Here is a 1,095,786-nt window from a genome sequence, read left to right as displayed (position 1 = left end):
CCAGCCTTTAATAGTTTTAACTATGCCCACCTCTCTGCTAGCCGAGAATAAATGATCAATTACTAGCTCCCAACCTGACCTAAATATGTTCTGCTGAGCATAAGATAAACTCACTTTTCCCTGTGCCAATGCTAATTTCAGCTCTGTAAAGTCTTCACAGGCTACTGTTTAAACACAGAATGACCTTGACAGATCTTTAAAGAAAGCAATGGGTCATTTTTGATCATTGATTTATTAAAAGAATTTTGATCTTTTTAAGAAAACTTAATAGTCAATAACAAGAGAAAACGAGCTGCATTTATAGGGACGAGATGGTGTGAGAAATCCTGTGTGTGTGGAGGCGGGGGGAGAGACAGAAGACAGACAGAGAAATGTTTGATGGAGTACTGAATCTTGGATTGTTGATAGCAAAGATCATAGTACTATTGGAATATTAGCATTATGTAGTTCTTTTTTTTTAATGTTTATTTATTTTTGAGATAATGTGAGAGACAGAGTGCAGGCAGCGGAGGGGCAGACAGAGGGAGACACAGAATCTGAAGCAGGCTCCAGGCTCCGAGCTGTCAGCCCAGAGTCCAACGCGGGGCTCAAACTCACGAACCGTGAGATCATGACCTGAGCCAAAGTCAGATGCTTAACCGACTGAGCCACTCAGGTGCCCTAGCATTATGTAGTTCTTAAACACATTTTATCGATATGCTTTTGTCATTTGGTCCAAAAATTTTGCTACTGCCCAGAATTTACTATTTATTACCTATATTAAAATGAATAGTTTTTTTCTTATTAAAAAAAAACCCTACAATTTAATATAACCTTGATATTATGAGACTTAGAATGAGTAAGTGATTCACTTGCTCTTCCAAAGAAGTCTATTGGAACTTTCAGGCTTACCATTTTAAAAGAGAAGTTGGTGGGTTACTTCAATTATTGGTCATGCCTGTACATATCATCTCTTTGCACAAGCTTATTTCTACATGGGAACTCTATCATATACACTGCTATGTTTCCTATATATTTTTCTAAAACCTGATCTATATTCCAAAACTTTACCAACTCTTTAGTTATTCAATAGGTAAGTGTTTTTATATCACATATAGTTCATTAAAAAAATTCAGTGGAATCTCTCCAGCCCATCAGATATCTAATAATTTAACTGATAAGGGGGGAAATGTACATTAATTTTGATCATTGTGGTTTAAATTGTGAGTTAGTGTTAATATTATATAAATAGTACATTGTTCATAAACGTTGGGGTAAGTATTCCTATTAAACTCTTTAAGGGGACTGTGGTGTAGAGTTATATATTTTTGCTTATTTTAAAACTTTAATTATTCCACTCTTCTGCCTTATAATGAATCTTCCAAGGCAGAGAACTGAACTAATTATAGAATTTCTCCTTTGGAGAGTTATAATGTCAAACAGTGAACATTCTTTTAAAAGAAAGAATGATTAAGTCGATGAATATTTAGCTGCAAAGATTTTTTTATTTGAAAAATCCATAAATAATTTCCTTGATTTTATTGTAAAGCTTTTGTAAATTACTTATTTACATCTGGACTGTATGATTCATAAGCATTTGTATTTCCTGATAGATTTCTATTTTGATTTGTAACATGAAAAAGTGCCCAGCAAACCATACTTTTAAAGCATTTACCATCATCTTTAGTGCATTACATATTCTGAAGCGCATTCAAATACACTATGTTAGATAGTACTCACAACAGTACCTGTGAAATAGGTCAGGTGGATACTTTTATCTGTGTTTTGCAGCAGAAGAAACTGAAGTGCAGAGAAGTTACACTTCTAAAGTTGCCTGGGTGCAGGGTGCCCGAATCAGGACTAAAATCTGGGTCTCTGGCCCCCTGAGCCAGTACTCTTTCTATGACCCCTGGGTGTACCAAGAGTACCTAACTAATTAACTGACTGGAAATAGACTGAAGCATCAGGATTTTCTAAAATAGGATAGAGTGTTGCTACATCTTTCAGGTTTCAGACAGGGAAACCCCCATTTACTAGATCGTAATGCTAAGGATAGCCAAATCTAAATTATTCATGCTCCTAAGACCAAGGAAAACACCAATAAATGAAGACTTCAGAATAAAGAACAATGCCTTATTTCATTGAATATTTAGTTGCCACCCCCTTCCCAGATTTAACCATTTTCCATAGATGCTAATAAATAACCAACATGACTGATTGGAGTTCTGTCTCCTTTCTCTTTAGCTATCCAATCTTGGTTACAGCAACAAAATGTCTAAAAAGGCATGTCAAAGGGGAAAAATAATAATAAAGACATGGAAAAATCAGTTACCAATTAGATCACTTAATTTATAAGATGGATGTAGATTCCTTTAAAAAAACTTTTTACTGGTTTTCTATAAGCCTTTACATGAGTATGCAACCAATAAGCTGACTTATTTACCCACAAAATAATTTATTTTCAGTCTTATATTATGTAAATTGACAGTATTTATTTTTATACAACATAAAAGCTTCTACTCTCCAAACTTCTTCCTTTCACTAATTTATCACACGCTTTATTTATACAGAAATCATCTTTTTTAAGACATATTTTTATTCTTGCTCACTATTTTTTTTTCTTTAAAAAATTAAGTTTAGAACCTGATAAAATGGAAACTTGTGATAATGTATCCTCTGGGAGACATCAAGAGTTTCGCATCATAGACTATCAGTGACGTAGCCAAAAGAAGTACATTTTCAAACTCTTTCAGTAACTGGGCTTCCTTGCCTTATAAAGTATGTATGGTCTAGTATACCCATTTATAATGGGCATCTGCCATCTTTGAATTGTTGTAAACTCAAATAAGAATAAAATTTAAGAAATATTACCCAGTCTTGTTGTACTTCTTGATAACCTAGATGGACATCAAGCCTGTGTGGAACTCACCCAGAAGAGACTAGGGTGATGTACGTATATTTGTTGTATTTGTGAGTATAATACATTAGGCTCTGACCGTACCTAGACCTCCAAACCGTTGCTTTACCACCTTTTCACTATAGAGTACTCTTCTCATTTTTCAGCTTAGATCCCTGGGTCCGTCAATCCATACATCCTCAACTGCCTCCTTCAGACACCCGGGGCAGCCCTGGTTAAATACAGCTCTCTGCCTCTGCTTTGCCTGCACTTGAGCAGTTCGATATGGTTCGTGAAAAACACACGACGGCTCGGACAGATCTGTACATTTATAACCTCAGACGTCGAGTTAACTCCCACTGCCCAGCAGCCTACTGTATTTCTCTAATTACTTCACTCTCTGGAGATCAGGCTTTTGTCTCCAACACTGAAAGTAGACCTGTCAAGGTCACCAACAGTCTCCATGCTGCCAAATCCAGCTATCAGTTGTCAGCAAGAATTCTTACCTTATTCAGTCCCTACAAGTATTTGACAGTCTCCTTCCTCCTTGAAATGCTTTCCTCACTTAGCTTCCCAGAAAAAACTCTGCCTCTTTCTTTCCTACGTCACTGAAAGCCTCTTCTGTGTTTTGCTGGTTGGTCCTCCTCAATCTCTACATTCTGGAATGCCCTACAGCTCAGTTTTGATGACCTCTTCTATCTACCCTTTCTAGGGGACCACACTCATCTCATTGTTTCAAATGCCATCTGTACCGATTATTCTCAAATATATTCCTCCAGCCCAGGCCTCTCACCTGAGTTCCGGACCTGTATTTTTACATGCCTGCTGGACAACGCCACTCAAACAACTACAAGGTATCTCAGACATTGGAACAACACCATCAACCACTTAGCCTGACTGACCCAAAGAGACCACTATATCAACAACTACAGAATAGGGCTCATCTCCTTAATATATAAAGAAATCTAGAAACCAGAAAGGAGGAGACCAACTACCCAATAGTTTTGGGTATTTACTCTCTGACCCTTTCTACACAAAAAAGGTGACCTACCCTGTTTCAGAGTGAATTCCTCAAATTTTCTTTTTTTTTTTTTCCTTAATTTTTTTATTTTTGAGAGACAGACGGTATGAGCGGGGGAGGGGCAAAGAGAGAGGGAGACACAGAAGCAGGCTCTAGGCTCTGAGCTGTCAGCACAAAGTCCAACGTGGGGTCAAACCCACAAACTGTGAGATCATGACCTGAGCCGAAGGCAGATGCTTAACCGAATGAGCCCACCCAGGCGCTCCTCAAATTTTATTGCTAAGTCTCCCTCACATACCTGGGACTAGCTGGGATCAGCAGTGTGACCCAGGCGGGGCACCCCAAGCTGAAACCAGTCCTATTTGGGCTCCAGTTGCCAGAAGCACCTCACAGATCCGTAAGTCACTGCCCAATGCCCGAGACCAGCCTGGGCTGACAGTGGGCCCGGTTCCTGCTGCTTCTGTTCAGGGAAAGCCCCTTGTAAGGGGTTGACTAGATGCCTCTAGGAAGTCAGAGACTCCGCCTATGGGGTAGCCCCAGGGCTTGAGGGGTGGCCCTGGTTGACCAGTCACTCTCACTGGCCAGAATGACAATGAGTCGCTGGAATGATGCTGACATTGATTTGGAGCGACTCTCACATCACACACAGGACAAGTGCAGAGCTCTGGGCCACTGACAGTCACCTCACAGCTAACCCTTGGACTTGAACCTTAGATCTCTTTTGTTAGCTTTCGGACTATGGGATCACCTCTGGTCTGCAGCATTGAAGCGTGACGGTGGTGGCAGGCACCCTTTACCCGTGTGCCCTCGCTGCTTGCATCCAGAAAGGTCTCCCCAACCTCTTGCAGGCTCTGTGCCACATGTCAGGCAGTCCACTGGAGGTGACCGCTCCTTTCTCCTCAGATGGCTTTCAAGCCCCACAATTGGCCCTCCCAGTTGACATCCTGTCTTGCCTTCCGTTGGTGAGATGATGCCGAGCTCTTCCCGGTCAGTCTTAAGTTGTACTGGACAAGGAACAGCCATTCATTGTGTGGATGGTACCATTCTTCTCAATCTGCTGGCCCTTGCCTCGCCTCCCTGCTGGTGACAGTGTGTGGAAGGCAGGAGCTGTTAAAGAAATATTCAATGACACTTATTAACAATGGTAAGGGAGACCTTATTCAGGGCCATCGTGATAGGTATAGGGACCACTGCAATGGGATGTCACAGTGGGGGACAGAGATGGGGCTCAACTCCGAATACAGCATGGGCAAGTGGGAATTTGTAACCAAGGAGCAGGGTGGGGGTCAGTGGATGAAAAATTACTGAGAGGAAACATCAGGGGTGAGGGGGATTCGGCCTCAATGGATCTAACAGGATTCTTGCTGCAGGCAGGCTGAGGTGATCAGACATCACCTGCCGGGGGGCGGGGGTGCGGGGGAGGATGAGGGGCCCCATCAGATATTGAGGTCTGATCAGATATCAAAGGTGGGGGGTTCTGGTTAAACTGACTTAGCAGGGTTCTTGCTAGAACCGGATTTTGCAAGGAAGTACATACACGGACCTAGAAGTTTCAGGGGCCTGACTAGAGTTTGACTCTTTGTCAGGGTGCAGCCGACACTGAAAGAAATCACATCTAAAATTGATCTACATCTACAGTCTGAAAGTTCAAGAGAAGACATGGTTGAAAGGTGTGCTGTTCTACATCTATGCTATAAGATTCCAAATGGTAAATTTGACATGAGAAAACATCACCATTCACATTTTCCTGCACACTTGAAATAAGACTAGTTTCCAGCAGCAAAGGACAGTAAACAACCTTTGAGAAAGTCACTGGAAGCCAGTATTCACGGGGGAGTGAGGTGGGGAAGACGGATGCTGTAGCCACATGGCAAGCGTTGGAAACAGGGTTAAACAGATGATATCAGGGGACTGAAAACTGTACAGGCACACCTCGGAGACACTGCAGGTTCCAGACCACCACAATAAAGCAAATACTGCTGTTGGGAAAATAAAGTTATGCACCATCAGATGGCCGAAGGGACTAACATAAGCTCTAGTTCTAGCTTAGACACTCCTCTTCCGGGTTCTTCCTGCCCTGCTTGCCGTGTGCACCAAATTACTACCAATGCGGAAGCAACGGGCTATAAATTGTCCCCTGCGCTTGTGCTCGGGACTCCGATCTCTGGAGAAGGATCTCCTCTGAGCCTGCTGGTGTAAAATAAACCTCCCGCCTTCCAAGATCTCCAAGCGCCGCTTACGTTTTCCACCAGTGATCCAGCATGGTTCCATAACACTGCAATAAAGCGAGTCAAATGAGTTTTAGTTTCCCAGTGCATATAGAAATGATGTTTACACTGTTTAGTCTGTAGTCTGTTACGTCTGCAATAGTATTATGTCTTTGAAAAACTGTGTATACCTTAATTAAAAAATACTTTACTGGGGCGCCTGGGTGGCTCAGTTGGTTAAGCATCTGACTCTTGGTTTCAGCTCGAGTCATGACCTCGTGGCTCAGGAGTTTGAGCCCCTCATCGGGCTCCATGCTGATGGTATGGAGCCTGCTTTGGATTTTCTCTCTCCCTCTCTCCCTGCCCGCTAGCGCTTTCTGTCTCTCAAAAGAAATAAACTTTAAAAGAAAGTACTTTCTTGCCAAAACTGCTAACCCACATCTGAGCTTTCAGCAAATCTTCATCTTTTTGCTGGTAGAGGGTCTTGCCTTGATGTTGATGGCTGCTGACTGACTGGGGCGCTGGCTGCGGAAGGTTGGGGTGGCTGTGGCAGTTTCTTAAGACAACAGTGAAGTTTGTCACATCGGTTGATTCATCCATTCGCAAATGATTTCTCTGTCACATGCGATGCTGTCTGATAGCATTTTACTCACAGTAGAACTTCTTTCAAAATTGGAGTCAATCCTCTCAAACACTGCCATTGCTTCATCAAGTAAGCTTATGTAATATTCTAAATCCTTCGTTGTAATGTCGACAGTCTTCACAGCGTCTTCACCAGGAATAGATTCCAGTTCAAGCCACCACTTTCTTTGCTCACCCATAAGGAGCAACTCCTCATCTCTTCAAACGTTATCATGAGATGGCAGCAATTGAATAGTAGTCATTTAAAAGTTTGAAACACTGCAGGAATTGCCACAATGTGACACAGAGACAGGAAGTAAGTGACTGCTGTTGGGCAAATGGCGCCGGTAGACTTGCCCGAAGCAAGTCTGCAAACCTTCAATTTGTAACAAACAAAACAAAACCAAACCACCACCAACAAAAAAGCACAGTATCTGTGAAGCACAACAAAGCCAAGTGCAATAAAGGTATGCCTGTAAAATGACTCAATCTGCATTTTGGTCAAGTTAACTTGTATTCCATGAACGACCCTGAGCCTAAAGTCCCACGTGGATTGAACCTGCTTCATTGTGATGGTAAAACTAAAAGCTTTAATGGTGATTTCCAGAAGGTTTTGTCCTCCCAAAGGCACAAGTCAGATAGCTTTGGTATGTAAGTCCCCTCTGTCTTGGTTCTTCTCTTGGTGAATCAACAGTTGATTCTCATAGTAGCTGTTAGGACATTACCATCATTACATACACAGTGTGAGTGTGTGCACACGCGCATGTGTGTGCCTGCGTGCGTGCGCATGTGCGTGCAGTTTGTACCCGATCATCATGTCGGGACTTGACGCTGTGATTGCATACAGTGGTGTACCTCATCACCAGGAGCACCAGGAAGGGAGCTGACACCTACTACCGCCTAGGATCTGTTAGGTGGTTCCTCTAGAAAGGACATCATTTGAATAGGGGACTTTGTTGCTGTTGCTATGAATAAGTGCTCAGGATACATTCATTGTGACGTGTTTTTAAAAAAACGATTACTTGGGTTTTGATTCGCTAGTGCCTGAATGGTTTCTGCTAATAGCACGTCAGAAGTTGAGTATAACAAAATGCGAGATGCCTGTTTATAGAGCAAAGAGCTTACGATAGATGCTAATCAGGGTTGGCACAATCTTGTGATTTCATATAGCTTAATATTAAAGAGACAGGTTTTCTGGGCCCCAGTGAAAGCTGATCTAAACCATGAGTGAAGTTAACAAGCTTGTATTAAGGGCCACATGTGAAGCCACTCCTGCCCTTAGCATTGAGGAGTGTCCAAAGGATGAAATGAGGCACTTGTGGTTCATGGCAAATGATCTGTGAAAGGGCCAAGGATTTCCATGTGAGAAAACTCATAGCAGTTCTTGATAAGAGTAAAAGCTGCAAATAAATTAGATGTCCAACAGTAGAGGGATGGTTTAAAAAAATTATGGCACACAATTTGCAAAATATATGTAAAATATTTATCATCGTGCACAATCGTATTTTCCAAAAACATCTAATGACATGGGGGAAATCCTCACCGTGTAAGTGGAAAAACATCAGGATATACGCAGGTTTATTTACGGTGGATTGCCTTCCATCATTGCCCTCGCCCAGGACCAAGGAGAAACAAAAAAGTCACTTGGGTTTATCAATTTTCCTGCTAATTTAATGCAAGGAAATGAATACAATTCCGGGCAGGGAGAAGTCAGTATCTCAGGAAGGAAACGAACCCTCACAAAGGTCAGGTCTATAATTTCAGATCTTCTAAACCAATCAGAACTCCACTGAATTCATACCGCCAGGGTCTCCATCTCAACCCCCGCAAGCTTGTGTCCGCCATCACTGAGCCCTGTGCTCACTGCTGCCCCTGATGGAGCCAACAGGAACTGCAAAAAGAACAGCGACCTGAAGGTAGGGCGCAAGCTGTGAAATTTGCAAAAGGGGCGGGACTTAGTGAGCTTGTTATTTCTAGGGGATGAATGGCCGTGTACTCAAGGGAAAAAGAGGAGTTTCGGGAAACCAAGAGAAGGGAGAGGAGGGAAGAATTCAGGTATGAGTGAAGTTCACATGGCACAGCCCGGAAGACCTAGCCAGTATTTCTCACTGCTGCACATTACAGTCACCCGAGCGCCTAAAACGAACCCTGATCCCTCGACCTCACTAATGGAGTCCGCTGTGGGGCCTGGGCACCCAATGGTCCTAGTGCAGATGGCAGGAGCGGTACAGTACAAGTATAGGAAGCCAGGCATGCTGCTTATCAGCTTCTCCCTCTCTCCCCATATGACTAAAGCAACTGTTGAATCATTCATTGAAGGACTTCCAACCTTCTTTGGGGGAGGGTATATCTGCTCCAGGGAAAGGGTCACTGGGGAGGCTAGCCTCTTGTCCCTCCTTGAGTGAACCATGGCAGCCCCCTTGGACCGCTTGAACATCAGGAGGCGTCAAGTGAAGGCCTGACTCACAGTGCCTTTGAGCTGGAGGACTAGTGGCTGGGGGGTGGGGAAGAAAGGTAAGAAATATATGTGTGATATGTAGCTGTGCATTTTTAAGAGATTGGAAGGAAACACCAAAATAATAACATTGGTTATCTTATGGTGGTATTTTAGATGATTTTCTTTTCTGTTCATTCTTCTCTATATTTATAAGTTTTTCTTCAGCAAACATGTATTATTATTGTTGGATTTTTTGAAAGCTATATGTCCTGCCGAAAAAGCAACCTTGGCCTTCCAAAAGTATGTTCTAAATGGGGTTTTCAAGGGAAATTTTCTGGTGCAGTATTCACTTGGCTTTAGTGGTTATGACAGAGGGTATCTCTATGCTTATCATGTTCTCATCACCTAGGCTACCAGCTGTCACTGTCATTAGAGCTAACATTAAGTTGATTGACATCATCACAGGATAGTGACTTAAGGATTTCCTGCATCCTTGTAAGGTGAGCAAGTAATACCTTCTGTGTGAAATAGTCAGGAACACACAGGACAAGAGCTCTTTGCTATATTTTCTAGGCTTCAAAATCCTCTATCAGACATATATTGAACAATATATATTCTTTTTTTTCCAGTTTTTTTAAAAGTTTATTTATTTTTGAGAGACAGAGAGAAAGAGAGAGAGAGAGAGAGAGCACGAGTGGGGGAGACACAGAATTCGAAGCAGGCTCCAGGCTCTGAGTTGTCAGCACAGAGCCCGAAGTGGGGCTCGAACCCACGAACAGCAAGATCATGACCAGACCTGGAGTGGGACAGTCAACCGACTGAGCCACCCAGGCGACCCGGGCAATATCTAGTCTAACTTGTTTTATGAGTGTTACATACCATGGTATCTCCTTAAGCCCTGGTGTGCAACGAAATAGAGGCAAATACAACTTCAGTTTCTATGTTGCCTCCTACTTCTGATCAGATTATTGGTGTAGGCGGTCTTTGATCCAACCGTATCAATCACCTCCATCGGAATATGCCATTAGAAGTAAGGTGGTGCCTCAAGCCTATTAACAATAGATGCCCACAAAAGCAAAGGATTAAAAATATGGACATTTGGGGCCCATTTAGTCTGGTAAGTGGAGATGACTTGATTAGCTGGAGGAGATGTTGGCTTCTGAAGCTCCTATAGCTCAAATGACAAATGTCCTTCTCTTTCACCTTGGTGACGGAGAAACACAGGTAGGGTTGATTTTGAGCTTTAATTCACAGATATTATGGAGCATTTACATGAGGAAGAAATTTAGACTTCTTGGTCGTTTATCCAGAAGGTTGAATCGTTTCAGGGCAAAGGAAAATGTGGTTTAGTGGCCTCAGAGTAATTGGCACATTAACCATCCTGCAGAAATTTAAAACTATTCTGTGTGGGTTAATGGGTACGATTAACACCAAAATTAGATACCATATGTAAGTAATTGAGGCTATTTAACACAGCTATTGACCATATACATCTCTGGACTGTAGAGCACGTAGTCTTAGAATTCATTAGAGAGTGTGATTAGCAAGCCTTTATTGGATTTCATTATTGGCTCCAGAGCAGATCTGTATGGGAAACACCTCGGTAAGTAGTTTTCTGAGAATTCCTGAGTGGCCAGTTTGAATCTCAGCATCCGGTTTAAAGTGGGTAAAGATGTATTGTCTTTTTAAAAAAAATTTTTTTTTAAATTTTAACGTTTATTTATTTTTGAGACACAAAGAGAGCACAAACAGGGGAGGGGCAGAGAGAGAGGGAGACGCAGAATCCGAAGCAGGCTCCAGGCTCTGAGCTGTCAGCACAGAGCCCGACGCGGGGCTGGAATTCACGAACCGCGAGATCATGACCCGAGCTGAAGTCGGACACTTAACCGACTGAGCCACCCAGGTGCCCCTAAAAAAATTTTTTTAATTTACATCCAAATTAGTTAGCACATAGTGCAACAATGATTTCAGGAGTAGATTCCTTAAGCCCCTTAGCCATTTAACCCATCCCCCCTCCCACAACCCCTCCAGTAACCCTCTGTTTGTTCTCCATATTTATGAGTCTCTTCTGTTTTGTCCCTCTTCCTGTTTTTATATTATTTTTGTTTCCCTTCCCTATGTTCATCTGTTTTGTCTCTTAAAGTCCTCATATGAGTGAAGTCATATGATTTTTGTCTTTCTCTGACTGACTAATTTCACTTAGCATACAATGGCAAGATTTCCTTCTTTTTGATTGCCAAGTAATACTCCATCGTGTATATATACCACATCTTCTTTATCCATTCATCCATCGATGGACATTTGGGCTCTTTCCATACTTTGGCTATTGTGGATAGTGCTGCTATAAACATTGGGGTGCTTGTGTCCCTTCGAAACAGCACCCCTCTATCCATGGATAAATGCCTAGTAGTGCAATTGCTGGGTCGTAGGGTAGTTCTATGTTTAGGAACCTCCATACTCTTTTCCAGAGTGGCTGCACCAGCTTGCATTCCCATAAAGACGTATTTTCAATGCAGATTCACTCCATCAAACTAAACTTAATCTCATCATATTCTCTGTCTCTCCGTTCTCTCCACCCCTCTCCAATCTTTCATGGCTCCCCTTTGTCCCACCCTCAAATGAACTCTTCTGCCCAGACATCAAGGTCCTTCATAATTCTCCCCATCACTCGTTGCACTCGGACACAAGTGTTTGCTGGTGTTAGGGCCAGCCTTTCCATTCTCCACTTTATCAGCTGAGCTCAGTTCCTACCTTCCTCCATGGCTGACTCCCATCTATCACTGGACAAAAAACCATTTATTGAGAAAAAGGGAGCCAGAAGGAGGTAAGCCCATGGTAGAGAGGAGGAGAAGTGATGAATATTTGAATCTGGGAGGAGGGCAGTTGTGATAAAAAGCTTACCTGACATCTAATCAGGCTGAACCTTTGAGCAAAGGTTTTCAATGCTAGCTGACCATTAGAATCACCGGGAAGCTTTTATAAACCGCTGCCACCTGGTTCCACACCTAGAGATTCTGATTTAATTGCACTGAGGTGGGGCCCAGGCAGCTACATGTTTTCACGGCATCCGGGGGATTCTAAAAACAGCTTGGTTAAGAACTCCTCGAGAGCGTGGCTTCTCATACTTTGATGTACAGATACATCCGAGGAGTGGGGGTCAGGAGGATTTTGTTACAATGAAGATTCTGGTTCAGTAGGTTTGGGGTGAGGCCTGACATGGTGCAGTCCCAAGAGGTTCCCAGGTGCTGCTAATGCTGCTGGTTTCTGGACCACACTGGGCAGCAAGGCCAGCATTGTGGAGCCGGAATAGGACCCAAAGAAAACGTTTCGCAGCCCCAAACAAACCGAGATAAAGCCCAAGTGCTGTGACACTGAGTCTGTGCACAATAGGGTGGTAACGATCATTTGAATGCAGGGGAAATATAATACAGGTTCCCCCAGACCTCCCCAGCCGGTGCGTTACAAGCAAGGTCTTTTGTGTTTACAGCACATACACAAATGATTCCTGCTTATTACTCAACTTATATATCAGAATTTGCAGCTCCTTTCCCTTCTAAGGCCCACCAGGTGATTTCTAGGTGTCCCTGGGGGTCTCACTCCACTTCAACCGCAGCCCAGCCTCTCAAGCCTCTTCAGCTGGGGATCGCCTTGTTCATGCTCAAAGCTCAGGACACCTCTCGAGGAAGGGTGTTCCTGCGGCTGGTGCCAGGCCCTGCTCGGATCCCACCGCTCTGGAGGCGCTGTCCCCCCGGGGATCCCAGTGCCACAGAACTCCGCGAGGCCAGAGCAGGGCTCCGTCCAGGGCAGCGCTGGGCAGCGTCTACACAGCAGTCGATTGCCTCGTGCTGAATCTCGCTTCCTGCAGCGTCAGCCTGCATCTCCTTGGAAATGGCATCAGACTCTCCCTGCCGCCCCTCTCCTAGCCTGATCCACGGGCTGGCACACAGACATCATCTCTGTCTTGGCACAAGCGGAAGAATGTAAATTGGCTCCAAACAGAAAAATCTGCCTCTTGGAATCGAGTTCCCTGCCCGAAGAAGTTTTAAAGTAGGAGCAAGATGGCCAGTGCTGATGAGCGGAGTGGGCCAGTGTTTCCTAATTTCCCTGTTTTTTTTTGGTGGGAGCATCACCGTTTTTGGATTGTTTCAAGATGCATGTGGAAATTCAAACAATTAAGCAATGAGACGTTTAAACAATGTTGGATTAAACCATTAAAATTCCAACAATGTGGAGATTCGGCCTTGCTCCGCATCCCTAGTCCCCCTGCTCACAGGTAAGCCACCTGGACGCTTAGTGCCAGTCGTGCTGTCTTGCGGCTCTAAACTATGTGCTTCTCCCTCTGCTTCACGATTTCTTGGTTGTCAGCAATTATCTACTAATCACCGACGTGAAAATCTACAGTTCGATTCACTGACACGATGTCCTTTTCCAACCCCTTCCTCCTGATTTTGTTGGTTGTGTTTTTTATTATTTTTTGTAATGTTTATTTATTTTTGAAAGGGAGAGCGTGAGCAGGGGCGGGGCAGAGAGAGAGGGAGACAGAGGATCCGAAGCTGGCTCCACGCTGACAGCAGAGAGGCTCACGTGGGACTCCAGCTCATGGACCATGAGATCATGACCTGAGCTGGAGTCGGACACGGAACCGACTGAGCCGCCCAGGTGCCCCTGGTTGTGTTTTTAATGACCGGTTCTTATTTTGGGCATTTTGAAAATTTAAGTAACGTGCTTAAACTTCTGTTTCTCAATCCCTCATCTCTAGATGTTGGTTTCTTATTTACCAATACGTAATATAAGGGCATCGGCACCCCTGCCTACTCCTCCACACCTCCCTCTTTCTCCAAGTCCTGTTAACCGTGTTATCGAGATTATCTAAACAACATCAAAGGTTCAGAAATAGCCAAAGTAGAACCGATGAATCACTGAAGTGGCGATCAGTAAAAAATTTATTGTGCACACAGCACAAAGGACAGTTTGCAAACCGGGAGCTCGCAAACCAAAACACAGAAGGAGGCTCAGAGATACTATGGTTATGAAGCAGCCTCTATAATGAGAAAGCAGTGACTGCTCATTCTTCACATCGATTGTTTACAATATTAGAATTCTCCCAAATGATAGGGAATTGGCCAGTGGTTAGCTCATATCAAACCAGGAAAGCAGTTTAAGTTGTGCTCATGATTCCCAGAGGCATACACAAGAAATAACCCAGGTCAAGTTAGCCTTGCAAAATAAGCTAAATTAAGCTCTGCTTGTATGCCTAAACTGGTTTTGTCTGGTCTGGTCTCTGTTTGTTTTTGATTTTAACAAGGAAAAACAGAGTTTAGAAAGTTATGTTTAAATAAACCGTGTTTAATGAAGGACTGGGACAGGTTGACTGGACGCACAGAATAGGAAATCTGTCCTATGGCAGGCATGGCTCTCCAAGGGGAGATTCCAAGAGTCAAGGGCAAATCGATTCTCTTCCCTTAAACGCCATCAAATACTGAACTGTTTATGTCACTGAAACATTTAGTGTCACTGAAAAGGAACACTGGGTATGTTTAGTTTGTTTTACTTTTGGAATGAATACTCTTGTACAGTTTTTCCTCCCTGGTGTTTAAAAATTATCTTCTTTCTTGATGAGAGAAAAAAAAGTACCCTATCGTTAATATCTTCCAGCTGTTTAATACATTTTGCGTACGCGCGTATACACAGACTTCTTTCTAGGACTATTTTCATAGAAGTTATCCTGGGTTTACATTTCCTTACCCGCTTTAGTTAGTTTCACTGTTCTTGGGGCTGATGCTTTCTTTCTTCAATGTACTTTTCCTTTTTTTAAAAAAACATTTTTTAAAGTTTATATATTTATTTTGAGAGAGACAGAGAGGGCCAGCAGGGAAGGAGCAGAGAGAGGCAAGGGGTGGGGGCGAACAGAAGTTCCGAATCGGGCTCCACACCGACAGCAGAGAGCCTGATGTGGGGCTTGAACTCACGAATTGCAAGACCATGACCTGAGCCAAAGTCGGATGCTTAACCGACTAAGCCACCCAGATGCCCCATTCCTTTTTTTTCTTTTTAAGTTTGTTTATTTATTTATTTTGAGAGACAGAGAATGAGCAGGGAGAGGGCAGGGAGAGAGAGAGAGAGAGAGAGAGAGAGAGAGAGAGAGAGAGAGAGAGAGAATGAATCCCAAGTAGGCTCCACACTCTCACTGTGGGGCCCAGAGCGGGGCTCCAACCCATGAACCGTGAAATCATGACCTGAGCCGAAATCAAGAGTCGGAGGCTGAACCGACTGAGCCACCCCGGCACCCCAATGTGTTTTTCCTTTTGCTGCCGTAGATCCCTAAATTACTTTTTCAAAATAAAGCACCACGGTGTTGGCATGTCTGAAAATGCGCTTTTGCGCATCTGAGTTCTTATGTGTCTGAAAACGTATTATGCTCCCCTAACATCCGATGAATGTTTTGATTAAGTCTACATTTAAAATCCTTTTCCCCCAGAACTTTGAAGACCATTCTCTACCGCCATCGAGAATTTAAGCATCACTGAAAAGGAAGTAGGGTCCCCAGGACTAAGCCCGACTGCTGGCTTGAGCTCCTGGTCCTGCCACCTGCTAGCCGTGCAGCCATGGGTAAGTTTCTCAGTATTTTTACCCAATAAATGATAATGATGATGAATCGAAGGACTGTTGTGAGGATGAAATCACTTGGCTAATATATAGAAAGTGAAGGGGGTGCAGGTAGTAAGCCCTACGGAAATGTAAGCTCCCTTAAAAAAAAATTAGCTTTATCATCATCATCTTAACACTTATCCTGGTTGTTCCGATGTGTCATGACGTTATGGCCGTGGGAATCTTTTTGTGCTCCATGAACTTGATAATTAGAAGACCCTTTCAAGTATCTTCCTTTAGTTCTGGGAATTGTAAAATGTTTTATAAATAATTTTATGCCATCCACTTTCTCTCTTTTCTCTTTCTCAGTGGTCTTGGTTAAATGTAGGTCCTTTTGGATGACGATAATGTGTTTCTTATCTTTTTTTTCCTCTCAGATTTTCCATTTCTTTGTCATTTTGTTCTATATTCAGGGAGACTTTCTCATCTATTTCTTCCACTTGATTTATTACATTCTAAATTTCTACATTCATGTCATTAATTATCACAAATGGCTTCTGGTTCTGTGCTGCTTCTGGTTAGCAATTTGGAGTTTTTAATGGATGTAATAACTATCCATATCTCTTTGTAGTGCTTAGGTTTGTTTTATGATCTACAATTTCCGCTAAATTATCTCAGTTCCTTCTAGAATGTAGAAGGACCCTAGTGCTTTATAGATGTCTCACTTCTTTTGAACAATCTCCTTGTATTTTAATCCTTTTCCATGATATTAATTACACCCTCCCATCATTGACATTAAAAAAAATCACATTTTGCAACTCCCTGTAACTAGGGCATAGACTTTGATTTGGCCACTCAGAATATGCTCCTTTGAGAAGTTTGATTCTAAAGTTAGTCGCAGGAGGAAATGGCCAGGACACCTGACATCTGTTTTGCACTGGGGGGAGACAGTGCCAACATTTCTTTGGAATCTGCAGCAGGGGCAACAGCAGATCCCTTACCGGACTAGGTCTGCAGTATGGTTCTGGGAGACGTTCCTGGAGACTCAGCCCAGAGTTGATTCCTCTAGTCCTTGAAAAGATTGTCGAAGATGCTTAACACGCGATGACAAGTACTTTCCTGATAACGACTTTCCAGCTGAATTTATTCCCCATGTTCCAGATTTGTTTCAAACTGCTCAGATGGCCTTGCCACGTAGACATTCAATGAACCCCACCTCTTGGTATTCATGTCCTTGTGTAATCCTCTTTCACTGAGTGTGGGCAGGCTGGGCATATTGGCTCACTTCTAGATTAGAATATGGCAGACATAAGGGATGTCACCTCTGAGATTCCATAATAAAAAGAGCATGGCTTCCGTTTTGGGTGCTCACTCTCTCTGGCTCACTCTTGGACCATTCACCTTGGGGAAAAACCAACTGCTATGTCATAAAGCAGCCATGTGGAGAGGCCTATGTGGTGAGATTCCAAGGCCTACAAAAATCCATGTGAGTGAGCTAGGAAGTAGACCCCCTCAGTCTCATTTGAGCTTTCAGATGAGACCACAGCCCAGCCAGGAACTTGATGGCAGTCTCATGAGAAACCTTGAGCCAGAGGCACCCAGCTAAATAGCACCTGATACCCGACTCACTGAAACTGTGACATAATAAATGTTTGGTGTTCAATAGCATTTTTCACAGAACCAGAACAAAGAACCCTAAAATTTGTATGGAACCACAAAATACCCTGAGTAGCCAAAGCAATCTTGAAAAAGAACAAACCTGGAGGCATCACAATCCCACGTTTCAAGATATACTACAAAACTATAGTAATCAAAGTAGTATGGCACTGGCACAAATGTAGACACAGAGATCAACAGAACAGAATAGAGAGCTGGGAAATAAACCCACGATTATATGCTCAACTAATCTATAACAAAGGAGGCAATATATGCAACGGGAAAAAGTCTCTTCAACAAAGCTGGGAAACTGGGCCACTTTGTCACACCATACACAAAAATAAGCTCAAAATGGATTAAAGCCCCAAATGTGAGACTGAAACCATAAAAATCCTAGAACACAGGCAGTAATTTCTCTGACATCAGTCACAGCACCATTTTTCTAGATATGTCTCCGAAGGCAAGGGAAACAAAAGCAAAAATAAACTTTTGGGACTGCCACAAAATAAAAAGCTTCTGCACAGCCAAACAGTCAACAAAACAAAAAGACAACCTACCGGATGGGAGAAGATATTTGCAAATGATATATCTGATAAGGGGTTCATATCCAAAATAAATGAAGAACTTATACAACACAACACCAAAAAACCCCAAATAATCCAATTAAAAAATGGGCAGAAGACATGAACAGACATTTCTCCAAAGAAGACAAACAGGCGGCCAACCGACACATGAAAACGTACTCCACATCGCTCATCATCAGGGAAATGCAAATCAAAACCACGATGAGATACCACCTCACACCTGTCAATAGCTAAAATCAGTAACACAAGAAGTAACAGGTGTTGGCAAGGATGTAGCCAAAAAGCTGGTGGGAATGCAAACTGGTGCAGTCACTGTGGAAAACAGTACGGAAGTTACTGAAATAGTTAAAAACAGAATTACCATGTGATGCAGTAATTGCCCTGGTGGGTATTTACCCAACGAATGTGAAAACACTAATGCAAAAAGATACATGCACCCCTCCGTTTACTGCAGGATTATTTACGACAGCCAAGATATGGAAGCAGCCCAAGTGTCTGTAGACAGATGAAGGGATAAAAAAGATGTGGTGTATATATACGTATATACAATGGAATATTTCAAGCATGAAATCTTGCCATCTGCAACAACATGGATGGAGCTAGAATGTATTATGCTAAGTGAAATAGAGAAAGACAAATACCATATGATTTTACTCATATGTGGAATTTAAGAAACAAAACAAGCGAACAAAGAAGAAAATGAGACAAACCAAGAAACGGGCTTTTTTTTTAAAATGTATATTTATTTTTGAGAGAGAGAGACAGCATGAGCGGGGAAGGGGCAGAGAGAAAGGGAGACCGAGAATCCGAAGTGGGCTCCAGGCTCCGAGCTGTCAGCACAGAGCCCAACGCGGGGCTCAAACTCGGGAATGGCGAGATTATGACCTGAGCTGAAGTCGGATGCTCAACCGCCTGAGCCACCCAGAAGCCCCAAGAAACAGACTCTTAACGACAGAAAAGAGACCGACGGTTACCAGAGGGGTGGTAGTTGGGGGGACGGGGGAAATGGGAGATGGGGGTTAGGTGTACTCAGGTGAGCTGAGCAATGAATGGAATTGTTGAATCACTATGTGGTACACCTGAAATGTATATTCTACCTTCTGTTAAATTAAAAAAAATTTTTTTTAAATGTGGCGTGTTTTTCGGCCACTAAGTTTGGAGTAATTTGTTGTGCAGCAATAGCTGAACAGTACAGGTATCGCAAAGTTAACTTGTCCAAAACTAGACTCCTGACCTTCAGTCGTGCCCCCAATGTGTTCTTCCTCTCAGCAAATGACTACCTCATCCTTCCAGGTCCTGAGGCCAAAATCTTGGGGAATCCTTCTTGGCTTCGCCTCCTCTCTCATGACTGATAACCAAACCATCAACAATCCCTGTCAGCTCTGCCTTCACGATATTTCTAAAATTGGCCCATGTCTCATCCTCTCCGCTACAGTCACCCTGGACAAAACCACTGTCCTCTCTGATATGGATGATCGCAGTAGCACCCCCACGGGTCTCCCTTCCTCCATTTTTATCCCTCTACGGTCTACATCCAACGCAAGGCCAGAGTGACCCATTTAAAGAGATCATTTTTCTCTTTTGCTTAAAGCTAATGGTTCCTCATCTCCCTAGTAAAGACAGTCTTTTTTTTTTTTAATTTTAGAAAGGGGGGAGGGGCAGAAGAAGAGAGAATCTTTTTTTAAATGTTTATTTATTTTTGAGAGTGAGAGAGAGACAGAGTGCAAGCAGGGGAGGGACAGAGAGAGAAGGAGACACAGAATCCGAAGCAGGCTCCGGGCTCCGAGCTGTTAGTGCAGAGCCCGATGTGGGGCTCAAACTCATGAACCGCGAGATTATGACCTGAGCCAAAGTCGGACGCTCAACCGACTGAGCCACCCAGGCACCCAGAGAGAGAGAATCTTAAACGGGCTCCGCACTGATGTGGGGTCTGATCCCACGACCCTGGGATTGTGACCCGAGACAAAATCAAGAGTCGGATGCTCAACCGACTGAGGCTTTCAGGTGTCCCAAGACAGTCTTTATAATGACTTGAAAGGCACGTGTGGTGACCTTCTCTCCTAACACTCTTCCCTTTGCTCTCTTCCCAAGCCATCCTGGGCAAAGGCAAAGTCTGACTGCATCTCGGGGCCTTTGCATGTGCTGTTCTCCAGCTAGAAGGGCTGGACATACCTGACTTTAAGGAAGGGGTTCTCTCTACTTTGTCCATTGCCATACTCCCAAACCTAGATAGTGCCCAGTTCATGGTAAGTCAAATATCCATTGAATACCTGTATACACGCAGGTAGAGTGGATGTTGTGCTCTGCAGCTAAAAGCCCTGATGAATATACAGCATCCATTATTTTATCTGTTTCTCTGTGCGGGAGCCTTTCCCTGCATGTCCTGTGACTGTTAGTTACCTGCTTGTATTTAATAGCGAAACACTGGTTCATCCATTTAGGTAGTTAGCATGTTTTCCTCTGTCTTCAGTGGCCCCTTTCCTGAATGAGAGGGCTGACTTATACCATGCGTGTGTGTGTGTGTGTGCACGTGTGTGTGCCTGTGCATGTGTCTTGGGTGGGGGCTGCTGGGCATATCCAATGGTAGGCTTCACTAGAAGCTTTCACTAAAGCATATTCAGGTTAAAAGCAGGCAGATACACTGAGTTTCTTCCCCCAAAATGTCCAAATGAGGATGGCTTTCTCTACTTTGAGGACTCAACCACCACTGGAGGAGTTCTAGGTTGTCCTGGTCCAATTTTTGGAGCATTTTCCTCAGATTTCAGTCTGGGGCGGGGGGGGGGGGGGGTGCACAGTTGAAGAATGCAGATGCCCGCGCCCTTTTCAATTCGCAGCAATTTTGTGATTTTATTCTCTTCAATTCTTTGTTGCTTTCACGTGAGTGAGTTTCCTGCAAAACGAGGTGGCAAACTCAGTTGTGTGCTGTGTCTTCTTCAATCAGAAAACACCCATTATATTGTAACTTTTCCTTCTGCCGTCCTCATTATGCGGTACCTTGAGTTTTCTGCTTGCCTTCATTTTCTTTTACCTGAAGCTTTTGTTCCTGGTGTTATGAAACCTTATAGCGGTATGCCTCTTGGTGGAGGTGTTTTTTATTCATTGTGCTGAACAGAATCCTTTCCTTGCTTCTGGAAAAATTTGTACTATTTTTGATAGTTTTCTACTCACTGTTTTATCTTCCTGGAATTCCTATTAGTTGGAAATTTTACCTCCTGCATAGATTAGCTACCTGTCTCATCTTTCTTCTTATCTTCTTCCTGTGAGATTACCTTATCTCCTTATCCTTTAATTGAATTTATTTTGGCTATCCTGCTTTTAATTTCCAACAGTCCTCTTTATTTGCTCCTTGTTTTTTGGCATTTCTTGTTTTATGAATACAATATCCTCTTTTACCTCCTGGAGGATAACAGCTCTACTTGGTGTTTTGTTTATTTTAATCCCTATTTCCTCTGGATTTATTTTTGTCTCTTTCCTTTGGATGGCTTTCCCAAATATTTGGAGATTCCTAACTGTATACTTTGTTTAAAAGATAAACTGAGAGGGGGGTGGGAGGGAGGGGAGGGTGGGTGATGGGTATTGAGGAGGGCACCTTTTGGGATGAGCACTGGGTGTTGTATGGAAACCAATTTGACAATAAATTTCATATATTAAAAAAAAATAAATTCAACAACGCAAAAAAAAAAAAAAGATAGACTGAGACATATAAAAAACGTTAAGAGTTTGAGCAAAAATTGCTTTGAATTGGGTAGGGCCAAACTGAAAATGATTAAGATTCGCTTGGCTGATGGGAGACGGGAAAGGGCTTCCAGAGAGCCAAGTGTGGAAACAAAGAAAGGAAATTATTCTACCGGCTGTAGTTTAGTTGGCTGTTAATGATTGGTTGTGCTTAGCATTTTGATTTTATAACCTGAGGCATTTATAGGCTTAGATTTTGGTTTGCTTCTGTAGGCCACCATGGCATCAGAAATACCCTAGTCTAATGGCCTCCTTGTTTGATTAAACAGCCACATTGGAGAGTAAGACGGGGCGTGCCTTTCATTCGTTGACTGGTGGATTTCACGTTAGGATAATTTGGATCATTGGGCATTTCTATGGAGGTCGTTTTTCTGGGATCCTGCGTGGTGTGTATATTGTATATTGCAGGACGCTCATTCCCACATTGAGTGGCAGGAATAATAGTCAGAGACTGGCAAACATCAGTAATAAAATGTCATGTCCAAACGTGATATCCCCCCAAGATACTCAGCTATGTCATTACCGTATTTTACTGTTATTATCCTAAAATCTGTGACCAGCTTGAGGATAAGTACTGTTATCTATTTATCTTGATATTTCTTGATGTCTCAATAAATTCATGTAGAATGAATAAATGGATAAACTCAGCCTGGTAGGAATTTACTCATGACCCTGCCCGGCACCTTGAATAACACCAGCCTAATGATACAGGCCAACTAGCTGCTGATTGTGTCACAGGTTCCTTCCCAGGCCCTGAGTGATCGATTTGAGGTGAGGCAGCTCAGACCTCATGGGACCAAGACAAGGGTGAGCGTGTGTCCAGGGCCCGGAAAGAGGACAGTCATCTCTGTTGTGCTGTGTTGCTGCACATTCTTTTTTTTTTTTTTTTTTAATTTTTTTAATGTTTGTTTATTTTTGAGAGAGAAACAGAGCACAAGCAGGGGAGAGGAAGAGAGAGAGGGAGAGACAGAATCCGAAGCAGACTCTAGGCTCTGAGCCCAATGCAGGGCTCGAACCTATGAGCCTGAGATCATGACCTGAGCCCAAGTTGGACGCTCAACCAACTGAGCCACCCAGGCACCCCCGTGTTGTTGCACATTCTTAACAGTGAGCTTGAGTTTACTGTTGGATCCTTTTTGCCAAAACTGAACGTAGAGCTAATGGCTTCCAACTATATAATGATTGCAAGCTACCCTCGTGGCTATACGGTCTGGATATTTTTCCCTTTTGTATTTTCCACATTAAGGGTTATCAGTGTTGTATCAACCCTGCCATTTTGCCATTTGCCTAACTTGGAAAGCCACTTTTCATCTGAAAATATACCCTCTTCGAAACCAGGGGTGAACATGATGTTCTTTTCCATCTAGAAAAAGGAGCACAATCCTTATTCCCTTGTCCCTCTTTTTTTTGTTTCCTTTTTATTTATTTTATTTTTTTGAGAGAGAGAGAGAGTAAGAGAGAGACAGAGTGCAAGCAGGAAAGGGGTAGACAGGGAGGGAGACACAGAATCCAGAACAGGCTCCAGGCTCCCAGCTGTCAGCACAGAACCATGAGACCATGACCTGAGCCAAAGTCAGAGGCTCAACCGACTGAGCCACCCAGGCGCCCCTCCCTTTCCCCTCTTTAAGTCAGTCCGTGTCAGATTTGCCCCTATGCCAAGATAATTGATTTTAAATAGGCTTTCTTAAGACTTTTAAAATGTATCAATAGATGATGCCTTTCCTATTTAAGCACATCTTATTCACTTCCTACTAAGTATGATAATGGATAACGAGAAAAATGCTCCCTTCAGAGTTTCACAATCTAGTGGAGGAAAAAACATACAAACATAACTAATCTGAGTTTGGCGAATGTTGTATTATTCTTAACGGCTCACAAACAGTATTTAGGGAATGGAGAATAAGCTCGTGGTCTCTCTGTGACCCCGGTTGGGTATTCGCAGAGCCTCTGAATGACTCGCAAATATAGAAGTAAAATTTTAAGTCAGTAGAATTACCTTGTGCTTTGCTTTTATCACTTCTACTGCAGATTTGTAAATTAACAAATGGAAATTCGAAGTGACAGGCAGGTGTGAAAGAGAACTCCCAGAAACAGCTGCTTTAGGGAATAATATTGAAAATGTATAAAAGCTGTTAATAAATAAAAAGAAGCCCATATGTGTATTTTTAAAATCCCAAACACTTCTTTCCTGGCTTCTTCACAATCCCTAAGTATAAATAGCTTTTTTTTTTTTTTTTAATTAACCAAATCTGCCCAGATTTCCAAAGACCCTCAAGGAAGCATAAAGGATAAGCTATGAGTCAATGTAAAAGATTAAGTTAGAAATGGTGGTTGTTGAAAAGGAAAGTGGAGCAGGTGTGAAACCCAGAGCTGAGGCTCACGAACGAGCCTGCTGGACAGTGAAAGAGGTGGGGAGGGGGGACTGACACGAGAGCAGCCTGATTAAAATCCTTAGTGGAGCCTTTGGATTCTCTGAGCTCCTCTGCAGGGTGAAGTGGTTGGGAAGGCTCCAGACCTCCTCAGCCCCCTCCTACCACCGCCAGCCACCAAAGAGGCTCCTCTGTGTCTCCTTTAAAAAAATTTTTAATGTTTATTTTTGAGAGTGAGAGAGACGGTGTGAGCAGGAGAGGGGCAGAGAGAGAGGGAGACACAGAATCTGAAGTGGGCTCTAGGCTCCGAGCTGTCAGCACAGAGCCCGACGCGGGGCTGGAACTCACGAACCGTGAGATCGTGACCTGAGCTGAAGTTGGACGTTTAAATGGCTGAGCCACCCAGGCGCCCCAACGTGTCCCCTTTTTAGACTGGACATCTGCATGGGATTTCGTGTGAACACAGAGTTTGGCAGTTCTATAAAAGTGTAAAAGAGGGCTATTGCATCAGCATGTAGGACCACGGCATAGGGCGGAAGGTGCACCTGGACGGCGGCCCTAAATCAGGTCCAAATCACAAAAGCAAGCAAGACAGACAGACCTCGGGAGTCCTGGCAGGTACTTGATAAAATAAATAGAACAAGAAGTTCCCAACAGTGCTGGGGGCTCCAGACAAAAAGGCAGGGTCAATCAGAAGTCATTCCAGATCGGTATCATGACCTGAACGGCAATCTCAAGTCATTGGGAAGGAACGACCTTGACATCCACGTAGGAACGGTGCTCAAAGAGAGCTGCTGGGGGAAGAGTTGAAACCTCAGAATTAAAGAGAGGCTTTTCCAGGGACGTAAGAAGAAAGAAAACATTGAGGGGTAGAAGAAGAAAACAAACTTGGAATTCACCCCTGTAAGTATAGAGAACAGCAAAGGAAGGCTCTGGAGAACACGTATCTGAAGCTAAGAGCTGGGGGGTTGTCCGTGTTTCTGCAGGTTGGCTGGGTTGACCCTTCACCTGACCTTTACCATAGGCCACGTTGACCTTTCTTTTGGAAGTCAAAAGGGGGTTGGTAAGAGGTAAGGCAACACGTTATCAACCCCAGATCCCACAGCTGCAAGGACCCTCGTGGGGAGCACTGCCCGTTTGACACGGGGGCTTTTCTGAGAGGTTGTCTGGACACTCCCATCATGCAGTTAGTGTCAGCATACCAACTTCTGCACATCGGTCCCCAGAAGCAAGAGAAGCACAGATACAAACCCGACTCTTAAAGAGATTTCAGATTTCTGGGTTAATCCACACACCTGGTCTCCACTGCATTCCTGGTAGGATCCCAATGACTATATTTTAAACGGGGCGCTGGGTGACTCCGTTAAGCCTCTGACCACGGCTCAGGGCATGATCTCACAGTTCAGGAGTTCGAGCCCCGCGTCGGGCTCTCTGCTATCAGCACAGAGCCGGCTGCGGATCCTCTGTCCCCCACCCCCTCTGCCCCTCCTCTGCTCGTACTCTCTTGCTCTCAAAAATAAATAAACTTAAAAAAAAAACCCCAGAATTATATTTTAAATGACTAAATCAGTGTGCCAGACGCTGTGGCAGGCACTAGGAATGTGGGGGTCACAACACACGAATTTACAAGTCCCGTAGTTTGAGAGCAGAATGAAGTGAAATCGAGACGTTACAATTCACCCTGCAAATAAAAAGAGAGAGCAAGCCACTGTAGCGATGAAAAATGTATTTAGAAAGTGGTGACAAAAATCTAGGGGCGCCTGGGTGGCGCAGTCGGTTAAGCGTCCAACTTCAGCCAGGTCATGATCTCGCGGTCCGTGAGTTCGAGCCCCGCGTCGGGCTCTGGGCTGATGGCTCGGAGCCTGGAGTCTGTTTCCGATTCTGTGTCTCCCTCTCTCCTCTCTGCCCCGCTCCCGTTCATGCTCTGTCTCTCTCTGTCCCAAAAATAAAAAAAAAAAAAAAAAAAAAAAAAAAAAAAATCTAGATGTATCACTTACATTTAAGTTGAGAAGCTGAAATCTGGTAAAGAGCCACTGACAAAATTATGAACAAAATCTAATTATCTGCTGCTGAAAGCGTCACACTTACAAGAGAAAGTCCCATGTAAACTAAATGCTCTGTCAAGAGCACAGCTGAGGAGAGCCTGCTATCGTATACTATGTAATGAGGTCCCACGACGGGAAAACATACGTGATTCCTCTCGATGCGTCATCGAGGCTGACGAACATGAAGCATCTCCAGGAGAAAATTCAGATATTGGATTATCTAATGGGAAAACGCATAATTTTCCTAGCAGTATAAGAAAAAAAAATACTAAATTGAGGTAACTTCTAGGCACCATTAATCATGGTTTTAACTAACAAAAATAAAGTGATAAAGCCCAGTGCTGGCAATCAAGAAGAAATATGTATTCAATTGCCTAGTGACACCGTAAATGGTATTCTTCTGTCTGGGGCCAGTTACAAAACTGGGGCCAGTAACACAAACTATGAAACTGTTCAAATCCTTTGTTCTGGTATTGCTTCCGAATCTCCAGGAAATATCCTTAAAAAAAAAAAAAGCTTGCCAATATGAACATTGTAAAAAAAGAAAAACATTCTTTATAATTTTGTTTTAACAATTAGAGAACTACTCCAGATTCTCAGTGGGAAGGGGTTAATTAAATAAGCTACAGCTATTGAAGCAACAAGCAGACATCTGCGTTGGACCATGAGGGATGAATGCAGTCCAGAATTACCTTCCCACACACACAAACCAGAAAAATGGACAAAGGCTAGGAATCAACTGTTTTCAGACACCAGACAGCAGGCCGAAAGTGACTGGGATCCCTGAGGAAAGAGAACAGTTGAGATGAGGTCCGCCATTTTCAAGTCCCTCTGTCGGGAGGTAATTTGCAGGGTGTGGCTCACCAAGGAGAATCCCAGACCCAGCCTACCAGTCCCTGTGAATTGAGGAGACGGACTGATGTCCTGGGAGGCCAAGGGGGCTAGGATTGGCAGAGTAGGGTACCCAAGTGAGGAGAGCCATGCTGAGAAAGAGCTTCTGGAATTTAGACAGGGGTCTTCTTAAGTCTTTGACTAAATGCCCGTGAGTGCCTGTGTCGAGTAAAATCCCACAAGGCTGGACAAGAACAACTCCCAAGGAAATAATTCCAAAAGTTACACGGTGCTGGGGTTTATTTGCTTCTCCTCTACCGGAGTGAAAGATCCCACTGAATATTCAGGGCACTAAGTAGGGTCCTTGGAAAGGTGACATCTTCCAAATGGGGTTTAATTAGTTCTAGGATAAAAAGCAGTCTAAAACCACCTTAAATGGCTTTTTACTACCAAAACTCAGTCACAAAAAGTTAGATAGCTTAATTAATCATGTATCTATTAAGTAAAATGAATGCGTAATGAAAGGTCTTCCAGCAATGACGCAACGAAAATTCCCGGTTCGGATGGCTTCACAGGTGAATTTTACTTAACATCTGAGGAAGAAATATTATAATGTCTACACAGGTTCTTCCAGAAAATACAAGAAGGAGCCCTTCCTAAGTCATGTTATGAGGTCAGCATTCTCCTGACATCAAAACCAGGTGAAGACATTATAAGAAAAGGAAACTACAGGACAATATTTCCCATGAACACAGATGCAAAATCCTTAACAAAATAGAAAATTGGCCACCTCAGTTTGCTGATACAGGGCACCTGCCAAAGACCTCTAGCTGGCATCATACGTTATAGTCAACAATGGAGTGCTTTCCTCCTAACCGCCTCTATTAAACCTTGTGTTGGAGTTTAGAGCCAGTGCAATAAACAAACAAAAAAACAAACCTGCTGGGGGAAACGATACTACATGATATCAAGGCTAACTATGAAACTATACTAATTACGACGCTGTGATGTCAGTGGAACAGAATAGAATCCAGAGAGATACCCACATATATGTGGTCACTTGGTTTTTGACAAAGCACCAACAGGAGAGAAATACAGTTTTTTTCTGATAAATGGCACTCAAAAAGCTGAATATCCAGATAGTCTTAATTAGGACCCTTCATACCGTACACAAAATTAACTAAACGAATCTAGACTTAAATGTGAGAGCGGAAGCTTTAACGCCTCTGTAAGAAAGCCCTGGAGAAAACCTTGAAGGCTTCAGGGAGGGGCAAAGGTCACATAGGACACAATCTGCCACAAAATAAACATCCACGCGTTGGACTTCATCAAAATTAAAATTTTTTCATCTTCGAAAGATGCTATTAGGAAGGACAAAGAGGCAAGCGACAGACTGGAAGAAAAGATTTGCAAAACACGTTTCTGAAAAGGACTCTCGTGCAACATTTATAAAGAAATCCCACAAACTGATACCAAGAAGAACAAGCCAATTCTCAAAATAGCCAGAAGATTTGAATGAGCACTTCTCCGGAGAAGATATGTAAAAGTGTAGATAAAATAATATAATGTCAATAAACACACAAAAGTGTCTAATCCATGTGTCCACAATGGTAAGACTCAGAAATGAACCTGAAAATTATTTTGATTCAGTATTCACTGAAGTATTTTTAAATAAGGTTTTCTTGAACAAACTTTTTATTATTATTATTATTATTATTAAAGAGCCTAAGTTCATTGAACTAGAGAATCGGTAATCATGGATTTGAGTGACAAGATGCCAAATTTCCAACATTTACCTCGTGGCAACACATCCCAACGTGTGAGCTCGAGAGAGAAGAATACAGCTACGACGATATCACATACGTGTAATTTTAGAGTTTGCAAAATTTCAGAGAGGAGGACAGGCTGATTCTTATCAGGCTAATCATTTCTAGCTCCAGGTTCCTTTCTGGGAGGAGAATGAAGCCTGTTCTTTGTTGAGGGAGCCGAGGAATCAGGAGCGGCCCCTGGCTCGGAAGAGATGACAGGCACTCTGTTCTCCAAAGCACGCGGATGTCTTTTCAAGAAGGAATTGGCATTTGGATCTTGCTGCTGCTGCTGGAGACCTCCATCTGCAGCATAAGAATAGCGCAGCAGAATGCGGTCCCTGCTGTTTTGCTCTCGTTTGTATTGTATCAATCACAGATCCAACGAGAATTCGCTTGCTTTCGTTTTTTTGCAAAATCGCTGGGATTCTCTGTTGTCTGCCAGGGAGGTGGAAGCTGATGGATGCTTCCAGATGGGGGTCCTGGCTTTGGGCTCAGTGCTGTCAGAACACCTGGAGGCTTGTTTGGCAATGTACGGTTCAAGTGCAGGGACTGGCTTTGTGTCACGAGAGACCGGAACAAACACAGATCCTGGCGTCTCTCGCCTATGTTTCTGTCTGAAAATTCACATTGACCTATGAGGGTTGGGCCAGGACTGTGTACCGACCAGCGTCGTACTCAATAAGCGTCTTGGAATTAGCGTGGTGCAGAAAGAGCAGGAGGTTTGGACCTTGGCTCCCTCACGTACTTAACCTCTCTGGGCCTTAGTGTCCCCATCTGTAAAATGAGGGTAGTACAAGTTGACCGTTCCTTTCCGCAACGCTTGGACCCGGTGTGTTTTAGGATTCAGAAATTGTCAAATTTCAGAAAAATAATGCTGCACAAACCGCGCGTGTTACCTAATACTCCAGGAGGCCGCAGGGCTGTCTCCCATCACGAAACACATTAATATTTCTGCAGGGAAATGTATCGCTATTTACAGTAAGTGGGATAAATAAAGGCTATAATTAGCCTCACGTTAGTTTAGGTCAGGTTTTGCTGCCGAGTGAGCCTGCTGTAAATCTATAAAAAGACTTTTGGTTTTCAAGGGTTATAGATTTCAAAACTGCAGATAAGGGGGTGTGGAACCGAATTATATCCAGGGCCACTGCTAGGCCACAGGGCTTTTCTGTGAAGAGAATAGGATGACCATCATATCACGGAAACCACCAGCTTTTGCGCAAATTAGGACGGAAACCTTCTGGGTGATCACAGCCCCTGTGCCCATGACTTGGCAAGTAGAGTAAGAGAAATGCATCCTTTCCTTCAGGGTAAATATCAGTTGTCAGCCCCATCCTCAGCTAGGCATGTCTGTGCAGTGCACAACCTGTACAACCAGACGCTATACAACCCGTGGCCCTGATCGTACCCACATCTCAGGGTCGCTGGAGGAATAAGCAATACTATGAGAAATCCCCCTTCCCTGAAGCTACGGTTCTACTTCAGACTGTCTCTTGTGCTCTGGAAGAATGCTTCTCCAATGTGAATGTGCACATGAATCACCTGGCTTCTCAAAATGCAGGAGGGCTGAGTGAAACACGGTGTTTCTAGCAAGCTCCCAAGTAGTATCATGCCGCTGGTCCACGCATCACAGTTTGAGTAGTAAGGTTCTAGACCCACTTATCCATCTCCCTCTGGATGTCCCGCATGAACTTAATTAAGCACGCCCCGTACTGGAGTCATGACCCCTCCAGAAACCTGTTTCTGTGCCCGATTCCCTGACCTCCATTAATGGACCGTCTCCAGCTACCATCTCCCAAGCTGGGAACGTGCCAAGCCTGCTTGCCTCCTCATTTCCTCTCCCTCACCCCCACATCGATCAGTCGCTAAAAGCCACAGATTCTACCTCCTTGGCATTTCTCCCATTCAGGCATTTTTGAGCTGGACAATTCTCTTTTGTAGAGATCTGTCCACTGGGGACAGAGTCACCCCTGATTCAGAGCCGCTGCTCCAATCTCTCGCCTTCTCTCCATTTCTCCCGCTACTGACTTGTTATCACGTCTTTCCCGAGGATGGTCTGCTGTTTCATCTTTGTGTATATTTTAATTATCCTATAACAATCTGTTAACATTTCTGTGTTCTCCACTTGAGCGCGAGTCCTAAGAATTCCCACATTCTTGGCATCCTGCAGAGGGTCTGACATAGACAATGCCTAACACAAGTTTGAGTGAATGAGTGAGAGGACGAATAAATGAATGATTCAATCCCCTCACAGCTGCAGGTTTCTAGAAGGCGTGGGGAAGCTTAGGAGGTCAGCTCACGGGAGATCTGCCCCAGGGCTGGAGTAATCCTGTACATGTCTGGAGAGAGCCTGACCGTGCAGAGCGGGCTGTGAAGACAGAGGGACGTCCAAAGCGGTTTCTGTCCCCCAGATACTCCCACCTGCCCGTCAGCCTCTCTCTTAAGTAAGCTGTTTTTGTCTGGCCTCTCCACCCTGCTTAGAAAGTTCGCTTGTCCCACGGCTGCTCGACCCAGGGTGCACGGTGCAGTGTAGGTAAGAGCTGCTTGAACACAATCTCTTCATCCTGAACAGCTGCGCTTGAAACCTGGTTTAGGGCTTATGGGTTTTTTTTTCTTTTTTTAAATTTTTTTAATGTTTATTTATTTTTGACAGAGAGAGAGAGAGAGAGAGGAGAGAGAGAGAGAGAGAGAACGAGCCGGGGAGGGGCAGAGAGAGAGGGAGACGTAGAATCCGAAGCAGGCTCCAGGCTCTGAGCTGTCAGCACAGAGCCCAACGCGGGGCTCGAACTCACAGACCACGAGATCGTGACCTGAGCTGAAGTCGGACACTCAAGCGACTGAGCCACCCAGGCACCCCTGGGGCTTATGCTTGAAACACAGATTGGCTTGTTTGGTTCGGACTGTGAGAATACATAGAGTATATGCGTTCCGTTCGGTAGACTCACGGCCTCCTCCAAGACCCCCAGCTGGAATTTCATTCTTGCCACTGGCTTTTAGTTAAAGTCCGACCTTTAGGAATAGTTTGTCTGAATTTGCTGATAATCGGTCCAGCTATTTTGGCCAGATACTTGTAATAGACAACTGTGAGACAATAGAAAAAATATACATTGGTCTCTACCCTGGTTCCTAAAGCTCCTAAAACCCTTGTAATTTCCTGAGTGACCAGAGCACACAGAGAGAGCTTCTGTGGTTGCAATATTTGGTCTTTGACCCGGTTCTTGACACAGAGCTCCTAAATCCCTTGGAATTTTCTAGGTGATAGCAGTACTTTTTGCTCTACTGAGGTGGCACTTGGTGGGCTCCTGGATGGGGGCTGCTCACCAGAAAGACCACGCCATGATTAGGAGCTTGGAATTTTCAGCCCCACTCCCCATCCTCCAGAGAGGGGAGAAGGGCTAGAAATGGAGTTGATGATCGATCGTGCCTACACGATGAGGCCTCCGTAAAAATCCCCAAAGTGTGAAGTTTGGTGAGCTTCCAGGTTGGTGAACACTAGGAGATCCTGGGAGAGTGGCACGCCTAGAGAGGGCGTGGAGGGCTCTGTGCCCCTCCCCAAACCTTGCCCTGTGTATCTCTTCCATCTGCATATTCTTTTTTTTTTAAATTTTTTAAAGGCTTCTTTATTTTTGAGAGAGACAGAGTGAGAGCAGGGAAAGGCCAGAGAGAGAGGGAGACACAGAACTTGAAGCAGGTTCCAGGCTCTGGGCCGTCAGCACAGAGCCTGACACAGATCTTGAACTCATGAACCGTGAGATCAGGACCTGAGCCAAAGTCAGATGCTTAACCGACTGAGCCACCCAGGCGCCCCGCCATATTCTTTTATAATAAACCGATAAGCAGTTAGGAGACTGTTTTTCTGAGTTTCGCGAGACACCGTAGCAAATTCATCTAACTTGAAGAAGGGGTCATGGGAACCTCCGCTTTATAGCCAATGGGTCAAAAGTCCAGGTGACAATTAGGACTTGTGACTGGCATCTGAAGTGGGGGGTTAGTGTCTTGCAAGACTGAGCCCTTAACCTGTGGTGTCTGACACTATTTCCAGGTAGATAATGTCAGAATTGAGTTGAACTGAAGGACACCCAGCTGGTGTCGCAGAGAAAACGCCTCGCATCTGGTGTGCAGAGGGTGGGGTGTGACTGCGGTGTGAGGGGTAAAGGGGACACACGGGAGGGGAGCTAGTTTGTCCTAGCTCAACAACACAGGCAGAAACTTAATAGACCGTCTAGTTGCCTGTGACTGTTAGTCTGAACTTTCCCCTTTTTGTCTTCACAGCTCTTTTGTTTTCCCTTTAGTGTCTTTCAACTTTTCAACTTTCAGCTTTTGCCCACTTTGGCTAAAGTTTTCATCTCTTCCCATGTCTGTCTGCAGCACCGTCATCCCCCAAGTCTGGACTTCTGTCCGCTTCCCCTCTTGGCCCACCAGTGATGCCAATTTCAGTGGGCCAGGAGTCGACCCGACCTGGGTTTAATTCTGGCTCTGCCACTTATTAGACGAGTGATTTAGCGGAAGTTACTTATTCTAATCTTCTGCTTCTTTACCTGCAAAAAGGGTCCAGGCATCCACCTTGCTGGTCGGTGTGAGGAGGAGATGGAAAGCATTTAACACCGTGCAGTAAATGTTATGAGTTAATAAGTTAGCCACTTTTATGGTCAGCTTGCTTTATGAAACTATGTACCTTTGGAAGAAACGATATTAAAAGGAAACATTCCCAAGCCACCTACAGTTGAATCTGTGCTTTTTGAGCAAACAAGCTCAGTGTATAGGTATCATTCCTTTATTTATTTATCTTGAGAGAGCGAGAGAGCATAAGCAGGTGAGGGGCAGAGAGGAGAGACGAAGTCCCAAGCACAGATGGCACAGAGCCTGATGCGGGGCTTGATCTCACGAACCCTGAGATGGTGACCTGAGTCAAGATCAAGAGTCGGAGGCTTAACTGACTGAGCCACCCGGGCGCCCCAGGTATGATTCCTTTAGACAGAGGTCCTTTCTTCCTTCACTTCTGCTTCAGGCATTTCCCCTTCATCTTGTTGCTAGTTTGGTTCCAGGCACAAAGTTGTTTCTGGCTTGATCTGTCAGGTAAAGATCCAGGGCTGGCCTCAGCCATAAATACCTTCTCCAGCTGATGGTTTGTCTAAACCAATGTGAAATCCAAGGCTTTGCCATTCTTCCATAATGGCACATTCTATTATTTTTATTTTTTTTGGATGCACTCTATTATTTTATAAAATTTTTTTTAACGTTTTATTTATTTTTGAGACAGAGAGAGACAGAGCATGAACAGGGGAGGGGCAGAGAGAGAGGGAGACACAGAATCGGAAGCAGGCTCCAGGCTCTGAGCCGTCAGCCCAGAGCCCGACGCGGGGCTCGAACTCACAGACCGTGAGATCGTGACCTGAGCTGAAGTCGGACGGTTAACTGACTGAGCCACCCAGGCGCCCCATGGATGCACTCTATTATTTTAAAAAACAAACACCGAAAATTAAAAAAGATTAATACAGAGAATGGTTTTTATTCCAGTCTCTTGCATTTCAAATAGGAATTGGGAGCCTGCATTTCCTTGGTAGACCATTTGGAAAGAGGAGTCTAAACCTTGGTTCCCACCTTGAATCTGGGTGTGAGCTCTTTATTTCCTGCATCTGCCTTTACCTTTTTATTTTCCTTTTTCCTTATTTCTTTTTTTCCATCTTAATCTTGTTCTCATGCTGTTCCCTTTACATCCCTTCTTGAAGCAGTTGACGCCTCTATGGTGTCATCTAATTCCTAATCAACCTCTTTGGCATAAAGAGCCACAGAGGAGGATTTGGGCCAATCATTTAGAGAATGTCACAGTTGGAAGGGCTCAGAGGTCACCTAACTTATGGTTCCCAAACTGTGTTCCCTACAACCCAAGGGGGCCATGGAGGTCCACAGGAACTTTATGGGGAAAAGAAGCTCAGGTGGTCCTCGAACTAGTCAACCACAGCACCTCTGCTTCATCTAGTTTACAGATGAGCGTTTAACATACAAAAAAAAATTAAGAGGCTCGTTTTTCCTTTTAATTTAAAATCACAGATCTAGCTCAATTCTTACATTTCACAGGTGAGGGAAGTGAGGCCCAAACAGGAAGTGATTACCTCTAGGGGACACACGGCCCCTTGGTGGATGAACTAGGGCTAGTAACGTCAAGGGTTCTTATTTATCGCAACTGAGATAAATAATTCAGCTATCACTGTTTTCCTCTTTCAAAGAGGCAGTATATTTGTACATAGTCCTTCGCCAGCTATGTGTTTGAAATCAGCAGGCTGCTTCTAGTCCGACTGTTCTATCCAGGGGTTGTTGTGAAGTGGGGAAGACGTTGGTGCCGGGGGAGGATTGTAAAATGGGGGAAAGATTGTTTGTTTCCCATGTCAGTCTTGCTAGACTCCCCCTTACCGTTTCATATTGGAAACACTAGACCCAAGATGTCTGATAAACTCCCTTTGGTGAACGTAGACTGGACTAGTCTTCCCACTTCCTGTAAGTCCTCTAGGACCCCGAGGGGCCATAGCCATTGACCACAATGTGCCGGCAGGAATGTGGGGACCAGCTGTGCAAAGCTCAGAACTGCACTGCGAGAGGGATTTCCCTCCCCAGAGATCTGTTCTCCACCAAGCCCTCGGGGGTCTGCTGCCTCAAATGTCTTCCGGGCCAATGGTTCCTAGTCGTTTTGGATCTTGTGACTCTTTGAGAAAATGTTTGAAAACACTTTGGGGGCTCATCTGGAGCTGCCGATGCCTTGTTTTCTTACATCAGCCAACGTCTATTATCATAAAAGTTATTCGAACACCAGAAATGTAGGAAAGCTCCAACTTGAGAAAGGGGAACTCTTCCCAAGAAAGGACACTTGGGCACTGGGTGCTAATGATTCTGCCTGGTGCTACTGTTCACTTGGAGGTGGGTCAATAATGACCTCACCCTGGCCCAGCCCCGACAACGTTCTAGGCCACAGGCTCCTTAGTTTTTGTGGCTTCTACAATGTCAGAGGGCACCACCGCCACCATCAGAAATACTGGCCGATTAGCCACTGACAAGAGGGCATTTCGGTCTTATTTCCGAGAATTATCGAAGACTGGAGATGTTCTCGTTCAGCCTTGTTTCCCACTGACATTTCCCACTGTCCCAGATGAGTCAGGGACAGGACATGACCAAGTTATGTCCACTTATTACATTAAAAAGGAATGCATTCTCCATTAATTCGAGACAACTAAGCTCCGTGGTCTGGACATCTCCCAAGCAGATGGGACCAGAGCAAGGACGACCGGGACACCAGGAATGGGGGGAGCTGGCCTCTGGGGGCGGATGGACACTCCACTGGTGGTGGACATATTACAAACCGTATCTGGCACGGATGAGAATGGGATACATTTTTAAATCCAATATTCTCATTTTAAATGTTTAGGTAATACCTTTAAAGAAATTAGAATAGAGAAACAGCTTTGGCAAAATATAAATAAGTAGGTAAGTCATTTCTATCAATAAAGCCAAAATATGCCCATCAAGGGAGCAGAAAAAAGCTATCTGGGGCATCTGGAAAGGAATGGATTTGGACCTGGAAAATTGGAGTCCACAGGGCAGGTCTGCAACTTCTGGACAGTAGACAGCCGCTTAGTGGCAGTCGTCTGGTGGCCAGAGCATGGGCCTCTGAAGGCACATTAACCCACACTGGAACACTGGCTTTGTCACCAAAGTCGTTTAACCTCTCAGAGACTCTGTTTCCTTGTTTTTCCCATGGATGGTGGGACTGCGTGATCATGGGGCACGCATCCCTCTGCAGAATTTGTAGGCAAAACAGGAAGGAAGAAAGCTTCTCTTCATCCACTAAACAGGAAGGGTTCAGATGGGTGGCGGCCTTTACCATGGCCAAGACTGCCAACGGGGTCCACGTCTCTGTTTCTCTCTCCCCATCCTTTGGTGCACACGAACAGGGCTCCCCACACGCTAAGGAACACAGCCCACCCAATCCCTACAGTCTTTTGTCAATGAGCCATGAAGAAACCATACACAGAGAGAAGCTTTTTGTTTTTTACTTCTTCAATTTAATTGAAGTTACTTAGAAAAATAATCAGGCTTGAATGGCTTTTCCTGGAGGAAGGTTCATGAACATTTCACGCTTTTGTTGGCAATGTGGAATTCAGCTTTCTTGAACAGTACAGTAAGATACAGGGAGTTTTCTAAAACAAGCCCTCTACTGCATACAAATATGTAAAAAAAAAAAATCACACTCCACAAAGATGTTAAATTATATGTGCATATACCATACTGAGCATGCTCATAAGAAAATAGTACGGGAGGCTCCTTCTGTACCTGATAAAGAGTAGCAAACTGAAATTCGCCTGTGAACAGCCAAGGGGCAAGCTGGTTATGGTGGTCCTGTTGCCTGTTCATAGGGTGCAGTCAGTCGTGATGAGAAAAGGCTGGAAGAAGTGCTGGTCGTAGGAACTTGGGGGGACTTGTAGGAACTTGGGGGAGCCATACGGTCAGTCCGGCTGACATAGGAGTGGGCGAGGAAGGGATTCTGGTCACAAGGACTGCACAGAACAGGGCAGCTGAGATTGTGTGTGTGTAGGGCAGGGCTAGTCTGCGAGAGAGTTGCTCTCTCACCCACCAGGGACAGAGTCCCTTGGCTTTTTGCCAGGTTAGAACAGGAACTTCTGTAATCACTAACTCAGCAGTGGTCCAGACCCCACCATCTAAGTGTGCGAGCAACTTGCTTTTTTTCTGAGAACTTTCTACCAGCAGGAAGTAGCTCCTTGTGCTTCCACACCCTTGCTCTCAGGAGGGTGAAGCTCACCTGGGTAGGAAGGAGACGGGAAGGTCCCCTCTGAGACAACCACAGGTCAGCAGAAGCCTTTCTTCCCAGACCAGCTGGGGAGGCAGATGGGGGGAGGGTGGCATTGTCTGGAGAAGCTGCCGGAATTCAAATCCTGTGGCTAATATTCTAGCACTTTCCAACCAAAGGGATAGGTTAAGCAGGAATGTCCTTGTAAATACTACCCTCACTGTACCTGGTTTTGAAAACACAGCAGCACCTTTGAAAAGTGGCCTGGAGATAGGACACCTGCCTGTACTTTTCTCCAGCTAAGCATGCAATGAAAAGCGTTTTCAAACAGTTTTCCTTAAAAAAACAAAACAAAACAAAACAAAAAAAACCCAAAAAAACCCCAAAACACAAGCTTTTGCTTCCCAGGCACATTTTTACCCATGGATTCTTTCACACCAAGGACACAGAATACTTTCTACATTCTGCAGAACAGTTGATTCAATTTCTTAAAAAGTTTTTATGCCATTAGAAAATAAAGTGTGAACATAAAACACAAGGGGAAAAGTCCCTCGTTGCAGAACGACACTGAAGTCGTGTCCCTTGGAGGACAGTCCTTCTCACTTGAGAGAAGATGGTGAAAGGCGGTACTCTGCACACGGCACGAGCAAGCTCACGCAACCCAACAAACATGGCGGCAGGCACACAAAACTTGGGAGATCTACGTGAATTTCCATCGGAAAAACCGAAAAAGCACATGGTGAGCAACTCTAAACTCTGGAATCGAAGAAGTACTTGTCAAGGGTTGAGCCCACTCTGCTTGCATTGAGCAACCTAAGGCTTGAGGAGTAAGGGGACCACTCTGTGGCCTGATGCCACCCCTCCCTCCCTTTCTGTGTCCACACCACGCAAGACAATCCCCTGCTCCCTTTTGGCAGGGATGGAATCATCGCCCAGGGTAGAATCCAGGATTAAAACCATTGCACTGACGTAAAAGTTTCATTCATTTGATAAAGTACCTCTGTTGTTATAAACCAGATAGAGACTGGTGTTCTATTGTTTTGTTTTTGAGAAGGGTCAGGGAAGTAGTTTTATCCTTGAAGACCTCAGATCTGCTAAATCAACCTAACCAGAGTGTCTTCTGTGCAGCATCTCTGTGAGATGTGTGAAACAGAGTAACCTGGTCACAAAAGTTCAGAAAATGCCACCAACTCAATGATGCTTTGGGGGATTCACAACGCACAGCACACATCCAGGCTCTGAAAAGTCCTGTAGAAAGGAAATTGACTTAACTTTGTTTCCCAAGGGTATGTGACCCCAAAACGCATTTTTTTTCCCTTTGTGGCATCACACTAACTTTACACCCCCTAGAAGCTTTGTTCTGTGGGACACATATCAGGAAACGCTGGACGACGTGTCATTAGCAGAAGCGCTGTTTCTGAGGACAGGGTCCCCTGATCGGAAACAGGACCCAGACTCCCAACTCCAGGGACAGTTGAGGTCTGTCACTCTGTTCAGTAAAACATACTGCCTAACATCTCTATCCGTGGAGGACACAGTTGCTGTGCCCTTCCCCAAGGGGAGAGAGCCTGGAAAAGAAGGTACAGAACATTCTATAAAAAGCCTTGGCCACCCTCTCCAGTGCACACCTCACTCACATTCAACAAAATAATATTCTCGGTGAGACGTGGCAGCTGTGGCTGAGTCGGCTGTGAGCTTTACAATTTGAATCGTTTCTGTGAATAAATTATTCATTTTTTGCTTGTTTAGAATAGTCTCACCCCTTCGCTATATACTGCATCAAAAACAAAAAGCAAACCCCACACCCATCCCACCCGACCCCCTATTATTAGAACTATAATTATTATTATATACAGGAGCTGCTACCAACTCACACCCTAGCTCTACGAGGGATGTGGCTCAAACTTCAACCAAGGCATCGAAATGGCTGGAAATGAGAAGCGTGCGCAGATGCGCATTAGCAAGGAACAGGAAGCGGACCGTATCCGGGCTTCCGGAGGAATGGGGACGTGGGTTGCCGTCACGGAAGGCTGTCCTTGCTGCTCATGCACGGTGGCCGCAAAGGTGTTGATGGTCTCAGCCTCTGGAGGACTTGGGCCTATGTGTACGAATGGCCCGCCTCGGATCTGTACGAGGGAGACACGCCGGGCCTCTGCGGATCCCACACGGCCAAGGCCTGCCACGTCACCGCACTCTCGCCCGTGGCCAAGAAGAGAGAACGCTTCCACCCGGAGACGTGGACGCGGGACTGACGCGACAGGCACTTGGCGAACGTTCCCCTTCCCTCGCCCAAGGCAGGACATCACTAACCAGCCACAGCACCCTCCCGTGCTACGCCTGGCAAATCTGTTCCGGGGCTTAAAACCAGATGCTACGGATACGTCGGAGTGGACACAGGATCTTTGTCATCTCTTGTGTTGGGCAGTGAACTTGGATTACTCATCAGCTGAAGTGGCCTGTTCTAAGTGTGTTTCAAATCTGGGCCAGAGAGAAAGGCCAATCTGTAGGGGTCACGGACATTCTGGGGTTGTCCAAAACAGCCCAAACCTCATGGTAAGTCCATGAATATCAGGGGATTGCTAATTGCTGAGCTGGGTACTGCGTTCACATAAAGCTTTTTGAGGGCCAAGACTATCGGTTTTGTTCAATGCTCCATCCGCGGGGCCTAAACTTAGGCAGAGCACATAGTAGTTGCTCAATAAATACTTGTTGACTATAAAGCAACAGCCACTTCACCGTCACAACTGGCACCGCCAGTTAAAAGTTTCTGTAGAAAAGCCTATCCTAACAAACTGCTATTTCTGGTGAAAAGGAAAGGAAAAAACAAAACTACAATCAGTTCTTCTCCTTGGGTTAAAAACAAAAACAAAATCACATTTTTTTTTTTTTTTCTCTTAGTGCCAGGGGTCTCCTGGGTTGTTCGGAATCTATCCAGAATTAGTCCCTTGCAAAGGTGCCTATTTCTATTTATCGCTCACAGAATTCCAAGATGGCGGCACGATGGGCCTCGCGGTGGGTGTTATCACACAGCTGGCTCCGCGAGCGCTTAGCAAGGGGGGGGGGGGCACTCCTGCCCCCACGTGAGCTGCAGCAAGCACAGAACAACACACGCATTTCTTCCGCAAAGACATCGGAATCTTGCTGCCACAAAAAGAAATCTCTACAGAGACCACGTTTAAATAACGATAAATAATATTAATTAGAATTTACGGGATGCACAATTCATGGAATTCACCAGAGCACAAGGAAACCTTTGAGACAGCGTTGCAGTATTCCCGTCTAAAACCAAGGACACCCATCCCATCCCCCTGCAAAGACAGCCGTCCTTCCCTACTAAGGATTTTAAATAATTCTCACCATGCTGCTCGCAGCATCATTCCCAAAGAAATATTAATTTACAAAATAACCCAATATCCATATAATTCTTTTGACAAATAAAAATCTTAAATTAAAAAGCACGACTCTCTCCCTCTCCCACCCCCTTTATTCCAATTTCAGGTAGCTTGGCACTGAGTAATTGAACATTAAAAAATCGAGTTTGTAGACTTCGTACAGCTGTGTTTGGTGCTCGGAGCTGATGTTCTGGAAGAACTCCGTGGTCATTTCGTCAGTAGTTCTCGTAGACTTGGCGTAGGTGGGGAACTTGAGGTAGCTGCCCACCCCCGCCAGCCGCAGCACGTAGTTGGAATCCTCCTCCAGCGTCTCGTACTTGCCCACGAGGTCGTAGCGGATGTGGCACGGGTGGCACAGCGAGTGCACGGTCTGCCAGTGCTCGTTGAAGGGCTCCTCGCGCTGCGTGTGCGGGTCGATGAGATAGGCCACGAACTCCTCGAACCTGACGTCGTCGCCCCTGCGCAGCGCCTCCTGGGTGGCGTTCTTCCGCTGGCGCCGGATGATCTTGGTGCCGTAGCGCTTGTGGAAGGACGTGTTGTACTTCTGCGTGAACTTGTTCCGGTAGGCCGACACCAGCCGCTCGAAGGGCTCCCGCACGAACAGGAACTTCATGTAGCTTTTCAAGCGGTGGTTGATCTCGGGGATGCTGTACTGGTTCAGGGTCTTGAGGTTGGCCGCCACGTGAGCCTCGTTGGCCGGGATCTCCATGGGGTCGCTGTACTTGCCCCGGCCGCTCAGCACCATCATGAGCCGCTTCCAGTTGGTGCACGCCACCTTGGGCACGTAGCAGTAGATGAGCTCGTGGTCCTCGTCCACCACCAGGTGCTTCAGGTCGTTGGGGGTCAGCACCCGCCGCTTGCGGCTCACGGCGCTGTTGGCCCGGCAGGTGTCTGTGACCTGGTCCCGCCTCATCTGGTGCAGGACGGCGGTGTTCGAGAGCTCCAGCTGCAGAGGGGACACAAGGCGGGGGGAGGGAGAGGAGAAATCAGTGCTGGCGCAGGATGTTGCCACTTGGCCACAGCCACCGCCCCAATGGCCGGCGCCGGCCACCAAGATGGCCGGCTGACCACCTGACCGGCCCGTCTTCCTTCCTAATCCCCCACCAGCTGCCTCCACTCTTTTTGTTCTTTGTTCCGCGATATTTCCTTCCTAGACCGATAGTAATGGTCACCTCTGTGACTTACCCATCACCCTCTACGTGCCTGGCATTTTACCAGAGCCTCACGTTGGCCATTTTCCCCCCTCTGTGCAACCATCTTGAAATGACATCGATTTAATAGTGGCAAGTACCCACCACTGTGCCAGGTAGAATGCTGCCAGCAATGGGGACGCAGTCAAAAGCTACAGTGGGGAAACTGCCCTTTGGAGCTGATAATCTAGCTGGAAAGAACGAGGGAACCGAGGCTCAGAGAGGTGAAGTTACTAGAGTGAGATCACACGGTGGGGAAGCGACAGACCCCAGATTCAGACCCAGGTCTTCCTGGCAACCAAGGCCGCCCACTTTCCACTCTACTTGGAGGTCCAGTACTCCCATCTTCTTGATTGAAGCATGAAGGGTCTGGCATCTGACGGATCTACTTTATTTTTGTTAAGGTTATTTACCTTGCGAGACCGCACGCACACGTGTGGGGCGGGGGGGGGGGGGGCAGGGGCAGAGAGAGAGGGAGAGAGAATCCCAAGCAGACCCTGCAGGTGTCAGCACAGAGCCTGCCGCGGGGCTGGAGCTCATGAACTGTGAGATCATGACCTGAGCTGAAATCAAGAGTTGGATGCTTAACTGACTGAGCCACCCAAGCGCCTCTTGTCTGATCTACTTTAAAGGGGATCCAATTTCTCTCCGAGCCTATCGTTGTGAACATCTGTTGCTTTGTGCTTCTTCTGGTACCAGGGTCTTGATTTTGCCCCGGGAACCCGCTTTCCTCCATTCCCTGTTCTTTTTCCTCTCAAGCAGCTGAGCTGTGAGAATGGCAGCCTGGGGCTTGGGGACAGGGAGGAGGGCCACTGTGCAGCAACAGCTACACTGGGAACGAAGGGCTCAAAGGAAAGATGAGCAGGAAGACAGAGGGATGTATTCCCAGGGACGTCACCTGAATACCTAGGTCCACACACTCCTGAATCCAGATGCCCTAACTCCTGGGCTTTTGTTACATTAGTATGTTTGCTTTTGTGCATAAAGTTGTGTGACTCTGGATTATATCATCTGGAGCCCAAATATGTGGGTATTTGCATTTACTACCTTAGAGCTTTTCTCTCTGCCGTATTCATCCATTGATGTATCCATTCAAACATCTGTCCAGAAGTCACGGTGGACAGGGCACTCTACTCAGCACTGGGAGACAGAACCTTCTCCTCAAGTGCTCACAGCCAAGGAGGGGTCAGGCCAAGGGCTAGTGGCCTCAGTAGGGCCTAAAGGGAAGGTGTGTGCACTCCTCTAAATTCTAGGAACAGAAGTTTCTCCTTCAAGGCCACTCACTCCCAGTGTGAACCAAGAATAGGAAACAGAAGACCTCACTGCCCTGGTATGCTGCCATCTTGGTCTCCAACACCCAGAGACAGGGGGACTTTGATGGAGTGCCGACACCTTATTGTTGTTGGCTGAACGCCGTGCCTCCATCTACCATCCTGAATGTGCAATGTGGCTCTGGTAATTAATTAATTACAGTTACAGCTATAGAGAAATTGGGGCACCAGAATCACGGAATAGCCAGTCTGGGGCTGCAGATAACAGGATGTTCTGGTTGCCTTCCTGGCCTGAGAACGCAGTCCCCATCCATGTACTTGTCTTTGAGGACCTCCACAGTCCCGCACCAACCTACTTTTCCAGCCTTGTTCTTATTCCTCTCCCCTTCAGAACTAAAGGGAACTCCAAAGAAATCAATGATTCGCTCTTTTCTCTTTATTTTTTAATAAAATTTTTTTTTTAAATCCCAGTATAATTAACATACAGTGTTATAGTGATTCAGCAGTTCTGTGCATTACTCAGTGCTCAGCGTGCTAAGTGTACTCTTTTTTAAATTTTATTTTATTATTTTAAGAGAGAGAGTGCACATGTGCTTGAGTGAGTGGGGGAGGGGCAGGGAACGAGGGAGAGCGACAATCCCCATCAGGCTCCGGTCAGCATGGAGCCTGACGCAGGGCTCGATCTCACGAATTGTGATACCATGACCTGAGCTAAAATCCAGAGTCGGACGCTTAACCGACTGAGCCACCCAGGAGCCCCAATAAGGGTACTCTTAATTGCCTTCACCTATTTTACCCATCCCCCCACCTGTCACCCCTCTGGCAACCACTCGTTTTCTATATTTAAGAGTGTGTTTGCCTCTTTTTTTGTTTTGTTTCATTTCTTAAATTCTACATACGAGTGAAATCCTATGGTATTTGTCTTACTCTGTTTTCGCTTAGCATAATACCCTCTAGATCCATCCATGTTGTTGCAGATGGTAAGATTTCATCCTTGAAATATTCCATCCATCGATCTATGGACACTTGAGCTGCCTCCGTATCTTGGCTGTTGTAAATAATGCGGCGGTAAACAGAGGGGTGGCACCTATCTTTTTGAGTTAGTGTTTTCACATTCTTTGGATAACTACCCAGTGGTGCAATTACTTGGTCCCGTGGTAATTCTGTTTTAACTTTTTGAGTAACTTCCATACTGTTTTCCTCAGCGGCTGCACCGGTTTGTGTTCCTGCCCGCAGCGCTCGAGGGTCCCTTGCTCCACTTCCTCGCCCACACGTGTTGTTTCTTGTAATTTTAGCCGTTGACAGGCGTGAGGTGGTATCGCCTTGTGGTTTTGATTTGCGTTTCCCTGATGATGAGTGACGTGGAGCATCTTTTCAAGTGTCTGTTAGATCCTCTTTCTCCGCATCCTCACCAACATCTGTTGTTGCCTGAGTTGTTAACGTTCGCCATTCTGACAGGTGTGAGGTGGTATCTCATTGTGGTTTTGATCTGTATTTCCCTGATGATGAGTGATGTTGAGCATTTTTTTCATGTGTCGGCTGGCCATCTGGATGTCTTCTTTGCAGAAGTGTCTATTCATGTCTTTTGCCCATTTCTTCCCTGGATTATTTGTTTTTTGGGTGTAGAGTTTGATAAGTTCTCTATAGATTTTGGATACTAACCCTTTATCTGATATGTAGTTCGCAAATATCTTCTCCCATTCTGTAGGCTGCCTTTTAGTTTTGCTGATTGTTTCCTTCACTGTGTGGAAGCTTTTTATTTTGATGAGGTCCCGATAGTTCATTTTTGCTTTTGTTTCCCTTGCCTCTGGCGACGTGTTGTGTCTCCTGTCCATTTTTAAGTGGATTATTTTTTTGGTGTCACATTGTAGAAATTCTTTATATGTATGTGTGTAAAGTATATTTAAATTAGTACATTTAAAGTAGGCTTCATGCCCAGTGTGAATCCCAACACGGGGCTTGAACTCACAACCCTGAGATCAAGACATGAGATGAGATCAAGAGTCGTATGCTTAACCTACTGAGCCATCCAGGTGCCCCCGAAATCCTTCATATGTTTTGGATATTAACCCCTTCTTGAATATGTCGTTTGCAGTTATCCTCTCCCTTTTAGTGGGTTGTCTTTTAGTTTTGTTGATTGTTTCCTTTGCTGTGCAGAACCTTCCTATTTTGCTATAGTCCCAAAAATTTATTTTTGCTTTTGTTTCTCTTGCCTCAGGAGACACAGCTAGAAAAAAGTTGCTCTGGCTGATGTCAGAGAAATTACTGCCCGTGTTCCCTTCGGGGATATTTTTATGGTTTCAGGTCTCATACTTAGATCTTTTATCACTTTTGAGTTTATGTGTGCGTACGTGTGGGAAAGTGGTCCAGTTTCATTCTTTCACATGTAGCTGTCCAGTTTTCCCAACACCATTTGTGAAGAGTCTTTTTCCCATTGCATATTCTGGCCTCCTTTGTCATAGATTAATTGAGCATATAATCATGGGTTTATTTCTGGGCTCTCCCACGGCTCTATTTTTGTGCTAGCTTTGACTACTACAGTTTTGTAGTATATCTTGAAGTCTGGGATTCTGATACCTCCAGTTTTGTTCTTTTTCAAGACTGCTTTGGCTCCTTAGGGTCGTCTGTGGTTCCATATGAACTTCAGGATTATTTGTTCTAGTTTTGTGAGGAATGCTGGTGGTATTCTGATAGGGATCGTATCGAATCTGTAGATTGCTTTGGGTAGTATGGACATTCTAACAATATTTGTTCTCCTGATATCTTTGTATCTCCTAATATTTATTAATATTCCAAAGCATGGACTATCTTTCCAATTGTGTCATTTTCAATTTCCTTCATCAATGTTTTATAGTTTTCAGAATACAGGTCTTTCACTTCTTTGGTTAGGTTTACTCTTTTTGGTGCAGTTGTAAATGAAATTATTTTCTCCAATTTTTCTTTCCCTTCATTATTAGTGCATAGAAATGCAACAGATTTCTGTATATATTCATTTTGCATCCTACAATTTTACTGAATTTATTTATCAGTCAGTAGTTTTTGGTGGAGTCTTAAGGGTTTTCTATGTATAGTATCATGTCATCTGCAAATAGGGAAAGGTTTACTTTTACATATGGATGCCTTTTATTTCTTTCTCTTGTCTGATTGCTGTGCCTAGTACTTCTAGTACTATGTTGAATAAAAGTGGTGAGAGTGGACATCCTGTCTTGTTCCTGCTCTTAGGGGGAAAGCTCTTAGTTTTTCACCATTGACTATGATGTTAGCTGTGGGCTTGTCATATTTGGCCTTTATTACGTTGAGATATGTTCCCTCTAAGCCTACTTTGTTGAGGGTTTTTTATCATGAATGGATGTTGTAGTACGTTGTCAAATGCTTTTTCTGTATCTATTGAAATGATCATATGGTTCCTATCCTTTCTCTTATTGATGTGATGTATCATGTTGATTGATTTGTGAATACCGAACCATGCTACCATCCTGGGAACCAATCACACTTGATTGTGGTGACGAATTTTTAAAAATGTACTGTTGGATTTGTTTTGCTAGTATTTTGTCAAGGATTTTTGCATCTATGTTCATCAGAGAGATTGGTCTGTAGTTCTCCTTTTTTGTGGTGTCTTTATCTGGCTTTGGTTCAAAGAATCCCCTTCAACATTTCTTGCCAGGCTGGTTTAGTGGTGATGAATTCCTTTAACTTTTGGGAAACTCTTTATCTCTCCCTCTATTCTGAATGATAGCCTTGATGGATAGAGTATTCTTGGCTGTAGTTTTTTTCTTCCAGCATGTTGAATATATCATGCCACTCCCTTCTGGCCTGCAAAGTTTCTGCTGAAGAAAGTCAGCCCTATGGAGTTTTTCTTCTATGTACCTGTTTTCTTTTCTCTTGCTGCTTTTGACATTCTCTCTGTAGTGCTACTTTTTGGTATCTTAATTACTATGTGTCTTGGTGTGGACCTCCTTGGGTTAATTTTGTTGGGGATTCTCTGTGCCTCCTGGATCTGGATGTCTGTTTCCTTCCGCAGGTTAGGGTAGTTTTCAGCTATTATTTCTTCAGAGAACTTTTCTGACCCTTTTTCTATCTTCTCCTTCTGGGATCCCTATAATGCGAATATTATTATGTTGGATTGTGTCGCTGAGTTCCTTCAACCTATTCTCATTTTTTATTATTCTTTTTTCTTTCTCCTGTTTTGCTTTCCATAACTCTGGCCTCCAGCTCGCCGACCCGTTCTCCTGCTTCCTCTAGTCTATTTATTCCCTCTAGTGCATTTTAATTTCATTTATTGTGTTCTTCATCTCTGATTGGTTCTTTTTTATGTTTTCTCTTCATTGAGGGTCTCACTGAGATCTCTTCTCAAGTCCAGTGAGTATCTTTATGACCATTCCTTTAAATTCTCTATCAGCCATATGGCTTATCTCCATTTTGCTTAGCTCTTTTTGCTGTGATTTTTGTCCTGTTCTTTCATTTGGGACATATTCCTCTGTCTCCTCATTTAGTCTCTCTGTGGCTGTTTCTATGTGTTAGAAGAGTCAGCTGGGTCTCCTGTCTTGAAAGTAGTGGCTGCATGAAGAAGAGGTCCCATGATGCCCTGCAGTGCCATGCTCCCTGTTCCCCAGAACCTGGCACTTCCGGGGTGTCTCCTGTGTGTGTTGCATGTGCCCTACTGTTGTGTCTGAGCCGCTTTTGCCTCCAGTCTATTCACCTGCAATGGCTCTCTTTGTCTATCGTGGTCACGTTTTGGTCCCTATGTTGTTAGTATTAGTCTGGTCAATAGGAATTTGTGAACTAAAACTTAGAAGGAAAATGTAACGTTTTCTTTTTAAAAATTCTCAAATTGGGGCATCTGGGTGGCTCAGTCGATTAAGCGTCTGACTGTTGATCTTGGCTCAGGTCCCGATCTCACAGCTCGTAAGATTGAGCCTTGCACTGGGCTCTGTGCTGACAGCACAGAGCCTGCTTGGGATTCTCTCTTCCCTCTCTCTCTGCCCCTCCTCCACTTGCTCGTGTGCACTCTCTCAAACAAACTTAAAAAAAAAAAAAAACATTGCCAGTCACATAGAAGATGCTCAATAAATATTTTTTGTGAGTAAATGAATCAGTTAATACTCTCTTTAGGGAAACCTGATATGAAAGCAGGAAGGCCCCTCTGTAGCAAATGAAACTTCCCAAATGTTCATAGATGCCAGAACATTCTTTAATAAAGGCTGTACTAGGATGAATGGTGTCTCCCCCAAATTCATGTCCACCTGGAACTTTGGAAATAGGATTTTTGCAGATGTAATTAGTTGAGGTCATAATGAATTAGTGTGGGCTCTAATCCAATGATTGGTGTCTAATTAGGAGAGAAAACAGAGACTCAGAGACACACAGAGAGGCGGCCATGTGGTAACAGAAGCAGAGGCTGGAGTGATGCATGTACAAGCTTAAGCGGTGCCAAAGATTGCCAGCAACATCCAAGGAAGGGTCTACCCAGGAGCCCGAGGAGTCAAATACAGGGGCCAAGCCAAGTCAATAACTTTGAGCACACTGACATAAAGCATAAATGTATAAGAGAAGATAACATTATATAAGAGGATATTTTTACATGGAAAAATAAGAAAAGGGTTTGAGAGCAGTAGTAAGTAGAGAGAGGAGGAGATCTGAAATCAGAAGCTCCGGGCTTGATCTTGGTTGGCCAAGACCATTAACCTTCTGAGCCCCAGTTCTCTTAGCTGCAAAATGGGGATAGTACCATTTTGCAGGCGTGGGTTCAGCATTTAGAAAATATGAGCAAGTCTAGTACTGAATTTGGACAAGGTACGGTACACAGCAGGCAGTTCATATGCAGGCGTTCCTTCATGAAAGAAGAAAAAAGGATCCCCAAAGAGAGGGCCAGGACTCCCAAAGACAAATTTCACCAGCTCTATATTTTGTTGTAGGTAGCTCTAAGCTGTGGAAGTCAATTAATATTTTATTAACATGAAAGGTTCTGACTTGCATTTCCTGACTTCTTAGCAGAGGTATCCATCATAGAGGAGCATCTATGCCATTCACATATCAACAGCGACAACAAACTGTCCAAAAGGAAACAGAAAGATTAGGAAGGTGAAACGACCCATCAATTTAGCCCATTCAAATCGCTATAGGCTGTTTTGAAGGCAATATGTTACTAAGTGAGCAGAGAAACAGGGGGATCTCCCCCAATTTTGTTTTCTAGCTCTTTTCCATTGGAGACAATTTTCTGGCCATCTGAATCTCCGGGGAGGTAACACATCAGTTAGTATTGCATTCGGGACCACAAAGCCATGAAATGGAAGCGATACCACGGTTTCCTTTTATGTCCAGTTGCAGAGACAAAATTAACTCAATGGGACTCTGAAATGTGGTATTTGAGGTTTCTTTCTCTTTCCATTTCCTTCTTCTCCACGGCAGTTGAGGTGGCAAATGATGCACCTGCTGGAATGAGGTATGCCCAGTCCCCTTCAGGAGGGTGAAGGTCAAGAGAAAGGGCAGGTACAGGTTCTCAAACGTGACACATATCTAGTCCCCATCAGAGGAAGAAATTCAACTGGGTCTCTACTGTTCCATTTTTTTTTTTTACAAAATATTTTAATTGGTCTTTTTATTTTAAAATAACTTTAGACTGGTGTCGATTTAACTTATTAAAAATACAATGTTACTAAAATGTGCACAGATAAAAAGCTAGGTATACAACTGAGACCAAAACAAATGTAAACATTCAAGTGAGCATGAATGTGACAGATGATGTTGTTTTGCTGGAACTAAAGCCCTACTTGAACCTGGAAACTGCTCGCTCACTGCTCCAAGGCAGGTTCTTTGCAACACAGCATTCGTCCTGTGTGTCCTGCAGGTTTGCCCACCGTTTCCTCCTTTCCAGTTACTGTGAAACCCGCCACCCTGTGACATCACTTGACCATCACTTGGTACAAACTCATCATTTACGTATTTTTTGTCTTTGCTCATTTCTAATTAGCCCAAGACAACAAAAATAGAGCTACACGATGCCATCAAGGCCATCAGTGAACACATGCACCTGAGTCTACAGGGCAGGACTGGGTTATCAGGGGTGGCCCTAATAATCCAGAAATGCTTCAACTCTTTCAAAAGGGTATCACCAAAATGACAAAATGCAACTAAGGCAATTGTCAGGCCGAACTCCAGATCCCTGGGGGTTGTACTGTGGACCCCTTGAGCCTTGGTTTAAGAAGCCTGGATTAAGGAGGGGAGCCCTGGCCAGGTCACAAGGAAGAGAGGAATTCTTCACCATTATGGCCAAGATGAGGCAGGAGAGATTTCGGATGGCAGCCTGGCCAGTTCCAGATATCTCTATGTTTGTTAAAAGGACCAAGAGTACGTAGAGATCGCAATCAGGTAAATGGCGACTTCTAACCTCAAAATATGTAAATCTTCTACACCTGTTCCCAAGCAGGGCTCACAGGAGCTGTTTAAGGGTGATAACTCTTTAGCAACTAACAGGTTCCCTGGGTATCAGTTAGAGAAGTCTCCAAGGGGCCTACAGCTATGGGACATCAGGAAGACAAGGGACAGAAGAGGAACTCACTGATGAAAAACATTTTGGTCCTTTGTCACTGTAAGAGAACATCTGTCTTTTCCAACCATGTTTCTCAGTTGATCTGGTAACCAACTGTGAGATCAATCTCTTTCCTCTCTCATACTCTTTCTCTCCCTACTTCTTTTTTTTTTTCTTTCTCAAAGGTATTTGAAAAGAACGTAACAAAGGACAACACTAAGAAGGAAAAAAAAAAATATGCTAACCATGAAAGCTGTGATTAAGAATCTGACTTAGTTGCGGGCTTCCTAGTAGCAGGGACAAAAGGGAAATGGGATTAAATCTCCTTGCCTTAGTTCTCAGAGGTATTCCAATTGGTTGGGGTGGAAAACGTACAAGATTTTGAAGGACTCAGATTTTGGTCGAGGAGGGAGATTCTTGGATTCAGTTTGCTCCTGCTGGTGTATTCAGATGGCTGTCTTCTTCCATTGACAAAACATTAACGTTGCCACTCACGACCGCCTCATGTCACTTCAGAATTTACAGGGCACTTTCACACACATCATCCCATTTAAAGAACAGGGACTTCTCTAGAACCCGGTAGAAGACATTTGTATTTTAGCAGCTGTACTTCCACACCACGTGTCCTCTTTCTCTGGGTCGGTTACCACTGGGTATTAACAATACCTCACGTTAGTGGTTCTCAACCTTGAGCACCGTGGCAATCACATGGGGGGCTTGTTAAAACACAGTTTGCCGGACCGCACCCCAAGTTACTGTTCAGTAGATCGGGGATAGGGCCTGAGAGTTTGCATTTCTAGCAAGGTCCCAGGCGTGTTAGTTCGTTAGGGGTTGCTGTAACAAAATACCTGAGACTGGGTGGCTTACTCAGCAGAAATTAATGTTCTCGGGCAAACAGGGTTCGTTCCCTCTGAGGCTCCTCTCTTTGGCTTGCAGATGTCGGCCTTCTTGCTTCTCGTCCCCTCTTCATATGGGTGCCCCCTGTGCACGCCTGTCTCTTCCTTTTCTTGTAGGGACACCAGTTGTATTGAGTTAGGACCCTAACGGCCTCATTTTAATTTGATCACCTCTTTAAAGACCCGAACTCCAAACACAGTGACATGCTGGAATATTGGGGATTAGGACTTCAACATACGAATTTGGGGGCAGAGGCGGGGGGACGGGCACAATTCAGCCCACAACACTGGCGATGCTGATGCTGTTGGTCCAGGGACCATACTTTGAGAACCACAGGGTTGTATGCTGAGGAAATCACCGATTTGCAGCTATTCTCAATTACAGAACACAGAACCCAGGTTCACCGTCTGTTGCCAAGAGGCTCCTAGACCCACCTCTGCTCTCAGCCTGGACTCCCTTCAGCTCCCTTTGATCTCCCAAAAGTATAAATTAGGTCAGAGGAGGGCTGGTTCTAGGAAACCATGAACATGGCTACAGGCTCTGGGCTGTGTCCTGCGTCCTCATTTAGACGTCTATTTTTAATTTGGACATTTAAACAAGGCATCTATAATTAGTTTAAGTACCAAATTTAGGGACTGTTTGAAAAAGTCTTTAAAACTTCACTACGTTTCATCTTAAAAGGAAGAAAAGCTGGTTTCCTGTAAGTTAAAACATCTTCCGTGGTGTTTACAATTTCTTTCAGACGTAAGAACCCAACCGGAAGGAGCAGCTGTCCAGTGGGGAAGATGCAGAGAAATGGAAACCCGGAGAAAAAGGTAAACTTGGAGGCATGAGTGAGTGGAGCTTGGCGCAGTCTGCCATTAACGACTGTTGGCGTGCACCCGGGGTCAGTCTCTCCACTTGAAAATTCTAATACGACACCCCTTCCGGCGCCTCAGCTGCACCTGCTATCGTCCCGCTGATTTGAGAATTGGGGAGGAGAGAGAAACCCGGAGTCTATCACATCTCTTTCTGGCATAGAAATTCCCAAATGCTCACGAGAAGGGCTAGTCTTGAGGCATCACTGAAGGAACCACATCCACAGCAAAGCAAGAGGCACGCGTTCATTATCCTTGCTACCAACTGCTGGACCCATGTACCAGCCGCTTAGTCCTCACGCTCTGGGAGACAGGTATGCTCATACTCCCAACTTACGGATGAGGCAACTGAGGCACAGGGAGAATAAGTAGCTTGCTCGTGATCATGGAGCTAAGGAACTGGGGCTGGGGTTCAAATGCAGCAGCCCGTGCTCTGAGACCCTGCACCGAGTGGCCTCTCAAGGGCTGCACACCCGCCTGGGAGTTACCATCTCCAGCCAGGGCAGTCACTGGAGCCGAGGGTCTCAACCCTGGCAGATCACTGGGATCAGAGAGAGGGTCTAAATACCACTCGATCCTGGGGCCCACCCCAGTGATCTGATGTGACTGCTCTGAGTGTGGCCCAGCTCCCGGGGGATTCCATTCTAAGGCTTTCCACGTGGGGAGTCATTGCCCTGGAGGCTCCAACGCCACCAGCTATAAATTAAAGCACATACAGAACCCAAGCAATGCCTGAGTATGGTCCTAGGCAAAATTCCTTTTCCCAGTGCTCAGATTTAAGATGAAGGGGCTTTCCGATCATTCAGCAGGGCCAGGGGTCAAAGGTCTAGAAGGCCACAGTTCTCAGATGTGTTTGGATGCATCGTTAGGGGACTATCAGGAATTATATAATGCTTAAACACTTTTATGTTTAGGAAAGAAAGGAGAAAAACACTGAACCTCTGAAGAAACAATCTGGTCTGAATCTGTTGCAAAACTTAAAGGGTTTAAGCATTGCCAGGAAATGGGTTGCTTAGGATTGGAACTTGTCGCTAAGGAAGCAAGGACTGATTAAAGGACTGAATGTCTGCAGGAGCTTCTCCTACCTTTCCAAAGCAAAAGGTGCACAGATGGGGAGCATTTTGAGCTCTGGCAGATGAGGCAGGGGTGCAGGAGATGCTGGGTGCCTGAGGGCCGGGTGCTGGGCTCTGGATGCAGCCCCAAGCCAGGCGCAGCTGACGGGGCCACAGGGGCTAAGAGTTCCGATGGGCATTTTAATCTCAGGAGCTTTGTGGGCCGAAACAAGCCAGCAGAGGTTTCGGGCTAACAGATCACTTCTCTCGTATGCGGGGTTGAAATTTGTGACCTGAATTCAGGTTGCAAATTCAAAAAGGCCCTTCCGGGGCCAGGCAGAAGTCCTGGGCTGCTGACAGTAAGAGATGCCACTTGAATCCTGCTCCTGTCGCCATGAGGGAACGGGAACCTGGTCTTTCAAGATGTTTCAGTTTCTCAAGAGAAGCCAGAAAGCCAGATTTTATGTGAAATCTTGGCATTCTTAAATGTTAGCTACAATTAAAAAAAAAATTTTTTTTTAATACGTGGGCCAAACCACACTTGTTTGGGCTGGGTTTGCCCAAGGGCCACCAGCTGGCGCCCTCACCAAGGCGTTTGAGGATACTAAGGCAAGTAAGGAGGTGCCCTCCTTAGAGCAGGCTGTTCTAAGCAGCACCCCCTTGCCCCCGCTCAGTTAACAGAAGCAACTAGGGGTGGGGAACCCCCAGGTGGGACTGGCCAGACCGCAGGAGTCCCAGGGGGCAATTAGGAAAGTTCTCAATCAGCAGCAGTTATTAAGAGAAGCCGCTGGAACGCCAGCTCTCACACCCCCTTTCCTGGTTAGTGCTCACCTCCTTCTGATGCTCTTGTCACAGCTTCTGCCGTGTGGCTCTCCCTCCCGGAATGTAAGCTCGCGGGAGGGCCGGGCGCTCTCACTGCTTTGCTGACTCCTGTCTCCCCAACCACCCGGCACTACATAGCGGCCCCTCAAAGCTTTGTCGAATGAATGAGTGAACAGTGAGTGCAGGCAAGAATGAAAGACTTGAGGATGGCAGGGACTTTAAAGGCCACAGAATGGCTGATGCGGCTGCATGGGCTTCCTGGTGCCTGAGCCTGAAGCACCACCCCGTCCTCCCACAGAGGTTTCTGGCACAGACTCTGCAGCTGCAGAGCCGGGTGGAAACAGGCTCGGGGTGGCTGCAACAGCCTTTGATGGGGAGAGAGGGAGACTGGCACTTTCTACCCATCTGGTGAAGCCAGGAAACAGGAGGAGGGGAATCACACAAGAGGGTGCTGAGCCAAGGGCTGCCCTGGGGAGGCCTGGTGTGGGGTGCGTGCTGCCAGGGCTCCCTTTCAGCCCGGCCAGGTGCGGCTGGAGGGGCTGCATTTCCATTTCAGATCAGCTGTTTGGGCTTCCGGAGGCCTGGGCAGGGTGCGGGAGGGGCGCAGGAATACGGATGGGGCTGGTGCCAAGCTGGACCGACTTCCCATGGATGGTAGCCAGGAACAGGGACAATGGTGAAGGGATGTGGCCCCCACGCTGCTTGGGGGGGGGGGCAGGCTGGATTTCCTGGGAAATCAGAAGTCAGAGGGCAGGTGTAACGTGCACCTGCTGACTGAGGTTTTGGGGCCCTCGGAAGTCACAGCTGGCAGGAGGGCACAGGGAGGAAGTTTCCACCGCACAGATTCAAATGGCTCCAAGGTGCCTCTCAGCCAAGGTGCTGACGGCACCTCTCCAGAGGGCAATGATCTTCCGAGGCAGGGGGCTGTGACCCCTCAATGTCTCTTTCTGGTCTCTCCCTCCTTGGACCACGTGGCTTCAGTGGTTTGCTTCCTGATGCTCCTAGACTCAGCAGAATGTTCAACTACTCACATTTTGCCCAAGTCACTTGACCCCCTCAAGGGTCTTGGTTTCCCCACCTGTAAAATGGGGACCATCACGTCTACTTCTCAGAGATGTCCTAAGGATTCAGTGAGAGCCCACGAGGAAAGCACTTGGCATGGTGCCATGCACGTTAGGAGGCATTTGGTAAACAGTAATTCGCTTTCCCGTTATAAATATAACACAGGGCTGCTTCGTACGCAGCCGGCAGGACAGCAAGCCTAGCACTCTGTCTAAAAGCAGCTCTCAATCTTTGGTGTGTGGAAGGGTCACGGTGGGTGTTGGGCAAAGCGTGGATGCCTGGGAAATGCTGACTCAGAAGGTATGGCTGTCCTGGGTACCTGCTCTTGGCTGCTGTCCTGTGGTAACTGGACGAGCCAATTCCAGGGACGGAGGTCCTGTGTTCCATTCTGAGAACTGTCGGCTGAGCACTGCTTTTATACGAGCGGGTTCTAGAGCTGACATCACACACATTTGTCACCCGTGCCAAGCACCCGGCTCACCACCGTTCAGTCTCACTGATGTAGGGGACCGACAGGGGCCAACGGAGGCAGCTCGGACTGTCAGCCATGAAGCAAACTGGAGGTCTAAAGAGTCATTTCCTAGCTATGGAGAGAGGGCCTACTAATACAGATTAACGGACTCTAGCGTATCCGTGGAATTTCAGAGTAAGTGACCTGTGGACGGAGAGACGCCCAAAAAGGTCAGTTTAGTTCATCATCAGGTAGCATATGTTTCAACAACATCCCATTTCCTCCTTGTTCAAAAGGTTTGCAGAAGCCACTCTGTCGGGCCTTCTTTTCTGCATGTGGTATCTTTCCTGGGGAGGGGGCGCCGGGTTTTCACAAGGTGGCGAGGTCGAGCCGGCTCTGCAGAGGGGCCCCCAAAGCCCTCCTCTCGGCTCTGCCGGGACACCTCCTCCCTTCCACGGTGACCAACAAACCTGGGGCCCCGGAGGAGCGGTTTCCACCGCCTTTCACCCAGCCCCCCCGTGTCTCAAGTGCGCCATTCTGATCACAGGTATAGGGCCCTGCACGATGCGAGTTTAACTAATTTCCCTCCTCTGAGGCGGCTCCGACAGGCCTCGGCTAACTCTGCATCCCAAGTGCCAGGCACTCGTTGCCCAACGCTTGCAGGACTTAGAGACGGTTAGTTTCGTGCCAGCACCTTAAGGCTGTTCCGGCACTGAGATTCTTTTTTTTTTTTGTCTCTGTCGCTCCACTGCCTCTCCCTCATTTAGGATGGCCCATCTGGGATGATGGGCGTGTAGCAGGAAGGCCACTCCGGAGGGCTACAGGGTATCTGAACTCGCCAGCTGAAGCACCTGGGCTGTGGGGCTTAGCCATACACGCCAGCAGGGACCTCGACCCGGGCCCACAGGCGAATAAGGCGCCAAGCGAACGACGTCGGCGGTGTAAATGCACTTCTGTCTGTCTGGAGGGCTGGGGACTGATTTCACGCCCCTGGGGTCCTGGCAACCCAGAGGTGCAGAGCTGGAAAACACCTTTGTGAACAACTGACACCACGTTGCGACCTCCCGATGGCAACCCTGAGGCCCAGAGATGGGAACCCCTCACCCTCTCCCAGGAAGTGGCACAGCTCAGACTGGAACGCGAGTCCCCTGCTTTTGGGACGGCGCGAGGGGCGGGCCAGCCCCAGGGCCCATCCGTGAGGTGTCGAAAACATCCCTGCTACCTTCCACCAACCTGAGGGGTAAATCACTCCATGTGGAGTCATGATGGGTGGAAGTTCTGAAGCCAAACAGGAGCCAGTGACCGCATATTATCCCAAACAGGAAACATGCCAGAGGCTCCCCACCGGGCTGGCTCGATTTGGGAAACCGTTAAGGAAAAGTGAACGCAAGAAATGGGTGAAGTCTTGACCGTTACAACGCACACACACAAAAAACCCTCAGTGACCCTGTTTGGGTCAGTGGAAGGAAATGAATGCATCAATTTCAGGACAGGGCTCCTACAGAAAAATCAGTGCCTCCCCGATCCCATTGCATGAATACGGAACAAAGATCGAGAGCATCTGGTTTCGTACCCTGCGTAGAAAGTCTGGGATTCTGCTGAGCCAACCCCACACAAAGTTTGGAGGTCAGACTCTGGAGATAGGCAGACACATCTGGATAAGAATCCTGGCAATGCCCCCGTCTACCCACATGACCTAGGGGCAGTCATTTCCATCCTCCCGGCCTCAGTTTCCTCATCTGTAAAGTGGGGCTTATGACAGCACTGACCTTCTAAGGTTATAGGTGATGGTGATACCAGCTTCCTGAATACAGAATGCCCTGGAGATGCACAGGTGACTGTCCCAGAGACCTTACTTGTCTTCTGACATAAGAAAAGACGAGGAAATCCCCCCCCCTCATTCACCTTCCCTGATCTATAAAGCTCAGGCCCGCGTGGGCCCACACTGCCGGCCCGGGCTTCTGAGCAGTGTGGGAAAGGGCCGTGACGCCCAGACCTCTGGCAGGCAGGCACATGGTGGGACCCCCCCAGGAGGAACGCCTCAATCCACCGGCTGGCACTGGTTAAACCGCCAGGCTCCGGGCTAAGGCACTGGAGGGCGCCGGCTGCGAAGCAAGATAAGCTTTGTCTCCAGGCGAGAACCTCACATTCTAACAGGGGATACAGATGAGGAAAGGAATAAAATAAAATGCCACGTGGCAGGTGACAAATGTTACCCCAGGGGTCAGGAGGATGCTGGTGTCAGACTCTCAGATGTAGCACCTCCTAGCCTGGAGGCCTGGGGCTCACTCAGCCCTCCCAGGCCTCTCTTTCCCCAGCTGTAAAATGGGTAGAGCAACAGCCCCTGCCTCAGCGGTGGGAGAAAAGATCAGAGGAGGAGCTATGTCTGGCCTCGGCACATAAACGCTCAGGAACATGGCACGAGGCGGGGTGGTGATAATGAAGTGGGATGAGTAGCACAGGCAGTGCCCCTTCCCTGTTAGAGAATGACCTCCCCGAGAAAAGAACATCCCTGGGAAGCTGGAGAGATAAGAAGTTGTGAGCTGGGCGAGAAGAAGGTCTAGCAGGCAGCGGATGGGGCGGGCGAAGAGGAAGCACAGAGACTCAGGGAGAGCGAGGCCAGGCCACCTCTGGGCCCTGCAAGCCGGACGCTCAGTCCGGCCTGACCGCTGTCCCTGTAGGACTGCGGGCCCCAGGTGACAGGGACAGGTCGACCCACTGAAGCCGGAGGAGCCTAGGGCACCCGCGGGGGGCTGTAGCACACACTCACCCCTGGCCTTCCAGAAAGGAAGCTCCGCAGACATAATCGCACCGCCGCCGGAGCAAGGGGAGCCACTGGGAATCTTTTTTTATATGCTAAGTGGCATTCTCTGAGCCAAAGCAATGACCCGATTGGGAAGAGCAAGTGGGGTCGGGGTCTGAGGGGGCGTGACTTTCAGGAATGCATCTACTTCCCGTGGCGCTGACGCCCCCACAGCTCCAGGGCACAGAGGTGCCTGGTGACAGCTGGGGACCCAGCTCTCTCGCAGGAGGGAGGCGCGGCCTTCCCCTCCCACGGCTCCCCTTCCATTTCCCCTGCTCAGCCCGTTTTCCAGGCCGGGGCCCTGAGCACCCAAGCACCTGGCGGGGGAGCTCCCTCCTCTATTTCTCTTTTCTTGTGAAAAACATAGAAACTAGAGTCACTCAGGAGAGGCACGGATACCCCCACTCTTGTCTTTTCTGGACTGCCCCGAGGAAAGCGCTGGGCCTAGAGTCAGTGTGAAGTCTGGAGTGAAACAGAAGGATCCGGAAAGCTACAAATTCACCTGCAGGCTCAGGGGGGGAGAAGAAAGAAAACCAGATGTTGCATTCATGGAGGGCAGCACTCAGTGAGTACCCATCATGCCGCAGGGGAGATGCCGGGTCCAGAGGGCAGATCAGACATGGCGGCAGGACGGGGACAGGACCCAAGAGGCCCGGGCTGGGAGAAGAGGGCTCCGTGTGGCGGTGGCCTCCTGCCTCTTTCCTGCCACTAGGAACTCCCCATCCTTAAATGAAGTCACGGAAAATCAGAGCCAGACTGACAGCAGGAGGCGTGCTGGTCAAATATGGAGTCACAGTGATGATGATGGCCGCTCACCGTGGACCCAGACCTACTTCACCTAATCGTCACTCGTTCCCATAACGGCGAGGTGCACCCTCATGCCTTTGTTTTACAGATAAGGAAACTGAGGCTTAGAAAGTTAAGCAACTTTCCAATGGTCATCAGTCCACTTTTGCCCTTTGACCCAGCAGAGCTGTCCCATCATTCACTCCGTCGAGAGCCACTGAGACGTGGAAGTGGAAGCCCAGCTTTCCGGTCTGGGAATTCCTCAGAATTCCCAGAATATCCCGCATGGGCTTCCTCAAAGCACTCTCCACGGTGAGCCGGACATTTTGTGACTGGAGCATGGCGGGCTGGCTGGGAATATGGACGTCGCCCGGGCGCCACACGGGGAGTGCTGGCCGGGCCTCAGCAATGGGACGGGGTTGCCTGCCATGTGCCAGGCATCCTGCTAAGCACCTGGCAGCCGCCCTCTCGGTAACCTGAGAAGTGCTACCCACTTTCCAGATGAGTAAACTGAGGTTCACACGACTTAAACACATCTCTCCAGGCCTACACCTTGCGGGGCACGGATTTGACCCTGGAGGTGCAGTTCTGGAGCATGGATCTTCAGCCCAAGCCAGTGACCCCCACGCTGACTGCCTTCGTGACCTCAGCCATTCCCACTGGGAACAGCCTGGAGCACACAGGCTGATCCCACGGCCCAGATCTCCCTCGAAGGGGCAGGCATGGCTTCCAGGTGCACGGAAGACGCCCCGGCGACGAGTACTGAGCTGAACTCTTAGGAAGGAAGCTCCAATTAAATTCTCTTCCCCAGTCGCTAAAAAAGTAGATCTTCAAAGTTCTCTCCACAAGGGAGAAAACAAAACGTGTAACTATGTGTGCTGACAGATGTCACACTAGACCAATTGTGGGGATCAATTCTCAGCATATACCAGTGTCGGGTCAAGTCATATACCTGAAACTAACGTTACGTCAATTATATCTCAACTAAAAGAATAATAAATTCCCTTCCTGAAGTTGTTAAGGAGTTTTTAAAAATCCCGTAACTACCTGGGCAGGCAGTGTATCCCATAAAGATCATCTGTAGACGGTGTTAAGGGAAATGAAGATTTCCTCTCAACGATGCCACGAGTTTCAATACTCTAAGCCACAGGGTATGGTTTTGTCTTCTGGTCCCTGAAGCCTGGTTTCGTTTCTATCAAGATCTGTGATGAGGGCACCTCACAGCAGAGGGACGCATTTCTCCTTGGCTTTCATAAATTGGATTTTCGCGGTGGTTTCCACTGCCTTCTAGCACATCTACAGCTCTGTTTAGGGGCCTTAAGGGGGGCGCCCAAAGGATCCGAGTCTCCCCTGGGCACCTGGGGGGAGCTCAGAATTAAACCAGCATTTGCAAGGGCTGCTCTGTGAAGCCCCCACTGGGCCAGCTCGGCAAAGTGAGGCCTTCACCAGCAGGAACACCTCACGCAGGCTCACAGCCGTCCACACGGGCTTCCCAAGATGCCCTGGATGGGAGGCCCAGCCCCTGCCCACCCTGCCTCTCTCTAGGCTCTGCTACAGCTCAGTCAGCCCGAGTGCTCTTCGACAGGCCAGAATCCAAAAGGGCGGGGCATTTGCTCAGAGTTTTATAGGAACTCTAACCAGAAACATCTGGAAATACAGGGGACCAAGTTGGATGCCTCAGGGCAAAGCTCCAGCTCTGCCAGGCTGGGCATTCATTCGCTGTATGAGCTGGAGTCACTGGCTTCTTTCCCAGCGGCCTCCTCTGTGAAATGGCCCTCCCTCCTTCCCTCCCTCCCTCCTTCTCTTCCTTCCACTGAACATGGCACACTCCTTTCATTCTCGAGGTCGTTGAACCTCCTGTCCCTTCCTTGGTCATCACCCTGTCATGTCCCATAGGAATCTCAAGCTCAAAATATCTGAAAATAAGTTGTCACCCATCCTGTCCCATGCCCCCACCTCTGGGAACAGCACTCCCCAGCCTGGCCTCTGGCCTCGACTGCTGCTGGGGGCTCCAGGCCCGGTCTTCTGCAGGGCACAGTCCCTGTAAACGTGGACTCCACTGTTCCTATGCTGTAAGCCCCCAACGAGTCTCCACTGCCTTCCGAGGGGATTTCGGGACTCCTGAACCTGAACTCAGGACCTGTGTGCCCAGCCCCACAGGGTGGCCCAGTAGCTATGCTGGGCCACCAGGGTTTCCTCAGAAGTGCTGTGTTTTCCTGCACCTGAGGGACCCGTGCAGGCCTGAGTCTTCTGCCCCAAAGCCTCACTCCTCACAGCTTCTCTACCCGCGGACTCCTGTGGGCTTTCAGTAATCTCTGTACCCAACGTGGGGCTCGAACTCACGCCCCCGAGATCAAGAGTGGTGTGATGCTCTTCTGACCGAGCCAGCCAGGCGTCCCTTCTATGGGCCTTCAGACCTGCCTTTACACCTCCCTTCTTCCAAAGTGATGTCTCTGATGACCCGTCTTCAGGCTCGAATCAGTTAAGTACCTTCTTCCGCTGCTGCTCCCCAGTCCTGGGCTTCCCTCTCTCATGGCACAAAGTATTACGCCTGGTATGATTGTTAACAGCACAGCCAGGAGAACTACCACCACCAGGAGAACTGGTATTTTTTGAGTGCTGTGTGCCAAGCACTGTTCTAAGTTCTGGAGTCCCGTGGGGCAAAGGATGCAAGGAACGAGGCCCTCACCCCTGACCCTGGCCGAGTGAGAAATAAGGAATTAGAGCCTTGCCATCGATCCTGTTTTCCACCCACATCGGTGCTTGGATTCCATTACTGCCCCTAGCTTGCTGCAGGACCTCAGACAGGTTGCCCTCTCAGCCTCAGTTTCTGCATCTGTGAAAAGGTCTGCGATGAGAAGGAAACGCACACCATCCATCCCATAGGGCCTGGGATTGCTGGCCCTGCAAGAGGGACCTTGCTCCTGGTTGAGCGGAACCAACCCCAGATCCTGAGACCAACATCCTCCTTCTTATGGATGATGGGGCTGGCTTTTCCTCAGTTATACGTCTCCAACCGCCTTGAAATACAATTTTGAAAACAACAAAAGTACCAGAAAGGCAGGCCCACTTCTGTAAAGGAGCACAAAGTCAACCGGCCCCTTGTGCTCTTGGCGATAGCACGCACCAGGTGCTTCTCGGCAAACAGCGCTGCTGGCAGGAGCCGGTCCCTCCCAGCCCTCCCGGTGTTTGTCCAGGTTGCTGCTGGCACAGGGAGAGCCCTGTCGCATTCTTCAGAGGGGCTGGCCCAGCCGCAGAGAGCTGGTGGTGCAGAGAGGGGCACGCGCCCACATTCCCGGACAGCCCCACTGATACGTACTCAGCACCCGTGCCCTCACCAGGAGCATCTCATCAGAAAGCTCACATCACCCAAGCTGGCTTTTCAAAGAAGCCCTTCCCCGCTCCAGCCCCAAACCCACCCCCTCCTGTCTCCAAGTCTCAAATGCGGAGCTCCCCCTCCTCAGAACCTCAGTGTAGATGATCTCGCTCGGTTTGAATCCCAGCTCTGCCACTTAGCTGTGTGGCGTTGGGCAAGTTACCCTCCCTCTCTGGGCCTCGGTTTCCTCATCTATAAGGTGGCGACAGGGGCAGCGCGAGACTCACAGAATATGTCAAGCACTCAGAAGAATGCCTGAAACAGCACATGTTAGAGCATTAGCCATTGTTACCATTAAGCGACAGAAAGATTCTAATTCCTTTTGTCACTGCAAAATAAATCACCATGTGTTTTGCCGTCTGGTCTCATAAGAGATCGGCAAGCTGGGAAGGAGGGTCCCAAAGAGACCCTGGAGGCTGAGGGTTTTGATGGATGATGTCAACTGCCCAGATTCAGCACAGGCCCCAGTGACGCCAGTGTGAGTGGCATTTACCTGGCTGAGATCAGGTTTTGATCCGGCCACTGGAACTTGAAGGACACCAGGCATGGGTAATTTCCGCTGCTAAGTACCAAAAGGTGTTTTTATCTTCAGTCACGTGGGTGAGGGCCCTCTTGCCCTCACCCACCCTGGAGTCTCTCCCACCGCTGACCCCTTGGAGGCGGGGCTGGAGAATGGACAGAGACCAGGGGAGACTCAGAGATTGGGCAAGAAGTTTGATTTCCAACGTGAAAGCTGGATTTTTGAAAAGTTAAGTGACAGTCCAATGATTTGGTTTTCGGGCCACATACATGCACCCCCTGGTGGTTAAAATAGCCATTAAAATATGCCACAGCCTGGATTTCCTGCCACGATCGAATCACGCGTCGGGGCGGTTCTTCGAGTTACCACTGCTTTCTGTCTTCCCATCGTGGTCATGTGGGTGGAAATCCACGGCTTCTAGCACGTGGATCAACACAGGCCACGCTACCGGCACAGCCTGGTCCACACCACTGGAACTCGCCGATCCCTGGGAGGCCATACGGGGTGCGGATGTCACCCACAACTTCCGGCCACCAGCAGTTCCCGTCTCTCCCCTGGAGAAGCAGAGCACAGACACAGGACCAGCTTCTGCTCTAGGCTGGGGCTTGGGGGCAATGGTGAGGCAGATCCTCCAGCCCCAAAACTCCAACAGAAGCCGGAGTAACCGTCGGGCTGTGAGACCACGGGAGAGGCTCCACATCTGTCTCCACAGCTGCGCCCTTCGTGTCTCAGCACAGCGCCAGGCGCTCAAAGCTACTTGGTGAATGAACACTCCTCGGGGAAGGCTACGGTTTCATTCAAAACCACATTTTGGAGTCATTCCACATGGGTTCATCATCCCGGGAAGGGGTGGGTAAGAGAACGAACATTTTGGAAACCCTTATGTGGTGCATGGAAGCCTGACATGTTATTTCCCGAATCCCTTTAACTCTGAGAGGTGGATAAGCTCATCTCTGATTACAGATGGGACACAGAGACTCAGAGAGGCCCGATCCTTGGTCCTGAGTCTGAGTGCTGCCAGGGAGGCGGGCAGGGGCTCACGTGCCGCTTGCCTGTGTTTCTGTTACAAAACGGTCTCGGGGCGCCTGGGCGGCTCAGTCGGTCAAGCGGTGAAGTGTCTGACTCTCGATTTCGGCTCAGGTCGGGATCTCACAGTGTGTGGGATTGAGCCCCACGTTGGGCTCTGTGCTGACAGTGCAGAGCCTGCTTGGGATTCTCTCTCTCTCTCTGCCCCTCCCCAACTCATGCTCTCTCTCTTAAAAAAAAGAAACATTAAAAAATAAATAAAATGGTCTCAGGGCCACAGCCTGAAAGCTCATTTACAGGACAGAAGGTACCAGATCCTCCCCTTCCATATGCCCCCCAAATAAAACCAGGAGAGGCCTCCTTTCAGGTGTGTTTTCTTTATATTCCTAACCCAAGCGGGTCTTACTCCCAGGGTCTGAGTATAGTTGAGAGCTACCTACCGGCACAGGCCGGAAAATAATCACATCTCTGCTGTGCTCATTCGGGCTCCGGTTTGCTGATGGATTGACTTTCCTGTTTTGTTTCCTGGACTGCACTTATTTTCCTGAGGGGGGGGTCAGCCGGGTCTGGGTGATGGATATGCCCACGCTCTGCTCCTCTAAAGCCCGTGTTAACAGCAAACCAGCCCTCCAAGGAAGGTTCCATCCGCTCTGTGTTCTTCGGCTTGGAATGCCAGAGACCGCTCACGTCAAGGCACGCGTATCGATGGGATGGAAAGGGTCGGGCAGCAAAGGCTGGCCTCAGGAGGGCAGCCGGCCAGCAGAGATCAGGGGGCCACACTGGGAAGGACACAGCAGAGGTGCTGGAAGGCAGTGGAGATAAGACGCTCATCCCTGCACCGGCACGGACACCGGGGAGTCGCAAAGGTGCCCCGGGGGAGGGGAGGGGGGGGTTCCAGAGCTGAGACTCTCTGGGCAGCTGCAATCCCCAGGAGCCAGGAGAGCCCTTTGGGGGAATCAGCGTACCTTCGGTTCCCTCCAGGGCAGTCCTGGATTCAACTGCTGGCCTCGCACAGAGACAGGGTGAGAAGCCTGTCCCCACTTATTCACCAAGCAGAGCATATGATGGACTTTTCACCACTCTACCCTCCATCTGGAAGCGCGCGCCCCCCCCCCCCAACTCCACCTCTGATGCTCCCTCTTATTTCAAGCCCTAACCAAATGTCTTCTCCAAGCCAGTCAATGAGGCAGCCATTCCGTGCACCTGTGTTCTGGACGCACCGCTATAATCACACTGTGTCACAGGAAGCTGTTTCACACCCGTCTGGGCCCCAGACCCTGAGCAACTTGTGCTTCTAGCGCCTTCTGTGCACTTAGCATGGTAGGTGTTTAATAAATGGTTGCTGGGTGAAAAACTGTAACCTACTAATAACAATTATTTGCCCCTGCTGTGGGCAAGCCCTGCAGCAAGGCTTCTGTGCGGATGACCTCGGTGAAAAGCCCTAGGACAACCCTCCATGGCAGGTACCATTCTTCCTCCCATTTGACACAAGAGGCCATATGGCCAGAGAGGTTAAGTAACTTGGTCTCAGGTCACACAGTGAGCGAGTGGCAGAGACAGGACTCCAGCCCAAGCAGGTGCGGGTGGCTCCTGAGTGTGCCGGCCACGGTGCGATGCTGCCTCTCCAATAATGAGCAAAGCAGGGGCGGGGGCGGGGGGTGGGGTGGGGTGGTGGGAGGAGGTCACTGTACCCCGAACTGGTTGGAAGCAAAGTGAAAGGCCCAAGAGGCAGGCCCTGCTGTCGCCCATGTTTTTGGGGTGGCTTTGCTCTCATCTGACACCACCCGGCCCAACAGGTTAGGGGACCAGGCTCCCGGTGTGTTCAACCGTCTAGTGCTACTTAGAGCCCCCGGTCTGGTCATGGGGACACGTGGCGATCAGGGAACAGAGAGTGCAAAATCACCGACCCAGGCTGCCTGACAGCTCCGGAGGGAGGCCAGAAGAAGGGCTGCTTTCTGTCCCAGGCTAAGCCCCTGTCCCCCAGGCACGCCCCCGCCAGACACCCCTGGGCTCCCCCTCCCCTTCCTCATTCTAAGTCCAGCCTGCCCTTCACAGATCCCCTTCACTGGCTGCAACCAGCTCCCTGAGTTCACGAGCACACGTGTTACTCGACCATCGAACCACTCACTCTGCATCCATTTCTCACGTTCCTGCCACAATGCTGTTTGCTCTAAATCCCCAGATCTCAAACTTTCAAAAACACAGGAATCCACGGGGCAGGTAGAGGGCTTGGACCTGTGTGTTAAAATGCAGATTCTGGGGCCCAGCGCCCAGAAATCCAATCTGTGCCACAGGCCAGGAAGTCTGCATTCTTAACAACTCACCCAGGCGACTCACCTGGGAAGAAACACTGTTTAAAACCTCAGTGGTTAATTACTGGATGACAATAACCCTTCACGAGCATATAGTTTCTCATATAGGTAGGCCCCTTACTTCTTCTCTCCAGACTATCTCAACAACTGATAAAAGGGTCTGGACAGGAGGCGCGGGTGCCACTGCCCAGATGACAAAGGAGAAGTTCAAAGATCTGCTGGTTCAAGGTGATAAAGCAAGTCAGACAGGAGGCAAGATCACACTGCCCGGCCCTGTCACTCCAGCCATGATTCTGTCTGTCAGCATATCTAAGCCCCCCCTCGCTGCCTTTTTTCTTTCTTGCTATTAATTCTCTACATTCATTCTAGAAACTGAAGGTAACAATCAGGGATAAATAATAAGAGGAAAATAAAAATTGTCCAAACTGCTGTTACCCAGAGATAATTATTAATGTTTTGGTATATTTTCCCAGCTTTGTTCTAATGTCTTAATTGCTATTATACTGTTTTGTAAACCACATTTTCCAACAACCAGAAACAAGGATAGTATTGCTTTAGTTGGTACTTGAAAGGACAGAAAGACACTGGCTGTCTACTTTGTCCCTTCCTGTCCCCTGCCTTCCTCGGTGGATGCTGCCCCTTCATGCTCTCCCCCTCCCCTCCAGCAATTATTTTTTTAAAGATTTTTTTTTTTTAAAAAAGGTTTAATGTCTATTTATTTTTGAGAGAGAGAGAGACAGAGCATGAAGTGGGGAGGGGCAGAGAGAGAGGGAGACACAGAATCCAAAGCAGGCTCCAGGCTCCGAGCTGTCAGCACAGAGCCCGATGCGGGGCTCAAACCCACGAGCCGTGGGAATATGACCTGAGCTGAAGTCGGATGCTTAACGGACTGAGCCACCTAGGTGTCCTTCTAGAAACTGTAAGAGCAAGTAGCACCCGGAGGCCACCTTCCTGGGCAGGGGTGGGGCCTCTGGATGTTCAAGCTGTTGAGGAAAGGACTTCAGGAAACTACAGGGGTCTCCACTGGTTTCTTGAACAACCCAGGGGGACAACAGCACACTGAAACGAGCACTTTCCCAAAAACATAGCGAAACGCAGAGCGCTCTGAAGAACTGGGAACTGGGACTCAAAATCCATCATAACCTCAGACGGAGGCGTGGCTGGTGTCCAGGGTTCCTGTTCCAGGTCTATCTCCTGACTCCTTGCTTCTGAAAGGAACGAGAACTCATTGGTGATGCAAACTGACCTCACTACTTTTCTTTCTTCCTTTTTTAAAAAGGAACTTAGAGTTGAAGACAGTTTAATTGTTCCACAGATGCTTCTGAATTGACCAGAAACTGTGTGTGTTGGGGCGTCTGCTAACCATAGGTACGTCTGACTTCCTCTTTACTTTTACTCTGAAATCCAGCGTGGATCCCCCAAGGCCTTGATTAACTTGTAGTTACAGCTTTGGGGAAATTTTAAGGCCAACTCTGAAGAGACTTGCAAATTAGTTCCTGCCAGACTTCTGAATAGCGACTGATTACAATCTCTAATTATTTTTAAAGGAACTACTTACTCAATTAGAGTGACAGCCCATGAATGGGATGTGAAAATCCTTTTGATGGAGAGCAGTGAGAAATCATAGCTATTATTATTTTTATTATTATTATTGTTTTCTAGAATCATGTGATGTCTAGAGGCCATCAACTCGTTCAATACTGGCTTTTACCCCAACACATTCCAGAAGGCATGTGCTCTCTGCCTTTTACTTGCTGACTCCTGTAATGTCAGGCTTTTATAATATGATGCTTCCTGGGGGGACTTTCCTGAGCCTCTATACTCCTCCTTCACAGCACTTCTGTGTTTCTGTGACCATTTGCTTGTCCTCTGTGTATGTCATGTTCGCCGCTGTGTCCTCAGCACCTAGAATACTGCCTGGCACATAGGAGGCACTCAACAAACATCTATTGAATAAGACTGAATAAAAGGGTCTGGAGGGGCACGTGGGTGGCTCAGTCGGTTGAGCGTCCGACTCCTGATTTCGGCTCAGGTTATGATCCCAAGGTTGTGAGATCAAGCCCTACGTTGGGCTCTTTACTGAGTATGGGCCTGCTTAGGATTCTCTCTCTCTCTCTGCCTCTCTCCCTGCTTGTGCTGTCTCAAAAAAGAGGAAAAAAGTTCAAAAGAAGGGATTAGAGAATGTAATCTTTCCTCCTTGGGTTCCGAGTATAGATTTCTATCGAAACTTGATAATAAAAGCACATTGACTCATTCATTCGTTCAACATTTAGGCATCTGTAGTGTGTCAGGTGGCAGTCTGGATGGTCCAATCTCATCATCTCCAGTCCATCACCATCCAAGGTACCGCTCCGGGGTTTGTGGCGAACCTGCTCCCCGGAGCCCACCCACTCCCATTGGCCGTTTTGTCGGCTCCATAGCCCCGCAAGGTCAGGCTTGGAGAAGGGAATTTCTGTTTGCATTGGTAGAACTCCAGTCACCTGAGCGGTTACACCACTTCCCTGGCTCTGATGTCAGCTCGTGGCTAGGTCAACACATTTGTGGCTCTTCAGAGTATTGAATGGGGTGAGCAGGAAGCAAGGTGTGACCTTCAAGGGTCTTCAACAAAAGACCCTGGGGGTATAACACAAAGTGTGAACAATCAAGATCTTAGGAACCCCAACAACTGGCAGGGGGTGGGGAGTAGGCACCATTCATTCCAGAAAATTCTAAAAATGTCATTTGTCACTGCCATGTCTACATCACCACTTGGTGGGTGAGGAGGGGAGGTGGGGCCAAATAAGTGCTGATCTGGTTCCTTCTAAATCCCTAGAGACCTGTCCATAGCTACACTGGTCACCTGAAGTAACTCGGTGGCTCAGCAAAACTGCGAGTGGGCACAAGTGTCCTTCTTCATCATACTAGCCGTCTGACGTGTCCTAGGTTTGTTCCTAATCTCTTCCCTATTCCAGCCACCCAAATTTATCCGCCCCACGTCGTCCTCTTTCGGAGCCTTGAGTTCTGCTAGACAGATCAGGAGATTGTCGGGACACAGCACACCGTGCGAATGACACGCGCTCCATTCGGCACTGTATTCTGCTCACCCACAGTTGAGCCCACTTAAAACATACACGACTAGAACATTCTTGAGAAAATGTACTCTAATGTCTCAGTAGGTTTACAGCAGCCTTTGATGCCCCCACCCCCAATCCTAGCCCATTACACCAATACACCGGGCTTGCCCTCCCTAGACAATTCCATTCTGGGGTAGGGCTGCTGAGCTCCTCTGTTGGGGGGGCGGCCCGGGGTGTGTAGAGATGGGAAGGCAGATACATGCCACCCCGCTCGTTTTCCACTCCCACTGGCCCCACATCACTGGGATTCTCCAGTTTGCTTTGTGGAAACGGCCCATTTTTAGTTCACCGTAGCAGGTACTAATCCCAGCCCTCTGGTTTATGCCACAGCCTTTTAATTACAAGGCCCTTAGGTTTCCATTTTAACCCAGCTGCCTTGCTTTTCTCTTAGAACCACGGAGGGGCAGGTCCAGCGTCTACTCGAGCTTGGACTCAACACCCCGGGGGACACCCCGCTGGTCACAGAGACCACCCAGAACCCAACTGCTAAACGGTCTGTCAGATAATGAAAAGGACAAAAACTCCTTTGAACTTTGAAGCTGGACTTAAAACAAAGGATGAAACAGTCTCTGGGTACGTAGTTTGCTAAGGATTTTAGATGAGACACTAAGAACCCTGCCTGAAATATGTAATTATTTCTCTCTGCCGTGAGGGGAGGGGACATATTTGTTTTCTACCCCGTCCTCTGGGTGACGGAGGCCTCGCTGAGAAGGCCTTCATCGCAGGCACTGTTCTTGCCAAACCTACTTCACTGGCTTCAGGGATGGGCAACAAGGGAGTGATGGCTTGAAGAACGAAGAGGCTTCTTCTGCTGCCCGGTCACATCTGGATTGTTCAAGATGGCAGTCGTAATGTGGTGAGGAAATATTCTGTGTACCGTTTCCATCGGCCTCTGGGAACCATACAGATGGCCCCACCTAGCTTCACCTGCCCAGGGATAATCCGTCCGGGGAGACTTGACCTGGGGCTGGCCTGTGGAACCCTGCTTGCCCCCAACCACCTCCAAAGAAATCCCTGGTTTGTAGAGGAAGGTAAGAACAGGGGTACGGGGAGACCAAGATAGGAAGTCAGGCTCTGCCACAGAATGGCTGTGTGACCCTGCACAGGTTACTTAGCTTTTCTGAGTCCTGAGAGTCATTAGCACGTAGGGCAAAGAACACCTGCTTCTCATAGCTGTGAGCATTAGGTGAGAAGACTTACATGGGTGTCTTGTGCTGGGAGAGACACAAGGGAGGTACACTTCAGAATTAAAAAAAAAAATTAATAGCTTTATTGAGGTATAATTTACACTTCTGATTTCGAAAGCCACTTTAGAACTGTTTAGATCCACTTAGATCCAATTTAGAGTTGAGGAAATGGAGACCCAGAGGGGTACGGTGATTTGCCCGAGGTCACACAGCATTTCAGCGAGGCTGGGGTGAGCAGCCGGACTGTTGTCTTCCTGTCCTGGCATCACAGCCTAACGCTCGTTAAGTACGTGGTTATCTTTAATTCATAAAGGAAAGAAACTCACGAGAATAACTAAAGAAGAGTTACCCCTAATTCAACCCGTACTGTGCTTGGGCTCTACAGGTACCGCTGTTTAACCTTTCACTATCTCATGAGGAAGGTGCTGTCATCATCCATATTTTAAGATGCAGAATTGAGGGGCGCCTGGGTGGCTCAAATTGAGCACCGGACTTCCGCTCGGGTCGTGATCTCGTGGTTCGTGAGTTTGAACCCCGCGTTGGGCTCCCTGCTGTCAGCGCGGAGCCCGGAGCCTGCTTTGGATTCTCTGCCTCGCTCGCTCTCTGCCCCTCCCCCACTCGCACTCTTTCAAAAATAAATAAACGTTAAAAAAAAAAAAAAGAGGCAGAATTGGGGATCAGAGAGCTGAGTAGCTCACCCAAGGTCACACAGGTATCTGATGAGTCCGACACCAGAACCCGCATCCCTAATGGTGACACCGTGCCACCACCTGTAGTTCTCAAGTGCAAAGATACCAGGGAACGAGACCCCAGTCGCCTCTCACGGAAGCTCGCCAGATTTAGCAAAGAAAATTCAAAACACCACTGAAATCGGAACTTCAGATAACTTTGGTATGGGTATGTCCCAAATATTGCACGGGACATACTTATACTAAAACATTGTTCATTGTTTATCTGAAATTCCACTTTGGGTGTCCCGTATTTATCTGTCAACCCTACGGTAACATGGTGTGTTCCTCGAGGCAAGCCTCATTGCCTCTTCTGGTCTCCATTTCTCTCCTGTAAAAGGACAGGACTGACCACAGCTGACCTCCAAGGCTCCGTAACGGAGTGCACAGGTGGAGGGAAGGACGGAGGGAGCTCGCCGGTGACTGTTCTAAGCAGAGACCAGCCCAGGAAATCTACACCGAGGCCTCAAAGGTGCAGGACGAGGCCCAAGGGCAAGGTCCCTGCTCCTGGCAGCTTCTCTCTGACCCTTGGGGACAAATGCTTTCGTAAGGGCGTAAGCTCCCTGGGCAGTGCCGGGAGCAGAAAACCACCCGGAGTTCTCGAGCGCACGTGCGTTTAAATTGTGGCACGGTATACGTGACACGAAATTTGCCACCTTAACCATTTTTAAGTGTACGGTTGAGCACCATGAAATATAGTCCCTCTGTTGTGCAGGCACCAACACTGTCTCTGGAAATGTGTCCCCTCCCCAAACCAGAACTCTTCTCCAGTGAATACTAACTTCCTCAGTCCCTGGCACGCCCCTCCCCCTTCTGCTCTCTTTCTGAACTTGACTGTTGTAGGTCCTTAGTGTGCTGGAAACACACACAGTGCTTGTCCGTCTGCATCTGCCCTACTGCACTTAGCAGAATGTCACCAACGTGCAGCCACGTGGTAACGTGTCACAGACCCTCCTTCCTTTTTAAGGCTGAACAGAGGTTACTTTATGTAACATTATCTCTCCGGGGAAGAAATGCAGAAAACACCCCAATGCACCCCCTCAGTCTTCTGGGCTCTGAGGACGGAGCTCCTTTCCAGGGAGGGCTGCTGAGGTCACAGCCATCAGGGGCTCTTGGGGGCAGGGCGACGGAGATAGCCCCCTGCCCAGAATCCACCCTGGATCCCCATGGGTTTATAGGACTCCCCGCCTCCCAGGGGGCACTCCTCTCCACGCCAAAGACCTGGCAATAAGCCAGAGGCAGATATACGAGGTACTCCAAGGAGGCTTTATTGCTCCTCTAACAATACGGCTGGAACAGGGAGTGATTTATTGAGGGCGAGCACTGGGGAGGGAACAGACCCAGTTCGCACTTGGAAGCAGGCCACAGGCCGAGGGAGCCTGCAGAGTCAAGGGCAGTGCAGGCACGCGGTACAGCCTGTCCGTGCCTCAGTTGTACCACCAGTAACGGTGCCAACAGGGAGCACCCAGAGGGTGGCTGAGGCTTTGTCAGCCGCATACCGCGGTCTCCGGCAGACAGCAGGCCCTCACGGAAGGCAGCTGTTTTCCGGAAGGTGGGGGTGAGCCGGTGGTGCTCAGAAGACAAAACCCCAAATCGGAGGGGAGTGTCGGGAAGTCTGTTAACGGGCTTCAGGGGACAGGATTCACGTAGATTAAAAAGGGGACTTCTTTCTTAAAAAATCAATTAAATAAAACGGGAGAGTCAGACAAGCCCCCTGCCTCAGGAGGGTTAGTCTGGTGAGAGGCCCACGGGCTGCCCTCTGAGCCACTGGGGTGCCCACATTCCTCGGTGCACCAAGGGGAAACAGCTCCCTGGGTTCAAAGGGCCTGAACCCCCAATGTTTGGCTGGGCGTTTCATTTACCAAAACTTTGGGGTTTTTTGACAAAAGCACATGCATCTCCAACACCTGTGCACTGGCTGCCTCAGAAAGGAGAGGGACTCTCCTGGGCAGATGCAAAGACTGACCCTGGGACTCAGCAGAAGTGGAGCGATGATCCGCTCACCTCCCGACTCAAAGCTTGTGCAGGCCGTGATGTGCTAAATCTGGGTTTTTACAGGAGAATAAGTGAGGAGTAGAGGGGAGTCAGAGGGAGAGGAACCGGGGAGGCACTGACCTCCCTGCCTATGACCATCACCCCACCTTGAAGACAGGCTGCTGGCCTCCCAGCCCCGGGGGACGGGAAGAGAAAGGACACTGCTTGAGCACCCACTGCGTGCCTGGTCTCGTGCCTTCCATTCACCTTTGAGTCCTGCCTCTGCTGCAACCTCTTGCTGTGTGACCCTGGGCCAGTTGTGAACCTCTCTGTTTTTCTCACTGGCTGGTGAGAGGGAGACCTTCATGAGTAAACACACAAAGTGCTTACCATAGCATCTGGGATACCGTAAGCATTCAAGAAGCATCAGCTCTTATCCCACTGCAAATAAAGTCCTGATACACATCCGCTGCCTTGTTATCGTTGTGACTGATACTGCTGACTGTCAGCACAACTCCTGTGGGAGATGATACAACCCTCATGTCACAGATAAGGAAACTGAGGCTCAGCGAGGTTGCACAGGGCTGGAGTGGGGATTCAGGCCAGGTATGTCTGGTTCTCTTGGAAGAATCTCGTGGTGAGATGTCTGCCCCAGCAAGAGTCTGACCAGGCCCCCCAGCACCGCACCCCTGAGAACTGAGGGACAAAGGCCAAGAAAGTCATTAGCCCCAGGCACGTACGAACCCTTCCCGTAATACACTTCGGTTTGTCAGTGGCAGGTGTACAACTCTTAAGAGTTCTGGAAAGATGCTCTCTCCATCTCAGCCTCCGAAAGGTCTCGGCTAACTTTTCACAACGTTTCACTGCCAGGGTTTTTGAGAAAAGCCCCGGGTATCAGGAGGAAGCAGAGGGAGAGGGACTGCAGAGGAGGGAGGGACCCGTCTTTCCTTTTGAAAGATGTGGGCAAAGAGCCCTGAAGCGAGGCTGGAGAAGAGACTCGGACGGCAGGAAGCCAGAGGCACCAGCATGCGGCCACCAAAGCCCATCATCTCCCACGAGCAGAGACGGCGGCGCTCCGGAGGTAAAATTCACCGCCACCACTTTTAAAGGCATTGGGAAGTCATGATTCATCTACTTGAAACAGATGCACATATGCTGGGTTTCATAAAGCAAATCTAGCCCACCCGAGTACTGCAGCACACTACAGTATGAGAAATACACAAACAGCCACGGTTGGGAGAGCGCTTATCTTGAGCTTCCCAGCAGCCAAGGTATAAAGGGAAATGTGATGGGGCATGAAACCTTCCACCTCCGACGAAGCTGAAAACGCACAGGAATGAGAGTTGATACCGGACTGGTTGTAGGCTCTGCAATTTGCAGACCTTGTGACCTCAGGCAATACTCAAACCTCCAATTCCTGTTTCCTCATTGTAAGCTTCCTCTTAATAATACCTTTGCCATTTAGGTCAAATAAGACATGGGAGTGCTTTGAAAATTATTAAATATCTCACACAAATCTTACCACTACTGATTGTGAAGTATTTATATTAGTTCTTCAGAAGAAATTAGCTGTTTTTCAGTGCCAGCTGTTTTTGAGGTATAGTTTGGAAAACATTCCATCACATGACTCCTTCTACAAGGGCCACTGGATAACAGAAAGGACAGCTGCAATAACCACCATTTCTGAGCATTAATTAGGTACCAGGCACTTAACAGCCATCTGAGTTTGAATGAGTTCATAAGCAGAACCACTTAACCTCATTTTGCCTTCACAGACATTCCAGATATGGGCACTATTAGTATTCCTATTTTTCTAGAAATGGGGACACTGAGACATGGACCAATCATATTCTCTCCCCCATGAACACGGCACTGAGGATCAGAGAGATGGGGCGAGCCAGCAGCGGGCACTGGACCCATATGGAAATGAAGGCTCTGGACTGAAGGCGCCATTTTGAGGTGGCTATGAGTGAGAGAGAGAGAGAGAGAGAGATGGAGGGAGACAGATGCAAAGACACAAAACAAGCAGTAGAGGCTCAAGGGTCCAGAGGGAGCACTGTGGAGTCACAGCCTAGTCCTGAAGGGGTGGGGGCAGAGCAGGGGCAGGCACAAACCCAAACACCCTTTCTGCCCCAGTTTGCCCTTCCAACACATTCCCTTTCTGTTTTAGCAGGACAGGATGGGTTCCGGTCCTTTACAAGCAAGCATGTCCCAGGAATGGGTGGATGGCAAAACCCAGGCAACGAGAGTGGCCGAGGAGCCCCTGGGGAAGGCAGAGTGATCGCGCACCAGATGGCACTTCTCCCCATCCCTTATGCTCCTCGACCCCCAGAATGCTGCGCCCAAGAACCCAGGCTCATTAAGGGAGGCAAGAGGAGACAGACGCCCGGTCTAGAATACGGACGGTCGTTTTCAAAAGCCCCAAAGCGACGCGGCATCTGACCAGCTAACTGCACCCCACGCTTCCTGTTTGTGTGAACTTGTTCTGTTTTTTTCCAATTAGAGTGCTACTCACTGGTGCGCTCCAATTTTTTTTTTTCTTTTTTAATTGAATAGCAAATCAAAAGGAGAGCACAGGAAAAGCTCGCGGTGTTCTCCTCCCTCAAAGGCCAAGCATCTGCTGGCTTTGTTCAGTCTTGGCTGCCGACCACGGCATTTCAGGCTGTTGGAGAATAATACCTGCGACGATGTCTCTTCGCGGGGAACGGGTGTGAGGTGGCTGTGGTCCTGGGGAGACCCTAGGCTGAGTGTGGCTGCAGGCCTGCCTGGCAAGGGGCCTTGCAGGATGAGGGTCTGGAAGGGGAGGCTGCACGGCCACCCAGAAGGGACAAGGGACACAGAACCAGAGGCAAACATACCTCCCAAACGAAGGGCAGTGACGACTGCCCTAGTCCCCAGAAACTTGGGTGAAGTGTCTGTCCTACTTTGGCATCACGCATCCTGGCTCTGCCCCTCACTGTCGCGAGGGCACGGACAAGCTTACCGAACCTTCTTCGCTGCCGTCTTCCTCATCTGTGAAAAGGGGAGTGTCATGGTACCCACCACACAGGACTGTGGGAAGAAAATCAGACCGTGTGGGTAAAACGCTCGGCACACAGTAGGCCCTCAAGAAATGGGAGCTGGGACTCAGTCTCTGAGCGCCGTCCCGCCTGCCCTGTGGGCACGTTTCAGGAGGAAGCGGGTTTCCTGGGGCCCCGGATGCCTCCAGCAGCAGAAAAGTCTACTCATCCAATTTACAAAAAGCAATGTGTTTACAAGGCCACTGGAGCCGCAGACCCAGAAGTGTGGAAAAGCCTGGAAGGCAGCAAAGATCCGGAGAGAAAGGTTTATTCCAGAAGTTATGGAGCAGAGACCAACTCCTAAGCCATTTTCATTTGACTCCAGGAAATGGGCGCAAGGCAAGGGAAGCTGTGAGCCGGACGGCCGGACAGCTGGACGGCCGGACAGCCATTCCGGAAGTGGCCGGGCCCCAGGGCTCGTGAGGCTCCTAGAGGAAGCGGAGCCTGTAAGTCCCCTCCAGCCACGCCCTCCCTGCGCACCTCCAGGTACCGGCCGCCTCCCGTGGGCCCGCTGGCCACTCAGCAGCTCTTCTGTCTGAAGAAGACTTGAAATGAGAAGTCCTAGCTAAAAAGGGGGTGTTTATAACGCGAAAAGTGCTGACATGCCAACTAGTCATTGGCCGTGAAGTAGGCATTAGCTAGAGCAGCAGTTCTTGGAATTACAAAAGGACTATGAATAGACTGTTATGCTAGGTCTGCAACTAGGGGCCTCCAATTAATGGCAGGAAGCCCGTGTTCTTGTCGGACTGGAGCCGGCATCACGCGCGTGTGCGCACAGGGCTGGCTGTGTGTGTGTGTGTGTGTAAGAGAGAGAGAGAGAGAGAGAGAGAGAGAGAGAGAGAGAGAGAGAGAGACAAAGAGACAGAGAGATACAGAGAGACAGAGAGGGAACGAATGAATGAATAATGGTGAACAAGGGGACAGTGGATGGACGTACTTGAACGTACACTAAGAATAACGGCCAGCCTGCTGTCTTCCGGAACAAGTGCGGTGGGCCACTTTGACTTTCAAGTCGCCACTGAGAGATGCAATGGATGGCCTAGAAGGCGGGGGCACCAGTGGGGTGGTCTGGCACCAGGGTTCCCTCGTTTGGGAGCCGCCCCGAGTGAAAGAGGACGGCCGAGGAGGCCAGGGTCAGAGCCGCACCCCTTCTGGAACCTCGAGCTCAGTGGATAAGGACTCTGTGACTGTGTTTAGCATTTGCTTTCACACACTGCCTCTGGAAATCAGCCCCCAGAGCCAGCGTTGGACACCCGCTTAAAACGGGGACTTGCCGTCCTCGAGGCCAGAGGGACACCTCGGGGCCCACGGTCACACCGACATCTTCTCTGGGACTTTCCCCATTCCCTGTCATTTTGCACGCAGCACAGACCGGTCTCTAAAGGACTGCCTGCATTCTGAATCTGGCCCGCCGCCGCACAGGTCTGTGACTTCGCGCACGTCCCCCAAACACCGTGCCTCGGTGCCCTCATCTGTAAAATGGGGATGATAACCGGTGCCCCACCACCTCTCTCATGAGTATCAACAAACTGACGTATGTGAAGGGCCGGCACAGTGCCCCACACTCGGTTAGCTCCAGAAAACCTTGGTATTATCATCCTCCGTAAGGATCGGGTAAAGATCAGCATCCGTGCTGGTCTCTGAGCCCCATGGGGGCAGGGGGCCCGCCTGTCCCGCGCACGGCTGTGTCCCCAGTACCGAGTGCCAGCTCTGACATCCGACGAGGTCTCAGAAAGTGTTTGCTGGAAGGGGGGACAGAGGTAAACATTACTGCCCCAGCCACGATGGGGGGTGGCGGACGGGGGTCTCCGGATATCACGGAGCCCTTTGGGGGTTCAAGGCCCAGAAGTCACCCCAGCAGGAAACTGGGGTGCTGGGACTGCTCTACTTTCCTATGGCTGCGTTCCAAGTCACCACACGTTTAGTGGCTTAAAGCCACACGAAGTTACATCTTACAGTTCTGGGGGTCAGAAGTCTGACACGGGCCCACTCGGCTGCAGTCGAGGGGATTTTAGCTTCCGGGGGCTACCTGCTTTCCTTGTCTCCTTGTCTCTTAACCAGACACTCTTCCCTCTTCCCCACTTCACCTACCTCTGTGATTACACTGGGCCCACCCAGATAACCCAGGAAAATCTATCTTAATTAGACGATTAGCAACTTTAATTCTATGTGCTGCCTTGAATCTCTATACCCCAGGTGGGGCTCAAACTCACAATCCCAAGATCAAGAGTCTCACATGCTCTGCTGACTGAGCCAGCCAGATTCTCTAGAGCAGGCAACAGGTGCCAGCACAGCCAGACTTAATAATGCATAAGAGCCCGGAATCAGAATCGGGAAATGTTCATGGAGCCCCTCCCGTCCGCCGGGGACAGCTGCATTCGGCAGCATTCCTATCACTCAGGGCCATTTTCCTTAAGTACTCCGTGAAAGGCACTCTACCAGGCGCGAAATGCCCACTCCCTCCCTGAATCCTCACAACAAGCCCCTGAAATAGGTTCAGTTGTTACCCCCATTTGACAGAGGAGGAAACCTTGGCACAGACAGGCTTTGTGACCTACCCAGGGTCACACGGCCCATCAGTGGCAGAACTGGGATTTGAACCCAGGGGGTTGGACTCTAGAATCGTGCTCGCTTCTGGTTTGCTCTCCTGCCTCTCTACCGTTCATGCACATTCTCTCATTTCAGTTGCACAACTAACTGCCTTGTGAGGGCAGGACTTCTCTTTAGTCCCCACTGCTTAGATTAGGAAAGTGAGACCAAGAAGGATCGCTCGGCCAGCCCTGCGTGACCCAGCCACCCACCGTCCTGCTCAGGCACTTTCTCTGCATCAGGCTGCCTCCCTAGGTGTTAACGATGAAGAATTAATTTTAGAAAATGAATCGTTTCACAACACACCCCGCCCCCTAGTCCCTTTCAGGAGCATTGGCTGTTTTTTTTTTTTTTTTTTTTTTTAATTTTTTTTAACGTTTATTTATTTTTGAGACAGAGAGAGACAGAGCATGAACGGGGGAGGGGCAGAGAGAGAGGCAGACACAGCATCGGAAGCAGGCTCCAGGCTCTGAGCCATCAGCCCAGAGCCGGACGCGGGGCTCGAACTCACAGACCGTGAGATCGTGACCTGAGCCAAAGTCGGACGCTTAACCGACTGAGCCACCCAGGCGCCCCGAATTGGCTGTTTTTAATGCTCCCCCACCCGCCAAACGTAAGCAATAGCTGCTGTTTAGGAGGAGGTGTGGACAGTGTCTCCCGTCTGCAGCCCAAGCCTTCCGTTGAGCCGGCTGCCTGAAGATTGCAAGAAACAGGCAGACGAGATGCCGGAAGAGTAAATGAAGCTGGTCCCCCAGGGCCTCCTTAATGAAAAATCTCAGTCCTGTGGACCAGACACAAGCCCTCGTTACTACCCACGTCTAAATTAAACAAGACAAGGGAGGCTCTTGAGGAAAAAGGCACAAGTGACTGAAGGCTTGAAGAACGAGCCACAGGAGGTAAGCGAAAGAAAGTTCTCTGACTTTCTGGGGGTGCAGAGAACCCCAAGCACCATCAGATCCGCGGGAGCCGGGGGCTTGGGGCTGCCCCTTTCTCCGGGCTTGGCAGGGACCCCAGGCCTGAGCCCGAGCGGGGCTGAGCCAGCCGACAGTCAACAGGCCTTTATTGACTGTTCATTCTCAGTGAGCACAAGGCTGTCCATTTAAACGCTGATCCAATATTGCTGTACGTTGGGTAAGCTCATCGAGAATTCATAGGGTGATGCTCACTCAGCAAGAGACAGGCACGCCACACATGAGCTCATTTATTCCAGCAGCAGCCGCGATCCGGACCCATTGAGCCCTGAGCAATATTCCCCAAGGCCGGGGGCAGTGAGCTGGCAAGGCTTCCCGTGGGGGGGAGGGGGGCACAGGAGGCCGAGAGAGAAGGGGAGGGGCCGGCGTGTGTGCAGGCAGCCGAGGGGCCTGGGTTGCCACAGCTGTAAAGTAAGGAACAATAATAACATCTGCCTGATGGGGACAGGGAGGACTGAGACTATATGAAGTGTTTCGCTTGATGTCTGGCACCTAATGGCGGCAAACTTAGCGTGAGCTGGGATTATGTCACGCAGTCTTATATAATCCCTGCCGGTGACTGAGTGCAACCGTTCCTGTCTCCATTTTACAGGTGAGGATTCCAACATCCCCAGAGGGGCCGGAACTTGCCCGCGGATTCCTGGCAAGTCAAGAGCCTGGGCAGGATTCACACCCGGGGCTCGAGACTGGGCTCTTCCCACAGCTCCGCCTCTATGTCCCATACTCTGGGGTTTGCACCGGCTCTCTGCACCCTCCCGGGCGGGGCCTTTCCCCCTGAACCTCGATCTGCTCTTCCTCTGGCATTTGCGGGGGAGGCGGCAGGACGCCCCCAGAACAGCGGGCTGCATCAGCGACGGGGACTTGGGTCAGTTTGCTCACTGAGTGGGACTCCCCTCGGTCGGTCTCTCCCCGGAGCTCCTTCTTCATGTGCTTCGGCCCTTTGGAATACACACATGCATCCGAGTGTACGCGACCCCACGGTATCAGACTTGAAATGAGCAAGGCTCAGTGTCCCGAGCCATTCATGGGGTGGGAGGGCAGGGGTCATGCTGCTGCCCCTGAGAGCACATGTTGGGGTACGGGCCTCCCAGGGAGCACCAGAGAGACTGAGAAGCAAGAGAGGCTCTGGCTAACCAGGATTCCTCTTGGCCGGTAGTCCTGAGGGTTAACAGTGGATCCGGGTAGGCTGCCCAGCTACCGTCACAACAAATGCTTCCGCAAGGGCCTCCGGAATTCAGTGGCCAAGAGGGAGGTGGCCACTTGGGCTCTGGAGCCAGATGGACCTGGATTTTTATCTCAGCTCTGCTACCTTCTAGCTGTGTGACCTTGAACATATTACCTAACCTCTCTGGGTCGTAATTTCCACACCTGCAAAGAGGGAGGAAGGCTTAGAGGCGAAGTTGTGGTGAGCAGCTTTGTATGGGGCACCCAGTAAATGCACAACTAAAACGAATCACCTGCTCCTTTTGCCTCTTAGCACGAAGATGAGGAGGAAAAGAGAGGTTCCGAAGGCGGAATCCAGCACGTGGTTTACCCCTCAGCCAGTTGTGGACTTTGGGGGAAAGCTGTGCTGCTCTGTGCCTCGGTTTCCTCCGGCATACAACGAGAATAAAATACAGTTCCCACCTCATAGAAACCAACTGATTCAATCTGTATAAAATGCTCACATAATGTCTTAACCATAGTCAATGCTTGACACACGGTAGCTCCCAGCGTGGCTTTTCCACCCTAACAATTCCATCCCGACCTCGCCGGGCCCAACCTTGGTCCACCCGGACCCAATCAACACCCAGTATCAGCTTCTCTGGAGGATGTTCCTTCCCTACCTATATCTGGTGGCACCCCCCCCCCCCCCCATAAAGTGAACTCTTTGGGGTCGGAGGAAGTCCGAGGCGCTCCAAGGGAGACTTCTGTCTGTAGTGCCTTCTCATTTTTCCTTGTGGGAGCCACACAGGGCAAGTGGCAAAGACTCAGAACCAAGCCATGTTAAGACTCATCAAAATCCTGTGTTGTAATCATTTCCTTTCAAAGTCTTTTTTTTTTTTTTTTTTTTAAGTTTCCCAAAGCATCCTTCATCTTCAAAGAGTCTGGCTGCCAACTTGACTTTGCCCTCTGAAGTTCTTTTTCATTCACCCTCGCAGGCACTGCTCCAGAAATGCCACATGGCAGAGACGAGCCCCTCGCTCCCCCCTCCTCCACCCCCACACCTCCCAGTTTGGACGCCATTATAAATTGGCCGACGTTGTCCTTGGGTCCTTCCCAAGATCAATTAGAAAACCAACATGAAGGGCATTTGTAAAAAGTAAGCCACGCTATTTATTCACAGAGGAAGGAAAGGGGGGATAATTTCTAGTGCTGTTTTCTTCTGTCTTCTCATGACAGCCCCACCAGAGGCCCTGGGATACACGTACGAGCAAACAGATCAAAACTCCAGTCAAGTCTGCAGCCTCAACTTTTTTTCCCCCCTTTTTAAATTTTTTATTATTTATTTATTTTTAAATTAAAAAAAAAGTTTTTATTTATTTTTGAGAGACAGAGCGTGAGCAGGGGGAGCGGCAGAGAATCGGAAGCAGGCTCCAGGCTCTGAGCTGTCAGCACAGAGCCTGACGCGGGTCTTAAACTCATGAACTATGACATCATGACCTGAGCCGAAGTCAGATGCTTCACCGACTGAGCCACCCAGGTGACCCTTTCCCTCTTTTTTTTTTTTTTTTTTAAAGAAAGCACTTATTTATTTGGATTTATAGCCTATTCAAATGATGTCTTGGTGCCACAAGAAAACACAGACCCCCTGCAAAAGGAAGCTCGTCTATAAACTAGTGGAAAAATCAAATCCATCTGGGTACTTCAGGCACTGCTTTCAGAGGGATGTCTTTAAAAAGCATTCTCAGGATGTCAGGAGATACATTCAGTGGAGAAGCCCATCTTGGCACGAATACAGTTTTACTGAACGTGACACAGCCATTCCGGGGAAGATGTGAGAAGATGAACCCCCCACAATACTGGATAATTTCATCAGGATGTTAAAATGGCAGTTTTCACTGAGGCACCCGGCTACACCATACATTCGCTGGCTCCATTCAAAGCGAGTGCTAGACTCCAAGCAGACTTAGCAAAGGAGGTACTAAGAATTGAGTCACCCAACTCTGAACCCTGCAGCAGAGTCCCAGTTAACCTTCCCCACAGCAACACCAAAGGGTGGGGTTGGAGGAGACGGAAAAGAGGTTTGAGAGGGATTTCCTGGAGGGAGCTGTTGAAGGACCCCCCAAATCCCACCTGTACCTGCCCATATGCCCAAGGGGGAGGACTGGGAGGTTTCCCCTTTCCTTCTAAATTGAGAGAGGGGCTTTGAAATCACCGACAAGTTTAATATACGTGACCCCTACGGTCTGAGGCGACACATTTACCCAAAGAGGTTCGAACCTGCGACTTACCAGCCATTTCGATAACAAATCAGGACTCTCGCTGGGCTGGAGAGCAGCCCACCCTCTCAGACCTTATCACAGAAGGGCTGGATGTGGTTCTTGATGACCAGGCAGGGTCTCACTTGGGGAAAGGCAGCCACAGGTCATCCCTGGGCCTGCCCACGAGGGGCCACCTGCAGGGGTAACTGGGATTCCCAGTCTCCGGGCTGCAGAGGAACAGAGGGGCAGGTGCGAGCCAGAACCCCCTGAAGGGAAGCGAGGGCGAGGATCCCCAGGGATGGAGAAGTCTCCAAAGAACTCACAGAAGTGCCACAAAAGAAAGAGCCTGCCAGAAGCATCTCCCTGGTTGAGGGGGAGCCAATACCAACTTAAGACTGTGTTAGCCATGCCTGAATTGTCTTTCTTTCCACTACCTCCTGCCCTCCCCACAGCAGAGCTCAAGGCAGAGAGAAAGAGAAAGAGAGAGAGAGAGAGAGAGAGAGAGAGAGAGCACACAGATACTGACCCAGCTGCTCCCTACCTGCAGGGACAGGCCAGCTGACAGAGGGGGAGGAGGGAGTGACTTTAAATGAAGCTTTCTTGAGATATAAGTCACATGCCATGCAATTCACCCATTAAAAAAAATTTTTTTTTAAATTAAAAATAGAACTACCCTATGATCCAGCAATCGCACTGCCAGGTATTTATCCAAGGGATACAGGTGTGCTGTTTCGAAGGGACACAAGCACCCCAATGTTTATGGCAGCACTATCCACAATAGCCAAAGTATGGAAAGAGCCCAAATGTCCATCGATGGATGAATGGATAAAGAAGAAGTGGTATATATATACAATGGAGTATTACTCGGCAATCAAAAAGAACGAAATCTTGCCATCTGCAACTACGTGGATGGAACCGGAGGGTATTATGCTAAGTGAAATTAGTCAGAGAAAGACAAATATCATAGGACTTCACTCATATGAGGACTTTAAGAGACAAAACAGATGAACATAAGGGAAGGGAAACAAAAATAAAAACAGGGAGGGGGACAAAACAGAAGAGACTCATAAATATGGAGAACAAACTGAGGGTTGCTGGAGGGGTTGTGGGAGGGGGGATGGGCTAAATGGGGAAGGGGCATTAAGGAATCTACTCCTGAAATCACTGATGTACTAAATGCTAACTAACTTGGATGTTAACTAAAATAATAAATAAAATAAACATTTCAAAGGCAAAAATAAATAAATAAATAAATAAATAAATAAATAAATAAATACATACATACATACATCTTTTCAGTGTTTATTTTTGAGAGACAGAGAGAGACAGAGCGTGAGCAGGATAAAGGCAGAGAGAGGGGGAGACACAGAATCCGAAGCAGGCTCCAGGCTCTGAGCTGTCAGCACAGATCCTGACGTGGGGCTCGAACTCATGAACCGAGAGAGATCGTGACCTGAGCAGAAGCTGGAGGCTTGCCCCACTAAGTCACCCAGGTGCCCCTGCAATCCACCCGTTTAAAGGGTACTCGGTCATGGTTTCTAGTATACTCACAGAATTGGACATCCCTCACCACAATTAATTTTATTTATTTCTCTACTTATTTGTTTATTTTTTGGGGGGGGGGAGAGAGAAATGGGCCTTGTGTTTGGCTCAAGTGGGCTTGTGTTCACCCAGAGTGGGGCTCGAGCTCACAGGACTGGAACCCCACGAACCGTGAGATCGTGCCCTGAGACAAAGTCAGATGCTTGACGACTGAGCCACCCGGGCGCCCCTCGTCACAATGAATTATAAAACGCTTTCAGTACCTCACAAAGAAACCCTCTCCTTACACCCCCCTCCTTGGCTATCACCCCCCCTCCCCAGGAAATCATTAACCTACTCCCTGTCTCTATGCATTTGCCTATCCCGGACCTTCGACAGAAGGGCGGTCACACGCCACGTGGTTCTCTGCGACTGGCTCCGAAGTGAAAGAACCCTAAGTGTTGACCAGACACCCCGGCCCTGCAGCCTTCTGGGGGCGGGCTCCCCGGCAGGCCGCAGCAACGCCTTCCTTCCTCAGACTGAGATGCCTGCCCCCCGGCCCCCCGTTCACGGCTCCCTTCGAGCCAATTCACCCAACCTCCCCGGCTCGGCCTGAGCCGGCAGGGAAACGAGTCCGCCCGCACACCCACCTCGCGGCACGCCCGGCGGCGGTGGGTGCCATTACGCGGGTGAGGTCTGTCCTTCCAGAGGCGAACGTCTGCCTGTTCCCAAAGGTGCCTGGTACGTTTACTGGCTGGCTGAGGATGCAGGCGGCTGTGCAGACAGGGCGGAGGCCCCAGGGTGGCCGGGGGGGGGGGGGGGTGAGTCCCTGGGGGTCTCAAGGGGCTTCCACATGGCGCTCGGTGAGGGCCAGGAGGTAGCACCAGGCCGCAGACCGACTCTATCGCTCTCTGGTTAAGTTTTAGGTGTTTCCTTGTGTCTCAGCTTCTCTGGCACTGACATCTGCTGCTCTGAATGGCTCCAGAGGCCGACTGGAAAGTCAGAAATGTGTCTGGGACGCTTTGCTCCCCCCCATCCCGGGTGCCCTGTTTGGACGTGCTTTGTTTGCCCTTGGCCCCAGGACGGCCCCCACCCCCCACCTTGGTGACCCTTCTCTTTCCTGCCTTCACCCCTCCTCATCTCCTCCCTCAAAGCCAGATGCCATGCAACTAAGAAGGTGAAGATCACGCTTGACGTACATTAGCGCTCCCCAGGGGCCTCTGGCCCAACACAGGTAACACGGGGTCGTTCCACCAGAGCCTTCTGGAGACGGGGAAGCCCAGCCTTGGATGGCAGGAGCAAGAGCGTGTCCATCCAAGAAATCCCAGATGTTGCTTCCAAATGGCCAAGAGTGGTTTTCCAGGGAGAGCCCGGCCTGGCTTCCTGTGGCCTCAGAGATGGTGAGGACCGCGTGGGGTGGTGGGGGCTGGGAGGGGGCCCACGGGGGAAGATGAGGCCACAGGCCTAGAGCACGTGACGGGCACCGAGTGCCTCCCAGGCTTCACCAGCCACCAGCCGGCCCTCCTACAGACCTACTGTTTCCTCCCAGTGATCCTGGCCGCTGCAGATTCGACGTCCCCCTCTCACAAAAGGGGCCCGGGGAGCTGGTCCACCGTCACACAGCTAGGGGGAGAGGCACAGTGGGTCCCAGTGTTCCCGACGGGGCATCTGGCAAGTCTGACCCACGCACGCGCCCAGCTCGTCCCCGCCACCCCGGCTCCTCTGCCGCCCCCTGTGAAGCAGGCGTGACCTTCACCAACTCCAATTCCAGTGAGGAATCGGGCTCCACGAGACGGAGTAGCCTAACTAACTGAGGTCACTCAGCCAGTCAGTGGAAATTTGAACCCAAGTCTGGATAACTGCAAAGGCTGCGGACTTCTGGAGCCCAACCTCCCCATTGGTGCAGGTGGTGAGAATGGCCTGGGGTCGCTGTGTGAGAGAGGGCCACAGAGCACGAGAGGGAAGAAATAAGGATGTTCTTGTGTGGACCTACGTGTGTGTGCACGCGTGTGTGAGTCTATACCTATGTCTGCGTATACATAAATGTGGTGTGCCTATGTGAATTGGTGCCTGTATCTATGAGTGTATGTGTCCACGTGAGTTTGTATGTACAGATGTGTATTTGTGCGTATTACTGTGTGCGTGTGTGTACAGAGAATGTGGCTGTGTCCGTGTGCATGTAAGTATGTGTCTACGTATGCTTGTGTGTTAGTAGGTGTCTGAGTACATCTGTGTCTGTGTGTATTTGTATGTGAGCGTGTAAATGACCCCATACATGCTGGTGGAGACTCAGGAGACAGGGCCCCCTCTACGGTGGAAAGTTATTCCTTTTTTTTTCAGTTAATAGGAAACAAAGGAATCTTTTCTTAAAGTTCTGCTTTGGTGCCCTAGAATGTAAACTTTATGCAACTAAGTTTACAGTCTCTAAGGGAAGAATGTTCTTTGAAGATTAAGCCTGAGAGGACTTAGAATTCACTGCTGCATTTCAAACCTTTCTGACTACTCTACAGTGAGAAATACAGTATTTCATTCCAAATACAGTGAATACATGTATGTACATGTATTTCTTAAAACAATACTTGCCCTTACCATGTGTAATGTGCTCTGATATTTTAAATTCTTTTCTATTTCTTTTTTTAAAAACGCTAGCTGTGAGCCACTACACTGATATCACAGCTCACTGATGGGACGGAGGCTACAGTTGGAGAACACTGGTCTAGGGTTACCCTTCCCTGGCTCTCTGGAAAGAGATTTCATCCATCCATTTAACAAATAAACACTAGGCAGTTGCTGCGTGACAACTACTTTTCTAGGTTCTTTGGAAACAAGTTTCCTGCCCTCCTGGCACTTTCGTTCTAAAGTAGAAAATGAACCATGAATCTGGAAACACATAAGATCATTTCAGGTAGCGACAAGGTCTATGAAGGTAATTCAGTGGGCTGGTCAGGGAGGACTTCTCTGAGGAGGTGACATTTCTCCTGAGACCCAATGATCACGAGTTGGCTAAGGCAAGAAGTGTGGGAGAAAGGCTCATCTGTATTTCGTGTCCTGCCTCTACCATCAAAGGCTAGAGACAGACCTTGACTGGGACAGCGGCGGGGATTCTGTCCCTCCGTCAGCTACATTTTGTCCCAACACTCCACGTTAGAATTTGGCAGTTCTGCAGGGGCACATACTCCGTCTTTCCCTGGAACATATAAAATGACATCTGGTCCAATTAATTCCGGTGTTAAGGAAAACTCCCTGAAGACGCGGCCGATCTTGTGGAGAGTGGTTCCGCTGGGCAACAAAGCTCAGGACCGAGGAGGCAGAGGACAGGCCATGGGGCTCAGAGCCACGCGTGGGACCACCCACACGAAAGAGGCAAAGATGGCGACGGGCCTCGCCCTCCGGGCTGTTCCAGGGTCAGGCACGGCTTCTCCAGGCTGTTCCACGGCCGGGCACGGCTTCTCTAGAGGTGCCTGCGTGGCCAGCAATGTTGCCACCTTCAGGTTCTCGCTCAGATGCATCTCCGAAAGCCTCCCCCGCCCACACTATTTAGACCGCAGCCTCCCTGCCGCCTTGTTATCTCGTTATTGTCTGGCTCCTCACCTAGAATCCCCAGGGTGGGGATCTCTGCCTGTGCGAGTCCCCATCTTGTACACGGCTGATGCCCAGTAAATAGCTATTGCATGGCTCAGTGAGTAACAGCGTCCATTTATGGAGCACCTACTATGTGCCGGGCTCTTTGCATCCACGGTCTCCAGGCCCCACAGAAATCCTGCGAGATGGCGGCTGTCATTCCCATCTTACAGATGGTAACATGAAGGCTCAGAGAGGTGAAGCGAAGGCACTGAGTAACCGACAGACGTGGGTATGAACTCGGGCCTCCCTGACTCCAAACCCACCAGGCCACGACACATCCACTCCCATAACAGTAATGCTGTATAAACCAGATGACCCACACCAGGATCCTTCCAGAAGCAAGCTCTGTAGGCACAGAGCATTCCTCTTCGATTTGCCTCAAGACAGGCAGAGGGTATGTTCTTAATCAGGAGAGGTGCCTCTCTGCCAAACGGCCGGGTCATCCCCTCCGAGTGGAAGGAAAGTTTCATGTTGTGTTATTCTTCACAAGAAATTTCCATGCCTTTTGTTTTTCAAACACACTGAGGCACGTGGAACATAAATCGGCAGAAACTCAGGCCACTAAATACCCTCCTCCAAGTTCCCTGAGGTTGAAGCTCGGTGTGTTCCTCGGGGCACCGCGGGAGGTCTTCCTAGGGGGCCAAGGTGGCCGGGCAAGGCGGGACGACAACCTTCCATTCCCTCTGTACCTCGGGGACAGGCGGCTGAGGCTGAATTAACCAGGGGAGACCTCTGAAGGCTGGGGTTCTGGGAACACCAACAGAGTGGTTTTGCTTGGGGACATCAGCTGCTTCAAATTATGAACTGCTCTAAACAGAGTGCACATTAACACGTTTTTCAGCCCTGGAAGGAGACCAAGGGACTCGGGCCACAGCCTTCATCTTCAGACTCTTCTGGGGGGAAGGCTTCCAGCTGAGAGGCCCGGGCAGGAGAGAGAGGGCAGGGGTAGAAGGTCCCGACCCCCTTCCCTGACCAGCAGAAACTCACGGGATGCCTGTGTGGAGCCTGAACGCCAAAGGGGAGGGGAAGCCGCCCCGTCCCATGCCACCCTCTCCCTCTCCCCCACATCGGCAGTTCGACAAACGTTTGAGCTCCTGCTCGGTGGCAGGCATCGGGCCAGGCCCTGGACACATAACCCGTTCAAGTAACCTTAGTGTCTGCTCTGAATCAGGCTCCAAGGATCCATTGTAAGAATACAGTAATAACTAACAGCTACGGGGCCAGGCACTGTTCTAAATGCTTTTCACATGTTAACTCATTCATCCTCAAAACATCAAAAGTGATTTCTAAGCGGAGGCCTGAAGGAAGCGAGGAAGTTAACCAGGAACGTGTCTGGGGAAGTGAGACAAAGGCCGAGTCGGGCGCGTTCCGGGCGTGTGCCTGGCAGGTGCAGGGGCCCCCTCGAGCCTGGGATGCGGCGGGGAGGACCCGGGCCTTCACCGGGCGGTGGAGGGTGGTGCGGGACTGCCAAGCTCCCACCTGTGTTCTCCAACAGGTCTGCTGCAGCACTAGAATGTTCCTTGGTGGGAAGAGGGGTGGAGGCTGGGATAATCCAGGAGAGGCGGGAAGAAAGAGCAGCAGTGGGGGCGGGGAGAAGCCGCCGCACCCCGGATCTATTTTGAAGGTAGAACTGAGAGGATGTGCTTCCGGGCTGAGCACGTGCACGGAAGACAGGGCGTCCAGGAACGCTGCGAGGATGTCGCCCTGAGCAGCCGGAAAGAGCGGATGCCATTGGCTGAGGCAGGAGATGTGAGATGAGCAGCTTTCGTCAATTCCAGGCATGTTAAATCGCAACGTCCAATGAAGATGTCCAGGAAGCGGGTGGGGAGACGGGTCTGGGGCGCAGGGGGCCGGGGCGCTAGCCGAGCAACACCATGAACGGGAACGGCGACCGCTTCGTTCGGTAGACGCTCTCGCGTGCCTCCGGTGGGCTGGCGTTGCCGCGGCCGGTGCAGCAGGGAACCACTCGCCCTGGTGAGTTCACATGAACCAGCAGGCACGGGAGGACAAGGGAAGGGGCTGGGAGAGTCTGAGAGGCCAGCGTTTCTGGTTGTGAGTCCCAGAGGGGTGTGGGTGTGGGGCCGCAGGGCCGGGAGGTCAGCCGTGACCACCCGCCTGCTGGGCCTCCAAGGCCCTTCCCGGGAGGCAGCGCCCAGCAGCTGCCAATGCACACGGGGGACTCAGACGCCAGGCTTGCATTAGATCTGAACGGTGTCCAATTTGCTGGAATCCATTATCGACTCTCGCTGACCCGCTGTCTGCCCTTGGAGAGATGTCTAAACTGTACGGTTGGAGCCAACACCAGCCAAGACAAATGGCCGGGGATGTGTTAATGTTTCCAATGTGCTTTAAGACGCCGCTGGGGGCAGGGTGGGATCTGGGAAGGAGGGGCGACCTGCCACAGTGGGCTGGGACGAAGGGCTGAGATGAACGGCTGTCTGTGCCCTTCCTGGAGCTTCCTAAGGGACCCTGAGGGATCCCCTGGGCCCAGTTGTCCCATGCCCCGCAGGCCCGCATCTTCACACCTCGTCCAGGGCGTGGGTTCGGGGCTGCCCCGGGTTGCCAGCCCCGCCGGCAGTGCGACCGGGCAAAGGACTCACCCTCCCTCTGCCTCAGTTTCCACATCTATCCGTCTCGCAGGATTCTTGAAGTAGCAGCGCATGAACCGGTACGGTGTCATTCACGGTTAACGGTCGTGATGGTTTCCTGAGCACCTAGAATGTGCTGGCCCGACGGACGCCTTGCCATCTTACAACTTGTCCATTGCCCATTTCAAAGAAATCCTTCATGCCAGCACATTCTAGATGAGCTACGCCAGGTGGGGAGACTCTCTCCAAGGAGCTGGGAAGATGGAAGGGAGCAGAATTTCTCAGCCTGCTTGTTGAGTGAATGAAAGATGGCCTTTCAGGATCCAAGGTGATTCTGTGGCTACGTGACCACATGCTTGGGGCAGCGTGTGAACTTGTGAGTTCTGACCACCCCAGCCCAGCCTGGCTGCCAGAAGTGCAGGCCTCCCGGAAGTCCCCCCTGCCCTCAACCCAGATGAGCTTGGATTGGAAAAATATCGGGAACCCATGATGGGGATGGGGGACAGTCTACGGCCGGGGTCACACTGTGCCTCTGCTGTGTTCCAGCACCCAAGGACGGGCATCAGGCTCCGTCCTCCTTGTCCAGTCCCAGCTAGCTGTCCACTGACCAGCCTTGGGGTGGCCCAGGTCCCTGCTTCCCATTTAATTCCCTGACTCCATTCCTGACTTCCCATCCTTAAGTCTTACCTGGAGGACCACGTGGGTCTGCCCTGAATGCTGTCTTTAGCGTCTGCTTGACTTCCAGGCAGCCCAGCCTAGGACCCCACCTATAATCATCTCCAGGCCCCTCTTAGACTTTGAGAATAGCCCACCCACAGTGTGCCTGAGGGGTACACTTCACAGAAAGCAGGGAACTTCTGGTTTTAACCTCAGTGATTTGTTTTGCCTGGTCTTCCATAATGTTGGGGATGAAAATGTCTTATTATAAGATTTTCAGAGACATCAAAAGGATTGACCCCATCACTTTAATAGAGAGAATTACAAGCTGGTGGAGAGAGTGGAGGTCTTATGGGTACAAAGACTCGAGTTTGGATTCAGCGAGGTGTCTCAGGAGCTGGTTCCCCTTGGACTCAGCCCCTCTGAGACTCAGCTTCCCCACCTGTGTCAGATGGGATGGTTATAAAGATGAAGTGAGACCATGTATGTAATGAATGTGTAAAGGGACTGGACGGTGGCAGGGACTTAGCATTATTATTGTCGTTACTGCTGCTGTTATTTTTTTTTTGCCTATCCAGCTCCTGTGAGCTTTCCTTTCCGAATCTTATGGCTGCTTATACCCTTAAGCTTCTCACTGTGCCATTTTCCCTAAAGCTGCCGCAATGGCGGAAAACTTCCCTTCGCTGGGATATTGGAAGATATCCCAATAATGTCTGTCATTGTACAGGTACACAATGAGGTTAGATAGCTGTTAGTTATCTAACATAACTAATAATACTAATATATTACCAGGTGTCAGATACTGTGCTAATTGCTTTCTGCACATTATTCTCATGTAAAAACCCTCTTGATCTTACATAGGAGTTTATTACTAGTACTGCTCCCTATTTTGCAGATGAGGAAACTCAGGAAACTGAGGTACTGAGTGAATGTGCCCAACGTTACATAACTAGTAAGACGTGGGGATGAGATTAGAAGCCAGATGATTTAACTTTGGGATCTGCCCTTGTGACCACCATACTGCCTCACGAATACGTAATTTTCAGAGCAAACATAGAAGGGAAAAAAACCCCACTGATGTTTATTTAATCTGGGATTTCTAGAGTTGAGTCATGAATCATGGGTGATGGGATAAAATGAATTCCAGAAGTTGTGTGTGGACAGCTGGAAGAAAGACGGGCATCAGATAGGCAAAAAATAGTCGGATAGGCAAAAAATTAGGGTGGTCAGGACTATTCCCGGTTCTAAGTGAAACCAAGAGGCGATCAGGGGAAGGATTACACAGAAGATGAAATTACCCAGGATTCCCAGTGAGGCTTCTGACCTCACCACCCGGCAAGCTGAGGACGGCATCGTTTCCTGCCCCTGCTGATCGGCGTTCTGCCGACACTACAAGGGGCAGATAAGAGCCTTTCTCTGAATCACTGAAGAGATCCAACCCCAAGTGGATAACGGGGCTCCTGTTACTCTGCTTATTTTACGGATGAGAAAACTGAGGCCCGGGAAAGCAAAACAGCTTGTTTAAGGTCCCACGACAGGTAAGTGGAAGTCGTGTCACCGATCAACCTCCCTCATTCATCCGACAGACACACAATGAACACCGACTGTCTGAAATTCACCAGGAGACAAATGCCACGTTCTCAGTGACTCAACAATCCAGACCAGCACTGTCCCACAGAGACAGTGTAAGCCACGGCTGTAATTTAAAATGTTCTCATGGCCACATTTAAAAAGTGAAAAGAAACAGGTGAAATTAATCTTCAATGTATATATCCAAAATATTAATGTTTTAACATGTCATCAATATTTAACAATATTACTAAGATATTTCACTTTTTTTTTGGGGGGGGGGTACAAGGCTTTGAAATCCAGTGTGTATTTTACACCGAAAGCACATCTCAATTTGGACTGAATACATTTCAAGTGTTCAATGGCTGCATATGACTAGTGGCTACCGTAGTGGACAGCACAGATACAGGTCCATGGATCTCAATCTCCGTATTAGAAGCACATGGAGAGCTTGTCAAAAAGCACAGATTTCCAGGTCCCACCCAGAGATTCCTGAGAGTGAAGGCAAGGCCTGGGAATCTGTATTTAAGACACAATTTTTTTTTTTTAATGTGTATTTATTTTTGAGAGAGAGACAGAGCACAAGTGGGGGAGGGGCAGAGAGAGAGGGAGACACAGAATCCAAAGCAGGCTCCGAGCTGTTGGCACAGAGCCTGATGCAGAGCTCAAACTCATGAACCGTGAGATCATGACCTGAGCTGAAGTTGGACACTTCACCAACGGAGCCACCCAGGCTCCCCTGGGAATCTGTATTTTAACTAGCATTCTAGGCGATTCTGAACCAGTTATTTTGGAACCAGTGGGCTGGTAAAATGAACCGCAGCCCAGTAATTTGTTGTACCTACTAGAGAATGGCCATTTAGCTAGTGAACACTCTTCCTTCATTCCCATTGATTAGGGAGAGCTTGATCTTCATTAGCAAAATCTGAATTAAAGGCATCAGGTTACAGTCAGTTGAATTACTTTTAAGAATAAAGAGTAAACTCCAAAGAGTTTTCAAGTAGAGGGTGTTTGTTTAGGTAAGGCTTCCTGATTAAAAATAAAGAATATTCACCCACACACTTTGTTAAACTCCTTAAAAGCTAATTAATTCTCTTAAGATGAAACACACCTTGCAACAAGTCTCCAGCACTAATTTGCAGAACAGAAAACTTCTTGGCGGACAATGGGCAGCTGGATGGTCATGGTGCCTACACCCAACTGGGAGCGGGGGAGTGAGGAGATATTCATCACGAACTTTAATTATGCACTTGCTGTATGCCAGAATCGGTCCTCAGCCCTGAAGGTACAAGGGTGGATGAGGATGGGTCGTGCTTGGGAAGAGTTCACACAGTAGCTAGTGGGACAGGTGAGGATGTGCACAGCTCTATGGGAGCACAGAAGGGAAAAGGTCAGTTCTACCCGGAGCACAGAGGGCTCCTCAGAGAAGAATGGAGCTGAGCCTTGGGCGACCACAAAGTGTTTAACAGGTAGACACCGTGGTGGTGGCAGAGGGAGCGAGTAACTTGTCACTGAGTGTCTGGAGAACTGTGGACAAGGAGATTAGATGCCAGGGCAGAGGAGACCGAGGTGATGCAGGGAAATGAGCTGGAGCAGGGATGGTGAAATGCCTTGACAGCCAGGCTAAGTCCGGGAGGTAATGAGGGGCCATAACCGTGGTTATAGGGATGCACACAGGAAGGCTTCCGTCAATGATGTATGAATAGATTGATAAACGACTGACTGAATGAATGGGGGACCCGCAAGCCAGGAGGCCAGCGAGGCTGAAGGGCAGCTGTTCAGGCGGGAGGTGGTAACGAGATCTGGCCCAAGTGCTAACAGCAGATGCGAGATGTTTTCTTTTTTCTTTTTTTAATTTTCTTTTTTTAATGTTTATTCATTTTTGAGAGACAGAGCGAGACGGAGCATGAGCGGGGAAGGGCGCGGAGAGAGGGAGACACAGAATCTGAAACAGGCTCCAGGCTCCGAGCTGTCAGCACAGAGCCCGACGCGGGGCTCGAACTCACGGACTGTGAGATCATGACCTGAGCTGAAGTCAGACGCTCAACCGACTGAGCCACCCAGGTGCCCCGCGAGATGTTTTCAAATGACCCAGAGTAAGAAAGGTACGACTTGAGGAGATTGCGGTAGGGAGTCGCCTTCCACACGCCGAAGTGCCGAAATGCAATGCTATTGTGCGGGAGGCTGAAAGTCCCAGGAAAGCAAGGAAGAGGCTCGTGAAGCCAGAATCTCCAAGAGCCCCGAGGAAGGGAGATGCTGAACCCTGAGATTTCCAAAGCATTCTTTTTCATGGGCATGCTTAGGCACTTCAGTGCAAGATCCTCATTTAAAAAAATCTTTTCTTCTTCTATAGGGAGATCATCGATTTGGTCAGAAATGCAAAATAGCTGCCAAAATCAAGTGTCTGGGAGGATATAGGAAAGCAGGAGCCTTCAGCCACTGCTGGTGGGTGTCCTGACGCACAGTATATCCTGTAGAGAAACTCTCGTGCTTGGGCATGCAGAGACAGGCATGCACCAGAACGTTCAAGTCAACGTCGTCTGCACTAGCAAAAACTCGGAAGCAACCTATGTGGCTACCTATAGGGGGTGGATACATGAGGAATAGTTATACGATGGGAAACAGTAGTACAATTAAAACCAACGGAGGGCTGGACCTCAAAACGCAAGGTTGAGTGGGACAGGGCAGCTGAAGGATAACATACTCAGGACGACAGCGCCTGCCTGGGCTAGGACAACACACACCGTAGGCATACTGTATACGCAGCGTGGATGTAAACGTGTAAAAACACAGGCTGGAATATATAGTAAATCCGCAATAGGGGACAGACAGAACGGGGATAAAGAGGAGACAGGAAAGAGATTATGAATTATTTCTACCATATATGCAGACCTACACAAGATCTGAAACAAACACGCCCAAATGGAGAAAAAAGTGTTTATTGTATTATTTGCTACACTTCTCTTTCAAAAATTTCCCAGACTGAGGTAGGGGAGGGGTGGGGGGAGAAAAAATGGCGGAGGGGGAAGGAGCCAAACAGAAGGCTTGGAAATGACCCAGCCCGACCAACTGGCCTCACCACACAGCAAAGGAGCAGGCAGATGGTTACAAAACGTACCTGGAAGGTATTCCTTGGGGTCTAACGGTCCATTTAATACACTCAGATGACTGCGCGGGCAAAGGAAAAATAAACACACTTTCTGTGCTTCCCTTCCTCAGCCCTGCATCCAGGCCAAAGTAAGGGTGCGGCTGTCACATCATCTATTTACACAAGGACTTCTTTATCTGCATGTCTCCAGGAACCTTATTCATCTGGTTGGCTTCCCTGGGGACCATCCCACCGTTCCCGGCAGACCAGGAACGTGACCTCACCGTGCAGCACCACATCCAAGTTACAAGTGTGTGTGGAAAACCAAACATGCACGAGAAAGAACAGTGATGGGGCAAGCTAGGGCTGCTCCTGCATCGTGGGGTTCCTCCCCTATTTCCGTCAAAGAGCTCTGTGGTCACAGAATTAAAAAAAACAATTAACAGTTCGTTAAAGCACACACCGCGTGGAATTGGGAGCAAGGAAGCATTCTTATCACTATTTTTGAAGCCAGATAAAAAAATCTGTCTGGAGTTCCTTCTTTGCAGCCAGGAACTGTGCCTTAGTCAGCTCTTTCTCCAGGGCTTTGCACAGAGTAGGTGTTCAGGAAATGCTCGCTCAATAAACAAAACCACGGACACACACACACACACACACACACGCGCACACACACACGTTTTGAGAACTATGTTTTTGTTTCTGTGAGTTTCACTTCTCTTCCTGGGGCAGTACCACCTAATGGTTAAGGATGTAGATTCTAGGGGCGCCTGGGTGGCTCAGTTTAGCGTCCGACTTTGGCTCAGGTTATGATCTCATGGTTTGCGAGTTTGAGCCCCATGTCGGGCTCTGGGCTGACAGCTCAGAGCCTGGAGCCCGCTTCTGATTCTGTGTCTCTCTCCCTCTCTCTGCCCCTCCCCCGCTCACACTCTGTTTCTCTCTCTCAAAAATAAATAAACATTAAAAAAAAAGAATGTAGGGGCGCCTGGGTGGCTCAGTCGGTTGAGCGTCCGACTTCAGCTCAGGTCACGATCTCACGGTTCATGAGTTCGAGCCCCGCGTCAGGCTCTGGGCTGATGGCTCAGAGCCTGGAGCCTGCTTCGGATTCTGTGTCTCCCTCTCTCTCTGCCCCTCCCCCATTCATGCACTGTCTCTCTCTGTCTCAAAAATAAATAAACATTAAAAAAAAAATTAAAAAAAAAAATAAAATCTCTTAAAAAAAAAAAAAAAAAAGAATGTAGATTCTACAATCAAATTGCTTAGGTTCTTGGAACAGACACGGAACGTCTCTTTGCCCAGTACCTCGCAGCATCTTGAAGAGAGCAAGAAGAGGCCCTTAGCACAATAGTTGGTACAAAAAAATGCACTCACTACACTTTGGTAATTTTCACCGGTTAGTCCTCATGGCAAGCCAGGTAGACAGGCCATACCAGGTCCATTTTGCAGGCGGGAAAGCTGGGGTTCAAAGAAGTCCTGCAACTTTTTGGAGGTTAGGTAATTTACCAATAAGTGACAATAGGCCGGGATTGGAAAGCAGCTCATCTAACTCCAAAGAGCTTTCCCAAGGAGTTCTGTTGCAATTTCCCACTAGCTGACTCAAGGACCAACTTCCAGAATCTTCTCCGGCTGTTTTGTGTTCCAGCCAGCAAAGGGCCTCGTGGGAACTCCCTCGGCCAACTGGAAGCTCCTGATTTCTTCAGTGCCTGGCCAGGAATCTGACTCAGGCCCAGGAGACTCTTAATTCCCACATCAAAGCTGAGGCCTCAAAGTCACTCTGGCTAAGTGCAGAGAAGGCAGAAAGTTCTAGTGCAAGAAGGCAGTGGAGACTCCTGATAGGTTTTCATCACTCCGCACTCACCCCAGGGCTGATGCCCAGAGATGAACAGTTCCAGCCACAGCCTGGCCTTTCTGTTCCGAGAGTTCAACGAACCTCGAGCCTACGTGGTCAGAAAAGCTCACGCCCCCCCTTCTGCCACGTTTGTGCTTCATTTCCCTGAAGTAAACATGATCCTGGGGAGAATACCTCGCAGGTGGCTCAGGTGAAGGCACGCTCTACATCAAACACATTCCCTCCACAAAAAGTAGTGTCGGAACAGGGGCTCGTGCTCCTGACCGAGAGGGCTCACAGTTTTCATGGAAATGACCACCAAAAACACGTTCAAAAACTATCTGTGAATGGCGTCCCGGCCACCAGCGATACCTTTGAACTCCTAGGGCCTGGTGCCGTGCTGACGAGTGGACTCTCACTGGGTGTTCCCAGCAGCCCTGAGAAGGAAGTGGCATCACGTGTATTTTACAGATCAAGGAAACTGAGATTCAAGGAGGTTAAGCAGCATGTCCAGGGCCTCACTGCCGCTGAGGGGCAGAGGGGGGCTCGAACACAAATCTGCCGGGGTTTTGGACTTCTGAACTGTGGACGTCCCGATACTCAGCTGCCTCCCCACTTCCGCACCGTGTGTCTAATACCTGGCAAAGCTTTCTGTTGAACAGATAATGCCAGTGAGGCCGAGGCAGGACGTAACCTCCAGTAGAAACCCAACAGCCAGACCTAATCAGACGCCTGGTTGTTTTTTTGTTTTGTGTTTTTTTTTTCTTTTATGGTCCTTGAGCTACGAATGACTTTCATAGTTCTACAAGGTTACGTTTTAAATAGTCATAGATATTCCCACCTCACATCCTCAATTTTGCCTCTTGGCCCACAGAGCCTAACATATTTACTACCTGGCCTGTTAAGAAAAAGTCTGCGCACCCCTTATATAAATAAGCGGCATCCTGTTTTATTTGAGGTCCCAGAGAGTAGGGGTGTGCCTGAAGCCAGAAGCTTGGGACCTCCTCTCTAGACTCAGCCCTTGGTCCCCCTCCAATGCCGGCTCTCACCACCATACATACCCCTTCTCTGTCAGGCTAATGGCTACCAATGCATCGGTCTCAGCTTAGTTGTCCCTTCCTCCAGTCCCTTTTCTAGTGGTGTGACAGTGGGTAAGTCACTTACCTTCTCGGTGACTCAATCTCCTCCTCTACCAAACGGAACTGATAATAGTGTTTACGTCGCAGGTTGGTCGTGAGGGTTCAATGAGTTAATAACACACCTCAAACAGCCAGAACGCTACCTAGCAAATTGCAAGTGCTACGGAAGGGTTCGCCGTTACTGCTAACACGGAATCCGCGACGCCAGTGCAACGTCTAACACACAGCAGACGGTCACACACGCTGCCTGACGTCAGAGGCGAGACAACGCCGGCCTCAGGGCCCTGCCGGTCACAGCTGGTCAGAGAGCGTTCGGTCAGAGCAGCCGAGTTCATGGGCTTCTGCTCCAGGACCCGAGGACCGAGGCTCACTCCACGGGTGTAAGTGCTCGTAGCTCTATTCCTGGTCTTCTCTCTACCTTCCTAGATGGAGCACTGATCCGCCCAGTTTGACACAAGTCCTCCCAGACTATTCTCTATACGTTCATAAGCCTCCAGCCTAAGCGCACCTCTAGAAAATATGCTGTAATTTCTGAAGATGTATGGTATTGCGCCGCAGGTATCTCTTAGCTACTTGCTTTTTTCTTCAACAGTAGAATATGAATTTATTAGACTGAGACCTAGCTGATTCTTCCTACTTGTTGCAGAGCATTTCACAGTTCGGATATAATATAGCTCATCTGCCTATCCAAAGAATTCCCTCTTATAAATATCAGTGCCACAATGAGTATCTTTGCCGGGCCTCTTTCAGCTCCGGAGAAGTCTTCCAAGATGTTCCTACCTCTTTTCAAGGCAAGCTGTTTCTCACTGTTTTCTCAGGACTGACCAGAGGAAGGCCTCAGATGCTGGTCTTAATGCTTCCATTTCTTTTTTAAATTTTTTCATTTGAGAGAGAGAGAGAGAGAGAGCGAGTGAGCGAGCAGGAGAGGGGCAGAGGGAGAGAGAGAGGGAATCCTAAACAGTCTCTTTGCTGAGCATGGAGCCCGACTCTCAGGGCTCAATCCATGACCACGAGATCATGACCCGAGCTGAAATCAAGAGACGGATGTTCAACAGACTCAGCCACCCAAACGCCCCAATACTTCTATTTCTCATATGAGCTAGAGTCACAAATCAACGTTTATTCCTGCCCATGAAGGAAACAACTAAGTAAATTAAAAAAAAAAAAAATTAACAAGCGTTTTAGCTAATAGAAAAAGAGAAATACAGATGAAGTGACTCAACCCTCTGAATGCTGATGATGCTGGGATAGGAAGGAATGTCTACATTCTCAAGGAACCCCAAGCACTCTCTGGAATGCAATTCTCCCCGTCAATTCCCCTTGAATAGAAAGCTATTAACCGGATTCTCACCTTATTTATAGGTACCGTGTCATTTTAATGAAAACTAAATCTTGCTTGCTCTGTCTTTTCAATCCTTTCTCCGCTCAATTGCTTTCCTGTGGCTACATGGGAATAATTTATATTTAAATCTTCACCTAAGTCACGAGAGTTTTAGCTCACCTGAATGGAGAGGCAATTGCCATCAGACAAATTAAAAAATACTCTCGAGAACTTCATGCAAACTCATCCAGCTCTCCACATCGAACCAACCCGGCTTTGACCTAAATCGTGATTTCTGCACAAAATGTTAGCGATAAAAAAACGTGTACTTGCATCATGTGAAAGAGGTGTGTGCGGGTTGGGGGTGGGGGGACAGTAAAGAGAAGAAGGGGAGAAACGTCCTCAGGACAGAGGGTTGGGGGAATGGCGCGCAGGGGCAGAGCTGAGAGAGCGCAGAGTGGAGAGAGACGGATTTTTCTCTCCCACGTTAAGCTGATCGCGCCTTTGCAGGCCTCGATTTTCCTGAAGATGGTCTTCCTGGGGCTTTGCCTCTCCCAGCGCAGCCCCAACCTCCCCGCTGTGTTCAAGGCCAGATGCCTCCCCCACCCCGGCTGCAGCCCTGGGCAGGTACCCGGGATGTCTTGGGCACTACTGAAAGACTAACACAGTGCCTGCCACAGAAAGCATCAAATAAACGTAGCTACTTTATTAATCATGTCATTACAGTAAGTGCTCAATAAACAGTTGCTGAATGACTACATGGAAGAAGACTAGACCCGCCCTTCCTCAGCTTCACGTGCTGGAGGGAAGTCTTGTTACTGCCTCAACCAGGACGCAGCACACATACGAGGGTCTCCCGTGTCAGCGTGAGGTTGGACGGGACAGTCGTCGGATCCCACCCTCAGCAATGGAAAGTGTTTTCAATGCAGCTTCGTGACAAGGAAGCATATTCCTTGTAGGAAGTGGCCGGCGATTTAGGGCCCTGAGGCTGCAGGTTGGGTAGGAAGGGGTTTGGGCCGGGGCCACATCGGGGACCAGGACAAGAGCTCCAGGGATTTTTCCGAATCTGCTTTCCTAACAGCAACCCTCTCACCCACATTAAGACCCAGCAGAATCACAGTCACCTGAATGCTTGCAACTCATCTGCAAAATGGAAGGAGGGGACGCGTGAGTCTCTAAGGTTCTCCTCTGCCATAACGGCCTTAAAGTGTACCCTCAGCCCCCAGTTTACAGACACAGAAATAACCGCATCTTGTGTTTTCTGAGACTTACAGGACCATCTGATGTCATGCTGGGAAGTGACACACAGAAAACATGATCACAGTATTGCTAAATTCAAGTGTGAACTCTTCCCCCCTCCACACATCGAGAGCAGGAAATACCGAATCACCCCAACCCACTCCCAACCCAACGGCGTGAAACAGATGAAACACAGGAATGGTATGAGAAGGGTGCCTTGTGTGCCACAGGATCGGTACAATTTCTCACTAGAAATAGTTACTAAAATCTGAAGTTGTAAAAATTTTTTTTTCCTCTGGAGCACTCTGGAATTTGGGTAATCTGTATGAAAAGGTCCTTTCCTTAAAAAGAATAGTGAGCTAACCTGGCCTTGGCATCTATCTTCCCATCTTGACTGGTAGCACCTGCTCACCTCCCAGAAGTGGTCTAAGGACCACTCTGGGACAGAGTCCCTGCCCTGCTTCTTAGCTGTGATGGCAAGCAAGGTCTTGAGTTCTTCGGCCTCAGTTTCTTCATCTGTAAAATGGGGCTTGTCATGGCATCTACTTAATGGGGTGATTGGAAGGTGAAGTGAGATAAACTGAGTAAAGCACTTGGCATGGCGTATGGTCCACAGTAAGTGCTCAGTAAATGCAGGCCATTATCATTAATCATTATTACTGCCGTGCTACCTAAGATTTGTATACATTTACTTAGTATCTCTCATGTGCAAGGTGCTTTTGAGAAGTCACTTGACAACCATGGGCTTGAACACCCAAATGAGAGGAAGACAAGGCAGAGAGCACCCAGATGCTAATCCGATGGCCCCAGAAGTGCTGGTCCCTGGCAGGGGGCCTTGCCGACTTCCCAGAAAGCAACCGCAGAACCCTACACCCCCCTCTTAGTACCCGGCAACATGCAGAGGGCTTGCTGTGTTCACTACAGCTTTGTGGCATCTATACAGGAGAAGGACCACGTGCCCTGCAAGTTGGGCCTATGCAAGTCTCTGACCACATCCTACAGAGGCCCAAAGGGAAACTGATTCACAAGGTAAAGCCTTAAAACAAAACCAAGGTCAACAGTCACAAAAAACGCAAAACGTTCTACCCTAGCAGCAGCTCCTTCTTTTGATGGAATAGTGTCCACATTTGCAAGTCTTGTCCAGGAGACCAGACGTTCTAGAGAGGGACACACAGGAGCTGAATCTGTGTGGGCCTCGAACCAGAATCAAGTTTCCTCTACTTGGACAGCAATTGTCAACCAACTGCCTGGTCTTTAGCATCTCCTGCACCTGGGTGAGTGGGGAACCACAGAGGACTGTCTCTTAAGAGCATGGACTGTCCCACGGTCTGGCAACCAGGGACAGTCAGCCAAGCCCCAGAGCACGGTAAGAGAGCCTGGGCTGCTTTTGACTTTTAGGAAAAGTCAGGTCAACCGTGTGAATCATTGTGTAGAAATGTTTTGCACAGTGGAGCGTCAGCCCGAGAAATCCCCAAATAGCACAAGAGTAATGGTGCAAATCAGTTCACGTCTCAGGGGTGCACTGGCGGAGAGGAGGCGCTCAGCACCAGGAGTGCTGGCCAGGAGCTGATATTTTGATCTAACTTGCCCGAAATGAAAGCGGAGGCCCAATCCCTCCCACAAACCACCTTCGTGAGCTCAATCGCAACAACAGCGCTACTTAATGGCACCAAGCACTAAGCACCCCAAGCACATTATCACATTTAATCCCTACAGCGGTCCTGCAAACAGGTGGCTTGCCAGTGTGGAGAAATGGAACCCACCTCGGCCGATGCACTTGCCTGAGGTCACACAGCTTATTAGTATTTCAATCCCTGCTCACTGACTCACGTATCTTGCTTGAATGATGAATGTTTACAAATGGAAAAAAGACATTCAAAATTTATCACTGGGCGATAAATCACAGCTTAATTTTTCTCAGTACAAAGCAACTTTAACCTGTGACAAGCATATGTATTAAGAGTCATAAAATTAAGTTTGGGTTTTTTATACCAAGCAACCTCACTTGCTTATCTAGAAACATCAAGGAATAGAAAAGCAGAATTTCAAGCCAAACTGAATAAGAAGTGTGCTGTAACATCGTCCCCCAGCCCTTTCAGGAGGCTCTATATTAAGGGTTTTTTAAGGCCTTCTACCTAATGCTTCTAGAGAAATGAGACAGATGAGGTTTTACAGATTTATTTCAGCATAAATTAATGCTAACCATCTGGATGGATAAGATAACCAAATAGCCATAAAATCTTGGCAACCTCCGGTGTAAGAAAAATTGCTTGGGAAGAGAGAGGAGGAAAAAAAAAATTCCATGCAGAGTTTGCTGGAGTAATTCCAAAGTGATCACAGAGTTTACTACGATTTTGACTTACTCTTGTACTTCAATCATAATACATTTGCAGCGTGGGGGACTACGGGCAGTCTTTGGAGTTATGGACGGGGTTATGCAGGTAAGAACTCCTTACAGTTGCCGAGCACCTTGACTGAACAAAGGTGTCCGGGTTTTATTTTGAGGTTCCCGAAGGCCCCTGCAGCCAGGGAGGAGCGGGGTTTGCAGATGCTAGGACTGGGCTCAGAGAGGGAACAGGTGGTTGGCTCTGCCTTTCAAGACCAGTGCCCTTTTCACTACCAGGTGTTGATGCCCATTCACCCAACCCTCCATCCATCCATCCATCCATCCACCCACTCATCCACCCGACCATCTGTTCATCTGTATTTCCTACCAAGTCCTATTTATTCTCTAATCCTTTAAGAAAGAAAGAAAAGAAAAGGGCTCCTTTGGGGAGAAGCCACCCCCGTGCGTCTGGGCACAGTCTTGCAGGAAGAGTAATCCTTCTCTGTCAGTAATACCATCAGCTTGGGGATTTGGAGCATCCAGCCCTCCTTCCTGGATCTGCTGTATCTCCCTGTCCCTCCTGCATTTCCATTGCGATTCTTCTGCGAGCAGTGTGTGCCTACGGTTAAGCGCTAACCATTATAGGAACATTCCTTCACCTCTCTGCCCTTCTGCTAATCTGCAGGACTCATGTGCCTCCCGCCTCACCATGCCGGCCTCGCCCTGGCGGACAAATCCGAGCATGATGGAACTGGATCCAGGGACGAGTACCCAATAGTAGTGAATTTTCCCACCGATGTAAACGTATGCCCGTCGTCGCCCACGCGTTCATTCATTCATTCACTTGCTTGCTATGCCTTCCTTCCCTCAGCAAACAGCCTTTAAAGCATCTACTAACTAATCAGCAACGTGCCAGAGGGAGTTGGCTGCAAATAAGATTCAAATACCAAATAAAGCTATTCAAGTAGTTTTAAGCCATTTTCCCTTGGGGGGTGATAGCTTGGTGCTGGAAAATCAAGGACGGACCGTTCAAGCCTGGGGGTGGGTGGCAGGGCAATCTCACTATCTCTTACCCTTTTCCTGAGGAAAATCAGGCCGCACCACCTGCTCCGAATGGCTTATTCTGATGGCACTGAGTAGCTACCAGCAGTTACAGGCGAAGTCTCAGTGTACCGCAGCCGGATGTAGGTCCTTCGAGGCCCTCGGCCCTGCCGTAATCCCAGGGCGCCCCCAGACCGGGAGCCCAAGTGAAAGCGAGGTCAAAGGCACGAAGGAGCTGTAAGCACAACCCGTGCCTGGTTTTTCCCATGATGACTCTACTGGTGATTTTCATATCAGAAATTTCTCTTTGTCCTTCCTTGGGCGATGGGGGAGCCACGTTCCCAGCTTTGCTGAAACCTCAGTACTGGTCGCGCCTGTCTGCTGAGTCATCCCTCGCGGGGCAGGCTCTGGTCTTGAGCCAGAAGGCATCAAGCCCTGCTCCTGCTGCCATTCTCCTATTCCCCAGGGAACCTCCATGCCTGCTTCGGCGGGTGACCCCCTCGCCCTCTCCCGCTCTCCTCTTTCCTGCCAAGGGCCGGCTGCCCTTTTGAGATACGCGGCCCCTCTTCTGAAGTGGGTCCACACCTGTCTCGTGAAGGCAGGGACAGCTTCTCTCCATTCGACAATTTGGAGAGGGAGGAGGGCACAGGGGGGGGGGGGGCACCAGGTACTTGCCCGGGGGCGCTGGCACAGGGTCAGTGCTCCGTGAGCGCCTGCTGTGGCCACAGCTTCTCTCCATTCAACCATTTGGAGAGGGAGGAGGGCACGGGGTGGGGGGGCACCAGGTACTTGCCCGGGGGCGCTGGCACAGGGTCAGTGCTCCGTGAGAGCCTGCTGTGGCCACAGCATCCGGCCCTCAGATCCAGTTCTGCTTCCCTGAGCTTCCTGCTACGTCGTGCTGCAGGGATGGAGCCTCTCCTGCCACAGGGGCAGCCCTCAACCCCTCATGAGGTGGCTTCCCGTAAGAATCAGCACGAAGACGAAACCTTCAGAGCCTGGAGAGGGCACCACTGCCAACTTCGGGGCTCGCTCTCTGTCAGCTCGTGAAACGCAAGACCCCGGACTCCAGAGACATGGAAACCTTCAGTACCAAGGTCCGGGCCGCGCTATTACAGGTATTAGCGGAGCGGGGGGAAGGAGTCAACCGAAATCGGGGACCCACTTGTGTCTGGTGGTCAGTAAGAGCTTCTTGTCACCAAGGGCAGAACTAAAATACGACCATAAGAAATAATACTGCTCTTCCCGCAGGCAGGGAAAAGCACCGATCTTTTGCACGCTGCAACTTCTACCCATCTCAATCAGCCAGAGGAACTCCTGTTTATGCCTCAACACCTCGCTCAGGTGAAATGTCCCTCAGGAAGCCTGCCTGAAGCTCTCGCTAACTCACCTGGTCCCACCCAGATGGAACCTGCCATTCCCAATACTGTACTGTGTGTATATATATGTGTATACGCGCACACACACACACACACACACACTTCCAGTATGGCCCAATCCCACACTATATATAAGTTCAACGTATCTCAAGATGGTCGGTGATTCATACATTTCTCTTTAAAAACAAAACAAAAGAATTTAAAAAGAAAAAAGGGTGGATGAGTGTTTCTAGACTGTTCAGACTGAGAAATAGCAGGCTTGTGAAAGTAAACAGGTTTCCCTTCATCGCAGGACTTATCAGGGCCTTTGGGGTGCAAGCATGCTCTTTGAATTCCCAACAAGCACAGAAAGCGGTTACTTCCCAAATCTTCTAGGAACCGTGTTTGGAGGGTAGCAGGATGAGTCACTGGGCTAGTACGATGACTGATTTTTCCTGTCAACTTGATTGGGCCACAGGGTGCCCAGGAGGCTCAGTCAAAGGTCCTGGGTGTGTCTCTGAAGGGTGTTTCTGGATGAGATTCACATTGGAATCAGTAGACTGAATAAAGCAGACTGCCCTCCCCAACGTGGGTGGGTCTCATCTAGCTAGTTGAAAGACTGAATAGAACAAAAAGGCCGACTCTCCCCATGAGTAGGAGGGAACTAACTCCTCCTGCCTGACTGCCTTCAAGCTGAGACATCAATATTTTCCTGCCCTTTGGGCTCAAACTGAAACGTCGGCCCTCCTGGGTCTCCAGCCTGCCGGATGCAGATCTTGGGACTTGTCAACTCCCATAATCATGTGAGCCAATTCTCCACACTAGATCTCTTTCTAAATAAATATACACACACCTCCTAGTGGTTCAGTTTCTCTGGAGAACCCTGATACAGCTGGTATCCTGAGCAACACCCTTCGGTGAGGGTGCCTGTATTTACGGGGCCACCTTGGAAATCCTTCAAGACAGCCACTGTGCCTACTTCTGCTTCAGCACTTAGGACAGTGGCTGACACACGGTGGGTTCCCACCCGTATATTGGAACTGATGCCAATGAAAGTCTGCGTGGAATTAGGAATCGTTTCTATTTTCTGTGGACGTTTAGGGCTTTACTCTGAAAAGGACCAGAAATCCAACCTTCACAAAATCAAGGATTCCGTCACTGACTTCAATTTTCCATCTTTTATTCTAATGCCCTAAGAGCAGGGAACAGAGTCAAACCTTACATGGTAATCCTCTCAGATAACGGGTACAATTTTGTATTAACACCTAGGTCCTATTTTTGTATGTCTTACTTTGAAACTGCATTATTCCTGAGAGTAATGAAATCACATCTTTTAAAAAAAATTTTTTAATGTTTATTCATTTCCTGAGAGAGAGAGAGACAGAATGTGAGCAGGGGAGGGGCAGAGAAAGAGGGAGACACAGAATCCGAAGCAGGCTCCGGGCTCTGCACTGTCAGCACAGAGCCCGATGCGGGGCTTGAACCCACGGGCTCCGAGATCATGACCTGAGCCCAAGTCAGACGCTTAACAGACTGACCCACCCAGGTGCCCCAAACCACATCTTTTTAAAGACAGCTTTATTGAGATACAGTTTTTATACCATAAAATTCACCTACTTAATGTGTACGGTTCAACAGTCTTTAGTTTATTTACAGAGTCTTGCATCACCATAATTGAATTCTAGAGGGTATTTGTTGCTCCAAAAAGAAACTCTGTACTAACAGCTTCATCCTCCACACTGACCCCCAAGCCCCATACAACCATGGATCTCCTGTCTCTGTTACCCATTCTGGAGACTTCACAGACATGAAATGGAATCACACGCTATGCCGTCTTTTGTGACTGGCTTCTTCCACTTAGCATCATGTTTTCAAGGTTCGTCCATGTTGTAGCATGCATCAGTACCTTATCCTGTTTTACTAGAAATCTCTTTTCCTGTGTATGATCATTCAGATGATAGTGCACACAGTCACATGGCCCCAGCCTGCTCATTCCCGCTCAGGGATGTGTAGCTGGAGAAGTTCTGTCCCTCTTCCAAGTGCTACACAACAGACTAGAGAGGACTCGGGGAGAGGAAAGCTTTACACTGATTGAGCATTTACCTCTGCGTGACATGAGTTCACATATTATCTCAATTAATCCTCACAACCTAGCCAAGTAGGTAGTATTATCTATTGCCATTGTTACTGAGGTTCAGAAACTGTGAGGGACTTGTCCAAGGTCACACCGCCATTACGTGACAAGATTGAGCTTCAAGCATGGACCTGTGTGACCCTAATATCTATTCTCCTTCCCCCGAATCCTCGTTTTCAGCAGGAACGTGGAGCTTGGCACTCAGCACTGACCTTTAGGGCGAGCATAAGCCAGAGGAGAAGGGAGAGCCTTCAATTCCATGCTGCCTGGGGCAGGCGTGGGAGCTGAACCACTGTCTCAATGAGCAGAGGTAAGCCGCCCACTGAGAGGACGCCAGGAGAGGCCTTGAACTTCTGCCCCACAGTCAGAAGTCATGTGTTTCCAGGGCACCCGGGTGGCTCAGTTCGCTAAGCATCCGACTTCGGCTCAGGTCATGATCTCGTGGTTTGTGAGTTCAAGCCCCACGTCGGGCTCTGCCCTGACGGTGCAGATCCTGTTTGGGGTTCTCTCTCTTTCTCTCTCTCTGCCCCTCCCCTGTTCATGCTTTCTTTTTCTCTCTCAAAATAAATATGTAAACTTAAAAAAAAAAGAAAAAAGAAAAAAAGTCATGTTTCCTAGTGAAGCATCCCTAGTTCTGTGGTCTAACCGGGTTCCATGGATTGGCTCCTGCTCCCTGCCTGACCACACTTCCCTCCCTTTTCTCATTAGAGTCCAGCCACACCCTTTGTTTTGGGTTCTTCAAACCACTGCACTAGCTTCTGCTGTGGGGCCTTTGCACCCGCTTTTCCCTTCTGCCTGATGATTTCCTCCACATATTCCCATGGCTGGCCCTTTCCTCTCCTTCACATCTCATTCAACCTAAATGTCTCTGCCTTAAGACATGAATAGACACTTTTCCAAAGAAGACATCCAGATGGCCAACAGATACATGAAAAGATGCTCAACGTCACTCCTTATCAGGGAAATACAAATCAAAACCACATTGAGATAGCACCTCATGCCGGTCAGAGTGGCCAAAATGAACAAATCAGGAGACTATAGATGCTGGCGAGGATGTGGAGAAACGGGGACCCTCTTGCACTGCTGGCGGGAATGCAAACTGGTGCAGCCGCTCTGGAAAACAGTGTGGAGGTTCCTCAAAAAATTAAAAATAGATCTACCCTACGACCCAGCAATAGCACTGGTAGGAATTTACCCAAGGGATACAAGAGTACTGATGCACAGGGGCACATGTACCCCAATGTTTTTAGCAGTGCTTTCAACAACAGCCAGATTATGGAAAGAGCCTAAGTGTCCGTCATCTGATGAATGGATAAAGAAGATGTGGTTTATATATACAATGGAGTATTACTCGGCAATGAGAAAGAATGGAACCCTGCCATTTGCAGCAATGTGGATGGAACTGGAGGGTATTATGCTGAGTGAAATAAGTCAGGCAGAGAAAGACAGATACCATATGTTTTCACTCATATGTGAATTTTGAGAAACTCAACAGAAGACCCTGGGGGAAGGGAAGGGGAAAAGACAGTTACAAACAGAGAGGGAGGGAGGCAAACCATAAGAGACTCTTATGGATTGAGGGGGGGCAGGGGAGAGGGGAGAAGGGGTGATGGGCATTGAGGAGGGCACTTGGGATGAGCACTGGGTGTTGTATGGAAGCAATGAATCATGGGAATCTACCCCCAAAACCAAGAACACACTGTATACTGTGTATGTTAGCCAATTTGACAATAAATTATATTTAAATAAAAAAAAAAAAATGTCCCTGCCTTAGTGAGGCCTTCCTCCACCGGCCGCCCCACTGTCCTGCCTCCTTACTTGCTGGCGTCCTTGTATTTGATCACTGGCTGGTGAGTGAGTGAAAGCTGAACGAGATTCAGGTCCCTCAAACAGAAGCAGCTACGTCATGGGCTTTCCCAACTGAAGGGCAGCCCAGCAGGTAACAGTGACTCCCGGGCTGGGGCTGGGGCTGGGGGTGGGGGTGGGGGGGGGGCGCGGGCAAGGCCTCACCCCTGCACACTCAGAGTGCCTTGTGGCAGGAATGGTGCGACGAGCCGACGGCGATTCCAATGACGCTGCTAATGAAGAGTTTCCCAGGTCAGGGGCCTGTTTCATCTGTTTTCACGCTCTGTTGCGAAGGGTGAAGAGAAAGAAAGGCGCGTGTGCTCTCCCCCCAGGGGCAGATGTCAGCGTGCCCTGTTCTTGCGGCCCTGACTTCGCTGCCCCACGGGTCAGGCCCCAAACCCCACGCAGCGTCCACACAGGCCTGGCCTCACCAGCCCCACACGGCTCAGCGACAAGTGGCTTGGGCTGGGGGCCTCTCTCCACCTCCGAGCCACGTGTGGGGTCAAGGCTAATGCAGAATACCCACTCCAGAGCTCTGCCCAGGAGAGACCGCAGCCCTGTGGGAGATGGTGTTTGGGGCCCACCTCCCGGGGGGTTTACAAACCAGAGTATATATCCTCGCTCTCCCCTCCCCTGTCTCCTGCTGGCGGGGGGGTGAAGTGGGGGGTTCCTGACTGCGGGACCCAGAATCCCACCCCTCGCAGACAGCATTGGCTTCAGGAGTTGCAACCATCTGGGTTGGAATCCTGACTGCTCTCCCAGCTGGATGACCTTGAACGGAATCTCTCCCAATTCCTATTTTCCTCACCGGTAAGGGGGAGACGGTGGTGTCCAGCCTCAGAGGCCGAGCGGCGTCCCTTCCTCCCTCATTCTTTCAGCCGACGTTTATATAGTGGCTACTGTGTCCAAGCACCCCTCCATCTGGAGGATCGCAGAAAAGTAAAAACAGGACTCAGGCCGTGGAGGCGGGACTCAGTCCTTTCGCTCCTGTCTCTGCCCCCTGAACAGAGTGAAGTGGGGCCAATGCCACACACCTGTCAGGACCACTTGGCGTATTTACAGATAAAACATGCCCAACAGCGGAGGTTAGATCCCAGCAAAAAAAAAAAAAAAAAAAAAAATAATAATAATAAAATAAAATGTCACAGAGAGCCTGACAACACAGGGCCAGTGCTCAATTAATGTTGACCACCACTCCCTGCAAACGTAAAGTACCGTCTCTATCCCTCCCCCAGAGGAAAAATTAAAAAAACCTTATTCTTTTTGTTCCTCGGCACCATAGACGGCTACCATGAGGAAATAGGATGTTTTGAGGGGCGCCTGGGTGGCTCAGTCGGTTAACCATCTGACTTTGGCTCAGGTTGCGATCTTACAGTTTGCGAGTTCGAGCCCCACATCGGGCTCTCTGCTGTCATCACGGCCCCGTTTCAGATCCTTGGTTCCCCCTCTCTCTCTCTGCCCCTCCCCTCCCTACTCGCACGCACGTGCTTGCGCTCTCTCTCAAAAAATAAACATAAAAAAAGAAATGGGATGTTTTGTCACACAGTTATTGTGGCGATAATTGATATATTGCTAAATTCAGTGATACTTCAAATATGGCAGAATAATCCATTCATTTGATTTTTTTCCATTTATCACACTATGTCTCTGCGTAGAATAGATGAGCTGAGAGAAATTAAGTGAATTACTGCACGTAAGACATTTAAAACGAGATGTGGCACAAAACAAGGGCTAGGTATTAGCCATTCTTATCATAAATGCCTTCTATGTGCTCAGGCGGCATCCTCGCTCTGGGGTGATGGCCCCAAATAGGAGGCAAGGTCCCTGTTCCCTTAGAGATTACAGTCCGGAGCGGGTGACAGGGATACCAGAGAAATAGAAGAGCAAAGTCATTGCTGATGGAGATAGGTGCCGTGAGGACAATAAAGCAAGGCGATGGTCACCCGAGATTGGGAGGCTGGGGAAGACTTCTTGGAGGAGGTGAGATTGCATCTGAGATTCGGAGCCAGACACATAGAGATCTATGGGGACGTATGTTCCCAATGCCAAAGTGGGGACAAGTTGGTCATGTTTGAGGAACGCAGGTGGGGGGGGCGGGGGGGGCAGGGCAACAGATGAGATTAGAAGGGGAAGCAGCCCCCCCCCCCCCCCCGTTAACAATCACTGTTCCACTTGCCAGTGAATCTCCAACTTCCCGTCTCAGCAACATGGCACCTAAGGAGGCCAACCGCCGTATCTGAAGTTCACAGGGACTGGACTCCGCTCCCTTCTCTCTGCTCCACGCCCTTTCAATTTCTCCTGGTTTCCCCTCCTTCCAGATAGATACCTGGAGAGATTTATACCCGATTCCTCCTACAAACATCACATAACCTGTGAAAGGCTGATCAAACAGGGTTGCTATTTAGGCTCTGGGGCCTCAATCGGGGCCATAAAATATCTTGTGCCTCCTTTAATATAAACGCCGTTACAAAAGGCTGCCTTGATGTGCAGCTTTCACAGTAATACACTGTTTGACAAGCCAATCTCGGCCCCATTTCTCTTCTTGTTCACACCTATCATCTGGTCAGCTGAATAACGCTTTTGTTTCCAACTGAGTCCAGTTCTGGTACGTTGGAACCGAGCTTGGCTCTTTGCTGCTTTTCATAGGCCCTCTTTAGAGACCCCCTTGACCTGTATGCTAAGACCTTTGTTCGTTTTTACCAAGACACTGGGCTCTGTTTGTTGTTACAGGAGCATTAAAAATAATTTAAAGGTCCTCATTGCGAGAATAATGGTTCCCAGTTTTGAGGGCCAGTTAGGACCAGGCGCTTTCCCCACATTCCCTCATTTTGGGCACTCAATAGTGCTGCAAAACTGTGGCAGTGAAGCCTCTCATCTTTGGATGAGGAAAGCGGAAAACGAGAAATGAAACAGCAGTGGCTCACAGGTCAGCGGGGGAGGCGGTGGGGCTGGGACTACATCTGCCTGAAGTCAACACCACCCAGCACCGGAAGAAATGAGAATATGGTCAGCATCGTGGCAAGATGAGAAGGCCCACCTGGGGGATAGAGGATGATGGCCCCCAAAGAGGGCCAGGTCCTAAGCCCCAGAATCTCTGACTATGTGACCTTGCATGAAACAGGAGACTTTGTGATGTGATCAAGTTAAGGGTCTTGAGATGGGAAGATGATCTTTACCTACATTTGAGTGATAATTGCAAGGGTGCTTATAAGAGGGAGGCAGGAAGATCAGAGTCAGAGGAGATGGGACCGTGGAAACAGAGACTGAGGCAGTGTAGCCACAAGCCAAGGAATGCAGGTGGCCTCTAGAAGCTGGAAAGGGTAAGAAATGGATCCTCCCCCAGAACCTCCAGGAGGAGCTCAGACCTGCTGACACCTCGACTTTAGCCCCATGAGACCCATATCAGACTTCTGATCTTCAGAGTGTAAAATGATACATTTACCTTGTTTCAATCCCCTGATGTGTGGTAATTTGTTCCGGCAGCAATAGGAAACTAATATCCCATTACCAACTGACAGGCTGGTCTCTTGCCCCAGCTCACGCCTCCCAACCAAGGCATGTGTGGCCTCGAGCAAGCCCCTAGCCTCTCTGAGCCCGAGTTCCTCATACACAAAACTGGGGGGTCCCTAAAAAGTTCTTAAGGGGATTAACAATAATTAACACACGGGGCACCTGTGTGGCTCAGTCAGTTAAGCATCTGACTCCTGATTTCAGCTCAGGTCATGATCGCCTGGTTCACGAGACTGAGCCCCGAGCCAGGCTCTGTGCTGACAGTGTGGAGCCTGCTTGGGATTCTCTCTCCTTCTCTCTCTGCCCCTCCACCACTCATGCTCCCTCCCTCTCTCTCTCTCTCTCTCTCAACATAAATACATTAAAAAAATCTGTCTTTAAGAAAAAAAACAATAACTAACATGACCGAGTGTCTTCAGCCTGCCAGATATCTGCTATGTACTTAACATATATTCTGTTGTTTGAGCCTCAAAACAACAGTATAAGAGGGTAATGTGATTAATTCCAAACTGTAGGAAAGGAAACCAAGGCACAGAGAAGTACATGGCTCAGGACCAAGAGTCTGACTTCAGAGCTGGTGTTTCTTCAATAACCACTGTGAGTAAAGTCCTGACACAGTATCTCGCACTGAGTTAAACACTCAGCTACTAACAGCAATTGTTATTGTTAGTTTTCACATTATTATTTCTACTATTATTCTTGGTCGCAGTTACTTTCTTGGATCCTGAGGAGAGTAATACATCCTCCTGACGTTACATAGCTAAGTAAAGAACAGAGAAGAAAAACAAAGATTGGAAGGACGGGACTCTATCCCTTAGGTGGAAAAGGGCAAAGCTGTGTATGAGGCAATTTGCTACCATTGTTCATTGTTGTGCAGGGGGCACACGAGTGTTCACAGCTCCAACCAACTACGTACAAGAGAAGCCAAAGTCGTTGATGTCTATGACAGCTTCTTACTCAGATCCCTTTCAATGGTAAACTATTCTGTTTCATAAGTAATGATGTTCGTCATCACTCATTACTGGTTCAACTTTAAAAAGTGTATTTTTATAATCGTTCATTGGCCCAGAATATTTTAATATAAAAACTGATTCAGACGATGTCTACTAAAAACATGCGGCATAACAGAGACACCTAACACTAAATTTCTCTGAACCAACAAAATGTACTAAGAAAAAGGTACCTTCAGAGTTATGCAACAACATGCTTCAGGGAAACACCACGTATTTTATATTTTACCTTTCACGTCTCCATGTCTTGAGACCTGCTTTGTGCCTGGCACTTTGTATATACAGCAGTATTTAATGTGTTCGATGTTACTAACACGAGAAAAGTAGGGCTCAGAGAGGTGATGTGGCCTGCCCAAGTCACACAGCATCTGGGGTCTGAAGGTCATCCTTCGTTTTTTTTTAATGTTTATTTATTTTTGACACACACACACACACACACACACACACACACACACACACACACAGAGTGTGAGCAGGGGAGGGACAGAGAGAGAGGGAGACACAGAATCTGAGGCAGGTTCCAGGCTCTGAGCTGTCAGCACAGAGCCCGATGCAGAGCTCTGACTCGTGAATGGTGAGATCATGACCCGAGCTGAAGTCGGACGCTTAACCGACTGAGCCATTTGGGCACCTGAAAGATCACCTTTTGACACCACACCCAGGTTAAGAAAACCAGACCGTTACATCCTCGACTGAAAAAACCAATAAGGGAAAAATTTACACTAGTTTCAAGCCACAGGGGCAAAGAAAATGTTCTAATCTGTCGACAGAGACGAAGATTTCTAAGCTAACAGGAAAAGCCATTCGACATTCAGTTAAATCGACAATACATTTTCGGAACTGCGTGTCCTTGGAAGTCACCGCAGACATCCAACGAGGCGCAGTCCCGTGGGGTGGCTCAGAGCACGGATGCGGAACTCTGCGTGCCTGGGTTCAAATCCCAGCTCCCCCACTTATCGGCCGGGTGACACCCGGGAAGAAGTTACTGACACCCTGTGGGCCTCACTCATGCCTCGTTTGTAAAATGGGGATCGTAACAGGACCTTCCTCATGGGGAGGAGGGGATGAACGTGAAGCGTTCAGAATGCGCCTGGCACAGAGCACGGGCGGCCGGCATGCCGGGCGTGTCAGTAGCTACTACGGGAGTTATGATCTGGTTACCGCTCACCAGGACAGGCCACTGAGGGAACCGACGCAGCGTTTTCCCAAAAGGTTGGGAGTTTTAAGCACACCAACTTAGGATGTCCCTGGAAACCTTTTCACTCGTAGAACAGCTAAGTCTTGATTGGATACTACCAAACTTCCTCCCCAAACATGCCAGCGAAAACCCGGTCTGGAGACAGCAATCTGGAAAGCACAGCCTTATGTGTGCTGGGAACCGAAGAGAAAGTGGGCTCAGGGGAGAAAATTGACTAAAATTAACTGCCAGCCAATCTCTGCGTTCTGGGGAGAGCAGACAGCAGGTGCAGACCAAGCAGCCGTGAAGACACAGGCAGGGAAGAAGGAAGAAAGAAGCCACCAGTGCTCGTGGAGAAGCAGCCGCTCCCTCACTGCTCAGCCAGCAAGGATTGATTCAAACGGGGGGGGGGGGGGGGGGGGGGGGGGGTCACACAGTTGACCGCTTTTGATCTTCCAGCAGCCCTTCCGGGGCATGCTCTACCAGACTCAGAGAGGGTAAGGAACTTGCCCGGAGTCGCACAGCAACAAATTCCACGTTATTTTCACTAAGCCAAGAAACAGAGGCATAAAAAGCCGGCACACTAGGAGACGATACTGAATGTTAAACGAGTGGTCTGGAGAGAAGTCCCGGTGGTGATGATGAGGCCGTGATGGTATCACTATGGCAATGGCTAATACTCAGAGAGTGCTTGCTATGTGACAGCACTCTACACATGACACGTACGTCGGTGGGCAACCCCTACTATTATTATTCCCACTTTATAGGTGAAGAAACTGAGGCCCCAAAGGGGTTAAGCAGCTTGCCCAAGTCAAACATCTGGAACTAGATATCCCAAGATGTTTATTTTTGAGAAAATGCTTTGGGCTCACTATAGAAAACCTCCTCCAGTCAGTGTTGACCCATATAACCAACCTTCCTGTTAGAAAGTACAACAGGTTGGGGCACCTGGGTGGCTCAGTCGGTTAGGCATCCGACTTCGGCTCAGGTCATGATCTCACGGTTCGTGAGTTCGAGCCCCGCATCGGGCTCTGTGCTGACAGCTCAGAGCCTGGAGCCTGCTTCGGATTCTGGGTCTCCCTCTCGGCTCTTCCCTCGCTCGTGCTCTGTCTCTCTCTCTCTCTTTCAAAAATAAATAAAAACATTAAAAAAGAAGAAGAAGAAGAAAAGAAAGTGCAACAGGTTATAGGCAGCCCTCCAAAGATCTATCCAATCGAAATTCCTGGAACCCGTGAATGATACCTTATTTGGAAAAAAAAGGGTCTTTGCAGATGTGATTAAGGATCTCGAGATGAGGACACCATCCTGGATCCCCAGGGTGGACCCTAAATCCCATGACAAGTGTCTTTATAAGAAACAGAGGCCACATGAAGACAGAGCAGAGAGACACAGCCACCAGAATCTGGAAGAGGCAGAGAACAAGTTCTCCCCTAAAGCTCCCAGGGGGAGAGCAGTCCCGTCGACACCTTGATTTCATCCTTCTGGCTTCTAGAACTGTGAAGGAACGAACTTCTGTTGTTTTAAGCCACCCGGTTTATGGTCACTTGTCAGGGCAGCCCCAGGACAGTCATGGGGAAGGTATGGCTCAGCGTCAGGAGTTCAGGCCAATCTGGAGGCCCGGATGTGTGGGTGGCAGCAGCAGGGAGAAGAGGCGCCTTGCTGGTGGCATGTGAAACCCGGGGGAGGTTCACTGCCTGGAAGTTGTAGGAGGAAGAGTTGAAGTCAATATAATGAGCCAGTTTTCCAGCCAGGATTACTGTCCAGCAGTGTGCGCACATCTTGTTATATACTGAGTTGCCCATCACAATGAGTAATCTAGCCCCGCTGCAAGGTTATTCCTCCCCAGCTCTCTTTGGAGGTGGGACTGGCATCTGAAGCCAGCCTCAGCCACATGTTCCACTAAAGGCGCCCGGGGCCAGCCAAGCAGACGGCTCTCAGAGACACTTGCTCACGGAATCAATGGACACGAGTCATGAGATAGCTCACAGAGTGGCTCACAGAGTGACACACTCCTTTAAGGTGTTTCTGTAGTATTTTGGCCGAATTTGCCGGGAAGCAGAAAGCAACGACGTCTTCCTTCTCTGTTTCTGGAGCGATCAGCTCCTTCCTGCCTGTCTCCGCATGCACACCTTCAATAAGACAGTCGGACGGCTGGAGCCCCGAGTGCTGGAGTACCTGTCACTCAAAGCCAGCTGTTACTCTGCGTGCCAGAGTTCCACGACCCCTTCCCCCTGCAATCTGCACCCCACTGTGTGGACCAGACAGGCCTCGGGGGGCCTGTAGGCACCACGCACGTCCCTCGTCCACTGTGCTTCTAGAAAAACAACCACCCTTGCGCCAGGCCGGCATTCTCAGGCATTTTCACGGTCAAGGATCAAAAAAGCCTGGGCTAGTACCTAAATTGTATTAAACACGTAAAATCAGAGCAGAAATTGTAGCATTTTTTTCTTCCAGGGCTGATGGTTACAGTATTTTCTAACCGCTATGACTGGTCAGGAGAAATGCTGGCAGTGACCCCAGTTACACACAGGAAATCCCAGAGTCCCTGTCCCGTTTGCGAACTTCAGCGTTCCCAGGGCCACGCACCTATAAGGAACACAGGGGCTTCCGTGGGGCTGTGGAAAGCCTCTCCTACTTTAGGTAATATGAGGGAATAAAAAAGAGAGAGAGAAAAGAAAAAAAATTAAGCTTGGGCAAGATGTCCGAAAATGTAAGCAAAAGAGAGCCCCTCTGTAACTAATCTTTTCTAAACACAGTGTCACCTCATTTGTAACAGTGGCTTTTTCTACCCGCCAATTGTTCTCTGGAGTTGAATAAAATACTCTCCTGGTTCTTAATCTGCTGCCAGACCCTTGAGGGACGTAGACAAGTAAATCACGGATTACAGTCCAGTCCAACAACGATAACACTAGTCAGAGTGATGGTATGTGGCCAGACGTTCTAAGCACTTTATATGGACCATCTCCCTGAATATTCCTAACAACCCTATGAAAAGCGGGTTATTATTGCCCCGAGTCTACAAACGAGGAGACTAAGGTACTGTCCAGGCAAATCACTGAGGGGTCAAGACTTCGATCAAGCAGACTGGCTCTCATCTACTCCCTTGTATCCCTTGGTTAGACTCACGGGAGCACAAAACTGCTGTATGCAATCAGCCTGGAGACTCATAAGAGGCTTCCCGGAGTAGGGGTTGCAGGCCAGCAGACAAGATGTAAACTAGGGGGGGAAAGATCATCTGTCCCCATCCCGTGTAAAGGAGTAAAGATAAAACTGCCATTGGCCACTGTTTTAACTCAAGACTTTCAAGCTGGAGGTTATCTTTTCACATCCACACATGCTCTTATGGCCTTCTCCTGTGCCCATCACTTTCAGGAGGCAGGTCAGGAAAACCAGCTTTTTTTTTTTATTTCATGTGGGATATCAAAGCGACGGAGAAGGCCAAGGCGGAAGCATTAGCTGGGGGTGTGTGAGACAGACAGACAGACAGACAGAAAGGGAAGGTCCATGAGGAGGCTGAGCGGGGACATAGCGGGGTGGGAAGCAGTTCATGGAGGGACCTCAACAGAAAAGGAAGGAAGGACCCCTCTGCCCCAGAGGGGGTACCAGGCAGACATCACCTGGAGATTCAGAGCATGGGCAAGACCCCGGGTCTTGAGGACGGTCTCTGCTGCTGACCTCCTTAGGGAGGGTCTCCCTGTCCACGGCAAGGACAGTGGGGAGTCGGCACACCAGGGACCTTCTGAGGGCTGTTCCTGCCAGGGTACGGCTGGCTAGGGGACACCCTTCTCCTTCCTCTCTCGATTAGGTCAGTAAGACCTTCAGCAGGCTGAGGGGTGAGTACAGATTCTTCCGACTTCCTGGCAAGCGTCCGGGGAGAGTAACTTAGATTTATCAAGTGCCTCTTGCCATGGGACTGCGTATGTGTATTTGCCCTCTCTCCCCCCACCACTAATGTCGGCTGCGTTGAGCCCTTTCCATGGGCCAGGCACTAGCTAGCACTTTATATATACATTAACACAGTTTTCTCAGTACCTTTTGAGGACTTACTGTTACCCTCAACTTAAAGAGGAGTTAACTGAGAAAACAGAGAAGCTGAGAATGAGAAAGGGGCAGAGCTGGGATTCGAACCCAGGTTGCCTCACTTCTAAAGCAAGAAGGCAGAGCTGTCAGCTCACCCATTTTACAGATGAAAACCAAAATTCTGGAGAAGCTGAGAACTGTGCCTAGGGTCCCACAGCCAACTGGCAGAGCATGACTCGGCCTCGGGGTCAGCCTGGACCCAAAGCTCATGCTCTCTGACCTCCAGGTGGCTGCTCTCTGTGTCGGAAACATTCACAGTCCGGCGCAGGAAGGACACGAGTCTGACCCGGGATGGGGAGACGCCCAATTCATGTTTATGGACAGCCTGAATGAAGAATGAACAAAACCTCGGCTCACACACCCAGGTCTGGAGACTGACTGCAGAATCCAGCCTCGGGGGCAGCGGAAGGACCCAGAAGCATCCTTCTCAGAGGGGGAAAAAAATAATAATCACTTGCACCATTTCTGAAAGCTGGAGGGGGAATGGACTGAAAAATAAGCAAAGCTCTCCAAATAGCGATAAATACCTTAAATTACCCAGCAAGTTTAAAAGCCTTCATGCTGCTCTTTTTCCCAGCACAGAAACAGGCTCCTGATTGTGGCTGGTTTAGAATGGAACATTCAGGAGGGTGTGGAGCCAGCGGGGCAGGAGAAGGGGGGAGGGGGGGGGCGGAGAACGGGGGGAGGAAAAGTCTCCGGGGGCCCAGGAGCATTCAGCCCAGCTGGCTGGCAGGAGACAGAGCGGGCAATTGTACAGGCTTGTGCCTGCACAGGAGTGCATATGTCTGAGGATCGCTGGAGCTAGAAACTTCCTTCGTTCCTGGGGGCAGTTTTCCTGCCCATAGAAATGGAGAGACAGAAACGTCAGGGCTGGGATGGCTGTCTGCGGATGCCTTCCTGTCTAGAACCCAGTGTTGCCTGGGGCTTCTCTGTGTTCCTACAGGGAAACAATATATTGATTCCAAAGAAGAGAACAGTTCGCGGAGGGCTGTAAATTCCCAGAATCCAATTCCCTCCTAAAAGCATGGTTTGGGGATGAGCTTTCTCCCTCTTGCTCCATGACCCATGCATCTCTGAAGGCTGCTGCTATCAGACTCCTATAAATTAGTGCTGTCCACACTGGTGGCGGGGGGGGGGGGGGGGGGCAGTCAATGGTCACTGGCAACAGGGAGAAGCCTGAAATGCCTCCTCCCTTCTGCACCACACAGCTGATCTCGAGCCCCAGATAAATCAACATCATTTCCGGAGAATGTATTCCGTGTCCACTTGTGTGGTCAGCGGCAGCTTGTGGACCAGGCAATCACAGCCCGCTCAGCTGGGCAGATTCCACTGCCTGCGGACGGCTCATTTTGGCATGTTCCGTGCTGTGTCCCGGTGAGGAGTATGGTGTCTCCGGGGAGCAGGTTCAAACACTTGTGACCTTAGAGAAGTTACATAAGTGCTGTCTTTGTCTCCCTATATATATAATGTGGATAACGATAGTACCTACTATCTAGGGTTATTACAAAGATGAAATGAGTTCATATGTATTAAGTGCCTACCACTTGCTTGGAGGCTTACTCTGTGCCAGGCACTTCATAAAACTTGACATGTTACTATCTCATTTACTCCCTATATGGCCCTCTGGGGGTGCTAATCTTGTCCTTATTTTCTTGCTGAGTAAACGGACCTCCAGGGAAGTGAGGTCACCGGCGAAAGGTTGTGAGCAGGTGAGGAGCACTGGGGTTGGAATTCAGCTATTCTGACTCCAGCATCTATGGGTTTGGCTGTTGGGGCTCCACTGCCTCCTGAAGAAGAGACCCCATGCCTCCAGTTGCTTTAGAATCAGCAGTTTCAACCCTGGCTGAGCATACACAGCATCTCTGGGGTTTTTCGAAGATATGAACCCCTGGTCACCCACCTCCAAAGATTCTGATTCAGTAGGTCTGGGCATCTCAGGAATTTGAAAAGCTCTCCCGATGATCTGGATGTGTGACCACAGTCACCAATATCGCCTGGGCCCTCGGGCAGTGCTAAGAATTGGACGCGCTTCATTCATCCCTCACCACTTTCCAGCATAGAACCATTACTGTCCCTGTGTGACAGATGAGGAAACTGAGTCCCAAGGAAGCTCATGGATGCCCCAGGTCAGAAGTGAGTAGGAAGCCGAGCCTGGGTGAATGCTGGCGTCTCTTGTAGGGCAACGCCCTGCTATGGATTCAGGCATGAAGAAGTCAGGGCCACCCATCCGACACTGTCCTCTGTCTCCACAGGGCCCCTTCCCAACAGACCCTGCCTCTGACTGAGACGCAGGGTAAGGGCTGATACAAAACTCTAAGCGCTGGCGGCTTTAAGAGCACGTGGGTCGTTACTGCAGGACATCGATCTAGAGCCGAAGCCAAATTCTGGCAAACTCCACGGAAGATGTGGCCTTGGCGGGCGGTCTGTGAGCCGGAGGGGCCCATGTGACACAGAGCACCGAGCCATGGGGGCTGAGGCTGCCTGACTGTCACATCTTCTTCCAAAAATAGTGGTCAGGGAGGAACACCTGTAGGCCTCCATGGCACCGAGACGCTACCAACCTCTTATGACAGAGGCTGCCTGTCGTCGAGAGTTCAGGAACAAGGGCTGTGAAGGACCAGAGACTCTGCTGGACCAAATTCACTGAACTGAGTGAGGGCCCACTTACTTCTCAAAATATAGTCACATCAATTAACACAGGAGTTCTGTAAGTGAAACCGGCTATATTTACTAAGAAGCTGTCGGGTCAATGGAGCATTTTATTCAACAGCATTTTTAAGGCGCCTTTTATTTGCCAGGTCCCATTCCAGACACCGGCAGAAGGAACATGACCGAGAGACAGAGAGAGGCAGAGAGAGACAGACAGAGAGAGAGAGAGTCCTCTCCCGCTAACGTTGGCACAGTTTGGGAGAAGACGATGGGGTAACAACTGCCCATTCTGGCTCTCCAGGTCCCAGCACACACAGTATTGTAGAACCCTGGCCAGGGTGGGTGGTTCTCAGACCTCTCCCTGCCTCTCTGTCTCCCCACCTACCGCCATACACTGGACTCCCCCCTGTCTACCCTCCCTCCCCTGCCCCCTCCCTTCCCAGTCTTCCCTTCTTTGCTTAATCAAGAAACATTTGTTGGCCATCCATTGTATTTCAGAGCAAAATCTGTATTTCAGGCATGTTGAGCCTTGAATACCGAATTTGAATACCAATGGAGCTGGATGCTCATATTATTTCGTCCTATTTTATTTGTCCATAATCACACCCTCTAGAATTCAACATGCAGACAGATGCAAATGACTTACAGAAATGCAGAGTCCCAAGAACAATAGAAGGAAATTGGACAGTCTTATCTTAATAAAATCTTGCTTTGGCAGGGCAGAATTCTAGGCCAAGGGAGCTGCAAAGGTCCTCATGTTTCACAATAACCCCTGATCTTCTGTATTGCATTTGGGGCAGGGCAGGGGCGGGGGGGGGGGGGGGGGGGGTGGGAAGAAAAAAAAAAAACCCAAAATTTCCTTTATTACATTTCTCTGTTCTTGCCTCCATCCAAAGGTAAACTGTTTTTGGAAAGATTGAGAAAAACAGTTCAGGTGTTTTTTAGGGAGAGAGAACCTATACTTGGCACAATTTTAAAGCATTAAATACATTTTTAACCCCTACCCAAACAGAACTTGCAACTGACAGCTATTCAAATAAAGTATCCCAATGCCAATTCTATATGTGTTGGTCTAAATATGCTAAGAAAGAAGGAAGCAAGGAGGGAAAGAAGGAAGACATAAAATGGGTGTTTGCTCTGTATCCAGAAAAAATTACGAAGTTTTGCTTCAAATGCACACGCGGAGTTTTCAGCAGGCATAAAAAAGCTCAAAATTAGGAACACAACTACTTCAACCTATTGAATATATGTGTCAGAGACTTTGCAAGGCACTTAGGATTGATTCTGTAGGGTCATCCTCCGAACGATCCCACTGAGGAGTTATTCTTATCCCGAGTTTACAGAGAGGAGATGGAGTCACGACAAGTCACAAGACTTGCCCGGGGCTACACATTAATACCGCGGAGACCGGAGGCAGTGCGACCCCAGGGCCTGCACTTGTGACTTCCATACTCAAAATGGCACAGTTGGAAGATAGACTTTCCAGGATACGTTTTCAAGCGCTGCTCGAGCGGTAGGATGTCCTTTTCTTCCTGCACTGCCCCCTGCTCCCCTCCCCCCCCAAAAGCTCTATCTTCCCCCACATCCTGAGACGAGTGTTACGCTCACACCTGTCTTTTGCCGATGAAGCGATCAGCCCAAAGGAACACAGGCACGTAACCAAGGCCACGCAGCTAACAATAAACGGGGTAGAGACAGCTGGACCTCAGATCCAGGTCCTTCGACTCCACATCTGCCATCCGTACACCTGCCATCAACCTCAAAGCGGTCAGATCACCGGGGAAAAGACAGCAGGGAGGAGAGGGAAAGAGGAGCGGGTGCGTGGATGCGGCGGCTGCAAGGAGGTACGCCCGTGGCGCTGGGGCCCCGCAAGGACCCGCCGTCGTCGCTCTCCGAATAGCCTGGGCGTTGGCCACCTTCCTTTTCAAATGAGACCTCTGAGGTTTGCCTCGGGGCTGGGGTTGTTAACAGTATTTTGGTTATCTTTAAAAAGCCGCACACGGCACGGTTCCACGAACGGAATGAACGGGGCTGCGCTGGTGACACGGCGACGTGTGCGCGGAACAGTTCGGGCGATTTCGTGAAGTGGCACATGCGACAATTTAGGGGATCACCAAGGCCCGTTGGAAGAATTATTTCCTTATAAACCTATGGCGGTCTCAGGAAGTCGAAATGGCACCATAAAAAGAAACAGCCCCACTTCCCTGGAAGGAACGCAGCCTACTTACTCCGTCTGGGGAGGGGGGAGGGGGAGAGGGCAGGGGGGAGGGGGGAGGGGGGAGGGGGGCTGTTCACACTTGTAACATTTTACAGTAACCGCTGCCGGCATCCAGTGAGGTACTTCCGCCCCGCTGTAGGCTGGTGCCGGGCTGGGCGCTGCGTTCTATTTTACTGGCAAAAATAAATCTTCCCTTTTCTTAACACAAAGCCCCGCTTCTCCAGAACAAACCGGGAGGGAACGGAATGCTGCTTAAGGCTTAACAGACTAGCCTTGCTGTCTCTCACGGACCTGAGAAGACCAGACGTAAAAAAAAAAAACACAAAAACAAAACCAAACCTAAACTCATCGGAAAGTTTTGGGTCACCCCCCCCCCCCCAGTCCTTCTTTGGTAGGTGAGTTATGTAACCGCTGTGCTGAGGAACAGCTTTTTAAAAATGTTGCTGCCCCTTTACCCTCTGGTCTCATATTCAGTTTATCTGGTGGTCTCGCTGAGCCCTGGGCTGCACAGGGTTAGTTGGCTTTTCGGGATTTAGAGAAGGGAAGCGACACAGAGATGCTTCTACTGTGCAGGAGGAATTCCCTGCTATACCCCTCCCCCCCCTTATCTGCCAGGCAGCTGGCCGGAAGTGCTCAATTTCATGGCAGAGAAACAAGACGGAGGCTACCAACTCAGGTCCAGGGTAGATGGAAGTTCCGGACGGAGACTGGAAAGGCTTAGGCGGCCCGCGTCATGTAGCTCTGCCTCTTTGCCACCAAACACCATGCCTGGCACAGCCTAGTTGCTGTGACATATGATAGGATATTGATACTGATGATGGATGGCTGATGGGTGGACATTTGGATGTAAGGAAGGACGAGACGGACAATACGTTGGATGGATGAATAAATGTTCAGAAGGAAGAAGGTAAGGGAGCGAGAATAACACAGTCCCCCTTAGGAAGTTAAGAATGGTACCTCAAATGGGCCAAAGAAACGGAGAGGGCCATCTGGGTTACCTCACTGCCCTTGAAATGACATTGAAGCAACCCAAACAGAAATGCATGGCAGCAGCTAATCTCGCCTCTCTACAAGGGCATGATGCACTTAGGCAAACCCTTCCCAGGGAGATACTTTGTTTTTAGAGTCAGTCTGCCCAAGCCCCTTTGGATACCAGCCTAAGCAAGGCCATTGGCGATTATGGAGAAAAACTGCTCAAAAATGGTAAGTGAATCGAAGACTACCAAAAAAATATGGGCTCTGTGTGTCCTTTTTCTATTATTAGTATTATTTTTTAATACAAAGATGTATACCAGAGAAACAAGTCTGGAAGGATACTTATCAAACCTGTTAACAATGATTATTTCTGGATGATGGATTTGGTGATTCCTAGTTCATTCCTTTGATTCATATGTGTTTTCTGTGTCTTCTGTAATAAACAAATTTCTCTTTCGTATCAGAAGAAAATTTAGAAATTGCAAGAAAGCTGATGACACCAGAGAAGAAAAAGTCCTAGCAAACAAACCCACTGGAATAAGCCTTAGCTAGATCTCAGTCAGATTCACTAGACAATGAGGAGGTCAAAAGAACTGTTGAGGGTTTCAAGCCCGGCTGATGGGTGAGGGTAAATCTGCAGAAGTCCCACAGCCGCCCTGAAATGCTGTGGGGGTGATGGGTCCGTCTTCCCCTCCATTCATGCAGATGGATCTCAAAAGAGTCACACAGAGGTGAGGGCAGAGTGGATTAAGGGCTTCCCCAAACGTCCAGAAGGAAATCTGCCTCGCAGACCTAACCCAGCCCAGCCTGCCAGACCCTACCTGACGCTCTCTAGAGGCCCGGCCCCCATCCCCTGGGCACCTCCTGCTTTGCTAGGGGAACAGTTGATATTTGTTTTTCCTCCGACTACGGCGAGGAACAGCTGCACAACGCAAATCACATTAAACAAATTAGTGGCTCCAGAGTGGGCTCCGTCACATAATTTCTAATTCATACAATACCTCCAGTTTCGCTATTTCAACTAAATCATTTATCAATCCCTTCACGGATGTCAGTAAATCTCAGCATCTGGGGACCTGTAAACATTAAAATAAGAAGCTATAAAAAATATTAGTAAACCAATTAAAAGCTCAAGTAGCAATAAACTCTCCTTGCATTACACCTAAAAAACAAAAACAGACCCACCCTCCTCCTCTGAAATTAAATAAACGCTCTCTATCAGCAGTTTTTCAAAGAGCTTTTTCTTTCTTCTGGAAAGAGCCCCCTGGTCTCCCATCTGGCGCCGTGGTGAGCTGGGGATCATTTATGGATCAGGCAAAAAGGAATAAAGGACGGAAGAAACCTAAGTGTTTGCCTCCAGAAAGCAAGTGTGATCAATATTCAGTTGCAGGAGTTGAGAAATGGCCTAGAAACTGCATCATTTGAAAAACATCCAGTTTGAATCACGACTGGCAATTGACTAATATTTATCCAAATCAAATAAAAAAGAGGCACAATTATTATCATTAACCACAATAATTAAGGATGGGGAACTAGTATGCTAGTATGGAGTTCTGCCATTTACAAAGCACTCTCGTTCAGTTATTCTCATCACTGCACGAAGTAGGTAGAGTTGCGATTCCTAATTTTTTGGACAAAGACCTGGGACTCAGAGATGGAAAGTGGCTCGCTTGAGGGCACACGGCTAAGGAGAGACAGTGCTGATGCTTGAACCCAGGTTTAGGACTCCAAGTTCTTTTCCTTTCGTCGATGGCCTGCTTTAGGCACACCAAGGACAAGGGATCCACACACATGGAGATCCTACTATGTGCCAGGTGCCATGTTCACGATGTGATCCCCGACTTCAGTTAGTAATCCCTGTGACTACTGGAGCGCCTATTAAAAATGACTTCCTGCTTGCCTTCTCCTCTACCCACCTGGAGCTCACTGAGTCATCCCCAAATAGGAAATGAGGCTCAGGATGTTTAATTAAAAGTAGTATCTCCTCTTTGCCAAGATTCCTTGTTCTAATCCTGACATAAACAGAAAGGACAGGTGGCTTCTGAAAACCAAGGAGGGAGAAAGACGGGTAATCTCCGACTTCCAGAATACTTTATCCACATTCTGTACCTGCCATGGAAGAGAGCTCTTTGCTGGACAGCATTAAATTGGGAGGAAAATCCTGCGTGCGTCAGAGACCAGTGCAGAAGGATCACTCGTGCTTCCCACATGTCTGCCACATTCTGGGCACTGTCTGTGGCTGTTTATATATTATCTCATTTAATCCCAGTGGCAAACTAGGCAGGTGCCCACTATTTCCATTTTTATTGATGAAGAACCGAATGCCTGAGAAGCTCAAAGACACATGACTTGAGTCAAGCTACATCAGGTTTTGGGAATAGGTGAATCAAAGTTCATATAAATTCAGGGACATCACCTTGACCCTCAGCAGAGTGAGTGAGCAAGGCCAGGTCTGTGGTGATGGACAGCAGATCAGCGGTGAGAAGAAAGAGAGGCGGGTTAGTTAAGCTGTGGATGCAGTCAGCTGGGTTCACAGCTCCTGCATGCTGAGCCCTCACCAGAAGCAGAGATGTCACAGTAGGGGTAAGAACAACAGAAATCCAAGACAGTAGAGACTGGACCAGAGACCTCTCTAAGACCCATCTAGCCTCAGCATTCCTTGACCAAAATTCCTCCCCGGATGCTCTACCCGGTGGCCGCAAATCTTGGGATTTGTCAGGACCGTGGGTGGAGCTAGTCTGTGCCCACAGACCTAAGGTCAGAGAAAGATGTCAGCTCCTCACCCCCTTACAAGGGCTGGGTTTGGGGCTGCTTTGGGGACAAAGGGGATATGGAGGAGGGATGGAGGTAGAAGGATTAAATTTTCTATCTTCACAACGCTCAATTTGAGAAGCCAAGTCCAGAAAAGGACCTCAAACTTGGTGGAAATTTCCTCCAGGCCTTTCTCTACTGCACACCGTGCACAGTGATCTCTTTCATGGGTCTCCTTTGGCCTATAAAGTGAGCTTTCATGTCCTCTGTGCAGAATTAGTTTCCCTAACATGCTGAAAATAGAAGAGATGTCCACAGCCGTGTTTTCCCTCTGGCTGAAGAGCGAGGCTGCCTCGAGAGAGGCGGAGGCCTGGCCATCAAACCCAGCCATCGGTGGGAGGCTGGCCTGGGCCAAGCCCAAGGGTAACAACACCAGAGACCCAGTGAGCTGGAAATTCCAGTCTGTGGGGCTTCCCTGAGCTTTGGGAACCGAGGGCTTTCCCCTGATCCTGGCTGGGTACCCAACAGACCTTTCTGGGCTAAAAACAATCAAAACCTCAACAATGATTGATTGATTGATTGATTGATTTTAGTGTCTCCTATGGGGCTAGGATCTGAGGGAGGTGCTGAGGTACAAAACAAAACAGATGTGGTCTGTATATCTACAGTCTACAGCCCAGACCAGTACTATCCAATAGGAAGTATAATGTGAGCCACTCATGCTGAGCTTTTCTAGTGCTGCCTTAAAAAAAGGGAAAAAGAAACAAGTGAAATTAATTTTAATATACTTTGTTGAACACAATACATCTAAAACATCACTTCAACCTGTAATCAACGTAAAAATTGTTGATGAGACAATTCACATTGTCTGGTACAAAGCCTTCAAAATACGGTATGTATTTAAACCTGCCAGCACATCTCAGCTCACACGAGCCGTATTTCAAGTGCTCAGTAACCACGTGGGCTCGGGGCACCACACTGAGCAACACTGCTCGGGCCTCTGAATGAAGAGGGAGGACAGAGTGGGAACGGTGATGGCTGATGGTTCTTTGAGGCAAGCGGCGAAATAAGATTACCACCGATAATACCTATTAAGCATAGTTACCATGTGCCGGTCACTCGTGCGATCTTCCCTAAACCACCCTGAAAGACTGTCATCCCCACTTTACAGATGAAGAAAGGGAGGCACAGAGAGGTTACACCACTTGCCCAGAGTCACCAAGGTGATCACCAACGGTGCTCAGATGCGGAACCCAGAGCATCATCCCAATTCTTGAGTCTAAGTTAGAACCTCCTCAGCCTCTCCAGTGTTGCTCTTGGTGATGAAGCTCAAGCAAGAGAACATACCTGGGGCCCTTGGTAAGCCGTGAAGGGCTTCCCGGCAAATACTGACTCTATCAAGTGATGTGGAAGTCGTTTATAATGTTGCCAGAGGGGCTGGGTTCAAATCTTTGCTCTAGCACTTAAGAGCTGCGTGACCTCGGACAAGTTACTTAACCTCCCTGTGCCTCGGTTTCCTTGTCTGCACCATGGGAATAAGGGTCATCGTGAGGGTTACATGAGTTAATATAAGCTAAATGCCTACTGAGCACCTTGCTTGGTACCTAAGGGGCAAACAATAAGGGGCAGCTCTAAATATTTCAACATAAACGGGGTTTAGATGCTGTGGGGTCTGAAAAGTATGTATGGAAGGCAAAGGACGAGAGAAGAAGGCAGAGAGGAGGGCCGGTCGTCCACCGACTATAAAGTGCGGGTGTTAGGGACCCCCCGGACTGCTTCCTGCGTTTCTAGATACACCAGGTGGTACACAACAAGGTACACACTATTGTGGGTTGAACTGTGTCCCTCCAAAATTCACATGTTGGGAGTCCTAAGCTCCAGTATCTCCGAATGGGATTCTATCTGGAGATGGGGCCTTTACGGAGGTGATCCCATTAAAATAAGGTCACCAGGGTGGGCTCTAATCCAGTGTGCCTGGTGCCGTTCAGGCAGAGGAAATTTGGATGCAGCTGTACACGAGAACGCCGCGTGAACGTGAAGAAGCCCGTGTCCAAGCCAGGGAGAGAGCCCGGAACAGCTCCTTCCACAGCCCTCAGGAACCAACCTTGCACACATGTTGATTGTGGACTTCTGGCCTCCAGCCCCGTGAGACCACAGACTTCTGTTGCTTAAGCCCCCAGCCTGTGGCCCTCCCAAGCCCATGCACAGCGGGACACACGCCTTCCCCGAACCTTGACCGGGAGACGCCGCGGAAGGGCCTCTGGGTCAGCACCCAGCCCCGTCCCCACGGCGTGCTCGTAAAAATCTCCATCTCCTCGGCTAGCTGGCTTCGGTGGATCTGCCGCAGTGGAAAACTACCCGGGAAGGTGGGCTGCGTCCTTGAACACTGCTCACTCTGTCTCCCCTGTTACCTTCAACATCCCCCTCTGTCAACTGCAAGGGAAATAAAGCGGGTCTTTATTCGGGCCCGGGCTGCCTTGGACACGATGCTCCGGCCTGAGCCAGGACAGACACAGTGGCTCATTGAGCACGGTTCTCCCTCCGTGTGTTCCAGACACACTACACCGGGGCCCCCGGACCCTCAAAAACGCGCACACGTCCGTCCGAGTCCTGGGCGGCAAACGAGGGTGAAGGCGGCAGAAGCGTCTCAGGTAGCCGCTGTCACGCTTACCTGTTGATTCAAACGCGTGGGGGCGCCGAGAATTTTATTTCTTCTTTTCCTTCCAAAAGCCCAGCAACTTGAGACAGTTCTTGCTAATTCTCCAAGCTGTGAGATTCGACGTGCGTGATTTCTCACATGCTGCTCACAGGCAGAACATGGGAGGGGGGGGGGCGGGGAGCCTGCAAATGATTTCTGAGGGGTTTTTCTCATCTGCCTCAGAAGAAAGAAGGTTCTGTGATGCCCTGATCAATTCTGCACTCCTGAAAACATGCCTCATGAGAGGCGGGTTCCTGGAAGACCTCGCTCCCCTGTCCACAAACAGCTTCCTTGGTTCTCATCAATCATGCCTCTCACCCAGGAGAATCGGCAAAACACAGCAAGTCTTGTAGTACAGAAGGCGGACCCCTGGCCAAGAACTGAAAATGGGGACAAACGGCCCTTCAGGGTCGAGGACGTGGAACCTTTAAAGTACATTCTTTTTGTTTCCTCGCCCAGAGACCGGACCTGCAAACGGTGAAACTCAAGATGCTTCCTGGAACATGCCAGGACTCCGCTCGATTGTTATGATGTGCGGGCCGACTGGCAGCCACGAAACCGGAGCTGAGAAAGAGCACCACCATTTGTGAGCTTTGTGGCCTTAAGTTACTCCACTGCCCTGGGCCACACTTTCTTTCTTGATCAATTTTGAAAAACAGCAAAGATGAAGCTCCAACTAGGCAATGTCTAAAGATTTTTGCCAGCCTACTGTCCTTTCATAAAAGAGTTCCGCATATCAGAACCCTGAAACTTCCCGAGTATGGCCGGAGGCAGGGGCACAGGCCGGGTCACCTCTGTAGCCTTCAGTGCCTAGAAGGGGTTAATAAATGCCTCCTGAGCAGAAACAAAGACGAGGCCTGCTTCTTTCCTCCAACGTCTCCCCCTCCTGCCCAATGAAGCCCCTGTGGTCGTAAAGATGGTTTGTGTGTGTGTTTCACTCTGCATCTCATGGGCTGGTGGCCACATTCCAAAGTCCCATCAGCAAAGCTGGCAGGGGCCACTCGGGCATCAGTTAGACCAATCACAGTTAGCCTGGGGCTGAGGATGTCGTGGGGCTCAGATGCCACAGAGGCCACTGAAGGGTCACCACATACACCCTGACTTCCACCAGCAGACCAGTTGGCCCGTAGGGACACAAGACAGCGGAAATGGTTTAACATGTCTACAGCACGCTCCCATTCCACTCTGGAACTTTCTAACCCAAACATGCTTCTTGGGTTCAAAACGATGACATTTCCACTCTCCTTTTCACCAAGATCTCTCACCTACTTCCTGGAGCACTGCTTCTCTGTTAGGTTGGGTCTTCAGAGAATTCTGTCTGAGCAACAAGGAGTGAGGCAAGGCAGCCTAGAGTTTGCCAGGGGTCTCCGGCTGCGAAAGCCAGGAAGGGGAACCCCGCCTCCCCCACACCTTCCCCAGCCTCCCGTTTCGCGGATTCACACGGTCTGAGGAGCCCCCAACCAGAAGGCAGTTCTCCCTCTTCTCCCACTGCCTGCCTGGCATTTCTGGGCAAAAGCCTGACAGATCTTCAGGGAATGAGAACGGAGAAGGAATCCATCTCCTGGCGTCCTACTGAGGCCGGAGGGGCAGAGCTGCCTCCACGCTGGCCATCTCTTAAATCAATCAGGAACGAATGAAAAGAAATGCCGTGAAGTGGAACATACCTGCCCTCAGCACCAGCTCCAAGGTCAGGGGGATTTGTACTGAGCAGCCGGAAGCCTCTCTGAGCTCTGCAAAGCCACTCACCCCCGCCTACCACCCAAAGCAGGGCACGCAGAAGGCTTCTGCCTCAACTCCACAAAGCACCCTGCCATTTCCATCAACTGTTCCTGGCCACGGATGCAGTGTTCCCGCACCGCTCCCCAAATTCTCGGCATTTCCCAGAATTTCACGAAGGGATAAGACAGACAGAGACCCAAACCACACTTGCCAGCAGGCAAAGGAGGAGAGAAATTAGTTAACGGCATGCTCCCGATTCACTAGACGCTGTGTCAGGCGCTTCACCTGCATTTCATTCAGTGCTTACAGTGCGGATGCTGTGACGGTCTCAGCTCTGAAGGTGGAGGGGCTGGTGATCCGGCGATGAGCCCCACACGCTGGGGAAGGTGGCAGTGGATAGGGAGGAGGGGCTCCAGGGCAATCCTGGCTCACTGTGCAGGAAGGCCAGAGGCCAGCAGCGGTCTGGAGGTGACCTTCCATCAACCCAGCAAAGGGATGGGGTGTCTGGTACCAATTCCTTGCTCCTGGTGAGTGGACAGGCCAAAGCATCCAGAGCACTGGGCTGGGGGCGGGGTGCAGAGGACGTACCGTCCCCTATGGGAAGGGAGAAGCTTCCCCACAAAGTGGACCCGTCCTCTGTGCCCTGGAATCCAGGGATGGGGGAAACTGTGCCCACCGCCAGGCACAGCCTATGTTATCTTGCCCTCTGCACACACGTCCGTGCCCTTGGCCACTTCCCCCGGAGTCTGTGGGTGTCTCTCTGTCCATCTCTTCACCAGCAGCTTCTCCCACATCCCTAAGCCTTTTTAGAAAACTATGCTGATGGAAAAGCGTTTGGGTCCCACCAAGTGCTACGATAAGCCCGGAGATTCTGAATTCTGAATACCCCCTGACTGCGGGCAGTCAGGAAGCTCCCCCCTTTCTTCCATGCCTGCGGTCTTCAAAAAGCTCCGTCTGTGAAGTCAGGGCCTTGCTACGTCACCTTTGCATCCCCAGCACCCGGCACATGTTAGATGCACAATAAACTCTTGGGAAATCAATGTCTTAAGCCTGGCAACCCCTTACCTTCTCATAGGAGGACGAAGGCCATTAGGTGCCCAGCACGCTAGGCTGCCCGTGGCCTCACACAGCACCCCACTACGTTCTGCCAACCGGCAAATGACCTACACATCCATGGTTGGCTCCAGACCACGGGGCAGGTACAGCATCTTGGCCCCCAGCAAGCGCAAACGACACTGAAACGTAAATACAGCACCCTCCTGAGGTTTTCTAGCTGGTCCCTACAGCTCTTTTGGGGAACAGGAGTAGGGATAAGGGTCTGGAGTATCATTCATCAAGGCTGTCCAGGGGAGGTGCCAGGGAAGCATTTTCAGGCCTGAGCCTGACTCTGTCTGCAGTCTGACTCTGCAGCTACTGCTTAGAAATTGGAGGCCCAGAGCCAGACAGCCCGGTTCTAATCCTGGTTCTGCCACATGCACGGGCGTTGTCACTTCATCTCTCTCTCTCTGTGTCCTCACTGGACAGAAGGGGAGCACCTACTCTACGGGGTTACCGATACGGTTAAAGGAGATCACGTAAAATGGCGACACAAATACAGACCTGAGACCAGCGCCTGGCTCGTGGTAGGGAATTTGATATTGTGGGGTTGCTATGACAGTGGTCTCTGCTTTCCTCTCACCCAAGGGGAGATGCAGCTTTCTTTCTGCTCAGGTACCTGGACTCACACACGCTGCCCTTCCCACTTGTACACATACAGCCGACCGTAGGGTACCTACCACATTAGGAGCTGCTCAGAAGTACCTTTTTAAAAAGGGTAAATGCAGGGGCGCCTGGGTGGCTCAGTCAGTTTAAGCGTCCAACCGCAGCTCAGGTCATGATCTCACGGTTCGTGAGTTCGAGCCCCGCGTCAGGCTGGCTGCTGTCAGCACAGAGCCCACTTTGATCCTCTGCCCTTCTCTCTCTCTCTGCCCTTCCCCTGTGGCCATGCGCTCACTTACTCTCTCTCTCTCTCTCTCTCTCTCTCTCTCAAAAATAAATAAACATTAAAAAAAAAAGAAGAGCAAATGCAGGTGGAAGCCACCCAAATATTAACTGATGGGTGAACGGATAAAGAAAATGTAGCATATGCATACAATGGAATATTATTTGGCCTTAAAAAAAGAGGGAAGTCCCGACTTCCTTAAAACTGACTTAAAACAGGCTATAACACGAAAAGAGAAATACGGTAGGATTCCACTTCTCTGAGGCATTGAAAGTAATGGAACTCAGAGAAAGAGAAGTAGAACAGTGGTTGCTGGGGGGGGGGGCAGGGGAGAGGGAGAAATGGGGAGTTGTTCAGTGGGTACAGAGTTTCTGTTGTGCAAGATGAAAGAAGTTCTAGAAAACTATTGCACAACAATGTGAGCATACTTAAGACTACTGAGCCACAGACGTAGAAACAGTTTTAAGACAGCCAACTTTATGGTATGTGTTTTCTGCCACAATTTTAAAAAAGGATGAATGCCTCCCTAGACGAAGCGGGCGGTCATTGGGCCCAGGCAAGAGCAGGTTGGTGCACAGCGTGCGTGGGGAGCACCGCCAGAGCAGGGCTGCGGCCCCCGGCCCTTTGGACCTGCTTCCAGGGCGGGGAACACAGCTGAGGATCAAAACCAAGAAGACTCATCAATGCACAGCCTCATGTCCACCTGGAAGCCGCGTCAGGGCTTCCAAGATGGAGTGGATGGCTCTTCCAGACCGGGTTTGTCACTGAGGTCTTCCTCCATCTGGGGGCTTAGGAACTTAGGACCTGGCAAGTTAACATTACACATGGCAGTCGTAGACTCTTACTACCCCAAATGCATGCTCTGTTCTCCAGAGGCAACCCGGCAAAGGTATACACCAGGGATCGCTTGTAGGCTGGGCCGAGTTATTTGGCACTGTGGCCACCGCTCCCCTCGCTGGCCCCCACCTAGTCTAATACCTTCCTCTCCCCTTGCAGCCACCCAGGACGCAGGTCCCCATCAGCGGCTGACAGGCGTGGCTCCCCAGGGGGCGGCTTTCCTTTGTGTAATTAGATCAATTATCCTGCTGCCTACAATTACCCTCATTGCCTGGGGGCTACTTTTAGATTATTTGGCGGTCAGACTCCTCTCAATCACACTGCAAGTAGGACGGCACCAAAAACGTAAATGACTGCGTAAAACCCCTCAACACTGCATTTTGCAAGAATCTCTAAGAACTGGGGTGGGTGGGAAGGACGGGGCCGAATGTGGGCTGGGGACCACGTTGGGTAGAGTCCCATTTCCTTCGTGCCTCACAGCGCTTCCAAGAGGGTCTACTTATAATCCCTACTCTACCCTACCCTACCCTACCCTACCCTATCAACTCCCTTGTCCTGTGTCACCTAACCCAGGGGTGTCGCTTGCTCCTGCAGAGACAGAGAAAAGAGGTGAAATGTTAACTCTGTATTAGGTGAGGACTAGGGTCAGTAGAGACCCCCACAGAAAACACCTATTGAGAGCTTCTGGAATAAGATCTGTGATAAGAAAACAGGTCAGGTTAGCAAGAGCTGGGATTGGAAGAAGCCAAGGGCAGTAGAAAGAACGAGTTTTTAAAGTTTTAAATTAGGAATAAAGAGTAATAAAGACTTAGGCGGAAAAGGTGGGGGAGAGGGCTGGGGAGGCTCATGGGGTCTAGTTTTGTTTCATCAAAACCTCCCAGAATGGCCTTGGGTCGCTCACCTCTGCTCAGTGCCCTCCCACCCCCACCCTGTGCGGGAAGCAGTGATCAGAGAGGGGCCCGAGCAGGGAACCCCAGACAGGACTGGCTTGCAGGTGGAGGCTGAGCAGAGGGGTCAGGGGCTTCTTTTAGCCCCCAAATGGAACCATTCTCTTTCATCTGGGGTTCCAAGTTAATATTCTGTGTACAGTGTTTTTCTTCTCAAAAGCATCAGCAGGAGTGCGTGGGGGGGGGGGGTCACTGTTGAGATGTATAGTGATGAACAAACAGCACAGTGCCCTGAACAGAGCAGGTATTCAATAAATGCTAATTAAATTACATGCCCTCAAACACCCCTCCTTTCAAAATGAACAACCCACGGTGTCATATTCTTGGCTCGCGTGGAACTTTTTCGGTGTGAACCCACAGATCATTTTCACGTGAACGGATGCCAAATTGTAAATCAGGGCTCTTACATCCAGCATTAATTTTTTTAATGCAAGTAAGAAATAAGCATAAAGCTTTGGATTAATTTAGAAATTAATACAATGGTGTTATGCTGAATGGCTTTGAACCACGAGAGGAACTGGAGACCGGGTCCTGATAAAATCTGGGTATAAGAGGCCATTTTGGCGAGCTCGAAATGGAGCTAAAAATTAGGAATAATGACTAATAAATGCTATGTGTTAAGCTCTTCCTGTAATATCAAATCATTTAACCCTTATAACAACCCCATGAGGTAGGGCCATTATTATCAGTGACTTGTCCATGATCACAGAGAGTGGATGTAAGTAAGCCCAGGCCTTCTGGCTCCTTGAGGCTCTGTTCTTAACCACCCCCATACTTGCCAGGCCCTTAGCAACGCTGCCCGAGGGAGCACCTACTGTGTGCAAAACCCTGGGTCTGAGTTCACGGAGCACTACTGTGCCTCCCACGTTTTCGGCTCAAATCCAATTGGATTTCAAATTCAATGCCGTACGGCATTGTCCCATTGGCTGGCAAAGGCCTGGATGGGGACCCGGTCCCCGCTTTCCTGCCCGGGGGGACTTTCCAAACACACAGGCTGCCACCCCCCCTATCATCTCCTCTGGCAGGACCCTCCTACCCTTGGCCTGCATCTCCAGAGTGAATAAGCAGGTGTTTGGGTGACCCACTCACAGACTTGGCTTCCAACTAGTGAGATTAGCTAGGTAAATGTGCACGTACCCCAGGATTGATGGGGTTTTCGATCATGGCGCCGAGAGTTTAAAGCATAAATAGAAGATTCTCTACCTTGAGGACGAATGCATAACATCCCCTCAAACTCACTAGGTTCTGGCTGCAGCCGTAGGAGACCCCGACGAAGAGCCAGACCAAAGTCTTCTAAAGAGCTTGGCCCCTCCTCCCCCTAGGTGACCTTCCCAGCAGTGCGAGGCCACCCCTTTCCTTTGCCGGAAGAATCCGGAGGATGTTGATGAAAACAAACCAGGGAAGTTCCTACGTTTTTTTAACTACGTGACCAGCACTGAAGACAGAGTGGGTAATTTTCATTATTCCAAACGCTGAGTGCAAAGTAAAGCATCTCCCCTCCGTCCCCAACCACCGCACACCCATCCCTCTGCCCTGGGGTAGGGGTGGGGTGGGGAGACTTTCTTCTAGAACCAAGTAACCAAGTGATTGACAAAGTGCCTCCCGAGTGCCCAGGGCTGCCAGCACGCCTTGTCCATTAGCCGCGGACTCTGCACGGTAATTTACTAAGATCTCAAAGGTGACCTCCACTATGGCGGGTGCCAAGCTCCGCGTGCCCCTTTCCGTCATTCCAAGGGTTAGCTTCCCCCCCCTTCATGCCTACTTAGCACGCACTGGCACAAAACTCACAATGTGTCAAACACACAATACTCTTACTCCTGGGCAAATGTCCAGAGGGTTGGTGTGTTCAAGATTTTATTCTTTCTTTTAAAAAATTCCTCCCTTATAGAAGCAGCCATGGAAGGCTTCTTAGAGAAACTCCATCAGTCCACTCCCTGAGGCTGGCCAAGGCTGCTTTGACAGGAAAGCACTCGGAGACGAGGGTAAAACAGACTGGAGTCCAATCCTAATTGTGTAACCTCGGGTGGGATCTTGAGATTCTCCGAACCCATTTCTCCTTGCCTGAGAGGGGCTCCCAACGTGTGCCCAACAGATTGGCTATAAACACTAGACACAGTATGTGTAGAAGGCCCTGTAATGTAACACCTTGCCCTGTACGTGGAAAATACTTAACACAAGATAGGTAATACTGTTATGATTATGGATAATAAAATTACCCCACATCTATAATATGGCACGGGTTAGTTACTTCTGTTCTTCTTCTTCTTTTTTTTTAATGTTTATTTATTTATTTATTTTTAGGGAGAGAGAGCCAGAGCGCAAGCCAGGGAGGGGCAGAGAGAGAGAGGGAGAGAGAGAATCCCAAGCAGGCTCTGCACTGTCAGCACAGAGAGCCTGATGTTGGGCTCAAACCCACAAACGATGAGGTCACGACCTGAGCGGAAACCAAGAGTCGGACACTTAACCGACTGAGCTACCCAGGCGGCCCCGTTACCTCTCTTCTGACAACGCTGTTCTGTGCCCTCTTGGTGTCCCCAGACTACTGACTGACAGTGTGTTGGCCATTCCCCTTTCCTTCTTCTTTCCATCCTCCCGTCCATTCTCTACCTTCCTCTCTTCCCCAGGAGGCTGACCTCATGGACCACATCAACAGGAGAGTGGGCAGAGGAGAGAGACTAGGGTATGTCTTCCCTCCTTCCGTGCCGTTCTGTTGCCCCGTCCCCTTCAGGCCTCAAGGTGGCAACGGCTCATCTCTGCTGCCGGTCTCGGGGGCGCCTGGAACCTTGGTTTCCTCGTTCCTGCTCACGTCTCTGCGAGTGGTTCCTTCATTAGAGGCTCAGAGTTGAAATGTCTCCTGCCGGACCCTCTAACCCACTGATGTACTGTGGCCGTCCCTTCAGGGGATACCTGAGGAGGAGTAGAGGGGGTGGTCCAGAGGGAGCCCAGTGTTGGGTATGGCCCCTCGTGACTTTGCTCCTGGGTTGTAACTTTGAGACCCTGGCTGGACTAAGTGAAACCGAACGCAGACCAGGCACTTGTACCATATCAGAGACTTAAGGCTTTCGGGAATATACACTCTGTATAACAGCAAAAGAATGGAAACGATATAGGTGGGCAACAATATGGATTAGTTATGTGGGGGGAGGGGGCGCTACGGAATTAGGAGGATGTGGTAGTCAGCCCCCATGGTGGCTCCAAATGACCCTCCCTCCTGGTATTCATGTCTTCCAGTGCTGAACAGGGATGAACTGGGTGACAAACAGAATATCGCCCGAGTGACAGTGTGTGGCCCCCGAGGCCGGGTCATAGAAAAGACGTAATTTCTGCCTGGCTGTCTCTCTCTGGGATCATTCGCTCTGGGGGAAGCCAGCGGCCATGTTGCAAAGCCACTCAACCAGTCCCTTGGAAAGGCCACGTGGAAAAGTGCCACTTGCCAGCCACAGGAGTAAAGCCACCTCCCCCAGTCCAGCCTTCGGATGAATACAGCTGCAGCCAACATGTGACTGCATCCCAGACCAGAACTGCCTCACCAAGCCACTGTCAAGATCCTGACCCACAGAAACTGTGAGAGAGAATGATCATTGCTGTTGTAGCCACTAAATACTGGCGTGAGGTTCTACCAACAGATAACACCTAAGTGGGAACGCTGTACCGTAAGGTAAAAATCTTAACGTGGAGTCATTATTTCCCAAAGTAAAACATGCTCAATCTATTAAGTGAAAAGAACAAGACAGAAGATGGGATCCCATTTTTAAAAAAATATACGTATTTTTTATATATTCATCAAAAAAGACTGGGAGAGGGGCGCCTGGGTGGCTCAGTCGGTTGAGCGGCCAACTTCAGCTCAGGTCACGATCTCGTGGTCTGTGAGTTCGAGCCCCGCGTTGGGCTCTGGGCTGATGGCTCAGAGCCTGGAGCCTGCTTCCGATTCTGTGTCTCCCTCTCTCTCTGCCCCCCCACCCCATTCATGCTCTGTCTCTCTCTGTCTCAAAAATAAATAAATGTTAAAAAAAAATTAATTAAAAAAAAAAGACTGGGAGAAAATAAATCTAACGTTTACAGCGATCACCTTCGTGTAGAAGAATTAAAGTTCCTCCTCATTTTCTTTATGTCTTCCCGTGGTTTCCAAAATGATCAGTTTTTTTTTTTTTAAATCATCTGAAAAACATGTACTTTGAAGAGGAGCTTTCCTGGTATATTTTTAAAAATGGAAATTACTTGACATGAAGTGAAAACGTTTGGCTCCAGCTTTAAGAGGAGCCTGCTGACTTCCACTAGGAAAACACGAGACAATGTCCACCTCGCAGGCCGCCCCGGGCCCCCTTCCTGATCTCATCTTGCTTCCTTCCCGTAGGTCTGGCGGCTACACGGCAGCATTCGGCCCAGTGTCCTTCAGAGAGTCAGAGAAGGACACGAATGGGACCTTCAGAAGCCCCTACTTGCAGCATCACGACAATAGGTGGCCCAGGCTCTTCTTGAATACTTCCTGTGATGGGGAGCTCACTTCCACGAGGCAGCCCGTCCGGCGGCAAGCACCGCTCACTGAGAGGCATGACTGTTCCACTGAAGGTTGGTCACTTATTTAGCCAACAGGAAAGAGTGGCTGGTCTGCAAGCACCATGACGGTGGGCACTTTGCTTTGTTCATTGTTGTATCCTTTGTACCTAGCACAGTGCCCAATACTCAGTAGGTACTCAAGAAATAGTTCCTGAATGAATGACGGAGTTAGTGGCTGAACGTATTTTCCAGACACGTTCTGGGGACTCTGTATTGAGCAGAACACACACCATCCTGGCCTTCGCTGAGTCTACAGTCTGGCAGGGGAGATGGGCATCCCAGAAATCACTAATTACCGTTATGATGAGTGCAGTGCAAGGGAACTTTAAGGGGCTCTGAGTAACCTGGTTTAGGGAGGTCCCAGGAAAGCTTCCCTGAGAAAGCGACATTAAGGACAAGGCCTGAAGAAAAGGCAGGAGCTGGCCAAGCAAAGAGGGGGTGAGGTGGAGAGAGTTGCCAGCAGAAAAGAATACAAGTGGGGGGGGGGGCGCCTGGGTGGCTCAGTCGGTTAAGCTTCCAACTTTGGCTCAGGTCACGATCTTGTGGTTCATGGGTTCGAGCCCTGCGTTGGGCTCTGTGCTGACGCCTCGGGTCCTGGAGCCTGCTTCGGATTCTGTGTCTCCCTCTCTCTCTCTCTGCCCCTCTCCCCCGCTCACGCTGTCTCTTGTCTCTCTCTCAAAAATAAACATTTAAAAAACTTAAAACCACACACACACACACACAAGTGGGGGCCGTTAGAGAAACAGAAGAATGAGAGAGGGCAGGGGCCACAAGGAAAAACAGATAGGGCCCTGGGAAGCAGGACACACAGGAGTGTGAAATGCAAGCTTCACCCCATCGAGGGGCAAGACGTGTGCAAACCATTACAGGTGTCCATCCCCCCGGGGAGCAGCTGGCCATCCAGCCGCATTCTGCACACGAGACTCAGGAAGGGGCCGAGGAGGGACTGATACAGTTAAGGTGATGGGAAGTGCGGCTCTCGGGACCCCTAGGAAACCACGCCTGCCTCGACCACCACTGCCACGAGCTTGGCCATGGCGGGCCGGGGGGGCCGGTGAAGGGTGAGGACGACAGGTTGACGGCCGCCTACCGGAGGCCATGCCAGGCTGTGGGTAGGATCGAGAACCGTGCTCTGCAAACTCATCTGCTTTGCTGCTGTTGTTTTTCTCATTTCGGATTTGTTTACCCTTTCATTTCCTAGTTTAATTTCCTTTTAATAAAGCCCTAATCTTGTCTTGGCTCACCTAATGGGAAAAGGGATTAGTCTACGGCTAACCCAGGAGGGTGGAGGGGACGGGTGGGGGCCCTCAGAGGCCAGGCCCAGTGAGGGGAAAGCCGGAGTCGAGGATGTGCCTCCACAGCCCAGGCAGACAGACGGCAAACTCAGGAGGGGCCAGAATCCAAACAACCCCAGTGCCCACCCCACTGGATGGGCCACTCCTCCTCGAGCTCATGCCAAGCTTTCAACACAGACGTCTCTTCCAAAGCCGGAGCAGGGAGGCCTGAGCGCCTGGCCTGGCCTGGCCCCTGGCTCTGTGCTGGGCAAGGTCTTAAACCCCTCGGAGCCTCAGTTTCCACACTTGTGTGACAGATGGATAGAGTTTCGGCTGCAGAGGATTACCGCAAGTACCTGGCACAGAGTGAGTGCCCTTAAACCACAGTAACTATTACTGTTCATTTGAAAGTGTGATGAGCTCTGTTTCCCTGATCGGATAGTCACACAGATAAGCCCCAGGCCCACTCCAGCCCCTGGGGCCAGTCTCTGCGACAGCCCCTCCCAGTTCTGACCAGACTCTCCCAGATTCTCCCAGACTCGGGCACCCGGGAGGTCTAAATTCAGCCCCGCTTTTGAAGGACAGACCTCTGCTGGGGTGCCAATATGCTCGTACCTGTATCGGCCAGCCCGCCGCCTTGCTCTGAGACACAGGCACCCAGTCAGGAGTTTGCCCGCCAAGGCCACAAAGTCTACTGCACACGGGAGGGCCACGAGTCGAACCCAGACTCCAAATCCCGGGCCCTTTTCTCTGCCCCCGATGCTGTTCCCGAGGCCCTCAAAACACAGAGCAGGAAGACTCCTCGGGAAGGAAGGCCGACTGGCTTGTCGAGATGCCCAGACAAGAGCAGCCAGTGCCAGCGAGCACAGGTGTGGCTTTTCGGCGGGTGCACCAAGCTGCCCCGCCTTTGAGGGGAGAAGATTGGCCACATGTTGGACGCTGGAGGCCGGAAGTAGAATCTGGCCTTGATGAAGGGTGGGACCAAGCAGAAGCCATTTCAAAAGGTGACTGAGGGGGGGTGCCTGGGTGGCTCAGTCGGTTGAGCATCTGACTCTTGGTTTCAGATGTGACTCTTAGGACACAATCTCACAGTCGCTGGGGTTCGAGCCCCGTGTCTGGCTCTGTGCTGACAGCATGGAGCCCCCTTGGGATTGTCTCTCTCTGCCCCTTCCCCACTGTGCACGTGCTCTCTCTCTCTCTCTCTCTCTCAACATAAATAAGTAAACTTAAACAAGAGTATTAAAAGAAAAGAAAGGTGACTGAGGAAAGACACAGGCAGGAGAGTGGTATCGGAAGAGTGATACCTGAGGAGGCTGTCACATGTAATTTCAAGGGGTGGAAAGCCAAAAGGCGACTCGAGATGAGATGCCTCGGGAGGATGTGGGAGCCCGCCCACACGCGTGAAAGGTGGGGAGCGAACCTTTCTAGGGATGTCCAGAAACGTCTCCAGATAGATATTCAGGAGTGTGACCAGACTCTTTGGCATAAGTGACATTTCTATCCATGATCTAGAATGAGTTCTTCCAGACAAAGGAATTTTCCAGATAAGAAAAAGCTCTCTAAATGCAAACAAACAAAACTAATAATGAAACTTTTTTTGTGTATATAAGGGCGCCTGGGTGGCTCAGTTGGTTAAGTGTCTGACTCTTGGTTTTGGCTCAGGTCATGACCTCATGGTTCATGAGTTTGAGCCCCACATCAGGCTGTGTGCTGACAGCACGGAGCCTGCTTGGGATCCTCTCTTTCCCTCTCTCTCTCTCTCTGCCCCTCCCCTGCTCGCTTGTTCTCTCTCAAAATTAATAAATGAACTTTTAAAAATAGTAACGAGGGGCGCCTGGGTAGCTCAGTTGGTTAAGCGTCCAACTTTGGCTCAGGTCATGACCTCATGGTTTGTGGGTTCGAGCTCCACATCAGGCTCTGTGCTGACAGCTCAGCGCCTGGAGCCTGCTTCGGATTCTGTGTCTCCCCCTCTCTTTGCCCCTCCCCTGCTCACGCTCTGTCTCTATCTCTCAAGAATAAACATTCAAAATAATAACAATAATGAAACTTTTTTTGTGTATATGAATGGAAGTTGTCAGAATGCTCTCTAAATTCTCAAAAGGGAAATCCCCTAAACACGTTAGGGATGTCTAAGCTACATACTGAAGAAAATCTGACTTCTCACTGATAATCCCATATCAGCACGTTACCACGCCCCTCAGCACACCGCCCCTTCTGTGGTATAGCAGGGAAGGTGCGGGGCTCGGATTTGGAAACCGTGGCACATAATCCCATGGCTGCTGTTGACTCAAGCACCCTCTGAGCTTTGGGTTCCACATCTGTACGATGGGTGCAGACGCACAACAGTTCAATACGAATTAAAAAAAAATTTTTTTTAATGTTCATTTATTTTTGAGAGAGACAGAGAGAGAGCATGAGCAGGGGAGGGGCAGAGAGAGAGGGAAACAGAGGATCTGAAGCAGGCTCCAGGCTCTGAGCGGTCAGTGCAGAGCCCGACACGGGGATCGAACCCACGAACTACAAGATCGCGACCTGAGCCAAAGTCGGACGCTTAACCAACTGAGCCACCCAGGTGCTCCTCAATACAATTTTTTTGAGAAGTGAATGAGACGTCCTAAAACCTGGCATGCAGTGGGCACTCAATTAGTATGGTAGTTTACTCCTTAAAATGCTTTTGAATGTAACTAATGGTTGCAAGTATTTTTTTTTTTTTTACATTTATTTATTTTTGAGAGACAGAGTGAGACATAGTGAGAGCGAAGCAGGGGCAGGGAGAGGAGGAGACGCAGAATCCGAAGCAGGCTCGGAGCAAGCGTTCACCACAGAGCCTGATGTGGGGCTGGAACCCACGAACCGTGAGATCATGACCTGAGCTGAAGTCAGACACTTAACCGACCGAGCCACCCAGGCGCCCCAATGGTTGCAAATAAACCCCAAAACTTCAGCATCCTTTACCGGACTACACATCCAGCAGCATGAATTTTTAATCTCAAACAATGTATTTTTGTTTTTATTGGTTTTTTTTTTAATGATATACGCGATACAAGCTGAATGTAAAAAAAAATTCTAAATATCAAAAAAATTTTAAAGGGTAAATTTTACGAGGTAAAAAAGAATTTTAAAAGTCTCTTGAACACGCTCGACTGGCTCTTGTGAAGCAACCCCCGCCTCCTGCCAGAGGTTGAAGACTTTGTCAGGCATCTTCCCCGACGTTTTAAGAAATGCAGAGACACTCTATCTTCACAGTGATAGAATTATACTATGCATGTTGCAGTGTCCTCTTTCCTCATTTACGATGTCTCGTGAACACTCTTTCACGTTAAAAACCCTAGCTCCGTGCCCTCATGCTCAGGATGCCGCAGTATGGATGTACCCACCTTTATTGAACTAACCTGAATGATTTTTGGCGATTTCTAATTTTTCCCTGCTCTGAACAACACTGAGATGAGCATCTATGTCCCTGCACACTGTCCCTGCTGAGTTTCTCAGCCGCGGTGCTGCTGACAATGCAGGACTAGGTAACCCCCGCGGTGGGGGCCGCCCTGTGTGTCGGTGGGTGCCTACCAGCACCCGGCCTCCCCCCACGAGATACCAGGAAGCAGCTCACCAGCTGTGACAACCAAAATTTCCAGACATTGCCAAATATCCCCCTTCCTGGGGCGGGTGGCAGGGCGCAAGATCCTCCCTAGTTGAGAACCACTGCTTTAGGATAAACTCCTACACGAGGAATGGCCACATCAGGATTCCATGCCTTTCAGGAGGTGACCCATTGCTAAAATGCCCCCCCGCCCCGCCCCAAGGTTAAGTGCCCCAGCCAGCACCAGGGAGATCGATCCTCCTTTCCATTTTTGCCAGTGTAAAGGTGAGTAGGGCCAACGCACTGCTTTGTTCCTAATTAATACTTTTTTTTTTTTTTTTTTTGGGAGCAATTTTAAGTTTACAGAAAACTTGGGTGGAAAATACAGAGAGTTTTCATTTAGCCCCTCACCTCTGGTTTCTATGATTCACATCTTCTGTTGGTGTGGTGCCTTTGCTACAGCTGAGGAGCCCTTGTTGATACATTACTTTTAACTAATGTCTGTAGCTTATCTTAGGGTTCACTCTTTGGGCAGTGACAGGTAGGCACCATTACAATATCGTACAGAATAGTTCTGGCACCCTAAAAAGTCCCTGTGCTCCTCCTATTCTTCCCTCCCTCATCCCTAACCCCCGGAAAACACTGCTCATTTTACTGCTCCCAGAGTTCTGTCTTTTCCAGAACGTCATATAGCGGGGATCAAACAGTATGTAGCCTTGGCATTACGCATTGGAGGTTCCTCCATACCTTCTTATGGCTTAAGAGCTCATTTCTTTGTCGTGCTAAACAACACTCTGTTGGACGTACCACGGTTTATTTATCCATGCACCTCCTGAACGACATCTTGGTTTCTTCTAAGTTTTGGCAATTGTTAGTAAAGCTGTTATAAACATTGCCGCGCAAGTTTTTGTATGGATGGAAGTTTTCAGCTCGTCTGGGTAAACAGCGCAGAGCAATCGCTGGGTGGTATGGTAAGACTAAGTGTAGCTTCGTAAGAAACTGCCAAACGTCTTCAAAAGTGGCTGGATCATTTTGCATTCCCCCCAGCAAAGAAGGAGAGTTCCGGTTGCTCTACAACGTCACCGACACTTGGTGGCATCAGTGGATCTTAGCCATTCTAATAAGCATCGTTTTCTCTCCTTAATGTTTTAATTTGCAGTTCCCTAGTGACGTGATGCTTAGCACCTTTTCATGTGCTTCGTTGCCATCTGTGTATATTTGTTTGGTTAAGGTCTTTGGCCTATTTTTAATTTGGTTCTATTCCTATTGTTGAAGCCTAAAAGCTCTTTGCGTATGTTGGATACCTGTTTTTTGTTTTTGTTTTTTTTTTTTTATCACATATGATTTGCAAATATTTTCACCCAGTCTGTGGTCGGTCCTTCGCATTCTCTTCATGGTATCTTTTAAAGAGCAGGAATTTTTAAGGAGATCCAAGTTACAATTTTTTTTTCCTTTCATGGATTGTGCATTTGCTGTTGTATCTCAAAAGTCACCACTCAACCCCAGGCCACCTGGACTTCCCCCAATGTTATCTCCTAGGAGTTATCTTCTACAGTTTTGCATTTAACATTTAGTCTGCGATCCAGTTTGAGTTTAATTTTTGTGAAAGAGGTAAGGTCTGTGTCTAAATTCATTCTTTAGCTTCTCCCTTTTTAAAAATATTATTTGAAGCTGGGTATCTTCATCTTTTAATTGCCATGTGTCCTCTCTCCTGAACCACCTTGGTGTGTTCTTTGTCCAACTTTTTGGTCATGCTGTTCACATCCAGCTCTATTTTTTTTTTTTTTTTTTTTTTTTGGTCATTTAACTATTGGCTTTACCAGTTTACGGAGGTATGATTTACCTACAATAAATTTTACCCATTTTAAGCATATCACTTGGTGAGTTTCAATAGATGTAAAGGACATCAACAACCACAGTTACTACCACATCCTTCCGTCACCCGCCAAAAATTCCCTCCTGCCCCGTGTAACCATCCCCCCACCACAGCCCCAGCCAACAACTGATCTGCTTAGCTTTGCCTTTTCTAGAATTTCATATAAATGGAATTCGGCGATTTTGTAGTTTGGGGAGTCTGGCTTCCTTCACTTGGCTGAGTTCATCCTCACTGCTGCACGTATGGGCACTTGTTCCTTTCATCATTGCTGGGTATACTCTATTATGTGGACATAGCACATTGTATGTGTCCATTCGCAAGTCTGTGGGCACTGGGATCGTGTCCAGCGTAGGTCCTTCGGGAAGAATACTACGAACGCTCACGTACAATCTTTGTGCCGTGGCCAGTTGTTTTGAAAGATTTCGTCGTATTAATCTTCAGCCCATAATATACAAGCATGTCTTCTTACGGTCCCAACAGTGTCAACCAATCCCCACAGAGGGCAATATGGAGTATATGACTCCGGACCGGAAGTTACGGCCATGTACCCCCTCGATTGAGGGATGGCATAAAATTCTAACCAAAGCTCATGGGAAGCCAGGTGTTAATTCTGAGAGTCACCAAACAAACCGAGGTGCGTGTAGAGTACCAAGACCAGGAAATGCACTTTACGCTGACATTTTCAAGCTTAGCACTCCCCAAGTGACATTTCCAGAAAAGGCATTCTCGGCTCGAGTGCCAGGAGGAAAGGGATGTGCACGGCTCTTTGGATCTGTGCCTGCCACTGGTATTTGGGATTTGTTAAACTCAAAGCCACTGCTCTTTAAAGACTGCTGGTACCTTTCTGGTTTTAGGAAGAAGGAGGGGAAACAGCTAGAAAACTAAAGTTACGGCCAATGAAAGGAATCGGAGGGCCCGGACCTGTTCAGATAAAGAAACTTCCGTCACGTATTCAAGGGAGATTTCCACCAGACCGAGGAAGGGAACCGGTAGCCCGCCGCGCCTTCCCTTCAAAGTGACCAGGACAAAAGAAGGCGATTCTTGGCAGACACATAAGCGGGTTTTCTGTGCCACCCCACCCTTAACTTCACCCCATGCGGCACTCCATCCCACCCCCCAAGCCCCAAGTGTTCCCTTTATCATGGGAGTGGTAGGCCCTGCCCACCCTCTCCCATCATGTCTCGGTTAGGGAGGGCAGGAGCTCAGGGTAGGACATACAGTTGGCCCTTACTGCATACCCATTGTTGATAGCATCCTCAGTTTACACTCAAAGAAACTGAGGCACAGAGAGGTTAAGTGACTTGCCAAGGTCACACATCTGGTAAGTGGAAGGGCCCAGATTCAAGCCCACACTCTTACACTCCATGCAATGCCACTAAATAAACGAATGGTGCAAAACCACTAGAAGTGGCTAGAAGAGCGAAGAGGGTGTTCCTGCTTCTTCGCCTGAGTGGCCACGACATGGTGTCACGGAGATGGAGGGCACTGGAGCCTAAAAAGCCAGGGACTTTTCGAGGAGCGTCTCGGACGGGCAGAGAGAACACAGAGAACAGAGGCACAGAACCGAACAAAGGGCGGAGACCCGGGATGTTTCTCTGGTTCGGCCTCCCCTCTCCAGGCCTCCGCTGTCCTTCTCTGTAAAGCAAGAGTGGTCCATGCTATTTCCTCAAGTCAGGGAGTAACTCAGTCTGACCACAGTGGACGGGGGTGGGATTGGGTGGAGGAGCGGGACGGGAATCCCTCAAAACCATGAATAGCATAGAAGTGAGGATACGGGACGGCCGGGCGCCTGGATTTGGACCTGGATCAGTCCCTAGGACTCAGTGACTCCACCTGTAAAACGGGGGGGATGCGATCCATAGAACAACATCTAAAGATGTACAGCTCTTGGCACGTAATACACACACGGTAAGTGCTAGCTCTATTTTTATCATCACTCTCATCATCAGTCTAAAATTGTATTTCACTCGTTATGTGGTTATAAAACCGCACTTGATCCAGCCCACCCTGCCTAGAATGAAAGGCACACGGGGCCAAGCAAGGACGATGTTCACTGAGGCCACGATGCGTGCTGGCCCGGTGGCTGCTGAGCACGACATTGGCCTGGTTAGCGCAGCTGCTTCTCCGCTGGGTCATCTCCAAGCCACGCGGCCACATTCGCAGCCCCTGGGCCCCCCAGCTCACTTTCTTCCCATGAAACCAGCACTGGTGAGCTCCTCCCCCCTCGGCAACCAGGAGTGGGCATGCACAGAACTCAGCACGGCTCTGCCCCAGCAGGTGTGGTGGTCACGGCCGTGTCCTGCGGCCACGTCCGTCCACCGAATGTCTGCCACCTGCCGGGCCGTCAGCACAGCCGCGTTTCACTTTGTTCTGACACATTCTCCCACTGAATTGGACCTGCCAGGTGTTTGTGCGGCCGTCTGCCTCCTCCCGATCCCCGGGGATGGGACGGTGCTTGTAAGCCATCAGGCAGTTTGGGCCCCTCTAAGGCATATTTAAACACTCGGAAGAGCCCTTAGACACGTGCCACCAAGTGACCAGGTAGCATTCGTGATGGAAAGGGCCTTGGAATGATCATTTAAATGTAAAAATGTACTTTCCTTCCTGAAAAGGTGGAGACTCTGGCCCCTCTCCTCTCCCCGCATTGCGTCTTTCAGGCATTTGCTACGTACAAAGCACAGACTTGGGGGTGGCGGGGGGGGGGGGGGGATGGTGAGCCAGCATGTTACCCTGGATCCACAGCTGGAGGTCAGATATCAGCTAATGAAAGCCTTTTGTGATCAATAGAGTTTTTTTTTTTAATTTTTTTATTTTTTTAGTTGTTTTTTTTTTTAACGTTTATTTATTTTTGAGACAGAGAGAGACAGAGCATGAACAGGGGAGGGGCAGAGAGAGGGGGAGACACAGAATCTGAAACAGGCTCCAGGCTCTGAGCTGTCAGCACAGAGCCCGACGCGGGGCTCGAACTCACAGACCATGAGATCATGACCTGAGCCGAAGTTGGACGCTTAACCGACCAAGCCACCCAGGCGCCCCATGTGATCAATGGAATTTAAAAGGGGGGTGCAGATGGCTCTAGAGGCAGGGTAAGTCTTCAACTGCATGTTTTGCTCCAAAGAGAGAGGCCTTCATGCCATCGTTCACACCACATACTCTTCCTTCTCTCTCCCTCCCTCCTTCCTGCACGTGGTTATGAATGAATGAATGAATAGTTCAATGAACAACCTCATGAGACAAAGGAGCGGAACACGTCTTGTTGAGAGGATGATGATCTGTGTTCCAGCAGAGGGTTTTTAGGGGATTCTGAAGACAGATCAGCAGGAAGCAGCCAGGTCTGGGTTAAAAACAAACAAGGTGAATTTGAGTCACCCATCCAATCCCCAAACACAGGGGAGACCTGTCTTGACACGTGGATGAGGTGGCCTCTGGGCTGGTAAAGGGCCCTGTCACAATCACCCAGCAAATATGTATTTGACATAAAAAATAAAATGACCCCAGGGGCACCTGGGTGACCAAACAGCAGCCATCAGATCATAAGCTGCCTTCTTCTTCTTTTTTTTTAATAAGCTGCCTTTCATTCCCTGAGTACCTACTGTGCGCCTAATGTGCACCTACTGTGCGCCTGCTACGCACCACGGATTCACGGTACGTGGCAGTAGAGAGACTGTTATCAATAAGATGGATATGGCCCTGTCCTCCTAGAGCTTCAAAGTTAGTGGGGAAGACGTGTCCATCAACTAATCGTCAAATAATTACTCATCGTCACAGCCTCAATGAATTTGGAATATGCCTTCCCTGAAGACAGGGATTTGTGTCTTTTTTGTCCACGGATATGTCCCAAGTACCTAGAATCTGCCACGGAGCAGATGCTCAGCAAATATCTGTCAAATGAACGGAGGGCTAGAAAAGCGAAGGGGTGGGGTGAGAGTATATGATGAGGGGACCTAAGCTAGCTGGGGTGCCAGGGAAGGCCTTCCCAAGGAAGCCACGTTAAGCGGATACGGGGCTGTGTAGATGCTACAGGCAGAGGGAAAGTGAGCTGGGGGAGGGGATGGGATGTCAGAAGGACGGAGAAGCCTCCCAGCGTGGCCAGGGGCGGGCAGGGGTTGACTGTGCACAGCCACAGTCAGGGACGCGTTTGAAGCCGGACCACCCTACCCTCACCCCCACCTCACCCCCTGCCCCAGAAGACAAATCCAAATTAGGACAGCAGAGAGAGAGAAAGAGAGAGGAAACGTGACACTCCTCCTCCACTGCCTTCTTCCCCTTCCAATGCCACTAGGTCATTAAAAATCATTTGATTATAATATAGATCCATAGAATATATGTAGGCCTTCTTTTAATTGCTCAATAGAAGGCAGTGAAGAAAGCACGAATTACCACCCCAAATGGGATATTTGTCAAGAAGAAGTACGAGCCATGACCAGTTGGTACTCACATCAAGCTCAGGAGCAGCCAAATATTTCAAGCTTTAGAAAAAGAGCACAACACAGAACTCCTGCTTCCTGGCAAAGCCCAGAGGCTTTTATGGCATTTACACGCTTATTCCGGGATGGAAGAGTTATCATCCTCCCTGTCAATTGGTCACGCTGTGAAAAATGAGGGATGGCCTCAGTCTGACAAAGCCAATGATAAAGAAAAGTTTCCCAGGGCCCCACAGAACCACTGGTCCCCTGCCATCGGCCTCACCAGGAGGCGCACGGCCGGCACCTACACTTCCCGGCCTGGGGTGGGGAGGCCCCTTTCTCCCACCCATTGCTGTCGCGTTCTGGGAGGCCCGCGGGGTGTCCGTGGGCTCCCCAGAGTGGGTGCTGTCTGCAGAGCACTGTCACCAGCCCAAGTCAGGATGCAGCTGGAGGCGGACTGTGGGACCTGGGGTCGTTTCAGAGGAGAGCCCCACCAACTTGGAAGAGGACTGAACAATTTCGTCTGAGCAAACTGATGGGCTAGGGGGCTAGGGGGCTAGTCCAGGGGTCCAGACTGAGCGGACTGTGGTTGGGGGGCTTCCAGAGGGGAGCTCCAACCCCTTGTCAATTTCTGACATTCCACAGTCAGGAAATCTTTTCTTTGCTGAGCGGTTCTGGGACCCCTCACACCCAACAGTAAATCCTCGGAAGACTGACACTCTCTTAGATTTAGCGCGTGTTCTCACCTCCTTCAGCTCAGGCCTCTCTTACAGAGTTCCGCCTGAGGTGGGCAGAAGCCGCTCTGGAGAGCACCTTGGGGGCAAGGACCGGGTTTTTTCAAATGCCAACCTTCCGCACTGAGCACACAGTAGGCAGCTGCTAAATGAGAAGTCTTACCTCCGTACCCCTGCTCACACCGTGCCACCTTTCATCTGCTGCCCCTTCTCCTACATCATCAGCCCCGAGTCTCTCTGTCCTGCACTGGGGGCACACACACCACACTCATACCCAGGGCAGGAGAAAGAGCTCTGGCCTGGAACTGGGAGCCCTTGCGCGGACACACCTTTGTCCCTGTTGCATCCACACGACTCCTGAAACAGAATGCTACGGGCACCAGTGAGAGTCACAGCAAAGTCTATCGCAATGAGAGGCAAGGCCGACCGATGGGGACCAACACTCTTGATAAGAGTGCGGCCCGAACAGCCGGGGTACAGAGTTTTTATGGCCGATCACATCGTTTTATCATCACCTGGGAACAGAACAGAGAAACAGTTCCCAGACGAGTTAGAAACAGTTCCCAGATGAGTTAGAAACAGTTGCCGGATGAGGTTGATTATTTTAGACTTTCTGCCGCTAAGTTGCAACCAGTGGATCTCCTTGACCTTGCCTCTGATGCTCTTTTCTTTGAACTTTTGTTTCCTTAGTTGGTGAAGCTTGATTTCCAAGAGTATGAAGCATAATTTATAAGGGTAAAGCAAGGCTGTTATCTCTTTACCTTCAGTGCCAGAACAAAGCTGTTATTTTGCAAGCTACGCTTAGCCCTACACTACAATTTAACCCTTACAGTCCCCACACCTCTCGACGGGGCCCCTCACCGGGAGGGCTTGAATGACGTGGGCTTGAATTCAGTCTGACTGATGGGGGATGTAAGGACCTGTGCCCTCATCTGTCTTTCTGCAGCACCATCTTAGAACCATCCGGATGAGACAAGAATTCCCGTGCAAGCGACCGAGTAAGCGATGCTCCCAGGAAGGCAGGGGATAGAAGGCAGGGCCAGCTTCTTAAGCATGTGACGCGTGAAGTCACACAGGGCCACCAATCAGAAGGCTCTCACCCTTGGTGAAATACTCTGCTGTCACCACCTCGAGAGTCTTAATTTCGAATCGTATTTTAACAAGGGGCCCTGCATATAATGTAGCTGGTCCTGGGAAGTGGAGAGGGGAAATGAAGAAGCCCAACAAAGGATATAATGTCAGGTTTAATGCCACGTCTTAAACCTGACTCTACAGGGGGAGCTCGGGAGCATGACTTTACTCCTCTGAGTTCGTGTGACTTGAGGTTAAGGGCTGTACAGGAAGGGATAATTTCCCCGATTCTTTTCCATCTCCGTGCAGGCAAGGAGGCAACTCTAAAGCCCAAATGCAGCCTCAGAAACAAGATGCAGGTGTGGCCATTAGAAACCAAGCACATAGAAGCTGGAGGACGGGCGCCCAGATACCCTAAGGGGACCCAAGGGTGTCTGGACAGAGTACCAACAATGTCCACCAGCACTGTCACTAAAGTTACTGGAACTGAGATGTCACATGCAAAACACGAGGTCTGAGCAGAGTGGATGACCCAACCAACGGGGATTTCAATGAAGCAGCTCCCGTCCAGACAGAAGCTTTCTCTTCCGCCAGCCAGTATTCCCAAATACGCCACCGTGAACTTGCCTCCCTGCCCCACCTCGCTGCACCTTCCCACATTTGGTTAACAGCATCCCAGATTGAGCAACAAACTGATTCTTAACATTCTCCAGCAAGCTGCACACATCGTGCAGCAAATTTCCATGAACGCCTCCTGCTAGCCATGCTGTGCAAGTACTGGATCACACGATTGTGGGTCTCCCCGGGGTAACAAGGGACCCTTAATTTTTATTTTTGAGAGAGAGAGTAAGAGAGCAAGAGAGTGAGCGCATGCATGTGCGTGAGTGGGGGGAGGGGGACAGAGACAGAGAATCTTAGCTGGGCTCCACGCTTAGCACGGAGCTTGACGCGGGGCTCGATCTCACAACCCTGAGATCATGACCTGAGCCGAAATTAAGAGTCGGACACTCAACTTGACTGAGCCACCCAGATGCCCCAGGACCCTTATTTTTAAACGGAACCAACTAAGACCTCGTTTCAGGAGACGCCTTTCTTTAGGTCAGACTTTGGAATACAACCTGCTCACATAAGTCGCCTGAATATCCAGTTATGTTCACGCCCTCCTATTTGGGGAGGTCAATCTTGATTAAAATTCCTGATATAAGGGATGTCTAGGCTTTCCAGAGAGACGAGAACATTCTTCTGCCTCGAGAAGAGACGTTTTAATGAAATGAACTCAAGTGGGGGGCATATGCGCCCACTTATATCCAATTTGCTTTGGTAACTTGATCCAGCTTCCCTTCCGCCTCGCCCTGTTTTGCCCTGAGGAGTAGGAGCTGTCAGCTTCCCTTGTAGAGAGGCAATTTACCAAGCTCGTTGATATTCTCTGGTCTCTTCTTTCCCCTTTAGCCTGGCTTCTCAGATTTCATTTGCAGCCGGTTGGTGGATTGTATTTCTAAGCTTGGATGCCACTGGCCCGGTTGGGGATTATCATCATTTTTATGGTTGTAACAGCTAACATTTACTGAGTACTCACCACCTGCCAGGAATTGTTTCAAGCATTTAACATAAATTAACTCATTTGATCTTCACAACAAACCCTATCAAGTGGACACTACCATCACTCCTGCTTTACAGAGGAGGCAACATTGGCACAGAGAGGTAAAGCAACCCACCCAAGGCCATACAGCTAGAGTAGCAGTCAGAAATGGTCCCTGGTGATCCCTGCCCACCCTGGGATGCATATGCTGTATAATCCTCTCCCTCTGAGTGTGCACAGGACCTGGGAATATGATGGAATAGCACTCCTGTGATTACATTATAAGGCAAAGGCAAAATCATTTTGCAGATGTAATTAAGATCCTTAATCAATCGAGACTGTGTGCTCATCAAAAGGGAAGCTATCCTGGAGGGGCCTGGCCTAATCAGGTATGCATTTTTAAAGAGGGCTTATCGTTTCTCTAAACTCAGACTCTCGTGCTGGCCTGGAAAAAGCCAGCTGCTGTGATTTCTACAGCTACAAGGAAAGGAATTCTACCAGTAACCGCGAGAACTCCAGAGGGGACTTGAGCCCCACAGGGGACCGCGGTTCTGGAGGACACCTGGGTCGCTGCCTGCTGAGTCCCAGAGCAGAGGACCCAGCGTGGCCTGCCCAGCTCCTGAAGCACGAAAACCGTACGCTATTAAACGTGCGTTGTTATAAACTGCTAAGGTTGTGGTGATTTGCTATGCAGAACAAACAGAACTAGTAAGGGGCAAGGCCGGGAACAAACCCGCATGGCCTGGCTCTAGAGTTCTCACATGTAAGTTCTTCTCTATTTGCAGCTCTAGATATGGGGCCTGGGGTGGGTGGAAAAAGAGTTACTGAGCAGACGGGTCAGAAGACTCTGGTCTTATGCAGCCGGGGGTGGGGGGAGGGTTCTCATGCTCACCCCATCTACCCAGCACCCGTCATGTTTCAGGAACTACGTGAGGCATAAAGCAGGCACAGAGGCAGCCAGCACGGACTGTAGCATCCAGTGAGGAAGAGGGCACTAACCAAGTAACAAAAAATGATAATAATTATGACAGGTACAGGGCTGTAAAGAAGTCAAGGTGCTAAGGGAATGTGGAACAGGTCCTAGGGAACACCTTGGCCTGTGTCTGAGCAGGGGCCAATCAAACAAAGGTAAGGAAGGGAGGGAAGAGCGCCTAGGCAGAGGGAACAGCATGTGCAAAGGCCCAGCGGTAGGAAAATGCAAGTACGGTGGAGGCACCAAACCAGGTCCTGTGTGGCTGGAAGGGAAAGAGGATCCTGAGATGTGACTGAACAGACAGGGCGGGGGCGGCTCAGGTGAAATGATACTGCTCATTACAGCAGAAACTGACCCTTCTTCCACAAGAGGGATTCAATGTCACATTACCCCAGACAACGTTAGCACATTTCACTGAGCACTGGTGGCCCAGAGTCAAAATTACTGCTTTCTGAGAAGGAAACTAGAAATGCTTTCAGACTCAACAAGCTTTGATAGGCTCATGTCGTGATCCTGGCAGCTGAAAATAGAAGTCTTTCGCCCTCTGCCTTTTCTTCCATCTGAAAACACAGAGATGGCCTGAACATATGTGGTCAGTGGGCTCTGTGAGGTGGGGAGTCACCTGTCAGCATGTGTCAAGCTGGCGATGAGGCCCCTAAAGGAAACACAGGAAGAATGGGACCTTTGGGATTAAGCCAAAGAACCACAGTCTCCTGTCTCCTGACCTCAGGCTTCCTGGCAAATGTCGGGGGCCTGACATACATTGCTCCCCCCTGACTCACCGTAATGGGAGCAGCACACATCCCGGGACTCTTAAGAGTCTCGGCAGATGGAGACTTAGAGCCCTGTGCCAGGCAGCCGTGAAGGGCGTCAGGGCATGAGATGGTGGGCGAGGAGGGGTCGTCTCTTGCTGCCGTCACTTGCCAGCTGTGTGACCTAAGGCAGGCTATCGACCTCTCGGAGCCTTGACAGCATCATCTGTCAAATGGAGTTTCTACCTTTCGGGGTTGTGATGATTTAAGTAATGTCTATATAGAAAGCGCCAGAATGGTGCCCGGCACAGAGTGAGCATGCAAGGAAATGTTAACAGCTACAAACAGTGCTCCTACAATCACCACCACTGCTGTATCACATTATCATCATTATCACCTCCAGCACCACCAGCATCCTATCAAGTACAGAAATGGTTTTATGACTAAGGTTGTAAGCTTTAATCTCCCACGGTCTGAAAATGGAGTTAAGGATGCACTAAATACTCAGGAAGGAGAGAGAAGCCCCCCTCACCCCCCAGATCCCGGGAGTGTTCCATTCTCGGTGGCCATGGCTGTGGCAGAGAATTCAATCCCAAGGTCAAGGAAACACACTGTAATTTTGTCCACCTCACGGGTGCTGTGAACCTGGCATCACTGAGTAATCTGTTGATTGCAGTCTGGTGCCCTAATTGGTCTACCCCAGAGAGAGGACGTGCTGATGTGCTAATGAGAATATTCCTGTAACTGTGTGGCAGTTACAGTTGGAGTTAAATTAATAAATTGGCTTCTCGTTTATTTTTTTTTTTAAATCACATGGGAGAGAAGCCCATTCCCTGGGGCGTCTCCAAGGAAATGTTGTATTTGCATCCACAAATACATTTGGACCACTCTCTGGGGGCTACCCAGGCCAGAGATGGTAATTGAGAAAAACACAAAGCGTTTGTGTATGCTTTCACACCCATTTTTTTCATTTGCTCTGCCTCGATCTTATAAATTATAAAGCATTACACTTCTCGTTTCTCGGGGGTTCAGTGAATGCTGCTTTTAAGGTTCACATGAATAGACAAAAGTTCTGGTCTTTTCAAAAGAAGTTGTTAGTGACATAATTGTAAGAGGGGGCATTGGTTAGAATGAATTGTACAGAAGGTTTTATGAGGTTTTTAAAAAAGCTTTTCTTATTAAATAACTATAAAACCTCACCCAAATAGCTCAAACTAGCTTGGGAGAACGCCAGTCATAATTAGGGAAAACCTAAAATGCAGACTTTTTTTTTTAAATTTTTTTTTAACGTTTTTATTTATTTTTGAGACAGAGACAGAGAGACATAGCATGAACGGGGGAGAGGCAGAGAGAGAGAAGGAGACACAGAATCGGAAGCAGGCTCCAGGCTCTGAGCCATCAGCCCAGAGCCCGACACGGGGCTCGAACTCCCGGACAGTGAGATGGTGACCTGAGCTGAAGTCGGACGCTTAACCGACTGAGCCGCCCAGGCGCCCCAGAATTTTTTTTTTTAAATGCACTTTTAATACTTGAAGTCTGCATAGTAAAAAGAACCCACAGCTAATAAAGCGCCTGTGTCTTTCACAAACAGGACTCCGTGAATTAGGTCGGTGTCCTTAAGGAGGGTAGACAGCCCCACTTGCGCAAGCTCGGAGGGGCACGTACCCTCACTGGGCCTCGACGTCTTGACTTGAAAAGAAATCAGCCACCAGGGGAAAGGACTGGATCATCTCCAGGTACCTCCCAGCTCTACCAGACTCGTCTTTTCTAATTATGTTCACACTATTAATTTGCTCCACAAATTCCTTCTTCGTGGCGAAGTTGGAGGAAATGTTACATATTCTAAATTAGCAGGGTTCAAGTTAATGAGCTTTTCCTGTCTTCCAGGTAGATGTGGAGATGAAAATACATAGAGAGAGAGAAAAGGAAAGGAGTCCCACCCGCGCTTACTCTGACACAGAATTACAGCCTCACCCGGTCGATTTCTGCTCCCAGGGGCACCTGTTTCATGGAAGCCTGGGAGAGGCAGTTCAGGTATTTCGCTTTTTTCACCCAGGAAAAGGTTATTTCGGTCGTTTCAAAGGTTTTGTGTGGCTGCTTAGAAGAGCGTGAGGCACAAGAACTACAAAAGCAAAGTCTGATTCTTTACGGGTATTAAAGACAGAATTGTGTCCTCCCCAAATCCATATGCTGAAGCCCTAACCCCACACACAGGGCCTTTAAGGAGGTCATCAAGTTCAAACGAGGTCATAAGGATGGGGCCCTAATCCATTAGGATTGGTGTCCGTAAAAGGGACACCAGATCCTTCTCCCTCCATTCTCTCTACTCGCACAGAGAAAAGGCCACATGAGGGCACAGAAAGCTGATGGCTGTCCGCTGGCCGGGAACAGGCCTCACCAGACATTAGCCCGCTAGCATCTCAATCTTGGACTTCCAGCTTCCAGAACCTAGAAAATAAACACCTGCTGTGTAAGCCCGCCACTCTGTGTGGTACCTTATTACGACGAACCTAGCTGACAAACGCACCTAAGGAAAAAGTAGGACAGCACTGGCTGAGATTGAGCACCTGCTCGTGCCAGGCACCGTGCTCAGGATTTTAGGTGTTAATCCCGTTTAATTCTCATACCAGCCAAACGAAGGAGGTGCTATTATTATCCTCATTTTACATGATTATTGGCTTGTTAATCTGTTCATTCATTCCCTCCTTCTTTCATTCCCGTATTTGACAAACATGTGACAAGCACCATTCGTTCGTTCGTTCGTTCATTCATTCATTCATTCATTCGACAAGCATGTCCGAAGTACCACACTTGCGACCTTCTAGAGTAAACCTCTTTGATTCCAAGAAGGCCTATGAAGGACACCGAATATGTTGTCCATGTGGCCCGTATGTGACTTTGAGACCACACGCTTAGCTTAGTCACAAGTGACTGGAGTGTCTGCCTCTTTGCGTCCCATCTTCCTTGCTGCTACGGCCATTTAATACCTATTGTTCCAAACCACCTCCCTCCTCTTTCTTCTCCTGCCAATTAAGCACTGACCCCTTTTCAGACCTCAAAATTGACGTTTGCACATAATGGCTCTGACAATTCCCCTACAATGGAGGCTGAGACTGAGTGCATCTTAATGAGATGCATAATTGCTTAGCACAATGCTTTTTATTCACTAACCACTCTGTGATTCAGCTCCGCAATTCATTTACCACCCATCTTCCCCCATCAAGGCTTCAGGTTCTCCTTCTCCAGCCGGAGACATTGAGAAGAGCATTGTGCTTCTCTGGAGCCCCCATTCATCACAGTCATTTTGCTCATTTGCAATTTCCAGAATGGAGATCAATTCGCACTACACGGAAGGCATTGTTGCTTGAGAAACATCTCATCGCAGTAAAGGGGAGCTTTGAGAGGCTGGTGCTTTTCTCGTATCCCCAGACAAGATGAATGTAACTGAAATTAAATAAGAATGTAACTGAAAATAAATACGCCTTTCTTGACCTCATCATGCAACTGCAGACAGGAGAGCTGGGGGCCAACACGCAACATTTTACACCAAGTGCACGTGCATGCTTTATCTACCAGCAGTGGCCTGGACCACGATCGTGCATCAGTGACAAAATGTTAATAACCGCACTAGGCTTGGTCCTGTGGTTTTATACATCGCTCTCGTTGTCCTCGCCGTTGCCTAAGAGAGAGAGGCATGGTTGTTCCCAATTTTAGAGGTGACAGACCTGAGCCCTGAGAGCCCGTGTGACGTGCCCAAGAACACTCTTGCGGGTGTGATGAGGCCGGGACTTGAACTGGGCGCTTCTGGCTCTCAGCCGTGTCTAAAGGCCACCTGTGGACCAAACCCAGCCCCATCTGTTCATTTACACATTGTCTACAGCTGCTTTGACACTGCCACGGCATCGCTGAACTGTTACCAGAGACCTACGATAGTCACTATCTAGAAAACATGTGCGGACCTGGTCTAGAACTTAAGGAACCGACTTTGTTTAGCACTTTAGAATGCTCCAGCAGAATGAGACGGCTTTGGGGTGCTCCGGCTCTTAGTATGTGGGGAACCCTGGAATGAGCCCTGATCTAGGACTCAGCTGACCCTGGTTATGGTTGTGGCCACTACTGCTCTTGGTATACAATTACACACCCCGCAACGTGCCTGGCACTGTTCTAAGCATTTCATTGCTGCATCTTTCCTTAGTCCTTGGAACAAACTTCTGAGGTATGTCCTATGATTACCCTTACGTGGACAGATGAGGAAACTGAGGCACAGGAAGGTTAAGTAACTTGACTAAGGTCATCCAGCTAGGGCTGGCAGGGCATCGGCTCTAAACCAGCACCACACTCTATGCCCTCCCCTAGCTTAGACTTGAAGTTCAGCCTCGTCTTATTCATGGAGAACTTGCTCTGGGAGACTCACTCAGTACCCTGGGCCTCCTTCTCTTGCATCTAGAGAGCAGGAGTTTCGATGGAGCCAGCCTTTAGCACAATACTTTGAGAACACTTGTAGCACTATAGAACCATGAAGGAAAATCCCCACAAATGTAACACCACGACCTCCAAATATGCATCCAGTCCTTTGATGTACTGACAAAATATAGTGGGAGCACCTCCCATCCACAGGAACCCATCACCAAAAAAAAAAAAAAGCGTGATGGAAATTTCAGGTGGTGTATCTGGTTGTCAAGGAGACGCTTACAAATACAAGGATTTCGCCTCCATCCCGGCCCATGCCCTGGAGGGGTGGGCGCCACAATGAGCCAGTGGCTTGGCCACCAAGGTTGCCGGCTCACAACTTAGATTCACTGCACATTTTCACGGAACTTCACTTTAGGCTCAAAGCCATCTCTTCGTGGAGGCAATCTCACCACCTCCGTCAGCAGTATCCTCACGTTCCACACCCAACAGACCGCTGCGAGATTCCGGCTTTCCTGAGGTGACCAACCCAGCACCTTCCAGCACCTTCCAGGTCTCTCGCAAACCCTGGACCGGGGAGCTCATGGACCAGTCTCCTAACGGCCACTGTAACAAAACCCTACAAAGTCGGGCAGCTAAAGACGACACAAATGTATTCTCCTACCCTCTGGAGGGTCCAGGTGCTGGCAGTTCCTTCTAGAGGCCACCTGTTCTCCTTGGCTCATGGCTTGGTCCTCACATCACCCTGACCCTTGCTTCTACCCATCATCACATCTCTATCTATCACCTCCGTTGTGACTACCCTAAACCGATCTACGATAATCTTCCCTACTTAAAATCCTGGACTTAACCACACCTGTCAAGTCCCTTTTTGCCATGTGAAGTAACATACTCACAGACTCTGGGGATTAGGGTATGGACCTCTTTTGTGAGGCTGGTTCTGCCTATCACAGTTTGGGAGGCAAGTAACTCCAGGCTCTAAAAGGCTGTGAATGATTCTGGGTCAAGGGCAAAGTCAAGGACAGCACCAGAGAGGAAGAACAGGTATCTGCTCTGGTTCCCTTAACTCCTGCGGCACACATTCACCTTGGAGACTGCTTGGCTTTTATTCCCCTAACAGGTCCTTTCCCTAGGTCACGATTAAGGTGTACCCCCACACTGGTGGCTGTAATCTGTGGCCTTCCCAAGAGCCCACTGTGAAAAAGCCCAGAAGCACTGCAGCCTTCCAAGGTTTGCACCAGGTTTGGACCTTGCTATTGAGCAAGTTAAATTTGAACATCCAAACTGATAAAGATGAGCAGGCTTTTCTTAGGCTCAAGAAAGAAAAGCCTGCGCTGTGCTGTGCTGCACTAATCCGGTAACGAATGGCAACAATTTGCCAGGGGCTGTTTTTGGCAAGGCCTTATCTTAACAAGATGTTTATCACTTCTTCCCTGGGACTGAGTTACACCGTGATGGGGTTGGGGGGGAACTTCCTTATCAATAGCAAGGGCTTCCTTTTCCCAGCTCCTGGTTCTTATTTCAAGATTACCTACCCCTGAATCCCAATCATGTTTTCTTTTCAGCAAAAAGAAAATTGCAATGTTATATGCTCTTCTCTAATCAGACAATGAACATACCAACCAACACAATAAGCTCATTTTGCCACTTACTCGAGAAAAATGGCACTTTACTCAGAAGGGGGAAAAATCAGTTCCTTTGGATCCTTCTCATTAAGAAAGGGGTTGGCAAATTATTTCTCCTGTATGATCTCTTAAGATCTCAGTTTCGAAGAGAGCGATGAATCAGCCAATTTTTTGGCACTGGTTAAAGGCATGTTGGAAAAGAAGGCTATTGATTAACATGAGCTTTGGAGATTATCTGTGGATTTCTATTTCGTATTCAATCCCTTTCCCCCAGGACCGTGAATAATTGGATGTCAGCTGCTTCTGAACTCCCCACGTATCTGCCAATTTCTTTAAAAAAGTCACATTTCTTTTCAGACACCAGCTCATTTATCCTGTAAACTGGAGAAAAACCTACTGAGGCTGAGATTCTAAACTAAGATTAACCAGTCTAGGAATAAGACCCAATGCAGAGAGCAGAAGGTTGGAGGTACCCTTTGCGAGCCCGTCTAAGTGGTGACAAAACACTTTTGAGGGACATATCCCGAGACAGCCTCCTTATTTCCAAATGTCACTCTAGCAATTTCCCTACAAAATGAGATGGGGCTTTCAGCTGCTGCATCAGAAGTACAAGGCTGTTGCAATGAGGGTGGACGGCTGGGCTCCCTTAGGAGCTAAGGGACCAGCTTTTTCGGATTCACATTTGTCCCTCTGTAAAGATTATAAGCGGTCCCTTCTTCATGGACTTCCAGCTTGCTCTTGAAAAGTGGAACCCAGAATGTTCCACCTGCAAACTCCAAAAGCTTAGGGTGAGTTTATGTAATTCCTTACCCTCAGTGATAAATGGGCTGGAGGGGTGAATTAACCCTTTCCTACAATTCCCTCCATCAGCTACTGCTGGTAAACAGGCCCCTCTAGAAGAGAAGAATGAATTGGGGAGAAAATTACAGATGGTCCCTGTGCCTAGGCCGGGAAGTACTCAAAAAGGAACATCCAAAAGCAGCCTCCCAACTCTTAAATCCATGGGAGTACCTCCCTGCAATTTCCCTGTTTCAGGCATCATCTCTGGCCTGAGCACCCTTGTTCCTGGTTCAAGGATGCTCTGTTGACTCAGGAAGGGGCTGAGTGAGTTTCTGGGAGAGGTCTGGAAGCCAGGAAACAGAGAGAAGCTGCGGGCTCGGGATGCAGGCGCACAGAGCCCCCGTCATCCTTCCTCCGGTCACTGCATCCTGTCCTGGAGCTGGGACAGGCGGGACCTCAGGACCCAGCTTCCCCCAGGGGTGCCTGGAGCAGCCGATGTCTTCCCCATACTGAGTTCCAGCTGACCAGCTACCGAGAACAAGCACGGGGCTGGCTCATTTATGAACTCCCCCTGGAAGAGGGGCTTTTCACCTGTATCTCAGGACCAGTGAATTAAGAATCAAAGGAGTTCAGGTCACCCACCCAGGCCAAGAGCTTTTATGCCAGCCGCGCCAACGGAGGGGGCCTGCCCCCCGAGCAGTGGGCTTTGGCATTGGATTGAATCCTGGCTCCGCAACACCTCACCTAGACCAGATGGCTCCGCCCAGTTTACTTTAACCACGGCACCGCCTCTCTGTGCCTCAGTTTCTGCAGCTGCAAACTGAGGAATGATGCATTTGAAGGGCAGTAACAGGTTTGGATAGGAGGAACTGTAAAAGCCACAGGGCAACACAAGCTTTTCTTCAGTCAGTTACTGGGACCCAGATTGTGACGATCATTTGTTTCAAAAGGGAGAACAGTGGGGAGTTTCAAAGAAAATATAAAGGCAAAAAAATGCTCACTGGCACATTTGAGAGCGTCCTGCTGGCGTCCGTCCCAGCACCTGACACAAGGCAACTCCTTAAATTCTCGTAACAGTTCAAAGAGGCAGGTACTGCTGTTATCCCCATTACACGGGTAAAGATACTGAAGCACCCAGCGATTAGGAATCAACCCAAGGCTCCTCTGCCAGGAAGTATGGATTTAAACCGAGCCGGCCTGATGGGGAGAACACGGTTTTCACTGCGGTACTATGTGGCCTCTTTAGCTAAAGGTAAATAAATTCTTCCTACTTTCCTGGTGAGGGGATTGAAAGCCCTAGGAGACTGAGATAGTTCCCCAAGATCCTATTGCTAGTAAGTGAAAAAAGGCAGAATTTCAACTTAGAACCTAGGGCTCTAAATTCCATTCTCTTACTACTAAACCATTTGAGATCTGCTGCATTCAGGGCTCAGGGGGTGGGGGAGGATGACATCTGAAAATGTCATTTGGAAATAAGGGCAGCAGGGAGGGTAGGGGGAGTATGCAGAGCTCACGTTGGGTTCCTCCTTCTTGTTTCTTAACAAAGTGAGGTCAGGAACAGCCCAATCCATGAAGAGAACAAACTTGAACTCTGGCCACCCAAGGGAGCCCAGCGTACCTCCGAAGCCTGCAAATCCCCTTTGCCCCAGGGTCACGGCATCCAGGAAGGCCGGAGCTGCCTTCTAAAGCACTGCAGTGGCCTTCGCTCCCAGGGCACTTGGCTCGAAGCCACATTTCTTTCCCCCCTGAGTTGAGCCCATCAGGGATATTTAATGCATCCAGAGGAACTGCAAGGCTGGCCATCAAGCTAGCCTACGGCGGGACTCTGGGTCCCGGCCACTGACAAGCACTCCATGCCACATAAACACAGCTTTATTTCCTAAGTTTTCCGAAAGCAAAAGCGTGCCAGGCTCTGGGAGAGGTAAGGACCTCTTCTGGCTTCCCCGCCTCCAAAACGCATGCACCTGTCCCTTGCTATCTAATCCACCTTGTTATCAATGCTTCTTCTGGGAGCCTCAGGATGGGGCCGTTTGCTCAAGAGCCTTCCTCAGTTGCATTCAGCAGACCAAGGCTCTGCATTTCTAGCAAGTTCCTGGGTGATGCCAACACTGCTGGTCCAAGGACCGGTCTTCGATAGTAAAAGCCCAGAGCAGTGGTTTTCAGACGTGGCTGCACGCTGGAATCAACAGGGAGGCTTTTACAAAGCACTGACGCCCCAGAAACACGGATTCAGTGAGTTGAAGGTGTGGCCTGAGCATCGGGATTTTTAAAATTTCCTCTTTTGATTCTAAAGTGCAGCCCAGGCTGAGAACCCCAGCTCTAACAGATGGAATTCCCTCGTAACAGGGAGAAGATGATCTAGCTCTACGGAGCTCTGTCTTCCAAGTGACCTGAACTTGGACTTGCTCATTTGTCCCCGGGGATCATTTGCTCCTTTCTGGCTTTCGTGCCTGAATAACAATCACAGCAACAAACAGCAAACAGTTACACTGGCCTCGCTCAGGGCCGGGCACCCTTCCAAGCACTTCACATGTCTGGATTCATTTAATCTTCACAAGAACCCTATGACGTGGGCGCCAGTATTATCCTCACTTTGCAGGTGAGGAAACAGGCACAGAGAAGGTGAAGGAGCTTTTCCAAGTCACGTAGCTGGCAGGTGGTGGCCCCGGGACTCTAGCCCACGTGGGCTACTTCCCAGGCCCGTGCTCTTGACCACTTCTAGGCTGTGTGGCCTCAGACACTCCCCTTTGTCTCAGAACTTTTCCCCAAACACTGGGACAGGACGTGATGCCTGGATCCAAGCAAGCACTGAACTTGCCCACCTCTTGAGAACAAAGCTCTGCATTGGCAGGATGTTATTACACCCATGGATATATCTGTGGATGTTCCTGCAGGGAACATGCTGGAGACGGAACAGACGGTCAGAGCCATTTCTCCAATACTCAGAATGACTGCCAGACTGCATATTGGCTCTTTTGTGGCTTTAAAACCCCTGATTTAAGATGAGGAAAAAAGAAATGCTGCAAAAAGCCGGTTTAGGCAGCACCAGAGTCTGCCCGGGCGTCACACCCCTGTGGTAAGTTCCAGAACGGCCAGCTTCTTTCCAGGGCTGCCCAACACCTGCCAAGGCTGGGACACCGCCGACCTGGCAGTGCCTCCCAGTGTGGTAATGCGGATATCAAACAGTGGAAGATCAGCTGGAGGCCCCGGAGCTGCAGACCTTTCTAGAAGTCCTTTCTACAAGGAGCGACAGAGGAACCTGTGTTTTGGCAAATCCTTGGCCTGCCTGTCCCAACTAGAGGGGCGTGGGTGGGGCTGCCCGAACAAACAACCAGAAGTTGGGCAAGAGGCACGGACCAGATTCTTCCTCACGGCTCTCAGAAGGAGCCGGCCCCACCAACACCTTAACCTGGGACCTCTGGCCTCCAGCACCGTGAGACATGAAGTTTCTGTTCTGGAAGCCGCCCGGTCTATGGCAGCCGAGCAAGCTACCTGAGTGGGAACACAAGGGGACGGGAATTTTAGTTCCCCTTCATTCAGCGCACATTTGCTGAGTTCCTGTTTGTACCACATGCCGTGGAAGAAGGAGGGAAGAAAGAAACAGGGCTGGATGTGGACTAAGTATTGAGGGAGGGTGAGGTCTGGCTGAAGCAATCCCCCCACCCCACCCCTGTATCCTTTCAGTCTCCTTCAAGCACCCGAGCCCTGCATCCATTGTCTCCCACCTCCCACGCTGACACATGCTGGCTTCCAGGCTGCTTTTCTAAGCATCAGCCCTGCCACAGTCCTCGCACTTTATACCGTCAGGAAAAATGTGTTCAGGGGAGACCTAGGCATCGGCTTAGCTTGGAGATGTATTTCTGGACCAGATATCACTGGGCCTCATGAGACCTCCTGCTCTGATGGTTGAAGCCCTGATCACCTTCTCAGCATGAATGTCCACACCAGACTTGCTCAAGGCACGGGCGGGCAGCTCCCTTCACTGCCGAAACACCTGCTGAGCCCCTCTCTTTGGCAGCTGGCAGGAGACAGCCACTGGGTGAACAAGACACAGCCCCTACCATCAAGGAGCTCAAGGCCCGTAACATCATTTCAGATGCATGGGATATGTGAATCACGATTATTCCTGATGGGCAGCACCATTCTAGAAGGACATTTAACCTGAGCTTGGAGAGAAAAAAAAAAACCAGGGAGAGCTAGCTTCCTGAAAGAGGTTTCATCTAAGCTTGAAAAGAAAGAAAAGAAAAGAAAAGAAAAGAAAAGAAAAGAAAAGAAAAGAAAAGAAAAGAAAAAAGAAAAGAAAAGAAAAAGAAATCAGCATTGATTGAACAGCTTGCCACGAGTCCAGAACTTTCTCTGTACTTTCTGATTTAATCTTTGATAACTGAACTGTTGGTATTTTGTTCCTTCTTTACAAAGTCTCCAGGGCTGGAAAGGCTTCAACTGTTTGCCTGCGATTTCACGGTAATTAGTGGTGAAGACGGGGCGGAGACCTTGCTCCCCACCAGATCTGCAGGCCAACTTCACTTTCGGGAAGAGAGGAGGATGGGGATGGGGGGCAGGTGGTATCGCCCACCCCCACCCAGGTCTCTCCTACGGAGAATCTGAGAACAAGCCAGGGCTTAGTTTCAGCCCTACGCATCCGACACGGTTCAAATCCAGTTGGCTGAGAAGCTACCTGAGTTGTGTCATTTACAGAAAAATCACATTATGTAGAGGCCTCCTATAATTGGGGGTAATTTAGGAAATAACTTTCCGAAAATGGCAAATTTTACAGCTGTGTTACCATCTGGAAATTGCCGGGGGTCATTTTGCCATTCGGATGCCCTTCTCTGGTGGAAATGGGCCAGACTGTACTCACACAGACTGACACAGAAGAACCCCATTAGGGCACAGAGCTCACGCTCTAGATTTGAATATATTGGGTCAAATTAGGCTCTCTGAAACAGAGCAACTGCCTCTAAATGCAGGCCGAGTGAAATGCGGATGAAGCCATTCGCTCAGCAGCATCACATTTACAGCGCACAGAGAGGGGGATCCTATTTCATAGCTATTATTACTGAAGCACCTCGCCAGGGACTGGGGGATGATCAACATTAGCGGAGGAGGTCTCTAAACTTAACGGCTGTATCCGCCGCGTTCCGTGGGCTGACTGTCCAGGCACACACACTCACGCACATGTCACATCCACGCGCGGAAGCACCCACGGCCTCATCAGTCACTACACCCGGCTTCTTAATAACAGAGTCAACCAGCCACAGTCGTCAAACTTTTTAGGAAGTGCTCACCATGAACAGCTAGTAGCTTCCGGGCAAGAGGAAATCGTCTGTCTTACTGTTTTTCAACAAAATTCCAAGTGTACATCTGCAAAGTCTCTGAGCCTGCAGCACAGGGGCCCAGCGTGGCCCAGACCCCCTAAGAAAAGTCCCAGGTCGCCTAATTCAACTTGGCCCGCTGTTGGCTACTGATGAACACCAACTCTTTCTCGGTACTGTCTTAGGTGCTTGGTATACATGATTTTGAATCTCATAAACTTGAAAGACTGTATTGTGCTATTTTACGGATAAAGAAACCAATGCTGGGAGGCCAATGCTGGGAGGCCAACCTGGGCTGGGATCCCCCAGTTCCTTCACGCAACCCATTCTCTCCTCTGACCCAAATCGTGTCTGACTCTAGAGTCCCCATCTGTCCTGGCTTGACTGGAAATCTGACCAGGGCGCCTTCCCCGGTTCAAAACTAATGGAGCCACCGGCCATGGTGAAGGAGGCGGCTCGCTGTCCCTGGTGTTTGCAACGGGCTCGCTCGTCTATTGTAATTTGCAATTAATAATGAAGCATTCTCCCAAGCCCTGTGTGCAAGATCAAGTTCATGTAATAGTTCATCTTTGCCAGCCAGCTGCCGTTCTGCTAGACTGACAGTAAGTAATATCTTTGCATAAGGAGCCAGTCCACAACTAAATCAATTAATCCCTCTTTGGCTGGTAGACAGCTGTTGGGTCAAAACAAGATAATTAGATGGACTCGTCATTTACCAGGTGGTTGGTAATGAAGGGATTAATTGCCCAGAGTTGGCGGCTGTACGATGTCTGTTCTTTCTTGCCTTCTCCAGTGTGTCTGACCATTATTAGCACCAGTCTTAACCAACAGTGTGGAGGGCAGAGAGCCTCTCCCGTTGGCTCCTTCACTGGGAAGCCAACACTGGGGCTGCTCCTTCTGAAGGGCCCATCCGATGCCCGGCACGGAACAAGTCTGCGTTCTCCTCCTTACGGGGTCCAGAGCCGAGTGGCTCCAGTGTCCCTTACACAGGGTCCTCCCAAGTCCCTGCCTGGGGGCCCCGCCTCCTGGGTTTGTCCACCCGGAGCGGGGTCTCCAACACTCGGGGCCTCGACTCACCAACCTGCCAATGGAGCATGAGGGCATGTGATCTCCGTGAGGCTGAGTGCTGAGCACGGACACAGGGCCTTTGCAACAAACGACAGGGAGCCACCTCGGTGCGGAGGCTCTGAAGCGCTTTTCCCGGAACAGGCTATAGGAGAATCAGAGAATCGAAGAGTTTTGAACTGGAGGGACCGCTATGGGCCTGCCACTCCAGTGCTTCTGAACTCTGCAGCCCGTCAGAATCACCAGGAACTCTGAAGACCACCGATGCCCCAGCCCTATCCCGGACCCACAGGTAAAATCAGAATGTCTGGGTGAGGCCTGGGCACCGGCCATTTCGTCAAAACTCCCTGAGCGGTCCTGACGTGCAGCCAGGGCTGAGAACCCCAGAACCAGCCCATTTTGTAGACGAGGCCGTGCTCTGCCTCAGAGGAGCCCGCGGTTCACAAGCGGCTTGACTCGGAAGCAGCAGCCAGCTGGTCGGTCGTACACGATCTCCTGTGGGCTCCTTGGGACCAGCCATCCTACTGGCGGGTAAAGACTACACCCACCACCCGGGTGGGCAAGCCTCATCCAGCCGGCACCACGCTGCCCTTCCCGCCTTCTCTCAACCGGCTCCCAGCAGCTCCTCACTCCAGCTGCAAACCCCTCACCGTTCTCTGAATGTGCCACAGACGGGCCCTCCTGGGGCCCCCACTCCTGCTGTTCCTCCTCTCTGTGATGCTGCCCTCTTCTCTGTCGGGTGAAGTCTGACACGTCTTCAAAGACCTAGTTCAACCGCCACCCCCTCTACAAAGCCTCCCACTTGCCCCGTACTTTGAAGGGTTGATGACTCACTTCTGATTCTCCCATAACTGAAAAGCTTCTATCGTACAGCACGTATCATGTCTGTTACCTCCGTGCCTCTCCTCCCCATGTCCTTTCGCTCTGTTCACCCCACACATGTGTGCAGAAGAAAGAGTTGGGCAAGCGTTGCTGAGAAAGCTATTCAGGTGGGTGCTAGAACAGCTCCCCCTCCCAACCCCCTGGGATAATTCAAGCTTTTATCAATCTAAACTTAAAGACCCCAACTTCCCAATCTCTCCCATGGCAGAGCTCCTGAGGGCGATTCCTGCTTAGCCTGGCTCCGGCCCAGAGACAAAGGCCTCTCCAAATATCAGGTTCAGGAAGCAAAAAACAAAATTTCAATTGTTTATTGGAAATCTACTACGCCTTCCATAGCACCCCACAAGCCTTGGCCCCCAACTTTGGGACTTTTACCGCTGTCCTGAGCACACCCATCTCAGCTTGGGTCACTAAGAAAGGGAACCTCAAGGAAGCATTTTTTCCACCTGGAAAAGAGAACGTGAGAGGCTCTCATCCTCCCACAATCTCGCTAGATCAGATGGGCCTGGCCCTACCCTATTTAGGGGCTTTGTGACCTTGGCAAATTGCTCAGTCAACTGAACCTCAGTTAACTTATCTGAAAAATGGGGTTCAACCTAGAAACAACGAGATATGTATGGAAATGCCTCGAATAGTGTAGTGCAGTATAGTGAACGTGGATGATACTTTCAATGAATAGTGACTTTTCTTCCTTTCTGCCTCCCCTCCCGCCTTCTCTCCCTCTTTCCATCCTTTGTCCTGGAGCCTACCTTATAGAGAGGTAAATTCACTTTAGCACACTGAAGACTGGACGCACAAGGGGCCATCAAACAACATAGAACTCAGGAGTGGCCTCAGGGATCTTGCCAACGCCTGGCATCCCCGGAAGCTTTTTTCCCCTCTTCCTGTTAGATCCTTTTTTCCTCAAGCAGTTCACCCAGAACCCAGCTGGATCCCTCACACACGGACTGGCCCTCACACAGCCTTAGGAATGCCCGCAGACAGTTGCATCTGGTGCATTCCTGCAAGCCTTCTAGACTCTGTGTTTACGAATTCCTGGTCAGCCCCTGGGCTGCGCATCTGTCTTCTCGGAACGTGGTAATCACAGAGCGAGGATAAAGGCTAAAGAAAGCACCGGGCAGGGCAGGGCCGAACCACATGAGTGCTGCTGTGAACATCTCAGGGAGCCCGCGAGAGGACCAGGAGGTGGGCGAGGCAGAAGGGACAGGCTGTCTCACTCCCGCTGGCATTTGGGGGCAATTATGCCCTATTAATGGCTGACCACTTAGCTCTGCCCTGCGATGTGAGCTGAGCCGGGCCGGCCCACAGATGTGCTCGGCCCACAAATATGCAGTTGGCAACTCCTGAACTTTCAGTGACTTCACGCCAGCTGATCTGATCAGCAATTACATTTTATTTTGGGGCCAGGGAGACAGCACAGACTAGGAAAATTATAAGACATCAGAGTGCAGTTTTGCTAAGAATATCAACTTTTTTTTTTAACCAATTGTTGTTTTAACAGTTAGGGATTTGGGAGGCACTAAAATAAGAAAACCCTGGACACGACAAATCAGATGATGGCCAATTTTCCCAAGGGCGCCTTTAAGTCTTTGTCCCATAAAAATCTGGGTGTGATCCTGCTGTTGTTTTAGAGGGGAGATGGGGCAATTCCTGCCAAGGGAACTTTGCTGGCGACAGTGACTGGAGCGTGGAGATAAATGGATTTGTGCTTCATCCTGGGTTTAAATCTTTACTCGGCTTCTTGCTAGCTGTGACCCTCTGCAAGTTGTAGAACCTTCTTGGCCTCAGCTCTCCCATACGTGAAATGGAGGTGTTATGCCTAGTTTGGGGTTTATTATGAACATTCGATGAGATGTTGATAAGCATCTACATACCATCTGGTCCACGGCACCGATACATGTAACTAAGATGCTGCCTTCTTACAACCCTGGTTTCCCATCTACAATGAACGGTTCCTGTTTTACCATCATCTAGCAAACCCAAATAACCAGGCGGCATAAAACGGGGGAAAAGGCATCTCCAGGAGCAGTTTGGTTTCTAGCAACTTCAGGGTTTGTCATCTGCCTCCGTGATAATATCAGTCCAGGCTTAGCGGCTTCAACAGCTTGACTGGTGGGGAAACGCGAGAAGCCACGACCATGCCCAATCGGGTGCAAAGTTTGTAAATGTCTTGTGGACACGGAACTAACCTCATCGGGGGCGCCTGCTCCCTCCTCTCAACGCCCCGCCCACAGCAGCCCAAAGGATCAACAAGACAGTGTCTCCGAGAAGTGCCCCTGACTGTATTTGCGTGGGAATGGAACATAATTGCAGCTTGTAAAGGAAACCAGCCTAAGAAAAAACATCCCGGGTAACATCCCGAGGAAACGGGGAGATCTTCCTGCAGGGACATTTTCCTGGTTGTCAGAGAAGGGGGCCAGACAGCTTGCCCACGACATTCCTGCTGGAGGTGACTCACCCACCTTCAGCCTCCAGCATGGTTCCCAGGGCGGCCTCTCCAGCCCCATCTTCCCTCCCAGGCCCTAGGCTACCGCTAAATGAGCTTCTCACCCAGACAATACTCAAAACACCACCAGAAGGAAGAGATGACCTCCACCCAGGAAGGTTATCTCTCCTTTGGTGGGTTGACAAAGGGACTAAGCAGGGTCTCCTGTTCCAGTCAACTCGAGCCAACCCTGGGGTAACTAGAGGAACCAGCTATGGAAGGCTAACCACATATGCCCAGCTCACCCTTTTGTGCCCAGCACCTGGCACTTACAATGGTGGGTGAAGAAATGAATGAGGGAACGAGTGAATGAATCCAGGAAGGAACAAACTCCAAAGGAGGCACAGAGCAAAATATATCCTCTCATGCAAACCTGCAAGGTAGGTACTCTTAGCACCATGTTATAAACGAGAGAAAGCAACTTCAGAGGGGCCAAGTGTCTTGCCCACACTCACGTAGCTAGGAAATGAATAAACCAGGCTTTGGACCCACGTCTGACTCTGAAGTCAAGCCTTCCAGTATGGAAACCACCCTCACGACCAGGATAATGATGAATGATGTTTACATAGCCCCTGACACAGCAGGGTTATTTCGGCCTCCCAACATTCCAGAGAAATGGACTCATCACGTACTTGAGCTGCACAACCAGTTGGAGGTGAGGTAGGGATTTGAACCTAGACTTTGATTTTCTCAATCGCAGATATTTGGGGGCACATTCTATAGGTCAGGCCCTGTGTTAGGGGCTGGGGATACAACAGGACACAGCATAGACCCGGTCCACGCGCTTCCTGTCCAGAGGGGTGTCTGCTTCAGAAATAAGCTCTTCCCATGACACCATACGCTGCCCATAGAAATTTCCTCAGGAAAATAGCGGTGCTTCAGCAGTTGTATTTTGAAAGGGAAAAGGATCTGAGAACAGAGCCTGTCGACAAAAAGATAGGAATGGTCTGCATCTCAGCAGCGTGTGCTGTTTTCAACATGGATTTCCAGAATTCCTATCCTTTGTCGAGGCCGATTCCGCCTCTTCCTAAGGACACGTGTGTGAACATGCCAGGAGACTTGCCTATAATAATCAGATTATCTGGGCACCAAACAACACCCAAATATCAAATTCCCTGCTAGGTCACCAGGGAGCCCATTAAGGAAGCCTCAGGCAATCTGAGTTTGCAATGACCTAGCTAATCCAGCCTCTTCATAGTAGAACTCCAAAGCCTCGGGGCTGACGGGGGAGTGAATTCACCTGGTTAGGCCACCCGTGATGTCCAAACTCGGGAGTCCATTTTTCCAGAAGGGAGTGCAAGTGAGAGACAAGGAAGATGTGTGGGATCACAAAGTGCCCTTTGCAAGACTTCAGGGATTTCAGTACCTTTGAGGCCCAGGTATTATCTTCCTCTACCAAGCACCTCAGTCCACAGAAATACTGAATTAAGAATTTGATGCAAAATAAAGCACAGAGGCTATGGCTAAAGCAGTGCATTTTTTTTCTTTTTTAACAGCAATCAAAGGTCAGATCATAGGCCACTAGTTGTTTACTATTTCCTGGCATCAATTGCTAATTAGCGTTCCCAAAAGAGAACCAGCCTTATGGTCTCCACATCAAGACCCACACACCACGGAGGCCATCGCCATGGCGACCAGACCTCCTCCCTTTGCTCCTAGCTTTCCACGAGACACATTTCCTGGCGTGGAGCTTATTTTGCTCACAGAAAAACTCTTCACGATCAAACTCAATTTATCATGAGGTGACTTAACAAAAAGCACCCCCACAAAATTGAATCTTGGTAAACTGGTGCAGTGAGGTGGAATTCTTGGGGGCATCCTGGACTTTAATAAACCGGCGTGGGAGCAGGGTGGCAGGTTCATCCACACGTGAACTTTCTTTGGGGGTGCTAAGGGAGAGACTGCCCAGCCCCTGCGGCTCTACAGTTTCAGAGTCCCGTCGCTGGCACCTGTGACTGTCGAGAATCTCTAACCTGAGCAGGTCTGTCTGAAAGCTCAGTCCAGCACTACACCAGGGCATTTCTGGAATTCTTAATCCTTCTTGCTAGAACTTCAGAGCCATTATACAGAGAAAGGGTGACCAAGAAAGCAACCACCGAAGCTAAAATGCCAGGCAGTAGAAGGAAGTTTCAACTCCCTCAAGAACCAAATTTTGAAGTTTATCGTTCTCCCTCCCCCTCTCGCCACCTCCCCTCCAGAGATCGACGCACGGAGACCAAATCGAACAAGCGAGAAAGTTTCCAGGGCTTACCTGGGTTGGGTTGTAGAGCTCCTGCAGGGGGCTTCGAGACCCCTTACGGCAGCAGATGTCCACACCAAAGGGGTTCCTCCGCATGACTGAGGAAAGAAAGTGAAGGCTCATCAGAAATGAGCAACAAAGGCTTGTCTGACAAAGAAAAAGGCACAGAGGTGGGGGAAGAAGAAGCAGGTAGGAAAGGAGGACAGAGAACCAGTTTCTGGCAAAGCTGTTGTTCCTTTATCCAAAGGCATGTCTGCCCCAGTATCCAGGCACCTCTCCACACCCAGAGGACATAAATAATGCTCAACATTTCTTCCCAGCAAGTTTTTAAGAAAAGAGGACAGGCCTCTAAAACTCCCTATAATGAAGCTACTTACAAAAGGCAGCATAAAGTTGTTACAAGACAGTTCCAGCCAGCAGCACCAGGCTTGGTAGATTTCAAATTCCACAGCCTTCTCCCTCAATGACCCATTACAGCCTCTTATTCCTGGTCCCCGAGCACCTGGCCCTGGTCTCCTGCGCAGGCTGCAGCGCCTTCCCCCGGAGGGCTCTTCCCACGGGCTAAGTCAGACGCCCGGTCACCCCAAAGCCTCTTGTAAATTCGGTTATTTTTAATGAAAGTAGCAGGTCGAGGAAGAAAGGACACGGGTTTATGGTTCTAAACAGAGGTGGACTTAAAATTAATCAAAGAGGCAGAATTAAAAGAACTCCTCAAAAACCAATGGCACTGAGGACACCACGACCCATTTCTTTTTAAGATTTCATTTTTAAGTAACCTCTACACGAACGTGGGGCTCCAACTCCCAACCCCGAGGTCAAGAGTCACGCGCTCCGCCGACTGAGCCAGCCAGGCGCCCGCCCCAAGAACTAATTTTCAGGGGAAAAGAACTTTCTTTTTTCATTCTTCCTGTTCCGGGCAGTCTCTCACAGAGTCTAACACCTAGTCACCTGTTGATAATTATTTGTTGAAGGGAGGGCGGCGTGGGGGAGGGAGGAACGAATGAATGAGCGAACGACCGTTTTCTTCTCCTGCAGGAGGCAATTTTCTTTGTGGAACGACATGGCTGGGGCATGGGAAGGACCAGGAAAGCGGACCCATCCACAAGCCTAAAGAAGTCACCGCTGTGTGCAGCAGCGAAGTGGGCTGCATGATGTTCCCGGGAGCAGGCAGCCTGGATGGGTAGCCGATTACTTCTGGGAGTTCTCCAGGTGAATCCACTCTTTCTCAGGCACCTCTTGGACTTTGAGCCACGTGGACACCCTCAGCGCAAACCATCGACTCCAGGAAAGCGGAAGCTGCATTTTCTGTCCCCTTCTCCTTTACCCCCTTCCTAGAGCGGGGTCAGCAAACTCTTCCCGTAAAGGGCAGGCAGTGCCTCAGCATTGCGCCAGCCGCAGGCAACACACAAGGGGCGGGCGCGGCTGCGTGTCAACGCCCCTCCATTTATGGAGGCCGAAGCCTGAATTCCGGGTAATTTTCACGTGTCAGGAAGTATTATTCTTCTTTTGATGTTTTTTTCAACCGTGTCACAGAAACAGGCGCTGGGCTGGCTCCGGCCCGCGGGCTGCAGTTTGCTGACCTCTGCCCTGGAGAAAGGTCCCAGGTATCGCTGGGGTCCGTGGAACCAGCCCCCCAATGCTCCCCGAGCCCCACGGCCCTCTCCGGGGAGGCGATCTGCGGGCTAGTGTCCATACATAAAAGCTGTTAGGATTTGACTGGGCTGTGCGGGGCAAACACTGCCTCTTTGTTCCTCCACGGCTGCCTCGACAAGAAGGGGGAAAAAAAATCCACGTTGTGTTTTTCTTTAATTTATTGCTTCATTTTTCATTTCCACCCCAAACGAGGTAAACTGTTAAATGCACGCAAGTTGCCCTCGGTGCACAATGACATAGCAACACTTTGGAAGAGAAAAAACAGCCATAAAACTTGTAAAATTATGCTCACGCCGTGCGAGATTAAACTCTCCCCATGGCGGCAGACAGGCTCACCGAGACTGGGGCTGCAGACCGCCGCGGTGAGAACCCCACCGTGGAGTCCATTAAAAGTCAGCTTTTATGGGGGGCAGTATTATTTAATTGGTTTATTTTTCTAATACAAGGCCTTTAAAACGCTTTGACCGTGTGGGGCCCGCAACACGGGCCCTTTCCCAAGGCCGTCTGTCCTCGGGGCCTCCTCCAGCCCTGGCCGTGCGGGCTTCGTTGGACGCCCCGTGAATCAGCTTTGGCTTTGGCACGCCAGGCCACAAAAGCCAAAGGGGCTTTGTGTGCCTTTTGCGCGAATGACAACAGTCTCACTATTTATGGAGTGAGTGCTCATTGTGTGCTAGGCACTCGGTTAAGTGTAATCCTTCCCACAGAGAAGGAAGTACTAACCTCTCTGAGCCTCTCTTGACTTCAGCAACTTGACCAAGGTCAAGACCATGGAGGTGGAAAGTTGCCCTGCCAAGACTCAAACCTGACTGCTAGGCTCTTCACATCCAAATGATAGCAGTGGGGACCTACTGCGTGCCTGGGACACAAAGGAAGGGTTGGCAATTAGGCAAACAAGTGGTAAGTATGTTTATCCCACGTGTGTCTTAGGAAAAGTGGCATCAGAGAAGGCTGAGCGACTGACACTCACAGATAGTGGCAGCCACAGTTTAGAGAACCCTCACGGTGTGCCGAGCGGTTCGCACATAAATCTGCACAGAAGTCTCACAGGGTGGGTACCACCGCTGTCCCCATTTTATGGGTAGGAGTAACTGAGGCAGGGGTAGGTAACTTGCCCAGGTCTTGTGACTAGGAAGAGGTGAAGACTGGCTTCTGACACAGGCAGCCCATGCTCTCAGCTGCTGCCATGCTGGGCTGATGGTCAAGTGCCAAGTTTCCTCCTGACCTGGCCCAAGACTGGGTTGGCTGGCCACTTCTAGGACAGGCGATCTAAAATGTAATCTGGTGTTACAGGAGTCATTGCGGTGATGTGATATGAGGGCCAGACTATTAACTAACAGTTATTAGTACACTCCATTCATCCAACACACTTTTCTCAAGCACCTACGTATGATATGCCAGGCGTGGGCACGGGGGTAGAGACCCTCTCCACCTCATTCACATTTTTCCCCGGTGCTTGGCACACAGTAGGTACTCAAAAAAGCTTATAAATGAGCTAGGATTAAAGGCTTCCTTTTAAAAAAATATTTATTTATTTTGAGAGAGAGAGAGAGAGAGAGAAAGAGCAGGGGAGGGGCAGAGAGAGAGGGAGAGAGAGAGAATCCCAAGCAGGCTCTGTGCTGTCAGTGCTGTCAGTGAGGCGGGGCTCAGTCCCAGATCCCACGACTGTGAGACCGTGACCGGAGCTGAAATCGAGACGCGTAACCGCCTGAGCCACCCAGGTGCCCCGTAAGGCTTCCTTTATAAGCACCAGATAGGCTTTTTCTGCTCCACAAGGAAGAAACCACCAGTAGCATCAGCAAATTTTTTTTTTTTTAAATAAAAGGTCTAGTGATCAAAAGCCCTAAGAAAGGAATCCCCGAGGACATTTAACAGTGGCCTTCCGCCACCCACCCACCACCGCAAGTTTTATTTAGCTACAACACTTGCTTTTTTTCCTTTCTAAACTCTAATGAACGAAACGCAAACCTGTTTTGTAAGAATCTAATTGGCTTAATTTACGGCACAATTTCTTGGACCCAGGACGTAGTCCAAGACACATAAATGAAGCCAAAATCAGAATCAAGCTCCTGTGTTTATTCTACTCTGATGAAGAGCACGTTGTTCTCAAGTGGACACTCCACTCACAGTAAAGTGACAGCAGGTGGCAGAAAGTTGGCTCACCACAAAGGAACAGAGCCCGCCTCGTCCATTCCCTGACCTTGCCTGTGTCTGGGGGGGGGGGGGGGGGGGGGGAAGGAGCTGCTGGATTGTTAATTCCAGTCGGATGACATCAAACCGAAAGGCTGTGGGGCCCTGGGTGGGAACTCATTTTTGATCCATTTCAGAAAACTGGAGATAGGTGGGATGCCCGGGGATTAGAGTCAAAGTCTACCAGTTTACAGAAAAACAGTCAGAGTTGATACACTTGCCTAACCTCCCCAGGGTAGCTAAGCAGCAGACCCAGGGCCAGAAGTCAGGTCTCATAAAGTACAGCAAGAGTTAATAATAATAATCATGACAACTACTATTTATTGAGAATTTATCACGTGCCTGATGCCTGACACCACGCTAAGGCTTTTTCTCACATTGCTTCATGTACTTCTCATAAAAACCCCAGAAGTTAGAAATAACGAATGATAATAATATCATTCATTCCCATTTTACAGTTGAGGCAACTGAAGCCCAGAGAGGTTAAGTAACTTGCCCAAGATCACACAGCCAGCAAATGGCACAACAAATGGCAAATTCAAACCCAGGCCTGCTTCCAGAAATGGTGGTCTTCACCACTGTGCCATGCTGTCCCTCAAGACGGCAGACCACGCCCACACCCTTGGAGCCGCCACCGCCACCGCAGAATCTGTGCTCTCGCTCCCGCCAACGTCCAAAGTGAGGCGCTTCGTACTAAATCACCCAGATCCACACGGGCCTCCACTCCCCTCCCGCGGACAAATCAGCTCCAACACCCAACTGACTTCGCTCTCCAAATCTGGTTTTGCTAACAGCCTGAGCACGATCCCTCACCTACACCACGTTCTGAGGGTGCAGCAGTGCGGTTACAGACGTGTCTTCCCCAAATGCACAAAATCATGCTGTGCCTGAGTGAGTACCGTCCGGGCCATCCGTCAAAGCGACGCTGGAATGGGGGCGTGTCTAGGTCAAGGGCATCAAGCTGGGAGAAGCGAGAGTGACCCCCAGTAATCTCAGAGGAAGGCATTCTTATATAAAGACAGGCCATCTGCTTTGTAACGGCAGGACCCCACAGCCTGCCCCGAAAGGCCACTACGTCACAGCTCTCCCCCTCTCTGTGGAGGTCACCAGGCTGGAGCTACAGTGAGCGACCATCCTGACCTGCCTGGGACTGAGGAGATTCCTGGAGCTCCAGACTTTCTCCAGGCTGAAACCAAGAGAGTCACAGGCATCGAGTAGCACCCTTTAGATTCAAATCCTGGTTTCACTATTAACCAGCCTTCGGTCAACTTCTTTTTATTATTGTTATTTTAGAGAGAGAGGTACAGCATGAGTGGGGGGTGGGGGGGGAGAGGGAGAGGGAAAGAAAGAGGAGGAGAGAGAGGGGGGGAGAGAGAGAGGGAGAGAGAGAGAGAGAGGGAGAGAGAGGGAGAGAGAGAGGGAGAGGGAGAGAGGGACAGAGGGACAGAGGGACAGAGAGGGAGAGAGAGAAAGAGAGAGAGGGAGAGAGAGGGAGAGAGAGGGGGAGAGAGGGAGAGGGAGGGAGGGAGAGGGAGGGACAGAGGGGGAGAGAGAGAGAGAGAGAGAGAGAGAGAGAGAGAGAGAGAGAGAGAAAGAATCTTAAGCAGGCTCCATGCTCGGTGCCGACCTGGATACGGGGCTCGATCCCACGACTCTGGGATCATGGCCTGAGCCAAAATCAAGAGTAGATGCTCATCACACCCCCTTCAGTCAACTTCTTAATCTCTGAAACGCAACTAGACAGCAGTAATAGTGCCTACATCCTAGGATGGTTTTGGAAATTAAAGGAAAATGTAAAGCAGCCTGGTCCGTAGTATCCAAGCCCGGTCCGTAGTATCCATGTGAAAAGTCACAGGCCTGGATCCTACAGCTGGCTCTCTTTGCCACCAAACAAGAGCCTCACTTTGAACCAAGTCCCCCCTGGACACTCAGATTTCTCCTTGGTGAGATGCAGAGGTAAAACCAGGTGGTCTCTAAATTCCTGACATCTAAGCACAGGGCAATGGGAAGACTCCCTGGAGAACCTCGGGTTAAATGAGCCCTAGAGAGGTGCTGGGGGTGGGGCGGTCAGGTGGAAGGGGCAGGAGGTATAGACAGAGGGCCCAGAGGGCAGCCACGCAGTAACAGAAAAGGAGGAGAGGAAAGGCCCAGAGTGTAGGCCCAGAAGGGTTTGGGAAGGAAAAAGCAACACCTGGCTTTGAGATCTATTTCTTATCAATTTCTGCCCAGTTTACAACCCACCACCAAAGGCTGGCCTTCTAGTTGAAATGAAGAGGTTTCTCAAATGAAGAAATACCATCTACAAAGAATAATTAATAATACAAAAATCGGAACCCCCCACCAAAAAAGAAAAAAAATCAAACTCTGATATGGAAGCAGAATTGGTAGTTTCCAGCCCGGGGGGGGGGCACGGGCCACACCGGCGGTTGCCGGAACAAAGCCCTCTTGTCACAGTGACCCAGGGCCTGAAATGCCACAGGGAGGGAATCAGAGTGGAAGGAACCCAACCCTCTCCCAGAGGCACCCGTGAACCTGGCCTCCCGGGAGCACTCATATTCTTTTAGAGTTCAGCATCTCCTTTGGACCACCACTCTCCTTCTAAAGCATGAAGGAAAAAAAAAAAAAAAAACAACAACCCTGCTTTGAGTCACACACTAACATCAGAACCCGAATTAGTTGTTCTGCCCAGATTTCTGGAAGGAATTTGAGGACCAGAGGAAAGAGGAAGAGAAAAGAAAACAAAGGGGAAGGGTGGGGAGGAGCAGGATAAGCCACTAAAGCTCCCAGGATTCTTGGACATCACAGACTGGCTTAGAACTGGCTCAATCCCAAGTAGTTCCCATAAAGCTGAGAAGGAAACAGAGGTACGTAAGTCCTCACAAACACGGCGTCTGTAGCTAACACATCAAACTTGTCTCAAACACTCGGGAATTTCTATCTCTGGGAGATTTCGTTTTATCTCAAGGAATCTGAGGCTCTTTGCATCCAGTGTGTGTTCAACACATTTCGCAAGTCCAGATGGGCTCAGGTTTTTGCGTTCCCCGTTTGCTCCTGCCAAAGAATTAAGAATCAAAACTCGTGTCTGGAGTCGGAGGCGTTCTGACCACTCCCCCTCATTTTCAGAGGAGAAAGCGTGGCCCAGTCAGGGGACAGGAGAGCCGACGTTCCCACTGCAGGGCTGGAAAAGAAGAGCCAGGCCTGCCCTACCCTCGGCCAGCTCATCCCTCACCTCTGAGTCCCTGGCAGCCCAGCCCCACGGTCCTCTCGTTGGCCCCCCTCCCCATGCCCTCTGCCCAACTAGGTGCTTAGCGAGTAACAGGTACTCAGCACATTTGCGTCAAATGAATGAGCTAAAACAACAGGTCAAGTGATCTGAGGGTTTAACCAAAGACACTGTTTCTGTTAAAGGGCACCAGGCCAGGCCGCTTACTACCAGCAGAAGAACAAAGAGAAGTTCAAAGTGTGTTAGCTGACATGCATCCTCAAAAGTATTTAGTTATTTGGCTTTCTTCGTTAAAGGAACTAAAACAAACGAAAACACAAGGCAAAATTAGTACGATCCGTTCCAGTGGAACTGGGGTGTGCCGTCAGCGAGTTCTACAAGCACTCAGGAGAGCTAGCCTTTATTACCGTCTCACCCCTCCTCCTCACCACTACCCTGGAGGGCAGTGGTATCACACCCATGTCAAAGACAAACTGAGGCTCGGAGGGGTGGAAGAATTCACCCGATGGCACAGCTTTGTGAGCAGCAGAACTGGGATTCAAACCATCCATTCTATGTACGCACGTCTGTAGCTTCTCCCCGACTCCTGTGAAATGAGCCTTATTAGAGCTTGTAGAGGCTGGAGCTGGAGGAGGCCAAGAAAAAGACAACCCTGAATATTGACCCAGGGCCCTCCAACCAACCAGGCTTCGGGGGCTTTACAAAACATTCAGCACACTTGTATTTACAGGCAGCTTTTCAGGAGTCCCCAAACACAGGCGGAAGCCCCAGGACACGGGGGTTCGACCTGAGCTAACATTAATGCTCTATTACCAAACTTCAGTTTTCCAACTTCCTTTACCCACCTTCTCACAGTCCCTGCAATAACCCAGAGCCATGGAATTCCATTTCAGATCTGTTTTTCCTCATTGGAGACCCCACTAGCAACCACTAAAGAACACTGACGGATTTGGGTTTTATTTGATTTGGAAATCATCAGAACCCTTATGATCGCTAATTCCCGTGTCGGTCTCCTTTCCCTACCGTAAGCTCCACAGACCTCCTGATGCCCAGCCTGTGGAGGTGTTGGCAGAACTAAAGTGAATGAAACTTTTGGCAGATGGAGGTCAAGGGTATAAATCCAAGAATTAGGTGAAAGCATTCCATATAACTCTGGAAGAGAAAAGTCACAGCTTCATCTGGGAGCCAGGAGATTTACTGTCACACAAACCTTCCACGGAGATACTCAGCTTTGAAGAACATACCATATCCCCTACAACATTGACCTGCCAGGGAAAGAACTGAGCCATCAAACATATTGACCAAAACCGAGGGCCGCTGCACTCAACGCACGCCCTCTTTTGGGTGATTCTGGCCCATCTGCAAAATTTTCCCCAGAGCAGAGCGTTGTGCCCACTTCCAAAAAGCACAGAGTCCCTGCCCAAGTGCAAACCAGCTGTACCAGACAGGTTAATGCAGAATCAGGCGCATCTTGGACAAGAAGAGCCTTTGGAGGCCATCTGGCTCAATGGCTTCCACACGAGCAAAGGGAAGGGGTAAATACGGTTGGAGAAAAGTACCCTCAAATTTGATTCCGAGTAAGCAAGACAAATGGCAGGATGCAACTCTCAAAAATGATCTTTCTGGGGCGCCTGGAGGGCTCAGTCGGTTAAGCGCCCGACTTCAGCTCAGGCCACGATCTCACGGTTCGTGGGTTCGAGCCCTGCATCGGGCTCTGTGCTGACAGCTCAGAGCCTGGAGCCTGCTTCAGATCCTGTGTCTCCCTCTCTCTCTGCCCCTTCCCCGCTCATGCTCTGTCTCTCAAAAATGAATAAGCGTTTAAAAAAAATTTTTTTTAAAAAGATCTTTCTGGACAGTAGTGTTTACATAGCCCACCCCAAGACAGCATGGAAGAGGTGAGGAGAGAAGGTGCCAGGCACTGAAACGTTAAGAAACCCCAATCCAGCGGAACCCACCCCTCCCACAGCCCCATTCCACAGGTGGAGAAATGGGCATCCAGGAGCATAAGTGATTCGTTCAAGGTCACAAAGCTAGAGACCTTCTGTCTCCTGTCCTTTTGCCCCAGCTTACATGTGATGAACTGGTATTTTCTATTCTCTTCTATTTTTTTTAGTACTTGTGCCAACTCATTAGACCCTGTGCGCTCACTGTTCCCTCACCTGTAATATTCTTCCCTCTGGTCTTGCTCATGTTATTGGCTCCCCGGAGAGCCCCCCACCTGCCACCACACTACCTAACACGGTCTGTCTCTTCTTTCTCACGGTCTCCCCTCTGGTTTGTTTTTTATCCTTCTTCAAGGCACCTATTGTCTTTTGACTTTTTTTTTTTTTAATAAAATAGTATTTATTTTTATTTATTTTCAGAGAGACAGAGACAGCGCGAGTGGGGGAGGGGCAGAGAGCGAGGAGACAATCCCAGGCAGGCTCAGTGCTGCAAGGGCAGAGCTTGATGCAGGGCTTGAACTCACAACACCATGAGATCATGTGACCTGAGCCAAAACCAAGAGTTGGACGCCTAACCGACTGAGCCACCCAGGTGCCCCTATTTTATTTTTAAGTTTATTTATTTTGTGAGGGGCAGAGAGAGCACGAACCGGGGAGGGGCAGAGAGAGAGAGAGAGAGAGAGAGAGAGAGAGAAAATCCCAAGCAGGCTCTACACTGTCAGCACAGATCCCGACACAGGGCTTGATCTCATTACCATGAGATCGTGACCTGAGCCTAAATCAAGAGCCGGACGCTTAATGGACTGAGCCACCCAGGCACCCCAAGACTTTTTATTTTAAATGCTTTGTTGGCCACTGCCCATTGCTGCCACAAGACTCAGAGCTTGAGAGGAGAGACCCGGATTGTCTTATCTACCACAATATCCTCAGTTACCTAAAAGTGTGCCTAACTTCAGCGCCTGGATGAATGAATGAATGAATGAACACATGAATGACTGAATTTGAGCTCTTTTCCCAAAAGATGAGAAACGAGACCATTTTTGAAACACAGTTAGTTACCCCAGTCCCATGTCTTCAAAACCTGCCTGCTAAGAGTCATCTGAGGTACTCGTAAAAAAAGGCCTATCTCCACAGCCCCTCTGAATCAGGCTCCCCCAGAAAGAGAAGAGGAGAATGAGCACCCCCAAGGGATTCAGATCTCAGAAGGCTTTGGAGACACAGCACATACAGACGGTGCACCTGCGGGGCGATCTGGAGAAGAGGAGGGGGAAACCGGGGCCAGTGAGTTCAGGGGCCTGGGTGCAGGGTGTCACAGGGAAGGTCCTTACAAGGACCGGGTGGAGCCTCGCCGCAAAGGGCGTGCTGGCGAGGCTGAGGCATTTTCATTTCCTTGTTGACACCTAACTCCTTCCAGAAAGGATTTGAGGCTAGACCGGGAAAACATTCATGTGACTCTGTAGTCAAGAGGGAGCCCCTGGAAACCATCTTTGAGGCACAGAACACCACAAACGGGGTTCTGCCAATGTTTTTAAGTTGTGCTAAAATATACACAATGGAAAATTTGCCAGTTTAGCCGTTTTTAGGTGTGCAGTTAAGTAGCATGACGTACATTCACACGGCTGTGTAACCGTCGCCACCAACCGTCTCCAGAACTTTATTTTCTCATCCCAAAGTGAAACTCTGGACCCTTCAAACACCAACTCCCCATCCCCCTCTCCTTCCAGCCCCTGGCAACCACTGTTCTATTTTCTGTCCCCGAATTTAACGATTCTAAGTACTTCACACAAGTGGAATCGTACAGTATTTCACTTAGTAGAATGTCTTCAAGGTTCACCCATATTGTAGCAGAAGTCACAATCTCCTTTTTAAGGCTGGGTAATATTTCACCGTGTGCATAAACCATCTTTGACATATCCAGTCATCCGTCAATGGACACTCGAGTTGTTTCCACCTTTCGGCTGCTGGGAATAATGCCTGTTCCAAACACGGGCGCGCCTGAGACATCCTGCTCAGACGTGAAGTGTGAACCTAAAGGGGCCCCTGAGGCTTCTGGGGGAGCGTGCTGGCTGGGGGCCTCCGAGCGGGCGCTGTGGGGACCGCAGGTGGCCACAGGAGCATGGCTGATGAGCGCCAACCCAGCAGGGAGGTCTGCCGTCAGCTCACGCCTTAACCAGGTCTTGGAGCCCGGCAAGGAAGAGGAGTGGCGTGAAACTACCTGCTGGGATTTGGCTCCTGCACAGAGGCCTCTGAATCAGGCCTCAGTGATGAGTGTGGGTGATGGGTTCCGAGAGCCCCCCACTCACAGGCTGGGCTGCTCAGCTCCCGCTCATGAAGAAATTCCAGGCCACTGAGGCAGTGCCCCAAAAAGCTGCTGGAGAAGATGCCCCCCAAATGGAGAGAGCAAGACCGTTTCCTTAAAAACCCAGCATGATTTCAAATTAAATACAGAAAATGTCCACAACAGGACAATATACAGACACAGAAAGTAGACTAGTGGCCACCTAAGGCCTGGGCGGGATGGCGAACGACGGTAAATGAACCTAAAGGTTCCACTTTAGGGTAACGGAAATATTCTCAAATTAGATTGTGGTGATGGTTGTATAACTCTGGAAACATACTAAACTTCACTGAATTCTACACTCAGACTAGGTGAATTTTATATGTCAATGCTATCTCAATAAGGCTATTTTTTTTTTAAAAAGTATAGAAATGTTTAGGAGGAAAATCCAGAAGATTAATATTTTCAAGATTTTAACCTATTTGAGTAGGAGATCTACCTTGGAATCCCAGCATGAAAGGTTTAGTTGAACAATTCATTTGACTTGAGATTTTTTTTTTTTTTTTTTTTAGAAATCTGTAGGTTTTTTTTTTTTTTAAGTTTATTTATTTATTTATTTTGAGAGGGAGAGAGAGAGACAGAGTGAACGAGGGAGACAGAGTATCTCAAGCAGGCTCCGCACCGCCAGCACAGAGCCCGATGTGGGGCTTGAACTTACGAAACTGTGAGATCATGACCTGACCCGAAACCAAGAGTCAGATGCTTAACCGACTGAGCCACTCAGGCGCCCCAGACTTGAGATTTTAAGTTGAAATCTGGTTTACACATACTCTTGGGGCATTTTTAAAAACATTAATTTAGTCAACATACTCCTAAATTTGAGGTATTAGATCTGTACTCTATCTAAGTCCTTGTTTGTTAATCAGGCAACTGAAGTACTCCAAGAAGACATTAAATATATTAAATTTTAAATGCAATTTAAAATGGGAAAAGCAGGTTAAGCTTGTTAAAGAATCAAATATTAATCAAAGGCTACCCTGAATGTAGCCGTGAAAATTTACCAGACTTATAAGGAGAGTCAGATTCTTTTTTTTTGTCTTTAAATTTACATCCAAGTTAGTGAGCTTATAGTGCAACAATGATTTCAGTAGATTCCTTAATGCCCCTTCCCCATTTAGCCCATCCCCGCCCCCACAACCCCTCCAGCAGCCCTCTGTTCTCCATATTTAAGAGTCTCTTATGTTTTGTCCCCCTCCCTGTTTTTATATTATTTTTGCTTCCCTTCCCTTATGGTCATCTGTTCTGTGTCTTAAACTCCTCATATGAGTGAAGTCCTATGATATTTGTCTTTCTCTGACTAATTTCGGTTAGCATAATACCCTCTAGTTCCAACCACGTAGTTGCAAATGGCAAGATTTCATTCTTTTTGATTGCCGAGGAATACTCCATTGTCTATATATACCACATCTTTATCCATTCATCCATTGATGGACATTTGGGCTCTTTCCATACTTTGGCTATTGTCATTAGTGCTGCTATAAACATGGGGTACACGTGTCCCTTCAAAACAGCACAACTGTATCCCTTGGATAAATACCTAGTAGTGCAATTGTTGGGTCGTAGGGTAGTTCTTTTTTTGATTTTTTGAGGAAGCTCCATACTGTTTTCCAGAGCGACTGCACCAGTCTGCATTTCCAGCAGCCGTGCAAAAGAGATCCTTTTTCTCCACGTCCGAGGAGAGTCAGATTCTTAACTTAAAGGCTAGCATCCTAGACTTGCAGCCTTGTTTTTCTAGAAGCTTTTTCTGTACACAACTGTCACTTTCAATGACATGAAAACCCTCCCAGTAACAGAAGGTGGGGAATCTGAGTGTCTGGGGTGAAGGAGAACCAACCCCCAGCCCCATTCCGTTCCCGAAAACCCGACAGGAGTGGACAAATTTTACTGTTGAGAAACATAAGACCCTGTGGAAAAACAGAGTTCGAGGAATTGAAATTGGCAGTTCACCTAGGAAAGCCCTTATAAATGATGTTTTATGTTCCCTTAAATAAAACAAGAGAGACAGCACGGGCAGGACAGCTCATCTTAATGATGTTCTATACCTTGAAGAAGTAATTACGGACATTGTTCAGTTACTAATTTTCATTTACCCTTCCTTGCATGCTGGAGACTTTCTATACTCTCCCCTGCAGTTTGCCTGGAATGCTTATAAATGTATTTTGCAGCGATGCAGATAATATGCCAAAATCCTTTCTTCCCTGTGGCTGGTGCTCCAAGTCTGATTTTACGACTTGGAGACATTTATGTCTGCCTCTGGGGTTCCCCTGCAGCTTCAGAGACAGGCAATAATGCGGCTGCTTGAGAAGGGAAATATTTCAGGTAACCTTTATGCAAGCCACTCAAGCATGGCGGGGCATTAACCCCAAATCCACTCTCTCCCCTCAAGTACAGAAAGCTGTTCAGCTCTGTGCAGGGTAATTTCGCTCAAATGCAGTCGGCCTGTGCCGGGCACCCTACCTCTTGCACGAATCTCTGTTCCCTCTTGGCCACACAGGGACGGTCGCCCATCCTTTGTCTGTCTCAAGGCCACCTAGGCAAAACTTGAGCATTCCCAGGCTTCTGTTTTCTTTCCCTTTTCTCCACCCTGTCCTAGAAGGTGGAAAGGGGTCCTGGCTAGACTATGGTGTTGTGGATTGAATAGTGGCCCCCCCGAAATTCATGCCCACTTAGAACACCTCAGAATGGGACCTTATTTGGAAATACGGTCTTAGCACGTATAATCAGTTAAATTAAGGTGAGGTCATCCTTGGGGTGCCTGTGTGGCTAAGTCAGTTAAGCGTCGGACTTCGGCCCAGGTCATGATCTCACAGTTTGTGAGTTCGAGCCCCGTGTCGGGCTCTGTGCTGACAGCTCAGAGCCTGGAGCCTGCTTCGGATTATGTGTCTCCTCCTCTCTCTCTGTCCCTCCCATGCTCATGCTCTGTCTCTGTCTTTCAATAATAAATAAACGTTTAAAAAAAAAAAAAAAAGATGAGGTCATCCTGGACTGGGGTGGGCCCTAAATCCAATGGCTGCTGTTCTCCTAAGAGAGGAGAGGACACAGAGACAGACACACGTGGAGAAGATCCTGCACAGATGGAGACAGAGGGTGGAGGGGCACGACTACAGGCAAGCCAAGGAGCGCCAAGGACTGATGGGAGCCACCAGAAGCCGGGAAGAGGCAAGGAAGGATTCTACCCCAGAGCCTCCGGCCCTGCCAACACCTCGCTTTCAGACTTGCAGCTCCTAGAACTGCGAGGGACCAGATTGCTGCTGTTGAAGCCACCGGAGCTTGTGGTACGTCGTTAAGGCTGCCCTAGGAAACGAATACACAAGGGCTCAGGTCCTGTATGACCCTGACAATGTATTCCAACCTCTCGGCCTCGGTCACCTCTCTGTAAAATGGGGCTAACAATGTACCTACTTAGTAGGAATGTTGTGAGGACAAAATAAAGTAATCCACGTCAGGCCTTCGTAAGGGCTTAGTAAGCCAGAATTAGGTACCACTCCTGATGTCTGGTAATACCTTCTCTTTCTAACCGTTCCCCAAGACAGCGTTGCAAAAGTCTCTTCTATTCCACCCGGAAATCTCACTGTTACAGACATGATACGTACACATTCATCTGTGGACACGAGATGATTTCACAGATCGGCGAGGGGAGTTGGTGACTTACGGTGGAGGTCTAACCAATCTGCATTTGCTCAAGATGAGCGTGAGGCAGCTGCAGGCTGCCGAAAGGGGGTTGTTGAACAGACGGCGTGTGTACCTCTCCTCCAGAAGCAAGAGACGGCTAGAAAGAGATTATCCCCCACAACAAAACACATGCTACCCAAACCCGTAGTTTCATTTTCATATGTCTACATGGGTTAAGGATGGGAATTATCTTTTTAACTTGTTCATGTGTATTGTGTTCTCCTGACATTTTTCTGGCACAAGATGCTAATACTAATTTTTAAAATATCCCCACACGTACTATGTCACTGGAGCCATGAAGATGTTTATAGCCTTCGACTCCAGCGATTTCCCTCTCGGGAAATGACACCGACAGAAGCTAAAGAAGTTACGCACCAAGATGCTTACCATAATGTTTCCCCTCTGATGGCCAGAAACTGTAACAACTGAAAAATGCCCATGACTAGAGCAATCATTTCATAAATCATAGTTCACTTAAGGTACATCATTAATAAATCACAGTGTATTAACTACTCAGAAATGATACTGTTATTAAAAGTAATAACATGAAGATACGGAGAAGGGGTTTAAGTAAAAGCAGCCTATTTCAAAATATTATGAGGATCGGAATCTCAGCCACATAAATATATATACGTATAAACGACAACGTATAAACATGAAAACGCGTTCTTCCACGCTGTTTATCATCTTTCTTACTTAACAATGATGACATCAACGTAATGCCGGATCCAGATCAACTCTAAATGTTACAGATGCTCCTGAAAGCCAGGAAAGTTCTAAACAAAGAGTTGGATTTCTCCCAACGATGAAGACTGATCTTTGACGAAGAACACAGTGAGCGTGCTTCATGCTTGCAGGTCTCAGGACTCTGAGCTGCTTGAAGTATAACTTAAGTTGCTGTTACCAAGAAGTGGTGTAGGGGTGGGGCGGAGAAAAGCAGGCGCTGGAGAAGATCCGAAAGTGGGTGGAGGGAGGCGGGAGGCGGGGGGTGGGGGGTGGGGGGCGGGGGGCGGGGGGCAGGGGTAGAAAAGGCTCTGGGGGCAGCCATGCTCTGCTTCAAATGTTATTCTTCTTGAAATGTGGTCAGAAGGAAAGACCACTGCAGCTGTGGCCTATTAAACGTGCCCACGCTCCCCATCTCCCTCCCTCCCTCCATCCCTTCTAGTGAGTCCAAGATGCAAGACTGAACCTCACTCCACAGTCTCTCTAAAGACCTGCAGCGAGAAGGCAATGAACCCGGCGGGGGGTGGGGGAGGGTGCAAGAGGCCCAAAGCTACTGGGGTGATTTTCCCTAGGGAAATATTTAGCATTTGGCGACTTCTCTTTTCCTTTAATAGACAGATAGGTGGATAAAGCTTTGTGACAACATGGAGAGACAGAATCCCACCTTTCTCCAAAAAGTAAGAAAGCTGTGCACAATATCCTTGTTGCTACGATGAACAGGAAGGTTGGCCTCTTGGGGGGCAGCATACGCGCCCAGCGTGAGTGTGGATATTAAAATTCTTCTCAAAGTCAGCCAGGCAGGACCTATTTACGCAAGCAAATTAAAATGCGTAAAACAGTAAGAGGGTGTTTGCAAATGTCTAGAGCTACAGGAGGATCTGACGAGAAGAGGCCAGGCGTATCAGGAAGGGCTCTGGTTCTGAGCTTGCTGCCACCAACTGCGTGGGTGACCCAGAGAAGAGGGGGACAAAACTAAGCAGAACATATGTGGCGTTCCTACGATATGCCATGCTGAATGCAGGGCACTCGGGGAAATGTTATTTAACCTCCCCTTCCTTGGGACCATCCTGAAACGTTAAGTGTTATCATTTCCATTTTACAGAAACAAATTCAAACAGGTTATTTGCCAGAGTCACACAGATAGCACCTGAGAGATTCTGCAGACTGATGGAGCAGGTAAATGTTTATGATCTCTGAGTGTTATCAGTAGAGATCTACCTGATATAGGAGAGGAGGGGAGCAGAGCAGACGTGAAACACACAGAAAGCAGCAGCATTTCACAACGCTGGGCCCATCCCCTAGTAAGAGTTAATAATGTGAAAAGATGGAAATGGGGGTTGAAATTACTTAGGAAAAAGTAATGGAGCTGAGTCAAACACACCTGTCCGACTCAGCTAGGTCAAAACATTGACATGGAAGTGTTCAAACGGGCGACCAGGTGGCTCAGTCGGTTCAGCATCAGACTCTTGATTTCGGCTTGGGGCACGATCTCATGGTTCGGCACTGGGCTCTGTGCTGACAGTGCAGAGCCTGCTTGGGGTTTTCTCTCTCCCTCGTTCTCTGCCCCTCCCCCACTTATGTGTGCACGCACGCATGCACGCTCTCTGTCTCAAAATAAGTAAACTTAAAACTGTTCAAACACACACACACACACACACACACACACACACAGCAGCAGCAGCTGCAGCAGCAACAACAGGGACTTCGTAGAGCAAAGTGGCTAAGGGTAAACTCCAAGGGCGGTAGAGCTCCTGCTTCTAATCCCAGCTTCTCCAGTAACCAGCCAGTGACCTTCTGCAACAGTGTCTTCGCTCCCCTGTGTCTCAGGCTTCTCACCGGTAAGAGGAGAAGAGCAAGAGAAGGTACCACGTGGTTTGTAAGTTTGTAACTTCCCTGATGAGAATCACAAGGGAAGGAACGCGCATGGTTTGTAAGTTCCCTGAAATCCCAATGCATCTCACAGCGGCAGCCTCCTCCACTTGATAGAACAGGAGGTGACCAGGATGGGTGACGTGAGGAGCATCCCCAACTCCCTTCACGGGTCCGCCAGCCCACGTCCCCAGACCTCCACTTCAAGCTCAGCCCCCTGCACGTTTTCTTTCCTTCTTTCTCCCTCTTTATTTCCTCCCTCTCTCTGCTCTCTCAGTCTCCTGCAAGTTTGATACTTTGTTTTCCAAGCCAAAACAAATATCTCCAAGTCCAAATGGCAAAGCGGGGCAGCATCAAACGCCCTGTTCCCTCTGAGGGTGAACCCGGAGCGAGGGCTCACTGGGGTGCAGGCAGACAGCTCTGGGATAACAAGACCCCGGAGCCAGCTCCATGCGCAAGCCATGCATCACAGCTCCAGGGACACTGGCCCCGGTGCCCTGAACGGCAGTGGAAGCCACCACACCCTGTGGGTGTCAGGGCAGACCGGGGGTGATGGGTCTTCAGCAGTTTCAAGAAAGACCCTCTGTCAAACATTTAAAAACGATTTTTTTAAGGTGGGGGGAGGCATGCCTGGGTCGCTTAGTCAGTTAAGCGACCAACTTTGGTTCAGGTCACCATCTCATAGTTCATAGGTTCGAACCCCATATCAGGCTCTGTGTTGACAGCTCAGAGCCTAGAGCCTGCTTTGGATCCTGTCGTCTCCCTCTCTCTCTGCTCCTCCCCTGCTCGTGCTCTGTCTCTCAAAAATGAATAAATGTTAAAAAAAATTTTTTTTTAAAGAAAAAAAGAAAGACCCTCTGTCCTAAGACCCAACCCTCCTCCAAATAACTGCCCTAGATCTTGCTGAGTCTGGAAACCCAGTGTTCCTTTAGATCAATGGTTCCTAGTAACTTTCCAATGTTTTGCCACTTAAATAATAACCAGCTTCCTCAAATTTTGAAAAGCCACAACATCTAAAACAGGGTAGAATTTTCTAATTTTCTTCTCCCATAAAACCTTGTTAAACAGTTAACTCTGTTATGTTTGAATCATATATAGATTGATATGCATGTATAGATATCAACAGTATTAATGCGAAAAATATTAATATATCACCATGACTTCCAGATGATCTGCCAACTGAGCAAGTTTGAGGTTATTCCTCCAGCAGAAGGTAAAGAAGGTCAACATCCCTGGGATCAGGGCCCAAGGTCCAGAAGGGTGAGGATGTCAGTTTGTAAAAGGTTGGACCCAGAAAAGGCTGATAGAGAAATCCTTCCTGGGTGTCCAAAGTCAAGGGTGAGGGCTTGCCGGAGAGAAGAGTCAGAACAGAACTGGGATGGCCAGAAACAGCAGGGGAGGCAACCTTTGCCTTTCACTCGCTTCTGATCTCAGTCAATGTCAACACTCAAGGCTTCACTCGCTTATTCACCGGTATGTTGGAACCTAAAATTCTGAGTTGTTCACGCAAGCATGTCACCATAAGAGATGCGAAAATCTCACTTCCTTCCAAGTGACATAGGGGAGCATCAGAGGGCTGAGCACCCATTTCTTCTTTCTTTCTTTTTTTGTTGTTTCTTTATTTTTCAGAGAGAGAGCATGCGCACGGGAGGGGCAGAAAGGGGGGCGGGGGGGTGGGACAAAAGTATCCGAAGCAGGCTCTGTGCCGACAGCAGCAAGCCCGATGCGGGGCTTGAACTCACTAGCGGTGAGATCATGACCTGAACCAGAGTCGGATGCTCAACCGACTGAGCCACTTGGGCGTCCCTGTGCACCCATTTCTTGATAAATCTTCCTCGTTCCAGGGGCCAGCTACATCATAGAAGCAGAAGAGACAAGTACAGGGGAAAAGGAATTAGGTTCTCTAGGCTGCCAGGACGATCCCTGTGGGGCACACCTGCAGCCCCACTGTAGACGTGGAAGGCTCGGTTACATATTGGGTCTGCCATTCTCTGATTGCATGACATACTGAATATCCACGCGGGCTTCTCTTAATTTATCCCAAACCTACATGTCTATGGGGCAAGAAGGTTTAACACTCCAACTGAAGGGTGGGTGGGTGTGGGGATGGATGAAACAGGCAAAGGGGATTAAAAGTACACTTATCTTGATGAGCACTGGGGAATATACGGAACTAATGAATCGCTATGTCATACACCTGAAAGGAATCCAACACTGCGTGTTAACGACACTGGAATTAAAATAATTCTTGAAAGATACATAAATAAAACTGAAAGTAAGAAATTGAGAGTCAGGCAGTGTTAAGTAAGGTCCCACCTCATTGACCTAACTAACCCCCTTTTCTAACATCCTGAACTTTACTATACCAGCCTGTGCATACAGTCAAACGTTTTGGCTCTCCTGTGGCTGAAGGATGCTAGAAACGTTAGTCAAACCGAAAAACCAGTCTTTAGTTTCAATTTTCTTTTATACTCTGGCTTAAGCCTGGAATCTTCCTGCTTGTTAACAGAAACCACAAAAGATACTTTATCCGCCAAACTTCTAATGCATGGGGGAGAAGTCACAAATGATTTCTGGCTCCGATCCCCTAATGAAGTAACTGCAGGGCCTCGAAAGCAAAAGGCAAATGGTTTTATTCAAAGTTCAGGCCTTATTCTTTAAATGTCCATCAAAAATAAAGGACTGGGGACTCAGGGCTGATCTTACGTGACCACCGTCTGTGAGCTTGAATTGCAAATAATGGCTCCTAGGTCCCTCTCGATTATCAATGCTGGTGAGAATGCGGTAAGCGAGACCATTCAGAATCAGCAGGTGATCCAAAGCCTCACTTCTGGTCAGCTGGGTACAGCAATGGGGTCCTTAAACACTTAGCTTTTATCTCCAGGGATGTTTAGCCTACAGAGCTATTCAAGCACCGGATCAGGGCTGGGGATCTGAAGGGCACAGCCCAGGGGACACATCCACCCACAGGCCGTTGGAAGTTACCCACACGAGAACATATTTAGGCTCGTAAAAATTCATTTGAAGGGCGCCTGGGTGGCTCAGTTGGTTAAGCATCCGATTTGGGCTCAGGTCATGATTTCGCGGTTCCTGAGTTCAAGCCCCGCATCAGGCTCTGCGCTGACAGCTGGAACCTGGAGCCTGCTTCGGATTCTGTGTCTCCTTCTCTCTCTGCCCCTCCCCCACCTGTGCTCTTCTCTCTCTCAAAAATAAATAAACACCAAAAAAAATTCTTTTAATTCACTCGAGATAAAGCAGTAAAATAGCCTATTCCTGACACGGGCATGATAATAACGTTTAGCTGTCTGGCGGTTCCGACAGCCCTCCACGCACATCCCCACTTGCCCCTCATTGTAAAGGTGAGAAATCCGAAGTCAGAGAGGGTATGTGGCGCAGGCATGGTCACAAGATGAATCACTGCATCTCCATTCCATTGATGAGCAAATGGCGGCCCAGGGACATAAGTGACTTGTCCAGGGGCACGGAGCCAAGTGGCAGAGCAGAGACTCCAGACCCAGGTCACCGAGACTCAATTCAGTCTTGCGTCCACACCGCACTGCAGTGACCACAACAGATGTCGCCCTCGCCGAGCTTCACGGGCCAGCAGTGACCCCGATTCTTCTTTCGCATCTTTCTCGGCTTCTTTAAGGACAACGAGGAAACAGAGGCACGTAATTAAGCCCCTTACGGGGCATACAGGCACCAACTCAGAGGCCGAGTTAAACTCCTTCTTGTACCTCCTATTCTGAGGAGTAAGTCCTCAATAAACATATGGTACTCAATTAATTGATCTGCCCTTGTAGCTGGGACAATTGCAAGTCCTATGAACCCAGAACCTTCCTAGGTTTTGCTCGGGAATGTGAGAGGTCTGGTCTATCTCTCAATAATAGCCAGCTCCCCATTGCCTCTTCTAGAATGGCTATCACCAAGAGCTCTGCTTACATCCAAATTCCTTCCCAGACGGAAAGGACAGGGAGTATCAGACGGGACTTCAGGATTCTGGGAGAGGAGAGGAGAGGCCACGCCAGAAAGCTGATGACTCAATCATCCACGTTCAACCAGCCGTGCTGGCATCCCGGCGAGAGGGCCAATGGACCCAGCGCTCTCATCAGAACAGAGGCAGGGGGTTCCGAAATGCAATCAGGAAGATAAAGATCTGAGGAAAGAAACTCAAATAGGAAGGTCTGCTCAGAAGCAAAGTTTCATTCCACCCAAATACAGGAGCAGAAACACAGAGCAGGCACAAAATACACACATGCATTTGGAAAGACCCCTTGACTCAGGAAAACTTATCTTTAGGCTTCTAATACTGCACTCCATCCAGTCGACAGAAGCCAGAGTTCAAGGACAAGGAAGGTCTGATGCAGTGGAAAGTCTGTGGGCTGGAGACCAGGAAGCCAGTGTTGGGCTGAGTTCCTCACGGGGGGCGGGGGAGAGGGGGTGACCTTGCAGACACTCCCCCTTTCTGGGCCTCAATATGCCCCTCTTGAATTAGGGGGTTTAACTCTATAGAAGATCCCTTCCAGCTGCAAAATTCAATACTTCTGTAACTCTCAGCCCGCCGGCCGATCCAGTGCTCTCCTCTCCACGGCCCTGAGGCTCACCAAAATTCCACTGGCAGTGTGTTCCAACACTGAACAGGCCAGATTTGGTGGCCTCCTCAGAGCATGGTAACCACAGAAGTAAACACAAACGCACGAAAAAATGTAAATGGGTCGTAAGCACTCTTACGCTTATGAAGTCAGCAGTGCGAAATGTATAACAGGATTGTCTGCAGATCTTTTGTTGACACACAGTAAAAAAAAAAAAAACAACAAAAAAAAAACAAACAAAACAAACCCTCCTCTTAAATAGAAAAAGGCCCATTTGTTTGGTGCTTAACCAGATCGGCCTTGAGACGGCAGCATTTGAAAAGTTTAGTCCCAGTCACGGCCGCGAGTAGCCTCTTACCAGCACCCACATAGGAGGGAAACTTGGATGTTTCACAGAGGTATCCTCTATTCTGCTGGGGTAACTAGGGGAGGCAGGGGAAGTTGCCCTTGGCACTGACGAGACAATGAACTCATCATCCTGCCTGGCTCAGAAATAGAAACTGAGCGTTAAACATAGCTCACCAGCCTCTCCTTGACCAGCATCTCAGACTGAAGTTAGTTTGTTCATAAGGAAGTCAGGAGCGGGGACGCCTACCCAATGTGTAATAATTTACCTATCACCCCAATAATCCCCACAAGTCCTCTGTCACCTGAAAGCAGGTATTAAGCGCCTAACATGGGCCCAGGGCCATCTCCCTCTGAGTCCTCTAGATGTAACAACAATGTACTTACCGCCACCTAACTCGACACCTAAAATGGTTAAAATGGTAAATTTTAGGTTATGGGCATTTTACCACAGTGTTTTTTAAAAGATACCCACCCACTCCCCCGAAAAGAAAAAAAAAAAAAGTTTAGGCTGCAGCCCCAGACACACCTAATCACACTGATGCAAAACAGAAACACTCAGCCAGTGAGCTATTTCTAGCATGTTCCCAAAATGTCTGGGCCTGATGGTAATAACCTCTGCCCTGGCCAACGTAACCATGGCCCTTTGTTTAAGCATCATGCCTGGAACCTCAGAGTCAATCCGCGGCCGTGTCCACCCTTCTCGGGGTCTCCGTACTGAGGCCTAGATGGGTGGCTCTCCAACATCACCACCCCTCACGACCACCTGGGGTGAGATGGAGGCAGATTCCAGGACCTCCCAGTCAAGATCCTGCCTGAATAAGCCCATCTCAAGTCCCAAAAGGCTGTCCTTTGAAAAGCATCCCGGGTGACTTGGGGGGATCTGGGTGCATTAAAGGGCCTGGGAGCAATGAGGAGCGGGGGACAAACCAGACACAGCCCTTGCAAGGGCTTTGGAAACGCCCGGAGGGGTGTGGCCACAGGGACCGCCGCCACCTCCTGCTCCCCAGGTAAGGCTGCCTGGTGCCCCTTTTTGGCTTCCAGGAGGCCCTTGACTTTGAGTCCTCGAACAAGTCAGGGCAAGGGACACAGTGCACCGATCTACCGCCTTCCCCGCTGCTCGTGGACAGACCATCAGCCAGAACCAGAACGCCCAGATTCCAGAGCCAACTGTCTCCACAGTCTCCCCTCGGAGCCTCGGGCTTCCCCCTCTGTAAAACGGGCCTCACCATACCTGCCCCTGGCCGCCCGCAAAGGGCTGCTGTGGCAGAGACCCCGGCCCCTCTTCTCCCCACCGCGTGACCTTGCGCTCTTTACATTTCCCCTCTCCGGACCTTGGCTTCCACAGCTGTCAAGTGGGAACAAAACCCGTATCAGGCTCACACTGTTCTCAGGTGCGCTAACTGGGCCATGCAAACACAGCGCTCAACCACTAAGGCGCACACACAGAGCACTTAGGCAATGTCAGCTGCTCATGGCTTTGCGAATCTGGTGCTTGTGGATGTGCTTGGGAGGGAACAAGTCTAAGAGATGACTGTTTTCACACTTGTGTTATTGAAACACACACACACACACACACACACACACACACACACACACACAACCTAGCCGTGCGTGCCATCCACCCTGTGATTACAAATCACGGCTCTTTGGCTTAGAGGTGACCAGAATGAATGATGAAGAAGCCAACCTTTTTATTTCAGATGTTGAGTCTCTCCACTCTCTAGGCAAGAGGCCAAGGGATACTTCAATAAATAATGATTGAGCACCGCTAAAGGAGGGAAGGACGAGGGGGCCTTCTGATGAAGGAGGGGCCCCAGCCCTGCTGCTCACACGGCAGACTCCACCACGTGGCTCAGTGTCTCAGACAGGAAGGTATATGGACGGCACCCCACCCCGCCCCAGCCCACGGAATGCCCCCTTCTGGCCACACAGAACGACTCACAGATCTTACGACACATCCAGGGCCTTCTGTTCCTTCCAACTGTCAAGCTGTTCCTGCTTCTGGAACTTTCTTTGCCTTCTCAGTCGCCTCAGCCATGACCTACTTCGCCCCCATTTCAGTCAGGTTGCAGTTCAAGTGTCCCCGCCTGAGGGAGGCTTTCTCCAGCATCCCTTTACCCCACGATCCTGCGTGGTTTTCCCGAGAGTATAGGCCCCTTCCCTCAGAGCATCAAGCCCTTGGGTCCCCCTCTCCTGCTCACTGTGATGACAGTGCCTGGCACATAGCACGTGCTCAGAAGATGCTTGTTGACGGAGTCCATTTAGGGGGAACACGGAAGCCGGGCACCCTGGGCGCGTTCCACTTTATGCCCGTGGTCCTGGAGTCATTTTCACAGCTGCCCCGCTTAGTCTAACAAGTGGCGGGGTCTCACGGGAAATCTTGCACTGCTGTGACGAGAGATGATACAGCCTGGGGATGGGGGGGGGGGGTCAGAAGCCCCAAGTTCTAGAATCAGACAAACGTTGCTATCAGTCTCAAGCTGTCACTTCCTACCACGTTACCCTCAGCGAGCCATGACCTCTGGAAAAAACCATCCTGAGAGCATTTCCCGGAGACTGAAAGGCAGTACGTGTGCAAGCACTTGCTACGTGGAACAGAGTAGGCGCTCCATAAATAATGTCGTTTGTCCTCTGGAGACAGACTACCAAGTCTGCCACCCATGAGCTGCCTGACCTTGGTCTACCTACCTTTCCTCCCTGCCGTTTTCTCATCTCTCAAACGAGGAGAAGAAAACGTCTCAAGCTCACAGGGTGTTCACAGGACGAGATTAGATCATTCTGGTAAATGGGCACCTGGGTGGCTCAGTCGGTTAAGCATCTGATTCTTGATTTCAGCTCAGGTCACGATCTCACGGTCTGTGAGCCACGTCGGGCTCGGCACTGACAGCGCGGAGCCTGCTTAAGATTCTCTCTCTCTCTCTCTCTCTCTCTCTATCTCTCTCTCTGTCCCTCCCCCGCACACTCTGTCTCTCTCAAATAAATAAATAAACTTTAAAAAAAGCTAAAAAGATCGTTCTGGCAAGGCGCAACGCCTGGGCACTCATCACACAGCAGCAATCAGTAACCTCCATATTGTTGCCTTTCCGCCCAAATTCGTGACCTCCTTAAGGGATAGGACTTGCGTCCTCACGTCTCTATCCCTAACACGAACTGCCTGGCCCGTTTTTCTGGAAGGAAGGAAAGGAGTGGGCTTCTCCATGAGGTCATCCCACGCCCATCGCCAGCCAGCTCAATTCCTCCTGTGAGAGAAGGTGGACGGGACACAGAGAAGGCACGTGGTTTTGGGGTGGCTGCACAGCGCTGCAAAAGCAGGAGGAGCCTTTGCTGGGAGTGTGGAGGGTTCACAGATGGTAAAAAATCCCCAGCTGCTCACACACCTACTGGTGGGAGGGAGAAGGCTTGTTAAATGTTAAAAATGAGTCAACTTTCTCGTAGACTACAAGAACAACAAAGCCGGTGATGGGGAGAGGAATACACCAGGCGTGGGTGAAGGAGAGAAAGGGGTGCCTCAGCCGGACTCTTGTGAAACTTAACCCTTCATTGGGGGGGGACGAGGGGGGGGGCGGGAGGCGTGGAAAGCAGCCAGGTGGGGGGAGGGGAGGGAGCCACTGATTGAATTCACAGCCTCGCAAAAGGGCTGGATCACAGCCTCGCTCACAGATGCTCATTTCAAACTCCCCTGACGCCACCGGGGAGAGCAAACACAGGGTGTGTCGGTTTTGTGGGCTGTCAGATAGTCCGTTAACCGTTTGAGTTTAGCAATCTGGCAGAACGTGGAGCCGGGCTGCTCAGATGGCCAAGGGCTCCGACTGCAAAGAGGGCTTCTTTCGCAATCTTGTCCTTTCCGCCAACTGTACAACGAGATCATGAAGCCGAGTCAAGAGTCCAGCACCGAGCACTGGACCTCGGAAGAAGCAAGCCAGGCCGTGGGGGCTCCTGGCACAGCGTGTTTTGATGATGCCACCCCAGTGATGCCTGCGCCCCATCACCTTCCACGCCCCGGGGCCCCCGGGCTGGGGCAGGCACACGGATAAAGTCCCCATTCCATTATCTTCTTCTCCCAGGCGTATGATTTCAATTTCCAATCAATCCAGCAAGTTTGCTGTGCCCCCAACGCCCTGCGCTGGGCTCCGCTACGGAGCTACGTGTCAGGAAGATTACAAAATCGAATCAGGCGCCCTCTGGGCTCTCCTCTAAGTTTTCAAGGTAACTGAGAATGTAAAGGAGATCAGCCTGTGAGTATCCTGTCCACCAACCCTGATGACTGTTCCTTTCAGTGAATTCAACAGGTGGTATTCGCATTTTCCTCCATTCAGAATATAAAACATTCTGACAATCTGAGGAGTCTCGTGAACTGAGCTCTGCTATCTAATAAGGTGACTCCAGGAGGGTCTCTATCCCCTGGCTATTTCTTCCCCCAGAATAACCAAGCAGACAAGCTTGTCTTGTTCAGTTTCACGAACTAGCAGTTTTACTGCTGTGTGTAGAATACGGAATCGGGCTGGCGGGTTCCAGTGCCAGCTCTGTCACATCCTGGCTCTGTGACCACGGACTGGTTACTAAACCTCTCCTTGCCACAGTTCCTTCATCTGTATGGGGATAACAGTAAACGCTTACTTCTCAGGGCTGTTGTGGGGATTAAGTGCTTTCTAAGAGCACTTAAAAGAGCGAGTGGTACACTTGTAAGTACTCAGTAAGGAAATAATAAATGTAGCTACATATTTAACACAGCACTGCCCTAAAAGAGATTATGACCTACTTCCATTTTAAAGATCTCCAAGGGTAGGTTTCCACTTTTATTTTATAAGTAGAAAGGCGGTATAGAGTACCGGTTAAGAGCAAAAACGATAAAACCACATCGCCCAGGATGGACTCCCAGCTCCGCTCCTTACTTCCTGTGTGACCTTGGGCAAGTTACTTAACCTCTCTGAGATTTCGTTTCTTTATAAAACGGAGCTCATGCTGCCTTCAGCCTTAAGCGAGTTAATAAATGCGAAACGCACGGTAAGTAACAGCAAAGTATGACCGTTCGCTGCTGTCCTTGCATCTCTAGGGAAGGTCCCATCAGCAATTCCCACCACGGCAACATTTGTAAAATGTCAAGATGACATTTGAAGTCCTGGGAAGCGACTAGGTAGTCAGCCACGAGCCACTGTCGCCCCGTCCTAGCTCCGTGCATGGTTGCTGGCTTTCAGCTCATCAGTGAAGGTGTAGCCAGCAAAATTCAATTCAAATTGGCCCGGCTTGCCATTCCAGTCTCCTCTGCCCCCATCCTGCAGCAGGGCTGAGAGCCAAGGGGATGGACAGATGGGCTGACGCACGTATAGAGGGAGAGAGAACCCCAGCAGCGCGGTCCCTCTCGCTGTCCCGTGGCAACAGTTAGTGGAGCAGTAGCACACGGCAGCGACAGAGAGCCTGGCTCCCCCTGGTCAAAGCACCAAAGCATCCACAAGGCAGAAGGCAAGGAGACCCCCGTCCTGAACAGCAGCCTGGGCACCCAGCCCAACCCTCTGTATCCTGGGCCTTTCCCATGGCCACCTGCCCTGGGAAGCCTCTAAACCTTCCACGTGGCTCACAGTGAGGCCCCACCACGGACCAGGAACCCCACTCGACACCTCCAGGAGCGAGCCAAGAGATTTGCAAGGGAGCTGGTGCCCGAGGAGAGCTTGGGAATGTCTCACTAGGAACAGAAAGCCACAACATTACACAGTATATTTCAACAGGAGTCGAACTAGAATAGAAGGGTCGTGGGCACTCAGCAGAGGGGGGGGGGGGTTTCCTGCAGGAGGGACCTGGGTGTTGAAGAACATGAGGAAAGGGGAGAGGAAGCAGGGAAGGAGTGGCAGTGACACGGGTGTCCCCTGCACACCCAGGGAACATCATTCTATCCAAAGAGAAGCTAATTGCTGAAAACAAACCTTTCTCTGCCTTCTAAGAAAGGACTGGATTTTCTGCCAGATCTGATTGAATCAAAGGTATTCTGGAATTGCATTTCCCTGCCTACCTAAAAATGTCCCGACTTGTCAACCACCCTCAATCATGGATACGTTTTCCCTGTTCCATGTGACATAGCCAGTCTGACCCATGTGGCTCAATTTCCCAAAGGTTCCTGCAGCTTGAATGTGGCTAGCTTGAATGGCTGCAGCATTTTCTCAGTGTGATAGCACACTTTATTCTTTAGACGCGTCAGCAAATTTGCCTCTGGTGAATAGGTACCGATGGAAAACCTCAGATTTAAAGGTATAGGGAGATGGGGCACCTGGGTGGCTCCGTTAGTTAAGCGTCTGACTTCGGCTCAGGTCACGATCTCACGGTTCACGGGTTCGAGCCCCGTGTCGGGCTCTGGGCTGACAGCTCGGAGCCTGGAGCCTGCTTTGGATTCTGTGTCTCCCTCTCTCTCTGCCCCTCCCCCTGCTCGCACCCTGTCTTTCGCGCTCCCTCAAAAACAAATAAACTTTAAAAAATAAAAAATAAAGGTATGGAGAGGGAAGTTCATATACACACAGGAACACATGTGTCTGTGTGTGAGAGCATGGGTGTGTGTGTGTGTATGTGTGTATGTGCATGCACGGGTTAGCCCACCTAAGAAGAGCCTCCTTGAGCTGGACTCGTAAGACTCGGGGTCTCAGTTTCTGTAATTGCAAAGAAAGGCACAGGGTTTCTCAGGCTTGGGCACTGCGGGGCAAGAATTCCAAGGCTCCATTCTGGTTCAGCACAGAGAAAGGTGCTGGGGTCCACTGGCGATGTCTGATGTGGCCACACTAAGGACAGATGGCAGGTATGTTTTGCTGGTACCCTGATCAGCCCACGGGACCCCTCTTGACAGTTCTAAGATCCTGAATAATCATCTGAGTCTGAAACAGGGGGGAGGTTATTTTAGAATCTCTAAAGGCCTATTAGTTCAAACATTCTGAGCACTGAATTATATAAAGGCCACACTCATGGGTTCAAAGCTGTCCCTTTGCAGCATCGGTAGCCCAGTGGTGAGGTTAGCTGCCTTCCAAAGCAGTCCTTTTGCTACAAATAGAGGGGAAAAAATGCTATTTGTGTTGAGAAGAACCCCTCTGTGTCCAGTCCCACAAGCCCCCCACAAGCCCATACCACAGGCTCCGGGTCACGAGGGTCTCTCCTCTGCGGGATGTGGGGATGGGGGAAGGAGAAATTGCTGCTTCCCCAGCAATGTGGCGAAGCGGTAAAGGGCACAATAACTTCTCTGGGAATCTAAAATAATTTCCTTTAATTGCAGCTTTCACTCTGTAGACTGACTCCCCTCAATGCAACTTAAAAGGAAAAAAGAAAGGAGAATTTCACACAAGCGACAATAATGACTTCTATGGAGCATAAGACAGTGCTTAGGAGAAGTAATCGATGGGGACCATGAAGCCTCAAGACCTGTCTGTGAGAACATTCTAGATTCCCATTACGGCAGCGACATTCAGGCTCAGAGTCATGACATTAATGCCCACAGGAAGGTCCCAGAACCAGGGAACGGCTTCCAAGTCCTGTTCCTTCCGTGCTGCAGTCATGCCAACTGGACGTGCCACCAGGCTGGGGTGGGGCAGGGCAGGGCAGAGGATCTGGAATGTTGACAGGCCCTAGACGGAGAAGCCAAAAGAAGACAGATGCACGGAACGGGGATGTGGTTCCCACGCTGCCCATCCCGCTCTTCTGAGAAACTCGGTCCACACGGGTCTGGACGTTTCTGTCCCAACTCCTGGGCGACCATTCCCAATCTCTCCCCAGCAGCCATAGCTGCTCAAGGAGAGAATGGCATGCTGAGCTCCTTCATATCCCAGAGATGATCTGGGGACCCGCCCAATCTCAAGGGACTGCCGGGAAGAACACCAAATGACCAACTGCGGAGCGCCCTAGTTAGCCATCCCCCTGGGCCCTGGTGTGCTCACACTTTCCCTCTGCCCTCCCCCCGACCCAGTCCCTGCTGCCCGCAGACCCCCTCCAGGGCTGGCGCCAGGGAGTCCTGCTACTGGGGCAGAGGCATTCTGAGCCCCACACAGCACACAGTAGGCAATTTACTAAAGTCCTAAAAAAAAAAGACAGGGGCCGTACAGGGCAGTCTCTGGAGTCCCTTGCAGGGTGGGGGTTAGACGCATATACGCAGCTGGTTCTAAGTACTGACGCTATTTGCCACCGGGAAGCCTCAAGTCCCCACCATCAGAGCCCCCCACCCCCAGGGGTGAAAGACATTTTGTTGCTGGGAGGGGTCGAAATACCTTGGCAAAAGGATCACGGGTTCCCATATCGTGCACAATCCCATCCTTAGGCAGACTTGGGGAGAAAGTGGGTAGGATTCGACGGCGCTTAACGTGGAGAGGGAACCAGGCTCCAAAAGCCTTGAGCAGTCAGGGGTGACAGGAACACCATCATAAAAAAAGCAGCTAAATCCTTTGCACACCCGCCATCTACGGGGGCACCATGATTCAGGCTTCAGAAACACCACCTCGCTGAATCCTCTCCACAACACTATGAAGTGAGTACTATCATCTCTATGGTGCAGGTAAGAAACTGAGGCACTGAGAGATTCAGTGACTTGCCCAAGGCAACACACGGTTCGTTCATTCCTTCAAGGTATGTTTATTTCACACGTGGCTCCAGGCACCAGATGGGGAGCCACACAGCTGCTGGGCTAGGATCCAAGCCTGAGCATTTGGATGCTAGAACGTAATGCCCCAGATGGGCCCATCTGCAAAGGGAAACACTGTGTCCCCTGAACCAGAAGGACACACAGAGGAGGTCCCCAGGGGAGTCAGGCCCAGGCCCACCCTGCGTTGGGGTCTGCTGCTCAGCGGAACTGCAGAAAGGAGGGGAGGCTGCAGGGAGATCCGGTCCGGCCAGACAGCATCCCTGGAAGGCGGGATCTCCTTCCTGTCTGAGCCAGCCTCGTCCTCAATGCTGCCTCAGTGTCTCCACGTATAGGGTCTCGGATGACTGTTCTGAGAACCTCCTCTACCCTCTCACCTCAGTAGCGGCCCTCTGAACCCCTCATGCAGCAGGTAACCAGGACCTGATGAGAGACCACTCTACGAGGTACGTCCGCCAGCCCCCGGTACGTCCCCAAACCCTAAAGAGCCCACACTGTGTCCTTCCTGACCCACAACCCAACAGCCATCGGAGAGCCCCTTATATGTGCTAAAACCCACCAAGAACCAACATCCACAGAGGTCCCACCGATCCAGAACACCACTCTCACCAGGCCACACCGAGCCTAACACAGCTGGGTTTCTACGGTGCCGATTAATCATGGCGAAAGTCAAGTTCTGGGTAGCTAGAACAAGCTGGAATCCAACTTGCGGAAGAAGAGAATGTTATCATTGAATAATACACGTCAAAAAGCAGTGGAGATAATCAAGGCAAACAGGTCTTAAGCTTGTGATGTGATTCAGGAAGTGCAAACGCAGGAGAAAGACAAGGACCTCTACGGTTTTTTAAGGAGCACAGAGTCCCACGAGGGAGTGTGAAAAGGGTTAGAATGGAAGAAACAGCAGCTAACACTTTGAGTGTTTACTTCATGCTGGACGTGGTCTAAACAAATTAGATGCTATCAACTCACTTAAACCTCACAGGCACCCTCTCCAAGGTGTGTTGTATGACTACCGTGGCCATTTTACAGACGGGGAAACGAAGGCACCAAAATGTCAAGCAAATCTAGAGTAGAGAGCTGGAAATGCCTCTCCAGCCCATTCTGTGTTTCAAGAAGGAGCCAGAAAGCCGACAAATGCTCAATTGCCGCACACTAACACTTCTCTTGCCTGTCGGAGGTGTGAGAATTCACAAAGCAGTGTCCCTCCTCATGCTCAAGTAGGATGTCCAAAGATGGGGCCTTGATACAACTTAGCTGTGTGACCCTGGGTAGGCCAGGCAACCTCTCTGGTCTTCCGGCATCTTCCTCTGTGAGACAAAGGCTGGACTCAGTAATGCCCAAAGTGCCCTTGAGCTCTGAAATTCTGCAACTAAACCAGGATATACAATAACCTTTCACTGGGTAATTAATTTGATATCATTCAGAAATATGCAAATGTATCTGAATTCTGAACCCACTAAACCTGACCAATTTCCAAAATAATAGGAAAGCACAGTCACCGAAGCCAGAGGAGACTTTTCAAGTTCTGCTCTGATCCAGAAAGGGCCAGAGATGGGCAGACCCAGATAGACCAGAGAAGACTCTGCGTGGCCCTGGTTGGGCCCTGTGTTGCCTCTTATCAGAGTGACCACGGAGCAAAGGGAAGACGGCCTCATTTTCCCCCAGCACTCATGTGACCCTAAGGCACTCAGAGCCTGAATCCCATGCTGATTTGTTATTTCCAAATGACATCCATCCACCTGAAGCCAGGGCCCCTGGTCCTGCCACTCTACACCTACACTCTACACCTTCCCGGGCAGGTGACCCTCTCGAGTCACCCCTGGGCCAACTTTCAAAGCCCATTGCTGCCCATAGATTCTATTCTGTACAGATGACACCACAGCAGACTGTCAGGAAGAGCCCAGGGCCATCCCCCCCCCCCATCAACAGACTTCCTGGAAATGAGGCCTCGAGAGCCGAGAGCCGGGAGGGGACAGAAGAACCAAAGACTGAGCAGAATGCAATAGTGAGAGTACGTGCTCTGCGGTCCCACAGATCTGAGTTCAGATCTTTCCTCTGACCTAAGCCTCAGTCTCCCCAGCTCAAAAATGGGCCTTAAGATGGGGCATACCTCATAAGGCTGCTGAGGAGATTCACCGGAACTTGTGCACGTGAAGAAACACAATGGCTGTCGCTGAGCAAGCATTCAATGACAATCACAAGAAAACAGAAAATTCGGGAAACTGTTTCTATAAGATTCCAGCAGAGTAAAATCATGTCCAATTCAAGCTGCCCATGACCCATGAATCATTTCCATTTCAAGGTCCAGAAACATCTTTTATTGGGCTGTGGCGGGGACGTGACTTGTCCCCCCCAAAATGTGATCTCACTTTCTTACACGGGATTAGAAACGGAGTCGGGCACTCGGGCATCTACAATAATCTACAATGAAGACTACAGTTCTTACGTTCCCTGGCGGAGAGTAGGTCACATGACCCAGTTCCAGCCAATAGCACACGAGCAGGAGCACCGTGTCAACTTCCAGGACAAGCCAGCCCTGGAGGACCAGCGATATGGCGGAGAGCCATCTTGGACCACACAGGTAAGGTCGACTACAGAGCACCAACATGGAAGGAATCTCGGCCTCTGACACCATGGAACTACCACAGCAGCCCATGGCAGGACTGTTGTGAGAGACGAACTTCCGTCTTTTATAAGCCACTGCTATTTGGGGAACCAGTGACAGCAATCAGAATTATACCTCACAAGTACCAGGTGAGGTTGGTAAAGTTATCTTACCCATCTCATAGTTGGGGGAAAGGCCCACAGAGAAGTTAAGTGATCTGTTCAAAGCCACACAGCCCCACAGAGTGTCTGAGCTCCCATTCTAGGGGTCTTTTTCCAAGTTACGGGACACTTCCATTCCAGGCTCTGTCCCCAAGGAACACCGCTGATCACAGCAGATTTCAGTTCACAACAAATTCAAAGAGCACCTCCTAATACCCCGGCATTCTTCAAGTCCAAAAGACACAGGATGTATAAATTGTAGCCCCTGAATAGAAGGTCTAACAGACGGGTTATAATGCAGGATCGATGCCTTCCTTTCAGATAGTGGTGACTGTTTATAAAAGGTTTTCTTCTGCATTACGGAGTAGCACCACAAGGACACCAGCTGCAGATACTAAGCTTGGAGAGGACAAATGACTCATCCAAGATCAGTTGGTACGGGGCCAAACTGGAACGAAAACCTTACCTTCTTCTAAATTCGAGTCCTGGTGATTTTCCTGCTACCCAACTGTAAAGCACCAAAAGTAACAGGTATTTAGCCTGCTGAGCCACCCCAACCTACCCCGATTTCAAGATGCATTCTTGGTGCTGATCCTTGTTTACGGGCACAATAAGTCCCACCAGTGGCGCAACTGTTTCTCCGCCATGTTGAATTCCTAAGACTAATTCTAACAGCTACACCTTTCTGTGTATGAACCGTGGATAAATGTAGAATGCTGAGTAGAATGACGTGAATACAACTGCCCTCTTTTTTCAAGAGTAGTTCAGTTTTCTAAAGGCCTTTGATGAGCATCCAGATCACCGCTAACCTAGATTGTAACCAATTAAACCTTGACCTTGAAGACTCTGCTTGATCTACCCCCTGCCTGCCTCTCCCATCCCACTCTAGCCATACCATTCCTCTAACATGGCAAGCTCATTCCCACCTCTGGGCCTTTATCCTTGGTGTCCCCCCAGGACTTCACATGGCTCACTCCCTCACATCCCTTAAGTGTCTACGAAAAAGCCACCTCTCTAAGCCAAGACAATGTTCCTATCTGTGAGTTCACAGCTGAGAGGAAGATGCCTACAGAGGTGTCCAAGGCCGAGGGTGCTAGAAGAGAGAGTAGCCACCATGTTCCAGAAGCAGGGAGTGCTTCCCCACCCCCACCCTCCTGCTTGACCCTGAGGAACCACAGAACCACATACCCACCCACCCCCACCCCACCCCTCCCAGCAGGGAACCCAAACTTGTGTGATATAAGCCCTGCCCTCAGCCACATACTGTCCACTCGCAGGAGATGAGGGTTCCGCACTGACACCGGACGAAGAATCTAATGGCACGGTTTCTTTATGCTGAGTATGTGACTCTCCTGCTTAGGAAGCAGTCACCCCACACAGAAGCTTAAAACCATTAAAAAAAAATAGTTTCTCCTGGGGTGCCTGGGCGGCTCAGTCGGTTAAGCATCTGACTTCCGACGTTGGCTCAGGTCGTGATCTCACCATCTGTGGGTTCGAGCCCCGTATGGGACTCTGTGCTGACAGCCCAGAGCCTGGGGCCTGCTTTGGATTCTGGGTCACCCTCTGTCTCTCTGCCCCTCCCCTGCTTGCACTCCGCCTCTCCCTCTCTCAAAAATAAATAAACATTTAAAAAAATTAAAATAAAAAACTACTTTCTCTATTTTTTTAATTGAGATATAACGGACATATAATATTACATTAGTTTCCGCTGCACGACATAACGACTCAGTATCTGTAGATAGAGTGAAATGATCGCCGCGATTAGTTAACGTCCCTCAAAAGCTACAAGTTCTTTTTTTTGTGATGAGAACTTGTGCGATCTGCCCTCTTAGCACCTTTCTAAGGTCCCTTAGCACCCGTATTATTAACTACAGTCAGCATGCTGGGCACGACATCCTCAGGACTGAGTTGGTTTTTAACTGCAAGTCTGTACCTTTGCACCGCCTTCCCTCATTGCACCCACTGCCCCACCCCCACCTCGGGCAACGACATGGAAAATTTTTTGAAAAGTCTCTATTAGAGATGCTCCTGGCGCCTGAGGCCTTGGCATGAAGAGTTTCTGGGTAAAGAAAGGTTGACAGCACAACGGAATTAATTTCACATACTTCGGGAGGGGGGTGGGAGGCAGAGAGGGGACAGGCATGACAGCTCCCAATCTGCAGGTGGAGGGACTGGGTGCTTTGTTTCCAGAAGCCATGCCATCAGACGCCAAGGCTCCGGGAGCCCCTGCGGCCCGGCTCTGGCAGGCCCACCAGCTGGGACGTGTCAGGTCTTCCCTTTATTCCCTGAAGCTGCTGAGAAAGACAGAAGGGCGGAGGGAGCTGCTCTGTGAAAGCAGAGACTAAAATATTGATGAGGGACAGTAATTGCACATCCCCGTGACAGGAGGGCAGGAGCCACCGCTATCCGGGGGGGGCTCGTGGGCTCGTCAAAGCAGGTCCTTTCCCAGCTGCAGAAGGAACCGCATGCGGAGCAACCCTGGGCCGGTGCACAGGCCCTCCCACCGCTCCCTGCTGTCCTGCCCCGAGCCAACGCCACCTCCCCCGGGAAGCCCTCTGGGACTGCCACAGCCTGCGCTCCTGGAATCCCAGGAAACCTGCAATGTTAGAGGCAGGAGGAAGCTGCGAGATTAAGCAGTCCAGTTCCTACATTCTCTGGGAGACAAACCCCAAGGGCCTGGGGCGGAGAGACCTCATGGACTTTCCTCCCCGTGCTCACTGGTGCTTCTAGGAGAAGTGCTCCCTTTCTCTCTACGGACTCCCCCGATTCACTCAGCGAATGTTCTCTCCCCTCTGCCCTCCCTTCAAGGGCGAGCTCTGCCTACTCAGCTACCTACATCCCTCTCCATTCTCCCCTGCCTCTCACCCGTCTGCCAGCGCCTGGGCTCGGCCCGGCTCGCCGCAGGGCTGTTAGGTAAGGCCCATTGTGGCGCCCAGAGCCCCTCTTGTCCCTGCCCTACGCATCCTCCTCCCAGAGCTCGCAGTGCCAGCCTGACACCCACATCCCCGCTTCAGATGCTTCGAGAGCCAACCCCTCCCTCCATTCCTAGTCCAGGACTGAGTTCAAAGTCCGTGGCAGGGCCACGGGCCCTCCACAAGCCGGCCACTCCAACCTCAGGGGTCCGAGTTGTGCATGTACCCTACCCCCTCTCTGCCTATTCCTGCCTCACAGCTGTCTCCCCTACTGGGGGCTAGCTTGTGCTCCCCTAAAAAGATATGTCCAAGTCCTCACTGCTGGGTACCTATGAATGTGACCTTATTTGGACAGAGGTCTTTGCGAACGTAATGAAGTTAAGATCGGGTCATACAGGAGTAGGGTAGGTCCTAATCCCATGACTGGCATCCTTATAAGAGGAAAATTTGGACACAGGAATGCAGAGAGGGACACAATGTGAAGACAGAACACACAGGGAGAATGTCATGTGAAGACAGAGGCAGAGATTGGAGAGATGTGTCTATAAGGATTGCCAGCAGTTGGCAGAAGCCAGGAAAGAGGCATGGAAAAGATTTTCCCCCGGAGCCTCCAGAAGGAATCTACCCTTGATTTCAGACTTCTAGACTCCAGAAGTGTGACAGAATACATTTCTGTTGTGACAGGCCACCCAGTTTGTGGTAATTTGTTCTGGTAGCCCTAGGAAAGTAACCCCCCCAACACCTAAGCTCCAGAACCATGGAGAGCCCTCCCCTCTGGCCCTCTTTCGACCTCTCAGCTGGGGGCCACGGAAGAGAGGGGCTTTGGAAAGGAACATGTGCTTCTTTTTTTTTTTTTATTAAATTTTTTTTTTAATGTTTATTTATTTTTGAGACAGAGAGAGACAGAGCATGAATGGGGGAGGGGCAGAGAGAGAGGGAGACACAGAATCCGAAGCAGGCTCCAGGCTCTAAGCCATCAGCCCAGAGCTTGACGCGGGGCTCGAACTCACGAACCGTGAGATCGTGACCTGAGCTGAAGTCGGACGCTCAACGGACTGAGCCACCCAGGCGCCCCAGGAACATGTGCTTCTAATCTTAGCTCCAGCACCCTCGTGGAACAGGTTCCTTGAGGTCTGTGAGTCTCAGTTTCCCCTCTGTAAAATGGGGCGCCATGCTCTCCGGGGTATTATCGGTGATATATGCTTAGCTAATTTGCACAGAAGAGAAATAAGCATTGATGCTATTGCCAGGACTCCTCTTTTCTGGGACATCTTCCTTGTCCCTCCAAAGCTCATCCCAGGAAGGTCCTCCACACCCTGCACCTCTGGGACCCCGGTGAGTGGAGCCAGCCCTGCCTAGGATCCCAAGTCAGCCTTTGGAAGTGCTCCCCCCCCATCCCTGTCTCAGGAACCCCTCCTCCCTGGGGCAGGGCTCCTTTCCCGCCCAGCAGGCTGAGAGGGCCCTGGACCCCCCGCCCAGAGAGCAGCAGGGAGGCTGGGGTTCCCCAGAGACTTCCTCTGTGAGCCTGCCGGGCCCCCAACCTGTTGTTCTTGAGGACAGGCCCCTTGCCAACACCATCTGCCTCAGGGACAAGCTGTTTAATGGAGCGAGAGTTGGCTCCAGGGAAGACAATGAATTTTAATGCTTCCGGACACAGCAGTCACATAGAATCCAGCCTTCCAGGCCTGGTCGTGAGGGGCTTTGAGTTCATGGGTCCCAACCCCCTCCTCCACACCTGAGCTCCAGGTGGCTGGGCAACCTGTCCAAGGTCCCACAGCTGGTTAGTGGCAGTTAGTTCCCAAACTAGGACTAGGCAGTTAGTTCCCAAACCAGCTGTCACTCTGAGTCCTATAAAGAATAGCATCATGGATAAAAGTTAAAAATATACAGAGAGGAATGGGGCACCTGGGGGGCTCAGTCGGTTAAGCGACCGACTCTCGATCTCGGCTCGAGTCATGATCTCACGGGTCGTGGGATCCAGCCCCTGCTGGGGATTCTCTCTCTCCCTCTCTCTCTGCCCCTCCCCTGCCCACCTGTGCACTCTCTCTCTCTCTCTCTCTCTCTCTCTCTCTCTCAAAATAAATAAACATTACGAAGTATATATGCGAAGAGGAAGGCAGGAAGTGAGAGGGAAAGAGGACAAGTGAGAGGTGGGTACCACCTGTCCAGAAAGTGAGCAAACGATTTTTTTCTGGGTCATTCCAGATTAGTGGAATTTAACCCATAAGTCTAACAAGTGGAAACCCTATTACAAAAATATATTTCCCTCTCCTAGGGGTCAAGGCCTCCTTACCCTACTAATCTTTAGTCCCCATTCTCCCACAGATACTCCTTTTCACTGGGTCCCTTAAAAGGAAGGGACAATGACCCTGATGTAGTGATAGCAAAGGAACAGTTTCCCTGCCCTCCTCTAGACAGTGAGGCACAAGGCAAGTAGAACCTGAATTATTACCTGCCTCTCTAACGTGGCCGGGATTGGAGTTTCCTATCCCAGATGCTCAGCATTAACGAAACACATTGAGGGTGAACCTGAGATGGCCCCACGATGACACTGAACACTATGTGCCTGACGGCACGTTGAACGAACAAACACATCGGCGACTGAGTGGACAAATGAATGAAACAGACAGTTCTGATCACAAGCTTAGACCCTGGATTTCCTAACAATTCAGTGGCCCACCTCCCAGCAACCCCAGTACAGCCTCAACTCGAGCCCCTCCTACTGCTAATTCTGTACGGAAAAAAAACCATGCCACTCAATGTAATTGACTGACTCAGGATCGAAGGTTCTCTGGTTTTGAAGCAAGCCCACACGAACCCTTAACAGAGCCACCTGGGACCAGCACAGGAGGACCCTCCAAGAGCAGCTAGGCATTAAGGCAACCTGGTTAAGTCATGGAAGCTTCCATTAAAAGAGAGCCCTGGGCAGAAAAGCCCGTCTCCGAGATTGAAACAGAGCTGCTCTGGTGGGGAAGGGCGCAATGCTTCCTTCCCCAATCCCCCATCCTGACCAGGAGCCCCTGAGATTCCTCTGTGGCACCCCAGCTCCCTGGCACCCAGGTGAAAACTCCTGCTCTTGTCTCAGGCAGCAGAGGAAATGGAAGGTGAGAGCAAGGGACTTACTGTCAGTCATCATCAGGTAGAGTGGTGCCAGTGCCAGGGCCCGTGCATCCTTGCTCCTGGTCCATTCTCACCTCCAACCACTGCACTGTGACTTCTGGTCAGTCACACCCATCAAAAAGGGCACCTCCTCAACAGCACCTGGTCCCTTGCACCTCTGTGCACCTGTACATGCTGTTCACACTGCTCAGCTTTTCCCTCCTCTCCCACCCGGGGCCCCTCTTGCCTCTGTGGTAGACAGACTGCAAGGTGACCCCCCCTTGATGACCCCCAAATCCTGGTATTTACAACCCTGTGTGATCTCCCTTCCCTCCTGAATATGGGCTGGCTTAGCATCTCGCTTTGGTGACAGTGAGGAGACATCACTTCTGTAGCTATGTTACATAAGATATTACTTCCATTTTGCCATCACTCTCTCACCTTTGATGAAGCAAATTGTCATGTTGTGGTCTGTCCAATATAGACGCACAGATGGCAAAGTACTGAGGGCAGCTCCAGCCCACAGACAGAAGGAACTGAGGCCTTGTGTCCAAGAGCCTGCAAGGAACCAAACCCCGCCTGCAACCACATGAGCTTGGAAGCAGATCCTTCCCCAGTCGGGCCTTCTGATGAGACCCCACCCTAACCGCCATCTTCATGGCGGCCTGTGGGAGATCCTGAAGCACGAGACCCATCTAAGCCATGCCCACACTCCTGACCGACAGAAGCTATGTAATAATAAATGTGTGCCGTCTTAAGCTGCTAAATTTGTGCTAATTTGTTACAAAGCATTGATAACTGATACACTGCCCAGAGGAGTTACTACTTGCCTATGAAACTCAGCTCAAAGGGCACTTCCTATGTGAAGCCCTCCCTGAAAAGCTAGGCATTCCCTCCTAAACTACCACGGCCACCACCATCACTGTTTTCGTCACCTTGGTCATCACAGCTAACATTGCTCGAGGACCGACGGCCATGCCAGGTACTGTGCTTGGTGCCTTATATCTATAGTCATAGTGGGGAGAGGAATCCTGATGATTTGTACACACATGAAAAGTCTGAGAAACTGGTCTACATCACCCAAAAAAATGCTTGTTGAATGAATGAATGAATGAATGAATGAACGAACACCCTGCAGATCAAATTTCCAACTTCAACTGCACCCCTCATCAACCCAGACGGCCTCCCCAACCCAGGCGGCAGGGAGGGTGTTAGCTTCACACCCTGGAAAGCAGGCTGACTGAAAGGAGACCAGCAGCCCACCTCAGGGTCAAGTCACCCAAATGCCAGCCCCCTTCCACCTCCCTGCTTCCCCACAGCCTCACCAGGGAGCTCCGGATTCCATTACTGGTCCCCAAAAGGCTATCAAACCCACACAGCTTAGCTAAAAATACCCTTCACACTCGTTGGGCCTCCCCACCATTAAATCACCTCGAGGAATCTGACAGCTAGAATTAGCAAAATATGTAAATCTAGCCTTTCCTTACACGGGGTACCCGGCTAAGTCACGCTGGCACAGCACAGGCCAGGAAACAAGGGGGGTCATGTCACTTCCTCCTGCGAGACCTCAAAGTGACTGAAACCGGGTGATTCCAGGAACACGAGCAGGGTTTTCGTGACGTGGAGCTAAACCACTTCGAACAATCAACAACCAACACCTGCTTGCAAAGCAAGGCGACACCAGACAGGTCATCTCCCTGCTCCCGGCCCCTCCTCCGGGAATCACGGGAACCGCACCGTCAGCCCTTGGAGCTGTTAACACCTCCGTGTGGGCCTATGAGATGCCAGTCTGACCCCGCCCTTCTCCCGGGTCCTAATGTGACAATATTTGTGCAGCGTGGAGTTGAGTGTTCATCTTTCCCGTTGAAAGTCTGTCCAAAAATCGTATTTGTAAAACTGAGAACTGTTTTCCTCTCTTCACGGAGCTTTCCCCCGTCTGGGAGGAAACGCCAGTGAATCCCAACCCACACTTCAAGGTAGGAGAATAGGCTGCTTTTGCAATAAGGCCAAAGCCTGAAAATTGCTGAGAAATAAGCTGTAATAGGTCTCAAATGGGCATTGTCGGCACTCACCATATTATCCTCTTTACCGAGACTATTAGAAGGATGAAGGAAATAAGAGAAGGAAAGCTTTAGCAAAGTCCTGGAGGGGAAGTTAACCTGTGGCTGGCCATCCAGCCAACACGGGTCATGCCAACGCCGTGTCGCTGGGAGTTCCGGGGGCTGCGTCATCCAGGCAAGACTAGTGATGTCATTAAAGTGACCTGAAGACATTCTCTGCCTCCTTCACGCCTTTGATTCACCCCCACATCACCACCAATAGGATAAGAGGGGGTCTGATGACCCCTTTTGGCTTCACTCTAATTTCCGGCGGGGAAGGGCCTCGTAGCACGATAACGCATCGACTTTTACAACGCACCATCACCCACATTGGCAAGCGACAGGTTTCCGTTCCATCTCTGACCCCTTACAACAGCGACTGGCAAACAGTGGCCTGCAGGCCCAATCCCTCCCTGGCCCCCTGTCCGCTGTTGTAAATAGTTGTACTGGAAGACAGCCATGCCCATTCACCCTCTTTTCACCTGTGGATGGACTTGTTCTACGACGGCCTGCACGACTGAGCAGTTGTGACAGCGTGCGCCGCCCCCACCCCCTTCCAGAGCCGTAAAATGGTTACTCCCCGGCCCTCAAGAAAAGGTCTGCCCACCCCGGCCTTAGAAGAACCAGCCATATTCAGGGCGGAGTAAAAGTACACGGTATTTTCCATGCTGCGTAAAGAAAGACCAAAGCATTTGGCTGGTGACTGACTCTCCAGACCTCGCTCGCTAACTTAGAGCACTGCAGACTTTACAACCCAACAGGACCGACCAGGTGGGACGATGCCAGCTGATCCAGGGGAAAACACGACAAATAACAAAGGACCAGCGCTGCTCGTCTGCCGCGGGTTGTAGGTTCTATACAGGAAAAGCCCAAAGGAACTGTGACTTCAACCCATGCTCCCCTGGGTGTCGGCTCAAAAATGGCTGAGCAGGTGCCTCTTTGTTTTTTTTTTTAATTTTTTTTTTTTGATGTTTATTTATTTTTGAGAGACAGAGCACGAGTGGGGAAGGAGCAGCGAGAGAGGGAGACACGGAATCCGAAGCAGGCTCCAGGCTCCAAGCGGTCAGCACAGAGCCCGACGCGGGGCTCGAACTCAGGGACTGCAAGATCATGACCTGAGCCGAAGTTGACGCTTAACCCACAGAGCCCACCCAGGCGCCCCCTGAGTGGGTGCTTCTAAATCGGTTTTACAGACAGTCCAAAGGGGTCAGGTAGGGATCAGCTCTGACTCCCAGTGTGCCCTATGCAGCCCGCTGAGAGATAACCGCCTCTTCCAATCTCGGCTCTTCCGGAGATTTCTTCCAACGGAAGTGAGCCGTCACTGCATGGCACAGTCCGGGTCTTCCAGCGTTTCATCGTTGTCCCCGTCAACTGGATGGGGAGCAGAGCTTAGGCTCCTTCCTCCATCACAGGGAGTCCTCTGAACGGCTTCATTAATCTCCTCACATCTTCTCCTCCTCTGCCTTTGCTGTTCCTCTCCGGGCTTCTGATGAAGTAGAACCGATAAATCGCTTATAATCTGTTTTTTTTTTTTTTTTTTAAAGAAACTGACACCTGGATATAAAATCTGCAAAAATTCCTAAGATGATACAGAAAACTCCACCCTCAAAATAGTTCTTGCCTTCTGTCCCCAACAATGGCCCCAATAATTTTGGCATTTTCCTTTATTATATATTTTCCACCTGCCGGAGGCACATGATAAGTCTGGATTGTGGTGTGAGCCATTTGCCCGGAGGGGACGGATGTAAAGAAGGAAGCTGACCTCACAAGGAAGGAATTTTGCAGTAGACATCCCCATCACCTCATCCTCCCCACCTCGCTCTCCACAGACAAGTCTCCACCCCGGCCCCATGCCAGACTTCACAGACCAACTCGAGTGCCTTGAACGTGCACCTTGGGGGCGCTGGTGTTCTCTTCTGGAGGCTTTAGCGCAGTCGTGTGTTCATTTCCTTTCTCCCCAACTCATTTATCACTGTGGTTGGTATCTGGTTGAGAATACCAACTATTCATTCCACTGTGAAGGACAAGGTCAGTGTATGATGTCCGGAGTGGAGGACAGGCACGAAGGAAGGCAGGGAAGAATTTTGTAATTTTGATGATAACGGGGCTAGTTAACTTTGCTGAAAAGGCAGTCTGGGTATCTGAAAAATAACTCATTCTACTTGGAAAGTCTTACCCTTTTGGACACTCTTGGTTGCCCATCGAGCAGCCGTCCTTCATTGCCAACAAATGCCCGCCTGTGTTCAGAGAGGCAAAGGGCCCAGCTCTAGAGAATGACACACGAATGGTCTATTTCGGTGACAGCACACTCACCCCCACCACACCCCTCTGTTCACTTTTCCTCGGCTCTCCTGCAGCTAGCAAGAGCCACTGTGACCCAGTTCTGCACTGGGAGGTGCGAGAAGACCACTGAGAAGGTCTTGGGGCAGCACCTGGCACAGAGTAAGCCCTCGATAAACTTTAAATATTATTATTGCTATTATCATCATTACTACTATTAATTTTAACAGAACCTTCCCTTCCCTTTTCTCTCTCCTTTTTTCCCTGCATCCCTTCGGTGGTGAGCCAGGGCTGGTCTGGACGAGCTCATCAAGAGCTGATTGAATGTATCTCTTCCCAAACATGAGTTCAGTGATACTACATTGGTAACTGGCAATCAGCCACAGTGGGGATATTTACACCGTGGAAACCGGCAAATGCTACAAATCAGTACTTTTTATTTTTATTCTTATTTTTACTTTACTTTACTTTATTTTACTTTATTTTATTTTATTTTATTTTATTTTATTTTATTTTATTTTATTTTAGAGAGAGAGCGCGCGCATAAGGGAGAGGGGTAGAAGGAGAGAGAGAGAATATCCAGCAGGCTCCACCCCCGGCACAGAGCCCGACACAGGGCTCCATCTCACGACCCTGAGATCATGACCCAAGCTGAAATCAAGACCTAGGTGTTTGCCCAGCTGAGCCACTCGGGTGCCCCTACAAATCAGGGCTTTTCCCGCAGAAAGCTAATAGTTAAATATTTACCAGCATGCCACTCTACCTGTCTCCTTCTCTCCTTCCCTCTTTCCAACCATCCATCTCCAACCAGTGAGTACCTACTATATGCAGGGTGTTCTGTTGGGTTCTCCTTAAGAGTTCCAAGATGAGTAAGTCACTGCCTACCTTCAATGAGTTTATAGTCTAGCAATAAATTTGTAGCAGTGAAGATACATTTGGCTGCAAGTAACCGAAAACCCAACCAGCAATGGTTCACCTAAGAAAGTCTGGAAGGAGGCACCAGCCTGGCCACCCGGCAGAGTCAAGGATCCCAACCACCCTTGTCAGCCACCCTCTGCGTACTGACCATTCCTCTCATGCTCATTGCCTCATGTGTACAAGAGAGCTGCTACAGTTCCAGGTATCGAGACCACATCCAAAAGCAAGAAGCAAGGGCAGGGCCTTTTTCTTTCTATCCAGAAGGAAAACCAGTTAATCCTCCTAACAAATTCATGAGGTCACTCCTATAATTATTCTCATTTTATAGATAGGGAAATGGAAGCCCAAAAGGATGAAATAATTTGCTCAAGGCCACACAGCCAGAATATAAAGCCAAGCATTCTGACTGCAGAGCCCGAGCACTATGTCAGAGATACCATCACTAGAGAAGCAAACCCACACAATTTACTGCTTCGTTACCCTGGCTTGTACTACCCTCCATCGTGGCACCCTTTCACCTTCTAGCCCGAGACTTTCTGTTGCTCAGGAATGGAAATTCTGTGTGCTCATTCTTCTCTGACCCCCAGCCCCGATCATAGGCAGAATATCAGGTGCTTGGATTTGTTAACTGACATGCACCCATCCCAGCCCTGAGACTATCCGACCTGAATGGAAAACCTCGCCGCTCCTGGTGCCAGCGGGCCTGTGTTTGGCACCTTCCTGTTCCAATTACCCACTTGAAAACCTGGAGACTCGGGCTCCGATCCATTTGGCAATCAATCTTCCTGGCCTATCTGCCTGGAACTGTGCACACACACACGCACACACACACACACACACACCCTTTCTGGGACTGCCTTGCTATGTTCTGTACCTGTTGCTTGAGAAGATCTTCCCATCTGTAGCCTCCCAATTACTCCCCCATCACAGGAAATTCCAACCCCAACTGGCATCCCCACCACAAACTGCTGGTATTCCTCCCAAGATGCAACAGGAAGAAAAACATTACTAGTCGCTGGAGTGGCCAGAAGACTTGACTACTCTATTATTCATAATTTCGTAAAACAGAAAAAGTGAAGTTCTCTACCTGGTTCTCGGGTGTCTCGATGACACAAGCCAGAAGCAAAATCCTGCTCTGCGAAGCACGTCATCTGGTTTGGAAATCTAAGTACCTCTCAACTAGTGCTTTGGAGGCCCTGTTCCAAAAGGCACAGCCCGGGGCTGCGTGTGTCATGGCAAGTTCGGGCTCACACCCTGAGCAACAGCCAGCTACCCAAAGGGAACACGGCTGGTCCTACCACCACTTGTCTCCTGACTTTTGTCTTGGACTTTTTGGTCCCCTTTGTTTTGTTCTGTCCTAAAGAGAAAAGAGATGGTCCGCCCGAGGCAGCCACAGGAGCCCGCAGGAGCCTGACACGATGGAACTTTCCCCGCCCTGGAACAAAAGATCATCGGGGGCTGCACACACCCCGTTCTGGGGCTCCAGTTCAATTCTGTTTTCAACACGTGTTGAATCAAATCCCAGAGCTTTCTAAATGGGCACTCTGGGCGGCTCAGGGAACCCCGGCTCGGCTCACTAAGAAGAACTTGGGGAGGAAAGGGCAGCTGGGTGGCTCGGTCTATTAAGCGTCTGATTCTTGATTTTGGCTCAGGTCACGATCTCACGGTTCATGATTGCGAGCCCCGCATCGGGGGCTCTGCACTGTCAGCACAGAGCATGCTTGGGATTCTCTCTCTCTCCCTCTCTCTCTCTGCCCCTGCCCTGTGCATCCTCTATCTCTGTCTCTCTCTCAAAATAAATGTAAAAAAAACCCAACCAACCAAACAAACAAAAAAAAACTTGGGAAGGAAAGCTAAACATCTTACTCTCCCTGGAAAATGGGAAATACTGAGAAATAAACTTGACCACTTAGGGTTCCACGACCTGGGGCAACTCACACCATGCTTCCTCATCTCTGACGCGACGGGTAAGGACACGCTTGGGCTCTGGAGCCAGGAGCCAGCTGGGAGTCCTGCCTCTGTCACTGACTAAGTATAATCTTGGATGCCTTGCTTCACTTTTTCGTGTCTCAGCCACCCGAGCTCTTCTCTCTCTGTTCAGAGCACTGCTCAGGGGAGTCAATCCGTAAATCCTAACACGCAGAAAACTTAGAAGAGAGCCTGACACAGTTCCGTTTGCAATGAGTGTTCCTTATTATTGCTGTTATCCGTCTCACCAGATCTTGCAAGAACTATGGGAAATAACACAGTTAGAACACAGAGTTTCCCTTCGGTAAATATTAGTTTCCTTCTCAAAAAAAGAAAAAAGTTAAAAGATTAGGGATCTTCATATCCATTTTGTTCTATATGTGAACACAGATTTTTAGATATTCAACTAATCAGCCAAGCGCGTGCCCAACCAAGAGACAAGGGCAGTTATTCTCAAAAACCTGCTTCCTTTCCGCCATCCTTCACCGGCACACAGTCCGCATTCATTCTCCGAAGGACTCCGGGACAGGCCCCGCAAAGGAATGCTGGAACACGGGATCAGCTCCAAGGGTCAGGGCGCCTGAGATCGGCAAAGGCAGGGGGCCTCCCCTGCTCTCCAGAGGCCATTCATTCACTCAGAGTCCTTAAACTTCACGACAACATGACAGAACTCAAGAAGGCAATGAATTAATTTTTTTTTTTAATTTTATAAGAAAACTTGCCTTGAGTCCCTTTCTTTCCTTCACTCTACAGGATAACAGCAAGGATGCTCAGGCCGGATTTGCACCCAGTTCTGGGGGATTCCTGCCTTCCACAGAGATGATCCACGCCAAAAGGAGTGCACACCCCTCCCGGATGACTCTCAGTCCTCAGAACAAGGACACCACACCTGCCGGATCTCATAACACCACCTCCCCGATTTTCATCCACAATCAACACGACAGCACACCTCGACGCCACACCACGGCCGGGGAAAGACCAATAACCACCCGATAGAAATTCACTGGGAGTGATTCGAATGGGGATGGAAAGGACTTCCTTATTATTTTGAGAAACCAAAACGAAAAGTACCTAATTCGTTATCTCCAGAGAAGGATTTTGACCACCACAGCTCATGACTGTAGCTCAAACTTTTGGTTTCTACAACAGCAAAAGAGACCTTCTCCTTTACCCTCCCTTCTCCCTACCAATCTGCTAATTTCTCTACGCTGACATGGGGCACCGTCCCTCTGGTTGAACTAGGCCATTATTTTCTTTTTTGTCTTTTAATGTTTTCATTTTTATTTCTTTTGGCAGGGGGCGGGGGACAGAGAGAGAGGGAGACACAGAATCCGAAGCAGGCTCCAGGCTCTGAGCTGTCAACACAGAGCCCGACACGGGGCTTGAACCCACGAACCGTGAGATCATGACCCGAACTGAAGTCGGACGCTCAACCCACTAAGCCATCCAGGTGCCCCCCTTTTTGGCCATTTTTAAGCATACAGTTCAGAGCATTAAATATTCACCTTGCCATGCCACCATCAATACCATCCATCACCAGAACATTCTCACCTTCCCAAACTAAAACTCTGTATCCATTAAACACTATTTCCCCCTTCCCTCTTCCCTGCCCCCTGGCAACCACCCTTCTCTAGCTTCTGTCTCTAGGAAGTTGACCCCCATAGGTACCACACATAAAGGGAAGCATATGGTATTGTTCTTCTGTGAGGAGGCCTCATTTATCGTAATGTCTTCAAGGTTTCATCCATGTCACAGACTGTGCCAGAATTTCCTTCCTCTGGGGACTCCCGGCGGGCTCAGTCAGTAGAACATATGACTCTTGATCTCGGGGTTGTAGGTTCCAGCCCCATGTCAAGTGTAGAGATTGTTTAACAATAAAATCTTTAAAAAAATGTTTTTCTTCCTTTTCAAGGCTGCGTAATATTCCACTGTGTGTATATACCGCCTTTTGTTTATCCAGTTGTTTCTTGACGGACGGTTTGATCTGCTTCTACTTTTTGGCTATTGTGAATAATGCTGCTATGAAAATGAATATATAAATACCTGTTCAAGTCCCTACTTTCCATATTCGGGGGGGAGGTCTACACCCAGAAGTGGAATTCCTGGATCATATGGTAATTCTACGTGTGAGTTTTGAGGATCCCCCATACTGTTTTCCATGGCAGCTGCACGTGGATTATTTTTAAAACAAATGTTAGCATATTCTCCACAACGTTCTACACTACCATTTCAAAAGCACTTCGCACTTTTCTCAGTTAAGGAAAGATGAAGTTACTTGTTAATCCCAGCTTGATCCTTCACATCCAAGATGGTGCAAACAGAATAACACATGCAAGTCGCTAGAAAGGAAAACGCATGATATTATTATCCAGCTATTACTTACGGTATATCAGCAGGGCGTCCGATCATCTTTACTCCCCAAACAGTTATTTCCCCTGCAGATCAGCTGTCCTGAAATAACTTTCGCTGCCCTTTCCTCAACTGTTTTCCCAAGTCACCCAAGAAGCGGAGCCAAGGACAAATGTGTCCCTAAAACATCAGACAAATGCACTCTGAGTAAATATCCCATCTTCAACGGGGGGATTTGAAAGGAAGAGGCGATGGCCAAAATTCTATTTCAGAACATCCACTGGGCCACCATGGAAATTTTTAGAACGTTAAAGGGAACCACTTCATAAATGTCAGACAAGGAGGCTTAAAGAAATCAAAAAGGGAACACTCGTTATTTTTGTTTGAGTGAAAAGAAAGAACCGTACATGCAAGCTGAACACAGAGCGCTTTTAGAGAAAAGGGTCTTGTAAGCACCGAGAAGGAACCCTCCAGAAGAGATGTTAAGGTAGATTGTCATTTAAGACGTGAACTTCTCAGACATGTGATGAATCACTCCGTGGGCTGACACCACTCCACACGGGTGACCTTCAAGGATATTTCCATCCCTGGGGCAAAGCCAAAGACTGCCAATTAATCACCAAACAAGGACAGCATGACTAGGGCAGATGAAAACTCTGTGTGTGTGTGTGTGTGTGTGTGTGTGTGTGCGCGCACACCTGTGTTTAAAACAAAAAAACAAAATGGGCTGCTGGAGATAATATTCCCCAGAGATGAAGTATTTTTCTGACTTGACCTCAGCCTTAACATAGGGAGCAAAATCTTAGAGGAAAAGTTTAGTGTTCCCTCCATTCCTTCAATTCAACACACACATCATTCGAGAAGACCATGTTTCGGAATGAAAACGCGTGCCATTTTAGGGCATCAAAATTCTTGCTGGCTCACCACAGGCCACCTGGAGCCCTTGTCTCCAATGCTCATTAGCCTTGTAATTAGAGAGGATGGAGCCTCCGCATTCCCAGACGGAGCTGCGGTTTTACCCATTTGCAACTTTCCCCACGGGCCCCTGACACGTGTCAATTGCTTCTGATTTTGCTGAGGCACGAATCGGAGTCAAGAGCATCCAGGTGAGGAAAGGGGAGGACAGGAGAGTGGCCTCAGGGCACCAGAGATCTGCCCGTATAGCCCGCTGGCTCCGGATTTCTAGCTTCTACACGCTCACACGTTCTCTCTCATTCTTTGCGAAAATATGGCTCTCCCCAAAAAGCTGCCTGCCAGAGCTATTGATAGAAGCAAAGCTACAATAAAAAAGTCTAGGAATTGATGGTTCTTAACTAAAAATGGTGACTTCCCCTAAATCCGAGATGCTACCTATGTTCTTCTCATGGATCCTAAATTATAAGAAATTTTAAAACACAGGTCAACTCAGTGGCACCTGGGTGGCTCAGTCAGTTGAGCGTCCCAACTTCAGCTCAGGTCATGATCTCACGGTTCGTGGGTTTGAGCCCCGTGTCGGGCTTTCTGCTGACTTCTCAGAGCCTGAAGCCTGCTTCAGATTCTGTGTCTCCCTTTCTCCCTGCCCCTCCCCTGCTCTTACTCGGTCTCTCTCTTTCAAAAATTAAAACATTTAAAAAAAATAGGTCGATTCAAATATATTATTCCCATATTTAGATATTTAAAAGTCTGAAAAGATGACCCAAGTCCTTCAATCTATGCTTTGCTATATATTCTGCTATTACAGCTGACAGTTTGGGGGGCCTGAATGACAACGTCCTGACTTGTTCTGGCTTTCTCCCTCCCTCACACCTCCACCTTCTTCCTGAGCATCTTATTCCACTGTGCAGCTATCCCACTTTTAGGAGACAAGCCCTATTTTCAATAGTTCATCCTCCGGTCCCCACACTGACACGTAGTTTGCATCCACGTCTCCCTACTTTAATTCAGAAAGTATGGCAGCGGCATCTGCAATATATGATAAATACTAAGTTTGATGCATTATTTTATCAGAACGTCTCGGGGAGGCACAAATGTTACTACCCACACCTTCACGGGTGCAGAGACAGAGAAGGGAAACAAGTTGCCCAAGGTCACACAGCAGCTAGGCGCTGAAGCCAGGAATAAACACAGGAGCCAAAGCCTGGGCTCTTTGCTAGCATAGGAAGAAGGTGATGAATGGAAATGTCAGCTAGCGTGGGCAGGAGGAAAGAACGGTTAGCAAACACGCAGATAACTTCTTGCTTTCTAAATGCTCCCGCCCGGCCCTCGATTTGCTACCTGTGTAACCTTGGGCAACAGTTCCCAGTGCACTGCAGCTCTCTGTGCCTCAGTTTCTTCATCTGTAAAACGAGCATAATAATAGCAGCTGCCTTAGAGAACTCCTGTGTGGATGAAACGAGTCAGCATACGTTAAGTGCTAATACCGTGTCCGGCACATGAGAAGGGTGTGTGTGGAGGGGTGAGCTTTTGTTATCTGTACTTGAACTTCGTAGGCCTTAATTACTCACAACTCAGCACTTCTCAAAATATGCACAGTGAATGCTTCCCAATGACGAATGACAGAATACAGAATTAGAGTACGGATTGGAAACGGGGGAGCTGATCCCCAATGTCAAACAATTTGGCCACCTGACCTACAGTGTTCACACAAATAAGCCAAGAAGAAAACTACAATCTAGTGGTGGAAAAGACATAGAGTGGATTTGGGGGCGCCTGGCTAGCTCAGTCGGTGGAGCGTGCGACTCTTGTTCTCAGGGTCATGTGTTCGAGCCCCACGTTGGGCGTAGAGTTTACTTAAAAAAAAAAAAAGGAAGGAAATGGAGTAGATTTTAATAAGATGCAGGGTGTGGGAAGTGCTGAATAAAAGTATGGGCAAAAAGAAATTTTTTTCATTTTCTTGAACACCTAAATGTAGGCTATAGCCAATGACTTCCTCCCACAGCACAAGTGCGGAAGGGGGGCGGGGGGGGGACCATTTTACAATGGAGAAATGACAAACACCACCTCAGCCTGGTGATCAAGGCCACATCAACAGTGATAAGTCATGTTGAAAGTATGTCCCCTTGACATGATGTGACAGCAATGGCACTTTACCGTGCCGTTGAAGGACGTTCTATTAAAAAAAAAACCTGACCAGTACTCTTCAACATGGTCACGATTACCAAAAACAAGAAGTATCTTAGGAACTCTCACAGCCACATGCCTCAGGAAGCATGACAAATAAGTGACATGGTGTCCTGGGTGGGGTCCTGGACCAGGAAAAGAACATGAGGTAAAAACTAAGGAAATCTAAATAAAATGTGGACTTTAATGAGTAATAATCTACCAGTATCGGCTCACTGGTTATGACAAAGGTACCACACTACTGTAAGATGTTGACAATAGGGACATCCTGGGTACACGGGGACCCTGTCTTAGCTCCACTATCTATACTAACGTTGCCCTAAATCTACAGCTATTCTAAAACTTAAAAAGCACGAACAAGATTTTGTAAAATTTCTACTGAATTGCCAACTCAAAAACCTCAGGGACCAGGCAGAGCACCAAGGCATCTCCAGTTTCCTCGTGAGCGCGTGACTCAGTGAGGCTCAGTGACTCACCTGTGATCTGGCTACTAGAAGGTACAGCTGAGATCTCAACCCGGGTCGTCAGACCTCAGAGCCCACCCAGTTAATTACTTGGCCTCGTTGCCGCCTAACACGAAAGAAAGCCCACGTGGGTATCTGGAGACCAGTGGCACCCAGGAGGCACGTGGTTAGAGTCCCACGGGACCAGCTGCGTCCACGGATGAGCCCAGCCCACCGCCCTAGGATTTGCAGTTTTAGATCTCCTGGATCTCGCGACCACACCCCAATCCAAGATGAGATCGTCCCAAGCTGGCGGACAATTTAAGCCAATTGGAAATGTGCTTGAGCTCTTCATTCTGCGTCGCATTCCAAAGTGACACGATGAGGGAAGCTATATGAGCCAGCGTTTTCTCAGCAACTGCGCCTTCCTGCCTCAGCACACCTGTGTGCCATGTGATATGCAGCCAAAGAGCAATCCGGACTTGCCCGGACCTGACCGCCAAGGAGCTCTCTTGTAATAGGCTTCTAGAACACTCCCCCGTGGAGCCAAGGTTCTTAAGACTTCTGCCTCTGACTTAAACTGAATTTTCCAAAGATCAAGGGTGATTTTAAGCTCCAGACCCGAGTGCTGGGAAGCAGCTACATCAGTCATCAAACACGGTCTAGGCACAGAGAAGGGGCGGGGGAGGGGGGCGGGGAGAGGAGAGGGAGCAAAGATGAACCAGACTGGAGGCCTCTGTCAAAGGCACACACAGTCAGCGGGGGAAGCGTGACATTTATTACACACCGCATCCCTTTGGCCTGGCTCTTGGATACGTATTTTGGAAATATTCTCTTGCTGAATGCTTGAAAAATCCCTGTGAGGTGGTTGCTGTTATCTCTACTTTACAGATGAGGAAAGCAAGGCAGAGAGGTAGGAACTAACCTTCAAGCAGGTGAGCCAAAAGAAACGCACTTGATGGGATCCCGAACCCGGACTCCCCACTACCCAAAGAAGAAGGTACATGGGAGAAGATACATGGGGTCATGAGCTCTCATGGGTAACCAGAACAGCAAAGCAAGGGTGCGGGCAGGTTATATGAGGGCATTTCATGAGCAGATGAGGTCTGAGAGTCTGCATTTCTAAATCTAACGACAGCGGGGAGCCTGAGTGGCTCAGTCGGTTAAGCATCTGACTTCGGCTCAGGTCATGATCTCACGGTTCGTGAGTTCGAGCCCCGCGTCGGGCTCCGTGCTGACAGCTCGGAGCCTGGAGCCTGCTTCGGATTCTGTGCCTCCCTCTCTCTCTGCCCCTCCCCTCCCCTCTCTCTCTTTCTCTGTCTCTCTCAAACACAAATAAACATTAAAACATAATTAAAATCAAATCAAATCTAACAACGGTGATGCTGATGCCATCGGCCCTTGGACCACACACTGAATAGGAGGAACGGAGACCAGAAACTCGGGGTCAGTTCTATCTGAAGGAGGGGCTGGCCTCATTAGACTCACATCCTGGGTTTATGGACACCAACACCAGACTTACAGTAAATTAAGTGGTCTTAACTCTGCCCTGAAAGGGTGTGAGAAAGTACTCACTATCATTTTTCATGAACCCCAAGGCATCATTTCTCAGCCCTTCTGAACCCATGTCCCTAAGATGCTTTCCTGGTCCATCACGTCCCTGGCTAGGCAAGGAGACTCGTCCAGCTTTACCCTCTGCATTTTATACACAGAAAAATAACCAACTGAATACATATGCTTTATCAAGTTACAGTCTCTCCCTCACTTCGAATGCACATCCCCTCTGTATGTTGCTGACCCGCCATCGAAAGTAGCTGAAGTAACAGACACCATAAAGGAAAGTTAACGTAATATAATAAAAAGGATGGTCTTTCACAATCTAACTATATACAGGGCTCTAGAATGAATCTGGTCATCATCCACGTTGCATCTGGAGCTATGATCTCTTTCATATGTCTAGGTATAAATACACGTTTCAGTTAAATTTTCTCTAGCACCACAAATGAATACCTGATCCTGTTTTAGGAAATAATGTCCTGGTTTATAACTCTGAGGTCACCTCTGGTTACATGAATGTCATCACAGACACATAAGGCAACCCCCCTCCCCCGGCCCTCCCCATCTGCTCAGCGTACCCATATGCATTTAATTTTAGTAGACATTGAACCACCTTGGCAATAGCAGAGGAGAAGATGTTTTCAAATGCCTCCGTTCCACAATGTACGGTTTATGTTCCTCGAGGTAAGCAACATTCCACAGTGCTTCTGGAATGCAGCACCGTCAAAGAGTCAGTGTGAGATGTGGCCCTGAGGTTTAAGGACATGGAGACCTCATCGCGAGGAGCAGATTAGAACACCCAGGCATTAAGGCCCTATTACGCAGTTTAGACCCAGGGCACGGTGACCCACGGGGCACCAAGGACAGACACTTCCCAAAGACCAGCTGCCCCAGGAGACAGGGTTAAGACTCTAATGTCTTTCGACTTCTCTGTCATTCGGCACGGAAACGCAGGATGAGGGAGTCTCCACGGGGATGTCAAGGACAGAGCCCCCGAACTAGAGCTCAGCCTATAGACTCTAAAGGGCGGGGGGGGGGGGGGGGCCTCAGAAAAGAGGATCAGACGGGATAATGTGCGATCTTCTCACATGAGCAAGTTTTCTTACAGGCAGAAATCGCTCCCACTGGGAGTGATTTTACAACCCAGTATGATGTAGTCTTCCAGCCCCAAATCTTTGCCGCAGCAGTTTTACAGAAATGCAAATGTGTCAGGTTGTACCATAATTAGCTACTTTTTAAAAAATGTATAATTCCCATCTTAAATTGCCTAATGAAGACGGGGTGGTACGGCTCATCAGAAACGTGGCTTCTGTGAACTAAAAATAATGGGGCTCCTTAATAAAATAAAAAATGTTAGCCCTTATGTTCCGCCGCTTAATAAACCAGTATGCAAATGAAACTAATCAAAACAACAAGCTCCCAGGAAATCAATCAACACATACATAACGTTCTTCAAGCTGGCAGGCTGGAGATTAGCAGAGCTTCAAGGCCCCCCCACCCCTCTCCCGGCAGGAACCACACGTGGCCAATACGGGATTAGACTCCGAGTCCTTCCTTCCTGGAAGGAAACACTAAGCAGATAGCAGTTTCTGTCACTTCCTCAATGGGATCAGCTGAAATCCATCCACCCGGTCACCTTCAAATATGTGTTTCTGAGGTTATAAAAATGAATGTGAAAGTCCCTTGACGTTAAGCTTCGAGTCCCGACAAAATAGAAATGGCTACCTAGGAACCATGAGGGGCAAGTGGCTAACTACAACCGGGAAGAATGATTACTGGAATTTTGTTCTTGCTCTATTCCCCTAGCTCTGAGAAAAGAGTCGACAAGCGAAATTTTGAGAGCTGCTAGGGACCACAGATGGCCTCAGGGCCCATGTCTTCATGCAGGGTGTCTATTATACCATCAAAGAAAACTGAAGACAGCAACAGTCCTTGCCAAGCATGTTGTCGCCCATCTTCCTTAATAAAATATTCTGAACTGAGAAACCCAGCGCATCACAGAGATATTTAATAAGCTGGTTTGCTAAATAAGTTTGCCCCTAAAACTTCTTTCACTATGACATGAGTAATCTTGGAAGGGAAAAAAGAGCTCAGTCACTGCAATATGAACTGTGCCAAGAAAACCACATTTTAATTTTCGTCTTCTATTAAAAAAGAAAAAAAAAATGCTAGCATCTCTGCTAACCCAAGACCTTCCTTTCATTGTGGGATAACTTTGATCTTATTTAAAAAGAGGGGGAGGAGGGGGGACCTGGGTGGCTCAGTCAGTAAAGCTTCTGACTTCGGCTCAGGTCATGATCTCGCAGTTCGTGGGTTTGAGCCCCGTGTCCAGCTCTGTGCTGACAGCTCGGAGCCAGGAGCCTGCTTCGGATTCTGTGTCTCCCTCTCGCTCTCTGCCCCTCCCCTGCTCGCACTCTCTGTCTCTCTCACAAAAATTTTTCAGTAACAAAAAAGTAAAAAATAAAAAGAAGGGGAGGGGTTTAACTTTAGTTTCTCTTTAAAGAAGTGCTTTCGGGGCGCCTGGGTGGCTCAGTCGGTTAAGCGGCTGACTTCGGCTCAGGTCACGATCTCGCGGTCCGTGAGTTCGAGCCCTGCGTCGGGCTCTGTGCTGGCTGCTCAGAGCCTGGAGCCTGTTTCAGATTCTGTGTCTCCCTCTCTCTCTGACCCTCCCCGTTCATGCTCTGTCTCTCTCTGTCTCAAAAATAAATAAACGTTAAAAAAAATAAATAAATAAAAATTTTTTTAAAAATTTTAAAAAATAAATAAAGAAGTGCTTTCATGGGGCACCTGAGTGGCTCAGTTGGTTAAGCATCCAGCTTCGGTTTGGGTCATGATCCCACAGTTCGTGAGTTCAAGTCCTGCGATGGGCTCTGTGCTGACAGCTCGGAGCCTGGAGCCTGCTTCGGATTCTGTGTCTCCCTCTTGCTCTCTGCCCCCCTCCCACTCGCACTCTGTCTCTCAAAAATAAATAAACATTAAAAATGTTTAAGAAAGAGAGAGAGAGAGAAAGAAAGAAATGCTTTCACATTGCCAGCTCCAGGCCAATGAAGACACATCAACAAACAGGACACGAACGTTACCCAAAAAGACGTATTCTGGGAAAGCTGCACGTGACCCACCCTGAACATGCGTTGGCTACAAGGCCATTTCAGAAGGACGCCTTCCTTTCATTGCTTATCGATCTGCATTTGCTGCTGGCTCCTGAGCTTCCATTCTGCCAGCGCCTTAACGATCCACAAACCACCACTTACGCATCTCGGGGGAGCACACGTTGGAAGGGAGTGCGAAGAGAAGCACCCTTCTGCAACGCCAATAACCCTCCCCTCATCCATGTATTTATTCTGTTGGTGTGGGAAAGTTCAGATTAAAAGGGTTGTGGGACATGCACCACCATCAAGATGAGACTTAACGAAAAGCGCTCTCAACTTTACTAATCCTCCCTAATATCTTTCCAAGGGTCTTTTTTTTTCCCCCAGAACCAGAGAAAATCAAAGTAACTGACAGTGCAACCAACAGGACAGCTTCTCCCTGGTACTTCACAAAATACCACCATTTTGGTACGTGGTGCCGAGGTGAGGTGTGACCGAGCACCAAACCCCGAATGAATCTACGATGCTGGGAAAGCTCGACCACGTCCGTGAGTCGATTAAACTTTTTGCAATTCTTCCCATCTCGGGGCTGCTCAGCTTCCTCAACTGTTGGTCTGTAATCCAAGGGGGATGAATGTGAAATCCATGGCCAAATGAGTCACAGCAATGGAGGCAGGTTCCAAAGATGACGGGAACTCGTGAAAGTGTGACCGGATCTATCGGGGGTGTAAGGGTTCCGGTGATTTGTGGACTGGTCAAGGAAAAAGATGTGAGCAGGAGAGGCAGGGACACACAAGAAGCATTACTGGTGGCTGGGGGACCCTTGGACAAGGCTTCAGGAGACAGGGAAGTTCCTCACTGCAGGACACAATCCAGGGGCATGGCTCAGCGTCCACCATTCAGAAGGGGACAGGACTAGGGAACTACCATGGGGGAGGGGACAGGAGAGGAGGCTTACAGGCCTAAGTGATGTCACCGTGCAGCAGGTGGAGAGTTTTTGAGACCCAGAGCTCCAAAGGACAGGAACAGCTTGGGGTCTTATAACCACAGGCCTCTACCTTATCAATGACCAACAGATGCTGGGTGTAGTTTCCCGGGATACGCAAAGCAGGCAGGCCATAAATGGCTAAAAATCTGCACGTTTGGGCTATTTTTGAATCGTGGATGTGTAAAAAATGGAGTTTGGCGCCAGGGTTTGAAGGTACGGGGTCTTAGCCTGCATCGAAGAAATAAAAAGCCAGGAGCCAATACGGTGGCCATCTTTTACACATCTATGTAGCAGGAGGCGGGAGCGGGAATCATCATAGAGGCGGCTGTGAGCTAGACCTTGAAATAAACTTTGCCAGTCAGAAAGGCAAGAGATAACTAGACTTCTCATGGTGATCATTTTGTAATGTATACAAATGTCGTATCACCATGCGGTACACTTGAAACTAATATCGCACGTCAACTACACTTCAATTAAAAAAAAAAAATCGCAAGGGAAGGCAGTCTTGGCAGAGGATCTGCAAAAAGGCACAGGCGCAGTGACGCGGGCAACTTCTCGGCCTTGCTGTTCAAGGCAACAAGACCGGCCGCGGGGGATTCGTGGGGCTGGAAGCCAAGGCCTGAGGGAAGGAGGTAGCCGGAGAAAAGGCCAGAAAGAAACAAGCCCAACACTAGATGTGGTGCTTGGGAGTGCCGGTTCTAGAATCCAGTTTTTTGGTTTTGTTTTTTTTTAAATGTTTTATTTTTATTTTTGAGACAGAGAGGTGGGGGGTGGGCAGAAAGAAAAGGGACAGAGAGAGACTCCCAAGCGGGCTCTGCACTGACAGCAGAGAGCCCGATGTGGGGCTGGAACCCACGAACTGCGAGATCATGGCCTGAGCCGAAGTCAGACACTTAACTCATTGAGCCACCCAGGCACCCCTGGAGTCCAGTTCTGATCTCATTACTTTTTCTCAGATCCTCTAGGTAGGTTATTTAATCTGTCTCGATTCCATGTCTTCAGCTATCAAAGAGGGTTATAAATACCTACTCCCATGCTGGCTATTCCCCGTTATTAATATGTCAGCAGACAGCCATCGTAATGGCCTGGCCTTGGACCCCCATGCCTAAAAAAGGCTGATGCCATGCCACAGATAGCAATGCAAAGAAGTGACTATCTATAACCAAGACAGTGACCACTCCACATCTGTGCTGGGAGAACCTGCAGGAGACAGAGGAGAGGCAGGAGGCGGGGAAACCAGGAGACTACTGCAACAGTCCTGGCGATGGATACAGAGGGCCTGAACTAGAACAGTAACAGAAGGAACAACACAAAGGAGAAGAATTCCCAAGACATTTCTCAGCGTATCAACAGGGGCTGGGAAGCGGAAAGGATGAGGGAGAGTCAAAAAAAAAAAAAAAAAAGATTTCAACGTTTCTTTCTGGGGATTTCCCAATCTCTTCTCTCCATGGCCCCCAGTCTTTAAAGAAAAGTGCTTCAGTGGAAAGAAGCAAGGCCATAACCTTGGAACAATTCACTTTCTGACACAGTATTTTAAAAAGGAGAAGGAGGGAGACAGATGACGGAAGTAAGTGTGGCTAATGGAAAACGTGAAGGCTAGCTAGAGTGCCATTAAATTAGCCTCACTGGGATTTATAGCAGGAAAGTGGCACCTGTCTTCCTCCATACTTTAATGAGTCCTGAGCCCACGTGATTTCTCAACGAACCACCTCCACCAGGAAACACTCTTGCAGAGCATTTAAATCGTGACTCAGGGTCCGGAGAACAAATCTCTTCCCTTATCCAAAATTCTTCTGAAGGAGAAGGCACTCGGCTTCAGCATCCTCCCAGGGGTCCGCCCGTGTCGTGGGAGCCCCGGAGGTGAGCCAGGAGGCTGGTTCCGGGCAAACACTTCGACAAGACCCTCGTGGAGACTCCAGACGTCTTCGTTTGAGGCTCACAGACAGGACAATAGAAGCAGCAAAATAAAACCTAACGAAGGTTTAGCCTACGTTCAAAGGTAGGTGGGCTTTTTCCTTCCCTTCATCAACTTTTTCCTGCAACATTTTAATTAAGCTGCCAAAGGGATCACTACGACTTTATGCTCTGCTCTCCCTTCCTCCTAACTGGTCAATGTCTTCAGCAGCCTTCATCTCCATTTCTGTCACACAGGACACGGGAGGGCTCTGGCCACTCTGCCAACCTCTAGGTTAAAAAAGGTACCAAAAGTACACGGACATGGAACTGTGTGATGGAATAATGCAGAAGCTAAAATGGTCAAAATGGAAAACGAGGGGACAAATCAGGAAGTGGGGACATGGAGGAAGTTATAGGCTAAGATCAGAAATGATGATGATCAGCGTGATGATGGTGAACTGTTTACTGAGCACTTACCTCTTGAACAAATACTATCAGTTGTCCCCCCCAAATCCAATCTCTCCTTCGTACATAGTAATAGAGTTCTCAGTGAGGTACCAGCTAAGGCCTAAAATTTCCCTAACTCGCTTTTGAATAACGCGGTCATATGACTAAGCGCTAGTCAAGGGGATGGAACAGAGACTTGGGCAACTTTCAGGCCATACCCTCCGCTTCCCTTTCCCCCTTCCTGGCCGGGATGTAGAGATGACGGCAAGAACTAAAGCAGCCACCTTGGACCGCGAGACGGAAAGCACATAGTAAGGATGGCCGTGCAACAAGGGAAAGAAAATTGGCTCCCTCTGCTCTGACCAGACATCAGGGAGAAATGAACTTTCACTTTCCGAAGGTGCTATTATTTTTTGCCATCTCCAAACAGGTAACCGGATCAAACTCTGTGCTGTACGCATCACACGCGTTATCTCATTTAATCCATATGCAACTCTATGATAAAGTAGATACGACAGTTATCCTCATTTTGCCCTGGAGGACACGGGGACCCCGAAGGGCAAGTCACTTGTCTAAGCTTTCACAGTCAAGCAAATGGCAGGGCCTTGTTGCAACCAAGCGGCCAGGTTCCGGGGTTTGGAATACGGTGTCTCCTTGCCACACGACCAGTCGACCTGAACCAAGGAAGGAATCTGACCAACTTCCAAAAATGTAAACGCGGCTTAACAATCCCCGCCGCCAAGGGTGAAGAGGCACGACTCCTTGGCGGTTCTTAACGGTCTCGGTCTGCAGGCATCACTTTGCCCTTCATCTCCTGCCCCAGAGGCAGGGAGGCTCGGGGAGAGACTTGTCCGCTGTTCCTTCACTCCAGTCTCCTCTCCTCCCCGGGGGCTGTGCGAGCATCGCAGTGCGAAGGGCATCCACAGTCACAGCTGCCCTGACGTCCGTGGCTCCCTCAACCCTAGACCGAAGTCCGGTCAGCCCGGTGACATGCTGCTCGCATTTCGACACTTCTTTATCTTCACGCTTCCCTTCCAGAAGATGCCGTCCCCCTCGGTGGATCCCGTGGAGTTGCGCAATTTAGAGAGAACTGCAAAGCCGGACACAGCTGTGCAAGGAAAGGCTGTCAAGTGCACTGCATCGAAAACAGCCAGGACACCACTGTTTCTCACAAGCCGTCAAAGTCAAGAATAACTCAAAAGCCCCCTGTAGTGCCCGGAGTGAGGAGTGAGCTGAAAATTCTATCTGGACACCAAAGGAAAGCAGTATAAGAGTCCTGTTCACTCCTTGCCTTTCTCGTGCCCTGACAGAGTCTCGGAAATGTCCCCAGGACTCCATCTCCCTTTCCAAAGAGTGGCACGGAGAAGAACAGCCCCTGGCGACCCAGCTCCCAGGCGGCGGGGTGCTGGAAGCAATTTCTTCCTACATTTGCAAATGAAGTATGAGTCATTTCCTCACCAATTTCACTGAAATTTCACCATGCATTAGGGCATCTTAAGAAAAATCTGCTTTCTGGGGCACCTGGATGACTCAGTCGGTTTAGCGTCCAACCTTGGCTCAGGTCACCAAGTCGCGGTTCCTGAGTCCGAGCCCTGCACTGGGCTCTGTGCTGCCAGCTCAGAGCCTGGAGCCTGCTTCAGATTCTGTGTCTCCCTCTCTCTCTGCTGCTCACTGGCTCGCACTCTTTCTCTCTCTCTCTCTCTCTCTCTCTCTCTCAAAAATAAATAAACATTAAAGACAAGTAGCTTGTATCCACAAAAGAAAGAAAGAAAGAAGAGAGAAAGAAAGAAAGAAAGAAAGAAAGAAGAAAGAAAGAGAAAGAAAGAGAAAGAAAGAAAGAAAGAAAAGAGAAAGAAAGAAAGAGAGAGAAAGAAAGAAAGAAAGAAAGAAAGAAAGAAAGAAAGAAAGAAAGAAAGAAAGAAAGAAAGAAAAAGATTGATTGATTTGCTTTGGGGGTCCAGGCCTGCCAGAAAGGACACAGAGAGAAAGAAGACTTGAACGTGCAGGTCCTACGGCGAGGCCACACTACCTGCCCGGGAGAGGTGGCTCAGGTTTGAAGACAGGCCTACCTGAAAGCGTGCTGTGATGACCAGACGAGGTACATACTCATTTGGCATACAGAACGCACTTAATAAACACTCCCTAGAATCACTGATTTCATTGTTCTCACCCGGGGACATACCCATACCGTGTGGCGCTATTAACACCCTCCTTTAACAAAACAGAGCACGAAGGCAAGAGCGGGGAGGCTTCCTAAGGAACAGTAAAAGGTAAGCCTTAACTGAGCCAATAATCATTGATGAACTCCCAGGCTCAGAGCGAGGCACTGAGGAATAAAGACAAACAAAAATCCCTTCGCTCAAGGTTCTCAGAGTCCGATGTGGGAAAGACAAAGAACAGATGATAACAGACTGGCTCAGAAAGTTGTGACTGAGGTTAAGACCCAGCGCTGCGCGAGTATCCAGAGGGAGCTCCAAGTCTGCCGGGAGGAGAAGGAGGGGGACAGAGCCGGGTGGTCCAGGAGGGCCTCACAGAGCAGGTGGTCCTTGACCTTGGCCTTGAAGGAGTTGCAGCCCATCAGGCAGAGATTTCTGCTCACGACCAGAAGGACAGACAGATGCCAGGAAAGATGCTACTCAACCCATGGGCTGAGTAGCCGTAGGCATGCGTCTGCTGGGGCTGCCCTAACAAGCCACACGCCAGGTGGCTTAAACAACACACATATTGTCTCACAGCGCTGGAAGTCCAAGTTCTGGGTGTGAGCGGGGATGGTTTCCTCCGAGGCCTCTCTTTGCCTTGCAGACGGCTATCTTCACAGCGTCCTCCCATGGCCTGACCTCTGTGCACGTGCACGTTTGCGCCCTCCTCTCCTTGTCTCCTAAGGACACCAGGCAGCTCGGATCAGGGCCCACCCACAGGACCTCCTTTTATCTTCCTGACCTCTTTAAAGACTCCCTCTGCAGAGGCGCCTGGCTGGCTCAGTCGGTCGAGCACCCAGCTCTCGATCCCAGGGTTGTGAGTTCAAGCCCCACGTTGGACCTGGAGCCTACTTACAAAGTAAAAAAATAAATAAATAAAGACTCCTTCTCCAAATGCAGTCCTGTTCTGAGGCTAGGAGAGTTAGGACGTCAGCATACGAATTTTGGGAGGTCACAATTCAGCCCATAACACCACGAAAGGGTTTGCAGGAGAGTGACAGGAGCCAGGTTTCATTTGGGAAAGAGTACTCGGCAAGGAAATGGGAATATGGAAACGAAGAGCCTTGAGGCAAGCAGGCCACCAAGGAGGTGATGTGGTCCCCGCCTGGGGCGCCTGTTCACCTAGAGCCTGGTTGTTTTTGCTTAAGACACAATCTCTTGTCACCCAGTGCAAATCCCTGCCGTTCCCTGCTGCAAGGAGCCTACTTGTCCGTGTGGATTCTCCCAACTACTGTTCCAGCATGTTCCCAGGCCGGGCCTGATCACCCACCGCCAGTACCTCCCAGGGTCTGGGAACCCCCAGAAGCTAAACAAGCAGTGGCCTGGGGAGCAGGAATAAAAACACTGCCTTGCATTCCAAACTCAAGTCGGGGGCCCAGGACCCAAGGCCCGAGCATCGACCCTTCAGCAGTGGAAGAACAAGGGCTCTGGTGGCCTGAGGCGCCTCTAACCCCCGCCCCCCCCTCACAAATAAAGCCCCGGCAGGACGCCCATTAACACCTCACAGGGGCAAACCTCAGGCTTCGCAGGAGAAACTTCAAAAGACATCCCAGTCGCACAAAATGCCAGAAAATCATCAATCAAGCACACCATCCCAGGAAGTAGCCAGCTGAATTTGGGGAAGGAGTCTTGCACATAAATTAAATGTCCCTGAGCCCCCATATGGCTCTCGATTTATTACCGTGGAGGCCAACTGTGCTCCTTAAGTTTAAAAAGGATCAAGGCCTCTATAAACAGCATATAGCACTACCTTCATAGTCAAAGGGGGAAAAAAATCGAGAGAAACTCTTTTTTAGTTCAGAAAATGATCCTTTTGTGAAAATAATTCCCACTACCACTGAACTCTTTGCCTCAAGTGTTATAAAAATCCAACTGGCCAGGCGGCCCTTTAAAAATGTATAATGTCAGCCATAATTACCAATTGCCTTTTGGATTTGTTGAAATTCATTTCGGAATTGGATTTTCTCCCGAGTAGGAGACCTGCCTGAATGATATGCTAACATTCAGGCGTGTTAGCTGAAAATCTACGGCATTGCTTATAGACTTAAACTCTTTCTCCTCCCACCTCTGTACATACACACTCACCAACCTTTCGCTGCAAAAACAGCTAAAACTCACCATTCATCCTCCTCACGGCAGAGATGCAAAAAAGGGCCATCTGAGAAGCATTAATATTCCCTGGGGAGCAACAGTTGTGTAACACTGAAAGGCCTCATGCACCTCATTTCCATACTAAGAGTTCATGTTGCCAGAATTTCTTTTTCTTTTTTTGAAGCATCCTGGCCCTTTGCTCCTCATAAGAATCAAAATAGCTAGGGCACTTACTCCACGCCAGGCTCACTTCACCTTCATGTGAATACCATGACTATTCTGGGTTCAGAAAGAGGGAACCGGGCTCAGAGAGGTTAAGTAACTTCACCAAGGTCACACAGGAAAAGAGTGGCAAGATAGAGACAGATCCCAGTCGAGGCTTGCAAGATCCAAATCCAAGCTCCAAACTGCTCATTTTAATGGCTGTCCCTGGGCTAATTCGAAAGATGGAAAGCTTGCCTCCCAACCAGCCTTCTAATATAATAGATTTAGAAGGTGTTTGCACTTAAATTTACCCAAGGCTCAAGAAGCCATTTTGAATACTATATACCAGGAGGCTTTAAAAAAAGCTTTTAGAATTCCAATGGATACCTTAATACATAAGATTTGGTCTTTTCTCCTGGATGATGATTTCTTCCACCTTCTCCCGTTTAATAATACAAGCACTTACACCATGCTTAGAGTTACACAAAACATGAAATCCAACTCTAGAATGTGGGTTCATCACAATGAGTGGACAAGTCACAATGGTTCCACGCCGTGCTTTGTTCAAAAGAGATGAAATCCAAAACAAAACAGGAATAGGTATGTGTCGGGTAAGAATGTGACTTAAAATTTAGGAAAACATCTTGTACCCTAGACTGCCAATTCCTTGAGGACACGGATCCTGTTTTATTGGGCTTTTTATCCCCAGAGCTCAGCACAAAAGTGGCACACAGTAGGAGCTTAATAAGGATTTGCCGAAATGGAGGATGGAGGGATGGATGGATGGATGGATGGATGGATGGGTGAATGGCTGAATGGAGGAGGAAATAAATAGATGAGTGGATGCTTCCACCAATGATTACACCTGAAATTATCTGTAAGGAACTCTGTCTCTCTCTCTCTCTCTCTCTCTCTCTCTCTCTCTCTCTCTGTCTACAATGTTTTTCTGGCCAGATGTATATTTCCCACTGTCCACCCTGGATTTGGACAAATGAATGAGCTGGCTGCGGAGCCCACAGTAGAGCAGAGACAAGGGAACCAAATGTGGGCTGTTACTGAACTATGACCTTTCCCAAGGACAGACAGATACCAGCAACTGTCCATTTAACACACACATGCTGAATGCAAATACTTTTTCTGGGAGGCAGCTCCGTTTGTTGGCACCAAAACCCATTTGTGATCTCTGCGTGTCCTTCCCATTCTTGAGTCCCCAAAGGGGAAAGCACCATTTATTCAAAGAAAGCCGCTTTGGGTTAGTAACCACTCCAGAAAAACAAGTCCTGTAGTGCCGTTCAATTCCAACTGAGGAGCGAGGAAAAAGAACACGTTCGCTGGCTTTCGTGCACGCTGCGGCAATGAGGCTGCTGGTCGGAGCAGGTTCACGCAGGCATCTGTTTTCACAGTCCTGCAAACACAGCGCTTGAGATGGGCTTTTAAAGACAGCCGTGTTCCCAGGGCACAAAAAGGAAACTGACATACAAATAATCTGCCATGTTAAACATGGGGAGAAATAAGAGGTAAACCGCAGGCAAAACTCGGGAGGAAATGCCAGAGTTCTAATAAGCAGCAAAATATTCCTTATACAATAAGGTGACACGGCTCTGTGGCTTTACAAAGCATTCACACAGAAAATGTTTCATTTGGGAAAACTCAGGAGAGGAGTGTGAACACCCCGTATAACCAATAAGGGAACCACGGCTCGCTCTACGAGGATTCGGTTACTTGCTCCGGGGTCACAGATGCAGGAACTAGAGACGGGGCACGTTTTGCATCCTGCTCTGATGTATTTCTCGTTGCTCCACAGAAACATTGTTGGCCCCACCCTGAGTAGCAGGTTGTACCCAGGTAAGCTGCAAGCTGGACACGCCTCCTGTCTTTATGAAATTACCAGGCCATTGAGGGTTGGAGCCAGAAACGTAAGCTGCCCTCCCTGGCTCGACAAGCACCAGGGAGTTCTCCATGAAGCAAGCTAACCAGAGGAGGAGGGAGGGAGGGAGGGAGGGAGGGCGTTAGGGAGAGGCAGAGAGAGAAGAAACCCCACCCACATATCTGAAACAGACAGGGAACTAACTGCAAGCTGACTCTCACCCATCCATCTTTTTTTTTTTTTAATTTAAAAAAAGAACTTTTTTTAATGTTTACTATTTTTGAAGGAGAGAGAGAGAGAGAGAGAGCGAGCAGGGGAGGGGCAGAGAGAGAGGGAGACATGGAATCCGAAGCAGCCTCCAGCCTCCGAGCTCTCAGCACAGACGTGGGGCTCGAACTCACGAGAACGGTGAGATCATCACCTGAGCCGAAGTCGGATGCTTAACCGACTGAGCCACCCAGGCGCCCCTCTCATCCATCCGTCTTAAAGTGATCTCAGAGACCAATTTCTATGTCTTAAAAATGAACCCGGTGGCACCTGAACAGAGAGAATCCAGTTGTCTTTCATACCACAAAGAATGCCTCTTTAAGGTGCAAATTACCTATATCTAATTAGTCCAGCATCTACAAAAAGTAGACATTTTTTTTAATAATTGCCCTATTTTCCACCCCACCCATCCCGACACACAGAAATAACTTACTGTGAAAACAGAGCCCAAATCAAGCATGAAAAAAAATGGCCAAAACATTTAAATCCTCGAATCAATTATACCACCTCACCATTTTACCTTGATCAAAGACAATTACAGAGACAATAAATAAAGCCCATCCTGCAGAGGTTCCCAAACACAGCTAGGGATGAGAAGAAAGCACTAGAGAAACTTTTTACTTTTTCTGAGAGAGAGAGAGAGCACATGTGTGGGGGGAGAGGGAGAGGGGGAGAGGGAGAGAAGGAGAGGGAGAGAAGGAGAGGGAGAGAGGGAAAGAGAGAGAGAGAGAGAGAGAGAGAGAGAGAGAATCTCAAGCAGGCTCCACGCTCAGTGTGGCGCCCAACACGGGGCTCAATCCCACAACTGTGAGATCAGGACCTGAGTCGCAATCGAGAGTCAGACGCTTAACCGACTGAGCCACCCTGGAGCCTTGGGAATCTCTTTAAATGATACAATGCTGAGCCCACCTCTGGAGATTTGAATGAGTGGGTATTCTGGAGGGGCCGGGTTGGCCCAGTGTTTTAAAGCACCCCTCCCGTAATTCTGATGGTCAGCCTGCTTGAGAACCTTTGCAACATACCTAGAGAGATCATCCGAGAGCAAAGGCTGTCTGGACAGGACCCACCCCACCGCGTACCAAGCACGAGGGCAGGCTTATTCCACACACGTCATCCTTACAACATCTTTAAGGTTGGCACAATGACACCCATCTACAGATAACATACCTGGGGCTCCATGATTTGCTCAGGAGGTGTGTATTCCCTGGCTTCCCAAGAAAGCCTGCTCTATGCTCCTACCCTGCATAGAAAATCCACCGCTGAGGAAAGGAGCCAGGGCGAGCACCAGAACAGAGACACCGTACAAGTATTTGAGAGGCTGGCGCCGGTTCAAGGACTGCCTTGATTTAACTTCCTAGTATTGATTAGTATAACTGGGAAAGAAATGCCAGTGGAGACAGATACCCTAATTTTACAAGCGCCAACCGAGTGGCCTTTGCCAGGCACGGGGAGGGTGCTGGGCGCCTGTTGGGGCTTTCACCACCGCACAGGAACTACGCAGACCAAGTTCACGAGCCTGCAGCTCGGCCAGCCACAGCCTGGGTGCCCCGGCCCGCAGCCGGGAGAGAGGATACAGGCAGGAAGTGCCCACTGGCAGAGAAACAGGAAACAATTCTCCAGGCCAGGGGAAGAAGAGGCCCATTTTAATCAGACGGTGGAGCAGACCCAAATCCGTTTTTCCCTCAGTGTCTGAAGCCTCAAAGCATCACCCCGGGATCCCCCAGGGGCCAGAGTGAGGTACTCTGACACCCAAATGTAGGACATGTCCATCCAGAAATAGCGTCTCTGTCCAGGACACTAGGAACAAAGGTCACAGCCTGCTTTCCTGGAAACAGGCCAGAGCTACGAAAAGTCAGCAGATGAAGGCTTCTATCTGGTTCGCCCGCTAACTCGCCATGATCTTGGGCAAGTCACTTTGTGACTGAGCGTCCAAAACACAGAGGTGGGAGGAGACGATCTTTGAATTTCCTGCCAGCTCTGACCCCAGACCCACACCAGACACCAGGCTGGCAGGACAAACGTGCAGGGAGATTTCCCAAGGTGCTGACCACAGGGGACCAGGTGGGAGGGCGGCCACCCTGCCTGGACCTGCACTTGCCCGAGCATGCCTGTGGCGGATACACGCTGCAGGAGAGCACGCGGATCAGAAGGAAGTGGTTATGGGAGAAAGCAAAGGATAGAGACCCAGTGAAAAAAAATATCTGTCCCAAAGGTCCCCTCCAGACTTGAATTTGATGGTAACTTCCAAATCTTCCCCTGTGGGCCTCCCAGTCATTCATCCACTCACTGAATAAACACATACGAGAAACTGCACTGGGAGCCAGGGGCACTGAGGCCACTATTATCATTATTATTATTATTACTATTACTATTACTACTATATAATTAAAGTGGCTAGGAAATAAAGACGTATATATCTAAGTGATGCTGGGATTCCCCTAATAGACAAAAAAAAGTCCACCAGCAAGACTCAGAATGTGTCCAATTCTTTCCCCTGCAACTTACATATTCCAAAGGGATCTCAGGCAGTCGGCTTCGAAACAAAAGGCCACGGCCTCCAAGGCTCGAACAGAAGGGCAGATTCACACCCCAGGGGCCGCGGATTGTCTGGCTCTCTGAGCAGAGACATGCAAAGGTCAAGGGCTCTCAAGGGAATTCAGAAGCACCCCCTCTGATGCTCAGAGCCCAGAACAGATTTAGCTCCACCCACAGAACACTGCCCCCCACAGCCTTGATGCACAGAGCTTGGCCTGTGCTCTGGCCAGGGTCGTGGCCCAGGAGAAAGATCCTATCGCTGAACAAAATTAACACATCCGAAGACTCTCCTTCAACAAGTGCTCTGCAATTTCAGACGACAGACCCATCCATCCTAGAGTAAACTGAGGGTTAAAAAAAGAAGAAGGTAGGGGTGCCTGGGTGGCTCAGTCGGTTGGGCGTCCGACTTCGGCTCAGGTCATGATCTTGCGGTTTGTGGGTTCGAGCCCCGCGTCGGGCTCTGTGCTGACGGCTCGGAGCCTGGAGCCTGTTTCGGATTCTGTGTCTCCCTCTGTCTCTGCCCCTTCCCTGCTCATGCTCTGTCTCTCTTGGTCTCTCAAAAATAAATAAGTGTTAAAAAAAAAAAATTTTTTTTAATAAAAAAAAAAAGAAGTAAAAAAAAAAAACAACTCACAACTGGCTATGTAGCGGCAGGAGTGACATTCATTTTCCTAACTACTACCCACGGACTGACCAGACCTTCTTACAACTACCACCACAAGTACACTGCTAACTTATCACTCACCATGAGGCTATACTGCCTCTCACTGAATGGACCCGTATCTATCCCTCTATAAAGCAGGAAGTATATACTTCTGGATGATCTGACAGAAGATGTAAGACCTTGTGAGATAAGCGGAGCAGGTATTATCAGACCCATTTGACAGATAAAGATACTGATGCTCAGCAGTTCAGAGACTCCCCCGAGGGCTCACAGCTGATAAGCAGTAAGATGCTTGTGGCTCCCTCAGGCCTCACTGCCTGCGGCACAGCTGTGCAGAGAGACGAGCGACTCCTGAGCCCTGCACCCTTGTTCAGTTCTGATGCCAGCGGCGAGGAATGACAGCTGAGGCAGAAGAAACTCCTAGACCGCGACAGAGTCCCCTTCTCTTCTGCAGCTGGGCCTCCTCGACTACACACGCACACTGGCTCACTCTCTCTCTCTCTCTCTCTCTCTTTCTCTCTAAGTAGTTTCCCAGGAAAACATAATCATCACCCGTTAGGAACCCAGGCTGCACCTGCGTCGGACCTTCACTGCACCCGATCGTGAAGGCTTTGCCGAAACGGTTCTCGGGACAGCTGTCGTGGGTCCTGCAGCCGAGACGGACATCCTTGTATCTCGGCAAACCCCACTGCAGCCATGTTTCTGCGCCGCAGCTCAGAGGAATGGAAAGAATCAATTTAAGCCAAGCAAACCCAACAGGCTATCACACAAAGCGCCGATGTCAAATCAAACCTCATAACCAGCAATTACCCATCAAGCCGGGGCCATAATGACGGGCTCCTCGGGGTCACCTCCCCGGGAAGCAGGGAGGGGGTTACTGAAGAGAGAGCTGGGATCGGACGAGTGCAATGACAGCCTCAAGAGAAAGGTGTTCCCCTCGCTTTTCGATACATCTCCCCACTCCCGTGTCCGAAGACACAACCCTGTCCTCGGAGGTCAGAGCCCATCGTGCTAGAGGAGATTCCAGGCTCTCATGCTGTGCCCTCTAATTTTAAAGGAAGCCGGCTTTAGATAATGGCCTGCAAGGTGCTTCCTTTCAAAACTGCTGTAATTAAACTAGAAAAACATTAATTTGTACCCTCGTGGTAAGAGGGTTTCCTGGAAATTCCTGAAAGGAAGTCGATAATCGATGAGTGGGTAAATGTCACACGCGCAGCACAAGCACCTGAATCCAGCACAGTCTGTGAAGCCTCAAAAACCCCCGGCTAAAGAAACAGCACTGCGTCCCCAAAAAGCATTGTGCCAGACCTCTATTGAGGGCTGGTAGTGTGACAAAGAGAGAGACACACACACACACACACACACACACTCACAGAGGAAACAACATTTGCAGTCCTGGGCCTCAAAGCTCCTTATAAGACGAGCTCCAACTCTTTAATTTGAGGAGAGAAGAAAGCATTAAAAAAAAAAAAAAAAAAAAGATTTTTAAGGAAAACAACAGCTTCTATTAAAATGCCTAACACTATCTTTCAATAGATGAAAGGACTCAGTAGAAACACCATAAACCTCAGAATTACACGGTAAATCGCTTCTTTTGTTTAACGCAAATTAATATCATCACAGATAAAAAAAACAATAAGCCCAACATCCCCCGTGGGACCGCTACGTCCATAAGGCAGCTTGGGAGACTGTAGGTTGACTGAGGTGGGGAGAAGGAAGGAAGGGTGGGTCACGGCCACCTTCCCACTCGGATCCTCAAATCCTGTCTCATCACCTGAAGTGTTTCTCCTGCAAGTGACACACAGATGACTTTCCAGTCTCCATTTTCCTTGCATAAGCCGCCAGACGCAGAGCCGGAGTATATTGGCTGTGACAGCACATCTGTCCGGGGCCCTCCCAAGTGCCTCCCGGAACACGACGCACAGACGGCGTGGAGTCTGCTGAGTGGCGGCCTTGCCAGGGGCTTCAAGAGAGTCAAAGTGAATCTGGCACCGAGGCAACTAAGAAACCTCTTGACTATCCCTTCCCGGGCCTCCCAGCAGCTGACTCCCTCGGAACCACACAACTAATGAAGGAAATCCAGCATGAAAATGTGTGTAAATCCAAATCTTCCCTCTTGCCCACAGGCTCCTGGCATGCAAGCCGATGGCAGGCATGCCGATTCAAAGACCGTCCTTGAACTCAAACGAGTTGTACTTCCCACCTCCAAGGTGACCTTCCATCCAAAGTGACCCAGCATGCTACTCAGTGGGGAGAAGAAAGCGCGGGCACATAGTAGGTGCTCAGAAAATGCCAGCCGCTCCATTAAGAAGAGGGGCCAATTATAAAACACCTGGCTTGGGGCGCCTGGGTGGCTCGGTCGGTTGAGCGTCCGACTTCAGCTCAGGTCATGATCTCACGGTCCGTGAGTTCGAGCCCCGCGTCGGGCTCTGTGCTGACAGCTCAGAGCCTGGAGCCTGCTTCAGATTCCGTGTCTCCCCCTCTCTCTGACCCTCCCCCGTTCATGCTCTGTCTCTCTCTCTCTCAAAAATAAATAAACGTTAAAAAAAAAAAATTTAAAACACCTGGCTCAATTTCACCAAGCTTAGCAGCAGTCAACTTAACTCACACCACATCACATGGACTCTGTGATCCCCCAAAGGATGCATTTCTTCCTGGGGTCTGGTTCCTGAGTCTCTTCTGGGGCCACATTCTCCTTTTAAGAATTCAGTTAAGCCTCAGAAGGAGGGCAAGTCCTCTCTCACCAACTCCAGTGTGACCAGTGGACCTCGGCATCACCTTGGAACTTGTCAGAAATGCATCCTCGGGGGCAGAAATGCATCCTGGCCCGGGCCGGGCCGACCAGGGGATCAGTCTGCTTTTTGACCAGACCCCAGACGGATTTCCCCACATCCGAGATCGCTGTGTAAAGGGTGACGGCAGCCTTAAAACTGACAAGCTTCAGAAAGAAAAGACACTGATGGACAGAAGAACGAGACATGATAAGACTACTGAAAACGACTCCTGAGAAGGATGTCAATCCATCATTGGTGCAGACAGGCGGGGATTAACCTGGCTTCAAGAAACTCACCCAACACGAAGAGTGAAAAGTGGACTCAGAGACAGGGGAAGCCTGTGGGTGGAGCCCAGGGACCCCGCCAGACATCGAGCTCTGGAGTGCAACTTTAATTTCTTCGAAAAATCCTCAGCATCCTCTTACGTTACATCTAAGGTTTTATAAAAGAAACGGATTATAGGGGTCAAATTCCAGCTTCCCCAAATTACTGAACTGCCAGGCCTAGGAAAGTTACTTAACTGTTTGGGAGCAAACTCACTTCCGCTAACAGCCTCGCTGGGGAGGATTGAGAAGCAAAACAAAACAGCGCATAGAACGTGCCTCCAGCCCATCACAAGTGCTCAGCACATATCAGTTATTGCCCGTTTCTCTCCATAACTCTAGAAAAAAGAGCCCACAGCAACATTTTGTCCCGTGACCAGCTTAGGCACAGACGAGGGGGGCGGGGGGGTGGGATAAGGCCAAATGAATCCAACATGTAGCACAGAGGCGCTCCCGACAGGCCCCTTTTGGGTGCCCTGAGTGCACTGGGAGATACAGATGCCAGGCTGTCCAGTGTCTGTCAACTCCTCCCGGTTGCCCTTCTTCTTTACAGCAGGTGCCCCTTTCATCCAGTGTGGCCCATGGTGACATTAGGTGTCAGGGTGCTCTGGGGGCTCCCCTGGGACAAAGAAGCCGTTTTAAGCAGATGCATTAGCAGGTCGGCTGCAGAGAACAGTGGAAAAGCTCCTCTGCCTTATCTAACCACCCTGCAAGCCTCCCCTCTCACCCCTCATCATGTGGGCTAACGATCACTGGCGTCCCGGGAGCCCTCCATTTCCAAGCACCCCAAAAAGTGGGAGGAATGGTGTCTACCTCATCGCTTCATGGGGCAATTCGGAAATCGTCAAATAGCAGCCACACGTAAGGGACTGATGACTGATAAATGGGAAAAAAGCAAAAGATGGCCATTTCGGTAGCTTGTGCTTTAACACAAGGATGGGAGCCCCTCGTAAAAATTGTATCAATACACCTCTCACCGAGACAGAAACAGACACTGCTCTTGACTGAACACCAAGGTGAATGAAAGAAAACCAAGAGCCGGGGTCTCTGCTCCCCCAGCTAACATCTGTCAAGGGCCTGGGCCAGGCCAAGACCCATGCTGAATGCTGGCTATTCCCCGCTTAATCCACTCAACAGCCCCAGGATGGCAGGTCGAGGTATTACTTCACTCTGTAGATGACAAAACTAGGGTCGAGAGAGGTTGAGTAACTTGCCTAAAGTCACGCGGCTAAGAAGCAGCCTAACCCCAGAGCAGCAGTTCTCAGTGGGGGGAATTTTGCCCCCAGGAGGCATGTGGCATGGAGACATGTTTGGTTGTCCTAACTGGGGGATTATTACTGGGAGCTCGTGGGCAGGAGCCAGAGACAGCGCTAAAGATTCTCCAGGGCACAGGACTGCCCCGAACAACCAAGTACCAGTCAGCAGATGTGGGGAAACCTCACCCCGAGCTTCTATTCTCATCCATTGCGCTGTACCGTCTCCCTTCTTGTTTTCTAACGTGCCCACAAAAGAGCAATAAATATCTTTTTAACGTGACCATAAATCAGAGTACCATAGCCCTGGAGTCAATGCTGAAAATTGAAAACACTTATCATGCCTTACTTTCCTTGACTTCCTCCAATGCTTCCACCCCAAGGCTTTGAACTTGCTCTTCCCTCCGCCTGAGCAGTTCTTTCCCCCTTCCCACCAAATCCCTCATGTGTGTTCAGGGCTCACACATCACCTCCTATGCACCAACCATTACCTTCTTTTTTTTTTTTTTTTTAAGTTTATTTATTTTAAGACAGAGAGAGAGAGAGCGGGAGGGGGAGGAGCAGAGAGAAGAGAGAGAATCCCAAGCAGGTTCCACACAGCCAGTGCAGAGCCCAATGTGGGGCTCAGTCTCACAAACCATGAGATCATGACCTGCACCAACATCAAGAGCTCGACACTTAACCGACTGAGCCACCCAGGCGCCCCCAACCATCACCTTCTTAATAAGTCCTTTTCTGACCATCCCACCCTTCCCCATAGCAATCCTCACCCCAGACATGACAGCTATGTTTATCTGTATGTGATCTAGTTTGTCTCATTAGATTGTAAGCTCCATGAAGGCAGGAATCTGTTTCTGTGTTACTTATTGCTGTTTCCTCAACACACAGAAAAATGTCTGGCACACAGCAGGAACTCAATAGATATTTGGTGAAACAATGACTGACTGACTGACCGACTGAGTCATAAGTGAAGGAACTAGCTGAGGTTCCTTCCTCAGGACTTCAAGAGCGTTGGCTTTCCCAAAGCCTCAGCATCATCAGGGGGAGAAGATCTCTACAGAACCTGGCTCATCTTGCTACAGTAACCGTCTAGATCCGGGTCGGCACACCTTTTCCTGCAAAGAGCCAGATAAAATTTTTGGCTTGGTAGGCTGTCCAGCGTCTGGAGAAACTACTCAACCCTGCCCCTGGTAGTACAAAAGCAATCCTGGAAGATACAGGAACGAATCATTACGCCTGGCTGAGTTTCAGCGATACTTTAAATTTGGAGGCACCTGGGTAGCTCAGTCAGTTAAGCATCCGACTCCTGGTTTCAGCTCAGGTCATAATCTCACAGTCGCCACACTGAGCGTGGAGCCTGCTTGAGATTCTCTCTCTCTCTCTCTCTCTCTCTCTCTCTCTCTGCTCCTCTCCCCACCTCAAGCACTCTCTCTAAGGTAAAAAATAATAATAATAATAATAAACCTTATTTTTTTTAAGTTTATTTATTTATTTTTTGAGAAAGAGACAGAGTGCAAGTGGGAGAGGGGCAGAAAGAGAAGGAGACAGAATGGGAAGCAGGCTCCAGGCTCTGAGCTGTCAGCACAGAGCCCGGCCCATAGGGCTCGAACTCACGAACCATGAGATCACGACCTGAGCCGAAGTTGGATGCTTAACTGACGGAGCCACCCAGGCACCCAAATAAAAAACTTAAAAAAAAAAACAAAAAACAAAAAAAACCTGATAATTTGAATTTCATGGAATTTTCATGTGTCAGTAAATTATTCTTTTTGATTTTTTTTTCCAACCACTTCAAAATGTAAAAACGATTCTCAGCTCACAGGCCACACAAAAATGGGAGATGAACTAGATGTGGCCCAAAGGCCACAGTAGACTCACTAGTTCCAGATCTTCGCGAATTTTGGTGATCTATTCAAAAGGGATGGCCCAGAGTCCTTGCAGGATCCTCATTCACCATCATGGCACGCCCCAGAGGTTGGCTCTTCACATCCTTGTCTACCTCAGTTTACCTCTGTGGAGACAGAGGCCTGACATGACTTATCCGAGGTCACAGCACCCCGGCCGCTGACTCCAGGGCTAGAATTCTGTCTGCACTTAACAGATTGTCACCAAACCTTGTCCATAATGGATACAAAGCCCTCAATTAATCCATTATTGATTTCTGAGAGTTAGCAGGGAAGATCCCAGGGATGTGAGCATCGGAATCAGCAACGATTCCTGAGCTGAGATACAAATGCCAAATCAACGACAGGGCAGCCGCGCATCTATCCCCCAGCCCAGAAGGCTGTGCCACCTGCCCTGGAGAAAGAAGACGTGGGTGCCAGCAGCCGTTTGCCCTTCGGTGTTACAGGAAAAAGTTAACGACACAGAAAATCGGCTGTGCTGCCCAGGATGGCAAATAGGAACTTGAAAGGTGAAGGCTTCATAATAAACACACAGGGCTTATACTTTAATACCTAAGCCAGGCATGACCCTTTCCCACCTTAATTTTAGAAACGTTCCTGAATGGTAATTAAGGCACTCAAACGAAAGGCAGAGACTCGGGGGAAAAACTCACATCCAAAATCCAAGAAGTTGGAACCACATTCCTCAGGAGTACTGTCCCAGAAAAAACCCCTGACTACATATACGTATCATCTTAAAACGGCCCCCAAGTCTACTGCACCAATGTTCTCTCGGTGTATGGAAGACAAAAACAAACAAACAAAGCCTTCCAAGTTCCAGCACGACCTCAAGGAAGGGCTACCTCCCCTGCCCCACCACCCCCCTAGTAATCAGGTCATTTTGAAGCACCGATGGAAATGCCAAAGCCCTGAGCCTCACCCCTCAGGAGCTGTACACCTAGAATCAGAACGAAAATGGCCATAAAAACCAGGATGATGACTCAGTTCAGCATCTGAAGCAGTGGACCCCTCTCTTGTTCCTTCCTCCCCAAATCCTTTTGCTACGGAATTCTTAAGGCAAAGGTTTAAGCCTAATAGGATCTCAATGAAAACATCTGGGATGGGCTGATGGGTGAATCCTAAACAAAAATGCCCGGATGCCTGGAGCCAGCTCTTCACACTCTGGAATTCAAGATGGCGTCTCCAGTTGGGTTTCCACTGATGACATTGGTGGCGCTTGGCTTGTTCTGTCTCTAAACTGCCTTCCCCTCTTCCTCCTCCGCTCTGGTCCTACAAGCTAACCATCTAGCCTGGATTCGACTTGCTGAGGAATCACTTTCATTGTGCTCCTTCCTGTTCAGAGAACTGAAATAGACCTTTTCTCAAGCAACTTCTTCTGTCTCAATAATTGACTATATTGGTGACCATAAAATTGATTTCGCAAACCAGGATACTTCTGAAATTAAAGGGGTACTATTAATAATTATGCCAGGACTACAGCAATAAACTGGAACTGTCCAGGACATACTAGGGCACAGGGTCCCACAACTATAAGACGTTGGAGGAAGCACCCTATATTATCTCATTAAACCTGTGTCACCTTTTTAACCAAGTAGTTCCTAGGGGCGCCTGGGTGGCGCAGTCATTTAAGTGTCCGACTTCGGCTCAGGTCATGATCTTTCAGTCCGTGGGTTCGAGCCCCACGTTGGGCTCTGTGCTGACTGCTCAGAGCCTGGAGCCTGCTTCAGATTCTGTGTCTCCCTCGCTCTCTGCCCCTCCCCTGGTCGTGCTTTGTGTGTGTGTGTGTGTGTGTCTCTCTCTCTCTCTCTCTCTCTCAAAAATAAATAAACTTTAAAAAATTATAATAAAAAATAAAATAAAATAAATAAATAAAATAAAATAAAATAAAATAAAATAAAATAAATAACAAACAGTTCCCAGCATAACACCTGAAACATCATAGGTGCTTGATAATAAATATTTGTGAAACTGATTCTATAAATTGTAAGAGCCCTACATGGTAACATAGGTACGAGCTGCTTGGGATTTGTTTCCGTAAATGCTGCAGATGATTACAAAATAAAATCCTACTAGAAAATCATGGCTTCTGATAGTCTATGTCATTTTATTTCCACCATGGATATTTTAAAACCTCTCACTGTATTGTGTATAATAATAATTAACAGTAGTTATCACATACTGAGTCCTGTGTATATTCATTACAGTCAAGAAACCTTGGATACACCCTCCCAAACACCCTAATAAGGAAGCATTAGTATATCTAGTCTCTAAGTGAAGAAAATGAGGCCCAGCAAGGCTAAAGAATTCAAGGTTACAGATTCTGGCCAAGCTCATCCCTTTCCACTGACTAGAAAACTGGCCAACCAGAACTTCCTGGTTCCCAAGGTGGTAGGTTTCAAAACCACTTCATGATCAAGACAAAGTGGCATGTCATTCAGCCAACTATCCCAGAGCCATGAAATTGGCCACGTGTGGCCCAGCCGTACCACTGACCGTCCGTCCACTGCACTAACTACAACATTACACGGATCCAAACTAAATGAAAAGGAGAAGACCTGGAAGAACATTAGGAAGACACTATGATAACATAAAGCACAACCCTTCTTTGAAGGAAGTCAGAGATGGGCACCTTGATTTCCAAGTTCCCAGTAGGCTTTGCAGGACAGCCCCACAAACGGGACCTGCCAACAGAATTTCCTAAGTGATGGAAGGAAGTGAGCCCGTGGAGGTGAAGGGAGAAGAGCTTGTATTAGTAACAAGACCAAAGAAAATTGCTTTTGAGGAGGGGAGGGAATTTAGGCTGTGAACTCCGTAGGCTGGAGGCTGATTCAACCCAGGGTTGCCCCAAACTGCTCGGGCCTTTCGTCCAACTTTTTTTTCTCAGTGAAATTCCACAAGTCTAAAAAATTCATCTCCCATGATGCTTGGATTTATGGGAGTTTCACCTCTAACACAAGAGGTTTAAAGCCCTCCCCCTTCCACCCCACCCACTTAAAAGTATGTATAAATTCCCCAAAGCTATGAAACAAGGCACTCTCATGGGTACATTCCTCAAATTACAAGCTACCAAAATACTTGACAGTAACACACTGGGTTGTTGACTCCTCTGTTAAAAAAAAAAAAAAAAAAAAAAAAAAAAATTCAAGAAGCTCACATATCCACTTGCAAGAATCACAAACCAACTTCTCCTAAATACACTCCCAGGAAACGAGCTGACCAGCTCAGCCCCAACAAGGGGAAAGCTTTGTCTGCCGAACAAGAGATTCTCTTCATTAATGCCTCCCTTGTATTGATTATGGACGACATGCTGTATAAACAGTTTCCACACCGAGGAGGAAGGAGCAAAGTTTTGCTGCAGTCACTAAATTCAATAGGAGTTACCAACTCCCTTCAGAGTCCATTCTGCTCCTGAAAACATATTCGGCCATCCCTCATCTCAAAGGCTCTAAACCCACCAAGATGGGTGCCATGTTCCCTGCAGCTGCCAGCCAGAAGACCATATAAACTTTTAGCCTAAAAATTAACTAGGTTCTGGGGCACCTGCCTGGCTCGGTCAGTAGAGCATGAGACTCTTGATCTGGCAGTCGTGAGTTCAAGCCCCATATTGGGCATAGAGATTACTTTAAAAAAAAAAACACAATTAACCATGCTCTAAGAACAGCCTAGAGCAACACTCTTATCTTCACCATGCATAAACTGTAAACTGCAACTCACATTCTCCAACCCCACCTTTTGGGTTCCAAGATCCTCATTTCTCACAGGGCTGCAGACTAGAACCCAACAGTGCATGAGAAATGGACATGAGACTCAGTTACTAAGACTGGGTTTAGGGTGGAAAATCCGATAGAGGTGTTTAAAAAAATAATAATAAAAGAATTGTTACATATCTCTTGCATAAACACTGTTGTGTGGGGTCTTGCTAAACAGAAAATGAATATGTAGCTAAATACATTTCTCTGCCCCCTTGAGACCAAGCTCCAGCAGGTGGCGTGAGGGTAGAGGTGGTGACTCCCAATTCCAGGCCTAACTCAGTATCGGCGTCCCTCTGTGGAAGAAATGGTGAGGTTAGTCATTGTGGCAAATTACCAACGTGGCCCCATTTCTTCACTCCTCCCCGATGCTTTCCTCTGGCCTCGGAACTCTGCACGCCATTCTGGGCAGCGCACTCTGCCCCGTGTTCTGACCCGGGGCTCGGCCGTGTGACTTATTCTGGTCAACAGGATGCCAGCAAACACGGACGAGAGACAGGCACAGCACAGTCGAACCACCTCAGTCATCCCAGCCAAGGCCATTCCGGTAAGTGACCCGCTGCCACTAGAGCAAAGCTGTCTTAGACCACCCAGATGTGTGAACGATAAACGACTATTGTGTGCTACCGAGGCTTAGCGGTTGTCTGCTAGGCGGAATGTTAGAGCACCACGGTCATCATCCCTTTTAACAGATGGAAACACCACGGCACAGAGAGGAAAAGTGCATTCATCAGGGTTACACGACTGGTACCTGGCAAAGCTGGAATGTGAAAGCAGGCAGGGGGCTCTTACGGTCTTTGCTCCTCTCCATTTCATCCACCTTAACTTTTCTCAACAAAGCAGCAACAGTGGACTCAATCGGCAGGAGGCAAAGTGCTCTGCCCAGGTTCGCTGTGGGGGGCCTCCAGGCTGGGAGCAGGGATCCTGGGGACCCTGCCAATTGGCGGCACCCATCCTCTTCCAGCCGCTGCGTTAGCACGGACAGTGATGGAGGCTGTCTGTTCACAGGGAGCTGTGCCCTAAGCAGAAGGAGCCTGCACCCCGGAGCTCTCCCTGCCCTTCCCTGCACTGCAGTGTCATAACCCAGACCCTTGGCCTCCAGAGAGGCCTCCTCGGGGCCAGCGCCTGGAGCCAGCAGGGGCTTCCTCTCCACCAGCCTCCTCCCCATGCCTACCCCTCCAAGGCTTTCTTTCCTGCTTGGCTGCGCAGTGTCTTTTCCCATTCACCAGGAAATCTGCAGAAATGCCTCTGGCACCTGCCTCTGCTCTCACCTCCCTCACCTCCACTTCCTGTTTCCGGACTGCTTAAGCCTGACTTCCAAATTATCCCATCTGGAGGTCAACTGTTGTGACAGCCAGCTGTATATGTCCCCTCTCCCGTCCCTACTGCCCCCCCCCCTAAGTAACGAATAACGGCTTGGCAAAGAAAGCATAAACCTCTGCCAAAATAATGTCAGGATGACTCACAGAGTTACTGTGTCCTCTTACCCCTCTACCCAGCCAGGTCCCCCTTGCATTTTCCATCTTCGCCAATCACCAAGGGACCAAAGGTGACCACTCTAACCTGAGCACTAGCACTGGCGTCCTCAAAGCGGCACACCTGTACCAGAATGCCCCGGGACGCTCGTCTGCGAAGCAGCTTCCTGAGCCTCACCCTGGCCCTGCTCAATTAGACCACCTGAGGGAGGCATAGAAGCTGTGGTCATAGTAAGTCTCCCCAGCACTTAAAAATAGCCTTCCTAGTGACAATCTTAAGTTGCAGGACCACAGCAACACCCGCCAACGGTCAGCAAGTAGCTGACATGCTTTATCCCACATGGCCTCCCTTCAGCTCTAGAAGTAGGTACGACTTTCCTACCATTTTAGAGGCAAGGAAACGGAGGCCCCGCGATATGAAATAATAGCCAGGTCACAGAGCTAATACGTAGCAGTGTTGGGCTTTGAACAGAGATCCACCCCACGTTCCAAACCTGCTCTGAACAACTCCTACACAAGGTGATGTAAGTATTTCCAAATGCCGGCGACCCTGGATGTCTGTGTTCACTTGCCGTGCATCTCTGTGGTCCAGGAAGCCATTATTAGAATGCAAACTCAAAACACGGGCACCTTACTTTCAGAAAAGTCTCTGCACGCTCACTTGTGGTGGGTGAGTATAGTGTAACCACTGGATTTCAGGGATGGGAAGGACAGAGCCAATGTCACAGCTTATCCAACCTCAATTCCCACCCAGTGCCAGAGGGTGGGGGGACTCACGAGTAAAGATGACACTGGTTATCTTCATATGTCACCAGCACAGAGAAAATCCTTTGCATCTTCTCCCAGCTAATCCTATTTTAGCAAAGCATTAGGCACCAAGTCGGTAAATAATGACACACTGGACAAAGAGCTGAAGTGCTAAGCAGATAATAATAATAATAATGGTAATGACAGCAACAGCTACATGTACCTCCTTTGACTCCAAGGAACATTATCCCCATTGCACAGATGAAGAAACTTACAGAGGTTAAGTAATCTGCCCCGGGCCACGCAGCCAGTTCAGAACGAAGGCTGTGACACCAACCCACGCCCGAGTCACTCGGAAATCACCGCCCTGAAAACACTTGCTGTGCAAAGTGTGGCCCCCCCAGAAGGGCAGCATCGACATCGCCCAGGAGCTTGTTAGAAATGCAGAATCCCAGGCCGCACCCCAGACGCACGAAGTCAGGCGGGAGGGCCCAGTTAAGTCTGCAACGCGTTCATTCGCCTAGACGACGGTTTCTCAGACTCAGCGCTACTGACGTCTGCGGCTGGATGATTCTTTGCTCTGAGGACTGTCCTGTGCTGATATTTAACAGCATCCCTGGTTTCTCCCCACTAGATGCCAGCAGTAACTCCCCTTCCTCCCCAGGTCACGAGGACCAGAAATAGCTCTAGCAGTACCCGACGTCCCCTGACAGAGTCACAGAGCCCCCCCAGCAGAGAACCCTGATTAGACTAGAGCACGCTTCTGCAGGGCTGTCTGGCACAGAGAGGAGGTCTGTATGCAAAACTCACAGAGGCCTGTCCCTAGATGCGACACCGATCGCCCTGTGAAACACAGGGCTACGGAATCACAGATCTGCACCTCGATGTCCAGCCCCAGCACCGAGAAGGCTGGACTAGAGCCAGGCTTTGCCAAACCTCACTGTATCCAAGGATCACCTGGAAATTGTTTTAAAAATACAGATTAAGGTAGACCCTACCCAACCATGCAGATCTACTAAATAAGAAACTCTGAATGGGGCCCTGGAATCTGCTTCTTATTTTTTCTTTCAAATTTGTTTAATCTATTTATTTTTGAGAGAGAGAGAGAGAGAGAGAGACAGGGTGAGCAGAGAAGGGGCAAAGAGAGAAGGAGACATAGCATCCGAAGCAGGCTCCAGGGTCTGAGCTGTCAGCACAGAGCCCAAGGTGGGGCTCAAACTCATGAGCCATGAGATCATGACCTGAGCCGAAGTCGGATGTTTAACCGACTGAGTCACCCAGGTGCCCTTCTTTTTCCCTTTTAAATCTTTATTCATTCACTGAGGGCCTATTCTTGACTTTTCAGGTCAGTTCCCAAAGCAATCTCCGGCCACAGAGAAAGGGAACGAGTCCTAACGGGTCCCATATGCCAAGAGCGGTCACCAATGGCGGCCAGGATTCCCAGGAAGGTCAAGGCAGCCCCGTAGTGAACCAGGTCCCCAGTCCTGGTGTGCCTGCCAGGGACACAGGGCCCACAGTCTCACTGGTCATGTCCAATCAGGCAGAGGTGCTCCCAGGTGAGAGAATGGAAAGACCTTGCAGTTGGCTGCTCTGTGTGGGCCTGAGGCTGTTCTAACCATTTACAGCACTCACTCCTTTATTCCTAAACGTACCCACTTTGGAAGGTGGGTGGTAATCACCTACCCCAATTTGCAGGTGGGCAACGAGGCTCTGACAGGGTTAATGACTTGCCCGAGTTTTACGGTCTGGATTTGAGTGTCCCCCCACCCTCCAAAATTCCTATGTTGAAATCTTAAATTCCCAAGAGGATGGGATTAGGAGGTGAGGACTTTGGGAGGTGCTTCAGCTGTGCGGGGGGGGAGCCCTGAGGAACGGGGTTGGTGCCCTTATAAAAGAGGGTCCAGAGAGATGTCCAGCCCCTTCCATGGGGTAAGGACACAGCGAGAAGGAGTCGGCTATGAACCAGAAGGAGGGCCCTCACCCGACCATACTGCCACCGTGATCTAAAAAATAAAAAAAGGCAGAATCCTAGGCGCTGCCCCAGACCTGCTGAATGCGGTGTGAGAAGTGCTGATAAGATAGTTTCTGCACTTGATAATCTGAACTGCCAGCCGTCTGTGGGCTACCCAATTTAACACCCAGAGCGGTCTCCCAGCTAGCTCACATATCTGTTGTTTCACACACGCAGAGAAGTGGGGGTGGAAAGGTAAGACTGGTTGCAGAAGGGATGGAAATAAATTACCACTCACAAATTATCTCCATCCAGTTAAATTACTAGCAGTCTAAAGAGAAGACCCGGGCTGTTGTTTGGGGGGTGGGGGTGGGGGGCCGGTATTTTTTGGCCCCCGGCAACTGACAGGTACTTACTCCAACAAGTGGACATCTTCATCAACTGAAGTATCAGGCCAACCTGATCTGTTCTAAAAGCTAAGCATGCCTGGGGGCACCTGGGTGGCTCAGTCGGTTGAGTGTCCGACTTCAGCTCAGGACAGGATCTTGCAGTTCGTGAGTTCAAGCCCCACATCGGACTCTCTACTGTTGGTTGGAACAGAGCCCGCTTCAGATCCTCTGTCCTCCTCTCTCTGCCCCTCCCCCCACTTGCGCTTTCTCAAAAAACAAAGAAAACATTTAAAAATAAATACAAACTAAGCACACGGATGGGCTAAGGGAAGAGGAACAGGAGGCAGGGGCGGGCGGAGCTAGGAGCCTCTGCCCGCCCGTGCGCTGGCAGGGGAAGGGAAAGTGATGACAGTGTTTGCTCAGAGCTGTGCTCTGCCCTAAAATTGGCAGCGGCTGGCCATGGCTGTGTGTATGATTAACAGTTTCCACACCAGGGTTTGCTGGAAGGCACTTAAGGTTTGCAACTCCCTTCTGCAAAGGCGCTAGGTCCTGCCGTGTTCCCAGAAGGCTGCCTGCTTCCTTCCTCCTGCATGGGGACCCCGAAGGGGCGGAGGCATGTAGATGGCAACTACAAGTTCCCTCTCTCCAGGCTGACTTCACGCAGCCAAGCCCTGGGCTGAGCGCTTCACCCGCCTCGGCCGATTCAGTCTTCACAAAGGCCACGAGGGTGCCCAGAGGGTGCCAACTGGAGCCCGTCTCTGCAGGTCAGCTGGGCATCTGCAAGCTTTAGTGACTTGCCCAAGGTCAAAAATCTAGTAAAGTGGTTGGGTGAGGATCTGGACATAGGATACGTGTGACCACCAAACGCTAGACCACAAACCCCAAGAGGCAGAAAAGTCCTTCAGGTCCGGCACCTCCCCTTAGCCTCCGCAAGATTATCCAGGAAAGTTAGGGTGTTTGCCTTCAGAAGTGTCCTCTTGACTAACACCTGTCCGTCCCCAGTAACTCCCCAGGCAGCAGGCTTTATGCTTAAGGGCGCAAAATCTGCTAACAGCAGAACCAGGCTCCTGGCCCCGCTGTGAACACCAGGAGGGCGGTCCAATCTGAGCACCTTTCTACTCCACCCCCAGACCCTGGTTTTACCTCTCACCCCAGAACGCTCTGGAAAGCTGCTTCACTCTTGTACCTGTCTCTCTCAGGCTGAGAAACTCAGCGCCCCGATCCTCGAGGACTCTGAGGGAAATGCAGTGCCCTCAACAGCAGGTCCTGGGCACTAGGGATGCGATCAAAGGGCTCTATCCCACCTCCTGACCAAACCTACCTTCCCGCCCCAGCCCCTACACAGATCAGACCTGAGGAACCTCCTCCCAGTTCATTCCCTAAAGTTACCACACTAATCCCCTGGCTTGCTGCAACCATTCAATTGCATATCTCTCTAGGTCTTTCAGAGAATCAGGTGCATTGAAAGCCAAAACCCTGTAAAGGAACCCCACACCAACCCCAGGGCAAAAGCTGACAGTCTTGTCATTCAACTGAACCCCCCCTCTCTCTACAAAATCGGCTCTGGGGGAAAAGCGTATCTCCCACTCTCCTGCTGATGATGGCTCCTTTCTTAGCTCCTATAATCCTTTCTACCCACTCCACACGGAAACACCATGCCAAAGACAAATCAGTCTCGTACCAGTAGCACACCAAAGGGCAGAAGATGTCACAAGTTCACTTGCCTTCTTCCTTTCTCTTTCTAGTATCCTTGGTTCATTTTGCCCCTGATTAGCCACGAGGCTTAACATAAACCATTGAAAATTCTCTGTGCCGCTTATCACCAGGCTGGGACGGATGATACCTCCCAATCGAAAACACGAGAGGCCAACAAACCCTTAGCAAGCACCAGGTCTTCCAAAGGGGAGGCGATATTGTACGTTAAGGAAATAAAAGGCGAGCGCTCAGATAAGCTGCCAGGTATTAATGCAAAGTAATAAACCAGGAAAAGCCCCAACAGCAGCGCTTTATGGAGACAAAGCAAGAACTTCTCCCAAGGAGGGGGGAGGCCAGGAACGGAGCTTCTAATCTAATAAATCAAAGCAGAAAAAAACCAAACCATTAACAAGGCCCAGCAAATGTAAATCAGAAGACAGCTGCAGGGAAAAATAGAAAGAGCTTACAGGTCACCTGGGGTGCCAGATTAAAAATCCACAATCAAATACTGCAAAGCTGTATGAATCTTATTTATAGTGCCACCAAAACATATTTTATAGAGCACTTCCCCGCTGGGGCCTGGGCTGGCTGCACCAGGGACAGGGGCTCAGAGGACGCCCTAGACCCTACGGTGGCCTCATGGCTGCGAGGGGGCCAAGGGAGGGCAGCAAGAGAGAAAGGGGAACAGAATGAGAGGACCTTGGCAGTGACAGAGGCCCCAGAGGACCCGCCTCTCTTTTTGATGATTTCCCTGTGTTTTTTTGGAGGGGAGGGGGGAAGGCTGAACTCTCCAGCATTGAGCCACCTGCTGTCCAGAGCTACTCTATCTATTTGATTTACATAATAATGCCTTCTTCATACTCATGGATCTGTAGCCATTTGTCAGGGCACATTTTCTCCATATCTTCCTCCTTGATGTTTTCTTGCAGAAGCCAAGGTTAAAAAATGCACAGTCTGGCCCCAGAACTGCATCAAGTTAATGGCCCAACAATCAATTACTGCTCTAGGCTTGCAGGGGAAGGGTTGGGCAAAATAAGGACAGCCTAAGCATCCGGCCATGTGGTCCCGCAGTTCATCCCTTCCCACCTTCATCCAGGCAAGGGGCCAGAAGGAAGACACAAAAATGTCCGCCTCAACTGTTGGGGATCCGATGGCTGGTCACAGGCCTCGACCCCAAAACCCCAACCCCTCACCCCTGTCCCACTTTGGCCTCCACAGACGAGGAAATCAAAACTAACGTCTTGCTTCTCTAACAGCCTGTAGGAAAAGGATGAAAAAACCTAACACCCCTTCCTTCCCTCCCAGAAAAGACCAACCAATACATATTTGCTGTGTGCTTGCTCTATTCTTTCGGATCTGTGTGAATTAAAAATCAAGAACCATGGACCACACAGGGAGACCTAAATTAAACTAGCCCCGGGAGAAAAAGAGGTAAGGTTATTAATAGTGAGCCACTGAAGTTTGTAGAGAAGGAGAGTGGTGGCCATGTTGAAAAGGAGTTATAAAGATCGAAAAATGCCGAGAAGAAATTCAGAACTGAATCACTTCTCTCTCTTCCTACTGCTGAAAGAGAAACAAAACGAACTCCTCCCTCCAGCCACCTGAAAGCCATTATATTAAAGGTTTCCTAAAAGAAACCCGTAACAATGTTATCAGCTGCAAAAGACTATTAAAATCAATGGCTAACTCATGGATCCCAGCTCTTTGAACTGAATCCTTCCCACATCTGCTTGAATGGACTTTCTTGGAAATCATTAAGAGCTGCACAAATAACCCAGACCCCTTGCCGACAAGTCAGATAACGCAGAAGTGAAATTTGCTAAAATCTCCCATGAAAAGGGTCTCTTAGGGAAGTTTCCAATAAAAGCATCTTTGAAGGTTTGGCCCTCCTGTGAACTGAACTCCACAGTAGATTATTCGGTCATAAGACATTAACACTATCTCTAACCTTCATGTGCACATCCCTTTGTTCCTCTGGCTTTTTATTGGGTTGAAGTTAAGCCCGCCCTGGCAGCTTAAAATTCCCCTAAAACCTAGTCACTTCCCATTCTATCTGCCTGCCTCCCAGTAAAGGTTGGCAGCAAAGCCTTTAAAATAAAATGGACCCATATGCTTAGGGAAGTGGGGAAGCATACGTGTGACCCATGCACAGACACGCAGACCAGGAGGGAGAGGAGAGCCCCTCTCAAAGACAGACACTGTTCTTAAGATGAAACACGATGCGGGGCGCCTGACTGGCTCAGTTGGTGAAGCATGTGACTCTTGATCCCAGGGTTGTGAGTTCGAGCCCCACGCTGGGTGTAGACATTGCTTAGGGGAAAAAAAAAAAAAATTAAACATGGTGCCCAACATCCCTGGAGCCATAGGATCCAACAAAGTAGGGACAAAAGACTGGACCTGGACAATTCCCAACGGCAGCACATGCAGGGCAGGGTGGGGCCCGGGACAAAGTGCCACGTGTCTGTGTGCAAACAGCGTGGGAAGGGGCAGCTGGCTTCATCATGCTTGCTATCACATGACCCTCCCCTTCTCCACCCATCTCAGCCACCATCACTGACCCAGCTCCTTAGAAAGGGTTGGGGGGTGCTTAGTGAAGACCAAAGAGACATCAGCCCCTCGTAAGAACCCGGGAAACACGTGAAGCAGAAACGTCCAAGGAAACGATTTACAGAGTGAATGGGATGACAGCCAAGGTATTCAGGAAGCTGCGAAAGCATCCCAGGAATCAAACAGCGTTGAGTTTGCTGGGACTGCCATGACCCAGTACCACGGAGCGGGGGGCTTAAACAACAGACATTCGGGGGCGCCTGCGGGGTTCAGCCAGTTAAGCGTCCGCTTCTGCTCAAGTCATGACCTCACGGTTCATGTGTTCGAGCCCCACACTGGGCTCTCTGCTGTCAGCACGGAGCCCACTTTGGATCCTCTGTCCTCCTCTCTCTCTGCCCCTCCCCAACTTGTGCACGCGCGCGTGCTCTCTCTCTCTCTCTCTCTCAAAAATAAATATTTTTCAAAAAAATCTATTGCCTCCTAGTTCTGGAGGCCAGAGGTCTGATATCAAGGTGCTAGTAAGGCTGACTTCTTCTGACGCCTCTCTCTGCGGCCTGCGCCTTCTCCCTGTGCCCTCACTGGTCTTCCGTCTGTGAGCGCGCACCCCCTTGTACGACGTCCAAATGTCCTCTCATAAAAAGACACCAGTCGGCAGATTAGGACCCACCCATATGACTTTATTTTAACTTGAGCACTTCTTTAAAGACTCTACTTACAAGTGCGGTCACATTCCCTAGTGGGGGCGAGGGCAGGGCTTCAACATATGAAATGGCAGTGGGGAGACACAATTCAGCCCCTAACAGATGATAATGGCAGTCGCTGTGCTTCAAGGCATGCCACCTGTTAAGTGACAACCATATTACGCCAGCCACTAGATGTTCCTCAGCTCCTTACACCTCTGCACGCGCCCCGAGAGGCAGGTGTTCTCACTCACGAGTCACCGATAAGAGCTCCAGGGGTCACACGGTTGGAAGAGGCCCGACTACCCCCAGGCATGGCCGCAGAGGGAGGCGTGAGCCCAGGAGAGGGCTCTCCTCCTCCAGTGGACAGGCTGTTTCTGGATGGCAAGTTCTTTCAGACTCCCCAGTTCAACGATCCCCTGAACACGCCTTATAACTCATCCTTCGAACTGTCTAGGATTTTGTGACAGGAAATGACACACCATGTTTTCTTTGTCTAGCAGAGAAAAAGGAAAAAAAAAAAAAAAGTCTCAGAGGATTAGTCCGTGAGTCAACTCCTTCACGGAGACTTCACTTAATGGTGCCAAAATAAGAAATATGTAAACAAAACACATCAAAGAGCGAGGCGTGGCCCTGCAGATTTAATTGCCGAGGCTGGAGGGACCCTGTGCCATTATTTACCGATAGGATTAGCCGATGCGAGTGGGATTAGCTCCTTGAAATAACACAATGTATTTTTCCTAATGTAATTGGAAATGTCAGCGAAAACAATGACCCAACGCAAACATTAGAAGTGATACGGGGAATCGGGGGATCGAGGCCGCCAGTCTCCGCCACGGTGCGTAAAGGAAACTGGGCTAATGTGAGGCCTAATCAAAAAACAAAATTAAATAGGATAAAGGCTAACAAAAATTAAACCAAATATTTGACATGTATTCCACTGCTTTCATGGCTTTCCAGAAAATCTGGGGGCTCCAAGAATGAACCCTCCAATAGTAACTCATTAATTCAACATCTACCCCCACCCCTCCCCACACACAGGTTAGAACCCAAAATCAGGAGCTGAATGGCATCAATGAAAAATGTTCAAAATTAATGTGGCTCTTTCCTCATTTCCTCTATTGTTGACTCAAGAGTTACGGGAATGGAAACCAAAAAAAGGACAAAGTCCTTCACCAGCCAAGGCCTTAAGAGACTTGGCCACGGTTTGTGGCGTCCCAGCTTTGGGACTCCGGTGACCACTGAGACCCGGGTCTTATTCCGGAATCTTCACCACCAGAGCTCACCAAGGAACTCTAGTCTCCAGGAAAGATCTTGTTATCTACTACAGCTTTCCCGATATGGGTCGGCTCTGGATGTGAATTTTACATAGCTTAGGGAGAAAGAGAGGAGCAGAGAACTCCACGAAAACCAGGGTCAACTCTAGATGCAGGCCTTCACTAGCTGTGTAACTTTGAGCAAGTTACTAAAATTCTCCAAGCTTCAATTTCCTCATCGGTAAAACGGGACAAAAATGGAACCATGCCTACAGGGTGGTGGTGAGAACTTAGTCACGTGAGGTGCTTAGAAGACTTAACAGTCAATGCTAAATGATGTGCTGATTACAACACGAAGTCACAAAACCGGATTGTTCAACCACGATGAGATACCACCCATTACGATGACTGGGACCAGAAACACAGAAATCAAGTGGTGGCAAGGACGTGGAGGCACTGGGACCCTTGGGCACTCGCTGGTAGGAACGTGAAATATGCTACAGCTGCCACAGAAAACAGGACGGAGGTTCCTCAAAGAATTAAAAATAAAATTACTATATGACCCGACAATCCCACTTTTGGCTATTTATCCAAAAGAATCGAGAGCGGGATCTCAAAGAGATGTTTGCACGCCCACGTTCAGAACACCACCATTCACCATAACCAAGAGCAGAAGCAACCCGTGGGGGCATTGGCGACTACATAAACAAAATGTGGTACATCCATACACTGGGATATACTAGTCTTAGGAAGGAGAGGCGGGGCGCCTGGGGGGCTCAGTCGGCTAAGCATCTGACTCTTGGTTTTGGCTCAGGTCACGATCTCACAGTTCGTGAGTTCAAGCCCCACATCAGGCTCTTCACTGACTGCATAGCCTGCTTGGGATTCTCTCTCTCTCTCTCTCTCTCTCTCCTTCTCTCTCTCTCTGTCCCCCCTCGCCCCCTCCCCCACTCGCACACACAGGTGCTCTGTCCCTCTCAAAATAAATAAACTTAAAAAAATTTTTTTGAAAAGATTAAAAAAAAAAAAGGAAGGAAATTCTGACAACCCACTACAACATGGATTAACCTAAGCGAATTAAGCCAGTCACAGAAAGACAAATAGGGCATGATCCCACTTTATGAGGTGGTGTTTAAGCAGTCAGACTCACAAAATGGAAAAGTAGACGGGGGAGGGAGAGGCACAGAGGGAATTATTTCACAGGCTTGCAGGCTGAAAAGAGCTCTGGAGCTCTGTTCCACGACGATGCGAATATACCTAACGCTGCCGACTGCATACCTAAAAAGGGAAGATAGAAATGTAAGTGAAAATGGGGATGTTACGCGATGTGCTTTTTGACCACGATTAAAGTTTTTGATTATTGTCTTAAACCTCTCCGCACAGAAAAGCAGCTGCATTGTTTAAATGCTTTAGAAAACGAACTCTAGACGCGTCGGAGTCCATCGGCTAGCCCCCCGCCCCTACCGCAGAGTTCGGATTCTGAATCCGTGCTGAAACAGAAGTGACGCCCACAAGATTGCTTGGAGAAGGGGTGCAGCTCATCGTCAGGAGTCAGCTGCTAACGAGAAGATCAGGATCGGAGGAGTTTTGAGGAGTTGACTTGAAAAGAAGTGTTCTGACTTAGAACAGATTCTATTTTAATGCTTTGAGACAAAATCCTTCCCCTGCGAAATTACATCCAAGTCACTGATTGCATCCTCAGAAGTGGAGACCCCACCTTTTCACGTCTGAGATGTTATCGCGGAGCCGTTCCAATAAGAGCGATGATAATGTGGGGCGGCGGGCGCCTGGGTGGCTCGGTCGGTTAAGCGACCGGCTCTGGGTTTCGGCTCAGGTCATGATCCCATAGTTCGTGAGCTGGAGCCCCACATCAGGCTCTGCGTCGACAGTGCAGAGCCTGCTTAGGATTCTCTCTCCCCCTCTCTCTCTGCCTCTCCCCTGCTTTCTGTCTCTCTCACTCTCAAAAATAAATAAATAAGCATTAAAATATATGTATGTTTAAGGGGTACCTGGGTGGCTCAGTCAGTTAAGCATCAAACTTCGGCTCAGGTCACGATATTGTGGTCTGTGAGTTCGAGCCTCAAGTCAGGCTCTGTGTTGACAGTTCAGACAGGCCTGGAGCCTGCTTCAGATTCTGTTCTCCCCTCTGTCTCTCTCTCTGCCCCTCCCCCACTCGCACTCCGTCTCTGTCTCTCTCTCTCAAAAATAAATGGATATTGGAAAAAGTTTTTTTTTTTAAAGAGCAATGATAAGAGACATTAAGGTCCCTAAGGTGTGATGAGGCGCGATGGGATGGCTCCGGGACTCATGCCAACGAAGCCTAGGGCAGAGGGGCCAGCCGGCAAGCTGTCAAGTTCCGGGTGCCCGCCCACGGGGCAGACTCTATCTTTCATCTCCATGCCATCCCTTCAGAGGGGACCCTGTTGGAGACTCGGGGGAAACCTGCCCGATTCTATCACACACCACCCCCCCCAGGCTGTGGCCCCAGCTTCTAGTAAGGTGGAAGGGTCACGAATAACAAAGAGCTCATTTCTGCACACATACAGCCCCAGGGAGCCTCATGCCAACTGATTAAATGCCTCAGAAGGGACTGCCCTTAAATCTTCCTACCTCCCTCTTGCGGACCACCTGCGTGAGCCCGGCCTGAGCCAGGGGCTGGGGGAGGGAAAAGGACAGAAGGGAGGAAGCTTCGCTGACTCCTCAAGCCCTCAGGACTCGGCTCGCCCCTCCACTGCGTTCCCGAAGCCTGCTTGCCTTGCCTGTCTCCCAGGGAACTAAGGCCTTTCCCATCAACGAAGCATCTGACACACATATACAGCCCCGCCTCTCTCCTACAGACTGTCCAAAGCCACTACATTTCAAGCCAGCATTATTCACCGGCATACCGCTGCACCTAATAGGTGCTCAGTAAGTAAATACCTGTTGAAGGTGTAACCACTTTCCAAGAACACCCATGTTTACTAAAGAGCCAATTAAACAGCCTAAGGCCTACCCGGTTCCAGGCAAAAAGTTCTCTTCCACACGCATCATCTGATGAAAAACCAACAACGATCTGGTCACATGGCTAGAAAGCGATTCCAAGGCACAGGCACGGCAGAGGCTCCCCGCCCCCCCCCCCCCCCCCCACCGTGAAGGGGACAGTCGAGGCTACACAGGCTGCTGGCAAAGCACTAGGCTGTGACACACCATGGCGATTACAGTCTTGTTTCGCTTGCTGATCTTTTTTTGGTCAAGAAAATCTAACTTGGCTGACAGAAGGAAACAAAGTGATGGGTAAGTGTACGTATATGATTTCAACTTGAAACTTTCCTCTGTTACAGCTCAGATTCTTACTAATAAAACCTGGATCAGCTCAACTGAAGTCATGCCCCATGGTGGTATCTCCAAGATGAATCTTGTTCCAGAAGCCCAGTTCAAAAGCCAAAAGTGTAATTTCAAAATGAATTCCATTCTTTACTCGTAGCTTCCAAAGGGTATTAACAAGGATTTACTCATGCAATGAGTCAACAATAATATTTATTGGGTTCTTACTGTGGAAACACTGGAGTACGTGCAAAGGGAGAAGATAACAGGCAGAGATAACAAGGGCTCTGCCCTCAGGCAGCCTCTACTCTAATTGGGAAATGGGTAATAACAAGGAAACAGGAGAAAGCATCTGGGGGCGCCTGGGTAGAGTCGGTTAAGCTCCCAACTTCAGCTCAGGTCATGATCTCACAGTTCATGGCTTCAAGCCCCATCGGACTCTGTGCTGACAGCTCGGAGCCTGGAGCCGGCTCCGGATTCTGTGTCTCCCTCTCTCTAACCCTCCCCTGCTCACACTCTGTCTCTCTCTCTCTCTCTCTCTCTCTCTCAAAAATAAATAATAAAATTAAAATTAAAAAAAAAAGAAAGAAAGAAGCTAATTTCAGAAAGTGATACGTGCTTTGGAGAAAATAAAATAGGGTGATGTAATAAGGGGGAATTCTTTAGACTAACTAGTCAGGACAAGGGTCTCTAAGGGAGTAACATAAGAAGCTGAGATTGATTGATGGAAATCAGCAAGTTTTTAGGAAGAATGGCATTCCAGGTAACAGCCAGTGCAAAGGCCCTGAGGCAGTTTATGAGACCAAGTGATCTGTACGACTAGAGCACCACAAGTGAGGCCACAGATAGTAAAAGATCATAAAGATGGGCAAAGGCTGTAAGTGGTAAGAATTTCATCCCAAGCGCAGCGAGGAGCTCTGGAGGATTTTAAGGAGAGGACAAAGGTAAACTAAGGTGCAAAGAATAGATCATGGGGGTGGGGGCGAGTCTTCATTGTGTGGATTTACTTACATAGCTTTGGCTAAATTCTCCTGTCCATCCTATCTCAGGCGACCCAGAAAAGTCTAGATCCAGTGACGTGGGTATGGTGGATTGTCTCTAATGGTCAGAAAGGAACCCCATCTGGGGGAAATCTAACAGGTTATTCGTTTAATATGCACCCAGTGAGAGAAAACTTGCAGAGAGCTTAACACCATACCTAAATGCAACAGGCTCTCAGAAACGTTTGTCAGAAAAACGAGCAAATGATTAAACACGCGGTCTCCCCTTGGCTCGATGCTGAGAGAGATCAAAACAATCAGAGACACCCTGACATGCAGCACAGCACCTGGTCCACGGTAGGAGCCCCCAGCAAGTTAGGGAAACGCAGGCAAACTGAGAGGTTATACCGAAGGTGGCCCTGTATTTTTCTCTTTGAACAACGGTCAATATTTTAAACCCAATACCTCTCTTGATTTTCATGAACTTTGTGCTTACACCTTCCTCTGGGAATAGCACAGGCTCAAGACAAAAATGCTTACATGGTCAAGTTTTCTGACGGCATCTCATATTGTCTGCAATTTACCTGAAAACACTTTGGCATCAACTGTGTGACATAGCGTATACCCATTTAAAAAAAAATTTTTTTTTTTACATTTATTTATTTTTGAGAAACAGAGTGAGACAAAGCGTGAGCGGCGGAGGGGCAGAGAGAGCAGGAGACACAGCATCGGAAGCAGGCTCCAGGCTCTGAGCAAGCGGTCAGCACACGGCCTGACGCGGGGCTCGAACCCACGAACTGTGAGATCATGACCTGAGCTGAAGTCGGACGCTCGACCGACCGAGCCACCCAGGCGCCCCACGTATTCCCATCTTAATGTAGGTGCAGTCGGGTCATATCCAAGGCCCCTAAATAGGAAGCACACACTGCCAGGGGGGGTTAGTATTTGAAAGCTAACAGTCTGAAGCTTACCGTCCGTTGGCAGGTTCAATAGCAGACCCAGCATCCATATCTCCCACACGTACCAGAAGGTGGGAAACTCAGCATAATGAATATTGGAAATAACTTCACACTGGCAAGGAGAGGCGTGTTCAAGATGTGTGGTTTGGCTAGACTCGTCTGCTTTTCCTCAACAAACTCTAGGCCAAAACCTACATCTTTCAGACGACACCCTGGCCCAGCGTACCCCCATGGTCTGCGAGGAGACGTTTCCAGAGGATTCTGTTGCCTGACCCGGCTAGAAAGTCAGCAGAATGCTTCCCCAGAACTTTCTCATCTGCCCTGAGGGAAACCTGCGTGCAAGGTACAGTCAGAGAACCCAAGGGGACGGACGCCTGCCTGGGACTTCACTGGGCTCCACGCACAGAATGTAATGACTGCTTATGTGAGTCCTTGCTGGAAAATGGGCATGAGGCAGGTTTGGTCTAAGGTCTGCTTTCTTCCTAACATTCCCACAACAGATTATATGGGAAGTCAATGGCCCTCGGCTCCCTTGAAATGCTAGACACAGACCTCTGCCAAAATAAGGCAGGTAGTGGGGGCGCCTGGGTGGCTCAGTCGGTTAAAATTCCGACTCTTAATCTCAGCTCAGGGCACGATCTCACAGTGCGTGAGTTCGAGCCCCACATCAGGCTCTGTGCTGAGAGCGCACAGCCTACTTGGGATTCTCACTCCCTCTCTCTCTCTCTCTCTCTCTCTCTGCCCCTCTCCCCCTTTCAAAAATAAATAAATAAACTTGAAAATAGGGGCGCCTGGGTGGCTCAGTCGGTTGAGCCGACTTCAGCTCAGGTCATGATCTCACAGCTTGCGGGTTCAAGCCCCGTGTCGGGCTCTGTGCTGACAGCTCGGAGCCTGGAGCCTGCTTCGAATTCTGTGTCTCCCTCTCTCTCTCTCTCTGCTCCTAACCCACTCGCATTCTGTCTCTGTCTCTCTCAAAAATAAATAAACGTTAAAAAAAATCTTTTTTTACCTTTAAAATAAATAAATAAATCATGTAAAAATCATCCATGTAAAAAATTAAGTTGCCAGATAATGTGTCTTTTTGCAACTTTCAGCAGTGCCTGGAACGTGCAAAGAATGGATACAAATAATAAGGTGATTCCGCGACCCTACTTCGCACCCAAGAAGATTCACGTTTTGCTTCTTTTCTCCTTTTAACAGAAATGGGGCGCACTGTTGCAAGCACATTTCAACAGGATTCTTAACCCGGAGGAGCCAGCGGTCTGTGTTGGACTCTGCTGACCTTGGAAGACACCTGTCTGCCTCTCCAAGTCCAGCTTCCTCTGCTGTAAAATAGGGACAAGGAGAACCGCTCCAAAGCTGTTTATCAAACAAGATATTGTTCCTAAAGCACCCCGCATGGGCGGGAGCAGACACCCAAGAAGAAGTGCCACTATTATTAGTCAAGTAATTATTGCTGACAACAGGGTCATTAGAGGCAAGAATTTCTGACAGAGTCGTGGGGTGGGGAGAAGGCTATTTTTAAGCAGACAGAACCCAAGTTCAGCCAAGGCTGTGTTCTTCATTTATTCGGGCTCTGCTGCATCCACCGACGGATTCCACAAAAGCAAGGTGAGACCCTAAACTATCTCACACCAGAAACGTGGCTTCCTGTTGGTTCTTTTCAACACTATCCAGCTAGGCCTCATTGTAAAAGCCAAGCTCTATGGAACTGCTAAATTGGACTATTGTTTATTTGTATAACAAAAATAGAACGCTAGCAAGACCCCCAGGGCCTTTAAACACCAACCCCCATCAGAAATCCCCCCCATCAGAAATCCCGTTTGGCCTGCAACGGGAGCGGGGCCGGGCCCCAGACAGAGGTCTCTCTAGTCCCAGGGAGGAGGACTCTCCCGTCCCGGTTTGCTTCGGGGCCCTTTGGAGTTCTGAGACTCCGTGGTCCCATGATTTGATCTGTGCCAGGAAGCAGCCCCAGCAATCTGCTCATCACACAGGCACCACAGTGGAGCCTGATGGAGAAGCTCCGGGAATACGCCCTCCAGACAGTCTCGCCACCCAGAGGAATGAACCAGAACATACAGCTCATGAACCTGAGGCTCCGTCAAATTCTCACGCTCCCAGGGGCCACGAGGCCCAAGATGAAGCTCTGGCTAATTAACCCCACAGTCCAGCCGTGCAACAGGCAACGGCCGACAGGCTCCAGACCCCACAGGGCTGAAGTCATCATTTTCAAAAGCTAGGCGCACCACGGGCCATTCTCAGGCTTCTGTCTCAACAGCCGTTAGCCGCAGAGTGGTCCCCTCGGCTAATATTCATTTCCATATTATTGAGAAAAGTTCACGCTGGCTTTAAAACACTTTTCTCCCATGGATGCAAAGGGATGCAGGAAGACAGTCTGTGACTCCATTACATCTGCTCGAGAATACAGACTAACGATCCTATTTTCCCTAAAGACAAAACTCTAAAGGTCAAGCAGGGATGATGCACCGGAAGTCACACAATGAAAGGAAACTCACAGTCCAGCAGAGAAGGATGGAAGAAGGGAGAAACACACACACGCACGTATGTGCACATGCACGCATATGCACACATATGCACGTGCGCACACACACACGCACACAGAGGTGGGTGATGATTTATGCTCCAGCTTTAGACCAAGACAGGCCGTGCAAAGGCTCACGTCACCTTAGATCACCCTGCTGCCTAAAAATGGGGTGTCAAGTACTCCCCCCGAGGTGCACGCTGAGCGGAGGGGGAAGGCAGGCTGGCAGGAAGCCTGCGGTCGGAGGCCATTTCATTTTTCCACTGTGACCATTTTCAGCTCAAGTGCTCACAATGAGCCCCACTGACCAGGAAAGCACTGTGGTTCCCGAACACTGAAGATGCTTTGGGTCTGAACTTAAGGCTCCCCACCACCCACCTCCCAGCTCTAACAATGGATGGGAACATGAAGAGGCACCCGAATCTGTCCTCTTTTTGCAAGGAAAGTCTGAACGGACGCGTTGTATGGCTGTCCCATCTGCACGGAACCCTGAAGTCGGGGCTGGGTGTTAGACGCACAGCCTTCGCTCTCCGGGCTGAGGTGAGGGCCGGGAACGGCGGAGGTCCCAGAGACCGTGGACGCTTCCCGCGACCTGCCAGCCCAGGCATCCTGATGCCGTCGCCACGGCGACGTGCCAGGCCTGGGCCACACGCTACCCGTGTGGCCCGTCCCATACACGACTTTCTAAGTTCAGATACAGACGTCCCTTTAGGGGACCACTTGTGCTCTCCACCAGAACCATTTGCCATTGTGGAGGTCAAGTTCAGATTTTGCACAGCCATCCAACCTTCCCAAGATGTGTTTCCAAAATGAGGTCAGGGAACCCCTTGAATCAGAATTCGCCTGTCAAATAGAGTCCGACCTCAAACCTCCCGAATCCAGCCCCAAATCTTCATTTTGAGCAAGTGTTCCTTCCAGGTGATTCCATAAGCACATGAATGTTTGAGACTCACTGCCCCTAGTGCAGCAAATCCCCCCCAAATTTCCTAAGGCAGGTTTAAGAGGAACACACATTTCTGGACCCTACAGCCTACTAGAGTTCCCGCCCTGACTCCTGATAGAGAGCAGCTGGGGTGGGGCCCGGGAATTAAATTCTCCAGAGAGCACCCATGTCTGTGAGCTCCTGACATCGGGCCACGTTTCCCCCAAAAAGTGGCCCCCATCAACACGAAATTAGGTTTCCTTACTACCGCCTCTCGACAGCTTGCCTTTCTCTTTCGTATAACTTACCACGAATGTTATTAAAAAATTTTTTTAATGTTTATTTTTGAGAGAGAGACAGAGACAGAGACAGAGCATGAGCGGGGGAGGGGCAGAGGAGGCACAGAATCCAAAGCAGCTTCCAGACTCTGAGCTGTCAGCACAGAGCCCAACGTGGCACTCGAACCCACAGACCGTGAGATCATGACCTGAGTCAAAGTCAGACACTTAACTGACTGGCCCCAGCCACAAATGTTCTTTAAATACGTTATCTGTTTGGGGCACCGGGGTGGCTCAGTCGGTTTAGCATCTGACTTGGGCTCAGGTCATGATCTCACGGCTTGTGGGTTTGAGTCCCACGTCGGGCTCTGTGCTGACAGCTCAGAGCCTGGAGCCTGCTTCAGATTCTGTGTCTCCCTCTCTCTCCGCCCCTCCCTCACTCCCACTCTGTCTCTATCAAAAATGAACAAATGTTAAAAAAAAAAAATTTTAAGACGTTATATGTTTAATATTTGTTTAATGTCTGATCACCCACTAGGCCAGTGATAATCACAAACACTTCTCACTGACACCCCTCAATGTCCCCAGATAGGGACCTCTGTGGAGTTTCACCTGCACGCGGGGCAAAGCCCAGAAGCCAGACCCACTGATTCCAGCTGGGAATAGTTCCCACTGGATCAAGGCAAGAAATGCGTTCTTCCTGACTCTATTAGCTTCCTGGGGATGTTGTAACAAAGTACCAGAAACTCAGTGCCTTAAGACAACAGAAATGTATTCCCTCACAGTTCTGGAGGTCAGAAGTGTAAAATCAAGGTCGGCAGGGCTGTGCTCCCTCCAAGGCCTCTGGGGGAGGATCCGCCCTTGATTCTTCCACATTCTGTTGGCTCCTGGCATTCTTGGCTTGTGGCTGCCTCCCTCCAGTCTCTGCCTCCGCCGTCATGTGGACGTCCTCCTGGGCACGTCTCCATGCCTATTCTCTTACACAGGCACCACTGAGTCCGCATTGGACTAAGGGCCCACCCTACTCCTCATGACCTCATCTTAACTAATTACACCTGCACCAACCCCATTTCCAACTAAGGTCATATTCTGAGGTTCCGGGAAGGACATGAATTTTGAAGCAACACTATCCAACCCAGTCTACTGGGCACGTAACCATCTCAGGCGTAGAACCTTAATGTAGCGGAATTAGTGGTCAGCGCCCAATACCCGTTCTCTCCCTCTCTTTAGAGCTGAAAGGCCGAAACATTAGAGGAGCACAGGACCGCACAGAATAAAGACTACCTTGCCCAGCCTCCCTTGCAGATAGGAATGGCTGTCACTCAGTGAGACGTAAGCAGAAATAATGGATGCCAGGATACACCCTCCACTGTACCCCTCTGCCTATTCCCGCTGGCAGGATGCAGACATGGAGGTGAGTGAGTCATCCTCAACAAGAGCATGAGGACACGACCCAGGTAGAGCGGTGCAACCAGATGGAAGGCGTGTGAGCCTCCAGCACCGTGGAATCACTGAATCCGCCCAGAAGCAGTTATCAGAGAAAAACAGAGCTTCTCTGGGCCACAGTGACGCGTGCGTCTTCTTAAAGCAGGAGGCAAATGGAATCAAAAGTTCCTGTCACCACTTTAACCCAAACCCAAAACACTGCCAAAGAATACTGCCTACTGTAAGAAGGCAAGGTGTCTTTTCAATCCAATTATAGAAATTTCACCTCTTGCCTTTGCCTCGGTTATTCCACAGGGAAAAAAAAAGAGTAGCCTTCCACAGCCCATGATGACCCTGGGCCTAAAGCAACCACGATGCCACTGGGAGACCACATCTCCAACACCACAGGTATCTCAATACACGTGGCCCTAAGTTACATATTGGGAGGGAGGGGATGCCCAGATGCTCTCTTGTTTTTCAAAATACTGTAGTTTCGGGGCGCCTGGGTGGCTTAGTCGGTTGGGCGTCCGACTTCGGCTCAGGTCACGATCTCGCGGTCCGTGAGTTCGAGCCCCGCGTCGGGCTCTGTGCTGACAGCTCAGAGCCTGGAGCCTGTTTCGGATTCTGTGTGTCTCCCTCTCTCTCTGCCCCTCCCCCGTTCATGCTCTGTCTCTCTCTGTCCCAAAAATAAATAAACGTTAAAAAAAATTTAAAAAATTCAAAATACTGTAGTTTCAGCAGCCAGTTCTAAGCCTTTATTTCGGTCACAAGGTAAGTCTTGGACCCTCCTATCAACTCTTCCGTCAAGGCACTGCACACCTCAAGGATCCCACAAGCTGGCTACAATTCCTACTGGTGGAGTGACTAGGCCAGGAGCAGTTGTCACCTCGGTTTCAGTAGGTGGCTCCTCCAGAATTCTCCACACGGGTTTGGTATCACTGGTCCGGCTCAACGCAAACCCTGTGTGGTTTCGGTCCAACATTCAGTGCCCCGTCTTAGACAACACCCAACTCTCTTTGGAAACCACTCTCCTCCATTCTCCCCGACTATCAGCCCCACTCTTGGACTGGGCAGGGGACCCCAGCCACACCAATGACATTCATTCGTTCAGTCACGCCAACACACACTTACTGAACACTTCCTATTAGCCAGGCACTGTTCTGGGAGCTGGGGAAAGCACAGTGAACAAAACAGGAAAATCCCTGTCCTCGCAGAGTTCTACCTTCCAGGACTTTCATGAAAACTGCTGGGAACGAGAAGGACTCTTCCTTTCCGGTGGGATCGCTGAGAGGACAGGAACGATGGCTGGAACTGTGGACCGCCATCTTGCCACCGGGAGGAGAGAGACAGGGCGTGAGACCTGACCCAGGTGCCTGCACCCTGCCACACTGACTCCTTCAGTTCTCTGTGCCCAGAAAAATAAACGTCGTTTCGGGTTTGGTTTGGTTTTGTTTTGTTTAAACCAGTGTGAACAGTGTCAGGGAGAGGACCTGCATCTAAAAGTCTCCCGACCAATCAATACCTTAAGTTCCCTCAGAAAGGTATTTGAGGCGTATTTGGAAATGCCAATTAAAAACAGGTTAACTTTTCTGGAAAGGCCGATCCTCGGATATTCTGCACACCCAGACACTGTTTTTTGTTTTTTGGGTTTGTTTGGTTTTTTTAATGTTTTTTATTTTGAGAGAGAGAACTCCAAGCAGGCTCCACACTCAGCACAGAGCCCGACACAGGGCTCGATCTCATGACCCTGAGATCATGACCTGAGCCAAAATCAAGAGTCAGGCAGACTGAGCCACCCAGGCGCCCCGAGCACCCAGGCAGTGTTTTAAAGATTCCTTCCAAGTTGTCATTTCCAGTTTTAAAGATGATCCCTCTAATAACCCCCTAGAATGAAAGAACCGGTCTGTGGCCTCTCCCACTGTGCGCTAAGAACAAAACCATACCAACAGCTCCCAAACGACCAGAAACTAGATGGTTCCAGCCGCCTTCTGGCACTCTCGAAATTACCACTGCTGATGGCCACAGGTAGCATCAGCTACCTTTATTTCCCAAAGGGCCAAAGACACAGTGGCTTTTCTCAAGGTCGTTACTGGGTCCCAGTGCCTTCTAACGGCTTTCAGTCCTAGGCAGGCATCACCGTGTTCCTGTGTGCTTACAGTTAGCAGGACTGTCTGAACTAGACACAGATAACCAAGCTTAATTAACCACATCCGATTTAACAGGAAACCTAACAGCCAGCTATTTTAGACCATTCTCACTTCCCCTCACCCGCTCCTCCCACGGCCCTAAGTTGATGGGCAGTAGGGGTGAGGGAAAAAAAGAAAACGGGGAGAGGGACAGTGAGGACTCCAGGATTCGGATAGGAAAGGCCTAAGGGGAGCTTCGCTGGTGGAAGGAAGGATCTGTTTGCTATCTGCAAACAGTGCACATGTACCTAGTGTGCATTTCGGGGTGATGTAGTGCGGGCAGACGGCAATTGAGGGGGGATTAACATTTCCCTTAAGCCATCCCTTGACCCTGCCATTGGAGTGTTTTGCATCCGGTCTCACTCCAATACCATGAATAAGTGATTCGCCATTCTTGTTTCAAAGACATAACACAAATCTAAAAGACGTGTGTACAAAAATGTTAACGACAGCATTTTTTTTTTTTTTAAAAAAGGGACAATCTTGTTTTAAAATGTTCAAGAAAAGAGAATGATGAAATTAGGTCTATCAAGGCCTCCCTTCTGGAGGCACAGGCCACAGAGTTATCACATGGGAAGCCCCACCTGCCGTGTGTGTGTGTGTGTGTGTGTGTGTGTGTGTGTGTGTGTGTAACCATCAGTAGTGTCTTTCACTTTTGCAAAAGGAAAGACACAGTCATCGGCTGGATTGGGTTTGGTTTTTCTCTTCCCCCACCCCTGCTTCCTGTTCAGGGGAGGCCGTCCATTTCCCACCGCCCCCGCCATCTGACAGCATCATCAAGACGCAGCTTTAAGAGTCAGGCTTGAAGACTGAGAAGACTAAATGGTTTTTTAACACAGGCAAAGGGCACAAAGCAAGTAAGCCCAGAGAGGCTTCGCTCTTCAGAGCATAGCTAACCGAGACCCTTCTAAGGGGGGTTCGAGGCACATAAACAACTGCCCGGTGGGGCCGGGCACCTTGCAGTGGGGCCGCAGCACCTTGGTCCTGGTCACTGCCGAGCTCTCTCGCATCTGAATTCCCTCCTCCATCGGCAGAGGACCACTGGGTGCACCACGCCTCTCAGAGCTATCGTTATGTCAACTGTAGAGCAACTGTCCGTTTTCCTCCCAGCTCAGGGCTCATCCCGCTGCACATTTTTCCTCCTCAATCACAGAAAGGAAGTGTTCACACGGACACTAGCCCCGTGGTTTGCAAGCAGAAGTAAGTTCTCAGTAGGGGCGCCTGCATGGCTCAGTCAGAAGGGCATGTGACTCTTGATCTGGGGGTGGTGAGTTCAAGCCCCACATCCGGTGTAGAGATGACTTAATAAATAATTTTCGCAGCTCTGGTGCCTCGAAGTCCAAGATCAGGGTGCCGGCACGATCCGGTGAGGGTCTGCTTCCCTGGTTCACAGCTGGCACCTTCTCTCTGGGTCCTCACATGCTGGAAGGGGCAAGAGTTCTCTCCGGAGCCTCTTCTAGGAAGGCACCAATCCCATTCCCTGAGGGCTCCATCCTCATGACCCAAGCAGACGCTCCCCGGTGGTCTAGTGGTTAGGATTCGATGTTCTCATGACCCAAGCACCCCCCAAGTTCCCAGCCCTTAAAACCATCACCTCTGGGGGTTAGGATTTCAGTACATGAATTTGGTGGGGAAAGGGGCACACAAACATTTAGAGCACGGGGCTACGTCACCTTAATTACGAAATGTGTCTGCATCCACCCAAAAATGAGGACGCCTCCCTCGCCGGACTGCTGAGAAGACTGAAGTGGTTTTTTAACCCGAGAAAAGGGCACGCAGCAAGTAAGCAGCCGAGACGTATCTTTGCCTTTCAACCCTGTGGATGATCCGCTGGCCTCGCGGACACGCGCTGAGACCGTGGAGGTGGCTTTCACACAAGCGCTTGCCTACCGATGAGCTTCCCTTTCCCTGCAAGTCCACGGTGACGTGCTTTAGGACAACGAAGGAAGTTCAATTCCCTTCCTTCCCAGGTGCCCAGTGAAACTTCGCCGCGTCCCTCTTGGCTCAATGCCAACGAATGAATGTTCATTTCCTCGCACGGCCGTGACAGGGCAGGCACCGGGGACACAGTCTGTGCTCTTGTGACGCCCGTCATCTAGAGTGGACCAAACACGAAGGAAGAACATACACGCTTAGTGTGAGGGAGGCTCTGGCAGGCCTCTGGCCGACCACCAAATCAAACTGGCTGCAATTGGTGAGACCCACAAACTCACACGCTGCCAGGTGGGGCATAAGTGGACGCAACCGTCTGGGCAACAATTTGGCTACACTTAATCAAGAGCCTTCGCAAACTTACAACCTGTGCATTCCCATTCTGAATGTTGATTCCAGAGAAACGTTAAGAAACTCAGGTAAAGATTTACATACAAAGAGGTACACCATGGCAGTTTTTACAAAGGGGGAAATCTTTGAAAATGTCCAAAAAAGAGAGAATGACTAAATTCTGTCCGTATGATGACATATCCATATGATGGAATATTATGACATCCATGATGAAATATTATGGTGTTTTCAAAGAAAATTGGATGACATTAGAAAATACCCATGATTCAGTACTAAATGGCAAAAGCAGATAGGCTATAATATATGCACGATGCTTTCATCTTTATAAATATATACATGTGCATAGAAAAACCAACTAGAAGTTTTAACAGAGATCCTTCCTGGGTGGCAGGGATAGGGAATGACTCAGAAATGGAGCCATTTTTTTTTTCAAAATTCTCTATAATACACTTGAATTAAATGGATAATCGGAATTACATATATACATTTTATACATACAGACACTCATATAATAACATACATATACATATTGTTATATGTAATATAACAATACGTAATAACGTATATATACACATATAACAATATGTATATGTATGTTATATGCATATATATGTATATATACATATATGTATATATGTATACATATACAATATATATTATATTATTATACATATACATGTTATACATATACATATTATACACACACACACACACACACACACACACACATAAACAAAACACTGCTTTACTCTGACACTACATGGCAGGGGAGGGGGACAATGGCAGAAAAGAACCAGTAATGTTGCAAACCTTGCCACTTGATACATTGTATGCCAACAATGTCAGCTCCATTAAGACACGGATCACAGTCTGTGTTTGTCCCCTGTCTCCCTAGCACTTGAAATGGTCCTGGCACACACAGTAGGCACCCAGTGCTTGTTGTATAACTGAATGGCTGGAGTCCAATTCAAAGGTTCCTTCTCTGTGAAGTTCTCTGACCTCCCTTAAACTAATTACTCCTTTTTTTCTAGCCGCCTATAGCCATTATTACAAAGCTCTGCAACTAACAATTATGGGTCTGTCACCACTTGCCAAATTACAAGCTATTTCAGTGCAGGAACTAAGTCATACTGAGATTTGCCTCTTTAGTCAGATAAATGTTTGGTCACTAAACGTTTGAGTGATGGATGGAGGGGCGAATAGGTACAAGTCTGTTCATACTGTACGAACAGTTACTTTAATTACGATTCAACCCTAACTGTAAATGGGTATCGATTTTGAGACCTGCTAACAACACAAGATCTGAGTTGGGAGAAATCGTCATAAAAACAGACTAAGTATGGGGCACCTGGGTAGCTCAGTCAGTTAAGCATCTGACTTCGGCTCAGGTCATGATCTCACTGCTTGTGGATTCAAGCCCCACATCGGGCTCTGTGCTGCCAGCTCAGAGCCTGGAGCCTGCTTCAGATTCTGTGTCTCCCTCTCTCTCAGCCTTCCCCTACTCACGCTGTCTCTCTCTCTCAAAAAATAAATAAACATTTAAAAAAGAAAGAAAGAGGGACATCTGGATGCCTCAGTCAGTTAAGCGTCCGATGTTGGCTCAGGTCATCTCACGGTTTGTGAGTTCGAGCCCCACATCTGGCTCTATGCTGACAGCTCAGAGCCTAGAGCCTGTCTCAGATTCTGTGTCTCATTCTCTCTCTGCCCCTCCACCGCTTGTGCTCTGTCTCTCTCTCTCAAAAAATAAATAAATGTAAAAAAAAAAAAAATTAAATAAAGAAAAGACTAAGCAGTAAACTGCAAAGTTGTTTTGTTTTGTTTCTTGGTTTTAGCCTTGATACTTTCTTCTAACAAAATTTACTCAGAACCCCAAAAAATAAAAGAGACATGCAAGGAGCCACTCTGGTGGGGGTGGGGCTAAGTTTTAGTTTGAAAACTGCCAATGTCCACATTTATCCATTGATTAGTGATACATGCAAGGGTCCCCAGAAGTGGGGGAGAAGACCCAGGACCAGAACTCAAGTGTCCTGACCAATAGCCAACCCGTACCCAACACCCTTTCTATTTCACTGCACTGCCTCTTCCCGCCAAGGTCATCCATGTTTTACAACAGATCAAACTTTGCAATGACGGCAAAGGCTTACGTGCCAAGACTGGGTGCCCTGGGGCCACTCCACGTTTATTTCCTATGCAAAATAAAAAAGGAACATCGCTGTGACTTTCCAATGACAACATCCTCTACACGGCTTGGATCCCACATGCAGGAAGGCACTTACGATCAGACCTGTATTTATTTTTAAAAACCTCAATTTGTATTTTACAGACACAGGAAATGAAGCCTGCATAAACCCCAGGAAGAACTCTCTCCTGAGTCCTGTGGGAGCCCTGAGCCACTCCCCTCCTGCATGAAATGCATTATCCTAAAATGAGCAGGGCCCCTATTCCTAGTTAATATTTTTAAGCACATAATCGTCTTTCATGCATGGCTCACACCTTCCCAACAAAAGCTGCTTTATTGCAAGTAGCCAAAGGATGGCCTGTTCGGCTTCTGATTTCACAGCTGGGCCTCCATTTTTGAATAATAAAATTATACAGAAAGCCGTCCGTACATAAAACCTGGGCTCATAAAAGGCTTCACTATCTAATTCTTCCGTTTTCAAAATAATCTCCATTCCAGGACCTTCGCACAGACTTCCAATAATAAGTACTGCCTTCGTGAGACCTTCCAATCCTTAATCCCTAAATCCTCACAAGTTTGCCAAGTGTAAACCCAGAAGCCCCTGCCATTTGCATGGCCGCACGCCCCCCTTAAACAATGATGCACATCTACACCATTATATCACTGTTTAAAAAAATTAAGCCTTTTGGAAAGTTCTGTGTGTTGTTGTTTTAATGGGAAAAGGGGGATCAGAGGGGGATAAAAAGGGGATCAAATCCCTATGTGGAGACCAGCTCTAGGATATTTATCAATGGGTGCCAAGTGATACAGTCTAGTAGAGAAAATGAAGGGAGCCCTCAGCTTTGTACGAAGCACAATGCCCCCCAGAAGTGATTCTGAAAGCCAGAGATGCCTTTTTATGCTGTGTGTGAGCTCTGTAATTAACCCGTCCTCTCTCCCACAGCCCAGGAGTGGAATGGTAAAAAGAGGGGGCCTTTTGAAATGAAGATTACTAAGGGTAGCATCTCTCAGGGGGACAATGAAACCGGACCCCACACACAGCCCACAGGGCAAGTCTCCTGGTTGGGGTGGGGGGGAGGGCGGGAAGCCTGACCCCTGAGCCTTGGCTCCCAGGGGGAAGCGGCCGACTTGTTTCTCCAGTCTACACTGCCTCTCTAGGACCGCTCACAGCTGCATCCTGACCCCAGACAGACCCAGGGGCTCACACTGGAGGGAGAAATTCTCCCTGTGACTATTTACACACTTTCCCTTTCTCCTACCGCTTCTTCCAGGGCCTCTCAGAGTGAACCCAGGGCACCATTAGCAACTGAGAGACTGAAACTTAACCTTCACGGCCTATAATTTTGGCTCGAGCAAAGCAAACAGCGGAGTTTTAAATCCCATCACAGAGTGCTTTTAAGCTATTCTTTACTTCGCACTTTAGACATTCATGAATAATCTTCCTACCTCCCATTAATGATAATAATAGAAACGACTTCAAAATGGCCCGAGTTCATTTGAGAAAGTGCATTGAAAACTTCTGCCCTTCAAATGAAACCAAACAGTTTAATTAAATGGAGCTTGAATTTCATCATCTGAAAAACAAGAGACCTTCAACCTTCTATGGCTCCCAGGTCCCAAGAATAAAGTTCAAACTTGAGAGCCTTCAGAGCCCTCCCAAGTCCAGTGTCGACCCCCTCTCCACCCTGGAGCCTCCTGTGTTCCCCGACATCACTCTCCTTCCCACCTCACCCCTGTTCTGATTTGGTGAGTGCCCTCACCTGGAATGTCTTTCCTCCCCTTCTCTCATATTCCCTAGCAATTCTCTACTCATCCTTCTGGGCACAACAAACACCACCTCTCCTATGAAGCCCTCCTCAACACCCCCACTCTAAATCAACAATCCCCCCACCCTGTCCTGAGCTGTTTGTCTCTCTTTGTAACCCTAACCACATGTGGCCCCATAGACAGTTAATCATGTGTATTCTGTCCACCCCAACAGAATGAATGTTCCTTGGGCCCGCCTTGCACTCAGACGTTTGCGTTAGAATCATTTCAAACCAAACGTAAGCAATTCCCTGAACCCCTCTGAGTTTCCACTGCCTCATCTGTGGAATGGAGTTGATAACTTTCTCTCTCTATGTTACAGAGTTTGTTAGGATCTCACTGGGAAGGTCAAGGTTCAGGCGGCATTTGACCAACCAGAAGACTGCAGGTATTTTAGAGGCCTGAAATGACTTGAGTGACGCATATCTGATTCCACAGCTAACATCTCACATTTAACACCTAGAGTCCCAGAGGGTACAGCTTAAACCCAGGAAACAAAACATGCCTTAAATAAAGGGGAAAGGGGCGTTCTAACCCTTCAGAGTAGCACTAGCCAATGTGGTAGGCCACAAACACGTGGAATGAGGCTAGTCTGAATCGAGGTGTGTTGCACACGTAAAATACACACTTAGCGCAGAGACTTAGGGCAAAAATGTAAAATCTCAATAATCTGTAATATTCATTGCTTGTTAAAAAGGATTCTTTAGATATTAATTTCACCTGTTTATTTTTTTCTGTTTCTTTACTTTGTTTCAATGTGGTTACGGGAAAATTTAAAGTTACACACATAGCTGACAGTATATTCTGGCTGGACAATGCTGTCCTAGAAAGGTCCTGTTCCAGGCGCTCTCCCATTCCGGGTGAACCAGCAGATCCCTTCCCGGGACATACCGGTTTACCATCGTGGCTACGGTACCTAACAACCACGTCTTCAAAAGTTGCTCATTTTTTGGCTGGGTCTACACCTAGCCAAATGAATCGTTAAATGAGTTGCTAAATGAATTGTTCTTTGCTCTCTTCCATGACTGCTCCCTCACTGCACATCACTGCACAAACTGAAAACCCAATCGGCCACGACAATGGCTGAAAATTCCATACTCACCACCTTCATTAGCGGGATTTTCTTCTTGTTTACCAATCGGCATCAAAGTATTCATTCTTTCAATAAATATTGACTGAGTGACTATTGCTATGGTCCCAATGTTTGTGTCCTCCCCCCAAAAGTCATACATTGGAAACATATGCCCGAGGTGATGACATTAGGAGGTGGAGCCCTTGAAGGTGATTAGGTCATGAGGATGGGGCTCTCGTGAATGGGATCGGTGCCTTTCTAGAAGGCCCCAGGGAGCTGCCTCACCCCTCCCGCCACGTGGAACGACAATGAGAAGTCTATGCCCCAGAAGAGGTCCATCACCCAATCATCCTGCCACCCTGCTCTTAAGCTTCCAGCCTCCTGTGCTGTGAGGAGTTAATTCTAGCTGTTTACAAGCCACCCAGTCTGTGGCACTTTGTGGCAGCGGCCTGAACGGCCTGGGACAACTTCTCCGGACCAGGCTCTGGTCAGATGTTGAGGTACTGGGCTGAACAAGACACAGCCTGCCCTCGATGACCCAATACGCCAGAGTGTGTGATAACAGAAGTGCGCACGCACAAAGTACCACGGGGCGCAGAGGAAGGCCGTCCACCTCCTTCATCTGACCGAGAGGGCAGATGAAGATTTTACACGGGAGGTAACATATGAACTGCACTTTGACCTCAGGATACATCCAAGTTGAAGTGAGAAGTGTCACCTGAACACAGCTGACAGCACGGGTCCCAAGAGGGGATGAGCTCACCCCGGGATAGAGTGTAGGGTAAGAAGAGAAGAGGCTATCACTGAATGTTCCGCTTAGAGTCTGCCGCTGAGCGGAAGGTCCTTATAAACAAATTACCTCCTGACCTAATTAGCTGAAAGCAAGAACAGATAAACGGAGCATAACGGCGAGCATTGCTCATCTGTACAACGGAACTGGGAAACGCTCACAAGATCGCAAAGATTAACGGTGATAATCCAAGTAAAGCAGTTAGCACGCTGACACATAGTAGGTACTCAGCAAGTGAGCACTTACTTATGCTGTGTGAGTGTGTGTGTTGTTCTTAATAAGGCATCAAAAAACTACAGAATCTAAATAAGAGTGTCCCAGCTATTGCCACTGTGGGTTGAATTAGTCTTTGTTGGTGGGGAGCAGCGAGCGGGGGCGGCCATCTGGCACATGTAGGATGTTTAACAGCATTTCTGGCTTCTCCCCACTAGATGCCAGTAGGACACCACCGCCCCCCTGCCCCCAGGTGTGACAACCGAATTCTCTCCAGACATTGCGAAAGGTCCCTTGCAGTGGGAGAGAGAAGGGAGCAAAGTTGTTCCCAGCTGAGAACCACTAATCTAAATCAATAGTCGGGTGAGGTGGAAAGTTCATTTGGAGGGTCCAGTGCCTAAAAAGATAGACTTTTCAACTTGTAAAGAACGCCGAGCAATGATGGACCCCCACCCCTACCCCGTGGCTATCAAGCCCCGCTGGACTGTCTCCAGGAAAGTAAGGGGTGGGGCAGGGAAGGGCACCAAATACACCTTGGCCTCGCCCAAATCAGGATTACAGCCTTTGAACTAAGTTTCAGCACCTTCTCTGGTGACCACGGCAGAGAGGGCCTCTGTCCCCACTATGAATGCCGTCCCCCAGGGGCAGCTCCCCCAGGCTGGCAGAGGGTGACTGGTCCCTGTGCGAGAAGAAGCCATACGGTCCTCCTCTGCACACAACAGGTTCAAGTGTGGTGACAAAGGCCAATCGATTCTGTCCTGTGCAATAAGCCACCCGACCTCGGCTCACCCAAGGGCTGCCACTGAACAACGGGCTATTTTTCCGAAACTTTTTGTCCTCCTGAGTTCAGCTTTCAGAAATGGCACTGACAGTGCCCTGTGTTTTATTTTTCAAACGCCACCTTTTAAAGTTAATGAGAACCTGAGGGGTTGGTCGGTGGGGGAAAGCTATGGCCTCTGCATGCAGCATGAAACCGCAAAGCTGAGTTTTCACCAAATAAACTCTGCTTTTGTAAAATGCGCCACCGAGGCAGAGCTCAGTTTTGGCCTTGGCGGGGAGGTGAGCCGGCACAGCAGACAGGGGGTTAGTGCAGACAGAAAGGAGATACTCGGGGGCACCTGGGTGGTGGCTCAGTCGGTTAAGTGTCCAGCTCTTGATTTTGGCTCAGGTCATGATCGCAAGGTTCATAAGCCCCACGCTCTCAGCTCAGAGCCTGCTGGAGATTCTCCCTCTCTCTCTGCCCCTCACCCACTCACTCTGTCTCTCTCAAAATAAATAAATAAACTTTAAAAAAAAAAAAAAGAAAGAAAGAAGATACAGCAGTCTGGAAGCAGGACCCTCTTAGTAAACCTCACAGTGCAGGGCAGACATAAGGAACGGATAAACACCTGCTCAGGTATCAAACAGAATGAAATACGACAGCATTTTTGTGAACGTGAAGATTAATATCTCAGAATGAGAAACCGCAGCGCGTTTACTCTAACAATCTGTGTGCACAGTGTCTGCATCCATTTTCAAGGCATTTTCCCATCTAGTTTCTCATTGAATCCTCACCCCCACCATGAGGTTGGAGACGTAATATTACTACCTTCACTTGGCAAAGGAGGGGACCAAATCTCTGAGGCTATGACTTTCACTCGGTCTTTCAATCCATTATTAAGTGGCTATAATTTGCCGGGCGCTTGCCCAAGTTGTGGGGTGTGGCCAGGTACTACGCCAGACGCTGTTCAAGCCTGGAGAGTCTTGAGGAATTTCTCAAGGAGAAGCATTACTGGCATTTGGGCAAGATGACTCTGATGGGCGGAAAGATTCCATCCTTTGCAAGATGTCTAGCATCCTTAGCCCTGCCAACGAGACTGATGTCATCGGTCCTAGAGACAATCAAAAGCATCCCGACACATTTCCAAACGTGGGGGAGGGGACAACCCCCAACAGAGAGCCCCTACTACATATCCAGAGCAACAGATCTTAGACAGCCATGGCACCTCAGTCCTCTCAATGTGACCTTGGATGAGTGATATTCTCTATGCCTCAGTTTGCCCCCTTATAACATGTGATGATAACCTTGTGTACCTTGTAAGTTTCTTCTGCGAAATAACATATTAAAGACCTGGCCCAGGTCGACCTTCAGAAATAGTACTCAATAAATACCTGTATTATTTCCCTGGCTCGTCTCCTATCTCTAAAGAAAGCCACTTTCTCAGGGAGGCCTCATCTGGGTATCCCCACTGCAAACTGCAGTCCCCAGGCTGCTTCGGTTTCATATCCTCCTTCCTTGCCTTACTGTCCTTCTGTAGCACTTGTCATCATCAAACACACTCTATGTTTTAAACATGCATTTGGTTATTGTGTCTTCCCCGAGGAGAATGTACCGCGAGGACATGCATTTTTGTCTGTGTCCCTGTCATATCTCCAGCCCCCCGAACAAAGCCTAACGCTTAACAAGCATTCAACAAAAACATCTTGAGTGATGTCCAATGGATACAGTAGGTGGCCAAGGTCCAAAAGCTGGTCTCTACACCGCAAATTCTGTGCTCTTTTCTCTATAGCGAATGACCACGGACGATGACAATAAAGGGAAACTGCGTCAACCGTTAAGAGATATAAAGTGTGATATGACAATACTCCCTTGGAGGGGCCTTTGTGTCTTCCCCCTTCTAGGATTCTTTGAAGTTAACAGCTTCAGGCAGAAGCCCAGTCACCAGCCTGTTTCAACTTGAGTTGCCTTTGTGGGTTTTCTTCCCGAGGCTTTTAGGATAACCACTCACAAGACTGAAATGGACTTCAACCCCCACATTACCAGGTTTCTTTATCCCTACCCGTACCTGCCCGAGTCAGAAACGAACTTCAGGTGATACTGGAGATCTCAGTGCTACCTGTCCTCCTTACCTACAGTCAGACTCGGACTCCCCACCACCAGACCAAGCACGAGGTTACTAGCACCCTGACCCAGAGTTGGCTGTGGCGGGCCTAGCGGTCACCGGTTACATTCGTGACAAGTCCAGACCTGGAGTTCCAAAGTCTAGTGGACACGAGGGCCCTGGGAAGGCAACGTTACATCTTTCATTTATATTTAGTCTAACAAAAGAGCTTGAGTGTTGAAAATAGAAATCAACACAAACACTTCCATGTAACCCATCCTAACAACTCAACATGCCTTTTGTGAAACACGGGTGAGGGTGCCCGGGTGGCTCAGGTGATTCAGTGTCTGACCTTTGATTTCGGCTCAGGGGTCGTGGGACAGAGCCCCACGGCGGGCTCTGTGCTGAGTGTGGAGCCTGCTTTAGACTCTCTCTCTCGCTCTCCCTCTGCCCCTCTCCCCCACTCAATCTCTCTCTCTCTCCCTCTCTAAAGAAAAGAAAGAAACACGGGTGTCATGAGGAGGACGACGGAGAGCCACACAGTGAAGGGACTCTGTGGCCGTTTCCGTGATCTCATTGCTTCGGCCTATTTCACGGCTCGCCATTTACAACGAGTCATAAGCAGAGGTACAGATTACATTATCTACTTTCACCTAAACCAATCCTCACAAAATGGAATGGAGGCTTAGAGAGATCCCAGCCAAGAAGCCACAGCGCACGAATACTCACAATGCACACACACTCCTCCGAGTCTCCATCTGCCACGTTACAAGGTAAAAAGGATCGCAGAATCGGAGTGCACAAGGTGTCAGCCAACAGCATTAACCAGAGGATAATGAACATGTGGTTTTACAATCACTACTCGTAGAAAGTTTAGAAAGACCCTTATGCTGGATATTTAGATGATGGTGGTAATGCATATAAATTATCTATAAACAAAACATATTGGGAATGACTCCTCAAGTATGGTTCACCAGTAGTGTGCCAATGTGTGGTTGACTACTGTGGATGTTTGCTCATCAGCCATTCCACCACCCCTTCTTCTAGAAGGCCTTCTTATGCTGCAAAAGCCATACTTGGCCAGGCTTTCTTGAAGCCAGGGTTCTGGCTGTGAATTTGGTTTCCCCAAACAGAAGCACTCACTCAAGACTTAGAAAGCAGACGTGAGGGGCACCTGAATGGCTCAGCTGGATGAGCATCTGACTCAGGTCATGATCTCACAGTTCGTGAGTTCGAGCCCTACCCTGGGCTCGACGATGACGGTGTAGAGACTGCTTGGGATTCTCTCTCTCTCTCTCTCTCTCTGCTCCTCCCCCACTTGCATTCTTTCTAAATACATACATACATACATATACTTAAAAAAAAAAAAAAGACATGAGTCAGAGACCAACTTCTTGCCTTCTGGGCGGTTTTGCCGCAGGCTAATGTGGTGATGGGGACAGGAAAGGTTTTACAACAGCATTACACGGTCCTCCCTCTGTCCTTCTGGGTGTCAAGAGGCAGCTGCAGTGGGGAATCATTCCAACTCTGGAACCAGGATTTCTGACCCCTGGTTCTCAGTAGCCTCAGTTTGTTCTCAGACTCAGGAGTTCCGGGACAGTCTTGGAGACAGACAGCCGCACTCCTAAGGGGTCGGTTTGGAGCAGCCAATATAGATTTGCTTACAAATAATTACATGTACTATCAGCTGGGGCTCCTTCCTGCAGGCCCAGCGGAGAGCCCTATGCCTCCAGCTGCCCCCAGCAATTTCATAAGCACCAGATCCCCTCCATTAAATACCCTCTGCTTAAAATACTTAGACCATTTTTTAGTTCCAGCTCTGAACTCCGAATCCTAGTAGAGCAGGAGAGCAGAGAGATTTAGAGGACAAATGGAAGAGACCACCCGGAAGCTGTGTGGGCCTGGCAAAGCAGCCCAGCTCTTCCCTCTGGGCTCTAGACATTCAGGTAAGGAGGGGACAGGAGGGAACAGGTGTCTTTGAGATGAAATGTTTACTCTTGTTTACTCTTGAAGTGTTTACTCTTGAAATGTTTCCGAAGGACTTCTGGGCCAACCTCAGAGACAGAATCCGTGCCCTGATAAATCTAAAGAAGAAGGCACGCACGCGAACAAACAACTACATTTCTAAAGGGCCAGAGAAATTATAAAGGCCACGTGAGCTCGATGGCCATGAAAGAAACTAAAATCCACACTGTGATAGTCTCCCCAAGAAACGTCTACACCTATTTCTGTTGGAACTTCCAGGGTCGAGCCCCGGGTTAAATAAGTCACTTCGCCACCCTTCCCATTCGGGCTCTTCCCGACCCCTATCAGTTAACGTAAGAGAGATATGAACTGCAAGCCCCAAGCCTCTGAAAATGGGTACGAGCTCCCCCAGGCAGAGCAGAAAAGGCTTATGGGCCTACATGCTGGCCAAGCCTTCACGAAGCCCACAGTCAGGGCTGATCAGGCACTTCTGGGCCCTCACCGGGAGCCCGCGTCTTAGGGGGATGCCCTTTCCCATCACCTTACTAAGGTCACAGGGTGTGCCGTGGTTTGCAAAAAGTACCTTCCCAATTTCCAGAGGTGGCCGCCTCCGAGGGCATCAACTCTAAGACAATGGCCACTCTGAGTCCCAATGAGAAAGAACAAGCCTGGCCACAGAAGCATGGCACGGTGCCAAGAAGCCATCGATGACGACACCGTCAAAGTTCATCGCTACGAAATTGCGAAAAAAATGAGTCTCTCAGAATGGAGGGAATACGGTAATTGATGGGGTTAGGGAGCAGAGGAGCCCCGCCCCAGGACCCAGGCCTTCCACGTCCAAATCACCAAGCCCCCAACCCAGTCCCTCTCTACGCCCTTACTGAGTGCCCGCAGAAGTCAGGGTGCGACCGCGCTTTGTAGTCGTGAATGCCATGGATCGCACCCCGAACGTTTTGTTGAAGACTTTCCCAACACCAGTTCCGTTAAAATGTTTCTCAAATCTCTTTTACCACTTTGTGGTCTAGTGGGGGGGTGCGGGGGCGGGGTGAGGAGACACAGGATTAGTGCGGTGACCGCTTTACCAAAGCGCAGGACCAGCTGCCCAAAGATAAAGGTGCAAGTAAGAAGCTTCCTCACCTCCCGCCCAGCCTGCCCCAGGCCCCGCAGCACACTCTGCTCCGGGCCCCTTCCCTCTGCTTTGAACACTCAGTGCTGCCTGTCTGGCAAGTTCCCACCTCAGGGGCAGGCCTCTGCTGCTCTAGGCCTGGGACATTCTCCCTGGGATGGACACGTGGATGGCTCCTTCCCTTCCCTGAGGTCTCTGCTCTCCAAGGTCATCCCACCAGTGGCATTCCCTAATTACCTTTATATTCAATTGCAAGCCCCGCCCCCCATCTATCTCTCCCTGCTTTGTTTTTCTCCACACCACCTGACAGGCCTACTTTTTTTTTTTTTTTTTTACTTCTGCATTTGCTTCAAGTCTGGCTTTAAGTTCCCTGGGGGCCAAAATCCATACTGAATCCCTCAAGTGCCTAGACCCACCTCCAGGGCCTGGCACCGAGTAGAAGAGAGAAAGACAAGAGGCCGAGAAAAAAAAAAGCACAACTCAGCTTGTAAATTCTGATCAATCATATTTGATCTCAGATGCGTCAAATAAGTTTCCGGGAATTTTTAATTGATAGATCAGACTATTCAATGACCTCAGAGGAAGATGTGCCTTCCTCCTCACTTGTGATAAAGACAGGGTCTCGAAATTCAAGAGAAAAAGAAACGAAAAAGAAAAAAATGAGTAAGCAAACAATGCTGGTTTTTCCAAGAATTTGGACTTACATGCCTGCTGACGATGACTTTCACAAGGCCTTTTTCACCTACCCTCCCCAGGTTAAGGAGGTGGGTCTTGTGGGTGGATTTTAAGAGGGGGAAACGGTGGGGCCTGAACTTGTAAGTGTTTGACTTCCTGTTTTTAAACGGCTGTGCTGATAGAGCTGGTCATGAGCAAAATGGCTTTCCAACCAGATAAATCTAAACCGCAGCCCCCACTGCTGCAGGATGGATCCCCACGTCCCCTGCCCCACGGACATCTCCAGCCACCCCTCCGCTGACCACCACTTTTATTTCAGAAAGCAATGAAATGAGAGCTCCTGAGCAGTGGCTGTAACTGTTGGAGGGAACTGCCTAAGTGTATCTGTCTCATCTTAATGCGGCCATGACAATGCCTCACTGAGGTGCAAACGTTTCACCCACCAAAGGGAGTCCCCATACTGGACAGGTCTTAGCCTTCAGTTATTTAACGCTGCTTTCAGGATTCATAACAGTCTCCTATTTGAGACCCTCCTGCTGCCTTTGCAAAAGGAAACGCCAGAGAGATAACCTAAGAACCGGCCCTACAAACCGGTGAGTCCAAATTCATTTCATGTATAAGCAAAAAGATTCGTGTGCAGTTTTAAAAAAAGTAATAAAAATGATACAGGACTGACATCCTGCAAAGTGGGGCGGGGGGCGGGGGGGGGGGGGATGGCAGAGACATATGCAAATCTATAGATTAAAAAGGTTGAGGTTAAATGTTGTCTTTAAACATAATAACTAGTCACCATAATGATGCACTTGTCTAAAATACATCAAAACAGGTACAAAAGGCATGATATAATCTCAACTTTTTTTTAACATATATATTCTATAATACATAGAATAAAGCACCTGTTGCCTCTGGGTGGTGGAATGCTAAATGATGGTTTCTCTTCTACACTTCCTAAATTTCCTAAAATGAGCACATATTATGTTTACAATTAGATTAAAATCATCACACAAAAGCACTGCACATTCAATCTAACCAAGTACAAGTACAAAGGGGTAACCCAAGAAGTCTTTAAATAAAGGGTATAATCTTTCAATACCTTCGACCAAGGCAAAGAAATCCCAGGCAACAGTGAAAGTAAACATACGGCAGGAGGAAAAAAAAGAGAGGAAGAGAAAGAGAAAAGGCTTTCTCCTCCGCAGGCTTCTCTTCTTCGAACAGGAGATTTCGAACAAAATCACAATCCTAGGGAGCGACACAAAAGGAAGGTTCGGAGGAACTCTCTTCACACACTGGGCACAAATGCAGCCCCGGGGGCCTCCTCCGCTTTGCCTTGCGGAGCACAGCTCCATCAAAGCCCAGCTGTCCGGGGCAGGTAGGCAACACAGTTTACTGTACAGGACGCACGTTTACAGGACGCATTTGCTGATGGACTCGAATGTGTGCAGAAACCGCTAGCATGTGTCTCCATCCTCACCCACTTCAGGGGCTGCTCACACCCACAAAAGGGGTTTGTGCTGTGGACGGGTTTCTTTGAGTCAGTGGCTAATGGAGGCCAAGCTCCCCCAGCACCCAGGACACCGAGCAGTGCCCCAACTGCCTCATACCTCGGGGCAGCAAATCTAGGCCGCGGGGAATGCTCCACCTGGGGTACAAAGACTTAAACCAAATCCATGTGTGCGGGGGCCCTCAGAGACCAGGAAGGCAGGGAAGGGTGCCCACCACACGGACCCAGACTCACAGACACAGCATTGTCGGCAAGGCTTGATAACGTTCCTGAAGACCAGAGAAGCGGGTCTTCTGGAGCTGAGCTATTCGTGCTTTTCCCCAGCAAATATTTTATTGGGAACCTACTATGTGTCAGGCACTGCGTAAAACACTGGGATTAGGATGGGGCTAAAACCTGATCCCAGGGTGCCTGGCTGGCTCAGTCGGTAGAGCGTGCGGGACTCTTGATCTTGGGGTTGTAAGTTCAAGCCCCACACTGGGTGTAGAGATGACTAAAAAATAAAATCATGGGGCACCGGGGTGGTTCAGTCAGTTGAACACCAGACCCTTGATGCTGGCTCAGGTCACAATCCCGTCATGGGACCAAGCACACACCCCGCACCCCCGCCCCGACCCCCCCCATCAGCCTCTGAGCTAAGCATGGAACCTGCTTAAGATTCTCTCTCTCTCTCTCTCTCTCTCCCCCTCCCTCTGCCCTCTCCCCACTCATGCACAGACTGTGCACACACTCTCTCTCTTAAAAAAAAAAAAAAAAAAATTAAAAAAAAAAAAAAAACTGACATAAACAAGGACTATAACTCAGATGTCAGAGATCTAAAGAAAGCTGCCTTACTGACAAAGCCCACTTCTCCTGAACCCTCCAACCAAATTAAAGATCAACTACTCAAGTTTATGAATTGCTTGGGAACTAGAAAAGTACAGAAGACAATGGGCCCCAGATTAGAATCCGAGGGAGAGACAGCCAGCCCTCCCATCGCCAGCTGTCTCCTTTCTTTTTTCTCCCCCACCTCTCACACTCCAGGTGTTCTCAAGGTACCGATGAAGCCCGGAATCCATTTCTTTCGGAATACTATTTTTCTATTTCAGATACAGGAATGTGGAACTCCTACCGGAGGGCTCCAAATTTTTAGCAACAATCTGTGCCATGGCGTGGTCCCTTATGCCTCTCCCCGGGTGATCTTTCAAGACTGAAACTGCACAGCCAGGCCAAAGGATCATCCCACCAATGACCCCAAATCCTCAAAGAAGCAAAGATCCAGCTAAGTTTTAAAGAAATTCAAAGTAGTAGAAAAGATTTAGCATCAGCTGTCGTCAACCATGAAGTTTAATAAGATGGGGGCGGGGGGAGAAAGGAACATGTTTAATATTGATTTCGAAGCATATTTTTATGGCCCATATCATAATAAACTGATGGCACGGAGTTTTCGTGGAACCATACGTAATTCAACATAAGGAAGACCTCTCCATTGGAATCTTCAGTTGCACATTCAATAGAAGGTATTGACAGTGGAACTTGCTATGGGCTGGGAAAACATGTCAGGAGAGGACATTCATACAGATATGAATAATAAGCAAATGCCATTTCTTAAAAGGAAATGGGGCCAGGAAGGGAAGCGAAGGCTGAGAGCAGAGGACAAGCTTCTTCCTGGTGTCTCTGGTTAAAAAGTTATTTCCGAATTCTCAGACAAGAAAAGGCATCGGCTGCATGAAAACCATGGCGAGTGGGGGTATTATCAGTACCTGGACGACTAACAGGTACGGAGAAGTTCAAGTGCATTCCGCATGGAGACTAATATCCGTCCTTGTCCTTGGCATTTCTGCAGAGAATTACCCGGCATGTTCTGTCCAGGCAAAATTTTAAGCGGCCTAAACACGTATCTGAAGTCTAGACCAAACCCCTGGGCCCTTTGTTTAAACTGGTTGAGCCCCAGTGCACTTGCACGGCACCCAGTCTCCCAGTCTCTGGGGCGGAGTCTGGCCTGGCCTCCAGGATGCTGCTGTCTGTCTGGCCTTGCCCACTGGAACCACCGCACCGGCTGCCCAGAACATAAGCGAGGTCCATTTTTAAATTCCCTTAGAAGTTTCCCAACCACCGGTCTGGGTGAGGAGACAAACACGGCTGCAGTTTGCTGACATGAAACTAAAAATACCCAACTGCAAACAAAAGCCATCTTTTACAAGGCTGGCTCGGATGTCCTGAGGTTACCAGTGGTAGCGTCAGACCATATCCTTGGCCGCCTGAACAACTGCTCCAGGGCGAGCCGGGCAGAGGGGCCGCTCAGTCCCCGACGCTGTCAAGGAATCTCACACCCGCAGCCCTGCCTGATTGATGGAAAGAACAGCTTTATTCCTCTGCCACCCACCCAAACGCAAGCTAGAAGAATTCGGGGCTGCGTCTGCTGAAAGTGTTAGATACATACACACTGAAAGGAGAACGCGGGAGGCAAAAGAGAAAAAAAACCAACCCCATTTCCCTGGAAGGAAATGTGTTTCCAACTCCCTCCTTGCAATTATAAAAGCAAATTATTGCTGTGGCTGTACTGAGAAAGGCAACTCGGAGGCGTAAAAAAAAAGAAAAAAAGAAAAAAGAAAAGAAAAGAAAAAAAGGAAGAAAGCAAAAAGGATTTCGGAGCCAATGTGGCCCAGTGGGAGCCGGCCGGGGGTGAGGTGGGGGGTGTGGATACCACGGCTCCCCGGGCCGAGCCGCGTCACCCCGAAGCCTCCTCGGAAGGCTTTTGTACCTGTTGGGCTTCGGGGCCGAGCAGTGAACCCCCGGCCGCCGCGCTCGAGGGCGCCCCTCCCTCCCCAGGTCCCAAACTTTCCTTAGCGCCTTTTGGAAGGGGCGAGCCTCGATCCTCCCCCAGTCCAGATTTCAGATGTGTAACTTGCCTAAGCTACAGAGGGCTGGGGGAGGGGCTCACTGCCACACGCCCCGGGGCCCTCCGGGGGACTTCAGAGGTTCGGAACCCAGGAGAGGGGCAAGCAACCTGACGGTCAGTCCAGGACCGGGCCAAAGTTTCCTCCAAAACTGCTGCGGCCAAGGCGTGACCCAGGAGCAGTGACCAGCGCAGGGTCGGGAGAGCCGTTGGGGTGGGGGCGCGGGGTGAAGCAAGCCCCAGGACACCAGCCGCAAGGTCAATGAGGAGCCAGACCCCGGGGGCAAACGAGGGGCGCCTGGCCCCTTCCCCAACCTAGTGGAGAGGCAGTGCGGGGCACCAAGCCTCTCCCCACACCTCTGCGCGGCGCTGAGCCCCGGACACGTGGGAGCCTGAGCCTCAGGCTCCCCAGCAGGGACTGGAGACTTCGCCGGGGCGCACACCCTTAGCCCCCAAGCCCCCAACCCAAGGAAAAGGCAGCGCGCCCAGGCGCAGGGCGGCCGCCTCCCGGCGCCTCTTTCATCCACGGATCGCTGCATCCGCGGGGAGTTGCATTCTCTTCAAACCGGCCCCCCACGTCAGCAGCTGCCCACAACCTCTCTACCTTGCTCTGCTACCTCGCAGACAGACAGACAAGAGACACAAAGAAAAAAGGGAGGAAAAAAAAACCGCTCCCCCTTGCTTCCATCCTCCAGCCTGGAGCCGGGAGGAAGAAGAGGAGAGAGAGCACGTCTTCTCTCCTCCTCTCCATCCCGACTCGTCCTGTCCGGGCAGCAAGGAGTCCCGAGGTGGCTGAGGGAGAAGAGGTAAGGTTGGAATAGGCAGAAACCAGGCGCCAGCGAGCGAGCGAGAGCGCGAGAGAGAAGAAAATATCCAACAAAACCACGCTAACGCGCCCCCTACCTGGGTGCAACATACTTTGGAAATAGAAGATGACCAGGATAAAGGATCCCAAGCAAGTGGCCAGCACCATCCGGCAAATTCTGTTCATCCTCATCACTTCCAGCAGCGCCGGCTTCATGGCTTTGTCCTGGCTGCGGGGACCGGGGTGTCCGGGAGGCGCGCCCGGGGCGCAGGAGCCGGGACCCTGCCGCGCGGAGCGGAGCCCGGGAGGCGCAGGGCAAGGGCTGGGCAGGGCTCGGGAGGGGGACGATCGGGAGGGCTTCGCGGCCGCTCTCGGAGCCCCCAGCCCCGGGCAGGGGTACGGAAGGCGCCGGAGTTGCTCTGGAAGTGCCGAGATGCGTGGACCCGCCGGCTGCGCGCTCCTGCTCCTCCCGCTGCTCCTCTTCGCCTCCCCGCCGCCGCCTCCGCTCCCGCCGGCGGCCGCCGCTGCCTCCTCGCGGGCCGGGCGGCTGGGGTGCGAGCGCTGGTGGTGCCGCCGCCGCCGCCGCTGCTGCGCTGGCCGCTGTGGCTGTCGGACGGGCCCCCTCCCTCCGCTCCAAAGGCTACTTCATTGCGCTCCAATGATCTATATATTCCGGGCTGGGTTTTACCAAATGCAACTCGCAGCCCCCGGCGAGGGGAGGGCGCCCGCGGAGAGCCGGGAGGAGGGAGGGGCCGGAGCGCCGGGGCGGAGCGTCGCGCTCCCCCCGCCCCTACCCGGGAATTGGTCGCGTCCAGCTGTTTCCCGGGGAGTGCGGAGAGCGCGCCGCGCTCCCGCAGGGTCCCAAAAGCCCTCAGTCCCCGGCCGGGCTCGGCCGCCGTCTGGAGGTTGTGTCAGCGTTTCCATGACAAAACCCGGAGGAAAAAAAAAAAATGCGAATCAAATCGCCTCGGTGCTGCCACCCACTCCTGCCGGCGTTCGTGGAGGGAAGTGGCAGGGAGCGAGTCGGGCACCGAGAGCGTAAAGGGGGCTGGTGGTCCGCGATTGTTTAAAATCCCTGGACGAGGTGATGGAGAAGTTGCCCCTGAGCCCCCAGGGAGCGAGTGCCCTTTAGCCGAAGCTCCAAACGGGCGGTTTCGTTTTTTCTTTCAAACCACTCCCGGGCTCGAGCGACGCTTTGGAAAGGGGTTAGAAACGGCTGACTTGGGGGTCAAGGTTAGGGAAACTGCACTACCCGCAGGGGTCTGGCGACCGCCGAGCTTTCCCGGAGATTTGTGCAGAGTCTCTCCCTCAACAAGGCAAAAGGGACTGGCTTGCGGATTTTAAAACTCTGGCTTCCCGGAGGGTAGAGCTCCCTCCAGATTCTCCCAAGTGCACACGAGTCCCAGAGGGTGGAAGAGAGAGGTGGCCCCACGAAGTCACCGTCAGCCGAATTCAAACAACTGATGGAAAAATCCAGCCGGCCTTAGCACTGGCAGGTAAATGGAAAGATGGCGTTGTTTTCCTGCATTGTGGGAAGTAATTTACAGTTTCCAACCCCTTGCATTTAAGTTGGTTAACAATCGATCAAGTGGATACAGGCTAATAGTGCAGACGTCAGTGGCTCACCTACCCCGTTCTAACTTTTGAAAATCGGCGACTACGACGGTCCACTTAGCTACCACCCAACATTGAAGACCTTGTTCTTCTGCCCTTCATGGTTTCTGTAAGCAAACAGATAGGGGCTGTCATATTTTTTTATTTTCCTTGTAAGTTTACATTGGGTTTTTTAAAGTTAAAGGATTATTTAAATTCCAACAATTATATTTACGGGGCGGGGGAGGGATGTCATTGTAAAGACTACTTTTGTGTCATATTATCAAATTATTACTGCTATTAACTCAATAATGAAATAAGAATATGTCTTCCGATGCCACTCAGATAATAGGCATTTGATAAATACTTATTGGGTCTGAATGCAAGGGGCATTACCCTCTTCTCAATACATCAGAGACACAACTTGTAAATAGACACATGCAGTGAAACCTGCGTGGACAACCTCCAGAGTTTTCCTCCAGAGCCGCGTGATAGGGAAAGTAACAAAGTCAGCAGCCTTGCCTTTGATTACAGAAGATAATCAATGACAGCACAATATTTATGTAACTGGTCTGTACTGTATTAATTTGTAGTCACTTGTGAATGAGCTGCTTGCTAAAGGCTGCGGAGCTGAACAAGCTCCGGAGCAAAGCCACTCTTCAGTGATTCTCCCCACAGGAGCCTGGGAATGGGAGTTGAACACATGGCCACCCACCCCAACCAAGGCAGGGATTCTTTGCAGGGAGCATGGTTAGATGAGCACTTGCCACACTTCGCCTAGAATGTCAGGCTCTCATTTAACTCCCGGGTTTTACAGAGCAGGGAGGGGTCACCCACCTGGCCTCTGGCCTTCCAGGGCAGAGCCCACACTGTACTTGGACAAAAGTCTGGACATGCATAAGGCAGTCTGGGAAGTCACAGAGCCAAGGGAGAGATCAGAGGTGCATCTCTGGTGGGTCATGGAGGGCTGAGTTGGCCCACATGGTGGAGAAGGTGGAGAGCCGTGCCCAACGTCCATTTTTGCATTCCCACAATCAGTCAAGAAGTGGCCCAAGCGTACAGTGAGGGGTAAGGCTATGTAGGTAAACTACCACCTCTTCCAAGAAGCCTTCCCTGATTTCTTGCCTGAAATAGCTTCTTTCCTCTTTGGTGCTCTGAGCACTAGGTCCAAACCACTCTTGGGCCACTGTACCCACTAGGCTGGGTTTTCCTCACCTCTGTCTCTCTCTAGTCCTCAGCTTAATGACTGGCACTGGGTAGGTACAGATAAGTCAGAGATGGACAAGTAATGCCTTCTTGGGCTACAAAGTTAGGTTAGATCACCTCTGAAGTCCACAGGGAAGGTCAGTGCTAATGGCCTGTGATTACGCACATTAGGGGGGAGGGAAAAGGTTCTATTTGTCTCCCTCATCACACTGTAAACTTCCCTACGTGGTGCGGGTCATTGTTTTCTGTAGGTTGCTAGTCTCACAAAACTTTGTCACCTCTTTCACTCATGCTACATGCTGCATACTGAGCAGATAAAGCACGGTGTTGACTGATGAGACTGAGGAGAAGGGAGAAGATGTGATATTTTGAACTTTGAAGCAAGGATACGGAAGGACTGCCTGTCAAATCGGGGTTTTTGTTTTCCCAATGTAGCAGTCAGGACAAGCCAGGTTAGGCTGCAGTGAAAACCGAGTCCCAATTTCGGAAGCTTAAGGCTCCCACCTCACTCCAGCTCACTCTACCACGCCTGCTGTGGGCCAGCAGCCGTCCGTGTGGCATTTTTCGAGGAGGATGAAGCAGCCCCCACCTGGAACCATGCTGGTTGCAATGCCTGAGGAGAGAACGTCTCTGGGAGGTCTCGCCCGGGCAACTCAGCGAAGCACGCAGAAGCAGCTCGCGTCACTTCTGCTCATCGTCTCTCGGCCAGAACTGCTCACAGACTGGTCCACATCAGAGGAGGTCAGAGCCTAAAGCATTTCGGAAACAGTCTTTCTGGCTGCAACCCCCAGTTGCTCTTCAGATCTCCTTTTCCCTTATGTTTCTGATTCCCTTTTACCCCGAGCACTCTTGCACACCAGCACTGTTCTCATCCGGGGACCTGGCTAAACCCTGGTGGAACGTTAGGCTTGAGACTTACTCTCCGGATGAAAACAACAGGCAAACAAAACCGGGGCCTGTCCGTTTCAAAGGCTGGTGTGGTCCTGAAAAACGTGTTGAGGAGACAAGTTCTATTTGGACGGATGCTCTTGGAAAACTCACAGGCGAGGGAAAAATAGACGGGAAATCACGATTCCAGCTTGTGTGTGCCGTCAGCAGTGAACCGCCAGGTATTTACCAAGCCCTCCAATACCTGCAGGCAGGGCTCTGCCTCGCTCCTGTGGACTACGCCTTCAATGGACTGTTTTAAGACCTTGCACAACTGGCGGCATGACCCTTTCTGCACTTGGTCGGAGAGGGGAGTGGGCCCAGGGCAAGGGCAGACAGAGAACTCTTTAGTATCCTGGGGAAAGGGGGGCTTGTCTTCTGCCAACATCATCCAGGGGCCCCAGACTGGCTCCTCCGAGGACTGGCCTTGCCCGTTTGCATCTCTCTGGCACCACGGGCACAAAGTACGCTCAGTTAACCAGAGCACAGTAAATATTTGTGGAGCGGAATCAAAACCACTTGCCCACAGCATGTGGCGATCTTAGGTGCAGATTTTCTACAGGTAGGTAAACCACAAGTACACAAGTGGGTTACTCATGACATGCCTCTGAGAGCAGACTCTTCTTCGCAGGCTTTTTAGACCAAGGTGGGGACGAGAGACAGGAAGAGAGGGGATGGGAGAAGGGGAAGAGACAGAGAAGGAGAAAAGGAGAAGGAAGGAAGAAGAGGAGGGAGACAGGGGTGGGGGAAAGAAATACGCGTCATTATTCTGCTCACTCTCTGATGCTACCTTTGCCCTCTGCCCAGTTTAGGGCCCCAGAGGCTCGTCTCCTTCCCTTCCGGGGGGAAAGAGGGCCGATGGACCCTAGGACACTCCCCATTCCCGGTGCCCCCTGCATGGCCTCACCCATCCTCCCCACCCACTCGTGGCACAGAAACCAGTTCCTGATCTGCTCCTCTCTCCAGGGGGCCCTGCCCGACTCCCAAACTCCCATCCAGATGACCTGGAAGGAAGCTCTCCAGCTCCAGTGTGATGGCTTCGCTCCCTCTGCCCGCCCCCATGCCCAACTCAGGGGTGGTGGCAGTGGAAGCCCCCCTTCGCAGGGCTCCCTCGGGCTGGGCCATGTTCCAGGCACTAGATATGTCTCCCCTCACCCCCTGCCTCCAGATGGGGGACATTACTACCCGCCCCCAGCCTGAGGGATTTGATAAAGGCTTTTCTTGCAGAAAAATGTAACAGTAGGAGAGAGAGAATGCCAGGGAGAAAAGGGAGAGCTTTGGGGGAGATTCCTGAAGGGAGGTGAGAGTACCCTCCCATCCTATGCCCTGGGAGGCAGAGGGAATCTGTACCAGGGGAAGCAGGAACCTGGCATGGTGGCCCCTGTGTCACCAGGGATTCCAGGGCCCCACGCATGGCATGAAAGTCACAGAGCCACTGACCTGAGGGAGCTTGGAGGACAAGAGCAGCAGATGACAGGTGACCAGTGTGACCAACGCAGGACCAGAAGGGACTCCGATGCTTTTGTGCCGGGGCCAGATGAAGACACTGAAAACGTTACGATTTCTCACTCCCACATGTAATTCAAAATAGAAATCATATCAAGGCAGAAAATACATTTGAAGAGGGCCAAGAAAGATCAATTTTTTTTTTCTGATGTTTTTTCTCGCGGCTTTAACACACAAATAAAACCTACTCATTCTTAGGTGTATGGTTTGCCGAGTTTAGGTAACTACAAACGGTATATAACCTCCATCACTGCGATCAGGATGCAGAACATTTCCGGGGTCCGGGCAGTTCCCCCTCGTCCCGCGGCCGTCCGTCTCCTGCCCAGATGCTCGCTCTAGGCAACCACTGATCATCTTTCTTCCACCACGGTTTTGCCTTTTCTAGAATTCTATAGCTCTATGTGGCCTGCCATGGCTGGCTTCTTCCACTTAACAAAATTATTTTGAATATTCACCTTAACATGCAGTTCCTTTTTCATTGCTGAGTAGTATTCCATAGTGTAGATTCATATCGCAATCATCCGTCCAGAGGTTGACAGACATTTGCATTATTTCCAGTTTTGAGCCAATATGAGTAGCACTGCAAAGAACATTTGCATGCAAGTGTTTATGCAAACAAATGTTTTCATTAATCCTGGGCACATACTAGGATGCTTTTTTTAAGTAGGCTTCATGCCCAGCGTGGAGCCCAGCATGGGGCTTGAACTCACAACACTGACTGAAGACCTGAATTGAGATCAAGAGTCAGACACTCAATGGCCTGAGCCACCCAGGTGCCCCGTACTAGGACCCTTTATAGGACATGGCCTGCCTCTCCTCCAAAGTGACTGCTGTGCCCACAGATCCCTCAAATCCTCTTCAATACATAGTGCTGTCAGTCTTTTTAACCTTAGCCACTCGGACTATGTAACGATCTCTCATGTTAGTCTTAACTGCCTGTCTGTGATGACTAGTGATGCCGAACATCTTTCCATGTGTTTTTTTTTTTTTTTTTTTTTTTTTAGAGAGAGTGGGGGAGGAGGGCAGAGAGAGAGAGAGAGAGAGAGAGAGAATACCAAGCAGGCTCCACGCTCAGCACGGAGCCCAATGTGGGGCTTGATCCCACAACCCTGGGATCATGACCTGAGCGGAAATCAAGAGTCAGACACTCAACCGACTGAAACACCCAGGCACCCTTTCCATGCGTTTCTTAATCATTCATAAATCTTCTGTTGTGCAATATCTGTTCAAATCTCTTGCCCATTTTTAACGGTTATTTCTTTTCTTATTATCAGTTGTGATATTAAATTCTTCCTATATTCTGGATATGAGCCCATTTTCAGACACATGTTTTGCATAAATCTGTTTTCAGTCTGCTTTCCTTTTTGTTTTCTTTCCGTTTTTGTTTTTTTTTTTTTTAAGTGGGCTCCACACTGGGGCTGGAGCTTGACCACCCAACCCTGAGATCAAGACCTGAGCTGAGACCAAGGGTCAGACCCTGAACCAGCTGAGCCGCACCCCTCCTTTTTGGTTTCTTAACTGTGCTTTTGAAAAGCAAGCATTTTCAAAACTGAAGTCCATTTCATCAAGTGTTTCTTTGATGGCTTCTGTTATTGTGTTCTGTGAGAGAAATCTTGGCCAAAGTGAACGCCACCAAGATTTTCTCCTGTGTTTAGCTGGAGAAGCAACATAGTCTCAGCACTTACGTCGGGGTCTGTGACCTATGCTGGGAGAATTTTGGCATCTGGTGTGAGGAAAGCGTGGAGGGTCATTTTTTGTTCATACACATATCTGGTTGTTCCCACCATCACTTTATATTATTATTATTTTATCCCATGTTGTGCAACTAAAGTATGCCACATCAGGGCATCATCCCCATGTGATTGGTTTAGTCCTCAAGACATTAATAATAGATAAGTTTCCAAGGATGTTCGAGAAATGAGGCCAGAAAAGCATAACTGATTTCATCTTTTTCTCCTAGAAAATCCTCTGGGATGCTGTGTTTTGTTGCCCCATCGTCTGTATCGTTGCATGAGGTAACAGAGGCAAAAGAAAACAGCCATCTCCTTGGTCCACCGACAGACACGAGGTTGTACCAGCACAAAACCTCAACGGACGGGCCCTTTTCACGTCATTTACTAAGGACCTGAGTGGATAATCAAAGAAATGCGAACCATAACTGCCCTCATCACAGTTCACAGGAACCCTTTTTTTTTTTTTTTTTTTTAAGTTTACTTATTTGAGAGCGAGAGAGCACAAGTAGGGTAGGGGCAGAGAGAGAAGGGGGAGAGAGAATCCCAAGCAGGCTCCGTGCTGCCAGCGAGGAGCCCAAGAACTACTTATTCAATGTCTCTCAACCCTGTGGTCTTTGAGCTCTGTGAGGGGAGGGCTGGGGCCATGGCTGTATCATGTCTCACGTGACGGCATTAACATAGGGCAGTCTAGAAAAACATATTAAGTGAAAGATATGACTTTTAACAGGGTGCCTGTGTGGCTCAGTCAGTTAAGTGTCTGACTTCAGCTCAGGTCGTGATTTCACTGTTCATGAGTTCAAGCCCCAAATACAACTCTCTGCTGTCAGCACAAAGCCCGCTTCGGATCCTCTGTCCCCCTCTCTCTCTGCCCCTCCCCTGCTGGTTCTGTCTTTCAAAGTAAATAAATAAACTTTTAAAAAATTTATTTTGCCTGCATCCTGGTGGAAATCATAAAATATCGGCAAGACTCGTTGCCGGGAATGGTGTGGGGGAAAGAGAATCTTTATATACTGATGGTGGAAGTGAATATATATCAATACGACTTCCGCAACATTTCTAGAAAGTGACCCAACAATAACTTGTCTAAAATCACTAAGTTACTGACTGAGAGAATTTGGACGTTCACGTACAGAATTGTGCCCACATCACCTGTCTAGCAATTATGGTTTGGTTAAAAAAAAATTATAAAACTTCCATACAATGGAATACTGTTACAACACAGAATGTATATATATGCTCTTGTTTTTTTGTATAAATACATAAACAAACATAATTATATTTATATATAAATATATGCATTTTATACAAGTATTAATAGTATTTCTGGGTCTGAGTTTTTTTAATTGATTTACTGCATTGTCTAAGTATTTTTTAAAGAGTACATATTATTTTTATTTTTTTACTTTATTGTTGTAATTTTTTTTTAATTTTTTTTTTTAACGTTTATTTATTTTTGAGACAGAGAGAGACAGAGCATGAACGGGGGAGGGTCAGAGAGAGAGAGACACAGAATCTGAAACAGGCTCCAGGCTCTGAGCTGTCAGCACAGAGCCCGACACGGGGCTCGAACTCACGGACCGCGAGATCATGACCTGAGCCAAAGTCGGACGCCCAACCGACTGAGCCACCCAGGCGCCCCTGTTGTAAATTTTTTTAATGTTTATTTATTTTTGAGAGAGAGAGTGGGGGGGGGGGGAAGGGGAGAGAGAGAGGGAGACACAGAATCCTAAGCAGGCTCCAGGCTCCGAGCTGTCAGCACAGAGATGGATGCAGGGCTTAAACCCACGAACCGTGAGATCATGACCTGAGCTGAAGTCAGATGCTTAACTGACTAAGCTACCCAGGTGCCCCAAGACTACATATTATTTTTAAAAAGGATAAACAGAGATGCCTGGGTGGCTCAGTCGGTTGAGCATCTGACTCTATTTAGGTTCAGGCCATGATCCCAGGGTTGTGGGAATAGAGCCCCGGGTCAGACTCCTCACTGACCATGGAGTCTGCTTAAGATTCTCTTGCTCTCTCTCTCTCTCTCTCTTTCTCCCTCTGCCCCTCTCCCCTGTGCTCTCTCTCTAAAATAAAAATAAAGTTTTTTTTTTTAAAGGAAAAACATAGCTATTTTCATTCAGAGGGGAAAAACGTCCTAATAAAAAGAGAATAAATATATTTCTTAAATTGTCAAAACCCAATTCGAGCCCCTACTTGCTGTATGAAGCTTTCCCGAAATCTTCAGCCCACAGCGGTAGCTTCCTGCTTGGAAGATGCAAACCCCTTTCTCTGTAATTCGGTACTTCGACCCCGTCGTATAGCTGCAGAGTCGTGGTGAGCGGTGCCCTAGCTCTTCGGCCACACCTTGTGAGCTCCTGAAGGTTGATTTGGGGGACGAGTTGCCACTGACCTGATGCAATGCTGGGCACACAGCAGACGACCCGCAAGTGCTTGCCAATTAATTGCCTGGTGCATTAGAACGGGCTTCCACGGTGTATTTACTGCAGGCCAGACTCCGCTAAGCATACTACATGCAGCACCCCTAATCCTTGTACCGGTCACACAAGGCCAGCATGAGTAGCCCATCAGACAGATGACAAAACCGAGCCTTAGGAAGGATGGGGCACCTGGGTGGCTCCCTCGATTAAGCTGAAGCGTCACCTTTGGCTTTTTTTTTTTTTTTTTTTTTTTTTTTTTTTTTTTGCCCTAGGGTGGAGTGAAAAGCTATGCCTCTCAAGAGTTGTTGATGATCGTCTCTCTGGAGATGAAAGGGCTCGTTATAAGCCTGTTGACCCAAAAGTATTGGGAGGTGGCAGGGCATGGAAAAGAGGAATTATCTAAGTATTCGGTGTTAGACGTGTTTCCCCCAGGAGCACTCCCTCGTGTCATGTGGCCAGCCTGAAAAACGACTGTTAAATATTTAGCCCTGAAGTGCAAAACTCCTGTCTGTCTGTCAAAGGAAAGTGAACAAAGTTCAACAGGAAATTAAAAGATGGTGAAAGTATTCTTTGGAAACAACAAAAGAAACAAGAAAGAGTTAAACCTCGTTGCTACAGGGAAAGAGCTCCTGCGAACGACAACTAAGATGATGCCACCGAGACCCCAGTAGACAACGTGAACCAAAACCACGGGTGGGATTTTTCACACATACAGAGAGGAAATATAAATGGATAATAGAATATAGGGAAATGTTCCGCCTCAACAGTCATGAAGAGAAGCAAACCAAAACAAGAGGTCACCATTTTAGTCCATCAAATGAGCAAGGGCGTGTGATAAAATGATACATCTCCCTTGATCCTGGGAAGGGTGGCGTGAGAAGGGGGTACACTCACATCTCTGGTAGAAGCAACGGGAATGACCCCTTTGGAAGTACACGTGTCCAGCAACGGGGCTGAGGCACGAAGCGTGGTCACTGGGAGACTGCGCTCCAGCGTCAGGCAGACCTAGACCTGCCGTCGACAAGTCACGTAACTTCTTCGAGCCTTAGTTTCCTCATCCGTACAATGGGGACGGTGATACGTATTTTTTTGAATTGTGGTGAGGCCTACGCACATCTAAGTCTGACCAATCACGGGCACCCACTGCCGCATGTCGAACCAAGAGCTTCTGATGCAGAAAAGCAGGGGCAGCAGCAGATCTGTTCCAGGGAGAGCACGGCAAAATCCTGTGGCGGTGGCAGTGGGGGCCCCTCTGGACCGACCATGTACTGGGATTTGGGCCATGTTCCGCCTCCTTTCTTCCTGTGATTTTTTTTAGCTATTTCCCAGCCCTCTTAGCATCTCTCTGAGTTACCCATCAATCTTTCAATAAAGTCCTTCTCCACCCAAGTCATGGTTGGTTCTGCCACGAAGAACTCTGAATACACCGATTACAAAGTATGGATGGAGACGGCTGTGCCACCAACATCATGGGGGAGCCGGCCTGTGCCCCCTTCCTGCCAGGCAATCAGGTAAAATGGTGCCCAAAGCCAGTCACCCTGGGTTTTCTAGATACACCGTGACCGGCACGGCCAAATCTGATGGGAGCTGAGGTAGGAGGTGGATTCGGAGTCACTTGCGTGCACAAATCCCAGCTCGCCTCTAACCACCGTGTAACTGCTGTGGACGGATCGTGTCCTCCCAATTTCTCATGCAGAAGCGTAACGCCCAATGTGCCTATGTTTGGAGACAAGGCCTTTCAAAGGTGATTAAAGGGGGCGCCTGGATGGCTCAGTCCGTTTGATGATGGCTTGGTCAATCAGTGAGCCTTGAAGGCTCACTCTTGATTTTGGCTCAGGGCATGATGCCAGGGTCATGGGATCGAGTCCCAGGTTGGGCTCTGCACTGGGCACGGAGCCTGCATAAGATTCTCTCTCCCACCGTCTCTGCCCCTCCCCTGCTCCTGCCCACACACACTCTCTCTCTCTCTGTGTCTCAAAAACAAAAGGGGGGGGCAGTTATCAAGGTTAAATGAAAGTATAAGGGGGCACTCGGCTGGCTCAGTCAGAGGAGCATGCAACTCTTGATCTTGGGGTTGTGAGTTCGAGCCCCACACTGGGTGGAGAGATTACTAAAAATAAATAAATAAGTAAAAACTTAAAAAAAAAAAAAAAAAAAAGAAATCGTAAAGGTGTAGCCTGACCCCAGGGCTCAGTCTCTCTACATACAAGCCAAGGAGAGAGACCTCCTAGAAATCAACCCTGCCAGAACCTCAGTCTTGGACTTCTGGTCTCCAGAAGTGTGGGAAAATCAACGTCTATTATATTATTTAAGTCACTGAGTCTGTTTGTTACAGCAGCCCAGGGGGACTAATAATACAGTGGCTGTGGGTGAGTCCCTTCGGAGAGGGTGCTTGTCACATTTCTAGACACCCAGCATCTTTGAGCACTCCACGTTGCAGATCCTTCCCACTCCGGGTAGGAGCCGGAACGGAACGTGCACTCCACTCCCAGCATGCCTTGCAGCTAAAACACAGCAAGTGACCTTGCTCAACCCATCAGACACAGGCGCTGTGTGGCAAGGGCAGAGCCACAGGGGTCTGGCTCCTTTAGAGGAGCTGCGAGTTCACAGGATTCGGTCCCACATTCATCCACGTGAACCTTGGAGCCTGAGCCAAGTGACAGGGTATTCATCTTCCACGGCACCCAAAACCCGCGACCACACACTCGGTGGCCTAAAACAACAGCGATTTATTCTCTGACAGTTTTGGAGTCCAATAGCTCAACATCAGGGTGTCAGCAGGGCCACCTGCTTCTGAACATACCAGACTAGTTGCCTGCAACTGAGAACTCTGATTGACACATACTTGACTTTCCAGCCTCCGTTTTCCAACTGGAAAACGCAAAGAATAATGCATATTTCTATGTGAAAGAAGCCAATCCGAAAAGGCTACAGGCTGTATGATTCCAACTACATGACATTCTGGAAAAGGCAAACCGATGGAGGCAGTAAAATGATCAATGGTTGCCAAGGCTTAGCACGGAAGAAGGGATGAACAGGCGGAGCCCAGAGGATTTTTAGGGCAGTGACAATGCTCTGTGTGGTACTACAATGATGGGTATAAATGTCATTATACATTTGTCCAAACCCATAGGATGTATACCACCATGAGTGACCTGAATGTAAACTATGGATTTGGGTGATCGTGATGTGGTACTTGTAGCTTCATTAACCGTAGTAAATGTCCCACTTGGCTGGGGAATGTGGGTCCTGGGGAGGCTGTACGCGTGTGAGGGCAGGGGCATATGGGAAATCTCTGTATCCCCCCTCAATTTTGCTGCGAACTTTAAACTGCTCTAAAAAAATTAGGTCTAGGAGCGCCTGGGTGGCTCGGTCGGTTAAGCGTCCGACTTCGGCTCAGGTCATGATCTCACGGGCTCCGCGTGAGTTCGAGCCCCGCGTCGGGCTCTGTGCTGACAGCTCGGAGCCTGGAGCCTGTTTCGGATTCTGTGTCTCCCTCTCTCTCTGCCCCTCCCCTGTTCATGCTCTGCCTCTCTCTGTCTCAAAAATAAACGTTAAAAAAAATTTATAAAAAAAATTGTCTTCATTTTATTTATTTGTTAACGTTTATTTATTTTTGAGGGGGAGGGGGAGGGGCAGAGACAGACAAGGAGGCACAGAATCCAAAGCAGGCTCCAGGCTCTGCGCTGACAGCATGGGCTTGAACCCACGAACTGTGAGATCATGACCTGAGCCCAAGTCAGATGCTTAACCGACTGAGCCACCCAGGTGGCCCAGTAAAGTCTTCATTTTAAAAGGACATCTTTATGGGGCGCCTGGGTGGCGCAGTCGGTTAAGCGTCCGACTTCAGCCAGGTCACGATCTCGCAGTCTGTGAGTTCGAGCCCCGCGTCAGGCTCTGGGCTGATGGCTCGGAGCCTGGAGCCTGTTTCCGATTCTGTGTCTCCCTCTCTCTCTGACCCTCCCCCGTTCATGCTCTGTCTCTCTCTGTCCCAAAAATAAATAAAAAACGTTGAAAAAAAAAATTAAAAAAAAAAATAAAAGGACATCTTTAAATTATAGAAAAAGATTATGATTTAAAAAACATACAAAGATTGGACAAGTACACTTTAAGATTCCCTTCTTGTCCTGACTCTGGAATGACTCTAGGATCATCAGATGACCTGGGTTCGCGTAGATGTGTTAGACTAGTGCCACCAATATTAGGAACTCAAAAGAGATCCTTTTTTTCTTTAATGCTTATTTATTAATTTTAAGAGTGAAAGAGTGGGGTGGGGGAGAAGAAGGGAGAGAGAGACAGAGAGAGAGACAGAGAGAGAATCCCAAGCAGGCTCCATGCTGTCAGTGCAGAGCCCGATGCGGGGCTTGATCTCACAACCGCAAGATGAAGACCTGAGCAGATATCAGGAGTTGGACATTTGGGGTGCCTGAGCGGCTCGGTCAGTTAAGCATCTGACTACGGCTTAGGTCATGATCTCGCAGTCTGTGAGTTCAAGCCCCACATCAGGCTCTGTGCTGACAGCTCAGAGCCTGGAGCCTGCTTTGGATTCTGTGTCTCCCTGTCTCTCTCTGTCCCTCCCCCCACTCTCAAAAATAAATAAACATTAATTTTTTTTTAAAAAGCAGGTGGAATGATGAGTGCTGGTAAACAACAACAACCTTGGAACACAAACCTTACTCTGTGGAGTCAAATTGTTAATACTCAAGATGTTAAATAATCTCGTTATGATCACGATAAACCCAGGGCTCCGAAAACAAAATTGAGAATGCGAATCATCGAGGGAGAGCAGCAAGGACTAATTACACACAGCAGGGTGTGAATTTTCAGAGCCACAAAAGTGGGAGGGGAGGGCACTCACCGGAGAGCCTTTGAGAAAGCATGCTTCAGAGAGCACATGGTACCGGGAGTCAGAGGCGGGAGTTCTGATCCCCACTCTGCCACCAGCTGCCCATGTGGCTCGAAGCTCGTCATTCCCCTTTCCTGGGTCTCCATAGCCACGTGCAATCAAACCTCAGAAAAGCAATGTACCAACAGACAAGCGTTAGGATCCGTTATGTGAAAGGACTCCTCTATTTTCTCCTGGGTTTTAATTACACAGTCAGTGCCATTTGGACAAGAACATGCCTCCTCTTGAGTAGTACTAGATAATACTCACTAGCATCAGACTTCAACCAAATCAGTCATCAAATAATACCACTTAGGTGACTCCTGACCAAGCAACTGTATTAGTCAGGAACGTCTGGGCTCAGAAATCTGACTCCCTTTGGCCTGAACAAAAAAGGACTTTTAGTAGAGCCTGTAACTGGAATCTTTGAGGGGCAAAGCTGGCTTCAGGCATGACTGGACTCGAGGTTTCAAGCCATGCCTTAAGGACAATGACTCTTGTCTGCATCACCTCCAGAGGCTCTCGGAAGAATCTATTTTCTTGTCTGTTTAGCTTCCTCTGGGGGCCACCTGCATTCCTTAGCTGGTGGTCCCATCCTCCATTTTCAAGGTCATAGCATAGCATCTCCCAGTCTCTGTCTCTCCATGTCTCTGAAACCCTCCTGTCTCCCTCTTATCAAGACCTCTGTGATTATAGGGGCACCTGGGTGGCTCAGTCGGTTAAGCGTCTGACTTCAGCTCAGGTTATGATCTCACAGTTCATGGGTTCGAGCCCCACTTCGGGCTCTGGGGCTCTGTGCTGACAGCTCAGAGCCTGGAGCCTGCTTCAGATCCTGTGTCTCCCTCTCTCTCTGCCCCTCCCCTGCTCACACTCTGTCTCTCTCTCTCAAAAATAAATAAACATTAAAAAAAAAATTTTAAGACCTCTGTGATTACATAGGGTGCACCCAGATAATCAGAATCATCTCCCTATCTCATGACTTAGTCATGTCTGCAAAGTTCTTTTTGCCATATAAGGCAACATATTTACAGGTTCCATAGATAAAGATGTGGATATCTTTGGGTTATTAATCAGCCATGACTCAGCCCATCCCACTGAATGAGAAAGAAAATATTTTTTTAAGCGCATCTTCATCTGTCCAGAGGATACAAAAGTTAATAAAGATTTATTGCTAACAGTGAATATCATACAGTAAGAATCTATTGGACATCAAGGTCTAAAGACATAAGTTTAAGTCCAAACTCTACCATTAACTAGCCCTCTTTCAGTCTCTGTCTTTTTTATCTGTACAATGAATACACTTTTACCTCAATCACTGAGTTACTGTGACGTGCTCGTAAGAGCACATTTACACTGTAAAGCATCATATAAATGTAAATGATCATCTCTAGAACGTGGGGGTATTAAATTTCACCCCGCTTTGAGCCATCCATGCCAAGCATAGGCCATGACACTTCTCTCCCCGTGGAAGGAAAGGTCCCATCTAGATCAAAAAGGTAATTTGTCAGCTCTGAATCTTGAAGCAGCATTGGAAGCCAAGATTTGCCAAGAGAAAAAAGGACTTTCTATATTTCTTTCGCTCTGATGAACACATTAACAGCAGCCAGGCTTGGCTGCCCAGATGCCCAAGTTTATTCTGAGCATGATGTTGTGGCTTTGAAGACATGGGAAGCCACCTGTTCCCGGCTCAGTGGCCTGTGGGAAGGAGAATAGAAAAGAAGGCAGAGAAAGCAGCTCAAATGCCAGGGTCCTACCCACCTCCCACCTCCGGAGCAAGCCATGGGCGGATGGTCAGACCCAAGGGGCGTGTGGGATACTAAGCGGGAGAAGGGTCATGTCATACTTTTCCCAGTGAGGCCACCCTCTAGCACAGGATGATAGCATTGGCGGGAGGCTGTGTCTGGCTGGGTAGGTGGCCTGCCAGGCCACTTTTAGCTTCCTGTGACCAGCTCACAACAGGCACGACTTCAGAAAGCAAATGGCCCCCGGCAGAACCTAGCACCGATTGTGATCACCCATCCAGCTGTGGAGAAGACCAAGTGAATCCAAGGCCCCTTGCAGGAAAGAGTTAACGTAGCCAGCTTGGGACTGTTGCCAAGGTTGGCTGGCCTCGGGGAACTTGGATTTGGGCAGGGTTCATCACCATTCCCAGAACGGACAAGAGCGGCTCACTGTGCCCGAAATCTCGGTACAAGCAATATGGCTCATGCTGAACACCTGCCTTCCTCTGGAAGTCTGGGATTTTGGTACATGCGAGGCACAGGGTGCCTGCGGGACTGAGCCCCAGCGGAGTCCCTGGCCTCCCAGGCTCGGCCAATCTTTCCTGGTAGACAATATTTCACACGTGTTGTCAAAACTGGTTGGTAAATGAATTAAGTGCCTCCCTGTGTGAGCACTGGGAGAAGAGTCTTGAAACGTGCACCTGGTTTCCTCCAGACTCTGCCCCGTGTGCCCTCACCCTTTGCTGTGTCATAAATCACGGCCGTGAATAGAATTACATGATGAGTCCTGTGAGTCCCCCTAGGGAGTCTTCGAAGTTGGTGGGGACTCCTGAACCAGGCCCTTTTCCCTGCCTCCACGTGTCACATGACCTCTCCCCCGTGCGCCCCGCTGACATCTTACAGAGAAGCAGGTGTGCAGTGGAATCTGAAAGACCGAGCATTTAATGTTGAGCAACCCATCACTTCAAGAGGTTGTATCAATGGGGGGGGCCTGGGTGGCTCGGTCAGTTTAGGGTCCAACTTCAGCTCAGGTCACGATCTCACGGTTCGTGGGTTCAAGCCCCGCGTTGGGCTCTGTGCTGAACGCTTGCTCAGAGCCTGGAGCCTGCTTTGGATTCTGTGTCTCCTTCTCTCTCTGTCCCCTCCCCGACTCATGCTCAGTCTCTCAAAAATAGATATATGTAAAAAAAATTTTTTTTTTTACAAAGAGGTTGTATCAATTATTTAGGGAACCAAATTTTGATTTTTTTTCCCCTTCTCACCATTCATTCCATTTCCTCTGTACGCTTAGGTGGACAAGGCCATGTTATTATTATTGGAAACCGCCCCCCCCCCATCCTCACCAGACCCATGCGTCATCCCTCCTATCCACTCAGCGGGGGACTCGGCCATCACCTGACAACCTGGTGCCCCCCCCCACATCCGCCCACTCCCCCCCCACATCTGCCTGGCTCCTGCAGCTCCCCGGCACCGACCCCGTGCTCACATCCAGCTCCTCTCAACACTAGCTCTATTGCTTCCAAAAATATCTATGTGTACACACACACACACACACGTTTGTTAACGTATATACTTGTTTAACATATGTATATGCTTGGTGGCCTCAGTTTCCTTACCCGTCAAATGAGAGTTGGAATGCTAGAATATCTGGTTTCTCGATCCCCGCTCAGTAAACTTGCACAATCACCTGTGAGTGTGTCTGTGCAGTTCAGGTTGCTGTTACAAAAATACCATCGCCTGGGCGGCTTACACACCAGACATTGGTTTCTCGCAGTTCCGGAGGCTGGCTGTGACGGAATGAGAGCCTACCTCCTGGCTGCAGACGGCCACCCTCTTGCTGTATCCCCACATGGCAGAGACATGGGAAGCAAGCTGTCTCTGGTGTCTTCCTCCAGGGGCACGATCTCATCATGGGGGCCCACCCTCATGACCCGATTACCGCCCAGAGGTCCCGTCTCCAAATGCCATCATATTGGGGGTTAGGGTTTCAACGTAAGAATCTGGGGGACCTAATCATTCAGTTCACAGCACATATATTATATTCCTCAATAGATTTAGGAATTTTTGAATTAAGCTTCCTTTTACATTCATTATCCTTAACAAAACCTCATAAATCCTCATGATGAAATTATACTTATATACGGATTCATTAAAAACTCCCAGGTTTGGGGGCGCCTGGGGTGACTCAGTTGCTTAAGCATCTGGCTTTGGCTCAGGTCATGACCTCCCGGTTTGTGGGTTCGAGCCCCGCATCGGGCTCTGTGCTGATAGCTCGGAGCCTGGAGCCTGCTTCGGATTCTGTGTCTCCCTCTCTCTCTGCCCCTCCCCTGCTTTCACTCTATCTCTCTCTCTCTCTTAAAAATAAATAAACATTAAAAAAATGTTTTAATTATTAAAAAAATTCCCAGTTTCGGCTCGACCATGGAAAGTAAAGTTTGTGTTTGTCCATTTGTGTCTAGGTGAGTCAAAAGTGAATACCTTCAGCACTGAAAGTTTTGTAAGTGGGAAAAAATTCCCTGAAACCCAATGCCATTCCATAAGTCAGTGCCTGGGAAACATTGGCCCACAAGACCCCAGGAGTCCCTGCCAGCCCCAGTGTGCTATGATTTCTCACATGGAACTCACTCCAGGCAGATGTCTGGATCAGAAAGTTCTTTTCCACCGCTATAATTACATGTTCCTCAGATTGTATGAATCCTTCTGTAACCCTCTCACTTTTACCTTCCTTTTTAATTTAATTTTTATTTTTTTTAATCTTAGAGAAAGAGAGCATGCAAGCAGGGGAGTGGGGAAGCAGGGCTGAGCAAGAGAGAGAGAGAAAGAGAGAGAGAAAGACAGAAAGAGAGAGAGAGAGAATATCTTAAGCAGCCTCCACACTTAGTGGAGCCCAACACAGGGCTTGATCCCATGACCCTGGGATCATGATCTGAGCTGAAATCAAGAGTTGGAGGCCCAAACAACGGAGCTACCCAGGTGCCCCGTTACTTTCCTTTTTTAAAATAAAGTTTTAAGTTCTTCTTTCTTACTTTAGGGAAGAAGATGTAAGAAGGAAGGAAATGCCTGAGGAAAAAACCCAAACTACCAGAATTTGGATAAACAAAACAGGTAAAAGAAGAAAAAGTGACAGAAACTTGGCCTTCCAGAAATAGTTTACAAACCTTTTTGCAACGGCAGGTTTGTCCAGTACGTGTATAATGGAATTTGATTTACCAAAATTCAATTCTTTTTTAAAATTTTTTTATGTTTATTTTTATTTTTGAGACACACACACACACACACACACACACACACACACACAGAGTGTGAGCGGGGGAGGGGCAGAGAGAGAAGGAGACACAGAATCCATAGCTGTTAGCACACAGCCCAACACAGGGCTCGAACTCATGAACCTCGAGATCATGACCTGAGCCGAAGGCAAAGCTTAACCGACTGAGCCACCCAGGCACCCCGCCCAAATTCGATTCTTATCCAAGAATCTCCAGTATAAAGTGAAGCTTACCAATAACAGCAAAGGCAAAGTCATCCCCCGCCAACCCCCCAGCCCCAGAAGATTCAATGCTGCTGGTGACTTTCTGTGTGCCTCTGGAGAAGTGGCACCCCCGTTCTGATGCCTTCCGAATTTATGCCTTCAGCCCTACCTCCCACTCAAGCCCTGAGCTTTAAACCGAGGTATCCAGCTGCTTGTTCGTCTATAGCTCCTCATGGATGTATAATATGCATCTCAGTTTGGGCACAGACAAAAGAGAACTCTTGAATTGCACCCAATCTTGTTGGTTTGTTTTCCCTAGACTTGACCATCTCCTTAAATGGCAACATCTACCCAATTACTCAAGCCAAAAACATAGGAGGAGAAAGGTGGTCTAGACTTGCTACCAAGGCTCCACTCATGAAGTCCTCGATGATACAAGCTCCTTATGTCATTGCCACGCCATCCCTGGGTGTGGGCTACCTCTTCATGGTACAATATGGCAGCTAGGCTGCCAGCCATTGCATCAGGGATCCGCACAGCAAAATAGAAGGAGGAATGGAAAAGAAGCAAAGGGCACACACTTGGTATCTTTTAAGGAAGGTAATTTCGCTAACATCTCATTGGCAGAACTTCTAGCCACATGACCGTACCTGACTTCAAGAGAGGCTGGGAAAGGCAGTCTTCTCTCAGATAGCCATGTGCCCTGCTAAATGTGGGAGGTTTCATTGCTGTAGAAGAAGGATAGGCTGCATACTGGGGGTACTGGGTAGTCAGCAGTTCCTGCCATATATGGCTTCTGAAACCTACATGACTGAGCCCCTGCCTGCTACTTGACCTCATCTCCTCGACCTTGCTTTAACACAACGTGACCACCCTGGCCTTTCTGGATGCCATTGGACATACCAAACTCGTTCCTGCCTTGGAGCCTTTGGCTTGCTGCTCCATCCCCCTGGGATGCGGTCCCCCAGATACGCACGTGGCCAGTCTCAGCTCGAATGTCAGTTCCTAACCGGGGCCTTCCCTGACCGCCCTTTGTAAAGTAGCATTTCCCCACCAGCCAGCCTCAATCACATAACTGTGTTATTTTCTACAAAGCACTCGTCACTCTCTGAAAATATCTGTCACTTGTTCCGTTTTGTTTTAGTTCGGGTTTGTTCCTCCCAACACAGGAGCATACGCTCCATCAGGACAAGGGTTTCGACTGCCTTGTTTCGACTTAGTCATCCACACTGACGCAGAGTAGACGCTCAATAAATATCTGTTAAATAAATGAATGAATTTAACGATCCAATTGCCATCAATACTGCCCGAGCTTCCCACACAGACAGGCTGCTGCTTGGGGAGTTGTTTGCTGCCACGTCGGGGAAGCATGCATTCATGTTTCTTGAGGAAGTCTTCATCAAGAGAAAGAGAACAGAGGTGCCTGGGGGGCTCAGTCGGTTAAGCGTCCGACTTCAGCTCCGGTCATGATCTCGCGGTTCGTGAGTTCAAGCCCCACGTCGGGGTCAGTGCTGACAGCTGGGAGCCTGGAGCCTGCCTCAGGTTCTGTGTCTCCCTCTCTCTCTGCCCATCCTCCACTTGTGTGTGCGCGTGCTCTCTGTCTCAAAAATAAACATTAGAAATCTTTTTAAAAATAAAAATAAATTAAAAGAGAGAGAGAACAGAGTTTGGACTCCAAAGGAAGCTGTATTTGGCTCCAATTTTACCACCTGAAGCCACGACCCGGCCCTAAGCGAACAGGTGAAGAGAAAGAACCTGCCAGTCTTGGTAGGTTGTGCTAACATGCCCGGTGGACATTTTTGAGCTGAGTCTCCAGGGCGGCAGCACCCTGGGCAGAGGGGTCTGTGGCGGTCAAGGTCAAGGGCAGAGTCTCCTTCCCAGTTCTGCCACCTGTGGGTTGTGTCAGCGTAGACTCAGGCAAATTCCCCACGCCCCCGGTGCCTTGGTTTCCTCATCTGTAAATTGCGGATCAAGACTGCTGAAATGATGAGATGAGTTAAAATATGCAAAATACTTTTCAAGCTGGATATATGGTAAACAGCCAACCCTGCAAACTACCTAGAATAAGTTCTGGTTTCTGAGGCAGTACTGACGTCCTTGGAGTGCTGATAATTCAGCAGATGTGCCTCGAGTGGCCATCGTTCTGGCTTATTCGGCCACCTGTACAACGAAAGTTCTATTGAAGTTGTACTGAGACTTGACTGTGGGCCAAGCCCTATGATTGGCACCAAGGACCTCAAAGTGTAGTAGGAAATCCGGAGGCTCCTGGGTGATGGGGAGACACGAGCTCTCCAGCATTTCCGCGAACAGGGGCCAGCGCTCTGCCAGGGGCCACGAAGGCTTCCCAGAGGAAAGAACATCAGACGTGAGTGTAGAAAGAATGAGGAGGCAGTCACCACGCAAAGGTGGGGGGTGGCGCTGGGGGAGAGGAAGAAGGGCGTGGTCCGGGGAAGAGCACCTCCCACAAAAGGGACAAAGGCACCAAACGACACAGGGATCTTCGTGCCGTTCACTGCTAAATCTAGAATGATGCCCGGCACACGGTAGGTGCTCGGTAAACACGTGTTGGCTGACCAGGAAACTAAGGTAAGTTAGGTATTATGACTTTCAGAGAAAAATGAGGCTCACAGAGGCTGAGCAATTTTCCCAAGGTTCACAGAGCCAGGAAGTTCTGTATCCGAAGCTTGAATCCAGGGCCTTTCAACTGTCAGTTGAGTGTGAACCTCAAACACATGTTTGAGATCGGGCGGATGTAACAGTGTACAAGAGCTTTGGCTTGGTGCGAGCCAAATGGGGAGAACCTTCACCACCAACCTGTCGGTCTTGACGAGCAGCCTACAGCAGTCTAGAACGAATGGAAGCTGAGCGTCTAGAACGGCACTAGGTGACAGTGCTGGAGGTGGAGGCCAGGGGCAAAGGCCTGGAGGGGGGTCCCCCTGGCCTCTGAGCCATCAGGAGCCCTCATGGGCCACAGCTACGCTCTCTGTGGCTCAGCTTGGCTCTAGGTAATAACAGCTCCCATCTGCTTAGCGTTAAGCACAAAGTCAAGTGGAGAACTTAGCCACAATCTGAGTTCACACCCTCTACTTACTGTTAGCCTTGAGCAACCTAGTTGATCTCTCCTTGAACCTCAGCTTCCTCACCCGTAAAATGGAGATAAATAATACGTACTCCCTGGGGCTGTTCAGAAGATCAAATGAGGTGACACCGAAGGAGAAGGAGGGGGGGATGGAAGATAGGGGGACGTCAAGTACCGACCCCCCAAAAGATCAGAAACACCTATAGGTCAAGCAACACCGTTTGTCGGACTGACTGCAGTAAGGGAGACAGCACCACCAGGGTGATGTCCGAGCGATATATCTCAGAGGGCGCGTGTCCGGGAGGACAGTTACGAGGCTTAGGGCTGGAGATGAGTCTTGCAAAGCTGGGAACTGCCTGGGGTTGGGTAAATTTGATACAATAGCTTCTGGCTCGGCGCTAGCCAAGGTGTGGGAGTCTTCACAAGCAAGCTGTTGGTCTTGACGAGCAAACTCTTTCAGTTGGTTTACGGTCTTAAAGTCTAGGAATCATGTTTTTTTTCTTTTCTTTTTGCCAGTATTAACACAGGGACGGGGAAATGTTGGTTCAGTTCTGAGCTTGTCAGAAACTACCTCCTCTGATCTCACAACAGTCCCAGGAGGAGTCAAGGAGGGGCCTTCGCTGACCCTTCGCTACAGTTCCCAGGAGACAGATGTTCATGACTACTGGAGAGCTGAGGAAACTGACGTCGGGCAGGCATTATTAACCCTCCCGGAGGAAAATGAGACTCAGAGAGGTTAAGGAACTTTCCCAAAGTTCCCAGAGCTAGTAAGTAATCCATCTGGGATTTGAATCTGGCACTTGAGACTGTGAGTTGAATAGGCACATATAATAATATTACCTTAAACCAAACAATAAAAACTAGAGCTACCCAAGCATTATTTGTAATAGCCCAACTAGGAAAAAAATAAATAAATAAAAATCTATCAGCAGCAGAATGGATAAATAAAATGTGCTGGGGTCACACACAGAATACCCTACAGCAAAGAAAATGAAGGGGACGTCGCCACAAGTGACCACGTGGCTGAATCTCACAAGCACACGCCAAGGGAAAGACACAGACACCAAAAAAACAACAAAAACCTACCTACTGTGTACTTTAATTCACGGAGAGTTTATAAACAGGCCACCCTAACCCACATGTTAGAGGACAGGATGGCAATTCCCCTTAGGAAATAGGCAGGGGTCAGGGGGTGAGCAGGATCGCAGGGGATCCTGGGGTTTCAGGGGAACTGGCAAAGCCCTGTTTCTTCATCTGGCAGCTGCTTACACAGGTGTGCTCACCTGTGCTAACTCACCGAGGTGCACACTTAACACTTTGTGCATTTTCCTCTACATTTTTGTTAATGTTTATTTATTTTTGAGAGAGAGAGAGAGAGAGAGAGAGAGAGAGAGACATCGTGTGAGTGGGGGAGGGGAGGGGCAGAGAGAGAGGGAGACACAGCATCGGAAGCAGGCTCCAGGCTCCGAGCTGTCAGCACAGAGACCCACGCGGGGCTTGAACTCACGAGCCATGAGACCATGACCTGAGCCGAAGTCAGATGCTCCACCCACTGAGCCACCCAGGCGCCCCTCTACATTTTTATTTAAAAGTTTGTTTTAAGCAGGGATACCTATGCTTTGCTTTCAATGTTAATTTCAGGATCAGTATTCCAGAAGATGTCTGTGATCACGCAGGCTGAAATAGAACGAGCTAATGCCCCGGGGACACTTAGCATGGTGTCTGGAACAGAGACGTACGTTCCATAAATGCTAGCAAGTGCGATTACCACTGTGATCATGTCTGTGACTTTCCGAAACGGCAGTGGAGAATTTCCGAAAGGCACAGCACGACTAATTCCCGGCTCGAGCGCCAGGAGTTGGCTTAAAGAGGGGCAGAGACGGTAGCAAACAAGGTGAAACCCCCCCACCGCCCAGGCAGGCTGTGGACATGGCCACAGGCCCCGGGCGGGCTGGCAGCAAGGGTGGCGGGCACCTCGGGAGGGCCCAGCCGCCTGCCAAGTTCCAGCCCAGATCCCTTCCCAGGTCCAGATGGTTTTCTCTGCCCTTTTTCCATTACCCACACAGGACACCTTTTTTATAACGTGAGGCTTCTGGACTCGGCCAAAGAGCAGGCACATGCGTCCGCGGGGAAAGCAGAGCAGCTGCGGGGCTCTGCGGGCCACCATAGCCGCTGCCATCGAATTCGCCGCGCCCCACACCGAAGCCCTTCTCCTCCCAGACACCTACGCCCCCGTTTCCCCCGCTGGCTCCCCCGCTCCACTGCCGTCCGACTCTGCGGCCCACCCTAGGTCCGGAACTTCCCCCACACTTGGGCACAGTGCTGTGTTCACACTCACACGTTCACACTTCCGCTCATCGAGAACAACCTGTGACCAAGAAATGCCCTTTGTTCACCAGGAGAGGCTCGTGAACCCAGGGCGGGGTTTCTCGAAGCACCGTCTCCCGGTGGCTTACGTAGCCCGGTCCCCTGATGGCTTGCGTCGCCATCATCTGCCGTGTAAAAAGTCCCACCCTCCTCAAGCCCCAGGTCTGCTGAAGCAGAACCCACAGAACCATGCCCCAGGAATCTGCACTGTACCAAGTCAGCACGGGTGGTTTTCACGCACAAAAAACCTGGGAGCCACGGCTCTTTCTAGAGAAAAGGCAGAGGAGTGTGATGGGGGCAGCAAAAATAATCCCAAGGCGGGAGTACAGGGGGGAGTGGGAGTCCACACCCCTGACCCACCGACCCCCTGCTCTGAGCACCATGAAGGTGGCTCTGGCTGGCCGTGGAGGGGGCTGGGCCGGGCCGCAGGAACAGGGAGGGACACAGGGGTTGAGTGACTTCTCTTCGTCTTCAGTGGTAAGAGCAACAGTACCAAGGACTGGAAGAGAGCAGATGTCATGCTCCACAATAAGGCTATTTTCTCAACCCCGGCAGCTTCGGAGGGAATTTTTATTCTGGAGTCCTGGATTATCTAATTACTGGGTAATAAGCCATCCCCAGATTTAATGGTCCACCATTTTATAATCTCATAACTCTGAGGGCTGACGGGCTGGGTCATCTCTGCTGGTCTCACTTGATGGCTCTCACGTGGCTTCAGGAAGATGGAGGTTGGGGCTGGAACATTCAAAATGGCTTTGCTCACACGTCTGGCACCGCAGCAGGGACGGCTGGAAAGCTGCCCCGTCCTCTCTCTCTCTCTCTCTCTCTCTCTCTCTCCAAATGGCTAGCTAAGGGCTTCCATACATGGCAGCTGGATCTCAAGGGTGGGAGTTCCAAGAGGAAAGAAGTCCTTCTCCCTCACCTCAGGTTTTGACACAATTATTAAGTAATCTTGAATAAATTTGTCTTTGTTTAATAAAGTTAACAAATTTTGTATCATCAACTAGCATTTTCTCGATTCATCACCAACAGTTTTGACACCATCAGATCTCAACAAAGAAAACAGTACGTTGTGACAAGATCCATATTTCCTGTTTCATAAGAGAAGCAAAACCTTGGGGCACCCTCCGTACAGATGTCAAAGAATTCCTCCAACACAGACCATTTGTTTTCAGATATGAAAATGCAGCATGAAGTATATTAAATGTCTAGACAAAAACACGAGAAAAAAAATCCTAGTGACCTTGGGTTTAGCAAAGATTTCTTAAATAGGACACAAAATATATGAACTGTAAAAGAAAAAAAAAATCGATAAAGTGGACTTCATCAGAATTTAAAATTGTTGCTCTTCGGGGCGCCCGGGTGGCTCCGTCGGTTAAGTGTCGGACTTCGGCTCAGTTCATGGTCTCGCCATTCGTGAGGTCGAGCCCCACATCAGGCTCTGTGCTGACAGCTCGGGGCCTGGAGCCTGCTTCGGATCCTTGTCTCCCTCTCTCTCTGCCCTTCCCCACTTGTGCTCTGAGAGCCAAAGCATAAGAGACTCTTAAAAACTGAGAACAAACTGAGGGTTGATGGGGGGTGGGAGGGAGGGGAGGGTGGGTGATGGGTATTGAGGGGAGGGTATTGAGGAGGGCACCTTTTGGGATGAGCACTGGGTGTTGTATGGAAACCAATTGGACAATAAGTTTCATATATTGAAAAAAAATGAATAAACTCTAAAAAAAATTTTTTTTTAAATTGTTGCTCTTCAAAAGACAGCCGTGAAATCAAAATGCAAGCCCCGCTGGGGAGAAAATATTTCCAAAACACGAAGCTGACAAAGGGCTTGTATCAAAAATAGAAAGAGTACTTACAACTCAAAAAGAAGAAGATAAACAATCTAATAAAAAAAATGGGCAAAATATTTAAACAGGTACTTCATCCAAGAAGTGATACAGGTGGCAAAATATGCACCTGAGAAGATGCTCACCATTACCGGTCCCTCAGGAAATACAAATTAAAACCGCCATGGGATATCCCCACACACTACTGGAATGGCTAAAATTAAAAAGACTGATCGTATCGAGTATCGGCAAAGATCGAGCCTTGCAGCAGGAACCCTCACCGCCTGCACGCGGTCGATGCTAATGAGGTACAACCACTTGGTAAAGCGGTTTGGCAGTTTCTTGTAATGCTAAACACCTACCTGCCTATGACCCGGCCATTCCACTTCTAGATGTTTCCCCAAGAGAAATGAAAGCACCTGTCCACCCAAAGACGCGTACATGAGCGTTCATAACGGCTTCGTCGGCCAGTTGAGAACTAGAAACAAACTGCACGTCTGTCCACAGGTGAACAGATAGCCTGCGGCAGATTCACACAACGGACTATGACTCGGCAACGAAAAGGAGCAGGTGAGGCTTACACGTCAGCCTGGTTCCATCGCGTCTCAAAAAAAAAAAAAAAAAAAGGAGCAGACACAAAAGACTACATCATGATTACATTCTATTAAGTTCTGGAAGATGCCAACTAATCTGTAGGGACAGAAAGCAGATCCGTGTTTTCACCTGGGCACGAGAATGGGGAGCAGAGAGAAACGCATCGCACAAAGATTTTAGGGGTGATGGGCGTATTCGTGATCTTGATTGTGGTGGTGGCACAAAGAGTGCAAAGAAAAGATGTCGAAACTCGTCAGATTATGCGGTTTATTGCATGTCAACTGTACCTCAATAAAGCTGTAGTAAAAAATAAAATAATAAAAAAATAAAAAGTAGGGGTGCCTGGGTGGCTCAGTCGGTGAAGCGTCCGACTTCGGCTCAGGTCAGGATCTCGCGGTCTGTGAGTTCGAGCCCCGCGTCGGGCTCTGTGCTGACAGCTCGGAGCCTGGAGCCTGTTTCGGATTCTGTGTCTCCCCCTCTCTCTGCCCCTCCCCCACTCATGCTCTATCTCTGTCTCTCTCAAAAATAAATAAACGTTAAAAAAATGTTTAAAAAAAAATAAAAAGTGTATATCAGCCTTTACTTGTTTTAGGCAACTCTTTGCAGCAGGAAAACTACCCTTGGATTTCATCATTTACAAATCTTACAAATGCTACCTTTAGCGAAATACACTGACATATCAACCTAGATGAAGAAGCTATTTTTTGTCTCGCGTAAACCTCTTCAGGGCCGTGTGCCGGGTCATCAGTATCTTGACTTAATTGTATTCTTTCAGAGTGGGACCTTTCCAATTCCTCGGACTGCATCTCATCTTGGCATTTCACTCACTAAAATTTTACTGGCGTTATTAGGTTTGCACTAACTGTGTGGCCTTTCCTTTTTGGGGCATTAGTTCTGCTGCTAGATAATTTCGCTTCTTCCGCCTGAGTGACTTTTCCTCAAAAGCTTTACGCTGCTAGCGATTCCAACACGATGCTCGCCTCCTTCCATATCAAGGGGCCATGCCACTGCTGCACCTGCAAATTGTGTGACACACGGGAGGACAACAGGACAGGACCTCGTGGATCGCCGGCTGGTGAAAAAGCCCGCGGATGAGTGGCTTCCATCGTAAAGAACAGCGTCTCTCGAGTCCCTCGTGTGCCCCGGCGCTGTGAAATGTCTCCGAGGACCGAAATTCCTCATCGCTGACCTCCGGTTTCAGGTCCCACCTGCAGCCCTCCTTCCCCGATCCCTAACCTCATCAGGACTGTCCACCCTGGACCTAGAGCTCTTCTTTGTTTTGTTTGTTTTTTAATATAATTTATCGTCAAATCGGCTAACGTACAGTGTATACAGTGTGCTCTTGGTTTTGGGGGTAGATTCCAGTGGCTCATCGCTTACATACAACACCCAGTGCTCATCCCAACAAGTGCCCTCCTCGATGCCCATCCCCCATCCCCCCCCCCCATGGAGCTCTCCTTTGTCACTTCCTACCTCGTCTCCAAAGCTCACCACCCTACTCTCAAAAGAGTTTGTAAAACACAAACATTAATAACACATAAAGTAGAAGGGCATGATAGATAAACAAGAAAACTGCACACAGGCGGAAATTCACAATGCCGTTCTCTTCTAAGCTACACAGTGGGTGTTTTGCAATGTTTACCACGGCAGCACAGATGCAGGGTAGGGCAGCTGAGGCACAGTGGGTGAAAATTCCTTTTTCCCTCTTGACTGTTCTCTCTTTCTTTCTTTCTTTTCTTTTTGTTTTTTAAGTTTATTTATTTTGAGAGAGAGAGAGAGAGAGAGCCTGGACGTGAGCAGGGGAGGGGCAGAGAGGGAGAATCCCAAGCAGGCTCCACACTGTCAGCACAGGGCTCAAGGTGGGGCTCGATCCCACAAACCGTGAGACCGTGACCTGAGCTGAAATCAAGAGACGGCTGAGCCACCCAGGGGCCCCTCTCTCCTTTTCTATTACACCTGTACAGCTTGTTTGCTCCTGGAAGCCAGTCAGTAGTGGGTCAGGATGGCGGGGAGAGGTCATTTGGGAGGGAGGAACTGATGTCATCAACCTGCTGTCCCCCCCGCCCCACCTCCCCCGGGGTAACTGAGAACTCACTAGCTTTCAACAGCCCTTGAATCAACAGACTCGCTGAGAACGGGCTCAGTAGATGAACACAGCGCTGCTCTATACTCCCGCGGAGGCTGGGGTGGTGAGTTTTCTGTGTCAACTTTGTTATCAGGCTATAGTCCCGGGTTATTGAATCAAGCACTAATCTAAGTCTTGCTTGCAAGTATTTTGTAGGTGTGATTAAAGTGTATAATCAGTTTACTTTAAGGAAGGAAGATTATCCTAGATAATCTGGATGGGCCCAATTCAATCAGTTTAAAGGCTTTCAGAGCAGAATTGAGGCTTTCCCCAGGAAGGAGGAATTCTGCCTGGAACAGCAGCTGCCGCTCACGCCTGCCCCTCCTCGAGGTCCGCCCTACAGAGCTCAGACCTGCCTCGGCAATCCCCACAACGGCTGAAGCCCCTTCCTTGCAGTAAATCTCTGCACACGTGACTCCTGCTGGTTCTGTTTCTCCGGCGGAACTCTGTCCCACCCAGGGGCCCAAGGACCTTTAACAAAACTGTGAGTCTTTTATTGCAAACGCAAGCGCAGACATAAACATTTAAATATAACGCGTGCTTTTTTATCGGTCGCAAATTCTCACAGACACTGAGGTCTACAGATTCTTAGTTTAGAAACTCTGGTTCAAAGTCTTAGTTCCCGACCATTCACCTGGACCTCCTTCAGCGTTCGGAGACAGCACTCTTTCTGACACTGTGACACTTTCTCATTTTGAGTTATCTGAACCGAGCTTTGCACACTGTCTTGAATAAACAACTCCCAGCTCTAGCTGATCCAGAGACCCCCCCACACACACCCCCACCCCATTGCCTGCTCCCCTCGCCCTTGGAAGCCAGTTCCCAAGAAGCTATCCACAGACCAAGCAGAAAATAAAGATCTCCTTTCCTCGTAGGCAAAATGAAGATAATGATATTTGTCCTACCCAACTTCATAGAACTGTTGGGAGAATCAAATGCGATAAAGGATTACTTTGAAAACTTCAAGTTATAAAGAAGGAAGGATCATCATTATCTTTGTAATTATCTTAATTATTATTATCGCTTAACTAGACCCACCAATTATTCTCTTCCTGCCCACACCCCTTTCTAAGAGCATTTGCCTCCATCCACAGAGTGAGGCCCTGTTAAGCCACTGCATATCCTCCTGGGTGGTTTAGACGGAAACATTTGGATTCCTTTAAGAATTGGCTATACTTCTGGGGCGCCTGGGTGGCGCAGTCGGTTAAGCGTCCGACTTCAGCCAGGTCACGATCTCGCGGTCCGTGAGTTCGAGCCCCGCGTCAGGCTCTGGGCTGATGGCTCGGAGCCTGGAGCCTGTTTCCGATTCTGTGTCTCCCTCTCTCTCTGACCCTCCCCCGTTCATCCTCTGTCTCTCTCTGTCCCAAAAAAATTAAAAAAAAAAAAAAAAAAGTTGAAAAAAAAGAATTGGCTATACTTCTGTGCTCAGTATCCTTGAAAAAGTTACTTTATATCAGTTAGGGTTCTCGGAGTGTAAATTTCAGAAAAACCCAAGCATACTGACTTAAGAAAAACAACTTACTGGGCCATAAACTGAAAGTTTGCAGAGGACTATCACCGCTAATGATTACACAGTACTCCAGGTCATAGCCGATGTTATAAAGAAAGAAGCAAATGGTGTAAAAATTGGAAGGGAAGAGATAAAACTGTCATCATTTACTTAGAAAAACCAACAGGATCGACAGACAAATTATTAGAATTTATAAGCAATGTTGCCTGATACAAGATTAGCCCATAAAAATCAATAGCATTTTTCTACACCAGCAATAAATCAATAGAAGAAAATAACTTTAAGACACATATTTTTCCACATTTTAATGTGTGTGAAATTGGGATGCATCACACATTTGAATACATACAGAAGCAAAAATAAGACGTCATTCACAATAGTCAGATATTTTAAGTGTCTTGGAAATAACAAAGAACGCACAAGACCTCTACGGAGAAAGCCCTAGAACTCGAACAAAGGATACAGAAGATGATCTGAAGAAGTGAAGTGACTTTTTGTGTTCTTGATGGGATGACTTAATATTATAAAATTGTCAATTCTCTGCAAATTAACTGATAAATTCAGTGCAGTCCCAATGAAAATTCCATATGGACGTTTCAGAGGAACTTAGCAAAATTCTACATAGATTGAAGACCTCACTATGAAAAATACTACAGAATTAATTTTTTAAAAAACAGAATATCACTGTGACATTGGCCAAGGTTTCTCAACCTTTTTCTATTAGCACCTCCTAAGGAGGTTTTTTAGACATTTTTTTTTCCTAATTGTAACCCCACCCTCACCCCAGGAAAATTTTAATATCACAGTTATACTGATTTTCTGTTTATATATTGTATGTATATCTGTGCTTTATATATAAAAAGAGTTAAGGTTTTTCATCCCCCAAGAACCAATTTTCACCCTCTTGGGGGTGATCACCCCACTCACCCACTTAGAACGCATGCATGCTTAAGGTGAGGAAGACCTTTTTTTTTTTTTTTTTTTTTTTTTTTTTTTGGAAGACCTTTTTTTTTAAAAAAAATTCAGATCTATCAATTCCACTCCTGGATATATACCTAAAGGAAATGAAATCAATATGTCAGAGATCTCTGCACCCTCAGGTTCACTGCAGCATTATTTACAACAGTACAACAGCCAAGACATGGAGACAATCTAAGTGTCCATCAATAGATAGATGGATCAAGAAAATGCAATATATATATATATATATATATATATATACACACACACACACACATATACACGTATATATGTATATATGTGTATATATGTATATATATACACATACATATATACACATACGTACATATACATATATACACATGTGTATACATACACATACGTACATATACATATATACATATGTATACATATGTATATACATATGTATATATGTATACACACATATACATGTATACATATATATACATGTATACATATATATGTGTATGTGTGTGTGTATATATATATATAAAAATACACACACACAAATGCACACGTACATATACGTACATATACATATATACATATGTATATATGTATACACACATATACATGTATACATATATATACACGTACACATATATATGTGTACGTGTATATATATATATATATAAAAATACACACACACACACGCACACACACGCACACTGGAATAATACCCAGTCATAACAGAGAAGGGAATCCTGCCATTTGTGACAACATGGATAAAATTCAAGGGCATTATACTAAGTGAAATAAGTCAGAGAAAGACAAGTACTGTATGATACCACTTATATGTGAAATCTTGATTAAAAAAAAACAGGGGTGTCTGGGTGGCTCAATTGGCTAAGCGTCTAACTCTTCATTTCAGCTCAGGTCACAATCCTGGGGTTGTGGGATTGAGCCCTGGGTCGGGCTCCACGCTGGGAGTGAAGCCTGCTTAAGATTCTCTCTCTCTCCCTCTGCCCCTCTCCCCTGTCCACGTGCATGCGCTCTCTCTCTCTCTCTCAAAAACAAAACAGAAACAAACAAAACCAAACCCAGACTCATGGGAAAAAAGATCAGATCTGTGGTGATCACAAATGGGGGCTGAGGGGGAGGGGAGATTGGATGCAGGTGTCGAAAGGTTCAAACTTTCACTTATAAGATAAAGTGCTGGGGATGGAGGGCACAACAGGACAACTAGAGCTAACGCCGCCGTGTGCTAAGAAAGTAAATCCTAAACGTTCTCATCACAAACATATCACAAATATGTTTTGTTTTCCTTTTTTTTTTTTTTTTTTGTAACTCTATGAGATGATGGATATTAACTAACTGCGGCAATCATTTTTGCAACATACGTCAGTCAGGTCGTTATGCTGTACATCTGAAACTTATACGGTGCTCCTGTCAACTCTATCTCAATAAAAACGCAAGAAAAAATTCAAAAGCAAGCATAAACTGTAAGGCAAAAGACTGATAAATTTCACTACTGTGTTTAGTTTCCTGCTGCTGCCATAACAAATTGCCACAAATCTACCGACTTCAATCAGCGCTCATCTATCGTCTCACAGTTCTGTAGGTTGGAAGTCTGGTGAGCTCAGCAGGGTACTTGGTTTAAGTTCCCACCAGGCTGGCCTGGGCTCTCTGGTCTGGAGGCTGGAGGAGAATCTGTTTCTAGGCTCATTCCAGTTGTTGGCAGAGCTCAGTTCCCTGCAATTGTGGGACTGGGCTCCCCGTTTTCTTGCTGGCTGTCAGCCGCGGGGGTCCTCCTCGGCTTTTAGAGGCCACGTTCATCCTCTTTCCTCCTTCCTCTGTCTTTCAAACCAGCAACATACAGTCAAGTCTGTCTCATGACTGAAATCTCTCCGGCCTCCTATTTCATTTCTCCTCATGCCTCCTTCTGACATCAGCCAGAGAAATGTCTCTGCTCTTAAAGACTCAAGTGTTTAGGGGGTACTGGGTGGTTGAGCCTCCGACTCTTGATTTGGGCTCAGGTCATGGTCCCAGGGTCATGGGATCAAGCCCGTGTAGGGCTTTGCGTTGAGCTTAGAGCCTGCTTAAGATTTTCTCTATCCCTTTGCCCCTCTCCCCCACTTGTACTCTCTCTCTCTCTAAAGTAAAAAAAAAAAAAAAAGACTCAAGTGTTCAGATTGCGCTCACCCAGACAATCCAGGATAATCCTATTTAGAGGTCTGGGCTATGGTCTGAATGTTTCTATGCCTGCAAATTTCATTGAAACCTAACCCCCAAGGTGATGATGATATTAGGAGGTCAGGTAATTGGGAGGTTATTACGTCCTGAGTGGGGAGCCCTTACGAAAGAGGCCCTAGGGAGCTCCCTTGGCCCTCCCTCCATGTGAGTTTACAGCTGGAAGGTGCCATGTTTGAACCAGAAAGTGCGCCTCACCAGACACTGAATCTGCGGGGAGCTTGATCTTGGATTTCCCAGCTGCCTGTACTGTGAGAAATAAATTTCTGTTTATAAGAAAATAAACGTGTAAGCCACCCCATCTATGGTATTTTGTTATTGCAGCCAGAATGAACTAACACAGGCCATAACCTTAATTACATCTGCAAAGTCCCTCCACTACAGTATCTCCATTAGTGTTTCATGGAATAATCAGGGGACGGGAATCTTGGAGGGACATCTTCAGATTTCTACCTACTACAGTGACATTAAAACTAAGGATTTCTCACAAAGGACACTGTGGGCAAAGTTAACGAACCGATGAAAGAAGGGGAGAAATAGCTTCAATTTCGGAAAACAACAAGAGTTAATACATATAATATATTTAGAATACAGAAGGAATCTTTGCAAACCAGAAAGAAGAAATGGGCAAAGAGTACGAACAGGTAGTTTATAGAAGTGGTAACCCAAAATACTTACAGGTGTATAAAGAGATGCTCACAATCGTTAGTAATCAGAGAAATGCCAATTTTAAAAACATGAGGTATCATTTTATTTTTATTTGCCTGGAAAATATTAGAAAGCTGGATAATGCTCAGTGCTGATCGGGAAATAGAGATACCGGAACCTTCAGGTACTGTCGTAGGGAAGGTAGACTGAGACACCCATTACCCAGAGAAGTCAGCCATTAGTTAGTCAAACTGTGTAGCTCCTAGGACCTAGCAATCCCACTGCTAATGCTCTGACTCTAGGAATCTTACAGAGCTCCATCAGGAGATCTATGCAGCCTGTTCACTCTGTGGAACATGTTTGCTCTGGTTCACTCTTTCGTGGCAGGAGAATGGGTGTGTAGAATATAGTAAACATACACCATGGGGAAGTACTCCATAATGAGAGCCAATGGATGATATGGTACCCGTGGCTAAGAATGGTTTCAGGCACAGCCTCATCCAGGCCTCAGGCAACGTGACCGGGATCACCTCTCTTGGGTTCGCGCTACCCTCAGACTGGCTCGGAAAATCAAATTCGATGATACGCGATTTTCAAGGCAAATGTGTGTTCTGCTTGATTGAATGTTTTTACTTACTAGGCCGTACTCAGACTCGTGGAAAATATACCATCTATTAGTGGCCGCTCCTGCTTTGGTAATTTTAGCCCCGTGAACTCATTTGAATGGGGTTCACTAACGTCTCCGGCGGGCCATGTTGAACAGCTGCAGTCATAGTTCTCAAGACGAACAGAATACAGGCTAATCTGCAGATAAAAACATCTGCACATGGTTATAATCACCCCTGGACGTGCTTATGATTTGATTAAGTACTTGAGATAAGCTTGTTTATTTTTCTGACAAATAGAGAGGAAAGGAGAAAAGTTCATTACGTGAGGACACTAGCTTAGTCAGAATGAAAGCGTTAATGAAGGCTTTGTTCCCCTTGGTGGTGGTGAGACACTTCTCAGCTTTCTTCCAGTCGCCTTGTGGATGAGCTCCCCCTCAGACCCCAAAAGTTGGGGGAGAACCAGGGCATCAGCGGCTCTGCCCCTCCCTTCATCTTGAACTCTGCGACCCGCCGAGAACATCACTGTCCGTGATAGCTGCGTTAGTTCTTAGGGCACCCCTAACAAATTACACAAACTGGGGGGTAACCTCTCACTCTTCAAGAGGCTCCAAGTCTAAAATGGAGGTCCCTGCAGGGCTGGTTCCTTCTGGAGGCTCTGAGGGAGAATCTGTCCCAGGCCTCCTGCTCTCTCAGCTTCTGGTGGTCCCCAGCAACCCTTGGAGTTCCTTGGCTTTAGATACATCCCTCTGGTCTTTGTCTCCACCTTTACAGGAACATCTTCTCTGTCTGTCTCTCTGTGTCCTCTCCTGTTTTTATGAGGACAACAGTGATCAGATTTGGGGACCACACCAATCCAGTAAGATCTCACATTAACCAATTATATCCACAAAGACCTTATTTCCAAATAAGGTCACATTCTGAGGCCCTGGGTGGACATGAATCTGGAGGGGACACTCTTCAACCCACCATAGTGGCCTAGCCCTGCATCCGCCCAGGCCTGGACAGGTGATCCGTGAATGCAGGTGCATTAGGCTGATTCACCTCATGCAGAGGGAGGGAGGGCACGTATGGATTATGTGCCATTTGGCCAGACCTAAGCCACGCGGTGATGGCCACCTCATCAATAATAAAGGTCAGAAGCGAGTTCTGACAAACCCCTGCGTTCTGCAGGCAGCAAAGCACCGTATGCTCTGGTAGGGAGAAGTGGCAAAGAACAGAAGTTTACCTTGAGGCCTCTTTAAGACCCCGAGGTCCTCTGGGCTCCTCCGTGGCCATCCAGTGGAGAACAATCACCTTTCTCCAGCTTCCTTGGGTGGCTCTTTTACGTTTAATTATGCAGCAACCAACCCCAGCATGTGACTGGAATCCCTAACCGCCATCCGTACCCTGCAACTGAGAGGCGTATCCAAGGAGACTGACAGGTAAATGTGAATGGTATAAATCAAGATCTTGATGTTGCATTCTTAATGCCTTTTTTCCTCTGAAAGGGCTTCTGTGCTTCTCTCTCGGCAGACTTGGTCGGGATGTAATTGAACTGAGGGCTGCACCTGAATGAGAATGTCATCCTGTCTGATTCCAGACCGAGGTGGGAAATAATCCTCCTACCCTGGAAACCCAATTCCTGGGGGGCGTGGGGGTGGGCGTGGGAATAGATACTGCAGCCAAGTATTGTCTGGAATCTTCCTTTCCAAGTAGCTTCATCTCACAAAGGCGCTGTCCACACCTTTGGCCGGGTCAGCCATTCAAAGCATAGTGGTCATTCTTGAATTTGTTACTTTGCAATTGGTTGTTTTAAGGTGCGAGTGCAGCTAGGGCAGGAGTCGTTTGTAAAGCTGTCATCCCTCATGGCCTTTTGGAAGATGCTCCATAAGCTTTAAAAGGATCTGTGGGTGAAAGGCACACGGGTCCTTTACAGCAAAATGTTTTCTGTCTTTAAAGCCTGACGGTGGGGCGCCTGGGTGGCTCGGTTGGTTAAGCGTCTGACTTGGGCTCAGGTCATGATCTCACAGTTCGTGAGTTCAAGCCCCATCTTGGGCTCTGCACTGACAGCTCAGAGCCTGGAGCCTGCTTCAGATTCTGTGTCTCCCTCTCTCTCTGTCCCTTCCTCACTTACGCTCTGTCTCTCTCTCTTTCAAAAAAAAATAGACATTTATCAAAAAAAAATCCTGATGGTTTGTTTCTTTAGTCATTCCCTGAATAATTTTTTGAGCCTTGTTTTGTTATCTACTGCTGCATGACCCATCAACCCAAACTCAGTGGCTTACACAACAACAATCATTTCATTAGTTCACAAGTCTGTCATTTGGGCAGGGCTCGGCCGGACAGCTTAGGGCTCTTGCTGTATACACAAAAGGACGATAATGGCTTGTGTATATAAAGTCTAGGTGATGAGCATCCGATGTTGACAGCCACCTGTCTTTCTTCATTTCTGGATTAGCTTTCCTCTCAGGCAGGCCAACCCTCCCCTTGAGATGGCAAAGGCCCCATCCTACCAGCCCCCTCTGAAGAAACCTACTCTTTGCAAACAGCTACCCCAAATCTTCAGGGATTGAAGGTCATTGAACCAGATTGGGTCATGTGCCCATCCCCAAAATAATCGCTAGGGACAAAAGGCAGGAGTAGCTTGAGCAGCCAGGGTCACCTGAATCCTGGGGTCTAGCCCCACTTCATGTGTTCCCGGAGTGGAGGAGAGGCGATTCTCCAAAGGAAAATCAAGGTCCCGTCGTTAGAAGGAAGAGGAGTGAATGTCAAGCGTGCAGAATCAGGTGTCCATCACGCTACCTTACCTGCCTCACAGTCAAGTTTAACGTATGAGGGTCATGCATGTGGCATTTATTCATTGCATGTGGCAGATACAGCTCCACTCCCTCCGCACCCCCATTTCTTGCTACCAGAACCCAGAACCTGGATTTTACTTCAGTAGAAGGCCTGGAGCCCTTGAGTTCAGAGACCAAAGACTCCTCCACAAGCTCCAAGGGATAAATCATGATTGGTCTACACCAACATGGCGATCCCACTGCACCTTGCCCGATACTGTCTTTCCCATCCTTCCTTGCTGTTGGAGGCGGCCACATCCCCAAGTTCTAGCTGGTGAGATACAAGGAGAAGTCTGCCTGGGGGCTCCTGGGAGAGTTTTTGCTTCCTGGTAAAAGTCAGCAGAGCTCCCTCCGGCCATCCCTTCCCCACTTCTTTTCTTGACCATGGTCGCGTCAGGACAAGATGCTTGGAGCTGTAGCAGCCATCCTGCAACCATGAGGCAACAAGCCTCAGACCAAAAGCAGCATGCTGAGCATGACAGAAGAGACAGAAAGCTGTGACTGAGCCACTGCACCAGCCTGGGACTGCCTATCGGCACTCATCTCGTTATAAGAGATAATTAAACGTCTTCATTGCTCTAGCCATTGTTAAGTATTCTGTAATGTGCAGCCACACGCACCCTGACACTTTATTATAAAAATGAAAGATTGTTACACCCCTAGTCTGTTTTCCTTGAAGGATCACAAGAGACTACGGAGAAGCTTTCACCAAAACCATGAACTCAGATGCTCCCTCTGCCAGAATTTCAGCAGCTGCCCATTAATATAACTTCTGGAGGCAGGCAGGGTATCTGCAGCTAGCCTTGCTAATTTATAAAGCTGTTTTCACAGCATAGTGGACTATATTATTAGCTGCATAAAGTAGGCAAGTTAATTCCATTCCCTCTGAAATACATGAAGGAACAGGGTATAATTCAGTTTTTTTCTGGGTATTAAAGAGAAAATCATCAGGGACATTTGTCAAGCTTTCAGCAGGGTTTTTTTTTGTTTTTTTTTTTTTTGAATTACGAAAAGCAAAAAGATTTTTTTTTTTAAAGATGACAAAGTCACGGAAGTCCAACATATAATAGCAGGACACTCTTGAAACAACTGTAGAATTATCTTGTGCTAAATAGAAGTGAACAAAATCCTAACTGTTCAAAAGAGACTCATGTAGCAAAATGATTATACACGACCCACCTATCTGGAGAGCCACAAAAATGTCTTAGGAAACCGGGGTGGGGAGAGGGTTGTCTGGGGCTTAATTCATTAAATAACAATTAGGTGTTTGTAAACCGTAACAGCAAATGCAACAAATATTTACCGACTGCATACTCTCGTGTATGCAGGCACTCCGGCTTGTGCTGTCAATGGATCAACTTACTTAATATTCACACGCATTCGGGAAGTAGCTACTGTTCTTATCCGCATTTTCCAGACGAGGAAACAAGCCTGAAGCTGTTCAGTAAATTGACAAAGGTCATACAGCTCCACTGGGGTGCTGATGGTTAGATATTCAGGAATTTTGTGAGCCGGTTGTTAAACATCGGTGGCTTGAAATTAGTGTGGCGGGAATATTAAGACCACAGTAATTGGCAAATACTACCAATCGGGGCTCCCCCTCCCCATTAATGAGCACACTACTGCACAGCTGATAACTGGTCTAATTGAAGTATCAACATTTAACCGGAACAAATACGTGATTCTATTGATGGAAAGTGACAGACCAGGTATGTTGCTGACAGATTGGAAAATGAGTGGGAATAGTGAATATTCCAAGTAATGACAAGCCCCCGACAGATCCAGGCAAGGTGGCATATATATGCAAAAACAGGATTTTTAAGGATATGAGAATCATCTCTGTGACTCAGTTAGTCTCCAGATAGAAAAATGTAAATTCCTCAAAGCTTAATCAGTGTCAGGGCCCCCTGCTCAGACATCTGAGTTATGTAAATATCACAGACTTGAGAGCTGGGTAGCGTAGAATACATTTGCAAGAATATAACTACTTTAAAGATATTTGCAGAAGCCTTCATTTTGGGGCTGTTGAAAATATTCTACCTAACCGAGAAACAGAATTGAATCCTCTTACGAGCCCGGAAAACAAGGACGATGGCGATAATTTTACAGTGTTCAAAATCAGAAAATTGTAACCGAATATGTGTATTATACGGGGAAAACGCACATTTGAGCTGATATCAAAAGACAAAATAAACGTCTTTGGCCCTCAGCTCGTATCGGTCTTGGGTCATTTCCTGACATTTCCCGTAACATATGCCATGCTGCAGTCACTCTGACCACTTACCTGGCCTTTGCATATACTTTTCCAACGGCCTTTCTTTTGGCTTAACAAACTCCTAGGCCATCGTTGAGACCCAGATCAAACATCACCTCCTCTTGCTGACCTTCCCTGACTCCTCCAGGCACTCCCAGCCACTCCGTTCTCTGAAGTCTTCTAGCCCTCTTGTAGAGATCTCTATTTTGCTGTCATTTACCCAGTCACATGGTGATCTCTCCCACTTGATGGTAAGCCCCACAGACAATCATGTCTGATTCATATCAGTATTCTCAGCATAATCCCTATCTCTTCTCCTAGCACCCCACCTTTATGCCCACCCTAGTGACAGTGCCCTCTATTTCTTGAACTTAGCTAGGCTCCTTTCCATCGTAAAGTTATTGTGTGAGCCCTACAAAGAATGATCTACACAGACACACACACATACACACACACACACACACTTTACCTGCTAGGCACCATTCCTAATGTTTGATTGAATCTTTAGGCCTTAGTTCAAATGTCACCTCCTCCTGGAGTTCCTCCTAGATCTCCCAAGCTAGATTAGATGCCACCCTTCCTCCCATTTTATATTCTCATGCTATCCTCCATTTTCCTCCTCAACAAATATTACAGTTAGAACTACATACTAGGGGCACCTGGGTGGCTCAGTTAGTTGAGTGTCAGACTCTTGGTTTCAGCTCAGGTCATGAGCTCACAGTTCATGGGTTCAAGCCCTGTGTCGGGGTCCTCGCTGCCATCATGAAGCCTGCTGGGGATTCCCTCTCTCTCTCTCTCTCTCCCTCTCTCTCTGTCAGTCCCCTACTTGTGCTGTCTCTGTCTCTCTCAAAATAAATAACTAAACTTAGAAAAAAATTTTTTTTGCTTCTGTTCCTACTATGTCCCAATGCCTAGCACAGTGACTGGAGTCTAGTAGGTGGTCAAATTTGTGTGCTGAATGAATGAGTGAGTGAATGAGTGAACAGATGAACAGCTGGCCTTCAATTTATGTTTTTGAGTGGGTGAAGTGCTTACAGGGGTGACGTGGGCTGGGTTCCTGCTCCTCTCTCTCCTCCTCCTCCTCTCCCATAACCTGAAGGATGGACATGTCAGCATATTATTAAAAGAGTATTCTCTTTCACCCCAGTCTTGTGATGGGTACTTGATTTCATATAAAGGGATTACTGGTCAAAAGAAAGGATTACTTTGGACTATGATCCATTCCTGGTAATAGGCTACATTGTTTCCGAGTAAGAGACTCAAAGAGCTTTTTCTTGGTTTCTGATAAAGCCCAGTACATCATGGACAGCAGACACAGCGCCCCTCACATTTAGCTTCCCCTGCCCCTCCCTCCTCCAGATTCATTTCTCTCTGGAGGAGCATTTAGGGGAGCCCTGCTGGCTGTTTGTTAAGGCTGGAATCATCCCAACAAAGCAAGGATTGTCCACATTAGCTTCTAGGGAAGCAGCCAAGCCAAACAGACCCTCTCTCTGGGGCCATTTGGGTAAAGCTCTGACCTCTCATTCCCTCCAGGCTAATTATCTAAACACTCATTAACTAATTAACCCAAAGCTCCACCCTCCTCTCTCTGAGGCCCTTGACAATAAGTCTTCCTCTTCCGGCCCTCAAACCCCGTCTCTTGCAGAGTAATGGTGGTGGGGGAGGTGATTTTACACCGACAGAACTCTTGAAGGTTGAACTGTCATTCTCGCCAACTGACCTAAGCCAGTATGGTCACGCACAATCTCTTGGGTTACTTTTGACAGATAGGAGAATTTTCCAGAACGTCTGAAGTGAGCAAGGGTTAGCTAACTTCTCTGCAACCTCGCTGCCGGTTATACTGAAAGCAAACCTCCGACTAAATTCACCACACCTCACAGATTTTTAATTTAGTGCATGAGCGTGCAGTTCACAAACAGTTTATACAGCATGAACTTGGTAAAGTTCCAGCTCTCCAACTTTTTAGCTGATCTGCTCACACATTACAGGGAACGTGTTCTTGAGGATTAGACAAACAAATTTTAGAGGCAGGATCCTGTTATCCCTATGGTTCATATTGGGCAACCGGATAGCCTCCAATGCCATGGCCGGACACAGGCACCATCCCTAAGGGCGCAGGGGAAGCCTTGTTGATATTCTTAAGCCCAGTCATCCAAGCATGGAGAATGTCTCAAAAACATTTCACCCACTCCCCTAAACTTGAATACCACTAATTTTACTAACGAGAGCCCATTTCTGACATCCGTGAGGTCGTTAGCCACGATTTCACCAATAAAAACCCGCTTTTGCTACTCTCTATGCTAATTAGTGAGACACCTGGTGTTGACCAGCGATAAGGCGAACAGACGAGCTTGCAGCAGGTGCCTTGAAGTGTGACCCTTGTGATCTAATCATAACCATCCCTGGCGTGTGGATTCCCTACTGGCTTAGAGGGTCCCTAACACACACACATTATATCACACCATCTAGAACTAAGTATGTTAAGGTAACAGCAGATACGATAACACCAAGACTTTCTTTTTTAACCTATGGGTCACAAACCCTCAGTGAGTACGTGCATGGGATTTGGGGGGAGGTCCACGGCTTTGGGTGGGGAAAGCTTACATCTTTATTTTCATTGACCTTGGTATTTATAAACCCTGTCTCTTTGCCATTAAATGAAGTCAGTTATTTTCATATCACATTATAGATGCTTTACGTATCTCGAAATAGCAACACGGATCGCTTCTTCTGGATTATTAGATTCTTCCTCTAGATTCTTCTTCTAGATTATTAGACCTACTGACAGGTCTTTCATTAACTGTATTACCGTATCAGAATAATTCCTATGTCATGTATTAATACGTCATAAGTCTGTTTTCATAATAGTTTGATAACTATGTTTCAGTAGAATTCGTTTCCTTTGCAATCCTATGTATTTTATTATGCATCTACAAACACTACTCTAAGAAGAGGTCCACAGCACAAAAAGAGAATTTCTGACGTGGCTGAGAAGCCTCTTGACCCAGCGGCCGGGCCTCCGGAACACTGCTTTGCTTCTCAGCTTCTAGACTGAAAATTTGCAGTATAGTGTCTAAGTTTGTGGCCAACAAGCCACACCTGATATTCTGGTGGCTTAAAACCGTTCTGTCAAGGTGATGCGTCACAGGTTGGGTTCCCCGGGAAGCAGACTCCGAGGGAGACACCTGCATGTGGGAAGTCTATCGGGGAGCGCACTTTGGAGCAAAGCCTGCTCTGTCCACACAGCGAAAGAAGCAGGGCTGGACGGAGCGAGGGGTGGCCCGCAGTGCAGTCACAACAAGGGCCTCAGCCCATCCCACGGGGGGCTCTGGAGCTGGAGCCTGGTGCTTCACCCCTGTCCCAACTCGGTAGGGAGCTGAGCCTTTGGATCCCCACATCTACTGGTCTCTGGGTGTAGCTGACCCTGGGGAAGGAGGTGTGTCCTTGGGTGAGACAGGACTCAGCTGTCACCTGTCAGCTACCAACACATCCAGCAACTGGGGACGAAAATGCTTCCGTCCCGCAGGGATTCCGGCTGGTGCAGCACGACCTCCTCTGTGTCTACACCACACTGCAACCCGCCATGAACCCCTCACCTGTCTCGGAACCTCACAACCGTTCTAACAAGGTGCGCTTACCACCCTCATTCCAGAGCGGAGGAACTGATGCTCAGAGCCGGGGGGGGGGGGGGGGGGGGGGCGGGAAACGCGTCCCCTGCTATAGCCCTCAGTGTCACAGGCTGACAGTCTCGTTAAATTTGGGACTTCGGGTTACATAACTATCAGTTCTCAAGCTAGAATCAGCGAACAGAGGAACCTTTCTATTTTCACTCAGGTTTCCCCTCAGAACCTGCTCCTCCCTGTAATCTCCTTTTTCTGGTCAGAGCAGCACCCTCGTCAGGTCCACACCCCTGGTCCCTGATCCCCGCTCAATCCCCATGTCTTGTGACTCCCGTCATCCTCCCCACCTCCCAGCCCTCACCTGCCTGCCCCCCTCCCCGCCTCCACACCCACATTCACCTGAACTGTCCTCACAGAGTCGGGACTCTGGCAGCTACTGGTGTCCCCGTCCCAGCCCACCCTCTCCCCTTCCCCCTCCCCACAGCCAGGTCCACGCTCTTCAAGCTGAGCTCCGACCGTATCTGATCACAGCACCCCATCACCCAGCAGATTAAGCACCGGCACTCACAGGTGCCCTCTACAGAATGTTCCCACCCTTCCTTGCCATCTGTCACCTCCTACACATACTCCACTCTGGTTCCAGCTCAACTGGGTGACTCATTCTATTCCTCACTATTACTCACGATCTTCCCTTTGCCAGAAATGTCCTTCCTGCTACCCGTCTCCCTCCATTCCCCAACCATGCCTTCATTCATTTCATCAGGGGAATATGTGCTGAACGCCCATCAGGTGCCAGAAACCACGGAGGAGGGAGCAATGAGCCAGACGAATGGGGCTCTGACTTTCCGGCTTAAGCTTCTGCTGGAAAAAGAAGGTGGTGAGCGAATCAATCCACACGATAATTGCAGATGTTGGTAATTGGTACAAAGGAGGTAGAACAGGTTCGCGCAGGTGGGCCGAACTCCCTGGCCCTGTGCCGGGAACATATTACACATAGATGAGATGTGGAGCCCCTCAACTTTTTGCTTATCCATATAGTCCAGGGAGCCCTGCCCTGTAAGTACCATTTTATGCCTCCACTGGGACATGAAAAAAGCTCGGAAATAGCAAGGGCTGGAACGTGGCACGTGAAACAGTAAGGGCCCCAGTGGCCGATGGCCCGTTTGAGGTGTGGGCCGCTAGGCGGACAGTCGAGAGAAGCCCTGTGTGTGGGAGTTCGGAAAGGAGCAGTCAGGCAGAGGGTCCAGTGGGCCGCAGGCCTGGAGCCAGGCCAGAGCTGTGTGTGTTCCCAGGACACAAGGAAGCTTTCCAAGGTGGGTCCTGGGTCAGGTGGAGGCCTGGTGTGGGGTGAGGCTGGAGGGGCGGGCCAAGGACCAGACCTTCCCTACTCCTGGTGCGGCCTGTGGACCAGCAGGGCCACTACATGTGGGAACTCATCAGAAATGCAGAAATGCTCCACCCTAGGCTTACTGAGTCAAAAATAGCATTTTAACAAGCTCCCCAGACCATTCATTAAAGCTGTGCTTCGGGACCAAGCCACCTAGGTTCTTTTAGACCCTTTTAGATTTAGGAATTTGAAATCCTATCATCCTCTCCTTCAAGGTCAGCGTCAAGTGCTTATTCCTCTGGAAGCCTGTCCTGATCCCCATAAGCTGTTGGAATTTACGTCCTTGTAGATGTCTAAAATGCACTTGGCCGCAATTATTGGATCAGAGGATCACAGGTTTCCCGAGATCAGGAAGTACACCTTAGTCATCTTGCAATCTCCAAATCCCCTCACAACATCTTGCCCACCATGGGTAAATTATCAAAACAAAAACAAAAACAAAAAACAAAAAATATACTCATGTACTGAGTGCATGTCAGTTAGAATGATGCCATATCGGATGGAACTCTTTTAGGGGAAAGTGACAGAATCAAACTCCACTGGCTTAAGCAAAAGAAGAGGGATTTATTATCTTCCATAGCTGAAAAGTATAGGAGAGTAGCTTCAGGCATGGTTGGATCTGGGTGTTCAAAGAATGTAATCAGAAGTCTGTTTTTCTTCATTTCTCTACTTTGCTTTCCTCTATACTGGCTTCATTCTTAGGATCAAGTCTAAGAATTGATAAAAATGGCCTCCAATAGCCCTAGACCTATAAAGTACCTATAAAGGAACCTGGAGAAAAGTAAACCCTCTTTCTTGATATTTGCAACTTTGGTTTATGCCTTTACATTGGGACAAGAGATAAGACTTAGCACCACCTGAACCAAATACTATTATCAGAAACAAAGGAGAAAGGCCGTTGAGCAGAAGGGGAAGCCATTCATTGTAGCCATCATGAGGCAGACCTGCTGTGGCATCATTAAAAATCAGGATATGGGGGCACCTGGGTGGCTCAGTCGGTTGAGCGTCTCACTCTTGATTTCAGCTCAGGTCATGATCTCATGGTTTGTGGGATCGAGCCCCATGTCGGGCTCCATGCTGTCAGTGCGGAGCCTGCTTAGGATTCTCTCTTCCTCTCTCTCTGTCCCTTCCCTCCTTACACACACACACACACACACACACACTCTCTCTCTCTCTCTCTCTGTCTCTCTCTCTCAAAATAAATAACTAAACTTAAAAAAAAAAAGAAATGTATTTAAAAATGAATATATGTGTAATGGTTCCTGTACTGTGCCCAGATGTTATGGTCAAACACTCTGGATGTTTCTGTGAAGGTGTTTTTTAGAAGAGTGGACTTTGAGTAAAGCAGATTACCCTTTATAATGAGGATGGGCCTCGCCTAATCAGTTGAAGGCCTTACTAGAAGACTAACCTCCCCCAAGCAAGACGGGATGCTGCCAGCAGACTGCCTTTGGAGCTGACCTGCAGCTCTTCCCCATGCTTCCTGCTCGCCAGCCCACACTGCAGAGTTCGGACTTGCCAGGCCGCCATAATCCTATGAGCCAATTCCTTAGCATAAAATCTCTCTCTCTAGGTATATATGTATACACATCCTGTTGGTTCTGTTTCTCCGGAGAACCCTGACTTCTACGGTGTGGTTCCTGCCTTCTATTGTTAACTCCTCATCAAATTTTTAGCAGTCTCGGAGCGAGAAAGCCCGTGTTTGAGCCCAGGGACACTCTTACCAGAAGGCTGAGCTAGGTGAATTCATGCACCTCCCAGAGCCTGGTTTCCTTGTCTCTAACACAGAGATGACCATTCCAACCTCAACTGTAGGGTATGGGGGACAGAGCCAACAATCCCCACTGTCACAGCCCTTAATGTCACTTTCCAACACCGAGCTGCCAGTTACCTATTTTTAGAGATTAGGTGTTGCCAAGAATTTCTTTACCTTAGAAGTCTGCATGGAACAAAAAATACATACATACATATATAAATACATAAATAAAACCAAATCTCTTGAGCCGGGAGCCTTGTCGAGTCACTGATGAACAGATAAAAAGAAACGCCTGTTTTATCTTTGCACTTAAAACACCTGCAATGTCAATATATTTCCCAATCTCATTATTAGCGTAGAGGCAGACTGATCCGTGTTTAAACCCAGCAAGACTTTGCTCCCACAAGGAAAAGACTCTCACTTCTTGGGTCACCTTTCTGACTTTGTACTTTCTCCGTGCGTTAAACATCAAACGCGTCATGAAGTGAGACGCTCACTTCAAGCCCCCACTCTCTGCATTCCTGAAGAGGTTCTGAGAGCAGTGGAAATGAAACAGCCCTCTCTCCTAATTCCAGCTCGTGTTCACGGCAGGTGCCCGGGAAGGAAGGCCTGCCTTTTCCCCAGATGTGTGTGTCATTGAAGACACCAGCAGTATCCCAAGGTCCCCAGGGCCGCCCTTGGTCTGCCCAGGGTTGTCTCGTAGCATCAGAGATGCTCAAGGTGACCCCCCCCAGGGCCCGATGTCATTCTGTCTACCCCAATACTTCTCACACCCGTCAGCCCAGCAGCCCCTTTATAGAACAAAAGATGTTAATGCTTCCTTCACTGTGCTGCAGTGAAATTCATAGACAATTTTACCTCCCTGCACACACAGTTTTTTTTTTTTAATCAATAGGATGTCCTATCCATTATATGAAAGAGGAATAGAAGAAATTTAGAATAAAAATTAGTCATTTAGAGTAAAATAATATCCATGCTTGCAATCATTCAATGCATGTTGATGAGTGCCTCTTCTCTGGTAATTGTGTAGGCGCTGAGGGGTGGATGAAATTGGCAGGCAGAGGGATAGGAAACGTTGAAGGTGTGGGTTAACAGCTCAGGCAAGACCTCACTGGAAAGCCTAATGAACTAATCAGATGCTGGCACCTTCTTGTGTTAATTTATTCAATATTTACTGAATGTTGATGGGGAGAACAGGGGAAGGGGCGGGAGTTGGGGGGGGCAGCACTGTTCTGGGAGATAGGAAACCAGCAGTGAACCAACCCTTCCCCTGTGGAATGCCATTCTAGGCTGGGGCATAAGCTTGGATGAGAGAGGAATGAGGAGATCGGGACTCGATCTGTATGAGGACACTGGGGGAGCCGGAGGCGTGGCAGACACGAGAGTAAAAGCTAGGATAGCATACGTCCCACCACAAAGCCTTTGCACTCAGATGGGAGGGAGAGAGAATCGTGGGTCACTCCCAGTCTCCATCCTTGCTTTACTTTAGGGCGATTTTGCTTCCATCGACCACGGCCAGAAATACATCTGCGTCCTAGAAAGAAGGCAACCCCAGGCCTCCCAGCTCTCAAGACCTTCAGAAAGAGACTAAATGCAACCCCCAGACACCCAAGCCACCTCCCGCCTGCCACCTCGTTGACTTTTCGCTCGTTTTCCCCTTTCCCTAGAATGTTCTTTTCCCAGGCATCCTCATGGACTCACTCCTTCACTTGACTAAGTCTGTGTTCTCGACACCTCTTAGGCCATGCCGTCTGCTGCGTGCAAAAGCCCCACCTGTCTCAACCCCCCCTCTCACTCTGCTTCATTTTCACTCCTCCCTCCTGACAGCACGTTACCTGCTCGGCTGGTTAGCTCGTTTGTCTACTGTCTGTCTCTCCTACTCAATCTGCACTCTATCAGGGCAGGGGCTTTGTCTGTTTGGTTCGCTGCTGTCACTTCAGCTTAGGACAGTGCCTGGCACATAGTACGCTCTCAATAAACAAATGTCAGATATAATCTATACGCAGTGGTGTGCCGAAGCCAGCTCAAAGCAGCTCGCCAGGGGCGACTGCACACATCTCTTCCCAAATGCATGTGCAGAGAAATCTTAAAACCTGCCAGGATCGGGGGCGCCTGGATGGCTCACTCGGTTAAGCGTCCGACTTCGGCTCAGGTCACGATCTCACAGTTCGTGGATCTGAGCCCCGCGTCGGGCTCCGTGCTGACCGCTCGGAGCCCGGAGCCTGCTTCGGATTCTGTGTCTCCCTCTCTCTCTGCCCCTCCCCCGCTCATGCTCTGTCTCCTTCCGTCTCTCGGAAATAAAAATGTTTAAAAAAAAATTTTTTTTTTTAATCTGCCAGGATGGGAGTATTTACTCTGCAGAAATCGGCCAGTACGATACCCCGGGGATTTTTACACCTTGAAAGCTGGTTTTTAAACATTTACCAGTATCTCACTGAACATAAATGAACATGTGCTGTTGGTAGACATCTCCTTTGTTAAGAGAGGTGGTTCCCATCCAACTCCACATCATTTGAGGCATCTGGGGACAAACTGTTTCGACCCCAAGTTGTGTTGTGTCATAGGCTAACAGCTGAGTGGTCCCACACGAAGGCCAAAAACCTACCTCCTGTTTGTTCTCTGCACACTAAGTTACTGATATTAATGTGCGAATGCAGTCGTAACGACACTAGAGCCAGCTAGTAAGGGGAAACATCCTCTCTTTGCTCTAGTAATTAAAAAACGGGAAATGCTAGTCACTAAACTAGGAGAGCTGATAAAGAGTGGTGATAATTTCCGCATTTTTCTCCTCAGGGAAAACAGCAATACTGTACATAGTCATTTTCGATAAATATAGAAAATAAGTAATTATTGCCGGAGCCATTCATTATGAATCTCTATTGCCAGTCGCACTTTTGTAAACACCATACATTGTTTAAAATAATCACTTGGAGAGGCGCTTGTGTGGCTCAGTCGGTTAAGCGTCCGACTTCGGCTCAGGTCACGATCTGACGGTCCGAGAGTTCGAGCCCCGCGTCGGGCTCTGTGCTGATGGCTCAGAGCCTGGAGCCTGCTTCCGATTCTGTGTCTCCCTCTCTCTGCCCCTCCCCCATTCATGCTCTGTCTCTCTCTGTCTCAAAAATAAGTAAACGTTAAAAAAATTTTTTTTTTAAATAAAATAATCACTTGGAAAGGCCAAGCCAAACTTCTCACTGCTGGATGATGGGCACTCCTTCAATGAGGAGGCTGCAAACACACAAGGGCAGCCTGGGTGCCTAGTGTCTCACTGGTCGTCCGGGTGCTGATGGTGAAAACGAATTTGAAAAGATCGTCTTTCCAACATGGAAAAAGCCAGAAAGCTCAAGAAAAAGCTAACGTGTCTGTGTGTGCCAGCCAGGGGCAGCTGTAGGTTCGGAGATCTAATTAAGAAATGCGCGGGAGGTGAAAGGCTCGCGGATTGACTTTGTGTCCACTCAGCCCACAAGAGCTCCCTTTCATGTCTAACCTTGATTGAACCACGCTTCTCAGAAAGTCCAGCCCCAACGGCAAATAAATTCCACGGAATTCGAATGGAGCCATTAACATCTCCCTTCTCGGGTTCTGAAACATTTATTTGCTTTAAAATACACACACTCATCTCCATTTTATTAGGAGGGAGAGCCAGCTTTTCCTCGGGGGTGGGGGGCAGATTTCTCTCTGCCACTCTCCCCACTGCACATGCTGTTCTCCTCCCCAGACGAGACTGAGCTGCTGGGGGAAGGTAGAAGGGACAGGGGTCAGGATACGGGGAGTCCCAGGGGACCCACTCCTCATTGGCTAGTGAGAGAAACCTCAGCACCACTTTGACCAACCCCAAAGCCCTGCTCCCTCCTGGAGCTCACTTTTTGATCTGAATCAGTCATAGCGCCAGTGACTGGAAGAAGATTATTAGTGCAGTGTCAGAGATTTGTGCCCAAATCCTGGCTCTGGTATTTTGGCAAGCCTCTCTCTCCCTCCCTGTGTCTTAGTTTCCAATCCATTTGGGAGTGGGGGTTGGACCAGTAGGGGCACTGTTCCCCATGGGGGGTCTTGGAGATCCGTCAGAACATATTTGATGATCACAATGACCAGGGCCACCGTGGACATGAATGGGCATTAAGCAGAGATACTAGATGGCCTGCAACGCTTAGGACAGTGTCGCACAATGAAGAATTGTTCCACATCCCATGTGACTTTCAAAGGCCCCACTGCACATTCCTGTACCTCTGTGGTCTTTTTGGGTCACTCTGCTTCTCCAGACTTTCCTTTCCTTATCTTTAGCTGAGACGTATTGTTCTCTGGGCTCATTGTAGGAGTCTATGAGAGTGACTAAAATCAACATGTTCCTGGGGCACCGGGGTGGCTCAGTCGGTTAAGCGTCCGACTTTGGCTCAGGTCATGATCTCTCGGTTTGTGGAGTTCGGGCCCCCACATCCAGCTCTCCACTGTCAGCACAGAGCCTGCTTTGGATCCTCTGTCTCCCTCTGTCTCTCTGCCTCTCCCCCCCTTCTCAAAAATAAATAAACACTTAAAAAATCACTATGTTCCTCCCCAACAAATATTTCCTTTTGTAATCATTTTTTAACATTTATTTATTTTTGAGAGACGGAGACAGACAGAGTGCGAGGGTGGGGGGAGACAGAGAGAGAAGCAGACCCAGAATCCCAAGCAGGCTCCAGGCTCTGAGCTGTTGTCACAGAGCCCGACATGGGGCTTGAACCCCACGAACCGTGAGATCATGACCTGAGCCGAAGTTGGATGCTTAACCGGCTCAGCTGCCCAGGCACCCGGACAAATAGTTCTTGAGCTCTAACTATGTGCCAGGTACTGTGCTGGGTGGTGGGACCCAACCCTGGGTCAGACACAGGTCTCGTCTGCAAGGGGTGGGTACATTCAAACTTGTAATCCTAGCGACGATGGAAAAGGGGTCATGCCCCCAGGTTATCAACACTCAGCCTCCATTTATTGGTTTTCCATGAGGTGCCAGGCGCTGAACTACTGCGAGAGGCTCTGAGTGGAATAAAACAGATCTCCATCCTCGAAGAGCTCAGAGTTAGTGATGGTGACGACCACACAGCGAACATACAATGCAGTGACATAAATCCCGTAACGCAGGTTTGACCGCTAACAAGATAAGAGCTCCCACGTATCACATCCTTCCTCCGTGCCGGGGAGAGATACTTTCCACACATCACGTCATTTCGGCCCAACAACCTCGCGAAATCAGGCAGCATGAGCGGGCGTGTCACCGGGACAGTTTTGGCCATTGCCACCTAACACCTGTTCTGTTATCAACTCGACATTTTTCTTTAACAAATTAAACCGGCCCTCGTCTCAGGCAATAACCTCTCTGCGATCATAAGGCTGATGAGCTCGTTTTACGTATATGTGTATTTCTTCCTAATACCTCTAAACAAATGAGCAACAAATCAAAATTTAAAGCTGGACACCACCTAAGACGTCTTGTGTATCAGACGTGGGGAAATGCTGTGGATGCGAGTCAGGGTAAAGAATGGCAGCCGCTGCAGAAACAACATGGTCACAGGTGATTTTTTTGTGTGCTTTGTTTTGTTGTTTGCTCGTGTTATAGTCCAATGTAAGCGACTGGGGATTGGGGATTCTCCACAAAGTCACTCAGAGGCCCAGGCCCCTTCCACTCTCCTCTGGAGCCTCAAGGCCTTTCCGGGGTTCTCTGCATCCAGAGGGCAGGTGAAGGAAGAAACAGCATCACATGTGGCCCATATGGCCCATGTGACCGCACCTAAAAGCAGGGGATGCTGGGACATGCAGTTTGCTCATGGGCCCAAAAGGAAGGGAAAACAGGTCCAGTGAAGATCTGGCATTGTCTCTGCCACGTCGAGGTAAGAATTCCTACTTTGGCAACACTGAGACAAAGCATTTTCCATTTTACAAATGAGGAAATGGAAGTTTTCAAAAGTCAAGTGCCCCGCCCCAGGTTACACAGGCATTAAGAGATAAAGCTTGGCTGGAAGAACAAGCCAAAGACTGTGTTGTAACCATCGCCTCTGTTCTCCATGAGGACTCCCACGCCCTACCTCCACTCAGAACTCACTCCTCACCTCCAGATCTGCACATCAGTCCTTCCGCAGATGTCCTCACCTGAGCGTCCCACAGGCACCTCTCACTACGCGTGACCTGAGCCCAGGTAACCATTTCTCCCCATATCCCAGCCCAGCCACCTTCTCCTTCTGAATTCCCTTTCGGTAAATGAATCCACTGACCAAACCAGAAAACTAGACCTTATCCTAGAATTTTCTCATCTCAGAATGTTTTTAGCAGCGAGGAACCGAAAACCCAACTCAAAATGGCTCACACCATTATGACGTGTCCCATCTCATACAAAAACAGGCCACCAAACGTGGCAGTTCCAGGATTGGTTGCTGGGGTGGTTCACCGTCAGCATCAAGAATCCAAGTTCCTCTGTCTTTCCATTTGGCCACCCTCGGCCTGTTGGCTGGATCTCTTAGCCTGGTTCCAAGTAACACAAGCAGACACCAATGCCCAGAGGCAGAAAAGAAAGTTTCCCTCAACATTCTCTTTTAGAGAGCAAAAAAACTCTCTACAGAGGTACCCCAGTGGAGAGTTCCTTCACATCTCACTGACCATGACTGTGTCACATGCCCATCCTAAACCAGCCATGGGCAAAGGGAATGGAATCATTAGAATGGTCGAGATTAATGGCGATTTACCTTCTGGGATCGTGTGAAAACCAGACCTCTCTGACCACATGATGTCAGAACCAAAACGGTGCTCTTTGGGCGAGAAAGATGAGGGTGAGAATGAGCATCATACAGTGTCTGCGTGGTCCCTTCTTCCTGACTTTACATCCAACCAATCACCACTGTCTGCCAATTTCGGTTTCTCTTGGCTTCATACTTTAATTTTGGTCTCCATGGAGGCTATCTTAACTCAAAGCCTCAGTAGGTCGAGCAAACTTCTTACAGTGAGTGACTTTGTGAGCGTGTAAATAAATCCTTCTTAAATGCTAAAAACTAAACATTCTTGGGGCGCCTGGGTGGCTCAGTCGGTTAAGCGGCCGACTTCGGCTCAGGTCATGATCTCGCAGTCCGTGAGTTCAAGCCCTGCGTCGGGCTCTGTGCTGACAGCTCAGAGCCCGGAGCCTGTTTCAGATTCTGTGTCTCCCTCTCTCTCTGACCCTTCCCTGTTCATGCTCTGTCTCTCTCTGTCTCAAAAATAAATAAAAACGTTAAAAAAAAATTTAAAAACTAAACATTCTTGCTTTTAAATCACTGGTATGTCAATTTGCTCCGGTAACTCTTCTCCTCATAGATACATAAAGATAAATTTTATCCCGGTTTTTGTGCAAACTGTAAAAAAAAAATTCAATAAATTCTAAAAGTGAGACATCAGAATTAATGGGTTGGTACTGTATTTGATGTTCTCAGTTTCTAGAAATAATTGCGACTAAAATTGTTACAGAATCTGATTTTTGAAGATGCATTAATTAACATTTTTTAACGTGGCTCGTCAGAGAACATTGAGAGCATATATATTGGTAGCTAACTACCATTTGAAAAATTCACCACCACGTTATCAACAGAAACAGAAATGTGTGTGTATTGTACATATGCATGACCAAATTTTCTCTCTTCCCACCAGAAAGCCCTTCTATCTATGCTCATCTTATGATATGCTAAATGGTAATTTTATTCTTCCAGTTGCCCAAATCAAAAACCTTGTGTTTATTAGTTATGTATGTAACTGCATAACCAATTATCCCCAGAGTTAACAGCTTGAAACCCTGTATTATCACCCAGTCCCTGTGGCTGAGGGGTCTCGACAGGGCTTGGAGGAGACCTTGCTGTCGGCTGGGTTCATAGGCTGATATCGGTGTCAGTAGGTGCTGTGAGCTCATCTCCAAGCTCAGCCAGGGAAGGACCCCCTCCAAGCTCATATGGCTGTTGCCAGAATTCGGTTCTTCATGGGTTGTTGGGCTGAGGACCCCAGTTCCTTCCTGGCTGTTGGTCAGGGGCCACCCCCAGGTCCTTGCCATGTGGACCTCTCCAGCGAGGCACTCTGTTTCGTTGACGCGTGCACGCGCAGAAGACAACAGACAGAAACTGCTAATAGAGGAAGTCAACCTTCTGTAACCTAATCACAGAAGTGACATCTCATCAACTCTGCCGTATTCTATTCATTAGAAACAAGTGACAGGGTCCAGCTCGAATCAAGAGAAGGGGAACTACACGGACACGAGGATCAGGAGGTGGGGGTCACCGGATGCCGTGTCGTAAGCCGCCAATCGCACTTTGGAACCATCCTCGATTTCCCTCCTTCTCTCAGACCCTGTATCCGACCCATCAGGCAACACGACAGGCTGTCCCTTCAAAGCAACAGATCCAAATGCTTCAGTTGTTTTGCCCCTCAAATGTCACCCGCTCAGTGGTATTTGATCATCCTCTTTACTACTGCCACGTACCCATTAACACACACAAGCTCCCATCCCTCTTCCCTCATTTTTCTTTATAGATCACCATGACTCTAGATACTTTTATCATTTTTAAAATGATCTCTCTCCCCACTTTGGCACATAAGCTGCATAAAGGCAGGGATTTTTATCTGTTTTTTTTTTTTTTTTTGTGGCTGTATTCCTCATGCCTAAGGCAGCTCAAAAGTTTTACTGAATGAACGAATGAATATTAAAATACACGGAGATGTGTTCCCTTCATTAAGCCCAATACAACGGGGAAAATGTTATTCAAAGATTTGCAAAGATTCCATCCTGTCTATACAAATAGGTGTGGGCTCTGTTGGTTTTTCCAGGTGCTCTTGCTGGCCTCCCAGACTGCGCCCATCACAGCTCTAACCCCTTACGACACCAAAGCCAGATGGGACGGAGCAGAAGAAAGAACTTGAAGGGTGATCTCTAATTTAGCTTTGAAAACCACACAACACGGGCTCCTGGGATGAAACTGCAGGGAACATTCTGCCAAGGGAGCCCTCAACTCCCAGTGCCCACCAATGGGCAGACCATGGTCATGGGTGGACAGCAATGGAAGGCAGCCCAGGACAGAAGGAACCGGGTATATTTTTCTGCTTAAAGCCCAATGGCCATGAGGCTCAAGGGACTCTTTGTAAAGCAGAGTTTCTCAAACTTTTCCACATCAGTGTCCCTCAGGGCAGAAGAAAATGAATGCTCAACCCCAGGGGCTTGGGGGTCTAGTCTGAAGCTGACCAGAAAGCCAGAACTGTATCTGCTCTTTTTAATTTCCTCTTTCAAATTCACCCAGATTTCGCATTTTTCTTCATCATGCAGCTGCATTTGATTTAATACAAAAATAATGCTTAAAATTACTTATAAAAGGTTCCTAAAATTTTCTACCCTTTTTTTCAGGCAATGAATGCAATGTTGAAGTACCGAAGCTGTAAAATCCAGAAAATTTGGGCTGAATTGACAAGAGTTCATGCTGCAGAGCACATTCAGGACCTGGGCAATTTCTTCTCATGATATTTTGAGAATTCAGATGCTCCCAAACGTGTGGGTGCAGAAGGCAGATGGCGGGGAAGTCAGAGAAGAAAGTGCTGGCAGGGATGAAGTCCCGTGCTCCTCCTGGAAGTTCCTGTCCAGGGAGACTCTATAACCATTTTCTTGCCGAGCAAGTAAGAAGCTTGGGTCAGATGGTGGGCTTTCTGGGTCTTTGATCCTGCTCTCTTTTGGGGGTTGTTTTTACCTTGGGATAAAAAAACAGTTTTCCAAAGACATTTTCCATGAACAAAGAGGACTGATTCTTTTGTTCCTGTTTTATTACCAAGATCGTAACTTTTGGCATCTTTAAATGAACCGAGCCTCCAAAGATTCAGTCTCCACAATCAACTCCATTCATATCTCATGTTTCATTGTCATCATATCAATTCTGTCATGTGTGGTAAAAAGAAAAGAAAATGTGCCCTAATTCAGGCTTTTAAGAAAATCTGCTAAATGAAGTAAACTTGGGAGCAAGCCTTTACCATTAGGTCAACACTGAATCCACATTTTTACCTTTTGTCTTAATTGGTCCATTTACTCCTTCTTGAAGGATAATAGTTTAAGCCTGAATTCAGTCCTTCAGGACTGGGAGTGCCTCTTCCCCTGACAAAGACAGCCAATGTCTGTACAAAATTCATCATTAAATTCACACCCATTTCGGGGCGCCTGGGTGGCTCAGTGGGTTAAGTGTCCAGCTCTTGGTTTCGGCTCAGGTCATGATCTCATAGTTGGTGAGTTCGAGCCCCACATCGGGCTCTGTGCTGACGGCTCGGTGCCTGCTTGGGATTCTCTTTCTCTCGCTCTTTCTGCCCCTCCCTCACTTGCTCTATATCTCTCTCAGATAAATAAACATTAAAAAAAATTCACACCCATTTTAATCCAAAGCTACGGAAAACGATGAGTAGCCAAACAACTTTTGTTTCTGCTTTTTTCAATGCTCCATAGAACACAATGAGAAACCCCGAGAACCTTTCCGATGTGAGGTGTCCCTGTACAACGAGGCAATGCCTGCTGGGGAGTTCAGGTGAGAAGTAACCTTGATCCCGGCTACTTTTGCTGCCCTTTTGCCTGTCACAGGACTGACCTTGTCTTTGCAACATGCTGGCACCTTGTGTTGGCACACTCTCCCCCCTAATCGATACTATGCTCGCTAGAATACAAATCTGGTTGAAAATCCTTCAGGAGGTATTTGACACATTACAAACTTACACACTTCTACGTGAGATCCTGCAGTACAGCATCTGAGCTGACCTCTTGGACCCTGGAGCTGACCTCTTGCCCCGGATCCTACCCAGCTCTACCAGTCTCTGGCTGCCATATCTCCTAAGCACCTCAGTTTCCTTATCTGTAAACCGGGCCTAACAGGAATGAGGATTCGAATGAGTTCATGTGCCGGGAGTCTTAACGCCTGACACGTAAGAGGAGCTACATGGGTGAGCTCTTTCTACAAGCCACCATGTCCCAGATGCCATCACTTATAAAAAGTACACTATTATTGTACGTACTGTGAAGAAAGGGGGAAAAAATGCTGCCAATTAACTATGATGCAATGCTTTTGGATCTCTTAAAATGTTTATTTGAGACTTCTCAAAAGTATTTATTTAAAAAAAAATTTTTCTTAACGTTTATTTTTGAGACAGAGAGAGACAGAGCATGACCAGGGGAGGGTCAGAGAGAGAGAGGGAGACACAGAATCTGAAACAGGCTCCAGGCTCTGAGCTGTCAGCCCAGAGCCTGACACGGGGCTCGAACTCACGGACTGTGAGATCATGACCCGAGCCGAAGCCGGACGCTTAACCGACTGAGCCACCCAGGCGCCCCTCAAAAGTATTTATTTAGTGACTTGCGTGGATTTATCACATGTCACCCTTGGGCGCGCCTAAAGAGGCAAAAAGCGGAAACAAGTGGTTAAGTTATTCTCAAAATGCTGCCAGAGTCCAAATCTTCTCAGTGATTTTTCAACTCAAAGTTGTCAATGTTCATAGTTTTCAACACAAAGTCAGCGCTCCGGGCAATCGATGGCGTGAGGAGGAAGCGTTTCTCTCAAGGCTGCTGCACTGGGTTTCTGAAAGAAGGTGTCAGGCAATGACAACCATGTCACGACCTTGTGTCAAAGACAATAAGACATATTCCGATTATGCAGCTGCTAAAAACGTGTGTGGTGGGGGTGGGCACTGCATCTTAGAATCAATGAAATGTGTTAATAATAATACATTCTAAGCAGAGCAGACGAAGCTTACTAAAATGGCGGCATCACGCAAACCCATGCCTTTATCAAATTGCAAAGGACTGTTAACCTCGGTCACGATCTCAATCAGTTGTTCAAATGCAGCTTCTGAGAACATTCCATTTGTCATTCCCCAAGGGCACGGTGTTCAGCTTGGCTGTTTCATTTTGACCCAAATCAGGTGCACACAGTCTTTGCCAAAGTTTCTCCTGGGATGTGCAGGTTCCCTTCCAAGGAGTTCTGAAAGGAAAGGTCAAGTCATTTTTTATTCGTGTGTTTGATCATGCGGTTGAATGAGAGAGCGGCAAGCCCAGGGTTGATTCCCTTCTGATGGCCTCTTCTCTTTATCCCCTCTGGGTTTTGCTCATCTTTCAAGAGCCCCCCCACCCCCACCCCACCGCCCCAGGGTAATAGAACTCATGATTCTTTGCTCAAATCAGGATGCAGTACAATCAATCACCTGGAGAGCGTGGTAAAAATGCAGAGAAAGGACCCCACTCGGGAACTGGACTAGAGACTCTGGAAGTGAGACCCAAGAGTCTGCATCTTAAAGAACTTGATCCGGGGCGCCTGGGTGGCTCAGTCCGTTAAGTGGCTGACTCCCGATTTCGGCTCAGGTCATGATCTCAAGGTTCGTGAGATCGAGCCCCGTGTCTTCACTGTCAGTGCAGAGGCTCTTGGGATTCTCTCTCTCCTTCTCTCTCTGCTCCTCCCCTGCTTGGCTCTCTCTGTCTCTGTCTCTCTCTCTAAATAAACAGACATTAAAAAAAAAAAAAAAAAGAACTAGATCCTCCCCATGATTCTGATATAACCGAAGTTTGTAGGTCACAGCTCTAAAAAAAAACAGATGGTAGGGAAAAAAAATGGGCAGAAGATGGGTCAAAGGACACGGTAGGAGAACATTAAAAAATGCCCTTACGACGTATTTTCAAAAAGTGGTTCTTTTTCAGCTGCTTTTTAAAGGTAATATATTGACTTTATAGTGCTGTTAAAATGGAGTGAAAGATGTGGGGGAGGCTGTGGAAAAGGCTGGTTCATGCTTTGTACCCTCCATCAGAAGCATTATCCCAGCCGTGTGAAAAATAGAAATGCCCTGTCGCACCCCGTGGGCTGAAGTCTGGGACCCTCAAGATCACAGGGCGACCACCAGGGAAGGTGGGGTAATGTGCTCGCCACGCAGTCCCTGGAAAATGGCAACCAGCTGGTTCACCTGTTCAGAAATTACTGCAAGAGTTCTTTTGAAGAGATAAAATATAGCGTCCACTGTAGAAGAGTTTAAGGGTATTTTTAACTGCTCAAAACCCCAGCAGTCTCACAAAATAATTATCTCCATTCATTAATGACGGCTTTCTAATTTTAATTCTTACACACCCACATAATCCTTACATGATTTTAATCACAGCAAATATACACATATATATGATTTTACGCATAAATTTTTCTCCTAATATTATTCTGTAAACTTTCCTCATGTTTTACAGTCGCCATATGATTTTAAATAACAGCACGGCATTTCTCATCGCTGATACACCACAGCTTACTTAACCAAACCCCACCGTTTCTTCTGGCTGTTCCATGTTACAGGCAACACTGTGATGAAAATCTTTTGCACAGGGCATTTTTACACACCTACGGCTTCAAATGATGTCCATTTTCATTCCTGTCCCGTGCTCTTCCTCGGGTTTCCGACACCTCATTGTTGCCGTCACTGGCTAACGATACGTACTGAGGACTGACAGAGTGGCAGAGAAGCCCGACCCTTGGGGAAGTTACTGAACTCTATTAGACGAAAATTTATTCCTAAAGTCTCACTGTGGGCTAGCTTTCCCACTTCCAATCTTCTCCTGCTTACCCCAGGAAGAATTATTATTAATCACAAACATATTAAAGAAGAGGGGTGGGGAGGAGGAGGAGGAGGAGGAAGGGCAGGAAGAAAGGGGAGTCAGGAAATGTGGGTGGCTGGGGCAGGGCGTCTGGGTGGCTCAGTGGTTAAGCGTCTGACTTCGGTGTGACTTGGGCTCGGGTCACGATCTCATGGTTTGTAAGTTCGAGCCCCACATCACTGCTGTCAGCGCGGAGCCGGCTTTGGGATCCTCTGTCCCCCTCTCTCTCTGCCCCTCCCCCACTCGAAATCCCCCTCCCTTCCTCCCTCTCTCCCTCTGCAAAATAAGTAAATATGAAAAAGAAAAGAAAAAGAAATGTGGGCTGGAAGCTGGGTCAAACAAGGAAGTAGATATTCCCCCCTGAAGTCTCCAGAAACAATGCAGCTCTACCAACCCCTTGATTATAGACTTCTGGCCTCTGGAACTGTTACCGAACAACTCTGCGCTGTTGAAGGCACTAAGTTTACGGGCCTTTGTTACAGCCGTACTAGGAAACGAATGTAGCTGCTCTTCAGGCAGGGCTGGGGAGGACACAGAACCTAACGACAGGAGAGACCCTACAAATAGCCGCTAACACCCAACCATCGAGTGCTTACTCTGTGCCGCATGCATATCTACCCAGATTCAAGCCGCACAGCACTGTGAGGGGAGTGCCACGATTATCCGCGTGCGACAGACGCGAACCTGAGGCTCGCGACGGTTGAGCAGCTTCGCCAAGGTGGCACAGCCTGGGAGGGGTTGATTCAGGACTTGGTCTTAATCCAGCCAGGTGCAGTGGTGGGTGCCTGGCATCCCGGCTACTGAGGGGGCTGAGGCAGGAGGACGGCTTGAACCCCGGAGTTCTGGGCCATCGTGGGCTGTGCCTATGGGACGTCGGCGCTCAGTGCGGCATCCGTGGGGTGACCTCCTGGCAGCGGGGGAACCAGGCTGCCTCAGGAGGGGTGAACTGGCCCGGGGCAACAGCAGACAGGTGGGATTTTAGACCCACTCCAGAATCTAGCAAAGATGCTGTGCAAGACTCTCCCAAGGCACGTGGTTTGTGGCGAGGAGGCGGGGGGGGGGGTGTGGTGGGGACCTACCTTGGACCTTCCAGCTGACTCCAGAGGACTCTTGCCTTGGAGTATGCTTGATGAGGGGGAGGGGTCGCTGGGACTCTGCAGGGGGCTGGAGCTGGTGGAGGGTGTCGAGGCAGGCCCGGAAGGGAACGAGGTGGATTCTTCAGCACCCTGCGCCGGGCCCAGCTCTGGGTTATCACCGCTTCCTAAGCAGACAGAGGCTCTGGGTGGCCGGCCTTGTCTCAGTGTGGACGTAGTCTCTCCAGCTGCTCTTTGGTGCTTCTGTACCTCACAGCCGCCCCCCAGCACCACCCTCTCAAGCCTTCGCGCCTCTGTCCGCAGGGAAGTCTGAGAAAGGGTTGGCAAACCCCACCAGCCCAGGGCTCCTGGGGCCCTTGCAGGCTCCAGGCTCTAGAGTTCATCTCCCAGAAAGAACAAAATGCCCCCCCAGGCCGGGCTTGCCCAACTGAGCCTCTGAGAGCCACCACTGGCCGCTGCAGGTAACTGTGTGTTCGGAGCGCCACCTCGTGGTGCCCAGGCTCCCCAGAGTTTCTTCCCAAATCTGATCTCGAGGAAGGGGCTCCCACCTCCCTTCCTCCAGGGAGGTTTAGGTGACTGAGAGGGTCTCCAGCCCTGGGCTGCAGGACACTTTAGAGATGCCCAAGGCCAGCTGGTTCCCTGAAACACTGGATTTACATGGAGCCTGCCCCATCCTGGGCTCTGCCTGAGGGTCCAGAATGCGGGCTCTGGGTTGAGATACAGAATACCGTTTTTTGTCATTTATCAGCTCTGTGACCTGAATGAGTGTGGGGAAGGCGTGGGGGGAATCAGCATCTTATTTCAATGTGAGAGGAACTAATGGAGGAGAGTGAATTTTAAAAAGCTGTTGAGAACACATTTTTTGACAACTTAGATAAAATGGACCAATTCCTCGAAAAACGCAAAGACTCACTTAATATGCGCTAGAAAATTTGAATATGCCTACAACTGTTAAGGAAATTGAATTTGTGATTTGAAAACGCCCAAAAAAAGAAGTCTCCAGACCCAGATGGTTTCACTGGAATTCTACCAAGTGTTTAAAGAAGAATTAACACTATCTCTGTACATTCTCCATCAGAAAATACAAGAAGCAGGAAAACACTTCTCAATTCACTGTATGACACGAGTATGACCATGATATCAAAACCAGACAAAGACAGTACAAAAAAGAAAACTATAGATCAATGTCCCTGTGAATATAGACATAAAAATCAATAATGAAATATTAGCAAGTAGAATTCAGCTAAATACAGGAGGAATTGTACGCCATAACCTGGGGATATGAGGCTGATTCAATATTTGAAAAATCAATGAATGGAATCCACCATATTAATAGGCTAAAGAAGAAAATTCACATGATCATATAAATTGATGCGGAAATAGCATTGACAAAATTCAATGCCCATTCATGTTAAAAACTCACAGAAAAATAGGAATAAAGAATCACTTTCTCAACTTGATAAAGAACATCTACAAAAAACACCCTACAGCTAACACACCTAATGGTGAAAGACTGAATGTTTCTCCTTAAGCCTGGGAAGAAGGCAAAGTGTCTACTCTCACTGCTCTTATTCAACACAGTGCTGTAAGGTCTAGACAATGAAGTAAGGCAAAAAACAACAACAGCAACAACAACAACAACAAAAGGAAATGAAAGGCATACAGACTAGAAAAGAGGATATATTTGCAGAGGACATGATTGTCCATGTATATAAATTATTGTATTTCTATATACTATGAACAGATGGACATCAAAGTTATAAAAACAGTATCATTTACAGTTGTTCACAAAAAGGTGAAACATTTACGTGTAAATCAGCAAAACATGTACGGGACTTGTATGCTGAAAACTACAAAATATTTAGGGAGAAATAAAAAATCTAAAGAGACATACCATGTTCATAGATTGGCAGGTTCAATATAGTGAGGATGTTAATTCTCTCCAAATTGCTATACAGGTTTAACCCAATTTCTATCAAACTCCCAGCAAGATTTTTGTAGACATAGACAAGATTATTCTAAACTTTATATGGGAAGGGAAAGGAACTAGAATAGGTAAAACAATTTTGAAAGAGAAGAATAAAGTGGGAGGAATCAGCCCACTCAATTTCAAGACTTATTATAAAGCCACAGTAATCAAGGGTGTGTGGTATTGGTAGAGGAATAGACACATAGATCAATGAAAGAGAACAGAGAACCCAGAAATAGATCTATACAAACATACCCAACTGATTCTGGGTAGGTGCAAAAGTAATTCAGTGGAGGAAAGGTAGCCTCTGCATTCAACACATGGTGGTCGTGTGATGGGACATCTGTAGGCAAATAAACAAACAAAACCCTTAACCTAAACCACACACTCTTGTACAAAAATTAAGTCTAAATTTGTCACGGACTTAAATGTTGAACATAAAACTTTAAAACGCTGAGGAAAAGACAGAGGAGACAATCTCCGGGATCTAGGTTTAGGTTATTTTAATTTAGTTTTGAAAATACAAAACGCAAACATACTACAATCTATTTCAAAAAAAAGTAGGAAGCATTTTCTTTCCTTCACCTTCCCAGCTGCGGCCCTTTCCTACAGAAATGATGAAATTACATGGGAAACTTTTAAAGATACTAATGTCCAAGTTTCAATCTGATTCACTTGGTCTAGGGTAGCGCCTGAACATCTGCATTTTGGCAAGCTCCCGGGTGATTCTAATGTGCAACCAGGTTGAGAGCCACTTTGTGAAATGCAGAGCTCCCACAAAACACCTCAGTACAGTGGTTTCCCAAGGGTGGCCCCTGACCATGCTGCAGCATCACCTGGGAGCTTGTTAGAAGCGCACATTCTCAGGCCCCACCCCCCCCCCAGACCTGCTGAATCAGAAACAGCCACCCATGTTTCAACAAGCCCTCCCTCCAGGGGATTCTGATGCCCACTCAAGTTTGAGAACCTCTGCCTCAGTAGACAAATTCTGACACAGACAGGAGCAGCTGGTTCACAAACAAGAAAATACACAACATTAAAAAGCACTGAGAGCACCGTTCAACCTCCCTGGTGATCAAAAGACAAGCAACATAAAAACAGCAGGGAAATTCCACCTGACACCCGTCCAATGAGCAAATTCAGAAATACATCCAACGAAAGACAATACTTTACGCTTGCCTTTTCACACAACTGAGGTAACCAACCATCCGGTGTGACTAGGACTGAGGGGGTTCCCAGAAGTGGGGCCTTTGTGTGCTAAAGCCAGGACAGTTTGGTCCCCTTATACAAGACTTATCAGATTAATATAATCATTGCTTACTCTGTTTTCCCCGTTAGACAGTGATCCACGGGGGCAGAACCCTGTGTTTCTCATACTCTATCATGGTCTCTACCCTTGGACATAATATATATTTGGAGATGGAAGAAAGAAAGGAAGAAACAGAGAGAAAGAGGAAAGGAAGGGGGAAGGAAGGACGATAAAGCATTCCGGGGCAGTCGGTTTCTCCTTCAGTATTTCTACAGTCCCAGACACACACCACGATTTTAATTCGGACTGTGCTACATTACAGCTACTTATTTCTAGGTCTTCCTCCCTCAAGAACCCACGAGCTCCTCCTGTGCTTGGACTATATCCTACCCACCGTGGTATAATCAAAGACGTCAGCGCCTACAGGTTAGGAGAATGAGTGCTGAACTCAAGGCTTCCTGGGTTCAAATCCTGACTCTGTGGATTATCAGCTGTGTGCCCTTGGACAAGCTAACTCACCTTGCTCTACTTCAGCATCATCTGACAAATGGGTATGAAGAGAATAGCACAGGACCTACCTCGCGGGGTTGTTGTGAGAATTTCACGCTGACTAACGCACGTAAAAATGGTGCCCGGGAAATACAGAATGCTCAATGCAGTTAGCTATTATCATTAGTAACGGAAAGGGATCCACAAGCCCCATGTGAAGGACTGAAGTTACCTTGTAGTGATCAGGAAGCTGCAGGTGGCTGTATTTTCTAGATGGGGGACAGACAGCAGTGTGACTACCTCCAAACGGTCAGGAGGGAACTTTGTAGGGGTGGGAAGACGATGCAGGAGGCTGCAGGCTACCACGGGGCTCCTCTTGCCCATGTCCTCCTTCTGTGTCCCCTACTCGTTACCCCACGAACACCAGACACCCCAGTGTCTCTGGGGTCCTCAGAGTGCCTGGCCTACAACTACACTTTCACAGGCATGGTCCCTGGAGAGGGACAAGGGGCTCTGACCGGAAAGTCATATTTGGGAGAGCAGACCCTTTGGTTCATTACTGAATCCCTAGGACCTGGTTTCTAGCACAGCATATGCATTCGGGGACTATGTATAAACTGACTGATTTTAATGAGTGTAAATCCTTCTTTTAATCCCGTTCGTTAACCACCTTACCTCTGGTTCTGCCCTCGACGGTGCACTTCCTAGCTGGATCTTTCCTGTTGGGTCATGGATCAGGAAGCAGAATGGCCAAAGTTACTCCACGGGCATTTAGCTGAAGGAGGCGGAACCCAGGTCCACACAAGAACCCGCGTGTGAATGTTCATAGCAGCTTTATTCATGATTATCGAAACCTGGAAGCTACGACCCAGACACCCTTCAGCAGGTGAACGGATAAACAAACTGTGGCACATCCAGACAATGGAATATTATTCAGTGCTAAGAAAGAAATGAGCTAGGGGTGCCTGGGTGGCTCAGTCAGTTAAGCGTCTGACTCTTGGTTTCCGCTCAGGTCATGGCCTCACGGTTCGGGAGCTCAAGCCCCACAGTGGGCTCTGTGCCAACACGTGGTACCTGCTCGGGATTCTCTCGCTGTCTCTGTCTCTCAAAATAAATAAGTAAACTTAAAAAAAAAAAAAATGAAATGAGCTAGCAAGCCATGAAAAGACACGAAGGGACCTCGAATGCATATTGCTATGTGAAAGCAGCTCATGCGCAAAGGCTACGTACTGCACGACTCCGATTTTCTGACACTCTGGAAAAGGCAAAACTATGGAGACAGTGGAAAGACCGGTGGCTGTCAGGGGTTAGGGGGACGGGTGCATAGGAGGGGTACAGAGGATTTTTAGGGCTGTGAAACTCGTTTTGAAAACTAAATAGCCCCATCTATAAACTCTCCAGGGCTCCCCCGCTCCCCACAGCCCGCCCCCCCCCCTTGACTTGAGAGCTAGCAAAGGGAAAGAAAACATGCTGGATTAACTAGGCGAGACTTCACACTGTCTTCATCACCACCCTTTTTAGGCGCCCCCTTTGTCCCAGCCTCCTCACTGGCATTCACAACGCAGTCCCGGCCCTGACGCATGGAGCTTGTCTTTCCCATGGAGTTAACCATGCAGTTGGGCACGAGGAGAAGACAGGGGCTTGGGAAACGAATAAAGGCTGAATTGGCACCAGTCTCCCCCTCCCTCTGCCCCCCGAGAATGGATCCTCCCTACTGTGTGTCCCCCCCCCCCCCCCCGCCCCCGGGACGTGCTACCAACGACACCTCAGCAAGCTCATTTCTTTATCCCTTTCCTGGACCCAGAGTTGTTCAGGACAGGGATCCCGTTCATTCATGGTTAGGTTAGCCAGCCCCCCGCCCCACCACGAGGTAGCAGGGACTACGCTAAACATGGAAGACAGAGACGAATAAGACACGGCCACAGCCTCTGGCAAGTGTTCGATGCAGGAGCCTTCGTGTCTTGCTCATTTCTGCACCCTTGGCGTTTAGCACGGCGCCTCGCAAATAAAAGACATGTTTGTTGAAGCAATGGATGAAAGTCCCTACATGACCCCACATCAGGTTGCAGAAAGCGCCACCACCGAAATCCATTCCGAGTTCTCTGGCCATCTAGGCTTGGCCCTGGGGGAGGGGCAGCGATGAAGGCAGGAAGGGTCCGAGTCACCTAAGGACGGAAGGCGGCTTTTATTGTCACAGATCGACAGCCAGGCCGGCCAGCTCAGCGTCCCGACAGCCCAGCCACTCTGGGGGATTTCCTCCATAGAACATACGAACATTCGCAGTAAGGGAAATAAATCAAAACCGCCAAGAGCCTCCTGGCGGCCCGGGGCAGGATTTGCCACACTGTCTACATTTTGGAGCTAGGAGTATGTTTAAGAAAGAAACAAGCACCCAAACTTTCAGCGTCCAGAACGTCTGCAGTTTGCGTTCATGGAGAGGGGAACGTGGGGTACAGTCACTCTGCTGCTTTGTGGGAGAAACTGGCCTCATAAGGCAGAAGGGGGTCGTGCGGGGTAAGGATGAAATCCTCCCCCCTGGGGAGGAAGGCCCGTCTGTGTTTGGATGCCGGCTTTTCCTACTGCGAGCTGGGTGACCCTGGGCCAACCACTCGCCCTGTCTGGGCCTCGTCCCGAAGAGCTGTGGAGGAGCTTGCCGGAACTTGCTCGCTCTTTTAAGACGTAGAGTCCTACTTTCCATCCTCGAATACTTCAAATATTGAAAAGTACATTGAAAATTGCATGTTTTATAGTGAGGCTCTCATGTCACTTGAAGCAAATGATGTATGAGAAGAATTACACAGAGTTGACCCGGATCATCTCACAGTAAATACTTTCCGCTTTGAAGGCTGAGGTAAAATATCCTCTACTTTGAAAGTGAAGATGTTATTTCTTGGTTTCGAGGATGTCGGATGTAAAACTCTTTTTACCTTTGAGGCTCCTGTGTCTTGATTTCTAAGACGAAACTAGCTTAGCAGGGACCTCGCTAGTGCTGAAGGGATGAGGGCGGTCAGTAAGCTTGCCTTGGTGGATGGCAGAGCCGAGAAGTGAAAGCCTTTGCTTTTCCTGCAAATGCCACGTGGACCCAGGTACACACTCTGTCCCCGCTAGTCCGTCGGCTCTGACTCACGTAACTGGGAGGCCCAGAAATTGGGCTAGAAGGAAAGGACCCAACAGGAGCCTCGGGAGACCCTCTCTCAATGGCCCCAGATGGCTTCTGCCCGCCCTGGTGGCGCTGGGGTGCTCTGGGTGGGGCAGAGCCCAGGCCAGCCCCACCCGGACCTCCACAGAGACCTATTTCGGTGTCCCGGAATGTGGTTGTTGCAAATGAGGGCCTGGATGGTTCGAAGCTGAGGTTCCAGGAGCAAGTCAACCAAATACCTGGGCAGGACACCAGCAGGTCTCACAAAGACTCAAACTGTCTCGTTAAGGCCACGGGCTGTCCGGCGGGAAGAGGTGTGAGAACGGGCAACCGTCCACTTTCCGCAAGTGCCGGGGTGCTCTGCAGGCCACAGGTGGGTGCCCCAGCGAGAGGGGGTCGAGGGGGCACTGGACAGGCTGGGGGCTCGGAGGTCTGCGCTCGCCTGCAGGGACAGAGCAGAGGGAAGGGAAGGGGCCGGTGCAAGGCTTCTTTCCACGTGGTACAACCACACAGACCTGGTGGTTGGAAAACTGCACCCCTGGCTTGTGTACTAAAGTTGGGGTGGGGGCAGAAGGAACAGATTTGGAAATAAAGCCTGAAAAGCCCTCTGTCCAATCCCCTCTGTTGGCGAAGCTTGCCCGCTCCAGATTATAGCACCTTGGTTGCTGGAGGCTCTTTGCACTGAGAATTCTGAGACCAGCGTGCATTTGCCAAGAATAATTTTGCCAGGTCTGAATCGCTCTGCACCAGGAGGTGGGAGGTGGAAATTTTCAAAAGCCCCCGATCCAAGGAGGCCTTTCACAGCTCACCAAATAGACCCTGGAAAATAGCAAACTGGATCTCATCCCTTTAGAAAGTACTGAAGGGGCTTGTTTCTTTAAAAATATTCTAGACTCCACTGTAGAAGTTATCACAAGTATTACTTACTTGCTCATAAGCCCACTAATTTTATACAATAATAACTTTAGGTCTCAATGTACCTTCTAATCTGTATCTTGATTTACATGTTTATGTTGTTTTAATCAAGTGTTTTTAAATTTCCATCTGTAGCTTTTTCTTTTATGGTCTATAAACACTTTTCCATGTTTTTATGCTCTCCGTGTTAATTCTAAAAATTTTTTAAATGTTTATTTATTTTTGAGAGAGACAGAGAGAGAGAGAGCACGAACAGGGAAGGCACAGACAGAGAGAGGGACACACAGATTTTGCAGCAGGCTCCAAGCTCTGAGCTATCAGCACAGTGGCCGACAGGGATCAAACTCATGAACCGTGAAGTCATGACCTGAACCGAAGTCAGATGCTTAACCGACTGAGCCACCCAGGTGCCCTTCTCTGTGTTAATTCTAACAATAGTATCCATTTCATTGTATTTAATACCATAGATTTCTTTTTTTTTTCTGTTTATTTATTTATTTTTTTGAGAGAGACAGAGAGAGCAAGCCAGGGAGGGGCAGAGAGAGAGGGAGAGAGAACCCCAAGCAGACTCTGTAATGTCAGTGCAGAGCCCCGTGCAGAAGCCACAAACCACGAAACCGTGACCCGAGCCAAAAGTGAGAGTCGGACACTGACTGGGCCGCCCAGGTGCCCAAATACCATAGATTTCTTAACCAGACGGTAAAAAATAGTTTTTAACTATTATAAATAATGCTGCAATGAACATCTCATGCCAACTACTTAAATTAATTTTCAGTTATGTGTTCAGCATATATTTATTGGACGCCTATTATGTTAGGCCCTGGGGATAAGTGAAAAAACAGACACGGTCTGTGCCCCGAAGGCTAACAAACATTTTCTATCTTAATAATCCGCAGATTTTTCTCCAATGCAACAATAATCCTCTGATGTAAACAGGGTAGCACCCACTGCCAAGAGAGCAGACCGGGGCCTGGGACATGCAGAGCGGGGGTCTAATCAACAACATTCCTGTCTCACCCGCTCCCTCCTCAGCTCCCAACACACACACACACACACACACACACACGCACGCGCACACACACGCACACACACACACACACACACACAGCACAGAGGAGTCCAGGACGGACAGCAAATGGAGCCCACAGCCCCAGGACCGAGGCTGAGGACAGAGGCCCCACTGTAGCAGGACCTTGCTGCCCCACCACAGGGCACGGGTCTGGGCCTCTGCGGGCCTCTCCCACTCCCCTCCCCACAACTCATGCACCCGGGGGCCTCCCCTGTAAAGTGCTGGGATTTGGGGTGCAAGGCGGGTAGAAAGGATGCTTCCTGTAGACGGGCTGTTCCCAAGGGGAGAGGATTCCCTTCCCTCCTGAGCTCCTGATGCAGGTGACTCACCCCCTCCCACCGCCCCCCCACCACGCCCCGACAGAAGACAGGATGCTGAAGCATCTGGAGCCGCTCCCTGCCCCCACCCCCACCCCACAAGGAAACAGGAATGGGGGCAGCAAAGGCAGTGGTGATGGATTATGGTGCCGACAGTCGACGGTCAGTCGGGAGCTCTCAGCGCCGGGCTGCTTTTGACTTCCTGTTGCTAAATTAACATACTGAACCCCTATTATGTGCCAGGCAGGGTGCCAACCTTTTGACATCACTGTCCTGTTGAGTCACCTGAACGGCCCCCGACCAGGAGCACTGACCGTCTCTCCTTCGCCAGGGGGCTAGTTACCTTCTCTGGGATCACGCTAGTAAGTAGCAGTGACCAGTTCTAACCAAGATGGGTCTGATGGCGAAGTTGGGATTCCCAGCCTCTGTGCTCTGCTGTTTAGACCTGGTCACCCCCCCATCCCCCTCGTCCCTTGTGCCTTCCTTCTCGAAAATGCAGGGATCGAAAGTCAAAATCACTGCTCAGGTTACCAAGGAGGAAGGAAAGAAAATGTGTCTTCAGGCACACACAAGAATTCGTGGGTCTAGCTGGAAGAACCCCCCCCTCCCCCCGCCACCTCCCCAGTGGCCAGATCTGCTGTCTGCCGAAGGTTCGCATATAGTCATCGCTCACACGGGCAGAGGGCTTTCCTTATTTAGCCCTTGTGACAACCACACGAGGGAGGGGCTGATGTTAGCACCCCCCTTTCTCTGGCTGAGCAACCCAGGCCCCAAGAGGTTCGACAGCAAAGTCAGGTCACACAAGCACGTGGCTCAGCTAGGATTTGAACCCAGCCTGTGTGACTTCAGACTTTCACCACCTCCCTCCAATTCCTCTTGGACCGAAGAGGGAGGAAGCAGTCAGTCCGTAGGACGCTGTGGGGATTGCTCACGGAGGTTTTCCTCAGGCCTTTTGACACATGCATTTCTAGATTCTCCCACCAAACAGTCTCAGGGAAAAGTCCGTTATTTCCTAAAACTGGGGACGTGGGGCCGCAGGGCAGGGCAGGTGATAGAAGTCTTGCCTTCCTTCTTAGGCGGTAGACTCCTCGGTGCCTTATTCTTACGCCCAAGTTCTTAACCCTTCTTAGCCTCTTTATTGACCCTCCCTGATTCTAAAACGTCTCCTGCATAAAACATTCCATTTCCATAATGTGGCCTTTCTTTCTCGTGAAGACCTCTCTCCCTTGCAAATATTGACAGAGGTGTTGTTCCCCCCCTGAGGATGAATCAACACACGCCACCGCCCGGCCAGCATCCACTGTGCCCATGCACACCTCGAAATGTCCCCAGAAGGTTTTTCGCTGATTTTGTTTGCAGAGAGAACTGACTGGTCCCTGTTGCACTGAGAACAGAGAGTGAATAGAACAAGGAGGGATCACGAGAGGTGAGGTTTTGAAGCAAATGCTCCACCTGCTTAATGATGATGTAAGTCACATCAAGACCTTCTGTAGCAAGTAAACGGGAAACACAGGCTGTTCTAGGATGGTTAGTCTTGCTTTTCCTTTTGGCAGCTCTGATATTCGGAATCATGGCTCTAACCTGTGCAGTGCCTTACAGAGCTCTTTCATGTATGCAATCTTCTTGGAGCCCTATAGCAACCCCGGGGTGGGGGTGGGGGGGAGTGACAGAGCCCAGAGGGAAGAAGACAGACATAAAACAAAGATTAGCTCCTCCACTGCCTGGGGTTATCTCTGCTTTGCATGGGCTAATCCACTCAATAGACTGGAAAAGCGGAAAAACAAAACAAAACAAAAGTCACTTTCCCAGTCTCCCTTGCAGCTGGAGGTGGCCATGGGACACAGCTTGGGCCAGGAAGTTAAAAGTAAAAGTCAGCTGGGGTTTGCTGGCATGGCTGCACAAAAGGTAAAGAGGCAGTAGTACCCTTTTTGCCCTGACTATGGACTTGATGCCTGGAGCTACAGCAGCCATCTTGTGACCATGAGGAAAAAGACAAGAGAATTGCCAAGCAGCAGACCCAGAACCCTGACATCAGAGAGCTGCTGCTCCAATAGCTGAAACCACTTGCTTGGGACTTCTCCTTATGGGAGAAGAAGAAATGTTTATTAGTTTAGGCCCCTGGTTGTTACTTGCAGCCAAAAACAATTCTAAACAATATACTTGGATGCTATTATCTCCATTATTCAGGGCAGGAAAATGAGATCAGAGACACTGAGTGTCTTGTTCAAGGTCCAGTTGCCAATCAACAGAATGTGAACTGAAGCATGAACCTTGTCTTGCCTCTCCCCTCCTCTTATTCTTTTTTTTAAAATTTTTTAATATTTATTTTTGAGAGAGACAGACAGAGCGCAAGCAGGGTAGGGGCAGAAGGAGAGGGAGGGAGGCACATAACCTGAAGCAGGCTCCAGGCTCTGAACTATCAGCACAGAGCCTGACACGGGGTCCAAACCCCACTGAGAGGTCATATCCTGAGCCGAAGTTGGATGCCTAACCAACCGAGTCACCCAGGTGCCCCAATGCCCCCTCCTCTTCTGATCTGGCTTTTGTTCGAGGCTTTGAAAATACAGAGGTCAATAATATTATTGCTAATAATAATAATAGTTAACATTTATATTATTGATAATAATAGTAACAGTTAACATTTATTAAACACTTAGTAAGGATCAAACACAGTGCTAAATGCCTTCTAACCATTATCTCCTCTAATCCACATCCAGCCTCTAAGGTAGGTAGATGCTACAACACGTCCACTTGACGGGGAAGGAAAGTGAGGCACAGGGAGGCTCAGTCGTGTTTCTCAAAAGGCCACACAGCTAGTAAGTGGCAGATGGAGATTCAGTCTGGACTCAGGGCTGCAGGCTCCCACAATTCCCTATGCTGCCCCCAGCTCTCTGGACCCTCCGGCCTGGTTGGGGAGAAAGACATTCCTGAAAATGATCCCACTCTGATCGGCACTATGAAGGAAACTTCCCAGGGACGCTTGCTTGATAATCAAGTCTTTTGAGATCCGGGAAGGGCCTGTTGGGCACCAAGTTGCTCCTTTCAAAGCTGCCATGGGTTGAAACCACGGGGGATGCAGGGAGAAGCTCCCGGCCTAGGTTCCGACTTTGGTTCAGATCACGATCTCGCGGTTTGTGAGTTCGAGCCCCGCGTCAGGCTCTGTGCTGACCACTCAGAGCCTGGAGCCTGTTTCCGATTCTGTGTCTCCCTCTCTCTCTGCCCCTCCCCCACTGATGCTCCGTCTCTGAATAATAAACAAACATTAATTTTTTTTTTTTAAATGGGCTCTCCTTGGTAAAATCTGTGGTTTTCAGATATGTGCATTGGCTAACACACTCTAGAGACATCTCATCCATGTATGAGCAGGGAACGGAACCCCGTGTGCCCTCCCCCATGCTAGCGCCACATTCCCAGTTCCTAAAGGGTCCTATGTCCAGCCACCAGCTCAGAGGATTTGGTGACACTTTGCGTCAATGAGCCTTTTATCCAAGGTGCAGGTGGAGTGTCTAAAAGGACCAAGAATTGGGGCCTCCCTGGGTTTAGTGAGCAGGTCTGCACCTTCCTGCTGATGAGTGTCAGCCAAGTGGTAGCATTTTCACCAGGGAGCAAAGTCAGGGAGCAGCTTCCTTCACCACCCCCGGCAACTACCAGCCTCCGATAGCAACCAAAGGCTACCTGGCCATTTGCCCAACGAGGCTGGCTGCCATTAGTCCACAATATGTCTTCTACTACTCAACCCAACACCACATGCATGGGTCCTTGTAGAGTTCTGTGGGGGTTTTGTGTGGAGTCTTGGAAACAGCTCTGGAAGATTCTAGAGCAATCCTAGAACAGGGTCTCTCGACCTCCGCACTGTCGGCAATTTGGCCGGATAATTCTTTGTTGCAGCGGCCGTGCACGGCAGTACGTTTTGCAACACCCTGGCTTCTTCCGCTGGACGCCGATATCACTCCCACCCTCTCGGACCCCTGTGCCCCGTTGTAACAACCAACATGAACGTCCCCTGGGGGTAAAATCACCCCTAGTTGAGAAACCCTTCTTCTGAGTTATTCGGTGAGATTCCAACACAGTTAACATGCCCATTAATCAAAGGAAGGACGCCCTTCAACCTCCTACAGGAACTGAGTCTCTAAAGAAACACACCGGCCAAAACACAGCCCCACATCTCCACTTCCTAGTGGAGACACAGCCTGAAAAGTTACTGAAAGACCAGGTCTGCTGTGCACCCTAATCTTCGGATCATCTCAACATCTGGAAAAGAACACGGTCTGAACGGCAGAGGCGCCTCAGAGATCAAGTCACTGGTGCCACGTCTGTCCCCGGCGGCCGGTGGTGTCACAAGTTCCCACTGCCCTGGGTCAGAGCGGGTCTTCCCACGCTCAGGTTGCTTGGCTCCGCGTGGCTGTGGCATTTGCTCACTGCGTGAATGCTGGAGCCATCAGCACCCTCAAAGCCACTTAGCTTCTCTGATCCTTCAAGCTTCCTTTGGAAATCAAGGCCGGGAGCCCTCACCCTGCTCCAAGGCAGAGCACTGGACAAAACGGGCCCCTGCAGGTTCTTCCCTCCAGCCTGGAGAGCTGGCATCTTCGACACGCTCACCTTGCCTCTGCGTCCAGGGAAGGTTGTGGCTGAGAGACGCCAAGAGCCTCGGGCGCGCGAGCTGCGTGTCCTTGGAGAAGTCACTCCTTCTTAAACCTCGGTTTCTGCTTCTGCAAAGTGGGTGGCTTTAAGAAGTCCCAGAAGTCTTTGCAAATGTGACCGAGACCAGCTACCATCTCCCTGGATCCGAGAACCTGGTCAGGAATATTCCCTTGGGGGGCTCTAAGCCTGCTCTCAGTTCTGACTTCCTGGAGCCTGTCCTGTCCCCGGAACAATGCTGACCACAGGTCGGGGCCAGGATGCTGAAGGCTGGGAGGGAGCTCAGCACGGGGTGGAGGGCGGCATGACTGACAGTGGGAAGGTGGTTCTGAGCGGGTTTTGTTCTTTGATTACATCAGAGAAAGCCTCCGCTGGTTTCCTTACCGCCTCCCTCTGCCACCTAATAATGCTCTATCGCAGAGAGGCCGGAGGCCCAGTGGCTTCGGGAGGCCACGCTATGTAGCCAGAAGTTAATGCCAACGTTTTGTTTTCATCGCATTTCTTTCAAACTGGTTTTGTTTAATTCCAAAGGCAGAAAGAATAAATGGGATTAAGGAATAGGCACTCACAGTTGTCCCCCACCCCATCCCCGGCCACCAGCTCTTCTCTCCTAGGTCATCACCATGTGCTTCTTACGTGGCCTTCCAGAAACAACTCATGCATTTCAGGCACAGGCAATATGCATTTTTAAAAAATTAATATCTGTTTACGGCAAGTGAGGCTGGCTTCCATTTATGATTTTGTTACATGGCTTTGTTTTCAAATAAATGTGTTCAGGGGTCCCTGGCTGGCTCAGTCAACGGAGCATGCAACTCTTGATCTCAGGATTGTGAATTCAAGCCCTATGATGGGTGTAGACAGACAGACAGACAGACGTATGTACATAAATGTGTTCACATTTAAAAGAAGGTGGGGGGCACCCGGATGGCTCAGTTGGTTAAGTGTCTGACTTCGGCTCAGGTCATGATCTCGCCGTTCACGAGTTCGAGCCCCGCGTCGGGCTCTGTGCTGACAGCTCGGAGCCTGGAGCCTATTTCAGATTCTGTGTCTCCCTCTCTCTCTTTGCCCCTCCCCTGCTCACACTTTGTCTCTCTCTCAAAAATAAACACTTAAAACAATAATAAAAGAAGGGGGATCACTTTATTAAACCAGAGTGTTAAGTAAATACACAGAGATGACAAAAATGCTGTAAGCTATGTGATGACACCCACAGGAAAGGCTGTGAAATCCGCGGGGACCTGTCCCCAGCTCTGCCCTGCAGGGATCAGGGGGAGTCTTCACTCCCTCTTACGCCCACCCACAGTGACCAGTGACAGAGGCTGGCAGGCACCTGGTTCATATTCAGATCTGTTGGAGCAGCCCCTCCCCGGGACCCTCTCCCCTGGGAAGCAAGGGGAGCCCGGGTGGAGGGCACAGACCCTTAACACGAAGCCTCCCGGCCATCAAAGGAATCGGGAGACGGGACCCCGGCCTCCTGTGTTCCGCAGAAGCCTTTGGGTCTCTCTGTCTCTATTGTTGCATCCACGTGATGGAGGTTTGGTTACATCATGCCTGACACGTATTTGCTTCCCGAAAGAATGCATCATCTGGAGGGGCTCCTGGGGTGGCTCAGTCGGCTAAGCCTCCCACTTCAGGTCAGGTCACGATCTCACAGTTCGTGAGTTCAAGCCCCGCACCGGGCTCTGTGCCAACGGCTCGGAGCCCGGAGCCTACTTCGGATTCTGTGTCTCCCTCTCTCTCTGCCCCTCCCCTGCTCACACTCTGTCTCTCTCTCAAAAATAAATAAACATTAAAAAAAAAAAAAAGAACGCATCATCTGGAGATGGTCCTTCTGCCCGCTGTGTGAGTGCCCACGGGTCCCCACGCGTGTCTCAGCTCCTCCAGAGAAGCCGCAGGTCTGGTGCAATGGCTCCAGACTCATATTCGGCACAGCACTGGCCTGCCAGCACTTAACAGTCACGAATAAAATATTAATGCATTTTAGTTAGGCACTAATGAATGTCATTATAAATACAACTAACGCTCTCCTTCTTCTCAGACACGACACCTTAGGAATCCAATAAACAAAAGGGAGGGAGAACCACCTCCTGCCGTTTTCCGCAGAGATTAGTTTCCCGGGGTCGGATGAAAACACGCTCAGCAGTGCCTGTGTGGTCATAGTCACCCTCTGGTGCCACGAGCCATGTGACAGCCACACGGCAGCAGGCCCGAGTTTCACGTGACGTTGGATTCTTGCTCATTCGGTGGGTGGCCGGCATCATGAGATCTTGAGGCCCAGCTGAACCTTGGGGACTTACCTGAGCATCTCACGCAGACAGTTTGTTCCCTAGGCGCAAAAAGGTCCGGGTCCCAGGGGCCACCTTCAAACAACCATGCAGACCTCTCGGCAGGCCGTGAGAAGGTTGAGGCCACGCCACAGAAAAATGCGTGGGTCTTCCGCACTGGCGCACATCTCTGGAGCTGGATTGGGTTGTCGTGTGGTTCTTTTTTTTAATAGCCTTTATTTCTTAGAGCAGTTTTATTTTCACGGCTAAACTGAGTGGAAGGGACAGAGATATATAACCCCTGCCCTCACACACACACAGGGCGTCCCCCAATTTCAACATCCCCCTCCAGAGCGGTACATTTGCCAAGATCCACGAACCTGACGCATCATAATCACCCAAAGTCCCAAGTTTACATCAGGGTTCATTCTCGTTGTCGTACGTTCTGTGGGTCCGGACAAATCGTCATCCGGAGTGGTTCCAGTGCCCTAAAACTCCTGTGTTTATATACTGACAAAAGCTATTCACTGTAAGCTATCTCTCACATTATTAAATATTCTCTGGGACAAAGAATGATTTAAGTGGCTGTCTTAGCGGGAGTAGAGGCTAAGCTGGGGTATCAGAGAGCCCCAGAGTGCTGCATCTCCAAAGAGGGGTCCAGACACACTTCTTTCTCTCTCGTCTACAAGATAGAGGGGGGCAGGGCGCTCCAGGGCTGGTCACCCAAGAACTCTGGTTCCTTCCGCCTTGTTGTTTCCCCTTTGTGTTCTATTCACTGAAGACAGCAGACTGTCCCCATTCCGCACGTGTGCTACCACCCTGAGGTTCTTCTAAAAAATGGGACAATAATGCCCAGCTCTCGGATCCACCTGTGGGCTGAGACCCTGCACGGCGGAGCCTCAGACGGCGGGCAGCACAGTGAATGCTTTTACTGGAGCCTCCTTGTTTCAGAGGCTCAGTGCAGAGCAGAGTGCATGACGGTGACCGCAAGCAAAGCCCTGAGGAAGCAGCTCCTAAATGCTGCACGTGGCCGTGGGAGAGCCCCCCACGTGGCCCAGAGCCGCCTGACTCCACATCGAGCAGGGACAAGTCCAGGCAGGCCCAGCCCTGAGCAGCTGCCGGTGGCCTTTTCTCCCTTCCTTTGTTAAGGGTCCTGGGTATGGACCCAGGCAAGATGCCACCAGATTTGAGAAAAAAGAAATTTATAAGAAGGTAGTCATTAACCTGTGAGAGCTACACGGGAGGCAGGGCAGTTACCCTCCTCATCATTGTCCTGTCTCTTCACTTCACCGTGAGAAATCCATTTCACCAACTATTAGGCTCAAATTCACGACCACAGAAAGGACACCAGGGAAGGGTGGTGCCCGTGATGCAGCCAATCCCCGCCCTACGCCCTGCAGGGGTGGGGGACTCATCCACAAAGTCCCCCTCCCATGGGTTGGTGCCACACTAGAGCTGGGGGTAGGGTGTGATATTAGCTCCTGCACATGACATGGTTGTCTTCAAAGGCCTGTGCGGGTTCCAGGCTGGCTGCTGGGGGCCACGGGCTTTTCCTCCCTGCCTCTGCACTTGACCCCTTGGCACAGACAGGCCTCTCCTTCTGGGTCTCCCTCCTGCTGGCCCAGCGCTCTCCTTACCCTAAGAGTCACCCCTACACCCTTGAGCAGCACCAAGGGCTCGAAGCCCCACTCCACGGCGGCGGGGCTCACAGCCCCTCAGAGGTTATTTTCAGGTGACAGCCCTCTCCCACCCTCCCTACCCAACTGACAGACTCCCCTGGACATTTGGAGGCTGCTGTGTGTGCAGGAAGCAGCAGGGCTGGGGTAGAAAGAGACGGAGAGTCGCCGTCCTGGCCTTGAATCCCAGCACTGCCCCTTTGCTTCTGTGGACCTCACATGCTGAAAACAGACTCACTCCTGCTCTGACCCATGTCGCGGCACATCTGGAACACTGCTGCCCTGTCCTGCGCCCACCGCAGCCCACCCAGCCGTCCCCCAGTGAGAGACATCGGGACCGGGCCCAGCTTCCCGATGCCCTGAATGACGCTCCAGTAGACAGCGGCAGGCTCGCTCCCTTACGCACATGTACGAGCTCTCTGGGGCTGGTGCCCCAGGGGGGCAGGACGGCCGGGTCGTGGGGTACACACATCGGCACAGCCCAAGAGTCCCCTCGCTTGGCCTTCATCAGCCTCTGGTGTCGGCAGATCTTACGAGGATAACGTGACCTCCTGTCATTTCCATTCACCTCTTAGTCACTCGTGAGCCTGCACATCTGTCCTCTTCAAGGAACAGCCAGCTCAGCGTCCTCTGCCCGTTTTCTTTCGGGGGCCCTGTCTTCTTGAGGACGGGGCAGGATTCCTTGGAGTCATCTGGCTCTAAGTCCCTTGTCAGTGTTAGACGCTGAGATTGTCTTTTCCCAGTCGGTCCATTCGATGTTTTTGCCTCACGGTCCATGCTTTCAGACCACGGTTTAGCAGTCCGTCCCCACCTCCGGGTCACCGACGTATTTTCCTATATTACCGTACACACTTGATGTTTGTGCCACACGCATGCACTTAGGTCTGTTTCGAGGCTACCTTTGTTACAGGGTGTTAGACACGGATCCTGTTTGACAGTCACACAACTACTGATGGAGTTTTCCCAGCATCGTCTGCCCAGCTGTATGTCCTGCCCTCTTGATGTGCAAGTCCTGTAACTTTTTTAGCTCAGCGGGCTTCTTCACTCAGCTGAATAGTTTGTGTTCCAAAAAAAGTAATGGATTAGAAGTGGGAGGCGGCAGCGGCAGCCTGCTGTTCACACAGATGAACACCAGGGGGCACACCTTCTCTTTGTGCTACTTCACATCCCCGTGAGTTTGGACTGATGAGTGGATGCTTGACTCTGAGCCGCATCTCCCCCCCGCCCCCCAAAAAATGGGTACAAAAGTTCCGAGGCTTCTTACAAGGGTTCGTCGAACCGCTGCACGTAAAGTGCCTTGCATGTGCAGTCCTTTTGTTCTCCTTACCTGAAGTTTCCATCAATAATGCCTCTTTTGAGCATCTCCTCTGGGGCCATTTTGAGGTCTTTGTTCTCCTACACACTTGTATTAGCACGTTGCCCCCACATCATCCCAGACATATGAACTATAATGTTTACAAGTATATGGGAGCCAGATTCAATTGCGTTTGATTAGTTGAGATCATGTTAGGTAGACATTTAAAGATTTCTCCAACTGGGTGGCTCAGTTGGTTAAGCATCCTACTTCGGCTCAGGTCATGATCTCATGGCTCGTGAGTTCAAGCCCCACATCGGGCTCTGTGCTGACAGCTCAGAGCCTGGAGCCTGCTTCAGATTCTGTGTCTCCCTCCCTCTCTCTGCCCCTCCCCTGCTCGCACTCTCTCTCTCTCGCTCTCTCTCAAAAATAAACACTAAAATTTTTTTTTAATGTTTTTATCATTTTTGAGAGAGAGAGAGAGACAGCAAGCAGGGAAGAGGCAGAGAGAGAGGGAGACACAGATTCGGAAGCAGGCTCCAGGCTCTGAACTGTCGGCACAGAGCCCGATGCAGGGCTCGAACTTACAGACTGAGAGATCATGACCTGAGCTGTAGTCGGCCGCCCAACCGACTGAGACACCCAGGCACCCCAACACTAAAATTTATTTTTAAAAAATATAAATAAATGATTTCTCCATTGCAGTTTTCCTGGGTTAACTTTTTTCCTTCATGTTTTGAAGCACTTTTTAAAAGGTCTAAAGCCCTGAGCGCTGCTGGGGACACAGCCCGAATCCCATTGCTAGACCTACAGCCCCTCAGTCACCTGTGAGTCCTTCCAGGACAACGGATGAGCTGCTTTAGGCTTGTTTTGTCGAAGTGCCCGCTGGAAGCTGGGGACTGAGCTGAGGCCGCCGTGTGCCCGTCTCCTGTGTTCCCCGGGGTCTGTCTGGGGAGACTGAACTTACCCTGGCTTTCCCATCAAGCCAGTTCTGAGCACAATTCCAAACACACAGTAGGGAATTTATACATAACTGTGGAATGACACACGGCCGTGTCACAATCGGGTTTACTGCTCTTCTCTCCATACCTACTACCCCATCTTCTCCACGGCAACTGCCCTTTCCAGGCTCCCTCCGTCTCTTGCTCGAACTTGGAGCTGCCTACGCATCTGTTTCTCCGACCTCTTTTCCACTCTTCACTCCGACCGAATCATGTAATAACAACAGTCAATGCTGCCATATGCCTGCTCTCCACACAGTAAGGTTATGTTCTAAGTGCTTTATGTTTTGCAACTTCTTAAACGCTCGTAGACATCCTCGGAAGGTACAAGTTAACAGCCCCATTTTACCGAGGAGGGAACTGAGCGAGGCTGAGCGCAGATAACTTGGCCCAGCGGTTGGCACAGCTGTGATTCTAACCGTGCTGCCTTGGTCAGGGCTGGGGCAGGATGTCAACCGGCCCAAAGCCGACTGCCCATCAGGTGCTCGGGACCAGGGTGAGAAGCAGGTGGAGCCCAGAGGGCAGAACTCAATTCCCAGAGCTGTGCAAGGGCTGATCCCGCTCTTAGGAGGCCTTCAGTGAGCGGGCCTCACTCACCTCACCCCCATCCCGGCTCCGGCCCCAGAATGCGTCCCAAAGCACCGGCCAGCGCTTGGAATCTTCCACAGGCTACTTACAACTCCCCTCTCTGCCTTCCCATCTTCCGTTTTCTGTTTCCCCGGGATCCACACCCCTATCTCTTTCCCTGCTTAGATCTTTCTCCATGGCATTTAACACCAGCTCACATTCCATACATGTGACTTGTTATTTTTGCCTGTTTCCCTCCACTATGGTGTAAAGACTTATTGATGTTTTTGTTCATTGCTGAATTCTCCTGCCTGCATAGCATTTTTTTAAAAGAGAGAGCGTGTGCGAGGGGCAGAGAGAAGGAGAGAAAGGGAGAGAGAGAAGCAGGGCTCAAGCTCACCCAATGTGGTACTCAAACTCACGAACCATGAGCTCCTGACTTTAGCCAAAATCAGATGCTTAACAACTGAGCCACTCAGGCGCACTGCGTAGCATTTTGTTTTAAAGAATTTTTTAAAGTTTATTTATTTTGAGAGAGAGCGAGATAGCATGAGCTGGGGAGAGACAGAGAAAGAGGGGAGAGAGAGTCCCAAGCTGGCTCCACGCTGCCAGGACAGTGCCTGATGCGGGGCTCGAACCCACAGAACTGAGATCATGACCTGAGCTGAAACCAAGAGTCGGATGCTTAACTGACTAAGCCACCCAGGCGCCCCATTCATAGCATTTTTTTAAAAAGAAATGAAGGAGTAACTATGTGCATTCACCCGCCTTACCTGAGCACACACACCTTCAGAGTTTTAGAGTTCTCTAGAGAAACTAGGCCAATAGGATATATGTATAGGAAAAGATTTATTATAAGAAATTGATTCATGCAATTACAGACGCTGAGAAGTCCCGCGATCTGCCGTCTGCAAGCTGGAGAGATCCGGGAAAGCTAGTGGCGCCCAGCTCAGACTCAGTCTGAGTCCAAGGGTCTGAGATCCAGGAGCACCAAGAGTAGATAAATATCCCAGCTCAAGCAATCAGGTAGGACAAGCCAAATTCTTTCTTCTATTAAGGCCCTCAATGGATTGGATGGTGCCCACCCACACTGGGGAGAGCAAACGTCTTTACTTGGCCCACTGATTCGATGCTAATTTCCTTCAGAAACACCCTCACGCGCACACGCCCAGAGGTAGTGTGTAGCCAGATATCTGGGTATCCCCTGATCCAGTCAAGATGACACATAAACTAACCATCATAGTGTTTATTCACCTCGTAACCACTGTGCCTCGGATGGAAGGAGCGATCCATAATCTGGTCTCCTGTCTCTTCATTCATTTAGCAAACACTCACCCAGGGTGTTTGCTTTTGCAGTTATTGGGCAGGCCCCACCGCATTTCCCTGACATACAAGAAGGAATCCCCATCATCCCTGCGGGGCAGCCAACCCCACGGGCTCCCCACGCCTCACCGCCGGCCAGTCGCCATGCACTCCCGCACACCTACTGTGTGCCGACCGCAGGGCCAAGGACCTGCTTATCTATCGGCTTTTTCAGAGTCAGCACGTGCTTTCCTGCCCTTCATTTTCATGGCAGTCGAGAGTGTGCTTGCGTGGCTGGTGCTTTTAAGCATGTGGGACAATCTACAAAGGAGATGGTGGCAGGAACCAAGCGGTGTTGTGCTGTGCAAAGGCACATAGCTGCAAGCCAGGATGGCTTCTGGTCCCGGCTCTGTTTACACCTGTTCACCCCTGACCTTGATGTCGAGGAGGCAGCTTCACGTCTGGCTCTGTTTCTGCACCTGTAACTGGACTCAGAGGAGCTGACCTCCCTTTCCAATCTCGATACTATGAAATAGTACCTGACGGACAAACGACTGTCATAAGGCTGGTCATGGGGTGGGGGGCGGGCACTCACAGACGGCCAGAAGATCCAGAAGCGCCCCATCCCTGCTCTGCTCGGCTCCTTGTGAGACCCCCCCCAAGGAGTGCCCAGAGGGCAGTGGATGGTGTCAGAGCTATAGGGCATTAGCAGGAAACATCCTGCAGTAAAATCCTGCTTTCTTGCAGTGGAATTTCAAATTCACAAACTCGAAGAAAAAAACAAAACAAAAGCTCTTTTCTTTTTCTACATAAAATCTTATGAAATGTTCAAAGTTGAGTGCTCTGATTTAAAGTGGGTTTAGGGAAGAGACCTGGCCTGCCTGTTCTCTGACCTCGCTCTTCGGCTCCCATCGTCTACTGCTGTGCCACAAATGACCCCAAAACTCAAGTTTATGTTCAGCCGACTCCTGGATCTCAGATCAAGGATGCAATCGTGGTGAGTGAAGGTCAGGAAAGGCCTTCTGCCGTTTGGGCACACCTCAGAGACACTGCCGGTCCAGTTCCAGTGATACAGTGTGAGAATAAAGTGAGATGATACATATTTTGGTTTCTTGGTACATTAAGTTATGCTCATGCTAAACTATAGCTTCTTGTGTGCAGTAGCATTATGTCAGGGGAAAAAAGTACATAACTAAGTTTAAAAACACTTTATTAATAAAATAAAATAGCCATTGGGGCTCCTGGGTGGCTCAGTCAGTTGGGTGTCCAACCTCGGCTCAGGTCATGATCTCATGGTTCGTGAGTTCGAGCCCCGCGTCGGGCTCTGTGCTGGCAGCTCAAGGCCTGGAGCCTGCTTTGCATTCTGTGTCTCCCTCTCTCTCTGCCCCTCCCCTGTTTGTGCGCTCTCTCTCTCTCAAAAATAAATAAAAACATTTTTAAAAATTAAAAGAATATAAAACAGCCATCATCTGAGCTTTCTGTGAGTCGTCATCTTTTTGCTGGTGGGGGGTCTTGCCTCGATGTTGACGGCTGCTGACTGCTCCGGGCGCTGGCTGTGGGGGGCTGGGGTGACTGTGGCAGTTCCTTAAAATAAGACAACAGTGAAGTCTGTTGCGTTGACCGACTCTTGCCTTCACAAACGACTTCTCTGTAGCATGCGATGCTGGTCTGACAGCATTTTACCCACAGCAGAACTTCTTCCAAAATTGGGGGAGCCCATTCTCTCAGACTCAGCCACTGTATTACTAAGTGTATGTGAAATTCTAAGTCCTTTGACACTTGAACACTTTCACAGCATCTTCACCAGGAGTAGATTCCAGCTCAAGAAGCCACTTTCCTTGTTTCTATGTGATAGGGACGGCTTCTTCCTACAGACCTCATGAGCCAACCTTTCTTCTGCAGCTTTCTCACCTCTCTGAGCCTTCACGGGATGGGAGAGACTCAGGGCCCTGCGCTGGGTTAGGTTTCGGCCTAAGGGGGATGTTGTGACCGCTCTGTTCTTCCATCCAGAAAACTCACACTTTCCCCGTATCAACAAGAAGGCTGTTTGGCTTTCTCATCACTCACGTGTTCCCTGGAGTGGCACTTTTCTTGCCTTCACGAACTCGTGTTCACAGCTTGGCTAACTGGATCAAGAGGCTCTGTTTTGGGCCCGTCGTGGTTTTTGCCATGCCTTCCTCACCAGGCTGACTCATTTCTAGTTTTTGATTTAAAGTGACAGACTCTCCCTTCCACTTGAACATGCAGAGGTCGCTGTGGGGTTATTAATTGGCCTCATTTCAATATTTCTGTGTCTCACAGAAGAGGAGGGAGAGAGACAGGGGAATGGCCAGTTGGTGGAGCCGTCAGAACACGCACCACATTTCTAGATTAAGTTCACGGCCTTGTACGGGAGCACTTCGTGGTGGCCCCTAATTACAGTTGTAACATCAGATGACAGATCACGGTCACAAACAGAAGAATGAGAAAGTTGGAAATATTGCCGGAATTACCAAAATGGGACACAAAGTGAGCAGGTGCTGTTGGGAAAACGGCACCAATATTATGAAGGGTCGCCACAGACCCTCAATTTGTAAAAAAAAAACAAAAACAAAAACAAAACACGGCATCTGAGAAACACAAGAGAAGGACGTACGTCTGGGTTCTCTCTCCTCAGACCCTGGTCTCCTAGCTCTGCGTGCGAAACCTCCTCGGAGACGGTCCGGGCTCCCTCCCAGTCGGCTAACCTGCAAGCTGCCCCCTCCCCTTTTAAAGCCGCTTGAAAGAAGTGCTGCGTAGACACAAAGGAACATCCCTAAAAACCATAAATAATGACGCAACAGACGCAGAAGTGCTCCAGCGGGGTTAGGAAAGGGACCTTTGGTTCCTAGCGGCCGCTTAGTGACCCCATCCTCCACTCTAAGTTGGTAACGAGCAGCTTACACTCTGGATCCTTCATTTTCAACTGTCATTCTCTTGCTTTCCCTTACAGTTCTATGCCAATTCTCTCTCTCTCTCTCTCTCTCTCTCTCTCTCTCTCTCTCTCTCTCACACACACACACACACACTGCCTAGTTCTGCCTGTTTGTTTACGCAATGGAATCACACTGTACGTATTCCTCTGTGACTTTCTCACTCAGCACTGCTTTAGACCGATCCCTCGTGTTCTAGATCTTGCTACGGCTGCTCCAGTCTTCTTGCGTGGATTCGTGTGTCCGTCCTCATCTGATGGCTACTGGGGCTGCTTCCAGGTTTTGCTTTTTGCTGTTCCTCACAGCGCCACGGATCCCCGTACGCGCCTACTGTGCTGGCTGTGTATCTGAGCGTGGAAGAGCCGGGCACCAGGCTGTGCAGCTTTCACCTCGTACTAACGTCAAACTGTCTTCCAAAGTGACTGTACCGGTTCATTTACACTCCTGCCAATGGTAAGTAAGCGCTCGATTCGCTCCACACCTTTGCCAACATTCGATGCCGTCAGACTCAAAATGTGCGGTGTGGGTGGAACGCAATGGTTTCTCAAAGCAGTTTAATTTGCCTTTCTCCTCCTTGCTGAGGTGGACGGGTTTCACGTTCCGCCTCTTCAGCTCTCATTAACATGAGAATCAAAGGTTCCTGAGGTAAGAGGAGAGATTAACAGGCTCCCTAAAGTGGCCTTGTCCGATAGGTCCTGAGCCAGGCGTAAGAGGCTCCATCAGCCAAGCCTCTTGCAGGCCTTGTGCTAGAAGCTGGGGGGGCGGGGTGGGGGGCCGACGGAGGGGAAGAACCCTGATTATCTAGAGCCAGAGACAGACAAGACACATACGGCAGTCTCCACGCAGAGTAATTCAAAGTGCTCTTGAGAGAACACAGAGTACCACAGAGTGCATGGAGGGAATCCTCGATGGAGGCGGTCCGGAGCAGGGAGGTCAGGAGTCGAGAGTATGTGGAGCACAGAGCAGGCGTGACCAGAAGGGGCAAGTGACAGCAGAGGTCACAGGTGCAGGTGACGGGCCCTGTGTCCGCCAGGGGACTATGTGCCTATTTAGAGGCCCCCGATAGACACTGAGGGCTTGGGGCGAGGGAAGTCTGAGCAATGAAATCCTGGCTCTACAAAGAGTGGAAATAAACTGGCAGTGTAGAGACCAGTCAGGAAAAGCGCTAACACACCTCGGAGTATGTATTAACTGTGCCGACAACACCGTGCAACGGCGTGCGAGAAGAGAGGGGCCCCGGGAACGGACTCCGCAGCCCCGAGAGCTCGCAGGTGTCACAGACGGAGGGGAGGCAGTATGGAAAGGCGGCGAAGAGGCTGGGCCTGTGACGTCACAGACCTAGCTCTGGGTCCGAACGCTTGCTGCGTCACTAAGCAGCAGTGTAATCCTGAGCGAGGATTCCTACCTGGGGCTGTTTCTCCATCTGTAAATGGGTGGGTCCGGGAGTACTTCCTGGCAGAGCTGCTGGAGGACGAAGGATGAGGACAGCCAGAGTGGGTCAGGACACAGGGCCTGGCACGTGCTGCGGCAAACACACACCGGGCTAATGCTGTCAGCCCTCGGCAATCGCCCGGGATGGAACAGACGTTTTGGAAAGGTTTTGGTCCGGGTTAACACAAAATAGACATTTCTGCTTAACAACTGATGCATAAGAAAATCAGGTGCACGTGAGTGAATCAACTGAGCCCTGAACACCTACCGTGTGCCAGACACGGCCAGAAGCCGGAATGGTCATAACCAGTGGATCCGTACCCAAGGACTGCTCGGTCCGGAGAGGAAGGATTACAGACCCGCACGCGGCCGTGTGGGGAGGTAACAGGGGTACGTAGCTGCGGACGTACGGAGTGCTGGGACGGAGAGAGAGTGCACCTGGGTGTGGTTGGGGGCGGCGGGGTGGGGGGCTGGTGCCGCTCTAAAGGTCACGACCTCAAGTAAGCTGGAGGATGGAATTGGAAGAGCCAACAGCACCACCACGTAAATCTCAGCAGCTAGTTCTCGTCATCGTCGACGCAGAACCTGAACTCTATCCGGCGAAGAATCCCGACACCATTCAATAAGGAGGCACACAGGGTGGATATTAATACCTTTTAATGTTTCACATTGTCTGTTTTTCCCAGAAGATACATAACAAAAATACATGGAATTTAATAGGAATCTCAGTACAGTGGGCAATTACAGAATCTAAATAAGACAAATCTATATATAAAGTGTAATCCTTCTTGGGGGGACAGAACATTCCATCCCACTAAGAAGAGAGAATCACAACATGATTAGGCACGAAAATCATACTGCCTATTGTTCTAACTTCAGAGACTGGCAGGCTTGGAGAAAAAAAAAAAAAAAAAAAAAAACGGTTAAAAAAATAAATAAAACCGAACACAGTCAACTGCCTCAACTCCCCTCTTTGTCCCTTCCCACCTTCTTCACAGCACTGCAGGGGTGAGGGTGGGAGGCAGCGCCCCGGGGGGCAGGTGCAGGCGCTCTGCTGACTAAGAGCCAGGCAGGCGCAGAAGGTCCCTGAGGTGACCAAGAAATGTACTTTGAACCAAGCATTCGGGGTTGCGGCTGGAATACACGCGGAGGGGAGGGCCTGCGGACGGGAGGCCCGGTGGTCACAGCACACGTTTAAAAGCCAACTCAGAGAAAGAGAAGGTGGCCTCCACGTAATCCTGGAACAGTCAGCACATTCACGCAGAAATCTACAGCTGCAGACTCAATCCCTCTTTGTAATAAGACGAGTTGGAAAGCTAACGGAGCGCAAAACCTGCCACCATTCTGCCAGCAACGGTCATCCATTCAGCAGAAAAAGTCAAAACCATTCGGTTTTTCAATGAAAATCCTTCACATCCACCTGTGTTCAAAAATAATAACTTACGATATTAATAGCTTCCTTAAAAAAACGATCACCACAGAAGAGTTAAATCCTAAGTGTGGGAAGACCTATTTTCCTATGAATGTGGTTCTTAGGAAGGGGCAGATACATATAGCACGTGTGAAAAGTAAGGCCGTGATATCTGTGTGTTTAACTTAAAGCTAAAGTTACAACAACAACAACAAAAAAACAGTATTACACAAATTAAATGTTTCTTATTGCAAAAGAGCTCACTTTGACCGACACACAATAAACCAAGTAAAGGAAAACATTTATTGTTTTTCCCCATCTAAGGTGTACCTCTGCCTCCATGATGAGTACTGGCAGGAACCATGCTACAAGTTCCACGCCGGGGAACGTCGCTTGAGACGGGCTGGCCAAGGGGCCGTCACCTCACAACTGGTGATGTGGCACATGGGGCAAATTTGGCCAGACTCAATCATAAACGTACTCGTTGGTGGACACGGAACTCATTAGGGGAGACCCTGCTCAACAGGTGAGTCACTTGACTCCCGGGACCGTTCTCTCTCACGGGACAAGCCTATGCAGCCTCCGAGTGCCTCTCATGCGCGAGGCACCTTACTTGCACACTCTAGACAACACTTGCTTTTGGACAAAAATCGACTGCTAACGTTTCTCATCTCTAGTAATCACGTACACCTTGGAGGGAAAAAAAAAGGAAAAAAGTGATCAAATTGAGAAAGCTAAACAGTGAGAATAAGCAAATCCAGAAAGGAGAGGTCGCGCTAAAACTGCTCGGCACTTGTTCCATCACCGCCCACCGCGGGGGCTTGGGGCCGGTGACTTCATGGACGCGCCCTCCGACGCGCTGCCGAGTGTCAGCTCCAGTCCGTCACGGTGACCCCAGTGCGACGCTGTCTGCCTTCCATCCACCACCTGCTACCCGAGAGATCCAAGGGGGGCCTTGGGTGCCACCAGCGCGGGACACGCGGGTGCCAAAGCACAAAACCCTTCCTAAAATCTGCACCTTGGACTTGGGCAAGTTAACGCAGCAGTGGCTTGGAGTGTCGGCAACAGCATCCGCACTGGGGCTTAACCTCAGCAGCCAGCCTGGAGGATGCTTCCCCCAGAGCGCTTGGTCACCGACAAGGTTGTGAATACCTGCGGGGAGGACAAAGCATGAGATTTTCAGACACCTGAACAGATGAGTTAACAGGGAGTTAGAACAGACAGCACCATTCCTATCAAGAGTGACTTGGGGGACCACTTCAAATGAATAAAAACAGGAAAGTGACATGACCAGGAATGTCACAACTTCTCCCGAGGATAAAAGGGGAAAGACATTTTAAAACCAAGGTGAAAGAAAAAAATTTAGATTATAACTAATGAAGAACTTTATTACCATGAGGGTGATTAAAACAATTAAATGAGACGCCCCGGCTGGTCATCAATTCTCTAAAAGAAATGCAGGGTGAAATATTTTGGATGTGCAGAAAGGTATAAAGTGTACTATTACAAACACCCCTGTGTTCATATACTCAGCTCAGGGATTACAAATGTGGTTAGAGCCCCACGTGTGTCCCCCCCCCACCCATCACCTCCTTCCTCCCCTCCCCCAGTCAGTGCTCACCATTCCTATACATTCCCTGCATTCCTTTTGTAGGTTTCTCACAACCTTGCTTCTAAATAGCAAGATGACAGATGCACTGTTCTGTCGTCTGCGTCCTGGGCCCCAGTATTCTTCGGAAATACTATATTTCCGTGATTCACCCATATGGATACAAATGGCTCTAATTCTTCCATTTGTCACTGAGTAGTATTCAGTTCCTCTAGTATACGATACATACTGCAGACTACAGAACTCGACTATCAAACGGTGAATATATTACACATACACACCCAGGCTCCTAGAGCTGGCTATCCCTGCTACTGCTGATACGCTGTTTGCGATAGGCTCCGCGATGTCCCAGTCGTCTCCCTGCACCCAGAGCTAGACACACAATTGATGGGTTGGAGGCTATGCGTCACTTCTAGGCGACTGGATCCCCAGGGTGCCTGACCAACTGATACTTTCATCTGTAGTGACTGATGAGACCACCTCGTGTCATGTCCTTACAAACACTCAGTGCTTACGGACTTAGAGCCTTAACATCGTCAGGCAGCTGTTTTACTGGCTACTGCGCAAGAGGGTCTACACAAAAACAATGATTCTCATACTTTGGTGAACAAAGTCTATTCACATTGATTAAAACACACAGAAATTATACTGATCTTAATATGGCAGATTTAGGGTAGGGCCCAGGAATCTTAGTTTTAGCAGGAGTCCCAAATGGCCTGATTCGTTCTAATGCGGGTATGCCCAAGCACCACACAGTAGAATTTCTTGTGGAGTGCCAATGCAGGCAATGCACTGCGAATTCTTGGCCAAATCCAAAGTCTGGAAGTCTACCGATGGTAAGCTACCATCAGTTGCTTACCTTTGTAGTTTTACCAAATAGGAAGCCTACAGTCAAGATTTTTAGAAACCTAATACTTCTATACATTTAGAAACAGATTTTCATTCCTGATCTAATTGAGTAATTGGTACCAAACCAGCTATCTGGACAAAACACCAGACAACAGGCAGTGACTATAATTCCCTAACAAAGAGAAACAAACAAGGTGAGCCTTCAATAGGCCTGGCTTTCCATCTGGAAGCATCTGCAAGACCCTGGTGCAGTAGGAGGAAGGAGCCCAGAGAGAACACAGACATCTCCGGGACTCGAAGAGACAGAGTGGAGGCTGGGGAGGGAGAGGCGGCTGGGATTTGGGGGGTCAAATTCCCAAGAGGCAGCCACCCCGAGGAAGAGCTGTCCCCTCATCTCTGGCTGAATACCAAGCTGTGCACACCTAGAGGGCAGGGCTCCATGAAGCCAGAGAAGACACAACACCAGACAGAGAGCTGGAAGCTGACCACCACCAGAACCCACTCAGGGCTGGGAGATGCTCCAGTTCTCACTAACCAGAGTCAAGAGGCTTCTCTGAGCAATCAGTAGAGACCCTAGAAAGCCACATCTAAAAACAGGGTTGGGGCGCCTGGGTGGCCCAGTCGGTTGGGCGTCCGACTTCGGCTCAGGTCATGATCTCACGGTCCGTGAGTTCGAGCCCCGCGTCGGGCTCTGTGATTCTGTGTCTCCCTTGCTCTCTGCCGCTCCCCCACTCATGCTCTCTCTTGCTCTCTCTCTCTCAGTCTCAAGAAAATAAACATTAAAAAAAATTAAAATAAATAAAATAAAATAAAATAAAATAAAATAAAAATAGGGCTAAGCACTACTAGCGCCAGAATAAAAGCTACTCTAAACCACCCTAACAAAGCGTAAAAACAAGTTTCCAAAGGATCAAATGATGCACAAGGACATTAACGGTCTACCACAAAAACAAAAACAAAAACAAAACTCAGTACTCTTTAGAGGAAGACAACAAAGCACAGATTCAAAGTGCTAAATAAACAAAAAAACCTGTCAACCTAGAACTTCCTTCCATGAAGAAAGCAAAATAAAGACATTTCAGACAAAGAAAAGCTAAGAGACTTTGTCACCAGCAGACCTCTACTACCAAAAAATGTTAAAGGAAGTTCCTCCAGCTCAGGGAAACGTAACAAAGGGAGAACACATTTTCCTACCATCACCTGCCTGCTGCTCGCCACCCAGGGCGAGCCCCTCCTTCCTCCTCCATAACTCCTCCTTCTGCCAGGCTGGGCTTTGGATCCCATCCCCTCGCCTTCTCATTTCACACATCACCTGAACCCACACCTTTTGATTCTTCACCTTGCCTTTTCCATTGGTTCTTGCTCCTTAGCATTTAAAAGGGCTCACACTGCATTTATCCTAAAACAATCCTCCCTCAATCTTAGGATCACCTCTACCACCACCGTCTCATCCTCTTTACAGGCACAATCTTAAGCTGTCAGTACTCATCATCTATTTTTATCCCTCATTTCACTGCAATCTGGCTTCCATCCCCGCCAGGCCAACGAAGCACCTCTCCTGGGGTTCATCAGGGACTCACCGGCCACCAAACCCAGAGGGCACCTTGCGGTTTTCCCCGCGCACAGCCTTCTGTAGCCCTCGTCGTCGACCTCACCTCCCTTTTGACAACTCCTTCTTTCCTCTTCCTGTCCCATGAGAATGACCGTGCCCACATCCCTGTCTTGTGGCCGCCCCCCACCACGGCACCAGGCATGCTGGGATGCTCATCTGCCCGGGCTGACGGGCTGGCTGGCGGAGCCCCCGGAAGGCGGGCCGTGCAGCCCAGCCACCTGCTCTACTTACTCAGTGTGCCGCACGAATGCCGCCGCTGAGGCCAGAAGGTGCTGCCCAGGGCACCCACCCCCAGCGCTCCCCCCGGACACCCTCGCATCACACATCTCATTTAGCCCGCCTCTCCCTTTCGGGCAGATGAATCCACTGTCTCCCCAGCCACCGTGTCCCTCCTCAACTACACGCCAGTAAGACCTAACGAACACCTCTTCCCGGATGGCACGTCCACCTCACCGTGTCCAAGACTGAACCCTTAATCCGGCTCCTTGGTGAATGCCATTACCAGGCCATACATCCGGAATTAATGCTTAATTCTGTCTCCATTGCTGCTGCTAAGTAATCAGTTATGAGGTCTGATTCCACTCCTCTGTCAAATCTCATCTTTGTGTTAACACTGACACTTAGTTCCTGTCTTTATAATTCTGACTGAACTCCTCTGAGACTTTTGCTAGTTTCCAAAACATAGAGTGCCTTCACCTCCCTGTGAAGACCTTTTGTGTAGACCACACATTATATACTCTTGCCCTATTAGATGTTAGGGGCCCAGGGCTTGCTTTGACTGGGGACACATGTACAGAAGTGGGATGTGTCATTTCTGAAAATCCTGAGCACCAAGGCACGCATTTTTACATGTCCTTCCCCTCTGCCACTTAGCCAAAAATGCCCCGGGAAGGGGCTGCTTTCATCAGTGGGGCCTGGAGCAAAGCGGCATAGGAGTGGGGTCGCAGCTGGTCCACGATGCCCACAGAGCACCGGTGAGGAACAGACCCAAATCATCACCCAAACTGTCCATCCGTATTGCCCAGTCACGAAAACATAAAAAGGCTTTGTGTTCAGTTAATCAAATTTAGAAACATATTTGGCTGAGTATAATTAAGATTGCGATCCAAACCTTTTTGGCCACACCAAGCAAGCTAGAGGGAAACACGGGTATGTTTCTAGCCTCCCCTACATACAGGCCAAGCTTTTGCAGCCACACTAAGCGTCTAGTAAGACTGGAGGCCATGGCTTAGGTGAGTCCCCAGGGGATGCAAGACTCACAGAGTGCCCGTATCCTTGTTGGCACACCTGGACAAAACTTTTGGTCAGCTACCCCTTTGATTCCTGAGAAATAACCGCTTTCCTGGTTTTTAATACAAAGAGGAAAAAGTACAAGAAATCAAGGCCACTTTCATTTATGCAAGTCAAAGCAATAACAATCAGCACCAAAACTACCTCTGAATAAAAGGAGAAAATACTTCTATGTACAGAAGGAACATTACTGAGAAAATCCTTGGTTCATTTCACTCTTAAAGCAGTGACAAAGCCTTTTTACTTCCTGCATCAGCACCTTATCATCATCAGCACCTTAAAAAATATAGACCCGATGGACAGTATTTTAAAACATTACAAAAATGAAGCCAGGAGAAAATATGAATGATTCACATTTAAAAAAAATAATAAGACACTCATCTGTTAGCAAAGATACGTAAAAGTCTTTGAAAGTTTACGAGCTTAAGTTTTATTTCTCAGGAATTATTTTAGAAATAGAACTGGTAGATTTGGATAGAAAACTAAGCCCATCGGGAGCACCTGCGTGGCTCAAGTCCGTTAAGAATCCAAGTCTTGGTTTCGGTTCAGGTCATGATCTCATGGGGTTCATGGGTTCGAGCTGCACATTGACAGCACAGGGCCTGCTTGGGATTCTCCCTCTCCCTCTCTCTCCTGCCCCTCCCCTGCTCACACGCTCTCTCTAAATAAATAAGTAAAATAAACTTAAAAAAAAAAAACTAAACCCATCAAAAATGCAAGATTTTTTAAAAAAGAGCTCCTAGTTATTTTTCTTGTACCAATAACATGCTTATGGTAAAGCATGTGCCACTGCTGATTGGTCTAGATGAGAAAACTAATGAGGTCAATTTCTTAAAAGATTTTATTTGTACATAGCTGTTTTAAGAATTTTCGTGTGGAAGTTCCTCAAAAAATTAAAAACAGTCCTACCCTATGACCCAGCAATAGCACTGCTAGGAATTTACCCAAGGGATACAGGAGTGCTGATGCATAGGGGCACTTGTACCCCAATGTTTATAGCAGCACTCTCAACAATAGCCAAATTATGGAAAGAGCCTAAATGGCCATCAACTGATGAATGGATAAAGAAATTGTGGTTTATATACACAATGGAGTACTACGTGGCAATGAGAAAGAATGAAATATGGCCTTTTGTAGCCATGTGAATGGAACTGGAGAGTGTGATGCTAAGTGAAATAAGTCATACAGAGAAAGACAGATACCATATGTTTTCACTCTTATGTGGATCCTGAGAAACTTAACAGAAACCCATGGGGGAGGGGAAGGAAAAAAAAAAGGAGGTTAGAGTGGGAGAGAGCCAAAGCATAAGAGACTCTTAAAAACTGAGAACAAACTGAGGGTTGATGAGGGGTGGGAGGGAGGGGAGGGTGGGTGATGGGTATTGAGGAGGGCACCTTTTGGAATGAGCACTGGGTGTTGTATGGAAACCAATTTGACAATAAATTTCATATGTTGAAGAAAAAATAAAATAAAATAAAAGGAAAAAAAAAGAATTTTCATAAAACACATACTTTAAAAATGAGCATGGAGGCTGCCTCTTCATGCTTTTCTAACCCAACACAAAGAGCACTTACAAAGGTCAAGGGCTGCTGTACCTCAATTCTGGTCTGCCACTACCTCCCAGCCTCACAAGACCCTCCACTCTAGGCCACAACTATGTTGCTAATTAAAACTTCCGATGTTCGGCACTAAGATTCACTTAAAAACATTTCACAGGGGTCTTTTCTAACGTTCTCTCCTCTCGAGCTATTACTTTTCCCCTACGGATAAACTTGGTTAGCTGAAATTACTCCTCTAAGTGATGTGCCATCAGTTTCCTATTCAATTACTGCTGCTCAGAAGTCCGGAATAAATTATCACCGCCCTACCTTCACACTGAATAGCACTAATGCGTTACTGATTCTCCAAGCGTTACAACCCCACCCCCACCCCCGCCACCTGTACTGACACCACAGTCCTCAAAACAAGAGTACTCTCTCCTCCTTTTATAGCAATTCCTCAACTGACAAATCTGTCTGCTTTTCTAAGTAATTACTCCTCAGAACCAAAGATCGCTCAGTTGCCCAGGTTATTTTATCAAAACCGTATGAAGACCACTCTAGCGATTCGCTCCGCAAACAACGCACAGCCGGCCAGGGGAGCTGTGGCTGGTTCTGAACACTTGAGAACAGTGCTCAGACCAGTTTTTAAATTATTACTTCGAATCCATCTCGTGGACTAACATTTGTGAAATTCAATAAAAATGTATTAGAAAATGAAATTTAAAAGGCATGTAAAATTAAAAGCCAAGATCGGATACTGTCAAATAGGTCTTAAAGTTTCTAACCCTTCCTTTTTCATTTCCATCCATACCTCATGTGGACTAGTAACAAACATTCCGGGGGCGTTTTGTGTGCCACCTCCCTACAGCATGAGGCTGGACGTGAAAAAAACCAATGGGTCTAGTAGCATATCCAATTGCTGCCCAAGCTAGACCCACCATTTAACACGGAGAAAAAGAGTCCTTAAAAATTCCCTACAAATCAAATTTCACTTTCCCTCGATTAAGAAGCTTTAAAAAGTATTTCCAGGGGCGTCTGGGCAGCTCAGTCGGTTAAGCGGCCCACTTCGGCTCGGGTCATGATCTCGTGGTCTGTGAGTTAGAGCCCCACGTGGGGCTCTGTGCTGACAGCTCAGAGCCTGGAGCCTGTTTCAGATTCTGTGTCTCCCTCTCTCTGACCTTCCCTCGTTCATGCTCTGTCTCTCTCTGTCTCAAAAATAAATAAACGTTAAAAAAAAAAAAGTTTAAAAAAAAGTTAAAAAAAAAAAGTATTTCCATAGTCAAGGGTCAGAACATTTTGGTTTTTCAAAATCTGGTTTCATACGGAGGGGTATAAAAAAAAAATGTACAACTCAGCAGCAAAAAATCCAATAACGCAATTAAGTAATAGGTAGATCTGAACAGACATTTTCCCAAAGACATCCAAATGGCCACGAAAAGATATTCCACATCACTCATCATCAGGGAAATGCAAAGCAAAACCACAATGAGATACCACCTGACACCAGTCGGAATGGCTAGTCTCGAAAAGTAAAGAGTAAGTGTTGGTGAGGCTGCTGAGAAAAGGGAGCCCTTGTGCACTGTCGGGGGGAATACAAGTTAGCTGCAGCCACTATGGAAAACAACACGGAGGTTCCTCAAAAATTCAAAACAAAACTACGAACGTGATTCAGGAATGCCACTACTGGGTATACATTCCCCCCCAAAAACACTAATTTGAAAAGATATCTGCACCCCCATATTCCCTGCAGCATAATAGCTAAGATACGGAAACAACCTAAATGTCCATCAATGGATAAAGAAAATGTGGTGTGTGTTACACACACACACACACACACTAGCCAGCCATAAAAAAGAATGAAACCTTGCCACTTACGCACAACGATATGCATGGCCTCAAGAACATTATGCTAAGTGAGATGAATCAGACAGAGAAAAACACAAACTATAGCAGCTCTCTTACATGCGGAATCTAGAAAACAAACAAACAAACAAAACAACAGGGGCGCCTAGGTGGCTCAATCAGTCGAGCATCTGACTCTTGACTTCGACTCATGATCCCAGGGTTGTGGGATCAAGTCCCGTGTTGGGCTCCAGACTCAGCGTGGAGCCTGCTTAAGATCCTGTTTCTCTTTGTCTGTCTGTCTGTCTGTCTCCCTCACTCATGGGCACTCTCTCTCAAAAAACAAAAACAAACAACATAAAACACAAGCTCACAGAGAAAACAGAATGTGGTTGCAAGAGGCGGGTGTGGGGGGTGGGAGAAATGGATGAATTATTTTGTTCTTGTTGCTGTTTTTAGTTTACATACGTTTCTTTTTAAGATTTTATTTTTAAGTGATCTCTGCATCTAATGTAGGGCTCAAACTCACGATCCCCAAGATCAAGAGTCATGTGCTCTACCGACTGAGGCAGCAGGCGCTCCTAAATAAATTTTTTAACAAATCACCAGAGAACCTTTTTCTTTCTTTCTTTTTACGTTTTTATTTATTCATTTACAAAATCTCTATCCCCCATGTGGGACTTGAACTCACGACCCCGAGAGCCAGAGGCACATGCTCTTCTGACTGAGCTAGTCAAGCGCCCCAGAGAGGAGCGCTTTCAAACTATGCATCCCTGCCCAGCACACCCTGCAACCCCCTTAGAAAATACTGTGGGGGCACTTGGGTGGCTCAGTCGGTGAAGCGTCCACCTCCTGACGCCGGCTCAAGTCATGAACTCACAGTGCGTGAGATCTCTCACGCTCGCTCTCTCAAAATAAATAAACAAACATTTAAGAGGAAAACACTGTAACGATCACCTTGACTGAAGCCACGTTTTCTATAATGAAATACCACCAATACCAGTACCGGGTGCAGGAACTCTCCCAAACACTTTCCGCACAGCACTGCTCATCAGCCCTAGGACTTAGACGTCACACCTCTGTTTTAGTTAACACGGAGACTAAGGTGCCTGAAAAGCTGGGTGCTGTGACCAGGTTCACGGAGATCTTGCTGAGACTACAATCCAGCTGTGTGTGTCTCCACCACACTCTTGTGGCCACTTTTTAAATTCCGTGTCAAATGCCGTAGAAGGGGCCTACGGGTGGAGTATCATTCACACAGCGGCGGGCACCTGGGGAGCCAGACTGCCTGGGTGAGAATCCTGGTTGTGCCGCTTCCAAGCTGGAGAGCCATGGGCAAGTTATTCAGCCCCTCTGTCCCCAGGGTCCGCCCTCATCTGTCAAATGGAGATACTACTGCTCCCCGCCCCCCCCCCCTCCCCGGGGAATTCGCGTAAGCACTTCCGCAGAGAGCACAGTGCCTGACACACAGGACATCAGTGCCACAGTCAGCGTGACTCCCCCGGACCCTGCTTTCTCTGCTACTGCTCCCACTTCACTCCCACACCCTCCCCCTCCCACTTCAGGGAAGCCCACCTCCTAGTTCTCTCTCAAATTCTCAAATCCACCAGGGCCTCTCGATGTCCACTGCCGCCCCCCCCCCCCCCGCCCCGCCCGCCCGCCCCAGTTCAGGCCGTCACCACATCCTTACTTCCGCATGTGCCTGCTCTGGCCCACGAGGTCCCGTGCCACAGCGTGGCCAGGGATTTCTCCTCACGGCACGTCTGATCACGGCACTCCTGCCCCATCCAACCTTCTCTCGGCTGAACACAAAGGCCCCAGGATAAAGCCCAAACACCCCGCCTCGGTTTACAAGGACACGGACCTTCCTACCTCCTTTCCTAGCATAGTTTCTTCACCTCTCTCTGGGCTCTCCAAGCTCCAGCAGTGCTGAGGGCCTTCCAGCTGCGTGAAGAAACACGATCCCTCCCAGAGGCCCTGTATTTACTATTCCCTCTGACTGGCTCTCTCCCAGCACGTTTTACTTGTCTCAGACGAGAACTCCCTCCTCCAGACACCACTTTGGATTTCCCTGATCGGGACCTGTCACGCTCCACTGCATCTGGCCCTGGACTCAGCTGCCTCCTGCTCTTTCTCGATCTCATCCTAAATCCCTGCTGTATCCCCAAGCGCCCAGCACAGCGCTACACACAGAACCGCACAACAAACATGTTCACGGAGTGAGACAGCTCCCAATTTTTCTCTCATTCATCAACCACCAGCTTGGAAAAACAAATTTTTTTAAGCCCCGTCAAAGCAGTGAAACTTTCAGTCTGCAAGCTTCACAGTCATACGGGAACTGACTGATGGAGATGCACAGCAGCAGAGACTTACAAAGGTCCCCGGATGTGCCAGGTGTATCCAGGAGGAGAGGCCTTTGGTTGGCTCCGGGAAGCCCTGCCTCTTTGGCGCATCTCCCCGCCTGGCCGGCGGTCAACTCGCCCGACACCACCCCGCTGGCCGCTGCCTGTGCGGACAGTGGGAGTCTGTCTTTTAACCAGCCCACCGACAGCTAAGTTCAGGTTTAAAAAGTTAGACGCTCACATATGCAAGTTGAGAAGTCTCTTCATCCATGTCAGAGATGGCTGCTGTCGTTTTGTGGCCTGACTTCTGAAGTTGTAAGTATACTCACTGCTGTGGGTTAAGTCCTCCAGAAAGATACACTCGAGCCCTCCCCCGGGTGCCTGTTAACAGGACCTTATTTGAATAAGGTCAGGCTGGATTCGGGTGGGCCCTACTCCAATGACTGATGTCCTTCTAATAAGGGGAATCCAGACACAGACATGCAGGAGGTGAGGCCACGCACAGGAAGACGGAAGCCGGGATGCAGGAGCGAGCCAAGGAAGGCCCAGGACTGCCAGCGACCACCACGAGCTGGAAGAGGCCAGGCAAGAGTCTTCTCGAGGGCCGTGGGAGGGAGTATGGCCCTGTCGACGTTTGATTTCGGACCTCCAGCCTCCAGGACTAAGCGAGAATCGAGTTCTGTTGTGGTAGGCCACCCGGTGTGTGGCACTTCGTCACATAAGCCCTAGACGAGTGGAGTTCGTACACTAATGTTCTCAGTAAAAGAGTTTTTGAAAAAAATGAAGCTAGTTGGTTCCCTCCCTAGGCAGAGACAGCCTTGGTCATTACACAGAACAAAAGACATACTCACCGTACATTCTTTAAGAGCTTCAATCTAGACTCTTTTCAATTTGGGGTCACATTTTTAAAAGTTTAGTTTTATTTCACAAAAAGAGTAGTTTTCTGTGAATAACGCCCTGGTCACTAGACCTGTTCATACTGTGTGCTTTCACCCTAGCCAGGTGCATATGAACACAGAGGAAGACACTGCCCCTGACCACAGGAAAGGCAAAGCCAAAGGAAACCAAAACCCTCCCTCTTCCAGGTCGTAAAGCCGACATTTCACACGCTCAGCAAAGACTTCAGTTGTTCAAGGGCGAAAAGAACAGAGACCAACCAGTTAACGAGCTCCTGGATGAAATCAGGCAGGAGCGTGCACACCTGTGTGCGTGTGAGCACACGTACGCCCTGGAAACCACGGACCGGGGGGGGGGGGGGGGGGGGGGGGGGCGCCAGGTAATGGCTACAATTTTCAAGTCCGTATCCTAAGCTGGACTCATATGAGCTACCTCCCCCCAACCTTCACCAGTCTCCAAAGGAGACACATTTGTGGTTCGCGAGCCCTATGTGGCAGTAAGCAGCACACCATTCAACCCTGGCATGACCCCAGACGAGCATGAAGAAACACGGACACCCACAGGCCCAGAGCGGTCGACTTCCAGTTCTACTGTCTGCTTCATCTTTCAAAAGCATCACTTTCGGGGCGCCTGGGTGGCTCAGTCGATTAAGCGTCCGACTTCGGCTCAGGTCATGATCTCACAGTTCATGAGTTCGAGCCCTGCGTCAGGATCTGTGCCGACAGCTCGGAGCCTGGAGCCTGCTTCAGACTCTGTCTCCCTTTCTCTCTGCCCCTCCCGGCTTGTGCTCGCTCTCTCAAAAATAATAAACATTAAAAATTTAAAAAAAAATAAATAAAAGCATCACTTTCAAATCTCATCCTTTGACACCAAAAGCTAAAGAGGCAGACAACATCCTTTAGCCTCGGGATGGCTCTGGGACACCTAGAACTGAAGCTCTTTCCGGGTATGAATGGCACCAGTCGCTGCCAGCCATGAAAATAACTGAGGAGACGCGATAAAAGGTTGAATCTCTGTAAATAAATCCCCACCATCATTCCTACCATTTAATAGCACGCTACCACTATCTAGTTCCCATCAGGAACGAAAAATATTTGGAAAAGGAAAAATGGTTTCTAGACCCAAGGCTTTTTTGAGGTACCCAATCACGAGCTGAACTGTAAGGATGCACGGAAGTAGCTGCACTGTAGCAGAAAGACCCCAGCTTCAGTTCAGAGTGCTACACCCGCCACTTGCCAGCCAGGCGACGGGCACTTTTAAACAGAGCTGTCGACGCACAGGTGACCCACCTCTGCACAGACGGGGTGGATCCCGATGGTACTATCCAGCTGCATTTTGGTCAGTCCACACTTGAGTGCAGCTGCAAAGCCTTGCGTAACCTCTCCAGCATTTGGACCCAGTACGTGGAAGCCGACAACACGTTCCTAAGATATAAAATAAAGGAAGACGGTCACACTGATTCTTTCCCCCTTAACAGACTAGCGTATTAACCCTGTGTGTTCTAAAACCCTGTTCAGAAATGATCAAAGACTTATATTTACAGATGCCAAAAGCGATTTGGGCTGAAGGTACTCCAACATGGGCCAACAGAGTGTGGTGCTTACATCAAGCAAGAAGGAAGAGACAAGAGCCGGCCTCGAGCGATGAGGGGGAAAATCATTAAAAGCCAACACGTATGCAACTCCATAAGCACCAAAATGTTCGGGAAAATGTTTTCAAAGGGGCAGATGTGTCCTCGTCTCCTTTATTTGGTTGTCTCCAGGCTCCAGATAGACTATCTATGATAGCTGGAATGTTTAAAAGCAGCCACCATTTAGGGGCTCCTGGCTGGCTCAGTCAGTGGAGCATGCGACTCTTGATCTTAGGGTTGGGAGTTCAAGCCCCATGCTGGGTGTAGGGATTACTTAAAATTAAAAAATAAATAAATAAATAAAATCTAAAAACAATTAAATAAAGAAAAGCAGTCATTTAAATTTAAAAATCATTTTAACTAAGGCTTTGGGGGTAGACAGCACAGTTAGACTTAAGATGCTTCCAATCTGAAAACATTTCTGAAACCAATAGAGAAATGTTTGGCAATTCTGAAATACCTATATGGAAATTACTTTGAATAAACTCTATATCCCAGACTCTGGCTACCTCTGCCAAGGGCAGAGAAATCTGATGCATCCTAATGTTCAGATTTTCCTGACTGAGCTATATTATCTAGTCCAATCTCCTCATCACAGATGAAGCAACTCAGGCTGTGGGGTGCAGAGCCTTATCTAAGGTTCAATCACTGCCTGGAAAATAGTTGCCAAAGTATGGTAACATAGTCCACGATGGACTCTCACATTATCCATCCTGCCAATCAGGGGTTTAGTGTATGGATAAAGCACAAAACACACTGCACTGAAAATAAACTAGATTTGCATCTGATAATATGAGTAGATCTCAAAAAAAGAGATATATCAAAGTTGCAGGCTTGTCTTTTTAGCTGAGGATACCATTCTTAATTAAACCACAATGCATAATATTTAACGGGGAGCAAACATAAAACCGTGAACAGGGGAGACACTCCAGGACAGTGTTGCCTCTGGGGCAAGGAGTGAGGAGTACAGGATCGAGAAGGAATACAAAAGATTACACAGGCATAGGATAATGCTTAATAGCATGGGATCAACACTGCCTGGGACTGAGTTCCATTGCCATTAACTAGGCAAGTAGCCTGAGCACACTTACTTAACTTCCATGCGCTTCAGTTTCTTCATCAATAAAACAGGAATAACAACAACACATACTGCACAGGACTGTGTAAGAATTAATTAAGTGAAACCATGTAGATTTCTAAGAAGTACAGGGTACATAGTAAGTGCTCAATAAACATTTCCTCTGTCATGGTTTCCCTCTTTCAAGAGGGAAACATTACTGAATCTGGGTGGTAGGTACTTGCCCTATCTTTCTGTAAATGTTAAAGATTTCATATTAAAAAAAAGAGAATAGCATACAAAAAGAAGCAAAGCCTAGCAGATAATAAATACTGGAAAAACCAAGCACATGTAGACACTGTGAAATGACTGACTCAAAGCGAATAAAGCATATGTCCCAAGCATGGTCAAGTTCTAGAAGCATGCTTTTGTTTAAGACTGCTCATGACAGGGCGCCTGGGTGGCTCAGTCGGTTGAGCAACTCTTGGTTTCGGCTCAGGTCATGACGTCACGGTTTATGATTTTGAGCCTACACCATCAGCACGAAGCATTGCTTGGGATTCTCTCCCATTCTTGCTGCCCTTCCCCCACTCACACGCATTCGCATGTTCTATCAAAATAAATACACTTAAAAATAACCAAAAGATTGCTCATGACCAAAGAACAATGACAAGTATTCATCTTTTCTAATACTATCTTTGCCAATGAAAATAGCTGAGACTAAGACCACCCTACTTATGGCCTCGACTATTTTAATTAATTGGGCTCATTAATAGTGAAAACTACTCTTTATATCATATTTAAAAAGTGTTACTTGAACAAATGACACAACAGTGAAAAAAAAGGCCAAAGAACTACAGGGGCGCCTGGGTGGCTCAGTCAGTTAAGCGTCCGACTTCAGCTCAGGTCACGGTCTCACGGCTCATGGGTTCGAGCCCCGCATCAGACTCTGTGCTGACAGCTCAGAGCCTGGAGCCTGCTTCGGATTCTGTGTCTCCCTGTCTCTCTCTCTACCTCCCTGGCTCATGCTCGCACTCTGTCTCTGTCAAAAATAAATAAACTTTAAAAAAAAAGAAAAAACACCAAAGAACTACATACAGTTAAAACAAATTTGCTTGGTTTGAAGGAAAATGTGGAGGTTCAATTGACTGCTACACGCAACTGAACCAGCTCTTGCTAGAGGCAGAGATTGGACTGCCAGCAAGAACATCAGTTTCCCCTTCTGTCCACAGTAGCATGATAGCTAACGTATATGCTCATACAAATACTTTTAATAAAACTTCTGTCTGCAAAGAAAAAAACTGCATAAAAGTGTTCTTTACGTCAACTGTGTCTCAGTACATTCATTTATCAAATGCATCTAGGATGAGCTTTTTTGTAAAGGATCCAGGCTTTCCTGTACTACTGTCTGGAGTAGTTTCGAAACAGGACACATGGTTTAATTATATTCAAATCTCAAAATAAGAAAAGTATGAGTTTATTGGGCTTTTAACTATGGATTCTTTAGCACCATTTACATTTTTACTCAGGACTTTTTTTTAAAAGGTAAGATCCCAACGAAGTTAGAAATACCGCTTCTCGAAAGATGTGTACATACATGTGTTATGAGTTACAATATAAAATGGGGACAGGGCGCCTGCATGGCTCAGTCTGTGAAGTGGCCGACTTCAGCTCAGGTCATGATCTCGCAGTTTCTGAGTCCGAGCCTTGCATCGGCTCTGTGATGACAGCTTGGAGCCTGGAGCCTGCTTCGGATTCTTTGTCTCCGTCTCCCTCTCTGCCCCTCCCCCACTCGCACTCTGTGTCTCTCTCCCCTTCAAAAATAAATAAACATTAAAAAAAAATTTTTTTTAAAAGGGGGGGTTGCCTGGGTGGCTCCGTGGGAAGGGCATGCAGCTCTTGACCTCAGGGTCATGAGTTCAAGCCCCATGTTAGGTGTAGAGATTACTTAAGTAAATAAATATTTAATAAATAAATAAAATAAAATGGGGACAGCAGTCAAAAAAAGACTGACGGGGCGCCTGGGTGGCTCAGTCGGTTGAGTGTCTGGCTCTTGGTTTCAGCTCAGTTCATGATCTCGTGGTCTGTGGAGCTCGAGTCCCCCATCAGGCCCTGTGCTGACAGCATGTGGCCCACTTGGGTTCTCTCTCTCTCTCTCTCTCTCTCTCTCTCCCTCTCCCTCTCCCTCTCCCTCTCCCTCTGCCCCTCCCCCTGCTCGCACTCTCTCTCTCTCAAAAAGAATTAAACTTAAAAAAAAAAAAAAGAAAAGAGAAGGAAAAAAAAAGACCGAAAGCCAACAATTTACTCAATCATCGTGTAGGTGTGGAAACAAACCCTATGAGGTCAAGGAGTCCGCCACAGGCCTTCAGCTACTGGTTGACATGCAGCAGCAGGCAACAAAATCTGAAACCAGAACCCAATTAAGAGCTCTTCCTATTACACTTTTCTCATTAGTGCCAGCTGCTTAGGATACAAACCTGTGTAACTCCGTTTATATCTTCTCATTTTTAGACAGTGACTTCACTGCTTTCCTTTTATAAACACAAACATCAGTTCTCAAATCGTCTCTGCGGTCTTCGCTCCGCAAGTTCTGCCTGCCTGCCTGCCTGCCTGCCTGCCTACCAAGGGCAGAGCCCTGTGCCAGTGACACTGAGTGGAGATCAAGCGCATCACCATGACCCCTGCCCTCAGATAATGTCCACTCAGCTGGGGAGACCAACAGGTGAAGTACGAAAGGAATGCAATGTATATCATGGGATCCAAATAGAACCACATAGTAAAAACAAAATGAAATTACTGGAGAAAGGATTAAATGAGGATTTCACTTACATTGTCTTTGATATTACAGATTATTTTTGCATAACACTTATTGTTATCTCTTGATGGAATCGTCCATTCCAATGGCCAAAAGTAACTATGGTAAACCTAAAAAGATACAAACACAATTGAGACCCATTACCATAAGAAACATGTTTGTCAAACACCAGGTGTGGTTTGAAAACACTGGAGGCTCTTTGATACTTACTTTCATTAAAGAATAAAATTCATGGAATAAACAGGAATTTGGTAGAAGGTAAATGACCTTAAACTTGTGGTTAAGCCTCTTTGCTATAAGCTCATCCCTTAATTACATCTCAACCTGAGAAGAATAAACCTTAAGCAACAATAACAACAAAAGTAACAATAACAACAAAGAGCAGACAAATGAGAGAAAGAAGCCAGGTAATTACTTGCTGTCTTCCATCAAAAAAAAAAAAAAAAAAAGAAAAGAAAAGAAAAAAAAAGAAAAGGAAAAAAAAACCCAACACTATCTTGTATAGAAATGACAACTTTGGGCAAGAAACAAGCAAGGTGCCAGGAACAATTAGAGCAATTATCTAGCTCCTTGCTTAATGCTTCCAAAGACATTTCCTCCTTTGGCATTATTCACCAAAGGAAGGAGAGAAGAAGAGAGGGAGGAAGATGAGAAGGTGGAGGGACGCAGATATTTTTATTGATGTTCCATAAACTTAAGTCTGGGTGACTAGAGGGATTTGTTTTCCTCCTCCAGCTGCTACCCTCAATTCAAAATATATATGGTTGGCTACCTCTTAAAAACTTACTGATTATGTAGCTATTCTAGTGTTCTTCAAGGTTGTAATGCAATGTGAATTTTTTTTTAATGTGGGTTACAAAACTGAATATAGTGTCATAGTATCACACCAATTATGCAGGGAAAAGATAATTAAAGAAATTACCCCAAATTGCTAGCAACTGCTGTGTTACAGACATTAGTCTATGGGTAACTGTTTGCTATTTCCATTTTCAAAATTTCAACTGAAATGTATTACTTTTATAACGAAAAATGCAAACTCTAATAAAATGAAAGCCAAAGCCTGTCAAGAAATATGAAATATACATTAAGAACCTCAAGTTTTAAGTATCTTTCAATAGAAATCTATCCTCAGAAAATAATCTAGAGAAATGGACAATGAATTATGAAGATGTTCATCATTCTATTTGTAATAGTGAAAAACTAGAAACAATGTAATAAAAGTATGGCTTAAATTATTGTATAGCATCCAAAAATGCAGAAGTCATTTTTTAAAATGCTGTTTTTAGGGACAAATGCTCATGACCTAACATTAAATGCACATAACTTTATCACATTTAAAAAAAAAAAATTAAGGGGTGCCTGGGTGGCTCAGTCGGTTAAGCATCCGACTTCGGCTCAGGTCATGATCTCGCGGTCCGTGAGTTCGAGCCCCGTATCGGGCTCTGTGCTCAGAGCCTGCAGCCTGTTTCAGATTCTGTGTCTCCCTCTCTCTCTGACCCTCCCCCGTTCATGCTCTGTCTCTCTCTGTCTCAAAAATAAATAAACGTAAAAAAAAAAAATTAAAAAAAAAAAAATTAAGACATATGTACCTACAATTATACATGCACACGTATATATACACTATATAAACACATAAATATTTTGAGAAACTAGAAGAAAATATGCCAAAATATTAATAGCAATGATCTCTTCTTGAATTAAAATTTCTTTATATTTTCAAACTTCCTATGAGGATATACTATTTTTACAATCAGATGTTACTAACGTGATACTAATTAGATCAAGATATTACCACTGATGCATATAATAAGAAAAAGACTTAAGAGATTTAAAACAGACTTTTAAGGGGCGCCTGGGTGGCTTGGTCGGTTAAGCGTCCAACTTTGGCTCAGGTCATGATCTCACGGTCCCTGAGTTAGAGCCGCGCGTTGGGCTCTGTGCTGACAGCTCAGCCTGGAGCCTGTTTCAGATTCTGTGTCTCCCTCTCTCTCTGCCCCACCCCTGTTCATGCTCTGTCTCTCTCTGTCTCAAAAATAAATAAACGTTAAAAAAAAAAATTTTTTTTAAAAAACAGATTTTTATGTCATAAAATTTACTCTGATTTACAAATCTGGTCTTTTAGAAGGTTTTACTGGTGGGGCGCCTGGGTGGCGCAGTCGGCTAAGCGTCCGACTTCAGCCAGGTCACGATCTCACGGTCCGTGAGTTCGAGCCCCGCGTCAGGCTCTGGGCTGATGGCTCAGAGCCTGGAGCCTGTTTCCGATTCTGTGTCTCCCTCTCTCTCTGCCCCTCCCCTGTTCATGCTCTGTCTCTCTCTGTGCCAAAAATAAAAAAAAAAAAAAAAAAAAAAAAAAACGTTGAAGGTTTTACTGGTAACTTTTTTCCTAAATGATTTAAAGCAGCAATCCCTTTGGGTAGCACTGTATACATACAAATAGCGTATTTCTTGCGCATGTCCCTTGACTGGGGCAAAGTTACTAGAAGGTAATGATACAAAAATACCCAACTATTGTTATTAGAGTGGTAAAAATGTAGTTAATTTTTAGTTTTCTTCTTTGTATTTTCCTGTATTTTCCTATTTCCAGGAATATTGTTTTAATAATAAAAAGAACTAGTTAAAAGTGGTTTTAAAAAGTAGAAGGAAGGGCACCTGGGCAGCTCAATCGGTTAAGCGTCCAACTCTTGGTCTCGGCTCAGGTCATGACCTCACAATTCATGGGTTCAAGCCCCACATCGGCCCCTGCACTGAATGTGGAGCCTGTTTGGGATTCTCTCTCTCCCTCTCTCTGCCCCTTCCTCTGCTCTCTCTCTCTCAAAAATAAATTAAAAAAAAAAAAGTAGTCAGTCTGGGTCAACTGACAGAACTGGAAAATGAAAGGTAGATCTTAACCTTCCTCAAAAGGGTAACTATACAGTGGTTACTTAAGAAAATACCCTGTTCACGGGAAACACACACTGAAGAATTCAGGAGTAAAAAGGCATTTCACTTACTTACCAAACGTGGAGGAAAAAATAATACACACAGACACACAGAAATAAAGAAAGAATACAAAAAGTTTATATAAAATAAGTGGGCAAAATGTTGACAGCACAAGTCTGTATTCTAGGTCTTTGTGCTACTTTTCACCCTTTCTGGATGCTTGAAATTACTTTTAATTTTGAATAAAAAGTAGTAGTAGCTTAACAGAGGAGGGTGTAACTTACCTCAATGTTTTCTTCCCCAAATTTCTCCACAGCCTTCTCCTCAGAAAGACCACAAGCACCATACTCCAAAGGAGTAAACACAGTTGTCGGAACATTTTCATAGTCACACTGGTTCAAAATGAAGAAAAGAGTTACAACAGGAGAAACTGTAACCCAAAAAAGGGTGTATGGCAAAAAAGGTTCAAACTTAGGAGGGGACAGCAGACTAATAAATTTCTACCAAAAGTATGGGAAGTCAGAAACCCAAATATCAGACCTACTATGCTGAGAACCATCAACTCATGTGATCATTTCAGGAAAGGTGTGAAACCTGGCAAGACCAGTCGTGCCTGCTCCGTCCGTCAACCAACCGATGTCAACAAGGACGCACTGCTTCTCCCTTTTATCAAGCAGCCAAAAACAATACGAGTGCACCCGACGCTAAGAGTCTCATCTTGGTGACAGGAATTAATAGACTTCTTTTGGGAAATCAACTAGGTAACGCCTATTAAGAGCCATAAAAACATTCTTTACCTTTGTGCCAAGAACCCCACTCTTAGCATTCTATAATAATAATTTACCGTCCAGAAAAAGCTACGTGCGTTAATGGAGCACTCTGCAGCACTCAACAGCGGCTGTCTCTTGGGATTAGCAAATCCCAAGGGCAAACAGGAAAGGGGTTCATACTCTCAGTGTATCATTATGCAGCCACTGAAGCGGTAACGAAGACTACAGAAACAGAAAAAGTTAGCGACAGTGTTTCCAAAGCATATTTTATGATGTTAACAGTGCAGATGACTAAAGGGTTCTGAAGTCAAACAAGTCTGTGAAGCGCTGGACTAAGCAAGCAAACAGGTTTCGCTACTACTGATTTCTCAGAGCCTCCAGTACACAGACGTGAATTGTGGAAAAGGTATTACGTAAGTGCCAAACACGTTTGTAAATGCTATTGGGTAAAAATCTACCAGTCACATTTGTACACAGAGGTGAGCCTCATAAGTAACATTCTGCATTTAAAATATTGGAAATTCAATTCTCAATTCTCATTCTTTAAAACACTAGTGTAAAAATCCTTAAAATGTGTCTCCCTCTATGGGGCGCCTGGGCGGCTCAGTCGGTTAAGCGTCCGACTTCAGCTCAGGTCACGATCTCGCGGTCCGTGGGTTCGAGCCCCGCGTCGGGCTCTGGGCTGATGGCTCAGAGCCTGGAGCCTGCTTCCGATTCTGTGTCTCCCTCTCTCTCTGCCCCTCCCCCGTTCATGCTCTCTCTCTGTCTCAAAAATAAATAAGTGTTAAAAAAAAAAAAAAAACAATTAAAAAAAATGTGTCTCCCTCTAGAAACAATAAATATAATTCTTTTTCTCTAAAAAGAGCATAAACCCTTGGAATTCTGAATCAAAATAAAGGTAGGGGCGCCTGGGTGGCTCAGTCAGTTGAGTGTCCAATTTCGGCTCAGGTCATAATCTCATGGTTCGGGTTCGTGAGTTCGAGCCTCGCATCAGGCTCTCTGCCATCAGCAAGGAGCCCGCTTCAGATCTTCTGTCCCCCCACCCTTCTCAAATAGAAATAAACTTAAAAAAAATAAAACAAAAGTGAAGGCAGACATCCACATACAGCCATAATGGTATGCCAGGGACCAATTTACTTTCCTGCTGTCAACAACTAGACCACCAAACAGCAGGCGACAAACACTTCAGACACGGGACGACAGGCAGTGCAGGACTGTGATCCTGACAGAAGGGAAACGAATGAGGCGAGCCTGGAGATTTCTCTAGTTTACTGCCCAGAGCGCTTCCTGAGGACTGGGTGCAACAAGAAGGAAACCAAACAGAGCACAGCGAGCGGTATCTCTGAGTTACGGAGGCTGGAAGCTGCAGGGCGGAGCCCCCGAGGGCAGAGCTGCACAAAAAGAACTCTTGACATCTGCAGAGATTTAGGCTGAGAACTGATCTGTAAATGTGTCGCAGGAGGGATTCAAGGGTGAGTAAAGAACCACCGGAGAGCAGTAAGCAGCAGGCCCCCAGAGCCTTATGGGACTGGAAATAGTTTCGGTTCCCTGAAGCCAAAGCAGAAAGGATTCATCAAGTAAGAGGAATGGGGTGGAGTTCTCCAAAAGGCATCAGTTTAGTGGCGGAACCAAATCAGCCCTAGATAAAAGGTGGTTATTGGCAGGCCCTAAAAAAGCTTTTAAAAGCAAGTTACAAAAGGATAAAACTAATTCCATGTAACTTCACAGGCTGCCAAAGCAAAATTGAACACCATATAAAGGAATTCAATAAAACCTGGCACCCGAAAATTTAAAATGTTCAACGTACAATGTCCACATCCTTCCAAATTAACAAGACATGCAAAGGAGCAAGAACATGTGAGCCAATACCAAGAAACATCAATGAACAGAAAGAGACACTGAAAAATAGATGACAGAATTAATAGAGGACATTAAATGAGCTACTATAAATATGTAGAAAACTGAGAAAAACACGAACTTCCTGAGGAGAGAAAAGGAAAACATTTTAAATAAAACTAGTAGAGATGAAAAAACCCAGTTGAAGTGCAAATTACACAATACAGAATTAGAAGTGGAGAAATCAGCAGACTTGAACTTGATCAGGCTCTCTAAGAAAATAATGCACAGAAAGGCGGGGGGGGTGGGGAAAGAACATGAAAAGAGCATCAGAGACCCATAGGATAATACTGAGTGAACCAACATTCATTAACTGGAGGCTGAGAGGAAAAAATAAAATAACTTGATGACAAAGGCAAACAGATAAATCCAAGAATCCTGACAAATCTTAAGCAGAATAAATATAAGAAAAAGCATGCCAAGACATACAATAATTTAGCAGTTAATTGCTAAAAATCACTGATAACAAAAAAAATCTAAAGAATAAAGATAAAAATGATAGCATACTTCTGTTCAGAATCTACGCAACCAGAAATAGTAGGCAAATTGTTAAAATATTTAAAGAAACACAGTAAGTCTAGAACTCAATATTCAGCAAAAATATCTCCCCCCCCCCCCAAATGGAAGTAAAATCAACAACAACAACAAAAACCACCAACAACAACAACAAAGAGGAGAAAAGGAATTCACTAGGAGCAGACACACACTAAATAACTGTGAAAGGAAATTCTTCAGGCAGAAAAAGGTGTATCAGATGGAAATCTGCATTCACATAAAAAGACCAGTTTCTTCCAGGTTCCAAAATGCAGTTTCCAATCGACTTAAATGACCGTTGTGGCCTAGCCTGGAAAATGCAATCCTCGTTTCTAACACTTTTATCTGGAAAGCGTACTGGGCAGTTTTCACAACAATCAACTTAATGAACTTTTGAAGATATGTGTACTGTAGCTGCTCCAGAGTTTCCACAGAAAATATTTTATATAAATATATAAATTTTATATATATATATATATATATATATATATATATATATATATATATATATATATCTTTTAAGAAGTCTCCACACCCAACACAGGGCTTGAACTCATGACTCTGAGATCAAGAGTTGCATGCTCTACCAAATGAGTCAGCCAGGTGACCATAAAATATTTTATATTTACTATAAAACTGAGTTAACTAATAAAGTAGCACCTTAATAATAAAGATGCTAATGTTTACTCTATAAATTTCAAGTGTTTGAGAGCAATTCTAAAAAGATCCAAGAGAAAACAACGGTTCACTCTGCTGAAGTGCCCATCACACTGTGCTTTAAAGTTTGTACGTGTATCTTACCATTGGGCTTTTTAAAAAAAAAAAAAAAAAAAAAAAAAAAAAAAAAAAAAAAGGGCTTAGTGGAATATCTGTCATCCACAGGCTGACTCAGCTTTATAGTCTGTTCTCTATCAGTTTTTGAAATGATAAAAACTTTTTTTTCATTCCTTCATTTATGTTCCCTAAAGAATGGAATATTTAGTATTTAGTGGCAAATATTTTTAAGTTTTGAAAATGACGTTAATCATTATTAAGTGTTAAAAAGGTTCAGTTAAATTTTCCCGATGTATTTTCCACTTCATTTAGGAAAATTACACATTACAGAGGTGTTTGCAAATTGGTAGATTCTTTAAAAGTCTGGAGGCTGGGGTGCCTGGGTGGCTCAGTTGGTCGAGCATCCAACTTTTGGTTTCACCTCAGGTCACGGTCTCCCAGCTTCGTGGGGTTGCCCTGCATCGGGCTCAGGGCTGACAGCGCAAAGCCTACTTGGGATTCTCCTTCTCTCCCTCTCTCTCTGCCCCTTCTCCACTTGTGCTCTGTATCTCTCAAAACAAATAAATTAAAAAAAAAAAAAAGTAAGGAAACATCATTCCTATTCCATCCCCTATTCTTCTATAATCTATACTTTCCAAATCTTCTTTCTTAGGCAATAAATCATCATGAGTAAGACAGCAGTACTACAGGGGCGCCTGGGTGGCTCAGTTGGTTAAGTGTCCGACTTCGGCTCAGGTCATGATCTCACAGCTGATGAGTTTGAGCCCCGTGTCGGGCTCTGTGCTGACAGCTCAGAGCCTGGAACCTGGAGCCTGCTTTGGATTCTGTGTCTCCCTCTCTCTCTGCTCCCCCCTCACTCATGCTCTGTCTCTATCAAAAAATAAATAAATGTAGGGGCGCCTGGGTGGCTCAGTCGGTTAAGCGTCCGACTTTGGCTCAGGTCGTGATCTTGCAGTCCGTGAGCTCGAGCCCCGCATCAGGCTCTGTGCTGACAGCTCAGAGCCTGGAGCCTGTTTCAGATTCTGTGTCTCCCTCTCTCCGACCCTCCCCCGTTCATGCTTTGTCTCTCTCTGTCTCAAAAATAAAGGTTAAAAATAAAAAAAATTTTTTTAAATAAATAAATAAATAAATGTAAAAAAAAAAAAAAGAGAGACAGCAGTACTGGAGACTTCCATTTATGCTTTGGCTGCCTACCAGCCTTGTGACTTTGCACAGTTACCTAATCTCCCTGGACTGTGTCAGCAATCTCCATAGCTGCCCTGAGGCTGAATGAGACAATGCATACAAAGCACTTAGCACATTACCAGGCATGTCCCAAGTACTCAAACGTCACACTCTGTCTCCTTTCCTCTGAACACTCTTGGGAAGCGATGAGGAATAGATGACAGCAATTTTGGAGGAAGGCACGAACACCCACAATTCAATCTGGGCTCTCTTCAAATCCCACAAGGGATTAAACTCAGCCAGGTGTTTATGTTAAGCTAAACTTTTCCATAGACAGCTGCTTCTTCGGGAGACGGGCAGGCATGGATTCCCTCACCTCTCTGATATGTGCTAACGTTCTCACACACATTGGGTGAAACTAAAGGAATTATGCAGTTGCTTAAAAAAAAATATGTGATTTCCCCCAATACATTTAACCTTGATACCTGCTGGCATTTCGACTTTATTTACTACACTGATGAAGAGACCAGTAAGATTTCAAACTCAGAGACCTGAGCAGCACCTGTTGATCTTCCTATTTGGTCAAGCATCTGTCTTATTATTAGACTACAGATAAGGAAAAAAACAAAAAAGAGTCTTTTAATTTTAACTTACATTAAATTCTGACGTTGATAAAAGCTTCTGGCCCTCTCAGAAAACACCTGCTCTACCGAGCAGAGGACAGAATACAGCACCACACCCACACATGGAAGGCTGTCTATGTCCAAAGCGGGTGCAAACATTCAGGAAAGGTTTTGAAGAGTTTTGTGCTACTTTTAACTTAAAATTTATTTAGGAGTAAATTTTTGTAAGTGCTCCCTTTGGTTCTTGTTGGTATATAAAAATATCTCCACTTTAGGGAAACACAAAGACACAGGGTCAAGAGCAAATCAAATGCATCTCAAGCTATATCTGTAGATACGCTTTTCTCAGTTTACTGGTCAGTAACTGCGACAATGAACACAAAACAGGACTCACTCGAAGAAGCAGTTAAATGTACCCCAAACAGTAACATGAACCAGATGCTATACGTCCTGGATGATCAGACAATCTGGGATTCAAACTCTTTTTAGCCTCAATCCTGTCCATTTCAAAACATGAGGTCTTATTATATGATTATGCAAACTAACCCCAGGTGCACTGGGAATGCTTGTCACAAATTTGACAAGCTGTATTCTTTGAGGTTTCTGTTTCCGAAACCAACATAAATCAACCCATGATGATTATGTGCAAGAAAAATGGGTAGCGACTAAATTATTTACAATCTATGCTCCTGGAATCCTTTCAAAAAATTAATTAGGGAGGGAATGTTGGTAATGAGGAAGGCCATGCATGTATGAAGGCAGGGACTAACACAGGAAATCTCGGATCTTCATCTCAATTTCGCTGTGAACGTGCAACTGCTCTAAAAAATAAGCTTAAAAAATCATCAGAATATATTTATTCCTTCCTTGACATCTAGTCCCATGAAACATACTTAAGAGTTTCAATTTCCTACAATGACTAAAAAAATCACTTTAAAACATTAATATAACACATTAAGCATTCCAAGAGCAGAAGACATATTTTTAGAAAGGACAGGGTAATAAAGCCTGAATTCTGGTTTAGGCAGCTCTGCACATGATTACCACCTAGATCCCCAAATCCTTGTATAGCCTAGATAGGTGCCATAAAAAGATTTAGAAAATTATACTGAAATTGGTAATAATGAAATCAAGGTAAAATCCAACTATTATGAGAATATGGAACACAATAATAGTGCTGAAACTTGATTAGTCAAGCTCATTTTTTCCCAGTGTGATTCCAGGAATGACAATTTTCATAACAAAGTCACAAAGACACAGCAGTCTTCACGATGTCTTGTTTGGAATACAGTTAACAGAGCACATGTAGGATGCCACCAGCAAGAGAACTAAATTATTCAAGACCTGGAAAACTTCACAGCTACCCTTAAACAGAGGATAGTGGTGTTACTAAAACCAGTATCAACAGGTGTCAGCCACAAGCTCACCTTGATATTGGAGCCAGCATAGAGCCTCTGAGCCAGCAGTCTCCCTGCCTGGATTGCTACTGGGGTGAGCTCAAGCTTCCCCTCCAATATATCGCCGATGGCATAGATATAAGGCACGTTGGTCTGCTCTTCATCTGTGACAGGTATTTTTCCAGTCCTGAAAATTCATTCAGTTAAAATCATCAATTACTCCTATTAATTAAGTGGAACAAAAAAATTCCCCTTTCTCCCAAAGAAGCCAAAATTGTGACTCTAGCAAAGGGCAGCATTCTAACGTATTATTTAAAAATACATACATACCTACATACATAAAATAAAATAAAATGAGTATTTTAAAAGCTTAGAGACAATTCTGGAATAAGAAAACCTGGGAGAAAACTACAACAGAGTGGTTAAGAATATGTGTATTCTAAACTATAACAACTAGGTCTGTGAGTTGTCACCTCTATGATGTTGGGAGGGCTATTTAATATCTCTGAGCTTTATTTTCCCACCTATTAATGCGAACAATAATAATGAGAACACTGTAAGAAGAAAAGGGATGCCATCAATTACCTTAAGGGGCTGTGAGGATTAAATGAAAATAGGTACAAAATATTCAGCACAACGGTCCATGGCTCACAGTAAGTGCAGAATAAGTGTTAGCTGTTTCCATTATATAAAATCTAAGCTTTGGACCCCCTGGAAACAGGCTAGCGTGTTTATTATGCTGGTGCAATATTTGGTCTGCTAAATCTTATTGGTGACCTCCTCAACAATTCTGTCTGTTTACCCTAGTTAAAAAATAAATAAAACAAAAATCCTCACACTAAGATTAGGAAGTCTCTTCTCCAGAATAGATGTTATTCCTAGAAGGGACAAAAACGAAACAAAACAAAAACACCTTTATTTTTTAGCTTCCAAGGCAGTTCCCATTCACAGCACTTGTTTCTACTTGGCTGTAAGGAAGGTGATATTGGGAAATACCCCAGACAGCAGATAAGCAGATACCACTGAGTCTCAGTTATCTCCTCTACTGCTATAGGCCAAAGGATTTTAACTTCAACCCTTGCAAGTAAGTTTTTCATACTTGTAGCTGTCACTAGAAATGCAGTGACCACTCATCATCCTAAAACTTAGTAGCTCTCAACATGGTTCAGATCTACATATTATTTAGTAAAGCTCAGAGCACATGCCTGCAATTAACTGGGGGGTTAGACTCTTTTATTCTATACGCTGTACATTAAAGAAAAGAAACAAACTGCAAGCCGCCCTATCTTCCACTTAGATTTTGAAAAGGAAAAAACAAAATAAAACAAACAGAAAATACCAACGTGAGCGGCACTGAAGGAAGAGATCTCTAGGCTTAAAAAGGGAAATCTCCAACTATGATAAAAACTAACTCTAACAATCTAAAACTCCACTATTAATCAGTATTATCAACAACTGAAATAATATTCAGTAAGACACAATAAAATTGTTTTCTTACTTGTCATTTATCTTTACCCCCACAGTTTCTAAGCCAAGTTTTCTTGTGCAAGCGTCTCTTCCTATTGCCAGCAATACCTGAAAAAGTATTAATATACCAGGTGAGTATGATTAAAAAGACTTCACGTAAGTTACTTAACCATTAAGCTACTCCGATTTCACTTTCCAGACCTGTAAAGAAATATTTCATTAAGAAAATAACGTAAGAGTTTATGGGGCACCCAGGTGGCACAGCCAGTTAAGTGTCTGACTCTTGGTTCCAGCTCAGGTCACGATCTCAGTTTGTGGGTCTGAGCCCTGAACTGGGCTCTGCACTATCAATGGACAGTGCGGAACCTGCTTGGGATTCTCTCTCTTTGCCCCGCCCCCCCCCCCCACACTCTTTCTCTCTCAAAATAAATAAACTTAAAAAAAAAAAGCAAGAGTTTAAGCAAATTAAAACAAACAAAAAAAACCCTTGAACAGGATATAGCAGAAATCCTCATCCATTGATTAAGAAAAAAAGTTAGCAATTCCTTTATAAATCTAGTGAAGTTCAGAGACAAAGACAACATAGCCTATGACTGAATTAAGTTTTTTTTTTAATATTTTTTTTTTTTTTCTAAAGGTTTATTTTTGAGAGAGAGGGACAGAGTGCAAGCAGGGGAGGGGCAGAGAGAGAGGAAGACACAGAATCCGAAGCAGGCTCCAGGCTCTAAGTTGTCAACACAGAGCCCAATGCGGGGCTAGAACTCACCAACGGTGAGATCATGACCTGAGCCGAAGCTGGAAGCTTAACTGACTGAGCCACCCAGGCACCCCTTAAGTTTTGTTTTTCTTTTTTAAAGTAGTGAGCTATGAAGATAAAATTTTGAAGGACAGAGAAGTTCTACTTCATTTAAAAAGGATGTCTTTTTATAGCTATTTGACAAATGATATTTTTAAGTTACATGGAAGAAAATTTGAAGCCATCCCTATCCCAAAACAAATTACAATATCACAAGCAATATAGATGTCTTAGAATAGGAACATAATCAGGTTTTGAAAATAGAAAGCAGCCATTACATGTACCCAGCAAATATCCAAATAGCCAATAAGCACATTATTTGCTTTCTAATAAAGGGCTAACCTGGGTCCATTCCTTACCGTATTATACTCTCCTTCAATGGTTTCACCACCACTGGTGGACTGGGCTACCACCCTGAGTCGGCCTGGTGTCCCTGCTTCAATTTGTTCAACCTATAAAAGTGACAAAGTTTTACTCCACAATAAAGACATGTATCAACTCCCTCCTATCAGGTTGACCCAAAGTGAAAACACAAAATCTGGCGTGAGAGGTCTTTCATGTCCCACCCCCTCACCATAACATCATTAGGACATTAAGAGATTTTTCTATTTTATCCCCCTTTTTCTTGCTGCTTAATGTTTGCTAGAGGGGCTTTCTTTCCAATAGTTCCCAAACAGAATAAAATTGAAAGAGAAAAAAGTGGGAAAGGAAAAAGCCAGAGAAAGCACACTACGATCCCTAAAACACAGCTAATGACGTCGCTCTTCCCAGGCTCCTATCTCGTAACTCACCCAGAGCCCTTAATCCCCTGGAGAGCCACTATGGCTCAAATTCAGAGATTGTCTTCTGGCTACAGACGTTCAGCTTTGTCAACAAAGAACAGACACTGGAGTAGATCAAACATGATACAGGTAAACAGCCAGAAAGCCCTAAAAAGCATAGTGAGCAAGGAGGTACGTTTACAAGGACGAGGGGTGGTCTTCGTTGTTCAAGATGTAGGGAAGAACAAGCAAGTCCCGGAACGTGCACTATGCCAGATGCGATTAAACATACCAGCTCACCACTCCTGGATGTCAACAATAACCTTCAGACTGCGTTGCAACAAATGAAAACCCTTATCACCTAGAGGCTTCTGCAAGCCTGCAGTTAACCTTGGTCTCTGCACTGGCAGCAAATCATGGGTTCCTGTAAAATATTTACTGGGAGAAACTCATAAAAGTCACCTGCAATTTCTACTCTACCTTTTAAATGCAACCACTCTGCATGGGAAAATGTCAAGGGTCATTTTACTTTCACCATTAATAAGTAGCAAAAGTTTCCTTCTCAAATTCCTTCCTTCTTACATAGTTAAGCCCATCTGAACATACTGAAAATGTCTTTCGTAGTTAAGCTATAATCTAATCTTTGGAGAAGAGCTGCATTAGTCAGATTACCTGCATTAGCTCAGATTTACCTAAAAATGATAAGGGCCTCATCTCACCTCTAATTCCTTCCTGCCTCACTCACTTTTGTGTTCCAGTTAGGCTTTTCCTATGTCTACAACAATTTCTGCATTTAGGACGACTTTATTCCCCACAATCTCTGTGCACATCACACAATGCACTCTCGCCTTCCTCCCTGCCAAAGCCCTCTTCTATCAGGTCACTGAAGAACACAGCATGTGTTCACCGTGACCCAAGGAGACCAGAGACACCTTGGTAACCCAGGTAAAATGTTAATGTGCACAGACACAGGTTTATTTCACTAGGGGATAGTCTATGAGATTCTCAAAAGGGCCCACAACTCTCCCAATGTTAAGACATTATAGAGGAATGGTCAATTCATCTTGAACAAAGGAGGCAAGAATATGCAATGGGAAAAAGTCTCTTCAACAAATGATGTTGGGAAAACTGGACAGCTACGTGCAAAAAAAAAAAAAAGAAAAGAAAAGAAACTGAACCACTTTCTTATACTATACACAAAAATAAACTCAAGATGGATTAAGGATCTAAATGAGAGAACTGAAACCATAAAAATCCTAGAAGACAATACAGACTTTCTATGACATAGCCACAGCAATATCTTTCTAAGATATGTCTCCTAAAGCGAGGGAAACAAAAATAAAAATAAACTATTGGGACTTTATCAAAATAAAAACCTTTTGCACAGACAGCAAAGGAAAACAATCAACAGGACTAAAAGACAACCTACTGAATGGGGGAAGATATTTGCAAATGACATATCTAATACAGGGTTAGTATCCAAAATATATACTGAACTTATTAAAAAAATAAAGAATTTATACAACTCAATACCAAAAAAAAAAAATCCAATTAAAAAATGGACAGAAAACATGAACAGACATTTCTCCAAAGACATCCACATGGCCAACAGACACAGGGAAAGATGGTCAACATCACTCATCATCAGGGAAATGCAAATCAAAACCACAATCAGATATCATCTTACACCTGTCAGAATGGCTAAAATCAAAAAACATAAACATGCGGTGGCAAGGATGTAGGGAAACAGGAACCCTCATGCATTATTGGCAGGAATAGAAACTGGTGCAGCCATTCTGGAGGATCCTTAAAAATTAAAAACAGAACCACTGGGGCACCTGGGTGGCTCAGTCAGTTAAGCGTCCGGCTCTTGATTTCAGTTCAGGTCATGGTCACAGGGTCGTGGGACCAAGCCTCGCCTTGGGCTCTGTGCTGCCAGTGAAGCCTGCTTAAGATTCTCTCCCTTTCTCTCTCTCTGCCCCTCCTCTGTTTGCACTTTCTCTCGCTCTTTAAAACAACAACAACAACAAAAAAAGCTAAAGAAAAAAATAGAACTACCATATGTGATGCAGTAATTGCACTACCAGGTATTTACCCAAAGAATACAAAAACACTAATGCGAAAGGATATACGCACCCCTATGCTTATCGCAGCATTATTTACAACAGCCAAATTACAGAAGCAACCCAAGTGTCTATCGGTAGATGAATAAAGATGTGGTTTATATAAAAAATGATTACTCAGCCACAAAAAAGAATGAAATCTTGCTATTTGCAACAACACGGATGCTAAGCGAAATAAGCCAGTCAGAGAAAGACGAATACCACATGATTTCACTCCTATATGGAATTTAAGAAACAAAACAAATGAACAAAAGAAAAAAAACAGATGAACCATGGGGCACCTGGGTGGCTCAGTTGGTTAAGCATCCAACTTCGGCGCAGGTCATGATCTCACGGTCCGTGAGTTTGAGCCCCGCATCGGGCTCTGTGCTGACAGCTCGGAGCCTGGAGCCTGCTTCAGATTCTGTGTTTCCCTCTCTCTCTGCCCCTGCCCTGCTCACACTCTGTCTCTCTCTCTCTCTCTCAAAAATAAACATTAAAAAAAAAAAATTAAAAAAAAAACAAACCAGATGAACCAAGAAACAGACTCTTAACTACAGAAAACCAACAGATGGTTACCAGAGGGGAGGTGGGTGGGGGGTGGGTGAGATAGGTGATGGGGATTAAGATCACACTTCTCAGAATACTTAAGTGGCTCTGTCGATGAATAGTCCAACTCTTGACTTCAGCTCAGGTCATGATGCCAGGGTCAAGGGATCAAGCCCCAAGCCGGGTTCCATGCGGAGTGCGGGGCCTGCTTAAGATTCTCTCTTTCCCCCTCTGACCCTCTCCCCTGCTTGCATGCTCTCTCTCTCTCTCTCAAAACAAAACAAAACAAAAACACAGAACACACTTCTCATGAGCAGTGAGTAAAGGGTGGAAGTGTTGACTCACTGTATCATACACCTGAAACTAATGTAACACTGCATATTGCCGCTGCATGTTGGAATTAAAAATAGACATCACGGAAGCAGATGTTACTTTTCCATGGCACAACTTGTATGTACAGCTGCTGTTTTCTAACCACAGCCCTAAGGCAAATGGATCACATGTACTTCTACTCCCTAAAAGACACCTCCAGGAATCAAGGAGCGATAACTTCCAGGACCTGTGCTGCTTCCCCCTCACAACAGTATTAGACTTACTCTCTGCCAGGTACTGTTCTAATTACTTCCTAAGTGTCAGCTAATGCAATCTTCACAAGAACTCTGAGATAGCTGCTGTTATTATCCTAATTTTATGGAAGAAACTGAAGCTCAGAGAGGTTAAATAATTTCCCCAAAGACATACAGCAAGAAAATGGTAGGACAGTATCGAAAGTAGGTCATTCTCATCCCAACGCTCGAACTCTTATCAACATGAAGCGATTCTAAACACGGTCACCCAAAGGGCCTAAGTTAACCCGCTGAGCAAATGACAGCCAGAATTCCTTAACTTTAACACAACAGTCTCATCCTTACCTGCACTAAAGGAAACTCATCTATTAGAGACATGAGAAGTGATTGATTTTGTCACTTTTATGTATCAAAATATTTGTGATGGTGTTAACAATTCCCAGTGTAACTTGGCATATTTTTCCACCTTTTCAAAAGGAGACTAAATAAGCAGAAAAAAAAAAAAAAAAAAAAGGGAGCCCATGTAACAAATTTAGATAATCATTTTCAGAGAAGCCAGAATAATACAGTGTATCTGTTGACTACATGGTACACAAGGACAAGTTTCTCATGAAGAACATTTCAAAATCAGCCGGGTCTTGAACTCTTATTTCAATCACTGGTGTGTACAAAGAAACAAAGGATAACAGACCAAAGATTATAAAGTGAAGGAATGTATGAAGGGAAACATTAAACAGAAGAGAACTAAAAGTAAGAAGGGTGAGAGGAGAATAAAGAAATTACTGAGCTGCAGAGAAGAACAAAGCTCTTCAGGTGGCAGTGGGTACAAGTTCATATACCGACATCACAGCTGAGAAACCGCAGCACTCCCGATGGTTTAGACCGCAGAAGGAACGCTTCCATCACCTACCCCAACCCTCTCTCTCCTGCCTAAACAGGAGTATGAAACCAACAAACCTACCAGCAACTCCACTTACTTTTATTGGTATGAACTGTTTTATAAACTTGACACCATGTTCTTCCATATGTTCGCCAATTTTGTTGGCCATGTCCTGGTCAAATCCTCTCAGGAGGATGGATCGTACCATAACAGTGACATCTAAACCGATGCCAGCAAGAAATCCAGCACATTCCAAGGCGACATACGATGCTCCAACCACCAGGGTCTTACCCGGGCAGTAAGGTAAGGAGAAAAGATCATCACTGAAAAGAAATTAAAAAAAAAAAAAAAGGTGGGGGGGTGGGGAAGAAAAGAAAGAAATTGAAAATGTTCCTATGTGAGTAATGACTGAATCAAAGTAAATATTTTTGCTTTCTTAAGAATACACTTTTAAAAACTACAAACATTCAATTGGCTACATACATAATCTATGAAAACTGTTTACGAGGGCTTAGACCCAGTTCCTTTCTTGCCACTCAGTTGCTCTGGGAGCAGCTCAAGCTGCCCATAGCCAAACACAGTCTCCGAGGTGGAAGATCTATCTAGAACACGAATCAGCAAGAGAGGAGTAGGGGAAAACTTCCAACATAACCGTTTTGTCATATAAAAACCAACTATAAAGAGTAAAAGCTGACAAAATCTTTTAGCCAAGTAAAGAATACACGAGACGTGAGAGGGATCACAAAAGCATTTTTAGGAAATGAGTTTTTTTTAAATATGAGAAGGAAACCCATCCAAGACGGAGAAGACAACAGTCGCCATCTGAGCTGCCCCTGTATGAGGTGCCAAGGAAAAAAAATCACATACCCTTCCCGAAAAAGGGCCTGAGAAGAAATAATGTGTAACATGAGCAGAAACTCCTCAGCAGAAAGCATCCAAGAGGACACATTTGTCAACCATAGTATGTTAACACGTTTACAAAACATGCCCACACATGTATAAATTTCAAACAGAACTTTCAATATAAGTATGTATTTATATGTTAACAGTGATGTTAAGTGGGTGGTAAGAAAGACCCATGTTTATAGCTTTGAATTTTTTAAATGTTCTCTTGCATAAAAGAATTTTTTCCCTTCTCTTTTTCCCAGGCCCCTGTCCCTTTGGGCAGAAACACAGAAATAAAAAAAAAAAAAACCCTCGGAAGTTCTAGGAAATGGACTAAATGGGTTTGAAGAAAAAAACTGAAAAGTAGAACTCAACAACGGGTGCCTCCTTTTCTCCCTCCGGTGCCCCCTCACCTGCTGATGCAGAACTCTTTGTCACCAGGGATGCCCAGATACCGTGGCCTCTCGCCAGTAGCAATGAGAAATTTCTCTGCTGTATAAATTTTTTCTTTGCCTTTGTTATTTGTTGCCTACAAAGAAACCAAGTGCCAACTTTTAATAAGCTAGTGTTCATTAAAATTGTAGTTATAGTGAACAGAGGCCATTCGCCACATTAGCCAATTTGATCCTCGTAAAAATTTGGTAATACAGGGGCGCCTGGGGGGCGCAGTCGGTTAAGCGTCCGACTTCAGCCAGGTCACGATCTCGCGGTCCGTGAGTTCGAGCCCCGCGTCAGGCTCTGGGCTGATGGCTCGGAGCCTGGAGCCTGTTTCCGATTCTGTGTCTCCCTCTCTCTCTGCCCCTCCCCCGTTCATGCTCTGTCTCTCTCTGTCCCAAAAATAAATAAAAAACGTTGAAAAAAAAAATTAAAAAGAAAAAATTTGGTAATACGTACTAAGGCTCTAAGAAATTAACGGACTTACTCAAAATCATAAGTCTAATAAGTGGCAGGGCCAAGACTCAGATCCAGGTAATCTGGCCCCAAATCCAGTATTCTTACACTGCTACAACCACACGGAAAAGGCCCATAAGAAGATGTGTCTGCAAAATCATCAAACTGGACAGTTTGGGTCACAGTGGCTTTTACTTTTATCGAGACAATCACTTTCTCTTTTCCTCCCCTACCCCTCACAAAAGTTTAAGACAGACAAACATTAGCTCCTCAGGGTGTCACACAATTACCTTAATCCTATGAGGACCTACAAACTGGCCATATGCATTCTCATAGGTCACTTTTCTCTCCCGCAGAGCGACCCGGTAGCCCCAGTTCAGGGAGCCGATGTAATTCTGTACAGCTTCTGTCATCTTATCCCAGTCATGTTTAACTGCACAAGAAAATAACACAAAATGTTTTTAGCTTTTCGATCGCCTGGCAAAGAAAGATCACTTCTCAGGAACTGTTCGCGTGGATTACAAAGGGCAGACCTTTTTGTCTGAAACAGCAGGGTCCTTCATTTCAAACACATAAACATCCTTTTCAAGCTCAAATATTCTTTCCTTTTTTAGAAAACTACCATACAATTACATAATGTCGGGCATCCTGGAAATTCTTAAAATAACCACGCATAATAACTAAAATAACCATGCATAATCCTTTTTACTTCTGTAGAAATGAACGGGAATTTTACTTTGATTGTAAATACTGATTGCTGGGGTAATGGTGAAGCCTGGAGGATTCCATACCCTGTAACAATCCCCAAGGGATCTTGATGTAGTCTGCAGTCACTAAACTGGTAACAATGTCTAAACCAGAGGCTGGTAAACAAAGGCAAATTAAGGCCCCACAGTCAAATGCAGCCCATCACCCTTTTTATAAGCAGTTTTACTAAAATACACCAATGATCGTTTATTTACACGTTGTCTAAGGCTTCTTTTGTGCTATGATGACAGAGCTGAGTAGTTGTGACACATCAGTAGGTCCCATGAAACCTAAAATATTTACTGTCTGGCCCTTTATAAAACAAGTTTGCTGACCCTTGATATCGACAGAGAATTTTGAGAGTCTGTCTCACTGCCCCCCCAAATCCCTCCCTCACCAAAGAGAGGACGATTTTTAAATTCTATTATAAAATGAATCGTTTGAGTCAGGCACAAATATACTGAACTTCAATGCATAAAAATCAATCATTTACTAATTAATACCTCATGAATAACAAGGAAAAAAATAGGATACATAGAAAATATACTCTGGTGGTAGGATGAAGACAGATTCTAGGAAAGCTGTGGTTTAGAAGGAAGGAAAAGAAAACCAACATATACTGAAAGACTGTCATGGAAATGAGGAGTCTCAATCTTAGATTCAGGGTTAAGTAGCTTGACCACATAGGAGGTGGTGAACCAAGTCTACGAGACACAATGGCCAGCGTCTGGAATCGGGAATGACAGCACGAAAATTGGTTTGTGGCCTCCTAGAGAACAGATCATCGATGTTTGTTTCACAGAACCGTAAAATGTTAGACTTTGGGAGATCAATTCAACTTAAAAGGACAGTGACTGCAGAAGCCACTGTGACTGCAGTACTAAGAGGACTAGGTGCGGGGCGACGGGAGTGGGGGACGCTGCCCACCTGCCCATCTGGCCTCCACCTAGCAACACCAGAAAAAAGATGATAGGGTTCACTTCCGGTTTCTCCACTAGGAATGGAACAGAATAGTAACTCTGCAATGATCTTGCTTTCTTTGTAATGATAATAGGATCCTCAAATACTTAGTGTTTGAAAAGCAGATTTAATTCTTGAGCACAGGGAACTCAAATTGATAAATCTAAAATATATAAAGCAAAGAAATCTTCCAGAAAGGACCAATTCATCCAGTTTACATGACTGGGCTCCAGGTTTTTTGTTTGTTTCTTTGTTTGTTTAAAGGCCTGAGGCTTTCTCTGTACGTTCTCAGTTCAGAGCTTTAGGAAAAGGGCAGATCACACTGAGTCCTGGATGTGTTACTCCCCCTACCCCTGTCCCAGGCAGATTCAGCTATGCTGCCTGGTCCAGGTCCCTTTCCTCCTCCACCATGCCTGGAGCTATCTGCAGCGTCAGAGAAGACAACCCTCCCAGACAACTAGAGCGCTGTTCTTTGGTCAAGGACGTGAGATTAGATAGGTTTCTATTCAAAAAATGTAAAATAAGCCTTCATACTTCATCTGTGGGAACAGGGATCAGCAGCCTCTAGGGGGTTCCCATTTGAAAAATACACCTCCAAGTTTCTTTCTCACTCTAAGATCTAATGACATAAAGTAATGTTTGTTTAAATCCACTATATTCCGAGTCGCCAAAATGAACAAATCAGGAGACTATAGATGCTGGCGAGGATGTGGAGAAACGGGAACCCTCTTGCACTGTTGGTGGGAATGCAAATTGGTGCAGCCGCTCTGGAAAGCAGTGTGGAGGTTCCTCAGAAAATTAAAAATAGACCTACCCTGTGACCCAGCAATAGCACTGCTAGGAATTTACCCAAGGGATACAGGAGTAATGATGCATAGGGTCACTTGTACCCCAATGTTTATAGCAGCACTCTCAACAATAGCCAAATTATGGAAAGAGCCTAAATGGCCATCAACTGATGAATGGATAAAGAAATTGTGGTTTATATACACAATGGAATACTACGTGGCAATGAGAAAGAATGAAATATGGCCTTTTGTAGCAACGTGGATGGAACTGGAGAGTGTGACGCTAAGTGAAATAAGCCATACAGAGAAAGACAGATACCATATGGTTTCACTCTTATGTGGATCCTGAGAAACTTAACAGAAACCCATGGGGAAGGGGAAGGAAAAAAAAAAAGAGGTTAGAGTGGGAGAGAGCCAAAGCATAAGAGACTCTTAAAAACTGAGAACAAACTGAGGGTTGATGGGGGGGGGGGGGAGGGTGGGTGATGGGTATTGAGGAGGGCACCTTTTGGGATGAGCACTGGGTGTTGTATGGAAATCATTTTGACAACAGATTTCACATACTGAAAAAAAAAAATCCACTATATTCCTCATCACAACCATTTTCAAAGGAGGGAGGTAATTTACTGCTGCCTCAGTGGTAGACTCTGGCAGGCACAGAAGGCCTCTCCCACCAAGCCCAGCTCTGGTTCTTTCTGCTAGGCCACAGCAAGCTTCAGAGGTCCCAAGGCTTAATGAGAAAATTGAAGATAACAGAATAAACAAACCGCTAGGTTTCCATTTACCAAGAGTAAAGGGATTTAAACACAGGGCACAGCTCTCATCAAACACCTTGGGATTGCTGCTGCTAACAAATACAAGAGGAGTAAGGCATTAAAAACAGAAAAGTATGTATTTCTAATGGTAAAACCTGGAAAGGGGGAAGAAACACAAAAGTAACACTGTTAACGTAGCTGAATAAATAATTTCTTTAAAGAGAGACAAATAAAACAACTTTGATCTGGTCCAACTTTTCAAACCCCATGAAATTCAGGGAGCTTATACTGGTTTTAGTGTATAGATCTGGACCATGCTACTAGTGACTCTTTATTACTTCAGTGGCTAAACATTTATTAGTTCTTTATTATGTAACTTAGAAATAAATTCAACATAAATAAGCATAGCCAGTCCTTATTGTTACATGACAGCTACAGAGATATTCTTTTGCTGGAAAGATCCACCAATTCACCAAGTTCTATTTCACCATCCACCTGGTTACTGAATTTATTAGAATGAACTCACTTGGCCCTGTTAACAAAAATCCACATTCAGCGGAGGCTTGTACTTAACTCTTATCTTTTTAAGATTCTAAAGACCCACCCGCTATATATACTTCCTACATTTTTAAATTAAGAATTCTGTTTTAATGACTTCATTTTTCTTAAGAGTTGACAGTTTAAAGCTAACATCAATTAGTACAATATACCAATTTGAGTACTAGACCCCTGTGTGAATGAATAAAAATTGTGTGGCTGAGTCGTATAGCTCCCCGGCACTGTTTTTACCTAGATTTAAGGGACAGATTGCATTCACTACGTAGATGACAGTACATGGAAATTATAAAGCTGCGTCAATCAAAATTTGCTCGGAACAAACTTACTTTTTCCAACAAATTCTAGACTTTTTCAGATTAATATTCCTGTTACATGTCCTCTTTAAGAGGAAACTAACTTCGTTCAAATATACAACTTCCTTTGGTATCTGTAAAGGTTTTCCTACAAACCAGTAACCAAAGAACCAAGTGCTTGCCAAGTGCTTGCCAGGGTCTACTCTAATTTATTGAAACTCTGAACGGAAGAATTAAAAGCAGCAAGTCCAGAGGAAAGGACAGAAACTAATGTCTGCTGAGTGGCAGCTATTTTACCACCCTACTGTATCCAATCCTCATCACAGGCAGTAAATGGCAAAGTCACCAGTTGTGCCCAGGTCTACCTACGACAATAACCCACCTTTAACGCTGTCAGGAAGGCTAGGGTGAAGGAAAGAGTACGTGACACCACTTCAATCACATTACCCATCCTACCTCTGGGCTCCCAGGGTACTCGGTCTGTACAGCGATGACGTTAGTGCATGAGTAGTTAACAGAATCTGCATGCTAACAGAATTTGTATTATTCATCTGAATTTCCCCAGCACAGACTCACCTGCAAATAGTGGATGCTCGACAATAAGATTATATGACTTTATCAGCAGAATTTCTAAAATTTCTAAAATGTCTACTAAGACGTCTAATAAATTAACTGAAGGGAGACCCTCTTATGAACCAGGTACATTAAAAGCAGGCTCGTCCCCCTTGCCCGTCACGTAACACGCGTTTGTGGGGAACCTGGTGCCAAACCATTCGTAAACGACCTGCTTCTGGGTCCGGGCTTCATACGTAGCAGAGCAGCTCCCTCACTGTGATCTAGCGAACGTCAGCCCTCGACACAAGGGTTTGTAAAAAAAATTTTTTTGATTTAAAAAGAAAAACAAAAGTAGGCTTCCCGAAAGGAAAGAGTGTACTAATGGCAGACTCAGTGGGGAGACATTCAGACATGGGAGTAAATAGTAACTTGGGGGGGGGGGGGGGCAGGGTAGAGGTGGGAATAGCGGTGGACTACGGCTACATTATGTGTTAGATTCATATTCCATAGGTCAAAGGAATCAGCTCAACTACCCTTTTTGTTGGAAAGAGAAATGGACATGAGGCTGCCTGAGGCCCCAAAGGTCACGGACAGAGAACAGCCTTGTAAGGATCTGGGAAAGAGATATGACCCCAACGTAAGAAAACTTTTAAAGTAACTGATTTTCTAAGATTCCAGACTTGAAAAAAGAAGTGCTGTTGATTTTAAACAGGAAGTAAACACATCAAACAAAGGAAGCGTGACTAATTTGAGTAGGAGCAAAATTTTTCAAAGCATGTATTTATGCCTTGTTTTTTTAATATTTAATAAACTATTAATTAAAACTCAGAAAAAGTTACAGAATAATTTACCCTAGCAAATGTCCCATACCCTGTAGATCTCGACACTAATATTAGATAAGGTTAGAGTTTCCCTCTTCAAGGACACGGTGACCTATGTCATTAATTAACTATGAAGCTGTGCCAACCTCATTTTATTCTTCTACCAAATAATACAACCTACTTTCTAAAGGCAACAAATTCCTCTTCAAGTTCTCTAGGGTTGCTAGGGTACTCTAAATATTTTATCCAAAGACTAACCAACGCTTTCTCAACAAACAGAGTCCCTCCACCCCAAAAATATCGCTCATAAACTGATTTCTTTGGACAGAGAAAAACAAAACAACTTCAAAGGAAAGCAAATAAATTTGCACTCCCTTATGAAACTCTATGTAATTATAAGAATTGACTTGAGGGGCATCTGGCTGGCTCAGGTGATAGAGCAAATGACTACTGATCTCAAGGTTGTGAGTTCAAGTCCCATGCTGGGTGTAGGAGATTAGTTTAAAACAAAATAGGAATAATACAAAACGAATTTACCTGAAAAAATTCTGGTTTCCTTTTTTTTTTTTTTTTTTAAGTTTATTCATTTTTGAGAGACAGAGACAGAGCATGAGCAGGGCAGAGAGAGAGAGACATGGAATCCAAAGCAGGCTCCAGGCTCTGAGCTGTCAGCACAGAGCCCGACACAGGGCTCGAACTCACAAACTGTGACATCATGACCGGAGCCGAAGTCGGACACTTAACCGACTGAGCCACCCAGGCACCCCTGAAAAAATTCTGGTTTTCCATTACAGAAAGACACTCTAAGTACAGTATCCGTTCTGTGCAGCTACGTGATGCAAGGTAATTGCAGTAATTTTATACATAAAAAACATAAACAATAAAAACTGCCAGATTATCCTCTAGTCTTGTAAAAATGGATGCTGCGTCCCCAGACCACAGCTCGCACCCCTCAAAAACACAAGCAGCCTCTCCCACCATACCTGTCTCCTCTATCTTCCAACCATAGTTTCGAGAGTCTTGCACGGCTTGTCCTAACAAAGCTGCTTGGTGCATCAGTTTTTTAGGTATGCAACCCACATTCACACATGTTCCTCCGAGACCTGCAACAACATCAAGAAATAAGTTTATACCCTGCTTCACGATCCTTGATGGAAAAAGGTCAGTAATCATTATAATGTGCTACGAAAGATCATAATTTATTCGCCCAACGTAGCCCAATACTGTATGCAAATTCATTCCTAAGTTTCAAGGCATTTCTAAGCTCAGAGAGCCTTATGGTATCAAACACAGTGAGTGACCTCACCCTCAAACAAAAGAAAAATGAGATTTCCACAATTTCCATACCCTCAAAAATTCAAAATTGACCGTTGATAAAGATGCCAGAAATTGAAATTTTACTTTGCATGCAATCCTATACTTGCCACCAAATCTTTGAACAGAACTGTATGGTAAAGGGGTTATTAAGCTAGCCACAGTTGGACAGTGGTGGGTCTGGAACTACATATAAAATGTGGTGTATGTGAGCATTTTTTTTAAGATGGTGGTCTACAGCTTTCAAGGATTCTCACAAAAGGATTCATGACCAAAACAAACACAAGCTTTAGCATCTCTGAGACTAAAGAACGTGGCGCTAGACTGTCTCCATTAGAACAAAATACAGGCAGGCAGGGAGGCAGACAAAATGGCGTGAGATTGCAAGATGGCAGCAGACGTCACAGCTCAGAAAACAGAAGCCTTCTGAGGAGAATGCTTCCAGACTGCCACTATGGAGTGCAACCTCCCCAGGCCAGAGGGGCTATCCCCAGCACAAGAATAGTGCCTGGGGCACCTGGGTGGCACAGGAGGTTAAGCATCCGACTTTGGCTCAGGTCATGATCTCACGGTTCAAGCCCCGTATCGGGCTCTGTGCTGACAATGAGAAGCCTGCTTGCTTGGGATTCTCTCTCCCCCTCTCTCTCTCTCTCTGTCCCTCCCTCACTCTCTCTCTCTCTCTCTCTCTCAAAATAAATGAACTTAAAAAAAAAAAAAATGGGGCACCTGAGTGGCTCAGCTGGTTAAGCATGTGACCTCAGCTCAGGTCATGATCTCACAGTTCGTGGGTTTGAGCCCTGCATCAGGCTCTGAGCTGACAGCCCACAGCCTGGAGCCTGCTTCAAATTCTGTGTCTCCCTCTCTCTCTGCCCCTCCCTCACTCACGTTCTGTCTCTTTCTGTCTCTCAAAAATGAGTAAACGTTAAAAAAAAAATTAAAAAAAAAAAAAAAAAGAATAGTGTCCAACACAACACCGACACCTAATAAATATCTGTTGAATGGATGAATTAGAAAGTGAGACACTCTCTTATCCAAGAGTTCCTGCTTCTTGCCTCCTAATCAGAGCAGCTAAGTCATCTTGGTAAAATTTATGTATCACATCAATCCCCTTCTCAAAGGCTTCCTACTAGGCTTCGATTAGGTCCAATTCCTCATCTCGGCCTACTGAGACCTGTACAGCCTGACACGTGCCTTCGTCTCTAATCTTACCTCCAGCTCGTATCACCCAGGCTACCACCATGAAGGTCTCCCACCTGCCTCAGGGCCTTTATATGTTCTATTCTGTGACAGAGACCGAGAAAAGTCCCCTGGAAGGTTCTTCCTCAGTTTTTGGCACAGCTGGTTCATTCTTATTCTTTTGGCCTCATTTAAAGGCCACCTCTTCAGAGGCCTTCCTTGATAATCTTCTCAAAGTTAAACTCTTTCCTCTACCCAGTTCCTCTCTATCCCACCATATAATTTTTTTTAGTACCACTCATCATAATTTGTAAAGTTCTTGCTTATCTCTTGTCTCCCCGCTAGCATATAAACTCCACAAGGACAAGAACTTCGCGTCTACCGCACCCACTGCTACATCTCCAATGCCCTGGTTCGTAGTAAGTGTTCAATTAACATCTGTGGAATAAATGAATACAGAACATTGATTCCACAAGATTCGGAAGCAGCACAGGCTCTCCACTGAGCTATCTGATTCCAGTTCTTACTGAATGTAGGAACTGGTTTTAAGACAGAAACTCACAGGTAAGTGTTTCAACTTTCAGTCACTAAATCCCTAAGTTTGCCAAATTACTCAAATCTTTAGTTTTAAATCATCATGGCAGCTGTGGAGAAGGTTTTGTATCATCCTGACACTGCCAGAAACTCCAAATTTTCAATATTTAACATTTCCATTTTAACTTAGCACAAGTGAAAGAGGCACATATCTTTTTTGTTGTTTTAATTTAACTTTTAAATTTTCAATTGGGTTTTAGGAGCCATTTAAACATATGCCAGGGAAAAACCTGCTCCTACAAATCCACTTCTAAAATACTTCAAAGCTTACCCCATCTAGTTCCATGGGGGGTTGGAGTGACAAAATCCAGGACCAATATCTTCTTGTCATATTTGGCTGCCTCCTAGAAAATAAACGTATTAAAATGAACTCGAAAGGTGACCATGACAGACTAGAAATGGACTGTTAAAAATCCAAGCTATTCTTATTAAGCTACAGTGCCCACAGCATAACCAGTTACTACTGCCTGGAACTTCAGATACTGCACCAAGATGGTTAGTGAGACTCCAAAATAAAAATTAGGCAACTGAGACAGTCACAGGGTAGTTGTAAAGAACATACACAGCACAGTTGTAAAACTGTCTTCCGGACACACTAGTATCCTCTTACATAATTCCATGCAAACAGTAACATATTAAGCAATAATCTGAAGAACCTGGGGTCTTTTCTAAGCAGGCAGAAGGTGAATAGCCAGTAAAAAAGATTTAGGACAGTCTACAACCCTTGATTCAATCTGTATTCTGTAAGTATTTCTGAAAGTATTTTAAGTTTTATCTAATTCAGTATCTAGGCAGAATATTGGGAAAGTTTTTCTTCTCAAATTGTCAGATTTCCTAAAATTTCACATGAAAAGCCAGTAAGAAAGTTGATGGTATCTATGAGCTTTCCAAATAGATTTTAGGGGAGTGATGACAATAGTCAGAAGTTCATTTTGCAGAGTATCCTTTATCTTTTTCAGAGAATAAGTTTTGTGTATTGGCAACTACAACCTCCAAAGGTTATTTGAAAGGATTGAGTCTATGTTTCCTTTAAAACCAACAGAACGAGGGGCGCCTGGGTGGCTCAGTCGGTTAAGTGTCCAATCGCAGTTCCTGAGTTCGAGCCCCACGTCAGGCTCTGTGCTGACAGCTCAGAGCCTGGAGCCTGCTTCGGATTCTGTGTCTCCCTCTCTCTCTCTGTCACTCCTCCACTCATGTTCTATCATGCTCTCTCTCAAAAATAAACATTAAAAAAAATTTTTTTTAATAGAAGAAAAATAAAACTCACCAGAACTAGAGTAAAATACATCCAGTATTATTACTGAATTATTTATAGCTAAGTATGGCTTCATGCCAGATGCTGGCCTGCTCCTCATTTGGGCAGCTTCATTTGAATCTACCCTTACTGACCCACAAGCTACACCTTTTAAACCATGTCATCTTTTATTTAAAAAAAATTTTTTTAATGCTGGTTTATTTTTGAGAGAGAGAAAGACAGCTGTCAGCACAGAGCCTACTTGGGATTCTCTCTCTCCCTCTCTCTCTGCAACCCCCCACCCACATGCACACGCATGCATGCACATGCTCGCTCTCTCTCTCTCTCTCTCTCAAAATGAATAAACTTAAAAAAAAATAAAAGTACCTGTTGGAGAAGGATGACAGGCCCAAGGGCCCTTGACCCCTCACACATGGAAGATGTATCTCAATTTAGGACCAGGAGTCTCATTCCTTAACCTCCCTTATTTATACTTCCTCTCCCCCATGACCCCCAGACCAGAGTTAGTGGGTATTCTCTTAGTTCACTTCTTATACAAAGGAGGCAAACATTTTCAATTTTTTTTAATGTGTATTTTTGAGATCGAGCGTGCGCGAGCGAGCGGGGGAGGGGCAGAAAGAGAGAGGGAGACACAGAATCTGAAGCAGGTTCCAGGCTCTGAGCTGACAACACAGAGCTTGATGCAGGGCTTGAACTCACAGACCTCAAGATCAGACGCTTAACGGACTGAGCCACCCAGGTGCCCCAGGAGGCAAATGTTTTTAATGATTAAGTTTAAGGAATCCAATTGCTCTCCATTTTTCTACTGGGGAGGAGGGCCTGTGAACAGGAAAATCATCAAAGTGAAAAAAACCTAATATTGATATTTATAAAGAGTAAGAAATATATTTATTTAATTTCAAACTGTTTCTATACCACACCTTTATTATCTTTGAAAAGTCAGCCAAATTTAAAATGAATGAAAATATGTCCCAAAATATGGGGCACGGTACTGTCATGTAGAAGTACTTTCATAAAGAAGGTACAGTTCAACCTGGAAAACTGATTTACAAAATAGTCCCTTTGTAAACATGTCCTGCCCGAGTTAAGGTGCAGAATGTCACAAGAGTGGCTCAACCTAATTCCAGTGAGAACCGGCGGACGTCTATCAGGAGCGTGACTCCTACCCATCACCCAGATGACACACAGGAGCCTTGCCTTAGCAGCTGCCAGCCCTCCTGAGCCGCCTCCAACGATGATGAGGTCATAGTCATAGGACTCGGGAAGACCCTCCGAGCCGTTCATTTCCAGTAGCTTTTGAAGTCTGCCCTCCTGATAAGCCTAAAGAAAAGGAAGAGGAAATAAGTTAACTTAAAAGCAGCAATGCCTGAAAAGTTTTGTGAGAAAACCTTTCTCTGAAAAAAGCAAAAGGAATATTCAAAGGAAAAATATCGTTTAACTTCTATCACAGCACGCAAGAAGAAAATGTTCAACCCTCTTTTCAAGTGGTGACCAAGAATTTGCTTTTTGTTAGGACTGTCCTAATTCCTTTTCGCATCACAGATAGCTAACTGAAATGTTCATATAGTACTTCTAATGTTAGACCCTGACATTCCAACAAAATCAACTTAGTCCTAAATGAAGTATGATCATCAGTCCTTTTTCCCCAGAATTATTACACTAGGTTTTAAATTTGGTTTTTAAAATATTTGTACTGTATGTTTTTAATAAAACCATCAATAACCATTCAGTAGTCATCTTTATTTTCTGGCCAAAGGTACAAAAATAAGTGGCCTATGTTCTCAGATTAGGATAGCGGCCTGGTAGGGGCACCTGGTTGAGCGTCCGACTTCGGCTCAAGTCACGATCTCACAGTTCTTGAGTTTGAGCCCCACATTGGGCTCACTGCTGTTATCCTGTCAGCACAGAGCCTGTTTCAGATCCTCTGCCCCCCTCCCTCTGCCCCTCTCCTGCTTGTGCTCTCCTAAAAAATAAATATTAGAAAAAAAAAAAAAAAAAAGATAGAGGCCTGGTAAATAGCAACTGAAACAGATTAGCCAAATACTTAAGACTTTTCTACATTGCTCAGGTAAAAGTTCAGAACAAAAGCATTAATTGACATTTACCTACAAGAAAAGTTAAATGGAAAAGTCCCTGCTTTTCCAAGGCATTTTATTTATTTTTTTATGTTTATTTATTTTTGAGGGAGGGAGGGAGAGAGAGAGAGAGATCGCGCCTGCGCACAGTGTGGGAGGGGCAGAGAGAGAGAGAGAGAGAGAGAGAGAGAGACACAGAATCCGAAGCAGGCTCCAGGCTCTGAGCTGTCAGCACAGAGCCTGATGTGGGGCTTGAACTCATGAGCCGTGAAATCATGACCTGAGTCAGCTGGACGCTTAACTGACTGAGCCACCCAGGAGCCTCCCAAGATACTTCATATAAGGAAAGAAATAAAAAGTGGGGGAGGGTGCGGGAGACAATAAATTAAGCACAACTCTGTAAAACTTTTTTTTAAGAACACATTTTTTTAAATGTATTTTTTTAGCTGTTTTAAGCAATCTCTCCACCCAACATGGGGCACGAACTCACAACCCTGAGATCGAGAGTTGTATGCTCTACCCACTGAGCCAGCCAGGCACCCCTAAAGCTTACCGCTTTATCTACCTAGGCACGAGGCCTCCTATACTGTATTAGTTTCCATGTACTTGGCACATAACAGACTTTATAATATAAATATTATAGACTTTTAACTTCAAAAGCCATTTCATTTCACTAGGTTTTATATACATGAGTTATATTTCATATTAGCTTGGAACACTGTTTTGGTGATTATTTTTTAAAGCAGGCTTCACTCCCAGAGTGGGGCTTGAACTCATGACCCTGAGATCAAGCCCTGAGCTGAGCTCAAGAGTCGGATGCTTAATCAACAGAGCCAACCAGGTGCCTCCTGTTTTGGTGGTATTTTTAATATTACCTTTTATTAAAACAAACATGTGTGCTAAATGTTATACCAGCAACAAAAAAGTGTTTTTAAAAATGAAGTTTTAATCTCAATAATCGATAAAAGTCCCCCAAACTTACCAGCCCCGACGCCACATTTTTCTCCTGCCTACCATCAGCTGTAGGGGGCGAAGGGCAGAGCTTAGGGTCAGTAGAGCAGGATGCTGGGGACGCGGAAGGGGGCGCACTGGAGGAAGGTGCAGGAAGAGGCATGGCACCGTGGCTGCCCCTTGGCAGGGTGGCAGGTGCACCTGACGGCTCAGAGACTGAAGGGAGAGCACGTGGGTACCAGCAACAATGGGGACAAGACTGCATCAACCTGACCGTCCGTACAAAAGGTCTAACGTGAGAGGCTGGTAAACACAACCAGTATTCATCTACTGACATTTTGGCAGAGGCTCCTCCTTCAGTACAAGGCACTGTGGGGGGAAAAACAATTTGGTAATAATAGCCATTCAGATCACAGGACCGTTATAAGCTTCAGGTAACAAACATTACTCTCTAGTTGGTCTCCAGGAGCACAGGCTGACTTGCTGGCTTAAAAGAATTAATAAATGCAGCTAGATGTCCTTTTGGAAAAATAACGTATTACCATTTTAATCTCAGCCTCAGCTTTATCTGCAAGTACTTGGCACAGTGTCGGAAGACCGTCACTGGCTGTCTAAATGAAAACTACCCATTTCATAACCACCCCCACCATTATCTACTAGAACAAAAGAAAGAAAACGCACTGTCATGCTGAAAAGCCACCAATGTATAATCTGTTCTGTCCTGAAATTCTGGATCACACCTGATTCTTATTCAAGCTTAAAGTCAAATTGTATCAACCAGAATACAGATTTTATGAAGAAAACTAAGTGAGCCTGAACACTTTTGACTCTGTAAGTGTAACAGTAAGACACAGGCAACTAAAGCAGTCCACTGACCCCAAAACTACACATAGTGTTTTAAAATTCCAATCCAACTTAAAACTGAAATTGCTATCCTTAAGGTCTAAGTTAAGTGGTTTGCCACCTAAAATATAAACAAGATAGGCAGTAGAATAAAGCTTCCCCAACGTCAAGGAGGAGCACACAGATGGGTAAAAGAGAAAAGAAAAATGCCCCCCCATTCTCCTCCAATTATGCTTGTTAGAAATAGTGGCCACTGACTATATTAGCTGATAAAGAACAAGAATTCTCAAACTTTTTAGTCTTAGGATCCCTTTACAACCTTAAATTATGTAGGACCCCAAAGAGCTTTGGTTAATGTGAGGTTTATTTATCAATTTTAGTGTACAGAAATTAAAACTAAGAAATGTTAATATTAAAATATTTTAAATTAAAATATTAAATGCCTTAAGCATTACTGTTAAACATACTTGTTAAAAATAATTTTTTAATTAGTGACAGTACAATTCTTTTTAATGCCTGTCTTAATAAAAGACACTCATATCTTTAATGCGTTCAGTCTGTTACAAAGTCACCTGTCTGGTGACTGTCAGATGAGAAAAGCATCTTAGTATTATGGAGATAATTTTGACTTCAAGGCCTTCCTGTTGGGGCCGCAGGAAGTCCCCAGAAGAACTCACTTTGAGAAGCAATACTATAGGACACAGCACCTCACCCCTAGCAGGTGTTTGCCAGACTTACGTACTGGATATTCTTTCACTTTTTCCATCTGCTTCTTAGGAAAAATGCCTATTCCCACCCCTACCCCTAGTGTGCTCCAGACTCACCTCTGAAAAGGCACAACACAGAAAACAATTCAAGTGTCCCAGATTTCTTCAAAATTAGAATGATTTTTACATTCCTCCCCACCAAACATGATTCATATCCACTGAGCAGAGACATGTACTAGTTTTTTCTTACCGTTATACATCAGCTCTGGTGTTGAGATGACCTGGGTTAAAACACTTGCTCTACCACTCTCTAAGCTAGGTGACTTGGGCTCATCACCTAATCCTTAGGGAGTCTGTCTTCTTATTTTGTAAAATGAAATTAACATACCCTTGTACTACACCAAACGGCAGGGTAATGCATATCGGCACAGACGCTGGTAGAAAAATCTCTTTAGGTTACTAATTCTCCCCTTCCCAAAGAAGGAAACCTGCGTGGTCAAAAAGCTCCTGGAGTGTTTAACAGATGTCCCCTGCACTTCCCTGTGCCACACCTCGCCTGAAATGCCCTCTTCCCATCAAATCCTGACACAGTATATAAACAGTAACTAAACACCGATGTTATATTATTTTTATTCAGTACACACAAACACATCACCCTTCCTAAGGCATTCCTTCAGGAGTTGGGGGGCGGGGGGGGTTCTTTTACCAAAGTCTCCAATACAATATCCGTTTCTTCCATTAAGGTCTTCCTAAATTTCCCAAACAACTTTTTCCTTTTGCTTCTTGCAACTCCATTAACACATATCATAACCTTATACAAGGAAGCAGAGGGAGACTTCACTACAGTAGTAAATGCGAAGACAGACTTAAGAAGCTGCACCGGCAACTCTGAAAATGGGAGGAAGATACTGTAAAGCAAGGATTACAGGTGGCGTCTGAAACTGACAAGAAAACAGAGTCTCCCCTCAGAGCCTCAGCAGAACCAGTTCTGCTAACACCTTGATTTTAGCCCAGAGAAACAGATACGAAGACTTTCAACCTCTAGAACTATAATATAATATACGTTTTCTGTTATTTTAAGGCCACTAAAAGCTTGGTAATTTGTTACAGCAGCAATAGGACACTACTACATGCACTAAAATATAAATTCCCTAAGAGACGGTCCATTTCCTGTCCACCACTTTCCCCCCACTGCCTAGACCAGCATCTGGTACAGTGAACACTCAAACAATTGCTGAGTAAGTAACAATTGCCAATTCCAATCACTTGATAATAGATTCCCCAAGACAAAGGCAAAGGCATGAGGAAGTCCTATCTAGATATAAAGTGAATGAACCATGACAGAGATGTCACCACTAAAGTAGGTTACAGCACAGAATATCTGACCCTGAAAGGAGGCCCTAATATGAGGGCTCACTCCTGAGCCAGACACTGTGCGAGGTGCTTTGCATATATTATCCCATTTGTATATATTATCCCATCTAGTCCTCACAATAGCCTTCCAATGTGGTCATCTCATAAACGATAATATAGAAGCCCTTAGAGATGAAGAAAGTCGCCCGATGAATTAAGAATTGAACCCAGGAGTAAATGATTACTAAGCTCTTGCTCTTCTCACTATACCATACCCCGGAACTCAGGTTTCTAAGTACAGCTGACCCTCCAACAACATGGGTTTGAAATGCAGTCTACTTATATGCGGATTTTTCAATAAATAGAGTATTATAAACATATTTCTCTTCCTCTCAGTATTATGATTTTCCTATTTTCTCTAGCTTCCTTTATTGTAGAATATAGTATATAATACATATAACATACAAAATATGTTTTAATTGACTTTATGTTAACAGTAAGGCTTCTGGTCAACAGCTGGCTATTAGTAGTTAAGTTTTGGGAGAATCAAAAGTTACAGTTTCATTTCTGACTGTGCAGGGGGGATGGTGTCCCTGAACCCCTCATTGTTTAAGAGCCAACTGTCCTTGTCACATACATTTTCCAATTTTATCCTTATTGTAAACTTAAGAGTGTTATTCCTATTTAGCAAATCAAAAACCTATGGTTTACACGTTCAATAATTTGCCCAAAGCCTCTAACTAGAATGTTAATTAAGTCAGGATTTGATTCCAGGTGCTTTGATCAGAAAGTGGTTCTGTTACACAATAAAGTTCTAGTTAAAAATTCTTTCTGTAATATTCTCCTAAATTTCAGTTGATTTTATTGAACCTGTGAAATTTAAGCCCCTCTAATTATATTCCTGGGAAACCAGCAGATCTGCAGTTTGCCTCATATCTAATCTCTGTAATTATCTATCGGTCAATTCTTTTTTCCTTCAAGGTAAGCTGTCACTTTAATTTCAAAATGATGCGGCAACTAAGGTGTCACAGTAAAAACAGAAACAAGTGGCCAACATGATTTAGATTTTAAAAGCTGTTAACTTTAGAGAAGGCCCCCAAAATTACCTTCCCCCCAAATCTGTACATTCTCTACTGATGCTTTTAGTCAAGTCTCCAATACTCTGTAAAGACACTGGGCACTTAACTGAGCAATCCAGTGATGAGTAAAAAAAGTGAGGCAGAATCCTCTTGCTACTAAGAAATTCTTTTCCTCTAATGGCAAATCTCTGGAAAACCCAAGGAACTTGGGTACTAAAGACAGGCTAAAATGAGAATCAGCAAAACCAAATGATACTTCCATGATGCTAAATAAATCAAAGGGTGGCACACCCAGCAAGGTTAGCATTCCTTTATGAAAAAGGGGGAAAGAGGGGCGCCTGGGTGGTCAGTCAGTTAAGCATCCAACTTGAGTTCAGCTCAGGTCATGATCTCGCTATTGAATTCGAGCCCTGCAGTGGGACTCTCAGTGTGCAGGCTGCTTGAGATTCTCACTCTCTTCCTCTCTCTCTCTGCCCCTCCCCTGCACTCCCACGCTCCCTCTCTCTCAAAATAAAAAACTTAAAAAAAAAAAAAAAAAAGGAAAGAAAGGAAGGAAAAGGGGAAGGAATGGCTACTTTATTTTTTTTTTTTAACGTTTATGTATTTTTAAGAGAGAGAGAAAGAGACAGAGCACAAGTGGGCAAAGGGCAGAGAGAGGGAGACAAAGAATCCGAAGCAGGCTCCAGGCTCTGAACTGTTAGCAACAGAGCCTGATGCAGGGCTCAAACTCACAAACCGTAAGATCATGATCTGAGCTGAAGTCAGACCCTTAAACAACTGAGCCACCCAGGCACCCCAGGAATGGCTACTTTAGAAAACAACTGAACAAGTTTCGTGAGAAATTTCTATTTTGGCAAAAAACCTCAACTACTACTGAAGAATCTGTCCCCGACACACATTAGGATCACTCCTGTCAATCTTGATGCCATTTATTTAGTCTTTGGACTTCCTTTCCCTATTCTACACAAGACTTAGTAGGAAAGTTCATTGTTACTTCTCCCCAAGCCAGATACTTATCCACTTGCCAAATAATGCCTAATGGCAAAGTCCACTACTACTCCAGATTAAGCTCCTATAGGGATGAAAAAAAGCAGCCTAGGGGGCTCCTGGTGGCTCAGTCAGCTAAGCACTTGACTCTTGGCTTTGGCTCAGGTCACGAAGCCTACTTTGCAATTTTGTCTGCCAGTCCCCCGTTCACAGTGTCTCTCAAGTAAGTGAACTTCATTTTTTTCTGTTTACTTATTTTTTTGAGAGAGAGGGCGTGAGTGGGGGAGGGACAGAGAAAGAGGGGGACAAAGGATCTTTAGTGGACTTGGTGCTGACAGCAGCAAGTCAGATGCAGGCCTCCAACTCACGAAAGGTGAGATCATGACCTAAGCTGAAGTCGGACCCTCAACCGAGCCATCCAGATGCTCCAAATAAATAAACTTAAAAAAAAAAAAAAAAACTTATGGGCAACTCAGTCCATAGAGCAAGTGACTCTTGATCTCTAGGTCCTGCATTCAAGCCCCACATACAGATGGAGAAGGAAGGAAGGAAGGAAGGAAGGAAGGAAGGAAGGAAGGGAGAAAGAAAGAGAAAGAAAAGTAGCTTACAAACAGACATGCTCTGCACCTTCAAGATTGTTTTCTTAAAGACCCACATTTTTAGCATAACTTCTAAGATTGTAATTCATAATTGCAAGCAACAAAAAGAAAAAACAAGTCTTTATGGTGAAGTAAAGAACATATGGGCAAGTTAGTCATATATTTCAGCATAAACAGAGATAGTTTCCAGGCATTTAAAGCCCTCATAAGAAACACAAAATTGAACTGGGAATATTCAAGGCTGTTACATAATGAAACCCCACCGATTCTGAAGGCCAATCTGTGTACCAGCAGCAACCACAAAGGGTTTGGAAATTAGAGGCCAGAGAAGAAATTAACCAAGTAGATAAAGACTGTAACTCTTGGCCTCTATTTGGCCTCCATATTCCCCCTGCCGAGAATACCTCTGCTGTCTTTGATTAACCCCTACTTACCTTCAGCACACACTTAAATGATGCCTCACCTATCTACTATAGAGGTTATTTTGTCCAATCACAGGAGAAACTATTTAGAATATGGATACCCACACATTAATCTTATGGAGTCTTCCTCGCAATGAAGCAAGGAATCTACATTTTTTAAAAATAGTGTTGCATCGCTTATTCACTGACCTATGTGTAAAGTCTTTCTTGACTTTTTTTTTTTTTAATACCCACTCTTCCCCCAACCTTGTTGGGGCCTCATTCGGGATTCCTTTGGTTCCTTGTAACAAAAGAAGCAATGTAGTATCACAGTGCATCATAAAATTGAGTTTTTGGTAAATTATCAATGCCTTTTAACTTAGGAAATTCAGAACTGACTTTTATTGATAAAGTCTTAATGGGCATTCAAAAAAAATCTTTCCGTGAACATGCCAATGAATATTTTTTAATAACAGATCATGACAACTTCATAAACTACCAAAAAAAAAAAAATACATTGCACAGTAAAACAATTTCTGATGTTTTGAAAATACTTTTTCACTTTACATGAAATACACTATGTGCTTCTGCTTGGATCTTACTCTCAATTTTGAGATACTTTGGAAAAGCCACAAAATACATTCTATACTAAGAACAAAAGTCCCTAGTATGAGTTTGTGATCATAGCCTCTGAAATCTCAAAAGTTGCCACAATATTTTTCCAGTCCTGTAAACTTAAAGATATAACTCCTTGTCTCCTGCCATGAGAACTGGGATCATTTCCCTCACCCACTTGGTTAATATTAATCGGCTCTAATATTGGCAGCCTGTCTTGGTCAAGCCTTATTCTTGCAAAACCATCCCTTATAATGAAAGAAACATAAAATATATTCTCCACAGTACGAGAAAAAGAGTTTGGATCAATCACAAACTCAAAATAGGACACGGGAGTATCAGGATACTTTCGAAAGTAAGTTTGCAACAATCCCAAGATTCTTTCTACTTCTTTTTCTGTTGCTTCTTGATTATTACTCAGGTCCAACTTCCTCAGCTTTGTAGGCATAGCCCCATTTTCTTCCATTTTGTGAGCTTTCTTCTGGTGTTCAAGTCGGGGCTTTGGTGCAGAAGGCTTAGACTTGAATGAACCAAAAATAAAGTGGAATGTTTCAGCTTGCACTATCCAGGATGTTGCTTCCTTCTGTACTGTCTCCCAGAAGGAAAGAGCTATATTATCATCACAGCCACTCAATTCATCACGTTCATCATCTTCCATCCAGTTCAGGCCCACAAATATAAACAGAAAGTCACAGAACGCTACTTGATTAAAAAAGCTCATATCACAGTTCAGTTGCTTTGCTTTCTCTTTACCCAAATCAGAAGCCAAAACAAGAAACTGGGCATCGAGTGCCGCTTCTCTGGTTCGGCTCACTCCATCAAACAGGACATTGGCTTCTTCAAGGGCCTCGGTTAACGTGTCGCTCGCCGTGTTCACTATGTCATCACGGTTCTGCTGGACACTATAGATGAGCTGTCGGTACTGCCTGCGGATTTTCCGGCATTTCTCCTCGTCATCCGCAAGCCCTAGGAGGTATGGGTCTATGTCGGCCTCCCGGCAGCTGAGGTCGTCAGGGCAGCCATCAGCCCCCACCGCCACTTCCACCTTCATCCGTTCTTCCTCGTCCTCCACCCGCTTCACAGAGAACGCACTACCAGCGATGGTCCCCGCTGGCTCCTCTCCTTTCTCTACGCCTCCCCTCAAGGAGCCTTTTTCATCAGACATTCCGGTGACCGGCGCGCTCAGCTGACGCTCAGCTAACAGCACTCGCTACGTTTCCGACCATGGCGGAAATTGAAGGGGGTCCGTAGGGGAAGACGTCGCCCATGCGCACTGGCGGGGTCCAGAGGCCCCGCCCCCAGCTGGCTGCGGTTCCCGGCGGCCCAGGCCCGCGGAGCCCACACGCACCGGCGTTAGCAACCGGCTCCCTGCAGCACAGCACAGAACGTGCGCAATAATGGGGCCCCTATCCACACTACGATAATACCCGCTCAACAGATAGCTATTATTTTAGCAATTACTGACAGTGTTCTCTGGCTTTCAAAGAAATACCTAGAGAATCATAGCAAAAAGGGGGAGGGGAGGGCCAAAGCTCCTGCACTTTAAAACATTTGCCGTCACGTTGCAGTTAGGTCAGCCTATGTTTTTCGTTCTTCTCTGATTAAAAGGCAGGGTCCTTGGGGTTTTGGTTTTTTGAGAACTGAATCTGGCTGCGTTGTAAACTGCCCATAAAGCCAAGCATTGTGAGTTGCTGAACCTCCACTACAAATAGGCCGAACCCTCAGAGTTCACTTGCAAAGTGGCTGTTTGCATTAATTACCTTCGCGGGCCCTCAAAAGCCAGACCCCCTCCAAACTAGGGCAGAGGCAGTTGCGAGGCAAGAGAGCCTCGGCTAGCGCATGAGCTAAAGTGGTGGCAGGTCAGGCATTACTCAAGTGACCTTTGGTTCTCCACCACCCAAGGGTGGAAGAATAAAGTGGGTGCAGTCTCCGCAAAAGAGAGGTTTCTTTGAAAGTTTGCCAAAAGCTAAAGACCACAGACTGAATGGAGAGTAAATCTGAACCCTAAAAGGTGAGCAAAGCTATGAAGATTTTAAACACAATCTGTTGCAAGAAAAAGGAAGCGAATGATGTACATCGAGTGACTACATTGGAAAATTCACCGGGAATCCCCGCACAGTTGGGGGAAAGGGCTTACTTAGCTCATCAGTCTCACAAGCAGCAAAGCAGATGTAACAATAAGGAATACATTTTGTTTTCAAAGAGAACAAAAAAGTGCACTCTCAACCCAGATCAAAAGCTTTTCACTTCAACAGGTGCCATTTTAATTGGGGGTGCGGGGAGACAAACACCACTGCACCTGTCAATTCTGGTTTCAAGGCACCAAGAGGTAGTAAATTAGCCCTACCTTCCTTCCCATGCGTCTAGACTGGGTCATTTTTCCTGTGTTTACCAGAAAGTTTCTTGCAAATGCGTGAACAGTAAAACCTAGTATTAAGTTTCTCTAAACTATTTACATTACTCTTCATCCCCCATTATTTTAAGTGTAGGTAATTCAGGGGAAAAACGTGCATTTTTCAAAAGCACCAGGCATTATAGTTACTCATGCATATATATTATCCTGCTCTATTAGACTGAACTTCTCTAAAGCAAGAATCTGATTTTAAATCTTCCAAGCAAAGCTGTGTTCACCTGGATACACTGGAATATGCATGTTTGAATGTATAAATGAATGTAGATGAAAACTTTGTTCCAGCCCCTACTGCAAGTTATTTGGCAGCAAAATATTAATTTCACAGATCAGTGGGAAAACACAGATCCAACACACTGAAAAGAAAACTTGACTGCTTTTCAGAAAGTCAGGTTTAAGTCTTCTCTGAAATACAGTAAAAGCAAGAGAAAAACAAAGGTGGGCCCCAGTTTCACCAAAGGGCCATATTTTCTTCCCCAAGTTTGGCCAACTACAAACTATTTAAATCTGTTCTAAATCTTAGATGAAAACATATAATTAATCCCAAGTTCCAAATACAAAAATGTTTCCTTTTACAGTTAACCATATTCTTGGGAGCTTCTGTGAAAGCCAGTGAAATCCAGTGAAAGCAATTTATAAAAGAACTCCAAAACATAAGCCAACCTTCCCACCCCAAGGTGCCTCTTCTCCCGTCTCAGAGAAGGGAAAACAGGCTGACACCAATGTGCTCCATACACAGCCTTTCATTTAAGAATTCCGAAACGTTTATAGAAAAATAATTCTCCCAACCTACTTCTAAAGCATTATTAATACTATTTACAGGGATTTCTCAGGAGATAACAGCCCACACAACTTGCCCAGAGCAACAGAACGCATCAAGACAAGCATCGTATTATTAAGTAGTGATTTCCAGTGCTGAATTCTGCACTGGATCCCTGTCCTTAAGAACCTTGGGAACCTGTAACTCAGATCATCCTCAGAAAGCCATACTTGTGGGGCACCTGGCTGGCTCGCTCGGGAGAGCATGTGACTCTTCATCTTGGGGTCTTGAGTTCCAGCCCCACATTGGGTATAGAGATGACTTACATGAATAAATGAATAAACTAAAAAAAACAAGTCATACTTGCATTATATTTTGCGTTTTTAACTCTGCCTTTAGACCACAAGTTTTGAATGTCGCTACAGAGCAAAAATCTCAAGTGTAACAATTTTCCTTAATCTTTTAAAGAATGGGATTTCTACACTTGCGAATCCTGCAATCACTAAATAGCGATTTTCTACCCTAAGGTCCAATTACTCGTAGTAAGTATATAAACGCAGCTTAAAAAGAAGAACGCAACGCATACGTTCAGTTATACTGGTAACCTTCTCTATGAATTGTAACAGCACAAGCACACTAGTGCTTCGAAGAAATCACTCAAGTTTGCCTTCTTCATTCAGTAAGGTGACAAGTTCAGGCAACCATGACATACAGCCAGGCAAAATAATTCAGCTCTTCTCCTCCCCCTTTTTTCCTCTTTCAGGAGTTGCTGGCAAGAGCTCAACATGGCCCTATATTTCCTTTCTTCTTTCCTCCAGTTTTTCCCTATTTTCCAGTCCCTTGCTAGGAGTTCGGACTCATTCGAGTCCCAGCTCTTAAGCGGTCTCCCACAACCCCTGGTGGTCAACACAAACGTGATGGGATGGATGGCACAGATTACAGGTCTCTCTATGGCCAAATAAAAAAGGAACTCCCAGAGGGTCAGTGGGGCTTCCAATGCAGGATTAATCTATAACAAATGGGCATATGAGAGACCTCTGAGCCGAAGCCAGGAGCCAATCAGGTCTGGGTCCCCATCCAGCAGGTATGCTTCTAATGCTACCAGCTAGCTCCCTGAACTTTTCTGTTCCTTCTTTCCCAGCCCCTTCTCTGCCCTTATCCTGCCACGGTGACTATTCAATACTTAGATAAGAAGAGTTTTTGTTTTTTTTTTTTAATTTGTTGTTGTTGTTTTATTTTTGAGAGAGACAGAGCACAAGCAGGGGAAGGACAGAGAGAGAGAAAGACACAGGATCTAAAATAGGCTCCAGGCTCCAAGCTGACAGCACAAAGCCTGATGCAGGGCTCGAACTCACAAGCCGTGAGATCACGACTTAAGCCGAAGTCGGACGCTTAACCGACTGAGCCACCCAGGCGCCCTAGATGAGATGAGTCTTACTGATCAAAGTACTAGTTTGATTTGTCAGAATAGCAGGACATTAGGTATATTTTCTCTTTTATCTTAATTTCCTTCAAGGTTATGTTTGTGTGCATACATTTTTGCTTTAGTTGGTGTTTTAGTATTTCAGGTAAACTTTGCCATGATCAAGGTAGATACATATTTTTTAAATAACCATGGACAGTGGAAGGAGGCAAACCTGGGTTCCAATCTTAACCTATTATTAGTTACTAGGTTTCTCTTAGGTAGGTTGCTTAACTGCTCAGTGTCTGGTTTCCTCATTTGTAAGGCAGAAATAGTACTACTTAAACACCATAAGCTACTATAAGTTTTGAATGAGAATTATGTGACAGATCGGATATTTTCAAATACTTAGTAGGTAATTAGTAAGTCTTCAATCATCCCAAAGATAGTAAATGTTTAATAAACATTATAAACTAAATGGAAAAAAAGAAGTATACAAACCAGTAGCTTCACTCCTGCATGTTGTTTTAGGAAAAGAAAAATATTTTAAAGGTTAAATCCACAAGGAGGCATACAAGAATATATCCCCACTGTAACTAATACCAGGGAAAAGGCACTTGCCACATAATGCAATTTAAAAACCTAGGAAGTCTTCAACTAATGGAGTGCATATAGTACTTTGAAGAGGTAAACCTCTGTACTAAATATTCTGAAGCGGGTCTATTAAGAGTCTGAGATTGGGGCGCCTGGGTGGCTCAGTCGGTTAAGCGGCCGACTTCGGCTCGGGTCATGATCTCGCGGTCCATGAGTTCGAGCTCCGCGTCGGGCTCTGGGCTGACGGCTCAGAGCCTGGAGCCTGCTTCCGATTCTGTGTCTCCCTCTCTCTCTCTGCCCCTCCCCCATTCATGCTCTGTCTCTCTCTGTCTCAAAAATAAATAAACGTTAAAAAAATTTAAAAAAAAAAGAGTCTGAGATTTATATGCAAAATTATCGGTTATATTTTTCTCATGAGTGGTTCCTTGGATTTCAGCAGATTCTTAAAAAAAAAAAAAGTATCCAAAAGAAGCTCTGAATAACTGTTCTATTCAAATAACATGGGCTTTATTGTTGGTGAAGTAAGAGTACACAAAACCTCCACCCTCGCTCTGTAGTCAGAAGGCACACGCTTCGCGGACACCAGCAAACCCAGTGCTGGCTGACTTTCCAAGCCTCAAGAGCTAACGTAAACAAGGGTGTGAGTTGAGAATAGAACCTTTCAGGTTATGAGAGCAATTACCAACCCTCTCGGGACACACCTCAGAAGTCAGCAATGACCGGGAGCATTATTTTGATAGACGACGGGTAGGAAAGCACAGGATATGTGGTTTCTAAGAAGGCAGCCTTGAAGGAGTTCACGCTGGAGGTCTGGGCTCCAATCAGAACTAGTGCTGTATTAGTTTCCACTTATTCTCCTCAGAGTCTGAGTCTCCTCATTTGTAAAGTGAGTCTACTGGATGTCAACCCAGATTGGCTGTCACTCTATAATCATATACAAATATCTGTTGACAAACATATTTTTAAATATATACATTTGCCCCACAGATTTCTGTTACAGATAGCAAAAACAGTGCCTAGCCCAAGGTGGAGAACACAGGTACTCAAAAGTACCTGTAGCTAAATAAATGTAATGGGACTTCCTTCTCAACTGACCTTGACACACCTGCATAAAACAAAGAAGGTAGCCGCTGCTGCTGTTATACAGCTCTTTAAAATTCTGAACCATTTATATGCTGCCTAGAATCTCTCCAGGATATCTTAAGTCTTGGTCTCAGATAGAGACAGTCCACCTTCATAAAATCAGACATCTTGTAACTAAATAACCTCACTTGAAGTTAGTCTCCTTTGGCCCCTACCATCATCCAGTCATTCAACAAATTATTTATTGAATGCATACCAAGTGTTACACACACACACAGAGAAGGTACAAAAATAAGTCATTTTTGTCCTAAAGGAATGTAAATTTAGTAGGCACGGAGGAATGCAGTTCCACTCTGCAAGCATTTAATGAATGCCAATTTGCCAGAGCTATGCTAGAAATACTGAGATACGCATGGGCTCAGCTCTGAATCATGAGCACACAACCACACTGGGGAGCTCAGGCATGTATCCCAATAGCTGTAACACAAAGTCAAGTGCCGGGAAGTATGAGTACCACACAGTGAATTTCACAGACAGGCCTGGATTCCATTCCTGGTTCTGCCACTTAAACTAGCTGTGTAATGTGGGCATGTTCCTTAAATTCCCAGGGCCTCCATTTTCTCCTCTGTAAACCTAGATAAAACCACCTTCTGCAGAGGACTACTGTGATTAAATTCTATTTAATCAATGAGGCAATAGAGCATTTAGAGTAGGCATTCAATAAATGATAGCTATTATCATTAATAGGCATGTTCATTTAAATAGTTTTTGAACTCTAATATAGACCTGGGATCCCAGGCACAAAGAAGACTAACTCTCCACTGCTGATATGTAAGCCAAAAAATTATAATTGGCAGGATTCTTCCTCTTCCAGAGAGAAGATTCTCGGGGGTGCTGTGGGAGCACGGAGGGAAAGAATGGGCAAATCTGGCCTTGTACTGTAACACAGGGAGGCGGTTGGAAAAGTGTCTTAGAACAGGAAGATAAACCAGAAACTGAAATGAAGAACAGAGGAGAGAAATTTTAGGGACTCTGGCTGCAATGGTAGCCCCACTGCAGATAGGTAAGGGAGCAGAGCAAGAGATAACCAGAGAAGCAGGTGGGGGCCAGGCCCCGCCACACAGAAGGCCAAGCTAAGGAGTGTGCCCTTTACCCTGGATGCAGACCCAGGGGCAGCGAAGCAGCAATCAGAAGAGGACTCCCAACAGCACAGGGACGAGAAGGGGAGGGAGACCAAAGTGGGAGGCCGGGGCAGAAGCCTCTGTTACAGGCAGTGGGCAGGTATGTGGGAAGCAGTCAGGCCCTGGCACATGAGGAGCCAGGAGAGGCCAGAGTAGCAGCACTGCTGTGGAAGGAACATGAATAGCAAGAAAGAGGTTCATGCTGTCAGTTCAAGTGGAAGGAAGCGAGATGGAGTCTCAACGTGGATTCACAACTAGCAAAAAGTTTACTACATAATTCAGCCCCAGATAAATTTATTTGTGGTCCTAACAATCCAGGCCTCTTTTGAATCTTGTTAGTCCTTCCCCCCGCGACCTTCTTAGTGTCAGCCAGTCGGTGCTCTTCCCCTCTCCTTGGGCCTTAAGCTCCACTCGGCCACAGCAGGTACACCACTAGTCTCCCCAGAAGGATCAGGTCAGAGTAAAGAATCAAAAGAAATGAAGTTCTCTGCCAATTTTGGTAGAGTATATTAAGATAGAAAGGGGATGGTTGGGGAGTTATTAAATTACCACTCATTTCCTGATGTCTACTCAGTTAAGAGTCTGGTTCCTGGTAACTTTAGAAGTTAGGCTTCAAAGGAGGAAACCTGCCTTTTAGTGTCTACCCGTAGAGCCTGGACCGCGGGGCCCGAACCTCTGCACGGGCCTGAGCTCCTCCTACAACTGCCTCCATAATTCACCTCCCTGTTAACCGGGCACTGCCTTACGTCTGGCATCTCTCCTACTATGGCCTTGAAGAAATGAAGTCCTGTGTTGCCAGTGTTAGTCTTCTCTCCCAAGACTATGATCTCAAACTACTTGTCTTAATTCTGTCCTGCACTTAGTATCCCCATAAACACTTTTTCATGCACTTTGCTTTTCCTCTCAATACCACCACCGAGCATTTATACAAGTGGTTTCAAAACTCTGGGATCCTGGAGACACTGACTCACATACAAGAAAGGCTCCCTGCAAGAATACTTGCAATCTTGCCCTTAGGAACTAAAATGTTTATGGGGCGCCTGGGTGGCTCATTTGGTTAAGCGTCCGACTTCAGCTCAAGTCATGATCTCATGGTTCAGTGGGTTTAGCTGGCATGGCCGACATCAGGCTCTCTGCTGTCAGCGCAGAGCCGGCTTCGGATCTTCTGTTCTTTCCCTCTCTCTCCCTCTCTCTCTCTCTCAAAAATAAACAAACATTGGGGCGCCTGGGTGGCTCAGTCGGTTAAGTGGCTCAGACTAGGGTTAAGTGTCCCCTGCCTGTGGGAAAACTATCCATGAAAACAAAGACTTCAAAAATAAGACAATTCAAGACCCAGCATCAAAACAGTCCTTTAAGGGGCACCTTGGTGGCTCAGTTGGTTAGGCGTCCGACTTCGACTCAGGTCATGATCTCATAGCTCGTGGGTTCAAGTCCCGCACTGAGCTCTGTGCTGACAGTTCGGAGCCTGGGGCCTGCTTCAGATTCTGTGCCTCCTTCTCTCTCTGCCCCTCCCTTGTTCATGCTCTGTCTCTCTCTCTCGAAAATAAATAAACATTAAAAAAAATTTTTTTTAAACATTAAAAAAAAGGAAGAAAAAAAGGAACTAAAATGTTTATGAAAGCCAGATGACTTTTGAGCATAGGAATTCTATTCATAGTTCTTAGAATTCAGTAGGCTCCCTAGTTCCAATGTCACACCTGCACATTCAAGTCCTGGCCACAGACAGCATATTTCTCTATTTTTCTATTCAGGTTTAAAGTGTTAGTGGCCTGGTGAGTTACCACCATTTGCTATCTTCTAATGCGTATCCTTTGGGGATTAAACAGTAGTACTTTGGGGGCACCTGGGTGGCGCTGTTAGTTAGGTGGAGTCAGACTCTGATTTTGGCTCAAGTTATGATCTCACAGATTGTGGGTTCGAGCCCTACAACAGGCTCTGCACTGCTGGTGCGGAGCCTACTTGGGTTTCTCTCTCTCTCCTTCTCTCCCTCCCCTGCTCATGCTCTCGCACGTACCCGCTCTCCCTCAAAATAAATAAAACATAAAAAAAAAAAAAAAAAATGTAGTACTTTGTTTGGTTTTCCCCGATTGTAATTATTTAGCAACCAACCCTGACCAAACTACCTTCTACATTAAAGTAAGTCTCAAATGTGAGATTTATCCTAATAATTACTTGAGGGGACTTGCTTAAAATAAATTAAAAGGCAGATCCTAGCCCCTTCCAGAAAGTTCACTTAAGACCACCTCAGGTAAAGCCTAGGCATGCACATTCAACAAGCACTCCAGACATCCCGTGCAGGTGGCCCATAGACTAGATTTCTGAAACAAACTTCCTTAAAGCTTTCAGCTTCCTATAGGTAGTCATCTAGACTTATAAGTGCCTTCAAGCAGGATTCTCATTCCCTGTCTTCTATAGGACACTGTGACAGCTAGGTAGATTTTGCTGCTGCTGCTGCTGTGTTTATTTAGGGGAAAGAGAGACAAAGGAAGAAAGAAAAGAGGAGAAAAGAAAAGCAGGCATTTTAAAGAGCTCCCTCTCCCCTATTTACCTTGCAATTAAAGTATAAAATCTTAACCTTTTTTTTTTTTTAAGGTGTGAACTTTAGGATCATAACACTACTCTTATAAACTCAATTCTCCACTAAATAAATGTTTTTCTCCACTCAAACCCAATGTTCCCTAAAGATTTTCAGAACCTACCACTTAGCCCCAAATTGGGACAGCAGTTGGCTGGAAATTCACACATTTCAAACCAGTGGTCCTTACTTTGTTGTGTCTTAGGACTCATTAGAAACCAAAAATAAATAATACAAAGTAGAGTGGTAAGCTTACTTTAAAAACTGTGCTAAATAACTTTTTTTCATTTTAATTATGACGTGGTGGTATACTTTTCAACCTTGGCACCAGACCTCATTAAATGTCTGAAATTAACTATGATTAATGGATTGAAAACATCAGTACATACCAATAAAGTGGGTTCAAAGCTTTTAAGAAGAGTGATTCTTTTTACTCCCAACGATGCTAAAACCAGAACCATTTGTAGAATTTATATAAAGGTCAAATACCCATATAACTTTTTAAGTGCAAATTTATGACACAGGTGGAGAAAACAGAACAATCCAGACAGAAAGTCATATTAATAGACCTTTGTCTCATTTTACTTGCAAACTAAAGGTCTGACTAATACTTTCAATCAAGCTAAAAGCCTTTTTATCCTTTAATTATTTTCCATGAATTTTCCATTTGTCTTTGAAGTCTATCTGTGTTTCCTATTTCATCACCCATTCTTCAAAAATGGTAAACAAGATTCTTTTAGAAGAAAAGGTAGTAAATAAAAATGCAAATTAATTGTTAATATTCTTCCTAAATGTGCAGGCATCTAAGTAGACTTTTTACATTTAACCTGAGGCCTCAGGTTTACTTCTAAGAAGGCAATGTTCAAGCAGGAGTTCCATTTCTTAAGAATTACACGGATACAAACAGACAAGGACAAAAAGATAATCAGCAAAATTTAAAGCAGACAGATGTATCAAGGTGATGAGATTATGAGACTTTCTAACCGGGTAACCAACCACACTCAATGCAGAACATCACGCACGACGGGTATTCCCCTACAACATGCACGGGGACCACAGCCATGACCCACCCACCCCACGGTGCGGGGTCCTAAGGGAGGACTGCCACCGCGCCTGCCACTGGTCAAAAGAAAGATTTTTCTCCCTTTCCCTCCACCCAATAGTTAACTCTGGGCTACAAGAGATACCAGAAGGGAAATGAACTCACTCCAAGAGCTTGCAGGTTACTCTCCCCAGAGCCTGGGGCTTCTGGGTTTCCCTCCCAGTGAATTAAAGAGAAAGAGGATAGGGACCGACGAAGATATGCATTTCCTGATCCCCTTTGCTCAGTACTTCTCCCAACAGCTCACTTTCAGCAGTTTACACTGCTGCTAAAATTTAAGTTATTTAGATTGATTAGAAGGGGCAAAGGCAGGGAAAGTCGGGAAGGAAAATTTTTCTGAACGCGTATTTTAGAAGACGAAAAGTTACATATTCCCTTGCAAGCTCCCCAGTTCTGAATTTACCCGCCGTCTCATCAACTTCCATTAACACGTGAGCTGGCCCCTACTGCTTCTTTGTCGTTTTTAAGGACGCGCTCCGTTTGGAGGTTCGTTCACACATCCACCCTGGCCCCGAAAGGAGGGCCGCGAGCACGGTGGGCTCCAGGAGTTCCCTCCCGGGACCGGCGGGTAGAGAACTTTAATGTCCCCCGCGCCCCCACCCCCCTACCTTCAGGGTCGGACCATGGCCTCCTATCTTTCGCCGCTTCACAAACACCACCGGCACGTCGGTTTCCGAGGTCAGCTCCGAGAGCGCTCTCTCCAGGCCCCTGGCGTCCTCTGCGGCACAAAAGCAGAGAGGGGCGCGGGTCAGTCTCGCCGCCCCGGGCCGCGGCGGGAAGTGCACGGCGGGGGCGGGGCTTCCGCGTCCCCGACCGCGCCGCCCCCTGCCGCGGCCCGGGGCCCGGGCCCCTCTCCCCGCACACCTGCGCGCGCCGGCCGCAGGGTCCCCGGCCGGCTCCCGCACCCGAGGTCCCGCCGCGCTCAAATCCTGGCGGCCTCGCCGGACCAGACGCCCCGAATCCCGGTAAATCCCCAATGCAGAGAAGCCTCGCAAAGGAGGCTTAAGACAGTCATCTCCACTTCTATAAAACGCCTCCCAATTTAATCTGCCTTTGAACTCTGCATTTATATAGAATGCCAAAAGCCAACTTCCCAGGTTTCTTTGAAATTTGAAACCACGAGGCAAAATTAGGAACACTCTGCCCTCTTAGGGTGCTTTTTTTCATTTCAGAACCTTGAAGCCATACAGCAACACCCTGCTTGACAGACCGGGAGCTAATGGCCCAATTTTACAAACGGGTGAACTCAGGTAGGCAGTGAGTCAATGATAGAATTAAAAATAGACTCCAGTTACTCTAACATCATCCGGCCCATTCATGACACAAAAATCACACCAACTCAGAAGCGCTGCTGCTTGACAACAATGGCAGCTAGCACTTCTGCGATGCTTTGCACATTACCAACACTCAATCTTCACAGCTACTCTTTGCAAGTAGGTCCCGTCCGGCCCGTCTCACACACGGGCAGAGCCGGCACGGAAAAGCTAACGTGCCCGAGTTCAAAGCAGCTAGGTCGTCAGAGCAGAGCCAGGGTTCAAACCCAGGCAGTGCCGTGCACGCCTGTAACCCTGTACGCCCGATACAGCGAGACCAGCCCTGGGTCCTACTCGCCGCTGTCGCGTTGAAGAGCCTGGGGCAAGTCACGTGATTCTGAGCCTCGGTTTCCCCAACTGTAAATAGGGAGGTACGGACATTTTGCCAACTCGGGATTTCCGGGGATTAAATGGTGCGACAATTTCTTAAGAGACATCTTTAAATTATTATACTCCTTTAGTGCTGTGGAGGATCTGTCGATCTATTCGTCACATTGTCATCTACATTCCGACACTCGTACAGTAGGAAACGCTACAAACACCCATTTTCTCACGTTTCTGCACACTGTCTCTACAGAGGGCGAGCGGAAGGAAGCCACCAGCCGACAAGGGCCGGCCGGTCTCTCCCCAGCCCAGGCTCGGCTTCCACCGACCCACGCGACACAATGAACGCGGCCCGCAAGAGCACCGCCTTACACCAAGCTTCACCCCTACTCAGACACACCTTAAAACATCCCTTTCCGGGGTTCGAAGCGCACCCGACAGACGGCTGCCCACGTCCCCAGCCTCGCAGCCCAGAGGCTCGCAGCCCTACCCGGGTTTCTGGGTCCCCACCGCTTACGTGAAGGGGAGCGCCGGGCCACCAGGCTCTTCTGGAGGGCGGCCCCCCACCTTCCGCTCGGAGGCACTGCGGAGACACTGCGAGGGACTGCTGCGAACCGAGGGGAAGGGTGGCGGGCTCCCCGCCGCCACGAGAAGCCACGCCCTGCTCGGAGCGGGCGGCCGGGCCGCCAGAGTCAGAATGACAAAGCAGAAATCCACTCCGGTGCAGCCCTGGCGACTACGCCAACGGGCTTAGCGAAGCGAGACCTCCTAATTGGGTGACACCACATCCTCTTCCTGCTCAGAGCGCCCCCAACCCAAGGAAAGAGCAAAAACAACGTAAGAATGTTTGGAACCAGAGCGCAGAGACAAGTGTGTTTTAATTAAGCAAAACTGGACCGTCCCCTAAGGCAGTGACTCGGGAACTTTGCTGCCCATTGTGATCACGAGAGGATCTTGAAGAACACCCACGCCTCACTCCCACCCCCAGACATTCTGGGTGAATGGGTATTAGGTGTGACCGGGGCGGGCATCCGAGGGGATTTTGTTTTTGTTTTTAACTCCCTGGGTGATTCTAGTGAACAGCAAAGTTTGGGACCCTTTGCCCTAGCCTAATGGACTTGTCAGTCTGGCAGTTCTCTAAAGGAAATTACCAGGCTTTTAAAAGAAACATCTAGTCCATTCTGACTAATCCTGAAAAGTGACAAATTCTCACCAACACATAACTTCCCCTTACGTCCTTCCTCCTTAACCCACTCAGGTTTTGGGTTGTCACGTTTGTTTTAGGGAAAACAGCATATTTAACTCCAGTCATGCCAAGCCACCTGCAGCTGCCCAAGTGAGCCATGCTCTCTCATACTTCCTGCTCTTACTCCTATTCTTACTCAGCACCTTGGATCAGTAGGGAAGTAGGAATATTTGCTGAATAAATAAATGAATGAATGAATGTCTCTCCCACCGCTTTGGATATTGGCCGACTGAAGCACACAGGGGTGAAAGGGTTGTTGGTTTTTGAAGGCTGCGAGAAACCACACCGTCTCTGAGGTGGCAGGCAACCACAGTTCCCTCCTTTGAGTTCATTCCAAGGCACGGTTGGAGGCTTGGTGAACACACACGCACTTGTGCAAACACACGTACACACACTCACGACGCACATGAATGGAGGTACTCTCCTTGCATGGTAGTTGTTTGCCTAAGTGTGTGCCTCACCTGTTCTGGGGTCCTTAGAACAGAGTATGGGTCTAGCACAGGTGTCCAGGAAACAAGGAGCGAAGGAGAGGGAAAGAAGCCAGGGCTCCCAGGTGGAAAACAACATTTCCTCCTGGCTGCTGTGCCCACCTCTGTTAACTGTCTTCTATGCCTTAGCTCAGTTAATCGACACGATAATGTCCCATGAACCAGGCACATAAACTCCTCATTCCTGTGATGTATAGAACCTACAGCTTCTTTCAAAGGTCAAGATAGAGATGGACTTTAAAATCACTTCACTTGAAATAATGTACTAAACGCAAGCGATAAGGACTGATTTTTATGATCCTTATATGACAGGTCAGCGTTGCCATAGTTAGTATCTTCGAATAGCATACCAGAAAAGGCTAGATAAGGCATTTTAACTTCACACTGTTCTTAAGTGAGCAAATTAGAGCACAAATACGTAGAGTAGCTCCATGTAGTTGTTTTTTTTTTAAGTTAAACAAATCGCCACTTAAAAAAAAAAAAAAACCTTCATGTTTCTTTCAAACCTTTCTTGCTGCAATTAAGGGGCCAGATGCCTTACCCTTGTCACAAAATAGAGAGAACTCCAACTCCTTAGTTATATTTAGTTTCCAGGCAGTGGAAGAAGTACCTCATCTCCCACCATTTCTCATCGCGCAGCATTTGTTTCAGACATATGTCTTACATCTCTTGACTGAGCTCGTGTTATTCCCTGCCTAAAATAATCTACCCTCCCTAAGGCCTATTCCTTCAAAGCTCATCTGAAATGTCATCTCCTCTGGGAGGGCTTCCCTGATTCCCACCCAGTGTTGATAGCTCTGTCCCTATTCTGAGATCCCAAATACCTAGAAATCATTATAAATCATGTATATCCAAGAGGGCTTTAGGAAGGCAAACCCTTGTTTGACTTATCTTGTCTTCCCAGAACCTGCTACATATAGTAAGTACTCAGAAAATGTTGGAAAAGACCCTCTCCATTCCTGAACTGTCATCTAAGCACACTATAAACAGATCTATGAGGGGTATTAGATCAAGGGTCCTATTGCACTAAACTATTGTTCCTCCTACAATAAGTTTCTCACACACACACCACCACATTGAGCTAGAACAATCTTTCTGACACTCAACTCTTCTCCGCTCAAACCTTGTCACTCTATAGGACCCTCAAAATAAAGTCCAAACTCCTCAATTGTACTGACTTGGCAAGGCCCACCCTTGTTAAACCCAGCTGTCCACATATTCTGTACCCTACTTACATAGCAAAACACCACTGGAGAAAACAGAACTTAAAAGTGATTTCACTTTAAGGTCAAGACCACAAACTTCCATGTGTCCCCAAAGCTTCCCAGCAGTCCTTTACATCTCTGATATACTTGTTTTCCTAGTTTCCAAAGTAAATATTTCATACTTCTTCCCCTTTTGTCAAACCTCTAATATACCTACGCCTTGCCATTAACTCATGACTTGCTTGCTTTCTTCTTTAAGAAAACAGAATCAGTCAGAACTCAACCACCAAGCTGCCATACTCCCTGCCTTCACCCTCATTTAACGAAGCGTACTCCACCTGTGTACAGATTCTCATCTCTTCTTGCCTTCTCAGTCTTCAATAACTTCATTCCTGAAATTAGCCTCCCTCTCTGGCATCATCAGTTTCTTCTTCTCTACCCGATAATTCCCAACATCATACACATGGTAGTTTTCACATTTAAAAAAAAGTCTCCCATGATCCCCTGGACCCAACCATCATAGTTACTACCCCATTTCATTGTTCCCCTTCACAGGGGGGAAAAAAACAGCTTTGAAAGAATTCTTTGTACCCTGAAGAAGAAGAAAGTAGGGTAGGGAGGTCAAGAAAGATCTAAGAATATGGCACTTGAGCTGAGACCAGAATGAAAGGAGGGAGCAAGATTTATGGGGGGTGGGGGGGGGGAATCTTTCTAAGCAGAGGAACAGGAAGTACTAGGGGGCCCTGGTTTGCTCAGTGGGTGAAGCATGGGACTCTTAATCTCGGGTTGTAAATTCAAGCCCCAATGTTGGGCGTAGAGAGTTCTTAAAAATAAGAATCTTTTAAAAAGGAGGAGGAGGGGGAGGAAGAAGAAGAGAAGGAAGAGAAGAAGAAGGAGAAGGAGGAGAAGGGGAAGGAGAGGAAGAAGAAAACAAGAAGTACTAAAGCCCTAAGCTGGAAGCCTGCTTGACTTGTCTGAAGAACTGTGAAGCAAGCAGTGTGTCTAAAGCTCAGTGAACAAGGAAGAAAATGGCAGGTAGTGAAGCCAGAGGCGTAGCCAGAGGTCAGAACCCAAAGGCCATAGGACTTTGGATCTCATTGTAAATGTAATAAGAAGCCAAAGTGTCACAAGCAAGGAGATGGAAATCAGCTAGTTTGTATCTTAGAAGGATTGCTCTGCTGTGTGTGGTATCGACTAGGGTGGGTAGGGACTTAGGAGAAACACAGACCCGCTGGGAGGTCGCTGTTGTGGTCCGAGCCAGAGACAACGAAGGCTTGGATTAGGAGGTGAGAAGAGATATTTGAAAGTAAAGCTCATAAATGCTGCCGATGGGTGGAATAAGGAAGGTAAAAGAAGGAGAACAATCGATGATGACTAAGGAGTTTTAGCCTTCGCAACTGGGTGAATGGGGGCACTGTGGAATGGAAAGGGGGAACACCCAGGGAGGGGGAGGAAAGATAGGAGTGGGGCAGGTGGAAAGCAGTAGTTTGGGACAGATCCCACACTGGTTTGAGAGACCTGTTGTCATCTGAATGGAGATGCTCAGTATGCAAATCTGGAGTTCACGGGAGAAGTCAGAGCAAGAAATAAGAATCTGGGAGTCAAATATAAAAGACATTTAATGCCGTATATGTTAGTTCTCCAGAGAAACGGGACCAATAGAATATATAAATAGACAGAGAGAAACAAACTGGCTCTCAGGATTGTGGGGACTAGCAAGTCCTAAACCTACTGGACAGGCCAACAGGCTGGGAAGGCCAGTGGTCCTAATGTTGCGGTGTTGAGTCCAAAGGCAATCTCACTTCCTTTCTCTGCAGGAGGCCTCGGTCTTTTCTCTGAAGGACTTCAACTGATTGGATGAAGCCCACTCATGTTATGAAGGATAATCTGCTTCCCTCAAAGTCTACTGTTTTCAGCGTTAATCACATCAGAGAGTACGTTCACAGCAACCATCTACACTGGTGTTTGGTCAAACGACAGGGCACCATAAAATTAACCTTCACAGGTGGGACTAGATGAAGTTACCCAGGGAGTTAATATATTTAAGGAAATGAAGATGGTCCAGGAACGCAAAGTGCAAAGGAGGAGAAGGGGCCAGCAAAGGAGCCTGAGAAGAAACTGGAGGGAGGTGGGAGAGAAACCAAGAGAATGTGGTGTCTCAGAGGCCAGTGAAGAAATGCTCCCCGAAGGAGGAAGACCCACTAGATGAGAAATAACGACAAGATACAAACCGAGCCATGGAAGTCAGTCGTTGTTGATTTTTATGAAAACGATGGAGGAAACAAAGCCTAATTAGAGGACGCTCAACCAGAAACAGAAAAAAGGACATGAAGGTAGTGAGGACTGCCAACTCTTTGAAGGAGTTTTGGTATAAAAACACAAAAGAGGGAAAGTAGCTGAAGAGCAACATAGGATCAAGGAGGGTGTTTTGTTTAGTTTTATCTAAGAAGGAAATTATGATAGCACGTTTTTATGCTGAGAAACCAATCTAGTAGAGCGAAATTTGGCAATTTTCAAAGAGGAAAGGAGCAAGAGGAGGTCATTACAGAGGCAAAGTCCTGTGAATGTGCATCCATTGCACAGCGTCGACTTCAGTCAAACCCAGGCTCGATCAGTGACCAGACTGTCCAGTTACTCCGCCTCTCAGCTTCCTTATCCTCTTTCTACAAGACCCTCTTTGGTCTTCTACCTCTTTATCTCACCCAAACCTGCCCTCCGTCTCTACAGCCCAGCCGTTAGCCTTTTTTCAGTCTCTTTAATTACCTAACCACAGGTCTTTGCTAACTCCCAGCCGTTCATCAGATCTGAGAACAAGCATGCCTTCCCCGAGGAAACTACCACATGGGTCAAATCCCCCAATGAGGTGCTCCTGTGTTACCATGCATTCTTTCTGCCTGCTACTTATCACAACTGCAGTTATATTTTTATAGACGATTATTTGATCAATGTCGGCCTCCCCCTAGAACAGCACAGCTCAACAGAATTTTCTGTGATGATGAAATGTTCTGTATCAGCACTGTCCAACCCACATGTGATTACTGAGCACTTAAAATGTGGCTGGTGCAACTGCAAATCTTAAGTTTTTATTTTATTTAGGTTTAATCTGTTTAAATGTAAGTAGCCACATGTAGGCAGGGTCCAGGATTACTTATGCTCACCACAATGTTCTCAGTACTTAAAACAGTGTCCACACACACAACAACAACAACAACAGTGCCCACACATAGTAATAGCTCAATAAATATTTCTTGGAAGACTCAATCTGTAAAATGGAGATAATACTAGTTAATTTGTCGATCCCATCTTTTTCAGAGGAAAGGAAAAAAGACTTTACATGGCAACTCTCAGGGGTTCTCAGCCCTCCTACAGAGATGAATTTGCCCTTTTAGTTTGATCCATCCCAGAGGGTAGCGGGGATAATGAATGAGAACTCTTTGGGTGGCCTGAATGAAATAATATCTGTAATATGGCTAGGAGCGTGCCTGAAACATAGTAGGTGCTCAAATGTGGTGGGCCATCAACTTCAAATAGGGAAAGCAAATAATGATGTGGGACAATTGGGGAAGGCCTCACAAAGCAAGTGATCTGAGGAATAATGAAGGTAAAAGTAATGGGAGTGGGAGAAATACCTGAGAATGTTTCTGTGCTTGCTGAAAAAACCCTCAGGTATAGAAAGATAATTATCTTGTCCATGGCCACCTAACTAACAATCGGCAGAGCTGAGACTGACACCCGGTCCTTGGCAATTACCACAATGCTGTTCTATGTCTTGAACAGAATTTTTTCTAGGCAGAGGGAGCAATACGTATAAAGGCACAGCTGTAGGAAAGAAATGGTTTCTGCATGAGATGCAGAAGCATAAGCGGAGATGAAACCATCAATATATGTTGAATTCACTTTAGGTTCACAATGCAGATAAGTGTCTGGTTCATTTCCCTACGTTCTCAGTTAATCCTCCGAAATCACCTTAAGGTTACACCATATGAAAAACTGAAATTTCAGGAAGTTACGAATCTTGCCAAAGGTCACAAAAGAGCTGTGTTGGAGTAAGGATACAAATCCATTGTTTGCCTCACAATTCAGTAATAATATATAGTGAGGTAGGAGCCAGAAAGAGGCGAAAGCATCATGCTATAGGGACACACACCAAAAGACGCACTGGCTTTCTGACAAAGACCAGGGTAGACTTCATCCATGAAACGACCACCCTGAAAACTTCGAAATCCTGCGTGGAGGACCATGATCTCTGCGACACCTTCTTTGACCAAACATGGAACTAGCCACTCCTTTATTTCTCACATCAAGCTACATCACAACTGTCTATGTGTCTGCCATGCGTAGAACACTCATTTATTGAGCACCTCTGTGCCAGGACCTTTATGTTCTCTCGTTAATCAATGCAGTAATGCTCTGGGATATGTATTACCATTTCCATTTGCAGATGAGTAAACCAAGGTTACGTGAGTGACCCAAGCCAGGTCTGACAGCTAGTACAGGATTGCCGTCTCATAGTCTTCTCTCTCCACTACAATATTCTTCACACAGTGCCTTTCCCATGGTAGGCTGGCACTAGAGCAGGCTTTCAAATGCGAGCGAAGAGAGTCAAAGGTGTTCTTGTAAACCAGCTTGGGCAGGAGAGGTGGGGGGAGTCCGAATTTGTCAATTTCTGTGATACAAGTACTCCCGCTTTGGCTGATTTCAAGCTATCAACCTGCTTGCAAAATTCCTCAATGTTTAACTACGGCTGTCTTGAGCCGGTAGCAGCAGCTCCAACACACCCCCTGAAGCTCAAGGTCATCAGGTACAAGCTCCTTCCCCTCCTACATTTCCTCTTCACTGCACTTCTCTATTCTTGGACTTGACTGCAACCTCAGAAGGATAAGGATTGTTCTACCTCTGCTACAGCACACCTTTACCAGAGCCCCACAACCTATTCCAATTCCAAGCGGTGTTAGGAGACCCCACATCCCTTAAACATCCTCTCCCTATCTTATTTATATCCAGGACTATTCAAGCCCTTCTGCCTTCAAACATGCCCAGGTCTACTCTTTTGTAAACATCTGACCGACCCCACAGCCTCATCCAGCTTTCTACTGACAAGCAGTATGGCCCAATAGTCATGAGAATCTCCTCTGAAGTCACATAGCCTGGCTTGACTGCAGACAAGATGCATGCCTTTAGGCGAGCTCTGTTATCTCTCTGCCTCAATTCACTCAGCTATAAATGGTGATAAATATAGTGACTACACCTCATGTGGTGGCAGTGGAAATCAGATGAGTAAGTAGATATAAAGGGCTCAGAATGTGGTATGTACTCAATATCCAACTTATTATCATCATTATGTCCTTATGCATGGTGTAAATCTAGGAAGACCACAGAGCCGCTAAGAGTTTGGATTTTCTCCTTTGACAAATTACTTATTCACTGGCAACAATGTGTTACACTAGATGCCATTAAAAGCTTAATTCAAGGGGGCAACCTATTCATTTTTCTTTTAATTAGCAGTCTGTGGCTAAGCATACCTTTTTCCGTACTTATCTATCCCCATTACTCAAAACTTGTGCTTTATCTGCCGGAAGAAAAATGTAATTTCCTTAAACAACTTGCTAAAAGAAATGGAAAGGACATGAGAACTTCTAAAAAACATTTTGTATTGTATGTACATATACACATAATGTACATATACTAGAACATGCAGAAATATTCTCTTTCCGCGCTCTACTTGTTTTAGGTCTCTTGGTATCTTATTTCAATTCTAGAGGAAAGAAAATGTTTTTAATGTCGAAAACCACTGGCCAGCAGAACCTCGGGAGATACAGGCTCTAAAGAAGAGTTGCAATCAACTCTCGGATGTCTCGTCTGAAAAAACTGGAGATCAGCCACCCTTACCGCCAGCCAAGGGGTTGTGTGAGTACTCATTAATAGTGATCCATAGCTTTTAGACCCTATGAAAGAACAGCCATACAGTTTATTACCACTGTTAGTTTCTAAATTTTAAACCCTATTAGGTAGTTGATACCAAGAAGAAGATCCCTCTCTAATTTCCCCAAGTGCCAAAATTCCAGAATCCCAAGACAGTTGATGACTACAAGTCATTGGTGGAGGGCTACAGTCACCTCATGAAGTGGCCTTGGATCTTCCCGGTTGGCAACCCGCACTCCAGACCCTGATTTGAACTGAGAGTGATCTATGTCTCATTTACCACCGTAGATGTATTAAGACCAACTTTTCCACTGTAAAGATAAATGAGAACATTGTAGTTCTCCACCAAAATGTTTCTGAACTTCCTAATCTACAGATCCACAATATCTGTAATAATCTTTCAATAATCTCAGAAACTCTTTTGATGCTGTATTGCAATGCGTAAGGCTGGACTACCTCCTACTCCCCTTGATAAGGTTCAATGCTAACCATTACGTTAGTTGACTAGGCCTCTAGTTCAGTCATTGTTCAGTCACTGTTCAGTCACTGGTCTTCCTAAGACAGCAAAGTATTTGCCAGCTCACTACCATTATACAATAACCATAGTATGGTGCCTCTATACTTATGATTTAACTAGGAGAAAGGGGCACCCGGGTGGCTCAGTCGGTTGAGCGCCTGATTTCAGCTCAGGGCATGATCTCACAGCTTGTGAGTTTGAGCCCCGCATCAGGCTCACTGCTATCAGTGCAGAGCCCGCTTCAGATCCTGTCCCCCTAGCTCTCTGCCCCTCCCCCCAATACACTCTCTCTCTCAAAAATAAACATTTACAAAATAAAAAAATAAATAAATAGGAGACAAATGCATGGTTTATATGGAAATTATTATCATTATCTTCAGATGAACCAACCTCAGCTATTCTGTAGGCAAACCCAAGATGTTATTAGCATCACTAACTGGACTCTTGGCTTTTCACTGGGCACTTGACTCCCAAAATAAAGGTTTCATTTCCCCGTCTCCTTTCAGCACATATATATGACTAAGTGACCAAATTCTGGCCAATACAACATAAGCAAAATATCAAGTGCAACTTTCAGGATATGTTCTCGAGTGGAAAGGACATGCCCTCCTTCAGCTCTTCTTTCAAGCGATGGCCAAAATTTGGACCCCCATCTTGGAACATGAAATGGAAGACAACTGCTGAGGACTGTGGAACATGAACACAGGTAGACTCAACATTGGATCCAGCACTGTGGAGTACCATGCAAGCCTTGGACAGACTGCCTCTATCTCAACTTCTTTTAAGTGAGGGAGAAATGAGCTTATGTCTAGTATCAGCCACTGTCATTTTGGGTCTCCTGTCACATGTGGCCAAACCTAATCCTAACTAAGACACTTATGTTGCATTGCAGGAAACACATTCACATTATAGGATTTTTAAAACTTTTTTAATGTTTATTTATTTTTGAGAGAGAGGGAGACAGAGCATGAGCAGTGGGAGGGCAGAGAGAAAGGGAGATGCAGAATCCAAAGCAGGCTCCAGGCTCTGAGCTATTAGCATAGAGCCCAATGTGGGGCTCGAACTCACAAACCGCGAGATCATGACCTGAGCCGAAGTCAGACGCTTAACTGACTGAGCCACCCAGGTGTCCCTATAGGAAATTTTAAAAAGAAAGAAAGAAAGAAAGCAAAGGAAGAAGAAAAGCCATTCCAAATCTCACCATCCAGATGCAGTCAAGATCTAAGGCTCCCGTTTCACTCCACAGACTTTCCCTGAGTGTTCTTCTTCACCTCACCTGTAGTTCAAACGCTCCCAAATCTATACCTTCCGCTCGCCCAGACCTACATACCTACTATCCATATTGGACAATCATCACATGTCCAACACCAAATTCACCATCTTCCCTGGTCTAAATCCTGTCTCTTCTCTTAACGAATGCTACCACCGTCCTCCAATCTTCATTGCAGAAATCAAAGCGGCGGGTTTGACTTCTTCCTCCACTTCATCCCACACTGGGTTGTGAATGTCTCCCTTATCATAACTTTTCCCTGATGAAGAACCAGATTTTATTAGCCTGTATTTCTTCAGTGTCTATTACACTGGCAAGATAGATGCACAAAAACATTTGAGGGATTATTCATATTTTGTGTATTTCTTTCTAGTCCTTTTCCTATACTGTTAAAAGCAAGACAGAACTATTCTGTAAAATCGATTTTAAACTCTTGGCTTTTTTCATTAAACATTATGGTACAGAAAATTCCCCCATGCTATTAAAAACTCTATGTGAGTCATTTTTTTAATGGCTGCATAATATTACATGAGTTAGCAGCTTCCCCTAAGCACTGACTGTATATCAAGAACAGTGCTAGGCATTTTACATACATTCTCATTGAATCCCCACTTTACAGATGAGGAAACAAAGGCCCAGAGGAGCAAAGGGCCCTCTACTTGTGGTGACTATGACTAATGATGCACAATAGATAATGGGCCCATGAAAGACAGAACTCATGTCATTTATGTGTGAGAGCAGGCCCTCAAATATCGTTCAAAGAATGAAAAGAATCAACACTTGACTAGAATGTATATCTGGCAATTAAAGAGAGTTTTATCTTACTTTATAAAAAGCTTAATCTAGGGGCGCCTGGGTGGCTCAGCTGGTTAAGCATCTGACTTCGGCTCAGGTCATGATCTCGCAGTTTGAGGGTTCAAGCCCATGTCGGACTCTGTGCTGACAGCTCGGAGCCTGGATCCTGCTTCAGATTCTGGGTCTCCCTCTCTCTCTGCCCCTCTTCCACTCACGCTCTGTCTCTCTCTCTCTCTCTCAAGAATAAACATTAAAAAATAATAAATAAATAAAAGGCTTAATCTAAATCTAACTTTTTCATATCTGAGTATACTGGGAAGACATTAATTAAACACTATGTTAGATGCATTATAAACATTATCCTATTTTTTTAATTTTTTATTGAATTATAATTAATATACAGTGTTATATTCATTTCAAGTGTACCATATAATTATTCAACAATGCTGTACATTGCCCAATATAGTTTTAATCCCCTTTATCTATTTCACCCATCCCCATACCTCCTTCCCTCTTCTATGGCAACTACCCGTTTGCTCTCTGTACTCAAGAGTCAAACATTATCCAATTTTTTTTTTAAGTTTATTTACTTATTTTCAGAGAGAAGAGAGAGAATGAGCTGGGTAGGGGCAGAGAGAGAAGGGGACAGAGGATCCAAAGTGGGCTCTGTGCTGACCGCAGAGAGCCTGATGCGGGACTCAAACTCACAAACAGAACCATGAAATCATGACCTGAGCCACAGTCGGACACTTAACTGACTGAGCCACCTGGGCATCCCAACATTATCCTATTTAATCCTTACAATGCAAACAGAGTAACAACACTATCCCATCCTACCTGGTGCAGATTTGAACCCAGGTCTGTGTGACACAAAAATATATTTTCTACTTCTTTATTTAAGAGGAGTCCTTTCACGGGCGCCTGGGTGGCTCAGTCGGTTAAGCGTCCTACTTCGGCTCAGGCCATGATCTTACGGTTTTGTGAGTTCGAGCCCCATGTCGGGCTCTGTGCTGACAGCTCGGGGCCTGGAGCCTGTTCCAGATTCTGTGTCTCCCTCTCTCTGTGTCTCCCCACTTGTGCTCTGTCTCTCTCTGTCTCTCAAAAATGAATAAATGTAAAAAAAAAAATTTAAGAGAAATCCTTTCATAACATGTGTGAGTTGTTTTCTTGAATAGATACTCAGCTTCCCCTACCTACCTTGCATTCATTCCAAAACAGCAATTTACTTGAATAGAGGTGTATGTGTACAGATTCTTATGTGAATGCTACATAACCACTGGTCTCCATCCTCTTGATCCATCACATAAGGGCAAAGCATACACGATTGGTTCAATCAGCACAGTGGTTATTTCCACAAATAGCACTAAAACAGGTGTAAAAAGCAGTCTGGTCGGAGGCGGGGGGTGTATGTACAGAAGTTAGTGAGGAACACCGTGACCTACAAGATCATAAGCACAGTTTAGATCAAAGCACGGTTCAGCATTAAGAGCCTAGCCTTTGGAGCTGGATTCCCCGGATTTCAAGTTCCAGCTGTATCACTTACTGCTTGTATGACCATGAGCAAGTTACCTGGTCTCTTTGTGCCTTCGTTTCCTCATCTGTGAAATGGAGATAGCAATATCTGCTTCACAGAACTCTGTGATTAAAATAGTTAACATTTGAAGTGCTTAGGGCAGTGGCTCATCGATATTACCATAAAAGGGTTTCTTGCTATTATTATTATTATTCCATAAGGAACATGAACAGACAATTCAGATAACTGAGTACAATAAAGGAAATACAATTCAGATCTTTTAAAAACTGCCTCATTAATATCAAAGAAATACAAATTAAAATAAAGCCACATTTTTTTTACCTCTCAAATTGGCAAACAATAAGTTTGAAAAAGCTCTTATCATGTGGCACTGGGGTGGCTCAGTCAGCTAAGCATCCAACTCTCGATTTCCTCCCAGGTCTAGGAGTTCGAGCTCTTGCATGGGGCTCCATGCTGATGGTGTGGAGCCTGCTTGTAATTCTCTCTCTCTTCCTCTCTCTCTGCCTCTCCAGCATTCTCTCTTTCTCTCCGTCTCAAAATAAATAAATAACTTTTTTAAAAAAGAATATTAAAAAAAAAGTTCTTATCATTTCTTAACACCCACTAACTATGGGGAAAACTGATTGAATTCGTGCAATTATCAATTAGCACACATCATTTAAAAGGCTCTAGAAATTTAGAAATGTTAATACTCTGATTCAGATATCCATTCTGGTAATCTGTCTTATGAAAAGAATTCTAAATACAACAAAAACTTTAGGTACAGAGAAAAATATTTCTAACCTATTATTCCATAATAGCAAATAAGACTGGCAACAGACTATTTATCCAACCATAGTGGAATGGCTAAATAAAAGTATTGTATGGAATATTTTATAGCAACTGAGAAAATCATTAATAACTTTTAATAACATGCAAAAATATTTTTAAATAATAAAACAGAACATAGGATACATAAAACATATACAATAACAGTGGTTCTCTCTGGATATAACTACATGTGCCCTTTGTGTTTCATTTTACTGCATTCTGCAAATTCTCTAAAATGAACATTTTTATAGGCAAAATCAAAATGCCTAAAGAACATTTTAAGCCGCATCCATAAAATAAACAGAACAACCTTCTATGGATCCCCACTCCCTACAGCACAAAGCCTCTTTACTTTTCCACTTTTATCTCTCATCATTCTCTCTGCCAGGCACTCCTTACTAGATTCAGTCTAAATAAACAAGCCATGATGTTTTCTCATTTGTTTTGTTTACAGCTATGAATTCCTCACTCGCCCCTTTTTTCCCACCAGGAAAACACCTGTCCAACATGCTGTCACAAGCACTCTGTGATCCTGCAGCCTTTCCAGACACTGGATCACACTGAAATTAGAGGGGAGGCAGATGGGAACAAATAGAATGACCTTAAAAAATGAGACTGTGCCTTCCTCATCTTTTTTCTCCATCGGTGCTTAGTACATACATAGGTGCCTAAACACATCTGTTGAATGAATAAACATCAATACCAAAGTGGTAAGGTCTGAGCTAGCCTAGGGTACCCCTGAAGGGGTTCCCTATGGTCTAAGCTAGTCTAGGGTACCATGTTCCTTATGGTACCTCTGAAGGGGTTTTTATTTGTTTAAAAACAGCAACCCCTGGAGAGGCAGCTGGGGAATCAGACAGGCCTGGGCTTGACGCAGCAACACTGAGCAAGTTACTAAAATGCTGAGTATCTGCTTCCTCACTCATAAAGCAGAGTTAAATCCAGCAACCTCACAAGGTCACTGTGAGGATTAAGTAAGAGATGTGAAACACAGGCATTAAAAAAAAAGTTCATCAAGAAAAGTAAAAAAAATAAAAAGATAAAAAATTTTAAAAAGTTCATCAATATAACTCGAATGTTTGTTCCTTTCCCTCTCGGCGAAGGCATTAAAGCCGTGCCCTCTATAGGCAGCCGGGGGCAAGGATGATACACATCGGAACCTCTGAGCCAGTGAGTGACATATGGCATCCCGATACTCACTTCTGGCAGACTGTCACACAAGTCCTCTCAAACCTTCTATCTGTTTCCCACGCCGACGGGTGAAGAATATGGCAGCAGCTACCAGACCACGTGAAGATGATGACACCGATGTCTGTTCCTCGGATCAAAGCCCCCGGGCAGATACCCAAGCCACGATACAAGGCTTCATAGAGCACCAAGCCCTGTGAGTGGCAGCTCGTCCACAGGGGCAGCTGAGGCGCAACCGTCACGGGGGCAGCTTGCACAACCTCCGGTTAAACCAGCCACCGTCACATCCAGGAACACGGATCATAGTATCAATACCACGAACATCATACATAAGGAGGGAGGGTGAGTCATGAAGGGCTCTGAGGAGGCAGTCAGAGGAAACCGAAGGGAGGCACCAGGAATTACCAGTGGGTTCACCAGCAAGCCAACTCTCCTCTATGTGAGTACTTTTCCAAGCCTCGTTTCCTCATCATAAGAAGGTGATATCACTACGGACCTCACGGACGGCATTTGGAAGATTAAGTAGGAGGACACGAATAAGCCTCTGGCACAGGGAGGATGGCATCTATGACCATTACCACTGCCCACACACAAATACTAACACGTGCCTCCGGGGTGCTGAGCTCTTCTCTCTCCAACACCCATCTTGGGAGATCTGAGTGGATCTGGACAGCTGTTCTCAAATAATAACCTTAATTTGTATAGACTGGTCCGAAAGCCACCCCAGAAGAGGGAAGAAGGAACTGTCAGGGTGGCAGGGCAGGCTCCTGGCAGCACAGCTTTCCTTCCCGATTTTCCTTGACAGATGATACCACTGCCATCAGGACCTCCGCAGAGCCGCTCCAGTGCCAGTCCGGTTAGGCGGCACCCTGCGCCGGCTGCCACAGACATCAACTCTACAAGCAGCGGAGGAGGCTTGCTGGGGGGGGGGCGGGGGGGGGCGCACAAAGCAAGTCTAACTTTGCAAGAGCACAGTTCCCTACTCCACTTCCAGCGCTGAGTACACAGCAAGTCCTCAATAAACACGCTGGATGAAGAAAAGCACCCGCCTGATTCTATACTGAATACCCCTGCCCACCAATGACCCCCTGGCTCTTTGAGAACCTGCTGTGCTCCAGGCACTGTGATTAGGTAGCCAACACGGGTGAGAAAATAATGCCTGTGGAGGGTTCCTCATGGAAGCGATTCCTTCACAAAACCAGCACTTAGAGACCACACGAGCCCAGTCCAGCTTTGCAATCCCCAGCTTCTTAAAGACACGGACCTGACCACGTATCTCTCCTGTGTGGCTGGGTCTGAGGCCCAGCACGTGCTGAGCAGTGTTCTTCCTATGCCAAGGACAAGTAAATCACATAGAATCCAAAGTTCTTAGATTAACACTCATACGTCCTACTTGCCTTAGTACTCAAGATGTCAAACTTTTGGTGTCAGTATGCCTTTATACTCTTTTTTTTTAATATAAGTTCTTTTTTTTTTTTTTTTTTTTTTTTTTAAAGTAGGCTCCACACCCAACGCGGGGCTCACACTCATAACTGCAAGACCAAGAGTCCCATGCTCTACAGACTAAGCCGGCTGGGCACCCTGCGCTTTATACTCTTAAATAATTATTGAGGACTCCAAAGAATTTCTGTTTATATGGGTTATAGCTATCAATACTTACCACATTAGAAATGAAAACTGACATATTTTAAAAGTATTTATTTATTCTCTTAAAATATTCATAAACCCATTACATGTTAACTTAAATAACATACTTTTAAAATAACTATATTTTCCAAAACAAAAAAATATTGAGAAGGTTGGCATTATTTTACATTTTTGCAAACTTTTGTCTATCTGGTTTAATTGAAGACAGCTATAGTCTCCTATCTGCTTCTGCATTCAATATATTGCAATATATTGTTTCAGTAGAAGCATACGAAAAAAAAAACCACTCTCGCAAAGACAACGACTTGGAAAAAAGGAGAAATATTTAATAGATTTTTCAGATAATTGCAGATATTCCTTGATACTACACCAAAACTCAACAAGTAATAGTTGATTAAAGGTAAGTTGCAACGTGGAATCCGAAAGCAGATGCATGAGGTTTCATACTCTGTCACATTAAAAACCATTGGAGTATCTTGAACTCTGAATGGCTCTTTTACCCATGAACAACTTTGTAAGATCAAACATTGATCATTCAGAAAACAGTCATTCACTAATGTATACAGATTTTCTAAATGCTGACATATTTCAATACACAATATCAAAATAATTAGATTCATGATTGTTATATCGAACTTCATCAGAAAAATCTTTAAGTCCCAAAAAGCTACTGAGCTCACACGCCAGGTACAACTTCTAAGATTCTGATTTTCATCTGAAAGCCCAAATTTTATCATGGGCAACAAATACGATCAGTAGTTCTCCCTGAAGTGACTGCCTTGCCTTGTTCATTTGGGGAGAGATGTTTCCTAAATGCCCTGGTATGAATAATCCAAATAATTTGAATAATTTGATTGTCAGTCAGTCTTTAAGGTACACCTGGTGTTCCCTGAGAAAAGCAGCCAGTTCAGTTTGCAGTGCAAACTACGAGGTGCACAAGTGCTTCTCCTGGAGACAACCATCATGCTTCATGGCAGCAAAATCACTTTATGCGTACTTTCCTCGTCACACAGAATATGAAAAGATGTCTGCTCAAACGGTTGAGATTCAACAAAGGCAATGATTTTCCCTACCTCATCGAGAACAATCTTAGGTAAAATGGCCATTTTCTTTTATTATGAGTATGGTGGCAAAGACTATAATGGAAACTAGTACCATCTGGTGGTACTTGCGAAGTTTGGGTCATGCTAAACTTCAGCAGTTTTACCCACAACTGCTTTTGCACCGTCAACGAAACTGTCAAAACGGTAGAACAGTAAATAACATCTTAAACGTTATTAGAAAACAGTTTTGACCTTGAGGACCTCCAAAAGATCACAGGCATCCCCAGGGGTGTGCAGACATTTTGAGAAACGCTGCCTGGCTCCGTAAATCCTGATCTGTTCCCGCCAGCTGTGCAGCCAGTAAGTCAGCACGAAAAGGAAGACATCTTCTTATGTGTGATGAAGCGGTAAGTGAAAACCCAGAGATCACCAATTCCCTCACCCAGCACGAGGCTCCCGTCCTTCGACTACAGAAGCTGGTTCAGGCCAAACCTGTCCCGACTCATATACTTCAGGTTTTCTTAAGGTGGGACTTTACCGAGGGGTGAGTGGGAGCGCCCAGCTGTGATCTGTAGATCCACGGACACTTCCTCGGTAAGGGGAAAGAGCTTCCTGTCTGATTAGTGTTGCCAGAATTAAAATGCCTTTACTAACTTGCCATCCACCCGTGGCACCTTTGTCATACTCTGTGCCGTCCGACTCATGCCCCCTTTGGGGCACCTGGTACCTCTGTCATACCCATCCTCCTCCACTGTTACCTCCCGTACTTTCCCCATCCTTAACAGACATGTTCATTTGTTTTATCTTGTTAGTTTAGTTAGTTTGTTGTAGGTTTCCTGGTTCACACCAAGTTGCAAGTTGACTTAACTCTCCCAGGAAAACTTACATTTTTAAAAGGCTACTTTTTGACCCAGATGAAATTTTAATTATTGGGGTTTCCTTCTATAGACTATGGAGTATTAGGGGCAAGAACTTTCCTTGTTCTTCTGGAACAGAAATGCTATCATATGAGGGGAGACAGACAACACGGTATTATGGGAAGAACACAGACTTTGAAACTAAACAAGGCTGTGTCCAAATCATAGCTCCACTACTTATATGACTTTAGGGAAGTTGTTTGACTTCCCTGGAACTCAATTTCCTCATCTGTAAAATGTGGATATGTTCCTTGTAGAGTTCTTGTGAGGATTAATGAATTTGAATACAAGCCCAGAATAGTCCCCATGAAGCACAGGCACTCAGTGGGTGGGACGCTCTCTGTGTCGGGGAATCTGTCTTTAGAAGGATCAAAGAATAGTTTCCTGCCCCACAACTACCTCCTTCCTCCTGACCCAGAAATGAGCTTTCTATCTCAATTACCATGTCTCTCTCTCTAGCGGAGTCTCTTTTATTTTCAAATACTATTTGGTATTTGAAAGGTGGCAAATTTGTAAAAATAATAAAGTTACCATGAAACCAGTACATACTGTACCTGTAACTAAACTCAAGGTTAATAGGAAGAATGATTTCAACAACAGGAAACTCATACCAAGGTTACAACCTAGGTAGACTACAGGCAAATACGAGTAGTCCCAGGGAGTGGCTTGGCTAAATGGTCAAAAAGAGGAATCAACAGGTGAGAGCTCACTAAACAACACAAACCTCAAAGGAGAAAAATAAAAGCCAGACAAAACAGATTAAATAAAATATACAGACAGCAGATATAATTTCCATGTTAAGCAGAATCTTACCTGCTTGATCAAGTTCGAGCAAAAAATAAGGAACACACATGGACTTAAATAACTTCTTTACCTGGAAAAACAAGAGGGAGAATAAGGCAAAAGAAAAAAAAGGCTTTTATCCAGCTTTTTACTTTCCTCTTAATCAGCCCTCTCCTTTGCAAATTTACCAGCCCATTTTTATGCAACCCACAAGATTCTCCCTGTTGACAGTAACGATACTTAATGGGTATTTGAAGTCTGTTGACTCTACTCTACGCTCAATGATTCACCTGTATGGCTTCATAAAATACATTTTACATGTGGAGTGACTCCGTCTACCCCATTATAAAATGGGTTTAATACTAACCATGTTTAAAAATACACTGGAATACTAAATATTTCCAAAACAGGGGCGTCTGAGGGGCTCAGTGGGTTAAGCATGGACTCTTGATTTCAGCTCAGGTCATGACCTCACATTTCCATGGGATCAAACCCCTGCTTGGGATTCTCTCTCTCCTCTCTGCCCGTCACCCGGCTTGTGCATGCTCACGAACTCTTTATCCCTCTCTCTCAAAATAAATAAACATTAAAAAAAACATATTTCCAAAACATACATGCAACCCTGAAGAAAAAAAAAAAAACACATCCTACAATAGTCAAAGTATTATTTATTTTTTGGCCAAGTAAACCTCAACCAACAAATCAATTACAAAAGTCACATGCTCAAGATTACACAAATTGTAATGGTAAAAAAATTCTACTGGAAGGGTAAGAGTTAGTTTTGCCAAATCTGCTCCACTAAATGACATTTAAATTACTGAGGAAAGAGACTTTAAAATGACATTTATATTGAAGACACAATAGCCTATCATTAATGCTTTAGGAAAGAACTACATTTCCTCCAGCTTCTACAATCAAATGGCAAAGGCCAGTACTATGGCCTGGAGTTTATAGAAATGACCACTAGAGAGAAGGTACTCTTGTCTCATTCTAATTTAACTACAAAAACAGTAGGCTGAAATATTTCTATCATTTTTGTAGGACCCAATACAACATTTTGATAAAAATGAGAAAACGACTTCATTCACACAGCCTCAGTGGCCTTCCTCCTAAACTCCTCTGGACAGCCTCTGTGCCCCAGTATGGATTGAGCTCCCCCTGGGAGCTGAATGTACAGTTAAAAACAGAAGAATCCTTTAGAAGAGTGATGGGGTGAGAAAAGAAGAACTTTAAGGAAAGAGCAAGGAAAGCTACAGCTGGGAGACCATCTGGACAAAAGTCAATTCATATTCCAGTGCTCATTTTCTAAGACTAAAAATAAAAAGTTCACACACACACAAAATCATGGATTCTTCAGACTTCCTTAGCGACTTAATTTTAGAAATAAACCATTTGCAGTTTGTTACAAGAAACAAGTTTTCCATATTTACAGAGTAGTCCTAAAAGCGGCTCCTAAAAGTATCAAAATTTGACAGTACGTGAAATGTAGACAATATATGCTCTCGGTTCTGGGGTACACATGACCCTACTTCAAGAAACCATTAGGTCGGTTACTTTAACTCTGACTAAACTTTAGCATTGATTCACAGGGTAAGATTAAAGGTCTGTATTGAATACCATTAGCACCGGTTTCCAGGATATTCTATTTGATAAAAGTAGGGGATGGTCAACTTTGCCTGTAAAATAGACACACTCTGGAGAAACGGCAGTGGATCTGGGTGTCAAGCAATGGATGAGCTGTAATGAGACCTCATTTGCTAATTCCAACTTCATACTTTTAATCTGCCACTGAAATATGCATAAGAAACAGATACCACATTTTCTGAAAAAGGAGAGAGTTATCTCTGCACTATAAAGCCCAGTCTTCGCAGTAGGATGTATGCAAAGCACACACAGTGATGTGTTATGCAACAAGCAGGAAACTAACTAATGTAGAATTTCATTTCTCTGTGGGCATTTCCCAACTTGAATTAATGCAAATTGCGTTACTCATCCCGGAGAGAAATATAAATTCATCAGGTCAAGCACCAATTTAAAAATGCAGTTTCTCCCATTCTGATTTACTCACATCACAACTGCTAGATGATAAAATCAAAACTGAAAGAAAATAACCTGGGCAAATTCTGTGTCAAGGTAATTTTTAAAAATAATATAATAAAAAATTAAAATAAAACAAAAATTAAAAAGGCATGCCAACAGTCAGTACATAAGTTGTATCCTCACAGAAGAAAATCACTATTTTTACTAGAAGAGACACCTAACCATCCTTCACAACCAAAGACATTGAAAATTAATTTCCATATTAATTGGCACAAATCTGAAAATAGCTTATCTATGATGCATTCAGAAAAACTAAGGAACTAGTACTGGTTAAGGTAAAACCAGAGGATTATTTGTCCAAAAGATCTGGCATATCCAGGAATTATTCAGATAATGGCATTAAATAAAGTTGTAAGAATTACTATATATTTTAATACAATAAATATGCAAATATCTGCCACAAATTTTATTTGGGAAATTTATTCCCAAATTTTGTTTATTTCCCAAATAAATAAATAAATATGCAAATATCTGCCACAAATTTTATTTGTGAGATTTATTCCCAAATTTTATTTTATTTATTTCCCAACTTTTATTTGGGAAATGTCCATCATTCCCAGAGTACATTTAATTGAGTAAAACTGAAAAAAAGAGAAGACTTTGCCTTTTCAGAGTCAAGGAGGAGATCTAGGAGATGAAGAAGTTAGTAGAATTCAGGGAAGAGATAGTAGAAATAAGTGTAATTATAGATCAAAGAGCTCTGAGATGTCAGGGAACACGGAAAGAAACTGCCCATCATTACTAGCAATCCTGTATCCTCAATGCAGAACTAGAGCAGAGTCAAGACTGCAATTTTCCAATTCCTTACTAGTGTTTTAAAATATAAGTAGAGTGACAAAATCCTGCCTGGCATTCAATGACAAAATACTGTCGGCATTCAATGGTGACTACTAATACTAAGTGTATGCTATAGGCTTTCAAGTGCTTTCACATAGATTTGAAATTATTTGGTCCTCAGAATAAAGCTGTGTATTTAACAAGTATAGTAGATAAGGTGGCCTTGTCAACCTTATCGTTGAGGAAACTGATTTACAGAATGAGAACTGATATCTTTCAACTACAGTGTTCCTTCAACTACACCACCATGTGCATAGAGTTTTGGAGGGAGAGGTTAGTTTAGAAAAAACAACCACTTTATAATAGGAGTAACTGTACTTGGAACAAAGTTAGATATTTGTTGATTTCCACTTAACTGAGCCTCAATATTGGTGAAGGAAGATCACCATCCAAGATTTGAACTCTTGATAGAAAAACAGGAGGGAAAATAGTTCTTAAAAACATTATATAGGGACACCTGGGTGGCTCAGTCAGTTAAGCATCCAACTTCAGCTCAGGTCATGATCTCGCGGTTTAGGAGTTCGAGCCCCGTGTCAGGCTCCGCACCAACGGCTCAGAGCCTGGAGCGTGCCTGGGATTCTGGGTCTCCCTCTCTCTCTGCCCCTCCCCTGCTCACACTCTGTCTCTCTTTCTCTCTAAAAACTAAATAAACATTAAGGTTGGCTGTTTTTTTTAAATAAAAATAAAAATAAAAACCATTATTTGGGCATTTATTATGTGCCAGGCATGTTCTATGGCTTCTATAAATATTAGCTAATTTGATCCTCAGGACAAACTTACGAGATAGGTACTACTATTACCCACATTTTACAGATGAGGAATCTGAGGCACAACAGGTAGGGGGAAAAAAAAGCCAAGGTCACATGGCTAGTAAGTCACAGAGCCAAGATCCAAATTCTGACTTTAGAGTTCAGGCTCTTCATCATTATTTGGAAACAGAAAAGATTATACAACCACATAAGTTCAGAACTAAAAGGAATCTCAATTGTCAGCTAATCCAAGCCCTTCATTTCACAGATTACACAAACAACGAAGATGGGCCTAAAAAGACCACCAGTGCTATATGAGGAAGCTCCCAGAGGCCGAGAATTATGCGGCAGATTTCTAATACCCAGCTCTCTACCAAATTCTCTGTTTACCGCTTATGCTAATCATTTATAATTACCTTAGATCCTGGGATACCTTAGATCATTTTCCTCTTTAAGCCTAGGATCTGCCTTCTCAGTTTGACTAAACCCCCTCGGGAGGGAACTTGTGCCTCCTGTGTCTTTGCAACCCTGTTCCCAATATGATGTCCTACACAAAATGCTCCACGATGGCATTAATAGGGATGAAGCTTCAGGTGACAATGAAGCAGACTATGTATCGGTAAGAAACCGAGAAGAAAGGTTCTGCCTACTTTCAGTGTTTCCACTGCTTGCCCACCTTCCCTTCTTCCTTATTTAGAACAAGAGCACACACACACACACACACACACACACACACACACAGAGTAATGAGTAATAAGTAATAAGTAATAAGTAATGAGTAATAAGTAATAAGTCAAGAGATAGACAAGCTGAGAGAAAAATTGAACTTTATAAATTACAAGTGAACCTGGACAGAAGGCCAGCTATGTTCACTTAAGAATCCACTGTGTCTAGTCCTGGAACTATCCAGAGTATAATTTAAAGCTAAGCTTCAGTGACCTTTGAATGTCCTCAACCTTCCTATAAAGCACCCGATCGGGTCTTTCAATTCTCGACATCATTCTGTGGTTTTAAATCAGGCCGGATTAAACCAATGCTCCCTATGGCTGCGATTGCTGACCTTTTCTCTCAGATAACCTAAGGTTAAGAACCAAGTAGGAAGCACAGTTTATTCTTTGGGAAGTCATTTTCCCCCATAATGAGCATGAAGAGATACTTAAAATTTGGAAGTACCTTAAGTAACAGCACCTTAGGAAATATTCTCTGTAGACAAGCCTAATGAGGAGCAAATCACCTGGTTTGGGAACTCCCCCACCCCAACTCTCCCTGACTTTGAGTACCTGAAGACCTCCAGTATTTTGCAAAAGCTCAGGAAAAGAGATGACTCAAGCAACTTTTTGTTCTCGAATCTTCACTCTCCAGGGACTCTGAAGAAACATCTACACAAACCACTTCCTAAGGTGAAATCCAATTGTTTACAGCTGAGCCCAAAAGTCTGTCAAATTTCTAGAAGGCAACAGTTTGTGGCCCCTCCTAGAAGTTGAAGCCTTACCTCAGCACAGCGCTCGCATGTGGACTTGCTGAGGATGACGACAGGGTGGCTGTCTATACAGGCCCTAAGCCGGGCTCTGGGGTCCAAGACCCTCGCGCTGGTGGACCCTGAGGGGCCACTCGCACCAGTGGCTGGGCGTTCTGGCAAAGGCGGACTGGGGGGATGAACCTTAGCTAGAAGTAATGGAAACAAAGATGGTAATTATCAGAAAGGAAAACATGATGATGCATTTCCTAATATTAGGTTCAGTCTCAAAGCCTTACAATTTTAGCCCCAACCACCAAAAGAAGGAGTCTGAGGAAGGACTCTAAAATGGATTACACGTCGAGTCCTGTCACCTGAATGGAGCCTTCTGGCAACTCACCCAAGATTTCCAATTTGGTTTGCCACACTCGAGATTAGTTCTCAGGGGACCCTGACAAAAGACAGCAAGAGTCTGGAACCTCCCCGAGGTAAGAGAGTAAGTAACAGGTTCTAGACACTGAGGGCCACTTATTACCCCACCCCCACCCTACCCACTGGTTTAAAGGCAAGGAGGCCAAAGATCAGAGATTGTGGCCCTTTCTCACATAACCCTGCTCAGAGGCACAGGATTAGGCAACTCAAACCAAGACTTACTCCTTTTTCTCCAGCTAACGCCTGGACAAGCAGACACAGGATCTTCAGGCCACAGGCACAGCAAGATTAAAAAAAACAAAAAAAAAAACAAAAAAAAAAAGTACTTTCTTCAGATTCTTTGCTTTCCTGCCCAGGATTTTGCTGCAGTCCAATCGGACACCATGACAAACATGACCCAGCTTAGTGGTATGTTACCCCACGTGACACCACTGTCATCCTGGGCATCGCCACCGGCCAAAACCACGGAGAGATTGCTACCTCTGGCTTGTAAATATTTTAAACTAGCTATCTTCTCCAGGGCCCACAAACAAACCAAGCTCAATCCTACCCTTATGACCTGCTCTGCAAGTTATTTCCTCTCATTTCCGCTTATCTAAGACCTAACCATTCTTCTTCACTCTCCTCATCATCTTCATAGTTGATATTAATGTTTACCCAGAACTAGACAGGGGGTTAATAGTTGTATGCATCACCTAATTTAATCTTTACAGGGATATCATTAGATAGGCATTCCTACCATCATCCCTATTTTGCAAATAAGGAAACAGACCCAGAGACGCTAAGCAAATTCCCCAAGTTTGCACAGCTTACAATAAGTGATGGAGCTGGGATTCAAATGTACGTTATAATTCTCTAGAACCCATGCATCTCTTAAAAACAGCTTTATTGACATATAATTCATATACCATAGAATTCACCAACTGAAAGTATACAATTCGATGATTTTTGGTCAGAGCTGTGTAACCATCACGAGAACCAATTTTGAAACATTTTCATCACCCCAAAAAAGAAGCCCTGTACCCATTAGAAGTTGCTCCCCATTTTCCCCCAGCCAGCCCTCCCCCTGTCCCCACCTTTAGGCAACCACTACCCTACTCTGTGGAGTTATACAATATGTAGTCTTTTGTAACTGACTTCTTTCACTTAGCATAATGTTGTTTAAGGTTCACCTATGCTGACAAATAGTATTTCATTGTATGAATATACTCTATTTTTAATCTATTCATCAGTTGGTGGACATCTGGATTGTTTTGGCTATTGTGAATAGAGCTGCTATGAACATTCACGTACAGGTTTTTGCTTTGAATTCCATTTTTCAACTCTTTTGAGTAAATACCTTGTAGTAGAATTGGGTAATGTTAAATCTTCTGAGGAACCACCAAACTGTTTTCCAGAGCAGCTATTCTATTTTACATTCCCACCAGCAACATATGAAGGCCCCTATTTCTCCGTACCCTTGCCAATGCTTATTATCTGCTTTCTGATTCTAGCCATTCTAGTGGGTGTTAAATGATGGCTAATACTGCTGAGCAACTTTTCATGTCCTTATTGATTATTTGCATATATATCTTCTTTGGAAAAATGTCTGTTCAAATCCTTTTCCCACTTTCTAATTAGCCTATTCGTCTCTTTATTGCTAAGTTGTAAGAGGCTTTTTATTGTTTTTGTTTCTTTTTAATTTTAAGTAGGCTCCACACCCATAGTGGGACTTGAACTCATAACCCTGAGATCAAGAGTCACATGCTCTACTGGTTGAGCCAGCCAGGCACTCCTAAGTTGTAAGAATTCTTTATATATTCTGGATACAAATCCCTTATCAGATATATGATTTGTGAGTATTTTCTCCCATTCTATGGGTTGGTTTTTTGGTTTTTTTAAACTTTTTTTTGGTGTCCTTTGAAGCACAGACATTTTTTAATTTTGATAAAGTCTGATTTCTTGATTTTTTTCTTTTTTCTTAAGCTGTGGATATCATATCTAAGAAATCGTTGTCTAATCCAAAATCATAAAGATTCACTCCTATGATTTTCTTCTAAGAGTTTTATACTTTTAGCTCTTACATTTAGTTCTATGATCCATTTTAGGTTAATCTTTGTGTATGGTGTGAGGAAGGAGTCCACCTTCATTCTTTTGCACAGAGATATCCAGTTGTCCCAGCACCATTTGTTGAAAATATCATTCTTTTCTCATTGAAATGTCTTAGCAACTCTGTCAAAAATAAATTGACCATGAATGTAAGGGTAGAGCCCTTGCTTTTAACCAGTATGCTGTCACAGCACCCCAAACTGATATTTAAACAAAATGTTAACAAAATGTGCTAATCCCAAGAAAGTTGACAGTGGTTATCTCTACTAAGCTTGAATTTCACTTTTCATCATATAATCTTTTGTAGTATGTGTTTTTAAACCATAAATATGTATTATTCTCATAAAAAGTTTTTTTGAAAGCTAGTTATAAATTTTAAAAATAACCCCTACTATACACTGTCAAGACAGGGTCAAAAACTAAGCGACAGCTTTTTTATATACCAAACATTCAAATATTACTAATACCTGAAATATAGATATAAAAATAAAAAAGGATATAGAAATCCCCATATCTAATATGAGGAAAGTGTGCTTCCTAAAGAAAAACTAGAATCTATGCCAATTAATTATAGGATCCCGAAAGAGCAATGGGGCTTTGTACTTGTTGCAGAATATTCCAGACCAGACCAGACCAGACCTTTAGTATCTACCACCTATAAGCTCCACCAATGCCCTCCAGCCTCACCAATGACACTTCACAATTTTTATATTAAACTCTGGTTTTCATATTCTCTTTCCCATGTTGCTTTTTTTTGGAAGGCAACATGGAAATAAGGATTCTTAGTGGTAACATCTCATGGAAAGAAAATCACAAAATGTCAGCATGGGAAAGACACTGGAGGTCATAGGCCAACCTATTCGTTCTACTAATGAGGAAACTGAGGTCCAGACAGGTAATTAATTGGTGTCAGAGTCACGGCTGCCACACAAGCCTTTTGATTTCATTATGCCCTACTGACTCCTCTGACTTTATGGCATGACTGACTCTAAAAGAAGGTGACAATTCCTTACATAACATCTATGCTAAGGTCACCACCCACCTATGAAGCTCAGATACTTGCCAATACGCAGAACACAGAAATCAGGGCCAGCACAAGGAAAGGGATATCTTCTGTAACCAAAAAAGCTGCAACCTTACTGGGTAAAGACTTCACCCAAAATAAACATAAAACAAACAAATGAATAGATAAATAGATAGATAGAGATTGCCAACTAATCAAAATCATTAGAATTTTTCCTTCAATTCTGCCTCTAACAAAAAGGCAAATTTTGTTTTTAAATATTTTCCCTTGTTTTGAAATAAAACTTGAAGCAGCACTCAAAGAAATATATTAAGTAAATGCAGCAAGAACAGCACAGAACCATGTGACCAGAAAAACTCAGATAAAATTGTAATTATGAGTTTCTTATTTCACCTCAACTCTTCTGCCTAAGATCAGTTCCTAATATCTGGATCCATGAAGTACTTACTGTCCTATTTGTAAAAACTCAAACAAAAGATAATAATAAAAGTGCTCCATTTACATAATTTACAAAAATTATGTATGTCAATAAAAAAGATCAGATAGCTCAATAATAGACAAATATAGAACAACTTATGTTAAAAAGATATCACAAGACAATAAAGAAAAATGTATTTAAAAAAAAATTTTTTTTAATGTTTATTTATTTTTGAGACAGAGAGAGACAGAGCATGAACAGGGGAGGGGCAGAGAGAGAGAGGGAGACACAGAATCTGAAACGGGCTCCAGGCTCTGAGCTGTCAGCACAGAGCCCGAAGCAGGGCTCGAACTCAACAGACCGTGAGATCGTGACCTGAGCTGAAGTCGGACGCCCAACCGAATGAGCCACCCAGGCGCCCCAAAGAAAAATGTATTTTTAAAAATAGTATGGTAACGATGGCTTGATAATTTAGAAAAAAGTTTTTTCACTTATCTATTATAAATGTTTTTTAATGTTTATTTATTTTTGAGAGGGAGAGAGAGTGCAAGCAGGGGAGGGGCAGAGAGAGAGGGAGACACAGAATCTGAAACAGGCTCCAGGCTCTGAGCTGTCAGCACAGAGCCGGATTCAGGGCTCAAACTCATGAACCGTGAGATCATGACCTGAGCTAAAGTGGGACACTTAGCCAACTGAGCCAGTCAGGTGCCCCTACTTATTTATTATGTAACAAAGCATTTTAAATGGAATATTTACCGGATCTCTAATGATAACTTCCTAAACTTAGAAGTAAACACAAAGAGAGGTGCCTAGATGGCTCAGTTGGTTGAGCATCCAACTTCAGCTCAGGTTGTGATCTCGTTTATGGGTTCAAGCCCTGTGTCCCATTGACAGTGGAGAGCCCTCTTCAAACCCTCTGGCCCCATCTCTTTTTGCCCCCCCTCAAAAATAAATAAACATTAAAAAAGAGAGAGAGAACAGGGGCGCCCAGGTGGCTCAGTCGGTTAAGCATCCAACTTCAGCTCAGGTCGTGATCCCGAAGTTTGTGAGTTCGAACCCCGTGTTGGGCTCTGTGCTGACAACTCAGAGCCTGGAGCCTGCTTCAGATTCTGTGTCTCCCTTTCTCTCTGCCCCTCCCCCACTCACATTCTGTCTCTGTCTCTCTCAAAAACAAATAAACATTAAAAATTGTAAAAAAAAAAAAAAAAAAAAGAAGAAGAACAAAGGGAAAGAGCAACAGACTGTATTGCAAAATAATATTAATTTTTTTAGGCAAAAGAGCAGCATAGGGAAAATACTTACATAAAGAAAAAACAAAAGAACAAAAAGAACTCAAGCAAATTGGTGAAGGAACAGCAAGACCACAAATGATAAAGTGAATAAAGAACAGGAACAACCAATTTATTAGAAAGAAAAGAGCAAGCCTAGAATAAAAAGTCTATTTATTTTACTTTTCTTTCAAAATCAGAAATGCAAATTAAAGGAATGGAGTATCATTTCTTCTATGTTAAAAATGGAAACTCCCAGTGCTGGTAAATGTATACTGAAGTGAGTCCATGGACATAAGGGGGTATATAATATAAGCTGTTACTATTCTTTTGGAAAGCAATTTGACAGTATGGACCAAAAACCACTGAAATAGCCATACCTTTTAACCGAGCATTTTTACTTATAGGAATTTACCTTTAAAACTTTTCAAAAATTTTAACTAACAAAGACATAACATTCATAAAAATGACCCTCACCTCCTAGTCTTCTCACAGGAAAACCTTTTAGTAATTTCTATTAATATAATTAGCACCACCTAGTTAACGGGAAAATTTCTCAGTTTTCGATCTGAGCGCTATAGCTTTAGGAGTAATCGTGTTAACCTCCTGTAAACTCCGACAGAACAAAATAAGCCACTGACCTGACAACACTCTCCATCCCTACCTCCTGCACATGTGTATCCTCCTTTGTAAGGACAGGAACAAAGTTTTATCTTATGTCACCTGCCTTTCCCTCTCCAAAGGCTAAAAGACAAACAACTTCTATACCTGCTCTCTCGGCTCCTTCACCCCTTTCTATTCCCAACCTCAGTCCCCTCTTTTTATCTACATATTACCAATAGTTGAATTACAGCATCATTGGTTATAGTAAAAAATTGGAAAACAGCACATGTCCAACATTAAGAGAATGGCTAAAATATGGTAGCTGACTTGTTTTTCAATAATTTTAATGGTTCTATACTATGCAAGATTCAAAACAATATGGAAGTAGTTTGACATAACGTTAATTGCAAAGAAACAGAATACCAAATCCTATGTGCCATAGTTTTACAATTATGCGAAACCTTGCATCCGGGAATCCTGAAAAGGGATATGCAATAGGGTCATAGAAGTTTTACTGGCACAATAGAATTATACATGGGTTTTCCTTTCTTGTATTTCTCAAACTTAAAAAAAAATTTTTTTGCAAGACATAATAATTGGCCACAAATTGCAATATATGGTCCTTAATTAGATCTTTGATCCAAATAAACTGGGGATACAACTGAGTAAATTTTATTTTTTTTATTGTATTCTATTTTTTTAAGATTTTATTTTTTAATTTTTTTAATGTTTGTTTATTTTTGAGATAGAGAGCGATAGAGCATGAGCTGGGGAGGGGCAGAGAGAGAGAGAGAGGGAGGGAGACACAGAATCCACAGCAGGCTCTAGGCTCCAAGTTGTCAGCACAGAGCCTGATGTGGGGCTTGAACTCACAAACTGTGAGAATTTCTAAGTAATCTCTCCATCCATCATGGGGCTCAAACTCACAACCCCAAGATCAAGAATTGCAGGCTCCACAGACTGAGCCAGCCAGGTGCCCCACAACTGAGTAAATTATAATATGAACTTACATCAGATGACATTATTGTATTAAGTCCACCAGGTTTGTGTGGAAGAGTACTTGTTCTTGGGAGACACATGCTGAAGTTCTCAGGGCTGAAAGTCATGATATCTATAACTTACTTCAAATGGTTCAGGATAAAAGTGTGCGTGGGGGGGGGGGAAGGGGGAGAGATATTGGAAGAGAAAAGAGGATATAAGGAAGAAAAATGAAACAACTGTAGCAAAATGGGAATCTTAAGAAGGGAATATGGGTACTCATTATATTAGCCTTTCAATCTTTCTGTTGACTGGGGGAATTGCTAGAATTGCTGGGATAATGGCCTTCAAAGTTTTTCGATAGAGCCCATAAGAGTATATCCCTGTTGACATTTGTGGTAAAAGTCTGGCTCATTCATCTTGACTCCATCACCTTCAGTCATGTCTCTGCATATGGCTGGTTGGAGTTTGAAAAACTCAGGAAGCTGTAAGTCAGCCCACTTTGGGTCAATCAATCTGTACTAGTAAGGAATCTCTAGGACTGATTACTTGATTTCCTTTCTTCAGGAGACATCTCCTATGCCAGTGACCATCAAGATGTGGTAGGCATGACTCTGGAGATCCCTGAGGTCAAAACTATTTTCATAATAATAAGATGTATTTGCCTCTTTCACTGTCGGGGTCCTTATCAATGTTGCAGAGTCAAGGGGTACTAAGACCAAAAGTTTGAAAAACAACAACCTTGATATTTCTAAAAATTTGAAAGAAAGAAAACATGGCAAGTACTGTTTCCATAGGAGCTAAATTTTGTTTTAACTAGGATTGAAAAAAGTTCTTCTCTTAAAACTAAGTTAAGTGAGGGGCATCTGGGTGGCTCAGTTGATTAAGCATCCAACTCTTGAACTCAGCTAAGGTCTTGATCTTGGGGTCATGAGTTCAAGCCCCACGTTGGGCTCTGTGTTGGGTGTGAGGCCTGCTTAAAAAGAAAAAAAAAAAAAAACCCTAAGTAAAGTGAACACAACTTGGCTTCTCTTCCAAAGTCCCCAAAACTAGTTAGAATGGGGCAGTCCTTCAATCTAGACCTCTCTTTACAAATTAAAAAACAAAAAAAATTGCTTCTGTTGTTGTTGTGAATTCTAATTCTGTGCCATTTAAAACAAAATGTAGCAACAGAAGGAGGGGGAGGAGGGGGAGAGGGAGGGGAAGGGGGGGGAGAAGAAACAGCTTGATTCCAACTAAAAAATCGATTCACCAACATTTCCTCTTTTCTTGATCCTTAACACATCACATGAAGCTACAAAGGCCTGCGTTTCTATGCTGCGGTGGGTCGTGAGGACAAAAAGCCAGCAGCAGATCATTATTAGAGTTGACTGATCAGACTTCTGAGAGCACCAGGTCAAAAGATTAGAGAAGTAACTGGTAAATTTCAGAGCAGGGAAACAAGGGGGGAAGCAAAGAGGCGCCCAACAAAAGAAAGCAAAATAACAAAGTTAAACACAGCCTAAAACTGGCACTTGTTAGAACTTGAATTTCTGCCATTAATAAGCAGCAGGATCACTTCAAATGTGATGATGAAAATTTTATAGCACTCCACTCTGCCTGTTGCCATCACTTTCTCGTTTGGAGGCTTGTCACATGCATGTTTTTACCCTGTTGCCTGCGGTTAAAACATCTGGACTGTAAAATGGCAGAAGAAATCAAGGACTCCTGCAAATCCTATAGCTCTTAAACACATTTTTTTTTTAATTCAGCTCAAGAGTTTTGCAAACATACCACTGCTCCCAGATCTCTTTTAGCAAATTAATACTTTGAATAATATTTTATTCAATCCACATGACACACAGAATATTGGGGCGCCTGGGTGGCTCAGTCAGTTAAGCATCCGACCTCCGCTCCGGTCGATCTCACGGTTTGTGAGTTCAAGCCCCGCGTCGGGCTCTGTGCGGACATCTCAGACCCTGGAGTCTGCTTCGGATTCTGTGTCTCCTTCTCTCTGCCCATCTCTTGCTTATTCTCTGTCTCTGTCTCTCAAAAAATAAATAAATGTAAAAAATAAAATAAAAAAAAAAGACACACAGAATATTATCACACACGGGTCTAACAAGACTCCGTGAAATAACGAGTTATTCCATAAAAAAACTAAGAGTGGGGAAGCTTTAATGGGGAAGCATGACATGATCTATAAAGTGAAGAAGACCAGATAATTATGCCTGCTTTTTGAAGTCTATAGGGTATGAGACACGCTAGAAAAAGAAAACATAAGAACATAAGAAGGAAGACTAAAGACTTCTTAATAGGACGTGATGATGACTTCTCTGACGCGAAACATAATAAACGTATCTTAGTTTTTTAAATTTTTTTTTTTTTTTTTTTTTTTAACGTTTATTTATTTTTGAGACAGAGAGAGACAGAGCATGAACAGGGGAGGGGCAGAGAGAGAGGGAGACACAGAATCCGAAACAGGCTCCAGGCTCTGAGCCGTCAGCACAGAGCCCGATGCGGGGCTCGAACTCACGGACCGCGAGATCCTGACCTGAGCCGAAGTCGGCCGCCCAACCGACTGAGCCACCCAGGTGCCCCAACGTATCTTAGTTTTTAGCGCCATTTATTTGACAAATTAAAAAGAAAACTCTAGGACACTTTTTTTTTTTAACCTCAAAGGGATTTTTAGTTCTTACAAAGAACCTGTCACATAAAGCGCTTACTGTGTTCCAGGCAAGCTGCTACCAACAGGCCTACAATGTCCTGGGCAGAGCTCTTCTTGTATTGATGCTGTTAGTACGAAAATCATTTTAAAAGAAATACTATAGAACTTTTTTTTAATGTTTATTTATTCTTGAGAGAGAGACAGAGACACAGAGCACAGCAGGGGAGGGGCAGAGAGAGAGGGAGACACAGAATCTGAAGCAGGCTCCAGGCTCTGAGCTGTCAGCACAGATCCCAATGTGGGGCTTGAACCCACGAACTGCGAGATCATGACCTGAGCTGAAGTCTGACACTTAACTGACTGGGCCACCCAGGTGTCCCATAGAACTTCTTAAGATCAGAAGTGTAAAAACATAAAAGATGTTACATGAAAGAATAAAATTGAAAAGTTTTCCATAGTACGTCATCTTTAAAAATGGCTTTCAGGGCACCTGGGTGGCTCAGTCAATTAAGCCCCCGACTCTTGATTTTAGCTCAGATCATGACCTCATGGTTTGTGGGATTGAGCCCCGAAGCAGGCTCCATATGCTGTCAGCATGGAGCCTGCTTGGGATTCACTCTCCCTCTCTCTCTGCCCCACCCTCTTTCTCTCTCAAAGTCAACTTAAAAAATAAACTTAAAAAAAAAATTAAAAATGACTTTCAATGACTTGAGAGATGTATCTTTGATTTAATAATGCCTTCTCAGGGCACCTGGGTGGCTCAGCTGGTTAAGTGTCCGACTACAGCTCAGGCCATGATCTCATGGTTTGTGGGTTCGAGCCCCACATAAGGCTCTGTGCTGACAGCTCAGAACTTGGACCCTGCTTCGGATTCTGTTGCCCTCTTTCTCTGCCCCTCCCCTGCTTGTGCTCTGTCTCTTTCTAGTCTCTCAAAAATAAATGAACATTAAAAAAATGTTTAAATGCCTTCTGGACTTCAATTCTTCATCTGTGATATGAGTTGGTCCAGATACATGCAAAACTTATGCAAATATGCCCTTTGTGAACATAAAGTATATACATAGAAGAAAATGTAGATGCTACCTTTGATTGTATAACATAGCCACTATAAAACCTGAATACAGTCATTAAAATACAGTAAGAATCTGTGGAAAATGACTGAACCGATCCCTCACACACATGCACATGGGCACACACACACACACATATACTAAATACCATTAAAGAGCTAACTAAAAACTCTCGCCTACACTAGACCATTAATTCTCATAATTTCAATAAGCATGCTTCAAACATATATACAGAAAATATTTTGCATTTTTCATATTCTTTATGTTACCTAATGAGTGTCAAGAATAGCCAATGAGTAGAGTAATCATAGTATGCTAAACATCTAGACAATGTGACCAACGTTAGGGTTTTAAACAGTCTCAGGGCACCTGGGTGGCTCAGTGGGTTAAGCATCTGACTCTTGATTTCAGTTCAGGTCATGATCTCACAGTTGGTGATTCTGAGCCCCACTTCAGGCTCTGTGCTGACAGCGCAGAGCCTGCTTGGGATTCTCTCTCTCGCCCTCTCTCTGCGCCTCCACCCACCGGCTCCTATTCTCTCTCTCTCTCAAAAGTAAATAAACAGTTAAAAAAATTTTAAATAAACTGTTTCAATCTTTCCAATTCCCTCTTAAAAGAAACAAAATATAACGTTGCATTCTATTCAAACAGATTTTTTCTTTAACCCCAGGGCTTAAGACAAAACTAGAGAAACCAGGTACATTTAGAAGTCCCTCTGATTCAGCAAAATTTTCACACACACACACACACACACACACACACACACACACACACACAGAATACCGGAAGGAAAAAAAAACTTAATAAAAAATACTCTACTGAGGTTCCTGGGTGGCTCAGTCAGTTAGGCATCTGACTCTTGATCTCAGCTCAGGTCTTGATCTCAGGGTCCTGAGTTCAAGCCCTGCGTACTGAACATGAAGCCTACTTCAAAAAGCAAAAGCACAAACAAACAAAAAAACCCTCTACCAATCTACATAATCTTGTCTAGAAAATACAAGAGGAGGAATTATCTTCCAACTCATTTTATGAGGCCAACATTACCGTGACACCCAAACTAGACAAAGATATTACAAGGTAAGAAAAATATTGACCAGCGTTTCTCATAAACAAAGATATAAAATTCCTCAGCAGAGTAATGGCAAACTAAGTCCAGCAATACATAGGGACTCTTGGGGGGCTCAGTTGGTTAAGCATCTGACTCTTGGTTTCGGCTCAGGTCATAACCTCATGGTTTGCAAGTTCGATCCCTGCATCAGGCTCCACGCTGACAGCGTGGAGCCTTCCTGGGATTCTCTCTCTCCTTCTCTCCTCCACACTCTCTCTCAAAATAAATAAACTTAAAAAAAAAAAGTCTAGCAATGTATAAAAAAGTAATATACCATGAGCTAATGGTGTTAATCCTGGGGACATAAGGCTGGTTCAATATTCAAAACTCAATCAATATAATCTACCATATTAACAGTCTAAAAAAAATCAACAGTATCCCGACATATTAGACACCCTACACCAAATGGACAAATTCCTAGAAAGGTATGCTACCCAAACTGACTCAAGAAGATATGAAAATCTAAATGGATCTATAACAAATGAAGAGTTGAATTAGTAATCAAAAAAACTTCCCACAAAGAAAAAAAGCCCAGGCTCAGAGGCCTTCATTAGTGAATTCTACCAATCATCTAATGCAGAGTTAACACCAATTCTTCACAAACACTTCCAAAAAACAGAAAAGGAGGGAATATTTCCCAACTCAATTTATGAGACCACTATTACCCTGAAAACCAGATGAGAACATTATATTTTTTTTTTAATTTTTTTTAATGTTTATTTATTTTTGAGAGAGAGAGAGAGAGAGGAGACAGAGCATGAGCAGAGGCAGAGAGAGAGTGAGACACAGATTCTGAAGCAGGCTTCAGGCTCCAAGCTGTCAGCACAATGCCCAATGTGGGGCTCGAACTCACAAACCGCGAGATCATGACCTGAGCCAAAGTCGGATGCTTAACCGACTGAGCCACCCAGGTGCCCCGAGAACATTATATTTAAAGAAAAACACAGAAAAATATTCCCTATAGACATAAAAATCCTCCATAAAATCCAGCAACATACAGAAATAATTATATATCAATATCCAAGTGGAATTTATCCCAGGATTAACTTTGCATAGGTTGACTTAACATATGAAAAAAATCAATTGATGTAATCTTATAATAATAGAATGAAAAACAAAAACCATGTGATCATCTCAATAGCTACAGAAAAAACATTTGACAAAATCTAATACCCTTTCATGATAAAAAAAAACACTCAACAAACTAGGAATGGAAGGAAACTTCTTCAACCTGATAAAGGCCATCTATGAAAAACTACAGCTAACATCATACTTAATGGTGAAAGATGGACTACTTCCCTCCTAAGATCAGGAACAAGATAAAGATGTTTGCTCTTGCCACTTCTATTCAACACTGTACTGGAAGTTATAGCCAGAGAAATTAGACAAAGAATTAAAAGGTATCCAAGTTGAAAAGAAAGAATAAGACTATATTCACAGATAACATGATCTTCTGTGTAGAAAGTTCTCAGGAAAACACACACACACACACACACACACACACACACACACACACCTTTTAGAATGAATAAGCAAGTTCAGCAAGGTTGTAAGATACAAGATTGAAATAGAAAAATCAATTATATCCCTATATATGAACAATCTGAAAATGAAATTAGGCAAGCATTTCCATTTACGATAACCTCAAAAAGGATAAACTACTTGGGAAAAAGTTTAACAAGAGTACAGACCTACACATTGAAAACTACAAACATCACTGAAAGAAATTAAAGAATCAAATAAACGGAAACACAACTCAAGTTCACTGACTGTAAGACTTAATATTGTTAAGATGGCAATATTCTCCCAAATTAATCCACAGATTCTGTGCAGTTCTACCAAAATCCCAGTTGTCTTTTTTGCAGAAACTGACAAGCTGATCATAAAATTCATGTGAAAAGACAAGGGACCCAGAAATGCCAAAACAACCTTGAACAAGAGGAACAAAGTAGGAGTACTCACACTTCCTAATTTTAAGACTCACTCCAAATTAATAGTTATCAAGATAGTGTAGTACTAGCATATGGACAGACATACAGATCGATGCAATAGAATTGAGACTCCAGAAATAAACTGTTATGTTGATCTTTGACAAAGTGTCAAGACAATTCAATGAGAAAAGAAATGTCTTTTAACAAATGGTGCTGACATAATTGGATAGCCACATGCAAAAGAATGAAATTGGACCCTTTCCTCACACCATACATAAGAATTAACTCAAGATACATCATACACCTACATATAAGAATTAAAACTATAAAATTCTTAGAAAAAAAATAGTAGTAAATCTTTGTGGCCTTGGATAGTTTTAGAAACAATATCAAAAGCTCAAGCAACAAAAGAAAACAATACATTGAATTCATAAAAATTTTTAAAGTTTCATGCTTCAAAAGACACCATGAGTGAAGTTTAAAAACAATGCATAGAATGATAGAAAATATTTACAAATCATATATCTGATAAGGGACTTGTATCTAGAACATATTTTTAAAAACTCTTTTAATTCAGCAATAAAAAGACAAATAGCCCAATCACAAAACGGGAAAAGGGTTTGAACGGATGTTTTTCCAAAGAAGATATATAAATAATTTAAGGAATCTACTCCTGAAATCATTGTTGCACTATATGCTAACTAACTTGGATGCAAATGAGATACCACCTCACACCTGTCAGACGACTAACATTAACAACTCAGACAACAACAGATGTTGGCGAGGATGCAGAGAAAGAGGATCTCTTTTGCATGGTTGGTGGGAATGAAGCTGGTGCAGCCACTCTGGAAAACCCAGCAATTGCACTACTAGGTATTTATCCAAAGGATACAGGTATGCTGTGTCAAAGGGGCACATGCACCCCAATGTTTATAGTAGTGCTATTGACAATAGGCAAATTATGGAAAGAGACCAAATGTCCATCGATGGATGAATGGATAAAGAAGATGTGGTATACATACAATGGAGTATTACTCGGCAATCAAAAAGAATGAAATCTTGCCATTTGCAACTACATGGATAGAACTGGAGGATATTATGCTAAGTGAAATTAGTCAGTCAGAGAAAGACAAATATCATAGGACTTCACTCATATGAGGAGTTTAAGACAAAACAGATGAGCATAAGGGAAGGGAAGCAAAAATAATATACAAACAGGGAGGGGATCAAAACATAAGAGACTCTTAAATATGGAGAACAAACAGATGTTTTTCCAAAGAAGATATGTAAATAATTTAAGGAATCTACTCCTGAAATCATTGTTGCACTATATGCTAACTTGGATATAAATTTAAAAATTAAATAAATAAATATATATCTATATGTATATATATAGAGAGAGAGACAAAAAAAGATATATAAATAATAAGTACATGAAAAGATGCTCAACATCATTAGTCATTAGGGAAATTCAGATCACAACCACAATGGGATGCCACTTGACAACCACTAGGTGGCTAAAATAAAAAAGATAGACAATAACAAGTGTTGGCAAGGATGTGTAGAAATTGGAACTCCATACAGTGCTGGTGGGAATGTAAAATGGTGTGGACCCTTTGGAAAACAGTTCAGCAATTCCTCAAAACGTTAAACGCTATTATCATATGATCCAGCAATTCAACTTCTAAGTATATACCCAAGCAAAAGGAAAATGTGCCCCCACCAGAGCTGCACACTAATGTTCACAGCAGCATTATACATAAGAGCGAAAAAGTAGGAACAACCCAAATGTCCATCAATAGATGAATAAATAAAATGTGCTACATCTATACAATGGAACATTATTCAGCAATAAAAGAAAATGAAGCATTGATTCATCAACAGCATGTATGAACCTTGAAAACATACTAAGTGAAAAAAGCCAGTCACAAAAGAACAGATAATTTATGATTCCATTTCTATGAAATGTCCAGAATAGGTAAATCTATAGAGACAGAAAGCAGACTGGTGGTTGACAGAGTGTGGGGCGGGTAGTATTTACTGCTAATGGGTCCAAGGTTTCTTTTAAGGGTAATGAAAGTTTCTAAAATTCCATGGTGGTGATGGTGGCACACTAAACTAGGCACTTGTAGATGGTAATTGTTATGGTATGTTAGTTATATCTCAATTTTTTAAAACCCCTAAACAAGTGTTTATAGCAGCTCTATTTATAATAATAATAATAAATCCAAATATCATTCAGTGAATGAAAGGTAGATACATTATGGTACATTCACATATGTCATAGAATAGAATAAACTATAGTTATACACAGAAAATTGGATGAACCTCTAAGGCATTACACTGTGTGAAAGAAACCAGTCTCAAAAGGTTATATGACAATCCTGAAAATTAAAAACTATATTGATGGAGAACAGTGGTTCCCAGAAGTTAGAAGTGGGGGTTGGTTGGGTCCACAAAAGGACAGCATGAGGGAGTTTTTTTGAGGGCTATGGGGCTGTTATGCATCCTGATTCTGCACACATGTGTTAAAACTAACACCAAAAATGTCAATTTTACTTATATGTTAAATTAAAAAATGAAATTTAAAAAGATATACTCATTTCCCATGCAGTTGTTATAAAATATAAAACAAGACTGCAAAAGAGATCTTATACGGAGAAGCGGGACGTGCATTTAAGGATCATTCCTTTCAGAGAATGTGTTCCAGAAATACACTTGAATTTATGCACACTCCTCTACTCAAATCTTTTTCAAATGCAAGTAAGACATTGTTTGGATCTTTCTATTTATTACTTTAAAGCAAGTTCTTTCTTGCTATGTCAGAAGTTACTGACTTGTCCACATAAAATGAAATGAATGAGTTAAAACCTCAGTAGTTATTCAGGCACGCATTTCAGTAGCCAAGACTGGAAAAAAGACATGTCTTAGACAATACGAGTGAAATTATCTTGTGTCTGATGGAATCCTATAAAATGCTAGGTATTTTTATTTGGAATTATTACATTTCCTACGCATTGGGGACTCGAGGTTTAATTTTTCTAGGAGACAGATCCACAGAATTTTAGAGCCGGAAAGGATTTAATGTTTATCTGTTCACTTTATTTTGCCAAAGAAACCAAGGCCCAAAAGTGCTATGGAACTTGTCCAAGATCAGAGAGCTAATGGATGGTACAGCAAGAACTAGAACTTGTTTTCTTAACTCTAATTCTTTGGCCCTTGCCCCTCAAGTGACCTGTGGAGTCATGCTCTCAATAAGGAGCTGTCTGTAATGTTGGGGACCACATTGGGGACCTACCTGGGAAGCTGAGTTCTTATATGTCAAGTTCTTCCAGTCAGTGTAAGGCTATTTTCCAGGGACACAACTGATCTTGTGGACATGAAGTGATAAAGGAGATTCTACTCTGCTTTGCAGACAGGTCAGCGAGCCCACAACATTAAGCGTTCACCACCTAAACTGAACATTTTGGGCTATTCAGGATTTCTATGAGTAATTTTTATTCTACTTGTCCCTAAATATAAAGTTAAACTGTCTGGAATATGCTTCTTTTCCCACTATTTCCAGGTACCGGCAATCCTCCAAAAAGTTGTATTTTAATTCAACTGCTGGTTCTCGTGATGACACAACATTTTATCTCTGAGTCTTCCGAGGGGACAGAAGGCTGCAGGTTCTCATTACATTAGAAATGGCTAATCAGTCTATTGAGTCAGGGATTAAGTGAGTCAGTGTGGCACGGGAATTAACAGCATTAGTTCCTGGGTCAGGATTCAGGCTCCACTCCTGACTAGTTATATGCCCTTGACTTCTCTGTGCCTCATTTGCCGCATCTGGTTGTTCCATTGGTTAAATGGGTTAATACATGTAGGCACAATACCTGGATCGCAATGAGCATTCAATAAATATTACAATTTTTCATTAAGTCTCAAAAGTTATACATTACTCTTGAGAACAACCCCGGAAAGACATGTTCACCCATAACCCCAGCATGTACAACCATGAATAGCATCTATAAGACGGTTAGTTTAAGGGTTGAATGAGTAAATGCAGCCTAATTTACAAGACTGCCTTCGGAGTTACCCTGTCTTCAAGAAACTATTTTACTGGGAACTACAACATTCCATATGTGGTGTTGGAAATACCATTCCCTCTCCCTCAGGACAAGGGCAGCTCTACCTGCCTGTGATGTCCCATTTGTAGGATTCCAAAGAGTTGGGGAAAGAGAATTAGATAAAAGAAGACGTTTCCAAACGTTTCCCTTGGCAAAGTTTCCTGGGTTGACTGTCACTGGGACAGAAAAATCAGACAGAAGGGAGTAACTTGACTCGCTTCATTCAAGCATTTATTAAGCATCTACCATGGGCTGCAGTACACCATCCCAAACAGGAAATTCAACTCTGAGCAAGACATCCTTGCCCTGGGAAGTCAGCCTAGTAGGGCACACTACCCAATGCACTCTATGTCTATAGCAGAAATGGAAAGGGCCATCGTTGTCCCCAAAGGGCAATACTAACTCTATTTGGGGAATCACAAAACTGTCATTTGGAATGGGTCTTTATGAGTAAGGAGAGTCTGAACAGCAAAGAGGAGAAGGAAGAGTATTCCAGGCAGAAAACAAACAAACAAACATTCAAGAATAGATGAGTGAGGGGAGGTTGGCAGGGTTAGGGAACAGGAGAAAAAATAAATAAAAGTGTGCCAAATGCAAGAGAGAAGAGCTCAAAAAGAGGCCTAAACCTGTCAAAATTTCTTTGTTCTTAAAGGAAACTTCACTATGACTTCCAGCATCGATCTAATCTCATATGAATGTTTATTAATCAGTGCCTAAGCAAAAAGAAATGATCTGACATACAGTTCTCTATAAAATCTACCCCCTCCCTTTCCCATACTAGTCTGCCCACATCTGGAGCCAAAGATGTTGATTTGACTTTGTTTTGTTGTATTGTTTTAATAAATACAACTAGCACTCCTTAGCAAGTCTGTTCTGGCTGTTGTGCCCTAAAACAAGCTGCCAGATATACGCTTGCTCGTGGTTTTCGCCTCCCTCCTTGCCAATCCCTACCCCCAGCTGCTTGTTAGTGATACCAGAGAGCTGTTGCCACTATTCCCTGTGCTTGACTGAGGACCAAGTCCCAGTTCAGCTTTCTTTTCATTCTGCTGTGGCCCGGACAATCCCTCTTGCTCAGCCAGATCAGCCCAACCAAACCCTGAGGGTTGTATTACCAGCCTAGCTGATCAATCACAGCCAGAGAGATATCATGGAATCCTACTGCAAACAGGTACAAGGAAACCTTACTTCCTGCTCTCCCAACATAAAGATTGTTTGCCTCGGTATTACATTTCTGACAAAAACTGATGGGGGTGGAGAGCTGCTTACCAAGTTCCAGTTCCTTCTACTCCACCCACCTCTTCTTTGATCTCACTGCATACGATAAAGAAAAAAACAACTAGCTGTTGCTCAAATACGCACAATTACTTGCAGAAACCTAAAACAAACATGACGGCTAAGAGCACTGTATCCACTTCAAAATAAATCTTCGTGATAAAGCATTCAGTGAAACAATCATTAACTGGACGTAGAGGGGAGCAAGTCTTCAAAATGGTCAGAGTGGTTTTAAACCTTTTGCAGGCTGCTGCACATAACTGAAAAAAGTAGTCAGATTTGGGCAGCACATTGGGGAGGGAGGAATAGACAGCTTAAAATACCCCTAAATAAGTGAGCACTAACTCCAAGGTAATCATAACTGCGGTATAATGGCCACGATCTTAAGAAAAAGTATCCAAAACTTGAAATTAAAGTAAGAGGGTAACGATGCCATTTCAGCGCCATACTGGGGCAGTGTTTAACAAGCCCATTGAAGGATCATTCAGTCCTCTCGGGAATGTACCTGTTCTTGACTCCGTTATGTAATATTTTATCAGCGTCCAGACACGAAGTTTTGTTGTATTTTTTTTAAGATTTTAAGTAATCTCTACACCCAAAGTGGGGCTTGAACTCACAACCCCAAAAGCAAGAGTCACATGCTCCACCTAGCCAGCGAGGCGCCCACGAGACGTTGAAGTTTTATGCTAACTTGTGCGTGTTTGTCCAGTAATAACAAAGGTTACAGTTTATTGTGCTGGAGGACATTAACCAGTTTTGTAACTACTAACAAATTCAATTCTGCAATCCTTTGACTACTCCTTGGATTCTCCTTCAAATCAGCAACTTTAGCACCTAGTGATTCCTTTATACGTTGAATTTAATAAACTTTTATACATGTTCATCTTATTTTTGTACAAGCATCATGTTTTTAACTTTTTGAAAGCCATACTTTAGTCATTGTATTGTTCATTCAGCCATTTCTCTGCATTGTGTTGCTATCTACGAAAAACTGTCTTCTGCCCCGGCCACTTCTCAAAAGGCACCATCTTTTCTTTCTTAATGTGCACCAGCTTGACGCTAACACGTTGACAAGCCAAAATGGCCTGTCAATGGCCTGATCGTACCTTGCTTGGCCTTAAGTGGTTTATTTAATTGAATTATTGCTGACATTTCCAAACTGGAAGCAGTCACAACAACAATAAACACAGATTTCTAGTTTCTCTTGAAAAAAATCAGAAGGTCTGGCAACAATAGAGTCATCTTCCCACCCAAGAAAGGACAGCTGAGTCCCTTTTAGAGCATTCCGTCCCTCGTTCATCCCAGTCTCCACCGCCACTGTCACCTGCCTGTCCTTGCAGTTAATTTAAGTTTTAATCCCTCAACTATGGCCTCTTAATTCTTCTCATAACAAGCTGTTTCTCAATCTCTCCCACTTTCCACCACCTGCTCAGCTCAATTTTTCATCTAACAGACACCGGCATCTGATGTATGTGTGTCTGTGTGTGTATACACACCTTATACACACACACATTCAATGGTGACATAAAATAACTTTTAAATATTGATCAAAACTTGGTAGCACATATTTAAGGCATTCTTAACACATCTGACAGTTGAAAGCTGAAAACCATTGCACTGTCCAATTTCAGCCAATAGGCAACAAATTGTTCTTCAACCAAATAGATTTGTGATGGTGATTTACAGCTGTACACATGTGGACTAGTTTGTGCCAGCACAGTAAAGCTCAGAGCTTAGAAACAGGAGATAAGGAACATTCATGAAATAGTCAATGATGTATGAAGGTTAAAAACACTAACAGAGTAATCCCTTCTTTCAAGGGTTTAATCCAACTGTAAATCCAAAATATACTTTTTTAAAAAGACAAATTTAAAAGCTTTAACTATTGAGAAAACATGAGTAGAAAGAGGTGAACATTCTAGTGTGAAGCTCCAAACAATGGACAGAGATTTTAATTTTAAATTACCTAGCTAGGGGCGCCTGGGTGGCTCAGTCGGTTAGGTGGCCGACTTCGGCTCAGGTCATGATCTCGCAGTCCGTGAGTTCGGCTCAGGTCATGATCTCGCCGTCCGTGAGTTCAAGCCCCGCGTCGGGCTCTGTGCTGACAGCTCAGAGCCTGGAGCCTGTTTCAGATTCTGTGTCTCCCTCTCTCTCTCTGACCCTCCCCTGTACATGCTCTGTCTCTCTCTGTCTCAAAAATAAATAAATGTTAAAAAAAAAAAAATTTTAATTACCTAGCTAATGTGCGCTAAGATCAAGTTTTCTCTCAAATTACCTAGTAAATGATGCAATATTAACGTCTGACTGCAGATTCCTAGCATGTCAGTCAGGATGATCTTAATTTCTACACCACGGCTTTCGATTCCCTGTCGTTACATCTTCCACCCGAGCCTCAACCCCACCGCTGAGGACAAGAGCCTCTCCCCAGGAAAAGGTGGGTTCACTCCGGCTCAAACACCTCACTCCCATGTTATCAGACTTTGGGTCAAACAGAATCACCTGAGGCACCAGACATGGCGATTCCTGGCCCAATAATACCCTGAGACTTGATTTAGTAGGTCTGGGATAGAGGCCAGGAAGACGGAGTTTTTACCTTGCACGTCCCCACCCTTTATGTGATCAATTCTCTTGCAGGTGGTCTTAGGACACACTTTGACAAACACGGTCTCCTTGCCTTACTGGAGAGCTGGTTGTAGAGAACAAGATGGAGTCACTCGTGTCAAGCAGGGGCCTGTGACTAACAATGACGCAAGAGGTTAAGGGTACTGCAGCTACAAGGTATCGCCGAGACCGGCATCAGCTGACTCACCACAACTGATAACAGGCAGAAGCAGAAGAGGTCTGCAGGGGCCGAAAAAGGGAGGATTTTTTGCAGCAAACTGTCAAACTCCTCAGACACTGACCCCTCTATAGCTGACCACTTTAAAAAGGCAGCTGCCGGGGCGCCTGGGTGACTCAGTCGGTTAAACGTCCAACTTCAGCTCAGGTCATGATCTCCCAGTTTGTTGAGTGCAAGCCGGATGGAGCTTGGTGCTGACAGCTCAGAGCCTGGAGCCTGCTTCAGACTCTGTGTCTTCCTCGCTCTCTGCCCCTCCCCTACTCGCACCCCGTCTCTCTCTCCCCCCCCCCAAAAAATATTTTAAAAATATTAAAAAGGCAGCTGTCGCTAAAGGCTCTGCCCGACGCATCTCGGAACAGAGCTGAGATCCTTCACCACTTGAACATAAGCAGGAAGTGCTGAGAGCTGACCTGCACCAGACTGAGGCCTTATCCTAACTGTGTGCCACAGACTGACTTCATGTTTGGTTTGTTAACTTCCCCACACCCTCTGTTATCTCATTCGTTGTATGACTTGTCTTATGTTCTGCTTTGTGTGCCGGGTAAGAAGCCAAGGCAATTATGTGGTGAAATGTCACGGAGTTTGGAAGCCTGAAACTGCTTGCCCATGACACTGGTCAATGTTAGTAACATCGGCTTTTCCAAAATTCCTCACAAAAAGTTACCCTTTGCCACGTGGACTCTACGGCTACATTTACTGAGTCTCAACCATCCGTAAGGAGCTGTGCCAAAGGACTCTGGCCGATATAATAATGAACAAAACGTATTCCTAACCCTCAAATATCGAGCAGGAAAAATTAATGTTTACAAGTTAGTTAAAATAGAATGGAGTATGTGTCATAGCAGGAATGCAAATTAAACTCCACGCACTCAGAAGTTAAGTCCCTCTAACATTCTCCAGAGCATCTTATGCCCATCTATCTTTATGATTATGCATGATGACACAGCATTTTCCATGCCATTCCTCTCCACTAGACTGTATGCTCCAGGGCTGAGATCATGCCTTGTTCACTCCTGAGTTCTTAGTGCCTGATAAATAATAAATGCTTGGTTGAAGAGTCATTCAATCAAGACGGTCTTCATCATTACAACTTGGCCCCAACTGTGAGAGACTTCACGTTAGAGTCTGGCTGCTCACTTAAGAAGTCAGTTCCTTGAAAACTAGCCATATAATTTCACATTTGGAGGGAACTTGGAGAACATGTGGTCCAGCATGTCACTAAATTTGGTTGTGTAGATCATTGGTGTGTAGATCATTCAGAAGACAGCTTCTAGAATGTTCATAGGTGACGTATGCAAAGACATTTTAAATTTCAATAGGATGCATGTATGTATGTGTGTAGAAAAGATCTAGAACAAAGGAGTGCTTGCATAGATTAATGCTTAAAACAATGCTAAATTTATTTGAGAAAGTAAATATAGAACGGGTGAAACTTTTATGTTATTAGAAATCATAGTGGTGGCCCTTGGTATGGGAGTCAGAGGCCTGATGGGGGTTTCTGGGGTACAGAAAATGTTTCTTTAGCTGGGTGCTGGCTGCATGGGGATGGCCAGTTTGTAAGCTATGTTATGATGACTGCTCTTTTCTGTATGTCCAATGCATTTCAATCCAAAAGTGTTTTTAAAAGGTGAATGTAGTTAGTGAAATTAATGGCAGCGCATGGATACTGGAAAAATCCTAACGCTGGAAAAGGAAAACTAAATTTGGAACACACAGACTCCAATTCCATTGTGTACATGAGAAGAAACTCAGTGATTGCCACAAATTAGCGGCGACCTTGAGCAGGAACTACCTTCATCCAGCCTTTTCTCCCATTCTCCCTTTCATTCTCCCATTCTCAATTCCAGCAGGATCTGTACCCGCATTGTCTCCACAATGGTTTTATCAGCTGCTCCCAGCTCAGACACCCCTGACAAATCCTAACTCTTGCAGGGAGCTGCCCTTCCCCATTTGGCTGTTTTCACCATTCCTCTAAGCCCTTAGCCATATGCTGCCTTGCAACTAAATTGTCAGACTCTCAAAGAGACAGATCCTACATTTAACAATTCCATCCACTGGGCAAGCTACGGGGGGCGGGGGGCGGGTGAAATCATGATTTGTGCTTTGGAGTCAAATTGCCTGTGTGCCAGCTTGTATCCCAGCTCTAGCACTTACTGCTGTGGGACTCCGGGCAAGTTTCATAATCATTTTGTGCCTCAGCTTCTTCAACTGTAAAGTCAGGATCATGATAAACCTATCTTCTACTGTTGTTGGTGAAGCGGAAGAAGATGGTCCATGTGGAGTGCTTGAAAGGGTGCTTAGTTAACTGTTCGCCATCATTACTATTATCTGCAAAGTGATGAAAACACAAGCACCTTTCTCCTGCCAGAGTGAGGGAAAGGATAGAGTGGGCTGGAGCTGTCGAAAATGTGCCTAAGCCTCAAGGGGGCGAGGACAGGGGAGGTCAGGAAGATCTGAGAAGATTCTCCAAGATGGAAGGTGTGGGCGGGCAAGGCAAGGGGGATACAGGGGCGCCACCCAAGACTTCGCGAATCAGAATCTGCAGTTACAAAGGCCTAAATTTCCCTTTGGCGCTTAAGCTCCTTCGACCTGGGCCCCTGACACCCTACCCCCAGGGTCCTGACATCTCGAGAGGTGAAGGGGATTCCCCTTTGAAACACGGTGCTTTGGAAAAGGGGCGCAGCAACAGCACGCGACCAAAAGCGGGCTAGTAACCGCCTTTTTGCTCGCTCGTGAGCCGTCTTCGGGCAGGTCCTGCGGCCGGCACAGTGCTCCTTCCGCCTCCTACCTCCGGGAAGGCCACCGGCCGGGCCGCCCCTTCTGGGCGCAAACTGGGGAAGGCCGTTCGGCGCCGGTGGTGTTGCCCCGGGCGCTTCTCCACTTCCCGGCGGGGCGCGGGGCGGCGCGGGCAGTCTGGGGGGGCGCTTCCCCAGCCCACGCCTCGCCCACACTCATACCTGACGAATCGCTGCCCCGGCCGTGGGCCTCCGACTGGGGCCGTGTGGCCGCCCTGCACTCCTTGCTCTTCCCGCAGCCCATCGCGCGCGGGGCGCTGTGGGAACGCAGGGCTGAGGGCAACAGAGCGGGGGCCGCGCGCCCCCTGCCGGCGATGGGCGGGGCTGCCGGGGGTGGGCGGGGCTGCCGGGGGCGGGGCGACGGGCGGAGACACCCTGGGGCCCACGCCTCCTCTCCTAATAAACTCGTGGATTTTTTTCACATGAAGATACGCTGACTAAACTAGGCAAATGCAACGTGGAAAGGAGGGGAAAGGTATCATCACAGATCTTATCTGTCAGATGACTGTTGCCGCGTTTACTATTTCTTTCCAGTTTTTTTTTACCCTCAATACATAGTTTTGCTCGCAGGTTTTCACTTACTACTAGCATTTTCCATACGATCACATAGTATGGTAAGCCACCCAGATAACTTCTTGACTTCCACCCTCGCCTCAGGCTTTTTCAACGGATGAGACTGACACTGACCATTTTATTTCAAACAGAAGCCTGCTCACCCCATCCTCACCTCGACGGGCACAATTTACCCTACTCTTCCGTTTTATATAGCAATGACAGTCTTCTAACTTACCCTCTGTTCTCTCTCCTACTCACACTTCCCTCCCCTTACCAGAATAGCATCTTAGCATTTTTTTTCTTTCGTTTCATGTATCCCAAAAGCTTAGAACTGTGCCTGGGACATGGTAGGAATTCAATATTGAAAGGAAGAAGAGAGGAAACATTATCTTTTTTTTTTTTTTTTTTAAATAGTTTTTTTTTTTTTTTCAACGTTTTTTATTTATTTTTGGGACAGAGAGAGACAGAGCATGAACGGGGGAGGGGCAGAGAGAGAGGGAGACACAGAATCGGAAACAGGCTCCAGGCTCCGAGCCATCAGCCCAGAGCCTGACGAGGGGCTCGAACTCACGGACCGCGAGATCGTGACCTGGCTGAAGTCGGACGCTTAACCGACTGCGCCACCCAGGCGCCCCGGAAACATTATCTTTAATAACTACCAATATAAAAGCCCTCCCAATAGAGCTACTGTACTAGGCTTACCTAGTCCTCTATTGATAGATATTTAATTTGTTTCTTATTTTAAATACTATGCATAAGACTGCAGTGAACATCTTTGTGTTTAGAGCTTTCAGGCTCTCCTTGCACATTGCCACATGGCCTTCCAGAATGGTGGTCCCCCTTTATACTCCTAGGAGTAAGGAATCACAGTTCCATACTACCTGAGAGTGATTTTTAACATGGAAGCCACATTGGGCCACATCAGATGGGGTCACTGTTCTCAATCAGCACAGTGCTTGGTTTTTCCTTCTTTCAACGAATTAACATACGTTAAGCATCCAACCCATATCCGGCTTTGTCCTAGGGTTACTGGATGTCTAAAACCAAGTTGCCTGCTCTTAAGGAACATCCATCCCAGCTGAGATTTAGTGAGCTTGTCTGGTCACCAGATGTGTGGCGATGGTGAGGCCCTTTGTTCTCATCTGGATTTGTGGGCAAGCTTATTTCCTGCTCCTCTTGGGAGCAACCCAGAGTCAAATGCTCTTGGAAAACATTGGGTGCTTATTTGCTTAAACACAGAAAACAAAAGCTGAACCCAAACCTTTTAAAAACAGACACTGCACAAAGCCAAAGTGAGGCTGAACAATCTCATCCAGGTGCTTACACTCTGTTATGATGGTAAGTAATATAACTAAGCAGGGGACTTTTAAAGGCAAAGAGAAGTTCCCTCCCTCCGTGAGCCAGGTCTATAATTCCTTTGTTCAGTTGGAATTATTATTTCAGAGATCTTTTTTAACATGGTTTTCTTTTTTTTTTATGTGGTTTTTTTTTTAATTTATTTTTGAGAAAGAGAAAGAGAGAGAGAGATACAGAGCATGAGCAGGGGAGGGGCAGGGAGAGAGAGGCAGGGACCCAGAATGTGAAGCAGGCTCCAGGCTCTGAGCTGTCAGCCCAGAGCCTGACATGGGGCTCGAACTCAAGGACTGCAAGATCGTGACCTGAGCCAAAGTGGGACGCTTACCTACTGAGCCACCCAGGCACCCCAAAACATGCTTCTCAACATATGCTAAAATTACTACATATTTTGTCAGCAAAATTCCAGTTGTGGTTGTCTTTTCTTTTTCTCTATTTAAAGCACACATTTCACTCAAATGATGGCTTTTCCTTTTTTTTTTTTTTTTAAATACCTACGCAAAAGTAGCTGACAGTCATGTGCTTGCCTGAGTCATCTTACCATATACCAGCGATTTGTTGGACACTCAAGATGAGCCAAGCACCCTGCTTACTGTTTTTCTCACATCATCTCATGTTGTCTACACAAGAGTCCTATGTGGTAGGGCCTGTTATTGTTCCTATTTTACAGTGAGAAGCCTGAGGCTTCTGGGTTAATTGCCCAGATACACAGGCCTACTATGCAAATCCAGGTCTCCTTATTCCAGGGCTTCGGCTCTTAAGCACTAACTTATGTAATGATTGCAGTATCGCGATCCATTAATCCCTATAACATGAAAGGACTCTTTGGGAAATGTGTTTGAGGGTTGATTTAATTATACATGATCTGTGTAATGCACGTCAAAAAAGAGGGCTCTATTTGGTCCAATAATAGTGAATGTTCAGTCCTCGGCTTACTTGGCCTGTCCATAGCATGGTACCTCCATTTTTCATTCTCTCCTCCTTGGAACAGTTGCCTTCCAGGATACCACACTCTCCCATTTCCCATTTCAGTCTCCTTTGCTGGTTCCTTCCCAATCTCCCTGGCACTTAATATTTAAATGTCCCAGGGCTCACTCCTTAAACTTTCCCTGCCCTTCCCTCCCACCCCCATCTCAATCTGCATTCGCTCCCTTGGTGACTTCATCCGGTCTCAAAGCTTTCTGTGCCATCTGCCAAACTTACATCTCTTGCCTTAACCATCATCTGCACCTGAGTGTCCAATAAATGGTTCAAACCTAGAGGGTCCAAATAGATTGTCCCCTCCCCAAACCTGTACCTTCCTAGGTCTTCCCCTGCCCCGAAAAAGGCAACTCCATTTTTCCAGGTGTTCGGACGGAACACCTCGGAGTCATCCTCAACCCCTCTCTCACATACCCCACCTTGTTTGCCAGAAAATCCTGTCCATGCTACCTTCAAACGATATATTTAAATGAATAAAAATAAACAAGCAAGCAAAATCCCTCTAACTACCAGCGTGTAGGAAACAGAGGACAAAGGAACAAGATAAACAACACATAGGTATGTAATCAGCAATATCCAGAATGTACCGATTTCATCAACGAATACTGACAAGAGAAGAAAAGAAAAAGAAGTGGGAGCATCTCATTTCAGAGAGACTTAAGATATATGAGGTATCTAAGGGGAGTCAAATTCATAGACACAGAAAGCAGAGTAGCAGTTGCCAGGGGCTGGGAGAAGGGGGCAGAGGGAGTTAGTGTTTAATGGAGACAGAGTTCGGTTTGGGAAGATGATAAAGTTCCAGACAAGAATGGTGGTGGTGGTGGTTGCATAACAATGCGAATGTACTTAATGCTACCGAACTGTAGACTTTAAAATGCTCTAGACTGGGAGGGGGGAGGGGGCGGTGCCTGAGTGGCTCAGTTGCTTAAGCATCCAACTTTCGATTTCTGCTCAGGTCATGATGTCACAGTCTCTGAGTTTGAGCCCCTTATCGGGCTCTGCACTGACAGTGCAGAACCTGCTTGGGACCCTTTCTTTCTCTCCCTCTCTCTTCTGCCCCTCCCCTGTTCATGCTCTCTCTCTCTCTGTCTCTCTGTCTCTCTGTTTCTCAAAATAAACATTAAAAAAATAATCAAAATCAAAATAAAGTGCTCCAAGTGGTAAAATTCTCATGTTGTACATATGTTAGTACAAGGCAACGTGTGGACTTTGGATCCTGATTTGAACAAATCAATTGTAAAAACATTTTACGGGTGTAAAATACGGACTGCATATTTACATATTGCTAGTGTTTTAATGTTACAGTTCTTATCTTTTAGAGATACACTTTGAAGTATTTACAACTAAAATTATATGTCTGGGATTTTCTTTAAAATAATCCCATGTATTGGGTAGAAATATAGATAAAATAACATTGGCCCGGTGTGAATTGTTGAAGCTGGCTGATGGGAACGGGGGAATTCCCTCCACATTCTCTCTAATTTGTATGTTTGACATTTTCCGTAATAAAAAAGTTCTTAAGATTTTTCAAAATCCAGAAACGGAGTACCTCTCATCTGGATTATCACAACAGCCTCCTAATGGTCTCCCTACCTCTGCCCTGCCGCCACCCCCAACAGCACCCCCCCCCCCCCCCCCGCTATTGCAACAGGTCAACCAGAAGCATCCTGTTAAAATCATGTCACGCCTCTGCTTAGAAACTGCCATGGCTCCCAATCTCCTAGGAGTGAATCCAGTGGCCTAAAAGGTCCTATGTGAGGCATCCCCAGCCTGACTCTCTCTGACCTTCTCTCCTTTTCTCCTCTTTGTTCACTCTGTCCAGCCACACTGATTTTCTTCTTTCCCTAAAACACACCAAGCACATCCCATCTGAAGTCTTTCCACTGACTGTTCCTTCTTTTTTTAATTTTTTTTAATGTTTATTTATTTTTGAGAGACAGAGACAGAGAGAGAGAGAGCACAAACAGGAGAGAAGCAGAGAGAGAGGGAGACACAGAATCCCAAGCAGGCTCCAGGCTCTGAGCCGTCAGCACAGAGGCAGGTCTGGAACTCACGAACTGAACCGTGAGATCATGACTTGAGCCAAAGCCAGATGCTTAACCGACTGAGCCACCCAGGCGCCCCTCCCCTGGCTGTTCCTCCTGCTGGAACCACGATCCCCTCCTCTACCCATGTGGCTCACTCCCTTGCCTTCCTCAGATCTTCATTCAAAATGCAGCTTCTCGAGGAAGATTTCCCTGGCCGCTCTTCTTTTCTCTTGCACCCCTTGCTCTGCTGCTGACCCCAACACCTCCTTTCCCTCTTCTGGGCTTCAATTTTCTCCTTAGAGATGATCACCATAGAGCTGGGTGGCTCAGTTGGTTGAGCATCTGGCTTTGGCTTAGGTCATGATCTCAGGGTTCGTGAGTTTGAGCCCTGCATCTGGCTCACTGCTGTCAACATGGAGCCCACTTCGGATTTGGGCAGGAATTGCTGTCTGTTTTGTTTGGTACCCAGAGCAGCATCTGACACCAGAAAGGCCACCACTAACTATTTGCTGAAAGAAAGAAGGAGAATCAACGAGATTACTCGTTGGTGATCTTGGAGCGGCATTCATCCATCCCCACAGAAAATACTTATGGAGCCCTTGCTGTGTGCAGGGCATCTCTACGGGACAAGAGTTTATGGATGCCCACCCCACCCCCCACCGCTACCGTCTTTGTGATTTTCAGTATGCGATGATTGATGTCAAAGCCGTGGTCAGAACATCTCATTTACATTAAATCATCCAGTCCACCTCAGAGGGCCACTCCATAAATGGAATTTATTTTATTTCTTATTATTTTTTTAAGTTTATTTATTTTGAGAGAGGGAGTGTGAGCAGGGGAGGGGCAGAGAGAGGATCCCAAACAGGCTGCCCTCCATCAGCCCAGGGCCCCACGTGGGGCTCGAACTCACGAACTGTGAAATCGTGACCTGAGCCAAAATCAAGAGTCGGATGCCCAACCAACTGAGCCACCCAGGGGCTCCCATAAATGGAATTCACGAACAAAGTCTTAAAGTCCTAACAATTAGGGCTTTGCAAGTATTTGATGAATTTAATCTCTAAGTGTTGGCAATCCAGGTACGGTACGTTTCTCCTCATCCAGAAGAGGAGTTCCCTTTTGTAGTTAACTCTGCGTGGCTTGCCCGGGTTGTCCTGCTCCCGCCTGTCCCTGGTCCCATGGCCAGGTCCCTAGCCCACCAGCTGCTCCTCCCTCTACTTGCTAAATCTCTGGATTCATCTGCTGCTCCCAGCCCTCCCTCTGGTGCCTCGGTCACCCAGCCGCACCCCCACCATTTTCCCTCCACCATAGTGAAGTTCTCAAGGGCAGGTCTGTGTCTAATTCACCTTTGTGTCCCCAGCACCTGGCTCAGTGTCCAAAGAGAATTAACGTGAAAATAATGTAACACAACACCCACCATCAATCATACATTGAAAAATATTCTAGTTTTTTTTTTTTTGAGCTTTCCAGTTATTTGGGTTTGCCATAGAATTTACATTTTAAAGCAATCTTCCTAAATTGAAGTTCTCTACTATTAGAACTTTCTGCTTGAGTCACACGCAAACTCCACGGTCCATTTTAAGGGTGATTGTAACACTGCGTCACCCACTTGTAGGACTGTCTGTTGTCTGTTCGCCCAAGACAATTAACCAAGTATGCCAGGCCAGATAAATGCCAGGCAAGGTAAAAATGAATGCCGGTTTTGCTACGGATGGAAACGTGGGCTCCAGAACTAGCTGGGGCAGGTTGTGGGGAAACGGAGCTAGAAACCGCTCTTCCTGAAGCATTCCAGACAGGGCTGCTCCTGGCCTCGGAGACTTCCCACAGTGTCCGTCCTGGGGATTGAAGTCCAGGCGAGGAGGGTGGAGAACCCGGCTGTGTGGCCCCAGACCCCCATTCAAACCCTGCTTCTGTCGCTCTCAGCTGTGTGATTTTGAGCAAGTTCCTGAACTTCTCCGAGCTTCCACCCTCTCTATAAAATGAGTATCTACATGGCATGATAACTAGGAGGATGAAATAAAAGACAGGCAAACACTCAGTGTGACAAGTGGCACACAGGCACACAGCAGACACAGAGCAAGGGAAATCTCCTTGCTCTTCCCAAGTCTTCCTTGGGGAGCTGTGCGCTTCAAAGTTCCCCTGAGAAAAACACCAAATGCCCTTACAACACCCCGAGTAACGGCTGGGCATTATTATCCCCATTTTTCAGGTGAGGAAACTGAAACGTGAAGGTGTTAGGTTCCTACCAAGTGGCAAAAGCAGGGGCGCCCGGGTGGCTCAGTGGGTCGAGCATCCAACTCTTGATTTCGGCTCAGGTCATGGTCTCACGGTGGTGGGATGCAGCCCCGCACTGGCTCCTCGCTGGGCACGGCACCTGCTTAGGATTCCCTCTCTCTCTCTCTCTCTCTCTACCTCTGCTCCAACCTCGCTCTCTCTTTCTCTCAAAAGAAAAAAAAAGTGGCAAAACTAGAATTTGCTCCCAATTCTATGCGACTCCCACATTGTTTGTTGACAGATTCTTTTTTTTTTTTTTTTTGGCGTTCATTTATTTATTTTTCTTAATTTTTTTTTAACGTTTTTATTTATTTTTGAGACAGAGAGAGACAGAGCATGAACGGGGGAGGGACAGAGAGAGAGGGAGACACAGAATCAGAAGCAGGCTCCAGGCTCTGAGCCATCAGCCCAGAGCCCGACGCGGGGCTCGAACTCACGGACCGTGAGATCATGACCTGAGCTGAAGTCGGACGCTCAACCGACTGAGTCACCCAGGCGTCCCAGGCGTTCATTTATTTTTAAGAGAGAGAGAGACAGAGACAAAGCATGAGCGGGGAAGGGCAGAGAGAGAGGGACACACAGAATCCAAAGCAGGCTCCAGGCTCTGAGCTGTCAGCACAGAGCCCGATGCGGGGCTCGAACCCACGAACTGTGAGATCGTGACCTGAGTGGAAGTCGGACACCCAACCGATTGAGTCACGCCGGTGCCCTGTTTGTCGACAGATCTTACACACTGTTGCCTCTAAAGCAACTTCAGGGGCGCCTGGGTGGCTCAGTCGGTTAAGTGTCTGACTTTGGCTCAGGTCATGATCTCGTGGTCTGTGAGTTCGAGCCCCGTGTCAGGTTCTGTACTGACTGCTCAGAGCCTGGAGCCTGTTTCAGATTCTGTGTCTCCCTCTCTCTCTGATCCTCCCCCGTTCATGCTCTGTGTCTCTCTGTCTCAAAGATAAATAAACATTAAAAAAAAAATTAAAGCAACTTCATCTGGTTTATAATTTTCTTTGGGCTGGCTTTGTCTTCTGATTCAAGAACTGTTTCCTCTGCCATTTTAATCTTTTTTTTTTAATCACTCAGAGGCGAATGAACACAGGGTTAGTATTTCTTCTTCCTTCAAGAATAATGTTTTTATTTTTTCAGTAAAACCCAACATAACATTTCCCCCTGAAAAAATACAGAAGAATGTACACTAAAAAAATACGCTCTCTCCCACCTTACCTCAAGCCCCAAACCTCCCTGCCTAGAGGCAACTGTTAGTTCTTGTGGATCCTTCCAGAAAGAATCTTTGCATTTATAATCATGGCACAGCTGTAAGGGGGGAATCGAGGCCTTTTCCTGTATCAGGCAAATTGGTGTCCATGATATTGCAAATCAATCAAGTGCTGAGGGGAAAAAATCCTATTAGTCTGAAAGAATACTGAGAATTAAGGTAACCAAAGGCTGACCATCTGGGGAACAGATTGGATTTTTATTTCGTTAAAGTGGCCTTTCAGCTCGGAGCTTCTGGAAAGTCCCACGGAAGGATGCACCTGTGACTAGCTTCTACATAAAAACGCTATTGTGTGCCCTCTGAAAAATACTGTCCTGAGGAATCTTCCTGTACAGAGTAAGCCGGGAGCTGGGAAAACGAGTTAAGCAACCACACAATTGTGATTTGTGCTTCCCTCTTTATCTCTTTCCAGCCACTTCATTTGCATTATTTCATCCGAGCCCCCCAGAAACCCCAAGGCGCAGAGAAGTGAGAGATTTTTCCCAATGGCATGTGGCTCATACGTGGCAGAGAGAGGACCTAAGCCCTTATCTCCTGCCTGTGTGCTTTTCCCCCGACATGGCTACAGGTCTGGGAGCCCAGCATCTAAGTGCTGGAATCAAGTGAATTACTCACGAAATGCCGGGACTGCACCCACATTCACAGCAACACCATTCACAGGAGCCCAGAGGCGGAGCCAGCCCGCATCCATCCCTGGAGGGCTGGATAAACAACACGGGGTACACGCATACAGCGGAATATTACTCAGCCTTAAAAAGAAAGAAAATTCGGGGCGTCTGGGAGGCTCAGTCAATTTACGTGGCTGACATTGGCTCAGGTCATGATCTCATGGTTCGTGAGGTCCAGCCCACATCCGGCTCTCTGCTGCCAGTGCAGAGCCTGCTTTGGATCCGCTGTCTCCCTCTCTCTCTGCCCATCCCAACTCTCTCTCACTCTCTCATAACTAAATAAACATGTTTAAAAATGTTTTAGAAAAAGAAAGAAAATTCTGACACATGGTACAACACGGATGAACCTTGAGGACATTATGACAAGTGAAATCAGCCAGTCGTAGAAGGACAAATCCAGTATGATTCCACCCATAGGAAGTATCTAAAGTAGACAGATTCATAGAGATACAGAGTAGAATGGTGGTGACTAGGGCTGAAGGGAGGGAGAAACGGGGAGGTACTGTTCGGTGGATACAGAATTTCAGTTTGGGAAGAGGAAAAGTTCTGTGGACGGATGCCAGTGACGGTTGTAGAACAATCTGAACATGCTTAACGCCACTGAAATGCACACTTAAAAATGGTTTGGGGCACTGGGTGGCTCAGGCAGTCGAGCGGCAGACTTTGGTTCAGGTCATGATCTCACAGTTCCTGGGTTCGAGCCCCGTGTCCGGCTAAGCGCTGACAGCTCAGAGCCTGCAGCCTGCTTCGGATTCTGTGCCTCTTTCTGTCCCTCCCCCATCTGTGCGCTCTCTCAAAAGTAAATAAATATTTTTTAAAAATGGTAAAAGTAGCAAAGTCTGTTACGTGTATTTTACCACAATTTTTAAGAATTGAAAATGAGAGGCGCCTAGGTGGCTCCGTTGGTTGAGCAGCTGACTTTGGCTCAGGTCGTGATCTCACGGTTTGTGGGTTCAAGCCCATCCGGCTTGCTGCTGTCGGCACGGAGCCTGCTTCGGATTCTCTCTCCCCCACCCTCTCCACCCCTGCCCCACTCGCTCTCTCTCCCTCAAAAGTAAATACACGTTTAAAAAGTTTTGAAAATGAAAAACACGGCTGAGACTCCTCTAACACAAATTCGGACAAGACAAAGGGCACGTCTCCGTTGGAGTCTGTTCACCTTGACGCTTGCTGAAACCAGACTGGTGTGTGCAACAGACATCTGGACACATTTGACTGCCCTGCACCCCCTTCCCCTTCCTTCTGAAAACGGAACCCTTCTTTTTGGTGGAGGAACCCACAGCGTAAAGCTCAAGGAAACCCAGACCTCACCAGTCACATACGCCACCACTTGAGCAAACAGAAGCTTGGAAAAATGAAGGTAAAACACATAAATGCAGAGAGCATATGCTCAGTGCACGTAGGCACAGATACGCCAGCCCTTCTGGCTTCAGGTCTCCAGGCCTGTGCCAGCACGGATTGGCTGTGTTGACTTGAGGTGAGTTCTGTAGTATCTCCGGGCTTCAATCTTCCTCGTTTGTGAAGAACGGGACGATAATAATAGTGCTTACTTCCCAGGATGTTTATGAGACTGCATAAGTTAATACACGTAAGACACTGAGAATAGAGGAAGCGTATACAGTCTGCTTGGGCTGCCATAAATAAAAAGCATACAATGGGGAACTTAGACAATAGAAATTTACTTTCTCACAGGTCTGGAGGCTGGAAGTCTGAGATCGGGCTGCAGGTAGGGCTGGATTCTGGTGAGAGCCGTCCTCCTGGCTTGCACAGGACCACCCAGGGCCATTTCTCTGGGTGTGTGTGAGGAGAGAGAGAAAGAGAGAGAGAGAGAGAGAGAGAGAAAAGGAGGGATGGAGGGCAGGGGAGGGGGAAGGGAGGAGGCAGGAGACCGTGTGGGGGGAGGGAGGAGATGGGGGGAGGGCGAGGGAGGAGAAAGGAGACGGGAAGAGGAGGGGAGAGAGAAAGGGAGAGATCTCACTTCCTTTTCTTACAAGGCCACCAATGCTGTCAGATTAAGACCCCATCCAGTCACTTGAGGGGTTGGGGTTTCAACATATGAATTGCAGGGAGTGGGGAGGACACACAATTCAGTCCTTAGCAGTAACTACGAGCTGGTTTTCTTGTTATCGTAAGTATTAGTCCTATTGCATTTCCGGAGGGTAACCGACATCATCTCCTTTTTTTGAGAGCGGGCTTTGATAGGGAGAAAGGGGCAAGTCAGTGGAGGAAAAGGTGAAGTCTTTGGTTGCCTGAGGACGAGGAATCTGAGGAAGAAGAAGGGAGGGTTCTTTCCAAAGAGCCTCCCGGTGGTGTTAACCTAGTACCAGTCCTAAGTTGTACTTGCCCCCAGAAGCAGTGCACTTAAACTTTTCACACAGGTATTTTTAAAATAAATAGGGATTTGGCATATTAGAAAAAAAGTAGAAAATGCGGAAAACTAGAAAGAAGATAAAACACCCATAATCCACCTTCCAAAGACAAGTACTAATAGCAATATGGTGTCTTTGGGTGCAGGCTGGAGGCACCCCACAGATGCATGAGGCAAGGGGAGAGGGAATTCTCGAGGCTCATTCCTTTTGCCACTTCAGTGCTCTCATGAGCAGCCCCTGTTATCAGATTAATGGGCGGAGAGGTCCCTGCTGCCCATGAATCTGGAACCACTTTTTTCCTGCCCACTTGCCACTGGGGCCTCCAGCCTCACTTTGCTTTTGGGTGGCCTCAGCCCCCAATATCTTTCCACAAGTCCCCTTTTGCTTAAGTAGGCCAAAGACAGTTTCTGTTGCTTACAATCAACCAATCCTAGCTGATAAACCGAAGCTGTCAATTTTTTTTGAAAACTGCAGTTTAAAAAAAATTTTTTTTAGTGTTTATTTATTATTGAGAGAGAGAGAGACAGAGACAGAGCATGAGTGGGGGAGGGCAGAGAGAGAGGGAGACACAGAATCTGAAACAGGCTCCAGGCTCTAAGCTGTCAGCACAGAGCCCAATGTGGGGCTCGAACTCACCAACTGTGAGATCGTGACCTGAGCCGAAGTTGGGCGTTTAACTATCTGAGCCACCCAGGCGCCCCTATTTATTTTCATTTTTTTAATGTTTTTATTTATTTTTGAGAGAGACAGAGTGGGAGCAGGGGAGGGGCGGAGAGAGAGGGAGACACAGAATCCGAAGCAGGCTCCAGGCTCTGAGCTGTCAGCACAGAGCCCGACGCGGGGCTCAGATCCAAAAACTGTGAGATCGTGACCTGAGCCGAAGTCAGCGCTCAACCGACTGTGCCACCCAGGCACCCCTGAAAACTGAGTTTTTGATGGCTACATGATCTTCCATTTCAGGGCTGTATCCTGAAATGTACATTAAGTACACGAGGTGCACTCAGCCAGGTCCATTTTGCCAGACACTTAGGTTAGATAAACAACTTTCCCCGGGGGCCTGGGTGGCTCAGTCCGTAGAGCGTCTGACTCAGGTCAAGATCTCACAGTTTGTGGGTTCAAGCCCGTCGTCGGACTCGCTGCTGTCAGCCTGTCAGTGAAGAGCCTGCTTCAGATCCTCTGTCCCCCTCTCTCTGCCCCTCCCCAGCTTGCACTCTCTTTAAAAAACATAAAAATAAAATAAACAACTTTCCCTCCTAGATATCAACAATAATACCAAATTCATGTAACAGTTGCTTTTCTGTTGTCCCTTTCTCCTGTCTCTGTCCCCACTCACCAAGACTTTACTCCAGCTATCACCTTTTTAAAGTTTCTTTCTCTTTATGTATTTATTTGATTTTATTTTTTAGAGAGAGAGAGAGAACAGGGGAGAGGGATAGAGGGAGAGGTGAGGCATCTCTCTGGGACCTCTTTTATAAGGGCACTGACGCCATTCATAAGGGCTTCACCCTCATGACCTAATCACCTCCCGATACCATCACATTGAGCAGTAGGATTTAACATGTGAGTTTAGGGGAGGTACACAGACACTCAGTGTTATGGCATCCAGCAAGAGGGGACTGGTTACGTAAATTATGATACATCCATAAAATGCAATGCTGAGACCCCATAACAAGAATGAGCAAGCTCTAACGTACTGATATGCACGTTCTCCAAAATAGTCTTTAAATACAATAAAGCCAGAGCACGGCACATAGCCGTGTGCATGGCATACTACCATTTCATTAAAAAAAAAAAAAGGAGGGGCGCCTGGGTGGCGCAGTCGGTTAAGCCTCCGACTTCAGCCAGGTCACGATCTCGCGGTCCGTGAGTTCGAGCCCCGCGTCAGGCTCTGGGCCGATGGCTCGGAGCCTGGAGCCTGTTTCCGATTCTGTGTCTCCCTCTCTCTCTGCCCCTCCCCCGTTCATGCTCTGTCTCTCTCTGTCCCAAAAATAAATAAAAAAACGTTGAAAAAAAAAAAAAAAAAAGGAAAGGAAAGAGGAGAAGAATCTATACATGTACATGCTCATGAGTACAGATAATATCTCTGTAAGAATTTACAAATTAGTAACAGCAGTCACCTCTGTTAAGGGATTAGGAAACTTGAGACAGATGGGAGTAAATTTTGCTGCATGTGGCTTTTGGTACCTTTTGAATTTTGGACCATATGATTGCAAAGAATATTAATAATGAGGAAGAAACCTAAAAAAAAAAAAGTTGTAGCGAGAGTAAAGTCCTGGTGAGTAGGGACAGAGATAGGAGGAAGGGAAGACAGGGAAGACAAAAAATAATACCACGAATTTGGCATTATTGTTGACATCGAGGGGAAAAGTTGGACCTACAAAGAAGGGAGAGGATGGTCTAGGTGTGTGGGGCTGAAGAAGTGTGCAAATTCACCTGACACGCCGGCCGGCCATTACCATCCCAGCCGGGCTCATATTAGTGATGTGTTTGAAAGGGCAGGTGGGTGTGGCCTGGAGTCAGGGAGAAACAGTCAGCCCTCAGGATTCAAGGTGCCGTGGTTGACATGGAACTTTCCTACAGGGCTTCAGGTTATGGGAGACATTGTGGTAACTAGTCTTTGTGGACCAGGTGGCGGAGGAAGGTTTATTTCGCAAAGATGTACGTGCAAGGTTGGAGTCAGGAGAAGGGAAGGAAACCAGGTCAGGGAAAGAAGAAAAAGAAGAAAAATTAAAATGATAGAAAACCTAGTTTGGACCAGCCACTGTCCCAGCAGTATGTGTGGACTTGTGGACTTTGCCAACATCCAGGCCTCCTGTCTTCTGGTAACAGCAGTGCACCAACAGTGCACCAGGGTTGTGATTTCTCCACATCCTCGCCAGCATTGTTATTTTCTGTTTTCTTCAGACTCGGTTTTATTATATTTTCTTAAAACTCACTGGATGCAGCATGGAGAATGGATCCGAGGGGCTCCAGGGTTAACTCCTGTGGGCCTGGATGAGTTGCTAAAGTGAGAGATGTGCCTGCGCAGCACTGGCCTCTGTTCAAGACATAATAATGTTCTGATAGCGTTGCTTTGTAACCACGGAGCCAAGGCAAGTTTCAGGGAAGCTTGTCACTGCCAGCCTGTCAGTGTTGTTCATTGTCACCTGTGAGACTAGTGATGTGTACCTGGTCTCAGTGAAACCCCCTTGGGCTCTGCCTTCGGGATGGTTACAGAGCAGGAATCTCCCATGTGACCAGCAGGGTATAAGCAGCCCAGCCTGCACGCCAGTTTGGACACTGATCCTAAGATGTTGAGGGCGCGTGTCGGTGGCTCCTGATCTGAAAGAGAAAGTATACTCACTCCGCCCTGTAACAAAAGGACAATGGTGCCCACTTCCGGCCTCCCCAGACCCTTTGTTGTGATGCAGACTTCGGCTACTCCCTGTGCATGACCTCACTTTAACGCTATTACCGTATTTTAGCCTTTTCCTGCAACGTTGTCTTGGGGATCCTAATAGGGCTTCCTTAGGGCTCACCCCCTGTCTAACTGCTCCCCCGACTACAAAGGGGAATGACTGGTTCTATAGTTTCCCAGTGCCTGGCACAAAATACACCTGTGTCCTGAATATTTGCTGAATAGTCCAGGTTAGGAGAGGTAAGGAGTGCAGAGTGGGGACAGGAGTCCTACAATCTAGCGCCTTCTGCCCCCCACCGGGTCACACAGATCACTTGGCAGTGCCTCGCCTGTCGTAGCTGCTCAGTAAACATTTCTCAAATGAGTAAGTGAACGTACGAAGAAATCAATGTTCTGTTTACCTGGGCCCGGCAACGACATCAAAGGTGCTACAGAGCAAAAGAAAGGAAGGCCAGTGAGGAAGCTGCATGGGGCTTGTCTTTCTCCAGGCCTTCTGGACACGTCTCTCTCATGACTGCTTCTCTCAACCTTTTTAGACAAGATGGCTGAGCTTATTAACTTGTCCTGAAGTTGGTTCTCAGTGAGAGCTCCCAACTGACTTTATTCTGACATTTTACCCACATTTCACCCATGCGCCTCAACAGCGCTGTATGGGTTCGCTGGCCTGTTTTGAACGGCCAATAATGGTTTAAAAGCTGATTTTTTTTTTTCCTGCCAGTTTTTTCTTGTCAATCTTGCCTTTTTACCAGTTTCCTTTTCCCAAAATTGCCCATAATTTTTCTCTGCCCTAAAAACCTCTAAATAGAGACTTTCTCCACTTTAAGAAAAATGTCTTTTGAAGTCCTATATATATAAAGAGATCTTAAAGTGCCATCATTTCTTGGGCTTCTCTCCTTTTATCTTCCTTAAGTACCAACTGGCTCCCCACAATGTGTGAAGTTTTTCTCAAGCTCCGTTTTATTTCTATTCGGTAGCCACAAAACTCCTTTTGTGCTTGAGATGGGCTTCGGCGGAAAGATCTAGGAGTAAGTGTTCATTTTTAGATTTTTCCGAGAATAAATCAAAATGACCTCAATGTTTCACTGAAATTATTGGGGGGAGGGGAGAGTGGAATTGCCCCTGGCTTTGGTACTTGGAAGATGAGCGCCCAGTTTCTTAATCCAGCCCTTTTAAAACAGCTATACAGATAGCGTTTGTAACCATAATAATAATTAAGGTGTTAGTAACACAAAAGAGAAATAAACCAAAGAGCTTATCTTGGGCAAAGGAATGCACTTTGGTATTTATATCTGGAAACGGGTTTGCCCGAATTCTGGCAACTTCCTTGCTACATATCCAGACAAGAAGGAAGCGGCTCTGTGAGACACTGACTCAAGAAGGGCTAGAGAGATACATGGTTTCCTCACCCAAAGATTCTGCCTCAGTCATGTTTCCTACCCTATGCCATGAGGCCAGGGCCTTCCTTTTCAGGTCTCATCCACACCTCCTCTGAGTAAACCTGAGATAATAGTGAAGCATTTTTTTGTTTTAAAGGTATAGTAGTTGGGGACTCCTTCAGATGCAACTGGCAGAAACTCCAAACCAGCTAGATTAAATAAGAGACAATTTATTGGTTTAAGGAAAGGAATGTCAGCTTCAGGCACAGCTTGATACAGGAGCTCAAATGATGTCATCAGGACTCCTGATCTCTTAAATTTTTTTTTAATGTTTATTTTTGAGAGAGACAGAGAGTGTGAGCAGGGGAGGGGCAGAGAGAAAGGGAGACAGAATCCAGAACAGGCTCCAGGCTCTGAGCTGTCAGCACAGAGCCCGACACGGGGCTCAAACCCACAAACCGCGAAATCATGATCTAAGCCGAAGTCGGACGCTTAACCGACTGAGCCACCCAGGCGCCCCAGGATTCCTGATCTCTTAAACAGGCTTTCTCTACTGGAGATCATAATGACCAATGGAAGCACATACCAGCTTAGCATCCTCAGAGGAAGGAGAGGATGTTCTTTGGCAAAAAAAAGTCTTAAGGAAGATTTTGAATGGTATCATTTGGGTCATGAGCCCAATTCTCCCATGCATGAGGTCCAAGGACGTGGCTATGACCCAAGCCACTCAAACCAGACAGGGCAGCTTTTCCCATAGGGAAGAAGAGGGAAGAGACGTCAGGCAGGAAAACGCAACAGATCATTCTCACAAAAGGCCTTTCAGAGTACTTAGTGGAATAGCGGGCAGGAGGAAGTAAGTCGGGGATGGGGTGCTAGCTATGGGACAATTTCTTTCTCTTCCAATTTTTTCCTTTCCTCCTCCCTTCCTTCGTGTCTTCCAACAATGCGCCTTCCTCGCTGAAAAACAGCAGGAGCAGCAGCTGCGACCGCAGACTTAAGACACATTAAAATGAAGATTTTAATAGAGATAGGAACAACAGAGACTGAGCAGGCTTCCCGAGAACGAGTCAGGAGGGAGACTGTGGGCTGCCGCAGGGGAGACAAGGCAGGCCAGGCAAAGAAGATGGCCCGCATCACGTCACGGCTTTGCAGCTGGGGAGTCACAGTCATTCAATACTGTGGCTGGGCAGAGCCTGCATGGTGGGAAAGGGGGGCCTATGGGAGAGGAGCTAGGAGAAGGACCCCAGGGCACATTGGAAGGCTTATTGAACCTCATGCCGAAATGTTTGCACTTGATCTTATCTCTAGGTTCGAGAGAGCAGGGGAGGTCTTTAACCCTAGAATTCGTTTTTCAAATATTTTGATGATGACATGTCTGGCAGCTGAGGGGGAGGTGAGGCAGGATTGGGCAAGACTGTTGCCAAGGAACCCAATTAGGAATCTAGGGTGGGAATCCGGGCAAGAAGTGACAAAGACCCCGAAAGGCAGCGGCAGAAGGAAGGGTGGGGGTCCAGAGGCAGAGCTCAGGTAGAATCCATGGGATTTGGTTCCGCTACAGTTCGGGGAAGGATTGATTTACAGAAGAGGAATGTGGAGACAAGAGTTGGAAGCAAGGAGCTACTGCCCTCCCCTGGCAAATTATTGACAGAATAAATCATCCATAAGAGGCAAAGTCCATTGTATTCTCAGAACAGAAGCTGCCTGTCACCAGGAAACAACATCAGGAGGTACTTGTTGTGTAAGTGTAGCTTTTCATTTCATTCACTTCTCTGCAAATATTTATCAGGCTCCTGTTATGTGCCAGCTCCAGTGCTGCATGCTGGGTATAAGCTGGGGAATGAAACACACATGGGTCCCGTCATCATGGAGCTTTCCATATACCCTCCAGGGGGAGAAGGACAACAAACAAATGCGTGTAGAATTAAAATTTACCAACTGTGTATGGAGGCAATTGATTCCGGGTCCAATGAGAAGAAATGAAGAGATAGGGAGCAGGAGACCTCCCAGAATAGGGGTCAAGATGAAGTTGGGTTCTGGGTGGGACCATTCACATCTCCTTCATCTGGGGTGGACATTTCTGAAATAACAAAAATATTGATAAATGGATAAACCTCATTTTGAGTTCACATATCTCTCTCCCCACGTATCTTGTGGTTTCAAATACACTCTGAGTAACAATACTTGTTTTGCCTTCAAGGGTTTATGACTATAACTCACTTGGTTGTATTTTATTTTTATTTTTATTTCTATTTTTATTTTTAAGTAGGCACCACACCCAACCTGGGACTTGAACTCATGACCCTGATATCAAGACTCGCATACTCTACCAACTGAGCCAGCCAGGAGCCCCTCACTTGTTATTTTGAAATTTACAATATAATTCTTCATATATGGTGATTGAGTTACCCGATGTGCCTGTGGTAACAACAGTGGCTCCCACTGGGTGAGGCTTTCCTCTTTCCAACCTCTTGTGTAGACCCCTCCCACACTGATGTTGTGGCCATGTGACTTGCTTTGACCAATGGGACATTAGGAGACATGGGGTGGTGCTGCAGCATTGGGCTTGCCCTCTCTCGCTGCGGGAGAACAACGAGTGAAGACGCCTGAGCTGGAAATGAAGGAGCAGAGATGAGGATTCGGGCATGGCGTCCTAGATCCATCGACTCAGCCAGCCTAGAAACTATCATCACAGGAGGGACCCCAGATGAAACCAGCAAAAAAGCTCCCTAGCTCAGAATACCTAACTAGCTGAATGCAGTCCGAAGGACCAACACTGAGTAAATTAAGGGATTGCTGTTTTCAGCCACTACATTTTAGGGTAGTTCTTTTTATGCAGCAATAGATAACTGATAGGGTGTAATCTTCAAACAGCTTAATTATTTTTGTTTTATAAACAAGGAAACTTAAAAGCAGCAAAGAGAAATGACTGTCCTAAGGTCTCACAACAATTTGGGGGTAGACCTAAATTCTTGACATCACGTCTTAGACTCTAAGGACCAGTTCTTCTCTGCAACTTCCAATATCTCTTAGAAAATACCCAAACCTTAATCTACTACTTAACGATGGCTCGCCAACTTTCTAGTTTTCTTAGCAGGCAACTCAAAGTGTTATTAGGATAGTGGACTTCGATTCAATTTTAAATGATTAAGAACCAAGATTAGATATAAGTGTAGGAATAAATAGAACTGAACTCATCATCTTCAAAATAGCCACACAACCTCATAACCAAACCTCATAACTTCTTGGGAAATATATTATTTTATCAGTTCCAGACAACAGACTAGTTGAGAGGAAACAGAAGAACATTTTACTCAACTTGTTAAAAAGAAATCATTGTGACTTTCTTTAATGTGCTTATAGAAGGACTGCATTATTCTAGTTCTTTGAAATATTAAAATAACAAACCTGAGGTGGTGTAATCTAACACATATGTTTCTAAGTCTTTACAGATAGGAAATCATTTGTTTCCCAGGACATAAAAGAAACCCATTTCTCTTAAATGTTTTCTGCCCTTTTTTTTTTTTCCAGCTTGGAAACTACTTTCAACTTTTTAATAATAAAGACTTGAAGATGTTAAATTACTTGCCCAAAATTACACATTACAAATCAGAGAGACGGAATCAAATATTTTTCTTTCTGATGCCAAGGCTCATTCTCTCACTGCCCTAAGTAAAATAACTATTATTATACAAGTAACACAAGCTCATAAAAACCCAAACTACGAGAGAAATATACAGACTAAAAGGTCCCCTCTCAGCGTAGGAAGCCCTGTTGGTTACTTACCTGACTTTCATTCCCCACTTCCTTCTTCCTAAGAGCACCTGGATTTTTTCCCAGTTTCTTATCCTCCCCCTAAGAACCAAATGATTCCAGGGAGGTGGGCGCTAGCTGAGTTGGAGGTGTGGTTCTGATTTGTCTATTTTTAATTTCTTTAATGTTTATTTATTTTGAGAAAGAGAGACAGAACATGAGCAGGGGAGAGACAGAGAGAGAGAGAGACAAAGACAGACAGAATCCGAAGCAGGCTCCAGGCTCCGAGCTGTCAGCACAGAGCCCAGCACCAGACTCGAACCCACGGACTGTGAAATCGAGACCGGAGCCGAAGTTGGATGCTAAACCAACTGGGCCACCCGGGAGCCCCCTGATTGGTCTATTTTTAAGTCAATTATAGTGGTCTTGGTAGGGACAAGGACATGTGACACATGTAACACATAGGGGGCGTCAGCTGCCCATTTGTTCTTCAAAAGACAGAAACTTGTGACTGTCCAGAGGATGTCCTCTCAGATCAGCAGCCGCAGGAGCCCGAACAGAATGATGGCCACTGCACCGTCTGGGCATTGGAACCAAGTTTCCCAGCGGCTGCGTCCAGCCGTGCTGGAGCGTGGCCAGGATCCCAAGACAGGCTTGTGGCCGGGTGACCTGGGACTCCTCTGGCAGGAGACTCTGGCCTCCTCTGCTGCCGATGTGAAGTTTGAATGTTTCTCCTGAAACTGACTGCACCCGTCTCCCAAGAGGCGCGCTGCCTGAGAACAAAGCCTACTCACTGACGATGGCAAAGCAGAAAGATGGAAAGAACCTGGGTCCCCAGTGATGTCCTGAGCTGCTGAGTTAATGAACCCCAGAGTCCCTCTCCCCACGGACTTCTCGTTTTACAAGATAATACGTTTCCTTATTGTGTGAGCCAATGAGTTGGGGTTTTCTTTACTTGCGGCAGAAAGCATTGCTACTGATACCCTCCGAACCCACTTCCCAGAAAGAACTTCTGAGAACAGTTTACTCTGAACGTTTCCAATACATTTACCAACATACATCTCATTTTGCAACTTGATTTATTTTGTAGTCATCAATATATACTATGTACATCCTTCCACATCAGTACATAGAGATCTTCCTTCATGTTTTTCATGGCCACATAGAATTCTATATAGGGATGTGCCCTAATCACTGTGCTTTTATCCTTGACCACTTATCTTGTACCCTTTTTCTGCATCAAAAGACAGGAGGAGAGACCCACTGGCAGAGCCTTCCCTAGAGGTCAAATTACTGTGTTCTTCCTCTTTCCATCGCACGTGGGGCCACGTTGAAGGCAAGGGAAATATACTTTTAAATGAACACCAAAGGCAGTCTGAGCACATAAACCAGCCTTAAGAACAAAAGAAGGCAGATGTTTTGTAGAAGCAAGATCTCCCAGCAAGGCCTGGTCGCAAAGAGGCAACCTGAGACTATGTGAGGAGCAGGGATATTCCAGACTATTCCAGCCACGGGAGCCTCCTCCTACCCTCTCCTCTTTTCTTCATTGATGCTCCACTCCGTCGACCTAGCCTCCTCTGGTGTGCCAGGTTCTAGGGGCCCCGGGGGAGGTGGGGCGTGAGGTGGCTTAGCGGGAAGAAGCGTCCAGCAGGAAGAGGTCAGGAGGCACAGCGACCTGCTCGGCCTCCAGCTCGGTCTCCCGCCCCCCACCACCCGCGGGACCCCGCCTCCAACACGTGCAGGCCCCCCGGCCCCGCCCCCTCCCACCCCGGCCCCGCCCCCTGCTCCTTTCCTGGAACACCGACCTCTAGATGAGATAGTCCGCGCCCTCATCACTCTATATGGGGTTGTTTTGAGTCTGTAAACAAGCAAACAAACCAAAACCAACAACCCCCCCCCCCCCCCGCAAACAAAGCAGAACAAAACTGCCAGGAAGTATTCATTCTAACCTGCAGCTATTTATTGTTAGAGCGAAACAGCCAATGTGGTTCACCTAAGGTGAGCCTCCACCTTACCTTCCGAGAGATGGAGGGGTCCTCAAATCCTAAACCCATCACAAAAGTCGGATGCTGAAGACCCAGCTCTGCACCCTGAGCCTCACAGGAGCTGCTTCTGGGAAGAACTGCACTTGCTCGCCGTTCCGGGATGCGTCCCGCGTTCAGCCAGCTGATTTCAATCGCTCTATCGACCTCAAACTGGCCCGGCTTAGAGATGGATTTTGTCTGGGTGGGAAGATAAAAGCGGCTGGCTTGACTTTTTCTGAGCTGTTGGAGGCCTGCCTACCTATCATGGCAAAATTAAAATAGCACCCAGCCACATCACACATTAAATACACTTTTAGGGTTTTGCTGTAAATGTTACTCGATCAAAATGGAGAACAGTGAGTATATTATGCCAATGTTTACATAAAACGAGGGAAATACAAATTTATATGTATGTTTACTTATTTGGAAGAGAAAAGGATAATGGAAGAACACACCATTAAAAAGAACAGTCATCTGTAGAAGGGAAGAAACTAATTAGAACAGAAATAAAATCTAGACTTCTTCGAGTATACCTTGTTTTGTAGAGTCAAGGAATCATGCAATATATGGTTGTAAAAAATAAAATCAAATGATAAAAAAAAAGCAATATCGAGGGGTGCCTGGGTGGCTCAGTCGGTTAAGTGTCCGACTTCGGCTCAGGTCATGATCTCACAGTTGGGGAGTTTGAGCCCCACACGGGGCTCTGTGCTGACAGCTCAGAACCTGGAGCCTGCTTGGGATTCTGTGTCTCCCTCTCTCTCTGCTCCTCCCCTGCTCGCTCTCTGCCTTTGTCTCTTTCAAAAATAAATAAACATTAAAAAAAAATGTTAAGCGATATCTGATACTGCAAGTTAAATTTTTAAAAAGGAACAAAAAGAAGGTAACTGTGTATTCAATATCCAGCATTAGCCACATTGTGAAGAACTAAGACCAAGATCACAGTCAGCACTCGTGGGGCACCATTCGAGGGTTTCGGAGAACCAACTCGTGCTTTTGAAAACCAGTAAATAAAAGAATCAAACATTTCTCTTGTCTTTCCTCTACAAACTCTACTTCAGGGGAACGAAATAATCGATGAGGGGGTATTTCCTCTTATAGCATCCCAACTATTAAAGGAATGATGAAATTAGAATATCAGCGTTTTACAACTTTTAATGACTTCATGGCTCTAGGCAAAGATCACCAATGGTTGCAAATATCTCACAGACACTGTGTGGCCCTGATGGATGGAGGTACCTCTGAGGAGGCTTCCAAAAGCAACTGCATCTGAATCTCATCAAGTAACTAGACTGACTACCCCTCAGAGGAAATACCGAGGAGAGGACACGTTAAATGGCACTGTGAGGTGCACAGTAACAGAATCCACACTGTGGTAAAGTCCTCGAGACAAGCAACCTGGTTTATTCAACAATAAAAATTGTAAGTAAAAAGAAGAGAAATGAAGGGGAAAATCTATAGACTGAAAGTACAGTAAGACCTTGGATTGTGAGTAACTTGTTCTGTGAATGTTCCCCAAGGCAAGCAAGCATTTCTAATAAATTTTAGCTTGATAAACGAGCGAAGTCTTGCAATATGTGTAATACGCGACACCGAATGTCCCATAATCACAACTGAGCCAATGGTTCTTGAAATTCGCTTTGACATACAAGTGCTTTGGATTACAAGCACGTTTCCAGAATGAATTATGCTCACAAACCAAGGTTTTACTAGTATTTTTGGGGGGCGCCCGGCTGGTTCAGTCGGTGGACCTTGAGACTCTTGATCTTGGGGCTGTGGGTCAAACCCACTTTGGGTGTAGAGATTACTTAAAAGTAAAATCTTAAAAAAAAGTATATGAAAACATTCATTTGTAATGAATTGACTTCATTTGGATCCTGCTTCAAACAAATTATTTTAAAAAAATCTATTCTCGGGGCGCCTGGGTGGCTCAGTCGGTTAAGCGGCTGACTTTGGCTCATGTCATGATCTCGCGGTCCGTGAGTTCAAGCCCCACGTCGGGCTCTGTGCTGACAGCTCAGAGCCTGGAGCCTGTTTTGGATTCTGTGTCTCCCTCTCTCTGACCCTCCCCAGTTCATGCTCTGTCTCTCTCTGTCTCAAAAATAAATAAACGTTAAAAAAAAAAAATTAAAAAAAATCTATTCTCTAACAAGCACAAAAATGTTATCACTGGCTACGTATTTGATGGTATTAATATTTTATGTTGTCTTTGGGTTTTCGTGGTTATGTGTATTTTTTTCTAATTTTTTTTTACATTTGTTTATTTTTGAGAGACAGAGAGTGAGCAGGGGACGGGCAGAGAGAGAGGGAGACACAGAATCCGAGGCAGGCTCCTGGCTCCGAGCTGTCAGCACAGAGCCCGATGCAGGGCTCGAACTCACAAACCTGAGATGATGACCTGAGCCAAAGTCGGACGCTTAACCGACCGAGCCACCCAGGCGCCCCTTTGTAATTATCTTTTTTAAAGGAGTTCTTATCTTTTAGAAATGTTGAAATAATTACAAATCAAATGACAGGGCATCTGGCTATCCTCCCACCCCCCAAAATAATCCTGGGTTGACCGCCAGGGGAAGAGGTAGAGGGTATAAAAGAAACAAGAGTAGTTGTGAGCTGATAATTACTAAAGCTGAGTGAAAGGTACTGGGGTTCGTTATATACTATTTTCTTTACATTTGTGTTTGCTTGAAAATTTCATTGATAAGACATTTTAAGAAATCCTTCGGAAGGAGTTCTTCTAATTTTGCTTTTAAAATTACTTAAGTATGGGGCACCTGGGTGGCTCAGTCGGTTGAGCGTCTGACTTCGGCTCAGGTCACGATCTCGTGGTCCGTGAGTTCGAGCCCCGCGTCGGGCTCTGGGCTGATGGCTCGGAGCCTGGAGCCTGTTTCAGATTCTGTGTCTCCTTCTCTCTGACCCTCCCCTGTTCATGCTCTGTCTCTCTCTGTCTCAAAAATAAATAAACGTTAAAAAAATAAAAATAATAAAATTACTTAAGTATGAGTAACTCATTTAATTTGGTTGTGATTTGTTAGAAAAAGCCCATATTTCGGAATCCTTTCCAAGTGGGAAAATCATGGTAATAACAACAATTAGTACACACCCAGTACTTGGAGTGTGCCTAGCTAAGTGTTTTGCTCCTTTAAGTCTTGTCAACCGTTTTTCAGGTTGGTGGTATAATGATTCCATTTTTTACACAGGATTACAGAAGATGAGGAAACTGAACCTCAGAGAGATTCAACGACTTGCTGGAAGTCCCAGGAAATGGAGGAGTCAGGATTTGAACACAATTTGGCTTCACAGTCCATGCTCTTAACCACTATGTTAATCTACAAATTATTTTCCAGTGTATATGGGACATTTTTATGAACACTAGATTGAACAATTAGTGAACTTGACAAATATGATACTTCACGCACATTTAACATTTATTAACTTAAAAAATTTTTTTAGTGTTTATTTATTTTTAGTGAGAGAGAGACAGAGCATGAGCGGGGAAGAGATAGAGAGGGAGGCACAGAATCCAAAGTGGGCTCCAGGATCCGAGCCGTCAGCACAGAGCCTGACGTGGGGCTCGAACCCACGAGCCGGGAGATCATGACCTGAGCCGAAGTCAGACGCTTAACCGACTGAGCCACCCAGGCGCCCCAACATTTATTAACTTTTCGAGATTTTTTTTTCTTTGTATTTTAAAGCAATGTGTTTTTTTGCAAGGTCCCAAATATGTTCGTGGGCCCCAAATATCCCACAGGCCCTTACATCCTTAAGACGTCTCTGGAATTCAACCGTTGGCCTGTTCAATCCTTATCTAGGTTAGGAAACTTTAAGATGACCCAAGCAAATAAGACTCCGAGTCGGAAACACAGCCTCATGTCACCGAGGAGAAAAACAAGAAGAGGAAAACGCCAGAGCCGTACTGCATTTTGTAAATATCAATGTTGCTCTTTGCATACTTCCAGCCGAAAGAGGGTTGGTACGCGAATTAAGTTCCCTGTGGTTCTTGGGATGTGACAGAGTCCAGAGTGTGCCAGGCAAGGGTTTTCTGAGCATGGTGGTGGTACCGGAGTGGTAGGGGATGAGTTAAGGTGGAGCACAAGGCAGGACAGGTGTGTGACATGGGGTGAGCCACCGTGTTGCCCAACTGCCGGGGATGCTATTTGTCGGAGGCTAAGTGAATGCTGCTCCCTGGCTGCTCCCTGGCCGTGGTGCAGTGCACCACCTGTCCCCGAGGGCACAGGGTAGGTCCTCAGTAAATGTTTGTTGACCTGGAATGAATTCAAAGGAGGGTTTCATCTTCTTTCAAATTCAAATCTAGAGATAAGATAAGCATTTCCTGAAGTGTGGCCCACAGACTAGTTGTCCTAGAGAAATGTTTTTCCAGAAAAGCAAACCGCTGCAAGCATATATCCATTCATAACGCTCTAAGTACAGGCGCTAACAAGTCCTGCAATGAAAATAATTTTTTTACACTTAGTTTTGAACTCAAAATTTCCAATCTCATTTGAGCATAGGTTTCCCCCTTCCCTCCCTTTTTGGGTAACATAACATTTCTACAGACACTTAAGAGACTACCAGGGCATCTCCGTGTGTATAAACCAAGCTCTATTCACACCCCTCAACTCCACATTGGAAGGCTGTTTTCTCAGTTTGCCCATAGGGAAAAAAGCGTTTTATTTACTTATTTATTCATTTGTATATTCACTCAACCAACATTTGTGGAGTGTCTATAATGGTTCGTATGCTAGGAATAACAAAAGATGCCCTAGACTTCCAAGAATTCATGGTCAAGATAGGAAGACAGAAAGCTAAGCAATTGAACTGAGAGACTCTGAGTGAGAGCAAGCAGGCACTGCCTCGCACACTGTGGGCCGTCACTCGTGCTGATGCCCAGATCCGGCTAGGAGGGGGCAGGGAGAACTTACCTGGCCGGGGTGTCTCAGGCTATTTGTGGTGAGGATCCAGTTGGTTTTTTGCCACATTTTGATTTACCATAAGAGATATCCATTTGGTCTTCCTAAAACCCTTAGAATTTTTTAGGTAATGAGAGGAGAACAAACCCCTTTTCCAACACATCTGAATTTATATCATTGAGTGACTTTTGGGAAACCCCTAAGGATGGGGGCTGGTTGCCAGGGGACCCAACCAGGTGATCAGAGACTTGGAACTCTCAGCATCCCCTTCCCCACCTCCAGAGGGGAGGGGCTGGAGATTGAGTTCAATCACCAATGGCCAATGCCTTCATCAATCATGCCTATGTAATGAAGCCTCATAAGATCCCAAAAGGACTGGGTTTGGGGGGCTTCTGGTTTGGTGAACATGTGGAGGTGCTGGGAGAGTGGCGCCCCTAGAGAGGGCCCGGAAGCTCTGTGCCCCTTCCCTCGTAGCTTGCCCTATGCTTCTCTTCGATCTGACGGTTCATCTGTTTCCTTTATAGTATCCTTTATAATAAACTGGTAAACGTAAGCAAATGTCTCTCTGAGTTCTGTGAGCTGCTCTAGCAAACTAAGTGAACCCAAAGAGGGGGTCATGGAAACCTCCAGTCTATAGCCCATGGTCAGAAGCACAAGTGGCAACCGGAATTTCTGCCTGGCAACTTGAAGGGAGGAAAGACAGTCTTGTAGCACTGAGCCTTCAACCTGCGGGTCAGACATTACCGGCAGGTAGTGTCAGAATTGAGTTGAATTATAGGACACCCAGCCGATGTCGGAGAATTGCTTGTTGGTGTTGAAAAAAACCCCACACAGTGGGGTTTCTCTTTTTCAATCCATTGGGAATTGATACCTTTGCAAAAATACATTAAAAATGTATTACTAAGTCAGTGTGATACTGGCATAAAGAAAGTCATATAGATTAATGGAACAGAATTGAGAGTCCAGGAATAAACCCTCATGTTTATGGTTAATTGATTTTCAGCGAGGGTGCCAAGACAATTTAATGGGGAAATAGTACTCTTTTCAACAAATGGGGCTGAACAACTGGATATTCATATGTAAAAGAATGAAGCCAAATCCCTCCTTATACTGTGCACAAAAATAAACTCGAAACTGACCTAAATGTAAAAGCTATTCTTAGAAGGAAATATGGAAGCAAATTTTGAAACCTTGGATTAGGCAAGTTCTTCTTACACTTGATCTTAGCCAAAAGGCCGAGAAGCGATAGGCAAGTTCTTCTTAGATACAACAGCAGAAGCATGAGAGACAAAAGAAAGGGGTGCCTGGGTGGCTCAGTCAGTTCAACTGCCGACTCTTGATTTTGGCTCAGGTCACGATACCAGGGTCCTGGGATCGAACCCTGTGTTGGGCTCCACCCTATCAGAGCAGAGCCTGCTTGGGATTCTCTCTCTCCTCTCTCTGCTCCTCCTCCACTCTCTCTCCCTCAAAAATAAATAAACTTAAAAAAAGCAAAGAAGAAAGAAAGTGAAAAAAACAACCCATAGAGTAGAAGAAGGTATTTGCAAATCTCATATCTGATAGTGGACTTATATCCAGAATTTATAAAAAAATTCCTACCGCTCAGTAAGAAAAGGGTAAGTAACCCAACTTAAAAAATGGACAAAGGGTCCAAATAGACATTTCTCCAAAGAAGATAATACAGATGACCGAAGATGTGATGTGAGCAGGGTTTAGGAAAACCAATAGGAGACAATGCAGTTCCCCTGGGTTTGCAACATCAGGAAACCATTAACACCCGTAGGCCTGAGGGTGCAAGGGGACGGAATAGTTCCAGAATCTATGGAGGGTAGCTGACTGGAAGGGGCTGTACCGACAGGACTGTGTACTTCGGTATGGGAAGGCAGCGAACCCATGGATTCTAGCAGGAAAATAACTGGGGAAATAAATATCCCAGCTCCACTCTCTTCCCGCCTTTGATCTCCTGTAAGTACCTCCCCCGTTGGCCAAACTCAAGAGTGGGCTTGAGTTCCACTGTTGGCAGAATGTGGTAGAAACAGGCCTGGGCAGAAGCGAATATGGGATTTGGGGAGTAGGAGGAAGAGGTGAGATTTATGGGTGGCCTATGGATGTGGAAAATCAAAAGAAATACGAAGGCGTGAGGCAGGGAAGGTGGGGGTGGGGAATGAGATGTCAGGCTGATTTAGATGTGATAGCATTTGCTGTCCTGAGCACCGGGATGTTCCCTGATGGGCAGATCCAGGGGACAGTTCGGCTTGGGGCAGAAGTGACCTAAAAACTGTTGTGCAGTTTCCGGAGGACTTCTGTAGGGTTTAAGCATCGCCTTGGGCCGGAGTCCACAAACTTTTTCTTAAAGGGACGGCTGGTGAATATTTTAAAGTTTTGCAACACAACTACTCAATTGCCATGGTAGTGGGGAAGCAGCCATCCGTAATACAGAAACGAATCGTGTGGCTGTGTTCCAAACACAACTTTATTCATAAAAACGGGCAGCCGGCCTGCAGGCACTAGTCTGCCAACCCCTGCCCAGGACACGTAGGAATTTTTTCATTATTTTGCCTCCAGATAGCCTTGATGTGTCTATTTGAACAGGCCTTTCCCCAGTCTGGCTTCCGACAGATAAGCAGCTGCACACCTTTCAGAGAACCGGGAACGAATGAGCCAGTAGATTCGGCTTTAATTCCCATGGATGTGTTAGAAAGAATGCGTGTGGAGCTGCCTCGCCCATAATAAGGGATATGGGACAGGAATTTGCAGCTCAAAATATTGGATTTCACATATTTTCCTGAAAAAAAAAAAAAAAAAAAAAAGCTAGGTTAAAGGAAGCTTTCCTTTTCATGCCAGGAACATACCTTAGTTTGGTGCAATGAAGGTGGAGCTTTGACATCCTACAGACCTGAGTCAAACGTGTCACTGACTTGCTGTTTGGTCTCACCGAGCCGCTGTCTCACCTATAAGACGGCGAGAACGCTTGCCTCCTGGGTAACCATAGCTATGACCAGCAAATGTTTAAAATGAAAGCAGAACTCAGTGTCTCCCTTTCTTGACCCTCTTTAGTGCATCTCTCACTCTCTGGGCGCTGCTGGGTACTAGGAGCATCTTGGCGGTCCCTTGGATACCAGCCAGCCTTGTTTCCCTCATGATAAGCTCTGTAATGACTTCTTTTGCAGGGCACATCGCCCACAATGGTGGTGGAGAGGTGAGTATATATACTAATTCAGACGAAAGGAGATGACAAGCAGGTCACAACGGGCAGAATTAACTTCCCCTTGGCGATTATTATTCCTGGGACCGCACTAGACACGGGACGCGTTACTCAGGGCTCAATTTCAAGGGAGGAAGACCCAGCAAGGACTAGCTTAGACAGCGTGGAGAACCAGAAATGGAGTCTCTCCTCTGTTCCTCCTCTCCGCTTCTCCCTGTGTGTTGGCTTTCTCCACAGGGCTGGTGGCCAGGCAGGCGACAGCCCACAGGCCACCTCCTCCCAGCTTTGACACCAGAGACAGACCAACACCCGCTGTCCTTGGTGTCAGCTTTACAGTCCTGGGTAAGGAAGGGCTTTTTACGTGGGGGAGTTGGAGGTCAAAACCAGCATCAGTGGCCAGGGGCCACCAGCATCAGCATTGGGGCCTGGGGCAAATGAAAGCAGCCATCACTCCCAAACAACTTAAATTCCTCCCTCCCCACTCCAAAGCTTGTACGGGTCAGATAAAAATGTGTGCTGCCTCCAAAGCCCACACTGGCTGGGTAGGAGTTTATAACCTTTGAGCTCAAAGATCTCAAGAACTTCTTAGCAATTCAGCAAATGAATCCGTGACATTGACTGGAAGGATTATGTCTATTTCAGAAGGATAGTTAAGGCGGGACATGTGCCAAGTTGGGAGAGGCATCTTTCTCCGAGACTTCTTAGAGCGAGGTCATAAATGCCTTAAAAACAAACAAACAAACTATCACTCTAGGCTCAGAAAATTCGGTCATGTGAATTCCGTCTGTGCTTGTAATTTTGTATCCTTTGATTGGATTGGGTTCTCATCGGACTCAATCGGTGTCAAGTCAAAAGTGTGGGGGTGCAATGGTCTCTGATCCTGAGATAGGGGAGGCGTAAGGATCCTGGAGACAGGTGATCGTAAGCTCCACAGAGCTGGCCGGATAACTTTGTCCAGGTGCTTGTCAGTGGCCAAAACTTTCCAGGGTTCGGAATTACCTATCATCCAAACCAAGAATGTGCTTAGGTACCAATAAGGCAGGAATATTTAAAAAGAGAGAGAGAGAGAGAGATTTAAAAAATGAGGGGAAAATATTTGGGAGGGAGAATTTGATATTGCAAAACACATCGAGGTGCCTGTTTTGGAGAAAGCTGGAACTTTTCAGAACTTTCATCCATGTATTTTGCACTGAAGCGTCCTTTCTATTTTGAATTATATATGGGAGGCATGGCATCATAATCCTTTTGGTGTTTAGAGCTACCACAAAAGCTGTCCTGGATCTGGAGGTGGGAGGGAGGTCTGTGGTCTCTGTTTCCTCCCCACCAAGTACCTTCCTCGGTTCCTTCTGCAGGGCTCAGTCTGCCTCATCACCCCTCCCCTGCTAGGACCATTCCCTAGAGTCCCTATTAAAATTTACTGCCCTTTTATTCCTTCCCCAGGCACCTCTAATCCACAGTGATGATGGTGTTAATGATGACATAGCATATAAATTACTCCCATAACTGGATAAACTAGATAATCTTTAAAGATGGCAGGATGCCACTGTAATAAAGACATACTAATAGCTGTTACACTTCTTCAGTACTCAGTCTTTCTTAGTTCTGGTTTGTTTTTTTTTCTTTCAGTTGTCCCCATCTCAATAATTCTAGCAACGGTAACAGTGACTAACAATTGTGGCCATTTTTCAACGTGCCAGGAACTCTTCCAGGCTCTTTCTCCTAACTCCCCAGCTCCCCACCACTCCGAGTTAGGTTGTTATCTCCAAAATGGATGAGGAGAGGCATCGCTTTGCAGATAAGGAGACTGAGACGTGCAGAGGTCACGTAGCCCATTTACACGAGGTCACTCACCAGTAGTCGACCGCATCAGGATTTCATATGAAGGAGTCTAGCTCTAGAATCCTCCATTCAAGGTAGCCAAGCCAATCCCCCAAGAGTAAACCCTATTTCTTCACTATTCCTTTTTGACACAAAAATGTTCTACCTGGGGGCGCCTGGGTGGCTCAGTCGGTTAAGCATCCGACTTGGGCTCAGGTCACGATCTTGTGGTTCATGAGTTCGAACCCCGCATCGAGCTCTGTGGCCAACAGCATGGAACCTGGAGCCTGCTTCAGATTCTTTGTCTCCCTCTCTCTCTGCCCTTAACCCAATCATGGTCTGTCTGTCTGTCCATCTCTCTCTCTCTCTCTCTCTCTGAAAAATAAACATTAAAAAATTTTTTAAAAATGTTCTATCTCTAAAATGTATTGCCAGTCTATCCACTACTCTCCACCTCTCTATCTCCAGCCACCATAAGGATGAGAAGATCTCATCAAGAAATACGTTTCACCAGATCAGGGGCTTGGTCTTGTGCCCCATTGTCTCCCCGGGGCTGGCTGACACATTGCAGACACTCAGTAAAGATGGGCAGATTTCCTAACTGAAATCAATAAGCACACATTGAGCACCGATTCTGTTTTGCAGAGAAAACTGTTTGCTTTCAACGTTTTTACTTGTAGGTTTTCTCTTGTGTTTATATATAGACTTACAAAACTGGGATTGTATTGTATATCTTCCTATAGTTTGCTTTATTCTCAATAGTGTATTCTGAACATCCTCCCATGTTATTAAAATTTCTTTAGAAATTTTTTTATAAATGTCTATTATTGAGAGAGAGAGAGAGAGAAGGAAAGGGGCAGAGAGAGAGGGAGAGAGAATCCCAAGCAGGCTTCGTGCTGTCAGCACGGAGCCTGACACAGGGCTCGAACCCACAAACCGTGAGATCATGACCTGAGCCAAAACCAAGAGCTGGATGTTCAACTGACTGAACCACCCAAGTGCCCCCCCCCCCCCAATTTCTAAATTGTAATCTACTATTCTATTTCATGACATTAATAATTTTCAAATTGTTAAACAATTAGATTGTATTAGTTATCTGTTTCTGTGTAACAAATTACCCCAAAACTCGGTGACTTAAAACAACCAACGTTTATTACCTCACAGTTTCTGTGGGGCAAGAAGTCTGGGAATGGCTGTGGCTCAGGACTTCTCAAGGATGCAACCAAGATATTGGGTGGGCTGCAGTCATTTCAAGGTTCAAATGGGGGAAGACCCGCTTCCAAGCTTACTTGGCTATTGGCAGAATTCAGTTCCTTGCTGGCTGCTGGTTGGTGGAATCAGTTCCTTTCTCCCACTGTCTATAGATAGGTGGGTAGATGGGTAGATATCTACAAATATCTACTTATCTCTCTATCATCTAACTTTTTTAATCTTTTATTTATTTTTGAGAAAGAGAGAGACAGAATGCGAGCAGGGAATGGGCAGAGAGCAGGGGAGACACAGATTCCGAAGCAGGCTCCAGGCTCTGAGCTGTCAGCCCAGAGCTCAATGCGGGGCTCGAACCCATGAATGGTGAGATCATGACCTGAGCCGAAGTCAGATGCTTAACTGACTGAGCCACCCACGCACCTCTCTATCATCTATCTAAAGAGAAAACGAGAAAGGGTACTCAAGACAGAATTCAGAGTCTTTTTATAATCTAATTGTGCCTGTTGTAGTCTATTCATTAGGAATGAGTGGATAAGTCCAGCCCACGAACTAGGGGAGAGGATTACACAAAAGTGTGAATACCGGGAGGTGGGGATAACTGGGGGCCATTTTAGTCTGCCTACCATATAGTTTTCCCCCAATTTTTTCTACTGCTAACAACGTTCTTCTGAATATCCTATTACCTGCATGGCAAATCATTTCCTTATGATACATTTATTGACTAGAAGGATGACAACATCGTAAAGGCTGCCAATGCACACTGACTAATAACTGCTTTCTAGAAAGCTTCTAGTCATCAGTGTATGGGAACACCCATCTCACCATCCCTTCATCATCGTCTTTGTTGTAAAATTCTTTGCTTATTTGAAAGATCTCTCTTTCTTCTGATTTGCATTTGAGGGTAAACCTTTCCTCCCACCATGTTTATTAGCCATTCATATTTTGCCTCTTAGGAGTTTTCTATTTTATGTCCATACTTATTTTTCTATTGGAGATTTAGTGATTCTCTTATCAATTTGCATGTGCTTTTCAGGTACAGATATTAACAATGGGTGGGGTATTTTTTTGGTAACGATTTTATTGGGATATCACTTACATACTATGCTATTCACCCATTCAACGTGTACAATTCAACGTTTTTTAGTGCATTGACATATTTGTGCAACAAATCAATTTTAGAACATTTTCGTCACCTCAGAATGAAACCTGTGCCTTATAGCTACCACTCCTTACTCTCTCATCCCTTCTTCCAGCCCACTGGAAGAACCACTAGTTAACTTCCTGTCTCAAAGGATTTGCCTATTTTAGGCATTTAATATAAATGAAATCATATACTCTGGCTTCCTTCGCCTTTTTAATGTTTTCGAGGTTTATCCACGTTGTAGCACGTATCGAACTTCCTCCCTTTTTATGGCTGAATAAGGTTTCGTTGTATGGGGACGCCATCAGGGGATGGACATTTGAGTTATTGCCACTTTTTGGTTATGTGAACAATACTGCTCGGAACCTTCATGTAAGAGTCTTTGTGTGGATATATTTTTTAAATTTTCTTGGGTGTATACCTAGGAAGGGGAATTGTTGGATGAAATAGCAGCTCTAGGTTTAACTGTTTGAGAAACTGCCAGACCGTTCTCCACAATGGCTATACCATACTACATTCCCGACAGCACTCAACGTGGGTTCTGATTTCTTCATATCCTCAATGACACTTGTCATTTTTTATCTTTTTTATTACAGCCAAACTAGTGAATACGAAGAAGTATCTTCTTGTGGCTTTCATTTGGATTTCCCTTAGGGTTACTGATGCTGAGCACCTTTTCATGTGCTTATTGGTCTTCTGTATGTCTTCTTAGAGAAATGTGTGTTCAGATCCTGTGAATGGGTAGGAATTCTTATCAGACGGATTGGGGCCAGAATGAACCTGCAGTGGGGCAAGACTAAAACAGAGCAGGTTAGAGATGTGGTTCCCCCAACTTCTAGCTGTGTGATTTCCGGGTTTCTTAAACTCTTAGCCTGTTTTCAAGTCTTTTAAATAGGAATAAGAATAACATGACGTCATTGTGTGGCTGAAATGAGAAAATACACATGTAGAATTTAGCAAAGTACCTGCTACACTGCACACATGCAAGCCACGGAAGCTATTTTCATGATTTGTAAAAGGCTACATGGTAAGAACTGGGTTTCAGGAAGATTAATCTGGCCATGTTATTATATTAAATAGATTAAAGAGAGACTGCAGACAGGGGCATCAATTCAGAGAAGACCCAATAGTTTAAGCAAAAAGCAAACGAAATGAGAAAAGTATGTTTTCTGGCCTTTCCTACTACAGACAGGTTTTTCTCCCGTCCACAGCCTGAGCAGCCCTGGAAAGAAGCGATCCGGTGGCTTTTTCAGGTAAATCAAAGGTATTTGCACTGTTTCCCCATGGATTAGTGAGTTAATTAGCTAACTAATTAATTAATTAATAACTCACTAATCCATGGGGAAATCGTGATGAATACATTTTGAATATTTTGATTAACACTTCATAATAACTTGAAGAACTTTAAATGTGTTTATTAACTCTGCTTCTCTGGAGAGAGATAACCTATAAGGCTCTAGTAATTTCAGGGTCATTTGTATTATCAGTTAAAATATAGCTGTCTCCAATGCCTGCTCAGGCATTCAATGCCACCACATACCTATAGAGCAACATTATGTGCTGGGCACTGTTCCAGGCACTGAGCATACAGTGGTGAACACAGGGTCTTTGCACTCAAAGAGTTCATATCCTAATAAGGTGAAATATTAACAATCTATTCATTCAACAAATATTTATTGAGCACCTACTATATGCTCGGGATGCATTGGTGAACAAAACGAGCAAAAATCTTTGTCCTCATAGAGCTTACATTCTAATGGGAAGATACAGACAATAAGCCATAAACAAAATAAATAAGGAAACTCTACAGTTTGTTAGAAGGTGACAATTGTGATTGAAAAATAAAGCAATGAAGGGAGAGTGGGGATCAGGAGCTGGAATCACAACTTTTAGATAAGTTGATCAGGGTCAGCCTCATTGAGAAATGGAAGGAGCTGAGAGAGTGAGCTATGTGGATATCTGAGGGAAGAGAATGTACCAGGCAGGTAGAACAGAATGTGCAAAGGGCCTGAGGCAGGAGCATTCCCATTAGAAATAAGGACAACAAAAAGCGGAGCGAGCAAAGGAAAAAGGAGACGTTAACAGAAGAGCGGTGAGGGGATAGATCATAGATACCATAGGGCTTTTTCCAGGGAAGAGGCAACCATTCATTTCTGAAAGAAACAAATCAAAAGTGCTGATTATATTTCTTGCTAAGCAAAGGACAGGTGCACTGTAAGGCAGAGTCTGTGAACAAAGAAATCTGCGGCCTTCCATAGTGTTTTGGAAAGCGTGGGTTCAGAGATTCGCACTTTTAGAAGCTGGACCGTTTGGGGATGAGTTGACCTTTAGCTAAGGAAGCAGGATTACTGGAGTGTGGCTGTCGCTGATTGGCTGACTTTCTGAAAGCAAGGAGCTGTCGCCGCCAAGTGAGAGGTTGTCCCTGATTGATTTTAAAAGAGATTCTGGTTGGTTGTACTACGACCAAAGAACAATTAGTCTTTTCCTTTGTTCAACTTGGAACGAACAAACTTGTCACCCTCCGCTTTGCAAGGCCACTGTAAAGTCTCTGTCTCTTACTCTGAGGGAAAGGGAGAGATAGTGGAGGATTTCTGAGCAGAAGGGTGACAGGATCTAATTTACATTTTCCAAGGCTCACTCTGGCTGCTGTGTAGGCAAGGGTGGAAGCAGGGAGACAAGTCAGAAGGTCAGGTTGCTGCCACCATCCTGGTGAAACGAGATGTGGCTTGAGCCATGGGGCTAGTAGTGGGGGTAATGAGAAGGGCCCCCATTTGGGATATATTTACTTACAGACAACAAATAAGTAAGACAATCCAATTCGGCTAAGTATATGGGAGTGAAAAAATGTTTACCATCACATGAGTGATCCGACCAGATGCCCTTATTGAGTAACCCAGGGTGGGGAGCTAGTTTAGGAGGGGTGAGGGAAAGACTCTTTGAGGAGGTAAGATTTCAAAGATGAAAAGGAGCCAGTTAAGACCTTGAAGGCAGGAGCCGTGTGTGTGTGTGTGTGTGTGTGTGTGTGTGTGTGTGTGTGTGTGTCAGAGCCAAGACCAGTGTGTTTAGAAGGTGGAAAGGGGTAGGGGAAGAGGCAGCATTTGGGGAGAGGGGGAGAGAAAAGCAGAAGCCAGATCCTTCCAGGCACTGAGTGCACAGAATGGATTGAGAAGAGAGGGCGAGAATAGAATCAGGAAGTTGGAAACAGAGACCGTTCTGTACTAGACAGTGTCATCATGGAAGTTCTATGAGGCCTCATTAAAGTAATAAAGTAGAATCCAACCGGGAAGTCTTCATTGTGCTTTGTTTGCCGATTTATGACTCCTATAAATAATGGTATAAGTTAAGGGGCAGCTCTGGTGTGTGGACTAGTAAAAGAGACAATCACCTGTCCTCTGACCTTTGGTGAAAAGTCTAGATTACTCTAGAAGCAATAAAACATCTGAACTGTCAAAAAAAAAAAAAAAAAAAAAGAAAGAAAGAAAGAAAGAAAAGAAAAAAGGAAAATCTAAATTAGTCTAGATACTGTCTTTTCCATGACTAAACTCTGATACACGTCTTTCACCATGTGATCATGAAAAACAGTTAATGTTTACTGGGGGGGCTTCCTGAATGCAGATATAAAAGGCACAGAGAACTCAGGTTGTCCAGATAGCATGACCTGGGATCCAACAGCAGAGGGGTGTGGCACAGGTCCTCGGTCTTTTGGAGTTAGCTCCTCAGGGTAAGGAGCGGGCTTTACCCACCTTTGCAGCCCCGGGCTTCCAGCCTAGCTCCTGGTAAACAGAGGGAGCTGAATAACCCTTTTGTTGAATCTTAATTAAACATGTCAGTTAGATGGACGGTACTGAAATAACAGCATGTTAACTCAGCGAAAGCAGTCACCTTGCAACTTTTGGTTCATCATCCAGTGTGTGGATTAGTCATGCTTCTCTCAATCCTACTACTTCCTTTTTTGTATTTCCTGTCTTTGAGCACATCATTTCACTCTGAAAACTCCACTTGTAGGGGAAATCATAGGGAAAGGGAGGAGTACAATGCAGGCCAATTTTACTACTTTTTAGCAAATAACACTTAAAAAGTTTGATAGAGATGGAAACTCTTATCATATAGAGATCTTAAGATAATGGACCGATTTTTTTTTTTTTTTTTTTTTTTTTTTTTTTTTTTTTTTAGGGTTTTCTTTGTGCATTTTATTTACTTCCAAACAATCCTAAGAAGTAGCTAGTATTACTCCCATTACAGAGATGAGGAAACTCTCGCGGAGAGATACAGAAATCTGGCTAGGGTCACAAGCCAGGACGAGGTGGACATGGAATTCAAATCAACTTGTTTGATTCCCCAATGGCATTGCTACTTACTCCTCTTGGAATAACTTGGAGGCTTTCACTTGTCTTCGCTTCCTTATTTGCTCTTGAAATGTTAAAATATGCGGGGAAACAGTAGGAGCTCTATAAATAAAACATGCCTATATATTTTTAAATGATTAAAGCTGGAAAGTTTAATGTGGCACCAGGCCACTTGTTTAGTGGAAGTAAAGGGAACGCGATTCCCGGCTCCCGTTGCAGAAATCCTGCCGCCCTTTGCAGTGAGCGGTGTCTGGCTCACAGCCCATCTGTGATGGTCACAGCCGAGGGAAGTCCGACCCAGACTGCAGTCAGGGAAAGACAGCGGGGGAGCTTGGGCTGCAGAAGCGAGAACAGGCCGTGGATTCTTGCGGCCCAAATAATCATCCGCTGGGAAAAGCTACTTGTCAGGTAGCAGCTATTGGGAGTGCGGGGGATGGGGGTGGGAGCGACAGGAAATGCAACATTTTAGATTCAGGGTTAAGGCTGGCTAGACTGACCAACCTGTTAAACCCGAAAGAGAGGGTTGTATCTTTAGATGAAATCTGAACAACGAACCCCCGAGCTCAAGTTGACCGAGGGGAAGCCTTTGTGCATTTGGCAACGTTTACAGGCACACAAGGAAAACACGAGGTGCTGAAGGCATTCCAGGAGGTAGCTGTTGCTCAAATCCACCTGGTAGATCGAGTGTCGCCCTGGAGGTCTGTTTCTGCCCTTGGTTTCCCCTTCTTAAAAAATCGAGGCGCAGGCACGCTGCCCTCAGGCGGGTGAGACACTTTGATGTGGGGGAGGGAGGGGACTGAAAAGGGGGGGGGGAAGCCTGGGATATCACGCTTCGCAGAGGCCCGGGAAAACACCGTGGGAAGAAAGCCCGCAGAGACCTCAAGAGGGTGCCCGGGTCTCGGCCCCGGCAAGCCCCGCGGAGCTCGGAGGCCGCCGGCCAGGGCAGCGCAGCCTCTGCGGGAAGCCGCCCGCCTCGGCCCGCAGCCTGCTCTGCAGGCTCCCGCTGCTGCGGCCGCTCTGCACACCCGGCGGAGGAGGGCCGGGGCGGGGCCGCGGCCGGGGGCGGGGCCGGGGCGGGGCCGGGGCGGGGCCGCGGCGGGCGGGCGCGCGGGAGGCGCGGAGGGAGGGTGCCGCGCCGAGGGAAGCGGCCCGCGGCGGAGGGAGGGGAGGCCGAGTCCTGGAAGCGGAGCTCCGCGCTGGGACTGGTTCCTTCGCAGCCATTTTCTGTCCAACCAAACAGCCGATTGGAGACGGGAGCCAACCAGGGCTGCATTGGAGGTTTGTGTCTCGCTTCGGCCAATGATCGCTCCTAAACCGACTCCACTTTAGCTCGAATGAAATGTCCGTCTCCTCCCGGCGCCGTCCCCGCCGCCAACGCCGCCGCGGCCGGGGCCACTCGCCTCCCTCCCGCCCGCCCTCCCGCCCGGGCCGGGGCCGGGGCTGGGGCCGGGCCGGCGCCTGCGAGGCCGCTCCCGCTGCGGGCCCGGCCGGGGAGCGGGCGCGGGGCCGCGGCGCGGCTCTTTGTGCGCCGGGCCGAGGAGCGGCGGGACGCGGGCCAGGCCGCCTCCTGCTCGCCGCCGCCGAGCTCCGGGCCCGAGGCCGAGGAGGGGGCGTCGGGGCACCGTCCGGCCCCCTCTCGGCGGCGCCCCGGCCGGCTCCATTTTGTGCGGGGAGCCGGGCGGGGGGGCATTGGCCCGGACCCCGGTCCCGACCCTGCGCCCTTGGCCGGGCTGCCGCGCGGAGTCCCCGGGGGCGTCCCCCTCCCGCCCGCCGGCTGGCCCTCGGGGGCATGGCGGGGCCGGGCCGCTTTGTCTGCCCCGGCGCCCCGGGCGCGGCGGGCGGGCGGCAGGCGTTGGGCGCGGGCCCGGGCCCGGGCCCTGGGCGGGCGAGTCGGGGGATGCGCGCCAGGGGCGGCCGCCCCGCACCGGCGGGACTGACAGTCGGCCGGGCCGGGCGGTGGGGCCGGGGCCAGCCCGCGCACCTTCGTGGGGAGGAAGCGAGGTCCCCGGGAGGAAGGAGTGGATTTGGTTTCCCCGCAGTCTGGCTTACACGTAAAGAATGCAGCCATCTGGCGGCTTGCGGTCCCTGGACTTGCCCCGAAGGTGGGAAGGAAGCCTTTCGGATTGGACTAAGGTTTTAATCTTCGGTGGGAGGCGGGGAGGATCTGCCGGGCCTGAGGAGCAGTAGTAGTCTTCGAGAACAAAGAATTAGAGAGCACCCACAAGTCGTAATCTTGCCCAAAGTACTGTAACAAGGTAATTAAACAAGGTTAGCTAGCATACGACCTTTAAAAAGATTAGCATCCTACTAACCCGCATGGACTCCCACGGTGCCACGGTTCGTGCCCCGAATCACTGGGGTGGTTTGGGCTTTCTTAGTATGGAAAGTAATCGGCAAAATAAAGTGATAAGATAAACTGATCGATATAAGTGGCACTAATAAATAGGGGTTTTATTTGTAAAGTATTGAAAGTTTAACTAGAATGCCTTAAAAGGCAATTATTCCTTCCCCGCACTGCTCCTGTAGCTTAATTTAAGGATTCTATTGATGCAAAACTCTGGTTGTTGATGCCAAAGAATGGAGGGTGGAGGAAGGGTCTGCTGCTTTTCTTGGATACAAATTTGCATTTCTTCAAACATTAAACAGATGTATGCATTCCCTTGAGCTTTCACATATATCATAACCTGCCTTTAGGAAAATATATACCATATGAGGTGACAGTGTTTATCTTTAATGTATTGAATCTAAATACATACGGAGTCAACTATTTGGGTGAGTGTGATGAGGTGTGTCCCCCGCATCCCCCCCCCACCCCAAGCAAAACACATAAATATATATAGCTCTATTATTTTAAGTGTTCAGGGGATTTTCTTTCTCAAAGACACCCTTAAAAAAAAAAACACGCTTCTAGCTACAAGGAAGGACTCTCCGGGCAGTTTTGGGGGTTAGAAAGAGGACAATATTTAAGAAGAAATTAGACATTGCTTTTAAGATTATAGCAGAATAGACAATGTCATCCTGCCTTTGCTGCCTGGACTGACATCTAAAGAATTCAATTCAGTGGCTACAATTTTTTCTTCTGTTGACTAGATTTCGTGCTTGAATGCATATCATTATTTTCTCTTCCTTTAAAATTAATACTGAAAGGAAATGTTTTTGTTTTGCCCCTCCCCCCAACTTAATTGCTTCACTTGAAAAAAGGAAAAGAACAAATGAGAAATGGAGGTTGTAACATTGTAATTGATACCAATTTATTCAGCTATTTATGCTTTGCAGTGAAAATGAAGTGCTATTCAGATGCAATTTTAGTCCAAAATGGTGGTGCTTTAAAATGATAAATAAAGGTCTTAATTGATCGTGTTCCATGTATGCTTTCTGGGCAGCATGTTTCTTCTTTCAGTATAATCTGAGGTGTTTAATTTAAAAGCATTGTATTCTGAGATATTTTTCTCCCCTTTTGAGTTTTTGGACTCCTAAATTTCACTGTAAAATATTAAGATCATCACCAAGAAATTAAGTTGGGGCATTTGTGTCTTGAGTGTTAATATTTTGAATAATTTAGATGTGTAAATTTTGGTCTCTGGCATATAATCTGGGTGTTGTGATGAATATTTATGATGAACATGACTAAATTCAGGGTTATGTTAGAAAAGCAATTCCTCCTGCCATAGAATTAACTTTTTTGCAAAGTCTCCAAAATATATCTGCCAATTTAAGAAACCTTTATTGGGTGCCTGCTTTTTTGCACTCTATTGAATAAGAATAGTAGACGAAATTATACATGCCTTTTAAATTTTTACTAGGAAGGAAGCCTGTAGGCTATACGTCGTTACTACTAATGGATGTTTATCTTCTAGGTTGAAATTGGGCGAAGGTTAGACACCTTTTAGACAGGTGTTCCTGAATACCACTGGCAACACGGTTCTGACAGTATTTCATAACAGTAAGTACGTTTTACCATTTTGGTTGTTAATTAGATTTGAACAGTAATTAGCTGGGAACAGAATTATAACGGATGTATATTGGAGGTCCAAGGTAGAATGAATGCCTTTCAAGTCTAGACAGGCAGTACCTACTCATTCCTGTTGCTTCCTTCTTTTTAGTGACTTGCATGTATTGTTTCCTGTGGGCCCCTAAGTGCTGTGGAGGCTACAAGATAAAAAGCTTGTCCCAGCTCTTAAGAGGCTGTTTTGCTGGAAGGGCTTTAATGGAACTGAATGCTTAGAGGACATTATGCAGGGAAGGGAAGACGCTGGTTTTAAGGGTAGCACAGGTGAAGAGACACAGGTAGCACAGGTGGGGTCAGTCTGGGTAGCTGGGAATGTCAGGGACATAGCCTTGAAGGCTGAGTGGAGTTTGGATAGGTGCCTATCACCAAAAGCAAAAGCCTGAAAGCAGGGATTAGTAACTTCTGTTTAGGGGACGGGGAGTAGATCTGCATGGTCCAAGTGGGAAAATCCTAGGATAATCTAGTGAGAGATACTACATCTGTGATGTCAGGCACGTCACAACTTCCTTGAGCCGTGACTCATGCCTCACTCCTAAAATAAAAGAGCTGTACCTGGTGATCCTTAAATAAGGCACATTCTAGCACTAAGATTTTTATCAGCCCTGAAGATAGAGTTGGAAACAAGTTTAGTTAGGTTAAATGGGGGATCCGCTCGTGTAAAGCCATGAAAACCTAGGTTTGGATTTGATGCTGAAGACTTTTAAAACCATTATAGGTTCAAGAGCTATAGAAACGGTGTTTCTTATATATATAGAGATCGGTCTTAAAACAGTATGTACCCAGGTACGGTGGGTCGTAATCCAGTGGCAACAGAAAATGGCTGGGCACATCCACAAAACTTATTAAAAGAGGTAACAGTTCAGGTGGAACTTACAGGAGACTGAAGAACGTAAGATGGCACGGGTATAATTAGCCTGGAGTGTGGGATTGAAGTTGTGAAAAGGAGATCAAGGAGTTCTTGTCCATTGTCTCGTTGCAGGACACGGGGAGGGTGAGTTTCCTTTTCCAAAACCTTAAGTTGGCAGTGATGGGCTATCAGACACGTTCTACAGGCACGGCCTGCTGGAGCGGCAGGCAGGATATGGTGGGAGATTTAGGATTTCTAAGCACAGAAGTGATATTTAACGAGTTTTCCTTAAGAGAGTGAGGGAAGAGAGAGAAAACATAACCTGGGATGAAACTAACAATTGGGAGGTGGGGAGGAACAAACCAGGAAAGAACATTGCTTTTGAAATCAAGGGAGAAGAGAATTCCATGTGTGAGTGTGTGGTCCACAGTGGGCAGCACTACTAACAACAGGCAGGTAGGATGAAGGCAAGACTATTGGCAACTTTTGTTTTTTAAGTTTGTTTATTTTTAGAGAGAGGGAGTGGGGGAGGGGCAGAGAGAGAGGGAGAGAGAATCCCAAGCAGGCTCTGCACTGACCTGAGCTGAAATTGCGAGTTGGACACTTAACCCACCGAGCCACCCAGGCGCCCCCGATTATTGGCAGCTTTAAGAGCAGTTTCGGTGTCATGGTGGGGTGGAGAAGCACATGTCCGGGGGTTTAGGAATGGAAAGGTGCATGAGGACCATCAGGGGGAGAATGATAGCTAGACAAGGGTGTGGAGCAGAATTACGGTTTACGAGTCTGTGCGTACTTGTGTGTGTTCAGTGGGGGAGACTAAGCATGTTTAAGAAAGAGTGAAGAAGCTGGTCAAGGAGGACTGAAGATCCGTTAGAGGGGAGGAATCTTTTTGTCATTTCTTCTCCTCAGAGAGATAAAAAGGCATTGGTCCAGAGGACAGGTGACAGTGGTTGTGTGAGAGAGAAAACATGCCTAGAAAGAAGGGTGAGAGCTGTATCTGAAGGGACAAAAATAACACTAGGTTACATTTGTTGAGTTCTTAGTACGTATCCTGCACTTCGCTAAGTATTTCTTACATAATAAATTCACTTCTCATAGCAACTCCATTTAAAAAATGGGCAAGTTGAAGCACAAAGAGGATGGTAAGTAAAGACACAAAACCCGGTGGTCTATCCTGAGAGATCAGGTCTGTCCTGATCACAAACCCAAAACCAGGTGCATGGCTTACACCTCACAGATACTGTCCTGGCTCGAGACGCAGCTTTAAATGTCTTTAATACATGAGGTCAGTAGATCTAGAATTGAGAGAGGGTAAAGTCAAGATTTAGGCTGATGGGCTATGGGAAAAACTAGCAGGAACAAGTACTGTAAAGTACTTGGCATCTGAGACTCTGGATTTAACTCCCATTTACTGTGCCGCCTTTGGGCAAGTCATTAGCCTTCCCTGACCTCAATTTCCTCATCTGTTTCGTGGGGTTGTGAACACTGACTGCATGAGATATTTAGAAACTGTTCAATAAATGTTAAACATACTAAGGAGGGAACTGTTTCCTGCATTTGTGCAAATTATTAATACAATTTAAATACTGCTGTATCACAAAATTACAGAATGAACATGTACTAGCCAGCTATTTCACGTAATATTCTAGAAAACAGTATCAGTTCAACTAAGTAATTAGAATAGTCAATAAAATTAATTTGACGGGAGGGGCGCCTCGGTGGCTCAAGTCGTGATCTCACACTTCTTGGGATAGAGCCCGCCGACGGCACGGAGCCTGCTTGGGATTCTCTCTGTCCCTCTTTCTTTGCCCCTCCCCCACCTGTGTGCACGCACTCTCTCTCAAATCAATAAACATTAAGAAAAACTTAATTTGATGAGACTGAACTACTCTTTGTCTATATTTATTAGTTCTTCTGGATCTAATGATTTGTCATTTTACCCATGTGTTGTCACTCTCCTACATGCTCTTCCCTCTTCGTTGTCCGGATAAAGCCCAACACTTCAGCTTCTCTGTTTTTACACCAGGTACAGATGTGCCACGACTGGACATCCTGGTGCCAGTGCACATTCGTGGTCACCAGCCGCAGCTCCGCTCCTCTCGTGGCTCAGCGCTTCTATTCCCCGCCCTTCCCACTGTCTGTCTCCCCAGCTGCAGCCATTCCAGCAGCGTCCTCTCGGGCCTTCGTCCGGTTCGTTTTCGGTCCGTCACCAGGACTGTCGATTTGACCTCCTACAAGGCTCTTTTCCTCTGCTCCCCTTGTTCCCCAGGGCTGTTGTCTAGGACCAGACACGGGGAATGTTCATCGTCTCGCCTGAAGTCATGCGCTGACCGCAGCCTCATGGTCCTTACTGGTCTTCTGCCTCCATTCTTGCTCCCCTCTGTCCATTTCTACACCGGACTATAGCCAGAGTGATACCGCGAAAAAGAAATCTGATTTGCACAATTCCGCTAAAACTCCCCTTTGATTCGCTCTGACTCACGAGGCACTGCTTGCTCTAGCCTCTACTTAGTTCATTCCAGTTCACCAGTACTATATTTTGTGTTTGCTTTGCCTGGAACATTCTTCTCCCATTTTTCTTTGCCTAACTGATTTCTGTCTTTCAGTCTCCGTTGAAATTTCATTTCCTATGACTGCTTCCTTGACTCCCCAGACTGGTGCGGTCCCTTTTGCAGTAAGCTCTCAAAGCATGTAACACAACACCTTTGTTTTCCTTAGCATTTGGCATTAGCAGTTAGTTAATTGTCATTATTTAATAGCTATATATAACATTTACTGAGTACTGCTATTATACTATGCTAAGTCCTTCCATGGTGAGTCCTGTCTCATCCCACGTGCTCAAGATCTCATGGCAAGTAAGTAGGAAGGAATTCAAACCAGGTGATAGGATTCCAGAGCCTGGGCCTTGGAAGTATTAATAGACTGCATTCCCCAGCCCTTCCCCCTGCTACTAGTTTACGTAATATTTGTCTTCTCTGCAAGATGAGGACAGAGATCTTGTCTGTGTTGTTGACTGCTACGTCACCAGCACATAGCACGGACCTGATAAATACCACGTGCTTGCTTGGTAAATATTTGTTAACTGGCTTGCTTAAAATCTACAGGCTATTTTGTATATTTTTAAAGGAAGTTCAGACCTTGAAAAAGCCTTTGGGATGTATCTAGCAAGTTTCCCTGCCTCCTTTCCCCCTCATATATATGAGTGGCTAGCATAAGCATCAAAGATGAGGCTAATTTGTTGAATACAAGGTACTAAGTTGCCTTGGGGATTCAAAGAAGGGGACACTAATTTTAGGCTTCGAAATGGGGTCTTATCAGAAAGATTTCAGGAGGATGGGGGAACGTTGGGATTAAAGTATGGGGTAGGATTTTCATGGTAGAAAGATAGAGGAGAGGAAGACAGAGGTGTGGTGAAATGACAGAAAAGCTAAGACCTGCAGACCCAAAGACACAGCTAAGCCAGTGCCCTCAGGGTGGATGGGACCCGCCACCTCCTGAGAACACCCTGAGCCACGCGCCAGACATAGCCCCGTAGCAAGTTCCCTTTATTTCATTCTGACAAGTCTGAAATACTTTCAGAAGTATTTCTTGGAAGACTGCCGTTCAGTGGCTAATGCTGTGAATCCAAATGATAATCTTGCTGCTAATCCAGTGCATGAGAAGATAATGTGATTTAAACTTTATGCCTTTAATATTTTTTAATATTAAAAAATGTGTGTTTATAAATTAATTAATCTCTCATATTCCACCCCGCAAAGATTTTTTTTCCAGTTGTAGATTCTGAAACAGCCACTTTGGTTCTTTCTCCGTAACCTTGATCTCCCTTAATCTCCCTTAGGGCACTGGAAAAAACTAGTCAATTCACAGATATCCTCATTGAGCTGTCTTTATGGCTAATAAATCCATCACCATATCTATTAAGGATCACTCTCTTAGTATCTTGTTAGCATTTTAGAATTAAGATAGCATTTTATTTTGGGGTAATGTTTCACATGTTAGCTGTTTAAGATGGGAAAGGTGGTATTATTTCCATTTTATATAGAAATACATTTAATGGGTAGGGATGCTGTTTTCAGGATCAGTAGAAGAGTCCAAATCAGAGCTCACTGCCTGTTGTTTACCACTTCTTAGAAGACACTTAGAAGTGTCATCAATAAACAGGGACCCTTGATACCTAATAATAGGTACTTGCACAAATTACTAAAGGCAGGTGAATTCTATTTTCTAGCCCCTTAGAAAATTATATAAATTATGGAAATGTATCTTTATCTACAATTAAATTAGATACCACAGTCAACAGATGCATCAAAGAAATGCCATGTTTTTGAAGACGTGGAAACTAGCTTGGTTATTTTACTACTAGATGAAAATCTAACAGAGATGGAAAAGACATGTTAACACAAGGGCTTAAATAGTGCAGTCAAAACATTAAGTCCTAGGCCTTGAGAATCCTTTAGGATCAAGTGTCTCTTTTGGATTGGTCTGAAAGCATGTAGAGATTGTATTTAATTTTTGCTACACTTTTTATTCAGGTAATGCGTTTAAAATTTTTCTACCCACAAATAGCCAGTCCCTTCCTGCTTTGAATAGTATTATTTGCAAAGCAGAAAGACTTCTAGGATTTGCTATGTTGGTGACATGGAATGGAGACAGTTCAGGGTTAGGGTTCAGTTTTCTCTAGATTTTCCCTCTTAGAATTCTTTTAGCTTTGAGCAAACTTAATTAAGCAGGCTTCTTTTAAAATAAAGTCACTTTAATTCTCATTCTGGTCTATGGTTATATGTAGATGTCCAATCTCCCTGACCCCTCCTTTTCTTTGTCCTTAAAGGATCTAAAGTTTGAGGGCGGGAGAAACTGTTGACTAGATTTAGAGATGACAGCCTCATCAAAACATGGGTGTGCTTATAAACATGGAGAACAAACTGAGGGTTGCTGGAGGGGTTGTGGGAGGGGGGATGGGCTAAATGGGGAAGGGGCATTAAGGAATCTACTGAAATTATTGCTTCACTGTATACTAACTAATTTGGATGTAAATTTTAAAAAATAAAAAATAAAGTTAAAAAAAAGGGGTGTGCCTTCGGGTTGCATGGGTACAGATGTGTGCAAGGAATCCATATGCTTCCTATACCAGACGACAGTTTGAATCAAGACATTGTCCCTTGAACTTCTGTGAGACAGCAGAGACAGTTTGCAGCAGGCGCAAGAGGGTTTGCGTAGGGATAACAGGCTTTACTGTAGCAGGAGAGTGGAAAGTGATGGACACGGGTGCTTGTAGGTGACTGCTGAGCTGGTTTTGGCTTTGCTTTTCATTCCAGGGATAAGCTAGGTTCTAAGTCGGGGTTGTCTGCACTATACGTGAGGCTTACGGAATTGAAAAGAAAGAGCTGTGTGTTTTAGATTCATTTCCTCGTTTTGTTTCTCCGTTGGTCTCGTGCTTATCAGTTATGGAGGGTGGATAGGGGAATTTTGAATCATTGGGAAATTATCCAAAGGTTTCCAAATCAAGAAATATAAATGTTTTCTTTTAGTAAGCTTAAGGACTTGAAAACTAATTGACCCACCCTGTGACAGCTTATGAGGATTGAATCTAGTATGCTTTTTTAATACAAGTTTTACTGAAGGGTATTGCAAACCTTTTTCTCCTCGTAGATGGATGGCGACAGTGCTACAACAGACGCTTCTCAGCTGGGCATCTCTGCGGACTACATCGGGGGAAGCCACTATGTGATACAGCCCCACGATGGTAGGAAAGCTACGAGTAAAACACTGACTGGCAGAAGTAACTTAGTGGAAATCATATTACCGTCACGTTGTAGGTTACTTGGGTCTTTACGGGAAAGTTAGCAATCTTGTGTCAAAGGTCAGTGATGGTCTAAGAAGATGTATCATGCTTTTTTTATTAGAAATAGTCTTCAAAAGAATGATGAGTTCTAGAAAAGAATTCTATAAATAAAGTATGCCTTTTAAAAACTGGTACCGTTTCTTTAAAAATTTGTTACTGATGTCCTACTTAAGTACTGAGTATGGCACATTCTTTTTCAGTTGATACAGTAAAAAATTCTTTAGAGGGTGAGTTCCTAGCTATTATATTTCTAGTACTTACGAACAGACTTATTTTTGTTTTTCATTAAGTATTAAGTTTGATCTGTGTCAGCTATTAGGATGGCAGTGTCATGTCGGCCTGTGAGAAGTAATTTACTTTGTGGCATTCTGATGTGTAAGATTAAAAAACACTAAGATATATTTTTTTAGAAGGCAGTTGGGGGTGGGTGAGAAGTGACCTCATCCTAAGACAGACACACATAAAAATGTAACTTGAATCAGCTTAAGTGCCTTTCTTTTTTAATACACATAAATAGTGGGAAGTTTACTTACAAGATACTGTATTTAGTCATAAAAGGATATTACTGGTATTGTGAAACCTTCAGTTATATCTAAATCTATACAATTTGAGAATTCGCTTTTTGTAAGATCGCTGGATCGGTGCAATAGCTTTGTTCAAAAACTTAGTATCAACCTAATTGGGTCAGTAATATTCAAGGCCACTTTTCCATTCTGTATAAACTTGGCCTTGGGTAAACATATAAATAACCTCCTAATCTAGCAATATGAAAGGAACCCTCAGTCATAGTCTGTAAGTTTTCCAGCTAAGTTATGTAATAAGTATTTCTGAGTACCCCTTCTATGGAAGATGCTATACCAAGTTCTAGGAAGTACACAAAGCTGATCCCTGGCCTCTGGTAGCAAACATCTAATAGGGAGGATGAGAAATAAAAAGAATTCTAAAATGTGTCAGAAAAAACACAGAGCAATCCTGTGATATTTTTGTGAAAGGAGAGATCACTTCTGAAGGTGCTGTGGAGATGTTTCTGAGCTTTTTGGAGAATGGATAGGTGAGGTTTTTAGTAGGCAGATCTGAGGACAAAAGTGTTTGAGGCAGTGGGTTGGAAATTAAGGAGTGGGTTTGGTTATGGCTATGAGAAAACCGTGAAAAGAACTGCTACCCTCCTCCCTAAAAATGCCTAAGAAATGAACCAGGATGTTCTGAACTTAGATTGTTTCAGGTAGTCTTCTCTACGACGAAGTAAAGGTTGTGAGAAACGTTAAACCTGAGTTCTTTTTATTTCTTTAGATACGGAGGACAGCATGAATGATCATGAAGACACAAATGGTTCAAAAGAAAGTTTCAGAGAACAAGATATATATCTTCCAATTGCAAACGTAGCAAGGATAATGAAAAACGCCATACCTCAAACGGGAAAGGTAATGCAGGGGAGACATTTTACCCGGCTTGCTTTTTCCAGGGGAAAGGGGAATGTAAACTGCATGAATATGTATATACAGTTTCTGTATATAGTCAGCTATTGTTTTCAGTCCTTTAGTCTCTCTTTCTCTCTTTCAGTTCTACACCCTTAGTTACTGGACAGTATTCCATTTTCAGTTCCCGCGGCCCCCGGTGCTTCCCCCTCCCCCACCTGAAGCAGATAAAGTAGAATTAAGAATCTTTTTAAAATATCAGGTTTGCCAAAATGAACAAATCAGGAGACTATAGATGCTGAGAGGATGTGGAGAAACGGGAACCCTCTTGCACTGTTGGTGGGAATGCAAACTGGTGCAGCCGCTCTGGAAAACAGTGTGGAGGTTCCTCAAAAAATTAAAAATAGACCTACCCTATGACCCAGCAGTAGCACTGCTGGGAATTTACCCAAGAGATACAGGAGTGCTGAGGCATAGGGGCACTTGTACCCCAATGTTTATAGCAGCACTCTTCAACAATAGCCAAATTGTGGAAAAAGCCTAAATGTCCATCAACTGATGAATGGATAAAGAAATTGTGGTTTATATACACAATGGAGTACTACGTGGCAATGAGAAAGAATGAAATATGGCCCTTTGTAGCAACATGGATGGAACTGGAGAGTGTGATGCTAAGTGAAATAAGCCATACAGAGAAAGACAGATACCATATGGTTTCACTCTTATGTGGATCCTGAGAAACTTAACAGAAACCCATGGGGGAGGGGAAGGAAAAAAAAAAAAAAAGAAGTTAGAGTGGGAGAGAGCCAAAGCATAAGAGACTCTTAAAAACAGAACAAACTGAGGGTTGATGGGGGGGTGGGAGGGAGAGGAGGGTAGGTGATGGGCATTGAAGAGGGTATCTTTTGGGATGAGCACTGGGGGTGTTGTATGGAAACCAATTTGACAATAAATTTCATATATTAAAAAAAAAACAAAAAAATGAAATAAAATATCAGGTTTGGGCAGATGGAGTTGTAACTTCTATAATGTTGCAGCAAAATTGGGTCTTTTTTTTTTTTTTAAGATTTTATTTTTAAGGAATCTCTACACCCAGCTCAAACTCAACAACCTCAAGATCAAGAGTCGCATGCTCCACCAACTAAGCCAGCCAGGTGCCCCCAAATTGGGTCATTTTGGACTGATACAGAAAAATCCTTATATTTGGAAGCAGCTATTTTTGTACAATCGTAAATACTAACACACTTTTGAAGTTAACAGGCAGGATTCTGTTTTAAGTAGTTCTGTCTTGAGACAAACAATCATATAGACTGTCATTGTCACTCTACTCATCACTTGGTCTGAATTAAAATCCACACTTTTTATATTATATATAATGCAATAAACTTTCTCACTGCAGCTTATAAAGTACTTGTGAAAGTAATAAAGATCACAAATAAATAGATTATTAAAATACATCACTAAGGGGGTCCCTGGGTGGCTCATTCGGTTGAGCATGTGACTCCGGTCATGATCTCATGGTTTGTGAGTTTGAGCCCTGCCTTGGGCTGTGTGCTGACAGCATGGAGCCCACTTGGGATTCTCTCTCTCCCTCTCTCTCTACCCTTCCCCTGCTCGCACGCTCTTTCTCAAATAAATAAACTTAAAAATATGCATTGCTAAGCCTAGAAGTTCCCATGTGAGAGGTCCTCCTTATGTTTTAAGGGGAAATAAATCAGAGCTGCTGATTGTTGTTGAAATAGGTTAAGGCTGCATGCCTCAGCCACCGGCCACGTACGGTTATTGAGCACTTGAAATGTGGCTGGTCTGAATTAAGATGTGCTGTAAATGTAAAACATACTTCACATAGTGAAGGTTTCATATGAAAAGAAGAATGAAAATCTCTCCCATTTTAAAATGGATGCTGTGTTTAAATGTTAGATAATAACTTGGATTTGTTAGGTTAAATAAAATCTCAAAATTCATTTCACCTGTGTTATTTGTATTTAAAAAATTTTTTTTAATATATATATATATACTTTTGAGAGAGAGAGACACAGAGCACAAGTGGGGAAGGGACAGAGAGAGGGAAACACAGAATCTGAAGCGGGCTCCAGGCTCTGAGCTGGCAGCACAGAGCCCCACGTGGGGCTCGAACCCACGAACTGCGAGATCACGACATGAGCCAAAGTCGGACATTTAACTGACTGACCCACTCAGGCGCCCCTCACCTGTGTTTTTAAACCTAGCTACTAGAAAACCTAAAGTTATGTATACAGCTTGCATTATAGTATCTTGCCTGACTGCATTTATGCAGCTCTTGTTTGCTTTTCTCTGGGATATAAAATAGGCATGGAGAAAGAAAACAGTATGTTTCAGCAAGGATTTTTGTTACTCCTGTTAGAAGTGACTTGGAATTGTACAATTTAATTCATTAGCTTTACTTTGAAACCCCACACCCTTAAAAGAATTCTCGCTTTTATAATGAGGTAGCCAGTGTGCCTCTTTTTGGTGGGCTTTTTAATAAACTCAAAGCCTGTACCTGACACTCTGGATCTTCAGTAGTAAAAATGTCGCCAGATGTCACTATTGTAAGCCTTACGTGAATTCAGTGTTTTGTCTTTTTAAAATTTTCCAGTGTCCTTATTTGCAGAAATGCTAGGGCAGAGAAGCGACCCCTAAGTGTAGCCCCGCAGTACACTATATACACAGGAGACTGATTTTCTTGGGGCACCTGCTTAGTAAGTGTTCGCCTTTATGGGATGGTAAGGACAGCCAGTGGTTGCTTCTATGCCTAAATTGTATCTGTTTCCTGTGAATAGTTGTCAAGGCTTCTCTCACTTGTATTCGAGTTTTTGTTCTCATTCCAAAGGTTGGAATTTTGATAGCACACAATTTGTCAACGTTATTAGCATATATTTCAGAGATTAAATGTTAACAGCCATAAACTGAAATTTATAGTCTTCTGAATACCCTTTTATTTCTGCAGGTTGTTAGGAAGGGGGTGGTTACATTCCCTGCAGATTTACCTGTGATTTTTCTCTTCAGATTGCAAAAGATGCCAAAGAATGTGTTCAGGAATGTGTAAGTGAGTTCATCAGCTTTATAACATCTGAAGCAAGTGAAAGATGCCATCAGGAGAAACGGAAGACAATCAACGGAGAAGATATTCTCTTTGCCATGTCTACCTTAGGCTTCGACAGTTACGTAGAACCTCTAAAATTATACCTTCAGAAATTCAGAGAGGTAAATAAACTGTCTTCCATTATGCTTTTAAGAAACTAAGATATACGATTTGCTTTAACTTTTTAAATGTATCATTCATCAGAAGAAGTATATGGTCACTTCTATTACTGTATTTAAATAGTAAGTCCTTTCTTTTTCCCTTTATTACTAATGACATCATAGTTATGTAATGATTAAGAGCACGGACTCTGGATTCCAGCCACCCGGAGGCTGGTTCCAAGCTCCACCACCTGTAACCTCTGGGACCCTGGGCAGATTATTTCAGTAGGTTAGGCCTTGGTTTCCTGGTCTGTAAAGTGACACGAGTAATAGCACCTACCTCACAGAGTTACTGAGAGAACTAAGTCAAATAGTCTACGTACAGCACTTAGCTTGGCTGATCGTGAGCACTCAATGGTAACACGCTGTTATTATGATTAATTTAAAAGAGGGAGCATCTCAAAGCTTGAGGTCTTGCAGATGAGAAAAACGGAATTATAACTATCCTTTTTTATTGGTTAAATTCTTCCGCATTTCTTACTGGGTTTATCTTTGCCCATGGTACGAATTTTGTGGAAATAAATTGAGATCAGCGTATTTATTTCCACACTACCACTTGGGTGTCAGATTCACATTGCTTTCAAAATACTTCCTTAATAGCTTTAATGTTAGAACCCCATTAAATTAGTGACTTAGCATCGAGTGATTAAAGTAGGAAGAGAATGTGTTAAATTCTTCACAGTACTTTTCCAAATCTTCTGCATCATAGAACCTTAGAAGTGGATGGAAACTTAGAGCTCTATGGTACAAACTATAATCTTGATTTAGGAATTTGAAACTTTAAATTTGCTATTATAGTGCTGTACTGTCCAGTTGGCTGAGAGCTTTATATGTATATAGTTAAATGATAACTTGGATCATTTATAGTAGATTTATGGGCTGAATATTTATAGTGCTTTTCAACAGACTACTTCATCTGTAAATAGACTTCTATTTTCCTTTTGATGCAGTGTGGAATTAGAATGATTTTATTTTTATCTGTAAATATTTTAGATTTTCTAGGTCATTACTAACGCTGCCTTGTGATGATTACTGCTTATATAAAAAGTTAGCATTTTGAAGGGCCTCTTTGTATGTAATTAACCAGAAGTGTTAATACTCTGTGCAGTGTTTGTAATAATAGAAACTCCTAATTTTAGGAAACAAGCATTCTCATCTAGAAAACAGTGTCTTTTGAATGCCAGTGATTACTTTTTTGATTTGTCCTTCCCCAGGCTATGAAAGGAGAGAAAGGAATTGGTGGAGCAGTCACAACTACAGATGGATTAAGTGAAGAACTTACAGAGGAGGCATTTAGTAAGCAGTGTTATGATACGTTTATGCAACTGAATGTGTTCTTATAAGTCACGTAGTTTGTTAGCAGTGACTAATACTAAACGTGGGGGTACTTTTGGACCATCAGCCCTGAGGATTCTGACACAGCACTTCTTTAGTTCATGCCCTTATATTTGAAGTCAGTGAGGGATGAGTATAGAGATTGAAATTCTGCCGACATTATAACCTTTCACCCATAGTTCTGATTTCAGTAGCCCCTAGTTTTTGCTTTAAGATTTCACATGAGATAGGAATATTGAGAATTGTAGTTTGTAATATAAAATCTGTGATTTAAATAAATTTGAACTGATGGGTTTTTTGAAAAAAATTTGAATAGGGGCACCTGGCTGGGTTAATCAGTGGACCGTGCATCTCTTAATCTTGGGGTTGTGAGTTTGAGCCCCATGTTGGGTGTACACATTACTTTAAAATAAAAAATTTGTGGGGGCACCTGGGTGGCTTAGTCGGTTAAGCATCCAAGATTTCGGCTAAGATCGTGATCTTGCGTTCCTTGAGTTCAATCCCTGCGTCTGGCTCTGTGCTGACAGCTCAGAGCCTGGAGCCTCCTTCAGATTCTGTGTCTCCCTCCCTCTCTGCCCCTCCCCCACTTAACGCCCTGTCTTTCTTTCTCTCTCAAAAATAAATGAGCATTAGAAAAAGAAAATTAAAAAAAATAAAAAATCTGGAGAAAAAACCCTGAATATTGTCATACGGGTGAAATAAGAGGTCTATGGTGACTCTGTGTCTCATATAAAATTTATAGGCATATATTTTCTTTTTCTCATACGTAAAATATATACTGCTTAGTTATGGAAGTGTGGCTCCCAGCCAGGCCTATGGTGTAGATCTACTTAATGAATTAGAAACTCCATCCAGTCTCTCTGCAGATTTGTACACATGGGCAGTTAGCTCAAGTGCATTTAATTTTACTTTATTTTTAGTTTATTTATTTTGAGAGAGTAGGGAGGGGCAGAAAGAAAGGGAGAAAGAATCCCCAGCAGGTTCCACACTGCCAGTCCAGAGCCCAACGCAGGGCTCAAACTCACAAACTGCAAGATCATGACCGGAGCCAAAATCAAGAGTCGGATACTTAACCGACTGAGCCACCCAGGCGCCCCAGCTCAAGTACATTTTGGAGAAATGAAAATTCAGAAAATTGAAAACTGCAATAGGAAAAATGTACTTTTTAGGGAGTTTTTTTTTCCTAAAATGCTAAATGTGGGGGTTTATGATTTTGTCCAAGATGACATTGATTAGTGGCAGAATTGTAATGAGACATTAATGGCATGACCTAAGGTTCAGATCGAGAGAGTAGATGTAATTCTTTTCCTGCTTTAACTTTATCTTCCAGCTAACCAGTTACCAGCTGGCTTAATAACTGCAGATGGTCAACAACAGAATGTTATGGTTTATACAACGTCATACCAACAGGTAAAATACAACCTTCTTTGTATTTTAAATTATTGTAAAAAATTGATTGTACCCATTGATTTTTATCGCAGGTAGTCAATTTCAGCACATTACAGTTGACCCTTCAACAACACGGGTTTGAACTGCACTGGTCCGCTTAATTATTTATTATGTTTATTTATTTTTTGAGATAGAGATAGAGACAGCATATAAGCAGGGGGGAGAGAATCTCAAGCAGGTTCTGCACTGTCAGCACAGAGGCCAACACAGGGCTCGAACTCATGAACTGTGAGATCATGACCTGAGCCAAAATCAAGAGTCGGACATTTAACCAACTGAGCCACCCAGGCACCCCTACACCAGTCCACTTATATGCGGATTTTTTTTACAGTACTATAAATGTGTTTTCCTTATAATTTTCCTAATAACATTTGCTTTTCTCTGATTTTGTTGTAAGACTATAGCATATAATACATGTAACATAAAGTATGTGTTAATTGATTTTATGTTATCAGTAAGGCTCTGGTCGACAGGCTATTAAATTTTGGGGGCGGTCAGAAGTTACATGAAGATTTTCAACTGTGCAGAGGTTGGCTCACCTAACCCTTGTGTTATTCAAGGATCAATTGTGTTGTTATTATTAAGGACCTGATAAAGAAAGTTGTTAAAAAATTGCTTTCTCAAAATATATAATTGTGTATTCTCTTACTAATTAAATATGTACACACATATTCGTATCTGCATAGATTTCTAGAGAGATGCATTAAGAAATTATTAAAGTAGCTCCCTTGGGTAGAGAGAATGATTTGAGAGTGGGAAGTAGATTTCTTTTTCATTGCCGATTTTTATTCTTTTTTTTTTTTTTAATTTTTTTAACGTTTATTTATTTTTATTTTATTTATTTTTTTTTTTTAATTTTTTTTTTTTCAACGTTTATTTATTTTTGGGACAGAGAGAGACAGAGCATGAACGGGGGAGGGACAGAGAGAGAGGGAGACACAGAATCGGAAACAGGCTCCAGGCTCTGAGCCATCAGCCCAGAGCCTGACGCGGGGCTCGAACTCACGGACCGTGAGATCGTGACCTGGCTGAAGTCGGACGCTTAACCGACTGCGCCACCCAGGCGCCCCTATTTATTTTTATTTTTGAGACAGAGAGAGAGAGAGCATGAATGGGGGAGGGTCAGAGAGAGAGGGAGACAGAGAATCTGAAACAGGCTCCAGGCTCTGAGCTGTCAGCACAGAGCCCGATACGGAGCTTGAACTCACAGACGCGAGATCATGACCTGAGCTGAAGTCGGACACTTAACCGACTGAGCCACCCAGGCGCCTCTCCTATTTTTATTCTTTAAATGCTTATAACATGTTATTTGAAAATTATTTTTAAAATCCTGCTCAATTTAAATTTTCTAATCTTAGATTTCTGGTGTTCAGCAAATTCAGTTTTCATGATCTGAAGAAATGGTGGAATGGGAGTGGAGAGAAGCGAGTCTGTACGATTCCGGAACCAGAGACATTAGAAGGAAATGACTGGGGAAAGATGTCTCTTTGTATATTAAATAGCTGTAATGTAGCTTCCTGATGCTTGACTAATTGAGGTGTTAATTCTGACTTGAGAATCTTTTTCATGAATGATTTTAAAGAAAAATTTGGATTTTAAAGGTATTAAAATATTTTTGTTTTGTATGAGAGTTTGTCGCTCTGTATGACTCCTGTATGCATTGTATATTGCAATTTATTACTGTCAGAGATTTGTAGACAGTTTCTTATTTTCATATTGAATCATGTTACTTTTGTAATTCAAGTAAGCAGCTGGGTTAATTCATGATGTTTGCCCTTTTAATAAAATATAAGGGTAGAGTTCATTTTGAATGCAAGTTGCCTTTATTATAAATTTGAGTTTGTCTTGGTTATATAATATCTTGCATGGTAACCTAGCTAGATTTTTAGCATTTGCCATATTTATTAAAATTAATTTTTTGTAAAACATTCATAGCTTAAGCAGCACCATTTTTTACAAAATGTAATTGAAAAATTAAGTGTGAATGCAGAAGCAAATATTGTCTGCCCTATTAAACTTGGTGCCCTTTAACAGTGTTTACACTGTTCATTGTGCCTGTTAAGATAGTTTTAGTTTATTGGAGCTTTTGTTAGGACTAGATTTGTTTTTGAGCTACATTATTATGAATGTTGGGATTCATTTAAGTTTAATGTAGTCCTAGTGCTCTTGAAATGGTGCCCCTTTCATTTTTATATGATTTTTCCAAAGCATCTCTTCAAATACTAGAGTATCCTCTTCCAGAAGAGGAATTTTATAGTCTGATGGTAAATGTCCTCATTTTACCTTTTTAATTGAAACGTCAAGTTTCCTGTTACACTCTGGGAACCAGGAAGCGTTCGACATCCTCACGTGTCCACAGACCTTTTTCCGCATGGGTGAGTGAATGCAGTGAAGAAGAGTGAGTGCTGCGGACGGATGGCGGACGGACGGACGGACGCTGTGAAACAGAAGCCCCAGCTCCGAGTGCGCCACCGTCTCGATCTCTGCAATAAACTTAAGACAGTTTGACTTTGTATAATTTAGTAGTATGTGCTCGAGTTGTTCCTTTTTTAAAGTGAGGATTTGTATTTCCTCCTTTCTGTTGGTAATTGAACTGTTTTGTTTTGTTTAATATCAACAATTGCTATTGTACAGTTTGCCTAAAAGGCAGTTTGAATGTCATCTTGGAAGGACACTCAAATTTATAAGATAAAAGCAATTTCACAGATACAGGCTGAACAGAAATATTTACTTTGCCAGAAGGCGCCTTTGGGGGCACATCTGGACTAATCTGAGGTTAAGAACTCCCTCACTACCCTCCCATTTAAAAGATAATCCTCATTACAGAAAATTCAAATAGGCAAAAAAAGGAGGGGCATTAAGCAAAATCAACTATCATCCTACTATGCTGAAATAACCAATGTTAATATTTTGGTAAATATCATTAGTCCTTTTACTTTGCTAAATATGTATATTTTTATAAAAATGGGCTCATACTTGCATACTGTTTTGTAACCTGCTTTTTTCACTTAACAATATATTGTAAACATCTTTCCCGGGTCATTACATGGTCTTTTATTTTTATTCATTTATTATTCTGTTGTATGGCTGAACCGTAATTTATTTAATCCTCTATTGGACATTTTGACTATATGCATCTTTTCACAGTTATAAACAACACTTCACTGAATCTTGTGTACATCGATGACTGTTTTCTTGAAATAAATTCTTGGAAGTAGTATTGCTAGGTTAAACAGATACATAAAAATTGAAGGCCTTTGATACTTCTCTATTAATGTATTTATGAAATAGTTTCTACTTGATCCAGGCAGCATATCACTATATAACTGATAAAGGCCCTTGGTCTTTGATTATCAGACTCTTCCTCTAAAATCAGTTTAAAGATGACAACTTTAAGACTTGTATCAGTACAAACCACAACAAATGTCTAAAGTTAGTAATTGGTTGGTAGTACTGAAACTTGAGGTAAAATCAGGTCAAGTCTGGGTTACGTGGCCTTCATTCTCTGAAAGGACACTGGCACCCTGCTGGGGTCAGGTACGCAATCTCCTTCCATGCACGGGAGAGGCAGTGTCGGCTTCTTCCTTGGCCTGGGTTGCATTTAATTGCATGTCACATTTTCTTCCCCTAGAACTTCTTAACCAAATAAGCTTGTACATTAACCTAAAAGTGTTTTCTTTACAACTCTGGAGATACTGATTTTATGAGTATTTAAGAGAGAGATGGGCTTCAGTGACTAAGTCATAGGTGGAAGGACGTTCGTAACCTCGGTCTTCCCCCTCACTACCTCATTCTAACACAGATGCTTTAGTCCAGAGAGAATTTTGCATGTTACCTTCCCAATGTCATATACTTGAGTATGATGATGTAAGCTATTTGTGTTTCTTTTCCTCCTACAGTGTAATATCCATGCAGTATTTTTTTTTTTTCTTCCAAAACATGCCTTATTGCCTGTTTTCTAGATTGCCTTAGTGGGATGAAGGAATGCCAGTTACCTTTAATGATTCCGGCTGAACCTAGTTATGAGGGCCCAACTAAAAGGATTTCTGCAACAGTATCAATTAAGCATGACAAATGAAAAAAAATCATTTCTAACATACGCCAAGAATAAAACCTTGAGTACAAGATTTTTAAAAAATACGTATTTTCTCTTTAGCGTAAGTCATTTTATCAGTAGTCCAAAACAAGACCATATTTGTTGCTTTATATGATAAAATACATTCTGAATCACTCACATGATACTGGGTAAGCTCTATACCAAAAGCTAGGCTATCTTAAATATGTATGTTTGGTTTCCCTGAATTAGACAATTTATGTTTAGGTATATTGACCCTAAACTCATATTAAGTCTTAGTGTGCTCATGAGTAAAAAATAGAACAATCCCAACTAATACTCAGTTTTAATTTATGGTTTCTTTTAGAGCTGGATGTACTCCTTTGCTCACTACAGGTTTAGCTTCCTCTTGCTTGTTAGGCTCCAATCCTGATTTCTTGGCTCCTTGTGCCAAGTGCTTTGTATCTTCTGCCCTCCCCACCATGGCCTTAAACACATATGCTTCCCTCTGCCTAGAACATTCTTTCTCTTCCTGTGCCTGGCTAAGTCTCACCCTTCAGATTTTAGCTTAAACTCCATTAGGAAAGCCTTTAAAACTTGTTAAACCTTCGTATTACCACATAGAGAAAGTGTCACCACCCCAAACCGAGTAGGTTTGTACACAGCCTATATGTTGGCTGCTACAGCCCCTTAGACGTTTCTTTTAAGACAATGCTGCTTTTTATACCTGATTTTAAGGATTTTAAAACCAGAAGGCAGAATCTCTTCAAGTCATGGGCCACAGATGACATTGGGATGGGTCCGTTTCTCTGGCTGCTGGCTATCACCTTTCAAGATGTAGGCTTGCCTAACAACACAGTTCCAGCTTTCCCTGACCGGCTCCAGAGTCCGTTTCCTTTGGCACAGCACGGTAGATGGATACCTGTGCAAAGCAACGTATTGTAAAAACTCCTTGGCCAAGGTTCATGCCAGCAAGCGTGCCAAATGACGGCAGTAAACTACGTGCTGGCTCTGTAGAAACCTAATGGCCATCAGGGGTGGAAATGACAAGTGGACAGGTAACTCCTCCATCTTTCACAACAATACAGAAGATGACAGTATTGTGACAGGGCAGAGTGCACACTATTGGCTCTTGGCAGGTATAATTTAGGTCTTCCTTGAGTGTCCTCTAAGAGCAAACAGTAAGTCTTTGGCACCTATTTTCCAGGGCTCAATTTCAGAGTATATCTGAATGAAAGATACTTCAAAACTTTAAGCACCAGGTACTTGCTTGAAAACACATTGCGGGGCACCTGGGTGGCTCAGTCATTTAAGTGTCCGACTTTGGCCCAAGTCATGATGATCTCCTGGTTCACGAGTTTGAGCCCTGTGTCGGGCTCTGCTGACAGCTCAGAGCCTGGAGCCTGCTTTGATACTGTGTCTCCCTCTCTTCCCCTCCCCTAATGGTACTGTCTCTCTCTCTCTCAAAAATAAATTTTAAAAAATATTTTAAAAATTAAAAAACAAAACACATCACTAGGCAAAGACAAGTCATAACGGATGGTGCCTTACAGCCAGGGCAGGTATGCCAAGGGGGCCTATTCTCGCATACATAATGCCCAATATTCTGGTCTGCAAGAGACCAAGACCAAATCCTTATCTCAGACCAAAGCAATCTCTAATCAAAGAACAGAAAGAAATATTTGAGCTAACAGCCATTTAAGAAAATGGCAGAGTCATTCCTCACTTTGGAGGAAAAGTAGAACTTTAAAAAAATGGGTTCTTTGTGTACATTCCCAACCTTGCAAGTAGCAGTACCCATACCACAGGAGTATTACCCTGCAGGACAGTGTGAAGGAGAGAACTAAGCAACCTATAGTTTTTTATGGAGCACAAACTGCTGTGTGAGCAGGAATACTCACATCAAGGGCAGAGGGAAACAAATTCTAGTTTAGACTTCATTTCTTGAGAGTAAGGCAGTCTAGATACCCTCAATGACTCCTGGTTCAAAAAAACCAAATGCCGGGGGCGCCTGAGTAGCTCATTCGGTTAAGCATCCGATTCTTGATTTCAGCTTAGGTCATGAACCCAGGGTTGTAGGATCGAGCCCCATATTGGGCTCTGCGTTGAGCATGGAGCCTGCTTTCTCTCCCTCTCTCCCTCTGCTCTTCTCCCCAACTCATGCGCGTGCTCTCTCTCTCTCTCTCTCTCTCTCTCACTAAAAACAAAACGAATGCAAATGCTGAATAAGACAAAGTAATATTAGATAATATATTTAAAATATATCACTGCATTGACACGAAAGTAGGCAAAACTCCACAAAAATGAAGTGAAAACAGGAAAGCTGTGAGGTAAGCCAGCACCAAAGCCTGCTTTTGCCCCAAGAGTTCTGTTGAACTCTGGAGACCATGAACTGATGGGAGTGGAGGGGGACTGGACATAAAGCCTAAGGCTCACCTAGGCTGGAGTCTGGTAGGACCGCCACAGAGAAATGGGCAGCAAGGAACCTTGCCTGTTGCGATTTTGGTGCGGGTAGCAGGGGATAAATAACGACTACAACCTCAAATTCGTAATTACAGACGAGCACTCAAGGTCTGTGATCTGAAATCACAGAACCATCAAGCTGGTAATATAAAGTGCTCTCAGAGATGCCTGGGTGGCTCAGTTGGTTAAACATCCCACTTCTGATTTTGGCTCAGGTCACAATCTCAGTTTGTGAGATCAAGCCCTGCATCGGGCTCTGCACCCACAACATAGAGCCTGCTTGGGATTTTCTCTCCCTCTCTCTCTGCCCATCCCCAGCTCTGTCTCTCCCTCTCAAAATAAATGAATATTTAAAATGCTCTCAGGTTCGTAGTCTCTGGGTATCTGGCGGAGCAAACATACTCCCTTAAAGGTCTCAATTTTAGTCCATACTTCAAATAACCCCTATTTTCTAACAAAAGTAAGTTGAAAGGAAAATGGTACCATAAGTGAAAAAAACAAGAAAACAAAAACACAGCTTATACAACAAAATCACCCACGAAGACTCTTAATATTGGTACCAACACATGGAAATTGATATGTAAAGGAATAGAAGCATAGAAAATATGAGTAAGGAGCAAAAGAATACACAGAACAAATAAAATTTATAAGCCAAACAGAGTTCATAAGAAAAAAATAATAATTGAAAACTAAAAAAACCCCAAAAAAACAGGAGGGGAGAAAAGAATAAGAAAATGAAAGATGAAAGACAAAGCAAAAAGTGGGGAGTGGACAATTAAAAGATATATTTATGATGAGAACCTAGAAATAAACCCAACTTATATCTGTAATCAGTATGGATATATGGCAAATTTTCTTTGGCCTTATCTTTGTATTGTGTCTCTTGCAAACTCAAAATATAAGGTCAAAGAAAGATCGATGATATTCAGATAAAAACTAACCAAAATATTGCTACAGCAACAACAACAACGATGACAGAAGGCAATGAACATTAATAGAGATAACAGTCACTACATAATTATAACAGGTTTAAATCACCAAGGAAGATCCAAAAATTCTAAATTAATATGCATTTAATAATAAAGCCAAAAGAAAAAGCAAACAGAACTTCATGAGAAATTGAGAAATCTAGTTATAATGAGATCTTGAGACTCTTCTATAAATAAATCAAGTATCAAGTAAATCAGTAAAGAGAAGATTTGTACAGCATGACTGACAAGTTTGATTTAATAGACACCATACTCAACAAGTGGGGAATGCACACTCTTTTCAAGTATACATGGAGCATATATGAAAATTGATCACATAAATCATAAAGCTAGTCTCAAATTTCAGAAAATTAAAATATTGTAGCTCATATTTGCCATTAAAATATTAGAAATAAAGATTAAGACAACCATAATGCACTTTTAGCATTTAGAAATCTACTTTTAAAATAACAATGGATTAAATATTCAAACCTCTGGATTAATCAAATGAGAAGGCACAAAATAAACTCACAGGAATGAAAATGGGTCATAACTACAGATGCCGAGGAAACTAAAAACATAAATATGGATTACTTCATATCAAAAAACTTAATGAAATGGAGAAGTGTTAGAAAAAATTTATTGAACTTAATGAAATTGACTCAATAATATAAAATGCTAATATTCCTATGATCTGTAAAGAAATGGAATCAATAGTTAAAAATCTTCTCTTAATGACCAAATGTTTTTTTTTAAAGTTTATTTATTTTTTGAGAGAGAGCACACACATAAGTGGGAGAAGGACAGAGAGAAAGGGGGACAGAGGATCCAAAACAGGCTCCATGCTGACAGTGGAGAGCATGATGTGGGGCTTGAACTCATGAACCATGAGATCATGACCCGAGCCTAAGTCAGACACTTAACTGACTGAGCCACCCAGGCGCCCAGACCAAATGGTTTTAAAGACTCGTTCCAATCTTGAACTCTTCCAGACAATTGAAAAACTCATTTCATGAGGCTAGTATACCTCAAAACTAGTCAATGATGGAGCATAAAAGAAGTACTATAAGCTAGTTTTACTCATGAATACAGAAGCAAAAATCCTAAACAAAATATTGGCAAACTGAGTCCAGCAATGTATTATAAAACACACACACCATGACCAAGTTGCTTTATCCTGGAATTAAAGGTTGGTTCAATAATAAAGTCAGCCACCATTACTTAATACATTAACATCAAAAAACATTCAATCATGTAAATAGATGAGAAAAAAGCATTCAATAAAATTCAACACCCATTCATAATAAAACTATTAGCAAAGCAGAAATAGAAGAGAATCTTCTTAATTGATAAAGGCCATTTACAGGGGAAAAAAATTACTGAAATGTTGAAAGCATTCCCTTTAAACTGGGATGTTTAAAACAAGGATGTTCACTATCAGTTCACTATCAGTTCTTTTCAACATTGTACTACAGGTCATAGCCAGTGCAGAAACTAAAGAAGATGATTTTTTAAAGGCAGAAGCATCATAAAGGAAGAAAATTCTCACTACTTGCCGATAATGATTGTATTAAAAAAGTCAAGAGCATCTAAATACATTATTAGAATAAAAATTTAGCATGGCTGCTGGATCCAAAATCAACACATAGCACATGATCTATATTAGAAACAACCAGTTAGAATAGAAAAAATTTAAAAATTTACCATAGCATTAAAAATATATAAAAATTCATAGGAAGAAATCTAATATAATACATGAAGGCCTTTATGGAGAAAAATCATTAAAGTTTATTGAGAGATATTAAAAGAAGACCAAATAAATGGAACACAGTGTTTTTGGCTAGGAAGACTTATTGCTGAAAAGACATCAATTTTCTCCAGGCTGATCAACAGATTCAATACAATTACAAAAGATAATACACAAACTGGGAGAAGATATATATACAACATGTTTAACTGACGAAGGACTGGTACCCAGAATTTATAAAGAAATCCTATGAATCAATGAAAAAAAGACACACCTAATACAAAAATGGGGAAAAGACATGAATAAGTACTTCACATAAGAGGAAACACATTCATATATTTAAAAAAAAAAAAAACCCTCAATTTCATTAGTAATCAGGGAAATGCAAATTAAACCCACAGTAAGACACCATATAATCACCACCCAATTGGCAAATAGGAAAGATAGTCAAGACCAAGTGTTTGCTAAGATATGGAACAATGGCACTCAACCATTGCCAGGGGGGAACGTAAACTGGTACAAATGCTTTCAGAAACAGTTCAGCATGACCAAGCAAAACCTGCTTCTTAGAGCTGTGGTTCTCAAATTTTTGGTCTCAGAACCTCTTTGCATCCTTAAAAAATACTGAGGACCTCAAAAATCAGTTGTTTGTGTGGGTTATATTTATCAATATTTACCAAATTGAAAATTAAAAGAGGCATTTTCAAAACACAAAAATACACAAGTATACACTTGATTAGCTGTCAGAGTGATGATGTCATCATTTCTGGAAAAATACATAAACTCATGAAAAATGACAGTGAAAAGGACAAATAATGTTTTAGTAATTTTATGAAAATAATTTTGTCCTCACAGAGCCCCTGAAAGGGTCCCTGGACCATACTTTGAACACAACCTCCCTGGAGCAAATCTTGTACATGTGCGCCAGGGGAAAGGTACAAGAATTCATTCATTCCTCAAATATTTATTGAGCATCGCCATGTGCCCTCCATTGTCCTAGACATCGTGAGTGTCTCAACAGACAAGATCAGACAAAACAGACAAAATCCCTGCCCACATGGAGCTTCCATTGTAATTGGCAGAATGTTCCGGGCAGCACTGTTTGATAGCTCAAAATGGAAAACAATCCAAATCTCCATGAACAGAAGAACAGATAAGTAAAGTGTGGGAGAGCCACAAAATGGAATACGATACAGCGGTGAGAACAAATGAAATGTGGTTATATGCATAAACACGGATGGGAATTTCAAAACCAATGCCTGAAAAAAGTCACAGAAGGATATAATGCAGGAGGGAACCATTTACATGAAAGTTAAAAACCAGGTAAATCTAAACAGCATACTATTAGGGATACATACATAGATGGTAGAACCATAAATAAAAACATGGGAATTATTAACAAAAAAATCCAGAATAATGTTTACCTTATGCAGTGTGGGGGGGGGGGGGGAGGAAAAATAGGGGCATTCTGAGTATCTGAGAATGTTCTAGTTCTTATGCTGAAGGTTGAATACATGTGTGATCATTTTATTTCACAAGAAATATTTTAAAAGAAAAAAGCTATAAGGTTATTTAATACATAATTTCATCAATAAAGAGAGGGAACATCTCGTATTTCAGCTACTGCTGTGCACTGCAAATCAGCTAATTGTTTTAACTGGTAGGGAAGAAGCACCTGATAATAGAAAAAGAGGGATGAGATGCGCTACTCCTCACGGAAGTTAACCAGTTTCCCAAAGGTTCAGATCCAACGAGATGGGAGTATTACAGTCCTGCTCTGCCAGGATGAATCAGAGTCACCGACATGACACTGGTTAACCGGTTACTTTGTACACTGGGTGTAATCTCTTGTATAAAGCAGAAAATAGAGACAGGTGATGCAAATTCCAAAATAAATGGATGGAGACGCTGCCTCTTTACTGAATTCTGCTGACTTTCAATAGTACAAATTCCCTTTGGCACATTCTCCTAATAATGTATTTATGTATTAAGTAACCCCCCAAATACATAAAGTGCATGGTGGTTATTGTTTCTCCACATTGGTCAATAACAGTGTCAGGCTGATCACACAAATGTCATAACAATTTTGTAATCGTGACTTTGCCAAGGTCATTGCTGGCAGTGACACTGCACAGATTAAATAAGGGATAGTTAAGGTGCAATTTTTCCTGATTCAGGAAAATAGCCATAAATTTGTTACACAATTTCAAAACTTGAAAAAAAGAAAAAAAAAAACAAACATCTTGAAACATTCCATCCATCCCCTTTCCCCAAACGGCAAGCTAAAGTTATTATCTTGGGTGAGTTGCTTCAAGAGGTAGATCAGGCCTGGCAGCAAAAGGACTGCAACCCATTCCCAGAAAATGGGGAAGTCCAAAGTGTATTCTCCAGGCCCAATCTCGCCCCCACTGGGTCTAACACAGGGCCAACACACTGGAAAGTTCCAGATATCGCTGTAGCTATTTTAAAAATCCCAGGCAGCTACAAGACCTAAAATCTCACCTTTATTTAAAGTGGAAGGGACAACACCACCAGGGGGCGCTAAACTGCAAGTGGTGGCAGGATGACTGTAGAGGAGGGGTGGGGTGAGCTAAGGGTCCAGCTACTCCGCCATCTTGCACCCCCCAGGGCAGGATGACTTTTATATCAGAAAGTCGGACCTTCAGAACTCTGCCCACTCTCTTACACGCTATGCTGCCCTAAGTATCACACCCACACCTTTATTATGATGGGCGGTCATTAATATACTGGCAGCTTTTTCCTCCCTCTCCAGTAAGAAACAGAGAAATTAGGAGGGAACCTTTCTCAAGTTCTTAAGGAACTTCCACTCTGTCTCCCCAGATACAAGGAATGAGTGATCCTCTTGGTCACAGCTGGATATTTGTTGGACCATGATTAACTAGTGGATAGAGTTATTCCATGTTCAAAAACAAATACAAGTCCTACCTTTTCTTTTTAACCTGCAAATGCTCAGGCACAGGTTCTCCTGTGCCTTCCTCAGTTCTCCGCCTTTAGCTTTTTGTCCCTGGGTGGTAAGGAGACCAGGAAGGGGGAGGTGGGTAGGAAGGGGGCCATTTCCTTCTCTGTAATAGCTTTCATAACTGATATAACACAAACTCATACTTTCAACATTTTTTTTTTTTATCTTCAGGAGTAAACACCCTGACATCTCTAAATACTCTGCAAAGACTTTTTGTTGAACCAGCAAAATCAAAACAGGAAATAGAGAATCCTTCTGTTGTCTCTACTGCCTCATACCTGTGACTTCCTAACCTTCTCTCTATCTAAGGCCAAAGGCTTTATAACCTGTATTCTCAAGACTTTTGAATTTGAGACACTGGCATTACTAGTAGTCAGATTGCAAATATGATGGCCTTTAAGTATCAGGCCCTTGTTCAATTCAATTTATCCAAGGTACTAAATACACAAAAGAACCTCACACTCTGTTTCAGATGACCTTGCTGAAATGAACAATCTCACAAGTGGACATTTCTTGATTTTAGCTCCTCAGAGGATAGGAAAGAAGCAAATAGATACTAATAAGATACAGAAATCTATTCTGAACAAGGAGGCTGATATCCTTGGATCTTAAAGCCTTTTCTTTCTTCATTCAGTTTATAGAAATTTTTCTCCCCAGAATGTTGTATTTCATGTTTTTTCAGGCATGATTAAAAAAAAAAAAAAGAAAGAAAAGAAAAAAGAGTCTTCTTGAGTTACAGGAATAGTATGGAATCCCAACTCTAACTGGGAAACCTGGAAGGAAGTTGTGCCAATGTCATGTTGTTTTCTAGTGGTGTAAGAAACCTTTGTCCTATAAGCTTGGAGGTGACAATAGTGGCCTGACTTGATATGTATTAATGCTGGTGTTCCATGTCTTCCAGCAGTCCCAGTGCTTAATATCAAATAGGTAGGTTGTTTTTTCTAATGTTAGACAAGAGTCCATGGCTTTCCTATAAGGAAATAGTTTGGAAATATTTTTAGCTCATTTTCCATTTCATCCAATATTAAAAATCATAACCCAGCAATACCTACCAATCTCACTAAATGCTCAGATCTTTTTAGGTCAAAGACTTCTGCTTGAGACCTATACATACCTATGTTAAATCCCGTTTAGCCCAGTATATATGTGACATATTCTTTATTTATCCCAGAACTCTTAGGAACCGAAGTAAGAGCTAAAATCTGTTTCCCTATCAAAGCCTTCCTCCCACTCTGACCCCAATTTGAGAGAGGGGAGTGAGAATATGGAGAAATGTGAAGGTGACAATTTTCCTTAATCATGTTAACACATATTTAAGTACCAGTTAAATGGCTGATATGTGAGAAATAGAAAGACCCACTCTCTGCCTCAAAGACCTACCATCTGGCAGAGGGAGAGAACAATGCTAACAAGTAAGGACACAATGTTTTTTAGGCAGCTATGACAGAAGATTTGACAAAGGACAGTGGGGGCATAAGACAAAGGGGTCAAATCTACCTGGAAATGGAGCATGTCAGGAAATGCTTCATCTTGAAATCTTGAAAAAGGACGTGAATCTTGAAAAAAACAAATGAAGGCAGGGGCGAGTAGAAAAGGGGCCTACAGACAGGAGGAGTTACGGGAAGGAAGAGCTAGCGGTAGCATAGAAACCAAGAAAATGTCCAAGTGTCCAGGGAATGGTTAAGTTACGAATGACAAGAGAAATCACTAGATTTGGGAAATGAGAAGTTATCCCTGACCTTTGCTAGAGCTGTTTTGATGGAGTAGCAGGACAGAAGTCTGGCTGCTGTGAATTAAATGGGTGAAAAGCATAAAGACAAAAAATTAAAAGCGACTAGAGGACAAAAGAGATGACAACAGTTTAGATTTGTCTCCTGGAGCCAGGTGCCTTTTTACTTACTAGCTCAGCCACAGTAAGGGTTAGAGAGACAGGCTTTACATTTCTATGAGAAAATGACTCCCAAACACAATTCACTAACTTAAAAACAAGTTTTCGGATACAATCTATTCTTTATGAGACTGCCTATATTATTTTAAGTGAACGATATAAAATCAACATTTTACAGATTTACTCTGCCATCCATCACTAATTTTTCTCTCATATAGTTCAAAACAAATAACACCTGTAATTGGTTATAATAGAAAAGGTGCTTTATTTTACACATCATTGGTACATAATACATAAAACTGCCTAAAATCAGTCTTGGGAAATGTAACTGTCAGTTTATACCTTAAGCAGTCAAAGACCAAGTCTATTTTGCAACCTATTTCATTCATGGGCAGATTACTGCAATAACTTTCAACCTAATTATCTCTTCATAGGCAATGTTACAAGTGATTTTGATGCTACAAGTGCTGCAATTTTTTAAAATAAAAATACCTTCAGTTATAATAGACCAGACCTCTAACCAGAACAAATCTTGGCTAGACTACAAGTCTTTGAAATAACAGGTCAACAGTTTCACCTGCTTAGAGATGATTATATTTATGTAATTGGGTTATAGAGCAAGGGGGCCTCATACATGCAATCAGATTGTTGTTGTTTTTTTAATGCAGATAACAGTGAGTTTATAATACCCTATTTCTAGTTAAACTGCCAAGACAGTTTACTAAGCTAAAACAAAGCCAATACAATATCTTAGAAAATATAATTCTAAGAGCATGCAACATCAAAATCTTTTTACTACATATGTGAACCAAAGTTGTAGAGCCCAGGTAGAGGACTATGGCACAAAGGCTTGTACTTCTGAATTGCTTATTCAGCAAGGAGGAGTAAAGAGTCATTTAACTCAGTGTAAATCCTCATATGAAAGATACCTGCATGATCTAGCCCACTGCTACTCAAAGGGATCTTCGCTTAGAAAATGTGCAAATCATAGGAAGCTAAATGCACTTCTCTTGTTATTTACCCTACTACATTCTATTCATGAACACGCAGCTTAAAGATCTGTTATTAACTATGAATGTCAAGCCACAGAGATCTCTCAATGGCATCTTTCAGTCACCAATAAATATGACCAGTGCTTAATGCACAAATGCCAAAAAACAAAACAAAACAAAACGATAACAGAATCTGGGCTAATTGTCAAAGTAAAAACATTTGTTATTTTCACAAATCCCTTGGTATATAGCAAGACTGCCTTTCTCTCTAGAAAATAAGATGTATTTAGAACCACAGGTTCATAGCACAACAGAGGCATATAAGCAAAGTAAACTAAACCAAATACTAAATAGTTACAAATGTGCACACTCAAACAAATATTCTATTCTTTGCTTAAAGTCAACTTCGTCCTTGTCATTAAGGGAAGTGCTTCAAGATGCAAATTGTTAATTAATGCAGAGAATAAGGAGTTAAAAGCCAGACCTTTTTCTAATAAAGCAGATAAATCATTAAAATAATTGGACTTGAAACATATACTTACTATAACTTTTCATTCTTACTCTTTTTATAACTAAACACACATATATACACAAAAAACCCTAGCATTTAATATGTGCAAAACTGCTTACCATTTATTTTAACTTTGGTTAAGTATTTGTTTAGCCTATACCAGACATATTATGGAAGCTATACAAATGATTACAAACATAATAATGAGGTAAGTTAAAATTCTACTAGTGCAAAAAGCAAGCATATGCTAAAAGCAAAGCATATGAATTTAACAAATGCAGAATGAAGCTCTCACCAAGGGAGGTGCTGAGACAACAAACCAGAGAAGCTCCTTGTAAACATTGTTTGTAAAAATACACATTTAAAGATTTAGGATTCATACAGCCACAAAAAAGGTATTCTAATAACACCAGAGTAGTGCATTTATTTTACCTTTAGAGTTTGGAAATCACTCATTATGTGTCTAACAGCTTGCATATTTTCTTCAAGAGAAACTTAATTAGTGAGACACATTAATTACAAATACTGTAGTATAAAAATCCCAGTTCTTTACAAAAATTATATATTAAAATATTCTATACACTTTAAATTAGTAACTGGAACATACATATATATCAATCCTGGATAATTAAATCCATCGTGGCCGGGAGTATTATACGTGAAGCTCGAGGACACAGCTACTCAGTCCACCTGACCTGGCATAAGGTCGCATGGTAGAAATAGATAGGCCTGGGCCCCTGCAGTTATTACGGCTCTTAGTTTGAACCATCTTTTCTGCGGTTATATTGCTCTGTATATTCACTCCAGATTTGTATCGGCAGCAGAACCGGGAAATTCCTAAAAGGTTCAAAACAAGCTACCTGTGGCAGAGTATCCATAATGCCTATCTGCATCTTTAAGGTTGCAATGGGACCTGAGTAAGCTGTCTAATGCTTATTTTTCAGTTGTAAAAAAGTTTATACAATTTTGAGGTAAAAACAATGCAAAAATAAAACATTTAGAGCATTTACAAAAATCTTACAAATGTTTAAAACACTATTTCAAAACTTGTGTCCTGTTAAGGTGCTTCTTTCCTTCTGCAATAAAGAGGACATGTACTTCAATTTTGAATTTTAAATTCCGCATGTTTTAGTTTCAGCAAAAGCAAAGTTAGAGCCATTAAAACACTTGCTAAAATGTTCACAGATATACTTTGCTTCTGATGAAAAGACAGCATTTTAGTGCTGAAAGAAACCTTATATGTAAATTCTTTTAACTCCCTCTTGTATTAATGAGGAAATCAAAGACCAGGTACATTAAGTGCTTTGGCCAAAAATATATTCCAATGTATCAGCCTGGTATGAATCAAGAAAACCCATTACTCTTTTTGTATTTTGCCATGATTCTTGGAAAATAAAGAAAATTCAAAACCAGAGTTTCTAAACTCGCCTCTTTCTTTTTTAATTTCTTAAGCTCTGTGCTAACTGTAGGTAAAGAAAAAAAATGAATCAAATAGCGGCTCCTAATATTAGTATCACAGATATTATCCAGTAGAAGACAGTTGTTAGAGAATCACTGCTCATATAGAATAATAAAGTTATAGGGAGTACTCAAAAACAGGGCCTTTACAATGGAGAGAACATCTACTAAGTAAGACAGCACAGTGTACAACAGCCAGTTACTAGAATCATCTCAATACCTCTAGGATGACTGAGTTACATGGCCTTTAGAAAAGATATTGGGGTAATAAAGCCTTCTAGCTTTTATCTTAATTTTACTATTTTCCTTTATAAAAGAGCAGTTATATAACTGTAAGGACGAATCCATACACTAATTTTCAGAGAGTCTTTGCTTCTTTTCTATTTTTATTTGGATCTAAAATTGAGCAAATACATTTTAAGAACAACTTACAAACTCAAACTCATAAGTGCTAGAAATACAGTCAGAGAATACTCTTTTAAATGACAAATCTTCATAACCAGTTACTAATAAATAATCATCACAATAGCTTCAGTAAAAAAAAACAAAAAAAACAAAAAAAACAACTCAATTTAAAGGTGCTTTTTTATTGTTACCTTGAAGCCATCGAACTTGCGTAGCTGGTCCATATCCCTTTTCATTCTTTGCTGATATCCTGAACACAATGGCAGGCCTGGACGTATAATCGATATGTGCATTTGCAAGTTGCCCAGCAGTTACTATACATGATGTCTTAAGACCACAATAAATCCTCATAAACACAAGTTGACTTGGATTATCTTGTATTTGTGCTGTGCGGATAGCCAGGTAGGCTGAATATTCCAAAATATTTCCAGAAGGTGAAGTTGGAGGTTCCCAGGAAAGGTGGATACCCTCAACATTCTTGAAGAGAGGAGAAAAAACAAAAACAAAAACAGGTAAAGGTTCTGAAATTTTCTCTAATATCACTTATAATGTTGAGTCTATCTTTAGAACACAAAATATTGTTTTTTGCTAAAGTAATTGCATTAGATATTAGAACTTTTATTACCGATTTTTTTAAACTTACCTTAGTTGGACTTACAATGTTTAATTCATTGCCCACTTTTCAATATCATAACTAGGCTTAAATGTCTGCCTATACCATCCCAAGAAAGGGATTTTTCTTACCTGAAAGCAGATCTTTTCTTCTCTAAAGAGGGGCAGGACCTTAGGATAAAATATAATTCAATTTCATGTGTTCTATTAAAATTCTCCAACACAAACTTTTTGGTTCCATACAACAAGAACAAAGTTAATATTAAGAAGCATACCAGATTTCTCTGACTTTCTATAATTTGGATGCTGTAATTCTGCTTGAAATTTGGTCCTTAAAATTATGAGTTATTAGCAAGCAATATTTTTTAAACTTTTAATCCACCCCACTTATTACTTAATTTTTCAAAAATTGAAATAGTGTTGACACACAATGTTACATCGGTTTTTAGATACCCCTTTTAGATACCTCTCATTTCATCGGTTACTAACAAGAATCTCTAAACTGATGGTTTTACTTCATGTATAAACTTTCAATAAATAAATCACCAAGACTTGACCGGACATCTCACCTTTGAAATTCTGACTGCAGAAGGAGCTCCAGGAAAACCGGGAATACAAGTTTTAAATTCACTGATTTTGCTGAAAGGGCCTATTCCACATCCATTGATGGCTGCTACCCTGAATCTGTATCCTGTGCCTGGAACAAGATCTTGTTTCTTAAGTAAACTGTAGTCAGGTACGTCCGCATTTCCTATCTAAAATGTAACATATACAAAAGTCAAAGAAAAAGTGCAATTAATTATTTTGTCATTAAACAAGAAAACTTTTCAAAGAATTAATTATGTTTTAAGGTTCTAGTTCACATTTAATTTTTTCCCTCTGTCACACATGGAATAAACCCTCCAAATACAAAAGCAACTAAGCCTATAAATCAGTGATTCTTATCTGGAGGAAAAGTGACGTTTCCAGTTAAAAACCACTGATTATAAAAAGAAATTTAAGCATATTCTGCACATGAAGAATGTAAAGGTAGAAAAAAACTGACAACCACTATAAGCAAAGAAACAACCGTCCATATAAACTTAGAATAGAAATCTCAGAGGAATTCTTCTCAGTCTAACCAGGAACAATACCCTTTGGATACAGGCAAGCAAACTTGCCAGAAAAGAAGTGATCAGCATGTATTATGGAGCATTTTAAACATTAATATTCAGCAGATGCTGAACAAATGTTAAATAATTGGATTGTATACTCTGGGTAGAAAGATCATAACATTCATAACTTTCAAACAATTTTTCCATATTTTCCCTCTCACTGCACCACTGTGAGACAGGTAGTCCTAATGTATCATTCCCATTTTTAAGGGAGCTTTATCATTTTTATTTTATAAGTGAGGAAACTGAGTCTCAGGTTAAACAAGTGACTTCTCCAAGGTCACACTGTTGAGTGCTGGAACTAATGATTCAAACCCAAGTTTACTGACTCTAAATTTTATGCTGTTTTTCTTTTGGGAAAAACAGGTAATTACTAGGCCCTTAGATATCGTTATTTCTAATATATGAAATTAAGCTACAGCCAGAAATTTCATTAGGTATAATACTAACAAATTATTCACCAGGATTTTCATTTTTGTCAACAATTGGAAAAATTCTGTATGAAAAAGAGAGATGCCAGAGGTAATATTAGAGAAACTAAAATATAATGATAAATGATATATTGTCCATTTGTGCAGGTCTTTGGGAGAGCCAAACTAAGTAGCTATTTCCTTGGCAATTCACTCTCTGAAATTCCCCATTCCAGAAAAAAATTAGTTCAGTGCGCTTTGGAGCTGTTATCTATTTGATAATTCTTAGAGGGTTAATGTTTATATATATGAGTTCCACTTTAAGGGGTTTCAGAATCAAGAGAAAACTAGATTGTATTCCTTCATCTACAGGGGCTATTAAATTTTTTAAGTTGTGAAATCAGGAATTAAAAAAGTTCTAAGAAAAAATGTTCCATTCTCTAAACATACCAGATAAAAAAATTAGAGGTATTTAAAAGACATCCTTATCTGTACTGGCCAGACCATATTAATTTTGACTCAAAATCCAGCCCAGTGATTGTATAAGATTTTTTTTTTTTTAATTTTATCTTTAATGTTTTATTTATTTTTGAGAGAGAGAGACAGAGTATGAGCAGGGGAGAGGCAGAGAGAGCAGGAGACAGAATCCACGAAGCAGGCTCCAGGCCCTGAGCTGTCAGCACAGAGCCCTACACAGGGCTCGAACCCGTGAACCACGGGATCATGACCTGAGCCAAAGTCAGACGCCCAACCGACTAAGCCACCCAGGCGCCCCTGTATAAGATTTTTTAAGTGACCTGCTTATGATACAGTCCATAAAAAGAGCCTTATAAAAGAATACAAGATAAGAAGGCATACAGAACTCTTAATTATAGACTGTGAACAGATCCCAGTTTCACTCATCCCAAAGTGACTTCAATCAGGGTTATAAAAAAAGACCTCATTTGTGACACTTACAAACTCACAGTGTAGAAAACATATCAATAGCTACCTTTGAGATGCTTTGCTTCCCTTTGGGCAGCAAATAAAACTGGCTCACCAAAGCTGTGTTATTTTTAAAAATTCCTACATCACACCACTGTCGTTCTCCTGCTTTCACTGTGGCCACTGGATTTGAAGGAGTCTCTTTCTAATTTTAGAGAAAGAAAAATTTATCAAGACTCTTATTGAGCATATAAGAAACTTCAAGATTGAACAAATCCATGCAGTGATCTACAAGGAGGTATACGGGTAAACACCACAACATTAACAGCTCACAAGTAAATAAACTCTTAACAGATTAGGTCAACTGACAGTGAAACAGGGATGCCAATTCAAACATGGGGAGTGACAGGCATTCTCCAAGTCAGTAGCTCTGGACTATCGACCTCGCTAGAGTTAGCATGCTTTCCAATCAGTGATTTGTTAAAATGCCAGCTGTTTTATAGAACACTGTCATTTCAGAGACTCTCTCAGAAAATGTAATCCCTTCAGTGTGACATTATACCTTGCTCCAAAAGGAGCAAATAAGGAAAAATTCATTCCAAGCTGGCTTATTTCTAGATTCAAAAACAACTAGCAGAAATTCAGTGATCTTTGCACTTGAAATACCTGTGATTCTCCAAACCTAAAAGGAGAAAAAATGTTCAAAACTAAAATGCAATTTGAATACGCTTTAGTATATACTAAAGAGGAGCAGGTTAAACAGTTTTACATTTTTTACCTTGCTTTAAAACAAATACACTTCCTCTACCTTAAACTACTTTTAGTGATAAGTGAATTATACTTATCCCTGGAACTAACCTTTTTAAGCCATCTTCTTTATAAATGAGACACTGTTTCCAGAAGCTCAAAACAAATGTGCACTTCAGTTATTTATTTCTGTCTTAAATATATAACAGCAGAGGTACATGCTTATAATTCACATTATTTGTTATTTAGGCTATCACACATGACAAAGTGAGCTAACTAGAAAAGTCTTTAAGGTTTTAAAAAAAGGAATAGCTTTAAACTTGTTTTCATTTTTAAAGTTGTAAAAACTCTCTTCAACAACTTTTATAAAACAACTGGCTCCAACTGAAATAACAAATACCATTCTGCCTGATGTGCTGCAAGACAGATTGAAGAGAAAAACGTTCCCTTTAATAATTTTTCCCTGAGTCTAAGAACTCTAGGACTTAACGTAACATTCTGGAAAGGTGAAAGCTGATGAAGATAAAACTACGATCAAAATCCATAAAATCATGATTGAAAGGAAACTAAAACTACAGATAATTCTTGAAGATTCTAAGAGGTAAATATTAGGTCAAATAAAAACTCTTGCTCATAGCAATAAAGCTGAAATGACTCAGCATTTTAAAATAAATTGAAAGGTATATACACACACATGCACACACACACATATGTATGACCCTTGTATTTATGTAATTAAGACAGTTGTGTATACTTGTGAGGCACATTCCTAGCATTTTAAGTTTGGTGCCATGCAGACCAGTTCTGGCCTTTCATAAAACGATGCCATGTTGTAGATTATTGGCCTACCCAATAGGTATGCCTACCCAATATTGCAATATTCTGCTGTTCTCCTAATAAGTAGCTAGTAATAGAGCCATTCAAGTTTTCCATTCTGTACCATGTCCTTTTACTCTTAAACCACTAATGTAACTTACATATATACGTATATTTGTTCACACACACACACACACACATATTTCTGATTATGAAAGTAACACATTTCACTATACAAAAATACTGAAGGCCCAAAGAAGAAAATAAAAAGCATCTATGGTCGCACAACCTGAAGAAAGTCATCCAGCATTGTAGTATGGATGTATGTGGATTCACGTGAGAGTAGGAATGTATCTACTGTGTGAATCTTTTAATGAAATTGGGACCACAGCATATCTATATTATTTTTTGTGCAGCTTTTTTTCACTTAACAGTATACTGTAAACATTTTCCTATTCAAGCCTTCATTTCTCAATCTATGTCAAGTCATTACTAAAGGACACTCAAGAATCTTCTCATGAATTCACGCTGAAGTTGCTCAGCATTTAAAGCATACTTGGCCACCTGTAAACACAAGTGATCTTCAGGTCACGTACTTACAGAAAATGACATCGCTGTGGCCTGTGTTTCCACACGGCTGATCTTAGTTGCAGGTAGGGCACATGTATCATCAACTAAAAACCAAACAATTCATCATATAAGACTTACATGATCACTTATCAAACAGACACATTAAAATATAATTTATAAACATAAAAAAATAGCCCCAGGGAGAAAAGCACAATAATTAGAAATATGGACCCTCTAACTCAAATTCATTCACAATGTTCATTTCTCAAGGGTTTGATGGCCAGCTAGAACTTAAGAGAACGTTTACCAAAGATGAAACACAATTCCTATAGCAAAAGAATGAAACGAGAATTTATAAAATCAGAAATCTATCAAGCTGGAGGAATTGTTACCCCATAGTCTAAAGAATAAATCTTTTCTATGGAAAAAAAATTTGCTGAATATATTCACGGTAGGAAAAACACATTCTGAACGTATTTTGGTGTGTGCTGATTTAAATATTTTATGGAAGGCAGAAGAGTATGTTATATAATAATTTTAATTGGAATGTTTTATCTGTTTATATATAACTCAATCCAAGATGAAATGCAATTCCCATCTAAACAAGTAAGTTTGATGAATTTATATACACAAATGGTTCAAAATACAGTATGTGAAACACATTTCAAACCTTCAGATTTGGTACTGAATGTTGTTAGTGAAGTTTCATCTTTAACAACTGCCCCATTTGTACTGGATGATTCAGTTTTAATGGTCTGCTGGGTTACCATAGTTTGTGCGCTGGAAACAGAACTGGATACAGAAGTTTCAGGGATTACTGTTCTTAAGTCCAGGCAACTACTTAGAACACCTATATTTGCTGAAGTATGAGGACCTAAAATTAAAGTGAGAAAAACAATTATTAACATAACGCCTGCAATAAGTGTGCTATCTTATTATGGTTCTTGTCACACGTTCTTGGTATTTCAATTTTAAAAATCATAAACACAGGCACTGCAAATGTCATGCATATGAATTAACCATTAGGCTAAACATAAAATGTTTAGAAAAATAAAGTGGACAACAGGGGCACCTGGGTGGCTCAGTCAGTTGAGCTCTAACTCTTGATTTCGGCTCAGGTCACGATCTCACAGTTTGTTGAGATCGAGCCCCATGTCGGGCTCTGCGCTGACAGCATGGAGCCTGCTTGGGATTCTCTTTTTCCCTCTCTCTTTGCCCCTCTCCTGCTCATGCACTCTCTCTCTTAAAATAAATATTTTTTAAAAAATAATGAAAAGAAAAAGAAAATAAAATGTACTACATAGATAACAGATGTCCAACTTCTCAGGTCCTTCTTCCATTCTAAACACTGAATCATTGTTCTTGGACTCTTCTAAATCATAGATCAAATGCCTTGCCTCCCACTTTAGGGGAAAAAACAGAAGTCATCAGGCATGAACGCCTTGAGTTTTCTGCCTTCTTCTGCCCTAAACTAGAAACACATTTATGATTGGGCCCATCCTTTCTATCTTCTCTTCCATTTTAGAGGACGAACTGACCTCTCTCCAGAGGAAGGATAATCAATCCTCCTGTGATCTTGGTTCTATCCCTTCCCCATATTTTGGGACCCTCTTTTATCAATCATTCCTTTCTCTTCAGGGTTTTCAGATTCTTTTTTCCTTAGCAGTTTTTGGCGCTCAGTCCTTAAACATTATCAAGTCTCTCAAGCAAACAAAACACCCATCTTCTTTGACCCCACAAATCTTCTCCAGTTGCCATTACCCCTCACTAATTCCTTCAGAGCAGTCTCTACTTCCCTGACCTCCTCAAATTTGGTTTCTACCCCTCTACTCTAATGAAATGGCTCTGGCAAACGTCAATGATTTCTAAGGGATGCTTTTCAATTTCCACTTACTTGACCTTTCTGCAACATAAACAATGCCGACCACATACTCCTTCTTTGAAGTTGTTTCTTTCTATGACTTATAATTACTCATTCCACAATATTTTTTATGCTTATTTATTTTGAAAGAGAGAGCGAGAGAGAAAGAGAGAACAAGCAGGGCAGGAGCAGAGAGAGAGAAACCCAAGTGGGCTGCACGCCATCAGCGCAGAGCCTGAGCAGGGTTCCATCCCACGAACTGTGAAATTATGACCTGAGCAAAATCAAGAGTTGGATGTTTAACCAACTGAGCCACCTAGGCACCCCTCACTCCACAATACTGAGGACTTACTATTTACCAGATATCGTGCATGCTTCTACAATGGTGAAATAAAGCAGGCATGGTTAATACTTCATGAAGTTATAATCGTGTGGTAGAGAAACATGCATACACAAACTGAGATGACCACTACTGAGAAAAAAAAAAAAACAGGACACCAATCTACTTGGTTCTTTTCCTGGCCTTTTAAGAACCCCTTTTCAATCTCTGTAGCTGGCTTCTTCTCTTCAGATGACTTTTTAAATGCAGGTGTTCCCAAGCCTTCTCTTTTCTCCATTTACATATTTTCCTATGTTTTCACTACCATTCATAAATCATACATCTCCCAAATACATATATTCTGGACACTGCCAGGTGCTAAGAATCTCACAGTGAACAAGTCAGATAAAGTCACTACTCCTTGTGGCGCTTATATTTTAGTTACCCTTAATTTCTAAATTTATACTCCAGCCAAAAATTACCACCTAGACTCTACACCTAAATATCCAACTGCCAATTAAAAATCTTTACCAGTATGTTCCTCAAGTGTCTCAAAAACACTAAGTTCAAAGTTGAACTTACCTTTTTCCCAAATCTGTTCTGGCTCCTATATTTCACTTCTTGATAAAGAGTATCATCACTCATTGAATATCCAACCAAAAAACTGGGAGTCATGGTAAACTCGTTTTTATTTCTCATATCCAACCAGTTTCCAAGGCTAGTAATAGATGCTAGTTTCTAAAACTCTCAGAAATGATATATTCTCTCCTCTCCATTCCACCCACTGCTTCAGTCTCTGGTTATCTCTTAGAGTCCCAAAAGAACCTTCTACGAAGCCTCCCAATCATTTCCTACTCCAGTTCTTCTGATGGTGAGGCCAGAGTGTTCTTTCCAAAACAACAATAACAACTAATCATGTCACTCTTCCACTTTTGAAACATACCAGCTACTCCAACCTACAAAGAAAAAGGTCCAATCTCCCCTTGTTAACCTGAGATTGGGTAGCCAATCATTCACAGATTTGAATGTCTATGATCTGTCAGTGATACTGTCGCTGTACAACCACTCTGGTTTTCCCATTTGTTTCGTACTAATTTTTTCTAAACTGTCTTACAACATACGATTTAGAGTACATTAAGATTCTGAAATCTCAAAGCTCTTATTTGTTTTCAAGAGCATAAACTTCTTTATAAGATAGACATAGAAAATCACTATAAGAAAGAAATATAAATTGAGGTCCAGGACCAGGCTTTTATAATTTTAACCAAATGATTCCACCTGAAAATCAATAAAACAAAAGTGCTCTCCTTTTGCACAGGTGATGAAATAAGGAAAAATTACAGGAAATTATTTTCATTGAATATTCTTACCTACCACAGACTCATTAAGAAAAATGGAAATAAAGGTGTGCCTGGGTGGCTCAGTTGATTAAGTGTCTGACTTTGGCTCCAGTCACGATCTCATGGTTCATGAGTTTGAGCCCCACATTGGGCTTTCTGCTGTCAGCATGGAGCTTGCTTCGGCTCCTCTGTACCCCACTCTCTCTCTGCCCCTTCCTCTCTTGCACTGTCTCCCAAAAATAAACATTTAAAAAAATGGAAATAAAAATAATATTCATCTTGCTAAGTTTGTATCACTGAATAGGCATTAGATTTATATCAGCTGTCATGACTTTCTCAAATTAAAAATAAAGTCACGTTTCCTTTCTTTCTTTCTTTTTCGTTCTTTCTTTCTTTCTTTTTTAATTTTAGAGACAGAACACAAAAGTGAGGTAGGGGGGCAGAGGGAGAGAGAGAATCCCAAGCAGGCTCCACACTCAGCCTGGAGCCCGACACAGGGCTTGATCCCACAACCCTGGGATCATGACCTTGGCCGAAATCAAGAGTTGGATGCTCAACCAACTGAGCCACCCAGGCGTTTCTAAAGTCACATGTTTCTATGTCAGGGACACCAGAATGAGATTTATAAAATAACTTTAGATACTGAAATCAGATACAATGTATCTGAAATGGCATCAGAATATTCAAATGAACTCATTTTAAATATAAGGATCACCAAAGTACAAGCTGTCGCATGAATGTAATCAACAGTTCTCATAAATGAACTATCTTTCTGAGGATAATCCAGTTATTTCCTAAACAAATATTTACTAAATGACTACTATTAACCAAGCATGGATCTGGGTGCTGAGGAAATAGAGATGAACAAGAAAATCCCTGCCCCAAATAGATAATTTCAGATAGTTCTAAGTGCTAAGAAAATACAGTAATGGGAACGTGACACTGAACATACTGGCCAACCTCAAATGTCATACAAGAGCTTGCCTCATTTGAGTTCCATACCTAACTAAGCTTTGCAATTCAGGTCAGTGCTTTCTTAGTATCCTGACATCACTCTAACTAGCGTCAATGTGGCTAGTTTATTATTATTTTGAAAATGGATCAAAACCATACAACATTTACTTTTTCAGAGACTATAATTCCCTATTGTTATTATAAAAAGCTTTGGCTTTACCTAAAGTGTCATCTTTGAGGCACCTGAGTGGATGAGTTGATTAAGCATCTGACTCTTAGTTTTGGCTCAGGTCATGATCTCATGGTCTGTGATTTCGAGTCCTGTGTTGGGCTCTGCACTGATGGCGTGGAACCTGCTTGGGATTCTCTCTCTCTCTCTGCCCCTCCCCTGCTCGCACTCTCTCTCTCAAAATAAATAAACATTTTTTAAAAATGCCATCTTTATACCTTCATTTTTCCTTAACATATCCACGACACAACTATTATGATTAGAAGTATTAGTTGCCATAGATGGATGTAAAGCAGCATTAAAATCAGTTGATGCTTTGAGATCTGGTCTGTTTTTCACAGAAGTTCCTTTCATAGGTGTATGTTCAGTTTTTGCACTGTTCGTTGTATCGCTGATCTATAAGAAATAAAACAGTTTATTGTAGCAAGCAATGTTCAGTTAAATAGAAATACATGTGAAAAACAAGCAAAATAATTTACAACTTGAATGCTTTTGAAAATAAATTTACCAAGATATAAAACAGTTTAAATTATACACTTAATTTGTATAGGATTATTCTTTAAATTTTACAACAGTTTAAAAAACCCATTTCCTCCCTTAATCTCCATTCTCAGAAGACCAGTTATAAAGGGGAATAGGAGGGTATATTCTGGGGGGGGAGGGACCCCAGACTATGTTTTATGAGTGGTAGTTAGTATGCAAGTAAATATGTATGCAGCACAGGTGACAACACCAGAGCTACTGAGTTTAACACATTTGTCCAATTTTCTTAACAAAGTCAACATGGATTTTAAAGACCTGATGACTCCTAAAAATAAAATCTCAGTTCAAGCAAATGAATTATTCTATATGACTGAGTTTCCAAATAGATATCAAGATTTAATACATACACATATCAATATTCTTTGCCATTAAACATTTTTAAATAGCAGTCTCTTTAATTCTGTTTTTCTTTGCCTTCTTGTAGACACTATAATGAACACATTTAAACTTTTTGATAATTCAGGTCATCAAGGTCAACATCAGTTACTATACAGCAATATATATGGGTCTACTGAGCCATAAAAGTTACCTGGCTTCATTCAAAAACCCCAATATTGCTGCCCCCTTCTACTTACCTGTTTTTTGTCACTTTTCTGTCTCCACTGTCAATTATAACTTCTCATGGCTCTAGGATATTTGTCCACAACAGCCATGTTCAGAACACGTGAGCTTATCCCTACATCATCTCCCTTGAAAAGAATCTACTGTATATGCAGACAGCAGCTTGCCATATAAAACCAGTGTAAATCCTAGTGAGCTTATTCATTAGTCTCTACAGATACCTACTGTGAAGCACTTCATAAACAAGAAATAACCTCACAAACATCAGTGCTCAACTTAGCAACTCATATTCTTTGGCCAATGAAGTACATAGTAAAGAAATATATTTCATATGCATTTTTGAAGTACATCTTTAGAAACTTAAAACAGGAGTGTGTATGATACTTAGAAATGTCAAAATACAGATTTCAAGACACTGTAAGTATAAATTATAATGGATTAGCCTCTGATGCTGTGTGCAATGAAGGTAGACTTTAGTCTCCTGGTTAGGGGTTCTCAATCCAGGCCAGTGCCACAGTGCTCTATGGAGCTTTTCCTTAAAACCTGAGTTACCTGGGCATCATCCTAAAGATTGTGATTCACTAAATCTCGGGAAAGGCTTGGGATTCTGTGTATGTTTGTTTGTTTTTTAATCTCAGAGGTGATTCTAATATGCAGCCAGAGTTAAGAACCTCTGTCCTAGGGCAATATGCTACAAATATTAATAAAAATTGGGACTCTAACCATAAACATTCATTTACCATCATAAATTTTTTTTTTAACTTACACTGTTAGGAACGGTGCTATTACTGCCTGGTCTGTGAGGGTCCATTCTGACTCCTGTAGGAATGAGAAAGTTCAGACTGACATGCTCTAAATTAGCTTCAATAAAATATATTACAATCAAGTATTTCTGAAAGTTATGTATTAAAGCTTAAAAAGTAGTATCTTTATCAAAGTTAATCTATTTTCTTAATAGTCTGCTTACTGGTTGATTGAAATCCTTTCCAAAAGAACATGTAAAATGAAATCTGCTTTTACTTTCCAAGTGCCTATTACTTTGAATACTTGTTTAAAAAGCTGAAATATTTATGAAAGCTAATTAAAACCATCTCCTGAAGTCAGGTAGCATGTCGAAACAAGGAAGTACATCAGAGTGAACTGCAGAAAAAACATTCTATCCTATGTGTCTATGCGTTCTACCTACCACATCATGATGGGAAGACAGGCAAGTTTCGGAACTGAAATGCAACATATTTGATTAACCAGGCAGAAAACATCACATCATAACATTTTTAAAACTAGGCCTAATCACAGGCTTTCCTGTAGTCACTTTTTAAAAAAGCATCTGAACATGCAAGCTTCCAGGTGAAAATTATGTTACCTTGTAGATTTGGTGCCAGTGAGGAATCTGATGATGCAGTTTGGTGTGGCAAGTCTGTATTCAGCTGCAAAAGATAGCCCTCAACTGTAGGCACTTCATCCCATTTGACGTGGAAAGAGTTGGTAGTGGCTTTGATCAGCTGTACTTGTGATGGTGCCGGCGGTTTCTCTAAAGAACAATATTGATATTATACTTTTAAGTTTCAAATGTATCAAGAGTTTGCTTGTACAATTTGTGTGGGCCTGGGGCTCTGAAAACATCAGCAATGAGTATTTCACCTGGTTACCCACAGGGAGATGTATTCAGATAAACGTAGCTATAGTAGGTCAAATGAAAACAGTTTGGGGTTCTGGTCCTACTTATTTATTTAATTCCTTATACAAATAGAGAGAAAAATTCCAAGCCATGTGATCACCAGAATCAGAAAAAAATATTTAATCCTAGAAGTGGGGGCAGGGCACCAAGTATTTTATAGTTAGAGCTACATTATTTTACCTATGTAAGTTTTTAATTGAACGAGCCAATTTTCAGCCAATAGCATACAAGTTAGAAATACTGTCAGTGTTAGCAAATATGATTTGGACATGATATTTTGGGAAAACACAACTTCTTGAAGTTAATACCCTTTTATCAAAACTTGTACTACCCCAAACAGGTAACTACTTTGATGTAAAATATTACAACATTTCCAAAACAAGTAACAATCATAGGCTTTTAGAACTAGAAAGAAGGATCTGAGATTATTTCTACAACATCCTTGTCCTCTTTTTGTTTACCTACCAATTCAGGGAACTCACAATTCCTAAGGGAGTACATTCCATCTTTGGACAGTTACATAAGAAAATTTAGTCTCCTAGTGAGTTGATATCTATAAGCTATATTTTAATCATTATAGAACATGTCTGATATCTATTTTTTTGTATCTTTTAGAGAAGGGGTCAGCAAACTGGCTGGCTTATGGGCTAGATCCAGTCTATGCCTGTTTTTGTAACTAAAGTCTTGTTGAAACACAGCCATGCTCATTTGTTTATGTATTAGTTATGACCGTTTTCATTCTACAGCAGCAGAGTTACATAGTTATAACAGAGACCATACGCGGCCTGCAAAGCCTAAAATATTTACTATCTGACCCTTTACAGAAAAAAACTGATGACTATGATTTGGAGGATAAGTAAGCCTAGTTCCTTCAACTATTCCCCATGTAGATTCCTCCATGATCCTATTCACAACCCAGTTTATTTATGTTTCTTAAAGACAACCCACATAAGGAAACAAAAAGAAGACAGGTCCAAGAAGTATACTACTTACACAACAGAAGCTTACATGAAGAGAAAATAGAGAAAACAGAAGGGTGCACATCAATGAAATAAATCAAGAAAATTCCCAGAACCAAAGAACATGAGTTTACAGACTAAAAGGGCCCAATGAGTATTCAACACACTGGGTTAAAAATAGATGCACCAAAGCACATCACCATGAAATTTAAGAATAATGGAGACAAAAGTCCCAAAAGCTATCAAAGGTGAGGGGGAAGGTCACATTTAAAGAAACAAAAATCAGGGGTGCCTGGGTGGCTTAGTTGGTTAAGCATTCGACTCTTGGTTTTGGCTCAGGTCATGATCTTGCAGGTAATGAGTTCGAGGCCTGCATCGGGCTCTGTACTGACAGTGCAGAGCCTACTTGGGATTCTCTCCCTCCCTCTCTCTCTCTGCCTCTGTTGCATACACTCTCTCTCTCAAAATAAATACGTAAATTTTAAAAAAAAGGAACAAAAATCAGAAGTGGTTTGGGTTTCTCAACAAAAACACTAGAAGCTTAAATACAATATAACAATGCTTTCAAAATTCTGAAGGGTAATGACATCCAGTGTCGAATTCTATTTCCCTGCAAATAGCCAATTAAATGGAAGGAAGACTGAATATATTTCCAGACAATGCAAGATCTGAAAATAAATTTATCTCCTATGCAATCTTTTCCTGGGATGCGTTCCACAAAAAAAGAAAAAGTTAACTAAGAAAGGGACAAATACAGGAACTAGCAACAGAGAATCTGGCACAGGTGAGAGGCAGAAGATATCTCCAGGAAGATGATGAAGGGAGACTCCAGGACGATAGCTGTGCATGATTTGTGGAGCAGGAGAACCATGCCAACCATCCCAGATTGGAGCAGGAGACGGTTCTTGTCTTTTCTTTTTTTAGTTTATTTATTTATTCTGAGAGAGAGTGAGAGAGAGAGAGAGAGAGAGCGAGCGAGCGAGCACGAGCAGGGGAGGGTCAGAGAGATCATGACATGAGCCGAAACCAAGAGTTGGATGCTTAACTGACTGAGCCACCCAGACCAGGAGCCCCAGGAGAAATTTCTTCAAGATGATGAAATATGATAGAATATATCTGATGCATCTAACCATAATGAGAGAAGATTTAAACAAATTAAAGAGTATGGACTGAATTGGTGGTAAATACATACAAATCAAAGACAAACAAAAATGACAATTATTAATCCATGGCATGGCTCACCTGTGAACAGTGTTTATATGGTCATAATGTAAACAATGACTACTCATCTAACAAAATTGCTGCATAACCATATTGAGAGAATGAGGGTAGGAAAGGTATAGAGCAGAGAAGCAAGGAATGGTGGGAAGAAGAGATAAATCCTTAACTGTTATAGTAGAAAGTGATCATTTTATGCCTAAACTGAAAAAAATCAAAGTAATATATTAATGTTATATGGAAATATGGAAGGAAATCCCAAAAGGATTGTTTAACAGAGTTGAAAGCAGATGCTTGTGAAGCAAGGAAAATGAGAGGAAGGTGGGAGCAAAGGACTATTTTTAATAAAAAGCCTTATGGCATTATTTATTCTTAAATGCTATCAAATTCACAAAGATTAACTATAAGTGAAAAAAAGCAAGATGAAGAGCCCTCATTTCCCCAGTTCCCAAAATTCATGCCAACTTATCAAGAGAAGCAAAATCTAAATTCCAACTTTATGACAGTAGCCATGATAACTTTTAAATTGACACCGTCTAAGATTTATGGAAAAACTGGCCATTCAGAGCCAGTAATTTTTAATCTTTTAAAAGTCACAGATCGCTTAGACAATCTGCTTCAAGTGATGTATTCACTACCAAGAAAAATTTATACACACACATTTTTTCTTCCAATCTCAGGGATTGAAGTTTATCCTTGGACTTCAGGTAATAACTCCCAATTTCAAAGATGCAACAGTAAGTTGGATTTTCTATATTTCTTTCCCGCTTGCTAGTATGTGCTTCTTCCATACAAAGCATTTAGTCTCTAACTTTGTTGTTCAATTTATTATTTTTTCAATTATCTTTTTTTATTTTTTTAAATTTACATCCAAATTAGTTAGCACACAGTGCAACAATGATTTCAAGAGTAGATTCCTTAATGCCCCTTACCCATTTAGCCCATCCCCCCTCCCACAATCCCTCCAGTAACCCTCTGTTTGTTCTCCGTATTTAAGAGTCTCTTATGGGGGTGCGTGGGTGGCTCAGTCGGTTAAGTGTTCGACTTCGGCTCAGGTCATGATCTCACGGTGAGTTCAGGCCCCGCGTCGGGCTCTGTGCTGACAGCTCAGAGCTCAGAGCCTAGAGCCTGGAGCCTGCTTCGGATTCTGTGTCTCCCTCTCTCTCTGACCCTCCCCCATTCATGCTCTGTCTCTCTCTGTCTCAAAAACAAACATTAAAAAAAAAAAAAATTTTTTTTAAATAAAAGATTTAAAAAAAAAAAAGTCTCTTATGTTTTGTCCCCCTCTTGGTTTTTATATTATTTTTGCTTCCCTTCCCCTATATTTATCTGTTTTGTCTCTTAAAGCCCTCATATGAGTGAAGTCATATGATATTTGTCTTTCTCTGACTAATTTCACTTAGCATAAATCAATTATCTTTTTTTAAAGTTTATTTATTTATTGAGAGAGAGAGAAAGAGAGAGAGAGACAGAGGGGCAAAGAGAGAGAGAATCCCAAGCAGGCTCCGCACCAGCAGCATGGAGTCCAATACGGGACTCGAACTCATGAACAGTGAGATCTATGACCTGAGCTGAAACCAAGAGTTGGATGCTTAACCAACGAAGCCACCCAAGTGCCCCATCAATTATCTTAATTTTTTTTTTTAATTTTTTAAAAATGTTTATTTTTGAGAGAAAGAAAGACAGAGCACAAGTCAGGGAGGGGCAGAGAGAGACGGAGACACCGAATCTGAAGCAGGCTCCAGGCTCTGAGCTGTCCGCACAGAGCCCGATGCAGGGTTCAAACTCACAAACCACGAGATCATGACCTGAGCTGAAGTAGGATGCTCAACCAACTGAGCCACCCAGGCGCCCCAATGTTTATTTATTTTTGAGAGAGAAAGAGAGACAGAAACAGAGTGCGAGCGAGGGGAGGGGCAGAGAGAGAGAGTGAAACACAGACTCTGAACAGGCTCCAGTCTCTGAGCTGTCAGTACAGAGCCTGATGCAGGGCTCGAACTCATAAGCTGTGAGATGATGACCTGAGCCGAAGTCAGATGGTTAACCGACTGAGCCACCCAGGTGTCCCTCATCTTTTAGATAACACTTTGGCATACTACTGTATCCTTCCAGAATTTTCTATTTATACACTTTAAAAAAACCCTGGAATTATAGATATGTTTTATAATCTGCTTTTCTCATATAACAGTGCACATTACATCATCTCCAAATCTGATTCTCCGCTGGCCTCCAGACTTCTTTGTTCCTCAACTACTTATTTGATCTCCTTATTTCAAACTTAGCATGGTCTAAATGGAACTCTTAATTTTCTCCCCAAGCCAGTTTTCTCCTCAGTCCTCTCCAGCTCAGTAAGTGGAAATACCACCAAATTATTCAAGCTAAAAACTTCATCCTCCTGTCCTTTCTGTCATATGCCACCCCCAATTCATCAGCCAGTTCTGTCAACAAGAACTCCAAAACATATCCTGAATTCAGCCACTTCTCTGCATCTCCACTGGCACCACCGTAGTCTAAGACTTCTCTGACTGCTGTGAAAGCCTCCTAACTTGTCTCACTGTGTGCACCTTTGCTCACCTCCAATTTATTTTCCACACAACTGCAGTGGCCATTGCAAAATGTACATCAGATCACGACACGTCTCTCCTTCAAACTAATAAATAACTAAAAGTACTAATAAATAACTATAAAGTACAAAAGATTGTACTTTATAAACAATCTAAACTCTACCATGATGTTTGAGGCCCTACAAGATCTGTCCTGTGGTCACTTTTCTAACCTCCATCCCTACACTCTCCTCTTTCACTGGGCCCAAACGAACCACGCATTCCCATTTCAGGGCCCTTGTACTTGCTGTTCACTCTTCCTACAGTGTTGCTCCCCCAGCCTTTTCCACGGATAGCATCTTCTCCCCATCTGGATTATATTCCAAATGCCATTTCATACTTTTCTAACTACCCACTCCAAACTTAACCCCACCCCTCTTTACTCCAGTGCCTCCCATTACTATCCCACTGGTCTTACCGTCTTCACATGCTTACCAGAAATGGAACTGATTTTGTTAATTTGTTTGATTAGTGCCCATCATCCCCCTGCTCTCATACTCTCTAAGAATATAAGTTCTTTGACATCAGGGACATTATCAGTCTCTTTCACTGCTGTAGCATTTCACTTCTCAGCATTTAGAACAATTTAGAACAATTCCTGGTATATATCAATCAATAAGTATTTATTAAAAAATAGATGAGCTCCATATTTAATAAATTTGTAGTGTTATAATACTTTTTAAAAAATGGTTTTACTTTGGAATACTTTTAGATTTACAAAAAAAAAAAAATGCAGAGTGCCCATATATTCTTTATCTTTACTCAGTTTCCCCTAATGCTAACACATTTGTCAAAATTAAGAAATTAACACTGGAATAATAATGTTAACTAAACTACAGACCACTCAGATTTCACCAATTTTCTATTTACATTTTTGTTTGTTTTAATCCAATCTAGGGTGTACCACCTTGCATTTAGTCATCATATCTCCTTAGTCTCCTCCAATTTGTAACTATTTCTCACTTTCCTCGTTTTTCATCACTTTGAAACTTTTTTTAAAGTGCATATCCATTCAGTTTGAGAGAGAGAGAGAGAGAGAGAGAGAGAGAGAAGAGGAGGGGCAGAGAGAAAGGGAGACAGAGAATCCGAAGTAGGCTCCACACTGCCAGCACAGAGTCCTATGCAGGGCTTGATCTCATGAACCATGAGATCAGGACCTGAGATGAAATCAAGAGTCCAACTCATTGCTTTCAAAGCCCCCCTCATCACTTTGAAACTTTTATTTAAGAGTATTGTTCACATATTCTGTAGAATGTCTAGAATGTCCCTCAATTTGCGCTTATCTGATATGTTCTCTCAGAGTGGGGTTATAGGTTTTGGGGTAATACAAAGGTGAAGTTTCTTCTTATCACATGATATGAGAAGCAGGGATAAATGATATTAACATGACTATCACTAGTGATATTAACACTGATTACTTGATTAAGGTGGTGTTTTCCAGGTTTCCATACAGCCACTGTTTTTCTCTTTCCATATTCTATGCTTTGGAAGGGAGTCACCATATCCCAGTCTACACACTCAAAGAGAGGGGCTCTCGTGGGCACCTGGGTGGCTCAGTTGGTTGAACATCCAACTTCGGCTCAGGTCATGATGTCGTGGTTCGTGGGTTTGAGTCTACACACTCAAAGACAGGGGCTCTCGTGGGCACCTGGGTGGCTCAGTTGGTTGAACATCCAACTTCGGCTCAGGTCATGATGTCGTGGTTCGTGGGTTTGAGCCCCACACTGGCCTCTGCACTGTCAGCGCAGAGCCTGCTTGGGATTCTCTCTCTCTCAAAATAAATAAATAAACTTAAAAAAAACCTCTCATGGAGTGAGAAATATCTACTCCAATGTAATATTTCTTCCATTCATTTTTAATTATGGAAAAGAGAGGCAGTGGCATTTACAATAAGTCTTAAGAGACAGACAGTGCTCAGGTATTTATTGACCTAAAAGAAAATTCTATTCGTTAAATACTCTTACCTACCAGTATCAAGATACCAAAGATCCTTGCAGCAAACTTGACTATTCAGTGCTTTTTTGTAGCCATCTCTTCCACTCCAAAAATACAATCGAGTGCCAATTGCTACAGCACAGTGTCCAGCTCGTGGTCTTGGTCTTGAATTTTTTTTATCTTCCTGAGAATCCGATACGAGGGTGGTCCATTCTGCTGTATCTACAAGACAGCAATATCCATGACTACAGTATTGCTCTTAAATAACAAAGTAACAAGAACTCTTTTATTAATAAATTTTATTTCAATAAGTAGCTCTTAAAAGACTTACCCAGATTTAGATAAGAAAATGAACTAGTACATCTCCATTCACAATCATGAGGTGAAGTCTCAATATTCTCCCCCTTATGTGGAACCCATCCACCAAAAATGTACATCCTGAACAACAAAAAGAGAGAACACAAAGTGGCTGACTTTTTTTTCTAGAGCTTTACTTTTTTTTTCTTTTTAGATTTTCAATGCTAAGAACAGACTTAAACTTACTTGTTTACTCAAAGCTTCAGGACTATTAACTCACTTATTATGGTCAAGGTAATGGGAATAAGATAATGAATAAAGCAATCTTCTCTGAAGAGTTTACAATTCTATGAAGCAATACAGAATCAAATTATTTGTCTCTGGCAAGTTACTTAAGTGGAAAATATTTCAATTCTAATACATTTGAAAATCAATACTATTTATAATGAGTGAACCTCACTCAGAAAGACAGTCAAATGATCTATGATATCCAAAGTCAAATTTAGAGTTGTATGCATACAGTAACCAAAGAAGATTAAGTTTCTTATAACTTTGGTCACTGATATCACTCAAATAAAAAACTTTTGGGGCACCTGGTGGTTCTGTCAGTTAAGCGTCTGACTCTTGATTTCGGCTCAGGTCACAATCTCATGGTTTGTGAGATCGAGCTCCCCGCAGGAGCCTGCCTGCTTGGGATTCTCTCTCCCTCTCTTTCTCTCTCAAAATAAATAAATAAACATGAAGACAAAACAAAACACAAAAACCCTTTAACTATGTCCCTCGGGCCCCTAAAGGTTCTTGAGACATGCCTAATGACTGCTTGAAGGAGAAAGGCTCATCAGGCAGAGCTTAGGGCCGATGTGACAGCATGCCAACTGGAGAAGCTCTATTTTTTTTTTTTTTAACATTTTTTTTTAACGTTTATTTATTTTTGAGACAGAGAGAGACAGAGCATGAACGGGGGAGGGTCAGAGAGAGGGAGACACAGAATCTGAAACAGGCTCCAGGCTCTGAGCTGTCAGCACAGAGCCCGACGCGGGGCTCGAACTCACGGACCACGAGATCATGACCTGAGCGAAGTCGGCCGCTCAACCGACTGAGCCACCCAGGCGCCCCATGGAGAAGCTCTATTTTATACCTATTTTCTATATTAGAGTTCCAGTGGAAAACCACATTTTATAAAAGGGTTCTGAGATTTTTTAAAATGTACCTATCAGATTTTGTTTATGGCTATTTTTTAAAAGGAACTAATGAGGTTGTAGCTATTTCCTAAAACATTACTTTTAAGGTAAAGTCCCTACACAAGAAAATACTTAATTAAATTCTATTTACACAATAATGCACAAGTAAGGGAACTTGCTGATGATAGTAATAGCTAACCTTTATGGCGTACTCCTTATGTAGCAGGCACTGTTTGGAGCATTTCATATGTATTAATCCATTTAATCCTGAAGGCAACCTCGTGAAGTAGGTTTTATTATTGACTGTATTTTATATGTAAGGAAACTGAGGTATAGACAGATTAAATTTCCTTGCCCCAGGTCATACAGAACAAGTACCAAAACTGGAGACGTGAATTCAGGCATCTGGTTACAGAGTTTACGGTCTAACCATAACTCTATCCAAAGTTTAACCAGTGAGTGTACATTCTGAGTACATACCTGAGTATAAGTCAAGTACTACCAAAAATAAGTACAACGAAACACTGAGTTAGGTGTGTCAAACCTGGCAACAGAGAACAGATCAGGATGCCTGTGCCTCAGACTTAAGTAAATGTACTCTGTGCAAGGAAAGCACTGTGAGGAATGCACACAAGTATAAGAGGCAGCGTGACAAGAAAATGCCGAAGTATTTTAGCCTCTGTAGGCTTATTATTTTTGCTTCAGGAAACAATCAAACACTATTAAATTCAATAATCTATTCCTAAGAACTTGGTAGCACCACTCTTCCCTGTGTGTGTCTTTCTTAAGTTGGTTAAAAAAAAGTGAAAAACAAAAAAACCAGAAACCACCACCATACTTGTTTCCTATAACACTGGCTGTGTGAAGGCTTCGTGGAAGTGGCACCGTCCCTTTAGTTTCTGGTTTTGACCACGACATCGTTTCTAGAAGTAAAAATTAAGTATATTAGCAATTTGGTCTAATAATAGCAAATTACCTCAACTTGCAGAATCTTCAAAAATAAAAAAGGACTTACCAAAAAGAAGCAAAACTCTTTCAAAACCATTACTTGAATTTCATCTTAAAATGAGCATTTACAGCCAACATAAATAGCTAATTATAGTAATCTATTTATACTTGAACGTTAGTGTTTGAAATACAGAGGTGTATTTAGGGTGCCACCAATTTTGAATGAAAACCAAATTAGAGATTTTCACATTTTAAGTAAGAGCACATTGTGTAGAAGACAGTCAAAAGTGAGAGGCACACCTACCTCCCAATCACTTCATTCCTAGGATCCTTTTAAAAAGAGCTAGCTAGCCCAGGGTTTTTCACTGACCAGTAATAACATTACTAATGCTACATTTTCTGTAGACAGAGTAACCATATAAATTTGATCATCCCCAACTGGGACATTTTACAGAGTGGTAATTGGTACTACTGATAGTTACATGGGACAATAAGCATTAATCAGTCACCTTAGACAAACCAGGACATATGGCGACCCTACTTATAAGGAACACAGGAGAGTTACGGCCATAAACCAAACATTCATTTGTTTAACTTTATTGATCAGCAACCACTCACGTCACATCTCACCTGTTCCAGAGCTGGCTACACGTGCCTTCTATAAACGTAAGTGTGACTCGATAAATACTTTAACGAAAATATTTTTCGAAGGATTTTTACATTTTCCTTTATCAATCAAAACCACTTCCTGAGTCTGAATCAAGGTAAGCTTACCTAAGTCAAGTTGCCATAGATCATCCAGGCGAGCACCACACATTCCACCAAAGACATACATTTTAGGACTTCCAGAATCTTTTTTGCAATATATCACAGCTGTGTGGGATTCTCTTGGAGAAGGCACAATCCCTTTAGTCACTGGAATGCTCCAACCCACAACACCAGAACCGTGCTGGAGCTCCAACTCATAGAAATCATTTAAATATCTAGGATATCATGAAATTATATTAAAACATTAACAGAACATATATCTTCTATTTGATTTTTGTTTCTATTTATAAAGATAAGATATGCTTACTATGAAACATTCATTTAGTACAGAAAGGCATTAGGAGAGCAAAAACCCCTTCCTCATTTATTCACCACGTATTTATCAAAAACTACCATGCACCAGGTACTCTTGCGGGGATCAGCAGCAAACAGAAGAGATTAAAAAAATTCCTGCCATCATTTAACCAACACTCACATCCAAGACAACAACTGTGATGGTTTGAAAACATAGCCACAAATCCTCTGACACTTCCATTCAGGAGGTAGGTATGTCTGTCCTCACCCTCAATTCCAGGCAAGCTTGTGACTGCTTCAACTAGAGTGTGGTGATATGACACTATGTGACTTCTGAGGCTTGGTCACAGCCAAGCCTTGGTTCTGAGGCTGTGACCAAGCCTCAGAAGTCACTATAAAATACTTGTTCTTGGGGCCCCTGGGTGGCTTGGTCGGTTAAGCGTCTGACTTCGGCTCAGGTCATGATCTCACGGTCTGTGAGTTCGAGCCCCGCGTCAGGCTCTGTGCTGACAGCTCAGAGCCTGGAGCCTGTTTCAGATTCTGTGTCTCCCTCTCTCTCTGCCCCTCCCCTGTTCATGCTCTGTCTCTCTCTGTCTCTAAACTAAATAAATGTTAAAAAAAAAAAATTTAAAATACTTGTTCTTGGAATCCTGAAGCATCAGGTAAGTCCAACTAACACAAATCTGAAGCAGCATACATAGGCATGCAGCATGATGGCCCCAGTTCAGTCCATCCTTCAGCCATTTCCATTGAGGCATCAGATGTGGGAGTGACCATTCAAGCCTTCCCATCTCAGGGTCTAGCCATCACTGCTGTGTCCTGTCTTAATTCCTGATGCACAGAATCCCTGAGCATAATGTTATTTTGCATCACAAACTTTTTGGGGGTTTATTACATGTTACTAGATAACCAAGACAATCACTGTTGACAATAATTGGTAAATACCCCCTTTTGTTTTTTTAACTTGAGAGAGAAAGCGTGAGTGGGGGAGTGGGGCAGAGGGAGAGACAGAGAATCTTAAGCAGGCTCCACGCTCAGCACAGAGCCCGGGGAGGTCAATCCCATGACCCTGGGATCATGACTTGAGCCAAAATCAACAGCTGGATGCTCGATCAATTGAGCCACACAGGTGCACCAGTAAATACCCTTTCTGACCCCCCTTTCTATATGGATATCCACATATGCATAAATGAGACATACTACAAATGTTGCTTTGTAACTTTTTTCTTTTAAAATTTTCACTCTATAATGTCATAGCAATGCCCTGCATAGCTTTTTTTTTTTTTTAACTCTAGAAACTGGCATGAAACTTCTCATGCGTGACATTGATGTTTTCAATGTTTTGAGCAAAATGACTTTTATAGGAATATATTTCCTATCAAATTATTACTCAAATATGAGGGCAAAATTAAAACACTTTAGGACATATAAAACTTCAACATGTAGCTATATAATTGTTTTGGGGAAAAAAATGACACTAGATGCCATTTCAGAAAAATGAAAGAAATGAAAGAAATCCAAGAAAGAATACGCTGAATAAGAGAAATGGCGGTACAAAGAAATCAGTGATTTATAATCACATTTAAATTTATGTTTATAAGTGTGGTTGTGAGGTCTAAGCAAACAGTAAGACTAACCAAATAATTAATTTCTTAACAGTATTATAATCTGGAATAAGATTCAAAAATACATGGAACATATGGGAAAATAAAGGTAAGTAAAAGAAGGTAAAGACAGTAATCTACTCTCAAAGATGACAAGATCTTTTCAGTTTAAATGTGTGTAATAATTTCTGAACAACAGAAGCACAGAATTAGCACATATAACTTTCAAATCATTAAGAGGAAAGAAGAAAACAGTACATCAAGAAAAAGTAAGGAAAAGGAAAAACAAGCAAAGCAGTGTCAGTCTATGGAAAACAGTTAATAAGATGGTTAGGGGAAAAAAAAACACTACAATACAAAACAATGTCAAAAGAAAGACAAACTATAAAAAGAAATTTGGTACACATCACCAAAAAAGATAAAATTTTCCTAATGTAAAAAGCTCCTACAAGACCAATATTATAACTGGGGCGCCTGGGTGGCTCAGTCGGTTAAGCGTCCGACTTCAGCTCAGGTCACGATCTCACACTCCGTGAGTTCAAGCCCCGCGTCGGGCTCTGGGCCAATGGCTCAGAGCCTGGAGCCTGCTTCCGATTCTATGTCTCCCTCTCTCTGCCCCTCCCCCGTTCATGCTCTGTCTCTCTCTGTCTCAAAAATAAATAAACGTTAAAAAAAAAAAAAATTAAAAAAAAAAAAGACCAATATTATAACTAATCACACAATAGACACAAACAAAAGGATATAAACTGACAGTTCACAGAATGAGAAATAAAAACTGTATAAATGTATATGTATACACACACAGAAACACATATACAAACACATACACAAATGTTCAACCTCATTACAATTTTTAAAAATCTTGCAAAGGCAGGAAAAGGCAGGGAGCTGGAGGTAGAGAAGCAACAATAAGCAGAATAGATGGAAAACATAAAATAACAAAAGTAGGAAAAGACTTCCCTATTAAGAGACAAAGTCTCTTGGGGGCAGGAAGCGTGTAGGGGAAACAAAATAAAAGAACCCTAAATCCAGCTATAAGCAAGTAACAGCAATGATAATATTAAAATTAACAAGTGATGTGGCATAGACTTACACAGATCTGAATGGGTACCAGCCAGTATGCTGTACCAGCTCATACTGATTGTTAATCCTATTTAAAAAAGGTAAGTCTACCACAAAATAATACACACAGGCTGAAAATTAGATATACAAGGAACAAACCACAAATGCACAATCACACTGGGAGATTTTAACATGTCATTCAGAAGTTGATCTGACCTAGACTCACAAAACAAAAGAGCTTAGAGTAATAATTTAAAACATTGATTTAATGAAGAACCTAGTCCCTGGGGCCCCTGGGTGGCTCAGTCGGTTGGGCGTCCGACTTTGGCTCAGGTCATGATCTCACGGCTCGTGAGTTTGAGCCCCGTGTAGGGCTCTGTGCTGACAGCTCAGAGCCTGGAGCCTGCTTCAGATTCTGTGTCTCCCTCTCTCTCTGCCCCTAACCCACTCTCATTCTGTTTCTGTCTCTCTCAAAAAAGAGATGTTTAACAAACATTAAAAAAAAAATTTTTTTAAAAGAACCTAATCCCCAAACAGTCAAGAACTTATAATCTTTATGAGTTCCTACGGAACAATCACATATACCACATACACCACAAAGACAATCTCCAAGAAGGAAAAACCCCATACACCACATATTTTTATCACAATATAATAAAACTAGGTATTAGCAACAATAACAAAAGTTTCCATTTGGAAACTAAACTTTTATGTCAAATTACTTTTGGGTTAAAGAGAAAATAGGGGCGCCTGGTTAAGCGTCCAATTCTTGATTTCAGCTAAGGTCATGATCTCACAGTTCATGAGCACAAGCCCCACACTGGGCTCTCTACTGAGTGTGAAGCCTGTTTGGGATTCTCTCCCTCTCTCTGCCCCCCTCTCTCTCAAAAATAAATAAATAAACATTTTTTAAAATGTAAAAAAAACATTAAAATTAATGACAATAAGAGCACTATATACCAAAACCTATGGAATATGGCCAAAGCCATAACCAGAGAAAAATATGTAGCATTTATTTGAAAATAAATCAATAATCATTCAAATTACTAGAAGTTAGAAAAAAATTAGAAAAGGCATCCAAACTATTAAAAGTTTAAAAGAAGTTAGAAAAAAGGAAAAATGTAAAGAAATGGAATACAGTTAAAGAAAATAAATGAAAAAGAAAAATAGTAAAACTAAAAAGTGGTTCTTTGAAAACAAGTAATATAACAAACCACTAGCGAGTCTGGTTAAGAAAAGAAAACACATGCATTTAAAAATGAGAAAAGAGCAGATATAGAGATTTCAAAGAGATACAGAGAATTGTCTTACAGTTTTTATCAATAAATATAAAAATCTAAATGAAATGGGTGATTTTTCAGGGAAAACATAAATTACCAAGTGACTCAAGAGAAAGTAGAACATCTAAATAGATCAATAACTATAAGAGATATTTGAAAAAGAAGTCAACGATCATCTTCCTAAACTGTACCAATCTCAATTATGGGAAATTTCTACCAAATATTCAAGAAATTATGTTATTTAAGCATAATAAAAAATGGAGAGCTTCCCATAACCTCAAAACACAGCCCTGGTTATGTTCCCAGGAATAATAGAACCCTGCTACTCAAATCAGATTAGAACAGGATCTCACTACCCCAAATAAAAACACTATAGGAAAAATCACCAGTGAATACAGATAATATAAATGAATGTTAGCAAAGTGAATTCAGCAAAGTATGAAAAGAACACTGTAATGCAACGAACTGGGGGTTAACTACAAATAAAAAGATGACTCATTTCAGAACCTAACAATATAATTAACAAAATTAATGGCTTAAAGGAAAAATCAGTAAGTTCATTTCCATGTCTGAAATGAATACAGACATCCATTTTTGGTTAAAAGGAGAGAAAAAAAACCAATTAGCAAACTAGAAATTAAAAAAAAAATTTTTCTTTAACCTCACCAAAAGCAAATACTAGAAACCTACAGCAAAGATCACAAGTAATGATAAAGGGTAAATATACTAATGAAACAGAATACAGTCTTGAATAAGAGTTGGCAAACCTTTTCTGTAAAAAGTCAGACAGTAAATATTTTAGGTTATGGAGGCCTTTAGGTCTGTCACAACTACTCAACTTAGCTCTTTTAATATGAAAGCAGCCAGAGACTGCTGATGCAAATGAATCGGCATGGCTGTGTTCCAATAAAACTTTATTAACAAAGAAAGATAGCAGGCCAAATTTGGCCCATACAGTGTAGTTTGTAACCCCTAGTCTAGAGAATTTAGAAAAAGACCCATTTAAATGAGGATTAAGATATGACAGAGATAGGACTTCAAATCAGTGAGGAAAAAAATGGCTTAATAAATGGTGGTGGGAGAATTAGAAATCCATTAGGAAGGAAAAGTAAAAATCTTCATACTAGTCATAAAAGTATATTCTAAATCTATAAATATTTGAAACATAAAGAATAAATCTGTGAATATATCAGAAAAATACAGAATGTACTAGACATTATAGAAAATATAGAAAAATAATTTTGGCATAGGAGAAACTCCTAAGCAAGGAAAAAAAAAATCCCAGAAAGCAATAAAAAAATATTGTCAAACCTGATAAGACAAAAATGAAACTCTTTAAAAAAAAAAAAAAGGTAGACAAAAGACATGGAAAAAATATTTGGAACGTAAGAACAAAATATATAAAGAGCTCCAAAGAATCGATAATAATAATAATAATAATAATAATAATAATAATAATAAAACTGAAATCCACAGAGGTATAATTAGAAATGACAAATGAGGGGAGCCTGAGTGGCTGAGTCAGGTAAGTGTCTGACTCTTGATTTAAGCTCAGGCCATGATCTCACAGTGGTGAAACTGAGCCCTGCATTGGGTTCCATGTTGCTGGGTGTGGAGCCTGCTTAGGATTCTCTCTTTTCCTCTCTCTGCCCCTCCCCTGCTTGCATGCTCTCTCTCTCAAAAGTATATAAATAAATAAACAAAATACATGCATACATACATACATAGAAATAACAAATGAATTTGGCAAGGTCACAGAATACAAACTCAATATACAGAGAGCAACTGTGTTTCTATATATTAGCAATAAACCAATTATATTTCTATACACTAGCAATAAACAATCCAAAAATAAAATTAAGAAACCAAATCTATTCACGTCATTGAAAAGAATAAAAAAATTAGGAATAAATTTAATAAGATCAGAACAAGACACACACATTTAAAACCTCAAAATATTGCTGGGAGAAATTAAAGAAGATCTAAATAAATGGAGAGACATTCCAGGTTCCTGGGTTGGAAGACTCAATATTAAGAAGATAGTAATTCTCCATAATTTTATCTATATTTTTCACACAGTACCTACCAAATTCCAGCAGATCTTGTTGCAGAAATTGGCAAGCTGATCCTAAATTTAAATAGAAATGCAAAGGACCCAGAATAGCCAAAACTCTCTTGAAAAAGCGTAATAAAATCTGAGAACTTATATCTTCCAATTTCAAAACTTACTACAAAGCTATAGTAATCAAAACAGTGTGGTACCAGCATTAGGCTAGACATATAGATCAAGAGAACAGAATGGAGAGTCCATAAATAAATCCTTACAGTTATGGTTAATTGATTTTCAACAAAAATGCCAAGCACAGAACACACAGTTCTGGATCGCTGACTAACAGAATGTGAACAGAAATGAATCTGCTTTAACCAGAGGCTTTAAAAAGCATTGTGTCTATTTGCTCCTTCAAGCTGCATAAACTTGAGAGGCATGCCCATTATATATAATATATACAATATAACCTAAAAAAAAAAAAAGCTGACTAATAAATGTTACAAGAAAAAGATTCTAAAAGATGCACATCAACTTGAATTATGTTTGCCTCTGTTGGAGGACAGTGTTGTTGAGAGAAAGAACTTCATATATTTTCTAACTTCTTGAATTTTTACAAGTCTATAACTAAAAACATCTATTTAACTTAAAAATGAAAAAGACATGTGCTAGAAGTAGAAGTATCTGGATTAGTATGGTAGAATAAATTTTTCTTCCTTTCTTCAGTTTCCAAGTTTTCTGTGATGTTTTAGTATGTGTTATTTTTTAAAGTTTGAAAAACCAAAAAAGCTAAGCCTCTAACATCAATGTAATGTAGATACTATGCTGATGACAACCTGAAAGTGTCAACAATCTTATTGAAAGATTGATGCCAACAATCTTATTTAGCCATTATAATGACACTGAAATGTTAAGTATTTAATCAGTCCCATTTCACAGTCAAGGAAAACAGGGTTAGATTACTTCCACTAAAGGACACACATGGTAAGCAGTGAATCAGAAAACAGTCTTTTGGACTCTAAATCTCCAAATCCTGAGTGCTATGACAATGTGATCAAAAAAGAAAAGAGGTAGTGATAGTTCTGTTTGGAGAAAAGAGGAAAGGATTGGTTCAAAAAGTATTTGCTTGTATGAACCACCTTAATGGCTTCCTGTATGAAAAATGGATATGATGGCCTTCATCTTGTAGTGAAATTTTTTGTCACCAAATTCCTAGAGACATTTAATTTGAAAATAACCATTTGTTACTTTTTACTATCATTTATGACAACTAAAATACATCATGACTCAAAACATACAAATATGCTGCTATAAGCAGTTATATTAGTATCATTTAATAAGATGATTCCTGATTAGAAAAGGCATAGTTTTGAAAACAGATACATACTCCAGGGACTACGGAAAATATAAGTGCACCCAAATTTGTTCACTGTTAGGTTCAAATGCAAAAGGCTAAGCTTCATCCCTTTTAGTAATTAAAAATGAAAGAAACTAAATGTTCTTAAAAGTCATAAAACAAACATTTGGTCTGAAAAAGAATCAGCATACCTGGGAACATTATTGTTTGAGTCTTCACTTTCATTTGCCAGACCACCAAACAAATAGCATTTGTTACCATATAAAGAGAAGCTATGTCCAAGCCGGGGACAAGGAGGTAAACCAGAAGAAGGGGGGTGGGGTTTCACTTTTTTCCATAACCAACGACTTGCCTAAAAAAGAGCATAAATACAATCAGGCAAAATCAGGAAAACATTCCTATATTGTCAATAGTATAACACCATACCAATACATTTTAATTGAAATCCAATTAGAAGGCTCCAATAAGCTATCCTGGGGACAAGTAAGCAGACAACTTCTGGAACTAAAATAAACACTGCAATGGAAATTCAGTCTACTCCTCCATATTCACAGCTTTTCTCAACAGCAACCTAATAGTAAACATGATAATAACTCAAACGCTAACAGTTTCAAAATATTTTCCAAATGAAAAATTAAATATATATAGCTTTAAGAGTAAACGTAATTTGGGGCGCCTGGGTGGCTCAGTCGGTTGGGCGTCCAACTTCAGCTCAGGTCACGATCTCACGGTCCATGAGTTCTAGCCTCACGTCGGGCTCTGGGCTGATGGCTCAGAGCCTGGAGCCTGCTTCCGATTCTGTGTCTCCCTCTCTCTCCGCCCTTCCCCCGTTCATGCTCTGTCATTCTCTTTCCCAAAAATAAATAAATGTTAAAAAAAAATTAAAAAAAAAAAGATTAAACGTAATTTATACATTCTTACTTTCTGAAATTAGTATATATTTCAACCTTTAAGTATGCATAAAGGTCATTTAACAAACCAAATTCCAAAACTTATACTCTGGCCATGGATGCTCTATTTATCTAAAATGCTTTGCTCATAAATAGGTATAATTCACCCACATCTGTCAATTACCAGATGCCCTCATGATAATAGCCCTGTGAACACATGCACAGTTTGGAAATAAAAGTCAATTAAGGGCTGTCAGAGAGGGCTCTGAGTGCGGTTTAGGAGAATCAAACATAAAAGGACATAAGAAACTGTCTTTGTGTGTGTGTGTGTGTGTGTGTGTGTGTGTGTGTGTGTGCGCGCGTCTGTGAGCATGTGCACATATACTGCCAGGGGGAAAAAGTGATTATTAGTGTAATGGTAACAATTTCTATAACTGAGCAGAGGTTTTCAAAATATGGTCTGGGGACCAGCAGCAGCACAGGGGAACTTGGTAAGAATTCAAGGGGGGAGGCCTCACATCAGACAATACTGATTCAGAAACTCTGGGAGCAGGGCCCAGCAATCTGTGTTTTCACAAGCCCTCCAGATGCTTCTGTTGCTGCTAAAATTGAAGAACTATGACACTAAGATACAAAAACCCAAACATGTAACATGTACAATTGATGTTAAGTAACATATCTTTATGTTACAAATGTTACACTGAGTATTGGAAAAAAGACTCCTGTTAGAAATTTTGGCTTTTTAGTGAAGTGGAAACATTTTCTTTGAAGCTCTAAAATGTGAAGTTCACACTATTCCAAATACATTAATGAAATATTTCGCAATCTTTCAAAGAATGAAGAGCAAGATCATTATTAAAGCTGCAGATTGAGATAAATTTTAAATACACTTACTTGCAACTCATACAACTCATTGCTGTATCTTCCATATTCAACCATTCCCCCGAACACTAATATTCTGGTACCATCACAGACAAATCCGTGGGCAGCGCAACCTGGAGGGATGTCTCCTCTAACCGCTGGTAGGAACCACTGATTTGTAACTAGTTGCCAAAATAAAATTAAGACCGATTATAATACACTGTTGTCACAAACTATGGGTGTGTACTTTATATGTATCTTCTAGATCAGTGGCTCTTAGCTGGGGATGACTCTGCCCCCAGGAGAACAACATAACTTTGCGGTTGCCTTACTGGAGAGGGAGAGGAGAGATGCTTACTGGCCACTAGTGGGAAGGGCCCAGAGACGCTGCCAAACATCTTACAAGGTCCGTGCGAGCTCTTCCAACAACTAATTCCTCCGGTTCAAAACGGCCACATGCTGCTGTTGGAGAAACCCTGATCGATGTCATTAATTCTTCCCCAAACCTTGCTTGGTATCATCATCTCCATTCTACCAGTGAAAATCGGCTATTTAAGTTTGGTGACTTTAGCGCTGATCCTGGGCACCCGGCAGAGCAAAATTCAAACCAGGTGTCACCTTCCAAAGCCAGGATTTCTACACTACACCAAACTGTCAAATAACTTTTTAACTAAATAGTGGAGTGCGGGGGGGGGGGGGAGGGTGAAAAAGTAAAATAAAATGTCCCCTATCCCCTACGCCACTACTGTATTCACCGCTATGACTAAGTTATTTGGTCCGAGTCGTTGATCGTGACATAGACCCCCAATTCAGCAATCAGCCTCACACCGAGGAAACAGCTCCTGCGCGACAGCGGGCGCGTTTCCACGGCGGGGGAAACGGAACGCCGCCCTCCTATCTACCCCCGGGGCCCTCGGCCAGGGGCACTGGTGAGTCGCAGCGGCGCTCCAGCTGACAGCCGTCTTCCGGAGCGCTGCACAGCTGAACTTGAGCAAGCACGCCCCACTGTGGGAGCCGGGCGCCCTGCTCAGCCACCGGCCGCTCCCCCGCCAGCGCGCAGGGGGACCCGCGGGGCAAAAACCCCGACTGCCACCGGCCAGATGCGGGGCTGTATTCGGTGGGGGAGCACCAGAACGCCTCTCGCTTTCCCTGCTCGCCCCCCGCCCCGCCCCGCCTCTCTCCCTCCTAAGGAAAGACCGCAGGCAACGACGAGAGGGGCCCGGCGCAGCTTCGGTTTGGAGTTGGTTTTGGTTTTTGACAGGGGAGGGATCTCGGACCCCCGGAGTGGGCGAGACTCCGGGAAGAGGCCCCGGCGGGTGAAAACGGCCTCTCTCTCTCTCTGTCTGTCTCTCTCTCGCCTACGTCCGCCAGCAGGGCTGGGGCGCGGGGGGGTGGGAGGGGGGGGAGGAGGTCCCGGACCGCCTGCCTGAGGGCCGGCGCGCCCCGCTCAGGGCCCGGTTCCGCCCCGCGGGGCCCCGGGAAAACGGAGCTGCCGCCCGGGACGCTGACGAACCCGGACCCGCCCGGCCGAGCCGCGCTCCCCGCAGCCCGCCCGAGGAGGCAGTGACCCGGCGGTGACAGCTGTCAGGGCCGCGGCCGCCGCCTCGCCTCCCCTCCCCCTCCGCGGCTCCCACAGGCGGGGCCGTAGAGTTGCCGCCGCGCCTACCCGTGTTGTAGACGTGCAGCTCGTCCGCGATGCCCTCGTTGCCCCCTCCAAAGATGATCATCAGCTCCCGGATAGCCACGGCCCGGTGTCCGTGCCGGGCGCGGGGGACCGGCCCCGTGAAGGAGGAAACCCGCCTCCAGTTGAGGAGGCTGGGAGCCGCCATCTTCCCAACCCCCGCCCCTCTGCCCACAATGCACCGCGCCCGCTCCGGCGCCTCCGCTCCCGGGGGAGGGCGGGGACCCGCCTCCAGCTGTGCGCCGGGGGTGGGGGGGGTCACGTGGCCGCGGGCGCCCGGGGCCAGGCTGGAGGCCCGCGGGGCGCGGAGGGGTCCCGGCCGGGGAGCCCCGCCCTCGCCTCCGGGCTACGTGTCCCGGCGGAGCCCGTTTGGCAACGGGCCTCCGGCTGGAGAGACATTTCCTCCCGACCGAGTCTCCCGCCCCCAGCCCTCGCACAGGGTCCCCTCCCCCCCGTTTTGTATAGCGGGAGAAAGTACAGCGTTTGCCTTTACGGCCACTTTAATTGAGCATCTAGGATGCCCGGGCGAGTCAGGCTCTGAACAGTTTACAGCGCGACGGGGAGGAAAGCTCGCGTAGAGGTTCCAAGTGCCGCGAGCGCGGGGAGCCGAGAGGGACGTCTGCCTGCGCGGGCGGGTGGCGCGCGTCGGGGGCGCCGGGCGTCGAGGATGCCCGCGAACGCCGGAGGAGGCGGGCAGCCTGCCCCGCGAGCGAGCGCCCGTGCCCGAGCACCCCCGAGGGAAGGTCGGAGTCGAGCCTGCACCGACGAATCAGGCACTGGAGCGTTTGGCGGCCGTACCCATGCCGAGAAGTTTAGGAACAGTGAGCCGCGGAAGGCTGGGTTGCTTCAGCAGGTGGGAGACTGTAGGTTCCTGTTTTATTGCTGGATAACGTGTGAGGGTCTTCCGTTGCCAAACGCAGTCCTAATTGCCTTACGTGTGTGAACTCACGATTCTGCCAACGATCCAGTGCAGTGGGTACTGCTGTCTCCCTTTTCGTGGATGGGGATATGCGGCACAGAGAAGTAAAGTAATTGTCCCCGGACACACAGCAGAAGCGGATTGGGACCGGGATTCAAACGCAGGGCTTCTGACTCCAGAGCCCTTTTCCCTAACCACTATACAATAAACTGCCTTTGCTCACATTCATATATAATCCTAATACGGCTGAGACGCTTTATTATTCCGGTCCTATAACGAATCACACTCAAAGAGATACAATTCCAGAAAAAGACAAAAAATGTTATTGAAAGCAGTTTATTTATTTTTTTTTAACGTTTATTTATTTTTGAGACAGAGACAGAGCATGAATGGGGGAGGGTCAGAGAGAGGGAGACACAGAATCCGAAACAGGCTCCAGGCTCTGAGCTGTCAGCACAGAGCCCGACGCGGGGCTCGAAATCACAGACCGCGAGATCATGACCAGAGCCAAAGTCAGCGCTTAACCGACTGAGCCACCCAGGCATCCCTGAAAGCAGTTTAAATCTCTACCTCACACTCTCGAGAAGGTACCAAAGGGGGCTACACACATCAGGCAGATTTCCTAAAATTCCTTTTTCCTCATCTCTTATTTTCAACTTCTCTCCTATGCCTGTATCGTCCCCCTCTCCCCCAACTCCCTCGATCCTAAGCAGGCCTCTCCACCTTTTCATCTATCTAAACTTTCTTTTGAGAAGTGATTCTCTACCGTTTTAAAAAGGAATTCTCATTATTCCTTCAGCTGCTGCTTCTCAAGTTCTTCCTCTCACTTTTTTATTATCCCAATTTTGCAAGATGGTCAAAGAGAATTTGGGAAAGGAGGGGGAAGATGGCTGGAAACAAGGAAAGGAGCTTATGAATATTTATGTATTAATATTTTTCTCTGCCACAGAGAAACTCATAACATAAACTCTTAAATGTTTGTGCTATAAAGTATGCCTCTGAAACAATACTGGGGAAGTTGGGACAAAGCAGTGAGCTTTCACAGAACTTAAAATATTTAATTTAAAGAACTGTACCTTATTCTGAGAGTTGAGGGTTAACATGTCCTAACATGTCCTAACTTAAGTAGATGGTAGTGGTGTGTGTGTGTGTGTGTGTGTGTGTGTGTGTGTGTCTAATGCCTTTATACCAAAAGACTAGTGACAAAATTGAAAGTTGTAAACCCAAGTTGTGTGTGTGTTTAATGACTTCAGAGCAAAAGACTAAGGACAAAATTGAAAGTTGTGAACCCACGTATCTATGATCTGTGGAAGACCGAACATTCCTGAATTGGGAGAAAGATGAAGGCAAAATATTCAGAGCAGAGATTGTAAGTCATAACTGGTTGTGTAGATAAGGAAGTGCAGGACAATGGAGGAACTGTGTATTCGATTCCTAGAACTGCTGTGACAAAATACCAGAAACTGTGCGACTTGAAACAACAGAAATTTGTTGTGTTTCAGCTCTGGAGGCTACAAGCCCCCAATCAAAGTGTCAGCAGGGCCCTCCCGAAAACTGGAGGGGAGAATGCTTCCGTGCCTCTTTCTGGCTCTGGCGGTGGCCATTGATCCTAGACGTTTCCTGGCTTGTAGCTGCATCTTCAGTCTCTGCCTTCATCATCACATGGTGGTGTTCCTGTGTGTCTGTGTCTCTTCTCTGCTTATAAGTTCACAGTCGCATCCTAATGACCTCACCTTAATTTGATTACAACTGCAAATAAGGTCACATTCACGTGTATTGGGCATTAGGATTTCCACATATCTTTGGGGGGAACACAATTCAATCCATGATAAGGCATGTCATCCAATAGGAATAATATTTGACCACAGCAGCTTTGACTCAACCCTGCCTAGTGAGGAGTTTAGTATAGGTCTCTGATTCTCAAGAAAGCCACCTTCAATCTTTGAAACTGCAGGAATGGAAGTTACCGCCTAGAAGGAGAGTGTAGCAAGGGAAGAGTGAGGCAGAATAGCATCCCAAAGAAGCCAATCTTTCAAGAGGTAAAGACAAAAAAGGAGGCACTCGTGAAGGAAATGGAGAATGAGGAGCCAGAGAGGTCAAAAGGGAACCGGGTGAGGGTGATGTCAAAAAAGCCACAGGTGAAGGGGGTTTCACAGAGGCGGAAGTGGTTATCAAAGACAAAAGCCATAGAGAGGTCAGATAAGAAAAAGACAAACAAGTGTCTTGTTGGATTTGCAAATGAAGAGGTTATCAGTGGCCTAGATTAATACACTCAGTGGAATGGGAGAAGGAAAGCCACAGAAGATCAAAGTGAGTAACAGGGAGGTGCAGATAACGTGTATAGTCTATTTTTTACAGAGCCTCGCCCATGAAAGGAAAGAAAATACAGTGGCTGCAGGGAGAAATGGATACATGGCAAGCTGTTACTATTTTGCATGGATGAGACGAGCATGTCTGAGGGCCCAGAAGAAGGATGCAGTTGGAAAGGAGAGCCTGTAGGAACAATAGAGGTGTCTTAATCAGTTTGGGCTGCTGGGGCTGACTCAGTCGGTAGAGCATGTGACTCTTGGTCTCGGGGTTGTGGGTTTGAGCCCCACATTACATGTAGAGATTACTTGTAATCTTGGAAGTCCAAGATCAGAATGCCGGCACAGTCAGGTTCTGGGGAGAGCCCTCTGACAGGTTGCAGACTGCTGACTTCTCGCTGTATCTTTATATGATGGAAGGGGGTGGGGCAGCTCTCTGGAGTCCACCCTCATGACCCACACACCAAAATACCAAAGGCCCCACCTCCTAGTTTCATCACCTTGGGGGTGAGGATTTCCACCTATGAATTTGGGGAGGAGGGCACAAATATTCATAGCGAGAGAATATGTCACTTGGAAATGTTTTCTGTTATAAGTAGCAGAATATTCAACACGGAAGCTAAATGATAAGGCTGTTCATTATCTCGCACAAGAAATCTGGGGTAGGCGGGTCCAGGATTAGTTCAGTAGTTCAATAGTGTCACCGTTCTGGTTAGTGGCTCTGAATTTTTCTTGGCCTTGCCTTTGTGGTCATAAGAAGGTTGTTGCAGCTCTGGGCATTATGTCCTCACATAATCATGTCCGAAGATGTAAGGCAGGAAGACAGCCAGGATGGGGAAATAGAACTCTCCTTTTACAAGGAGAAAAAGCATCTTGCCTGGAAGCCATCTAGCACACTCACCCAAGGGTTTCATTGGCCAGAAGTAGGTCATTCAGTATATTAAGATTACATTCACTATACTGACAGAAATACCAAAACAATAATGGCTGTAAAAGCTTATATTTATCCCATAGAAATGAATTTTACAGGTAGCAGTCCAAAGCTGGGAGGCATGGCAGCTGTATTTCACCAAGTCCTCACGAATTTGTAGACTCTGTGGATTGGAATTTGTGGATTGGAATTCCTCCTTCCAACTCATGGTCCAAGATGGCTGCTCCAGCATCAGCTATTGAATCTACATTCCAGCCAACAGGAAAGAATGAAGGAAAGGAATATTCCCTTCTCAAGAATACATTCTGGAATTGTACATATTATTTCTGCTTACATCCCATGAGCCAGTATTTGGCCACAAGGCCATGACTAGTTGAAGAACGTCTGGGAAATGTAGTTTTTATTTGGAATGGCCATGTTCCCAACTAACGTTCAAGGTTCAGAAAAAGAAGAAGAGAACAGACTTTGGGGGTCATCTTCCAGGAGGGTAGCTACAGGAGTTTGGGAAAGTAGTTTCGTTTTGTTTTGTTTTGTTTTGTTTTGTTTTGTTTTGTTCTGTTTTGTTTTTTGAAGAAACAAGCAAAGGAGAATGAAGTGGGAAATGAAAGTTGCTCGAGCTAACCAACCAGGCTTGCCTCAGGGAGAATTGACATTTGATGGAGCAGGATGCTGAAGGATCAAGAAAAGATGGATTCAGAAGTATACATAGGGGCACCTGGGTGGCTCAATCGGTTGAGCAACCGACTCCGGCTCAGGTCAAGATCTCACGGTTTGTGAGTTCGAGCCCCGCATCGGGCTCTGTGCTGACAGCTCAGAGCCTGGAGCCTGCTTCGGATTCTGTGTCTCCCTCTGTCAGCCCCTCCCCCTGCTCACATTCTTTCTCTCTCAAAAATAAACATTAGAAAAAAAAAAAAGAAAACCAACTCTTCTTGTTGGTTTTAAGTGCCTAGGGAAATGAGAAAATTAGTAGACCCAATATTTTATTTGTTATACTGTAATTTGAATCGTTAGAAACATTGAGAATTAAATGTTTGAGTTTGGGGGTTTTTGTTTTGTTTTGTTTTTGTATAAAACTTAATCGAGGGTAGTTTGAACAGTGCTTACCTTCCTGTCCGTCATATAACTTATTGTACAGAGGGAGCATTTTTTCCATGCCTTGGCAAATTGTCATACTCCTTTCCAGATTTGGATCAGCTTTCTGTATTTTATTCTTTGCACTTCCGATGTCATGAAATATCTTTGAGATGACAGATGATTTTTTTTTTTTTATCCATGTCTCTTCCCTTGGAACATCTTCATTCTTTCCTGCACGGCTACTCTCTGCGGTTATGTTCATAAATTTACCCTTACTAAATTCTTCTGGCTGCATATCCAGAGTGGAATAGTGACAGAGTGACAATGTCATCCCACAGCCAGCTGTTTCTTCTCTATCTCCATTTACCTTTGACTTGAACTTCACCCTCACCACTATTGCTTTTTGTTTCCTTGCTACACTATTATCTTTGTTGGCAATGCGATTATCCTTTTTTTTTTTTTTTTTTTTGTAAATATCACAGGTGTTTACCACTGGGAATGAAGGAGACAACATGACCACATGCTTTGTTGTCTGTGCATAAACTGAATAACAAATTCCAGTCATCTATTGACTGGCTGACTGACAGAGAATGACACGATTGGTCACAGATCATGATTTGGATCTGTTACTTGCATAGTCATTTCATGGACTAAAAAGCTAGCGGCAAAATTTCTACTTAGGCAGGTACTCACAGTTAAGGTACTCGGGTAACAGATTTGAACTGTGAACTGTATTGTTGAGGGCCTGATGTATGAAACCAAATGATTGATACTTGAAATTTGTGCTGTCGCCATGCAAAGCAAGGGCTATGCTGCACGTAGGTGGTGTGTGACATGTAGTGAGCACTTAGTACATAGTAGATTGTTTTATTTGCATCATCTTTGTCATTTTCGTTACATTACTACCGCTTTTACTGTTCCTTCTGAGCTGCAGGCCACTGAGGAGTCAGCCAGGGAGGGAGGGGCTGATGCCGGGAGGTGGCAGACAGCTCTGTGTTCTCAGCCAAGAGTGTGAATGGCCACGTCCAAAGGATACCTTAATCTCCACTGAGGATTCAGGCCAAGGGTTTATTGGCAGAGGTCTGGGGAGGAGTTTTGGGGAGTGCCAGTAGGTGGGCCGGACTCAGCAGAGAGGCAGGGCAGGCACTGCTCCTGAGATGAGAGAAGCAGATGGTGTCTGAGAGGTCTGTTCACAGATCGCAGGGCTCCAGCCACGGGTCTTGGCTAGGGCTGTGGCCAAGGCATGGGAAGGGCAGCTGGCAAGAGCAAGGCAGGACTCTAGGCCAGGTAGTGCCCACACCAGTTACCGGAACAGGCAATTGGTGCGCGAGTCGGGGAAGGAAAGCACTCCTCTTGTGCGAAAGAGGGCGAAAGAGGCCCATTGCAGGTGCAGTGGCTGTGGCTTGGTAACAGAGAAGAGCCCAGAGTGCCTCCTCTTGGGACAAGAAGATGACCCATCATTGAGCCCCATCAGGAAAAAGTGAGGGAGCCGAGGCTCCTTTAGTTCGAGTTCCTGCCCCACGTGGGTGATCTTGGAGCCCAGCCCTGGGAGACAGAGGCAATAACAGAGGCTCTCAGCCTGACCCAATGTAGTGATTCATTGCTGCTATAGATTGCTTCTTCCTTTCCTTCTAGTCCTTCTATCAGCCTTAACAGATTTTATCTAAGACCTTATCTACCAAGTAGTACACTCAGCCAAGGCAGGCCCTTTGGGTAAGAAGGAATGACGAACATTTGACTCTCAACTAATACAAAGTAAACACGGAGTGAAAATGACTCAGATATACTTTGTGTGAACTAATGATACCACAAATGTAAGATGCATACAAATCACATAGGACTGCTTGTGGGCGTATAACTGAAACCGGACCAAAGTGACGTACCCACATAATGGTTTATTTTCCTCATACAGTTAGATGTTTCAGAGTACTTCGTTCACAGCTGCTATGGTGAGTCCTGGTGCCATCGGGGACTTAGGCTCCTCCTATGCTCTTGCTCTGCCCTCCTTAACATGTGCAGGGCTGCTGAATCCTACAACATCAGGGGAACCTACCCACATTGTGCAAGGATATTTTCCATTTGCTTCTATGTACCTACGCTCCACTCTTCTTCAACTTGTTCAGTGTCCTGAGAGGCTGACTTAAAGATAATTATGTCACTGGAGCTCCCCTGCCCTCTGATTTCCAGTAGAGTTTGGCCAGTGGGGGGCACCACCAACAGGAGATTGTAAACTTGGGGTAATTAGCCTTCTAGTCGCTTTCGTGTGATCAGTGCAGGCTGCTCCTTTTCCAGTCCTGGAAACCCCTCCTTCCCTTGCCCTTCAGAGTTACAGGTGGTCATAGCTCCCTAACTGCACCCTTTCTTAACCTGTGTTTCCTTAATACCGACCTTTCCAAATAATGCCCTTTTTTCAGAGTCTCCACCATTAGTTTGGAGAGAGCCATCTGTGTCCTGCCAGTGCTGGAAGCCGAGCTACCCAGGCTGAGTGGCAGGGCCCGGGGTTTTGGACGGATCGGTGACTGCAGGGTCACCACCCACAGTGAAGCTTCTTGTCCTCCCGCTTTTAGGTAATTCGGCCTTAAAACTACCTGGGGTGTTGTCTGTTGGGGAATTGCCCTCGGCAGGCCCCCTGGGAAAAGAACCATTAGGGAAGAAAATAAGGTTCGGCAAGAAATTGTGCGGCCTTACGTTTAGCCCTTGCCATCCCCTATGGAGACTCCTCTACTTACAGGAAAGATAGCCTCATACATTTGCCAGCAAAGAGGGCCTGTATAGGAGAGACGTATGGATTTTGAAAGCCTCACTCCGGCAACTAAGGAGTGTATCTCTGGGCACGGGTGACTTCAACCCCTAGGCCCACCTGGCCCCCCAGGAGGCATTCCAGATGATGACTGAACCTAGTCGGTTAAAGTACAGAATGGTTCATTGGTTCCTAGGTGCGTTGTGTCTCTGAGAATGTATAAGGCGTGGGTTTCTAAGGCCCTCTTGGCCCCCCTCCTGGCACCTCGGACCCAGGCAAACACTTCTGTTCCTCAAAACCACGAATGGTTCAGGGAAACAGCTAAGAGGTCATGTCCCTGTAGCTGTTCCACTTGAGGTGTTGAGAGATAAATGACAATTCGTGAAAACAGCAAAGTAAATACTTTATAAATTATAGATAAACATAGATATATAATGAAAACAGTAAAAGAAATTAATAAGCAAAGGGCAGGAGGGAACATTATGACAAAACAATCATGTTATTCCTTATTGGGTGATTATACAAAGGAACAATTTTAGAATTGGGTAATGTTAGAAAAACATAGATGGCGTATGTTACAAGGAAATCACTCGCATATATAATGCCACGTTTACTGCAATAAATCGGCCAGTTCAACACACTGCTGTTGTCTGTGTCCATTTTTATTTTAGTTTTTTATTTTAGTTTTATTTTATTTTCACCGACGCCCTTCTTCCTTCGGGAACCCCTGGTTGCTGGAGCTGGTCTCCGGCACGCCAGGACCTTGACTGACTCAAGACTGCAGTCTTGCATATGTGGTCATATGCAGCAGCACAGTGTGGACCTCTTATCCCCAGAGCTTCGAGATGGCCACTCCACCTCCGGGCATCCAGGTTGGACTTCAGACAGGAAGAAATGGCAAAAGGCACTAAACAGCTCTTTGCCAGGAAAACGGTAGCTTTTTAGGAAGTCACAGACAGCAAACTTCCTTCTGCTCACCTGCCATTCTAGCTGCAGGATGTCTGGGGAGGTAAGTCTTCTTTTTAATATTTATTTAGTTTTGAGAGAGAGAAAGAGAGAGCAAGAGCACAAGCAGGGGAGGGGCAGGGAGAGACGGAGACAGAGGATCCAAAGCGGGCTCCACACTGACAGCAGAGCCCAAGGTGGGAGCTCGAACCCAGAAACTGAGAGATCATGCCTTGAGCTGAAGTTGGACGCTTTACTGACTGAGCCACCCAGGCGCCCCTGTAGGGATATTTGTAACTGGGCTATTACTGCCCCAAGTGAAAGAGTGTTTCTATTTCAAGGAAAGAACAGAGAGGGTTATTAAGTAGGCTACCAGAGTGTTTGCAACATCGTATAACTCTTTTGGATTTTTTAAAGAAAAAGTTACAAATAACTTACTCTTATAATTCCTTTCCCTAGTTCATACCTTGGGGTGTCTTCATCTAATGGTAAAAATACACCAGTCTCCCATTATTTGCAGTTTTGCTTTCCGAGGTTTCAGTTACCCTCAATCAACCACAGTTGGGAAGTAAGAGATCTCCATTCTGATGACAGAGGGCACCGTAGCCGAAAACTATGTCACACTTCCTGCGTCATTCACATCACTTCGTCCATTTCATCTCATTACGCAGGCATTGTGTCATCTCACATCAGCACAAGAGGAAGGGTGAGTACAATATGAGATATTTTGAGAGACCACATTCACATAGCTGTTATTACAGTAACGTGTTGTAATTGTTCTATTTTATCATTATTGCTATTAATCTCTATGCATAATTTATAAATTAAACTTCTGCATAGGTACATATGCAAAAAACGTAGGGTTTTGAAAACTATCCATGGTTTGAGGCATCCACTGTGGGCCTGGGGATAGATTCCCCGAAGATAAGGGGGGACGGCTGTGATAACTTCCATGTGTTGAGCCCTCACTGAGCCCTTTACGAGCATGACGTCTTTTAACCCTCATACGAGTCCTTGGAGGCTTCAGGAAATTGAAGGTGAGATTTTGAGTAATGTGTTCAGTATAAAGTCTGAGCTAATAGTTGGGTCTGTCTGTCTGTCCCCACAGCCCATACTGGTAGCCACTGCACTTATCAGAGTATCCCTTAAAACCTGTATCTCTTTCTGGTCTCATTTCTTCTCCCAGCGAAGCATCTGTGCACACAGTGTGGAAATCAAGGTCATAGGTAGTAAGCCTCTTGCATCCTTAGAACATGGCCCACTGGAAATAAAGGAGACTGATTCCAAAGTTGGAGACAGTAAAGTGTCAGAGAGAAAGGGTACGAAGAACAATAAGAGAGATTTGGGTCCATATGGAAGTTAATATGAGTAACAAACAGAGCCTATGAAAACAACATAATTATTATTTCAATTGTGAGTCTCCCTCTGGGCTACTTTGGTTGTCATACTCTCCGAACCTGCTTATTCACCAGCTCTCACACTGTGGCAGGCATTCTGCTAAGTGGATCAGAGGTACAAAAGGGGGAGAAAACCCTGTCTTTGGAGGAAACTGGGAGGGGCAGGAGTCAGTTTGGAGGGCTTTCCACCACGATGCCGTGGGACACGTCTGATGGACTGTCCTGCTGCTCCTAATGGCAGATGATTTTGGAAGGGCAGGGGGAAGCCCTGAGCCAGGAAATACGTTTGCCCAAGTGAGAGCCAGGAGGACTGGAGCAGGAGTGCTTGACGGCAGTACTCTGTGCTGCCACGGAACCTTCTCACTCCCCCCAGGTGATCCGTGCATCCAATGTATCTGCCACAACCAGAGACGAATACGTCACAACCATGTCTGTTAGCTAAAACACTGAGTAAAGTTGTCCCATAAAATAGAGTACATCTCCTTGAAGTGAAAAGAGGAATAGCATAATGTCAAGCCTGCTTCAGAGAAAAATGACACACTTCCTGGATTGTGTGAGGGCTTCAGGATAGGAGGATGTAAGGGAACACCACCAGGGCAGCGGATAATTCCCTACCAACAGCCAGGTAAGTGGAGAATGCGAAAACAGTAGATGTGGTTTAACCCTTCGAGTTGCAGCCACAAATCCTAGTACAGTAAAACCTTGGTTTGCGAGCACAATTCGTTCCGGAAACATGCTTGTAATCCAAAGCACTTGTATGTCAAAGCAAATTTCCCCATGAGAAATCATGGAAACGCAGATGATTCGTTCCACAACCCAAAAACATTCATATAGAAATGATTACAATGCTGTAATATGATACAAAAAGTAGAGAAAATACAAAATATAAAGACAAAGAAACAAATTAACCTGCACTGACCTTTGAAAACCTCCGTGGCTGGTGAGGGAGACCTGGGAGAGGAGGGTTATTGTGCAGGACGACTTTCACTATCACTGTCGATGTCACTATCTATTGGCTCGATGGAATCTTTTTCTGCATGGGGGCCACTGTATATGCTCGCATGGATGTTGACTACAGTCCAGTGTTAACAAACTCTTGCCGTGCACTGTATTTAATGGAACTGGCAATAAGGCAGCAGAGGAAAGGGTCTCTCTCTGTCTGCAGGCAGCCTGAGCCAGGAGGAAGCAAAGCATTCCTAAGCTTACTCTTGGATGGAAAAGCAAAGGCCTGTCTTTGGTGCTTTGAAGTGACGAAAAATATACTAGTGCCAGTTGTGGGCACCTTCCAGTGTTCCGGAAAATCACTGATTTCTGCCAAACACCGTGGCCTGAGACCAAGCATCTGAGCAATCACCCACAATCTTGCAGCGAGAGAGAGAAGAACCATTGGCTCAGCTGTGATCATGTGACGTTCAGCATCACGGACTACTTGTATTGCAAGACACTGCTCTTTATCAAGTTAAAATGTATTAGAAATGTTTGCTCATCTTGTGGAACACTCACAAAACAAGTTACGGTCTAAGGTTTTACGGTATTTGGAACATGCCTCAGATAAGAAGCAGGTGAGAAGTGCTGACAGGCATTCTGGTCCTGGCTTCATCACCAACGTGCTTTGGGAACTTGGACTTTAACATGCTCAAAGCCTCAGTTTGCCTATCTGCAAATTGGGGCCAACAACATCTGTTCAACTTACCTGACAGCAATGTTATGAGAATAAAAACAGAAGATGTGCGGTTGCTTTGTCAATGTCCAACGTTCTGTACAAATGGAAGCTATTCCAGATATTCCCTCTCCAAGCTCAAGTCTGAAAAAACAAACACTAAATCCTTTAGAGATGCCTGTTTAATACAGTAGCCACTTGTCACATTGGCTATTGAGCACTTAAAATGTGACCTAGTGCAACTGAGGAACAGACTTCTAAATTTTACTCACTGTTAATGGATTTAAGTTGGGACACTGGTACTGGGTTCAGTTATCGGAAAGCCATTAAGTACGTTTGGAACATCCTGACTATGTGAGCCTACTTTTTAAACTGTAAATTTTGTGAAATCTAAATACATACCAGTTTGTGATGAAATTTAGTCTTTGAATTGAGATGTGCTACAAGTGAAAATACACACCAGATTTCAGACTTAATGCAAAAAAGAATGTAAACTATCTTGTTAATAATATTTTAGGGATGCCCGAGTGGCTTAGTCGGTTAAACGTCTGACTTCACCTCAGGCCATGATCTCAACGGTCCATGAGTTCGAGCCCTGCATGGGGCTCTGTGCTGACAGCTCAGAGCCTGGCGCCTGCTTCAGATTCTGTGTCTCCCTGTCTCTCTGCCCCTCCCCCACTTATGCTCTGTCTCTCCCTCTCTCTCTCTCTCTCTCTCTCAAAAATAAATAAATAAATAAATAAAATTTTACATTAATTACATATTGAAATAATATTTTGTATATATTGTGTTAAATAAAATATCATTAAAATTTTATCTCTTTGTACTTATCTTTCTTAAAAAATGTTTTAAGTTTATTTCTTTAATTTGAGATAAAGGCAGAGAGAAGGAACAGGGAAAGGACAGAGAGAGAGAGAGAGAGAGAGAGAGGGAGAGAGAGAATCCCAAGCAGTCTTGCCACCATCAGCACAGAGTCCAGCACGAGGCTCGAACCCACAAACCACGAGTTCAAGACCTGAGCCGAAACCAAGAGTGGGACGCTTAACCAAGTAAGGTTAAGGTGCCACCCAGGCACCCCTGTACTTATACTTTTTTAAATTTAAATTTTAGTTAACATTCAGCACAATATTGTTTTCAGGGGTAGAATTCAGTTACAACACATAGAGTTCACTTACATACAATACCCAGTGCTCATCACAAGTGCCCTCCTTAATACCCATCACCCATCTAGCCCATGCCCCACCCACCTCCCTCCATCAACCCTCAGTTTGTTCTCTATCATTAAGAGTCTCTTGTGGTTTCCTCTCTTCTCTTCCTCCCCTCCCTCACCTCCCATATATTCGTCTGTTTTGTTTCTTAAATCCCACATACAAGTGAATCATAAGTTATTTGTCTTTCTCTGACTGACTTATTTCACTTAGCATAATACATTGTAGCTCCATCCACATTGTTGCAAATGGTAATATTTCATTCTTTTTGATGGCTGAGTAATATTTCATTGTGTATATACACCACATCTTCTTTATCCATTCATCAGTCCATAGACATTTGGGCTCTCCTCATAGTTTGGCTATTGTTGCTAATTCTGCTATAAACATTGGGGTGCTGTACCCCTTTGAATCTGCATTTTTGTGTCCTTTGGGTTAATACCTAGTAGTGCAATTGCTGGGTCATAGAGTAGTTCTATTTTTAACTTTTTAATGAACCTCCCTACTGTTTTCCAGAGTAGCTGCACCAGTTTGCATTCCCACCAACAGTGCAAAAGGGTTCCCCTTTGTCTGCATCCTTGCCAACACCCGTTGTTTTCTTATGTTATTAATTTTAGCCATTCTGATAGGTGTGAGGTGATATCTCATCATGGTTTTGATTTGTATTTCCCTGATATCTTTTTTTTTTAATGCTTAGCCCAGCACTTGGCACATGGTTTTTCTCTCTCTCTTTTTAAGTTCATATATTTATTTGTTGAAGTAACCTTACGCCCAATGTGGCGGCTCGATTCACTACCCAAATGCCCTTCCTACTGAGTCAGCCAGGCACCCTCTCTTTGTACTTACCTTTTTAAAAAATATTTTTAATGTTTTTGTTTTATTTTTGAAAGAGACAGAGACAGAGTGAGAGTGGGCGAGGGGCAGACAGAGAGGGAGACACAGAATCCCAAACAGGCTCCACTGAGCTGTTAGCACAGAGTGGGACACGGGGCTTGACCTCATGAACCGCGATATCATGACCTGAGCCGGAGTCGGATGCTTAACCAACTGAGCCACCCAGAAGCCCCTGTACTTACCTTAAAGTGACTTTTAGAAAATTGAAAATTACATGAGGGCTTGCATGATGTTTCTATTGGGAAATACCACTTTATTTATTTATTTTTTTTAACGTTTATTTATTTTTGAGACAGAGAGAGACAGAGCATGAACAGGGGAGGGGCAGAGAGGGAGGGAGACACAGAATCGGAAGCAGGCTCCAGGCTCCGGGCCATCAGCCCAGAGCCCGACGCGGGGCTCGAACGCACAGACCGTGAGATTGTGACCTGAGCTGAAGTCGGACGCTTAACCGACTGAGCCACCCAGGCGCCCCGGGAAATACCACTTTAGAAAGAACCAGTGAGCAGGGGATCTTCACTTCTTTGTAGGAGCTAAGGACAGAGGTTGCGGAACTAAATTCCATGATCCCAGGCAACGTGCTGGCACCATTTCCTGGGTTTCTGAGAATCAATAGCAGAAACTGAACAGCCCAGAGCTGGGTGGGGTTGAGTCCCTGCCTGATTCCTTTCCATGTTCAGGCTCAAAACACGCCATCTTAAAACTTCTATTGCTATTATTGCCTTGGTAGAATGAGACCATAGCTGTTAGCTGGGCTTTAATTTGGGGACCACAACATTTTAATGACTGGGACATTCCAGGAGAAACTAGTGGCTGTGAAGATAGTCTTAAAATCAGTGTGAACTTAATTCTTCCACTTCTGCTCTTGCAAAGTTTACCTTAGGCCCAACGTGTGGTGGAAATTCACCCTCCAAGAGTCCGCTCTTCTCCAGGTTTGAATCGTTTCCTCCAGCACTGCCTTGTTTTCGAAACGATTTGCACGCAGATTGCCGGAGGAGGATGCGAGAGGAAGCCCGGCCGGGCGAGGAGCCGGCCTGCCAAGCACATCTGGAAGTGGTTTCAGGGGCCGCCTCACCCCGCAGCCAGCGCAACGCCCCGATTCCCAGCTGCTTCGCGCAGGGGTGGAAGAAACCCGAGCCGCTCCAAAGTCAACGCAAGCAAAGGGGGGGTGGTGTTGGGGGCAGGGGCAGGCATCCTCTCTTGGAAACGTAACATTGGCCTCGGGGCTCTCAGCGCTTTGGGCTTTCCAATGGGATGTTAGCTGCAGCTGAAGCAGCCCGGGGGCCAGCCGCGAGCGGAACGCTCTGCCCTGCAGCTCTTCTGGACCGAGGCGCCCACAGCCTGCCCTCACCGTTCACCAGGTAAACAGAAACTGGCACGCCGCGCGGCGGCCTCTCCATTGCAGCCTGGCCGGCCTGCAGCAGCCCTTTATTTCGCTATAGACTCAAGGACGTAAATCTCGTTGGCCTGTCCAACGAGAACTTTTCTTACAGGAGCTCCCAGCCAATGTTTGTAGCGTGCAGAGGGAACTTTTTCTTTTCTTTCCTTTCTTTCTTTTTTCTTTCTCTCTCTCTTTTTTTTTTTTTTTTTTTTGCCATTGCAGCAAATCCAGGATACTCAGTGTGCAAGTTGTTCACATGCTGGCTGGACTGTTTTTATCCAGACCTGTGTTGAACCCCCTTGTCCAGTGTGATTTACTATTTTCATCATATTTTAAGCATGGAAATCAGTGGTTAGGTAGGATGGGATAAATGCTAGTATTTAAATGCAGGTACATTTCTGAGCCACAAAAGATTTCAAAATATATATATTTTAATGTTTATTATTTATTTTTTGAGATAGAGACAGAGTGTGAGCAGGGGAGGGGCAGAGAGCGAGGGAGACACAGAATCTGAAGCAGGCTCCAGGCTCTGAGCTGTCAGCACAGAGCCTGATACGGGGCTCAAACTCACAAACTGTGAAATCATGACTTGAGCCCAAGTCGGATGTTTCGCCTAATGAGCCACCCAGGAGCCCCTGAGCCACAAAAGATTTAAATGAGCTGTGATTCACATTTTCAGAAGCTGTCATAGGAAGCTATTCATAGGTCCCCCATTCTAAAAAAGGAATTGGTAGTTGTGGAAGTCTAAGTGAGGCTTATTTATAAATGCAGTAATCATAGTGTTTGGGTTCAAAATGCTTTTTTAACATTCAAAAACTGTCTTGTGCTCACTTTATGAATGAATGTACACATTGGATAAGCCTGATATAGGCTGATATGCAACTTATGATATCAGTTAAGGAGGAATAGTTAAGGGGATGCCTGGGTGGGTCAGTCGGCAAAGCATCTGATTTTGGCTCAGGTCACGATCTCATGGTTCCTGAGATCGAGTCCCGCATCGGGTTCTGCACTGACAGTGTGGAGCCTGCTTGGGATTCTCTCTTTGCCTTTCCCCCAAGCACGCGCGCGCGCGCACACACACACACACACACACACACACACACACACACACACCCTCTCTCTCTCTCTCTCTCAAAATAGATAAATAAACATGAAAAAAAATTTACTTAAAAAAAAGGAATAGTTAACACAAGAGTAAGAAGAGAGAGAGAGGAAGAAAACATGATGCTATCTAAAACATGGTGGGGGTGCCTGGGTGGCTCAGTCGGTTAAGCGTCCGACTTCAGCTCAGGTCACGATCTCGCGGTCCGTGAGTTCGAGCCCCACGTCGGGCTCTGGGCTGATGGCTCGGAGCCTGGAGCCTGCTTCCGATTCTGTGTCTCCCTCTCTCTCTGCCCCTCCCCTGTTCATGCTCTGTCTCTCTCTGTCTCAAAAATAAATAAACGTTAAGAAAAAAAATTTTTTTTTTAAAAAAATAAAACATGGTGCTAGTCTTCTAGTTGTTTGGCCCCGTGTCGTTAAATATCCAAAGTGACATTGGCTGGTTTGTTTTGTCTTTTCCTCCACGTGTCTTCACGTTGCGTTTCTGTGCAGGACCCATTTTGGGTTTCACATTTTTGTGTAGGACGCATTTTGGGTTGCACAGTGGACTCCAGCCGTGCGTCGAATGCAGGTACATGTGGGGCAGGGCAGCAGGGGGACCATGGGCTCTGGCTCCAGGTCATAGAGTCAAATCTGCGCGTTGCCACTTAACAAGCTTTATAAGCTTTGGCTCGGAGTAGTTACTTGTCTGTGCCTCTATTTCCTCATCTGGAAAATGGGAATTAAGTGACATCGTGTGTCTAAAGGATGTAACACAGCATCTGCAGAGTAGTGAGGCCTCAGGGAAGGTTAGCTTCTCGGGCGGTGCTGATGATGACCGCGGTGATGACGAAGTGACCACGCGTCCTGTGTTGGGTGGCAGCCCAGCATTTGGCAGGTTGTTCCCTCTGATAGTCCAGTCTCCCAAGTGTTCCTCACTTCCTCATGTTGTTTCTCCAGGGTCCTGCTTTCTTCCTTCCTCCCTTCAAACACCTCTCTTTCTTTTCTTTTCTTTTTTCTTTTTTTTTTTCAGCCTGGCTCTTTTTATTTCTTCTTTGTTCTCTTTCCTTCCCGAGAGAAGCACAGCTCATTAAGCCATGGTTCTCATACTTTTCATTTCTCATTGCCAGGGAGCACGATACTAAATACTTCTTTTATTTCAGCATTTCCCAAAGAATGTTCTGAAGAACACAGTCCCATGGGGAAGATGCGTTCGGTGAACCATATCACACTCTGAGAAATCCCAAGGCAAAGTGGCATTTTAAAGGTCCTGAGAAGTCCTGCGGTAGAGAGATCTGCTTAAGGTTGTTTGACACAGAAGTTCCCAGTTGACCCCTGAACCGTTTTACCACATAACATTGATTAGCGCTTCTCAGAGCACACTCTGCAATAGCCTCCTCTGGCCCCGTTTGTTTTCACTTCAGCTCCCCTTGTAGACGGACATCCTCCTTCACACCTCCCCTGGCAAACACCCAAGCAGACATGGTGTCCTTCCTTCCCTAGGTCAGGACATGAGCTCGATCGCCTGTGCCATATTGATATCTAGAAAATCTGACCTGAAGCGGCCAGCTGGGATCGGCAGTTTTTCTGCAAAGGGCCGGAGAGGTGGCTGCGTAAGCCTCACGGTCTGCGTTGCGCCTCCGCAGATCTGCTGTTGTCGTGTGAGACTGGCCTTAGACAACACATTAAAGAATCAACCTGCCTGTCTTCCAAGAAGACTTTATTTACAAAAAGCCCCCCCAAAAACAAAACAAAACAAAAAAACAGTAATGGGCAGGATTTGGCACAGAAGCCAGAGGTTGGGGACACCTGCCCTAAGGCCACTTTGTGCAAGAATGCGTCATTCCAACACAGGAGAAAGCAGAACAGACCCTCCACGCACTGCACACTCTCTCCTCTGGCTCCCTGTCTTTGGGTCCGTCTTGAGGAGACCTTTCATGCTAGAGCAAACAAGTAAAAAGGCCAGAGATGTTTTGTCAGAGGCCAAATTCCTGAGTCCCGATGCCGTCCTTTCCCTTTTCTTCAGGTGAATCCCTGCTCTTGTCCTGTTCGTGGCTCTGTAGGTGGCATGGGTTGAGGCGAAGTGCTCTACTGGTTGCTTTATGCCACGCGTGAACCCCAGGGGTGAAGGTCCCGTGGGGTGAAGTTAAATCACGGAGCTTACGTCAGTTGCTTGACACAGGATGATTGCAATCAGCAATGGAAAGCGGTCGGCTCTGAAGATGGTTAGGAATGTGAGCTCAGAGCCAGACTGCCTGGGCTCTGCAGCTTGTTCATTGTATCACCCTCCCTGAACTTTAGTCTCCTCGTGGGTGAATCAGGGATAATCACTTTACGGGTCGTTGTGAGGACTGAATTAATGAACATATGTGAAGGCTGTTGTGTGAGTGTTACCTATTATTACTATAGGCTATTTAATTAAATCTGCAGCGCAGCCCCAATGTGCTCATGAGGTTTTGTAAATTGCCCAGGATCGCATCGCTAAGGAGTGGGGCAACAAAGCCTGTGATATTTCCACCCAGGTAGGTGCCCTGCCAGATTTAAATCACTCAACAGTAACTTGAAGGAGCCCCCTCTTTTACCTTTCCTTCTGGTTTCCATGTTCTTTCCTTTCTTTTTCTTTCTTTCTTTTACTTTCTCTTTCTTTCTTTTCTGGTGATGGCTTTAGATTCCTTCTCAATTTAGCAATACTGAAAGTCCTTACCAACTGATTAGAGCCGGCATGTAGAATAACACTTAGGGGCTCTGATTTTTGAAATATATTTCTGGAGTCCTTCCCACTTTTGCCTTTTCTTCCAAGGCGGAGCTCAGTCACTTAGCTACTGCCAGGTCTTAAAACATTCTTTCCAGATTTGGCCATGGGCCCAAACTCTTTGGCATCTGGTAAAATAGCTCCCTGTGAAAGGTCTTCAGGGACCCATTTTTATGATTTTTTTTTTAATTTTATTAAAAAATTTTTTTAATGTTTATTTATTTCTGAGAGAGACGTAGCATGAACAGGGGAGGGGCAGAGAGAGAGGGAGACACAGAATCTGAAGCAGGCTCCAGGCTCCAAGCTGTCAGCACAGAGCCCAACGCGGGGCTCGAACCCAGGAACTGTGAGATCGTGACCTGGGCCGAAGTCGGATACTTAATCGACTGAGCCACCCAGGCGCCCCCCAAAAATGTTTATTTATTTTTGAGAGATAGAGCGTGAGCAGGGGAGGGGCAGAGGGAGATGGAGACACAGAATCTGAAACAGGTTCCAGGCTCTGAGCTGTCAGCACAGAGCCCGATGCGGGGCTCGAACCCAGGAACTGGGAGATCACAACCTGAGCTGAAGTCGGACGCTTAACCGACTGAGCCACCCAGGCACTCCCAAAAAATGTTTATTTATTTTTGAGAGATAGAGCGTGAGCAGGGGAGGGGCGGAGAGGGAGACACAGAATCTGAAGCAGGCTCCAGGCTCTGAGCTGTCAGCACAGAGCCCGACGTGGGGCTTGAACCCACAGACCATGAGATCATGAGCTGAGCCGAAGTTGGACTGAGCCACCCAGGGGCCCTTCAGATGCCCATTTTTAAACGTAACGGACATTTCTCAGGTCCGGACCAATTCCCTAAACTCTCCTTTTCTTCCTAGTCACAGGCCCCAGGACCTTGGCCTTTTTCCTCCGCCCTTTGAATGTGCCGCCATCCCGTCCCCTGCCCAGGGATTCTTCTCTCCAACACTGGCTGTGCGGCTCCATCTTCCTTCCTGTCTTGAGGACAAGCCCACAGACTCCTTAATGCCAAAGGCTTGGCTATTTACTGCTGCAGAGAAACCACAACACAGAAAGTCACTCAGCCTAGGAAAGCTTACAAAGGACCAGGGGACACAGTTCCTAGGGCTTGTTGTTTTGATGGTGGGTAAAAAGCTGGTAAGAAGACCAGAGCCCTCTGCTTTCATTCCTCGACTAGATCCACAGTCCCTTCCTTCTGGCTTTTTTCCTCAGTAAAGGTATGCTGCCCCCTTTCTTCCTAGGATTGAAGAAGAGGGCAAGAGCCCCTTTCCCTTTCTTTCTCTCTCCTGTTGGTCACTCATTCGTTCCACACACATTTGTTGAGGCACACAGAGGCGGGCAAGCCACAGTGCCTGTCCTCAGTCACCTCACAGTCTAGTGGAGGAGACAGGCACACTCATAATATTAGAACAGTTCTGAGTGCAGGGATAGGGACAGGAACGAAGATCAGGGGAGCAGCCAGGCAGGGTAATCAAGTAAGACTTCCTGAAGGAGGTGATGCCTGCATTGAGTTTTTAAGAAATAAGTAACAATCTACTGGGGAAAAGAGGAGAAAGGGCGTTTAAGGCAGAAGGGACTGCATGAACTGAAGTTCAGAGACAAGGAAAACATCGACTGGGTGTGGAGGACAGTGGATGGCTGGAGACAAAACCTCAAACAGTTCAGCTTGGACAGAAGTCATGGCACGGAGGACCTATGGACATCTTAAACTCCAACCTTAACCTTCCAGTAGTGGATTTCCAGTGAAGGGCTTTAGGCAGGACAGGGACATTCAGAGTTGTGTTTAATTTTTTTTTTAACTTTATTTATTTATTTATTTTTAAAAGAGAGAGAGAGAGAGAGAGAAAGCATGAGCCGGGGAGGGGCAGAGAGAGAGGGAGACAGAGAATCCCAAGCAATTCTCCGTGCTGTCCGTGCAGAGTCCGACATGGGGCTTGAACTCATTAACTGTGAGATCATGACCTGAGCCGAAATCGAGTCGGGCACATAACCGACTGAGCCACCTGGGTGCCCCAATCTGAGTTGTGTTTTAAGTCAGGCAAAAGAATTCTACAAGACAACTGAACTTAATTTCTTCAAAAAAAAAAAAAAAAAAAAAATTAAGGTCATGAAAAATAAAAAGGCAGTGTGGGTGGGGGAAGATTGATTAAAAGAAACTAAGGATATGACAAGCAAACTATAAAAGATGATGTCACAATAATGGGAGAAATGTGAATATGAATTATTTATAAGATGTTATTACATTAATGTTCTTGTTCCTGGAGGTGATGATGGTGTTGTAGTTATGTAGGAGGACGCCTTTGTTTTTGAGAGATGCATGCTGAGATATTGAGAGGTGAAGCGTCATGGTGTCTGCCCTATATATGAGAGAGAAATAAGAAAGAAAGTAAATATGGCAACAAGTTAGCAATTGATGAATCTGATAGAAGGTATGTAAGCGCTAAGATTCATTCTTTCAACTTTTTGGCAGACTTGGATGTCTCAGGTAATAAGAAAAGGAAAGTCGACCAAAAAAGTAAAGGTGCTGGGTGGGACACCTGGGTGGCCCAGTTGGTCAAGCGTCTGACTTCGGCTCAGGTCACGATCTTGTAGTTCGTGAGTTCGAGCCCCTCATCGGGCTTGCTGCTGTCAGCACAGAGCCTGCCTCAGATCCTCTGTCCCCCTCTCTCTGTCCTCCTCCCTCTCTGTCCCTCCCCCTCTCTTCCCCACCTTTCAAAAATAAACATTTAAAAAATAAAGGTACTCAAACTGCATGTAAAATTAGTGTAATGTGATTAGCAAACAACAAAAAGAGTCACTATGTTATACCGGTGATAGATTGCGGAAGGGCAGGGGGCAGAAATTCTGGAGGCACGAAGGCCAGGTGGCAGGTGATTGCAGAGTCGATGAGTGGGTAAGACGAGGCAGAACAGAAAAGGGATGGGCTAAGAACCTTTTAGGGGGTGAAACTGTAGGCGTTGGTGGAGTGAATGAGCCATCAGGGAGGAGGTGAAGGGGATGCCCAGAGCTCAGCAGAAGAGGACTTCTGGGGGGTGGAGGGACACCGATTTCAGTGGTGAACAGACGGGGTTTGGGGTGCTTGTGCGGCTCCAGAGGGGAGGGGCCACGTTCCTCTCTTCAGTCTAGAAGTGGTTTTGAGGGTTCATAGTGCCGGGCACTTGTGCGAGACCCATGCCAGTGCACAATCAGGCATTTCCTGCCTTCGCGGAGCTTATAATCTGTCTTCGGGAGGCCGGACGATAAACCAGTGATGACACAGGCAGCTGCTGAGGGGAGGTGATACATGTATGGCTGGGGTGAGGAGCTTTGGATGAAGACTCTGAGGGACATGAAGGAGCCAGCCACATGGATATCTGGGAGGAGTGTTCCAGGTGGCAACAATAGCATTCCGGGTGGAGGGAACAGCCTTCCGGGTGGAGGGAACAGCAAGTGTAAAGGTTTTGAGGCAGGAGAATGTCTGGCAAGGAGGCCGGTGTGATCATGTGATATCTTGGAGGAGGTTATAAGGACTTGGGTTTTTTGCTCTGAAGGAGACAGGAGGCCTTGGAGGGTTTTGAACAGAAAATGACATAACCTGACTCCTATTTTTTTTTTTTAAGTTTGTTTGTTTATTTATTTATTTATTGAGAGACAGAGAGAGAGACAGAGAGAGACAGAGAGAGAGAGAGGGAGAATCCCAAGCAGCCTCCGTGCTGAGAGGGCAGAGCCTGATACGGGGCTTGAAGCCACAAACTGTGAGACCGTGACCTGAGCCAAAACCAAGAGTCAGACACTCAACCACCTGAGCCACCCAGGTGCCTCGCAACCCGACTCCTATTTTAATAGGCTCACTCTGGATGCTTTGTCGAGAATCAGCTAAAAGGAAACAAAAGCAGAGCAATTCAGTCAAAGAGTGATGGTGATTGGGCCACAGTAGAGGCTGCCGGGGGCAAAAATTCTGGGTATATTTTGAAGGTAGGACTGACAGGACTTGTCGCTGTCTGTATGGGCAGAGTGACCAACAGAGAGGGCTCAAGGATAACAGCAAGTTTATTTTTGCTGGGGCAATTAGAAAAATGAACTTTCCATTAACGGAGTTGGAGAAGATTAGGGGTGGTACACATTTGGGGGTGTGGATATCAGGAGCTCGGTTTTGGACAGGTGGACGTCCCCGCGTGGATCTGCCCCAGGGGCAGTGCATTTTAGGAGTCGGGGTCCACAGGACGGGTTGGGGCCGTAGACAGTCCTTTGGGAGCTGGCAGCATGTAATGGGATTTAAAGCCGTGAGACGGGATGAGGCCTCCTAAGGAGGGAGTTGAGAGCGAGAAGAAATCAAACACGGAGTCCTGAGGCATTCCAACATTTAGAAGCTCAGGCAATAGGGGGAACGAGCAAAAGAGACGGAGGATGAGCCGTCAGAAAGGTCCCACACAGGGTGCCTGGGGGGCTCAGTCGGTCGAGCCTCCGATTTCGGCTCAGGTCATGATCTCACAGTTTGTGAGTTCGAGCCCCGCCTCCGGCTCTGTGCTGACAGCTCGGAGCCTGGAGCCTCCTACGGATTCTGTGTCTCCCTCTCTCTCTCTGCCCCTCCCCCACTCGCACTCTGTCTCTGCCAAAAATAAACGTTAAAAAAAAACCCAAAAAACAAGACCAAACAAAAAAGCAAAGAAAGGTTGCGGACAAGCAGGGGAGTGTGGAGCCTTGCGGGCTGTGCCCAGGACAGGATGTGCCCAGGACAGGACATGTGTAGAGAGAGCCGGCAGGTGATGTATCTCCCATGCACCCGGGCCTCTGCAGCACGGGAATGAGTCCTTTGGTGCATTTCTTCACACACAGGGACCGTGTTGACCCACAAGATGATGCTCTGCCCCCAAACATGCCAGTTTCTCTGGGCCCCAGGTCTCTGCCTCCTATTCTGCGGGGTCTTAGGATGCTCCCCAGCTGTTCCCTGAATCCCGAGCCCCTGAACTTCCTCCCATCAGTTTTCTACCTCTTTACAACTCTGATGCCCCTACCAAATCCACGTAATCGGCTCATATCTAGGAGTTGCAAATGTTTCGTGAGCACCTACTTGATCTCTTAGAATGCTTTTGACTGCAAGCACCAGAAAACACCAATTCACAGCAGCTTACACAGAAAGTGCCACCATCAGACATGAGATGAAATTGCGAAGAGGGAAAGGATGCCAATCTTTACAACTTCATATTTAAAAATTTTTAATAAAACAGGCTTCCTTTTGGAAGTACATGCTTCTCAAAGACTCCACTCCTGCCTTCTATACTAAAAGCTGCTCAAAAGTTTCCTACAAGAATCTGCTTCAGGAATTTCTCTCCTTGGCTTGCTGCTGCCATGCCTTGCAATTCGATGTGCTGTTACGAGTTTCCTGAAGCCTCTTGTTTCATTTATTTATTTTGAGAGAGGGAGAGGGAGAGAGAAAGAGAGAAAACATGAGCGGGGGAAGGACAGAGAGAGAGGGAGGGAGGAAATCCCAAGCAGGCTCCACACTTTCCATGCAGAGCCCGCCATGGGGCTCCCTCTCAGGAACCCCGAGATCATGATCTGAGCCAAGATCAAGAGTTGGACACTTAACCGACTGAGCCACTCAGGCGCCCCAACCTCTTGTTTCATTTTAAAGGGATTTTCAAATTGGCAGCATGCTGGATGGGAGAAAGATGAGCCCCCTTCTCAGATGAGCCAGCCGGATGATCTTTCTGCTTCTGGCATGATCTCAGCCGTTACAGTAACCGAGCACTCAGGGGCAAGCAGTCCAAACTTGACTGACACCCCATCAGCACACAGTGCCATCACCTGCTTCCTGGGGTAGCCCGAATGGCCCTCGAAGGGCTCCAGCACCTTGTGGTTAAAGAGCATAGGCTCTGAAGTCAGAGAGCCCTAACTTCAAATCCCTGCCCTGCCCTTTAGTAGCTGTGTGATTTTGAGCAAGTTACTGAACCTCTCTGAGTCACAATTTCCTCATTTGAAACCTGGAGAGAACAATATATCCACCTGAAATGTGTAAGAATTAAAGAAGATGGGAGCGCCTGGGTGGCTCAGTCGGTTGAGCGGCCGACTTCGGCTCAGGTCACGATCTCACGGTCTGTGAGTTCGAGCCCCGCGTCGGGCTCTGGGCTGATGGCTCAGAGCCTGGAGCCTGCTTCCGATTCTGTGTCTCCCTCTCTCTCTGACCCTCCCCCGTTCATGCTCTGTCTCTCTCTGTCTCAAAAATAAATAAATGTTAAAAAAAAAAAAAAGAATTAAAGAAGATGGTATACCTAAATGGTCAGCACAGATTTGGGTGCACATTAAGCTTGCAATAAACAGTAGCTATTATTGTCATCTGGCCCCTGCAAATCTCTCCCCATGTGTGCACATGATTCTGGCCACAGGGAATGTATTTGTAAGGACTCTTGTTTGCAAGAAACTAAATGTATTGTTTTGACTAACAGGGTTGCCCAGGGAAGAGCTGGCATCAGGGGCTCAAGTTCAGATCCTTTTGACCTTCTCCTCAGTCTCTCTCCCCTACTACCAGATGGCCTTTGTTCATGGACTGGGGAGGAGGGGGCCTGTGGCCAAAGACCATTCTATGCTTACATCATCTTAAAGAGTTAGCTGAATGCATATCATCTAAAATCATAAGTGGGTAAAAAGTACCTGAAATCAATATCCAAAGAATCCTAAGTAATGTGCTGCTTTGACACGATTCTTTCCAGGCGTAAGAGGGGAAGAGGAGAAGGGCCAGTGCACATGCACCCTGGGTGTTCAGCCTAGAGCCTGGGAAAATAAAAAGGATGTTATAGCTGGTTCTTTACAGCGAATTAAAGACTTGAACCAAATTCCTATTGAAGAGTTTCCCAAGATCACTGCCAACAAGTTCTCACAACACTTTGATTCATGAGGGAACCCTGGGGTGCTTGGACATCCCCCCCCCCTTCTTGCTTGCCTCCCGTAGGCTCTCTCTGTCCATGTTGCTGGTTTCTAAAGGTTATTATTCCGTTTGCTGACTGCTGCCTCCAGTCAAATGTCAAGTTCAGAAGTTCCTTTGAAGAACCGTAATTAAGAAGGCTCAACTTAATTTTAAAATAAACTTTGGGTTTCCAACACAAATTGTTATTTATAGCAAATTAACCTTTTTTTTTTTTTTTTAAGATAAAGGAAGTCAGTTGCGTGCTCCTGGGTGATTGGCAAAATGCTACAAAGAAGGGAATGAACATATAAATGTGACATAATTTTATTTTAGATTTCTAGGCTGAGCTGAATTTTTAAAATAATCTAAATTATTTTATAATCTAACTGTAATCTAAATTCTAATCTAGGGGCGCCTGGGTGGCTCAGTCAGTTGAGCGTGAGCGTCCGACTTCCGCTCAGGTCATGATCTCATGGTTTGTGAGTTTGAGCCCTGCATCGGGCTCTCTGCTGTCAGCACAGAGCCTATTTCAGATCCTCTGTACCCCTCTCTCACTGCCCCTCCCCACTCTCAAAAATGAACTTGGAAAATAAATATAAATAAATACATAAGTAAATTCTAATCTGTTTTTATAAGCTAAAATTCTAACAGCTAAACTTCATTTTCTTCATCAAGCCTATGTTTTGTTTTTTTTTTTTTTAACATTTATTTATTTTTGAGACAGAGAGAGACAGAGCATGAACAGGGGAGGAGCAGAGAGAGAGGGAGACATAGAATCTGAAACAGGCTCCAGGCTCTGAGCTGTCAGCACAGAGCCTGACGCGGGGCTCGAACTCACGGACCGCGAGATCATGACCTGAGCTGAAGTCGGACGCTCAACCGACGAGCCACCCAGGCGCCCCTCAAGCCTATGTTTTTATCCTCTGCTTCTCTTTATGCCACTGCTTATTCTAATGAGTATAGAAAGTACTGTAATAACCAGAAAGATAAATTGTGAACCGTGAAAGCCAGGAAACAAAGTTGTTACATGCATTTTGAGGAAAAGGGTGTGTTAGCTTCCTTGGATTTCAGAGCACAAAATACTCCAGAATCCTGTGCAAAGATAAGATTTGAATTTGGGGAAACGTTCACTTGACACTTTTTCATGATGTTTCAGCCCTTGTTTTGCCTCTGTGTAAGCAGGGTGCTACTTTGAGAACATTGTGGAATGTTTGAGTTTTTAGCCACTGACAGCTGTCCAGATCTACAATCGTGATAGAAAGCGTAGGAGAGAATCCTAACCTTTGGCTGAGCCCTCTCTCCTTTCTTTGGGACACACAGACCTCAAGATTCAAACGCCTTGGCAGATCTCAAGTGTCCTTTTGGACACTCCGAAATTGGAATGAATTTTAACAAAAATAATTAGTTCGGTGGAAAGGACTGTCTTCCCAACAAATGGTCCCGGACCAACTGGATCTCTATATGCTAAAAAATTAACCCACAACTCACGCCATATGCAAAAATTAACTCAAAATGTAGATGTAAAATATAAAACTACAAAACTCTCAGAAGGAAACACAAGGGAAACTCATCACGGCCTTGGATTAGGCCAAAAGTTCTTAGACATCACATGAAAAGCATGATCCATAAAAGAAAAAAAAAATTGATGAATTTGACATTATTGAAATTAAAAACTTTTGCTCTGTAAACTTCATTGTTAAGAAAATTAAAAGACAAGTCATGTCCTGGGGAAAGTATTTTTCAAATCACATATCTAACAGTGGACTTATCCCCAGAACATATGAAAAACTCTCAAAACTCAAAAGGAAGAAAAGTGGTGATCCAATCAGAAATTAGGCAAAAAGCAGCGCCTGGATGGCTCACAGTCAGTTAAGCGTCTGACTTCGACTCAGGTCATGATCTCGCGGCTCGTGAGTTCAAGCTCCACGTCAGGGTCCGTGCTGACAGCTCAGAGCCTGGAGCCTGCTTGAGATTCTGTGTCTCCCTCTCTCTCTGCCCCTCCCCCACGCATGCTCTGTCTCTCAAAAATAAATGAAAACACAAATAATTAAAAAAAAGAAATTAGGCAAAAGATTTAAGCAGACACTTCACCATTGTATTAGCCAGAGTTCTTCAGGGAAACAGAGCCAATAGGATGTATACGTATGTAGAAGAGATTTATTATAAGAAATTGGCTCATGTGATTATGTGACCGACAGACCCAAGATCTGCAGTGTAAGGTGGCACACTAGAGACTCAGGACAGCCGGTGGTATTGCTCCAGTCCCCTTCTGCAGGCTGAGAAGCAGGAGGAGCCGTGAAGTGGCTCCGGTCTGATGGCGGCAGGCTCAAGACCCAGAAAGAGCATGTGTTTCCGTTTGAATCTGAAGGTAGGAAAAAGCCAGTGTCTCAGTTGAAAGGCAGTCAGGCTGGAGAGTTTCTCTCTTAACTCAGGGCAAGATCAGCATTTTTGTTCTATTCAGAACCTTAACTTGTTAGATGAGGCCTACCGGCATTAAAGAGGGCAATCTTCTTTACTTAATCTGCCTCTTTAATATTAATCTCATCCATAGGCTCAGGTCCGTTAAGAATCTAGCTTTGACTCAGGTCACAATCTTGTGGTTTGTGAGTTTGAGCCCCTGCATTGGGCTGTCTGCTATCAGTGCAGGACCAGCTTCAGATTCTCTGTCCTCTTCTCTCTCTGTCCCTCCCCTGCTTGCACTCTCTCTCTCTCTCTCCCTCTCTAAGAATGAGTAAACATTAAAAAAAATAATATTGGGGCGCCTGGGTGGCTCAGTCGGTAAAGCGGCCGACTTCGGCTCAGGTCATGATCTCGCGGTCCGTGAGTTCGAGCCCCGCGTCGGGCTCTGTGCTGACAGCTCAGAGCCTGGAGCCTGTTTCAGATGCTGTGTCTCCCTCTCTCTGACCCTCCCCCGTTCATGCTCTGTCTCTCTCTGTCTCAAAAATCAATAAACGTTAAAAAAAAAAATTAAAAAAAAAATAATAATATTAATCTCATCCAAAAACATTCTCATAAGAACACCCAGAATAATATGTGACCGAATACCTGGGCACTTCATGGCCCAGTCAAGTTGACATGTAAAATTAACCATCACAAACATATACAGATGGCAAATAAACACATAAAAAGATGTTCAACGTGAGTAATTGTTAGTGAAGTGCAAATTAAAGCCATAGTGAAACATGCCTTATTAGAGCAGCTAAAATAAAAAAAATACAACACCAAGTGCTGACGAGAACGCAGAGCAACTGAGACTCTTTTACATGGCTGGCGGGAATGCAGAATGACCCAACCACTAAGGAAAACAGGAAATTTCTTATAAAGTTAAATACACATCTACCCGATGACCCAGTAATCTAAGTATTTACCATTGAGAAGTGAAAATTTAAAATCATACAGAAACCTATAAATAATAGTTTACAAAAGCTTTATTCATGATAACAAAATGCTGGAAATGACTCCAATGTCCTTCTGTGGGTGAATGGATAGACTGTGGTACATCCATACAATGGAATACTACTCAACAATAAAAAGGAGAAAGCTATTGATACACTCAACAACAAGTATGAATCCCAAATATATCATGCTAAGTGAAGGAAGAGAGTCACAAAAGGTCATGTACTGTATGATCCTTTTTTAAAAATTTTATTTATTTTTGAGAGAGAGAAAGGGGAATACAGAGAATTCTAAGCAGGTTCCACACCATCAGTGTGGAGCCTCATGTGGAGCTCAAACTCACAAACCATGAGATCATGACCTGAGCCAAAATTAAGTCAGATGCTTAACTGACTGAGCTATCCTGTATGACCCCATTTATATGGCATTCTGGAAATGGCAAAACCATAGGGAAAGAGAGCAGATTGGTGATTGCCAGGAGCTAGGTGTTGGGAAGGGTCTACCTACAAAAGGATAGCACAAGAGAATTCTTTGGAGGTGTTGAAATCGTTCTCTATTTCATTTGTTGTGATTAGTATAAGAATTTATGCATGTGTTAAAATTCATTCTCTGAAGAAGCAGTTGGCTTCTTCTGTTAAAAGATGTTCCTGGGGGCATCTAGTTGGCTTAGTCGGTTGAGCGTCTGACTTTGGTTTAGGTCATGATCTCGCCATTCATGAGTTCGATCCCCGCATCAGACTCTGTGCTGACAGCTCGGAGCCTGGAGCCTGCTTTGGATTCTGTGCCTTCCCCCTCTCTCTGTCCATCCCCTGCTCATGCTCTGTCTCTGTCTCTCAAAGATGAATAAACGTTAAAAAAAAAAAACAAAAGATGTTTTTCCTGGAATACATCTGGTTGATAGGCCTCTTAGAATTTGCCCAGAATTTGTCTCATGCAAAGGCAAGTGCTCTGTGTAAAAAGTTGGACTGGTAGCATCTTTGTGTGTGTGTATGTGTGTGAGTGCACATACACACACACTCTTAGAATCTCCTGTACTTAACTATTTGTTTGAACAGATAATCCATGCACATGATTCAACATTCTATAGGTGCCAAGTCTTCTGTTTATTAGAACATATCAGTTGGGTCTGCTCCAGCTTTTACAGCTGGGGCCCATTTTAATTGTTCGGCGCTGAGGGCCATGTTGGTTATTAAATACGTGCAGTATAAGCCTTGAAAGAATATCAAGTGAAAGTCCCCCTCTGTTTTGTATCTTGGCCCCTCCTTTAGTTTCTGTAATCTTCAATATAGAGGCAGAGGACATTTCAACATTGGCCTATATGACATTGCCAGGATGGACATTTTAATGACCCTTAACAGTGTATGGCAATGCAAGATAGGGAATCTTATCTCAAATCTGTCTCTGGCATCCCTCCAGCCTTCCTCCCAGGGCTTGCTTTCCCATCCATACTCCTCTGTCCCTGCGCATCAGCCTGCCCCTCTCTGATGTTTGCCTGGGACCGGGTTCTCACCCTGCCTCTCACCTGGAACATCATGTCGGGAACCAGGGCGAATGAAAAGCCTCAGGACAAACCAGGCAAATGTGCCCAGGGCGGCAGTTTTTCTAGGTGATAAAACAGCACAAATGTCATCTTAACCCAGATGTCAGCTGAGTCTACCTTGCCCAGGGGTCTAACCTTCCACCTGGGGTGCACAGACCCTCACGGTGTCCATGGATACATTTCAAATGATTTCATGTACTTAGATGAGAGAAAAATCATAACTTTATTTTCACTCACCACTGAGTGGAAGTGAGCATTTCCTCGGCCAGCAGCCATAGATTTGGAGATTCAAGTAAAATGGACTCACCTTCCCCCATCCAATATCCCCTCCAAAATCCTCATGACTTCCTGGCAGCTTACATTCTCCTACGTTCAGAGTCCCCACAGAACTTCATCTCAGTTGCGTCTCTCCCCGCTTCTCCACGTCCAGCATGGGGAACATGGCCCCCTTTCCTTGATTTCCCCCGAACACACTGATACGTGTGTTTAGACCCAGGGGGGAAAGCAGACTGGCGACAGGGTGGGGATCAGGAGATGTCGAGCATGGCGGAAGACTATGGACTGAATATTGGGCATCTCAATTCTTGGAAAGTCCTTGGGGGGCATCTGCCCCAAGGCCAGATGTTCTGATGAGCAAGGGGCAGCCTCTGCTATGGGATCTTTCTCCTTCTCACGTAATAATCTTGGGCTGTTGCCAACCCCAGGATTCCAGTTGATCATTCATTCAGACTCATTTCACATGTTCCTGCTCTCACCCCTGCCCACCCCATCCATGCACGGAAGTCTCTGACTTCATAATAACAAAGACTTTTCTCCCTGAGGGGACCTCTGCTAGCAATGAAAGGAGCCATTATTTTCCCTTCGTTCTTGGACAGTTTACACAAATCTGAAGGTAACTCAAGAAATGTGTAAATATTTTGGAGCTCCTTATGGCTGACTTTGAGTTCCACTCTGCTTTACCATCAGAATATCTGTGGAGATGTTTGAAAATGTTGCTTTGGGACTTTAATGAAAACAAAAGCTGATAGAGGGAACTACACGCATATGAAATAAAATCCAAACTCCTTTATAGACAACACGGTTTGTCTCCAGCCTCATCTGGCCAGTCTCTTGTTTAGTCCACTATGTTCCAGCCATACTGAACTTCTCGCAGTACTTAGAATACCCAGAGCTCTTTTTAGCCACTGGGCCTTCACACCTGCTGTTTCCTTTCCTTTGCACTTTGCTCTTTCCTTCTGCCTTCTCTCCATGGGCTCCTGCTCTTCTTGGAAGAGCATCTTCTCAATGAGGCTTTTCTTGATTTCTTTTCCTGACACACTCCTCACCTCTACTGATCCATGTCCCAGAACTTCTGTTGTTTCCTTCATATCTCTTACCATAATCTATTTTATTTGTTACATTTTAGTATCTGTTTTCCCCACAGGATTTAAAGCCCCATGATGGTAGGGACTGGGACTGATTTGTTCATTGGTACATCCTCAGTACATAGCACAGTGCTGGGCTATTAGTAGGATCTCAATAAATACTCATGGAATGCATGATTGAATTTAGTGTAAGGTATAGTTCTGTTTCCACAAGGGATCCCTGAAGATGTGAAAATTTCCTTATCAAAGGAATGAAATTATGATAGCTGAAAATATGCAAGATTATCTATTGGGGGCCCTTTGGACTGTTCGTACAGCCAGAGAAATTAATTTGAAGCGCTGACCTATACATCTAAGAGATACTTTTTTCCAAAGTTCTAGATTCAGAACGGTAAGGAATGATTGCCCAATTTGCCACATATCAGATACTCAAAGACACGGTCCTTAGTAATTGTATGATGACTTTGGGGTTGATTCTGTTCTACAAAAATTTTTATTCTTTAATCCACAGGTCACAGCTTTCGTCTGCGTGAACACACATGGCTTTGTTACGAAAAAGTAAGATTACACTTTTGACAATCATGATTATTAAAAATAGATATTTTAAAGGACTGTTTTTTTTAATTTTTTAATGTTTATTTATTTTTGAGAGATAAAGACAGAGCGTGAGAAGGGGAACGGCAGAGAGAGAGGGAGACACAGAATCCGAGACAGGCTTCAGGCTCTGAGCTGTCAGCACAGAGCCTGACGCCGGGCTCAAACCCATGAACTGTGAGATCATGACCTGAGCCGAAGTCAGACGGCTAACTGACTGAGCCACCGAGGTGCCGCTTAAAGGACTGTTTTGATGCTGAGTCTTGAACTGTCTTATTTTTGAGATCTTTGTTTTCACGGATGGTTTTCCCACAGGCAGAGTCCTTGGCATCATCATTTCAGGATGATTCCTGTGGAAAGTTGTTAAGTATTTTGTCCACAGGTGGATTCATCATGAGAAAGGGCAAACATTTCTATAAAACTTAACAAATAGAATTTATTTTCTCACTTTAAATAAATATTCATGCTCCTATCTAATTTTAGCACTTGTAATTTTGTGTTCCTATTCTTAATATCGATTGATTGATTCATGTAAGTAATCTCTACACCTAACATGGGGCCCAAACTCACAACATGAACATCAAGAGTTCATGTTCCACTGACTGAGCCAGCCAGGTGCCCCTTGTGTTCCTATTCTTAAGAGTCACCTTAAATTATATAATCTTCAGACTCCATCAAAACCTGAATTTGTCCTTGATTTTAGGTCTAGTAGTTTGTGAACCTGGGATGAAGCGTAGTAACCTAATTGTGTGACAGTCAGCCTCAGGGTAGAGCTGCCTGAACAAGCAGATGAAAAGACAAGATATGCAGTTAGATTTGAAGTTCAGATTAACTGTGAATAATATTTTGGTCTAAGTATATGCAAAATATTGCATAGGGCATACATATACTAAAAAAGAGTCAGGTGATAGAAGACTTTGAGTTGCCTCCCCAACTGGCTGTGGCAGATGAATATTTATCACACGTATTGATAAACTGTAGGACTTTCTTCCTTATCTGCTATTTCTCTATAGTTTTGTTTTAAACTGAGTCTCGTATCTAGTTTCTCTGGCTGAATCTCACAGTCCAGAAAGGCAGAGAGAAGCTGGATGTAAGCACAGTAGAATCATTGGGCCTCAGAATGTAGCTCTGGAAGACATCTTGTGAAGACTAACTCCTTCCTTCTACAAGAGGGAAGACAAAGGCCCAGGGGCCAGAAAAGAGATCAGTATGAGGACAATAAATGTAAATATCTCGATGCGTAAAAGCAGTAAATGATAGGGGTGCCTGGGTGGCTCAGTCCGTTAAGTGTCCGACTCTTGATTTGGGGTTAGGTCATGATCTCGTGGTTCATGAGTTCGAGCCCCTCATTGGGCTCTGCGCTGACAGTACGGAGCCTGCTTGGGATTCTCTCTCTCCCTCTCTCTCTGCCCTCCCTCACTTGTGCTTTCTCTCTCTCTCAAAAATAAATAAACTTAAAAAAATAGTAAATGATAATACATAACAATTATAAAGTCTTTATTAGGACTACATTGCCTTTGTTAACTCTCAAAACCCGCATGTGAGACAATGATTATTACTACAATTACAATCCTCATTGAGCAGATGAGCAAACTGAGGCTCAGAGAGATTCAGTAACCTGTCTAAGGCCACACAGCTAAGAGGTGGCAGAAACAAGATTTGAGCCTGACTTGAAATCCTGCCCCTTTCCTCTCCTAACCAACATTTTCCAAACTTCAGGTGATTGTGCTCTATGTATAGCAATGCACCACCTTCTCAATTTTTCATCATCTGTGTTTCTTCTGTCCTACGCATGACTTAACTGTTTCCTTAAATTGACTCATTTAAAATTTATGTGTACTTTATAATAGAAAGTGTATATCCTGGGGCGTCTGGGTGGCTCAGTGAGTTAAGCATCCAACTTTGGCTTCGGTCATAATCTCATGGTTTGCAAGTTCGAGCTCCATGTTCGAGCCCCATGTGCTGACAGCTCAGAGCCTGGAGCCTGCTTTGGACTCTGTGTCTCTCTCTCTCTCTGCCCCTCCCCTACTAGTACTCTGTCTCTCTTTCTCAAAAATAAACAAAAACATTAAAAATTGTAAAAAAAGAAAGTGCATATCCTTATTGCTAATAGAATAAGCTATCTCCTATCTTGAAAAGAAGACGATTATACACATATGTATGATTAGAACAATGTTACTTCTGGGTAGCTTTTGTTACCTGCCTGCACGTGAAATTAAAACTAACTTCTCATGCTGTGACTTAATGTTACTTAATGCCATGGTCACAAACCTCCTAAACCATCTCATGTACAATCAGTGGTATATGCTCCGTACTCAGGAAAGCACTGTCCTTTATCACTCTATTTCTCAGTCGTTGCCAAGGGTAAGTGGAACAGATGGTCCCGGATGCTTAGAACTGGAAGAGATATTTGGACCTTCCGTCCTCTTACTCAGGGCAAGAATTTGTTGTATGTCATCCTTGACCAGTGTTCGAGTGAACTGAGAACACATAATAAGTACTGGCTCATCATAAGCTTTATATAAATGTTGGCTGTTCATTGAAACCAAATGTTCATGCACAGAAATTGGCTCCAGAGGCAGCCTCATGTCGGCATTAAGGTCGAAGCCTCTGCCATCAGGCTGCCTGGGAGTAGCCCCCGATCCTCCTTAAGCTATGTCTCTGTACCCTTGAGCTGCAACAGCATCCCAGGTTAACCCTTTATTCCACATGCCATCTGCTGAAAGAAAGGTCCCAGACTACCGCTGGGATGTTCGTTAGGGAAGGCATCTGCTCATATGACCATTCTAAACTTTCCCGCAATTTCAGCTTGAGAGATTACACCTGAATGTGTTTCTGGTTTTATTTCAGTCAATCAGGTGTTGCTGTTCCTTCTGATTGTGACCCTCTGCGGAATTCTGTATAAGAAAGTTCATAAGGGGACTGTGCTCAGGAACGAAACAGGTATGCTGAGTGAAACAAGCTGGGCCCCGAAAGACAAGTACACTGTACGATTCCTCTTGTATGAGGGACTTTGATAGTCACAGTCACCCAGACAGAAAGTATGATGATGGTTGCCAGGGGCGGGGGGCGCGGGGATGCGGAGTTCTTGTTTAACGGGTAGAAGCTGCAGTTGTGTGAGTTTGTAAAAGTTTTGTAAGTTTGACAAGAATTATGGGGATGGGGCCGTGGTGACAGTAGTACGACAATGTGAATGTATTTAATACACCAACTGTGCATTTAAAAAATGCTTAAGATGATTAATCTTAAGTGTTTTTTACTACAATAATTAAAAAAAAAAAGAATGGAGCAGGTAAATAAGCATATAACCCATCAAGATGGGATGCCTGGGAATGTGATTTAAATGCGTTCCTTTGCTTCCTCTCAGTAGCTGGGTCAGAGACAGGCAACCATCTGGTCAGCTCCCAAGGACCTGCTGGTGAGAATATCCACCCAAGGCCGACTTTTCAATGATGTTCTACAATGATCGGTGCTACTCAAACTTCAGCACATAGAAGAATCACAGTTAGGGTTTGTTAAAACACGATACTCGGACCCATCCCGAGAAATTTTGAGTCAGTAGATTTGGGGTGGGGCCTGAGGATTGCACGCCTTTGTGATCCGCTCCCAGTTGATGTTGATGCTCGGTTCTCAGGCCACGCTTCGGGCAACTGGCTCTGTGTCCATCCTTGGAGGCTCCCAATAATGCTGGTTATGCACGTCACCTTCTGTCCCTTCTCCCCACTGGTTCATTCCCACTGCGGCACCAATGGCCTCAGAACCCGCAGCTGAGAAAAGATCCTGCATTGACCCTATGTCCTCTTCCAGCTGTGCTCAGGACCCCGATTTCCCTCCTGAGGGGTGGGTTGCTTGAGATGCCACCTTCACAACCTCTGAACACACAGAGTCATCCTTCACAGAAATTAAGAAGTACTGTAGTCTGTGTATTATATTTTTAAATGGTTTCTTTATTTATAAAGATTTTATTTTTAAGTAATCTCTACCCCCAATGTGGGGCTCCAACTTGCAAACCTGAGATCAAGAGTCGCACAAACCTTTGACTGAAACATCCAGGCACCCCTATTTTTAAATAATTTTAAATAATTGTAGTTTTATATAGTCTTGCAAATACATTTATGGAAAATACAGAAGAGAAAGATATTACCTGTAGCTATATCAGCCAAAGACAAATATAGTTAATATTTTGGTGCATTATATACATTCATTTCATACTTTTTTTTTTTTTAAACCAGAGGCTTTAGACACTGGACCCACAACAGTGAGAAAAACAATGTCCTACTCTCACAAAGCTGACTTATTTTAATTTAAAAATTCATTTAAGAAAAACAGTTAAGGGGAGCCTGGGTGGCTCAGTCCGTTAAGCATTTGATTCTTGATTTCTGCTTGGGTCGTGATCTCACAGTTCACAGGATAGAGCCCTGGTCAAGCTGTGTGCTGATAGTGTGGAGCCTGCTTGGGGTTCTCTCTCAGTCTCTCTCTCTCTCTCTCTCTCTCTCTGCCCCTCTTCCCCTCTCAAAAATAAATAAATATACTAAAAAGAAAAACAGTTAAAAACACATAAAATCTGGTTTAAATAAACATAAGGAGCATCCGGAAAGAGAATGATTTCCATATAAAGATGTGCATACAGATTTGCCCAGGGCATCATTCTTTGTAGCCCCACTGGAAACAATCCACATGTAAATCAATCAGAGATTAGATAAAATGTAGTATATCCACACAATGGAGTGCTTTTCAACAATAAGAAGCAACAAACTACTAATGCCTGCTCCAGAAGTTGGATGTGGATAAAACTCTCAAAGATTATGCTAAATTAAAGAAGTCAGACCTGAAAGCCCACATATTCTATGACTCCATTTAGAGAAGTTTCTAGAAAAGGTGAATCTATAGAGACAGAAAAGAGATCAGTGGTTGCCAGGGGCTGAGAGCTGGAGTGGATTGACTATAACCCAGCTTAAGGAAACTTTTCAGGGAAATGAATATTTTTTTTTATTTGAGAGAGAGAGAGAGAGTGCAAGCAGGCAAGGGGAAGAGTTGGGGGGGAGGGGAGGGAGAGAGAGAGAGAGAAGGAGAGAGAGAGAGAGAGAGAGAGAAGGAGGAGAGAGAGAGAGAGAGAGAGAGAGAGAGAGAGAGAATCCCAAGCAGCCTCCACATCCAGCATGGAGCCTGACTCTGGGCTCAGTCCCACAATCCTGGGATCATGACCTGAGCCAAAATCAAGAGTTGGACACCCCACCAACTGAGGCAGCCAGGCACCCCTGGAAATGGTCCAAAGTGGCACTGTGGTAATGGTTGTGCAACTCTATCAATTTACTAAAAATCATGGAACTGTATACCTAAAACAGGAAATGTTAAGAAATTCCCAATATTTGCAAATTTTAAGAAATCTGTATTAGTCAGCCTGGGCTGCCGTAAGAAAATACCACAGACTATGGGGTGCCTGGGTGGCTCACTTGGTTAAGCTTCCAACTTCTGCTCAGGTCATGATCTCATGGTTCATGGGTTCAAGCCCTGAATCAGGCTCTGTGCTGACAGCTCAGAGCCTGGAGCCTGCTTTGGATTCTGTGTCTCCCTTTCTTCCTGCCCCTCCCCTGCTCACACTGTCTCTCTCTGTCTCTCAACAATGAATAAACGTTAGAAAAAACTTTTTTAAGATATAAACAAAGAAAATACCCCAGACTAGATGGCTTACAGAAAAGAAGTTTGATTTCTCACAGATCTGGAGGCTGGAGGTCCAGGATCCAGGCTCTGGCAGCGTTGGTTTCTTCCAAGTCTTCTTTTCCAGGCTCACGGTCAGCTGCCTTCTCCTCCCGTCCTCGGATGGCTTTTTCTGTGTGTTCCCATCTCTGGCGTCTCTGCCTCTTCCTATAAGGACACCAGTCATACTGGATTAAGGCCCCACCCTGATGGCCTCAGTTTCACTTAATTGCTCCTTATAGGCTCTGTCCTCAAATGCAGTCACATCCCAAGGTACTGGAGTTTAGGGCTTCCACATACAGATTTACACAATTCAGTCCTAACTAGCTAAATTATGCCTCAATAGAGAAAGGAAGCCCTACGAAGTCAAAAGTTGTCTGAACTTCAAGTTCTTGAGTCCTCACGCTTCGCTCCCTGCCCATAAACCAACACATTTCTTCTCTCCACAGAGAGAAACAAGTAGCTTTCATAGCAGCTGTTAAAACAAGTGTAAGGAAATGCACATCCTGGCCTGTTAATCAACCATATACTGATAAACAAAGTATTTGGAACACATCAATGGGTTCACTATCACATCTTTAACCCATTCACTGTTGAAAAGAATCAGTGTTATGAAATAACATTCAAAAGAGTATAATGTTGAGATGGAAAGACGTCCGTGATACGTTAAGTGGAAAAAGCAAGTTGTAGAAAACCATGAAAAGTATGATTTCATTTTGATTTTAAAATAACACGTGTAGGTGGTATATTTCCTTTTGGGACAACACAAAGAAGGATTTGAGAGGCGCACACCACACGGGTGACAGAGATCTACCTTTGGAATGGGGGTAGAGAGGTCTGCAGAAAATCACCAGGACTTACTGGAATTTGGGGCTGGAATTTTTTCAAGAAATGCATATCAATATTTTTAATAGACTTTTTTTAGAGCAGTTTTAGGTTCATAGCAAAATTGAGTGGAAGGTACACAGCTTCCCCCCACTATTAACATCCCCCACCAGATGGTACATGAGTTACAACTGTTGAACCTACATTATCACCCAATGTCCACAGTTTACATTAGGGTTCACTCTTGATGTTGTCCTTGGGTTGTGAGAAATGTATAAGGACATTAACCTACCATTATGGAATACAGAGCAGTTTCACTGTCCCGAAAAATCCTTGGTGCTTTGCCTATTCCATATTAATTTTTATATTTTCAAAAATAGTAATTCAAAGAATTGGTGTTATAAGGTAATGTCCAGAAACCCTGTGAAATCATTTGCTGAAGAAAGGCATGGTGCCATTTTGTGTGTTCTTTTTTTTTAAATTTTTTTTCTTACATTTATTTATTTTTGAGAGACAGAGCACAAGTGGGGGAGGGGGAGAAAGAGAGGGAGACACAGAATCCAAAGCAGGCTCCAGGCTCTGAGCTGTCAGCACAGAGCCCGACGCGGGGCCCAAACTCACAAACCCTGGGATCGTGACCTGAGCCGAAGTCGGAGGCTTAACCGACTGACTTTGCACCCCCCCCCCACCTTTTTTTTCTTTTACATTTATTTTTAAAATTGTAATTTTTTTAGTTAATTTTTTTTTGTTTATCTATTCATTTTTGAAAGACAGAACATGAATTTGGGAGGGGCAGAGAGAGAGGGAGACACCAAATCTGAAGCAGGCTCCAGGCTCCGAGCCGTCAGCACAGAGACGGATGCGGGGCTCAAATTCACGAGATGTGAGATCATGACCTGTGCCGAAGTCAGACGCTTAATGGACTGAGCCACCCAGGAGCCCCTTGTGTATTCTGATAATGACATTCAGTCTAATCTCCTGATAATTTTTGTGTGATTAGCTGGTGATTCACTTCTGGCCCATTTGAGGTGAGGCAAGTTTATATGCTTGGCTAAAACCAATCCTAATTTGAAATGGGATTCAGAGATTTGGCACGGGGAGAGCAGACATTTCACTTTTTCTAGAAATGGGCATGGTCTGGTAAGAGCTGCTTGTGGGAACGGACTAATGCAACATAATACATTTTCATTCCATACCGCCATCAACATGATGTTTTCTAGAGATCGTATGGGCACCAAGAAGTTTCACCAAGTGGCTTCACAAAGCCAGACCTTTGGGTGAGTTGGCATAGGTACCAATTGGCACAGTGGGTGATTCCCAGAGAAGCTGCAAGGATGCCACATTGGTGTAGACTTTACAGTGGATAAATCTTTCCCAATCTTTCTCCAGTGTGTCTTCATCCATACTCTGTCCAGGGAAGACTTCTTGGCAAAGAGCGGTGTTTCTGGCTTAGGTTCGCTTCCCAGCTCCTCTGACCGGCAGAGTCTCCTAAGAAGCGTGGCAGCGTGACGTGTCTGCAGACTTGCTGTTTGATCTCTTGGGTGGCCCTCTTTCATGGGGACACCTTCCTCCTCCCTCATTCTGCCTATTTCCTGAGAGCCTGGTTCTGCCCCCAGCTTTTCAGCCCTTCTCTCTGTCTTTGCCCCTAGGAGTTGTCCGGGAATCATTCCTCCAGGGCCCTGTTCTGTACGATCGACACATCAGTTCAGTTCAGTCCAGCAAACTTTTATTAAGTGCCTCCTAGGTGCCAGACTCAGCAGGGAAAATATAATGAGTTCACAGTCTAGTGAAGGAGACAGACACATGAATAGATTCTTTCTGTGCAGTGTGGCAAATGTTCAAATAGAGGTATTTAAAAAATTCACCCATCCATTCATCCCTCCCTCCAAAATGTATTGAGAATCTACTATGTTCCAGGCACTGTGCTAGCAGCAAATGAATAGACAGAGATGAACGAGATACTGTCTCGGCCCTCATAGGAGAGAAAGATAAAGTATGCAACCACATAAATTGCAAGGCAGCTGGTCAGTCCACCCACAAACACGGACAAAGTGAGCGCCGTGTAAGGAGCTATTAAAGTCTTCCCAGAGGTTCTGATGTCTACACTGCATTTGGAATGAATGGGTAAAAGTTAGCCATGCAGGAAAGGATGGAAAGAGCATTCTGGGCATCTGGAACACTATGTGCAAAGGCACTGAGCAAAGGGACCACCCGGTGCAGTGTTCAGTATTTTGGTATCGCTGGAGTAGAAGGAGTCGAGGCTAAGGAAGTGAGTAGGGGCTGGATCATGAGGCACCTGTGTGCCAGGCAAGGGAAGGTGGCTCTACCGTACAGGAGCCACTGGAGAATGGTGAGCAGTGAAGAAATAGAGTCAAATTTGCATTTGGGGCAGTTCACTTCACTGCCTGCAGGCAACATACCGCATGATTAGGGAACCTCCCCAAAATGACAGTTGAGTCCAAAAGGAATAATCCCTTAAGAAATATTTTCCTTTTTGTTTATAAAAGTAACCATGGTTGGGGCACCTGGGTGGCTCAGTCAGTTAAGGGTCCGACTTCAGCTCAGGTCATGATCTCATAGTTTGTGGGTTCGAACCCTGCAGCCGGCTCTGTGCTGACAGCCCAGAGCCTGGAGCCTGCTTCAGATCTGTGTCTCCCTGTCTCTCTCTGCCCCTCCCCTGCTTGTGCTCTCTCTCTCTCAAAAATAAACAAACATTAAAAAAAAAAGTATCCATGGTTGCTTTAGAGAATTTTGAAAATATAAGAAATGCAAATAAGGAAATTGAAATCACTCATAATTCCATAAACAGATGTAGATCCATTTGAAAATATGTATGTATGTGTATATCCCATTGGGATCATACACCAGAGGAGATTCCTGTGGTGATTTTGTGTATCAAATACTAGAGAGAAATTTTGTATTCTTTTCCCCCTTAATGTTGTATTATGAGCATTCTCTTGTGCCAGTAAGTATACTGTGAAAACAGAATTATTCTCATGGTGGACATTTCAGATGTGGTGGCCAGCCTGGGGAAGAGAGGTAGGAGAAGGGAGAGGCCCTTCAATGTTTCTTAAGCTACATAAAGCACAGTACCTGGTGGTTAGTTCATATATTTGTTGGATTAAATATCAGCTAGAACTGCCCCGCATCTGAGTGGTACTTATCTGTCAAGAGAGCTTTAAGTAAAAACCAGAAGGGCATCTGAGAGTGGCCACTCTTCACACTGATTATTATTATCTTTCATACCGGAAAATTGTATTGCAATGCCAAAATAAGATGTTACGACACTGGTATTTTACATCACAGCCACAGCTCAAAAGAACAATCAATTATTCATCTTGTGCATTAGCCATTCTCTTTCATTTACCACCTTTCTCTTGCTGTGGACTTTTGAGAGACTTGACTAGAGGGCGGAGAGGAGAAGGAAGATCACAAGCAGTTAGCTTTTACAGCAGCATTGCAGGAAAACATTCCAATTTAGGAAGGAGTTGAGAACTGTCGGATCAAATGAGACTTTCCAGTTCTTCACATATTTTTCAACTGTGTGTATGTGTGTCCGACTGGCTTCTGTAAAAGAGCTCCAAAATCATAGTGACTGAAGCAAAATAGAAGTTCATTTTCTCTCTCAAGTGAATGAATGTGTGTCATTCCACACAATGATGTGCCCTTTCCACGGTTATCCAGATCAAGGTTCCTTCTGTGTTAGGGTTTTGGTGTCCTCCACAGGTAGCTTCCAACTAGTGGTCCAAGATGGCTGCCCTAACTTCTGTCATCATATCTACATTCCAGCCAATGGGAATGGGGACAGGGGAAGGGGAGGGTAGCACGTTGCTTTCAAAGGCAAACCCGGTAATCACACACATACTTGCACTAACCTTCCGTTGGTCATAACTTGATCATGCACACTTGCTAGGGAGTCTCAGAAATCTGTTCTTAGTGGTTGGCTAGATGCCAGCTAAAATGAAAACGCCAATGTTGTATTTCTTCCCCCTGCCCCACCCCATGTTCTATTTCTGAAAGAAGAAGAGACTGGATGTTGGAGAATGGTTGGCAGTCTCTTCCACACTATGCCGTCTTCCCCCAGGAGTGTGGAAGACAATTTGAACTGGTTCTACTATGAATTTCCTTCATGTTCTAAGACAGTGGTTGTGATGTTTCCAGACGATGACTCTGAGGCTCCTGAGGAAATGGAGGATGAGATTCCTGTGGTGATTTGTGCTGCTGCAGGGAGAATGGGTGCCGCCATGGCTGCCATCAATAGCATCTACAGCAACACCGATGCCAACATTCTGTTCTATGTCGTTGGACTCCGGAACACTCTGTCTCGAATCCGGTAATTTGTGTACTATAGACTTTGGAGTTTTCAACTTTCTCTTCATCTTCCTTATCTTTCCTTAAATGCATTTCCTTCTGTTTTGGGCTTGATGAATGTCATTTGAACTAATGAAGGGATGACCTGAGGTTTACTGGGTGACCTGATGAATGTGTGGTATAGCTAAGGAAGTTTCCAGCAAAGTCTCATTAATCTGGTTGGGCATTGCATCATTCTGCTGAAGTGAATTGGCTAATGATCTAAAGAACTACAAGCCTTAGGCAGGCTGTGTGTAAATCTCTCTCTATTTTTTAAATATTTATTTGTTTCCAGAGAGAGCACGTGCACGAGAGCAGGAGCAGAGAGGCAGAGAGAGAGGAGAAGAGAAAATCCCAAGCAGGCTCCACATTGTCAGCACAGAGCCCAACATGGGACTCGATCTCACAAACCGTGAGATCATGATCTGAGCTGAAGTCAAGAGTCCAATGCTTAACCAACTGAGCCACCCAGGCGCCCCGGAAGTCTTTCTAAAACGGTTTATCTTGGGGTGCCTGGGTGGCTCAGTCAGTTGAGTGTCCAACTCTTGATTTGAGCTCAGGTCGTGATCCCAAGGTTGTGTTGGGCTCTGCATTGAGTGTGGAGCCTGCTTTGATTCTCTCTCTCTCCTTCTGCCCTTCTCCTCTGCCTCACTCTCTCTCTAAAATTTAAAAAAAAAAAAAAAAAAAAAGGATGGGGGGCACCTGGGTGTCTCAGTCGGTTAAGTGTCCAACTCCTGATTTTGGTTCAGGTCATGATCTCATGGTTGTGAGATGGAGCCCTCTGTTGGGCTCAGCACTGGGCATGGAGCCTGCTTGAGATTCTCTCTCTCCCTCTCCCTCTGCCCCTCCCCCACACACATGCGTGTGCACACGCTCTCTCTCTGAAAAAAACAAAACAAAACAAAAAATTAACAGTTTCTGCTTTCTTAACCTGGGAGGATATTAATATAGTATCATTTTAATATGACCCAGAATGATCACTAATTACAACTTTTGAACTGCAAAGTGATCTCTTTCCTATCACACAACACACTACAAAGTAAGTTGGAAAGGAGTTAGAAGAAATAAACAGAAAATCAAATTTTAAATTACTATAAAAAAGCAGGATAATTATATAATTTTGCTATGGAAAGTGACTCTGTGAGCCCACAAATCACAAGGAAAAAAATGGATGGATTTGGCTGCATAACATTTAAAAATTTTTTAATGATGAAAAACACTGTAAGTGAAATTAATCACACAATAAATTACACAAAACATTTTCAACATGTATTACAGACAAAGGATTACTATCCAAAGAATATAAAGAATTCTTACAAAAAACTTTTAAACATATAAGCATCGGGTAGTAAAATGCGCATACAATACAGACAAGTCATGGAAGAAAAAATACAAATGGTCAACAAACATGAAAAAGTATTCTGTGTTACTAATAGGGAAATGCAGATTAAAACAACAGTGACATAATTTTTCACTCATCAAGATGGTAAAAATTAACAGGACAACAATATCCAGTGCAGGAAAATAGACACACTTATTCCTTGTTTAAATAATGTATACTTCGGGGCGCCTAGGTGGCTCAGTCAGTTGAGCTTCCGACTTCGGCTCAGGTCATGATCTCGCAGCCTGTGAGTTCCAGCCCCGAGTCGGGCTCTGTGCTGACAGCTCAGAGCCCGGAGCCTGCTTCGGATTCTGTGTCTCCCTCTCTCTCTGCCCCTCCCCCACTCGTGCTCTCTCCCTGTCAAAAATAAATAAACATTAAGAAAATTTTTTAAATAATGTATGCTTCGTAAATTGGCAAAAAGAAGGCAATGTGTGTATACTGACAAAGAAGATCCTCGGGACATGTTGTTGTGTGAAGATGAAAGTTTCACTACGTCTCATATAGTGTGAACCATTTTATGAATGTCTTAAGCCATCCGGGCTGCTGTAATAGAATGCCACAGACCGGGTGGCTTGTGAAAACAGAAAAGTATTTCTCACGGTTCTGGTGGCTGTGAAGCCCAAGCTCTAGGCATCGGCTGATTCCATGCCTGGGAAGGGCCTGCTTCCTGGTTCATGGAGGGCTGCATCTTTGCTGTGTGCCCTGTGGTGGGAGGGCTAGAGGCGTTCACTGGGGTCTCTTTTATGAGGGCACTCATCCCATTCCTGAAGGCTCCACGCTCATGACCTAATCACCTTCTGAAGGCCACACCTCCAAATGCCATCACACTGGGGATTAGGTTTCAACACATGAATTTGGGGGGAGGGGGCCATAAACATTCACCTTGTAGCTTTAAACAATAAAAATGGGGCGCCCGGGTGGCTCAGTCGGTTGAGCGTCTGACTTCAGCTCAGGTCACGATCTCACGGTCCGTGAGTTCGAGCCCCGCATCGGGCTCTGGGCTGATGGCTCAGAGCCTGGAGCCTGCTTCCGATTCTGTGTCTCCCTCTCTCTCTGCCCCTCCCCCGTTCATGCTCTGTCTCTCTCTGTCTCAAAAATAAATAAACGTAAAAAAAAAAAAAAAAAAAAAAAACAATAAAAAAACTGGGGGTGCCTGGGTGGCTCAGTCGATTGAGCACCCGACTTTGGCTCAGGTCATGATCTCACAGTTTGTGGGTTCAAGCCCTGCATCAGGCTGGCTGCTGTCAGCACAGAGCCCACTTCAGGTCTTCTGTTCCCCTCTATCTGTCCCTCTCCTGCTCATGCTCTCTTTCTGTCTCAAAAAGTAATAAATAAATAAATAAATAAATAAATAAATAAATAAATAAATAATTTTTTTTAAAGAATCAAAAAACCAAGGGCACCGGGCTAGCTCAGTCAGTAGAGCACGTGACTCTTGATCTCGGGGTTGTGATTTTGAGCCCCATGTTGGGTGTAGAGATTACTTAAAAACAAAATCTTAAAAAAAAAACCAAACCATAAATGTGTACATGTACATATGTGTTTCTGCAAAGAAAAAGACCCGAAAGATCTCCATCTGCCAGCAGTGACTGTCTCTGGGGAGGATGGATGGCTTAGGGAGAGCAGTGATGACGGGAAGTTCAAGGTATTTCTAGTGTTATTTCCATTATTCAGGAGAATGTATTTATTTTTTAAGTTTATTTATTTTTAGTAACCTCTTCACCCAACATGGGGCTTGAACTCATGACCCCAAGATCAAGAGTCACATGCTCTTCCGACCGTGCCAGGCAGGCCCCTGAAGATGTTATTTATGCATGACTTTTACAATGCGATTTTTAGGTCATGGCACCATTAGGAGATACTGAGATGTGGCTGACACTCACTCCTAATCTAAATGGTCTTTGGCTCCTGTGGGTTTTGAGGGCTTATGTACACGTTCTAGATTTTCTGTCTCATTTCTCACTCTTCTTCTCATTTATTTTGCAGATTGTTCACTTAGCCTGCTGTTAACAGCCCTGTAATTATCTATGGGTATGAAAAGCAGATAACCAAGCCCCAAAGGGTGGCTTGTGTCATATGGTCTGAGCAAGGGTTTGTGCTTGAACAGAAGGGCATCGGCCCTAGGGCTTGATGACATCTGAGCAGGGACTGTTTCCCAGCTCTTGGTTGTCGAGTCCACTAGACCGTTTTAAATTATTCAAAACAAAACAAAACAAAACAAAACTTTCTTTTCAGTGAAGTAGAATACAAAAACAGAAAATTGCATAAATTCTGCGTGCAGTTTAGTGAGTCATCACAAAGTAAACATACCCATGTAACAACCACCACCCAATGTGGTATGGTCAGGTTTTTTGGGGTTTTTTTTAATGTTTATTTCTTTTCTTTGAGAGAAAGAGAGAGATTGTGAGCGGGGGAGGGGCAGAGAGAGAGGGAGACACAGATTCCCAAGCAGGCTCCCTACTGTCAGGCCACATCATGACCTGAGCCGAAATCAAGAATCAGACACTTGAGGTGCCTGGGTGGCTCAGTCAGTTAAGCGTCTGACCTCACCTGAGTTTATGATCTCACGGCTTGTGTGTTCGAGCCCTGCGCTGGACTCTGTGCGGACAGCTCAGAGCCTGGAGCCTGCTTCGGGTTCTGTGTCTCCCTCTCTCTCTGCACCCCGCCCCCGCCCCATGCCTCGTGCTCTCTCAAAAATAAATAAGCATTAAAAAAAAAAGAGTTGGGGCACCTGGGTGGCTCAGTCGGTTGAGGGTCCGACTTCAGCTCAGGTCACAATCTCACGGTCTGTGAGTTCGAGCCCTGCGTTGGGCTCTGTGCTGACAGCTCAGAGGCCGGAGCCTGCTTCAGATTCTGTGTCTCCCTCTGTCTCTGCCCCTCCCCTGCTCACATTCTGTCTCTCTTTCTCTCAAAAATAAATGAACATTAAAAAAAAAAGAGTTGGACGGTTAACCGACCAAGCCACACAGCCGCCCCAGTATAGTCAGTCTTTTTAACTTTGCCATCCTGATAGGTGTCCAGGGCTATCTCATCATGGTTTAACTTGAGATTCCTTCATTTTAAATGAGATTGAGCACTTTTTAAAAAAAATTTTAAATGTTCTTTTTTAAACGTTTATTTTTGACAGAGAGAGAGCACAAGCAGGGGAGGGGCAGAGAGAGAGACACACACAGAATCTGAAGCAGATTCTAGGCTCTCAGCTGTCAGCACAGAGCCTGACAGGAGGCTTGAACCCACAAACTGCGTGATCATTACCTGAGCCTAGTCAGATGCTTCACTGACTTAGCCACCCAGGGTCCCCCTACCGCCCAGCACTTTTTTTCACACATTTCTTGGCTACTTAGATTTGCGCGTTCAAGTCTCTTGCCAGTTTTTCAGTAGGGTTGTCTATCTTTTTCTTACTGACATGACTTCTCCCCATCTCCGGATTGGAAATATAATTGACATATAACATTGTGTGAATGGCTGCTTTTTATGGTTCAAATTTTGCAGATCTAAATTTTGTTCCGAGGATTGATTTGTCAACTTTTGAGCAACAACAGATGTTACCATGTGTGGCTTTAGTCATTAACAATTGTTTTGAGATGATTTCTGCCAAGAATTGTATCATGAATTGGATAAAAGATAGTCGCAGACCGTGTGCGACTGAGCAGACCTGAGGGGAGAGGGTCGGGGGGAGGGAGGAGGGGAAGGCGGGAAGCGAGGAAAGGTGGGGAACATGGAGAGACAGAGACAGAGGCCAGGATCACTTCAGATCATCCTTGGAGTGGAAATAGCAGAGGAAGAAGGCGGGTAGGAGATTCAGCTTCATCAGTTGACAAAATCTGGTAACCCCGTGGCAAACAGGGACCAGGATCCGCAGATGCTTTGTAAGAAAGAAGGGACACATTTTGTTCTCCCGGTTTCCTGTGGAGATTATGTGGATCTGGGGAGCTATTTGGTTATTACTGTTTCGCTTCATTTCCTTTGCAGAGTTACGTGAATTAAAGAAAAAAGAGAGGAAAGATCGGAAGCCAGACCAGATGGGGGAAAAAAAATCAGAAGGTTTTATAGACTAAACTCTACTAAGGTTATACACATTTTATTTGTAACTTTCGAAAGAGGCCACAGATCAACTCTGAGGCAATAGGGAAATTGAGGCAAAAGGTTGGAGGTGTATATGCTAGAGGTGTTTTTTGTTTGTTTTTGTTTGTTTGTTGTCATCTCTTTAGAAAATGGATTGAACATTCTAAACTAAGAGAAATAAACTTTAAAATCGTGGAATTCAACCCGATAGTCCTCAAGGGGAAGGTCAGACCGGACTCATCAAGGCCAGAATTGCTCCAGCCTGTGAGTAGGAATCGCGCACGTGCTGGGGACAGTCTTCGGTGAGACCCTTGCTCAGTGGGGCGCACTGGCCACTGGGATGCAGACAGAATATTTTTGAAGCAGTGTCAGGTCTCCACCAAGGTCTGCTTATTTATAATTTATAAGTCACCTGCTCCGGAAGGATTTAAGGTGGTTCACATAAATAAAATGAAGCTATTCAAGCAGAAATGAAGCATAAGAAAACGTAGGATGCATTTCTGTGTGTGAATAGGCCTGTAGAGGTTGGGGGTAGGGGCCAAATAGTGAGGCCAGGAAAAGTATTCCCAGCCGACAGCGTGTTATGTGTGCTGTAATTGGACGTTGAATTTAGCCCAAGTATCCCGGCAGCTAAGGAAAACCAGCAGCGTGATAGATGATATACCTCATAGTATCAACTAAGGTAATATTTTCAGGAGACACTGCTTTTTTTCCCTAGAATTGGGAATCTTAAGGTATTTTTCTGCAAAGAGTTCTTACTAAAGGGACTCTCTTGCATGAAGAGTAGTATTGATGGCAGCTTCACGGAAAATGCAGCTGCTTTCTGCATATGCTTGTTACATCCGTCCTTGAAAATGTACTGAATTCTATGCCCTCTAATGACGTTATCTTTCCCCAGTTCCTTATATTTATTATCAGAGTGTGAGCTGAGCTAGAACTTTGGGTTCGATAGTGTTATGGCTAATGAAACCATATGACTCTCACCCTCAGCTCGTGCTTGTCTGACTTTTTTCTGGTCCAGGGAGCTAAGAGGTTGAGCTCGTGGTTGGGATGATGCCCCTGTGCCCCTGTGTCCTGTGTGTGTATGTGTGTGTGTGTGTGTGTGTGTGTGTGTGTGTAAGGCTGATTTAGTTGACGGTAATCAAATTACTAGTATAGAGGAGGGCAGGCACTTTGTGTCCTAAAAGATTGACCAGGAAGCCTCCGTGACTCCCAGGACAGTGGCTCACGGAGACCCAAGTCATGTCACAGTCTCGGCAGGTGAGGGTTTGGGTCTAGAAGGGCACTGATGGGCCAGCATCAGCTGCAGCCCGGGGCCCGGATAACTTGGAACCAGGAAGCTGCAGCGAGGCATCTTTACGGACTGTTTTATTTTGCTCCACACCTGGAGCGAAACTGAGGCCATGGTCAAAGCCACCCCCATAAGAGCACTAGAAGACATTGAGCCATATGCCTCTTCCCCACCATCACTTTTTTTTCTGTTGTTTTAACAGCTGAACTTTGTCCGCTTTTATCTCCCTCTGCTTATCCATCAACATGAGAAAGTCATCTATTTGGACGATGACGTAATCGTACAAGGTATACACGCCGACTGCCAAGAACACTCGGAAAAGGAGCAGCCGATGAGTAGAATAACCATCTATCTCCTTCAGTTTCCAAGTAGCTAGATGCCCAGCGACTGTGACTGCGTATTCAAGATGGGAGAACAGTATTGTTATAAATTTGGGGATGTTTTGAAAACGGGGGTTGATAACTCACTTCCCTGGACAGTCCAGTTGACTGAGAGCCACTCTCTGACTGTTGAAGTCGGTAATAAATAGCTCAGTAGCCTTTCCTTTCTCTGCATCCCTAAAATGTAGAGGAATAAAGTCTCCCTGGTGACATTCTTTTTTATTTATTTATTTATTTGTTTATTTATTTATTTATTAGATGAAATTTACTGTCAAATTGGTTTCCATACAACACCCAGTGCTCATCCCAAAAGGTGCCCTCCTCAATACCCATAACCCACCCTACCCTCCCTCCCACCCCCCATCAACCCTCAGTTTGTTCTCAGTTTTTAACAGTCTCTTATGCTTTGGCTCTCTCCCACTCTAACCTCTTTTTTTTTTTTTTCCTTCCCCTCCCCCATCCCTGGTGACATTCTTAAAAGTGAGCTACGTTTTGGTGTCTAAGTGTTGCTCTCTCTTTCTCTCTCTCTCTCTCACATGCAAATAAGCTAAGCACTGGTGTGGTCTCTACATGGCAACGGAAGTAAAGACATTTAGCCAGTGCCGATCTGAGCTTATCATCAAGTGGCCTTCTGAATTGAGACAAAATATGTTATTAAGTAAATCGCCAGGCCACTCGAAATTGAGATCACATACTTTTCCTCCATAGCAAAATCAGGGACTGTTGGGCAATCTAAGGCTCTATCTAGCTCAAAACCAAATGCTATAATATTTAAGCCACTGGTGTTTTCTGAATTCAGGTGACATCCAGGAACTCTATGACACCACTTTGGCCCTGGGCCACGCGGCAGCTTTTTCGGATGACTGCGATCTGCCCTCCGCTCAGGACATGAACAGATTTGTGGGGCTGCAGGTGGGCTCGCTGGCGTGGAGGTCCTGGCTTCGCTCTGCTGTTCCCTTCCCTTCCCTTCATCGAACCTTGGAGTGCAGCACAGGGCCCGGGCTGTCCATTCGGCCCCAGCTCCGTGTGTACCGACTCTGGGGCAAGTTAGCCCTGCAAGTCCTTCTCTGCTTGTCTGACACATGGCAACAACGGTACCTGTTTCATTTGGTTTTTGTGAGCTGTGATGAAATCACCCGATGCCAGAGCTCCAGCCTGCAGTAATGCTCCAGAAGTGACAGGTGTTACCTAAGTGGCTGCAACCACCCCTGTCCGAGATGGGGTTTCCTGTAAGACAGTCCCTGGACTTTTGGTTTTGTTGTCAGAGTTTTGATCATTGCTTTTTTTGTGTTTTCCTTTCAACAGAGGAAAATACTGATTTTGCTCAAGGGTAAAGAGCAACTTACCCTGCTGGAAATGAGGGAAGTCGAACCTGTCTGTAATACTGAAACTAAAAGGATGGCTTTAAAATACAAGGTGTTATTAAGAATCAAATGCTGTTCTTTAAACAAAGTTCCAGGACATCATTTTAGACGCGTGACAGTAGAGGTGTGACATACTTTGAGGCCTAGGACCTTAGTCAACAGGTTGGCTCCACCCCTTAGTAGGTTTGTAGCCCTGGGCAAGTGCGTGGCCGTGTGGTTCTCCCTCAATTGTCAGAGGTAATAACAGTACTTCCCTCGTAGAGTTATGGTGAGAATTAAATTAGTTAATACGTGTAAAGTGACTGTGCGATTAACGAGGTAATGTGTGCAAAGTTCCTAGAACAGAGGCTGGCACATGGAAACTGCTCGAGCGTGTCCATGATTTCCGTGTTGCGCTTGGGCATCGCACTGAGCTTGAGGTGGATTGTGACAGCCTGTGTGGCCTCATATCACAGCCACTCCACAACCACCCATGTGCTTACCATGGTGCCGGCACTGTTTTAGGTACCAGCAGTACAGTAAACAAAACTGAAATGCCTGCCTTTGTGAAGTTTACGTGTTAGTGGGAAAAGACAGTAAACAAAATATTTAACAGAGGATCAGGATGCAGGTTGGGTTGTATTTTAAATTGGGTGATCAGGGAAGGCTCCCCTGACATGGTGTCGCTGAGCCTGCACGTAAAAGAAGTGAGGGGATTAGCTCAGCAGATATTTAGGGGGAAAGCATTCCAAGAAGAGGTAACAACAAGTGCAAAGGTCCTGAAGCAGGAGTGTGTCTTTCTTTTATTGCAGGAGCAAGGAGGTCAGGGTGGCAGAGGGAACCGTGAGAATAGGCTAGAAAGGTCATGGCGCTGGGGGCAGATGGCCTAGGGCACGGCAACACATCTTAGGAATTCTGGCTTTTACTGAGACGGAAAGCCACTGGAGAGGCTTTGAGCAGATGAATAACATAGAGACAGAGTGAAGTTGAAAAGGGTGGAAGCAGGAACAGTGTAGGAGGGGCTCGCGGACGTCCTGTGAGTGGGGATTACAGCCCAGACCGGGAAGGCTGCAGCATAGGCAGTGGTTGGCTTATGGATATATTTTGGAAGAGGAGACAAATAGGACTTGGTGACAGATTTGGATGCAAAGTGAGTGTGAAGGGGCCACGGAGGACGTAATGACCCTGGGTTTTTTGCCCAAGTAACTGGAAGAATAGTGTTGCCGGTAACTGAGGTAGGCGGGTTGTGGGGAGGCGAGTTCCGGCCAGGATCAGGATCAGTTTTTGGATGTAAGTAGAGCTGCCTTGTTAAGCATCCAGAAGGAGACGCAGTATCTGCCAACAGATGTAGCAGGCTTTGGGAATCCAGAGGAGAGGTCAAGGCTGGCTGCACAGATAGTATTTTGGGCCACGAGACCGGATGAGGCTGTCTGGGGAGCTCGTAGTAGAGACAGGAACAGGTGCAGGCAAGGAGACTAGGGGGCACTCAGCCTTTCGAGGTTGGGGAAACACGAAAAACAGCAAAGGACATTAGGAAATGGCTTGCGACACAGGAGGAAATCCAGAAATGCTGCCCAGTGGTTTCAAGAAAATGATCGTTTTCCAGAAACAAAAGATGTGTTGGTCAAAGGCATATCCTGTTCCTTTACAGAATACGTACATGGGCTATCTGGACTATAGGAAGAAGACCATAAAAGACCTTGGCATAAGCCCCAGCACGTGCTCTTTCAATCCCGGCGTGATTGTCGCCAACATGACGGAATGGAAGCATCAACGTATCACCAAACAACTGGAGAAATGGATGCAAAAAAATGTGGAGTAGGTGTAAACCCTTCTACCATTTTCCTTGCTTGGGGACAAAATTGCATAATTAATTTTCTATGCATATCTCAGGGGTTAGAAATATTTCATAGACATCTTAGGTCAGATTTGCTTACAGAGGCATGGGTGAGAAAGAATGGGGACAGCAGATGAAAATCTGTCCCCAAACGGTATGTCAGTGGAACCGAGATCCTGCACAATCTCATTATACATTTTTTTTTAATTTTTTTTTTTTAACGTTTATTTATTTTTGAGACAGAGAGAGAGCATGAATGGGGGAGGGTCAGAGAGAGGGAGACACAGAATCTGAAACAGGCTCCGGGCTCTGAGCTGTCAGCACAGGGCCCCGATGCGGGGCTCGAACTCATGGACCGCGAGATCGTGACCTGAGCCGAAGTCAGCGCTCAACCGACTGAGCCACCCAGGCGCCCCTACAAACATTTTTTCTAATGAATTAGTAATGTGACTTTAAGTCTTCTCCCAGAATCCTAGTGAACCTTTTCCACTGAAAACCATTTCTCAGTTGAGTTTCTTCCTACATAATTTGTTTTGAAGAATTATTTTTATAAACTCTGGGGTGCCTGGGTGGCTCACTCGGTTGGGCATCCAACTCTTGATTTCAGCAAAGGTCATGATCTTACAGTTTTGTAAGTTCGAGCCCCACGTCAGGCTCCGTGCTGAGAGTGGACCTGCTTGAGATTCCCCCTCTCTCTGCCCCTCCCCCACTCGCACTCTCTGTGTCTCAAAATAAATAAACTTAAAAAGAATTATTTTATAAACTCAACTTTGGTTTTGGAAGTTGAGTTTTTAAAAATGTATCATTTTTCATCATCCAAGTTTTAAAATATGGGGGGAAAAACCCCTCTAACACAACCGCAATTATCATCTCACTGTATTTCCTGTTCGTCTTTTCTATCTGGATACTTTCAATACCACCGTAACTTTGAATTTGTGAGTAAAGTTATTCTAAATAACGTAGGATCAGAATTTGATCTTCAGTATTTGCCATTAAAAAAGGATAAAAACGAAAATGGTAAAATGCTACGCTGTCAATCTAGGTGGATGGTATGGGATTCACGGTACCCTTCTTACAATTCTGTGTTGTCTGACAATTTTCAAAATAAAAAGCTGGGGGCAAGTGAAAAACCATAGTCTTATTATACAGCGAGAGATGGTCTCACATCTTTCAAAATTAGTAGATTCTACTTTATAGGAGTCTGTGGGGCTCCAGGCCAAATGGTGCGTTTCTGTTCCATTTCTTAGGGAGAATCTCTACAGCAGCTCCCTGGGAGGAGGGGTGGCCACCTCCCCGATGCTGATCGTGTTTCATGGGAAATACTCCACCATCAACCCCCTGTGGCACATACGGCACCTGGGTAAGTATTTTAGGAAGACAACACAAATGTGCATGTCCTAGACCTGTGAGCACAAGGCGAGGAGAGTGTGCTACATATAACACCAGCTTCCTGAAATGCAGTCCTCCGGGTGACGTTGGAGGTGATCTTGGACACATTATTTAACCTCCGCTGCTCAGTCTACAAATGCAGCTGACAAAACTGGCCTTCCTGAGAGGTGTGTTTCTAGGAATGTGTTTCTAGAAAAGAATTAGACTCACGCTTAGCATATGGTAGGTGCTCGATAAACATTAGCTACTCTTACAACAAGCCTTTACTGTCAAAACTTTTCCACTTCGCCTTTATTGCCCTCTTGCTGTAGCCTGCAGTGGGCAAAACCGAACAAATTAACGCCGTGTTTTGTGAGGAGTTTAGATAGGTGGAGGCTTATCTTTTAAAATTTATTTATTTATTTATTTTTTAACGTTTATTTATTTTTGAGACAGAGAGAGACAGAGCATGAACGGGGGAGGGTCAGAGAGAGAGGGAGACACAGAATCCGAAACAGGCTCCAGGCTCTGAGCCGTCAGCACAGAGCCCGACGCCGGGCTCGAACTCACGGACCGTGAGATCATGACCCGAGCCGAAGTCGGACGCTTAACCGACTGAGCCACCCAGGTGCCCCGGAGGCTTATCTTTTAAAAAGAAGTTGCTTCCTGATTGTGTACCATGTCTTGCATTCACTCTTCACCACAAGCATGCAGACTCTTGGGTATGGACTGGAATCCCAGTTCTGCTATTACCCATGTTGGGCAAATTGTTCAACCCTTCTATGCCTTAGTTTCTCCATTTGTAAACTGAAGCTAATAGAACCTTATAAAGTTTCTGTAAGGAATAAATTACCTAATACGTGTAAATTTGCTTAGAACACAGCTTGGCCTAGAAGACAGTCACATACATTCAAACACACGGCCACAATCCCTTAGCCAAAAGCACTGGGCCAGACCTGTTTAGAAATTGGAAAGGTTTTGAATTTCAAAAATGTAATGCATATATTTATGTTATGCAATACCCTGAGTGGGATCTACGTTTTGCTATCAAAAAAGTTAAAAATCCTTTTGTTTTCAGACATTTGAAGATTATTTTAGAATTGGAGACAATAGATTATGGATGTGTATTTACTAAGTACCTTCTACATTGTCAAGAAATGGGCTAGGTTCTGGTGATAAAGGTGAATATTATTTCTAATTCTCAGAACAATCTGCAAGGTGGTATATATGTCCCTTACTCTCCCTTTTAAAAGAAAGGACACATAAAGCCATTGAAGCTGGGCTCCGGTCTCCTTTTAAGGATTCTGTGTAGATTTGCTTCTGCCTTACTACCAGAATCCTCCTCGATTTTCTGTATGCACACAGGAGCAACACAGGCAAGTTAAGGATTCTAGTGTCCCATCTGATTTGATTTATAATGTTAGGTTCCCTATTAGGTCAAATATCAACATTTCCATGTAATCAATGTGCAGAAAAGCTCATCAAAGTTGTAGGTCTACAAAAAATGTGTAGGAACAGCTATGCGGAGCTTAAATGGATAAGGTTAGAGCATTCTATGATCTTGGAACAGAGACTCAATCACATTTCATGAAATATCTAGCTGGTAAGTAGGGAGGGACAGAATCTTCCCAAGAGAAAGAAGTCATTTCTCTTTGTAGAACAGAGACTACATCTGTGCGGAAGGTTTTGGAATCCGGGAAGTCTGCAAACTAAATCTACACAGAAATCATTTGAAAAATGATTTGGCTTTAGAGTGTTTTGGAAGCAGGAAGTAATGTAACACTAATGGGTATTAAGTCTGGGTCTAAGCTGGTAGGCTTAAGACATAAAAAATTTATGAAACGTATTTAGCTAAAGCAAACTGCAAGCCCATATAGAATCCTCCAATCATGGAGCAGAGAGATGTCTCACTCAGTGGAGACTCTAAGTTGCTTCCTCCCGGGGTGCCTGGGCGGCTCAGTCAGTTAAGCATCCAGCTTATCACCTCAGGTCATGATCTCATGGTTCACGGGATTGAGCCCTTGTGTGGGGCTCCGTGCCGAAAGCAGAGTCTGCTTGAGATTCCCCCTCTCCCTCTCTCTCTGCCCCTCCCCTGCTTGTGTTCTCTCTCACAACAAATAAACATTAAAAAAAATAGAGGCGCCTGGGTGGCTCGGTTGGTTAAGCGTCCGACTTTGGCTCAGGTCATGATCTCCCAGTTTGTGAGTTCGAGCCCCGTGTTGGACTCTGCGCTGACAGCTCGGAGCCTGGATCCTGCTTCAGATTCAGTGTCTCCTTCTCTCTGTCCCGCCCCCACTTGTGTTTTTTTCTCTCTCAAAAATAAACATTAAAAAAAAAAAAAATTAAGGTGCTTCTTCCCAAATGAACATTTCCTTTGTATAGATTCTCTGGAAGTTGATAATTATTCCAATTACATAACCATAGCCTGAAACACCCAGCTTCTCTTCTGTAACTGCCTTCACAGCTACGTTTATGAATAACGGAAGACAGATTTTTATTTTTCTTTTTCTTGTATCATATGTTAAGCTAGAATAACACAACTCCAGCTATTCGCCACCTTCTCTTTCCTTAATGGATTTTTAAAAACATGTCAAATTCCTTTCATAGGAAGAAAATTTAACATCATAGAGGATATTAAAAAAATCACGTTCTCAAGATCTTAAAGTACTTCTGGAAGAGAGGTTCTAAAAATACTCTGGCAATTTTGGGATAAACACACCCTAGGTGACTCCTTATGAGTGGAATAATATTCAAATGGAGATAGTTTTGTGTTAAAAAGTGAATATTATTCTTTGTCACGCTTCATAAGGTAAAAACACGACTGTTACAGGAAGATGTCGTCGTACACACTAAGGAGGGAAAATGCAGAGAAACAAGAACTCCTATAAACTCTATGTGGGAGGGAAACTGATCCAAGTTCTTTTGGGAACAATCTGGCAACCTCTTATCAAAATGTAAAGGCATATGCGCCCTTCAGTCTAGCAAGTCCATCTACAAGACTTTACCCCACAAATGTATCTGTAGACACACACAAACCCGCACAGGAGCCTGTTCACTGTGCCACTGCTTATGTTAGTGAGGGGACAGAAACAACCTAAATGTCCTTAATAAGGAACTCACTAAATAAATGATTATATATGCATTCCATGTAGCCATTAAAAATAATTCAGTAACTTTGGGACGACCGGGTGGCTCAGTCGGTTAAACATCTCTCGATTTTGGCTCAGGTCATGCTCTCACAGTCCGTGGGTTCGAGTTCCGCATTAGGTTCTGTGCTGACAGCACGGAGCCTGCTTTGGATTCTGTCTCCCTCCCTCTCTCTCTCTCAAAAATGAACATTTAAAAACAATTCAGTAACTCCACATGTGCTAAATTACACACACACACACACTGGCATACAGGTAGAATATTTGTAGGAGGATTTCATGAGAAACTCTAACAGTGGTTATTTTGGAGATTTAGGGGAGGTGGTAAATTCTTCCATGTATACTCTTTGATTTGCTTAATTTTTTAAATAATGAACTTGTACTCATTCAATATAGAAAGTTTACTTTCTAACAAGCCTATTATCTTCTTCTGAATACAATGAAGGCTGGAATCCAGATACCAGATATTCGGAGCATTTTCTGCAGGAAGCAAAATTACTCCACTGGAATGGAAGACATAAACCCTGGGACTTCCCTAGTGTTCACAACGACTTATGGGAAAGCTGGTTTGTTCCTGACCCCGCAGGGATATTTAAACTCAATCACCACAGCAGCTGATGTAACGACATTTTATATATTCCCTGTATAAAAATGTGGAATTGTCCATTTATAGCCCTACTATATCATTGTTCTTTATGAACATTACGTTTGGTACAAATGATCCACAATGTAAAACACAAAGACTACTGTGGGCAAATAGTACCCTGGATTATGTAGGTACTGATTCCTTAAGTGTAAGTGGTAATTATGGAAATCAAGATGATGTGAGTGAGATATATTGTTGGAAGGAAATAAACCCACCTAGGTTTCAGCAATCAATGTGCTTAACTCTCAATGACAACCTGTACCCACAAGTTTTTAAAATGTCTCAATGTGTTTTTCACACATAGGTATTTTTTCACAGGTTGCCTGTCTTGTCTTTTGTAAAACAACAAACTACATTTAAAACATGAATGTATGTAAAAATAAAAGATATGCAGATTTTTAAATGATTTGCAGTACATATATTATTCAATACCTTAAACATAACACAAGGTAGACGGATCTGAGGCATAAAGGGGGAAAGAATACCAGTCACTTCTGCCGCAGAAAAACCTGCAACTTAGGATAATCATTCTTGGTATTTTTATTGTAAAAACCATCAGACTTCCAAATGAATTTAAAAACCTTTCCAATATTATTTAATGAAAAAGTCTCATATTGTCACATAGGGGATATATCAACGTTTACTACTCATCTGTCAAATGTAATGAAAAACACCATTGTTGTATGCTTGGAAAATCCTCAAACCCATTCTCTAACGAGGGTCCATTATAATTTTAAGGGTATTTTCTCCAGTCAGATTAAAAAAAAAAATCTATTGTAAAGTTACAATCATTATATACCAAAGCAATTCCTACTTCCATGCTTTACATAGTCCCATGAAAAAATAATTCAATTGTTCCTAATCCCTGATGCAAGGCACTTCAAAGCACCCGCATGAAACATCCATGTAAACAGCAGTACAGTACATGAGTTAAATAACATGAATGACTTTTACACAGCTTGACCTAGACTAAAAGAAATATAAAATCCATCATAGCCACAGCTAAAAAGTATGTTAAGATTCACAAGAATTTGTTTCTCTTATCATATAGAGAAGAACAAGCCATATAATCTCTTAGGAAAAAAAAACACCTCATAAATATTTTCATATTGAAAAACAGCATGCTCCCTGGGTATGTACGAAATCAGGATATTCAGAAGTGACCAGGAGTTAATTGCAAATGGCATTTCTGAATACCCAGCTTTACTATCCACCAGGCCTAGTAGTCTGGACTATCTGTAGCACCATGGAAAAGGCATTAGAAAATCACACAAGTACGTTACTTCAAACTAACCCTGCCACGAGGCTCACTTAAGTCCACAGTAACAGACAGCAATGACGCAGAGAAAATTTTTTAAGTGACAGCTTATTAGATTCACATAGCAAGAAAAATTCTGTTATTTTAATACATCTCACGTACATAAAGCACCGGTTTAAATAAGATTATCAAACACCCCAGCTTCTTGTTGCTCAGCCTGAGTTCATTTCTCACCACTTTCCATGTTACGCCCTTAAAGCCAAGGAGGTGCTAGATACCGTAAGAAAAATTCAGTTCCTTCCCTATCAAATGTCTGTCTCTCAAGTAAAACACAGAAGAAATAACAAACTTTAAAAGGTCTACTGCATTCTCTGGAATTTACCATTCCAGCAGGGCAGTTTCTGCCTATACTAGAGGATTAACACGCAGGGGTGAGGAGGCCAAAGGCAGGGCTCAGCGCCCTGTCAGAGAAGGCTGGGTTAGGCCACACTTGACATTTCTACGGCTGAGCAACTCTCCCAAACCCTCCCTGCTGGTGAGGCCAAGGGGTCTGAGGGTGAGTACGCCTCAGGGAGCCTGTCAAACACGGCTAGACAGCACCACATGGGACTCCCCTGGGGGTTAGCTTCACATATAGAATTCAACACATCTGCCTCTTGACCGGTGCTAATTATTATTAGCATGCCCTTCTTAGGCATAAAAGGAATAATGGTATATCTGGGTTTATGCACAGTTCATAATCAAGTATAAATATTCGGACAGTTACATTTTAAAATTACAGATTAAAAGTGACTCCCAAAAGAAAATCAATTTCTTCATAATGAAATATACTTTATAAAAAGCTGGAATGGTGGCTAATTCAAATACAAAAACTCATACACAAAAAACCGTGCTTTTTTCTTCCAAGCTTACTCAGGTTCATACAGTTGATTCTACCACACAACCATAATATGATTATATCACCAGAATAAAATACTAATAAAATGCTTCAGTTAGCCCCTTCTTGACTACTGCATTAAAACTGCAGCATTTAGGTAGAGCTGAGAAACACCAGTCTTAAGCATGGTTTCCTTCTTCCTGTTCTTGAGTCCCGCAGTGATTATTAAAGGAAGGAATCTGGTCTGTAAACGACTGGGTCATCCACTGCCCATTTGGAATGTCACTGAAAGTTGATTCTCCACTGTCAACTGCCAGGGTGGGGAGAAGAAGGTTAGTTCATTCTATCTAAAAACCTTTACACGATTCATCAAGAGATGTTAGCAGTCCAGCGGAGGAGGACTGCCGTTAAAACAGCAAGCTTCTTGAATACAATAATAAATTTCTGTTCTCTTGGCAGATACAGGACTAAGAAACCCTTAATGGTCATTCAGGGAGGGAATGTGATTAGAATGACGTAATGACTTAATGAAAATGAGCTGCTAACACCTACGTGGTGAAACCTCAGATAACCATCACATTTCACTGTCACTAAAAAGATTTTCATAGTACCATTCCCACACTTCAATAATTCATTCTCTTTTACAAAACTAAAGTGCATTTCCCCAGTCCTGACAAAACCAAGTGTTTGAAAGAAACAAACAGGGGTTCCTGGGTGGCTCAGTCGGTTGAGCATTCGACTCTTGATTTCAGCTCAGGTCAGGATCCCAGGGTCGTGAGATCGAATCCTGCTGTAGGCTCTGCACTGGGTATGGAACCTGCTTGAGATTCGTTCTCCTTCTCCTTCTGCCCCTCCCCTGCTAGTGCGCGTGAGCAAGAAAGAAAGAGAGGAAGAGAGAAAGACAGACACGTACGGAGGAACATACTTAGCCCATTGGAAGAGAAGCTGCAAGGGTCACTACTGCACGGATTTTCAGTATAAGCACCGCCATACGCTGCTTCATAACCTGGATCGTATTTTTCTTCCTTAACAGCCATCTTCTTTGCATCCTCTGTGGAGAGGGTAAAAGGGATTTACAGCTGTTTTTGTACAACGTTTCTGAAAACAGCTTCATTCAGAAATCCTCATGAACAAATCTTTTTCGTGAATGTTCAAGTGTGCTGAGATCTATCTTTTGTTGCCATCTTTTAAACTCTTTATAACATTTATTAAATTAACTCATCGGAACTGTAAAAGCCTATCAGATTTAATTTCCGGTAGGCTATGTTGCTTCTTCTATCTTCGACATCTGTAGGAGCACCCACGACAGATGGGTAACTTTGGTAAAAGGAGATTTTAACAGTGACTAACATCCGTTGTCAGAACACTCTGGCTGACGATGTAACTGTTCTCCTTTCTCTTGCTTTTAAACTCACAATGTGCGTGCATTCAGTAGTGTATATATCCATGACACCCAAAAACAGGGCGAAAATGGAAACATACCTTGGGCCAGCTGTAGATCAAATGTATATTGCACCTCTTGAACGTCTGTATTTCGTTCGATGCCTTTCAACTGATCTCGTAAGTCTTTCAGCTTAATGTAGTAATGAACTTTGTCCTGGGCTCGAGGAAACTGAGCACATCTCGCACTGGATGATGGCATAACATAGCAGAGCTAAAATCGTAAAATTTTACAGGTACATAAATGTTACAAATCTATTGAGTCCACTCACATTGAGATTTAAAAATTTATCTTTGGGGGATTAATTATGATGCCTATCACATATTAATATATATAAAATCAGTAACAGTAGTTTTGTCTCTTGAGTTAAAATTTGTAAAATTTACTTATTGCAAAGTCAAGAAATCAAAATAATGAGGCTTTCCCCCCATGTTCATTTACCAATTAACAGTCTTGTCTTTTTAACAGTGAACATATGGTTCACAATTCTAAAGGCACAAAAGAAGTATACAATGGAAAAGTATTCCCCCCCAATTCTATCTCTGTCCACCCAGTTCTCTTCCCAGAGGCAATCAAAGTTGCTGGTTCGAGAGGTATTCTGTGAATATAGAATCAAATGTCTCTAATATATGTACTCTCCCTCACCCTTTTTAAAAAACACACAAATGATAACATGTTCTCTATTCCCTGTTCTACACCTTGCTTTTTTACTCAACAATGTATTCAGAGACAATTCTGTATCAGATATCTAGAGCAGAGTAAAAAGACTTTGTTTTTGTTTTTTTTAATGTTTTATTTATTTTTGAGAGAGAGCGAGCGAGCGAGTGCATGAGCAGGGGGAGGGGCAGAGAGGGAGATACAGAATCCAAAGCAGGCTCCAGACTCCAAGCTGTTAGCACAGAGCCCGACACGGGGCTCAAACTCACAAACTATGAGATCATGACCTGAACTGAAGTTGGACACCCAACTGACTCAGCCACCCAGGTGCCCCTAGCCTTTCTTTTTTTGCAGCTGTGTAGTACTTGCATACTTATTTAACCAAGACCCAGCTGTGGGCATTTAGGTTGTTTCCAGTCTTTTATTATTATAAGGTGTAGTGAAAAAGGTTGTACATATTTCATTTTGAATATGTGTGAGTGTATCTCTTGGATAAATTCCTAGAAGTGCAATGCCCAGCAGAAAGACATTTGCATTTATGATTTTGGATAATGGTGACAAATTGTTCTTCATAGAATACTAAATATATAACAATATATATCACATGTATATCAAAGAGTGAGGCTGTCAGTTTATGGAATTTCCAGTTGCAATTTCTTGCACTTTTTTTTATATTGGCCTCCATAACATTATAGAAAGCAAATTATTCATTTTCTTTTGCGTAGAAGGCATTTAGAAACTCCTGACTCACAAACATATGTAGGTGCAAATGCTGCCAGGTTGTGTAGTAGCACTTTTTCGAATCCTAAGATATTCTTCAATTAAAATGATCCAGAAATTTGAAAGTCTTTTTTTGTTTCAAAGAAGAGTCACTAACATCAACAACTGTTAAAATCTCATGATAAAGAATATATTTTAAAAGGTAAAAATACTCTCAGCTCAATATCAGAGCTAAAATTACCTATCATGATAGGATTCAAATTCAGTTAGTACTACCCTATTACGGGCACAAATACCCAAGAGATGTACCTGAGCCTCATTTGGCTCTTAAGGGACAATAATGAGGTAATCTATAGGAAGCAATGAACTCACCTGTACAATTTTACTAAAGTAGGTAAGCGTAGGCCTTGGTTTAAACAAAGACCAGGGCTACCACCTACTCTGTCAGTGACATATTTGTAACAAGTTAAAGACAGAAGAAATCTGAAAAGGAAAAGTGCAAAAGTACGGAGGTGGCAGAAACTTTATTCTGAGGTCTCCACAAAAACCTGTTGACACACTGGCTCCTCCATCGTTTCAAATGTTGTCAGGGTGCCTGAGTGGCTCAGTTGGTTGAGCAGCTGCCTTCGGCTCAGGTCATGATCTCACAGTTTGTGGGTTCGAGCCCTGCATCAGGTTCTCGGCTGTCTGCAGGGAGGCCGCTTCAGATCCTCTATCTTCCTTCCCCTCTGCCCCTCCCCCACTTGTTCCCTCTCTCTCTCAAAAATAAATAAATAAAAACTTATTAAAACAAAAAACAAAAAAAGGGGCGGCTGGTGCTTCAGTCGGTTAAGCGTCTGACTTCGGCTCCGCTTGTGGGTTCCAGCCCCTCCTTGGGCTCTGTGCTGACAGATCAGAGCCTGGAGCCTACTTTGGATTCTGTGTCTCCCTCTCTCTCTGCCCGTCCCCCGGCTGCCCTCTGGCTCTCTCTCTCTCTCAAAAATAAATAAACATAAAAGAATAAAAAGAAAAAACAAAAATAAATAAAATGTTGTCTATAACACATGTGTCTGTGTTTGTATGTTGTTTTTCAAAAAGTTGTAAACAAGGGGAGCCTGGGTGGCTCAGTTGGTTGGGCATCCGACTTCAGCTCAGATCATGGTCTCGTGGCTTGTGAGTTCGAGCCCCGCGTTGGGCTCTGTGCTGACAGCTCAGAGCCTGGAGCCTGCTTCTGATTCTGTCTCCCTATCTCTCTGCTCCTCCCCTGATCATTCTCTCTCTCAAAAATTAAGAAACATTAAAAAAAAATTTTTTTTAAGTTGTAAACAAAACTTAAAACTAGATTTAAGAAGCAAAATCTGAACTAAGTAAGTGTCTGCAGAAGCGATACAGAAATAACAGAGTTTGAAAACCAGTGTTACTTCGTGATGCCTTTATGTATAAGACAGTAAATACACCAAGGGCCAAGCAGGTTGTCTGGATGTCTGTCTGCAACCGGGCTGCACACTATTTAGATGGCTCCACAACGACACTGGGCTAAGATATACAAACAGGGGGCACTGAGCAGTGCTACTAATTGGGAGCATGTCTGTATTTATATGTTTGTTTCATACCGAGTAAGGGCTAATCTACTTAAATTTGGTAAGAATATGCCATTAAATATATTTTGAATGTAGTATGTTAGCCAGTTCCTCTCAATATTTTAGCCAAATAACATAAGACATTTTCTCTGACAAATGTTTCTTTCTTTAATAGCAGTATCTGAGTTAATCTGCAGCTATTAGTTTGAGTTGATAGAAAACTATTACTCAACAAAATCCAGTGCTTTGTTTTCATGGCACAAGTTACCATGGATAGGACAAATACAAAAGGAAAACTAGCTAGAAAAAAATTCATATTTAGCTGATATACAAATATAATTTTAAGGACTTACAGTTTCTGTGTCTGGGATCTTATGGGGTTGAAGTCCAAATTCTAAGTTTTTAACCTTAACTCCAAAAACTTCTTTACTAAAAATTTCATAAATACCTAAAATGAAATACAAACATATTTACGTTGTCCATAATGTTAGCAAAGAAAAAAGACAAAATTTAAAAGTAAATCTTACATTTTCCATTAAACACTGCTATTCGTGGCTGATATTTCTGTAATTTCTGCACTAGAATACGTCCTCCTTCACGGAATTCTTTACTAAAATTGAATTAAAAAGTAGTCAAAATATAAGTACGGTAATATTTATAATATGCTGAATTCAGAGAGCTTTCAATACAACATCAATTCGTATACTTGTTAAGCTCAGCTTGCACTAGATACATAGAGCGTTCCTAGAGTATATGAGACACCAGCATGGTCAGGTTCCAACCTATAAAAATAAATTACCTGGATAGATCTTTGCTGCCTGGTGTTGTCCTTTCCACCATATTGGTAAATCCAATACCATACTTTCCTGGTAAAGTGTGATCATCCATATGGTTCAGTTGGACCTCACTCAGGCCTGACATAAACAGACACTTCCCTGTGAAAGAGAGTTCAGTTTATTTGCATGTAGGTCAAAGGTTTTTGTCCCATGAATCACTATGGTAGTCTACATTTATCCTGAAATTAAAAAAAAAATAAAACATTTAGGATATTTAGGAAATTATAGGTCAAATACCGTATCAAGCAATCACTAGGTGTTAATAAACCCTTTGCATGGATTATCTCATTTAATCATAATGATCTTATGAAATATTAATTACTATTTTTATCTCCTCTTCCCAGGGCAGTCAAGGTAAATGGCTGTTGAGAATACACAGCTAGTCAGTATAGAAGACTTCAAAACTGGTTTTCTTTCTAGGAACTAGTCATACCACTGCTTGCCCCTGGAATACCTCAAAGAGACAAACATACACCAACAGACCCAGAACATTCCAACACTTTGAAAATGGAAAAAATTAAAAATTCAAACGTCTCTTAGAAATTGTTTTAAATATGGAGACAATATGTCCTTAGTTCCAAAACACATTATTGTATCTTCTGCCCTAAATGTTTTTAATGTAACTCTTAGATAACCAACTAGTATTTTCTGAGGGCCTACTGCATGCCTTTTTCTATTAGGTGGTGTTAGGTAAGTCGACTTACATATTAAGACAACACAATAGTAGTTACAACTGGGTTTAAAATTCACTCCACAAGTATCAGGGTCTTTAATACAGATACGAAGTAGGGGCGCCTACAATGGGGCTCAGGCAGTTGAGTGTCTGACTTTGGCTCAGGTCATGATCTAGCGGTTTGTGGGTTCGAGTCCCGCATCGGGCTCTGTGCTTGATAGCTCAGAGCCTGGAGCCTGCTTCAGATTCCGTGTCTCCCTCTCTCTCTGCCCCCACCCCCACTCACACTCTGTCTCTCTCTCCTTCAAAAATAAATAAACATTAAAAAAAAATTAGAAAAACAGAATGTCTCTAGTCACAGAATTTCTTAACTGTTACAGCTTGATTCCCAACGATCAATGCATTTCATCTCTCCTAGGAAATAAGATCAGCAGAAATCTGGAAAGGTCAGTGTTCTGTCTATACTGGCACAATGATGTACTATTGTTACTATGACTGTAGGTAACAACTAAAAAAGAAAATTCATTTTAAAAAGTAGTAAAACTCATTTAAAACAATTAGCAAAACAAAAGAGAAAGTGCTACTTTTCTTACCCCTCCGTTCTCTTACACCAAAACATGAACAGTGACATATCTTTTTCAAGCCTTTTATTTTTGCGCACGCATGCACAGAAAACACGTTTGTATCTGGGGGGTCTGGGTGGCTCAGCTGGTTGAGCGTCCTCTAGATTTCCACTCAGGTCACGATCTCACAGTTTGTGGGGTCGAGCCCTTGGTTGGGGGCTCAATGCTCAGCACAGAGTCTGCTTAGGATTCTGTCTCTCTCTGCCCCTCCCCTGCTTGTGCTCTTCCCCCTCCCCTCAAAATAAATAAACTTAAAAACAAAAAAACCCACACAGTTTGGCTAAAAAGGAAAAAAAAAAAAAAACCCCAAACTATTAACAAAGATATCTACTTTAAAAGTAAAAAAATAAAAGCAAGAACTACTTACAAAAATGGTTTCCAGGTCCAGGGTAATGATGCCCTTTGTAAGCTGCCATTAGTCCCGGGTTTATGCCAATCTGCAAAAAATGTTTATACACTTAAGTCTTGAAAAGTAGGGTTTATGCCTGAGGGCTTCTGTGGAGTAGTGATGGACAAAACTAAATTTATTAAAATAAAAGTTTAATCCAGCATCATCGGCAATCCCGTTTATCAAGTACCTATTTTTGATCTGAATAAAGTATTTCATTTTGAGGGAAAAAAAATTCCCTTTATATCAAAAGTGTTGCTGCTGTTGTGAAAAACCAGTTTAAAAAAAAAAAAAAAAGGCAGAAACAGACCATCAATACAGAGAACAAACTGGTGGTGGCCACAGGCAGGGGAGACAGGCAAAATGGGTGAAGGAGAGTGGGAGGCACAGCACGGGGACCAGGGTCGATGGCACGGCAACGGCGTATGGTGAGGGATGGCGGCTACGCTTGCCGTCAGCACAGCATAATGAATAAACTTGTTAAATCACCATGTTGTACACCTGAAACTAATGGAAGTGTGTCCACTATACTTCAATGCAAAAAAAAAAAAAAAAAATTAAGACAAAAAATAAATTTTAAAGATAAAAACCAGTGTGACTCCCTCGTGTCCCCAGGCCCCCACCTCCACCCAACCGGACTGGAAAGAGAGAGGTCCTGGAGCAACCGATCAACTGAGCCCAGGTCCAGCCACAGCCTGCTTCTCCACTCCCACCAAGCTGCTCACTCCACGTCATTTACAGTTGTTTGCACGCTGATGTTTCTTACAGTTACTGACAAAAATCAGAGCTCAAAATCAGTACTATCACTTATGGAGAACTCACACGTAATGTGCAATCTAAGTGATTCACGTGGATTATTTTACCTAACTGCAATCCTATGAGGAAGGTACTATTATCACCCCTGCTTCACCAATAAGGGAACTTGGTGATTAGGAAGGTTAAGGCTTGTTCAAGGTCATACCCACATGGCAAGACCTGACACCAGACAGCCGTACTCTGGAGCCCATCCTCTTAGACACATCCATATGTGTCCACAACCTTATGAAGGTGACAAAATGACACCATTTACTACCAAAAGGATTCTTAGAAATGGTTCAACAAAATGCTATTTGCAAGAACAGAGGTTATGTAAATTTAATTCACCAATACTATTTATAAAACCAAATGAGGACAAAAATTCTTACAATCACAATGTCCAGATTGAAAGTCAAAATGTCCGGGAGGGTCTTGGTTAGAAGTTCAGCTTCTGAAACACCATTAAAACGGTCTACCTTTCTTTTCACTTTAAATGTGTCCGTAATTTTTTCTTGCTTTTCTTTTGATTTTGTGGACTTGCCAGATTTTTTGGCCTCAGCAGGCTTTTTGGGTTCTACCGGTTTTTTTGGTGCCGTTGCTCTGGGTTTTCTTTTCCTTCCTTTTGGAGTCTCTGAAACACAGTAATTTCAAGGAAGTAGATGCAGAAAAACATAACTTAAGAACATCAGGCAGCTTTCCCAGTAGAGTCACCCCATCAACGCCCTTGCTACCTTCTCCTATCCCCCAGCCTCACCATCCTCTGCAGTACCCTCCCTCTTCCTTCATCTTAGGACGGGGTTCTCGAGGCCCTATACCCTGCCCTCCTTCCTCTGCTAGCTGTTCTCGGGATGAAACGTACATAATGATCATAGATTGATTTCCCATGGACTCTTCCCTGTCATCTTGATCTCCCCAGGGATTTAAAGCATTCATGTCCTATTTTATAGAAATTCTAAATGTAAATACGTAAACAGCACAATAAACGAGAAAATAAATGAGCAAAAAATAGGGAGGAAGGGAACCTTTTAACTCGATTTTCCCATAATTTCCAGCAATAGAAAACCTCAAATGGCTTGTGGGCTTGTTTTAGAGATGAGTGTATTCTGTTCCGCACACAGCCAAAGAGGTGAATTTAGAGATGCTGAAGATGAAATCTCTGGGCTGGAAAGTAGTCTTCAAAAGGCAAGACCAGGGGGGCACCTGGGTGGCTCAGTTGATTAAGCATCTGACTTTGGCTCAGGTCAAGATCTCACAGTTCGTGGGTTCAAGCCCCACATGGAGCTTTGTGCTAACAGCTCAAGTCCTGGAGCCTGCTTTGGATTCTGTTTCCCTCTCTCTCTCTGCCCCTCTCTGGCTCGTGCTCTCTCTCAAAAATAAATAAATGTTAAAAAATTAATTTAAAAAAAAAGGCAACACCAGGGGGGCACGTGGGTGGCTCAGTCAATTAAGTGTCCGGACTCTTGGTTTCGGCTCAGGTCATGATCTCACAGTTCATGAGAGTTTGAGGCCCAAGTTGGGCTCTGTGCTGACAGTGTGGAGCCTGCTTGGAATTCTCTCACCCTCTCTCTGCCCCTCCCTCGCTCTCTCTTGCACGTTCAAAATAAATGAATAAACTTCAAAAAACAGAAAAGAAAAAAGAAAAAATATGCAAGACCAGGGATGTCTTAGGACCTAAAGCAGAGCTTCTCAATCTCAGCACTACTAACATTTTAGGTTGAATGATTTTGGTAGAATGCTACTCTGTTTAAGTAATATACAGGGTTGTCCTGTATATTACTGAATGTTTAACAGCAACCTTGACCTCTACTCAATAGATGCCAGTAGCACCCTGCCAATCATGACAATCAAAGTTGTCTCCAGATATTGCCCAATGTCCCTTGGGGGGGGGGGGGGGCGGATGAAAAACACACCCAGTCAAGAACTGACCTAGAGTTACCCAACAGGAAGGTTTGCTTTTCTTACCCTTGTTTAACATCTCTCTTAATTTCTTAGGCCCCTCCTCCATTCTACTACCATTAGGCAGTTCCCTAACCCAGCATCCTGTCCTTCCTCTCTTCTACCCCACACTGATTTAGCCACTCTCTACGCGAAGGGATCCACCTCCACTGGCCTGTAGCTGGGAAGTCCCAGTGCTGCCAGCCCAGAAAAATAGGAGAGTCATCGGCAGGGGTATCTCCAATGCAGTGGAGTCAGATGTGTTTCTGGAATCGTAAGATGAAACTCTTGAACACATTTCTCATATGATACTGCTACACTGGAGAAAACCATTACCTTCTTCTCTCCATCCCCTCAGGTCTTCCTCATTTCATCCTCAGATTATTCAGTCTCAAATCCACTCTTTGCCTCCAAATTCTGCCTTACTCCCTACCATCCATTCTATCCTCTATAATAATTTTTCCCAGGCTGACTTTTAGAATGTTACTTTGTTTAAGTCACCCTCTGCTTCCATCCTCTCAAAAGCTCCCTACCACCTTCAGGAGAGAACATACATTCTTCGAACATTCTTCTTGGAAACAAGGCACTTTCCAGCCTCATTGATCACTATTTTTTTGCTGTACACCAGACTCCCAAAGACACAGAATAACTACTTTTTAACTGTCATGATTCTTTACATCTGTCTTTTGCCCATGCTATTCCCTAGGCCAGGAATGTTCCCCACCCCATTCTTCATGCGGATAAAGTCTCCTCACCCCTGACTTCCAGAGCTCTTGGAAGCTGCTTCTGAACCTCGGTCCGAGTTAGTGTCAACCCTATGCACTCTCACAGCATCCTGTGCCCCTCTTCACCACTGTGTGCTTAAAGCATACCATGTGTTTACTTACTATTTTCTCCTGCTAGATTATGAGCTATTTGAGGGCAGGATCCATGTTCTTTTATTCCCCCAAATGTATCACAGTGCCTGGCACATACTTAAAAAGTGGTTAACGTTTTAAATACTAAAATAAAATAAAAATTCTTCATTAAACCCTTTCTTACATAAGCTGGCCAATCCAATAGCTACTTTTCTCAACTATCCTGATGAAAACTACCTTGTACAGGTTCCTGAGCAGGCACTGGTTCTGGAACTTCCGCTGGCATTTGCTGTTCGTCCATAACATTCATATCAGGAGCTTCAGCCATCATTTGTTGAAATGGGAATGTATAAAAAGCTTGAGCTTGCTGAAGGGAGTAGCTGAAAGAACAATTAAGCACAAGACATGTCAATAAAATTACCCGAGTAGAAGTTTAAACGATGAGCTTTAAAAACCTTTAGGATCCAAACACTGTGTGGTCAGACTGTAATATATAGAGTTGATAATAGGGGCAAAGGGAGGAGGAAGGTCTATTCCTAAATGTGTGTATTCACCCGATTTTTACTTTGTGCCTATTAACCAATATTAAGGAACTCTCCCACTGATTAATGACAAGATGTGTCAGCAATAAAACTTACCAGTCCTGTCAAGTCAGCCCGTGCTTTCTCTGAAATGAGATCATGGGAATCTGCTAGCAGAGAGACTTAAAAGGCACAGCAGCTCATACAGGGTTAAAGTGTCCATACAAACAGTTTGTCTCTATCTTCACATTTAATTCTTTGGTCATAAGATCCTCTCCAACCTAACCCCACCCAGCTTTACTGAGATACAACGGACATGAAATGTGTAAGTTAAAAGTATATGATGTTTTGATTTGATACATATTTTGCAAAATGATTACTAAGTCTTAGCTAATACCTCCATCACGTCACATAATTACCATTTCTTTTTTGTAATGAGAACATTTAAAATCTACTCTCTTATCAACTTTCAAGTACGTAGCAAGGTATTATTAGCTCTAATCACCACCATGTACATTAGATCCCTAAAACGTGGTCATCTTATAACTGGAAGCTTTTCTCCTTCGACCAACAACTCCCCATTCCTGCCTTCCCTCCAATCTACTTAAGGTTCTCTTTTGGTTTATTTGCCTATTTAATGATTTATGCATTGGATCTGGTTTTAAATTGTTGCTGGGTTTTTACCACTAGATGAGGGCTAGAAATGGACATTTTGCACATATCTGTGAATTTATGGGGGAAAAACACTTTAAATCTCTTCTCTGAACATCTTTCAGACTTTGTTCCAAGTACTCAGTTCAATATAAGGAACACAAAAAACAATGGCCAAAAACCAATTTCTCATGACTACCCATCACTGTCTCACACTGCTGCCTGCAGCACAAAAGCTATGGAAGCAAACATGTATTTTCTGAAACTCAAATTACATCTAATGCCAAACGATGCCATTACATACACAACGGGAAGGAAAACACTAGGAAATAAAATGGGTCAGTGTCATTTACCATTTGGAGAGAAAAGTCGTTTTCTGTGGCAAGCTACTCACTTATTAGTTATGGAGAAAGAAAAGGGGAAGCTCAGAAAGTAGAGATTAAAAAGAAAAGCTAGGGACGCCTAGGGGTGCAGTTGGTTTTGTGTCTGACTTTGGCTCAGGTCTTGATCTAGAGGTTTGTGAGTTTGAGCCCCACGCTGGGGTCTGTGCTGGCAGCTCAGAGCCTGGAGCCTGCTTCAGATTCTGTGTCTCCCTCTCTCTTTGCCCCTCTCCCGCTTGCTTGTTCAAATAAATAAATAAATAAACAAATAAGATAAACTAGTACATTTTATATGAATGAATCTTATTATGCATAAATCATATCTTAATAAAATGGTTGGGATGGCGGGGGAGGCAAACTAAAGCAGAAGCTTAAATGGCCGAAGCAGACACAGGGTAACAGACTATCTGTGGGTGCCCAGGCTGAAATCCCGGACGCTCAAAGACAGGGGCCAAATCCTAATGGACAAACCACTGGAGAGGAATTTTAGCTTCAAACTATCTTCAAGGGTAAGCTGTTAAAGAAAAGGCTAAGAATTAGAAAGGTATTACACTATATCTTAAGACTTTTACCTCTTTAAGTATATTGTTTCCAGTTACATAAAAAATAGGTATGACAATCCAGTAAACTTTAGTCTAGTAACATGAAAATACTATGCAGCAAAATTAATGTACTGATATTTTTTCAAGCACAGAAAATGTTTAATACAGACTTTAAAGTAGAAAGGAACACGAAACAGTATTGTAACCTAAGGCTGCACGTTGGGAAAATATGCAGACAAGTCCTAGAATCTCAAATGTAAAAGTTGAAGAAAAGCACTTAAATCATGCTTGGCACAAAGTAAAATGTCCTCTTTTTCCACCACACTTTTCTTTAATAATATTCATAGCTCCTTTTTTTTTTTTTAAATTTTTTTTTTTTTAACGTTTGTTTATTTTTGAGACAGAGAGAGACAGAGCATGAACGGGGGAGGGTCAGAGAGAGGGAGACACAGAATCTGAAACAGGCTCCAGGCTCTGAGCTGTCAGCACAGAGCCCGACGCGGGGCTTGAACTCACGGACCGCGAGATCATGACCTGAGCCGAAGTCGGACGCTCAACCGACTGAGCCACCCAGGCGCCCCTCATAGCTCCTTTTGATGAACTGTAAAATCATTGGTTGTTCAGTGTTTATGACGTAAATACTCAAATACTCAGATATTGCTAGGTTACGTTGAGAGATCTTGTATTGTTACCCTTCGGATATTCCAGCACAATGAACTGTAACCTTCGACTGAGGCCAGCCGCAGTTAAGTCACAATAAGCGAGCGGCCAAAGAATGCAGGACGTCTCCTCTTAGTCTGTCACACTGTCAAGAAGACAACCTTCCACCCTCGCCCGTGTTTCTGGCCACCACTCTCAAGAGTTTCACAGATGTGTCCCATTTCAAGCACTTCACAAAGTCCAAACTTAAAATATTTAACTTAGGAAGATTTTACATGGCAAAAGGATTCTGAACATTAAAAAACAAATTTCCAAAATGTGCCTTTCGCATATTTCAGGGTCATACTTAGATGTGAAGTGCAGAACCTGAAAATTAGTTTAGAAATCAGATGGCTGAGGAAAAAAATGAAAAGAAAAAAACCCAGAAGTGTTATTTTAGAGATATATATCAATTTTGAAAGAAATTGAGAAACTTATCTATAATATCAGCGTGTCCCTTAATGTTTCTAAAAATGACCTCTGGTACTTTATAGGAAGTTAAAATAGAACAGAAATAGAAAAATAAAGAAATGAGAAATACGATGTGTAAGTTCTAAGGTAATACACTATCTTTGAGTATTAAATTGAGTCTTATCATCTCAACGGCTTCCTAACAGAACAAAAGGAAAGAGAGTGCGACACAACATTCTTATTATTTGGCAGAAGCAAGCAAAAAACCTTCGAGGACTTCAAAGCTAGGAAACTAGAGTTCTAGATAAATCAATTTCCTATTATCCAGCGATAATTACAACTGTAAGCAGCATAAACCTGTTCAACCTTAATTAGAAGATATTTAATACATTTGTTGTATTTATATACACTTGCCCCTTTGTAATTCAGAATCACGCCAACTTTACAAGGCTTGTTTTCTCTGTGCGAGGGACAGCGACACAAGAGCACTTGGTCATCACTCCTCCTCTCGGGACCTGGGTTCTCTCACCGTGAAAATGATTTTTACATATGTGGACTATGTACAGGAAACGGGACCAAATCTGTCCAGATCCCAGGGTTTTTATTTTCTGTAACTCAAATTTGGTATCAAATTTCCAAGCATGAGGGATGACCTTATTTCCCCTTGCTCACTTTTCTTCCCTATCATTGGTTTGTCCCCACACTGTTCTGTGCCTCTCCTTTGCCTGAAGCTCACCCCTTCCTCTCTCCTAGCCTCCATTCACACCCCCCCTTTTTGGAGGGCGGGAGGATATCTACTCATTTTTCACTCCTCCAAAAAGCATCACAGGCCAACCACACCCTTGACTAGCCCTCCATGGTTCCCCACCCCGATGGATACAGGTCTCTTCATTATCCAGAAATGTGTGAAACTCAGCTAAGGTAGTAAGATTGTCTCTTCCGCTCGGGTTCTTTGGTGCCTGTTCTGCTTCTGGCAATGGCAGTGCCAGGACCTAGCACACATTTCCTTGAATTCTGGCCTTGGAGGGTCTTTCAGTCTGGAAGTATGATGTAGTCACACCCCAGGGCAGCCAGCAATTAGTTCCCTAGCGAGTTTTAGCCTTTCTGCTTGGATGCTACTAGAGACAGAAGCCTCACTAGCAACCTTACGCCTCCCATCAAGTCATAACTTAAGAGACAACCGCCCCCCAAATTAGAAATGACATCCAAGTGCGTCGATATACAACGATATAAACACAATCAGTATTACCCAACAGAGACACAGGCAAACAAAACTGGATCTTGCTTTCTCAGATACAATCTCTGGCATGATCCCCAGTGGCATGAGGGTAGAGGGCATCTGAGCAGGGAAGCACACGGCAGAGATATCAGACAAGACCAAATCAGAGATGCACACCCTTTCCCTTGAACATCAGTGCCCAAAGCACTGTTTTTTACAGCCGTCTGAAATTGATATACTGTGTATTTTCCTAATGAATTGTGTATTTCCTAACAGTCTTACTTAAAACACACACACACACACACACACACACACACACACACACACAGCTGACTGAGGAGTCCAATTAATTCAGATTTTGCTGTACTTCAAAAACTAACTCTTTAAGGTTTTCTCTAAAATGAACACCTCCAACTTCTTTAATACTCAGGTATTTTCCACTATTTTAAAGATTTAAGTTGCTCTTTTCTATATACATTTGTCTTAGTCCTCTTGGGCTGCTACAACAAAACACCATTTAGTGTCCGCTGAGAGCCTACTTCCTGGTTCATAGGGGTGGTGGCCTTCTTGCTGTATCTTCACAAAATAGAAGAGGTGAGGGACCTCTAGGACCTCTTTTAAAAGGGCACTAATCCCATTCATGAGGGCCCCACCTCCAAATACCGTTACATTGGGGATTAGGTTTCAACATAGGCATTTTGGAAGAACACAATTCATAGCAATATTTTATTATTTTCACTTAATATTAATATTAATATTATTAATATATTATTATTCACTTAATATTCATATTAATATGATTATACAACACTGAATAATTACAAAATAATAATCAATGGGGTGCCTGGGTGGCTCAGTCGGTTGAGCATCTGACTCTTGATTTCAGCTCAGGTCATGACCAGAGGGTTGCGGATCAAGCTCTGCCTCAAGTTCCGTGCTGAGTGTGGAGCCTGCCTAAGATTTTCTCTCTCTCTCTCTCTCTCTCTCTCTCTCTCTCTCTCTCTCTCTCCCCCCCCCCCCATCAAAACAAAACAAAACACTCACACACACACAAAATCAGTGCTAAATAATCTAAATGCTCAACTAAAGAGAATTAGGTATATAAACTACAATGGAATACCGTCATAACTATTTAAAGACTACATTTAATATTGCAAAGTGGAACTGTGTGTATTCACCACACATTACTGGGTATTTACTGTACACAGTCTACTAGAAACTATAAATACAAAGATTTAGAACAAGCCAGAGTCCCCAATTCATTCAACTCTTCTTCATATAGTATGACTTCAAGTTTCTACACTACTTTGTCATTTTTTGGTGCTTAAAAGAAAACAAAATAAAAATTCTCCAGATACAGCTCCATCATCCTGAAACCAAGCAGGGCTCAGCTTCCTCATCCTGGAGTCCTACTGCAGAATCCATTACATTAACTTTACTAGAACCCACATCATACTGTTGATTCAAACTGAGTTTAACGTCAATGAAAACTGCCCTTTTATTACCTCTCCCTCACATCACTGATACTTCTGCACCTAAGCACAGAACTGTGCCTCTTTTGGTAAAAGAGGCTTCAACACTCCAGCTGTTAGGATATGGATTCTGATTTAAACTACCAATTCCACAAACTTCTTCCAGAGTTGGGTCATTCACAAATCTTATCAGCATTCCAACAGCACCCGGAAGTTGTTAAATTGCTGAAAAGAACAAGTTGGGGTAGAACGACAAGGCACATCAATATAGACCTCTCTTTAGCCCGCCCTCGATTCTTTCGGCAGTAAACCAGCTTTGATTCCACCTAACTGGACTGCCATCAGTCCGTCTTCGTCTTGCCCACAGAGAAGTGATATGTGGCACAGTTGTCAGGGAGGCAGACTTTGGGCCACATTGCCTGCGTTCAAATTTCAGCTCTGCTCAAGTTCCTTAACCTCTGTGTCCCAGTTTCCACATGTGCAAAATGGAAATAGTTGTACCTAATTTGTTGGTTACGAGGATTAAATTAGTCAACATATGTAAAACACTTAAAACAGTGCCTGGTATATAGTAATTTTGCTATAATAATAATAATAATAATAATAATAATAATAATAAAGACAGCAGGACAGGATTAAATTTTTAAATTTTTTTTTTTCCAACGTTTTTTATTTATTTTTGGGACAGAGAGAGACAGAGCATGAACGGGGGAGGGGCAGAGAGAGAGGGAGACACAGAATCTGAAACAGGCTCCAGGCTCCGAGCCATCAGCCCAGAGCCTGACACGGGGCTCGAACTCACAGACCGCGAGATCGTGACCTGGCTGAAGTCGGACGCTTAACCGACTGCGCCACCCAGGCGCCCCAGGATTAAATTTTTAGATACCTCCTGTCAGCATCATCCTGATGCTGTCTAGTCCAGTATCATCCAAAAGGGAATGAACCTAGCTTGATACATCTTGCTTTTTTCCCAAATTATACTGTAACCTAGTGGCCACTGGTTCCTTTTAAATATGCTCAATAACCACTGAAAAGTAAAAATTTTGTTTAGGATCAAAGTCAATAAATTAGAAGACAGACTCCACCTAGGAAGAAACAGGAACTCATGTGTTTATTTTCAGGCTTCAGGTCTCTCTCCTGTTATCTGCAAGTTCTTAAAGATTGCTGTAATCTAGCTTCTCATTTGACATATAATTTATCCAGGCCAGGAAACTGGATTTCTCTTAGAGCAGCTGAAAGTTCTCTTAAATGCCCTCACTGATCTTGTCTCTTAAAGACATTCATCCTGCCATTTCTTGTCTCTAATCATTTTTTTTAATATAGAGATAAGAAAAATTAGAACCAAATGTTTGTTTCCTGTTATCTACTAACACCATGCCGGTGGACTAGGCAGAAAATCCAAACCTTTCTTGCCCTCGATGTCAACACCTAACTAAAAAAGTTCTTTTTGGTCCCTAACATTTCCAGAAAGGCTGATTTCATTTAAGGGTTAACCTTTCCAGTTTGTATTTTCAGTAGCCCATGTCACACTTTTACAAAGTCATTTTTGATTTGGCATCTTATTTTCCATTTTTGATAAATGTCCTTTCCATGCCAAAGCTCATTAGATACATACTGATCCTCTCCTTCCTTTTTTCCTCTCTGGGTAGACATTATTTGTTATGATACTTGAACTATCTTCTCTTTTAAAAAAAGAGTCCATATTAATGGAATTTTTTCCTTTGAATTTTTTGAAATTACTCTTCCAAAATAAAAAGTAAATTCATTATATCCGGCATTCCATTCTACTCCTTGATTAGCATGAAGTCAAGAGTGACAGAGAACCACTTTCTCAGGATTATCTGGGGCCTCAGTCATCTCAGAATCCCCAAGGATAAAGCCCTTACACTACTAACACAAAATTCTCTATTTCCTGAGGTTAAAACTTTGTGAGTCAAATTAAAAATGATCTATAACCCTGTGGATGGGTTAAGACAGCATATAAGCCAAATTTTAGGTAAACATCGTACCAGAGACCTATTACTTTGCTCTGAAGCACTGAGCAAGGTCTTCTAATGTGTAATTCATTTGATGGTAGACTTCACCCAGGTCTCAGTACTGATCTGAAGTAACATCGCAAAGGTGGGAGTGGATTTCACAAGTTCTGGTGAATTCTTTTAAATGTAAAGTTCTTTTGGGAAGGAAGTGCAGTACTTTATTTCAGGACTTGACCAGAAAAGCCAGGATAAAGACCACACTTTATACATCTCCTTTCCTAACCTATAAAGACTGTTTTGGTGATCTAATCCCTTCCACATAACACAGATTCACAGCATGTCAGAACTGGATTCCAGAGATGTCCTATTTTACAGACATGAACAGGCCCAGAGAAGTGAAGTGTCTTGCCTAAGTTCAGGGCCCCGGAGAGTCCGGAAAATTATTAGATCTTACAGAATTTTATTCCAATGTAAATCATTAGTTTTTCTTAAGGATCCTGCTACCCTAATGATTTTTTTCATTTAGTTTTCTGCGAGGAGTTCGAATCTCGCAATCTCTGCGTTTGCCAAACGTTCTCTCCACGAATCTAACACTCCTCAAAGGACATACTGAAAAGCTGATTAAATTCACCCCCCAAGATCACCAGAAAGCATTTTTAGATGACTACTTGGGAGTATTAGTCATAATACAGAATTCAAGAGACTTTGTACGGCAATGTTATCCACCTTGTGGCCCCTGACGTTGATCTTACTAAACCTACGGGAAAGGAAGCCACAATAAAACTACTAATTTTAAAATTAAAGCTCCAGAAGTGATACGCGTGATATTCCATCTTTACAGCTCTTCGCATAATAACGGAGGGTGAAGGCAAACGTAGCCAAGAATGACAACCGGAAAGAGATATTAACCGGACCCTGTGGGTCGCTTATTAACGCCTGTTAAAGCCGGCTGGATGCCGGGAAGGCCGGAAGAAGGGCGCAGGCACAGGTGGCGCCGCTTCCGAGCGGCCCGAGGAGGGTGGCAGTGCGCACGCGCAGGCCAGGTCTTTGTACTCCGGCCGCGGCCTTTAAAGACCCCTGCGTGCGTGCGCGCGCCCGCCGGCCAACCCCGCCGCGAGGGGCGCTGGGGGGAAGGGCGGCGCTCCGCCCCGGGCTTACCTGCCCGCGTTCTCCGCTTCCATTCCCCGCTGCCGTTCGAGTCAGCGGCTACTCCTGCTGGGCAGGCGAACGACTGGTCTCCGTAGTACCGCGGCGTACCGACGGCGGTACAACAATAATCAGAGACTGGACACGATTGCTGGCAGAACTGGGACAGCGGCGGACGCTCAGGCTCCTCCCCGGAGCTTCCAGTTCCCCCCTCCCAGACTTGACCCCCCCCCCCCCACGCGCGGTGCTTCCGTCTGCTCCGAGCCAAATCCTACGCCTCATGGTCGTCACGTGACGCAGGCAGCCCAATCACGTTCGCTCCCCTCTCTTTGGTTCTTCTGCTCGCCGCTTGGCCTTTCGGGAAGGGTGGAGGACAAAAACCGTGGGATGAGGAGCGCTGTGTTGACGTAAGCTTTTTGTCCGCCCAGATTCGTCGCTGGTGGGCGGTTGGGGGTGACGAGTGGGAGATGCCCTTTGGGGACGATGTGTAGGTGAGATGGTTATGCTTATTAGGGTTATCCAGGCCTTTCCACCCCAAGTTTTATACCGATTAAAAAAACAGTGTTTTGCGTTAATTATCAAGTATCAATTATCAAGTGTGATGTGGGGGAAATAAGAGACTTTGGAGACAGCAAACCTGGGAGTTGAGGTCACCATACCATCAATTTACTATTGCGCATCAGTTCACTAGTCTGTAAAATGAGTGTAACTCTAATAAAACTGTTTCGTAAAATATAAAGTTTTACGGGAACCCATGTCTGCTTTAATTTGCATATGCAAAAATATTGTCGTTTTAAGTGTACGATGGATGTCATTTAAGCACCATGCCCCTTTATTACGTTACAGACTAGCCCTTCTGCTTTATTTCTCAATGGCTCTTCCAGCTGATTTTTGTTTCATTAGTATTCAAATTGTCACCGGTGTTTGTATGAGGACTTCACTAAACAACTCTTAACGGGGAGAGGCTTTTCTGTGTCTCTAGTTTGCGTGATGAAAAACATGGCTGCTGTATTAGTTAGCTTTACCTAGACTGTGGTAACAAATGACTCCAAAATCTTGTGATCTGGGCCCTACGGTGCGAGAGCACCCAGCTCCAGGGTCCCAAACGGTCTAGATTTGGCCACTTAGCGCTGACAAAATCCAAAGGTAGAGATAGGAATGGTGGTGAAACAAGAACTTATTTCCCGGAGGCCCACACCGGGAAGACAGTGGGCTAGCGTCTCAAAGGAATGAAAATACTTCCAGGTTTATATAAGGGGTGGGACAGGGGCAGGCTGATCATTGTCCTCAGGTCCGTCACACAAGGTCTTGTTGGCATCAGGGCAGTCCTTATTTCTTGAGGGGTAGTTTTGGTTCCCAGCATGGGATGCATTGCCTTGTGAGTATTTTGCTGAGTTTAGACATAAACTGGAAAGAAACACTTAGAGAATACCGACTGTGGTCAAAATGGAGGTAGTTGAAGTCCTCTTTGAATCTCAGTGGTTTACAGCAACCAAGGTTTATTTGTCACTAATGTAACATGGACTGGGAAGGGACTATGATCTGTGCTTCATGTATCCTCATCACTCTGGGATCCACCAGGGGGCTTTCATGAGTAAATACAGAATTTATTTATGATTAATTTGTATCATAGCAATTGCTTAAAGGAAACTTTTAATATTTTTAAATTTTTCGGATCTTTTACAGATGCTCTGTCATTAGTAGGTACTACTCAGAACCTGACTTACGGTAGATATCCAGTGAAGACTTGTTGAATGAACAACAGCCCATTCTCTCTCTCTCTCTCTTTTTCTCTCTCTTTTTCTCTCTCTTTCTGGTTTTTCTAACCACTCAGGACCACAGTCCAGAAAAGTTTTAAAGCAGATAGTTTACCTCAGTTATTTCAGAGACAGAATTCTAATGACTAAAAATGTGTGTAAAGGGGTGGCTGGGTGGCTCAGTCAGTTGAGCGTTCGACCCTTGCTTTCAGCTCAGGTCATGATCCCGGGGTCCTGGGATTGAGCCCATGTTGGGCTCCACGCGGAACATGGAGCCTGCTTCAGATTCTCTCTCCCTCTGCCCCTCTCCCACGGTCTCTGTCTCTCAAATAAATTAAAAATAAATAATGTGTATAAAGAGCTGCAACCTTTACTCAACGTTTCACTCATGTAGAGTTTCTGTGGAGTGCTGTGCGTCCTGGGTCTGCCAGCTCCAGTCATGACCTCCGCAGACCAGGGGCCTCTGCTCAGTTCTGCCTTGCAAAAGGAAGAGTTTCCTGGTAGAGATGCTGGGGAGCAGGACATCAAACCAGGAAACGGTGAAGCAACTGCAACAAAGTGGTTCCTGTCCTGTCAGTCTTTCTCTAACCCTCTGAATCTGGAAGACAAACTTGTGCTTGTGAGCCTTGCCCACCAGAGTTTTTGGAAGCCTAGGAGAAATGTCCTTCTCCAATCTTTCCCAAATACGTCTCTACTTCAAAGAAACCTTATATGATAGGACAACAGCAAAAGAAGAGCCAGTTACTTCACTTTGTTTCCCTCTTCCTCCCAATGCCTCCTCTCCCTGTGAGTAACCTGGTAAACTTGCTTCCTTCTTAGCTATTGTTCTGTCAGTCAGTTGCATCTTATTATCAACAGGGTTTACTATGGGGGAGGGTTTTCCAAACTGCAGATTTTCAAGTGGGTCCTGAAACTAAGCATTAGGAGAAATACAACAGAATAACAAGTGTTAAAGCGTTTATAATAAACGTAAGTATTGTTTTGTTTACACATACAAACATATGTACATACCATGATCCTATAAATGTATTTTTTACTGTGAATCACAATCAAAAAAAGCTTGAAAATCCATTATAATGGAGTTTATTCTACCAAATGAGAGGGAGCAAATGAGGAGACCTGTGGTTCACACACTCTCTTGTATCTACTCAGCCTTTTATTACAGCTCTTTAATACTTAAGCTTTATTTTGTAAAATGGGGTATTTGTGGTGTTGCCCTGGGGCAGTCGCTACATGTTCCAAGCAAATGATTTAGAAAAAAATCTGTGTGTCAGGGGGCTTTAACGAACATTCATTTTAGGGGAGAATACAAGATTTTCTAGGCTTCAAAAGAGTTGACTTTTTTTTTTTTTAACGTTTTATTTTTGAGACAGGGAGAGACAGAGCATGAATAGGCGAGGGTCAGAGAGAGGGAGACACAGAATCCGAAACAGGGTCCAGGCTCTGAGCTGTCAGCACAGAGCCCGACGCGGGGCTCGAACTCACGGACCTTGAGATCATGACCTGAGCCGAAGTCGGCTGCCTAACCAGCTGAGCCACCCAGGCGCCCCTGACTTTTCTTATTCTGAAAATTTATGAGCCTTTGAACATTTTTTTCCAGTTAATGTTTAAACTTTCACTTATGTACTTAAGTTTTTGAGTAGGTGATAGGAGCTTGTGCTGAATTGAATACTGTCTCCCTCACATTTGTGTGCACTTGGTATCTGTGAATGTGGGCTTATTTAGCAGATGTAATCAAGTCAAGATGAAGTCATACTGGATTAAGGTGGGCCCTAAATCTAATGACTGGTGTCCTTCTAAGAAGAGAGACACAAGATACACATACATAGGACTCGTTACTGACAGACTACAATATGAATGGGAGTTGGGCACTGCATAAAATGATTTTGGATTCATGGCAGAAAACTCAAAAGATAGAGGAACGTGGGTTGCTCAGTTGGTTAAGCATTCAACTTTTGACTTCAGCCCAGGTCATGATCTCAGTGTTGTGAGTTAAAGCCAAGTTGGCCCCCAATGTGGGGCTAAAACTCATGAACCACGAGATCATAACCTGAGCCGAAGTCGGACGCTCAACTGAGCCACCCAGGTGCCCCCCAAATCAGTTTTAGCTGTGCTAAGCCAGTATTTATCTTGCCTTAAAGATCTTGTCCTGAAACTTCTTATTACATATTCTATCTCAAGAATTTTAAAGTATATCCTTTCTTAGTTTATAAGAATGTATAATTTAAAATTTTTAAACATTTTACTTATTTTTTTATAGAGACAGAGCACAAGTGGGGGAGAGGCAGAGAGAGAAGGAGACACAGAGTCCGAAGCAGGCTCCAGGCTCCGAGCTGTTAGCACAGAGCCCAAAGCAGGGCTCGAACTCACAAACTGCAAGATCATGACCTGAGCCGAAGTCGGACGCCTAACCAACTAAGCCACCCAGACGCCCCATAAGAATGTATAATTTAAAATTTTTTTTTAACGTTTATTTATTTTTGAGACAGAGACAGAGCATGAACGGGGGAGGGTCAGAGAGAGAGGGAGACACAGAATCTGAAACAGGCTCCGGGCTCTGAGCTGTCCGCACAGAGCCCGACGCGGGGCTTGAACTCACAGACTGTGAGATCATGACCCGAGCTGAAGTCGGACGCTCAACCGACTGAGCCACCCAGGCGCCCCAAGAATGTATAATTTAAAAAAATTTTTTAGAAAGAGTGCAATTATCCTAATAGAAGTTAATTTATTTTCTGCACTGTTTTTAGAAAATAACCTCTGACCTTTAATATGGAATTTAATCAGTATCTGCCATTTTCAACAGATATGTCAGGAATTTGATTAATGTTTGAAATCTGATGTAGCTTTCACTTCTCAGAGACAGGAATGTGAGATACAGAGCAAGATCCCAAATAAACAAAAATTACTTGTTTTTTGAGGCATCTATTTAAATCAGTTAACCTGAGAGCTCCTTTCTTTTTTTTTTTTTTTTTTTTTTTTTAATTTTTTTTTTCAACGTTTTTTATTTATTTTTGGGACAGAGAGAGACAGAGCATGAACGGGGGAGGGGCAGAGAGAGAGGGAGACACAGAATCGGAAACAGGCTCCAGGCTCCGAGCCATCAGCCCAGAGCCTGACGCGGGGCTCGAACTCACGGACCGCGAGATCGTGACCTGGCTGAAGTCGGACGCTTAACCGACTGCGCCACCCAGGCGCCCCTGAGAGCTCCTTTCTAACATGAAACCCATGTTAACTAAATAACATGAATAAATGTGTAGCCCCTATGTACTTTTAAGTGAATGAATTAGGGGAGAATATTGCAGAAATTAAGGCGAAGTGAAGGTTTCTGAGTGGTGAGCTCAAGAAGTAAGAAGCTAGGCTCTTGGATAGGAAATCGTTTCTGCTGCTGGCAGGCAGGGCCAGTCTCCTGGGTGTTTGCCCTGTGCATACAAAAAGCATGATCCATAAAAGAGAAAATTGAAAATTGGACTTCATTAAAGTTAGAAGCTTCTGCTCTTCAAAAGATTATTAAGGAAAAGTAAAGACAAGCTATAGACGGGGAGAAAATATTTACAGGTCAAATCTATCTGATACAAGATTTATATCCATAATACATAAAGATGACTAAACTCATAATAAAAAACCAAACACAATAAAAAATGGATAAAAGATGTGAACAGATATGTCACCAAATATAAGCATACAACAGGATCCTTAGCATCATTAGTCATGAGACACCATTACCAACTTATTAGAGTCCCTAAAAATTAAAAAGATTAACCAGACCAGGTGTTGGAAGAGGATGGAGAAGAACTGGAGCTGTCAACATGGCTGGTGAGAGTGTGAAACTGGATACCTACTTTGGAAAACAGCTTGACAATTTCTTAAAAAGTTGACTATACTCCTACCTGCTATATGCTGCAGCCATTCTACTCCTAGGAAAGTATTCAACAGAAACGGAGCATGTGTTCACAGGCCTGTATATTAGTCTTTTTGATATATTTTACTGTTCATAAAAGCCTTATTCCTATAAGCCCCAAACTGGAAACAACCAAAATGTCCACCAAAGGTGAATGGATAAACCAATTGTGGTAGAATTATACTCAGCAGTAAAACGAAGTGAACTAGTGATACATGCAGCAATGTGGATGAGTCTCAAAATAATTGTGCTGCATGAAATAAGCTAGACCAAGACAGTATGTCAGGATTCCATTTACAGAGCATTCTAGAAAATGCACATTTATTTGTTGTGACAGGAAGCAGGTCAGTGGTTGATCCAGAGGAGACTGTGGGAGGAATTAGAGGCACAGAGAAACTTTTCGTGTGATGGATATGTTAATTATTTTGATTGTGGTAATGGTCACACAGGTGTACAAATGCCAGACCTCATCAATTTGCATATTTAGAATATGTGGTTTATGTCAAATATACCTCCATAAAAGTGTTTAAAAGCTGAGTGTATCATGATTCATGTTTTATATACAACCAAAAAAAGCCTTCAGAATATAGTCTTGCGTTACCTTTTTGTCAACAAAAACCAATTCATAGTCATAGCACAATCTAAATATGAATAGATTAAACAATGTCGACTTCAGTTTTCTTTTTTTCCAGTAGCACCGCAGCCTAAGGAAACAGTGTGAGTGTGCCTTTGCTTCAGGTCAAAGGACGCCGGGCACAAGAACAGAGAGAGCTTTTAACTTCACTCACTAGAGGGTGACCTCATCTGAGCACGTCCTGGTCAGCATGCCAACCTCCACCCCCTCCTAAAAAGGTGGTAAACGCAAGCAACTTTCTTGGGCGTGTGAAAGGACAAACCGGGGACAATAATCCTGCCAGCTCCGAGCCCGAAATTCGACAGCCGACTATACGGCAGATCGTACTGTAGGGAGAGTCATGAGCCCGAATTAAGTTGAAAGAAAAGAAAAAGGAAGGGAAAGGAAGAAAAGAAAAAGAAAGGGAAGAGAAATCAGAAAAGAAAAAAAAAAGAGAGACAAAGAATCGGCAACGGCTCCGGCCCAAAGTCCCAACTCTGCCTGGTCACGTGCCCGCGCCCCCAACTTTCTGGTCCGATGCGGCTCCCAGGCCCTGTACTTTTGGTTCCGCCCGCCGGCTGTCGGCTACTACCCCCGCGCATTTCCGGCCGTGGTGGGACAGTCTGCGGAAAGTAGGGCACTTCGCGGTAAGGTCTCGCCGGGCGCGCCGTTAGGGCCAGTAGGGAGTGCGGTGTGCAGTTTCCCTTCTGTTAGGGTTGATAGGGTCGCGGGGAAGCCACCAGGTGTCGGCTTTCCGCTTGATGTGCAAGATCTGCCTTTAAGTTCCAAAAGCCCAGCCCCGACACTAAGAGCCCCTGGGAGGCTGCTCTCGGGCGTGGAGGGGGCGTTCGGACCCTCAGCGCGCTCATTTCGTAACTGGGGACACGGGGCGCGGGGTGGGAGAGAACGCGGTGGCCTGTTTCGTCTTGAGCTGGGAGCGTTCTAACACCTTCCGCCTTTCCTCCCGGTCTAGCCCACCGACCATGCCCGCGGGCGTGTCCTGGGCCACCTACTTGAAAATGTTCGCCGCCAGCCTCCTGGCCATGTGCGCCGGGGCCGAAGTGGTGCACAGGTACTACCTGCCGGACCTGGTGAGTGCAGGAGGGGCTGTGGTCCTGGCTCCTGGACCACTCCATTCTCCTCCCAGCATCGCAGACCATCTTAAAACGAAATTAGAAGCACCTCTGCTTTGGACCTGAAGCCTTATGATGGCATTCCATTGCATTAAGAGCAATGCATGACCTGTTCTTAACAAGGCCTTACAGGGGTCTTAGCCTGTCACCTGCCTACCACTGGCCTGAATCTGCCATTTACCTCTTCCCACTGTTGCAGCCACACTGGCTTCTTTGCGGTTTCTCAAACTCATAAAGCCTGTACCCATCTCAAGGCCATGCTTTTTCTCATCCCGGAATGCTTTCCTCCCAGATCTTGGGGTTGGTTTCCTACTTCAAAACGTCAGGTCTCTGCTCAAATATCTCCTCCAGCAATGAAGGTCCTTTGGACAGTTCCTAAAGGATTGCTTCTGTGCTATTATGTCTCTCTTCTTTGTTTCTGGAAAGGACTTGTCACAGTTTGCAAGTATTTTATTCCTTTGTCTATTGACTTGCTCTTTGTTTCCTCCACCAGAATGTAATCTCCATGAAGGGACTGGACCTGCGTCGTTCACCCTTGTATCTCAGTCACCTAGGAAGGAGCTTAGAATGTAGTAAATGCTCAATAAATATTTAATGATTGAAGAATGAGGGAATATAGGCATTCAAAAGAGGGAGAAACTTACATTAATTTTAATAAGCCTTCATTGAGTTAGAACTGGGAATTACAGGTGCTTTTGAAGACTTCTGGTCTGGTGGAGGTGGAGGCAAGGAAGCACAGCGAAAGAATGACAAGTGTGTGCTAGGTATTATGCTACAGGTGTGAATAGAGTGGTTTGGAGCACCGCATAGGGAACGGTCATTTCTGCCTGGACTCTGGACAGGTAACACAGAGAACCAACCATTTGTGTTTCTAGTTTTAGTGAATTGACAACGACGGTTTTGGAGGTATTCTTGTTTTCAGAGGAGGAAACTGAGGTTCAGAAGAGTGAACATGATTTCCCAAGATCACATAGCTTACTGAGGATTTGAAGCCCAAGCTTTCTGTTTAGTGTTTCTCTTTTTGGATCCTGTTAATAAAGTAGTATAACACCAACGTACAACATTCAGGTTGAATTCAGGCGTGTAGATGAGAATGTGCAAATCCCTCCTTCCCATTTACTAAAACCCCCTTTCCCCAGTCTGCTCCCCACACGTCTACCATTTTTTGATTAGTGTCTACTTGACTTTTACTGTTGTTGAAATAAGCACACACACAGAGTTTATATGTAAATAGGCATTCATATACACAATTCTCTGTAATTTGCTGGTTTCGGTTAAAATCTATATGAATAGACACATGTTTATATCAATAGCCTTTTTTCTTTCTGACCATAGAATAGCATTTCCTTATATGTTGTTCCATATATTATGTAATCAATCCCCTAGTGACATTTTGGTGGCACCTAGTTTTTGTACAAACAATGCTGAAGTAGCTCTTTCTTAGCACCATAGACTTCTCCTTTGAGTTCTGGGGATGCATCAAGGATACTTAGTGGAGACCAAAAGGTGTAAGAACCTTCCACAGAAATGCAATTGAGTCATTAATTCATGAGGAATTGACATCAGGCAGGCATCACAGAGGAAGGATTGCCTGTTATTTGACCCTGGAGAATTGACCAAAAAATTGCCCTTTGATTCACTCTTCTCATTATAAGTGGGACTATGCAAGGTTGCTGCTCGGACCTTGAGAAGAGGCAGCATGAAACCACAATCTCTAGAAGGACCATACTGAAGCGTCTCAGGCCACTTCATCCTGATTGGGTGATGACATCAGCAGTAGGGTACCTCTCTAGGGACTTGACAACGGCTAGGGCTGGCCAGCTATGTGTAGGATGCTGGATGCTTTACTAACATTTAAAGGATTTGTGTTCTTTACCTGCGTCTGTTGGTGCTGTTCTGGCAATGACTCACTGTTGTAACAACCTCTGGCCTTTGTAGGGGTCTTTCAGTCTTTACAGCTGGAAGGTCTGGGTGGAGCCCAGAGCAGAAGACACCTTGATGGCTGCCTAGAGCGGGTGCTCAGTACTGTCTTAAGCGAGCAGCATCAAGGATGCTTTTTCGAGTTGTGCAGCTCAGCTCCTCAGAACAGGAATGGAGGCAAGGATGCAAGGCGGACACTCTGTCCTGGGATACAAAGCGTGCTTTTGCTTGAGCTTTTCTTTGCAGTTCCATTTACTTTTGCATTACTTTTACTGGTTCTGTTTTCCTTAATTTATAATCTATTTATTATCAAAACAATGGGTGGTCGAAAAAATGCAGTCTCAGGACTCATGTTAAAGTGTTCATTTTTGGTCGTCTCCAGACACAACCATATACACAGAAACTGCTGTTTAGAACCTCTGCTGACATTGTTTTTTTTAATTAAAAAAGAAATTTTTTTTTTAACGTTTATTCATTTTTTGAGAGAGACAGAGAGAGAGAGAGCATGAGTAGGGAAGGGGCAGAGAGAGGGAGACACAGAATCCTAAGCAGGCTCCAGGCTCTGAGCTGTCAGCACAGAGCCCGACACAGGGCTCGAACCCATGAACTGCGAGATCATGACCTGAGCGGAAGTTGGATGCTCAACCAACTGAGCCACCCAGGCACCCCAACGTTGTTAAATTTTGATGTCAGTAAACTTTTTAGTCTTTTAAAAGTTATATACTATGTATATATATAATATATAAAAATCTATATTATATATATTACATAGTTTGTAAAGAAAAGTGCTATCTTTCTTTTAATAAAAGTTGAATTATCATTTTAGTTTTGTAATGTATTGGCAACTGAAATTACTCCACATGTGTGCCTGTGTGTGTAAGTGGGTGGTTGTATATACTTTGTAGAAATTTGAAACCTGCTGTTACTGTACTTCATTATTTTTTAAGGTTTTTCTTTTCATTCTTTTCTTTAATTCTTTTAATTCCAGTTAACATGCAGTGTTATATTAGTTTCAGATGTACAGTATAGTATATTATATTTTATAGGGCTTTGTGATTTCATATAATTTCCTTTTTGTCCTTTTTTTTGTTTTTTTTATTTTAGAGAGAGAAAGCATGTGTGAGTGGGGGAGGGGGGCAGTGGGAATGAGAGGGAGGGAGGGAGGGAGAGAGAGAGAAAGAGGAAGAATCCCAGGCAGGCTCCATGATCAGTGTGGAGCTGGATACTGGGCTCCATCCCACAACCCTGGAATCATTACCTGACCCAAAATCAAGAGTCGGACACTCAGCTGACTGAGCCACCCAGGCACCCCCATATAATTTCCTTTTGTGACCTGGGGGAAAAAAGAGCCCTTCTAAATTAATTCTTTTTCACAGTTTAATGGACAGGAAACAAACTATATTCTTTGCTTGTATTAAAGGGATTGGAATGTCAACATCTTTGGACTAGTTTAAGATAGGAAATTGTCAGACAAGTTACTCTGGCTTTTATTCCAGTTCTCATCACTGATTTTTGTGGAAAGTCATTTTCACTTCCAAATGAGAATTTTGCTGTGAAGCACGTCTCTTAAGTCCCTACGTCTCCTCTGACTCTGACCCCGACCCCAAACCCCAAACCCCATATTCTTTCCTAAACTATTTTATTTCTTTAGGATTAATTAGTTGTTAGGAGACAAAGGGTAAAATGAACCAGATCACGGTATTTGGACTTCAGGCATTGAAAAGCTATTGAGATTTTTGATGTGATTTAAATTATACCAGAATAATCTCGTAGTTTTATATAAAATAATTAGAGTAAAGATTTTCTCTATAATCTTATGAGCTTATAAGGGTCCTGAGCAATGATTTATTCATGGAGCACAGTTTTTGCCTGCTTTTTATAACCTCATAGGGTTGTAAGAAATGAGGAGATTACGATGTGGTCCCTTTCCTCAGGACCTTACAGGGGAAGCTGATAGCTGATAGAAAGAGACATGCCTCTGAATCATTCTGGACAGTTCCACTTGGATGTGCAGTGAGCATGTTCAAAACTGAGCTCCTGGCCTTCCTCCAACAGACCTGCCCTTGAAGTCTTGCCTATCACAGTGGATGGTGACTCCATTGTTCTCGTTGTTCAGGCCCAAACCTAGCAGTCCTCTTTAACACCTGTCTCATACTGTGCATGACAGCAAATCCCATTGGTTTAACCTGAAGAATATATCCAGAATCTCACTGCCTTTCACCACCTCCTTTGCTGCCACTTAGTTCGACCCACTGTCAGTCACCTCCCACCTCAGGGACTGTGTTAGCTCCCTGGTCTGGCTTCTGCCTTCCACCCCTGCTCCCCTCCAGTCTTTCCTCAATAAAAGCCATTGTCCTCTTTTTACGCTTGGCTTGAGTCAGGTCATGTCACTCCTCTGCTCAGAACTCTCCACTGGTTTTGCATCTCTGCACCCACTTTTCCCCTCTGTCCTCGTCTCTTCCTAACTTCTAGTCGAATACTTTATGCTAGCTGTGCTGACCACCTTGATTTTCCTTGTGCGTAAAGGCACGTTCCTGCCACAGATCCTCTGCATTTGTGGTTCCTTCTGCCCGAAACACTCCTAGATATCTGCGTGGCCACTTTCCTCACCCTCCTTCATGTCTTTGTTCAGAAGGCACCTTTTCAGACAAAATAAGCCCATGGAAAGATGCTAGCGTCTTTAGCCATCAGGGAAATGCAGATGACAACCATAGTAAGATACCACTTCATAACCACTATCATGGCTATAATTAAAAAAACCAGACTGGGGGCGCCTGGGTGGCTCAGTCGGTTGGGCGACCGACTTCGGCTCAGGTCATGATCTCGCGGTCTGTGAGTTCGAGCCCCACATTGGGCTCTGTGCCGACAGCTCAGGGCCTGGAACCTGTTTCAGATTGTGTCTCACTCTCTCTCTGACCTTCTCCCATTCATGCTCTGTCTCTCTCTGTCTCTAAAATGAATAAACGTTAAAAAAAATTTTTTTAATAAAAAAAAAAAAAAACAAAACCAGACTGCTCATGAGAAGTGTTGGTGAGCATGTAGAGTAACGGGAACCCCCTTACGGTGCTGATAGGAATGTAAAATGGTGCAGCTGCTTTGGAAAACAGTCTGGCAGTTCCTGACCCAGTTCAACATAGAGTCATAGGACTTAGCAATTCCACATCTAGGTTTATACCCAAGAGAAATGAAAACATACGTTCACACAAAAACTTTTACACACAGACAGATGTTCACAGAAGTATTATTCATAAGAGTAAAAAAGTGGGAACAATCCAAATGTCCATCATCTGGTGAATGGATAAGTAAAACGTGGTCTATCCTTTTAATGGAATATTATTCTGTCCTCAAAGGAAATGAAGTACAGATAGATTTGACAGCATGGATCAGACCTTGAAAACATGCCAAGTGAAAGAAACTACTCACAAAAGACCACATGTTATATGATTCCATTTATGTGAAATGTCCAGAATAGGCAAATCTGTGGAGACAAAAAGATTAATGGTTGCCCAGGGCAGTGGCTTAGTGTGGGGCAGGATTGTGTGGAAATGGTAGTGACAGCTGATGGGCACAGGGTTTCTTTTTGGAGTGATGAAAAGGTTCTAGAATTTATTGTATGAGGGATGCACACCTTTGTGAATATACCAAAAGCCACTGAATTGGAATCATATACTTTAAACAGGTGAATGGTATGGCATATGAATTATATCTCACTGTGTCACTAAAGCTGTCACGTCAAGCTTTTCCTGACCACTTCTCTTGAAGTCAGTTTTTTTTTTTTTTTTTTCTCTTTATAATTTGCACATAATAGGCACTTACTGTTTTTGAATAAATCAGTTGATTTCTAATACCTGTTTTCTGTGCCAGGCACATGGTGGAGAGTAAGTGGTGCGGGAATGGGTTTCAAAATGTGGAAAGCTTTATTAAAATTGTGATCTGTCATTTAATGTTGATGGAAACTCTCCCTCTGTGAGTCCTGTAATACTGAGGACACAGGTTCTTATAATTAGGATTTATGATTGAGTGCACATTTATGATTGAGTGATTTATGAAAAGTGCAGGGACTTTTTGTTCTACTTTTTTACGTTCTTTGATGCCTTTCAGGTCACAGTTAATTACAGTCTAAGAAAGCACCGGCATCTGTGTTTTTTTGTTTTGTTTGGTAGACAATACCTGAAATTCCACCAAAGCCTGGAGAACTCAAAACGGAGCTTCTGGGACTGAAAAAGAGACAATATGAACCTCAAGTTTCTCAGCAATAGAAACTTCAAAATACAACTCTGTCAAGAACTCCGTGAATATTTTAAGTATTAAATACATCTTTTTAAAGTCTGTTGAGTCAACTGCTTGTCTTTAAACACCCAATGCAGTGCGAACTGCAGGAGGAGGTGCTCAGGTGTTAGCTGATGCGTTGAGATTTGATTATAGATTGACCACTATTTCTCGAAAACTGCCAAAATATGTATCATCAGCTTCTTTGCATGTGGTTGAATAGATACTTAGTCTTGAATATTATGTGAGAAAGAATGTCTGCAGTGTTCCCTGCCCTTATAATTCTGGGCTATTTCTCTGAAGAAGCTTGACTATCATGGCATAATGGGAATTCTGAATTAACTATAATAAAAGTGCCATTGACACTGAAAGCTTATGGTATGAAGTTAATATTTCTCCAAAACTGGAAAGTGCTACTAAACTGAATTAAGTTGAAATATTTAAAGTTTGAAGTTCTTTTTTTTTTTAAGTTTATTTTTCAGAGAGAGAACGTGTGCACGTGCCATCGTGCAATCGGGGTCCTCGAGGGGCAGGAGGAGAGAGAGAATCCCAAGGCTCCGTGCTGTCAGCACAGACCCCAATGCAGGACTCGATTCCACAAGAGCTCATGACCTGAGCATAAATCAAAAGTCAGATGCTTAAGTGACTCAGCCACCCAGGCGCTCCAGAGTTTGAAGTTCTTTAATTGTGTACTTGACAAAATTATGAAAGATGTCACTTGGACTGTCGCCAAGTTCTTTACCCCCAAATTTGAGAAACCATGTTACTATGTAATTATTCTTACAAAATAAATTTTAAAATAACTGAAAAGCTTAAATGAGCTTTGTAATTGGGTGAATTGTGTCCTCTTTCAAAAGATGTTGAAGTCTTAACCCCCAGTACCTGTGAAGGTGACCTTATTTGGAAACAGGTTCTTTGCAAATATAACCAAGTTAAGACGGGGTCGTCAGGGTGCGTCCTAATCCAACATGACTGGTGTCTTTACAAGAAGAGGAGAACACACACACACTAGGAGAATGCTAGGTGACAACAGAGACCGGAGGGATGCAACTACGATCCCAGGAGCACCAAGGATGGCGGACCACCACCAGAAGCCAGGAAGAAGCAAGGAGGGATTCTAGCCAGAGTCTCAGCGCGTGGCCTGGCTGACACGGGGAGTTTAAGACCTCTGGCCTCCGGAACTGGGAGGGAATCCATTTCCATTGTTTTAAGCCACCCAGTTGGTGGTACTTTGTTATGGCAGCCCTAGGAAAGTAATACACATATTTCAAGTCTTCCTCTGAGTTTATAAAGGACAAAAGTAATCGATAGAGGAGTTGGCTCTCTACTTAGGGCTATTTTTCCAAGAAAAATTTTCAGGATTTTTTTTTCATGTTTGTTTATTTTTGAGAGATTAAGCAAGTGGGGGAGGGGCAGAGAGAATCCCAAGCAGGCTCTGCCGGGTCAGCACAGAGCCCAATGTAGGGCTTGAACTCACAAACTTGAGATCATGACCTGAGGTGAAACCAAGAGTCAGATGCTTAACTGAGCACCCCAGTAAAGTGCTAATTCTAAGGATTCTAAGTGACTTTCACCAAAGTATGTATGTATTCCTGTTTTGAAGTTAACCCGTTATGAAAAATATACATCATGGCGGCCATGGAAATGCGGGAATAGACTCCCTGAGGAAAGGCAGTAAATAAGGCCGTAAATGCAGAACACGGAGCAGCCTTCGGTTGTCTTGGCCTCTGCAGGGATTTTATCAGCTAGAGTGGCCTTGCTCAGAGCCACATGCCTCCTGCCATTCGGCACAACTCTGAGGGGCCCCTTGTGGCTCAGTTCCCTGTGGGCTGGCTGGGGCCATCTTTGGACATGCGTTGCTTCTCCCCTTCTCCCTGTGCTCCATCCCATTTCCTTTCCTTCCACAGGTGCTGATTTAAGCGCACTCCTTAACAAACATTCTGTATACTAAAAACTCCATTCTAGTGCTTCCTGGAGAACCAAATCAGGTGACCTACAAGCCAAAAATCAATAGTACTAGATTCTTCCTTAATAAAGCTGTGGGAGAAAACAACTCAAGATGGACCAGTTGCAAGTTGTTTGGTAATTAAATTAGGTCAAACAGTTATGCGAAGTGTCTTGGACATAGCTGCTTGCTTTTCCAAAAACTGAGGGAGTACAAGGCTTTCTAAGCTTCCTGCTGGAAACAATGGAAACTCAAGAATTTGCAATTGGAGGACTCTGAAGAGCAAGTTTCCGATGTTATTAATTTAATGCAATGCGATGGCTTTAATTTCTTTATAACAATCTTTATTAAAAATGGTAATCTATAGTGGCCAAAAAATTGGAAACTAGTACAACTAATAGCTAATAATAAAACATCGTATCACAAAAAGAAGCCACATCTTAACTATAGCATGTTTCCCGATGACGATGACTGATGGAGCTCCCGTTTTATTTCTTAAAAGAAACAGATTTTAAAAAAGATACACATTCAAGTAAGGTAGCCATTAAAGTGATTATTGCAAATTAACCCTGGAAAAATAGCTTGGAGGGAGGAGTAGGAAGCATACAACCAACAGAAATACAAGAAGCCCAGAAAAGCGTCCTAGATCATCAGGAAAATTCAGTCCCTAACAAAACAGTAAAGCTGTATTATAGTTAATATTAAAGTTATCATAGTAAAGTTAGTTTCCACAGAATTTCCTCTCACACATAGGATCTCTGAATATACAACTCAGATTTTCTCTCCCTAGCCACAGTTAGACTACCATTTCAGATGGCTACACAACTAGTCAAAGTACAGAAACCAGTTTCTCATAAATAATACGCTTCAAAAGAAATTAAATGATCACTTGCTGAGGACCAGCACTCATCATCTAGTTATCTCTGTTGTAGGGTTATGGGTGTTTTAAGAGACAGTCTTATTTTGGAGTCACTCTAGATTTACAGGAAAACCGCAAAGATGGTAGAATCCCCACGTGCCTTCTCCCGGTTTCCATGGATGCCATCCTCTTACATCACCGTGGTGTAGGTGTCAAAGCCAAGGAACCGTGAACTATATTATACACCAGGCTTACCCTTGCTGTATCCTGACTGATATTAACCTTGATCACTAGGTTAAGGGAGCTTCTGCCAGGTTTCTCTGCTACAAAGAAATGCTTTTCCCTTTCTGTCTGCTAGAGGACAGCTATCAAGTCTAGCCATCTTTCAGAAAGGAAAGGAGTTTAAGCTCCACCTCCTGCAAGGGGGAGCATCTATCTACCTGTTTTTTTGGAATTCTTCTGTAAGGAACATTATCTTTTTTCTATATAGGTGACTTTTTAAAATACTAGTTTTAAAAAAGACTTTTTGGTATTATGAATTACTTTTATAGAGAAAAAAAACCCCAAACACAGGATTTAAAAACAAAAAATCGACCAAGTATACATCGTTCTATATAATCATTATGAAGACAGGCAAGACATAGTATTTGGGATCTTTTTTATTTTTATACACATGACAAGATTTTACACCAAGAATAGTCAGTTAAATAGTACAAATTTACATTCATGAGGAATGTTAAAAAAAAATTCAACTAAAAAACCCACTTCTTTCTGTGACCCACAATCCCAACATTTTACAGTGCAGGGGTGAAGGGGGCTGGGGGGAGCATCCAAAACAAGTCTCTCCCAAAAGAAATGACTTAAATTTCACATTCCCTCTCCACACAGGATCCAAATGGTGAGAGTATAATTTATAATTCATCTTTTTCAGCTGTAGATTTCTGTGAAAATAAAAAAAAAAAAAAACTTAGAAGACATTAAAAACTAGCAAAAAAAAAAACAAAAAAAAAAAACAAAACCTTAGCTCACAGAAGGTTCGTGTATGAAGAAACAATTGAAATGGGCCCAGTGTATTTCCATTATTTCAGCTGTAGGCTAGAACGACATTTGTCAATCTGCGGGATCATTTCGAACCTAACAGTAAGATAAATGACTCCCGAACAGAAATAATCAAAAATTTCCATCGGCCTCATGCTGCCATAGAGGAAGGCAGAAGCCAGTGGCAGAGAATACAGAAGCCTTGTGGGCTAAGGGAAAATCTGTTTAACAATGTCTCAGGGCTGGATGGCTAAAATAAAGGAACAAAAGGAGCGGGCAGCTGAAAGTCTATGCTTTAAACAGAAAAAAAGGAGCTGCTCCAGCTTTTGAATTTCATCATTAGATGCCTATTTTGGAGCAGATTTCCTGAAGTCTGACTTCTAGAAGCTATGCAGTCCTAATGACAGAACTGAAAATAAAAGTTTGCCTAGTTTTGCAAGAACTAAAAGGCTAGTCCCATTCTTGACTTGCTATGTATACCTTTACTGTTTCCTGTTCTTCTTCATCTGCTCCTGCATCCATTTCTTCTTCTTCGTCCTGCTCTGTGTCTTCTGTGGTGTCCTCTGTTGTTTCTTCAGGTTCTTCTTCGGGTTCTTCTTCCACCTAAGGGCACCATTTATAAGCTCATTAATGGATCCAATACCTTGGATCTATTTCCACTTTGTTCATTCAAACGTACTAACATCGGAATTAACTTCATTCCTGTTTTATCCAGAACTGCACAGTAAATCCGCTAATTAGACTCAACAGTCAAGCTAGCAAAGGGAGACAGATAAAGAAAAAAGATATAAAAGGGAATTTCTTATTAATTCTAGCACCGCGTGTGACACTGGGGAGTCAAACATTTCAATAAATTATTTCAAACCTTTGCATCAGGGTCAATGTTTAAACTGAGGCGAAGCATTCTTTCTATTCGATCTCCATATGCTTTAGTGTCTGGTAACAGATATCCTGACCGTAGTGTTGCCGTTTCAAACAAAACCACAGCAAGATCTGAAACGGTCTTATCCTCTTCATCTTCCTGAGATGAAAGAAGTGACATCTGATTAATATTAAAAGGTACAAAGTATCCCAACGAAAAGATGAAGGAGTATGGCTACAATATTAATCACCTTCACTCGTCGAAGCATGTCTTTGATCAGGGGATGTCTGGGATTAATTTCAAATGTTTTCTTCTGGCTGGCATAGTAACTGGTAAGGGGTAAAAACGAACATTAACGTCAAACTTCAGGCTCCATACATTTCCCACATTCTATAAATTTTTAAAATGATACATAGCTCTTGGAAAAATCAAGACTTATTTATATCGCTACACGACACCGTGTTCTGCCTTTTACTACGTTCTCCACGATGCCTTCACCAATATGGTTCCAAGACACATTAGTTGTTTCTTTACCTGAGCGGAGTTCCCAATGCATTCTAAATATACCTTCATACCGTTAGTTTTCTGCTGTCAGCTGTGACTGGTCTCCCTCCTAGAGAGGAGGACAGGGAGGAACTGCATCTACCCTTCTCGGGGTAAACCCATTACAGATGCAGAGTTTAGAAGATTAAGACTTGATTTGTCATCCTGACTGGTCTGAATGGCAAAAAGAGAGCAGTGATATCTATTCACTGTGGACAGACACAGCAGGTGTTTGCTCACTGAATGGAAGGGAACTTCCTGTTCATAAATGACTGAAATAAATGGACATTTATTTAATGGCTACTATACTGTTACAATGGAATATAAGCAGAAACCTACTTTCCACCTAAACTTTATAATCTATAAAGTCTTCAGGGGGACAAGACACAGAAGCAAGACACCATTTTTGCACTTTACTGTGGAAACATAAGTTAGGGAGTCTTGCTAGATATGAAATATACTTCGTATATACAGAGTTTTGAAATTGTGATCATGGAGACTTCACTTGTGAGAAGAATCCTTAAGCTAGGCCTTGGGGAAAACATGGGCAGAGAGCAAACAGAAAGAAGACATTCCAGATGGGAGACAGGAGAATAAAAGCAAGGAAGAAATCATTTTCAAGACCACCGCTGTGACATTACAATATAAATGTGACATATATATATTCCCTGAAAATAAAGGGCACCTGAAGACCCAGTGTACGTCCAGCACTCAGCCCTTGAGTTCATAAACTTGCTCACCCATGGGTCTTTTACCCTTTATTTTGCAGGGCATACTATTTGGGGAAGGAGGGATGGCAGTTAAAAAGCATGTAACTCATTTGACAAATGACAAGGTCATTAACCTCATCTGTTAACTATTAATATCTAAAAATGAAGAAGTACACGTACCAGGCCAAGGATATGCAAAAGCAATGAACAATATACGTAACAGATTACATTTCCATTTGTAAATAAAAATACCTTAAAATAAATCATGAGTTCAACACCTTTCCTTTATCAATCTAATGTCAGAGGAATCCCTCTGTAAACTTGTCTCCTCTTTTATCTAACCGATAGTGGTGGCCACTTAAAAACACATCAGTTCTTCGCTGGCATTATCTACAAAAGGAAGGCTGGCTAAGAACGAATACCTTGCAGGGACCTTCCCGAGGATGCTTACTTTGTAGAGATGTCCTTGCCCGTCTGGTAGGCTTGAGCTTTCATGATTCTCTCCATGTTGCCAGACCACCCATACTGGCTGGCCACAAGAGCACAAGGAGACTCTGTCAGACGTTGAGATACCACGGCCTTTTCAATCTTAAGATAAGAAATCAAAAGTTAGATACATGTAAACACCAATAGTTAAGGTCATTCAGTAACTGCATTTCAATTCCTTAAGGATTCATCACTTAAGATCAAATACAAGCATAAAAATTCCTCTTATTCAGATTCTTAGGAAACTCTTGACATTTAATAGGAATTTTTTTGGTCAAAAATAAACACCAACTTTTAAACACACAGAAGACTTAAATTCAACCAATAAAAAGTTACCACAAAGGCAGTATTAAACTACAGAAAACATTCAGTTACAAAAAAAAAAAAATAACCGAACAGTACACAATAGCCATTATTATCCTTTTAATTCTTTGTAGTTTATAAACCTTTTTTTAAAGTAGGCTCTATTGGGGTGCCTGCGTGGCTCAGTCAATTGAGCGTCCGACTTCGGCTGAGGTCATGATCTCACAACTCGTGAGTTCGAGCCCCACGTCAGGCTCTGTGCTGACAGCCTGGAGCCTACTTCAGATTCTGTGTCTCCCTCTCTCTCTGCCCCAACCCACTCACATTCTGTCTCTGTCTCTCTCAAAAATATACATACATACATAAAGTAGGCTCTATACCCAATGTGGGACTCAAACTCAGGACACCGAGATCAAGAGCTGTAAGCTCTACAGACTACTCTAACCAGGTGTCCCTGTAGTTTATAATTTTAAGCTCCTCCTCCCCAAAATTTAACCACTATATTAAATGTTGTTCTGTGCAACTTTTCCCGCTCTCTGCCCCTTCCCAGCTTGAGCTTTCTCTCAAAATAAAGAAACAAACGTTAAAAAAAATAAAATAAAATGCAGATGCTAAAATTTCACAGGTTTTAACTTCCAGAAGAATACCTTGTCCTTGAGAGCTTTATCTTTCATCCAATTGAGCAGAGGCTCAAATTCTTTCTCAATTGCTTCACGACTCTCCTTAGTTTTCTCACTTTCATCAAATTTCACTCCTTCCTTGGCAACATTCTGGAACCTTTTCCCATCAAACTCTGGAAGAGCCTGAATGCAGTATTCGTCCACAGGTTCTGTGAGATAAATCACTTCATAGCCCTTTTTCAGAAGTCGCTCAACAAATGGAGAAGATTCAGCCTATAAAATTAAGAAAGTGATAAAGTTTCCAAGTCTACCCCTGGTATATACCCCAGTAGCTACATTTATCTAGAACTAACAACCCCATTTTACAGGTGGGGAAATAAGAGGTGCAGAGAGTATAAATGACTTTGCTGTCAGTGGCTGAGCAGGCCTTGTAATGACTCCAGGCCACCATCACAATTAAGTTCTTTTTTTCTCAGGAGTTGGCTACATACCAGGATGCCTGACAGCTGGAGTTCAACTTACCTCTTTCCTGCTGGACCCAGCCATGAAGTAGATTTTGTCTTGTTTCTCCTTCATTCTTTCCACATACTGATCTAGACTCGTAATGTCACTTGGATGATGAGAAGACTGGAACCTAAGGAGTTTTGCAAGACGGGTTCGATTCGAGTGGTCTTCAATCACACCGAGCTTGATGTTGGTACCGAATTCTTTCCAAAAAGTATCATTGTACTTCTCATCAGCAATCTTCTTGATCATGTCCAGAGTTTTACGGACAAGCTTCTTTCTAATCACCTAAATAAAATTAAAGAATAATTCATTAGTGAATGTGGTCTCAAACTTTTGAGAACCTTCCCTATGTGAGAGCATCGGGGAGCAGTGGTGCAAGATAGAAAAACACGGCCTCGTCACTGCCATTTCTCAAGTGGCAGGGAACGGTAAGCAATCTATGTGAGACTGAGCAGAAACGAAGTTGTCAGTGGAAATAGTCCCAAGATTGTTTTAATGTTTATAAATGTTTAGAGAGCATGCAAGCAGGGGAGAGGGGTAGGGTGGGAGAATCTAGAGCAGTCTCTGTGCTCAGTGCGGAGCCTGACGCAGGGCTTGATCCCAGAACCCTGGAATGACCCCTAATGTTTATATTCTGGGTAGTGGGTCTATGTGGGTGTTTACTACACAATTCACTCAACTTTTCTGTATGTTTGAAACTTTTATAAAATATTGGGTGAAAAACAATCAGATTCTTAGGATTTAATAATTCTAGAGTAAAATTAAGTCCTTCAGCAAAAGAGCCAAGGACTGGTCTCTAAGTCTGGGGACTCTGTTAATGCTGCCTGTCCTTCACAGCCCAATCAAAGAGGAAAGAAACCAGCCAGTCTCTTCCCAGAGACACTCACCTTAAGCAGTTTATGTTGCTGAAGAGTTTCCCGGGAAACATTCAAGGGGAGATCATCTGAGTCCACCTTCAGATGGCAAAAGAAAAGTTCAATGAGCAACAGAAACACTGGGAAAAAAATCCAAACCAACAAACCAAAAAAATACTTCTGTTCCTTGCCTTTTTAAGTTTATTTACTTATTTAGAGAGGGTGGGAGGAAGTGGGGGAGAGAGGAAGAATCCCAAACAGGCTCTGCAAGGTCAGCATGGAGCCGGACTTGGGGCTCAAACTCACAAACTATGAGATCATGACCTGAGCCGAAGCCAAGAGTCAGACGCTTAACTGAGCCACCCAGGCGCCCCTCCCGTGTTTAACGACCCCTTTCCTCATAGTCTTCAGATACTTACAACACCCTTGACAAAATTAAGGTACTTGGGCATCATGTCATGGAAGTCGTCTGTGATGAATACTCGGCGCACATAGAGCTAAACAGAGACCAAGAAAAGGTCACTTTCTGAAAATTATACCTTCAAATTTTAAACTCAGTCTTTACAACTTAAAAACTCACCTTAATGTAATCACTCTTCTTCGATCCATATTCATCAAACAGACCACGAGGAGCAGATGTAGGTACGAATAAAATGGATTTGAAGGTAACTTCCCCTTCAGCAGTAAAGTGGATGTAGGCCATGGGGTCATCACTTTCCTATGGAAAGTTGGCATTTAGTCATTCAAAGGCACCGGAAAAAGGCATTGCAAAGGCTAAGTGATTTATTATGTGGTAGACATTTAGTTTAGCATTTAACTAACAAGAGTCCCCTTACCAAACAAAGGGGGGTGGGGAGAGGAACGTAGGGAAGAAACGGCTAGGACTGCTTTCCTATAAACTGGCTAGACATGGTGGTTTTGCTGATGACCGTCCACAGTGTCACTCAATCTCTTAAACTGGGGGAAAGATGCATGGGTCTAGGTTTCACATGTGTCAGAGAACAGGGCATGAAAGCCCTGATCCTATCTAAATGACAATATACAATGCTTCATGAGTATACTGCTCAACCAGAAAGAAGTACTTGGGAATACATTTCTTCCACTGGGATATGGACTAGAGCAGTGGATGTAAAGAGGTATGTAAATAAATCCTAAAGACGAATTCCCTAGATCTGCATTATCCACTACAGTACCCACATGTGGGTACTAGCACTTGAAATGTGGCTAATCCGAACTGAGATACGTGTTAAGTATGAAATCTACAACCAGACTTTGAAGATACAGTACAAAACAAAACAAAGTAAAACGTGTTTAAGTTTTTAAATAATGATTACGTGTTGAACTATTTTGGGTATGTTAGGTTAAATCAAACTTATTAAAAATTAACTATGCCTGTTTCAACTTTAAAAAAAAACATGCTTCTAAGAAGTTCAGAATCACAGATGTGGCTCACATTAGGTATTTTTTTTTTTTTTTAAAGCTTATTTAAGAGAGATCACGTGTGTGCAAGTGGGGACGAGGCAGAGAGAGAGGTAGAGCAAGAGAATCCCAAACACTTAGAGTGCGGAGCCAGATGCGGGGCTCAAACCCAGAGATGGCGAAGTCAGACGTGCCACCCAGGCGCCCCAGTAGCTCACATTCTATTTCTAATAAGGCTGTCCTTGACGAAAGTACGTTATATGTTTGTATACACCAGGACTAACTATGGTTCAAGAGAATAAAAGTGGAGTTCTAGTAGAACCAAGGGGAGTTTTTAAGAGGTGAAACTTAAAAGATGGTTGGATGTTAACACGAGGAGAGCAAGGAAGGGATGGAATAAAGATTAAAGAACAGACATAACTGCAGAATATTAAGTTTTATCTAGCCATGCTAAGCTTATTAAACTCTTCTGTTTAGTACAAAATGCTGTATGGGGAAATATGAACTTCAAACAATCCTAATCCATGCTAGTTTTAGATTCTTCACTTAAAAGATGGGATCAGTAAAAGGAAATAGGCAAAGAAACAGATTTAGTAATTATTCCTAAGAATATGACCTCACAATAAAGGTCTGAGGTTGTAAACAGGCTCTTTAAAGGTGATGTTAAAAGCCAAATGAATAAACCAACAAACAGCAGAATTAGACCTATAGACACAGAGAGCAAACGGATGGTTGCCAGAGAGGAGGAGTGGGGGGATGGGCAAAATGGGTGAAGGGGAGCGGGAGGCACAGGCTTCCAGGTCTGGAACGACTAAGTCACAGGAGTAAAAGGTACAGCAGAAGGAATAGTCAATGGTACTGTAACAGCACTGTATGGGGACAGACGCTGGCGACATTCGTGGTGAGCAGAGCATACCATGGAGACACACGGACCCAGTGTTGTACACCTGAAACTAATGTAACATTTTGTCTCAACTATAATCACATAAAAAGTATTCATTCTTGGAAATGGAAAAAAGACCTAACGACGCTAAAAGCCATTCCATACAAGATATTATGTTCTATGGAAGTCATCTGCCTACACACGTAGGCAGTTGTTAATCCTTTTGGTAACACAGACCTGTTGGCAATGTGGTGAAGCACAGAGACTCCTTCTTAAATTTTTAAGATGCATAATATAAAACACACAAGATTAAAACAGAAACCAACTGTATTGAAAGAGTTATAACACCATTTAAAAATGTTTTGACTTAGTAATGTTCATCACGTTCTAAAGTAATATTTACCTTTGAAAATGATTTGTAGAAAGCTTTGTATTCATCATCTTCTACTTCTTTTGATGGTCTCTGCCAGATCGGTTTGATATCATTCATAAGTTCCCAATCCCAGACAGTCTTTTCAACCTGAAGTTACAGGACATGATTAGCAGCCCCAGCACTCAGCAGCAGTTGTACAGTACAAGTGCTACCTAGAACTTCAGGACATTACAAATGAATGTGGGAAACACCAAAGGACACTCCTAATCTACTATGGCTCCTGACAGTGGGATCGAAAATCTCTCAAAAAAAAAAAAAAAAAAAAAAAAAAAAGCCATTTTTCTCAACACTTAAGATTGATCTTTAACACAAAGAAGGCAATTGGTTATCATTACTATTGATAAAAAGCAAATTACAGTTTTTCCTCATTTTTAACTAAAATGTCATTTCTTTTTAAACTATTCATAAAAATGATCGGTGTTTGCTACTTAAAACTTTCCAGAGGCAGAAAACACAAACACTAACAAATAAACTTAGTCCTTGTTTTTAAAAGTTGGGTCTATGGACTTACCATTTGGAGAATAAAAGCCCTTTAAGAATTAATGAAAACTGAACCCAGATCAGTCTGTGCATACTTGGATTTTTGTATTTTCTTGAACATACCTTAAACAGCATTTTAGTGTGGAGATTAACCAGACTTACTTTTTTGGTTTTTGGTTTTTTTTCCTCTTCTTCTTCTTCCACTGCAGCTTCATCATCAGAATCTTCCTTTTCTTCTTTCGCTGCTTCTTCTTCTTCCATGGGTTCCTCAACAGTTTCAGTCTAGTGAAGTACAATTATGGTGAAATTCATTTATTTAACAATCCTGATTTCATCGAGGATATGAAACAAAATTACAGCTCCAACAAACAGGTCTTCCAGAAGAAAACCCTGAGTATCCCCATACCGAAAGAGCAAATGTGGCTCTTAAGGGTTAAAGATTTAAATATGTGCCGACGTAGCACATATGAATTTTTATCAATGTAGATTTACCTTGCTGCTCCACACATAAATAGGGAAGTTTATAAACTGTGAATATTTCTTGACGAGATTTTTAATTGTATCTAATTCAAGGTAATCAGATGCTTCTTCTTTTAAAACAAGGCTGTAAAGAAAATAAGACAGGTTTAGAAAGACATCCTTGGTTTAAAAGATTTGATTATAAATTAATCTAAATACCTTCCTGACAATGCTAACAGTTTGGCGTAATCCAAGATGGCCCGTTTTTCACGTTAAAAACTCTCATCACCAATGATGGTTTATGAGCCATATATGGCTCCATATACCAGATATGAGTACAACACAGGGAAGAATCTTCCTTGCATTCCTTGGGTGAAAAATATCCCTAGTCCCAAATAAAAAGTGCCAATGTCCCAACCTTTTCAACATTTTAGTTTTTTTGTTTTTCAGCTGAAGAACGGACATGTTAAGCTAGCTCAAGGTGAGAAGGCACTGAAACATTCTGGAGAAAAAAATGGAATTACAAGCACTCTGATAGTTGCTCTCAAAACCAAATGATCATTATAGATAAGCAAATGCAGGGGTGCCTGGCTGGCTCAGCCAGAAGAGCAGGAGACGCTTGACATCAGGGTCGTGAGTTCGAGCACTGAGTGTAGACATTACCCAAAAATAAAATCTTAAAAGAAAAAAAAGAAGCCTCTTCTATAGATAGTGAACTCTTAATAAAAACATGTTCCTTAAAAAAGCTAGAAAACTAATCCAAAATAGTGTTCATATCTCCACTGACCGAAACAGTCAACCAGCCACATTTTATTTAAACAAAACTTAAGTTAGTTCTTTAGTTGCACTGTCATACTGGACAGTGCAGGGGTGGAGTATTTCCAGAGTTCTACTGAACAGCACTGGCTTCGATAACTAACACTGAAAGCTGCAGTTGTTTCTTCTTCTTCCTCACTTACTGTCCTTTCTGCAGGAACCCTCCTCCACTCACCAAACACCTCATAACATACCTTCAGACCCAGCGGGGAGCCCATGTCCGGGAGTGTCCCTAATAAGTATGGGCAATGTTGTATCATGGGTCTCTTCTTGCTTCATTCAAAAAGCTTACAATGTAGTAGCATCACCAACAGGTAGATCGTTCATGATGACAAAGCCTAGAGAGTGGCCAAGTCTCTGATTTCAGAGCAATATCTGGGTGATGAGGGGCTGGAGGAGAGTGCAGTTGTGGGTCCAAGTTGAAGCTGATGGTTACATCTCAGTTAGATGTATTTAAAAGGCAATTAGATATGAGAGCAGAGCCCAGTAGGGACATATAGACCAAGGGTTTGCCACCTATGGCTGGCACCTGTAAGAAATTTTACTGGGATACACTCTTATCGTATATGGTCTATGGTCGCTTTCCAGCAAGAACATCAGAGTTGTGTGACATGTGACAGATCCTACCATCCAAATGCTTAAAAACATTTACAAGCTGGTCCTTTAGGAAAAAGTCAGCCGACCTCTGATCCAGACTAAGAATACAGATTTGAGGACCCTGAGCTAGAACTGGAAGCCGAATCCATGACGGTAGGAAGGCTGCATAAGGAACACGAAGGTAATGAGAAAGGGCTGAAGAGTTACCTTTGAGAGATACTGTCAACATTTAAGCAACAGGGAAAGGAAACGAAAAGATATCCAGGGTCATGGAAACTATGCGATTGTCTTAAGGGGTATGCAGTAGACACCAAAACACAAGAGGAAAACTACGAACAAAGGACTCTACTGCTGGGACCAATGTGAATTAAAACCCCCCTGAATCCAATGGATTTAGCAACAAGATTACTGATGACATATTTCAATGGAAACGTGGTGGATACAGTCATGATATGCCTGACAGTAGATGGGGGTGTGGCACTACCTGCCTCTCTTCCTTCCCCACGGAGACCTGAACATGTTTAGGTTTTGATGGTAAAGAGGGAGCATGGGGGAAAGGCTGCCTTTAAACGATGGGGCTGGAATTAATTCATGCTTAGCCTCTGAGGAGGGAGGAGGAGAGAAGCAGCAGATTGGACGTAGTGACCAGCTTTAGGGAACAATGCAGAATACCTCCCTTGCAGTAGCAAGGACAGAAACACATGTACTAGTTAGTACTTACTGGATGCTCCTTTCATGATCTCATTCAATCCTCACAAAATTTCTCATAAGGGTATGCGGGGGCCTAATTTAGGGCTAGGAATAGAAAGAGTAGGTAGCAACTGAATTGTTTGAGGGCTTCTATTTCATTGGTCAAATAGAAGATGAAGTCATATATATAAGGTGGAACCTTGACCTCATCACTTTGTCTTCTCTTTAGTTTGTCCAGTCTAGACTTTCAGTTCCTTAAATGGGCCTCTTGCCTTTGGAACTTCCAACATATACTGTGCTTGCTTCCTAGAATATCTGAATCTAACTTACCCTTATTTCAGCAAGCTCCCCCCAACTTTAAAAAAAGATTACTTTTTAATGTTTATTTCGAGAGCGAGAGCGAGAGAATCCGAAGCAGGCTCCACACTGTCAGCACAGTCAGTTAGATTGTGAGATAACGATCTCAGCCAAACCCAAAAGTTGGACACTTAACCGACTGAGCCCTTCAGGTGCCCCTCAAGATTTTATTCTTGTTTTTTAAATAAAGTTTATTTATTTATTTTGAGAGAGGGAAAGAGAGAGAGAACACAAGCAGGGGAGGGGTAGAGAGAGAATTTCTGACTGTCAGCGCAGAGCCTGATATGGGGCTCGAACTCACGAACTGTGAGATCATGAGCTGTGCCAAAATCAAAAGTCAGACGCTTGACCAACTGAGCCACCCAAGGGCCCCGAGACTTTAAGTCATCTCTACATTCAATGTGGGGCTCGAACTTACAATCCCGAGGTCACAAGTCGCACGTTCTACTGAGTCAGTCAGGCGCCCCCAGAAGGTCCTCCTGATCAAGGAAGTGTGCTCTAGCTTCCTTTCTGGCGTTTGTGAAATTATTTCACATTCTTCTTCTTTACTCGAGCCTCATGGAAGCATGGATTGCACTGGTCTTACTCTCCACTGAGTTCTAAACCCTAGCAGGTAATAGGCACTCAAATGGTTATCTGCAGAATAAATGCTGGGTAAAGGACTTGAAGAAAAATGGCAGTTTCACGCAGAGAAAGCACTCGTCAAGTTTCACTCACTGATCAGCCATCCATGTTACCTGCAGGAGACTGTCCTGATTACCCTTACTTATTCACTCTTATAAATATCTGCAAGTGTTAGGCTCTGGGAATGGAACGTTCAACCAAATGTGTGCTTTTGTGGAATTTCCATCTAGATAATCTCACCTGTGGCTCAGCACCCTACGACATTAGCGCCTCTTGGGACATTGTTTTCTATCTCTTTGTAGTTAAGACAGAATATTTACCTCTGTTCCTCTAACGCCTAACAGAGGGCACTGGGGCATGACTATTAGCGACGTGTCCTAAGGAGAGCAGGAGCTAGGACTAACAAAGGCAGAGTAAGGTAAATTGGGAACAATAAATCAGTAGAAGTATTAAAATGCACTCATGTAATTAATCTCAATTAAATGAGCATTTATGAAAACGAAAACAGAACTATTCGCTTCCTCGGTGAAGAACACTGGTCAGAATGACAGATACATGCTTTTCTACATTCTGAATACTTAAAAATTCTTATGTTGAAAAATTTAAAACTGAATTATGAAAAAAAAGTGGAGACTGTAGGCACATTTTCACCTGGCAGGAAGAAAAAAGTCAAATGACCTCGAGATACGGTTTCTCTGATGTGGCCCAAAGCTGGCAGCTTCATACGGACATTCCAGGAGTATTAAGTAGAAGTATCCTGTTGTAGTTGTTGGGGGGCAGGGGAGAGGCAGGAAACTGTTCTCCTTCACATGCTATAAACACCAAGAGATGCTGGGCAGAAGGTCTGCCTCATCTATACAGACAACAGTTACTGGCTTAAACCAAACTCCGATTTGGATTCAATAATTTGCAACCATCCTCAAACGAGACATTCTCTTCAGGAGAACCTTCATTAACTTTCTTCAAGCTCTGTATTTGCACCTGGTCTCTCCAACCTGTCCCCAACACCAGTTACTCCCATAGTTGAGGACTTGAGTCAGTCACCCAGAGAGTCTCCTCTCATCCAGTCCTGCCACCCTCCGTATCTTCAGAAAACCTTAAAAAAGCTGATCAGAAATTCTATGATTAATCACTACCAACGGAGAGGAATTTCTTTAATCCCTTGACCAGCTGTGCCTCTATGCCTTTACATCCACTGACGCTTCTTTCCCAAGACTTGCTTCCCTGGAAATCCTCCATCAACCCATTGCTGTGAGACCTCCAATCTGCCTTCTCCCCTAGAAGAATTAACCCTTTGGACTTTTTGCCCTCTGTGTACAGCAGCTATCATAACTCTTTGTGTCTGGGCCTCAGGAGGGCCTCCAAAGATTTCCTCCAGTGATGAAAACAGGTCAATTTCCTCATTGTACAGGCGAGGAATGAAGGCCCAGAATAAGCTGTTAGCTCAGAGTCAAGATCCTCACCAGGACTATTAATTCTCATTAGGAATTAGTAACACTCACGTAATTGTTGTTCCCCGTCCCAGGGTGTTTCCTCTCGGGTCAGCAATCACAGAAAATTCATTGGAGTCAGATTCCCAGATGTGCTGGGTATCGTTGTTGTGTTTCGACGTGACAATAACCTTGTCAGCCACGAGGAAGGCAGAATAGAAGCCAACACCAAACTGGCCGATCAATTCAGAAGTCGACTGGCCATCTTCTTGTGCCTCAGTCATTTTGTTTAAGAACTCGCTGGTTCCAGATTTGGCTATGGTGCCAAGGTTTTTAACCAACTCTTCCCGGGTCATTCCTACACCGGTGTCTGTCACATGCAGCAGGTTCTTCTCCTTGTCACACTGAAAGGCAAGAACGGGATAGTTAGATATGCTTAATACTCACTGTACGACAAGTAAATGGTAAGCTACAGATTCAGAAACTACCCGCTTTTGGCCACATCAATTCCCATACAGAAAACTAAACTGGGTTATTTTTCCTTATAGGATCTTATGGCCTACTGTCTCTTACACATGAGCATCTTGATAGAGAAAATCTTAAGTTCCAGTGTATTTGAGAAAGCAGCAATATAAAGAAGGCAGAGACTAGTCTAAATGTCAAAGGGCGGAGACAGACCTAAATAAAACAAGTTATTTCTGAAGAAAAACTTTCAAGAAAAATAAAATTCTGTATTTTGCCTATTTCTTTCATAGAAAATAAAAGGATTCAAAACTTCTCTATTTGCAATTTGTGGTGATAAATGTCCTTCACTAAATATTCCCAGCTCTCTGCCTTCTGGAAACATAGCAGGAATATACTTCATTCTTGGTTATTAAGGCCATGTGACTGGTTCTGGCCAATGAGCTGCCAAGTGGGAGGGAGTGAGGAATGTAGCTTTCAGGCTAGAGCCTTTAAAGGATGGGAGACCCTCCAAGTGCTCTCTCTGCACCATGGCAACCAGCTACACTCCAGATGGTGGCTACTCAATTGGCCTGTGTCCGGGAATGAGGATGATACAAAGCAAAGGCCACAGTGGCCTTGATGGAGGATTTAAGCCAGGGGTTAGCAAACTTCTTCGGAAAAAGGGCCAGAGAGGAAGTATTTTAGGCTTGTGAGCCATATGGTCTCTGTCACAACCACTCAAACCTAATGTGTAGTGCAAAGGCAGTCATAGATAACACACAAATAGGCATGGCTGTGTTTCGATAAAACTTTATTTATAAAAAGAAACAGCAGGTTGGATTTGGCCCACAGCCATATTTTGTTAAACTCCAATTTAAGCCCCTAGGCTTGGCGATTATTTACCACTGCAGCGTAACCTGGCCTATCCTGATTGATAGAGATTGCCTATCGCTAAGGATTCTTTTTGCTTCAAATCTGTTTTAAGCTTACCTTAATTTTGACAGTTAGTTCCTCATTTCCAGCAAGAGCATTTTCATCAGTCAGTGATATTAACCTTATCTTATCTAAAGCGTCAGAAGCATTTGAAATCAGTTCTCTCAAGAAAATCTAAATGGAAACCAGATTTAACACACACTTAGATTAGCCTCAAGATACACAAAACATTAGATTTAATGTCAAATCCATTTTATTTCTCCTCTGTACTCTAAAAAGCACTCTATGAAATAAGACTCCTTATGGTACAGAAATGGCTTTACTCTCTTGGTAAAAGGAGGTACACAGCTCTTTACACAAAGAACTGTAGCAACCATAAAGGATACCTAAACAGGTAAGAGTAGTAACACCTTTCTGTATGCAACACACAGGGCTGTCTGGGTGACTGCCCTCAGGACTATTTGGCAGGCTATGACCATATTTGGAGGGGAAAGGAAAAAGGTAAAAATGTCTAACAACCCCCCCCCCCCACCATAGGGAGCATTTTTATAAATACATACTGGGTATTTAAACTTTGCTAATAACTACTTACCTGAAATTCCTATGTAAGTACATTTATCATGAGGGTAAATGAGTATGCTTTTGTACAGAGACAAAATAATACTACCCACATGTTGCTTACCTCTTTATTTTTATACAATGAATTAATAATAAGTTTCATCATTCGATTAACTTCAGCTTGGAAGGCAAATTTTTCTGATTTCTCTCTAAGTTCTCTTATTTGGGATGCATTTAATCCATCCAACTGAATAGCTTCTTCCTCTCTAAGGAAATAAATTTGATAAACAAATAACTGCATTGCTTATTTAGTTCTCTCCAAAACATAGATCTATGAGAGCACAGTGGTCTTGTAAGATTGTCCTAAGGGTTAAAGGGGTAAAATGGAAACCTTTATAAAATATTACTAACCCGCTATTTCTATCTTTTTGCCACAATAAAATTTTACCACCTTAACAACTGAGCTAGAATACTTGGTTCTTAAAATTGTCAGGAAAATAAACCCAACTTTCCTCTGCTAAAAATAAGAAGCAAAACCATTAATATGTTCCCTCACATGTGGGACCGCCTCTTTGCCTGGGAAGCTTTGGCCTCTAATGGCCTACAAAATTGCCAATTAAGTCCTAAGGGGCCAACTTTGAAAACACTGCTCATTTGAGAGAAATCTTTTTTAAAGTTACTACATTCAGGGGTTCCTGGCTCGCTCAGTTGGTAGAGCATGAGACTTGTGATATGTGGGTCCACACTGGGGGCAAGAGGTTACTTAAAAATTACTAAGTTTATACGCTTACCGGATATAAAGCCAACTGGTCTGGGAAAAGTCACAGAGCTAGTGTTCCACAATCTAGTTACCAGAACAGTTTTCAAAAGAAATTCATCCCCTTTTGACCCGTCATTCCTAGGGGCAAGTTAGGACATACTCAGGGATGAACATGCTCACTGCCCTGACCTTTTAGGTATTTAAATTTGGGGTGTTACATGTCATCTGGACCTCTGAAGAAAAGACAACAAAAGAAGCGACTATATTCCAGTGTTCACAAGGGCTCAACCGTACAGTTTCAAAAGAACACAAACCTCTGTACAACTTCATCATCTGTCCTTGAGCCTTCTCTACTTTTGCCCAGATCCTCTTCCACTGTACCATCCACGTCCACTTCATCATCAGCCTGGACTGACCCTGAAGGAAGATTTAACACCAGGAAACTCGTAACCATTTTGCTTCGGGTACTTCTCAGAAGGAGTATGACCAGACAGGGCAAGGGTAAGGTTGCAAAATTCAGGGGGGGGGAAGTATGGGAGGTGGGCACGGGAGAACGGATCCACTAGTTTTCAACACCCAATGTAAACCCCACTTGGCATACTTTTTACATTTAAATTTAAGTTCAGACCCGGGGCCCTCCAGCAGATTCTGAAATGCGGAGGCTGGGGCAGGCATCACGTCTCTAGAGCAGCCTGGGAAGCTTTACAAATAAAGTTTCGCAGATTTGATACCAGGCCCCTTCTACGGTCACACGTGTTGCGCAGGCCAAGGCATGGCCTCCCAAGTGACCACGCCAAAACTTAGGCCTTCAGTATCACGGATCAGAATACAAATAGAATTGGCGCAACCTCTGGCGAGAGGAACTGAAATCCGGCCCAACTGAGCGGGGGGGAGAGAGGTGATGAGATTCTGACATGGTAAGAAGCTCGCAAAAGTGAAGCAAACACGCTGACACCGCCTTTCTTCTGACTCAGAGCCCCACGCTCCCCAGACCAGCCCCTAAGAAAGGAAACGCGGGGTCAAAGACTCGGAAGACTGGGTGGCGGGGCGCGGGGGGGGGGGGGGTCCTCAAGCTCAGATGGCCGAAGGCTCCTGCGTCTGACAAAAGTCCTCCGGAATGGGCACCCGCAATGCTCCCGGGGGACCAAGAGCCCGAGAGGCGCCCCACCCCAAGTTGGCTGAGACCTCTAGGCGCGAATATTAGGAGATCTGCAAGGGATTCAAATGTTCTCGGTTCTCGTTCTTCTTTCCACAGGAAGAGGAGAGTGCGCGAACTCCCTCGAGCCGAGCCTCTTTCGAGGAAAGGCGATGGATCCCTCTAGGCCCAACGGAGGCCCCGCTATCCCCCTCCCGGGCTCAACGCCCCCAGAACCTTCGAGAAGAGGCCGCGCTGGAAAGGGGGCGTCCGGGGGTGCCCGCTCCTCCGAGATCACTCACCGAAGGTCAGTAGGACGCAGCAGAGGCCCAGCACCCACAGGGCCCTCATGGCGCGCGGCCGGTGAGAGTCTCAAGTCCCTTTTGATCGCAGGAGCCGCCTCCACCTCCCACCACGGGGCTCAGATCCTCACACCGCAAGCCGCGCGGTCCGCCCACTACCCCCCAAACAGGTCGGGCCGCTTTTCACCCCAGCCTCTCGCGGGCGGGGGACGGGAAACACGAACCCACCAATGGTGCCGCACCACGCACCCTCTGTACCCAATGGGGACTCGTGGGGGGGACCGCAGTGAACCAATCGGAGCTGTCCAGGTGCGGTGCCCGATGCCCGAAGCGTGGCTCCCTCCGATTGGTCAACCTTAGCTTCTCTTTTCCAATCAAATGGCTCCGCGGGCCCCTCTCACACAGGACCGCCCCTTTGCCTGGGAAGCTTTGGCCTCCAAGTGAAACGACCCAATGAACGTCAGCACTGAACACATCCTCCCTTTTGGAGAGGTCGCAGAGGAACCACTTCCGGATCCTCGAGCGCGTTTATTCCGTGACCAGGGGAAACGGTAGTCATGGCAACGGTTCTTCACTCTTTCCTGGTCTACCGTGGGGTCACGGTGGGAATGATTCCAGTGCGACTTTTCGCCGTCAGCTTTCTCTCTGGCAGTGCTTCTGGGGAAAGAGAAACACGTGAGAGGTTGAAAATCGCCCGAGCACTTTTTAGATGGGGTGGTGAGAAACTACAGTTACCGGCATGCAACGCACAGGGGGGTGGGGGGAGGTACACTGTATTGAATGCTGGGAATTGTAGTCTTTGGACTTCGGGCCAGCTGCGTAGCTTGGCTCTTCCGCATTTCCCAACGTGTCTTTGCGGGATTTCGGTGCTGCGTGGTTTAGAATTTACGTCTCGTTCTGTTTGTAGTCGATGTCTGTACTTATTCCAGGACTCTCCACTGTATCACAGCCTGTAGAAACAGGCCCGGAGAGCCCCGACACCCTGGCCAAAGCCGCCCAGTGTTCGGGGGTCGGCCTTTCCGAGTCGGGGTTCCACTTCTGGTCGGTAAATACGAATCTGGCTCCTCCGGCATCATTTGAGCCGCCGGAGCCTTTTCTGCGTTCCGTGGCCGGAGCCTGTGGCCTCCCTGGTTCGGTTTGTAGAAGAGGAGAGTGGGGCTTCTTTTTTTCCTTTGAGGAAAATTTAGAACAACTTCGATGCCCTCAACTCACTCCTAAAGCTCAAAGGCGGTGACCAGCGGCCCTAGAATCCCTACCATAAGCCAGGTGGAGCGCGTGTTCGTAAAATTCCGTCTAGCACAGAAAGAAAAAAAAGTACTCGTTTACTCGGTTTAGGAGGATACACCTGCAGATATTTGAAAGCAAAACCTGTGGGGCTGCAAATGAGAGGGTGTGCAGCCTGGTCACTTCATAGAAATACCCAGTCAGCGTTTAGAAAGACACAAAGCACCAGGTGGCTTTCCGGCGAGGGAAGTCCCTCACCCTAAGCTCGCGTCTTTGGAAATATTTTCTGTGTCTCTTTAACCTAGTCTTTCCATACGCCCCCGAAGCCGACCTCGTTTCCAATAAAAACCAATCCCTTCTCGCTTCCTCCAGAAAAAATGGAACTTTGAATTTGTTTTTAGATAATTATCCGAATTCCTAAAGACAAGCTTTTCAGTTGAAAGTCTACCATAATCTTTTGTAACTTCCCCTGTTTAGGTTGGCCAATCTTAACTCTTGTGGTTGGTGTTTACACATTGTGGTGGTGAATTATTTACATCTGCCCAGATTGTCAACGTTTGTTATTAGTAAGCAAAGGGTACCTTGCAAAGTTTTTTTTAAATGCTTCTGTGATTGTATTTTTTTTTTTTTTTGAGTATGCTAGGGTGGAAATTACATTCAGAAGTCTCAAATAATTGCATTTTTGTATATTTTAGCTCCTGTTTATTATTATTATTATTGCTTGTAGAAAAGGGGGGGTTCTTTCACTTTTCTGCATTTCACAGCTCAACCTCTTCACCTTTTTCTCTAGTTCTGGACAAGTAAGCAACCAGTTCTGAAACTGCGAATTCCATCTGAACTGGTCAGTGGTGGCTAGTTCAGTGTTGCACCTGGAGGGAACTGAGAATGATACATGACTTCCAAAATAGATCCATTGCTTGTGGGTAGAGGCTTCATCAGATGATGGTGGGGATCTATGAGGCAGGCAAGACCTGAGACACGGTCTGGCAGAAGATGGCTGGCTGTTGTCTGGCTCAGCTCTGCCCCTTTAAGATGGGATCCCTGGCTGTGCACCTTGTACAAGGAAAGGGCAGCTTGTTCAGAATCCAGCCTTGCCGTTTCTCCCCTGGGGTCTCCACCTCTTCTGATTTTGGACCCATTGTTGATTCTCACTTCCCATCTTGGTCTAGTTCCTCCAGAACTTATACCCCAGGCTGTTATTAAACTCCCTAGCTTTGGATCTGATTCTTTTGCTTTCTAGTTTTAGTTTTTCCCTTTGACACCATATGTCCATGGACACTACTGGAAAAAGCTGCCTTTGTTGTTGTTGCTGTTGGTAAGCTTCTTCTTGGAAGAGAAAACCATATAGGCAAAGGGGTGCCCTCAGGGGCATTGGACAGCTCACCTGGTGACAGGTGTAGTCCCACAGTGAGGAGTCAGGGAGAATGCAGACCAGGGAGATGACGGCAGGAAAGCAGTTGCAATCAGGGAGCGTTAAGGAATGAGGGTGAGCATCATGGTGAATCTGTTGGTTGGGTCATTCATCCATTCATTCAGGAAGTGTTGATCTGGTACGTGCCCGGTGTCATGCAAGGTGCCGGCAGTACACGGGTGAACAACGTAGATATAGTCTCTGTGCAGAGCTTGAACAAATATTAATGGTGGACTTGCATAAGTACACGTATCTTATTTAAACTGAAGCAAAGATATAAGAGAATGACTGCAGAAGAGTATGAGGGGATTTTTGGAGTGATGGAAGTGCTTTTGATCTTGATTTTGGAGGTGGTTAGTGGATTAAAAAAAACCTCTACACTTAAAGAAGTGGATTTTGTGTGTAAATTATACCTTGATAAAAAAAATCATAGCAACTATCATTCTAAATTTTTAAAAATGTTTATTTATTTTTGAGAGACAGAGTGCGAGCAGGGAAGGGGAGAGAGAAAGGGAGGCACAGAATCCAAAGCAGGCTCCAGGCTCTGAACTGTCAGCACAGAGCCCGATGCAGGGCTCAAACTCACAAACTGCAAGATCATGACCTGAGCCGAAGTCAGATGCTTAACTGACTAAGCCACCCAAGTGCCCCTATAGCAAATATCATTCTAAACAGCAAAACACTAAAACCCATTTCAGTAGGAATCAGGAACCAGACAGACATGCCTTTTATTGTCAGAATTGTCCCACATTCTTTAGGAGGGTCTAAGACAAGAACATGAAGTAATTGGCATTAACCTTAAGAAAGTTGAAGTCTTTTATTTTGGAATCGCTTCTTACTGTTGAAATGACTGTATACCCTGGACACCCAAGAGATTCTAGTTAGGGAGGAAAAAAAAAATTTATATATATATATATATGTGTGTATATATATATATATACACACATATATATATACACACACACACACATGCGCGCATACACACACACACACACACAATGTTTGGTAAATTATTGACTATGAGATAAATATATAAACACCAATAGACTTGCTCTAATCTTGCAAAAAAACACATAGAAATGGAAATTTAAGGGCCCCTGGATGGCTCAGTTGGTTAAGCATCCAACTCTTGGTTTCAGCTCAGGTCATGATCTCATGGTTTGTGAGTTTGAACCCCACATTGGGCTGTGTGCTGACAGCATGGAGCCTGCTCGGGATTCTCTCTCTCCCTTTCTCTCTGCCCCTCGCTTGCACTCTCTCTCTCAAAATAAAGAAAAACATTTTTTAAAAAAAGGAAAAAAAAAAGAAACGGAAATTTAAAAGACTTCATGTATATTAGAGGCAAAACCCATCAAATATTTAGGAGTAATTTGATAAGAAAGAGCTCCAACGTGAAAAAAACCTAGAAGATGTTACTGAAGAATATAAAACAAATAGAGAACTTGGGTCAGGTGCCAGACCCTAAGGATTATCTATCGCCATGTAATAAATTATCCCCAAACTATACAGCTCAAAACAGTAAACGTTTATTATCTCATCGTATCTGTAGGTCAGGAATCCAGGAGCGCTGAACTGGGTGCCTCTGGTTCACGGTCTCTCATGAGGCTGTGGTCAGGATGTCAGTGTGCGATGCTGTCATCTAAGGTTTGACAGGCTGCGGGGTTTGCTTCTGTGATGGCTCACTCATATAGCTCTTGGTGGGAGATCTCAGTTCTTCACCTCATGGACATTCGTAGGGCTGTTTGAGTGTGCTCATTGCATGGCAGGTTTCTCCAGAGTGAGTGAAAAGCCGGGGAGTAGCCATAATAAGTCATGACCAACCTCAGAAATCACACACCATCACTTCTGCAATAACCCTATTCAGTGAGAGGGGATTACCCAAAGATGTAAATACCAGGAGTCAGACATCACTGGGGCCATTTTAGAAGCTAGCTGCTACCGCATCTTAGCTGCAAGGGAAGCTGAGAAAGGGTTTATCTGGCATTTTCAGCTTCTTTTGTGAGGGTTGGGCTCATAAGGTGGGGATAAGAATCTTAAGGTGGAGATTCCCCCAAATACAGGAACGGGTTCAGATGACGAACAGTCAAAAGGACTGATAAATGTCCACTGCATGTTTGAATATACAAACAGATCAGTGTAACAACAGAGAGAATCCAGAAATAGATCACCTCAATTTAATACGTGACAAAAGCAATTTTTCTGTTTAGAGGGGAATGGCTAGTTTACTTCATAAACGATGCTGGCCTTGACTGGTTACCCATCTCCAGCAAAGTGAAGTGGGCTCCTATCTCACACTACATAAAACATATCCCAGCTTAGAAGAAAATGAGAGCACCTGTGAGCGCACGCCAGGGATGTGGGAAACCTTGGCTTGAGCATCCAGAAAATACAATGCAAAGCCTATGGTGTTTCCCAGGCCTCCTCCTCAGTTGTTCCTGAATTCCAATTTTTGTATTTCTAGCAGTGGCCCTGTCAAGTGCAGCAAATTAATACTGTGCTTTCCTCCAAGAATGCAGGTTCCTGTGGCATAGGAATCAGCAAGTACTTGGAGGGGAAAAGCACGAGAGAATGTGGGGCTCACTTCTCAACACTTCCTTTCTTTCTGGAGTCTTGTCTTCTCAAATCCTGGTTGCCTGGGTAGCCATCTGATGCCTTTAAGTAAGTTCTCAAGTGTCTGATCCAGCTTCTCTAGTGTCCATCATAGTAAGTTGTAAAAGTAGATGTGGCTCTACCTAGCAGATAGAGAATTCCTTGGTCCTATTTTAATGTGTAAAAAAAAAAAAAGATTTTAGGTAAGACAATAAACTGCCATTATTAGGGGCGCCTGGGTGACTTGCTTGGTTCGGCATCCAGCTTTGGCTCAGGTCATGATCTCATGTTTCTTGAGTTCAAGCCCCATGTCAGGCTCTGTGTTGACAGCTCGGAGCCTGAAACCTGCTTTGGATTCTGTGTCTCCCTCTCTCTGTGCCTCCCCACTCACACTATGATTCTCTCTCTCTCTCTCAAAAATAAATTAACATTAAAAAGAATAGCCATAATTATTTTCTTATGTTAACTTTTTGGTGGTTTTTCATCAAGCAATTTGTGTAATGTTTAATGTTTCTAAGCTGTAGAACTTGCATTATTTTGGCTATAGAACAATAAATGTGTTTCTAAATATATAATGTAATTGCCACTGTAGTTTACATTATATCTTCTTTTTGACCAGTTTTAACTGTGATTTTGGATTATTTGTGATCTTTTCCCTATACCCTGCCCAAACTGACACCAAATATCTTGCTTGAGAATTGACTTTGGATTTATAAAATGGTTACCTGCATTTGCTGATAAAATCTCTGGGTGCTGTAACTTTTATTTATGCAGTTAGAAAGTTTAAATCTATTTTTTTGTTCGTTTGTTTTTAACATGCGGCTTGAACCCATGCCCAACATGAGGCTTGAACTCACAACCCTGAGATCAAGAGCCACAGGCTCTACCCATTGAGTCAGCCAGGAACTCCAAGTTTAAAGTTTTTTTTTTTTTAATGTTTATTTATTTTTGAGAGAGAGACAGTGACAGAGCAGGGGAGTGGCAGAGAGAGAGAGAGGGAGATACGGAATCCAAAGCAGGCTCCAGGGTCTGAGCTGTCAGCACAGAGACCAACGCAGGGCTTGAACTTATGGACTGTGAGATCATGACCTGAGCTGAAGTTGGACACTTAACCAACTGAGCCACCCAGGCACCCCTAAACCTGTTTTAAATTAAATTCACCCATAATCTTGTAGTTAATATTTTCTTTTCTTTTTTTTTTTTTTTGAGAGAGAAAATATGAATGGGAGAAGGGCAGAAGGACAGAGAGAGAGAGAGAGAGAGAGAGGGAGAGAGAATCTTAAGCAGGTTCCGTACTCTGCACAGAGCCCAACACAGGCTCAATCCCATGACCCTGGGATCATGACCTGAGCCGAAATCAAGAGTCAGATGCTCAACTGACTAAGCTACCCAGGTGCCCCTTTTCTACTAATTAAAAACAAACATCTCCCTAGAGTTTGCTTAATAAAAATAGGTCAGTTAAAAAATATCCACCCAATGTCTTTTATTGACTTTGGACACTAGCAGAACATAAGAGGAATTGAATTTCAAATAATATTTGTTAAATTTTAATTTGTGGTAAGTTGATATTTTGCATGATCCAATCATACATGTTGATAATTTACGTTAGGACTAAATAGAGTTTTAGAGCTGGAAGGAATCTTGGAAATCATGTTATTCTACAACTCTCCCTTTCAGTTTTATTTATTTATTAAAAAAAATTTTTTTTCTTAATGTTTTTATTTATTTTTGAGACAGAGAGAGACAGAGCATAAGCAGGGAAGGGGCAGAGAGAGAGGGAGACACAGAATCGGAAGCAGGCTCCAGGCTCTGAGCCATCAGCACAGAGCCCAATGCGGGGCTTGAACTCACAGACTGTGAGATCATGACTTGAGCTGAAGTTGGACGCTCAACCGACTGAGCCACCCAGGCGCCCCTCCCTTTCAGTTTTAAATGATAAAACTATTATATTCTCATGGTGTAAAAAAATGCCCAGTTGGTACAGAAAAGTATAAGGTCAAAGGTAAAAGTTCTAGATTCTTCCCACCTCCTCATTCCCATTCTCTAGAAGTCATTACTGATAGAGTTTCCTTATGCATCCTGCCAAAAATTTGTGTGTATTTGTGCAAAAGTACGTGTGTGGTTAAATTAAAGATGAAATTTTTGATTTTTTAAAAAACAAAGGGAACAATACACATTAGCTTATTCTATTTAATACATCTCAGATATCTCATTCCTTTTTAAATCTGCTATCCTGGTTTTTTTTTCGTTTTCTTTTTAAATTTTTTTTTAAACATTTATTTATTTTTGAGACAGAGACAAAGCATGAACAGGGGAGGGTCAGAGAGAGAGGGAGACACAGAATCTGAAACAGGCTCCAGGCTCTGAGCTGTCAGCACAGAGCCCGACGCGGGGCTCAAACTCACAGACCGCAAGATCATGACCTGAGCTGAAGTCGGCCGCTTTACCGACTGAGCCACCCAGGTACCCCAATCTGCTGTCCTGTTTGATAGGCATTGGTATTGTTTCCAGCTTTTGTTGCTATCACGATTAGTGCTGCAGAGAATGCTTTAACATGCACAAGGTTTTGTGTTCGTGCGTGTTTGTCTGGAGGATAAATATATAGTTTGGAATAGTTAGATCAAAGTGTATATACATTCAAAATTCTATGAGTATTTACTAATTCCTCTGAGAAAAGGCTATACCAATTTATGCTCCCATATCAAACCTCCCCCCTGCACATCCCCTTTAAAAATAATAAAAAAAAAAAAAGCTTAGGAAATTTGTGGTTCTGAGAACTTAGATGAAGTCCCAGAGTTCGGTATTGGCAGAACAAAGTAGAACTCATATTTTAAACATTTATTTTTAAAAAAAAATTTTAATGTGTATTTATTTTTGAGAGGCAGTGGAGGGGGGAGGAGCAGAGAGAGAGGGAGACACAGAATCTGAAGCAGGCTCCAGATTCTGAGCCGTCAGCACAGAGCCCGACCCGGGGCTCTAGTCCACAAGCCCTGAGATCATGACCTGAGCTGAACTTGGACGCTTAACCGACTGAGCCACTCAGGCGCCCTTTAAACATTTCTTACATTGTTCTAGCCACCTCTTGACTACTGGGAAGAGTTTGAGGGCTTTTTTTAAAAAAGGAAATTTTATTGTGTTAAGATTTCAACAGCCATGAATGTGCATTATAAAAAAGATTGAAAATTAAAAGAAAGGTCAAGGAAGAAAATTGAAGTAACCTGTATGCATTAATGAGATCGATCACCACTAGCATCTTGGTGTCTGTGTTGAAATTTGACATGTATTTTTATTTATTTATTTTTCTGAGAAAGGAGGAGAGAGAGAGAGAGAGAGAGAATGTGTAAGGGAGGGGAGAGAGGGAGAGGGAAAGGGAGAGATAGAGAATCTTGAGAGAATCAGTTGTGAGATCATGACCTGAGTGAAACCAAAAGTCATATGCTTAACTGACTGAGCCACTCAGGTACCCCAAAATCTAACATATATTTTTAAATTGAATGGGGATCACACAAGAATACTATTTTTGGAACTTTCTTTTTCACTTGTCAATATGTGGTAAACAGTTTCCCATGTAAATATTTTTGCAAGGTGTCTTTTAACGGATTAACATCGTCTCGTGTCATGACTGTGCTGTAATTGTTCGATTTATTGTTGTTAGACCTTTAGTTTTTTACCAATTTTAAACCATCATAAATATTGCTGCAACGGAAATCCTTATAGATAAATCTTTATATACAAAATGAATTTTTAAAATTGGAAATGCTTGGGGCGTCTTGCATTTTCTATCTCTCTAAAAAAAAAAATTGGAATGCTTGGTAAAAAATATGACATGTTTTAAAAGGATTTTGATACTAAAAATTGCCCCCTAGAATAGTTGTACCAATTTACATTCCCACCAATGGACATTTTAAGCATAAGAAGCTTAAAAAAATCTGGGGCTGTCAAGGGTAAAATTACCAAAGTTAGGTAATTTGAATATAGAAATTTCTAAGCCTTAAAATATTGAGAGAAATTTCTGTAAAAGGTCAGAGGAATTTCTGACCAGTTAATAGATATTCTCATAACTTTTAGTTATAAAGTGCAGTGATCCATGGAGTAATACTGTTGAGGCTGCTGTATCACAAAATATGAAGGCAAACATGTTATAAAGGTAATATTAACTTTGACAACAATAGGAATAGCAAACATTGAGGGCTTAGTATGTACCTTGTAGATTATAAAATATAAAACAGTGATAACTTGCTTAAGAAATCTTAAGTAAGGATATTATGAGAGGTCCATTTTAGAAGTGCTAAAGGGCGCCTGGGTGGCTCAGTCGGTTGAGCATCTGACTTTGGCTCAGGTCATGATCTCACAGTTTGTGGGTTCGAGCCCCACATCAGGCTCTATGCTGGCAGCTCAGAGCCTGGAGCCTGCTTCAGATTCTGTGTCTCCTTCTCTCTCTGCCCCTCCCCCACTTGTGCTCTGTCTGTCTCAAGAATAAATAAACATAAACAAATTTTTTTAAAGAAGTGTTAAAACAAATTTTTATTAAAAAAAAAAAAAGCTTATCAGGTGCTTATTATGCAGAGTCTCATTTAACCCTGTCACATGGGTGTGGTCATCATTTCCAGATTTACAGGTGCAGGTCCTAGTGACAGAGTCAGTTTGAGGCAGGGTTTATATGACTCCAAAATTCATGCTCAACTTCTAGGAGTGTATCCACCATGATGCCCCTTGCTGCTGTCAGATGGGCCAGGGACAGATATTAAATAACTTTCATTTCCTGGTGTAGATGTTGGACCTTTCAATTCTGCTTCAATTTTTTTGATTCTGCCAAGAGAAAGTTAATTTGGTACAAGTTTGTCTTAAATGTCTCTCTAATAAGTACATGTTAATCTACCTTTTCAATAAAAAGAGAAGTGTATCTAACTAGAATTTTTTCACACTGTTTTTTAATGCATTTATTTTTATGGCTACTATCTATTTGTGGCATATGATAAGGGTTTTCCACTTATGGTAATAATGAAGTTTCTAGTTAAAAGTTTTTTGACTTAAATTGCCTTAAAGTAAAATTAAAAGTCACATCTTACTTTTCCATATTTTCTTTCCACTCAAAAATGACTCCTTCCATTTAGGTCTCCTCTACTCCCCCTCCCTGCTCCATTAATCCCCTATTTTGGCAAAAACTGGGAAGGGTCTTTATTAGCAGTTCTGGAGCAAGATGTGGAGATTATTATTATTATTATTATTATTATTATTATTTTAATGTTTATTTATTTTTGAGAGAGACACAAGATGCAAAGGAGGGACAGAGAGAGGGAGACAGGATGTGAAGTGGCTCCATGCTGACAGCAGAGAGCCTGATGTAGGGCTCAAACTCAAGAACCACAAGATGATGACCTAAGCTGAAGTCCCCAAGTCCAATGCTAAATGTACTGAGCCACCCAGGCACCCCTGGAGATTGTTATTTTTATTTTCAGATTTTATTTTTAAGCAATCTTTACACCTAAGGTGGGGCTTGAACCCATAACCTCAAGACCAAGAGTCACACACTCCACCAAATGAGCCAGCCAGGGGCCTCTAGAGATTTTTTTTAATTTAAAAATTTAATTATAAAATAATATAGCTATAATTCACAGCCTTTTTTTTTGAAAAGCACTTGTTAGCATTGAATGAACCTCCCTCCACGTGGCTTCAAGCTACCTAGTCACAGCCCCACTCCCTCTCCCCCCATGGTGCCTTCAAGATGGCAGGCACCATGTTTTGGGAGCTTTCCTTTCCCCAAAACTTTGTAGTAGCGCCATCGCATCACATCAATGATAGGAGCAGCTTCTGTCTTGTTTTCTTTTTGGCAGCATTTACCCATGTCTGCTCACTGCCCAAGGTCCACAGTTTGTCAAGGTTGACAGTTGGGCAGAAGCTCTTTAAGTGGTGATGCCTCATGCCAACTTTCCCAAAGTAACCTGGGTGATATTTGTCAAAGTTGGTCCCGTGGTGATGCATGCCACCAGCATTACCCTGGCCTCCTGGGTGCTTCTGGTGCTGTGAGGCTGCCGTGGCCGTGGCTCACGTGCCCCTGGCTCATGTGGCCCTGGCTCACGTGGCCCCGACGTTTCTGGGTCTTCCTCTGTCTGGATGGCATGTCCCTGGATGGCAGCCCAGAGGTAAGAGTACAGTCATTTTGATTAGAGAAATAGATAATGCTGCAATCTGCCATAATTAGCCATTCTAACACAGCTACCATATCATTTTTCTTTTCTGTTTTTCCCTCCTGTGCATTTCTTCTGATAATAATAGTTAACATTCATTGGATATTTGTTACAGACACCGTTCTTAGCATTTTGCATCTAGTAACTTGTTTGATCTTCTCTAGTATTTTATGATATGGATCCTGTCATTCCTATTTTGCAGATGAGGACACTGAAGCATGGTGAAATTGAGAAACTTACCATAAGAACTTGAATCTAGGGAATCGGTCTTCTGAGCTTAGAGCTTTCATTCACCTCTGTAGTGTGCTGTTTCCCATACTTAGCTGCGTTTTGTTGACACTGTTGTTATTATGGCCTACGCTTTTTTTCTTTTCTTTTCACCCAACCATTATAAATATTTTCCTCTTGCTAGTTCTCAGATTTTTGTAAGAATTAAACTTCTTTCAGTATAAATTACATAAAATTTAGATGCACCCATTTTTAAAAAATGTTTTTATTTTTGAGAGAGAATGAGCGCGCACGTGAATGGGGGTGGGGCAGAGAGGGGGACAGAGGATGAGAAGCAGGCTCTGCGCTGACAGCAGAGAGCCCAATGAGGGGCTCATATTCACGAAACAGGAGATCATGACCTGAGCCAAAACCAAGAGCCATGAGATCATGACCTGAACTGAAGTCAGACGCTCAACCGACTGAGCCAGCCACCCAGGCACCCCTAAACGCGCCCATTTTAAATGTTCAGTTGATGAATTGTGATGAATGCCTCTACCTAACCACCACTATAATTAAGATATAGAACATTCCCATTGCCCTACAGAGTTCCCTTGTGACTCTTCCAAGTTATTTCTGTCCCCTGCCCCTCCACTAGGCAAGCGATGCCTTCTTACTGATTTCTATCACTGCTCTAATTTTCTTCTTTCTCTTCCACCCATGAGTTTACAATTAGAAATGTAATGTGTAATTCCCAAAACTTGTGAATTTTTTAGGTATCTTTCTGTTATTAGTTTCTAATGCAATTCCATGGTGGTTAAAGAGTGTACTTTATATGATTTCAGTTCTTTCAGATTTGTTGAGTTTTGGTTTATGGCATAGAATGGAGGTTGACAAACATCGTTTAAAGGGCCAGAAAGAGGGGTGCCTGCATGGCTCATTCGGTTGAGCATCCAACTTTGGCTCAGGTCATGATCTCACGGTTCATGGGTTAGAGACCTATGCTGGGCTTTGCACTGACAGTGTGGAGCCTGGTTCGGATTCTCTGTCTCCCTGTCTCTCTGTGCCTCTCCTGCTTGCTTTCTCTTTCTCTCTCCCAAAAATAAATAAACAATAATAAAATAAAATAAAAATAGAGGGCCAGATAGAAAATATTTCAGACTTTATACTCAAAACCTCCTCACAGGCTCAACTTCTCAACTCTGCTGCTGTAGCATGAAATACATAATATATGAATGGGGATGGCTGTGTTCCAATAGAATGTTCTCTATAAAAACAGGTTAACAGATGGGCTTTAACTTCCGGTCTGTAGTTTGCTGACCCCTGGCCTAGCATATGATCTATCTTGGTGCTTGTTCTACGTGCACTTGAGAAGAATCAGTATTCTGCTGTTGTTGGGTGGAATATTAAAAAAAAAAAATGTCAGGTTGTTTGATGGTGTTTTTCAGATCTTTTGTATCCTTGCAGATTATTTGTCTTCTTGAACTATCGATTAGTGAGAGAAGAATGTTGAATCTCTGACTATGTTAAGGTTTGTCTGTTTCTTCTTTCTGCCGGTTTTTGCTTTGTGTATTTTGGAGCTCTGTCGTTAAGTGCATACACTCTTAAGATTGTTAGGTCTTTTTGGTGGACTCCTTTATCATCATGTAACGTCACTCTCTATTCTTAGTAATACTCTTTGTTCTGAAGTCTACTTTTTCTTTTTTCTTCTTTGTGTATTTTTGAGAGAGAGAGAGTTTATGTGCGAGCAAGGGAGGGGCAGAGAGGGAGACAGATAATCTGAAGCAGGCTCCACACTGTCAGTGCAAAGCCCAACTCGGGGGCTCAAATCCATGAACCATGAGATTTGAGCCATCCAGGTACCCCGGACTTTTTCTGAGATACTCTAGTTCGCTTAGGCTTTATGCTCCCATACTGCCTGAAGTCTAATAACTGAAAAAAGCTATTTAATGTGTTTTGTCAGTTTTCTAATTTTCTTAAGAAGATAGATAAGTCTAGTCCCTCTCGTTCTATTATGGCTACAAGCAGAAGTCCATAACTGTCTTTTTAACAGATGCACAACCTGCCGTCCATGGTTGTACTTTTATCCTCTTAGCTAGTCCCTTGGCAAAGACCATTTAGTTTGCTTTCTTTCTTTTACCATTTTTCCTGTCAGAAACAATATAATGAACATCTTAATGGCTATAGTTTTTCACTATTTCGATTAGTTCCTTGGAGTGATTCCCAGAAAGTGGAGTCATTGAGTCAAACATTATAAACGCTTTAATATATTTTGAAATATATTGTCACTTGTCTTCTAAATATACCTTCCAATCGCTTTCTGAAATTACCAGTTTACAGTTCCATAGCTATATGTGAGATAAAAGTTTCACCAGTGTTTATATACTTATACTTAAAAATCTGTATCATTGCTTTAAACGTTTAAAAAAAAATTCTAGCAAGGTTGCATATGCGTTTATATATATTCTTGCATTGTTTTTCTTTTTTATCTATTTGTGTCTTTTGCTTATATGTCTACTAGGATGTCAGTATTTTTTTTAGAGTAAAGATAAATTTATTTGTGGCAAATATTTTTTAGAGCCCAATGATTACCTTTTATGTCTTTTCAAAATGTAACTATATCTGTCCATTTTTTTGGTGATTTCTTCTATAGCTTGTAAGTTTTAGAAGTCCTCTCCCGGTCTGACAAATATTCAATAATGTTTTCTTTTAATTTGAAAATTATGTTAAATTCTGTCATTTGACAAATATTTACCTTTCACCCACTCTGGACCAATTATTATGTTAGGTGTTGGGGACATGGTAGAGACCAAAATAGAAATGACCTCTGATTGCATGGACCTAGGAGAAGGTGGATATTTGCAAGGGCTGACAATTTAATTTTAGCCTCCTACTTGGCAAGAGAGAAGTCTGTTAATAAAGCACTTATGACGCCTATTCTGTCGTTTTGGGTAACTTTTTTTTTTTTTTGGTACAGTAGTGTGAGAGTATGGCTTAAATTAATTTTTCTTTTCAAATTGCCACTTGTTATTACAATATCATTTATTGGATAGGTATTTCCCACCCATTGATTTAAGGTATTTCATGATCTCTATAATATGGAGGCACTATAATATATGTGTTCTGGAGTCAGGCTAACCTGTGTTTAGATCCTGGCTATCCACGCACTAGCCAAGTGACTTTGGACATGCTTATCCTATTTGAACTTCCGTTTCTTCATCTGTAAAGTATGGTGGCAATATTATCTATTATTGAGCTATTGTAACAATTAAAAGCAAAAGGGTTAACACTTTTTATTTTTATTTTATTTTATTTTTTTTTTAATTTTTTTTTTTTAATGTTTATTTATTTTTGAGACAGAGAGAGACAGAGCATGAATGGGGGAGGGGCAGAGAGAGAGGGAGACACAGAATCGGAAGCAGGCTCCAGGCTCTGAGCCATCAGCCCAGAGCCCGATGCGGGGCTTGAACTCACGAACCGTGAGATCGTGACCTGAGCTGAAGTCGGACGTTCAACCGACTGAGCCACCCAGGCGCCCCATGGGTTAACACTTTTTAAAAACGTGCTGCATTATTCTTGTCAGATGATCCTGATGAAAAATTGCCCTATACCTGATCACACGATGTTTTTCCACAGGTGAAGGCAAAAAACATAACCCAAAAAGCAAAGTTTCATATGGAAATGAGTTTGCATTAAGAAAATGCTCATGTTGGGGCACCTGGGTGGCGCAGTCGGTTAAGCGTCTGACTTCAGCCAGGTCACGATCTCGCGGTCCGTGAGTTCGAGCCCCTCGTCGGGCTCTGGGCTGATGGCTCGGAGCCTGGAGCCTGTTTCCGATTCTGTGTCTCCCTCTCTTTCTGACCCTCCCCCATTCATGCTCTGTCTCTCTCTGTCCCAAAAAATAAATAAAAAACGTTGAAAAAAAAATTAAAAAAAAAAAAAAGAAAAAAAAAAAAGAAAATGCTCATGAAACGAGGTCGTTTTTAACTTTTTGCTTCTCAGCAGGGTGCACGCATATCTACGTCGTTGTTGGAGGGCGTGTGTTTTATCATTGGCTCAGTGGAATTGAATTCCCAGCTCACGTAGGTGGTTGGAGTTCATGTGAGCCTGCTCAATTTAAGATTAAAAAAAAAAAAAAAAAATCACAGAACTCTGTCAAGGTCTTTGATCCCGACTTCCTTGTCTCTCAGATGCCGGGTGCACTACTGGTGTTGGGCCTTGTGACACTTTGATTTCTTCCTCTTGTCCTGACCTCAACTTCATAACCTATTTGCATTCTTGCTTCTGGTCTTGGTCAGTGGTCTTGAGTAAGTCTGCTCCTAGATGCGTTAGGCTCATTTTCTGCATTTGTCTTCCTTTTCACTCTCTCAGGAAGTCCCCTTGCATAATCTGCAAATTCACAGGGGGCAGAAGTGGCAGTGGGTGGGGCCTCGTGTCCAGGGCCTGCTCACCTCCGGGCTCTCAGCTCTTCAGCAAAAGCTTTGGGGGAGAACAGGGGAAATGTGAACTTCCTTTAATCCTAAAATGAACATTCTTGTTTTTTTTCTTTTTCAGTCCTAACTTAAACTGGATTTTCAACTCTGATCTGTCCATTGGTTGGCACCTCTCATCGTCGGGAAAGTTTTCAGAGTGTTTGTAGCAAACACAATTAGGAGGAATTCTTAGAAGCAGCGGAGGTTGGCAACTGTGCCAGGATAATTGTTACATTTTAAACGCGATGTCATCCCCTGAGCAAAGTGAAATGAGCCAGAAGGCACATGTAGACAGGTATGCCCAATTTATTTTAAAGCCCCAGAAACCCATTCAGCCTTACATCTGCTCGACTCTGAGTGATTTTCAAGAAGAGAGAGACTTTCTGGCCGACTACATCTTTCCTCAGCTTAACGAAGTCTGCAATTCCCGGGCCACGTATTTCAAAGCCGTGGACCTGAGGTGGTCAGCGTTGAAGGCCCCGCCACCCTCACCCTCCAAGCTGTTCAGACAGCATTCTTGTCTCCACTCCCAGTATCTGAAGCTCTGTCTCGACTATGTGAACAGCTGCTTTCCTTTCTTCATCTGCATGCTGGGTCAGACGTACGGGGACTTCCTCCCTGACCATGTGCCTCTAATGCTCTCCAGAGTGACTAACTTGTTCAGTTTATCCAGGTAGAACAGAACCTCTACGTTGCTGCAAAAAATGGTTATCCTTGGGTCCTGGAGAATCCCAACTACAGTTTGATGGAGTTTGAGGTCATCCAAGCAGCATTTCTGAATGAGTCTCCATTTCAGTATTTTTACTTTAGGACTGGAACCACGTTGCTGAAGACTTTAGATGAGGAAAAGGAGGGGCCGTCCTCGGGATCTCTGCTGACTGATGAGGAAAAATTAAGGATTGGAAAGCTTAAGGCCAAGATTATTAGCAAAGGGTTCCGTGTCCCGATTTTATAAAGATCTCCATGAGTTGGGGGACCTGGTTTTCAAGGACTGGTCAGTTGTGATAGAACAACTTTACCCAGCCACTTTAATGATCGGAAATATAGGTTAGTAACTACGGAGAGAGCTAAGTCTATTATCGACATAAGGCTAATATGTTTTGTTATGTCTTCTTTGTAAGAGGAACCTTTAAACGACTGAACATATTCCTTAAACCTTTAAAATCGTTACCATATTCCTGTAACATGCATTTCTCCATTTGGAGATTTTTGAAATGGAAAATAAGAGCAAATCAGGGGTCATGGAAGACTGTTGAGGAAGTTCAGGAGCTCTGAGACTACCTAAAATATTTGGCAGTTAATGTGGTAGGTCTGGAGCAGAGCGTCTCGATCAGGGCTCATTGTTCCCTGCGGGGCATTTGGGCCAAATCTGAAGACATTCTGGCATCAGAGCCAGGGGATGGTCCTGGTGTCCTAATGGGTGGAGGTCAGGGAAACTGCCACACATCTTATAGCAGACACAACAGCCCCCCATAGGAAAGTGTTTTCCAACCTGAAATGTCAATAATGTCAAGGCTGAGAAACCCCGATCTAAAGGGAAGAGAGCTTTTATTAATTTTTGGGTGCCTTTTGTATATTTTCACATTTAATCTTAAAGATTTAGCCCTGCAAGGTAGGCACTATAAATCCTGTTTTACAGATGAGCAAATGAAAGCTGCTGTATGGCAGTTAAGTGACTTCTCTGATGTCACATCATTAGCGAGGGATCATTCTGGGATTTGAACCCAGGGCATTTTGACTCTGAAATCCCCCCTCATTTTCTTTCAACCTTACCACTCAGTAATCCATGGACCGGCACTGAGCATCACCTAGGAGCTTGTTAGAAATGCATTCCAGGTCTACTGAATAAGAGTCTGCCTTTTAATAAGATGACCAGGTAAGTTGCATACCCATTAAAGTTTGATAAGCACAGCTTGCCATTCTGCCTCTAAATGAAGTGATTACATTTATTTTTGAAAGTAGTGACTCATGGACACATACAGAATAAAAGGGGAAGAGCAATATTAGAGAATGGCAGAGGTCTTTCACCTAGACAGACTTTGGGAGGGATCTGTGCTGCCCTTAAAATTATATTAAAAAAAAAATAGAATGTTTACACGTATATGTGTGTTTTGCAGGGGGTGGGGGTACAGAGATGGCCTGTGTCTTTGATCAGATTCTCAGAAGGTTCAATGACCCAATGATCCAAAAAAGGTCATGAAGTACTGTTGTAAGGGCCCAATTAATGTGGGCTTGCAACGTGATGGCATGAGGTACATTCCCAAATGCTTTTGGGTGGCCAGGCAGGCCGTAGTCCTTATGGTAGGGAGCAGGTGGATTTGTGGTAAACTGAAGGGACAGAGTTGACTCACCTAAAGTCATTCAAATGCAGCGTTGGTGGGGAGGAAGGGGGTGGTGAAATCCCACCTGTGCCCATCAACTCTGCCTACAAGCCAAATCATTTTGGAGTCCTAGAAAAGAATGCTGTGTCAGTCATAACTCTTTGGGTTGTGGGTGACTCAAACTGACTTTAACGAGAAAGGGATTTATTAGGTTATATAAGTTTAAAGCCCAGGATTAGGTCTGGTTCAGCTCAGGCTTCAACCAGTGGCTCCAATGATGTTACCAAGCCCTGGTGTTTTATTATCTCTCAGCATGGCTCTGCTGTCTGATGCTGCCTCAGTTCCTCGGCTCCTCCACCATGGAAGGAAGGTCAGCTCTAAGTTCAAGTCCGGCAGAAATGGTTCAGAGTCCTATCACTGAGTCTTTCTGCCCCTGAGTAGCCTGAGACCATATGCTTGTATCTGACTTAATCACTGGTGCCAAGAGAGTGTGACGCTCTGATTGGCTAATCCTGGGTCATATGTCACCTTGGAGCTGGAGGTAGAGTCAGACCCACTGGAATAACATGAGTGGAGAGTTGGGACAGGATGTGATACCAAATGATAATCTGAGGCTGTTACTGAAACTAGAGTAGGTGAATGCGTGTTGAGTGTCAAAAACTATCCTGAATGTTTACTACAAGCTTGGAGTTTTAGAATGTCTAAGGACAGACATGTTCTCAGATCTCAGATTTTTCAGTTCCTAGCTGTGTGTGACCTTGAGCAAATGGCAATATTGGTAAGTCTTAGTCTCTTCTTGTGTATAATGGGTTAACATTAGCCACCTTGAGAGTAATAATGTGTGTAAAATACCTAAAAGCAGTGCCTAATGCATATTAGGCACAGAGCAAATAAAGCTAATAAAAACGAATAACCACACACGAGTGCTGGAAGGATATATGCTTTTGGCCAAAGCTTGAAATATGGTTAATAGTGGTATTCTTTATATCACTAGTAGTGACTAATCTCAATCTGAACTGCATTATGTAGATTAATATTTACTAATGTGTTTAAGAATCAAGCCTGTCTCTGTATTTGGGTTAGAGACAGGTCAGGTCTCCATGGTATTCTCCTTTGCCTTTGGTTTTAGTCATTACTGAAAAATTAGCTTGCTTTAGACTTTAGTTTTGAATGTATGATATATGGACTAAATGTGTGAATTAGAAGTTACAGAATGGATGAATTATTTTAAAAAAGACTTTAGAAAGAATTGCTACATTATTTTTCTTTTGTATCTTTGATACCCTTTAATCACCCAGGTAGTTCCAAAATCTGATGGGAGTGGGTGGTGGGTAGCAAAAGGCCACTTGGGAAGCTGGTGGTTATTATAAGACAATATAGAGCTATTTGGTTCATACTCTTCACTCTTAGAAACACTTCTGAGGTCCTTGGAAATACTTGAGATTAGTGGGTGAGGTTCAAGTTCACCTCAAGAAACCCATTAGACTGTGGGATCGTTCCCAATTCTGTCTAAGACCTTGAAATCTGAAGCTGACTTTGGCCAGACTGTAGGATTTCCAGGTCTGTTTGGCTCTAACCTGAACCAAAGGGCAGCCCAGTTAAGTATGGAGGTCCAAGGTAAGGTGAGTATCTTCAGAACCTACCACGTTAGCCTACCTGGTGTTCGTTTTCCTGCATAACAGCCTCCCTCCATTAAAACAAAAGCAAAAACAAACTTTGGGGGACCTAAATGTCTCCAGAGACAGAAGGGAATTTTGGCAGTCCAGAGCACCTTGACTTTAATTAAACTGTGAGTTTAGAATTACAGTAAATTGAAACTGGAAGGAATCTCTGAGAGATCCAAGCGTCTGGCCCTGCCCGTTATTTTACCGGAGAGTTTAACAGGCTTGCCCAATGGCAGAGTTACACTTCTACCCATGGTTGTCATTGGATCAGGGCATCTTGTCCTAAAAATACACCCTGCTCTCCAGCCCCTGCCATGGTTAGACATATAAACGTTTGCCACAAGATTGAATTAGGTAACTTCATGCTTAGTTAACAATCTAAAAAGATGAGGGGATGTATGTAGCAAATCTAGTTTTTTTTTTTTTTTAAGTTTATTTATTTTGAGGGGAGAGAGCATACACAGGTAGGGGAGGGGCAGAGAGAGAGAGGCAGAGAGAGAGGGAGAATCCCAAGCAGGCTCCATGCTGTCAGTGCAGAGCCCAACTCAGGGCTCTATCTCACGAACCATGAGATCGTGACCTGAGTGAAAAGCAAGAGTCAGACCTTAACTGACTGAGCCACCCAGGCGCCTTGCAAATACAGTTTTTATTTTTTATTTTTTTGCCCTTGTTATTCTGAGGTCATGAAATAACTTGAAATACTAATAGGATTCCATATATGAATAGCTTTAGGAAGATTAAATTTCTTGCCTATTGTTTGCTTTCACTAGAATATGTGATGGGCTGTGAAACATGGTACCAACATAGACAGAAGGTGATACAGATGCAGAAGGGGAGACATCTTCCTGGGCATTTATCATAACCACATGTAATGGAAAATGTGAAACAAATCTAAGACATTAAAACTTGTCTTTTTGTCCCTAAAGACTACAAACACAACTGTGAACGTTTCTATCATGAAGAGTTCGTGGAGAAGTGCAAAGAAGTGTTATTTCCAAGGAATCAAACAGAACCTTTGAAATCTTGGAAAGATTTGCCTTACAGGATGTGGGATCTGATCGTAACAGTGCTGCAGCAGGCTCTGGGTTAGATGCTGTCCTCAGGTAAGATGGCAAGAAATCTCAAGCCTTTTCCTCAGGCTTAAGCAAAACAGCCTGACTTTAGTGACTATGATCCCTCAAATTTTGGCCGTCCTCCCCTACCTCCCCTTTTCTATGGCCACCCTTTCCTGCATGAGAGGCCTCCTAAAAGCCACCCTTGGGTTAGAATTTCCTTATCAGATATCACTCTGCATTTGCAAAGTTTTCCTGGCTATTTCAGTTTCTTCCAGTCTCCTCAAGAAGATTCTTAACTCTGGAGGGTAGAGCTTGCCTCCTTTTCCCCCCATAGATCTAAGTTGCTGGAAGTAATTCCTGACAACGATGGAAAGACTTTAAGGAGAAGAAATTGGATTAGGAAATATGAACAATGCATCTGTATAGAGTCGTGTATTTTACAAAGAGCTTCCACATACATCATCAGCTCATTATTCCATGAAGATTTTCAGCTAAGACTTATTTTAAATTTTTTAAAATGTTTTTTATTTATTTTTGAGACAGAGAGAGACAGAGCATGAGCACAGGAGGGGCAGAGAGGGGGGGAGACACAGAATCCGAAGCAGGCTCCAGGCTCTGAGCTGTCAGCACAGAGCCCGACACGGGGCTCGAACTCACGAACTGCGAGATCGTGACCTGAGCCGAAGCCAGATGCTTAACCGACTGAGTCACCCAGGTGCCCCATTCAGCTAAGACTTATTAAGTGCCTACTGTGGGCCACATTATTATTTGTGTTTGTGCACAGAATTGAGTTGTCTTACCCAGTGTGTGCACTCCTTCATTGTTTTGTCCAGCGTCGTCCACATTAAAATCCCCATATCTTTCCCCACCCGGGAGGCATGGGTTCACCCCCCACAGGCATGAAGAGGCTGGGGCGTGAAGTCAAAGTCCCTCTCTGTCTCATCAGTAGAAATAGGGAGATTCTCGAGACAGTTTTATTTCTCCATCCTCCGCCTCCACTTCTTACCACAGATCGCATTTATTCTGTCAGTTTTGTAGTTTGAAATAAACCCACAATGGCTGGGATGGCTCGGCCACTCACCCCACCTCTCCCTCTCCACCATCCCCCTCCGCCGCCTCTGCCCCTGTCTCTGCACCCACCATTTCAACTCACCGAGGTGTAGAGCCAGCACCATTTTTGTGGTTCCGGGAACTCCTGCCAAGAGGAAGACAAGTTATTTGGTTAATACGACATGGAGCTCAGTCAAGGCTTTTAAAACTTACAGGAGTTTGGATCTATAGGTCACGTGTTTAAAAAATCTTACCTTTGAGGGGCACCTGGGTGGCTCAGTCTGTTGAGCATGCGACTTCAGCTCAAGTCATGATCTCAGGATTTGTGAGTTCGAGCCCCGCATCGGGCTCTCTGCTGTCAGTCTAGTCTGTCAGCCAGTGCAGAGCCCGCTTCAGATCCTTTGTCCCCCTCTCTCTGTCCCCTCCCCCAATAAAAAAACCCCTTAGGTTTGAATGGGCAAATCAATAGAGACAGTAGGTTAGTGGCAGCCAGGGGATGAAAGAAGAGGGGAAACGGGAAATGGCCCCTAGAGGGTCTGGAGGTTCTTTGTGGGGGGCTGAAGATGGTCTGGAATTAGTAGCGATATTCGTACAACCGTGTGAATATAGTGAAAGCCGCTGAAGTATACACTGGACAATGATGAGTTTTTGGTACGTGAGTTGTATCTCACACAGGTTATAACTTTAAGCGTTTCAGAGTAGATGAAAAATTTGATAAATTGTACTGCAGTGACAAGTCTGACTGTGCCCAAACAAAAACAACAATGAAATAAGTCCTTCGAAATTAGCTGTGTGGAAACAGGATTTTGCCATTTGGAAACAATGCTTTGGACTGTAAGTTCCCAAATTATATGTGTAGGTAGTGGAAAGGGGCGTTCTTTTGAGGTTTCCAGGCATTGTCTTAGTAACTGACCATCTAGAGCAATGGCCACAGATTGCTTTGCAAAGTTTTCATTTTCCGTTTGTTACTGAGAAGAAATTATTCAGAGCCTAGCCTAATTATGTGGATGTATTCTATTTGTATTTTTCCTTCATTGGTTTTACCTGCTAAGTGCCAAGGAGTGTTCTAGACACGGGATACAGCAGTGAACAAAGAGACAAAAACCCCTGCCTCCACGGAGCTTAGATTATGGAGCTAGGTAACAAACATGATAAATATGGAAAATATGTAATAGGTTCGATGTCTTTAGTGCTACGGAGTGAAGTATAAAATTTTGAAAGGGAATAGGCTGTCTGGTAGAAGGTGGCATTGGGCTGACTACTGGAAACAGGTGAGAGAGCAAGCTATGCAAATATGGATTGGACAAGCATTCCAGACAGAGGGAACAGCAAACACAGAGGTGCTGAGGCAGGAGGAATGGCAGGGAGGCCAGAGGCTGGAAGGAAGTCAGGGCTGTAGGGAGAGTGGTGGGGGACGAGGGTGGACATGTAATGGATGGGGGGAGGGGGAAGGTCTTATCTGGTCTCACAGGTCATCGTAAGGACTTGAGCTTTTACCATTTTTGGACAGAGAAATGACATATGTGACATAGTTTGACAAGCTCACTGTGGCTGCTTGGCTGAGGATAGACCTAAAGAGGGCAAGGGTGGAAATAGGACACAAAATCAGATTCTGCCATTCACATTTCATGGAGACATAATTAAAGCAATAACACATTGACTCCTAACTCATAATAACGGTGATGGAATTCTTAGGGAGTGACTTCTATTTAACGATCCTAACCTGCTTTAGGTTTCTATTTTAATGGCTCTTCACACTGATCTTCTTGCTCTGCTGAACCCGAATGTCAGGCTGGCTTATTTTATGCCATTCACTCATTCAGCAGCGTGCGATTAGTACTGTCCCAGCCACAAGCTATCCAACAGTGAGTACGAGAAGCCTGGTAACTGCCTCCCTGGAACTTACCTCCGTGAAAAATCACTAGGCACATATTTATGAAATCACGGGCGTGTAAGGAATAGGATTGAAGTCTGCATGTAGTGACACCGGTGATACCTGGGAATCCTCTGTATATCTGGACGTACTTCACTACGGAAGTTAAGCAATGAGTTATCTTGTGCCCACGCCAGTGCAGAGGAATCTTCTTTCTGCCGTTCTACAGGCCAAGTCACCCTGGTAGAGGAGCAGACTACCTCTTAGTGAGTTACTAACAATCATGGTCATTTGCAATGTCATGGTAGTCAGGATCGATGGGGATCCTTGGCATATGAGTGCTTCTATTTTGCTCCTGATATGGTATTCTATGGACGATCAGTTTGGTGATGGTGGCTGTGTCCCTGGGAGGATGTTAGCAGCACAGATACAAGGACGGTGGGCTGGTGTGATAGGGTCTCCTGGGCGTTTGGGCAGGTTGGGCCCTTGATGTAAGCCCAGGTTTTTACTGGACAACCCTAGGATCTGTGTAGCTGGAAGGGCCTTCCACGGTTACCATCTCTCCTCTGTCCTAATTTTACACAGGGCAGAGCTAAAGCCCAGAGGGCAGATTACTTACTTAGAGCCCATTGAGGCCAAAGTTGAGACTAGCTAGAATTTCCTATCTCTTAGAGAGAGATGCAGAACAATATTTTCTCCCTCCCTTCCTTTGTAAATATTGACTACATTTTACCCCTTTATTTTTCAGAATAAATCCTCTTCCAGTTGACAAGTCTATTTTGCTCTTGTCTGGAGAACGTGGTTGTGGGAAGTCCACTCTGATCGCCAACTGGGTGAATTATTTCAAAAAGAAATATCCGAGCATGTTGGTGATCCCTCATTTTGTGGGCAGCACCTGTGAAAGCAGTGACATCATGTCCGTGATGCATTGCTTCATCACAGAATTGCAGTTTAAAAACTATGGTAATGGAGTCAAGCTTTTAACCTCAGGAAGTTTTTGTTGGAGGGCAGATATTCTGTCTACTGCTCGTGTGGCCGTTCTCTTGTTCCAGCATAACCCCCGTGTTGTCTCACCTGCAGAATCTACCCACCTCTTCCCCTCACAGAATTAAATTTCCTTCCTTTCCTACTTCCTTCTTTCACCAAAAATGGATTGAGTACCTTTATGTGCTAGGGCACTATTCCGGGCAGTTCCTTACCCTCATGGTGTTTTTTATGTTCTTGGGGTGGCGGAGACAAAGAGTTAACCAACTCAATGTTTGATAAGTTCTATGAAGAAGAAGAAAACAGAGCAAGAAGGGAGGCTGTGTGTGTGTGTGTGTGTGTGCGCGCGCGCGCACGCATGTGTGTAAACTGTTAGGACTTGAAAAGTGTGGTCAGGGAAAGCCTTGCTGCAAAAGGGACATTTGAATACATACCTGAAAGAGGGAGCCACACAGATATCTCAGGGCTAGCATTCCAATCAAGGGAAACAAGTGCAAGGCTTCCAAGGTGGGACATGCCTCTGAACTACTGCTCTTCCTCTTCGATTCAGTAACTATTTATTGAGCAGGTTCATTTACTCACTTGCTCATTCATTCCCTCATTTCTGAATATTTATTGATCACCTAATCTGTGCCAGGCACTTCTCTGGGTTCTGGGGATGTACGCATCAGGCAAATAGGGTCACGGCTCCCATAGATACCACGTTACAGTTGAGAAAGGCAGATAACTGATAAACAGGAAACATATAATGATAAATGCCATGCAGCGTGATGTGATAAGGTGACAGGTTGCTAGTTAGGCTGAGTGGTCAGGGACTGTCTCTGTGTTAGAGTATCTCTAGCAGCTGTGACGAGTAAGTCCCATTTCAGTGGCTTCTCGAATGAAGTTTATTTCTGATCCATGGAGCAGTCCAGTAAGGGGTTCCTAGTTAGGCAACAAGTGGCTTTCCTCCATGTGGTGATTTGGGGACACAGGCCTTTTCCATCTTGAGGCTGTGTCATCCCCTAGGACCTCAGAGTCCTCTGCCTTTGGCTAGAGGAAGGGGAAAAAGGGTGGAAAAGGTGCACCTGTCCCTTTAAAGCCTTGGCCTGGCATCGATCCACATCAATCCCACTGCCATTCTTTTGGCAAACACTTGGCCACCCTGGGCCCACATGGCTGCACTGGGAGTCAAGTGGGGACAGAACGCTAACCCCACGCTCTGGAAGGGGGACATGGGCTTTTGCAGGACAGGTAGCCATCTATACCCTGTAGAGACCTCACGGATGAGGAGGAGCTGGCCATGTGGAGATTAGAAGAAAGAACGTTCCAGGCCGAGAGAGTAGTTAAGGTAATACAGGTCCTAAGCCAGAAGCAAAGTGGAGTTAGAGAGGGCAAGCAGGCCAGTGTGGCCGGGCCATGGTGGGCAGGAGGGGGACTCATATCAGATGGAGCCGGAGGTGAAGACGGGGCCATTTCAGGGCTGGGCTTTGTTGGACAGAATGTTAGGTTCAGATTCTGTTGAGTACAGTGGGGTGACCAGTGGGAAATCTTAAGCAGGGGAGGGATATGATTTGATTGATATTTTGCAAAGATTAAAATCTGTCTGGTGTAGGGAAAATGGATGTGGAGGAGCAAGCATGGAGGCAGGGACACTTGTTAGAGGCTTTTGCAAATGGTCCAAGCAAGGGATGACAGTAGCAGAGGAGGAAGAGAGCTTTAGATAGATTGAGGGTTTGCTGAGGAGTTGAATGTGGGTTTTGCAGGACAGGAGGAGTTGAGGACAGCTTTGGGAAGCTAGACAGACAGTGAGCGCTGTTTGCTGAGATGGAACATTATCGGTGGCGTGGGAGCAGCAGGTGCTGGGGGGAATCAAAAGAGTTTTGCTTTAGATGAAAGACATTTGAGATACAAGGTGTACATGGGGAATGGTAACAATCATGTGGGATCTGCCTCCGTTCTAGGAGCAGTTGACCTCGGTGGCTACTTATTAGCTGTCTGACCTTCTGCGAGTTATTTTAACTCTATGTAGCTCTGGTTTCCCATTTGTAAAATGCAGATGATTAAAAAAATGTCTTATAGGTAGTTGAGAGGATTGACTAAGATAAAGTAGGAAAAACAAAGACACTTAGCTCAGCTCTTGGCCTATAGGAAGCGCCGATAAATATCAGCTATTATGTCGTTAGGTGTCTGCCATATGTTTGCATGTCTGACTCCGCCTGCTTTTGGGAACTCATCCCTTCTCACCTGGGGCTTGTACACAAGTGCACATTTGGGTTTCGCCTGGGTACGTGGGACGCAGAATGGGTTTTGATGGACGTGTATTATCTCTGTATGATGGGACAGGTATTTGAGTGCCTTTCTGTGTGTGTGGTGGGTATGAGTAAGTAGGGCGAACATGTGGGCGTGAGTTCTCTGCCGTTGCATTTCTCGTTGTAAAGTGGGTAAAACCAAAATCAGTAGCAGCAGGTGTGACTGGTTCTACACGACAACAACTGATCCTACTCAGCCACATCCCAAGGGTGTTCCGACCAGCCAGGCTGATGAGATAAACCCCACTGAGCATGCCATTAGGATTTTATTCCCAAAGGGAACTGTTAGTTTAATGAGTGTGTTCCAAGGTGCTGAAAGCTGGTAACAAAAACAGCTGCCATCTGTATTCAAAAAAACATGTTTTTTTTTTAAATGTTTATTTTTGAGAGAGAAAGATGTGAGTGGGGGAGGGGCAGAGAGAGAGGGAGACAGAAGTGGGCTCCGCCCTGATGGCAGAGAGCCCCGTGCAGGGCTCAAACTCACGAACCGTGAGATCATGACAGGAGCCAAAATCAAGAGTTGGATGCTTAACCAGCTGAGCCACCCAGGTGCCCCATCAGCTGCTATCTTTAAAAACGAGCAGATCTTGAGGTTGACAAAGCAGACTGCATTCAGGAACAGCCTATGAGTACCTGACACTCAGGAGACACCTTCTGTCCCGGAGAGAACAGCCCGCCTCATTAGCAGCCAGAGGCAGAGGGGAAAGGCTGTGGCTCTGGACTTGGCCCGCCTGCATTTTCCATCCTGGCTCTGCTGCTTACTAGCCGTGTGCTCTTGGGCAGTTTACTTACGCAGTGTGGGCCCCCGTTTCTCATCTGTGAAATGGGGGGTGGGATTCACAGTACCTACCCAGGGGATTACAGGTAGAGAATTTAGAAGAGTACCGGGCACTCAGTTGTCGTTAGTATTATCATTGTTGCAGCGATGATGATGATGGTGGTGGTGATGATGATGGTGATTCCTCACTGAGCTAAAGAGGCAGGGAGAGCGGTGGGGGCTACTAAGGGAAACAAGAAACTTATTCATTAGCTAGACTAAGGGAGGAGGTAGCACAATGCAGGAGAGTTTGTAGCCGCAGCGGGGGCGGGGGGAGGAACTTGAGGGGGAGCACCGTGTACCGCCTAGCGTGTGCTCGTGCTCAGCTTGGCCGCCTGAGCCAGGAAGCTGGGTTTCACCCGGGTGAGGTGGGTGTGGGCAGAAGAGGAAGAGCTGCCACTGAGAACGCAGCTGGCCGAGAGGTCAGCTCCTCTGCGGCGTCTCCCTGTGGCGGCCTCAGCCGTGAGCAGCTCCAGCTCCTGCAGGCGCCCTGCCCTCCCCAGTGGGCCGACAAAGGGCCCCTGTGTGAAGCTCACATTTCTGCTCCTCTGTCCTCACCCCTGCTTGCCTAGATAGAGGGAGCTTGCAGACAGAACTGCTCGGAGCCAGCTCTCCCCCGGCCCGTGCCCCTCGCCTGCCTTGCAGGCCACTGATGTTCCTAATGTGACATGCCTCGCGGAAGGTCGAGGAGAGCCACTGATTTTCTTATTTCCCTGTTTCTTCCCCCTGTCACCCCCCTCCCCTGGTGGCGGCCCGAATAACAATGAGTTCCATTTACTGAATTGGCGTTCTGAGTGCCCGGTTCTGTGCTAAGGGCTTTCTCAGCATCTTAGTTAATGCTCCTAGCATCCAGCATTCTCGTCCCAGATAAAGAGCGGGGCTCACAAAGGCTGGCTCACACAGCTGTGTGTGGGCAGAACAAGGGTTCAGACTCAGGTCTTTGCTGAGCTCAGGGCCCCTTGTCCTCATTACTGCCCGGTCTTGCCTCCTTGAACAAACAGAGGGACATTTTGCTCCTCAGGGCCCTCTCGCATCACTTACCGGGGAGTCTGCCCTCAATACCAGCAGGACTCCTTGGCAGGGTTCGCCAAGCCTTGTCCCCTGGGCCTGGGTGACTTCTCCAGGGGCTCTTGCTCTTGGTGCCACAGGTGTGGTCTCCCTGGAGCAGCCGGTCATTTCCGTCTCTCCTTGTCTGTCCACTTTCACTCCCATCTACTGGAATGCCCCTCCTCTTCTCAGGTCTGTGAAATCCTCTCGTCCCTTAAAGCCCTATTTAAACTTTTTTTTTTAACGTTTATTTATTTTTGAGACAGAGAGAGACAGAGCATGAACGGGGGAGGGTCAGAGAGAGAGGGAGACACAGAATCTGAAACAGGCTCCAGGCTCTGAGCGGTCAGCACAGAGCCCGATGCGGGGCTCGAACTCACGGACCATGAGATCATGACCTGAGCTGAAGTCGGCCGCTGAACCGACTGAGCCACCCAGGCGCCCCTAAACTTTTTTTTTTTAATGTTTATTTATTTTTGAGAGAGTGAGCTGGGGTGGGGCAGAGAGAGAGGGACCCAAAGGATCTGAAGCAGGCTCTGCGCTGACAGAGAACCTGATGTGGGGCTCGAACTCATAAACTGTGAGATCACGACCTGAGCCAAAGTCAGTTGCTTAACCGACTTGAGCCACTCAGGCACCACAAGGCCCTATTTAAAAAGCACCCTCCGGGGGCACCTGGCTATCTCAGTTGGTAGAGCATGAGACTCCCAATCTCGAGGTTGTGGGTTCGAGCCCCACATTGAGTGCAGAGATTACTTAAAAGCAAAATCTTAAAAAAAAAAAAAAAAAAAAAAAAAAAAAGCACTCTCTCAATAAGAGAGCCTGATGGCTGCCTCTCTCCTTCATCTCCAACTTTGAGCAAGTGGCAAGGGTAGCCCCAGTCCCGTTGTACTCTAGTTTATGTGGGTGTATCCCTGCAAACACTGTGAGCTTGCCATCCTGGTCACCCACTACTTACACGTGGTGCTGACATTGTATGTTTTACTGTATCCCGTTATAGTCCTGGGAGTGCAGGAAACCATGTCTGTTTTATTGGCCATTCTCACATTCAATGCCTGACACAGAGCCTGACCGACACAGAAGGTTCTCAATAAATCTTGATTGAATGATAAGAGATAACACTGCCAAAAAGTGAAAAAAATCAGTTAATCTCTGTCATTTTGTTACAAAGTATTTTGAAATTGTACCAATTGACTGTTTTTCTCTCCCCATGAATTTACCTTTTGTGACTGGGTGTTTAAAAACTTGAGCTGTTGGGGCACCTGGGTGGCTCAGTCAGTTAAGCGTCTGACTTCGGCTCAGGTCGTGATCTCGTGGTCTGTGAGTTCGAGCCCCGCGTCCGGCTCTGTGCTGACAACTCAAAGCCTGGAGCCTGTTTCAGATTCTGTGTCTCCCTCTCTCTGACCCTCCCCCGTTCATGCTCTGTCTCTCTCTGTCTCAAAAATAAATAAACGTTAAAAAATAAAATAAATAAAAACTTGAGTTGTTACTATTTAAATTAGGCAATAGGCTCTCTCAAAAATAAATAAAACATTGAAAAAAAAAAGAAAAAGGGGGCGCCTGGGTGGCCCAGTCGATTAAGCAACTGACTTCCGCTCAAGTCACGATCTTGTGGTTCATGAGTTCGAGCCCTGCATTGGGCTCTATGACAGCTCAGAGCCTGGAGTCTGCTTCAGATTCTGTGTCTCTGTCTCTCTCTGCCCCTCTCCCTCTCATACTCTGTCTCTGTCTCAAAAATAAATAAAAAGGGGCGCCTGGGTGGCTTGATCGGTTAAGCGTCCGACTTTGGCTCAGGTCATGATCTCACGGTCAGTGAGTTCAAGCCCCGCGTCGGGCTCTGTGCTGACAGCTCAAAGCCTGGAGCCTGTTTCGGATTCTGTGTCTCCCTCTCTCTCTGCCCCTCCCCTGTTAATGCTCTGTCTCTCTCTGTCTCAAAAATAAATAAATGTTAAAAAAAATTTTTTTTTAATAAAATAAATAAATAAATAAAACATTAAAAAAATTTAAATTAGACAACAGGCCATTGTCATTCAGGAGAGACAGTTTGGTTCCAACAGAATAAAGAGATAGGTTTAGGATCATTTTCCAATACTAGTAATTCTGCCTATCTTCAATATTATTTTGAGGAAAAATAATTCTAATCACCCCAAATAGGATTTTAAAAACACTGAAACGATGCTTTCCTTTGCATACTTAGATATAGATCTGTATCTTCCTTGAGGTTTTTTTTCCTTTTTTTTTTTTTTTGCCTGGGATTATTTTTCTGCTGATTATTATGAGTGATATTATGTTTTATGATTGTCAGGCTGCGTGTATTTTCTGAGGTTCATTCACCTCCGTTTTGTCACATAGCCTCTGTACCAGCTTCATGCAAAAGGTCAACAGTCCGTGCCTCCCGCATGTGGCTGTGGCTGCTGGGAAACAGAATCCACCAGCGGTGACCTGTGCGGCTTGGAAACCCAGATGGAGTAACCGTTGAGTGAGGATGTGTTGCTGGCAGGAAAACTATTAGCAAAATCAGTGTCTGTAAAGCTCCTGATGACCTGTGTTCCAGCCTTTTCACCTTGCTGGGCCTGTTTCCTCACTTACAAGATGAGGGTTTGGACTAGACGACATGATCTCCAGAACCCCTCCTTCTCTAAAATTCACTTAGTCAAGGTCTGGAATCTCAATACTTTAAAGATTTGGGGGGGGGGGGGGATAAAACCCTCCAAGGATGAAGCACCAAGATTGTTCTCTTCCTGTTCTTGAAAAATACTTTCAATTGTGTGATCCAAGCTCAGACTATCTTGTTTTGATTCTTTCTTCTCCTTTATGTCTTGCATTCATATACAGTCTTCAAGTCATTGATTTTATAGCCATTTTCTGACACCAAAATATCTTTAAAAATCAATATATCCATTTATAAAATAAGTAAGTCCTGGGGCTGCCATGTATAGCATGGTGACTATAGTTAATAATACTGTTTTGCATATTTTGAAAGTGGCTAAAAGTACATGTTTTTTTGAATGTTTATTTTTGAGAGAGAGAGAGTGAGAGAGAGTGCATGCAAGTGGGGGAGGGGCAGAAAGCGAGGGAGACAGAATGCAAAGCAGGTTCCACCCTGTCAGTACAGAGCCCCCTGTAGAGCTAGAACTCACAAACCACGAGATCGTGACCTGAGCCGAAGTTGGAAGCTTAACCAACCGAGCCACTTAGGCACCCCCGTCAGAGTACATCTTAAAAGTTCTGGTCACAAGAAAAAAAGTGTTTTTGTATCCGTGCAGTGATAGATGGTAACTAGACTTACAGTGGTGATCATTTTGTGTATACAAATATTGAATCATTATGTTGTATGCCTGAAACTAATGTAGTATCATTTGTGATTTATACCTCAATAAAAAAAACCCAATGTAACCCTCTAGTATAATGTAAAAGAGAAAGGTAAAGTAATTTATTGCAAAATAATATGCATTCCAATATGTAAATGCTCAGACATGATTCCAGTAGAAGCCACAGTGGAGTAGGCAGGTCATGGAAAATGACCATGCTTTCGAAAGCTACTAGTGCAGACATCCATGGATGTGTTGTAGTCAAGGCTCCAACATCGTGAGCAGTGTTCCCATCAGGGTCGTGATTTTCTGAAATCTTGGTATCATTTCAGACGAAACAACATATAATCTTCCATCACTTTCTATGGTAGTTGTATTCCTAGGAAATTCAATGTGTTTTGAATCGGTGCAAAAATTACTTTGCATTTACATGAAAATGGAGTTGGTTCCTAGGTGAGGTCATTAATAAGGTTACCCCCTCCCCCCCCCCACCCCAGTGACTGTCTGGCAGAACATGTGAAAGCAGGTAGACCCCAGGACACAGCTGCATTGTATGTGACTGTCCTGTGTTCTAGGACATCTCGAATTCCTAGAGCACCCCTGTTGAGTTCCACTGCTGTAATCAGCTTCCTGTTTTTTTGAATGCTCATGTGTTTTCCTACCTCCAGACCTTTACCTTTGCTTTGTCTTGCTTGATATTCCTTTGCCCTCATCTCTACCTGTGCATTCCCCGAAGCTCGTCTCACATGTCTTCTGCATGAAGCTTGTCTTCATTGTGATGGTTCTGCATCACACTCCAGTACTCTTCAGACTCATATTCTGCCTTGAAATGTGTTTTTTTTTGTGTGTACTGAACCCATTTTCACTTCCCTTAACTCCTTGACTTTATTTATAGATCATTTTTATCTCCTTTTAGCATTGAGCACAGAACCTTGCACGTAACAGGCAACCAATAAGTATTGTTAAACATAGTTACTCAATATGCTTCTAACAGAATCTTAATGCACCTGAGAGATGTAAATCCATTAAAAGCTTCTTTGCATAACTTGATTTTCTAGATTCTAATGTGCCTAAATTTCTATGGGAAACATGGCCTTTGAAAAATAAAAGCAAGACCAAAGTTGTATGTAGTAAATGCTCTTAAAGTATTAAGCAGTTGATTACAATTTTGGGTTGCTCTCTGCTATGTCACGCAATCAGAGTTTGCAAGTTGGTCCTCTCAAATTACATCCTTTGCCCTTTGCTGGTTTATAGCATGATTTTCCCTGGTAATTTACAGATTCGAAGGTCTGGCGTCCAATATTGCGGATAGAGTAATTTAGGATTGGTTATGTCAGATTTGATGTGGGCGAGAACTGAAGAGACCAGGCAGTGGTGGGGGATGATGCGTGTGTGCCCCTGCTGGACCACCCAGGTGGTAGCCGTGGCCCCTAAAGAGCCACCTGATGTTACAGAGCTGCATAAACTTCGCAGACTGCATAGACTGGCTTCTCTTTCTTCCCATCCAGCTCTTTGTAACATGAACTATTTTTGCATTTTGGAAGATGAGAGTAATGCTTTGGATCATACAAAATATTTTTTATATAAAATCCTGAAAATGTATAGGAGACATCTGGTGGTAAATATCATTATCCCTTTTGGGTTGAATATTTTTAGGCTGCTAATCACACATATACCTATATGTGTCAGCTGTACAGCTGTGAATAGCACTCATTGTTCCCAACCCCTTCCGCCTCCCCATCCCATTAACATATTCTAGCAATGATGGAAACATTTTTGCCTAATTTGAACAAATTCCTATGCTCTAGGTACTCAGCTTGAAACTGATGTTCTTAACGAAGGCTCAAATGTCTTAGTCTTTTCACTTCTTGTGGAAGTTTTCATTGCTTCCATCAATTTAAAGCCATGCATACTTGTCCTAGATGGAATTGAAGAATTGATTGGCATTTATGGGATTTTAGGACAGAAGGTAATCTCTTTTTAAAATAATACCTATTTTATTACTGTTTTATAAAAAGAAAACTCCATAATTTAGAAGGTATGTAACATCTTTCTTTTTATTTAATTTTTTCAATGTTTATTTTTGAGAGAGAGAGAGAGAGTGAGAGAACGAGCACGGAGGAGGGGCAGAGAGAGAGAGAGAGAGAGGGAGGAAAGCAGGCTCCAGGCTCTGAGCTGTCCGTGCAGAGCCTGACACAGGGCTTGAACTCATGACCACAAGATCATGACTTGAGCTGAAGTTGGATGTCCAACTGACTGAGCCTCCCAGACGCCCCTGTAACACCTTTCCATTGCATTGCATATCTGTAGCTATAGCCAGCATTGCTTATAGCTACTACTATATGTTTTATTGAACAAATACTTCTGTGACACAACGGGTCAGGCACCTTTCTAGGCACTTTACAAATATTAACGCATTTAATTCTCAGAAGAACCCTATGAAAGAGAGACTGTGATCATCATCCCTGTTTATACAGAGGGGACTGAGCATGGAGGTGTTAGGTGGCTTGTCCAACATCCTAAGATTGTGTTAGACTCAGAATTCAGACATGGACAGTCTGGTTCTGGAAACTGTGACCTTTACTTCTGCCTGATTCTGCACCGCCCCCCCCCCCCATTTTATACATTGATCAGGCATTTATTGGACTCCTAGTATTTTCTTTATGTTGTATATTATGACCTGCGTCATCTATACTGATTATGCACATACCAAATCCCATCGATTGGTTGCTCTCCTTAGTTTTTCTTATCTTTTTTTTTTAACGATTATTTTTGAAGGAGAGGGAGACAGAGTGTGAATGGGGGAAGGGCAGAGAGAGCGGGAGAATCCGAAGCAAGCTCCAGTTTCTGAGCTGTCAGCACAGAGCCCAACACGGGGCTCAAACTCATGAACCATGAGATCATGACCTGAGCCGAAATTGGACGCTTAACTGACTGAGCCACCCAGGTGCCCCTCCTTAGTTTTTCTTCTGTTTGAGCTGATATTGGATCACTGGAACCTTGTGAAGAATTTTCTCTAAAACTTAAAAACACATGTAAATTATAAATTAGGTAAGTAATATATGTTTCTGATAGAAAATATGATGAAGAAAAAGAAAACAGAAAATTAGGTATACTCACAGTCTCACCACTCTTCTACGTTTTGGAGTATAGCCTTCCTTCTTCTATGGGTGTCTATGTACACTCCTTGACGCTTACGTAAATGAAATTACACACCGTATTGTTTTATAATCTTTTTAATTTAATGCATGGCAACCACCACAAATTCAGCAAATAGTTCTTGACCACTCACTATAGCAAAAGCACTACAAGCAGAGTCAGACATGGTCCCTGCAGAGAAACGGAGCTTTCATTCTAACAGGGGATGGCTGATGTTAATGATGCTATTACACAAATAAGGACAAGATTGCAAACTGTGACAAGTGCTGGGCTTTGATATATAGGAGGATGACCGAGTGATGGCACGGAGATGCCAATGGCATTGAAGGAAGCGATTACTTACATTTCCTGAGAGAAGGAGATGCGCCATGCCACTCGGGGCCCCAGGGGAAGTATCAGGGTGGTCAGGAGGCAGAAGACTGGAGCCAGGAGAAGGCCAAGGCCAAAGCCTTCATTGGGGTTCCCGTGGGAAAGGTAGAGGAAGCCATTCAGGATTGGCTAGTTTGTGTAATTTCAGCAGGCTTTGTGGCATAGTTGTCCCTAGTTGTCTGGTCCTAGCCCCAGGATGATGATGTGGGGCAGGGAAATATTGGCTTGGTGAATGCGAGTCAGATGAGAAGGTAGGTGGGGGTGTGTTCTTGGATCTGTGGGTCTGCACATGACAGGCATGTTCCAGGCAAGCTGCCCACCACCCCCGGGACTTAGCTTGCTTTGGGAAAAACAGTCTCTCCTGAATCTCTAAGGCCCCAGAGAAATGTCACAGTATCAAAAAATAAAAAAATAAAAATAAAAATCCCTAACAGTACCCGAAGACACATTCAGCTCAGTGCCTGGCTCAGAGTAAGCAGTCACTGTTTGGTAGTTACTGTTGTTATTATTATTATTATATTTGCGATTATTAGTCAAAGAGGGGTAGGAAAGGCTGTTAAAGGAATCTAGAAAGATCTGATTAGGTGTTTATCTTATCCCCAAATAAAGCCATTTAATTTATAATAGTATTGCTGTACAAAGCAAGATTCTTCATCATAAAACAATGTTCTGGTTTTCAGTTGAATGGTTCAGTTTGCACTCTTAGATTTCCCTTGATCGTCACTATAGGTCATTCTTTAGAAGCCTAAGATTTGTCAGATTACTTGCTTGTAGGAACCTTTTTTTATTTTTTATTTTAACTGTTTATCTATTTATTTTGAGAGAGAGAGAGCAGGGAGAGGCAGAGAGAGAGAGAGAGAGAGAATCCCAAGCAGGCTCTGCACTGTCAGCACAGAGCCCGATGTGGGATTCGATCCCATGAACCGTGCGTTCGTAATCTGAGCTGAAATCAAGAGTCACTTAAGTGACTGAGCCACCCAGGTGCCCCGTACAAACCTCTTTTGAGAGGTCACCTTTGTACTATCAAATTCATAACAGATGGGTAAGTCCGTGAATATAGTTCTGTAGAGTGTGAATTGGTATCATCACCATATTGCTTACTATCCACCTTATCGCTAATAGCCTTCACCCCAGCCCTTAACCCTCTACTTACTCCCTATATTCTAGCTGCTCTAAGTTTAAAAACCATCAGCAAAGTAGTTTTAAAGTCTTTAAAGTTTTCAAATATCTTTGACTTTCTCCACCAGGCAAAAGATTTTTCTTGGCTGCCATGCTCGCTGCCTCCTCATTGCAAATTCATCACGAGCACTGTCTCCTCCAGCCTGTCCTACAAGTTGCTATGTGCTCGCCCAGATGTGAGGACGGTGGAGTTCATTAGCATAGGAGACAAAGAAGTGAAACTAAATGTCTTTAGGCAGCGTCTCTCCATTCCCAACAAAGACGCCCTCCAACAGAGCCAATCCACTTTGAGGAAAAAAACAAACCTGAATCCTTTAAAACTCACGATCCTAGCGAATGAACTCAGAATGTAGAATCTACCTAGGTGATTATCAGTGTCTGAAGGAGTACTTGGAGGTGGTGTCTGTTCAGGAGCTCTGGGAATTGATTCTGAAACGCTGGATTGAGGACTATAGCTGGACTTTTACACCAAAAAAGGCAAATTCAGACACGGTGGCTGTAGGAGAAGGTAGGCCTTGGCCAGTATCGACAACCTGCTAGAGTCCACAGGGAGAAAGATGTATGGTGGACCACCCAGAGGAGGAGGGCCCAAGGATGGGGTTGTCAGAGAAAATACAAGATGCCCAGTTAAATTGTAATTTCAGACAAAGAACAGTCCTTTAGTAAAAGTATGTCTCAATTATTGCATGGGACACACTTATACTAAAAATTAGTTGAATTACAAATAAATAATTTCATTACAAGTATATCCCGGATTATTGCATGGGACATACTTATACCCAAAATTAATTTGTTGTTTATCTAAAATTAAAATTTAGTTACTCTGCGTTTTTATTTGCTAAATCCAACAACCCTGTCTAGGGAGTTCTATGCTGACTGTAAAGGGAACCATATTAGACAATTTTTCAGGAATCTAAGAAATGGGCCTTTGTTATTTCTATAACTCAACTCTTTTGAGCCTATAGTTCAAGTGATGGCAGAAACCTAATTCAGTTCATCTAGGTTAAATCCGTCAATTCAGCTTTTTTTTTTTTTTTGGTACAATTCAGGGTGTTTTCAGTCAAGAGAGGATTTATGTCCTTCCTGTGTGTGTTTCTTTGGGGTTGAGCTTAAATCTGAGGGTCTTGGTGCTGGATGTCCTTGGTTGTCATCTGTCCCTGCTGGCTTCCACTGAGGTGGTCATGGCCCCAGATGGTCCACAGATACTGACTTACTCCAATGCTGGCATCCTCTAGGATGGCTGTGTTCCCATCTGTTCTTGGGATGTTCGATCTATGCTGCCATCTGCTGCCATTTTCCCTCACTCTAATGTGAGGAGGCCCCTCTCCTCCACTAACATGTGCACTCTCCTGGAGCCCATAGTCTTATGGGTACTCAGCATTCCTGACAGAGAATGTTGGTTGCTCACTGCACCTTCAGAGATCTGGCTCTGTAGGTGTCCCCATAGTGGTTTCTGCTCTCTGGTTCTGGGGGCATCAGAAAATCTACAGGCACCGGCCTTCTAGGCTCCCAATGGGAGGCACAGCACAGGCTGTCTGTACTATTGGGTCCCCAGGTGCATCCAGTAGGTTCCCTGTCCCTGCTCACAGCTTGGGTTCAGGGAACAGCACAGGCCCACCTGAGCAACTCTGTTGCTCTCTTCTCGCACTGTCTCCTCCACCTTGCTTGGTTCAGTCCTCTTTAGCTCACCCTGTAACTGAGTCTGTTGTTTGTGGTTAAAAGACGTATTCCATGAGTTGGTCAGGCATTTTTGTCTTTTGATATTCCACAGTCTTTTGAGAAGCAAAGTTTGTTCTCAAAGCCATTATCTCTGCTAGGATCTTCAAAAGGCTTTTGAAACTTGAGTTTCTACCATAATAACCTTCTCTTAAGTTTGATGAATTTAGAATGGAGCAGGAAGGGGGATGTGGGGGTGGGGAAAGAAGCAGAAAATACTTGCAATGAAAGACACATTGGTTGGTGTGACCACATATTGTCCTGCCCCATTTTTTTTTGCTCTAGACTTTGCATTTCTGCAAATAAAATGAATTTCAAATTTAGTGTGCTCTCCTTCACCTGCAAGGAGGTGAAAGAAAGGTCTCTGTGCCCTGAGAAGGGTCACGCAGGCAAGGTGGCCCATGGCTGTGCCCAGGGATATTCCTGCTTGTCTGGGACTGTGCGGGAAAGCCCAGGCCTTCCTGTCCCCAGCTGACTTTCCTCCTCCTGCCCACTGACCCCTCCTCAGGCCCAAGGCACTCAGCCACAGGTACAGGAAGAACTTGGTAAACCTGGGGTCAACTTCAGAAGGAGCTTGTACAGCTGGGGCTGAGCAGCTCCCTCTGCTCAAAGATTACAGGTGTTTGAGGTTCATTCCCCAGTCCTGGCACAAGAAGTCCATTTAGAATGGTAGACTTTGTCCTTTCTCTCAGTGGTCTTGAGGATCTCTTTAGAGCCGGTCATAAAGCCAGCAGGAATCCAGCTCTGGCTGAAAAAGCTAAGGGTCAGGTGAGTAACATAGAGCTGGCTCCAGTGGTGTCTGTGGCAAGATAGCAATCATACCAAAAAACCATTCAGACCCATCGATGCAAACTTGATATTTGAAAGTATTAATAGACTGCTCAGCAGTATGATAATTGGCAAGCTTTCCAGCTTATAACCATAGCTAACATGGACGTATTAGTTGGGACAAAGTGGATGATAACTTAATGCCTGAAAGTATGGGCTCCAAAGCCAGGCATTCTGTGCTCAAATCCCAGTTCTGCACTTATTCCTGTGTGACTGGCTAAGTTATTTAACATCTCTGGGCTTTATTTTTCTTTTTTTTTTTTTTTAATTTTTTTTTTAACGTTTATTTATTTTTGAGACAGAGAGAGACAGAGCATGAACGGGGGAGGGTCAGAGAGAGAGGGAGACACAGAATCTGAAAACAGGCTCCAGGCTCTGAGCTGTCGGCACAGAGCCTGACGCGGGGCTCGAACCCACAGACCGTGGGATCATGACCTGAGCCGAAGTCGGACACTTAACCGACTGAGCCACCCAGGCGCCCCTTATTTTTCTTATTTGTAAGACAGGGGAAGTTATATAGTATCTGCCTATAGGATGATTAAAGGAAACAAGTTGTATAGTCATACACGACATTTAGACATTTAGAATGATGCCTGGCAGATGTGGACGGTTCTTTTTGTCATTGCTGTCATTGTGTTATCTGTATAGCACCGGATGGCTGGGTGGCCGACACTCTGTGCTTTTTGAGCATCTCACATTGTGGATTGGCCGAGGATGAGATATTCCAGCTTTTGGACATGCTGGGCTACAGGGATCACTACAAAGTGACCATGTTGCACTGGGCTGCCTTCCGCAATGCCAGCAGACAGTGGGTCCAGGAGAAGCCCAATGGCCTCCTGTACTTCAGGCACCAGTCCCTGCGGAGTGCTGTGGAGCACAAGCTTCTTGGTTGAGGGCTTAAATCTGTGTAAGTACCTGCTAGTTCGGAAAAGGGAAGTTTGCATTCAAGGGAAAGCTTGCAGCTAGCATTTCTCAAGTAGGAATGAATCTGTAAACATGTGTATACATGGTCATATAAATTAATACTTGTACCTGGTTGTGAGTAACTGAGACCTGACTTCAATGGCTTACATCCCAGGGTTTATTCTCTCACATGAGAACTTTCTGAAAGTAGGCAGTTCAGGGCTGCCCTGTTGGCTCCACAAAGTCATCTGGGACCCTCTTCCTTCTATGTCCCTGATCCACACATTAGCTTGCATTCTCAGGGTCATCTCATGTGGATGACTGCTGGAAGCAGCATGGCTGCTGGAGCTTCAGCCATCGCATTTTGGGCAATAGGAAGGATGAAAAGAAGGGTTTGCATTTGCTTTTAAGGAGCTTTCCCAGGTTTTCACCAACATTTCCACTCTGTCTCTAAAACATTGTCATTTGGCCACAGTTAGATATGAGAAAAGTTGGGGAACAGAGGTTTCAATGGGGTGTGTTGCCACCCTAAACTAAGGTGGGCATCTGTTACTAACAAAGATGAGGGAGATGGTTATTGGATAGGCATTAGCAGTTTCTGCCCTAATTCTGAAATCAAATTCTTTTTTTTTTAAGTTTATTTATTTTGAGAGAGACAGCATGCGTGCACTTGTGCAAGTGGGGAGGGGCAGAGAGAGAGAGAGTCCCAAACAACCACTGTGCTGTCGATGCAGAGCCCAATGTGGGGCTCAGTCTCACAAACCATGAGATCATGACTTGAGACGAAAGCAAGAGCTGGATGCTTAACCAACTGAGCTACGCTGTCGCCCCTGAAATCAAATTCTTATCCCCTTCTGAAAGGATTGAGGTCTGAATCTGAGAAACAATGGCAATCACAGACTCTTGACCTAGAAGCAGAGCCCTCTAGCCACACAGAGAACTTCAGGTTGGTGGACTTCAAAAACCTTACATCACAGCCTCTGCAAAGATTCTAAGCTCTGTGCAAATTTCCTTTCGGGTTTACTATGTCCTTTTTCACTTTCTTTTTTAAAAGATTGTTTCCCTCCTACATTGTCGTCATTCCCACCACCTCTAAAGTTACATAAGGTAGCGAAGAGAGCAGGGCGGGGGGGGGGGGGGGGGGGGGTTGGGGGGAGGGTTGGGAGGGGAGTGAGGATGCTCTTAAGGTGTGATGTCAGTTCTTCTGCTCACTTGGTCTCTGATGGTTTGCAACACACTTAGTCTCTCCATTTTCCTGTAGAACAGTAACACTCTTGGAGGTGCAGGGACAAGGCCATGGTGTGGCTGTTAAAATTCTGGGTATATGCTGTAGCCCTTCTCTGCACTGTGAGCCCCTAAAGAAAGCACTGCTGGCAATATTCACTATTGTCAGGAAAACAAAGACAACAACAACAACAACCAGGATGTGAATACATCTTTACCAGAGGCGCCAGGAATTGTAATTGCAACAATTCACTTCCAGGTAGCTTGAGCATGGGAAGTAAAGCATATCCTACAAGGAGAAAAAAGATGCCAAAGCGAAGGCTGTAGGACTTGAGTCTGCTATGATATTTTTTGGTAAAGGGCTATCTTTTGACATAGTTTGTCTCAATGTCTTATCAATTATTTTGAGGCAAACTTGTCTCTTAGCCACACGTATATGTGGATGCTTCTTTCCTTTGAAATTAATACTCTCTTTAAGTATTGTATTCAGTTTGTAAGTATTGTATTCAATTTGTAACTTAAATTACTCCTACCAAAAATTGGCTAGTCTAGAGGCAGGCTTTGTACCCTGGGCTGTGGTCCAGCAACGTCTTTTCCCTTTTTGCTACCAGAGCTGAGGATTGTTTGGTCTTATATACTCTTTGTATGTGGGTGAACATATGCGTGTACATGTGTGTGTGCATGCGTGCGTATCAGTGGGGCTGAAAAGGGAAAGGGGGGTTAGGGGGGAGACCCAGAAAGCTGGGAAATGCTGTTCTAGTGTGGCCAGAGCATTGTCACATCTTGTTGCCCCTGGCCATCATAACCACCACTATTATTTAGTGCTTTCACTGTGCCAGCCGCTTCATATACGTTATTCCATTTATTTCTTGTGTACACAGAACGTTCGCTGGCTAGGTTAGGTCATATCAGTTCTGTTTCCCACCAGCCTCCTAGAAAGTCCTCACCTGCCCCAGGTGCCTGTGGGAGACCCTGAGCAGTGTTACCTGTGCTCCTCTGTCTGTTGGCTGTGGCTACCACATAGAGGCTCTTCTGGTTTGTGCTTACTGACGTGGGTACCTCCCCGCTGCCCCTGCAGGGTTCCCCCCAGGAAAACCAAGCCTCATGCTGGGATCCCTGTCTCTTTGCCCTCTGGCAGCCAGCCCTTGAGGTGTCGGGATGGTGCTGGTGTCCAAAGGGAGAGAAGGTGTTTTCTGGAAGACCTGAGCCATGCGACCTCCTCCCCCAAACCTCACCCTTTCCCGGGATCTCAGGGAGCCCTTCCTGGAAAGAGCTCCTTCCTTTACTTCGTATAACCCCTCACTTCACAGAAGCTCCGAAAACCGAGTCTGTGAAGCCCATTTTGCAGTGATTAATTGTTGCATAGAAGGGTCCAGCCTAGCATAATGGGTAAAAGTGGCCCCTGATGCTAGATCGGGGTGAGCCTTGGCTTTCCCACTTCCTAGCTGAAGACCGGATCCCTTTCTACCCACATCCCTCTTTTGTAAAATAATAAGTGTACCAAGCTCAGAACATTATGACTAGCAAGCATTCAATGTGTAATTCATGTAATTACAAGTACTTAGACTAGGCCTGGCCCATGGTGAATTCTTAAGAAATGTTAGCCATTCTGAATTCTCCCTTTGTTTTACTCATCTGTCTCCCCTGTGGCCTTTTACCTACCGTCCTTCCCAAAATGATCCATGCAAATCAGCTGGTAATCTTGAATTCTGTTAGCATAAGTGTTATTCCATTTCATCAAACACCTTCAAGCAGGTCTGAGTTCCCTGGGCCCCACTCCAGTTACATTCAATAGATGTTTGCTGAATGAATGCACAGCTATTCCTGGCAGTTGGCTTTTTGGGCCTGCCGTTTCTAGAAGCTTCCATATCCCTTGTTTTGGGAGCCAGTACTGACCCTCAGCCTCTGGTGTTTGCCTGTGGTGGAATCAGGATCTGGAGGGCTGAGCACAGGAAGGGAAGTGTGAGCTACTCACTACCTGTTCACCTGCTACCCGCAGGTGACACTGTGGTCATGGTAGAGGAGCAGCCTCATTTCACCCTGTCTTTACCTCACTCCCAGGCCCGCATGCTGTTTCGCAAAGAGTCTACCTTCTTTCCGACTGGCAATCGCTATGGCATCTACTATAAATGATTTCTTGTTAAGAGCAAGGACTTTCAATCTGACAGAACTGGCCTGGCCTTGTGAAAGGTGCTTAACTTTCTAAGACTCAGTTTCTCACCTGCAAAATGGGGATAATGGTGGTGTTCACCTCGAGGGTATTAAAAATGCTAAGTATACCTAACGTAAGGTGCTTAATACAACGTCCGGCACAATGATAAGCACCGTGGTGGCCGTGACAGCTAATTGCCAATATTTCCAGCCCCTCCACCCACCATGGGAAGCACTTTCTGGTCCCTTTATTGGGTAGCACCTTGTGACCCGTTCTGTCCAACGAGTTGTACGTGGCTACTGGCAATGTTCAAGATGGCGGCTGGTCTGTCAGTCCTGGCGTGAGCGGACCTGGATTTGGAGATTGAGCCAGGACCGTCATTATCTGTGATGGCATGATAAACCTTTGCTGTTTTAAGCCACTGAGATTTTGAGGTCGTTTGTCCACACAGCACAATGTAGCCTGTCATGAGAGAAAGGAGCAGTACAGAGATGTCCACCAGAAAGTGTGTCCGTGAGAACTGTGCTGAACTTTGCACAGATGATGCTGTGGTCAGGCCATTCCTCCCGTCTCATGTTAAGTGGAGAAGCACTGGAATCGAGTCAGAAGGTTCGAATCCTGCTTCTCCACTCACGTGCTGGCCAGAGACCAGCCACCTGGCCCCTCTGACTTTAAGTAATTTCATTTGTCATATGGAGATTGTATTAGGGTTCTCTGGAGAAACAGGACCACTAGGATTAGTTCTCTATCTCTTTCTAGCTCTATGTATCTCTCTATGTGTGTGTCTCTACATAGATATCTAGAAAATGATTTATTGTGCGGTTTTGACTCACGTGATTGTGGACATTGGGAAGTCCCAGGATCTTGCTGTCTGCAAGTTAGAGGTGCAGGAAAGCTGGTGGTAGTGCTACTGGGGACCAGGGGAGTCAGTGCTATAATTTCTAGTCCAAGTCTAAAGGTCTGAGACCCAGAAGTGCTGAGAAGACAGAGGTTTCAGCTGGAGCCGAGGGGAAGATTTGTCCTTCCTCTGCCTTTTTTTTTTTCTATTCCGGCCCTCAACAGATTGGATGAGGCCCGTCTGCAGTGGTGAGGGCAATCTCCTTCACTCAGTGGACTCATTCAAGTGCTAGTCTCTTCCAGAAACCCCCTCACAGGCACACCGGGAAACAGTACCTAACCAGCTCTCTGGGCATCCCTTTGCCCAGGAAAGTTGACATGAGAAATTATATGGGAAAATCACAGGGATTTTCATATCCTTTCATATCTCACAAGGATATTTTGTAAAAAGATAAACTTAGGGCACCTCGGTGGCTCAGTCGGTTAAGCATCTGACTCTTGATTTCTGCTCAGGCCATGATCTCATGGTTCATGAGTTGGAGCCTCACATCAGGCTCTGTGCTGGCAGCATGGAGCCTGCTCAGGATTCTCTCTTGCCTCTCTCTGCCCCTCCTCTGTTCACGCTGTCTCTGTGTCTCTGAAAATAAATAAATAAACTTAAAAAAAAATAAACTCAGTGTCTTTTATGACAATGTTTTGTACATGTTAAGCATTGTGTTTAATACTCTAAATCTCGGATGCGGGGTAATATTTGTCCCAGTTCTCTTTCTCTCTCATTCCCCACAAAAATGCCCTTGCCATGCTCAGTGCAAGGAGGAACTTTCCTTCCTCTTCCATGGGTTTCTGAAGCAGGTGTGCCATCCAGCCCTGTGTCCCATTCATCTTGTGAGAAAAAACATCAAGCAGAACATTTTAAACACTTCTATTTTACCTTTCAAGGATAGGTATCTTGAAGTTCTTCTTTTTTATTTATTTATTTATTTATTTTGAAAGAGAGAAAGGGAGAGAGAGAGAGAGAGAATCCCAAGCAGGCTCTGCACTGCCAGCACAGAGCCTGACACAGGGCTCGAACTCACGAACCGTGAGATCATGACCTGAGCTGAAATCAAGAGTCAGATGCTTAACCACTTAACTAACTGAGCCACCCAGGCACCCCCTTGAAGTTTTTAATGAAACCAAGCCCTTCTGTTTTTAAGCAGGTTGTTTCTGGGTAGTAAGATTGGTTGGAATCATTTCTCTTTGCTAGTGAAAGCATAGTAAACTTGGCTCTAACATCCAATTTGCCGTTAATTTGCTTAGCTCCCGGTGGCCTAGATGAGACCCAGGTGGCAGGTGAACTTCTCCAAATTGCGTGTCCTCAAATTTTGGAAAGTGCTTATTTATGTGGTAGCCGTGGTATATGTTTAACATAGAAAAGTGGGTTACAAATATTTCTTTGGGAGAGGGGAAGACACCATGAAAAATGAGCATGCTCCCTAGCTTCTCAAAAATCTGGGTCAGTGATCACAACTGTAACTAATTCTTTGGTCAATTCAGACTGACTTATAAGAAGATGCATTTTGGGTGGCTCAGTCAGTTAAGCATCCGACTTCGGCTCAGGTCATGATCTTGCAGTTTGTGGGTTCGAGCCCTACATTGGACTCTGTGCTGACAGGTCAGAGCTTGGAGCCTGCTTCAGATTTTGTGTCTCTCTCTTTCTCTGCCCCTCCCCTGCTCGCTCTGTCTCTCAAAAATAAACATTAAAAAAAATCAAAGAAAATATATTTTTAATATTTCAGGTTTTTTTTTTTCAAGCTACTGTTTCATTGTGTCTATGGCCACAGAGCTGTTATCTACTGTATGTTTTCATACACTAAGAAGGCAGACGCATTCAACTGTCACTGATTTTTCAATAGGTGTGGTCACTCCTGTCAGAGAAAGCCGTCCATATACCTTTCAGAACCCAACAAATCACAAGAAGACACATTTCCACCAGATCTTAGTTCGATACTTCCAACGGCAAACCACTTTCTGGAGGGTATTTGAGGAGCTGCCGTGGCATTTGAAAATGAGTGGCTCCTGGGGGGGTTTGTGCAGCTTTCTGTCAAGTCCTAGGTAAGACGTGTCCTCTTTATGTGGCGTTTGGGCAGATTTCGTTCCTCCTTTGCCAAACACTGTGTTCGGATACCCATGGCTCGTTTCAGCAGGGCACATTCATTCACTTAGTCGTTCGGCAACCCATTCATTCATTCGGATGGGCCCATCATTCAGCACCAGTTTCTGTGGCTGATGGATTCCCAGCGTTGCTCCATTGGATCGTCTGGCTCTGCAGTGTTCTCTTCCCTCCTGAATCCACATGGATTCCTCTCAGAGAGGAGGATTCCAGAGAGAGAAGGACTTGTGGCTGGGCAAGGACAAAGGATTGGCTATATTCTCCTGCCAGACCCACCTAATCTCCTCCCTTTCCTTTCTTCTCCCTCCTCTCCACCCTTCTCCTTCTCTTCATCTCCCCTACTTTCTTGTCCTCTTATGTACCCCTTTGGCAGACGTGTATCATTGACCCACTCTGTCTCCCATGTTCTTGGAGGCCCCGGGGATGCAGGAGTGAGTGAGATCTGGCTCTATCTAGCTGGGCAGATGTGGAGCCAGAGAAGAGCCACACATGGGGGACAGTGCTTCGCTAGAGCAAAGACCCAGAGGTGGGCACGCTCGGGACAGGGAGGGGCTTGCTCCGCCTGGTAGATTCGGGGAGCCTGCCTAGAGGAGGGGCCTCCTGGACAGAGACGTGGCAATGGCTTTGACTGCTTAAGAGGGACAGGTTCACATCTATCTGGTGACCTACCAAAGTCGTAGTGGTCAAGGAGTTTATGAATAGGCTAATGGAATGGGGCAAACCGAACAGCTTCCTTCAAGGCATGAAATACTAAAATGACTCACATGAATTCATTGTGTTACAAGTATCACAGATTCTGTATCGAAGATCCAAAACTTGAGCTTCTGGACATGGCTGCACCTCATCCACTACTGGAATGTGTTAGCAGAAGTCGGATATGATGCTGCTGGGGCCTATTTACTCACAGTGGCCAAGGTTAAAGCTGAGAAGTGCCATAAAATGAGGAAGAGACATACACCGTCAGGTACAGTGAGTAGCTAGGTTTCCATAGTCCATTTCGCTGGGATGTTAAGTGGCCAAGAGTTACTGTTCTCCCGTTTCCTCATCTAATTCCAATCACTCCAACAGACCTCCCTGTGTGTTCCTACCCACAATGTAGGCCACCAATTTCTGAAGCTAGGAAATGGGGGGGGGGGGGAGTGTTAATTCTGAAAGGCTCCTCTGTATCGTCTTGCTGTGGCTGTTTCCTATGCATTTTTTCTTTCTCTATTTTCTCGTGGCTTCAACCACACTGCTAACGTCTCCCTCCTTGATCTGCATTTGCAGCCTTGATGGCCTTTTGGAAGGTCGGTGTATGTGACCCCTTTCCTGAGAGCCACCAACAGTGTTGCTGCTCGATCAACAGCTTTCCTGAGTGACCAGCTGGGTAGTTCAGATGACATAGATGCAAATCCGAATTATTTCGGATACTCCCTCCCAGCTTGTTCTTTCCGTGTTCCCTCCATTTGCTCACAGTGCCCCCAGCTCCCTCCGGGCCCCTCACTCAGCCCTGGAGACACGCCATTGCTGTCGAGGATGGCTTCGATCTGAATTGCGATGGCAGTACTCGGACTTGCTGCCTAAGGGCTTGGATCTGGACAGCACTTTGGCTCATATTTCTTCCCTTTCTCCCTTGCCTGTCTCTCTCTCTCCCCCTGTATTTCCGGGCTCACTAGACAGTAATAACACTCATTCATTCTTTCAACAGATAGTAACTGCGCACCTTCTCTGGGACATTGGACTCACTGGGCGCTACTGACATCATCAGTGAACTAGTTCAACGAATTCAACACTAGTTCAAAAATGACCCCTGCTCTCATGGTTTTGCCGTCTAGTGGTCATAATAACAGATCTTGAGCATTTGTCACGGGCCAGGCTCTAAGTTCAATTCTTTTTATGTCTTTTGCTTGATTCACGTCAAATCTCTGCAGTCCTGCTAATGCCTTGGTTGAAACTCAGGAAACTGAGTCTCGGAGAGGTGAAGCGAGTTGCCCAAGGTCTCCCGGGTAGTTAGGAGTGGATTTGGGCTGCGGTGTTCCAGCATCCCTTTTGGTCCTTAAGCATGTAGCCTTTACCTGTATTCTCACTGCCACGTATGAGTTATGTACCTTTGGAATTTCTCCGATCCACTAAACCCTCCGTGTGGAAGGACCCAAACGATCCTCCACAGATTCCAGTGTGTCGAATAAAGCCAGGATGCCTCTGGAATTGCATCAGTGCTTAGGGCTGTAGGGCGGAGGAAGCAGGGAGGGGGCGGGAGGTGGTGTGGGGGGAGCACTGTATGTCATAGGAAGCTGGAAGCTAGCCCCCAGAAGAGATCTTGAGGTGGGGGTGAAAGTCCTTCCTGATGATGTCACCCTGCTTGTCGGCACATGGTTGTTATGGTGATGGAAACGCCTGGGGGCTGGGGGTTGCCAGTGGGAGGAAATCACCTAACATTTCAGCGTGTGAGAATTTTCTGGATGTAAATGAGCCTAGTTCAGAATGTGTCCCTTTGAGTTAGGCTGGAGACATGTGCAGGGCTTTCTGGTGATTCCATAAGCATGCTGCTCTGAGCTGCTGCTGGGTAGTCTCTGCTTACTCCAGACCCCGGGTGGGGAGGCTCCTTAGCAGGGGGTCCCGGCCTCCATCACTGCTGCCTTTGCCACCTTCCATCTTCCTCACCCCTCGTGTTCAGTCTTGGCCGATTCCCATAGATTTTACTTGGGAATATGGCCTCTTGCATCCTCTCTCTCATGGCAACCAGGCCCTCATTCCCTTTCTCTCATCAGTCTTCATAAAGCAAAGCAGAGTCAGTCTATGGCCATTTGTGTGTGTGGGGGGGGGGGGGGGGGGGGGGTCTTCCTGAAGTCCTTCCATTTGGGTTGCTGAAAATAGAAGTCATAACGTTACAGCAAATACTCAGCGCCCAGGAAGAGACAAGCCCACGCACTCTCGGGGAATCAGAAAAGACTGTTTATTGCCCACGGGTGCTGGCCCAGCGGTGTCACCTCCAAAGGCTGAGCCCCGAACCTTGGCATTGGCCTCCTTTTATGGCTGGGAGGGTAGGGGGTGGAGAGACAAAACAAAAAGGGGAGGGGGCCCTTATCAGTGGTGTTATCTGGGCAGTTAGTTGGTGGAGGCAGCAGGCAAACAAGATTACGGAAGCCAAAAGTATGCAAGGGAAGCCTCGGGCATCTGGCTAGCCCCTTTTATCTTGTTTTTACTAGCTTTTCTTCTCAATAAGACTTGTCACCAAAGTGATAGAATAGCCTTTGATTCATTGGAATGGGTTTAATGATAGCAGGAATCCTGTAGAATCGTCAGAGGAGGCTTTCCAGGGGTCTGGTTGCTGTCTGGGCCTCCCCCAGACATGGCTTTTCCTACCGTGGTTATGTAGCCACACGCAGTCCTGAGACATTCTGCCCTCCTAGGGTGCTGCTGGAGGCAAGGCCCTTAAGCTGGAATGTTCTTTCAGGCAGGTTTTTGAGAAATCCTGTATTATGGGCTGCGGTCTCAGGAATTGCTTGCCACTTCAGCCCTGTCCTCCCTTCTAATAAAGAGGTCTGGGCAAGCGTGCTTTGCCATGATTACCAGCTGATCCTCTGAATTAATTCAAGCGTTCACCGAGTGCCTGCGTCGTGGTGAGCCTGGTGCTAGATGCCAGGGACGCAGCAGTGGACAAGACAGACAGGGCTCCTGCCCTGATGGAGCTTATGGTAGAGTATAAAACAGACCCTACTGAGAAGTGCAGCTGAGGGAGCGGTACACGGTGGTGGTGGCCTGGCCCGGAGCCCGGAGCAGGAGGTGTGGCCTTGTCTCAGGAACTGCAGAAGCCACTCTGAATAAGTGACATTTCATCTGAGGTTTGGAGGAGGAGTGAGAGCCGATGGGACAGAGGGCCGAGGGAACAGCATGTTTGAGGACCCTGAGTCAGGGGGAGAGTGATGAACCTGAAGAATTCAGCAAGGCCAGTACGGGTCCAAGAGAGGGTGGGCAGGCTCATCAGCCTGATGGGGGAGCCGACGGGTGTGTGAGGTCACTCCCCACCAGGAGTCTGTGGCTGCAGCTCCGGAAAAGAATGCGTGCCCCGCCCCCATCCTAGGGCCTGCCGCCGGACTGTGTGCTTTGGCTCCCCCTGGTGGCTGTGATGAGAACCAGAACCCTAACTTGCTCGGTTGGTGGAAAAGACGCCTGGCTCTGAGTCTGGAAATCGCTTTTGCCCCGTGTTTCCTGCCTGTCCACTTGCTTCCTGGGTTTGCCCTTCCTTGCGAGATGCCTCTGGGCAAGTTACATCTCTGAAGGAAGGCCGGTCGGGAGGTCTTTGAGTCTAGAGGACAACGCCATGGTCGGGTCAGGTTTTACAGATTATCTGTGATATGATAAGCTTGTTTTTAGCTGGAGTCCTGGGTCACAAAAAAGTAGAGAGAATCCATGTCTGGCTGCAGTTGCATTTTTAGACAAAGTCAAACACCAGAAGAGACAGACTAAAAACAGATGTGGCAGAAGGACTGGTCCCAGAATGGCTCCATGTTGGCAGATGGCTGACTACTCTCCCAGGTGGCAGATGTGGTGGGTTGGGGAGAGTCATATTGTTTTGCAGGGTCAGGCTTTCTTGTTGGAGCAAAGGGTAAATGCATTACAGTGCAGGATCTTGTCAGAAGGTTGTAGTAAATGGGACAATATCAGCTTTTCATGAGTAATGTATGATGTTTTGCTCTCTGATACTTTTGGAAACTTCTAAATATTTTAGATGGAACAAATCATTTATTACAAATAATTTTAAAAATAGCTCAACAGAAAAATAAAAAGAACAAAAGACAATTTACAGTAGCCACAGGAAATATGAAATATCTACGAATAAATGTAACAAGAAATGTGTGGATCTTTATTTTTATAAAACTGTTTCAGAATTATAGAAAATAAAATTTTAGTATATAGGGAGACATACCATATTCTTGGATAGAGCAACTCAATATTGTAAAGCTGTCGGTTCTTCCACAGTTGATTTATGTACATAAGACAATTCTAATTGAAATCCCAATGGGATTAAAACATTTCTAAATTTTCAAAATGATTTTAAAGTTCTTGGAGAAGAAGATATGTGAGAGTAAGAGTTTAAAATAATGAGGGCAATTTGAATGTCAACTTATTTAAACATATTATGAAGCTGTAATAATTTTAAAAATGCTACTGGGAGCAAAAATAGACAGCTCAGTGGAACAAAATAGGAAGCTCAGGTACAGACTCAGGTATGGATATAAAAAATTAGTAAGTGATAGAAACTTTTCAAATTAGAAAGATTATGGAATAAATTGAATAAATAGTGCTGTGATAATGGTTCACTACTTGGTAAGAAGTTAAGTTACCTGAGCCATTACACCAAAATAAATCCCAAGAAGATTAGAGTTAAATGTAAATTAATGAAATTTTATGTTAAAAAAAAAAACCATAAGAAAATGTTGGCGTCTAAGCAAGAAAGCAAAAGAGTAAATCACAAAGAAGACAGTCGATAAATGTGTCTAAATAAATGAAATTACATGTAAATCAAAACAAAACAACACAACTCAGAAAATTAAAAACACAATTATAAGACTAGTGATAACTGGCAAAAATATTTGTGACATACGTGGCAGGCAAAAGATTAATACTTTTAATAAGTAAAAGGCTCTTAAATAAAATAATGAGCCCTTCAATAAAGATAGGCAAGATCTTGAGCAGGCCATGCAAAGAACATTTTTAGTTCTTGTCTGACTTTACTTCTTATCACTGATGGATATATATATATATATATATATATATATATATATATATATATAGTTTTGAGAGTGAGAGAGCGAGAGAGTGCAAGTGTGTGTGCACGCATGCGAGCAAGGGAGGGGCAGATGGAGAGGGAGAGAGAGACTCCTAAGCAGGCTCCACACCCAGGGTGGAGACTGATGCAGGGCTAGATCTTATCATCATGAGAACATGACCTGAGCTAAAATCAAATGTGGGACGTTTAACTGACTGAGCCACCCAGGCGCTCCACCAAGTTTTGAATTCTAATAAGGTCTAACTTAATCAGTATTTTCTTTCATGGGTTATGCTTTTTGTGGTGTATTTAATAAATCATGACCAAAACCAAAGTCACATAGGTTTTTTTCTGTTTCCTTCTAAAACTTTTGTAGTATTTCATTTTTTTTTCTAATGTTTATTTATTTTTGAGACAGAGAGAGACAAAGCATGAACGGGGGAGGGTCAGAGAGAGGGAGACACAGAATCTGAAACAGGCTCCAGGCTCTGAGCTGTCAGCACAGAGCCCGACGCGGGGCTCGAACTCACGGACCTCGAGATCATGACCTGAGCCGAAGTCGGCCACCCAACCGACTGAGCCACCCAGGCACCCCTGTAGTATTTCATTTTATATTTAGGGCTATGATCCATTTTGACTATGTGTTTTGCAAAAGGTGTAATATCTCTGTCTAGATTAATTTTTTTTCATACGGATGTTCAGTTGTTCCAGAACAACTTGTTAATTAAGACTTCTTCCATTGAATTGTCTTTGCTACTTTGTCAAAGATCAATTAGACATCTAGAGAAGATTTATTGGTATTGTATTGAATTTATAAGTCAAGCATCTTAACAATGTTGAGTCTTCCAGTCCATCAACATAGAATCTCTCTCAGTTTATTTAGATCTTCTTTGATATCCTTTACCAGAATTTTGTGGCTCTCTGCATATAGATCAAGTACATATTCTGTTAGATTTAGGCCTAAGTTTCTCATTTATGGGGTACTATTATAAGTGGTATTGTGTTTTAAATTTCTAATTCCAATTGTTCATTGCTGGTCTATAGGAAAGCAGTTGGCTTTTGTATATTAACCTTGTATCCTGCAACCTTGTTATAATCACTTACCAGTTCTACGAGTTTTTTGTTGATTCTTTGGGATTTTCTACACAGACAGGTCTATCTTTTGTGAACAAAATCAGTTTTATTTCTTCCTTCCCAACATGTATATCTTTTATTTCCTTTTCTTGTCTTATTGCACTAGCTGGGACTCCCAGTATCATTCAGTAGGAGTGGTGAGAGGGGATATCCTAACCTCAGCTTTTTACTGCCATCAGTGGCTCACCAGCCACCATCACCTCTCACCTGGCCTATCGTAATGGCCTCCTAACTAGTCCTCCTACTTTCATTTTTGTTCCAAAAAAGTTCCATTTCTGTTTAGTAGCCAGAATGAGCTTTTAGGAATATAAACCAGATCATGTCACTTTCCAGGTTAAGATCATTCCAGAGACCTGCTGCTGCACTGATACTAAAATCTGAACTCCTCAGTTTAATTTATAATCGTTTGTATAATCTACCCCTGACATGCCTAGGTAGCTTCATCTTATAAGAATCTTCCTTTTGGCCTCTAGATGCCAGCCACTCTGGCCTTCTTTCTGTCCTTCAAGTACATTCTGCCTTTTGGCCTTGGCACCAGCTGTTGCCTCTGCCAGGAATATTCTTCCCACTCATATTTTTGTAGTACCAGTTCTTTCTGGTTATTTAGATCTCAGCCAAAGTGTCACTTTCTCAGAGTGGCCTACCCCATCTGATGTTATACCTAGTCATTCTCTATCTTGTCAGTGGGTTTTAATTCTTGGCATAGCTTTTACTGCTACCTGACTTTGTCTAGTTTCCTTTTTGTTTTTAAATTAATTAATTTATTTTTTATTGTCTGTCTCTGCTCCCTGCTGCCTTCTCCTCTCTGACCCTCCCAGCTGCTGGGATGTAAGCTCCACGAAAGGAGGACTCTGCCTCTTGCATTCACTGCTGTGTTCTTGGCACCCGCAGCAGCACCGGGCATGGTGTGGCTGCTGAATGGCCCCTTCCTATGTCTCCACCCTGATCCTGAACCAAACAGCTCGCTCTCTCTGCTCTTCAGTCCCCTAAGCACCTTGCTTTTTCCTGCCCTAGAGCCTTTGCATTGTGCTCTTCCTCTGCCCAGAATTTTTACACCCTCCCTCCCTCATTTTGCTGCAACAGCTTCTATTCTTTTTTAAACTCTCAGCTCAATTGTCATTTCTATGGAGAAACCTCCCGTAGTTCATATCACCATCTCTTTCATGGTTCTTTTCATGGTTTGAATTTATATTCATTTGTATGAAGGATAAACTGTCTGGATGTAGCCCCACTTAGCAGGATGGCTTTCTTATACTTGGTGTGTCCAGAACCATGTTGAAGATGACGCACGTCCCACTGGCATGCCACATGTGATGGTAACGTTGATCGCATTTTACTAGAGCGAAATGGATGTGGGGCTGTCACCATTCACACAAAATTTTAAAAAGAAAACTTTACCGGGGCGGCGGGGGGGCATCTTTATACTCCATTTTTAAACCTGTCTGAAACCATGGCTTGGAGCCAGCAGAGGAGGCTGTGGCTGTGGATTCCAGTGCAACCATCAACACTGCTATTCGGGCAGTTAAACTTTACGCCCATTCCAAGCTGTAAATGTTAGTCACCCCCCCCCCCCCCGCCCCACGCCCCATAAAGAGACCATTAACTTAAAAAAAAACCACATAATGTATAGGATGATCTCAAGTTTATTTTTTTTTGAGAGAGTTTATAAATAAGTTTATTTATTTTGAGAGACAGAGAGAGCACAAGCAATAGAGGGGCAGAGAGAGAGAGAGAGAGAGAGAGAGAGAGAATCCCAAGCAGGCTCTGAGATCTGCTCTGAACCTGAAACAGGGTTTGATCCCACAACTGTGAGATATGACCTGAGCTGAAATCAAGAGTCGGATGCTTAACCAACTGAGCCACCCAGGTGCCCCTCAAGTTTGTTTTTAAAAAATGTGTATGGAGCATCTGGGTGGCTCAGTCGGTTAAGTGTCCAACTTCAGCTCAGGTCATGATCTCGAAGTTCATGAGTTTGAGCCTCATATCGGGCTCTCTGCTGTCAGTGCAGAGCCCTCTTTGGAGCCTCTGTCCCCCCACCTGTCTCTGCCCCTCTCCGTTCGTGTGCTCTCTCTCTCTCTCTCTCTCTCAAAAATAAACATTAAAAAAATGTGTTTGGATACATGCAAAAGATCAGAGGTGCATACAACAATATGTTAATGCAGATTATCTTTGAATGATGCAATTATGAGTGATTTCTTCTTTGTACTTTTCTATATTTCTCAATTTTCCTATAATGTACACATACTAGTTTTATAGTGAGAAAAGTTATTTTCTTATCTATCCCAACTATATGTTTGTGCTAAGTAAATGAACACGAGGATGTGGTCAGTGGCAGGAAGGGTTCATGAATGAAGATTTGTTGGAGCACTGAGATTGTTGAATTGAGTGTGGAACATAGTGAATGAACATAGTCCATTCCCACCTGAGCCCTTGACAGGTGGGCTGGACCTGGTAATCCTCATAGAATTTGCAAGACCAAGCCGGCCCTGGGCAAGGGCCCATCCCTTAGCTCTTTGTCCAGACCACTCTCAGCTGCTCTAAGCAGCTACTTACAGTTCTTAGATTCCTTTGTCACTTGGCTTGACCCACCAGTTCTCATACCCACCTTAGGTCCGTTTGCTTGGATGGCCACTGTGGACGAGAGTCACTCTGGAGAGAGCTTTGGTTCAAAGCCTCCTGGCCTCTCTGTGGTGCTGAGGGCTGCAATGCTTTTTGTTGGGAGCCTGGGATATTGTCTGACACATAGTAGATGTTCAATAAATGTTTGTACTGTGCACAAATGGTGATCCCTGGAGAAGTTGGCAGAAGGAAAACAGGAGTGCATTCATTGTCTGGGTAGCCTACAGCGTGAGCGATGGAACAGATGAAGAACAAGGAATATATTTTTGTCCAGCAGATTAGATGCAATAATTTGAAATGAAACAGTCGTCAAATGTAGAAGTTCGTATACTGGGATGTTTGGGAAGAAAAATTCTGAAAATGATGACTTTGTAGTACCATGTATTTAACTGAATCTTCAAGTTAAGAAATTCTGTGTATTTTCATTTGTATATAATAGGGTATAACACACACACACACACACACACAAACACACACACACAGACACACACAGTATGTTCCTTATTTGGTCCTTTTAACATTTTGTTCTTTCTGTCAAAGCCAGTAATTCAAGATAGTTACAACAGAGGGCAGAATTGTGTAAGTAATTTAAACACCTTTTTATTCTTGCCTGACAATGCCCCCCAAGTTCAAATTGCAGCATTATATAGACTGCACTATAGAAATACTCTTTGACTCTCTGGTTTTCAAATTTTACATATCAAAAGATCATTTAAAAGCATTAGAGTTGTTGTTTATGTCATTGTTTGAAATACTTGGTAATATATGTAAACATTCATAAAAGCAAAAAGCTAATCCCTTGAGAGAGAAATACTGAAGTGTGGATAATGTGTTTAACTCCTGTGTCAAGATTAAGTATTGGATGCTCTTTGTTCCTTTCTGAATATGCTTTAGGTTTATTTACCTTTCCTCCCATTCTAGTGCTGGAATGCGGGCTTTTTGAGGTTACCACCATGGATAAATGCCGATTAATGTTCTTTATTGTGAAATTTCTGAAGCTTATGGGCAAGATCAATGAAGCAGAAGGATTATTCTTGACTGTCGAGAACATGTTAGTGCAGGTAAAGTGGGAAGCCGCTTTATTTTTTTATTTTTTTTTAATTTAAAAATTTTTAATTTTTCATATAATTTATTTAATTTACATCCAAGTTAGTTAGCTTATAGTGCAACAATGATTTCAGGAGTAGATTCCTTAGTGCCCCTTACCCATTTAGCCCATCCCCCCTCCCACAACCCCTCCAGTAACCCCCTGTTTGTTCTCCATATTTAAGAGTCTCTTATGTTTGGTCCCCCTCCCTGTTTTTATATTATTTTTATTTCCCTTCCCCTATGTTCATCTGTTTTGTCTCTTAAAGTCCTCATATGAGTGAAGTCATATGATATTTGTCTTTCTCTGACTAATTTCGCTTAGCATAATACCCTCTAGTTCCATCCATGCAGTTGCAAATGGCAAGATTTCATTCTTTCGGATTGCCGAGTAATACCCCATTGTCTATATATACCACATGTTCTTTATCCATTCATCCATCGATGGACATTTGGGCCCTTTCCATACTTTGGCTATTGTCAATAGTGCTGCTATAAACATGGGGGTGCATGTGTCCCTTCGAAACAGCACCCCTGTATCCCTTGGATAAATGCCTAGTAGTGCAATTGCTGGGTTGTAGGGTAGTTCTATTTTTAGTTTTTTGAGGAACCTCCATGCTGTTTTCTAGAGTGGCTGCACCAGCTTGCATTGCCACCAACAATGCAAAAGAGATCCTCTTTCTCCGCATCCTCGTCAACATCTGTTGTTGCCTGAGTTGTTAATGTTAGCCATTCTGACAGGGGTCAGGTGGTATCTCGGTGTGGTTTTGATTTGTATTTCCCTGATGATGAGTGATGTCAAGCACTTTTTCATGAGTCAGTTGGCCATCTGGAGGGAAATTGCTTTAAATCATTCAGATGTGATTCCTTTTGTGTTAGATATTTTCAGCCATCACTTACCTTTGTTCCTTTGTAAGTTAGTCCACAAAGAGAGGAATTAACAATAAATAACAAATAACAAATTAATTACATCAATTAGAGAAGAAGCTAACTTTAATCCATACCCCAAACTGTAGATTAATGATGACAAGAAGTGAATAGATAGGAGTCATTTTTGAAGGAATATACCAATAGGTGCCAGTTTGTGGGAGGAAAAGAGGAATGTTGATAAAGCAAAAAAAAAAAAAAAAAAAAAGAATAATTGATTGAAATGAACTAATAACAGACCGATTAAGGTCTTGGTTATGGTTTTAATTGGTTGTAATTTTCACAAAGATGTTGGGGAAGGTTGATTATCTTGTCTCTATGTTGATTTTTTTGGAAATACTAACTTTTGGCTTTCTTGAATACACTGAAAGTTTTATTCATAATGCATAACTATGTTTATGATGACATTTAACTGCCCTTTAAAATAATTATAAATTTTTACTGATTTCAGTAGACCAAGAGTGGTATAACCGAAGACAAAACTGTTTTTATTTTAAAACAAAGACCTTCAAGTTTTGATAAAACACTGCCTCTGCCCCCATCACACACATCTTTATAGAAGGAATTCTTTAAAACATTTTTTTTAAATGTTTATTTATTTTTGAGAGAGAGAGGGGGAGAAAGACAGAGTGTGAGTGGGGGAAGGGCAGAGAGAGAGGGAGACACAGAATCCAAAGCAGGCTCCCCTGATGTGGGGCTTGAACTCACGGAGTGCAAAATCATGACCTGAGCCAAAGTTGGATGCTTAACTGACTGAGCCACCCAGGTGCCCTGGAAGGAATTCTATCTAAAGAGATTAAGAAGACCTACCACTATAAGTATCTCTATGGTGGAGACCATGCTTATTTACCAGTTTTGTGTCCTCCGTGGCGTATTACAACCTACGGGTGCCTCATAAATGAATCAGTGAGTCAGTCTGAATTTGCAAATAACTTCATGTCCTTAGAAGGCAGCACAGGGTAGTAAATAGAGCATGTGAGGTTTTCGGGCTGACCCAAATTTAAAGTGCTTTGGCACTTACTGTTGTGTGACCTTGGCAAGAATTTTGACCTCAAGGGGTTGTTAACAGGGTCAAGTAAGAAAGTGTACAACCCACTGCACACAATGTATGGCACATAGTAGCTGTTTTGTGAGTGCTGTCTATGGGTTATAAAGTAACGGAGGCCTAGGTTAGAAATAATGAGAGAGCTTGATTTACACAATTTTGGCCACTCCTTGGTCTTTCAGGGACTGGAGTCCAGTGATTCTCTGCTGTCTTCTTATGACTGGACTTTCCCCCTGCACCCCCGATTTTTTTTCCCCCATGAGATCCAGATGTTCATCACTGACAGGTGTCTCTCTGGAGAGCACCAGCTATCTTATGAGGTAATCACTGAAGGCCTGGTTGCAGTCATTCACTTAGTCATTCACTCATTCATCTACTCACCGAGGGCCCAGCCTCGCCTGAGCACTGTGCCAGGAGTTGGGACGAGAGCGGTGAGCGAGGCGGGCGCAGTCTCTGCCCGCACAGAGCTCCGTGTCTGGCTGGAAGTCCCTGCCAACGTCCCCAACGGTGATGAAGCATCATCTGTAAAATACATGGCTGTGAACTGACAAGGCAGCTTCGCAGGAGGCGTGTCAGAGCTTAGACCTTCGAAGGGCATTTCCCTCTTCAGAGAACTCCTTTGGGAGGCATCAATCTTAGGATTCCGCTCTCAAAATAATTTTGGTAGAGTTCTGGGGACTAGCCACCGTGGAGATTATTGAAAGGATTTTCTTCAGGCTCTGAGGGTACTTCCAAAAGAGACGTTCTGAAACTACTTTGGTGACGACGACGTCTTTGAAGTAGGTGCCCACCCTTCTAGAAGGGGGAGGTTCTCATTATTTGTGACGTGTTCTCATTCTGTACTTCTATCACTGTCCTCGCTACTTCTGCTGAAGTTATTGAAAAACTTGAATGCATGGTTTTCAATGGGGAGGCAGTTTTGTCCCCATGGGAGTATACGGCAACGCCAGAGAGATTTTTGGTTGTCACAGCTTGCGGAGGGCAGGGTTGCTACCGGCATCTAGTGGGGAGAAGCCAGGAGCACTGCTATGCACCCCACGTGCATAGGACACCCCCTCACTCCACTCCACACACACGCACAACTCGGAGTTAGCCTGCCCCAAATGTCAGTGGTGCCCAATCTCATGCGGAGTTCCCTCAGGACTGGTGTCCTTTTCATTTTGTGCAGACTCAGCCCCTGACAGAGATGCTTCCCAAAGTACAGAATGCTACTGGAGAACTCTATCTTGAAGTAGGGATGACTCAGGAGGGGTTCCAGTGTTTCCAGAGAGCATGGTCGAACCTGATGGATATTTCCCCCAGCGACGTGAAAGACGGCCAGGACTTAGTGAAGCAAAAAGGTATGGCGGACACGTGCAGAGAGAATAACCCGATGGGTTTCAGAGGTAGATCGACTCTGGGCTATTCCCACCCACCAAGAAAGGGGAGTGGGTGTATGTGCTTTTGTGCACTTGAGTATTTTGGCGGGCAGGTGAGGGTTGACCATTAACCCTCCTCTTCTGACAGAGCAGCCTTAGGGCATGTTGAAGGCCGTTGTGTTGTGCCTCAGGAAGGGGGCCGTTCAGAGGACTCTGAAGCCTGCCTTTCTGGGTTTGAATCTCACCTCTCCACTTACTGGCTCTCTGCCCTTAGACGCATGACTCAACCTTTCTGGGGCACCTTTTTCATATTTATAAGGGACGGATAAAAAGAGTGTCGATTGCACGTTGTTGTGAGACTAGAGGTGTTCGTAAGAGACCATGAGACATGCAGAATGGTGCCTGGCATATAGTTAGGTCCTCAAGGGAGCCGTTGCTTTATTCTCCAGCATTTGATGCCCGAGGCTGCTGTGGTACCGCTAATAGAGCAGAGACAAAGAATGTTTAGTGAATGAAGATATTAAGCATTTTCGACCCACTGATTTACAGTCAGACTAAGCTGAAGGATTCTAGACTTGTGCCATATTGAAATGGCTGCATTCATTAGCTTTTGTTGTATAACAAACCACCCCAAAGCTCAGCCATTCCAACAATGGCCATTTACCATTGTCCATCGTCTGTGGGTTGGCTGGGGGCCTTCCACAGGTGTGGGGTGGGCTCGGCAGATGAGCGCTGGGCTCACGCGAGTGTCTGAGATCAGCAGGCAGGGCCAACATGGCTGCCTGGTCTACCACGGCTTCATGTAGATGTCTGATGGTTGTCTCCTCAGATGACGGGGTGGCTGGACCATGGGTTCCTCATCCTGCAGGAGGATAGCGAGGGCCCGTTCACTTGGTGGCTCACAGGATTCCAAAAGGAGGGGAGCAGAAGCCTGTGCCCAGGCACTAACCTAGGCTTAGAACTGGCACAGAGCCCCTTCAGCAGCATTCGATTGGTCAAAGTGAGTCACCAGCCTTCTCTCAAAGGTGGAGAGAGACTCCACCTCTTTCTTTAATTTTATTTATTTATATTTTATTTTATTTTTTTAAATTTACATCCAAATTAGTTAGCATATAGTGCAACAATGATTTCAGGAGTAGATTCCTTAAGCCCCTTACCCATTTAGCCCATCCCCCCCTCCCACACACCCTCCAGTAACCCTCTGTTTGTTCTCCATATTTATGAGTCTCTTCTGTTTTGTCCCCCTCCCTGTTTTTATATTATTTTTGCTTCCCTTCCCCTATGTTCATCTGTTTTGTCTCTTAAAGTCCTCATATGACTGAAGTCATATGATATTTGTCTTTCTCTGACTGATATTAGCATAATACCCTCCAGTTCCATCCATGTAGTTGCAAGTGGCAAGATTTCATTCTTTCGGATTGCTGAGTAATACCCCATTGTCTATATATACCACATGTTCTTTATCCATTCATCCATCGATGGACATTCAGGCTCTTTCCATACTTTGGCCATTGTTGATAGTGCTGCTATAAACATGGGGGTGCGTATGTCCCTTAGAAACAGCGGGGCGCCTGGGTGGCTTGGTTGGTTAAGCGTCCGACTTCGGCTCAGGTCATGATCTCACGGTCCATGAGTTCGAGCCCCACATCGGGCTCTGTGCTGACAGCTCAGAGCCTGGAGCCTGTTTCAGATTCTGTGTCTCCCTCTCTCTCTGCCCCTTCCCTGTTCATGCTCTGTCTCTGTCTCAAAGATAAATAAATGTTAGAAAAAAATTAAAAAAAAAAAAAAAAAAAAAAGAAACAGCACACCTGTATCCCTTGGATAAATGCCTAGTAGTGCAATTTCTGGGTCGCAGTGTAGTTCTATTTTTAGTTTTTTGAGGAACCTCCATACTGTTTTCCAGAGTGGCTGCACCAGCTTGCATTCCCACCAACAATGCAAAAGAGATCCTCTTTCTCTGCATCCTTGCCAACATCTGTTGTTGACTGAGTTGTTAATGTTAGCCATTCTGACAGGGGTCAGGTGGTATCTCAGTGTGGTTTTGATTTGTATTTCCCTGATGATGAGTGAAGTTGAGCATTTTTTCATGTGTTGGTTGGCCATTTGAATTTATTCTTTGGAGAAGTGTCTATTCATGTCGTTTGCCCATTCTTCATTGGATTATATGTTTTTTGGGTGTTGAGTTTGATAAGTTCTTTATAGATTTTGGATACGAATCCTTTATCTGATACATCGTTTGCAAATATCTTCTCCCATTCTGTTGGTTGCCTTTTAGTTTTGCTGATTGTTTCCTTCACTGTGCAGAAGCTTTTTATTTTGATGAGGTCCCAGTAGTTCATTTTTGCTTTTGTTTCCCTTGCCTCTGGAGATGTGTTGAGTAAGAAGTTGCTGCGGGCAAGATCAAAGAGGTTTTTTCCTGCTTTATCCTTGAGGATTTTGATGGCTTCCTGTCTTACATTGAGGTCTTTCATCCATTTTGAATTTTTGTGAATTGTGTAAGAAAGTGGTCCAGGTTCATTCTTCTGCATGTCACTGTCCAGTTTTCCCAGCACCACTTGCTGAAGAGATTGTCTTTATTCTATTGGATATTCTTTCCTGCTTTGTCAAAGATTAGATGGCCACTAATGTTTGTGGGTCCATTTCTGGGTTCTCTATTCTGTTCCATTGATCTGAGTGTCTGTTTTTGTACCAGTACCATACTGTCTTGATGATTACAGCTTTGTAATACAGCTTGAAGTCCGGGATTGAGATGCCTCCTGCTTTGGCTTTCTTTTTCAAAATTGCTTTGGCTATTCAGGGTCTTTTCTGGCCCATTAAGGATGATGTTAGCATTGGGTTGTTCATATATGGCTTTTATGATCTTGAGGTATGATCCTTCTATCCCTACTTTCTTGAGGGTTTTTATCAAGAAAGGATGCTGTATTTTGTCAAATGCTTTCTCTGCATTTATTGAGAGGATCATATGGTTCTTGTCCTTTCTTTTATTGATGTGATAAATCATGTTAATTGTTTTGCAGATATTGAACCAGCCCTGTATCCCAGGTATAAATCCTACTTGGTCATGGTGAATAATTTTATTAATGTATTGTTGGATCCGGTTGGCTAATATCTTGTTGAGGATTTTTGCATCCATGTTCATCAGGGAAATTGGTCTATTGTTCTCCTCTTTGGTGGGGTCTCTGTCTGGTTTTAGAATCAAGGTAATGCTGGCCTCATAGAAAGAGTTTGGAAGTTTTCCTTCCATTTCTATTTTTTGGAACAGCTTCAAGAGAATAGGTGTTACTTCTTCCTTAAGTGTTTGGTAGAATTCCCCTGGAGAGCCATCTGGCCCTGGACTCTTGTTTTTTGGCAGATTTTTGACTACTAATTCGATTTCTTTACTGGTTATGGGTCTGTTCGAATTTTCTATTTCTTCCTGTTTCAGTTTTGTTAGTGTATATGTTTCTAGGAATTTGTCCATTTCTTCCAGATTGCCCATTTTATTGGCATATAATTGCTCATAATATTCTCTTATTATTGTTTTTATTTCTGTTGTGTTGGTTGTGATCTCTCCTCTTTCATTATTGATTTTATTTATTTGGGTCCTTTCCTTTTTCTTTCTGATCAAACTGGCTAGTGGTTTATCAATTTTGTTAATTCTTTCAAAGAACCAGCTTCTGGTTTCATTGATCTGTTCTACTGGTTTTTGTTTGTTTGTTTTGTTTGTTTGTTTTCTATATCATTAATTTCTGCTCTAATCTTTATTATTTCCTGTCTTCTGCTGGTTTTGGGTTTTATTTGCTGTTCTTTTTCCAGCTCCTTAAGGCATAAGGTTAGGTTGTGTATCTGAGATCTTTCTTCCTTTTTTAGGAAGGCCTGGATTCCTATATACTTTCCTCTTATGACTGCCTTTGCTGCGTCCCAGAGGTTTTGGGTTGTGGTGTTATCATTTTCATTGACTTCTATATACTTCTTAATTTCCTCTTCAGCTGCTCGGTTAGCCCATTCATTCTTTCGTAGGATGTTCTTCAGTCTCCAAGTATTTGTTACCTTTCCAATTTTTTTCTTGTGGTTGATTTTGAGTTTCATAGTGTTGTGGTCTGAAAATATGCATGGTATGATCTCGATTTTTTGTACTTGCTGAGGGCCAAATTGTGTCCAAGTATATGGTCTATTCTGGAGAACATTCCATGTGCACTGGAGAAGAATGTATATTCTGCTGCTTTAGGATGAAATGTTCTAAATATATCTGTTAAGTCCACCTGGTCCAATGTGTCATTCAAAGCCATTGTTTCCTTGTTGATGTTTTGATTAGATGATCTGTCCATTGTGAGTGGGGGAGAGACTCCACCTCTTGATGGGAGGAGGCATAGAGTGACAGTGCAAAGGGGAATCAGTACAAGTTGGCATGGGGGGTTACGGCTGTTTTTGCAATCTACCACCATGACTAGAAGATCAAAGGTCACCTTGGGCAAGCCACTTCTCCTCACTAGATATCATCTATAAATCCACTTTGATAGTAATAGTTCTCATGTGTTGAATGCTTGTTATGTATGACACTTTATGCTCATGATCTTTTATCTTCAAATATACCTGATGTGGTATGTATTGCTACCCCCATTTTATAGATGAGGGAACTGAAGGTCAGAAAGATAGAATAATTTAAACTACTTCAGCTCCCACAGCCAGCAGATTTGGAGCTGGGAGTTCAAGCTAGGCCTGTCTGACCCTAAAGTCTGTCTGCAATAACTCCTCACTATACAGAATCTCTTCTAGCATTGATGTGTATGAAGCTATAATCCTTGATATACAGAGTATAGCTTCTGAGGCACCCTCATGCAGGCAGGACTGGTTACAGGCATGCTAGGACCTTGGTGAGCAGAGGACACCAGGGGGGGAACCAGGGGCACTTAGGTGGGTTCTGGGACTGGCCTTCCAAAGCCAGCTGGGCAGTTAAAAGTACAGAGCTCCAAGGAATTGAGCAGACCTTGGCATGGAGTAGACAAATGTGTTTCCCCAAGGAGGTCAAACCAGCAGGAGGGGTGGGGTCCCGCTGAAAAGAGATGCTTGAGGGTAGATCATTGTCCTTATCAGCAACTTTGATGGGGACCCACTATAGCTCCAGGCTTCTGACAAGAGTCAGGCCGGGATTCAGGGCCCAAGAGAGCAGATAAAGGGAGAGGGGCAAGGATTCCAGCCTGGCCAGAGCTCATACATTCAAGAACTGTGTACTGAGCACCTGCGATGCACCCAGGGCTTTGCTGAACCCAGTACAGTGAGCAGGACAGTCACCAACACTGCCCTCTAATGGAGGTGACAGGTAACACACAATGATTGCAGGTTGGAATAAATACAATGGAAGACACAGAGGAGCCACAGGTAGAGCTTAAGCAGGGGGAGAGTCTGCCTCTGAAGGGTCAAGAGGGCATTTAAGTTGAGACATGTGGTCCTGGCAAAGGAGACAGCATGTGCAGAGCCCTGGGGTGGGAAGGGGCTTGGCCTGTGCTAGCCGTGGGAAGAGCCTCCCTGAGCAAAGGGCAGGAGGCAGCTGGGCCCTAAATGTATCGGGCCTTGGGCAAGCATTCGGATTTTATTCTCAGTGAGGGGGAAGCCGTTACAGAGAGTTAGGCTGGGGATGGCATCATCCGATTTCCGTTTTGAGACCACTTTTGCTGCGGTGTGGAGAATGGACTATATGGCGGGTGAGAGGGGACATTGGGAGATCGGGTACATGGCTCTATCCCTCCCTGATGCCCAAGTGAAAGACGTGAGGCCCTGGGTGAGGTGGGGGTGGGGCAGTGAATGTGGTCCCACTGACGACGGAAAAGATGCCTCTTGACAGTTTCATGGTAATCTTCTATAATCACAACTGAATTCCATAGCACAGGGAGTTAAGTCTGATTTTCTTTACTGCCACCAATGCTGGACTAATGCCTTCTGGGAACATTGTTGGGGCTTTTTCTCTTCCTAACAAAGTAGGGCTTAGAAAATCCTTTCTGCATTTTAGGACTCTGTATTGGTGTCAGAATATATAACTCTCAATAAAGGAGCAAGATGCTGGGCCTTTGCAGAAGGTACATCCCCAAGGCAGTGTGTATCTAGGGATAGCTCATGATTTCTTAGTTGGATTTATAGGGCTAATTCATGTGCTTCTTGTTGTAAGCTTTATCATTTTATTATTATTGCAAGACTGTGCTGGCTGCCTTCTGTAGGACTTGGCTACCACAGTGATGATCCACATTCTTACTTAATTTCTGATCTATTCATTTGCAAAACGGTCTCAGAATTCAGTTCCAATCTGTTGTCTTAGCTCTTCAGCCTTGTAATTGCTGTGCACACACAAATTCGTTGTATGAAAACCAAGCCCTGTGCAATGTAGGCCAGGAATTGATTTATTAAGAAAATCCTGGCTATTGGCAGTGATGAAGAAATGATGTTAAATGCTCTGCCTATTGACATCTTAAGTCTTTTGTAGAAAAAAAAACCTTAAGCATCGTCTTCTTTGCCAAAATGTATTCTCTGCAGGCAGAGTGCTGAACAACCTGGTAAAGTCAGCAAGTGAAAAGTACTTAAAAGAAAATCATATTTTGGAATGTGCTACTGAAATTTCCAGCTTTTTGGACAACAACCCCTGTGACCAGGCTACCATGAAATACACCGAAGGTGTTCTGATGTAAACACGAATTTTTTTCTTGAAAAATTATTGTTTTCTGTACTAGTTTTTATTGTTAAGATTAATATTCTTTTTTTTTAACATTTATTTGTTTTTGAGAGAAAGAATGTAGCCTGAGTGGGGGAGGGGCAGAGAGAGGAGGACAGAGGATCTGAAGCAGGCTCCACGCTGTCAGCACAGAGCCCGATGTGTGGCTTGAACTCACGAACCGTGAGATCATGACCTGAACTGCAATTAAGAGTCGGCCTCTTAACCGACTGAACCACCCAGGTGCCCCAAGATTAAGATTCTTAAGCCACACTTGTTAATCCATTTTCCATCTAACTGGGTGAAGAAATGCCGAATGTTAGCATTTCTATCCTCTGCTTCTGTGGTTCTCAACTAGGGGTGACTTTGCTCCTCGGGGCACCTCTGGTAATGTCTGGAGGCATTTGGAGGGGTTCTTACTGACACCTAGTGGGTAGAGGCCAGGATGATGCTACATATTATACAATACACAAGACAGCCCCACAACATAGTACCTAGCCCAAGTGTCAATAGTGATCGGGTTGAGAATAGTGTCTAGTTTCTTATAAGATATTCACTTATCTCCTTATAAGTCACTGTGAAGGTCTTGAATCTCTATATTAGAAACTGCTCTGCTGTTCTGTTTCTTTCTGTATAAAATTAAAGATGTTTGTAAGAATTACCTTTGATAGTACAATGAAGTAGCCAATAATACCTTACCCAGTAAAGACACACATGCATTTTATTCTCAGATTTGCTGCTGGAGACACGTCTCTTGCAAAAAATGAGACTTCAAGAATGCTTAAATATCAGGAGAAGTTTGTTTGGTGAGAAAAATATCCTAGTTGGAGAAATTATGGAATTTTTAGCAGATTTACTATCTTTTCTACCGGAAGAGAGTGAAAGGTAAATTTATATCAAATGTTCTAAGTAGCGTGTCTTCTCCTCCCCCCTCCCGCCCCCCACCAAAATACCAGTGGCTGGGAGGTCTGGGGTTGACCCACCGAGGGTGCCTCACTTCTTTGACTGCAGCCTTGTTCAGAAACCTGAGAGTTCTGTCCCTGTCTGTCAGGACACTGACTGTAATGTATTTGAAAGGACCTCTTGACCCACGAATTGTGTAGAAGTTTTTGCAGTAGGAAAAATACAAAGGGGTGTGATGTTGTTGTGTTTCCCTGAATCACTCCCAGGCCTTGTGAGGAAGATGTACAGCCGACCCTTAAACCGCACAGGTGTGAACTGTGTGGATCCACTTATATATGGATTTAAAAAAAATAAATACGGTACAGGACTGTAAATGCATTTTTTCTTCCTTATGATTTTCCTCATAACATTTTCTTTTCCCTAGCTTATTTCGTTGTAAGAGTACAGTATATACAATACGTATGATATACAAGTCTGTACTAATTGACTGCTTATGTTATCAGTAACACAGTCAACGGTACACTATTAAAGTTTTGGGGAGTCAAAAGATATGCACATTTTCAGTTGCACAGGGGTTGGTGTCCCTCTCCACCCCCCCCCCCCCCCCCAGCGTGGTTCAAGGGTTAACTGTATTTATATCCTGACTCTGTGCAGGTCTCAGCTCCATTGTCTGTGGGGCCACACCCCATGGGTCTCCTCCTGGAAGACCCAGGCTTTCCCCCTGTGTTTTCCTTCTCCTCTCCTCGCTTGGGAAGTCCCCTTCCTCTCCTGTGACGCTTGGGGCTTTCCTTCTGCTCTCCACACAAGGCAATGTTAAGGCTGTTAGAGAAAAAACTGTTCATAATGATGTAGGGCAGGCCTGGCCCAGGGACCCAGAGCGGGGTGCTGTGAGACCAGCTAAGGGGTCCTTGGCTTCAGGCAGGATGGAAATCAAACGTGAGCCAGCAGGAGGTGAAAGCAGAGTTTACTGAAAAAAAAAAAAAAATATATATATATGTATATATATGTATATATATATATATATAGAGAGAGAGAGAGACAGACAGACAGACAGACAGATAGATGGGGTGTCCAGGAGACTCAGAAAGGAAAAGAGCGCGAGTCTCATTTTTGCTTGGGGTCTGGGAGTTTTTACTGAGGATGGCGGTCTGGCGTACATGTCCCCTCAGGCATCCAGGAACCAGCTAGATCAAAGATGAGGGCCCAGGTGTTAGTTCTTGGAGCCAGGGGTCCTTGGCGTGGAGATGTCTAGTGCTGGTGGTCTGGAGTACCCGTGATGGCTTCTTCTGGTCATTCTCGCCCGGCCCATCCTTAGATGTTATCTATTCCTGAGAAATCATTAATTCCTTGTCCCTGGCAAGGAGGACATATGCTCTTTGCCTTCTGAGGCATGTGTAGAGTGGGTAGGAGTGCAGGTCCTAGCAAGAATAAAAGCCAGAAAAGAAGAAAAAAAACAACTTTTTCTCTCATGGAGTCCCTTTGCTTTTCCTGTCTCAGTAACACTTGTTAAAGAAAGATAAGGTGAACTTTTTTCCAGGTACTGCAGTGAGGTTTTGCAGGGGGAGAGATTGGACACAACCCCCAATACAAAGAGAATTTGTGTGTGGGGGGGATCGGTGGACGGAAAATTGCTGAGAAGAAACATCGGGGGTGAGGAGGATTCAAGCTCAATGGACCTAAGGGGATTCTTTTTTTTTTTTTTAATGTTTTCTTAAATTTTTTTAATGTTTATTTATATTTGAGAGAGAGCACAAGTGGGGGAGGGGCAGAGAGAGAGAGGGGGACAGAGGATCCCAAGCAGGCTGTGCACTGACAGCAATGAGCCCTGTGGGGCTTGAACTCACGAACCGTGAGATCATGACCTGAGCTGAAGTCAGACGCTCAACCGACTGAGCCACCCAGGTGCCCCCGACCTAACAGGATGCTTGCTGAAAGCAGGCCGGCATGATCAGACCTCACCTGGGGTATGACGGGGAATGAGGAACCCGGTTTTGACAGTGATCAGACATCAGGGGGCGGGGAGTCCTCTTTAAACGGACTTATCAGGATTCTTGCTAAAATTGGACGGTGCAGAAATGAACACAGACATCTAAAAGTTAAGGCCTGTTTGAGAAAGAGTGAGAAGGCCGTGAGCGGTGTTTGGTCAAGGAGAGATTCTTTGTCAGTTCCTGTGTTTGGGAGAGGGGTATAGGTGTCATCCTATGGGTGGAATCAGCGTTAGCATCTACCACTTCTCTCACCAGATGGGTGTGAGAGAAAGTTCTTTGTGAGTCCAGACGCTGATACACCCCACCCTTCCTTTGGCTCTGGCTCACACCCTCTCAGAGCCGAGTCAGCCAACCGGAAGGCTGGAGATGCTCTAGGTTATATTACAAAGTTGTGGAGTTTTCGTAGTTTCTGTCCCTCTGCTCTCTGTTCTCCGTCTTACCTCTCCCCAGACAGGCAACCTCTTCCCACTTTTGCTCCCAGGAGGGATGAGAGGTTGCCAATGGGCACTTAGTCTTTCTTGGAGTATTCACCTTCAAAAGCGTAGCCCAAATGAGCACGTAGTTAGGGTTAACTTTACAGGTGCTGTCCCATTCATTTCCTCGTTGGTAAAATGAGAGTGAGGATAGTGTCTTCCTCACAGGGTGACTGTGAGGACGAAGAGATCCCGTCTGTGAAGTGCTTAGCGGAAAGCCTGGCACATTCCAAAAGGGCTCATTAAATGGGGTTCTTAGTATTGTTATTTTGCTCCGCATCAGGTAATTGTTTAGGTGCCGGATACCAGATAAGCCTCCTTTCGTTCCCCTTAAGACCCGCACCTGTGAACAGAGACAGGCCTTTCTTTAGAGAAGCAAACAGCTTGACAGTGAAACCAATGCCTCGCAAAAGAAAAATCTAAACACTAGCATACTGACTGAGTCATCCGTGCTGCCTGGGGCTGCCCCATCACAAGTCCACAGCGGGTGGGGTGTGAATCACAGACGCTTAATATTGCTAGTCCGTTCCACAGGGGGGGCCTCTGCGGCAGACAGCCTGACCATACTCAGATGCCTTTTGCCCAGGTCTCATTAGCAGCGATCAACCTTCTGGAATAACAGGAAGCCTTTTTCCTTGTGGAAGGTTGTCCTTAGGTGACTACATCTTTCTTAGCATTAGTTAAGGCCAGGAGATATTTTGCTGTGCGACTCGCCTCACCTCTCACACATGTGTAGATCCTTTGTCCCGGTGGCCAGGTGCCCTCGAGACAGCGCTCATGCACTACAGAAATGATCCGTGGGATCCTGAGGGCCTTGCAGCATGGGGGTGGGGAGGGCTGGAAAAAGGAGGTTAAATTAAAAGCAACAGGACAGAGAAGAGTGAATAAGCTGTCTTAAGAGGAACAGTAAATGTTCTCAGTAAAATAAATGTCATCTACTCTTTCTTGACTTTGTATCCACTCATCAGCAGCTACCCTTTCATCAGTCACCTTTTCAAGGTCAAGTTTCTTCCTGACTTCCCATTCACTGTCTTTGAACATCTACCTCCATCCAGCTCCATTTTCTCTACTCCAGTGAATGTCATCAGGAACATGTTACATGTGTCCCTTTGTACTTTTTGATCTTGTTGGCCTTCTCATGCTGAGGTAAGGACTGTGCTGATGACTCCCTTCCGGAAACAACTCTCTTCTGGTGCCTGAGATCCCCTCCCTCCTGGATCTCTTCTCTGATGATCCCTTCTCAGTTCTTTTGTGGGTTTCCTCTTTCTCTCACTGACTCTTGTTCAAATGATGGTGCTCCCTTGGGTTCAGTTCATGGACGCTGTGCTTGGACGCTGGTCTCAATTTTAGCCCCCCAACCTCACCTGTGCCTAGAGCTTCAGCCATAAGGTGCTGGCTGCCTGCCGTCATGTTCCTCTTAGACCTATCATCTATTGGGTGTCTCCACTTGAGTATTCCAAAGTATTTGGGCATTTTCGAGTCCACATTCTCAAGACTGAACACGTCCACCCTCTCTTCCTGACAAAACGCGTCTTCTGTTTCACCCAGTGCAGACACCATGGGGTCATCTTGATCGTATTTATGATCAGTCACTATACTAAAGGCTTTGCATGCGTTTTCTTGTCAAATCCTCAAAACAATTCTGTTGAGCTCATTTTGAAGATGAGAAAGCTGAGGTTCAGAAGATTAGGATGCTTGCCCAGCTTTAAGTGGTCGAGCCAGGATTACCACCCAGGCAGTCTGATTGCAGAGCTGTATGCCTAACTAACCGCCATGTTACTACCAGGCCTGTCTAACTTGAGAGCTCAGGTTCTAACCACGTCACTCTACTGGGCGATGCCCCAATGATCCCAGCACCAGGGCCACAACATTCACTGTAATGCCCAGGTTCAGCGGATCTCCTTTTTCGTCTGGGGGTCACTGCATCACCTCAGACCCTCATTCTTCCTTTGGAGTAACTGGCCTCCCTGACTGTAGCCTTACCTGCTGCAGTCTCTCCTCCACATTGTCCATCCAGGGGAATTTTCTACAATGCATGTTAGATCACATCATACTCTTAATGGAGATTTTGCACCACGAAAGCCCCGAACCCTTAGGTTTGCACTTAGTGCCCTTCATGAGTGGCTGGTCCTTTGTTTCACTCTTCAGGCTCTGCTCCTCCCTTGGGAAGTTCTCTGAGACACGGATTAGTTTTACTCATCTTTTTTTTTTTTTAAATTTTTTTTAACGTTTATTCATTTTTGAGACAGAGAGAGACAGAGCATGAACGGGGGAGGGTCAGAGAGAGGGAGACACAGAATCTGAAACAGGCTCCAGGCTCTGAGCTGTCAGCACAGAGCCCGATGCGGGGCTCGAACTCACGGACCGCGAGCTCATGACCTGAGCTGAAGTCGGCCACTTAACCGACTGAGCCACCCAGGCGCCCCAGTTTTACTCATCTTTGAGCCCCAGCCCTGAATGTTTGTTGAATGAATGAATGAATGAATGAATGCAAAACTTTAATTAAATTTCTCTTTTCTAGATGTCAAAGGAAGCAAGCAATTGAATATTATAAACAAGTGATACGAATAAAGGAAAATGCAGGGACTTTCACCAATTCCTCATCGTCAGAAAGCAGCTGAGCATTAGCCTAAGTGACACCTTGTGTAAATTAGGTAATTGCTGACATATTTCTATTAGAAGAGGGTGACTTTTCCCTTTGACCTGCATACTTGGCTTATTTTAAAAATGCCTTCATTTTGAAGCAGGTAACTCCTGTTGACTATGTAAGCGTCTTGTTTACCTTGTCTTATCAGGAAAGCGTCTTAGTCTGTCTGGGCTGCTGTAACAGAATACCACAGACAGGGAGGCCTAGACAACAGATACCTGTTTTTCACAGTTCTGAACGCTGGGAAGTCCAAGATCAGGTGGCAATAGACTCGTGAGAGAGCCTGCTTCCTGGTTCATAGACAGCTGTTTTCTCACTGTGTCCTCACATGGTGGGAGGACGGACACCCCTTTTATGAGGACACCGATCCCATTCATGAGGGGGTTGCCCTCATGACCCACTCACCTCCCAATGGCCTCATCTCTGAATGCCATCCTGTTGGGGGTTAGGAGTTCAGCAAAAGAATTTGGGAGGAGGACACACTCAGTCCATAATGGAAAGAAGTCCTTCCATCTTCTAGAAGTCTTTCCATCCGTCTCTCAATCTCTTGTGGGTGGGACGCCGTGCCCGGCTAGACCCTGTCTTGTCAGCGTGGCTTCCCTTCCTGCCCATTCTGTTGTAAGACACTGTTTGTATAGGAATAGCCTCTTCATACTTATTCCTGTGACCCTGGAGTAACACGTGACTGAAAATCACAAATGGCTTTTCACATGGGCCTACCTTTGATTGAATGTTTTTTAACTTTTTTACCTTTATTTATTTATTTTTAGAGAGAGAGCACGCACTCATGTGTGCACATGAGTGGAGGAGGGGCAGAGAGAGAGAGAGAGAGAGAGAGAGAGAGAGAATCCCAAGCAGGCTCCATACTATCACCACAGAGCCTGATGTGGGTCTCAAACTCCTGAACTGTGAGATCATGACCTGAGCCAAAATTAAGAGTCAGATGCTTAACCAACTGAGCCACCCAAGAGCCCCATTAAGGGCATTTTAAATGTTAATTACTTGTGTTATTATCATTCATTCATTCATTCATTCATTCAACAAGTATTTGCTGCACCTTAAAGCAGTAAGAACATTTTATTTAGGACTGTTGCAATAGGGGAAAGAGGCCTCAGTACAAAAGTACACTCAATTCTGAATACAGCATGGGCAAGTGAGAATTTATAGCCAAGGAGTAGGGAGGGAGTCAATGGATAGAAAATTCACCGAGAGGAAACGTCCGATGTAAGGAATTCGGGCTCAATGAACCTAACAGGGTTCTTGCTGAAGGCAGGCCTCACCTGGGCTGTGATGGGGACTGAGGAACCTGATGTCCAGGGTGATCAGACACTGAGGATGGCTAAACTGACTTAGGAGGATTCTTGCTAAAACAGGACAACGCAGAGATGAACACAGAAGCCCAAAGTGAGGCCTGGTTGAAAAAGAGCTGAGAAGAGCCTGAACTGAGTTTGATCAATCGGAGAATCTGAGGTGACAGTCTGTGGGGCAATAAATTCTACATTTTGTTTCCTCTTCTGGTCATGGTTTTGTGAGACACTTATTCAAAAATGAAGTGTTTCTGTGTAATATATCCTGTACAGCTTGTCTCCTCTCAATTTCAATCCAGTTTCAAGACAAATCTTAACCTGATAAAACTGTTAATTCTGGAGATTTTAGTAGGAATCCTGACTATGAAAAGAGGATTTTTGTGATTTATATTCCAGGCTACCTCTGACACAGAACCGTATTACTGTTCTCCTTCTCTGATAAGTGTTTTTATTTATGTATTTATGAGAGAGCTCGTATGTGCACAAGTGGGGCAGGGGCAGAGGGGGTGGAGAGAGAGAATCCCAAGCAGGCTCCATGCTGTCAGTGCAGAGCCCAAGGCGGGGCTCTATGCCATGAACCGTGAGATCAAGACCTGAGCCGAGAGCAAGACCTGAGCCGAGATCAAGAGTCGGATGCTCAACAGACTGAGCCACCCAGGTGCTCCTCTGATAAGTGTTTTAAATCCGCCTATTGAGAAATAATTTCAGTGGGAGTGTGGCTTTTCATATCCCATAATATCAAGCTGAATGTTCTGTACTGAATTGTTTATTTTGGAAGAAGTATGATAGATGAAGTTCACATTATTTCCCTCTCCCTGGGATTCTTTTAAAAAAGAAATGCCAACCATCTCTGTCAAATTTAGAAGGAAGAAGTTAAACAAAAGCTCTAGTGGGTGACTTTTCATACGGTGAATCAGTCCTCTCTCCTCAGAGGAGTTTTCAATGCTCAGCTCAGCTGTGGTCCTCTATAGCACTAGGTCTCTTAATCCAAAAGATCAGGTAAGTGACATAGACAAACTGCCTTTCAATTTTATTTTATTCTTTGCTTGAGAGAGAGAGAGAGCGCGCATATGTGGGGGTGGAAGAAAGAGAGACAGAGAGAATGCTCAGCATGGAGCCTGACTTGGGGCTCAATCTCATGACCCTGGGATCATGACCTGAGCTGAAATCGAGTCGGATGCTCAACTGACTGAGCCACTCAGGCATCCTATGCATTTCAATTTTAACTTCGACATATAAATAGTTATTTCCTCAAACTCTTAAATTTAGAATCAAGACTTTTTTTTTTTTTTTTTTTAGAGTGGGTCCTCTGATTAGAATTAGCCATCACCTTTCTCAAAATGTATCACCCACAATTTCCAGTTTTAGTTTCTGTAGGGTGAGAACTTGGACAATTGTCGTGGTTTGTGTAAGATCCTTCTAGGTTGCTATCTCTTTCTTCCCTCCACCCTTTATGGCTGTCTTGCCCTGGAATTTGAAAGAATTCCAAAGCGTTCAGCCTGTTTTTCATAGAAAACAATTCTCACTTCATTTTTTAAAGTAGACACCATACCCAGTGTGGAGCTGAATTCAGGGCTTAAACTCACGACACTGAGATCAAGACCCGAGCTGAGATCCAAGAGTCAGATGCTTAGCCACTTGAGCCACCCAGGCACCCCACCAAAAATGTATTTTAGATCTAATACTCTTGTGGCTGATAGAGGATGGGGCTGGTAAGAGAGGACTGGAGAGTCTCCTGTGTTAACTGAGACCAGGACAGTAGAAATAGAGAGAAAGGGTTGTATTTGAGATTTCAGAGGTAAATCCAACTGTTTTCAGTGCTTGATTGGATGTGGGAGGTGAGGGAAGGGAACAAAGGTATCCCCCAGTTTATGGCCATACCAGAGGTGATTGGATCTGCGTGGATGAGGTTGTTGCCGTTCTAAGACAGGAAGCATAGGTTGAGAGTTGGGGTGGGATCCATGGTGAGCGAATTTAGGGCATGTTGAGTTTGAATCTCTTATGTGAGTGGGGACATTCAGTAGGCAGTAGAGTATATGACTCTGGTGCTTAGGAGCTAGAAGACTGAGCTGGAGAAAAATATTTTGGAGTCCTTAGCAGATGCTTGGTGGGTCAACCTGGTAGAATGGCTGAAAGAGCCAAGAAGAATATAAGACAAAAAGATGGCAAGAGATAGAAGTTGGAAGAATGCCAGTATTTAAGGGGTGGGCAGAGGGAAGAGTTGTAGTGAAAGATGAGGAATGGCTCTAGAAGGAGGCTGAGAATCGGTAAAGTCATGGAAGCTGAGAAAGGACAGGGCTGACAACTGACCACCAGCTTGAGAGCAGACCCTTGCGCCACAGAGGTCGCAGGGAACCTTCAGTTTTGGTGGAGTGGTAGGGGCAAAAGCCTGTGTAAGGGAGAACAATGAATTTGGTCCCTCTACTCAAAAGTGGGGTCTGCACAGGCCCCTGAATCGGTGGAATGAACTCATGCAGTACTGAGGCAGAGGACAGAGGTTGCTGCTTGTCATGTGCAGCCGGGTCCCTGTAAGCGGACCTGCCAGTGGTCTCAGTGGAGAGGGGTGGAACCCCTCCATCCTCCTCCCCGCCCGCATACCCTCTTTTATTGTTTCCTTTCAGGGCAGAAATGGAAAGCCCATAGAGACATACAGTTGCAACGTTTCACTTTGAGACAATGATAGCTTTCTCCCTCCCTAATATGTTTGTAGACACACATTTATTGAAAGAATGAGGAAACAAGCTTAGTGTCTCAAACTGAAGGACTTTTGAGGAAGAAACTTGGACATGCATACTTAGCAAACAAAAAAACTTTCAACAAAGAACCTCTAGGCAATGCATAATCCTCCTTCCTCATTCACATTTGCAGGACACCTTCCGGGTAGAGAACATAGAAGGGGATTGTCTCTACTTAGCCCATTCATTCCCACACAGGTGCACGGGTGGTGGTGGGGGGGCTCCCTGTTGGGCAGTGTCCATAGAGTTGATTCGATTTCCTGAGGACCTCCACCAACACCTGAGATCTTCCTTGTTAGCTGGTGGCAACCACCTGCATTGCAACTATGGACTGGGGAGAAAGTAAACACAGGGCTGGCATTGGAAAATCCCACGTGTTAGGTGACAGCAAATATTAGAGGAAGCAAGAGGCTTAAATTGTAGTAGAATACAGACTAGAAAAGGTTGTACTTTAGAAGAATACTTAAAAGGGCAGAGGATTGTCTTTGGATAAAAGATCTTGCTTTCTTTTTCTAGAGGAAATAGTAAAGTTACCGCTTTATTTTTTATTTTATTCTTTTAGTAATGTTTATTTATTTATTTGGACAGAGAGAGAGACTGAGAGTGAGTGAGTGAGGGAGGGACAGAGAGAGAGGGAGAGAGAATCCCAAACAGGCCCCACAGCACAGAGCCTGATTCGGGGCTTGATCTTACGACCCATGAGATCATGACCTGAGCCGAAATCAAGAGTTGGACACTCAACCGACTGAGCCACCCAGGCGTCCCCCACTTTATTTTTAATATAAGCAGTAAAAAAGTTGGCAGCGGGGGATGAGGAGAACTTACCATTTAAAATCTGAGAATAAGGGCGCCTGGGTGGCTCAGTCAGTCGAGCGTCCGACTCTGGCTCAGGTCGTGATTTCATGGTTGATGAGTTCGAGCCCTGTATAGGGCTTTGTGCTGACAGCTCAGAGCCTGGAGCCTGCATTGGATTCTATGTGTGTGTGTCTCTCTCTGCCCCTCCCCCACTTGTGCTGTCTGTCTCAAAAAGAAAATCAACATTAAAAAAATTTTTAAATCTGAGGACAGATTTTCAACGTAGTTGGTAGGCCTGTCCCCCACTTTTCTTACCTCTGATTCATATTCTGTCCCTAAGTGCAAAATGAAAAGATAGCTGATGGTTCCTCCCTATCTATATTTTTATGGAAAATCTCCTAAGGATCCATTGCAACAGGGAGAACGGTGTTGTCTTTACCTACCTCTAGAAGTTATAGTGCCTGGATCCCCAGGGACCTGGCTTTGAATCTCAGTTCTGCTGGTTTCTGGACAGAACCTCTCTGAGTCTCGATTTTCTTACTGGCCAAAAAGTGATAGTAATAATGTCCATAGGGTTATTTTGAAGATTTAATGAGATGATGTAGGCAGAAAGACCAACAGAATGCCCAATTAATGTTAGATTCCCTCTCCATCGAGAATGAAGAGTTCACGTAAGAAGAGGTTCGGTGACTTCCGTCTAATTGAAACAAACCCATCCTGGTCTGTCTTCTTCCCTGGGCTGGGAGGACTGACCAGTCTAGGTCGTGCTGCCCAGCCAGTACTGGTCCCAAGGGAGGATGGGATGGCCTGGGGCTGGGCCTGAGGCAAGGCTGTCCTTTCCTGAAAGCTACAACACTTGTTGCCAGAAAGAGAGGACTGGATTGTGTCTGAGGTCAGAGCTATAGATACAGGTGCAGAATGGATCCTGAGGGTACAGGGGCCTGAGGAGCCAAGATGTGTGGCCAGGAGGGAGTCTGAGGAGCAGGAGCCGGAAACTGTGTGTGTTGGGGCAGTGGTAGCTGGTCTGTGTGGCAAGTCGGAGCCTATTAAAGGGCTTTGGGCAGAATAAACATTCTGTGCGGCCTGGTTACTGGCATCCAGAAGATCTCGGGGAATGAGTTCTTGCTCAGCTGCCGCGTGAGACATTCTGGCTCTCTTCTTCTCTTTACCTTGTAAGGTTAGTTAAGACCAAGGCAACGTGGCCATCCAGAGCAGGGTCACTTGTGAAAGTGCCTTCTGCTCTGCTAGACATAACATCACAGGGAGTTATGAAAATAATTTGAAAAGAAGAAAAATAGCCACAGATTGCTAAGCAGAGCCAATAGCTACAGCTCCCTACGAGACTCTGAGACCTGGGTTATGACTCATGAGGCAGAGCTACAGAGAAGAGAACATTTCTGCAAATAGAAGCCACGGCTGGTCCTCCGAAGAAGGACAATCCAGGATGAGGGAAGCGGCAGCGTAGTGTAGCAGTCAGTGGAGGACACGGGCTTGGGGATGAAGCAGACCTTGGACTGTTCTACCATGAACGGGAGCTAGTTACTTCTTCCAGTCTTCTCCTCTTTAAAAGACAATAGACATGCACTAAAAGTTCTCTGGAAGGACGCGGGTTAGGAGAAGACTGCACAGATGAGGACCGAGATGGGAGAGACGCTTTTTACTTCATAGCTTTATACATTTTCATTGAACCATGTGGATGTGTGTCCTAGTAAAAGGCTAAATGAGAAAACAATAGACAAATGATGATCATTTATACCTTTTGGGATTACACAGCCCTGATGGATGGCAATCGCATAATTTACCATTGTTGTTATTATTATTATTAATATGGGGCCTGTGGTTTTTACCCTTAAGATCTTGGCAGTCTCTTTGTCACACACCCAAATCGATGCCCGGTATGCACTGGCCTTACATTATGTTTATAACTAGTGGTAGAAATTCAGCTCCTTAAAATGGGTCTTGTAAATGGGTAAAATGAGTAAATGAATTAAATGGGTAAAATGAGTAGATGAATAAATGAATAAATTTGCCACTTGCAGTTTAGACTGTTAATATATATATATATATATATATATATATATATATGTATATGTTATATATATACGTATATATATATATAAACACATTTTAGAGAGTTATATTACATTATTGACAGTGGCACCTGGCATTATATAATGAACACCTATAGACCCTTTGCCTATATTCACCAATTGTTAACGTTTTTGGCCACATTTGCATTCTTTTTCTCTTTCATACATGCATGTCCATCCATATTTTTTTTCCAAACTATTTGAATGTCAGTTGCTGATATGACACTTCTGTTTGTAAATACTTCAGCATGTGTCTTCAAAGTACAAGGACGTTCCCCTAAATAACCACGATACACTTATCAAATCTGGGAAATTTGACCATTACATAAGGCTGTTATCTAATGTGCAGTTTATATTCAAGTGTCCCCACGTGTTCTAGGAAATATCCTTTTTTTAAACGTTTATTTTTATTTATTTTGAGAGAGTGTGTGTGTGCATGCATGAGAGGGAGGGGCAGAGAGAGAGAGAGAGGGAGAGAGAGAGAATCCCAAGCAGGCTCCATGGTCAGCACAGAGCCTGACACTCAATCCCATGACCTTGAGACCATGACCTGAGCCAAAATCAATTTGTATCTGATTGTTTCCTTATATTTAGACTTGGATTAAATGTTTTTGTCAGGAATACTATAATAGATGATGTTCTAATGCCATCTTTTTTTTTTAAGTTTATTTATTTATTTTGAGAGAGAAAGAAAACATGAGCAGGGAAGGGGGAGAGAGAGAGAGAGAGAGAGAGAGAATCACAAGCAGGCTTTGCACTGTCAGCTCAGATCCTGACATGGGGCTCGAACTCACGAACTGTGAGACCATGACCTGAGTTGAAGTTAAAAGTAGGCTGCTCAAACGACTGAGCCACCCTTTTCTTAAAAATAATGGAACGGTTCATGTAATCTTCTCTGTATCATTCCCATTTTAGTATATGTACTGCTGAAACAAGCACCCAGTGCCATCTTTTATAATTTTTTTTATCCTTCTCTTTTAAGTATGTGAAACCAGGAGTAATTTTTAAAAATGCTAATATTCTTATTTTCAAATATCCAGCAGGTCAGTTATTCATAAATGACTCCGGTCATCACGTCATGACTGAAGCAGTGGGCTATTTGTACAGATCACTTGACTTAAGGGCGACCTACCTGGGATCTTCTCATTCATCAACCCATGGAATCCTGCAGTGAGTTTCTGTTCTGGGTCTCAAAAAGAAAACTGCTTCTGGCTATTCACGTGATACATGTGGCCTCTTGACGATTTCTGATCTTTTGCAGACTTCTGAGGGAAATTGAGCGGGTCAGGAGTAGAAGATGTTGGCCTCAAGGCATGAGTCAGCAATATTTCGAGGGTTCTAGGAATGGCACCTCATTACGGGAGTACTTGCTTAAATTAGACTACCACAGTGCTCAGAGTTCTAATACAGTGAGCTCTGCGGTATGCACGAATGCACATAACCTACAGAGAGTTAAAAGCATGGACTTGGCACCTCATATAATTTCAGAGAAATCAAAATGCGCTTCTGGAAAAGGGAAAAAAGTCTTGAGACCCATCGTTTCCATTTCTGTTGAGGAGAAGACCCGACAGAAGACACAGGATAATGTGGAGCCATGGAATGGCCCAGAAAAAGGAGGTTCAATGAAAAAGAAAGATTATTCCTCTAAGGTTTTGTCTTTGGGTAAAATGGATGGTGTAGTAAAGCTTTCACGGCAAAAGGTTTTCTCAGCTAAAGGTGAGGGTGGAAAAGGCCAAATCACCACAATTGACCGGCATCCCTTGGCAGGAGGGTCTCTTAGCACAAATAATCCCTGGGAATCCATATCTGAGTTCATATCAGAAAAGTGGCTTTTTCATAGCCCAGAATACAGTTCGGTTCCCCAGAAGAGTTTTTTGCAGAGAAGATCTCAGTTTGAAACCAAATTGTTGAAGACCTCAAATGATACTAATAAAGTATAAAAATGATCATGGGTGTATTTGTGTTTGAAATTTCTTAATACTTGCCTTTATTTAGAACTCTTTGATGAGATATTTTCTTTCATAACTTTTAGAAGTGATGATAATCAAAGTCTAGGTCTTGATTTTTTAGTTCTTTAAAATATGTAACAGGGGGTACCTGGGTGGCTCAGTCGGTTAAGCGTCCGACTTCGGCTCAGGTCATGATCTCACGGTCCGTGGGTTAGAGCCCCGCGTCGGGCTCTGTGCTGACAGCTCAGAGCCTGGAGCCTGTTTCAGATTCTGTGTCTCCTTCTCTCTGTGACCCTCCCCCGTTCATGCTCTGTCTCTCTCTGTCTCAAAAATAAACGTTAAAAAAAAATTAAAAAAAATATTCTAAAATATGTAACAGATTGTAGCTAAAAACAATTTTGAAGTGATTCATATTTACATGGTAGGTAGAAGAATGTTGATCTCACAGGGTTCCATATCTAAAAATATGCTGAAGCAGTACTATTAAAGTTCTAATTGTGTTACTTTTACATTGATATAGTTTATTTTGAATTTATGAATTGATTTTCCTTGTAAACAAAATTTATAATTGCTATCACCAAAACTTTTTTTAATGAAACATGAATAAGAAAAGATAAATTGGAATAAATTGAAATCATAAAGTAACTTTAATGTACCAGAGTTCATGGATTTATTTAATTTTTTTTAAGTTTATTAATTTTTGAAGGAGAGAGAGATACAGCGTGAGCAGGGGAGGGGCAGAGAGAGAGAGGGAGACACAGAATCGGAAGCAGGCTCCAGGCTCTGGGATGTCAGCACAGAGCCTAATGCGGGGTTTGAACTCACAAACTGTGAGATCATGACCTGAGCCGAAGTCAGACACCCAACTGACCAAGCCACCCAGGTTCCCCCAGAGTCCATGGATTTAATATCATATCTATATTATTCTTTTTTTAAAAAAATGTTTATTTATTTATTTTGAGATAGAGCTTGAGCAGGGGAAGGACAGAGAGAGAGAGAGAGAGAGAGAGAGAGAGAGAGAGGGAGAGAATCCCACACAGGCTCTGTGCTGTCAGCACAGAGCCCAACACAAGGCTGGATCTCATGAACTGTGAGATCATGACCTGAGCCAAAACCAAGAGTCAGAGGCTTAACTGACTGAGCCACCCAGGTGCCCATATCCTATCTACTTGAAACATTTTAATTGCCTCTCATCAGTGATTTGTTACCCATTAACTGTTAAGGATTACTTATCGGCTATTTCATCACCTAACTAAATTCTACAGAGTATACTAGGAAGCCAGATGGAAGAATGGGCTCAGCAGTGGGACCTCAGGAAAATTATTCCATTTCTCTTGACCTCAGTTTCATTATTTATAAAATGGGAGAAATCACAGCTCCTGTTTTTCAGGATTACTGAGGGGATTGCATGAGAATGCACATAGCAAGCCTTTAATAAATAGTAGTTGTTATCTGTAAAGCTCTAACTCAGAGGCCATCTTTTTCCAAGAAGCATTTTTCGACCCCTTCAGCCGACAAGGTAAGCATAGGTGAATGCTTGGGTTATTTGTCTTAAATCGTGACTTATTTCACACATGGCAGTGTGCCAGCCTTGAGTTATTCCCTGTACTCCAACTAACACCCTGCTCAACAGTAACCACAGTAATCGAGAGCTTGGGGAGTCCTCTGAGTTCAGCGATCCTCAGCGGGGTTCTGGGTGGGCCTTTTCTGCAGCAGCCAAGTCTGATTCAGTCACACAGAAATGTCGCATCGTGGGGCTTACTGTTTGTCTTTGGTGGACCACAATGCATAGAACAGGTGCAGCCTAGCAGATGTGAGGGAAGACAGGTGCACCTGTGAACGTAGGCAGGCGCAGGAGCAGTGTGGCGGTATTCTGAGGGCCTCCCTCTCGAGGCAGGAATTTCTGGAGGGGCACTGGCCTTCTAGGCTGTGCAGTAGGCGGGGGCGGGGGAAGAGGATGACTTTCAAACAGATCAGCCCACATGTGGGGCCTTGGCCCAGTTGCCCCTCTTGGGCGGCGCTGTAAAGATCCAATCTTGGGGACCGAGGGACCTTCCAGACCCGCCCCCGCAGTCCAGCAGAGAGCCAGAATTCAGACGCTGTTAATGCTGAGAGGGGTCACGTCCTGAATCCTGGGCTAGAGGCACTTTGTCCATGCAGTCAGAGTTGGGGGGACGGCCTCAGTCGGCGAGCGAGGAGGAAACAGGTAGGATCTCGGAGCGACCACAGCAGGCACGGCGCCAGGGCCAGGCCGCCCACGCCCCACCTCGCCCCGCCCCTTGCCCGGCAGGACCAGGCCCCGCCCAAGGCCCCACCCCTTCCCCGTCCCTTCCCCGCCCCCTGTCAGACAGGCCCAGACCCCGCCCCCGCCCCGCCCCGCCTCCTGCCCGACAGGGCCAGACCACGCCTCAGACACGCCCCTTCCCCGCCCCCTGCCGGAGAGGACCAGCCCTCCCGCCCCCGCCCAGGCCCCGCCCCCGCGGCGGCCACAGGGGCGGGCCGCGCCGCCGCCACGTGCTCCGACGCAGGGAGCCGCCCGCCGGCAGGCTGAGCGCGGGTAGAGCTCCGGTATCTGGGCGCCGCTAGCAGCAGGGCAGCGGGAAGCATGGCCACGGCGGCGGCGGCTGTGGCCCGTCGGGCCGGGGCGAGGGCGGCGGCGGCTCTGCTGAGCGCCTGCGGGACCGCGGCCCGGGGGTGGCGGCGCGCGGGCCCCGCACGGCCCTTGTGCACAGCACCTGGAACGGCCCCGGACATGAAAGGCTACCTGTGGGAGCGCTACCGGGAGGCAAAGAGGAGCACGGAAGGTGAGTGCGGCGGTTCCCGCAGAACCTCCAGTGCCTAGGGGCCCGTCTCAGGCGGTCAGCGGGTGAGCGGGCACCCTCGCACCCGCGCGGGTCCCGCTGCTGACCTCCAGGGCCCTCCAGTCGTGACCCTCGGTCTCCCCCAGTCCCAACTGCGGCGACATCTCCCCCGCAGTGCGATTCCGGGAAACGCGGAAAAATGCACCTCCAGAAACTTTACAATTTTCCTTTCTCCTGTCGGGAAAGCAGTTTTATAAATTCTGGCGATTCGTAGCCAGAAATCTACATCGGAAGCGCTTTGGGCTCCACGGACATCGCTTAGGAGGCAGTCACCCCCAGGCACTGTTAGGTATTGTTAATAACGGAGAGTAATAATAGTAGCAGCCGGAGTCCGGCAGGCGGCGAGTGCCTCTGGAGCTGAGCTGCTGGGCTGCTGTCGGTGGCCAGAAGCGATTTTCCTTTTTTTTTTTTTTTTTTTTGCCGTGTTTGAAATAGGAGGGGTCCAAGTTGAGAGTGTTCTGGGTTATCTACCAACCTTAGTGAGGAGGGATTCCAGGGAGTGACTCCTTTGTTGGCAGGTGAACACAAAATCGGCTTGGTGAGGGAAATGGGCAGAGGCGGTGGGAGGCCCGAGGAAGTCCTAGTGCCAGGCACATAGATAGTCCTCCTGAATCCTTCCCATACCTCGGAGGGACGATGCCACATCCCCAACCTGTAGATGGGAAAAGTCAGACTCCAGTCTAAGGAACCTGGCCAAGGTCACACCTTGACCTGGGGTCTGTCTCAGCCCCTGACCCTCTGTCCCTTTTCCTGTGCTCCGCTACTTTTCTGTAGCAGCTGACCATTTGGGGCCTGGTATTAAAGGCCAGTGTTAAGCCATTGGTGCTGCTACTTTCAAGGAAGATTTAGAATTGAGATGTTTGTACTGACTGATGGTGGCAGTGCGGTGGGGTGGGGTAGGGTGGATAAGGAAAGTATTTGGTGGGAGAGAACTTTTGGTAGGATCCCACTTTCAATCTTTTGGCCAGAAGTCAGTTTAATGAGAGAAAGCAAGGGGCTGATTTTCACCAACTGGGATAATTTTCTGAGAGAGCTCAAAGTGGCTGGCAACGCAGAATTCTGTAAAAAAAAAAAAAAGGGCTTCTTAGTTTTCCTTTGCTTAGGGTTAAATTTTGCACTGCATTTGGAAGTGGCTGTGTGGTATGGTGAAAAGGGTGCCTTTCCAGATCCTGGACGTTGCAGATCTTAGATGAAAGAAAGGTAGATCATCTAGCTCTGCTTTGGGACTTGCAAGACTGTTTAAAATTGAAATTATTATACATTTACATGCTGTTGTAAAAATTGATGCCGGAGGTCTGGCATACCCTTTACCCAAGTTTCTCCCAGTGGTAACATTTTGCAAAAGAATAGTATAGTATCTCAAGCAGTGTGTCTATGCTGATACATTGTACAGATCTTAATCAGAGCCCTCTACTTTGACTTCACTTGTGTTTGTGTATTTAGTTCTATACGGTTTTATCATATGCAGGTTCAAGAATCCAGTGCTGCGGTTAATATTCTTAAGATACGGAATATCATTAGCGACATCTCTCACATTGTCTTTATAGCTATGTCCACTTCCTGCCAATGCTTTCTCCAGTCCCTGGGGCATTATCTGTTCTCCATTTCAAAAATTTTGCCATTTCAAAGATATTATATAGAAGGAATCAAACAGTATGTGACTTTCTGGAATTGGCTTTTTGAACTGAGCGTAACTTCCTGGAGATGCGTGCAAGTGGTTGTGTGTGTTGTATCCATGTGTGTTCTCTTTTTATTGCTGAGTAGCATCCCATGGAGTGGATGAACCACAGCTGAACCATTTTTTAACCGTGGTGAACCGCTGAACTGTACTGCACTCACTGAGAGATAGCTGGGTTGCTCCCAGTTTTTCACAATTAAGAATCTGCGGTAAACATTTGCGTATATAGGTTTTTGTGTGAACATGTTTTCATTTGTCTAAATGCCATTGCTTGGTTGAATGGTAATTGCATGTTTAGTTTTATAAGAAACTACAGGCCGAATTGTTGCCATTCTTCATGAAGCCTCAGTTTCATCATCTGTAACATGGGGATGTCAGCAGTACCGCACCCTAGGGTTTGGTGAGGAATGATTGTGTCCATCCATGGAAGGTGTTTAGAACAGTGCCTGCCGAGTGAGACAGCTAGAGTGTTGGGTGATAAAGATCAGCATGAGGCCAGAGTTTGGGTTTTGGGGTGTGATAATCAGAGTGAAATTGTGGAGTATGAGAGCTCAGAGGAGATTTTTGAGACTTAAATACCTCTGTGGTCTTAGGTGCAAGTTACTTGTTATCTTTCCTCTCTGATCTTAGTCTCCTCACCAGTGATCTGGGGATAATGTGGGGATTTTTAGCGTGGGCTTGGCATGCAGCAGCTGTATAGTAGTTAGTAGCTAGTATTATTCATTAGTAACTTCCAGTTTTAGACACACACTTAGTGAGGGGTGGAGATGAGTTCGTTAGCTCTAGAGTCTAGGTACCCTTCAGCTTAGGGCAGTGCCAAACTAGCTGCGTGGCCTTGAACAAGCCCCCTGATCGCTCTAGCTTGGATGTCTCTCTGTAGAAGGAGGCCGCTGGACTAAACAACGTGTAAGCCTTTTCAAGTGTTACAGGTCTGGGAATCATGTATCGGTGTGCCCCATCCCGCCTTCATGCCCCCGGCACATACCTAGGAGGTCCCTGTCTCACCCCTGAGAACACAGGGACTAACGTTTGACATTTCCTTTCTCCCCCTGTCCGGGGCTGCACCGTTCCTACCCGCCATTAGCCGAGGTCTGTAAGAATATACATGTCCAGCTTGATTCACTCACCAAGAATTTATTAGGTACCCAGCAGTGGGCTTAACGGCTGTTGATTCACACATGGGCAAGTCTGAGGGGGAGGGGCCCACCGTGGGTGAGTCCCTGCCAACGCCCAGCGTGGGACTGCTGTCACGTGGGGGGGAGACTGGTAAACAGATAAGCGACAGTCAGCTTGGGGGACATAAACAAGGGACCCCAGGGGCTTTGACACCAGAGCAGATGAACTGCTCAGGGATCCAGGGGCTGCAGAAACCCTTGCTGGGGGTGACACTTGAACTGTGTCTGTAGGAATGAGAGGTCAGAAAAAATACGGCTATTCAGACAAAAACATGTGGTTTTATTTTTATTTTTTTCAATTTATGAAAGGACAAAATAAATTTTTTTTTTCTCCCTTTCTGATGATTGCTTTCTGGTCATGGGATCTCTTGGCTGATGCAAACAAGCCCTTTGCAGACTCTCCCAGAATGAAGTCTGCTCAGGGAAGAGCTGATTTTCATTACATGTTTTATTTACCCTTTCTCTCCCGCCCTTCTTTTTCCCCCCTCCATTTTTGTTTTTAAGAAGTTTTTTAGTAAACTTTAGTTTTTAGATCAGTTTTCGACTTACAGAAAAATCATGTGGTTTCTATAAACCCAACCTCACGTGACTGTGGCACATTCGTCACAATTGGTGAACCAACGTCAATGCATTGTCAGTATGTATCAGTATTAACTCAAGTCCATATTTAATTCAGATTTCCCTAGTTTTTAACCCAATGTCCTTTTCTGCCCCAGGAACCCACCCGGAACAGCACACTGCATTTAGTTTCATGTCTCCCTGGGCTCCTCTTGGTGGTGACAGTTTCTCTGAGTTTTCCTCAAGGTTTTGATTACCTTGACAGCTTTGAGGAGAAGTGGTCACGTACTTTGTAGAATGTCCCTCATTTGGGCTGTCTTTCTTTTTTTTTTTTTTAAACTTGAGATTTTGGAAGTAGAATATTTATGCATCCTGTCAAACTCAGCTCAAAGGAATGGTTCTTCATATTTTTAGGAAAAGAAATACCGGTTTATAACCTCCAGCAAAAATTCCCTGCAGAGCCGCGGGTCTCCGCCGGCGTCGGGGCCGGGTTGGGGGGCATTTGGCAACGTCTGGAGACCTGTTGGCTCGTTGCACCTGGGGGTGAGGCGCTGCCCCTGGCCTCCAGCGTGAGGAGGTCAGGGATGATGCCCCTAGACAATCTGTAATGCACAGGACAGCGTCCTCACAGCAAGGAATAATCCAGCCCCAGGTGTCGGTAAGGCCAGGCTCAAGAAACCGTGTCCTAGAATGGTGAATTCTAAGAAATCATCGTGCGATTGTAATTAAAGGGACGGATGTGTTTGTGTTGTGGTCTGTGATTTCCTGTTATGCGCCCCCCGCCCCGTGCGCACCTTCCTGGAACTCATCCCTGACCTGTGTCAGGTGAGGCTGCCGGTTGGGACAGAAGAGAAGCAAGGGATTCGGATGCCCAGTGCACCCCCCCAGCCCCTTCAGGCATCTTCTCAGAGCCGGTCTGTGTAGAGCCAGACCTCTGTGTAGAGCCAGACCGTTTGGCTGCTTAGCTGGGGCTGTGAAGTGTATTAACTTGTGGAAAGAAGTGTGGGGATTAGTGCGAAGTGTTAGAAGCTTTTACAGGGTGTTGAAGGATTTTATTCAGAGTTCTCGGTTGAGAGCATTTCATTCTCATTCAAAAATTAGGCATTTCGTAAGGACTGTGTGTGTAGGACAGTCGTATAAGCTTAGTGTATATAGAATAAACATAAAGTGCAAACCCTTCCCTCAAGGAACTGCAGTGGGTTAAGGAAACAGCTTCATAATAATGAGGTAATTTTAAGACGGGACTAGTGTTTCTCAGACTGTGTTCCACCATCTTCTGAGAGATGTGGATACGGAAATGTTGAAAATACATGTCAAAAAAGCTTCGTTACAGGTAGGCTTATCAGAGTCTTTAAAATGCATGAGTCTTCAAGGAGGAGGATGTTGGTGTAGCACTCCCCAAATACTTTTGACTGTGGAACCCTGCTTTTGAGGTAATAGCTCAAAATAGAGGCTCTAGAGACTCTACTTGGGAGGTTCAAACAATATGTTTAACAAGAATGTATAATAATGATACCCAAAGATGCTTAATTGTACAACCTGATGCCTTTTCTATGTAACAGGCATAGAATAACAGAGTCAGGGTCCCCCTGAGGATCTGGAGAAAGCTGTGTATTCTGTTTGTAGAAAAACAGGCAGATTTGCACAGTTACTCACAGTGCAAGCACACACGCAGTTTCGTCTATAGTTTCAGGAGGTTTCTGGAGCATCTCAGCCCTCTCTGGTGAACCCAGCACTCTTTGAACCCTCTGTTAGTCTGTAAGAGTGTGAAGGATTGTCATGAGCAGGTGCTTACGGAGTAGGATTCAGCAGGGGACTGAGATCCAGGAGTCTGACTGGGCTCTTGAAGACATGTGGAGGCAGACAAGTCTTCTGTATTTTAGAGTTGTTCTTTTTGGATTTTGGCTTCCAGCGATCTGGTAGACTAGATGGGTAGTTTAAAAATCTTTTTGTATAGAATACTCACATGCTGGAAAAATTACAAAGAACATTCTTTTGCACGTATAGCTGAGCTCTGGGGAACTAAAGTGTAGTGGCAGGGCCTAAAAAAGGAGGCTGGTGAGCAGCCCTGAAGGCGTTACTGTCCTGGGAGCACCTGTTGGGTTTTATTGGCTATGCTTGGTGGGAGGGAACACACATACACACACACACACACACACACACACACACACACACACACGCTCTCTCTCTCTCTCTCTCTGTCTCTCTCTCTCTCTCTGTCTCTCTCTCTCTCTGTCTCTCTCTCTCTGTCTCTCTCTGTCTTTTTCTGTTTCTCTGCCTGTCTCTCTGTGTCTCTGTCTGTCTGTCTCTCCCTCTCTGAATCTCATAAATCCAGGACCCACAGAGACCTGCCTTCCATGCAGGAAGACAACAGGGAAACTTGGATATCTTGGTCTCTGCTCTACGTTTTTCCCTGTGTGTGTCGGGAGGTTGTGGAAATCTCCCTGTAACCCTGGAATCAGGCTGGTCCTCACGTGCGTTTGGGTTTGAATATAGTCTGCTTGCGTGGTCTGTTAATCAAACTGAGAAGTTAACTAAAAGTGGTCCCAAGGTGATAATGTCCTGGGATTCCTGATAGATGCAAATGGAAACTCTCCCTGGATGGCTAGACCTTCAACTCAGGCCCAAATGGAAAGCAAAGGTATTGGTAGACATGTGAGTAAATCTAAATAAGTATTGACAATATAAAAATAAGTTGAAAAGAGAGTAGGAGAGAAGAGGTAAAAGAAACAGAGAAAAAGCAAGAAATATCATAAAATGTGGTAGTGGGAATAATTCCAGATATGTCAGTAATCATGATCAACTCAGACTAAAAGATTGTCAGATCAGATAAAAGAAACAAATTCTAGCTGAATGCTGTTATAAGAGATTCACCAACAAAGAAAGGTTGAAATTAACAGAATGAGAAAAGAGATTTGGGGCAAATGCTATAACCAAAGAAACCCAAAAGGTGTTCATATCAGACAAATGCTATAGTGACACCGAAAGAAAATAATGTTTACTATGGGAAGAGTTGCAAACTATAGTTCATGGGCCAGATCTTGCTTGCTATTTTCATGTATTAAATTGTATTGGAACACAGTTATACCCATTCATTTCCATACTTTTGGGGGCTCGTTTTGTGCTAGGGCATTAGAGTTGAGTAGTTGCAACAGAATGTATGGTCCATGGGTGCAGCCCAAAACACTTACAGAAAATGTATGTTGTCTCCTGAATAAGACTTGTGCCTATATGCCAACATGGATGACTCTTGTAAAAACAACACCGAGTGTGTGTGTGTGTGTGTGTATATATATATATATATATATATATATATATATATATATATATGTATACATATATGAAAAAAACCAAACAAGTTGCAGATGTATACTAATAAAAAAATTTAACGTTTATTTATTTTTGAGAGAGACAGAGTGCGAGCAGGGGAGGGGCACAGAGAGGGAGAGAGACACAGAATCTGAAGCAGGCTCCAGGCCCTGAGCTGTCAACACAGAGCCCAACACGGGGCTCGAACTCACGGACCTTGAGATCATGACCTGAACCAAAGTTGGACGCTTAACCAACTGAGCCACCCAGGCGGCCCTACATGTATACTAATTTTTAAAGGCTTGAAAACACATAAAAGATATTATAGATCACCTATAGTGATATGCATACATGTGCTAAAAGTCAAAAATGCAGGAGAATGATAGACACCAAAGTCAGGGTAGTGGTTACCCTCTTTGGCGGGAGGAGAATGCAGGTGAAGATTTAAGGGGTTTATTTCCTAAACTGGATGATGGGGATGTAGTATCTTTTTACCTTTCCGAGGGTCTTAAAAATTGTCAGATGTACTTTTTAAATGTCTTATTTTATTTTGGTGTAAGATATTGATGATCCTGTGGCCATGGGAAGAAGTAGCACAAAGATTTCAGGGGGAAACATGCCATGTAATAATTTCCACATTTTTCAGGTAGCAAAGAAATTCCTAAATTAGAAGAGAAGCAGAGAGACCCTTCGAGGTCGTAGAATCTATCCAGCCCTTTGCTGGAAGAAGGATTCCGTTTTTCCATAGCACTTATTAGTGGCCATCTGGCATCTGCTTGAGTTTGCCATATGAGCACAAGCCTGCCAATTTTATTTTGGAGGGTTTGAGTCACACAGAGTCATTCTAATTCCTCTCCCATATGATAGCTGTTTAAATATGAAGATGGTGATCATGCATCATCGCTGCCCCTCCCCTTGACTTCATTACTTTGGAAGCTCTTTGCATTCGGTCTGGCTTGTCGATTCCCGATACCCTGTTGGAAGTGAACCATTTGGTACTGACCACAGGGAGCCACATGTTGTCCGACTGGCTCAGAGCAAGGGTGCAGCCAGCCCTGCCCCAGGGGCATGCTGCTTCTGTTGGGACACCTAGAATCCAAGGCAGGCTTAATTCCTGTGAGGTTTCCTGTCAACGAGGTCCTGACTTTGACAAGCTCTATTTTAGATGAAGGAAAAAAAGAGAATAAAAAGCCTTTTCCCCTACAATTGTTAAAAAAGCGTTTAGCAGGCTCCCCGCGTTGGGCTTTGTGCTGACAGCTCAGAGCCTGGAGCCTGCTTTGGATTCTGTGTCTCCCTCTTTCTGCCCCTCCCGCTCGCTCTCTCTCTCTCTCTCTCTCTTTCTCTCTCTCTGTCTCAAAGATAAATATACATTAAAAAAAGAATGAAAAAAAAAGCATTTAGCAGATTGAAGATCACTACCTCCCCCTAGAAGTTTTTATGTGCCTGTCATGCATTATTAGCGGGTGCCTAGGAGAAAAAAAGGTGGTATTTTCTTTTTTCTTTTATTTTTGAAGTTACATACTTCATGTTTTAATCAAGATGGTGCAGTGAGAAAGAGAGGTTAGCCGATTGATCAGGCTTGGTAAGACACTTTTGTACTTTAGTGGGTTGGTCCTTGACTGTGAGAAATTCCTCTTTTTCAGTTTACTAGGGTTTGGGGGAACTGTCTTCTATTAAGTGAATTTATGAGATAATGATATATAAACCAGAATAAAATTTTAATTTGTATTTAGAGACATAACTCTCCAAGATGTAACTCTTGTGATTACTTTGGGCCCACCTGGAATGTTTTTGTTCTCTTTTGAGCAGGAGAACCTGCTTGAAAAACATGATTACTCTCAGTGTCAGAATATTGTTTGAGTATCCATTTTATTTAACAAGTATTTTTTGAGTATCGTCTACGTGTGGCTTACTTTATAGTAGCGAACAAGGCAGGCATAGCTAGGGTAGCAGTTTTCAAATGTTTTGCTCACAGGACTTACACACTTAAAATTATTGAAGGTCCCCAAATTTTTCTGTTTATATAGATTACACTGATAGTGGCTATATTAGAAATTAAAAATGAGAGATTAAAAAATAGGTATTTATCACTTCATTTGAAATAACAACAAATCTGTTACCTGCTGACATAAATGACACACTTTTTCGATGAAAAATGACTACTTTCCAAAATAAAAGTACTTTAGAAGAATGTCATAGTTTCACATTCTTGCAGATTTCTGCAGTGTCTGGATTAGTAGGCGATGGCTGGGGTCTCTGATCGGATTCTGCATTCTGTCCATTGAGCTGTCAGACATTGTGTGGCCTCTGGAAAGCTCCACTGTAAATTGGTGAGAAAATAAGAGTGAAAAAGGCAAAAATTCTTATTGCTCCTTTGACAAATCACTGCAAATTTAGTGACTTAAAACGACACAAATCAGTTATAGTTCTGGAGATCACAAGTCTGAAATGGGTCTCGCCGGGCTAAATTCAGGGTGTTGGCACATGCATGTGCTAAAAGTAAAAAATGCAGGAGAATGATAAACACCAACGTCGGAGTGGTGGTTGCCTCTTTGGCGGGAGGAGAATGCAGGTGAAGATTTAAGGGGTTTATTTCCTAAACTGGATGGTGGGGATGTAGAATCTCTTTACCTTTCCAGTGTCTTAAAAATCAGTGTTGGCAGTTCTCTGTTCCTTTTAGAGGCTCTAGAGCATGTTTTCTTGCCTTTCCCAGTTTCTAGAAGCTTCCTGCATTCTTTGGTTTAGGGCCCCTTTCATTTTCAAAGCCTGCAATGGTCAGTGGAGCCTTTTTCACATTCCATCACTGTGACGCTGAATCTTCTGTCCTTTCTACACTTAACCCTTGTGATTAGGGCCCACCTAGATAAACTAGCCTAGTCTCTCTCTTAAAGTCAGCTGATCAGCAGCCCGATTTAATCTACAACCTTAATTCCCCTCTGCCATGTAAAGATAGCATAGCCACAAATTCTAGGGATTAGGATGTGGATGTCCTAATCGACAGTATTCTGTCTGGCACGTTTAAGCATTATTATAAAAATAGTTTTGATCTCAGAGATCCCATGAAAGAGTCAGGGGACCTGGCTTCTGGGATTATGCTGTTTAGGAAAAATATGAGTTGAATGCATGTGTAAAGGAGATGGGAACTGACATTTATGAAGTGCCTGCTATGTGCCAAATAGTCTGCCAGGCAATTGACCGACATTTTATTGCTTGCTAAGTGTATGACCTTGGACCTTCCTAATTTAGCCTTTCTCATCTGCAAACTGGGTGTCGCAGTGTTTACCCTAGGGAGTTCTTGTGAGCATTAATCAAATAATCAATGGGAAGTGCCCAGTGGATGGTATAGAAGGCATTGATAATTCTTGCCTTTCTACTTCCTCCATACTTTAATGAAAAATTCTTGATAGCTTGCCTAGTATTTGATCTTTTGATATGGCTACATTTTCTTTTTCTAAGAAGTTTCCCTCAGGAAACAAAACAAATACTTTTCTTTTGAGCAGTTAAGTTTTTTTTTTTATTTTTTTTTTTATTTGAGAGAAAGCACGTGCGTGCGCGCACAAGTTGGGGAGGGGAAGAGGAAGGGAGAAAGAGAGAGAGAGAGAAAGAGAGAGAGGATGAATCCCAAGCAGGTTCCATGCTCAGTGCAGATGCAGGGTTTGATCCCATGACGCTGGGATCATGACCTGAGCCAAAATCAAGAGCTAGATGTTCAACCAACTGAGCCACCCAGGCACCCCTGTTTTTTTGTTTTTTTTTTTTTTAAAGTTGGCTCCACACTGGGGGTGAGGCTTGAACTCACAACCCTGAGACAGAGTTACACACTCTACCAACTGTGCGTTTTATCAAATGACTTAAGATTAGGTTGTCATTAAACCATTATCACATGTAATTTTGTTTCAAATGTAGTCCCGTGTGGTTTTATTTTTAGAACGTTGGGAAGCATGATAGATTGTCGCAGAACAATCAAAGTGGCAGATATTATTTACTGAGTAATAAAGATGTTATTTTAACTTCTGACAGGAGTTGTGCAAATGTCATGTGCATTATTAATTATTCAGATGAGTAGTTGTAATTGTCATGGATTGCTCTTCCCTGGACGAAATATCTAAACTAATGGAAAAATGAGAGGTGCTTTTTAGAGTTGTAGATGCAGCACAAATGACTTTGAATTGCCATCTCGTCTGAGAGGGGAACCGGGCTAAGTTCCCCTTTGCCTTGCTTGTCGGCTCGCGGGTCCTCGGCCTCCCCCACTGCCTGTGATGCTGTCACTACAGAGCTCGTGCGTCATCACTTACTCACTTAGGGTCCCCGCACAGTTCCCTGTGTGGTGGCTGGCACATAGTAGGTGTGCAGTAGTGCTTACTGAAAACGTTCCTGAGGGTTGAGTAAGTGGGAAAACCAGTGTACCAAGACACTACATACTGTGCGACCTTCTTTATATAAAACTCTAGAAAATGCAAATGAATCTGATCAAAAATAGAACAGGGATGCCTCAGTGGCTCAGTGGTCAGCTCAGGTCCTGATGTCGCTGTTCGTGAGATTGAATCCCGCATCAGGCTCCGTGCTGTCAGCGCAGAGCCTGCTTGGGATTCTCTCTCTGTCTCTCTCTCTCTGTCTCTCTGTCTCTCTGTCTCTCTCTCTCTGCCCTTCCCCTGTGTGTTTCTCTCTCTTTCTCTCTCAAAAATAAAACAAATAAACCTTAAAAAGACAATAGAACAGTAGTTGCATGGGGATGGTCTCAAGGATAAAGGGAGAATTCAAGAGGTGAGAGGAAATGTTTGGGGATGCTAAATATGCTTCTTATCTTTATTGGGATGATGGCTTCATATGTGTATACATATGCCAGACCTTGTCAAGTTGTGATTTCTTATACATCATTTGTACCTCAATAGAACTATAAAGTAAAGACAAAGAAATAAGAGAAGGACTCTGGGCTCGCCTGGCTTGAAGCAGGTTCCTACCGCAGGAGCGGGAAGTGTGGCTCGGTGTGAATCCAGTGCTCTAGCCTGGACTGCCAAACACGGCTGGAGGGGTGGCGCGGGATCCCAGAAGAACACAGAATTCGTGTGTTTGGAGGTGGGGAACGGTCATTTCTTATCTAAGGGTTGGGGTGCACTGGACAGGTAACCCCATAATGTTCACCCTCGTGGTGAAAAGGATACATTGGTCACTTGGTTTTGTCTCTGCATCTATGTGCTATTGAAGAAGTAAAGGAGATTTACAATTGAATGGCCATTGGAGAAACTGGGGATACCGGAGAAAGTAGTTTCTGGCTAAAAATAGTTGTATTTGAATCTCTGAGGTCTAATAGCGCTCCCGTGAATCGTCTACTCTTAGCTCCCTTACTGTAACTGCTTATTAGCAGAAAGGGTAAAAGTCGTCAGAACCACATCAGATCACGTTTGTTGGCATTAAACATAACATTGTAAACATAAGCGTGACATTTGCATTATGGTCAAATTGTTCTCTAACACATCGGTTGCATTAGGACCCACTCACAGTTTTCAGACAGGTGTCAGTAGAACCGACTGTCTTTGCCCAAGCCTTACTTGACAGGAGGAAGTTGTAACTGGTGAAGTTTGCCAAGAGAAAATCATCTCAGGTGACTGTCTTTTCCTTATTTCACTTGCCAGTTGCAGATGAAACATTAAAAGCTTTACAGTTTGGGTTCAGAACCTTGAGCTCACTTGGGATAGAGACAGTGGAAGGGGGATGTGACTCCTGCTTCAACATAGACACAAAAAGTCCCTATACCTTTTCTTCATATATTTTCAATCTATATGTATCCTTAAAAATTTTTTTAAAAATATTTATTTAATTTTGAGAGACAGAGTGCGAGTCAGGTAGGGGCAGAGAGAGAGGAAGACACAGAATCTGAAGCAGGCTCCAGGCTTTGGGCTGTCAGCACAGAGCCTGACACGGGGCTCGAACCCACAAACCATGAGATCATGATCTGAGCTGAAGTCTGACACTCAACCAACTGAGCCACCCAGGCACCTCTCTATATGTATCCTTTAATTTATTTTTAATTTTTTTTTTTTTTACAGTTTATTTATTTTTGAGAGAGAAAGACTGTGTGAATGGGGTAGGGCAGAGAGGGAGGGGAGAGAGAATCCCCAGCAGGCTCTGCACTGTCAGGACAGAGCCGATGTGGGGCTCGAACCCACAAACCATGAGATCACGACTTGAGCCGAAACCAAGAGTCAGACACTTAACCAACTGAGCCACCCAGGCACCCCTATATGTATCCTTTTAAAAGAAATTTGGAAATCTTGTTGTTTATAACATGCAAGGTTATTTATTTATTCATTTATTTAATTTAAAGAGTGAGTGGAGGAGAGGGGCAGAGGAAGAGAGAGAGAGAATCCCAAGCAGGCTCCACGCTCAGCACAGAATCCCACACAGGGCTTGATCCCATGACCCTGGGATTGTGACCTGAGCCAAAATCAAGAGTCAGATGCTCAATCGACTGAGCCACACAGGTGCCCCAACATGTGAACTTTTTTTTTAAGTTTATTTATTTATTTTTGAGGGTGGGGAGGGGCAGAGAAAGAGAGAGAGAGAGAACTGCAAGCAGGCTGTGCACTGTCAGCACAGAGCCTGACATGGGGCTCGAACCCATGAACCGTGAGGTGGTGACCTGAGCCGAAACAAAGAGCTTACCTGATTTAGTCACCCAGGCTCCCCACGAACTTTTAAAAGAGAATTTGAAGCCATGTTAAAGAAGTATGAAATAATTAATAAAATATTTTGAATATTTGTGAATATTCATTAAATGCACGAATATGATGAAATACAACCTCAAGTAGAGATTTGGTCAATTTAGAGAAAAACAAATACTTTAAATCTGCTCTTTCGTTGATTTAGGAGCATAGATGTATAGTACAAAGAAATATGACCTTGAGCTGTTACTTTAGTTCCATCTTATTTTCCTTCTTTGTAAGGCAGGGATTATAACTATGTTAAGTGAGGTCTGTGCACCTTCATCTGGGGCCTGGAGAGAAGCAAATGCACGTGATTATTAGCCACGAGGATTCCTTGTTGGCCCATTGAGCCCTGGGAAGGTTCACAGAAAGCTGAGTGGTGGTATATGGGGGAAATGTAGACTTTCCCTCTGTTTTTTGTCACCTCTAAGAAAAAAAGTTGCTTCCTTCTCCTTTTGTCCCCCTTACCTTCTTTTTCTTCTTTGGGACTTCAGATCTGAATGTTCTTTTTTTTTTTTTTTTTTCTTCTGGGAGAATAGTTTGAAGTGTAGGGCTTATACCAAAATGAAAAATCCTAATTAGTTAAAGAAAAATGGCATCTTTATGTCTTTGGATTGTGGTTTGCATTGTCCAAAAATTGAACTTCAAGAATTTTCAAGTGCATTTCAGCTTTTCTCTTTGATCCTATTCTCATTAACGTGTTTTGGTTCAAATATTTGAGATGTATGTTTGAGCTTCCAAATGGAGCGTACTTTTCCCCGGGGTATGCTTTATTAATATCACTGTAATGAAATCTTTGTATGTAAGTCTTTATCCACATTTCTGAACATTTCCTTAACATAGATTCCCAGAAGGAGAAATAGTAGGTCAAAGGGTATGAATGTTTTCTAGAAAGCATTTCTAGAAAGTTTGAATTGACTTACACTCCTAAATAGCCAGGAGTGAGGCTGCCCAGTGTCAGCACCAGCACCAACCTGCTCTGTCATTAAAGACAAAACAAGAGGGGCACCTGGGTGGTCCAGTCGGTTAAGCATCCAACTTCGGCTCAGGTCATGATCTCCAGGTTCATGGGTTTGAGCCCCACATTGGGCTCTGTGCTGACAGCTCAGAGCCTGGAGCCTGCTTCGGATTCTCTGTCTCCTTCTCTCTCTGCCCCTCCCCTGTTCCCACTCTCTCTCTCAAAAATAAATAAACATTCAAAACAAAACCCTCAAAAAACAAGAATGGACCCCCCCCCCCCCCCGCCACAAAGAGTTCACATACAAAATAACAACCAAAGCAACAAAAACATTGGTGCAATCTGATGGAAGGAAAATGGTATCTTTTATTCCTGAGCCAAGTAACACATGCTTCTTATAGAAAAAGAGTAAATGAAGTACAGTAAAACTTTCAGAGAGAGTTAACTTTTAATTTTGTTTATGATTAGAATGGTTGAACATTTACATTTATTAGCCATTTAATTTCCTCTCTTATGGAGGAAATCTCTGATGCTTTATCTTTTTTTTCTTTATTTGGAGACAGAGAGACAGTGAGAGAGAGAGAGAGAGAGAGAGAGAGAGAGGGAGAGAATCCCAAGGAGGCTATGTGCTGTCAACGTGGAGCTGATGTAGGGCTCCATCCCATGGAACCCTGAGATCATGACCTGAGCTGAAACCAAGAGTTGGATGCTTAACCGACTGAGCCACCCAGGCGCATCCCCTTTATCTTTTTTATTGGATTTTTTTTTTCTTTTTACGTAGGCTTCATGTGGAGCCCAGTGTGGGGCTTGAACTCATGACCCTGATATCAAGACCTGAACTGATACCAAGAGTTGGAGGCTTAACCAACTGAGCCACCCAGGCATCCATGGATTTGTTTTTCAATATTTAGCATATTCATATTTTTGCTTTTTACCTTTAAATTTCTGTTTAATATAACCTTTTCCCTCAAATTATTGTTTGTGCTATTTTTGGATACACAGGTTTAGATTGTAAATCTGTGGATGTTTTCCATTTGTGATTTATTGTTATTGCTTTTATATTTGGAAGGATGAGGTAAATAGTAATCTAGCTTTCATACCTTTTAAACATTTTTTTAAGAGCTTTAATTCTTTGACTCACCTGGTGTTTGTTTTGCAGCACAGTATAAAGGAAAATCTTATCTGACATTCTTTTATTATAGTTAGCCAGTGTTTATGTAGTTAGAAAAAGAGAGAATATTCTAGGTGAATTTAATTCAAGTTGGTGCTCAACTACAGCATATTCTGGAGAACAGAGTAATGGTAGATTACCCATCTTGCTGAAAGTTGGGCATATGAACGAGAATTTAAGATTGCAATGATGCTTTAGAGTCTAAACGGGGAATGCATTTAATACTGAATTAAAATGTTAACATTTGTAGGCAGTAAGAATTTTGAGTGGCTGAATATGCTTTGAAATGAACTTTTAGTTAGGATCTTTTTTTTTTTTTTAATGTTTTATTTATTTTTTAGAGAGACAGAGACAGAGCGTGAGCAGGGGAGGGGCAGAGAGTGAAGGAGACATAGAAACTGAAACAGGTTCCAGGCTCTGAGTGGTCAGCACGGAGCCTGACGTGGGGCTTGAACCCATGAACTGTGAGATCATGACCTGAGCTGAAGTCAGATGCTTAACCAACTGAGCCACTCAGGCGCCCCTAGTTAAGATCTTTTTGACTGCAAGCAATAAAACATCCAGCTCAAACTGATTTAGCTTAAACAAAAAAAACAAACAAACCATTTTTAAAGGAAATTTTATGGGTTTGTGCAGTTGGAAAATCCAGAGGTAGTATTAGCTTTGTCTCTTGACCTTGCTTTCTTCCCTACTGGCTTTTTTTTCTTTTTTTTTAAAGTAGGCCTCACGCCCAGCTCTGAGCCCAATGCAGGGCTTGAGCTCCTGACCCTGAGATCAAGATCTGAGCTGAGATCAAGAGTTGGTTGCTTAACTGACTGGGCCACCCAGGGCTCCCCTCTCCCCCACTGGCCTTTTTAAAGGTTCTTAGTGATGGCCCCACCCATCTCATTTGATGTCCTTTTAGATCCAAGTTTGGAAGAAAAGAATGCCTCTTCTGTGAAATTCGCTTCTAAATCCAGAAATTTTCCTGACTGGAACTTATTGGTACACTTTGGCTATAGGGAAAGTATGATGATGATTGGCCAGAGGGGGTCCTGAGCCTTCTCCAAACATAATTCATGTTGGTGGGGAATTCAGGTGCCGTTTGGCCAGGTCTGGGTCATGTGCTCTCCTCCTGGAGTCAGGAGTGGAATCTCACTGAGGCCACACAGGCCATACAGTTGGGGAGGGCTGATTTCCCAAAGAAACGCAGCTGAGGAGTAGTAGCTGTGTTAGGCAGCTTAGGCTAGGTTATGCTGCATGAGCCCCAGTCTGTGGCTTCCTATAGACAGCTGTAACCAAATTCCTTCTCAGTCATGCAAAGTCTAGTGGGGCCTCAGTTGCCCTCCGTGTTCTAGGCCAGGTGTCTGCCTTGGAGCCAGGCTGTCGTCAGAGCTTTGGACAGAGTAATAGAGCTGTCTCTCTATTTCTTTGTACTAACTGTATAGTCTTGCTGTCATCATCCATTAGGTACAAAAGGAATTCACTTTCTAAATTGGTACCCAGTCTTGTTTCTGTTTTGGGAAAGTACAGAGGTGACTAGCCAAGGGCCCTTCTTCCATTTATACTCTAGAGTCTACAATTTAGACAGATTGTTTGTCTTTTTGTGAGTGTTTGGCATTCTTTCCTTTTGCCTTGTAATTACTTGTGTTTCTTCTCAGCACGTTTTTGAAGTGGTTTTATGGGGCGTTGAAATCCCTTTTAAGCTTCCCATGTTCCTCGTGTTTATTTTGAGTGATGACAAATTAAACATCTGAGCTTTTTGGTGATGATGTTCATGTGATTAATACACCTTGGGCTTTCCCTCCAGCGGGACACGCCTGGGCAGCCTTTGGAGATGCGCTGGTAGTGACTTTCCATCCCGGCAGGGTTCCTTGATGGCTTCACATTTTCTTCTCAGGTTGTAGAAAGGGAGAGAGACTTTATTGCCAACCCTTTCTAAACATGAACTTCTAATTTAAACAGGCTGTTAGAACTTCCCATGGAAGGATCATTTGTGAAAGAGCCGTTGGTCACTCTGTAAGTGATCCTGTGTTACTTACTGTGGATAGTGCCATGTGGTCATAGTCAGAAAATAGCATCGTCCGCAGTGTCCCATTGACGATGTAAGGCCAGAAGATCTGTGGCGTTACGTGCGGAAGAGCTTGGGACTACTAGCTTCTCCCTGTCCCGGGACTAGCTCTTGTGAACGGTCTACCTTCGCGTTTGTTTTATTTTTTTAAATGTTACTGCCTTGTTTACTGCCCTCAGTAACAAGTGTCTAAATTTGCAAAAGAAAGCCAAGGTGAATGTCTCATTGATTTTTGACAAAAGAAAAGTAATAAAAGGGACTCGGTGCCTCTTGAAATTTGGATTTTTGGTAGACTCAGCCATACCTAGGTTGTCAGTGGGAGAGAGAGAGGTGCATGTGTTTATAAATTCATTCACTTAGTCACACATTTGCCTTTGTTGGGTATTCCGTGTGGGAACGTAAAGGCCTGGTTTTAAGTTAGTGTAACATGACAGCTTACCTGGTGACCGTGAATAGGCTTCGGGGGGTGAGCCTCCCTGGGATTTTCTGCAAAATCCGTATGTGCATTTCTCTGGGGAGAGGATTCTGTGGTTTCTATTAGATTCTCAAAGGGATCTAAGCTGTAAAGCTGTGAGGAACCTCCTCAGATGCTCAGAATACCTCGCAGTGGCTAGCCTGGTCTCCTCATTGCAGCTGCCACCCACCCTGTGAAAGCAGTACCTGTTGAGTATTTCAGGTGGCTCCTTAGAATGAAAGTGGGTAACATGGGCCATTCCTAGCCACAAAGAAATGAGCAGAGGGAAGGGGGCGGGGGGAGCAGTGTAGACTCTGGTGAGCATGAAAGTGACGAAGGATTACTTAGAGTAAAGTGTACCCTTCTCAAATGCTTGTTGATTCCTGTAATCCCGGGGAAGAGAGTTAGGAGCACAGATTCTAGAGCCAGACTTGCTGGGTTCAAATCTCGGCTCTGCCATTCAGAGTACTGTGTATACTTCAGCAGATTACGTAATTTCTGTGCTCAAAGGTCCTCATGTATAAAATTGGGATGATACAGTATTTGCTTCATTAGATTGCTGTAAGGATTAAATGAGATAATATAAAGTGCTGTGATAGCACGTAGCATATAGTAGGTGCTTAATAAATATTAACCCCTGTAGTGGAGTCGAGAGATTGTCCTCAGTAATGTAAAGAGCAGTCAGATATGGACGGTTTGAGTTTTGTATGCATGTGTTAGAAATTTGTACCTATCTCCCAAAAAGTCACCTGCTCTCAGCATTTGCCCACTTATGAGCCGTTTTGGTGTGCAGCCATCATAAAAGGTGAAAGAATACAGTCACATATGCTTTCAGGAGGATAGAGTGGTCTGTGTTCTTGTCACAGAATGTTGCATGATGGGGTTCTTGCCATGGAAGGACTAACTGAATATCATATTTCCTTTTTGTTTTTGGAAATCTACTGTACAGTCTTTAATCCTGATTTCGTCGAGGATATGGTGGTTGAAGACCCACAGTCTGAGATTTCACCTCTGTGATCAGTTCATCCGTCATGATTAGGCTCTAGGGGGCTACTCTCTGTCAATGCATCTTCCGACTCCTCTAATAATTGGGAGATGCCTCCCTCTGTAGTTTCATTCTTACTGTCATTATGGGTGGAAAATGAAAAATTATGAACTCTTAACTGTGTTCCATGAAAGTAAAAATCAAACGCAAAGATGGTATCTTCAGACTTCTTTTATAACTTCTTGAAAATGATGTGACACTTTGGGCAGTGTAGAGAGGAGACAGAAGGATGATGTTGTGATAGTTTATTTCACACATGCACCTGTTGGTGGTGATGGGAGAACACAGTGGGGAGAGCACATGAAGCTATACGTACACCGTGAGGCCAACTGCGTAAAACACATCCATGAAACAGTATTGCAACCAATGCATTAAATGTTAGTAGTTTTCTTCTGGGTGAGGAGATGATGTGTGATATTTAAATTATCTAAGTGTTTCTCCATCTTCTGAAATCTGTAACTAATATATGTTCTTTTAAAAATTTTTTTTTTTTTAACGTTTATTTATTTTTGAGACAGAGACAGAGCATGAACGGGGGAGGGGCAGAGAGAGAGGGAGACACAGAATCGGAAGCAGGCTCCAGGCTCCAAGCCATCAGCCCAGAGCCCGACGCGGGGCTCGAACTCACGGACCGCGAGATCGTGACCTGAGCTGAAGTTGGACGCTCAACCGACTGAGCCACCCAGGCGCCCCTGTTCTTTTTTAAATGAAACAAATCTTCTTGTGATACTGAAACAAAGATTCCTTTTTGTATTATTTTATTTTTGAGAGAGTGTGCACCTGTGCGCAAGCAAAGAGTGGGGCAGAGAGAGAGGGAGAGAGAGAATCCTAAGCAGGCTCTATGCTCCTAGTGCAGAGCCCGGTGTGGGGCTTGATCTCATGACTGTGAGATCATGACCTGAGCCGAGAGCAAGGGTTGGACACTCAACCGACTGAGCCACCCAGGTGACCCCAAAGATTCTCTTTAAATAAAGTTTTATTGAGATACTATTTTTAAAGTTTATTTATTTATCTTGAGAGAGTCAGAGTCAGTGTGAGTTGGGGAGGGGCAGAGAGCGAGGGAGACAGAGGATCTCAGGCAGGCTCCATGCTGTCCGTACAGAGTCTGATGTGGGCTTGAACTCACAAAACTGTGAGATCATGACCTGAGCCCAAACCAAGAGTCAGACGCTTAAGCGACTGGGCCACCCAGGCGCCCGAGATATTATTGACATACTGTACCGTTCACCCACTTGAAGGTCTCCCATTTGGTGGCTTTCAGTTCACAACAGCCATCTGGCCATCACTCATCACCAATTGGAGAACATTTTCATCACCCCAAAAGGAGATTCTACACGCGTTAGCAGTCTCTCCATCTGAGTCGCCTATTCTAGACATTTCAGATAAATGGAATCATCCCACATGCAGTCCTTTGCGACTGGCTTCTCATGCTTGCACTTTGGTTGACTCACTGAGGAATCCTACTAACCTTTATTTATCACATGATATAATATACATTCTTTCTTTACTTCTAGACTTGGTGCCTTCAATTATGAACAACTTGTTGAATCCAGACGCCATTTTCTCAAACAATGAGATGAGCCTGTCGGACATTGAAATCTATGGCTTTGATTACGATTATACCCTGGTGTTTTACTCAAAGCACCTCCACACGCTGATATTTAATGCCGCGCGGGACCTTCTCATCAATGAACACCGGGTAAGAGCACAGGGACGTTGTGGTCTCCCTCCTCCTTCTCTTAGACGTTGAAGAGCAGCCGTGAGCGGATCTGGCCCTGTGCCTGGCACACAGACATCACTTAGTAAATTGTTGTTGAATGCATGAGTAGATTTTGTTCCCTTCCAAATGACTCTATCCAGAAGCCTGTTGGTTTTTTTTTTAAACCACTTTTTTTGTTTTTTTTTTTTAATTTTTTTTTTTTAACGTTTATTTATTTTTGAGACAGAGAGAGACAGAGCATGAACGGGGGAGGGGCAGAGAGAGAGGGAGACACAGCATCGGAAGCAGGCTCCAGGCTCTGAGCCATCGGCCCAGAGCCCGATGCAGGGCTCGAACTCACGAGCTGTGAGATCGTGACCTGAGCTGAAGTCGGATGCTTAACCGACTGAGCCACCCAGGCGCCCCTAAACCACTTTTTTTAAGGTATGATTGACGTACAAAAAGCTGTACACACCTGATGTATATAACTTGATGAGTTTGGGCATAGTGTATGCTTGTGAAGCCATCACCACCACCAAGGTCATAAACCATCTGTCACCTCCCAAAGTTTCCTCCTGCCCCCTTCATTATTATTATTGTTATTTGCGTGCGCGTGCGCACTTAAAATAAGATCTACCCTCTCAGCAGATGTTTTAGCAATATAGTATTGTTTGCTGTAGGTGCTGTGCTGTGTAATAGATCTCCAGAATTTGTTTATCTCCCATCACTGGAACTTTGTACCGGAAAATAGTTGCTTTTTTTTTTTTTAAATCTCTAGAGGTCTCTTTAATGAAAGATTTTCAAGTTATGCGTTAGCGGAGATTGGGCTACAGACTCTGTGCTCTCATTTCTCACTGAGTGGTGACGGAGTTTCTCCCAGAGCTGATGAACCGGCAGCCTGCTGAGCTCTGGTTAAAAGAAATCCTTCAAATAATAGGCAATATTTTAACCTCATCACTGACTGGAGTTGTTCTGTTCTGTTTTGTTTTATTTTATTGTATTTTATTTTATTTTATTTTATTTTATTTATTTTAGTTAATCAATTTATTTATTTTTGAGAGAGAGAGAGAGAACACACATGGGAGGGGCAGAGAGGGAGGGAGGGAGGGAGGGAGGGAGAGAGAGAGAGAGAGAGAGAGAGAGAAGGAATTCCAAGCAGGCTCCACAGTCAGCATGGAGCCCAATGTGGAGGCTCAATCCCACGAACCCTGAGATCATGACCTGAGCTGAAATCAAGAGCTGGAAGCTCAACCAGCTGAGCCACCCAGGCACTCCTGACTTGAGTTGTTCTGTTTTGTTTTATTTTATTTATTTTCATTAATTAATTAATTAATTAATTTATTTATTTATTTTTGAGAGAGGGAGAGAGAGAGAACAAGCATGGGAGGGGCAGAGAGGGAGGGAGGGAGGAAGGGAGGGAGGGAGGGAGGGAGGGAGACAGAGAGAGAGAGAGAGAGAGAGAGAGAGAGAGAGAATTCCAAGCAGGCTCCACAGTCAGCATGGAGCCCAATGTGGAGGCTCAATCCCATGAACCCTGAGATCATGACCTGAGCTGAAATCAAGAGCCAGAAGCTCAACCAGCTGAGCCACCCAGGCACTCCTGACTTGAGTTGTTCTGTTTTGTTTTATTTTATTTTATTTATTTTCATTAATTAATTAATTAATTTATTTATTTTTGAGAGAGGGAGAGAGAGAGAACAAGCATGGGAGGGGCAGAGAGGGAGGGAGGGAGGAAGGGAGGGAGGGAGGGAGGGAGGGAGACAGAGAGAGAGAGAGAGAGAGAGAGAGAGAGAGAGAGAATCTTCCAAGCAGGCTCCACAGTCAGCATGGAGCCCAATGTGGAGGCTCAATCCCATGAACCTTGAGATCATGACCTGAGCTGAAATCAAGAGCTGGAAGCTCAACCAGCTGAGCCACCCAGGCACTCCTGACTTGAGTTGTTCTTATATAAAGAACATTTGACTGTCTTCTGGTGCATAGTGTTGTTGAGACCTTATAGTAAGGAAGGCAAAAAGAAACACTCAGAACCCAACGTGCTTTTCTGTAGTCCACTTTGAGTATCTATTTCCAGAACCTGAGTGAGAAGCATCCTCAGAGGTCAGCAGGTCCTAGTGCCCTTTGAGAACCCCCAGAACGCCCCGAGAAGTACAGCTCCAGGGTCTGTCTCAGACCGGGGTGCATTTCTGCAGGGGGCACTTCTGATTTGGCGGGTCGAACAATTCTGCCTTCAGACAGCTTTCACCATCGATCTCTTCTCTTTTATTCCTTCACATATTCCTTCAGCCTTTACTAAGTACCCCCTCTGTGCCAGGCCCTGTGGTAGAAGCAGGGGGAGTGAGGATGAGTAGCATATGGGGACCAGCACTGTAGTGGGGAGGCAGTTGTGTAAGCAGAGGAATTATGCGGCCACCTCCTGGAGGCGTCTCCGTGCGTCTGAACAAAGAGCTAGGGATGTGTAGAGGATGTTGGGACAACTTTCTCTGCCTGAGGGAATTAGGAGAACAACAAAGAAGGTGATACTTCCGGGACCCCGGGAGGAGTTTGTCAGCAAAGGTGGGCTGGGGTGGGCAGACCGGCAGGTGTGCGAAATCTAGAAACCTAGATCAGGAGAACTAATGTTCTATACCTGATTTATCTGCTAGGATAGTGTTTAGTCTACTGGGCTATGTGTTCTGTAGTCCTGCCATTATGCTGGCCAAGATGTCTCTTTTTCCAGGCTGGTCATTCTGAGTTTTTTCAGCCATTCCCATTTGGCTGCCTTTCTGGTCTTTTATCATTCTCAGTTACCCTTCTTTGTGTGTGCTCTGGTTTATCCCCCTCACATGTGAGTCCCCAAACTGAAGATGTTAATGCAGGTGGGGTCTGACTAGTATGGAATAGAGGGAGACCATCACCTCCCTGGTTCTGGATACCATACCTTTATTAATGCTGCCAAAGTTTCCATTGGTTTTGGATCCTCACCATTTGAGGCAGCATATTTCCTGATCCCCTCAGCTTTTGGTTATCAGTGGACTTAATAAGCAAGTCATTTTCTCCTTATTCAAAATTCAGTAATGGCATGTGTCAAAAATAACCTTCCCTTCTGCCATTAAGCCAACAGGCAGCTTTCTTTAGTTATGGCCACTTTCCCATATGTAAACCCATCTAGCCACTTGCCATCCAGCTGCATTTGCCCATCTGTTCAGGAGACTCTCTTTTCTTCCATCGAACCTGCAGACGTTTCCCCTGACTGTGAGGATGAAAGCAGAGTGTGAACTAGCTGGTCCCGCCCTCACTGCCCTGTCTGCCAACCTGCACCACCTGTCCACGACCCCATGGGGAGGTTGAACTGAAGGGGTGTTGCATTGCTGATGGCCTTCTAGACCTAGGTCATCTGTGGCATTTGCTGTGACTTTGATTATCACTCGTAAAATAGCGGTCATTTTATTAACAATCCTGTCTGTTGATTTTCTGCTTGGTGCTAGAAGTGCAGGTTCTGGAGCCTGACTGCTGGTGTTCAAATCCTGACATTCACCACTTACTTCTCAGGTAGTCTCGAGAAACTCACCTGGTTTCTCTGAGCCTCAGTCTCTTCCTCTGTGAAATGGGTACAGTAACAGTACTGTCCTCACAAAGTCGTTGTTGTAATTAAATGAGTTAATATATATAAAGTGCCTGGCCCATAGAAAACAATAAATGTTAGCCATTACTGCCTTTCTTTCTTTCTTTCTTTCTTTCTTTCTTTCTTTCTTCCTTCTTTTCTTTTCTTCCTTCTTTCTTTTCTTTTTTTCTTTTTCTTTCTTTCTTTCTTTCTTTCTTTCTTTCTTTCTTTCTTTCGAGAGTGCGCACACAAGAGAGACCCTGAATAGGCCCCTTGTTGTGTAGAGCCCAATGCGGGGCTTGAACTCAGGAACCATGAGATCATGACCTGATCTGAAATCAAGGTCAGATGCTTAACCAACTGAGCTACACAGGTGGCCCACTACTGGTATTTCTAATATGTGTGACAACCATACAAATAGATGTTGTCTCTGTTTTACAGGTGAGGAAACTGAGGCTAATGGAGATGAGCACATAGTTCAAAGCCGTGAGATCAGTAGGAGACAGAATCAGAATTTGAACTCAGATCTGTTTCCAAGGCATAAATATTCTTTATTCCATGTTGTTCCTTGTGGGATTAATAACACCTTTCATTTCCACCCTGTTGTTCATATGGAAATAAAATATTCATGATGATAAAAAAAATTATGAAGATAAAAAATGTATGAAATGTGGGGGGAAAAGGGAGACGAAACAGGTGGGGAAAAAGAGGTACAATCATGATTATAAAAGCTTCTGGACTTAAGATCACTGAAGTTTCATTCCCATTATGTCTGTTTGTTGCTTGGATAAAAGAAATAAGTCATAACACTAATTATGTCAGGCATATTAATAGAGTCAATTATGCTTATGCAGATTTTTCTCTTGCTCTGATTAAACAAAATAATTCTTCCAAGAGGCATTTAATTTGGTGCCATTTTTCCTGCCAAAGACTAAATGTACTTGTAGAGATGGAAAGACATCTGCTTTTGAGATGCACAGTAATAGAACAGTAAGTTTGCAATTTAGCATCTTCCCAAAAAGCAAATGTAAAAGTTCTAGCCCCTTAATTATGCTTTTTTTTTCTTTTTTTTTTTTCAGAAAAAGAAGTTTTCATAAAAATAGAACAAAATATAGGGTAATGACTGTATTTTCCTTTCATGGGTCCACCAAGGAATAGAAGGAGAGTGATAAGAGTTCTTGACTTCATGTTCCACATCCCTCATCAGTGTTCCCTGTCATTAACAGGCACTGACATTCACCCGTTTTTTTCAAATCTGGAGCCTAACATCAGCCATGACGCCTCACATTCTCCTGTGCTCCACGTCTGATCTCTCAGCAAATGCTATGGGTTCTTGCTTTCTCCTTTTTTATTAAAAAAAATTTTTTTTAATGTTTATTTTTGAGAGAGAGAGAGAGAGAGAGATCATAAAGGGGAGGAGCATTGAGAGAAGGAGATGCAGAATCCCAAGGAGGCTCCAGACTCTGAGCTGTCAGCACACAGCCCGATGCGGGGCTTGAACTCCCGAGCCGTGAAATCGTGACCTGGGCTGAAGTTGGATGCTTAACTGACCTAGCCACCCAGGTGCCCCTTCTTCTTTTTCTCTTTTTAAAATAAACCGTTAATTTTAGGAGAGTTTTAGGTTTTTAGATAAGTTGCAGAGGTAATACCAAGAATTCCTGTGTCTACACATGCCTGGTTTCCTCTTGATCACAGTTTACTGTGGTACATTTATCGCAGCTGAAGAACCACGTTCATAATGTTATTATGAACTTAATGAAGTCCATAGTGGGTTCAGATCCTCTTAGTTTTTACCTGATGTTCTTTCCCTGTTCCAGGGTCCCATCCAGGATGCCACATTACATTTAGTTGTCATGGTTCCTTAGGCTCTGCTTTGACAGTTTCTTACAATTCCCTGTTTGTAATGACCTTGCAGTTTTAAAGAGTACTAGTCAGGTATTTTTTAGGATGCCTTCTCTTGGGATTTGTCTGCCATTTTTTTTTTCGTAATCAGACTGAGGTTGTGGGTTCTGGGAGAGGAAGACCACAGAGGTAAAGTGCCATTCTCACCATATCGTATCAAGGGTGTGTGCTGTCTACATGACTCACCGCCATTGATGTTGGCCTTGATCACGTGGCCGAGGTGTGTTTATAGCGTCTCTGCACCGTGAAGTTACTCTTTCCCTTTCTATGCTCTGCTCTTTGGGAGGGGGTCGCTCTGTGCAGCTGTGAGCTCTCTTCTCACTCTTTCAAAAGATACTCGTTCAAAACATGTTCTAACTCCATCCCCTTCTCCCCCCTCCCGACCACCACCTTGGGCCAGGCCACCATCACCCTCTGACCATATCACTCCTGGACCCAAGGCCCCCTGAAGCCCTCCCAGCACACTTGGAATGACAGAGAAGGCCTTCCGTTGCTCCCACGCCCCCACTTTCCCCCCGACCTGTCCTCACACCAGAGTTCTCGTTGCTCCTTGAACTGCCAGGGCCTTTGCACCTGCTCTTCCTCTGCTTTGGACGATCCCTCTTGGCCCCAGGCAGTCTGAGGCCTTGCTCCTCAACTTCTTATTCTTTTCTTCAGCTCTCCAAGCCCTTGTAGAACATCCGCTCTGTATTACTTCTCACCACGGGGCATTCTGCTGGGTGTTTGTGTACGTCCGCCTCCCCATGGTGGGATGTAAACTTAGGTCAGCGACTGTGCGATCTGTTCCATCTGTTTGCTCCTGCCGTATTCCCAGGCCCTGGCGTAAAGGACCCGCTCAGTAAGCACGTGACCTATTTATTGAATTACACGGTTAGATGAGAGTGTTGTGCCTGGTGTGGAGTCACCATTCGGATGCAGGTTATTTTGTCCTCGCTTCCCATTTTGTGAAGATTTTGGAGAGCTTTGTTTTCATGCCCTTTTGCCCTGCCACTGACTAGACGCATAATTTAGACTCCTGAAACGTTCAGAGATCTCTGAAAAACCTATATTTATCGGCATCTGGACCTCAGGAACTCAGCAGCGGTGCTGTGATGTATAGGTTGCTAGCCCTGTGGAGAGCTCTGTAATTAGCTGGAGACGCGGCCAAGCCACAGACCTGGAGGGACAATGTACACATTTCTGGGTATGCAGAGTGGGCACTCCTGGGTATTAACTGCTTGAAGCTGTAAGGGACATTTCTGGAGCATCTTGCTCCACCTTTGTCCCCATGTGATAGCCTGCTCAGATTACCCTTGGAATTAGAACCAATCCAGGTGCTGAAGGAAACCAGACAGGGTTAATCAAAATCCCCAGTGCCGTTAGGTCTTTTATCTTTTTATACCCTTTGTTCTGCTTTTAGAGACACCAGTAATCTTCACGACACATTGAGTGAGTCATGTTTTTCAGGCTGGTGGAAAGTTTCTCAACTCTGAAGAGTCCAGAAAATCTGGTCCTAGGCCAGTGGAGAAAAGCATAACCCCCTGGCTGATGGGAGCAGCTCTGGCTTCCTCGATGGGACAAGCCTGTTGACGGTTATTCTCAGAGATGCCGTGAGCTCGTGTATGTGTGTGCACACAGGCCCGTGCACGTGCGCACGTGTGTGGGTTGGAAAGGGGCCCGCCGTGAGGACATTTTTGACTTGATTGGTTGCAGGGGAAATCACAATTCAGGGGGCACGAGTGGAGCAGAGAAATCACCCCAAGTCTGTTTCATTTTTCATATGAAGGAAGGGGTTGGGGGGTTAAATGACTTGCCTGAAGTCCTCTGGGAAGTAGCAGAGGCTAGAAGAGGGGGTCTCAAAGCCCAGGCCTCCCGATTCCTAGTCCAGCAAAGCAACTCCGTTTCACTGCAACTTGCTACGGCTACGTGCCAGAGACTGCCCCGCCACCCCTCAGGCTTCCTTTTTTTTTGCTTTTTGTTTTCCTAATTAAAAATAAAATTTTTAAAAGATTTTATTATTACTATATCTGATGTGGGGCTTGAACTTACAACCCCAAGATCAAGAGTTGCATGCTCTGCCGACCTAGCCAGCCAGGGGCTCCCCCCGCACGCGTCCTTTGCTTTCTTTCCTCTACTTCACCTGCGGTAGGTCTCCTGGTATCCTTACTTTGGAGATGAGAAAACCGACACTCAGAGACTTGCCAGGGTCACCCAGCTACACAGAGTAGGACTGGGATTTGATGCCTGGTCGCTCAGCGCTGGGGCCTGTGTTCTTTGTGACAATAGTGTCCCGTGAGGCCCTTTCAGCTGCCTGTGACATAAAAACATGGTGTGTCTATCGGGAGTGGCTCCCCAAGAATACACCGCTCTGGGGCCCACGGGTGGGTGCGTGGCCGTGTCTCCCTGTGATGTCTGTGTGCTGCTGGGGAGTCTGGATAGACCTCGTTCAGAGAAGAGCCGCCACAGCCTCCAGGAGTCTGTGCGCAGAGAGCGAACCCTCTGTCTCTGGTTCTCGCGCCGGTGGCCAGCCCGGTGTCCCACCGTGAACCTCCTGAGCGAACCCACCGGGCAGTCGGACGCGGCAGGCTCTGCCGTCACAGGATGGGCGTCTCCTACGGTGGCTCAGCGTTCATCAGAGTTGATTACAGGTGGTTGACGTGGACTCGGGTGTGACTCAGACTGGGCTCAAGTCCGGCCCAGCCTCTGTCTATCTCTGTGAGCCTGAGCCGTTCGCTTGACTCCACTTCTCAGATTATTCAACGAACGGACATGAGATGCTCGACCTCCTCTGTGCTGGTGCCGTGAGGAGTACGTAGAATAAAGTCGCAGACGTGTCCAGAACAGCGGGTAGCACGTGGCTCAGTGAAGAAGCACCTGTCTCAGGAACGTTGAAGTATCTTCCCCGGGTCCTCCCCCTCCCTCCTCACTCCCAAGTTCCGGAGGAGACTCCAGGGATGGGCAGGATCGCGGTGCCGTGTGGTGGGTTCCGGGCATGTGTGTGTGAAGTGTGTTAGTAAAGACACAGAACCGCACACAGCGTTCAGAGGTCTTGGAAACGCCCCTGAGTGGAAATAGCGTTTGGTGATTTCTTGGCATGAGTGGCGGGCATCAGATAAATGAGCTCAGATATGACATTTCAGTCAGCACTTTGTGCAGCTCGGACACTTGCCGCGTGCAGTTCAGCTGGTGGGAGCAGGAAGCGTCCTCACCCAAACGTGGCCCTGGTCACGACAGGTTAGTCCAGTCCTGCAGAGAGGCTCCTGTGCGTCTTGATAGCTGTCTAGGTTTTTACGTAAGCAGTTGACATCGTGATTGGGAGATCCTGGTGACACAGCCTCTCTAGGCTCAGGAGTACTCTTTTGTCCCGCAAGACTGTACTCCAAGGGCAGAGGGGAGTCGGGAGAGCAGGCAAAAAGGCCCAGGCCAGACCCCCCGCCCCCACCGCATCCCAGCTGTGTGGCCAGGCCACATTGTTTCATTCAGTGCCCTGGTGCCCCATCTGTAAAATGGGAATGGTAGGGCCCGTGTGCAGTAGGAGCAGATACCGTGCTCGGTACATTGGTGCTCCCCTTGGGGTAGCTGGTGTTCTAATTCTGGGATTTGGGGAGGGAGAGAAGGACTTGGATGCCTAGTCCAGTAGATAAGAATGGAGCTGGGATTTTTGCAGAATTCGAAGAATGGTTTAAGAATAGGAAATGCCAGGGGAACCTAGCTGCCTCTAGAAGTCATTGTGTATTCTGAGTCACAGTGTTCGAGCAGCAACTGGGTACCACACGCTGAGGGAGGGGCCCTCTTGGCCCGAGTGGGTGGGAGACTGCACCTGATAACGGTGAGGTCTTTCCAGCCCCCGAAGGGTGAGCAGCGGCTGACAGTCCAGATGAGGAGAGCAATGAACGCTATATGGAGGGCCCCTGCCCCCCTTTGAAAAGTTTTCTGCTTGGGTTGCTTCATGAAACCTGGTAGTGGGGCCATGCAGGGGGCTCATACACTGAGGTGCTCACATGTGAGCTGAATGGATGGCTGATAACGTGTTGGAAGAAGTTGTGCTTCCAACAGAGGGGACTATTCATCAGCAGCCTTAAATACAGTAGGAGGAAGTGAAGTCTTGGAGGTAGAAGCAGATGTGTCTCTGGGGTCTTAGGGAAATAGGAGCCCCAAGGCAGAGGGATGGGATGGGCAGAGGGAGTTAAGACGAGAGAAGCTGGGGCAGGGGTGAGGCCTTACCTGTGTCTGGGCAGGTAGACGGGAGTGGGTGGAGGGAGGGCACTGTGGCCAAGAGGAACTTGGTCTGAGAACAGAGGGCCAAGCTGTGCTCTGTCCTGACCCCGTCTTCCCACCAAAGTACATCAGCCACCTCAGCTTTTGTACAGGGACCGGATGTGATCCGTGTCTTGAACTCAGTACGTTGTTAGCTGAAAAATGGTTCCTTTCTTTTTTCTTAGTATCCGGTGGAAATCAGGAAGTATGAGTATGACCCAAATTTTGCCATCCGTGGACTTCACTACGATGTGCAGCGGGTAGGTTTCACCCTCACGTTCTTTTACAGTTTGATGGTGTTTGGGAAGAACGTGTACTCCTGGTGCTTTTCTTTGCTGAACACAGAACGTGATTTTCAGTTATATTCTTAGGGGCTGCAGAACTGAATGATTTAAAAAACATCTTTAGATAAAGTCTTTTTCAGGAGACTATGTGTTGGAAAAAATGAGTGAATGCATTAGCCATTTGGAAGATACTGTTTATTTCTAGAAGGAAGAGCCAGTTGTCATATTGTTTTGCAGATTTTGCAGTCATTTCCTTAGCAGGTTGCATGGTGCTTTAATCAGCAAGCAGGGTCCGTGTCAGATACGTACAGGGTACTTCCTTGTCATGTCAGCCTGGTGTTGACACGATTTATAACCCACAGTCCTCATAAACATGCTGTCTGTTCTGCGCTACTCACCTGTGCATGTGTTTATGTTTTTGAAGGCGGTTTTGATGAAGATAGATGCTTTTCATTACATCCAGTTGGGAACCGTCTACAGGTAAGAGTAAGAGGAGGTAAATTAAATTCACCCAAAGTAACCAAATGGTTTTGGGTTTCAAGACCCACTGACCGCTTAGTGATGCAGAGGGTTTCTGTGTGCGTATTTGTGATTTATTCATTCATTCCTTCAGGAACATTGACTGGCACCTACTGTCATGCCAGGTCTGGAGGGTTTCGCTTACGAGGATGCTCCAAGGAGCTGGAGTGTAGGTTGGAAGCCACATAAATAAACCAGTGACTGCAGTCCGTAGTGACGAAGGCGATGATGGATGTGTGCTGAGACTATGAAGGGGCACTCTGGGGGACTCTGCAGGAGGAGGGCTCTCCAGAGGTGTCTGTCTGCCAGCTGAGTGAGGGTTCTGGGATACGGGTTTGGGTGGGGAGGGGTGCTGGGGTTAGGCAGCGGGTTCTGGTTCCCACCATGGCAGTTGAGTAGTTTGGATATTAAGACATTCCCCCCTCCTTGCCCCCCATTTATTAGAGTTAATAGAAGTACTTAGTTCAGGCTGAAATCTTTGAAACTGAACATGAAGGATTTTGCCTTTTCTAATTCTTGAATTTGGGGAGGATTTAGGAGTGTCGTTATTGTACCTTAAAAACAGAGGTGTGCATATCTTAGATTCTTCTTTCACAAACTTTTTATTTTTTTTATAATTTTTTTTAATGTTCATTTATTTTTGAGACAGAGATCGAGTGAGTGAGAGCGGGGGAGGGGTAGAGAGAGGAGACACAGAATCGGAAGCAGGCTCCAGGCTCCGAGCTGTCAGCACAGAGCCCGACACGGGGTTTGAACTCATGAACTGTGAGATCATGACCTGAGCCAAAGTCGGACGCTTAACTAACTGAGCCACCCAGGCGCCCCACAAACTCTTTATTAAAGTTAACATTTTTTTTATCCAAGTTAAATATGTTCACAGAGTCAGTGCTGAAAGTGTTGTGGTGGGCAGCAGTCCTGTGTCCCCCCCCTCGCCCTCCAACCCCTTTACACGCTTGATTTTTTTTGTTTGTTTGTTTGCATTTTTCTTCCAGTAATGTGCTTAGTTTTCATATTTCTGTTTCCTAATTTATTAATTCTGGACATCATCTCTGCCACGGGACAGGACTTGGCGTGCACACACACACACGGCTTCTGCAGTCTCGTTTCTAGAGCCTCGTGACGGTCCATGTGTGCCTGTTCCTCCAGTGTTGGTCATTGTTTGCATCGTGACTCTTCAGTCTTATTCCTTCTTAACACCACGTCGTGCACCGTGACTGCTTTCTTCCTTGTACAGCGTGTGCCTTTTCTTAGATTTCATAACAACATCATTCTTTATTTGCTTCGTTTTCCGTAGAGGTGTCCCTGGTTTTTTCTAAATGCCCCATCACAGATATCATCCGTGTGTTTATTTCCCAACAGTTCAAATGTTTTAGATAATCTATCACTTACTTTTTTTTTTTTTTTTTAATTGACTACTCTTCTCTGATTGCTCATCCTGGAGCTTGCGTTGGCCTCTGTCCCCATTCCCTGGTTCCCGTCCCTTCCTCTCTCTGGTTTACTCCCTCGTTTTGCTGGAGCACATCCTCCAGGAGCTCCCCAGTGCCTCACAGGGCTGAGCCTCTCTGGGGGGGGCTGTGGCGGTTATTCGGTTCCTCTCGTTGGTGTCCCTTGTGGGCCTCTGTTCTCCACTTGCTGTGTCAGGCACTTGCTTTGTGTCTTCCGGTGAACATACTGAAATGTCTTGTCTGCTGATGTTTTTGCTCTCACTTCCCTTGACTTTTGGAGTAGTTTATTCTTTTATTATCGTTTTAATGGTGTTTCAGAGGGGAGAAGAGATGGCGATGCTGATGAGAATAATAGGACTGGTGATAATACACAGCCACTAGCGAACGTGACGTCTGGCTACAGCACAGACACCGTCACCAGGGCTTTATTTCAGTTAACTCGTTGATCCTCGGAATAACCTTGTGAGGCTTGTACTAGTATTACCACAGAGGTCTTAAGCAACTTGCCCAAGGCCGCACAGAAGTAGGATTCAGACCCAGGGCCTGTGGTCTGGGCTTGTAGGCGTGGCTGGCTCCAGGGGCCAAACTGACCTCTCACAACTCTTTCCATCTTTTGGCTCTCTCCCTCTGGCTTTGCTCCAGGCAGACCCCTCTGTGTGATGCACCCAGCACCCCCCCAACCCCCCGCCCCGCCCCAGGTCAACAGGAGAAGGGGACTCTCTCTTGCCAACAGGTACAGCCGGTCTCGGAGTGCGTGAGGCAGTGCACAGGGTGCATGTGTTCCTTTCCTCTGAGTTCTTTCTTGCTGCTCACCACCTGTTCATGCTGGCCTTCTCCCACGGTTTGGTTTTCCTCCCTTGCTGCTTCTTGAAGTCTCACCCATCCTTCCTTCAGTGCGGACTTGCGGGGAGGTCTCACCCTGCCCTCTCAGCCTGACCTGGTCTTTCCTTCCTCTTCTTGGACGATGCCGTCCTGTGGCTCCTGATTGTCTTGTTTCTTCTTCTGTAGGCAAGTTGTCCACCATGTCAGGGAGTATGGGGCAGAGCCAGACGCCCACCAAGGCGTTTGGAGAAGGAGTGTCCAGGTTTAGGTCCTGGGACGGTCGCTGTGGCCGCAGTGCCGAGGGGATGTGGTGGGCCGAGGGGGCTCTGGGGTCACACTTCCTGAGCGTGGACCCCAGCCCCACTGCTCACATGTGTGTGGCCTTGAGCAAGTTCTTGGCCATCCCAAAGCCTTGGTATCCTCCTCTGTAAAATTGGCATAACTCCACTGCCTGCCTCAGGGTGACTCGTCGTGTAGACCAGAGCATGCTCAGGGCGGCAGAAGCACGCGGAATGCCCTTCCTTTTCCCTTAGAAGGGGTGAGAATGAGCCCATGGCTGGGCAGAGTGCCCCCTCCTCAGCCTCACTCGTTTCTGAGACCTGCTGCGGGTGCCCGGCTCCCACATCAGTTCGACTTTTGTGTTGTGGGCTGTGGGAGTGGATGCCACGGGGCAGAGGAGGAGGCAGACTGGCTGTCCCCACAGTCCCATTTTGTACCCATGATTTAAGTTCTTCATGGGGACCTTGTGAAAGCTGCATTTGCTCTCATCACAGGCACATTTGCTAGCACCTCTGTATACTCTTCTGTCTTCTCAGTTATGCCAGGAGGGAGGCGCTATCATTGTTCCCCATTTTGAAAATGGCAGTGAGACCCAAAGAGGTTAAATTGCTTGTCCAGGTGATAGCCCTACTAATTAAGGAAGCTGGGATTTGAACCCCGGACAGACTCGGTCAGATTTGCACTCCTAACCTTTCTATTTCTCGCAGTCACACAGGGCTGTATAAGTAGTTTCCATTTTTTTTTTTTTTTTTTTAAAGTTCGTTTATTTTGAGAGAGGGAGTCAGAGTGAGTGGAAAAGGGGAAGAGAGAGAGGGAGACAGAATCCTAAGCAGGCTCTGCGCGGTCAGCTCAGAGCCCGATGCTGGGCTCGAACCCACGAACCGTGAGATCATGAGCTGAAATCAAGAGTCAGACTCTTTACTGACTGAGCCACCCAGGCGCCCCCCCCCCCCACCAAGTAGTTTCTATTTTGATCCTAGCGCTGGTTGAGGTTACATCTAGGTGCAGGCGGTCCCCCAAACCCCCTCCCTCCCCACCAGCCTGTCGCGGAATTCAGCTGGCTGCAGCTGGCTTTCTCCCTGCTTTCGAGCTGACCTTTGGTTACTTGGGCCTTAAAGATGCAGCTTGTGAGGTTCCATGCCGGTGAGTGTGTCTTAGGGTAGTGCCTAGTTTGGGGGCGGAAGGATGACTCCCCCAGCAGAGTTCTTCCACTTTTTATAGTTTCTTTCTAAGTGTTAGAGCCTTAGGCGTGTGCACGCCTGAGCCCTGATACTTCAGCAGGAGCTCTGCCCCAAGGTCATTGTCCAGACTGATCTGGTGAATGATAAAGTGCAATGTATCAAGTTAACCAAGATCGGGGGCAAAATATTAATGCATCTCCTTGGGTATTTTTGAAAGTTCTATGAGGGTGGAGAACAAAGGGAAAAGGTTGAAATTAGATTCCCATCACAGCTGCATGTCAGCCATCAATTACAGCTTGTATGTGTTGTTGGCCAGGTGATTTTATACGATAAGCAGCCTGTTCATATTAGTAACTAAGACTCTTATTGCATCGTGGACACTCCCACGTGGCACCGCGGAGACTTCCCACCATTCATTCTGTGGTCTCCTCACCACTGGTGTCTGTTTCTCAAGTACCTTCCCGAGAGACGCGGCTGGGGAACAGACGTTTTTCTTCACGACACGCTGGAGCAGGCGGTGCCAGGTGGGGAAATAGGAGAACGTGAAATCCCCAGTGACGGCACCTGCTCCCAGCGCCGGTGGCCGAGGCAGGGTGAAACCCAGGTCACTCGGACTCCAAAAGTCACCCTTCCCTTTGTGGAGGGGCTGGATTGGTTCACAGATTCTGCTGCGGCTCCTGGAGGCAGGCAGATGGCAGATGTCACCCTGGCTTTTTGTAGATGAGGAAACTGGCCTTTGCTGTCGCATAGCACCTGGGGTCATCCCTCTCGGAGGTGGCATCTGGGCTTCCTGCCTTGTGTCATGGGGTTTTTAGTCCGCCCGAGCCTCATGCATGGCTTTTCCCTCCTCAGCACTGACCTTAGGTTAGAGCATCAGAGGTCAGGAGGATGATACAGACAAAGCTAGCCTGTCTCTCCCTAATGTAGTAAAAACATAAAAATGGAAACAAAGACCCACCCCAAGGCAAAGGAAGGCCTTGTGCTTTGTTGAGAGAGGCAGCACGACGCAGAGGTTGAGGAGCTTGGGCCTGAGAGCCAGGAAGCCTGGGGTCTGGTCCTGACCCGCCACTTCTTACTTCGGTGACCTTGGCTAAGGTATGTGACCTATCGGGGCCTCAGTTGCCTCTGCTGGGAAATGGGAGGATGATAGTGCTCCCCTCCTAGGATTGCTGAGAAGTAAGTGAATGAGTGTGTGGAATTCACATCTGGCGTCTAGGACGTATTATTTTTCTGTCCTTATTCCAACGGCCTGCTGTTAGCAATGGTAGCAGCTTCTCGCCTGTGATTTGTAGCGCTTACCGGCGGAACATCTCACCTCCTCGTGACCGCGGTGTCTGGCACCTCAGCTGAAAATCCCAGCAGTTGCCAGAGGTCTGAAAATCGCTGTTCTTGCTGGGTGAGTCTAACTGCACTGCCCGTGATTTTTCCAGAGGCCTCAGCGTTGTCCCCGATGAAGAAGTCATTGAAATGTACGAGGGGTCCCACGTGCCTTTGGAACAGATGAGTGACTTTTATGGAAAGGTAATGAGAGATTATTCATTTAAGGCAGCCTATCTGTTTCCTTCTCGAAACACGGCCTGGTAGATTTGGGGTCTCTGTGTGCTCCTGCGGAACTGATAAGGGCATTTGGGACGTTTTGAGAGACCCTGGATTTGAGGGAGGCTCGTATGTTGGTGTTTCTCTTAGCCCTTTCCTCCCTACCTGCTAGAGGCTCTCTACACTTTCCGTGCACCCGCCCCTGTCTGTCACCCTCCCTCCCAGTGTGTCCCCACTTTCTGATGAAGTCCGTGTACTAGAGGTCACCTGCCCTGAGATCCAAGATAACAGGTCACCCTGTGCTGCAGGGAAGCCTCTGCTTCTCTGACTTCTGTCTCTGAGCTTTTGCTCCAGTCTTGTTAGGTGGGCTTTTGTTTGCATTGTCAAAATGCACTGGAAGATGCCTGGTCAGCTGGTAAACTTAGGGCTACAAATCGCAGGCACTCAGAGAAAGGCTCTTTTTCAGGCTCACATATGGCTGCCCGGAGTTGCTCACATTCAGGAGAGTTACGTGGCTTTTAATGCCATTCCCCGGGCCATAATCGACTTGCTGGCTTTCCTCTGGGTTTGCTGGGGTGGAGTGAGCTGGAAGTTAGAGTTATCACAGGAGCATGACATTGGTTAGACTTTTGGGGGGAAATCAGGGCATTTCCTTGGATTTCCCAGTTACGCTTAGAGTAGGATGTCAGCTGTGCTGGGAATGAGAAGAAAAAGGTGAAGGCTTCTGCTTTGTTATTGTTAGAATTATCCTTTTCTTGGGGAGAGGGATCCAGATGTTGATGACCTCCCCCAGGTAAGTCTCCGCTTCTGAAGTTCTCCTCCCTGCCTGCAGAGTTCTCACGGAAACACCATGAAGCAGTTCATGGACATCTTCTCCCTGCCGGAGATGTCGCTCCTGTCCTGTGTCAACGAGTACTTTCTCAAGAACAACATTGACTATGAGCCTGTCCATCTGTACAAAGACGTCAAGGTGAGAGGCGGTGATGCCACGACTCTCCACGCATTTTAGCAAAGGGACAGAATCATTAGCCTCCTTTGGCTAGGTGTTTGAAACAGTCCTTCGTCTGGGATCTCTTTTATTTACGGTTTTACCTTGAAAATTGTTAAGAAAGATGTTACACCAGAACACTTGGAAATCAGTCTAATTTCGTGTTAAAAGAAGAGGGTACTCATACTGTTATCTGGATTTCTAATTCTTTCCGACCAAAAGCCAGGGCCCATGCATCTGGTCACAGGGGCTGGTGGTGGCTGAGGTCCAGCCGGCCCACCTCAACCCTGCGACCCAGCTCACCCCTGCGCCTGCCTGTGGAGAGGGTGACGTCACACTAAGGCTGCAGCCCTCTTGTCCCCAGAGGTTCCCTGGAGGCCTTCCCAGGCCCTGCAAAAGCTGTGCAGAAACCCAGTGGGGGAGGTTTATAGACAGCTATGAAACTTACACACATACATATGCACATCATTTATGTAACTTCACATTTATATATTTTCATTTATATTCACAAACGTGTGTTTATATGTATTCTTTAAGCTGTCTGAACTTTGTTTAGTACTTAAAAACATGTTCATGTATTACTTAATAATACTTATTTCAAATATATATAGTTAATATATGCATATATATTCATATATGTAGTATATATTGTGTATTAAATTTTTTTTTATGTTTATCTGAGAGAGGGAGATCGAGCAGGGGAGGGGCAGAGAGAGAGGGAGAGAGAAAATCCCAAGCAGCACAGAGCCCGATGCAGGGCTGGATCTCATGAACAGTGAGATCATGACCTGAGCCAAAGTCTGGAGTTGGATTCTTAATTGACTGAGCTACCCAGGTGCCCCTAAGTACTTATAGTTAAAAGATCTGTACTTATGTACTATAATGCTTTTATGCCTACATGCTTATGACTGATTTTAAATTTTGGCCGTCTAAAATTACAGGTTTTAGGAAGATGAAGGATGAAGTCTGGCTTCTCAATGTTAGTCTGGTATTATTTGAACTAATGTTAAATATTTAGTTTCTGTTCTCCTTTTGGTGCCCTGAAATACTTTAAGAATCACTTGTGGAAAAAAAAGACGAAGAAGAATCACTTTCAGTTATATAACCCTTTGCAGGCATGAGGAGAGATGTTTATGCACCAACAGCGAACGCTTACATATATTCCAGGCACTGTTTTTCTGAGTGCTTTATGCATATTAAGTAATTAAATCCTCACAATAATGCCTGGAGGTAGGTACTATTTTTACCCTCATTCTACAGTTAAATTGAGGCACAGAGAGGTTGAGTAACTTGCCCAAAGTCATGCAGCTCGTAAGTCAGGCCAGGTAAGTTTGGCTCCGGCTTGCTCTTAACCCCTGCCTTCTGTTGATGTGAAGTTGAACAAGCCTGTGCTAGGAGGTGATCGGGGTTGAGTTTATAGTCCAGAGGTGCTCACTCTTGACAGAAGTCTACCGGTTTTCTAAGGTTTATGGCCCCGTTTTGCCTGCAGCCCAGTCCCCGGCCACACCCTCCAGTAAGTGTCCATGTGCCTCCAGGCGTGCCGCCTAGGTAGCAGACCTGCTTAGTGCCCCCCGAGAGGAGGGCTGTGCTCTGATAGCTGCAGGCCATCAGGCTGCCACACCCGGGGGCGCGTGGGAGCGGTGAGCGGCCCCCTCTTGATGGTGTTTACTGGCTGGGTTGCCATCTCCCTGACGATCCCCTGCCTCACTGAACTGAAGGTCCTGCCATTGGTCTCGACCTCTTTCTCTAGATGATAGAACCTGCCCTTGGGGTCCAGGGAGGGGTGCAGAGACGAAACAGCAAGGATTCCCTTTCCACAGATGCCCTGGGACCGTTTCTGCGTGATCCTGCATAGACGTTGCCATGTATCACGTGGGCTTTGTTCAGAGTTGTTCGCACAAGTTACCTCCTCCCAGGGGCCCTTTTGAAAACTGCATTGGAACCTGCCACTGTCGCCATGGAAACCTAAGTTTCCCCCGAGGGGCCGCCTGTGCCAGATGGACCAGAATTTCGATTTCATTTGGTGCTTGCATCACCAGGCTTCCAAAGGCGGACATCGTCCCGAATGCTGTCTCGCTTGTCCTGTTACTCAGGCGACCTCACTTATGGTTTCACTCACTAAAAACCTCTCTTTGGACAGGATTCAATTCGAGACGTGCACATCAAAGGAATCATGTACCGAGCAATCGAAGCAGATATCGGTATGTAGCCTCATGGTGAAGACGGCCTTCCCCCTGCCAGGCCACGGCGCAGGCATTTTGCCTTCATTCCCGGGGCCGAGCAGGGGCCGTAGCGCCCTTCCGAGCGCAGCGTGCGGACCTGGCTTCCTCGCGGTTCAGATGTCTCCCTCCCCTTTGTCTCAGAACTTGGCGTAACAGTGACTCAAAAACAGGGGAGCGGGCGGCTGCAGGCACTTCGTGTTTTCACTCAGACCCAGGCAGGAGGCAGGGGCTTGGTCCCCGATGGACCCGGTACCGGTGGGGCCACCCTGCCTTAAGACTTTTCTGCCCCCGGTGCCCTGGACAGTGCCGGGCCCCTGGGCCCCTTTTGGTAACCGCCTGCAGCCTGACGGACTTCACGCTGAGTCCGTGTGTACTTTTCTCTTGCTTGCAGAAAAGTACATCTGCTACGCCGAGCAGACCCGCGCAGTGCTGGCCAAACTGGCTGATCATGGCAAGAAGATGTTTCTCATCACCAACAGCCCCAGTAGTTTTGTGTAAGTTGTTGTGGGTGACCTTGCTGGCTCCAGCTCACGCCCTGTATTCCCACTTATCTGAACAGCTGGAAATTGGAAAGAAAAAGTTGCAAAAGTGGTTAATCCCTCTCTTGTGAGACTCACCTGGCTGACGTGTCGTTCCAGGGACAAAGGGATGAGGTATATTGTCGGAAAAGACTGGAGGGACCTGTTTGATGTGGTCATCGTTCAGGCTGAGAAGCCAAACTTCTTTAACGATAAGCGGAGGTGAGTCTTTCCGGGAGAGCTAGATTTTAGTCCTTTGCTGCCGTGAATACTTACGTAGTGCGACTTGGTAAAATCTAGTTGGAAAATCAGAAGCATCTGACATTATAGCTTTTGATTTTTAACCCTTCTAGCAAGTAATTGCATGGAGGGTGAGATTAGTGCATAGCCGACAGCTCGAGACTGTACTCACTTCAACCTGAGTCCAATGAGTCAGGCTTTAAGAAAACTACTGAGGGGCACCTGGGTGGCTCAGTTGGTTAAGTGTCCGACTTCAGCTCAGGTCATGATCTCCCAGTTTGTGAGTTCAAGCCCTGCATCGGGATCTGTGCTGACAGCTCAGAGCCTGGAGCCTGCCTCAGATTCTGTGTCTCCCTCTCGCTCTATGCCCCTCTCCTGCCTGCGCTCTCTCTGTCTCTCTCAAAAATAAAATAAAAACATAAAAGAGAAAATTAAAAAAAAACAACAACTACTGACAGCAGTGAAAAGCCATACGTAGTGTTAACATCGTAAGTTAGACTTCTTGATGCAGGTACATTGTGAAGCGTAACAAGACAGCAGCCACAGCAAAACTGCCTGGTGGGTATTTTTCTCCGTACAGCTCTAAGTGGTGCATTTAAAATTCCAGTTGGATTCTGCAGAACTCTGCAGAAGTTCTGTGTCAAGTGGAGTACCTCTCTACCAAGACTTATGTGGTGTGTTCCTGTCATGGGAAACAGAGGGGCGGGAAGTCGTGGGTTCTGACAGTGACTCCGGTGTGCTCTTGGCATTAATAGGTGCGGATCAGGGCTCCTGAAATGCCTTTAATGTGTGGAACCGACCTCTTCACCAAGAGTCGTCCCCCCGGATATCAATAGTGTTGACAGTTACTGCACTGGGGTTATAAGAATAATCTGCACTTTGTATAAAGAAGCACTTTAACCCACATTTTTCTGTTCCGCGATTGGTAACCAGGCAGTCTTTCCCTCTCTGCCAGGTGATTTGACGTATCATAATGCAGTGCTCCATAGTTCATGTTGAATAGATTAAATTTCTCTTGGGACACTAAATTCCCATTTTCCAAGTGTCATAGTGATTCCTGAAGGAAGAGGCAGACCCAAGAGCCATGTGCAGAGACTGAGAATTCAAGGGAATGAAGGAAAAACTTAAGAGTGTTGATCAAAAACAGCTATACGTTGGCTGGCTGCTTTCTCACTGAGAAAACGCTCTCCCGAACTTTCTTATTAGATCCCAGGGTGTGATCAGGACAAGGGCCTCATCTCCCCCTTCACCAAGGACACCCTCTCCTTGTTACACTTATACACAGTGGCAGAGTGCTGTCTTAGACTATTTCCTGGGGGGGGGGGGGTGGTGGGTGGGCAGCACAGCTCTCCCTGCCCACCCCCCCACACCCATTTATTTTGCCTTTGTTCTGCACGTCTGCAACACCTCTGTTCCTCCCATTTTATTTATAATGATGGTCAGAGACAACCTGAAGGAACATCCATAGGAGGAGATATTATACAGCCATGAGAAATGATGTGTTTAGGAAAAAAAGCAGCATGTATGTTTTATGATCATAAAATGCAGCGTACGAAAAATATGTAATCACATGGGAAATTGCTCACAGTATTAGAGGAGAAAAAGATACCAATCAGGATATATGGTGATCCTCATTTATATTCATAAAAAAGAGAAGGGTAACAGATGTTATCTTTATAGATTGAAAGACACCTACTGAAATGTTAGGTGTTTATAGCCGGGTGCTGGGATTATAGGCCATTTTCCTCTTCCTCATCGTATTCTGCATTTTCCAGATTTTTTGCACTCAGTTTAAATGTTTTTCTAATCAGAAAAACAAGCCAAATAAATGTTACCTTAAAAAAAGGCAAACAGGGGTGCCTGGGTGGCTCATTTGGTTGGGCGTCCGACTTCGGCTCAGGTCATGTTCTCACAGTTTGTGGTTCAAGCCCTGTGTTGGGCTCTGTGCTCTCATCTCAGAGCCTGGAGCCTGCTTCAGATTCTGTGTCTCCCTCTCCCCCCCCCCCCCCCCCCCCCCCCCTCCGCCTCCCCACACTCTGTCTCACTCTCTCTCTCAAAAATAAACATTAAAAAAAAAAAAAGGCAAATAGACCCTGCATACATTCTTTTTTCTTTTTAACTTTAAAGATATAATTGGCTTTATTGATCGATTCATGAATCAGGCTTCATCCCATCTAAGTAGAGGGGAGCTCCCTGAAGGCTTTATTCTTATTCCCATTTTGCATCATAAAATGATATGCCTCATCCTCAGATTTGTTTTTTATGTAGAGTGGCTGAATTTCAAGTGCCAAGCTCGACACACACTGAGGCAGCATTTCCAGAAGCGTGTTTTTGCGAAGCAGATTTTCTGTGTGATCAAATGCATTTAGGAAATCTGGGTTAAAGAAAGTTTCTGTACTGGGTGGGCTTTTCAGAGTCATGGATGACTTGTTAAGACGGCCATAAGTAGTGCCTCGTGTTTTGCAAATTTATTTGACCCTGGAGTTCTTTCCTCTGTAAATACGTTTGGATACCGGGGTCTGCACTGGATGTGGGCACTGAACCAGGGAGTGTGGAGGTGGAGTTTGGGTGCCCAGGCTTTTCGAGGTCTGTGCAGCCCCTTTCTGTTCTCAGTGAGTAACTGTGTCGTGTTTCATAAGCAGATTCCCACAGATCATGTTTCCTGTTTCTGTTGTCAGACCTTTCCGAAAGGTGAACGAGAAAGGTGTCTTACTCTGGGATAAGATCCACAAGTTGCAGAAAGGCCAGATTTACAAGCAGGTACCTCACGACCGATTTTTCCTTTTTGTTCCTTTGCTTTGTGGTCAGTTATAAAGTGCTAACAGCCAACATTTGTTGAGTCTTACCGTGTGCCGGGTGTAGTTCTGAGAGTTCTGCTTGAATTGATGCTTTAAACTTAAAGCAAAATTTAAACTTAAGTCAATGTATTTTCGGTGTGCTGTATCCAGCTTAACTCAGAATTGAGCAGTCTTTGAAAACAAAATTTAAAGCATTACTTTCATAGTCTGTACAATTTAAGATGCTAAAAGTAAACCTTGGGTTTTTCACTTCAAGAAGCTTTGAGTCACGTGGTGGAGGACTCACCTAAATTAGTAATGGTTTCCCGATGAGCTGTGTTTTGTGTAGTTTTGATATATTTTGGTATCAGTAAAGCTCTCAAATGTTTGAATAAAGGATTGAATTTCTGACCCTGATTGTGTTACTGAGTTTGCTTCATCTCATCCTTTAAAACGTTTTATTTCTGTAATATTTATAAAACACATGAAATTATAGAATAGTACTACCACATAGTTGTGGTTAAAAAACCACAAACAAACCCTGATACGTTCCTGGTGGGTCTACAACACAAGGCCGGGTTTGCCGGTAAGTGTATTTTCTTGCCGTGGAAGATTTGCTTGGATACAGCCATTCCAATTCTAGGAAGTTAGACCAAGAAAAGTATTAACATGTAGCTAAAAATTTGCTACAAGAATGTTTATCATGACTTACAAAATAGGTAACAAGTGTCCAACATCAGGGAATTGGTAAAAGGAATCACAGTACTTCTCAGCTACTGAAATGGTAGATTAATACTTACTGACATGGTCACAGAGTGTTCAGCGCAAAAAGATCGTTACAAAGAGGTATATACAATACGGATCATTTTTGGAACATACATTTGACTTAGAACAAAGGTCTGAGAGATTTCACACAAAGGTGTTTTTATCTTTATATTTTGATACTTTAAATAAATTATAAAAGCAAATAAAGATATTTTGGGCTACAGGTTATACAGGTGACACAGGTTTCTATCTCACATGATATCTGTGTTTTTCTTTTCTTTTTTAAAATATCTCTGTTTTTCTATTCTTGCAGGGCAATTTATATGAATTTTTGAAGCTTACTGGGTGGAGAGGATCCAAAGTGTTGTATTTTGGCGACCACATATACAGTGACCTGGCGGTGAGTCCTTTTTTTCCATTTCTTTGTTGGGGGACAGATGTGTTAGTCCCACTTACTGAGGAATTTCTCTTTTGTTTAAACCACTTTTATGCTTTCAGGTCACATATTTTTTTTGTGTCTCATTTTTTGTAGAATAGAATGGATCATAGTTATAAAAAAGATCATTTTTTTTAAATGGTAGAGAAATTAGCAATTCACTCAGAATTTATCAGAAAAATCCATTTAAATAATGGTAAGAAATAAATGTAAGCGTTCTTTTTTTTTTTTTTTTTTTTTTTTTTTTATGAAATATCAGAAGCATCTATGTGCAACAGAAGAGTCTGTAAACTCAGTAGGAGCTCCTGCAATTCCAAAAACTGGCATTTCCAGGAAACAGCTATTATAAGAAAGTGAGGCTTTTCATGCCCATTGGAATGACTAGAGTGGTGTCTCAGGACTTGAATTACGATTTAATCTATAATTAGAACGAGGCTGAATCAGTCACATTTCCTTCCGTGCCCCGCTCCTGGTGCAGGGGATTTCTGTTTGTTAAATGGGCCCAGGCTAGTTGCACCATGCACGTTTTGCAAAGTCTGAGTGATGCTCAGTGTGCGCCGAGTCACCAGAGCAGGGTCGTGGCTGGCGATCAAACTCTGATTGGTATTTCTGAGCATTTTGACCCACATGACTGTGGTCTCGTGTTTGTGTCCCTCTTGCGTCTGACGCCTGTCTTCGGAGCGGTGAGGTGTAACGGGCTGCACGGTAGGCACCCCTGGGAGGCATTTTCAGAGCACACGTGCTATCGTCCGAGGTCTGTGGACTCAGACTTCAGACTGCCTGGTGGTGGAGGAGGTGGGGGGGGGGGGGGGTGTGATTCCAGCGCCTGTGTGCAGAGACCCTCGTCCCAGGCCATTTCAGCACGCACCCTGCATAATCGAGTCTGTCCACCGACCGGGCTGAGGTCTGGCGGAAGGAATCATGGACTCAGAACTGCAAGACAGGTTTTCACCCCAGCTCTGCTGTTTTTAGCTGGATGAGCTTGCACACGTCCTCCAAGCCCCCGCGTCCTTATTTGTGAGCAGAGTTAAATCAGGGACTGCATACAGAAGTGCTTATTAGTGACACAGAAATATAGAGTGCTGCTGTCAGGGTGTCCGTACTACCAGAAGGTTTGGCCGAGTGACATGGCCTCTTGAGAACCAGTGTCTTTGGGCCTTGATGAGATAACTCTGTGCTGCCCTTGAGGAGTGCGGGTGCGTGGCCCTGTGAAGGGACACACACGTACAGGTCTTAGCCTTCTGAGAGGCACTCACAAGGCAATGGTTTCCTCAGGCGTGGCCCCTGTGACATCAGCATCACATGGGAACTTGTTGGAAATGCGATTTCTCAGGCCTCAGGCCTCACGTCAGACCTACTGAGTCAGAAACTCTGGTGGGGCTCAGCTGTCTGTGTCTAGCTTTTCATGCTAAAATTTGATATCAGGGTAATGTTGACCTCAGAATAAGTTAGGATGTGTTCCTTCCTCTTCAGTTTTTAGAAGCGTTTTAGAAGGATTGGTGTTAATCCCTTTTTAAATGTTTGGTAGAATTCACCAGTGAAACTGTCTGTCTGGTCTTGGGCTTTTCGTTGTTGGAAGGGTTTTGATTACGGATCAGTCTCCTTACTAGTCAAGAGGTCTTTTCAGATTTCCTATTTCTTCATGATTCAGTCTTGGTAGCTTGTTTGCTTCTGGCAATTTGTCCATTTCCACCAGGTTATTCAAGTCGTTCTATACTAAGTTTACAGCTTTTACAATTGTTCTTATTTCTCTAGAGTTGGTAGTTACTGCTTAAATTGTTGATTTTAGTAATTTGAGTCTTCTGGTTTTTGTTTGTTTTTAGTCAAGATAAGTTTGTCAATTTTGTTGATCTTTTTGAAGAACCAACTCTTGGTTTCGTTTATTTTTTTTTATATTGTCTTTCTATTCTTTTTCTTTTTTTTTCCTGTTTAAAAAAATTTTTTTTTAAGTGTTTATTTATTCTTGAGAGAGAGAAAGAGAGAGAGAGCGTGTGCAGAGTAGGGGCAGAGAGAAAAGGAGACATGGAATCTGAAGTAGGCTCCAGGCTCTGAGCTGTCAGCACAGAGGCCGATGTGGGGCTCGAACTCATGAGTAGTGAGATCATGACCTGAGCTGAAGTCAGACACTTAACCAACTGAGCCAGTCAGGCGCCCCCTTTTTTCCCCCTGTTTTAGTCTTTGCTATAATCTTTTTATTTCCTTGGTTCTGCTAGCTTTCAGTTCAGTTTGTTCTTTTTCTAGTTCTTATGGTGTCAAATTTGGCTGTTAATTTGAGACCTTTCTTTTTTTCTGATGTAAATTTGTATGGCTATGAATTTCCCTCTTAACACTGCACTTGCTGCATCACATAAGTTTTGATGTGTCGTGTGTGCATTTGCATTTACATTTGTCATAAGATATTTTCTCATTTCCCTTGTGATTTCTTCTTTGACTCATTGGTTGTTTCAGAGGGTGAACTTCTATGTTTTTCCTTCTGTTGTTGGTTTCTAGCTTCATTCTGTGTGATCAGAAAAGATGCTTTGTGTGATTTCAAAATGTATTACGACTTGTTGTAGGGTCTAACATAAGGTCTGTCCTGGAGGCTGTTTCATGTGCACTATGAGAAAAATGTGCATTCTGCTCTTGTTGGGTGGCATGTTCTGCGTCTGCCTGGTAGGTCTTTTTAATCTTTTCACTTCCAACCTATGTGTGTCCTTAGGTCTAAAATGAGTCTCTTGGAGGGACGCCTGGCTGGCTTAGTGGGCTCTGCGACTCTTGATCTCAGGGTTGTAGATTTGAACCCCATGCTGCGTATGGAGATCACTTAAAAATACGATCTTTAAAAAAAAATATGGAGTGCCTGGGTGACTCAGCCAGTTAAGCATCTGACTCTTGATTTCAGTTCAGGTCTTGATCTCATGGTTTGTGGGTTCAAGCCCTGCATTGGGCTCTGTGCTGACAGAACAGAGCCTGCTTGGGATTCTCTGTCTCCCTCTCTCTCTGCCCCTTTCCCATTCATGCTTGATCGCATGCATGCGGGCTCTCTTTCAAAATAATTAAAGTTAAAAAATTTTTTAAAAAAATGAGTCTCTTGGAGACAGCATATAGTTGGATCTCATGCCAGAATTTGAAAACCGCTGTTATAAAGTGATGAGATCAATTCATTACCTAAAATGTCAGAAATTATGTGGGCAATGAACATTACCCTTCAAGGGAGTCACCTTGTGAATGTAGGTACTTCTAACGTTGCTGCTGGTTTTCAGAACACATTTGGGTGCCCCTTTTGGGATAGATTTGAGAACCAGGTTGAGGCACAGAAGAAAATTAGTTTTATTATTATTAACGTATTATCATGTGCTTTAGTCTTAGGAATGTTCCAGATGACTTTTTACCTATTTCCAGAAGTAAAAGCTACCTTCAAAAGTTTGCCACCGTTGGCATTATTTAAAAGGTTGTGCCAGGGTCACCTGGGTGGCTCAGTTGGTTCAGCGTCCGACTTCGGCTCAGATCATGATCTCGAGGTTCGTGGGTTCGAGTCCCACATCGGGCTCTGTGCTGACAGCTCAGAGCCTGGAGGCTGTTTCAGATTCTGTGTCTCCCTCTCTCTCTCTGCCCCTCCCCCACTCATGCTCTATTTCTTTCTCTTAAAAATAAACATTAAAAAAAATTAAAAAACAAAAAACAAAGGTGCCGTAGGTTTCCATGTATTCGAGGAGAAGGAGAAACATTGAAAGGTTTAAGGAAATTCAGTAGGTGAAGAGGCTGGTCATCCGTAGGACTTACAGAGTGGTGAATAGCCAACTAACTTTTAAAATTGCAAACCTGAGGGGCGCCTGGGTGGCTCAGTCGGTTAAGCGTCCGACTTCGGCTCAGGTCATGATCTCACGGTTCGTGGGTTCGAGCCCCGCGTCGGGCTCTGTGCTGACAGCTCAGAGCCTGGAGCCTGTTTCGGATTCTGTGTCTCCTTCTCTCTGTGACCCTCCCCCGTTCATGCTCTGTCTCTTTCTGTCTCAAAAATAAATAAACGTTAAAAAAAAAAAAATTTAAAAAAAAAAATTGCAAACCTGATACCACTTTACTCCCTAAAACCTCAAAGCTTTCCTTTCTTCTTCAGAGTAAAAGCCTGATTTCCTCCTGTTTCCTACAAGGCCCTGCTTGATCTGTCCTCCAGCCTACCTCTCTGAAGGCATGACCTACCTCAGCCCTCTCTCCTACTCTGCCTTAGGCTCCCTGTCTTGCCATTCCTTAACAGTTCTACCTCTACCCCCACCCCCAGCATGTTCCTGCCCCAGGGCCTTTGCACTTGCTGTGGCCCCCCCCTTTGAATTTTTCTCCTCCCACATATTTGCATACTTTTTCTCCTTCCCTTGGGATCTCTGCTCAAAGGTCCCTTTATTGGCTTGGTATTCCTAACTACTTTGTATATATACCATGGTAACTTTCTTCCTTCTTATTCTGCTTAATTGTTGATCATTGTCTTTATCACCACCTGCTTTTATGTATTACTTGCTAATTTTTTGTCTGTATTTCCCATGAGGGCAGGGTTTTGTCTGTTTTTGTCATGTTTTATCCTCAGTATCTAGAATAGGGCCTAGCAGTTGTGAGGATTGGATACATATTTGCCAAATGAGGGAATGAATGACCATTTAGTATGGTTGATTATAGATCTAAGATCTTCCAGGATATGGCTGACGTCAGATATTCTGGCTTATTGTCAAATCATGAGATTACTGTATTTGGAATGAAAAATTTGACCATGTATGTGTGTGTTGTAGGATCATTCCGAGTCTGAGATTCTCGGATTCCCCCTAACCCACAAGGCCTGACACACAGTGGGTGATCCCCAGTGGTCTGTGGATGAATTCAACAGTCAGCATTTCGGTTGAGCCTCATTCTGCCCCTGACCTAATTGTTGTTTTACAGACCACAGTTAATGATCGGAGATCCTGTGTCTCTGCAGGGGCTGTGATTCACAGCAATTATTCCCAAAACAGAAACTTTCTTTGGGTGTAATGGTCAGAGCCTGGGGCTGACTTGGTTTTAATTAAATGTAATTCATTGAATTTGGCTTGGTTAATAACTAACCATTACAATAGAAGAGTAGTTCAGTGAACACCTGTTGCATCTGGGAAAAGGTAATGAAATGGTTTAAATTCTGTTGAGACGAGCTGACTTTTTTGTGATCTTTGCGATTAGGATTTGACCCTGAAGCATGGCTGGCGAACAGGTGCGATTATCCCGGAGTTAAGATCTGAGCTCAAAATCATGAACACGGAGCAGTACATTCAAACCATGACTTGGCTGCAGACCCTGACCGGGTTATTGGAGCAGATGCAGGTTTGCGATTTTTTTTTTCTCTCTCTCCTACTTTTTCCGTAAGTCTGAAGTTAGTCCATAAATCAGAGTTATTTCAGATATTTATTCATGGTTACATGAGGTGTAAGTCACCCTGCAGAATAACTCCTGGGTTGTTTTGCCCCTAGGAGAGTTTTGCCAATTTCCCTAAAGAGAACTTTAAAAATGCCTTACGCATTCATTTGGAGAAAGAGCTTTATGGGGCCATGTAAACACAGGTGTCTCTGTAGAGTCCTCCTTCAGTGGAAATCCAAGTGTCCTCGCTTCCCCACTAAAGTTCTGTTGGGAGAGGTCCCATGGGATTGTGGGATTCGAGAATTTCTGCTAATGTTTGGGTCTAGTCCTGTTTCTGCCTTTAGCCTGCTGTGGACTTCTCAGTTCTGGGCCTCAGTTTCCCCATCTGTAACATGAAGGGTCCTGTGGAATGAATACATCAGGCTAGGCACCACAGCTGACTGGAGAGAGTCTCAGAGCAAAAGTTAAGGTCCCCGCATGCCGCCCCCATTTGGTTTTGAAGATAATACCTACAATTGGCTGGCTGGCTGGAGTTCAGTGGCCATTTTTTGCTTGTATTTTGCAAGCATTTGTATTTTGCATTTTTTGCTTTTGCATGGAAGCTATATAGCCAGGTTTGGACAGTTAGTGAGGAATGTTGTTTTCGGCGGTTTTCTGACCTGCTGCTGGGGACCCACTGCCAGTCTCCTGAAACGCCTCGCTTCCCGCTTGGTTCAGCCGGCTTATCCCGCAGCCGTCTCGGCACGCGTGCTGACTCTCTTAGGACAAGGAGCGTGGGTGCCCGCTCTCCTGGCTGACGCACCTGCAGCCTCTGGCCACGGCCTGTTGCCCGCAGCCTGCCAGCCCACTGTGGAAACGGGCAGGGAACCGCCTCGCCAGCCAGCTGGCAGCCTGTGTGGCGGCAGCTGGCGGTGAGCTCAGGAGGAGCCACGAGGGCCGGTGGCTCCAGGGCGCACATAGTCCAGAGCGTGTGTCCTCGCACGTCCCGGGCCTTGTTTCCGTTGTGCTCTGGCTCCACCTGTTCTTGGCTCGTCTGTGGTGAGGACTCGTTCTGTTTCCCGTGCTATGCTTGTCCCTGAGATGCTTTTCCAAAAATAAAAGCCATCGATTCTGGGTTAATGTGGCTTCAAGTCTGTGCATAGGTCACACGGTAATAATAGTTTACGTTTCGTATGTCAGACGTCGTGCTGAGTGCTTGCTCTGCACACATTGTTCACTAACACCCCCAGCTGCCCTGTGCGGGTGGGTCTGCTTTTTCCACTTCAGAGTAAGGGCACTGGGTGTTTGACAGGTTAGGGCAACACATCTGAGGTCGTAAGATGGCAGAGCAAGGACTTGAACTCGGGCTTGCGTGATGCTCAAGTCCGTGCCTTTGAGCACGACGTGAACGTGCTTCTCTGCTCTTTGGTTTAGAGGTCTCAGGTGTGGCAAAGACTGTTTACCTCAGGCGCAGTCCCTCGGTGATGGTGGCAGCTGGGCAGACACACAGACACAATCTGCACATGGGTAATGTCACCGCATTTTAGCTTTGAGGGCAATTGTTCTGTTTTCTGCTCTCTGACCTATATAAAAAGTTTGATGATTAAGGAATGTGTATTTAAAATTTTTTTAAATGTTTATTTTTGAGAGAGAGAGAATGTGAGTAGGGGAGGGGCAGAGAGAATGGGAGACACTGAGCTGTCAGCACAGAGCCCGACATGGGGCTTGAACTCACAAACTGCAAGATCATGACCTGAGCTGAAGTCGGATGCTTAACCAACTGAGCCACGCAGGCGCCCCTAAGGAATGTGTGTTTTAGAGAATGGAAGTGCTGAAAATATTCTGTGACCTTAGAAACATATAAGGTATAAGGTTGAGGGAGGAAGAAAAGGGAATTACCATTCACATTGCAGACCCCATTTTATAGGAGGGGAATTTGAGGCTGAAAGATAAGTAACTTGTCCTGAATTCCAAAGTTAGTGAACAGCAGAACCAAGCTATATAGGAATGTTCTAGAAACCACGTTCTAGAACTACGTTCTAGACACTATGCTCTAGATATCATGTTCTAGATACCATATTCTAGACAGTGTTCTAGATGCTAAGGGCTTTATGTTCGTTTCTTTCTCGAAACCACTCTTTGAAGTAGGCACTAACACCCCCATTTTATACATGAAGAAGCCAAGGCACAGAGGAGAAAATAACTTGCTGAAGTGGTTGGGGGGGGGACATAGCCTCAGGCAGTCTGGCTCTAGAGTCTTAACCTCGAACTGTCACCTCAGGCTCCGGCACTTTTGACAGCTTTCTGTCCGGTTACACCCACTGGGATATAGAGAGATACGGCAGGTAATTAAAAAAAAAAAATCCAAATGAACGTCATTTCTCACTGTTCTTCCTGTTCCCTTTCCACCCTGCCTGCTGCCCCCATGTTCACCTGAAAAGCTAAATTATTCCAGTGATCCTGTGTCACATGTTTCTGGAAACTCCCCCGTGGGGGTTATTTTCAGAGGCGTAGCACATTATTTGGACTATTTCCTGAAGAGAAAAATTTGTCCTCTGAGGCCGGGTTTGCTTTTTTTATTCGTGGAGCCAGCAGAGTGTGTCATTCGGAGCCAAGTCTGATGAATTAAATACAAGAGTATGATTTTGGTTTTAAGAAAGTGGCCGTAAGGAATGAAGAGGGTTTTGTTAGCCAGCCTTGAAGCGCAGCCCGGGATGGTGGGTTCACGGCGGCGGTGCTGGCCGATGGTGGTGCAGAGTCTTCCCAGGTTATCACGTCATGACCAAGTTTAGCTCAGGGGCCGGCAGACTTCCGCAAAGGGCCAGGTCAGTCAGTATGGTGGGCTGTGTGGGCCAAGCATTCTGTCACAGCTACTCAGTTGTGCTTACGGCACAGAAGCAGCCACGGGCAACGCCTGTGGTGGTGTCCCCGTGACGTTGGTGGACGCTGAGATTTGAATTTCATGTCATTTTCATGCACGGTAACGTTGTTCTTCTCTTGATTCCTCACATCCCCGACCATTTAGAAAGGAACTTTTTCTTAAGCTCAGAAGCCGATAGAAAAAAGTGGTGGTGGGCCGGACTTGTCCTCCTCTGGTAGAGGCTGTAGGGCTGGCGAGGTCGCAGTACCCCGCTCACACTGGGTGGGAGGACTGGTGCAGCAGACGCAGTCTAGATTGATTTCAAGTCTGCAGGGCCTGCCCTGGGATGGGGGCCCACCTGCAGGGCAAGAGTGGAGAGAATTCACATGCCCTGTGGCAGCTAGTGTGGAAAAAGAGAGTGTGGGTGGGTTAACTTCGGTAATCCCCTCACCAGAGAGTTCTCCCCTCCTGCCTGAATGGGCGGAGTAAGGGACCCTCCTGCGTAGGCAAGGACGTAGATGCTAGTTTAGGGGCTGAGATGGGTGTGTGGGCAAAGGTGGGGGTGGGGGTTCCCTCTCAGATTGACTCCTCACTCTTCTGTGCTGTCACTTTGTTTTGTCACTTTACTGAGGCGTGACCCACACCGGGGCCTCTGTCTTGTCCTCTGTCGTATCTTCAGTACGTATGTAGCACAGTGCTGGGCACATAGGTGCTGAATACATACGTGTACGTGCGCGTTTGTTTGTGTGTACGTGTGTATAAAAATGTGTTGCGGTTCCCCACACATTTCACCTTTTCTGATCTAGTCACGTACCGTGTAGAGCCTGGATTCTATAGTGAGTAATGTTTTTTATTATTAAAAAAATTTCTTTTCACGTTTATGTATTTATTTTGAGAGAGAGAGAAAGAGCACGAGCAGGGGAGGGGCAGACAGAGAGGGAGAGAGAGAATCCCAAGCAGGCTCTGTGCGGTTAGTACAGAGCCCGACATGGGTCTCTAACCCATGAACTGTGAGATCGTGACCTGAGCCAAAACCAAGAGACGCTTAACTGACTGAGCCACCCAGGTGCCCCTATAGTGAGTAATTTCTTGATTAAAATGTGAAAACTATGTTCACAGAACCCGTATCACCACCCCCAGAAGCGCTGGACGCGTCTTCCGGTGCCCCAGTAACGCACAGCCGGCCAGTGGCCATCCAGTGGTAGCTGCTTCCTGGTGGTATAGGCAGTGGTGTTGGGGAAAATATCCACATTACAGGCTCAGTGAACATGGGTTTTGTGTGAATGGCGGAGTCGCCTTAGCCAGTGACTGTTAGGCTGTTGAGCTGGGCAGATGCGATCAACAGAGTCTTGGCTCCCTCGTGAGCAGCAGATGGTTTGCTTGTTTGGTATTTTCCTCCGGGTTCCAGGGCTGCCCCGTGACCATGGATCGCAGGGAGCCCCACCTGTCCCCTGCCATCACGCGCACTTCTGACCCTGGCACGCGTGTTTCTGTTTAGCCCCAAGAGCCTCGGAGAGAGACTTGTGAGATTCCGTTTGTGAGGTTGTGGGCAGTTGTCGCTTTTCTTTTTTGCCTTTTGCTCACATTTCAGCCCAACCAGAAAATTCTGTGTTTTCCGTCTGGTTGAGGTACTGTACCTTCTTGTCTTTTACAAAACGACTATTTATTTTCTCTTGAACCCTTTGTTTTTTTTAAGTTTATCTTTTTGTTTTGAGAGAGAGAGTGAGTGAGAGTACTAGTGGAGGAGGGGCAGAGAGAGAGGGAGACGGAATCCCAGGCAGGCTCCGTACTGTCAGCACAGAGCCTGATGCAGGGCTTGAACTCAGGAATTTTGAGAACATGACCTGAGCTGAAATCAAGAGTCGGATGCTTAACCAACTGAGCCACCCAGGCATCCCTCTCTTGAACGCGTTAGAAGATCATAGAATATTCAGGAAAAACATTAAAACCATTCATAACCCTATTTTCCTTGCACAGATTAAAGAAAAACTTCCATGTTAGTTTCCAAATATATGCACATACTTTGACACGCTTGCAATTAGCGATGTGCCGTTAGACCTGCTGAAATGATTTCCACTTAACTGCCATTTATATGTTTATACCTACATGTAATATATGTAATAGGTGGTGTGTATTAAGTATGTTTATATATGTGATACATATGTGTAGTGGCTACATGGCACACACATAACATGCACACATATTTTATGGCCTTCATAATACTTCAGTAGCTCCAGTTTAATAGGGGCCTTATTTAATAGGCTCATAATGTTCCATCTTGATTTGTCAAACCACGTTTCTAATGTTGCTTAGAAACTTTTGTTCTGGTGAAGAAGGCAGGACTGCAACTGCGAAGCTGAAAATGTGTTACTTCACGCAAGCGCCTGTGTGTTTGCCCTCAGGGAGTGAAATTCTTCCAAGGGAAGCTGCCCATTAAAAACCTCTCATAACCTACTGAGCTTCTTTGCAGCCACAGCATCCTCGGTAATTAGCTTGTGTCCCGTCCTGCAGGTTCACAGAGATGCTGAGTCACAGCTGGTTTTGCAGGAGTGGAAAAAGGAAAGAAAGGAGATGAGGTAAGAGGGGCCTGCTTCGAATGCGAGTCTGCCCCCCGCCTGCACCCTGCGCGGGCCACACACCTTTCCCAGGGCTGACCCGAGGCAGCCGTCCTTTCTTAGCTGCCGGGTAGGAATGTGCCCCCTTCGTCCTGGAACTAACGGTGTCCACCCTTCGTGAGGGACATGTGACATTTGCTTGAGGCAGCGGCGACCTTCCTCCCACCTCCTGCCCTTGCCTCCGGAGGCCGGGCTTGAAGGAGCTCTTCCTTCCCATCCCTCTTCCCGGCCAGCTTGACTCGTCCATTTGGGCAGCTGGTGGCCCCGCGGTCGGTCACGCCGGCAGCACGGCGTGGCTCCTGGGACAGCATAGAGGCCGGGCTCTGAACCACGGCGAGGGCTCCTACAGCCCGGCGCTCACTTGTAACCGGGAATGTGCCAGTACTCAGTGTCAGAATGTTTATTGGTGAGGCGGGCCCGCCTGCCGCCTGCGAAGTTTGGCGGGTGGGCATCTCCGGGAACAGTTGTCAGACAGAGACCCGTGGACGGTCGTGCCTACCTTAGAAGGATGCCGTGTGTGCGGACACTGTTTACTGGGAGGAACGGTCACTGCCTGGGCTCTGGCCTCTGAGCAAGGGCCAGCCTGATTGGGGGGGCAGCGTGCAGAGGGGACAGGATCCTCCCTTGGGGCTGCAGAGGCCACAGCCATATTGAATTCAGTCCTTCCTCCGCCCTCTTGGCGGAGGTGTTGGCTGCCCGGGGCTCATTCTGCCTTGATTCTTTTTTTTTTTTTTTTTTTTTTAACGCTTATTCATTTTTGAGACAGAGAGAGACAGAGCATGAGTGGGGGAAGGTCAGAGAGAGAGGGAGACACAGAATCTGAAACAGGCTCCAGGCTCTGAGCTGTCAGCACAGAGCCCGACGCGGGGCTCGAACTCATGGACCGCGAGATCATGACCTGAGCCGAAGTCGGACGCCCAACCGACTGAGCCACCCAGGCGCCCCTGCCTTGATTCTTTATCTGATGTTGGTCTAAAAGTGCTGCCTGAGAGGGTGAGGGGAGGCGGGGAGGCCTGTCCTGTGATTGAACCTCGGGCCTCACGACCCAAAGGCCAGACCAGGACTCTCAGGTTGTCAGATGAAGGAGCTGCTTCCCCATCACATTCGGTTTTGGATTTAAGTCTCCAGCAACCTCACACCTTAATGAGATGTTTTCACCAAAAGTGTAAAAACCATTTATGTTGTTCTGTTTGCAGACCTAAAGGAGTTTGTGAAATTTTCTACTCTGGTTGTCACAGCATCTGCTGTGATACAGTACAGTATCACCATGTACTGTACAGGTGGCTGCTACCAGCTAGTGGCTTTTGTCACACAGCGTGTACACAGTTATGTCTTCTGCTGTGTTTGTAACTGATCTATTAACAGTCAAGTGGTATTTATCTACTTTGGGGGACTGTTCTGTGTGTAGGGGTCCCAGCCAGCAGACGGTGCGTGCGCCTATCCCGTGTGTGTGTGTGTGTGTGTGTGTGTGTGTGTGTGTGTACGTGCACGTGTGTGCACGTGTGCGATGGGGTGTTGATTTCCACACAGATGCATGGCTGCAGGGCCTTAGAGACTGGGGCGGGTGAGCGGCCTTGCAAAATGCTGTCACCTGGGCTGTAAGGAAGCGGTGAGGCCCTTGGAGCGGTGTAACGGATGATGGAGATTTATTTACGTCACTACAACATAAGCCTTAACTTCTCAGACATCGAAGTACTTTGGAGTTTCTCGTCTGGCTTTAGTTGTCTTACCTTACTCAGTTCTCACTGTAACCGTATAGAAAGGGGGTCTGGATCCCATTCCATAGAGGAGGGAAGTTTGGACATGAGAACATTCTGCATCTGCCCGCATGCCCCTCTCCTCCTCCTCTGTTTTGGTTTGGAAAACATAATGGGTATGTTTAGAGGGTCATCCACATGTTATCTGGCTGGCCTGACTGGGAAATGTGATCACAGTCATTTTGATGAGTGGATGGACACAGTTTTCCTGATGAGGGGCGGGGGCTGCCCTAGGCCGGTTTTCCCCTCAACTGAGTCCTATGAAAATAAAAGGGGGATTTTTGTTTTTTTTGTGTTTTTTTTTTGTTTTTCAGTATATGAAATTTATTGTCAAATTGGTTTCCATACAACACCCAGTCCTCATCCCAAAAGGTGCCCTCCTCAATACCCATCACCACCCTCCTCTCCCTCCCACCCCCCATCAACCCTCAGTTCTGTTTTTAAGAGTCTCTTATGCTTTGGCTCTCTCTCCCACTCTAACCTTTTTTTTTTTCCTTCCCCTCCCCCATGGGTTTCTGTTAAGTTTCTCAGGATCCACATAAGAGTGAAAACATATGGTATCTGTCTTTCTCTGTATGGCTTATTTCATTTAGCATCACACTCTCCAGTTCCATCCACATTGCTACAAAGGGCCATATTTCATTCTTTCTCATTGCCACGTAGGACTCCATTGTGTATATAAACCACAATTTCTTTATCCATTCATCAGTTGATGGACATTTAGGCTCTTTCCATAATTTGGCTATTGTTGAGAGTGCTGCTATAAACACTGGGGTACAAGTGCCCCTGTGCCTCAGCACTCCTGTATCCCTTGGGTAAATTCCTAGCAGTGCTATTGCTGGGTCATAGGGTAGGTCTATTTTTAATTTTTTGAGGAACCTCCACACTGTTTTCCAGAGTGGCTGCACCAATTTGCATTCCCACCAACAGTGCAAGAGGGTTCCCGTTTCTCCACATCCTCTCCAGCATCTATAGTCTCCTGATTTGTTCATTTTGGCCACTCTGACTGGCGTGAGGTGATATCTGAGTGTGGTTTTGATTCGTATTTCCCTGATGAGGAGCGACGTTGAGCATCTTTTCATGTGCCTGTTGGCCATCCGGATGTCTTCTTTAGAGAAGTGTCTATTCATGTTTTCTGCCCATTTCTTCACTGGGTTATTTGTTTTTCGGGTGTGGAGTTTGGTGAGCTCTTTATAGATTTTGGATACTAGCCCTTTGTCTGATATGTCATTTGCAAATATCTTTTCCCATTCCGTTGGTTGCCTTTTAGTTTTGTTGGTTGTTTCCTTTGCTGTGCAGAAGCTTTTTATCTTCATAAGGTCCCAGTAATTCATTTTTGCTTTTAATTCCCTTGCCTTTGGGGATGTGTCGAGTAAGAGATTGCTACGGCTGAGGTCAGAGAGGTCTTCTCCTGCTTTCTCCTCTAGGGTTTTGATGGTTTCCTGTCTCACATTCAGGTCCTTTATCCATTTTGAGTTTATTTTTGTGAATGGTGTGAGAAAGTGGTCTAGTTTCAACCTTCTGCATGTTGCTGTCCAGTTCTGCCAGCACCATTTGTTAAAGAGACTGTCTTTTTTCCATTGGATGTTCTTTCCTGCTTTGTCAAAGATGAGTTGGCCATACGTTTGTGGGTCTAGTTCTGGGGTTTCTATTCTATTCCATTGGTCTATGTGTCTGTTTTTGAGCCAATACCATGCTGTCTTGATGATTACAGCTTTGTAGTAGAGGCTAAAGTCTGGGATTGTGATGCCTCCTGCTTTGGTCTTCTTCAAAATTACTTTGCCATTCGGGGCCTTTTGTGGTTCCATATGAATTTTAGGATTGTTTGTTAGATCTAGTTTTGAGAAGAATGCTGGTGCAATTTTGATTGGGATTGCATTGAATGTGTAGCTAGCTTTGGGTAGTATTGACATTTTAACAATATTTATTCTTCTAATCCATGAGCACGAAATGTTTTTTCATTTCTTTATATTGTCTTCAATTTCCTTCATAAGCTTTCTATAATTTACAGCATACAGATCTTGTACATCTTTGGTTAGATTTATCCCTAGGTATTTTATGCTTCTTGGTGCAATTGTGAATGGGATCAGTTTATTTGTCTTTCTGTTGCTTCATTATTAGTGTATAAGAATGCAACTGATTTCTGGACATTGATTTTGTATCCTGCAACTTTGCTAAATTCATGTATCAGTTCTAGCAGACTTTTGGTGGAGTCTATTGGATTTTCCATGTATAATATCATGTCATCTGCAAAAAGTGAAAGCTTAACTTCATCTTTGCCAATTTTGATGCCTTTGATTTCCTTTTGTTGTCTGAGTGCTGATGCTAGAACTTCCAACACTATGTTAAACAACAGCGGTGAGAGTGGACATCCCTGTCGTGTTCCTGATCTCAGGGAGAAAGCTCTCAGTTTTTCCCCGTTGAGGATGATGTTAGCTGTGGGCTTTTCATAAATGGCTTTTATGATCTTTAAGTATGTTCCTTCTATTCCGAGTTTCTCGAGGGTTTTTATTAAGAAAGGTTGCTGAATTTTGTCAAAGGCCTTTTCTGCATCGATTGACAGGATCATATGGTTCTTATCTCTTCTTTTATTAATGTGATGTATCACGTTGATTGATTTGTGAATGTTGAACCAGCCCTGCATCCCAGGAATGAATCCCACTTGATCATGGTGAATAATTCTTTTTATATGCTGTTGCATTCGATTTGCTAGTATCTTGTTGAGAATATTTGCATCCATATTCATCAAGGATATTGACCTATAGTTCTGTTTTTTTGTTGGGTCTCTGTCTGGTTTGGGAATCAAAGTAATGCTGGCTTCATAGAATGAGTCTGGAAGTTTTCCTTCCCTTTCTATTTTTTAGAATAGCTTGAGAAGGATAGGTATTATCTCTGCTTGAAATGTCTGGTAGAACTCGAAAGGGGGATTTTGATTTCAGTAACTTAAAAAGAGACTCTTCTGAATTGTTCTGTCTGGCTTTGCTCTTTTCTTGCTTCTTCAGAGAAATGACCAAAAATTTCTTCAACACCCAGTTCGGAAGCTTGTTCCGCACAGACCAGAATCCCACCTACTTCCTGAGGCGCCTGTCCCGCTTTGCTGACATCTACATGGCGTCTCTGAGCTGCCTCCTGAACTACGACGTCAGCCACACGTTCTACCCCCGGCGGACTCCGCTGCAGCACGAGCTGCCCGCCTGGTCGGACCGGGCCCCGGCCCTCAGACCCCCGCTCCTGCAGGAGGCCCAGGCCGAGTAAGCGGGCCCGCCCGCGGAAGAGGCCGGAAGCCGACCCCCGGCCGGCTGGACGTGTGCGGTCGACTCGTGTGCAAATGAGTGTCGCTTTCGGCCAAGACACAGATACACCTTTTGATATTTATTTGGTACCTTTGGGAGACCCCTCCCCGAGTTGTCGGGACAGACGCCGGCAGCCCGGCCTCTGCGTTTCCCGTACCGGTTGGGCTTCAGGGCAGGCCGGGTGTTGAAACTGTGATTGGCCGTCGTGTTTACCAAGGTCCGGCCCGGGCGTCCTTTTTCTGGGCCGGGTGAGACCTCTCGATGCCGGTCTCCGTTCCAGCGGCGGAAGTGCCGAAACCCTTCTTGCCTCTTCGTGGGCGAGGGGCCGAACGTTCACAGGCAGCGCTCCGGGAGCCGCAGGGGACCGCAAGCCGCTCGCCGCAGGCTCCACAGTAGCCTCGCACGGCGGCACGGGGCGTAGACGGTCCCCAAGCCGCGGCCGACTCCCCGGACCCGCGGCGCTGGGGCTTCGGTCTCCTGGCGCCTCGCTCGAAGGGAGACTCGGCCTCCCTGGGCCGTCTTCTGTGAAAAAACAGGAGGAGGCGCGGGTCCCCGACCCTCCCTCGCTTGGCCTCCGTGTCCTCTCGCTGTGCCCGCCCCCTGCCGGGGAAGCCGCGCGGTGCCACGTGTCGTGGGCGGTTCACTGCTTCCCCAGGGCAGGGGAAGAGGGGGAGCGGAGCTTCCGGTTTACTCCCCGGCCTGCAGAACAGACGGCGTGCGTCCGGCCGCCAGCGCCCGCGGGATTTGTGATGGGCCTCGCGGGAGTTCGTCGCCCCTGAAAACGCCACCCCAGCGTTGGTTTGCTGCGCCCGTCGGCGGGCAGAAAGTGACACAGGCGAAGAAATGTCCTTGTGATGAAATGCCCCGCCGGGACCCCTGCTGGGTTGTGAGAATCTTGTCAAAACACACTCGTTAACCAGCAGTTGGGGAGGAGGCGGCCGTGTCACCGTAGCCCTCGCGGTTCCTCCCTGCCGTGTTTGTGTGGCTATTTTGGGAGCGTGGGTGGCTTTCTTTAGGCGGTTGTGCTGAGGGTGGGAGAGGGTAAGGGCCTGGCAGCCCGGAGGCGGCCGAGGCGCAGCCCGGCTGGCCGAGTGCCCAACGCGCGCGACTCTCGTGCTTTACCCTGCAGCATGGCAGGTCCACGGAAGGGGGGCTTGCGGAGAGCGCTCACCGTGTCCGCGGTTTCAGTGTGGCAAATGTATCAGAACCAGGGGTTGATGAAATGCTAGCTTCATCAGAAATTAAATGAGTTCCCTGACATCCTTTGCGATGCCCTTTGCAATGCCCTTTAGACCCAGTCGACCCGATTTGTCCCCCTTTGTTACTTGTAAATTTTTGTTATAAACACAGTATTCCATTCTTTTGTTGGGAATGGGATAGGCATTTTGTCTGCTGTGTGTTAGCTCCTATGTGTTTTGAGCATCAGAGGGTATTGGAGACGGGCATTTAATGGGCACAGGTGGATGCCCAGAACTGCTTGGTGTTAAGGTCTTCAGTGGACGAGCTGGTGCTGTTGGCCTTAGAGTTTCTGCTTGGAGAAGCTGAGCGAGGAAGCAAAAAAGTCTTTTCTTAGTTTTGATCTAATCAGGTAGTTAGGGGATGTTAGGTGCCCATTGCATTGTGTTTGTTTCCTCGAGAATGAAGTAGAGATATTTTTAAAACTGTCTTTTACGGATAGCTAGGTTAGGTGACGCACGCCTTAGGGGAGAACATTTTCTCGGGGTGAATAGTGAATTTTACAATATATTACCAATTAAGATCTCAGTCTCTGGGCCATCGGACATGGCGGGATTGAGATCTGGCGTGTGTAGCAGAAGCCTGGCGTCTGTCTCAGCAGGTCCCATGGAGCACACACTTGGTGGACGGCGCCCACGCCAGGGCCAGCAGCCTGGGTCAGGACAGCCGTTTCCACGGCAAGGACAGACACGGGCATTCTCGCGTGTGCTCAGTCAGGGTGGATCGTAACCTGTCCCTCTTGGGACTCTGCTGGGACTTGGCCCGCTGCGCTGGGCGTCACGTTCTCCCCAGTTCTCTGTTGTGCACACTGATGAAAGCATATCGGTACAAGCGAAGCGAGTCTCCTTTCTACCATTAAAAAAAAAATCAGTTTGGAAAGTGAACACAATTAAATTGGTCTGCACATTGAAAAATAGCTTTGGTTAGGCTGGTGGTTCGGGGGCGGCGCGTGCCTGCTGCAGAGCCCGGGTCGGCTCGTGGTACCCACAGCAGACCGCCCTGGCGGGGGCCTGCACGGCTGGCGTTGCAGCCGTTTATGGATGAAACTCGGCTTTTCAGGTATCTTAGGAGTTTGGCTCAGGGCTCCCCCTTTCCTCCTCATATAGCCTCTTTTTTCTTCTTCTTCTCTCTTCAGCTCCACTTCCTGCCATCACCATTAATGCGACGTAACATAAACCACCTGTTACTGATTCAGTCCCATCTTAGACCAAATTACTAGTTGTGTGAATGTATTGGCCCTCTTAATTATCGCAGAAGAGAAATGAGAAGTAATCTTCCCTCCTAGCTAATTGAGCTTTGGGTGAACTAAACGGCTTTTCCTCTCTCTTCCTCCCAAAGGCCTTTTAAGCAGTAGAGTGTGCTAAATATTGGACTTGATTCCCTCTGCTGAAGGCTCATTTGCTGCCAACGACCCACTCGGGGGCTCTTTTCCAGAATGCTCTAAGACTAAACTTGGCCGGAGGCAGGGTTCCTTGATTGCTCTATTCAACTACTGGGGAGCCTGTGTTTTGCCCTGTTAATACTAATTTCCTTTCGTACCAATTTTTTTTTCTCTTTCTGTCTCTTTTTTTCCTTTCTTTTTTTTTTTTTTTTTTTTTTTTTTTTTGCATTAGCATTTGGGAGCCTGGCTCCAAGTTTAGCTAACCTTTAACACCCTGGCGGATTAAAGAAAGGGAGTGAAGTTTCTCTGATGCAGCATTCAGCGAGCCTTGCCCGTAAAGAGCCAGATAGGAAGCACTGGCGGCTTTGCCGGCGATTTTCTGTGGCCACTGCTCTAGGGACGGGCACGCCGTGTGCCATCACCACCTGATGTACAAAAACTGCTGCAGGCTAGACTTGGCTCCCCAGCCGGAGTTTGCACCCCCCCCCCCCCCCCCCGCGCGAGTGGCGTGTGGCGGTGGCTCCGGCAAGCTCACCTCGCTAAGAGCACGCAGGGGAACGAGGTCAGAGCTGCGTGCGGCCGCTGGAGAGACGCTCTGGAGGTGAGCGCGCCGTGGTCCCCTAAGCGGCTCCCCGGGCACGTGCACGCCCGTGGCCGGCGTTTGCGGCACGCAGCGTGACCGTTGCGGGGTGGAACTGGACGGGCCCGGCGCTCGCCGACTGTCCTTCGTTGCGCTGACCTGTGGTGGTGCTCGCGGACCCGATGGGCGTGGGTGCCCAGAACACCCTTCCCAACCGCAGGACTCCCCCCTCCGGCCGCCGGGTGAGCCGCTTACCATCCTCAGCTGGTGGCCCACGTCGAGAGCTGCCCTCCAGAAAAAGCCCTGCCTCGGACCAAGTCCTGCCCCCTTCCTGGAGCAGCCGGCTCCTGCCCTGCCAGCCCCAATTCCTTCCCTTCTCGTTCCTTCTCCTCCGTTTCCGGGTGTCGATCCCAAGAACACTCCCCCCACACTCTTCCTGCACGTGAACTCCATCTGGGCGTCTGCTTCCCCGGGGACCCACCCCGCTACAGCACTTCTGTACTGTGTACTGCACGCTTGGACCCGGGCTGGGGAAACCGTGTTCTAGGTATTTAGCAGAATGGCAGGTTGTGCCTGTAGGGTATCGGGCACGACAGATGCGAGCTAGGTAGACTTACTATTTATTCTGAATGTGAATTTGCTATTTATTCTAAATGTTGATTTTCTGTTACAGGATATTGAACTTAGTGCCAAATAAAAATTTGAATTATGTCGTCCAGTTCACTAAGTCGTATGTTTTTGTGTGCTTTAGTGGCAAAGCCGTATCAAATTTAACGTGCCCTAAAAAGAACACTCTGTTGAGGAGAGGAAGATGTGTGGGTCATTTCTCGCTCCTTTTGTCCCAGCACCCCAGCAAAGCACACTCGCTCGTTTTCAGAGCTTGAAGAATGCAGTTAAGGCACAGACAGAAAATTGGCATGAGCTTCAGACTTAGGCAGGCAGCAGAGAACCCCCCCGGAGTCTCTGTTCCCTCTTGAGAGCAAGGAGAAGACAGTCATCCACGTGGTTGTCTGCAAATTACCAGGAAGGCTCAAACTTGGAAGCAATGTTTTGCGGACAGAAATTACCGAATAATACAAAATTAGGAGTGACTGCTATGAAGTCACATTGCTACTGGGTTTTGGATAAATTTATAAATATTTTGAAGAGCTTATTCTTAAAAATTGTTTCTCTGTGTGTGTGTCCATGTGCGCACGTATTTAACCACCTTATTTTCCTTGACCTCTAGATGTGCCGGGAACTGCGCCTCAGTCACTCCTCCCATGGGTAGCCTGCCGGTCTTCCTTTTTTAAAAAAAATTATTTTAATGTTTATTTTTGAGATACAGAGTGGGAGTCGGGGAGGGGCAGAGAGAGAGAGGGAGGCACAGAATCCAAAGCAGGCTCCAGGCTCCGAGCTGTCAGCACAGAGCCCGACGCAGGGCTCGAACTCACGGACCATGAGATCATGACCTGAGCCGAAGTCGACTGCTTAATCGACTGAGCCACACAGGTGCCTGTGCTGGTTTTCCTTTTAATTGCTTGCCTTTTTGCACCTGTGATAGTGGTACTGGCGGACTCACCGGATAATCTGTGCTTCATTCGTTTTGGGGAGCGATCTAGAAACGTGGCATTGCTTTCATCATGGCGTGTTGTCCTAGAAGAGATGGTGAGCTGCGCCTTTCCTGGAGTTGTGAAAAAATTTAAGACACGGGGCCAGCAGAATTTCTCACCTAACTCTGCAACACCTCTGATGACGCGGAAGTTATTTGGGCCCTGAGGGCATCCGGAGAGCCTGAGGTCTGCTCAACCCAGGCTTTCACTTCTCTGTCCACAGCAGTGATTCCCAAACCTGGCCAGTCCTGCCCCCTAGCGAACATCTGGAAGTGTGTGGTGGGTTGTTTGGGGGGGGGGGGGGGTGCTTCCTTGTCACAGTGATGGGAGGGCCACTCTGGTCTTTAAGGGCAGGGACCTGGCGTAGCAGACATCCTGCATTGCTTGGGAGAGCTGTGCACAGTGAACAACCGTCCCAAATCTATGCATCACCACTGGGAAGTTCCAGAACATTTCCATCACCCCAAAACTAATCCCATTCCTTCCTTCCCCCTGTCCCTGGCAATCACTAATCTATGAGTTTGCTTATTCTGGAAATTTCATATAGTGGAATCATATGGTGTGTGGTCTTTTGTGTCTGCCTTCTTGGCATGGCATTTTCAGGTTTTATCCGTGGTTTCGCATGCATCGGCAGTACTAATTTTCCTTTTAGGGTGGAATGATACATCACTGGATATACCACTGGTTATCCATAAGATGATGGACGTTTGGGTTGTTTCTCCTTTTTGGCTATTATGAATAATGCTACTATGAACATGACTATATAAGTTATTATATGGAGATATATATATATATATATATATATATATATATATACATACATACTTGGGTAAATACTTAGGAATTTCTGGGATTTCTGGATCACTATGTTTAAGTTTTTAAGGAGCTGCCAAACTTTTTCCAAGTGGCTCCGCCATTTTCCATCTCCACCAGCAACGTACGGACCTTCTGATTTCTCCGCGTCCGTGCCAACACTTGCTATTAGCTGTCTTTTTGATTATAGCCCTCCTGGTGGGTGTGAAGCGGTATCTCGTTGTGGTTATCACGTCTTCAGCAAACAAGACAGAATTAAGAAAGAAGAACTTATAAGGCAGGTCTTGGCTAAATCGAAAGGCCCCGGTTAGGCCTAAAAGGTGGATTTTACCTTCAAAGTTTGACCCTTCCCGTGGCAAACTCTTTTTGTTTCCCAAAACACTGGTTTTGTTCCGTTGACTTCGTTTCTGTTCCATAAACATTTATTGAGCACATGGCACGTACCAGACACTGGGCTAGGTGCCGACAACAAAGATGGTAGAGGCGGGTCCCTGCCTTTGGGAGCTTACACTCTAACAGGGAAAGGAGACAAAGGTCATAGTTAGTGTCGGGGAGGAGGCAGTGAAGTGCCATAGAGAGGTACAAAGGAAGGACAGAGGAGCGGCAAGTCCCCTGGGTTGGTGGGCGGACTTAACGTGGCCCCTCACCCACAGAAACAAAACGATCCTTCAGATTAACAAAGAGATGAGGTATTGCTGGAGTGCTTCATACTTTAAAACGTCCAGGGACCTTCCTTTCCGAAAGGCGACGTCCTGAGGATTCGCAACTGACAGCCTCGAGGCGGCTCTGGCTGACGGGCAGCTGGCCGCGGGGATGGCGGGCCGCTGCAGGTCTGGGCCCTCACAGCGCCCCCAGGGGGTCACTGCCGTCCGGCTGCTGGTCTTCAGCGTCCTGGAAAAGAGAGGGGCCTGAAACACGCCGGGCGCGGGACCTTCCGCTTGTCAAGTCTTTCCAGGTTGAGCCTTCCCTCCGGCCACCGGTCTGAAGCCTTGAAGGGGTTCAGGACATACTACCCCAAGATATGGCACCTTGGCATTTTTAATATCTTAAGCTGAAGGAATTTTTGAAAAAAACAGGAGCAGCAGGATGGTCACTCCGACCTTCCCCTCCTTGTCCCTCCCTCTTCCTCCTGTTCCAGGACAAAAGAAGACACTTATCACCAGAGACGAGGAATTTGGGGCCAGGAAATCTGCACAAACAACCTGGTTAAACTAACCCTTTATTTTCTAGTTTGCTTCACCATTTACTACCCCAAGCCCAAACCCCTGTCTCGTCCATTCTTGTTTCTTTGTGTAAAAGATAGAAAAGTTTCCTGCCCTCGGCTGTCCGGAAGGCCCCCGCGTACATGTGAACTTTTAATAAAGTGTATATGCTTTTCTCCTGTGAATCTGTCCAGATTACTTTTCCCACCCAGCCAGGGACCCTAAGAGGTGGAGGAAAACCTCTGCCTTCCCTACAGCCTAAACAGTCCCTCTCCAAGTGCTCTGCCCACACGTCTGTGGTAGGAGGGTCTGTTCACGTGGCCGTCTATCTTGTGTCGGGAGGCGGGATGGTTGTTCTGGGGGCAGTCGCTGCTGCTTGAAGCTTGTGTGCCCTAGACAGGCCATTTCAATTCTGCTGTTTCCCCCTCATCTGTAAAGGGCCATAATAATATTTACCTCACAGGGAGGTATGAAGATTAACTTAGGTACTACCTTAAGGAAGGTATCGGCACCCTACAAAAGGTGGCTATTAATAGGATTACAAAACACTGCTTTCAGGGGCGCCTGTGTGGCTCAGTTGGTTAAACGTCTGACTTCGGCTCAAGTTATGATCTCACAGTTCGTGACTTCAAGCCCTGCATTGGGCTCTGCGCTCATGGTGTGGAGTCTGCTTGGGATTCTCTCTCTCTCTCTCTCTCTCTGTCTCTGTCTCTCTGTCTCTGTCTCTGTCTCTCTCCAACTTGCACTTTCTCTTCTCTCAAAGAAAGAAACCTAAAAAAAAGTTAAAACCTTTCAGATAAAAAATTCTTGAGCATTTGATAGAGTCCACTCAGAAGCCCTATTCCAGAGGCAGCACCCAAGCCTTGTGCCGTCTGCGGCTCTGATTGGCACCGAAGTTTCGTTAATTAGCATAAGAGACGTGTTCCAGATGACTGGATTGGCTACAGATATTGTATAGGCACCCCACCTTCAATAGAAAAGGTAGGAGAGTGTAGAAGGTCACTTGTGGGAACGGCACCCTCAGCTTAGAACTTCTATTCCTGGAACTTTTTTTTGCCACCCGGTCTGATGAGAAAGGTTCATCTGACTCCTGCATTTGGGATACCCTCTCTCCTGCCTCGGGAGAATCCTTCATGCCCGGGGCTGGCAGGACCCTCAGAAGGGGAGAAGCAGCTGAGAAGACCTGAAGAGCTTTGAATAAGATGGATAACATTCCCCCCACCTCCCCGGCAGCTGTTTCAATGAGGCCGATTTCCACATAACAACGCTTTTACAGAAATAAACTACTAGTTGAGATAGGCATAGCTGAACTTACCCTTTCAATTTGGATGGGGAAACTTTTACACGGGTTTGATTAGAAACACAAAATAGGATAAGATCTGGTTATTTTTCAATCTATCGCAATAAGAACACAAGATCTTTACGTTTGGTTCACTGCAGAAAAACAGAAACGTCGATTGCACTATACGAGCTTAAAAATGGGGCGATACAGTATTTCTGTAATGTTTCAGCACCACCTTACAAGAATTCAACAACCATGACGTCTTGAGAGGAAGGGCGGCATATGTTCACGCGCAAAACAATCGCAGCAGCTCTCTGGCTGTGCTTCCTTTTTCATGAGGGTTCTAGACCAACAGCCCAGATTCAAGTTATTTCCTTCGGCCTGAGTGATGCCGTCAGCTCCGTCTGCTGAGGTACATACTAGCTGCCAATTCTTATCTTTATATAAAAAGAAGCGTTAAATGTTATCACTAGCTTCTCCCTCCAGACCCGGTAATAGATGACAGGTAGGATGTACCTTCCACATTCAGTGTGAATCAGGTACCTTGCCATGGGCTCCCTCTGGGTTGAAGTCAGTGGGACCCCAGCTAAGCTCAGAGACCACTAATTAGAAAGAAACAAATGGTTATTTCTTGGAATACCAGAGCAGAACACGCCCCTCTAGATGTAAAAGAGCTCATCAAAGTGAGATAGGGCAACTGAAGGACTCCATAAAAATCTGCTTTTGCTCCTTTCCCGCGTCTCTTCTTGCTAGGACCTGCACCCCCACCCCGCTCCACACGTGCCTCGGAAGGCACATCCCTTATAACCTCCCTATCAGGCGCAGGAGTTCATGATTTCTCTAGAACAGATAACATCTAAGGTGAGAATGACTGGAGTAAGCCATCATATGCTTATTCCAGACCACCTGATCTAGACACCTCTACGCCAAGGCCCTCTGGCTCCAAGGACTAACACCTGGACCCTCGTCTCTGTTCTGGCTGTTTTCCGGAAGCCTGAGAGGACGTGTACGCCAGACCCAGAACAAAGACTAGACTGACGCTCCTTTCCTGTCATGGCCTCCCGGGCACTCCGTCTGCATCTGCTCTCTCTGTATGTTCAATAAACTCTGCTCTCACTTCCTGCTGGCTCGCATTTGATTTCCAGGACCAAGGAGCCTCTGGGCTGGTCCCGTGGGACCCGGCCCGCTGGCATCCAAAGGAACAAAGCTCCGAAGGCAAGAAGCAGCCCTGACAATGGGCAGAAACTTTTTGCTGACAATGTAAATAGGTTTATTTAAAAACATTTTTTTTTAATGTTTATTTATTTTTGAGACGCAGAGAGAGACATGGCATGAGTGGGGGAGGGGCAGAGAGAGAGGGAGACACAGAATCCGAAGCAGGCTCCGGGCCCTGAGCTGTCAGCACAGAGCCCAACGCGGGGCTTGAACTCACAGACTGTGAGATCATGATCTGAGCCGAGGCCAGACGCTCAACCAACTGAGCCACCCAGGTGCCCCAACTTTTTTTATTTATTGAGAGACAGAGCATGAAGATGGGAGGGGCAGAGAAAGGGGGAGACACAGAATCTGAAGCAGGCTCCAGGCTCTGAGCTGTCAGCACAGAGCCTGGCACGGGGCTCGAACTCACAAACTGTGAGATCATGACCTGAGCTGAAGTCAGACGCTCAGCCAACTGAGCCACCCAGGCGCCCCTAAAAACATTTTTTAAAGTAGGTTCCATGCCTAGCATGGGGCTTGAACTCATGACCCTGAGATCAAGAGTCACATGCTTGGGGCAGCTGGGTAGCTCGGTTGGTTGAGTGTCCAACTTCAGCTCAGGTCTTGATCTCAGGGTTCATGAGTTTGATTCCTGCATTGGGCTTGCTGATGTCAGCACATAGCCCACTTCAGACCTTCTGTCCCCTTCTCTCTCTGTCCCTCCCCCACTTTGTGTTCCCTCTCTCAAAAATAAATAAAACATTAAAAAAAAAAAAAGAGTCGCATGCTCTACCAACTGAGGCAGCCAGGCACCCCAACAATTTAAATATAAGTTTAAAGCATAACATGAGAAAGAAAAAAACCCTTTTTCGGGCCTGAGTCTTATTTTGCACAGGCTCCCTCACAAATGTGTGTGGCAGAATGAAGCTCAGGATTTGTGCATGTAACGTGTCACTTCTCACCTGGTCACGAGGTTGGGGGTGGGCAACCTCTGGTTCTCCCTGATTACCTCTAATTGTTGGAGACTTCAGTCCCCCTGAGAGAACTCGGGGACACTGAACAGCCAGCATGGCTTCAGTCAACTTGCAATACTGGCTTTTTTAGGCTTGTTGCCCGAAGAATGTTCTAGAAATGTGCTTTTCTTGGTGCAAAGCTTTCCACTTGGATTTGCTGAAAGACATTATTTACCCACAACTGACTCTGGTTCTAGGTAAAGAAGCAAACTCACCATGAAGGGGTCGCAGGAACGTTCTGGGGGAGCAGAGGGAGTGCTCTCATACAAGGGATTTGGTATATTCTCAGGCTGCTGCTTCCCAAGAGCTGCAACGTTGATATCCTCTTCGGACTGCTCAGAAAGACAAGCAGAGGCTAGAGCCAAGATGTCCCCAGGGCAGGAGCGCCTCATTCAAGCCAGCAGGAAAAGCCAGCCATGCCCCACCTCCCCCTCCGGGAGCTTTGTCTTTGTAACAGTCCTTGACTGGGACCAACGTGCACCACTCGGAAATGTTCAGCGCAGTGACTCAATCTGTCCGTCCAGGTGTCACCACCACCCAAATCAGTGTGTAGGGTGTTTCCCATCCCCTCCCCCTTCCCCAGGAAGTGTCCTCACGCCTGTGCCCGCCAGTACCCAATTCCAGCCAGGGTAACTGCTATTCCGACTTTCATCACCCTGGAGTGGTTTTCCCTGTCCTTGAACTTGACATAAAAGGGCTCATACAGCATGCACACTGTTGGTAAAAGTCCTGGAGCTTATTAATAGGCAGGTGACCTGTTATGAGGAACCGGCCTGCCACCGGGGCTCTGCACCGTCTTCACCAGGCAGGTGTGGGGGCAGCCGGGGCACAGGGTGGGCCGGGCGGGGGCAGAAGGCACATGAGGGAAGGTGCTCAGCCGTGGGGTCGCTGCCAAGCCCAGTCCCCAGAGTTACCTATCCCCTGCTCAGCCAAGACCTGCTGACCCACATTGGGCCCAGCAGTTCAAACGGGGTGACATCTGAGGCTGGCTGCACCGTGGGGCCTGACTGTGCAGGTCCCGACCCTGTCCTCCACCCCCAGAGTCAGCCGGCCTTGAAGCCCCCACCGATCACAGTGGGTGCTTGTCTCCCGACTCCTCCAAGGTGAGCGACCTTCCGGGCGTCTGGTGAATGTGCCTCCAAGCCAGACCCCTGCACGGAGGCTCCGAGAGCCAGTGCTGCTGGCAGCCCATCGCCCTCCTCACCGAAGCCCCCTTCGGCCGGGAAGAAGGGCTTACGGCTACACCGTGGCTCCTGTCCCAGCCGGAGACCCCCCAGGACGTGGGGGGTGCGCGCCGAGCCCCCAGCTACCGGGTGAGCTCAGTGAAGCCACCGGTCAGCTGAAGGAGCCCAGAGCCAGGGGCTGGAGTGCAGAGAGCACCCCACCACCATGCTCCCATGTTTCTCTCTCTCACCTCAAAATGCTGGAAGCCAATTGTTCTCCGGTTTAGTCGAAAGTAAGAATAGGCAGCCAAAGCGGCGGCTCCGACGATCAGGATGGAGGCAAAGAATATCCCTGTTCCCAAGCCAGCGTGGACTGAGGCCTGCACACAGAAAGGGGAGGCGGTGATGCTTAACACGGTGCCTTCCGAGGAGAGGGGTGCCTTCTGGAGCCCACCCCATTCTTGCTGGCCTGAGGCATCTTGGGGGCCAGTTGGGACAAAAATAAAGATAAGACAGGTAACCTGTATTTAGCCCTTGCCACTGCCAAGGTCTGTTCTAAGGCCTTTCCAGTTAAACCTAGAATAGTTCCAAGAGATAGGAAGTTATTACTGTTTCTGTGTTTACATGGTTGGGAGGGGTGCGGTGGTGAGGCACAGAGAGGGTAAGTGCTTGCCCAATATCATACAGCCAAAGAGGAGTAGAGGTGGGCTTTGAACCCAGCCTAGCTTTGGAGCTTGTGCAATTCCCCAGTGTGCTATGGTGCTTCTCAGCCAGCTGGGCTCACCTCTCCCTCACACTTTTATTTTTTATTGTTTTAATTTTTTTTAATGTTTATTTTTGAGACAGAGAGAGACAGAGCATAAGCAAGGGAGGGGAGAGAGAGAGATAGACACAGAATTGGAAGCAGGCTCCAGGCTGTCAGCACAGAGCCCGACGTGGGGCTCGAACTCGTCAACTGCGAGATCATGACCTGAGCTGAAGTCAGACGCTCAATCGACTGAGCCACCCAGGCGCCCCTCCCTCACACTTTCAGAAAGCAGAATGCTGACACCATCAACCAGCCAACCAACCCTTATAGAGCCCGTGCTGTGTGCCAGGGACTATCCTAATTATTTTGTATTTTTGACTCCTAGTTCTCCCAAGAACCTGGAGGTAGGCATTATGACTCCCATTTTGCAGATGAGAAAAATGGGGTTCAGGATGTTCTGGGATTTGTCGAGGGTTGCATAGCTGAAGAAGTGGAGGGGCCAAACCAGAGCTCAGGATTTCTTAGTCCCCTTCCGGTGGCTTCTCTGTTGGCCCATTCATTCAACAAATATTAACGGTGGCAGGGGTTATGTTGCTGACGTGCGGGAGCAGGAGTGAGATGAACCAGGGCCTTGGATCCCTGAGGCCAGCCGCCGTGGATGTGGGAGGCTCCTCGGGTCTCCAGAGGAAAGGAAACAGGGCTTCTAGGGACAGTTTGCCTCTTAGGGAGTGGACGCCGGACCCCCTGCCAGGAACCCTGGATACTCACCAGTGGGGCGGGGGGTGCCTTTAAAGGCCTGGAAATGACATGAATGATCCCATTGGAGGCAAAGATGTCCCACTGAAGAATGGCTCTTCCGTCGACAAACCTGGTCTCCTGGGGAAATGAGAGGAGGAGAGAGGGAAAGGAGAGGAAATGAGAGGAGGGCTGGCGGAGATCTGTGGCCATCTGCCTCTTTTCCCCACGCGGGCAGCCCCTCCATGGAAGGAAGTCGCTCAGTTTCTCCGAGGTCCTGCAGTCTGCGTGTCAGACCTGTTGCTACCGACAGGCAGCGCAGGACTTCTGCTCACCATCTGGACAGCCCAGAACGCATTAGTTGCCCTTGGGCCGAAAGGCAGATCTAATGGCTGCAGGGAACCCTAGGGGCCAGTCTGTCCCGCCTGCTTGTCTAAGAGATAAGAGCTCAGAAGGAAAATGGTTTGTCTAAGACCATCCGGGTAGCAAATGGCAAACCCTGAGCCTCTGAACTTCGGGTCCACTGCTCTACGCACCACCCCGGGCTGTTAGAAAATGGATTTTCAAGTGATCTAGTCCCCTGCTAGTCAGAGCGTGATCTACTGTCTTGTGGTGGTGCGTATCACTGAGAGTTCATTAGAAATACGGAAACTGAGGTCCCCACGGCCCACCTACTGAATTCGGATCTGCATCTTCCCAAGTCTCTAGGTGATTAAATGCATCTTAAAATTTGAGTAACCCTGGTCTAAACCACTAATCTTCAAGCCATTTGTCAGGTAAAGATGACAAAGCAACACTCTTTGGGCACTTGCCCCACGTCATGAACGACTGTCACACGCTGCGAGCGTTAATCCACGGACTCCTCACAAGTGCCTGTGATTCCGGTGCCACGGCGGTCACGGTCACCACTACCGCCACCACCAGTCACCATCACCATCATCACCGTCAGTATCACCACCACGTTAGTCGTCAAAACTGACGCCATCACCACCATCGTCCAAATGCCATCGTAACCGCCATCATCGTCACCGCCATCATCACCCTCACGATCGTCGTCAATATCCCCATCGTTGTCATCACCACTATCATCAGCGCCACCATCAGGAGACAGAGGCGGAGAGTCAGAGAGCTTTAAGAACGGCTTCACGTCAAGTTCCTCACTCATTACCAGCTTCTGGGGCTGGCGGTCAGCAGTGATTTGCCTGTCAAGGGGCAGGGGCTGCCTAAGGGCGTGGTGTGCTACCAGGTGCAGCTAATACCTTCCCTAGACTGCAGGTTTAGAGTTTACGTCCGGTCCGCGTACTAGTCGCCAGCTATTAAGCACCTACTGTATGCTAAGAGCTTTGCATGTATTATCTCCAGTTCTGCCAGGAAATCCAGAAGATGTCTCATACCAGTTGTTGCTGGTCCTGGCTAGAGGAGATGAGCAGCTGGCTTCCCAGCTTAGTTTGCAGGACGGTACCGTTGACAAGATCTTCGTAAAAAAAGACGCTGACATTGGCAAGGTGGTGCTCGATGTCCCGCCCAGACAGCGTCTGAGAGGAAAGGAGAAACACGAGAATGGTCTGTAGAAGTCAAGCAATTTTGTCTTTAATAATAAGGATGACCCAGGAAAAAGAAATCACTTCTCATGGCCTTGGTTTTCTGCTTCCGTGTGGAGGTAAGGAATGTCAGGTTTTTCTCAGGCTTCTGCTCGTCTGGGCTCTTGGCCAGAGGCTCACACATGGCTAGGCTGTGGCACCGAATGTCATGTTCGTGAAGACTGGGTCTTGAGTGGGTAACAGGGGGCCGAGCTACACTCCTCTCAGCCCTTGGGTGGTCCGGGGCTGGGGGGCGGGGGGTGGGGGGGTGCTGTCAGAGCCTGCCGCCGGCCACCTGTGTGGAACTGCCAATCCCTCGGTGACGTGTCGGACGTTAGTGTGGCAGACTGGTGACATCAGCGACTCTGGTTGTTCCCCCTCCTGCATTCTTGCCCTTCGCCTTGGAACTCTGAGTGCTCCCCGCTCTGACTTTGGGCTCAGCCACATGATCCGTCCGGGCTAAGGGCACGTCAGCCAATGTGACCGACGGGGGGCTTGGAAAGTGCTGGCAGGACTGGGCTCACTCCTGATTACCGCTTCCTGCCAGCACCACCAGGACATGCCCGGGCTGGTCTGCTGGAGGACAGGTGGCCCGTGGGGCAGAGGCCCAGGCAGGTCGGCCTCGGCCAGCCGACAGGCCATCACAGACACGCTAACGTGCCTGGCCGAGACCAGACCCTCCAGTTGACCCGCGGACGTGTGAGCTGTGTAAATGTGCAGCCACTGAGTTTTGGGGTGACTTGTGGTGATAGATACTGATACTGTCTAGAAGTACTTGTCTAAGGCACAGACACCAGGCACCGCCTCACCTCGTTTTCCCCCAGCCCGCCGTTCTGTGGCACAAAGAGGGTGCTGCGGATCGATAGGTCAGTCAGGTGTTTCAGAAATGCCCGGCCTCTGGCCGAGCTGTTAGAATAGGCCAGCACTTCCTGGGGAGAGGAAAGAGCGATCGGTCCTGGTGTGCAGGGTTGTGGGGCACCACCCATCTGGACCCTTCCTGACGTTGGCCCCAGCTCAGGCTGCGTTTCTTCTGACTGCTTCTCCGGAGAGCCTTAGGGGCACTTTTTCTTTCCTCAGTGAATCTTATGGGCCTAAGTCACAGCCACATCACAAATAAATAAGTGTATTCATTTATTTTGAGTGGGGTTGAAGCAGAGAGAGAGGGAGAGAGACAGAATCCCAAGCAGGCTCCATACTGTCAGTGCAGAGCCCGATGTGGGGCTCAAACCCACAAACCGTGAGATCATGACCTGAGCCGAAATCAAGAGATGGAAGTTCAACCTGCTGTGGCAGCCAGGCGCCCCCACAGACCATTCTTAACATGGCCGCCTGTGCAGTCCTTTGACACATGAGGTCGAATCTTATTGAAACCTTGCAATGGTCTGCATTTCACTCAGAGGAAAAGCCAAAGGCCTTACAATGGCCCAGGAGGCCCAACCCATCTGGACCCTGTTGCGGGGCCCCGCTGGCCTCCCTTTCCCTCTGCTCCAGCCACACTGGCTTCCTTGCTTTTCTTCAGACTTGTGCAGCACACTCTTGCCTTTCATCCTTTGCCCGGTTGTTCCTTCTGCCTGGAATGTTCTTGCCTCAGATCTGCGTGGCTAACTCCCTTTCTTCCAATCACTCTTTCCTCAAATGTCATCTTCCCACCGAGGCCTTCCCTTATCACTCTGCAAAATGGGCACCCACAGTATATATAATCACCTTCTAGTACTCAATACTATTTACTTATTCTGTTTACTGTTTACTTTGTGTGTCTGTTTGGTTCACTGATATATCGCAAGCACGTGGTAAGCAGTCGCAAATACTTGCTGAAACATTATAAGAACTACGTAGTTCAACTTTGCCATTGTGTTGACAGGGCTACTGAAGCCCAGAGAAGTTACGGACACACAGCCAGTGGGTTTTGTTCTGACACTGTTTTCTCTGAAATGTTGGCACAAGCCAAGCCCATGCACCACAGCAACATGAGTTTGAGTGTTTGTCTTTGGTGCGTTTATGGTAATCCTGAATGTCAGAACCGTTAGATAGATACTGTTTGGTCTATGGATAATGACTCACCATTTTGGAGCTCTTGGTTTAACTTCTGTCCTGATCCTGTAAGCCCTATACTTATGCCCAGTCCCCTCTCCTTGGCTGTGCCCTTGACCTTGGGAAGCCTCAGTTTCTTCATCTACAAAATGGGGATAATAGCAGAAGTGACCTCACGAGGTCGCGTGAGAATTTATTCGTACTAACAAGTGTTTAGCGAGCACCTTCTATATGCCAGCCACAAGGCAGAGAAACTCCTTTCCCTTAGGGAGCTCACGTTCTGTGGACTGAGTTATAAGTGCTCTGAAAGGGTTCATACATGCACAGTGCAAAGTAAACGCTCAAGAACTGTTAGCTATTCTTGTTCTTTTTCTTAGCTTTGTTCTTTGATCAGTCAGCACCAAATCCTTCTCCAACTGGAGCTTTCTCTTCATTAGGCCTAACTTGTAGAATACTGAAGTGACTGTAAGTGCAACGCTAAGTGCGAGTTGAAAGTTGACTCCACGTTGGTAATTTGCCTCACTGTCTGATCACCAGGTAGGCCCCACTAACTGTGCCCTGCCCTGTCCGCGAAGACAAGAGAGTGTCTCATTCCTGCAGATCAGACTCTTAAGCTGCTCTGGATGCAAAAAGAGACCATGCCAGCTAGCCCCAGTGTGGCAGTTTCCACGGGCTGGCCACAGTCTAAGTGCGTTACAAATACTAGCTCATTGATGAGGCTGGTGCTGTCATCCTCTCCATTTCCTCCATCCTGAGGAAACTGAGGCCCAGAGAGGAAAGTAACTTGTTGAAGGTGGTGCAAGTAAGTGGCAAACCCAAGCTTCAAGTTCTGGCAATGTGGTCCACTGCCCGTGCTCTTAACCATGACCGAGAGCCTTTGGCTTCTTTCAAGGACTTGCCTCTGTACTAACTGCCTTCCTCCCCTGAGGCAACCCAAGCAGACGCGGTACGTACCTTCAGGAAGTTTGTCAGCGAGGGGAAGGACATCAGGACCTGCAACAGATTCCCACTGCACGAGAAGCCATCTCCCACGTAGCCAACCTTACAGGTGCAATTCACATCTGGAGGGCAGGGGTACACAGGGTCCCCCTCCGGTGAGGCAGGGGCCACGGTGGCTCCAGCTCACCCTTGGGGATTGGCTGGCGAGGCTGAGGGTTGCTCAGCGGCTACGTGGCCAGAATCGGAAGCGTAGCTGGGGTGGTTACCTTTCATCCGATAGCAGAAGACGTCCCACATTTCACTCTTGTTGTTTCTTGGTCCATAGTCTATAATTCCAACGACACCGGAGCCACAGTTCTGGGAGGAATAGGCTGTGGGGTAAGCAACCCGCCCGCTCTCCAGCCAGCCTGCAGAACACAGGTGGTACTTGGCCTGTGGGGGACACACGCGGCGGTGATCAGTGGGTCAGCTACAGTTGAGTGTTTGGTGTGAGGTCCTCTGCCTCATGTCTGATTCTCCCATCGGACTGTAAACTCCATGGAGCCAGGGCGATGGCTCATTTTGTCTATTGTACCCCTGTGCCTGGAACACAGTAGGTTCTCATTAAATTGTTCTTGATCAATTCATTGAATGGATGAAAGCGGTACTCTTTTTTTCTTAGAGGGACCCACGTCCTTCACACTCATTTCTCTTCTGTCCGTTCTTGAATTAAGATTTCCTATCAGTCATCTCCTACCTGGTTGTATCCGAGAGCTGGGGCAACCCCCTCTTATGACCTTCACAGCCCCTCCAGACATTTCGGAGAAACTCGGCTGTTTTGTGGGTTCGGGGAGCTCGTCGGCCTGTGGTTATTGATCTCTTTCTGGTTTTCAGCTGTGACACATGCGCTCCCAGTCTGTGCTTCTGCCTTGGTGGATGAATGTCATGGCAGAGAACAGACGTCTGGAGTAAGGGCTGCATCTGAGTACCGGGTCTGCCACCTCTTGGCTGGCTGACACCGGGCACATTACTTAACCTTTCAGGGTCTCGGTTGCCCTGTCTGTAAAATGGGAGGAGTGACACCTACTTCCAGGGATGCTGTATAGATGGATGGTATTGCCAACAAAGCACCTGCACAGCTCGAGCCACGTAGTACGTGCCCAGTGGACATGACACGTTGATAGTATTGCTCTAGGAGGACCCTGCATTCCCCTCCAAGAAGGCAACAGCCCAAGGCTCCCTCACGCTAAGAAGAGGCTGCACCCTGTCCCCTGTAGCCCCTGCCTGCATGGTACCCACGAACTGGGGACCACCTTCTGAGCGTAGGAGAGCTGGTTGTAGGTTGCCATGGTCGCGGCTTCGTTGGCACAGGCCTCTTTGGCTTTGTCAAAGGTCAACTTATACTGGCCCAGTGGGGAGCGTAGATGGAACACTCCAACGGTGGCGTCTAGAGAGGAAAAGAGAGGAATTGTCCAGGTCAGCCGCCTGGTGGACAGGACTTCCAGCAAAGAGCTCTCAAAGCCGAAGGCCAGCCATATCCCAGAGCCACTCCCCTTCCAGGGATGTCGAAACACAGCATTTAAAGTATCTATCTCTTTTCTGCAAACTGGTGCAGCCACTCTGGAAAACAGTATGGAAGTTCCTCCAAAAATTAAAATATGAACTACCCTATGACCCAGCAATTGCACTACTAAGTATTTATCCAAAGGATAGAAAATGCTGACTCAAAGGGGCACATGCACCCCGATGTTTATAGCAGCGCTATCAACGATAGCCTAATTATAAAAATAGCACGTTATTGTAGAAATTTGGGCAATACAGAAAAGTAAGAAAAGAAATAAACAAAAATCACCTATAATTTTACCCCCTAAAAATAATTTACTCCATGGCTAAATTTTGGTGTACTTCCCCTAAAGAATTTTTACTTTCTTTTGGTGACTTTTTATTTCGATATAATTTCATACTCTTCTAGTCTTTTTACCTCTGTGTTTACATGTCATATACATTACAAATGTGGTTGCATACTGCATATAGAGTTTTTAGAAGTCTTTTTTATTTTTATTTTTTTAAGTTTTTATTTATTTATTTTGAGAGAAAGAATGAGGAGAGGAGGGGTGGGGGGGGGGGCAGAGGATCCAAAGTGGGCTTTGTACTGACAGTAGAGAGCCCAAAGCAGGGCTTGAACTCACAGACTGTGAGATCATGACCTAAGGCAAAGTTGGAAGCTTAACCAACTGAGCCACCCAGGTGCCCCCAGAAATCTTTTTTTTTTTAAACTCAACATTAAATCATGATGATTTCCCCATATTATAAATTTTCTTGGGCAACATGATTTCCCCCTCAATACTTAAAATTTAGTAATTTTTGTGAACTTTACAGACATGAAAGTTTTTGCCAAGGACTCTATGTTTTTGATTGCCACTATGCCCTTAAAAAGGTTTTCTAGCCATTTCTCCCCTAAGACACTGAAAGATTTATCATGTTTACTGGCTGATATTTTAGCCAGACAAGGAATGCAGAGACCACAAGTAGTTCAAGAACCAAGTCACGTTTTTACACTGTCAAGTTCATTATCAAATGCCCAAAAAGGGCACTTTCTTCCCCCCAAAAAGAGCTGAGTTCAAGATCTTCTTTGACTCTAGCCTAGTAGCATGATCCACAGGCTACATGATCCTGTCAGCCTTGGGTCTGAAATGCAAGCACTTAACAGCATAACAGCTTGGGTAAGGATGGATAACCTTGTCTTCTAACTAAGACAACACAATTCTTAACAGTGCATTTGAGTGGACGTGTAACAGTATATTTGATCATCCTTTAGTGTTAGATATATGTTATTTATAATCTTTTATGATGTGAAATAATGCTGAGATGGTACGTTTATCTTTATTCCCTCTTTAGTTTGTTTCTGGAGGATGGGTTCCCTGAAATGGAGCTACCGAGTCTTGGCATGAATTTAAAACAATTTTTTTAGCTTTTTGTTAAGTTTATATTTATTTATTTTGAGGCAGGGGGAGGGGCAGAGAGAGAGAGAATCCCAAGCAGGCTCTGTGCTGTCAGCTCAGAGCCCAGCATGGGGCTCAAACTCATGAACCGTGAGAGCACAACCTGAGATGAAATCAAGGGCAGGACGCTTAACCGACAGAGCCACCCAGGCGCTGTAGAGCATGAATTATTTTAAGGCTCTCAGCACACACTGTCACATTGGTTGCCGCAAAGGCTGCACCGGTCTGCCCTCCTCTGACCCGGGAGAACGGGCACATCCTTCTGAGTGTGGGATGGCTCTGTAACTGTGCCACAGGGAAAGCTGGGGCCTTAGCCCAGTGCCATCCTGTCTTGCTAAGGGTAACCGCTCAGCTACAACAGAAGGTGGGTCCAATATGATACCTGGTCACTTAGTAACACCGCCAACACTTTCTTGGCATTCATGAGCCAGCAGAAGAGAAGAGCCCCCTGGAGAAGATGGATGAACTGAATAAGTTTCCACCTGTGATTGAGCCATGGAACAGGCAGGGCTGGCCGAATGGATCGTGTCCTCCAGAAACAAGCCAAGCACCTTCTAGACTTCCTACTTCTTGAGGCAAATGACCCACAGATCAATGTCCCGGTTCCAGCTGCTCGTTTTGGCCCCCATCCTAAACAGCAATTGCCTGTAGAATCTCTCTGCTTGGCAGTTTTACCTTGAACACAGAATGTCCCCAATGGAGCTTCCAAACTTTGTGCCATGTTCCCTCCCATCTGCTTTAACCCAACCACCATTGGGTTTGCTCTCTCGAGATCGAAGCCTTACGTGACTGACTTGTCCGCACTCTCTATGCCCACTGCGTGCCTGAGCTCACCCCTCTTCCCAGGCGAGACCCTGTTACCTTGAGGTCATTGCCTTGACAACTTTCAAGTCTCTGCCACAGTCCCAGGCCTCTATTAAGCTTCTCTGAAGACTCCCTCTCTCATCTTACCTAGAGATCTCTCCCATCCCTGACTATTCTTTGAAATATTGTGGTGAATATACATAACATAACAATGTGCTTTTTTGACCATTTTAAGTGTGTAATTCAGTGGTATTAAGTAGATCTACAATGTCATGCAATCATCGCCACTATCCATTTCTAGAATGTCTCCATCATTCCAACCAGAAACTCGGTCTGCATTAAATAATGACTCTCCACCCTCCTCCCTGCAGCCCCTCGTAACCTCTATTCTACTTTGTCTCTATGAATTTGCCCGTTATAAATACCTTATATATGTCCACAATATTTATCCTGTTGTGTCTCGTTTATTTCACATGGCATAATGTTTTCAACTTTCATTCATATCACAGCACATGCCGAAATTTCCTTCTGGATAATATCCCACTGTATGAATAGGCTACAGTGTGTTTATCCGTTCATTTGCTGATGGTCACTAAGGTTATGTCCATTTTTCGGGGAACATGGGAGTACAAACATCTGTTCGAGTCCCTGCTCTCAATTTTCCTCTATTCTTGCTCTCTCACTGCACTATCCATATGAGATAAACTGCTGTCTTCTGTTTTATTACTTGCCTTTCCTTGTCTTATTAATTTAAAAAATGTCCTCAGCTACATGGGCAATCTCCTTGCAAGGAGACAATATCATATATCCTATGTATTTCAGTTGCTTACACTTCTTCTATCTCATCCTCAAAAGGGATTTGAGGTGTCTTAGGATTTGATACATGTTTATGGACCACATGCTTGTGTCCCGCCCCCTGCCGCAAATTCATAGGTTGAAATCCTAACTCCTAATATGTTGATGTTAGGAGGTGGGGCCATTGGGAGGCAATTAAGTCGTGAGGGTAAAGCTCTTTTGTGTGGGATTATTGTGTGTGTGTGTGTGTGTGTGTGTGTGTGTGTGTGTGTGTGTTTAAAGTAATCTCTATGCCCAACATGGGGCTTAAACTCATGACCCTCAGATCAAGAGTCACATGCCCTCCTGACTGAGCCAGCCAGGCATCCTGGATTAGTGCCCTTATAAAAGGGACCCCAGAGAGCTTCCTTAGCCTTTATGCTGCATAAGGACACAAGAAGATAGCAGTCTGCAACCCAGAAGAGAGCCCTCCCTAGAACCTGACCATGCCGGCACCCTATTCTTGGACTTCCAGCCTCCAGAACTGTAAGAAATACATCTCTGTTGTTTATAAGCCATCCAGTCCATGGAACTTTGATGTAGCAGCCCGAATGCACTAAGACAGTACATAACGGGTGTTAAATCAGTAATTATTATTGAGCTATGGAAAAACTGCTTCACTAAAATGACCGTGTCTGTGAAACAAACCCAACCCAGTCAGAGACCTCCCATAAATCCTGATTGGCCAGAGCACATAACGTCCTGAGTTGCTTTCTGAACCACTGAAACCCTCCCTGCGCTGGCTCAGAACTACGTGTGTGGCTGGGTCCTTCGTGGATTTCCTCTGCTAGGTTTCAAGATGCCCTGTTGTCTGAACCTCTACACTTCCTGCTTGGCTTTTTTACTTGACTGCGTGTGGTGATTCTTTCATTACACCTGTGAGCTTATTACAAGCCATTCAAATCATCCTTGGAAGAGAATGCCGTAAATGCCAATCGATGTGTATTATCAAAACAACTGCTAAGAAATTGTATCTTCGTGTGGCAGGGGCTTCCTCTCTGTTGTTAAACCCTAAACTATGCTCCTTAGATTCAATTTCGATCAATGGTTGCTAAGCAACTTGGGGAAAGGGCGCATCAGGAAAAGTCAGGACAGATGACCTTTGTGCTCCATCCAGGTTCTAAGGCTCAGGGTCCAGATCTGAGTTTATTCCACTCCTCCGCTACGGAAGCCGGCTACCTCCTTGGGCACTGGGTCCTGGGCAATGCCTGGGCTGTTTGGCCGTGGTTTTTCATTGTGTTCCCCTTTGCTTTTGCACAAGTCCCTCCCCCAAGCCTGACAGAGACTAGGGTGCTTTGAGGGGCGCCTGGGTGGCTCAGTCGGTTAAGCGTATGACTCTTGATCTCATGGTTTGTGAGTTCGAGCCCCACGTCGGGCTCTGCACTGAGGGCATGGAGCCCGCGTGGGATTCTGTCTCTCCTTCTGGTTGCCCCTCCCCCGCCAGTGCCCTCGCTCTCCAACAAATAAACATTGAAAACCTTCCCTGAGCCTGACAGAGACCAGGGCGCTTTGGGCCAGCAGCCCCGGCCGCACTGACCTTGGAAGTGGAGGTCGGTGCAGCTGGCAGCGGCATGGCACAGCCCGTTGTCCTGCAAACAGCGGTCCACCGGCAGCCGCTCCGGCTCGCAGTCCAGCCCGTCTCCCACGTAATGACTCTTGCACTCACACCTGTGCTTGCCCTGTGGGGACAGCGGAAAAGATGAGACGCCCCTCTTCTAGGACCCCGGGACCCCTCCACGCTCTGCGGGCCACCATCCGGCACAGGAGATGCTCAGCAGCACCAGGAAAATGCCTCTCCTGTCCAGCGGGAACAAGGTAACGGCCACGTCTCAGGTCCGCACAGGCTCATGAGGAAATGTCATAGCTGAAATGTCACCTCCTCCGAGAGAGCGTCCCTGGCGCATTAAATAAAGCAGCTGTCCCAGCCCTCTCCGGCACACCGGCCCAGTTTATGTGCTGCCCCACTCTTGGTGCTTTCTGAAAGTATCTCGTGCATTTGTCTCTGCACTGGGCATGACCCCCTCCCTCCACCCCTGCATAAGCTTTTTCTTGCTACGTCCCGGCACCTGCGACGGCAGACAGTAAGTGCCTGGTGACCACTTGCTGAATCAGTGAATGATCTCATTTAATCCCCATGACAATTCTGTGAGGGCTGTATTATTATTAGGCTCACTTAGCAAATGAGGAAACTGACACTCGGAGAAAGTAAGTAGCCAGCCCCGGGCCACAGAGTGTTAAGTCTGGGAGCTAAGGCTCAGGGAGGGACTCCAAGTTCAATAACGGACTTTATTGTCCACCATCTTCTCTTGCCAATGGATAAACAGGGCACCAGGGCACGGATTCCACCCTCCATATACATTTAAATTTATTTATTTTGTGTGTGTGTGTGTGTGTGTGTGTGTGTGAGAGAGAGAGAGAGAGAGAGAGAGAGCGAGCAAGCATGCATGCAGGGGGAAGGACAAAGAGAGAGAGAGAGAATTCTAAGCAGGCTCTGCGCTGACACAGTGCAGAATCCAATGTGGGCCTTGAACTCACAAACTGTGGGATCATGACCTGAGCTGAAATCAAGAGTCAGACGCCCAACCGGCTGAGCCACCCAGGCGCCCCCGATTCCACTCTAAAAAGCCTTGGGTGAGGGCGCGAACCTGCACTTTTCCTGCCACTTCTCACCAACATTTTTTGTTTTAATAAACTTTTAATTTTGGATAGTTTTAAATTTATAGAAAAGTTGCAAAGATAGCAGAAAGAGTTGCCATATACTCTTCACCAGGTTCCCCTACCTTGCCTTCTTAGATAACCATAGCACATTGATCAAAACTAAGAAGTTAACAGTGGCACATTGCTATTAACTAAACAATAGGCTTTATGTGGATTTCACCAGTTTCCCCCTAATGTCCTCTTTCTGCTTAGAATGCCACTTTGCATTTAGCCTGCAGACCTAGCAACACACGCACTGAGGCGGGAAGGAAGTTGAGGAAGAGGCCGAACATTAAGTGAGGTGAAGCCAGGCTGAACAAGGTGCAGAAGGGCTCCCATCCTGGGGGCGGGGGGTGGGGAGGGACGAGAGACTCACCGGGCCGGTCATCTTGCAGGTGGCATGCTCATGACACCCTCCGTTGAGGCCGTCGGCGCAGGGGTCTATCTCTATGCAGCTGCGGCCGTCCCCCTTGTAGCCCTTCTGACAGCTGCAGGAGACCCTCGTGCCCTTCTGGGAACACTTGGCGACCTTGGCACAGCCCCCATTGTTCTGTTTGCAGAAATCCACAACTGCAGGAGCAGAGGGGAGACAGCTCATTTAAGCACTGTCTGTGCAAGGTGGGCTTCAGATGGGGGCATGGGCAGCCCTGGGATCAGTGGTGTTGGGATATAAATGGTCCCCGACATATTGGGGCCTTCTTTCCCCATGCCCAGCGGCCTCTGTGCTAGCCTTTGCAAACACTGGTATCCCGTGGCTGATACCCTCAAAGACCAGGCCTGATGATATCTGCCTACCTCTGGCCCCTTTGTCATATACCTCTAGGCTCCATTTTGGTAGTAGTTTTAATGTTAGGACAGTTTGTGTGTGTGTGTGTGTGTGTGTATGCGTGTGCAGAGTTAGTGCACTCTTGAGTACTTTGTGAGATGGACATCATTACCCCTATTCTACAGATGAACAAACTGAAACACAGAGAATTTAACTGATCTGACAAAGGCAAAACAGTGGTAACGTGGTAGGGCTGGGATTTAAACCCAGGTTGGTCTGGCCCCAAAGTCCATGCATTCCCCACTGTGTTGTGCTACCCGTTAGGACCTTTGTTTTCACCATCTCCCAAATTTCAACCCAATACTAGATTTAAAGGGTAGCTGGAAAGCCATCTGATTTCTCTTGCCTGGCTTTTTGCCTGGAGTCGTGGCAGCCACTTGAGACTTTGAAAGAATAAACATGAGGACAAAAGGCCTTCTCCGAGGATAGCAGAGTAGAAAGACTGAACCTGGGTCTTTGGTGCCATCGTTGAGTGACCCACTTCCTGGCTGCCTTGTAGCAGACTACAAAATAGCAGGTATAGCAAGAGCTCATTTCTGTAAAGCAAGTATCTCTATTTGAATATTTACTCATGAAAGAAGTTAGAAAGTACATGGGGCTGACACTAGTAGGTTTCTCCCAATGTCTATAGTCTCCTTTTTCTACAGCAGTGGAGTTTTAGCTGGGCTCATGGCTGCCCAACTGAAGACTACATTTCCCAGGCTCCTTTGCAGCTAGGTCTGCCGGATGATGAGGTTCCAGCCAATGCTATGGGAATAGACAAAATTTTTAGCAACTTCTAGGTGCATCCTTAAAGGGAAAGAAGTTTGCCTCCTTCCTCTCCTTCTCCATCCTGCTGCCTGGGATGTGCTGATGGTACTGACCCTCTCAGGCCAGGCAAGTGAACGATGGCAGAGCAATAAGATAGAAGGAGTCGGGCTCCCAGATGTCCTTTCAGACCTACGTTAGCTCTGGATGCCTCCATTCAAACTATTATATGAGATAAAAATAAACATCTAAACATCTGCCTCGTGTATACCACTGTTCCTTTGGGTCTCCGTGTGGGTGGAGCTGTATCTTAACTACTAAATACAGACATTGCCAAATTCAGAGTGGTTCTCTCCAAGTGATGAGTGTAACTACTAAAAAAAATTTTTTTTTGAATTTTGAGGGGTGGGGTAGGGGCAGAGAGAGAAGGAGACACAGAATCCAAAGCAGGCTCCAGGCTCTGAGCTGTCAGCACGGAACGCGACACGGGGCACACATCCACAAATCATGAGATCATGACCTGAGCCAAAGTCAGAAGCTTAACCACCTGAGCCACACACGCAGGTGCCCCAGTAAATGTTTTTTTGGTTTTTTTAGTATTGTGATGTAATTTCTGAATTTTTTTAAAAGTCCAGATTTGTGGAGTTACAAAAACACTATAAAGTAAAGTGCCTCACTTTGAGTCTGTGCAGCGATTTCAAAACAGTGACCTGGGAGGTCGGCAGGTCAAGCATGAGTAAACCCACTAAGGAAACTGAGTCGCAGAGAGGGTAGGTATGGGCAAAATGGCCCAGGCAGGAGTGGAAGGGTCAGGAGGAAGTCCGGGCACTCAGACCATGTCCCGCTCCGCTCCCGCACTGCCCTGCTGTTTCGCACACGCGGACAGGACTCACCTGTGCATGTTATTCCGTCCCCTTCGTAGCTCAGGTTACACTCACACGTGTTGTTCTCCTTGCAGGTGGCATCAGCTGAACAAGGAGGCATGCACACTGGGGGCAAAACTGTAAATAAAGAGGTCCCTGTTCATCACGTGCCTGTGGTGGGAAGACGTGGGACCCTCTAAGACTCGCTCTCCAGCCTGTCACTGAGTTTCAAAAGTGCCCCCTCACAGTGGGAGCACAGGGTGATTTGCAAAGGTTCCTCGCAGCCTGCGGATTCTGAGACTCCAGATTTGCTCCTTAATATTAAGACATTAACCCTGAAATGTTACTCAGATTAAAATGTAATATGTCACCTTTATGGGCAACCAGCTACAGCTTTATACCTCAACAAGGATGAATTTGGCAGAGTAGCTCTTTGGCCCTAAGGGCACAGGGATCCAGAAGGAGATGGTTAAATCAGAGGAGAAATTCCATGGCTTTCTGAGGGCACCACTAAGCTTGGGAGAATTCCAGAGCTTTGGTGCATGAATAGGACTGCAGTGTCAACAGGTAGCAGGAAGCCATGGGGTGGTCAGGGGAGGGGGCAAGGTGGAGGAAGCTGAGCTAGGGGATTCTGGAACCTCAGGTTGCTTAAACCCATAGGAAGAACTTAGTCGTGCCCTTCTGCCCCCTGCGATTCACAGTGGAGGATTCACCCTTCACATCTCGGGCCTTCAAACAGAACACAGGGCTCTGGGTGGACGGGAGGACCTTCCACCAGAACACAGGGCTCAGAATGGACTGGAGGCCGCAGAACTCTGGCCGCTCACGATCCCAAGGGAGCATGATTACAAGGGGCCACAATCCTAAGGACCATGATCCTGAGAGGCCATGATCCCAAGGGGCCACGATCCTAAGCACCATGATCCTGAGGGACTACAGTCCTAAGGACCATGATCCCGAGAGGCCATGATCCCAAGGGGCCATGATCCTAAGGACCATGATCCTGAGGGACCACAGTCCTAAGGACCATGATCCCAAGAGGCCATGATCCCAAGGGGTCACGATCCTGAGGGACCACTCCTGCCCAGTCCTGTATTATTTGCTCGAGGTGGGCCCTTCCATGGTTGCAAAGGACTGCATGCTGGTTTCGTGGGTTTGAGTTAAATCCATTCACCCAATTTTCCTACAAGTCCCCAAACCTCCCGAGGCCCAGGGCCACATATCCAAATCATCTTTTCCTTGTGGAAAGGGAAACACCTGCTCTGTTTTCTTTAGGTGTCACTCAGACCCCCAACATCAGTTGGATGCTCTCAGAGGGGCCGCTGCAGCACGGTGCTGCCGCCAGCTGACCACTCCCATGACAGACCTGTCTGAGTGTCGCAGAAGCGCCCCGTCCACCCCGTTTCGCACAGGCACTGCCCGGAGCCCGCGGTGCCATCGTCACACTGTCCGTGGTCTGAGCAGCCACAGGCTGTAAAGCAAATTGGAACGTGGTCAGTAATCAGTGATCAGGCATTGAAATCCAATCGGCCAGCTCTCTGACCACCCGTTGGCTGTGCTGTCTGTGTGGGGGGCACCATTCCTTCAAACGCTGCACAAATAATATATTCGGTGGCTATCATGGGACAGACATGACTCGGCAATGAGGTTACAGTGAGAAACAGAAGACATAAGGTTCCTGTTCTCAGGGGCTTACAGTCCAGGAGTAACTGGCTTTGAACATGTAATTACAAACACGGTGAGTGTTATAAGCACAGAAGCAGAGGGTGTCATGGGGTTTGTAACTGAAGACAAGGGGGAGAGAACCTCATCGGGGGCCTCCTCACAGAGAAATCCATTGACAGTGAGATCCTCAAGGTATGGATCAGTTCTTCCCCTTCTTGCCACCTTGATGGAGGACGATCATCCCAGCCCAGGGCACCACCGGGCCACCTAGACTGTTGCATTCAGTTCCCTGGTGTCGGCCCTGCTTCTGCTCTTGCTCTCCTACGGCATATTCTCAGGGCAGCGGAAGTAACACTTCCAATGTGCTCATGAACCCCTTCCCCTCACCGCTCCCCCCACCACTCACAGTCCTTCACTTAGAAGAGATGTTGTCTATTCTAAGGGCTGTCTCTGGCCGAGAAGCGCTTATGTTACCTGGCCGCTGGTGACCTTCAGATTTCATTTCCTTCCTCTCTTTCTCTTCTTTGCCCACTCTGCTCAGCCACCCTGGCTTCTTTGCTGTTCCTTTCATGCCAGGCCCACTTCTGCCTCAGGACCTTTGTGTTTGTTCATTTCTCTTCTAGGAAATCCATTCCTCTAGTCTGCACCATACCATACAGCAGCCCTTGCCACAAGCGGCTATTTAAATTTAAATTAATTAAAATTTTAAAAAAATCACTTCCTTAGTCACACATTTTGAGCGCTCAGTGGCCACACATAGCTACTGGCTTCCATTCCTGATAATAGAGCTACAGAACATTTCCAGCATGATGGAAAATTCCTTTGGACTGGGCTGTTGTTGGATGTCCCTACACCGGCCCCTCACTTCTTTGAGGTTTCTCCTCAAATATTCCTGGTGTGAGATGTCTTTTAAAACAGTGCCTCCTTTCCTTCTCCATCCCCATCACCTGCTTCTTTTTCTATCTTTATAACTATCTTTGTTTCTGCAGTTTTAATCTGTTTCCTCCCTTTGAGTGTACGTTCCTTGAGAGCCGGAATTTGGCCCCCTTCCAACACCACTGCATCCCTACAACTTAGGACAATTCCAGGCTTCTGAGAAAGTCACTTGGCCTCTTTGTGCCTCAGTTTCCTCATCTGGTAAGTAGGGATCGTAACAGTACTACCACAAAGGGTAGTTGTGAGGATTAAGCAGTAAAACACACCTGCCTTTGTGCGTAGGAGGTGCTCTAGAAACATTAGCTACCAATATTAATAAGGACTCTAAATTCATGTTGGTTGAATGAATGAATGAATGTTGTTCAGCCACAGCTTGTCATGATGGCTGCAGGGATGTGGATTTCACTTCTGGAGGTGAGGCTCTTTCCATGGATGGAAACCGGGAGACATCCAGGGAGGGAAAAGCATGTGAAGGCAGGCAGATGGGAGGTGGGTGGACGGGGAGAGAGGGGAAGAGGGATGTTTCTGGGCCTGGCAGGTGGCGTGGACGAGGACAGGGAACACAGCGGCCGAACAACAGGCAGGGGGAGTGGGAGCCACGAACGTACGCTGACAGTCAGGCCCGAATCTCCCGGGCAGGCACAGCTCACACGCCGTCCCGTTGAAGCCGGTGTGGCATTTACACTCTCCTATGCCCGAGTACTGATCGAGGCAGACCCCCCGGTTATTACAAGGGGCATCCGCTCCTCCAGGGCAGGCTGGAAGAAATGAAATGGCAGTGACTCGACAGCTCCCCAGGCCCAGAACCGCTCGGCACCTTAGTAAATGTGCTGCTGACCTGCCCTCAGCTGCGGGGCTGATATCCACTGGCCCAGGAAGACCGTGGCCCCGGGGACTCACCCACATAGTGTCACCGGTATTTGGGGCAAGCCAGTGGCCTCTGGAACATGAATTTAAGTGTATCTGATAGCATTCTACCGAGGCAGAGCGATATGCTGAACCAGGCACTGTATTTAGGGGTTAGGAGCTCTGGATTTGAGTAGATCTGGGCTGAATTTGTCTGAGCTTCAGTTCTCTTAGCTCCATATGGTGATGATGGTGACGACACGGTGCCCACTTGATCTGTCTCACATTGTGACTGAAGATCAAGTAAGTTCCTGTAACCGAGAGTGCTTTAAAAAACATAAGGCACCGAACAAGTGGAAGGGGTGACACTGGTTTTTGTGAAAAGCGCACACTTAAGTGATGGAGTGTAGACGGACACTGGGTGACTGCGTGTACACCCTGCCCAGGATTTTCTCAACCGGACCACAGTGAATGGAGTATCCATGGTGGTTGAAACCATGGCTTCGGGAGACACTCTGTGGGACCTTGGGCTTGCTGCTTATCCTCTCTCTGCCTCTATTTTCTCATCTGTAAAATGGACATAATGATGGCATCTACTTCTTAGAAGTCATTGCCAGGTTTAAATCTTTTTTTTTTTTAAATGTTTATTTATTTTGAGAGCGAGAGTGTGAGCAGTGGACGGGCAGAGAGAGGAGAGAGAGAGAGAGAATCCTAAGCAGGCTCTGACAGCACAGAGCCTGATGGGGGGCTTGATCTCACGGTTCAAGAGATCCTGAACCGAAATAAAGTGTTGGACGCTGAACTAAGCCACCCCAGGCGCCCCTTGTCACCAGGTTTAAGTGTATTGCCATATATGGGAAGTAGCACTCAATAAATGTGCTTAATTAAAACAATGTGTGGCAGATGGGAAGGGCTTTTCGTTATTCAGCTATTGTTGATGTATAACTGGCTAGAAGTTCTGTCTATGTAGAGATTTCAGGATGGGCCAAAGTGTTCTTTGGCAAGGAGCCCTTTCCTGGCGAGGTAAGAGAGGGAGGTTCACCCCATAACAGGGAATAATGGCATCCGAAACATCATGGTCACACAGCACAGCACTGTGCCAAGGTAGAATTCTCCTCGATGCATTTAAACTCATGTGCTAATCAGTATCATGGGCTAGCTTCAGAAATGAAATGTGCGGTTTCCAGCAGCCTGGAAAATGTCTTCTGATGACAATCTACACACAGTAGAGTCTCAACTCTGTAAGAAACAGAATATGACAAAAGGAAAAAGGAGAAGGAAAGCTACCCAGCTCTTTAGAATGACTGCTTTTGGATCTTTTCTTAGAGGAGGTATGAAGAGCCATGCATTCGACCCCGCCCCCCGCAATGTCTGTGCTTTCACAATGCCGCGCAGTGATGGGACAATCAGGATCCCGAGGTGGTAAGAGGCGCCCTCACCCTGACAGTCTCGCCCGAAGTAGCCCTTGCAGCACCTGGGGAGCCGAACCACCATGACGCACTGCTCCCGGCAGCCTTCCACGTACCCTCTCAAGGACAGGTAGTATCGACACTTCTGCTTCACTCCCTAGAGGAAGAAAGTGATCCAACCCTCCGCCTTCCACCGCCCAGACTTGGGCTCTTTGGCTCTAGTCCGCCCCCAGTGGAGGAACCTGGGTACTGCCCAAATTGAAAATGGGACTCAATGGCCCGAGCCCTTTACAAAGGAATTCTTTGCTTAGGGGGATAGATAGGCAGATGGGTGGGGGAGGGGACAGAGCTAGAGTCCACAGAAAGATTTCTCCCCAGGTTTAAGAGGAAGGACTTGTTGACCCTTAGAGCTGCAGAAGTTTGAGGTTTCTTGGAAAGAGAGTGGGGTAGAGGTAGCTTTCCATCATGCGTGGGGTCTGTGGCAAGGCTCCCAAATCATCAGCAGGGAAGGGATGAGTTACATTTTGTTTTGCAGGGGTGTTTTTGTTAGGGGTTTTACCAGTAGAGGAGAGAGAAATTGGCTTTGGAATAAGTGAAAAAAATAAAATAAAATAAAAGCAATATTTAGTGAGTGCTTACTATGTGCCAGGCTCTGTACCCACATTTAAAATTTTACTTTTCCTAATAACCACACACAGAATTGTTATTTGCTACATTTTATGGAGGCAAAACCATATAGATCATGTAACTTGCCAAAGATTGCCCACTGAAATTGTATCCCATAGCCATGGACTCCAAATTTCATTGGCTTAACCATTACTCTTGCATTGCTTTCTGGACCCTTATCCTAGCTTTGCTCCTTACTAGCTGTGTGGCCTTGGCCTAATTGCTTACCCTTTCTGAGATTCTTTTTTTTTTTTTTTTTTTTTCATATGTGGAGGTAGTAATAGCTTCCTATGAATGTTACAAGGAGGAATGGGGTAATGGATAAATAAAGGGAACAACACAGAGCCAGGGACAGGAATAGCACTCAAAATGCAACTATTATTTTTATAACTATCATTATCTTGGAAAGTCCCTTCTAAGTCTACAATCCCATGGTTTTTCTAGACAGTTCCTAGAAGGTAGGTACTGGGTTGAAAAGTTGCCTGGGCTAAGAATGTTCATCTCAGCTAGGTTAAGAATGCCTGGTTGTGAAAGAATGTTGTAAATTACAGTTATGCAACATACCCAGAGATGCACACACACGCACACTTACTCACGCCTCCCAGAAGATTGGGGTCTAATCATGGAACAAACATACTGCTCTCCAAACGTTGTCACTGCATTCGTAATTACCTTTGATTTACTCCACCTCGGGCAGCTGGGGGTATTGTCACAACTCCAACAATCTCCCTAGTATGCAAGAAAAGAAACGCTTAAACATCAAGAATATTGGTAAACACAAGGATATGCCCCTGGTTAATATTTTGACGGGTCGATGAAGAACTTAATCTTGATTAAGATTCTGGCTGTGGTCAAGAATGCAAAAGCAAACACACTGCCAGTTTGCCATGGAGAATTCTGAAGGTCTGTCTTGGCGCTCGGCTCCTTGGCTTATTTCTTTGAGGTGAAAAGTTCCCTGCTAGACAGAGCTGGCCCAGGGCGCTGCCATACAGGCATCTGGTAGACTGGTCCCGGAAGCATGCACACAAACACCACTTTCATTATAAACTAGGTGTGATACTTTCGGCCAGTCACGCATTTCGATCCTTAGGTTTCTGATCTACAAAATAGAATGATTCTTGCTGTCTGATCTTCAGGGGATCGGGGACGGAAAATATTAACTGCAAAAATGTGTGCGAATATACTTTGGGAAGTTAGGAAGGCCACAACCCCTACAGCAGAAAGGGCAGCTGGGTTTTCATCGCCTACTTTGGTATCGGACTGGTGCCTGAATAATTTGGGATATTTATTGAATCCCTACAAGTTGCCAGGTACCAAAGCCAACCGGTCACAGACTTTGCCACATAGGACGCTTCACCTCTTTGAGACTCAGTTCCCAAATCCACATCATAGAGTTGTTAACCAGCAACTCCTGTTATTGGATTATTTTAGGAGTAACATCAGCATTGAGCCAAATGGCTGGCTCAGATCTAGTACTCCATAAATGATACATGATGGATGAATGAGTGTAAAATCTTAAAATGCCTCCTACAACCAGGGCCCAGGATAGAGATTGAATCACCACTGTTAAAAGAATGAATGAATAAAATAAATGGAGGTGTGGCACAAAAATGGCAACTTTTTGTGAAAATGGAAATTTTTTGAACAAAAATGGTTCAACCTAGGTTGAATAATATAATACTAAGTTGAACCATATGAAGTTGCCATTTTTTGTAGTCAGACCCTATAAATAGGGCAATTTTATATGGTCTCATCTGGCAGAATTGCAAAAAAAAAAAAAACAACAATGTTTGTTGAATGAATACGTGAATGACTGGATAGGTGGGTTTGACAATGAATAGCTTGTTGCAGAATAACTGGAACCCAGTTGGTACCCCACAACTATTTCCTTAATGACAAGGGAATGGATGGATGGGTAGGTTGGTGGATAAATGGGAATGTGCAAGGCCTGGATAGAGCCACGTAGATGCCTATTGATTCTGGCTCTCAAGAGCACCATCATTTGGCCCTCAGATCTCATGGGTCCTGGGCTTCCTTGAGGACCAACCCTCTGTGGTTTCATGGCAGAGTCCATGATAGATCATGAGGGCCGAACCCCAAGTGTCTCCTACTATAGCACTGATTTTAGGACTGACCGAAAAATTGTATGCGGCAAAAGTGTCACAGTGGCCCCCCAGGGTGGGATCAATCAGTAGACAGTCAATGCCGTAGGCCACACCCAGGTCAAACAAGAGTTCCCGTTGTACAATTCTGCATGTTTGGTCATTCAGGAAGAGCTCACCCTGCGAGGGAGGGAGAGAGGGAGAAAGAGAGAACAGTCAACAATCTTTCTCAGACTTCTCTTCTACCTAGGTTATATCAAGTGGTCAGCATTTGCAAGGCTCAGAAAGAACTAAATATGTATATGTGTGTGTGTGTGTGTGTGTGTGTGTGTGTGTGTGTGTATGCTATATATAAATATATATATATGGTATATATGCATATATGTGTCAAACACTCAGCATGTACTATGTGCCGAGTAATATTCTGTGTGCTTTACCTGTTCAAATTCTTCTAACCCTCACAGCAACCCTAGAGTATCCCTGTTTACAGATGAGAAAAGCGAGGCAGCCAGAGGTTCAATAACTTGCCCAAGGTCAGACAGCCAGCAAGTGGTGGTGTGGGCGTTCCTACCTAAGCCGTCAGCCTCCGAGCCTACACTCTTGGCTACTCTGTAACACTGCCTCCACCAAAGTAGAAACAGGGGCAGCCAGGTGTTGGGGTGGAGCAGGCATGACCTGCCTGTGGTTCAGGATAAACTTAGGTAACGTGGCCACTTTATGCGCAATAGTGTAGTTTGTTTTTATTTAGTGCTGGCTGCCAGCAAAGTGCGGGCACAACCTTTTTTTCAGAAGATACAAGCAATGGCTTTAGCTCTATAATGATGCCAATAACTTCTTTTTCCATGTACTGGGCATTGTCTAAAAAGTGCTTTAGATACATTATTGTGCTTTGCTTGCAACAATTCCAGGGCTTTCTTCCTTAAGTTCAGGCAGCTAGGAAATTCTTGAATATAGCTTCCCCATCCCCCTAAGGAAGAAAAATGCTTTTAGGTACTTCTTTGGCAAAAAAAAAAAAAAAAAAAAAAAAAAAAAAGAGAGAGAGAGAGAGAGAGAGAGATAAATCTCAGCATCCACTGATGGGATGGACACAGCATGATTCAGTGGAAAGAAGAGTGGAAAACTGTGATTAAATCCCCCCACTTCCACTTACGTACTGCGTGACTGTGAACAAGTTACCGAACTACTCTGAGGTTTGTTTTCACCAGGTCAATAGGATTAATGATTTCATTGCACAGGGTTGTTACAAAGATCACACTAAATGATACATTGCAAAATGCACTGAAAGCTATATTAGCACCCAGAATGAGCACTGGATATTCTTATTATACTTCTTTGATAGGTTGGTCATCAGATATAAACAGAATGTTGTATGGCCCTTCTAACAAGGCTCCTTGAAGGGAATCAACTCAGCTGGGGGCTGCATCCCTTTTGTCCTTCCTCCTTTGTGCTGCCTGGAGAGTGGACATGATGGTTAGAGCTCCAGCAGCCACGATGAACCTTGAGGTGACACTGAGGTTGGAAATGTGCTGCAGAGCGGAAAAACAGAAGGAGCTCTGCCAATGAGCCATCATATTAGCTCTGGATTGGCTGCCTCCAGATTTCTCTTAAAAAAGACACAAGTCCTTATGTATTTAAGTCACTGTCATGTTGGATTCTCCATTATATGCAGGATATAGGATGTAGCTAATATTATCCTATCACACCCATTCATTATGTGGAATTACAGGGAGGCAATATTGCTCAGAAACTAGCCAAGGAAGGTGAAAACTGCAAACTTTCTCTCTGTTGGCTGATCTAGGTAGATGGAACCGAGAGCTGGCTCCCCCTGCCAACAAGGGGCTAGAGGTGAGGCCACAGTGGGGCTGGGAAGGAAGGGAAAGGAATGACAGTATACTCTCCTTGTCAAAACAAAACAAAAACAAACCAACCCAAAGCCACTCTCTGCAAGTGTAAGGGGGGGCCCCTGACACCTGCTACCAGGGCTTATGCTGGCCAGGATTTATCAGGTTTTTCACAGCTAAATACTTACTCTCAGGGTAAGACCCCCGAAGGCAGCCAGAGAAAAGGGCTTGCTGTCAATGGAGGAAAAAAACGAATATTTTCTTGAAGAGGTAGTGGTTGGGGAAAGCTGTTAATACTCACAATGTCACGGCCAGTGCCGCACTTCACGCCCAACTCAGAGCCTTGCAGGGTCGTCCAGGCAGCAGATCTGGGGAGATCCACCGCTAAAATCTGTAAGAGTGATGGTACCACATTAATACCCCAAATTTTGGCTGAAGGAGCACCCAGAGGAGCTTTGCCAATCAACCAAATCTGGCCACAGGTTTTTCCAGCTTTAAAATGACTGCCGATAGAATCAAAAGGAAGCATAATCATGGGCTGTCTAGAAGTTGGAAATTCTATCTGTAGGGAAAGTGTCTCCCTGCTGGGCTAGCTTCAATCCCCCTTCCACACCTCTTCCATGCTTGGGAGTCCAGGGCAGATGCTGTGTTGGTGTATGAAGCCAGTGACAGGATCGGCGGGTCAGGGAAATGGCATAGGGTGCTGTTAGGGGTTGAGCTGTGACCCCTCAAAAGTTTAGATGAAGATACACTGACACCCCATTACCTCAGAATGTGACTTTACTTGGAAATAAGGTCATTGCACGTATAATTAGTTAAGATGAGGCCACACTAGAGTGGGCCCTTAATCCAGTATGACTGGTGTCCTCACAAGAAGAAAAGAGAAAAGGAGAATTGTATGTGGACACAAAGACACAGGGAGAGGACAGCCATGTGACCAGAGGGGCAGAGCTTAGAGAGGTGCATCATCTACAAGCCAAGGAATGGCAAGGATTTCCGGCAACCACCGGAAACTAGGAGAGAAACATGGAACAGATTCTCCCTCAGAACCTCCAGAAGGAACAACCTTGTCAGCACCTTGATTTCAGACTTCCAGCCTCCAGAAGTCTGAGGGGTACATTTCTGTTGTTTCAAGCTACCCAGTTCGTGGTTATTTGCTATGCAGCCCTAAGACGCTAATACAGGCCCTATGAATGAACCAAAGTTAGGGTGCTTGGCATTCTTGGATTAGGCAGACTCAGTCCTGGAGAGAGACATGGGTCCTGGTTGAGGACTCAGAGTGACAGGGTTTCAGCAGGAGCTACCACGCGGCTACAAGATCTTGCTTCCCCGGTCACGGTAGATCCGTTCAGGAGTGGTCGCGTCTGGGGGAATCTGCCCTTTGCCTAGAAATTGTGGAACTGGGGGAGAATGAGTTGGGAGCTTGGGAACTGTTACCAACAGCCATTTTGCACATGAAGTGGGGCCGAGGAGAGTTGACCTGCAGCACGAGAGAGGAAACGATGCTCCTGGGTATTGATTCAAGCTGGAAAGGAAATCATGGGAGGTGGGAGAAACAGAAGAGGCCTGGCGCACTGCGGGGGTCCATTAACCACGGGGCCAGTCGGAGGAGGACACCAGGGGCGGGGGGGCATGCCCAGGTGTCCTTCGCACCTCGGAGGTGGAGACACATTGACCATTCCTGGCTTTGATCCCCCTTGGGCACCCCTGCACTCACGTCTGTATGTTAACAAAGTACCTTGGCATCTCGGATCACGTGGAACTTCAGATACTCCTTCAGCTTGTCCTTGTTGTCTTGGTTGAACAGGAAATCCTGCTGTTCAGGGGGTAGGGCTTGCAGGGCTTGGTCGCTGGGCCAGAAGAGAGTGACTGGAGTGTGGATGGGGTCAGTGATGATGCTCAGCAAGCCCACGTCCTGAAACACAGGGAGTCGGGCGCATGCGTGGCAAAGCCCAGCCACAAGGCACAGGATCCTTCTGAGGACCGAAGCCAGCCAGGGGCGGGGTGGGGGGGGCCTGTCGTGACCGCCCCGGGGCTCCCCGGGACTCCAGCTGGTTCAAGGGTGACAGCCTGGCGTCCCAACCATTCTGACCCTCATTTTCTTAGGGAGCAAAACAGAAAGTCAATTCTGGGCTTTTGTGAATAGAAAAATAATGTGTAACAAATATCTTTTTTTGATTTTTGCTACTGCTGCCCAAATATTTTAATTTCTGGAAGGGCCACTTAGCATTTCCCCATATTTCATTTAAAAAAGTGAAACTGACACAATATTGAGATATTCCTGTATGAGATTTCTAGATCACATGGACTCAGAAGAGAAATTGCTAGACAAAGGGAGGGGAATCTTTTTGAGAACCTTCTGTAACCCAGGTACATTATATATATTCTTCCTTGTAATTTTTCCAATAACCCTATGAAGTAGGTTTTATTATTCCTTCCTACTGAGCCCCCCAGAGAGGTTTGCTAACTTTCTCTAAAAGCCTATGTTCAACCAGACGTGATACCCAGGTGTGAGGGTGACTGTGAGGTTTTGGGGCTGGGTGAGCAGGCAGAGATACTTGCCTTTGACATCCCTGGAGAGTCTCATTTTGAACACCTTGACATCTCCATTTCTGAAAAACTCCGAGGGTGAGCCCCAGGCTATTTTGGAAATTGCTGGTCAATGCAGAAGTTTGTAGGCAATGCTAAAAGGGGTAGGGGTGGGGGTGGGGGTGGGGGTCTGGGTTCTAAGAGTCCTCCTGGGGCTTCTCAGGGTATGAGGAGGAGAGGGGACCTTGGAAGACCCTGTCCCTCACTGATTCTCCTCTGAAATCTTTGGACAAGAAGTTTCTCTACTCAGTTTGTGGGAAAAGTGAAGTCAGAAAGATAAACAGTAAAACCTTGGATTGCAAATTACCTGTTCTAGGAGTGTTCCACAGAAACACTTAAAGTTTCTAACAAATTTTTACTTGATAAATGAGTGACGTCTTGCATCACTCATACGTGACTCCAAACATCACATGATCACAGCTAAGCCAATGATTCTCTCTCCCTCTCTCTCTCTCTCTCTCTCTCTCTCTCTCTCTGTGGGATTGTGAGTGATCGTCTCCCATGGTCAGATGCTTGGTCTCAGGCCACGGTGTTTGGCAGAAATCACTGATTTTCCGGAACACTGGAAGGTGCCCACAACTGGCACTAGTATATTTTTTGTCACTTCAAAGCACCAAAGACAGGCCTTTGCTTTTCCATCCAAGAGTAAGCTTAGGAATGCTTTGCTTCCTCCTGGCTCAGGCTGCCTGCAGACAGAGAGAGACCCTTTCCTCTGCTGCCTTATTGCCAGTTCCATTAAATACAGTGCACGGCAAGAGTTTGTTAACACTGGACTGTAGTCAACATCCATGCGACCATATACAGTGACCCCCATGCAGAAAAAGATTCCATTGAGCCAATAGATAGTGACATCGACAGTGATAGTGAAAGTCGTCCTGCACAATAACCCTCCTCTCCCAGGTCTCCTTCACCAGCCACGGAGGTTTTCAAATGTCAGTGCAGGTTAATTTGTTTCTTTGTCTTTATATTTTGTATTTTCTCTACTTTTTGTATCATATTACAGTATTGTAATCATTTCTATATGAATGTTTTTGGGTTGTGGAACGAATCATCTGCGTTTCCATGATTTCTTATGGGGAAATTCGCTTTGACATACAAGTGCTTTGGATTACAAGCATGTTTCCGGAACGAATTGTGCTCGCAAACCAAGGTTTCACTGTAGTTTTAAATGCAATGTCTACCTATGCCTTGGGGCATAGATTTCCCAGATTTGCACGTCGGCTTGCCTGCCCCTATTACGGAGGTGAGAATTCCAGATGTGAAGCCCCTAGTGCAAGATGTGATGCTTGAGTCCTTTTCCTTGCTTCAGCCACAGGTACATCAATTTCTAATTTGGCCGGTGTACATTATATAGCTGAATAAACCAAATGCTGTTTTGGGAATGGAGTGACAGCGAATGACTTTGTTCTATTGGAAGTCGGGACTTTCCTATGCAGATTCCCACAATGGCTGGCTTGCTCCCCGAATAAAACAAAACACTAACGACAAAACAAAACAACCCCCTCCCCCCAAAAATCCAAACAAACAAAACCCTTCAAAAAAGAAACCTCCTTAGGCAGGTAATCCCCTGGGTTTTTACCTGTAGTAGGTTGTGAAATTTGGTGTAGCCGTGGTTTATTGCCACTGTTGTAAGATTTTGCTGCAAAGGCAATAAGAAGAGGAATAATACCTTTCTTCATACAGTTCACCAAGCACGTTAACAAAAGTTCAGCTGAATGAAATCAGGGTAAGATAACGTGAGAGGTACTGCAGATTGGCTCGTCAGCACCCACTCCGGCTCTGACATACCCACGCCTTTCTGCAGTCCAGCGGATGGGGGACCACGCGTGACATTTTCCCAGACTGCCTTGCAGCTCCAGCCCCGTGTGTGACATAGGATCCACCAAACAGAAGAGTTTTTACAAGGATTATCGGTGGAAGGAAACGACAAGAGACGGAGGTGACCGCTAGCAGGAGATTCTGACCAGCACAAGGGTGGAGGCATCTGGTGTTCGGACTTGGAGGTTGTAGGGGATGAGGCTGGAGACAGGTCAGAGCAGTCCCGCAGGAAAGTCACGTGCCTTCCCCTGGCAGGTATCCCTGGACCCCTTTGTTCCCAGCTATGTAGCTTCTGAATTAGACTCTCTGGCTTTCCAAGAGATTTGCTGTTAAACTTAGTATCTTAATCTCCTTTTTGTTTAAGTTAGGTATAGTGGGTTCTGTGGTCTGCAATGAAAAACCCCGGCCGATGCTAATAAATAACAATCAAATTCAAATTTGTCTTTTCTTTCAATTGAAAATGAGTTTTACTCCAGGTTTGCTTTGAGTGATATCTATCATCTATCTACTTATCTATCTATCTATCTATCTATCTACCTATCATCTATCTCATCCATCTATGTAATTTCTCCATCTTCCAAATCTATGCAAGACCATCTGTCCATGTGGAAACTAAAGTAAAACTTATAAAATCCATTTATCTCTTTAAATTAGGCTTTTACCTATTTACTTCTTACTAGAATAATATTCACTAGGCTTTTCCTAGTAGCTTGAGACTGAAGCAGCAAAATTAAGATGCCTCAAAATCAGAATTGTGAAAATACATTTTGAGTATTATGAGTCACTCTGGGCTGAGAGTATGATAATGAACCCACCAGGATCCTTCCAGAGGCATCTTTGGGGGTGACAAGCAAGTTTTGGGGAGACAGCAATTTGTCTATGATGTGGATGATGCCATTGGTATTGATGAGATCACTGGATATGATCTTAGCCTTATTATTTATATACACTGTGTCCTGAAATTAACCAAGAAGAGAGAGAGAGAAAAAAAAAAAAAGAAATGAGCACAAACAGAAATGGACAAAGTCATTTCTTCCAGAATGCTTTACCAACATGCTACTAAGTCATCACGAAAGTGAACATTTAAGTAGGGCTGTGGGCAAAATCTGAAGATCTAAGTTCCTTGAGCACATTTCTTTGTTATGATTATAAAAGGAAAACTGAGACAAGACTGTAATTTTCACCTGGAGGAGTTAATAGCAAAGAACCAACCACAGTGGTCATTTCGCTGTGATTCTCAAATATGAAGTAACAAGTACATCACTTGTGTTGTCTGTACCACCTTCTGCCTCCACCACAACTTACTTCCCTTTGCAATGGATTCTACAGTCACCACTAGTTCCTCTGTTGCGGGGGGCGAGGGGGCCAGCATGGTCAGGTGGCTCTGGTCAAAAGTGTTCACCCCCTCCAGCTTCTAACCCAAAGCCGTTCTGATGACCGCTTGAGCTGTTTTGCTTACGAGTTTCAATTCCAGCTCTAATATTTACATGCTATGTGACCTTGGACAAGTCATTTAACTTCTCTGAGCTCCGTTTCCTACTTCATAAATTGGGGAAAGAATAGTATCTACATCATGGGATTCTTTGGAGGATTAAAAAAGTTAGTACACATCAAATACTTAGAATACTACGTGGCATATAGCAATCACTCAACATGTCTTAGTTGTTGTTGTTATTACTATTATTACTGGTATTAGTCTAAAGAAGAGAAGAGAGAGGGCCTAAGAAAGATGGTCCTCTTCCCGAGGTGGCCTCTCTTACCTGAGAGACGGAGATGACGATTGACTCCCCTTGGAGAGAGGTAGCATTTGGGGTCAATTTCAGGTTTTCTAGAAGCAGTTGGTGGCAGGCGATCACATGATAACGAAGAACCTGGGGCATGAGGCCCTGTTTGTCCCAGTCTTTAATCTGTAACAGAAGATGGGAGGGTTCCAGCCTTTGCTGGCCCCCTCCATGCCCTCCCCTCCTCCGTGCTCTCCCCAGGGACTCTCCCCCAACTTGCACTGGGAAGGAGGCAGTCAGGGGTGGCTCATGGTCAGGTTTACAGGGTACAGGCTGTTCAGACAAGAGGGAGAAAGTGGTCCTCCCTTCTTCCCTGCTTCTGATATGGACTCTTAGAATGAGTGGAAGGGAGCTTGGGGTTCCCCTGGTCCAGCATCTCTCAATGCATGCGGCAAGGACCCCAAGTCCTGTGAGATGCTACTTGCAAAAAGGCTTTTCTTGTGAAAAATGCTGGGCAAAGCTGCACCGCACCTGTGCCTCTTGGAGAGGTACCTGGGCCAGATTTCCTTTAGTGTGGAAAAGATCACAATGCTTTTCCATTGTAAATCAAAGCACAAACAATATTAGCCATTAAGTCAGTGTAATAAGAGCTCAATTGGTTCTCATCGCTTCAATTGCTTCATGGTATCTCTTTTGATGCTTTTTTAGAGGAAAACAATCAAATGTCAAAAACTTTCCAGAAGTACTTTTGTGCCTCTGTTTTTGTGTGTAAAGAAGAATGCACGGTTTGGAGTCATGTTTCCATCCTTACTCCGCCACTTGCTAGTCGTGTGGCCTTGGGAAATTTACTTCTGTCAATGTCCTTGACTGTAAAAATGGGGATGATAGCACTCCATGACAGGGTTGTCATGAACACTAAATGAATGAATCTAGGTCAGATACTAGAAACAGTGTCTGGCACACTCCATAAATGTTTGCTACAGTATTATATGTTAATGGGTAATCCTGCATGAGGAGTCCCAGTGAATGTTAGAATAGTAAAGGCTCTGATAAGGTCTGCAAGAAAAAAAAGACTTATTTAAAAGCTTTTACCTAGCATTCTTGTTCTTCTTGTTTTCTTTTGTGTGTTTTTTATGTTTGTTTGTTTATTTGTTTATTTATTTATGTCTATGGAAGGTTTGGATCATTTAAAAGTTGTTGGTCTTTTCTAGCTTCCTACCTGATTCAGGAATGTTTTTCAGAGGGCCTCTGGCCATTGGTTACCCTAAATCCACTTAAATGCTTTCTTTTGATAGGAGGTCCCTAAGCTGACAGGCAGCCCCTTTCATCGCTGATCTGCTCTAGCTAATCCTAAATCTCCTGCCCAGAAATGTCTCCAGCATTGGTTCCAGGGTGACACCCAAAGACTGGGTTCCCGTTCCACACCTCTTCGGCTTGCCTAGAGCTTCATGCTTACCCGAGGTTCCTCATCAAAAGCTGCAGATAAAGGTGCAAAGACAGTGAAAGGGCCCGGACCGCTCAGATCTCGCACAGAATGTTCCTGTGGGAAGGAAGGTGGGGCCACATGGCAGGTACCTAATTAACATACGTACAGTTTCCAACAAATACAGAAAGTCAGTGGTGACAGAGGGGAGTGAAAACTGAATCTGGAGATCTGTGTTTTATTTAGTCTCAGATTCAAATTCATTCGTAGTCTTTGTCATTGAAATAATGTTTATTTTTATCTGGTTATAAAAATAACATATGTGGGGGTTTCTGGGTAGCTCAGTCAGTGGAGCCTCCAATTCTTGATTTTGGCTCAGGTCATGGTCCCGGGGTTGTGGGATCGAACCCCAGGTTGGGCTCTGCACAGAGTGTGGAGCCTGCTTGAGATTTTCTCTCTCTCTTCTCCGCTGCCCCTCTCCCCAACTTGTGCTCACTCTCTCTCTCGGAAAAAAAATATGCTTATTGTATTAAAGATTTGAAAATATAGCATGAAGAAGGAAATAACTACCCATACCCCCACTGCCTAGATGCAACCTATTATTTTTAGGTATTTTTTTCCAATGTCTCTTCTACATGCAAATATTTTACATAATTGGGATAATTGATTATAAGATGATTGGTTTAGCTATGCTAATTGCCTTCTTGCCAATGTTAAGAGCCTCTGGTTAGTTGTATTTTCTTCTAGGTTTTATGATTGTATTCATTTAGATATATTTTTTAAAGTTTATTTATTTTTGAGAGAGTGGGGGAGGGGCAGAGAGAGTGGGAGAGAGAATCCCAAGCAGGCTCTGCACTGTCAGTGCGGAATCCGACGCAGGGCAAGATCATGACCTGAGCTGAAATCAAGAGTCGGACACCTAACTGACTGAGCTACCTGGGTGCCCCTTATTCGTTTATATTTTTATCTTTTATTTTTCAATATATCTGGAACTTATCCCAATGTATGATGTGCATAAAGACCTAACTTAATATTTTCACCCAGAGTTAACCAATTGCCCCAGGAATGCTTCTTTCCTCTGGTGTGATGGCAGTTTTTGCATGCAGTGCATTCTTCTATGTAGAATGGGCCAGAAACCCACGTTCCCAGACTTTCTTCTCCCTTCACTGACTCCAGAGGCTACAGTTTCTCTGTATCTGGCTGGAGACCCAACTCCTACAGCTACAGACAGACACACATGTTCTTACCAGCAGCTGGAAGAAGTACTGGGATGTTTTTGGGTTCTTGGGAAGCTCCTGGAAACAAAGATAGAGGAGGGTCACTTCATGTCTTGGGTTCCACGCAAGATCAATTCAAGGTTGTCGCAGGACAATTTCTGTAAGTTTGAGAGTCTTTACCACACTTTCAGCTGGAAATCTGCCCTCATGGGTCTTCTTTTTCAAGCCCCACCTACAGGCTTCCCACCGATGTTCAGAACGACTATGGGAACATGCTGTGAGTTCCAAAACCTTGCTGGAGTCACCATCTGATTTATCAAAGAAAGGTCTAGCCATTTCCAAAAGCAGTTAAGGTTTAGAAGCACTTTTTAAAGTTCAAATATTAAAAAAAAAACCAACCAGTTATAGGTTTATGGAAGATTTAATTCCTCCATTAACAAGCATATTTGATTAGCCAGAATGCTCTAGTCCCTCTTTAAGCCAAATAACAGAATGTTCACCTTATAAAGGGGTAGAAATCTACAAGTATCATTGCTCCTCATCCGCTATGGCCAGTACAGATGCCTGTGGGTGTGCACACACACATATATTCCAATGGCACCCACATCAAGGTAATGCCTTTGAGTTTCTGTGTGCTCCATGCATGTTACGTACATTACATCGGCTAACAGCCCAATGGGGTTGGTACCATTAGAATTTTTTTTCTTACAAATTAGAAAGCTGATGCATAGGGAGGTAATGTAATTGCCTAATGTCTCATTACTGATTGACAGAGTTGAATTCATACCCAGGTGCTTCTGACTCCAGAACTCATCGATGTGAGGATTTTCATGGGTAGATACAATCTCTTTCCACTGCCAATTTATATAAAGGCAGGCTTTCCCATCTTTGTAGAGCTTTACAAGTTACAAAACTCTTGCACAGCCCTTAGGGACCTGGATTCCTAGCACAGCGAGGCAAGTCGGGTTCGCTCTATGGAAACAGGCCTTTCGTTACCTGATAGATGTTGCCGCGGCAGGTGATCCCATCCCCGATGTAGTTTGGCTTGCAATTACATGTCCTTTCTCCTTGTCCAGTGTGATTGCAGATGGCAAATTCACTACATCCGCCATTTTTCTGGTAAAATTTCCAAGGGGTGGGGGGTAAGAGTCAGCCCGGTTCGCTTGCCAGGTCTGCCAATATTCACAAAGCAATTCTGTACTGAAATGTATTTTTGTACCCACCTTCTAACTGACTGGTTTGCATTATTGCCCTTCTCCTGAACTTGCCTATTAACTCCCTATAGTAAGAGCCATGTATTCACCCAGCCACGTATCCCAAGAGGGCGAGTCCAACCAAGCAGATCTCCAGCTGTAAACGGACAAGCCCAGAGGTGCCAAATGGAAACTTTCTCAGCACATGGGGGTTGACTAGAAAGGGACCAATCTTGCCCGACAGTTCCCAGCTTTAGGCTTAAATCCTGATCTCATAATGGCCAGGTAATAGTCATCAGCTAGAAGGCAGTTGGTATAAAAGAGATAGAACACACTGTCCTTGTCCACAAAGAGCTTAAAAACTGTGGAAGATGGGACAGAGACCTAAAAATAGAAACAAAGCAAAGTTCAATTCAAAGCCAACATCCATAGGAACACCAAGAAGGAGTCTGGAGCCTAAGCAGTTTCTAAGTGGGGAAAGAATGTGAGCTTAGGAAAAAGAACCCCGATGGGGTTGAGCAAAGAAGGAGGTCAACAGACTTAATGGTCGGCTATAAAATCTTCCTTCCCTCTAATGCTTGTTCCCAGAGCCTTAGTGGAGCATGATATTTGGGCCCAGGAGGGACTTCCTGTCTGTCCCAGATTCCTGCCTCAAGCTGACACAGCTCAGTGAGCTCTTCAAGACCAGTTGCCGTCTCTTAAGGGCCCTGGATCTACCCTGGATTTTACCGTCCCGATACCCGGCCTGCTGTAAGAGCACCAAGACAAACCCCCTCTTGTGCCACTTTCCTGCTTCTCTCTGTCAACAAGTCTACACGCTCTAGGTTCCCTCCTACCTCACGGACATTCCCTTCCTTGCTGATCTGACCCCACACCCACCCCTTCCTGCCCTCACAAACCCTTCTTGGTGCCTTCTGAAACTCACCACCATTAACAAACTCCCAGCAGTCTCCAGAAAACTCTCTCCGCCTCTTACCGAAGACATGTCTGTCTCCCGCAAACGCTGCTCCCCCGCACCCCTCAAGCAAAGCTGTTTTCGTGGCCTGGGGCTGGGGTAGTGTCTTTCCTACTGAACTTCCAAACTACTTCTACTGCCTCATCCTTCACAGACCCCTTCACAGCTCCCTGAGAACACACAGAATCCACGATGGCCCGTTTCTTTGGTCCTGGCGGTGGCGCCTGGATCACCAGCTTTCCCTCCACACCCGTGGCCATGCTTGGTGGCGTGAACGTCTCTGTCAGTGGCCTCCGTCTGCACCCTGCGTCTGCCACCACCCCTTGGCCACCCTTGGCTTCGTCTCCACATTAAAGTGGACCCCTCCCGAGGCTCTCCCTCAAGCATCCTGCTCTCTCTGACCACCAGCTTTCATCATCTCAACTCCCCTCTTCTAATGCTGCAGCTCCAGCCTCCTTTGACCCACAGGGGCCTCCCCTCCTTCCAGCTGCTTCTCTCTCACCCACCTGCCCGGTGCAGTTGGCCCCTGCTCCTAGCTTTGTCCCGGCACAGCGGCTGACACAACGGCTTGGTAAACCACTGCCTCTGGGCCGGCCCTGACTCGGGGGGCACTGCGGGACAAAGTCACACGTGTGTGATGTCTGCACCTGCCTTCAGAGCTATCACATCGGTGCTCATCCAGAGAGCAACTTTTCTCTCTCTGGGGAAGACAGTTCACACCTTCACTCCTCCCTCCAACTCTCAACCACTGCCCCTCACTCTCAGCTGATGGGCTCACCTCGTACCTCATGGAGACGCAGACACCCCACCTTCCCTCCCTGACGTTCACCACCTGCCTGCACCTGGTCACCAACCCTACTTTCCTTACTTAACAAATGAACTAACAACTGACGGTCTGAGTAGTCATTTGCACACGAGGTGTCTGTCTCTTCCCCCTCAGTGTAAACTCTTTAAGGGAAGAGACTTCACTGCTTGGTCACTGATGAATTCCCAGTGCCTAAAATGGTGCCTGGGAGCCGGGGAGCTGCTGTGAGAGGTTTCCTACTGGATATGTAGAAATGCAAGCCGTCTCTGTCCTCACGGGACTAAGAATTTATTTAGAGCGATCAGACGCATTTTTAAGCTAGTTCACAGTAAGGGCTCCACACAGCATGTGCCCACGAGTGACTCACTAACTGACTGGCTCACTAACGAACGAACTGATCGGCTAATGATCTACCTGACTAACAGCCTGACTGACCAACTACCTGCCTACCTACCACTGGCCCTGCTCCTTCCTGGGGCTCACCTGTGGGCTCTGGGGCCCTTTCTCCTCATCCACTCCTGTACCCTCCTCCTGGAACATTCCACCTTCTCTCCTTCAGTATCAGTTTCCTTCTCTCTCTTGGACTGTACTCATCAGCGTAAAAGCATGCCTTAACACTCATCTTGCAAGAAAACAAACTTTTGTTCTTGAAAGGATCCAGTGGGTGGTGGCAGTCATGGGTGCAGTGGCCAAGAGTTAACGACTCTTGTACCTGACTGTCAGGCGCACGTAGGTTCATTGCATTAGTTGCCAAGACAAGGTGGCCATTGAAAAAACCAGGTGGAAATGGTCCTTGAAGAGTTGCTGTGCAAATAAAGCTGCATGGGTCTGCTTGTGACAGCTCCATGCCCCAGCACCCTGTTTTCTGCAATCATTTCATGTGAGGACATGTTCTCCTGAGACATTTGCCAGATCGACACAAGGGGACAATCGGGATGAAGCTCAGAGAGGAAGGGCTTTAACTATGTGGCATCTGGGCTGTTCTTACACCCACAGCTGGAGGCTCCGGGTGGGCAGTGATATGAATAAGGGAAGTACGATGCATAGACAGCACTTCCTCTGGGGCTGACCGCTTCGTGGGAGGAACAAGAACCCCTGAAGTGGTCAAGGGTGCAGACTTTGAGTAAGACAGACACGGATTCAAGTTCTGCCTGTGCCGTTTGCTTGCTCTGTACCTAAAAGGTATGCTCATGTCCTAAGCCCTTGTATCTGTGCATGTGACCTCGTTTAGAGAAAGAGTCTTTGCGGATGTAATTAAGGACCTTGAGAGGAGAGCATCCTGGATGAGGCAGGTCGGCCTTAAGTCCGCGGTAGTTTTTAGTAGAAGAGGAGAAGACACCAGCACAGAGGTGAGGACAGAGGCAGAGAATGGAGTTTCTCCAGCTACAACTGGAACCTGAGGGGAAAATACGCCCCAGGGCCCACAAGCGGCCTCTGCATGTGGCCTCCTTGATGCGCCGTCCCCCGCAAGGCAGGTAGGAGGCACCCCAGGCCGGACGTCTCCGGGCCTCGGCCCCGGAGCCCTACTCACGGTTAAGCAGGTGTTGATGAACGTGCAGACCTTCCCGTCGCCAGTGTACTTGGGCAAACAGTTACACACTGCCTGTCCGGGGAGGGGAGGGAAACGGGTTATTTCACAGAGAGATTCTGCTGGCTCTCACGCTCCGGGTCTATGGTGGTCACGGTGGCGTCACAAGGGTCTATATGTGATATTGGCAAGTTCTATCCTACGATGGTAATTGTCATCCTACGTTTAGCGCACTCGGCACATTTCACTCTAGCACTGGGATCTCCTACGGAGCCTGACTTTGCTGCCAAGAGACTTCATTTATTTATTTATTTATTTATTTATTTATTTTTATAAATTTTTTTTTTTAACATTTATTTATTTTTGAGACAGAGAGAGACAGAGCATGAACGGGGGAGGGTCAGAGAGAGGGAGACACAGAATCTGAAACAGGCTCCAGGCTCTGAGCCGTCAGCACAGAGCCCGACGCGGGGCTTGAACCCACGGACAGTGAGATCGTGACCTGAGCCGAAGTCGGACGCTTAACCGACTGAGCCACCCAGGCGCCCCTACTTCATTTATTTTTTTAACACATTCTTACCTTATTTGGTCCTTTGCCTTCTTGGCACTCACCCCTTCTGTCGCTTGGGTTGGTAAAAGCTCGGGTGCAAGGAGGCTAAGCCATGACCCACTCCCATTCACACGGAGACCTTGTGCCTCTCCACCCAGGCTCAGCCCCAAGGCACCGGTGCTGGGAGATGCTGGAGGGGGGCTTTGGCCTCACATGGGTGGCCCATGTGAAAACAATCAGTCAGACCCACTGTTTGGCCAATGATGTCAGTGGGGGCTCCAACTTGAGGGAGGGGACACTGTCCACGGGAAGCTGGGGACTGTTTAGTTCACCCCCATTTCCCCGGTGCTCTGCTCAGGAACAAGGGCACAGGAGCAGGCAGGGTTAAAACCCAGCTACGCTCTAATTACCTAGTTCTGCGCCCAGAAGGAAGGGCACTTGCTCCTAATGTGTCCACCAGAGGGGCGGCTTTTCTTTTCCAATCCACCCAAGCCACACAGGAGAGTTGGCTCTGGTCTGATGTCTGCTTGTTAGAGCCTGGACTCACTGACAGGGTCAGCCAGGGCCAAATGGCAGATTTTCACTCCTCTGCTTCTTCCTTTCTTCTGGGTCCTGACCTTGACCCAAACTGTTACTAAGACACCCACCAGCTGCCCCTCCTGGGCTTAGGTTCTGTCCCAGAGATCAACCCTGGGTCCCTCTCACTGCCTTCTAGGTCTGGAGAAGGACTTGTAGACACCCTGAGCACCAAAATGCTTCTAGGTTTTCCTTTCTCCATATGTGGTTTGAAATAAGAGCTCTGCTGAACCCCAAAACGTGTCTAAGGTAGCCAAATACTGCCTGTTCTGGTTTTCACCAAGACTATATGTGTAAACACACACACACACACACACACACACACACACACACACACACACACACAATTCTTTCAAAATAAGGGTATTTTCCCCCCTTATTTTTGGCCTTTTTAGGCACCTGCTTGTTCTAATCATTGGGAGAACTGGCACTGAGGTTGCAGCCTAAACAAGGTTGATAGAACATTCCATGGGACTTCACTTCATCATCCAGTATCTGATGTATATAATTTCCTGACTATTGTGCTTGTTTGGGCTGCAAAACTCACTGTGTTAGGGAGTATGTGATTAACAGAGGGCCTAAAAACATTATCTTTTTAAAAAATTAATTATTTTAAGTGTATTTATTTGTTTCAAGAGAGACAGAGGCAGCGCAAGATGGGGAGGAGCAGAGAGAGAGGGAGAGAGAGAGAATCCCAAGCAGGCTCCGTGCTGCCGGTGCAGGGCCCGACGTGGGGCTTGAACTCATCAAACCACAAGATTGTGACCTGAGCTGAAACCAAGCGTCAGACACTTCACGAGCTGAGCCTCCCAGGCACCCCTAAAAGCGTTATCTTATGCTGTGGCACATGCATTTCAAGGCCTCAAGCCAAAGAAGATGATGCCTCAGCTTTCTAGGCATCAGAAAGCTGAAAGGAAAGCATCGTCGGAAACTTTCTAGGTGAGTCTGGAACCATGTGGTGTTTGCAGATGTCTACCCCTCCCCACTCAGGAAGCCCCTTCTCCCAAGAACCCCCTGGTCCCCTCACAGCCACCATTTCTTATTCCCAAAGAATGGCCTCTTTAGGGAGTCTTTCAGAATTCCCCCCTAAAATACTGGTTTTATGCTGCTGGTGCCCATAGGTCTGTTCTCAACCCCTTTCCCTCGGGTGTGGGTCTGAAGATCCAGGAATTTGCTCCTAGGAAAACTTAGGACCCTGTGTGGGGGCGGGGCTGAGCTCACCTGGTTGGGTCCCGTCTGTGTGCACTCTGCGTTCTTGTGACAGCCACCGTTGTTCTCCAAACATGGGTTGATTTCTTTAAAACAAAAAGCCAGAACCTGGCATGAAAATCCAGCCTCCTTTTCCAATCAAGACATCTTGAGGAACCAGGCAGGATGGCTAACTGGACAAGGGGAGCAGGTGTCAAAGTGTGATTCAGTTTTGTGACAGCTCTGTGGCAGAAGTAAGCCAGCGGGGAAGGTACCAGATGTGGCTTCTCAGAATCAGCCCCTGTGGGCTGGGGCTGTGCCAGCAGGGGCCTCATCTGTGGGCGAGCTTCTGTCCCGCTATTGAGTGAATACGAGCATTTGCAGCCAGGGACTTGAAACAACAGAATCTTGGATCCAATCCAACACGCTAGGAAGGAAGAGAGTTAGGAATGAAACAGTCGCTTGTAACTCTCATCATAAAATTGGTTCAGCAGATTCTAAATTTAGAAGGACATTTTGATGAGGACCAGGATATTTGCTTGGTGTTAAAGCATCTCCCTATTGGTGGCTTATTAGTAGCAATGGGGGAGAAAGTAACTGTACAGTGGAGAAATCAGACAACACCTTGACTGCGTGGTCAAAATTAACGTCACAAAAGAGAGGCAGCTGGAAATCGTGAGCCTCCTGTGTGATAGCCTGAGAAGGATGCGATATCTCTCCTGTGATATCGAGTCTAGAATGCACAGTCTCAATATAATCATGGAAAAACATCAGACAAACCCCAAAGGAAGGACATGCTATGAAAAAAAGTTGGGGTGGTGGCCTATATTCTTCCAAAATGTCAATGCCATAAATGACAAAGTGAGGCTGGGGAGCCATCCCTGATTTGAGGAGACTAACACATAGCAGCTCAATACGATGCCCACCCTTAAACTACTTCCTGCACTTGAGGAAAAAAGCCAGAACAGTATGTAATTGGGTCAGGGGACAAAATTAGAATACAAATGGTAATTAGACAAAAGTAGTATATTAATGTTAAATTTGGGGCACCTGGGTGGCTCAGTCAGTTAAACGTCTGGCTCTTGATTTCAGCTCAGGTCATGAGTTCACGGCTGTGAGATCAAGCCCTGCCTCAGGCTCTGCACTGAGCACGGAGCCTTCTTAGAATTCTCTATCCCTTCCCCCGCTTTCTCTCTCTCTCTCTCTCAAAATAAATAAACATTTAAAACAATAGTAAATTGACTGAAGTTGGTAACTGCAGTGGCTATGTAAGAACTTATCCTCATTCTCAGATATGTCCAAGTATTTAAGGATAACGGGAGTATGAAAAAAGTCTACTCTCGAATGGTTTAGGAAAAAGAGGTACATATATAAAGAGAACAAATGATAATGCAAGTGAAGCAAGATGTTTGCAATAGTGAATCCAGGTAAAGAGCGAGTGGGTCTTCTTTTATACTATTCTTGCAATACTTTGGTGTGAATGTATTTTTTTACAACTAAAATGTTAAAAGTCAGACAGCATACGATGGTATACCTTTAATAGTAGAACAGTGTATAGCCATTAAGATAATGATTTGGAGAAACACTTACTTTCTGGGAGTGCTGTTCTTTTGTATTGCTAAGCATAGTAAGTATTATGTATCATAAGACAGAACTGTTGTTTAAACAAGTAGGTGCATCCATAGCAAATGAAGTGATACGACCATAGGAGAGTGGTTATTTCTAGAATCCACCCCCCCCAACATATATGCATTCTCTAATTTATCTACAGTGAGAATGTGTTATTGTATAAGAAAGGAACTAATAAATGTTACAAAATTCAGTCAGCACCATCATGCTTAATTGGAAAAAGTGTCTCCTTTTTTTTTCCTTCCCAAGCGATTTTTGGACATCACACACCTTCATACCCCTGTGGTCACCTTTACACACCTCATACGTTCCTGCACAGACTGTTCCAACAGTGGCACGTCCTAATAATAGGATCACTTACCGGGGCTCTGACCGTAAAGCCACTGCCACTGGACAGGTGAAGGATGGTACCCACCTAGACACACGATGCCGTCGCCTGTATAGCCTGCCTTGCACACACACACCCGGCTTCCTGGAGTGGTTCTTTTACAGTCAGCCTTGGCAGAGCAACCTCCATTGCTGGTCTCACAGGCATTGATGGCTACAGAAGGGAGACGCGACACAGAGCCCAGCCGGGGAGAGAGGGGGGGAAAAAAAACAGTGATAAATTCTTTACTTGCGTGAGAAATGGAAGCTACTTCAAAATGCCGGGCACTGGATTAAGTACGGATAATTCAAAAGAACGCAGAGCATCGGATGTCTTCACTGGTGGATTCTACCAAACATTTAAAGAAGAATAAATACCAATTTTCCCAAGCTCTTCCAAAAACTAGAAGAGGAGAGAAGACTTCCCAGTTCATTTTATGAGGGCTGATACCAAAACCAGATAGAGCCATCTCAAGGAAACTCTATACATCAATATCCCTCACAGGTATAAAAACAAAGATCCTCAAGAAAATACTTGTCAATCAAATTCGGCAAGAAGAACAATACACCATAACTAAGTGGGACTTATGCAGGAGTGCAAGGTGGTTTAACATTTAAAAATCAGTTAATGTACTACAGCCTATCAATCGAATTAAAGACAAATCCACTTGTTCCTTCCTCAATAGAAGGAACAAAAGCATTTGATAATATTCAATATCTTTAGTAATTTTTTTTTTTAACGTTTATTTATTTTTGAGACAGAGAGAGACAGAGCATGAACGGGGGGAGGGGCAGAGAGAGAGGGAGACACAGAATCGGAAGCAGGCTCCAGGCTCTGAGCCATCAGCCCAGAGCCCGACGCGGGGCTCGAACCCACGGACCACGAGATCGTGACCTGAGCTGAAGTCGGACGCTCAACCGACTGAGCCACCCAGGCGCCCCTTCAATATCTTTAATAATAAAAGCTCAACAGGCAAAGAATATAAGGAAACTTCCTCAACCTGATAAAGGGCGTCTATGTATGGAATAGAACTGGGGGTCCAGAAATAAACCCATACATCCAAAGTCAATTGATTTTCCACAAAGGTGCCAAGACATTTCAATGGGGGAGAGAAGAGTCTTTTCAATGAATGATACGGAGACATATGGATATTCACCCACAGAAGAAGAATTTGGACTTCAACCTCACAACATGTACACAAAGTGGATCAAGACCTAGATCTACTTGGAGTCCCACGGTGTGGTTTTGGACAAGCTGCTCAGTGAATCTGAACCTTAGGGTCCACCTGTTGAGGTTTGTTTGCAGGTTTGGAGACTCCCATCTGGTAACATACATGAAAGTGTTACAGAAATGTGGGTTGCTCTCCTATAACCCTGCTTTTGCTATTTCCTAAAAACAGAGGGCAAGAAAAATATTCCAGTTATTTGCTCCTCCCAGCTGTTTTCACGGGCATACTGTGCACATCTTACAGCAGGAAACATCTGGGACCAGGGTCAGGGTGCCTGCACGCTGGGAGAACCCCCTGGGGTAAGACGGTCTAGAAGACAGGTTGGTATGTTCATTGTTCACCACAACCTGGACTGAAGGCTGTCTGGACAAGGTGCTCGAGAGAAATATGATGCTAAGCGTTTCCAGTTTTCTAGCACCAAATATGTGGTGGGCACCTTAAGAGTATTAGATCCCATTTACCGAGTGCTCTGTGCAAAGGCTGTTCTAAGCACCTCACCGTTATTAATCTCGTTCTCACCAAAAGGTCCAGGGAGGGAGATTCTCTTACTGACCACAACTTACAGATGGGAAAATGATGCAAAGAGCAGTAAAGCAACTTTCCCAAGGTAATACAAGCTATAAGAACTTAGACTCAAACCCGGGAGAGTCTGGTGTGGGGCTGTTTTAAATTCTGCCTCATTCTGCCATTGCACAGAGAGGTTGTTTGGTCCCCAAACCACTCTGCAAGGGACACAGTTTTATGTTCACTTTATAAGTGAGCTAAGGGGGCTCAGAGCAAATAAGAGACCCATCCAAAGCTGTGTGGGTAGTAGGAGGAAGAACCAGGACTCGGGTCCCTGTCTGTCCCATTCCAGAGTCCCCATGCCTGGGTCACATGCTAGGTCAATCAAGCTGGTGTTTTCAAAGTTCCCCAGGTGACTTCAGTTGTGGTCAAGGCTGTGAACGGCTGTTTGGAGAAGAGAACAGGTACGATTGTCCCATGCATTCCTAACCCAACACATGCCCCAACCGCTAACAGCAGTTTTCTCGCCCAGGGGGCCTGGTCGGCTGCCCTGTTACATCCAGGGCAGGAGCAGTGGTTGGTGGTGGCAGAATGGTACAGTCTGCAGGACTTGTGCCACCCTTGTAACCCCCAGCGGTCCCTTCCTCGCTTGCCTGTGCAGACTGTTCCATTCCCTTGGAATCCTGCTGCACATCTGCATGAGGCCGTCCCGTCCGGATTGAGAAGGCAGCTGCAATAAGAAATGGCAAGCGCTGTTTGTGGGGAAAGAATACAGAACATCCACCCGCTGTGTCCCCAGCGTCCTGGCTCCTGCCCCCTGCTTCACTCAGAGGTCTTGCCTAAGGCTCGGAAGGAGAGTCCCTGCCCAGCACGGCCCTGGACGGGTGGCCGAAACTGCAGAGAGTACATGGGTGGGCATCGGCCCGGGATGAGGAGGACAGCCAGCAATCTTTAGAGGGCCACTTATGTCCTCGGAGCCGTGCTTCCCACATTACTTCTCATAACCTACACGCTATCCAGTAGCCCTAACCCGTAGATGTTATTATTCCCATTTATGAACGGAGAAACTGGGGCTTAGAAGCGTAATTGACTCCAGGTCATGCACACAATGAAAATGACAGAGGCTGATCTGAATTCAGGTCTAAGTCCAGTTACTGGGCCAATTAGTTAAGCCATCACGCCCCTCTGGGAGTTCGGAGTATGACGTTGAAGTATGAACACATAAGGCTTCGCTGTGAATGGGGAGTAAGGTTTGACGGCAGTCAGGGGCACTGGGCTCCCTTGGCGTCTATGAAAGGGCCCCTGTGGCTTGAACTGGGGGCAGCAGCTGGCTTTTTTGCCGATATGCCAGGTAACTCAGGTGGCAGCTTGTTTCGAAGGCTGGATGTGGCAAGTTGATGGTGGCCTTTTCAGAGAGATTTTTCCTTTCATACTTAAATTCATCATAAGTCTTCAGAAAGGGTCTCAGGAAGCTATTACCCTGAAGACAGGGCCTGATGTGGACACTCCTAGAAAAGAACCCTCTTTGCATCCCTTCCAGAGAAAAGCTCAGCGGTACGTACTTGGCGCTGGTGTGGCATATCCCATTGCAGTCGTCTTTGGTGATCTCTGCAAAAGAGAACCAAATGCTGGCTCAGTCCTTTCTTACTAAACCTAACTCGGGAGCTTTCTTTGAGTACTTACTGCCCAGAAAAGATTTAATTCCTCAGAAGTAATGATATGCATCACGTGAGCTACGTAAAACTGTATGAGCTTATAAATCCTTGTTTTGCCTTGGCTGCCAGGAAGCTCAGCACCAAATCTGAAGGCTGAATATACTGATGGAGTGTCTACTGTATGCCAGGCTGCGAGGAGAGTAAAACACAGTATCCTCCATCAGGGTCTGGAGGTTGATGCATGTTCCTCTCTGGGGCCTGATTTTTCTACTCTTATTTCTATTTCCTGTGTTCTTTATTCTTTCTAGTTTTTCATCATTTTATTATGGAGTGAAATAAACAAGCAAAGCTTAATTATAACTAATATTAAAAGGCTTTTTTTCCTTTTTTCAAAAAAGATTATATTTTGGGGGTGCCAGGGTGGCTCAGTTGGTTAAGTGTCCAACTTCAGCTCAGATCATGATCTCACGGTTTGTGAGTTCAAGCCCCACATCGGGCTCTGTGCTGACAGCTCAGGGACTGGAACCTGCTTCAGATTCTGTGTCTCCCTCTCTCTCTGGCCCTCCCCTGCTCACACACTCTCTCTCTCTCTCTCAAAAATAAACATTAAAAATTTTCTTTTTAAATTTTATTTTTAAGTAATCTCTGCACCCAACATGAGGCTTGAAGTCACAACCCTGAGATCAAGAGTTGCTTGCTCTATGAATGAGCTAGCCCGGCACCCCATCCCCCCTTCTTTTGTATTTGCAAAAATAGCCCAGGGACAGGCATATAGCAAGGTACCTATTATCTATTAGCTGAATTAATTCCTAAAATTCCTGGAATAGCATGGGCTCTCGCTCTTGGATGCTCAGTTACCAGATATTTCTCAGCAGGGGAGGATCCAGAAAGAAATCATTAGCAATGAAGAAAGAGTACCCTTTGGGGAGGATGCCCACGTTAACAGCCGTTGGGATAGAATCTTATTAGAGCTGGCCGAGTCACACAGAAGGTCCTGCAGCGGAGACCTGACTGCAAAAGATGTCTGTTTTGTGTCAGGCGGAATCTTGACAGGCTCCAAGGTGCTAAATGGGTACAATGCAATTTTGTGCTGTTATGGATGCTCTTCCTTGAGCCTGGAAGTCTGTGATCTCTCCATTCTCTGTCTACTGAAATCCCAGTCATCTTTTAGGTCCTCCTCTCTGAAACATGCTCTAAACCTTTGAGCCAACTTCAGTTAATAGGGGTGGCTACATGGCGTGCTCTTTTGAGACGGAGGTGGCACCCCTCTCTGGCCTCAGTGATGCCTGCCAGGTGCTTGGGAGTGGGGAGTCTGCACGTGAACAGAGGAGTTTTCTTCCTGGCTCCAGTCTAGAGGCTCTTTCCTCTGTGCTCTCATACTACTATTTTTTGAACACTCTTGACCACTTATTTCCATTTCTAGGCCGGAAGCTGCGTGCGCACGATGTGCACTGAGACCCGGCTGGAAAACTGGGTGAGTGCCAGTCGGTGAATAGCCTTGTACTCTACCCTGCTAAGGTGTGTCCCTTGGAGGCAATGAACTTTCTCCTGGAGGCAATGAAGAGTCATAGCAGGTTGTCAAGTCCTGGGGAGGGGGTGGGAATAATGGTCTTACCTATTGCTATGGCGGGGGTGGGGGCAGATGTTTGTGTCACCTCACCCCTCAAATCCATATGTGGAAACCTAATCTCCAGGGTGAAGGTGTTGGGGCTTGGGCCTTTGGAGATGGTTAGGTCATAAGCGTGCTCATGAATGGGATTAGTGCCCTTATAAAAGAGACCCCAGAAAGCACCCTTGCCTCTTCTGCCGTGTGAGGACGTGAGAAACCAGCAGCTGGCAACCCAGGAAAGGGTTCTCACCAGAGCCCGATGGCACCTGGTCTCAGACTTCCAGCCATCAGAACTGAGAGAGACGTTTCTGTGGCTTATAAGACATCTCGTCTATAACACTTGTTATAGCAGCCTGAACTAAGACACCTGTGTTCTGGAAAGTTCTCTCTGGCAGCCATGTGGAGGATGGAGTGGAGGAAGCTAGGACAGGAGGCACAGGGACAGACCCCAAGCCTCTCACTGAGAGGATGAGCCACAGGATGGGATGTGGATGTTAGAATAATGCAGACATGCTGGCCAGGGAGGCATGAAGGCCACGTGGGTGGTTTCTAGATTGGGGGGGGGGGGCAGGTGGGGTGGGCTGGTCTTTTCTCCCAGGAGGGAGAGCAGGAAGAGGAGTGAGTCTGGAGGGCTGTCCTTGGGGCACATTAAACATCAGCACAGTGTGGTGTGGCTAGGGGAGATGGGCCTGTTCAGATCCTGTTGTGGGAAAATAAAAATAAACGCATATAACCTCTGCAGGACAGCTCAGCAAAAAGTAGCAAACACTCCCTCCAAAAGTGCAACTTCTTTTTTTTTTTAATGTTTATTTTTAAGAGGGGGGGGGATGGGCAGAGAGAGAGAGGGGGACTGAAAATCCGAAGTGGGCCCCACACTGACAATAGTGAGCTCAGTGTGGGGCTCAAACTCACCTACTGTGATGTGAGATCATGACCTGAGCTGAAGTCAGATGCTTAACCAACCTAGCCACCCGGGCGCCCCCAAAGTGCCAACTTCTGATGCAGATATCCCATCTTTAGAAATATCAGAGGATGAATTAGACAAATGCAAAATGATGTATGTTCATGGCAGTGCTACGATGACAATCGAAAATTGGTTTGAGAAAGCGTGGTGTAGTCATATACTGAGATATCGCATGAAAACTAAAAAATGGTATTTATCTATATTTATCCATGTGGAAAGCTATCCGTTACATACTGTAAAATGAAAAAGTAGGCTGTAGGGGCACCTGGGTGGCTTAGTTGGTTAAGTGTCTGACTCTTGATTTTGGCTCAGGTCATGATCTCATGGTTTGTGGGATCGAGTTCTGTGCTGGGCTCTGTGCTGACAGTGTGGAGCCTGCTTGGGATTCTCTCTCTCTGCCCCTCCCCAACTTGTGCACGCATAATCTTTCCTTTCTCTCTCTCTCTTTCTCAAAATTAAATAAAAACTTAAAAAAAAAAAGAAAAAGTAGGCTGTAAAACTGTATGTAGAGTGCGGTCTCACACACAGATGTTTATACACCCAGAAAAAGAGTGGAAGGCCAGTAGGTCAATGTAAGACATTAGCGAGAGTTCTTTCCTGCTATGGGAACGTGAGCAGTTCTGATCTACTTCTTTCTTCTTGTCTTTATTTTACAAACTTTTTGCAGCAAGTAGGAATTACTTGGATTGCCAAAGGAAGTAACAGAGGCGTCATTTCTATTTTAGGAAGAAAGAAATGTAGCTGCTACGACGCGAGGCTAAGAGCAGATCATAAGGACCGAGGGGCTCGCCCTTACCACTGTCACATGACACTCCTCGCCAGCCAACCTCACAGTCGCAGGAGCCGTCACCCGAGGGTCCTTGGCTGCATCTCCCGTGGACACAAGAGCACGCTAAGTGGAAAAGTGCCCACAAATTGTTAGACCTCTGACCTGTGCTCAGGAGCTCATTTATCATTTACTATAAAGTGTCACTTCCTGTGAGAGGCATTTCATTCGCCAACCTGGTTCCAGGGGCTCATTGTCGTTAATGGAGGGCTGGATTCACAGGGAGGGCGGGGGCACAGGAGACAGAATCGAATCAGGCCATGATCTGACACAGACCACGGTTGTGGGACTGGGAAGCACTGTAGGTTGCTGACCCGAGCAGGTTGAGAGTGTCCTCAGCTAAAGTCATCGGAGGATTCAGGGCTGTGTGGGACAGCCTGGGCTGGGAGCACGTGTGTTCCCTAAGGTTTGTCCACTAGGTTTATATAACCCTGGTGTGGCGTTGCCTTCTTTAATAACATAGAAATGCCAATTCCTTTATTACGCAGCAGTGTCATGAGCCTCTGAGAACTGGCTGGAAGCTTTGGATGCCTTCCCCTGAGAAAAGGTTTCAGCTTTGGGGCGTTGCTAGACTCCATGACCCCATGAATCACAGGTTAGGAAGTCCTGCACAAATGGAAACAGAAAACGCTTCCAAATGACAGAAAGAATCAGCGCTATAGTTCCAACTATATGGTCTATGGTCCAATTATAATGATTCATTTATATATTGATTTTGGCTTGGACAGGCTACTGATAAAGCAGTGATAGCCAGGTCCAATTTATGGTGTTTAGTGCAAGGTAGAAAAATTCCTTGCTTTCCCATCGTGGATTAAGAAACTCCTCCCAAGTGCGTGTGTGCGTGTGTCCCTGGGCACAAGGAAGTCAGGGTCAGAGAATGCAAACAGATGATGGTTTTTGTGAAAACAAAACAGCTTAAAGCAGGTGGCTTGCTAAAGGTGAATTAATAGAGTAATCTTTACATAGAGGACAGCAGGATTCAAGAGCAAGGCTTTGGAGCCAAGTAAGGTATGATTCAAATCTCGGTTCTGCCTCTCATCAGGTGTGACCCTGGGGGAAGCCATTCAACTCTGCCTTAATATACTCGTCTGTAAAATGGGTACCAGAACACCCAAGTATATAAGATTCCTGTGCAGACCAAATGAGAGACTGTGCAGGAATGGGCATTTCAGACTATCAAGCAATGTCCAAACTGAGAGGGTAACCAACATGAGGATCCAGGCGCACAGACAAATACAGAAACGTGAGGTTGGTGGGAGAACGTCCGCGAACAGATTGGGGGTCGTTTGGTAGGTGCAGTTAGTGACTGGAAACGTTTGGAAACACTGTTTTGTGCATATCGCAGGACACGGACGTCCTTACAATTCCCTGATAGTAGGGGTGGGATTCTGGCCCGCCTGCCCAGACAGGCTGGCGACGGAGCGGGGAGGATCGGGCCCTGGCAGGTTTGGCGCGGCGCCCGGCGGGGTGGGGAGGAGGGTGCGCACCTTGGTCGCATTGGGGGCCGTACTTGCCCTCGGTGCAGGTCTCACAGGCCGTGCCCCCGAAGCCCTCTCCACACTCGCACACGCCCGTGCCGTTCAGCCCGTCCAAGCAGATCCCGTTTCCAAAGCAGACGTTCTCGGCTTTCCCTGGGCAGGGCTGGCACTGGGGGCCAAAGAAGCCGGCACAGCATTCTCTCGTCTGCAACCGGGGGGGACAAGGCTGGGCTTGGAGGGAGGCGGCCACACCTCCATCCCCGGGTTTTGTCCAGAGCTCTGACAATGCATGAGAGGTACCCTGAGCGGGAAGGAGCGGAAGGCAGGAAGGAGGGAAAGCAGAAAGGCCAGAGAGAGGCGGGGATGAAGACCAGCGGGAAAAGAGGGCATCAGGAACAGAGAAAAGAATAATGCAGGTGATGCAGGGGTGGAGGGGGATGTGTCAGCTGTGGTCACCATCCAGGACCCCGGGCCCCTCCCTGGTGTGCCTTATGTCGTCCCCACTGGTTCTGAGGGTGAGACGCCTTTGCAGGGGAAGCCTTCTGCACTTCATAAATGAATCTCTTGGAGTTAAGGGAAGCCCTCCTGGCTGTGTGCTTTTCTTACTTTTCTAAAATTTTTATTAAGGTTTTCATTTTAATTCCACTATAGCTAGCATATAATGTTATCGTAATTTCAGGTGTGCACTATAGTGATTGGACAATTCCATATATTACTCAGTGCTCCTCATGATGAGCGTCATCTTTAATCCCCATCGCCTCTGCCTCTTATTCTTGAGTTCGCCAAAACACAAATGTCTAGGTCACTCAGTGGTGGCCTCAATAAGCGCAGTCACCATCTGTCACCACACGATGCTACTGCATATTCCTAACTATAGTCCCTATGCTGTACTTTGCATCCTGTGTCTTATTTTATAACTGGGAGTTTGTACCTCATAGTCCCCTTCACCTATTTCATTCCCCACCCTCCGTGGCAACGGTGTTCTCTGTGTTTTAAGAGTCTATGTTTTTGGTTTGTTTCTTGGTTCCTTTGTTTTGTTTTTAGATTCCACCTGTAGAATTGTTGATTCACCTGTTGTACTGGTGAAAGGAATATAACATTGTATGTTCATTCTACTTCAGTAAGAAAGTAAATGCATGAGCATGGCTGTGTTCCAAGAAAACATTTCTGGATCCTGGAAAACAAAAACCAAAAAAGCCCACAAAAGCTCTGCAGCTTGAGGGCCAGACCACCTTGATTTCTGTAGGATAGGCAGGGGCTATGCCTAGTCTTCTGGGAGAGAAGCAGGGCAGGAAGTTATAAAGACTTTTCCTGCAGATCCCAAAGCAACAGCACAGATGTACTTAGCTCTGGGGTTCGTTTTCTAAACAAGCAGGTGCACCTTCTCTTTCCCTTATTAGGGAGCTGGCTGTCTTCTCCATCCCTTTGCATGCAAGCACACTCACAGGGCATTTCACCCTGTTGCAACAATGAGATGGTCCTTCTAGCGTCTCAGTCCTTCTGTTTCTTCACCACACAATTGAATATTGCAGCTTTTACCTGTTTCCTGACTTACAGGGCTGGCCTGAGTTTTACTGTTAACCACCGCTACCTTGAATGACGATGACAACGGGAGTGGGGATGATGAGGAGGAAGAGGAGAGGCGGAAGGAATACATGTGAAGGCATCTGAAAAATATGACATATGATTACATTTCCCCATCTGCTGCAGGAATTGGAAGGGTGATTCAATCCTTATACTCACAATGACCGTTTTCATACAGCTTGGCTGGCACCCAATGAACACGGATCGCTTGCCCATGAAATAAAAGGTGTAGATACATCTCCTTGTCTCTTCGCCCTATGCAATAGAAACGATGTCAACGTTTTGGGGAAGAAGAAGTTCCAGTCCCTAGGAGAAAGTACGTGGGTGACATATCGCTGTTTCTCTGACTGAAATGTTCTGGAAAGGGAGGGGGTTGGTTTCTTGGAGCTGCTTTGTAAGAAAGGAGACACAAAATCACAATGTTGACTGCCAGAAGTGAAAGCAGGCAAAATCCAAATTAGGATACCTTGAGGTGGTACTCTGTAAAAAGAACTTTTGTCTAGAAAACTAACTCAGGAGAAGTTGTAGGAAAAGTTGCAAACTAGATAAAAATATCCTGTAATGTACCAGATTAAAACTCCAGTGAGAGAATCAGCATTGTTTTCATTATAAGTTTTCCTTCTTTCTTTCTTTCTTTCTTTCTTTCTTTCTTTCTTTCTTTCTTTCTTTCTTTCTTTCCTTCTTTCTTTTTCAGAGAGACAACGTGAGGGAGAGGGAGAGAGAGAATCCCAAGCATGCTCCATTGGGCATGGAAGGGCTTGATCTCATGACCCTAAGATCATGACCCAAACCAAAACCAAGAGTGGATGATTAACTGAGCCACCAAGGTGCCCCATCATTAAAAATTTTTATTCTCATGTTATGGAAGGTGCATAAGCATCTATTTTAAAAAAATGTTTTTATGTTTAGTTTTGAGACACACACACACACACACACACACACACACACACACACACACACACAAAGGGTGGGTGGGGGAGGGCCAGAGAGAGGGAGACACAGAATCTGAAGCAGGCTCCAGGCTCTGAGCTGTCAGCACAGAGCCCAATGTAGGGCTCAAACCCACGAACTGTGAGATCATGACCTGAGCAGAAGTCGGACGCTTAACTGACTGAGCCACCCAGGCGCTCCCCATCTATTTTTTTTTTGGTAACGATTGGAACATTATCAGGAGTAGCTCTTATAATAAATAGCTACAAGAAACATAAATTAGTAATCAATTCAAAGACATGTTTACTTCTCCCAAGTTTGCCATCTGTTTCTTAGAGGAAGTTGTAACTTCAACTAAAAGGAAACTCATCCAGATTGGATGTTGTTTGGATATAGAGTCTGCCTTCTCTGATAAGATTTCCTGCTCTTATCCTCGACTGGCTTCTGGGATGTGAAAGATGTAGAAAGTGAAAAATCTCTTCCTGCATTGTGCATCGAATGATGTGAACCCCGGCTTCTATTTATGTACTAATTAAATTTTACTTTGGTCCAAAAAAAAAAAATGGATTCAAGACTTTAGAAAGATGCATGTAATATAAGAAGGTAAAATTAAATTAAAACGCAGGGATTAAAATACAGGGATGAGGGCAGAGAAAATGAGATATGCTTGAGGTTCATTTTCTAATTCGGACCGCCTAGGATCTGGAAACTATTTTATAAAAGAAGACAAAATACTTACTAGTGGTTTAGTTCCAGGTGGGCAGATCGGCAGCTGGGAACACTTCCCACATTTTCCCTTGGTAAAACACAGAGGCAAAGTGAACATTTCATGGTTATTGCTTTTACTGCAAAGTATTTTCCAGACCTTGAAGCTGACGGTATTAGCATATAGAATTGAAACTCAGAAAGATATTAGGGGAGCTCATCCGATCAGCTTCTTTCCTGTTCATTTAGATAAGCCCTTCACTACTTGAGGTCTGGGATGTCTTAGCATTGCTTTCCTCTACTCTCTGATACTAATTATCCTCTTACCTCATTTACATCCCAATTCCTTTAACAACAGCCCTCCTTCACGGAAAACCCATTATTTAGTGAATTTGTCGAGATTCCCAGACTGAGAGGATGTGTCACACACCGTGCCCGGCCTTGGGAGCACGGGGAGCTGAGGGGTCAGTACGGAGCTGATAGATACTATTGTAAAATAATGAGCACTAGTTAGGAATGACAGAAAATTTTAAATGTGACCCATTCCTAGAACAGGAGGAGGTCAGTGTGACTGGTTCTTAACTTGGCTCGCACCAGACAGGATGGTGTGGTTGTTCAGGGTTCTGGCTCTGGGGCCAGACTGCCTGGATTTTAACTCCTTGTCTGCCACTTGCTAGCTCTGTGAACCTGGTGCATTACTTAGCCTCTCTGTGGCTCGTTTTCCCCATCTGCAAAATGGGGATAGTAATAGTACCTATTTTGTAGGGTATTGTGAGCATGGTACATGTAACATGTGTATTAACCTGTGTAAAACCATTAAAACCACATAGAATATGTGCAGTGCCTGGCACATAAGAAGCGCCCCCAAAACGTCAGCAGCTATTACTATCGAGAAAGATCCTACACTATCTCATGGACTGAAAAGTCTCCATTACTGCATTTTATGTTACACTGAAATAATCCACCTCTTTATTTTCTCTCCTCATAGACCAGGTTTGGCCAATACCTGCCATAGGTGGACCATAGCCTCCCTCTGAGCCTGCGCTAGGCATGGCTTGTTTTCCCTTTGACAAAGACCATGGCTTGAGAATTCTGCTCAATACAACCCCCCAGGCACGTTCCCAGGTACTCAAGGTATAATTTATTGCACCAGATTTTGAGTCCATTGGGGTAGGGATCATGTCTTATATACCTTTGTAGAGCCAAGCTCATTCTGCTTTTTTGTACATCAGAGATGCTCACTCAGTGTTTTTCAACTGAATTGAGATACCCTGATAGATGAAACTTATGCTTAGCAAATTTATAAAAAACTAAGCCAACAGTTGCATCATTGGCCTTGGATATAACTTACTTGTACAATCGTAGTGTCGTTGTTGTCACATCTATTCTTCTGAATTTCCAGAACTTTCCCCAAACCATGGATCACTCCCTTGTCAGTGGCTGCATTGGTGTAGTTTATTGGAGCCTCATTTACGTAGAGCTATAACCAAGAGGGTTAAATGTGAGTTTTAGTGTAGTGATTTCAAGGGAAATAGGGAAGATCGGGATTGGAGGCAACAATATCACAACAACCTAGGAGATATTCCAGTATTCACCTCGAAGGTAACACACTGTAGTGGAAAAGGCCCTCCTAAGGGAGGAGAGTCTAAGTAACAGTCTCGCACCTGGCACCAACTTGTTGTGTGACAATGGGCCAATGGTTTTTCCTCTCTAAATCTCAACTTCCTCTTTTGTAAAAGGAAGAGGCTGTTCTAGAGAATCTCTAAGGTTTCACTCCACCTCTCACATTAGGTGGTTTATGACCATTTGAGGAATTCTGAATCATGATTGTTATGTTAGTGCCACTGGCAAAATGGCACCACGGACGTGCTCAGCTGTACTATGGACTGGTGGTCCTGGAGGTGTGAATGCCTTCCAAAATGAAGATGTGGAGAATGAGACTCATTGGCCTTTCAGCACATCTCTATGGTTAATTGGCAAGCAACCCTCACAAAGGCCAAGTGACAGGCACTTAAGAAAAAACAATAACTAGCATTTTTTTTAGTGTTTTTGTTTGTGAAAAGAGTTCCACTAGGTAGTATCATTTCCCAGTGTGTGGTGAATGCTCAGAGGTTCTTCATGAAAGGCTGCTAACTCCAATTCAACTTTGAGCTATAACTTGTTTTATTTTGATTTTTTTTAAGGAGAGGATACCTTAATGATTGAGTAATACAAAACAAGGGAATCTACTAATTCGTTCATTAATGTAAATAATAAAACTGGAAACAAATGGTTCTTTAAAAAATTGGTCTCTGTGTGTGTGTGTGTGTGTGTGTGTGTGTGTGTGTGTGTGTGTGAGTTGGGAGAAGGGGAAATCTTCAGTGCACTAAGAAAAAGTTAAGTTTGTAACCAATAAGGGCTTCAAAATGATTAATTACATCCCCAGACTCCCCACAGCAGCAATATTAAAATCATTCTTCCAAGTGCTGAAACTTGAACTCCCATGGAATGTTGAAGTCCCTTATGTTTATTTGAAGTCAGGTGACTTTCCACTGGGTGTTGAGGTAAATCACGGCCGAGCTCCACAGGTGTTCTAGCGTCTGTGTAGATCTGTAAGACTAGCCGGGAACTTTACTGGTCGTGTCGAATGGTGGTTGCACCACAAACTTCCAGAATTCTGAGACACTGAACACTTTAAAAAATATCAAAATGGCAGAACTTCTGATGCTGTAATACTGTTGATTTGCATGAAAAAAGTCTGAATCATCTTCATGGTGAGATGTACTCAGGGAATTACAGGCTGCATTAAAATTTTTATTTGAGGGGCGCGTGGGTGGCTCAGTCGGTTAAGCGTCCGACTTCAGCTCAGGTCATGATCTCATGGTCCGTTCGAGCCCTGCGTCGGGCTCTGTGCTGATGGCTCAGAGCCTAGAGCCTGCTTCCGATTCTGTGTCTCCCTCTCTCTCTGCCCCTCCCCCGTTCATGCTATGTCTCTCTCTGTCTCAAAAAAAAAAAAAATGACTTTAAAAAAATAAAATAAAATTTTTATTTGAGGGGCGCCTGGGTGGCTCAGTCGGTTAAGCGGCCGACTTCGGATCAGGTCATGATCTCACCGTTCATGGGTTCGAATCCCATGTTGGGCTTTCTGCTGTTAGCACAGAGCCCACTTTGGATCCTCTGTCCTTCTTTCTCTTTGCCCCTCCTCCACTTGCATACTCTCACAAACTCTCTCTCTCAAAAACAAATAAACATTTAAAAAAATGATATGGATAAAAACAAAAAAATAAGTTCTTTACCAATCAAAACTTGCTTAATGGGAAAAATAAGAAAATGTATCTAAGAGGATCTCTTCAAAGTTATTGTACAATAGGTGGGACTATTTACAGGAGTCAGAGGAGAATATTTAGAGTTAGATTATTCTGTAAGACTCAAGCTCTTTTTTTTTTTTTTTTAACCCAAGCAGGTTAAAACAAAACGCACACAAAAATTAACTTGTAGTTCAATGACAATACCATTGAGAGCATTGCTTTTAAGATTGCACTTTTTTATTTTTATTTTTTAAAGTTTATTTATTTTTGAGAGGGAGAGAGAGAGAGAGGGAGAGTACAAGTAGGGGAGGGGCAGAGAGAGAGAGGGAGACACAGAATGCCAAGCAGGCTCCAGGTTCTGAGCTGTCAGCACAGAGCCTGATGCAGGGCTCGAACCCATGAACTGTTAGACCTGAACTCAAGTCAGATGTTTAACTGACTGAACCACCAGGTGCCCCAGGATTGCACTTTTTGAAAGCCTCCAATAATATTATTGTTCAAAAATGTCTGTGATTAAACTTTCCTTTTCACAGAACACCTAGGTTATCTTAAACAATAATTTGTTTTTATTAGTTTTCCTTAGGAGAATTTATACTAGAATCACCCTGTGAGTTTCTTGCTGAATTTTCATAAACTGATCTTCCTTGATGTTTGAAATATTTAAATAGAATTACACTTGAAGCACTTTATTTTTATTTTTTTAAATTAAAAAATTTTTTAATGTTTATTTTTGAGGGAAAGAGACAGAGAGAGAGAGAGAGAGAGAGAGAGAGAGAGAGCAGGGGAGGGACAGAGAGAGAGAGGGAGACAAAGAATCTGAAGCAGGTTCCAGGCTCCGAGCTGTCAGCACAGAGCTCAATGCGGGGCTCGAACTCACAAACTGTGAGATCTTGACCTGAGCCACAGTTGGACATTTAACTAACTGAGCCACTCAGGAGCCCCTACGCTTGAAATACTTCAAACGTTTAGTCTCATCAATTCTTTTTCATGAATCCTGAAGACTTTGAAATAATTAGGGGTTGTGTGAGGTAAATACTGAGCATCCGTGTGGGGGCAGTCGGTCCCAGGACCACGGTCTGTGCGATCAGGCAATCATGACGTTACTCATTTGGCTGCTGGACCCCACGTGTCACTTGGCCCCCTCAGCCAGTGCCATGTCCTGGGAGTTGGGGTTTGCTGCCATGTCCACTGTTATCTTAGAGAGTGCTCAAGGACTGTCTGTTGGGTTTGTTAGGAATCACTGTCAAAGGGCACCTGTGACTGCTGGAATTCAAATACCGTGATTAGTGAAGCCGCACTGATTGTCCCGAGGCTGGTAACAGGGAGTGTGTTGAAGCTTGACAGTCTGTTTTCTCTTTACGGTGGAACATAGGCAACTGTCCTTTGTGGATAAGGCGGAGGAAGCACTGGTGAGATTTGTTTCAACAAGGAAGTGATGATGGTGGATAGGCGCTAAGACCCTCATTCCTGTCATTCCTGTTGTTTTGGTTTTGTTTTTTGGTTTATATATTTATTTTGAGAGAGATAGAGACAGCAGGAGCAGGGGAGGGGCAGAGAGAGAGGGAGAGAGAGAGAATCCCAAGCAGGCTCCATGCTGCCAGGGCAGAGCCTGAGGCGGGGCTCGAACCCACGAAACCCATGAGATCATGACCTGAGCCGAAACCAAGAGTCGGACGCTTGACTGACTGGGCTGCCCAGGCACCCCCTCCTTCCTGGGTGGTAAGTAAAAGGATCGCACCTGGTCGTCACGGAGGAAGAAGCCGATGAAGAAGGAAAAGCCCAGCATGGTCTCCCGGTGCATGCCGTTGTGCAGGTTGTTCTTCAGGAGTTTCTCCTCCAAGACCACGTGATACCTGAGCACGTCCTCCTCCTGGGCAACACACAGAACTGAGAGTCAACCCATAGGTCAGCCTGTCCCAGTCACTTGCCAGGCACCGTGGGGATCACAAGAGCAACAGCTTGTTGAACTGCAAGTTTTTGCCAAGACATCATGAGGCGATAGATGTTAAATACTAAATCTGAGATGCAATACCTCGGACTTGGCCGGTCTTCCATGTGGGATGGTCAGGAACTCCTGATGTGACCCTAAAACCCAGACTGAGATGATTTCTTTGAAGAGATGTGCTGTGAACAGAGGGTCCCCATACCCCAGCCTGCCTTTCGCCTCAGGGGCTACAAGAGGAGATTCGATGGGATGTTTTGAAGAACATGATCTGTGTGCCCTGCAGATAGGGTGACCTATGGGACCAGGTTATACTCAGAGCTGAGCAATCTCATGTCATAGCTGGCTGGCAGGGTGGAGGGGGGAGGAGGGTGGACAGGCCAGCACTCCCAGCGCTGGCTTGGGACGAGAGAGGATGTGGTCCTGTGGACCAGATGTGTGGTTCTCTGAGAGAACTGGGGCCTTAGGTCCTATCTTAGATGGGTGCTCACTGGGGCAGACAGGCTCCCCCTGGGGAAAAGCCGGAGGTGGGTTCTGGATGCTTAGGGTCCAAGGAGGAGATAAATGACTACAGCAGTAGGATGCATGCACACAGGTCAGGGGACAGCAGTCAGAGACCACTGGTGATGAGTGGGGTCTCCGAAGGACCCACCAAAGTGGGGAGAGGGTAGGAAGAGGGAGGGGGAGAGAGAGCACGCTTTGAAACCCTGACTTGGCCTAGAAACAGCAATGGCATCTCAAGGTGGTACCAGTTAGGTAAGACCCTTCCTACCCTTTTCAGTTCTCCTCCTGAGAACCCCGAACCCACCCTCCACACTCTGCTTTTGTGATGCCGCAGTTGCGACCGCAGTCTACAGTTTTCCTTTGCCTGGGCTCCTGGTAGGTTCTGCCCGTAGAAAGTGCTAGAAGGAGACTGTGAGGCCTATTAGAACTGAAGGAGGGAGAAGGGATTTCCTCCTTCTGTTTGCTTCCTGTTTCTATGGGCATCACCCAAGCCCCTCTCTGCACCCCAGAGGGGCAGCTGGATCTGGAGGGAAGGGCTTCTCAGCCCCTGCCAGGCAACACCCTCTGCTGGAGTCTGGGTCCTGGACCCCCAGGGACCCTCCTTCAGGGTCAGAGACGCCAGGTGAACATTGCCCCCTCCGCAGAGGTCGGAGTTACAGCTCCGAGAGGCTCTTGTTCTGCATTTCTCTAAATTTTAGTAATTCTAACCTCTTCCTTTTGCTCTTCCAGCCTTTTGGGTCTAGATGCTTCCTGCTACTGCTACCTCTGACTTCTCTCTCCCTCCTTTTAACCTTTCAGTTATGTTTACACAGCTTTGTACCCGATCAACAATTCATGATATTAAACTCTCTCCGGTATGGCTTCTGTCTCCTGATGGACCCTGGTTGATTCAAGAACAAGCCCCCTCCTCCAGTTTCTCACCTAGACAAAGCCCCAGCAGGGAACAGTGAGAGATGTGATTTGAAATCCAGTTCGACATGTTGATTATTACTGGAATTTTTTTTAACTTAATTGAGACTGTGTTTGTGACTTCACATGGTCATAGGACTTTTGGGAAAAACGGAAAAGTTGTGGGATTGCCTGAAGTTTCATCCCAGGGGAGGAAAAGAATATTTTCCACTGGACACATTCAAAGGGACTGGGGCAGGGCAGAGGAGATCCCAGGATCCTGATCCCATCCCAGGTGTCCTGCTTTTTCAATATGCAAGTCACAAAAATCTAGGACAGTGTCCCTGACTTCATGGAGTTTATAATCTACTTGGAGAGCTAAGGTTCGCTCACTTGAAAGGACAATTCACCCAGATAGTACTGCAGGGGTGTGCAAATGGTCTGAATTCAGAGGCAGGGGAGATTTTCTGAAGGCTCTGGTGGCCAGGGCCAGCTTCCCTGAGGCAGTCAGAGTGGACTTGAAGAATAGGTAGGGAGATTCAGGAGGTAGTGAAGGCAAAAGGGCAGTGTGTGTGTGTGTGTGTGTGTGTGTGTGTGTGTGTGCACATGCGTGTGTGCATGTGTGGGTAGATATGAACAAAGGCACCAAACACATCTTGGCTTGTTTAGGGTCTCTGAGACTGTCCCTCTGGTTAGACCATGTGGTTTCTGCAGAGAATGGGTGGGCCCAAGGATGACACTAAGGGGCTTCACAGGTAAGTCCGCATTTCGTTAGTATCTGGGGCTCAGTCATCCTATTTGAAGATGTAAGGGAAAGAAAGCTGTGTGCTTGCTGTGCAAATACACCTTCAAACATGTCCTCTCATCATGGGGCAGGGGGCTGAGGGCAGGGGGCAGGGGGCTGGGGGCAGGGCAACCCCCGGGCCTATGTGAAAATTCCGGAGCCACCACCGAATAGAAGATGAATGGTGGCCAGTTAATGGAGGCCTTAGATATCTGGGGAGGTAGTCTGAACTGAGATGGGGACGCATTCAAGGGTTTTGAGGCAGACAGTGTCATATTGGAGCTCTGCATTCTTTGACAAAATCCTTTGACAAATCTGGGCTGTGTAGCCCCAGATGTTAGAAACCAGGAAGGACAGAGGTGGGAGAAGAGGATGAAGACAGAGACCACCCACTCTCTCTCCGTCCTTGCCGCAGACATCTCAGTGGCCCGGGGCCAGGAGAGGCAGGGCCAGGAAGGAGGGTGACTATGAGGATCCTTCCAGGTTCCTGGGACACCTGCGTCCTCGTGTACAAGGGCCCCAGTGTGTGCTTCCATGGGTATGAATGAAACAAGAAAGCGGAGAAAGTCTCGGTGCGGGTTTACGTTAAGTGTCTGCACATGGACAAGGAAGTTTTGATTGAAAGAGTGAGATTGTACATGACTGATGGATGGAAAGAGGTTGAGTTTGAACGGTCAGAAAATAATTTGCCTGGTTATCCTTCCCAATACCTACTAGAGTTGCAATCTTCTTCTCCCGGATGTAATTCTCAATGGCGTCGTTGTTTGGAGCAAACACTGTATAAGCATCAGCTGCCTCGATCGCACTCGCCAGATTATATTGCTGCAATGGAGGGAGACAAGAACGCATGAGGGATTCCCGTTGCCAGGTAACCTGAGCAAGTGGGTCACGCAGAGAATGTGGTACCTACAATGATGTAGCCCCGGAAGATGGAATAGTTGGGCATCTGGTCCAGCCGTGTGAGCAGGTTTGGTAGGGAGCCAGTTAGACTTCTTCGAGGCACCAGAACCTGGGGAAGTAAGCCCCCAAACTCTGTTAGCATGTGTCAGCAGGGCTTGTTGCCCTCCGGTACGTAAGTTCATGTCACGTGACAATATGCAATGAAGAGTGCCTCTGCGCATTTAAAAAATTTTTTTTTAACGTTTATTTATTTTTGAGACAGAGAGAGACAGAGCATGAACAGGGGAGGGGCAGAGAGAGAGGGAGACACAGAACCTGAAAACAGGCTCCAGGCTCTGAGCTGTCAGCACAGAGCCCAACGCCGGGCTCGAACTCACCGACCATGAGATCGTAACCTGAGCCGAAGTCGGACGCTTAACCGACCAAGACACCCAGGCGCCCCTCTCTGCGCATTTTAAAAAGGGCACCATTTCCTCTGACACTTGGCGATACCAAATGGGTGCGCAGCCTGGGGAGTGAAGGGGGCTGGGTTTTAACCAGGCGCCTTTATACACGGCACAACTTGTACAAGTGTTCATGGTGGCCCTGACGCAGGTCCACGGGTGGGTACAGGAGGTCTTTAGGGGGCCAGCGCAATCCAGAGGCTAAGCAGAGACCTTGAGCCAGTTGACAGGCATCCAGGAATCTTTTGTGGTCACATAACTTCTTCCTCAATCCAGTTATTTAACCATGAGGGGCCTTAGTTGTCTCAGTTTTTAAAAAGAGTGTGTGTTTGTTTGTTTATTTATTTATTTTTTATAAAGTTTTTTTTTTTTTAACGTTTATTTATTTTTGAGACAGAGAGAGACAGGGCATGAACGGGGGAGGGTCAGAGAGAGAGGGAGACACAGAATCTGAAACAGGCTCCAGGCTCTGAGCAGTCAGCACAGAGCCCGACGCAGGGCTCGAACTCACATACCGCGAGATCGTGACCTGAGCCGAAGTCGGACGCTTAACCGACTGAGCCACCCAGGCGCCCCATTTATTTATTTATTTAGAGAGAGAGCAAGCACGAGCGAGGGAGGGACAGGGAGAGAAAGAGGGAGACAGAGAGAATCCCAAGCAGGCTCCGCACTGTCAGTGCCGAGCCCGACGCAGGGCTCGAACTCACGAACCGTGAGATCATGACCTGAGCTGAAATCAAGAATTGACGCTTAACTGACTGAGCCACCTGGGTGCCCCTTATCTGTCCTATTTGTGACGTGAGGACAGTCACGTCTATTTTCTTAGGGCCGTTGTAAAAATTAAATGAGAGAATGTGACGGGATATTTTGTACGGTGCCCTGTACCTGCTGGGCTGTCAACCATCCTAACTGTCACCGTGGATGAGGCTGGGTGCCACTGCTGCCGAGGGACACAGCAGTGCGGCCCACCCCCCTGGGACCTGCCGTCAGGTGGGAGGGCATAGTGTGCTGGATGAACCATACACCCAGTTCCTTCCATGGGAGGACAGAGGAAGGAGAAAGGCATAAAACCAGCATTTGTGGAGGGAAGGCCTGCTGGGCAGCAGGCATCGAGAGAGAAGGTGTTATTTATTTATTTATTAAAAAAAATTTTTTTTTAACGTTTATTTATTTTTGAGACAGAGAGAGACAGAGCATGAACGGGGGAGGGGCAGAGAGAGAGGGAGACACAGAATCGGAAGCAGGCTCCAGGCTCTGAGCCATCGGCCCAGAGCCCGATGCGGGGCTCAAACTCACTGAGTGTGAGATCGTGACCTGAGCTGAAGTTGGACGCTTAACCGACTGAGCCACCCAGGTGCCCCGAGAAGGTGTTATTTAATTCTTACCAGAGGAGAAAAATGAGGCTCAGATTGGTTATGTGGCTTGCCCAAGGTCACATAGCTAGCTACGGGCTGGTACCCAGATACTACACGCCATCCTTGATGATATGGGCCACAGGGATGAAGGAAGGCTTGAAAGAGGAGGTGAGACCTGAACTGGCCCCATGATAATACTCAGTTCAGGAGACAGACTGAGGTATCGCTGTACTAATAAGGTGTGTAAATGAGTCGGGGTAATTTTATGTTTTCCAAAAAGGTTTTTAGTCCTTTGGAAAGCCAGGATTGGAGAAGAAAACTACCCTTGCTAAGTAATGTTCTTCATAAACCCAGGGCGCCTGTGTGGCTCAGTCGGTTAAGCGTCTGATTCCTGATTTCAGCTCCGGTCGTGATCTCACGTTTCATGTGTTCAAGCCCTGCGTCAGGCTCTGCGCTGACAGAGAGGAGCCTGCTTGGGATTCTCTCTCCCTCTCTCTCTCTCTCTTTGCCGCCCCCCCCCCCCCACTCTCTCTAAGTAAATAGACATTAAAAAAAAGTCATAAACCCAACATATTTCTGTGCAAGTGATGAATCACTTGCTCAAAAATGTTTTTCTTAATGCTTCTCAGTAATACAAAGAAATTGCAAGGTTTTTACAAGATAACGCATCTAGGAGTCTTAAACTTGCCTCTCTTTTCTGAATAGAAATAGTTGAACTTTTCTGTAAATTAAAATCAAAAGTGAGTATATAAGTGCCAAGAGAGGATAATTTTAGTTAAAATGCTGTTAGTTAATTGTCTTTTCCGATCTCCCACCTTTCAAAAGTTCCCAATGTACCCTCACTTCTCACCTGAATTTTCAATGAAAATCCTAATATAGTAACTGAAAATTACAGGATAGCTTAAACTCCCATTTCCCACTATGCTTTTTTTTTTTTTTTAATCACATACCTTGGAGTACCGTTGAATTGTGTCTTTGAAGAAAATGAAAATTTCAAAACACCTTTTCTACCCTTTTCCATTTTTTTCTAGGGCCTTCCTTCCCCCCATCTTTTTAGGGTACAATAATACAGAAAGGGGAGAGGAAAACCATACATAACCCCTTGCTTCTCCTCCAGTTCTTGATTAAGATATCCTCATAAGTAATAAATATAATCTAGGTGACAATCCTTGATGTAGGGCCCGTGGCAGAACATAGCCTGAATAAATAGGCTGAGTCTGACCGAATGAACAGAGCCTCTAAACAGTTTTAACACTAAAGTCATGGGGCACAACACAGGTTTCTTTTACATTAAGGGTAGCCTGTCCCCGCAAAAGACACAGAACAGGATATGTGAAACATTGCAAGTCTGTACCTTGTTGATGATGTGTATCACGCCATTTGTGGCTGCATTGTCGCTGTCAATGACAGATGCTCCTTCGATTGTGACATTCTGTAAATGCAAGCCACCATGGGAAGGTGAGTGTCCTTAGAGTCGTACATCCATGGATTGAAAGTGTTTCTAGGTTTTACACTTCTTGAGCAGTAGCAACTCTCACACTTTGGATTATGACCCAAAGCTAGAAATGTCCTTAATTGTGACACACTAGACATCACACACACACACACACACACACACACACACACGCACGCATGCACACAATCAAAATGAAGTGATACTTTCCTCTACTATTTGGGAGGTCCCAGAATACCAATTCTTGTCTTTTCTATTTCATTCAGAGAGTGCTGGTTGAGGCTCACCAAAGTGATCCTGCAGTTTGAAAAGCAGTGTAGACAGTGTTGTGTGGGTTGAATTGTGTCCTCAATATTCATACGTTGGAGTCCTAACCCCTAGTACCTCAGAATGGGACCTATTTGGAAATAGGGTCTTTATAGAGGTAATCACATTAAAATGAGATCATTATGGTAGGTCTTAGTTCAATATGGCTGGTGTTCTTATAAGAAGAGGAAATTTGGACACAGCTGTACAGGGAGAACACTGTGTGAGCGTGAAGAAGGCCATGTCCAAGCCAAGGAGAGAGGCTGGAACAGCTCCTTCCACAGCCCTTGGGAACAAATCTTGCTCACACCTCGATCTTGGACTTCTGGCCCCCAGAACCTTGAGACAAAATTCTCTGTTGTTTGAGCCACTCGCTTTGTGGCGCATGGTGAAAGCAGCCTTAGCAAACTAATGGGGACAGTAACCGACTTTCCTGATCAGCATCCAGCTACTTTTCAAGAACATTGATTACCCCACCTACCCACCAACCCAGTCACCAACTAACCATGACACAACTGGGACTCCGTTCTCTCTACTTTCCTTTCTTCTTCTCCTCACCATTACCCTTTATTTAAAATCCCTTCTGGGACCCTAGGTGCAGAAGGGGACTCGTCTCACCCTGAGCAGCTCCCAAGTTACATCAGCAGAATCCCTGAAATAAGCATTCCTGGCCACCTTGCACATGTCTTTTGGTTAAAGGGAGACATTTATATCAGACATAGGAACTCATTAAAAATGTGTCTCTGGTGGTTAGTTCCTCCAGGTCAATGGTCCCAATTGATTTGTCTCAGAATGTATAGAACCTGCGATTAGCCTGCCCAGGATGGGTGTTCAATAAATGCTTGCTAAGAGAATCAGCTAAAACACTGAAGGAAGGGGTGCCTGGGTGGCTCAGGTGGTTAAATGTCTGACTTGGGCTCGGGTCATGATCTCGTGGTTCATGGGGTCAAGCCCCACATCAGGCTCTGTGCTGACAGCTTGGAACCTGGAACCTGCTTCAGATTCTGTGTCTCCCTCTCTCTCTACCCCTCCCTGCTCGTGCTCTGTCTCTCTCTCTCTCAAAAATAAATAAACATAAAAAAAAGTAAACACTTATGGAAAACAACACATTGGTATATGTATGTAATGCACTGACATTATTATAATATGTAAAGAATCCATGGGCTGTATGCAACTCTTTTTGGCTTTCTAAAAAGACTGATCTGATGAAGTACATACATTCTGGTAATTCTAGGCATAGACCCTTTTCACAGTGCTCACGTCGATGAGTAGGAAGGTAAAAATGTTTTAGAGCAGTAATTCTAAGACATTTTTGACTGTGGCCCATGGTCCACTGATGTGGCAGTTCCCACTTTCTAGCAGAATCATCATTTTCATCTTGTGCAGTTCACATAAAGAGCTATAAAACACTGCCCTATGCAGCAGGGCAGCCAGACTTCCTGATGAAGACAGAATCTAAGTCCTGACACACGGCAGTAAGGTCCAGAGGGCAAGCTCTATGGGGCTCTGGCACTGCCCTAACTCCACGTAGAAGGTGCTCAACAGATATTTGTTGATCCACCCCGACCTAATATACAATTTTAGCAATCTATAACGTCTCTAGTAGGTTACCAGTAATCAGCTTTTAGTTAACCATATACAAATAACCAAAGTTGTGAAATTGCATAACATTTACCCAGGACAATGGAAAGATTTGCCTTTGTGGATCAGTTTGTGGTCTGTTGGAAGGAAGGAGCCACATGGCCAACCAGTGGGTGGGGGGGGGTGCACATTTTATAGGATCACTACTACAGAGTAATGTGTGTGTGCATGCCTGTGTGTGTGTGTGTGTGTGTGTGTGTGTGTGTGTGTATGAATATATGTTGGCAGTTGTTGAAGCTGGGCGATGCCTACATGGAAGTTCTATTCTTGATCCATGTTTGCTCATGTTTGGACATTTCCACAACACAGAAATTGTTAAGAGGGCAGCATGAACACAGATGACACATCTCCACTAAACAGACAAATTAGAACACTCTCTTACCCCATCTGCCTTTGCCAGGTGAAGGAAGTTGCCCTGCAAAGACGTTGCCAGCATGTCAGAAGGTGACAGAGCCCACAGATCTGCCACTCTGTACGTGCCTAGTAGCACATGGTATCTGAAACGACAGTCCGTAATGGCTACAGTGAAGGATCCATGCATGAGGCAGTATCATCGAGTAGTTAAGAAAATAGGTTCTGGAGCCAGAACCTCTTCCCCTGCAATTATCAGCCACGAAACCTTGGGTTAGTTACTTAATCACCCTTGCCTCAGTTTGCACATCTCTAAAATAGGTCTAATTTTAATGCCCATCTCATAGGGTTGCTGGGAGGATGAACTGAGTTACACCTAAGGCAGTTAGCACAGAGTTGGCTGTCAATAACGTTAACTGTTATCATTCTGGGGTAGGAGAGTTCTGGAACATTTGAGGTTCACGGATCTCAAGGACCACGTGACCTCCCTCCACTGAACTTCCTTCACACTGATGCTAATAAGATATTGTGAAGAATTAAATACATAATACCTACTTTATTAGGGCTGGAATATTGCTCTTGGACAACCAAAAGGCTTTTTCATCTTGGTCCATGTTCTCAATAGCTTGCGGGGAGGGCACGAGGACAGTGAGGTTTGAGGCAGCTGACAGCATGGCTTGTAGAGAAGCATTCTGAATCATAGGAGGGAAGGAAAGTAGGCCTGATTCACATTAGAGGACAGACAGGGCTGGCTGAATGCTAGGCAGAGATGAAAACTTCCTATGCGAAGTAATTTCAGGGATACTGGAAAGGTCTTAGGGACCCCTTTCCCAAATCCATCCCACCCACTGGCTGGTGCCCCCTATGCTCTTATGAGATGCATTCTTCTGATTTAAATTGTGAGTTTTATCAAAAGGCATATTTTCCTGATCCTCCAGTCAGACTTTGAGTCATGATCAGTCATTTACCCTTTAGTCTAAACAAAGAATCAGAGCACCGTCTTGCTGATCGTGTGTGTGTGGGTGTGTGTACACATGTGTGTGCGGAGAACCTTGGGAACCCTTGGATGCCCTTGGAATAAGGATGGTGGGAAGGTTATGGGAAGCATTTCAGCATGGGGGACACACTGGAGGCCTGAAATCAAACTTAACCTGCTTTTTGTTCTTCCCTTGAGCCAGTTCTGGGTAGAAGTGGTGCACTTAGGTTTAACAGCTGCTCCCAGGAAAAACAAACAAAAAGCCTTCATTTGTAGTGTTCCCTGATTTCTGTGGTGTGTACCCTCCCACCATGGCTGATTTCAACTATTGAAAGTAGGGTTGGGGAGGATGTGTTCTTGTGTATTGTGATGAGCTGGGTCCACTTCACCACCGGGCAAGCTTACGCATGTGGGGTTAGTTTACACGGAAATCATCATTGTACAATAGGATTCTCAGTCCCTGCCCTTCCATGTGGTGGGGGCAGAGAGGCGCTACACAGTAAGGAGCCGTCCCGGAGTGGATTACCTATCTTGGCACGTGTCTTCTCAAAGGGAATAAACCACTGGTCATGAAGGGACCTTGGTCCACCCATGCAAAGATGAGAGAGATTCAGACAACTGGTACAGCGGGGATTGGATTCTGCATTATAGAACTTTCCAGGGGAGAAGAAAAAGCTCCTCTAGGCATGTTGGGCTGACAGCTAAGTGCACATGGATTACCCCAGATTGCAACTATGAATACCAAATCCAACTCGGAGAATTGCAATAATGATATGCTGACTTTTCACAAAGACCTCTTGATGCGAGAAGCTATATGTATACATTTGAATTGGTTTCAACCAACTTTTCAAAGTTGACCCCTCCGGCTTAACCTAGACCAGAAGTTTTTAGCCCTGGTTGCGTGCTAGAATAACCCGGGAAGCTCTTACAATGCATGATGCCAAGGGTAACCTCTGGCCAATCGAATCAGAGGGTGTGCTGGTGGGAGCCTCGGCATGGCTATTCAAAGTGATCCTAAAGTGCAGTCAGCGTGGAGAGCCACCGCTCTGGACGATTGCCTTCCTTCCTTCCTACCAGCTCCCCTCCTTTCGGTTTTCTGTTCCATGCATTCCAAATTTCTAAAATTATGTACATTTCCTACATTCCAACAAAGGTACTCACATTTATCCACTGATTAAATATAGCTGCCGCAGAGAGAAATGACAACTCCTTATTCATGTCGTGCAAGCGAGGGAGGGAGAGATGAGAGAGAACACGAGAAAAGGAACAATGAATGAGAAGCATAACCACAGTGCGTGTCTCAGTAGCACGCACTTAGCCTTCCTATGGCTGGGCTCATTTGTGTTTCCAGCATGAATGGGAGCCCCAGCTGGTTGAATTTCCACGTTGCCAGAGGTGTGCATTTCTTTCACGCTTAGTGGCTCCATTACCCTCTATATTTGAGGCAAAGAAGGAATTCCAGAAACTTCAGACAGACAACCACCTGAAGTTCTTCCAAATTGGAATTGAGTTGTTAAGAACATGGCACTCAACCTCATGGAGGGCCACAGGGCTCAATGGCAGCCCTCTTTCAGAGCCAACCTTGAGTAGTGGCTTGGGAGGCAGGGCCCAACCACCCTGGTTTTTCACTCTGGTTTGGTCATTTCCTAATTGCTTACGCAAGTTACTTAGTCTCTCTGGGCCTCAATTTTCTTGTCTATAAGATGGGGATAATAAAAATCTCCAACTGATAGGTTGATGTGAAATTTGGAGGACTTAAGGTTTTAAAGTGCTTAGAACAGAAGCTGTGATGCGGGCCTTGCTCTGTCTTAGCCACTCCTACTTTGCATTTCTCTACCGTGGAATGTGTTAATGAACATGTATACTGAACCGCTGCGGTGGGCACCAGGTTGGAGTGAAGGGAGGGTAGAAGACACAAAAAGGAAAAGATGACTTCTGCCCTCACACAACTTTTACTTGTTTGGGGGAAGTTGAGACTTTGAAGGCAGTGCCATTAGATCAGTGACATGTGCAGGTGTGGTAGGGGAAACCCTGCTCCTGAGTTGAAAAAGACCAGGTTCATTTCCTGAGTCTGCCCTTTACTACCAGTGCGATCTTGGGCAAGTCACTTAACCTCTCTGAGAACTCAGGTGTCTCGTCTGAAAAATGAATATGATGATGCCTTGCTGCTGGGGTTATGAATGCCACATGCATCCGTGTAGGGGACAGCATTTTAAAACTATTAAACACCATGAAAATGGCCACAATGGTTATCACATGCAAATATGCACAGAGGCAATAAATCTTAGAGTTGTCTCCACTCCTTTTTGAAAGTAGTTGAGGTTATTAAATGAGTTAGTAAATACCTATCAGCGAATTAGTAAACTGACAAGGGCAAGAGTTGAGATGCATGAGTGATCTCCTGAGGGGGCTGCTCCAAGGGAGAGGGGGTGCAGGTGGGACGAGAGTTGATGGCAGGAAGACGGGGAGAGGAGGCCAGGGTCTGTGGGAGAGGCGAGTGGAGCAGGTAACCGGATGGCTGGGCTAAGTGAGTGGAGCCCACGTAGAGACGCCCGGAGCGCCGGGCTAAGTGTTTGGACCTCATCTTGCTTTCTGTTGAGGAGAGGGCATTGTGAAAGCAGAGTGTTGGGGCTTAGGTTTTAGGATGCGAGGCTCATGGGCAGTGAGAAAATGTTGGGTCACCCCTCCATGATCTGGGTGTCAGGAGCTCCTGTCCCAACAGGGTGAGTAGAAGGAAGAGTGTAAAGTGAAGGGTGGGCAGGACCCTGAAGAGGCAGGAAGGCCGAGGGCCAGATGGGCCATCAGCCCAGGGGAACGCGGGCTGGGGCGAGGCTTGGGTGGGAAGAGGTCGCAGCCCTGGGGACTGTGGGCCCGGTGGTTTCAGCAGAGAGGAGGGGCAGGAAGCAAAGTGCAGCAAGTTGAACAAAATGAAGTGAGAACATTTATCGATTTATTTCTCATTCAACAACTCTTTGGAAACACTGGGAGCGAAGTAGGAGACAAGACAAAGATCTGCCCTCAAGCGTTCACAGTCCTGAGGTTGGGGAGACAGACCACGTCTGAGCGAGGACAATTCGGTGTGATGTGCATGGCCCTCTCCCTGAGTACTCGGCCCTGGTGGCTAAGTGCCTGAGCCCTGCGCTTACACAGCCTTGGGCTGGATCCCCCACTCTGCCGCTGAGGCCCGCGGGCAGGTTAGCTTAGATTGTCTTCTAGAGAGCTAGCAGGGTCAGTTAGCTGCTCATTAGGGAAGTTTGCGAATGGGAAGAGGTAGGACACCAAGAAAAGAAGTCCCCCTGCTTGGTGCATAGAAGGTACCAAACAAAAGCGAGCCCTCAGCAGCCTTTAGGCTTGTGACCCACAGAACACATATGACATCTGCACGAAGCAGCTTGCTTTGTAGGGAATTTCCTGGAGCAAATGATTGGCAGAGCACTGTAAAGGCATCCTAGCGAAGAGTTTTGTTTAGTTTCTAAAAGACTTTTGTCTTTATTATTCTGCACAAGAGCTTGTCTTACTTACTTACCATGGCTGCATTTCCATAGCACAGAAGGCCATCTCCGTCATAGCCCTCTTGGCAAACACAGCTCCAGATGCCAGAAGAAGTAAACTGACAGGATGCCTGACAAAAGGAAGAGAAAAGAAAGAATTGGCATTCCTCACAAAAGATGTGCCTCGAGTTACATCCGTGAGCCCTCTGGCTCCATCTAAGGTGGGAACGTGCAGCTCTGGGGTTGGAAGATGTTGGAGTGACCCACAGACCCTGCCCTGTAGCAATGAAAGGTTCCTGTCTACACGATTGGTGCCTCGCTGCTGGGCTATGAATGTCACATGCATCCATATAGGGGACAGCATTTTAAAACTGTCAAACACCATGAAAATGGCAACAACAGTTATCACATGCAAATGTGCCCAGAGGCAATAAACGTTAATCACAATTACATTCTGTCCTTTCATCCCTCTCAGATTGAGCCTATGAAAGCACAGGACACCACGTGAATTTGAATTTCAGATCAACAAATACGTTTTAGTGTAAGTATGTCCCGTGTAATGTTTGGGGCACACTGGCGCTGAAGAAGGATTCACTGAAATTCAAACTTCGCCGGGGACGAAGGGGCTCTGAAATTCAAACTTTGCCGGCTGTCCTGTACTGATTTTATCTGGAATCTCTATGTTTCTTCCTCCAGGCTTTGGAAGGAAGTGAAAGTAGCAATAACTTCCCATGTTTGGATTGTCAGGACTTGGTTGGGCTTAAACGTAGCAAGAATGTTGGATCTCCTTCAGATTTATGAAGGGCTCACATGATTCTTGAGAAATAGATACTGTGGGGCATCTCTCCCATCTTTCTTCTTTAACAGCTACTCTGCCCCTACCCTGGCAACCATGTTCCCAATATGTCGTCACCCTCCCTGGCCATCATTGACTGGCTCATATGTGGACACGTGGACTCCTCTGGGTTTGTCAGATCCTTTCTTCTTTGGGGGTGGAGGGTGACGTTGATCTAAGAAAAGGGAGCTGTGTACCCCCAAGATGCAAAGAGAAACATTAGAAGTTGGGAGAGAGGGAGAGAGAGAGAGAGAGAGAGAGAGAGAGAGAGAAAGAGACAAAGAGAAAACAGATGCACAGAGAAAAGCAACATGAGAGATCACATAGTCTCAGAGGATTAGCGGAAGAGGCTGCTTTGACCTTGCTGTCTTCAGGTTTTGATTCTGGGTCCTTGGGAAGTCTGCTTGTATTTCCTGCCATGGTGCTACCCTAGGGTACTCCCTGAAAATTCCTTTTTTGCGTAAGTTGATTTGTGTGGATTCTGCCCCTGGCCTTCAAAAGCACTGTGACTAAGGTGCAATCTTCATCGGTTCCGATGTCAGGTGCATAATGATGCTCTTCTGCAAGCCTGTTCTTCCATAATTTAGACACAAGACACACTCTACCCTTGAATGGGCATTGTCACCAATAATTTGTGGTAAACTCTGTTATGACATTCGAAATGGGAGTCCAGTTATCTTGTTGGTTCAGAATCGCTGGATTTAGCAGATAAAAAATTACCAAGTTGAAGGTGAACTTTGGAGAGGGTATGAATAATTTTTGGTATAAATTTGTCCTACACAATCTTTGGAACATACTTGTGCTGCAGAATTTTTATTTATTTGAAATTCTGATTTCACTGGGGACCCTGTGTTACATGTTGGTTCTTCCAACACTTGGGTTGGGGCGAAATTTGTAAGAACTACTCTCATTTTGCTTGGGGACTCTCTTCAGGGGGAGAAAAGATTTTGTTCATTAGTAGGTCCAAATAAGAAGTAATCTAGCTTTCTTTCTTTCTCAGGTAACTTATTTTCTTTTTAAACTTTAAAAAAAAATTTATTTATTTTTGAGAGAGAGAGAGAGAGAGAGAGAGGAACAGAGTGTAAGCAGGGGAAGGGCAGAGAGAAAGGGAGACACAGAATCCGAAGCAGGCTCCAGGCACCGAGTTATTAGCACAGAGCCCGACATGGGGCTCAAGCCCACGAACTGCGAGATCATGACCTGAGCAGAAGTCAGATGCTTAACCGACTGAACCATCCAGGAGCCCCAGCTTTTTTTCTTTTTAAGGTAAGGCTCAAGAAAATGAAGTAACTCACCAGTGGATGACATTTCCCAGTTTGTTCCAAGCACGAAGTGATTTCTTCGCAATCAATCCCATTGCCTCGAAATCCTTCCTTGCATTCACACTCATTCTGTAATTCCAAGCACAAAGGGGAGACGTGAAAACAACTGCCTTTCATGCCTTGCCATGTGGCCTGAAAACTGAACCACGGAAATCGTAGCTGCTTGGCCCTCTGAGAAAACAGAACGAATGTCTTTCATTTGTTACACTTCCAATTCCAGAGCGGCTGGTCTGCACATTCTACGTTACATTTCCCAGTCTGATTGTTTCTTGCTACTTCCTTTTTAAATTCATCATCCCAGAAGGGCCATACGTGATATGAGACAGCCCATTAAGTTGTGGGAAGAAATGAATAGAATTTCTACTTATGAATTTTTATCTTTAACAACATAACTATTATTTGCTATGTGTGCACTATAAGGTAAATATGTGTAACTTAGATGCAAGTATATGTGGACAGTAGCACCTAAATACGTCTTTACGTGATAGGGCAAGACTTTGTAAACGTGGGTGTTTAATCTCCTCCACTTAGTATTGGGGTAGCACTTTCTCGCACCCCTACCCTGACATATTAAGCCAAATATGGTTTGTCTTTTTATTTGTTTATTTATTTTAAAGTTTTTAAAATTTATTTTGAGAGAGAGAGAACCAATGGGGAAGGGGCAGAAAAGGGAGGGGTACAGAGGATCCGAAGCAGGCTCTGTGCTGACAGCAGAGAGCTGGATGCAGAGCTCAAACTCACAAACTGTGAGATCATGACCTGAGCTGAGATCAAGAGTTGCACGCTTAACCGACTGAGTTACCCAGATGCCCCATGGTTTGTCTTTTAAAATAAATATTCATGGTAATTAGGATTTGTGCCTACTTGGAATATCTGTTTTCAAGCCAACTAGTAACTACTGTGGGCATCCTAAATATGGTCTATTTTATTTCTTACATGGCAGTATAAAAAGACCTTTCTCTTCCTCCATTTCCCACATCAGGATGCCTTTACAATTTGTCCACAGAAAGAAAGAGTAGAGAGGGGATAGATACTAATATGGGTGGAGCTGGGTATTCCTCACCACCCCCAATTCATACGTTAAAATCTTGACCCCAGTACCCCAGAATGTAACCTTACTTGGAAATAGGATTATTATATAGTTAGTTAAGATGAGGTCACACTGGATGTGGGTAGGTCCTAATCCAATTAGACTGGTGTCCTCATAAAAAGGTGGGATTTGGACACAGACAGGCACACAGGGAGAACGCATGTGAAGATGAAGGCAGAGGTCAGGATGATGCACATATAAGCCAAGGAATGCAAAGATGGCCAGCAAACTAGCCAGAGCTAGGAGAGATGCACAGAACAGATTCTTCTTCACAGACCTTTGAAGGAACCAAACTGCCTGCCCACAGCTTGACCTTGGACCTCTAGTCTCCAGAACTGTGAGACAGTACCTTTTTGTTGTTCTATGCCACCCACCTAGAGATACTTTGTCACGGCATCCTTAGCAAACTGATAAAGATACCAAGACATTTTTTTTTCTTTCTCAGATGCAATCTGGCAATTCAGGTGAGTCAAAATGAATGCAATTGCTTGCCAAATGCTTGGTGAGATGTAAGACAGCGGCGAGCTCTTCCAAGGAATAGGATTTTCCATGGCTATAATCACAGTACAGTCGTCATCACCTCTCCAGAGCTGACTGGTCCTAAGCAGTAGCTTTCTCTGCTTCAGTCTCCCTTACATGAGGTTAAGTGAGAGTGATTGACGGATTGTAGAGTTCTACTGAAACTTGTACGGTCAGGTGGTGACTAGGAGTGGGGCTCTGGAGTCTGACTGGGTGTGAATCTCGCACCATGATTTATTTTCTATGTCATGTGAGCAAATTATTTAGCATCTCTGTGCCTCAATTTCCTCTTTTGTAAGATGGAATAATGTCGGTACCTATGTTACAACAAAAGCAAAAATATGCAAGTGGGACTACATCAAACTAAAAAGCTTCTGCATAGCAAAGGAGCCCATCAATAAAATGAAATCACAATCTACTAAACGGGAAAAGATATTTGCAAATTATGTATCTATTAAGTGGTTAATATCCAAAATATACCAAGAACTCATACAATGCAGTAACAAAACAGTAAACAATTCTATTTAAAAATGGGCAGAAGATCTAGATAGACATTTTTCCAAAGAAGATACTCAGATGGCCAACAGGCACACGAAAAGATGCCCAACATCACTAGTCATCAGGGAAATGCAAATCAAAACCACAATGAGATGTCACCTCACACCCGTTAGGAGGCCTATCACCAAAGAGACAAGAGATAACAAGTGTTGGCGAGGATGTGGAGAAAGGGGAACCCATGCACTCTTGGTGGGAATGTAAACTGGTGCAGCCACTATGGAAAACAGTACGGTGGTTCCTCAAAATATGAACACTAGAGCTACCATACCTTCAAGCAATTTCATTTCTGAATATTTATCCAAATTTGAAAAGATATCTGCAGTCTCATGTTCATGGCAGCATTATTTATAAAAGCCAAGATATGGAAGCAACTCAAGTGGCCATTGATAAATGGAAAAAGAAGATGTGAGATATCTATCTATATCTATATCTATATCTATATCTATATCTATATCTATATCTATATCTATATCTATATCTAAATATTACTCAGCCATAAAAAAGAATGAGATCTTGCCATGTACAGCAACATAGATGGACCTCAAGGGCATTGTGCTAAGTGAAGTAAATCAGACAGAGAAAGACAAATACCATATGATCTCACTTATATACAGAATCTTAAAAAAAAAAAAAAAAGTACCCACGTCATAGGTTTGTTGTGACCATTAACCCATTCTCCCCTACTACAAAGGATTAAAAAGCTGCAGTAAGTTCCAGCCAAAGTGCTTCTGTGTCTAGCGGGGAGAAGTCACTGCAGGAGTCCTGCTCCTCTAGGCTCTCTAGTACGTGGCACCTACCTGCCCGGGGCCCACATACAAACAGGTTGCATTGACGTGGCAGCCACCGGTGCCGGGCAACAGGCAGTTGTTGATCTCCGAGCAGTCTCTGCCGTCCCCGGTCCATCCCTCCTGGCACACGCATGTGTGGGTCCCCGGGCCGGTTTTGATGCATTCTGCCTGCAGGAGGAAAAGAAGCAAAATCTCTGAAACCTCAGAGCCACATGATCCCAAAAGCCAAAAAAGGAGGTACATTCTAGAAACGGATGTTTGCATGGAGTGCAATAGAAACAATTATTTCTGTATGCACTGTATCCTATATGCACATTTGCACTGAGATCCACAGAAAAGGTGAGATGATTTAAGGAACAGAATTGCTTGTTGTTGGCCAGCCAATGACCATCACCATGAACATCGCTGTCATTTATTGAGCCAGGGACTGTTGTTAGTGTTTGGCTGGTATAAGCCATCATCTTGAGGAAGGTACTGTTATTGTCTGTGTTACAGGTAAGGAAAGTAGGCTTAGAGGAGGTAAGTAACTTGCCTCTGGTCACACAGCTACAAAACTTCGCAAACTCAGGTCTCCATAATGCTGAAGACCAAGCTCCTAACCATGGTACCAAGTCCAGACCTGTCGGGATGACCACCTTAGGAGGCCGAAAGGCAGCGCGAGAGGAGAAAGGTGCTAGGTATGTTGTTGAGTGGGCGGGACTAGCCCAAGGGGCATCTGGTGGGGGTGGGGCAAGGCATTAACATTGAATTTCACCCTCAGAGCCAAGAGAAGTTACTGAAGGGGTTTCAGCATGGGAGAAACGCGATCTGATCCACCTCAAGTCACTGTGGCTGTGGGTGGGCCATGAATACTTGGTGGGTGGGCCAGAGAGGTTCTAAACTGTGGGTAAGGAATGGAGGTGACTCCGGCCTGGTGGTGGTAATCAAAAGGTATTCTGAAGGCAGCGGTGGGCTTGGGCTATACCTCTGGGCTATATCCAATAATAGAATTTAGTTTCTATTATTGTCCCCAAACCTCAGTTTCTTCATCAGTATAATGGGGATAAGAACATCTGCCCCGTTGGGCTGGCGGGGAGGGAAGAGCAAATGAGATCAGGTGCACTCAAGTCTCTTGTAAGCTGTAATATTTGAATCAGTAGTTTAGTACTAATAATCTCCAATATCTGATCCTCAGGCTGTGCTTTTAAGAGCCCAAAGACCCGCGCTCCTGTGGTCCTGGGACGTCCCTTGCACATGTGGATTTAGGAATGGAAGCTCACAGAAATCACCAGCACCGTCTTCAAAGCTTCAGGAATCCAGCAAATCTGCTAACACGAAAAGCCATCAGACACCACTCTTTTTGGTCAGGATTTCCTAAAACACCAGGCCGCTTGGAAATGAAGACCAACACTCACATTGTGGCTGCAGCCCCCCGGGGTGAATCCTGCGCAAGGGTCCGTCTCTGAACAGAGGCTTCCGTCCCCTTCGTATCCTGCTTTGCAAACACAGCTGCGAAAGAAGAGTGAGTGCACAAATTCAGCCCCAGACGTGGAAGCAGTCACTGCCCAGGAGAAAGCCGGCCAGCCAGGGCTGAACTGGTTCCTGGCCAGGCGCTTGACAGTTTGCCCTTGTGGAGGGAGCCAGTGTAGTCAGGTGGTCACGGGCACTTCGGGGGATCTGCAGTCAGACCTGGGAAGCCAGGCCCCATCTCATAGCAGTCGTGTGACCCTGGACGAGTCCCTTAACCTCTGGGAGACTTTGTTTCCTCCTCGGGAATGAGAGTCTAAAATCTCGCTCCCAGAGCTGTGGAGATGAGATCAGCACGTGGAGCCTTTAGCAGGGCACCTCCACACGCTTGCGTCTCGTGAGGCCCCACGTCTGGCAGCTTTCCTGCTTCCACAGGGCTGGAATCTGCCTCTAGCTTAGCATCTGTGGTTCTGCAGAGAAAAACTCCCGTCCCTTCTATGCAATAGTTTTTAGCGTACTTGAAAATGACAGTCAGATGAGACCTCTCCTCTCTCCCCTCTCTGGTCCCTCAGATTTTGTTTTTTTGGAGCAAGACACTCTCAGGCGTCTGATTCCATGAGAGGACATAGTTTACTGACCCATCACCCTTTCTTTCAGACACGCATTTCAAAATGTCCCATCATGATACTTTAACTATCAAACACGCCGTTCATTCATTCTTTCATTCCACTAATAATTTATTGAGACCCTTCTGAGAGGTGCTGGGTCGCCTGTGGCTTCACCCTATCCCATGTCACTGTGGCAAATTCAATCATATGTGCTTCACAAAAACTTAAATAGAATTGTTTTTCATGTATCAAGGCTCCTGGAGGAAAAAAAATACTTAGTCTGGTACCCACATGAAAAAACCAGACTGATGGGTTCCAACACTGTTTGATTTACCTAAGTTTATATAGTATGTGCAGACCCATGTTGATAGCCCTTTGTTGGTGATTTCAGAGGTTTTAAGGACAGTTTTGATAACTTGTGATTTTTGACTTATGCATGGATGTAGATCCTAACTCTCAAGGCAGATGCATTTCTATTGGACGACCGTGGAGGAGAAGACACAGTCTTTGGGCCCACGCTGCCCACAGTCTAGTGGGGGAGACAGATCATAAGCAGGTAAGTAAGTAACTACGCAATTGCAAATTAAGAAAAATGCTTTAAAAATAAGACCAAGAATACTAGACATTCTCTGCATCTCCCAGAATATTCTTGGGTGGTCACTGACTTTGAAGCAGATTTTCCTGGAAAGGGAAATCTCCTCTGACATTGCCCCTCCCACATCTCTAAGCCCACTTCATGATCTAATGACCAAGAGCCAATTTCCTATAAGATGACTTTAACAGGGGAGTCATTATTAATGGCTTTAGGAAGTAAAAGCATTTTTATTTATTTTTTTATTTTTAAAGTTTATTTATGTATTTTGAGAGACAGAGGGAGAAAGAGAGAGAGAGAAAGAGAGAGAGAGAAAGAGAGAGAGAAAGAGAGAGAGAGAGAGAGAGAGAGAGCACACAAGCTGGGGAGGGGCAGAGAGAGGGAGAGACAGAATCCCAAGCAGTTTCTGTGCAATTAGCACAGAGCCTGATGTGGGGCTCCAACTCACCAACTGTGAGATCATGACCTGAGCTGAGCTGGAGAGTTGGACACTTACCTGACTGTGCCACCCACGTGCCCCAGTAAAGGCATTTTTAAAGGGTTGGAAAGTGGTGGACAAATGTTCATTTCTTTGCATAAGTGGTGATAATAATCATAGTTTCCATGACTGAACACCTGTGATGTGCTAGCCCTGGTGCTGGGTGCTTTTACATTCAGTTTTTATAATCTCCAGTGCCCTGCTACGTAGGCAACATCATCCTTACTGTACTGATGAAGAAAGTGAGACTCAGAGAGGTTAAGCGGCTTACCCACGGTCACACAGCTGATAAGTCTCAAAGCAGGGGGTGCTGCAATTTGAACCCAGCTCAGTCTGAGGTTTTCTCCACAAAAGCCACACTGGCAGCCAGAGAAAGCAGAGCTTTGTTTGCAAAGAGTATAGTTATGGGTGGGGTCTATCTACAGGGAGCACAGTGGCTGTGGGCTGTTAAGGGTGGCGCCTACCTTGCCGTCCCATTGCTGTATTCACAGGTGGCGTGGATATGACAGGACTGTACGTAGGGCCCGCAGGTGGAGGTCTGCTTGTGGCAGAACGTCCCTGTGGAGCCTTCTCTGCACGTGCCGGCCAGGCAGGCCCCGTCACTGTCGATCCTGTTATTGCATGTTCCGTAAATGCACAGACATTCTGGAAGGGAAGGAAGAGGGACATTGAGGGGTTGGGGGAACAAGTGTAGCAATGGGACACATGAGGTATGGAGGAGAGAGACCATCTCCCCTCACCACCCCTCATGCCTACAGAGAAGAACGTGGGGCTGAGGCTGGGGAAGGCTCTGGGGCTATTTCTTAGCTTGTCAAGTGTCTCTCAGTGTGCCTGAGACAGGGAGCTTGGCTGTCCCATCAAGGAGGGGAATAACACAGTCTCAGAAATGCTTTGCGTGTGTGTGTGTGTGTGTGTGTGTGTGTGTGTGTGTGTGTGTGTGAAAGAGGCCAAGGAACTCGGTCTTCATTTACTTCGTGGTTAGAAAGCTTAGTTTGGAAATTTCTGACCTTTCTGGAATCTGTAGAAGGGGTTTCTCATGCCAGCATGGCCTCTGATGTGCAGCTGACACTTGCTCCTCACTCTCTAGCACAGCAAACCAGGATAACTGATAGTCAGTATCTGTGCACTGACCTCGTCCTAGGCACTGGGCCAGACTTGAACTGCACCATCTCATGAACAGTCACCAGCCTCTGAAGGTGAGTGCTTTCATCATCCTCATTTCCAGGTGAGGAAACCGAGGCCCAGGGAGGCGAAGCAAATTGCTTAACTTGCTGCTAAGTTTTCAAACAGGGACTCGAACTTAGGCCTTCAAATTTCATTTCTGTTCGTGCCCAAGTGCCGACACAGTAGGTCAGTGTAGTAGCTGGTGTTCCACATGCCTGTTACCAGTTTCCACTTGAGCTGTTTGCTTTGCTTTTGATTACAGGTGCTTAAAAATTGCAATGTGGGCTTCAGACTCAAGCTCCAATGCATGCGGGAGAGAGAGGAAGGAGGGGAAGTTTCTCAAACTTCAGTGGCAAGGATTTGGGGATTTGGATATGATCAGAAAGGAAGGCATCTGTGGTTCTGCCCCAGGAGGGCGATGGGAGAGGGATTCCTGTGGGTGCTTGGAGCCAATATCCAGGACAGGGAAGAGAGCCAGAGTGAGAGGGCTGGAAAAGCATGGCTGGATTTAAAACAAAAGACTTTTCATAAACTTTTAAACCAGCCAGGGCTTAATTGGCAAGGGACAGGGGGCCAGAAGGAAGGGGAGGCTCTCCCACCAGGGATGGCAGGCAGCCACAGAGCAGGACGAGAGGCGTTGGTGTAGGCAGCCCCCACCAAGCCTTCCCTGACCTCGGCATCCTGCCCCACTGGCCTCATAAAAATGCCAGCGTTAGTAGGCTTTGGAATAAAACTTTATTTTTTCCCCCGAGAAACCTTATTTGGCACAAAGAACAGTGGATTAAGATCGGCAGCCGTGCCCCTGCTGTGCTCTAATGTCCTGGCCATCTTCAAAGGTGGCTATGAAGATCAGACAAGGTAAGAGAGGGGAAGGGCTGTGTGCTTTGTAACAAATGGATGAGTTAGTAGTGAGAGTAGTAACAGCTCCATCTACGGATTTCTTGCTGGTGCAAGCTCTGTGCTAAAGCCTTAAATTATGATCTGACTTCATCAAAAACCCATGACGTGGGTACCAAACTTCATTTTATAAATGGGGAAATTGAGGCTCGATGAGAGACTTTTTCTAAGGTCACACAACCTGTCAGTTGCAGCGTGGGGATTTAACTTTGGTCGGCTTGATTCCACAGCAACTCTGATCTAATCATTTTGTTCTTTCAAGTTCTAATCTTAGTGAAGAAATATACGTCGATATTTATTTTGGTAGATCTATGTATCTCTCCTCTTAAATATATACATGATGCAATTTTAAAAAGCATGATGCATGTTTTCAAGATTATGTAACTGCATTTTTGTTTAATGCCTGGCCAAGGGGCTGTGTCTGCACTATTGCTTTGCTGCAGTGCAGCAGGGATCCCGGCTGAGGGATCCTGGGCTCCTGAGCAGGAGGAAGCCTGGGAAGTGCCACTTACTTTTGTCACACCGGGGTCCATATTTATTGGGGTCGGAGCAGAACTGGCACTGGGAGCCTTGGAAGCCGTCCTGGCAAATGCACGTCCCGTTGCCATCGAGGCCATCTGCGCACTGCAAGCAAAGGAGGCCCCAAGGGCGTTAGGAAAACACTCACCCGTGAAGGAGCCCCAGATGCCATCGTGCCATGGCCTGACTCCTTTGAGTGCAGATTCCATCTCTTTGGGACTCCTTGTAGAAAGCAGAGTTGTATTGGTATCAGGTAGGATGCTAAAACAGCGACAGGCTTGGGCTCCTGAGTTGGGATATCGAACGTTAAGGGAAGCCATTCAGGGAGGAAGGGGGTCGCGGTGGCGCACTGGGAACCTGCAAACAATGCTTGAGGGATGGTGTGACAAGCCACCGACCTTCAGCAAGAAGGCTGGCCGTTGTCTCCATTGCTCTGCTTTATGACTTCAGACAGCAGTGTCTCCCCCTGCAGCGTAAGACTTTTTGCCTTTTCAGCCTTTTCCAGGTTGGCTTTGCAGCGCTCGCCGCGCATCCCGGTCGGGCCCCCGGGCCTCCCGCCGTCAGCTGCAGTAGCTGATTAGTACCCGCTCTGCCCTGTTCTCCTCACCTCGCCTCAACCTGCTCATGAGTGCGGTTTTTCCTTCCCCTCAAAAGGGGCATATTTCAGATCTGGGTTTCTTAAATGTGTAGATCTGTAATTTCCCATGTGAACCGTAGCTCGTTTTACCTTTGTTTGTTTAGCCTCCAAACTAGGTGAGTTAAATTTGGGCCTTCACATTTTACTAGGTTTTGGAGGTGGGTTGAAAAAGGCAATCACCCAGGGGCACCTGGGTGGCGCAGTCAATTAAGCGTCTGACTCTTGATCTTGCCTCTCAGGTCATTATCTCATGGTTCGTGAGTTTGAGCCCCACATGGGGCTCTGTACTGATGATGCGGAGACTGCTTAAGATTGTCTCTCCTCTCTCTGCCCCTCCCCCGCTAGCACTCTGTCTCTGTCTCTGTCTCAAAATAAATAAACTTAAAAAAAAAAGCAATCACTGGGCAGTGCTTTTTTTTGTTTGTTTAAATTATCACAGAATCTTAGTTTTGGAAGGAATCTTGGAGGTCAATGCAGGGTACCCTGCTACCTCCCATAAGAGGAAAGTGGGGTCAGAGGGAGCCTTGTTGAGCTATCCAAGGTCAAGTGGTCAGCAGCAGGAAAGCAGACACTGGAACACCACCAGACTCCCCACTCCCCACCCCTGTTGCCCTCTGTCCCCAGATTCCTTCTGCTGCAGAACCTTCTGTTCTTTTAGCAACTGATCTATTTCTTGTACTTCCTGGGAGTAGTGGTTGACACTGTAACACTTCTTGGTTTAGTGATTTTAAAACTTATTTTCCCACTTGACTTAGGACAGGTCAACCTCAGCATTCATGACAAAGTTTTCATTACCTGGCCGTTCCCAGAGCACGGATTCGAGAAGCCTCCTGGACACTGGTTGCAGTCCGGCCCGTAGAAGCCTTTGCAGCACTTTGGTATCTGAAAAACAAAATGCATGTTGCTTTTTGAAACCGCAAGCAGAGTGCCAATTTCTCAAAGGAAGTATATTTTAATTTCCATTATTATAATCAACCCTGTGTGAGCCCGACTTTCTCTCTTGCAGATGACAGCACGGCTGGTGCACAGCCATCTGCTCGCCACACACGTACTAAGGCTGACCGCGTGCCAACCCGGCTCTGGCACCGTGAGAACGAGACATGAAGGCTTGTGCTCATGCAGCCCATGGTCTATCAAGTCCAGGAAGAGACCACAAATTAAAAAAAAAAAAAAGAAAGGAAGAAAGAAAGGAAGGAAGAAAGAAATAAAGAAAGAAAGAAAGGAAGGAAGGAAGAAAGGAAGGAAGAAAGAAATAAAGAGAGAAAGAAAGGAAGGAAGAAAGGAAGGAAGGAAGAAAGGAAGGAAGGTAGAAAGAAAGAAGGAAGGAAGAAAGGAAGGAAGGAAGAAAGAAAGAAAGGAAGGAAGGAAGAAAGGAAGGAAGAAAGAAAGGAAGGAAGGAAGGAAGGAAGGAAGAAAGAAAGGAAGAAACAAAGAAAGGAAGAAAGAAAGAAAGGAAGGAAGGAAGGAAGGAAGGAAGAAAGAAAGAAAGAAAGAAAGAAAGAAAGAAAGAAAGTAAGTTTGCAAGATCTGTAATTGCTGGGAAGACAAAATACTGTAGTGAAATGGTGGCAGGTGGGGACAAAGGTCAGGGGAGACTGGGGGGCCACTGTGCATTGGGTGGTGACAGGGGGTGAGTTAAACACTTGAAAGATGAACCAGTTCCAAGACAATCCTGGAAGAGCTCTCCGAGGGAGGGAGGGGAAAGCGTGCACGTTCTGATGTGGGAGTGAGGGTAAGAGACAGGTCGGAGCCCTGGCAGAGGCTGGGCCATGCGGGAGCATCGGGAGTGTAGGCTCTGTGTTAAGAGCCATAGGGAGCCACAGGAGAGATGGATGCAGGGAGGGGGGTGACCCAGACGCCATGTAGAGTCCGCCCTTCCATTCCCCTGTAGGAAGACATTGCCAAGGCCCCACCAGCAACCTGTGAGCCCACAGACCCTGAGGCCCAAGAGCGTCGCCCTAGAGCTGCCCTTTGCTGCTGGCCTCACCTTCACAGTGGCATTACAGTATCTGGCACAGCCGCTCTTCAGGCTCCTTATTCTGCCAGTGTAGACACATCTGTGTGTGAAGAGCGTCTGGAAGAAAGCCAATGGGAAAAATGCACTGAGTCTGTGTTTTGAGGTCCTCTGGGGGTTGGTCAGCTTCTGCATATACTGGACATCCTACTTCCATTTACTGTCGATGTCAGGGAAGCACCCCAGAGCACACCAGCCCACGTGGCTCCCAGCCAGAGCTCAGTCACCTTCTTTAGGCCTCGGTTACCTTCTTGGTAGAATACAGGCGGGATTTGCACAAATAAGGGCACATTTATCTTTACATCTCCTCTCGTGCCATAGCAGACATTGCCAATCAATCAGGGAACACTTTCCTGTTCATCCAGGATGTGGCTTAGCCTCCCCTTCCGATCAATAGCCATCCCTAAGTTCCTGCTATATAGAAATTTTGGAGGCAGTAGAGTCTCTCTCTAATTTGTAGAAAGATCTACAATCAGGAATGTTGTGTATGGGTAGGGGGGCAGGTTTAAATGCAACTTTTCCCTCTGTAACCCCTGGTGCCTAATCATAATTATCTAGAGCTCCCATTTCAGTGAGAACTTACTAAGGGCAGACACATTGCATATATGAGGTCATCTATCTTTAACTCCATGTGGATATTTTTCATCCCTCTTTGTAGATGAGGGAACTGAGGCCCAGACAGGTAAATCTTTTTTTTCTAAAATGTCCCGAGAATGGGTCTTACCATGTACTAGCTTTAGGATAGCAGAGGCAAGTCACGTAGTCTCTGTGGGCCTCAGCTGCCTCATCTGTGAAATGGGACGATAATGCTGACCCCAGGTTTTATCATAAGCATTTTGTCCCTGGCTCAAAGTTTATGTTAGAGAAACGTTGATGCTGAAGCTTAAGAAGGTAGCACTGAGAATTTCACAGACTATAAAATCCTAAAATCTGAGATATATAAAGGAATTTTGAGGACACTGAGGAAGGAATATTCAGTCCTCTTGTCGGATCTCAGGATAATTAAGCAAGTCTAGATCATAAGAGCCTGCGAAGGGCAGTTCTGAGGCTTTTCTGGTTCTAACCCATGGTCTAATTACCCCTTCTTCCTCTCCTTCTTTTTCTTACTTGGGCTGAGACAATGTAGAGTCATGGTTTTGCCACATATTAGCTGTGTGACCTTGTGCAAGATATTCTATGTTTCCTTACCTCATTCCCAGATTACACGATGGATATAATGATAATATACCTACCTCATAGGTTTGCTATATAAAGCATTTAGAACAATGTCTGGCACACAACAATTACTGATGGTAGTCAACATGATTTCCTCTTTTCTCCTCCCTCTCCATATTCCCTGGTTGACAGCATCCTGCAGGACTCAGCGGTGATGGCTGTACTGAGCAAAATAAATACCTGAACAGCTGTGCCTATTTAATTTTAACGTTTTGCCTTATTAAGTGCTTCTCAGTAGGATTGTGTTAAAGATCTCATGTCCTTCCCTAGTGATCTATGCTAGTGTTGAATGAAACTTCTGGTTGATATGCTCTTTTTTAGGACAAAGTTATAGGCAGAAATTTCTCTCATCAATTTTACCTTGGAGCATTTTGCTTTTGCCACCAGTAGAGTCCTTGACATATGAATTCTGGATTGTTATATACTATCTGTTTCCTTGTTAGATTAGAGCTTCTCAACACAAGAACAAAACCAGAACAAAAACAGTAACTCATTTGTCTTTATGCTCTAGGAACCAGCTCTCAATAGATGTGTCCAGAATTCAGTGAAACTTGAAAAGGGTTTGACGGTCCTAACATCATTTTCTTGATAGTCTTTGTATTTCTATCTAGAAAAATGCTTAGGAAGGGCAAACAGGAGTATGCTGTGGCAGAATGTGCCAAATAAGGCCATTTCGGCATAGAGATTATTTTGAAAAACAGCAGATAGAAAAGGGACACTCTGGCTTCTGACCTCCCCATTTCTTTCTGAAAACAGATCAAACTGTCCTGTGAAAGATGCCCTCCCTGCATCAGGACCCAAGAGACATCTTGTCACCAGAGACAGGAAGCTGAAGTCAAGAAAAACCTGCACCAATGGACCTTGTTAAAATAGCTGTGAACTTCCTCCAGCCTCCCTGTACGTTTTCACGACTTTTCCACGATTGCCTCTCTTTAGTCAACCTACTATATAAAAGTTTGGGTTTTGCCGTTTCTTCGCGTCTTCATTTTCCTCAGGGGGCTCCCAAGGAGCATGTTAAAGCTGTGAACTTTCCTCTTGTTAATCCGTCTAATGTTAATTTAATTCTCAGGCCCAGCTGGAGACCTTCAGATGGTGAAGGTAAAGGTTTGCCCCCCCTGCACAAACTTAGGAGGGCTAAGTAGGGAAGGAATGAACCTTTACTGAGTAGCCGCTTGATTTAGGTATTGTACTTGGGTTTTTATCTATGCTAATCCTATTATTGTTATTATTATTATTATTATTATTATTATTACTTACAGACAAAGGAAGTTAGTGTAAAGGTTAAGCAATGCACCTAGGGTTAATGAGCAAGTATTCAAACACAGCTCTGTTACCCTCCCCCATATAGTAGGCTAAGAGCTAGTGTGAAGTTACCCCAGTTGGAATAGATATCTTTTTTCTTTTTCAGTTTATTTATTTGAGAGAGAAAAAGAGTGAGCAGGGGAGAGGCAGAGAGAGAGGGAAAGAGAGACAATCCCAAGCAGGCCCCACACGGCTAGTGCAGAGCCTGACGTGGGGCTCGAACTCACAAACTGTGAGATCATGACCTGAGCAGAGACCAAGAGTCAGATGCTTAACTGACTGAGCCACCCAGGCGCCCCTGAATTAATATCTTTTAAGAAGAAAGGTAGAAAGGATGAGAAACACCACCAGTGGGGGTTGCTTGGGTGTTGTGTGGTTTCATGAAGCTGTCACACTCACTGTGCGCTCAGAATTAGCAGGACATTTGCTCCAATACACCAGGGAACAGCTCACACAGGTGCCCTGGAAGGGAAGACAATGGATCAGTACAGGCGCCCCTGGAAGAGGGAGCAGGGACCACCCGATCCAGTCTCATGTGTCCCTCCTACGGAGGGGGTTCCACTAGTTCAACACTCGAGGCCTCTGTCTCCACTCCCCACTGATGCCTCCCCAGCGAGGAGTGAAGTCAGTGCCAGAGGGATTGGGACCTGGAGCTCAGCCTGTTCAGAGCGGCCCACTCCACCCCCACTTTCAGGGTCAGATTGTGGGTCCACCGGCCTCAGGCTTCTGATTGACTCTGTGCCATGTAAGGCACCCGTCCCCAGGGAGGCACTGCAGTTGTCCACCTGCTAGGGGTGACACATTAGTGCTGGCCGCACACTTATGGCCTTGTTCTCCAATTAGCTTCCCACCAATGGAGCTGAATGTTGAATCTCTGCCTTTCACTCCCTTGGGCTTCTTGCTTCATTGGTTCTGAATTCAGGAGGAAGGAGAGGGGTGTGTGCCTCCAAATCTTCCCAGATCAATTCTCTGACCGTCTCTATTGGGCTCTGTGCTCCAGCAGGTAGATGTCAAAGAACAGTCTCTCAGCCTCTCCTGCCAGCTTCTGATTGGTCTTGGCCAATGTGACGTGCCAGCAGGAGACTGGTGGGTAGGAGGAGGGCAAGATCAAGGTACTTCTTCCCTACATCTCTGCTTGGATATCATTCCTATAGCTCCTGATAGATGTCACTTCTTCCATCCTTCCAGCCCTCATTGGGTTCAGGTACCTCCAGTCCCTTCCCTCCTCACTTCCTTGATCTTGGGTGGTAATGGTTTCCTGCCATTACTTCTCCTTGGATGCCCCAGCATCACTGGTTTGTCTCCTTAGCCCCGCCCACCTCTCTGTAGTAGTTTCATTAAAGTCTCTTCATTTGAACTGTTGGGATAAGTTCTGTTTCCTGTGGGGGCTCTAACTAGAACAGAGAATTATTAATTAAACCTCTAAACATACATACCTAAAGGCAGCTATGGGTTCAAGCTGGTGAAAATTGAGACTTCTAGACACTGCCTGCCTCTCCTAGTCTGTGTTGCCCTAAATATTTCACAGAGAATGCATTTGTACTTTTAATAGACCTCATCAAAACCATCCTAAATCAAGTAGAGCATATAGATTTGGCCTTAAACCCAGAGAAAATAGTAAAAGAAGACCATCCTAAGGCAGGTGTTGGCAAGCTCTTTCCCCTATTAAACCAAAATCCTTTGGGTTGCCTCTCAAAGTCACATATTGAGTTGCAGCTGCTTGGGGTGGGGAAGCTCTGAAGTCAATAATTAGATTCCTGTTGAGTCTTTCTGGCAGAGGCCCTAGTTTCCTAAATCTTTCACCTTTGCAATAGAAGATGAGACTATTCTCAGCTGGTCTGTTCTGATCTTCACCCCGGCCCAAGCCAGGTGATGCACCTGCCAAAACTTTTTTCAGAGAATGAACCAAGCATAAATCACTGCCAGAAACTGGCTGTGAAAGTGACTCTCTGCCTCTCTTAAAAGGCGGTGCTCAGAGTTGAATCAAATCCTCCTTATGGTATATGAAGGGCACAGAGGGCTAGTCCCATCACAATATCCTAAAACATATCAGAAGAGCCAGCCACAATCCTGTGCCAGGTGTCCAACTGGCTATTTCCAGCCTTCACGATAAGAAGAGGGAATAAACAAAACCTATAAAATGAGGCCATTATTCCTTGTTCAATGCCCATATTCCAAGGATATTTTGAGAACAATCATTGAAGCATTATTGAAGTGTCCTGAAGAGTATTATTGAGTGTCCCAGACCTACTATTGCTGCAACTTTGGGGGTATGGTTTCCATGGGAACTGAAAGATTACATGTACAGCAGTGTTGAAATTTGGGGTGCTTTGAAGAGAAGCAGCTGAACCAAGTAAGTTGCTATGGAAACAGGAAAGGCCATTAGAGGGTACCCAAGCTCTTAGGCAAACAGAAAGTTTGGCATTTGAAAAGAAGAACAGAAAGATGGTTGATTGGTGAGGCCAGAGCATCTCCCTGAGAAGAAGTTCTATTTTAAGTTTCTTAGAGTAAAGCTATGGGCCTGGAGCAAGGTAGTCCCAGGTGACAGAGACAAGGATTGATCCTGCTTCTTCAAGGGTAGTGGGTTGAATAGTGTGTTCCCCACCAAATTCATGTTCTCCTGATTGAGTCTTTGCAAATGTAGTTAGTTAAGCTGGGGTCATACTAGATTAGGGTCGGCTCTGAATCTATTGACTGGTGTCCTTTAAAGAAGCGAAGGGGACACACAGTGACCTACACAGGGAAGAAAGCCAATGCCAAGGATCACTGGGAGGCAGCAGTAGCCAGAAGAGGCAAGGAAGGATCTCCCTTCCAGAGCCTTCAGAGGGAGCACGGCCCTGCTAATCCCTTGATTTCAGGCCACTGGCCGCCAGAATTGTGAGAGAATAAATTTCTGTTGTTCTAAGCCTCTGAGTTTGTGGTAGTTTGTTATGGCAGCTCTAAAAAGCCAATATAGCTGGGAGGCATCGATCATTGTGGAAAATTCCCCAGTGGAGCCTTCATTCACACTTTATGAAATAGGACCTTGGGTCTGCCTGCCTCTTCATGGAGGCGGAAACCCCTCTGGAATGAGTCTCCTGTGGTGAAATTCTCCTTGTCAGCTTCCTGAGAATTGTGAGAGGAAAGAATGTTACCTACTCTGTGGGGCTGTTTAGGGGCCCCTCTTTATTTTTCTAGTTTCCTTACCAATTTCATCTCTCTCTTGGTTTCATCACATCGGTGAGGCAGAATGGGCACAATGGAGGGAGGAACAAGAACTCCAGTCAGGGTGTAGATTCGACCATTTTTGGCAGTGACTTCAGTGTCTTCCATTGCTACACCATTTGCCAGAATCTGTCCCTGGAAAGAAGCAATGACATCTTTTGTTCTGTCCTGCAGGGCACCAGCAATCCTCAGGCAGAGCTGAGTAGGGGCAACCTCTCTAAAGAGCCTTCAACATCACTTAACTTTTTTTTGAGTGGAAGGTTGCTATGAGAAGGGTTGGGCTCATATTCCAGCTCTATAATGTATTTGCTAAGAGACCTTGGCGTAACTGTTTTACCTCTCTGTTGGCGAACTGGGGATCCATTCATTCAGATACATTTATTGACCTTGTATTAAGCTCTGCTTTAGGTGCTGGGGATACATCAGTAAAAAAAAAACAACCCAAAAAACAAAAAAAAAAACACAAAAAAACCACCCCAAAACCAAAACCAAAACCAAACCAGACAAGTTCTTGCTAATGTTGTAGGCAGGGAGCAGAAAATGAATAGATTAGCAAAGAATTCTGACCTCCGCACCACTCCCCCCAAATCTGCTCCACCTGCAGTATTCATGGCAACTCCATCCTTCTGGGGGGTCGAGTCAGAAGCTCAGGAGTCTTCTTCCTCTAATCCATCAGCAAATTCTCTTGAGGCTTCCTTCAAAATAGCTTCAGAATGTATCCACGTCTTCCCACACCCCTGCTCCTTGGTCTGAGTCACCATCGTTCTTCTCTGGGTTATTGCGATCAGCTCCAGACTAGCCTTTCCTGAACATGCATCCGATCATGTCATCTGCCCTGCTTGAAATCCCCCAGGGCCTCTCATCTCATTTAAAGTAAAGAGTTCTTCGGCCATGTGTGACCTGACCCCACTTCTCCTTCTCCCTCCTACTGCCTTGACCTCTCCAACCGCTCCTCCTTCAACCCCTCAGTTCCAGCCATGATGAGCTTGCTGTTTCTCATCCAGGAATATCCTTTCTTTGTTTCCTGTCTCTAGAATGTTCCTTCCTCCAGATATTCATGCTGCTTGTTCCTTCATTTCCTTCAGGACTTTGCCCTGATATTTTCTTCTCCATGAGGATTTCTTGGGCACTTTATGTAAAATGTCAGCCCCACCCTTGCTTCAGCCCCTTGTTTGTTTGTTTGTTTGTTTGCCTTAGCACTTACTACTTTCTAATAGATGCTGTGTTTTACTTACTTGATTTGTTTATTGTCTGTCATCCTATTCACTAGAATGAAAGTTCCATGCAGCTAGAGACTTTTCCCTATTTGCTCAGTGGGCTACATATAGGACCCAGAATGATGTCTAGCACATAGTTGCAACTCGGTAGATACAGAAAAGATGAATTGTCATCATCATCATCACCCACAGTGAATCAACAAGAACCATAATCTGCATGCTGTCAGACTTTGGCTGTATTAGCTCAGAGAAGTACTGGAATAACACTGCCTCACGGAGTTTCTTGAATAAGTCATGTTCCCTCCCACCTCAGGACCTTTGCACATGTTCTCCCTTCTGCCTGGAACTCTCTTCTACTCATCTCTGACCAAGTTTACTGTACTCATCCATTGAAGCTTAGCTAATACATTGCTCCCTCACTGAGGACCTCTAGACCCCCAGACTGGTACAGCCTCCTCCTATTGTAAGCTCTCATTATAATTACAATGACACTTCTTACAATTATAATTAAATAATTAACTGGCTGCTAATTCCTTGTTTAAAGTCTGTTTTCCTTGCTGAAATGTAAGCTTGTCTTCTTCATTGCTTTATCCTTGGCATCTAGTTCAGAGTCTCACACATGTAGCTGCTCAGCAAATTAATAATGAATTGAAATAATGAAATGAAGGAAATAGCAAGTGAATGAAATAATCATAAAGATTGTAAGCCCGTGAGTTAGCATAGAGGTAGGATAACATGGTGAACAAGCATAAGCAGAGCATAAATGCATATGAGTCATGACATCTGCGGTAAAATTTTCACCTACGTTGTTGGTTGTGTTGAACTGTATGATCTGGTTGGCCATGCTCCTAATGTGTGGGGTCGAAATGAGAGTGGCCACTTCAAGCTGCAAAAGAGAACAATAGAGACTTTTTGAGCAATGCATAGAGCCCTGATTTTGTAAAGTTCTCACTGGGAAAAAATAGCCTGGAAGTCTATGAAATAAATAATGGGAGCTTTGATGTCATGAGTTTTGTGGCTTTGAGGATTTCTCTGATAACAGGCTCACTATTCATTGCTAAGGGTATGCTCAGGGCTACAGATAAAGAACAATTGTCACACATTTTCTAGCACTGTAATAATGGAATTTAAGAGGGGTCAGATATGTGGAAAGCAGGGAAAAATAGAGCAGGAAAGTGGGGCCAACCTGAGTAAATGGGACAATGTGGTATCTGACGAGTTCCAGAAGCTTCCGAGATCCCTGCAAAGGAATCAAAATACTTCTTTAGTCATTGCAGAAAACACAACTTTCCCCCTCTTGTGGGTACCTCCTCCAGTGACTTTGGACACATAAATAAAAAATAAGAAAAATAAATGACCCATTAACTCTTCACTGGGAAGTGGAAGGTGAGAAAAACCCCATCTGCAAATAGCTAACATTCACCAAATCCCTGCTTTGTGTCAGGGACTGTTCTGAAAACATTATGCACACATTTTATTTAATTTTCTTAAAAACCTATGGGGGAGGGACTGCTATTGACTCATTTTATGCGTGATAACACCGAGTTTTAAAGACGCGACAGAGGTCACAAAGTTAACCTAGGGTATAAGACTAAGAAGTTCTCAGTCACTCTGCTCCATTACCTCTCTGAGTGTCTAAACCTACATTCTGGATTTTCTAAGAGAGCCTCAGTTTAGGATTCTGTTTTCTTTCTCTATAAATAAATGCCTGCTTGTCAGACCACATACTGGTTATTTAGGAATATACAATCCTTAGGAATATGTGGTCAGGACATTTTCCCCTTCTGTGCTACCATGGTACATGGTCATCTCTCCTTCAAAGCCCTTTCCAAGATTTCTCATACTTCGGAAAAACTGTAGCAGCAGAGGGAAAAAGAGAGCCTTGGGACCATCAGCAGGTCCCCACCGGGGTGCCGTGGGGAGAGCGTACAGAGGTGAGGAGCATGGGGAACCATTCTCTCTGGGGACCAGTGGCCATGGCGGTCTACTGCAGGATGTCTGCAATCTCCCAGTAGAGTCAGAGCTGAGAGTTAGAAGCTTCATAGCCCTTAAGTTCTGCTTCTTTATTTTTGAAAATGTTTATTTATTTATTAGAGACAGAGACAGAGAATGCCAAGCAGGCTCCATCCTGTCAGCTCGGAGCCCAACGTGGGACTCGATCCCATGAACTGTGAGATCATGACCTGAGCTGAAGCCAAGAGTTGGATGTTGAACCAACTGAGCCACCCAGACCCCGCCATCCTTGAGTTCTGCTTCTCACATGGCACAGCCATGGTTACTCTGGCTTGGACAGGAGGAGGATCACAAATCAAGATCATAGTAACCTTCCAGAGGCTGACCATTCTAGGGACACGTTACAATAGAGAAAAGTCCCAGGCCAAAAGAAATCCCTGCTGAATCTGAGTTCCATTCACTCAGACTCCCTTCTGCATTTATTCTTGGTCCCTGTGCCAGGGGAGTTACCCGCAGGCAGCATCCTGGCTTGTCTGGGACGGCCCTGGTTCACACCTATTATTTTGGCAGCCCCATTCGCTCTCAGGTGTCCCGGTGTGGATGATAGATTGCATGGCCACCACATCTATAAGCCAAAGGCAGTATGCGCAGAGCAGGGTTACCGTAAGAATGTTCAAGTTGAACACCAGGTAGCCAGCCCTGGAAGTGATGTTTTCTGGAGCCCTGGCTCTGTTCCTGCATGGCTTTGAGCAAGTCACTTTGACCCTGGGTCTTCACTTCCCCTTGCAGCTGCTTTATGGTACTCAGAAGTGAGGCCTTGGGGGCAGACGTGATACTATTACAAGTTTGGACGTTCAGTGGCAGAAAATGTGAGAAAAAGTGGGGACCGCTGGGGAACGTCAGCCCAAACTGGGCTGCAAACTCTTGCAAGGCAGGGACGGGGCCTGTCTGGCTTATTAATCAGTGTCGCCAGGTGGTACAGTGCAGGACCCACAGCGGACCCTGAGTAAACATCTGCGCCAATAAGTTAAATGGGGGAAGAGGTCCTGGGAAGAGCACTGAGCTGGACGTTGGCGTCTTGAGTTCTAATCCCGAGTCTGCTTCTGTGACCTTGAGCTAGCCACTTAGCTCCTCTAGTCTCGGTTTCACCTGCAAGAGAATGGGCCTGGTGTGGACCCCTTCCAACCCTCTGATTCTGTAGGAAAGCCTTTATCAGCTGGGTAATTCACTTCTAAAGCCCTACGAATTCATTGGTGTTGGATCCTTTTTACAAGAAAGAGGAGAATAAAAGGGACAAAGGGATGGATGAGCGTCATTCCTGCCATTGTGGAGAGCCTGTCTCCTGTCCCATGGCTGGGAGCCATGAAGGTCATCATTCAGTCCAGCGCGGCTCAAATTGACAGGATGTGTGTCCAGGTGCTGCTGGTGTTGGGGAGCTTGTCGGTGTAGTGCATCCTTTCCCTTATGAAGACATTCGCTTCCTCCCTGCTGTTTTAGGTAAAAATACCAAAAAACCAAGCCTTTTGATGCTAGGGCAGAAAGAGAGTGGGTTTTCTACCAAACTGTTAATGTGACCTTCAACTCTTTAATTTCACCTCCCTTTGTCCCATTTTACTTGCAGGGTATCTGTGAGCTGGCAAGGGCCAGTCTCTGGTATCCTCTGCTTTCATTTTGCCTAGTTCAGTGATGAAGTCATAAACTGGGGCTGGTAATCAGTAGCTGTGGTCTCTGTGGGGATAGGGTGGTTTCAGGACAGAAATTTTGCCTCAGGGAGAAGCAGAAAGATACACTGGAAAGGAAACACGGCATTCCAAAATCAGAATTAGAAACCATTCCTCTAATAAAATCAGTTTATTTTCCATTTCCCTGGCTTAGCTGATGGGGGCTTTACTGTCTCCAGCTGAGGTTGTTCCCCGAAATAAAGCTAAAAGATGCTATTAAAATGCATGGAGAGAGAAGGACCTTCCTACAGATTGAGAAGTTTTAACTGAACAGGTTCTGGACCTGAGAAAAGAGCAGAAATGATCATTTTATTCCTCACCTAGGAATTAAAGCAGAAGAACAGTTTGGGCTAAGAAAAAAGAGATTTGAAATTTTTATATTCTTTGTGGGCAGAAAAGTACTGCCTTTGAGAACAAGGAGATTGAGAGCCAGAAGCAGTAGTGTCCTGGTAAATCAGTTCTACGGGGGAAAAAAGTAGCCCAGATTTATAGAGTTGGCCAATTTCTGTCATGGTAATATTCTCACCATAGGTGAGAATTTCAAGCTACAAGGTTATCTCACTGAACTAAGCTGGGAAGAGGCTCACAATCTACTCTCCAGAGCCAGAGCAAGCCAGCTCCAGCCACAGCTGGAAGGAGTTATGAGGAGAGAGGAAGATAAGAGGTTTCTGAGCAAAATTACTTGACAGAAAAGCAGGGAGGTTGATTTTTTTTCAATTCTAGTTAAAACGTTTTGTTTTGATTTTAAGTGTAGCTGGTTAGGTGTCTGAGAACTCCCTTAATATTATTTTTTTTTAAATGGTATCATATAAGAAGCCATGTACTCAGAGAGGCCATATAATCTCAAGATTTTAATAATTTCCTAGGGAGCCACATTACTTTTTAGCTTTAAAAGTAAGTATGAGTGTGAGCTCCAAAGAGAGCTATAACCATTTTTCTGCAATAGCTACATTTTGGAAAACTTGCATGTGAATAGTATTTTAAAAATAGCATCCTATCTTGAAGACGCCGGGATATCTGACATTTTAAGTGGAAACCTGTAGCGATGTTTTAATATGTTGAACATCTATTTGCAGTGCAAGAGATTACCTTCTGATTTATCTCCTCAATCCACATATTTTTAATCCAAAGTTTTCTGAAAGCAAAATATCCTTGTAGATACCTGAAAGTATTCTAGAAAGGTATGTATCCATGTACATCTCTAAACTATACATGCAATGAGTTTGAGGTTTCAAAAAACAGTGTAGCCCAGGTCACCTGGGTTAGAAAGTTGGTTCTTCCCCAGATGTCTATTTTTAGGTCTCATACAGGTGTCATTAAATCAAAATTCTTGGGGTATGGTTTGTGAAACTTTCTACTTTAACAAGCCCCATGGGTGATTCCTAAGTCTACTGAAGTTTGGGAATCACTACCCTAAAAGATCCAGACCCCCCATTCTGTATAATGAACTGATCTACATGAGGTCATGGATAGTCTGGCCCCATTTCCAAGATGGTGGCATAATTTCAGGGAAGTGGAGGAAAGCTTGTGGCCCTTCCCATAATTCCATCATTTGACATTCTAATGAACAAAATTCCATAATTTGTTACCCCTCTGTTCAGTTTAAGGCTGTTATTTCTGGGAGAGGAAACACCTGAAATGGTTTTAGTCACTTACATTCTTGTGTGAAGGAGTAAAAAAAAAATCTCCTTTCTGGAGGCAAATGTGAAAGAGTTGAAGGATTATGGTATATAAGGAGAGGGTTATTGTGAAGAGAGATGGAAGCAATGGAAGGGAATGAATGGAGCATCTAAAAATAACATTTATTCCTTTCAAATTTAGCCTACACCTGGTCCAGAATGGCCTGGTTTAGAATCCATTTTCTAGGTGGTTTTAGAGTTGGAGGGAACTTAAAATCTTGATTTTGCTAGTGAGAAATATTTGAAGACCCAGGAAAAATCAAAGCAATCATTTAGATCTGGGGTTGCAAATAGATTTTATTTCCTGTGCTCAGTCTGACTGGTAATAGCTACTTGGAACTCTGACCAGGAGATTGGAGCCACAACCATAGTTCCAGAGAACTGTGATTGATTAATGATTTCTGCCTTGGTTGAGGGAGGGTAGGTGGTGATACATATGTTATTTATTGGACATCCCTAGTTTAGGGAAAAATCTGTATGGGTGCAGACTGAGGCAGTAATGCTGACATGATGCCATCAGAGTAAGTAGCATACCATACCTCTGGAGAAAGGAGGTAATCAAGAGTGCCATCCTTCATATTAACTAATGCTTCATTGCTTGGAACAAAAATGGTGTATGGTCCACCAGCCCCGTCTTCATCTAAAGCATGTCCCACATTGGTTTCCTGCATTTGAAAAATGAAATTTTATATCTACAACCTATCTCTGACAAATACTTGAAGTAATTCCTCAGCACATATTTATAATTGACACCCTTGCTCATTATACAAAAGACAAGACATAAAACCATTTTCCAGAAATTCATGAAAAGTACATACCTCTAGCAAAGATCTGAACTTGCTGTATCTTGGTTGTAACATTGTCATTATGGTTTTCTAAAAATCATGAGAAGAAATAAGGTGGTTTAAGAAATAGATGTCCCAACAGTAAAAGGTTCATGACAGAATTTATGTGTGAATGTGGATGGAAAAGAACCTGGTCAACTGCAACACATATAGAATGTTTCCTGTTGTTATTGAATTAGTGGTTCAGATGTGCAGATGTTCGGAAATAGACTTTGGCCATCACCAAATGAGTCAAAAGGAATAAATTTTTATTGCGGTGAGGACTGCCCTCCTCCACAAAGCACGAGGGATAACTTTTCATGACAACTGGTCACTGGACAGAATCATCATATGTGGCCATAAAAGAGGTCACAAAATTGAGATCTTGCCTGTCTTTATTGTAGGCTTTTCCTTCTGTTGGCAGAGGTACCCAGAATTCTACTGAAAACAGAAATGATCCCATTTTCCCCATGGCTGGGGTCCTAGCACACACAAAGGACAAGCACATAGCGTACATTTTCTTCTTCAGTATGACTCTCCAGGGAACAAAGAAAGATGGCTTTGGACTGACCTAACTTTTACCTGAAATGCCTCACCTCAGTGTTGCTCTCAAACGTGGGTGCCATCTTATCCATGGCTCTGTCGAGGATGTGCAGGAGCCCATTGGAAGCAACTATGTTCCCTTGTATAATTTTTGCCTTCTTTTTGCCTCCATAGAGTTTAAGCTTTATTTGATTGTCCTAAAACACCAAGAAAAATAAAATTAAGCTGGTATCCTTGAAGGAGTACTGGATTAGAAGTCTTAAGTCCTTGGGTCTGGCCATTTGCGGGTTATATGAGCGTGGGTAAGTCACTTAACCCAAAATGGGAAAGATGGCATTTGCTTGCTTGATTTGACTAGTCTTTTGTTAAGATCAGATGAGATAATGTGTGAAATCATTGATGACTACCAGTGATTTCTAAATGTGAAGAAGCAATCATAAGTCTCCCCCAATAGACCACAAGGTCAAAAAGGGCAAAACAATTCAATCTATTGTAAATTTATCACCTATTTTAGAGCGTTGTACACACAAGGCACACAATAAAATTTTTTTTGCTGCATAAATGACTAAAGCTAATTCCTTCTTCCTTTATGTGGCTCTTACAAGCTATAAGAAAGAAATATGAGTGAATAAATGAAGGAATGAGTGAGTGAATGAATGAATGAATGAATGAGTGAAAGAATGTCCTTGTGAGAAAAGAAGTAAAATTTTCATCCATCTATCTAGGTTTCTATCCATCCATCCATCCATCCATCCACCCATCCATCTATCCATCACACACACGGTACAACACACTGCTTAATGATTTAGGTCTTGGAGTCAAGGAGACCTGCATTTGAATCCTGGCTCTGGCCCTTACTTGCGACCTCTCAGTTTTCCCACTTGAAAAATCTCCTTTACGGGGTTGTTGCAAGTCTCATAGAACGCAAATAAAGGTTCACCTAAGTACTTTGTATAGAGTAAGTGCTCAATAATCTATCAGCTATTGGTAGTTGGTGAAATGCAACAATATAGGCCATAACCCACACACGTACATTCTAGTAATCAAGTGCCTTCCTGCTCAGTAAAGTCACAGAAAGAGTTATTTGTGAGGCAGGGAAGGGTAGTTTTACTCAAACAATGGAACAGACCTAACGGCCTTAGGAGAGATGCAATGTTAGGTTTGCAGAGGAAAGATAAACTCCAGCAACCTAAAGCAAATATAGTCTATTTCCTTCTGTAAGAGGGAAGCTGATCTGGCTTTGGGCTGGTGCTTCCAGGAAACAGGTTTACTACAAAGCTTCTCCTTCCCCCTGGCACCTGAATGATGTTCTCTTGACAATGAATTCAGACCAGAGCAAAATCCCACACTTTATAACCCTCTTTTCACAACAGTCCCCTCCTGCCTGGTCCTTCCTGGGGTTGTTCTTCCCTTCTTTCCTCATAGGGAAGTGCTTTGACAAACAAGGGAGAAGGAAAGAAGTTCTTCATAAACTTTGCAAGCCCAACCACAGACAGAGATGGCTGTGGGCACTGGTTCAGCAGACGCTTTTGTTCTGGGAGTGAAAATCAGAGAGCCCCTTACCTTATCGTCATTGAAGATTTCTCCCGACTTTCCAGTCAAGGTATAGAAGGTGTCTGTGTTATTCATACTCTCAGTGTTCATCTGCCCAGCAATTACATGGAGTTTCACAAAGTACTGAGCAGACTCTTTATCCATCAAGAGCTCTTTTACCTGAGGAGAGAGAGCCACTTCTTTCAGTCTCCACTGTTGTTTGGAGGAGAGAATGAGGTTGTGAGGCAGGCATTGGCCAATCAAAGACATCAATGCCAGGGCTCCCTAACTTGGGCTTGGGCTCTTTCAGATACAGGTGACTTTGGGGGGAGCACAATCTGGAGAGTGGGAGGCGATGCTCAATGTCCTCTCAAACCACCAGGAGCGAGGAAGGTGCAGGCACCCAGGGAATCATCTTGAGCCCGGGGAGCGTATGGAAATGAAACAAGAAATAGCATGAAAAGAAAGTGCAGACTAGACCCATGGAGTTTTTGAACAGTAAGTTTAGGGTTTTTGCAATCCACCGGACCGAATCGACATTTTGTCAATATTATATATCATCAGCAATCAGTCAACAGATGCTTTTTATTAACTGTGTAAATAAAACCTATATGTTAAACAAGAGACCACATGCAAAGTGCATAGTGCAGAGACATTCAATATTTGTGACTTCTCCTCCCCAGTAGGAGAGATGTGAGGGTGCTTCTGAAGTTAAATTGTTGATTCATCTCAGATTGTCCAATGGCAGTGACAGATTAGGGTGAGACGTTCTGGAACTTCCTGTGTTTTTATTCCATGCAGCAAAAATTATTGTGACAAAATATCGTGGATGAAGATAAACCACTTGTATGCAAATCAATATGTCCATTATCTCCATCAATCTGAGTGTAACAATTTCATTGACACCCTCATGATAGGACACCTCCACCAGGCGCTATGAGCTTCATTCCCACTGCATGACATCACCTCAAACAACAGCTGTTCACACGGAAGACCACAGTTTGCTCTTAGTTTCCTCTACCACTGTTATCATTTATGATGATTATAAGAAATAAATATGTAGCTAATATATTAGGTTAATTCTTGCAGGAAGTAAGCAGTTTTGCATTATGTAAATCCTATTTTTCACATGACTATAGTTAAGATCCCTCAGTCATTAATTACCCTTGAAGGGGTCATGTTTGGAAGGGGGCATCCTTGGGTCCTCTAGGGAGCCAGTAATGGTCTCACTAGATATACAAGTACATTCACTTTGTGACAACTCAATGAGCTGTGTGTTTACAATCTGTATACTTTCTGTAAATAGTTCTCCATTTTAGTCTCTCAAAATCATCATCTTTATCATCAGTAGGTTTCATTTAATAGAGGTTTCCCACTTTATTGTAAATACTTACACTGAATCCTCTTAGTCCCTTGTCTGTGGGCAACAGCACAGTGAATGGTCCCAGGTTACTTAGTGGCCAGGCATAGGCTTTGTCTTAGGAGTAGAAATTCATAAAGAAAGAAAACACCAAATGAATCAGTGGCACATGAAGAGTAAAATCAAGCAATGGCCCTTGGGATCCATTTAGGCCCTTTGAATCAAGAGCTTCTCTGTTCCCATTGGCATGAGTAGGCCTTGGTAAACTAGGAAGCTCTCTAAGAAAGAATGGCATCATAATGCCATGATCCCCAAACCTTCTGCATAATTGTGTGGCATGTCCTGCAGCCACAGCCTTCAAGGAGACCCTGGAATGAGACCTTCTATGAGGGTCATGTGACAAAATCCTCAGCCAATCCCAGCAGGTCACCGTCCCTGCGCCGGACTCTCTGAGCAGTTGTCATCCCAGTGAGCAAAGACACAGCCCTAGTTCCATCCAAGGCCAGCTCAGAAGAGCCTCATGCTTGGCTTAATATTCTACTGTTACCATCTTGAAATGTTTAATAATTTTTGAACAAGAAGTTCTTGTCATTACGCATGGTGTCCTACAAGTTATGTAGCTGGTCCTGTTTCTATCCCCCTGGAGAAGCTGGGACATCAGGGTGGGCCCCGGGCTTTCACACAACAGGCAAGGTTGACCAGCACTACATAAATGGGTAGAAGGTCAACAGGACTTTGTCCAGGGAAATGTTCGAGAGCACAACCTGCAGAGAACACTCTGTCACCCTGTCTGCTGTCACTGGATAGTCTGAGTTCTTAGAGGAAGGCTGTAAGAAGCCTGAGGCATGCCACAAATGCTTGTCCCCTGTAGGATGCCCTGGAAAGAGAAGGGCATTTGTGCAGGATATATGTTAAGATTTATGCAGACAATGTGGCCTTGACCCATTCTCCGTTTGTGCTCTTTCTGGGAAATCATTTTTTGGTGACTGGTAAATTTTAGATTTTGCAATTTTGGAACTTCTGTCGATTGGTCAAGTCTGTGTTTTATTTTCTGTTGATTGGCCAAACTTGTGTTTTATTGAAAGACTTGTCCAAGGCTGCAATCAGCTGTATTATTTCATTCTCAAGGGGGTGTGGGGTAATGACCCCTGAAGTGCATTTGGAAATGATGAGGGCGTTTTAGATTGTCACCCTGCCTGGGGGACTGGGAAAGGACATGTCACTACAGACAACTAGTCCTTGGGGGAGGGGGGAGGGCAAAAATCCTAAACATCCAGCCAGGTGTGAGATGATCACACCAACCAATACTATTCTCAAAAGTCAAATGGCACCCATTGCAGAACATGGATACAGCCTCAGGTTTTAGTCACTCTCTTTTCCCAGTATTACCTGCCAACCTTGCTTCACACCTGGAGGACCCATAAGGTCAAGGGAAAGAGGACAGTCTCCATCCTCACATCAGTAGCTGCCCCGTCTCATTGTTGTTGCAGATCAGTTAATCTGTGGTGACTCCAGGACCCTGTCCTCAGGACTCTGCCTACGAACTGCTGCTTGACAGGACCTCTTGGCCCTAACTCCTTGTCTCCTGGAGAAGGCTGCCTGCCCTTTCCCTTTCCCCTGCAAGATGCCTCCCTAGGAGGGCCAATTCCAATAGATAAACCTTGCCTCTCCTGCCCACCCCTTTCTGAATGATTGTGTCTTGGAGGTGTCTTGCCTGAAAGAAGGTTGCCCTTTACGTGGAAACCTGTACCCGTAGCTGCATACCCAGGAGTGAGATGAAAGAGGTCAGCCTTCCTTGCCATTTTCCTCTGGGTTCAGTGTTTAATTCTCTGAGTCGCTCCATGATGTTTCCATAACACGTCAAGCCGTCACCCACGTAACCTTTCCGGCAAGTGCATCTACAGGGAGGGTGAAAACACATTCTCAGGGTCTTAGCGTGTTGAGATCCTACAGTCCAACTCCCTCATTTTGCAGATGGGGAAAACGGTGCCCAGAAGAAGAGGGTCAAGACCAGGAGAGGAGAGGCACAAATAGAGGTGAGCATTCCTGTGGCAATACCTGACATATAGTAGGTCCACGAGAAATGGATATTTAATAAATTTTGCATATGTATAAATACTGGGTATCTTTGTACACTCTTCGTCTCAGTATTTTTCAAAGTGTGGTCAAGAGCCCATGTACATCAGCGTCACTTGGAGTGCTTATTATAAATGCAGATTCTAGATTCTACAGAACCACTGAGGCAGAATAGACTACTGAAGTCAGCCCCAAGTCAAGATGTAGAGCTACTGATCTGCTTAGTAGATCTCCCCCTTACCCTGTCTTCCTAGTTGAGATGTCTGCTCAAATGACCCTTCCTCATAGGAAACTTCTGCTATCGGCCACCTCTCCCCACACCCTCAACAGTAGATCAGGACCCTACCCGCCTTAGTGTGTGCTCTCATGGGACCATGTAGCCCTTCTCTGTAGCAGCAATCCCAGCTGTAATTTCATCCTAACCTGTGCAGTTATTTGATTTGTATCTGCTTTTGCATCTACACTGAGAACTGGGAAAAGGCAAGGGTCGTGTGCATATTTATGCCCTATTTTAACGTCAGGATCTAGGGCAGGGTTTGGTTCAGAACAGGTACATAATTAACAGCTGAACGATAAGTAGCAATTGAATTGCAATGAATATATAAACAATGAAGTCTGCAGAAATTTTATACAATAGTTTAGTTTCATAAAAGACAAGTACAGTTAAGGATGAAGTTTAAAGGCCCACTGGCAGTATTGTGCTGGTAAGTGTTTAATAGCCAGCTCTCAGCGGGAGTTGGGGCAGGGCCCCTGCTTTTCAGGATTTGCCAATTTCCACAGGTCCTACTCCCACCGTGGCCAATCTCAAACTGCCAGCGTGCGGAAAACCAGCTTGCCAAATCCTGAAACTTCAACCATCAGCTTTCGAGCCTCAGTAAACCCTGGCTCTGGCACACCACTGCTACCTAGCAAAGATTAGTTGACAGCTGGCTAAATCTGGCAAGGTGCTTAGGAAGGCAACATTCAACAGGATCTTGGGATAAGTGAAGAACCAAACACGAGGTCAGGGAGCGGCACTGCAGAGACGAGAGCTGCAGGGAGGCTGCGGTCATCCATACCGCAGACATGACTCATAAAGAGGAGAGGCTTCCAAAGGACAGTTATACACTCGAGTTCAGTTGTGTTTCCAAATATGGTCCCGTGGCAAATAGGCATATTTTCAACAGGTTGGCTGAACTAACATTTCAGAGTTTTATGTTCCCTGCTTGGATTGCTGCGGTGACTTCCTAACTGGTCTTCCTGCTCTTAATTTCCCTCCCCTCATCTACCCTCTGACTGGTCTCTCCAAAAGGGAAATCCGGAAAACCTTCATTCTTAAAACTCTCATGGACTCCATCTATCTACAGAAGAAGGTCTAAGTACTTAGCATGGCATGCAAAGACCCCCAAAGGGGGATCTTGCTTATGTCTCCTTCCTGCTGCGCATTGCAAATTCTGGCAATACTCAATTGCTTTCTTTTTTAATGCTCTCCTCATGGCTCAGGTGTGACCTGCTCTAAGGGGTCTTACCTGGCCTCCTGAGTCTCCCCGACAGGAGCAGTCTGTTGGTCCTTCCTCTAGCACAACCATCCCCACCAAAATGAGCTCCTGAGATATTGTCTCCTCTGCTGGATGAGAAGCTCTCCTAGAATCTGCATCCCACTCATGCCTCATTATATTCCAGCACTTGGGACAATGCCTAATTGTTGAACTGATTATTTACCAAGTACCTACTTAACTCTAGGAACCTGGCTGGGAGGAGGGCTACAAAGATGATGATAACAGATATCTTGTCCTTTTAGTGTCTCATTGCTGAAGATGGGCCTGGAAACAATTTTTAGCAACATGATAAAGCCACTTAGCCACCTACAGTGTCAGCTTCCTCCTCCATGAGATGAGTTTACTAATACCTTTAGGATTGTTGATGGAAGAGATAATGCATGGAGAATAGCTAGCACAGTGACAGACACACAGGAAAAGCTCAGTACTTGATAGATGATGATCGATGATGATGATGATGATGATAGTGATGATGATGGCGATAGAGATGGTGTCAATAACACCACCAGTCCTGTCGGGGAGCCGGGATATAGCAGGACAAATCCGCAAACACACAGCTGACGTTCTGGAGAAATGCCACAACGGAAGATTGAATAGGATGCTATGGGACACGGAGGAGGAAGTGACTGTGCCTGGAGAAATATGGGACAGGTTCTAGGAGAAAGTACCATTTAAGATATTTCTAGAATACATCTGAGTTTCCCGGCTGCATGGAAGATTGGCAGATATTTACTGACTGAGCCTTTGGGATTTTTACAGAGCAGTATTTTCCCGCTTCCCCTACTCCTTGCCCCAGCCCTGGGGACATTTGGGAATGTCTGGGGATATATTCACAACTAGGTGAAGGTGTTGCTGGCATCTAGTGGGTAGAGGCCAGGGGTGCCACTAAACACCTTACGACACACAGGACAGCCCCCACAACAAAGTGTTTTCCAGCCCCCAAATATCAAGTGCTGAGCCTGAGAAACCTTGTTATAAGGAGTCACTGAGGTAGATCTAACCATGAAACAATAGTCTACTAAGAGTTTCCTGCTCAAGCATCCCCTTCCTCTTAAGCACCGTGCAACAAGACAGTGAATTTGAGAAGCACACGGGGAGATTGGTAATTCTTAGGAGTGATACAATAGTCCTTGTTCGAAATCACATAAATTTCATTTGAAGGCAGCCGATAATAGCAAGACAATGAACTTTTACAAACTGCTAAGTATGTTTCTCTCTGAAAGTTCTCTAAGTTGTTTATGAGGCCAATGGTCTGTTTTGTGTAAAGTGACTTGACTTGTCTTGCCTAAGGATGGCAGGAGAATCGTAATTTAATGGTCACAGTGCTGAACGGAATGCATGAGATATAAATACTTTTTATTGTTGTTTAAAATCTTGGTCCAGAGTCTGAGATTTTAGGAGACAGTTTTCTGACTTAGATGTTCTCAGTTGGCCGTGGCACATTCACATCAGGGCCCTCTTTTGTAAATTGCTTCTTTGTTAGGAGTAAAGGTCTCTTGCTGTCTTATGACTCTAAAAACACCCAGAAGAGAGGAGCCTGGGTGACTCAGTCGGTTCAGTGTCCGACTTCGGCTCAGGTCACGATCTCACAGTTCCTGAGTTTGAGCCTCGCGTATGGCTCTGTGCTGACAGCTCAGAGCCTAGAGCCTGTCTCCATCTCTCTGCCCCATCCCTGCTCATGCTCTGTCTCTCTGAGTATAAATAAACATTAAAAAAGTTAAAAAAAAAATAAAAACACCCATAAGATATTGGCATTTTATATGTTACGGGATGGAATTAATTGCATAGAGTGCTGGATGAGACTTAGTGAAATTATAGGGTGTCCCAAAAGGCTTCCTTCCTTCCTTCACTTCTTCACTTCATTCCTTCATTTATTCCTCCAAACTGTCCCTAATGTCATTGTTTTAATCGATGACTGAAGTTGTTGCAATAAATATGAGTAAGACATGGATTCCCAGGGACTTACATTCTAATTGGAATAGAGATCAGTAATCCTAACAGCTAACCTCTATTGATAGCTGCTTTCCCAGTTACCTTTGTAGGGGCTTTACTATGGTGTCTTATTTAATACAACCATCCTACGAGGTGGGTTCTGTTACTAGCCCTGTTATAGATGGATGAGGGAGCATAGGGGCAGAGGTTAAGAATCTCACTCAAGATCACACAGCCTGTAGGTGGCAGTATTTGTGCACATCACTTCTGTGCTGTGAACTCATCACAGTTCAGGGTGATCAGTGTTATAACAGAAGCATTCCGGGCTGCTCTGGGAGCCCAGGGTGAGCTGAATGGACTGGGAGTCCAGGAGAGACATCCTAGAGGTGAAGACACTTGAGCTGAACAGTGAAGGATCAGTGCATTAGCCTGACTCCGAGGAGGTGCAGAGGGAACTATGTCTAAGCGGGGGGGAAAAGCATCTGCAAGTGTGTGGAGCTGGGAATATCTTGGCTTGTTTAAAGAACAGTAGTTGGGGGGGGGGGGCGCCTGGGTGGTTCAGTCGGTTAAGTGTCCGACTTAAGCTCAGGTCATGATCTCACGTTTCTTGAGTTCAAGCCCTGCATTGGGCTCCCTGCTGCCAGCACAGAGCCTGCTTTGGATCCTCTGTCCACCCCCCTCCGCCCCTCTCCCACTCGCACTCTCTCTCTCAAAAATAAACAAACATTAGAAGAAAAGAACAGTAGTTGGGTGGGACGGAGCCAAGGGGGTGTTCATGAGAGCGGTGGAAACAAAGTTGCTCATCCACACCTTCCATAAACAATCAGCTTCCGCCATACCCAGGGGAGAAGGATACCCGGAAGAGCTTGTGCAGGTCCTGGAGGCTGGTTTGGAGACATTTAGGCAGAGAATTATGGGGTTCTGGACATCTGAGCATGGTCTATAAGGGGGGCTCAGGCTCTGGGGGAGCAGGTCCCCTTAGTCCTTTAGTCCCTTGCCCTGGTGTAGCTAGTGGAGGACCTGAATGGAGCCCTCTAAAATGTAGTGCCCAGGGCAGGGAAGGAAGACACTTGTTCTTAGTAATAATCAACATGGAGCTTCAACTTTAAAAGGATGCTTATATGCATCAACTCCACTCTTTCCAGGGAGATATTCTTGTCCTTTAGCGGACCTGTCAGGGGAAGAAACTGCAGTTCAGAAAAGTTACGTGACCTGTCCAAGGTCACTCCAGTGGTGAGTGGGACAGCCCACGTTTGAGCCCATTTTTCTTTACTGGGTGGACTTCTGTGACTAACACAGTATGATTTTGAATATTCTGCATAAACTCCTTGCCATGTTGGGGAGGCCTAAACAAACAAATCTTTGTCCATGGTAAACTAAATTGCCTGAACTAAATGAGTGATGGCCCCTTATTTCATCAATGTAACATCTCCAGTCTTTAACTTAGTCCTCTTCCCAGCCTTTCCAGACAGTCCGTTTTCTGGTCGGGGTGATGATCAACGAGGTTTGTGAGGGACACACTTACTCTTAAAATCCACTGACAGCCGCAACTGACATTCTAAACACAAGCTTTAATGCCACTTATGAAGGAGAGAAAGCATTTAAAGTATTCTTCTCAGACTTTCTGAGAGGATGGTAAAAGGTACGTACGTGCTACACACACGAGTGTTGGGTGCATACGTGTCTACACGCATGACTGTGGCATGTTGGTGTTGCACTCACATGTGTGATTTCTACATGCCATGTTCTGCTCAGAGATTGATGAACGTATTCTCATTTAATCCTGCTCACAGGCCTGGTAGGAGGTACAATTCTCCTCCTTTTATGACAGAGGAAACATCATTCAGAGAGGGTAAGGCAAATGGCAGAGCTGGGACTTGAACCCAGGTGTTCTGATATCAAGCTCTCTTGACTTTACCCATAGTGATTACAGACTTACTTATCTGCCCAGATAAAACATGAAAATCACAAAACCTATCTGGGCAGACCCACACATTTGAGACCTAACTGTAAAAAGAATAAGCTTCAAAGAAGACAGAAAGGGGCTCTGGGAGCACAGAAACTGCTTAATAATTTTATGGTTCAGTGTCGACTATGGTTTTTTTTTAAACTTTTTTTCAGTGTTTATTTTTGAGAGACAGAGCATGAGCGGGGGAGGAGCAGAGAAAGAGGGAGACACAGAATCCGAAGCAGGCTCCAGGCTCTGAGCTGTCAGCACAGAGCCCGACGTGAGGCTCGAACTCACAAACCATGAGATCATGACCTGAGCTGAAGTCAGATGCTTAACCGACTGGGCCACCCAGGTGCTCCGAGGTTTTGAGCTTACAGTGACAGTGAGTCCTTCTCCAACGCCGATGACAGTGAGAACAGAAGGTAGAAGCCTCAGTCTGGGAGCAAAACACTGGGATTCTAGCCTCAGTTCACCTACTCATAAAAACATAATAGCTCTATGGTAATTTCTAGAACATTCTATTATGTAATGTTCGCAACACTGTGAAGTAGACATCACTGTGCTCATTTTGTACGTGGAGAAACAAAGACCAGAGAGATGATGCCACTTTCCCAAGGTCGTTCCCCTGGCGGATACCAGATCCGAGACTCAAACCCAGCTCCTTCCCTTCCGAACACCATCTTCTTAACACCATGCAGAGCACCTTTGCCTCAGGAATTTTCACACAAATATTTTTTCTCTCGGTAAGCCCCTTCTTGTAAAACCTGGAGTCCAGGAAGCACCACTCATGTTATTCACCTTCCCCTGTCTTGTTAGGTACTACCAGCAAGCAATATTTCACGACTGAGGAAACAGGTATATACATTAGAGGTCAAATGCTTGTCCTCACAGCAGATGTTTGTTTTCCTAGCAACGGTGGTTTCCTTCTCCCACGCTCTGACCACTTACTACCGAGCTGCCGGGCCAGGTCAGTATTTCAGCATGTTCTGATGGTCATTATAAAGGAAACGACTGTTGAATGATTCAGTGATTAAAGAAAGATTTATTGAGCCCCTACTACGCTTCTTACATCATGCTCTGTGGGGGTGAGGGTGAATACGAGACTAAGACACATTTCCTGCCCTTCAAGGAAGGCACAGCACTGACTGACCAGCACTTGGAATGATGGTGATAGAACTGAACAGACTTACTTGGTTTGGCCTGGTGCGATGGTAGTGCAGTTAGCATTCCTGTGACAGGGGTTATTGAGTGTACACACATCGATCACACTGCACCCCACTCCGGGCACGTAATCGCGGTAATGTTTCTTACACTCACAGTGAGACTTCAGAAGACACGGAGAGAAAAACAAAGGGTTCTCGTTAGCCATGGAAGCTGACATCCTTCTTCAATCCATCTGTGTTCTGCCATAAAAGCTAACTTGGGGCAGGTCCAAAGCACGGGCTTAAAAATGTGTCAAAGTATTCAGAATTGGGGATCAGGTTTATGTACCTCACTGGTTGCGAAACGTGTAATTACACCTTGTTTGTAAAGTTTACCTTTTCGGTTTTCTTGTTTCCTAACCCTGGGCCTTTCTGGCTCCATAATTCCCAGTTTTAGATTGTCTACAGGTGAGCATAGACTGAAGTTCAGATGGGAGATATCATTGCTTTAGAAGAGTGATTTTCAGCCGGGAGTCTCAACCTAAGATACATTGGGCAGTGTCTAGAGATATTTTGATTGTCACAAGAGGAGACGGGAGCAGTGTCACCAGAGGCCAGGGATGCTGCTAAACATCTTACTATGTACAGGACAGCCCCACAACAAAGAATCCAAAGTGCTAATAATGCCAAAATTGAGGAAACCTTCTCTGGAATAATGGAAATAATGAACGCCCTGTTTCTGTGTGAACACGGGGGGTTTCTAAGACCTGAAAATCTGCCTTGGGGTCCAGTTTTTGGAGACAAAGTTTATTTTTAATCTCACTCCCAAGGTCCTGGGACTTTGGCTCAGAGTGTAATGTGACTTTTCCCATATGGGACTGCACTGTGAGGATGGAGGCCCAGCTCCTTGAATTTCTTTCCAAATCTGTCTCAGGCATTGACAGCAGAAATGGCATGTGATATGCATTTTCCCTGGAAGATGAGATTGGGTGGGTACTCTGCAGGAGACTCCAGGAGCCATGGGGTGACTGGATTGCTAGGGACACATGACTCTCTTTGGGTCAGACACTGAAGCCTTTCCTCCTACCAGGGCAGCAATATCCTTTTGTGTGGATAGATTTTCTCCCCTGAACTTGATGTGCAGTCATGGATTCAGTGGACGCCCACTAAATAGTTGATAGATGGATGAGGTATTAGTGAAAGGGATCTTTCATCCGAACTCCTCAGCAAAGGTCTCTGGACCTGGCTGGTTTTTAGTGGTCAAGATCATGATGTGAGTTAGAGGGGCAGGGTCTCCCCCCCAGAACATCCTCAGTGCTGCCTACTGTCTTTCAGTGCTGCCTGACATTTTGTCAGTGCTCATCTCTTTGGGGCACAGTCTTTTGGTTCTAAGAGTCCTCTCTTGCCTCGAAAAGATATGAGAGAGAAATGGAGGATTGTAGGTGAAAGTCAATGACATATTCACTCAAGACTTGGTTAACAGTTAATTTGTTAATCGCATTTGAGTTGTGTATATATTTTGTCTGTCACCGTCTAGGACCAGGACACAAGAGAGTGTAGGGTAGGTAAATTCTCCCCGGGGAGCTGGGAAAGTGTGAGTTCAGAAGACAGACCGGAGAAGGGACACACGGAAGTTCGTCCTGAGCACATGGAGGTGTGCCTGGAGAGGAGGCCCAATCTGAGCATCAAAATGGCAAACTGGGCCAACCTAGCAGACAAATGACACCTACGGTACAGTTTTACCTTTGGTGGCTGTCCTACTGCGAGACACCCCAGTTCCAAGCATCATGTGCTCACCTGTCCAGGACCGTCATATATGCACACTGTAGACTTTGCAGAGCAGTTTCCATAGTTCGTCTGGCAGGGGTCCACTGGTAAGCACACTCGGCCATCCCCGTGGTAGCCTTCTTGGCATGTGCAACTGTGCCGATTCGGTCCCTCGTACGTGCAAAGAGCGTGAGGATGGCATATTTCTTTTAAACATGGATTGATGGCTTGAGAGGCAATGACAGGATAAGAGCTCATCAAAGTTGCACAGGCAATTCATTGTTTTAAGAGAGAGAGAAACAGTTCATCTTACCCCACCTGATGCCCCCTACCTGTTGAACAGATTCATGTATGGCTGTCAGAGATTATAACTAAAAATATGGTATTGATATATTACTATGCCATGTTATGTGTGGATTTAAATATAAAATAGCATGAAGGAAAGCACTAATTCTTGTAGTATTTATATGCACTGACCCTGTCTAAGCATTTGCCATACATTAACTCAGTTAATTCTTACAACAACTCTCTAAGAGAGGAGCCATTATTATTCTCATTTGATAGATAGGAAAATGGAGGCACAGGCAGGTTAAAGAATTTGTCCAAGGTCATGTAGTTCATAATAAGCAGATCTAGGATTTGAATGCTGGCAGCCTGACTTGAGAGTTCATGTTCAATACATAACACAACCTCTCACAAAGTGAATGAGCATGAAAAGAAAAAGAAAGGAAGGGAGGAAGGAAAGAAGGAAGGAAGGAAAGAAAGAAGGGAAGGAAGGGAGGGAAGGAAGGAAGGAGGGAAGGAAGGATAAAGAAAGAAGAAAGACAGACTGTATTTTATCCTAACATTGCTATGGTTGATATAAAACTATGTGTAAGAATCTATTTATGTGCTTTGATAATAGAAGCAGAAATTGCCACTTATTGAACAGCTACCACAGATGAACATTTTCTCGGTACTTGTTATATATTTCATTTAACTTAACACAGAGAGAAATAGAAGTGTCATTGTGTTAACATTAGAGAGGTTATGAAGTTTTGTTTTTTTTCTGTTTAGTAACCTAAACATCTCAATGAATGACTAGCAGGATCTAAATCCTACTCACGTTCACAGTATTGGCCATCGCCTTGGTAATTGGGAAGGCATTTGCATACTAGTTTTGTTTCATCTTGGCTGGAAGGTGAGCATCTGGAATTTTCTGGGCAGAGCAAGTCTGCACATTCAGGGATGGCTGCAAAGGAATATTGTTGAGGTACCTGCATTAGTAGAATAACTGATTCTGAAAAATTCAACCAAAGTAATGTTCTTTGTGATTAAAAAGAGTAATTAAAAAAGACTCACTGCAACCATTCAAAAAACCCCAGAATGTAGAAAGTAAAAATTAACTCTTTCTTATTCTCATTCTTCCATTTCATTCCCAAAGTAAACAATATCAACAACCCATATACTACATTCACCTATAAATTTATTTAGATGTTTTTTTAAACAAAATGGAATCCTGTGAAAATATTTAGCAAATTGATTTTTAATTTAACCAAATATTATGGAGCTATTTAAGGATCCACTGTAATCTCTAACAACTGTGTGGTGCTTCATCACATCGGGGGCACAGATGGTTGTCAGAAACTATAAGGAATCTGGCATATTATCCAACATGCAAAGCTACGAAATTGAGCTAATGTAGTTCCACGGATGCTAGTAGAAGCTATGAGATTCCTGGGTCAGAGATGAAGGACATTTTATTGCTCACATCAAGAGTAATAGCCAGAGTGTTGGCAGTTTTGCATTAGTTCTTCCAAGCCCCGAGTCCCCTGGGACAATGCAGAAAGGGTCATGAAGTGGATTTCATTTCATTACAGGGGAGGAGCCCCAATCTTAGGGAATCTAAGTTTTGTTTTGTTTTTTAAGTACTAGGCAACGTATTAGTTAGGGCCCAGGCAGGAGACAGAAACCACACAATAAGGGAATGTTTTGGTGTAAAGAATTATCAATGGAAAATTACAATAATGGGGAATTGGTTCATGAGTGTTAAAAGGACTTCTAAAGAATGAAGAAATAGCAGGTATATAAAGAGCAACCTCTTTCCTAGGATTGAGATAAATACCCAAGGTAGAGCCTTCCTCTGTCCAGGACTGAGATCCAGATGTCACTGGAAAAGGCATGACTTGGTCACTGAATGGTAGAGAAGGTGGTGAGGTGCCTTAATGGTGAGACTTGCTGGAAATCTTCCCCTTAGGGCTCTAGGGAAGGTCATCCACAAAGAGGTGCCCAGCTTCCCGGGTTCACTTAGTGCCTGGCGAAGCTGCTGGCCACTGGGTGCCACCGGAACCAGAAACTAAGAAGCCATCCCCACAGAAGTGTAGTATAGTTCTGTGGCTGGGGCCAGAGCATCTTCAGGGGTCGGCTGTGTGGGAGAGGTGGGATGGCTGGCTCTCCAGATGGCCAACCCTGCAGAGACCTTGGTGTGCATGGCATCAAGGAGAAGCCATACCAAACAGCAAGCACATCTCTGCATGGTGGGGCACAGGCCTGTGCTGTCTGGGGCTCCTGGCTCTACTGCTGCCACCTCAGTCAAGCACTTGACAAAGTATGCAGTGGTCAAACCCTGGAGAAAGCTGAGCCCTGCAGGAATCTATCACTGGATAAACTGTGTAGGACTGAGCAGTGGAGAAAAACTATGTTCTCTGGGGCTCTGGTGAGTGAGCTAAACCAGAAACAGGAAGAGAAAACCCTTCCTTCTTCAGTGTCCCTCCAAAACTCTCTATTGATAAGACTTTATGTCTTGCTAGCTGGCAAGTGAGAGATATTTACAAGTTCCCCTCCATTATCACAGAGCAGGCAAAGAGGACAACTTTTGAGCTGAAAGGCAAGCCATTGATAACTAGAACAGGCAGTAAGCCTGTCTATACTTCATTCCCAAGAGACACCCTACATCTTCCAAGGCTGTTTGTGATACAAACATCCTTGAAAAGATATTGGAGTGAAGAGCAGTCAGTGTGCCACACTCAAGAGGCATATAAATATGAGACACTCAACTAGGGATTGTCCCCAACAGTGGCTAGTTGAACCAAACATTCATAGAGAATATTCCCCCAATTCTTTCCATAGAGTAGAATTGTTGCCGGGAAGTGGCTGCCCTTTCAAGGATTACATTTTCAACCCCTTTGCATCCAGGTGGGGTCATGTGACTACTTTCCATTGATGGAATATTGACAGGAATTTGTATGTGTCATCTTGGATTTCATAAGCAGGGACTTTTCCATCCTGTCTTCTTCTTTCTATGGCTCAAAGCAGAGCACTCTGAGGTGCTATAGAATGGCAGAGGCACAAAATAGAAAAATCTGGAACTGTAATCGCCATGTAGCGGGAAGCTGGTGTCAGATTCCCACACTGGACCGTACATGAGTAAGCCAGAAGTTCCCTAAATTCTCAGGTCATAGTGTTTAGTATCTTAACTTTCTTCATGTCCCACAAGAAATACCTACCAGGTCCATTTATTAAGTTGTTAGAACCAAGGAGTTCAGTAAGTGTGTCATGAGACCTTAGTAGCCGTTTGAAAAAGTAATGTGGTTAATATAAAGAGAAAGATTTTTACTTCATTTTTAAATAACCACATTTACTTGTAAATGGAATATGTGAGCTTTTTTTTTAAAAAAAAAAAACATGCTTATTTATTTATTTTGAGAGACAGAGAGCACATGCATGCATGGTTCACATCCCATGAACTGTGAGATCATGACCTGAGCCGAAATCAAGAGTTAGATGCTCAACCGACTGAGCCACCCAGGTGCCCCTGGAATGTGTGAGCTTTTTGGACACTGCCCAACTTCTTAAACCTTGGAATCAGATTGGAAACCATCATGCTTATTCCATTAGAAAGGATTTTTGCATGATACCTGCTTTTTATCTTAGCAAGCACTGAAAACACAGCTTTATAAAGATATGACATTGTTGAAAGGGATGTAGTGCTACCTAATGTTGAAATTGTGAACTAACTCAAGCTAGCATTTGTACAGTATTCTGCAGACGCATCACTGTCTCCCTCAAAAGTTTAAAATATCCCAGGGGCACCTGGGTGGCTTGTTGCTTAAGCATTCAACTTCAGTTCAGGTCATGATCTCACAGTTTGTGAGTTTGAGCCCCGCACTGGGCTCTGTGCTGACAACTCAGAGCCTGGAGCCTGCTTTGGATTCTGTGTCTCCCTCTCTCTCTCTCTGCCCCTTTCCTGCTTGTGCTCTTGCTCTCTCTCAAAAGTAAGTATGTAAACTTAAAAAAAAAAATTAAAATATCCCCATAACACCCTTGTGAGTTTGATGTGGTACCTTGGGGTGCCTTGGTACAGTTTTGAAACCTTTGTGTTAGGCCAGTGAATTCTTGTGTTTGTTTCTTACAGCAGCTGGCATTATCCTGACTGGTATAGGATATACCACAGTTCACTCAACCATTTTCTACTGATGAATCTTCCAGTCGTTTCCAGACAACACTGTTCTGGATTTCTTTGTACATATATTTTTACCTACTGGTGCTTGTGTCTCTCTTTTTCCAGGTAAATCCCTAGAATTGGGGCCAGAGCAGCAAACTATAAGCATATTTTAAAATTTAATGGATAAATTTCCCTCAGGTTGCATCAATTCATCTCTCTGTTGACAGTACTGTGATTTTCCTCATACCCACAAGTGGGTATTATCTATCTTTGCAATCTATGTAACATAGTGAGCAAAAAACTAAAACCAAACCCAAACCTCCAAATCTCTGAAATACCACTTCATTATGGTTTTAAATGAACCTGTGATTCATTTGCATTTCTGCTTGGGGGTAAGCACTTTTTCTATACCTGTTGGCTGGTTTTTATTTCTTCTCCTGTGAAGTTGCTGCTCTTTGGCAAATGGCCTATGGACTTTATGTTATTAGAAAAACTTTTCTGCTCTGTGGGTTGCAAATATTTTGTGCCAGTCTATTGTTTACCTTTTGATTTGGCAGAATTATTTTGTCATTTGGAGGCAAATATGTCTATGTTCTTCATGAAGCTGGCTTCTGGACTATGTCTGCTATCTTATTAAAAAAAATCTTTGCTCATGAGTCCACTGGGCAATGACAGGAGTAGCCTTAGAAGTAGGCTGACTGAGGTCTACAAAAGGGGTTATCCTATTCATTCGAGTTTCATTCTGCTGTTGATTTGAACGGGTCATTTGAGCGTCTGCCCCCTCCAGAGGCTGTGTTTTATTCATCCTCCTTACTGTTAGTAGTGCCTCAGTGATTTTCAATAAAATGAGTAGGAATTCGTTGAATTGGAATCTTGTCCAATCCTTTCATTTTATAGATCAGAAGAGTAAAATCCAGAGGATAAGTGAGGCTAGTGTCACAGGAAGAATGTCCAATTTCATAATGGATAAGCTCCAAATTCACCCTTCATTACCTGCTCTTTGATAAGATTCCGAACATTTCTCCTTTACAGTGATATGTTAAGTTTGGCCAGTAGGGGGTGCTTGAGGGCCATTGTAGGAGAAGGCTCCTCTTGTTGCTTCCTTTGTGCAGTGTTGTGTTTCTGCTTTGATTGCTTGCTGCTGTTGCATAGTCTGTCAGTGGTGCAAACGTGTGAGGACATTCAGTGATACTCTGCCCCAGCCATGCACTCAGAGTATACACTCTATTGGTGGCCCTGCATCCTCAACCTGGACCCAGTGACCACCTTCTTGCAGCTTTTCCACACACGGACATTGCACACTCCAAGTCTGGCACCCACCACACCCCAACTCCCTCTGTGTGCTTGCCCACCAGGCTTGGCTCATCAGTGTCCCGGAGGGTTGTTTTTCGTGTGCCTAATGACCGTGGTTCCATGCCGGCTTGGGCAAACCAGAAAACTTCTTCTCTACCCAGTGGGCTGCCACCATACCTTCTCCAAAAAGATTTGAACTCAGCCTTGGGGATGGCCACCCTTTCCAAGTTTGCCTTCTCTGTTATGCTCGGCCGCCCTAGAGTTCACTTTGCGTTTTTGTGGCCACTCTCCTTCATAGCTTGCTAATTTTTTATATTATACTTCCCTTGTTTCGATCACCCTGTGGTTTCTACCTCTTGCTTGGGCCCAGTGTGATAGAGCATTTGAAGAATTTCAAATGATCTGAGTTCCAGCTCTTCGATTTACTAGTTTTGTGACCTCTAGTGAATCACTTAACCTTAGCGGGTCTCCGTTTCCTATGAATGTGTTCTGTCCTTGACACCTGCAACTGAGAACACACCTTACCTCCCTTACTGGGTGGCCGACTTATTACAATGACCTTGGCTGGTTTTCCAACCCTCTCTATTCTATCCTTTGCACTGTCACCAGCTTGACCTTCCTAAAGCATAGCTATGTCAGTACATTGCTCCCAAATCTTCCATGAGTGCCACTCTTCTAGACTATCTCTTCCCTCGCCTCCCCTTCCCACTCCTCCCTTCCCCCTCCCATCCTCTCTTTTTCTTTTTTTCCCTGTCTTTTTAATTTTTGGTGTCCTCCCAGGAAAACATTTGATGGCACCTTGCCCATGTAGAGCCCCAGGATGTGACTATGTGAATACAAAGTTGAAGCACATGTGTCTGTGCCTATCTGACCCAGGATAGCGTCAAGGAAAGCCGCAGTACTTACCCTTGTCACAGCTGGGGCCAGTGTACCCAGAGTAGCACTCGCAGCTTCCGTCACCGTCCACCCCACCATTGCATACGCCGTGCACACAGCTGCACACTGCAGACAGAACACGGGGGTTGTTCATTACTCAATGTAGACCTCTTCCAAAGATTCTGGAGGAGTAATGCTTTGAGAGAGTTTTTATCGAGAATCTGCATGATGAGAGGGGAAGAACCATAAATTTGGGGTCCTGGAGACCCTGGTTTAGATCTTGGCTTCATTTTCCTTTTATTACCTTCAATTTATTTACATATAACATGAGGGCAGTAATCCCTTCCTCATGCAATTTCTGCAGCTGGATGAGATAATGTGTTGGTGCACTGGAATGCACTGGAGTGCTTTTCTCCACTTTTAAACTAGTTACTTCATCTTTGTACACCTCAAGAAGAGAATTAACTTGTTGTTTGGTATGCGTCTGTCATATTTAACACAGAGAAGCTACCACTGGCTCAATCATTGCTGGTGGTGGGGATCTTCTCTCTACTAGAGTAAATCCTCCTTCCTGAATGATGGGGGAAATTCAAGCATAAAAAAGAAATTTGAAAGGGCAGAGAATAACTATGCCATGATTTCTAGCTTGAAATAGCAGGCTTTTTGGCTCACTGACAGATCGTTTCAGAAATGACAAATGAGGGGCATTTGAAATAAATAGTCAATTCCTTAGCACTCAGTTTGCAGCTCATTTGTAGCAAGATTTATTACCTGGCTGGGTTGCCAGCATCCTAGGCCCAGACCTCTGTGCAACATACTGTATTGGTTTCCTTTTGCTGCTGGAACAAATTACCTCACAACTTAATTCTGACTTAAAACCACACAAATTTATTATCTTAATTTAATTAATTAATTAATTCTTAATTCACTTTTGCCACGTAACCTAACACATTTACAAGTTCCAGGGATCCGGATCCGGACTTCTTTGGGGGGGCCATACTTCTGCCTACTATACACATGTATTCAGTGTCAGCCAATTTCATACTAATTCAAGTGAAACATAATTAAGAAGACCCACTTGCTTAAAAACCTAACCAAATACTGGAAAAGCAAGGATGAATAAAGTATTCCAAACATCTAATAAAAAAATCCTTTGAATTCTTGTGTCCACCTCAATCTCCTGCTTTTTGTATCCATCAGAACTGTTCTCCTTCAGGTGTTTATCATGTTTTGCCTGGACTGCTGCAGTAGCATTTTACCTGGCCTTGCTCTCCAAGCTCTCACCTCTCCGTTCCACCCATTTCATATGATCAGTAATGGCATCAGGTGATCTTCCCCCCAAATATCTCAGTGACTCCCAACTGATAAGCAAATGAAATCTAAATCCCTCTCTTTGGCGAACAAGGCTCTGTCCAATCTAATTCCAACAACTTTACTTTTCACTTTCCATTGCTTCCTTTTATACATCTTAGGTTCTAAGCACATGGGGACGACTCATTAGTTTATCTTCCTTCCCTTATAACACATATTGAACACCTCTCTTGTCCAGGGTGCTGTGCTTGGGATTAATGACCCAGAGATAAAAAGGGTAAAGTCCGTGCCCTCCAAGTCTAACGGCAGAGGAAGGCAGCCCATCCCAACACAGCCTGACACACACTAGGACAGGATAGATCAATGACAATGGGAGGAAGAGATGGGTGGGCTGGCCTAGGAGAGACACGCCTCCTACATCTCACACCTCCATGACTTGGCCTCCAACGTGCTCTCTTTTTCATGCCAACGGAAATCCCCGAGTGGCTCTGCTGCTTCTGTCACGACTGCTGACCCTTGCTGCTGACTTTGTTTCACCAATGGTGGTAGTAGGCTCTCAGGCATAGACAGTCTGGTGTGATAGTGGACCAGGTTTAAAGTTGGTAGTTACAGTAGGGTGTGGTAGGGGACAAGGTACAAAGAAGGTGCTGTTGGAGCCCCGAGAAGCAGATTCTGCACTGGGACCACTGAGTGGCACCACGGAGGTGGGGGCTTTGGTTGGCCTTGAAGGGTGAGCAGCTCCCCGACTCACGGTGACCAGGAGAGGCGGCTATCGGGTTATTTTTATTGTTGCCCATTGTCATTGTTCATTTCTCTGTCCGGATGTGATTTCGCAGTGGCTTAGTTTCTGTGTCTTGTTCCAGCATGGATATAGCAAGTCATCGATGGTGATATTCCGTGAAATTGTCTGTGCTCAGTGGGGCAGCACCACAGCCTAGCTGGGAGCAAAAAGGCTGACCGCCAACAGCTGTCAGGGCTGCTTTTTCTTTCTCAGTGTGTGCATTTTTTTTCTTCTATTAGACGGGAATCCCTTGGAAGCCCTCACCCCCTCTCTGTATTTACCTACAACATTTTTTGTGGGTGCTTTATAACCATACTAATAACTGTACAACTAGATTATCAACAAAGACAACATCCTGCAGGACCAGGATTCAGGTGAGGAGGGGAGACAGGATATAGGGAGAGAAGGGGGAGGCAGGGCAGAAGGTGGGGAGAATGAGACAGGGTAGCTCAAGTGCAGAGCTGGATCCTGCCTTTCTTTGGTATTTTGATGTTTTATTCAATAATTTTATTTTATTTTTAAAGTTTATTTATTTATGTCGACAGAGATAGAGCATGAGCAGGAAAGGGGCAGAGAGAGGGACAGAGAATCCCAAGCAGGCTCCACACTGGCAGTGCAGAGCCCGACATGGGCCTCAAACCCACGAACTGTGAGATCATGACCTGAGCCAAAACCAAGAGTTAGACATTTAACCAACTGAGCCACCCTGGTGCCCCTTGATTACTGAGTTTTTGATGCCTATTTAAATTTGGCACCTGAGGCATGTCCCTCCCTCAGCTCACTGTAGAACGGGCCCTGCGCTTCCCTCTGTTGAGCACTTACTACTCATCAGGCATTTTGCCACTTGCTTTACAAGCATTATCTCATCTGATGCCAGCCGTACCCTGTGAGGTGGGGCTCATCAACTCTGAATTACGTATGAAAAATGGGAGACACCTAGCTCAACTATCCATTCAGATAATGTGAACTTTTGAATCGGATTTGGAATCGTCATCCTCACTTCAAAAACTGATTTGCCATCCTTTCTATTTTAACAGAGCACTTTGATGTTCACCTACGGCTGTAGCTGTTGGAAGAGGAGTTCCAGAGAGAAGTCAAATTGGTCACGGGGGTAACTGGGGTGTGGAGGGAGGTGTACTATGTCTCGGTAGAGAAGGCTCAATTCAATTACAAAATATCTACCCAGGGGCACCTGGGTGGCTCAGTCGGTTAAGCGTCCGACTCTTGATGTTGGCTCAGGTCATGATCTCACGGTTCGTGAATTCGAGCCCCACGTTGGGCTCTGTGCTGACAGCGTGGAGCTTGCCTGGGAGTCTCTCTGTCCCTCTCTCTCTGCCCCTCCCGACCTCTCTCTCAAAATAAATAAACATTTAAAAAAAAGTCATCTCTTTCATTTAAAAAACAAAACAAAACAAAACAAAACTATCTACCCAGCTCCTACCTAGAGGCAGTCACCGTAGGAGTTACTGGATATATGAATATGAGTAGTTCACAATACCTAAACTCAAGGACTCACAGTGCAGTGGGGAAGTCGGACTAAGAGGTTCAAGGTCTTGAGTGTCATGTAGCCAGTGGAAGAGGGCGAGGAGGCAGAAGGCGGAGTTGAATGTAACTCAGCCCAGGCTCCCAACTTAGATGCTAACTGCTAAAGCTGTCCTTGTCACTAAGCTTCCCTCTGGGCTACATGCTGTGAGCTTTTCCCTGTGTCCTGTCTTCTGGTATAGACTCTGTACTGGATTAACTGACCAGGCAAGAACAGCCTTTGGGAATGTCTGATACACATTGCAGGGTCACCAGCCATTGCCAAGAAAGTGTCCCTGGGAAGGAGAAGTGAGTGGTGGAGGGATTCTGATATGTCTTTTAAAGAGTCCTTGGAATTTTTTGAACTGGTGTCAGCAAATCTTTAGAGACATGAAAAAACTTGGGGTGTGTGACTTTAAAGGTGTCGAAGTTCTGGCCATTTGGGTCAGAGGGACTGTGCCTGAAGCCCTCAGTGCTATGCCACTTGGCAGAGTGAGCTGCTAGCTCTCCCGTGTTCCTGTAGCATCCTGTTACAGATCACAATTGTCACCTGCATTTCCAGCTCCTTGGCGAATCTGTCTCCTCTTTAGAATATCATTGTCAGGGGTCTAATGCATGGTAGATCTCACCAGGGGCAGAACAGTGCCGTGTTTGGGCACCCAGGCTCTGGAGTCAGCTACTTGGAGCCAAATTCTGCTTCTGTCCCTGAAATAGCTGCTTGACCTTGAGAAACCTGCTTCTTTCTCCATAAAATGAGGAACCCAGCTCTCACAGTTGTGGGAATCCAGAGAGACCATCGCAGGTCAAACTTTGCACACTGTCTGGTGCATAGCAGGTGCTCCACAAATTCTAGCTGCTGCTATGAACGTGACACAGCTGTGGGAATGATCTGAGGGTTATGTTGGAGAAAGTGGACTTTGCAATCTGCCCTAACCAGGAGAGAGGCACAGAGCAGCCTAGGGCATTGGCAGCAGGGATAAAAATCCTCGGCTGATGTGACTCTAAATCATTTCTAAACTAATCAACAGCAGGACAGGAGAGGGTTCTGGCAGCAGGTTAAAGTCAGTGTTAAAAATAAACCGTGGCTAATAGAGCTGTCCTACTTACAGACAGAGCTGCCACCGCTATGGAACCAGTGCCTCACTGGATGAAACAACACTGGCACCCAGTGGAGGCCCAGCTGAGAAAGTTTGTAAGTTGCTCTTGTCCTGGTTAATGGAAAAGGACCAGCCATCACTGAGCCATCCACCCATCCATCCATCCATCCATCCATCCATCTGTCCATCCATGGCTTGCTTATCGTTGGACTGATTTTGTCCTCACTGCCTATGTGCTTCCATTGAGTGAGTGTTTGTGACCTGCTGCTTAAGGCTTTGCTACACTGTCAGTCCCACAGGCAGGTGTTATTATTCCTGTTTTATAGATGAAGAAGGCTTTGGGAGGTTAAATAGCTTGCCCTGAGTCACACAGCAGCTTGGGGTGGTTTCAAACTCATGACAGTCTGATTTCAAAGCCTGATCTCTTAACCATTATGTTCTGGAGCTGCACCATACAATATGGTGGAGACTAGCCACGTGTGGCATATGCGGCTATCTAAATTTATTTATTTTTCTTTATATAATATGTATGTGTGTTATATATATAATGCACATATGTATACATATTTAAATATTTATTTATTTTGAGAAGGAGGGGGAGAGGGGCAGAGAGACAGGGAGACAGAGGATGTGAAGTGGGCTCTGGGCTGGCAGCGGCAAGCCTGATTCAGGCTTGCTCACAAATTAGGAGATCATGACCTGAGCTAAAGTCTGATGCTCAACCAACTGAGTCCCCCAGGCAGCCCATAGCTATTCAAATCTCAATTAAATGACATGAACTAAGATTTAAAACTCAGTTCTTTGTTGCACTAGCTGTATTTCAGGTGCTCAGTGGCCACATATGTCCGACGCCTGCTTGGATGGTGCAGATTCAGGACATTCCATCATCTCCAAAGTTCTATTGATTGGAACCTAGAGCTTGGACTTTTTTTCCCTGAACGTCAGGTTAGGTTCCTGATCCACCTCCCTTTGTTTCTCCTGCTCATTTGCCCTCCCTCCCTCCACGGCACAAACAGGTGTGAAGGCAGGACGCTTTCTTTAGAAGTGTTTAGAATTTCCTTGTATCAGCAACCAGCACCAACTCTTGGAGGCACCATGGACTCATCTTCTTTCCAGATTTTCACCCCCAAACCGTACTTGGCTTTCTTGGTTAAGTAAACAGTGTTGGATGCTATTTTTTTTTCTTTCCATTTCAATATTTATTTAAAATATGTGATTCAGATCCTAGTATTATGGTAAGGAAGGGCCAATTTGGGAGACACTTCCCTTAATATAATATATAATGTTAAAAACACACTGAATACCAACGTCTGTTTTAAATTCGTTTTTGCCAACACTTTATGAAATAATCTATGGAGTGGTCAGTGAACAAAAACATAAGATTGGGGGCCACTAGGAAATAATAGGTATTAATAATTGCTAACATATATTGTGCACTGATTATCTCACTAAATCCTCATAACAACACTGAAGGAGACAGTATTGTTTCTATTTTTACAGATGAAGACAAAGACAGAGAATGTGCTTAGGAAACTTAAAGTTCTCACAATTAGAAGCCCTAGGCTGAAGCCAGTCTGAGTGTAAAGCCAAGGCTCTAATTATCTCTACATGCTGCCTCTCAAAATCAAGTTTGTGGGTCAGGACAATGTGGTTGGAGTGAATTAGATCATTCATTCATTCATTCATTCACTCGTTTATACACTCCTTCAATTACTCATCAGGCAGCACTGTGGGAGGTACTGGAGATAAAGACAAGTCTTGCCTTCAAGGAACCATGGATTAGAAGGAGACAATACCTCTGCTGCTTCAGGTCAAAGTTATTACACAGTGCAAATGTATGGGGATGAGATGTCTATGTATGTGCATAGGTTTTCTTGCAAAAAATATTTGAATCAAAGCCGTGCCTACTAAATTTGACTTTTCCATAAAGGCCAGAACCAAGGTGGTGTTGGAGAAAGGCTACATGACATATCCTTTTTGGGAGGCTCTGAATCCGGCAGACATACTCCCTTCCATGCCCACGTTCTCTAAGCCTTACTAATTCTGTGCATTGCGGCCAACTTCCAGTAAGGCCTGTGAGCCCTTCCGAGGAAGGCTGCTCTGCCCAAATGCCCGTTGGGGGTTGGTTTTTTTGTTTGTTTGTTTGTTTTGTTTTGTTTTGTTTTTCGAGACAGCAAGTGGAGGAGGACAGAGAGAGAGAGAGGGAGAGAGAGAATCCCAAGCAGGCTCTGTGCTGAGCTTGGAACCTGACTTGAGGCTCGATCTCACAACCCTGAGATCACGACCTGAGCTGAAATCAAGAGTCAGACATATAACCGACTGAGCCACCCAGGTGCCCCATGCTGGAATCAGTTTGTTATCTTGTCTTTCCTGGCTTCTAGAGGCTGCCCACGTTGCTTGGCTTATGGCCCCCTTTCATGTTCAAAGCCAGCAAACGCTGGTGGAGTTTTTCTCACTTCTCATCATGCTGACACCATACTTTCTGTGTTCTTCCTCCACATTTAAGGACCTTTGTGTACAGTGGGTCCGCCCGGAAAATCCAGGAAAATCTCTCTATTTCTGCAAACCTAAGTCCCCTTGTCATGTAAGGTAACACATTCCTTGGTCCAAGGGATTAGATATGGACACTTTGCGGAAGCCATCAGTCTGCCTACCATGCTGCGGTTCCTGCTCCCCTCTGGTGGGATGACTCTCAGATGACTATTCTACACTGACGCCCCTGTTCCCCAGGGCATTAATCTCTAAGCATCCACACTTGTCTGGCTTGATGGGACACACCCTTTGTTTCCCCCATGCCATTTTCTTAGTGTTTCTGGGGTCACCTGACAAATCTGCTACCTTGTCTCAGAGTCCACTTCCGGGGGGTGGGGACCAAGAGAGTGGACAAGCCAGCGTCAGTTATGTTTGTTTGTTTGTTTAATCTGCAAGACGGAGCCCACAATCCTCGATCACCTCAGGTATTTGAGAATTCCCCAAAAGGAAGGGACAGAGTGTGGTGAGGCCCATTGTGGAAGAAGAGGCTCCTGGGGAGAAAGTCTGTGCTGAGACCAGGACCCAGAAAGACCTCCAGGGCAAGCAACAGGTGGATGTTGGATCCTGGAACCTGGAGAGAGGAAACCGTATGTTGCCAAGTTTGCCAGAAGGCATCTCTGGCGAGGGGTCCCCGAAAACCACAGGAAACACTGTCTCTCTTTTCAAAGACTGCATTTTTGTCCACTCTTGGTGTTGCCTGTGTAGACTTAGTTCTGCATAACTGTTTGATGCTTCCCCCCAGTCCTCCCTAAGAATAGCCTCTCTGAGGCCACCTGACATATCCTTCAGCTGCATAAGCCATGTTTGACCTTCAGCCTTTACAAATGCATTTGATTACACAAAAATCAGACATACCTGCTGAGCAGCTGGGTCCAAATACATTGTCATCCGTGCAGGTTTCACAGGCCGCTCCCCCAAACCCGTCCTGCAGAACACCCAGGCAGATGGCGTGAGACCCAAGTGATCTATGTCCCAGGAAGCCCTGGATCTCTCACTGATGCTCTGGTCAACATCTGTTTCTCGACTGTATCTTCCATCTGTGCTTTCCTGAAGCTCCTTCTTTCTATTTCTGCCTTTATTCTTTGCTGGTTTTATGTTATAACGTGAAGACTAATCCCTGCATCACTTTTCACTAAGAGTCTGGAGAGCTTCCGAAGGGAACTGCTTTGTTAGCCCAGAGATACAACCAGAGGGTAAGTGCCAACAGCCTCATCGTTAATTTCACTCAAGAGTGAAATGAAAACTCTCTTAGTTTTGCATTTCTTTTCTTGTATTTTTTTGGCTTATTGATTTATTTATTTTTGACAGAGACAGAGAGAAAGAGAGAGAGAGCATGTGCATGAGTGGGGAAGAGGCAGAGACGGAGGAAGAGAATCTCAAGCAGGCTCTGTGCTGAGAGGGCAGAGCCTGATACGGGGCTCGAACTCACGAACTGTGAGATCATGACCTGAGATGAAATCAAGAGTCAGGCACTTTACCGCTTTACAGACTGAGCCACTTAGGCGCCCCAAGTTTTGCATTTCTGAAGACAGTTGAGGTCCATCCCTTTCGGAGGAATTTCTTTGTATTTAAATTATCTAAGGCTTGCAGTTCACAGCATGTCACTTTCATGGGACAACAAAAGACTTTCTTCTCTTAGACCCAGTGACCACAGAGTAGTTTGCCAATAGTGGTGATTATTGTTTTTTTAATTTTTTTTAATGTTTATTTTATTTTTTAGAGAGAGAGAGAGAGAGATAACATGAGCAGGGGAGGGGCAGAGAGAGACACACACACACACAGAATCTGAAGCAGGCTCCAGGCTCTGAGCTGTCAGCACAGAGCTGGATGCAGATCTCAAACCCATGAACCGTGAGATCATGACCTGAGCCAAAGTCAGACGGTTAACTGACTGAGCCACCCACCCAGGCGCCCCAATAGTGGTGATTATTAACAGGAACAAAGACAGTAATTTATACAGCTCTGTAGAGGCCCACAAAATATTTTCACATAGATGATCTCACTTCACTTTTTCAACAGATGTAATTACATAGGTATGTTTTTCAAACCCATTTTATAGATGGATGCACTTAAGGCCGAGCAGTGAACTGACTCTCTCAAAGGTCTCCAGCCCCTAAGAGGTCATTTTATTGCTGATAGTATACTCTTTTCATGAACCTTGCTATTTCTTAGAGACCCCACTTGTTGTACAGGTGTTCAAGGAGGGACCACGGGAAAGGAGAAGGGGGAGGAGACCACGTCTCTGACCTTACCTGGCAGGAGCAGCTTCCGTTTCCTTCCATGCCTTCCACACAACTGCCCCTGCCGTTGCAGGGGGACTGGGCGCCTCCTGGGCACTCTAGGGAATGAAAGGTCTCAGATTCACTTGTTTGTGACTGCAAGAAGCATTCTGCATGGAAGCAGTAAGCACTTACTGTGTGCCAGGTCCTGTGCTAGTGGCCAGAGATAAGGAATAATTAAAACTCCTGTTGGCATCATCCAGTCTCACACAAAGGAGCATGAATCACAATATAGTCAGGTGCTGTGATAGAAGGCATTGGACTATCTACTATTTCTTGAGCATTTGCTATCCTTTAGGCTTTTTAATTTTTGTACTTTATAATTTTCTTTTTTTAATGTTTATTTATTTTTGAGAGAGAGAGAGAGAGACAGTGCAAGCAGGGAAGGGGCAGAGAGGGAGACACAGAATCTGAAGCAGGCTCAGGGCTCTGAGCTGTCAGCAACAGAGCTCGATGTGGGGCTCGAAATCATGAACCGTGAGATCATGACCTGAGATGAAGTCAGACGCTTAACCGACTGAGCCACCCAGGTGCCCCAATACTTTATAATTTTTTAATTAAATTATTCCCACTGAAACCTTCAGGTGGTGCTCTTGGTGCTGATTAGCAGATGAAGAGACTGAAGTTCAGAGAGGCCATGAACCTTGCCCCAGGTTTCACACTTTATAAGTTGCAAAGCTGGGACTTTAGTTCAGCCCTCAGCAGGACTCTAAAGCCAGGCCTCTTACTCAGTGCTCTACACAGGGCACTGAGGGAGCCCAGAGATGAGAGCTATCGATCCTGCCTTGAGAAGTCTGGGAGACGTCCTTGAGGAGGAATCATTCAAGCTGGGGTTTTGAAGGTTTAGTAGGAGTTGGCCGTGCTTAAATGACCTTCTGAAGGGCATTTCAGAAACAGAAAACAGCAAGTACCAAGCTTCAGGGTTGTAAAAGGGCACAACCTGTTCTGGGAATAATATAAAGTTTATTGGGGCTGGAACTTGGTAGTTGGGGTTTGGGAGAAGTGGTGGTTGATGAGGGTTAATAGGAGGTTGGTGCCAATTAAGGAAATTCTTCGTATGGCAAAAGAATTTTGATTTCACTCACAAGCTAATTCCAAACAAGCATGGATTTTGCACTTTTGGGCTATACTAGACCTGAATTGGAGCTTTTCTAGACATTAGAGGATTTCAGTCATTGACTAATCATTCAGGGAATACCTACTATGTGCCAAGCATTATATTACATGTTGGTGGGGAGGGACATTTAGCTAGAAAGTCAGATATTGCAATGCCCAAAATCAAATAGAGGATTTAAAGTAATGGGAAGTGACAGAAGGTACTGCTGTAATGAGGTAGAAAAGCTTTCTTTCTTTCTTTCTTTCTTTCTTTCTTTCTTTCTTTCTTTCTTTCTTTCATATTTTTAAGTTTGAGAGAGAGAGAGAGAGAGAGAGAGCGCTCAAGTGGGATAGGGGCAGAGAGAGAGGGGAGAGAGAATCCCAAGCAGGCTCCACTCTGTCAGCGTGGATCCTGATGTGGGGGTCAAACTCACAAACCGTGAGATCATGACCTGAGCCGAAACCGAGAGACGAACGTTTACCTGACTGAGCCACCAGGCGCCCCTCTTTTTCTTTTTATACTTGCCATTGTTCTGCACCTTGAGTGCTGAGTCAGCATGGATTTCACGTCTGTTTGGGTGAGTCTGACCATTAAAATAAGTGGTCTGGACCAGCCAACACCGAGCAGAAATCATGCAATGGTCATGAAATGTGTTTGTGTGAATGAGGCAGAATCAAATATTATCCCAAATTAAAGTTGGCAGGACAAATGCTTTCCACAAAATAGCAAATGACATGGGGTTCTAGATAATAATAAAGGATGCACGTATTTACTGGTCAAAGTAATCCCCTGAGGTTAAGTCCTATCTTTTGCCCTGTTTTCTAGATCAAGAAACTGAGGCACAGGGTAGTAGAGTGGCTTGCCTAGAGTTACCCAGCTGGTAAGGAAGGGATAATGAGGGACTCACCCCTCCTGCACCTGAAGTGTCCACTTTCCAGCCCTCCCTCCTCTCCAACCCCGACTGACAAAGCCCACAACCTCGCTCTGCCATGTATCTTCCAAGAAATCAGCATCCATAGAAAATGAAAAACGGTTCTTGGAAAGAGACTTTTATCTACTGAGAGAAACAGTTCTCCCGAAGAGACCCCGATGGCTCATTTGAATCACTAGGTTAGTTCTTTAAAGGAACATTTATAGGGGTGCCTGGGTGGCTCATTCGGTGAAGTGTCGGACTCTTGATTTCAGCTCCAGTCATGATCTCACAGTTAATGGGTTTGAGCCCCGAATCGGGCTCCATGCTGACAGTGCGGAGCCTGCTTGGGATTCTATCTCCCTCTCTCTGCCCCTCCCCCACCATCTCTCTAGTTTACTTATTTATTTAAAAAATTTTTTTTTAACGTTTATTTATTTTTGAGACAGAGAGAGACAAAGCATGAACAGGGGAGGGTCAGAGAGAGGGAGACACAGAATCTGAAACAGGTTCCAGGCTCTGAGCTGTCAGCACAGAGCCCGACGCAGGGCTCGAACTCACAGACCTTGAGATCATGACCTGAGCCGAAGTCGGCCGCTCAACCGACTGAGCCACCCAGGCGCCCCCCTCTCTCTCTCTCTCTAAATAAATAAACTTAAAACCTAAAAGAGCAGTGGTACTTGTAGGTACAGGGAGATGAGAGAGTGTAGTTTCACACCTGTGGCTGGTGTTCTCTCTGGCTCCCCTGTCTCTTTCCTGCATGCAGAATACTGGTAACCTACAGAGTCTAGCTTATACATTTTGCGTCTGTGGTCTTCCTTCCCACTACAGGGTCAGAGCCAGGCTTCAAACCCTGGCAGGTGCCCCAGAGTCTACTGCACTTGTACCATCCGTCACTATCCTGTGTACTCATCAAGCACTGCTGTGTACCAGCGTCACAGCACAGAGAACAGAAATGTTCATGGAGTGAGCAAAAGAGAACACACGGACATGTAGCGAATATTTATAAATTACCTTGAAAACGAATATGTTGGTTTGGGCTGCTTTCACCAGCTGGGGCACCGGCTACACGAGATTCAATAGTGTCATGAAAAAGCCTGGACACTGCGGTCAAAACCTCCTGGGTTTGAGCCCCAGTACGACTCTTTGCTAGCTGTACCCTTTTGGGAAAGTCAATGCATGGCTCTGAGATTCCGTTCAAGTGTCTTCCTGGCAGGTTGCAGTAGGGATGGAAATATTAGGTGCTCAATAAATGGTGGTTATTATTTAGGATGCTCCCCATCCTCTCCAGTTTCTGTTCGTTCAGATTAGCACTATGACAGGTAACAATACTCAGGGACTAAATCACTGGGTACCCATTTGAATCAGGACTCGGTCCCTTATTTCCATGGTCCTAACAGTCTGGTGGGGAGAGAGTCAGGGATTAACAGACCATCAGGTAAACACTGGTTTACAAACTGGGATAAGGCTAATGCGGGGCGGGGGAGGGGGGAAAATTTCCTCAATCCACCTACTGGCAGTCACCAAAAAAACCTAACCCTCAAAGGCCCAGCTGACTTAGATTTGGTCTCAATAGGGGGCAACATTATTAAAGAAGAGCCTTGTTAAAGATTGTGTCTTTATCCTAAAAAGAGCGGTGGGGGTTGGGGATGAAGAGGAAGGCTGAAGGCCTAACCAAGCAGGTGCCAGGCATACACTTCGAAGTTCATCTGAAACCCACTTGCGTTCACGATGCCGAGCAAGGGGTGCTGGGAGAGCGTCTCCATAGATTGTTGACCATCAAATAGCTCTTCTAACGTTTCCTTTCGATATTAGGCCCTTCTGGGGCTGAGGTAGTGTTTTGGGAACCGGGCGCATCTCTGGGCAGGACCAGGAAGATTCTGGACCAGTTCTGCCAGTCTCCCTCTTGTGGCCCCTGTGCCTCTCCCTATGGCTAGGTGTGCAAGGTGCTGAGTGACCCGTAGCTTGCCCTCTGGGCCGGCTTGGAAGCACACAGGGTATCCTCAGCCCTGGGACTCAGTACTCGGTGCTGCCTTGCAAACATGCTCTCTCTCCAAGGCATTTTTAATCTGCGGGCAATGACGACAGAATCCCAGTCTCCCGCGCTCGCATTCTGCTCGTTAGCTTCCTCCCTGCAATGAGCCACCTCCTCTCCCATCTCCCGTTCTTTCTGTCCCTCCCACGACCCAGGCATGCCCTTCCCTCCTCACCTTGCCTGTACCTTTCCCCCCATTCAAACACACTCTCTGGGACCCTCCTCTGAGGCAGATACGACTCTTCCATCCTCTGGGTGTCCCTTCTGCTCGGCCCTTGCCTTGTGATAATATATAGAGCAGTGGGGCACCTGCATGGCTCAGTTGGTTAAGGTCTGACTCTTGATTTTGGCTCAGGTCATGATCCCACAGTTCGTGAGATCAAGCCTGTGCTGACAGTGGGGAGCCTGCTTGGGATCCTCTTTCTCCCTTTCTCTCTGTTCCTTTCCCATTCTCTCTCACTGTCTCTCTCAAGATAAATAAGTAAACATTAAAAAAACATAGAGCAGAAAACAGGGCAGAGCCATTTTCTGAGAATATAACTACAGGCCAAAGGCTGATGCCAGAGTAGGCTGCTTCTCTCATCTCAGTTCCCAAGACTGTGATGCTGTGTCCAAGAAGTCTGGGCTTCCTTTTTCTTTAGGAGACAGTTAGCAAGCCATTCTTTTCACTTATTAAATTTTTTAAAAAATTTATTTTGAGAAAGAATGTGAGCAGGAGAGGGGCAGAGAGAGAGGGGGATAGAGAATCCCAAGCAGGCTTTGCAAGGTGAGCCCACAGAACCTCACAGGGCACTGGAACCCATGAAACTGTGAGATTGTGACCTGAGCAGAAGAGTCAAGACACTTAACCGACTGAGCCACCCAGACGCCCCAGCCTTTCTTTTTAAAAATTTAAGCAGGTGTTCCTCTGAGAGTGATTCACTGGACCCGCTGTTTCTAATCACCTGGGGGGTGGGGGGGTCGTTGTTATAAAGGCAGCTTCCCGAGGCCCTCCTCTCTGGCTAGAGTCACTATGAACGTATACCTCTCAGATGTACCCTGTGGGAGCGTAATTTCCCAGCGAGCAACCATCCTGTTCATGAGGCCACACCTCCCGCCACTGCTTCTGGTCCATGCCTGTGCATGGCAGCGATACCAGGACAGGTCCATTCCTGAAAAACGGAGGACTCCTCTGTTGGGTGACTTTGGCTGGAGTGCTCCCCATCAGCTTTACCAAATGTTCTTGGAACTACACATGGTCTAAGACTTTTCCAATCTAACCTCTCTTGGTTCCCTCTCTTATTCAAAAGGGTCAGATCTGCATCTTTTTATCTATTTGAGAAGGTGAATTTGAAGTTAAAATCCTTCCTACAAAGAAAACTCCATGCCAGGTGGCTTCACTGGTGGATGCTACTTCGCATTTAAGGAAGAAATCATACAAATTATACAAAAACCCTTCTAAGAAAAAGAAGAAGGGAGAATATTTCCCAGCTCCATATATACACAGAATATTCTTAGTTTGATTCCCAAGCCTGACAAATACATCATAAGAAAAGTACAGACTGACATCTCTAATGAACATAGACACACAAGTTATTTAAAAAATCTAAGGCAAAAATTAAAAAATTCTAAAAGTTGTAGCCAACTGAATCCAACGATGTACAAAACAGATAATACATCACAAGTGCAATAAAATAAGAAAAAGATATAAAGTGCATAAATATTGGAAAGGAAGAAATACAATTGTCTCCATTCTTAGACAACGTGTCTACAGAGGAAATTCAAAAGAATCCCCCCAAAGTTATTAGACCTAATACATGAATTTAATAAGTTCTCAGGATACAGGATCAATACACAAAAATCAATTGTATTGCTATAAACTAGTCGGAAACAGGTGGAAATTGAAATAAGAATATACCGTTAAAAATAGTACCAAAAACCAAGAAGAACTTACGTATGAACATAATAAAAATTGTGCAAAATCTGCAAGCTAATATCAATAAGAAACTAACAAATAACAAAATAAATGGATAAAATTGATGAATTGATAAAACACTAACAAAATAAAAGAAGTCTTAAGTAAATGGAGAAATACAGTGTGGTTATAGTTTAAAAGATTCAATACTTTAAAAAGTCCCTTCTCTGTAAACTGACCTATAGATTCAATGTAATTCCAGTTAAAATTCTAGCAGGGCTTTTTGGTAGATAGTCACAAAATGATTCTAAATTTTACTTGGAAAAACAAAGAAGCTAGAATGACCAAGACGATTTTGAAAATGACCAAGTTGGAAGACTTATACTACCTGACTTCATTACTTAGTGTGATGATATGGTAATCTTGATGGCGTGGTATGGCAAAGGGATGTACACGCAGATCACCGGAACAGAATAGAGAGTCCAGAAATAGACCCATACAGAGATGGTCAGCTTTTTCTACAATAGTCCAAAGGCAATCCGATGAGGAGAGGACAGTTTTTTCAAGAAACAATGCTGGAATTATTAGGTATTTATATGTAAGACACCGAACCTTGATCTGTACCTCAAATCATATACAAAGATGAACTTGCATGGATGATACACCTAAACATAATTCCTAAAATTATAAAGCTTCCAGAAGAAAAGATGAAAGAAAATATTTGTGATATTAGGTTAGGCAAGGATTTCTAAATATGATACAAAAGACACTATCTATAAAAGAAAAATTGATATATTTGACCTCACCAAAATTAAGAACATTTGCTCATCAAAACTTAGTGTTAGGAGAGAAAAAAGACAAGCTACAGACTGCAAAGAAATATTTACAAATCACGTATTACATGAAGGATTTGTATCTCAGACATTTAAGGAACTCTCAATAATCAAGAAAGCAAACAACTTGAAAGATAGATGAGTAGCAAATACGCATATGATAAATATGAAATACACAGATTAAAATATGAAATGCCGCTTCACACAATGGCAAAAGCTTTTCAAAAATCTGATTCCATCCACTGCTAGCAAGGATGCTAAAAAATGGAAGTCTCACACGTTGGTAGGAATGACAAAATGATACACACACATTGGAAAACAGCCGGGCGGTTTCTTACCAAGTGAAACATGCATTGATCGTACAACCAGGACTCCCACTTCTGGGTATTTTGCCAGGTGAAATGGAAACTTAGGTTATTATAAAAACCTGTGCGAGCATGCGCACAATGGCGGCTTTATTCTTAGTTGCACCAGACTGGAAACAAACCCAAATGTCTCCCAGCTGGTGAATGGATTGACTGGCTGCAGCCAGGTCACGACAGCCTATGAAGCATTAGAAAAGAATGAACTACGGACACGGACAGCAACACAGACAAACCTTGATGCATTATGCTAAGTGAAAGAAGCCAGACTCAAAAGGCACACACTGTATCATTCCAATTGTATGACATGAAGGTAAAATTACAGGCACAGTAAACAAATCAGTATTTTCCAGGGCTTGGGGGATGAGTGGGGAGACTTGATAGCAAAGGGAATTTGGGGGGAATTGAATAGCTCTTCTCTAGGTTAATTGTGGTGGTTTTATACAAACTAGGTCTGTCAGAATTCCTATAACTGCATACTGACAAGGGTGGGTTTTACTGTATCAAAATTATAAATTAAGAATAAAAGAGGGGAGGAGCCAAGGTGGTGGAACAGCATTGAAGATTTTGTGTGTCTCGCGTCCATGAAATACAGCCAGACCAACACTAAACCATCCTACACACCTAGAAAACTGATTGGAGGATTAACACAACAATCTGCACAACCTGAACCACAGAATTCAGCAGGTACGTGGTGCGGAGAGGTGAACTTGGGGAGCAAGAAGCCGTGGGAAGAGAGGTGCTTTTGCAGGTGGAGACGGGAGGGAGAATACGGGAAAAGCACCCCTCCCCAAAAGCATCTGGAGAGAAAGTGGAAAATGGGAAACAGCCGCAGGGACTAAACTAAAAAGGGAGAAAGGAGAGGGTTCAAATTCCAGTAAGACTGTGAACAAGGGGAGCGCGAAGGCTGCAACTCCGCAGCTCCATACCTGGCGGTGCTCTGGTGGGAAGGGCGAATCCCCAGGAGCAGAGTGGGGTCCGGGAGGTTCTCGGGCCACGTGGGGAAAAGCGGTTCCACTGCTGGAAGGACATTTGGTAGAGATTGTTGAAGCCACCTGGTGCCAGCAGACCCCAGAGAATGGCCACATTCGCTGGTGCAGGAACAAGGTCGTTAAGGGTGAAGCCTGGTGTTGTGATTTAACATAATTCCTGAAAAGCTGCTGCGACATTATCTGGTGAAATTTTCCTGGGGTGGGCTGGCACCTGGCCACAGTCTCCGGGCACCGGCAGTAGCAGGGTCCAGCAAGCATTCCTGGGTGCAGCCGACATTCGGCCACTGCTCATTCAGCCATTGCTCGGTGAGACCCTCTCGCAGAGGGGCGGGACCGGTCAAAGCCGCAGTCCTTCGGAAGTAAGGGGCCGGGGAAAACAGCCGCATCTGAGACAAAACTCGGGAGAGAGGTACTGCCTGGGGCTTGGTCACGGACAGTGAAGGAGTGGGAAGTGGACGAAAGCTGAAGACAGAGGACGGGTGCGTGATTGCTGATCGGGGAGAACAGACTGGGTGGCTGGGTGGCGCCATTTTTCACTACTCCCGCGCATGCTCCTAGGCACCTCCGAGCGCCGCAATAATCCACCCCAGTGTGCTAGCAGCGCCATCTACTGGAGAACGGAGCTGTTACACTTAGCCCTGCCCAATAGGGCCAACCTCCTTCTTCAAGAATACAAGTCTCACTGCCTACTTAGTTTATGAACTATAAAGAGCTACATAGTCTGACTTCAAGGGGAAAACGAAGTAATTTCAGTCCTATCTCAATTTGTTAGCAAGTCCATCTATTCAATTTTCTTTCTTTCTTTTTCTCTTTTACACTACTTTTCTTGAGTACAGAAAGAAAAAATTCATTTTTATTTTCAATTTTTATTAAAAATATTTGTCTTTAATTTTTTTCCCATATTTTTTGTTTGTGTAAATTTTTTCAAATTCTATTTTATTTCCATCATTTATTTTAGTCTACGTCAGCGTATTTACTTTTTCAAATTTTCAAACGATTTCCTTTTTTCTCTTTTTTGTTTCTTTTTCTTGAATACAGAAAGAGAAAAAATTTTTATTTTTAATTTTTATTAAAAATATTTTTCTTTAATTTTTTCTACTATATTCTTTACCTTTGTATAATTTTTTTTTCAAATTCTATTTTACTCCCATCATCTCATTTTAGTCTACTTCAGTGCATTCACTTTTTCAAATTCTCAAATGATTTCCCTTTTTTTTTTCTTTCCCCCTTTTTTTCTCTAATCTGTCAAACCACTTTCAACACCCAGACCAAAACACACCTAGGATCTAGCATCATCTATTCTATTTGTGTGTGTGTGTGTGTGTGTGTGTGTGTGTGTGTGTGTTTAATTTTTTAATTTCAATTTTCCTACCTAATTAATTCCTTTTCTCCCTTCAAAATGACAAAACAATGTAATTTACCCCTCAAAAAAAGAGCATGAAGAAATGACAGCCAGGGATTTAACCAACACAGATACAAGCAAGATGTCTGAACCAGAATTTAGAATCACGATAATAAGAATACTAGATGGGGTCGAAAATAGATTACAATCCCTTCCTGCAGAGATAAAAGAGGTAAAAAATAGCCAGAATGAAATTAAAAATGCTACAACTGAGATGCAATCACGGATGGATGCAGCGGCAGCAAGGATGAAGGAGGCAGAACAGAGAATCAGCAAATATAGAGGACAAACTTATAGATAATAATGAGGCAGAAAAAAGAGGGGGATTAAGGCAAAAGAGCACAATTTAAGAAATTAGAGAAATCAGTGATTCATTAAAAAGGAACAATATCAGAATCATAGGAGTCCCAGAGGAGGAAGAGAGAGAAATAGGGGTAGAAGTGTTATGTGAGCAAATCATAGTGGAAAACTTTCCTAACCTGGGGAAAGACACAGACATCAAAATCCAGGAAGCACAGAGGACCCCCATTAGACTCAACAAAAACTGACCACCAACAAGGCATATCATAGTCAAATTCACAAAATACTCAGGCAAGGAGAGAATCATGAAAGCATCAAGAGAAAAAAAGTCCCTAACCTACAAGGGAAGACAGATCAGGTTTGCAGCAGACCTATCCACAGAAACTTGGCAGGCCGGAAAGGAGTGGCGGGATATATTCAGGGTGCTGAATCAGAAAAATATGCAGCCAAGAATTCTTTATCCAGCAAGGCTGTCATTCAAAATAGAAGGAGAGATAAAAAGTTTCCCAGACAAACACAAATTAAAGGAGTTTGTGACCACTAAACCAGCCCTGCAAGAAATTTTAAGGGGGACTCTCTGAGGGGAGAAAAGATGAATATATACATACATCACACACACACACACACATATATGTATAAATACCAAAAGTAACAAAGATTAGAAAGAACCAGAGAACACCATCAGTAACTCCAACTTTACAAGCATCATAATGGCAATAGATTCATATCTTTCAGTACTCACTCTAAACGTCAATGGAGTCAATGCTCCAATCAAAAGACATAGGGTAACAGAATGGATAAGAAAACAAGATCCATCTATCACCTGTTTACAAGAGACCCACTTTAAACCTAAAGACACCTTCAGATTGAAAATAAGGGGATGGAGAACCATCTATCATGCTAATGGTCAACAAAAGAAAGCCAGAGTAGCCATACTTATATCAGACAATCTAGACTTTAAAATAGACTGTATCAAGAGATGCAAAAGGGCATTATATCATAATCAAGGGGTCTATCCACCAAGAAGACCTAACAATTATAAACATTTATGTGCCAAATAGGGGAGCACCCAAATATATAAATCAATTAATCACAAACATAAATAAACTCATTGATAGTAATACCATAATAGTAGGAGACTTCAACACCCCACCCACAGCAAAGGACAGATCATCTAATCAAAAATGAACAAGGAAACAATGGCTTTTAATGACACACTGGACCAGGTGGACTTAACAGATATATTCAGAACTTTTCATCCTAAAGCATCAGAATATACATTCTTCTCCAGTGCACATGGAACGTTCTCCAGAATAGACCATATACTGGGACACAAATCAGCCCTAAGTAAGTACAAAAATATCGCGATCATACCGTGCATATTTTCAGACCACAACACTATGAAACTGTAAATCAACCACAAGAAAAAAATTGGAAAAATAACAAATACTTGGAGACTGAAGAACATCCTACTAAAGAATGGATGGGCCAATCAAGAAGTTAAAGAGGAAATTAAAAAGTATATGGAAGCCAATGAAAATGATAACACCACAACCCAAAACCTCTGGGACGCAGCAAAGATGGTCATAAGAGGAAAGTATATAGCAATCCAGGCCTTCCTAAAGAAGAAAGAAAGGTCTCAGATACACAACCTAACCTTATGCCTTAAGGAGCTGGAAAAAGAACAGCAAATAAAACCTAAAACCAGCAGAAGACAGGAAATAATGAAGATTAGAGCAGAAATTAATGATATAGAAAACAATAACAACAACAACAAAAAAACAGTAGAACAGATCAATGAAACCAGAAGCTGGTTCTTTGAAAGAATTAACAAAATTGATAAACCACTAGCCAGTTTGATCAAGAAGAAAAAGGAAAGGACCCAAATGAGTAAAATCAAGAATAAAAGAGGAGAAATCACAACCAACACAGCAGAAATAAAAACAACAATAAGAGAATATTATGAGCAATTAGATGCCAATAAAATGAGCAATCTGGAAGAAATGGACAAATTCCTAGAAATATATACACTACCAAAACTGAAACAGGAAGAAACAGAAAATTTGAACAGATCCATAACCAGTAAGGAAATCAAATTAGTAATCAAAAATCTCCCAAAAAACAAGAGTCCAGGGCCAGATGGCTTTCCAGGGGAATTCTACCACACATTAAGGAAGAGTTAACACCTATTTCTTGAAGCTGTTCCAAAAAAATAGAAATGGAAGGAAAACTTCCAAACTCTTTCTATGAAGCCAGCCTTACCCTGATTCCAAAACCAGACAGAGACCCCACTAAAAAGGAGAACTATAGACCAATTTCCATGATGAACATGGATGCAAAAATCCTCAACAAGATATTAGCCAACCAGATCCAACAATACATTAAAAAAATTATTCACCACGACCAAGTGGGATTTATACCTGGGATGCAGGGCTGGTTCAGTATCCACAAAACAATTCACGTGATTCATCACATCAGTAAAAGAAATGACAAGAACCATATGATCCTCTCAATAGATGCAGAAAAAGCATTTGACAAAATACAGCATCCTTTCTTGATAAAAACCCTCAAGAAAGTAGGGATAGAAGGCACATACCTCGAGATCATAAAAGCCATATATGAATGACCCAACATTAATATCATCCTCAATGGGGAAAAACTGAGAGCTTTCCCCCTAAGGTCAGGAACAAGACAGGGATGTCCACTCTTGCCACTGTTATTCAACATAGTATTGGAAGTCTTAGCCTCTGCAATCAGACAACACAAAGAAATAAAAGGCATCCAAATCGGCCAGCAGGAGGTCAAACTTTCACTCTTTCGTGATGACATGATACTCTATATGGCAAACCCAAGAGATTCCACCAAAAAACTGCTAGAATTGATTCAGGAATTCAGCAAAGCTGCAGGATATAAAATCAACACACAGAAATCAGTTGCATTTAGAAATCCTATACACCAACAATGAAGCAACAGAAAGAGAAATCAAGGAATCGATCCCACTTACAGTTGCACCAAAACCCATAAAAAACCTAGGAATAAATCTAACCAAAGAGGTGAAAAATCTATACACTGAAAACTATAGAAAGCTGATGAAAGAAATTGAAGAAGACACACACACACACACACACACACACACAAATGGAAAAAGATTCCATGCTCCTGGATAGGAAGAACAAATATTGTTAAAAATGTCAATCCTACCCAAAGCAATCTACATATTCAATGCAATCCCTATCAAAATAATACCAGCATTCTTCACAGAGCTAGAACAAATAATCTTAAAATGTGTATGGAGCCAGAAAAGACCCCAAATAGCCAAAGCAATCTGGATAAAGAAAACCAAAGCAGGAGGCATCACAATCACAGACTTCAAACTATACTACAAAGCTGTAATCATCAAGACAGTATGGTACTGGCACAAGAATAGACACTCAGATCAACGGAACAGAATAGAGAACCCAGAAATGGACCCACAAATGTATGGGCAACTAATCTTTGACAAAGCAGGAAAGAATATCCAACAGAATAAAGACAGTCTCTTCAGCAAGTGGTGCTGGGAAAACTGGACAGCGACATGCAAAAGAATGAACCTGGACCACTCTCTTACACCAGACACAAAAATAAACTCAAAATGGATGAAAGACCTAAATGTTAGACAGGAAACCATCAAAATCCTCAGGGAGAAAGCAAGCAAAAACCTCTTTGATCTTGGCCGCTGCAACCTCTTACCCAACACATGTCCAGAGGCAAGGGAAACAAAAGCAAAACTGAACTACTGGGACCTCATCAAAATAAAATCTTCTGCACAGTGAAGGAAACAATCAGCAAAACTAAAAGGCAACCGACAGAATGGGAGAAGATATTTGCAAATGACATATCAGATAAAGGGTTAGTATCCAAAATCTATAAAGAACTTATCAAAATCAACACCCAGAAAACAAATAATCCCGTGAAGAAGTGGGCAAAAGACATGAATAGACACTTCTCCAAAGAAGACATCCAGATGGCCAACCGACAAGTGAAAAAATGCTCAACATCACCCATCATCAGGGAAATACAGATCAAAAGCACAATGAGATACCACCTCACATCTGTCAGAGTGGCTAACATTACCAACTCAGGCAACAATAGATGTTCGCGAGGATGTGGACAAAGAAGATCTCTTTTGCATTGTTGGTGGGAATGCAAGCTGGTGCAGCTGCTCTGGAAAACAGTATGGAGGTTCCTCAAAAAACTAAAAATAGAACTACCCTATGGTCCAGCAATTGCACTACTAGGCATTTATCCAAGGGATACGGGTGTGCTGTTTTGAAGGGACACATGCACCCCCACGTTTATAGCAGCACTATCAAAAATAGCCAAAGTATGGAAAGAGCCCAAATGTCCATCAATAGATGAATGGATAAAAAACATGTGGTATATATATACAATGGAATTACAATGGAGTATTACTCAGCAATCAAAAAGAATGAAATCTTGCCATTTGCAACTACGTGGATGGAATTGCAGGGTATTATGCTAAGTGAAATTAGTCTGTCAGAGAAAGACAAAAATCATATGACTTCACTCATATGAGGACTTTAAGAGACAAAACAGATGAACATATGGGAAGGGAAACAAACATAATATGAAAACAGGGAGGGGAACAAAACATAAGAGACTCATAAATATGGAGAACAAACTGAGGGTTACTGGAGGGGTTTTTGGGAGGGGGGATGGGCTAAATGGATAAGGGGCACTAAGGAATCTACTCCTGAAATCATTGTTTCACTATATGCTAACTACTTTGCATGTAAATTTAAAAAAATTTTTTTTTAATTAAAAAAAAAAAGAGAACACGGGGCACCTGCGTGGCTCAGTCAGTTAAGCGTCTGACTCTTGGTTTCAGCTCAGGTCATGATCTCCAGGGTTTGAGTTCAAGCCTTGCGTTGGGCTCTACGCTGGCAGCATGGAGCCTGCTTGGGATTCTCTGTCTCCTTCCCTCTCTGCCCCTCCCCACTCGCACTGTCTCTGTCTCTCTCAAAATAAATAAATAAACTTCAAAAAAAAAAAAAAAAAAGGGAGAACAATCCATTAGCTCATCATGTGCCCTAATGCTAGGTTTAGAAAATGTAGTCAATGTCCCCGTAAATAAACAATGAAACCTGACTTCTGTTTAGTCCTTAGAGATGTCCTTTTCTATGATTAGACTCACCAGAAAGGAAAACAGGGGAAGACAGTGGAATTGGAAAGGGCTACTCTTGAACACACGGTTAAAGTCCTTCAGTTTTCTACCTTTGATCTCTGAACCTTTTCATCTGAATACTTCAGTATAGTTCTGGAACAAGGATGTTCAGGAAGCATTTCTTCAGGGCCACATCACCATTTGGCAGACTGTTACTGAACACCTTCATAGGCCAGATGTCGGTCTTAAAAAGACCAACTTGACTTGATTTTGTCTCCTTTCTGTGCTGTTCTTTTCATTGTTATTGTTAGCAGTCTAAGCCTTGGATGACATGCCAAGGTTTACAATTACATCATATGTAGTGCCCTTGGCATTTCGCCCCACGAAGTGTTAACGATAGCCATTTTACCTAAGAGGATGTGGAAGCGAGGTAGGGCCTCAGTCAGGACCGTTAATGAGGTCACACGGCTGTCAGACTTGGAGATGGCAATTCCCACTGAGCTCTGACTTTAAAGGCTCAGAATTGTGCTTCTCTATGTGGACGGCTTAAAATTATTTTCCGTGGTTTACATGTGTTTACAAACCATTCATTTAATTAAGTAATCAAGATTCAGTGAATGCCTACAATTATTTTCAAGGCTGTTAATGTTTTCTCTTTGTGTTTTCACAAGAAAGTGAAATGAGATTTAGCCTGAACAGAAAAGGGGCCTTCATTCCTGTTGCTATGGGCAGGAAGGGGCTGGTGAGGCCAGCTTCAGTGCTCTAGACTTATTTCTAAAGAGGTGTCTCAACACATACTTCTCATTGAGATGAGCAGCTCACTTTATTCAGGTCCCATTGGGTGTCTGCCTGTGGGTGAAGGCATCTACTGGTTGAGTATTAATTTGCTGTCTCCTCGAAATCTTCCTGATCTTCAACATCACATATTCTGCAGAGGAGGGAAGGCTTTCTCTTAGAAGGTATATCATCCTGGCCCAGCCCTGTCTCCAGTGGCTTGTGATCTATGGGCTAAAGGCCAAGGTGAATCCTTACAGTTATGGACTGAATGTCTGTGCCAGCCCAAATTCATATGCTAAAGTCCTAAACTCCAACAGGATGGCACTTGGAGGTGGGGCTTTGGGGAGGTCATTAGGTTTAGATGAGATCATGAGGGTGGGGACTCCATGAAGGGATTAGTGTCCTTATAAGAAGGGAAAGAGGGACCAGAGCACTTTCTCTTTCTCTGCCTCATGGGGACAGAAGAGCTTCACCCGGAACCAAATCTGTAGCATCTTGTTTTTTTAATTTTCTTTTTAATTTTAATTTTTTTATTTGAGAGAGAGAGAGAGAAAGTGCAAGAGGGGGAGAGGGACAGAGGAAGAGGGAGAGGGACAGAAAAAGAGAGAGAGAGAATCTTAAGCAGGCTCCATGATCAGCACAGAGCCCAATGCAGGGCTTGATCCCATGACCCTGGGATCATGACCTGAGCTGAAATCAAGAGTTGGACGCTTAACCAACTGAGACACCTAGGCACCCTGTAACCTCTTGATCTTGGACTTCCCAGCCCCCAGAACAGTGGGAAATAAATGTCTGTTGTAATGGTATTCTTTTATAGCAGCCCACGCAGACTGATGTTTACCTTCCCCACATTTCTTTTTGTTTTTGAAAATTTTTAAGTTTATTTATTTATTTTGAGACAGAGAGAGACAGAGAGAACACACACAGGGGAGGGGCAGAGAGGGAGGGAGAGAGAGAATCCCAAGCGGGCTCTGAGATGTGGGGCTTGAACTCACAAATCTCGAGATCATGACCTGAGCTGAAACCGAGAGTCCGACGTTTAACGACTGAGCCACCCAGGCTCCTGTCCCCACATTTCCGAAGAGCAGACCTTTGGTTTGGCCTGAGGTATCAGAGTGGCCCATAGAGTCCACAGAAGGGCAGACAATGGTGGGAAGAAAAATAATAGACCTAAGGGCCATAAGCTACATAAAAACTGGGATACACAGGAACATCTTCAACCAGGCTGCCAGCACTGTGAGTTATCAGCCTGACAACAGACAGACAGAATTCACTGAGCATTTACTGTCGCTAAGTACCTTACATGCACAGTCTCATTCTCACAACAACTGAGGAAGGCATGGATGCTGTTGACATCATTATCATCATCATTATCTTCAGGTGATAGATAAGAAAACTGAGGCCCAGAGAGGTAGGTAACTTGCCACAAATCACATGATTGGTAAGTGCTGGAATGGGCATTGCAGTCAGGCCTGACTCAAGATTTCGAGTCCTGAACCACGAAGCCAGAGCGTACAAGATCAGTACCTTAGAATAAAAAATCTAACCAAGACACATCCGCCGGAATAAAGAGGCCAGCCAGTGATCTGAGAACCACAAAAGACAGACATGGTAACTAGCATATTCTGAACACCTGCCATCTTTCAGGCGCATCCTAAGTCCTATGTATGTGTGAGCTCACCTAATCCTCAGCACGACTTTGGAGGTAGCCGTATTGGCATCATTATTTCCATTTTGTAGATGAGAAAACTAAGGCCGAAGGAAGGGGTTACCAGATAAAATGTAGGATGCCAGTTAAATTTGAATTGCAGATAAAACAATGAATAATTTTTTAGAATAAGTATGTCCCAAACACTATGCATGTATGTTATTTCTCTGTAATTATTTTAACTGGGTGTCCTCCATTGTCGTTTACTGAATCTGATAGCCCTACAGAGAGAGTAAGGAACTTGCAAGGTCCCAGAACAAGAGTATGGGGCATGCTGGGACCAGAGGCCGATCCGACTTTGGGGTCTGTGAGCCATCTTACTGTAAAACCACATGTCCTCTCAGTTAAAGGTTAGAACGAGAGGGAGCCCAGGGGTCATGGCATCGACTCCAGGCAGCGACAGGCATCTGGCTAATGGTGGAAGCAAGTTTTCTAGGAGAAGGCTAGAGAGAGGCAGGCAGCTTTCCCAGCAGTTGACTTGGCAAAACCAGCAGTCATTTGGGGAAACAGGGGAGAGTAGCGGGTTAGAGCTGGGTCTCTCCCATGAGACATGCCCTTTGCACTTACCAGCTGACTGCCTTCCGGCAAACTGCAAAGCTCCTCCCAATCCCCAGGTCCTCTGTGGGGCTCTCAGGTATGACTGATTCTCCTCGTCTGCTTTTGTGTCTCTTTCTTATATTAACCTGTGAGCTCCTTGGGGGTAGGGACTAGACCTATCTATTATATATGCGATTATGTGCAGCATATAGTCGGTGCTCAATAAATGCTTGATTTTTATGAGTTGGCCAACCCTGGAGGGAACTTTGGGAAAAAGACAGCCGGAGGGTGGGAGTACAAAGGGTGTGCACTTTATATCCTTAGCTGAACGGTTTAAGTTCAAAATTTATGAAATGACTTGTTCAGTTTTTAAATAAAAATGTTAAGGCCAAAGTGTCAACTTTATTCCTGTTTCTCAAATCAGTTTCAACCACCTCAGGTCCCCATTATGAAGAAAGATGATAACATTGATGTTCTCAGCACCCATACTTGAAAAGATATTACAGAATGTGCTATAAGAGCACATTTCTGATGCACTGTGAGGCTCAAATAGCTGATAAAACTCTTTTAGGTCATTATCACATTTCCTGTTGGTTACTAGATACTCTGGTGGTCTCTTGTGTTGGGACTTTCCTCACGCAGGAGGCTCACCTGTTATAAGCTGTCAGCAAATCATCAGCAGTTCTGTTTCTTTAAAGGAAGATAATAAACTTCCCGGGCAGCAAGATCTTGGCCAAAGTCCTGCCTGTAATTTTCTCTCCCAATGAACACCAGAAATGCCTACTTCGTCACGTGACCACCTTTGTTTAAAAGCTTGGCTCACAGTGTTCAGGCAGAGAATATGCACCACTTATAGCTCTGGCTGAAATTGTCTCCCTGGGAAACTGATGTGAAATAGGTTCCTCGTGTGAACGCAGCTTTATTTCTTACTCAAAGCCGAAAGGAGTGTGCCTAGAAGACTGGTTTCAAATATGTAGAAGTCCGTTATTTACAACCTGTGCAGTGAATGGCAAGAAACATAGAACAGGAAAGAAAGAGATCTGGAAACACAAATAATACAGCAGAAGAAAAAATGCATGTGCAGAATTTGATGACGCTGCCCTCAAAAAGAAGAATCAAGGCCATTTCCCTTTGAAGTAATCAGGTTGTTTTGGCCACAGTCCAATTTTTGTGTAACCCTTTTGCCTGCATTCTTTTTCCATTACTTTGAGTTGTTGCCCAAATCAGTTAATGTTCATGGTGGAATAAAAAGAACTGGGATGTTCCAATAAAAAAAAAATCTATTTCCTCTCAAGTAGGATATTGGTTGTTGAAATGTGATTGTTTCAACATTAAAAATATGTTTTTGTGCTATAGAATAAAGACTTCTATGTGCTGATCTGATAGAGCAGTACAAGTTTTAATGAGGGAGAAGCAAGTTAAATCTGGGTAGAAACAACTTCCTTATGTCAGGATGACATATCTTTTTTCCCCCCCAAGTGAGAATTCATGCCTTATTCTTAATTTCAGCAGACGATGAGTAATTTTTTCTCATTGTGCTTTTTTGTGTTTTCTGATTTTTCAGAATTGAAACAAGTGTTATTTTCTAGTTGGAATAAGGCACTCTTAAAACAGTTTTAGAAGTAACCCAGAGGTATCCAGAGTGAGTGTATTTGTTCATGCTTTGAAAAGGAACTGGATGCCATGATTGCCTTGGAAAGAAGGCCATTCCAGGGCTTGGGCTTCCTCAAAAAGATGTATGGGCACACGTCAGCAGCTCTGAAATGGCCTTATCCTTGCGGAAATGTCGAGCGATAGGCAAGATCTCACTTGTCATCACCACAGAATGTGAGAGGTGAAATATACAGCCAAGTAGAACATTTATCTCTTTCCTGAACTAAAGGAAGGAAGCCTTTGGAGACATTTGGTATGTTTGGAAGATGCAGATAAAGGGAAGTGTCCTTTTGCTCCAACAAGAGGATAGAAGAATGACCATCTGTCCAGTCCCTGCTTTTCACATACTTTGCTTCTCGGGCCTCAAGACGCAGCAGAAGGAAATGTGTGACCCCTCGAGGAACCGCGCACACTCAATGGCAGACAGGAGCCTTGCCCCATTCGCGCCTGGCACATTGTGACGGCATGAAGCCCACTGAAGATTTTGGATCCCGTTTGCCTGCTCACGTTTAGGAGTTACCTGCTGTTTAAGAAGGGCTCAAAGAAAGAATGCCACTTTATTTGGCTTTCATTTCAGTAACAGTCTGTTTTGACTGTTACTCATTCATTTATTTATAAAACATTATTAAAGTGCCTTCTTTGTGTCCCTCTGTCAAGCACTCTCATCTACATTAATATTTTAATATTACTACAGGTTTGTAGAGTAGGACTTTGTACCCCCATTTGGCATGGCAGCAATTAACTCGCCCAGTGACAGAACTGGATTCAAGCCAAAACGTGGGAGCAGGACTAGTGTCTTTTTGTCCCCCTGGCTGTGGGGGACATTCTTTCTGTTCTGTTCTGTTGCACATTGCCATTCCTTCTGTTGCACATGCTGACTTTGGTTGCTGTATCCTGGGCAAAGCCTTGTCTACAGGGGGTCTGTTCAATAACAGCATCAGATTAGTTTTTGTGGGTTAGAAAGAGAAAAACCGACCTAAAAGTTTTTGTATCATATCAGGATGTCTCTAAGAACTGAATGTGAGCGTGATCACATCTGGAGCTAAAAAAGGTCTTGAAATCTGGAAGGGTGGGTTAATCACTTGATTCTGTTGTAACACACGATCACGCAGTGCCCCCATGCTGGTGTGAACCCGACAGAACAGTCAATAGAGAGAAGGCCAGGATTTCCTGAACCCCAACCTTGACCTTTCCAGGATAAGGAGCATAACCCAGTCATTGACTGGGAGGGCTAAAGGGACCTACCAATCAAGAGGGAAGTTAGAAACACATTTGGAGGATCTCCCTTTCCTTTCTTTCTTTTTTAATAAGCTCTGTTCCAGCAATGGGGCAGAGTAGAAAGACAGCAGGCTTTGGTGACAGGCAGCCCTGAACTTGAACTTGCTTTATCATTGATCAGGCCAAAAGAAATTGGTAAGATATCATCTTTAAATCTCTGATTCCTCACAGGCGAAATGGAGATAAAAATGTCTAACTCAAAGATGTGTTTTAAGAATTAAAGGAGGTAATACAGGCTGATACCTCTCTGGTGCTTAATGTCAGAAATGTTGAATAAATGGAAGTTGTTATTCATTTTATCATTAGTTTAAACAACAACAACAGTGTAAGGGGAACCTGGGTGGCTCAATTGGTTAAGTATCTGGCTCTTGATTTCAGCTCAGGTCATGATCTTACGGTTCGTGAGTTCCAGCCCCACATCAGGTTCCTCATACTGACGGTGCAGAGCCTGCTTAGGATTCTCTCTCTCCCTCTTTCTCTGCTCCCCCCGCTCCCGCCCTGCTCGCTTGCTCTCTCTCAAGATAACTAAATGAACTTAAAAAAAAAAAAAAAAAGCAGTGTCAACATCAGACAAGAAGCCTCGACTGTTTAGAAGCCACATGGGGAAAAAAAAGACCAGGGAAATGAGCTAAACCGTTTAGGGTTTCCTATATGTGACAGAAAGAAGTTTCTATTTTGCTATTTTGTTCTTTCTCTATACCTTTCTAAACTTTGCAAGCTGTGTGCAATTTGCTTGTATTATTTTAGTCAGAAAAAAAGAAAAGCAAAAGAGAACTAATCTCTCTCCTTAAATGGATTCTTTTTTTTAAAGTTTATTTATTTTGAGAGAGAGAAAGAGAGAGAGAGAGAATGTGAGCAGGGAAAAGACAGAGAGAGAAAGAGAGAGAGAATCCCAAGCAGGCTCCATGCTGTCAGCAGAGAGCCCGATGCAGGGCTCAAACTCACAAACGATGAGATCATGACCTGAGCTGAAACCAAGAGTCAGACGCTTAACCAACTGAGCCTTCTTGGCGCCCCTCTCCTTAAGTGGATTCTTAAGGAGATGTTTCATTACGCTGAAAAATGGGGAAAAATGGTAAATGCATGAATTAAAATGCCTGATTTTTTACTATCCAAGGGAAAAAAAAAGAGATTTTTCATAATTTGCCTATCCTAGCAAGGACCTAGTTACTACTTGAGTGTTAACATCCTTAATCATGATAGAAGTTCAATTTTAGCTCACAAATGTTATGCTTGACCACAGAAGTCTAACTATACCATTGGCTCAGATTTGGCTAGTAGTTTTTCTTACAGTGGAACTGGTCCTTATAGAGTTTGATTCCATCTTAAGATTAAAGTTTTAGTAGATTTAACTATTATTTCTGTTGTCAAACAATAACTACATTCTTTGAGATGCTATAATAAAATCTCACCTTAAAGAAAATTGTACTTGGGGTTATAGTAGCCCAGAATTCTTACATCCTCTCTATGATCAGTTATCTTTTTTATAAAAATGGATATCCTTTCAATTGTCCCTTTTTCTGACTTGTAAGGGAATTCTCTTAAAGAGAGATCTCTAACTGGAGGAAAGCAGATTTCTTTGTAAAAGCTGACAGGGCAAGAAAGATTTTCTACATATAGACTGAGATGGAATTTTCTAAAAAAGTGCTGACACTCTCCTTTTATCAGACTTCCTTCCTTTCAATTTTCTGTGAAATGGGACATTGAAAATCAAGTATCAAAGTCCAAGAAAAGTGCTGTGCCACTTACCCATGCAGTCTGGGCCCCAATGGCCTGGACAGCACTGAGGTTGGACATAGTCCTTCCTACAGATATGGCGGCATCCAGGGAGAGACAGCGAATACTTCCTGATTTCAAAGGTGTACCTTAGAGAGGAAGGAGAAGACATAAACCCATGATCAGAGCAATTCAGTTAACTCTGGGCAGTGGGATTTTCCTATGTTTTTATTTAGGTCTTTCTTTACACTTGCCTATATGTTAAAAAACATAGATTGAACAGAATTTTGCTGTCTAGGGAGAATAAAACTTAATCATGATTTACCTTTAATTGTATAAAACGGATGACAATGAAAATAAAGGTGAAATATCAGAGCACAACGAAAATAAAGGTGAAATGATGTCAGAAGTGGGGCTGGTAGGTAAAGGAAATAGTGTTAGGCTCTGGGTACATGTTACCGGTGGACGTCACACTTGTCGCAGCTAATACAAGAAGGAAAAGATCGTAGGTTCTGGGATGCACAGGATCTCTGGATCAAACTGCCTAGGATGAGAATGTCTTTTGCAGGGACTCTATATGTAAACATTTCTGTGAGAGGTGGTGTAGTGTAGTGGGCAATATATGTCACAATATCCTCAAGGGAGATGTAATGATGAATTTCTTAGAACAGTTTTTATACCATCTGAGGTACAGATCTGGAATAGCAATTCTATGGAGGCTAAACACCATTGTCTATTTTGATGGAATCTCTGCATGGATGGCTTATTCCAGGATTTGACTTTAGTGTATCTAGAGACGATTCTTCAGGAATATCATTTCTTTCAACTGGGCTATTAAGAATAGTGTGCAGGTGAGTTTAAGGTTGTACTTCTAATCTAGTCCCTGAGTTACTGGCTTTATGGGCCGTCAAGATGGAGACAGAGTTGACAATTCCTCTGGAAGCTTGAGAAGAGATGGCAGGGGCATCTCTTCGCAAAGATGGGAAGAGGAAGAGCCAAGGGCAGAATGAAACATCCCCTCAGGGGCCAATCTTGGGTTCATTTCAGCATAAATGAATGACCGATCAAAGTCTTCAATTCTGCAACAGAGAGCACGAGTATAATAATCTTATCCTGTGTGTGTGTGTGTGTGTGTGTGTGTGTGTGTGTGTGTTGGAGGGGGGATGGTAGGGTGGGGAGGACATAACCAAGTGCCCACCTGGGCCATGAAAAAAAGTTGCCAGTACAAAGAGTTCTTCAATAAAGCCATCGTATAATTTTAACCTCGAATCCTAAATCTTTATATACTTCCTAAGAGAATCTGGTCAAAATGTGTGACCATTTTGGTACCTGAATGGTCACCTGTTGCGTATGCTTGCTAATTCTAGGTCAGTTAGTCTTGGGAAGCTTTTTTTAAAATTTTTACTTTGAGAGAGACAGCGAGAGGGAGAGCAGGGGAGAGAGGTAGAGGGAGACAGAGAGAGAGAGAATCTAAGCAGGTGCCATGCTCAGTGTGGAGCCCAACCCAGGGCTCGATCTCATGACTCTGTAATCATGACCTGAGCCGAATCAGGAGTTGGATGCTCAATCAACTGAGCCACCCACATGCCCCAGAAAGCTTTTATTAAAATTGATGATTTTGGTCATAGAATATATCGTGGTCATATTAAGTGAACATGAATTTAAAATAGTGTAATATAACAGTATTAAGTTTCCATTTTATACAAAATAAGAAATAGTACTGATCCTTCATCCCTGAATTAGGAATGAGCTCATTGAGAGATGTCTAATGTCTAAATCAGTAGACTTAGTATACTGAACATTGTGTTGACACTTGAGCTGTGTGGCTGCTTGCATTAGCCAGTAAGTGAAACTGCTTGTCTTCCTTTGCAAGGATTAGCCTTGAATTATGAGAGTTTTGAATCATTAGAGGATTTCAGCAATGCAATGCTCACAGAAAATGTATGAAGCTGTAACTCCTTTGTCTTCTCTCGTTAGGTTCTAATTAGTATCAGGATCCATAGCTGGCTAATAAGATGACTGCCGGATCCATGGCTTTTCAGTCCATGTTCTGACTAGAAACTTTCCAAATGAAACAAAACCCAGATTTTTAAAATAAAGAAGGGCACGATGAGGGGAAAATGTTTGTGTGCAATGCAATATAGTCAATTTTGTATGGAAATGTGAATCAAAAATATATTTTTTAGATGCAAGGTTGTAAGTTGTGAGTTTGGATTGAATGTAATCCTAAAGTAAGGGAAAATCACAGAAATGCTTTGTAGTGTTTGAGATGGGAAGTTTCCATTAGATTCACAATCCCTTAAATTTCAAGACTTGAGTACATTTAGTTTCTCATGAGTACCTGCAATCTCGAACCCCTACGGAGCCATTGGTAACCTTTGTGTAACCATCTGGGCAATTAATTTCTAAGTTGAGCAAGCAGGATCGGCACTCAGTCCTAATTGTAAGCAGAGATGTCTTATCACACCTTTTTGCCTGTGAAGACATAAAAAAAAATCAAGTCCCATTAGCAGAACCTTGGTTGGCCAATCTTCCCCATTGGATTCATGTCCGTGGAATGACAGGGATGGCAACAGGTTGATTGGTAATGACTGGCTGGTTGCTTTCAACCTTATGTAGAAAGAGTGTTGGGATCAACAAGCAATGTCTGCCATGGCTGTAGGTGATGAAGGAGGCTGCTTGTACCACCTGTTTGCTGTCCTTGATCTAAAGTGTGGAATCCAATAAAGCAAGGTAACTTCATTACATACACTTACCCAACTGGGAATCCTGAAATATAGAGTACACTTTCCAAATGGGAAAAATTTTAAAGTGGTTATTTAGGGTCAATTGGTCATAGATCAACAGGTCTCAAGAATATTCTTTCACCATTGATTCTACAGCAATAGTCTAGTCTGGGTGCTAAATGCTATGAAGCATATAGTTCCTGCTCCAAAGGTGTTTGCAACATTTTGATTAGAATTCAGCTAGACTATGGGCTCCAACAGGCAGTGATCTTTTTCTGTTTGGTCCTTGAATATTTCCCAAGCACATAGAACAGTGCCTGGTACATAGTAGTGCTTAGTAAAATATTTGTTGATTGAATGCGTTGTAGGAAATACAACAGACCCACTAGAAACAGTCACTTAGCAACATTAAGCAGTAGCGAATCAACTGCTAGTATGAATGATGCAGACCCATGTTGGCCCTGTCTTCAGGATCTCTCATTGTCCAAGATGTTGGTGGTGGTTCTCCCAAATAGATTTGGTCCCCTCTCTCTAATCTCCTTCATTTCCCATCAAGTTTAAGAAGAAGCAGTTTCATACAATGAAGAGAGACAAAATGTGGGAGTCAAAAAACCTAAGATTGGAATCAAGCTCTGTATCTTGCTAAGTGTACAGTCTTGAACGAATTCTTCACCCTTTGCCATCCTCTGTGATGGGGAAGTGCAAATAATCACTCTCCAGGTTACGGAGACCTTTAAATGATATGTGCAAATTGCCTGGCCCAGTATCTGGAATATTTTAGGCAGTAAATGCTAGTTCCCGTAATGCTTCTCTGTCCCCACCTCTGTGTTTTGCTTACTGTCTCTTTGGATAGAAATGTGCTTCCTCCTCCTCTTGGCTCCCCAAACTTCATCTTTCAAGCCCCTGCTTAAGACACTATTTCCACAAAACCACCCCCATCTCTCTTCCTTTTCTCAACTTCTTCTCTTCATGTGGTTGGCCAGTGGAACACATTTTGTTGTCTTTGTTTTCCATTTAAAAACCCCTGTGGGAGGGGACCCTGACTCTTACTTCTTACTTACTCTCATCCACAAATAGCACACAGGCCAGCACTAGGTAGGGGTGGTGAGAATGTCATAACTACTTCTAAGTTTACTGAAATATATAAAGGCTGCATAAGAAGAAGTCTTATTTTTACAGAGAAATTTATGGTTATACGTACTTCCAAGAGCATCATCTAATTTGATCTTGACTATGCTGAAGATAAACAGGGAGGTATCATCATCCCCATTCTAGGGGGGAGAAAACTGAGGTGAGGGGAGGTTCTGTGACTTGCCAAGGCCACAGTGTAAGCTTTTGGTCTTTTGATTCCTTTTTTTTTTAATTTAATTTTTTATTTTTTAAAACTTACATCCAAATTAGTTAGCATATAGTGAAACAATGATTTCAGGAGTAGTAGATTCCTTAGTGCCCCTTACCCATTTAGCCCATCCCCCCTCCCACACCCCCTCCAGTAACCCTCTGTTTGTTCTCCATATTTATGAGTCTCTTCTGTTTTGTCCCCCCCCCTGTTTTTATATTATTTTTGTTTCCCTTCCCTTATGTTCATCTGTTTTGTCTCTTAAAGTCCTCATATGAGTGAAGTCATATGATTTTTGTCTTTCTCTGACAGACTAATTTCACTTAGCATAATACCCTCCAGTTCTATCCACGTAGTTGCAAATGGCAAGATTTCATTCTTTTTGATTGACGAGTATTACTCCATTGTATATATGTACCACATGTTCTTTATCCATTCATCCATCTATGGACATTTGGACTCTTTCCATACTTTGGCTATTTTTGATAGTGCTGCTATGAACATGGGGATGCATGTGTCCCTTTGAAACAGCACACCCGTATCCCGTGGATAAATGCCTAGTAGTGCAATTGCTGGGTCGTAGAGTAGTTCTATTTTTAGTTTTTTGAGGAACCTCCATACTGTTTTCCAGAGTGGCTGCACCAGCTTGCATTCCTAGGTCTTTTGATTCCTTGATTAGCTTATTCCTCTTCCCTGCATGCTATACAACGGCACATAGAAAAATAAAATCTGTTTTTATGGGCAGCTTTCATTTGATGATCATTATGAACCAAAATAGCCCTGGAATATTCTTTATGGAATAATAGTAAAAGCCACCCTTAGCTAGAGTTTGAATCAACTCCCTTTAATGGTCATGAAGCCTCTACATCTGTTAAAACCGGCTTTTCTTTGTATTAGGTTTTCCCACTTAGATAAGCGGATGGAAGGACATTACTTTTTCTTTTCTTTCTCAAAAGGTCAGGTTTAATACTTGCTTTTCAAGAAATCTCTTGACTTTCAAGTTGTCCTTTTCAAATGGAATGGCTTATTTGGTCTCTTATACAGTCTCCTCTGAAAAGCAAACTCAGCTTTAAACCCTGGTCAAGGCCTGATTTCTGTACTTAAGCAAGCACTCGATGCTGCTGATGGTGATGATGACAATGAAGATGATGATTCTGGCTGTTTGTGGAGCACTGTCAGGGGAGGAACTGCAGTTCAGAGAGATGAATTAACCTGCTCAGGCTTGGACCACTAGTAGGCTGTGGGGCACAGTGACCGGTCCTCAGACATAGTTGATAAACAAACATATGAGAGCCACGGTTCAAACTCACCACTCTCAAACCTCTAAGCTGGAGCATGAAACCGTTATGCTAGCTTCCAGCATTTTCGTGAAAAGCATTATCAGAGGACATCCAACTGGCGTCGAGTCGGTAGGGATAAATATTTGCCTGGCTCAGATGCAGAATCATGTTTAAGTTTTATGATGAATAGAAATCATGCCTGGGGAAACGCATTTTAAATAAATCACTCAGATTGCCTTGTTCCTACCCCTCGTTTCGGCTGACCTAGCTGCACATCTGATACCCAACTTGCTCTATTAAGACAGCTCATGTGAGGGGCGCCTGGGTGGCTCAGTCGGTTAAGCATCTGACTTCGGCCCAGGTCATGATCTCGCGGTCTGTGGGTTCGAGCCCCACATCGGGCTCTGTGCTGACCGCTCAGAGCCTGGAGCCTGTTTCAGATTCTGTGTCTCCCTCTTTCTCTGACCCTCCCCTGTTCATGCTCTCTCTCTCTCAAAAATAAATAAGTGTTGTTAAAAAAAAAAAAAAAAAGACAGCTCACGTGAGCCTGCTTGAGATGTTGGTGTTCTGGTGGGTTTCACGAGAGATGCTGACCCTACCACCCTGGGTACTTCTTTTTCGTTCTTTCTTTCTTTCTTTTTTTTAAATTTTTTTAATGTTTATTTTTGAGAGAGAGAGAGAGAGCAAGAGCGTGAGCAGGGGCAGGGCAGAGAGACAGGGAATCACAGAATCCAAAGCAGGTTCCAGGCTCTTGAGCTGTCAGTACAGAGCCTGACACGGGGCTCGAATCCACAAACCGTGAGATCATGACCCGAGCTGAAGTTGGGAGCTTAACCGACTGAGCCACCCAGGCACCCCTCTTTTTCTTTTTTCATGTTTTATTTATTTTTGAGAGAGAGACACAAAGTGTGAGCAGGGGAGAGGGAGACACAGAATCCGAAGCAGGCTCCAGGCTCTGAGCTGTCAGCATAGAGCTCGGTATGGAGCTCCAACCCACAAACTGTGACATCATGACCTGAGCCGAAGTTGGACACTTAACCAACTGAGCCACCCAGACACCCCTTTGGGTACTTCTACTACAACTCTGTGGAAGCTAGAAGGGATGAGTTCCCGATGCATTCTGTAACACTGTTTCTCAACCAGACATCACCTACAATTCCCTAGAACATCTGTCTGCTCATCTGTCTTCAGCCGTGGTTATTTTCTATATTCAAAATGATGCAATGGGAGGTATTCACAGTGAATTATTAACACAAAAGAAACACCCCTGCCCCAGGGGGATACCAACATCTGCAATGGAAAGAGGAACATTAGCACGAGCGACAGAGTTCCTAACAACGGGGTTTGGCATAGGAATAGAACCAACTGGGTGAGCTCACCTTTGGAAAGATGGTTCACGACCATTAGGATCCTATTCGCTGCAGCCTTTCTCTTTATTTTATGAAGTCCAGAGAGTACCCTTTACCCATCACAACAGAGGAAAGCAAAAAGGTTTTTAACATACCATGAACATAACAACAACAACAACAAAAATGCGAGACTCATCTTACCTGCTCTGTAGTTTCAGGCGGGGAGCAGAAATTTTGTACCACCAATCCAAGAAGAAAAAGCATGAACTTTTGTAGCATAGTGAGAAAATATTTGCTCCTTCTGGCTCCAGGCACCTGTCGGAACTATTCAGCTATTCTAACCTAGTCTGATGAACTCCTAGCGAATTCTCTTTCATTTCAGTGTTTGCTTTCAAATCCTTCCCCCTCTTTTTCCTGGATTGAAGCAGATGATATGTGAGAACTGCCTCGAGACAGGAAAAATGGCCAATTCAGGGGTCGTGGTGAAATTGGCCACTTTCGACTCTATATATGTCTTGGTTGAATGACAGGATATCCTGAAGGGGCTGAGGCGGAGACATGCTCTGGAATTTTTGTGCCTCGTGCAACTCCCAAGAACGAGCTCCCACCTCCCAGGGCTCTGCCCATCCCGCTTCTGGTCCTGGCTGCTCCTGGACCCACAGCCCCACGGACACGTATCCAGCCACACCATGGAAAACTGCAGGCCCCTCTCTCCGAATGCAAAGTCCCAATCTTGGTGCCAGGCAGTATTTGTGGGAGTCCCCATAAACAGGAACGATCCCACAGGGGGAATGCTGCAGGAGTTCGGGGCTTTGACTTGGGAGAGGGTGGTGGCCGTCACTTTGGCACGGCTGCCAGACTCTGTTGCAAAAACATGTCTCTTTGTAGTTGCCAACAGGGGGCATTTCGATCTTCCCTTCCTCTCTTCCATGTCACGTCCTAACAGATGACTGAGTGTATAGGTCTCATCTTACCGTTCAAGGTCTAGGTCAAATGCCACCTCTTTGGGGAAGGCTTCCTGTCCTGCCCCTCCAATACCACCTGGGAAACCCTCCCAGCATTTTGCATGTAATACTAGGAAAGCCCAGTCACATCTGTCACAATCCATCTGTCTGTATATCTGTCTCCCAGGCCCAATTGTGAATTCCTTGAGGACAGAGAGAGGCCTTCATCTTCTCGGTATCTCTAAGAGCCTGGAGCAGAGACCTGCATTTGAAAATAATAAAAACAAATAGCAACAGTCAACATTTGTTGAAAACGTTCTGTGTGCTAGTCACTATTCTAGACTTTTCCATGGATTACCTTGTTTCGTCCTCACAACTCTTAGTGAAATAGTTATTTTCCCCATTTTACAGAGAAGGAAACTGAGGCAAAGAGGTTAGGCAACTTTTCTAAGGTCGCACAGCTAGTAGGTGGGCATCCAGTTTTCAAACTGTGTGGCCCCAGGGTCAGTACTATGAACCACTCCCCTCTACTGCCTGAAACAATGATTATTTAATGCATAAATAGCTAAGAGGTGGTGTTCCAGTCTCATTGACATGATGGAAAAATGTCAGGCCCCAGAACCAGAAAGGATAAAGTCTGGGCTTATCCACAAGTCAGGCATATAAGCCTGTGTTTCATGACACTGAGAACTGAGAGACTCATGCAGTTATAGACACTAGTTTTGGTTAAATAATTCTTCTCTCTCTGCAGTCCTTCTCTCTTTGAGTTTTGGAAATAACATTATATTATATGGCTCAATAATCTAAGAAACTTCCAATACAGACAGGCCCTTCAGAGGCTAACCCAGTGGTCTGACCGGAAGATGCCAGATGAGGAAGTTCTTACCATCCCTTGGTTCAGTGCGTCTCAATCCTGGTTTAGGGTCCTGGGGGAGTTTAGAAGAAATCCCCAATGTCCGGCCCTCATCCAGAACAATCAAATCAGCACTTCTGGGTGCGGGGCACAGAACTAGTGGTTTTCAAGGCTTCCTGGGTGATTCTGCCTGCATGGGACTGTTGCTTGAGGAAAAATGAGCAACTATTGTGTGAAGCCAATGAGATCTGGAGGCTTATCTGTCGCACGGGTGTGTTGCCTTAACCTTTCCTTCCACCAGGGAAAGACATTGGAGACTTCTTTTTGATTCTTTTCTCTCTGAAGGACATGACTAAATATCTGGGGCTTGGAACGGGCTAGATACCTGGGGAAATGATAAAATGAACTCACACCTGCATTTCCTAAAATAGTTCCGGGAGATGCTGCAGGAGACCCAGGGGAGGATTCACTCATCAAATAATTTGGAAAACCCTGCCCTTGATGGCCCTTTCTTATGGATTAACCATGCTCATTAGCCCATTAGAGGTTCTGAGAAGTCCTGCGGTAAAGCATAATGTAACAAAACCAACTGAAAATAGTTCAACTTTGCTTAAAGCAGTATTTTCCAATTTTTAAAGACCCTCCCTTGCAAACGAAACTTCCAGATCCAGTGTTTTATGGATCACTCTTAGAGAGAAACTGTCCTAGATTTTAGGAGGTCAAATATTCTATTTTAGAAGTTGCTGGGAAGTAGAGGTCAGCCTGCCAGTGGCCATGGAGACTCCATAGTCTAGGACCTGTTCATATACATCACTAATCAGTTTGCCTTAAAAAAATACATATAACTTTCATGGCTTTGTTTAGAAATTGTTCAAATCGTTTTGTTAATTAATTTTATTTCTGTTGAGCTCATTTGATGGCTATGAAGAGACGTTCTTCAAGTTGTTTCAAACCCCTACCGTCACCTGTCCCTGCAATCAACATGCAATGTGCTCTGAATGGTGCCTAGCACATAGTGGGTGCTCAATCACTCTTCATCATTATTATTATCATCATATTATTAAAATGGGCCAATGTCATAGACAGCAGCTACACAAACCTCTACCCTTATCTCAGTGTAGCTGCAAGTTGGGTCTGGATTTCCTGTCATGAGTTGCCCCATTTTTGCTGAGCTGTGTGTCCTCCCTTAGTGGAATGTCACTTTCATTTTTTTAAAGGTGTATTTATTTTTGGGGGTGGAGAGGGGCATAGAGAGAGACACACACACAGAATCTGAAGCAGGCTCCAGGCTCTGAGCTGTCAGCACAGAGCCTGACATAGGGCTCAAACCCATGAACTGTGAGATCATGACCTGAGCTGAAGTCGGTCGCTTGACCAACTGAGCCACCCAGGGACCCCGGTGGAATGTCACTTTCTTGGTGGCCACCCACATTCATTTTTTTGCAGACTGTTGTAATCTCTGTCTCTAACCATTCAAAATTGTTTTGAGGTGAGGGCTTTTTTTTTGGGGGGGGGAAGGAGGGAGAGAGAGAGTGAGAAGGACAGAGAGAGAGAATCTCAAGCAGACCCCCGCTGTCAGCCCAGAGCCTGATGCGGGGCTCGAACTCATAGACCACAAGATCGTGACCTAAGCCCAAATCAAAAGTCGGATGCTCAACTGACTGAGCCACTCAGGCACCCCTGAGACAAGGGTTTTTAATCAGTAACATTTCTCAGGCAGTTTGCTCCCTCCAATATCCCCTATTGTGTTGCTATCACTTACTTAAGGTGTGGGACTGGCTTTCCTCTACCCAGGGCTGCCCTTCTGCCTTCTCCTGGCTTCCAGCTTGGTCCTCCTGGGTTAACACACCTCTCCTCTGGTGTCTGTTCTTAGTGTGGTAACTCGGGAGGGGATGGTCTCCTCTTTGGGAAAGGCAGAAAAGGTGCTGAGACACTTGCTGGGTGACACTGTTGAGTGTCCTCTGTGGCTCCAGGACGCTGGGTTGTTAGTGTTTAACTGCTCCTTTCTCTACAGCATGCCAGCTACGAAGATTTCAGTCCTTGGTAATAAAGTATTTCATGTCTGCTTTGAGTAGCATGCCAAGAAGGGACACCTTCACCATCACTGTCATTGTCACCTGCATTGTCCTCCTCCTCATCACAGACCCAAACACAGCTTTTACATGTGCCAGGCATTTAAAAAAATATTAGCTCACTTGATTTATTTGATCTTTCCCACAAGCCTATGACACAGGTATTATTATTACCTTATCTCCATCCCCATTCTGCAGATGAGAAGACTGAGGCAGACAGAAGTTGAGTAACTTGTCTGAGGTCACAAGGTTAGCAAGTGGTGGAACAAGGCCTTGAACACAGGTAGTGTGGAGCCAGAGGTTGATGCTGAGGTATTCATATGACAAGCTTTGGTTCTTGAATCTTGAACAACGTTCTTATGGACCTCATGAGGTGGCCAACAGGGCAAGAGTTTTATGTTTCTTTTGTTCTGTTTTTAATGTTTGTTTGTTTGCTTATTTATTTACTGGGGTGGGGGGAGAGAGAGAATCCCAAGCAGGCACCACTCTCAGCGCAGAGTCCAGTGTAGGGCTCGATCCCACGAACCGAGAGAGCATGACCTGAGCCAAAATCAAGTCAGACGCTTAACCGATTGAGCCACCCAGGTGCCCCAAGTTTATGCTTCTGAAGTAGGACAAACCTAGCCGTTTACATGGCGGTCAATTGTCTCTTCTGCTTTGCTGGGAAAAAAGGGCAGAAATTGGGATCTAAGGTTGATTTTCTGGTTAGAATTTATGTTTCATTCTCTCAGCCATTTTTGCCAGATGGAAGAAGAACAATCTCGCAGAATAGCGGCTAGGTTTTGATCTTTCTTGAGCATCAATCTAGAAAATTATAACCATTGCTTCACATAGTTTAACAAATCCACAAGCTCCTACAATTTTCCCCTTTCTAAGTTTTCACTCTGGGAAGTAAACATTTAGGAAAGGGAAAATAATTGTATGTCCCTGAAAACCTCCAGGAGCAGAAATCAGTGGAGATTCTTTGGAGATGCCTCCCACTCCTACCTGAAGTCCTCTCTGCCTAACGTGGTCCTTGATAAAACTTAGATGCTGGCCAACATGGAGCAAGCAGGACTAATAAAACGGGCTTTCAGAATCTCAGTTCACAGTATTAAATTCCCGTTTTACCATTAAAGGTAGTGTCCCAGTAGGAGAACTGGATGTTTCTGCCTGAGCATGTGGTTTTCATGCGGAGTAAGCATTTTCAATGGAATTCAATTTTATTAAACAAATAGTTTGGGGTTACATTCACCTGGACGTGTGTGTGTGTGTGTGTGTGTGTGTGTGTGTGTGTACTCACTGGGCAGAATTTTTCACACTTAAAACATCTTGGCCAGAGTACAAAATACTTCCTTCTCTCCTTTATATCTTATTGTAACATTGAAACAATTCAACAGCTATCTTTATCCCAATATAGAAATTATTAAAAAGGAATTCACATTTGTCTTCATTAAAAAAAAATCTCTTTCTTGTACTGATCTGCTAAGCAATAATTGATTCTTTTTTGGTTTGTCTTCTTCCTTTCCTGCCTTGGGTAAGAATATCTTGTGTTTTTATAGATCAAAGGAGTTAATAAGTTAAGCTGAGAGTAATCTATAATTTTTTATCATGTTTTGAAATAACTTCTGTTTAAAAAGTCTTCAAGTGAAAGTCTGAATAATATATTTTTGGCCTGATTTATATAGATAGCTATCCCAAAGACCCATCTTTACTTTGATTGTGTAGGCATGAGTCATATCTAACAGAATGATTTTTGTCTTGATTGCTGTCACACTGTAAATTTCACTTACCTATTCATTTATTCAATAAACACTTGTGGAATGTCAGACACTATTGCTGGGCTGAGGACACAGGGATGAGTAAGCCACATTTCACTCCGCATTATACCTTCCACCATACTTTTGCCCGTATTATGTCACTTAAACCTTATCACGAGTTTGTGGGGCGCCTGGGTGGCTCAGTCGGTCAAGCGTCTGACTCTTGGTTTCAGCTCAGGCCATGATCTCACAGTTCATGAGTTTGAGCCCCGCATCAGGCTCTGTGCTGACAGCGAGGAACCTGCTTGGGATTTTCTCTCCCCTTCTCTCTCTGCCCCTCCTCTGCTCTCTCTCTCTCTGTCTCTCAAAATAAATAAATAAAACTGAAAAAAAAACCCATATTACAAGCTTGAAAATAGACTTGGCAAAGAGTAGTATTTCGATTTGATAGATGTGAAAATGGAGGCATAAAGGGATCGAGTGATTTAGTCAGGGTCAATCAATTAGTATGAACTAGTATTAGATGCCAGGTAATCTCACTCTACTCTGCCTGTTAGAGTAGGCCACCATTCTGATACCTGATGCCTAAGCTCATGAATGGATTATCTGCGGTTCATCTAATTCAGTCACTAACATTCTAAACTGAATTGAGTGCTATTTGTTGTCACACTGAAAGAAAGCCACGGTCACTGAAGTCCTGAAGAGCAAATATAAAGAAGATGGTTGAGATCAACCACAGGCATACTTGGACCAGAACGGAGGGTCAGGTCGCTGATTCCCAATGGTCCACTACATGGTCTACTGGTCTTGTCCTGCATGGCATAGCACAACATGGGTAAATTGGACGGATCAAGGCTCCATGTTCCATATGAAAGATCTCAGCCATGTTCTAGAAACAGGTGCCACACCGGCTCTAGGGACCACATGGTGAGGCTCACACCTGCCAGTCATGCCTCTGTCTTAGCGGCTTATCTGGAATGACCTTCCCCCAGGAGACACTTAGCTAACTCCTTCCTTTCCTTCAAGCCCTTGTTCAAAGCCACTCTCTCCACAAGACCTGTGCAGATTACTCAACTGAAAACTGCCATCCTGATGTCCCACCTCCTCTTGTCCTGATCCTTTTCTTTGTCCTGGGGCATGTATTCCTTTCTTAGTCACCCTACAGTTTGCTTTTTACTATGCCTATTGTTAGTTTACTGTGTCTCCAGTTAGAATATATGCTCATTAAGGGCAGGGATGTTTTCTGTTTAGTTAACTGATAATATCCCAAATACTTGGAACAGTGCTTGGTCTGTAGTAAGCACTCGATACGAATGATTGACAGAATAATCCATGGAAGTGAAATTTTCTCAGCTATGTCGGTAAGCAGTTTAGATAGTTCAACTAAAATACCATCACCCTCCACAGGGTACCTGAGTGGCTCCGTTGGTTAAGCGTCAGACTCTTGGTTTCGGCTCAGGCCATGATCTCACGATTTGTGAGTTCAAGTGCTGCCTTGAGGTCTGTGCTGACATCGTGGAACCTGCTTGGGATTCTCTCTCTCCCTCTCCCTCTTCCTCTCTCTCTGCCCCTCCCCCACTCGCTCTTTCCATCTCTCTCTTTCACACACACACACACACACACACAAAACCCAACTTGAAACACAACCATCCTCCAAAAACAATTTATTAAAACAGACCCTTCTGTTTTTTTTTTAATTCCCTGAGCCAATTATAAAATTACTTCTTTCTGCACTTTGCACCACTCCACTCTGCCACAGCACCTTCCTCTCAATGAAGCATTCTGAAATCCCCTTGTTATTTGGCTTTTCCACATGTTATTCTGTTGCATTCTTATCATTATTGTTCCTAGATTTTTATTTTGATATCTGTGAGTGTCTGCAGGGACATTAAATATTTTTCTCTTTTCTGCAAATGGAAGTGATTTCCATCCACAGATTCTCAGACTCTTTCCCTATGTGATGAGTATTGGTTCAGAAGAGAGAGTTGGTTCAACACACATCAGGGTCTGGCTCTAGTCCTGCCCCAAACCACTGACGCTGTCCTTGAGCAAGGACACAGCCTCCATGAGAACATAACGGGATGAGATGACGAAATGCTCACTCTCTTCCTGTGCATCTATAGGACTGTAAACATTTCTTTTCACACTTCTCAGCCCGAGGGGATTTCTACCCTCCCCCAGCACCAAACTTCTTCGGGCCTTGAACATTTTGGTGGTTGGCTCAAATGCTGGGTGCATCCTGGAGGAATATAAGTGAATTGTTTCCTCCTGCAAGTAATCTGAAATGCTCCAATCCCTCAAAATTACTTTCTCCAAGGAAACAGAAACACTCTAGGATTTTGAAGAAAGAGTAGTGCGATATACTTAAGCTAAGGTTTATTGCCACGGGGGTGTTTTGCCCAAACTATTTCATCAGCCTGCAGAGGCAGATATCAGGCTGAACCATATGAAATAGCCACTATTTTAGGGGGAAAAAAGGATTAATACCAGCAACTTCATATGGTGTACCCTACTATGTATACATATTTAGCCTTCTGCATGGTTAGGAAATATTCTAAACTTTTAATCTTCATAGAGAAGCACCCTTCGACCATCGCCCTTCTTCAAGGACTGAATTTTCCAGGAAGGACATCATTGTGGGCGTAAGACACCAGAGCTCAAGGGGCTATTGGTTTTGGTTGAAATGCTGTGTCTGTCTTCAGGTAGCATGAACACTGGGGCCCAGGAATCCCCTCCCTGTAATGCTTCCCATCCGACAGAAAGGGCTGAACAAACAGATGGGCAAGTGTCCATGCCTTTACCTGGCCCCGAACTCCCCTCCTGGTCCCTCTGCATCGTGCTCTGACAGAGTAAATAAAACACACCAGTTGTTATTAGGAGCTGACGGGGCAAAAGGGTTTCCTGCACACTCATCAGATACTGGCCTTTTCAGGAGTCAGCTTTCCCATGCGGGGATGTGTCCAAACACGTGTATCCCTGTCCTCCTGGCCCTTTTCCTCTTCCTTTGTTAGCTGAAATCTTTCCATGCAGCAGACTTTTTTTTTTTTTTTTAATTTTGTTTTTCCTCTTTGTGGAGGCCAGTCAGCAGGTCCTGCTTTCGGCAAAACTGTAAAGTAGGCAAAGTTCCCCTGGAGCTGCCCCTCTACTTCCCATTCCGTGTTCTCCCTTCCCCCAGTCAGTCAACCGGCATTCCCGGGGAACCACTGGCCTTCACCCTGGCACCTTTCTGCTTAGCTGTTCGTTCCTGGTAACGCCCTGATTGTTAGCGAGGGTTCGTGGTTAGTTAATTAGTCGGTATGAATTATTTGGCATTTACATCGTCATATTTGGGAGTCACGAGGTCACGGTGAACGCTGATCTGCTCAGCTGCTCGGAATCATGTTTATTTCTTCTCTTGTCCCCACTGCTGATAGCAGCAATTCTTCCTCCTTCCACCTGCAGCTGGAAGGATCTGATCGCGAATCTGACCACTTCTCTTCTCCCCCCAGCACTGTCGCCCTGCTTCGAGCCATCGTCACGTCCTGCCTACCGGATTGTAGTGTTGCGGCCACCTCCTGCCTGTCACTCCTCCTCCCACCCTGGCCCTCCCCAACCCGTTTTCCCCACACTGGTCAGAGTTCTCTTTTAAACCTGTAAGCAAGATCGGGCGTTTGCAGCTTACAACCCTTGAGCGATGACTTATCATCACAGTGCGCGGGCACCAAGCCGTTGCCGTGGCTTTGGATCCTACCGGATCTGGGCTCTGGTCTTTTCCCTGCTTCGTCCTGAAGACTCCGTAGGGTACTGCTACGCCTGCCCTGCCTTTATCCTGTGCCTCCCACACCGCCTGCCAGTTCCCATCCTTGGCACTCACGGTGGCGCTTCCCTTTGCCCCGAATGCCCTTCCCTCTGCTTTTTGCATCATTGATCTATTCTTATCTTCAGTTTCCATTTACATGTCACCTCACAGAGAAGCCACCTCTGATTCTCCAAGCTAATGTGGTCATCCAGTCACTCTGTCACATCATTCCATTTTAGTTCCTCACCTAGTACCTATTCCACGTGATAGTGTCTTGTTTGCCACTTGTGTTTCCCTCACCGGAAAGTAAGATCCATGGCAGTGATTTCTTGTAGGCATTTCCCCAATGCTTAGAGAAGTCCCTGAGACATAGTAGACAGTCAGATTGTTGTGAACGAAAGTGTAAGTATTACGTGCTGGTATTTAATACATACTATGTTATTGATTGATTGATTGATTGATTGATTTACTGTTTACTTATTTATTTTCAGAGAGAGAGAGAGAGAGAAAGAGAGTAAGGGGGAGGGGGAGGGGCAGAGAGACAAAGAGAGGGAGAATCCCAAGCAGGCTCCATGCTGTCAGTGCAGAGGCTGACATGGGGATCATTCCCACAAACTGGGAGATCATGACCTGAGCTGAAATCAAGAGCCAGACCCTCAACTGACTGAAGCCACCCAGGTGCCCCAATGCATACTATGTTATTTAATGCTCTCAAATTGCCTATGAGGAAGGTACTATTATTATTATTATCATTTTAAAGTAGGCTTCACGCCAAGCTTGGAGCTTGAACTCATAACCCTGAGATCGAGACTTGACCTGAGATCAAGAGTGGATACCCAATCGACTGAGCCTCCCAGGCACCCAGAGGAAGTTAGCATTATTATCTTTACTTTACAAATTAGAAAACGGATGCAAGGAGAGACCTTTCAGTAAGACTGTCTATATAACCTGTGGGCCCCTGTGCAAAATGCAAATGCAGGGCCCTGTGTTAAAAAACAATGAATAATTTAGGGCGCCTGTGTGACTCAGTCGGTTAAGCATCCGACTTCGGCTCAGGTCATGATCTCGCGGTCCGTGAGTTCGAGCCACACGTCAGGCTCTGTGCTGACAGCTCAGAGCCTGGAGCCTGTTTCAAATTCTGTGTCTCCCTCTCTCTCTGACCCTCCCCCATTCATGCTGTCTCTCCCTGTCTCAAAAATAAATAAAAGTTAAAAAAAATTAAAAAAAAACAATGAATAATTTAGGGCGCCTGGGTGGCTCAGTCGGTCAAGCCTCTGACTCTTGGTTTCAGCTTAAGTCATGCTCCCAGGGTGGTAAGACCAAGCCCCTTCTCAGACTCTGAGCTGGGCATGGAACCTGCTTAAGATTCTCTTTCTCCCTCTCCCTCTGCCCCTCCTCCACTCGCATGCACACACACTCTGTCTCTTTCTCTCTCAAACACATTAAGAATTTCAGAACAGAAGCAGTAGAGCAGGTGAAAGGGTGTCCGGAGAGCTAGGAAAACTAAACAGGGCAGTGAAATATTAGAGGAGGTAAACCTCGGTGAAAAGGTGAAATGTGAGAAGGACTTACCGGAGGTGACGGAGTTTTCTAAGTGGTTGTCCAAGAGGAGCACTCCAGGCAGAGGGAACAGAGAAGAAAAGGCCCTCAGGTAGGAGTAGAAATGGCAGCTGGGAGGTAAGGGTCTTGGCGAGGATTCTGGGCATCATTGGAGGGGTTTGAATAGAGGAAAGACATAGCCGGGCTCATTAGGAAGCCATCGTCCCAGCTGCTGTGTGGAGAATAGGCTTGGGAGAAGCAAGAGAGAAGACCTCCCAGCAGGCTGTAGAACAAGCCAGGTGAGTGATTTTGGTAAGCTGAGCCACTGTGGGAGCCATGGAAGTTGCAGGAAGGAGTCAGCTTCTTGGTATAGTTCACAATGAAGGCCACAAAAATTGCTGATGGTTTGGATGGCAGTGAGTCAGAAAGAGAGGAGTCAAGGATGACTCCAATGTTTTTGGCCTGAGCAATTCAAAAAATTAAGTTGCCAACCTCCGAGAAGGGAGGATGTGAGCAAAGCAGGGTTTTGTGGGCAGGATATTTAGGAATTCCATCTTGGATATGATAAGTTTGAGATGTCTATTAGATATCCAAGTGGGGTGGTCAAGGATAGTTGAATGAATGAGTCCGCAGTTCTAGGAGAAGTCTGGGCAGGATATCCACATTTGAAAATCGCCAGCACTGTGGGTCATATTTAAAGCCTTGGGACAGGGACTATTCCCAAAGGAGACAGCACAGGGAGCAGACTGAGCATGAGCTCCGACAGTAGCAGGTGCAGGAGAACCGGGTCAGGGAGGAGGAATGATCACCTGCGTCGAACGGTGGTGGCAGGTGAAGCATGGATGCTGAGCCTTTGGACTCAGCAACATGGCGGCTTTTGGTGAACTTGACAAGAGCAATTTTGGTGGAGAGGTAGGGAAGAACGCCTGAATGGAGTATGTTTGAGGAAGAATGGTATTAGAGAACTGGAGACAGAGTAGATCTCTTTTTCATGGAGTTCTGCAGCAAATGAAAAGAAAAGGAATAAGGGCAGTGACTGGCGAGGGTTGGGGGGGTGGAAATGAGACAAGAAATATGTTTAAAAAACAAGAGAAATAACAGCATTTTTGTATCCTGGAGGGAATGTTCCAAAAGGTAAGGAAACATTGATGTTAATCACAATGAATGTCAATATTGAAAAACCGTCTTGGTTTATGTCATGCTAAATGAGATGTTTAGATACCAAAGTGGTGGTTACTTCTGGCTTGTAAACTTCTGTTTGGAAACTTTCAAATGTTAACAAACTTTTCCTAGAGTTTGTATTCCAGATGGAAGGGAGATACATTTAACCATCCTCTGTCCTTGATAAAGATCAATGTGCGTGCGCGCGCACACACACAGATGCCATATTGTCTATCCTAAGTAATTTCAAGTGGATCACAGGCAATCTGATACTCGTAAACCAATGACTTATCCCTCAACTCCACCTATATTTTCCCTTTAACATTGCCATGCCCCATGGTCCCTATTGGAGCCCCAGCCCCAGCTGGTTCTCCAGAGATGGAGCCTTCAGTGGCTTGAGTGGCCTATGCTGTTCCCGAGGACTTCTTGCCCTGTGGCCTTGGCTGGAGTGAAGGCCTTTGTTAGAGATGGAGGGAGATGTGGTGCTGTTATAAACTCTCAGAGAAGACTCAATGAAGCATTTGAAATTGATCTTTCCCAATTTCTTACTCCAATATGTGAAAATCACTAAACCATCAGAGCTGCTCCAGGGTTATAGTTTAGCTCTCTGGTTAACGGGCTGTGTAACCGGACAAGCCTTGTAACTGTCAGGGTCTGTGGGTTCTTCAACTTGACTCCATTCTGTTTTGACTTTTTTATCATTCTAACTTTACTAAGTCTTTTCAGAGATCTGAAGCAGCAATTATCTTTTCTTTCTTTCATTTTACTTTTACTTCTCTTTCTCTTTGGTTGAGGACTATTAACCTCAGAAAATACAGTTCAAGGGCACATAAGTCAAAAGGCAATTCATTTTCTTTTTTATTGTGTTAAAATACACATAACATGAAATTTACCATGTTAACCATTTCAAAAATATTTATTTTGAGAGAGAGAGAGAGAGAGAGAGCACACAAACATGAGTGGAGGAGGGGCAGAGAGAGAGGGAGGGTGAGAATCCCAAGCAGGCTCTGCACTGTCAGCACAGAGCCTGAGGTGGGGCTTGAACTCACGAACTGTGGGATCATGACCTGAGCTGAAATCAAGAGTTGGTTGCTTAACTGACTGAACCACCCAGGCGCCCCATGTTAGCCACCTTAAAGAGTACAGGTCATGGCATTCGTATCGTTGTGCAGCCATCACTTTTATTCATCTTCCCAAACTGAAACTCCATATCCATTAAACAATAACCGTTCATTTCCCCCTTCCCCCACCCCTGGTGACCACTGCTCTACTCTGTGTCTCTATGAATCTGACTGCTCTGGATACCGCATATATATATGGATGGCACAATATCTGTCCTTCTGTGTCCGGCTAATGTCACTTAGCAGAATGTCTTCGAGGTTCATCCATGTTGAAGCATTTGTCAGAACCTCCTTCCTTTTTAAGGCTGAACAAGATTCCATTGTATGTGTCTGTCACATTTTGTCTACCCACTCATCCTTCGAAGAACATTTGGGCTTTTCTACCTTTGGCTATTATGAATAACACTGCCAGGAACATGGGTGCACAAATATCTGTTTGGGTCTCTGCTTTCAATTCTTGTGTGTATATACCACAAAGTGGAGTTGTTATATCAGCTGCTAATTCTGTTCATTTATTTCTTTTCAGGACGAAGCGGATAGTTTGTGCGGGTCAGGAATTTGGGAGAAGCGGAGCTGTGTGGTTCTAGCTTAGAGTCGCTCGTGATGTCACAGTCATTTGTTTAATTTTGAGGACCTGCCACAGTGTTTTCCACGGCAGTTGTACCATTTTCTATTTCCACCAGCAGCGCACAGGGTTCCAATCCCCCCACATCCTCACCAACACTTTGTTAGTTTTATTTTTTTCATAGTAACCATCCTAATGGATGTGAACTGATATCACTGTATACCTGATGATTAATAATGTAGAGCATCTTTCTAGGTACTCATTGGACATTTGTAAATCTTCTTTAAAAAATGTTTATTCAACATCTTTGCCCATTTTAAAATTGAGTTGTTTTTGTTGTTCAGTTGTAGGGGCTCTTTGCATATTCTGGGTATTAATCTCTTCCCCAATATATGATCTACAAATATTGTCTCCCTTTCCATGGCTTACCTTTTCACTCTGTTGATAGTGTCCCTTGAGGCACAAAGGTTTTAACGTTTTGAGGAAGTCCAATTTGTCTAGTTTTTCTTTTGTTGCCCATGCTTTTTGTGTCATATCCAATGAATCATTGACAAATCAATGTCACAAAACTTTTCCCTAATGATTTCTTTAAAGAGTTTTATAGTTTTAGCTCTTCTATTTTCATAATACGGTATATTTGCATCCTTGATGTAGAAAAAAGTTCCACTAAAACTATTTCTTAAAGAACAGGGACCGTTATGTTTTATTCAATAAATACATTAATTAAAACACTTCAGTTGAATATGGCCAACAGTCAAAGGGCAACTGGAAGGATCAAGAGGGTAAAAAGCATTAGACAATGAGGAAGGAAGATAGAAAAAGAGAGGAAGGTGGAGAAGGGAAAACAGAAAAACACCTCGTGTAGTTGAAAAAGCAGAGATCTGATTTAATCATCCTGCTCTTAAAATATAGGCCCACTGCCTGCATTTGTTATAATACAGTGTATATTTTAATGATTGCCTAAGTTGTGTGTGCATAGGAGTCACTGAAAAAGTTATAATGAAAAAACTGCTTACTGCATACTTTGGAAAGCTGATTAAGTAAAAAACAAAAGTTAAAAAATCTAAGGGCTCATTTTGTGGGCTTTTTGGTACTGATCTAAAGGCATACGGGTCACCTCCTGATAGTTCACAAATCCCTAAGGGATTGAATGGTCCCCAAAAGGAGAGTCAATGGGATTTTATGTATGTATGTATGTACGTATGTACGTATTTAAAGTTTATTTATTTTGAGAGAGAAAGAGAGCGAGAGACAGGGAGAGGAAGGGGCAGAGAGAGAGAGAGAGAGAGAGAACCTCAAGCATCAGCACAGAGCTGGATGTGGGGCTCAGACTCATGAATTTCAAGATCATGACCTGAGCAGAAATCAAGAGTCAGACGCTTAACTGACTGAGCCACCCAGGTGCACCAAAGTCAATGGGATTTTAGCAAAAATAAACACAAAATTATATTTCCTTCCGTGTCCTGTAGATTTAATAACATTAACTCAAGGAGTTACATCAGCAGACACAGGGCAAACAGCGTCTTCAAGTGGCACGTGGAGTGTGGGTGAGGTCTTGGACAGGGCCCAAGGTGAAGTGCACACACCTCAAGTTCCTTTCCTTTTCTTGCTTCCCTTCCTGCTTAAGAGGCGTCAGCAGGACTTGTGTTGTAGCAGGATGCTCTGCCTGATCTTTAACGTGTTTTCTTTCTGTCATGAGAGAAGTGCCTTTTGGAGTCACTGAGGGCGATTTCCTTTCTAAAGCCATTGCGTCTGGCAGCCACCAAGGAGAGTCCCCCGTAGATGGGAAGGATGTAATACGACCCTTCTTAAAAAAAATGGTGTCACTGGAGGAAATTAGAGGAAAAGGAAGGTGATTCTGGCGGTGAGGAGGGAATCCTGATTCCGTGAGCCTGGGAAGTCGATGTTCTGGAAAGTGACATGTGAACTGAAAGAGCCAATCCCTGAGAGTGGCAGCCTTGGGAGCGCATTAGATTCACCTGGCCTTAGATCAACTTCCTTGAGGAACCAGGACGGGACACCTCGCGCAAGAACCCGACCAGCAGGCAGCGTGGTCACTGATGTCTGCGGCATCTGTCTTTAACAGTGACCCCGTGTGGCGACAAGACGCAACGACAGTACCCGAGACCAATTTTCTTCCAGCCTGAGTGTGGGAGTCGCATGCACCTGCCTTTTGGCCTCCCCTTTTGGATCGTACAACCCCGGAGGTTTGTGGACTATCCGCAGATGGAGTGGGGGTGGAATCTTCTAGAAAGAGATGATAGATTTCATGTCAAACACAGTTCAGAGGGCCTTGAGAAAATAAATATTGCCTCTGGTTTATGGAGTGGTTCATGCTTGGCTACATTTTAGTGGAGGAAAAGTGGCATTTTGACTTTATACTTGGGTTCCCTCCTGCCACCTTCCAAGAGAGGATTTTCAGGCACAGTAAATGAAAAATGGAGCTTTGGATCTTTGGTACTTTTGGTTTGTGTGTATCTCTGATTGCTAATATATGGCACCTCTAGGGTCCAAAAAGGCCATTTTATCCAGGGCAAGCTAGTGGAGCCATCTTGGGTAGTAGAATAATTTATCCCCCGCCCCAATTCCATGCCAATTAAGATAGGAGAAGTGGGTGTGGATGAAAGAGGGATGCAGAGGAAAAGAGAGGAGGGGGATCTAGGGGGAGCATCAGGTAGCTGAAAAGATAAGACTTCTTTGAGGTGAGGGCAAAGGCTGCAAGGTAGGTCTGACTCATCACCACAGTAATGATGGCAAGTATCTGTATAGCCTTCTTAAGCATTAGGCACTATTCTCAGCATTTACATAAATTACTTCACAAATCGTCAACAATCTTATGAGGTAGGTACTATTTTTTTTAAAGGTTATTTAATTATTTTTAGCGGGGGGAGAGGCAGAGAGAGAGGGAAAGAATCTCAAGCCCAATGCAGGGCTCAAAGTCACGAACTATGAGCTCATGACCTGAACCAAAACCAAGAGTCGGATACTTAACTAACTGAGCCACCCAGGCACCCCTGAGGTAGGTACTATTTTGTTCTTCATTTATCAGTGGGGAAACCGAGGCACAAGGATGTAACGTGCCCAGGGGCGATTGGAAGTTTTTGGGTTCAAATCCAGGCAGATTGGCTGCAGATTCTGCATCCTTAGCCTCTCCTTTTGCTGCCTCTTTGCCATCAATAGAATTGGGAGGATTGGAGGGCAGAGTTCATTGGTAGCCAACAATAATGGTATAACTTTGATAACTTTAGTAGCAAGCAAAAGAAAAGCCAAGTCAAATGGGCTTATACCAAAAGGGAATTTCTTGGCTCACACAAATGAAAAGTTCAGAGATAGGCCTGGCTTCAGGCATGGAGCTTTGGATTCAAATGATGTCCCCAGTCTCTATGTCTCAGCTCTGCTTCTGCAGGTTGGTACCATTCTCAGACTGCTTAATGAACCCAGTATTTTAGGCACACTTCCTCTCCATGCCTAATCAATGGGGTATCTTTTACCCAGAATTCCCGGCAAACCTAACTTCATGCATCACTGGCTCTGATTAAAGTAATGCCCATTTGGGGCAGAGACCGACTCACTGTTGACTAAATCCAGCATCTCTTCTGTGTAAGCAGCTAGACTACACTTCTCAACCTCTCTTGTAGTTAGATGTGGCCACATGACAATTCTGGCTGATATAATATGAGTAGAAGTGAGATGATCCTGATGTATTCTTTCCTTTCTGGCTGACTGTAATGGAGATGACCCCCAGAGTGACTGGAGCCATGTGTTTAAGATGGGTGGATCCACCAGATAGAAAAAGCCTGGGTCCCTGAACCATTACAGTCACGAAAGTCACCAAATAGGACTCCATTCATGTGAGCAAAAAATAAACACCTATTATATTAAAGCCATAGAGATTTTGTCTTTTTAATTTTAATTTTTAAATAGCTTGCCAGTGTGGCTAGAAGGATGGAATATATGTAAACCAATTAGGATCCATCTCTGGGACAAGGAGAGGTGTTCTCAGCTAAATCACGTAGCTGAGAATGTTCAAGAGGTGGTTTCTTGGAAGAAATTCAGGTTACTGGTGCTAGCAAGTGATGGAGATTCTGGGCCAATGACAAATCATAAGGGCAGACTGAAGCCAGGAGACCAACTCCAGATCTCTTAACCAAGGACGCCATCTTGTGTCTGATACCCAGTAGACAGCTGGTCTACCATTTGTTTGAGGCGCTGCTTCTGTTCTTCAGTCATCTGGTCTCGCTCAGGACCCCTGTGTTAAGACTTCTCAGCACTGGGCAACTGCTAAGCTCTGGTGCGGGGTGTGGGGGGAAGAAAGATCAAAATGAGCCTGGGCCTTCGAAGAGCTTGTGTTCTGTTGGGGAAAGGCTGGGCATTCACATTTAAGCTAGGATTTAAAAAAAAATTTTTTTTTAATGTTTATTTTTGAGAGAGAGAGACAGAGTGTGAGTGGGGGAGGGGCAGAGAGAGAAGGAGACAAGAATCTGAAGCAGGCTCCAGGCTCCAAGCTGTCAGCACAGAGCCCGATGCGGGGCTCAAATCATGAACTGTGAGATCATGACCTGAGCCGAAGTTGGACGCTTACCACTTGAGCCACCCAGGGGCCCCTAAGCTAGGAATTTTGATGGAAGTTTCAGCAGACAATTGTGGTCAACCAGCCAAAGCTTTAGCCAAAATCTAAACTCTAGTTGTATTTAGTTTTTGCTGTCAAAATGACTGTACTCATTGATCTCTCTGAATGTTGAGGTCTACATCTCTTATTGCAAGATTGGGAATCAGGTGCATTCTTTCCCGTTGTTACCTCTAGAGGCAAACACACCATTTGCGAGTTTGCCCCCTTTTGTTTTCTATTCTTTATATTGTCTCAATGTAAACTTAATGTACCTCCCACTATCACCAGCTTCCTCTCTCCTTCTTCTGCTTGAATAGGGCAGAGGATGGAACACTTGGAGCCAACTGGCAGGAACCCAGTACTGTTTGTGTCTGATTTACAAGTGATATTTATGCCCTATTCATTCCCAACAATGGCTCAAGCAATTCCCCAGGACAATAATAGAGCTGACACATCAATATGAAGTGGTTGTGACTTCATGAAGACCTCGATCACTCAGGACCAGCAATAAATCAGCTGCTTCCTAGGTATTCAAGTATTCAGTTCATTCATTCTTTTCAACGTATATTTACTGATGACCTACTATGAGTCAGATGCTGTTTTAGGTCCATTCTCTTCTCTCTGGCCCAGGGGCCAGCAAACTTTCTTTTCTTTTTAAGATTTTATTTTTAAGTGATCTCGACACCCAATGTGGGGCTCGAACTCACAACCCCAAGATCAAGAGTCCCTCGCTCCACCTGCTGAGCCAGCCAGGTGCCCCAGCAAACTTTCTTTGCAAAGGACCAGAGGGTAAATATGTTAGGCTTTGTAGGTCGTGAAGCCTATTTGGCAACTACTCAACTCTGCCATTGTAATGCAAAAACAGCCACAGATAGCATATGAACTGTGAGTGGGGTTGTGTTTCCATAAAACTGTATCTACCAGCGCAGGCAGTGGGCTTGGATTTGCCCTGTGGGCCCTCAGTCATTGATCCCTCTTCTAACCCAATTCTAACCACGCTTCATCTCCATCCCTTAGGAGATTTCCTCTTCCTTTTTCTCCCAGAATTGCAGAGCAGAGAAAGCCAGTAACTAATCAGTGGATCAAGTCAACTGAGTTCTGGTTCCAAAGGGTATGTAGTTTCTCATTCAATAATAACCATAATAATCATGCTATCAGCAATAACAACAATAGCTGGCAATTATACAGCACTTACTGTACCGTTCAGGGCTTATAATCACTTTCCAAATAGTAACTCATTTCCCCTGATTAGAGACAAGGATCCAACCTGATAAAGAGAAGATCTAGGAAATGGGGTATGTATGTGTGTTTATGTACGTACACACGCACACACACACGCACACACACACACGTTTTTGAGTATTGTTTTTGAGTATCACGTATAGTTGGTAAAATAAATACTACCCAATACCTACTGGGCCGCTAAAAGGCGCCAGATGCCAGGTGAAGTGTTGTCCATGCCTTATCCCACTCAGTCCCCCACTGCAGCCCTTTGGGGAGGTACGATTTTTATATCAGTTTTCTAGCTGAGAAACGTGGAGCTCCAAGTGGTTCAATAACTTGTCCCATCAAGCAAGTGTGGACTTCGGACTTGTTGACTCCTCCAAAGCTTATGCTCCCAACCACTTTGCCTTAAGGACTTGCTCAGACTAGGGGAGAATTAATAAAACCCACCAGGCAGGAATGTGGATTTTATTGTGATTGTATTTCATTTTTAAATGAAAAAAAAAAAAAATCTTGCAATGGTGCAACCTTCTCAGATGGCAGGACACAGGATGGTTGTGTCTCCGGTGCTCTGGCATCATGATGAGTGTCATTTGCAAACGCACTGCCCGAGAGGCCTCATTCAATCAACAGCACAATGGGACGCGTTAAACAGAAGCGCAGCTGCTCTGAGGAACGTAGTCTCTGCGTCTGCGGGTCGGGGTCGCCTTTATGGGACAGAGCGCGGTGGCTGTGGCGTCAGGGACAGGGCGCTTGCTGCCTTTCCCCCGCGGAATGCGGCCCTGGGGCTGACAGCTGACAAGCCACCCTGCTTGCCTGGAAGGGGTGGTCTTACCCACAGATTAGATCTTGAAAGCTGCCTCTTTTTGTTGTGTGGCTCAAAAGAGTGGCTCCGCAGGCGGGCACGGTTGATGTCAACAAAAGGAAAGCCTAGGAAGGCCTCTTTGAACGGGACGGAGCGGGAGCGAGCGGGGCAGGCCTGCCTGTGAGCCTCCGGGCACTGCGTTCGCTGGGCTCCCTGCGGATGCTGAGTATGAACCCAAGAGCTCGGTCTCCCCGATTTCTCAGATCAAGGTTCTGCGGCGCGTGCACCTGTTTTGAGGAAATGTCGCCTCTTTCTGGTGGAGCCTGCCTTTGGTGTGATGAGGCAGGCAGAGAGGTTTCTCTTACTCTCAACTCAAAGTGATACAAGTGATACAAAGTCAGCTGCAAGACTTAAAAAAAAATTTTTTTTTTAATATTTATTTTTGAGAGACAGAGTATAAGCGGGGGCGGGGCAGAGAAAGAGGGAGACACAGAATCCCAAGCAGGCTCCAGGCTCCGAACTGTCAACACAGAGCCCGTCGCCCGGGCTCGAACCCACAAACTGTGAGGTCATGACCTGGGCCGAAGTTCAACGCTCAACCGACTGAGCCACCCAGGCGCCCGGGACTTTTTTTTTTTCTAGATGTTCTATCTAAGATTGTCGGAGACATAGTGGAAATTATAATGGCTAGGTTTCAGAATATCTGAACTTGAGACTCAGTTCTGTCCCTAAGCACCATGTAGGCTTGGATGGGTCTTTTCAGCTGTTTGGATCTTAGCACATTTTTGCCTGTTAAATAATGGGGTTGACAGACACAACTTTTCCAATTACCTTCATAAATGTAATGGTGACATGTAAATGACCTTAGAACATTTTTTACTGTTTTAGCTGTTGCTGCAGAGAAATCATAATGAGAGAGGAAAATAAAGCGTATCTGCTTACACCTGGCAAGATCTGTGGGTTGAGACTGGCCGTAAGTTTTGGGATTGAAGGGAGTACAAGACGGAACTAAAGCCATTTTCCCTTTGTAATGGGCGTATTTCTTTTGTGTGTGTGTGTGACTCTTCCCTTCTATTAAGAATATTATAATTTTTTCCTCTCGATAGGGTAGCCACCTTCAGCAAATAAACATACAGGACACCCAGTTCCACTTAGGTAAACTTAAATTTCAGATGAACAACAAACCGTTTTTTAGTATAAGTATACGGGACATACTTATATTTTATTTTTATATTCTATGTGGCAACCGTGCCCCTGGAGAACCAGGCCTTTCCCATTCTATGTGCTTTGGATGACAGGATTTTCACTGGCAGTGGTGTTGTGAAGGGTGACCTTGCAGTCCCAGAGGCCACTTGGAAGAAAATGCACCCTGAGAGAAGCCAATGTAGGGAGAAGCAGAGTTATGAGCTTAAGAGGAGAGGACGGGCCCTAGTCATATTGGGCTTTACCCATCAGGTCTTTAATAAGATCTACCCCCTGGATTTTCTGTTAATTGAGCCTATAAATTTATTCTTTCTTTCTTTCTTTCTTTCTTTCTTTCTTTCTTTCTTTCCGTCTTTCTTTCTTCTTCTCCTTCCTCCTCCTCTTCTTCTCCTTCTTCTTTTCTTTTTCTTTCTTTCTTTCTTTCTTTCTTTCTTTCTTCCTCCTCCTCCTCTTCTTCTTCTCCTTTCTTTCCTTCCTTCCTTCCTTCCTTCCTTCCTTCCTTGCTTCCTTCCTTCCCCTTCCTCCTCCTCTTCTTCTCCTTTTCTTTCTTTCTTTCTTTCTTTCTTTCTTTCTTTCTTTCTTCTCCTTCCTCCTCCTCTTCTTTTTCTCCTTCTCTCTTTCTTCCTCCTCCTCCTCTTCTTCTTCTTTTCTTCCTTCCTTCCTTCCTTCCTTCCCCTTCCTCCTCCTCTTCTTCTCCTTCTCCTTTTCTCTTTCTTTCTTTCTTTCTTTCTTTCTTTCTCCTCCTCCTCCTCTTCTTCTTCTCCTTCCTTCCTTCCTTCCTTCCCCTTCCTCCTCCTCTTCTTCTCCTTCTCCTTTTCTTTCTTTCTTTCTTTCTTTCTTTCTTTCTTTCTTTCTTTCACTTTAAGTTGCTTTGAGTCATGTTCTCTACCTCTTGCAAATCAAATTGTTGTTATGAATTTCCTCCTCTTATTTTAAAACCTTCTTCCCCAGCCCCTCCCTGTGAAAGCAGAAGAAACAAGGAGACAGGACCCAATGTCTGCAGCACCTGCTGGGCACTTACTACACATTGTGTCATTTATTATTCACAGCTGGCACTGCAATAGATCTTCTTCTGGCTTCACACAGAAGGAAGTTAAGGCTCAGAGACGTGAAGTACTTCTGCCCCAGTGCGCATGGCCTGTAAGTGAATAAGCCGAGAAGTCAACCAAAGGTTGTCTGACTCAAAACCTGTGCTTTCCCTAACACGCAACAATGATTAAAAGAGAAAGAGGTTGGGGACCTCATGGGGGAGATCAGAGAGAGGTGACACCTAAGGGAGTCACATGGGAGGGGAAGGTGACATCGAATGCACCCAAGATTTCCACCACAAATGTGTCTTCCCTCTGCTTTCTCGTATTGATTTGTACAAAACCATTTAAAAAAATCAAAACCCAGAGACTGAACCTCAGATGACTTACTGTTTATGGGGAGCTATACAGGAGCGTCTGTTATGAGGTAGAAGTCTGGAGGAGAGACCACCTATTCCCTGTTCTTCACCCCGCTCTGATCCATGACCTCTGCAGTATAACTTTGTAGTTCCCTCCCTGCTTGACCCTGAGTTCTGCCATATGCTTTCCTTTGCCAATGGGATGTTAGCAGATGTGATGCAAGCAGAGACTTGAAATTGTCTTGGGGCACCTGGGTGGCTCAGTCTGTTGGGTGCCCTACCTCGGCTTAGGTCATATCTCATGGTTTGTGAGTTTGAGCCCCACATCTGGCTCGCTGCTGTCAATGCAGATCCCGCTTCAGATCCTCTGTCCCTACCTCTCTCTTCCCCTCTCTTGCTTGCACTCTCTCTCTCTCTCTCAAAAAAAAATCATCAAAAAAAAAAAAAAAAAAAAAAGAAAGGAAGAAATTGTCTTGAGCACTGGGATTTGATCTCGTGGTCCTCTGCTGTAGCCATTAGAATGTACCAGGGATGGCCTGCTGGAGGATAAGGGACAAGTGGAGCAGAGCTGAGTCACCCCAGAAGCCTCTGCTGAAACCAGTCTAGATCACCTGACTCCCAGGTAGGTGAATGAGCTGAGAGGAGATAACAGAACCCCCAGACCAAATCCCAGCTGAACTCAAACTTGTGAGCTGTAAATGCCTATTGTATGACAATGAGGTTTTATGGTTATTTGTTATATAGTGTAAACTTATAACATGAACTCAGGGAATTTGATTTTTGTCACAGCCCTTAAATGCCAGGCATGTTCTTAGTGCAACTGGGACCTCCAAGGCAACTCTAGATCTTTTCTAGGATGGACTATAATTGGCTCTGGAACGCTATGGTAACTGTCAAGGGAACCAGAGAATATCTGGAATTAGTCCAGGATTTACACTCCTGGGGCTGGACCAGAGCCAGACTGACCTTGAGGCTGGGCGCCCAGAGATGTTCTTATTGGTGATTCACTGCTCTGTTGGACACAGGTATCTGTGAAGATTTATTTGTTCAAGGGACTTAAAGAGAATATGGATATGGATCAGGAGCACACAGTCAGTACATGAGAAGCTACGATGGGGAGGTGCTGCATCCAGGCAGGAAATTTATAGTATTTTAGGGGTCTGACCTCTGGATCTTTCGAAGCAGGGGCCTGACGGAGAACCGGCACACGTTGAGATAAAGTGGTTCGTTGAGATACAGTGGTTTGTTAAGATACAGTGGTCTAGGATTGAGCACACAGTGGGGTGAGGTTCAGAAGTGAGCCTTGAAGAGTAAACAGTGGTTTGATGACCCCAGTTGAGAGTTCTGAGAAAGGGCCTGTTGTTTGTTAAGTAGTCTGTTGTTCAAATAAGGGAATTTTCAGAAAGTCCCTGGAACAAACAACGGAGTTATTTGGATCTTCATCTTCCTGGACTAGAAATTTCTGAGATAGTAACATCATGTTGGGGTAGGGAGGGCTGAGTCCACCTCTCTGCTGGAGATGGTAAGCTGTGCTGTTGGGGACACTTTCTGTGCTCTAGCGTCAGTAAAACCTGCCCTCCTACCATGTGGGTTGGGAACCTGAATGCCTTCTCTGATTATGTCTGCTTCACTGGTACAGTGAGGATCGTGACAGCTCCTTTGGGGATGTGTTGTGAAGTCTGAAGCAGATAAAGCATGGGATGTGCTAACGCAATGTCAGGTTTGCAGGAAATGCTCGCTAAATGGGAACCATTTCCCGATTCCAACCGCCAGAGAATCAAATGACTCCAGCAACACTTCTGGGGTGTCAGGTTTTGCTTAATCCAACTGCCAGAGTGAGAAAGGAAGAAGCTACAACAGCTCTGCCCAGATCGGATACCCTGGCATCGGCAGTTGGGTTTAACGGTGTGAGACACCTGGATAAACTGAAGAGGTGAAAATTAAAATAAAGTACCTGCAGCACCACAGAAAGAGACTTTTAGTGTAATAAATTGATTTTGCAAAGCCTGACTCAGAGATCTCCGGCAGCAGAACATATAATAACTTTTTGCTTTAGAGCTTCCAGAAGGAATACAGCCCCATTGACTCGTATTGGACTTCTGACGGCCAGAACTGAAAGATAAGAAAGGCCCTACATTTGTGGTAATTTATTTCAGTAGCAAGAAGGTACTATTATGGAAGATCCACACTTTTTAATAGTGTAAAGGAGTCCTGAGACTAAAAGTTTGAAAAACAGAGCCCTAGGTCATCTAGATCAATGCTGTAGGCAGAGGGGGGAACACAATGGAAGTCGGCAGAAAGGCAAAGATGCAGCCTGGGCCATGGTTCAGTAGTGCCGGGGACCCTGTCTTCCATTTTACACAAGAGTGCAGACGTGGGTATTTGTCTGTTTTTTGCTATTGTTGTCGTTTTTGATTTTTGTTTCAAACAGTACAGCCCTTTCTTTTTTTTTTTCAGTGTTTATTTTTTGAGAGAGAGAGAGAGAGAGAGAAAGAGACAGGCCGACAGACAGAGCAAGAGCAGGGGAGGGGGAGAGAGAGAGAGATAGAGAGAGAATCTGAAGCAGGCTCCAGGCTCTGAGCTGTCAGCACAGAGCCTGATGTAGGGCTTGAACCCACAAACTGCGATATCATGACCTGAGCTGAAGTCGGATGCTTAACCAACTGAGCCACCAGGTGCCCCATACAGCCCTTTCTTCAAAAAAAAATTTTTTTAAGTTTATTTATTTATTTTCAGGTGGCAGGGGAGGGCAGAGAGAGAGGGAGAGACAGAAAACCAAGCAGGCTCGTGCCATCAGTATAGAGCCCAACATGGAGGTCAAACTTGTGAACCGTGAGGTCATGACTTGAGCCGAGATCGAGAGTTGGATGCTTAACCCAGTGAGCCACCCAGGCCCCCCTCAGCCCTTTATTTAAAATGGAAGGAAGTCCAGTGTACAAAATCCATAAGGCTGGGCTTGCTTTGGTTCACGTAAGAACAGCAGGAGGAAACACACCTTGAAGCACAGTGTGAAGACCTCTGCTTTAGGCCAGGGTCTATGGGTCTTAAGTCCCATTAGCATTTTATTTTATTCTATTTTTAATATTTATTTATTTTTTTTTTACTTTATTTTTTATTTTTAAAAATTTATATCCAAATTAGTTAGTATATAGTGAAGCAATGATTTCAGTAGATTCCTTAATGCCCCTTACCCATTTAGCCCATCCCCCCCCACAACCCCTCCAGCAACCCTCAGTTTGTTCTCCATATTTATGAATCTCTTTTGTTTTGCCCCCCCCGATTTTATATTATTTTTGTTTCCTTTCCCTTATGTTCATCTGTTTTGTCTCTTAAAGTCCTCATATTAGTGAAGTCATATGATTTTTGTCTTTCTCTGACTAATTTCACTTAGCATAATACCCTCCAGTTACATCCATGTAGTTGCAAATGGCAAGATTTCATTCTTTTTGATTGCCGAGTAATACTCCATTGTAATTCCATTGTATATATATACCACATGTTTTTTATCCATTCATCCATAGATGGACATTTGGGCCCTTTCCATACTTTGGCTCTTGTTGATAGTGCTGCTATAACATGGGGGTGCATGTGTCCCTTCAAAACAGCACACCTGTATCCCTTGGATAACTGCCTAGTAGTGCAATTGCTGGGTCGTAGGGTAGTTCTATTTTTAGTTTTTTGAGGAACCTCCATACTGTTTTCCAGAGTGGCTGCACCAGCTTGCATTCCCACCAACGATGCAAAAGAGATCCTCTTTCTCCGCATCCTCGCCAACATCAGTTGTTGCCTGAGTTGTTAATGTTAGCCATTCTGACAGGGGTGTGGTGGTCTGTCCTTGTGGTTTTGATTTGTATTTCCCTGACGGTGAGTGATATTGAGCATTTTTTCATATGTTGGTTGGCCATCTGGATGTCTTGTTTGGAGAAGTGTCTATTCATGTCTTTTGCCCATTTCTTCACTGGATTATTTGTTTTTTGGGTGTTGAGTTTGATAAGTTCTTTATAGATTTTGGATGCTATCCCTTTATCTGTTATATCATTTGCAAATATCTTCTCCCATTCTGTCAGTTGCCTTTTAGTTTTGCTGATTGTTTCCTTTGCTGTGCAGAAGCTTTTTATTTTGGTGAGATCCCAGTAGTTCATTTTTGCTTTTGTTTCCCTTTCCTCCGGAGATGTGTTGAGTAAGAAATTGCTGCGGGCAAGATCAAAGAGTTTTTTGCCTGCTTTCTCCTCAAGGATTTTGATGGCTTCCTGTCTTACATTGAGGTCTTTCATCCACTTTGAATTCATTTTTGTGTCTGGTGTAAGAAAGTGGTCCAGGTTCATTCTTCTGCATGTCGCTGTCCAGTTTTCCCAGCACCACTTGCTGAAGAGACTGTCTTTATTCCAGTGGATATTCTTTCCTGCTTTGTCAAAGATTAGTTGCCCATACGTTTGTGGGTCCATTTCTGAGTTTTCTATTCTATTCCACTGATCTGAGTATCTGTTCTTGTGCCAGTACCATACTGTCCTGATGATTACAGCTTTGTAGTATAGCTTGAAGTCTGCGATTGTGATGCCTCCTGCTTTGGTTTTCTTTTTCAAGATTGCTTTGGCTATTTGGGGTCTTTTCTGGTTCCATACACATTTTAAGATTATTTGTTCTAGCTCTGTGAAGAATGCTGGTGTTACTTTGATAGGGATCGCGTTGAATATGTAGATTGGTTTGGGTACTATCGACATTTTAACAATATTTGTTCTTCCTATCCAGGAGCATGGAATCTTTTTCCATTTTTTTTGTGTGTGTCTTCTTCAATTTCTTTCATCAGCTTTCTATAGTTTTCAGTGTATAGATTTTTCACCTCTTTGGTTAGATTTATTCCTAGGTTTTTTATGGGTTTTGGTGCAATTGTAAATGGGATCGATTCCTCAATTTCTCTTTCTGTTGCTTCATTGTTGGTGTATAGGATTTCTAAATGCAACTGATTTCTGTGCATTGATTTTATATCCTGCAGCTCTGCTGAATTCCTGAATCCATTCTAGCAGTTTTTTGGTGGAATCTCTTGGGTTTGCCATATAGAGTATCATGTCATCACGAAAGAGTGAAAGTTTGACCTCCTGCTGGCCAATTTGGATGCCTTTTATTTCTTTGTGTTGTCTGATTGCAGAGGCTAAGATTTCCAATACTATGTTGAATAAAAGTGGTGAGAGTGGACATCCCTGTCTTGTTCCTGACCTTAGGGGGAAAGCTCTCAGTTTTTCCCCATTGAGGATGATATTAATGTTGGGTCATTCATATATGTCTTTTATGATCTCGAGGTATGCTCCTTCTATCCCTACTTTCTTGAGGGTTTTTATCAAGAAAGGATGCTGTATTTTGTCAAATGCTTTTTCTGCATCTATTGAGAGGATCATATGGTTCTTGTCCTTTCTTTTATTGATGTGATGAATCACGTGAATTGTTTTGTGGATACTGAACCAGCCCTGCATCCCAGGTATAAATCCCACTTGGTCGTGGTGAATAATTTTTTTAATGTATTGTTGGATCTGGTTGGCTAATATCTTGTTGAAGATTTTTGCATCCGTGTTCATCAGGGCAATTGGTCTATAGTTCTCCTCTTTGGTGGGGTCTCTGACTGGTTTTGGAATCAGGGTAATGCTGGCTTCATAGAAGGAGTTTGGAAGTTTTCTTTCCATTTCTATTTTTTGGAACAGCTTCAAGAGAATAGGTGTTAACTCTTCCTTAAATGTTTGGCAGAATTCCCCTGGAAAGCCATCTGGCCCTGGACTCTTGTTTTTTGGGAGATTTTTGATTACTAATTTGATTTCCTTACTGGTTATGGATCTGTTCAAATTTTCTGTTTCTTCCTGTTTCAGTTTTGTTAATGTATATGTTTCTAGGAATTTGTCCATTTCTTCTGATTGCTCATTTTATTGGCATGTAATTGCTCATAATATTCTCTTATTATTGTTTTTATATCTGCTGTGTTGGTTGTGATTTCTCCTCTTTCATTCTTGATTTTACTTATTTGGGTCCTTTCCTTTTTCTTCTTGATCAAACTGGCTAGTGGTTTATCAATTTTGTTAATTCTTTCAAAGAACCAGCTTCTGATTTCATTGATCTGTTCTACTGTTTTGTTTTTTTTTTTTGTTTTGTTTTCTGTATCATTATTTTCTGCTCTAATCTTTATTATTTCCTGTCTTCTTCTGGTTTTGGGTTTTATTTGCTGTTCTTTTTCCAGCTCCTTAAGGCATAAGGTTAGGTTGTGTATCTAAGACCTTTCTTCCTTCTTTAGGGAGGCCTGGATTGCTATATACTTTCCTCTTATGACCGCCTTTGCTGTGTCCCAGAGGTTTTGGGTTGTGGTGTTATCATTTTCATTGGCTTCCATATACTTTTTAATTTCCTCTTTAACTTCTTGATTGGCACATCCATTTCTTAGTAGGATGTTCTTCAGGTATTTGTTCTCCAAGTATTTGTTCTTGGAGAAAAAATCCAATTTTTTTCTTGTGGTTGATTTAGAGTTTCATAGCATTGTGGTCTGAGAATATGCACAGTATGATCGCAATCTTTTTGTACTTACTTAGGGTTGATTTGTGTCCCATTATAGGGTCTATTCTGGAGAACGTTCCATGTGCACTGGAGAAGAATGTATATTCTGATGCTTTAGGATAAGTCCACACTGGTCCAGTGTGTCATTCAAAGCCATTGTTTCCTTATTCATATTTGATTAGATGATCTGTCCATTGCTGTGAGTGGGGTGTGAAGTCTCCTACTATTATGGTATTACTATCAATGAGTTTATTATGTTTGTGATTAATTGATTTATACATTTGGGTGCTCCCATATTTGGCATGTAAATGTTTACAATTGTTAGGTCTTCTTGGTGGATAGACCCCTTGATTATGATATAATGCCCTTCTGCATCTCTTGATATAGTCTATTTTAAAGTCTAGATTGTCTGCTATAAGTATGGCTACTCCGGCTTTCTTTTGTTGACCGTTAGCATGATAGATGGTTCTCCATCCCCTTATTTTCAATCTGAAGGTGACTTTAGGTCTAAAGTGGGTCTCTTATAAACAGCATATAGATGGATCTTGTTTTATTATCCATTCTGTTACCTTATGTCTTTTGATTGGAGCACTGACTCCATTGACGTTTAGAGTGAGTACTGAAAGATATGAATTTATTGCCATTATGATGCTTGTAAAGTTGGAGTTACTGGTGGTGTTCTCTGGTCCTTTCTAATCTTTTTTTTTTTTTTTTTTTCAACGTTTTTTATTTATTTTTTGGGACAGAGAGAGACAGAGCATGAACGGGGGAGGGGCAGAGAGAGAGGGAGACACAGAATCGGAAACAGGCTCCAGGCTCCGAGCCATCAGCCCAGAGCCTGACGCGGGGCTCGAACTCACGGACTGCGAGATCGTGACCTGGCTGAAGTCGGACGCTTAACCGACTGCGCCACCCAGGCGCCCCTCTAATCTTTTGTTGCTTTTGGTATATGTGTGTGTGTGTGTGTGTGTGTGTATACATATATATATATATATATATATATATATATATATATATATATATACAGATATATATATTCATCTTTTCTCCCCTCAGAGAGTCCCCCTTAAAATTTCTTGCAGGGCTGGTTTAGTGGTCACAAACTCCTTTAATTTGTGTTTGTCTGGGAAACTTTTTATCTCTGCTTCTATTTTGAATGACAGCCTTGCTGGATAAAGAATTCTTGGCTGCATATTTTCCTGATTCAGCACCCTGAATATATCCCGCCACTCCTTTCCGGCCTGCCAAGTTTCTGTGGATAGGTCTGCTGCAAACGTAATCTGTCTTCCCTGTAGGTTAGGGACTGTTTTTCCCTTGCTGCTTTCATGATTCTCTCCTTGCCTGAGTATTTTGTGAATTTGACTATGATATGCCTTGTTGATGGTCTGTTTTTATTGAATCTAATGGGGGTCCTCTGTGCTTCCTGGATTTTGATGTCTGTGTCTTTCCCCAGGTTAGGAAAGTTTTCTGCTATGATTTGCTCACATAACCCTTCTACCCCTATTTCTCTCTCTTCCTCCTCTGGGACCCCTATGATTCTAATGTTGTTCTTTTTTAATGAGTCACTGATTTGTCTAATTTCTTAAATCATGCTCTTTTGCCTTAATCTCCCTCTTTCTTTCTGCTTTGTTATTCTCTGTAAGGTTGTCCTCTATATCGCTGATTCTCTGTTCTGCCTCGTCCATCCTTGCCACTGCTGCATCCATCCGTGATTGCATCTCAGTTATAGCATTTTTAATTTCATTCTGGTTATTTTTCACTTCTTTTATCTCTGCAGGAAGGGATTGTAATCTATTTTCGACTCCATCTAGTATTATTATCGTGATTCTAAATTCTTGTTCAGACATCTTGCTTGTGTCTGTGTTGGTTAAATCCCTGGCTGTCATTTCTTCATGCTCTTTCTTTTGGGGTGAATTCCATTGTTTTGTCATTTTGAAGGGAGAAAAGGAATTAATGAGGTAGAAAAATTGAAATTAAAAAAATTAAAATAAAAAATATTAAAATTAAAAATTACACACACACACACAAATCGAATAGATGATGCTAGATCCTAGGTGTGTTTAGGTCTGGGTGTAGAAAGTGGTTTGACAGATTAGAGAAACAAACAAAAAAAAAGGGGTGGGAGAGTAAAAAAGGAAATTGAGAATTTGAAAAAATGAATACATTAAAATGGACTAAAATACACAAAGGTAGAGAATATAGTAGAAAAAAATTATAGAAAAATATTTTTAATAAAAATTAAAAAGAAATATGAATTTTTTAGTTTTCTGTATTTAAGAAAAAAGAAAAGAAATGAAAAAGAGTAAAAAGATTCAAAGAAAAAAGAGAAAAGACAAAAAAAGAAATCGTTTGCAAATTTGAAATAGTGAATACACTGTAGTAGACTGAAATAAAATGATGGGAGTAAGATAGAATTTGAAAAAATTTACCTAAAAGCAAAAAAATATAGTAATAAAAATTAAATAAAAATATTTTTAAAAGAAATTGAAAGTAAAAATGAAGTTTTTCTCTTGCTGCATTCAAGAAAAAGAAAATAAATTAAAAAGAGAAAAAAAGAAAAAGAAAGAAAAAAAGGAAATTGTTTGAAAATTTGAAAAGGTGAGTACACTGAAGTAGACTAAAATAAAATGACGGAAGTAAAGTAGAACTTGAAAAAATTTACACAAAAGTAAAAAATATAGTAATAAAAATTAAAGACAGATATTTTTAACAAAAATTGAAAATAAAAATGAGTTTTTTCTCTTTCTGTATTCAAGAAAAAGAATTGTAAAAGAGAAAAAGGAAAAAGAGAAAAAAAAATTGAATAGATGAACCTGCTAACAGATTGAAGTAGGACTGAAATTGCTTCGTTTTCCCCTAGAGGTCAGTCCATGTAGCTCTTTATAGTTCATAAATTAAGCCGGCAGTGAGACTTGTGTTCTTGAGCGAAGTTTGCCCGGTTGGGCGGGGCTCAGTGTAATGGTTCCACTCTCCCCTAGATGGCGCTGCTAGCCTGCTGGGGTGGATTGTTGCTGTGCTCGTTGGTGCGCATGTGCAGGCGCGGGGGAGGTGAAAAATGGCGCCACCCAGTCTGTTCTCCCGCACCAGCAATCACCCACCGGTCCTCTGTCTTCAGTTCTCATCCACTCCCCGCTTTTCCACTCTCCGTGACCAGGCCCCAGGCAGTACCTCTCACCCAAGTTTTGTCTCAGATGTGGCTGTTTTCCCCGGCCCCTTACTTCTGAAGGACTGCGGCTTTGACCGGTTCTGCCCCTCTGCAGGAGGGTCTCACCGAGCAATGGATAAATGAGCAATGGCCGAATGTTGGTTGCACCCAGGAATGCTTCCTGGACCCTGCTTGCCGGTGCCCCGAGACTGCGGTCAGGTGCCAGCCCGCCCCTCCACCCCCCCCAAAAAAAAGCGAGACAGTGTAGCCTCAGCATTTCAGGGACCGTGGAAAATCGCAACACACATCTGGCACCAGGCTTCACCCTCAACAACCTTGCCCCAGCACCAGCGAATGTGGCTGCCTTCCGGGATCTGCTGGGACCAGGTGGCTTCAACAGTCTCTACCAAGTGTCCTTCCAGCAGTGGAACCGCTTTTCCCCCGTGTGGCCTGAGAACCTCCCGGACAAAGATTCACCCTTCCCACCAGAGCACCGCCAGGTATGGAGCTGCGGAGTTGCAGCCTTTGCGCTCCCCTTGTTTACAGTCTTAATGGAATTTAAACCCTCTCCTTTCTCCTTTTTCCCTTTTTGGTTTAGTCCCTGTGGCTGTTTCCAATTTTCCACTTTCTCTCCAGCTGCTTTTGGGACGGAGTGCTTTTCCCATATTCTCCCTCCCGTCTCCGCCCACAAAAGCACCTCCCTTCCCACGGCTTCTTGCTCCCCAAGAAGCTCACCTCTCCGCGCCGTGTACCTGCTGAATTCTGTGGTTCAGGTTGTGCAGATTGTTGTGTTAATCTTCCAATCGGTTTTCTAGGTGTGTAGGATGGTTTAGTGTTGATCTGGCTGTATTTCATGGACGCGAGACACAAAAAAAACTTCCCTGCTGTTCTGCCATCTTGGCTCCTCCCCCACGTTTCATTAGCATTTTAGTGCCTATGGATCACCCTGGTGGAGGAAGGATTCGAGGGTGATGAAGCATGGAGATTCACTGGAAGACAGGATGGGGGTAGGGCCTGAATTAGAGAGGTGAAGGTTGGCTTAAAAATGAGGTGAAAGAATTGAAAAGTATTTCAGGTTAAAAACCAGTGACACTTGCTGTTGATTCAATGCTGTGGGTGATGAAGAAGGGTAATGCACAGTGCCACCCCTCCCAGGTCAGTGCCCCCCCACCCAGACTGGCTTGTGGAAACAGTGATAGCAATGACCATAGGGCTTTTGAGCCTGCTGTTCCCTCTGCTTCGCGGGCTCTCATTGGTCATGTGTCCGGGGGCCCCAAGAGCACCTCAGGCTGAATGATTTGCTAGAAGGACTCACAGGACTTAGAAAAAAGCTGTTACACTCATGGTTAGTTTACTACAATGAAAGGAAACAGATAAAACTCAGAAAAGTGAAAAGGCACATGGAGCAGAATGAAGAAGGAACCAGGCGCAAGTTTCCGGATGTCATCTCCCAGGGGAGTCCCATTGACGCTTCACCCTCTCAGAAACAGTGTGTGACAACTCGGGAGTAGTGTTGCCAACTGGGGAAGTTTACCCTGAAAAACATTCAGAGTTTTTAATTGCGGAGGTCAGTATGTAGGCACGCAGCCCCTGTGTAACTGACCTCAGCTACTCCCTAGGGCAAAACCCCCCAGAGCAAAAACTTGACATTCACCATGGACCACATTGTTAGCATAAACTGGTACCATGTGGCCAAAAATACTCTGGTCTGGCAGAGCAGTTCCCAGGGCTCAGGGCTCACCTCCCAGGGCGAGTCCTGAAGACAGCCTTTCTTGGGAATGTGCAGGGTGTGAACAATGCCCAGCTGTTGAGTTAACCCTTTCCTGCACAGACCCTCAGATCTTTTTTTACTTCCTTGGGGATGCCTTTCCTAGCTAGGCCAAATGTGTCTAGTTTGAGCTCTGGAGGGACCCAGGACATAATACTTTCCACATTTCCGGCTTTAAAATTGTGTATGTTACCTGTTTAACAGCTGTCTATCTCACTGGACTCTTTCCCCAGTGAAGACGGGGCCATGACTGTTTTTGATGACTGCATCTCTCCCACACCTGGCAGGGGCAATGGGCCTGGCACATGTAAGGGCTGGTATATATTTTTTTTTGAATGAGCAAATAAATACAGAAATGGAAGGGCACTGGTTATAGGTTCAATGAAGGAAATAAACAGAGGGCAATGCTAGAGAATGACATAGTGGGGTGTGTAGGGGGATGATTTTCGATAAGGTCATTGGAGAACACATTCAGAGAAGGAGATATGAAAGATGGGGAGGAGGAAGCATGCATACCAAGAGTCTGGGCAGAGTACTTGAAGGAGAGGGAGGGGAAAGCACAGAGACCTGGAGGCTGGCAAATGTCCATCGATTGATGGATGGTAGAGAAGATGTGATATCTATCTAGATCTATCCATCACCTATCTATCATCTATCTATAGCTATAGATATAATGCAATATTACTCAGGCATCAAAAAAGGATGAAATCGTGCCATTTGCAATGATGTGGATGGAACCAGAGTGTATTATGCTAAGTGAAATGAGTCAGTCAGAGAAAAACAAATACCATATGAGATCACTCACAGGTGGAATTTAAGAAACAAAACAGATGAACATAGAGGAAGGCAAAAAGAGAAAGAGGGAGGCAAAACCATAAGAGATTCTTAAATACAGATAAGGGTTATCTGAGAGTTGCTGGCAGGAGGTGGGTGGGGGATGGTGATGGGCATTAAGGAGGGCACTTGTGATGAGCACTGAGTGTTGTATTTAAGTGATGAATCACTAAATTCTACATCTGGAACAATTTTATCATATATGTTAACTAACTAGAATTTAAATAATAACTTGAAAATAGAAAAAAAAGATCTGGAGGCTGGGAGAACCCGGGTCCATTCCTGAAACTGAGAGGAATTGAGGTCTCCAGAGCATTGAGAGTGGAGGCTGGAGAAGCCTTGTAGGCCAGGAGAGGGAGCTGGGATTTCGTTGTGTGTGCAGTGGGAAGCTACTGAAGGTCTCTCTGAAGGGAGTCACAGGAACTGATTTATTTCAAATGATCTCCTTAGTTGCTATTTGAAGAGTAGATTGGAAGGCTCAAGAGTGGAAGCAGAGTGGACCCGTCAGGAGGCTGCCGTGACAGTCTAGCAGGAGATGGAAATGGTGGACCAGGGGACTAGCAGTGGCCATGGAGAGTAGGGACCGATACAACGTGTATTTTGGAGTCAGAAGTTGCCTGCTGGTGGAGGGTAGGTTTGAGGTTGAGAAAAAGGGGAGTTCTATAGCTCAGTGTGTGTCTCTTTGGAGTAAATATGGCAGATGTCAAAGTCAGGCAAGGCCAGCCTGACACTTGAGGTCATTTTCTGACGTTGAAGTGAAATCGGCAGACAGTTCAGAAAGAATGCCTAAAAGGCCTCATGTTATGCTTTTTGGTTCGGAATCACTTCCAGCGTGGTATTTCTGCAATCTGCCTTAGCTTGGGTTCCTCAAGAAGCAGACCTTTGGACAAGGACTCAAGTGGAAGTGGTTTATTTGGGAAGCAATCATGACATTTGTAGGGAGGTAGGGACAGGAGACGGAAAGGGAAGCATCCATCATGGAGCACATTAGTGCCCTGGGTAGCTGGGGGTTCGTCCTGCTGAGGATTCACTGGTCAGAGAATCCCAGCTAGAGATTGGGGCACGTATACTGCCACACCAATCCCACATGCTTGCCGGATACTCCCGGGGCCTTTCGTTTCCCAGTGCTCCACCTTGCTGTGGGTCCCAGGCAGAGCAGGCTCTGGTGGCCAGAAGAAAGCCCCAGGCACAGAGGTGCCGGTGTTGGCACTTGGCGGTTGGGCCACATTGAGCCATAACTCTAAAGCCCATATGGTGGACAACTTTTGCCACACAGTGGAAATAACATCAGCAGTTACTGAAATACTCCATAAACAGAGTGTACCAAGGCTTCCTTTCAAAGAATTAGATATTGCACGTGTGAGCACAGGCAGTTATAGTTTTGAGCTGTTGTTGAGTTAAAAAACTTAGAAAACATTTTTTTCAGTTAAAAGTTTTGGGCACATTTTGTGTGATTTCTGAACTTTGTGTCCTTCATTGTGCTCAGACCCTCTTCCCCATCATTTGATTTTTCTGCTTGCATGGCTCTGTGTGAACCCAAGTGGTTTCTTGGAATTGAGTATTTGTTTCTTTTGCGCTTGGATACTGCATTAGTTTCCTAGGCCTGTGGGATCAGATGGTCACACACGAATCTATCCATTCGCAGTTCTAGAAGCCAGAAGTCTGAAATCAAGGTGCTGGCAGGGCCGTGATCCTTTCGAAGGCTCCAGGGGGATTCTTCCTTGCTTCTTCCAGGTGGTCCTCTGCTTGCCGCTGCGTAACTCCAATCTCCGCCCCATCCTGTGATGGGTGGCTTCTCTTTTCCCTCTGTCTCTCTTCTGTGTGCCTCTTAGAAGGACACTTGTTGGGGCGCCTGGGTGGCTCAGTGGGTTGAGCATCTGACTTCAGCTCAGGTCATGATCTCGCAGTTTGTGAGTTCGAGCCCCGCATCAGGCTCTGTGCTGACAATTCAGAGCCTGGAGCCTGCTTCCGAGTCTGTGTCTCCATCTCTCTCTGCCTCTCCCCTGCTCATTCTCTGCCTCTCTCTCTGTCAAAAATAAATAAACTTAAAAAAATTTTTTTTTTTTTTTTAAAAAAGAAGGACACTTGTCATTGGATAGAGGGCCCATCTAGAAAATCTGGGATCATTTCACCTCCAGATCTTTAACTTAATTACATCCCCAAAGACTATTTACGAAAGGTGACATTCACAGGTTTTGGGGATGAGAATATGGATCGCGATTCAACCCACTGCAGACCCTATGAGGTTTGTTAGTTTAAATCCTCTGACCTTCACATGGGCCAAAAGTTTTCATCTAAATGTAGCTAATTGCATATTTTCAGGATTCTTTTGCATGACCTCTCCACAACCGGGTTAATTCTGTTAGGCTGCTGCTACTCCCTCTTCAGAACATTTGCTCTAAATATAGGTGAGTGTTTACCAAACAGAGGCAGCCTCTGATAGAGTAATACTCCAAACTAACCTCTTGGAGGATGGTGTGATGATTAATTTTATGTGCTAACTTGGCTGGACTAAGGAGGTGCCCTAATGGTTGGCAAAACATTAGTACTGATGAGGTTTGGGGATGATGGTGGGGTTCATGGGGTTCGGAGCTGACAGCCAGGAAAGGATTCTTGAAGACATTGTTGGTGCAAATAGGTGATTTTATTAAAGCATGAGGACAGAGGACAGGACCCGTGGGCAGAGAGAGCTTCACTTGGGTTGTGAAGAGAGACTGGTTTATACCATGGAGTTGGGGAGGTTAGGTCAAACAGGAGGCCTGCAGAAGGACTTTGATATGCTAAAGAGGACTCCTAAAATACCTGAGAGCTTGCTGTTGTCAAGCTAAGGTTGTTTTTTCCTCTAGCAAAGCATTAACGTTAATACTGTTATTGGAAATGTAGGGATTTCCCTTGAGACCTGTTCTACTCTGCCAGCCTCAGATATTTGTCAATGGGCTGTGGGTTATAAGGAAATTTAATTTTACCTGCCATTTCCTTCTTGCCTGTTCCCCACATCACTATGGAGGAGAGGGTGATATTAGGGGCTCTAGGAAACTGAATCTATAGGTTTCTGGAGATTAGGCTATTGACAGGATTGCCTTTTTCTTGTAATTTACCAAGACATTTATAAAGTGGTGGAGACTCGAGTCCTGCATGATGGTGATCTCTATCAGTTAACCATTTGTTTTCTTTCCTTTCCTACGTTCTTGGGCAGCCAGGAGTGCCTGAGGAATGTCACACATATCCCACCTGGGGGGTGGTGGTACACTAGCTTGTACTTTGGCCTCAGCCTGCCTCATGGTCCCTCATCAGTACTGGGTGTCTCTGGAGGGTGTTTCTGGGAGAGGTTAGCATTTGTATCTGTAGGCTGAGTAATGATTGTCCTCACCAACGTGGGTAGGTATCATCCAATTCTTTGAGGGCCCGAATGGAATAAAAAGGTGAGTTTGGTCTCTGCTTGAGCTGGAACATACATCTCCTCCCTTTGGACATCAGTGCTGCTGGCTCTCCGGGTCTTCAGACTCAGACTCCCAGCACTGGCTTTCCTGGTTCTCAAGCCTTCAGATTTGGGCTGGAGCTCCACAAAGACATGTGTGGGCCTGGGCCTCCAGCTCGCAGATGGAGGGACTTCTTAGCTTCCATAATCGCATGAGCCGGTCCCTCCTAATAAATCTCTTTTCCTGTTTGTCTACATATCCTGTTGGTTCTGTTTCTCTGGAGAACCCTGACTAATGCACACGGCTGTTTGAGTTCTCACCCTGATATTCTTTATGACTCAGCCCTGAACTTCAATCTATGATATTCCAGCATTGAGAGGTTCATAGCTTGGCAGTAATCACAAAACAATAATATTAAGTATTGTTTTTGAGTGCCTGACCATAAGCAACCCAAGGAAGATTTAAATATCCCCATTTGCAGATGAAAACTGGATTTTTGAGAGGCCAGGTAATCCCTCCCATTGGGAACGTGATACGGGACACAGTCAGGTTTTGGACTCAGGGCTGTAGGACTCCACCTACACATTGCTTCTTCCCACCTGCACATACCATATCTCAAGGCAATACCGGCCACTCTGCTAGGTTGTGTCTGTCAGCAGTAGTCTCAGATTGCTGGTGCCCACTCCACCCCCCTACATCTCTGGGCCTCCCTATGAAACAGGGTGCTGTCGGAAAAACCACCCGATGCTGCATAGAAGTGAGGCAAGATTTTATTCACGGCTGGGCCAAACCTGACCTCCTGATCTTAAGGAGAAAAGTGCAGAGAATGGCTCTGAATAAAGGCAGCAGTGAGCTTATATGGATTTTAGCAAGTCAGAATACGTCGTTATTTGGTTAACCAATTACAATTTACAACATTTCATGGTAGCCAATTATATTGTGACACATAGACGTTAGTTTTGGTGGGAACCTATCAATTTAAAGGTCTTTGTCCTAAGAGGGTTTAAAATGACCAATCATAGTTAGACATCTAAGATGCCATAGGGCAGCGAGTACGTGACTTTTTACATGTTGGTCTTGCCTAGGCCAGATCTTGGTAGAAGGGATGGGGGAGCCTTTTGCATCCTAAGTTATCTATTTAGCAAGCAGGCACGGTCACAGAAGTGAGATAGTAATTTCCGATAACCCTAATAGGGAACTACATAAGCCTTTTATCTCAATTGTTCGTGAAGGGTGAGTTTAAGCCAAACTTATATACAATAAACTTTCTGATATCTTATAAGTTGACCTATTACATCCTACATCAGTGGAAAGAGCTGACTCACAACTGCCCCTGCCTGCACTGCTTTCCACAAGGCTGCTTTGCTGCACACAGAGCAGATGAGAAGCTGGTGGGGTGGGGGGGAGGGGCAGGGGAGGGTGAGACAGGGGCAGGGAGGGCATTTACCCACAAACCACCAGTAGATTTCAACCAGTGGCTCATGAGCATTAGTGTATGAATGACTACCCTAGCTCTCTGGAGCTATAAATCTAAGATTTGTGTTCTGCACCTGGGTTTCTTAAGCCTTCATGTACATACAAACTCTTCAAGTTTTGTTCAAAATCTGATTCTGATTCAGTAGGTTCGAGGTGGGACCTGTGACTTGATATTTCTAACCAGATCTCCGGCAATGCCAGTGTGGCTAGTGTGCTCTGTATCAGAGCTACTCAAAGTTCGATCCTCATACTGGCAGCACTGGCAGGTCCTGGGAGCTTGTGAAAAATGCCAGTTCCTCGACCCCACCCTAGACCGACTGAGTCAGAGTCTCTGGGCGTGGGACCCCGGTACCAGGTATTTCTGATGCCCTGCAAGTTTGGGAAGCACTGCTCCACACTTTTTCCATTTCCCTGCAGGGTTAAGCCCACAGCGGTAATGACCTTGGAAAGCACCCAGCATTTCCTCACTACTTCCCTGATTCCCACAGGGTATTTCCCGCTACCTCCTAAATAAATAATGTGTACTTGAATCCTGGTCTCAGGGCTGCCTTCTGGAGAATTCAAACTAGGACAACACTTTCTGTAGTTTGCTTAATTATTGACCTTTTGTCATGATGAATCTCCATATAAGATGCATTTAGCTGAGTAGTACAAAGCTTATTTGCAACTCTTGGGCTACAGGCTAGATTTCAGCCCCCTTGCCTACCCAGGACTCCTTCCCCCCTTTTCTTTCAAGGCTGCTCTTGATGTTTATTTTGGCCAAAGGTCATTTGTATCAGAGGTGGGCAAGTCATGGCACCCTGCTTGTGTAAATACAGTGTCTTTTGGAACCCAGTCCTGCCTGGTTGTTTTTGTATTACCTATGGTTGCTTTGCAGCTATAACCACCTGTGACAGAGATCATGTGGCTTACAAAGTGAAAACACGTCTCCCTTGTCCTTTACAGGAAGTTTCCTGACCCCTGAACTACACATGGACAGGTGATTTGCAGGGCACCTGGGTGGTTCAGTTGGTTAAGTTTCTGACTTAGGCTCAGGTCATGGGTTTAAGCCCCATGAGAGCTCAGAGTCTGTGTCTCCCTCTCTGTCTACCCCTCCTCTGCTTGTTCTCTCTCTCTCTCTCAAAAGTAAGTAAACTTAAAAAAAAAAGACAAAAAACAGGTGCTTTATCCCTCCTCTCAACCCTCCTGCCATCCCACCTGGAATAGTGTTTTTTTCTGCGCTTTCTCCCTGAGGGCTTTGCTAATCCTGCCAGCTTCAGGTTGATGTAAAAGAAAGAGCACAGGACTAGGAGTCGGGAGCCTCCTGGCCTGAGTCCTAGGTTGTCACTTTCCCCCAGGGGATGATGGGGAAATCACTTCCCCAGAGCTCAGCTGTCTATTACCTGGGCACTTACTAGAATCAGATTCCTGGTCTCCACTTTTGACCATAGTAAGCAAGTGGGGCTAGGGTGGGGCGTGGGCATCTGCTAGTTGGCCGAGCAGCCTGAGAGTTTGGGAACCACTGACCTAAACCATTTCCCATGATTTTTTGGTACTAAAATGCCCTGTTGTTCAATATAACATTAATGAAATGGGTTTCTTCTGTGACTAGAACATTTTGTGCATAAATATTTTTATTCATGCTGTGTTGCTGGTGAAGAGGCGATATTATGATTGTCTCTTTGAATATGGGAACTTTCCTTGAGGTTACAATTCTTCCTTGTAGACTCTGTTGCTCGAAGAAGCTTCTTTGTTTTAAGGACTGCGTACTATTTATACCATTTCCAGGGGAGGGTGGCTGACTAGCTGAAGCCTGAGAGCCCTATACTTTCTTATATTAACCGAACATTCAGTTTTGCATTCAGACAGAGAGGAGAGGTAGGATTAGACCAGTAGGTCTCCACCAGGTGATTTGTGTCCCCTCAGCATCTAGTGGGTGGAGGCCAGGGATGCCTCCAGGGCACAGCACCTACAGCAGAGAATTATCCAGCCCTGAAAAGCAATAGCCCTGAGGTTGGGAAATCCGGGGTTAGATGTGGGTGCTCATCACCCAGGGAGTGAGTGGACTCAGGATTTGTATTGAATGCCCAGTATTCCTACTTCGAGCACCATCTCTTCTGTGAAGCCTTCCCAGACCTCACTGGATCTCTTGAGAGACAGCTTCGTCCCACCTTTCTTGTGTCACAACAACCTACTCTCTGTGGCACCGATCACACTCTGTGGCAATTGTTCATTTGTCTTCTCTCCTCCACTAGTCAGGTTCTGCAGAAACAAAGAAGAAATAGGATCTCTACAGATCTTTTAGAAAGAGATTTATCATGAAGGATTGGCTCATGTGATTATGGAGGCTGAGAACTCCCATGATCTGCTTGTCTGCCAGCTGGACCCTCAGGAAAGCCAGGGGTGTAGTTCTCCTCCAAACATGGCGGAAACAAGCAAGAGATAGATTCTTACCTTCCGGAGAAGAGGGGCTATTTAGGGGAAAAAGGGAAACCATAGCAGCTCATCTCATACCAAAATAAGTCCGTAAGTGTTAAAATTTAAATATAAAAGACCAAAATCATAAGTGAAAGAAAAAAATGTACATAAATAGTTAAGTAATTCTAGAGAATGGATTTCTAGTGAAAGCAAAAAAAAAAAAAAAAAAAAAGCGAAAGAAATATTAATAAAGCGACGGGTAGTTGTCATAAATATTAAGGGCAAAACTGAACAACAAATATAACCAGCATTCACACCCATAATATATAAATTAATATGACATTAATAAGGAAACACTAACATCCTAATTTGAGGTGAAGAACAGAGAATTTGCAACCTTGCTATTTGATAAATATGATGCTGTTTGATAGATACACAGAAGTCTAAATTTATTAGCCAGTAAAAACAATGTAAATAAAAACAAAGAGATATAATTTTCCAACTGTAAAATTTTAGGCAAAGTTTTAAAAATAGTAATTATTTTACCAAAGGTGTAATGAATATATACACTCACTTAGCAGAGATGTAAATTGTAACTACCTTTTAAGAATATAATTCCTCGATATAGGTTTGTATTAAGAGTCTTAAAGAAATGACTGCACTGTGATCCAATAATCATGCAAACATGCTCATGTCAGATTTATTCATAATAGGAAAAAAAAAGGAGGGGGGATGAGTAAATGCCTGACATAGAAATGATTAAATATATTAATAGTATGTTAGAATGATGGAATACTCTACAAATATTGGAAGACTATTTTATGATCTGAGGCAATACCTTCAAGATCATTAAAACAAATTTTGTTAAAGTTTATTTACTTATTTTCAGAGAGATAGGGACAGTGTGAGTTGGGGAGGGGCAGAAAAAGGGAGAGAGAGAGAATCCCAAGCAGGCTTTGTGCTGTCATCACAGAGTCAGACATGGGGCTCAAACTCATGAAACCATGAGATCATGACCTGAGCTGAAACCAAGAGTCTGACGCTTAACCAACCGAGCCACCTGGGTGCCCCTCAAGATAATTTTAATAGAAAAAGACACAGCAGTCAAAGCTTCTGGGGATCCTAGTGCCCCAGAACTTCAAGTATAGTTTGATGCATGCCGGAGACCAGCTCTAGCAACCAGGGGTTCCCGAAGGAAGAACAGCGTCGGTGAAAATAAAACTAAAATAAAAAACTGGAAAATAAAAAACTAAAATAAAAAACTAAAACTAAAATAAAAATGGACACAGACAACAGCAGTGTGTTGAACTGGCCAATTTATTGTAGCAAAAGTGGCATTATATATGCTAGTGATTTCCTTGTAGCATACGTCAACTATGATTTTCTAACATTACCTAATTTTGAAAATGTTCTTATGTATAAACAACCTTTAAGAAATAACATGGTGATTTTCCCCTAACTTTCCCGCATACCCTTTGATTATAGATGAATTTCTTACATTATTCCATTATGCGTCTGCATTTATCTATAATCTACAAAGCATTTGCTTTGCTGTTCTCGTGAAAGGCCCTCCATTTCTCAACATTTCAAGTGGAACAGTTACAAGGACATGACCTCCTAACCACATGAGGCCAGAAGAACAATGTGTTTGCCTCGGTCCGAGGTGCCAGAAAGGGGCTGAAAAGGCCTTAGAAACCCATGCCTCGTACATTCTGAGAGAGACAATGCACCTAGGAACCAATGAACCATTCTGTAGCTAAACTGACTAGGTTCAGTCATCATCTGGAATGCCTCCGGGGGGCCAGGTGGGCCTAGGGGTTGAAGTCACCTGTGCCCAGAGATACACTCCTTAGTTGCCGGAGTGAGGCTTTCAAAATCCATACGTCTCTCCTATACAGGCCCTCTTTGCTGGCAAATGTATGAGGCTATCTTTCCTGTAAGTAGAGGAGTCTCCATAGGGGATGGCAAGGGCTAAACGTAAGGCCGCACAATTATTTGCGGAACCTTATTTTCTTCCCTAAGAGTTCTTTTCCCAGGGGGCCTGCCGAGGGCAATTCCCCAACAGACAACACCCCAGGTAGTTTTAAGGCCGAATTACCTAAAAGCGGGAGGACAAGAAGCTTCACTGTGGGTGGTGACCCTGCAGTCACCGATCTGTCCACAGCCCGGGCCCTGCCACTCAGGCTGGGTAGCTTGGCTTCCAGCAGATGCACAATTAAGTAAATATATTTTATTTCCTTAGGCATTTGAATGTATATATTTATATATGTATATATATATGTATACGTATACATATATGTGTGTGATATATGATATGATATATACATATATATACATATATATGTGTGTGTATATATACATATACATATATATGTGTGTGTGTATATATATATATATGTATATATATATATATATATATACATATATATATATAAAACAGATGGACAGGTATAGAAAGAACTGAAATAAAAGTAAATCCTTAGAGATATTAATTCTATATCATCAGTGGATGAGATTATAGGTGATTAGAATTTTCTTTTTCAATACATTTTGGGGGGGCATTTTTGTAACAAGCAAATATTTATCAAATTTGTATGTTATACAAGAGTAGTCTTAAAAAGAAAGTCCTGATATTGTAGAGCCATAGAATTACTAGAATATCATTTTTGAAAAGGACATTTGGCATTTTTCACATGGAAAAATGGAGACCCAGAGAGTGAGTCACTGCCTCAAGTAAAACAGGCCTTCAGCAGCACTTTTAGAGACAGCCTTAAAAACAAGAAGAGAAAAAGAAAAGGTGCATGTTAGGGCCTCATCGGCCACCTGAACAGCCATTGAAAACCCAGGAAGTTCTGTAATTTGCAGGATATTATTTGTATGGACATCTTGAGGACTGGCATATTGAATGATCTGTTAAGTAATAAAAGGAAAAAAAAGACCAGAGGTCTGAGTGAAAAGCTGGGTTTTCACATTGATCTAGCTTGTTATCTTAGAAAAATCCACTAAAGTACTGCTTTAATTTATGGATTGATTTGTGTTACTAATTGCCAGGAGTCCCCTCTTCTTGTATGTTGTTCTTCACCAACATCTAAGGAAAGTCACTTGTCTGCCAGGCACTGTACTAGAAGTCAGGTAATCTAAAATGAGGGTATACATATGTAAATGACCTACACACACACACACAAAGAAGTACATGTAAAACTGGTAAAGCCTGAATAAACTCTAGATTACAGTAGTGTCCATTTCCTGGTTTTGCTCATGCACTGTAGTTATGTAAGATGTTACCATGGGGTTGGGGGGGGGAAGTTGAGAAGTGTGCTTGGGACCTCCTTGTACTCCCCCCACCTGTAAATGTACAATTATTTCAAACTAAAAAGTAAAATAAAAAAAAATAATAAAAAAAAACCCAACAAAAAATAAACAACAACCTAATAACTGTAAGAAACAAATCTGTTTTAAAAATGATTAAAGAAGACAATTTAGGTGATACAACTTTCATTCAACACTTTGTGAAGTAGGCAGTGTCCATTCCCAAGGGTCCACAGAACTCCGAAATAGGATGGAAGGCAGGAACCTTTATTACTATTATTTTTTAAGATTTTATTTTTAAGTAATCTCTATACCCAATGTGGGGCTCAAACCAATACTGAGATCAAGAGTTGCACACTCCACCGATGGAGGTGGCCAGGTGCCGCAGGCAAGAAGATTTTATGGGACAGAGAATAAAGAACAAGAAGTAGAAAAAGAGGAAGTGAAAAAGGAACAAGGAAATAAGAGAACCCAGAGATGGCTTGGTGTTTGGGGCTTGGCTGACCCGATATACTGTGTTTCTAGCCAAGAGGATTGTTTTGAGGGACCTGAAAGTTACCTAAGTTTCAGTTTGCTGACCTGGCATCCTGGGCCTGAGAGGCTCCACCTTGAAATAGAGGCCTGATATTTCTTTCAACATTTGTGTACACAATATGACATTGAAACAGAGAAGGAATGGCTAACTTTGCGCTCTTACAGCTCTTTATGGAGCTATAAAGGGTTTGGCAGCTACAAATAAAGGGTTTGGCAGCCAGTAAAATGAAAAGTGATACCCGATTAAAATGGTAGACATTTTAGAACTAGAGGTGTTTTTGAAGTTCACTAAGAGTTTGCAAATCATCAATGTTTTACAGATTCAGGAAAGAGGGGTCCAAAGAAGTGGGGTATCCTACTAACGTCGCAGGATCCTGACCTGACACTGGTCTGAGTCCTCACATTTTTCAAGTGTTGCAGACAGTGACACTTGTGAGGATTCAGATTCTTTTGTTTTGGGCTCTGGGATCCTCAGAAGTTTGGAGTTCACTGGTCCAAGCCCGTCCTCCCCAGTTCCCAAAGCCGTGTCCCTAGCATGCTCACCACGAGATGGCGGCAGAACATAAGCCATTGGCCCAGACATAGGTCTGAGGTCCTGTGGTCGGTGATCTTAGCGTCATTGCTCCTGGTTTTGATTGGGGACCCTGCCCCCCTGCACTGCTGTACTGACATATTACCTACATTATAAAACATACCAACAGGTAGAAGGAGAAGATGGTGTGAAGATGAAGTAGATAAGTCACCGTCCTGTCTCCATTCTATCGTTCGCTGGATCTTCCTACATACAGTGAGGTTCACAGTTAAGGATAGTGGATATATGTCCATATTGCCAGTGGTGTTGATAATTTCACCTTTTTGGGGCTCCCTTCCTATCACGTCCTGTTAGATGGTCATTGTTTGTGCCTCATAACGTGGCCGATTG

At 45.5% G+C, this 1,095,786-nt stretch overlaps 12 protein-coding genes, 1 long non-coding RNA gene and 1 other non-coding gene across 30 annotated transcripts; 7 read left to right on the top strand and 7 right to left on the bottom strand.

The window, feature by feature from the left end:
* Nucleotides 1-40,745: 40,745 nt before the first annotated feature.
* On the bottom strand, nucleotides 40,746-302,437 carry CHST11 (carbohydrate sulfotransferase 11). Of its 6 annotated transcripts, XM_042947577.1 has the most exons (5): nucleotides 243,303-245,038; nucleotides 226,938-227,083; nucleotides 177,378-177,463; nucleotides 171,776-171,904; nucleotides 40,746-41,909 (listed from the first exon to the last, which is right to left on the bottom strand). In XM_042947577.1, the coding sequence occupies exons 3-5, from the start codon at nucleotides 177,459-177,461 to the stop codon at nucleotides 41,055-41,057; spliced, it is 1,068 nt and encodes a 355-aa protein (XP_042803511.1). In that variant the 5' UTR covers nucleotides 177,462-177,463; nucleotides 226,938-227,083; nucleotides 243,303-245,038; the 3' UTR covers nucleotides 40,746-41,054. The 6 variants fall into 6 exon arrangements, with proteins under 6 accessions (XP_042803511.1, XP_042803508.1, XP_042803510.1 ...); XM_042947574.1 differs by lacking the exons at nucleotides 226,938-227,083; nucleotides 243,303-245,038 and adding an exon at nucleotides 301,854-302,437; XM_042947576.1 differs by lacking the exon at nucleotides 226,938-227,083.
* An 88,143-nt stretch (nucleotides 302,438-390,580) lies between these two features.
* On the bottom strand, nucleotides 390,581-484,671 carry TXNRD1 (thioredoxin reductase 1). 3 transcript variants are annotated; one of them, XM_042947571.1, is made up of 16 exons: nucleotides 484,524-484,671; nucleotides 479,376-479,436; nucleotides 458,952-459,061; nucleotides 438,824-438,946; nucleotides 436,643-436,715; nucleotides 434,271-434,390; nucleotides 428,101-428,243; nucleotides 427,333-427,448; nucleotides 426,132-426,357; nucleotides 421,536-421,628; nucleotides 420,412-420,488; nucleotides 418,944-419,100; nucleotides 412,040-412,147; nucleotides 408,851-408,946; nucleotides 404,624-404,758; nucleotides 390,581-392,504 (listed from the first exon to the last, which is right to left on the bottom strand). In XM_042947571.1, the coding sequence occupies exons 2-16, from the start codon at nucleotides 479,413-479,415 to the stop codon at nucleotides 392,442-392,444; spliced, it is 1,680 nt and encodes a 559-aa protein (XP_042803505.1). In that variant the 5' UTR covers nucleotides 479,416-479,436; nucleotides 484,524-484,671; the 3' UTR covers nucleotides 390,581-392,441. The 3 variants fall into 3 exon arrangements, with proteins under 3 accessions (XP_042803505.1, XP_042803506.1, XP_042803503.1); XM_042947572.1 differs by lacking the exons at nucleotides 479,376-479,436; nucleotides 484,524-484,671 and adding an exon at nucleotides 460,498-460,650; XM_042947569.1 differs by lacking the exons at nucleotides 479,376-479,436; nucleotides 484,524-484,671 and adding an exon at nucleotides 440,684-441,021 and having other exon boundaries at nucleotides 458,952-459,015.
* Nucleotides 447,006-449,096, bottom strand: EID3 (EP300 interacting inhibitor of differentiation 3). Its single transcript, XM_042947573.1, has one exon. The coding sequence runs from the start codon at nucleotides 448,399-448,401 to the stop codon at nucleotides 447,286-447,288; it is 1,116 nt and encodes a 371-aa protein (XP_042803507.1). The 5' UTR covers nucleotides 448,402-449,096; the 3' UTR covers nucleotides 447,006-447,285.
* Nucleotides 484,672-548,869: 64,198 nt separating the features above from the next.
* NFYB (nuclear transcription factor Y subunit beta) lies at nucleotides 548,870-569,060 on the top strand. Of its 3 annotated transcripts, none has more exons than XM_042947566.1 (8): nucleotides 548,870-549,008; nucleotides 551,588-551,673; nucleotides 558,236-558,329; nucleotides 559,719-559,849; nucleotides 562,871-563,068; nucleotides 564,322-564,403; nucleotides 565,773-565,852; nucleotides 567,250-569,060. In XM_042947566.1, the coding sequence occupies exons 3-8, from the start codon at nucleotides 558,236-558,238 to the stop codon at nucleotides 567,280-567,282; spliced, it is 618 nt and encodes a 205-aa protein (XP_042803500.1). In that variant the 5' UTR covers nucleotides 548,870-549,008; nucleotides 551,588-551,673; the 3' UTR covers nucleotides 567,283-569,060. The 3 variants fall into 3 exon arrangements, with proteins under 3 accessions (XP_042803500.1, XP_042803501.1, XP_042803502.1); XM_042947567.1 differs by lacking the exon at nucleotides 548,870-549,008 and adding an exon at nucleotides 549,689-549,832; XM_042947568.1 differs by lacking the exon at nucleotides 548,870-549,008 and adding an exon at nucleotides 549,841-549,985.
* Nucleotides 568,310-617,222, bottom strand: HCFC2 (host cell factor C2). 4 transcript variants are annotated; one of them, XR_006205066.1, is made up of 18 exons: nucleotides 617,046-617,222; nucleotides 615,413-615,561; nucleotides 613,820-613,980; nucleotides 605,991-606,199; nucleotides 605,107-605,191; nucleotides 603,122-603,228; nucleotides 602,824-603,012; nucleotides 595,761-595,928; nucleotides 595,164-595,216; nucleotides 593,512-593,689; nucleotides 589,261-589,464; nucleotides 588,621-588,694; nucleotides 586,525-586,662; nucleotides 584,539-584,724; nucleotides 584,102-584,140; nucleotides 583,549-583,834; nucleotides 570,673-570,867; nucleotides 568,310-568,384 (listed from the first exon to the last, which is right to left on the bottom strand). XR_006205066.1 is itself a non-coding variant. In XM_042947563.1 (17 exons), exons 1-17 carry the CDS (start codon nucleotides 617,206-617,208, stop codon nucleotides 570,776-570,778), a joined length of 2,481 nt encoding a protein of 826 aa, XP_042803497.1. In that variant the 5' UTR covers nucleotides 617,209-617,222; the 3' UTR covers nucleotides 569,050-570,775. The 4 variants fall into 4 exon arrangements, 3 of the variants coding, with proteins under 3 accessions (XP_042803497.1, XP_042803498.1, XP_042803499.1); XM_042947563.1 differs by lacking the exon at nucleotides 568,310-568,384 and having other exon boundaries at nucleotides 569,050-570,867; XM_042947564.1 differs by lacking the exons at nucleotides 568,310-568,384; nucleotides 584,102-584,140 and having other exon boundaries at nucleotides 569,050-570,867.
* Nucleotides 617,223-632,251: 15,029 nt separating this feature from the next.
* On the top strand, nucleotides 632,252-676,868 carry GLT8D2 (glycosyltransferase 8 domain containing 2). 2 transcript variants are annotated; one of them, XM_042947562.1, is made up of 10 exons: nucleotides 632,252-632,495; nucleotides 650,049-650,095; nucleotides 652,982-653,074; nucleotides 660,815-660,986; nucleotides 666,599-666,716; nucleotides 667,946-668,030; nucleotides 668,923-669,035; nucleotides 671,118-671,284; nucleotides 672,551-672,663; nucleotides 676,263-676,868. In XM_042947562.1, the coding sequence occupies exons 2-10, from the start codon at nucleotides 650,077-650,079 to the stop codon at nucleotides 676,433-676,435; spliced, it is 1,053 nt and encodes a 350-aa protein (XP_042803496.1). In that variant the 5' UTR covers nucleotides 632,252-632,495; nucleotides 650,049-650,076; the 3' UTR covers nucleotides 676,436-676,868. The 2 variants fall into 2 exon arrangements, with proteins under 2 accessions (XP_042803496.1, XP_042803495.1); XM_042947561.1 differs by lacking the exons at nucleotides 632,252-632,495; nucleotides 650,049-650,095; nucleotides 652,982-653,074 and having other exon boundaries at nucleotides 660,563-660,986.
* Nucleotides 676,869-676,920: 52 nt separating this feature from the next.
* Nucleotides 676,921-698,316, bottom strand: TDG (thymine DNA glycosylase). The gene is made up of 10 exons (XM_042947560.1): nucleotides 698,112-698,316; nucleotides 689,320-689,462; nucleotides 686,680-686,921; nucleotides 685,475-685,544; nucleotides 683,775-683,910; nucleotides 683,503-683,585; nucleotides 683,329-683,423; nucleotides 680,081-680,252; nucleotides 679,524-679,649; nucleotides 676,921-678,908 (listed from the first exon to the last, which is right to left on the bottom strand). The coding sequence occupies exons 1-10, from the start codon at nucleotides 698,132-698,134 to the stop codon at nucleotides 678,778-678,780; spliced, it is 1,221 nt and encodes a 406-aa protein (XP_042803494.1). The 5' UTR covers nucleotides 698,135-698,316; the 3' UTR covers nucleotides 676,921-678,777.
* Nucleotides 698,317-704,836: 6,520 nt separating this feature from the next.
* Nucleotides 704,837-712,291, top strand: CB4H12orf73 (chromosome B4 C12orf73 homolog). Of its 2 annotated transcripts, XM_042947559.1 has the most exons (4): nucleotides 704,837-705,014; nucleotides 705,341-705,458; nucleotides 711,584-711,724; nucleotides 712,160-712,291. In XM_042947559.1, exons 2-3 carry the CDS (start codon nucleotides 705,351-705,353, stop codon nucleotides 711,677-711,679), a joined length of 204 nt encoding a protein of 67 aa, XP_042803493.1. In that variant the 5' UTR covers nucleotides 704,837-705,014; nucleotides 705,341-705,350; the 3' UTR covers nucleotides 711,680-711,724; nucleotides 712,160-712,291. The 2 variants fall into 2 exon arrangements, with proteins under 2 accessions (XP_042803493.1, XP_042803492.1); XM_042947558.1 differs by lacking the exon at nucleotides 712,160-712,291 and having other exon boundaries at nucleotides 704,838-705,014; nucleotides 711,584-711,749.
* A 2,843-nt stretch (nucleotides 712,292-715,134) lies between these two features.
* On the bottom strand, nucleotides 715,135-732,924 carry HSP90B1 (heat shock protein 90 beta family member 1). The gene is made up of 18 exons (XM_042947556.1): nucleotides 732,737-732,924; nucleotides 731,614-731,716; nucleotides 730,664-730,805; nucleotides 730,039-730,155; nucleotides 728,677-729,008; nucleotides 724,124-724,235; nucleotides 723,792-723,913; nucleotides 723,122-723,236; nucleotides 720,997-721,134; nucleotides 720,836-720,913; nucleotides 720,450-720,515; nucleotides 719,578-719,847; nucleotides 719,083-719,328; nucleotides 718,098-718,234; nucleotides 716,644-716,722; nucleotides 716,397-716,552; nucleotides 716,012-716,134; nucleotides 715,135-715,434 (listed from the first exon to the last, which is right to left on the bottom strand). Exons 1-18 carry the CDS (start codon nucleotides 732,783-732,785, stop codon nucleotides 715,405-715,407), a joined length of 2,415 nt encoding a protein of 804 aa, XP_042803490.1. The 5' UTR covers nucleotides 732,786-732,924; the 3' UTR covers nucleotides 715,135-715,404.
* Nucleotides 732,925-733,498: 574 nt separating this feature from the next.
* On the top strand, nucleotides 733,499-815,243 carry LOC122225013 (putative tetratricopeptide repeat protein 41). Its single transcript, XM_042947557.1, is given in 23 exon segments — nucleotides 733,499-734,002; nucleotides 737,881-738,029; nucleotides 748,910-749,499; nucleotides 749,502-749,770; nucleotides 749,772-749,874; nucleotides 753,739-753,795; nucleotides 753,798-753,915; nucleotides 757,539-757,753; nucleotides 767,049-767,209; nucleotides 770,016-770,290; nucleotides 770,292-770,455; nucleotides 773,140-773,379; nucleotides 779,503-779,701; nucleotides 780,545-780,723; nucleotides 790,186-790,325; nucleotides 793,491-793,662; nucleotides 800,185-800,332; nucleotides 801,091-801,118; nucleotides 801,120-801,244; nucleotides 806,245-806,321; nucleotides 806,324-806,377; nucleotides 814,338-814,467; nucleotides 814,559-815,243. Coding segments are annotated over 21 exon segments (3,960 nt in total). The 5' UTR covers nucleotides 733,499-734,002; nucleotides 737,881-738,029; nucleotides 748,910-749,072; the 3' UTR covers nucleotides 815,238-815,243.
* On the top strand, nucleotides 762,603-762,675 carry TRNAG-CCC. Its single transcript has one exon. It is a non-coding gene; the product is annotated as a tRNA-Gly (tRNA).
* Nucleotides 815,244-817,851: 2,608 nt separating the features above from the next.
* Nucleotides 817,852-878,453, top strand: NT5DC3 (5'-nucleotidase domain containing 3). The gene is made up of 14 exons (XM_042947555.1): nucleotides 817,852-818,050; nucleotides 838,724-838,908; nucleotides 848,812-848,886; nucleotides 849,335-849,390; nucleotides 854,587-854,677; nucleotides 855,525-855,662; nucleotides 857,821-857,881; nucleotides 858,294-858,396; nucleotides 858,541-858,642; nucleotides 861,339-861,420; nucleotides 862,516-862,602; nucleotides 867,814-867,954; nucleotides 873,338-873,402; nucleotides 878,201-878,453. Exons 1-14 carry the CDS (start codon nucleotides 817,852-817,854, stop codon nucleotides 878,451-878,453), a joined length of 1,638 nt encoding a protein of 545 aa, XP_042803489.1.
* Nucleotides 878,454-884,592: 6,139 nt separating this feature from the next.
* On the bottom strand, nucleotides 884,593-1,048,730 carry STAB2 (stabilin 2). Its single transcript, XM_042947554.1, has 69 exons — nucleotides 1,048,653-1,048,730; nucleotides 1,044,099-1,044,232; nucleotides 1,041,791-1,041,906; nucleotides 1,019,074-1,019,159; nucleotides 1,017,677-1,017,746; nucleotides 1,009,610-1,009,705; nucleotides 1,004,093-1,004,218; nucleotides 1,003,018-1,003,214; nucleotides 1,001,269-1,001,402; nucleotides 994,346-994,479; nucleotides 992,616-992,698; nucleotides 991,252-991,401; nucleotides 989,742-989,885; nucleotides 989,140-989,196; nucleotides 988,861-988,986; nucleotides 984,155-984,208; nucleotides 983,774-983,854; nucleotides 981,734-981,886; nucleotides 978,947-979,009; nucleotides 976,004-976,090; nucleotides 974,812-974,898; nucleotides 973,373-973,484; nucleotides 971,264-971,444; nucleotides 969,070-969,163; nucleotides 967,685-967,843; nucleotides 964,694-964,789; nucleotides 962,599-962,694; nucleotides 960,234-960,281; nucleotides 958,652-958,788; nucleotides 958,128-958,242; nucleotides 955,700-955,777; nucleotides 952,558-952,656; nucleotides 952,362-952,469; nucleotides 949,268-949,399; nucleotides 945,594-945,722; nucleotides 944,277-944,333; nucleotides 942,767-942,862; nucleotides 941,033-941,228; nucleotides 939,516-939,611; nucleotides 936,054-936,099; nucleotides 935,145-935,221; nucleotides 932,808-932,933; nucleotides 930,797-930,870; nucleotides 928,453-928,524; nucleotides 924,965-925,084; nucleotides 923,999-924,046; nucleotides 922,785-922,868; nucleotides 921,368-921,514; nucleotides 920,423-920,563; nucleotides 919,369-919,428; nucleotides 916,939-917,115; nucleotides 915,502-915,591; nucleotides 913,393-913,539; nucleotides 911,930-911,986; nucleotides 910,622-910,748; nucleotides 908,945-909,094; nucleotides 907,102-907,206; nucleotides 905,766-905,873; nucleotides 903,676-903,869; nucleotides 902,140-902,281; nucleotides 897,276-897,409; nucleotides 896,250-896,415; nucleotides 895,999-896,105; nucleotides 893,823-893,942; nucleotides 892,828-892,968; nucleotides 891,467-891,574; nucleotides 890,202-890,330; nucleotides 889,003-889,119; nucleotides 884,593-884,984 (listed from the first exon to the last, which is right to left on the bottom strand). The coding sequence occupies exons 1-69, from the start codon at nucleotides 1,048,728-1,048,730 to the stop codon at nucleotides 884,934-884,936; spliced, it is 7,650 nt and encodes a 2,549-aa protein (XP_042803488.1). The 3' UTR covers nucleotides 884,593-884,933.
* Nucleotides 1,048,731-1,067,588: 18,858 nt separating this feature from the next.
* LOC122223725 lies at nucleotides 1,067,589-1,073,419 on the top strand. 3 transcript variants are annotated; one of them, XR_006204434.1, is made up of 6 exons: nucleotides 1,067,589-1,067,621; nucleotides 1,067,877-1,067,943; nucleotides 1,069,750-1,069,834; nucleotides 1,071,114-1,071,204; nucleotides 1,071,964-1,072,073; nucleotides 1,073,091-1,073,419. It is a non-coding gene; the product is annotated as an uncharacterized LOC122223725 (long non-coding RNA). The 3 variants fall into 3 exon arrangements; XR_006204435.1 differs by lacking the exons at nucleotides 1,067,589-1,067,621; nucleotides 1,067,877-1,067,943 and adding an exon at nucleotides 1,068,963-1,069,130; XR_006204433.1 differs by lacking the exons at nucleotides 1,067,589-1,067,621; nucleotides 1,067,877-1,067,943 and adding an exon at nucleotides 1,068,964-1,069,087.
* Nucleotides 1,073,420-1,095,786: the final 22,367 nt, after the last annotated feature.

Source organism: Panthera leo, chromosome B4 (genome assembly GCF_018350215.1).
Source record: "Panthera leo isolate Ple1 chromosome B4, P.leo_Ple1_pat1.1, whole genome shotgun sequence".
NCBI lineage: Eukaryota > Metazoa > Chordata > Mammalia > Carnivora > Felidae > Panthera > Panthera leo.
The sequence above is the reverse complement of the archived record's forward strand: the minus strand, read 5'-3'. Positions and strand labels throughout refer to the sequence as shown.

What these genes read in the sequence shown, in the direction of transcription:
- GLT8D2 (XM_042947561.1), top strand. Translation starts at nt 660,697, where the DNA reads ATGGTTGGCAGTCTCTTCCACACTATGCCGTCTTCCCCCAGGAGTGTG. An exon ending in CGATGACGTAATCGTACAAG is followed by an intron (nt 668,031 to 668,922) that starts GTATACACGCCG and finishes TTCTGAATTCAG; the next exon opens with GTGACATCCAGGAACTCTAT. An exon ending in GTGGCACATACGGCACCTGG is followed by an intron (nt 672,664 to 676,262) that starts GTAAGTATTTTA and finishes AATACAATGAAG; the next exon opens with GCTGGAATCCAGATACCAGA.
- TXNRD1 (XM_042947569.1), bottom strand. Translation starts at nt 440,989, where the DNA reads ATGTCAGTAGATGAATACTGGTTGTGTTTACCAGCCTCTCACGTTAGA. An exon ending in TAGGTCCTCATAGGATTAAG is followed by an intron (nt 427,449 to 428,100) that starts GTAATTGTGTGA and finishes GTTTCTTTGTAG; the next exon opens with GCAACAAATAACAAAGGCAA. An exon ending in TCTGTAATATCAAAGACAAT is followed by an intron (nt 404,759 to 408,850) that starts GTAAGTGAAATC and finishes TTTATATCTTAG; the next exon opens with GAACGTGTTGTCGGCTTCCA.
- CB4H12orf73 (XM_042947559.1), top strand. Translation starts at nt 705,351, where the DNA reads ATGCCCGCGGGCGTGTCCTGGGCCACCTACTTGAAAATGTTCGCCGCC. An exon ending in GGTACTACCTGCCGGACCTG is followed by an intron (nt 705,459 to 711,583) that starts GTGAGTGCAGGA and finishes TTTGTTTGGTAG; the next exon opens with ACAATACCTGAAATTCCACC.
- TDG (XM_042947560.1), bottom strand. Translation starts at nt 698,134, where the DNA reads ATGGAAGCGGAGAACGCGGGCAG. An exon ending in GAAGCGGAGAACGCGGGCAG is followed by an intron (nt 689,463 to 698,111) that starts GTAAGCCCGGGG and finishes TTGTTCTTTCAG; the next exon opens with CTACTCCCTTCAGCAAGCTC. An exon ending in GGCAGCAAAGATCTATCCAG is followed by an intron (nt 683,586 to 683,774) that starts GTAATTTATTTT and finishes ATTCAATTTTAG; the next exon opens with TAAAGAATTCCGTGAAGGAG.
- HSP90B1 (XM_042947556.1), bottom strand. Translation starts at nt 732,785, where the DNA reads ATGAGGGCCCTGTGGGTGCTGGGCCTCTGCTGCGTCCTACTGACCTTC. An exon ending in TCTACAAATCATTTTCAAAG is followed by an intron (nt 721,135 to 723,121) that starts GTAAATATTACT and finishes AACTTTCCATAG; the next exon opens with GAAAGTGATGACCCCATGGC. An exon ending in TTAATTTTGTCAAGGGTGTT is followed by an intron (nt 720,516 to 720,835) that starts GTAAGTATCTGA and finishes TGCCATCTGAAG; the next exon opens with GTGGACTCAGATGATCTCCC.
- HCFC2 (XM_042947563.1), bottom strand. Translation starts at nt 617,208, where the DNA reads ATGGCGGCTCCCAGCCTCCTCAACTGGAGGCGGGTTTCCTCCTTCACG. An exon ending in GCTGCACGTCTACAACACGG is followed by an intron (nt 615,562 to 617,045) that starts GTAGGCGCGGCG and finishes TTTGGCAACTAG; the next exon opens with TTACAAATCAGTGGTTCCTA. An exon ending in CCACAGCGATGTCATTTTCT is followed by an intron (nt 586,663 to 588,620) that starts GTAAGTACGTGA and finishes CTCTAAAATTAG; the next exon opens with AAAGAGACTCCTTCAAATCC.
- EID3 (XM_042947573.1), bottom strand. Translation starts at nt 448,401, where the DNA reads ATGTCTGATGAAAAAGGCTCCTTGAGGGGAGGCGTAGAGAAAGGAGAG.
- CHST11 (XM_042947574.1), bottom strand. Translation starts at nt 301,956, where the DNA reads ATGAAGCCGGCGCTGCTGGAAGTGATGAGGATGAACAGAATTTGCCGG. An exon ending in GGTCATCTTCTATTTCCAAA is followed by an intron (nt 177,464 to 301,853) that starts GTATGTTGCACC and finishes TTCTTTCCTCAG; the next exon opens with TCATGCGGAGGAACCCCTTT. An exon ending in CCCTCATGCTCCATTGGCAG is followed by an intron (nt 41,910 to 171,775) that starts GTTGGTGAGTCG and finishes TCCCCTCTGCAG; the next exon opens with CTGGAGCTCTCGAACACCGC.
- NFYB (XM_042947566.1), top strand. Translation starts at nt 558,236, where the DNA reads ATGGATGGCGACAGTGCTACAACAGACGCTTCTCAGCTGGGCATCTCT. An exon ending in CCATACCTCAAACGGGAAAG is followed by an intron (nt 559,850 to 562,870) that starts GTAATGCAGGGG and finishes TTTTCTCTTCAG; the next exon opens with ATTGCAAAAGATGCCAAAGA. An exon ending in ACCTTCAGAAATTCAGAGAG is followed by an intron (nt 563,069 to 564,321) that starts GTAAATAAACTG and finishes GTCCTTCCCCAG; the next exon opens with GCTATGAAAGGAGAGAAAGG.
- STAB2 (XM_042947554.1), bottom strand. Translation starts at nt 1,048,730, where the DNA reads ATGCTACAAAAGTTCATGCTTTTTCTTCTTGGATTGGTGGTACAAAAT. An exon ending in GCCGCGGCAACATCTATCAG is followed by an intron (nt 924,047 to 924,964) that starts GTAACGAAAGGC and finishes CTTTGTTTCCAG; the next exon opens with GAGCTTCCCAAGAACCCAAA. An exon ending in ATTCGGGCCTGACTGTCAGC is followed by an intron (nt 907,207 to 908,944) that starts GTACGTTCGTGG and finishes TTTGCTTTACAG; the next exon opens with CCTGTGGCTGCTCAGACCAC.
- NT5DC3 (XM_042947555.1), top strand. Translation starts at nt 817,852, where the DNA reads ATGGCCACGGCGGCGGCGGCTGTGGCCCGTCGGGCCGGGGCGAGGGCG. An exon ending in TTCTCATCAATGAACACCGG is followed by an intron (nt 838,909 to 848,811) that starts GTAAGAGCACAG and finishes CTTTTTTCTTAG; the next exon opens with TATCCGGTGGAAATCAGGAA. An exon ending in AAGGAAAGAAAGGAGATGAG is followed by an intron (nt 873,403 to 878,200) that starts GTAAGAGGGGCC and finishes TTGCTTCTTCAG; the next exon opens with AGAAATGACCAAAAATTTCT.